The 1,153,433-nt window shown below is 44.8% G+C and overlaps 6 protein-coding genes and 1 pseudogene across 13 annotated transcripts; 5 read left to right on the plus strand and 2 right to left on the minus strand.

Moving 5' to 3' along the window:
* Window positions 1-7,542: 7,542 nt before the first annotated feature.
* Window positions 7,543-16,131, plus strand: CHCT1 (CHD1 helical C-terminal domain containing 1; the record flags this gene model as incomplete). Its single annotated transcript, XM_080714029.1, has 6 exons — window positions 7,543-7,593; window positions 9,573-9,674; window positions 9,879-10,054; window positions 11,059-11,158; window positions 13,717-13,882; window positions 16,046-16,131. The coding sequence occupies 6 exons, from the start codon at window positions 7,543-7,545 to the stop codon at window positions 16,129-16,131; spliced, it is 681 nt and encodes a 226-aa protein (XP_080570155.1).
* A 12,394-nt stretch (window positions 16,132-28,525) lies between these two features.
* On the minus strand, window positions 28,526-105,606 carry APPBP2 (amyloid beta precursor protein binding protein 2; the record flags this gene model as incomplete). Its single annotated transcript, XM_080713481.1, has 13 exons — window positions 28,526-28,779; window positions 30,207-30,372; window positions 33,462-33,652; window positions 38,577-38,662; window positions 43,431-43,555; window positions 44,428-44,533; window positions 44,612-44,679; window positions 45,404-45,493; window positions 52,151-52,319; window positions 63,991-64,114; window positions 73,812-73,963; window positions 78,918-79,006; window positions 105,469-105,606. The coding sequence occupies 13 exons, from the start codon at window positions 105,604-105,606 to the stop codon at window positions 28,526-28,528; spliced, it is 1,758 nt and encodes a 585-aa protein (XP_080569607.1).
* An 89,570-nt stretch (window positions 105,607-195,176) lies between these two features.
* PPM1D (protein phosphatase, Mg2+/Mn2+ dependent 1D) lies at window positions 195,177-253,871 on the plus strand (the record flags this gene model as incomplete). Its single annotated transcript, XM_080712498.1, has 6 exons — window positions 195,177-195,597; window positions 215,099-215,327; window positions 222,772-222,896; window positions 236,484-236,674; window positions 239,522-239,764; window positions 253,308-253,871. The coding sequence occupies 6 exons, from the start codon at window positions 195,177-195,179 to the stop codon at window positions 253,869-253,871; spliced, it is 1,773 nt and encodes a 590-aa protein (XP_080568624.1).
* Window positions 253,872-275,225: 21,354 nt separating this feature from the next.
* BCAS3 (BCAS3 microtubule associated cell migration factor) lies at window positions 275,226-899,342 on the plus strand (the record flags this gene model as incomplete). 6 transcript variants are annotated; one of them, XM_080712926.1, is made up of 25 exons in its annotated part: window positions 275,226-275,308; window positions 284,330-284,384; window positions 295,757-295,832; window positions 308,229-308,335; window positions 329,668-329,749; window positions 358,107-358,179; window positions 391,040-391,147; window positions 395,897-395,973; window positions 401,313-401,389; window positions 408,849-408,932; window positions 420,360-420,530; window positions 430,388-430,481; window positions 450,319-450,452; window positions 474,814-475,078; window positions 502,284-502,434; window positions 516,026-516,070; window positions 525,378-525,502; window positions 528,417-528,582; window positions 531,880-531,980; window positions 562,711-562,811; window positions 569,634-569,830; window positions 574,348-574,445; window positions 873,917-874,084; window positions 887,577-887,642; window positions 899,194-899,342. In XM_080712926.1, 25 exons carry the CDS (start codon window positions 275,226-275,228, stop codon window positions 899,340-899,342), a joined length of 2,853 nt encoding a protein of 950 aa, XP_080569052.1. The 6 variants fall into 6 exon arrangements, with proteins under 6 accessions (XP_080569052.1, XP_080569056.1, XP_080569055.1 ...); XM_080712930.1 differs by lacking the exon at window positions 887,577-887,642 and adding an exon at window positions 896,254-896,344 and having other exon boundaries at window positions 899,194-899,230; XM_080712929.1 differs by lacking the exon at window positions 516,026-516,070 and adding an exon at window positions 896,254-896,344 and having other exon boundaries at window positions 899,194-899,230.
* Window positions 899,343-906,478: 7,136 nt separating this feature from the next.
* Window positions 906,479-914,219, plus strand: TBX2 (T-box transcription factor 2; the record flags this gene model as incomplete). Its single annotated transcript, XM_080713291.1, has 7 exons — window positions 906,479-906,873; window positions 907,871-908,138; window positions 909,205-909,351; window positions 910,426-910,502; window positions 910,576-910,739; window positions 911,171-911,805; window positions 913,767-914,219. The coding sequence occupies 7 exons, from the start codon at window positions 906,479-906,481 to the stop codon at window positions 914,217-914,219; spliced, it is 2,139 nt and encodes a 712-aa protein (XP_080569417.1).
* Window positions 914,220-954,146: 39,927 nt separating this feature from the next.
* TBX4 (T-box transcription factor 4) lies at window positions 954,147-979,273 on the plus strand (the record flags this gene model as incomplete). Of its 2 annotated transcripts, none has more annotated exons than XM_080712602.1 (8): window positions 954,147-954,317; window positions 955,117-955,211; window positions 963,465-963,584; window positions 964,496-964,643; window positions 974,998-975,150; window positions 975,874-975,962; window positions 976,045-976,280; window positions 978,654-979,273. In XM_080712602.1, 8 exons carry the CDS (start codon window positions 954,147-954,149, stop codon window positions 979,271-979,273), a joined length of 1,632 nt encoding a protein of 543 aa, XP_080568728.1. The 2 variants fall into 2 exon arrangements, with proteins under 2 accessions (XP_080568728.1, XP_080568729.1); XM_080712603.1 differs by having other exon boundaries at window positions 978,657-979,273.
* A 27,912-nt stretch (window positions 979,274-1,007,185) lies between these two features.
* On the minus strand, window positions 1,007,186-1,007,611 carry LOC308275671 (large ribosomal subunit protein bL27m-like; annotated as a pseudogene). The gene has a single exon. The product of its transcript is annotated as a large ribosomal subunit protein bL27m-like (transcript).
* Between the last annotated feature and the right edge of the window lie 145,822 nt (window positions 1,007,612-1,153,433).

Raw genomic sequence — 1,153,433 nt, forward strand, 5'->3', positions numbered from 1 at the left:
GAAAGAAGGAAGGAAGGAAAAAAGGAAGGAAGAAGAAAGAAGATAGGGTTAGGGGTGAAGCTTGGAAGTAGAACACCCCAGGTCCAAACACACACACACACACGCACACACACACATGCACACACACGCGCACACACACGCGCACACACGCACACCTACAAGGGGAAGCAGCAGGTGCTGTGTCATTTTCCATTTCCAGTTAGTTCAGAACATACAATGCTTGCATGAGATCTGTCATTGCGCTGGAGGGGTGTGGTGAAGCATGATGATTATAAAACTGTTCTGTGCATCCAGGAGCTTGACAGCTGGGCGTGGAGCCACAGGCCTGTAATCCTAGTACTTTGGATTGCAGGTTTGAAGCTGCCTGAGCATAGTGAGAGTCTCAGTAATTTGGGAAGAGCCTGTTTCAAACTATCTATCTATCTATCTATCTATCTATCGAGAGAAGTGGAGGTGATGGTGCACACCTGTAATCCCAGTGCTTGGGAGGCTGAGACAGGAGGATTGTAGATGTCTGCCAGCTTCAGCAACTGAGTGAGGCTCTCAGCAACTTAGAAAGACCTTGTTTCCAAATAAAAAAATAAAATAGAGGAGGGAGGGAGTAAACTGCCCCTGGCTTCAATCCCCAGTACACATGCACGCACACGCACGCACACACACACACTCTGCAGGATGAAGCAGCATCTCAGTTCTGATAACTCAGTGGAGTGCGTGCCTTGCCTCCACAGCCATTCCAGCGGACCCACTGAGTTTTGAACGGTGTCTTCCAAAGGCGATGCACGTTCGCTCGTCTTAGTTAACGCGTTCGCTCGTCTTAGTTAACGCGTGCTGCGCTACTTATTCCTGGCTGGGACTGCTTCCTGTGACTGATAATAAAATCGTTATGAGAGCCTGGCGGCCCTCTAGACCCTAGGGCTTGGGAGGCGCTGGGCCAGAAAAGGAGGGGTCAAGGGCGCTTCTCCCACCTATTTCTCTCTTCTGGGCTGCAGATATTTTGGGATAAATATTTAGATGATAAATACATACATAGATAGGCAGATGATAGAGCACACTCACAAATTCATATGTATACACAAGTATCCACAGACAATATCCAGATAGCTAGATCTGGATTCAATTCCGTTTCCTGTGTGTGTGTGTGTGTGTGTGTGTGTGTGTGTGTGTGTGTGTACGCGCTACTGGGAATTTGAACCCAGGGGCATTACACCTCCAGCCCTATTTTTTATTCTTTATTTTGAAACAGGATCTCACTAAATTGCAGAGGGCCTCACTCAGTAGCTGAGGCTGTCCGCGAACCATGATCCTCCTGTCTCAGCCTCCCATGTACTGGGATTACAAGTGTGCGCCGCCACGTCTGGTTCCCGGTTTCCTTTCTTACTATGTTTTCTTCCAGTCTTGGTCCAAATTCAGTTCTACTTATGAGTTGTAGGCTACATTCACTTTTGTATCTTTTTTTTCTTTTTTGTGGTACCGGGAATGGAACCCATCATAGTGACACCCCCAGCCCTACTTTTTATTCTTTATTTTGGAACAGGGTCTCACTGAGTTGCAGAGGGCCTCACTAAGTAGCTGAGGCTGTCCGCCAACCACGATCCTATCCCAGCCTCCTAAATGCTGGGATTACAAGCGTGCGCCACCATGCCCAGCTTTGTGCTCTGTTTTTAAACTTTAATGCTATTTGTAATCCCAGTACTAGGGAGGAGGATCACAGGTTGGAGGACGACAGCCTCAGCAAGTAGTGAGACTCTCATCAACTTAGACCCTGTTTCCAACTAAAAATAAAATAGGCTGGGTGTGTGGCTTGGAGGTAGAATGCCTGGCTGAAACTTTTTTTGTGTGTGTGTGGTACTGGGAGTGGAACCCAGATGCTTTTCTACCTCCGGGCTATAATCCTAGACCTATTTTATAGTTTATTTGGAAACAGGGTCTCGCTAAGTTGCTGAGAGCCTCACTCAGTAACTGAGGCTGGCTTCAAACCTACGCAATCCTCCTGTCTCAGCCTCCCAAGTGCTAGGATTACAAGCATGAGCCACCACACCCGGCTGAAACATTTTTTTTTTTATTGTTGGTGTTGTATTGGGTATTGAACCCCTGAAATTCTATCTCCCAGGTATAGCCCCAACCTTCCCCCTCCCATGTTTTTTAATTTTTAAAAATTGTGTGTGTGTGTGTGGTACTGGGGATGGAACCATGGAACCCAGGGGCATTCTACCTCTAAGCTATACCCCCAGCCCAACTTTTTTTGTGTGTGTGTGGGTTTAGGGATGGAACTCAGGGGCATTTGACCTCCAAGCTACACCCTCTGCCCTATTTTTTTTTTATTGTTTTTTTCTTTTTTTACTCTTTATTTTGAAACAGCGTCTCACAATGTAGCGGAGTACCTCACTAAGTAGCTGAGGCTGTCCGTGAACTGCGATCCCCTGGTCTCAGCCTCCCGAATGTTGGTGTGCCACCAAGCCCAGCTCCAACTTTTTTATTCTTTATTTTGAAACATAGTCTCACTGAGTTGTAAAGTAGCTGAGGCTATCTGGGATCCTACTGTCTCAGCCTCCCAAATGCTGGAATTATAAGCGTGCACCACCACGCCTGGCTTTTTTTGTGTTTTTTTGTTTTGTTTTGTTTTTTTGTCGGGTCTGGGATGGAAACCAGGGGCATTTGACCTCCAAGCTACACCCCATGCCTTATTTTTTATTCTTTTGTTTTGAAACAGGGTCTCACTAAGTTGCCGAGGGCCTCATTAAGTAGCGGAGGCTGTCTGCGAACTGTGATCATCCTATCTCAGCCTCCCAAATGCTGGGATTACAAGCATGCGCCACCACAACGGGCTTCCCCTGTTTTTTTAAACAAGTTCTCAGTCTGGTGTGGTGATACACACTTGTAATTCCAGTACTTGGGAGTCTGAGACAGAAGGATCGAAGGTTCAAAGACAGCCTCAGCAAGTCATGAGACTCGCATCAACCTAGCAAGAAAGTTTCTAAATAAAAAGTAAACTTAGAGCTAGGAGTATAGGTGAGAGGTAGAATGCCTCTAAATCAACACTCAGTACAAAAAAATAAAGAATGAAAGCTGAGTGTGGCGGTGCATGCTTGTAATCCCAACATTCAGGAGGCTGAGACCAGAGGTTCGCGGTTCGCAGACATCTCCAGCTACTTAGTGAGGCACTCTGCAAACTTAGTGAGACCATATTTCAAAATAAATAATAAAAGAATAGGGCAGGGGGTGTAGCTCGGAAGTCAAATGCCCCTGGGTTCCACCCCCAAACCCACAAAAAAAAAAAAAAAGAAAAAAAGAAAGAAAAAGAAAAAGAAAAAACGAAAGTCTCAGTAAGTTGCTGAGGCCCTCCCTAAACTGCTGAGGCTGGCCTCAGATTTACAATTCTCCTGTCTCAGCATCTCAAATACTGGAATTACAGGACTATACTGCTAAGCTGGTTGCATTTAACTTTTTTTGGGAGGGTACTGAAGGTTGAACCCAGAGGATTTTATCTCCCAGCTACACCTCCAGCTCTATTTTTCTTCTTCTTCTTCTTCTTCTTCTTCTTCTTCTTCTTCTTCTTCTTATTATTATTATTATTATTATTATTATTATTAATGTGTATGGTACTGAAGATGGAATCCAGAGGACTTCTACCTTCGGGCTATACCCCAGACCTCTTTTTTATTTTGAAACAGAGTCTTTGTAGGTTGCTGAGAGCCTCTTTAAGTTACTGAGACTGGTTATGAATCTGTGATACTCCTGTCTCAATCTCCCAAGTACTGGGATTACAGGTGTGTGCCACCACTCCCAGCTGTTTAACGTGTGTGTGTGTGTGTGTGTGTGTGTGTGTGTGTGTGTGTGTGTTTTACTGGAGATGGGACCCAAGGGCCTTCTACCTCCAGGCTACACTCCCAGACCTATTTTTATATTTTTATTTGGAAACAGGGTCACACTAAGGTGCTGAGAGCCTCACTAAGTAGCTAAGGCTGGCTTTGAACCTGCAGGATCCTCCTGTTTCAGCCTCCCAAGTGCTGGGATTACAAGCGTGAGCCACCATGCCTGGCTTTTTTTTGAAACTGGGGATTGAACCTACCTTGAGGTATACTCCGAGTCTTAGTTTTTATTCTTTTTTTTTTTTTTGTAGTGCTGGGGATTGAACCCAGGGGCATTCTACCTCTGAGCTACACCCCTAGCCCGATTTTTCATGAAACAGGGTCTCACTAAGCTGCGGAGTGCCTCACTAAGTATCTAAGGCTGGCCGTGAACCTGGATTCTCCTGTCTTCTGCCTCCTAAGTACTGGGATTACAAGAGTGTGCCACCATGGCCAGCTCTAATTTTAATTCTTTTTTAAAATATATTTTTATTGGTGCATTAAAAAAAAAACTTGTGGGAGCCGGGCATGGTGGTGCACACTTGTAATCCCTGCACTTGGGAGGCGGAGACAGGAGGATCGCCCAGGTTCGAAGCCAGCCTTGCTGGCTTAAGAGACCCTCTTTCTAAATAAAAATATAAAATAGGTCTGGGAGTGTAGCCTGGAGGTAGAAGGTCTTCCAGGAACCCCAGTACCATGTGCAGATATACATGCACACATCACCCAATTAGCCTTTATCCAATCTCCATCCCATTCCCTCTCCCTCCCTCATTCCCATGCTTGGTTTAGTGATTGACTTTGATAAATTTGTTTAAGTACATCATGTGCTTTAAAGAGCTTCCATCTTCCCCCTCCCATCCCCTCAGACAGCTCACCTTAATTGCTCCTCTATAGGGCCCCTTCTTCAACTAGAATTCCTCCTATTACCCATTTCTCCCTAGTTTTCGCATATTAGGGAAAGCATCTGATTTCTTATTTTTTTGTGACATTTCCTTATAGATGCCATAATTCTGTTCTCCTTTATGACTGGGTAAAATTCCACTGTGTACATATCCCATATTTTTGTGATCTGTTGATGGCCATCTTGGCTGGTTCCACAGTTTGGGAGTGATGAATTGTGCATCTATGAGCATAGATACTCGTGCATTGGTTTGGTAGTTTGGTTTTCATTTTTTGGAGTAGATAACCATAGGTGTTATTGCTGGGTCATATGGTAACTTCATTTTCATTCTCCTGAGGATCCTCCATGCTGTTTTTCAAAGTGGTTGCATTAAGTTGCAATCCCACCAATAATGTTTTAGAGTTTCTACTTCTCCACACCCGATCAATGACAGTTTATCTCTTCCTTGGAAGTCCTACTTTTATTTTCCACACTATTTCCCATTTGCTGAAATCATGACAGCCGGAAGGTGAGTGACTTTGACGAGACGATCCACTCCCACCCACTTTTTTAACAGAGGTCACTTGGATCTGGAGATCTGCTGAGAGATGGGGTGAGGCAGCGGCAGCTTCAAGTGCTTCCTGACCGCAGGATCGCAGGGACCTACTGGCCCTTTGCTGTGCAGCAGGCCTGGTCCCAGCCTCACCGCACAGCAGGCCCCTATCCCGGCCTCGCAGGCCCCAGCACCGGCCTCGCTGTGTGGCAGGCTCCGGTCTCCATCATTGTAGGTAGGTTGTCTACAGAGGTTCTCGCTTTTTCTTCCATATATACATATATATTATTTTTAAGTAGGAGAAAACAGTACATATCTTTTACAAAAGCTGGGAGTCTGGATACCTAGTAGCAATGAGTTTTTGTTTCCCCTTCAAAGGTGGAGGTCTCCGGCTTCACCACGGAGAGCAGGATTTGCTGCTCCAAGCCCCATGGCCCCCAGCGCTGTACAGAGGAACGGAGGCCACGAGCGCCTTGTCTTCCTGGACATGCTGGGCTATGTGGGGCTCCCTCTGATGCGCCCCAAACATTTTTCTTACATGGTATGTTGTCCAGAGTTCCTGAGCATGTGGGGGAGGAGCAGTCTACTTTCGGAGAGATTTCTTCAAAAGCTCAACGTGGACTGAATTGGATCTGTCTGCCTCTTCAGAATACTACTGGCCGCCGCTGCCATCTTGGTCTTTCTTCTTCATTATTTTTTAATAAAAGAAAACAGTAAGTGACTTTTGCAGAAGCTGGGAGCCTGAGTTCTTAGTAGCAGTGGATTTTATCTCCCCACCAAGAGCGGAAAGTAGTGGACTGTTCCTGCCACCCATGCTCAGAAATTCTTAACAAGACTACTCTGTAAGAGTAAACAGTTCCCGGGTGAGCCTCTGAGCAGCAGATTCTCTGCTCTCTGTGGGCCTCCGCTCTTCAGTTGACCCGTTAAGTAGCCGAGGCTGTCCAAGTACAGAGTTCAGGTTAAAACGTGTTTCAGAGTTGGGCAGGCCTGTGATCCTAGACCTTGGGAGGCTGAAACAGGAGGATTGCAAGGTTAGAAGCCAGACTCAGCAACTTAGTGAGTCCCTTTTTTTTTTTTTTTTTCTTTTTGTGGTACTAGGGGTGGAACTGAGGGGCTTTTCTACTTCCGGGATATACTCCCAGACCTTTTTTAAACTTTATTTGGAAACAGGGTCTCACTAAGTACCTAAGGCTGGCTTTGAACCTCTGCGATCCTCCTCCTGACTCAGCCTCCCAAGCGCTGGGATTGCAGGCGTGCGCCACCACGCCCGGCAGCCCCAGCGATTTATTTATTTATTTTTTTAATTTTTTGGTGGTACTGGGGAGGCTGAGACAGAAGGATTGCCCCAGAGATTTAGAAGGAAGGGTCATTCAAGTGGCGCTCGAGCCCCGCGTGGTGTCATGCGCCCGAGCGGCCGCTAGGTGGCGGCGGCGGGCCGGGTCGGCCGTCTCCACCGCAAGCCGGGGTCTGAGCCGGTGGCAGAGGCGGGGAGAGGAGGTCAGCGGGGTGAGGACAGGAGGAAGGTCCTGCGAAGGAGCTCGGCGGCGTCCGAGGAAGAAGACGCGGCCGCAGGGAGGTCTGAGCCGGCCCGCGCCCCCGCCGCCGCCCCGCCCTGCGCGTCCCGCCTCCACCTGGCTCCGCCCGCAGGGAGAGTCGAGAGGGAGAGGCGAAGACACTCGGTGGCTGGTGTTTGTACCCCTTCCCTCCTTAAAAACACCACCACCTACCCACCCAACACCCGACACAACCGGCTGATTGACGTCCTGGAGGCCACAGCGGGATAGAGATGTGTTATCTCAGTTGAGGTCCACATTCTCTGCACACCCTCTCCTGTCCTTTGCCCCAGACCTGGAAAGGAATGTCACAAACTCTGGTTCTCGTAGAGGAGAGGTAGGGGTGGCCGCACGGTGTACCAGCAGAGGCGGGAATACTACACACGCAGGAAAACCACTTACCAGGGGTCAGAATCGATGGCCCCTGCCTGTACTCTTGGGAGAAGGGATGCCAGACCCTTCTGGCCAGCTATGAGCTCCTAGAAAATCCAGTCTCCCCAGCACATCCCGCTGGCCCCAGCTCCGTTGGGGGAGGTGGGGGTGGGGTGCCCTCGGGTGGGGGAGGGGTTGGGCTCTGTGTTGGCAGTTACCATGGTTTTGCTCCGAGTTCTGGCGCCAGCCTGAGATGCCCAGGTCACAGAAGCAGTAGGTCCGAAGCCTGAGGGGTCGTGCCGGGGCCGCCCTGGAGCTGGGGCCACTGGGGCGGAGATGGAGGCCTCAGATGGGCCAGGGGGCGCGGGAGACAAGCCGCTGTCCAAGGTGAAGGGAGGCTGGGAGGTCCCTGAGGGGCTGCTTTTGGAAAACAGGTCGGAATTCAAACAAGATGAGGAGGGGGCGGGTAGTGAGTTAGCAAGAAGCCCAAAGAGACGAGGACAGATCCATCCACAGCTGTCTGTCTAAGACAAGTACTCCTGGCGGGAGGGGCCCAGCCTGTTGTTGGAGATGGAGACTGGGGGGTGTGAATGTGCACGTGCGTTGTAGTCTGTGTAGTGTGTGTGTGTGTAGTGTGTGTGTGTGTGTGTGTGTGTGTGTGCGTGTGTGTGTGTGTTCATGCAGTTGATTAGCCAGGGTACCTCTCAGCAGGGTCTAGAGGAGCCTATGCTCTCCCCTCTCGCTCCTCTGGGCCTGGATCTTCATGCCCCCCCTGGACCAGACGGGAATTAATGCTGGCTTTTCTGAGAGGCTTTTGAAGGGTGGAGTGAAAACCCAGTCATGTCAGCTGAATCCTTGCTCTGTCTTCTATTATTATTTCTCAACCCTTTTTTTCTTTTGGCGGTCCCAGGGATGAACGCAGGGGTATTGTACCATTAAGCTACATCCCCAGCGCTTTTTTAAAATTGTCGAGACAGGATCTCACTAAGTTGCTGAGAGCCTCGCTAAGTTGGGGAGGCTGGCCTTGAACTTGCAATCTTTCTGCCTCAGGCTCCAGAGTTGCTGGGATCCCAGGAGTGCGCCACGAGTCATGTGGTTTCCGTTCATCTATTTTCAGCTCTCTTTGCCCCAGTTTAACATCATCATTGCTGGGGATGGAACCCAGGGGCCTTCTTCTACCTCCGGGCTACACTCCCAGACCTATTTTATATTTTTTATTTGGAAACAAGGTCTCTTAAGCCAGTAGAGGTTGGCTTGGAACCTGCGCGATCCTCCTGTCTCAGCCTCCCAAATGCTGGGATTACAAGCATGCACCACCATTCTTGGCCTTTTTCTTTTCTTTTAAACCAAGTGCCCTCCAGGTGCCTGGCCTGTAAAAACAGAACCTGAGATTTGGGCATTTAATAACTGTGTGCTGAGCCGGGGTGTAGTGGTGCATGCTTGTAATCCCAGTACTTGTGAGGCTAAGACAGGATGATCGCGCAGGTTCGAAGCCAACTTCAGCTATTTAGTGAGTCTCTCAGCAATTTAGTGAGACCCTGTTTCCAAATAAAATATAAAAATAGGTCTGGGAGTATTGGCTGGAGGTAGAAAGCCCCTGGGTTCTATCCCCAGTACCACACACAAACGAACAAACAAACAAACAAACCAAAACTGTGTGCTGATTTAAGGAACAGATAAACACCTGTGCATTCCCCCAAGGGCTCACTGAGGCCTGTGGGTACCTCAGTGCTCTCTTCTGTAACCAGGGATACCTAACCTCACAGAATTTCTGGGAAAGTAAAATGAGTTAATGTTTATCAAGAGTTTGACAGAGCTACTTAGTAAAAGATGCTGTGTTTCTCCTGGGCATGGTGGCATCTGTAATCCCAGTGTGGCAGGCTTGTGGCTCACCTCAGCAATTTGTAAGGCCTTCCGCAACTCATTGAGACCCTGTTTAAAAATAAGGTTGGGGGTGTAACTCGGAGGTAGAATACCCCTGGGTTCAATCCCCGTTACTGAAAAAAAAAAAAAAAAAGGACCTGCAGGTTCAAGGCCAGCCTCCGCAAATTAGCAAGGTTCTCCACAACTTAGTGAGAGCCTGTTTTCAACTAAAAAATAAAACAGAGATGAGGTGGTGTAACTCAGAGGTAGATTACTGCTGGGTTAGTCCCCAGTCTCCTGGCCCCACAACAATAATATGCCATGCTTGTTATAAAAGGTAGAATACCCCAGGGTCTTTGTCCAGGAGCCTCACATGGATGCTGGGCAAGAAGTCACAGGGCAATGGAGAAGGGCGGAGGCTGTCACCCAGCTGGCCCTTGCCCAGCACTGCCCTGCGGAGCACTGTCCCCAGCTCCTTAGCTCAGGGCCCTGCCTCCTCCCAGGTGTCAAAAGTGCCCTGCTTAGAGAGGAGCTCCAGCACCAGCCCCGCTGGAGACTCGCTCGTCCGCCACGCCAAGGGCCTGGGCCAGGACACCTTCAAAATTGTGAGTAAGGGTCAGCCCAGCCCCCTGTCCTCCGTCCCCTGTGAGAAACTGGCAGGCCTCAGACCCGCAGCCCATTGCCTTGACTGTCACATTCCCGGGAATGAAGTAGGCATCCGCTGGCGCCCCCGACTGACCACGCAGCCTCCCCGGCCCCACCTGGGGCTGCTCACCTGCTCCTTCCCCCACCCTGCCCACGCCTCTCAGTGTAAAGAATACCTGAGGCCGCTGAAGAAGTTCCTGCGAAAGCTGTCCCTGCCCAAGGACCTTCCGCAGAAGAAGAGACTCAGGTACATGAAGCAGAGCCTGGTGGTCCTCGGGGATCACATCAACACCTTCCTGCAGCATTACTGCCGCGCCTGGGAGACCAAGCACTGGAAGAGGCACGCAGCCCCTCGCTCCTTCCCTAACCCTGTCCTCCGCCTGCTCTAGTCAAGCTCACACCTTAAGCCGGAGGGGGTGGGCTCATGCCTGTAGCCTCTGCAAATTAGTGAGACACGGTCTCAAAATAAAATGATAAAAAGGACTAGAAGCCGGGGGTGGGGGCACACACCTGTAATCCCAGCATTTGGGAGGCTAAGACAGGAAGATCCGGTTCGCGGACAGCCTCAGTTACTTTCTGCAACTCAGTGAGACCCTGTTTCAAAATAAAGAATAAAAAACAGGGCTGGGTGGTGGAGCTCGGAGGTAGAATGGCCTTGGGTTCCATCCCCAGTACTGCCAAAAAAAAAAAAAAAAAAAAAAGGAGACAGGAGGATGGCAGGTTCATGGCCAGCCTCAGCAACTTAGTGAGATCTTGTTTCAATATTAAAAAAAAAAAAAAAACAGACATGGTGATGCACAGTTGTAATCCCAGTACTTGGGAGGCTGAGACAGGAGGATCGCAGATTTGCAGCCAGCCTCAGCCACTTGGTGAGGCCCTTAACAACTTAGTGAGACCCTGTTTCTAAAAAAAAAAAGTGGCTGGAGATGTAGCTCAGAGATAGAATGTCCCTGGGTTCAATACCTAGTAACACACACACACACACACACACACACACACACGCGCGCGTGCACGTTTGTATGTATGTGTGTGTGTGTGCAAAAATCCCTTTTTTATTGCTGAGACTGGCCTCAAACCTGTGATCCTCCTGTCTCAGCCTCCTAAGTATTGGGACTACAGGCATGCACCACCTCTCTAGACAGAGGGGTACAGGGTGTAGAGAGCACACCCTCAGCTGTGCACAGTGTAGCAAAACCTCTCCTGAGAACAGCAGCCCGAGAGAGAACAGGATGGGTGCAGGCTCCCATCTAAGGGCACCACCTCTCGGCCCCTGGCCCCTAACCAAACCAAGCAGGCAGCCTGGTCCACTCCCCAGCTCCTCTCAGCCTGCGTCTCTCCCTGCAGGATGCTCTGGCGATTCGTCTCCCTCTTCTCAGAGCTGGAGGCCAAGCAGCTCCGCCGGCTGTACAAGTACACCAAAACCAACCAGCCGGCCAAGTTCCTGGTGAGGCTCTGCCGCCGGGGTTGGCTGACGGGTCCCTGGGTGACAGGCGAGGCCGGAACTGTGGGAGGGCCAGGCCCCGGGCGCTCCCTCCTCCCCGTCCCCCTGCACTGGGTGTGGGCTGAGGAGGGCAGAGGCTCAGTGCCAAGTCCTCACCTTCTAGGTGCAGCCCGCACCCCAAGGCTCGCCCACCATCTCTAGGAGGGAGCCTGGGGGCAGGCCAGCCCGGGGAAGGCTCTGGGGCCTGTCCACAGAGCCCGGCCTGGCTCTGTCTCAAAACAGTGGTTCTCTAACAATTCTGTTTCAGAACAGGGTTAGCTGCTGCTTCTGCTTTTTTCTTTTCTTTTTTCTTTTCTTTTCTTTTCTTTTCTTTTCTTTTCCTTTCCTTTCCTTTCTCTTTTTTTCAGGTACTGGGGGTGGAACCCAGTGGCATTCTACCTCTGAGCTATACCCCCAGCCCTATTTTTTTTTTTTTAATTTTGAAACAGGGTCTTACTGAGTTGCAAAGGGCCTCACTAAGTAGCTGAGGCTGGCCATGAACCTGGATCCTCCTGTTTTAGCCTCCCAAATGCTAGGATTACAAGCGTGCGCCACCACACTCAGCCAGGGTTAGCTTCCTGAAGGTTTTTGAGAATCCCAAAGGTATTTGTTTATTTGGGTGACAGCTCTTAATATTTACCCATTAGAAATTAAAGCTAGAGTTGGGCATGGTGGTGCATGCTTGTAATCTCAGCATTCGGGAGGCTGAGACCAGAGGACTGTGGTTCGAGGACAGCCTCAACTATTTAGTGAGGCCCTCTGCTACTTAGTGAGACCCTGTTTCAAAATAAAAATACAAAATAGGGCATAGGGTGTAGCTCAGAGGTCGAATGCCCCTGAGTTCCATCCCCAAACCCACAAAAAAAAAAAAAAAAAAAGAAAAGAAAAGAAAAGAAAGAAAAAAGGAAATTAAATCTAGGGGGGCACCAAGCACTGTCTGAATGTATGCCATTTTCAATATGACCCACATAAAAATAAAAAAAATTAAAGCTAAAAGCTGGACACGGTAGTGCACGCTTATAATCCTAGTACTTAGGAGGCCCAGACAGGAAGATTGCAGATTCAAAGCCAACATAGAGATGTTCTCAGCAACCTAAGGAAACTCTGTTTCCAAATAAGAAATAAAATAGAGCTGGAGGTATAGCTCAAAGGTAGATTGCCCCTGGGCTCAATCCCCAGAATCATAAATAAAATAAAATAAAAAATGAACCCAGGCATGGTGGCACATGCTTGTAATCCCAGAACTTGAAAGGCTGAGACAGGAAGGTCACAGGTTCATGGTCAGCCACAGATACTTTAGTGAGGCCCTCTGCAACTTAGTGAGACCCTGTTTCAAAAAAAAAAAAAAAAGATAAAGAAAAAATTTAATTATGTATTGATAAATGTTCGAAAAAAATTTTGTATGGTGCTGGGGATTGAACCCAGGAGCATTCTACCTCTAAGCTACACCCCTAGTCCTATTTTTATTCTTTGTTTGGAAACAGGGTCTCACTAAGTTGCAGAGGGCCTCACTAAGTAGCTGAGGCTAGCACAATCCTCCTGACTCAGCCTCCCAAGCACTGGGATTACAAGCATTCGCCACCACGTTCGACTTAGAAAATTAAAACGAAGGGTCCACTACCTGTTGATATAAATATTTTAATGAGCCAGGTATGGTGGCACACATCTGTAATCCCAGCTACTGAGGAGGCTGAGACAGGAGAATCACAAGTTCAAGGCCAGCATGGGCAATTTAGTAAGATTCTGTCTCAAAATAAAAATAAAAAGGCAGCCAGGTGTGGTGACACACACCAGTACTTGGGAGGCTGAGATAGGCAGATCACAGGTTGGAGGACAGCCTCACCAACTTGGTGAAATCACCCCTGGCCTGGATTTCTGGGTTTCACTGGCCAGACATCTCTAGGCTGAGACTGGAGGATTGTGGTTTGCAGACAGAATCAGCTAATTAGTGAGGCCCTCTGCAACTCAGTGAGACCTGGTTTCAAAATAAAGAATAAAAAATAGGGTTGGGGATATAACTCAGAGGTAGAATGCCCCTGGGTTCCATCCCCAGACACACACACACACACACACACACACACCAAAAACACCAAGCTGGGTGTAGTGGTGCACGCTTGTAATCCTAGTACTTGGGAGGGTGAGACTGTAAAATCACATGTTGGAGGCCAGGTTCAGCAACTTAGCAAGCCCTGTTTTAAAGTAAAAAAATTTTAAAAAAAGGGCTGGGGGTGTAGTTTAGAGGTAGAATGCCCCTGGGTTCAATCTCAAGCACAAGCAGGCAGGCAGGCAGGCAGGCCCGACTGGCAATGTAGCTCAGGGGTAGAATGTCTGCTGAGCCTGTGGAAAGCCCTGTGTTCAAGACCCAGCACAGCAAAAGTTAAGTGGGTAAATAAGCAAAGAATAACCCAAGAAGAGCCAGCCGCAGCGGCCTCAGCATCCCGGGCCCCGTGCTCTCCTGCCCGGGCAGTTTCTCCGGCAGCAGGACCCTCCTCTCACGGCTCTGGACGCTTCGGCCATTGCAGGTGGCGTTCTGCCCCCTGGGCGCGCCGGAGCGGTCCCTGCTGTCCAGCCAGGAGGACAGCCTGCCCAGGCTCTGCAGCGCCTGGGGGCTGCACAGCGACATCAGCGGGATGAAGGAGCGGCTGTCCAGGATGCAGGCCCCCGCGCTGCACCTGCGCGGCAGGAAAGGTACCGCCCTCCCCAGGGAGTCTGGGTGGCCCCGCTGAGCCCCAGCCCCAGGGGCCTCGCCCGCCCTCCACCTCCTCCTCGCATCTGCCTCTCTGCTCCTCTTTCCTTTCCCTTTTCTACCTTCGCTTTTTTATTTTTCGCTCCCCCCTTAGGTATGCGCATTTTGGAATGTTTATTTTTGTGGTACTGGGGATTGAGCCCAAGGGCATTCTCTCCACACTACACCCCCAGCACTATTTTTTATTTTGTGTGTTTGGGTCTGGAGATGGAACCCAGGAGCATTAAACCTCTGAGCTACACCCCCAGCCCTGTTTTTTATTCTTTATTTTGAAACAGGGTCTCACTAAGTTGCAGAGGGCCTAAGTAGCTGAGGCTGTCCGCGAACCGCGATCCTCCTGTCTCAGCCTCCCTAATGCTGGGATTACAAGAGTGCACCACCATCCCCTCTGACTATTTTATTTTTATTTGGAAACAGGGTCTCGTTAGGTTGATGAGAGTCTCACTACTTGCTGAGGCTGTCCTTGAACCTGTGATCAAGGCACTGGGATTATAGGGGTGTGCCACCATGCCGGGCCCTATTTTTAGTTTTGAACAGGATTTTGCTAAGTTTCTGAGGGTCTCCTTAAATTGCTGAGGCTGGCCTAGAACCTTTGATCCTTCTGCCACCACACTCGGCTTGAATCTTGAATTTTTCAGTTGACCCTTAAAGGCCTTTTCCCATGTAACTAGAAGCAGCGTAGACACAGTTTCCAAGCAAATGGTCAAGAGTGTGACCTCCTAGGAAGCGTGGGTGTATACAGCAGCTGGGTGCCCATCATGGGGCGGCGGAGTTCCGGGACAGAGGGAGAGCCTGAGACTGGCTTTAGGGTTAGTTTAAGGGTTAGGGTTGCAATTAGGGTTAGGGTTAGGGTTACTGCCATGGCCTCTGTGCTGACCTCAGCACCTGGCTCTCTGCACAGAGGTGGCGGGGCTAGGGGACAGAGCCTCTTTAATGAGCGGGGTCCCAGCCCAGTGGGAACCGTGAGGACGCCTGCAGTGTACCCAGCCACCTCTCAGGCTCCTGGAAATGGCTGAAGCGCCCTTGGCAGCTACAGCTAGGGAAGTTAAAGGCAAACAAGGTGGCCGAAGGGCCTCCCTGGGGTCGCAAGAGGTTCCTCTGAAGGTTGGCCAGTTAAGGCCAATGTGGGGCAGCATGGAAACCGGCAGCTCCTCCCAGTTCCACGGGCCCAGGGGTGCACAGGAGGGTAATTGAGAGCCAGGCCTGCCTGGGCTCTGTGAGGCCCCGTGCCCTGGGGCTATGGTCTTCATCCAGGAAGGAAGATACTCAATGGCCTCTCTGGGGCTACAGGGCAAAGGGCATGACAACCAGGCCAGGCTGTCCACAGCAGGTAGGTTTGGGCAGGCTTTAAAGAAGGGCATGTTGCCTGGCATAGTGACGCACACCTGTAACCCTAGTGCTCGGGAGGCTGAGATAGAAGGATTGCAGGCTCCAGGCCAGTCTCCACAATTTCAGGAGATTCTCAGCAACATAGTGAGATCCTGTTTCAAAATAAAAAAGCAAAACCGGAGCCGGGCGTGGTGGCGCACACTTGTAATCCCAGCATTTGGGAGGCTGAGACAGGAGGATCACGGTTCCTGGCTAACTTCAGCTACATAGTGAGGTCCTTGGAACTCAGTGAGAGCCTGTTTCAAAATAAAGAATTAATAATTGGGCTTAGCTCAGAGGTAGAATGCCCCAGGCTTCCATCCCCAGTACCGCAAAAAAAAAAAAAAAAAAAAAAAAAAAGAAAAGAAAAAAAGAAAGCCGGGTGTGGTGGCGCACGCTTGTAATCCCAGCATTTGGGAGGCTGAGACAGGAGGATCGTGGTTTGCAGACAGCCTCAGCTACTTAGTGAGGCCTTCTGCAACTCAGTGAAACCCTGTTTCAAACTAAAGAAAAAAAATAGGGCTGGGGGTGTAGCTTGGAAGTAGAATAGAATGCCCCTGGATTTCATCCCCAGTACTGGGGAAAAAAAAGAAGATGAAGAAGAGGAGTCAGGGACATAGTTGACATGGTTGGAAGTAAGATAAATGTTATTTTTTCTCTCTGCCCTCCCCATCTCCTCATCGGTCACAGAGATTCTTTTCCTACGTGTGACATCATCAGGACCTTCTCTCTTTTAGGCTCTTTAAGGAAACTTCCTGAAAAGCCAAAACTCAAGAGGAGGAGGATTAAGGAACCTCCAGGAACCCCTTCGAGCTGCCCCTAAGCCGCCCCCGGCGCAGACCTCAGTGCCTGCTGCGGGCTGCAGGACAGGGCAGGGCCAACGAGGGGAAGAGGAGAATTAAGGAGGCCTCAGCGAGGAATAAGTGGAGTGGGAAATAAACGTTCTTAAGACAGTTCTACGTCCCTTGGCTTCCATCCATCACCTGCTCATTCATTCATTCACTCATTCATTCATTTTACTTTGTTTCATGGTACTAGTGGTTGAACCCAGGGGCATGCTTCTTCTGAGTTATACTCCCAGCCCTTTTTAGTTTTTGTTATGAGACAAGGTCTCACAAGGTTGCTGAGAGTTTCACTATGTTGTAGAGGCCGTCCTCAAGCCTCCAGTCCTCCTGTGTCTGCCTCCCAAGTACTGGGATCACAGGTGCTTGCCACAATACCCAACTATTTTTTTTTTTTTCAAAAAAGCCAGCCAAACGTGGTACTGCATGCCTGTAATCCCAGTACTTGGGAGGCTGAGAAAGGAGAACCCCAAGTTTGAAGCCAGCCTCAGCAATTTAGTGAGACCCTGCTTCAAATATAAATAAATAAATAAAATGGGCCTGGATTGTAGCTCAGAGGTAGAAGAATGCTCTCAGGTTCAGTCTCCAGTGCCAAAAAAAAAAAAAAAAAACAACAAAACACCCCAAACCCAAACAAAAACATACAGCATCGTCAGGTGTGGTGGAACTCATCTGTAATCCCAGCTACTTGGGCGGCTGAGGCAGGAGGGTTAGGTCTGGCCTGTGCAATTTAGTGGGACTGCCTCAAGAAAACCAAAGTAACAACCAGACGTGGTGGTGCACGCTTGTAATCCCAGTACTTGGGAGGCTGAGACAGGAGGATCACAGGTTCGCGGCTCTTTGCAACTCAGTGAGACCATGTTTCAAAAAATAAAGAATAAGCCGGGCGTGCCGGCGCACGCTTGTAATCCCAGCATTCAGGAGGCTGAGACCGGAGGATCATGGTTCGCGGACAGCCTCAGCTACTTAGTGAGGCCCTCTGCACCTCAGTGAGACCCGGTTTCAAAATAAAGAATAAAAATTAGGGCAGGGGGTGTAGCTCGGAGGTAGAAGGGTTCCATCCCCAGTACCGCCAAAAATAAAAATAAAAAATAAAAAAATAAAAAATAATAATAAAAATAGGGCTGGGGGTGTACCTGTGTAAGTAGAATGTCCCCGTTCTGCAAAAATAAATACATTAATATATAAATTTAATAATTTTTTTTTTTGGTGGTACTGGGGGTGGAACCCAGAGGTTTTCTACCTCTGGGCTATACTCCCAGACCTATTTTATACTTTATTTGCAAACAGGGTCTCACTAAGTTGCTGAGAGCCTCACTAAGTAGCTGAGGCTGGCTTTGAACCTGTGCAATCCTCCTGTCTCAGCCTCCCAAGTGCTGGGATTACAAGCGTGCTCCACCACGTCCCGCTAAATTTAATAAATTTAAAATTTTGAGACCGGGTCTCACTAAATCCCAGCTGGCTTTGAACTTGTGATCCTCCTGCTTAGTCCTCCTGCGTGGCTGGGATCACAGGCCTGCATCACGGTACCCAGCCACCCAACAGTTCTGACAAAGCAGGAAGGATTTGGGAGAGAAAGGCAAGCAGGCTCGGGGTGACCATGATGGTTAGGGACTCCTCAATTTTTTTTCACTCCTGAGAAATTTAAGTTCTAAGACCAAATGTTTTTGCAGTACAGGGGATGGAACCCTGAGGCATTCTACCTCTGAGCTACAACCCTAGTGCTATTTTTTATTCTTTATTTTGAAATTGGGTCTCACCGAGTTGCAAAGGGCCTAAGTAGCTGAGGCTGTGTGCGAACCACGATCCTCCTGTCTCAGTTTCCCAAGTAGTGGGATTAAAAGCGTGTGCCAGCAAACCTGGCAAGAACCGGCTGTTTTGAGACCAAAATGGAAAGAGGTGCCCTACGAGCAAGGCATTACTGCCCCCTAGCGGAATCGTGGGGCAGTACAACCAGGGCCAGGTGGGTGTGTCAAAACTGGGAGACCATGAGTCCAGCGAGGGCACGTTTATAATCCCAGCATTTGGGAGGCTGAGACAGGAGGATCGTGGTTCGTGGACAGCTTCAACTACTTAGTGAGACCCCTTGCAACTAAGGGAGACCCTGTTTCAAAAAATAAAGAATAAAGCCGGGCGTGGTGGCACACGCTTGTAATCCCCGCGCTTGGGAGGCGGAGACAGGAGGATTGCACAGGTTCGAAGCCATCTGCGCTGGCTTAGGAGACCCTGTTTCCAAATAAAAAAGTATAAAAAATAGGTCTGGGAGTGTAGCCCAGAGGTAGAAGGGCTTCCAGGAACCCCAGTACCACCACCAAAAAAAAAAAAAAAAAAAAATAGGTCTGGGAGTGTAGCCTGGAGGTAGAAGGGTTTCCAGGAATCCCAGTACCATAATAATAATAATAATAATAATAATAATAATAATAATAATAATAATAATGATGATGCTGGGAGTATAGCTTAGATATAGATTGCCCCTGGATTCCAATCCCAGTACCTCAAAAATAAATAAATAAATAAATAATAGGTTGGGGGTATTGCTCAAAGGTAGAATGCCCCAGGTTCCATCCCAGTACCGAAAAAAACAAAACAAAAACTAGGGAGACCAAGAGCAGGGGCTGGGTGTTTTCTATCAGCCTGGGGAACAAGGAGGCCAGAAGGGAATAGGCCAGGGTGGGTTTGGACACTTCTTAAAGCTCTTCAGATTCAGGAGTTTATAATCCCCAAAGGGCAGATCACGTCATCGCTCTGCTGAAAACCACCCAACAACTCTTCATGTCACCAAAGTAAAAACTGAAGTCACCGCAGAGGCCCAGGAGGGGCCCTAAGACCTACCCCATCATCCCCTCCGCCTCCCTCCTCCCGATCCTTGAGCCTCGCCGCTGTGCTTGTCAATCAAGCACACCACTCTTCGCTTCTGCCTTCACGGAAACAAAACGCCTGAGGTGACTCACAGGGAGCAGAGGCTCGTTTTGGTTCATGGTTTCAGTTCGTGGTCAGTTGGGCTCGGCGCTTTGGGGCCTGTGGTGGGCAGGGAGTGCAGAGCCGAGCAGGATGCTCCCCTTGCTGGGCGCGGTGGTGCACACCGGTGATCCCAGTATGCGGGAGGCTGAGACAGGAGGATCATAGGTTCAAGATCAGCCTCGGCAACTTAGCGAGATTCTCAGCAACCAAGCAAGACCCTGTTTCAAACTAAAAGTGGGAGCCAGGCGTGGTGGCGCACGCTTGGGATCCCAGTACTTGGGAGGATGAGACAGGAGGATCACAGGTTCATGGCCAGCCTCAGCTACTTAGTGAGGCCCTCTGAAACTTAGTGGGACTCTGTGTCCAAATAAAGAATAAGAGTAATTAAAAAAAGGGCTGGGAGATGTAGCTTGGAGGTAGAATGCCCCTGGTTTAATCCCCAGTAACCCCCTCCCCCACAATTTGGTTATTGGGAATTGTGCTGGTATAAAACATGGATATGTATGTATCACTATAGTATTCTAATAGTTTTTTGTTTTTTGTTTTTTTGTTTGGCGGTACTGGGGTTCCTGGAAGCCCTTCTATCTCCCGGCTACACTCCCAGACCTATTTTATATTTTTATTTGGAAACAGGGTCTCTTAAGCCAACGAGGCTGGTTCCGAACCAGCGTGATCCTCCTGTCTCTGCCTCCCAAGCGCGGGGATTACAAGCGTGCGCCACCATGCCCAGCTTCTAATAGTTTTGAAAGGATAACAAGTGGTAGAGCTGGGTGTCATAAGGTGATTCCGTCTTTATTTTTGCGGTACTGAGGATTGAACCCAGGAGAATCTTATTTCCGTACACCCCCAGCCCTATATTTATTCTTTATTTTGAAACAGGGTTTATGTTGTGGAGCCCAAGTAGCTGAGGCTGGCCACGAACCTGCGATCCTCCTGTCTCAGCTTCCCAAGTACTGCAATTACAAGGTGCACTACCATGCCTGGCTTGGTCCTAGTCTTTTGAGGATGCTAAATACTGATTTCCATTGGTGTAGTGTGTGTGTGTGTGTGTGTGTGTGTGTGTGTGTGTGTGTGTGTTACTGGGAATTGAACCCAGAGATATCCTACCCGTGAGCTACACCCCCAGACCAGTTTTATTTCTTATTTGGAAACAGGGTCTCGCTAGGTTTGCCGAGAGTCTCACTAAATTTCTGAGGCTGGCTTCGAACCTGTGATCCGCCTGCCTCAGCCTCTCAAGTACTGGGATTACAAACGTGCGCCACCATGCCCAACTTGTGATTTCTTAATACATTTAGAATAGTATGTCACAGAGTAGATTTTTTTTGTTAAATAAACCCACAAGTCAGAAAAGTTTACAAGCTGAAAATAGATTTACTACTTCAGGTTATAGAACTATATGGTAACCACCTTAACAAAGTTTTGAATAAAAGGCTGAATTAGTACCAGGAAGTGGCAATCCAAACTTTAAGCATCCCTGGGCCTTTGAGCTTGAAAGATGAATAAGACTTTACCCAGAAAATGGCATTCCACCAAGAAGAAAGAGCAAGCCGAGTGTGGTAATCCCAGTACCTGGGAGGCTGAGACAGGAGGGTCGCAGGTTCGTGACCAGCCTCAGCTACTTAGTGAGACCCTCCTAGTGAGACCCTGTTTCAAAGTAAAGGATTAAAAAAGAAATAGGACTGGAGGTGTAGCTTGGAGGTAGAATGCCCCTGGGCAATCCCCAGCATGAAGGAAAAAAAAAAAAAGAGCATCCAGGCATGCTGACACATACCCGTAATCCCAGTGTTCGGGAAGCTGAGACAGGAGGATCACAGGTTCGAGGACAGCTTCAGCAAGTAAGCAAGTAACAAGACTCATCAACCTAGTGAGACCTCGTTTCCAAAGAAATAAAACTGAGTGTAATGCTAAGGTAGAATGGCTCTGGGTCCCATCCCCAGTACCACCACACACAAAAAAGAGCATGTGCAAGGGTTTAAAATAATGAAAATGTAAAAACAAGCATCTAAAAATTTGGTATTGCTGAAGGTGCAATAAAGCTAGTCTGATTAGTACAGGGTAAAATTTGTCTAAACTTATTTTATTTTTAATTTTTTGGTGCTAGGGGTTGAACCCAGAGGCATTTTACCTCCGAGCTATACCCTCAGCCCTACTTTTTTTTTTGTGTGTGTGTGTGGTACTGGGGGTAGAACCCAGAGGCTTTCTACCTCTGGGCTATACTCCCAGACCTACTTTTTTTTTTATACTTTATTTGGAAACAGGGCCTCACTAAATTGCTGAGAGCCTCACTAAGCAGCTGAGGCTGGCTTCGAACCTGTGCGATCCTCCTGTCTCAGCCTCCCAAGTGCCGTGTTACAAGTGTGCGCCACCACGCCTGGCAGCCCTACATTTTTAAAAAAAATTTTGAAATAGTCTAAATTGTGGAAGGCCTAAGTTGCTGAGGCTGGCTGCAAACCTGTGATCCTTTTGTCTCAGCCTCGTAAGAACTGGGATTACAAGTGTGCGCCACCAACACCCGGCTCTTTTTTATTTTGAAACAGGGTCTTGCTATGTTCCTGAGGTTGGCCTTGATCCTGTGACACTTCTGCTTTAGCCTCCCACATACTGGGATTATAGGTGTGTGCCATAGCTCCTGGCTTAAAATATTTTTATAATTTCTTAAAATGTGGCTTCATTTCCTGTCTTTTAAGTGCTTATTAAGATTTATGTTGACTCATGGTGTTTTTCAAAGATATTTGACCTTGTGTGTGTATGTTACTGGATATTGAATTCAATGAAAATTAATGACATTTTATCCCTGAGCTATACCCCTGGGCCTATTTTATTAATTTATTTATATTTGTGGTACTGGGGATTGAACCTAGCGGCATTCTACCTTCAAGTTACACCCCCAGCCCTATTTTTTATTCTTTATTTTTAAACAGGGTCTCACTGAATTGCAAAGGGCTTCACCAAGTAGCTGAGGCTGTCTGCTAACCGTGATTCTCCTATCTCAGCCTCCCAAATGCTGGGATTAAAATTGTGCGCCACCAGGCCAGATTTCCCATTTTTTAATTTTTTTGTGGTACTGGGGTTCCTGGAAACCCTTCTGCCTCCAGGCTACACTCCCAGACCTATATTTCCTATTTTTTATTTGGAAAGAGTCTCTTAAGCCAGCGCGGCTAGCTTCGAACCTGTGCGATCCTCCTGTCTCCACCTCCTAAGCGGGGATTACAAGCGTGCGCCACCATGCCCGGCTCCCCATTTTATTTTTTAAACAGGGCCTTGGTAGATTAATGAGAGCCTTCTTACTGAGGTTGTCCTTGAACCTGCGATCCTCCAGTCTCAGTCTCCCAAATACTGGGATTACAGGCACATGCCATCATGCCTAATATGACTTTCTCCTTTACGTGGGGAAATGAAAGGCAAAAAGGGTTATAATGGTATAACTCAATATCCTATGGTTCAGAGGCAAGGCTGATCTGAAGGTCCATCTAGGAATATTCTTTTCTCTTTTGGTATGGTACTGGTGATTGAACCCTGAAGTCTATCTCTACCTCCAAGATGCACTCCCAGTCCTATTTTTTAGTCTTTATTTTGAAACAGGGTCTCAGTAGGTTGATGGGCCTCACTACTTACTGAGGCTGGCCTTATACCTGCAATCCTCCTGTCTCAGCCTCCCAAGTACTGAGATTACAAGCATGTGCCACCACACCTGGCTAGTCTAGGACTTTTCTGTTATTTCCAGCAAAACGTTGGAAGATCTCTTTCATCCATATTTTCAACCATTTAGAGTTGAAAGGAGCCAGGCGTGGTGGCGCACGCTTGTAATCCCAGCGCTTAGGAGCCTAAGACAGGAGGATCGCGCAGGTTCGAAGCCAGCCTTGGCTACTTAGTAAGGGTCTCAGCAACTTAGTGAGACCTTGTTTCCAAATAAAGTATAGAATAGGCCTGGGAGTATAGCCCGGAGGTAGAAAAGCCCCTGGGTTCCACCCTCAGTACCACAAAAAATAAAAAAATAAATAAATAAAATAGAGTTGAAAGACTAGGGAAAGGGTGGTAGCTACTTGAAGACCTGTATCCTCCTCCTTGGGCTAACGGAGTGCTCAGATGCTGTTACCATGAAACTCATCTGCCACACAATTTTCTTGAACAAGAGCATCTTGTTCCAGTTTTTCTCACACTGTTCTCTAATAAAAAGTCTGTAAGCTGGGCGTGGTGGCGCACGCTTGTAATCCCCGCGCTTGGGAGGCTGAGACAGGAGGATCGCACAGGTTCGAAGCCAGCCTCAGCTGCTTAGTGAGGCTCTCAGCAACTTAGTGAGACCCTGTTTCCAAATAAAAATATTTAAAAAAAAAATAGGTCTGGGAGGTAGAAAGCCTCTGGGTTCCACCCCCAGTACCACCAAAAAAAAAAAAAAAAAAAAAGTCTGTAAAGCTGGGTGTGGTGGCACATGCTTTGTGTGTGTGTGTGTGTGTGTGGTACTGGGGGTAGAACCCAGGGGCTTTCTACCGCTGGGCTATACTCCCAGACATATTTTTATTTGTAAACAGGGTCTCACTAAGTTGCTGAGAGCCTCACTAAGTAGCTGAGGCTGGCTTTGAACCTGTGTGATTCTGTCTCAGCCTCCCAAGCACTGAGATTACAAGCACGCATCACCACGCCTGGCCATACTTGTAATCTTAGTACTTGGGAGGCTGAGACAGGTGGATACAGTTTCACGGCCAGCCTCTGCTACCTTTAATAAGGCCCTCTGCTACTTAGTGAGACCCTGTTTCAAAATAAGGAATAAAAAATAGGGCTGGGGGTATAGCTCAGAGGTAGAATGCCCATGGGTTCCATCCCCAGTACCATACACACACACACACACACACACACACACACACACACACACACACTCACAATCTGTAAAATTTAAACAATCTTGAGTACTAACCAGAAGCAATCACAACTAAATTGAAAACAGACTATGAATGCAGGAACACTATATTTATTAGGTCAATAATTCATTTTTAGCAATACAAGTACAGAATATATCACAATGCTGGTTACAAACATACTTAGTATGGTTTAATAATTACAAATAATGGTGGGCACTACAAGTTGGTGAGAATGATATGAAAAGTCATTCTGACACAATGAACTGTTTCCAAAAATCTACTAATGACCTTAGCTATTTCTATAGAAAGTATTGTGGCACTAGTAATGAGGATTTCCATGTAAAGAATGTTAATGTTTTTAATTATTCATTAAGAGCTTTTTATTTTGAGCTTGCTAAACTAAAATCCCCTGTTGCTTAACAAAGTATAAAAATAGTACTGACCTGGTAATATTTACTAAAATGTATCATTCGTTCACATCATAAAAGTAGAACTAAATTGAAAACGTTTGGTTACCATGGCAACATGTCTTTCCAGAGTATGAGTATTTAGAAATGGGTGATGTTACACACATGGTACCTGCAACAAGTATCTAGTGATCCAACACTTAACTGCGCACCACAAACCAAGTTTTCTAGATATCTATATAGAGCATATATATTTAATCTTAAATTTTACTTTTGAAAAACATGTGCACTTCAACAAACTCACTAAGGCCACTCATGCTAGATACCTAGGACTGCAAGTAAGAATATTATTTAATAATCCTAAAGCACACTCCTTCAGATCAACAGGGTAAAACCAGTTTACTGCCTAAAACATTCCTGAGATTTGTGGACAAAGAATGACTAGTATTCAAGTTGGAGATCAATCCAAATGCTGTATCTAGAAATCTCCTGGTAACATGAGGTCTTCCAAAGCCAAGAGGTAAAACATGCATTAATTTTTAAAGCAAAAATACAATTCTTAACAAATTTAGTATTTGAGTGTTTTTCCAGTAGTAACTTTGCCATCCAGCAAAAGCAGTGAGGAGGCAGCAAGGCTGTGAATCCTGGGGAAACGTAACAAGTGCTGATTGTAGTGCCTGCTTCTTTGCAAATCATTTCTTCCATTTGGAAAGTGTTTTGTGGCTAAAAGCCTCCATCACAGTTTGGGTATGTGTCTGCTATCTAGCTCTCTGTTTGCACTATTAAGAGAGGCCAGTGGCACTCTTACTATTTAAGATTGCAGCTGTACTTTTTTTTTTCTCTGAGATGGATCTGGCTATGCTGCCCAGGATGGTTCTGAAGTAACTCCCGGGCTCAAGCAATCATCCTACCTCAGTCTCCACAGAGCTGGGACTGCAGGCTGTGTGTATCAAGACACGTGACTTTCTCTATTTTCGCAAGAACTCTGCCTAACAGGCTAGGTACAAAGGTCTCTTATTTTCACAATGCAAGAATACCCGGGCAGGGGTTACTTACTATAAAACAACACCAAGTTCATTTTTAACCAAAGACAAGAGAGCTGATGTAAGAGGAGTCCTTAATCTTTGGACAAAGTCAGCTTTGGAGACCCATAAATTTTATGTTCTTAAAAACTCAACTGGCTCTGTTAAACTGGATGCAAAGTATCGACTACCCCGAGCAGCATGTGCGAGTTCCCTGATGCCCCCAACTTACTGAGTAGCACCAAACTTTAAAGAAAAATACTGGGCAGAAATCAGGGAAGGATAAGACCAAGGGTCTTTTTTTTTGAGTAAGAACTCAGAGGCATTCTACTTCTAAGTTATACCCCCAGCGCAATTTTATTTGGAAACAGTGTCTCACTAGGTTGAGGAGGGTCTAAGATGTCAAGGCTGAAGGGCCTATGTTGTCAAGGTTGGCTTCAAACCTGTGATCCTCCTGTCTCAGCCGCTCAAGTACGACATGGTTTTCAAAGGCCTTCTTAAAAATGACTCCACTGAACCTTCAGAAAATTCTTCAAGCTGGCTAGGGCTTCCTTCACACAACCCCACCTATATGTAGAAAGTTGGTGCAAGCTATTGTTTAGTGAGGTAAATTCCATTCTTTCAGTTCTTATTTTTACTGTCATCATTCATGGCTGCATTCGCCTTTCCAACCCTAAATCTCCTCAGTATAGGGAAATCTTACACTTACTGTCACATCATATCGTTACCATAAACACAGAAATCTTTTTTCTTCATCAGAGTATAGGCATCACATCAATGTTTATGGGCTAAGAACTATATTAAATATGTGATATTAAGGAGAAACTCATGGGTGATGCGTGTGGAAAACAACTGGCTGCCGGCTGACGTCATCCCATGTGATCCTAGGCTTCCACAAACCCTGTTTCTTTAGCACTGACTGTGAGCCGAGTTCAGACTGAGTTAGGGAGGGTGAGGCCTTAAGTCATTTTCTTGATTTTATCCTAGGAAACGCTGTATGTGCACTAAACCCAAAAATACATAATTAAAAAAAACTTCATGTAGAAACGTAAATTTCAAAATATTTATTGAAAAACAATTTCTCATGACATTCCTAAACCACAAACATACCATAGGACTCTAAATAACCCATAAAAGTATACAAAGCCTATCCTGAAAATATCTTTGGAGGTATTAAATATATAGGCCCATGAGGATAGAGCTAAGCAACTTAAAATGTTAGTCCTTGGTCACACAGACTATTTGGTAATTAAGAAGGTGCCTCTTGGCTTCAGTTTCAAATAACAGGGAGGGGGATCAGCTATATAAACTGTAGGTGTGCCAGTTTATTCTTTCTATAATCTAAAAATAAAGACTCAATCTGAAGATAAACTCAGGTTTCTAAATCACAAAGCCATCATCTCAGGGCGTGGGCTTGCTTCAACTCCCAGTACACCGCCCCCCCGGGGACTCAACTGCATGGCTCACAGCAAGACTGCAAACGACACTCTCCAACAGGCTGATGTTGGGAAGTTCAAAGAAGCACTTAAAATAAAATCTGAAATCTCTAATTTTCCTGTACTCTATGTGATAGACAGTTTAGGTTTTTTCCCCCTCACCCAATGTGCATGTTAAAAGAAAATCAAAGTTCCACACACATCCACTCACCCTAGACTACCCCAAGCATTAGCCAGGAGCAACATCTCTACCAGCCAAGTCATGAACCCCTGAAAATAGGGGAGAAACCCAGATTCTTAAGTACAGAGGCACCGGAAGGGCCTCCAGCCTAAGAATTGAGGTAACAGCAAAAGACCTTTTTGTTTCTTGGTTTGCTACATGTCACAACTTCTCAAGTCGAAACATTACTCATAAGTAAACAAACTGGCTTAAAAAATTAAAACCCAATAAATGGAAAGACAAATTGGTGAAACAGACATATCATAAGGGGACTTTTCTATTTAACTCCTGGATTTCAAACACAATGACTTGGTTGCACTATTATTTACCAGAAAAATGAAGGACTTTCTAAGAAGACAAATTTTGGGGCATTCAATTTCCTTAATCCCCACAAGCAACATAGTAACCTAAAGTTCCCATCTGGACATGCTATTTCATGACTCTTAGCCAATATACTTTAATGCACTGATTATTACGCAACATTTAAGAGGAGGGTGGTGGCTGCAGCAGGTATTTATAGACCTGCCGTCTGGTCTGTGTACCTGATTACAGACATACACCACTGAAACCGCCAAATTTCCCTAGTTCGGCATCTATTCTATGAATATAATTTTTGCATTATCATTTTTCATAATATATCTAAGTGATTCTATTGATAAAGGCATATACAGGGGCTAAAATAATAATATAAAGCCTCTGGTCCAAATAACCACCTTCTGCATTAGGATGGTCCATTTTAGATCCTCCTGGTCCAGTGAGCTACGCTATTAAGAGTATCTTGCATTGTTGTAACAAAAACAAACAAACAAACAAGAGTTAAAACTTCTGGTCTCTCAAATTTGCTATTACTTACAGATCAACACTGGTCCAGTTCAGATGAATGTGACAGTCCTTCCCTTGTATAGAGTTCAGGAGTGGTTGCAGCCACTTCTATGGGTAAGGTGGCCAAACCTCAAGTTAGGATGTCCCTCTTTTATTAGTACTTGTGTTAACTTTTCTATACTGCATATAAAGATTTTTTTCCCATAAAAGTTCTTTATAATACAGTATTGAATTTCTTCACAAGGAAGAATTTTATGTTAAAAAGTTGTTAAAATCATCCTTACATAATAAGAATGCAACTCTTTTAAACTCTTAAATAGTTTTATTTAGGGTTTTTTTTTTTAAACTTTCAGGCTTTCTGCAAAATGAATTATTTTTTAAAAAGAAAAAAAAATTCCTGTTGTTTGTTCTACTAGGTTGCAAATGTGGGCCAGACTACTTTATACATGCGGTACATGCTGAATATAACTGAATATATATGCTTATTCTACGGACACTCTGCAAGATAGGGATTACCCAAAATAGGGTCTTCAATGGACTGGACCAGTGTTTCAATGCAAATTCCAGCCCCCAAAAACAACATGGTTTTGATTTCACAGTATGAATTCCCTGGAATCTGGGAAAAAGTAATTGATTAACTGAGGTCCTTCCTCAGCAGCTTGGTCCCTCAATATTCTGAGAAATCAGGAAGGACTGCACCACTTCTTCAGTGGACTGGGGGCTGGTGTTGACGTCTTCAAGGGCATCGGTCACTGAATACTGCCGATCTCGCAACCGGTTCCAGTTAGACAGAACATTGTGATATTCAAACACTTTCTCATAATTTCCAATGGAGTTGTAAAGTTTGATGAGACCTCGGTAATCATATTCTAGTCCACTGTAGCCTTCACCAAAAAGTTTCTTCCCTAAAAGTAAAAAATAAATAAAAAGAGAATAATAAAAAAGTTTAGCCTCCACAACTCAGTGAGACCCGGTTTCAAAATAAAGAATAAAAATTGGGCCGAGGGTGTAGCTCGGAGGTCGAATGCCCCTGGGTTCCATCCCCAGACCCGCAAAAAAAAAAAAAAAAAAAAAAAAGTTTAGGTAATGAAGTAAGTTTGTTCAACACAAACACTAGTTTAATTCTTTAAATAGGTTGGCTTGGTTTTATTTTCCTGAAAGGAACAGATAAAATTCCTTTATCAGCACTTGTAAAACCTTTTGCATTTTGGGACTAAGCAGGTAACTCAATATAGTATGGCTAATGGGGGACACCTGTATACATGAATGCATGACTATGACAAAGGGAAAAGGACAATCTTTGAAGAAATGGTCCTGGGTTGACAGCATGTGCATATGGGGTAAAAAATGAAATTTGATCCCTAGCTCTACCAAAAATAGATTTTAGGTTTGTAAATCTAAATGTGAATGGTTAAACAAAGTTTCGTCTAAAAGAGTACCTTCATTACTTTGGGGTAAGAAAAAATTTCTTAAACTGAATACAAAAAGGTGCTAACCACACACACACACAAAAGATTTATGTATTTAGCTACATTAAAACAAAGGAAACCCAGGTGGTGGCACATGCTTGTAACCCCAGTGCTTACTCGGGAGTCCGAGAAAGGAGCATCACAGGTTCGAGGATAGCCTCAGCAAGTAGTAAGACTCTCATCAACCTAGTGAGACCCTGTTTCAAGATAAACATAAGAAACAGGGCTGGGGGTATAGCTCAGACGAAGAATGCCACTGGGTTCAATGCCTAGCACCACACACACACACACAACTGAATGAATGAATGACTTCTCTCAAAAAAGAATTATCTGCAATATGTAATGAATAAAGGACTTGTTCTATCTACAGTATATAAAATAACCAGTATATAAAATGTTCCACAAATGACAGGAACATGACAAGACAATCCAATATGAAAACGGACAAGGTTTAACAGGCAGGTCACAAGATGATGGCCACACCTTGTTTTGTAATGCCCTGAAGTGGAAACAACCCAAATGTGCCACAAGTGCATTAACAGTGGAATGGATAAATAATGACACACTAATCCAATAAAATATCATATTACACTCGAAATTACTGACAGTAAATGCTCACCGAGAAAAGTCAGACATAAAAATATACGTTGTCTGACTCCATTTATATCAAATTCAGAAACAGGTGAATTTGATCTTCCATGTTAAAGACAGGAGAAGGGAGGGACAATCAACGCACAGATAGTTGAAAATGTTCTCTGGAGCTCTAAACCCATTTATATCTCAGTAATAACATTGCCCTTTAACAACATAAAAGACATGTTTATCTGAGTCAAATGGCTATAGAAAATTTAAAGGTAACATACCAATCGCTATCGATCGTAAATAAAGTTTCTCAGCATTTTCATACTGACTCATGTCATAATTATATAAAGAAGCCAGATGTCCCACTGAAAGGGCTACTTCATAATCTTCTTGACCAAGAAGTTGCTCTTTAATCTGAATTGCTTTGATGTGCATTTCTTCAGCTTCCTGAAAAATGATTGTGTGGAATCGTCTGTTAACACTTTTTTTTTGCGAGTCTGGGGATGGAACCCAGGGGCATTCTACCTCCTACACCTCCTGCCCTATTTTTTATTCTTTATTTTGAAACAGGGTCTCACTGAGTTGCAGAGGGCCTCACTAAGTAGCTGAGGCTGTCCGTGAACCACCATCCTCCAGTCTCAGCCCCCTGAATGCTGGGATTACAAGCGTGCCCACCACGCCCGGCTCACTTTTTCTTATGTAAACATTTCTTACCAGTGAGCAAGATCCTTCTAAATGCCAAAGACTGCCTATGAATGCCAAAAGGCAAAAAGATCAAAGAACACACTATTTTATTTCAGAAATTGCCAATGGGAAACATTACTAGTTTTTGGAAACTGCACATAAGCTAACAACAGTAACAGTGTGTTATGCCAGAAGTGACACAAATAACTTCTTTAGGTAATAAAAAAATTGTTAGACGGGTGTGGTGGTGCATGCTTGTAATCCCAGCATTTGGGAGGCTGAGACCGGAGAATAGTGGTTCAAGGACAGCCTCAGCTACTTAGTGAGGCCCTCCTTAACCTTAGTGAGACCCTGTTTCAAAATAAAGAGGAAAATTAACAGCTGGGAGTGGTGGTACACGCTTCTAATTCCAGTACGTACTGGGGAGGCTGAGACAGGAGGATTGCAGATTTGTGGCCAACCTCAGGTACTTAGTGAGGTTCTCCACAACTTAGTGAGACCCTGTTTCAAAATAAAGAATAAACCCAGGCGTAATCTTGTAATCCCAGCATTTGGGAGGCTGAGTCAGGAGGGTCATAGTTACAGGATAGCCTCAGCTACTTAGTGAGGCCCTTTGCAACTTGGTGAGACCCTGTTTAAAAAAAAAAAAAAAAAAAAAAAGAATAAAAACAGGTTTGGGGGTGTATCTTGGAGGTAGAATCCCTCTGGGTTCCATCCCCAGCCAGCCAGCCAGCCAGCCCCCCCCCCCCCCCACACACACACAAAAATAGGGCTGAGTGTGTAGCTCAGAGGTAGAATGTCCCTGGGTTCAATCCCTAGTACAGCAAAAAAGAAGAAAATTAGCAAAATTAGCTGTCAAAAAAAAAAAAAAAAAAAAAAGATGTATGACTACAATGCAAAAATAAAAAGATAAAAAGTATATATATAAAAAAATTTTTAACTGAAGCCGGGTGTGGTGGTGCACGCTTGTAATCCCAGCATTCGGGAGACTGAGACCGGAGGATCGCAGTTCACAGACAGCTTCAGCTACTTAGTGAGGCCCTCTGCAACTCAGGGAGACCCGATTTCAAAATAAAGAATAAAAAATAGGGCTAGGGGTATGGATTGAAGGTCGAATGCCCTCGGGTACCATCCCCAGACCGCCCCCCCCCCCAAATCAACTGAACCTTGTTAAGGTAGTAATTAATGTACACTTTATTTTTACTTAATAATTTTTATTTCCACTGATATATATATATATATATATCAGTGGAAATGAATATATATATAAAATCAGGCAAAAATAAGCATTTTAGAAAAGACTCATTCTTTCCTTAATGTTAAGCCCAAAATGGATACTATTAAAAAATTGTAATTCAAGTCAGGTGTGGTGGCACAGGCTTGGAATTCCAGTACTTGGGAGGCTGAAACAAGAGGATCACAGATTCACAGCCATCCTCAGCTTAGAGAGACCTATTTCAAAATAAAGATAAAAAAAAATAGGACTGGGGGTGTAGCTCGGAGGTAGAATGCCCTGGGATACAATCCCCAGTTCCAAAACATACACACACACACACACACACACACACACACACACACACACACTATAACACAAAGTTCTAAAAGATTTAAAGTCCATAATTTTATTAAAATAGTAAGCAATAATTATCAGCTAATAATTATACAACTAACTCTTACTACTAGTTTCTGATATTTCTTCCATACTTACTGTGTGCTGGACATTCTGTGAAGAGCTATACATACTTAGCTAAGAAATATATCTGAAGTCTAACTATAGAAATCATATTAAGCTTTTTTATGGTACTGGGGATTGAATCCAGAGGCCTTCTACCTCAAACCTATATCCTACCCTGATTTTATTTCTTATTTGGAAATAGGGTCTCACTAGGTTGCTGAGAACTTGCTAAGTTGTCAAGGCTGGCTGTAAACCTGTGATCCTCCTGTCTCAGCCTCCCAAGTACTGGGATTACAAGCATGTGCTACCACACTTGGCCTTTTTGATTTGACATGTTTCTTATTTGTCATGGTACTGATTTTCTAATTTTGATTGACTGCAGTACTAGAGATTGAATCCAGAGACATTCCACCTCTGAGCTTTACCCCATCCCTATTCCTGCCCCCCCCCCCCAATACTGGGGATTAAACCCAGAGGCATTCTACCTCTGAGCTACACATTCCAGCCCTAGCTTTTTATTCTTCTTTTTCCCCCTGCAGGTCTAGGGATAGAACCCAGGGGCATTCAACCTCTGAGCTATACCCACTGTCCTATTTTTTTATTATTTAATTTGAAACAGGGTCTCACTAGGTTGAAGAGGGGCTCACTAAGTAGCTGAGGCTGCCTGCAAACCACAATCCTCTGGTCTCAGCCTCACAAATGCTGGGATTACAAGCGTGCACCACCAGGCCTGGCAGTTTTTTATTCTTTATTTTGAAATAGGGTCTGAGTTACGGAGGGTATCACTAAGTAGTTGAGACTGGCTTTGAACCTGTGGTTCTCCTGTCTCAGCCTCCAAAGTACTAGGACTACAAGCATGCACCACTACGCTCAGCTTCCCCAGCCCCATTTTTATTCTTTTTTGAAACAGGGTCTCATTAAGTTGTGGAGGGAATCACTAAGTAACTGAGGCTGGCCACAAACCTATGATTCTCCTGTCTCAGCCATCCAGGGATTGCAAGCATGCGCCACCAGGCCTGGCTCTTTTGTTTATATTTTGACTATGTTGTTTAATATTACCTATTTTCTTGATTCCTTTGTGGAATGAGGTAGGAATATAATGAATGTATATTTTATATCTTAAGATTTCTATTTTAAGATTATTTATTATTTAGGGAGAGAAAAAATATACTCCTACCTTAAATTTTCTCATTGACTGATAAAGTCTTCCAAGGTTACCATAGTGTTTTGCAGTCTGTACATTAAATTCCCCAAAAGCTTTTTTAGCTAGCTGAAGTGAAGACAGGTGCAAATCATGAGCTTCTTGAAGCAGCCTTTGTTCAGTTTCCTTGTTATGACAGTCAATTGCAATCTCCTCTAAAATAAGTGCTGAGTAAAGAAAGCAGCAGATTAGTGGACTCCAAAGCCACTTACCACCCCAAACAGGACATTTAAATGAAAATTAAACACAGCAAATATTTATTGAGTATGTTCATATGGAATCATGGTTTAGAACTGATCAACATTATAATACTCCATTTTATCACACAGTACACTTTTGGGGAAGCCATTCTATTTTGGACAGTGTACTGAATTCAAATTTAAGAAGAATAATAGTACACATCAAATTATTTTGCAAAATTAGCTTCTATCATAATAGACTGTTATACTTTACCACTGAGAATTTGTTTCTTCAAGTAAATAGTAGATGGGAGTGGGAATGCAAACCTCTAACTCCAGTACTTGGGAGGTTAAGGCAGAAGAATCACAAGTTCAAGGTCAGCCTGAGAAATTTAGTGAGACCTTGTTTCAAAAAACAACAAAAAACCCCCCTGTAAACTGGTTGTGGTGGCACACACTTATAATCCCAGTACTTGGGAGGATGAGACAGGAGGATCCCACAGGTTCAAAGCCAGCATCAGCTACTTAGTGAGGCTCTCAGCAACTGAGTGAGACCCCGTTTCCAAATAAAGTATTAAATAGGTCTGGGAGTGTAGTCCAGAGGTAGAAAGCCCCTGGGTTCCACCCTCAGTGCCACAAAATAACTAACTAAATAACTAAAAGAACTGTGTAGCTTGGTGGTAAAGTAGCCTTGGGTTCAATTCCTAATACATAAGAATGATAGATAAGATAGATGGGTGAATGAATAAATAGTAGAAAGAGGGAAATTTTCTTTTGTGCTACTGAAGACCGAACCCAGGGGCACTGTCCTCCTTGCTATACCCCAGCTCTATTTTGTTCATTATTTCAAAACAAGGTTTCCCTAAATTGCTGAGGGCCTCACTAAGTTGCAGAGGCTTCATTTGAACCTGAGATCCTCCTGTCTCATCATTAGGAACTGGGGTCACAGATGTGGGCTCCCACGTCCAGCTGAGGTGCGTACGTGTGTGCATGTGTTTGTTTTTCTAGGGACTGAACCCGAGCATATTCTGCATCTAAGCTATAGCTCACCCAGCTGAAAGAAAGAGAGAGAGAGAGAGAGAGAGAGAGAGAGAGAGAGAGTGTGTGTGTGTGTGTGTGTGTGTGTGTGTGTGTGTGTGTGTGTGTGAGGGATTGAACCCAGGGGTATTCTGCATCTAAGCTATACCTCCAGACCTATTTTAATTTTTATTTTGAAACAGCGTCTCATTAAGTTGTGGAGGGCCTTGCTAGGCCTCAAAACTGCAATCCTCCTGTCTTACCCTCTCAAGTCCTAAGACTGATAGAAATTTTTTTAAGTTATGAAACAGCCGGGCGTGGTGGCGCATGCTTGTAATCCCAGCGTTTGGGAGGCTGAGACAGGAGGATTGCACGGGTTCGAAGCCAGCCTCAGCTACTTAGTGAGGCTTCCAGCAACTTAGTGAGACCCTGTTTCCAAATAAAATATAAAAAAGGTCTGGGAGTATAGCTAGGAGGTAGAAAGCCTCTGGGTTCCACCCCCAGTACCACCAAAATAAAGAACAAAAAATAGGGCAGGGGGTGTACTGTGGAGGTGGCATGCCCCTGAGTTCTGTCCCCAGTACGGCAAAAATAAATAAATAAATAAATAAATAAATAAATAAAGTTATGAAACTGTGTCAAGGAGTACCTAATAAGCACTTTCTGAAAGTTTTGAAACCACCCTTTATAAAACATGAACTTTAACCAAGTACAACTTAAAGAAATAGTCTCTTCATTACAGCAATCCAATCAGGCCAGATGACATTTCACTTTTAAGATAAATTCAAAGCTGGGTGTGATGGTACACACCTGTCATCTCAGTAACTGGTATTTGGGAGGCTGAGACAGGAGAATTGCAGGTTTGAGGCTAGCCTCAAAAACTTTGCAAGACTATGTTCCAAATAAAAAATAAAATAGGGCTTGAGGAGTAGCTTGTAGGTAGAATGTCTGTTCCTGGGTTCAATCTCAGCCATTAAAAATAAATAAAGATGCATTATAGAGTTTGAATTTCCATCTAAAACCTTAAGAATATACATATTACCAAGTAATTTCCTTCCTTCCTTCCTTCCTTCCTTCCTTCCTTCCTTCCTTCCTTCCTTCCTTCCTTCCTTCCTTTCTTTCTTCTTTCTTTTTTTGTAGTACCAGACTAAACCTCTGGCCCTATTTTATTCCTTATTTTGAAGCAGGATCTCACCAAGTTGCAGAGAGCCTCCAAAATCACCGAGGCTGGCTGCAAACCTGGGATCCTCCTGTCTCAGCCTCCAAGTACTTAAATTACAAGCATGCACCATTTATTTAAGAAATTTTCATTTCTTAAAAATTGATTATGTGGCCGGGCATGGTGGCACACACTTGTAATCCCCCCGGAGGCGGAGACAGGAGGATCACGCATATTTGAAGTCACCCTCAGCTGGCTTAAGAGACCCTGTTTCCAAATAAAAAATATAAAATAGGTCTGGAAGTGTAACCCGGAGGTAGAGGGTTTTCAGGAACCCCAGTACCACCAAAAAAAAAAAAAAAAAAAAAAAAAAAAAAGATTATGTGGGAGCCGGGCATGGCACATGCGTGTAATCCTCGAGCTTGGGAGGCTGAGACAGGAGGATCACACAGGTTCAAAGTCAGCCTCAGCTACTTAGTGAAACTCTCAGCAACTTAATGAGACCTTGTTTCCAAATAAAGTATAAACTAGGTCTGGGAGTATAGCCTGGAGGTAGAAAAGATCCTGGGTTTCACCCCCAGGACCAAAAAATAAAAAATAAAAAAAATAAAAAAAGATTATGTGGAGCCGGGCATGGTGGCGCACGCTTGTAATCCCCGCGCTTGGGAGGCAGAGACAGGAGGATTGTGCAGGTTCGAAGCCAGCCACGCGCGCTGGTTTAGGAGACCCTGTTTCCAAATAAAAATGTAAAAAAATAGGTCTGGGAGTGTAGCCCGGAGGTAGAAGGGCTTCCAGGAACCCCAGTACCACCAAAAAAAAAAAAAAAAAAAAAAAAAAAAGATTATGTGGAGCCAGGTGTGGTGGCTCACACTCGTAATCCCAGCATTTGGGAGGCTGAGACAGGAGGATCATGGTTTGAGGACAGCCTCAGCTACTTAGTGAGGCTCTATGCAACTCAGTGAGACCATGTTTCAAAATAAAGAATAAAAAATAGGGCTAGGCATATAGCTCAGAGGTAGAATGCCCCTGGGTTCCATCCCCAGTAACACACACACACACACACACACACACACACACACACACACACAAACACGATTATGTGCACAGGAGAGGTAAAAAAAAGTTTTATTTCACTGTAGCATTTTATTTATTTTTTAAATTTATTTTGATATTGGGGATTGAACCCAGGGGCATTCTGTCTGCAAGCTACATCCCCAGTCCTATTTTATTTTTATTTTCAAACAGGGTCTTGCTAAGTTGATGAAGAGACTCACTACCTTAGAGGTATCCTTGAACCTGTGATCCTCCTATCTCAGCCTAAGGTAAAAAAAAAAAAATACAAAGGGTCAGTAAAAGACAGCTACTTAGTAAGGCCCTCTGTAACTTAGTGAGATTCTCTGTTTCAAAAATAAAGAATAAACTGGGCGTGGTGGCGCACGCTTGTAATCCCCGCGCTTGGGAGGCGGAGACAGGAGAATCATGCAGGTTCAAAGCCAGCCTTGCTGGTTTAAGAGACCCTGTTTCCAAATAAAAAAATAAAAATGAGTCTGGGAGTGTAGCCTGGAGGTAGAAGGGTTTCCAGGAATCCCAGTACCACCAAAAATAAATAAATAAAAAATAAAGAATAAAAGCCAGGCTTGGTAGCACACGCTTGTAATCCCAGTACTTGGGAGGCTGAGATAGGAGGATCTTGGTTCCAAACCAGCCTCAACTATTTAGTGAGGCTCTCAGCATCTTAGGGAGATCTGATTTCAAAATAAAGAATAAGCCGGGCATGGTAGCACACGCTTGTAATCCCCAGGCTTGGGAGGTGGAAACAGGAGGATCACACAGGTTCGAACCGCGCTGGCTTAAGAGACCCTGTTTCCTGCCGGGTGTGGTGGCACCTGCTTGTAATCCCTGCGCTTGGGAGGCAGAGACAGGAGGATCGCGCAGGTTCCAAGCCAGCCTTGCTGGCTTAAGAGACCCTGTTTCCAAATAAAAATATAAAGAATGGGTCTGGGAGTGTAGCCCGGAGGTAGAAGGGCTTCCAGGAACCCCAGTACCACCCAAGGGAAAAAAAAAAATCCCATACCTTTAAGTCAGGCACGATGGCGCATGCCAGTAATCCCCGCGCTTGGGAGGCTGAGACAGGAGGATGGCACAGGTTCAAAGCCAGCCTCAGCTACTGAGTGAGGCTCTCAGCAACTTAGTGAGACCCTGTTTCCAAATAAAGTATAAAATAGGTCTGGGAGTGTAGCCCAGAGGTGGAAGGGTTCAATCCCCAGTACCACCAAAAGTAAATAAATAAATAAATAAATAATAAAATAAAATGCAAAGGACTGGGACGTAAGCTCAGTGGTAGAGCACTTGTCTAGCATGTACGAGACTGTGGGTTTAATCCCCGGGAAGGGGTGGGAGAAGTCCTGCATTAGAAAGCTAAAGCTATGAAGTCCATTTCCAGTATTCTACCATGCTACTGCAGAAGCATGTTATCTCTGTTCTCATAATAAATCAATGCATACATGACTAAATTACGAGAGACAAAAAGAAAAAATTAACCACACTGTATGAGAGAAATGCATAATTTCACGAAAAACCTCTGGCAACCCTTACGTAGCAATGAGAACACTGGCAATTTCAGCAATATGCAGGCACAATCTAAACCTACTACCTCTAAGAAAAGAAACCAATGCCCCTAATTTATGCTCTAAATCATGAATTTAAAACTCTGTGAGACTAGATTATAAAGGATACCTTTCACCCTCTTTGAAGAAGCCAAAAGAAGATGATCCTCAGGTAGGATGTGGGTAATGATACCAATAGCTCTTTCTGCATGAAACCTGAAACACAGACAGATATAGTTTGGGATTTCTTCTTGGCTACAAATTATTTAACAAGCACCTTAAAAAATGACAATCTATAATACTGGTACAAAGTACCTCTAAAACTGTGATAAAGCCTTTTTGTTTCAATTTTCCAATTTATTGTAGAACTTTTTAACATCCAGTGATTTTCACCTCCCTCAAAGTAAAATAGGAAGTCCTAAGCCAGGTGTGGTGGCGCACGCTTGTAATCCCCGCGCTTGGGAGGCTGAGACAGGAGGATCACACAGGTTCAAAGCCAGCCTCAGCTACTAAGTGAGGCTCTCAGCAACTTAGTGAGACCCTGTTTCCAAAATAAAATATAAAATGGGTCTGGGAGTATAGCCCGGAGGTAGAAAGCCTCTGTGTTCCACCGCCAGTACCACACACACACACACACACACACACACACACACACAAAAGGAATAGGAAGTCCTATGGCCTCCCACGGGTGTCATGTCTCTCTGACCTGATCTCTTACCACTCTCAGGTTATTCCTCTCTTTGCCCTCTAGCCACCTACGCCCAGCAGTTGCCTAACATGCAAAGTATGTTCTCACCTTGTATTTGCTTTAGCCTTGTTCTGCATCCAAATCGCTCACTCAAACTGAACAGGTCTTTCCAGAGTGGACTGTATAAAGGTCCCTAAAAATAGTTGAGTGCAGTGACACACACCCATAATCTCAGCACTTAGGAGGCTGACAGGAGGATCACAGGTTTGAGGCCAGCCTCAGCAACTTAAGTGAGGCCCTGTTTAAAAAAAATTTTTAAAAGGGCTGAGGTTGCCGGGTGTGGTGGCGCACGCTTGTAATCCCCACACTTGGGAGGTGGAGACAGGAGGATCGCGAAGGTTCGAAGCCAGCCTCAGCTGGCTTAAGAGACCCTGTTTCCAAATAAAAAATATAAAATAGGTCTGGGAGTGTAGCCCAGAGGTAGAAGGCCCCTGGGTTCCATCCTCAGTATCCCCCACCCCCCCGCAAAAAGGGCTGAGGTATAGTATAGCTCAGAGGTAGACTGTCCCTGGGTTCAATCCTAAAAAGAGAAAGTGTCTAAAAATAATTTATCTCCGGGCATGTGGTGCACACTTGTAATCCCAGCATTTGGGAAGCAGATACTGGAGGATAGTGGTTCACAGACAGCCTCAGCTACTTATTGAGGTCCTTCACAACTCAGTGAGACCCTGTTTCAAAAATAAAGAATAAAAAATGGGGCTGGGGGTGTAGCTCAGAGGTAGAATGCCCTGGGTTCCATCCCCAGTACCGCAAAATAAATAAATAAATAAATAAATAAATAAATAAATAAATATAAAATCTACCATTATTCTCTTAACTCCATCTACTTTATTCTTAACAGCAGTATTCTTACCTGACATGTTTGGTTATTTATGACCCAACTTACAGTGAAACAGAATATAGGTTATTTTTCCATTTTATCTGTCAGTTCCTTTAAAAAAAAAATTCTTTAGTTCCTATCACCCATCTTTTTTTTTAAAGTACAGAATTGAACCCAGTACCTCCTAGGTACAACCCTCCAGCCCTATGTTTTATTCTTTATTTTGAAACAGGATCTCACTAAGTAGCTGAGGCTGGCCATGAACCAGTGATCCTCCTGTCCAGCTTCCCAAGTACTGGGACTACAAATGTGTGCTACTACGCCCAGCTCCTATCACCCATCTTTAAGTAATCCTAAATTTTCTTAAATTTATCTTTAAATTCACTATTTCCTGCTAGTTGTTACTAATCTGCTATTTAACCTGTCTACTGAGTTTTAATGCTAATTAATATTTTCTACTTCTAGCTACTCATTTTGCTTTTATTTTTATTTATTTATATTTTATTTTTATATTTTGGTGGTACTGGAGTTCCTGGAAACTCTTCTACCTCCGGGCTACATTCCCAGACCTATTTTTATATTTTTATTTGGAAACAGGGTCTCTTAAGCTAGCTGAGGCTGGCTTCGAACCTGCGCGATCCTCCTGTCTCCGCCTCCTAAGCGCGGGGATTAAAAAAGCGTGCCCACCATGTCCTGCTCATTTTGCTTTTATAACAGGTCTTTTCTTATTAAGATATAATTCATATGCTATACAGTTCGCCCATTTAAAGCATACAAGTATTCTTTTACATGTTCAGCATTGCACAGCCATCACCACAATCAGTTCTAGATATTCTCATCACCTCAAAAGGAAAACCATTGGCCGTCACTCCCCTGTTTCCCTCCAACTCCCCAGCCTAAGCAACATTCATTTACTCTCTGTCTGTAGATTTGCCCATTCTGGACACCTCATGTAAATGAAATCATAGGAGATGTGATTCTATGTGACTGGCTTTGTTCACAAAGCACAAAGTTTTCAAGTATTCAGCCACTGTAGCAGGTATCAGTTGTTTTATTTTAAAATCTAAGCTGGGTGCAGTGGTGTGCACCTCTGTCCATGGAAGGCTGAGGCAGGAGGATCGCTTGAGCCCAGGATTCCAACCCAGACTGGGCAACACAGTAAGACCACTTTAAAAGTAGAAGGAAAAAAACCACCAAAAACCCAAACTGCTTTTCCCCCTTCATTTTCCCTCTAAAATATTGATTTCCTCTTTATGTCAGGGCTGGCAATCTTTAAGGGGCCAATAAAAAATATTTTAGGTCACTTTTGTCATGAAAGCATCCATAGGATATAGCTGAATGAACATGCTTGGCATTTTCCAGTAAAATTTTATTTTGCCTGCAGGCCATAGTTTGCCACCCATTATATAGATAGATAGATAGATAGATACACACACACACACACACACACACACACACACACACACACACAGTGCATGTGCATGCACATGCGTGTGTGTATGTGTTTACTGGGGATCAAACCCAGGGGCATTCTACCTCTGAGCTACACCATCTAGTTCAATTTCTATTTTTTCGTTTGAAACAGGTCATCGCTATGTTTTTCAGAGTCTCACTACTTGCTAAGGCTGTCCTCGAAGCTGTGATCCTCCTGTCTCAGCCTCAGGCGTGCACTATCACACCTGGCTTCATTTTATATCTTTAATCATTAAAGAATACACATTACCAAAATAATTTTGTTAACTAAAATTCTCAGGGTTCTAATAATGTTCATGCTATCTATTGATCCTTATTCCCAGAAGGAATGTTTTCTTTATATATTTTATAACTTTTTTTTTTGCGGTACTGGGGATGCAACCCAGGAGCATTCTACGTCCGAGCTACACCCCAGCCCTATTTTTTATACTTTATTTTGAAACATGGCCTCACCGAGTTGCAAAGGGCCTCACTAAGTAGCTGAGGCTGGGTGCGAAGCCAGATTGTCCTATTTCAGCTTCCCAAATGCTGGGATTACAAGCCTGAGCCACCACGCTTGGTTTATTTTGTAACTTCTAATGGTGGTTTCATTCTAGGCAGAGCTAACCGTGTATGATTTGGGCTGATACTTTCGTATTTTCTTCCAGAAGGCACCTTAGGAGAAATAGCAGCTTTCCAGTACTCTTTAATGCTCTCCAGTCTGTGAGATGCCCAGCCTCCAGGTGTAGGTACTACGTTCTCCTGTTGTTCTGGTTAGATGCAGAATGTCCCCTCAAGAGCCATTCCTTAATATTCAGGGCTGATAGAGCCGTCCCTCCCTCCCTCCCTCCCTCCCTCCCTCCCTCCCTCCCTCCCACTTCTGCCTCCTCCACTGAGAGCGAAGCCCTGTGCTCTTCCTCTCTCCGCTTCCCGCCACCATGCCCTGAGGTCAGTGGTCTGCAGCCTCACACGAACTGATCTCAAAATGGCCAAACTGAGCAAACAAATTGTCCTTCCTCTTCCAAACTGTGATCAAATAAATCTCCTTCCTCTACTTTGTGTGGTCAGATTTTTAGATCACAGCAGTGAGAATGCTGACTAGCCACCTATGAAGATCCTTTCCTTAGTTAACTGTAAACCCAAGCTCAAATGAATCAAGTTTCCTTGTCACCTCTCTGCCACGAGACTTTTCATCCCCAGCTTGTCTTCTTTTTCTTTTTCTTTTTTTTTTTTTTTTTTTGCAGTACTGGGGATTTAACCCAGGGGCATTCTACCTCTGAGCTACACACCAGTCCTATTTTTTATTCCTTAGATTGAAACAGAGTCTTACTAAGTAGCTGAGGCTGGCTGCGAACTTGTGATCCTCCTATCTCAGCCTCCCAAGTACTGAGATTACAAGTGTGTGCCACCACGCCCGCCTCAGCCTGTCTTTTTCCTAAGGGTACATACCGCCTTGATTCTGGCTTATGTGAGATTTCAGTTATAATTCATGATCTACTATAGGCTAAAAAGTCTTATAAACCCCAATTTATTATGTACCAAGGGTATCCATTATTAGTATCCACATGAGTGCTGGGGATTTCCTGTCATTTTTGTAAGCTCAGTTACTAAAGGGGTAACTATTATATTTTATTCAGTATTTCTGTGGAATCTGAGCGAGACATTTTTAGGTTATTAAGTCTGCTATATAGCCAGAGATTACTATAGTAATCAAAACACTGACAGAAATCAACAGAAGTCATAGTCTACACAGATAATAATACACGAGTCTCAATACTAAACTACACAAAGTCTAAATAAATGGCTATAAATGGGTATGATTTTTAAATGACTTAAAATATTTTAGGTATTCTCTTACAGCCCTAGGAAGACTAATTTAATCGCTAAAGTATATTAAATACTACTGTATTAGAGAAAAAGAAAGCAGTATTTAATTCTTCACTGAAAAGGAATGTGGAACTTACAGAGCATTGTCAAATTTCCCAGAGCTATACTGATGAACATAAGAAGAATAAGCCAAGTCTTCATGAGCTGTTGCTACATGGATATTTTTGCCACCAAACACTGACTGTCGAATGTCAAGGGCCGCCTGAAAGAGTTATAAAAATATTTAAATATTTAATACTGTAGACTTAACAAAACACCACCTAATTTATCTTAAACATTTTCCTCATTTATATACCCAACCCCACAAATTTTCAAAGCAAGAAAACACCTGTAATCCCAGTACTTGAGAGGCTGAGACAGGAGGATCAGAAGTTCGAGGACAGCCTCAACAAGTAGTGAGACTTTCATCACCTAGCAAAACCCTGTTTCAAAAATAATAGAAAATAGGGCTGGGGGTGCGGCCTGGAGGCAGAAAGTGCTGGGCTCAATCCCCAGTACCCCCCAACATAAAAGTTAAGTAATCACAGTAGAACATCAAAGTCTGCTAGAAAGCCTAAGTTTGTGAAGGAGTCTGACTTAAAAAGGCAATGGTTTAATAATAATCATATCTTTCCTATGTTTTAGAATCACTCTAGTGTTTTTTCTCTACATCCTTCTATAAAACTGAACTTGTAAAATCAAGAATACATGCTCTGGACCCATGGCACAATATACCATTTACCTGAGAGTAACCAGGAGGCCTGAAATTCCTATTACCACTTGCTAATAAAAATGCAGCTCTATTGACACCCACTAGATTAATTATAATAAGCCAACATCTGAGCAAATAAAATACATAAAAGTACTCCTAAGTATGGGATCAAAACCCAATAATTCTTTCCTTTAATTCTCTTTAATTTCTAAAATATTAATGTTTAAGCCTGTTAGGTGCTACTTGGTAAGATAATGAAGTTCCCACAAGAGGGAGGAAAGGCTCATAGAGTTATTTTTAAATAGTGATTTATATACCATGAACAAATACAGGTCAGCAAGTCAATTTATGTGAAAAGAAGAAAAGGGGAACCATTAACATACCTGATAAATTGCAACAGACTGACAGATATTATCTACATTGAGTAAGTAGAACCCATAATCTAGCAGTGTATCAGAATATTTTGGGTGTTTGGATCCAAAATGATCCCTATAAAAAGATATGAAACTATTAGGATGTAATGCAGAATGACAATTAAAAATAGTATTTTTAATAACAATCACCTACCGTGCCAAGTACACTGCATGTTTAATTAACTGTTCTGCCTTCTTAAATTCACGTTTTACTACACAAGCCTAAAGACAAAGTGAAAAAATGTTAAAACTCTCAAACATTTGTTATGGTAATAATGTAAGTATAGTTCATATATTCTGACTATAATAGTAAAAAAAAAAATTCTTCAAAAATAAAAAAGTTGTTCCTATTTGGTTCTAGTTGTAATTTCTTTCCTTCCAAGTATATGATAACTAAGATGTTAAAAACTAGGTTAACTTGCTGGGCATGGTGGCTTAGGAGGCTGAAACAAGAGGACTGCGGTTTAAGGACAGCCTCAACTACTTAGTGAGACATTGTTTCATTAAAAAAATATAATAAATAAATAAATAAATAAATAAATAATAGGCTGGGCTGTAGCTTGGAGGTAGAATGCTCCTGGGCTCAATCCCCAGTATTACGCAAAAAAAACAAAAACAAAAACAAAAACAAACAAACAAAAAAAACCACTAATACCAAGCATTCTGGCACATGCTTGTAATCCTAATACTTGGGAGGCTGAGACAGGAGGACAGGTTCATAGACAGCCTCAGCTACTTAAGTGAGGCCCTCTGCAATATAGCGAGACCTTGTTTCAAAATAAAAAATAAAAAATAGGGCTGGGGGTGTAGCTCAGAGGTAGAATGCCCCTGGGTTCCATCCCCATACCGCAAAAACAAAAGCAACAACAAAAAAACTAGGTTAACTAAAATTTAAAGTGTGATAAATCCTGTAATTTGTTTAATAATTCTAACATTGTATTCATACCTTAGAAGCTTGTCTTAAAACATCCACCACAACTTTGACTGGTAAGCCTGCTGTAATTTCTTTCATTGCCTCAATGCACCATTTGTATGCCTAAAAAATATTTTTAAATAGAATTGTGATAAATCAAATTGACAGTACTTAACAAAATGACTGCAAATTTTTCCTATGAAGATATCAAGTATTTGAATAAGAACACACACAGAGCCGGGCATGGTGGTGCATGCTTATAATCCAAGTACTTGGGAGGCTGAGATAGGAGAATCTGGGTTCGCAGCCAACCTCAACTCCTTAGACCCTGTTTCAAAAGAAAGAATTAGAAATTGGGATAAGACTGGGCGTGGTAGCGTACGCTTGTAATCCCTGCGTTTAGGAGGCTGAGACAGGAGATTGCACAGGTTCGAAACCAGCCTCAGCTACTTAGTGAGGCTCTCAGCAACTTAGTGGGACCCTGTTTCCAAATAAAGTACAAACGAGGTCTGGGAGTATAGCCTGGAGGTAGAAAGCCCCTGGGTTCCATCCCCAGTGCCACCAAAACCAAACCAAACCAAACCAAACCAAACCAAAACAAAACAAAACAAAAACAAGAGATTCCTGCCGGGCGTGGTGGCGCCCACTTGTAATCCCAAAATTTGAGAGGCTGAGACAGGAGGATCGTGGGTTTGCAGCCAGCCTCAACTACTTAGTGAGGCCCTTTGCAACTTAGTGAGACCCTGTTTCAAAATAAAGAATAAAAAATAGGGCTGGTGGTATAGCTTGGAGGCAGAATGGCCCTGGGTTCCATCCCCAGTATTACAAAAATAAATAAATAAACAAATAAATAAGTAAGTAAGTAAATAAATACTAAAAAAAAAAAAAAAATTGGGCTAAAGGTGTAGCTCAGAGGTAGAATGCCTTTGGGGGTTCAATTCCCAGCACCACAAAATCTATAGCCTTTCTGAGTCACAACTTGTGGATATGTGACACATACTCAGAAAATATAGGACATGCCTCTTTAGCCCAGAAATCATTGCACATATCATTTCCTCTGCTTTAAATATACAACACTTTCCTTTAACCTCTTAACTCACCTAATTTGTCTTTCAAGTTGCTGCCCTCTCTAGATATCCTGTCTTTACTTCCCCTACTTACTATTTTATACTTTGCTGCCTGTTTAGCTGAGTGCTTATTTTGGTGCCAGCTACTGCTCAAAATGCTTTTTATGGGCATTAGTACATTTAGTTGACATAACAGCCCCATGAGAGATATGCTGTTATTATGGAAAACAAAGGTGCAGAGAGGTTAAGGGCAGGCAATGAGCTACCACTGAGCTATGTAGTGGGAAGCAAAACAAGTGCCTTTCTTCTCATATTGACCAACAAGAGGAGAAAAGACAATGGCAAAATAAATTCTTTTGGATAGCAATAACTGTTATAAGGAAACAAAGCCAGCAGGAGACAGTGAACACTCCTAGAAATCCCAGCTACTCAGGAGAAGGCAGCAGGAGGATTACAAGCTTGAGACTGGCCTGGGCAACTTAGTGAGACCCTAACTAAAAATAAATAAATAAATAAAAAATAAAAAGAAATGAAGGCAGGAGATATAACTCAGTGGTGGATCACTTCCCCAACATGTATGAGGCCCTGGGTTCAAGCCCAGATACTGGATTGTGGTGGGAAAAAAAAAAGAAAACAATTTTATGAAGGAATTATAACAGATAAAAGTATATTAGAGAATTACAATTTATTCTCTTATCCAAGTTTCCTTTTCTTCCATTTCACTTAAGAAACTGTTCAGAGGTATTGAATTAAAAAATGAGAAAAAAGCTATTTAACTCACTGTAAATTAGGTAAAAAGACCTGTTCTACAGCTAAGTATACTGGGGCACTCCTGTAATCGCAGTACTTGGAAGGCTAAGACAGGAGACTACAGCTTTGAGGACAGACCTAGCAGTGTAGTGAGGCTTTCAGCAATTTAGAGAGATCCTGCTTCTTACATTTTTCCCATGGGCATTTGACCTCCAAGCTACACCCCCTGCCCTATTTTTTTTTTCTTTTTTCTTTTTGGTGGTATTGGGGGTGGAACCCAGGGGCTTTCTTCCATGGGCTATACTCCTAGACCTATTTTATATTTTATTTGCAAACAGGGTCTCACTAAGTTACTGAGAGCCTCACTAAGTAGCTTAGGCTGGCTTCAAACCTGTGTGATTCTCCGGTCTCAACCTCCCAAGTGCGGAGATTACAAGCATGCGGCACCATGCCCTGCTTTTATTTTGAAACAGGATCACACTAAGTTGCAGAGGGCCTCACTAAGTAGCTGGGGCTGTCTGTGAACTGTGATCCTCCAGTGTCAACCTCCCGAATGCTGGGATTACAAGCATGCGCCAGCATGCCTGGCTCATATTATATTTTTTATTTTAAAACATGATTTCACTAGATTGTGGAGGGTCGTACTCAGTTGCTGGGGCTGGTCATGAACCTGCTATGCTCCTGTCTCTGCCTCCCACATACTGTGATTACAGATAGGCACCACCATGGGGGCTGGGAAGCATCTCCGATGTAGAACGCCCCTGGATTCAATTCTTGTATCACAAAAACAAAGCAAAACCTGGTTTTGTTTTTATTTTGTTTTACTTAGTATTTAACATACTAAATGCCGGGCGTGGTGGTGCACGCGTGTAATCCCAGCATTTGGGAGGCTGAGACCCGAGATCGCGGTTCGCGGACAGCCTCAGCTATATTAAGTGAGGCCCTCTGCAACTCAGAGAGACCCTGTTTCAAAATAAAGAATAAAAAAATTGGGCAGGGGGTGTAGCTCAGAGGTTGAATGCCTCTGGGTTCCATTCCCAGACCCGCAAAAAAACAAAAACAAAAACAAAAAAAACAAACAAACAAAAAAAACCCAAAAAACTGAAAGAAAGAAAAAGAAACTAACATACTAAATATTCTGCTTTTGTTCTAAAGTAGTAAGGTAAACTCTTTAGAACTATGGTAGACTGTAATACCATTTTTAACATTCACTGTACTATTCTTTTCCCCAACTTATCTGCGAAGGACATACTTCCCTTCAAACCAAGACAAGTGAGGGGCTGGAGGTATAGTTCAGTTCAGTGCCAGAGAACCTGCTATCTCAGTACTTGGGAGGCGGAGACAGGAGGATCCTAAGCACTAGACCAGTCTCAGCAATAGAAGACTACTGCTTCAAAATAAATAAATAAAGCCAGGAGTGATGGCGCACACTTGTAATCCCTGTGCTTGGGAGGCTGAGAAAGGAGGATGGCGCAGGTTCGAAGCCAGCCTCAGCTACTTAGTGAGGCTCTCAGCAACTTAGTGAAACCCTGTTTCCAAATAAAACATAAAAATAGGTCTGAGAGTATAGCCTGGAGGTAGAAAGCCTCTGGGTTCCACCACCAGTACCACCTAAATAAATAAATAAATAAATAGCCAGTGATGACTCAGAGGTATAATCTCCAGAACCAAAAAGAGGTGTGTGTGTGTGTGTGTGTGTGTGTGTGTGTGTGTAGACACACACACACACACACACACACACACACACATATAAATAAATCACAAATGACATGTGTCATTTCTGGGAAAGTTAGCAGTACTTCCCATGTCCATAATTCTGTCCCTGCTCAAAGGCTTATAATATTCCAGAAAAATGTGCTAAAGTAGATCTTTATCAAAGTTTAGATATAGTTTTTTTGGGTACTGGGATTGAACTCAGGGGTATTATTTTGAAACAGGGTCTTACTAAGTTGCTGAAGGTTTTGCTAAGTAAGGTTTTGCTGAGGCTGGCCTCAAACCTGCACTCCTCCTGTTTTAGCATCCCAAGTACTGAGATTACAGGGATGTGCCACCAGGCCCAGCTTAGCTATCCTGTTAAGTACAACTATAGTCATCCCAAACATAAGCAAGAAATATTTGTTAAAGCCAGGTGTGGTGGTACATGCCTGTAATTCCAGTACTTGGAAGGTTGAGACAGGAGGATTGCAGGTTCACTGTCAGGCTCAGCTACATAATGAGGCCCTCTACAACTCAATGAGACCCTGTTTCAAATTAAAGAATAAAATAAAATAGGGCTGGGAAGTGTAGGTCAGAGGTAGAATGCCCCTGAGTTCAATCCCCAGCCACCCCCCAAAAGAACTGTCACAAACCACTGCTGTTTGTGACTGATGCTGCCTCAGAACAGCTAATAAAAAGTTGGTGATAATTCATTATGCTATATCCTAAAAATTTACATAGTTTCCTAGAGATCAATGAAGCATTTATTTATTTATTTAAATAGTAGGATTACATGCATGTACCACCATGTCCAGCTGGATTTACTTATTTATAAATAAATTATCCAGGAAACAATAGACTTGAACATTCCTCATGAAAGTGCTGAGAGTGCACAGATCATAAGTAAGGAACAGTATAAATCCAAATGTAGAAAGAAATGGTAATTAAATTCTAACAGCCTAGAAAAAGACAAACAAAATAGAAAGTGTTGAGTAAAACACACTTGAGTTAAGAATGGCAACAGACAACGGAGCATGGCGGTGCATCCTTATAATCCCAGTATTTGGGAGGCTATGACAGGACTGAAGATTTGCAGCCAGCCTCAGCTACTTAGTCGGGCCCTCCAAAACTCAGTGAGACCCTGTTTCAAAATAAAGAAGAAAAAATAGGGCTGGGGGTGTAGCTCGGAGGTTGAATGTCCCTGGGTTCCATACACAGTAATGCAAAAAAAAGAAAGAAAGAAAAAGTGGGGCATCTAGGAACTTTTAAGACAGACATTAATTCTCAATCTGATGTTTACCTCCCTCTTACTTTCAGTGAAGTGAGCTATGCACAAAAAACTTCTGAGTGGGGTCCTTTGTTTTTGGTATGGAAAATTGGAACCCTTACTGCACAAAGGGGCAGCAAAACAATCCATCAACAAAACAAGCTCAGCAAATATAGGAACTCAAGATCAACAATAACAGCCGGGCATGGTGATGCACGCTTGTAATCCCCGCGCTTGGGAGGCAGAGACAGGAGGATCGCACAGGTTCGAAGCCAGCCACGCGCGCTGGCTTAGGAGACCCTGTTTCCAAATAAAAATGTAAAAATAGGTCTGGGAGTGTAGCCCGGAGGTAGAAGGGTTTCCAGGAACCCCAGTACCACCAAAAAATCAACAATAACAAGGAGTATATACACAAACTCCTGAAAACATGCAAGCATGCTCATAAAGATTTCATATAGCCAGGCGTGGTAGAACACACTTGTAATCCCAGTACTTGGGAGGTGGAGACAGGAGGCTTGCAGGTTTGCACCCAGCCTCAGCTACAAACACAACGTAGTGAGGCTCTGTTTCAAAATAAAAAATAAAAAATCGGGCTAGGAAGTGTAGCTCAGAGGTGGAACACTCCTGGGTTCAATCCCCAGTACTGAAAAAAAAAAAAGAGGATTTTATATTTTGCCGGGACTGGTTGCATATATGCCTATAATCCCACTACTTGGGAGGCTGACCCTGGAGGATCACAGGTTCGAGGATAGCCTCAGTAAAGTAGTGAGATTATCAGCAACCTAGCATGACCCTGCTTTAAAAAAAAAAAAAAAAAAAAAAAAAAAAAAAAAAAAAAAAAAAAAGCTGAGTATAGCTTGGAGGTAGAATGACCCTGGTTTTGATTCCTAGTATAAAAAAAAAAAAAAAAAAAAAGATATTTTTTATAGTTTTACATGTTGGTTTGATATGGGGGGAGTACTGGGGATTGAACTCAGTGGCATTCTACTTCTGAGCTACACCTCCAGCCCCCCTTTTTTATTTTGAAACAAGGTCTCACTGAGTTGCTGAGGCTGGCCTCCAATCTGTGATCTTCCTGTCTCAGCCTCCAAAGTACTAAGATTATAGGCTATTTATTCTTGGCTACTGTGTTATATTTAAAAACCATTTCACTGCCGGGCGTGGTGGCGCACGCTTGTAATCCCCGCGCTTGGGAGGCAGAGACAGGAGGATCGCGCAGGTTCGAAGCTAGCCACGCGCGCTGGCTTAGGAGACCCTGTTTCCAAATAAAAATGTAAAAATAGGTCTGGGAGTGTAGCCCGGAGATAGAAGGGCTTCCAGGAACCCCAGTACCACCAAAAAAAAAAAAAAAAAAAAAAAACCATTTCACTGCCGGGCGTGGTGGCGCACGCTTGTAATCCCCGCGCTTGGGAGGCGGAGACAGGAGGATCGCGCAGGTTCGAAGCCAGCCGTGCTGGCGCAAGAGACCCTGTTTCAAAAATATAAAATAGGTCTGGGAGTGTAGCCCGGAGGAAGAAGGGCTTCCAGTAACCCCAGTACCACCAAAAAAAAAAAAAAAAAAAAAAAAAAAACAAACAAACAAAAAAAAACCATTTCACATATATTCCTTTCATCTAATTTAAAAAATTCCATTACAAGCCAGGTTTGGTGGTGCACACTTGTAATCCTAGCGCCTGGGAGGCTGAGACAGGAGGATCGCACAGGTTCGAAGCCAGCCTCAGCTATTTAGTGAGACTCTCAGCAGCTTATTGAGGCCCTGTTTCCAAATAAAAATATAAAATAGGTCGGGGAGGATAGCCCAGAGGTAGAAAAGTCCCTGGGTTCCACCCCCAGTACCACACACACACACACAAAAAAATTCCAATACAAGTATATACTGTGTGAAGTAATTCTACTATGTAAAAGTGGTATTTTAAGACATGTAAGAGCAAATTACTTGACCTCTCCTCTCTTTAAATAGGCACGTACTGGTCACAATGATATATACCTAAAAACACTTACCTCATCATAATGACTTTTTGCAAATAGGAGTGCACACAGTTCTCCATAAAGTGCAGCCTTGTTTGCTTGCTGGCCATGTTTTGACAATTTATCCATATATGTTTGAGCTAACTTAAATGTTTCTTCACCCAAATGATATTTGCAGTTTCCATTTCGTACATGAAGCAACCTGGAAAACACAAGTAACAGTCCTCTTAAGTCTGGTATTTCCAACACAGTGGACTTGATAACCTCTTACAATCACTATGTAGCTCCTATGTGACATAAGATAGATGCAATAAATGAGGCAGCATTAGGAAAAGTTGGCCCATACTGGGACTCATTAATGCATATAAGTACAGAACATGCTCTTCCAAAAAAGATTCCTGTATTTAATCTCATTCAATTTTGATTCATCTTCTCTAAATATTTTGTACTTTGTGTACATCTAAAAAAATAATTTTAAGCCAGACATGATGGCGCACACTTGTAATCCCAGCATTCGGGAGGCTGAAATAGGAGGATCATAGTTCGCAGACAGCCTCAGCTACTTAGTGAGGACCTCTGCAACTCAGTGAGACCTTGTTTTAAAATAAGGAATAAAAAATAGGGCTAGGAATGTGGCTCAGAGGTAGAATGCCCCTGGGTTCCATTCCCAGTACGGCAAAATAAATAAATAAATAAATAAATAAATAAATAAATAAATAAACAAACAAATAAATAAAGTCATTTTGTTCCTAATTAAAACATAAGAAAACCTGGCAAAGAAAGCCAGAAATAGTGGCACACACTTGTAATCCCAGCTACTCTAGAGGCGGAGGCAGGAATACAACCAAAAAAAATTTTAGCTGGGCATGGTGGTGCACACTTAAAATCCCAGTACTTGGGAGGCTGAAACAGGAGGATTGCAGGTTCATGGACAGTCTCAGCTACTTAGTGAGGCCCTCCACAACTTAGTGAGACCCTGTTTAAAAATAAAAGAATGGAACCGAGCAGTCTTGTAATCCTAGCATTTGGGAAACTGAGACCAGAGGATTGAGGTTCGCAGACAGCCTCAGCTACTTAGTGAGGGCCTCTGCAACTCAGTGAGACCCGGTTTCAAAATAAAGAATAAAAAACTGGGCAGGGAGTGTAGCTCAGAAGTCGAATGCCCCTGGGTTCCATCCCCAGACCCTCAAATAAAATAAAATAAAATAAAAAGGTTGAATACCCCTGGGTTTAAATCCCAGTATTGAAAAAAAAAATCAACTTTAAATACTATTGGTCCATCACTGCCTTCTATACTAATTTTTAGTATAACTGTTTAACATTTGATCAGTTACCACTGATTTCATGATGTTTAATAAAATGCTCATTTTTTATTAAGTTCACTGAAAATAGCCATAGTTATCTACTTCACCTTTATCCTATGTGGTGAAAAATAAAGTTCTTCTTGCCAGGCGTGGTGGCGCACGCTTGTAATCCCCGTGCTTGGGAGGCAGAGACAGGAGGATCGCGCTGGTTCGAAGCCAGCCTCTCTGGCTTAAGAGACCCTGTTTCCAAATTAAAAAAATATAAAATCGGCCTGGGAGTGTAGCCTGTCGGTAGAAGGGCTTCCAGGAACCCCAGTACCACCAAAAAAAAAAAAAAAAAAAAAAAAAAAAAAAATATATATATATATATATATATATATATATAGAGAGAGAGAGAGAGAGAGAGAGAGAGGGAGAGAGAGAGAGAGTTCTTTATACAAAGAAACTGTACAGCCAGGACAATTTAATGATACTTAATAGTAGCAAAATGCTTTTGATTAGACTAAACTCTAGAAACTCTAGATAGCAACAGCCTGTAAATCTATACAGACTATAAAAGACAGGACTTTTACAGTCTATATAGTGTTAAGACTGGACAAATAACATCTTTATTATAATGAAGGATTGAACACTGTCAGGCTCAAACAATGTTCTCTACATAAAGCTAATACAATTTTCTGAAGATGCTCAGCTCAAGAGGGAACAAAGATATAAAAAAAAAAAAATCAAAAGAACACCAAGTGGCCAAGTATGGTGGTGCACACTTGAAATCCCAGTACTTGGGAGGCTGAGACAGGAGGATCAAAAGTTTGCAGGCAGCTTCAGCTACTTAGTAAAGGCCTCTACAACTTAGTAAGACCCTATTTCAAAATAAAGAATAAATAGGGCAGGGAATGTAGCTGGAGGTAGAATGCCCCTGAATTCAATTCCCAGGTCTTCAAAAAAAAAAATAAAAACAAATGAGGAGTGCTGTGGCACATGCCTCTGGTCCCAGTGCCTGGACAGCTGAGGCAGGAAGACTGCAGGCTTGAGGTCAGCCCTAGCGCCCTAGCAACCTAGCAAGACCTTGTCTCAAAATAAAAATAGACTGTGGGTATAAGCTCAGTGGTAGTGTCCCTGGGTGGTGGTAATGTTAAGAGGTAGAGGAGGAGAAGAAAATTAACATCTTCCCATGATTTACCATACTAGTTATCTGGATTTTAGAAGAGAATAAAGCCCTTAAGCAAAATAATATACTGAACTAGGTGCAGTGGTGCATGCCTGTAATCTCTACTTGGGAGGCTGAGAGGGTGAGTGCAAGTTCACAGCCAGACTCAGAGATGACCAAGTAGTACTGACTGTGTCACTATCAAAATGAAAAACAAACTATACATAAGACAGAACTGAAATCTAGGGAAAAAATTAGAGGTCAAAAAAAGAAAAGGCTAAAAATAGTAAAGTAACAATAGTCAAGTACTGACCAGGTGCCTACTATGTGCCAATACATTGTCTAGAGGCTTACACACTGGTGGGGAAAGGGGACAGAGTGCACATACATAAGGCTTTCATTTAAGGATAAATGCTATGAAGTGGATACGAACATGGTAATGTCAACAAGTTTCTTAAAAGAGGTGCTTGGACAGGGAAGAATTCTCTTGAGAAGGTAACATTTGCATTTATACCGAAATGACGACAAGGCAACTACAGAAAGATCTGAGAAGCACGTTCAAAAAAGACAGAAAACATGGCAAGGGCATACACACTGAGAAAAGGTGGAAAGGTAGAGCAGTGGGGGTGGGAGAAAGAATAAAAGCAAACACATGTGGAGTATACTGAGTGAGGAGTTATGTAGCCGGGCGTGGCGGCACATGTCTGTAGTCCCAATACAGGACAGGCTAGACAGGAGGAGCGCACACTGGAGGCCAGCCCCAGAAACTGGTGAGGCCCTCAGAGACCAACAAGACCCTGTTTCAAATAAAAAGGTCTGCTGGGCATGGTGGCACAAGCTTGTAATTTCAGCATTTGGGAGGCTGAGACAGAAGGATCACACAGGTTCAAAGCCAGCCTCAGCTACTTAGTGAGGCCCTTTGCAACTCAATAAGACCCTGTTTCAAAAATAAAAAGACAGAAAAATAGGCCTGGAAGTGTAGCTCAGGGGTAGAATGCCCCTGGGTTCCATCCCCAGTACTGCAAAACAATAAATAAAATAAAATAATAAAAAGGGCTGGGAGTATAACTCAGAGGGAGAATATCCCTGGGTTAAAAAAAAAAGTAAAGAAAAGAAATTATGCAATAGGAAATGAAAAAGGGGAAATAACCAACATTTTATAGTGCTTTGCTGGCAACAGAAAGAAGTTCTGGTTGTAATGGAAGAGATTTTATTTGTGCTATAGGACAGTGCTATTTAATACATTTCCTGAGAGGTCAGAAATGTTATATACTTGTGCTACTGATTTGGTAGTGACCTATAACTGATTTAAACAGTCACTTATGGTTAAAGCATATGGGACAGCACAGCTCAAAACGACTGTTCAAGCTATAATGTGGAGCATGGATTACAGCAAAGCCAAGAGTGAAAGCAAAACAACCAGGACAGAAGACATTACAACAGTCTAGGAAAAAATCCTGGAGGAAAAAAAAAGATTAGTATTAAAAATATAGATTTAGCCAGGTGTGGTGGTGCACGCTTGTAATCCCAGTATTCGGGAGGCTGAGACCCGAGGATCACTTGCTTTTTGCAGACAGCCTCAGCTACTTAGTGAGGCCCTCTGCAACTTAGTGAGACCCTATTTCAAAATAAAAAATAAAATATAGGGCATGGGGTGTAGCTCAGAGGTCGAATGCCTCTGGTTTTCATCCCCAGACATGCAAAAAAATAAATAAATAAAATAAATAAATAGATTTAAATTAAAAGAAGAGAGAGAAACCCAGGTTGAAAACAGAGAGTATAAGAATAGTATTTATCATTTGCACAATGCTAAAAGGACTGCATTTCCAATGACCTTCACTGAACGTTTTCCCTTAAAATAACAATTTCTGGAAATTATTTAGTAACTGACATATGATGAGGAAACAAACTAAGCATTTTATGCCAGAAAGGGACAGCTTGCTATTTACCCCAGTCCCTGCTGGCTGTCTACTGAAACAAAAGGACAGACTAAACACATGGAGACTCTTCAGGGTTTGTGTGTCCATCTGGGCTGACACTAAGTAGGATGCAAAACCCAAGAAACTTTTGGTGTAACTGATGGTCTAATTTTGTCGCAACATTTAGTCTACAAAAAAAAGGCATGTTGTCAAGGTTCTCCAAATGTGGTATTACACTCTCATGACAACATATAATTGGATAGCTAGTGGAAAAAGCAGTAACTATTCAATTTGTTAAATTATTCATGGTCTGAAATAGAAAATATACACATTTAGAAGTCATGAAGTTTATAGATATACTAACTATAAAATTAAGATGACTAGTTAAATCCACATCAGACATAACAAAAATAAAATACTAAAGGAAAACCTAAAGGAAAAGAATCTCTCTCCTTCTATGTCTTACTAAAAGCTGGTTAAAACTTTTGGAAATAAGGAGCTGAGAGTGTAGCTAACTGGTATAGCAAATGCTTATAATGTGAGTCAGGCTTGGTGGTGCACGCTTATAATCCCAGTACTTGGGAGGCTGAGATGGGAGAACTGCAGGTTCAGAGTTGAGGCCAACCTCAACTGCTTAGTGAGCTATTTGGTGAGGCCTCCACAACTTAGTGAGACTTTGTTTCAAAATAAAGAATAAAAAATAAGGCTGGAGAATGTCCCTGGGCTCAATTCCCAGTACTTTGGTGGGGGGAGCAAAGCCTAGGATTCAATTTCCAGAGCTAAAAAAGAACAAAAGGCAATAAATGACAGACTGAAGGGAGATCACTGGATAATAAAGATTCCTAAAGGTTGATCTTCTACTGTGGTAAAATACATAACATTTGCCAAAAAGAAACATTTCTAAATGTACAATTTAGTGACATTATATTTATCATGTTATGCAACCATTACCACTATCCACTTTCAAAGCTTTTCCTCATCATGAACAGAAACTCTAAACATTAAGCAATAGTTCCCCCTTCTTCCTCACCCCCTAGTCCTCAGTAACCTTTAATCTACTTTCGGTCTCTACAGCAAGCCTATTCTAGATTTCATACTCAGTTTTCAAGATCCATCCATGCTGTAACAGGTATTAGACCAGCTGAATAATTCAATGCATGTATACAACTGCTTATCTCTTCATCTGTCCATGGACTGATACTTAAATTGTTCCTACCTTTTGGCTCTCAAGAATACTGGCATCCAAATATCTAAGTCTCTGTTTTCAATCCTTCTAGGCTCACACATTATGTTCAGCTCTTTTGAGAAACCATCAAATTGTATTCCATGGCAGCTACATCATTTTACATTCTATCGATAGTGAACAAGGTTTTCCATTTCTCGTTATCCTTGCTAATAGTTTGTTTCTTTCTTCTTTTTCAGGTCTGGGGACGGAACCCAGGGGCACTTGACCTCTGAGCTATACCCCCTGCCCTATCTTTTATTCTTTATTTTTTATTTTATTTATTTTGGTGGTACTGGGGGTGGAACCCAGAGGCTTTCTACCTCTGGGCTACACTCCCAGACCTTTTTTATATTTGGAACAGGGTCTCACTAAGTTGCTGAGAGCCTCACTAAGTAGCTGAGGCCGGCTTTGAACCTGTGAGATCCTCCCGTCTGAGCCTCCCAAACGCGGGGATTACAAGCATGCGCCACCACGCCCGGCCTTTTATTTTTTATTTTTGAAACAGGGACTCACTAAGTTACAAGGGTCTCACTAAGTAGCTGAGGCTGTCCACGAACTGCGATTCTCCAGTTTCAGCCTCCCAAATGCTGGGATTATAAGCATGTGCCACCAGGCCCAGCTGCAGCAGACTTTATTCATTCATTCATTCTTTATTGGCACTGGGGATGGAATCCAGGGGCATTTTACCTCCGAGCTACAATCCCAGAACTATTTTTATATTTTTGTTTGGAAACAGGGTCTTACTAAGTTGCTGAGAGCCTCAAATGAGAGCATTTGGGAGGCTGAGACAGGAGGATCAGGTTGTGCGGCCAGCCTCAACTACTTAGTGAGGCCCCTTGTAACTCAATGAGACCCTGTTTCAAAATAAAGAATACAAAATAGGGCTGGGGGTGTAGCTTGGAGGTCGAATGTCCCTGGGTCCAATCCCCAATACCACACACACACACACACACACACACACACACACACACACACACAAGTCCACTGCATATTTAAATCAGTACATTTAGCTTCTCGTTTCTATTTATCTTTAGGTTTCAGAAAATTCAACTAAGAAAAAAAAGAGAGAGAGAGAGAGAGAGAGAGAGAGAGAGAGAGAGAGAAAGAGAGAGAGAGAGAGAGAGAGAGAGAGAGAGAGAAAATATAACTACCCGCAGTCCTCAATTCTCTTATTCCAGATTCAAGTCTCCCTTCCAACTATCCAGTAATTCTTTTTCATTAAACAAAATCTCTATCAAAGTAATGCATTTTTATGGTTTAAAAAACAAAAAATAGGTAAGACTTGAAATTAAAACTACGTTTGTGCCATGCGTGGTGGCACACACTTGTAATCCCAGCATTTGGGAGGCTGAGACAGGAGGATCCGGGTTCACGAACAGCCTCAGCTACTCAATCAGTCCCTTTGCAGTTCAGTGAGACCCTGTTTCAAAATAAAGAATAAAAGCCAGGCATGGTGGTGCACGCTTATAATCCCAGCATTCAGTAGGCTGACACAGGAGGATACCAGTTTGCGACCAGCCTCAACTACTTACTGAGCCTCTCTTTAACTTAGTGAGACCCTGTTTCAAAATAAAGAATAAAAAATAGAGCTGAAGGTATAGCTTGGAGATAGAATGCCCCTGAGGTTCAATCCCCAGTACCACAAAAAATAAGGAAGGAAGGAAGGAAGGAAGGAAGGAAGGAAGGAAGGAAGGAAGGAAAGAAAATTGGGCTGGGGATATAGCTTGGAGGTAGAATGACCCTGGGTTCCATCCCCAGTACTGCAAAGAAAAAAAGGAATAAAAAGAAAAAAAGAAAAAAAACTAAGTTTGTGCTGCCTCGTCCTTGAAAGCACAAGGTGGTCATGCTGTGCAATCTCAGACAGACCTTGCTCAAGTAGACTGGTTTAACTCCAGGGGAAATATGACAAGAGGGTTAAGGAGGAACTTCTAGGTTGTCACTATCCAAAAGTGCACTATTACAGTCAGTCCTCCATATCTGTGAGTTCCTGGATCAAAAATATTCAGACCGTGCCAGGTGTGGTGGTGCACACTTATAATCCCCATGCTTGGGAGGCAGAGACAGGAGGATCGCAGAGGTTTGAAACCAGCCTTGCTGGCTCAAGAGACCCTGTTTCCAAATTAAAAATATAAAATAAATGGGTCTGGAAGTGTAGCCCAGAGGTAGAAGGGTTTCCAGGAACCCCAGCACCACCAAAAAAAAAAAAAAAAAAAAAAAAAAAAAAAATCAGACCAGATGTGGCAGTGCACACCTGTAATCCCAATATTTAAGAGGCTAAAACAGGAGGATTGTAGGTTTGAGACCAGCCTCAGCAGAGACCCTCAGCAATTAGCAAGAACCTGTTTCAAAATGTAAAAAGGGGTCTGGGGGTGTTGCTCAGATGCAGAATGCCCCTAGGTTCAATCCCCAGTACAACTACCCCTCAAAAAAATTGGGAATGGGTACAGGAGGAGGGGGAAGAAATGTGCCTGCACTGAATGGTACAGACTTTCCCTTGCAATTATTTTCTAAATTATATAGTATAACAGCTATGTACAGAGCATTTATACTCAAATAGGTATTATTAATCTAGAGGTAGTTTAAAGCATACCCGATGGTACATACCTGTAATCCTAGTACTTGGCAGGGTGAGATGGGAGGACTGCAATTTCCATGACAACTTAGTGAGGCTGTCAGCAACTTAGTGAGACTCTGTTCCAAAAATAAAAAATAGCCAGGCATAGTGGGGCACGCTTGTAATCCCCACACTTGGGAGGCGGAGACAGGAGGATTATGCAGATTCGAAGCCAGCTTCATTGGCTTAAGAGACCCTGTTTCCAAATAAAAATATAAAAACGGGTCTGGGAGTATACCCTGAAGGTAGAAGGGCTTCCAGGAACCCCAGTACCACCAAAAAAAAAAAAAAAAGCCAAGCTGGCACATGCTTGTAATTCCAGCATTTGGGAGGCCGAGACCAGAGGATCATGGTTAGTGGACAGCCTTAGCTACTTAGTGAGGCCCTTCGCACTCAGTGAGATCCTGTTTCCAAAAAAAAAAAAAAAAAGACGACTAAATAATAGGACCGGGGCTGTAGCTTGGAGGTAGAATGGCCCTGGGTTCCATCCCTAGTACTGCAAATAAATAAATAAATAAATAAATAAATAAATAAATATAATAATAGTAATAAGTAACAAAAAATATAACAGGGCTGGAGCATGGCTTGGAGATAGAATGGCCCTGGGTTCCATCCCCAGTAAACACACACACACAAACACACACACACACACACACACACACACACACACACACACACGATGTGCCTAAGTAATACCTTGCAAAGGTTATACCATTTTTACAAAAGAAACTTCAGCATTTACAAATTTTGGTATCCAAAGGCGTCCTAGAACCAACTGCCCATAGCTCTAAGAGTGAACTGTATAGCAATTCTCCCTACTTCTTGGCAATAGGGATATACATACCACTTATTTTCTTCAGTTTTCTGTATTTTCTATATTTGTCTGGCAAAATATGTAATTTTAAAAAAAGGGCTGGGGATATAACTCAGAGGTAGAATTCCCTTGAGTTCCATCCCCAGTACTAAAAAAAAAAAAAAAAGAAAGAAAGAAAGAAAAAGGAAGAAATAAAAGAAAAAAAGGAAGAAAGGAAGGAAGGAAGGAAGATAGATGCTCCTGGGTCCCATCCCCAGGCCCACAAAAAAAAAAAAAAAAAAAAGCTTTACTTCACAAAACACCTTACAGATGAAAGAATATAGAGAACGTGCCCCAGTATCCAAGTTTGAAAAACAGAGTGTGTGGCATGGTGATGCATGCTTGTACCATCAAAGGAGGCTTAGAAAGAAGGATCACAGGCTCAAAACCAGCCTCAGCAACTTTGCAAGATCCTTTCTTCCCTCCCTCCCTTCCTTTTTTTTTTCCTTCTATTTTTCTGTTTGTGGTATTGGGGATGGAATCCAGAGGCATTCTACCTCGAAGCGACATCCCTACCCCTATTGTATTATTTTGAAACAGGGTCTCACTAAGTTGATGAAAGTCTCACTAGTTGCTGAATCTGTCCTCAAACCTGTGACCCTCTCAGCCTCCCAAGTACTGGGATTTCAAGTATGTACCACCATACCCTGAGACCATGTTTCAACAAGGAAATTAAAAAAAAAAAAAAAAAATAGAGGTGGGGATGTAGATGTAGCTGTCAAGTAGAATGTCCCTAGGTTCAATCCCCAGTACCAAACACACACACACACACACACACACACACACACACACACACACACACACACACACACAGAGGAAAGCAAGGAGATTTAAATGAAAATAAGTTGAGTGCGGTAGTGCATGTCCATAATCCTAGTACTTTAGAGACTGGATTGCAGGTTCATTGGCTGCCTCATCAACTTAGCAAGGGTTTCAGCAACTTAGTGAGACCCAGTCTCAAAATAAAAAATAAAATAATAGAGTTAGGGATGTAGCTGGGGGTGTAGCTGAAAGGTAGAATGACCCTGGGTTCAATCCCTAGTGCCACCAAAAAAAAAGTTATTTTAATTTTTCATGGAAAAAATTTTTAATGGAAAGCCAGATCAACCAGGTGTGGCAGTTTGTGCATACAGCCCATCTACTTGGGAGGCTGAGGAGAGAAAGCCAAAAGTCTGAGGCTAGCCTGGGCAACAGAGACAATATAGAAAGAGTCTGTTAAAAAATTACACAACAGACAGACAAACAAAAAAAGGCAGGGAAGAAAAACGGAAATGCCAAATGAAACTGGGGAAAGAGAGAAAACCTACATAAAATAGCTAAAGGTAAATCTCACATGTGTCCCCAAAAAGGAGGGACAATAAAAGCAGAGCTACTCTACGTCTGTCTTTCCTTTAAGTATGTATATTAAATAAATACATAAATAAATCTTCAACATAAAGTTATTTATTTGTTTTGTGGTACTAGGGATTGAACCAAGGGACATTCTATCTCTGAGCTACACCCCTAGCCGTATTTTTTTATTCTATTTATTTATTTATTTATTTATTTATTTCAGTATTGAGGATGGAACCAGAGGCATTCTACCTACAAAATACACCCCCAGCCCTATTTTGTTTTTTATTCTTTATTTTGAAACAGGGTCTCACTGAGTTGCAGAGGAGCTCAGTAAGTAGCTGAGGCTGTCCACGAACCACGATCCTCCTGTCTCATCCTCCCAAGTATTGAGATTAGAAGCGTGCGCCACCACACCGACTCTCTTCTTCCTCCTCCTCCTCCTCCTACGCCACCACACCGACTCTCTTCCTCCTCCTCCTCCTCCTCCTCCTCCTCCTCCTCCTCCTCCTCCTCCTTCTTCTTCTTCTTCTTCTTGGAACCCAGGGGCCTTCTCCCTCTGGGCTACACTCCCAGACCTATTTTATATTTTTATTCGGAAACAGGGTCTCTTAAGCCAGTGGAAGCTGGCTTCAAACCTGCGCGATCCTCCTATCTCTGCCTCCCAAGCACAGGGATTGCAAGCGTGTGCCACCATGCTCAGCCTCTAGTCTTCATTTTTGAAATAGGGTCTTTCCAAGCTGCAAACCATGAATCTACACATCTCCTGTCTAAGCTTCCCAAGTACTGGGATTACAAATGTATACCACCATTCCAGGCTCAAGATAAAGTTATTAATAAATAAAATACTAACTTTGCCATGCAAAATTATGGAAATATAAATAAAGCAATGATAAAAAAAATCTAAGAAAAAAGTACATTTCTTGAGTTTCTTAGCATCCACTACCTAGAAGAGTTCCTAATACATAACAAGCATTCAATAAATATTTGTTGAGTAAACAAACATACAAATTATGCAAAAGCAAAAAGATATATATAAAATTAGCATTCTGGGTTTATAATGCTGATATCTTAAGACATCTATAGCAGGTTTGCTATATTTTGGATATGGGAGACAGAAGGCCAGACTAGTGAAACTATGACATATAAATATCATTTTAGAAGCCGATAGTCATGGACACACTTGTAATCCCAGTACTTGGGATTTCAGTAGGATCTAAACAGGATCACAGGTTCGAGGCCAGCTCAAGCAATTTGGTGAGGCCCTCTGCCACTGTAATCCTATTTCAAACTAAAAAAAATAAAATTGGCCTGGGGGTATAGATCAGAGATGGAATGCCCTTGGGTTCAATCCTCAACATAAAAAAATAAAATAAATAGGTATCATCTTAGAGATTTATTAAATGTTGGCATATGCACAGAACTAAAACTATAAATGGCACTATTATTATAACACTTAATTATACTATTTCAACTTACCTCACACAACATTCTACTGCACGAAACCAATGAAGCATCTCATCATGTAGAGTACATAACTGGAGGCAAGACAGAAAAACTTTCTCAGCATCACTGTACCAGCCTGCATCTGAAAGAAAGCCACCTGAGGAACGAGAAGAGCCAGAAATTTTAGACTTAGTAAAATTACGTTGAAAGCTAAAGGAACATATTTACAGTGAATACTAGCTAAACCAAAAAAAAAAAAAAGTTATTTATTTTTATCTTGGAGTATACACATAGCTTTTTAAGCTCCCTAATGTCTTGCTACAAAGAGAAAGAAACCTGACTACCTCATTCTTAGTATAGCAGCACATCATAGAGGATATACACCTACAAGAAATAGTGATGTTTGCTCATTTCATTCTTTATTTTTTGTGGTACTGGGGATGGAACCCAGGGGCATACACCCCCAGCCCTATTTCTTATTCTTTATTTTGAAACAGGGGCTCACTGAGTTGCAAAGGGCCTCAACTAAGTAGCTAAGGCTGTCCGCGAACCGTGGTCCTCTGGTCTCAGCCTACCAAATGCTGGGATTATAAGCATGTGCCACCACGCCCAGCTTTCCTCATCTTATTCTTTTAACAAGAAACTTAATTACTGTCCTTCAACAGTCCTAATACATTAGACAAAACAAACTCCTTAAAAAATAAAATATTGTATATATCCAAAGACAATGTAAACAGAATGGGATAAAATATTTCCAAGTGCTATATCTGAAGGTATATTAATATTCCAACTAGAAATCCTAAAAATTAGCAACAATAAAAGTAAACAATACAATTTAGAAATAGGTAACAGACTAACATAAATAATGAATCTCCAAAAATAACCAATCTTAGTTGTCTGTTGGATGGAAAATCTTGTTTCTCTGGTTCTTGTGTATGTTACCTATTTCTTCTTTGTAGTTAATCTCTTTGAGCATTTTCTCTAGTGCTGGTTTTGAAGACATAAATTCCTCGAGTTTCTGTTTGTCATGGAAGCATCTTATTTCTCCATCTAATTTGATAGAAAGTTTTGCTGGGTAGGAAATTTTGGGCTGGAAGTTGTTTTCTTTCAGAGTTTGGAGTATGTTACTCTAAGCCCTTCTAGCTCTCATGACTTGGTTTGGGAAGTCTGGAGTGATTCTAATTGGTTTGCCTCTGAATGTCACTTGGCCCTTTGTTTTTGTTGCCTTTAAGATTCTCTGCTTGGCTTCCACATTGGTCATTTTGACAATTATGTGGCATGGGGATACTCTTCTCTGATCCTGTCTAAAGGGAGTTCTATAAGTTTCCTGGACCTGTGTATCAACCTCTTGCTCTATGTTTGGAAAATTTTCTGCTATTACTTCCTTGAAGAGATTGTTGATCCCTTTGGTTTCACCTTCTTTTCCCTCCTCTATTCCAATTATTCTTAGGTTAGCTCTCTTAAAATGGGCCCATATTTCTTCAATGTCAGATTCCTGCTGTCGGATTTTTTTTCTAAATTAGAAACTATGAGTTCATTTTTGGAGTGATCATCTTCTAGGAGCGAGATTCTATTCTCCATGTGGTCTAATCTGTTGTTTGTACTTTGAACTGAGGCCTTTACTTCATTAATTGCATCCTTTATCTCTTTTTGGCTCTCTCTGAGTTATTTTCGAAGCACCTCTATTATTTCTACAGTTATTTTCCTGATTTGATCTTCTAGAAATCTCTGAATTTCTGTTTTATCAGGTTCTGATGTTGTGGGGTTGTGGGTATTCATTGCTCCATTGTTATTCCCCTTTCCCATGATTTTGGAAGTTTGTGCCTTCTCTGGGTCACTATGACTTTACTTATGGTGCTCTGGATCTCGAGTCTGCGGTATCTCAGTCACCACTACTCCTTTACTGGATTGTATTGCAAAGTCTCAGACCCAGGGAGTCTATCGAGGCTGCTTTAGACCATGGGGGGGTGCCAGGTTGGGCGTTCTCCTGTGGGGAGTTGTGACTATGGTGTTTCTCTGCCACCGCCACTCCCCAACTGGATCAAGTCCCAGGGAGTGCAGTACTGGGATTTCTCCTCTAGGGGGCCGCAATTTGACTCACGGTTGTTGAGTGCGCCGATGGAGCTGTAGTGGACTCGGTGAATTTGCTGCTGCTGCCGCAGGTGGCAATATGGTACTACTGCCATGCCCTTGGCTGTGAGGCTGGCATATTTCTTCTCTGGTTTTGAGCTCTGCTCTGAGTCCCTGCAGGGTGTGCTGAGCCCAGCCCCTGGGAGCTTTAGACGCTCCCTGCGCTGAAAAATCTGCTGAATTCCGCCCGGCTGATCCGCAGCGGCTCACCTCGGCTTGCTGACCGCTGCTCCTCTCTGGAGCCTGGTGGGCTGTTGAGTGCATTGGTCTGGTGCCATCCGGTGAACTTGCCGCTGCCACCGGCAGTAAGGCACTGCTGGCGCATCCTCGGGCGTGAGGCCGGCGTATCTCCTCTGTGGCTCTGACCTCCGTTCTGAGTCCCCCTCCTCTCTAGAGCCTCGTGCTGCAAGGGAAGATGGCGGCTGCACCACGGCTCCGGCCGCAGCACTGCGGTCTGTTTTCTTTCTGGTATCTCGTTTTTCCAGCCCTCTTTTTCTCTGTCCCTTGTATTTACATTTTTTGTTTCTCTGCTGATGGTGTTTTCTGGCTATGAAAGGCGCTGATTTTGTGGTAACAGAGATTGGTTGTTAGCGGGGCTCATTAGCCCTACTTTTCTTCGTCATCATCTTCCCGGAAGTCCTCCATGCCCGGCTTTTTTTACAAACGTTTTTTTTTCTTTTTGGTGGTACTGGGGGTGGAACCCAGAGGCTTTCTACCTCTGGGCTATACTCCCGGACCTATTTTATACTTTATTTGGAAACAGGGTCTCACAAAGTTGCCTAGAGCCTCACTAAGTAGCTGAGGCTGGCTTCGAACCCGCGCGATCCTCCTGTCTCAGCCTCCCAAGGGCAGGGATTACAAGCGTGCGCCACCACGCCCAGCTTTTTTTTCAAACTTTTAAATTTCTGAAATTAGGATACATCATATGACTGATAGTGTCTTACATTATTTGGCAGCATTTTTTTTCTTGGTAGCACCAAAATGTCTTAATAGTGTCAATAATGTTTGAGTCTAATACTTTATCTCTTTGGACCTATGTTTAATTAAATCTACATATAATCAAACAAATATTATTTTATTAACTGGAGAGAACAGTGCTTTCAAACATTTAAGGGTCAGCACCAGAAGACTAGAATGAAGTTATTTATATATTTGTACTAAGCAATCTTCTATCAATCATCCCAACATACTGTATATGATATGCTGGTCGTCGGGCTATCTCTCAACTCTAAATCTATCCTAGACATTATGATGAGGCGTGGATTTTGCAAGCCACACTTCACCTTTGCCAGCTGGCTCCCTGTTGGGCTCTGTCAATAAGAAGTGCTATAGAGCAGGGCTGTAAGACTGGAAGAACAAGGAACACTCCTTCCGACTGCTGACAGGAATGCCCCAGGGTATGTTTCTTTACTCTGACAGAGGCAACTCATTCAGTGAGCAAGAGTCAGTTCCAGTGGCAGTGTTCTAACACTAGCAAGCCAGATTCATGGGACCCTATCAGCAATACCATCAACAACTAGCCAGTTGCTAGTTTTTAGACCCTGATTTCATGGTTCCCCTTTCCAGAGCGCTGAGGCACTGGTATCAACCTAATAGCATCTCAGCTCTACATGGTAACTCTAGCTTCTACATTTTAATAATTCCAATATTTTTTTTACCCAGAACATTTTATGTATTGGTTTAGATAAACACTTATTGAAAGTTGCACATACTGTTTTAATTTTTTTAATTAAGTATTTTTTAAAATTTATTTTTATTGGTGCATTGTAATCATACATCACATTGGAATATAAGACTTGAGAGGATATACAAGCACACATCATCCAATTAGCCCTCATCCAGTCTCCATCCCATTCTCTCCCCCTCCCTCGATCCCATGCTTGTTTGGTGATTAACTCTGATACATGTTTATGTACCTTCTGCTTTTTAAAGAGGCTCCATCCTCCCCTATTCCATACCCTCTGATTGGTCACCTTATTTGCTTCACTTTAGGGCCCTTTTTATAGCTTGACCACTTCCTGTTGCCCCTTTCCTCCTAGTTATTGCTGATTAGGGGAAGTATCTGGTTTTAATTTTCTGCAATATTTCTCTGTGCATGCCGCGTTGCAAGTACCAATCCCACTCTTGATGACCCCAGTTGTGGCCTGGCTACCCGGTGGACTGATCCAGACCTCGCTGGCTCAAGCAGCGGCCTTGCCTCATGGGAGGCCCCGATTCTGGTCTCGCTGGCCCCGACACTGGCCTAACCCCTCAGCTGGCTCCAATCTTGGCCTCGGAGGCCCCAGCACTGGCCTTCCTCACAGCAGGCTCCGATGCTAGCCGATGGCCCCGGCATCGGCCTAGCTTCACGGAAGGCTCTGATGCCGGTCGCTGGCCCCGGCACTGGCCTAACCCCTCGGCAGGCTCCGATCCCGACCTCCGAGACCCCAGCACCGGCCTTGCCTTGCGGCAAGCTCCGATTCCGGCCTCAATGGCCCCAGCACCAGCCTACAATGGCCCCAGCACCAGCCTAACAGCACTCAGCAGGCTCCGATCCCGGCCTCGGAGGCCTCAATAGCGGCCTTGCCTCACAGAAGGCTCCGATGCTGGCCGCTGGCCCCGGCACTGGCCTCAGCCTAACCCCTTGGCAGGCTCTGATCCCGGCCTCGGAGGCCTCAATAACAGCCTTGCCTCATGGAGGGCTCCAATGCCGGCCGCTGGTTCCGGCACCAGCCTAACCCCTCAGCAGACTCCAATCCCGGCCTCGGAGGCCCCAGCACCAGCCTTGCCTCGTGGCAGGCTCCAATGCAGGCCGCTGGTCCCAGCACCGGCCTATCCCTCGGCAGGCTCTGATCCCGGCCTTGGAGGCCTCAATAGCGGCCTTGCCTCACGGAAGGCTCGGATGCCGGCCGCTGGCCCCAGCACCAGCCTAACCCCTCAGCAGGCCCTGATCCTGGCCCCAGCACTGGCCTTGCCTCACGGCAGGCTCCAATCCTGGCCACGCTGGCCCTGGCACCAGCCTAACCCCTCGGCAGGCTCCGATCCTGGCTTCAGAGGCCTCAATAGTGGGCTTGCCTCACGGAAGGCTCTGAACCAGCCACGCTGGCCCTGGCACTGGCCTGACCCCTCAGCAGGCTCCGATGCCGGCCTCGCTGGCCCCATCACCGGCCTAACCCCTCGTCAGGCTCCAATCCTGGCCTCTAAGGCCCCAGCGCTGGCCTTGCCTCACAGCAGCCTCCGATTCTGGCCTCACTGGCCCCAGCATCCTAACCCCTCGGCAGGTTCCGGCCCTGGCCTCGGAGCCCCAGCACCGGCCTTGACTCACGGCAGTCTCCGATGCTGGCCGCTGGCCCCAGCACCGGCCTAACCCCTCGGCAGGCTCTGATCCCGGCCTCGGAGGCCCCAGCACCGGCCTTGCCTCACGGTAAGCTCCGATCCCGGCCTTGCTGGCCCTGGCACCGGCCTAACCCCTCGGCAGGCTCCGATCCCGGCCTCTAAGGCCCCAGCACCGGCCTTGCCTCACGGGAGGCTTCGATTCCGGCCTCAATGGCCCCAGTACCGGCCTAACCCCTTGGCAGGCTCTGATCCCAGCCTCAGAGGCCCCAGTAGCGGCCTTGCCTCACGGCAGGCCCTGATGTCAGCCATTGGCCCCGGCACCAGCCTAACCCCTCAGTAGGCTCCGATCCCGGCCTCGGAGGCCGCAGTACCGGCCTTGCCTCACAGCAGGCTCCAATCCTGGCCTTGTTAGCCCCGGCACTGGCCTAACCCCTTGGCAAGCTCCGATCCTGGCTTCACTGGTCCTGCACCCGCCTAACCACTCGGCAGGCTCCTATCCCGGCCTCAGAGGCTCCAGCACCGGCCTTGCCTCACGACAGGTTCCAATCCCAGCTTTGCTGTGTCCGTCGCCGGCCTCACCCCTCGGCAGGCAATAATCCGAGCACCCTCTTCGCCCAACCATTTGTCCCACATTCTCAACGGTGCGTGGTGGTAGCATTCTGCCTCTGGGGTCATTACTTCAAAGGTTCCAGGTGTAATGCATCAGATCTCTGCCTCCCCTGAGTACTGGCCACTGCCATTGCCACTGCCTCCACCATTTCAAATCTTTCCCAAGCTCTTTTTCCACTCTGAATGTTGTCCAGTGTTCCTAAGCATGTGTGACGGTAGCATTCGACCTTTGGTGTAATTTCTCCAAAAATAAAAAATAAAAATAAGGTTGGTAGGCTCCGATTTCTGCTTCTCCTGAATACAAGTCTCCACCGCCAACACAGAGACTGCTTTCAGCACCGCCTTTCTCCTTGGTCTCCGCTAAAGTCTCTCTCCTTACAGGTGATGTCCAAGATTCTTAACAATGTAGAGAAGAAGCAGTCCTCCTTAGAGGGGAATTTTTCCAATAATTCCAGTTCATTTGGATAAGTTTTGTCTGCATCTCCAGTATCCTGGAATCCACCACGGCCTCCTTGACCCCTCTCCAATATTTTCCTTTTTTCTTCTCCTTTTTTACAGGGTCCTTCTGGGTGGGGAGGGGGTCGCCTAGGGGTGCCCCGCCAGCACCTGCCCACCCATCCAGGGTCAGGGCCAGGGGCCCAGACCACAGGGTCCTTCCGAGTGGAAAGAGGTTGCCGAAGGGTGCCCCGCCAGCGCCTGCCCACCCGCCCAGGGTCAGGGCCAGAGGACCACAGGGCCCTTTCGGGTGGGGAGGGGATCGCCTAAGGGTGCCCCACCAGCGCCTGTGCACCTGCCCAGGGTCAGGGCAACAGGCCCAGACCACAGAATCCTTCCGGGTAGGAAGGGGGTCGCCAAAGGGTGTCCCGCCAGTGCCTGCCGACCTGCCCAGGGTCGGGGCAGAGTCTCAGACCACAGGGTCCTTCCAGGTGGAGAGGGGGTCGCCTAGGGGTGTCCCGCCAGCGCCTGCCCACCTGCCCAGGGTCGGGGCCAGAGGCCTGGACCACAGGGTCCTTCCGGGTGGAGAAGGGGTCGCCGAAGGGTCACCCGCCCAGTGTCGGGGCCAGAGGCGCCATAATTCCAATATTTCCCCTTGGTTCTTCTTCAAGCCCTACTGTGGTAGCTGATTCTTGGAGTTACTATTATCCATAAAAAAAAAAACAACCTGGTGAACTGGGCGTGGTGCTGCACACTTGTAATTCTGGCATTTGGGAGGCTGAGATTGGAGGATCGCGGTTTGCGGACAGCCTCAGCTACTTAGTGAGGCCCTTTGCAACTCAGTGAGACCCTGTTTCAAAATAAAGAATAAAAAACAGGGCAGTGGGTGTAGCTTGGAGGTCAAATGCACTTGGGTTCCATCTCCAGATTTGCAAAAAAAAAAAAAAAAAAAAATAGGGCTGGGGGTGTAGCTCAAAGGTAGACTGCCCCTGGGTTCTATTCCCAGTACCACCAAAAAAAAAATCACCATAAAAAACCGACAAAGCTGGGCATGGTGACACATGCCTGTAATCCTAGTACTTGAGAGGCTAAAGCAGGAGGATTGTAGGTTTGCATAGAACCTCAGCAACTAAGTAAGGATCTTAGCAACTTGGTGAGACTGTTTCAAAATAAAAAAAAGGGGGGGGCTGAGATGTAGCATGCCCCTGGGTTTAACTCCCAGTACCACACACACACACACACACACACACACACACACAAAAGATAAATGATAAATATTTGAACAGATTACACAATGTATACATGATCAAAAAAAATCACACGGCATACAATTTTTATGTCTGTCTCTACAACATGGACAGAACTAGAAAACATTCTAAATAAAACTAATGACAAGAATGTATTTTATGAGTCTGTTTGTATGATATATCTAGAATAAGTAAGTCTATAGAAACAAAAAGTAGACTGATGGTGGCCTGGGGTTAGAGGGAAATGAAAATAGCTATTAATGGGTATATGTTTCTTCTTAAGGCGATGACAATGTTCTAAAACTTACTTTAGTTTACAAAACTGTGATATTCTGAAGACCACTGAAATGTATAGTTTATATGGGTAAATTGTATGGTATATGAATTATATATTTCCATAAGGCTGTTATTTTAAAAAATTATTTCTTTTTTGTGTGTGTGGTTCTGAAGGTTGAATTCAGGGACATTCTATCTCTGAGCTACACCCCAGCCCTTTTTTCTTCTCTACTTTTATTTTAGAAACAGGGTTTAAGCCGGGCATGGTGGTGCATGCTTGTAATCCCAGCATTTGGGAGGCTGAGACCGGAGGATAGCGGTTCGCGGATAACCTCAGCTACTTAGTGAGGCCCTCTGCAATTTAGTGAGACCCTGTTTCAAAATAAAAGAATAAAAAATAGGGCAGGGGGTAAAACAGCTCAGAGGTCAAATGCCCCTAGGTTCCATCCCTAAACCCGCCAAAAAAAAAAAAAAGAAACAGTGTCTAAGTTACTAAGTTGCTGAGGCTGGCTTCCAACCTGTGTGATTCTTCTGTCTCATCCTCCCAAGCACTGGGATTACAAGCGTGTACCACCTCACCCAGCTTAAGGCTGTCCTAGAAATCTGTGATCCTCCAGTCTCAGCCTCCCAAGTAGTGGAATTACAAGCCAAGAGTCACCACACCCAGCTTTTTATTTTATTTATTTATTTTTTTGTGTATGGTACTGGGGGTGGAACCCAGAGGCTTTCTACCTCTGGGCTATACTCGCAGACCTATTTTATATTTTTTAAATTTGGAAACAGGGTCTCACTAACTTGCTGAGAGCCTCACTAAGTAGCTGAGGCTGTCTTCCAACCTGTGCGATCACAAGCGTACGCCACCACCCCCGGCCACACCCAGCTTTTTAAAACATCTTTATGAGCCGTGCTTGGGAGCTGGAGACAGGAGGATCACGCTGTTTCAAAGCCAGCCTCGCTGGCTTAAGAGACCCTGTTTCCAAATAAAAAATATAAAGTGGGTCTGGAAGTGTAACCTGGAGGTAGAAGGGTTCCATCCCCAGTACCACCAAAAAAAAAAAAAAAAAAAAAAAAAAAAAAAAAAATCTTCATGTATAGCATATAACACTTTCCAAGAATGCTTTTGCATTTATTTATTTATTTACTTATTCATTTATTTATTTGTACTTTTGGGTGTATGGTACTAGGGATTGAACCCAGGGGCATTCTACCTCAGAGCTACATCCTCAGCACTATTTAACTTTTATTTTGAAATAGGGTCTCAAAAGTTGCTATGCTCCTCCATCTCAGTCTGCCAAGTATTGGAATTACAGGCTTGTGCCACAACACATTGACTTGCTTTTACATTTGTTTTAACTATCCTCATAATACAAGAAATTAGATATAACCTTCATTTTAGATCTTGGAAAGCTGAGACTTAAAAGGATTAATTCTCATGCCACAACATAGAATAAGCAAGTAAAAAAGTTAGTAGCTGCATGACATAGTAGAAAGATATGCACTTTGGAATCAATCATATACATATAGGATTCTAAATTCACCACACTACTTATTATGCAACTAAATCCAGTTACTCACCTTTTCTGAGTTGTCTCCTCACATGTAAAAGATTATTAGTGTCATCACCTCCTTGGAATGTAGTAAGGATTGAGGAAGATGTTTAACATTTAAATACCTAGTCTACTGCTTGGCATAGAGCTAATGCTTAATAAATCATAGACCGTTCTACTGATCCTCATAATTTCTCTATGTAACCATTGGGAAATTATTGGAGGAATCTGCTTGTTAGGTTTACATCCAAGTCTGTCACAAGATAGAATGTTCCCCTATTTTACCATTGCTTACCTAAAACAAAGCCAACCTGAATGGCTTTTTCTTTTACTGCAGCATCTGATTCTGCTATGTAAGAGCACCGTCTACTGAATGAGTAGGCCAGGACTGAAGCAACTTTAACACCATGATCCATCAAAGCCTGAAAACAATGATGAAGCAAATGTCTGAAAGAAAAAAAAAAAGTTGTTGGTTGTTTGATAAAGATATCTTATTTTTTCTCTTTCTTTCATTCTTTCTTTCTTTCTTTCTTTTTTTTTTTTTTTGTAGTACTGGGGATTGAAAATCTAGGAAAATTCTACCTACAAGCTACACTCCCAGCCTTATTTTTATTCTTTATTTTGAAACAGGGGTTTGCTGAGTTGTGGAGGGCCTAAGTAGCTGAGGCTAGCCACGAACCTGCAATCCTTCTGTCTCAGCCTCCTGAACTGGGATTACAGGTGTGTACCACCACACCCAACTACGGTATCTTATTTCTGTTCTTTCAGAGATCTAGTGGTTTTTCTCCACTCCCCGCCCCCTTTTTTTTATTACAGTACTGGAGATGGAACCCAGGGGCATTCTACCTCCAAGCTACACCTACCCAGCCTTAGTTTTTATTCTTTATTTTAAAACTGAGTCTCACTGAGTTACAAAGGGCCTCACTAAGTAGTAGCTAAGGCTGTCCCCAAACCACAATCCTCCTATCTCAGTCTCCCAAATGCTGAGATTATAAGCATGTGCCACCATGCCCGGCTTGGTTTTTCTCTATTAATAACAGTATGACTATTCCTCAAGAGGAAATAATATAAAATGTTTTGCTCTATGAAATATGAGGCTACAGTACTTTAAAATTTAGCCTGCCATCTTTACTCAATGGATCACTGAATGATCCTTTAACACTTAGGAAGAACCCAGTGCATAATTTGATGGCAATGAAGGATGAAGCTAACTTTTTTTTTTTTTTTTTTGCAGTACTGAGGATGGAACCCAGGGGGGGGGGCATTCTACCTCCAAGCTACACCCCCAGCCCTATTTTATTCTTTATTTAAAACAGGGTCTCACTGAGTTGCAAAGGACCTCACGAAGTAGCTGAAGTTGTTTGCAAACCACAATCCTCCTATCTCAGCCTCCCAAATGCTGGGATTACAAGCATCCGCCACCATGCCCAGCTGAAGTTAACTTTTAAAATCAGCTTTACGAATCAATTACAGGAAAGCCAGGCATGGTGGCACACAACTGTATAATCAACTGTATAATCTCAGTACTTAGCATGCTGAGATAAGAGTATCATAGATTCAGGCCAGCCTCAGCAGCCTATCAAGACCCTAAGCAACTTTGTGAGATACTGTTTCAAAATAAAAAATAAATGCCAGGTTTGTGGTGCATGCTTGTGATTCCAGTATTTGGGAGGCTAAGACAGGAGTATTACAGGATGAAAGCCAGCCTCAGCTACTTAGTGAGGCCCCCTCCAACTTGGTGAGATGCTATTTAAAAAATAAATAATTGAAAACACTGCCAGTGTGGTAGCGTATGCTTGTAATCCCAGCATTTGGGACACTGAGACAGAAGGATCTTGGTTCAAGGACAGCCTCAGCTACTAATGAGGCCCTTTGCAACTCAGTGTTTCAAAATAAAGAATAAAAAAATAGGGCTGGGGATGTAGCTCAGAGGCAGAATGCCCCTGGGTTCATTCCCCAATACCTACTACACACACACACACACACACACACACACACACACACACACTCTCACAAAATTAAAAACAGGCCTGGGCATTGTAGCTCTGAGATAAAATGTCCCTGGGTTCAAGCCCTGGTACCACAAAAAAATAAAACATAGAATAGGTCTGGATATGTAGCTCAGCTCAGAGGTAGAATGCACCTATGTTTAATCTCAAGTACCACAAAAACAAAAAACAAACCAAAAAAATCAATTATAGGACTAGGGACATAACTCACTGGTAGAACATTTGCCTAGCATGTGTAAGGTTTAATCACCAGCACTGAAAAGAAATAAAAATCAACTATCATCCAATAATGCAAAGATAACCAATTAAAAAAGGGCAATAGATTTGAAAAGACATTACTCAAAAGAAGATTTAATATCATTAGAGATTAAGGAAATTCAAATAAAATCACAATGAGATACCGTTTCACACCAAGAAAATGGCTCAACATATTTTTTTTCCCCAAAAAAGTACTGGTAAAGCCAGGTATGTTGGTGCAAGCTTGTAATCCAAGTACTTGGGAGGCTGAGGCAGGAGGACTGTAGGTTCAAAGTAAGCTTCAGAAGCTTAGTGAGGCTCTTAGCAATGTAGTGAAATCCTGTTTCACTAAACAAATAAAATATAAAAATAGGTGTGGGAGTACAGCACAGAGGTAGAAGGCCCCTGGGTTCCACCCCCAGTACCACCAAAAACAAACAAAACAAAACAAAACAAAAAAAAACCCAGTATATACAAAGACTAGAGTTCTTATACACTTGTGACAGGAATTTAAAATGGTACAGGTAGCCGGGCGTGGTGGCACACGCTTGTAATCCCAGCGTTTGGAAGGCTGAGACCGGAGGATCGTGGTTCGCGGACAGCCTCAGCTACTTAGTGAGGCTCTGTGCAACTCAGTGAGACCCGGTTTCAAAATAAAGAATAAAAAATAGGGCAGGAGGTGTAGCTCGGAGGTTGAATGCCCCTGGGTTCCATATCCAGACCCGCAAAAAAATAAAAAAAACAAAAAATAAAATGGTACAGGTTCCATGAAAAATAGTTTGGCAGTTCCTAAGAAAGCGGGCATGGTGGTGCAGGATGGAAGACAACCTCAGCTACTTAGTGAGGCCCTCGGCAACTTAGTGAGACCCTGTTTCAAAATAAAGACTAATAGCCAGGCATGGTGACGCACACTTGTAATCCCTGCACTTGGGAGGCTGAGACACGAGGATCAGGCAGGTTCGAAGCCAGCCTCACTGGCTTATGAGACCCTGTTTCCAAATTAAAAAATAGAAAAATAGACCTGGGAGTGTAGCCTGGAGGTAGATGGGTTTCCAGGAACCCCAGTACCACCAAATAATTAATTAATTAATTAATTAATTGATTGATTGATATTACAGAGCAGGGGATGTAGCTTGGAAGCTCAAATGCCCCTGGGTTCCATCCCCAGACCCGAAAAAAAAAAGTTGCGAGTTGTGGTACATGCTTATAATCTAGTACTTGACGCTGAAACAGAAAGATCACAGTTCAAGGTTAGCTTCAGCAACTTAGCATGCCTCTCAGCAATCTAGCAAATCCTGTTTCAAAACAAAAAGTAAGAGCCAGGCATGGTGGTGCACACTTATAATACAGCGCTTGGGAGGATGAGAGAGAAGGATCACACAGGTTCAAAGCCAGCCTCAGCTACTTAGTGAGGCTCTCAGCAACTTGGTGAGATCTTATTTCCAAATAAAATATGAAATAGTTCTGGGAGTATAGCCTGGAGGTAGAAAAGCCCTTGGGTGCCACCCCCAGTACCACACACACACACAAAGAAAACAAGAAAACAAAAAGTAAAATGGGCTGGGGTGTGTAGTTCAGAGGTAGAATGCCCCTGGGGCTTGATCCCCCCCACCCCCACGTTCCCAGAACAAGAAGGAAAAAAAAAAAGTTAAAGGGTTACCATATGAAATCAATTTGATATATCTATAAAGCCCTAATTTTTAGGAGGCCCTCTACAACTTAGTAACACCCTGTTTCAAAATATAGAAAAAAAATAGGGATAAGGTGTAGCTTGGAGGTAGAATACCCCTGGGTTTGATCTCCAGTATTGCCAAAACAAAAATACAAAAAAGGAGCTGGGCATGGTGGCGCACACCCGTAATCCCAATACTTGGGAGGCTGAGACAGAAGAATCACAGGTTCAAAGTCAGCCTCAGCAAGGTAGCAAGACTCTCAGCAACTTCATGAGATCCTGTTTCAAAACAAAAACTTTTTTTTTTGGTACTAGAGAGGGAATCCAGGAGCATTCTACCTCTGAGCTACACCACAGCTCTATTTTTTATTCTTTATTTTGAAATAAGGCCTCACTAAGTTGCAGAGGCCCTCACTAAGTACGTAAGTACGCTGTCTGCAAACTTGATCCTTCTGTCTCAGCCTCCCAAGTACTGGGATTACAAGGGTACATCACCATGTCCAGCTATAAAACATTTTTAAAAGGACTGGGTGTGTAGCTCAGAGGTAGAATGCTCCTGGGTTCCATCCTCAGTACCACCACCAAAAAAAAAAAAAAAAAAAAAGGTGAATTCATGGAAAATAGTATAGAGGTTCCTAAGAAATGATTTGAAAGCAGAATTACCATATGATCTACGTCGATTCCACTTTGGATATATATATCCTCAGCCCCCCCTTAAAAAATTAGAAGCAAGAGGTCAAAGAGTTACTTGTATAAGAGTTACTTGTATACTCATGTTCACATTAGCAAAAAGATGAAAACAACTCAAATCACCAACAGATGAATGGATTAACAAAATATAGAACATACAATGGAGTATTACCCAGCTCTAGAAAAAAATGGAATTCCTGACACATACTACATAAATTTCTGACACTTTACAGATAAACCTTAAAACATTACACTAGTGAAATGAAACAAATGTAACTGAACAAGCATAGGATTCTACTTAATATGGGGTACCTAGCTAGTCATGTGTGGTGGCACATGCCTATAATCTCAGTACTTAGGAGGCTGAGACAGGAAGATTGCAGGTTCAAGAACAGCCTCAGCAACTTAGTGAGGTTCTCATCAACCTAATGAGACCCTGTTTTAAAATAAAATAGAACTGGGGGTATGGTTCAGAAGTAGAATGCTCCTGGGTTTGATCACTAGTACACACACACACACACACACACACACACACAGGAGGAGGAGGAGGAGGAAGAGAAGGGGAAGAAGAAAAAAAAAACACAGAATGGCAGCTGCAGGGCTACTGGGAGGAAAGAGTGAGAAACTCATTTAATGGACACAGGGTTTTTGTTTGAGATAATGAAAACACTCTGGAAATGAATAATGTTGATGGCTTCATAAGGTGAATATACTCAATGTCACTGAATCACATACTTAAAAGTGATTAAAATAGCAAATCTTATGTATATTTAAAAAAAATTTTAAATTTTACCTTTTATCCAAAGCTCTCAATACTTTAGCAAAAACTTCTAATTCACAAAATTCGCTGCCCAGTTGACATAAGCGTCCTTGCTGGTAAAGCTGAAATAAAAATAAAAAATATTTTTAAACTTAATTTCTATATTTGATGAATACAACTGATAGATTTAATAATTGTTTTTGGTTTTGTTTTTGGTGACACTGGGGATGGAATCCAGGGGCCTTCTACCTCCGGGCTACACTCATAGACCTGTTTTATATTTTATTTGGAAACAGGGTCTCTTTGTTTGTTTGTTTTTGTGTGGGTCTGGGGATGGAACCCGGGGGCATTTGACCTCCGAGCTACACCCCCTTACCTATTTTTTATCTTTATTTTGAAACCGGATCTCACTGATTTGCAGAGGGCCTCACTAAGTAGCTGAGGCTGTCTACAAACCGTGATCCTCCAGGTCTCAGGCTCCGGAATGCTGGGATTATAATCCTGCATCACCACGCCCAGCTAATAATTGGTTTTGATGAGTGTGATTCAAAGCTGGTAATGATTACAAACTAATACCAAGAAATTGCCACATTAAAAAAGTAACACTAATTTTTTTTTTTTTTTTTTTTTTGGTGGTACTGGGGTTCCTAGAAACCCTTCTACCTCAGGGCTCACTCCCAGACCTATTTTATATTTTATTTGGAAACAGGGTCTCTTAAGCCAGCGAGGCTGGCTTTGAACCTGCACGATCCTCCTGTCTCCACTTCTCAAGCGCGGGGATTACAAGCGTGCACCACCACGCCCAGCAACACTAATTTAACTACTTCTAAAATTCATATTAACAATTTAATAGCTTTATATAATTGTGAGAAATTGATATATGTAAGATACTTAGGACTGCCCAGGTAGCCCAGGTACAGCGCTTGCCTAGTATGCATGAGGCCCTGGGTCAGATCCCCAGAGGGGGAGCACCACCATGCCCAGCTTTTTTTTTTTTTTTTTTTTTGGAAACAGGGTCTCCCACCTGGGTATGGTGGTGCATACTTGTAATCCCAGTACTTGGGAGGCTGAGACAGAAGGATCACAGGTTCAAGAACAGCCTCAGCAGGCAGTGAAATTCATCACAAACTAGTGAGAGCCTGTTTCAAAATAAAAATAAAATAGGGCTGGGGTGTAGCTCAGAAGTAGGATACCCCTGGCTTCAACCCCAGTATAGAAATAAATAAGAAACAAACAAACAAACAAACAAAGACAGAAAGGAGGGAGGGAGGGAAGGGGGAAAAGAAGGAAGAAAGAAAGAGGGAGGGAGGGAAGAGGGAAAGGGGAGAAAAGAAATGAAACAGAGTCTCCCTAAGTTGCTGAGAATCATACTAGGTTACTGAGGCTTATCTCAAAACTGAATCCTCCTATTTTAGCCTCCCAAGGTACTGAAACTAAAGGTATGCATCACCTTTCCTCTGCTCACCTTTAAGTTGTTGTTGTTGGTTTTTTGTTTTTGTGGTACTGGGGATGGAACTCGGGGGCATTCGACCTCCAAACTGCATCCCCAGCCCTATTTTTTATTATTTATTTTGAAACAGGCTCTTACTAAATTGCAGAGGGCTTACTAAAGAAGCTGAGGCTGGTCTCAAACTGGTGGTCCTTCTTGTCTCAGCCTCCCAAAAGTTGGGATTACAGGTGTGTACCACCATGCTGGACTACTTGTTTTTATAGGTGTTCCAAATCTAGGATGATAGGACAAAATGAGTTAAAACAAAGTATGGCAGCAATCACAGTAATTGGGAGGCTGAGACAGGAGGACTGTAGTTTCCAGACCAGTCTCAGCAAATATGAGCGACCCTGTTTCAAAATAAGAACTGGGGGAAGCCGGGCCTGGTGGCGCACACTTGTAATCCCAGCATTTGGGAGGCTGAGACAGAAGGATCCAGGTTCATGGCCAGCCTCAGCTACTTAGTGAGAGCCTTTGCAACTCAGTGAGACCGTTTCAAAATAAAGAATTAAAAAATAGGTCTGGAGTGTAGCTCTGAGGTAGATTGTTCCTGGGTTCCATCCCCAGTGCCACCAAAAAAAAAAAAAAAAAAAAAAGTTATAGCTCAGAGGTAAAATGCCCTGGGTTCAATCCTCCGTACCAAAGTGTGTGTGTGTGTGGGGGGACTAAACAAAACAGGACAGTTGTTTAAAAATTATCAAAACAAGGGCTAGGGATGTAGCTCAATGGTAGGGTACTTGCCTACCATACCCAAGACTTAGCACCAAATAAACGCCTAAGACCATAAGTTCAATACCCAGCACCATCAGAGGAAATTTTTATTTTAAAATCAAAACAATAACAAAGACAGTGTCCAAAGTACACAGCTGGTCAATATGCTCCACTAGTGTTTTTTTTGTGTGTTGTATGTGTGATACTGGGGGTGGAACCCAGGGGCATTCTACCTCCGAGCTACATCCTCAGCCCTAGTTTTATTCTGTATTTGGAAACAAGGTCTCACCGAGTTGCAAAGGGCCTCCCCAAGAAGCTGAGGCTGTCTATGAACCGCAATCCTTCTGTCTCAACCGTCCGAATGCTGGGATTACAAGCATGCACCACCACACCTGGCTTCCACTAGTGTTGCTTTCTTGTGGTACTGGGGATTGAACCCAGGAGCATTCTACCTCTTATAGCTATACCATAGCCCTATTTTTTATTCTTTATTTGAAACAGAGTCTCACTAAGTTGTGGAGGGCCTCACTAAGTAGCTGAGGCTGGCTGTGAACCTACAATCCTTCTCAGACTCCCAAGTACTGGGACTACAAGTGTATGCTAACACATGGGACTCCACTAACTAGTGTTCTGAAGACCATCTAAGAAAACTTTAATTCAACTGAGCAAGGTGGCACACGCTTGTAATCCCTGTACTTGGGAGGCTGAAACAGGAGGATTACAGGTTTGAGGACAGAATCAACAAGTAGTGGGACTTTCATCAGCCTGGCAAGACCCTGTTTCCAAATAAGAAATAAAATGGGGCTCGAAGGTAGACTGCCTTTGGTTCAATCCCCAGTGTGTGTGTGTGTGTGTGTGTGTGTGTGTGTGTGTGTGTGTGTGTGAGAGAGAGAGAGAGAGAGAAGAGAAGAGAGAGACAGAGACACACACACACACACACACACACAAATTTAAGGAGAAAAACCCCTCAATTCAGTTCTGGACATATTTCACAAGTACTCTTAACAGTGGAGCTTGTCTGTAATAACAAAGGATGGAAGAATTTCTAACTGTGTTTTCTAGAATTGTTATCTAGAACATTTTTAAGTTTTAAATTTTTATCTAACCTAGTTTAAAACAAATATTACTGCCTTTCTCCCCTCAATTTAAAAAAAAATACTTGTGTGTATGTATGGTATGGAGGGGTAGAGCCCAGGGGCCTTCTACCTCAGGGACATACTTCCAACCCTATCTTATTTTTTATTTGGAAACAGGGGTTTGCTAAGTTTCTGAGAGCCTCACTAAGTTGTTGAAGCTAACTTCAAACCTGTAATTCTCTTGTCTTAGCCTCTTAAATATTAAAATTACAGGAATGTGCCACCATACCTGGTCAACAAATTATTTTAACTGTACATAAATAATACAGTGCTTTGGAAGGAACTTGTTATAAAAATTCACTTTTTATTATAGACATTTAATACTGCTTCACTGATGAGAACATGAGTTTTATTTATTTTATGTGGTACTGGAGATTGAGCCTATGGGCTTTCTATCTCCAAGCTATACCCCCCAACTCTTTTTTTTTTTTTTTTTTTTTTTTGGTGGTGGTACTGGGATGGAACCCAGGGGCTTTCTACCTCCGGGCTGCACTCCCAGACCTATTTGGAAACAGGTTCTCTTAAGCCAGCTGAGGATGGCTTCAAACCTACATGGTGCTCCTGTCTCCGCCTCCCAAGCGCAGGATTACAAGCATACACCACCATGCCTGACTCCCAACTGTATTTTTCTGTGTGTGTATGTGTGTGTGTGTGTGGTACTGGGGGTGGAATCCAGAGGCTTTCTACCTCCGGGCTATACTCCCAGTCCTATTTTCTATTTTATTTGGAGTCAGGGTCTCACTAAGTTGCTGAGAGCCTCACTAAGTAGCTGAGGCTGGCTTTGAACCTGTACGATCCTCCTGTCTCAGCCTCCCAAGTGCGGGGATTACAAGCGTGCGCCACCACACCTGGCCCAACTGTATTTTTAATTTTTATTTTGAAACAGATTCTCACTAGGTTGATGAGAGTCTCACCACTCCTCAGGCTGTCCTTGAACCTGGGATCCTCCTATCTCAGGCTTCCAAGTACTGAGATTATAAGCATGTATCACCACACCTGGTTTATAACATGGGTTATAAAAAGAGGACAGGGAAGCTGGGCGTGATGGCATACAGTTTATAATCTCAGTACTTGGGAGGCTGAGACATAAGGATTGCAGGTTCAAAGCCAGCCTCAGCAATTTAGTGAGGCTCTCAGTAACTTATTGAGATCCTGTTTTGAAAAAAAAAAATAAAAGAGCTCTGGGAGTGTAGCCCAGAAGTAGAAAGCCCCTCCCCTTGGTTCCATTCCCAGAACCACAAAAATAAAAACAAAATAAATAAAAACAGGACAGGGAGCCAGGTAGTGGTGGATACCTTTAATCCCAGTACCAGGAAGTTCACAGGTAGATCACAAGTTCTCAGCCAGCCTTAGTAAGTTACTGAGGCTCTCTGCAACTTAGTGAGACCTTGTTTCAAAATAAAATAAGCTGGGAGCAGTGGCACATGCCTGTAATCTCAACATCTGGGAGGCTGAGACAGGAGGATTGTGGAGGATCGCCATTCATGGATAGTCTCAGCTACTACTTAGTACAGCCCTTAACTAGACCCTGTTTCAAAATAAAGAATAAAAACATAGGGCTGAGGGTGTAGCTCAGAGATAGAAAGCCCCTAGGTTCCATCTTCAGTACTGCAAAATAAAATAAAATAAAATAATAAAACAGGGTTGGGGGTATAGCTAGGAGGTAGAATGTCCCTGTATTTCTTCACAAGTACCATACACCCCCCCCCAAAAAAAAGAGGAGAGGGTCTAGAGTTCATTTTCCAAATTGGCCAATTAAAACTACTTTACTCGCCGGGCGTGGTGGCGCACGCTTGTAATCCCCACGCTTGGGAGGCAGAGACAGGAGGATCGCGCAGGTTCGAAGCCAGCCGCGCGCGCTGGTTTAGGAGACCCTGTTTCCAAAATGAAAATGTAAAAAATAGGTCTGGGAGTGTAGCCCGGTAGAAGGTAGAAGGGCTTCCAGGAACCCCAGTACCACCAAAAAAAAAAAAAAAAAAAAAAAAAAAAAAAAAAAAAAAAAAAACTACTTTACTCTGTGCAGGGCAAGCACATTACAAGCTCAGCACACTCTTAGGCACAACTCATCAGTCACAAGAGGCCAGATCAAGCCAGGCATGGTGGTGCACACTTGTAATCCCAGTACTTGGGAGGCTGAGCCAGGAGAATTCAGATTCATGGCCTGCCTCAGCTACTTAGTGAGGTCCTCCACAACTTAGTGAGACCCTGTTTCAAAATAAAGAATTAAAAACTGGGCTGAGAGTGTAGATTGGAGGTAGAATGCCCCTGGGTTCAATCGCCAGCACTACCAAAAAAAAAAAAGGCCAGATCAAATTCAGTACCCAGAGTAATGGTGAATGTATACTGAGTGCTGTGAAAACTCCATGCCGCCTGCTGAAGGGAAGGAGATAGGCCACCCCGCTCGGGAAGGGAAGCAGAGACGTTATCCTCATGGAATGACTCGATGTTCACCTTAGTATTAAAACCTCTATAAGGCAAGGCTTGTTGTTATGGAAATGACTCTTCTGCTATAGAAAATAAGTTGCTGGCAATGTATACAGTAAAATTCACTATTATCATTGTCATGTTTACCTATTACCCAATGCAGAATAACTCAAGGAAAATAAAGCTAACAATTTATAACTAAGTTCCTATCTGAGGGCTAAAAAATGTGATAAACTTTTTTGATCTAGGCCAGAACCATAAATACAATTATTAAGAAAAATATACATACATACTCCAAAAACACTAAGATAAAAATTCTTAGCTTCTAAGCTGGGCATGGTGGCGCACACTTGTAATCCCCGCGCTTGAGAGGCTGAGACAGGAGGATCATGCAGGTTCGAAGCCAGCCTCAGCTGGCTTAAGAGACCCTGTCTCCAAATAAAATATAAAATAGGTCAGGGAGTGTAGCCCAGAGGTAGAGGGCCCCTGGGTTCCATCCCCAGTACCACAAAAAAAAAAAAAAAATCTTAGCTTCTTACCAAAATGACTGACTCATCATTATCCAATTTAAGGCTTGTAGAATTTCTTTTATAAAAGAAAAGAAATGAAAACAAGTTACATAACCATTTCCCCCTATACTCATTTGATGAATAAAAACAAATTCAATTTTATGTGTTCTACAACTCACAGTATCCCTTAATGACTGAAAATTGGTGTGTTCTAAATGAGATTAGAAAACAGAATTTAGGAAAGTTACAGTCTTACAGTTTAAAAATATGCCCCATAACAGACACCAGTACTCTTTTATACTAAAATGTTTAATTTTCCTAGATAAAAATAGGTTCACAGCTGGGTGAAATAGCCTACACCTGTTATTTCAGTACTTTGGAGGCTGAGACAGGAAGATTGCAGATTTGAGGACAGCCTCAGCAAGTAGTGAGACTCCCATCAACCTAGCAAGACTCTGTTTCAAAATAAAAATAAAAATCGGAGGCGGGCATGGTGCCACACGCTTGTAATCTCAGCATTTGGGAGGCTGAGACAGGAGGATCGAGGTTCGCGGACAGCCTCAGCTACTACTAATAAGGCCCTTTGCAACCTAGAAAGACCCTGTTCAAAATAAAGAATGAAAAATAAGGCCAGGTGTGTAGCTCAGAATGCACCTGGGTTCAATCCTCAGTACCACAAAAAAAAATTTTTAATTAAAAATAAATAAATAAAATTGCGATATTGGGAATTGAACCCAGGACCATTCTAACCTCTGAGCCCCTATTTTTTATTCTTTATTTTGAAACAGGTCTAAGTTGCGGACAGCCTCACTAAGTTACCTGAGGCTGGCAGCAAACCTGTGATCCTCCTGACTCAGGCTCCCCAAGTACTGGGATTACAAGCATGCACCACCACACCCAGAAAAATAATTTAATACTCACAGAGGTGTGTGTGTGTGTGTGTCTGTGTGCACTTAATATAGGAAATTCTAACTCTGAGCTACAACTCAAGCTCTATTTTATTCTTTTATTTTGAACCAGGCTCTAACTAATTTGCAGAGGGCCTCACTAAATTACTGATGCCGGCTGTGGACCTGTGCTCCTCATGTCTGAGTTTCCCAAATACTGGATTACAAGCATGCATCACCATACCCAATTCCACTTAAAGATTTTTAAACTAGTGAAAAGCATGATACGATTTATTTTTTTGTGGTACTGGGAATGGAACCCAGGGACATTCTACCTCTGAGCTACACCTCCCCCCCTATTTTTTATTTTATTTTATTGGTGCACTGTGTTCATACATTATAGTGGGATACAAACTTTTGTAGACATACATGCACACATCGCCCAGTCAGCCCCCACCCGATCCCCACCCCATTCCCTCCCCATCCCTCCTTCCCATGCTTGGCTTAGTGATTGACATCTAGTATTATAGCAATTTATCCAAAATTGAAAATGATAATTTCACATAACAGTTTCATTTGTCTGATACCAAGCTTTTGATAACTTAAAGATAACATTTCAATATTTCTTTTTGCTTTCTTTCTTACCAGAGAATATTTTTTTCTATTTTTTTAGGTGAAACTATCATATATTTATATATTTATTTTTCAGAAAAAAAATCTATCCTAATATGGAATTATGGACTCTAGATACCCAAAACGATCCTGAAAAAGAACAAAGCTAGAAGATATATATTTTCTGATTTCAAACCATATAAAGCTACAATAATTGAAACAGTGTAGTACTGTTCTAAAGTCAGATATATAAACCACTGGAGTTAAATAAAAGCCTAGAGCTAAATTCTTCCCTATATTGTAAAGTTATTTTTGACAAGGTTCCACAAACATTTGGTGGTGAAAATAATAATCTTTTAACTAAATATTGTTGAAAAATAATACTTACATGGAAAAGAATAAAATTGGACCCCTACCTAATCCCATATACAAATATTAACTCAAAATAGATAAAAGACCTAAATATAAATCTTAAGACTATCAACTTTTAGAAGAAAATCTGGGTCATAAAACCTCACAACATTAAAATTGGCAGTGATTTCTTGGATATGATTTCAATGGCACAGGCAACAGAAGAGTATACAAACTCCCTAAAAAATAAAAAAAATATTGTATATCCAAAGACAATGTAAACAGAGTTAAAAGTTACTAATAGAATTGGATAAAATATTTCCAAATGCTATATCTGAAGGTATATTAATATTCCAACTAGACATCCTAAAAATTAACAACAATAAAGGCAAACAATACAATTTAGAAATAGGTAAAAGACGAACAAATAATGAATCTCCACAGATAACCAATCTTAGTTGTCTGTTGGATGGAAAATCTTGTTTCTCTGGTTCTGGTGTGTGTTACCTATTTCTTCTTTGTAGTTAATCTCTTTGAGTATTTTCTCTAGCGCTGGTTTGAAGATATAAATTCCTCGAGTTTCTGTTTGTCATGGAAGCTTCTTATTTCCCCTTCTAATTTGATAGAAAGTTTTGCTGGGTAGGGAATTTTTGGCTGGAAGTTGTTTTCTTTCAGAGTTTGGAATATGTTACTCCAAGCCCTTCTGGCTCTCATGACTTGGTTTGGGAAGTCTGGAGTGATTCTAATTGGTTTGCCTCTGAATGTCACTTGGCTCTTTGTTTTTGTTGCCTTTAAGATTCTCTGCTTGGCTTCCACATTGGTCATTTTGACAATTATGTGGCATGGGGATCCTCTTCTCCGATCCTGTCTAAAGGGAGTTCTATAAATTTCCTGGACCTGTGTATCAACCTCTTGCTCTATGTTTGGAAAATTTTCTGCTATTACTTCCTTGAAGAGATTGTTGATCCCTTTGGTTTCACTTTCTTTTCCCTCCTCTATTCCAATTATTCTTAGGTTAGCTCTCTTAAAATGGGCCCATATTTCTTCAATGTCAGATTCCTGCTGTTGGATATTTTTTTCTAGATTAGAAACTATGCGTTTATTTTTGGAATGATCATCTTCTAGGAGCGAGATTCTGTTCTCCATGTGATCTAATCGGTTGTTCATGCTTTGAATTGAGGCCTTTACTTCATTAATTGCATCCTTTATCTCTTTTTGGCTGTCTCTGAATTCTTTTCGAAGCACCTCTATTATTTCTACAGTTATTTTCCTGATTTAATCTTCTAGAAATCTCTGATTTTTTGTTTTATCGGGTTCTGATGTTGTGGGGTTGTGGGCATTCATTGCTCCAGTGTTATTCCTCTTTCCCATGATTTTGGGAGTTTGTGCCTTCTCTGGGTTCTTCCCTTGGGTCACTATGACTTCGCTTAAGGTGCTCTGGATCTCGAGTCTGTAGTATCTCTGACCCCACTACTCTTTTACTGGGTTGTATCACAGAGTCTCCGACCCAGGGAGTCGATAGAGGCTGCTTTAGACTATGGGGGGGTGCCAGGTTGCACGTTCTCCTATGGTGTGATATCTCTGCCACCACCACTCCCCCACTGGGTCAAGTCCCAGGGAGTACAGTACTGGGATTTCTCCTCTGGGGCCCGCAATTTGACTCACTGTTCTTGAGTACGCAGATGTAACTGTACCGGACTTGGTGAATTCGTTGCTGCTGCCGCCGGTGGCAATATGGCGCTGCTGCCATGCCCTCGGCCGTGAGGCTGGCGTATTTTTTCTTCTCTGGTTTTGAGTTCCACTCTGAGTCCCTGCAGCGTGTGCTGAGCTCAGCCACTGGGAGCTTTAGATGTTCCCTGCACCGAGAAATCCCGCCTGGCTGTTCCGCAGTGGCTCACCTCGGCTTGCTGTAGCCGTCCGGTGAACTCGCCGCTGCCGCCGGCAGTATGGCACTGCTGCCGCGTCCTCAGGCGTGAGGCCGGTGTATCTCCTCTGTGGCTCTGAGCTCTGTTCTCAGTCTGCTTTCTCTCTGGAGCCTGGTGATTTTTTTTGTTTCTCTGGTGATGGTGTTTTCTGGCTATGAAAGGCGCTGATTTTGTGGTAATGGAGATTGTTTGTTAGCGGGGCTCTTAAGCCCCGCTTTTCTCGGTCGCCATCTTCCCGGAAGTTACTCCCCCCCTATTTTTTATTCTGTATTTTGAAACAGGGTCTCAGAGTTGCAAAGGGCCTAAGTAGCTGAGACTGTCTGCAAACCACAATCCTCCTGTCTTAGCCTCCCAAATGCTGGGATTTAAGGTCATTCTGGTTGGGTGTGGTGGCGCACACTTGTAATCCCAGGATTCTGGAGGCTGAGACTGGAGGATCATGGTTCATGGACAGCCTCAGCTATTTAGTGAGGCTCTCTGCAACTTGGTGAGACCCTGTTTCAAAATAAAAAATAAAAAATAGGGCAGGAGATGTAGCTCAGAGGTCAAATGCCTCTGGGTTCCATCCCCAGACTCGCACAAAAAAAAAAAAAAAAAAGAAAAATCATTCTGGTTACTGTTTGAACAGTTGATTAGAAGGGACAGGAGTGCTAATAGAAGCCAGGCATTATGGTCTATAATCCCAGACTCAGGAGGCTGAGGCCAGGAGGACTGCAAGTTCCAGGATTGCAAGTTAGCAAGGCCGTGTCTTAAAATTAAATAGCTGGGGATGTACCTTAGTGGTAGAAAGCTGCTGGGCTCAACCCCCTGTATCTTTAAAAAAAAAAAAAAAAAAAAGGAAGAGGGTAGAGAAACCAATTCCACCTGAACTTTGTACTAATGGTACAGTGGAGGTAAAAATTCTGAGATATAAATTGAACATAGTGGCACATGCCTGTAATCCCAGTACTTGGGAGGCTGAGACAGGAAGATCACAGGTTCAAGACAAGTCTCAGCAATTTAACTTGACTCTCAGCAACTTAGTGAAACCCTGTTTCAAAATCAAAATAAAATGGGGCTGGGGGTGTATCTTGAAGGTATAATGCCCCTGGGTTTATCTTGCTTCCAGGTGTAGTTTGGAGGAAGAATACCTCTGGGCATGGTGGTGCACGCTTGTAATCCCAGCATTTGGGAGGCTGAGACCAAAGGATCGAGGTTCTCAAACAGCCTCAGCTACTTAGTGAGACCCTCTGCAACTCAGTGAGACCCAGTTTCAAAAAAAAAAAAAAAAAATAGGGCAGGGGGTGTAGCTTGGAGGTTGAATGCCCCTACATTCCATCCCTGGACCCGATTAAAAAAAAGAATATAATCAAAAATCTTTAATGCAATTTATACATTCCTAAAACTTATCTGCCCATCCCTCGTCTTTTATTGTTTTTTTTCACCCTCCCTACATTCCTGAGTAGTTAAGCTTCCTTTGAGCTTGTGACTCTCATACATACATGATATGCTGGCGCCTCCAATGAAGCATCAGCACCATGATTCTTTGCCTGGTTAAACTGTAACTTAAATTGCCTCAACTAACATGTTACTTCCTCAGAGGTCTTTTCCTGACTCTAAAGTCTAAAGACTGTCTCCCAGTTAAGTTTTCCTATGGCACAGAGTGCTTTTCCTATAGAGTAGCATACAGACCTCCCTGCAGTCACTTAAGGGGTCATTTGTTAACTATGTCACTCACTATCATCTATATTCTTTGAGAAGAGAGTCACTACTGTATTAATACCTAGCACAATGACCACTGCTATACATTCATTACTTTCTAAATAAATAATCTAAACTTGTAGTTATCTTCTTTCTACAGCACTAGGAACCTCAGAAGAAGTAAGTAAGTAAGTAAATAAATAAATAAATAAAAAATCAGTAATCCCAGCATTTAGGAGGCTGACACAAGAGGTTCTCGGTTCTTAGACAGCCTCAGCTACTACTTAGTGAAGCCCTTTGCAATTCAGTGAAACCTTGTTTCAAAATAAAGAATAAAAACACAGGGCTGGCCAGGCTTGGTGGCGCACACTTATCCCGGCACTTGGGAGGTGGAGACAGGAAGATCACACTGGTTGGAAGCCAGCCTCTCTGGCTTAAGAGACCCTGTTTCCAAATAAAAATATAAAATAGGTCTGGGAGTGTAGCCCGGAGGTAGAAGGGTTTCCAGGAACCCCAGTACCACCAAAACAAACAAACAAACAAACAAACAAACAAACCAAAAATAGCGCTGGGGGTATAGCTCAGAGGTAGAATGCCCTGGGATCCATCCCCAGGGGGGAAAAAAAAAGAAGAAGAAAAAAAGAAAAAGAATTCAAGACAATATCTACTCTAAAATTTACAATTAGTCAACTAAGTATTCAATGTTGTTATTCTTTATCTATCTGGTACTAAGTGCCACAGGACACTGCACGGTATTTTAAATTTGAGAGGAATAATATTCAACATACGCATTACACTGTACCATCTACTAGATTGCACATTATTTTCAATGTGTCTTTATGCAGCTCTTTCCAATGTTTGTGATTAAAAGTAACGTACAAAGCCGGGCGTGGTGGCACATGCTTGTAATCCCAGCATTCAGGAGGCTGAGACTAGAGGATCAAGGTTCGTGGACAGCCTCAGCTACTTAGTGAGGTCCTCCGCAACTTAGGGGTGTAGCTCAGAGGTCAAATGCATCTGAGTTCCACTCCCAGACCACTAAAAAAAAAAGGTAACATACAAGCCGGGCATGGTGGCACACGCTTGTAATCCAGGCGCTTGGGAGGCTGAGACAGGAGGATCACACAGGTTTGAAGCCAGCCTCAGCTACTTAGTGAGGCTCTCAGCAACTTAGTAAGACCCTGTTTCCAAATAAAGGATAAAATAGGTCTGGGAATATAGCCCGGAGGTAGAAAAGCCCCTGGGTTCCAGCCCCAGTACCACCAAATAAATAAATAAATAATAAAAGTAATGTACATAATATGGAACAGGAAATGAGGATGGTAATGCTCACTCTGATTCTAAGGTTTTGACATGTTGTACAGTATAAAACTGCCTTGGAACAAAGACTCGGAGTCTTTGTCAAGACTCCACTGCATTGGAGGGACTTGGACCCTAGCTCGAGCTAGTTCCCCAATAAACCCCTTCTTGTTGTTTGCATTACTGTGTGTGGTGGTGGTCTCTGTCACCCTGGGGTCCCAGACTTTGAGTATAACAATAGGATCTCAGAGGCTGGGCGTCGTGGTGCACGTTTATAATCCCCGCACTTGGGAGGCGGAGACAGGAGGATCGCACAGGTTTGAAGCCAGCCTCTCTGGCTTAAGAGACCTTGTTTCCAAATAAAAATATATAATAGATCTGGGAGTGTAGCCCGGAGGTAGAAGGGTTTCCAGGAACCCCAAGACCACAAAAAAAAAAAAAAAAAAAAAAAAAAAAGGATCTCAGCCAGGTGTTGTGACGGTGCATGCTTATAATCCTATAGGATTGTGGTTCATAGCCTCAGCTACTTAATGATATCCTCTGCAACTTAGGGAGACCCTATTTCAAAATAAAGAATATAAAATGGGGCTGGGATTGTAGCTCAGAGTTAGAATGCCCTAGGCTTCCATCCCCAGTACTAAAAACAAAACAAACAAAAAAAACAGGTCTCACTAAATTGCCGAGGGCCTCATAAATTGCTGAGGCTGGTAGGGAACCTGCAATCCTGTAGCAGCCTTCTAAGTACTGGGATTACAGGTATTCATCAGCATGTCTGGCTTAATTTTTGTGCATTTTTAAACAGAATTTAGGTTGTTAAGATATACTGAATATTAACTTGCTTAAATTTAACTACTTAATAAGTAGAATTGTTAGTTCTTTTGTCATGAATAAGCTGTGAGGAAAGTGAGTTTTGGGAGCCTCTGGTACTACTCACTTATCCTAAAAGGCGATGTTCTAAGACTCCATTGTATGCCTGAAAACTACAGTCAGTACAAACCCTATATACTGTGCTTTCCCATATGCCCTGCAGCATTGTCACATAGTACAAACCAATCTGTCCTTCCATATTTTATGGCATGGTGCCTCCTTTCATGACTACTCTTGTGTTTTGGGACCATTATTATGTAAAATAAGGGTTACTTGAACTAAAACACTGTCATACTGAGACAGTCCATCTAATAATCAAAACAGCTACAAAGTGACTCAAAGCATATATGACACAGATATGCTGGTCAATGTGATGATTCACACTGAGTGGGATGGAACTGAAAAGGGAAAGATTTCATAGCACTATTCAAAACAGCACACAATTTAAAACTTATGAATTATTTCAAGAATTTACCATGTATTATTTTTAGATCATGATTGATGGTACGTAAATTAAACCACAGATTAAACCTTGGATATGGGGAGACTACTGTACTGTGACTGGCTTCTTTTACTTGATATCAGACTCACTCATATTGGTTCAAGCAGTTGTTGTTCCCTTATTTTCACTGAATCTCACCATATGACTATCTTTCCCCCCCTCCTCTGGAGCTAGGGATTGAACATAAGGGCATTCTACCTCTGAGCTATACCCTCAACCCTATTTTAATCTTAAAACAGGGTAGCCAGGCATGGTGACACATGCTTGTAATCTCAGTACTTGGGAGGCTGAGACAGGAGGATCGCACAGGTTCCAAGCCAGCCTCAGCTACTTAGTGAGACTTTCAGCAACTTAGTAAGACCCTGTTTCCAAATAAAATATGAAATAGGTCTGGGAGTGCAGCCCAGAGGTAGAAAGCCCCTGGTACCACCAAAAAAAAAAAGAAAGAAAGAAAGAAAGAAAGAAAAGAGGGTCTCCCTAGGTTGATGAGAATCTCACTACTTTTCTTCATGTGTGTGTCTGTGTGTCTGTGTGTGGTACTGGGGATTTAACCCAGGGGCACTCTAACTTCAAGCTACACTCTCAAACCTATTTATTCTTTATTTTGAAAATAAAATAAGGGCCTCATTAAGTAGCTGAGGCTGTCCATGAAGCTCTCGATCCTCCTGTTTCAGCCTCCCAAGTACTGGGACGACAAGCATGCGCCACCAAGTCTGACAAAGTCTCACTACTTGATGAGGTTGTCCTCCAACTTGCAATCCTCCTGGTCTCAGCCTTTCAAGTACTGGGATTACAACCATGCATCACCACATGCTTGTAAAGCCAGTACTCAATTTTAATTCTCCCACTAATGGGCATTTGGACAGCTTACACTTTTTGGTTATTATGAACAGTGTTGCTATAAAAATATAAGTATAGCCAGGAGAGTGGTGGCACATGCTTATAATCCCAGTACTTGGGAGGCTGTGACAGGAAGATCACAGATTTGAGGACAGCCTCAGCAGCAGTGAGACTCTCCTCAACCTAGCGAAACCCTGTTTCAAAATAAAATTAGGCCTGGCATGGTGACCCACGCTTGTAATCCCAGCATTCCAGAGGCTGACACCAGAGGATCGTGGTCCTGGGGGCCCTCTGCAACTTAGTGAGACCATTTCAAAATAAAGAATAAAAAATAGGGAAGGGGGGTGTAGCTCAGAGGTCGAATGCCCCTGGGTTCCATACCCAGACCCACAAAATAATTAATTAATTAATTAATTAAAATAGGTCTGGGGGGTGTAGCTCAGAAGTAAAATGCTCCTGGCGCAATCTCCAGTAACACACACACACACACACACACACACACACACACACACACACTAAGTGTATGTATCTTTAAGTGGAATAAATGAATTATAGAAAATATATAGAAATATATTTATCTGTTCCGTTATTAGGTAATGCTAGTTTTCCAAAATGGTACATCAATCTATATTCCCACTGACATTGTAGGAGAGTTCTGTTTTTTTTTTTTTTGTTTCTGAGAGTCTGGGGATGGAACCCAGGGGCATTTGACCTCTGAGCTACACTCCCTGCCCTATTTTTTATTCTTTATTTTGAAACCAGGTCTAAGTTGCAGAGGGCCTCACTAAGTAGCTGAGGCTGTCCACAAACCTGGATCCTCCTGTCTCAGCCTCCCGAATGCTGGGATTACAAGCTTACGCCACCACACCTGGCTTTGTTTTGTGGTTTTGATGCTGGAAAATGAGCCCAGAGGCATTCTACCTCTGAGCTACATCCCCAACCTTATTCTGAAGCAGGGTCTTGCTAGGTTGATGAGTCTCTCACTACTGGCTGAGGCTGTCCTCGAACCTGTGATCCTGTGTCAGCCTTCCAAGTACTGGGATTATAAGCATGTGGTACCACACTCAGTTTGTATGAGTTTTAATTGTCCCATATCATTATCTTTTTCATGTAGTATTTATTTATTTATTTATTTGTAACTAAGGACTGAACCCAAGGGCATTCTACTTCTGAGCTACACTCCCAGCCCTATTTTTAATTTTTTATCGGGAGGGGGTGTTACTGGGGATGAACCCAGGAGCATTCTACCTCCGAGCTGCACCCCCAGCCCTATTTTTTATTTTATTTTATTTTTGTAGTACTGGGGGTCTCACAAAGTTTTAGAGAGCCTCAATAAGTAGCTGAGCCTGGCCATTAACCTGCGATCCTTCTGTCTCAACTTCTCAAGTACTGGGATTATAAGTGGGCGCCGTGCTGGGCTATTATTTAGTTTTTTGAAAAAGGGTCTCACTGAGTGGCCAAGGCTGGCCGGGAACCTGTGATCATCATGTCTCATCCTCCCAAATCCTGAGATTACAAGCATGTGCTACTACATCCGGCTTCATGTAGTCATTTTAATGGATGTATAATGAAATATCATTTCCTCCCTGCACACAAAATGAGGTCTGACTGGCCTCTGAATATTCTCCTTGTGTGTGTGTGTGTGTGTGTGTGTGTGTGTGTTACTGGGAATGGAACCCAGGGCTATTCTACATCCAAGCAACATTCCCAGCCCTACCTTTTATTCCTTATTTTGAAACAGCGTCTCATTGAGTTGCAAAGGGCTGAGGCTGTCAGCGAACCACGATCTTCCTGTCTCAGTCTCCCAAATACTGGGATTACAAGCATGCGCCACCATGCCCAGCTTTTCCTTTTGAATATTAAAGTTCTTTCATCATTAAAGCACACAAATGTACAAAATGTTATTTTTGCTATTAATTTTTAGTTCTTTAGATGCAAAATGGGTCCTCTGTCAGATATATGTACTACAAATTTCTTCTGCCATTCTATGATTTAGGTTTTCACTCTCTTAATGATATCTTTGGGGGGGGGGCCCACTGGGGATTGAACCTAGAGCATTCTACCTCCAAGCTACACCCCCAGTTCAGCCCAATTTTTTATTTCTTTATTTGGAAACAGGGTCTCACTAGGTTTCTGAGAGCCTTGCTACGCTGCCTAGATTGGCTTTGAACCCGTGATCCTCCTGACTTGGTCTCCTAAGTATGCGATTACACGCATGCACCACCACACCCAGCTGAACCCAGGGGCATTCTACTCTCAAGCTACAACCCCAGTTGTTGGTTTATTTATTTTATTTATTTACTTTTTTTGGTGGTACTGGAATTGGGACCCAAGAGCATTCTACTTCCAAGTGACACTCCCAGCCCTATATTTCATTCTTTATTCAAAAACAGGACTCACTGAGTTGCACAGGACCTCACCAAGTAGCTAAGGCTGTCCTTGAACCACGATCCTGTCTCAGCCTCCCAATTCTGGGATTAATAGTGTGCACCACCATGCTTGGCGCTGTTGTTGTTTTTTTAATCATTACTTTATTGTTTTGAAAGGGTCTTGCTAGGCCGCCAAAAGTCTCACTGACTTGCTGAAGTTATCCTTGAACCTGTGATCCTCCTTTCTCAGTCTCCCAAGTACCCAAGTACTAGGATTACATGGTGGGCACCACGATGCCTGGTTAATGTTATCTTTTGGTGAACAATTATTTTATTTTAATATAGCAAGTTTTAGCCTGGCATTGTGGCGCATGCTTGTAATCCCAGCATTTGGGAGGCTGAAAACAGAGGACCGTGGTTCATGGACAGCCTCAGCTACTTAGTGAGGCCGTGTGCAACTTAGTAAGACCCTGTTTCAAAATAAATAATAAATAGGGCTGGGAGTGTAACTCGGAGGTAGAATGCCCCTGGGTTCCATTCCTAGTACCATAAAAAAAAATTACCAATAAAAAATTTTTTAAATGATGTATGCACGTATGCCTCTACCATCTTGTACTCCATTAAGATATATGACTACAATAAACCAATAAAAAATTTAAAAATTTAATACAGCCAGTTTTAGCAGGGTATGGTGGAGCATACTTGTAATCCAAGTACTTGAGAGGCTGAGACAGGAGGATTGCAGGGTCGAGGCTACCCTTGGCAACTTAGTGAGGCCTTCCGCAGCTCAGTAAAACCCTGTTTCTAAATAAAAAGAACAAAATAGGGCTGGGAGTGTAGCTCGAAGGTCGAATGTCCCTGAGCTTCATTTGTAGTACCAAACATACAAAAAATATATATAGATATATATGTTATAGCCAATTTTAGATAGCGCATGCTTGTAATCCCAGTATTTGGAAGCTGACAGGAAAATTGCAGGTTGGAAGCCAGCATCAGCAACTTAATTAAGGGTCTCAACAACTTAGTGAGATCTTGTTTCCAAATAAAAAAATAGAGCAAGAGTTGTAGCAGAGAGGTAGAATGCCATATTCAATCCCCTGTACTACCAAAAGACAAAACATAGCCAGTTTTATAAGCTTTCTTTATACTTGGCAATTTATTTATTTTTCCCCATACTAGGGATGGAACCCAGGGGCATTTGACCTCCGAGCTACACCCCCAGCCCTATTTTTTATTCTTTATTTTGAAACAAGGTCTCACTGAGTCGCAAAGGGCCTCACTAGCTGAGGCTGGCTGCGAATATGGATCCTCCTGTCTCAGCCTCCCAAATGCTGAGATTAGAAGTGTGTACCACCACGCCCGGCTGCAATTTATTTTATTTTATTTTATTTTATTTTTTTGCAATACTGGGGATGGAACCCAAGGGCATTGTATCTCTGAGCTACACCCCCAGCCCTATTTTTTATTCTTTATTTTAAAACGGGGTCTCACTGAGTTGCAAAGGGCCTCCTCACTAAATAGCTAAGGCTGTCCTCACCACAATCCTCCCATCTCAGCCTCCCAAATGCTAGGATTACAAGTATGCACCACCACACCCAGCTTATATTTAGCAATTTAATCAATCTTTGCTGACACAATGGAAAACCTTTTTTTTTTTTTTTTTTTGCAGTACCGGGAATGGAACCCAGGGGCATTCTATCGCCAAGCTACACCCCTGGTCCTATTTTTTATTCTTTGAGACAGGTCTCACTGAGTTGCAAAAGGCCTCAATAAGTAGTAGCTGAGACTGTCCTTGAACCAAGATCCTCTGGTCTCAGCCTCCCAAAAGCTGAGATTACAAGCGTGAGTCACCCGCCCCCCCCAAAAAAACCTTTCTTAAAAATATTTTATTTAGATCAGCAATCCATTTGAAAATTTACTGTTGCACATATGGCTTTTTTGTTGTTGTTGTTGTTTGCAGTGAGGATGGACCCAGGGGCGTTCTACCTCTGAACTACACTCCCAGCCCTACTCTTCTTTTTATTTTTTTATTTTTTTATTTTTTTTGCAGGTGGGGGGATGAAACCCAGGGCCATTCGACCTCCAAGCTATACCACCTGCCATTTTTAATTCTTTTTTTTTTGGTGGGGGGATACTGGGGTTCCTGGAAGCCCTTCTACCTCCCAGACCTATTTTATACTTTTTTATTTGGAATCAGGGTCTCTTAAGCCAGCACGGCTGGCTTTGAACCTGCACGATCCTCCTGTCTCCACATACCAAGCGCGGGGATTACAAGCGTGCGCCAACACACCTGGTTTAATTCTTTATTTTGAAACAGGTTCTCATTAAGTTGTGGGGGGGCCTCACTAAGTAGCTGAGGCTGCCCACAAACCACAATCCTCCTGTCTCAGCCTCCGGGATTACAAGCATGTGCCACCATGCCTGGCTCCAGCCCTACATTTTATTCTTTTTTTTTTTTTTTTTTTTTTTTTTTTTTTTTTGGTGGTACTGGGGTTCCTGGAAGCCCTTCTACCTCCGGGCTACACTCCCAGACCTATTTTTGCATTTTTATTTGGAAACAGGGTCTCCTAAGCCAGCGCGCGGGGCTAGCTTCGAACCTACGCGATCCTCCTGTCTCTGCCTCCCAAGCGCGGGGATTACAAGCGTGCGCCACCACGCCCGGCTTATTCTTTATTTTGAAACAGGGTCTCACTGAGTTGCAGAGGACCTCACTAAGTAGCTAAGGCTGGCCGCGAACCGTGATCCTCCAGTCTCAGCCTCCCAAATGCTGAGATTACAAGTGTGCGCAACCACGTCTAGCTGAATATGGTGTTAAATAAGATTAAAAAAAAATCTGTTTTCCCTCATAAAGATACCAAACTGACACCATTTGATTAACTTCTTTCCCTCTGTACTGCTATGTCTCTTTTATTATAAAACAAGTGGCAGACTAGGTATCATTCTTTTTCTGGACTGTTTTGTTCCATTGATTTATTTCTCTTATCCATGTGCCAACATCATTGTGTGTGTGTGTGTAGTAATGGGGATGGAACCCAAGGACATTTTACCTTTAAACTACACCCCAGCCCTATTTTATTCTTTTATTTTGAAACAGGGTCTCACTAAGTTGAAGAGGGCCTCACTAAGTAGCTGAGGCCGTCTCCAAACCATGATCCTCGAGTCTCAGCCTCCTGAATGCTGGGATTACAAGCATGTGCCAGCATACCCAGCTAGCTTTGAAAATTTGATCCTTCTCTCAGCCCCAAAGTATAGGTATCTTCCAAAAGTGACCAGCAAAACATAGTATCTTACTACTGCTAGACAACTGGTGTTAGTATAAGTCCTACAGATTTTCTTCTACTTCTTAATTTCCTTTGCATTCTAAGTCAAGAGTGGTGGCACACAGTTGTAATGCCAGTACTTTGAAGGCTGAGACAGCAGGATCACTAGTTGATGAGTCTCACTACTTGCTGAGGCTGTTCTCAAACTAGTGATCCACATCTCAGCCTCCCAAGTACTAGGATTACAAGCGTGTGCCAACATACTTACTTGGCTTCTGTTGATTCCTTTACATACTTGGCTTCTGTTGATTCCTTTATATATATTTTAGTCAGCTTCCCTCCCCATATACCTCAATAGCCATTTCCAACTTCTGTTTATCCTTCCTACATTTAAAATAAAAAGCCGGGCGTGGTGGCGCACGCTTGTAATCCCCGCGCTTGGGAGGTTGAGACAGGAGGATCGCACAGGTTCGAAGCCAGCCTCAGCTACTTGGTGAGGCTCTCAGCAACTTAATGAGACCCTGTTTCCAAATAAAATAGAAAATAGGTCTGGGAGTATAGCCCGGAGGTAGAAAGCCTCTGGGTTCCACCCCCAGTACCATTAAAAAAAAAAAAAAAAAAAAAAGCTAGGCATGGTGGCGCATGCTTGTAATCCCAGCATTCTGGAGGCCGAGACCAGAGGATTGTGGTTCACAGACAGCCTCAGCTACTTAGTGAGACTCAGTCTCAAAACAAAGAATAAAAAATAGGGCAGGAAGTATAGCTTGGAGGTAGAACACCCCTGGGATCCCATTTTCAGATCCGAAAAAAAAAAAAAAAAAAAAAAAAAGGATAAAAAGCAAGGCATGACGATACAGGCCTGTAATCCTAGTGCTTGGGAGGCTGAGAAAGGAGGATGGCAGGTTCAAGGATTAGCAAGTAGTGAAACTCTCATCAACCTAGCAAGATCCTGTTTCAAAATAAAAATAAAATAGGGCTGGTGGTGTAGCTCAAAGATAGAATGACCTGGGGTTCTATTCTCATACCAAACATGCACACAAAAACTTCTACTCTTACCCCTACCCTCAGATGCTCTCACTTCATTTGTGATATTCATTCTTTGCAAATTATCTATATTGATACCTTGGCTCTTTAACTATTTCCTTCTGATCTCAGAGAAAGTATTCTTGCCCAAACTCATATTTAAGACTAATACCTTAATTTGTGAGCAAAGAGGAAAGATCAAATTAATTTGTGTGCAAGAGGAAAGATCAAAACAGGGCAGGACTCAAGCCGGGCATGGTGGCATACACATGTGATCCCAGTACTTGTGAGGCTGAGACAGGATGATCGGGTTTGCGGCCTGCCTCAGCTACTTAGTAAGGCCTTCTGCAACTTAGACCATGTTTCAAAATGAAGAATAAAAGAGAGAGCTGGGGTTGTAGCTCAGAGGTAGAATGCCCTGGGTTCTATCTCCAGCACCACAAAAGAGGGGGGATAAGGCTCATTAAATAATGTTTCAGCTCAGGGACTCTACTCCATAATCTATTTCCTGCATAAGTAGTATACTCAACTTTTCAGCACTTTGGTTTCTGCCATAGGACCAAAAATATATTCTAATGGCTTCCATTCTTGAAAGAAGAGGAGGAAAGGAAGGAAAGAAGGAAGGAAGGAAGGAAGGAAGGAAGGAAGGAAAGGAGGGAGGGGCAAGCAAGCTAGGCGCAGTGGTGCACACCTGCAATCTCAATAGTTCTTGGAAGAGTACGACAGTAAAATGCAGGTTCAAGGCCAGCCTCAGCAACTTGGCCCTCAGTAAATTTTTTTTTTTTTTTTTTTTTGCAGTACTAGGGATAGTTCTCAGAGGCATTTTACCTCTGAGCTACAACCCCGGCTCTCTTTTTATTTCTTTATTTTTGGGCGGGTGCTGGGAATTCAGCTCAGGGGTATTCTACCTCTGAGTTACATCCCCACCCCTATTTTTTATTCTATACTTTGAAGCAGGACCTCACTAAATTGCAGAAGGCCTCACTAAGTAGCTGAAGCTGGCCACGAACCTGTGATCCTCCTGTCTCAGCCTCCCAAGTACTGGGATTATCAATTTATGCCACCATGCCCAGTTTATTCTTTATTTTGAAACAAGGTCTTACTAGGTTGCAAAGGGCCTCACTAGATAGCTGAGGCTGGCCACCAATCCTGATCCTCCTGTCTCAGCCTCCCAAATGCTGGGATTACAAGCATGCACCATGCCCGACTAGCCTCAATAATTTTTTTTGTACTGAGGATGGAACCCAGGGGCATTCTACCTCCAAGCCACACCCCCGGCCCTATTGTTTTTTTATTCTTTATTTTGAGTTGCAAAGGGCCTCACTAAGTTGTAGCTGAAGCTGTCTGCGAACCGTGATCCTCCTGTCTCAGCCTCCCAAATGCTGGGATTACAAACTGTGCCACCTTGCCCAGTCTAAGCCCTCAGTAATTTAAAAGGATCCTGTTTCAAAATAAAAAATAAAACTAAGCATGGTGGCGCTTACCTGTAATCCCAGTATTTGGGAGGCTTTCAGGAGGATTGCAGGTTTGAGGACAGCCAATAAGCAGAGATCTTATCAATCTAGCAAGACACTGTTTCCAAATTAAAATAAAATAGGGCTGGGTGTGTAGTTTAGGGGTAGAATGCCCCTGGATTCAATCCCTAGTGCATAAATAAATAAATAAATAAACTAGGGATACAGTCCTGAGATATAATGCCCCTGGGTTTAACCCCCAGTACCACACACAAAAAAAAAAAAGAAAGAAAGAGAAATTCCTTCTTATATCTCTATTAAAAAATGGAGTATTTTTGTTTTTTTTTTTTCCACTACTGGGGATGGAACCCAGGGGCATTCTACCTCTGAGCTACACCCCTGGGTTCCATCCCAAGACCCACACACACACACACAAGAAATCTTAAACTGGGCATGGTGGCACATGCCTATAATCCCAGTATTTGGGAGTACTTGGGAGGCTGAGACAGAGGATCACAGGCTTGGGAACAGCCTCAGCAAGTAGTGAGACTGATCAGCCTCACTACTGAGACCCTGTTTCAAAATAGAGTCAGGAGTGGTGCAAGTTTGTAATCCCAGTACTTGGGAGGATGAGACAGGAGGATCCGGGTTTGCAACCAGCCTCAGCTACTTAGTGAGCTCCTCTGCAACTTAGTGAGACCCCGATTCAAAATAAAGAATAAAAAATCGGACTGGAGGTGTAGCTTAGAGGTAGAATGCCCCTGGGTTCCTTCCCCAGCACCAAAAAAAAAAAAAAGGAATCCTGAGATTGACTTTCACTGTCTATTTCTATATGAGCCAATAAAAAAATTAGTTCTATAGTAGCTTTCATTAAAATAAACTACTACCTCAGAAACAAACTGCGCAAAAACAACCAAAACAACATACGTACACAGGAACTAAATACTAAAGGTTTTTTTGTTTTTTGTTTTTGCCGGTCTGGGGATGGAACCCAGGGGCATTCGACCTCCAAGCTATACCCCCTGCCCTATTTTTTATTCTTTACTTTGAAACAGGGTCTCACTAAGTTGCAGAGGGCCTCACTAAGAAGCTGAGGCTGTCCGCGAAACTCCAGTCTCAGCCTCCCGAATCCTGGGATTACAAGCATGCGCCACCACGCCTGGCTAGAACTAAATACTAAGTTTTAGACGACTAAATTACCTTTCTCACTTATAAAACTACTTTAAAGCTGGGCGTGGTGGCGCACGCTTGTAATCCCAGCATTTGGGAGGCTGAGAAAGGAGGATCACAGTCTGCAGACAGCCTCTGCTACTTAGCGAGGCAGTTTGCAACTCACAGGGCTGACCCTCTTTCAAAATAAAGAATAAAAACTAGGGCTGGAGGTGTATGTAGCTCAAAGGCCCCTGGGTTCCACCCCAGATCCTCAAAAAAAAAAAAAAAAAAAGCATTTAACAAACTTCCAAGCACACAGCAAATGCCTTCCTTCACCTACACAGTGCCATATTCACAATAAGTATAAAACTATTTTTTTTTTGTAATACTGGGGATTGAACCCAAGGACCCTCAGCCCTATTTTTCATTCTTTATTTTGAAACAGGGTCTCACTAAATTGCAGAGGGCCTCACTAAGTAGCTGATATGCACTGATAATCTTCAAAGAAAAGCTTCAATTAGAAGTGAGTTACTAGAAGATAACTCAAGTATTTTGAGGGAATTCAAGTAGCAAAAGTACACTGATAAATGAAACGCCCAGTGATTTCCTCTGAAAAGTGAACCAAATTACCTATGATTTAATAAAATGGACAGAGTGCACACAAAGCTGCAGTTTCCGAGACTGAGAAAGACAAATCTGATTTGCCCTTGGTGAGTAATGTATCTTAAACACGCAAAATTTCCTCAAAACAAAAGGGAATCAATGGACCAAAAGGATTTGGGATGGAGGAAGAGTTTACTCTAAATTCAATAATTATATAACAGTAATAAGTATACCCAAATGAATCTTCTCCAAATACTTAGGGGGAAATATATTTTAACTTTAAAATGGGCACAAAGCAGCCTGGACTTAGCAGAACGTAGCATTGCCAGCTACTAATTGTGAAAAAATATCCCGTGGGTGGAGAGAGCAGACAGGACTCCCAATAAAACAACCACCTTAAAACACCATAAATATATAAGAACAAATACATCTGCTAAATATTTTGCACTGTTGCACCCAACTTTCAAATCAGTAAGAAGTACTTAAGGTTTAAAATATTAAACCCAACTCTACTTCTGGTTACATTTTGCAAGGATGGCTACTGGAGATGAGGAGTGATCCATGCTGATTCAAGAACAGAATAATAAGTCCAGTGTTCACCCTCAAATGTGAGAGGGGGAGGAAAAGGGAGGCTCCGAGTCCATAAAGTTCTCCTCCCTCTCAAAACACTGCAAAAATTATCCCGTCGAAGGACATTTACCCTTGAAACTCCTTGGAGGGTGACTTGAAGACTTTCTGTTCAGATCTTTGAGGGGGAGCGATTCAGGAATGCTGCAAGATCGCAACTTCCAAATACACGGACATAATTTAAATTTCCAAAGTATTTTTTCCCCTTTCAGGAAATTTCACCGTGTTCTTTGCAAACAGTCGAGCCACCCTCTCGTCTTAATAGAATGCTCGCTTCAACACCAAGTGTAAACAAACAAACAGACAAAAAAGAGCTTTAAAGAATATGCCCACAAAGCACAAAGACTATTTCCAACAACAACTAACTCCCTTTGGACTGGGGAGAGAAAGGAGAAACGGAGGAACACGAAGCAGAAAAGACACACACACACACACACACACACACACACACACACACTCTCTCTCTCTCTCTCTCTCTCTCTCTCTCTCACACTCTTGGGGAAAAGACAGCATCGAGGTGATAAAGTAGGAAGGGGGAGGAAGAGGAGCAAAGAAAAAAAAAAAAAAGGTCTAGCTGATGCTGACAATTGGAAGAGGGCGGAAAATCGCCTAAAGATCCCCAGGAGGGCTGGGCGGGACAGGGCAGTAGAGGAAGTCCACGCAGCAGGCCTACCCGAGGGGCCACTACGGAGAAAGGAAAGCGCAGAGGGGACCGGGCTCCTGCGGAAGGAGGGCCAGGCCCGGGCTCGGGCGGCGGCGGCGCGGAGCGTCCGCCCGCGGGGTGCGGGTCACCGCGGGGCTCGCAGACGTGGAAGGGGGTGCGGCGGGGGTGCGGCCGGGCGGCGGCGGCGAGCAGGCCCGTACCTTGTAGTACACGTCGAACTGGATGTTCTCGGGCAAGGAGCGGATGTCGCGGCGGGAGCGGATGTAGTTGTCCACGACCGCGGAGATGGCGGTGTTGTAGAGCGTCTCGGGGATCCACTCGAGCTCCACGGCCGCCATCTTCCTTCCCTCCGCCTCCGCCGCCTCCGCCCGCAGGCCCCCGCCTCCCTCCGTAGCGAACTCGCCGGCGGCCTCGGAGGACTCGGGGAGCGCGGCGGCGGCCGGGCGGGAACGCGGCACGAGGCGCGGCCGCCGGGCTCCTCCGGCGCGGACGAAGGCGGCGGCGGGCGCGGGCGCGGGCGGCGAGCGGACAGCGGCGGCGGCGGCCGGCCTCAGCCTCACATTCCGGGAGGGACGGGAGCCGGGCGCCGTCCCCGCGCCGCGCTCCGCAGGGGCGGGCCTGCGCGGCGGCGTCGTGACGTCACACGCGCGACGCCCCGGCGCAGGGATGCGGCAGCCCCGGCTCGGCAGCCCCGCGCGTGGGGGCGACGGCCCTGGGATCGCACCCGGAGATGTTCTGCCCCCCAGCTAAACCTCCGGCCTCGTTTTATTTTGGGGGGTGGGTAAACAAGATCTCACTAGATGTCTCAGGGTCTCCCTAGATTGCTGAGCCTGGCCTCGAGTCTGTCTGGGATCTCCTACCCAAGTACGGGGATCACAGCCCTGCGCCGCCGCCGCCACCAGGCCCGGCTGGTCACAGGGGTTTTGCCCTTCATTCTGAGTCACTGGCAAATCCTGCACCGCGAGTTCTTAGATGAGAACCCTTTTGAGCTTCAGGTGACAGTTAAGATCGTCTCTCCACTAAATTGCCCAATTGCCCATCATTGAAGATTGGGCATTCGAGAAACTCACTTTGATTCGAAATCCTTCCTTAGACTCCCGTCACTAACCCAGGTTAAGAACCTGCCATCTAGGTCTCCAAGGAGAGAAACTTACATTTCATTGTATAGCCATTCACAGTGTTGGAATTTTTTTTTAATTTTTACTGTTTCTTTTACCCAAAATAAAAAATATATATACAAAAAGAAGAAGAACTATTATAGGAGAATTAACATGGGAAGTAAGCCTGATTATGGCTGACACAGATATAATTGTAGAGGTAAGATTTTTCTCCATCAGTGGGGCTGGGGATTGAACCCAGAGAAGCGCTACCTCTGAGATACATGCCCAATGTTTATTTTTTTGTGTGAGCTGGGGATTGAAGTTAGGGTCATTCTATCTCTGAGCTACACCCCCAGCCCTATTTTTTATTTTTTATTTCAAAACAGGGTCTCAATAAGTTGCAGAGAGCCTCACTAATCAGCTGAGACTGGCTGCGAACTTGCAATCCTCTTGTCTCAGCCTCCCCAGTACTGGGATTACAAGAATGAGCCACCAGCCGGGCCCCAGTCCTTTTTAATTCTTATTTTGAAACAGAGTCTCACTAAATTGTAAAATGCTAGGTTCAAACCTGTGATCCTCCCGTCAATCAAGTCCTTCAGCACATTCTGCATTAGGAGTGCTTAATGCGGAGCTTTTCGAGCATCAAGTAAAAGTTAGAATCCTCTTCCTCAAAAAAGTATCCAGTTACCCATTCATTAAAGATTAAGCATTCAAAAAATTCTCTTTGGCCGGGCATGGTGGTTCACCCTTGTAATCCCCAAGTTTGGGAGGCTGAGACAGGAGGATCGCGCAGGTTCGAAGCTAGGCTTGCTGGCTTAAGAGACCCTGTTTCCGAATAAAATATAAAATAGGTCTGGGAGTGTAGCCCAGAGGTAGAAGGGTTTCCAGGAACCCCAGTACCACCACCAAAAAAAAAAAAAAGATATAAAATAGGGTTGGGGCATAGCTTGGCAGTAGAATGCCCCTGGGTTCAACCTCCAGCACCAATAAATAAATAAATAAATATGCAAAACAACAACAAAAAAAACTCCTGTTCTAGAAGAATTTGCTTGGAGGGTTAGTCTGATTACCGCTAACAAATAACTGCAGCAGTAAGAGGTGTGTGTGTTTGTGTGTGTGTGTGTGTGTGTGTGTGTGTGTGTGTGTTACCTGGGATCTATCAAAATTACAACGGGCTGTTCTCAAACCTGCAATACTTGGCTCAGCCTCTTAAGTACTTACTAGGGTTGTAGGCCTGCACCCCTATACTGGCTGGAAAGAAGAAGAAAAAAGGCATGGGCATTGTGGCCCACACCTGTATTCCAATACCTGAAAGGCTGAGACAGGAGGATTGCAGATTCGCAGACAACCTCCACTACTCAGTGAAGCCTCTGCAGTTTAGTGAGATCCTGTTTCAAAATAAAGAATAAGTTGAGTATAATGCCAGCATAATGGTACATGCTTGTAATCCCAGCATTCAGGAGGCTGAGACAGGAGGATCGCAGTTCGTGGACAGCCTCAGCTACTTAGTGAGGCCCTTTGCAACTCAGTGAGACCCTGTTACAAAAATAATGAAGCCGGGCGTGGTGGCGCACGCTTGTAATCCCAGCATTCAGGAGACTGAAACTGGAGGATTGCAGACAGCCTCAGCTACTTAGTGAGGCCCTCCGCAACTCAGTGAGACCCTGTTTCAAAATAAAGAATAAAAAATAGGGCTGGTGAGCCGGGCGTGGTGGCGAACGCTTGTAATCCCTGCACTTGGGAGGTGGAAACAAGAGGATCGTGCTGGTTCGGAGCCAGCCTTGCTGGCTTAAGAAACCCTGTTTCAAAATTTAAAAAAATATAAAATAGGTCTGGGAGTGTAGCCCGGAGGTCCAGGAACCCCAGTACCACCAAAAAAAAAAAAAAAAAAAAAAAAAAAAAAAAAAAAAAGAATAAATATAAAGAATGAAAACTAAGCCAGGCGTGGTGGCACATGCTTGTAATCCCAGCGCTTGGGAGGCTGAGACAGGAGAATCGCACAGGTTCGAAGCCAGCCTCAGCTTCTTAGTGAGGCTCTTGGCAACTTAGTGAGACCCTGTTTCCAAATAAAGTATAAAATAAGCTAGGCGTGGTGGCGCACGCTTGTAATCCCAGAATTCGGGAGGCTGAGACCAGAGGATCGCGGTTCATAGACAGCCTCAGCTACTTAGTGAGGCCCTCTGCAACTCAGTGGGACCCGGTTTCAAAATAAAGATTAAAAAAATAAGGCAGGGGGTGTAGCTTGGAGGTTGAATGCCCTTGGGTTCCATCCCCAGACCCCCCCTCAAAAAAAGTAGCCTGGAAGTAGAAAAGCCCCTAGGTTCCACTCCCAGTACCATCAAATAAATAAATAAATAAGAAAATAAAGAATAAAAAAAAAAATAGGCCGGGCGTGGTGGCACACGCTTGTAATCCCCGTGCTTGGGAGGCAGAGACAGGAGGATTGTGCAGGTTCGAAGCCAGCCGCGCGCGCTGGCTTAGGAGACCCTGTTTCCAAATAAAAATGTAAAAATAGGTCTGGGAGTGTAGCCCGGAGGTAGAAGGGCTTCCAGGAACCCCAGTACTACGAAAAAATAATAATAATAATAAAAATAAATATATAAATAAACAATAAAAATATAGGACTGGAGGTGTAACTCAGAGGTAGAATGCCCCTGGGTTCCAACCTCAGTACCGCAAAAATTTAATTGTGAATGTAATCCCAGTACTTGGGAGACTGAGACAGGAGGATCTCAGGCTTGCAGCCAACCTCAGCTACTAAGAGAAGCCTTCTGCAACTTAGTGAGACCCTATTTCAAAATAAAGAATAGGCCAGGCGTGGTGGCCCATGCTTGTAATCCCAGTACTTAGGAGGCTGAGACAGAAGAATCATGCAGGTTTGAAGCCAGCCTCAGGTACTTAATGAGGCTCCCAGCAACTTAGTGAGACCCTGTTTCCAAATAAAATATAAAATAAATCTGGGAATGTAGCCTAGAGGTAGAAGGCCTCTGGGTTCCATCCCCAGTAGCACGAAGAAGAAGGAGAAGGAGAAGGAGAAGGAGAAGGAGAAGGAGGAGGAGGAGGAGGAGGAGGAGGAGGAGGAGGAGGAGGAGAAGGAGGAGGAGAAGGAGGAGGAGGAGAAGAAGAAGGAGAAGGAGCAGCAGCAGCAGCAGCGTTGAGGGTGTAACTCAGAGGTAGAATGACTCTGGGTTCAATCCCCAGTACCAAAAAAATAAACAAAATAAAATATAAAAATAAAGAAATAAATAAAAAGGGCTGAGTGTGTAGCTATGAGGTATAATGCCCCTGGTTCAATCCTCAGTGCCACAAAACACTTTTATATTTTGTTTGTTTATTTATGTATTTATGTGTGGTACTAGGGATGGAACCCAGGGACATTCTTTTTCTGAACTACACAACAACCCTATTTTTTTATTCTTTGTTTTGAAACAGGGTCTCGTTGGGTTACAAAGGGCTTCACTAAGTAGTAGTTGAGGCTGTCCGTGAACTGTGATCCTCTGGTCTCAGCCTCCCAAATGCTGGGATTACAAGCGTGCGCCACCATGCCTGGATAAACACTTTTTAATTAAAAATAAAAATAATAAACTAGGCATGATGGCACATGTCTGTAATTCCAGTACTTGGCAGGCTGAGACTGCAGGATTGTGCAGGTTCGAAGCCACTCTCCACGATTTAGCGAGGCTCTCAGCAACTCAATGAGACCCTGTTTCCAAATAAAATATAAAATAGGTCTGAGGGTGTAACCCAGATGTAGAAAGCCCCTGGGTTTCATCCCTAGCACCATAGATAAATATAAATAATAAAAATTAATAAGCTAAATTGCTGAAAGCAGTGATGCCTGACTGTCATCCCAATACTTGGAAGGTTGAGACAGGAGGATCGCAGGCTTGAAGATAGTCTCAGCAATTTAGCAATACTCTCAGCAATCTAAGAAGACTGTATACTTTTTCCTTTTTTTTTCTTTTTTTGGTGGTACTAGGGGTGGAATCCAGAGGCTTTCTACCTCTGAGCTATACTCCCAGACCTATTTTATATTTTCTTTGGAAACAGGGTCTCACTAAGTTGCTGAAAGCCTCACTGAGGCTGGCTTCGAACCTGCGCAATCCTCCTGTCTCAGCCTCCCAAGCGCGGGGATTACAAGCGTGCGCCACCACGCCCAGCTAGAAGATTGTATTTCAAAACAAAAAATAAAAAAGGGCTGGAGGTGTAGCTCAAAGGTAGGACACCCCTGGGTTCAATCCTCAGTACAAAAAAAAAAAAAAAGGCTAAATCATGACTATGTTATGACTTCATGATAAAAAGAAAAACAAGAAAAGAAAACCCAGAGGTTTCTGTTTCTCCCATGGCTAAAGCCCCAGCTTCCAGGGATTGTTGGATAACTGGGAGCGCCTGTTTCAGCTCTTTCCTTCTTGTGCATCAACATCTGCTATTTTTGTAATTGATTTTCTAGTTCTGTGATTTCAGGAACTTGATGCAACATCTTTCTGTTCTAGGAATTTCACAAGGAAATTACTGCCATAGTTGTCCGAGACACTCAATCTTTTAGTCACCCTGTAACACTGTAAAACCTAAAACAACAATAATGTCCTGATATTTAAGCACTAAAGGAATTTGAAAGGGCTCTTTCAATTTACTCTTCACCCTTATATTTCAGTATTAAATGGTTAAGTAATTCAGTAAAGAAAAGAAATCTTCTCTCTCTCTCTTTTTTTTTTTTTTTCAGTACTGGGGATGGAACCCAGGGACATTCTACCTCTGAGCTATGTCCCCAGACCCCTTTTTTATTCTTTATTTTGAAACAGGATCTCACTGAGTTGCAAAAGGCCTCACTAAGTAGTAGCTGAGGCTGTCCTCGAACCACAATACTCCTGTCTCAGGAGGTAGAATGCCCCTGGGTTCCATCCTCAGTACTGCAGAAAGAAAGAAAGAAAGAAAGAAAGAAAGAAAGAAAGAAAGAAAGAAAGAAAGAAAGAAAGGAAGGAAGGAAGAAAGAAAGAAGTTCTCAATATGGTGGTACACACCTGTTATCCCAGCTACTTTGGAGGCTGAGGCAGGAGGATCACAAGTTTGAGGCCAGCCTGCCTGAACAATTTAGCAAGACCTTGTCTTGGTATAATAAAAAATAATAAGGGAGCCGGGCATGGCGGCACAGGCTTGTAGTCCCAGTACTTGGGTGGCTAAAACAAGAGAATTGCAGGTTCAAAGCCAGCCTCAGCTACTTAGTGATGCCCTCCACAACTTAGTAAGACCCTGTTTCAAAATAAAGAACAAAAAATTGGGCTGGAGGTGTACCTTAGAGGTAAAATGCCAAACTAATGCATGTGTATGTATGTTCATAGCTGCCCAATTCACATAGCCAGACTATGGAACCAGCCAAGATGTCCATCAACAGATGAATGGATTACAAAACTGTGGGATATGTACACAATGGAATTTTACTCAGCCATTAAAAAAACCTCAATTACATCATTTTCAGGGAAATGGATGGAACTGGAGGACATTATGCTAAGTGAGATTAGTCAGTCACAAAAAATAAGAAATCAGATGCTTTCCCTAATATGTGAAAGCTGAGGAGAAATGGGTCATAGGAGGAACTCTAGATGAAAAAGGAAATCCTATAGAGGAGCAAACAAGACAACCTAAAGGAGGAGAAAGGAGGGGGGAAGAGGAAAATCTCTAAAACACACAATGTACTTAAACATATCAAAGTCAACCACTAAGCCAAGCAAAGGAAGGAGGGATGGGGAGGGAATGGGGTGGGAATTGGGTAGGGGTTAATCAGTGATGTGTACAGGTATGTCCACACAAGTTTTTTTTACCCCAATATGATGTATGAATATAATGCACCAATAAAAAAATTTTTTTAAATAAGTGAATTTCCAGTAACATTAAAATTGTGAGTGAAAAAAAAATACCCCTGGGTTCAACCCCCAGTACTGTGAAATGAAGAAAGAATAAGGAACTTAGGAAGACCCTGTTTCTAAATAAAAAATAAAATAAGCCCAGTACTTACGAAGCTGAGACAAGAGGATCACAAGTTCACGGCCAGCCTCAGCAACTTAGTGAGATCCTTTTTCAAAATAAAGACTAATAGCCAAGCATGGTGGCGCACGCTTGTAATCCCCCCGCTTGGGAGGCTGAGACAAGAGGATTGTTCAGGTTCGAAGCCAGCCTCAGCTACTTAGTGAGTCTCTCAGGAACTTAGTGAGACCCTGTTTCCAAATAAAATACAAATATAGGTCTGGGAGTGTAGCCCAAAGGTAGAAAGCCTCTGGGTTCCACCCCCAGTACCACCAAAAAAAAAAAAAAAAAAAAAAGAATAAAAATAGGGCTGGAGGTGTAGCTCTGAGGTAAAATGACCCTGGGTTCAGTTAATCCTCAGTTCCGCAAAATAAATAAAATAAAATAGGGCTAGGGGTGTAGTTCAGAGGTAGAATACCCCTGTGTTCAATCCCCAGACTAAGAAAAAAAAAAAAAAAGAGTGGGGTTATAGGTTGGAGGGAGAATGCTCCTGGGTTCAAGGCCCAGTAGCCCTCACCCCACACATGCACACAGAGGGTCTGATACCTGTTGTGACAGCCATTTCTTTGAAGTTCCTATCATTGAGAAATGGGAACCAAACACTTCCCCTTGCACTGGGGTTGACTGTGACCGCGCTGGCCTCCGGAGGGTAGCACAAGTGATACTGTGTGACTTCTGGGGCTACATCAGAGAAGCCTGTGCAGAGTCCACCTTGTTCTCTGAAGTTCCCACTCTCAGATCGCTCAGATAAAAAATCCACTAGGCCGAGGCCACCCTACACTGAGAAAGGCCCAGTGCTATGGAAAGCTACACGTCAGCGCTGTGGTCAGCAGACTCAGGCTCACCCCAGCCCAGCTACCAGATGCTCTGAGCAAAGGCCCTCTGGATGATTTCAACTCTAAGACATCTTTATCATCCTTAACTATCCCAGATGAGGGCCCCAACATGATGGAGTAGAGAGGAGCATCTCTGCTATGCTCTGTCTGAATTCCTGAGCCATGGGAGTCCAAGTGGTTGTTCATTCCTATCCCTGAGGTCAAGTTTGGTATTCTATGAATGACACAGCAGTAACAGGAACATCCTGTTCCAATCCCTAAAGTCCGTAGGAACTCATTGCTTTAGACTCCATAATGAACCAGGTCCCTCTCAGGGCTGTACATTACTAAGCATGTGCATTCATTCATGAAGACAATACAACTCATAGCCTGTGCTGGACAACTTCCTTAAATTTCAGACAATGTCTCTGTGACTCTCTGTTTATGTGAGAGAATAAAAGAATGAAAATATAAGAGCTTGGCGTGGCGGCCCCCGCTTGTAATCCCAGTACTTGGGAGGCTGAGACAGGGGATTGAAGGTTTGAAGCCAGCCTCAGCAACTTAGTGAGGCTTCCAGCAATTTAGCAAGACTCTGTTTCAAAGTAAAAAATAAAATAGGGCCGGGGGGGGGGGGGAGTCTAGCTTGGAATGCCACTAGGTTCAATCCCCATGCTACAAAAAAAAAAAAAAATGAATTTATAAGAATGAATGAGCCAGGCCCAGTGGTAGATGCCCATGATCTCCGTACTTGAGGACCCTAAGACAAAAAGATTACAGGTCAGCCTTAGCAATTTAGTGCAACACTGTTCCATTTTTCTTTCTTTATTTTATTTTATTTTATTTGTGTATGTGGTGCTAGAGATTGAACACAGGGGCATTCTAGCTCTGAGCTACACCCCCAACCCTATTTTATTTTATTTATTTGGAAACAGGTCTCACTAAGTTTCTGAGAGCCCCACTAAATCACTAAAGCTGGCTGCAAACCTACCATCCTCCAATCACAGCCTCTTAAGTACTGTGATTACAAAGTACACACCATCACACCCGGTTTAGTGCAACTCTGTTTCAAAAAATAAAATAAACCTAGTCTGAGAAAGAAGGATTGGAAGTTCAAGGACAGCCTCAGAAAATAGTGAGACTCACCCCTGCGTGGTGGCACACGCTTGTAATCCCAGCGTTTGGGAGACTGAGACAGGAAGATAGCAGATCACAGACAGCCTCAGCTACTTAGTGAGTCCCTTTGCAACTCAGTGAGACCCTGTTTCAAAAGGTGTAGCTCAAAGGCAGAATGCTCCTGGGTTCCATCAAAACTACTGCAAAGAAAGAAAAAAAGAAAGAAGGAAAGAAAGAAAGAAAGAAAGAAAGAAAGAAAGAAAGAAGAGAGAGAGAGAGAAGAGAGAGAAAGAAAAGAAAATTACTCTCATCAATCTTTGTTTCAAAATAAAAATAAAGCCAGGCGTGGTGGTGCACGCTTGTAATCTCTGCGCTTGGGAGGCAAAGACAGGAGGATCGCGCAGGTTCAAAGCCAGCCATGCTGGCTTAAGAGACCCTGTTTCCAAATAAAAATATAAAATAGGTCTGGGAGTGTAGCCAGGAGGTAGAAGGGCTTCCAGAAACCTCAGTACCACCAAAAATAAAATAAAACAAAATAAAAATAAAATTAGGCTAGAGTTAAAGCTCAGAGGTAGAATGCCCCTGGGCTCAATCCCCAGCAACACGCGTGCGCGTGCACACACACACACACACACGCACACGCACACGGAGATGATGATTTTTGTCCTAATCTGAAGATTCTTTTACAGAGCTCTGCAAACCTAGATTGATATATTATTTTCAACACTCATCGAGCACAGACTAACAGCCACATGACTCTCATACATAGGGTCTTCAGATGTCATATAAACAAATCACACATTATATAAGCAAAATGATGGGATCATGTCATAATGGCTTATGTAATTTACAACCACCAAAGATGAGAGCAAGTCTATGTCAACAAGTTCTGGTCACCTCGGGAAACAGTGCATACAGGAAATAAGGCCTAGTTCTCATCCCTCATCACCCGTATCTGCCCAAATGCAAGAGGTTCCTGGACCTGTTCATAGTTATTGTCCATCTGGTGTTCGCTCCTTTATTTATTTATTTGTACGTGTGTACAGTATTGGGGATGGAGCCCAGAGGCATTCAACCTCTGAGCTACACACCCAGCCCTATTTTATTTTTTATTTTTACTTACTTTTTTTTGCCACTGGAGATTGAACCCAGAAGTATTCTACCTCCAAGATACCACCCCCCAGACTTACTGTATTTTTTATTTGGAAACAGGGTTTCTCTAAGTTATTGATAGACTCACTAGGTTGCTGGGTCTGGCCTCAAACCTGTGATCCTTCTGTTTCAGCCTTCTAAGTACTAGGACCTCAGGATTGCATCAGTACATGCAGGTCTTACTTTTTATTTTATTTTACTTTATTTATTTATTTATTTATTTATTTATTTATTTATTTATTTATTTGCAGTACTGGGGATGGAGCCCAGAGGCATTGTACCTCCGAGCTACACCCCCAGCTCTATATTTTATTCTTTTTTTTGAAATAGGGTCTCACTGAGTTGTAAAGGGCCTCACTAAGTAGTTGAGGCTGTCCACAAACCATGATCCTCCTGTCTCAGCCTCCCAAATGCTGGGATTACAAATGTGCACCACCACACCCAGTTTTCTCTTAAGTATTTTTAGTCTCAATAAGTTCATAGGAAAATAACAGTGGAACAGATTTACTTAAACAATTATAAGTGAGTTAATATTCATTGTCACTTAATATCAGAGCTGGTGAAATTCTCTATCAGAATATTTAGGGCCTGGCATGGTGGTGGCTCATGCTTGTAATCCTAGTACTTGGGAGGCTGAGTCAGGAGGATCACAGGTTCTTGGGCAGCCTCAACAATTTAGTGACACTCTCAGCAAACTTTGTGAGGCCCTGTTTCAAAAAAATATATTAATAAAAGGACTGGATATGTAACTCAGAGGTAGAATGCCCCTGAGTCAATCCCTTGTACCAAAAAAAAAAGTTTTTTTTTAATGTGAATCAAATCATAGTTCTTGACCAGTTGGTGGCACACACCTGTTATTCTAGTACCTGGTAGGCTGAGACAGGAAGATCACAGTTTTGAGGCTAGTGTCACTGACAGTGAGATTCTGTTTCAAAACAAAAAATAAGCCAGGCGTGGTGGTGCACGCTTGTAATCCCCGCACTTGGGAGGCAGAGACAGGAGGATCGCTAGCCACGCTGGCTTAAGAGACCCTGATTCCAAATTTTAAAAAGTATAAAAATAGATCTGGGAGTGTAGCCCAGAGATAGAAGGGTTTCCAGGAATCCTAGTACCACCAAAAAATTAAATAAATAGAGCCGGGCATGGTGGCACACGCTTGTAATCCCCACGCGTGGGAGGCTGAGACAGGAGGATCGCACAGGTACAAAGCCAGCCTCAGCTACTTAGTGAGGCTCTCAGCAACTTAGTAAGAACCTGTTTCCAAATAAAATATTAAAAAAAAAATAGGTCTGGGAGTATAGCCCAGAGGTAGAAGGCCCCTGGGTTCCACCCCCAGTACCACAAAAATAAATAAATAAGCCAGTCGTGGTGGCGCACACTTGTAATCCCAGCATTTGGGAGGCTGAGACCTGGAGGATCGGGGTTCGTGGACAGCCTCAGCTACTTAGTGAGGCCTCTGCAACTCAGTGAGACCTGGTTTCAAATTAAAGAAAAAATAGGGCAGGAGGTGTAGCTCGAAGGTCAAATGCCCCTGGGTTCCATCCCCAGACCCGCAAAAATAAATAAATAAATAAATAAAAATAAATAAATAAATAAATAAATAAATAAATAAATAAATAATAAAAAGGGTTAGGGGTGTAGCTCAGAGGTAGAATGTCCCTGTGTTCCATCCCCAGTACCACAAAAAGAAAAAAATATGACAGGGGATGTAGCTCAGTAGTGGAACACCCCAGGTTCAATCCCCAGTCCCCCTACACATACAAAGATAACCCTGTGCCATCTGATAGAGAGATACCATTATCCTGAGTGATTTCATAATCCTCCAACCCACCTGCCAAACTGTGTGTATGTGTGTGTGTATGTGTGTGTGTGTATTTTACTGGGATTGAACCCAGGGGCATTCTAACTCTGCACAATGCCCTTAGCTCTATTTTATTTTTTATTTTGAAACAAGGTCTAAGTTGCTGAGGCTGGCCTTGAACCTGTGATCCTCCTGTCTCCACTTCCCAAGTACTGGGAATGGTGGTGGTTCACACTTGTAATCCCAGCACTTGGGAGGCTGAGACAGGAAGATCATGGTTCGAGGACAGCCTCAGCTACTTAGGCCCTTTGCAACTCAGTGAGACCCTGAGTTGAGACCTTTATTTTATTTAAAATAAAGAATAAAGAAAGTCGGGCGTGGTGGCGCACGCTTGTAATCCCAGCATTTGGGAGGCTGAGACCGGAGGATCGCAGTTCGCGGACAGCCTCAGCTACTTAGTGAGGCTCTCTGCAACTTAGTGAGACCCTGTTTCAAAATAAAGAATAAAAAAACAGGGCAGGGGATGTAGCTCGGAGGTCAAATGCCCCTGGGTTTCATCCCCAGACCCGCAAAAAAAAAAAAAAAAAAAAAAAAAAAAAAGAATAAAGAGCTGGATGTGGTGACGCACACTTGTAATCCCAGCATTTGGGAGGCTGAGACAGGAGGATCACAGTTTGCGGCCAGCCTCAGCTACTGATGCCCTCCAAATCTTAGTGAGACCCTGTTTCAAAATAAAGACTAAAGCCAGACGTGGTGTAACATGCTTGTAATCCCAGTACTTGGGAGGGTGAGATAGGAGGATTACACAGGTTCGAAGCCAGCCTCAGCTACTTAGTGAGGCTCTCAGTAACTTAGTAAGACCCTGTTTCCAAATAAATTATAATATAGGGCTGGGGAGTGGCCCAGAGGTAGAAAGCCCCTGGGTTCCACCCCCCAGTACCTAAATAAATAAATAAATAAATAAATAAATAAAGATTAAATGGCCAGGGGTGGTGATAATCCCAGCATTCAGGAGCCTGAGACTTGAGGATCGTGATTTGCGGACAGCCTCAGCTAACTAGCAAGGACTTTTGCAACTCACTGAGACCCTCTTTCAAAAAAACATAAAGACAGCCAGGCACGGTAGCCCATGCTTGTAATCCCAGCATTCAGGAGGTGAAGACCTGAGGATCATGGTTCGTGTACAGCCTCGACTACTTAATGAGGCGCTCAGCAACTTAGTGAGACCTTGTTTCCAAAGAAAAACCCCTGGGTTCCACCCCCAGTACCACCAAAATAAATAAAGAAACTAAAAAATAGGGTTGGGGGTGTAGCTCTGAGGAAGAATGCCTCTGGTTTCTATCCCGGTACTGCAAAAAAAAAAAATATATATATATATATGTGTGTGTGTGTGTGTGTGTGTGTGTGTGTGTGTGTGTGTGTGTGTGTGTGTTTGTGTGTATGTGTGTGTATTAGGGCTGGAGTTGTAGCTCAGAGGTAGAATTCCCCTGGGTTCCATTCCTGATATCACAAAAAGAAAGGAAAAGTAAAAATGGGAAAGAGAGAGAGAGAGAGAGAGAGAGAGAGAGAGAGAGAGAGAGAGAGAGAGAGAGAGAGAGAGAAAGAGAGAGCGTGAGCGCGGGGGCTAGCGCGAGCAAGAGAGCAAGCTGGGCGTGGTGGCGCACACTTGTAATCCCAGCATTTGAGAGGCTGAGACTGGAGCATCGTGGTTCAAGGACATCCTCAGCTACTTAGGCCCTCTGCAACTCAGTGAGACCCTGTTTCAAAATAAAGAATAAAAAATAGGGCAGGAGATGTAGCTTGGAGGTCAAATGCCCCTGGGTTCCATCCTCAGATCAAAAAAAAAAAAAAAATTAGAAGAAGAAGAAAAGAAAGAAAGAGAAAGAATATATTCACAATGTTGTATGATCAACACCATTGTTATCCATTTCCAGAATTTTTCATCATTATTGGGGACGCTGGTGAGGCGATTCAACCCGGGAGCATTCTATCTCCGAGATGTAACCCTCAACCACATTTTTGCTTTTTTTGTGTGTGTGGGTGGGTCTGGGGATGGAACCCAGGGGCATTCGACCTACAAGCTATACCCCCTGCCCTATTTTTTATTCTTTATTTTGAAACAGGGTCTCACTGAGTTGCAGAGGGCCTCACTAAGTAGCTGAGGCTGTCCTTGAACCACGATGCTCCAGTCTCAGCCTCCCAAATGCTGTGATTACAAGCATGCGCCACCACACCTGGCTTACTATTGATTGATTGATTGATTGTGGTACTGCGGTTCCTGGAAACCCTTCTACCTCCGGGCTACACTCCCAGACCTATTTTTATACTTTTTTATTTGGAAGCAGGGTCCCTTAAACCAGCGCGGCTGGCTTCGAACCTGCGTGATCCTCCTGTCTCCGCCTCCCAAGAGCGGGGATTACAAGCGTGCGCCACCACACCCGGCCTTATTTTTTATTTTGAAACAGGATCTCATTAGGCTGATGTGAGTTTCACTTTTGTGTGTGTGTGTGTGTGTGTGTGTGTGTGTGTGTGTGTGTGATACTGGGGATGGAACCCAGGGGCATTCTACTCCTAGCCCTCTTCTTTATTCTTTATTTTGAAACAATATCTCACTGAGTTCCTGAGAGCCTCACTAAGTAGCTGAGGCTGTGATCCTCCTGTCTTAGCCTCTGGAATGCTGGAATTACAAGCATGCACCACCATGCCCTGCTATAAAGTGTTTCACTTCTTGCTGAGGCAAGAAGTTCTTGCCTCAAACCTTCGAGTCTCCTTTCTCAGCCTCCCAAGTCCTGAGATTACAGGCATGCTCTAACTCTCATCATTCTAATAAAATAAATAAATAAAATTCCATGGGTATTTAACACTCTGAATTCCTGAACCTCCTAGCCCCTCCAGGCCTAGCAACTACCTTTCTACTTTTTTTTTTTTTTTGTATTGGAGATTGTACCCAGGGGCATTGTACCTCTGAGCTATACCCCCAGTGCCACGGATCACTTCTCAGTAGCCACGGACAATTTAGGCTTATTTGTATCCTTACATGTAGACTCTTAGTCATAAATAGATATTAGTTTATGGAGCCGGGCGTGGTGGCGCACGCTTGTAATCCCCGCGCTTGGGAGGCGGAGACAGGAGGATCCCGCAGGTTCAAAGCCAGCCTTGCTGGCTTAAGAGACCCTATTTATTTCCAAATAAAAATATTTTAAAAATAGGTCTGGGAGTGAAACACGGAGGTAGGAGGGTTTCCAGAAACCCCAGTACCACCAAAAAAATTTTGAGTTTATTTATTTATGTATTATTATTTAGTTATTTAGGTATTATTTATGACACACTCGGCGAGAAAAGCAGCGAGCTCTTCACTATTTTTCTGCTACTTCTGCAATTCTCACAGAAGCCTCTTTTATGGATAAGTTTAGGCAAAACATTTGTTAATGCCAAGCTCAGGATACACAGAGAGCAACCTGTAATATAGAGAAAAAAGCTATTCTCAGCAGACATGGAGTAAAGAAGGAATGTCCACCTGGGCTCATTTCTGATATCAGGACCTTGAGACAGTCCTGTCTGCAGGAATTCTCTCCATAGCTCAGTCTCTGCTGCTAAGACGGTCTAACTGACCTCAGAAACTTAACCTTTGAAGGTCTGCAAAACTCCAGCCCTATTTTTTATTTTTCATTTTAAAATAGGGTCTCACAGCCGGGCGTGGTGGCGCACGCTTGTAATCCCAGTGCTTGGGAGGCTGAGACAGGAGGATCGCACAGGTTCGAAGCTAGCCTCAGCTACTTAGTGAGGCTTTCAGCAACTTAGTGAGACCTTGTTTCCAAATAAAATATAAAAATAGGGCTGGGAGTATAGCCCAGCCAGGCGTGGTGGCGCACGCTTGTAATTCCCTCACTTGGGAGGCGGAGACAGGAGGATCGCACAGGTTCAAAGCCAGCCATGCTGGCTTAAGAGAGGCTGTTCCCAAATTTTTTTTAAAAAGTTTAAAATAGGTCTGGGAGTGTAGCCCAGAGGTAGAAGGGTTTCCAGGAACCCCAGTACTACAAAAAAAAAAAAAAATAGGGTCTCACAGCCGGGTGTGGTGGCTCTCGCTTGTAATCCCAGCATTTGGAGGCTGAGACAGGAAGATCATGGTCCGAGGACCGCCTCAGCTACTACTTAGTGAGGCCCTTTGCAACTCAGTGAGACACTGTCTCAAAATAAAGAATAAACCCAGCCAGGTGTGGTGGTACATGCTTGTAATCCCAGCATTCAGGAGGCTGAGACAGAATTGTGGTTCACAGACAGTCTCAACTACTTAGTGAGGCTGTTTTCAATTCAGTGAGACTCTGTTTCAAAATAAACAATAAAAAATAGGGCTGCAGGGTATAGCTCAGAGGTAGAATGCCCGTGGGTTACATCCCCAGTACTGCTAATAAATAAATAAATAAATAAATAAATAAATAAATAAAATAGGGTCTCACTAAATTGTGGAGGGCTTCACTAAGTAGCTGAGGCTGTCCACAAACCCTCAGTCCTCCTGTGTCTCAGCCTCCCAAGTACTGGGATTATAAGCATGTATGACCAATGCTTGCCTTGCATTTCTTTTTAAGGTTTAATAATACTCTACTCAATGTACATACCACATTTTGTTTATTTGGTGTGTGTGTGTTACTAGAAATTGTACCGAAGGGCTGGATGTGGTGGTACACGCTTGTAATCCCAGCATTCCAGAGGCTGAGACCAGAGGATCGCAGTTCGCAGACAGCCTCAGCTACTTAGTGAGGCCCTCCATAACTTAGTGAGACCCTGTTTCAAAATAAAGGTTAGCTGGGCATGATGGCGCATGCTTGTAATCCCCGCGCTTGGGAGGCAGAGACAGGAGGATCACGCAGGTGCGAAGCCAGCCTCGCTGGTTTAAGAGACCCTGTTTCCAAATAAAAAGCATAAAATAGGTCTGGGAGTGTAGCTCGGAGGTAGAAGGGTTTCCAGGAATCCCAGTACTACCAAAAAAAAAAAAGAAGAAGAAGAAGAATAAAAATAGAGTAGGGGATATAGTTTGAAGGTCGAATGCCCCTGGGATCCATCCCCGGACCTGAAATAAATAAATAAATAAATAAATAAATAAATAAATAAATAAATAAATGTAAAGAAAGAAAGAAAAAGAAATTGAACCCAAGGGCGTTCTACCTCCAAGCTACATCCCTCCTTATTTTATTTTTCTTTGGAAGCAGGCATTAGATTGAGAATCTCAATACTTGCTTGCTGAGGCTGTCCTTGAACCTGAGACTCTCCTGTCTCAGTCTCTCAAATACTGGGATTACAGGCATGTACCACCACACCCAGCTATTCAGTCCGGTGGGCTTTCTTTCTTTCCTTCTTTCTTTTCTTTTCTTTTTCTTTTCCCTTTTCTTTTTCTTTCTTTCTTTCTTTTTTTTTTTTTTTTTTTTTTTTTTGGTGGTACTGGGGATGGAACCCAGGGCCATTCTACCTCTGAGCTACACCGCCCAAAAAAGGGTCTCAGTGAGTTGCCAAGGGCCTCACTAAGTAGCTGAGGCTGTCCCTGGACCATGATCCACCTGTCTCAGCCTCCGAATGCTGGGATTACAAACATGCGCCGTCATGCCCAGTCTATCCATTCGTTTTTGATGAACAAATGTGTTGTTTCTACCTTTTGACAAATGGGAGTAACACTGCTATGACCATAAATGTACAAGTATCTGTCTGCATCCCTATTTTCAATTTTTTGGGGAAGATACCAGCAGGAGAATTGCTGGACCATATGGTAATTCTATGTTTAACTTTTTGAGGAACTGCCAAACTATTTTCCACAGCATCTGTACCATTTTACATTCCGACAAGCAATGTGGAAGAATTCCAGTTTCTCCAAATCCTGGCCAATGCTTGTCATTTTCCATATATAGTTTTAAATATATATTTATGTATATGTGCATATATGAAATTAAATATATAATAATATATTTCATGTATTATGTATTTATTAAATATAGTTTATATGTATATATGAATTTGAAGTGTATATGTGATGTGGTATGTGATATATATATATATATATATATATATATATATATATGCATATATGGAGGTTTTTTTGCAATATTGGGGATAGAACCCAGGGTCATTCTACTTCTAAGCTAAACCTCCAGCAGCCCTAATTTTTTTTTTTTTTTGTATGTGTGTGTGGTACTGGGGATGGAACGCAGGGGCATTGTACCTCAAGCTACACCTCCAGCCCTATTTTTTAGTCTTTTTAGTTTTGAAACAGGATCTCACTGAGTTGCAAAGGGCCTCGCTAAGTAGCTGAGGCTGTCCACAAACTGCGCGATTCTCTGGTCTCCCCCTCCCGAATGCTAGGATTACAAGCGTGTGCCACCACACCCAGCTTCTAAAATATTTTTATAGCCATGCATGGTGGCGCACGCTTGTAATCCCCACACTTGGGAGGCAGAGACAGGAGGATCGCGCAGGTTCGAAGCCCGCCGTGCTGGCTTAAGAGACCCTGTTCCCAAAAATAAAGAATAGGTCTGGGAGTATAGCCCGAAGGTTAAAAAAAAAAAAAAAAAGGCTTCCAGGAACCCCAGTACCACACACACACAAAAATTATATTTCACAAAAATTTACAGTAAACTGGGAGTGGTGGCACACTTAGTGAGATTCTTTCAAAATAAAATATTGGGAGGCTGAGACAGAAGTATTGAAGATTCAGGCCAGCCTCAGCTACTTAGGGAGACCCTCTGCAACTTAGTGAGACCTTGTTTCAAAATAAAGATAAAAGCCGGGCTTGGTGGCATACGTTTGTAATCCCAGCATTTGGAAGGCTGAGACCAGAGGATCTCGGTTCAGGGACAGCCTCAGCTAATTAGTGAGGCCCTCTGCAACTTAGTGAGACCCTGTTTCAAAACAAAAAAGACTAGCCGGGCGTGGTGGCGCATGCTTGTAATCCCTGCGCTTGGGAGGCAGAGACAGGAGGATCGCGCAGGTTCGAAGCCAGCCGCGCGCGCTGGCTTAGGAGAGCCTGTTTCCAAATAAAAATATTAAAATAGGTCTGGGAGTGTAGCCCAGAAGTAGAAGGGCTTCCAGGAACCCCAGTACCACCAAAAAAAAAAAAAACTAAAAAGAATAAAAACTAGGGCTGGGGGAGTGTAGTTCAGAGGTAGAATGCCCCTGGGTTCCATCACCAGACCGGCAAAAAATAAAAATAAAAATAAATAAATAAAGATTAAAAAATAGGGCTGGGAGCCAGGCGTGGTAGTGCATGCTTGTAATCCCCGTACTTGGGAGGCTGAGACAGGAGGATCGTGCAGGTTTGAAGCCAGCCTCAGCTGGCTTAAGAGACCCTGTTTCCAAATATAAAATAGGTCTGGGAGTGTAGCCCAGAGGTAGAAGGCCCCACCACAAAAAAAAAAAAAAAAATAGGGCTGGGGGTGTAGCTCAGAGGTAGAATGCCCCTGGGTTTAATCCCTAGTACTGCAATAAATAAATAAATAAATAAATAAATAAATAAATAAATAAATTTTTAAAATAGGGTTGGGGTGTAGCTCAAAGTAGAATGTTCCTGGGTTCCATCTCCAGTAACATAAAAGGGGGGCGGAACCTGCTTAGGCAAACATTTTAGAGCCTTAAAAAATGTGCAAATTCTCACTTGACTTAGAGATGTTTCCTCACATGTTCAAGTAAATATATGTATAAAGATATTTATACAGCTCATGTGTTAAGATAGCAGTTTAAAAATATGAAGAAATATTGCCGGGCGTGGTGGCACACACTTGTAATCCCCCACGCTTGGGAGGCAGAGACAGGAGGATCGCGCAGGTTCAAAGCCAGCCGAGCTTGCTCGCTTAGGAGACCCTGTTTCCAAATAAAGATGTAAAAATAGGTCTGGGAGTGTAGCCCGGAGGTAGAAGGGCTTCCAGGAACCCCAGTACCACCAAAAAAAAAGAAGAAGAAGAAGAAGAAGAAGAAGAAGAAGAAGAAGAAGAAGAAGAAGAAGAAGAAGAAGAAGAAGAAGAAATATGATCCTGCAGCCCTCCCCCACTTGTGAAGGCAGCAGCATGGATCTATACCCATTTGTTTAAGTGAGAGGTCACAGCAAACAAAAACAAGGAGGCTTTTCTTTGTTTTGTTTCAAAAGTCTAGGCTCTGAAGGGAAGAGTTTATCTGTATAGGCAACAGAGTAGGTCTGGGATTTCCTTGATGGATAGATTCTCATTCCTTAGGCCAGCCGGCTTCCCTGGAAAGGAGAAAGGAGAGCAGGCCCTGAGGCACACACCTGTCATCCCAGTGCTTGGGAGGCTGAGACAGGAGGATCACACAGGTTCGAAGCCAGCCTCAGCTACTTAGTGAGGCTCTCAGGAACTTAGTGAGACCCTGTTTCCAAATAAAGTATAAAATAGGTCTGGGAGTATAACCTGGAGGTAGAAAAGCCCTTGGGTTCCATCCCCAGTACCACCAAAAAATAAAATTAAAATTAAAAATTAAAAATAAGAACCAGGAGAGGTGGTGCATGCCTGCCATCTCAGTATTTGGAAGGCTGTGATAGGAAGATCACAGGTTCAAGGCCAGCCTCAGCAACTTTTTGAGACCTTGTTTCAAAATAAAAGATAAACTGGGCTTGGTGATGCACGTTTCTAATCCCAGTACTTGGGAAGCTGAGACAGGAGGTTTGCGGCCAGCCTCAGCTACTCAGTGAGGTCCTCCACAATTTTAGTGAGACCCTGTTTCAAAATAAGGAATAAAAAATGGATCTGGGAGTGTAGCTTGGAGGAAGAATGCTCCTGAGTTAAATCTCCAGTACTGCAAAAAGAAAAAAGATTAAAAAAAAGATAAAAATTAAGGCTGGGTATAGCATAGAAGTAGAATGTTCAACCTCCAGTAGGACAAAAACAGGGAAAAAATGGCTATGATGTAGCTCAGAGATAGCATGCCCCTGGGTTCAATTCCTAGTACCAGAGTGGGAGAAGAGAGAGAACCCAGAAAGTTGGAGATGCCAGGTGTAACGTTGAAATATAGCTGGGGAGTCGCAAAGGAGGTAAACACCAGCCGAGTTATCAGAAAAAACTGCTTTAATCAAACCCAGCCCCTCGCAGATGATATCTCCAGACCATGGGGGAAGGAACCGATGAGCCACACGTGGTCCACAGAGATGCACGGCAGAGAGAAAGTACCAATGTTTTAAGCGGGGGCTTAGGGTGGGGCTAGCAGTGTGGGAATTCTGATTTTCTCCCGACATCCGCAGTCTCACGATGTCTGGAGTCTGTCTTGCGATGTTTGGAGTCTCGAGGCACCTGGATTCTTGCAATATCTCAGCTTCTAGCTTCCAGGGGTTCTGCCTCCTGTCCCCGCTGTGGGGCCTGTGGGGGAAGGGAGGGATCCGACCTATCACCAGGAACATGGACCATCTCCCTACATGTTTTCCTGGGCAGCAAACGTAGTCAGCCCAAGAGAACGGCCATATGGGTTGCAGCCAGTAAGGTCATAGGACAGGGCTACCCAAGCTCTCCAGAGTTCACACCATGGCACAGTGTGACCTGGATGCCAGACATGGAGCTGCAGAGTTTAATGTTCCCCCTGTTGGGCTTCTATCTTGGTTGGTTTGATCCCTCCTTACTATTTTTCTAGTCTTCCCTCTGGAATGGGAACGTTTATTCTGTGTCATTGTATCTTAGACGTATATAACTTTCATTTGGATCTTACAGGGACTCACAGCTAAGACTCTGCCTTAAGTCTTAGAGGAAACTTTGAACTTAGACCCTTTTTGTTTTTATTGCACTGAGGATTGAACCCAAAGGCATTCTATCTCCAAGCTACATCCCCAGTCCTATTTTTTAATTTTTATTTTGAAATAAGGTCTATTTCAAAATATTTCTATTTCAACCTATTTCTAGGTTGATGAGATTCTCACTAATTGCTGTTCAAACCTGTGATTCTCCTATCTCAGCTTCCCAAGTATTGGGATTACAAGTGTAATCCACAAAACCTAACTGGACTTGGACCTTTAAGCAATGCTGGAAATACAAATGCTTTGGAGACTCTTGAAGATGGACTAAACGCATATTTATTTATTTATTTATTTGTTTATTTATTTATTTGTATTGACAGTTGAACCTAGAGGCATCTGCCTCTACCTTTATTATTTTTTTTTTCTGGTGGTGCTGGGAATTGAACTTGGGGGCATTCTACCTCTCAGCTGTGGGGAGCCATTAAGGTTTTCCCCTAAAAGAATACTTTCGACTGTCCTTTCCCCAGAGTCAATAAGGTTTGGGATCATGGAAAGTTCAAGATCTGAGAGAAGCTCAGATGGGATTGATTGACTTGACCGTTCTACGCACAGGTGGTGACGGCACGAGGGTTGATTGACCTGGAGCTGTATAAATAGGATGAGAGTGATAAACCCGGGATCAGTCAGTAGAGATATCAACCCGGGAGTGTACTGGTGATCCTTCCATGATAGAATTAAATATTCTTGGAATCAGATTCTTAGAATTGAGTTCTTTTCATCCTCACGCCTCTCTTCAGAACCCATACTTTTGCCGGCTGGTTCCGGCAGGTGGTGGCCCGTACAGGGAGATTCTGAAACTGAGGATCCAGTGAAGGACACCACTGAAAAAAAAAAGGAGTGTGCTCGAAGACTCGCGGTGGCGGTGAGTAACATGGAAGTTGTAATATACAATGGGTCGAAAAATTAGTCTTTTATGCCGGGCGTGGTGGCACCCGCTTGTAATCTCTGCACTTGAGAGGCTGAGACAGGAGGATCGCACAGGTTCGAAGCCAGGCTCATCTACTTAGTGAGGCTCTCAGCAACTAGTGAGACCCTGTTTCCAAATAAAATATAAAATAGATCTGGGAGTATAGCCTGGAGGTAGGAAGCTCCTGGGTTCCACCCTAGTACCACCAAAAAAAAAAAAAAATTAGTCTTTTGTTTTTTGTACAGATGTTAAGAGATATGCTTGGTGTAAGTAAAACTAAGATAGAACACGAAGGCGCTTTGCCTTCACTTCCTAAGGAGGATGAGGAAACTGAAGGAGAGGAGCGGCTCGAGGAAACTGCTGCTCGGTTCCATAGAAATGAGTTAGGGCTTATCCAGATATTCCAGAAACTCCGGAGCCCAATTTTGTATAAAACAATTACAAGTAGCTGTAGAGACTTTAACTAAACAATTAGATCAGATAGCTCCTTCAAATAGTGAAAAAGAAGGACCTCAACAATATTCTCCTATTATCAGCAATACGAACCTTCAAAATTCTCCCACTGTAGCATTTGCTAAACAAAGCATTGAAAAACACCGACCTTCATCTTTAATATCACCTCTTCAAGCAGCTATAAATTGGGCTGCAGAAAACGGAGAAGATACTAGAGGATTCAGAGTTTTCCCGGTTACTGAAGACCCTGATGGTCAAGGAGGTGTTATTAGAGGACATAGACCCTTTCCTTTCAAACAATTAAAAGAAAAACGGCTTATGCTCAATATGGGCCAATGGCACCTTTTACTCAGGCCATGTTAGAATCTCTCTCTATGGAGGCTTTGTGTCCTTCTGATTGGAAGCAGATAGCCAAGCCTGTTTATCAGGGGGTGAGTTTTTTATTATGGAAGTCTGAATTTGCAGAACGATGCCAGTCCACAGCAGATTTGAATGTAGCTCAGGGAATACCCAAAATTTTGATATGTTAGCAGGAGTAGGGCAATTTAAGGAGACTGCTCAGCAATTGGAATTTAGTCTAGCTTCTTGTTTGTAGCCAGGTTATTACAAACTGCTAGTCGATTGATAGGCACAGTGAAGCAGGGCTACTGCTCGTAAAGCAATTAGCCTTTGAAAATGCTAATACTGTTTGTCAAGCAGCCTTATGCCCTTTTGGAAAGAAAGGAAATCTGTCTGATTATATTCAGTTATCCGATATAGGACCAGCATATACACAGGGACTAGCTATGGCTGCGGCATTACAAGGGAAAACTGTACAAGAAATCCTTTTCCAGCAACATAAAAAATCGGGACCTAAGAATAATATGGTTAAATGCTTTGGGTGTGGACAAAATGGTCATTTAGTTAAGAACTGTCCACAGAGGCAGAGTGCTAGTAATAAACGAGAGCCAGGCTTATGCCCTCGATGTAAAAGAGGGAAGCATTGGGCTAAGGAATATAAATCAAGGACTGATGCGCAAGAGAATCGGCTCCTGTCGAGAAATGGGAGGAGGGGCCCGCCTCAGGTCCCGCAACAACGTTATGGGGGCACTCCAGACATCTGTACCACAGCAGGGCTACCCTCAACAAAACAATCCATTCAGGACTTATTAAGAGCAACCCCAGGCAGCGCAGGATTGGATTTCTGTGCCTTCACCTATACAGTATTAACTCCCGAAATGGGAATGCAAGCCCTTCCTACTGGTGTTTATGGTCCATTACATAAAGGGACAGTGGGCTTGTTGTTAGGATGAAGTAGTGTCACCATGAAGGGAATTATCATAGCCCCTGGGGTAGTTGATTCTGATTATGAAGGAGAAATAAAAGTTATGATACATTCTCCTCAAGGTATAGCTGTTATTAATGCAGGTCAACGACTGGCACAATTAGTATTGCTACCTCAGGTGCAAACTAATAATAGTGTTCAGAGACCTAAACGAGGTCAAAGGGGATTTGGCTCATCAGATGCTTTTTGGGTCCAAGCGATTGGAACTCAAAGACCAAAATTAAAATTGTTTATTAATGGGAAAGAATTTTCAGGGTTACTAGACAGGGGAGCAGATATTTCTGTCATAACAGCTGATCTAACAAATGGCCTAAGCATTCTTCCCTCACTCACCTTAAAGGCATAGGACAGACACAAAACCCCGAACAAAGTAGTGATCGGCTTACTTGAAGAGATAAGGAAGGCCATACTGGAGTTTTTCAACCCTATATTGTTCCAGGACTTCCTGTTAACTTATGGGGCTGAGATGTTATGCAGAACATGGGTGTATATCTTTATAGCCCCAGCCCTATAGTGACACAACAGATGTTTGATCAAGGACTTTTACCAGAGAATGGTCTAGGGATGATCAGGGTATTATAGAACCTTTACAGCTTCATTTACAACACCCTCAAGCAGGTCTCAGGTTATTTTTAGAAGGCGCTGTTGATCAGCCTGTACTCCACATCGATCCTATTACTTGGAAAAACGAGGAACTGGTCTGGATTGATCAGTGGACCCTAACATTAGAAAAAATAAAAGCCGCAGAGCAGTTAGTACAGGAACAGCTTGACTGTGGCCATATAGAAAGTTCTAACTCCCCTTGGAATTCACCCATATTTGTCATTAAGAAAAAAATCTGGTAAGTGGAGACTGTTACAGGATTTAAGGCAAGTTAATAAAACTATGGAATTAATGGGGGCTTTACAGCCGGGCCTACCCAATCCATCAGCTATCCCCAAAGACACTTATAAAATAATTTGATTTAAAAGACTGCTTTTATATGATACCTTTAGCACAACAAGATTGTAAGAGATTTGCCTTTAGTGTTCCATCTACAAATTATAGAGCTCCTATGCAAAGGTATCAGTGGAAAGTGCTACCTCAGGGAATGGCTAATAGTCCAACTCTGTGTCAAAAATTTGTTGTAAAGGCTATCGCTACTGTCAGAAGGTCCTATAAATCTGTATATATGATACATTATATGGATGACATCTTATTAGCACATACAGATGAAGGAATTTTGTTATCATCTTGTGCTACCTTACAAACTGCATTACAAAGTAATGGTTTGATTATAGCTCCAGAAAAAGTACAAAGAGAACCACCGTATACTTACTTGGGAAACATTCTTTATCCCAAGACTATTAAGCCACAAAAAATTAAATTACATAAAGATAATTTAAAAACCTTAAATGATTTTCAAAAACTTTTAGGAGATATTAATTGGCTAAGACCATCTTTAAATATTACTACTGGAGAATTAAAACCTTTATTTGATATTTTATTTATTTATTTATTTATTTTGTGGGTCTGTGGATGGAACCCAAGGGCATTTGACCTCCGAGCTACACCCCCTGCCCTATTTTTTATTCTTTATTTTGAAACCGGGACTCACTGAGTTGCAGAGGGCCTCACTAAGTAGCTGAGGCTGTCCGTGAACCGTGATCCTCCAGGTCTCAGCCTCCCGAATGCTGGGATTACAAGCGTGTGCCACCACGCCCGGCTTTTTATTTGATATTTTAAAAGGTGACTCAGACCCAACTTCCTCTCGGATCTTAACAGAGGAAGGACGTGCTGCTCTTAAAAAAGTTGAATTGGCTATTGAATATCAAAGAAAACAGTACATTGACTATGCTAAAGAATGGGCTGCTTTTTTTTTAAGATTTAAAGAAGTTTATTAAAAAGATAGAAATATAGAAAACAGAAATACAGCCCCATGCCAGAGTGGCACGGAGGGGTGACTCGAATGAATACACCCGAATGGGCTGCTTATATATTGACATCAACACACCTACTGCTGTTTTGTGGCAGGATGGACCATTAATGTGGATACATTTACCCACTACTCCAAGCAGAGTTTTAATGCCATACTGAGAATTAATTGTCTGCTTGGTGTGTTCTTTTTTTTTTTTTTTTTTTTTTGGTGGTACTGGGGGTAGAACCCAGGAGCTTTCTACCTCTGGGCTATACTCCCAGCCCTATTTTATATTTTATTTGGAAACAGGGTCTCACTAAATTTCTGAGAGCCTCACTAAGTAGCTGAGGCTGGCTTTGAACCTGCACGATCCTCCTGTCTCAGCCTCCCAAGCATGGGGATTACAAGTGTGCGCCACCACGCCCGGCTATGCTTGGTATGTTCTGTCAGATAAGAATCTAAAAATATTTTGGTAAAGAGCCTTCACTTATTAGTGTTCCTTTTACTAGACAACAAGTACAATGGCTTTTTCAGAATGCTGATTCATGGGCTATTGTTTTTGCATCCTTTATTGGAAAAATTGACAGTCATTCACCTCATGATATTAACAGTTTGTTAATAAACGTGCTCTTATATTTCCTAAAATAATTCATGCTGCTCCCATATCTCAAGCAGTCTTGGTATTTACTGATGGCTCCTCAAATGGTAAGGCATCTTATGTAATTAATAAACATAGTACTATAATTCAAACATCTTTTACGTCAGCTCAAGTTGTAGAATTGCATGCAGTAGTGGCTGTTTTTCAACATCTATCTGATATGCCTTTTAATTTATATACTGATAGTTTATGTATTGCTAATGCCCTTCAAACATTAGAAACTGTACCATATATTGATAAATTGATAGGTAATTTATTTTTTCAAATTCAAACTCAGATCTTATCATGCCAACATCCTTGTTTTATTGGGCACATAAGAGCACATTCTGCTTTACCTGGCCCTTTGGAACAAGTTCAACGATCACATTCTTTACATCATCAAAATAGTGCTGGTCTGCGTAAACAGTTTCAAATTACTCAAGAAACAACATGACAAGTTGTTAAACAATGTCCTGTATGTCCAGAGTATTTGCCTGTTCCTCATTTAGGTGTAAATCCACGGGGATTGGTTCCCAATAATTTATGGCAAATAGATGTTACACACATTTCTGCCTTTGGTAAACAAAAGTATGTCCATGTGTCTATTGATACTTTTTCAGGATTTATTATGGCTACTGCCCAAACTGGGGAGGCCGCTAAGCATGTGATTTCCCATTGTTTGAAATGTTTTGCTTTCTCAGGCCTTCCTACCTACATTAAAACTGATAATGGTTCAGGATATACGAGTATGGCTTTTAAACAATTTTGCAATACATACAGTATTCAACATATTACAGGTATACCCTATAATCCTCAAGGATAGGGCATTGTAGAACATGCCCACAATTCTTTGAAAACAACACTTTTGAAAATAAATAAAAAGGGGGAGTTATATCCCCATTCACCACAGAAGTCTAAATCATGCTCTTTTTATTCTTAATTTCTTGAATGCTGACAAAACTGGTCGCACAGCAGCAGATAGATATTGGCATCCATCCTCCAAAAACAATTTTGCCCTAGTGAAATGGAAAGATCCTTGCACAGGAATTTGGAAAAGTCCTGACCCCATATGGGGTCAGAGGGTGTGTTTGTTTTTTCATAGGATGAAGATAATGCACGGTGGATACCTGAGTGGCTGGTGCGACATATGGATCAAGCAAAAATGGAAGAATCTCAGATTAATGCTGATGATGCTCCTAGCTTCAATGATGAATGAAACATGGACTTACGTTCCAGATCATCCCATACTTCAGCCAGCTGTTTGGGAGCAATGGAACATCACTGACTTCAGTGACAACTCACAATTGCTGGGACTTCTTGCTTTGAACTTTATATCCATTACAGAAACTTTTAACTATTTTGGACAAAGAATTGGTACACTCTTAGGTTTTTCTAATAATGTCAAGAAAGCTGGGTGTGGTGGTGCACACTTGTAATCCCCGCACTTGGGAGGCTGAGACAGGAGGATCGCACAGGTTCGAAGCCAGCCTCAGCTACTTAGTGAGGCTCTCAGCAACTTAGTGAGACCCTGTTCCAAATAAAATATAAAATAGGTCTGGGAGTTTATCCCGGAGGTAGAAAGCCACTGGGTTCCACCCCCAGTACCACCAAAAAAAAAAAAAAAAAAAAATGTCAAGAAACTGGGATGTCTGCAGTTGATGCCCGTAGTATTGCAGACAAGTACAAAGACTTATAGTAATTGTACTATTAAAGTGTGGTCTTGTGGGACCCTGGTTACACAGGGAAAGAAGATAAAAATGTTAGCCCACCAATAACTTGTTTACAGCTGGGTGTGGTGGCGCACACTTATAATACCAGCATTTGGGAGGCTGAGACCTGGAGGATTGTGGTTAGCAGACAGCCTCAGCTACTTAGTGAGGTCCTCTGCAACTCAGTGAGACCCAGTTTCAAAATAAAGAATAAAAAATAGGGCACGGGGTGTAGCTCGGAGGTCAAATGCCCCAGTGTTCCATCCCCCAGACCTGCAAAAAAAAAAAAAAGTGTTTTCCCTGTTAAACTGATTTAATGTGTAAAAATCCTAGTGTTAACTGGAAGAAATGTCTTACTAAAATACCTATTTTCATGATATTCTCAATACCTTGTTTATTAGAGACTTGGGACAAAGTGTGTCCTCAGACAAAGTGAGAACATTTTTATTCAGCAGAAATACACAATCTGCATCTAAAAAGTACCCCCATTTAAGAGGCTGGTAGTCAATGACAGGTAAGATTTCCTTGGGACAAGGAAACCTAAGACAGAATATACAGCTTATAGCTCTGTATTGTCCAAAGACAGGTAATCCTTGATACCTGAAGGAAACAACCTAAAACAGGCACAGTCTTCTTTTGAATATAATAAGAAAGGGGGAATTGTGGGGAGCCATTAAGGTTTTCTCCTAAAAGAATACTTCTGACTGTCCTTTGCCCAGAGTCAATAAGGTTTGCTGAAGCTGTCCTGGAACCTGCAATACTCCTATCTCAGCCTCCCAAGTACTGGGATTATAAGCATGTACTACCACACCTGGCTCTATTTTATTTTTTAATTTTTGAAACGGTCTCACTAAGTTCCCAAGCTACCTTGCTAAATTGCTGAGGCTTGACCCTGAACCATTGATATTCCTGTATCAGCCTCCCTGATGCTGGGATTATGGGTGTGCGCCACCACACCCTGCTGCATTTTGAATTATGAGATGGACATAAGCCTGTTGGCCCTGGGAGTGAAATGTTCTGGTTTGGATCTTAAGTGGCCCCAAAGGCTCATGTGTTGAAGGAGGTCTCCAGATAAAGGAGCCCTTGGTGGGTGGTGGAAACTTTTGAAAGTGGACCTAGCTGGAGAATATGGGTCATTAGGGAGCTCCCCCTTGAAAGGCATAGTGATCACTGGCAATCTGTCTGTCTGTCTCTCACTCACTCTGCTTCCTGGCCTCCAGAAGGTGAGCGGCTTTGTGTCACCATGTACTTCCTCCATGATATTCCACCTCATCACAGAACAAAAAACAAAGGCGTCGGCTGGCCATGGGCTGGAACCATGAGTCAGCTAAAGTTAATCTTTCCTCCTTAGAAGTTCATTTCCTCAGCATTTGGTTTTTCTCAGTATTTTTTTTTTTTCGCAATGCAAAACAGACTAACACTCGTGAACAGAAATTTGGAATAAATTGGAAACTAGGAAGAGTGCAGAGGCCACGTTTATTATCAGTGTGTGTGGGGGGGTACTGAAAATTGGTACCCAGGGACATTCTACCTCTGAAACACATGCCCAAGCCTATTTTATTTTCTGATTGAAAATAGGCTCTCACTAAGTTGCTAAGAGACTCACTAAGTAACTGAGGCTGGCTTTGAACCTGTTCGATCCTCCTGTCTCAGCCTGCCAAGTGCTGGAATTACAAGTGTGGGCCACCATGCCTGGGTTTTTAATTTAAGACTACTTGTGTGTTTTTTTTTGTGTGTGTGTGGTACTGGGGGTGGAACCCAGAGGCTTTCTACCTCCGGGCTATACTCCCAGACCCGTTTTATATTTTATTTGGAAACAGGATCTCACTAAGTTGCTGAGAGCCTCACTAAGTAGCTGAGGCTGGCTTCGAACCTGTGCGATCCTCCTGTCTCAGCCTCCCAAGCACAGGGATTACAAGCATGCGCCACCACGCCCGGCTTGTGTTTTTAACTTATGCAGAATTAGCCAGGTATGGTGGCCCACACTTGTAATCCCAGCGCTTGGGAGGCTGAGACAGGAGGATCAAACAGGTTCAAAGCCAGCCTTAGCTACTTAGGCTCTTTGCAACTTAGTGAGACCCTTTTTCCAAATAAAATATAAAATAGGTCTGGGAGTGTAGCTCGGAGGTAGAAAGTCCCTGGGTTCCACTCCCTGTACCACACACACACACACACACACACACACACACACACAATTATGCCCAATTCCTATAAAGATTTCAAATAATATGGACTTGTCAGAGTGGGCATGGTTTGTTTTCGCTTGTCTAGTGTCCTTTCTTCTCTTAACAACACTCTGATTTCCGGGGAGGGGGGGGACCATCTTTCCCTCACTTTCCATCTGTGTGTTTCAAGTGGCACTGAGCCCATTCCTCAGCCCCAGAGACTTGCACAAGACCCAGGATGGTCTGGAGTCAGGGAGAACCCAGCAAGACTAACGGGCATCAATTACAACACTTTGGCTGAAACTTTTGGGAAAGCAAAGTTTTCTTTCTCTACTGAGATCCACAGCTAATAGATAGAGTGGAAGCTATACTACGTAACTTCAACACCTGCTGCTCTCCTGCCTTAACCATTCTCTCTAGGAGAAGCCCACCAGATTGTGGTGAGGGCAATCACCAGCCTTATGCGGAAAAACTGAAGCGTCAGCCATGATCGCTACAGCACCAGATGAAGAGTGTGTGTGTGTGTGTGTGTGTGTGTGTGTGTGTGTGTGTGTGTGTGTGTTACTGAGGATTGAACTCAGGGACATTCCACTTCTGAGCTACACCAAAAGCCCCCTTTTTTTTTATTTTACTTTTTTTTTTTTTGGTTTTGAAACAGGGCATCACTAGGATGCTGAGAGTCTCACTAAGTTGTTGAAACAGGCCTCACATCTATAATTTTGAGCCGGGCGTGGTGGCGCACGCTTGTAATCTCAGCGTTTGGGAGGCTGAGACAGGAGGATCACACAGGTTCGAAGCCAGCCTCAGCTGCTGAGTGAGGCTCTCAGCAACTTAGTGAGACCCTGTTTCCAAACAAAGTATAAAATAGGTCTGGGAGCATAGCCCGGAGGTAGAAACGCCCCTGAGTTCCACCCCCAGTACCACACACACAAAAAAAAATCTGTAATTCTCTTGTCTCAACCTTGCAAATCCTGGGATTACAGGTGTGTGCCACCATACGTGGCTTCAGATGAAATTACAAGTGTATCTTCCTGAGAGTTTCTGAGTCTAAACTGCTCAGCTAAGAAGCTCCTAACTCACAGAAACCTGGAAACATAATAATTGTTATTGTTAGCTGGGCATGGTGGCGAACACTTGTAATTCCAGTATGTAGGAGGCTGAGGCAGGAGGATCAAAGTTTCACAGCCAGCCTCAGCTACTTAGTGAGGCCCTCTACAACTTAGTAAGACCCTGTTTCAAAATGAAGAATAAAGCTAGCCAGGCGTGGTGGTGCATGCTTGTAATCCCAGCATTTGGGAGGCTGAGACAGGAGGATCTGGGTTTGCGGACAGTTTAAGCTACTCAGTGAGGCCCTTTGCAACTCAGTGAGACCCTGTTTCCAAAATAAAAAATAGGGCTGGCAGTGTCGCTCAGAGGTAGAATGCCCCTGGGTTCCATCTCCAGTATAAATAAATAAATAAATAAATAAATAAATAAATAAATAAATAAAAATAAAGAAAGAATAAATCTGGGCGTGGTGGCGCACACTTGTAATCCCAGCATTCGGGAAGCTGAGACTGGAGGATCGCTGTTCTTGGACAGCCTCAGCTACTTAGTGAGGTCCTTTGCAGCTCAGTGAGACCCCATTTAAAAAATGAGGAATAGCCGGGTGTGGTGGCGCACGCTTGTAATCCCTGTGCTTGGGAGGCTGAGACAGGAGGATCGCACAGGTTCGAAGCCAGCCTCAGCTACTTAGTGAGGCTCTCAGCAACTTAGTGAGACCCTGTTTCCAAATAAAATATAAAAATGTCTGGGAGTATAGCCCGGAGGTAGAAAGCCTCTGGGTTCCACCCCTAGTACCACATACAAAAAAAAAAAAAAACTTTAAAAAATGAGGAATAAAAAAATAGGGCAGGTGGTGTAGCTCAGAGGTAGAATGCCCCTGGGTTCCACCCCCAGTACCACAAAAAATTAATTAAAAATAAAAATATAGCCGGGCGTGGTGGCGCACGCTTGTAATCCCCATCCCCGCGCTTGGGAGGCAGAGACAGGAGGATCGCGCAGGTTCGAAGCCAGCCGCACGCGCTGGCTTAGGAGACCCTGTTTCCAAATATAAAATGTAAAAATAGGTCTGGGAGTGTAGCCCGGAGGCAGAAGGGCTTCCAGGAACCCCAGTACCACCAAAAAACATATATATAAAGAATAAAAAATTGGGCTGGGGGTATAGCTCTGAGGTAGAATGCTCCTGGATTCAATCCCCAGTACCCACCCACCCCCACCCCCAACACACACACAAATGATATTGTTTTAAACCACTGAGTTTTGGGTAATTTGCTATGTAGGTTGATTTAGGAACCCAGACCTAAGCTGATCAGCATGTACCATTCAGCAGGTCAACTTGATTGATCCCTGCAAGAAAAGGCATGGTACTAAACTAACTTGATTAGAACCTAAGGGATAGACTTAAAAAGAAGAAGAAAAAGGAAGAAGAAGCCGGGCGTGGCGGCGCACGCTTGAAATCCCAGCATTTGTGAGGCTGAGATGGGAGGATCGTGGTTTGAAGACAGCCTCAGCTACTACTAAGTGAGGCCCTTTGTAACTCAGTGAGACCCAGTTTCAAAATAAAGAATTAAAAAATTAGAGCAGGGGGTGCAGCTCAGAGGTAGAATTCCCCTGGGTTCCATTCCCAGTACCGCAAGAATAAATAAATAAAATCTGGCTAGGGGTATAACTTGGAGGTTAAAAACCCCTGGGTTCAAGCCCCTGTACCCTCCCCCCAATTCAATTAAATTAAAATTAAATCTAATATTAATTTTAAACCTGTGGACGATCACAGGTCTAAAGCCAACCTTGGCAGTTTAGTGAGACCTTGTTTCCAAATAAGAAATAAAATTGGGCTGAGGGTGTAATTTGGAGTTAGAATATCTCTGAGTTCAGCCAGGGAGGTGGCCTACGCTTATAATCCCAGCATTTGGGAGGCTGAGACAGGAGGATCATGGCTGGAGGACAGCCGCAGCTACTTAGTGAGGCTCTTTGCAACTCAGTGAAACTCTGTTTCAAAATATAGAGCTGGGGGTGTAGCTCAAAGGTAGAATGGCCCTGGGTTCCATCGCCAGTACCGCAATATATATCACTGGGCTGAGATAGGAGGATCAAAAGTTTGAGGCCAGCCTTAGTAATTTAGTGAGACTGTCAGCAACCTAGCAAGACCCTGTTTCTTTCTTACTTACTTTCTTTCTTTTCTTTCTTTCCTTTTTTTTTTTTTTTTTTTGTGGTACTGAAGATGGAACCCCAGAGGCATTCTACCTTCAAGCTACACCCCTAGCCTTATTTTTTATTATTTATTTTGAAAACAGGGTCTCACTGAGTTGCAAAGGGCCTCACTAAGTAGCTGAGGTTGTTCACAAACCGCTCTCCTCCTGTGTCAGCCTCCTAAATGCTGGGATTACAGGCGCGCACCACCATGCCTGGCTGACCCTGTTTCAAAACAAAAAATAAGAACCAGGCATGGTGGCACACATTTGTAATTCCAGTACTGGGAGGCTGAAACAGAAAAATCGTAGATTTGAAGCCATCCTTGGAAATTTAGTGAGGCTCTCCTGAAACTTAGTGAGACTCTGTTTCCAAATAAAAAATAAAATTGGAGCTGGACATGGTGGCACATGCCTGTAATCCCAGTACTTGGAAAGCTGAGACAGGATTGCAGGTTTGAGGCCAGCCTCGCCAACTCTGTGAGGCTTTCAGCAACTTAGTGAGATCTTTTTTCCAAGTAAAAATAAAATAGAACTGGGAGTATACCTCAGAGGTAGAATGCTCCTGGATCCAATCCCCAGTACAAAAGAAAAAAAAAGAAAAGGAAGGAAAGAAAGAAAGAAAGAAAGAAACTAAGAAAGAGAGAAAGAAGAGGAAAGAAAAGAGGGGGCTGGGAATATAGCTCAGTGGTAGAATTCCCCTGGGTTGAACCCCCAGTACCACACACACACACACACACACACACACACACACACACACACACAATTAAACATTAGCCAGTAGTGGTGGAACTCACTTGTAATTCCAGCATTTGGGACGCTGAGGCAGGAGGATCATAGTTTACAGACAGCCTCAGCTACTACTAAGTAAGGCCCTTTGCAACAACTCACTGAGACCCTGTTTCAAAATAACAAATAAAAAAATATATATAGGGCTAGGGGTGTAGCTCAGAGGTAGAATGCCAAAGCCCCTGGGATCCATCCCAAGTACCAAAAAAAAAAAAAAAAAATTAAACATTAGCTGGGTGTGGTTGTGCAGGCTTTTGATACCTGTACTTGGGAGGCTGAGACAGGAGGATTATGGAATTTCAAAGCCAGCTTCAGCTACTTAGTGAGACTCTCAGCTGTTACGGTTTGAATGGTGGGGGGTCTTTTTCTTATTCAACTAAAGTTTGTTGAATAGAAAATTAAAACTAACAGGCAGCTCAGTGCAGCTTTAACAAATCTTTATTACAAAATTAGGAAATAGAAAAGTAGGAAATAGAGAAGAGAAGGAAAAAGCACCATGCTGACCCGCATGCTGGGGAGCCCGAAAATGGAACTCTGGCCCCTAACCTTTAAATAGATTTTTGTGTTGGAGTCTTTCTCATCAGCGTTACCAAGGCAATGGGCTAGTTACTTATTCCTTAGCCAGGTGGTGCCTCTTTGTCTCCGGACAGTGTACTTACTAAGTGCAAGGGTCGAGAATGTACCTGGCCCTTGTCTCTATTGTATTGGACCGTATTAGTTGCTCATCCACTAGGGTGCTTTGAAGCCACACACAAAGTTTACCTTTCCTATGCACAGGCCAGATCACAGAGGAGAGGAGGTAAACAGAGGTACTGGTTGCCTCTATTGTAGTTTTAGGGCTAAAGGCTTCAGTTGACTCTAAGGCTTTTACTATAGGTTAATGATTAGAATGAAGGGAAAAGACAGAGAGGAACTCTGCATCATAACAGCTGCAGCCCCCTTCCTGCCTGAGTGCCTGCCCAGCACCTAGGCTCTGACTATATATATATATATATATATATGTATATTTTTTTTTAACTTTTATTTTGCAGGTCTGGGGATGGAACCCAGGGGCATTTGACTTCTGAGCTACACCCCCTGCCCCATTTTTTATTCTTTAATTTGAAACAGGGTCTCACTAGGTTGCAGGGGCCTCGCAAAGTAGCTGAGGCTGTCCGCGAACCGCAATCCTCTGGTCTCAGCCACCTGAATGCTGGGATACAAGCGTGCGCCACCACACCTGGCTCTCTGACTATATTTTACACTTTGGAAATTATCAAAGCAATTTTCCAATACTGGCACATTAATACAATTTGATGCTTCTTCCCAATACTTGTACATCAACAACTCAGTGAGACCCTGTTTCCAAATAAAATATGAAATAGGTCTGGGAGTGTAACCTGTCATCCCAGTATGGGGAGGCAGACAAGAGGATCACAGGTTTGAGGCCAGACTCAACAAGTTAGACCCTCAGCAACATAGCAAGACCCTGTTTCAAAATAAAAATAAGCCTGGCATGGTGGGGCATGCTTGTAATCCCAGGGGGATTGCAAGTTTTAAGCCAGCCTCAGCTACTTAGTGAGGCTCTAAGCAACTTAATGAGACTCTGTTAAAAAAAAAAAAAAAGCCAGGTGTGGTGACACACACTTGTAATCCTAGCATTTGGGAGGCTGAGACAGGAGGATCACGCAGTTTCGAAGCCAGCCTCAGGTACTTAGTGAAGCTCTCAGCAACTTAGTAAGACCCTGTTTCCAAATAAATTATAAAATAGAGCTGATAGTATAGCCTGGAGGTAGAAAGCCCCTGGGTTCCACTCCCCAGTACCACCAAAAAAAAAAAAAAAAAAAGCTGGGCATGGTGGCACACACTTATAATCCCAGCATTTGGGAGGCTGAGACAGGAGTATAGCGGTTCACAGACAGCCTCAGCTACTTAATGAGGCCTTCCGCAATTTAGTGAGACCCTGTTTCAAAAATAAAGAATAAAAAATAAAGCTGGGGGTGTAGCTCGGAGGTAGAATGCCCCTGGGATCTATCCCCAGTACCGCAAATGAAGAAAAAAAAAAAAAAAGCCAGACATGGTGTGCACACTTGTAATCCCAGTATTTGAGAGACTGAGACAAGAGGATTGTGGTTCGCGGGGCCAGCCTCAGCTACTTTGCGAGGCCCTTTGCAACTCAGACCCTGTTTCAAAATTAAGAATAAAAAATAGGGCAGGAGTGTAGCTCAGAGGTCTAATGCCCCTTGGTTCCATCCCCAGACCTCCCCCCCCCAAAAAAAAAGCCAGGCGTGGTGACACACACTTGTAATCCCAGCATCCGGAAGGCAGAGACCTGAGGATCGCAGTTCGAGGACAGCCTCAGCTACTTAGTAAGGCCCTCTGCAACTCAGTGAGACCCGCTTTCAAAATAAAGAATAAAAATTAGGGCAGGGGGTGTAGCTCAGAGGTTGAATGCCCCTGGGTTTCATCCCCAGACCCGCAAAAAAAAAATAAAAAATATATATAAAATATAAGTCTGGGGCCGGGCGTGGTGGCACAAGTTTGTAATCCCCGCGTTTGGGAGGCGGAGACAGGAGTATCGCGCAGGTTCAAAGCCAGCCTCGCTGATTTAAGAGACCCTGTTTCCAAATAAAATATAAAATAGATCTGGGAGTGTAGCCCGGAGGTAGATGGGTTCCATCCCCAGTACCACCAAGGGAAAAAAAAAAAAAAAAGGCTGGGGTGTATAGCTCAGAGGTAGAATGCCCCTGGGTTCCATCCCCAGTACCGAAGTGGGGGGTGGAATAAAAAAAAAATAGGGCTGGGGTGTAGTGCAGAAGTAGAATACCCTGAGTTCATTTCAATCCCTAGTTAAACACACAAAAATAAATAAATAAATAAATAAATAAATAAATAAATAAATAAGAAAAGAACTTGGAGGTTCACGTCAGAAATATAAGACCCCTGGGCTCGATTCAATTCAGAGTCCTACACACACACACACACACACACACACACACACACACACACACTATATATATATATATATATATCCATTTATTTAATATATAAAAGAAATGTCCATAGAAGCATTATTCATAATAGTCACAAACTAGAAAGACCCCAGCTACAGAATAGGTAGTGATACATTGTACATGAATGTATCTCACAAACAATGATAAGAAAAGCCAGACAAAAAAGCAAGAAAGGACTGCACGCTTCTATTCATATGTGTTTATTTTTGTAGTATTGGGAATTGAACCCAGGGGTATTCTACCTCTGCGCTACACTTCCAGTCCTTTATATTTTTCATTTATTTATATATATATATTTTTTGCAGTACTGGGAATTGAACCCAGGGGAATTCTACCTCCAAGATACATCACTACCCCTATTTTTTTATTCTTTGTTTTGAAATAGAGTCTCACTAAGTTGCAGAGGGCCTCACTACATAGCTGAGACTGGACACAAACCTGTGATCCTCGCGTCTCAGCCTCCCAAGTACTGGGATTATAAGCGTGCGCCACCTTGCCTGGGTTATATATATATATATATATATATATATATATATATATATATTTTTTTTTTTTTTTTTTTTTTTTTTTTGGTGGTACTGGGGTTCCTGGAAGCCCTTCTACCTCCGGGCTACACTCCCAGACCTATTTTTTTACTTTTTATGTGGAAACAGGGTCTCTTAAGACAACAAGGCTGGCTCCGAACCAGCGTGATCCTCCTGTCTCCGCCTCCCGAGCTCAGGGATTACAAGCGTGCCCACCACGCCCGGCTGGTTTTTATTTTGAAACCACTTTGCTTATTTGCTGAGGGTTTCACTAAGTTGCTAAGGCTGGGCTCAAACCTGTCATCCACCTCTCTCAGCCTCCCACGTACCACTACTTTCAGCTTCATACATGTTTTTATTTTTCAGGTACTGGAGATTGAACCCAGGGGCTTTGTATTTCTGAGCCACACTCCCAGCCCTATCTTACTTTTATTTGGAAACAGGGTCTTGCTAGGTTGATGGGAGTCTCACTACTTCCTGAGTCTGTCCTCAAATCTGCAATCCCCATGTCTCAGCCTCTCAGTTATGAGGATCATAAGCCTGCACCACCATGTCCAGATACTTTTTAAAATTTGGAACAAAACGCCGGGCGTGGTGGCTCACGTTTGTAATCCCCGGGCTTGGGAGGCAGAGGCAGGAGGATCGCGCAGGTTTGAAGCCAGCCTCACTGGCTTAAAAGACCCTGTTTCCAAATAAAAATAGGTCTGTGAGTGTAGCCCAGAGGTAGAAGGGTTTCCAGGAACTACCAAAAAAAAAAAATTTTTGGAACAGAGTTTCACTAAGCTGCTCAGGACCTCATTGAATTGCTGAGGCTGATGTCAAATTTATGATCCTCAGCTGGGTGTGGTGGTGCACACTTGTAATTCCAGTACTTGGGAGGCTGATACAGGAGAATTGCAGGTTGGCGGCCGGCTACTTAAACCCTGTTTCAAAAAAAAAAAAAAATAGGGCTGGGGGTGCAGTTTGGAGGTAGAATGACCCTGGGTTCCACCCCCGGTAACACACATACAAAAAAATTTTTTTTTTCTTTTTTTTTTTTAATTTTATTTTATTGGTGCACTGTATTCATACATCATAGTGGGATACAAACTTTTGTAGACATACATGCACACATCGCCCAGTCAGCCCCCACCCGATCACCACCCCATTCTCTCCCCATCCCTCCTTCCCATGCTTGGCTTAGTGGTTGACATCTAGTATTATAGCAATTTATCCAAAATTAAAAATGATAATCTCACATAACAGTTTCATTTGTCTGATACCAAGTGTTTGATGATTTAAAGATAGCATTTCAATATTTCTTTTTGCTTTCTTTCTTACTAGAGCATATTTTTTTCTGTTTTTTTAGGTGAAACTATCATATATTTATATATTTATTTTTCAGAAAAAAATCTATCCTAATATGGAATATGAATTCTAGATACCCAAAACGATCTTGAAAAAGAACAAAGCTAGCAGATATATATTTTCTGATTTCAAACCATATAAAGCTACAATAATTGAAACAGTGTAGTACTGTTCTAAAGGCAGATATATAGACCATTGGAGTTAAATACAAGCCTAGAGCTAAATTCTTCCCTATATTGTCAAGTTATTTTTGACAAGGTTTCCACGAACATTTGGTGGTGGAAATAATAATCTTTTAACTAAATATTGTTGAAAAATAATAATTACATGGAAAAGAATAAAATTGGACCTTTACCTAATCCCATATACAAGTATTAACTCAAAATAGATAAAAGACCTAAATATAAATCTTAAGACTATAAACTTTTAGGAGAAAATCTGGGTCATAAAACCTCACAACATTGAAATTGGCAGTGATTTCTTGGATATGATTTCAATGGCACAGGCAACAGAAGAATATACAAACTCCCTAAAAAATAAAAGAAAATATTGTATATCCAAAGACAATGTAAACAGAGTTAAAAGTTACTAATAGAATTGGATAAAATATTTCCAAATGCTATATCTGAAGGTATATTAATATTCCAACTAGAAATCCTAAAAATTAACAACAATAAAGGCACACAATACAACTTAGAGATAGGTAAAAGACTAACATAAATAATGAATCTCCACAGATAACCAATCTTAGTTGTCTGTTGGATGGAAACTCTTGTTTCTCTGGTTCTGGTGAGTGTTACCTATTTCTTCTTTGTAGTTAATCTCTTTGAGTATTTTCTCTAGCGCTGGTTTTGAAGACATAAATTCCTTCAGTTTCTGTTTGTCATGGAAGCTTCTTATTTCTCCATCTAATTTGATAGAAAGTTTTGCTGGATAGGAAATTTTTGGCTGGAAGTTGTTTTCTTTCAGAGTTTGGAATATGTTACTCCAAGCCCTTCTGGCTCTCATGACTTGGTTTGGGAAGTCTGGAGTGATTCTAATTGGTTTGCCTCTGAATGTCAGTTGGCCCTTTGTTTTTGTTGCCTTTAAGATTCTCTTCTTGGCTTCCACATTGGTCATTTTGACAATTATATGGCGTGGGGATCCTCTTCTCCGATCCTGTCTAAAGGGAGTTCTATAAGTTTCCTGGATCTGTGTATCAACCTCTTGCTCTATATTTGGAAAACTTTCTGCTATTACTTCCTTGAAGAGATTGTTGATCCCTTTGGTTTCACTTTCTTTTCCCTCCTCTATTCCAATTATTCTTAGGTTAGCTCTCTTAAGATGGGCCCATATTTCTTCAATGTCAGATTCCTGCTGTTGGATATTTTTTTCTAGATTAGAAACTATGCATTCATTTTTGGATTGCTCATCTTCTAAGAGCGAGATTCTGTTCTCCATGTGTTCTAATCGGTTGTTTGTGCTTTGAATTGAGGCCTTTACTTCATTAATTGCATCCTTTATCTCTTTTTGGCTCTCTCTGAGTTCTTTTCGAAGCACCTCTATTATTTCTACAGTTATTTTCCTGATTTGATCTTCTAGAAATCTCTGATTTTCTGTTTTATCAGGTTCTGATGTTGTGGGGTTGTGCACATTCATTACTCCAGTGTTATTCCTCTTTCCCATGATTTCGGAGGTTTGTGCCTTCTCTGGGTTCTTCCCTTGGGTCACTATGGCTTCACTTAAGGTGCTCTGGATCTCGAGTCTGTAGTATCTCAGACCCCACTACTCCTTTACTGGGTTGTATCACAGAGTCTCCGACCCAGGGAGTCGATAGAGGCTGCTTTAAACTATGGGGGGTGCCAGGTTGCACGTTCTCCTATGGTGTGATATCTCTGCCACCACCACTCCCTCACTGGGTCAAGTCCCAGGAGGCCCAATACTGCGATTTCTCCTCTGTGGCCCGCAATTTGACTCACTGTTCTTGAGTACGCAGATGTAGCTGTACTGGACTCGGTGAATTCACTGCTGCCGCCGCCGCCGGTGGCAATATGGCGCCTCTGCCACGCCCTCAGCCATGAGGCTGGCGTATTTTTTCTTCTCTGGTTTTGATTTCCACTCTGAATCCCTGCAGCGTGTGCTGAGCTCAGCCACTGGGAGCTTTAAATGCTGTCTGTGCCGAAATATCCCGCCTGGCTGTTCAGCAGCGGCTCACCTGGCTTGCTGTAGCCGTCCGTTGAGTTCGCCGCTGCCGCCGGCAGTATGGCGCTGCTGCCGCGTCCTCAGGCTCGTGTGTCTCCTCTGTGGCCCTGAGCTCTGTTCTCAGTCCGCTTTCTCTCTGGAGCCTGGTGGTTTTTTTTGTTTTTCTGGTGATGGTGTTTTCTGGCTATGAAAGGCGCTCTTTTTGTGGTAATGGAGATTGGTTGTTAGCGGGACTCTTAAGCCCCGCTTTTCTCGGTCGCCATCTTCCCGGAAGTCTCACAAAAAAATTTATGATCCTCCTGTCTCAGCCTCCCAAGTACTGGAATTACAGGCATGTGACACCATGCCCAGGTTCTGCTTTTAGTTTTTGTCTTTTTTTAATGAGCTTCTTATTTATGCCCCCATCCAACTAACAAGGTTGTTTGCTTCTGATATTTATTAAGAATACTAGCTGGGCATGGTGGCGCATGTTTGTAATCTCAGAATTTGGGAGGCTGAGACAGGAGGATCGTAGTTAGTGGACAGCCTCAGCTACTTAGTGAGGCCCTTTGCAACTCAGTGAGACTGTTTCAAAATAAAGAATAAACAATAGGACAAGGGGTGTCGCTTGGATGTAGAATGTCCCTGGGTTCCATCCCCAGTACCAAACACACACACACACACACACACACACACACACACACACACACACACAATACTAATCCTAGCCGGTGTGGTGGCACACACCTGTAATCTAAGTATTCGAGAGGACAGCCTCACCAAGTATTGAGAATCTCATCAACCTAGACAGATCCTGTGGGGTTTTTTGTTTAATTGTTTTTTTCTTTTTAAGATACTGGGGATGGAACCCAGGAGCCCTCTACCTCTGGGCTACACTCCCAGACCTGTTTCATATTTTATTAGGAAACAGGGTCTCACTAAGTTGCTGAGAGCCTCACTAAGCAGCTGAGGCTGGCTTCAAACCTGCACAATCCTCCTATCTCAGATTCCTAAGTACTGGGATTACAAGTGTGCGCCACCAAACCCAGCAAGACCCTGTCTTAAAATAAAAATAAAATAAGATGGGTGTGGTGGCACACACTTGTAACCTCAGCATTCAGGAGGCTGAGACAGGAGGATCGTGGTTCATGGATGGACTCAGCTACTTAGCGAGGCCCTCCACAACTTAGTGAGACCCTGTTTCAAAGTAAAAAATTAGAAAAATAGGGCAGGGGGTATAGCTCAAAGGTCGAATGCCCCTGGGTTCCATCCCTAGACCCACAAAAAAGAAAGAAAGAAAGAAAGAAAGAAAGAAAGAAAGAAAGAAAGAAAGAAAGAGATCTAGAAGTGTATCTCAGAAGTAGAATGCCCCTAGGTTCAAGCCTCAGTACCAAAAAAAAAAAAAAAAAAAGAATACTAATTCTTTTAAGTTGTGCAAGATATTTTTTCTGTATTGTCATTTGGAGTTGTCATTTATGCTGTAATTTTAATTGTCATATTTTTAATGTTTTCTATTCTCTTTACAGACTTGAGGTCAAGAAGCCTAGTTTCTCAGAATCTCTCTCACACTGACCATTCTGTATTAACTTTTGCAGGAACACGGTGTACTCCCTGGATGTTTCAGGGGAGGGATCAAGGTAATCACAGAGAAGTCCTTCCCACACATCCTGGGCTGGGCTGGCCTCCCAGACATTGGCCTGGGTCAATAAGACAAGCCCTCTAGCTCCTCCAGGCTTTTATGAATGCCTCTTTGATACTGGCCTCTGCAGCCTCTGCCTTGGGTCAAAGCAGAACATTGATTTTTTTTATTCATCAGCCACATTATACACAAAATGAAAAGTAACAGCTTGTTTATACTCAGTTACATTTTCCAATCTACTTTTGGATGATACCACCCAAAGAACACTGTACCAGTTCTTTTAAAGTCATAACATCTGAAATTTAACAGTGTGATTCCTTGCCCTTATGTTTTAAGAGAAAGTGGTAATCCCCAAAGGAATCTCCCCTCTCTTCTCCAAAAGAAACGTGGCAACCCCCAAATTTTCCCGTTCTAATTCTTCTTTCCCAGAAGTGCAGCTGGAGAGGGCTCCGTTGGATGGCAGTTTACGGTCAGATTCCTTTCTGGGTCACTGAAGGTCTATCCGTCTTCTGCTAGACCCACCGTAGGTCCTCCAGCTCTTCCCAGGATCCAAATTCCAGCTCAATCCTGTACTTTTCCTGAGGCCTAGAAGGATCCGAGAAAATGTTCCAGCAAAATCACCTTAGCCATAAAACCTCAATTCCCAAACAATAGCGATTTTCGATGATACAGTAGTAATCTAAATCCAAAGGCTAGATGTCAATCATTGACCAGAGCAGAAATTACATTTTTAGGGCAGGAGACTGGAGACAAAGAGAAAGGCTGAGGGAGGTATGAGAAGATGAAGTGCGCTGATTGTGGTGGTGCACGCCTGTAATCCCAGGATTTGGGAGGCTGAGAGGAGGATCACAGGTTCAAGACCAGCCTCAGCAACATTAGCAAATATATATGTATGTATGTATGTATGTATGTATGTAGTACTGGGGATTGAACCCAGGGGCATTCTTCCTCCAAGCTACACCCCCTATTCTACTTTTTATTCTTATTTTGAAACAGGGTTTCGCCGGGCGTGGTGGCGCACGCTTGTAATCCCCGCGCTTGGGAGGCAGAGACAGGAGGATCGCGCAGGTTCGAAGCCAGCCGCGCACGCTAGCTTAGGAGACCCTGTTTCCAAATAAAAATGTAAACATAGGTCTGGGAGTGTAACCCGGAGGTAGAAGGGCTTCCAGGAACCCCAGTACCACCAAAAAAAAAAAAAAAAACAGGGTTTCACTAAGGTGCAGATGGCCTCACTATGTAGATGAGGCTGGCTGCAAACCTGCAATCCTCCTGTCTCAGTCTCCCAAGTACTGGGATTACTAGTGTGCTTCACCGTGCCCAGCCAGCCTCAGCAACTTATAGAACAATATGGGGTATAGCTTGGAGAGAGAAGCTCCCTGAGTTCCTTGGGAGGCTGAGATAGGAGGATTGCAGGTTCAAGGACGCCTCAGGAAGTAGTGAGACTTCCATCAACCTAGTGAGACCTTGTTTCCAAATACAATTAAAATTGGACTGAGGATGTTCCTCAAGGTAGAATGCCCCTGGGTTCAATCCCCAGTAACACACACACACACACACATACATCTGAGGGCTGCAGTGGCAAAGTTTTACCTCGACAAAGACAATAAATCTCCTCCTCCTCCCCTCTTTCTTCTTCTTTTGGTACTGGAAATTGAACCCAGGGGCCTTCTACCTCTGAATTACAACTCCAGCCCTATTTCATTTCATTTTTTTATGGTACAGGGGATGGAACCCAGGGGCATGCTACCCTTAAGCTATTCTCCCAGCCTGATTTTATTCTTTTATTTTATTTATTTATTTTTTGGTGGCACTGGGGTTCCTGGAAGCCCTTCTACCTCCGAGCTACACTCCCAGACCTATTTTTACATTTTTATTTGAAAACCGGATCTCCCAAGCCAGCGCGCATGTTATTCTTTTATTTTAAAACAGGGTCTGCCAGGCGTGGTGGCGCATGCTTGTAATCCCCGCGCTTGGGAGGCAGAGACAGGAGGATCGCGCAGGTTCGAAGCCAGCCGCGCGCGCTGGCTTAGGAGACCCTGTTTCTAAATAAAAATATAAAATAGGTCTGGGAGTGTAGCCTGGAGGTAGAAGGGCTTCCAGGAACCCCAGTACCACCAAAAATAAAAAATAAAAATAAAAATAAAAAAAAATAAAACAGGGTCTCACTAAGTTGCAGGGGGCCTTACTAATTTGCTGAGGCTGGCTTTGAACCTGCAATCCTTCTGCCTCAGCCTCCCAAGTATTGGGATTACAGGTGTGCGCCAGCAAGACCAAGGATCTTTTCACAAATAGACAAAGTGAGAGATACCCCCAAAGAAGGGAGAGTGATACTACATAACCAAAACCAGTAGCAAGTACTTCACTACATTTTCCTACCTTCTTTAGTGTTCATCCCATACATTTAAAACTTCTCAATTTTGCCGGGTGTGGTGGCGCACACTTGTAATCCCAGCATTCGGGAGGCTGAGACTGGAGGATCGCGGTTCGCGGACAGCCTCAGCTACTTAGTGAGGCCCTTCGCAAAACAGTGAGACTCTGTCTCAAAATAAAGAAAAAAAGCCGGGCATGGTGGTGCACACTTGTAATCCTCACACTTGGGAGGTGGAGACAGGAGGATCACACAGGTTCGAAGCCAGCCTCGCTGGCTTAAGAGACCCTGTTTCCAAATAAGAGTATAAAATAGGTCTGGGAGTGTAGCCCAGAGAAGGGTTCCATCCCCAATACCACCAAAAAATATAATAATAATAATAATAATAATAATAATAATAATAATAATAATAATATATAAAGAAAGAAAGAAAAAATAGGGAAGGGGTGTAGTTTGGAGGTCGAATGCCTCTTGGTTCCATCCCCAGACCCATAAAAAAATAAATAAATTAAATAAATAAATAAATAAAACGTCTCAATTTCCATTTCATCTTTGGTTCCCCTATTCCTGCACCCCAAAGCTGAATATTGTCATAGAATACGACCTCCACTCTCACTAGTTATATGATTCCACGTATGTATGTATGTATGTATGTATGTATGTTATGTATGTATATATCTTATACTGAGAATTGAACCAGGGGCCCTCTATCTCTGAGCACTACCCCCAGTCCCACTTTATTTTTTGTTTTGAAACAAGGTCTCACTAAGTTGCAGAGTCTCACTAAATTGTTGAGGCTGGCCATGAACCCATGATCTTCCTTTCTTGGCCTCCAAGTACAGATAAGGGCTACCACACCTGGCCCTATTGGGAGCCCTATTTTTCTTTCTTCCTTTCTTTCTTTCTTTCTTTCTTTCTTTCTTTCTTTCTTCTTATTTTTTAGGGTTTTTTTTTTTTGTGTGTGTGTGTGTTGGGGGTACTGGGGTGGAACCTAGGGGCTTTCTACCTCCGGGCTATACTCCCAGACCTATTTTATATTTTTTATTTGGAAACAGGGTCTCACTAAGTTGCTGAGAGCCTCACTCAGTAGCTGAGGCTGGCTTCGAACCTGTGCGATCCTCCTGTCTCAGCCTCAAAAGCACTGGGATTACAAGCGTGCGCCACCACGCCTGGCTGCTACAGCATCTCATGCAGACCTTGAGAAAGCTCGGTCAGGGGACTCGCAAGGGCGTAAATCCCCCATGAAGTATGTCTAGCATTTCCTTCTTCAAAAAATTATTTTGGGATTATTTGGATTAATATGTATAATTGGAATTTTATGTATAAGCATTATAACTAAAATTGATGGGCAGCGGCTTGTGAGAGACTCAGGCAGCAAAGATTTTTCTTCCCAAGGATAAAGTTTCCCAAGGATAAAGTTCAAACTGACCTTAGTTTGGGCCAATATATAAGATTAAGTTCAAGCTGGCCTTGTGATGAGACAAAGCATGCTTTCTATGGTTATTTAAATGTCTGGCACCCTGCCCTGAAGTCTGTTAAAGACTTTTTCTGTCCTTGAAGTTCCTGTTTGCATGACTATAAAGACTAACAAATCCTGAAAGGAAAGAAGTAAGAGAGAAGCTGGAGAAGCTTCCATCAGAATAAAGTTTGAGAAGCTGCCGTCTGGTCTCCTGTGACAGGGTCTTCTCTCTCACGACCTCGACTCTCCTCTCACCAACACACGAACCTCGACTCTTGCTAGGGCTGGACCCCGGCACCCGGCTTTTTAAAAGTTTTTAATTTTTTTTTTTTTTTTTTAGATCCTGGGGATGGAACCCAGGGGCATTCTACCTCTGAGTGACATCCCCAGCCCTATTTTTTATTCTTTATTTTGAAACCGGGTCTCACTGAGTTGCAGAGGGCATCACTAAGTACCTGAGGCTGGCCACGAACCACGATCCTCCTGTCTCAGCCTCCCAAATGCTGGGATTACAAGCATATGCCACCACATCCGGCTCTTTCTTTCTTTCTTTCTTTCTTTCTTTCTTTCTTTCTTTCTTTCTTTTTTTCTTTCTGTCTGTCTGTCTTTCTGTCTTTCTTGTCTTTCTGTCTTTCTTCTTCCCTTCCTTCCTTTCTTATTTATTTTGTGGTATTGGGGATGGAGCCCAGGAGCATTCTACCTCTGAGCTTATTTTTAACCTCCAGACTTATTTTTTATATTTTATTTGGAAACAGGGTCTCACTAAGTTGTCAATAGCCTCACTAAGCTGCTGAGTCTGGCTTAGAACCCAGATCCTCCTGTCTCAGCTTCCCAAGTACTGAGATTGCAGCGTGTGCCACCATATCTGGCTTTTTTCATTCTTTATTTTGAAACGGGGTCTCACTAGGTTGTGGAAGGCCTCACTAATTAGCTGAGGCTGCATGTGAACCTGCAATTCTCCTATCTCAGCCTCCCAAGTACTAAGATTATAAGCACGAGCCACCACAACTGGCTCTTAATTTTGTTTTAATTTTGAAACAAGGTCTTGCTAAATCCCTGAGGGTCTCACTAAATTGCTGAGGCTAGCCTTGAAACTGTGATCCTCCTGTCTCTGCCTCCCAAGTACTAGGATTATATGCATGCACCATCATTCGCAGCCCTCCCTACATTTTTTCTCTACTTTCAGGCACTGTTAAGGCTAAATTATGCCGCCGCTCAAAATGTGTTATTTACTTTACTTAGAAACGATGTGATTAAGTCAAGACTAGGGTTAGTATGACCCTAATCTCATGACTGTTTTTTGTTTTGTTTTGTTTTGTTTTGTTTGTAATACTGGGGATCAAACCCAGGGGTATTCTACCTCTGAGCTACACTCTCAGCCCTTTTTATTTTTTATTTTTGAAATGGTCTCATTATGTTGCTGGGGGCCTTTTAAAATTGCTGAGGCTGACCCTTGAGCCTACAATCTTCCTTTCTGTACTATAAAAAAAAAGCATAAAAAATCAAAACAAGCCAGGCATGATGGCACACGCTTGTAATCCCCGCGCTTGGGAGACAGAGACAGGAGGATCGCGCAGGTTCGAAGCCAGCCGCGCTGGCTTAAGAGACCCTGTTTCCAAATAAAATATAAAATAGGTCTGGGAGTGTAGTCCAGAGGTAGAAGGCCCCTGGGTTCCATCCCCAGTACCACCAAAAAAAAAATTTAAAAAGAAAATCAAAACAATAAAATAGAGGTGGGGATGTAGACAGAGGTAGAATGCCCCTGGATTCATTCCTCAGTAACACACACACACACACACACACACACACGAACTTTAGACATAGATACATGGGAACACCAAGTAATGGTGGAGGCAGAGACTGGAGTTTTTTTTTTTTTTTTTTTTTTGGTGGAACTGGGGATGGAACCCAGGGGCCTTCTACCGCTGGGCTACACTCCCAGACCTATTTTTTAGATTTTATTTGGAAACAGGGTCTCTTAAGCCAGCTGAGGTTGGCTTCAAACTTGCGTGATCTGAGACTGGAGTCTTGTAGCTACAAAGGAAGGAATGCCAAGGACTTCCAGCCACCTCGAGTAGCTACAAAGAGTCGAGGAAGGCTGTCCTGTCCTCTCAGCTGCCGAATCAGGACACTGAAGAGAAAAGTGCTGTCTGCAAACCAGAAGAGTGCCACACCAACCCCGATCTGCTGCCACCTGGATTCTGGGCGCCCCAGCCCCCCAAACAACAACAAAGATAAGTAAGAATATTCCCCTAGAGACTGTCAATGCCTTGGTTTTGGGCTTCAAGTCTCCAGAACCATGAGAGGATAGAGGTTAAATTTCTGTGTGTGTGTGTGTGTGTGTGTGTGTGTGTTTTCGGTGGTGGTACTGGGGATGGGACACTTCTGCCTCCGGGCTACACTCCCAGACCTATTTTTATATTTTATTTGGAAATATAAAGCCAGCAAAGCCAGGCATGGTGGCGCACGCTTGTAATCCCTGCGCTTGGGAGGCTGAGACAGGAGGATCGCATGGGTTCGAAGCCAGCCTCAGCTACTTAGTGAGGCTCTCAGCAACTTAGTGAGACCCTGTTTCCAAATAAAGTATAAAATAGGGCTGGGAGTATAGCCCGGAGGTAGAAAGCCTCTGGGTTCCACCCCCAGTACCACCAAAAATAAATAAATAAATAAATAAATAAATAAAGCCAGCAAGCCTGGTTTGAACCTGTGCGATCCTCCTATCTCTGCCTCCCAAGCACGGGGATTACAAGCATGTGCCACTACGCCCGCCTTGTTTCTTTTTATTTTTGAGAGGAAGGGCACTAGGAATTGAACCAGGTGCACTCTACCTCCCTCAGCCCCATTTTCTACTTTTTATTTTGAAACAGAGTCTCACTAAGTTGGAGGGCCTCAATATGTAGCTGAGACTGGCCATGAACCTGCAATCCTCCTCTCTCAGCTTCCCAAATACTGGGATTACAGCCATGCACCACCATGCCCGGCTAATTTCTGTTGTTTAAAAGCTGGGCATGGTGGCGCATGCTTGTAATCCCAGCATTTGGGAGACTGAAACAGCAGGACAGTGGTTCACAGCCAGCCTCAGGTATTAGTGAGGCTCTCTGCAACTTAGTGACATCCTGTTTCAAAATAAAGGAAAAAAAGGGCTGAGGATATCACTCTGAGGTAGAAACCTCTGGGTTGCATACCCAGTACCATAAAAAAATAAACAAAAAATAAAAAATAGAGCCAGTGACTTCTGGCAAGATGGCGACCGAGAAAAAGGGGCTTAAGAGCCCTGCTAACAACCAATCTCCATTACCACAAAATCAGCGCCTTTCATAGCCAGAAAACACCATCACCAGAGAAACAAAAAAATCACCAGGCTCCAGAGAGAAAGCAGACTGAGAACAGAGCTCAGAGCCACAGAGGAGATACACCGGCCTCACGCCTGAGGACGTGGCAGCAGTGCCATACTGCCGGCGGCAGCGGCGACTTCACCGGACGGCTACAGCAAGCCGAGGTGAGCCACTGCGGAACAGCCAGGCGGGATTTCTCGGTGCAGGGAAAATCTAAAGCTCCCAGTGGCTGAGCTCAGCACACGCTGCAGGGACTCAGAGTGGAACTCAAAACCAGAGAAGAAAAAATACGCCAGCCTCACGGCCGAGGGCATGGCAGCAGCGCCATATTGCCACCGGCGGCAGCAGAAACGAATTCACCAAGTCTGGTACAGCTACATCTGCGTACTCAAGAACAGTGAGTCAAATTGCGGGCCCCAGAGGAGAAATCCCAGTACTGTACTCCCTGGGACTTGACCCAGTGGGGGAGGGGCGGTGGCAGAGATATCACACCATAGGAGAACGTGCAACCTAGCACCCCCTATAGTTTAAAGCAGCCTCTATCGACTCCCTGGGTCGGAGACTCTGTGATACATCCCAGTAAAGGAGTAGTGGGGTCTGAGATACTACAGACTCGAGATCCAGAACACCTTAAGTGAAGCCGTAGTGACCCAGGGAAGAACCCAGAGAAGTCACAAACTCCCGAAATCATGGGAAAGAGGAATAACACTGGAGCAATGAATGCCCAAACCCCACAATATCAGAACCCAATAAAACAGAAAATCAGAGATTTCTAGAAGATCAAATCAGGAAAATAACTGTAGAAATAATAGAGGTGCTTCGAAAAGAACTCAGAGAGAGCCAAAAAGAGATAAAGGGTGCAATTAATGAAGTAAAGGCCTCAATTCAAAGCACAAACAACCGATTAGACCACATGGAGAACAGAATCTGGCTCTTAGAAGATGATCATTCCAAAAATGAATGCATAGTTTCTAATCTAGAAAAAAATATCCGACAGCAGGAATCTGACATTGAAGAAATATGGGCCCATTTTAAGAGAGCTAACCTAAGAATAATTGGAATAGAGGAGGGAAAAGAAAGTGAAACCAAAGGGATCAACAATCTCTTCAAGGAAGTAATAGCAGAAAATTTTCCAAACATAGAGCAAGAGGTTGATACACAGATCCAGGAAATTTATAGAACTCCCTTTAGACAGGATCGGAGAAGAGGATCCCCATGCCACATAATTGTCAAAATGACCAATGTGGAAGCCAAGCAGAGAATCTTAAAGGCAACAAAAAACAAAGGGCCAAGTGACATTCAGAGGCAAACCAATTAGAATCACTCCAGACTTCCCAAACCAAGTCATGAGAGCCAGAAGGACTTGGAGTAACATATTCCAAACCCTGAAAGAAAACAACTTCCAGCCAAAAATTTTCTACCCAGCAAAACTTTCTATCAAATTAGATGGAAAAATAAGAAGCTTCCATGACAAACAGAAACTGAAGGAATTTATGTCTTCAAAACCAGTGTTAGAGAAAATACTCAAAGAGATTAACTACAAAGAAGAAATAGGTAACACTCACCAGAACCAGAGAAACAAGATTTTCCATCCAACAGACAACTAAGATTGGTTATCTGTGGAGATTCATTATTTATTTTTGTCTTTTACCTATCTCTAAATTGTATTGTTTGCCTTTATTGTTGTTAATTTTTAGGATTTCTAGTTGGAATATTAATATACCTTCAGATATAGCATTTGGAAATATTTTATCCCATTCTGTTAGTAACTTTTAACTCTGTTTACATTGTCTTTGGATATACAATATTTTTTTATTTTTTAGGGAGTTTGTATACTCTTCTGTTGCCTGTGCCATTGAAATCATATCCAAGAAATCACTGCCAATTTCAATGTTGTGAGGTTTTATGACCCAGATTTTCTTCTAAAAGTTTATAGTCTTAAGATTTATATTTAGGTCTTTTATCTATTTTGAGTTAATATTTGTATATGGGATTAGGTAAGGGTCCAATTTTATTCTTTTCCATGTAAGTATTATTTTTTAACAATATTTAGTTAAAAGATTATTATTTCCACCACCAAATGTTCGTGGAACCTTGTCAAAAATAACTTGACAATATAGGGAAGAATTTAGCTCTAGGCTTTTATTTAACTCCAATGGTTTATATATCTGACTTTAGAACAGTACTACACTGTTTCAATTATTGTAGCTTTATATGGTTTGAAATCAGAAAATATATATCTTCTAGCTTTGTTCTTTTTCAAGATCGTTTTGGGTACCTAGACTCCATATTCCATATTAGGATAGATTTTTTTTCTGAAAAATAAATATATAAATATATGATAGTTTCACCTAAAAAAATAGAAAAAAATATTCTCTGGTAAGAAAGAAAGCAAAAAGAAATATTGAAATGTTATCTTTAAGTCATCAAAAGCTTGGTATCAGACAAATGAAACTGTTATGTGAGATTATCATTTTTAATTTTTGATAAATTGCTATAATACTAGATGTCAACTACTAAGCCAAGCATGGGAGGGAGGGATAGGGAGAGAATGGGGTGGGGATCGGGTGGGGGCTGACTGGGTGATGTGTGCATGTATGTTTACAAAAGTTTGTATCCCACTATGATGTATGAATACAGTGCACCAATAAAAAAGAAAGAAAGAAAAAAGTAAAAAAAAAAAAAATAGAGCCAGTAATTTATGTAGTTCAGTAGGAAAATCTCTTCATTCAATCCCCAGTAACACACACACACACACACACACACACACACACACACACACACACACAATGATTGTAAACCAGGGATGGTAGTACATGCTTTCAATCTTAGTACTTGGGAGGCTGAGGACAGCCTCAGCAAGTAGTAAGACTCTCATCTATCTAGTAAGACCTAGTCTCAAATAGAAAATAAGAGCTGAGCATGGTGGCGCACGCTTGTAATCCCAGCATTTGGGAGGCTGAGACAGGAGCATCGCGGTTCACGGACAGCCTCAGCTACTTAGTGAGACTCTCTGCAACTCAGTGAGATTCTGTTTCAAAATAAAGAATAGGATTGGAGGTGTCGCTTGAAGGTAAAATGCCTCTGGATTCCATCCACAGTACCGCAAAAAAAAAAAAAAAAAAAAGGGTTAGGGGTTGTAGCTCAGAGGTAGAATGCCCCTTAGATTCAATTCCCAGTACCACTGTACCACCAAAGACAACAACAACAACAACAACAACAACAACAACAACAACTGATTATAGCATGTGTCTTTCCTCATGTATGGAGTAGGCTATAGATTTTCAAATATTAATTTGTATCTCCTCATGCTCCAGATTATCATTAAATTATCTGTTGAATAAAGAGGTTTTCTCGTTTTTTTATTTAAATAATTTATTCTTTTTTTTCATGCTGGGAACTGAACCTTGCATACCCTAGATAACTCTCTGCTGCTGAACCATACTCCCAGCCCACTCCCAGAAGAAGTTTTTCCTCAACCTAGAATTACTTCTGAATCTCTCATTGCTCTCAGAAAGTGAAGGGGGCTGGGGACATCACTGTGGAATGTCAGAATGAAAGTTGGTAAATTTGGGTTCTTATGTTAAAAAAAAAAAAAAATATATATATATATATAATTTTCGGGTCTAGGGGTGGAACCCAGGGTCATTCTACCTCTGAGCTACACCCCCAGCCCTATTTTCTTATTCTTTATTTTGAAACAGGATCTCACTGAGTTACAGAGGGCCTAACTAAGTAGCTGAGGCTGTTCAGGAACCGTGATCCTCTGGTCTCAGCCTCCCGCATGCTGGGATTACAAATGTGCACCACCACGCCCAACTTCCTTGCCTACTTTCTTAATAGTTATTACTTTATAATACATAAATAGGCAGGGCATGCAGCGCACGCTTGTCATCCCAGCATTCAGGAGGCTGAGACCGGAGGATCGCGATTCGTGGACATCCTCAGCTACTTAGTGAGGCCCTCTGCAACTCAGTGAGATTCTGTTTCAAAATAAAAGAATAAGGCAGAAGTGGTGGTGCACGCTTGTAATCCCCGCACTTGGGAGGCGGAGACAGGGGGATCGCGCAGGTTCTTAAGCCACACTGGCTTAAGAAACCCTGTTTCCCAATAAAAAAGTATAAAAATAGGTCTGGGAGTGTATCCCGGAGGTAGAGGGGTTTCCAGGCACCCCAGTACCACCTAAATAAATAAGTAAATAAATAAATACTAGGGTTGGGAGTGTCGCTCGGAGGTAGAATGACCCTGGGTTCCATCCCCAGTACTGCAAAAAAAAAAAAAAAAAGCAGGCAAGGATTTGAGGACGTATCCAGTGGTAGAGTATGTGTCTAGCATGTGTGAGGCCCTGGGTTTGATCTCAACACTGAAAAATAAATAAGTAAATAAAAATACATTAAAAGGTTAAATTAAACTGGATATTATGGCACACATACACACCTGTAATACTAATACTTGGCTGAGACAGGAGGATCGTGGGTTTTTGTTGTTGTTGTTGTTGTTGTTTTTGTGGTACTGGGGATGGAACCCAGGGGCTTTCGACCTCTGGGCTACACTCCCAGACCTATTTTATACTTTATTTGGAAACAGGTTCTCACTAAATTGCTGAGAACCTCACTAAGTAGCTGAGGCTGGCTTCAAACCTGTGTGATCCTCCTGTCTCAGCCTCCCATGCACGGGGATTACAAGTGTGGGCCATCATGCCCGGCGGATTGTGGGTTTAAAGACAGTCTCAGCAAGTAGTGAGACTTATCAACCTAGCAAGACCCTGTTTCAAAGTAAAAGTAAAATAGGGCTGGGGATGTAGTTGGAGGTAGAATGCCCCTGGGCTTAATCTCAGGTACCATCAAGAATTTTTTTTTTCAGCACTAGGGATGGAATCCAGGGTCATTCTACCTCCGAGTGACACCTCCAGCCCTAATTTTTATTAATTATTTTGAAACAGGTCTCACTGAATTGCAAAAGGCCTCACTAAGTAGTGGAGGCTGTCCTCAGACTGGGATCCTCCTGCCTTAGCCTCCCAAATGCTGGGATTACAAACCTGCACAACCACGCCCAGCTGAATTTTTTTATTTTTTTATTTTTTTATTTTTTTATTTTTTTATTTTATTCTATTTTTTTTTATTTTTTGGTGGTACTGGGGTTCCTGGAAGCCCTTCTACCTCCGGGCTACACTCCCAGACCTATTTTTACATTTTTATTTGGAAACAGGGTCTCCTAAGCCAGCATACGCGGCTGGCTTCGAACCTGCGCGATCCTCCTGTCTCTGCCTCCCAAGCGCGGGGATTACAAGCATGCGCCACCACGCCCGGCCTGAATTTTTTTATTTTTAAGTTTAGCCAGGCGTGGTGGTACATGCTTGTAATCTCAGTACTTGGGAGGCTGAGACAGGAGGATCCCGGCTTGAGGACAGCCTCCACTACCTAGTCGCCCAGCCCCGACTATTTAGTGAGACGCCCTCTGCAAATTAAAAAAATAAAAAATAAAAAAATAGGGCTCCTCCTCGATTATACAAATACACATCTTGCAACCTAATCTTAGGCAATGTGTTTTGGAAATGCCCCCTGGTGGACAGAACTAGTACAGTTAACATTCTATTTTATTTTTTATTTATTTTTTATTTTTATTTTATTTATTTATTTTTTTTAGTGGTGGTACTCAGGGTGGAACCCAGAGGCTTTCTACCTCTGGGCTACACTCCCAGACCTTTTTAATATTTTATTTGGAAACAGGGTCTCACTAAGTTGTTGAAAGCCGCACTAAGTAGCTGAGGCTGGCTTCAAACCTGTGCAATCCTCCTGTCTCTGCCTCCCAAGCACAGGGATTACAAGCGTGTGCCACCACGCCCGGCTTAGTACAGTTAACATTCTAACAGGACCGTGATGAGCGCTGGCCTACAGTCACCAGATAATCACTGAATCAAACCCAGGAGGTTACCAGACCCTTCACTGTTTTTGAAAGACTGTATGGAGCAAAGGTTCAGATGATGAGCGTAGACAATAATGGGAAATTATTAATTAGCATGTCCATTATCCATCCCCCTACAGTACTTGACCCCAACAGGAAAATTACTAGACCAAAATCCCAAAGATTCTTTGAAAAAAAGTACATATATATGTACACACACACACACACACACACACACACACACACACCACAGAGGTTATTTATCTCCAACCCTAAGATTGTAATTATCTGCAGCCAAGCAAGCGGGCCAGGTTCCCTAACTGATGCGGCCCTGTGTGCAATGGCTGCAAACAGCCGTCTCCTTGGCAGTGTTGGCCGTCTGTTGCCTACATGGGCAGCCCTAAGGGACCTACATGGGCAGCCCTAAGGGACCTTGGAGACAGCCTTTCCACTAGGTGTTTATGTCTCTGGCTTCCTATTTCCAGTCTAGACTCACATCCCAGACAGGTATGTGAGATGCCTTTGGGAAGCCCCAGGGTATGGTGCCCAGAGTTCCCCTTGGCCAAGCAATCCATCTGCACTGAACTGCAGACCAAGGAACATGTGATTGAGGCCTCAGCAGGACCACTTTCAAGTTCCCTGGCCACCAGAAGATTCACATCTCCAAAAACAGGGGAGCCTGAGACAGGAGGATCGCAGGTTCAAGGCCAGCCTCAGTCATTTAGCAAGGTCCTGCTGCAAAATAAAACATAAAACAGGAGGCGCCGGTGTGGTAATCCCAGCAGGTTTGTAATCCCAGCATTTGAGAGGCTGAGACAGGAGGATCGCGGTTCACAGACAGCCTCAGTTATTACTTAGTGAGGCCTTCTGCAACTCAGTGAGACCCTGTTTCAAAATAAAGAATAAAAAATAGGACTATGGGTGTCACTTGGAAGTAGAATGCCCCTGGGTTCCATTCCCAGTACTACAAAAAATAAAATAAAACAGGAGCCGGGCATGGTGGCACATGTTTGTAATCTCAGTACTTGGGAGGCTCAAATTGGAGGATTACAGGTTTGTGGCCAGCCTCAGCAATGCAGTGAGGCCCTCTGCAATTTAGTGAGACTGTGTTTCAAAATAAAAAATAAGCCAGGTGTGGTGGCGCATGCTTGTAATCCCAGCATTTGGGAGGCTGAGACCAGAGGATCGTGGTTCACGGACAGCCTCAGCTACTACTTAGTGAGGCCCTCTAACTCAGTGAGACCCTGTTTCAAAATAAAGAATAAAAAAATAGGGCAGGGGGTGTAGCTTGGAGGTCGAATGCCTCTGGGTTCCATCCCCAGACCCACAAAATAAATAAATAAATAAATAAATAAATAAATAAATAAATAAATAAATAATAAAAAATGTCTGGGTTGTAGCTCAGAGTTAGGGTACCTGGGTCTAGTCATGCTTGGTACCACACGCTTATAATTTCAGTGCTTAGGAGGCTGAGACTGGAGGATGACAGTTCAAGGACAGCCTCAGCTACTTAGGGAGGCCCTCTGCAAGTCAGTGAGACTCTGTTTCAAAATAAAGAATAAAAAATAGGGCTGGGAATGTAGCTCAGAGGTAGAATCCCCTGGGTTCTATCCCCAGTTCTGCAAAAAATAAAATTAAATATTAAAAATAGGTCTGGAAGTATAGGCGAGAGGTAGAAAAGCCCCTGGGTTCCACCCCCAGTACCACAAAACAAAAAAACAAAACAAAAAATAAATAAATAAGGTCCTGGGTTCAATTCCCATCAGCACAAAAACAAAATAAAATTAAATTAAAATAAAATATGGCTAAGAGTGTAGCTCAGGGTAGAAGCCCTGTGTTCTATCCTCAGTACCACAAAGAATACTGTAAACCCGCTTCAAAATAAAGAGTAAAAAACAGGGCTGGGTGGTGTGGTTCAGTGGTGGAATGCCCCTAGGTTAAATCCCTAGTAACAAAAAAGAAAAAAGAAAATAGAACAGGGCTGGAAGGTATAACTCAGTGGTAGCAGGCCACTTGGTTCAATCCCCAGAACAAAAAAGAAGAAAGAAAAAAAAAATCTGGGTGGGGCTTGCCGGGTGTGGTAGTGCATACCTGTAATCCCAGTAATCCCAGTATTTAGGAGGCTGAGACATAAGGATCAGAGCCCAGCCTCAGCAATTTAGCAAGGCTCTTTCTCAAAACAAAAAATAAAGAGGTGCCGGGCGTGGTAGCACACGCTTGCAATCCCAGCATTGGGAGGCTGTTCGCGGTTTGTGAACAGCCTCACCTACTTAGTGAGGCCCTTTGTAACTTAATGAGACCCTGTTTCAAAATAAAGAATAAAAAAAAAAAAAAACAGGGCAGAGGGTGTAGCTTGGAGGTCGAATGCCCCTTGGCTTCATGCCCAGACCCGCTAAATAAATAAATAGAAGTAGGGCTGGAACTTGGGGCAGAATCTCCTGGGCTCAAGCTCCAGTAGACCCCCCCCCCCGCCCCGTTTACTGTGGATGAATTTGAGCTGTCCTTCCCCAGACACTGGTGGGCTGAACCGCCACTGTTAACAGTCTATATTTGAACCAGGTATGATGGCACACGCTTGTAATCCCAGTACTAGGGAGGCTGAGGCAGGTGCATTGCAAGTCCGCGGCCAGCCTCAGTTACTTAGTGAGGCCCTCTGCAACTTAATGACACCTGTTTCCAAATAAAGAATGAAAAATAGGGATGAGGGTGTAGCTCGGATTTAGAATGCCCCTGAATTCAACCCCCAGTACTGCAAAAAAAAAAAAAAAAAAAAAAGAAAGAAAGAAAAGAAAAGAAATAATAGAAACTGAAGAGTGATGATCGGGGAAAGATTCCAATATTCTCCCCTTCTCAGACAGAGGAAAAAGGGAAAAGGGCCAGTGTGAGAACCTATATTCATGAAAATATAAAAACCTATATTCACGGTAGGGTATGGAGGCACAAGCTTGTAACCCCAGCATTTGGAAGGCTCAGACTTGAGGATCGCAAGTTCTAGGACAGCCTCAGGTGAGGCCTTTGCAACTCAGTGAGACCCTATTTCAAAATAAGGAATAAAAAATAAGGTTGGGGGTATAGCTTAAAGGTAGAATGCTCCTGGGTTCCATACCTAATACTGCAAAAATAAATAAATAAATAAATAAATAAATAAATAAATAAATAAATTAGAAACTTTTATTCATGGATAGCCCTGTCTTTTACTTATTTATTTTTATTATTAGTATGTGTGTATCTGTATGTGTGTCTCACTGGGGATGGAACTCAGGGACATTCTACCTCTGAGCTACACCCCCAGCCCGTTTTTTATTTTATTTTTTTTCTTTATTTTTATTTTTTTGGTAGTACTGGGGTTCCTGGAAGCCTTTCTACCTCCGGGCTACACTCCCAGACCTATTTTATATTTTTTTATTTGGAAACAGGCTCTTAAACCAGTGAGGCTGGCTTCGAACCAGCGCAATCCTCCTGTCTCTGCCTCCCAAGCGTGGGGATTACAAGCATGCGCCACCATGCCCGGTTTATTCTTTATTTTGAAACAGGGTCTTACTAAGTTGCAGAGGGCCTTACTAAGTAGCTGAGACTGTCCAGTACAACAATTATCCGGTCTCAGCCTCCCGAATGCTGGGATTACAAGCGTGCGCCACCACGCCCAGCCCAGCTGTTATTTTTTATTTTGAAACAGAGTCTCACTAGGCTGTTGAGAGGCTCACTGTATTGTTGAGGCTGACCTCTAACCTGTTATTCCCCTGTCTCAGCCTCCCAAGTACTGGGACTACCTACAGGTGTGTGCCACACTGTGGGGAGCCATTAAGGTTTTCCCCTTTAAGAATACTTCTATCCTTTGCCCAGAGCAAATAAGGCTTGGGATCATGGAAAGTTCAAGATCTGAGAGAAGTTCAGATGGGGTTGATTGGTTTGACTATTACGCGCACGGGTGGATGGCACAAGGGTTGATTGACCTGGAGCTGTATAAATAGGCAAGAGTGATAAAGCCGGGATCGGTCAGCAGTAGAGATATCAACCCGGGAGTGTACTGGCAATCCTTCCATGACAGAATTAAATATTCTTTGAATCAAATTCTTAGAATTGAATTCTTTTCATCCTCACTCCTCTCTTTGGAACCCGTACTTTTACCGTCTGGCTCCGGTACCACACTTCTTTTTTCCTTCCTTCCTTCCTTCCTTCCTTCCTTCCTTCCTTCCTTCCTTTCCTCCTCTTCCTCCTCTTCTTCCTCCTTCTCTCTCTTCTCTCCTGCACCTTTCTCTCTCATTTCAACAGTTGTGAGGCTAGGGAATAGAGTGGGGTTTGAGATTGCTGTCTCATCGAAATAGTCTGAGAGATGATCCTGTTTAATGACATGTGTATCAACCAGATGAACTTAATCTCAGGAAGAAGGAATGTTTGTTGAGCAGGAGAAGGGAGGAAGAATTCTTTGCATTCTACCCATGACACATGTCTGAGAGTCACTCACTGAAAATTCTGTGACTCAAGTTTTTGATATGACGTCAGGTAATTGATCCACTGCTAGACCAGGGCAAGGAAAATATCTGTGTTGTTGTTGTGTTTCGTTTTGTGGCTCTGGAGATTGAACTTAGAGGCATTCTACCTCTGAGACACACCCCCAGCTCTATTTTATTTTTATTTTGAAACAGGATCTTGTTGGTTGATGAGAGTCTTACTACTTGCTGAGGCTGTCATTGAACCTGTGCTCCATCTGTCTCAGCCTCCCAAGTATTAAAATTTTAGGTGTGTACCACCATGCTAGACTTTCTGTTTTTTTGCAAGTCTGGGGATGAACCTAGGGGCATTTGACCTCTGAGCTACACTCCCTGCCCTATATTTTATATTTTGAAACAGGGTCTCACTAAGTTGCAGAGGGCCTCACTAAATAGCTGAGGCTGTCCATGAACCACAATCCTCCGGTCTCAGCCTCCCAAATGCTGGGATTACAAGCATGCACCACCACTTCAAGCTATTTTTAACTCTTTATTTTGAAATGGGGGTCTCACTAAGTTGCCTCACTAAATAGCTGAGGCTGGCTGGGAACCCACATTTCTGTCTCAGCCTCCCAAGTACTGGTATTACAAGCATGTTCCATGCCTGGGTTATTTTTAATTTTGAAACAGTCACTAGGTTACTAAATGTCTTGCTAAATTGCTGAGGCTGTCCTTGAACCTGCAATCCTCCTGTCTCAGCCTCCTGAGTACTGGGATTACAGGTGTATGCCACCGCGCCCGGTTCTTTGACATTCGAACAGGACATCCTTTTCCATCTCATTCTCTCTAACCACTCATAACCATCTTTGTCTGGCTCTGAACCCGGAATCCACCTTCCACACCCAGCCTGAGTGCTTGAGGGGACTGGGTTTGCTTGTCTATAAAGCCGCTCCCCAGTCTCCATGTTACCCCTGTGTGTTGTGAGAGCGCTCCTTGTGCATTCCAGAACATCTCCATCATCTGCCCACTAGCTCCCCACAGCATTCCCCCCACCCCAGTCATAACAGACAAAAATGCCTGCGGCTATTGCCGAAACTCTGGGGTGAGAATTGCCTGAATTGAGAACTACTGCTCTAAAAGTAGCCCGAGGTGGCTGGCGGTGTAGCTCAGAGGCAGAGCACTTTCCTAGTTGGGGTGAGGCCTTGGATTCTTTCAGTGCAGAAAGTGGAAAAAGTTGATCCAATGCGATCCTGTTCTGGTAGATACTAATGGAGGCTTACTGAAGACGTTATTTTGTTAAAAAAAAAAAAAGTTGTGTGTGTGTGTGGTACTAGGGATTGACCTCAGGGGCCTTCTACCTCCAAGCTACACACTCAGATCTTTAAATTTTTTTGTTCAGAAATAGGATCTCAGCCGGGTGTGGTGGTGCACCCTTATAATCCCAATACTTGGGAGGCTGAGGCAGGTGGATCCGGAGTTCAGAGCCAGCTTCAGCATCTGAGCGAGGCTCTCAGCAACCTAGTGAGACTCTATTTCCAAACTATATATATATATATATATATATATATATATATATATATATATATATATGCGTGTGTATGTATGCATGTGTGTGTGTGTGTGTGTGTGTGTGTGTGTGTGTGTGTGTGTATAAGGGCTTGGGGTGAGCTTGGAGGTAGAATGCCTTTGGGTTCAAACCCCAATGGCAAAAAAAAAAATAATAATAATAATAATAGAAACAGGGTCTCACTAGGTTGCTGAGAACTTCCCTAAATTGCTGAAGCTAGTCTGTGATTCTCTTTTCTCAGCCTCCCAAATACCTGGCATTACAGGTATGCACCACCATGCCCAGATTTTTTTTTAACCTTTAAAAAAATTGTTTTTTCTTTCAGGTCTGGGGATGGATGTAACCCAGGGGTATCTGACCTCCGAGGTACAACCTCTGCCCTATTTTTTTATTCTTTATTTTGAAACAGGGTGTCACTGAGTTGTGGAGGGCCTCACTAAGTAGCTGAGGCTGTCCTCGAACCGCGATCCTTCGGTCTCAGCCTCCCATATGCTGGGATTACAAGCGTGCACCACCACGCCCGGCTTCCTATTTTGTTTTTTGTTTTTTGTTTTTTTTTTTGGTGGTACTGGGGGTGAAACCCAGGGGCTTTTTACCTTCGGGCTATACTCCCAGACCTATTTTATATTTTATTTGGAAACAGAGTCTCAGTAAGTTGCTGAGAGCCTCACTAAGTAGCTGAGGCTGGCTTCGAACCTGTGCGATCCTCCTGTCTCAGCCTCCCAAGTGCAGGGATTACAAGCGTGCGCCACCACGCCCGGCTTAACCTTTTTTTAAATTTTGAGGCAGGGTCTCACTAATTGTTTCCCTGGCTTGTCTTGATCTTGTGTTTGTCTTGCCTTGGCCTCCCCGGCAGCTGGGATTACAGGCATGTCTGGCCTTTTCCAAAGACTTCTAAGAAAGTTCTTCTTTCCCTGAGAAAGAGCTATGGGGAGCTCTTCCTTCTCCGCCATTGCATGGGGAAGCTTGCAGTATTAGGCACCATTAGGAGGTCTGGATGAAGAAAGGGATGGTTTCTTTCTTTTCTTTCCCTTTCTTTCTTTCTTTCTTTCTTTCTTTCTTTCTTTCTTTCTTTCTTTCTCTTGCAGTACTGGGGATGGAACCCATCTTTTTTTTTTTGAAACAGGGTATCCCTGAGTTGCAAAGGGCCTCACTAAGTAGTAGATGAGGCTGTCCTCAAACCACAATCCTCCTGTCTCAGCCTCCCAAATGCTGGGATTACAAGCATACACTACCATGCCTGGCTCATTTCCTCCTCCTCCTCCTCCTTCTTCTTTTTTTTTGGTGGTACTGGGGTTCCTGGAAGCCCTTCTACCTCCGGGCTACACTCCCAGACCTATTATATATTTTTATTTGGAAACAGGGTCTCTTAAGCCAGAGAGGCTGGCTTCGAACCTGTGCGATCCTCCTCCCAAGCGCGGGGATTACAAGTGTGCGCCACCAGGCCCAGTGGCTCATTTCCTCCTCCCCTCCCCCTCCCCTCCCCCTCCCCCCTCCTCCTCCTTCTTCTTTTTCTTCTTCTTCTTCTTCTCTCTCTCTCTCTCTCTCTCTCTCTCTATATATATATATATATATATATATATATATATACATACATACATACATACATACATACATATATGTATATCTATCTCTCTTCCTATTCTCTTCAAATTGAAATGTTGTTTGCACTATTTGGTTTTTCTATTGCATTTTTTCGGGGAGGGAGGATTAGGGATCAAATTAGGGGCATTCTATCTCCAAGTTACACACCCAGCCCATTTTTTATTTTTTGCTTTGAAAGAGGGTCTTACTAGGTTGCTGAGAGTCTTGCTAAATTACTGAGGCTGGCCTTGAACCTGCCATCCCCCTCTCTCAACCTCCCAAGTACTTGGGTTACAGGTATGTGCCACCATGCCTGGCTTCCGGTGGATATCTGTACTCTTTCCCCGCAGTTGACATGAAGGCATGTGTCGATGACTCCCAGCTCTCAGGTCTCAGCCAGAAAACTCAGAAACACCACTCTCAGCATCACAGAGGGCCACCTGGAACCTACAAGTAGAGAAGTCAGGCTGGGATCCAGAAACTAGTCGGCGTGCCTGAGGGGCAGTGGCGCCCTCTGCTGACACTAGCTCAGGAGATGGAACCACTCTAACTTCAGGCGAAGCCAGGCTTTTATGAGCTCTGCATTCTCTGGTTGAGAAATTAGAATTGAGAAATAGAAATAGGAAATTCAAACATGAAGAGTCCTTGGGATGGAAGGGTACATGGACACGAGAGGCTTGGATATGTACTTTTGTCTGTTTTGATTCCTTTTATTCCCAGTGCTTGGAGCAGTCCTCCTTTATGGTACATGTTCAGTAAATATTTGCTGAACAAATGTGCTGATAGCAAGCAAAGGCCTAGCTGAGAGAAAGGCAGAGTTGAGACCCTTTATCGTCGTGGGAAGATAGAGAAATCCTCTGCCTTAGTTCTTTTTTTTTTTTTTTTTTTTTGTGGTACTGGGGGTGGAACCCAGAGGCTTTCTACCTCCGGGCTATACTCCCAGACCTTTTTTTATGTTTTATTTGGAAACAGGGTCTCACTAAGTTGCTGAGAGCCTCACTAAGTAGCTGAGGCTGGCTTCCAACCTGTGCGAGCCTCCTGTCTCAGCCTCCCAAGCTCAGGGATTACAAGCTTGCGCCACCATGCCCGGCTCCGCTGCCTTAGTTCTTGACAAATCCCTATTCAAGGTCCTCATGGGCCTAGCCCAGGTTCCTGCTCTCTGGTTCCATGATCTATTCCTGTATCTGTATAACAAATCTTTTTTCACTTATACAATCTTGAGAGGTTTGGCATAGATGGTTAGTGTGTGTGTGTGTGTGTGTGTGTGTGTGTGTGTGTGTGTGTATGTGGCACTAGGAATTGAACTCAGGGGCATTCTACCTCCAAGCTACACCCCTATCCCTTTTTAAATTTTTAATTAATTAATTTTGCGGGTCTCAGGGTTGAACCCAGGGGGCATTTGACCTCCTAGTTACACCCTTTGCCCTATTTTTTATTATATATATATATATATATATATATATATATATACATATATATATATGTAAATTTTTGTAACCATACAACACTTTGGAATACAAGACTTGAGAGGATATACAAGCACATATCATCCAATAAGCCCTCATCTAATCCCCATCCCATTCCATCTCCCTCTGTCGATCCCATGCTTAACTGGTAATTATCTTTGATATATTTGTTTACACACCTCATGAGTTTTTGTTTGTTTGTTTGTTTGTTTGTTTGTTTTTGGTTGCACTGGGGTTCCTGGAAGCCCTTCTAACTCCGGGCTACACTCCCAGACCTATTTTTTTATTTTTGGAAACAGAGTCTTTTAAGCCAGCACAGCTGGCTTTGAACCTGCGCAATCCTCCTGTCTCTGCCTCCCAAGCATGGTGATTATAAACGTGTGCCACCACGCCTGGCTCCTCATGAGTTTTAAAGAGATTCCATCCTCCCCCCCATCCCCTCCCCTCTGATTGGTCACCTTAATTGCTTCTCAAAAGGGCCTTTTCTACTACTCGACCTCCTCCTGTTACCCCTTTCCTCCTAGTTCTTGCTAATTAAGGGAAGCATCGGATTTTATTTTCTGTGCTATTTCTATGTGCATGCCACATTGCAAGTTCTGATCCCACTCTTGACGGCCCCAGTAGTGCCCTGGCCATCCAGGGGACTCTTATCCCGACCTCGCTGGCTCCAGCACCGGCTTTGCCTCATGGGAGGCCCCGATCCTGGCCTCGCTGGCCCCTGCACAGAACTAACCCCTCGGCTGGCTCCTCTCCCGGCCTCAGAGGCCCCAGCACCAGCCTAGCCTCACGACAGGCTCCATTCCTGGCCTTGGTGACCCTGGCACCGGCTTAACCACTCGGCAGGTTCCTATCCTGATCTCGCATGTCCCAGCTCTGTCCTTCCCTCACGGCAGTTTTCCAATCCCGGCCTCACTGGCCCTGGCACCGGCCTTACCCCTTGGCAGAGTCCGATCCCAGCCTCGGAAGTCCCAGCACCAGTCTTGCCTCACGGCAGGCTCCAATCCCAACCTTGCTGGCCCCAGCACTGGCCTAACCCCTCGGCTGGCGCCGATCCCTGCCTCAGAGGCCTCAGTAGCGGCCATACCTCAAGGCAGGGTCTGATCCCGGCCTCACTGGCTCCGGCGCTGGCCTAACCCCTCGGCAGGCTCCGATCCCGGCCTTGGAGGCCCCAGCACTGGCCTTGCCTCACAGCAGGCTCCAATCCCGGCCTTGATGGCCCCAGCACCAGCCTAACCCCACAGCAGGCTCCGATCCCGGCCTCGAAGGCCTCAGCACTGGCCTTGCCTCGCAGCAGGCTTTGATCCTGGCCTCGCTGGCCACAGCACCGGCCTAACGCATCAGCTGGCTCTGATTCCGACCTTGGAGGCCCCAGCACCAGCCTTGTCTCACGGCAGGCTCTGATCCCGGCCTCGATGGCCCCAGCACTGGCCTAACCCCTCGGCAGGCTTTGATCCCGGCCTCGGAGGCCTCAGCACTGGCCTTGCCTCACAGCAGGCTTCGATCCTGGCCTCACTGGCTCCGGCACTGGCCTAACCCCTTGGCAGGCTCCGATCCCGGCCTCGGAGGCCCTGGCACCAGCCTTGCCTCACGGCAGGCTCCGATCCCAGCCTCGATGGCCCCAGCACTGGCCTAACCCCTCGGCAGGCTTTGATCCCGGCCTCGGAGGCCTCAGCACCGGCATTGCCTCACAGCAAGCTTCGATCCCGGCCTTGCTGGCTCCGGCACAGGCCTAATGCATCAGCTGGCTCCGATCCAGATCTTGGAGGCCCTAGCACTAGCCTTGTCTCACGGCAGGCTCTGATCCCAGCCTCGCTGGCCACAGCACCAGTCTAAACCCTTGGCAGGCTCCAAACCTGGCCTCGGAGGCCCCAGCACCAGCCTTGCCTCGCAGCAGGCTACGATCTGAGCCCCCTCTTCACCCAGCAGGTTGTCCCACATTCCCGAGGTGCATGGTGGTAGTATTCCACCTCTGAGGTAATTTCTTCAAAAGTTCCAGGTGTATTACGTCAGATCTCTGCCTCCCCTGAGTACTTGCTCCTGCCAATGTGACTGTCTCCACCATTTCAAATCTTTCCCAAGCTCTTTTCCCATACCACATAATGTCCAGTGTTCCTAAGCATGCGCGACAATAGCATTCGACCTTTGGGGTAATTTCTTCAGAGGATCATCAGGGTGGTTTGGATCAGATGTCTGCCTCTCCCAAAGACAAGTCTCCACCGCCATCTCAGTCACTGCTGCCACCACCGCCTTCCTCCTAGGTCTCTGCTAGACTCTCTCCTTACAGGTGATGTACAGGATTCTTAAAGATGTAAAGAAGCCTCAGTCCTCTTTTGCGGGGAATTTATCCAAAAGTTCCAGTTCAGATGTGTATGTTTTGTCTGCATCTCCAATATTCTAGCTGTCGCCTTGGCCATCTTAACCCTTCTCGAATATTTTTCTTTTTTCTTTTCCCTTTTTTTTTAAGAGAAGAAAGTATGTGTGGTTTGGGGAGGATGTGGGATCAGGCACGTGGTAACGATGAAAAATTTTTTTCATTCCGGGTGTGTGGGGTGGGGGTCGCCTAAGGGCGCCCCGCCCACGCCCGCCAACGCGCGCCCAGGGTCGGTGGCCTGGCTGCCCGAACCTCAGGGTTATTCTTTATTTTGAAACAGGATCTCACTAAGTTGCGGAGGGCCTAAGTAGCTGAGGCTGTCTGTGAACCACGATCCTCTGGTCTCAGCCTCCTGAATGCTGGGATTACAAGCCTCCAGCACCACACCCAGCTTAATTTTTATTTTTGAAGCAGAGTCTTTCTAGTATGCGTAGAGTCTCACTACATTTGTTCTGGGAGTAGAATCCTGGGGCCTTCTACCTCCAGGATATACCCCCAGCCCTATATTATTATTTTTTATTTGGAATCAGGGTCTTGCTAAGTTGCTGAGAGCCTCACTAAATTGCTAAGGCTAATTTCGAACCTGCAATCCTCCTGCCTCAGTCTCCCAAGTACTGGGATTTCAGGTGTGTGCCCATGCCCAGCTGAAATTTCATTTTTGAGATGTTTTCATGTTGTTACAGTACATCAGTTAGGAATGCTTTTAGTTGAGAAAAATAAAAAATCTAAACAAGAGTGACTTAAATAAGGAATTTTTTTCCCTTTCAATAACAAGCTAAGTGCATTGGCAAATACTTGTAACTCCAGTACCTGGGAGGTTGAAACAACAAGAGGATTACAGTTTCAAGGCCAGCCTCAGCAATGTAGTAAGACCCTAAACAACCTGCTTTCTGGTTTTGGTGGTACTAAGACTAGAACCCAAGGGCCTTCTAACTCAAGGCTGTATCCCAGCCCTATTATATTTTGGAAAGGGTCTTGCTAAGTAGCTGAGAGCCTCACTAAGTTGCTAAGGCTAATTTCAAACCTGCAATCCTATTGTCTCAGCATCCAAGTACTAGGATTACAGTCACGTACCACCATACCTGGGCTTCAAGACTTTCTTTCTTTCTTTCTTTCTTTCTTTCTTTCTTTCTTTCTTTCTTTCCTTCTTTCCCTTCCTTCCTTCCTTCCTCCCTTCCTTCTTGTACTGGGGATTGAACCCAGGGACACTGTACCTCTAGCTATACCTCAGTGCTACTTTATTTTTTTTTATTTTGAAAGAGGGTCTCACTAAGTTGCTGAGGTTGGCCTTGAACTTGTACTCCTCTTGTCTCAGCTTCCCAAGTACTGAGATTACAAGAGTGAGCCATCTCGCCTGAAAAGACCCTATTTTCTCTTCCTTCCTTCTTTCTTTCTTTTTTTTTTTTTTTTTTTTTAATGGTACCAGGGATGGAACCCAGGGGTATTCTATCGCTGAGCTACACGCCCAGCCCTATTTTTTAGTCCATTTATTTATTTATTTGTTTGTTTATTTATTTATTTATGTGGTACTGGGGTTGCTGGAAGCCCTCCTAACTCCGGACTACACTCCCAGACCTATTTTATATTTTTATTTGGAAACAGGGTCTCTTAAACCAGAAAGGCTGGCTTCGAAACAGCGCAATCCTCCTGTCTCCGCCTCCCAAGCGCGGGGATTACAAGCGTGCGCCACCATGCCTGGCTAGTCCTTTTATTTTTGAAACAGGGTCTCACTGAGTTGCAAAGGGCCTTACTAGGTAGCTGAGGCTGTCTGTGAACCGCGATTCTCCAGTCTCTGCCTCCTGAATGCTGGGATTACAAGTGTGCGCCACCACGCCCGGCCCTAGGTTATTATTTTTTAAACTTCATATACACTCAAAGTAATACTTTACATTGCTGAAGCAATATAATTGTGTAATATCTACATAAATTGCTTTGTATGAAATCTAAAAATTGTACAGAAAATTTTCGAACAAATATGGTAGTTGTTACCTCTAGGGACCCTGGAGTATAGAACAAGAGGTAGGGAATGTCAAAGTGTGTGTGTGTGTGTGTGTGTGTGTGTGTGTGTGGTACTGGGGATGGAATCCAGGGGCCTTCTACCTCCGAGCTACATCTCAACCATATTTTATTTTTTATTTGGAGACAGGATCTCACTAAGTTGCTGACAGCCTCACTACATTTATGAGGCTGATTTCAAAACTGCAATCCTCCTTTCTTAGCCTCCCAAGTACCAGGATTACAAGCATGTGCCACCACACCGGCTGGTGTACTTCTCCAGATCTTTCCTTCATAAGTGTGTGGAGAGAAGAATGATAGTGCCTGCTGATTGTGTTTCCAGAATGCCCTGGAAACTTCCATTTATATAGCATAGATCATTATTTTCTAGTGGTCTGTGTACATTGGAGGTTAGAAAAAGGTATAGTTAACTGGGCATGGTAGGCAAGCTTGTAATTCCAACATTTGGGAGGCTGAGAAAGAAGGATTGCAGGTTCCCAGACAGCTTCAGCTATTTAGTGAAGCCCTCTGAAACTTAGTGAGACCCTGTTTCAAAATAAAGAATAAAAAATAGGAGCCGGGCGTGGTGGCACATGCTTGTAATCCCAGCATTTGAGAGGCTGAGACAGGAGGATTGTGGTTTGTGGACAGCCTCAGCTATTTAGCGAGGCTCTTTGCAACTCTGTGAGACCCTATTTCAAAATAAAGAATAAAAATAGGGCTGGGCATGTATCTCAGAGGTAAAATGCCCCTGGGTTCCATCCCTAACCAATAAATAAATAAATAAATAGGGCTGGGAGACAGGCAGACAGCTTCCGCTGCTACTTAGTGAGGCCCTTTGCAATTCAGCGAGACACTGTTTGAAAATAAAAAATAAAAAATAGGGCTGGGATGTAGCTCAGAGGTAGAATGCCCCTGAGGTTCAATCCCCAGTACTGCAAAATATAAATTAAATTAAAAAATAGGGACGAGGTATGTAGCTCAGAAGTAAAACATCCCTGGGTTTAAATCCCCAGAACCACAGAAAGAAAGAAAGAAAGAAAGAAAGAAAGAAAGAAAGAAAGAAAGAAAGAAAGAAAGAAAGAAAGAAAGAAAGAAAGAAAGGCATGGTGGCACACACTTGTAATCCCAGCATTTAGGAGGCTGAGACAGGAGGATCACAGTTCGAGGCCAGCCTCAGCTACTTAGTGAGGCCCTTTGCAACTCAGTGAGACTCTGTTTCAAAATAAAGAATAAAAAATAGGGCTGGAAGTGTAGCTTGGAGGTAGAATGCCCCTGGGTTCCATTCCCAGTACTGCAAAAAAAAAAAAAAAAAAAAAAAGGAAGAAAGTAGAAAAGTAGAAAGAAATTAAACAGTATAGGTAGCCTTTCTGTTCTCTATAGAGAAGGCAGCAAATGGGGAAAGGACTTAGGAATGGTTGATGAGTCAATCAATGTCTGATCAACTATTCCTGAAAGAACATTCCCTCCAATTGCTGACACAATCATGAATGTGTCACATTTTCTTGTTGATTCCACTATTGATGGATGTTTCCAACTTTTGATATTTCAAGCAAGATTGCAACGAACATCCTTGCATGTGTCTTCGTGTGGGTTTGATAAATATTTATCACCTTCATTGCACAAAAACAACTGGCTGTGAAGTGTTGTTTTTGCATATCCAGGCCAAGGATTTTGGGGAAAAGAAAGCTGAATACTTAACATTTCTTTCAACTTTCCTGGGGCCTAAATATAATTGTCCTTTAGTGAGGGAAGGGTCATGAGGTCATAGGAATTTCTGGGTATAGAAAACAAGTAAACAAGCTGGGCTTGGTGGCGCACACCTGTAATCCCAGTACTTGGGAGACTGAGACACGAGGATTGCAGGTTTGAGGACAGCCTCAGCAAGTAGTGAGAGTCTCATCAACCTACGTGACCTTGTTTCAAAATAAAAATAAGCAGGTGTGGTGGCGCACGCTTGTAATCCCGTGGCATGCTTCCACTCCCAGTGGGAGGCTAAGACAGGAGGATCATGGGTTCACTGCCAGCCTCAGCTACTTAGTAAGGCTCTCAGCAGCTTAGTGAGACCCTGTTTCCAAATGAAATATAAAATAGGTGTGGGGGTATAGCCTAGAGGTAAAAGGCCTCTGGATTCCGTTCTAGTACCACAAAAAATAAAAAATAATAATAAAAATAAAAGTTGGCTGGGGGTGTAACTCAGAGATAGAATGCCCCTGGATTCCAACCTTAGTACTGAAAAAAAAATAAAAAGAAAGAAAAGAAAATATGTACGCCTGGAAGTATATAGCTCAAAGGTAGAATGCCCCTGGGTTCAATCCCCAGTACCAAACAGACACACTAAAAATAACACGTAAGCAAAAATAATTTCATGTTACAAAGAAATCAATGCATATGGTCTCAACATGGAAAATGGAAACTGAATGCTGGATTCATACATAAGCAAAACTAGGACATAGAAGAGGATGTAAAGAAGCAGAAATGTCAGAACAAAGCACTTGGAATGAAAGCAGTACTGAGCTGCAGAAGAATGCAGAGTATTTCAGAGACTCAACAAACGAGACCAACCCTACTTGCTACAGCCCAGCCAGATCCCCTCAGGAGAGGAACAGATTTTTATCTGTGTCAATGAAGATTCTTTTTATTTTTAGTGGTACTAGGGGTTGAACCCAGGGGCACTCTGTCTCTGAGCTATACCCCCAGCCCTATTTTTTATCCTTTATTTTGAAACAGGGTCTCATTAAGTTGGGGAGGGCCTCTCTAAGTAGATGAGGTGAGCCTACAATTCTCCTGTCTCAGCCTCCCCAGAACTGAAATTACTAAACCCAGCTCAATGAAGATTTTGTGTGTGTGTGTGGTACTGGAGATTGAACCTAGGGCCTTTCTATCTCTAAACTATACTCACAACCCTACTGATTGATTGATTGATTGACTGATTGACTGATTGTAGTACTGGGGATTGACTCCAAAGGCATTCTACTTCCAAACTAGAGGTAGGACCCACCAGTCCTATTTTTTTGAAACAGTGTCTCACTAAATTTCGGAGGGCCTAAGCAGCTAAGGCTGGCTGCAAACCTGCGATCCTCCTGTCTCAGTACTGGGATTACAAGCATGCACCACCACACCTGGCTTTTATTTATTTATTTATTTATTTATTCGTTTATTTATTTGTTTGTTTATTTTTGTGGTGCTGGGGATTGAACCCAGGGGATTGAAATTCCAAGATCCACCTCCAGCCTGACTTTTCTTTATTTTGAAACAGTTTCACTAGATTGGATTAGAGTCTTACTACTTGCTGAGACTGTCCTCAAACCTGTAATCTTCCTATTTCAGCCTCTCAAGTACTGGGATTACCAGTACAAGGGAGCACCACCATGCCTACCCTGAACTTTTTTTTGTATAGTACTAGGAATTTAACCTGAGACATTCTACCCCTGAGCTACATCCTCAGCCTTTTTTTTTTTTTTTTTTTTTTTTTTTTTGGTGGTATTGGGGATGGAACCCAGGGGCATTCTACCTCCGAGCTACATCGCCAGCCCTATTTTTAAATTCTTTTTATTTTGAAACAGGGTCTCATTGAGTTGCAAAGGGCCTTGCTAAATAGTAGCTGAGGCTGTCCCCGAACCGTGATCCTCCTGTGTCAGCCTCCCAAATGCTGGGATTACAAGCATGTGCCACCACGCCCAGCTCCTCAGCACTATTTTTGTGTATGTGTGTGTATAGTGCTGGAGATGAAACCAAGGGGGCAGTCTACCAATGACCTACATCCCCAACCCTTTTTATTATTTTATTTTGAAATAGGGCCTAAGTTGTTGAAACTGGCCCAAACTTATAATCCTCCTGTCTCAACCTCCCAAGTACTGGGATAACAAGGGTGCACCACCATGCCCAACTCCCCAGTCTATTTTCCTTTTTCATTATGAAACAGGGTCTCACTAGGTTGTGGAGGGAGTCTTACTAAGTAAGGAGGTTAGCTTCGAACCTGTGATCCTCCTATCTGAGCTTCCTTAGTACTAGGATTACAGGCATAAGCCTCTACACAATCATCCCTGAACTTCTATTTTGAGCACTAGCTTCTAGATGCTGTTTCCCTTCTGGTACCAGAATAGCTGCAGCTGCAGCAGCAGCAGCAATTTCTTTTTATTTTGTGGTACTGGGGATTGAACCCAGGGGCATTCTATCTTCGAGTTACACCTCCAGCCCTACTTTATTTTTATTTGGCAACAGGGACTCACTAGGTTGATGAGAGTCTCAGTTTGAGACTGTCCTCAAACCTGTGATCCTCCTGTCTCAGTTCCCAAGTACTGGGGTTACAAGTGTGTGCCACCACGCCTGGCTTACTGGCAGCAATTTCAAGATCGTAAACCATCAAGTCCTGAGAAAGAGTTTCTCTTCCAGTAGCTTTATTACTAGGGAGAAGCTCTTCTCTCCTGGAAGTCCCAGCAAAAGTTCTCATGTCTCATTGGCTTGTGACTAGGTTATGAGTTTAATGGGCCCATCACTAAGGTCATGAAGATGGAATATGTTGATTGGTCTAATCCAATCTGAGGTCTCTCACAAAGCTGGGCCTGAGATCATTCTACAAAATCACTTGGCTTCATAGTGGGGAGGAGTGATTAGCCCAGAATAAAGTCACCATGTCATTTTACCAAAGGAAGAAGCCAGGTGTGGTGGCACACACCTGTAATCCCAGTACTTGGGAGGCTGAGACAGGAAGATTGCAGGTTTGAAGCCAACTTAGAGAGACACTGTTTCAAAAGATAAAAAGGTCTGGGGATAGTCAGGCGTGGTGGCGCACACTTGTAATCCCAGCATTCGGGAGGCTGAGACGGGATCGCAGTTCGCAGACAGCCTCAGCTACTTAGTGAGGCCCTTTGCAACTCAGTGAGACCCTGTTTAAAAAAAAAAAAAAAAGAATAAAAATTGGGCAGGGGGTGTAGCTCGGAGTTCAAATGCCTCTGGGTTCCATCCCCAGACCTGAAAAAAAAAAAAAAAAAAAAGTCTGGGGATGTATTTCAGTGGTAGAGCACCCTTGGGTTCTATCCCCAATGAAACAAACAAAACAAACAATAACAACAAAATAAAAAGAGGATGAATGAATGAATCCTGGGCAGGTAAAAAGGCTCACTAGAATACAAGAACATTCTCTGTGATTTTTAATCAATTGTACATAAGTAGGAAGAGTAAGTTTCATTGTTCTCATAAGAAAGAGGGTCTGAGTTTATCTGAATTCTCGGACGTATGATTTTATTTATCGGGAATGGAACCCAGGACATTTTACCTCCGATCTCCACGTCCAGCCCTTTTTACTTTTGCTTTTGAAACTTGGTCTTGCTAAATTGCTGAGGCAGCCTCAGTTGCAATCCTTCTGTATTAGTGTCCCAAGTACTGAGATTATAGGTCTCAGCCAGCACGCTCCTAGAGTAACTCAATCGAAACTCTTCCCAGCACTTCAGTGATATACCTGATTAATCAATGTCTTCATTGCCTCTAAAAAATGATACTGAACCCAACACATGTTGAACCCTTGGTGATAAAGTTTTACTCTCTGATATACATACTCAGTACTGTTTCCAAGTTAAGTCACTTGTTCCCAAACCTGTTTATTCCAGTTGTTCTTGTTTTAATTATATATTTAATTAAATGTTACATAACACGATATAATTTGAGTGGAGGAAAAATAACCTTTCTATGAAAACTAAACTGGAGCTGAGAATGGTGGCACACTCTTGTAATATTAGTATTTAAGGAGGCTGAGAAAGGAAGATCACAGGTTCAAAGCCAGCCTTGGCAACTTAGCGAGGCTCTCAGCAATCTAATGAGACCATTTCCAAATCAGAAATAAAATTGAAGCTGGGCGTGGTGGCACATGCTTGTATCCCAGCATTTGGGAGGTTGAGACTGGAGGATTGCTGTTTGCAGACAGCCTCAGCTACTTAGTGAGGCCCTCCGCAACTTAGTGAGACCCTATTTCAAAATAAAGAATAAAAAACTGGGCAGGGGAGGGCTGAGGGTTTGGCTCAATGGTAGAAATACTTGCCCAGCAAGTGTAAGTTTGTAGGTTCATTCCCTAGCACTCATCAAAAGATTAAAAAAAAGAAAAAGAAAAAAAGAAAAAAAATCTTAGCCGGGTGTGGTGGCGCATGCTTGTAATCCCAGCACTTGGGAGACTGAGACAGGAGCATTGCACAGGTTCAAAGCCAGCCTCAGCTACTTAGTGAGGCTCTCAGCAACTTAATGAGACCCTGTTTCCAAATAAAGTATAAAATAGGTCTGGGGGTATAGTCCGGAGGTAGAAGGTCCCTGGGTTCCATCCCCTGTACCACAAAAAAAAAAACCCAAACCAACCAACCAAACGACAACAACAAGAAAAAAAACAGGGCGGTGGGTGTAGCTTGAAGTACTGAAAAACAAATCGCCATCAGTTAAGCTTGGGCAAGGCTACCTGTAAAAGACTGGTGGTGTGTTAATCACATCCAGAGCGCTTCTGTATTGCGAGCACGTGCATATACTCTTAAGTTCTTGTTACACTTGAAGGAAACCAAAGTGGAATGTCATGTGAAGCACTACTGATGTGGTTCTTTGAAGACAGAGTAATACTGAACTCCAAACAGTAGACTCATCCCAAATAAAGGTCTTGGCCCTACATCAAAATGTGGCAAGCCAGGCGTGGCACACGCTTGTAATCCTGGCATTTGGGAGGCTAAGACAGGATTGCACCTCACTGTGAGCCTCAGCTACTTAGTGAGGCCATTTGCAACTCAAGGGATGGCTGGGGGTATAGCTCGGTGGTAGAATGCCCCTTGGGTTCCATCCCCAGTACCGAAAAAAAAAAAAAAAAAAGTACGTGAAACATCTATATGCTTCATTAAAAAATTGAAAAACTAAGCCGGGCGTTGTGGTGCACGCTTGTAATCCCAGCATTTGGGAGGCTGAGACCGGAGGATCGAGGTTCGTGAACAGCCTCAGCTACTTAGTGAGGCCCTTTGCAACTCAGTGAGACCCTGTTTAAAAATAAAGAATAAAAAATAGGGCTGGGGGTGTAGCTCGGAGGTCAAATGCCCCTGGGTTCCATCCCCAGTACCGCAAAAAAAAAAAAAAAAAAAAAAATTTGGGCGTGATGATGCACGCTTGTAATGCCAGTACTTGGGAGGCTAAGACAGGAGGATCATAGGTTTGAGGCCAGCTCAGCTACTTACTGAGGTCCTCTGCAATTTAGTGAGACCCTCTTTCAAAACGAAGACTAAGCTGGGAGTGGTGGTGCGCGCTTGTAATCCCAGCATTCAGAGGCTGACACAGGAGGATTGCGATTCGCAGACAACCTCAGCAACTTAGTGAGGCCCTCTGCAACATAGTAAGACTCTGTTTCAAAATAAAGAATAAAAAATAGGGCAGGGGGTGTAGCTCGGAGGTCGAATGCCCCTGGGTTTTATCCCCAGACCCACAAAAGCAAAATAAAAACAAAAACAAAGACTAAAAAATAGGGTTGGGGTTCTAACTTGTAGGTAGAATGCCCCTGGGTTCCATTCCCAGTAAAGAAAAAAAGAAAAAAAGAAAAAAACTTGGCAGCCAGGCGTGGTGGCGCACGCTTGTAATCCCTGCGCTTGGGAGGCAGAGACAGGAGGATTGCGCAGGTTTGAAGCCAGTCGTGCTGGCTTAAGAGACCCTGTTTCCAAATAAAAATATAAAATAGGTCTGGGAGTGTAGCCCGTAGTGGGCTTCCAGGAACTCCAGTACCACCAAAAAAAAAAAAAAAGAAAAAAGGACTGGGAGTGTAGCTCGAGGTTGCCCCTGGGTTTCATCCCCGGTGTCACAAAGAAATAGGGCAGGGGGTGTAGCTTGGAAGTCGAATGCCTTTGGGTTCCATCCCCAAAACCACGAAGAAGAAGAAAAAAAAAAAAAGGGCTGGACACGTAGCTTGAAGGTAGAATGCCCTAGGTTCAATCCCCAGTACAGCAAAAAAACAAAAACCTGCAGCAGGTGCTAAGAGTCATTTTCCACTTTCAGTTAGTTGAGAACATACAACACTTTAGTGAGTTCTGTTATTGGACTGGAGGGGTGTGGTGAAGCATGATAATTACGAATATGCTGGGTGGCATCAAGGAGCATGCCGGCTATAATCCCAGTACTTGGGAGGCTGAAACAGGATGATCACAGGTTCCAGGACAGCCTCAGCAACTTAGTGAGGCCCTCAGCAACTTAGTGAGACCCTGTTTCAAAATAAAAAAGAAAGACATCTGGGGGTGGTGGCCAGTAATACCAGCACATGGATGGCTGAGACAGGAGGTTTGCAGGTTCGAAGCCAGCCTCAGCAACTTGATGAGGCTGCCAGCAATTTAGTGAGACCCTGTTTCCACATAAAAAAAAATAAAATAGGAGCTGGGTGTAGTGGCGCACACTTGTAATCCCAGCATTTGGGAGGCTGAGACAGAGGAGGATCACAGTTCACGAACAGCCTCAGCTACTTAGTGAGGCCCTCTGCAACTCAGTGAGACCCTGTTTAAAAATAAAGAATAAAAAAATTGGGCAGGGGGTATAGCTCGGAGGTCAAATGCCTCTTGGTTCCATCCCCAGACCTGAAAAAAAAAATAAAATGATATATATATATATATATATATATATATATATATAGCTAATGATGTAGCTCAGAGTTGTAGAAGGCCCTGCACCATACACACACACAGGCTGGGGGAGGTAGCCCGGAGGTAAAATGCTTCAGGGTTCAATCCCTAGTATCAAAAAAGATGAAGAAAGAAAAAAAGAAAAAAAAAAAAAACAACACTCATCTTTACTCCCTAGGCCTATTTTTTCTCCAGGAAATTAAAATTAAAAAGTTTTTTTCTTTTTTAAAGCTTTAAGTCAGGCGGGCTGGGCACGCCAGATGGGGCCCGGGTCGCGGGACTCTGGGCCCCAGGCAGAACTGCGAGTAGCACGCCAGATCCCTGGAGAAACCAGGCCCAGTAAGACGCTGGGTTCTGGGCGGGGGTCGCGGGCGGGGCACGCCTAATGGGGCCCGGGTCGCGGGACTCTGGGCCCCAGCCGAACTGCGCGTAGCACGCCAGACCCCTGGAGAAACCAGGCCCAGAAAGACGCTGGGTTCTGGGCGGGGGTCGCGGGCTGGGCACGCCAGATGGGGCCCGGGTCGCGGGACTCTGGGCCCCAGACCGAACTGCGCATAGCACGCCAGACCCCTGGAGAAACCAGACCCAGTAAGACGCTGGGTTCTGGGCAGGGGTCGCGGGCTGGGCACGCCAGATGGGGCCCGGGTCGCGGGACTCTGGGCCCCAGGCCGAACTGCGAGTAGCACGCCAGACCCCTGGAGAAACAAGGCCCAGTAAGACGCTGGGTTCTGGGCGGGGTCGAGCACAGGGCACGCCAGCTGGGGCCCGGATCTCGGGACTCTGGGTCCCAGCCGAACTGCGAGTAGCACGCCAGACCCCTGGAGAAACCGGGCCCAGAACAGAAAAAGATAAAGAAAAATATCGGAGAGGTGGTAAGAAAGCCGTTATGGATGCCAGGACACTGGAGATGCAGACGAAACTTATCTAAATGCACTGGAACTTATGGAAAAATTCGCCGTGAAAGAGGACTGCTATTTCTCTATATTGTTAAGAATCTCAGGCATCACATATAAGGAGAGAGTTTAGCGGAGACCAAGGAGAAATGCGGTGTTGAAAGAATTCTTCGCGATGGTGGTAGAGACTTGTATTCAGGAGAAGCAGAAACCGGATCTTACCAACTTTATATTACTGGAGAAATTACACCAAATGTCGAATGCTACCATCACGCATGCTTAGGAACACTGGACAACATTCAGAGTGGAAAAAGAGCCTGGGAAGGATTTGAAACGGTGGAGGCAGTGGCAATGCCAGTGGCCAATATTCGGGGGAGGCAGAGATCTGATACATTACAACTGGATCCTTTGAAATACTAACCACAGAGACAGTGATCGGAACCTGCTGAGGGGTTAGGCGGGCGCCGGGGCCAGTGGCCGACATCGGAGCTTGCTGTGAGGCAAGGCCACTACTGAGGCCTCCGTGGCCGGGATTGGAACCTGCAGAGGGGTTAGACTGATGCTGGGGCCAGCGAGGCCGGCATTGGAGCCTGCCATGATGCAAGGCTTGTGCTAGGGCCTCCGAGGTCGGGTCCGGAACTTGCTGAGGGGTTAGGCCGGTGCTGGGGTCAGTGAGGCCGGCATCAGAGCCTGCTGTGAAGCAAAGCCGGTACTGGGGCCTCCGAGGCCAGGATAAGAGCCTGCCGAGGGGTTAGGCCGGTGCTGGGGCCTCCGAGGCCAGGATAAGAGCCTGCTGAGGGGTTAGGCCGGTGCTGGGGCTGGTGAGGACGGCATCGGAGCCTGCCTTGAGGCATGACCAGTGCTGGGGCCTCCGAGGCCAGGATCGGAGCATGCCGAGGGGTTAGGCCGCTGCTGGGGCCAGCGAGGCCAGCATCGGAGCCTGCCTTGAGGCAAGGCCGGTACTGGGGCCTCCGAGGCCAGGACAAGAGCCTGCTGAGGGGTTAGGCCGGTGCTGGGGCCAGCAAGGCCGGCATCGGAGCCTGTCTTGAGGCATGACCAGTGCTGGGGCCTCCGAGGCCGGGATCGGAGCCTGCCGAGGGGTTAGGCCGCTGCTGGGGCCAGCGAGGCCGGCATCGGAGCCTGCCTTGAGGCAAGGCCGGTACTGGGGACTCTGAGGCCGGGATCGGAGCCTGCCGAGGGGTTAGGCCGCTGCTGGGGCCAGTGAGGCCGGCATCGGAGCCTGCCGTGAGGCAAGGCCGGTGCTGGGGCCTCCGAGGCCAGGATAAGAGCCTGCTGAGGGGTTAGGCCGGTGCTGGGGCCAGCGAGGCCGGCATCGGAGCCTGCCTTGAGGCATGACCAGTGCTGGGGCCTCCGAGGCCAGGATCGGAGCATGCCGAGGGGTTAGGCCGGTGCTGGGGCCAGCGAGGCCGGCATCGGAGCCTGCCTTGAGGCAAGGCCGGTACTGGGGCCTCCGAGGCAAGGACAAGAGCCTGCTGAGGGGTTAGGCCGGTGCTGGGGCCAGCAAGGCCGGCATCGGAGCCTGCCTTGAGGCATGACCAGTGCTGGGGCCTCCGAGGCCGGGATAAGAGCCTGCTGAGGGGTTAGGCCGCTGCTGGGGCCAGCGAGGCCGGCAGCGGAGCCTGCCTTGAGGCAAGGCCGGTACTGGGGCCTCCGAGGCTGGGATCGGAGCCTGCCGAGGGGTTAGGCCGCTGCTGGGGCCAGTGAGGCCGGCATCGGAGCCTGCCGTGAGGCAAGGCCGGTTCTGGGGCCTCCGAGGCCAAGATAAGAGCCTGCTGAGGGGTTAGGCCGGTGCTGGGGCCAGTGAGGCCGGCATCGGAGCCTGCCGTGAGGCAAGGCCGGTGCTGGGGCCTCCGAGGCCAGGATAAGAGCCTGCTGAGGGGTTAGGCCGGTGCTGGGGCCAGCGAGGCCGGCATCGGAGCCTGCCTTGAGGCACGACCAGTGCTGGGGCCTCCGAGGCCAGGATCGGAGCATGCCGAGGGGTTAGGCCGGTGCTGGGGCCAGCGAGGCCGGCATCGGAGCCTGCCTTGAGGCAAGGCCGGTACTGGGGCCTCCGAGGCCAGGACAAGAGCCTGCTGAGGGGTTAGGCCGGTGCTGGGGCCAGCAAGGCCGGCATCGGAGCCTGCCTTGAGGCATGACCAGTGCTGGGGCCTCCGAGGCCGGGATCGGAGCCTGCCGAGGGGTTAGGCCGCTGCTGGGGCCAGCGAGGCCGGCAGCGGAGCCTGCCTTGAGGCAAGGCCGGTACTGGGGCCTCTGAGGCTGGGATCGGAGCCTGCCGAGGGGTTAGGCCGCTGCTGGGGCCAGTGAGGCCGGCATCGGAGCCTGCCGTGAGGCAAGGCCGGTTCTGGGGCCTCCGAGGCCAAGATAAGAGCCTGCTGAGGGGTTAGGCCGGTGCTGGGGCCAGTGAGGCCGGCATCGGAGCCTGCCGTGAGGCAAGGCCGGTGCTGGGGCCTCCGAGGCCAGGATAAGAGCCTGCTGAGGGGTTAGGCCGGTGCTGGGGCCAGCGAGGCCGGCATCGGAGCCTGCCTTGAGGCACGACCAGTGCTGGGGCCTCCGAGGCCAGGATCGGAGCATGCCGAGGGGTTAGGCCGGTGCTGGGGCCAGCGAGGCCGGCATCGGAGCCTGCCTTGAGGCAAGGCCGGTACTGGGGCCTCCGAGGCCAGGACAAGAGTCTGCTGAGGGGTTAGGCCGGTGCTGGGGCCAGCAAGGCCGGCATCGGAGCCTGCCTTGAGGCATGACCAGTGCTGGGGCCTCCGAGGCCGGGATCGGAGCCTGCCGAGGGGTTAGGCCGCTGCTGGGGCCAGCGAGGCCGGCAGCGGAGCCTGCCTTGAGGCAAGGCCGGTACTGGGGCCTCCGAGGCTGGGATCGGAGCCTGCCGAGGGGTTAGGCCGCTGCTGGGGCCAGTGAGGCCGGCATCGGAGCCTGCCGTGAGGCAAGGCCGGTTCTGGGTCCTCCGAGGCCAGGATAAGAGCCTGCTGAGGGGTTAGGCCGGTGCTGGGGCCAGCGAGGCCGGCATCGGAGCCTGCCTTGAGGCATGACCAGTGCTGGGGCCTCTGAGGCCAGGATCGGAGCATGCCGAGGGGTTAGGCCGCTGCTGGGGCCAGCGAGGCCGGCATCGGAGCCTGCCTTGAGGCAAGGCCGGTACTGGGGCCTCTGAGGCCAGGACAAGAGCCTGCCGAGGGGTTAGGCCGGTGCTGGGGCCAGCGAGGCCGGCATCGGAGCCTGCCGTGAGGCAAGGCCGGTACTGGGGCCTCCGAGGCCAGGATAAGAGCCTGCTGAGGGGTTAGGCCGGTGCTGGGGCCAGCGAGGCCGGCATCGGAGCCTGCTGTGAGGCAAGGCCGGTACTGGGGCCTCCGAGGCCAGGTTGAGAGCTTGCCGAGGGGTTAGGCCGGTGCTGGGGCCAACGAGGCCGGCAGCGGAGCCTGCCGTGAAGCATGCCCAGTGCTGGGGCCTCCGAGGCCGGGATCGGAGCATGCCGAGGGGGTAGGCCGGTGCTGGGGCCAGCGAGGCCGGCATCGGAGCCTGCCTTGAGGCAAGGCCGGTACTGGGGCCTCCGAGGCCAGGATAAGAGCCTGCCAAGGGGCTAGGCCGGTGCTGGGGCCAGCGAGGCCGGCATCGGAGCCTGCCTTGAGGCATGGCCAGGGCTGGGGCCTTCGAGGCCGGGATCGGAGCCTGCCGAGGGGTTAGGCCGGTGCTGGGGCCAGCGAGACCGGCATCAGAGCCCGCCGTGAGGCAAGGCCAGTACTGGGGCCTCCGAGGCCAGGATAAGAGCCTGCCGAGGGGTTAGGCCAGTGCTGGGGCCAGTGAGGCCGACATCGGAGCCTGCCGTGAGGCAAGGCCGGTACTGGGGCCTCCAAGGCCAGGATAAGAGCTTGCTGAGGGGTTAGGCCGGTGCTGGGGCCAACGAGGCCGGCAGCGGAGCCTGCCGTGAGGCATGCCCAGTGCTGGGGCCTCCGAGGCCGGGATCGGAGCATGCCGAGGGGGTAGGCTGGTGCTGGGGCCAGCGAGGCCGGCATCGGAGCCTGCCGTGAGGCAAGGCCGGTACTGGGGCCTCCGAGGCCAGGATAAGAGCCTGCCAAGGGGTTAGGCCGGTGCTGGGGCCAGCGAGGCCGGCATCGGAGCCTGCCTTGAGGCATGACCAGTGCTGGGGCCTCCGAGGCCGGGATCGGAGCCTGCCGAGGGGTTAGGCCGCTGCTGGGGCCAACGAGGCCGGCAGCGGAGCCTGCCGTGAGGCAAGGCCGGTACTGGGGCCTCCGAGGCCAGGACAAGAGCCTGCCGAGGGGTTAGGCCGGTGCTGGGGCCAGCGAGGCCGGCATCGGAGCCTGCCATGAGGCAAGGCCGGTACTGGGGCCTCTGAGGCCGGGATCGGAGCCTGCCGAGGGGTTAGGCCGCTGCTGGGGCCAGTGAGGCCGGCATCGGAGCCTGCCGTGAGGCAAGGCCGGTACTGGGGCCTCCGAGGCCAGGATAAGAGCCTGCTGAGGGGTTAGGCCGGTGCTGGGGCCAGCGAGGCCGGCATCGGAGCCTGCCGTGAGGCAAGGCCGGTACTGGGGCCTCGAGGCCAGGATAAGAGCCTGCCGAGGGGTTAGGCCGGTGCTGGGGCCAGCAAGGCCGGCATCGGAGCCTACTGTGAGGCAAGGCCGGTACTGGGGCCTCCGAGGCCAGGATAAGAGCTTGCCGAGAGGTTAGGCCAGTGCTGGGGCCAGCGAGGCCGGCATCGGAGCCTGCGGTGAGGCAAGGCCGGTACTGGGGCCTCCGAGGCCGGGATCGGAGCATGCCGAGGGGTTAGGCCGGTGCTGGGGCCAGCGAGGCCGGCATCGGAGCCTGCCGTGAGGCAAGGCCGGTACTGGGGCCTCTGAGGCCAGGATAAGAGCCTGTCAAGGGGTTAGGCTGGTGCTGGGGCCAGTGAGGCCGGCATCGGAGCCTGCCGTGAGGCATTACCAGTGTTGGGGCCTCCGAGGCCAGGATTGGAATTCTGCCAAGGGGTTAGACCGGTGCAGGGGCCAATGGCCAGCTTCGGAGCCTGGCGTGAGGCAAGTTCACTCCTGCGGCCTCCAAGGTCGGGACCAAAACCAGCTTAGGGGTTTGACCGGTTCAGGGGCCAGCGAGACCAGAACTGGGTCCTCCCATGAGGCAAGGCCGCTGCGTGAGCCAGCGAGGTCTGGATCAGTCCACTGAGTAGCCAGGCCACTACTGGGACCATCAAGAGTGGGATTGGTACTTGCAATGCAGCATGCACAGAGAAATATCGCAGAAAATATAAATCAGATGCTTCTCTTAATCAGCAATAACTAGGAGGAAAAGGGCAACAGGAAGAGGTTGAGCTATAGAAAGGGCCCTATAGTGAAGCAACTAATGTGACGAATCAGAGGGTATGTAATACTGGAGGACGGAGCCTCTTTAAAATGCAGGAGGTACATAAACAAATGTATCAAAGTAAATCACCAAAGAAGTGTGGGATGGAGGGAGGGGGAGGGAATGGGATGGGGGCTGGAGGAGGGCTAATTGGATGATGTGTGCTTGTATATCCTCTCAAGTCTTGTACTCCAATGTGATTGATATATGACTACAATGCACCAATTTAAAAAATAAATTAATTAAAAAAAATAAAATAAAATAAATACAGAAGCCAAAAAAAAAAAAAATAAATAAAGCTTTAAGTCAACTGGGCATGGTAGCACACACTTGTAATCCCAGTACTTGGGAGGCTGAGACAGAAGGATCTGGGTTCGTGACATCTCAGCTACTTAGGCCCTTTGCAACTCAGTGAGACCCTGTTTCAAAATAAAGAAAAAAAAAAAAAAAAGGGCTGGAGCATAGCTCAGAGGTAGAATGCTGCTGGGTTCCAATCCCAGTACTGCCAAGAAAGCTTTAAGTCCACTTCATATACCTTGTTAGTTTACAGATGTGTTTTTATTTTTATTTTTTAATTTTTTCTGTGGTGCTTGGAATTGAACTCAGGGCATTCTACCTCTGAGCTAAGCTACACCCTCAGTTCTATTTTATTTTTATTTTGAAACAGGATCTCACTAGGTTGATGAAAGTCTTATTACTTGTTGAGACTGTTCTCGAACATAGGATCCTCCTGTCTCCGCCTCCCAAGCGCTGGGATTACAAGTGTGCGCCACCACGCCTGGATGGCTCAGTATCTTGTAAAAGAAACCTAGAGTGAGATTTAGAGTCTCATGATGTGGGTTCAGTCCAAGCACTATTAACTAGATAATGTCAACCCAAAGGTTCTGAACAGAAGCAGGCCACTGTGACCTGCTGTTCTCTACAATCTAAACTGAGCTCAGCTAGGCGTGGTGGCACATGTTTGTAATTCCAGTACTTGACAGGGGTATCCTGCAGGTTCGAAGCCAGCCTCAGCAGTTTAGTGAGGCTATCAGTAACTTAATGAGACCATGTTTCCAAATAAAATATAAAATAGGTCTGAGAGTGTGGCCTGGAGGTAGAAAGCTCCTGGGTTCTATCCCCAGTACCACAAAATAAATAAATAAATAAACAAAGAAAGAAAGAAAGAATTGAGCTCATTAGCTGGGCGTGGTGGCACACACTTGTAATCCCAGTATTTGGGAGGCTGAGACAGGATTGGGGTTAGCGGCCAGTCTTAGCTACTTAGTGAGGCCCTCTGCAACTCAGTGAGACCCTGCTTCAAAATAAAGAATAAGAAATAGGGCTGGGGGTGTCACTTGGAGGTAGAATGCCCTTGGGCTCCATCCTCATTACCGCAAAAAAAAAAAAAAAAAAAAAAAAGAATTGAGCTCATTAAACTGATGCTGCCCACAGACCTCTCAGGCTCACCATTTACAGAGTTCCCTAGAAAAGAAGCCTGTGACCCCAAAAGTGAGTCTCATGCTCCAGCATCTGCACCCACGCTCTCTTCGAGTGCATATCCTGAATGCTTGTAGTTTTCTTTTTTGGACAGCGGAGGCTGCCCACGAACTGCAGTTCTCCTGTCTCAGCCTTCTAAGTATTGGGATTACAAGTGTGTGCCACCATACCTGGCTTTAACCTTTAAAATGAGAATAAAGCCGGGCGTGGTGGAGCACGCTTGTAATCCCCGCGCTTGGGAGGCGGAGACAGGAGGATAGCGCAGGTTCGAAGCCAGCCGCGCTGGCGTAAGAGACCCTGTTTCAAAAATATAAAATAGGTTTGGGAGTGTAGCCCGGAGGTAGAAGGGCTTCCAGGAACCCCAGTACCACAAAAAAATATATAAATAAATAAATAAATAAATAAAATGAGAATTAAAGAGACTTTTTTTTTTTTTTTTTTGCAGGTCTGTGGATGGAACCCAGGGGCATTCGACCTCTGAGCTACACCCCCTGCCCTATTTTTTTATTCTCTATTTTTGAAACAGGATCTCACTAAGTTATGGAGTACCTCGCTAAGTAGCTGAGGCTGTCGGTCTCAGCCTCCCAAATGCTGGGATTACAGGCATGTACTACCATGCCCGGCTTTAAAGAAACTTTTCGTCAAGTTAAAGCAACAAATTCAAGAGTAGATCACATCTCTACAAACAGACAAAGGCCAAGTTAAGCATGTTAAGGGGTATTTGAAAAGGTGTGACTATTCTTTCCATATTAATGACCTGAAAACCAGTTATCTGTAGAAAGCACGGCAGATTGAGTTTCCACAGCTAATTAAAAACGCATACAGGTTTGACACCTTTGGGACTCTGGCCTTAGTAATTCAGATTTCTGTCTTCCACCAATTTACATTTACATACAATGAATGTGGAAGAGATAGTCAGATTAGACTGATTAATTTGTTAAATATTGAGTTGTGGGAAAACAACTCAGGTTAAAGGCTGGTTTAGAGAATTTAACCTCTTGAGATACATTATCTCACAGCTGTAAACACACAGGTGGCTCTAAGAGATAAACAGTAGAGGACTACTTAGTAGATGTCACTCATATCTAGCTCTGTGAAGGAACAATAGCAAACTAATTGGATTATTTAAAGCAGGGTGTGGTGCAGACCCCTGTAATACTGGTACTACAGAGGCTAAAACAGGAGAATCACAGGTTGGATGGAATACATTCTCAGCTAGTTAGCAAGATCCAGTTCTAAACAAACAACAACAACAACAACAACAACAACAACAACAACAACAACAGGGCAGGCTAGTAATCCCAGTACTTCGGAAGCTGAGACAGGAGGATCACAGGTTCACTGCCAGCCTCAGCAACTGAAACCTTGTTTCAAAAAAAGAAAAAGAAAAAAAAGGGTCTTGGGTGTGTCCCAGAGGTAGATGGTCACTGGGTTCCACCCACCCCCAGAACCAAAAATATAAAATAAATAAAACAGGGCTTGGGGTACCCAGTAACCCCCCCAAAAAAAGATTAGTATGTGTCTAAAATTAAATGCTTAGAATTCATGTTTGAAGTTTTTGAACTCTGATAAAGTAAAATAAAACATAATTTTATTTTTTGGTGGTACTGGGGTTCCTGGAAGCCCTTCTACCTCCGGGCTACACTCCCAGACTATGTTTACATTTTTATTTGGAAACAGGGTCTCCTAAACCAGCGCGCGCGGCTGGCTTCGAACCTGCGCGGTCCTCCTGTCTCCACCTCCCAAGCGCGGGGATGGGGATTACAAGCGTGTGCCACCACGCCCGGCAAAAACCATAATTTTAAAATCATAATAAAATTTAATTAAAAGCAAGATATGATTCCCAAATCAATAAATCCATGGATGAGAATAGTTAACCCTGAAATAATTGTTATAAAAAATTTGCCAACAAAGGGAGTATCATTAACATATGGATACAAGTGGATATTATGAAAGACATTGGGAAACATACCTATTTGAAAGAAATTTAAATTTACCTTATGCAAAAAGTTTTACAAAATCTAATGTAAAAACATTTTAACTATAAAAATACTAGAACAAAACGTAACATTTTGGTCATATTTATGTATTTATTTTTTTAGTGGTAGTGGGAATTGAACCTAGAGGCATTCTACCTCTGAGCTACAATTCCAGCTCTTTTTATTTGGAAACAAGGTCTTGTTAAATTCTTGAAGCTGGCTCCACATGTGCGATCCTCTTCTCTCGGCCTCCCAAGCACAGGGATTGACTACAAGTGTGCACCATCATGCCCAAGGGTGTGTGTGTGTGGGGGGTATAATTCCATTTGAAAATCTGAAAGGCTGTATAGGAAGGCGTGTATAAAGGACTGAGGATAAAGCAATCAGAAATGGAAAAAAAAAAACCAACAACTTTAAACTGATTCAGTGCAAAACGTTGGCTGAGAACATACGGAGGAGGCTTGCTTTAATCCGTGGAAATCCGTGCAAAGGTTTTAACGCTTGGATTGTGACCTCCTGGGATAAGCGAGAGGGCACTAACCAAATCAGAACGCCGGAGCTCTTGGTAGAAGTTTTTGTGAGTTATTTCCCAGTGGTAACTTAGAGTGATACCGCAGGCATAAAAAGCTGTATCCAGGGCTAGTCAGAAAAAGTATTAGGTTTAACAATAGCTGGAAGATCTCTGGAGACTTCGGCCCTCGGTTGTCTTACATACCTAATTATGTGAAACGGGACTGCGCAGCTGATGGTGGAAATTTCCCAAGCTTTCCTAACTACTAAATCGGACTGCCCTCGTCCTCAGTTCCTACTGGAATATGTCCCACGCAAGTCCAGACCACGAGGGGCACGCCTTCTCCAGCCTGTTTACGAACGGCCTGCCAAGGGCCGTTTCCCGCCATTTCACTTGAGTGCTGGACGGTCAGCGACCCCCGCCCCCCTACATTTTCTATACTGCCGGGAGGCCCAAGCTTAGACTGCTTTCCCCGCCGAGCGAGAAGGGCAGGGGGCAGCACTACGACCCGGGTACGGAGCTCGAGGTGCTCGGCGAGCTGGGCAACTGCGGGAGACCCGGAGGCGCCGAGGCGAGCGTCCAGGCGAAGCCCAGCGGGTGGAGCTCGGCCCCGCGCCCGGGGAGGCCGAGGGAGGGCGCGCAGCCGTTGCTGGGAGGAGCCAAGGCAGGGGGCGGAGGGCGGGCTCGCTCCCCTCGACTCCGGATTGGCCGGGCGCCGAGAGCCGCGTGACGTCACCCAGGCAGAACGCCCGATTTGTGCGCTGGGCGCGGGCGGACGCGGGGGGAGCGCGGTGCGCAGGCGCAGCTGCTCGGCCGCGTCGCCCCGGCGCTCCGGCCCAGCTCTCGTGGACAAGTCCCGACATCGCGCGCCCCTCTGCGGGACCGCCCCCTCCTCCCTCTCGGCGGCGGCGGCGGCGGCGGCGGCGGCGGCGTCGAAGGTAAACAATAGTTGCCCGGCGAGCGGCGACCGCGTCTCCCGCCGCCGGATTCGGCGGGCTGCGTGGGACCGGCGGGATCCCGGCCGGCCGGCCATGGCGGGGATGTACGCGCTGGGAGTGAGCGTCTTCTCCGACCAGGGCGGGAGGAAGTACATGGAGGACGTTACCCAGATCGTGGTGGAGCCCGAGCCGACGGCGGAGGACCAGCCGGCCCCGCCGGGCAGCGCGGTCCCGGGGCCGGGCCCGGCGGCGGCCGCCCGCGACGCTCGCGCCCCTGCCCCGGACGCCGGGGCCTCGCCGCCGCCCGGCCGCTGCTGCCGCCGCCGCTCCTCGGTGGCCTTCTTCGCCGTGTGCGACGGGCACGGCGGGCGGGAGGCGGCGCAGTTTGCCCGGGAGCACTTATGGGGCTTCATCAAGAAGCAGAAGGGCTTCACCTCGTCCGAGCCGGCGAAGGTGTGCGCTGCCATCCGCAAAGGCTTCCTCGCGTGTCACCTCGCCATGTGGAAGAAACTGGGTAAGTCGCCCGGCTTCTTGGGCGCGGGTTGCTTTTTTCTTCTTTCTTCTCTTTTTGCCCCTTTCTTTCTCCTGGCAGGTCGGGGGTTTTATAAAGCATCCGCACACCCCGTGGGTTTCCCGACTCCGAGAAAAGAGCGGTGGAGGTGGTGGAGACTTTTCGCGGGCTGGTGGAGTTTTTCAGGGTGCAGGTCCCGGGCACACAAAAGTCTCCTTGGCAAAGATAGGGGCTGCTGCTGTCTCCCCGCCACCGCTCCTCGCTGCCTTTATGTCCATCCTCCAAAGATCACGGAGGGGAAGCAGCCCTTTTCCTTCGCTGATTCATTTTGGTGGCAGACCTTAAAAAAGTGCTTTTGAAACCCGGCGCGAAATCGAAGCGAGGTTTCTACTTGGGTCAGGCAAAAGAAGCGGGAAATGGCCCAAATCGAGAGTGTTTTCTTAGAATCTGTCATAATTTTCTTCTTGATGGACTCATTCCTCTCGGTTGCCTCCTACTGGTGGTGTCAGTTTTCCAAACGGGTCCCCGAAGGCTCGTTGGAATAAAATGTAAGCTAATTTAGAAGGGCTGCGGTATCCGACAGCCTGAAATCGGGCTTGGAAGGAATTTATTTGTGATCATAAGATCTCAAATAAACGTGTAGTACTTATGGAAAAACAAAGGCGCAGAGCGTTTGGCTACCTCTCGAACCGGCTCCGTGTTAGAGGTGTGCGTAAAGTTTTGCTAGTTGTTGTTTTTTTTAAATGGTGGGCGCCTTAACGAACTGCTTCCATATAGTTCCCAGTTGTTCCAGGTTAAATGCTCTTAGAAGTTGTGAATGCCTATCAAAATGGCAAGAGATTACGAGGGATTATATGTTGAAAGGAAATGGAGACCTAAAGTTCTGAAAATTCCTTGTGGTGGTAGTTTCACCCAAGTTTTAAATGTTTTGTAAGGCAGCCAGAATTTTTGTACACAACGTATATTTCTGTATAGCATTACTGTCTATTGACGCAAAAATAAATGGCGGGTACCTTTGTTAGAGAACAGAAGTGATATTCTTCTGTCATTAAAAAAAACCATTTGTTTATGGTAGTATAATAAAGTTGCTCTATTTTCAGCAGAGGGACAGAAGCATAGAGAGAAGATTGTTTCAAGTTTGTCAAATACAGGACATTTTTAGAAAGGTATTGTTATGGAGTTGTAGGTTAGCTGCTTTCCTCGGCTGTTTTCTATTTGCTTGGCTTTCTGCCAGGAAGTCATTGATTGACTCAAAGATCAACCACTAGGCCTGGTGGAGGCGGTTCTCATCCAATCCCAAGGGCCCCTATTATGGGTTTATTTTGTTTTTGTGTGCACAGGGTAGAGCTGAAAGCACTGTAGTATATTCTAGAAATACATCATGTCATTGACTGCAGGGGAACTAGAAGTGGACAGAAAGGCAACAAGATAGAGGGAAATTAGACAAAGAACTATTTAGATCTGTTTATTTTTAGTATACTTGGAGCAATGTGAATTTGCCGTGTGTTTACGTATTTAAAAATCCTTTAAGATTTAAATTCTACTACTTGAGGGTTTTTTTTAATGCTTTGAGATTGAACCCAGAACCTCTCACATGTTAAACACAAGCTTTATCACTGGGTTACATTTCCTGGCTCATGGAGCAAATTTTTAATAAGGTAGGGTATATGCTTTCTTTTTCTTTTTTCTTTTTTTTTTAACCTCCAAGCTACACTCCTAGCCCTATTTTTTATTCTTTATTTTGAAACAGGGTTTCACTGAGTTGCAAAGAGCCTCACTAAGTAGCTAAGACTATCCGGAGAACCCTGATTCTCAGCCTTCCAAATGCTGAGATTACAAGTGTGTGGCCACCACCCCTGGCCCAGCCCTATTTTTTATTCTTTATTTTGAAACAGGGTCTTGCTAAATTGTGGAAGACCTCACTAAGTAAGGAGCTAAGGCTGGCCAGGAACCTGTGATCTTCCTGTCCCCGTCTCCCAACTACTGGGATTACAAGCATGCACCACCATGCCCAGGATTCTATGATATTAAATGTGAATGTGTTATTTTTTTTTCACATACATAACTTTTATTTTATTTGGTGGTATTGGGGGTGGAATCCAGGGGCATTCTACCTCCAAGCTACACCCCCAGCCCTATTTTTTGTTCTTTATTTTGAAACAAGATATCACTAAGTTGCAGAGGGCCTCACTAAGTAGCCAGAGACTGTTAACAAGCCTATCCTCTCAGCCTCCCAAATGCTGGGAATACAATGATGTGTCACAATGCCTGGCTTTCACATACATACTTTTAGAACCAAGTTTTCATTCTCATGATTTAAAGTTGTCTACACCAAAAGGCCGGCCGTGGTGGTGGACGTTTGTAATCCCAGCATTTGGGAGGCTGAGACCTGAGGATCCCGGTTCTTGGTTTAAGCTTACAGTTTTGTTTTTTTTTTTTTTTGGCTTGTTTTCTTTCTTAATATTCAGTACTATGAAGTGGACCCAGGGGCACCTACCATAGAAACCCCAAACAAGCTGGCTGTGGTGGCACACACCTGTATTTATGAGATGGAATGATTGCAGATTCCAGACCAGCCTCGGCAACTTAACCAGACCCTGTTTCAAAATAAAAAGAGCTGGGGGGTATAGCTTGGAGGTAGACTGCCCTGGCTTCAACCCCCAGCACCACGCACACAAAAATAAAATATATAAATAAAACAAATATTTGCTCAGGAGAACTTCACCTGTCATCATCCTGCCTCAGCTTCCCAAGTAGCTGGAATTATAGTACACCACTGTACCTGGCTTAGTTCTCCATTTTCTATAAAAGAAGCATAGATCTACAGTTTGTAGGCCAAGCCCTTTTTAGTCCACATTTAGCATCTCTATTCAGTTATATGTTACTCATGTTTCTGTCACATTAGGCTATTTACCTTTTCCCAGGGTATACTGAAATAAATAAGTAAAGTTTAAAATGTATTTTTTGTTTTTGTTCTTGTTGGTGGTGGTGGTAGGACTGGTGGTGCTAGTGTTGGGGCCTTCTACCTCAGGGCTATACCTCCAGTCCTATTTTACTTTTTATTTGTTTTTTTTTTTTTTTTTTCCTGGAAGCCCTTCTACCTCCGGGCTACACTCCCAGACCTATTTTGTATTTCTTTTATTTGGAAACAGGGTCTCTTAAGCCAGCAAGGCTGGCTCCAAACCAGCACGATCCTCCTGTCTCTGCCTCCCAAGCGCGGCGATTACAAGTGTGTGCCACCACACCCGGCAACTACATACCTTTTTGACGAGAACATAAAAATATTGTTGTAACTTGACATTAGAGAAGGTGGGTATGGTGGCACATGTCTGTAATTCCAACTACTTGGGAGACTAAGGCAAGAGGATCACAAGTTTGAAGCTGGTAACTTTGAATCCATCTGGGCAGCATAAGTGAGATCCTGATTCAAAATAAAATTTTTAAAAAGGGGTAGGTGTAGCCAGGCGTGGTGGCACATGCTTGTAATCCCAGTACTTGGGAGGCTGAGACAGGAAGGAGGATCCAGGTTCACTGCCAGCCTCAGCTACTTAGTGAGGCCTTCTACAACTTAGACCCTGTTTCAAAATAAAGAATAAAAAATCGGAGCTGGGCGTGGTGGTGCATGCTTGTAATCCCCCTGCTTGGGAGGCTGAGACGGGAGGATCACGCAGGTTTGAAGCCAGCCTCAGCTACTTAGTAAGGCTCTCAACAACTTAGTGAGACCCTGTTTCCAAATAAAAAAATATCAAAATGGGTCTGCGAGTATAGCCCGGAGGTAGAAAGCTTCTGGGTTCTACCCCCAGTACCACAAAAAGAATAAAAAATCGGGCTGGGATGTAGCTCAGAGAAAGAATATCCCTGGGTTCAAAGAAAAGGGGGTGGGGGTGTAGTTCAGCAGGGGAGTGCTTGCCTAGAATGTGAGTTTCTGGATTCAATTCCAGCACTGCCCCCACCCCTGCAAAGAGGCCTGCCATTTTTGTTTTTGTCTCTTATGTATGTGTGTCCTATTCAGTACAGTAACCACTGACTACATATGTCTAATCTTTACATTTTAATTTATTGTGGTGTAACGGGCATAGAATAAGTCGTACTTTTTTTTTTTTTTTTGGCGGTACTGGGGATGGAACCCAGGGGCATTCTACCTCCAAACTATACCCCACTTTTATTTTTTATTCTTTATTTTGAAACAGGGTCTCACTAAGTTGCAAAGGGCCTCACTAAGTAACTGAGGCTGGCTTTGAACCCGCAATCCTCCTTTCTCAGCCTCCCAAATGCTGGGATTACAAGTGTTTGTCACCACTCCTGTCTTCAATAAGTAGTACATTTTAAAGCATCCCAGTTGGTAAGTTTTGACACAGGTGTGTGTGTGTCATACCATCATGACAGTCAAGATAATAAGCATCTGTGTTTGTGTGTATGGTTCTGGGAATTGAACCCAGGGACATTCTACCTCTGAGTTTCACCCCCAGCCCAATTTTATTTTTTATTTGGAAACAATCTCATTGAGTTGATGTGAGAATTGGAGTTGCTGAGGCTGGCCTCGAATCTGTGATCCTCCTGTCTCTGCCTCCCAAATACTGGGATTACAGGCGTGTGCTACTGTGCCAGTTTAATAAGCATCTTTCACTCCAAAAAGTTTCCTTATGTTTATTTTTATTTTTCCATACTAGGGAATTGAACCCAGAGGTATTCTTGCCATATTGTATTCTTTGTTTTGAAACAAGTTCTAAGTTGCTGGGGGCCTTGTTGGGAGCCTATGATCCTCCTGACTTAGCCTCCTAAGTACTGGGATTACAAGCATGCTCTACCACACCCAACGCCCTTATGTTTATAATCACAGTTGGACCTCCATATCCACAGGTCCCACGTCCTCAGATTCAGCCAACCCTGAATCAAAAATATTTGGGGAGCCAGGCGTGGTGGCACATACTTGTAATCCCTGCACTTGGGAGGCTGAGACAGGAGGATCGCACAGGTTCGAAGCCAGCCTCAGCTACTTAGGCTCTCAGCAATTTAGTGAGATCCTGTTTCCAAACAAACTATAAAATAGGTCTGGGAGTATAGCCTGGAGGTAGAAAAGAGCTGGTTTCTACCCTCAGTACCACACACACAAAAAAATTGGGGGAGCCAGGTGTGGTGGTGCACACTTGTAATCCCAGTGCTTGGGAGGCTGAGGCAGGAGTGTCGCACAGGTTCGAAGCCAGCCTCAGCTACTTAGGCTCTCAGCAACTTAGTGAGACCCTGTTTCCAAACAAAGTATAAAATAGGTCTGGGAGTATAGCCCAGAGGTAGAAAAAGCCCCTGGGTTCCAACCCTAGTACTACAAAAAAAAAAGGGGGGGGGAAGCTGGGCACTGTGGTCCATGCCTGTAATTCCAGTACTTGGGAGGCTGAGACAGGAGGATTGCTGTCAGTAATAGAGCAAGATTCTGTTTCCAAATAAATAAAAAGAGTTAGGGTTATAACTCAGAGGTAGAATGCCCCTTGGCTCAATCTCTAGCACCACACAAGAAAGTGAGGAATTCAGGCTCAGTGGCACACGCCTGTAATCGCAGTACTTAGGAGGCTAAAACAGGAGGATTGACAGGTTTATGGTCAGCCTTAGTAACTGAGTAAGGCCCTTTGCAACTTACTGAGACCCTGCTTTAAAATAAAAGATAAAATAGAGATGAGGTATAGCTTAAAGGTAGAATGCCTCTGGGTTCAATCCCCAGTATCCCCCCAAAAAATAATAAAAAAAAAAGTTGGAGGTAGAATGTCCTTGTTCAGTACCCGGTAGCAAAAAATAAATTTATTTTTTGGAAGGGAGATACATCTGGATTGAATATATGTAGACTTTTTGGTCATTGTTCCCCAAGCAATACAATATAACAACTGTATACATAGTACTTATGTTTTATTGGGTATTATAAGTAATCTAGAGATGATTTAAGGTATATGGAGGATGTGCCTAGGTATATGCCATTTTATATAATGCATTTGAAGATTTTGGCTTCTGCCGGAATGTTGGAACCAATTCTCAGATTATCAGGCTGACTGTAATCTCTTCACCTGCTCCATCTTCTTTTCCTAGGCAATCGCTGATCTGCTTTCTGTCCTGTAGACTATTTTGTTTCTCTAGAATTTTATTTAAATTTAATGTTATGGTGTATATTCTTACAGTGTGTATTTTTGTCTTTGACTCAGCATAATTATTTTGAATGTATCCAACATATTATGAATATTAATAGTTGATTCCTTTTTATTGCCAAATATTAGTTTCTTTTTCCTTTTACTTTGTGATGGACATCTGGGTTGTTTGCAATTTTTGATTATTGCAACTAAAGCCAATATAAAGCCTTTTTTTTTTTTTTTTGCAGTAGAATGACCACTAATGTAGAAGGAGTGATAAAATTAGAAAATCACATTTGGTGATCATAATAATAATTTCAGCCAAGAAATATTGCGTAATGCTAAAACTAGTGGGTGGAAATTTAAAAGATATAATTATATTCCCTAGGAATGCTGTGAAAAATTACCAAAATTAGGTGGCTTGAAACAATAGGAATTTTTCCTTCATGGTTGTGGAGGCCAAAAAGGTGTCAGCAGGGTTGGTTCCCTCTGAATGCTCTGAGGGGGCTGTTCTGTGCTAGCGCCTAGTTCCTGCTGGTTGTAATCCTTGGCATTTTTTAGCTTGTAGACGCCTTACTCAGTCTTAACTTCCATTCTTATATTGCCTTCTCAGTCTCTTTTAAGGATACTCTTGCTTGGAATCAGTGCCTACTCTGATCCAGGATGATCTCTTTTTAAGATTCTTAACCTATTTACATCTGCAAAAACTGTTTTTCCAAATAAGGTTACATTTACAGGTTTTAGAAGGATGTATTTTTCATTTGGGGGTAAGGAGTACCTTTTAGCCTAATAAAAGGATACTTAGTGTCTCAGATTACTTCCTAAAAATGAAAAAAATTAATGTTATAGTGGAGAAAGCTGGTAGACCCCATCCAGCCTCAGCTACTTAGTAAGGTTCGACTCTCTACCCACCCCCCAACTTGGTGAGACTGTGTTTTGAAATAAAGAGTAAAAAATAGGTCAGAAGTAGCTCAGAAGTAGAGTACCCCTGGGTTCAATTCCCAGTGTGGCAAAAAAAAAAAAAAAAAAAAAAAAAGGAGTTTGGGGCAGGGTGGCACACCTTGTTTTTTATTTGGAAACAGGGTTGCAGAGGGCCTCATTAAATTGTTGAGGCTGGTCTCTAAACTGAGATCTTCTGGTCTCAGCCTCCTAAGTACTGAAACTCAAGCATTCACCACCATGCATGGATAATTTTCTTATTTTGATGGTTTAAATCGTTTGAGCTAGGCTGAGCATGGTGGTGCACGCTTGTAATCCCAGCATTCAAGAGGTGGAGACCAGAGTATCGCAGTTTGTGGAGAGCCTCAGCTACTTAGTGAGGCCCTTGCAACTCAGTGAGCAGTGAGATCCTGTTTCAAAAATAAAGAATATAAAAGTAGGGCTGGGAATGTCACTCAGAGGTAGAATGCTCCTGGGTTCCATCCCCAGTACCGCGGTGTGTGTGTGTGTGTGTGTGTGTGTGTGTGTGTGTGTGTGTTTGAGCTAAGGATTGTTTTGGGACCATAACTCCTTAATTTGGCAGTGTTGGAAAGTGGAGCCTAGTGGGAAGTCTTTTGTCATGGAAGAGCTCTCAGAAATTCACTAATGTTTTCTCTAGAGAATGGGTTAGCTATGGAGGGGATTCAGACCCCTTGAAAACTCTTCCCTCTACCCTCACTTGCCTTTCCCTTTTTGCCATGAGTTAGAAGATCACCAAGTCCTGACCAGAAGCCCACAAGATATGGCTACCCATTTTAGGCTTTCTAGCTTTCAGAACCAGAAGCCCAAATAAATTTTTGGTTTTTATAAATTACCCAGTTTTAAGTATTCTGTTATAGCAAAAGAAAATAGTTTAAGACAATAGTTGATTATGAAGGAGAATCCTCCTTGTTTGTAAGAATTAGATACAATAAATATTCAGGAATAATGGAATATCTTGGTGGTTTAATCACTATTGGTTCAAAAAAAAAAGTTCTTTGAATTATTGCAAAAAAGAAAGAGCTGAAGAAACAGGCACCAAAACGATCAGAATCCTGTGAACCTCCAGGAGTGTATGTGGCAGTTTCATCAGGGTCTTGGTGCTGTATTTATACTAGACAACAGAGGGTATCTTACTTTGGTAAAGGAAATACACCAGAAATCGCAGCAGTGTTTATCATCACCACTTCCATATAATAATCTTCCTATTTTCCAAGAGAATTTTCAGAAGTTTGCAATGGTCAAACTCTAGAATGGAATATATTAGGATCACCACCATTGTTACTTTTTTTTCTTTTCTTTTTTTTTTTTATGGGTCTGGGATGGAACTCAGAGGCATTTGACTTCCGAGCTACACCCCCTGCCCAATTTTTTTTTATTCTTTATTTTGAAACAGGGTCTCACTGAGTTGCGGATAACCTCACTAAGTAGCTGAGGCTGTCTGCAAACCGTGATCCTCCTGTCTCAGCCTCCCGAATGCCCGGGATTACAACCATGCGCCACCACGCCCGGTCACCATTGTTACTTTCATGTTTTACTGGTGGCCCCAGTCTTTGATTAGTAAAGGGATGTGGTCATGCCTTTAATTTACTATTTCAGAGGACAGATCATTGTTGGTGTTCTTCAAAGACTTGTACTTGGAATGTTCTAGCATAAAAGGCTTCCTATCCTGTCCATTAAGAACTCTGAGGGAGCAGGGCATGGTGAGGCATACCTATAATCCTTGCTACTCTGGAAACAGGTAGGAGGATTGCAAGCCTGTGCAATTTGGCAAGACACTGTCTCAAAATAAAAATAAAAATTTTATTTTTTGTGTATGGTATAAATCAGGATACAGTATCATTCTTTTGCATGTGAGTTTATTTTTTATTTTTATTTTTTTGTGGGTCTGGGGATGGAACCCAGGGGCATTCGACTTCTGAACAACACCCTTTGCTCTTTTTATTATTCTTTATTTTGAAACAGGGTCTCTCTAAGTTGCTAGGGCCTAAGTAGCTGAGGCTGTCCACGAACTGAGATCCTCTGGTCTCAGCCTCCTAAATTCTGGGATTACAAGCATGTGCTACCCAGCCGGGCTGAGTTTATGTTTTAATTTAATGTGCTACTGGGGACTGAATCCAGGGAAATCCTACCTCTGAGCTATACTCACAGCTCTTTTTTATTCTTTATTTTGAAACAGGGTCTCACTAAGTTTTGGAGAGCCCCACAAGTTGCTGAGGATGGCCATGAACCTGCAGTCCTCATATGTCAGCTTCCCAAATACTGGGATTACAAGCATGTACCACCACACCTGGACGAGGGGGATTCTATATCTAAACCACACTCCTTTCTCTATTTTTAAATTCTTGTAGTACTTGGGATTGAATTGGGCATTCTTATTTAGTTTTTTTTTTGGGGGGGGGCACTAGGAATGGAATCCAGGGCATTCTGCCTCTGAGCTAAAGCCCCAGTCCTATTTTATTTTTCTTTTGAAACAGGATCTTGCTAGGTTGATGAGCATCACTATTTGCTGAGGCTGTCCTTGACCCCGCAATCCTCCTGTCTTAGCCTCCCAGGTACTGGGATTACAAGTGCGCACTTCCATGCCCAGCCAACCCAGGGGCATTCTTCCTCTGAGCTACACCCCAGCCCTTTTTTTAATTCTATTTTGAAACAGGGTCTCACTGAGTTGCAAATGGCCTCACTAAATGGCTGAGACTGGCTGTGAACCCACATCCTCCTGTCTCAGCCTCCCGAGTGCTGGGATTATTACAAGCATGCACCACCATACTCTGCTTATTTTTTCACTTTTGAGTCAGTGTCTCACTAAGTTGCAGAGGGCTTTGCTAAAGTCGCTGAGGCTGTCTTTGAAGCTATGATCCTCTTGTTTCAGCCCCCCAAGTACTGTGATTTAGGTGTGCGTCACCATGACTGGCTTCCAACACCATTTATTAAAGAAATCTTTTCCTCATTTGATACCCTTGTCAAAAATTAGTTGAGTGCACATGCATGGATCCGGGCTCTACTCTGTTCTTTTGGCTTATTTTTATGCCAGATCCTCCTGTCTCATTGTATTTTGATTGCTATAGCTTATAGTATAGCTTCATATCCAGAAGTATTATTGTATTGTGTTGTATTGTTTTATATCCAGAAGTGTAATCCCTCCAGGTTTATTCTTTGTCAAGAGTGGTTTGGCTAGCAGGGCACTTTGGCACACATTTGTAATCCCAGTTCTTGGGAGACTGAAGCAGGCGAATCACAGGTTGGAGACCAGCCTCAGAACTTAGTGAGACCCTCTACAACTCAGTGACACCTTGTTTGGGGGTGTATCTCAGAGGGTAGAATGCTCCTGGGTTCTTTTCCTAGTAATACACACACACACACACACACACACACACACACACACACACACACACTGCTTTGGCTATTTGGGTCCTTTTGTGGTCCAAATTAATTTTAGGATCGATTTTTTTCTATTTTTGTGGAAAATGACATTGCAATGTTGATAGGGATTCCATGGAATTTGTAGAAGGCTTGGAGTACTATGGACTATTTTAACATTGTTCTTCTGATTCGTGAACATGGGTTATCTTTCCATTTATTTATGTCTTTGAATTGTTAAATCAGTATTTTATTTGTTTTGGTTGGGGATTGAAAGCAAGACCTTTGGCATATTAGGCAAGTTTCCTACCATTAAGCTACACCCTAAGCCCTAAAAATGTGTGTGTGTGTGTGTGTGTGTGTGTGTGTGTGTGTGTGTGTGTACTGGGAATTGAACTCGGGCATTCTACCTCTGAACTACACACCTAGTCCTATTTTTTATTCTTTATTTTGAAACAGGGTCTCACTAAGTTGTGGAGGGCTTCAGTGTGTGTGTGTGTGTGTGTGTGTGTGTGTGTGTGTGTGTGTGTTACTGGGGACGGAACCCAGGGGCATTCTACCTATGAACTACACCCACAGGCCTACTTTTTATTCTTTATTTTGAAATGGTCTCACTGAGTTGCAAAGGGCCTCACTAAGTAGTAGTTGAGGCTGTCTGCAAACTGCGATCCTCCTGTCTTAGACTCCTAAATGGTGGGATTACAAGCATGCACCACCACACCTGACCCAACTCTCATGTTTTTATATTGATTTTTGTATACTGAAACTTTACTGAATAAGTTTGTTTCTTTGTTTTTGTGGTCCTGGGAATGGAATCCAGGGGCAGTCTAACTCCAAGCTATATCCCCAGCCCTATTTTTAATTTATTTTGTATTTTTGTTTGTTTGTTTGTTTGCTTGTTTATTGTGGTACTGGGGATGGAACTAGGACATTCTACCTCTGAGCTACACCCCCAGCCCTATTTTTTATTCTTTATTTGGTATGAGCTACACTCAAAGGACTTTGCTAAGTAGCTGATGCTGTCCTTTGCTAAGTAGCTGATGCTGTCCGCTAACCATGATCCTCTTGTCTCAGCCTCCCAAATGCTGGGATTATAAGCGTGCGCCACCATTGGAAATAGAACCCAGGGGCATTATAACTCCAAGCTACACCCCCAGGCCTTTTTATTTGTTTATTTTTGTTTGTTGTGGTACTGGGGGTGGAACCCAGGGGCTTTTCTACCTCGGGCTCTACTCCCAGACCTATTTTATACTTTATTTGGAAACAGGGTCTCACTAATTTGCTGAGAGCCTCACTAAATTAGCTGAGGCTGGCTTTGAACCTATGCGATCCTCTTGTCTCAGCCTTCCCAAGCGCTGGGATTACAAGCGTGCGCCACCACGCCTGGCTTTAGTCTTTTTATTTTTGAAACAGAGTCTCACTGAGCTGTGAAGGGCCTTGCTAAGTGGCTGAGGCTGTCCTGGAACTGCGATCCTTCGGTCTCAGCCTGCAGGTTCCCAAATGCTGGTACTACCAGCATGAGCCACTACACCTGGCTATGTTGTATTTTGAAATAGGGTGTCACGGAGTTGCAAAGGGCCTCACTAAGTAGCTGAGGCTGTCCATGAACCGCGATCCTCTCAGCCTCCCAAATGCTGGGATTACAGGCGTGCACTACCACGCCTGGCTTATTTTTTATTGTGGTGTCTTTGGGATTTTCTACAAGTAATAACATGTCATCAGCAGACAGTTTTATTACTTTCTTAATTCAGATGCCTTTTATTTTGTTTCTTTTGTTTTGTACTGGGAATTGAACCCAGGAACATTCTACTTCTGAGCTACCTTTCCAGTCCTTTTTATTTTGGAACATGGTCTTGCTGCTTGCAGGTCTGAGGACTGAGGCTGTCCTCAAACCTGCAATCCTCCTTTCTCAGCTTTGGTTTCCCAATTACTGGCTGGGATTACAGGTATGTGCCATCATGCCCATTCTCTTATGTTTCGTTTCACCCGCCCACCTGCCTGCCTGTCTGCCTTCATTCCTTCCATATTGGGGATGGAAACCAGAGGTGTTCTAGCATTACACCTCCAACCTGATTTTTATTTCCAAAATAAAAAATAAAAAGAGCTGGGAACTGGGTATGGTGGCACACACTTGTAATCTCAGTACTTGGAGGTTGGGACAGGAGGCTCGCAGGTTCACAACCAGCCTCAGCTACTTAGTGAGGCCATCTGTAACTTAGAACCTATTTCAAAACAAAGAATAGGCCGGGCATGGTAGTGCATGCTTGTAATTCCAGTACTTGGGAGGCTGAGACAGGAGGATCGTGTAGGTTCGAAGCCAGCCTCAGCTACTTAGTGAGACTCTCAGCAGCTTAGTGAGACCCTGTTTCCAAATAAAATATATGAATTAGGTCTGGGAGACTGGGCGTGGTGGTGCACACTTGTAATCCCAGGATTTGGGAGGCTGAGACAGGAGGATCACGGTTTGAGGACAGCCTCAGTTACTACTTAGTGAGGCCCTTTGCAACTCAGTGAGACCCTGTTTCAAAATAAAGAATAAAAAAAAAATAGGGCTGGAGGTGTAACTTGGAGGTAGAATGCCCCTGGATTCTATCTCCAGTACTGCCAAAAATAAATAAAATAAAATAAAAGCTCTGGGAGTGTAGCCTGGAGGTAGAAGGTCCCTGGGTTAAGCCGGGCTTGGTGGCGCACGCTAGTAATCCCAGCATTTCGGAGGCTGAGACCTGGAGGATCGCAGTTCGCGGACAGCCTCAGCTACTTAGTGAGGCCCTCTGCAACTCAGTGAGACCCGGTTTCAAAATAAAGAAAAAATAGAGCTGGAGGTGTAGCTCGGAGGTCAAATGTTCCATCCCCAGACCCGCAAAAAAATAAATAAAAATAAATAAATAAAAATAGGTCTGGGGATGTAGCTCAGAGGTAGAATGCCCTCTGGGTTCTATCCCCAGTACTAAAAAAAAAAAAAAAAAAAAAAGAAAGAAAGAAAAGAAAAGAAAGAAATGGGGAATGTGTATAACCCAGTACGTGGGAGGCTGAGACATGGAGGATTGGAGGATTACAGGTTGGAGGACAGCCTCAGCAATTAAGGAAAAACCTGTTTTGTTTTGTTTTTGGCAGTACTGGGGATTGAACCCAGGGGTATTCTACACCAGCAGCCCTATTCTTTCTCCCTCCCTCTCCCTCTCCCTCTCCCTCTCTCTCTCTCTCTCTCTCTCTCTCTCTCTCTCTCTCTCTCTTTCTTTCTTTTCCTCTTTCTTTCTTTCTTTCTTTCTTTCTTTCGTATGGGGTTTGAACCCAGGGGCATTTGACCTCCGAGCTACAACACCTGCTCTTTTTTTTTGGGGGGTGGTACTGGGGTTCCTGGAAGCCCTTCTACCTCCGGGCTACACTCCCAGACCTATTTTTATATTTTTATTTGGAAACAGGGTCTCTTAAGCCAGCGCGGCTGGCTTCGAACCTCCGCGATCCTCCTGTCTCCGCCTCCCAAGCACGGGGATTACAAGCGTGTGCCACCACGCCTGGCCCCCTGCTCTATTTTTTATTCTTTATTTTGAAACAGGGTCTCACTGAGTTGCAGAGGGCCTCACTAAGTAGCTGAAGCTGTCTGTGAACCGTGATCCTCCAGGTCTCAGCCTCCCAAATGCTGGGATTACAAGCATGCGCCACCATGCCCGGCTATTCTTTATTTTGAAATAGAGTCTCACTAAGTTGTAGAGGGCCTCACTAAGTAGCTGAGACTGGCCACGAACCTGCGATCCTCCCACTCAGACTCCCAAGTACTGGAAAACCCCATTTTAAGATTAAAAAATAAAAAGTAAGCCGGGCATGGTGGCACACACTTGTAATCCCAGCATTTGGGAGGCTGAGACAGGAGGGCCTACTTAGTGGGGCCCTTTGCAACTCAGTGAGACCCTCTTTCAAAATAAAGAATAAAAAATAGGGCTGAGGATATCACCTAGAGGTAGAATGTTCTAGGGTTCTATTACCACAAGAAAAAGAAAAAAAGAAAAAGTGGGCCTGGTGGTGCATGCTTGTAATCCTAGTATTTGGGTGGCTGAGACTAGAAGATTGCAGGTTTGAGGATAGCCTCAGCAACTAGTAAGACTCTTAGCAACCTAGGGAGATCTCTTTCCAAGTAAGAAATAAAATCAATTTGGGGATGCAGCTTAGAGGTAGAATGCCTCTGGGTTCAATTCCCAGTACACAAAAAATAAAATAGGACTGGGAGTCTAGTTTAGAGGTAGAGTGCCTGTGAGTTCAATCCCTAGTAACAAACAATAAATGGGGTTGGGATGTAGCTCCGTGGTAGAGCTATATTGTGGGTTTTGCTTGCTGAAATAATTGGGTTTTAAAATTTGTCTAATGCCTTTTTTAAAAACATGTATTAAGTGAGTATATGATTTTTTTATTGTACTAGGGAATGAACCCAAGAACACTCTACCTCTGAGCTACACCTCTGCTCTATTTTATTTTTTTATTTTGAAACAGTCTCATTAAGTTGCTGAGGGCCTCACTGAATTGCTGAGGCTAGCTGTAAACCTGTTATCCTCCTATCTCAGCTTCCCAAATTCTGGGATGATAGGCATGTGCACCACGTCTGGAGGTCACAGGGTTTTTATCCTTCCATCTGTCAGTGTGGTATTTCTTATTGGTTTATGTATTTTGAACCATCCTCTTATCCCAAGGATAAATCTCACTTGATCATAGCATATAATCTATTTAGTTTTCTAAAATAATGGTAATAAACTGGGCTTGAAGGTGCACACCTGTAATCCTAGTACTTGGGATGTTGCGCCGGGGGATCACATGTTTGAGGACAATCTCAGCTATTTAGACCCTTGTTTCAAAATAAAGAATAAAAAATAGGGCAAGGGGTGTAGCTCGGAGGTAGAATGGCCCTGGGTTCCATCCTCAGTACCAAAAATTAAATAAAGAAATAGGACTGGGGGTATAGCTACCTTGTAGGTAGAATGCTCCTGGGTTCAATCCCCAGTACCACAAAAAGAAAAAAAAAGAAAAAGAAAATAGGGCTGGGGTGTCAATCAGAGGTAGAGTGCCTCTGAGTTCAATCCCTAGTCTCTCCTCCAAAAACGAAGAGGGGAGCCGGGCGTGGTGGCGCACGCTTGTAATCCCAGCGTTTGGGAAGCTGAGACAGGAGGATCGCACAGGTTCGAAGCCAGCCTCAACTACTTAGTGAGGCTCTCAGCAACTTAGTGAGCCCCTGTTTCCAAATAAAGTACAAAATAGGTCTGGCAGTATAGCCTGAAGGTAGAAAAGCCCCTGGGTTCCACCCCCATTACTACAAAAAAAAAAAAAAAGTGGGGGAGCTGAGGGGCATAGTGCAGAGGAAAGCCCCTTTGTTCAAACCCCCTCCCCCATACACACAAAGAATAACTGCCAGGCGTGGTGGTGCATGCTTATAATCCCAATACTTGGGAGGTCAAGGCAGGATGATTGGTTTTAAGTTTGTAGCCAGCCTTAGCAACTTAGCAAGGTGTCAGCAACTCATCAAGACCCTGTTTCCAAATAAAAAACAAGTCGGGTGTGATGGTGCACACTTGTAATACCAGCATTAGGGAGGCTGACACCTGAGGATTGAGGTTTGCATAGCCGAGTAGCTGAGGATAGAGCCTCAGCTACTTAGTGAGGCCCTCTGCAAATTAGTGGGACCCTGTTTCAAAATAAAGAGTAAAAAATAGGGCAGGGGTTGTAGCTCAGAGGTCGAAGGCTCCTGGGTTCTATCCCCAGACCTGCAAAAAAAATAAAAAAAATTAAAGAGACTAAAAATATAGGGCCGGGGGGAGCTGGGCGTGATGGCGCACGCTTGTAATCCCAGTATTCAGGAGGCTGAGACCGGAGGATGGCAGTTTGTGGGCAGCCTCAGCTACTTAGTGAGGCCCTCTGCAACTCAGTGAGACCCGATTTCAAAATAAAGAATAAAAAATAGGGCAGGGGTTGTAGCTCGGAGGTTGAATGCCCTTAGGTCCTATCCCCAGAACTGCAAAATAAATAAATAAATAAATAAATAAACAAATAAATAAAAATTTAAAAGTAGGGCTGGGGTGTGGCTCAGATGTACAGTGTCCCTGGGTTCCATCCCTAGCATTGCAAAAAAAAAATATATGTATATATATATATACATACATACATACATACATACATACATACATACATAAATAGCCGGGCATGGTGGTGCATGCTTGTAATCCCCGCACTTGGGAGGCGGAGACAGGAGGATCGCACAGGTTCATAGTCAGCCTTGCTGACTTAAGAGACCCTGTTTCCAAATAAATAAAAAATATAAAATAAGTCTGGGAGTGTAGCCCGGAGGTAGAAGGGCTTCCAGGAACCCCAGTGCCACAAATAAATAAATAAATAAATAAATAAATAAATAAATAAATAAATAAATAAACAAACAAACAAACAATAAAAATATAAAAAATATTAGACCAGGTGTGGAGGCTCACATTTGTAATCCTAGTGCTTGAGAGACTAAGACAGGAGGCTTGCTGTAGGTTCGAAGCCAGCCTCAGCTACTTAGTGAGGCTCTCAGCAACTTAGACCCTGTTTCCAAATAATGTATAAAATAGGTCTTGGAATGCAGGCCAGAGATAGAAAACCCCTGGGTTTCATCCCCAGTACCCCCCCACACACACACATAAATAAAATACACACCTGGGTGTGTAGTTTAGCAGTAGAATGCCCCTGAATTCATCTCCAGGAACACACACACACACACACACACACACACACACACACACACGCCGCTCCCTGCCCCTTGGCTGAATATATAAAGTTAACCTGAATGTACCCTACCTAGTTATTTTTATTTTATTTTGTGGTACTGGTTATTGAACCCAGAGGAATTCTATCTCTTGAGTTACACTCCCAGCCCCCATCTTTTTTATTTTTAATTAATTAATTTTTTGCGGGTCTGGGGATGGAACCCAGTGGCATTTGACCTCTGAGCTATACCTCCTGCCCTATTTTTTTTATTCTTTATTTTGAAACAGGTTCTCACCAATTGGGAAGGTTCTCAGTAGTTGAGGCTGTCTGTGAACCAGTGGTTCAAAGCCAGCCTCAGCTACTTAGTGAAGCTTTCAACAACTTAGACTGTTTCCAAATAAAGTATAAAAATAGGTCTGGCAGTATAGCCTGGGAGGTAGAAAGCCCCTGGGTTCCACCCACAGTGCCACCAAAAATAAATAAAATTAACAAAGTAGCCCATTTTTTACTCCAGAAAGTGACCTTTCAAATCCCTTTTCTCTGTAACACAACTACCTTTTATCATGACCTTTTTTTAGGCTGTGCTTTCACTTCCCTAAGTAAACTTTGTGTGTGTGTGTGTGTGTGTGGGGGGGGTGTCTGGGTGTGGAACCCAGGGGCATTCAACCTCTGAAATACACCCCCAGGCCTACTTTTTTTTATTCTTTTTTTTTTTTTTTTTTTTTGGTGGTACTGGGGTTTCTGGAAGCCCTTCTACCTCCGGGCTACACTCCCAGACCTATTTTTACATTTTTTATTTGGAAACAGGGTCTCCTAAGCCAGCGCGCGCGGCTGGCTTCGAACCTGCGCGATCCTCCTGTTTCTGCCTCCCAAGCGCGGGGATTACAAGCGTGCGCCACCACGCCCGGCTTTATTCTTTATTTTGAAACAGGGTCTCACTAAGTTGTGGAGGGGCTCACTAAGTAGCTGAGGTTGTCTGCGAACTGCAGTCCTCTGGTCTCAGCCTCCCGAATGCTGGGATTACAAGTGTGTGCCACCACGTCTGGCTCTAAGTAAACTTCTTATATTCCCCTAAAAAATAAAAACCGGGACATAATGGTGCATATCTGCAAGCCTAGTGCATCGTGAGACAGGAAAATTGAAGGTTTGAGGCCAGCCTCAGGAATTTTGGGAGACTGTGTTTTAAAATAATAAAATAAGGCTAGGAGTGTAGTTTGGAGGTAAAATGTCCGTGGGTTTTTTTTTTTTTAAGATTTAAAGAAGTTTATTAAAAGATAGAAATACAGAGAATAGGTCCAGCTCCATACTAGACTGGCATGGAGGGATGACTTGAATGAGTACACTCGTCCCTGGGTTTAATCTCCTGTATTTGCAAACACACACACACACACACACACACAAAACAGTTTTTTAGAAAATCTAAGTGGCGCCAGGCCTGGTGGCACACACTTGTAATCCCAGCGCTTGGGAGGCTGAGACAGGAGGATCACGTAGCCAGCCTCAGGTACTGAGTGAGGCTCTCAGCAACTTAATGGGACCCTGTTTCCAAATAAAGTATAAAATAGGCCTGGTAGTATAGCCCAGAGGTAGAAAAGCCTGTGGGTTCCACCCTCGGTACCACAAAAAAGAAAGAGAAAAAAAAAAAAAAAGAAAAGGAAAGAAAGGAAGAAAGAAAGAAAGAATCTAAGTGGCTGGCTTTAGATTTTACTTATAGCTGGCCTGTAACTTAGTTGTAGAACACTTGCCTAGTAAATGCAAGGCACTGTGTTGAATTTCTAATATTGTAAAAAACAAAACAAAACAATATATCCTTGTCTCTAAATGTAGTTAGTACTGAGAGTTCTGTGTAAATAGTAAATCTCTATCCTATATTTTCCTAGGATTGGATTGATAGTTGTATTATAGTTATGTTGTTTATAAAATTATATTTATTAATATATTAATGTATTAACAAATCTTTGAGTAACCTTCAAAGTATTTTACTCAATTTTTTTTCTATGTTAATTCAGATGTTAATATGCTAATTTAGAGCCAGACATGGTGGCATGTACTTGAAATCCCAGTGCTTGGGAGGCTGAGACAGGATCCAGGTTCACAGTCAGCCTCAGCTACTTAGTGAGGCACTCTGGAACTTAATGAGACCCTGTTTCAATTAAAAAATTAAAAAATTGGGCTAGGGGTGTAGCTTGGAGGTAGAATGCCCCTGGGTTCAATCCCTAGCACCACACACACACACACACACACACACACACACACACGCACGCACACTAATTTAGGATATGTTGCTATTTGTATTTTGACACTGTACTGGTGTTCATACCTGAAAGAATAAAATATTTTATTTTTTATTACAGCAGAATGGCCAAAGACCATGACAGGTCTTCCTAGTACATCAGGAACAACCGCCAGTGTGGTCATCATCCGAGGTATGAAGATGTATGTAGCTCACGTAGGTGACTCAGGGGTGGTCCTTGGAATTCAGGATGACCCGAAGGATGATTTTGTCAGAGCGGTGGAAGTGACGCAGGACCATAAACCAGAACTTCCCAAGGAAAGAGAACGAATTGAAGGACTCGGTGGGAGGTAATCATTCTCTTTTGTCTTTCCTCTCTCGGTTTTGTTTTGCTCTTTTTTCTCTTACAGTGAAGCTAATTTCTTAGTATTTAGGGTTTTAGTTTTCCTTCTACCAAAGCCATCTATGCTCATTTATTTCATTGTTTTGAATTGACTGCTTTATTTCAAATAATGACTCCAAAGGGAAAACAATATTTCAGTGGGCCTCAAGTAACAGTGCATGCCAGGTTTTATTGAAAACCCTTCACATTGCCGGGCGTGGTGGTGCACCCCGAGCTTGAGCTTGGAAGGCGGAGACAGGAGGATCACGCAGGTTCGAAGCCAGCTGCTCTGGCTTAAGAGACCCTGTTTCCAAATAAAAATATAAAAATAGGTCTGGGAGTGTAGCCCGGAGGTAGAAGGGCTTCCAGTACCACCCCCAAAAAAAAAAAAAAAAAAAAAAAAGAAGAAGAAGACCCTTCACATGAATACTTATGAGCAGAGCAGAGTCTAATGTATGTGATGTGAGTTGCAGATATTGTTTTTATAGTTTCTTTTGATGATGCTCCTGGGTTTTTTCTTACCTGTTTTTTCTGTTGTCTTGTGGGTTTTGTGCCATACTTTCAGTGAGATAAAACATTTAGTGAGAGAGGTGGCATTGTTTTATATTTTTGCAAATCTTTTTAATGTCTGGCTTAATAGGTGACAGCTAAAGTCTCATGTTTTGTGTACTCTGTCATGATATTTTGTTTGCAGTCCCTGAAGTAAATCTGTTCTTATATAAGATGATGATTGGAAAGGGGAGGGGGTATTTGATAGCTTTCTCATTTATTCTTGGATACCATTCCAAAACTCAGTAAGTGGTCCTTTTTTTTTTTTCTTCCCATACTACTGGGGATTGAACCTAGGGTTATTCTACCTTCAAGCTACATAACCAGCCCCTTGTGTTTTTTATTTTTTAATTTTTTTTTTTGGTGGTACTGGGGTTCCTGGAAGCCCTTCTACCTCTGGGCTACACTCCCAGATCTGTTTTTTATATTTTTATTTGGAAACAGGGTTTCTTAAGCCAGCGTGGCTGTCTTCGAACCTGCGCGATCCTCCTGTCTCCGCCTCCAAAGCGCCGGGATTACATGTGTGTGCCACCACGCCCGGCTGTGTTTTTTATTTTGAAACAATATCTCGTTAGATTACTGAGTCTCACTAAATTTTGAGGCTGGTTTCAAACCTATGATCATGCAGTTTCAGCCTCCCAAGTACTGGGATTGCAAATATGTACAACTACTCCCAGCAGTGGTAGTTTCTTCAAGGTTATATTGTGGTATTTGATGTATATTAATGAACTTTTCTTAGCTTTTTACAAGCTATTGGTCTCGATTAAGAGCCATTGGATAGTTGGATTTTTTGTAATCCATGCATGTTTTTATTATTTATTTTTAGAGCACTTTTATTTTACCTTTTTTTTTTTTTCCTGTATTAAGGATGGAACCCAGAGGTATTCTACCTCCAAACTACACCCCAGCCCTATTTTTTTTTTTTTTTTTTTTTTTTTGGTGGTACTGGGTTTCCTGGAAACCCTTCTACCTCCCAGCTCTAAGGGTCTCTTAAGCCAGCGAGGCTGGTTTCGAACATGCGTGATCCTCCTGTCTTTGCTTCCCAAGCACAGGGATTACAAGCGTGCATCACCACACCTGGCCTTATTTTTTATTCTTTATTTTGAAACAGGGTCTCAGTGAGTTGCAAAGGGCCTAAGTAGTAGCTGAGGCTGTTGGTGAACTGTGATTCTCCTGTCTCAGCCTCCCAAATATTGGGATTACAAGCGTGCATCACCATGCCCAGCTTTTAGAGCACTTTTTAATTCACAGCAAGATTGAAGGAGAAACTCGGCATGTGGCGCAGTTATAGTCCCAATACTTGGGAGGCTGAGACAGGATAATGGCAGATTCAAGACCTTAGCAACTTAATGCCCTGTTTCAAAACAAAAAAATAGAAAAAATAGGGTAGGGGTATAGCTTGGAGGTAGAATGCCCCTGGGTTCCATCTCCAGTGCCATAAAAAAAAAAAAAATCAAGCTGGGTGAGGTGGTACATGCTTCCATTGTTTGGGAGGCTGAGATAGGAGGATCACAGGTGTTCCCAGCCAGCCTCAGCTACTTAGTGAAACTAATAACAACTTAGTGAGAACCTTTTTAACTAAAGAATAGGGCTGGGAATATAGCTCAGAGGAAGAATGCCCCTGGGTTCAATCCTCAGTACTGCAAAAATAAAAAATAAATAAAATCGAGAGTGAAACAGTGTTTCCATAAACTCCTTTCCCCTACTTCATCCACAGCTTTCTCCACTGTCTACATTCCCAGGGTCGAGTGGTACAAATAGTGATACTCTCATCACCCTAGTGAGACCCTCTTTTCAAATAAGAAATAAAAAATTGGGCTGGGGGTGTAGCTTGAAGGTAGAATGCATCTGGGTTCAATATCCAGTACCACATGTACAAAAAATAAGTAAAATTTTATTTTGAGATAGTCTCAAATATTGGGGGGGGGGGGGCTGGAACTTGAACCCAAAAGCATTCTACATCTGAGCTATACCCCCAGCCCTTTTTATTTTAAAAAAAAAAATTATTTTTTCTGCCAGACGTGGTGGCGCATGCTTGTAATCCCCACGCTTGGGAGGCTGAGACAGGAGGATCCCACAGGTTCGAAGCCAGCCTCAGCTACTTAGTGTGGCCCTCCGCAACTAGTGAGACCCTGTTTCAAAATAAAGTATAAAATAGGTCTGGGAGTATAGCCCGGAGGTAGAAAAGCCCTGGGTTCCACCCCCAGTGCCACATATCCCCCCCCCAATTTTTTTTCTTTTTTCTTTTTTCCTTTTTTTTTTTTTTTTTTTGGTGGTACTGAGGATGGAACTCAGGGGCATTCTATCTACAAGCCCCAGCCCTATTTTTTATTCTTCATTTTGAAACAGGGTCTCACTGCATTGCAAAGGGCCTCACTACTAGTGGAGGCTGACTGTGAACCATGATCTTCCTGCCTCAGCCTCCCAAATGCTGGGATTACAAGAGTGCGCCGCCACGCCCAGCTTCTACATTTTCAAATAGCATCTTGCTAAGTTACTGTGTGCTGGGCTCAAGCCTGCAACCCTACTTTCTCACTCCTCAGCCTTCTAAATACTGCAGTTTTAGGTGTGTTACTACTAAGCCCAGATGATCTGGCTAAATTACCCACACTGGCCTTAGAATTTGCAGTCCTTCCACTTTGACCTCTCAAGTAGCTGGGATTAAGATGTAAACCACCACTCTGCTATATTTTTAAGTTGATGTATTATTACAGGTTTTGTCCCCCCCCGCCCTTTTTAGTGGTAGGAGTGGAACCTAGGGCATTATGCCTAGTAAGCAAGCACTTTCCCACTGAGCTACAACTCAGCCCCATTATTATACATTTTTAATATTATTAGGCGTGAGCCAGGTATAGTGGTGCATGTTGTAACCCTAGTACTTGGGAGACTGAGATAGGAGGATTACAGGTTCAAGGTCAGCTTCAGCTACTTAGGCCCTCTGCAACTTAGTGAGACCCTGTTTCAGATTAAAAGAATAAAGCTAGATGCAGTGGCACATGCTTGTAATCCCAGCATTCGGGAGGCTGAGAGGAGGGTCTGGGTTGGCAGCCAGCCTCAGCTACTTAGGCCCTCTGCAACTTAGTGTCATCCTGTTTCAAAATAAAGGATAAAATATAGGGCTGAGGGTATAGCTCAGAGGTAGAATACCCCTGGATTCCATCCCTAGTACCAAACACAAACACACAAAATATTGTAAAGCCGGGAGTGGTGGCACATGCTTGTAATCCCAGCATTTGGGAAGCTAAGACAGAAGGCTCTGGGTTCGTGGACAGCCTCAGCTACTTAGTGAGGCCCTTTGCAACTCAGTGAGACCCTGTTTCAAAATAAAGAATAAGTCGGGCATGGTGGTGCACGCTTGTAATCCCAGCATTCGGGAGGCTGAGACCGGAGGAATGCAGTTCATGGACAGCCTCAGCTACTCAGTAAGGCCCTCTGCAACTCAGTGAGACCTGGTTTCAAAATAAAGAATACAAAATAGGGCAGGGGATGTAGCTCGGAGGTCGAATGCCCCTGGGTTCCATCCCCAGACCTGCAAAAATAAATAAATAAATAAATAAATAAATAAATAAATAAATAAATAAATAGGTCTGGAGTGTAACTCAAAGATAGAATGGCCTTGGGTTTCATTCCCAGTACCGCAAAACAAAAAAAGCACTAAAAAAAATGTAGGCTTGATCCGTTCTTTTTAATCTTTTTAATCTTTTTTTTTTTTTTTTTTTTTGGTGCTGGGTATTAAACCCAGGGACATTCTACCTCCGAGCTACACCCCAGCCTGATTTTTTTTTTTTTTTTATTCTTTATTTTGAAACAGGGTCTCACTAAGTTGCGGTGACCTCACTGAGTAGCTGAGGCTGTCCAAGAACCGCATGCAGTCCTCCTGTCTCAACCTCCCAAATGCTGGGATTACATGCATGCGCCACCGTGCCCAGCTTTTAGAAATATTTTTATAAGATTAATGAGAATATATATATGTGTGTGTATATATATTTTTTATATATATCATTTACTTTTTAACTTGAATATTAAAGTTTTATTTTCTTTGATTTACTAGCGTTTTTAAAGTATCTTTATTTTTTGCCTTATCACTAAAATACCATCTGGACTGTTGGACAGATGCTCTTTGCCATTTGGGAGCAGGTGTCTTTTTGCAAAAATTGAACCAGTTTATAAGTTATTTCCTCACTTCCCTCTGTCCCAGCCTAGGCAATTGGCCAGCGCTCTGTTTTTCCAGCCTTCTGTTACTGCTCAGTCAGCTCTCGGCATGTCAGGCTGTTTCTTTTTATATGCCTTTTAATGGTACAGGATAACAGCAGGGAGTGTAATAAAAACAGAACCTTTTATAACATTGCTTTTTTTGTGTGTGGTACTGGGGATTGAACTCAGGGGCATTCTTTCATTGAGCTATACTGCCAGTCCTATTTTTTTATTCCTTATTTTCAAACAGATTCACTGAGTTGCAGAGAATCTCACTAAGTAGCTGAGGCTGTCCTCAAACCTGGGATCCTCCTGTCTTAGTCCCTCCCCCTCCCCAAGTACTGGGATTACAATCATACACTACCACACCTGGCCTTGCTTTTATTTTTTTTGACATTGAATTTAAACTTTCGTTTTCTCAGTATCATTATATTTTTGTTTCTCAGAAACACAGACAATATTTCTTTAAGTGTCAAGAGAGCTTCTATCAGCCTCAGCAATTTAAGACCCTTAGCAACTTAGAGAGACTGTGTTTCAAAATAGAAAATAAAAAGGGCTGGGTGTGTTGGTCCATTTTTATAATCCCAGTATCTGGAAAGCTGAGGCAGGCTTGCAGATTAAACTAAACTAAACTAAATTGAGCTAAGGATGTAGCTCAGGTAGAATACCCCTGAGTTCAGTCCATAGTATCACAGTAAATAAATGCATAAGGACTAGGGATATAGGTCAGAGGTGGAATGCCCCTAGGTTCAATCTAGAGGGTTAGGGTATTAGAACCCACATATTAGAATTACAATATAAAACAACAAAGGTTTTGGATATACATGGGACCCTAATGATGGGATTTAATTAGATTATCTTTTTTTTTTGTGGTACTGGGGTTCCTGGAAGCCCTTCTACCTCTGGGCTACACTACCAGACCTATTTTATATTTTTATTTGGAAACAGGGTCTCTTAAGCCAGCTTCAAACCTGCGTGATCCTCCTGTCTTCACCTCCCAAGAGCGGGGATTACAAGTGTGCGCCACCATGCTCATGCCCAGCCTGTTTTTTTGTTTTGTTTTGTTTTGGGTTTTTTTTGGTGGTACTGGGGGTAGAACCCAGAGGCTTCCTACCTCTGGGCTACACTCCCAGACCTATTTTATATTTTATTTGGAAACAGGGTCTCACTAAGTTGCTGAGTGCCTCTAAGTAGTTGAGGCTGGCTTGGAACCTATGTGATCCTCCTGTCTCAGCCTCTCAAGAGTGGTGATTACAAGCGTGCACCACCATGTCCGGCTAGATTATCTTAATGGCTTCTATCTTTGACAGTCCTGGGAATCAGTGTCTATCTTAATTTCTGTCAGGTGGACCTAATATTGAGTAGACTAATATTGTTTCTCAGAAATGCTCTTTTCTGAGATAGAGGCTTGCAAGGTCAAGGCCAGCCTTGATGACTTAGTGAGACCCTGTCTCAAAATAATAAAGAGTCTGGGCTCAGTGGCAGAACACCTCTTGGTTCAATCCCCAGTATAAGGAAGGAAAAAAGGGAGGAGGAAGGGAGCGAGAGAGAAGAGAGAGAAAAAGAGAAAGAATAGAAATGCTTTTTGCCATGCCTCTCCTCTCCTTTTCTAGGTTTTCAAAGAACATTTTTCTTCTGTTAACATTAAAACACATACAAACACCCAGAGAAATTATAGTCATATTGACCTAAGTTCCAATTTTATATTAGTCCTATTTTAGTCGTGCTGTGTACAGTGTGAGAATTAGCCCTTCTCTTTCTCTCTCTCCTCCCTCCCTTCCTCTCTCTCTCTCCCTCCTCCCCCCCCCCCTTTTGTGGTATTGGAGATTGAGAGGCTTTCTACCTCTGAACTACACCCTCAGTCCTATTTTGTTATTCCTTATTTTGAAACGGTCCCAATAAATTGCGAAAGGCCTCACTTAAATAGCTGTGAACCTGCAATCCTTCTGTCTCAGCCTCTCAAGAACTGGGATTACAGGTGTGTGCCACCACGCCCAGCTTCTCTCTCTTTTTTTAATTCAGAGTTATTTCCTAGTTTGAGGCAACCTGCAGGGTACTAACTCCTCTGTATATAGATTTCTGTTTCTACTAAATTTCTAGGCGGGGGTTACACTCTATAACTCAGATGATGTGTTTTTACAGCAGATCCATTTTCTAAGTTCTAGTCTCATACTTTGAATTACAGAAATATTTAAATATATAGGTATTGCTGGGGTTTTTTTGGGGGGGGATGGTGTGGCACTGAGGATTAAACCCAGTGGCATTCTACAACCAAGCTACACTCCCAGCCTGTTTTATTTTTGTTTTTATTTTGAAATAGGGTCTCAGTAGGTTGCTGAGAGTCTCACTACTTGCTGAGTTTGTCCTCGAACCTCTGATCCTCCTGTCTCAGTCCCAAGTATTGGGATTATAGGCATGCACCACCACACCCTGCTTTTCTTCACAATATTTTCATTCCATTCTGTTTGGTCTGCTTCATTCATTTCCAAATTCTCCTCATACAACCCTGCCCTGTTTTGTTTTTCTCTCTGAACTTTGGCTTACACATCTTTGTATTGAAAACAGATAAGTCATTATTGTATGATAATATAATTTTGTTGGTTTAGCACGTCAAGCTATCTTGTTATACTCTAATCTCTTAGAGTATTTAAATGAACTCTGTTTTTCAGTGTGATGAACAAGTCCGGGGTGAATCGTGTAGTTTGGAAAAGGCCTCGACTCACTCACAATGGACCTGTTAGAAGGAGCACAATTATTGACCAGATTCCTTTCCTGGCAGTAGCAAGAGCACTTGGTAAGTAGGATTTGCTTTGGGTGACATTTTATTATGATAGCAAAGTAAATGAGACTGAGAACGAAACCCTTAGTTGGTGCATGGTGAGGGAAGAAAAAATGATACTCTATTAAATGCTTTAGAACTTAATTGAGGCTGGATGTGGTGGTACACACCCATTATCCCAATACATGGGAGGTTGATACAGGAGGATTACAGGTTTGAGGCCAGCCTCAGCAACTTAGCAACTTAGCAAGACCCTGTTTTAAAATAAAAAAATTATCCTGGTGTGGTGGTATACGCTTGTAATCCCAGCATTCGGGAGGCTGAGACCGGAGGATCGTGGTTTGCGGGCAGCCTCAGCTATATAGTGAGGCCTTCCGTAACTTAGTGAGACCCTGTTTCAAAATAAAGAATAAAAAACAGGGCAGGGGGTATAGCTCGGAGGTTATCGAATGTCCCTGGGCTCCATCCCCAGATCCGCAAAATAAATAAATAAATAAATAAATAAATAATTAATTAAAAGGACTGGGTAGAATGCCTCTGATTTCAATCCTAGTACCACACACACTAACACAGAAAAAAGAAAATTAATTAAAAATTAGGAAATATGAAGGAAGAAATAATCAGGGTGCTGTGATAAAATATAATTTAGAAGGAAAAAACTATTTTAGATGGTGTGATGGAAATGCTACTTTTAGGAAGTGTTATTTTGCAGGCTTAGAAGAAGCTAGTCTTGTGAAGAGCTTGTGGAAGACTGTCCTAGGCAAGAATCCTGAAGCAGGAAAGAGCTTTTCATGTACTCGGAATTATCAAAGGCTGAAGGTGGTGAGGTCAACGTGGGCCCTGTCATAGTGACATCTACATTCTGGTATAATTGCAGTGTGAAGTATTATAGGACATTAAGCTAAGGAGTAACAGCAGATGACTCACATCCATGCCTTTTTAAAAGGTCATTTTAGCTGGGCGGGGTGGTGGCAGGCCTGTAATACCAATACCTGGGAAGCTGAGACAAAAGAATCATCGGTTTGAGGCCAGCCCCAGCAACTTAGTGAGACCCTCAATATAGAGAGACCCTAGGCTTGTAGCGCTCGGTAGAATGCCCCTGGGTTTGCTCTCCAGTCTAAAACAAACCATTCTAATATGGAATGGTAACATACTTCCATAACCCCAGGATTTGGGAGGCTGAGAAAGGAGGGTCAGAGGTTGGAGGCCAGTCTCAGCAACTTAACAAGGCCCTCAGCAATGAGTGATATCCTTTTTTAAATAAAATAGAGCTGGGCGTGGTGGTGCATGCTTGTAATCCTAGCATTTGGGAGGCTGAGATAGGAGAATAGCAGTTCGAAGACAGCCTCAGCTCCTACTTAGTGAGGCCCTTTGCAACTCAGTGAGATCTGTTTCAAAATAAAGAATAAAAATAGTCCTGGAGTGTAGCTTTGAGGTAGATTGCTCCTGGGTTCCATTTCCAGTACCGCAAATAAATAAATAAATAAATAAATAAATAAATAAATAAATAAATAACTAACTATAAAATAAAAATGGAGCCGGACATGGTGGTGCACACTTATAATCTGAGTACTTGGGAGGATAAGACAGAATGATCAGATTCGCAGCCAGCCTCACAATTTAGTGAGGTCCACTGCAACTTAGTGAGACCTTGTTTCAAAAATTGAGAATAAAATAAGGGCTGGTGGCATAGCTCAGAGTTAATGCCCCTGGTTTGATACCCAGTCCACAATAGATAGATTGATCATTCTTTCTAAGCTGGACACTGTGGTTGGTGCATGCCTGTGATTCCAGGACTTGGGAAACTGAGATAAGAGGATCACAAGTTCAAGGCCAGCCTCAGCAACTTGGTGAAGCCCTCAGGAACTTACTAAGACCTTGTTTGTTTGTTTGTTTGTTTGTTTGTTTGTTTGTTTGTTAAACGGGTTGGTTGTATAGCTCAGAGGTAGAATGTTCCTGAGTTTGATACCCAGTCCAAAATAGATAGATCAATGATACTTCTTACTAAACCAGGCCCTGTGGTGCATATACCTGGCATCCCAGTACTTGGGAATCTGAAACAAGAGGATCACAGATTCAAGGCCAGCCTCAGCAATTTTTAGAGCCTCTCAGCAACTTAGACCATGTTGCAAATTTTTAAAAATGAGATGTTATTTATTTATTTTTAATTTATTTTTATTGGTGCATTGTAATCATATATCACATTGGAATACAAGACTTGAGAGGATATACAAGCACACATCATCCAATTAGCCCTCATCCACTCCCGATCCCATCCTTCCCCCTCCCTCGATCCCATGCTTGTTTGGTGATTAATTTTGATACGTTTGTTTATATACCTCCTGAGTTTTAAAGAGGCTCCAACCTCCCCTATTCCATACCCTCTGATTGGTCACCTTTGTTGCTTCACTATAGGGCCCTTTCTATAGCTTCACCTTTTCCTGTTGCCCCTTTCCTCCTAGTTTTGCTGGTTAGGGGAAGCATCTGCTTTTATTTTCTGTGATATTTCTCTGTGCATGCCACATTGCAAGTACCGATCCCACTCTTTTTTTTTTTTTTTTTTTGGTGGTACTGGGGTTCCTGGAAGCCCTTTTACCTCCGGGCTACACTCCCAGACCTATTTTATATATTTTTGAAACAGGGTCTCCTAAGCCAGTGTGTACGGCTGGCTTGGAACCTGCACGATCCTCCTGTCTCCACCTCCCAAGCGCGGGGATTACAAGCGTGTGCCACCACGCCCGGCTCGATCCCATTCTTGACGGCCCCAGTAGTGGCCTGGCTACCTGGTGGACTGATCTAGACCTCGCTGGCTCAAGCAGCGGCCTTGCGTCATGGGAGGCCCCAATTCTGGCCTCGCTGGCCCCCACACCGGCCTAACCCCTTGGCTGGCTCCGATCCCGGCCTTGGTGGCCCCAGCACCATCCTAGCCTCAAGGCAGGCTCCGTCCCAGCCCTGGCACCGGCCTAACCCCTCGGCAGGCTCCTATCCTGGCCTCGGAGGCCCCAGCACCAGCCTTGCCTCATGGCAGGCTCCGATCCTGGCCTTGGAGGCCCCAGTAGTGGCCTTGCCTTAAGGCAGGCTCCGATGCCGGCCGCTGGCCCTGGCACCAGCCTACCCCTCGGCAGGCTCCGATCCTGGCCTTGGAGGCCTAAGTAGTGGCCGTGCCTCATGATAGGCTCTGATCCTGGCCGCGCTGGCCCCCCAGCACCAGCCTTACCCCTCGGCAGGCTCCAATCCAGGCCTCGAGGGCCCCAGCACCGGCCTTGCCTCACGGCAGACTCTGATCCCGGCCTTGCTGGCCCTGGAACCGGCCTATCCCCTCGGCAGGCTCGGATCCCAGCCTCGGAAGCCTCAGTAACGGCCTTGCCTCAAGGCAGGCCCCGATGCCGACCGCTGGCCCCGGCACCGGCCTACACCTTGGCAGGCTCCAATCCTGGCTTTGGAGGCCCCAGGCCAGCCTTGCCTCACGGCAGGCTCCAATCCCAACCTTGCTGACGGCGGTAGCGGCTTAATCCTTTGGCAGGCTCCGATCCCGACCTCGGAGGCCCTAGCACCGGTCTTGCCTCATGGCAGGCTCCGATCCCGGCCTCGCTGGCCCCGGCACCGGCCTAATTCCTCGGCAGGCTCCGATCCTGGCCTCGGAGGCCTTAGTAGCGGCCATGCCTCATGGCAGGCTTCATTCCCGGCCTCACTGGCCCCAGCACCGGCCTTACCCCTCAGCAGGCTCTAGTACAGGCCTCGGAGGCCTCAGTAGCAGCCTTGCCTCACGGAAGGCTCCGATCCCAGCCTCGCTGGCCCCACCACCGGCCTAACCCCTCGGCAGGCTCCGATCCCGGCCTTGGAGGCCCCAGCACCAGCCTTGCCTCACGGCAGGTTCTGATCCCAGCCTCGCTGGCCCCGGCCCCGGCCTAACACCTCAGCAGGCTCCGATCCCGGCCTCGGAGGCTCCAGCACCAGCCTTGCTTCGTGGGAGGCTCCGATCCCGGCCTCGCTGGCCCCGGCACCAGCCTAGCCCCTCAGCAGGCTTCAATCCGAGCACCCTCTTCGCCCAGCCATTTGTCCCACGTTCTCGAGGGTGCGTGGTGGTAGCATTCTGCCTCTGGGGTTATTACTTCAAAAGTTCAGATCTCTGCCTCCCCTGAGTACTGGCCACTGCCATTTCCACTGCCTCCACCATTTCAAATCTTTCCCAAGCTCTTTTTCCACTCTGAATGTTTTCCAGTGTTCCGAAGCATGCGCGACGGTAGCATTCGATGTTTGGTGTAATTTCTCCAAAAGAAAAAGGTTGGTAGGATCAGATTTCTGCCTCTCCTGAATACAAGTCTCCACTGCCATCACGTAGACCGCTTCCAACACTGCCTTCCTCCTAGGTCTCCGCTAAACTCTCTCCTTACAGGGGATGTCCAAGATTCTTAAGAATGTAGAGAAGAAGCAGTCCTCCTTTGCGGGGAATTTTTCTAAAAGTTCCAGTTCATTTGGATAAGTTTTGTCTGCATCTCCAGTATCCTGGCATCCGCCATGGCCTTCTTTTTTTTTTTTTCTTTTTTCTTTTTTAATAAGAAGACAGGCTGACCTGGAAGTTAAAATCCTCCTGCCTCATCCTCTTTTAGGAGGCTGAGACAGGAGGATCGTGGTTAGTGGATGACAGCCTCAGCTACTTAGTGAGGCCCTTTGCAACTCAGTGAGACCCTGTTTCAAAATAAAGAATAAAAAATAGGGCTGGGGGTATAGCTTGGAGATAGAATGCCACTGGGCTCCATCCCCAGTACTGCACAAACAAACAAAAAATAGGAAATTTAGTCGCCGGGCGTGGTGGTGCACGCTTCTAATCCCAGCATTTGGGAGGCTAAAACAGAAGAATCATGGATAGCCTCAGCTACTACGTAGTGAGGCCCTTTGCAACTCATTGAGACCCTCTTTCAAAATAAAGAATAAAAAATAGGGCTGGGGGTTTAGCTTAGAGGTAGAATGCCCCAAGTTCCATCCCCAGTACTGGGGGAAAAAAAAAAGATAAGTCTGCCTCAGCTAGGTCTACCTCTGTAATCCCAGTACTTGGGAGACTTAGGAGGATCAAGTTCAAGAACAACCCAGGCAACTTAGTGAGGACCTGTCTCAAAATATAAAATAAAAGGGCTGGAGATATAACTCAGTGGTGGAGCACCCCTGGGTTCCACTCCCAGTAAACATACACACCAAACATTGCATGCACAATCTACCCTGGCTTCCATGTCTTTCAGATATCTGCCTTACTTCTATACTTACTTTTCTTTTTGCATGAGTCATTTACATATTCAGAATTGGTTAACATGTTTCTCTAGTCTTCTAGGTTCAGGTGATAATTCTCCATATTTCATTATACAGTTACGTGTTGCTTGAAGATGGGCTCATCTACAAAATGCCTCATAGAGTGTACTTAAACAAACTTAGCTGGTATAGGTCAATCAATAGATAAAGCCTCTTGATGGAATATAGAGGTATATAAAGATGCTGCTAGAATAACACAGCAAACTATCTTACATTAAACTTATTTTTTAGGACTGGCGTGTTGGCGCACGCTTGTAATCCCTGCGCTTGGGAGGTTTGAAACAGGAGGATCACACAGGTTTGAAGCCAGCCTCAGCTACTTAGTGAGGCTCTCAGCAACATAGTGAGACCCTGTTTCCAAATAAAGTATAAAATAGGTCTGAGAGTATAGCCCAGAGGTAGAAAGCCTCTGGGTTCTACCCCCAGTATCACACACACACACACACACAAAAAAAAAAAAACTTATTTTTTTTAGCTGTGCATGGTGGCGCATGCTTGTAATCTAGCATTTGGGAGGCTGAGACCAGGGGGATTGCAGTTTGCAGACAGCCTCAGCTACTTAGTCCCTTTGCAACTCAGTAAGGCCCTGTTTTAAAATAAAGAATAAAAAATAGGGCTGAGGATGTAGCTTGGAGATAAAATGTCCCTGGGCTTCATCCTCAGTACTGCAAAAAAAAAAAAAAACCCAAAAAAATTTAAAAATAAACTTTTTTTTTTGTTTGCTGGAGATTGAACTCAGGGGCATTCTTCCTCCAAGCTACAACCCCTAGCCTGATTTTTTGTTCTTTATTTTGAAACAGGGTCTCACTAAGTTGCAGAGGGCCTAAGTAGCTGAGGCTCTCTGTGAACCTGGATCCTCTTGTCTCAGCCTCCCAAGTACTGAGATTACAAGCATGCACTACCACACCTGGCTAATAAAACTTGTTCTTTTTTTTTTTGTAAGTAAAAGGAGTGGCTGGGCACAGTGCTTGGGAGGCTAAGACAGGAGAGTTGCAGTTTTCTGAATAGCCTCAGCAATTTAGGAGACCCATCTTCAAAATAGGGATAGAGGTGTAGCTTTGAAGGTAGAAGACCCCTGGGTTCAATCACTAGTACCAAAAATTTTTTTAAAAAGGAGTACCCTCTACAATTATTATAGTATAAGTACCTAAGCTAGCAAAATAGTTGCTATATCAAGTATTATGTACTATACATAATTACATATGCTGTACTTGTATGTAACTGGCAGGCTAGTAAGTTTGTTTACATCAGCATCTAGTTGTGACATCCATAGGTATATAAAAAATACAAAATAGGGCTGAGGATGTAGCTCAAAGGCAGAATGCCCTGGGTTCAATCCCCACTACTGCTAAAAAAAAAAAAAAAGAAAGAAAGAAAGAAAGAAAGAAAAGCTGGGTGTGGTGGCACACACTTGTAATTCCACTTGGGAGGTGGCATTTGAGAGGCTGAGGCAGGAGGATCACAATTTGCAGACAGCTTCCCCTACTTAGTGAGGCCCTTTGCAACTCAGTGAGACCCTGTTTCAAAAATAAAGAATAAGCCGGGTGTGGTGGCGCACGCTTGTATTTCCCGCGCTTGGGAGGCAGAGACAGGAGGATCGCGCAGGTTCGAAGCCAGCCATGCTGGCTTAAGAGACCCTGTTTCCAAAAAAAAAAAAAAAATTTAGCCGGGCGTGGTGGCGCACGCTTGTAATCCCAGCAGTTGGGAGGCTGAGACCTGGAGGATCACGGTTCGCGGACAGCCTCAGCTACTTAGTGAGGCCCTCTGCAACTCAGTGAGACCCGGTTTCAAAATAAAGAATAAAAAGTAGGGCAGGGGGTGTAGCTTGGAGGCCAAATGCCCCTGGGTTCCATCCCCAAACCCGCAAAAAAAAAAAAAAAAAAAAGAATAAACAATAGGGCTGGGGGTATAGCTCCAAGGTAGAATGCCCCTGGGTTCCATCTCCAGTACCTCAATAAACAAACAAATGAATTAATTAATTAAATGCCCCTGGGTTCAATCCCCAGATGGGTGGGTGGGTGGATGGATGAATGGACAGACAGGTGGGTGGGTGGGTGGGCTGACAGGCTGGGGGTGTAGCTCAGCAGTAGAATGCTGTTGGAAGAAAGTATTTCATGCATAGACATAGCATTTTTGAAAGCATCATGGTAGAAAGAAGCCTGGTTATAAGGGACTCTGATGAAGATCAGTGTACCTAGAACACAGCCATGAAAATAGAAATATGGATAAAACATTTTCAGTGTGTATTGTTAAGTGGTGTAGAGAATATTTGCACAGTTGTATAACCATCATCACCATCCTAGATTTGTGGGGTTTTCCTTCGTTTTGTTTGTTTTTGCAGTACTAAAGATTAAACCCAGGGACTGAGTTCCATCCTCAGCTCTTTTATTTTTTATTTTATTTTTATCTTGTTTTGTGGTGCTAAGAATTATATCCGAAGGCATTCTACCTCCAAGCCATGCCCTCAGCTCTATTTTGTTTTAATTTGGTCATTTTAATTGTTTAATTTGTTTAACAGGGGTCATTCCTGAGGCTGGCCTTGAACCTGTGATCCTCTTATCTCAGCCTTCTAAGCACTAGGATTACAATCCTATGCCACTGTAATTTTTCTTTTATTTGAGACAGTCTTGCTAAATTGCCCAGCTTGGCCTGGAGTTGTGATCCTCCCACCTCAGCTCTCAAGTAACTGAGATGTGTTTGGCAGTACCCAGGTAGCTTTTTTTTTTTTTTTTTTAGCACTGGGGATGGAACCTAGGGGCATTCTACCTCTGGGATTTCAAGCATGTGCCACCATGCCCAGTCTTTTTATTTTTTGTTGTGACACTGAGTCTCAGGAATACTCCCCAGCCCTATTTTTTATTCTTTATTTTGAAACAAGGTTGGTCTCCCTGAGTTGCAGAGGGCCTAAGTAGCTGAGGCTGTCCGCAAACCACGATCTTCCTGTTTCAGCCTCCCAAATGTTGGGATTACAAACGTGCGCCACCACACCTGGCTTAAAAGAGATTATTTTAATTGCAATTTTGAGTGGCTTTTTTTTTTTTTATGTTACTGGGGATGAAACCCAGGGGCCTTCTACCTCCGGGCTACACTCCCAGACCTATTTAAATTTTTTATTTGGAAACAGGGTCTCTTAAACCAGCAGAGGCTGGCTTCAACCCTGTGCAATCCTCCTGTCTCGCCCTTCCAAGCGCAGGGATTACAAGCGTGCGCCACCACGCCCGGCCTTTGAGTGGCATTTAGATGAAGCAAAGATGATCGGAAAACTCTCCCTGGGCGATTGATATGGTATTGATGTGGTATTGATGTGGTATTGATGTGGTATTGATGTGGTATTGATGTGGTATTGATGTGGTATTGAGATTTTCTGGTGTTACATGCCACAGAATCAAGCAGATAAGGGCCCACTGGAGTGGATGTGCTGGTATGTTTCACTAGTCTCAGTGCTTAGGAGGTCAAGACTGGAGGATTGCAGATTTGAGAACTTAGTGAGCCCCTCAGCAACTTCCTGAGACTCAGTGTCACAATAAAAAATAAAAAGACTGGGCATGGTGGCACATGCTTGAAATCCCAGCACTTGGGAGGCTGGAACAGAAGAATCACAGGCCGGGTGTGGTAGCGCACACATGTAGTCCCAGGAGGATTGCAGTTTGCGGTCAGCCTTAGCTACCTAGTGAGGCCCTTTGCAACTTAGTGAGACCCTGCTTCAAAGTAAAGAATAAAAAATAGGGCAGGGGCTGTAGCTCAGAGTCAAATTCTTCTGGGTTTCATTCCCAGACCCACAAAAAAAAAAAAAAAAAAAGGATCACAGGTTCAAAGCCATTTTCGGCAATGTAGGAAGGCTCTCAGCAGCCTGGTGAGACCCTGTTTCAAGTAAATAAAATCAGGCTGGGGGTGTAGCTTGGAGGTAGAAAGCCTCTGGGTTCAGTCCTGGTACCAAAAGAAAATTGGGCTGAGGATATAGTTTGTAGGTAGAATGCCTCTGGGTTCAGTCCTAAAAAATAAATAAAAGGCTGGGAGAGGTAGAATGCCCTTGGGTGAGGGGGTGGCCTTACTGGAGTCAAAAGAAAAGGACTCAGCTTCTTTAATGTCCCTTTAGCACCCTCTACTGAGGAAAGGGGGAAAATGGCCATCTAGCAAGCAACAACCCTGACTGCCAGTGTCCAAGGCTCTCTTCTTCAGGAAGGATAGGAATACCGATCTGTAGCCAGGCCTGGCGGCACACCCTCATTATCTCAGTACTTGGGAGTCTGAGACAGGAGGATCACAGATTCGCAGCCAGCCTCAGCTACTTAGTAAGTCCCTCCACAACTTAGACCCTGTTTCAAAATAAAGAGTAAGCCAGGTGTGGTGGTGCATGCTTGTAATCCCAGCATTTGGGAGAAAGAGACAGGAAGATCACAGGTTTGGAGTCAGCCTCAGCTACTTAGGCCCTCCACAAGTTAGTAAGACTCTGTTTCAAAATGAAGAATAAAAAGTAGGGCTGGAGGTGTAGCTTGGAGGTAGAATGCCCCTGGCAAAAAACAACACACACACACACACACACACACACACACACACACACACACACACACGAAGAAGAGGAGGAGGAGGAAGAGCTAGGTGTGACAGCACAGGCCTGTAATTATAGTACTTAGTACTTGGGAGGCTGAGATAGGAGGATCGCAGGTTTCCCATCAGCCTCAGCGATTTACTGCCAACTACAACTAAGACCTTGTTTCCAAATAAAAGAATAAAATAGGTCTGAGGATATAGCTCACAGGTAGAATGCCCCTGGGTTCCATCCCCAGTAGTACAAGAAAGAAAAAATATTCGCTGGGCGTGGTGGCACACACTTGTAATCCCAGCACTCAGGAGGTTGAGACTGGAGGATGGAGGTTCGTGGACAGCCTCAGCTACTTAGGCCCTCTGCAACTTAGTGAGACCCTGTTTCAAAAATAAAGAATAAAAATAGGGCACGGGAGGTCGAATGCCCCTGGGTTCCATTTCCATACCTGCAAAAAAAAAAAAAAAAACATTTTATGATCCTCAGTGTTTGGTAAGCAAGCAGTATACCAAAAAACAATTCTGATCCTTACCAGTTTTTGTTATTGTTGTTGTTGTTTTGGTGCTACTGGGGTTCCTGGAAGCCCTTCTACCTCCGGGCTACACTCCCAGACACCTATTTTTTATATTTTTATTTGGAAACAGGGTCTCTGAATCCAGCACAGCTGGCTTCGAACCTGTGCGATCCTCCTATCTCCGCCTCCCAAGCACCGGTATTACAAGTGTGTGCCACCACGGTTGTTTGATACTAGCTAAAGCCATGTAGACTCTTTGAATTAGTAAAGTAAGTGATGTTCGCCTATGAATATGAATCAGCTGGTGAGTTCATTAAAAGTTCAGATTCTGGCCGGGCGTGGTGGTGAACGCTTGTAATCCCTGCGCTTGGGAGGCGGAGACAGGAGGATCGTGCAGGTTCAGAGCCAGCCGCACTGGCTTAAGAGACCCTGTTTCCAAATGAAAAACTATATAAAAATAGGTCTGGGAGTGTAGCTCTGAGGTAGAAGGGTTTCCAGGAACCCCAGTACCACCAAAAAAAAAATAAAAAGGTTCAGATTCTGGGGACTTTTCATAGTAAATATAAAGCATTTGAAATATACTGAGTAAAACAGAACCATACTGATACTGAAAAATACTGTAAAGAATTAGTGAAGCCAGGCCTGGTGCCTCACGCTTGTAATCCCAGCATTTGGGAGGTGGAGACAGGAGGATTGTACAGGTTTGAAGCCAGCCTCAGCTTCTAAGTGAGGCTCTCAGCAACTTAGTGAGACCCTGTTTCCAAATAAAGTATAAAATAGGTCTGTGAGTATAGCCCAGAGGTAGCAAGCCCCTGGGTTTCATCCCAGTACCACCAAAAAAAAAAAAAAAAAGTTAGTGAAATCACGGCTCAGGCCTGTAATCCTGGTTATGCAGGAGGGAGAGGCAGGATGATCTCAAATTTGAGGCCACCCTGGGCAACTAAGCAAGATCTTGTTTGGGGGGAGGAGGCTGAAGGAGCTCAGTGGTAGAACATCCTGGGTCCACCCAAGCCTTCCTCCCCCAAACTAAATATTTTACAAATATAAAAAGTAAAAGAGGTGCAGGACGTGGTGGCGCATGCTTGTAATATCCATGCTTGGGAGGCGGAGACAGGAGGATCACGCTGGTTCGAAGCCAGCCTCTCAAGCTTAAGAGACCCTGTTTCCAAATAAAAATATAAAATAGGTCTTAGCGTGTAGGCCAGAGGTAGAAGGGTTTCCAGGAACCCCAGTACACACAAATATATATATATATATATATATATATATATATATAATTTAAAAAAAGGAAAAGAGTCTGTAGTTCATAGTCACAATACCTCTGGGTTCAATGTCCAGACCCCCACCCACACACACGGGAAGAGAAAAGAAAAATAGGCTGTTCTCTGTGTGGAGAACTGGGATTTTAAAGAATGGGAAGAGAGAATTTTCACTGGGTATCCTCTGTACTTTTTGGTTTTTTCTATACATGTGAATTATCACCTATTCAAATAAGTTATTTATTTATTTATTTATTTATTTATTTTTGGTGGTACTAGGGGTGGAATCCAGAGGCTTTCTACCTCCGGGCTATACTCCCAGACCTATTTTATATTTTATTTGGAAACAGGGTCTCACTAAGTTGCTCAGAGCCTCACTAAGTAGCTGAGGCTGGCTTCGAACCTGTGTGATCCTCCTGTCTCAGCCTCCCAAGCGCGGGGATTACAAGCGTGCGCCACCACGCCTGGCTTAAGCAATTTATTTAAAAATCCTTTCAAACTTTAAACAATATTGTTAGTTTGGATGTGAGAAATTGTCATCCTTTAAGGTGATACAATCTGCATTAGAGTGCAAATTGAAATTATTTTTAACAGAGATCCTAGTTTAGATGAATTAGGGATTCTGTTTCTATATATTTTTATGTAGAGTGATAGTATTATCCAAAACACAGGAGAAATCTTTTTTTTAAAAAGATGGGGCATCGCTGTATTATTACCATGTTATGCATGTTATTTCTGTGTTCGTTTTTTTGCCTCAACCAGGGATCTTTGTCTGGCTATATATAGAGGTAAATGTGTATCTGAATCTATGTGGGGTATAAATATTTTTTTCCTGGTCACATGTTCTCTTCTACTACGCTGAAGATTGAATTGTTGTTTTGAAGAAGCCAGTTAGCAGTGAATTTTGCCATTTTATTTTTATTTATTTTTTTTATTTTTTTTATTTGGTGGTACTGGGGTTCCTGGAAGCCCTTCTACATCTGGGCCACACTCCCAGACCTATTTTTATAGTTTTTATTTGGCAGGGTCTCTTAAGCCAGCGAGGCTGGCTCCGAACCAGAGCGATCCTCCTGTCTCCGCCTCCCAAGCGTGGGGATTACAAACTTGTGCCACCACGCCTGGCGAATTTTGCCATTTTAGAGTAGCGCAATTGATTTGAATTATTCTTTTATTGGATTCTGAGCATGTTTAAACTGGCTAGTGGTTTTGTTTTTTTGTTATGCGGTACTGGGGATTGAACCCAGCAGCATTCTACTCTGAGCTATACCCCAAGCCCTATTTTTTTTATTCTTTATTTTGAAACATGGTCTTTTTTTTTTTTTTTTTTTTTTTTGGTGGTGGTACTGGGGTTCCTGGAAACCCTCTACCTCTGGGCTATACTCCCAGATCTATCTATCTATCTATCTATCTATCTATCTATCTATCTATCTATCTATTTATTTATGGTACTGGGGTTCCTGGAAACCCTTCTACCTCCTGGTTACACTCCCAGACTTATTTTATATTTTTTAAAATTTGGAAACAGAGTCTTTTTAGCCAGCAAGGCTGGCTTTGAACCTATGCGATCCTCCAGTCTCTGCCTCCCAAGCGCGGGGATTACAAGTGTGCACCACCACGCCCGTCTAAGGGAATACTTTTAACCATCTCTATCTCCAGGTTGAATGTTTGCAACAGAAGACAGACAGACAGACAGACAGACAGACAGACATGAGAGAGAGAGAGAGAAAGAGAGAGAGAGAGAGAATGAATGAATATGAACACCACCTAGCCATACACATGCTAGGCAGGCCTTTTACCATTGAAGTAAATTCCTAGCTTCTGTTAGAAATTTGAGGTGTTAGTTCTTTATTAGGGTAAGGGAGTTCTGTGTATGTGTATGTGTGTTTTACTGGGAATTGAATCAAGGGGCATAGATCTTGGCATCCCCTAGAGCTATCTAGGTTGGAAATAATACTAATGTTTTTTCTGCCTCCTCCCCTCAGGTGATTTATGGAGCTATGATTTCTTCAGTGGTAAGTTTGTGGTATCACCTGAACCAGACACAAGTGTCCACACTCTTGATCCCCAGAAGCACAAGTATATTATCCTGGGAAGTGATGGACTTTGGAATATGATTCCACCTCAAGATGCCATCTCAATGTGCCAAGACCAAGAGGATAAAAAGTACTTGATGGTGAGAAGTGATGCAGTGATTTGAATATGTTGCCTAACCGTTGTTCTGGCCCCTTTGCAGGCATCTTGAAGATGAACTAAGGATGTTCACCTTGGGTATCATCGTCTCCCGGCACATAGCCATCTGCAGTCACTACCCATTTCTCTCCATACCCTGGGCAGCTCTATATGAGTTGATATATTTGCCTATTTTGGATATTTGCTATAAATGTATAATACACAGTCTTTAGCTTTTGGTTTCGTTCACTTAGCATAATGTTTTCAGGGTTCATCTATGTCATTGATCGTATTAGTACTTTGCATTTATAACAATATTCTTTATTGATTATATTTTATTGATCCATTCATTAGTTGATTGATATTTGGGTTTCCACTTTTTGAGTATTACAAGTGATTATTGTATGGAAATTCATGCACGCATTTTTGTGCAGATTTCTGTTTAGTACTCTTTTTTTTTTTTTTTTTTTTTTGGTACTGGGGATGGAACCCAGGGGCATTCTACCTCTGAGCTATACCCCTAGCCCCGATTTTTATTCTTTATCTTGAAACAGGGTCTCATTACATAGCCGAGGCTGTCCGTGAACCACAACCCTCCTTTTTCAGCCTCTCGAATGCTGGGATTACAAGCGTGTGCCACCATGCTTGGCTTCCTATGCTTTTTTTTTTTTTTTTTTTTCTTCTGGCATTGGGGTTGGGAACCTAGGGGCTTTTCTACCTCTGGGCTGTACTCCCAGACCTATTTTATACTTTATTTGGAAACAGGGTCTCACTACATTGCTGAGAGTTTCACTAAGTAGCTGAGGCTGGTTTCAAAACCTGTGTGATCCTCCTGTCTCAGCCTCCCAAGCGCAAGGATTACAAGCATGCGCCACCATGCCCGGCTTCCTTTGCATTTTTTATCAGTTGCATACATAGAACAAAACACTAGAGTGTGGTGTAGCCTGGAGGTAGAATGCCCCTGGATTTCATCCTCAGTACAAAGGAAGGAAGAAAGGAAGGAAGCAAGGAAGGAAGGAGAAAAGCAAGAAACAGCCACCAGTGGAGAAATCCTTTTCCTTTACTTTAAAATTGTCTTCTTCATTCTGAACAATAACAAAAGAGAACCTGAAGAATTTAGCATCCCTGAAGGGCAAACGAGAGTTTTAGGGTGGTAGCAATGTTAAATGCTGCAAACACATAGAAGTAGATGGATGAGAGCAGGGTATCAGCCTTTATATTCAGAATCTTTAATAAGTGAGCCTCTGGATGAAAAGTTTTGGTAGTAGTGATGAGAGCATTAAGCAGATTGTAAGTGATAATAGAAGAATACAGTGTGAACCCCAGAAATAGATGTAGGGAGTGTTCGGGAAGCTGGTTGCAAGGTGGCACAAACCTATAATCCTAGTACTTGGAGGCTGAGACAGGAAGATTGCAGGTTCAAGAACAGCCTCAGCAAACTAGGGAGACCCTGTTTGAAAAACAAAATATAAAAAGGGCTGGTAGTATAGCTTAGAGGTATAATGCCCTTGGTTCAACCCTGAGTACTTCAAAAAAGAGGGGGGAAAGGGAGCGAGGGATGCTGGACGTAGTGGGACACACCTGTAATCTCAGAACTTGGGAGGCCGAGACAGGAGGATGGAGAATGCACAGCCTCAGCAACTTAAGCAAAACTCTCAAAACCTACCAAGATTCTATTTTGTTTTTGGTGCTGGGGATTGAAGCCAGGAGCATTCTACCTCTACAGACTTGCTAAGGCTGGCCTAAAACCTGTAATCCTCTTGTCTGAGCCTCACAAATACCAGGATTACAGGTGTGCACTACCACACCTGGCCCACTCTCTTATTTCCCCCCTTTTTTTTCCTGTTCTGGGGATGGAACCCAGGGGCATTCTACCTCTGAGCTACATCCCAGCCCTAGTTTTTATTCTTTATTTTGAAATAGGGTCTCACTGAGTTGCAAAGCGAACTGAGATCCTCCTGTTTTAGCCTCCCAAATGCTGAGATTACAAGAGTATGTTACCATGCCTGGCCCTACTATCCTATCTTAAAGAGAAATTGTCTGCTCTAAAGATAATCCAAATGCCTTTGCCTTTGCCTTTAGATACTTCTATTATTCTAGACCTTCATTTTATCAACTTCCATTATTTTATACTGTCAGTCTTTCCTTTAAGAATACAAAATGGTCAGGTACAGTGGCTGCAACTATAATCCCAGCTACATTTATTTGTTGTTTATTTATTTATTTATTTTTGAGGTAGCAAGGATTGAACTCAGAGGCATTCTACCTCAAAGCTGTACTCCTAGTCCTTTTTATTTTTGAAACAAGAGCTTACAGCTGAGCATGGTGGCTCATGTTTGTAATCCTAGTACTTGGGAGGCAGAGACTATAGAGGATTGCAGGTTCAAGGCCAGCCTCAGTAACTTGGTGAGACCCTCCACAACTTAGATCCTGTTTAAAAACAAAATAAGCCATGTGTGGTGGCACACACTTGTAATCCCAGATTTGGGAGGCTGAGGCAGGAGGATTGCAGTTCATGGCAGCCTTAGCTACTTAGGCCCTTTGTAATTCAGTGAGACCCTGTTTCAAACTAAAGAATAAAAAATAGGGCTAGGGGTGAAGCTCGGAGGTAGAATGCCCTTGGGTTCCATCCCCAGTACCACAAAAAAAAAAAAAAAGAAAAAAGAAAGAAAGAAGGAAAGAAAGAAAAGGAAGAAAAGAAAGAATTATTTTAGCTTAGTTATAGGTATTGTGGATAATGCTTGACATTTCAGAGGCATTACTCTGGCCACATTTAACACTGGTTTTTAATTTGATGCAGATCTAGTAACAATGTGAATTGATGTCTTTCTCCTTGTTCTTTTAAATACAGGGTGAGCATGGGCAATCTTGTGCCAAAATGCTTGTGAATCGAGCACTCGGCCGCTGGAGACAGCGCATGCTGCGAGCGGATAACACTAGTGCTATAGTCATCTGCATCTCTCCAGGCGTGGACAGCCAGGGAAGCTTCACCAGTGAAGACGAGCTCTATCTCAATCTGACTGACAGCCCTTCTTATAACAGCCAGGAAACCTGTGTGATGACTCCTTCCCCGTGTTCTACTCCACCAGTCAAGGTATTCAATTTTGTAGTTTTAGTTTTAGAATAGAATTTCTTTGGTAGTACTGCCCAAAAATCAGTTGGAGATTCTTCATAAAACAGGAATTTTGGGATTTGAACTAAGTTCAAGGAGGTGATGGATTGCCAGATGTGGTGGTACATGCTTGTAATCCCAGTACTTGGGATTACACATTCGAGGACAGCCTCAGCAAATAGTCTCATCAATCTAGTGAGACTTTCAAAATAAAAAATAGGGCTAGGGATGTAGCTCAGAAGTAGAATGTCCCTGGGTTTAATCTCCAGTACCACATACACAGAAAAAGAAGGTAATGGATCTTGGTTATATAATTTATGTAAGCTGTCTGCACATCAGTACTAATAACTGATTATGGCTCCTGAAATTACTGATTGATTGCTTGTACTGGAAATTGACACCAGAGATATCTACCACCAAGCTACACCTAGGAGTTTTTTTTTTTTTTTTTTCTCAAACAAGGTCTGGCTAAATTGCTGAAGTTGGCCTTGAACCTACAATCCTCCTCTCACACCCTTCCAAGTACTGGGATTACAAGTATGGGCCACTACACTTGGCCCTGAGATCAGAATTTATTTATTGAGCTTCTAATGCCAGCACTTAGAAGGCTGAGACAGGAGGATTGCACAGGTTGGAAGCCAGCCTCAGCTACTTATTGAGGCTCTCAGCAACTTAGTGAGACCCTGTTTTCAAATAAAGTATAAAATAGGTCTGAGAGTATAGTCTGGAGGTAGAAAAGCCACTGGGTTCCACCCCACTTACCAAAAAGAAAAAAAGAAAAAATAGAATTTATTTATTGACTCCCTCCCCCTTTTTTTCTTTGGTACTAGGGATGGAATCTAGGGGCATTCTACCTCTGGCTTGACCCTGTTTTATTTTTTTATTTTATTTTATTTTTTATTTTTTTTTTGTGTGTGTGTGGGTTTGGGGATGGAAACCAGGGGCATTTGACCTCCGAGCTACACCACCTGCCCTACTTTTTATTCTTTATTTTGAAACTGGGTCTCACTGAGTTGTAGAGGGCCTAAGTAGTTGAGGCTGTCCGTGAACCGCGATCTTCCAGGTCTCAGCCTCCTGAATGCTGGTATTACAAGCGTGCGCCATCACGCCCGGCTATTTTTTATTTTTTGGTGGTACTGGGGTTCCTGGAAGCCCTCTACCTCCGGGCTACACTCCCAGACCAATTTCATATTTTTTTTATTTGGAAACAGGGTCTTTGTTTTTTTTTTTTTTTTTTTTTTTTTTTTTTTTTTTTTTTTGGTGGTACTGGGGGTGGAACCCAGAGGCTTTCTACCTCCAGGCTATACTCCCACACCTTTTTAATATTTTATTTGGAAACAGGGTCTCACTAAGTAGCTGAGGCTGGCTTCGAACCTGTGCAATCCTCCTGTCTCAGCCTCCCAAGCGCGGGGATTACAAGCGTGCGCCACCACACGTGGCAGGAAACAGGGTCTCTTAAGTCAGCGAGGCTGGCTCCGAACCAGCATGATCCTCCTGTCTCCACCTCCCAAGCATGGGGATTACAAGCATGCGCCAGCACTCCCCACCGGCCCTGTTTTAAAATAAAGAATAGCCAGGCATGGTTAGTGAGGCCATATGCAACTCAGTGAGACCCTGTTTTAAAATAAGGAATAAAAAATAGGGCTATGGGTGTAGCTCTGAGGTAGAATGTCCCTGGCTTCCATCCCCAGTACTGCAAAAAAAAAAAAAAAAATTCAGGCTGGGCATGGTGATCAACACCTGTAATCCTAGCTACTCTGGAGGCTCAGGCAGGAGAATAACAAGCTTTAGGCCAGCCTGGCAATTTATAAAGACCATGTCTCAAAGTTGCCTTGTGTAGTGACAAACACCTGTAATCTCAGTACTTAGGCTGAGACAAGACATCTCAGGTTCTAGATCAGCCCCAACAACTTAGTGAGGCTCGTAGCAACTTACCAAGACCTTGCTTCAAAAAAGGGCTAGGTCTATAGCTCAGAGGTAGAATATCCCTGGGTTCAATCCCCAGTACCTAAATAAAAGGACTAGGGATATAGCTCAATGATAGAATACTTTCCTAGCTTGTGTGAGGCCCTGGTTCAATCCCCAGGGCTGTGGGGGAGGGGATGGTGGTGGTGGGATTCTGAAGAAAATCATTTGTGCCCAGGAGTTTGACAGTTTGGATAACATAGTGGGACACTCTTCAAAAAAAAAAAAAAAACCTCAAAGCTGGGCATGGTAGCTCATATGTATAATCCTAGTACTTGGGAGGCTTAGACAGGAGGATTGTATGTTCAAGATGAGCCACAGTAATTTAGCAAGATCTTGTTTCAAAATAAAATTAAAATAGGACTAGGGGTATATCTCAGAGGTAGAATGCCCCTACGTTCAATTCCCAGTGTATCCTCCTAAAAAAAGAAAAATTCTGCCAAGCGTGGTGGTGCACGTTTGTAATCCCCGCGCTTGGGAGGCGGAAACCCTGTTTCCAAATAAAAATATAAAATAGGTCTGGAAATGTAGCCCGGAAGTAGAAGGGTTTCCAGGAACCCCAGTACCACCAAAAAAAGAAAAGAAAAAGAAAACAAATTCTGAGATATAATGATCTAAAAATAATACCATGGTATTACTTTTGTTCTTGTTTGGTTTTATTTATTGTTACTATTATTGTTTGTTTCTCTGGTAGTATTAGGAATTGAACCACAAGCCTCCTGCATGCTAGGCAAGCACTGAACTATCTTGTAGGCCTTTATTACTTTTTTTATGTGTATATTGTGTCGGGGTTGGGGATACTGGAGATTGAACTCTCGGCACTCTACCCACCCTTTTTTTTTTCGATACTGGGGGTGGAACCCAGGGGCATTCTACCTCCGAGCTACACCCACAGCCCTATTTTTTATTCCTTTTTTTTTTTTTTTTTGGTGGTACTGGGGTTCCTGGAAGCCCTTCTACCTCCGGGCTACACTCCCAGACCTATTTTATATTTTTGAAACAGGGTCTCTTACGCCAGTGCGGCTGGCTTTGAACCTGCGCGATCCTCCTGTCTCCGCCTCCCAAGCGCGGGGATTACAAGCGTGCGCCACCACACCCGGCTTTATTCTTTATTTGGAAATAGGGTCTCACTGAGTTGCAGAGGGCCTCACTAAGTAGTAGCTGAGGCTGTCTTGGAACTGAGATCCTCCTGTTTCAGCCTCCCAAATGCTGGGATTACAAACCTGTGCCACCACGTCTGGCTTCTACCTATCCTTTTTATTCTTTGTTTTGGAAACAGTCTCCCTATGTTGCTAAGACTCTTGCTATGTTCTTGAGGCTGGTGTCAAACCTGCAATCCTAGTGTCTTACAGCCTCCCAAGTACTGGGATTGTAGGCCTGTATCACTGCACCTGGCACCTTATTTTTCTTCCTTAATTTTTTTTTGGGGGGTGGGGGTCCTGAGGAAAGAACCCAGGGGCATTCGACCTCTGAGCTACACCTCCAGTCCTATTTTTTATTTATTTTTATTTTAATTTTTTTATTGGTGCACTGTATTCATACATCATAATGGTATAAAAAAAACTTTTGTAGACATACATGCACACGTCGCCCATTTAGCCCCTACCTGATCCCCACCCTGTTCCCTCCCCATTTGTCTGATACCAAGCTTTTGATGACTTAAAGATAACATTTCAATATTTCTTTTTGCTTTCTTTCTTACCAGAGAATATTTTTTCTTTTTCTTTTTTTTTTTAGGTGAAACTATCACATATTTATTTATTTATTTTTCAGAGAAAATCTATCCTAATATGGTATATGGACTCTAGATACACAAAACGATCTCGAAAAAGAACAAAGCTAGAAGATGTATATTTTCTGATTTCAAATGTTATAAAGCTACAATAATTGAAACAGTGTAGTACTGTTATAAAGGCAGATATATAAACCATTGGAGTTAAAAGCCTAGAGATAAATTCTTCCATATATTGTCAAGTTATTTTTTACAAGGTTTCCACAGACATTTGGTGGAGGAAATAATAATCTTTTAACTAAATATTGTTGAAAAATAATAATTACATGAAGAAGAATAAAATTGGACCCTTAACTAACACCATATACAAATATTAACTCAAAATAGATAAAAGACCTAAATATAAATCCTAAGATTATAAATTTTTAGAAGAAAATCTGGGTCATAAAACCTCATGACATTGAAATTAGCAGTGTTTTCTTGGATATGATTTCAATGGCACAGGCAATAGAAGGGTAAACAAACTCCCTAGAAAATAAGAAAAAATATTGTATATCCAAAGACAATATAGACAGAGTTAAAAGTTACTGATAGAATGGGATAAAATATTTCCAAATGCTATATCTGAAGGTATATTAATATTCCAACTAGAAATCCTAAAAATTAGCAACAATAAAAGCAAACAATACAATTTAGAAGTAGGTAACAGACTAATATATAAATATTATAAATAATGAATCTCCAAAGATAGCCAATCTTAGTTGCCTGTTGGATGGAAAATCTTGTTTCTCTGGTTTTGGTGTGCGTTACCTATTTCTTCTTTGTAGTTAATCTCTTTGAGCATTTTCTCTAGTGCTGGTTTTGAAGACATAAATTCCTTCAGTTTCTGTTTGTCATGGAAGCTTCTTATTTCCCCTTCTAATTTGATAGAAAGTTTTGCTGGGTAGGAAATTTTTGGCTGAAAATTGTTTTCTTTCAGAGTTGGGAATATGTTACTCCAAGCCCTTCTGGCTCTCATGACTTGGTTTGGGAAGTCTGGAGTGATTCTAATTGGTTTGCCTCTGAATGTCACTTGGCCTTTTGTTTTGTTGCCTTTAAGATTCTCTGCTTGGCTTCCACATTGGTCATTTTGACAATTATGTGGCGTGGGGATCCTCTTCTCCAATCCTGTCTAAAGGGAGTTCTAAAGTTTCCTGGACTTGTGTATCGACCTCTTGCTCTATGTTTGGAAAATTTTCTGCTATTACTTCCTTGAAGAGATTGTTGATCCCTTTGGTTTCACCTTCTTTCCCCTCCTCTATTCCAATTATTCTTAGGTTAGCTCTCTTAAAATGGGCCCATATTTCTTCAATGTCAGATTCCTGCTGTCAGATTTTTTTTTTTTCTAAATTAGAAACTATGCGTTCATTTTTGGAGTGATCATCTTCTAGGAGCGAGATTATATTCTCCATGTGGTCTAATCTGTTGTTTATACTTTGAATTGAGGCCTTTACTTCATTGATTACATCCTTTATCTCTTTTTGGCTCTCTCTGAATTCTTTTCAAAACACCTCTATTATTTCTGCACTTATTTTCCTTATTTGATCTTCTAGAAATCTCTGAATTTCTGTTTTATCGGGTTCTGATGTTGTGGGATTGTGGGCATTCACTGCTCCATTGTTAATTCCTCTTTCCCATGATTTCGGAAGTTTGTGCCTTCTCTGGGTTCTTCCCTGGGTCACTATGACTTCACTTAAGGTGCTCTGGATCTCGAGTCTGTGGTATCTCAGTCACCACTACTCCTTTACTGGGTTGTATCGCAAAGTCTCAGACCCAGGGAGTCAATCGAGGCTGTTTTAGACCATGGGGGGGGGTGCCAGGCTGGGCATTCTCCTGCATGGAGTTGTGACTATAGTGTAATATCTCTGCCACCACCACTCCCCCACTGGGTCAAGTCCCTGGGAGTCAGTACTGGGATTTCTCCTCTAGGGGCTGCAATTTCACTCACTGTTGTTGAGTGTGCTGATGGAGCTGTAGTGGACTTGGTGAATTCGCTGCTGCCGCTCCGGTGGCAATATGGTGCTGCTGCCACGCCCTCGGCTGTGAGGCTGGCGTATTTCTTCTCTGGTTTTGAGCTCCGCTCTGAGTCCCTGCAGGGTGTGCTGAGCCCAGACCCTGGGAGCTTTAGATGCTCCCTGCGCCGAAAAATCTGCCGAATCCCGCCTGGCTGATCTGCAGCGGCTCACCTCGGCTTGCTGTCCGCCACTCCTCTCTGAATCCTGGTGGGCTGTTGAGTGCGTTGGTATGGTGCCATCCGGTGAAGTCGCCTAGCCGCCGGCAGTATGGTGCTGCTGCTGCATCCTCGGCCGTGAGGCCGGAGTATCTCCTCTCTGGCTCTGAGCTCCGTTCTGAGTTCCCCTTCTCTCTGGAGCCTGGTGCTAGAAGGAAAGATGGCGTCTGTGCGGCTCCGCACCGTGGCTCCGGCTGCAGCACTGCGGTCTGGTTTCTTTCTGGTGTCTCGTTTTTTCAGCCCTCTTTTTCTCTGTCCCTTGTATTTACCTTTTTTGTTTCTCTGCTAATGTTGTTTTCTGGCTATGAAAGGCGCTGATTTTGTGGTAATAGAGATTGGTTGTTAGCGGGGCTTGTAAGCCCCACTTTTCTCTGTCGCCATCTTCTCGGAAGTCCCTATTTATTTTGAAACAGGGTCTCATTAAGTTGTGGAGGGCCTCACTAAGTAACCGAGGCTGTCTGTGAACCGTGATCCTCTGGTCTCAGCCTCCTGTATGCTGCGATTACAAGCATGTGCCACTACACCCAGCTTTCTTCTTTAATTTTGCAATAGGGATTTTCTAAATTGCAAGACTGGCAACCTGCCTGGGATCCTCCTACCTCAAAAAGATCTGGGATTATAGAGCTGTGCCACCAGACCTGGCTGATAAGATTATTGTTTGCACTAATTTCTATGCAGGCATGGTTGGTTGTTTAAAACAATATACCTTACCTGAATATGGGGAAATATTTAGATCAATTGACAGTAATTAGGATTGATTGCTATAACAAGTAATGCCAAGCTGGGCATGGTGGTGTATACTTGTAATGCCAATACTTGGGAGGCTGAGACAGGAGGGTAGCAGGTTCTGGACAGCCACAGCCACTTAGTAAGACCCTCTTTCAAAATAAAAATAGTAAAAATTCCATCCCTAGTACCACACACACATACACACACAGAAAAAATAATAATGCCAAGAACTCTTTGCCCAGTAAGTTATTTTTATTTACATAACAGGAGCATTCACTGGTGTCTGATTTATTTCACTGTTATGGATCTGTAGACTTGTCAGCTTGTGGTGAGTTCTGATGTAAATTATGCTTGTTTGGGGTAGATACAGTATAAATATCTCTGTTTAAGTGATTGATTCAGATGGCACACTTCTTTCTCCCTTTTTTTTTTTGTTTCAGGTTTATAAAATAACCTTTATTTTTTTAAAGTTAATATATGCACTACTGGAAAAAAAACACAAGAAACAAAGAACAGTCATCCGGTCATGAGCAGCTTAGTTGGCTGTGGCCTTCCTCTCCTGTGTACACATACACAACATGCCATTTGTGTGATCAAGATTCTCCCTCTTTATGGGAGAACTAAATTTAATTGTGCTTTGCAAGTTAAGAACTATGAGAAGAGATGAGAGAAAAAAGACAATTTCAGAAAAATTAAAACTTTGCCTTGTGTTATAGGCACAATTTGTAATTACTTGTGTAATGTTGTATTATAAGATGAAAGGAGATCCCTGAGTCAGGTGAAACTTAGAATATGTGTACTAGAGAGCTGGGCATGGTGGCACAAGCTTGTAATCTCAGAGCTTGGGAGGCTGAGACAGGAAGATCGCACAGGTTCCAAGCAAACCTCAGCTACTGAATGAGGCTCTCAGCAAATTAATGAGACCCTGTTTCCAAATAAAGTATAAAATATATCTGGGAGTATAGTCCAGAGGTGGAAAAGCCCCTGGGTTCCACCCCCAGTACCACCAAAAAGAAGTACATAAATAAGAAAGTGTGTTCTTGAGCTGGGTGTAGTGGCGCACGCTTGTAATCCCAGCATTTGAGAGGCTGAGACAGAGGAGGATTGTGGTTTGTGGACAGCCTCAGCCATTTAGGCCCTTTACAACTCAATTAGACCGTTTCAAAATAAAGAATAAAAAAAAAAAATAGGGATGGAGGTGTAGCTCAGGTAGAATGCCCTTGGGATCCACCCCAGTACCGGAAAAAAAAAAAAAAAAAAAAAAAGTGTTCTTAGGGAGTAATCTCTCAATATCTAGAAATATTTTATGAACATAAAAAGGATAATAATATAAGTTAACCTGGAATGAGTCTAAGAATTCTACCCAGTTGAATTCTACCCATCTATTCTAACAGATGCAATGTGTTCCCACAGAATGACAATAAAATGAGAAGGAAAAGGAAACATTCGAGGAGGAGTTGGTATAGGACAAGCTAGTGTACTGGTAGTGTCAGAATAATGATCTGTGAGTGTGTGTGTGTGTGTGTGTGTGTGTGTGTGTGTGTGTGTGTGTGTGTGTGTGTTGCTGGAGATGGAACCCAGGAACTACACCCCCCAGCCCTGTTTTTTATTCTTTATTTTGAAACAGGGTCTCACTGAGTTGCAAAGGGCCTCACTACATAGCTGAGGCTGGTTGCAAACTGCGATCCTCCTGTCTCAGCCTCCCAAATCTGTGAATTTTTTAAAGACACAGCAGAAGAAATGATAATAAATTATGTTAACTCTGAAATTGTTCTGTTGTTTTTCTTTTGTAAAAGAATTCCATCCATGTCTAACCCTGTCATCTATGTTGAAGCAATGTTTTCTATTTCAGCATATAGCTTGATTTGTTTTTTTTTTGTTGTTGTTGTTGTTGTCATTGTTTTTCCTTGGTGGTACTGGAGTTCCTGGAAACCCTTCTACCTCCAGGCTACACTCCCAGACACCTATTTTTTTGTATGTGGAAACAGGGTCTCCTAAGCCAGTGCGGCTGGCTTCAAACCTGCGTGATCCTCCTGTCTCAGCCTCCCAAGCGCGGGGATTTATAAGCTTGCACCACCACACCGGCTGTTGTTGTTTTTTTGTACTAGGATGGAACCCTGGAGCTTTTCTACTTCTGGAATATACTTCCAGACCTATTTTATATTTTATTTGGAAACAGAGCCTCATTAAGTTGCTGAGAACCTCACTAAGTAGCTGAGGCTGGCTTTGAATCTGTGCGATCCTCCTGTCTCAGCCTCTCAAGTGCTGGGATTACTAGTGTGTGCCACCACGCCTGGCTCTTGTTTTTTTCTTGTGCATAAGTAGTGGCACATGATTATTTGGCAATAGGATGAATTTTTTTTGTGTGTGTGTGTGGTGCTGGGGATTGGATTCAGAGGCATTCTACCTCCAATCGACACCCCTAGCCCTATTTTTTTATTCTTTATTTTGAAACAGGATCTCACTGAGTTGCAAAGGGCCTCACTGAGTAGCTGAGGCTGTCAGCGAACTGCATTCCTCCCATCTCAGCCTCCCAACCTATTTTTTATTTATTTTGAAATGGTCTAACTAAGTTGCAGAGGGCCTCACTAAGTAGCTGAGGTTTTCCATGAACCTGTAATCCTCCTGTTTTAGCCTCCCAAATACTGGAATTACAAGCGTCACCACCATGCCTGACTAGATTTTTTTATTTTGAGGAAGTTTCAAAACTTGCTGTTCAAGCCGGGCATGGTGGCACACGTTTGTAATCCCTGCGCTTGGGAGGCTGAGACAGGAGGATCACACAGGTTCGAAGCCAGCCTCAGCTGGCTTAAGAGACCCTGTTTCCAAATAAAATATAAAATAGGTCTTGGAGTGTAGCCTGGAGGAAGAAGGCTCCTGGGTTCCATCCCCAGTACCACCAAAAAAAAAAAAAAAAAGAAAAAAAAAGGAAAAAAAACCTTGCTGTTCAAGTTCTACCTGGCAACTTAGACCTAACTTACTTTCCTTCCTTCCTTCCTTCCTTCCTTCCTTCCTTCCTTCCTTCCTTCCTTTCTTTTCTTTTCTTTTCTTTTCTTTTCCTTTCTTTCATTTTTGGTACTAGAGATTGAACCCAGGGCATTATACTTCCGAGTTACCCCTCCAGCCCAATTTTTTATTTGAAAACCATCTTACTAAGTTGCTAAGAACTTCATTAAGTTGGTGAGGCTGGCTTTGCACCTGTGATCCTCCTGTCTCAAGTACTGGGATTACAGTCATGCACCACCTTACCTGGCTAGACTTTCTCAAAAAAGAAAAAATTAGCTAGTTTCAAAAAAAAAAAAAAAAGTACTGGGGACATAGCTCCCAATTAGAATGCCCCTGGGTTCAGTACCCTCAGTACCACACACACACACAAAATAATTGCACACCTGTAATCTCAGTATTTAAGAGGCTGAGATAGGAGGATCACAGGTACAAGGCCAGCCTCAGCCACTTAGTAAGACTCTGTTTAAAAACAAAAGAAAAAAAGGGACTGGGGTGTAGCTTGGAGGTCAAGCACCCCTCAGGTCAATCCCTAGTTCCACAAAAGAAAAAATTACTGGCCACCAGTTAGTGTTAAGACAGAGCTGCACATGGTGGCTCATTCCTGTAATCCCAGTACTTGGGAGGCCGAGACAAGTTTTGCAGGTTCGAGGACAACCTTATTCAGCTACTAAGTAGTGAGACTGTCATCAACCTAGTGAGACCCTGATTTAAAATAAAAATAAGCCGGGCATGGTGGCACACGTTTGTAATCCCTGCGCTTGGGAGAAAGAGACAGGAGGATCACGCAGGTTTGAAGCTAGCCTCGCTGGCTTAAGAGACCCTGTTTCCAAATTTTAAAAAATATAAAATAGGTCTGGGAATGTAGCCCAGAGGTAGAAGGGTTTCTAGAAACCCCAGTACCACCAAAAAAATAAAATAGGGATGGGGGTGTGGCTCAGAGGTATAATGGTCCTGGATTCAATCCCCCAGTATTATAAATAAACAAGTAAATATAGGGTTGATGATAGCTCAATGATAGAGCACCCCTGAGTTTAATGCCTAGTACCTTTAAGCGGGGGTTGGGGGGGTGGGGTTGCTGTGTTTATGTAGGTAATGTAGGAGCATTTGTTTGAATAACCAGAAAGTTAGGATGCTAATGGACTCTCAAAGAAATTTTAATGGTCCCTATGGTAAAATAAGGCTTTATATAAAATAGAACTGTGGGGCTTGGGATATAGCTTAGTGTTCCTGCACTTGCCTGGCATGCATGAAACCCTAGGTTCGATCCCCAGTACTAATAAAAAGAGCTATTTTATGAGCATTATGTTACTGCTACATATAGGGTTAAAATATAAAGATATATATATATATTTTTTTTTTTTTGCAGTACTGGGGATTCAACCCAGGGGCATTCTACTTCCAAACTACACCTCCAGCCCTATTTTTTAGTTTTTTTTTAATTAATTAATTAATTATTTATTTATTTATTTTGTGTGTGTGGTACTGGGCTACATGCCCAGACCTATATTATATTTTATTTGGAAACAGGGTCTGCATGATTCTGTGATGTCTCAGCCTTCCAAACGTGGAGATTACAAGCGTGCGCCAACATGCCCAGCTTAGTTTTTATTTTGAAACAGGGTCTCACTGAGTTGCAAAGGGCCTCACTAAGTAACTGAGACTGTCTGCGAACCACGATCCTCCTATCTCAGCCTCCCAAATGCTGGGATTACAAGTATGGGCCACCATGACATTTATAATAGTATTTTTTATTTTTTATCTCCATATTTAGGTAGTGAATGATCTAGAAAGTATGTGCCCTTGGCTATTTTTTTAGGTTTTTTTTTTTTTTTTTTTTTTTTTTTTTTTTTTTTTTTTTTTGCAGGTCTAGGGATGGAACCCCAGGGGTATTTGCTCCCTGCTCTATTTTTTTTTTTAATTTATTTTATTTTTATTTTTTTGTACTGGGGTTCCTGGTAGCCCTTCTACCTCTGGGCTACACTCCCAGACCCATTTTTACAGCTTTTTTTTTTTTTTATTTGAAAACAGGGTCTCTTAAGCCAGCACTGCTGGCTTCGAAACTGCGCAATCCTCCTGTCTCCGCCTCCCAAGCGTGGGGATTACAGGTGTGCGTCACCACGCCTGGCTTTTTTATTCTTTATTTTGAAACCAGGTCTCACTAAGTTGCACAGAGCCTCACTAAGTAGCTGAGTCTGGCCGCAAACCACGATCCTCTGGTCTCAGCCTCCCAAATGCTGGGATTATAAGTGTGTGCCACCACGCCCGGCAGGGTCTATTTTTCAAATCTTGTTTATTTTTTGTTGTGTGTATATGTGTGTGTGTCACTGAAGATTGAACCCAAAGGCATTCTACCTCCAAGCTACATCTCCAGTCCTATTTTATTTTTATTCTAAAACAGTCTCTTTATTTTTTTATTTTTTTATTTTGGTGATACTGGGGGTGGAACCCAGGGGCTTTTCTACCTCTGGGCTACACTCCCAGACCTATTTTATACTTTATTTAGAAACAGGGTCTCACTAAGTTGCTGAGAGCCTCGCTAAGTAGCTAAGGCTGGCTTTGAACCTGTGCAATCCTCCTGTCTCAGCCTCCCAAACACTGAGATTACAAGCGTGCATCACCACGCCCAGCTGAAACAGTCTCAATTGATCAAAGTCTCACCAATTGTTGAGGCTGTCCTTGAACCTGTAGATTCTTTTGTCTCAGCCTCCCAAATACTGGGATTATAAGCATGTACCATGCTCGGGTGTAGAGATTGGTACTGGAGATTGAGGCATTCTACCTCCAAGCTATAACCATAGTCCCTCTCCTTCTCCTTTTTTAAGGGTCTTGGTAGATTATGAGAGTTTCACCAAGTTGCTGAAGCTGGTCTTGTATCCTCCTGTCTCAGCCTGCCAAGTACTGGGATTAAAATCATGTACCACCAGGCCTAATTTCAAATCTTTTTTTTTTTTTTTTTTTTTTTTTTTGCGGGTCTGTGGATAGAACCCAGGGACAGTCAACAGCTGAGCTACACCCCCAGCCCTATTTTTTATTTTGAAACAGGGTCTCACTAAGTTGCGGAGGGCCTCACTAAGAAGCTGAGGCTGGCTTTGAACCTGTGCGATCCTCCTGTCTCCGCCTCCTAAGCACTTGGGATTACAAACATGTGTCACCATGCCTGGCTCAAATCATGTTTCTTGCTGGGCATAGTTCACATCTGTAACTGCAGTAGGTAGGAGGCTGAAACAGGAGGATCACAGGGTCAAGGACAAGCCTCAGCAAGTAGTGTGACTCTAATAATCTAGCGAGACCCTATTTCAGAATAAAAATAAAATGGAACTGGGATTGTAGCTTGGAGGTAGAAACCCCTGGGTTCAACCCCCAATACCCCCACCCCAAATCTGTGTTACTCTTTTTTTTTTTTTTTTTTTTGCTTTTTTTTTTCTTCCTGTGGTGCTGAGGATTCAATTAAATACAAGGCATTCTACCTCTGAACTACACACTAACCCTGTTTTATTTTTTATTTGGAAACAGTGTCACTAAATTGCTATAGGAGCCTTGCTTAATTGCTGGGGCTGCCCTCAAGTCTGGGCTCCTCCTGTTTGAGCTCCCCAAGCGCTGGGTTACAGATGTGCGACGCCACACCTGGCGCAAGTCTTTGTTTGACGTCATTGGTACCTTTATGTTGCCTTCCCAACTCAGTTACTCCCATGGGGTCTTCTACGGTGACTGCTTTTGTATTTTTGCTATCTTAATGACTTCATAAGGAGTCCAATAAGCATAAGATGTGGATTTATTCAGTTGAAGGATACATTATTTCTTTGTTTTACCTTCTTGTTTTTTAGTCACTAGAAGAGGACCCATGGCCAAGGCTCAACTCTAAGGACCACATACCTGCCCTTGTTCGTAGTAACGCCTTGTCAGAGAATTTTTTAGAGGTTCCAGCTGAGATAGCTCGAGGCAATATTCAGGCTGTAGTCATACCCTCAAAAGATCCAGAGCCATTTGAAGAAAACTGCAATAAAGCCCTAACTTTAAGGACTCATGATTCCTTGAATAATACCCTGTCAGGTGGCCTTGTGCCTACCAATTCAACAAATAACATCTTGGACCCAAAAAATTTAAAGATGTCAACTCCTGGTCAAATGAAAGCCCAAGAAGTTGAAAGAACCCCTCCAGCAAACTTTAAAAGGACATTGGAAGAATCCAACTCTGGCCCACTTATGAAGAAGCACAGGAGAAACGGTTTAAGTCGCAGCAGCAGCAGCAGCGCACAGCCTGCGAGCCTCCCCTCACCCTCTCAGAGAAGGAACTCCGTTAAACTCACCATGCGGCGCAGACTGAGGGGCCAGAAGAAAATGGGAAACCCCTTACTACACCAGCACAGGAAAGCCGTTTGCGTGTGCTGAAATGTATTTGAGAAGGGAAGTGTTTTTCCAAACTTGGAATACAAGAGGGCTTTTTAATTTTGGTGCCGAAGGTGAACTTTTTTAAGGAGACAAAATAAAAAGAAAATATACAATTTGACTTTTTGGAATTGAACCCTTTTATCCTGGCCTTGTTCTTGCTTGTATTGTAAATGTGAATTTTGTCGATGTTAGGGTATAGTTGCTGTAAAATGTGTGTAAATTTGTATCCTTTACACAAACTCAGTCGCTTACTCTGATATACAGTAATTGTGACAACAGGGCTAAGTGTTAAAAAAAAATCAAAGTCTATTAGATTTTAGAAATATGTTTAAACTTTTTAAAATGCTTATTAAAATTTGTACAAGCCACTTGTGATGAAAGCAACCCTTTTAAAGTAAATTATTAAGCAGACCGGGAAAGTGATGTATTTTCATAGTGACCTGTGTTCCTCTTCTTAGAGACTACTAGTGTCTTTTAAAAATTATCTTTTATTTCCAGTTTCATAATTCACAACTAAATTTTTCATAGAAGTGTTGAGCCATTCTAACATAGCTGGATGTTAGTCTCCTTGTCCCACTTAAAGTACTATGCAGTATCTCTTAATTCAGTAGCATTTATAAACTCACTGAATCTTTGGTGTAGATGGTCTTTTTTTTTTTTTTTCTTTTTCAACAGTGCCCTTCTCAGTCATCCCAGACCAATAGCATCATTAGGTCTTTAAGTAGTTACCTTCTAGTGTTTGCTTAAAATACATTACCTTTTTCTTGCTATTTCAGTAACAGATGGTGCTGCTAATTCCCAACATTTCGTAAATTATTTTATATCATACAGTTTTCATTGAGTATATGAGTATATGTTCATTTAATAAATCAATGAACTGCTCCTCATGGTGCTGGGGTTTGTTGGTAGTGGTAGTTTATTTTAATGGTATATGTTAACAAATGTGTTGTGCTATGATCATGCTTTAGCATAATGACTTAAAATATGTATTATATCCAGTTTTGTACTCTGAATTTTCATATTAATATAGACTACATAGAAAAATGCTAGTTGGGTATGGTGGCACACACTTGGAATCCCCAGTACTTGGGATGCGAAGATAGAGGATTGCCGGTTCAAAGCCAGCCTCTTAGGCTCCCAGAAATTTAGTGAGACTCTGTTTCCAAATAAAAAATACAATAGGGTTGGGAGGTGTAGTCTGAAGGCAGAAGGCCCCTGGCTTAGAAGGATTTGATAAGGTATGTTGCAATTAAAAACATAAACACTTTGTTTTGGTAACACAGGAAGGGTTTAAAAGGAAGTAAAACATTAACAGTATATAATTTTGTTGTAAATTGTGGTCTGTAATGTGACTTTTTTTTTTCTGGGGATTGAACCCAGAGGCCTTTTTATTTTTTTGGTACTGGGGATTGAACCCACGAGCGTTCTGAGTTATAACCCCAGCCATATTTTTTTTAAGTTTTATTTTGAAACAGAGTCTTGCAAGGGTGATGAGTCTCACTACATGCTGAGCCTGTCCTCGAACCTGCAATCCTCCTGTCTCGGCCTCCCAAGCACTGGGATTACAGGTGTGTGCCACCATGTCTGGCTTTTTGTTTTATTATTGTTATTATTATTTTTTTTTTATTTTGGTGGTACTGGGGATTGAACCCGGGGCGTTCTACCTCTGAGCTACACTCCCAGCCTTTTTATTATTATTATTATTATTATTATTATTATTTTTTTTTTTTTTTTTTTTTTTTTTTTTTGCGGGTCTGGGGATGGAACCCAGAGGCATTTGACCTCCAAGCTACATCCCTGCCCTATTTTTTCTTCTTTATTTTGAAACAGAGTCTCACTAAGTTGCAGAGAGCCTCACTAAGTAGCTTGAGGTTGTCCATGAACTATGAACCTCCAGTCTCAGCCTCCCGAATGCTGGGATTATAAGTGTGCGCCATCACGCCTGGCTTATTATTCCTTATTTGAAACAGAGTCTCACTAAGATGCAGAGGGCCTCACGAAGTAGCTGATGCTGGCCTTGAACCTGGATCCTCCTGTTTCAGCCTCCCAAGTACTTGGGAGTACAAGCGTGTGCCACCATGCCCAGCTTGTTTATTATTTTTAATCAGTCTTGTAAATTTCCAAGGCTGGTTTCAAACCTGTGGTCTTTTGATCTCAGCCTCCTCAATCCTGGCATTATAGGCATATAACATGGCACCTGATTTTAAAATCTGGTTCAAGAAATCTCATTTAGAGTTTTGTTTTTCTGGTACTGGGATTAAACCCAGAGTCACTCTACTGCTACATTCCCAGCCCTTTATTTTTTTTCTTAAATATTGAGGCAGGGTATCGCTAGGTATCTAGGCTGGCCTTGAAATTTTAGTCTCCATCAACTTTCCTAGTATCTGTGATTACAGGTGTGCGCCATCTTGTTCTGCTCATTGAGAGACTGAAGAGCTAATTTATGGTTTTGAATGTGTTGCTCAGTGGGTGTAGTTCCTGAGTGGGTTAACATGTCTGAGGCCCTGGGTTCAATCTCTAGCACCACATTTTTATACTTTTATTGGTGTGTTATAGTCTCGCATCATAATGTAGTTTATAGTGATAGTAACACTAAAAACATTATACAACATGTCTCACTAAATTGCAGAGGGCCTCACTAAGTAGATGAGGCTGGTTGAGAACCTGTGTCTTAGCCTCCCAAGTACTGGGATTATGAGCATGTGCCACCACGCCTGGCAGTATCCTAGTTCTCTTTCTTTCTTTCTTCCTTTCTTCCTTTCTTCCTTTCTTTGCGGGTCTGGGGATGGAACCCAGGGGCATTTGACCTCCAAGCTACACCCCCTGCCCTATTTTTTATTCTTTATTTTGAAACCGGGTCTCACTGAGTTGCAGAGGGCCTCACTAAGTAGCTGAGGCTGTCCGTGAACCGCGATCCTCCAGGTCTCAGCCTCCCTAATGCTGGGATGACAAGCGTGCGCCTCCACGCCCGGCTAGTATCCTAGTTTTCTATGGGCCTGTTAATGAGAACCCGTGATGGAGACAAAAATGTTATTTGTGGCTGCTGTGATTTTATTTTTCTTGTGGGGATTAGACCCAGTACCTCCTGCAAGCTAAGTATATGCGTTACTGCTGAGCTACATACATAGTCCTGTGTGGTGGGTGCACACTGGGGATTGAACCCAGTCACATTTTATTTCTGAGCTACACCAACCCACCCCCTCCTTTTAAAAATAAGATCTTACTAAGTTACTGTGCACTAACCTTGAACCTGCCATCCTCCTGTTTCAGCCTCCAAATTACTGGGATTACAGACTTGTGCTGCCACACCCTTTTTGGTAGTACTGAGGATGGAACCCAGAGGCATTCTACATCAGCATTATACCCCCAGCCCAATTTTATTTCTTATCTGGAAACAAGATCTCACTAGGTTGATGAGAGTCTCACTACTTTGCTGAGGCTGTACTTGAATCCTCCTGTCTCAGCCTCTGAAGTACTGGGATTACAGATGTGTGCCACCATACCCAGCATGACTGGTTTTGTTTTTGTTTTCTTGTGGTGCTGGTAATGGAACCCAAGGGCATTCTGCTTCTGAGCTCTACCCCAGCCCTATCTTTTACACTTTTTTTTTTTGTGGGTCTGGGGATGGAACCCAGGAGCATTTGACCTCCGAGCCACACCCCCTGTCCTATTTTTATTCTTTATTTTGAAACAGGGTCTCACTAAATTGCAGAGGGCCTCACTAAGTAGCTGAGGCTGTCCGTGAACTACAGTCCTCCGGTTTCAGCCTCTGGAATGCTGGGATTACAAGTTTACAAGCGTGCGCCACCACCCCTGGTTTACGTTTTTTTTGAAACAGGGTCTCACAGAGTTGCAAAGGGTCTCAGTAAGTAGCTGAGGCTGTCCGAGAACTGTGATCCTCCTGTCTCAGCCTCCCAAATGCTGGGATTACAAGCATGCACCACCATGCTTGGCTATGACGGTATTTTTTTTCCCCCCAGTACTGAGGATGGAACCCAGGGGCATTCTACCTCCAAGCCACACCCCTAGCCCTATTTTTTTATTTATTTTTGAAACAGGATCTCACTGATTTGCAAAGGGCCTCACTAAGTAGCTGAGGCTGGCTTCAAACCTGCGTAATCCTCCTGTCTCAGCCTCCCAAACGTTGGGATTACAAGTGTGTGCCACCACTCCTGGCTATGACTGGTTTTTAAGAATTTTTGTGCCTGTAATCCCAGTAATTTAGGAGGCCAAGGTAGGAGGACAAGAAGTTCGAGGCCAGACTGGGCAACTCAGTAACTAAAATAGCTGGGTATATAGTTCAGTGGTAGAACGCCTCTGGGTTTCAATCCCAATTGCACTCACATGCACACACACACATGCACACACACACACATACACACGAATGAACGAAGAACTTTAGGATATTGAGGGTTTGGGTTTTTTTCCCCCAGATCTTTCCAAGATGGAAACATAGCAACTTTTAGAGTTAATTTGTTGTAAAAACCTTTTCCATCTTTCAGATCTGTTATTGTTGCTGCACCAAGTAGAAACTCAGCAAACCTGAATGTATATTAAAATTAAAATCTGTTAAGCTACTTTCCCCCCTAGTGGTTGTAAATAAAATATCCCTGTACAAAAAAATTAAAATTTCTACTTGATTAGTATAATGGATTATGTAATATTTATTTTTTAAATGATTTTTTCCCCCAGTGCTGGGAATCAAACTCAGAACCAAGCCGGGTGTGGTGGCGCACGCTTGTAATCCCAGCATTTGGGAGGCTGAGACAGGAGGATCGTGGACAACTCAGCTACTTAGGCCCCTGCAACTCAGACCTTGTTTCAAAATAAGGAATAAAAAATAAGGCTTGGGGTATAGCTGGGAGGTAGAATGCCCCTGGGTTCCAACCCCAGTACTGGAAAAAAAAAAAAAGACGGAAAAGACGGAACCAAATATTTGCTAAGACAAAGTGCTCTACCAGTGAGCACCATCTCCAGCCCCTGCCATAACTTTCATAACAGTATTTTCATCATTAGAGATAGCTGGGAAAATGATGTGATATAGGAAAACATTTTAGCGTATTTTACCCCTAAACACTGAAGAATTGGAAAAAAAAAAATCCTAAAATCTTAATCTTTGAGCCGGGCATGTTGGCGCGTCCCCTTTTAACCCAGTACTTGGGAAACTGAGATTGGAGGATCACAGGTTCAAGGACACAGCCTCAGCAAGTAGTAAGACTCATCAATCTAGTGAGCCGGTTTCAAAATAAAATCAGGCTGGGGGGGGGATAGTTCTGAGGTAGAATGCCCTGGAGTTCAATACCTAGTACCATACACACATACCATAAAATCAATCTTTGAAGCAGAATATTTGGACATTAGTGGTTACATTAGCAGTGGTAATACACATCATTTTATGCTTTTAGAATCAATATTTTAGCCGGGCGTGGTGGCGCACGCTTGTAATCCCAGCATTCAGGAGGCTGAGACCGGAGGATCGTGGTTCACGGACAACCTCAGCTACTTAGTGAGGCCCTCTGCAACTCAGTGAGACCCGGTTTCAAAATAAAGAATAAAAAATAGGGCAGGAGGTGTAGCACGAAGGTCGAATGCCCCTGGGTTCTACCCCCAGACACCCCCCCCCCCAAAAAAAGAATATTTTACAGCTGGGTGTGGTGGATACATGGTTGTTATCCTAGTACTTGGGAGGCTGAGACAGGAGGATTGCAGGTTTGAGGCCAGCCTCAGCTACTTAGGCCCTCCACAATTTAGTGACACCCTGTTTCAAAATGAGGAATAGCCGAGCCTGGTGGCGCATGCTTGTAATCCCTGCGCTTGGGAGGCTTAAGCAGGAGGATTGCATAGGTTCGAAGCCAGCCTCAGCTACTTAGTGAGGCTCTCAGCAACTTAGTGAGACCCTTTTTCCAAATTTGGTATACCATTTATACCAAATAAAGTATAAAGTAGGTCTGGGAGTATAGTGCGGAAGTAGAAACGCCCCTGGGTTCCACCCTCAGCACCACCAGAAAAATAAAGAATAAACACTAGGGCTGGGGTGTGGACCTGGAGCTCTTGGCCTAGGGGCTAACATTTCTTGCAGACTCGCCATGAAAGCAGGAGTAAAGCAGTGCCGTGGTTTATACTGAGCTCTGGGAAGCCTGTCCGTGTCTTGTGAGGCTCCGCCAGTGAGTGCCTGTCAACCTGGCTCCCACCCGAAATCAAACACTTTTTTTTTTTTCTTGGTATTGCGGATGGAATCCAGGGGCATTCTACCTCCGAGCTATACCCTAGCCCTATTTTTTATTCTATAGTTTGAAACAGGGTCTCACTGAGTTGCCAAGGGCCTCACTAAGTAGCTGAGGCCGTCTGCGAACCCGGATTCTCCTGTCTCAGCCTCCCAAATGCCGGGATTACAAGCGTGCGCCACCATGCCCGGCTTTCAAACACTCTTTATAAAGCCCTGTGGGAATCTGAGCTTGGGAAAAGCACCCGCTGATAGACCCTTGGGTTTTGGCCACTGCTGTCACCTAATCTTCCTAAGATGGCGCCATTTCCACTCTATCCCTATTTCCGTCTCTCAGGTTTTAATCTCTGAGTAAAGCCTGTTCCTTGCCGTCGAGCCGAGTTCTCTTTCGTCCTCATCATCCCCAACAAGGACCTCTGTCCTCTGGGTCCTGGGTCCTCCTTCTTTGTCATCTGACAGAACATAGTCCTAGCATATACCCGAGGGTGTGTGCATTGGGACTAAAAAGGAAGCTCATCCCTGGATGACTGTTGTCGTCTGGTCAGGGACCCTGGGTCTTTGGCCCTGTCAGACAGAAATGAGAGAAATCCTGAGACAGGAGAGGCTGCCGCAGGGATTCACTTTGTGACATGTTCCTTGTGTGCACCCTAAGGCCGAGGCCCCACGTTGTCCCTCCTCAGCACAGAAGTATCCAGACTGGACAGGCGATGCCTCCACGCCTATGGCTATAGGCTTGTGCAAGTTTGTAAGAGGGGAAAATGCTCCAGTCTTGAGCAGTAAAGACTCAGGAAAAGAATCTGACCATTCAGATGGCTGATAAAGGTGCATCCTGAGACCAGCTTGTTCTCACATCCATCCTGGTGTGACAGACCAACTCGTCCTCACATCCTGTTTCCCACAAGATGCAGAAGCTGAAATACAGATGGACTCGAGGTCTGGGAGACGGGTATCTCGCTTACAAGCACTCCATCCCACCCTGCTCCACGCATTAGATGCTCTCCTGTGGCTCTAATAAGTCCTACTTTAGCTGGGCGTGAGGGCGCACACAAGTCATCCCAGTACGTGAGAGGCTGAGACATGAGGATCACAGGTTCACAGTCAGCCTCAGCTACTTAGTGAGGCCCTCCACAGTTTAGGCCTTGTTTCAAAAATTAAGAATAAAAAATAGGCTGGCATGGTGGCGCACGCTTGTAATCCCAGCATTCGGGAGGCTAAAACCTGAGGATTGTGGATTGTGGACAGCCTCAGCTACTTAGGCCCTCTGCAACTCAGTGAGACCGTTTCAAAATAAAGGATAAAAATATAGGATAGGGGGTGTAGCTCAGAGGTCAAATGCCCCTGGGCTCCATCCCCAATACCGCAAAAATAAAATAAAAGAATAAAAAATTGGGCTGGGGGTATAGCTCAGAGGTAGAATGCCCCTGGATTCAACCCCCAGTTACAACACACACACACACACACACACACACACACACACACACACACACACAGAATAAAAAATAGTGCTGGGGAACATAGCTTGGAGGTAGATCACCCTTGGTTTCCATTCCCATTACCAATAAGTAAAACAAGCCAGGCGAGGTGGTGCATGCTTGTAATCCCAGCATTCAGAAGGCTGAGACCGGAGGATCCCGGTTCACAGACAGCCTCAGCTACTTAGTGAGGCCCTCTGCAACTCAGTGAGACCCTGTTTCAAAATAATTAGGCCGGGCATGGTGGCACACGCTTGTAATCCCTGCGCTTGGAAGGCTGAGACAGGAGGATCACACAGGTTCAAAGCCAGCCTTAGCTATTTAGTCAGGCTTTCAGCAACTTAGTGAGACCCTGTTTCCAAATAAAATATTAAAAAAAAAAAAGTCTGGGAGAAAGCCTCTGGGTTCCACCCCCAGTACCACCAAAATAAAGAATTAAAAATAGGGCTGGGAAGCCGGGCGTGGTGGCGCACGCTTGTAATCCCCGTGCTTGGGAGGCTGAGACAGGAGGATCGCATGGGTTCGAAGCCAGCCTCAGCTACTTAGGCTTTCGGCAACTTAGCGAGACCCTGTTTCAAAAAAAAAAAAAAAAAAAAAATAATAGGGCTGGGAGCCGGGCATGGCGGCACATGCTTGTAATCCCAGCATTTGGGAGGCTGAAACTGAAGGATGGTGGTTTGCGGACAGCCTCATCTACTTAGTGAGGCCCTCTGCAACTTAGTTAGACCCTGTTTCAAAATAAAGAATAACAAAATAGGGCAGGGGGTGAAGCTCGGTGTTCAAATGCCCCTGGGTTCCATCCCCAGACCTGCAATAAATAAATAAATAAATAAATAAATAAATAAATAAATAATAGGGCTGGGAGTATAGTTCTGAAGTAGAATGCCCTTGGATTCCATCTCTAGTAACACACACACACACACACACACACACACACACACACACACACACTCTCTCTCTCTCTCTCTCTCTCTCTCTCTCTCTCTCTCTCTGTCTGGGAGTGTAGCTCAGAGGTAGAATGTCCCTGGATTCAATACCCAGCAACAGATACACACACATAAATAAAAAGACTAATAAAGAATTTAAAAAGGCGGGCGTGGTGGCACACGCTTGTAATCCCAGCACTTGGGAGGCTGAGACAGGAGGATCACACAGGTTCGAAGCCAGCCTCAGCTACTTAGTGAGGCTCTCAGCAACTTAGTGAGACCCTGTTTCCAAATAAAATATAAAAAAAGGTCTGGGAGTATAGCATGGAGGTAGAAAGCCTCTGGATTGCACCCCCAATACCACCAAAAAAAAAAAAAAAGAATAAAAAAATAGGTGGGTGTGGTGGTGCACGCTTGTAATCCCAGTATTTGGGAAGCAGAGACAGGAGGATCGTGGTTTGTGGACAGGCTCAGCTACTTAATGATGCCCTTCACAACTTGGTGAGACCCTGTTTCAAAAATGAAAGATTAATAAAATAGGGCTGGGGGTGTAGCTTGGAAGTAGAATGCTCCTGGGTTCTATCTCCAGTACCACAAAATAAATAAATAAATAAATAAATAAATAAATAATAGGAGTAGCTGGGCATGGTGGCACACACTTGTAATCTCAGCATTCGGGAGGCTGACACTGGAGGATGGCAGTTCGCAGATAGTCTCAGCTACTTAGTGAGGCCCTCCACAACTTAGGGAGAACCTGTTTCATAATAAAACATAAAAGGCCTGGATTGGAGCCTGCTGTGAGGAAGGCGGATGCTGGGGCCTCCGAGGCTGGGATCGGAGCCAGCTGAGGGGTTAGGCCAGTGTCGGGACCAGTGAGATCAGAACCAGGGCCTCCCATGAGGCAAGGCCGCTGCTTGAGCCAGTGAGGTCTTGATCAGTCCACTGGGTAGTCAGGCCACAACTGGGGCCGTCAAGAGTGGGAACGGTATTTGTAACGCAGCATGCACAGAGAAATATTGCAGAAAATTAAAACCAGATGCTTCCCCTAATCAGCAAAAACTAGGAGGAAAGGGGCAACAGGAAGAGGTGGAGCTATAGAAAGGGCCCTATAGTGAAGCAACTAAGGTGACCAATCAGAGGGTATGGAATAGGGGAGAATGGAGCCTCTTTAAAACGCAGGTGGTACATAAACAAATGTATCAAAGTTAATCCCCAAACAAGCATGGGATCAAGGGAGGGGGAGGGAATGAGATGGGGGCTGGATGAGAGCTAATTGGATGATGTGTGCTTGTATATCCTCTCAAGTCTTGTATTCCAATGTGATGTATGATTACAATACACCAATAAAAATAAATTTTAAAAAATCTATAAGGTTTTTGATATGCATTAACAAAAGTTTTAATAATTACTATTGTCATTGTGAAATGTCAAATATATAAATAAAAATGCAAGCAAAAAAAGAGTTTGTATCTCAAAAATAAATAAATAAAAAATAAAAAATAGAGGTGGAGCTGGGCATGGTGGTGCACACTTGTAATCCCAGCATTTGGGAGGGTGAGACTGCGGTTCGTGGACAGTCTCAGCTACTTAGTGAGCCCCTCTGCAACTCAGTGAGACCCGGTTTCAAAATACAGAATAAAAAAATAGGGCAGGGGGTGTAGCTCAGAGGTCAAATGCCCCTAGTTTCCATCCCCAGACTGGCAAAAAAAAAAAAATTGAGCCGGGAGTTTGTAATCCAGGTGCTTGGGAGGGAAGAGACAGGAGGATCACGCAGGTTCAAAGCCAGCCTCACTGGTTTAAGAGACCCTGTTTCCAAATAAAATATAAAAATATAAAATAGGTCTGGGAATGTAGCCCGGAGGTAGAAGGGCTTCCAGGAACCCCAGTACCACCAAAACAAAAAAGAATAAAATAGAGCCAGGACGTAGTGCCACAGACTTATAATCCCAGCATTTGGGAGACAGAGATTGGAGGATCACGGTTCAAGGACAGCCTCAGGTACTTAGTGAGGCCCCTCACAACTCAGTGAGACCCTATTTCCAAAAATATAAAGACTAAAAAATAGGACCGGGGGTGTGTGTGGCTTGAAGGTAGAATGCCCCGGGGTTCCATTCCAAGTACCACGCGCAAAAAAAAAAAAAAAAAAAAAAAAAAGATTAAAATATAGGGCAGGGGTATAGCTCAGAGGTCAAATGCCCCTGGGTTCCATCCCCATAAATAAAATAAAATAAAATAAAATAAAATAAAATAAAATAAAAATAAAAAATAGGGCAGGAGTGTAGCTTGGAGTAGAATGCTTCTGGGTTCAATCTCCGCTACCACACACAGCCCCCCAAAATAAACAAAAAACCCTCAAATCATTTTACATTCCTCTGATGCTCGCTTGCTCCTCCTCCTCCTCCTCCTCCTCCTCCTCCTCCTCCTCCTCCTCCTCCTCCTCCTCCTCTTCTTTTGCGGTACTCGGGTGGAACCCGGGGCATTCTACCTCTGAGCTACACCCCCAACCCTATTTGTTATTCTTTGAGACAGGGTCTCACTGAGTTGCAAAGGGCCTCACTAAGTAGCTGAGGCTGGCCAAGAACCATGATCCTCCCATTCCTGCTTCCCAAATGCTGGGATTGCAAGCGTGCGCCCCCAAGCCTCTCCCTCTCCCTCTCCCTCTCCTCTCTCTCTCTCTTTTTAAATAGTGGGGATTGAGCTCAGCAACATTAGGTCTCACTAGGTCTCCCTAAGCTGTGGAGGGCCTAAGTAGCAGAGGCTGGCCATGCATCTGTGATCCTCTTGCCTTAGCCTCCTGTACTGGGATTACAAGCATGCACCACCCCACCTGGTTTACTTACTTATTTTATTTTTAAACAGGGTCTCACTACGTTGATAAGAGTCTCATTACATCCTAAGGTTGTCCTTGAACCTCCAATCCTCCTGTCTCAGCCTCCTATGTACTGGATCACATGCCCGGTGACTCTGGTGTTATTTCTTATTAATTATATGAGGCTGCTCACTAGGTTGTTGAGAGTCTTGCTAAGTTGCTGAGGCCGACCTTATACCTGTAGTCCCTTCATTTCACCCTCCCAGGTACTGGGATCACAGGTATGCACTACTGCGCCTGGCTAGTACTGTATTCTTCCTTCAGGCTGCTCCAGAATCTGGCCCAGTTATAGAGCTGGCCATTTACTTTGGGCAGATGGGGCACTTCAAAGACACTGTCTGTTTATTGTGTGTGCCTTGGGCCTCCTGGGCAATGCCGTTCCTGCATCCCCCCCAACACCCTTCCTAGCCTTGTGTGTTTGAAAAACCTCAGATGGCTTTTCTGAACCTTGGGTGGGCACCCCCACCACAGTGAAACCTGCTCTGACATTCCTCAGGCCTTCATTCAACCACGTTCATGGAGTTTGCATCATATGTGAGGTGAACAAAGCCAAATGGTCCCGTGTTTTGTGAAGCTCATGATCCAGGGAGGAAACAGCCCCCAGTGTGTTTCCTTCCCGACTCCCTTCAGTGAGGTCTGCGGACTTTACTTCTCATGTAGGCTTGGACATCTGTCCTGCCTCTCTCTGGTCATCCCGTAGTCCAGTTCAGCAGTATTTCTCAACTGGATGCTGACAGGCAATAATGGGCTTTTCCTTTTCTGTTTTGGTAATTATTATTACTATTACTATTATTTGTTTTTGCGAGTTTGGGAATGAAACTCAGGGGCATTTGACCTCCGAGCTACACCCCCTGCCCTGTTTTTTATTTTTTATTTTGAAACAGGGTCTCACTGAGTTGCAGAGGGCCTCACTAAGTAGCTGAGGCTGTCCACGAACTGCGATCCTCCGGTCTCAGCCTCCCGAATGCTGGGATTACAAGTGTGCGCCACCACGCCCGGCCGGCTGGTAACATTATAACATGCCAAGATTGTTTTTGCCTAAGATCTTTTTTTTTTTTTTGTACTGAGGATCAGGGATTGAACCCAGGGACATTCTACCTCTGAGCTATGTCCTCAGCTCTATTTTATTTTTATTTTGAAACAGGGTCTTCGTAGGTTGTTGAGTCTTACTACTTGCTGAGGCTGTCCTTGAACCTGCAATCCTCCTATTAAAAGTATGTGTTAACACATACACATGGGTTCCTTTATAGTTTATGTATTTATTCATTCTTTTTTTTTTTTTTTTGCGGTACTGGGATGGAGCCCAGAGGCATTCTACCTCTGAGCTATACCCTCAGCTCTATTTTTTATTCTAATTATTTTTGGTGATACTGGGGTTTCTGGAAACCCTTCTACCTCTGGGCTACACTCCCAGACCTATTTTACATATTTTTTAAATTTGAAAACAGGGTCTCTAGCCAGGGTGTGGTGGTGCATGCTTGTAATCCCCATGCTTGGGAGGCAGGGACAGGAGGATCGCGCAGGTTCGAAGCCAGCCGCGCGCGCTGGCTTATGAGACCCTGTTTCCAAATAAAAAAGTATAAAAACTAGGTCTGGGAGTGTTGCCCAGAGGTAGAAGGGCTTCCAGGAACTCCAGTACCACCAAAAAAAAAAAAAAGAAAGAAAAAGAAAAAAAAAAGAAAAAAGAAAAAGAAAAGAAAACAGGGTCTCTTAAGCTAGCGCAGCTAGCTTCGAACCTGCCTGTCTCTGCCTCCCAAGCGCGGGGATTACAAGCGTGCGCCACCACGCCCGGCTTATTTTTTATTTTGAGACAGGGTCTCACTGAGTTGCAAAGGGCCTCACTAAATAGCTGAAGCTGTCCACGAACCGGGATCCTACTGTCTCAGCCTCCCAAATAAAGGGATTACAAATGTGCGCCAACACTTCTGGCCTTTTTTATTTTATTTTACTGTGGTACTGGGGGTGGAACCCAGGGGCTTTTCTATCTCCGAGTTATACTCTCGGACCTATTTTATACTTTATTTGGAAACAGGGTCTCACTAGTTGCTGAGAGCCTCACTCAGTAGCTGAGGCTGGTGGATCCTCCTGCCTCAGCCTCCCAAGCGCTGGGATTACAAGCAGGCGCCACCAAGCCTGGCTTCCTTTTTACATTTTGCAACAGGGTCTCACTAATTTGATTTTCTCGCTAAGTTGCTAGAGGCTGGCCTCAAAACTGCAGTCCTCCTATCTTAGCCCCCCAAGGGTTACCGGCATGCATCACCACAGCTGGATCACCCAGAGCCTTTGCGATGGCTGTCCCCTTTGTCTGGGCTGCCCTATGTGGCAGTATTCTCATCACTCAGATTTCAGCTTACACGCCAGCTTTTGAGAGAGGCCTCACTCTGCGAACCTTGCAGAACTAGGGGTTGATGCCAAGGGCACTCTACAACTAAGCTACATCTCCAGATTTTTTTTTTTTCTGTATCGAGGGTGGAACCCCAAGGGCATTCTACCTCTGAGCTACACCTCCTACCCTATTTCTTATTCTTTATTTGGAAACAGGGTCTCACTGAGTTGCAAAGGGCCTCACTAAGTAGCTGAGGCTGTGCACGACCTGTGATCCTCCTGTCTCAGGCCTTCCGAATGCTGGGATTACAAGCGAGCGCCACCATTCCCAGCTCTGTCTTAAGTTTTAGATGCCTGTTGTATGTTCGTGGCTCTTAAGTATTGAGGGGGATTCAACAGTGTAAAAACCTTAGTGTAGCCGAGCATGGTGGTGCATGCTTGTAATCCCCGCGCTTGGGAGGCGGAGACAGGAGGATCGTGCAGGTTCGAAGCTTGTCGCCCGCGCTGGCTTAGGAGACCCTGTTTCCAAAAATAAAAATGTATAAAATAGGTCTGGGAGTGTAGCCCGGAGGTAGAAGGGCTTCCAGGAACCCCAGTACTACCAAAAAACAAAACAAAACAACAACAACAAAAAAAAAAACCTTAGTGTATCAGTGCCAGAAAATATTTAACTTTGTAGATAAGGAAAAGTAGATCTACATAAAGGAAGCACCCGAAACACTGCAGAGGCAACGCGGTTTTAATGACGGATGGTGATCCAAGCAGGAGGAATTCAGAATACTGCGTGGACAGGTGTGGTGCACGCACTTGTAACCTCAGTACCCGGGAGGCTGAGATGGCTGCCCTATTTTTTTTTTTATTTGGAATCAGAATCTCCCTAAATTCATGAGACCGGCTGCCAACTTGAGATGGCTGATCCTTCTTTCTTAGCTCCCCAAGTAGCCTGGCTCTCAGACCCCTTTAAAAAATCGATTGCTTTTTGTTTCTAAACTGGGTTTTCCAGGTTGCTAAGAGTTCTGCTAATTTGCTGGAGATGGTCTGGAATCTGTGATCCTCCTGTTTCAGCCTTCCACGTACTGGGACTACAGGAGTGGACACGACACCTGGAATAAAACTAACCATGCCTATTTATTTATTCATTTATTCATTTATTTGTTTATTTAGTGGGTCTGAGGATGGAACCGAGGGGCATTCGACCTCCAAGCTACACCTCTTGCAGTATTTTTTTTTAAATTTGAAACTGAGCCGGGTGTGGTGGCGCACGCTTGTAATACCGGCATTCGGAAGGCTGAGACTGGAGGATCGCAGTTTGCTGACAGCCTCAGCTACTTAGTGAGGCCCTCTGCCACTCAGTGAGACCTGGTTTCAAAATAAAGAATAAAAAATAGGGCAGGGGGTGTAGCTCGGAGGTCGAATGCCCCTGGGTTTCATCTCCAGACCCGCAAAAAAACAAAAAACAAAAAACAAACAAAAAAAAAACGGGTCTCACTAAGTTGTGGAGGGCCTAAGTAGCTGAGGCTGTCCGATAACTGCCATCCTCCAGTGTCAGCCCCTCAAGCACGTGCACCACCAGGCCCACATTCCTTTCTTTTTGAGGGTCTGAGGATGGAACCCAGGAGGGACATTAGACCTCCGAGCTATACCCCTTGCCCTATTTTTCTTCTTTATTTTGAAACAGGATCTCACTAAATTGCAGAGGCCTAAGTAACTGAGGCTATTGGCAAACCTTGATCCTCCTGTCTCAGCCTCCTTAATGCTGGGATTACAGCATGTGCCACCACGCCCAGCTTCCATTTTTAAAATATTTTATTTGTTTGTGGTACTGGGGATGGAACCTAGGGGCATTCTACCTCCAAGCTACACTCTACTCCAAACTATTTTTTTGTGGTACCTTCTGGGGCCTTCTATCTCCGAGCTACACCCACAGCCCCCCCCCTTTTTTTTTTTTTTTTTTTGCAGGTCTGGGGATGGAACCCAGGGGCATTCTACCTCCAAGCTACACCCCCTGCCCTACTTTTTATTCTTTTTTTAATTTGAAACAGGGTTTCACTAAGTTAAAGAGGGCCTAAGTAGCTGAGGCTGTACTCGAACCACGATCCTCAGGACTCAGCCACCTGAATGCTGGGATTACAAGCATGTACCATCAGGCCGTGCTCCCAGCCATATATATATATTATATATTTAGTGGTACTGGGGTTCCTGGAAACACTTCTACCGACGGGCTACATTCCCAGACACCATTTTTTTTTTTTTTTTTTGGAAACAGGGTCTCTTCAACCAGCGAGGCTGGCTTCAAACCTGCGCGATCCTCCAGTTTCTGCCTCTGCCTCCCAAGCGTAGGGATGACAAGCATGTGCCAGCACGCCCAGGATTCCCAGCCCTATTTTTTTTGTGTGTGTGTGGTACTGGGGTTCTTGGAAACCCATCTACCTCCGGGCTATACTCCCAGACCTATTTTATACTTTTTATTTGGAAACAGGGTCTCTTAAACCAGCGCGGCTGGCTTTGAACCTGTGCGATCTTCATGTCTCTGCCTCCCAAGTGTGGGTTATTACAAGCGTGCACCACCACGCCGGGCTCCCAGCCCTATTTTTTATTCTTTATTTTTTTATTTTTTAGTGTACTGGGGGTGGAACCCAGACGCTTTCTATCTCCGGGCTATACTCCCGGACCTTTTTTATATTTTATTTGTAAACAGGATCTCACTAGGTTGCTGAAAGCCTCACTAAGTAGCTGAGGCTGGCTTTGAACCTGTGCGATCCTCCTGTCTCAGCCTCCCAAGCGCGGGGATTACAAGCATGCGCCACCATGCCCGGCTATTCTTTATTTTGAAACAGGGTTTCACTGAGTTGCAAAAGACCTCACTAAGTAGCTGAGGCCTTCCGTGATTGGCGATCCTCCTGTCTCAGCCTCCCAAATGCTGGGATTACAAGCGTGCGCCACCACGCTCAGCTCTATTTTATATGCGGTACTGGGGATGGAACCCATAGACATTCGACCGCCAAACTACACTCATTGCCCAATTTTTTTTTTTTTTTTTTTTTTTTTTTTTTTTGGTGGTACTGGGGTTCCTGGAAGCCCTTCTTCCTCCGGGCTACACTCCCAGACCTATTTTATATTTTTTTGAAACAGGGTCTCTTACGCCAGCACGGCTGGCTTCGAACCTGCGCGATCCTCCTGTCTCCGCCTCCCAAGCGCGGGGATTACAAGCGTGCGCCACCACGCCCGGCATCACTGCCCAATTTTTTATTCTTTATTCTGAAACAGGGTCTCACTGAGTTGCTGAGGGCCTCACTAAGTAGCTGAGGCTGTCCGCGAACTGCAATACTCCGATACTCCGGCTTTAGCCTCCTGAATGCTGGGATTACAATCGTGCGCCACCACGCCCCGCTATTTTATTCTATTTTTTATTTGGAAACAGAATCTCACCAAGTTGTTGAGGCTGGCTGAGAACCTGGGATAGTCTGGTCTCAATTTCCCAAATACAGCCGTCTGTGGTCGAGCACTCTTGTAATCGCAGTTATTGGAAGACAAAGGAGGATCTCAGGTTCAGAGCAAGCCTCAGCATTTTAGTGAGGCTCTTAGCAATTGAGACCCTGTTTCCAAAAAATGCCGGAGGTAGAAGGCCCCTGGGTTACACACACACACACACACACACACACACACACACACACACACACCCGAAAACAACAAACAAGAACAAAAACAATCTCCCCAATAATGGGTTTACAGGCGTGTGCTTCCACGTCCGGTTTATATCCATATACTGGTTCTGGGATTGAATCCAGGGGCATTCCACTTCCGACCTACACTCCTAGCTTTTTACTACTTTGAAAAAGGGTCTCTTTAAGCCGGGCGTGGTGGCGGACGCTTGTAATCCCAGCATTTGGGAGGATGAGACAGGAGGATCGCGGTTCGCGGACAGCCTCAGCTACTCAGTGAGGCCCTCTGCAACTCAGTGAGACCCTGTTTCAAAATAAAGAATAAAAAATAGGGCTGGGTGTGTAGCTCGGAGGTCGAATGTCCCTGGATTCCATCCCCAGACCTGCAAAAAAAAAACCCCAAAAACCAAAAACCAAAAACATCAACAAAACTCTTCTAGAAAAATCAACTGAGACAATGAAAATGATGAGGTCTCGATAAGGGAAGTCCACCTCGAGGTGAAGAGCGAGGGGTGGTTCCACAGAGGAGCTCACTTGGACCAGATTACCGCGGCGCTCCGGATTCCGAACACGCCTGGGCTCCAGGGCTGCTCGCCCGGCTCGCTCGCTCAGGTTCCCGGAAGATAAACACACCGCAGGGCGGGGCAGAAGGCGGGCTCGCGGCGGGTGAGTGGCCAGCTAGAAGTGATTGGCAGCTGCCACGTCCACGTGCTCTGAGTTTCGAACTAGCTGTCGCGAGAATTCGATGTAAACAGACCCGTCTCCGCGCCCTCTGGCTCCGAGTCGGAGACTATGGGGTGAGGTCGGCAGGTGTCTGGGGCATGTTGCGTTTTTCTCAGAAAACCCAGTAAGGTTTTTTCTGCCCCTCAATTAGATAGGTTTGTAATTCCTCGCCACCTACCTGCGTTCGCAACCGAACCTGATCACCGGGCTTCACCCGAACTTACAGACTGTTGTGTTTTCCCTCCAGTCCCAGCGGATTGGGTACCTTCAGGAGGCGGGTCCGCCTCTTTGCTACTTGCTGGTTGGAGAAGCTGACCTCCAAGGGCGGTGCCCGGCCAGGCCCAGTTTGCCTCTGGGATTGGCTGGTGGGCTGGTTCCGCCGAGGCGTGGTAGGAAGTGGTAGCCGTCAATCACGAGGGGAGACTCCAAACAGTGAGCCTGGAACTGGAGAACAGCGTTTACCGGCGGAGCGGCCGGTGAGAGGGCTGGCGGGGCTTTGGCTTCGGGGAGACCCGGCGCGGATCCGGGGCACGCAGCGTGAGGGGCCCGCGTCGTGCTGGCGGGAATTCGACCAGGGAGAGGGGTCGAGGCTGGAGGGGGAGGGGAGGAGGGCAAGGGGCCAGAGGGCGGCCGGGGGCAGCGGCGGCTCCGCGTTGGAGGTTGAGTGGGGAGCGCTGTGCGAGCGTCTTTCAGGGGAGTGGGCCTGGGGGCTGGGGGGTTCGCCCTCAGATGACAGGCTAATCAAAGGACAGGTGTTGGGAGGTTGGTTAGGGCAGGAAAGGGTGGAATGGAAATCAGGGCTGAGGCGCCGGAGGTGTAGGGTGCTCCGGGAGGAAGGGGTATCTGGGCTAAGGGTGTTCGGTGGTAGGAGGCGAGGCTTGGCATTTTGGGAGTTTTCAAATAAAGTGATAGAATGCTTCTACTTAGAAGTGATGCTTTTATTTCCTTTCACAATTACTTTGAGGCTGTGGTTTCTCCTGAGCCCTGTAAGAGATCTTTAATTTTGCTGGCAGCCCTCTTTCAAGCTTAACCAAGTAGACTGCATGCTCTTAAAACCTCCTCAGTGATTCAGAGGCTCATTAGACTTTCAAGGGTCAGGACTTATGATGCAATAGGAGAGGATAAGGGGCTTCTCACATCGTGTAGGTTTCTACTTGCAATGGCTTTAGACTCTGCTGGTTAGGTTTACAAGATCCAGAAGTTAAAACTGATTTAACTGGGACCAAGCAGTCTTGTTCGGATTCCGAACAGGTTTATTTTATTTATTTAATTTTTGGTGGTACTGGGGATGGAACTCAGGGGCCTTCTACCTCTGGGCTACACTCCCAGACAGATTTTATATTTTATTTGGAGACAGGGTCTCACTAAGTTGCTGAGAGCCTCACTAAAAAGCTGAGGCTGACTTCGAACCTGGGCAATCCTCCTGTCTCAGCCTCCCAAGCGCGGGGATTACAAGCGTGTGCCACCACGCTCGGCTATTCCAACAGGTTTAAATAGGAAGGCAGAATGGTATAATTTCATTCTTGAAAAATGATACCATGTGTATTTTCACTATCAAAATATAAGATTCAAATAAATTCTTTAATTTTGGATTACAGAGTAGCATATTTATTTTTTTAATTATCTCATGCTTATCTTTTTTTCCTGTACTGGGGATTGAATCCTCGGAGTGTACCTCCGAGCTACACTCCCATCTCTCCCTCTGTCTCTCTCTGTCTCTCTCTCTGTCTCTCTGTCTCTCTCTCTCTCTCTCTCTTTTTTTTTTTTTTTTTTTTTTTGCTGTCCTGGGGATGAAACCCAGGGGCATTCTACCTCCGAGCTACACCCCTAGCCCTCTTTTTTATTTTTTATTTTGAAACCGGGTCTCACTGAGTTGCAGAGGGCCTCAATAAGTAGCTGAGGCTGGCGGTGAACCACGATCCACAGGTCTCAGCCTCCCAAATGCTGGGACAACAGGAGTGTGCCACCAAGCCTGGCTTCCATCCCTATTTTTTATTTATTTTGAAACAGGGTTTCACTAAGTTGTGGAGGGCCTCACTAAGTAGGTGAGGCTGGTTGCTAACTTGAGATTCTCCTGGATCAGTCTCCCAAGAGCTGGGAATACAAGCGTGAGCCACCATGCCTATCTCTTCTGCTACATTTCTGAACCCCTGATCAGCAAGAGTCTTAACTGGTTTTGTGGTTCTGAGGCCTGGGCCTAAAACAAACCCTCATGATAGATTTAGAATTTAAATAAAAGTCTATTTTTTTTTTCTTTTGTGATACTGGGGCTTGAACCTAGGGGCATTTTTACCTGTGGCCTACACTTCCAGGGCTATTTTATTTTGGAACAGGTCTTAAATTGCTGATGGTGGCCTTGAACCTGTGTTCCTCCTATCAGCCTTTTAAGTACCAGTATCACAGGGGTAAGCCACCACACCCAGCTCTGGTTCCTCTTCTTTTCTGATGTTTTGGGTCTTTTAGGCATTTCTCCCATTCATTGGAAATTCTGAGGCACTTACCACTGAGGTACATCCCCAGTTCTTTTAATTGTAGGGGGAGGGTACTGTGGATTGAATTCAGGGGTATTTTACCTCTGAGCTACATTTGTCAGACCTTTTTTTAAAATTTATTTAACTTTGAAACAGGGCCTCGATACATTGCTGAGGCTGGCCTCAAACCTGCAAACCCCTTGTCTCAGCCTCCCAAGTACTAGAATTACAGGCCTGGGCCATGAGGCCCAGTCCTTTAAATTTTTCTGTTTTTGTTTTGAGTCAGTGTCTCCCGAAGTTGCCACAGCCTGGAGCTTTCTGTCTTCCTGCCTCATCGTCCCCAGTAGCCGGGATCACAGACATGTGACACCGCACTCAGCCTTTTTTTGCATCTGCCTCCCCAGAGATAGGTAGATTTATTTAGGAAGGTACATACACATTAAAGAAATACACAAGGAAGAATGTGGCCATCTTGAGAAGCATTGGGATAAAGCATTTTTGGGAGAAGTTGGGTCATCTCCAGGGCGAGAAAGGGCCTTTTTAGGCATTTTTGACAAGGGTTCTTTAGTGAATAATTATCAAACTTCCTCCCTCACCACAACAATAATATCTAATCTTTTTTTATAATATTTAATAACAATATTTAATCTTTTTTCTATCTTTTTGTTCTGGAAACAGGTTTAATGAATGAAGCGATGGCTACAGATTCTCCTAGGAGACCCAGTCGCTGCACTGGTGGAGTTGTGGTTCGCCCTCAGGCTGTCACGTAAGCACATTTTAAAAAATTTATTTTGTGGTACTGGGGACCTAACCCAGGGGAATACTACCTCTGAGTTATACCCTCAGTTGTTTTTTGTTTTTTGTTTCTTGTTTTTTGCAATACCGGGGATGGGAACTCAGGGGCATTCTACCTCTGAGCTACATCCCCAGCCGCAATTTTTATTCTTTATTTTGAAACAGGGGTCTCACTGAGTTGCAAAGGGCCTCACTGAGTAGCTGAGGTTGTCCCTGAACCGCGATCTTTCTTTCTCAGCCTCCCAAATGCTGGGATTACAAACATGCACTGCCACACCAGGCTACCCATTTTTTATTATTTATTTATTTATTTTGTGTGTGGTACTGGGGGTGGAACCCAGGGGCTTTTCTACCTCCAGGCTATACTCCCAGACCTATTTTTATACTTTATTTGGAAATACAATGTTACTAAGTTGCTGAGATTCTCACTAAGTAGCTGAGGCTGGCTTCGAACCTGTGAGATCTCCTATCTTAGCCTCCCAAGCGCAGGGATTACAAGCATGAGCCACCACCCCGGCTACTGTTTATTTTTGAAACAAGGTCTCACTAGCTGTGGAGGGCTTTACTAAGTAGCTGAGGCTGGCTGTGAACTGGGATCCTCCTTTCTCAGCCTCCCAAGTACCATGCCTGGCTGTGTTTTCTCCCCCCCGCCCCTCCTTTAAAGCCCAGGCCTCACAAATCAGTAGGTTTGTTTGTTTGTTTATTTATTTATTTATTTATTTGTGGTATTGGTGATGGAACCCAGGGGCATTCTACTTTTGAGCTACACCCCCAGCCTAATTTTTTGTCTTTATTTTGAAACAAGGTCTCACTGATTTGCACAGGGCCTCACTAAGTAGCTGAGGCTGTCTGCGAACTGCAATCCTCCTGTCTAAGTCTCCCAAATGCTGGGTATTTAAAAAAATGAAATGGGCCGGGCGTGGTGGCGCATGCTTGTAATCCCCGCGCTTGGGAGGCGGAGACAGGAGGATCGCGCAGGTTCGAAGCCAGCCGTGCTGGCGTAAGAGACCCTGTTTCAAAAATATAAAATAGGTCTGGGAGTGTAGCCCGGAGGAAGAAGGGCTTCCAGGAACCCCAGTACCACCAAAAAAAAAAAAAAAAAAAAAAAAAAAAAGAAATGGTTCTAAAGGCGTAGCTCAAAGATAGAACACTTGCCTAGCGTGTATGAGGTCTTGGGTTTGATCCTTAACACCATAAACAAATATATATACATACACACACACACACACACACACACACACATACACACACACACAAACACATACACACACACACACATATATGTAGAAAATACATTTGATGCCAGGTGTGGTGACGCACACTTGTAATCCTAGCATTTGGGAGGCTGAGACAGAAGCATCTTGGTTCGTGGACATCCTCAGCTACTTAGTGAGGTCCTTTGCAACACAGTGAGACCCTGTTTCAAAATAGGGCTTGGGGTGTAGCTCAAAGGTAGAATGCTGCCGGGCGTGGTGGGGCATGCTTTTAATTCCCGTGGTTGGGAGGCAGAGACAGGAGGATCTTGCAGGTTCGCAGCCAGCAGCGCTGGTTTAAGAGACCCTGTTTCCAAATAAAGTATAAAAATAGGTGTGGAAGCGTTGCCAAGAGGTAGAAGGGTTTCCAGGAACCTCAGTACCACCACACACACACACACACACACACACACACACACACACACACACACGGTAGCATGCCCCTGGGTTCCATTTCCAGTACCACAAAAAAACCAACAAAAAACATTTGGACATCAGTATTGTGATATGCACAAAGATATATTCATGTGTATGTAAATGGTTACTAGATGGTGATGTAAAATGTATCTCTAACTCTAGGTCTCAGTTAAAATGTTTCAAAGTAAGTGGCAAAGGACTTTACTTCCCTATTTCAGAAAGTCTTTCACAAAGGATATCTATACTTGTCTACTTGGGAGGCTGGGTGTGTAATTCAGTGGTAGAGGTAAGGCCATGGGTTCAATCCTCAAGGAAAATAAAATAAACAAGGAATATATATATATATATATATATATATATATATATAATTTTTTTTTTTTTGTGGTACTGGGGATGGAATCCAGGGGTATTCTACCTCCAAGCTACACCCCCTGCCCTATTTTTTATTCTTTATTTTCAAACAGGTCTCACTGAGTTGCAAAGGGCCTCACTAAGTGGCCGAGGCTCTCGGTGAACCGCAATTCTCCTGTCTCAGCCTCCCAGATGCTGGGTATTACAAGTGTGTGCCACACGCCTGGCTCTTATTTTTTATTTTTTAAAAATTTGTTCTTTATTTTTATTATTTATTGTGGTACTGGAGGTGGAACTGGAACCCAGAGGTGTTCTACCTCCAGGCTATACTCCCAGACCTATTTTATATTTGGAAACAGGGTCTCACTAAGTTGCTGAGAGCCTCACTCAGTAGCTGAGGCTGGCTTCAAACCTGTGCGATCCCCTGTCTCAGCCTCCCAAGCACCGGGATTATAAGTGTGCGCCACCACGCCTGGCTTATTTATTTTGAAACAGGATTTCATTAAGTTGCAGAGAGCCTTGCTACATTGCCAAGGCTTACCCTGACTCTGAGATCCTCTTGTTTCAACCTCCCAAGTACTGGGATTACAGTAGTGTGCCACCATGCCCAACTGCCAGCTGTTTTTATCAATGAAATGTAATCATGCTATAGGGAAATTGACTATTTAAAATAGGCTGAGACCCTACAGTGCTTGGTTAAGGGGTGAAACTAGGCCAGGCGTGGTGGCGTACGCTTGTAATCCCAGTGCTTGGGAGGCTGAGACAGGAGGATCGCCCTGGTTCGAAGCTAGTCTCAGCTACTTAGTGAGGCTCTCAGCAACTTAGTGAGATCCTGTTTCCAAATAAAATATAAAATAGGTCTGGGAGTATAGCCCAGAGGTAGAAAGCCTCTGGGTTCCACCCCCAATACCACACACACACACACACACACACAGAGCTTTCAGGGGAATGAGTATTTTTGTACTATTTCTTTTCTCAGGCTGACAGAAGTATGTGTATAGTATTTTACTATGATGCTACCTTTTATCCTGCTCCATTTCCCAGAGCTGTATCATTTATAACTATGGACCATGGGAACAAGTTAAACATGTTATTAACTATGAGTTAGGTGCTTTTTAAATCTTCATTTTACTGGTGAGGAAACCAAAGCAGAGAGAAATTAATTTGTCCTTGGTATTGCCCGACAGGGGAAACTAGGGTCAAACCCAGGCTATTTATCCCCAGGTGTAGTTTATTGGTATTTAGGATTCCTTATTCCGTATTATTTAGTATTTTGTGCTGCGTCACAGTATGGTGTTCAAAGGGTATTGCTTTTAGTTATACAATACATATGTTTAGTGGGGTGTCTTCCCTCCCTCACTGCCTTGCGTGGTAGTGGAGATTGTTTGCCACTGGAGATCAAACCCAAGGGTGTTTTACTTTTACGCTACACCCTCAGCCCTTTTTTTTTTTTTTTTTTTTGGTGGTACTGGGGTGGAAGCCAGAGGCTTTCTACCTCCAGGCTATACTCCCAGACCTATTTTATACTTTATTTGGAAACAGGGTCTCACTAAGTTGCTGAGAGCCCTCACTAATTAGCTGAGGCTGGCTTCGAACCTGTGCGATCCTCCTGTCTCAGCCTCCCAAGCCCTGGGATTACAAGCATGCGCCACCACTCCCGGCTACCCTCAGCCCTTTTTAAATTTAGTTTTGAAACAGGGTCTTAGTGGTTCCTGAGAGTCTCAGTACCTTTGCTGAGGTTGCCCTTGAACCTGGGATCCTCCCAGGTTCTCAGCCTCCTAAGTACAGAAATTATAGGGAAACACAGACCTCAGCACTCAGCCTTTTTTTTTTTCTTTTGTGGATCTAAAGATAGAACCCAGGGGCATTCGACCTCTCAGCTACACCCCCTGCCCTATTTTTTATTTATTTATTTATTTTATTTATTTATTTTTTTGGTGGTACTGGGGTTCCTGGAAGCCCTTCTACCTCCGGGCTACGCTCCCAGACCTATTTTATATTTTTGAAACAGGGTCTCTTACGCCAGCACGGCTGGCTTCGAACCTGCGCGATCCTCCTGTCTCCGCCTCCCAAGCGTGGGGATTACAAGCGTGCGCCACCATGCCCGGCTATTTTTTATTTATTTATTTTTGGTGGTTCTGGGGGTGGAACCCAGGGGCTTCTGCCTCCGGGTTCCTATAGGTCTGCCTCCCAGACCTATTTTTATACTTTATTTGGAAACAGGGTCTCACTAAGTTGCTGAGAGCCTCACGCAGTAGCTGAGGCTGGCTCTTAACCTATGCGATTCTCCCGTCTCAGCCTCCCAAACCCTTGGGATTACAAGTGTGTGCCACCACGCCCAGCTTGCCTTTTCTTTTCGACTAGTAGTGCTTTCTCATCTATCTACTCTGCCTAAGTACTGGCAATAGTTTCTGAAGATGAAGTGTAAGATAAGGGTTGGGGACGTGGTGCTCACCTATAATCCCAGCAGCTGATTGGGAGGCTGCAGTGGGAGGATTTCAAGTTGGAGGCCAGTCTGGGAATCTAGTGACACCCTGTCTTCAAATTAAAAGTAAAAGGGTAGGGGGCTGCGGCTGTAGCTCAGTGTGGAGCATTTGTCCAGCGTGCTCAGGGCCTTGTGTTCAATCCCCAAAGTGTCTCTCTGGCTCTCTCACAGGGTATATACAAATGAGGAATTCCTTCCTGAAGTGGAGCTTAGTTCCAGTAGGGAAAATAAATGAGTAAACAAACAGATAAAGTTACAGGAAGGCATTCCTGCAGTGTGCCGGGATGGAGGATGATGGAGAGTGTCATTCTCTAAGGCCTGAGGGAAGGTCAGCGTGAGAAAGAAATGCTTAGGCTGGAGCGCTAAATGGCAGGAAGGCGTGTGGGAAGGTATCAGGAAGAAAAATGATTCCGTGAAGAGGGCAGAGGGCGCTGTATTCTAGGAATCACGATTGCATGTGGGTTAAGCAGAGTACGTATAGTAGGAGAGGTAAGAAGTGAGGTTGGAGGGGTGGGCCTGATCTTTCTTTCTCCGTGCTGGGGATCAAACCTAGGGTCCCACAGGTGCTTGGCACATGCTATACCACGGAACTATGCTACAGCCCCTAGACTAATTATTTTTGTTTAGTTGTGGCACTAGTCAGTTTTTCTTTATATCTAAGGTGTATTGTTTTCTAGGATTTATGATATTTCATTATTTTCTCCAAGTGTAGTTTTCTACATCTTTCCTGAAGTCAGTTTGATTTAGTATTTTGAAGAAATTATTTGTCTTCATGGTCTGAAATTCATAGATTTCCCATTTAAATTGTCTCCAGTAGAGCCGGCCATGGTGGCGCAGGCTTGTAATCCCAGGACTTGGGAGGCTGAGACAGGAAGATCACACAGGTTCAAACCCAGCCTCAGCTATATAGTGAGGCTCAGTAAATAGCTACTTAGTGAGGCTCTCAGCAACTTAATGAGACCGTTTCCAAACAAAGTATAAAATAGGTCTGAGAGTATAGCGCGGAGGTAGAAAAAGCCTCTAGGTTCCATCCCCAGTACCACAAAAAAAAAAAAAAAAAAAAGTAAAATGGGGCTGGAGGTATAGTTCAAAGGTAGAATGCTGCCAGGTGTGGTGGCACACACTTTTAATCCCAGCATTTGAGAAGCTGAGACAGGAAAATTGCAGTTTGAGGCCGGCCTCAGCTACTTAGTGAGGCCCTCTGCAATTTCGTGGGATGCTGTTTCAAAATAAAGAATAAAAAATAGGGCTGGCGTGTAGTTCGGAGGTAGAATGTCCTTGGGTTGAATCTCTAGTTCTGCAAAGTTTAATGCTCCTGGGTTCCATCCCCAGTTCTGTGGAGCCCGTAATCCTTGTAATTGGGAGGCTGAGACAGGAGGTTTGCAAGTTCTAGGCCAGCATAACTTAACCTGCATCATAACAAGAAATAAAGTCTGGGCATGTAACTTAGTGGTAGATGCCTGTGGGTTTACTTCCTGGTAACTGTGTATGTAATGATAGAATATCTTCAGAGGATGTGAAGCCCTGGATTAAATCCCTGTATTATGTAAATATATATTTAGGTCTCTTCATTTTTTCTTAAACACATTTTTTTTTTTTTTTTTGCAGTACTGGGAATGGAACCCAGGGGCATTCTACCTCTGAGTTATACCCCCATTCCTATTTTTTATTCTTTTTTTTTGGTGGTACTTGGGTTCCTGAGAGCCCTTCTACCTCTGGGCTACACTCCCAGACCTATTTTATATATATATTTGGAAACAGGGTCTCTTAAGCCATCGCTGCTGGCTTCGAACCTGCCTTCGCCTCCCAAGAGCGGGGATTACAAGCGTGTGCCACCACGCCCGGTTTTATTCTTTATTTTGAAATAGGGTCTCTTTGAGCTGCAAAGGGCCTCACTAAGTAGCTGAGACTGTTCTGGAACCACAATCCTCCTATCTCAGCTTCCCAAATGCGGGGATTACAAGCATGCAGCACCATGCCCGGCTCTTTATTTTTTATTTTGAAACAGGGTCTCTCTGAGTTGCAGAGGGCCTCACTAAATACCTGAGGCTGTCTGCAAACCGTGATTCCCCTGTCTCAGCCTCTCAAATGCTGAGATTACAAGTGTGTGCCACCACACCTGGCTTTCTTTTACATATTTTAATATTTTCCTGTTCTTTGACCATGCCAAAAGTTCTTCCAGGACTTTTTAATAGCTTGTTCTAGTGCTGGCTCCTACAGGATAATATAGACTTAGTTTGCTATCTTACAGGTAAGGGACAAGATTCATAAACAACATGAAGAGAATGCCAATAAATACTGAGTCATTAGCAACAGATTTCCTTGCTTTAACTAGGGCATTTTTCAATTCTGACTCAAGAGGAAGTCACTGCCTTCTTTGGGTCTTTTGTCATTGCTCCTTAGGAGGATTGAAAGTTCTAGACTGGCCTTGGTGGTTTCGCAAGATCCTGCCTCAACAAAAAATAAAAAGGGCTGGGAATGTAATTCAGTGGCAGAGCATTTTTGGTTTCAGTCCTCAGTAGTCCAAAATGGATTAGGAGAACATGTTCTTTTTTTTGCAATACTGGGGTTGAAACCTAGGGCCATTCTATCTCTGAGAGACATCGCAGCCTTATTTTTTATTCTTTATTTTGAAACAGGGTCTCACTTGTTACGGATTGAGAGAATGTGGTTTGAGGAAACTGTTTCCCGGGAACCCCTGCTACGGTCCCGGACACACTTACCCCCAACCCATAACAAAACCCAAAATGACCCCAAACAGAAGAAAAAAACGTGCATTCTTGTCCTAAGCTAAGAATAAATAGGCATAGCTTGAACAGTTGCTGAAGATTTAAAGAAGTGTATTAGAAAGATAGAAATACAGAAAATAGAAATACAGCCCCATGCCAAAATGGCATGAGGGGGTGACTCGAAATGAATACACCAAAGGGATTACACGTGGACCGGACTTTTATACCCATGACCTCCATCTTGTTTGCGTGACTCTGACTAGTGAAGGTCCCTGTAAGGTACCTCCCCTTAACCCTGAAAGGTACCTCCCCCAGCAAGGTGTGGCAAGGTGTCTTCTTTCATGAAGGGCAAGGTCCAACCCTGCTCCATCCTCCCTAGATCATCATGTAGATCTGTCTTTAGATAAAAGCCTAGTTCTCCTCTCTTAAGATCTGTCTTTAGATAGAGAAAGGTCTAGTTCTCCTCTCCTATTGACTGGTTGTTACTTTGAGCTAGGTTAATTTACATTGGAATAGCTGCCTGTTTTAGGCAGAAATCAAGTCCTTTCTTTACCCATGTTTGCTGCCATTTTGACACAACTATTTTGAAATATACCAATTATCTTCTTTTGAAATATATTAATAATCAGAGCTTTCCCAAATCTTCCTAGGCCATTCCAATACTGGCACATCACTGAATTACAAAGTACCTCTCTAAGTAGCTGAGGCTGTCTGCAAACGGCCATCCTCCTGTTTCAGCCTCCCAAATGCTGGGATTATAAGATTGTACCTTCATGCGCGGCTTTTTTTTTTTTTTTTTTTTTTGAGATTTGATCTTAACTAAGTTGTCCAGTCCATCCTTTTTTTTTGTTTGTGTGTGACATAGGATTGAGTCTAGGGGCATTCTACCTCTGAGCTACACTCCAATCATATGTTATTTTCATTTGAAAACAAGTCTCTCTAGGTTGATGTGCTGAGACTGTCCTCAAACCTGAAATCCTCTATTCTCAGCCTCTCAAGTACTGGGATTACAAGCATGCTGTACCACACCCAGCTCTAGGCTGTCCTTGAATTTTTGACCTCCAGGGTAGTCTTCCCCAGTAGGTGGCTTTTACACTGGCTTTCAAGCAGTACTTTTATTTTTTTTTATTTTATTTATTTATTTATTTATTTATTTATTTATTTATTTATTTATTTTTGTGCGTCTGGGGATGGAACCCAGAGGGATTTATTTAACCTCTGAGCTACACCCCCTACCCTATTTTTTATTCTTTTTATTTTGAAACAGGGTCTCACTAAGTTGCGGAGGGCTTCACTAAGTAGCCAAGGCTGTCCGAGAACCATGATCCTCTGGTCTCAGTCTCAGTACTTGGAAGGCTGATACTGGAGGATAGCAGGTATTAGAGTAGCCTCAGCAAGCAGTGAGACCCTTAGCACCCTACTGAGACCTTGTTTCAGAAACAAAACATTAAGGATTGGGGATGTAGCTTAGAGGTGGAATGACTGTGGGTTCAGTCCCTGGTACTAAAAAAAAAAAAAAAAAAAAAGTTAAAAGCTTATTTGCAATTAATATCATCTGCAAAGACTGATACCAAAAAGTGGGTAAGTTAAAAGCTCATTTGCAATTAATATCGTCTACACTGACTCTTAATACAAAAAGTGGGTAAGCAGAATTATCAGGTGATAAGAGTTGGCCTTTGTTTTTCTTGTTCTGATATTACGCCTGACTTCAGTCTTGCTCTGTGATGACAAACTCTGTGCATTTGTTCCTTTTCCAGGGAGCAGTCCTACATGGAAAGTGTTGTCACTTTTCTCCAGGATGTTGTACCACAGGTTAGTGTCATGTGATTGCAACAAATGGTGGTTTTTCTGGGGAAGCTCTGACATGTTGTTTCCTAAACTTGATACTAGTGTGAGTAACTTCCAAATCTCTTTTGGCATTTTAGTTTTCTGAGTGTTGGTTGGATGGAACTACATTGGTTATTAATGCACGTTGCCTAAGTTTGGTGATGACTGGGATCTAAGTATTATTCCTTAAGACTTGGTCTTGTAAGTGGAATCCCAGCGAGATGTTAGTTGAGAGCTGGAAGACTCCTCTTGTCCAAGTTGAGGCTCTTCTGTGGCTGGTGGTGTTGCCCAGTGGTAGAAACTTTGCCTAACATGAGGGAAGCCCTGTATTTTAATTCCAAGAAAACGCATGCGCGCGCGCACGCGCGCACACACACACACACACACACACACACACACACACCAAAAAAAACAAAAATAACAGGACACAGTGCCTGTCTGAAGTGATAAAAGTAATAAACAGTGCACATAATTAACTAGCTATTAACTAAATATTATACCTGAAAGCTGGGTGTGGTGGTGCATTCTTGCAATCCCAGGATTTGGGAGGCTGAGACAGGAGGATCCAGGTTCGCAGTCAGCTTCAGCTGCTTAGTGAGGCTCTAAGCAATTTAGTGAGACCCTGTTTCCAAATAAGTATAAAATAGGTCTGTAAGTATAGCCCTGAGGTAGAAAAGCCCCTGGGTTCCACCACCAGTCCAACAACAACAACAACAACAACAACAACAACAACAACAACAACAAGAATAACCGAGAGTGGTGGTGCACACTTGTAATCCCAGCATTGGGGAGGCTGAGACTGGAGGATCATGGTTCACGGACAGCCTCATATACTTAGGCCCTTTGCAATTTAGTGAGACCCTGTTTCAAAATAAAGAATAAGAGCCGGGCTTGGTGGTACACACTTGTAATCCCCATGCTTGGGATGCTGAGACAGGAGGATTGCACAGGGTTCAAAGCCAGCCTCAGCTACTTAGTGAGGCTCTAAGCAACTTAGTGAGACCCTGTTTCCAAATAAAGTATAAAAATAGGTCTGAGAGTGTAGCCCGGGGGTAGAAAGCCCCTTGGTTACATCTCAGTACTGAAAAAAAAAAGTATGGCAGGGGGGTGTCATCTCCAGAACCGCCAAAAAAAGATAAAAGAACAACAACAAAAAAAGATAGGGCTGGGGTGTGTAACTCACAGATAGAATGCCCCTGCGTTCCATCTCTAGTACTACAAAACTTAAACCTGAGCACAAGTCTTCATTCCTTTTGTTTTAATTTTAATGCCAATTAAGTATACATTATCACACGAATTTCTCTTGCCCCCAAAAAATACAGTATGGGGGATTGAACACCCTATTTTATTTTTATTTTGAAACAGGGTCTCACTAGGTTGATGAGAGTCTCACTACTTGCTAAGGCTACCCTGGAACCTGTGATCCTGCTGTCTCAGCCCCCCAAGTACTGGGATTACAAGTGTGAGCAAACACACCAGGCTACATTTTTTTTTTTTTTTACAGTGCTCACTCAGGGCATCATACATGTTAGGCATGTGCTCTGTCACTGAGCTACATCCGTCATCTAGATGGAATTTTCTTTTCTTTTTCTTTTTTCTTTTTTTTTTTTTGTGGTACTGGGACATTCTACCTCTTAGCTACACTCCCAGACCTATTTTATACTTTATTTGGAAACAGGGTCTCACTAATTTGCTGAGACCCTCACTAAGTACCTGAGGCAGTCTGCGAATCGCCATCCTCTGGCCTCAGCCTCCTGAATGCCAGGATTACAAGCATGCGCCACCATGCTCCTATTTTGAACCGGGGTCTCATTAAGTTGCTGAAAGCCTCACTAAGTTGCTGAGGCTGGCTGGGAACCTGCCATCCTCCTGTCTCAGGTTCCCACATCCTAGAATTATAAGGGTGTGCCATCATACCTGGCTTTGCTTTATATTTTGGTACTTGGGCTTGACTTCAAAGACATTCTACCCCTAGCCTTTTTTATTTCGTATTTTGAAATAGGGTCTTGCTAATTGCCTAGACTGGCCAAAAACCTGCAATCTTCCTTTCTCAGCCCCCAAGTACTGAGCATGCAGGTATGTACTACAATACCTACCTCTTATTTTTTATTTTGAGATAGGTTCTTGCTGAGTTGCTTAGTTTGGCCTTGAGCTTGTGATCATTCTGCTGTAACTCCCTGAGATATTGTGATTAACAGCCGTGCACCAACGTACCAGGCAGGTTCCTTTTAATTTTTTTTTTTTAATTTTGAAACAGGGTTTGCTGAGGTTGTCCTTAAATTTGTGATCCTCCTGTCTCAGCCTCCCAAGTACTGGAGTGGCTGACAAATTTCTTGAGACAGTTTGATATTGCTTGAGACAGCTGGGCCTAATAAATTAGCAGAAGCTTGTAATCCTAGTACTTGGGAGGTAGAGACAGGATGATCACAAATTCAAGGCCAGCCTCAGCCATTTAGTGGGGCCTGCTGCTGTTGATTTTAGTGATTAGTTGATTGAATGCATGACTAAAGTAAATTTTACAAATTAAGTACATCCCATATTTTGTTTTATGAATTTACAAATTGAAAAACGGTCCCAAGGCAAAAATATATGTATAAATGTATATGTATGTATGTATAAAATTTATATATGTATGCATATATATATATATATATATATATACACACACACACACACACACACACACACACACATACACTTTGTGTGAAATCCATGCAACTTAGTGAGACCCCATTTCAAAATAAAGAATAAAAAAATAGGGCTAGGGGTGTATCTCAGGTAGAATACCTTGGTTTCAGTCCCTAGTAATACACACACACACACACACACACACACACACACAGACCTTGAGACAACCAGAGAATTTTTTTTTTGTGTGTGTGTGTGTAGTACTGTGGATGGAACCCAGGGGCATTTGACCTCCGAGCTATACCCCCTGTCCTATTTTTTTATTCATTATTTTGAAACCGGGTCTCACTGAGTTGCAAAGGGCCTCACTAAGTAGTAGCTGAGGCTGTCCTCAAACCGGCATCCTCCTGTCTCATCCTCCCAAATGCCAGCTTAACCAGAGATTATTAGTAGCAACAAGTCAGTAAATTTTACATATTTACTGTCTAGTTAACAGGTAAGGATGCAGTGTAAAGAAAAAAGTGAGCTGGGTATGGTGGCCCACACCTGTACTTGAGAGATTGAGACTGAATAATTGCAGGTTCAAGGCCAGCCTTAGCTACTTAGACCCTGTTTCATAATAAAAATTAGTTAGGCAGGGGTGGTGCAGGCCTGTGGGACACTGAGACAGAAAAATGACAGATTTGAAGACAGCCTCATTAAATTAGAGGTTTTCATCACCTGCTTCCAAACAAAAAAATAAAAAAGGGCTGGAGTGTTAGTTGGAGGTAGAATGCCCCTGGGTTCAATCCCCCAGCACCACCACCAAAAAAAAAAAAAAAGCATAAATAAGTAAAACAAATATTAAGTATTTTTTCATGGAGAGAGCCCAAGAAGATTAGAGATCATAAAATCCCATTTTATTCTGGGAATCAAAAATCCTTGGAACCAAGCACCGGGTGTGGTGGCGCAAGCTTGTAATCCCAGCTCTTGGTAGGCTGAGACAGGAGGACCTCACAGTTTCTAAACCAGCCTCAGTGTTTCCAAATAAAGTATAAAATAGGTCTGGTGGTATAAGCCGGAGGTAGAAAAGCCTCTGGGTTCCACCCTCAATACCACACACACACAAAAAAAAAAAAAAAAAAAGGAAAAAAATTGGGCTGGGGGTGTTGCTCAGATTTACAATACCCTTGGATTCCTTCCCCAATACTGCCAAAAAAAAAAAAAAAAAAAAACCTTGGAACCTAGAAATTATTCTCCAGGTCTACAGATATTTATTTTTTTTTAAGTTTTGTTTTGTTTTGTTTTGTTTTGTTTTTGTGGTACTGGAGGTGGAACCCAGGAGTTTTTCTATGTCCAGGCTATCTATACTCCCAGACCTATCTTACACTTTATTTGGAAACAGGGTCTCACTAAGTTGCTGAGAGCCTCACTTAGTAGCTAAGGTTGGCTTCGAACCTGTGCAATCCTCCTGTCTCAGCCTCCCAAGCACGGGGATTACAAGCATGCACCACCACGCCTGGCTTGCAGATATTTCTTGAAAGGGAGAAAATAAGTTGTTGGGCTAGATAGCTGCTCCTATTATCACCTACTGAGTTAATTCTAGTTGTGTTCAACTGATAGCAGTAATAGCCTGTTGGAACACGCATTTGTGCCCATTAATTTAATAAGTTCACTCATGAATATTTACTTTAAAAAATGAATTCAACAAAAAATGTTAACATGTATAACTTTTCACTTCATTCTATGAGATTTTCACATTTGTTTTTATTTTTATTTTTTGTGGTACTGGCAACTGAATGCAAGGGCATTCTACCTCCAAGCTATACCCCAGCCTGATTTTCTTTCTTATGTGGAAACAGGGTCTCACTGAGTTGATAAGTCTTAGTGCTTGCTGTGTCTGTCCTTGAATCTGAGATTCTGGATTACAGGCTTGTGCCACCACACCTAGAGTTATTCTTTTCTTTATTTATTTTTGCAGTACTGGGGATGAAACCCGGGGCATTCTACCTGCAAGCTCCACCCCCAGCCCTATTTTTTTTTTTTTTTTGAGTCTGGGGATGGAACCCCAGGGGAATTCGACCTCTGCGCTACACCCCCTGCTTTATTTTTTATTCTTTATTTTGAAAGAGTCTCACTAAGTTGTGAAGGGCCTCACTAAGTATCTGAGGCTGTCCAGGAACCTCGATCCTCTGGTCTCAGCCTCCTAAATGCTGGGATTACAAGAATGCTGGGATTACAAGTGTGTGCCACCATGCCTGGCCCTATTTTGTATTTTTTATTTTGAAACAGGGTCTCACTGAGTTGCAAAGGGCCTCACTAAGTACTAGCCAAGGTTGCCAGTGAACCGTGATTCTCCTGTCTCAGCCTTCCAAATGCTGGTATTACAAGCATGCACCATCATGCCTGGCTTACCACAATTTTAAAAGTACAAAAAATGAGCCAGGCATGGTGGTGCATGCTTGTAATCCCAGTACTTGGTGGTGGTGGGGGGGGTGAGACAGGAGGATGACAGTTTCGAGGACAGTCTCAGCTACATATGTGAGGCCCTCTGCAACTTAATGGACTCTGTTTCAAAATAAAAAGAATAAAAAATAGGGCTGGGGGTATAGTTTGGAGGAAATATCCCCCTGGATTCTATTCCCAGTATCCCCCCCACCACACACAAAAAAAGTACAAAAATTGTAACTAGCCCATGTTTTCCATGATAGTGCACTCTGCATCCCAGTATTAAGAATGCTAAGACAGGAATATTTGTGGCCAGCCTCAGCAACTTAGTGAGGCCTTTCACAACTTCATGTGTGACCTTGTTTCAAAGTAAAAGAATAAAATCAAACTAGGGGAGTAGCTCAGAGGTATAATGCCCCTGTGTTCAATCTTATTGCATCACGCTCGCTCGTGTGCGTGTGCGCGCGCTCTCTCGCCCCCCCCCCCCTTGTAGCTAGGCCAAATGTTATTAATAGTCAAATAAATGAAGACATCCTAATCCCATATGAGTAATTTACTGTAATTAAAAATGATACTTCTTGCCAGGCAATTGGTACATGCATATAATCCCAGTGCTTGGGAAACTGTATTGAGAGGATTGCAGGTTTGAGGCCATCCTCAGCACTTTAGTAAGAACTTTAGTAACTTAGTAAGGCCCTGTTTCAAAATAAAAAAATAAAAGGGGCTGATTGTAGGTTAGAGTCAGGTGCCTGTGATTTCAATCTCCAATACAAAAGGAAAAAAAAAAAAAAGAAAGAATGAAAATGATATTTTTGAAGCTGGGTGAGGTGACACAGCTTGTAATTTCAGTACTTGGAGGGATACTCCCAAGTACTGAGATATCTGAGATAGGAGGATCACAGGTTTGAGTCCACCCTCAGCAATTTAGCAAGACCCTCTTTCAAAATAAAAAAAGCCCGGCGTGGTGGTGCACGCTTGCAATTCGAGCATTCAGGAGGCTGAGATCTCAGGATCGTCGTTCGCGGACAGCCTCAGCTACTTAGGCCCTTTGCAACTCAGTGAGACCCGGTGTCAAAACAAAGAATAGAAAATAGGGCAGGGGCTGTAGCTCACCCCTGGGTCCCCTCCCCAGACCCTCAAAAAAAAAAAAAAAAGCTGAAGCCGGGCTACTTAGTGAAGCTCTCAGCAACTTAGACCCTGTTTCCAAATAAAGTATAAAATAGATAAAATAGGCCTGGGAGTATATCCTGGAGGTAGAAAAGCCCCTGGGTTCCACCCCAGTACCACAAAAATAAATAAATAAATAAATAAATAAATGCCAGACATGGTGGCACATACTTGTAATCCCAGTATTTGGGAGACTGAGGCAAGAGGATTGCAGGTTCGAGGCTAGACTCAGCTACTTAGTGAAGCCCTTTGCAACTCAGTGAGACCCTATTTCAAAATAAAGAATTAAAAATAGGGCTGGGGGTGTCACCTGGAAGTAGAATGTTCCTGGGTTCCATCCTCAGTACCGCAAAATAAAAATAAATAAATAAATAAACTAAAAAATAGGACTGAGGGTATAGCTCAGAAGTAGAATGCCCCTGGATTCCATCCCCAGTACCTCAAAATAAATAATAAATAAATAAATAAATAAATAAATAAATAAATTATAAAAAGGAGATGGAGCTGGGCGTGGTGGTGCACACTTGTAATCCCTGCGCTTGGGAGGGGGAGACAGGAGGATCCTGCTGGTTCGAAGCCATCCTCGCTGGCTTAAGAGCCCCTGTTTCCAAATAAAAAAATATAAAAATAGGTCTGGGATGTAACCCAGAGGTAGAAGGGTTTCCAGGAACCCCAGTACCACCAAAAAAAAAAAAAAAAAAAAAAAAAAAAAAAAAAATGTCTGCTAAAGAGAGAGGCAAACTTGAAGACATAGTAAAACATAAGCTTCTGGTGAGCAGGGCGTGGTGGCACACGCTTGTAATCGCAGTACTTGGGAAGGTGAGACTGGAGGATCACAGGTTCACATCCAGCCTCAGCTACTTAGGCCCTCCATAACTTTGTGAGACCCTGTTTCAAAATAAAGTATAAAAATTAGGGCTGGTAAAAATTAGGGCTGGAGGTGTAGCTCCGAGGGAGAATACCTCTGGGTTCAATCCCTAGTTCTGAGAGAGGGAGAGGGAGAGAGTAATGAAAAATTGATTTCCCCTTCAGAGGAAAAGCAGAAAGAGGTTCAAGAAATCTAAAACACAGAATGGGCCGGGCGTGGTGACTCACGCTTGTAATCCCTACCCTTGGGAGGCTGAGACAGGAGGATCACACATATATCGAAGTCAGCCTCAGCTACTTAGTGAGGCTCTCAACAACTCAGTGAGACCCTATTTCAAAATAAAAATATAAAATAGGTCTGGGAGTGTAGCCAGGAGGTAGAAAGCCCCTGGGTTCCACCCCCAGTACCACCAAAAATAAATAAACAAATAAAATAAAAATAAAACACAGAATGGCCTCCTTTAGCTTTGTTTGGGTCTTCATATCAAGCAGAAATCTAAGGACAGAGATCATGAGATGTTGCAAAGGAATTGGGAGCATGTGGAATAACACTGCAGGTGATAAGAAGCATAACAATAAATCTTTTTTTATTTTTTGTGGTTCTGGGTATTGAATCCAGGGGCTTTCTATCTCCGAGCTACGCCCCAGCTCTTGATTTTTTTGTTTTGGAAGCTGGATCTTTCTAGGTTACTGAGAGTCTTTCTTAACTTGCTGTGGCAACTTGCCATTCTCCTGTCTCAGCTTTCCAAATACTGGGATTACAGGTGTATGCCACCATTCCCAGCTCCAAGATGAATTTGTTTATTTATTTATTTACTCTTTTTGGTACTTGGGATTGAACGTAGTGGCATTCTATCCCAGAGTTCTATACCCCCAGCTCTATTTTGTATATTTTATTTTGAAACAGCATCTCACTAAGTTGTGGAAGGCCTAACTAAGCTGCTGAGGCTGGCCACAAACCCATGATCCTCCTGTCTCAGCTTCCCAAGTACCGGGATTACAAGCATGCACCACCATACCAGGCATAAAATTTATTTATTTATTTATTTATTTATTTTATTTATTTATTTTTGGTGGTACTGGGGGTGGAACCCAGGGCTTTCTACCTCCAGGCTATACTCCCAGACCTATTATATATTTTATTTGGAAACAGGGTCTCACTAAGTTGCTGAGAGCCTCACTAAGTAGCTGAGGCAGGCTTTGAACCTGCACGCGATCCTCCTGTCATAGCCTCCCAAGCGCTGGAATTACAAGCGTGTGCCACCATGCCTGGCCATAAAGTTTATTTTAAAAAAAGGTTTCAGAGCTGGGCGTGATGGCACATGCTTGTAATCCCAGCATTTGGGAGGCCGAGACAAGAGCATCCGGGTTTGAGGCCAGCCTCAACTACTTACTGAGGCTCTTTGCAACTTATGTGACCCTGTTTCCAAATAAAGAATAAAAAATAAGGCTGGGGGTGAGCTTGAAGGTAGAAATGCCCCTGGGTTCCATCCCCAGTACTGAAAAAAAAAAAAAGTTTTCAGTTGGGCATACTGGCACACACTTGTAATCCCAGCATTTGGGAGGCTGAGACAGGAGGATCATGGTTTGCGGACAGCCTCAGATACTCTGTGAGGCCCTTTGCAACTTGGTGAGACCCTGTTTCAAAATAAAGAATAAGCCGGGCATGGTGGCACATGCTTGTGATCCCTGCGCTTGGGAGGCTGAGACAGGAGGATCGCACAGGTTCGAAGCCAGCCTCAGCTACTTAGTGAGGCTCTCAGCAACTTAGTGAGACCCTCTTTCCAAACAAATAACATAGGCTGGGAGTGTATCTTGGAGATAAAATGAATCTGAGTTTAATCCCCAGTGAGTGTGTGCTTATGCACGCGCGCGCGCACACACACACACACACACACACACACACACACACGATCTTGCTAAGTTACTGAGGCAAGCCTGGAACTTGTGATGCTCTTGTCTTAGCTTCATAAGTACTGAGACCACAGGTTTTTGCCATTGTTTTCAGCTTGTTTTGTTGACATTCTAAGTGTGTCTAAGGATATGCAATCTTTTATTTATTTTTTGTGGTACGTGGGATTGAACCCAGGAGCATACTATGTCTGAGCTACACCCCAGCCCTATTTTTTTATTCTTTATTTTATTTAAATAATTTATTTATTTTGTGGTACTGGGTTGGGACCCTTGGGCTTTTCTACCTCCAGGTTATACTCCCTGACCTATTTTATACTTTATTTGGAAACAGGGTCTAAGTTGCTGAGAGCCTCCCTAAGTAGCTGAGGCTGGCTTCGAACCTGTGCGATCCTCCTGTCTCAGCCTCCCAAGCGCTGGGATTACAAGCGTGCACCACCATGCCCAGTTTTATTCATTATTATTATTATTATTATTATTATTATTATTATTATTATTTTTGGTGGTGGTACTGGGGTTCCTGGAAGCCCTTCTTCCTCCGGGCTACACTCCCAGACCTATTTTATATTTTTGAAACAGGGTCTCTTACGCCAGCGCGGCTGGCTTCGAACCTGCGCGATCCTCCTGTCTCCGCCTCCCAAGCGCGGGAATTACAAGCGTGCGTCACCACGCCCGGCTTTTATTCATTATTTTGAAACAGAGTCTCACTAAGTTACGTAGGGCCTCACTTGCCCTACGCATGCACCACCATACCTGTGATCCGCGTGTCTCAGCCTCCTAAGTACAGATTACAATGTCTGCCACCACACCTTATTTTTTTTAAACAACATACATTAAATAAAATATGTCTTTTGAAGAGATGTTTCCTTTTGAAAACTTTTGGGTACTGTTGGCATTTGTTCACCTTTAGTGCTTATATGTGTGACTCTTTTTTAGACATGTAAGAATTAGCTGCTAGGCCTGGATTGCAAATAACAGACTAGCAAGGCAATAGTCCTTTTTTGATACTGGGGATGGAACCCAGGGGCATTCTACTTCAGAACTTTACCCAGCACTATTTTTAATTCTGTATTTTGAAACAGGCCTCACCAAGTTGTGTAGGGCCTCAGTTAAGTTGCTTAGGCTGGCCACAAACCTGCAATCCTATCTCAACCTGCCAAGTGCTGGGATTAAAAGCCCGCATCACCACACCTGGGTAGCAATAGTATTGAGAAAAGTACTTCTGATATAGTTGCCTGATACAAGCACTACATAGATAAAGGTGGTAGTTTTATTTCCTAACCTTTATTTGTTGACCAATAGAGGTGGTGATTTAGTTTTTTTGGGGTGTTTTTGAGTTATACTTCATAATAGAAGTGATGATTGTTTTAGGTTACTGCAATTTTTTTGTGTGTGTGTTTGCTAGGGATTGATCCTAGGGGCAGTATACCACTTAGTTACTGCAATTTTTTTGTGTGTGTGTTTGCTAGGGATTGATCCTAGGGGCAGTATACCACTTAGTTACACCCTGGCCCTTTTACTTTTTTTTTTCCCTTGCGGTACTTTGGATGGAGCCAAGGGGCATTATACCTCTGAGCTATGCTCCCAACCCTCCCTTTTTATTTGGAAACTGGGTCTTGCTGAATCGCTGAGGGCCCTGCTGAATTGCTGAGGGTGGATTTGAACCTATGAGCTTACTGTCTCAGCCTCCCAAATGTTGGGATTATAAGAGTGCACCACCATGCCTGGCTTTTATTCTTTATTTTGAAACGAGGTCTAAGTTGCCAGAGGCCTCATTAGCTTAGGCTGGCTACAAATCTGTGTTCTTGTCTCAGCTTCCCAAGTACTGGGATTACAGATTGTGCCACCACGCCTTTTTATTATTACTATTACTATTATTATTACTATTTTTTTTTTGTGGTACTGGGGGTGGAACCCAGAGGCTTTCTACCTCCGGGCTATACTCCCAGACCCATTTTCTATTTTATTTGGAAACAGGGTCTCACTAAGTTGCTGAGTGCCTCACTAAGTAGCTGAGGCTGGCTTTGAACCTGCGCGATCCTCCTGTCTCAGACCCCCAAGCGCGGGGATTACAAGCGTGCGCCACCACACCCGGCAATTACTATTATTATTATTACCACAGTACTGGGGATTGAACTCACAGGCTGGGTTTGAAACCCAGGGGTTTCAAAATAAAAAATAGGGCTCAGATTGTAGCTCAGAGGTAGAATGCCCCTGGATTCCATTTCCAGTACCAAAAAAAAAAAAAAAAAAGATGCTAGTTATAAAGAATTGGCTTTATCGAAGGCACTGTTTAAGTATCAGGAGTATTAGAGCTGTAACATATTTTTATTCAGATATTTCTGTTTACTCTGCAGGCATACAGTGGAACCTCTCTAACAGAAGAAAAGGAAAAAATCGTCTGGGTCAGATTTGAAAATGCAGATTTAAATGGTATGGCTTTAACTTTGTGGGGATATGTGAATTAAATGTTGGTTTCCGATTGACCAGATTCCAGAAAGGGAACCCTTACTTTAGTCTGATTATTTTGTGTTATATTAGCACAAATTTATTTTTAATTAAAAGGTATACTACAGACATTCTTTTGGAACTAAAATTGTACAATTATTCTTCAGCTATAATACAACACGTAGCTTTAGAATTTAAGTTTAAGTGAGTTAAAATTTTATGAATTTTAATATTAAGTGAGTTAAAATTTGCCTTTTTTTGTCTGGCTCATTTCACAAAGCATAATGTCTTCAAGGTTCATCCTGGTTATAGTTTATGTCAGAATGTTTCTCTATCTGTTCAGCCTCCTGAGTATCTTGGATTTATTTATTTATTTATTTATTTATTTTGGTGGTACTGGGAGTGGAACCCAGGGGTTTTTTACCTCTGGGCTATACTCCCAGACCTATTTTATATTTTATTTGGAAACAGGGTCTCACTAAATTGCTGAGAGCCTCACTAAGTAGCTGAGCCTGGCTTCGAACCTGCGCAATCCTCCTGTCTCAGCCTTCCAAGCGCGGGGATTACAAGCGTGCGCCACCACGCCTGGCTAGTATCTTGGATTTAAAGCAAGTTTTTTTGTGGTCCTTAGGATTGAACCCAGGGGCATTCTAACTCTGAGACACACCTCCAGCCCTTCTTATTATTTTTCTTTTTTTTTTTTTTTTTGGTGGTACTGGGGTTCCTGGAAGCCCTTCTACCTCTGGTATACACTCCCACGGGCTACACTCCCAGACCTATTTTTTAACATTTTTATGTGGAAACAGAGTCTCTTAAGCCAGCGAGGCTGGCTCCGAACCAGCGAGATCCTCCTGTCTCCGCCTCCCAAGTGCGGGGATTACAAGTGTGCGCCACCACGCCCGGCTTCATTTTGAAACAGAATCTCACTAGGTTGCTGAGGCTGCCCTCGAACCTGTGATCTTTCTGTTTCAACCTCCCAAGTGTTGTGATTACAGGGCATAGTAGCTGGGATTGTATATATGCCACCACGCTCAGATTATCCCACATTATTTGATCCATTCATGTTTTGGCTGCAGTGAAATGATGCTGCTCTCTGAACATTGGTGTACAAATATTTCTTTTTGGACAGGAGACTGGAGGTTCGCAGCCAGCCTCATCTACTTACTGAGGTCTTTTGCAATTTAATGTGACTCTTGTTTCAAAACAAAGAATAAAAAAATAGGGCTGAGGGTGTAGTTTGGAGGCAGAATGGCCCTGGTTTCAGTCCCCAGTACCACATTAAAAAAAAAAAAAAAAAAAAAGGAACTGCGTCTAGTTCTCTGGCATGTCTACTGAGCAGTAGAGTTGAGTGGTCATGTGGTATTGTGTTTAATGTTTTGAGATCCTGCTGTACTGTACTGTTTCTTGCAGTGACTCTATGAGCTATGTCCCCACGGACAGTGCATGGAGTTCCCGCTTCACATCATTTCAGTTTTTTCTTTTTTGGCAGTCCAGTGCATTGGAACGAGGGCCTCGCTCATGGTAGGCGAGCATTCTAGCACTGAGCACACCGCCGTTTTATTTTTCATTTTGCAACAGGGTCTTCCTGAGACTGGCCTCAAACTTGTGATCCTCCTGGGATTCCAGGAGTCATTGGGATTCCAGATGGCCCTGCCCAGGTGTTTTTTCTTTTTCTTTTTCATTTTGGTGCTGGGAATTAGACACAAGGCCTCAAGCTAATGCTCTACAGCTGAGCTACACCCATATGCCCTCCGCGTCCTTTACCACCCTTGTGATTGTGTTTGTAGCCTTCCTAGTGGTTGGGGTTTGTAGTTTGTTTCCCTGCTGGGTGGCGATGTCCAGTATCTTCGCACGTGCTCACTGGTTAGTCGTATACAGTGGCCCCCTCTTACTCATGATTTCCCATCTTAGGGTATCACTTACCCTCAGGCAGCCAGGGTCTGAAAATATTAAGTGGAAAATCTCAGAAATAGGCCACTCATAAGTTTTTAATTGTGCGCTGTTGGGAGTAGCCGGGTGGAATCTCACTCCATCCTTCTCATTCCTGCTCTGCCCAGCGTGGGTGAGAAGCATCCCTTTCTCCACCTTGTCCTCGCCGTGCGCTCCCGGCCCCAGTCAAGCAGTAGTGTTCCGGATCATCAGAGCTGCTCTGCAGTCCAGCTGCTTCCAGTGACCCTTGCTTTGCTTAATATCTGCCCAGAGGCAAGAGTAGTAAGGCTGGCAATTTAGATATGCAAAAGAGAAGCTATAAATTGCTTCCTTTAAGTGAAAGACCTTGCTTGAATAAAGAAAGGGAAAAGTACGCTGTTCAAGATCAGTGACCCAGAACTGTAATCCCAGAACTTGGGAGGTTGAGACTGGAGGATTGCAGGTTAGAGGCCATCCCTAGCAACTTAACAAAACTGTGTTTCAAGCATAGCATGGTGGCGCAGGCTTGTAATCCCGATATTTGGGGAGGCTGACTTGAGGATTGCAGGGTTGTGACCAGCCTCGGCAGTTTAGTGAGACACCATCTGCAAACTACTGAGACCCTTTTTCAAAATAAAGAATAAAGGCCGGGGCATGGTGGCGCACGCTTGTAATCTCAGCGCGTGGGAGGCTGAGACAGGAGGATGGTGCAGGTTCGAAGCCAGCCTCAGCTACTGAGCGAGGCTCTCAGCAGCTTATTGAGACCCTGTTTACAAATAAAGTATAAAAAAATAGGTCTGGGAAAAAGCCGAGCATGGTGGCACACACTTGTAATCCCAGCAACTTGGGAGGCTGAGACAGGAGGATCGCACAGGTTCGAAGCCAGCCTCAGCTACTTAGTGAGGCTCTCAGCAACTTAGTGAGACCCTGTTTCCAAATAAAAATATAAAATAGGTCTGGGAATATAGCCTGGAGGTAGGGTAAAAATATAAAATAGGTCTGGGAGTATAGCCCGGAGGTAGGGAGCCCCTGGGTTCCACCCCCAGTACCACAAAAAAAAAAAAAAAGAAAAAGAAAAAAAGAAAGAAAGAAAGAAAGAAAGAAAGAAAAAATAGGTCTGGGAATATAGCCTGGAGGTAGAAAAGCTCCTGAGTTCCATCTCTACTACCTCAAAACAAAAATGTGTTTCAAAATAAAAAATAGAGTCAGGTAGGTGGCTCAATTTGTCCTTAGTCAAAGCATTTGGGAGGCTGAGACGGGAGGATTGAAAAGGTTCAAGGACAGTCTCAGCTTCTTAGCTAGGCATGCAGCAATTTAGTGAAACCCTGTTTTCAAATAAAAATAAAATAGGCTGAGCAGTTTTCTTAGTTTGCTATGAGTTACTCTTTTATCTGTGCAATTTTTTCAGAAGAAAAAAATTAGTTTTTCTATCAAACCACAAACTGCAAAAGTTTCGACCACAGTGTCCGATGATGTTTTTGTTAAGTTGGGAAAGAAATTAAATGACAGAGTTTGGTACTATCTGAGGTTTCAGGCATCTAAGGGTTACTACAGTGTCTTTGGATAAATGTCTGTTCTAGTCCTTGGCCCTCTTTTTTTTTTTTTGACTTTGTATCTTCTGGATATTAATCCCTTATAGGCCATACTTTTCAACTGTTTTCTCCCATCCTGGTGGTTGGTTTTTCTTGCAAGGGTTAAAATGTGATGTCTCGTTTTCCATCTAGAGCGCTGACTCCAGTGAGAAAGGCTGAGTCGCTTGGACAATTAGCTTTATCTGAATTTTGGACTCTGTTAGCTTGTTCTCTCAGATCATAGGACTTGTTGGCAATTTTTTGTAAGAAAACATTTGTTTTGTGGGTGATAATTTATATCAGTAACAAACAATTTTAGATTTTTAAATTTTTGAATATCCAAGTAACTGAAATTAAAAGTATTAAACACCAAATTCAATATTATATTATTATTATTATTATTTTGTTATTGGGGGTCAAACTGAAGACCTTGACTATGCTAGGCAAAGTGCTCTAACACTGGGCTAAGCCCCCAGCTCCTTTTTGCAATTTTTACTTTGAGACTGGGTTTTACTAAATTGCCAGGCTGTTCTTGAACTCTTTATCCTGCCTCTGCCTGGAGAGTAGCTGAGATTATTAGAGTTGGATTACAGGAGTGTGCCACCACACCCAGTGTTTTTTTTATAAATGTTTTCTGCCTTTGTACTTTTTAAAAAAATGGTTTTAAATGGTTTCTTAAAAAATGGTTTTTTAAATGGGGATGGAACCAAGGGGGCTTTCTATCTCCAGCTACAGTCCCAGACCTATTTTATATTTTATTTGGAAACAGGATTTCGGTAACTTGCTTGAGAGCCTCACTAAGTCGCCGAGACTGGTTTCGAACCCGTATGATCCTCCTGTCTCAGTCTCCTAAGTACAGGAACTGCAAGAGTGCATCACCACGCCTGGCGTCTTTGTACTTACCTTGTAGTGTGTGTGTGTGTGTGTGTGTGTGTGTGTGTGTGTGTGTGTGTGTGTGTTGCTCTTTCATTGAGCTGCACTACCATCTCAGTTTTTTGGTTTTCTTTATTTTATTTTTCCTGTTACTGAGGATTGAACTTGGGGGTATCTTACCTCTGAGCTATACTCTCAGCCTATTTTATTTCTTATTTTGGAAAGAGCGTTATACTAACTTTTTTTTTTTTTTTGTGAGTCTGGGGATGGAACCCAGGGACATTCTACCTCTGAGCTACACCCCCTGCCCTATTTTTTTTTTTAACCTTTATTTTGAAACCGGGTCTCACTGAGTTGCAGACGGCCTCACTAAGTAGCTGAGGCTGTCCGCGAACCGCGATCCTCAGGTCTCAGCCTCCCGGATGCTGGGATTCCAAGCGTGCCCACCACGCCCGGCAAGTGTTATACTAACTTTCAAAGAGCCTCTCTATGTTGTTGAGGCTGGCTTGGATCCTGAGATTCCCCGTCTTCATCTCCCACTTACTGGGATTACAGGCGTGCACGTCCATGTTAGTCTTATTTTCTCTCTTTCTTTTTTTTTTTTTTTTTGGTGGTACTGGGGTTCCCAGAAACCCTTCTACCTCTGGGCTGCACTCCTAGACACCTATTTTGTATTTTTTAAATTTGGAAACAGGGTCGCCGGGCGTGGTGGCGCACGCTTGTAATCCCCGCGCTTGGGAGGCAGAGACAGGAGGATCACGCAGGTTCGAAGCCAGCCGCGCACGCTGGCTTAGGAGACCCTGTTTCCAAATAAAAATGTAAAAATAGGTCTGGGAGTGTAGCCCAGAGGTAGAAGGGCTTCCAGGAACCCTAGTACCACCAAAAAAAAAAAAAAAAAAAAAAAAAAAAATTTGGAAACAGGGTCTCTTAAGCCAGCAAAGCTGGCTTCAAACCTGCACATCCTCCTGTCTCCGCCTCCAAAGCTCAGGGATCACAAGCTTGCCCTACCATGCCCGGCTTATTTTCTTTTTAAAATTTTTTCTTTTTTTGTGGTAATTGCAACTGAATGTTCAACCACAGAGCTACACTACACCTCTAGCCCTATTTTCTTTTTCTTTCGGTACTGGGGATTGAACCCAAGGCCATTCTACCTCCAAGCTATACCCCCAGCCCTATATTTTTTAAAAAAATTTTTATTTTGAAGCAGGGTCTCACTAAGTTGCAGAGGGCCTCATTAAGTAGCTGAGGCTGGCCACACACCTGGGATCCTCCTGTCTCAGCCTCCCAAGTACTGGGATTACAAGCCTGTATTACCAAGCATGGCTCCTAATTTTATTTTCTAATGTTGAAATGAGATCTCGCTAAGTTGTTGAAGACTTTCCTAAGTTGCTGAGGCTGGCCTCAAACCTGCTTTCCTTCTGTGTCAGCCTCCCAAGTACTGGAACTACATGTTTAAATAATAGGGCCTGGCAAGCTTGTTTGTATTTTTCTTTCTTTTTATGACTATCTACTGGATTCCTTTTTTACTAGTATATTCTTTACTCTTTTTCTCCTTTTTTTCTTTATTAATATCAGTAGAAGTCAAAATTATAACTTGTCATCCTTCACTCTTTGCATCCAAAGTACTATGATTACTGGTGTGCACCTCCAAGCCTGGTTTTTGTTTTATTTTTAATTTTTTAATTTTTTGTAGTACTGGGGTGGAACCCAGGGGCTTCCTACCTCTGGGTTATACTCCCAGACCTATTTTTATATTTTATTTGGAAACAGGGTCTCACTAGGTTGCTGAGAGCCTCACTAAGTAGTTGAGGCTGGCTTTGAACCTGTGCAATCCTCCTGTCTCAAGCCTCCTAAGCGCGGGGATTACAAGCGTGCGCCACCACGCCCAGCTTGTTTTTTATTTTTGCTGTACTGGAGGTTGAACTGAGAGCGGGGAGCATTCTATCTGAGCTATAGTCCCAGCCATATTTTTAATGTTTATTTTTTGAAGCAGGGTCTTACTTAGTTGTGGAAGGTCTCACGAAGTTGCTAAGACTGGCTGCGAACCTGTGATTCTCCTGTGTCAGCCTCCTAAATACTGGAATTACAAGTACCACCCTGCCCAGCTTTTTTTTTTCTTAATGGCACCAGGAATCTCATTATACCTCTGAGCTAAACCCCCAGCCCGATTTTTGTGTGTGTGTTGTGCTGAGGATTGAACCCAGGGGCATTTTGCCTCTGAGCTATGCCCCCAGACCAATTTTTATTTATTTTGAAACAGGGTCTCACTGAGTGTCAAAGGGGTTCAGTAAGTAGCTGAGGCTGTCCGCAAAGTACACTCATCCTGTCTCAGCCTCTCAAATGCTGGGATTACAAGCTTGTGCCACCATGCCCGGCCCCGGCCTGATTTAAAAAAATTTTTTTTTTTGGAAACGGGGTCTAACTAAGTTGAGGAGGGCCTCACTAAGTAGCTGACACCAGCTATAAACCATCTGGGATCCTCCTGTCTCAGCCTCTCAAGTACTGGGATTACAAACTTGTCCCACCACACCCAGCCAGCTTGTGCTTTTTGATAAGAATTAAAGGAGAGTAAACTTCCTTATCATGCCAACTGAAACTGGACTCTCTGGGCAATTTGGCCCTTATCTTTCTCCCTAGATTTCTAACTTTCTTTTTTTTAATGCTAGGGTCCATACCCAGGGGTGAACTATACTTCCCACTCTTTATTTCATTTTATTTTTTTGTGGAACTGGGGATTGAACCCAGTCTCATTCTACCTCCAAGCTACATCCCCAGTCCTATTTTTTTTTTTTTTTAATGGTCCTGGGGATGGAACCCAGAGGCTTTCTATCTCTGGGATACACTCCCAGACTTACTTTATATTTTATTTGGAAACAGGGTCTCACTAAGCTGCTAAGAGCCTCATTAAGTAGGTGAGGCTGACTTTGAACCTGTGCGATCCTCCTGTCTCAGCCTCCCAAGTGCTAGGATTACATCCGTGCACCAGCATGCATGGCTTCCCAGTCCTATTTTTAAAATTTTGAAACAGTGTCTCACTAAGATGCTGAGAGCTGCACTAAGTAGCTGATGTCAGCTACAAACCTGTGATCCTCCTGTCTCAGCCTCCCAAGTACTGGGATTACAAGCCTGTGCCACCAGGCCTGGCTGAATTTTATTTCTTTATTGTAAATAGAGTCTCACTAAGTAGCTGAATGTCTCGCTAAATTGTTGAGGCTTTCCTCGAATCTGTGATTCTTCTTTCTCAGCCTCCCCAGCACTGGGGTTACAGGCCTGTTCCTCCTGTTTTCTGGGAAGATCAGATGGCAGTCTGGTTTTTGTATTGCAAACATCAGTATGACGCCGGGCATGGTGGTGCACACTTGTAATTCTAGCATTAGGGAGGCTGAGACCAGAGGATCGCAGTTCGCGGACAGCCTCAGCTACTTAGTGAGGCCTTCTGCAACTTAGTGAGACCCTGTTTCAAAATAAAGAATTAAAAAGGGGGGGGGGCTGGAGGTGTAGCTCAGGTACAATGCCCCTGGGTTCTATCCCCAGTGCTGCCAAAAACAACAACAAAAACAACAACAACAACAAAAAAAAAAAAAAAAAAAAAAAACATCAGTATGAGTTATTCCAGTTTGGTTTTGGGGCTGAGTCTTGGACCTAGTGCAAGAGCGGTGTCTAAAACAATGAGGCCACATAATTTTCAACAACTTAACTCACATACCGTATCGACGTCCCCTCTTGGAAATATTGTTTTGTTTTGTTTTGTGGCAAATTAGATTGTTAGAGCACTGTCTTTTTTTTTCTTCTCTTTGAGACAGGGTTTCTCTGTGTTCCCTGGTCTGACTTCAAAATCTTGGGCTTATGTGATCATCCTTCCTTCTGCCTTAACCTCCCAAATAGCTTGCTGCTGTGCCTTGACTTCGATTTAATAAAGAAAATTTGGTTTTATTATTGAATCGTGAGCCCAAAGGCTGGGTTCTTTTTCCATGTCTTTAATTGTGGAGCCAGTGATAAGATTGAGCACTCATGGAACTATGAAGGGTAATTTTTCTTGGTCAAAAGAGAAGAGGAAGAGATAAACTAGAAAATCAGCACCCCAGCTTTTTAGGGCCAGGAAATTATAAAGTATAACAGAAATGTTGAGGGGGGTAGATAAAGCAAGACATGGTTGTTTACACTTGTAATCCCAGTACTTGGGAGTTTGAGATAGGAGGTTCCAGAGTAGCCTTAGTAATTTAGTGAGACCCTGTTTCAAAATAAAATAGAAAAAAGTCTTCTGGAGTAGCTTGGTGATAGAGAACTTCTGGGTACAACTCCAAGTACCAAAAAAAAAAAAAAAAAAAGGGATAATAGTAATGGAATATTCCAGAATTTTATTAAAATGAAATTAGATCCAACCAGTATTGATTTGCCCACCTCTGGACTTTAGGCACCTGGTCTTCAAAGCCTATCAAGGATGGGGTGGTTTATTTCTGGTAGGCCTCAGGTGATTCTAGACCAGGGTGGCCCATGCTGGGTGGCACACGCCTATAATTTTAGTACTACAGAGGCTGAGACTGGAGGCTTAGCAGCTTGAGACAAGTCTTAGCAACTTAGCAAGACCCTGTTTCAAAATAAGAAATAAGATATGTCTGGGGGTTTAGCTCAGAGATGGAATTCCCCTGGATTTCATCCTCTGTATCAAAAAAGGAAAGACTCTGGGCGTGTGGCTCAGGCTTGTAATCCCCACACTTGGGAGGCGGAGACAGGAGGATCGCACAGGTTCAAAGCCAGCCTCACTGGCTTGAGAGACCTTGTTTCCAAATAAAAATATAAAATAGGTCTGGGAGTGTAGCCCGGAGGTAGAAGGGTTTCCAGGAAACCCCAGTACCACCAGAAAAAAAAAAAAAAAAGGAAAGAAACCAAATTTTTAAGAGAAGAAAGTAATGAAGCCAAATAAAGGGAGAGTATATTTCTTTGATTAATGATTTATTTATTTATTTTTTTTTTTGCGGTACTGAGGATTGAACCCAGGGACATTCTACCTCTACATGTTCGCAGCTCTTTTTTATTTATTTAATTTTTTGTGGTACTGGAAATGGAACCCAGGGACATTCAGCCTCCAAGCTACACTCTATTTTTTTTTTTTTTTTTTGGTGGTACTGGGGTTCCTGGAAGCCCTCCTACCTCGGGGCTACACTCCCAGACCTATTTTTACATTTTTATTTGGAAACAGGGTCTCCTAAACCAGTGCGCGTGGCTGGCTTCGATCCTGCGCAATCCTCCTGGCTCTGCCTCCCAAGTGTGGGGATTACAAGCGTGCGCCACCATGCCCGGCCAAGCTACACTCTATTTAATACTTATTTATTACTTATTTATTTTATACTTATGTATTAATACTCTATTTAATATTTATTTATTGGTACTGGGGATAGAACCCAGAGGCATTCTACCTCTGAGCTACACCTCTATACCTATTTTTTATTCTTTATTTTGAAACAGGGTCTCATTAGTGAGGCAAATGGCCTCACTAAGTAGCTGAGGCTGTCTGTGAACTGTGATCCTCCTCTCAGCCTCCCAAATTCTGGGATTTCAAGCATGCGCCACCATGCCTGGCTTTAAAAAATTTTTTTTTTTGCCGGGCGTGGTGGCGCACGCTTGTAATCCCCGCGCTTGGGAGGCAGAGACAGGAGGATCGTGCGGGTTCGAAGCCAGCCGCGCGCGCTGGCTTAGGAGACCCTGCTTCCAAATAAAAATGGTAATGGTGTTCCTGGAAGCCCTTCTACCTCTGGGCTACACTCCCAGACCTATTTTTCCATTTTTATTTGGAAGCAGGGTCTCTTAAGCCAGCGCGCGCGGCTGGCTTCGAACCCGCGCGATCCTCCTGTCTCCGCCTCCCAAGCGCGGGGATTACAAGCGTGCGCCACCACGCCCGGCCATGCCTGGCTTTTAATCTTTATTTTGAAACTAGTTCTCACTAAGTTGTGGAGGGCCTCACTAAATTTTCGAGGCTGATAGCAAACCTGAGATCCTTCTGTCTTAGCCTTTTAAGCACTGATATTACAAGCTTGTGCCACCACACTCGGCTCCAGCTTTCTTTTTATTTTTTATTTTTTTTGCGGTACTGGGGATGGAACCCAGAGACATTCTACCTCCAAGCTATACCCCCCAGCCCTATTTTTTATTTTATTTTTTCTTTATTTTTTTTAGTGGTACTGGGGTTCCTGGAAGCCCTTCGACTTCCAGGCTACACTCCCAGATCTATTTTTATATTTTTTTATTTGGAAACAGGGTTTCTTAGGCCAGCAAGGCTGGCTTCGAACTTGCACGATCCTCCTGTCTCTGCCTCCCAAGTGTGGGATTGATTACAAGTGTGCCCCACCACGCCCGGCATCTATTTTTTATTGTTTTTTTTTTTTTTTTGGTGGTACTGGGGGTGGAACCCAGAGGCTTTCTACCTCCGGGCTATACTCCCAGACCTTTTTTATATTTTATTTGGAAACAGGGTCTCACTAAGTTGCTGAGAGCCTCACTAAGTAGCTGAGGCTGGCTTCGAACCCGTGTGATCCTCCTGTCTCAGCCTCCCAAGCGCGGGGATTACAAGCGTGCCCCACCACTCCTGGCTCTTTATTCTGTATTTTGAAACAGGGTCTCACTAACTTGTGGAGGCCTTACTGAGTAGCTGAGGCTGGCTGCAAACCTCTGTGACCCTCCTGTCTCAGCCTCCCAAGTACTGGCATTATAAGTCTGCACCACTACGCTTGGCTCTACTGATTTATTTTCTAAAGTGTTTGTTCTGATCAACATTCACCAGCAGGAATAGCAGCTTGTGCTTTACATCCTGACATTTTTTTTTTTTTTTGGCAGTACTAGGTATAGAACCCATGGGTATTCTACCTTCTAGCTACACCCCCAGCAAGCCATATTTTTAATTCTTTATTTTGAAACTGGTCTCACTAGGTTGCAGAGTGCCCCACTAAGTAGCTGAGGCTGGCTACGAACCTGCGATCCTCCTGTCTCAGCCTCCCAAGTACTTGGATTACAAGCGTGCACCACCACGCCTGACTGGGTTTTTCCTTTGTTTTTGATGATTCTGGGGGTGGAACTTGCTACGTACTAGCCACCTGCTTTACTTCAGAGCTATATCCCCAGCCTAGCTTATGTTGATATTTTTCTTTTTGGTACTAGGGATTGAAGTCAGAGGAATTACCTGTAGACAACTCCCCTGGCCCTGTTTGTTCTTTATTCTGAAACAGGTCTCACCTAGTTGGTCAGTGTCTTGCTAAATTGCTGAGGCTATTCTTAACTTTTGATTCTCCTGTCTCAGCCTCCCAAGTACTGGGATTACAGGTGTGTGCTACTGTACCCAACTCCTATTGAGTGTGTGTGTGTGTGTGGGGGGGGGGTATAGGGGATGGAACCCAGGGGCATTCTACCTCTGAGTTACATCTCTAACCTATTTTATTTTGAAATGAAGTTGATCTAAGTTGCAGATGGCCTAAGTTCTATCTATCATCTGTCTGTCTGTCTGTCTGTCTGTCTATCTATCTATCTATCTATCATCTATCATATGTCTTTCTTGTAGTACTGGGGATGGACCCAGGGCATTCCACCTCCGAGCTGCACTCTAGCCTTATTTTTATTCTTTCTTTTGAAACAAGGGCCTCACTAAGTAGCTGAGGCTGGCCTTGAACCTGCAGACCTCCTGTCTCAGCCTCCCAAGTACTGGGATTGTAAGAGTGCTCCAGGATACCCAGCTTCTGTTTGCTTTAAAAAATCATCCTGGGGAGGTAGTGTAATCCCAGCCAGTTAGAAGGCTGAGGTGGGAGGATTGCAGTCCTGGGCCCCCTTAAGTACCTTAGTAAGACCCTGTCTCAAAAAATTACAAGAATAAAGGGCTAAAAGGGCAGAGCATGTATCTCAGTGATAAAGTATCTTTGTGTTGTTCAATTTCTAGTATTACAAAAAACTAATTTTGATATTAATAGCATTAAAGTACAGTTGCTTTCCAGGGCCAGTATTGTGGGTTCTAAATTTGCTTCTTCATTACTGAATTCTAATGCAGATATGTCAAGAAATCTGGAATTCCAGGAACTGCATAGCACTGGGAATGACCCGCCGCTGCTGGTCATGATCGGCTACAGTGATGGAATGCAGGTGTGGAGCATCCCGGTGAGTGTGCAGGTGGCGGAAGCCTGGAGCTGACTTGCAGCATTGAGGGCCTCTGGTGCTGGCGCCAATTTCCCACCTTCATTAGGGTTTCTTCCATTCACAAGCATTTCCTCAAAGACTGCTCTTTGGGCAACATAATACGAGGAACTGGGAACCAGGGGCAAGTGGCCAAAGATGCTGCTGCATATGTCCAGTAGATTGGGTCGGGAACTTACATATCACTTCACCTGCAATGGTTGATTGTCCTTCTCAGTAACTCTTATGTAGGGATTGCTATTACCTTTCCTATTATATGGAAGAGCACGCAGAGGCTTATGGAAGCTGCTCCCCCTTCTTATTGACTGACACAGGGGTTGAGCATGGCGGGCAAAAGTGGCCCACCACTGCGCCACATTTCCAGCCTTTTAGTTTTAATTTTATTCTTTGTGGTACTGGGGATTGGACCCAGTGGCATTCTACCTCTGAGCTATACCTCCAGCCCTATATTGTTTTTTTTGCTTTTGAAACAGGGCCTCACTAGGTTGCTGAGAGTCTTGCTACATTGCCCAAGCTGTCCTTGAATCTGTAGTTCTCCTTATCAGCCTTCAAGGTACTGGGATAAGAGGTGTGTGCTACCACATTCGTCAAACTTTTTTTTTTTTTTTTCTGGTCTGGGGATGGAACCCAGGGGCATTCAACCTCCGAGCTACACCCCCTGCCCTATTTTTTATTCTTTATTTTGAAACCGGGTCTCACTGAGTTGCAGAGGGCCTCACTAAGTAGCTGAGGCTGTCCGCCAACCACGATCCTCCTGTCTCAGCCTCCCGAATGCTGGGATTACAAGGGTGAGCCACCACGCCTGGCTCAGCACATTTTTATTTTGAGCTAGGGTGTTGCTAAGTCTCTGAACTTCAAATTCAAGATCCACCTCCTCACCCTTTCAAGGATCTCAGGCATGCACCAGCATTTGTGATTTGCAATCCTTGTTTTTCTTGCTTTAAAAAACTTGGTTTTAGCTGGCCTTGGTGGCATACGCCTGTAATCCCAGTACTTAAGAGGCAAAGTCAGGAGGATCACAGGTTGGACAGTCTCAGCAAGTAGTGAGACTTTCATCGACCTAATAAGATCCTGTTTTTTTAGCTGGGCGTGGTGGCGCATGTTTGTAATCCCTGCGCTTGGGAGGCTGAGACTGGAGGTTGGCACAGGTTCAAAGCCAGCCTCAGCTACTTAGTGAGGCTCTCAGCAACTTAGTGAGACCCTGTTTCCAAATAAAATAGAAAATAGGTCTGGGAGTGTAGCCCGGAGGTAGAAGGGCTTCCAGGAACCCCAGTACCATCAAATAAATAAATAAGCCGGGCGTGGTGGTGCATGCTTGTAATCCCCACACTTGGGAGGCTGAGACAGGAGGATCACACGGGTTCGAAGCCAGCCTCAGCTATTTAGTGAGGCTTTCAGCAACTTACTGAGACCCTGTTTCCAAATAAAATAGAAAATAGGTCTGAGAGTATAGCCCGGAGGTAGAAAGCCCCTGGGTTCCACCCCCAGTACCACACACACACACACAAAAAAGATTCTGTTTTATTTATTTATTTTTGTGGTACTGAGTATAGAACCCAGGGACCTTCTACCTTCAGGCTGTACCCCGACCTCTTTTATATTTTATTTGGAAGCAGGGTCTCAATAAATTGCTGAGAGCCTCACTAAGTAGCTGAGGCTGGCTTTGAACCTGTGCGATCTTCCTGTCTCAGTCTCCCATGCGCTGAGATTACAAGCGTGTGTGCCACCATGCCCAGCTCAAGACCCGATTTTAAATTAAAAATAAAAAATAGGGCTGGGTTGTAGTTTGGAGGTAGAATGCCCCTGGGTTCAATACCTAATATCAAGGAAAAAAAAAAAAAAACAAAACCCAAAACCTTAGGTTTTTTTTCCAGAGGTAGGAATCCTGTTGGTATGTGATGGATTTAGAAATATTCTCTCAGTGGGTGTAGTGGCACACGCTTGTAATCCCAGTACTTGGGAGGCTGAGACAGGAGGATCACAGGTTCAAAGCCAGTCTCAACAACTTAGCAAGGCACTCAAACTTAGGGAGATACTTTTTCTAAATAAGAAATAAAATTAATCATTTTGTCTCAGCCTCACAAATACCAGGATTACAAGCATGGGCCACCACATCCGGCTGTTATTTTATTTATTTATTTTTGTGGTTCTGGGGATAGAACCCAGGTGCATTCTACCTCTGAGCTACACTCCCAGCCCTATTTTTTATTCTTTATTTTGAAACAGGGTCTCACTGAGTTGCACAGGGCCTCACTGAGTAGCTGAGGCTGTCTGCGAACTGGGATTCTCAGGTCTCATCCTCCTGAATGCTGGGATTACAACTTGCGCCATCACAACCAGCTATTCTCTGACCCTTTTTTTTTTTTTTTTTGCGAGTCTGGAGATGGAACCCAGGAGCATTCGACCTCTGAGCTATACCCTGTGCTTTTTTTTTTTTTTTTTTTAATCTGTTATTTTGGAACAGGGTCTGAGTTGTAGAAGGCCTCACTAAGTAGCTGAAGATGTCCGCGAACCGTGATCCTTCAGTCTCAGCTTCCCAAAGCTGGGATTACAAGCATGCGCCACCATGCCCGGCTCACAACCAGCTATTTTCTTTTCTTTTTCTTTTTTTTTTTTTTTGTGGTATGGGGGTGGAACCCAGGGGCTTTTCTACCTCCGGGCTATATTCCCAGACCTATTTTGTATTTTACTTCAAATTAGGGTCTCACTAAGTTGCTGAGAGCCTCACTAAGTAGCTGAGGCTGGCTTTGATCCTGTGTGATCCTCTTGTCTCAGCCTCCTAAGTACTGGGATTACAATAGTGTGCCACCACGCCGGGCTCTCTAATATTTTTTGTTTTAAACAAGTTCTCCCTAAGTTGCAGAAGTCCTTACTAAGTAGCTGAGGCTGTCCTTGAACTGCAGCTCTCCTGTCTCAGCCTCCCAAGTACAGGATTACAAGCCTTGCCTCTATGTCAGGCTTGTGTTTTTTTCTTTTTGTTTTTGGAGAAATACCTCTTCGTTGTGATTAGAGAAAAGAACTTTATTTATTGTTTTTTTTTTTTTTTGTGGTACTGGGAATGGAAACCAGGGGATTTCTACCTCTGGGCTACACTCCCAGACCTATTTTTTATATATACATTTTATTTGGAAGCAGGGTCTAATTTGCTGAGAGCCTCATTAAGTAGCTGAGGCTGGCTTCAAACTTTTGCAATTCTCCTGTCACAGCCTCCCAAGTCCCGGGATTACAAGTGTGCGCCACCACGCCCGGCTTGAGAAAAGAGCTTTATAAGTGTAACTTTTTCACATTAATATAGATGACATTTTTCTCCGTGTGACCTTTGTTGACGGGATTGAAGTCAGAAGAACCTATAGTTTAACAAGAAGGTTGAGCCGTGCCTGATGTGGGTGTTGACTGGATGGAGCACATTCCTTTGGTGGGACTCAGATTTCTTTAACTGCCCACTTGTTTTGATTATAATTAGAGCTATTACTTTTAATAGTTTTAAGTAAGTTATCTTGTATTTTTACTTATTTATTTTTTTTGCATTACTGGGGATTGAACCCACGGCATTCTATCTCCAACTATACCCCCAGCCCTTCTTTTATTCTTTATTTGAAAACAGGATCTCATTGATTTTCAGAGGGCCTCACTAAGTAGCTGAGGGTGGCTGTAAACTTGCAATCATCCTGTCTCAGCCTCCCAAGTACACCACACCCAGGTTTAACTTCTATTAATCTCTGAACTTATTATTATTATTATTATTATTATTATTATTATTATTGCAGTTCTGGGGATGGAACCCAGGAGCATTCTACCTCCAAGCAGCACCTCCAGTACTATTTTTTATTCTTTATTATGAAACAGGGTCTGAGTTGCAAAGGGCCTCACTAAGTAGCCAAGGCTATCCGCGAACTGCAATCCTCCTGTCTAAGCCTCCCAAATGCTGGGATTATAAACTTGCATCACAATGCCTGGCAACATGTAGTTACTTTTATAACCAAATCCTAAGCCATTTTTCAGGTGGCTGTACCATTTATATTTCTCCCAACAGTGTATGAGCTGTGCTATATCTTTGCCTATATTTGTAGCCCAGAGGTAGAAGGGTTCCATACCCAGTACCACCAAAAAAAAAAAAAAAAAAAATCTAAGCCAGGCGTGGTGGCACAAGTTTGTAATTCCAGTACTTGAAGGCTGAGACAGGAGGATCCAGGATCCTGGCTAGCCTCAGCTATTTAGTGAGGATCTCTACAACTTAGTAAGATCCTGTTTCAAAAAAAAAAAAAATTAAAAATATGGGTGAGAGTGTAAGGTAGAATGTCCCTGGTTTTAACCCCTGGTATCACAACAACAACAACAACAACAACAACAACAAAGAATTTAAAAATTATCTGCATCCCCCCCCACTTAATAATTTGCTCCCCCCCCCACTTAATAATTAAGTTTTAGCCAGTTGCGGTGGTGTACATCTATAATCCTGTACTTGGGGTGTTGACAGGAGGATTGCAGGTTCGAGGCTAGCCTTACCAATTTAGTAAAACCCTGTTTCAAAAATAAAATGGTAGGCCGGGTGTGGTGGCGCATGCTTGTAATCCCTGTTCTTGAGAGGCTGAGACAGGAAGATCGTACAGGTTCGAAGCCAGCCTCAGCTACTTAGTGAGGCTCTCAGCAACTTAGTGAGACTCTGTTTCCAAAATATAAAATATAAAATAGGTCTGGGAGTGTAGCCCTGAGGTAGAAAAGCCCTAGTACCACCCCCCTCCCCAACAAATGTACTAGGGATGTAGTTCAGAAATAGAATGCCCCTGGGCTTGATCCTAGTGCAAAAAAAAAAAAAAGTATGTAAAGCCAAAGTTGCACTGTATTTATATTCGTTGTAATTAATAGAGTTCTTATTTAAAATTTCCAATCGATAAGAAATTCTAGGAACACACCCCTTTTAAGATTTTTAATTTTCTCATATGTTTGAGTGGCTACTTAGATTTCTTTGTAATTTTGCAGTATTCAGTATTTTAAGTGAAATCATGAACTTGCGTTCACCATGTGGAAGGCGGAGGCTTTGAGACTATTCCCTGGAGCTCTGTAGATACTCAAAATGTGACGCTAGGTGTCGCTAGCACATTAGTTTATGAAAAGTGTAGTTCTTAAGGGAAATATTTGCCCTTTAGCTGTTAGTATAGCTTTTACATGTTAAAAGCTTTAGACCAAACATAGAAGGGCATATTTGAGGTAAATACCAATTAGTTGATTATTTATTAGAAGTTGGGTGCCAGTAGGCCTTGCCGTGTTAGGACTGTTTGCCAGGAAACCATTTTTATAGGTTTCATTTGGAAATAATATAAAGTAAGCAATTTGAGTACACTTATCGTAAGCATAGAATGTTTGGAGCACAATCAAAAAGTTGCCTGTACTGAGCATTTGGTTTTGTTTGTTCCAGTCTCTTCCTAGTGGAAAGAGAAGGAACAGTGAGTGGCTCGTTAACCATCTGTAGTGGAAACGCTGGGTGTGGCGGGGAGGACAAAGGCCCCAGTGAAGAGCTGTATTGACATAACTTCTGGAAACTACCCATCTTAGTTGACGGGAATATTTTTTCCTGTGTGTGTGGATGCAAATGCATGTATATACAAAGGCATGTGCTCAAATGGACACACACACCCACCCCTAGAGTTTGAACCCAGAAACATTTTACCTCTGAGCTATACCCCCAGCCTATTTTATTTATTTTGAACCAGGGTCTCACTAAGTTACTGAGTTTCTCTTTAAACCTATGATCCTCTTGTCTCAGCCTTCTATGAATTGGATTTATAGGTATATAGTACCACACCTGACTATATTTATATTTATTTTCCTTTTTTTCCCCCCTTCCTCTCCTTTCCCTTCTCCTTTTCTTCCTTCCTCCTCCCCTTTCCTTTCCTTTCCATCTTTTCCTGGGGATTGAACTCAGGGGCATTTTCCTTCTCAGCTACACTCCCAGTCCTTTTTATTTCATTTTTATTTGGAAACAGGGTCTCCCTACATTGCTGAGGCTGACCTCTGATCTGCTATTCTCTTGTCTCAGCCCTCCAAGTACTGGGTTTATAGGTGTGCAACACTATGCCTTTCTTAAAATTCAACTAATTCCTCAATCTTTTCATCAGTTTGTCTGGAAACAATCTGAGAGAGACTCAAACTAATTTTAATAATTCTTGCTCTTTTTTTCTCCATCTATTTTATTTACAGCATAGTCCTTTCTTCTAAAATCTCCATTTTTATTAATATTACCTTACGTTTTACATTCTGCCACACTGAAACCTCAGTGTTTCTGTTAACTATCAGGAGATAGCAGTGTAACTAAGACCTACCCAGGTGTTGTGGTACATGTCTATATTACAGGATATGAGAGGCTGAGACAGGAGGATTGCAGGCTTGCCATCCGCCGCAGCCACTTAACGTGGCCCTCCACAATCTAGTGAGACCCTGTTGTGAAATATATATATATATATATATATGTATAAATATATATAATCTAAGACCTGAGTTCTTTGACCTGAGATAATATTATACTTTGGGGAGATTTTGCTATGTGTTTGTACTTTTTGTCAGTGGTACTCAACTGGAAGTGATTATATTCCTAAGGGGACATTTGGTTATTTTTTTGTCATGACTGGGAATTGCTACTGGCATCTTCTGAGAAGTCAGAGATATTGCTAAAGCTTCAGTGTACAGAAACACTTCCACAACAATGAATCGTCGAGTCCAGAGCATCAGTAGTGCTGTGCTTGACTAACCCACTGCGTGATCATAGCATGGGGTATGTCTGCCTGTATCTTAGACACACAAGTCAATGAAACCACCATGGGGAAGAACGTAGAAGATATTATTCTCACTCATGATATTTTCCAGTCAATATTCTTCTTCCCTCTATGGTCTGGCAGTCCGTAATCTGATCACACATGTGTTTTGCATGTGTTAAGCTTTCAATTGATGTCCACTGTATATAATCTTTCCTGTCGGTCTCCTTTGCTCAACATCTATTTTAGTTTCGTCCCACTCAACATGTAATAAAACGATGAACTAAAGGCAAGCCATTTTGTAGGTCTGAGTGACTGTGAAGTGTTTATGACAGCTGCTGGGCCGACACTCTGCCATGGTGTCACGTTGACTCCTGAACACCTTCCCGTCTGCCTCCTGGCGTGCGTGTCAGCGTGGTCTTGAGTGGTTTTACATTAACATCTAGCCAAAGCCAGATCTTTTGACTACAGAAGTGTTACTTGCAAATGGAAGATACCATTAGAGCAGCTTCAAAGGGCTGGAATGGTGTTTGGATTGGTGGGGCTGAAGTAATGGCTGGAGCCTTAAGTGTAACGTCTAAATCGGCGTCACGGAGCTGCAGGAATGTGTGAGTTCAAACTGCTCGTCTTTGATCTTCCTCTGGAAAGTCAGGCTGAAGGGAAAAGGTTAAAGTCGCCTTGAAATGCGCCATTCTGTGTATACAAAGAATTGCAAGTACGAAAATATGCTTACGAGTGCCCTTCATTATTTGTGTTCTGCGGTTTGCACACTGTTCTTGAAGCTTGCTCCCTCGTTACTTTAAATTTTGTATTCTGTATGTAGTGTCAAGAGCAAAGTACAGACCGCATTTGTTACGTGGTTAGCCAGCATCTGTTCTATGAGTTGTCAGTCCTCGCAAATACGCGCTGTACGTGGTCTCTGTGCCTTGCATTTTCCCCCTTAATGGTGTACAGAGTAGGTGACAGAGAGCCTGGAACTCTGACGGTAACGGAATCATTTGTGGTTAGGCAGACAAAAATAAAATAAAAAACGTGTTCCCTGCTTTCCCCAAATTTTAGGAGCTTTCCAAAGGGCTGCTCCTTCCCATCAGGAATATACTCCTCAAACCCTTTTTCTGAAGTTTTTGAAGACTTTGAGGCAGAGCTGTAGCATGCAAAGTAAATCACTGGCAGTAACTGGTTAGAGGAAAAACAAAAACCAAACCAAACGCCAGAGTTTAAAAACTGTTTGGATACAGTTTACTAGTAGGATTAATAGGAAATTCTTTTTTTCTTTACTATTCTACTGGGAATTGACCTCAGGAGCATTTGGACCTATACCACCAGCCTTTCTTTCTCTTTTTTTCTTTCTTTTTGAAAGAGGATCTTGCTAAGTTGCTAAGGCTGACCTTGAACTGCCATACTCCTGACAGCCTCCCAAGTACTGGGTTTTCAGTCTTGGGCTACTATGCCTGGCTCCAATTTTAAACTTTTATAAATATTTTCTGTATATATTTAAATTGAAGGTTATTACTGTTTTTGAGTAGTTTTAGGTTTATAGAAAGGTTGAAAGTATAGAGTCTATGAATCCCTATACCACTCCAACCCCTTTTCTTGGATTATTATTCTCTTATTATATTAGTGTAGTACATTTGTTAAAACTAATGAGTCAGTATTGACACATTACGATGATGATTTTTTTTTTTTTTGGTGGTACTGGGGTTCCTGGAAACCCTTCTACCTCTGGGCTATACTCCCAGACACCTACTTTTTATATTTTTATTTGAAAACAGGGTCTCTTAAGCCAGCGAGGCTGGCTTCCAATCGGCGCGATCCTCCTGGCTCCGCCTCACAAACCCGGGGATTACAGGCGTGCACCACCATGCCCAACTTGACACATTATTAATAACTAAAGTTCTTATAGTATACTTTTTCCTAGTGAGAAATTTTATTTGTCATTTTTCAAGTTTAAAATTAATAGGATGAAAGCAGGGCGTGGTGGCGCATGCTTGTAATCCCAGCATTTGGGAGGCTGAGACAGGAGGATTGTGTAGTTTGAAGCCAGCCTCAGCTACTTAGGCTCTCAGCAACTAAGTGCGACCCTGTTTCCAAATAAAGAATAAAAAACAGGTCTGGGGTGTTGCTAGGAGGTAGAATGCTCCTGGGTTCCACCCCTAATACCACACACACAAAAAAACTAATGATCATTTTGAGGAAATTAGTTGTGTTATATGAAACAATCTATAGTGTTATATGAAACAATCAGAAAAGATAAGTGCATCTGTATATCTCACTGGGGCTAAAGAATACATGTTGCAGTTAGAAAAATACACATAGATGTTAGAGAGGGCGGAGACTGTCTGAGAGTGGAGAACTGCTCCAGAGACAGATGGTAGGCCCTCCTGCAGTGGTCCTTTCCTCCAGGGCTACAGAATAGGAAGTAATGCTCCAGTGAGGGCAAGAACAGAAGACACCACAGCGTGGCCTTTAGTATGTTATTATACCACATTTCTAGGAATTACATATTGATTGCGTGCTCTGAGAAAGAGGGGCAAAGGCCTGTCATGCTAAATATCACGAACATAGAACAATGACCCATTGTAGGCTTGCCATTTATCCACCATTTCATTCCCGAAGCTTCTCCTTTGTGTTTTAATTTTTGAGTGCCAATTATATGCTACATACTTCCAAATACACAATCTTATTAACAGATTCCTTGTTACATAAATATGTTACTTCCCTTAGTTGAAAGCCAAACTTGGTTGTAGCAAATTTGTATAGCCAATAAACACAATCCAGTTTGTTTCCCACTAGAGTAAACTGTTAGGAACTGATGTGTGGAACTCGTAATGGCTGATGTGGTATGTTGCTGTGCTTTGTTTTGTTTCCACGGGCCTTGGTTTGGGGAACAGGAGTAAAGCTTCCAAGTTCTCAGAAAGAGGCGGCTTTTGCTCTGTCAGGCTTCCCAAGGTGCACTCAGCTGTTACTTATCCAGGGAACTCTGACCTGGATGGGATTTTTGACGGAAAAGCAAAATTTCCTTGGGAGAAACCTGAATATTTTTTTTCTCTTTTATTTTTGCCAGTCTGGGGATGAAACCCAGGGCATTCAACCTCTGAGCTATACCCCCTGCCCTATTTTTTTTATTATTTTGAAACAGGGTCTCACTGGGTTGCAAAGGATCTCGGTTCGAGGACGACCTCAGCTACTACTTCGTGAGGCCCTTTGCAACTCAGTGAGACCGTTTCAAAATGAAGAATAAAAAAATAGGGCTGGGGGTATAGCTTGGAGGTAGAATGCCCCTGGGTTCCATCCCCAGTACTGGAAAAAAAAAAAAGATAAAAAAGAATAAAATAGGGCTGGGTATCAAAAGAAGACTTCCCTGCATTCCATTCTCAGTACCACAGAAACACCTGTGTTTATGAAAGTTTAGCTCTCTTGTGTCGTTTTTCTAGTTTGGGTGTTAGGGTGATGCAAACCTCGTAAAATGAGCCAAGAAGTATTCTCTGTGCTTTTATCTTCTGAAAGAGATTTTAGAGAACTGGCATTATTTCTTAAGTATTGAGTACAGTTCAACCGTGAACTCACCTGGGCCTGCTCTCTTCATTTTGGAAGGTTATAAACTGCTGATTTAGCTTTGTCATGGATACGGACCTGTGTCTGGGGCAGAGGGTTCTCTCAGAGGCAGAGCGGGAGCCGAGCTGGCTGAGGCCAGCGGCCTGAGGCCCTGGGTCCCCCAGCAGGACGCACTAGCTGGAGATGGTCGCTGCTGCCGCTGCTTGTGGGGTTTGGCAGATGGTCTCTGAGATCCTTCTTTTCGTCTGCTTTGTCAGTGTGGGCGTCAACTTGCTCATCACTTTTTCTATGTCTAAGGGGTCTGTTAGGATCTCCCCTCTTTTCCTTTCTGCTATTAGGAATTTGTGTCTTCTGTCTCTTAACCTGGCTAGAGTTTCAGTGATTTTTATTGAACACTTTAGAGAACCAGCTTTCGGTTTCATTGAGTTTTCTGTATTGCCTTTTTTCAGTTTTATTGGTTTTTTGCTCTGTGTTTATTTACTTCTGCTTACTTTGCTGTTTGTTTTCTCATTTTGCAAAGTGGACTTTTAACATTTACTTTAGATCTTACATCTTTTTCAAATGTATATATTTAGTGTTAAAAATTTCACGTTGTCTCTGTTTTCTGCCTTTTACAAATTTTAATTAAGTTGAGTTTTAACTTTTATTTTGATAACAATAAATATATTTTGTGGTGGTACTGGGGCTGGAACCCAGGGGCTTTCTACCTCTGGGCTACACTCCCAGACCTATATTTTATTTTATTTGGAAACAGAGTCTCACTAAGTTGCTGAGAGCCTCACTAAGTAGTTGAGGCTGGCTTTGAACCTGTGTGATCCTCCTGTCTCAGCCTCCCAAGTATTGGGATTACAGCATGCGCCACCCCGTCTGGCTACTTAAATAGCAATATTTAAAAAAATTTCCAGAGCTTTTGCCTTTGACCTATATGTTATATGTAAGGGTGTTGTTTAATCTCTGTTATTTTCCTGCCTTTAGTTTGTACTTTTCATTCCACTGTGCTGTGAGCAAAGGCACTACGTGGTTTCTAGTTGACAGAGAGTGTGTAGGGTCCGTGAGACGAGCGTCTGAGTTAAAGATGACCAAGTGGTATTTTGTTGCCCTAGCACCATCACTGTAGTTTGAGATGATTGGTTATTGCTCTATTTGGGAATAAGGGAATTTGATTAGGCAACGAAAGCTCTCCTGTCTTCCATAGTTTTTTTGAAATGAATCCTTGAATCTCATTTATATTCTATAGTCATTTCCGTCTCTGGAAATCATGGCTCCTTCAAGATGCAATTCTTCCGTCATTGATCCTCATGGATGTTCATTGTAATAGAGACCATTTGTGTATTTAGTTTGAGGCAGTGTTACATATTTAGGGGGGGCTGATTTATTCATTTTATTTACTGTCTTCTTAAAGATTTAAATTCATGATTTCTGTATACCCACCGATATGATAGGTGTACACTAATATTTGGGTAAGATGTGGAGCAGACAGAACCCCCCATACGTTGTTCCTGGAAACATAAGTTGTCACGATCATTTGTAAAACAATATTGTTTCCAGGCATGGAGGCGCACGCTTGTAATCCCGGCATTCGGGAGACTGAGATTGGAGGATCGCGGTTCTCAAAAAGTTAGGGCTAGGGGTATATCTTGGAGGTACAGTGCCTTACAAAAGGTATACCTAAATGTACATACTACTAGATACAAATTTCAAAGAAATACATATATATTGTTATCAAAACACATCTAAGCCGGGTGTTGTGGTGCAGGCTTGTAATCCCAGTATTCCGGAGGCTAAGACCAGAGGATCGCGGTTCGTGGACAGCCTCTGATACTTAATGAGGCCCTCTGCAACTCAGTGTGACCTGGTTTTAAAATGAAGAATAAAAAATATGGCAGAGGATGTAGCTCGAAGGTCGAATACCCCTGGGTTCCATCCCCAGATCCACAGAAACCCACAAAAAAACCCATCTATAAGATACTCAGCCAGGCTTTGTGGCACACACTTGTAATCCCTGTGCTTGGGAGGCAGAGACAGGAGGATCGCGCAGGTTCGAAGCCAGCTGCGCGCGCTGGCTTACGAGACCCTGTTTCCAAACAAAAATAGGTCTGGGAGTGTAGCCCGGAGGTAGAAGGGCTTCCAGAAACCCCAGTACCACCAAAAAAAAAAAAAAAAAAAAAAAAAAAAAAAAAAAAAAAAAGATATTCATTGTACTGTAATTCATGTTATTTTCAAAGTAGTAAAATAAAGATTCATATAGAACTGTAAAATGATACAGGTGCCAGGCATGGTGGCACATGCTTGTAATCCCTGCGCTTAAGAGATCCTGTTTCCAGATAAAATATAAAATAGTTCTGAGAGTGTAGCCCAGAGGTAGAAGGCCCCTGGGTTCCATCCCCAGAACCACCAAAAAAAAAAAAAAAGAGACAGGTGACCTAGATTGACCTAGATCTTATTTATCCTATTGAAATGAATTAGGAAATTTTTACAGTAAGTTCAAAGGAAAAGGTGGAGAACAGATATAGGTAATTAGGGGTGCTAAAATGAGCTTGTTATTAGATTTAGACCTTGCTAATATCCTGTTGGCACTGAAATGTACTGCTCGGGTTGGGGATGTAGGGCAGTGGTAGGACGCTTGCCTTGCCTACCTGGGTTTGATTGACATCATTACCACTAAGCACCAAAAAACCAAACCAGAACAAAAAAGCAGTTACCTTTTCTGCAGGGTAGAATTCAGTTGAATTTTTACTATACAAAACTCATTTACCTCTGGATTGTTGTAATATAGCCTAGTCAAGCAGAATATAAAGTAATAATGACAGGATCCCTGTGGAATCATAACGTCATGGCCTCCTCTAGAGAACTCTTAGTACTCCATTAGAGAATCCCCAGTAATCTTTTCCCATTTCAAAAGCTTTCGCAATTTTTATTGATATCTTAAGATACAAAATATTGGAAGCAACAAGAGAATGCATCAGATTATAGTATTTTCTTACAATGGAAGTCTATATAGAAACCATAAATAAGAGCCAGAAAAACTACAATCACATGCAACAAATTATTTTTATTTTATTTTTTTATTTTTTATTTTTTGTGGTACTGGGGTAGAACCCAGGGGCTTTTCTACCTCCGGGCTACACACCCAGACCTATTTTATACTTTATTTATTTATTTATGTGGTACTGGGGTTCCTGGAAGCCCTTCTACCTCCGGGCTATACTCCCAGGCCTATTTTTTATATTTTTGAAACAGGGTCTCTCAAGCCAGCGCTGCTGGCTTCAAACCTGCGTGATCCTCCTGTCTCCGCCTCCCAAGTGTGGGGATTACAAGCGTGCGCCACCACGCCCGGCTATTTTATACTTTATTTGGAAACGGGGGTCTCACTATGTTGCTGAGAGCCTCACTCAGTAGCTGAGGCTGGCTTCGAACCTGTGCAATCTTTCTGTCTCAGCCTCCCAAGCGCTGGGATTATAAGCGTGCACCACCATGCCCGGCTTTATTTTTATGTGTGCGTGCGTGCGTGCGTGCGTGCGTGTGTATGTGGTTTTGAGCACCACGAGCATTTCACCTCTGAGCTACACCCTCAGCACTCTTTTATTCTTATTTTGAAACAGGGTCTTGGTAGGTTGCTGAGAGTCTCACTACTTGCTGAGGCTGTCCTCAAACCTGCAGTTCTCCTGTCTCAGCCTCCCAAGTATTGGGATTAACTAGTCATTTGTGCATTTTAAAATAGATATTATCACCAGGCATGGTGGTGCATGCTTGTAATCTCAGCATTTGGGAGGCTGAGACAGGAAGATCACAGTCTTGGACAGCCTCAACTACTTAGTCCTTTGCAACTCAGTGAGACCTTGAGTTGAGACATTTATTTGTTTATTTATTTATTTTGGTGGTATTGGGGTTCCTAGAAACCATTCTACCTCCAGGCTACACTCCAAGACCATATTTTAATTTTTTAATTTTGTTATTTTTTTTTTGGTGGTACTGGAGTTTCTGGAAACCGTTCTACCTCCGGGCTACACTCCCAGACCTATTTTTATACATTTTTATATGGAAACAGGGTCTCTTAAGCCAGCGTGGCTGGCTTCGAACCTGTGCCTCCCAAGCATGGAGATTATAAGCGTGCTGCCACCATGCCGGGCAAGAGACCTTTATTTTATTCAAAATAAAGAAAGAGATGGGTGTGGTGGCGCAGGCTTGTAATCCCAGCATTTGGGAGGCTGAGACTGGAGGATCACAGTTTGCGGACAGCCTCAGCTACTTAGTGAGGCCCTCCACAACTTAGTGAGACCCTGTTTCAAAATAAAGAATAAAAATAGGGCAGAGGGTGTAGCTCAGAGGTCAAATGCCCCTGGGTTCCATCCCTAGACACCCCCCCTCCCAACACACACAAAGAATAAATAATAGGGCTGGGGATATAGCTCAGAGGTAGAATGCCCTTGAGTTCCATCCCAAAAAATTGCCAAAACACACACTCATACAGTTATCACTGGGTTGGGATGTATCCCCCAGGTAGAATGCCCTGGCTTCCATCCCTGGTGCCACCACCATACACAGAGTTCATTATCTTTAAATAAAGTTTGCCAAAAAATCATTTGCAAAGCACAATGCTCCATTTTCCTAGTGTCAACAGAAGATGGGTGTAAACGTGCTCGGTTGTCCTAATTTCATGCATTGTAAAGCATTATTCTTATTACCCATGGTAGTGGATTGAATTTTCCATTTGGCAGTCCGCTGGACATCATGATTTCAGAAACAAGTGTGGCTCTGAGGGACGGGTGACCTTCATTTGCGTTTAGATTTCACTGTAAGCATTTGCGCAGCTTGCCCAGAAGTTTTATAACCTTTCCCGTGTGTATGTTACTGTCTCGGCTGTTGTGATTTTTTTTGTTGTTTTGCCTTAGATTGAGTTGTGAGATTCTTGTACTCCACCGCCCCTTTTTGGGTTTGGTATGTAATTTGCATATTTTCACCATGCGAAAGCTATTTTCTATGGTTGGAAAATATTTTTTTCCCTACAGTGTGAACAAATCATTCTTTGTTCTCGTTATTGTGCCTCCAAGCTGGCACGTCCAGTTTATGCCCCAAACAACAGAAGTCTGTCATCAGAAATTAAAATGCGAGGAGGAACAAAGCAGAGACGGGAGCAGCTCTTGAGGGGTTTCTGCCCCGCTCGCTGCTCTCTCCCCAAGTCTCCACCGGGCCGGGGCTGCCTCGGACACTCCTTCCTGGGGCTTCTCGTCTTCACTGGTGTCCCTGGCTTAATGTCAACCTACAGCTCTCAAGGCCTTTCAGATCTTCATCTCTGAGATTCTTTGCCATTTTCTTTCCTCCTACTCTCCCCTCCCCCCCTTCCTCTTAATTTTGGTATTAGGGATTGAACCCAGGTGCATTCTACCTGTGAGCTACAACTCCATCTCCTTTTTTTTAAAAAAAATTTATTTATTTATTTTGAGGTACTGGGGATGGAACCCAGGGGCATTCTACTTCCAGGTGACACCTCCAGCCCTATTTTTAATTCTTTATTTTGAAACAGGCTCTCACTGAGTTGCAGAGGGCCTCACGAAGTAACTGAGGCTGGCTACAAACCGCGATCCTCCTGTCTCAGCCTCCCAAATGCTGGGATTACAAGTGTGCGACACCACACCCAGCTTTTTATTTATTTATTTTTTTAGATAGGACTGCTAAGGGTCTCACTGGGTATCACATCTGGCCTTGAATCTGTGGTCCTCCCTTCTCAGCCTCCCAAATACTGGGATGACAGGTGTGCCCACGTCACCCGCCAGATTCTTTGCCCTTTCAACGAGTTCTTTTTTAGAAACTTAAAGTCATGTCTACGGCCTTTAAAAATATTTTGATACTCATTTATTTGGAAGTGAAATTATCAGTGAACATACTGGATAAAAATGTTAGAAGCAGAGGCTACAAGGACATATACTAAAATGTCCACATTCTAGTATATCCTTTGGTACCATGGCATACTAATGTAGAGTTCTCATATACTATCTGGAGAATTCTCTCCTGGGAAGGATGATATTTGTGACTCAGGGAGAATAGAAGTAGGCTTCTAATTTCAGTATGTTATCCAATCATAATTTTAATATATTCACAAATAACTATGAATATGACACAGTACTTTCTCCTCACCCTTTCCTGTTATTTGTGAAGGTTCTAGGACTCACAGGTCCTCAAGAAGGAACAGTGAAAGTGGATGTGTGTTTTTATAATCAATCCTAATGTTTGTTTCCTTACCTGTTTTCCTTAAGTGTATGTAAAAGTGGGATTTAGAAGAGATCCTTTTAGAATAGGGCTTTTTTTTTTTTTTTTTGGTGGTACTGGGGTTCCTGGAAGCCCTTCTTCCTCCGGGCTACACTCCCAGACCTATTTTATATTTTTGAAACAGGGTCTCTTACGCCAGCGTGGCTGGCTTCGAACCTGTGCGATCCTCCTGTCTCCGCCTCCCAAGCGGGGATGACAAGCGTGCGCCACCACGCCCGGCTAGAATAGGGCTTTTAAGTTTGATTTGAAAGCCGTTTTGCTGAAGAGCACAGGGCGCTCAGACTTGAAAATGCTTTTTAAGCATTTTCAATAATGTAAAAGTACATTATTTGTATTAAACACAGTGATTGCAAATTGTTACTATATTGTGAGAAGGCAGAGACAGATTTTTTTTTATTATTTAGTGTGTTTGAGCACAGAGGCTCATTTAAATATGGTTTTACTTTTTTACATTAGGCTTTATTTTTTTTATTAGGACCAAAAGCTAAATGCCAGACCTGGCACATGGAAACAATAGTATAGTGCACTAGATTTTATGTTAGAATACTATACATTGTTATAGGTGTAAATCTTATAAGTGAGAACTGTTTTTCATTACTCTTAAAATTTCATTGTAACTTCTATAGTCCTATTTTTAAAACTACTTTTTATTTTGTCACTAATTGAAGTAGTATACATACTGTAAAATATTATCTCTTGGCCAGCAAAAAAAAATTTTTTTTTGGTATGTGTGGTACTGGGAATTGAACTCAGAGGCGTTCTACCTCCGAGCCACAACCCCAGCCTGATTTTTATTTTTTATATTGAAGCAGGATCTTGCTAAGTTGTTGAGGCTCATCTCAAACTTGAAATCCTCCTGTCTCAGCTTCACAAGTACTAGGATTACAAGTATGCACCATCATGCCTGGTCTTTTTTTTCTTCTTCTTTTTACGGTACTAGGGATGGAACCCAGGGACCTCTACCTTTGAACTACACCCCTAGCCCTATGTTTTATTCTTTATTTTGAAACAGGGTCTCACTGAGTTGCAAAGGGCCTCACTAAGTAGTAGCTGAGGCTGTCTGCAAACAGCGATTCTCCTGTCTCAGCCTCCCAAATGCTGGGATTGCAAGCCTGCGCCACCACGCCCGGCTCCTGGCTTTCTTTCTTTTCCCTTTCTTTCTTTCTTTCTTTCTTTCTTTCTTTCTTTCTTTCTTTCTTTCTTTCTTTCTTTCTTTCTTTCTTTCAGATTTTAAGAGCTGTGCTAAGCCTGGTGGCTCATGCCTGTAATCCCAGTACTTGGAAGGCTAGGACAGGAGGATCACAGGTTCATAGCCAGCCTCAGCAACTTAGTAAGACCTTGTTTCCAAATGAAAAATAAAATAGGGCTGGAGGTATGCCTCAGAGGTGAAACACCCCTGGATTTAAATTCATAGTAAAACACACACACACACACACACACACACACACACACACACACACACCCCACATTTTAAGAGTTCTGTAATAGTGTCTCATTCATTAGTGTATGTGAGCTTAACAAGCAAAGAGACTATTATTAGATTTTACACAATGTATGATTACTACATTGGGGAGAAAGTGGGGATAAAATAATTTCTCAAGGATTTTTCTAAATTTCAAATTCTGTCCAACATTAATGAAATGTAGACCTGAGATCTGCAATGTATGCCTGCCACTTTTTGCATTCTGAACATGAAAGGTCACAAGGGGATTTATAGAGCAGGTGAGCTCTGGCCGGCGAGTGTCCTTAGCTCCTCTTCCTGGTGATAGGTGGCACTGTTGTCCATGTTTGGGTCCTGTGTTCCTCAGTGCTCAATGTCTGGAGTCTTACAGAGGGCTTGATTCGTGTGTATCTATAGAGAAGACAACTATTAATGCTTTATATGTTCCTCTCCTCTCTATTCCTCTCCCTCCCTCCTTTTCTTGCTTCTGTGTACTGGTGATGGAACCCAGGGGCATTCTTCCTGCGAGCTATACACTCACAGGTGGTATTTTTTTGTGGTACTAGGGATTGAGCCCAGAGGCTTCGAACCTGTGATCCTCCTGTCTCAGCCTCCCAAGTACTGGGATTATAGGTGTGCACCAACACAAATAAGGCGGTCTCAGCAATTTTTATTTTGAAACAGGTTCTGGCAAAGTTGCTAAGGGTCTTGTAAGTTCTCAGGCTTGCCTTGAACTTATAATTTTCCTGTTTTAGCCTTCTAAGTATTGGGAATACAGGTGCACACTATTGGGACAGGTTTATAGTTTTCAGTTTTTTTTTCTTTTTGGTGGTACTTAGGGTGGAGCCCAGGGGCTTTCCTACCCCCCCGCCCCCTACACTCCAAGACCTATTTTATACTTTATTTGGAAACAGGGTCTTACTAAGTTGCTGAGAGCCTCACTAAGTTAGTTGAGGTTGGCTTTGAACCTGTGCGATCCTCCTATTTCAGCCTCCCAAGCACTGGGATTTCAAGCATGCGCAACCACGCCCGGCTAGTTTTCAGTTCTTAATTACCACCTTTTTTTTCCTTGCGGGTCTGGGGATGGAACCCAGGGGCATGTGACCTCTGACCTGCACCTCCTGCTCTATTTTTTATTCTTTATTTTGAAACAGGGCCTCACTAAGTAGCTGAGGCTGTCTGCGAACTGCGATCCTCAGGTCTCAGCCTCCTGAATGCCAGGATTACAAGTGTGCGCCACCATGCCTGGCTCTTTTTTTTTTTTTTTTTTTGTGGTACTGGGGTTCCTGGAAGCCCTTCTACCTCCAGGCTACACTCCCAGACCCATTTTTACATTTTTATTTGGAAACAGGGTCTCCTAAGCCAGCGCACGCGGCTGGCTTCGAACCTGCGTGATCCTCCTGTCTCTGCCTCCCAAGCGCGGGGATTACAAGTGTGTGCCACCACGCCCGGCCACGCCTGGCTTTTAATTAGCACTTTTACAAATGTGTAGTTTAAGGCTGGGCATGGTGTTGCATGCTTGAAATCCCAGTACGTAGGAGGCTAGAGAGAGGGGATTGCAGTTTCATAGGTAGCCCTACGAATTTAGCAAGGCCCTCCTTAACTTAGTGTTTTATTTCTCCATAGAAACAAAACAAATGTAAAATTTATATATATTTTTACATTGACTTAAGAGACACACACCTGCATACCACACACATATATATGTTTCTATATATTGACTGGAAAGCCACATTTTTAATATAAAGACTTTAAAGTGTGTGTGTGTGTGTGTGTGTGTGTGTGTGTAATTTTACCTGTGAGCTACACACCAGAGATGATCAGATGATGATTTCATGAGTTACATGATTTATTACCATGAAAGAGAATGTCCCTTTTTCACAGTGATTTTTTTTAACCCAGGGGCATTCTACCTCTGAGTTACACCCCCAGCCCTATGAGTAGCTGTAATTACAGTTGTATGTGTCATGATGTTCGGCAATCTTTTTTTTTTGTGTGTGGTATTGGGGATTTAAACCAGGGCATTTTACCTCTGAGCTACACCCCAGCCTTATTTCTTATTCTTTATTTTAAAACAGAGTCTCGCTATGTTTTAGTGGAGGGCCTCACTAAGTAGCTGAGGCTGTCCTAGAACCTGTGATCCTCCTGTCTCAGCCTCCCAAATATTGGAATTACAAGTGTGCTCCACCTGCTCTTGGCAATACTTTTGATAGTTTAAACCACTTGTAGTACAGTACTATTAAATATTGCGTATGTTTTTCTCTTGAATATATCTTTATTCCATTTATTATAAAGTCCTAGTTATGTAGAACTAGTTTATAATAAGTATTCCATTATCTCTGATAACACATATTCCATCAAACAGTGGACAGTTGTGAAAATGTATTATCACTTAGAGTAAGTCTGGAAAAGCTGTTCTGAACTAATTCTAATTTAATCTGCTCCGTAGTCAGTCAGCAGTTGAAAAGCAGTGTCTTTACACTTCATACGTATTAGCATTCCCCCTTGACCCTTTGCATTAGGATTCTGCACTCTGTATAGCCAAGGAACAAACCTGATATCACTCAGAGTGAATGGACATTCGATCTTTGTTCATTTTTGTGGTGTGGGGACTGAATCCAGGGGCATTCTACCTCCGAGCTACACCCCTATTCCTATTTAGGGTCTCAGTAAGTTGTGGAGGCCCTGTGAAGTTGCTGAGGTTGATCTCCAGCCTGGGGTTCTCCTGTCTCACCCTCCAGGTACTAGGGTTACAAGAGTGGGCTCCCACACCTGGCTTGACCTTTATTTATAATAAAAATAACAACAAAGTTGCTTTCACAGAACCTTTTTATCCACAGAACACTGGAATTAAGAATATCGTGGAGGGTTTTTCAGCCTGTCTCCCTTCTTGAATTACTCAAAGCTCACAGAAAGTTTTTGGAACATAAATGGTTTGAGTGACTGGTGAGAGTTAATATAACATTTAATGTAGACGGAACACAATCTTAGTTGCTTTGCTCTAAAATATAAAGCAGTGATGGAGGAAGTGTACAGTATAGGATAGTAAGGTAAAAATAAGGGACTTTCAGAACTGACCATTTTGTCCAGTTCGTATCAAGTTATATTTTTCTAGGACTGCTTGTGATGATTTAATGTATGACCAGTCTAAAGTGACCGTGGGGCACATGTGCATGTGCATTTCGGGCAAATTCTGCTCAAGTTTACGGAATCTAGATGCCATCCAGCAAGGTTGTGACCTAGATGTGCGTTTACTGAGCCTTCTTCTGCCTTCTCTCCTGCAGATCAGCGGGGAAGCTCAGGAGCTCTTCTCTGTGCGACACGGCCCCATTCGAACAGCCAGGATCTTGCCCGCTCCACAGTTTGGTGAGTGTAGCTGTAAGAAAAAAACAGCTCATTCAGAGTTGCCCTTTTGTTGGTCTTGGACTACAGACAGCAAGAACGATAACTAAAATCTGTTTGCTCCCAAGTGTCCTTCCTCCCTTCTCCCTCCCCCGCCCCAGATAAACGCTGTCAGTTGAGATGGAAATAGGTAATCTTAACCAATTCAATATGGCTATTCACTTTCTGCTCTGGCTTTGATTTATCTTCCTCCTCTTTGATCTCAGCTTAGCCTCTGCCTTTGCTAGCTCTCGAAGCCTCTCCTCTCCTGGATTTCAAGGCATTCTCCTTCAGACCCGGTCTTTGCTGACTGTGCCGCCTTTGTTAGGCCTCTGGCCGAGCTGTTCTGTGGCCCGAGTCCCCAGGCCTCTGTTCACATGCTCTGCCCCTCTCAGCTGTACTTGTGTCCCAGGAGCCTGGTTTTCACTGTTAACTCAGTTGAAGCTCTGACGGCCGCATCTTCAGCTGTGTCAAAAGTGGAGTTTTGGCTTTTAACCTTGTAACTCTGCTTTAATGGCAAATGCTTCTTAATGTTGTAGTTAAACAGTATATTTGTTTTCTATTTCTGTAAGAGTTCTAGTGAATGTTAATGTTAAGCCTGCTATTTGGATGTCTAAATAATTCCTTCAACTTTGGAGCTTTGGAAAAGTTGCATTTTCTCATTAACTTGCTTTTGTTTGCTCCAGTGCTTTGCCTGTGCACTGAAAAAATAAAAAACATTAATGATGTTTGCCCACATTAAAATCTTTTAAAATTGGGATGTTAAAGTTTAATTCTGTTATATTTAAATGATTATTTTGAAATGAAAGATCTTTTAAGACTTCCTGATATCTGTTAATTCTATAAATTGGAGAGAGTGATAGTTACTAAAACTTAAGACAATGTGATTGTACATAAGTTATTTTATTTTATTTTATTTTATTTTATTTTTACCATATGGGGATGAAGCCCAGGGACATTCTACCTCTGAGCTACACCCCCTGCCATATTTTTTATTCTTTATTTTGAAACAAGATCTCACTAAGTTGCAGAGGCCCTCACTAAGTAGCTGAGGCTGTCAGAGAACAGAGATCTTCCGGTCTCAGCCTCCGGAATGCTGGGATTCAGGCGTGCGCCACCACGCCCGGCTGTGCATAAGTAACTTTAGGGATTCATTTAGTGATGAGTCTGCTTATGTGAAATGCACAGGGTAGAGATAACAAGGCCCAAAACAAACAAACAAACAAACAAAAAACAAGGCAGCAATACTCTGTTGCCATGCCGAGGCTTTTGTTTCTTATTCAACTCTGAGGCATGCTAGGCTCAGCCCTGCATTCACTTGTCCTCTTTCTCCACCTGTCCACACCTCACTCAGCTGTGCTCCCTTCCTTGAGCTTCCCCTGCACCCCATTTTCTGGTGCATTTGTATTTTGGTGAAATATTTGATGAAGATTCTAGAACATCATTTTTGGTAAAGTTTTTGAAATAACCAGCTTTATCTTTGGCTGTTTGGCATCAGTAACTTTGATACTAAAGTACTTTGCTCCTTCTTTTGTCTGTAATTTGCGCATGGAGGTTTTCTACCTCTTCATTTTACTTATATAGAATTTTGTTTATGTCAGTAATTTTGAGCTTTTCTTAATTTTTACTTGAGGCAGGAATACTTTACAAAAGCACAAAAGTATAAAAAATTAATATTGCTAGTAGCATTTTAAAGTAGTTTTAATTGACTTTACTACTTAATAATATATATTTTCCACTATAATATTCTCTCTTTTTTTCCCCCCTTCTTGTCATACTGGGGATTGATTCCAGGGGCGCTTTACCTCTGAGCTACATTTCCAGTCCTATTTTATTTTTTATATTTTGAAACAAGGTCTCACTCAGTTGTATAGACCCTTACTAAGTTGTTGAGGGTGGCCGAGAGTCTGCTATCCTCCTATCTCAGATTCTCAAATATTGGGATTACGAGAATGTACCACCGTGCCTGTCTATATATAGTAGACTTAAAAAAATTTCTTTAGCTGAGTGTGGTGGCATATGCCTGTAATCCTAATACTTGGGAGGCCAAGCCAGAAGGGCCAAAGTTCAAAGCCAGCCTCAGTAATTTAGTGAGGTTTTTAAAAACTTAGCTAGACCCTTTTTTCAAATAAAAAATATAATGGTCTGGGGGTGTAGGTCAGAGGTAGAATGCCCCTTAGTCTAATGCCTAGCACCATGTACTCATGCGTGCAAATCTTAGGTGGGAATGGCGGCCCATGCCTGTAATCCCAATACTTGGGACAGGATTGCAGGTTCCTGGCCACTCTCAACAACTTAGTGAGATCCTATTTCAAGTTAAAAAAAAATAGGGCTTAGTGTATAGCTCAGAGGTAGAATGCCCCTGGGTTCAATCCCAAGTACCATACACACAGAAATTCTTAGATTTAAAATTTAATTATATGCCAGGCATAGTGCTGCACGCTTGTAATCCCAGTAGTTGGAAGGCTGAGATGAGAATTCCAAGTTTGAGGGCAGCCTCAGCAGTTGAGCAACCCCTTGAGACTCTGGGTTCAATCCCCAGCCCCCTCTTCCACCAAAAAAGTGAGAGAGAGAGGGGGGGGGGAGTGTGTGTGTGTGTGTGTGTGTGTGTGTGTGTGTGTGTGTGTAACTGATGATTGAACCCAGGCACATTCTATCTCAAGCAACACTCCCATGCCTATTTTATTTTTATTTTGAAACAGAGTCTTGCTACATTGATGAGAGTCTTCCAGTTGTGGTGCTGTCCTTAAACCTGTGATCCTCCTGTCTCTGCCTTCAGAGTACTAGGATTACAAGTGTGCGCCACCACGCCTGGCTTGTGTGTGTATCTTTTATACAGAGTCTTGCAAAGTTTCTGAGAGTCTAGCAAATGCTGAGGCTTTTCTCCAATAGCTGATATTTCAGTCTCAGTCTACCGAACGCTGGGATTACAGGTGTGAGCCACCATACCTGGCTTTCATGTAATGTTAGGATAAATTAACTTTACTCATTTTCTTCAGGAATTGAATGTCACAAACACCCGAATGGTCTGAATATCTAAGTGTTTTAGAAAAAAACAATATGAGCTTGGTGCCTTTAACAATAGAGGCTTTCTGGAGATATAATTTGCCTGAAGTTGTTAGGAGACTTTATGTTTATTTATTTATTTATTTTTTTGGTACTGGGGAATGGACTCAAGGGTGCTGCCCTTTTGAGCTTCACCCCTTTTTATTTTTATTTTTATTTTTATTTTTATTTTGAGACTAGATCTTGCCAAGTTGCTGAGGCTAGTATGGACCATATTTTTGGCACTCATCTAAAAATAACTTGTAGCTGGGTGTGGTGGCTCACGCTTGTAATTCCAGCACTTAGGAGGCTGAGACAGGAGGATCTCATAGGTTCGAAGCCAGCCTCAGCTACTTAGTGAGGTTCTCGGCAACTTAATGAGACCCTGTTTCCAAATAAAATATAAAATAGATCTGGGAGTGTAGCCCAGAGGTAGAAGGCCTCTGAGTTCTAGCCCCAGTACCACACACAAAAAACAAAACAAAAAAAGTGTCAACAACTTGATTTACTTTTTCTAGATTATTTCAGTAATACTCACTGGTGGAATGGTACTATCATTTTCAGCTATGCTACATGTGGAATTCATAATTTCACATCCCAAAATATTAAAAAAAAGGTTTTTATAAAACCTTATGATCATGGCCGCGCATGGCGGCGTACGCTTGTAATCCCAGCATTCAGGAGGCTGAGACAGGAGGATTGCAGTTCACAGCCAGCCTCAGCTACTTAGTGAGGCCCTCTGCAACTCAGTGAGACCCAGTTTCAAAATAAAGAATAAAAAATAGGGCTGGGGGTGTAGCTTGGAGGTCAAATGCCCCTGTGTTCCATCCCCAGACCCGCAAACACACAAACAAACAACAAAAACCTTATGATCTAAACTTTCCTTCCTTTTTTGGAATGCTGTTCCAAATAGGAACTCTTTTATGATGCTTGCAGTTTTTTAAATGGCCCAGTTATGCATACAGAAAAAGTAGTTATTGCTGTTTCGTGTTATGAGTGTCTGAAATTTTTACTAAAACAAATATGAGGGACCAGGATGTAGCTCAGTGGCAGAGCGCCTGCTTTGCAGCTGTGGTGCTCTGGGCTTGATCCCCGGTTCCAAAAAGACAAAAAAAAAAAACCCTTTAAAACAAATATGAAGCCGGGCGTGGTGGCGCACGCTTGTAATCCCTGCGCTTGGGAGGCAGAGACAGGAGGATCACACAGGTTTGAAGCCAGCCGCGTGCTCTGGCTTAGGAGACCCTGTTTCCAAATAAAAATGTAAAAATAGGTCTGGGAGTGTAGCCCGGAGGTAGAAGGGCTTCCAGGAACCCCAGTACCACACACACACACACACACACACACACACACAAAAAAAAAAAAAAAAAAAAAAAAACCCAATATGAACAGAATAAATTTAAAGTTGTTTAGCTTATTGTTAACTTGATGATTCTTGTGTATATTTTAAAGTAGAGCATGCTTTCTACCTGTTGAATGTCCAATATTTTTCTTTAAAATTTTTTTTTATTGGTGCATTGTAGTCATACATCTACAAGATGGTAGAGGCGTACACGCACACATCACCCATTTATCCCTTTCCCATCCTCTTCAGTCGGCATGAATGTGGTTTTTATCACGTTCAAAGAAGAGTTTGGTTTGTTCACCTGTATGAAGTTAGAATTTATGAGTACAGTCTCCAGAAGTGTTTGCAGTAATTTTTTGACGAAACATTTTTATGACTCTGGCTAGGCAAGTGAACCCTAGCACAGGCTCGCAGGCGTGCACACGTCTGTTATGCCACATACTAGCAAACCTCCAAAAGTAGGCCAACCGACATTTGCTTACAGACATCACCAGTGTGTTAGGAGGAGGAGGACAGGCTTATTGACATTTTAAATGCCTAAACCACTCCATTTAGGGCTTCCCCGATGATTTCTGCTCCAGTTGCTCCTGGGTTTGCAGCGTGCGGTGTGGATGTCTTGCATAGCACCTCGTCTTTATCACGGAGGGCCGACTGATGGAATTCCTTTAGGTTTTTATGACATTTTGCGAAGCCTGTGATTTTGGTAATTGTGACCTGACAGCATACATTGTGTTTATCATGAATTTTGTCAGAGGCCAGGGTTTCTGGGGAAAATGTCCATTTTATTTTAAAAAATAAATAAACTTATTTATTTATTTATTTATTTATTTATTTATTTATTTATTTACGGGTGTGAGGATGAAAGCCAGGGGCATTCAACCTCCGAGCTACAGCCCCTGCCCTATTTTTTATGGTTTTAAATTCGAAACAGGGTCTCACTCAGTTGCGATGACCTCACTAAGTAGCTGGGGCTGTCCGCGAACTGCAATCTTCCGGTTTCAGCCTTTTGAATGCTGGGATTACAAGTGTGCACCACCACTCCTGGCTGAAAATGTCCATTTTAGAGATACTGCTTTTTTTTTTTTTTAACTGCCTTTTTTTTGGAGACGGCATGATGTTGGCATCAACAGGTTGATATAAGAGAATTTTCAGTTACCCATCTGAAGCCTGTAGTTACTGCCTTTTCCTAGGAGCAGAAATATACTGAAGAAAAGAGAGGAAGTAGATGTATAAATGGCTTTATGATATTTTTTTCCTTTTTGATATTGGGGATTGAACCCAGAGGCATTCTACCTCCAAGCTATACTCCCAGCCATATTCTATTTTTATTTTGAAATAGAACCTTCCTAAATTGCTGAGGCTGGTTTTGAACCTGTGATCCTCCTGTCTTGGCTTCCCAACTAGTGGGATCACAGGTGTGTGCTACCACGCCTGGCTAAATGTGTACTTTGGCTTCTGTCTCCCAGTATATGATTTGTCCATTATTACAGGGAAGCCCCTTTACCAAATCTTGCCATTTCTAGACCAGATTTTCTTCTGAGGAAATCGCATACCTATATATCTATTGAAATAAGTAAAATATAGCTTTCTTTCTCTATGTTTTATTACAAAGGTCCAAAATATTTTCAGTTATCTTGTATCTTCAGTATGTTTGGAGGCCTTGATCATTTAGTCTTAAGTGTGAAGGGCAATGAAAATCATGAATAGCGTGACAAACACATAGGAAAGCCTTTGTCCCACATTACTGTACTGAAGATTTAAGCTACAGGGATTAAGTATATCACAAAGTCATGCCTATCCAAATTCTAGTGGCTTTTAATTATGTCAGGTCATTGCAAAAAGAAATGCTGATTACCTTCTTTGTAACTTGAGATAAAGTAATAAAAGCATACTGTATAAGACGCAGCAAAAGCACTCAAGTGGGCGGAGCCTCAGGGCTCTGGCCCCGCTTGGAGAGCGGTGAGGGCGCTGCTGTTGCTGTCTCCACTGCTGCGCTCTGTAGGGCCGTGCAGGGGCGTGTCCCGCTGAGTGGCCAGGTTTGTGACCTTAGAAATCTGTGTTCACTTATCACGGCACACCTCTAGGTGTGAAAGTAAAGCTTTAGAAGTTAGTCGGTCATACTCAATTCAAAGCAAATAGTTTTTCTTTGAAGAAATTAGCTTTATTCAAGAATAGTCTACATAGAATGAATCAATCAAATTTAAGCTCCTGTTTGTGTGTGCGCGCGCGTGTGCGTGTATGTGTGTGAGTGTGCATATGCCTTCTACTGGAGTTGGAATCCAGGGGCATTCTGCCTCTTGAGTTACACCCTGCCCCTATTTTATCTTTTTTATTTGGAAACAGAGTCTTGCTAAGTTTTTGGGGCTGGTCTTGAATCCTCTGGTTTAGAATGTGCCAAACCTTCCGGTCTCCGCCTTCCAAGCACTGGGATTATAGCATCCAGCTTTGAGCACACTCTTTGTTTGATGAGTTGACTGATCTATGCAGCTGTGTAACCATCATCACAATCAAAACACAAAGCCTTGCCAGACTTCAAAAACATCTGCTTTGCCAACTTTATACCCACAAGGATGGTTACAGTACACACGAGATAAAAATAAGGCTTGGAAGGATACGGAAACGTTGGAACCCCCAACTACAGTGTTTGGTAACATAAGTAGGGCAGACACTTTGAAAACCCATTTGGCAGTTCCTTAAAATGTTACATATATGCTGGGTGTGGTGGCACTTGTTTGTAATCACAGTACTTGGGAGGCTGAGACAGGCATTGCAGATTCGCGGCCAGCCTCAGCTTCTTAGTGAGTCCCCCCGCAACTTAGCGAGATCTTGTTTAACAATAAAGAATAAAAAAATAAGCCAGGCATGGTGGTGCACACTTGTAATCCCAGCATTCGGGAGGCTGAGACAGAAGGATCGCGGTTTGCGGACAGCCTCAGCTACTTAGTGAGGCCCTTGGCAAGTTAGTGAGACCCTGTTTCAAAATAAAGAATAAAAATTAGGGCAGGGGTTGTAGCTCGGAGGTCAAATGCCCCTGGGTTCCATCCCCAGACCCGAAAAAAAAAGGGATGGCTGTGGGTGTAGCTTGGAGGTCGAATGCCCCTAAATTCCATCCCTAGTTCTGGGGGAAAAAAAAAGAGGAAAAGAGAAAACCATTAAACAGAATTACTATGTTAATTCATCAGAAGACTGCTTTATAAACTGTTTCTACAAAGTTTACCAAAAAAAAAAAAAGAGGAAAACATATATCCATAGAAAACCTGATAATCCAGATGTCTATCATCTGATGAAAAACAGTATTATCCATACAATGGAATACTATATGGCTATAAAAAGCAACACAATTTCAATATATGTTACAGGATGAACCTTTAAAACATTGTTAAACTACTGGGCCTGGTGGCATATACATGCAATCCCAGTACTTGGGAGTCTGAGACAGGAGGGTCGCAGGTTCAAGACCATCCTTGACAATTTAGTGAGACTGTTTCAACATAAGAAAAAAATTGGTTGTGGCAGAATGCCTCTGGATTCAATCTCCAGTAGCATGTGTGTGTGCACACGCATGTGCGTGTGCGCGCACATGCACACATACACACACACACACCAGATATAAAACACCGGATGTTATTCTATTCATATGAAATATTCTAAAATAGGCAAATCCATAGAGACAGAAAAAAGTGTTCATTGAGGTTTTGAGGCTTGACCAAGATCCAAATGTGTGTAGGATTTTAGGGTGATGGAAATTTTCAGAAAGTAATTATAATTATACAATTCTATAAATATACTAGAAACTAATAAGTTGTATACTTTTTTGTCTTTTTTTTTTCTTTTTTGGAACTGGGTATCAAACCCAGAACATAGCAAATGCAAGCCAAGTGCTTTGTCACTGAGCTACATCCCAGCCCCAGTTGTGTACTTTTAATTGCTGAAGCGTGTGGTATGTGATCTACATGATGATAAAATTGTTTAAAGGCTTCTTGTGCTTTTATCGCCCTTTATCTGTGGTACCACTAATATAATTTATGCCACTACTTTTCTGCTTTTCTAGAACTCTTTTATTTAGAATTTGTTTTACTTCAATACATGATACTTTTGTAGAATTTAAACATGTAATATATAGAATTCTTTTGTGTTTGGAATTTTTATCTTTTAGCCGGGCGTGGTGGCGCACACTTTTAATCCCAGCATTCGGGAGGCTGAGACAGGAGGATCACATTTCGTGGACAGCCTCAGCTACTTAGTGAGGCCCTCTGCAACTCAGTGAGACCCGGGTTCAAAATAAAGAATAAAAAATAGGGCAAGGGGTGTAGCTTGGAGGTCGAATGCCCCTGGGTTCCATCCCCAGACCTGCAAGGAAAAAAAAATCATCTTTTTTGTGGTACTGAGGAATTGAACCCACCTCAGCCCCAATTTTTTTTTTTTTTATGTTGAAACAGGGTCTCAATAAATTGCCGAGATGGTCTTGAACCTGTGACCTTCCTGTCTCAGGCTCCCAAGTACTAGGATTATAGGATGTGCCACCGTACCTTGCTCGTTTTTCTTTTCTTGGATTGTACTGGAGATTGAATCCAGGCGTGCTCTACCTCCCAAGGTGTAGCTCTTGCCCATTCATTTTTATTTTGAGACAAGGATTCCAGATTTGCTGAGACTGGTCTCAAGTTTGCAATCCTCCTGCCTCCGTCTTTGGTGTAGCTGGGATTAGAGAGTTGTGTCACCATGCCTGGACAGCTTTGTGTGAATGTGCTACTGGGGATCGAACCCAGGGTCACTTTACCTCTTAGTTATACCCCAAGCCCTTATTTATTTATTTATTTATTTAATTTATTTATTTATGTGGGTCTGGGGATGAAACCCAGGGGCATTCGACCTCTGACCTACAGCCCTGCCCTGTTTTTTATTCCAGGGTCTCACTGAGTTGCAGAGGGCCTCACTAAGTAGCTGAGGCTGTCCGCGAACCGCGATCCTTCGGTCTCAGCCTCCCGAATGCTGGGATGACAAGCGTGCGCCACCACGCCCGGCTTTGTTTTTGTTTTGAAGCAGGATCTCCGTAGGTCGCTGAGAGTCTTGCTACACTGCTGAGGCTGGCCACAAACTTGCAATCCTCCTATTTCAGCCTCCCAACTACCGGAATTATAGCAGTGTGCCTGACTTGTATCAGTTTTAATTCCTTTTTAAAATTTCTGAGTAGTATTCCACTGTTTGGATATGGTGTAATTCCGTTTACCAAGGAATGAACACTTGAGTTGTTTCAGTTTTGTTGTTCTTTGTAGCTGTCTGAATAAGTGCTAGTAGATATGTGTTTCTCTTGGGTCAATAATTAGGAGTGGGAGTGCTGGGTCAACTTTATAAGATATTGCCAAAATATATCCAATGCTGTCTCTACCATTTTGTATTTCCACAGTAAGACTTCCCATTCCCTTCCTTAAGGCCTAATGTTGTTGAGCATCTTTTCATGTACTTATTGTCATTTTTATATCTTTGTTGGAGGTTATCTTGAAGTGTGTGTGTGTGCACACATGTGTGTGTGCGCGTGCACATGCGCACGGTATTGGTGATTGTACCCGGGAGCCTTCTTCTTCCAAACTATTTGCTCAGCCCTATTTTATTGTTTCACTTTTGAAACAGAGCCTCATTCAGATGCTCAGGCTGCCCCAAACCCGTGATCCTCTTGTCTCAGCCTCCCATGTACTGGGATCACAGGTGTGCACTACCATGCCCTGCCTTTTTGATCTTCTTTATTTATTCATTCTTTGTGGTATTGGTGGTAGAACCCAGGAGTTGTCTCCGCCTCCCAAACACTGGAATTAGAGGCATTCATCACTACACCCAGTTTTTGTTTATTTTTAATAGAGTTCTTATTCTTCCTGAGCTGTAACATTTCTGTGTATTCCAGATAGCAGGTTCTTTTCTAGATTTATGTAAAATACATGCAAATGACTTGTACCTTGCTGTAGCTTGCTTTAACAGACCCCCCTTTTTTTTTTGTACTGGGGATTGAACTCTGGGGTATTCTACCTTTAATCTCCACCTCAATCTCTGTAAATTGCGGAGTCTCATTTAGTTGCTCTGGCTGGCCTTCAGTCCTGCCGTCCTCCTATGTCAGCCTCCCGAGTATTGGTATTACACCTCACCTGGCTTGTTCTTTATTTTGAATAGTAAACTTTTTCAAAGATGTGCTCTTCAAATATTTTCTCACAGTACATGTTTGCCTTGTTCTTTTCATAGTGTCTTTTGCAGAGTGCATTCAGGTTTTGTTTTCCCATTCCTTCCTCTGCATGTAACTTGGCTTATTCAGTGTTTTACAACTCACCGATACTCTGTTCATCTTTTTGTCATTTTCTCCCACTGTTTTACAATAGTTTCTCTTGGTGCCCTTTCATGTTTTCTCATCTTTTCCGTTGCAGTGTCTAATGCTGTTAACCTACCTAGTGGAATTTTCATCTTTTACAATACACTTATCATTTTGTGTGTGTGTGTGTGTGTGTGTGTGTGTGTGTGCGCGCGCGCGCGCATGCCCATGCGCGTGTGTGCAGAGACTGCGGTAAATGCAGTATGTTTTCCCATGGTTCTGCTGCACATGGCACAGTTTGTGCTCTTTGTGAAGAAGTTGGGTATGTTTGTCATAGCAACTTTATTTTTTTTATTTTTTATTTTTGGTGGTACTGGGGGTGGAAACCAGAGGCTTTCTACCTCCGGGCTATACTCCCAGACCTATTTTATACTTTATTTGGAAGCAGGATCTCACTAAGTTGCTGATAGCCTCACTAAGTAGCTGAGGCTGGCTTTGAACCTGTGCGATCCTCCTGTCTGAGCCTCCAAGTGCGGGGATTACAAGCGTGCGCCACCACGCCCGGCTTGTCATAGCAACTTTAACGTCATTATCTTACTTGACACCAGCCGTCCTGGTTATGAGATCTACTTTCTGCTACTTTGTATACTCGGAAGGTTTCCTTTGAAGGCCAACTATGTACATTGTATGTTGCTCCACGCCACTGTTTTATATCCCTTTTGTGTTTTTGGACTTTGTTTTGGAACAAAGCTAAATTACGTAGCAGTCATTTGATTCTTTCAGCACTTTCTTTTTCTCGTTGTTAGATATACTTTGAACAATTTAGCACATCAGGCATTTGCAGACATTCTTCAGTGGTCAGGTAGTTTTTGGGCTCTGGGCTGAAGGAGCTGACCAGTGATGTGACGATTTGTCTGTGCCAGAGCCGGGCAGCAGCAGTCGCTGACAGTGCCTGCGGGAAGATGGTGAGTGGTGCTCTTCCTAGGGCTCACAGCAGTTGTTTTCCCACCAAGTCATTTTCCTGTTCCGACCGCTGAAATGCCGGAAAACAACTATTGTTGTGAAGTTTATCTTTACAGTAAGTTTTTCTGCAGAAAGGTCAATCTCTTTCGTGTTATAACGTGGCTGAACTGTGGAAGTTAAGCATTTCCCTTCAGACTGCTTAGAATAGCACCAGGCACGTAATAAAACCTCTATTTGAGCTTTTGTAAGTAAGTTACAAAAATAAATTTGTAATTAGATTCTATTTGTATTATAGATGAAAAACCTTCACGTATCTTTGGAGAAGTTACATCTCAGACCTGAGAAAGATGTGAGCATGAGAGAGAAAGTTTTGGAAGTTTCATGGCATTCATTGTGCCTTCCTTTCTCTGGAGCTAGATATACTAGTAAAAGAAAGTGATAAAATCACCAAGGGAGTCCCTGTTTCTTTTGGAGGTGAGGGAGCCTCCAGCTTCCCTCTCACTGTCCTCAGGGGCCTCCTGTGATCCTTGCCTATCAGAGACCGGCATCGCTTCCTTTCATCCCTCTGTGCGTGCGTGCTTCTCCTCTTACCGTTGAGATGTCTCCTTGGCACCGATTGCTTAACCTGGTTTTCACCGTGGTTCTTCTTACTGCTGGGGGGGACTTTGCAGTTTTTATGTTTATATAAACTTCAGGATTGTATTGGAATTTCCATTATTTTCACTTGTGAAACATGGAAATAATCTGAGGTGAAACACATTTATATAGTTTAGCAGCAGCAGCAAGATACATGGCCTAATAAAAACTTTCTTATTTTAAAATAGGAAAAGCATTAACTGTACTATGTGTGCAAAGCAGTGATAAATGCAAGGAAATGGAAATGACTGTTTTATTACTTCTGATAGGTAATAGGATATATATATATATATATGGTGTTACTGGCTATTGAACCCAGGGGCATTCTACCTCCAAGCTAAATCGCCAGCCTTATTTTATTTTTATTTTTGAAATATGGTATCACAAGGTTAATGAGTCTCACTACTTGCTAAGGCTTGATTTGAACCTGATGGCCTATGCCATCATACCCAGTTCATGTGTGTGTGTGTGTGTGTGTGTGTGTGTGTGTATTTTTTTTAGTGGTACTAGAGATGTAACCCAGGGGCATTCTACCTTCAAGCTACACCCCCAGCCCTATTCTATTTTTTATTTTGAAGCAGAGTCTCACTAATTTGCAGAAGGCCTCACACGTAGCTGAGGCTGGCCACAAACCTGCGATCCTCCCATCTCCGCCTCCTAAATAGAGGGATTACAAGCGTGGCCCTCTATGCCTGGCTCGTAGATGTTTATTTTATTATTACAACTTGGAGGAGAGATCTGTTCTTTGCCATTGAGGAGAAATGAACCAAGGATGACAAATGGTCGAATTCTTTGTACTCAGTGGGCAAGATGAAAGGAGGAAGATACATACAAGAGGCAGCTTTCACAAGGATTGGAAGGGGACACCCATGTGCCATGTGCATGGGTATTCTCTCCATGCTGCCTCATTATGATGCATGAGTGCAGTGCACCAATGCAAGTGTAAAAAGAAAAGCCCGAAGGTTACAAATGTCAATTATAACTTTTTTTTTTTGGCATGTGTGTTACACAGAGGATAACCCAGGGGCGTTCTACCTCTGAGCCACACCCTGAGACATGTATGTATGTATGTGTGTGTGTGTGTGTGTGTGTATATATATATATATATATATTTTTTTTTTTTTGACACGGCCTTACTAGACTGCTGCGGGTCTTGCTTAGTTATTAGGCTGACCTCAGATTTGCAATCCTTCTGTCTCAGCCTCTCAAGTAGTGGGATTACTGACATGTGCCACCATACCTGGTAGCCATTTCTTTCACTGCTGGAGATTGAACCCATAGGGATTCTACCTCTGAGCTACACCCCAAGTTTATTTTTTTGTGGTACTGGGGATGGAACCCAGGGGCATTCTACCTCCGAGCTGCACTCCCAGCCCTATTTTTTATTCTTTATTTTTAAACAGGGTCTAAATGAGCTGCAAAGGGCACCACTAACTAGCTGAGGCTGTCTGTGAACCACGATCCTCCTGTCTCAGCAACCCAGATGCTGAGATTACAAGCGTGCACCACCACGCCCTACCTATTTTATTTTTTTATTTGGAAATAGGTTCTCAGTAGGTTTCAGAGGGCTTCATTAAGTAGCTGAGGCAGGCCACTGACCTGCGATCCTTCTCTGTCATCCTCCCAAGTTTTGGGATTACATACAAGTGTACACCCCACATCTGGCTCTGTGTTTTGGTTTTGAAACAGAATCTCTCTAGGTTGCTGAGGACTTCACTAAGTTGAAGAGGCTGACGAGAACCTGTAACTCTCCTGTCTCAGTCTCCCAAGTCCTGGGATTACAATCATGTGCTATAGATGTATTAAAATACATCTTTTTTTCCCCTTTTTTTAAAAACATTTTTTTGTGCACTGTATTCATACATCATAATGGGATAAAAAAAACTTTTGTAGACATACATGCACACATCGCCCAATTAGCCCCTACCCGATCCCCATCCCGTTCCCTCCCCATCCCTCCTTCCCATGCTCCATTGTTATTCCTCTTTTCCATGATTTCGGAAATTTGTGCCTTCTCTGGGTTCTTCCCTTGGGTCACTAAGACTTCACTTAAGGTGCTCTGGATCTCGAGTCTGTGGTATCTCAGTCACCACTACTCCTTTACTGGGTTGTATCGCAAAGTCTCAGACCCAGGGAGTCAGTCGAGGCTGCTTTAGATCATGGGGGCGTGCCAGGTTGGGCGTTCTCCTATGGTGTGATATCTCTGCCACCGCCACTCCCCCACTGGGTCAAGTCCCTGGGAGTACAGTACTGGGATTTCTCCTCTTTCAGTAAGTCCAATTTGACTTACTGTTGATGAGTACGCTGATGGAGCTGTAGTGGACTTGGTGAATTCCCTGCTGCTGCCGCCGGTGGCAATATGGCACCGCTGCCACGCCTTCGGCTGTGAGGCTGGCGTATTTCTTCTCTGTTTTTGAGCTCCGCTCTGAGTCCCTGCAGTGTGTGCTGAGCCCAGCCACTGGGAGCTTTAGATGCTCCCTGCGCTGAAAAATATGCTGAATCCCGCCCGGCTGTTCCGCAGCGGCTCACCTCGGCTCGCCGCTCCTCTCTGGAGCCTGGTGGGCTGTTGAGTGCGTTCATCTGGAGCCGTCCGGTGAACTCGTTGCTGCCGCCGGCAGTAAGGCGCTGCTGCTGTGTCCTTGGCTGTGAGGCCGGCGTATCTCCTCTGTGGCTCTGAGCTCCGTTCTGAGTCCCCCTCCTCTCTGGAGCCTCTTGCTGCAAGGGAAGATGGCGCCCGCGCCATGGCTCCAGCCACAGCACTGTGGTCTGGTTTCTTTCTGGTGTCTCGTTTTTCCAGCCCTCTTTTTCTCTGTCCCTTGTAATTACATTTTTTGTTTCTCTGCTGATGGTGTTTTCTGGCTATGAAAGGCGCTGATTTTGTGGTAATAGAGATTGGTTGTTAGCGGGGCTCGTTAGCCCCGCTTTTCTCCGTCGCCATCTTCCCGGAAGTCCCTAAAATACATCTTTTAATAAAATTTTTTTTTGGATGCTCAGGATCTTGCCTGGGTCTTGCACATTTTAGGTAAGTGCTATGCCGCTGAGCTACATTCCCATCCTAGTTTTTAAATTTTTTTGTAAAAAATTTATTTATTTATTTAGTGTGTGATTCTGGGGATGGAACCTAGGGATATTCTACCTCTGAGCTACACACCCAGCCGGATTTTTTATTCTTTATTTTGAAACAGAGCCTAAGTTTCAAAGGGCCTCAAACCAGATCCTCCTGTCTCAGCTTCTCAAGACAGGGATTACAAGTGTGTGTCACCACGCCTGGCTCACAGCCTAGGTTTTTGTTTTGTTTTGTTTTGTTTGTTTTTTTGGTGGTACTGGGGTTCCTGGAAGCCCTTCTACCTCCGGGTTACACTCCCAGGCCTATTTTATACTTTTTTATTTAGAAGCAGGGTCTCTTAAGCCAGCACGGCTGGCTTTGAACCTGCGCGATCCTCCTGTCTCCGCCTCCCAAGCGCGGGGATTACAAGCATGCGCCACCAAGCCCGGCCACAGCCTAGTTTTAATACTATAAATATTTTAGCCGGCTGTGGTGCTGCGCATTAATAATCTCAGCATTTGCCGGGAGTGGTGGCGCACGCTTGTAATCCCTGCGCTTGGGAGGCAGAGACAGGAGGATCGTGCAGGTTCGAAGCCAGCCGCGCGCGCTGGCTTAGGAGACCCTGTTTCCAAATATAAAATGTAAAAAGAGGTCTGGGAGTGTAGCCCGGAGGTAGAAGGGCTTCCAGGAACCCCAGTACCACCAAAAAAAAAAAAAAATAATAATAATAATCTCAGCATTTGCGAGGCTGAGACAGGAGGATCCCTGTTCAAGGGCAGCCTCAGCTTCTACTTAGTGAGGCCCGTTGCAACTCAGTGAGACCCTGTTTTAAAATAAAGAATAAGCCGGGCGTGGTGGCGCACGCTTGTAATCCCCGCGCTTGGGAGGTGGAGACAGGATCGCGCAGGTTCGAAGCCAGCCGCGCTGGCGTAAGAGACCCTGTTTCAAAAATATAAAAAAAAATAGGTCTGGGAGTATAGCCTGGAGGTAGAAGGGCTTCCAGGAACCCCAGTACCACACACACACACACACACACACACAAATAAATAAAATAAAAAATAAATAAATAAAGAAAGAAAGAATAAAAAAATGGGGCCAGGCATGGTGGCGCATGCTTGTAATCCCAGCGCTTGGGAGGCTGAGACAGGAGGATCAGAGGGGTTCGAAGCCAGCCTCAGCTACTTAGTGAGGCTCTCAGCAACTTAGTGAGACCCTGTTTCCAAATAAAATATAAAATAGGTGTGGGAGTGTATCCCGGAGGTAGAAAGCCTCTGGGTTCCACCCCTAGTACCACCCCCCAAAAAAAATGGGGCTGGGGGTGTGGCTTGGAGGTAGAAAGCCCCTTGGTTCCATTCCCAGTACTGAAAAAAATATATAAATTTTTGTTCATTTGCTTAGAACATGGTCTTACCTAAGCCCTGGAACAAGCTTTCTGTCCTGGTGTATGTCACTCAGTGCTTCAAGAGATGATGTATTACTGTGCTGGGAGTGTCTTAGTTGCTTTTCTACTTCTAAATTGCTGAGGTTGTCCTTGTATCTGTGATCCTCCTGTCTCAGCCTCCCAAGTACTGGGATTACAAGAATGTGCTACCATGCCCCAATCTATTCTTAAAAAAATTTACAAAAGCATAAGTTTTCTAAATATTTATTAGCCACTTCATTCCTTAACACTATTTATTTCTATATTAGTTAATGTTAAGAGTTGCTCTTAATATATATTCCCAATGTTTTTCTAGGTTTGAGTTTCTTTTAATTGGAGTTTTTTTTTTTTTTTTTTTTTGTGGGTCTGGGGAAGGAACCCAGAGTCATTCAACCTCCAAGCTATACCCCCTGTCCTATTTTTTATTCTTTATTTTGAAACAGGGTCTCACTAGTTGCGGAGGGCCTCACTAAACTTCGACCCTTCATTCTCAGCCTCCCAAATGCTGGGATTACCTGCATGCGCCACCACGCCTGGCTCTAATTGGAGGATTACTGAGCTTTCTGGTCCCATGACTGTTGGCTTTTGTGATTCCTGTACATTCTGCCATTTATCTCTTAGTTTTACTTCTCTCCATCCTCTTGTTGTTGCTTTTACAACGTTCTATATAGAAGTTCAATGCCAGGTGAATATCCTAATGGGAAAAGGCTATATTCTCAAAAGTGAAGGAAGGGGCTGGGACGTCGCTCAGGCACAATGTTCTTGCCTTGCAAGTTCAGAGCCCTGGGTTTGACTTCCAGTTCCTAAAAGACCAAAAAAAAAAAAAAAAAAAAAAAAAAAAAATCCCCAAAACCAAAAGTGAAAGAAAATGTCTCTGTCTGCTTAGGAGCGGCTCTGGATGGAATCTAACCCCAGGTCCAGGGGTGGGCGGAATTAAAAGAGAAAACCACACTGGCTGGACAGGCTATTACCTTAAAGTTAAGGAAGATCAGTCAGCATGTCCGGTCCAGAAGTTCCTGCTAAACATGATGGCTTGAAAATTCCCTCTATTTTTTTTTATATCCTTTCAAGTAGCTTGTAGCACAGTGTCAAACCCCGATTGTGGCCTAATAATTGCTGGCTGTGTTACTTTTTTTTTTTTTTTTTTTGCGGTACTGGGGATGGAACCCAGGGTCATTGGACCTCCAAGCTACACACCCAGCCTTATTTATTTATTTTTTTTTGCGGGTCTGGGAGGGGAACCATGGGCATTTGACCTCCAAGCTACACCCCCTGCTCTATTTTTTATTCTTTATTGTGAAACAGGGTCTCACTAAGTTGCAGAGGGCCTCACTAAGTAGCTGAGGTTGTCCGTGAACCGTGATCCTCTAGTGTCAGCCTCCCAAATGCTGGGATTACAAGCATGTGCCACCATGCTCGGCCCTATTTTTTATTTTTATTTTGAAATAGGGCCTCACTAAGTAGTTGAAGCTGGCTTCAAATTTGTGCAATCCTCCTATCTTAGTTTCCCAAATGCTGGGATTACAAGCTTGTGCCCGGCTTCACACCAGGCTCCAGCTTGATAGTTTTTAAAGAGAATATTTTAAAAAGTGTCTGATGGTTTTCAAAATTAAAAGTTGAGCTGGGTGTGGTGGCACATGCTTGTAATCCCAGCATTCGGGAGGCTGAGACAAGAGGATCCTGATTCGCGGACACCCTCAGCTACTTAGTGAGGCCCTCTGCAACTCAGTGAGACCCTGTTTCAAAATGAAGAATAAAAAAAAAAAAAGGCTGGGAGTGTAGCTCAGAGGTAGAATGTCTCTCAGTTCAATTCCCAGTACAAAAAAACCCCAGGATATGGGCAATTTTGAAATGATTTGACTGAGTGGCTTCAGTTAACTCAGTTCGGTGGAATCTTTCTGGAAAAGATTTCAGTAAAAATTTATCAGTATGAACAGCTCTGCATAAAGCCTTTATATCCTAGCCATCGTCCTCGACATCAAAAGAGTAAAGCTGGGGTATTTCATTGTCAGTGGGATTTCTATTTGCCTTTGGGTGTGCTTTTGGGTTCAGGTAGAAGCTGCTCTATTTGATGTCCTGCAATCTTTAAGGCTGATTTATGAGCTTAAACTCTTTGGTTTAAGTGAGTTTACAATGGTGTGTGTGGCGGGGGATATTATTTAACGTTTTCTGACAAGCAAACTGTTTTGAATTTCGTTGAGTGGGAGAGGAGTTGGTGACTCGGTGGACAAGCCCATTTTCATTACTTTAATTGCGTGATTTATTAGGATTTTAAGCTTTTTATAAATGTTTTAGTGTTATAGGACAGAATTAAAAGGATTTAGAATAAAAGGAGTTTAACAAAAGGACTTTGCAACAGGATTGCAATAGTTTTTATATTTGATGGATTTGGCTCGCTTCTGTTCATTTCAATCATCACGGTGCATTCTGTCAAATGCTGCTGAACAGGTGTGTGCAACGTCATTCTCTCCATTGTACATGCAAATAAACACAATTTCATATAGAAAGTTAATCCTCTGCAATTTGGGGGATTACATTAAGGGAGGGTGCTGACTCCTAGGCATCGTGATGAGTACACGCTACTGTTTATGCTGTACTGAAAAACAGGATAATAGCTATGATGTTTATGAGATCGTAGAATTTTTTATACTAACACTTTTAAGAATTCTACTTATTTAGGCTATCCACAAAAATTATTTAAATGAATATTGAAATTTTATTGCAGTATTGACTAACTCTGAAATTACAATATAAGGTAGAATGTCTCTTGGTTCAATCCCAGATTTTATGTAGTTGGAAGCACCTCAGATTTGCAGGTTTTGGTAATATTTGTTTATTGTGGACCTTTTTTTTTGTGGGTCTGCGGATGGAACCCAGGGGCATTCGACCTCTGAGCTACACCCACTGCCCTATGTTTTATTCTTTATTTTTTGAGACCGGGTCTCAGTAAGTAGCTGAGGCTCTCCGTGAACTATGATTCTCTGGTCTCAGCCTCCTGATTGCTGGGATTATAAGCATGCGCCACCATGCCTGGCTTATTGTAGACCTTTTTATGGGGGGACCTGCATGGATTTTGTAGTAGGTACTTTGGGAGTAATACTGTTCTCAAATTCGGGCTTATATTTTGTGGTTCCCACTGTTTGCTTCTTTCCTTGAATATCCATGAACAGTGTAGATCTTGAGTAAGTATCACGTGGCTGACCCTACAAGTCAGAGTTGGCTAGAGTGATTAATCTTAGGAGGTCACTGGAAACGAGCGGAGCTCTTCAGTTCAGGTGTGAGAAGAGCAAAACAATAACACCATTCTTGCCAGTGTGACTTGGAGTTTCAAAACATGATGTTTCATTCATCAAAGTATCAGGTTGGTATGCACAATGCAGGTACAAACCATAAAGGCCTTGTAAAAACCAGGAAGCAGAAGCAGAATGGGTATTGTTAGAGGTGATGGTGAAATGTGTAGAAGTGAAGGGTTGGCTTTCTATAGGTGAAGTTCAGTTGTAATTAATTGGGAAAGGAACATAAATATTGTGAGCTCTGGACCAGTTAATTTCCAGCATGTGCTTGGAGCAGAAATCATATTGTTAATTGTGAAATCTGATTCATGAAGGGGGAACAAAACACAGTCCATAAATTTTGCTTGAACAAACATACTTTTAAAATTTTATTTAAATTCATTTAGAAACTTTCTTTGGTGGTACTGGGGATTGAACCCAGTGGCATATTACTGAACTTCACCCCTAGTCCTATTTAAGTTTTCATTTGGAAACAGAGTCTTACTAAGTTTGGGAGATTGCCACCAAGTTTCTGATGCTGGCCTCAAACCTATAATCCTCTTGTTTCATTAAATTCATCTTTATTTGATACATAAAATTAAATGATTTATGGGATGCTATTTCATGTTTCAGTAATGAACAAAAATATTACTAATGCTTTCCTTACACATGATAATAGGAATATTTTAAGTCTGATTGCTATACAATTTTATAGGTATTACTTTATTAGAAAGGAAATGAATCATTCTCACTAGATACCAGAGAGAGTGAGCGAGAGCGAGAGAGAGCAAGAGAAAGAGAGAGAGAAGTTAATCTCGCAATTCTATAACAGAATTAAACTTGACAGCAAGGGATTTTTTTTTTTAACATTTCCACCTGTGTGTACGTTGGGGGGAAGGTTTATTAGGGCAGTGGTTCTCAAATTTGGCTCCTTTCACAGACATACTCTTGGGATTTCTTGGGTTAAGCTTGGGATGCAGTCCTCTATGATAATGCCTCACATTTCATGTTTTAACTTTGCTGGTCATCGAAATCAAACTACCACACAGTATTCAGGACTATCAGGCTGCCTGTGCTCATCTCTACCCTGGTGGCCTTGCCTCAGTGGTCCTTTTGTTTACAGATTCTTAAACTGGATCTTTACACCCTTCATAGAGTTGTCTGGGGTGGGGTAGGGCGATGTACTTTTGATGTATGTTTGCGTTTGGAAAAACACATTTTAAATATCCACTGGTTTCTATAAACACGATTGAGTAACATTGGCTTGGAGGTAGTGGCACGCTAGATACATGTGATAAACAGGGCACCTCACTGATTAGTGAGTGAGTCTTAAACCAGGGCTTCCCATAGTTTTTTGGAACCCAGTGGGCCAATGCAGGAGAATACCTAGATGGTCCATCAACCTTCTTGGCCCCATGGTTTGGGCAGGTTCGTCTACTTTTTTTTTTTTTTGGTGGAACTAGGGTGGAACCCAGAGGCTTTCTGCCTCCAGGCTATACTCCCAGACCTATTTTATACTTCTGAGCTATACTTCCAGAACTTTTTATATTTTATTTTTATACAGGGTCTTGCTAAGTTGCTGAAGCTGGCCCTGAACCTATTGATCCTCCTGCCTCAGCCTCCCAAGTATTGAGATTACAGATGTGTGCCACCATGCCTGGTTTATGTGCAGTCTTTAATATAACCACTGGTTACAAGTTATGTCAAGCTACAATCTAAACGTGTCACTGTTAACCTGTTCTCTTCTGAAGTAAACAAATTTATTTTGGAGGTAGGTGTTATCGTGGTTTGCTAATATTACAAGTGCCTTTTGAGTTCACGATAGTCCTCTGGTGAGACTTCCCAAATATCTATTATCTCATATCTTTGGTGTAATTAAAACACACACACACACACACACACACACACACACACACACACACACACACTGTCTGTCTGCCTGTCTCTGTCTGTCTGTCTCTCTCTCTCTCTCTCCCCCCCACCCCCCTGTACTGGGAATTGAACTCAAGACACTCTACCATGTAGCTACATCCCAAACCTTTTATTTTGAGATAAGATATCACTAAGTTTCCTAGACTGTCCTTCACCTTGTGATCCCCTTGCCTGAATGTCTTAAATAACTGAGATTACAGGTGTGCATTCTTGCACCTGGCTGATAAATTCCCATTTTAAAATTAGTGTCTATCTTTCTTATGTGTTTATGCATTTAGTACTTATATATAAAATACCTGTCTACTCATCTATCTTTATACACACAACTTATAAGTACCTTATTAAAATTATTTAGCATTGTGTTAATATAAAATAAAATCTGACACTCTTATTTTAAGCTGTGCCATTCATTATTATGTATAGGTGGTGCACACTTGTAATCTTAGTACTTGGGAGACTGAGACAGGAAGATCACAGGTTCAAGCAGCAAGTAGACTCTCATCAACCTAGCAAGACCCTGTTTCCAAATAAGAAATAAAATTGGGCTGGGTATAGCTCCAAGGCGGAATGCCTCTGGTTCAATCCCCAGTAACACACAGTCATGTTCTTTTGCAAAGGATCTCTAGAACTATTCATCCTACATAACCATATCCCTCTTGATAGCTATCCGCTTCCCTCCCACGCCTTGAAGTCATTCTGTTTGCTCTCTAAATGGCCCTGACTCTGCACACTCATGCAGGTGGACTTGTGCAGGATTCTCTTTTGGTGATAGTGATTATCTCACGGATCCAAGCACACTGTTTTCAGGCTCATCTATGTCATCTATGTTGTAGCACACTTGGCAGGACTTCTTCCTCCTCTTGTTTTCTGATGTGTGTTAGGGCTATGCTCCTGGGCTGCACATGTCCTAGGCAAAGCACTTTACCTCTGAGCTATATCCCCAGCCCTTAATTTTGAGATAGAGAAATGTGCCCACCTTTGGAAGATCAAACTGAGTTTTTTTTTTGGTTTGGTGGTACTGGGGATGGAACCCAGGGGCTTTCTACCTCCAGGCTTTACTCCCAGGCCTATTTTATATTTTATTTGGAAACAGGGTCTCACTAAATTGCTGAGAGCCTCACTCAGTAGCTGAGGCTGGCTTTGAACCTGGGCGATCCTCCTGTCTCAGCCTCCCAAGGTGGGTATTACAAGTGGGCACCACCATGCCCAGCCTCAAACTGAGTATTTTTACTGCCTTAAAAATCCTTTAGGCTGGGCATGGTGGTGCTTGTAATCCCAGGATTCGGGAGGCTGAGACTGGAGCATCCTGGTTCATGGACAGCCTTAGATACTTAGTGAGGCCCTATGCAACTCAGTGAGACCCTGGTTTTTTTTTTTTTTTTTTTTTTTGGTGGTATGGGGGGTTCCTGGAAACCCTTCTGCCTCTGGGCTACACTCCCAGACCTATTTTATACTTTTTTTGTTAAAATTTGGAAAGAGGATCTCTTAAGCCAGCGAGGCTGGCATCCTACCTGCGCGATCCTCCTGTCTCTGCCTCCCAAGTGTGGGGATTACAAGCGTGTGCCACCACGCCTGGCAGTAAGACCCTGTTTTAAAATAAAGAATAAAAAATAAGGCAGGGGGTATAGCTTGGAGGTCAAATTAGCCTGGGTTCTATCCCCATACCCGCAAAAAAAAAAAAAAAAAAATCCTTTATGCTAGCTGGGGTGGTGGTGCATGTTTATAATTCCAGCATTTGGGAGGCTGAGACAGGAGATCACAGTTCTCCAGCTATGTAGTGAGGCCCTGTTTCAAAATAAAGAATAAAAAATAGGTGGGGTGTGGTGGCCCAGGCTTGTAATCCCTGGGCTTGGGAGGCGGAGACAGGAGGATCGTGCAGGTTCGAAGCCAGGCTCGCTGGCTTAAGAGACCCTGTTCCCAATAAAAATATAAAATGGGCCTGGGAGTGTAGCCTGGAGGCAGAAGGGTTTCCAGGAACCCCAGTACCACCACCAAAAAAAAAAAAAAAAAAAAAAAAAATAGGGCTGGGGGTATAATTCGGAAGTATACTGCCCTTGGGTTCCATCAACAATACCGCAAAAAACAAAACAACCCCCACCCCAAAAAAAAAAAAAAAACCCAAACCTATAAGCCCCACCCATTCACACCTTCCTTCCAGCAAGCTCTGGCAACCACCTCCACTGTCTTCCTGTGACTGTGTTTACTGTCTCCATAGTTTTTCCTCTCCCATCGTTTAATCGCTGTTGGAATTGGACAGCATGCAACCTTTTCACGTTGGCTCCTTGTACTGGATAATGTGGACTTAATATTGCTCCATGTCCTTGTAGCTTGATAGGTCATTTTTCTTGAGTGCTGAGTAGTACTCCATTGTTGAAGCAGTTTATCCGTTCATCTGCAGAGCGATGAATCTTGTTTGCATCCATGTGTTGGTAGTTATAAAGCTCAAACCGCTCCCGAGTGTGGCTGTGTCTTTTGAGGCGCATAGGTGGCTGTGGAGGAGACTGACGTCCTGGTTGCTTGGTGAGAGTATTTTTGTGATGAAGGGCCACGCTCTCTTCCGCAGCGGGTTTACGTCTGGCATCCACAGCACCAGTGAACTCGAGTTCTGCTGCTCCACTTCCTATTAGCTTTTGCTGTTGTCTGTGTTCTGGAATTTTGCCATTCTCAGCTCTGCGGTAGCCTCTCGCTGTTTCATTTGCAGTTCATTATGACATGACGGGAATGTCTTTTCACGAGCTTACTTGCCATTGTATATCGTAATTAGTGAGTCACTCTTGGGGGATTTTGCCTTCTTAAATTCAGGTTGTTTGCTTCTGTTTGTTTGGGCTGACAGTCCCATAATCAAATTCTTCTCCAAGTTGTTGGTTTGTCTCCTCATTCTTATGACATATTTCCTCTACCTCTTAGCTTCTTCTGTTGCCAGCCCACCCGTCTTCTCTTTCCTCTCCTCTCCTCTCCTCTCCTCTCCTCTCCTCTCCTCTCCTCTCCTCTCCTCTCCTCTTCTCTCTCTCCCTCTCCTCCCTCTCTCTTTCTGTCTGTCTGTCTGTCTGTCTGTCTCTTCGCCCCCTTTTCTCCTTCCTTCTCTTCCTCTCTTCCCTAGGGTTTTCCCAAATTTCTGAGGCCATCCTGGAGCCTGCTATCTTCTTCTTAATTACTGTGATTATAGTCACGCACCACGCCTGGCTTACGGGTTTTTTGGTTTTGTATTGTTTTATTTTTTATTTATTTATTTATTTTTGGTGGTACTGGAGATGGAACCCAGGGGCCCTCTACCTCTGAGCTACACTCCCAGACCTATTTTATATTTTATTTGGAGACAGGGTCTCTTAAGCCAGCTGAGGCTGGCTTCGAACCTGCGTGATCCTCCTGTCTCAGCCTCCCAAGTGCAGGAATTACAAGTGTGCGCCACCACGCCCGGCTTGTATTGTTTTATTTTTGTACTGCCTTTTTTTTTTTTTGGTGGGTCTGGGATGGTACCCAAGGGCATTCGACTTCTGAGGTACACCTCCTGCCCTATTTTTTATTCCTTATTTTGAAACAGGGTCTCACTAAGTTGCGGAGGGCCTCATTGAGTAGCTGAGGCAATCTATGAACCGCGATCTTCTGGTCTCAGCCTACCAAATGCTGGAAGTGTTCGCCACCACGCCTGCCTCTCATTTTCTTAATTTCTAAAAAAAAAAAAAAAAAAAAATTAAGCTGTTTTAGTTTCTTTGCTTTTCACCTACATTTTATTTACTAATTTTTTTTGTTCGGCTTGGGATGAAACTGAGGACCTTGTCTGTACTAGGCAAACACTTCCCTAGTACACACTGAAATGTATCCCAGCCCTGTGCTATTTTTCATTTTGAAATACAGTCTCACTAAGTTGTGGAGGGCCTTGAGAGTTGCTGATGCTGGCAAGAAACCTGTGATCCTCCTGTCTCAGCCTCCCAAGTAGTGGGATTATAGACCTGGCTGCTGATAGTATTTAATATTTAGAGGAACCACTCGAATTCCCGGCCTTATGAAGAACTGCTTTTCCTCTTCACGTAGAAGCCTCTTTTGTACTGTCTTGAAATCGTGTACCTCATGTTCCTTTGACTGATCCGCCTTGCTGGAATCTGAAGGTACCTTAAACTCACTCACTTGTAGGGGAGTTTTTTTATATGTCTTTTTGGATGCTTTCCTTGTCCTTTTTTGGAGTTCCTATAATGCATATAACAGCGTTCTCTTGTTTTTTTGCTTTCCTCGCTGGGAAATTTTCTTAAATTTACCCTTGCAACGTAATTGAGTTTAAAAGTAATATCTACCTCAGTTCCTATTTCCAGGAGCTTGTCTTCTGTAGTCTTGTATCATTCCATGCCTATAGTATATTCCTTTATATCCTTGAAATCACTGAGTACAATTGTTTTGTGTTTGTTGTTTTCTTCCTGGCGAATCACTTTCTAGATGACTGTTAATCCTTGGTTGCCCGCCTGTCACTGCCAGTGCCACACTCAAAGGCTAACGGGAAGCTCTGCTGTGATGGTCAGCTTCTGCCTCTATTGGGGTTGCTGTAGTGTGTTCAGAGTTCTCGGATCCATAGTCTGTTTTCAGTTTTTCCTTGTAGTCTTGTTCAGTTCCCCCGAGGGGACTTAGCAGCTCCTGCTTACAGGATAAAGTTCTGATGCCAGTGTTCTGGAAGCACAATGGGGGAAGAGCCTTGGGGCACAGGAGAGTGTTGCTGCCATAGTAGTATTACTGCTGCCATCTAATCCTCTTGGTCTTTGTTTGTCTTGCATTCACTTGTCCTCCGGGTATTTCTGTCTCGCTGTCTCTAGAGAACAGCCTTTCAGACTTTGGCTGGGAATGGGGATGGTGAGTCGTCTAAGGGAGTGAAGGTCTCACGATCTGAGTGTTTTTCTAGAAGTCTTTAACAAGCCAGCCCTCTTTATATTAGGTTCACTCCTTTTCACAGCCAATCCCAAGTGTACCTGGTGGTATCACTTTTAAAGAGACTGATATAAAGTAATTTGAATTTCTGAGTTTTTGTCTACTGCCGTGAACTTTTCCTTAGGGCAGCTAAATTGGGCATCATTTGTCTATTTCCAAAATTTGGCAGATGAGGGTGTGATTTTTTGATTTTGTGGAGAATATAATAAGATTGATTTTTTTTTTCAGTACTGGGAATGGAACCCAGGGGCATTCTACCTCAGAGCTGCACACCCAGCCCTATTTTTATTCTTTATTTTGAAACTGGGTCTCATTGAGTTGCAAAGGGCCTCACTTAGGTAGCTGAGGCTGTCCGCGAACTGCAATCCTCTGGTCTCAGCCTCCTGAATGCTGGGATTACAAGCGTGTGTCACCACGCCTTGCTTTATAAATAAGATTGAAATGGTTACTATTTTTTTTATTGGTGCTGTGAATTGAACCTAAGGGCACTCTCCGTCCAAGCTTCACTCTTGGTCTTATTTCTTTTTTTTTTAATATATTGAAAAAGGGTCTCAATAGGTTGGTGAGAGTCTCACTACATTGGTAAGGCTGTCCTTGAATCTGCAGTCCTCCTGTCTCAGCCTTCTAAGTAGTTGGATTCACATGCCACCAGGCCTGGCTAATTCAGTGTCTTGTCCTTTAAAAAAAATTATTTTTGGGGGTAGTACTAGGATTGGAACCTAGGGGCATACTATCTTTGAGCTATACCTCAAGTCCCATTTTATTTATTTTTATTTGGAAATGTTCTCACTAAGTTGCTGAGGCTGGCTGCGAACCTGCCATTCTCTCTCAGCCTCCCAAGTACTGGGATTACAAGCAAGTGCCACATTGCCTAGCTGTTTTAATGTTTATAAGCTTACTTCACTTTTCTTTTTCTTGTTTAGTCAGGTGTGTAAATTATATCTATTTATGATGAATACATTTCTGTTCAGGAAACTATGTTGCGTATGTCTTATTTTTTCATTTTGCAATACTGTGGTTTGAGTCCAGGGAACAGTGCATGCTAGACTTGTGTGTTTCTTCTGAACTACACCCCTAATCCCTCATTGTGAATATATATATATATATATATATATATATATATATATATATATATATATATATACACATACATACATACATACATACATATATATATATATTTATTATTATTATTTTTTTGGTGGTTCTGGGGGTGGAACCCAGGGGCTTTTCTACCTCCAAGCTATACTCGCAGACCTTTTTTTATACTTTATTTGGAAACAGGGTCTCACTAAGTTGCTGAGAGCCTCACCAAGTAGCTGAGGAATCTGTGCCATCCTCCTGTCTCAGCCTCCCAAGCGTGGGGATTACAAGCGTGAGCCACCATGCCTGGCTCATTGTGAATATTTTGAAAGCATGAAACAATGGGAGTTATACTAGTATATTTCTAACAATTTGAATTTTGTTTTATGCTTCTCAACAGGTGAACAAAAGTGTGACAGCTTTGCAGAAAAAAGACCCCTTCTTGGTATTTGTAAGAGCACCGGATCATCCAGGTAAGGAAAATTTAAAAATCCATTGAGGCACCTATTATAAATTATAGCATTAATACTTTCATGTTATTGATTAAAGCTGGGGACATTTGATGCCGTAAACATCTTTCTAGCCATAAGACTAACTTCTCATAAAAAGAGAAGAAAAAGAAAGTAAAACTTACATCCAGGGTTTTTGGTGACTCAGTCGCTGTGGGTTAATTTCCCTAATCACTATTTTTCCTATTCAGAGTGAGAGCAGGATGAGAGACAAAGCCCAGGGACACACCATAATATAGTCTCACCCCGACCCCACACTGGGGATTGAACCAGGGGTATTTTACCATTGAGCTATACCCCTAGCCCTTTTCATTTTATTGGAGACAGGAGGTCCACTGAGTTGCTAAGTTTGGCTTTGAACTTGCGGTCCTTCTGTCTCACCTCCAAGTGGTCGAGACTATAGGCATGCACCACCTCACCTGACCATAATATTATCTTAAATTAGGCACTTTAGCCGAGCATAGTGGCACATACTTGTAATCTCAGTATTTGGAAGCCTGAGACAGGAAGCGTGCAGGTTCACCGTTAGCCTCAGCTACTTAGTGAGGCCCTGTTTCAAATTCAAAGAATAATAAATAGGGCTGAGGGTATAGCTTAGAGCAAGAGTGGCCCTGGCTTTCATCTCCAGTGCCACACACACACACACACACACACACACACACACACACGCACAGCACATTTATTCAAATGATAACCTTTGTACAATGGATATAAAATTACTATTGGTTGACAATAATGCCCTTTTTTGGTGGTAGTAATGGGGATTAAATCAGCCCTTTTTAATTTTATATTCTGAGACAGTGTCTCTCTAAATTGCCCATTCTGGCCACAAGTTTTTGATATTCCTATCTCAGCCTCCCAAGCTCCTGGATTCACATGGGAGCGCCACCATGCCTGGCTCATTATTTTTAGTATAAAACGAAAAATTACTAACAGTGAGCTGGGCGTGGCAATGCAAGCTTGTAATCCCAGCATTTGGGAGGCTGAGACAGGAGGATTGTGGTTCGTGGACAGCCTCAGCTACTTAGTGAGGCCCTTTGCAACTCAGACCCTGTTTCAAACTAAAGAATATTTTCTTTATTACATCTGGGGATGTAGCTCGGAGGTAGAATACCACTGGGTTCCAACCCCAGTACCGCAACAAAACAAAACAGAATTATTAACTAGTTAACATCAATGCTATAACATGCTTGTAAAATAGTTCTAAAAGTTACAAAATGTTTTTTCTTCTTACTGTAATGCTGTGAAAAAGTACCATTTTATTCCTACTTTACTATTTAGAAAAATGTAGGCACTGAATTTATACGCTGGAGTTATGGACTCTAAGCCAAAGAATTTGTGCTTAAGTCCATGAACACTGCATTTTTAACAGTTAGAGGGCTATGGACTAAGAGGACCAGTTTTTATTTGTTAGAGAGTCATATGTTTACTTGTCCCATGATGAATTAGCTATCAAGTTGGTTTTTTTTTTTTTTTGCTTGTGATTTTCTTTCTTTCTACATAATTACAGTTATAAATTATGTTTGGGTAGCCAGACATAGTGGCACATGCTTGGAATCCCAGTACTTGGGAGTCTGTGGCAGGAAGACCGCAGGTCCCTCGCCAACCTTAATAACACAAGGCACTCCACAAACTTAGTGAGACCATATTTTAAAATAAAAAATAGTGCTGCTGATGTAGCAAGCCCCTGAGTTCAACCCCTAGTACCACCACACCAAAAAAAAAAAAAAGCTGCTAGTAAAGTTGCGGTTGCCTCCCCACATCATGTGATTAGAAGTCTGTGGATATGGGTTCTACAGACAATGAGCTACTTTATTATTTTAACAAGCTAAGTTCAGCCGGGTGTGGTGGCGCACGCTTGTAATCCCAGCATTCAGGAGGCTGAGATCGGAGGATCGTGGTTCGCAGACAGCCTCAGCTACTTAGTGAGGCCCTCCACAACTTAATGAGACCCTGTTTCAAAATAAAGAATAAAAAATAGGGCAGGGGGTGTAGCTCGGAGGTTGAATGCCCCTGGGTTTATTCCCTAGACCCTCAAAATATGTCTATATCTATATATAGAGAGATGTATATTAATAACAGTTCTCTCGAGCTTTGACATGCTTGTAATGTGACTCTTTTTCTAATGCTCTCAAGTGGTGACTACTTTTTCAGTAACTGCTTTCCTGAACATGAACTCTTAGCTAAAAGAAATCTGAAAAATGATTATGGTTTTGCTAGTAAGCATGATGATTAAAATGGATATTAGATTGGCAACTAGAAATCTATGCTACATGCTTTATTCTTATAGTACATAGTATAGATCACGGGGTTTTGGAAAAGGTAAAAATATTTCAGTGATCTGACATGTTTAGGTAGCAGAGTCTTCAATGTTGCCCCCTGAGGATATGGTTTGATTTCATAGACTATGGGCCAGTTTCTTCAAATGTAAGTTTTTGGGTAGAAGTAGGCTCTTGAGAATTTACTGTACCAATCATAAATGCCAGGTATGGGATGAGGATGCCAAAGCATGCAATCCCCTTTCCATTCCCTACAGGTGTGGGGATGTGAGTGAAAAGAAAAAGTTCAACCTTTGCACAATAATTATGGCATAAAATTGTATAAAAGGAATTCTAAGAAATGAAAGATAGACACACATAGATTATTGCAGAAAGCCTATGGAGAATTAACAATGTCAGTTGGATCCTAGGGAATGAGAAGTTTTGTAGCAGACAAAGATTTGTAAGAAGTATGTCCAAAGTACTAATAAAGTTATAGTGAACAGAAGCTGGAATAAGTATACTTAAGAATGGTGAGAATTTGTGACTTAGAGGTAAGAGTATCTGCAAAACAGATGAGAACATCTGTTGTAGTGCCATGGAACTTAAGACACACAATAATCATAAAGTGTTTAGGCTCAAGCAGCTGCTGAACTTTTGCAGAAATCTGTGCAATTTAAGCCACATCAGCTCCAGTCCACTTTGGTATTCCCTCTTCTATGCTTAATTGGTTTAGTTGTTCATCCAGAGACTTCCTGGAGTGACCATCAATTCTTTTCTCACTTTAGTATAATTACTGGTCAGTATATTTTCTAATTGAAGTACAGTCTGCATTTTCTTCCAGGTTTTTCTCATGTCAACTCATTTTTAGTATTCAATTAATATGTATTTTTCTCTCAGAGAAAATAAGATTCAAGTCTTTTACAATTCTCACGAAAAATAATGGAAGTGATTTTCCACTTAATGTCTTTTTAATTACTGACGGTTTTTAGGGACAAATTTTAGTCATGAAGTAGGCATACATATAATTAGGTTGTGATTTGCAGAATTTTATTTTGGGGATGGTTTTCTTATGAATAAAATTGTGTTTTTTCCTCTTCTGGTAGTTTTGTGTATATTTGGTTATTGCTGTATTCACAATAAATTCAGTGTGATTTTTCTGGAACAGCATTAATAATTTCATAGAGGTTAAGGGTTCTGAAAGAAGGGATTTAGATGCTTTACCTGGATATCTAACAGGAATGCTTTTTTCTTTAGGTGCATTGAATTGGAGCAAGATACCACGGGGCAATGGTTTCAGGGTCTCTTAATACCCTTACCATTTGGTGTGTGTGTGTGTGCATTAGGCTATACCCCCAACACTTTTTTTTTTTTTTTTTGAAACCAGGTTTCACAAGGTTGCGGAAAGTCTATTTTATAGAGACTTGGTGATTCTCCTGTCTCAGCCTCCCAATTACTGGAATTTCTGGTGTGGGCCACTATGACTGGCCTTCCTTTCCTTTTGGTTATCTAGTAGATAAGGCTTTGATCCAGCTAAGCTCCAATCTGCTTCAGCATCTCCCTATCAGAGTAGAACCATTACTTTCTCCTGGAGTAGATCCTAGGTGACTTGTTCTATGCTCTGCCACCAGTAGAACTCTTTTGCTTTTTATCTTCCAAGCAAAAACTTGGCCAATATTAGAGATTTATTCTCTTCTGCCACAGTTTTTCTTCCTTCCTTCCTTCCTTCCTTCCTTCCTTCCTTCCTTTCCTGCTTATTTATTCACTTCTTTTTTTGTGGAACTTGGGGGGATCTTTGGGCCTTCTACCTCCAGGACAGACCCCCAGCCAGCCCTGTTTTATTTTATTTTATTTTTTTGAAACAAGGTCTCGCTAAGTTGCCAACAGCTTCACTAAGTTGCTGAGGCTGACTTCAATTGCCATTCTCCAATCTCAGCCTCCTGAATATAGGGATTACAGGCATGTGCCATCATGTTGGCTCACAAATATTATTTAAAGTTCATGGCTTTTTCTTTCCCATGTGTGACACAATGTGATTTAAGAGTGATTTTTATTTATTTCCCTTGCTGGTATGTTTTGGTTTTGGAGCATAATTGTAGTTGGGTGACCATATTGTCTGTCTAATTTATTAGTGGTACTGGGGGTTGAACCCAGGAGCATTCTACTTCCAAAGTACACCCCTTGCACATTTTCTTTTTCTTTTGAAACAGAGTCCAAGTTGCCAAGACTGGCTTTGAACCTGCGAGTCTTCTGTCTTAGCTCTATAAACACCTTTGTTACAACGTGGGTTTGAGCCTGGTGTGGAGGCACACCTTGTAATCCTAGTACTTGAGAGGCTGATACAGGCGGATCACAGGTTCTGAACACAGTCGGAGCCTGTGTAATAAAATCTAAAACAAGGCTGGGGTTATATGTTGTTCAGAGTTCGAAGACTCCAGGGTTCAGTCCCCAGTACCACAAAAATATATATTAAACCCAGGGGCTTTCTATCTCTGATCTACATTCCTGGGCTTTTTTTTTTTTTTTTAATTTGGAAGCAGAGTCTTACTAAGTTACAGAGACTGGCTTGGAACCTTGATCCTCCCGTCTTAGTCTCCTAAGTACTGGGATTACAAGTGTGCAACCCCATACCTTGTAAGGTTTGTGTCCCTCTTGTAAGGGTTAAGTCAGGCAATGTTTTTAAGTTTTTACTACAGTCTGTTATATATTAGATAGACCTCTTTTTTTTTTTTTAAGGATACCCAGGGAACACTTTTCAGCAGGAATGTTTTTTTTGTGTGTACTCAGGTAGATATTTGTTTTGGCTGACGGGGTGACCCTTTTGCATCTAGGAATGATGGAGAATTATGGCCATGCCCAACTCATCTGTGGCTTAGGTTACAGATTTGTTAGTCCTCACTACCTAACCCAGCACTGTGTCTAGGGGTTTTTACTTTCATTGGAAAATTGTGGTTTCTTTTATTCCATAAAGAGGCTACAGACAGACAGACAGACAGACACACACACACACACACACACACACACACACACACACACACGCAGCCTTTACTTATTGAGAGATAATTGAAACATGATTATCTACACTTATTTAGAGTGTGCAGTTTGATAAATGTTGACATCTGTGTGTATCCATGAAACCAATTCTCCATTCAAGACAGCAGCATGTGAGCCTGTATCCATCCTTCTCAGTAGTTCTCAGGTGCCATTGTCTTACATCTTTCATGTTCCTCCCTCAGTCGAAGAAGCTTGTTTCTGTGTAATAAGTATCTTTGAATATCAATGAAATCTCCAGTTTGTCATAACCTGTTTTGGAGTTACTTTGCTATCATGTGGTGTAAGGTGACTTTAGCATATGGATAAAAATGTGAACATAGCTGGGCATGGTGGCGCATGCATGCAATCTTGGTTCTTGGGAGTGGAGACAGGAGGATCGCAGGTTTGTGGGCAGCCTCAGCAACTCAGTGAGGTCCTCCTCAACTCATCCTCAACTCAGTGAGACACTTTCAGAATAAAAAATAAAATAAAATAGGTCGGGGGAGGTAGAATGACATTGGTTTTAATCCCCAGTACCACTTTAAAAAAAAAGTGAAGGTAGAAGTCATGAGTTCAAAGTTGTTTTTTTCTTCTCCTCTGTGACTTTTAAAAGCAAAACTTCCTTCCAGAACCAGTTCATAAAACTACTACAGGCCTTGCAGCTTCACTGTGGAATCATTTCAAAACAACAGCTTTCTTAGCCACCAAAGAGGATGTAGTCTTGACATATAAATAGAAAACAGATTGAGTTTTTGGCTGATACTGCCATTCTGGTTTAAATGTTGGTTCAGTCAACTTCAGGCTTAGATTACAAGATTTGCAAAATAAAGGAAAACCAAAAGGGAAAGAACATCTGCATAGATTCTGACTTTGTGGAATTCACACAGACATGCTCGCTCTACTTAGGGAAGGCGCTTGGGCGCAGTGAATGGACATCAGTGGAGATCACCATTACGCTGGGGTCATTTTTTTGTTGTTACTGGGGCTTGAACCTAAGGGGTTCTACTTCTGGGATACACCTGGGGCCCTTTGTATTTTTATTTATTTTTGTTGAAACAGATTCTTACTAAGTTGCTGGGGTTGGTTTCAAGCCTGCAATCCTCCTGTCTTAGCCTACCAAGTACTAGGATTACATGCTTGAGCCACCATGGCTGGCATCCTATGATTATCCTAAAAGGCAAAATGATTCATTATGATGGAGAACTTTAACAGTTTTCAATTAATTGTTTTTGGGAAGACTTTCTTTGTTGTTGTTGAGCTAAAGTCCCACTCTGTGGCCCAGGCTGGTCTGGAATTTGTAGAATCAAGTTATCTTCCTGCCTCAGCCTCCTGAGCGGTTGCAGCTGCATACATGTACCACCATTCCAGGCAGGATCTTTTGTTGATGGAATTATGTGGCATTATAGCCATAATAAAAGCTTCTGAATCTCCCTAATTGTGTTACTTAATGATTTCTTAATGATTTTCTATATCAAAATATTGATTTGAGAAGCATAGTTTGCTTTAACTTAGATTTCTATCTGTTATAATAAAAACTACATGGATGCTATTTACTCAGTAAAGTATAACACAGCCTTCCTAAAATGTAAGGAATTCTTGTCTGCTACCAGGCTAATCATACATTGTTTGTATTGCTGTAGGCCACCTCTCGCCTGTTGTTTAGATAGGAAACTCCAGGAACTGCTTGATGTGAATGAAGGAACTTTACTTCAGTATACATATATGGGTACTTGTTTTGTGTCTATTCTTCTTTCTTTTTTCCCCCTTCTTCTTTGTTCGTGTGTGTGTGTGTGTGTGTGTGTGTGTGTGTGTGTGTGTGTATTGTCTTTTTGGTACTCAGAATAAAACCCAGGGCATTTGCACTTGCATGACAGGCACTTTGTAGCTGAGCTGCACCCCAGCTCTGTGCCTGCTGTTCTTATAGTAGTAATTGAAGGCAATGCTTCATAGCTGGGCCAGGGAGTTACTGTTAATCCAGTGGGGAGAGTCAATGATGTTATTAAATCAGTCCTCAATAGCAATTAATTATTCAGTCCACCATGGTGAAAGGGTTAAAGTTCAGAAACCCTTATCTTATGAGGACAAAAATCTGTATGCTAAGAGAACTGACATTCTAGTATGAAGAGAATAAAAATAAATGAGCCGGGCGTGGTGGTACACTCTTGTAATCCCCACGCTTGGGAGGTGGAGACAGGAGGATCGCTCAGGTTTGAAGCCAGCTGTGCTGGCTTAAGAGACCCTGTTTCCAAGTAAAAATATAAAAAAGTAGGTCTGGGAGTGTAGCCCGGAAGTAGAAGGGTTTCCAGGAACCCCAGTACCACCACCAAAAAAAAAAAAAAAAAAAAAAGAATAAAAATAAATGAGTAAATACATTGTATGGTGATAAATTTTGTGCAAAAAGTGGAGAAAGTGATTAGATAATGCTGGAAAGAACAGTGGTGTTATCAGTGGTGATTTGGGGTTTGCATAGTTGCTGATTTGGGGGTGATGTGAGTAGTTCTAATATGAGTATTTCTATTCATTTCTTTTTCTTTTTTCTTTTTTTTGTTGTACTGGGTATTGAACTCATGAACATTCTACCTTTGAGCCATACTCGCAGCCTTATTTCATTTTATTTTGAAACAGGGTCTCACTAAGTTGCTGAGGGCTTTACTAACTGGTGGGCACATTTTTTTTCTCCATTTCCATGTGTAAAGTTATACCTGATGACTTATACCTTAGCATACTGAGTACCCAATATTTGAAGGAATTTTGAAAACATGTGTAGAAACACCTTTTGCAATTATTATATATGTGTATATATGTATTATATATGTACATATATATCTATATATATCTATCTTTATATCTTTTTTTGTAGTACTGGACATTGAACCCAAGGTAAATCTCTGAGCTGTACCCCTAGTCCTATTTTATTTATATATTTATTTATTTATTTTGAAACAGGATCTCACTAGGTTGAGGCTGTCCTTGAACCTATGATCCTCTTTTTTCAGCCTTTCAAGTACTGGGATTACAGGCTGTGCCACCATGCCCAGCTTGCAATTATATTTTGCTGAAAAACCATTTGAAGTATCCCCCCCTTTTTTTTGGTGGTACTGGGGTTCCTGGAAGCCCTTCTACCTCCGGGCTACACTCCCAGACCTATTTTATACTATTTTTTATTTGGAAACAGGGTCTCTTAAGCCAGCACAGCTGGCTTCAAACCTGTACGATCCTCCTGTCTCCGCCTCCCAAGCGCGGGATTACAAGCCTGCGCCACCACGCCCGGCTGAAGTATCATTTTATTTGTAAACAGATAATATTATTTTTTCAAAACTAAACTTGTAAACTGAAGGGTCAGGATATAGCTCAGTGGCAAAGCACTTGTCTTGCAAGTGTGGCACCCTGGGTTTGAGCCCCAGTTTTAAAAAAAAAAAACAAAAAACCCCGCTTATGAACTGAACAGCATAATTGTTAATAACCAACTATGTACTAGTGAAATTCAGTTATTGTTAATATTTTATTCTAAATGTCATTTGATTGATTTACCTCTTTGTAACATTTTAATCCTTTATTAGAAAACATAACAAAAATTTTTAATATCAATATAATTTTATTAACATTTTGTATTTCAAACACCATATACAAAGAAGGTTGAGACTCAGATGATTGGCATATTTGAGTGCACTCATGTGGGTGTAGGTGAATGTGCTTATTTAGATAGGGTTGTATGTTGAGTGTTCTTGTGTTGTTTGTTGGTATTTGGGATTGAACCTAGGAGCATTCTACTTCTGAGCTGCACCCCTACCCTATTTAGTTTTTATTTTGAAACTAGGTCTAACTAAAATGTAGAAGGTCTTGCTATATTGATGAGACTGGCTAGAACCTGTGATCCTTCTGTCTCGGCCTCCTACATACTGGGGTTGCAGACATACACCACCATTCCTGGCTTGTTTTTTAAATTTTAAACTCTCAAACAGATATCTGGTATATGTATATTTCTTTCAGTTATTTTCTGGGCACTATTCATACTTTTCTCTGGAAAAATGAAAGACAACCAAACATCTGTGTGTTGTCAAGGAACATAGTTTCCTAACATACTTAAAACTGCATTTTTGGATTAGTTTTTTCACTCTTCTTAAAATGTGGAAGGACACCTTCTGAATATAGTCACTTGTCAGTTTTATTTTTCTTGTTAAAATGAAATGATAAGGCTGGGCGTGGTGGCGCAAGTTTGTAATCCCAGCATTTGGGAGGCTGAGACGGGAGGCTTGCAGTTCATGGACAGCCTCAGCTACTTAGGCCCTCCGCATCTTAGTGACACCCTGTCTCAAAAATAAAGAACCAAAAATAGGGGTTGGGGTGTAGCTCAGAGGTAGGATGCCCCTGGGTTCATCCCCAGTACTGGGAAAAAAAATAAGGAACTGTTAGGTATGTGTAGGAGCAGAGGACATGAAGAAGCACTGCAGTGTGTCTCCGAGGCCTCCTCAGATGACACAGCAGTGTACAAAGCGTGATAACACACTCTGCTCTGATTGGGGCCGTTTTCAGTCATTAAACGCTGTAAATGCCATAGAGTTCATTAGAAGAGGAACAAGCTGCAATGATAAATGTGTTTTCAATATGATTCCTAGGGAGGGTACAGTAGAAACCAGTGAATAAAGAGGAAATTCATTTCTGGCAGGACTCTAGACATGGAACTGTGGCTGAACTTTTTACCCTAATTACCTCCTGCTAATGCCTGCAGCAGTCTGGAATCAAAGTGGCGCTTCGGGCCCTGGAAATTCTCTGATGTGGCAAACGTTTGTTGTGTGAGGAGGGTTTCTTAAGAAAAAACAGAATATTGTGACAGGATTTAAAAAAATTTTCTCAGTTACCACCCACCTCACTTGTTGCCTACAAAAATAGAGTAATTGTTTGCATCTGTGTGTTCTTTTTTCTCCCCTAAGAAATAACTGTTATAAATCAATGTGACATAGATCCAGTGAACTGAGGCTTGCTTGAGGTAGGGTTTTTTTTTTTTCTTTCAGTTTCTCCTTTAATTTAAAATTTTCTTTTCAAATGTAAAGAAATTGTTTTTGATAATTAAGCAGAAACATTCTACTCATTTTGAAAGAGGCGTTTGAAACTTAAAATGTGCTTTTGATGATGATTTTTTCCTTTTCTGGGCTGATAACTGTTAGGTTGGTTCATCCTGGAAGTAGAAGTGGGAATTTCCAGTTTCCATTTTTAGCTCTCCCACTGAGACGACAACCGAAGAGACATCTCTCTGAAGCTTTACGTCATTCCATTGATCCGTCATGAATTTCTGGCTTCTACACATTTGTGAAATGAAAAGTTCTCTTTAACCCAGCTGCTTTTCGTTGTCTGTTTTTCAAAGCACCAGTTGTGTAGTAGGTGTAGGATGAGCTTGTTTTGTCTGTTCTGTGGCGATCCAAGGTCCGGCCCGTTCTGGTGCCATGTATGCCTGCGCTAAGTTGCATCTTCAGTTCCAACCCTTCTTGAAGTACTTTTTAGGTAATTTCTGAAAAAGTAATAGTAAATCCACTGTAGTATTTTGCAATGCATGTTAGATCATGATTATTCTTGGGTAACACATTCTTTTGGCAGTCTCTTATTACGTGTTCTCTAAGGATAGCTTTAACTTTTAAAGGTAGACTACATCAGTTAAAATACTATACAATAGAGTTTTTATTTCTCATAAAGGAATATTACACTTCTTTCAGGATTATTTCAGAAATATCTTCTTGCTCTGGTTAAATTGTGGCTTTAAATTTCTGTGATTAAAGCCTCTCATATTTTATATTTTGTGCACCTTGAGTTTGCATTTCATCTGTGATCGGGGCTATACATAGTAGGTTTATATTTGATTGATGGCTCTTTCTTTGAATTACAAAATTAAGGACCAAATAATTCATGATTATATTGGTCATTCATTACTTATGTTTATAAAAAAATTGTAATCATTGATAATGCAATGGTATATTTTTTCTTCTCATTTATTCATTTATAATTATCTACCTTAGCTTGTGTTGCTTTGTTTTTTCATTTTATTACTCCTTCCCTTCTTCCTCAATATCACTTGCTTTTAATGGAGGAGACAGACTAGAAAATATTTTACTTTGCTGTTTCACTCTGAAAAGTAGTGCTTTCTGGCAACAGTATTATTAAAACTTTAAAGCTACTTTTTGTGACCATATTTGTATCTTTAGGCTTTCTAGTGCAGATTTAATTTATACTTCATTGTAAAATGGCTCCAGATTATCACGAGAAATATTTAAGTACCTTTTACTCCTCTCCATTTCTGACTTAATAGGAAGGAGAAAATAGTTTATATAACATAAAACACTTATATAAACTACTGAGAATATTATTCCCAGTAATTTTTGTACTTGAATTATTATTCAAATTAAAATTACTGATTTAAAATGGTATATTTTATTCATTTAAAAATAAGCAAATGTTTATTTTAACTATTTTATTTTATTTCTTAATATTGGGGTTTAAGCCAAGGCCTCCTACATGCTAGGCAAATGTTGTACCATGGACCTGCTCTCCAAACCATTTAACATTTCATTCTGAGCCAGATTCTCACTAAGTTGCCCAGGCTTTCTTGAGCCTCTACAGCAGCTGGGATTATAAGTGTGCATACCTTGCCCCACTTATTTAAATTTTTTTTTTGTGTGTGGGCCTGAGGATGGAACCCAGGGGCATTCAACCTCCGAGCTACACCCCCTGCCCTATTTTTTATTCTTTTTGTGTGTGTGTGGTACTGGGGTTCCTGGAAGCTCTTCTATCTCCGGACTACACTCCCAGACCTAATTTTTACACACACACACACACACACACACACACACACACACACACACACACACTTTTGGTGGTACTGGGGTTCCTGGAAGCCCTTCAACCTCCAGGCTACACTCCCAGACCTATTTTATATTTTTTATTTGGAAACAGGGTCTCCTAAGCCAGCGCACAGGGCTGGCTCCTGTCTCTGCCTTCCAAGCACGGGGATTACAAGCGTGCACCACCACGCCCGGCTATTTTTATTCTTTATGTTGAAACAGGGTCTCACTAAGTCTCAGCCTCCTGAATGCTGGGATTACAAGCGTGCACCACCACACCTGACTTATCCACACTTATTAATTTAAAATGGACAGTGAGTTGTATATATTTCTAAATTCTTCTGTGATGATTTCATACCTTTAGGCATTGTGGAATGATGTAATCAGGCTGATTAACATATTTCTTGTATCATTTCTTTGAAGTGAGATAATTTAAACTAATCTTTTAGCCAGGCGTGTTGGTGCATACTTGTATCCTAGCTCTTGGGAGGCTGAGACAAGAGGATTGTACAAGTTCGAAGCCAGCCTCAGCTACTGAGTGAGGCTCTCAGCAACTTAGTGAGACCATGTTTCCAAGTAAAAATATAAAATAGGTCTGGGAGTGTAGCCCAGAGGCAGAAAGCCCCTGGGTTCCATCCCCAGCACAACAAAAACCAAAACAAAACAAAAAACCAAAAAATTCTCTTTTGGTTGGGTGAGGTGGCTGAGGTGATGCATGCTTGTAATCCCAGCATTCGGGAGGCTAAGACCGGAGGATCACAGTTCGCAGACAGCCTCAGCTACTTAGTGAGGTCCTCTGCAACTCAGTGAGACCCTGTTTCAAAATAAAGAATAAAAAATAGGGCAGGGGGTGTAGCTCGGAGGTCAAAGATCAAATGCCCCTGGGTTCCATTCCCCAGACTCCCAAAACAAAACAAAACAAAATAAAAAACTCTTTTGGCTATTTTGAAATACAAGTCTGGGTTTGTTGGAACTTGCCTATAATCCCAGTGCTTGGGAGGCTAAGACAGGAGAATCACAGATTTGCAGCCAGCCTCAGCAATTTAGCGGGGCCCTCTACAACTTAGTGAGAACCTGTTTGACAATAAAAACAATAAAATAGGGGATACGGTGTAGTTTAGAGGTAGAATGCTCCTCCAACTCTCATTGAGAGAGGGTGGGGAGAGAGAGAGAGAGAGGGGAAGAGAGGGGGGGGGAGAGGGGGGGGAGGGAGGGAGGGAAAGGGGAGAGACACCAAGTGTGTTAGTGCACGCCAGTATTTGGGAGGCTGAGACAGGATTGCAGGTTGGAGACCAGCCTCAGCAATTTAGTGAGAATCTGTTTCAAAATAACTGGGGATGTTGATCAGAGAAAAAATGTTGCTGAGTTCAATGTCCAATACTCTTTAATTTCCCTAAAAAATAAAATATATTAACTGTAGTCACCATGCTGTGTAATAGAACACCAGAGATTACACTCTAGTTATTGAAAGAGGAAATGACTGACAGGTGATCAGTTTTTACGTGTGCTTTTTTCTACAGTGTATTTTTTTTATAGTGAGATTTTCTTTCATTTTGAGAAGTTGATTTGAAGCATAATCTGTTAGTTTTAGCTTTATATCTTTACTCAATGCCTCAATTGTGTTATGAGCCTTTGGTTTCTGAGCCATGTTCGGTAAAGTTCCTGTTGATTTCATACGCATACTCAAATTTTATGCACATTGATTGTAAATTTGAAGGTGCTGATACAGTAATAAAAACAGGTCAGGTGTTCCACAGTGAGGGGCGTTTGGCTTCTCCTCTTGCTTGGCAGAGCTTGGTGTAATTAGCATCTTTTGTGGTTGAGCCAGACATCAATCAGTATCTGCACTCCAACTATCCTGTCTTTTTCTGCTAACTATGATTATACATATCTGTTGATATGCAAGATGATTCTGTCTTGGTTTCGTTTATCATAACTGACAAGAAGTTATAAATTACCTTGTTGGCATTTAGGGAAGTAAATCCAGGGAAGATTTTGCTTTGTTTTATTGGTGTTATTGCCTCTACCAGAACCAGCTTGCAAATTTTCAGCATATTTTAGTCATTTTATTTATTTATTTATTTATTTATTTATTTATTTATTTTTTTGGTGGTACTGGGGTTCCTGGAAGCCCTTCTACCTCTGGGCTACACTCCCAGACCTATTTTTACATTTTTATTTGGAAACAGGGTCTCCTAAGCCAGCGCACGCGGCTAGCTTTGAACCTGCGCGATCCTCCTGTCTCTGCCTCCCAAGCGCGGGGATTACAAGTGTGCGCCACCACGCCCGGCTATTTTAGTCATTTTAAATGTTTCTTTTCTATAAATTATACATTTAATTTTAGGTATTTTTAGATGAATTTTTATTATTATAAATCTTGGTTTTTGTGGTGCTAGGGATAGAATTTAGGGTCTTTGCAGTACTATGTAAGCATTCTACTATGAGCTACATCTCCAATCACTATGATGTATTTAATTGATCACTCACAGAAATTTTAATATTCAATTTCTTCTGTGGTACTAGGGATTCAACCCTGGAGCTCTACCTCTGAGCTATACCCTTAGCCTTACTTTTTATTCCTTATTTTAAAACAGGGGGTCACACTGATAGGTGGAGAGAGCCTCACTAAGAAGCTGAATGAACCTCTACTCCTCTTGTCTTGGCCTACCAAGTACTGGGATTACAAGTGGTCACCACCATGCCAGATTTTAATATTGAATTTTAACTTGCTGGCTTTGCCTCTGTTCTCTATCCCTCTGCTAGTGATTCACCTTATTTTGTTGTATCTCAAGAGAAAGTTTAAAAAGTAAAGAAAATAAATAGACAATAGACTTTTTTTTGGTGTGAAATACTTGGGAATGAACCCATTCTTCCTCTGAGCACCCTCTGAGTATCCCTCCCTCCTCCTCTTCTTTCTTCCTTCACTGATTTTGTTTGTTTGTTTGTTTGTTTGTTTTTTTGGTGGTACTGGGATTCCTGGAAGCCCTTCTACCTCTGGGCTATACTCCCAGACCTATTTTATATTTTTGAAACAGGGTCTCTTACACCAGCACGGCTGGCTTCGAACCTGCGCGATCCTCCTTTCTCCACCTCCCAAGTGCAGGGATTACAAGCGTGCGCCACCACGCCCGGCTCCCTTCACTGTTTTTGTTTTCTTTCTTGTCTTCCTCCTACTCTTCCTTCACTAAGGATAGAACACAGAAGAATTTTACCTGTGAACTATACCCCTAGCCTTTGGTTGATTAGGGTATTTCTACCTTGCTAAAGTTGTCCTTGAACCTGTGATCCTCCTGTCTCAGCTTCCTAAGTACTGGGATGGCTTGTGCCACAATGCCTGGATCATTTTTTATTTTGAAATATGGTCTCACTAAATTGTAGAGCATGGCCTTAAGTCTGCAATTCCCCCATGTCAGTCTCTCCATACTCTGTATATAGGTGTGTGCCACCATACGTGGCTTCTATAGAAATATCTAATTACCTCACTTTAAAATACACGTGTATTTGCTGGGCATGGTGGTGCGCGCTTACAATCCCAGCATTCTGGAGGCTGAGACTGGAGGATCATGATTTGCAGACAGCCTCAGCTACTTACTGAGGCCCTCTGCAACTCAGTGAGACCCTGTTTCAAAATAAAGAAGAAAAAATAGGGCTGAGGTGGGGTGGTGTCGCTCTGAGGTAGAATGCCTCTGGGTTTCTTCCTCAGTATGGCAAAAACAAACAAACAGCCCCCCCAAAAAAAACCCCACAAAAAATGTATCTATCAAAATGATAAAATAATGCATAGTTTATTAATGCTCATAAATATAAATCCTTATTTCTTTTCAGTAGGAATTTACAAAGTGAGATTTTAGTATCTCAAATTACAATATACAAGCAATAGACTATATAACTACTTCTGGCTGTTTACTTATCTTGTCATACTGGGGATTTAATGCAGGGACATTCTTTCTTCTTGTGAGATACACCCTAGCCCTATTTTATTCTTTATTTTGAAACAAGGTCTTGCTAAGTTTCTGAGGTTGGCCTCAACCCTTCAGTACTCCTGTTGTACTCTCTTAGTGCTGAGGTTACAGCCAGGTGACACTGCACCCGTTATCTTTTTATTTTTGTGGTTCTGGGGGTGGAACCGAGAGGCTTTTCTACCTCCAGGCTATCCTCCCAGGCCTATTTTATATTTTATTTTATTGGTGTTATTGCCTCTATCAGAACCAGCTTGCAAATTTTCAGCATATTTTAGTCATTTTAAATGTTTCTTTTCTATAAATTATACATTTAATTTTAGGTATTTTTAGATGAATTTTTATTCATCTAAAACATCTGGAAACATCTGGAAACAGAGTCTCACTAAGTTGCTGAGAGCCTCACTCAGTAGCTGAGGCTGGCTCCGAACCTGTGCGATCCTCCTGTCTCAGCCTCCCAAGTGCTGGGATTACAAGCATGCGCGATCACGCCTGGGTTCTGATATTTTTTTATGTTGAAAAATGAATCAGTTTTAAATAACTTTTTTTTGTGTGTGTGGGTCTGGGGATGGAACCCAGGAGCATCCGACCTCTGAGCTACACCCCCTGCCCTATTTTTTATTCCTTATTTTTGTTTTCTTTTTTTTTTTCCCCCCGCGGGTCTGTGGATGGAACCCAGGGACATCGACCTCCGAGCTACACCCCCTGCCCTATTTTTATTTATTTTTGAAACAGGGTCTCACTAAGTTGCGGACAGCCTCACTAAGTAGCTGAGGCTGTCCGCGAACCGCGATCCTCTGGTCTTAGCCTCCCGAATGCTGGGATTACAAGCGTACGCCACTATGCCCGGCTATTCTTTATTTTTGAAACAGGGCCTCACTAAGTAGCTGAGGCTGTCCGCGAACTGTGATTCTCTGGTCTCAGCCTCCTGAATGCTGGGATTACAAGCATGTGCCACCAAAGCCCGGCTTAAAAAACTTTTATAAAGCCAGGTATGGTGGCACACGCTTGTAATCCCTGCGCTTGGGAGGTGGAGACAGGAGGATCGCGTAGGTTCGAAGCCAGCCATGCTGGCTTAAGAGACCCCGTTTCTGAATAAAAATATAAAAAATAGGTCTGGGAGTATAGCCTGGAGGTAGAAGGGCTTCCAGAAACCCCAGTACCAAAAAACGTTTTATAAAATTTTACCTACGCTATAGAGTTTTGTCAGGATTAAGTGACGTAGTACAGATAAAGCTTTTAAAAGCAATGTATGGTATTTATCCAGTGCACAACATTTGTGATTCTCTTGATGACTATTAGCTATTCTACAGTAGCATTGGACATAGGGTGTATTAGGAAAGCAGGACTTACCAAAGGGAAGATGTCAGACATTTTAGAATCTTTGTTTCAGAGCTGGAATTTGCATTTGTTTATCTGTTCTAATTTTTTTGGTACTGGGGAATGGAACCCAGGGTCATTCTACCTCTGATCTACATCCCCAGTCCTGTTTTTTATTCTTTATTTTGAAACAGGGTTGCCAGGCGTGGTGGCGCATGCTTTAATCACCCTGTGTGGGGGCAGAGGCAGGAGGATCGCGCAGGTTCAAAGCCAGCCTCGCTGGCTTAAGAGACCCTGTTTCAAAATAAAAATATAAAATAGGTCTGGGACTGTAGCCGGAGGTAGAAGGCCCCTGGGTTCCATCCCCAGTACCTTAAAAAAAAAAAAAAAAGAAAGAAAAGGAAAGAAAAGAAAGAGAGAGAGAGAGAGAAAGAGAGAGAGAGAGAGAGAGAGAGAGAGAGAGAGAAAGAAAGAAAGAAAGAAAGAAAGAAAGAAAGAAAGAAAGAAAGAAAGAAACAGGGTCTCACTGAGTTGCAGAGGGCCTCATTAAGTGGCTGAGGCTGTCCGTGAACCGCGATCCACCTGTCTCAGCCTCCCAAATGCTGAGATTACAAGAGTGTGCCACCACGCTCAGCTTATCTGTTCTATTTTTAAATAAAAATTTTTTTAGTGGGGCACTAGGGGTGGAACTCAGGAGCATTCTACCTTCGAGCTACACCCCTAGCCCTATTTTTTTATTCTTTATTTTGAAGCAGCGTCTCACTGAGTTGTAAAGGGTCTGTCCGCAAACCGTGATCCTCCTGTTTCAGCCTCCCAAATGCTGGGATTATGAGCGTGTGCCACCACACCCGGCCTTAAATAAATTTTTTTTAAATGAACCAATTGGATTTTTAAGAGAGAAGTTTTAGAGTAACAGGAGGCTGAGACAGGAGGATCATGGTTCACATCCAGCCTCAGCTACTTAGTGAGGCCCTCTGCAACTTAGTGAGATGCTGTTTTAAAATAAAGAATAAAAAAGAGGGCTGTGGGGTGTAGCTCATGGGTAGAATGCTCTTGAGTTTAATCACTAGTACTGGAGAAATAAAGAAACATGGAAAGCACCGTGGAAGGATTAATGTACAGTTGTTTGGTATTATAATCTTGCTGTTTTTTAAAAAACTCTATTCTTGAAAATGTTGAGAATTTTCATTAAAATGGACCATCAGTGTTAATTACAAATATATAACATGAGTAAAAAATTGTCTTTATTTTATTTATTTATTTTTTTGGCAGGTGTGGGGATTGGAACCCAGGGGCATTTGACCTCTAAGCAACACCCCGTGCCCTATTTTTTATTCTTTATTTTGAAACAGGGTCTCACTGAGTTGCAGAGGGCCTCACCGAGTAGCTGAGGCTGTCCTCGAATCGCGATCCTCTGGATCTCAGCCTCCTGAATGCTAGGATAACAAGCGTGTGCCACTACGCCCGGCTAAAAATTGTCTTTATTTTAAACAGAGTTGCCCATTCTTTTAGAAGGAGTCATGTACTTGTGATAACTTTGAATTAGACAAAAAATTAAAATGTTACCTGTGTATTAGAGTCTTAGTTATAATAACTCATCTATTAGCATGGACTACTTCAGTTTGGATCATGTTATGTAGAAAAGGAGTCGAAAACATTTTTACTTGAACTTAAGACTAAAAGTAATTGAATGTTTTAAAAATATGCTTAGAGTTATTATGATGATGACTGTCATCCTTGTCATTATTATTTTCGATACTGGGAATTGAACTCAAGGGAATTGTAACTCCGGGCGACATTTCCAGTCTCTTTTATATTTTATTTTGAAACTGGGTCTCATAGGTTACTGAGAGATTCTCTATGTTGCTGAGGCTATCTTTGAACCTGTGATCAGCCTCTCAACTTCTGGGAATACAGACATATACTATTACACCTGGTTGTGCTAATTATTTTTGACAGTTGTCAATTTATGTTTGGTGGAGGCAGATCTGGGATACAAATTTTGGGGAGACCATATATGAAACATTGAGAAACTTGTAATTTGTGTTATCAGGAAGGCTTCATTGTATGGTCAGTGATGGCACACTAACCTTATTTAGTGGGAAGTTTAGGTTTGGATGGTACAATTTATATTGATACATGAGTACTTTTAATAAAGGACAAAATTTAGCTGTTCCAAACCTTCAAAACCATATTTAAACCCTTTCATGTTTAGTAGATTATGATACCTCCTATTTCACTAGAAATGTAATCTTGTTTTTAGGTGCTTACTCTGATTTTTTTCAGTTAATAAAAAAACTGGATTTTTGAAAGGATCAGCAAAATTGATAGACTTTTTTTGGTGTGTGTGGGGTACTGGGGGTGGAACCCAGGGGCTTTCCTACCTCCAGGCTATACTCCCAGACCTATTTTTTATATTTTACTTGGAAACAGGATCTCACTGAGTTGCTGAGAGCCTCACTAAGTAGCCGAGGCTGGCTTCGAACTTTGCGATCCTCCTGTCTCAGCCTCCCAAGCGCAGGGATTACAAGTGTGTGCTCCCACGCCTGGCTCAAATTGAGAAACTTTTAATGAGACTGGTCAAGAAAAAAAATAAAAATTTCTGATATCTAGAATAAAAAATGGACAGTATTATGAATTCATGACCAGTGAAGGGTAATAAAGCAACATTATGTTGACGTGTGCGTAGAATTAGATGACTTACATGACAGACGGATGGAAAATCTGACTCAGTAAAAAGTTCCTTCCAGATGAAAAAGCACTCAAATAATGCTTCATGGCAAAATTAAAAATTATATGCAAATATTTTGTATTTTGTTTTATTTTCAAAATTTTTGTGGTACTGAGGATGGAACCCAGGGTATTCTACCTCTGAGCTTCACCCCCGGGGTCTCACTGAGTTGCAAAGGGCCTAAGTAGCTGATGCTGGCCACAAACCCAGATCCTCCTGTCTCAGCCTCCCAAATACTTGGATTACAAGCATGCACCACTACGCCCAGTGTATTTTAAGTATTAATGCAATATTAACTTTTTTTTTTTTTTTTGCAGTGCTGTGGATTGAACCAGGCTTTGCATATGCTAAGTTAGCACTCTACCACTGAGCTACATTTTCAGTCAGAAATTTATTTTTATTTTATTTACTTTTTTTTTTTTTTTGCGGGTCTGGAGGTGGAACCCAAGGGGATTCGACCTCCGAGCTACACCTCCTGCCCTATTTTTTATTCTTTATTTTGAAACCGGGTCTCACTGAGTTGCAGAGGGCCTCACTAAGTAGCTGAGGCTGTCCGCGAACCGTGATCCTCCGGTCTCAGCCTCCCAAATATTGGGATTATAAGCGTGCGCCACCACACCCGGCTTTTCAGTCAGAAATTTAAAAATTTTTGATGAACACAGTTGGGCATGTGGCCTACACTTTTTTTTTTTTTTTTTTTTGGGCGGGTCTGGGGGTGGAACCCAGGGGCATTCGACCTCTGAGCTACAGCCCCTGCCCTATTTTTTATTCTTTATTTTGAAACCGAGTCTCACTGAGTTTCAGAGGGCCTCAGTAAGTAGCTGAGGCTGTCCACGAACTGCGATCCTCTGGTCTCAGCCTCCCAAATGCTGGGATTACAAGCATGTGCCACCACACAAGGCATGTGGCCTAAACTTCTAATCCCAGTACTTGGGAGACTGAGACAGGAGGATTCCAGGTTCAAGGACAGCCACAGCAAGCAGTGAGGCTCTTATCAACCTAGCAATACGCTGTTTCAAAATAAAAAGGAAATAGGGCTGGGGGTGTAGCTCTGAGGTAGAATTCTCCTGGGTTCAATTCCAGTCACCCTACCCCTTAATGTGTTGAAGCCAGATGTGGTGGTGCACCGTTTTAATCCCAGTACTTGGGGGGGGGGGGCTGAGACAGGAATATCCCAAGTTCAAGACCAGCCTCAGCTACTTAGTGAGACCCTCCACGACATAGTGAGATCCTGATCCAAAATAAAAAATAAAATAGCATTAGGGGCTGTAATCAGAAGTAGGATGCCCCTGGGTTCAATCCCCACTACAGCCCAGTATATCCCCCCCTTTTTCCCCCACTGTGAAGGAAGGCCACAAAGCAAACATGGATTTAGGGAAAACATGCTGCTGTCGTAGACTTGTGGCTGACAGGAAGAGGTAGAAGGAAACATACTACACAAATGTATCATACAATTAATGATGAAATTGGAAGGCACGATAGATAGAAAATGGAATGAGATGGGACATTTCACAAGAGTCTGTAAATATTACATGTGTGAGTGAGTGGGCATCGTGGTGCATTCCTGTAACCCCAGCACTTGGGAGCCCAACCCAGGAGGACTGCAGCCTCCAAGCCAGCCTCAGCGACACTGCAAGGCTCTCAGCAACTTAGTGAGATTCTAAATGTTTCTAAATGAAAAAAAGAAAGAAATACATAGGACATAGAGTGTTTCTTGGACGTAGAACGCCCCCGAGTTCAAATCCAAGCACCACACACACACACACACACACACAAAAAAAAAAAAAAAAAAAAGGGGGAGGGATGGCTGAGGTTGTAGCTGAGAGGTAAAGCGCCCCTAGGTTCAATCCTTAGCAGCACACACTAAAAAAAAATTATTACATGTGTTTATTTCTCAGACAAGAAAAACAAAGTAATGTGATTTGGAAATATTTATAAATATAAGCTGATAAAAACTTATAAGACTTCTGGGAATGTTAATGAAAAGTAATTCAAAATTCACTATAGGTTACCTGGGTGTGGTGGCACACACTTGTAATCCCAGTTCTTGGGAGGCTGAGGACAGCCTCAGTAACTTATCTTATCAATTTGGTGAGAACCTGTTTCCAAATAAAAATATAAAATAGGGCAAGTGGCCTAGTATCTCACTAACTAGCTGAGGCTGCCCTGGAGTCTGTGATCTTTCTGCCTTAGCTTTCTAAACCCTGGGATTACTGGTCTGTTAGCAATTTTTTTTTTGGTGGTACTGGGGGTGGGACCCAGGGGCTTTTTTTTTTTTTTTAAACCTCTGGGATATACTCCTAGACTTATATTCTATACTTTACTTGGAAACTGGGTCTCACTAAGTTGCTGAGAAACTCACTAAGTAGCTGAGGCTGGGTTCAAACCTGAGCGATCCTCCTGTCTCAGCCTCCCAAATTCTGGGATTACAAGCGTGCGCCATCACACCCGGCTGCAAATGTTTTTTGTGTGGCAGGAAATATTTTAGGTTCAGTGTATCCTATGGTCTTTGTTATAACTACTTATCCCACCTGTAGACAGTAAATAAATAAATAGATGTGGCTGTGTTACAAAAGTGGTCTTGGGGACTAAATTGTGTGCATAATTTTCTGACTTCTATAACTGATATTTCCTTTTTTTTTTTTTTTTTTGGCAGTACTAGGGATGGAACCTAGGGGCATTCTACCTCAGAGCTAAATCCCAGCCCTATTTTTTTTTAATTCTCTAGTTTGAAACAGGTTCTCACTGAGTTGGAAAGGGCGTCACTAAGTAGCCGAGGCTCGCAGGAACCGTGATCCTCCTGTTTCAGCCTCCCAAGTGCTGGGATTACAAGCGTGCACCACCACGCTTGGCTTTATAACTGATATTTCTGAGAAATTTTTAAAGCTTATGTTTCAGCAGTATACTAAATTTGATGTGTTATGCCTGATTTTAGTGAACAAGTTACTTAGGTATAGTAGGAAGTAATATTATACAAGGGTTCCTGGAAACCCTTCTACCTCCCAGACCCATTTTTATATTTTTATTTGGAAACAGGGTCTCTTAAGCTAGGGAGGCTGGCTTCAAACCTGTGCGATCCTCCTGTCTCCGCCTCCCAAGCGTGTGGATCTCAAGCGTGCGCCACCACGCCCAGCATAAATATATATTGAACTAGGATACCATTTATATTTCTTGTAACATAGCTTCCATAATTTCAATTTCATTTGCAATTGTTTTTCTTTATGGAGTCTGAAGCATTCTTATAGTATTCCTTGAATTGCTGTGTGTGTGTGTGTGTGTGTGTGTGTGTGTGTGTGTACACGTGTGTGTGTGTGATGTTTACACTGTGGGTTGAATCCAGGAGCACTCTATCTCTGAGCTACACTTCCAGCTCTCAGTTTTATTTTGAGTCAGCGTATTCATAAGTTGCCAAGGCTGGCCTTGAACTTCTGATCCTCCTGCCTCAGCCTCCCCAGGTGTTGGGATTGCAGGGTTTTCCCACCATACAAAGAGGAATAACAGTAGATTGAGTATACATACTTCACTAAAATGGTTGGAACTGTTAGTGTTGGTTTTTTTTTTATTTTTCTTTTCCACAGAATATTTGAATATCCAAAGTGAATTATCTTCGGATGGACCCAAACTCCTCTGTCAGCTTGCCAAATAGTGGAATGATAGCTGTGGGCCACTACCCTTGCTACACAATGTTTTAAAATAACTTTGTGTGTTTTATTTTTATTTATTTGTTTGTTTGTTTATTTATTTATTTATTTTGTGCGTCTGGGGATGGAACCCAGGGCCATTTGACCTCCTACACCCCCTGCCCTATTTTTTTTTTTTTAATTCTTTATTTTGAAACCGGGTCTCACTGAGTTGCAGAGGGCCTCACTAGGTAGCCGAGGCTGTCCGCGAACCCTGATCCTCCAGGTCTCAGCCTCTGGAATGCTGGGATTACAAGCATGCGCCACCACGCCCGGCTACTTTGTGTGTTTTAATGGTGACCTGTCACATGTGGTGTGAGGTGTGAAACTTTTGATTTGTGGTGGAATGGTAGGTAGTACTCAAAGTGAAAGATTCTGGAGAATTTTGGGTTTCACTTTTTTTTCCCCCCGGTACTGGGGATGGAACCCAGGGGCATTCTGCCTCCAAGCTACACCCCCAGTCCTATCTTTTAGTCTTTATTTTGAAACAGGGTTTTACCAAGTTACAGAGCCTCACTAAGTAGCTGAGGCCGTCCTAGAACCTGTGATCCTCCTGTCTCAGCCTCCCAAATACTGGGATTAAAAGTGGAAAGGGAAGCACCATGCCCCGTTGAGATTTTTTAATTAGAGCTGTTCAACCTGTTTATAATTTGAAATATTCCTGAAAATAGAGGACATTTCTAACTCATCTTTGTGCCAATTGTGACTAATACGAAGGTATTTTGTTCAGTTTCATACACACATACACACACACACACACACACACACACACATATAGTCTTTGGCTCCCTCTTATGTAGTATATGATATTGCTATTTAAGAACATCCGACCCTAACCTCAATCTTAACATTTCCTTCTGTTTTCGTGTGGCTGTTGCTTGCGATCTTCCTGCCTGGGTCCTCTTCTTGTGGTAGATTTGCTCGTACTATGTTTTCAAGTTGGGAATGTGTTGCAAGGGTTAGGTACCAAGTGTTTATTCTAAGCTCTACAGCAGAAAAATGCGGAATAAAAAGTCAGTAAGTAAGTTATTTACAAATTTAGCTTTTAATATGGGTAAGTTTCCATTTTCTTTGTTTTTTTTCTCTTTAACTACTTAATAAAACGCGAGACCAACTGGCTTTTGTTCCTTAGGAGCTGAATGAGAATACAAATAATGTAATATTATAAAATTTTTTCCTCTTATATTTAAAGGATTAGTTTTAGTAACACATGTTGAAGGCTGTGCAGCTTTTTCCCATTTAAAAATAAGTGTTTCCATGCTTCTTACAATTTGTGGTAGATTTTAAATGTCTTTGCTGTTTTGTGTTTCACTTATACATGCACATTCTTGGAAAATGTCACTTTCTCAAATACTTTGTTCCGTTTTTCCTAATTTTGTTTCAATCTGTTAAATATCATGAATGAAAATAATAAAAGTCTTTGTAAAGGAAAATGATATTAATGTTTAGAATTTTGAAATCTTAAAAGCCGTATTCACATTGCTTTAAAGTGATGCTCATGGTATTCCATTGGTTTTGTGTGTGTGTGTGTGTGTGTGTGTGTGTGTGTGTACTTTTATGAAAACATTGTCCAGGTTAAGAAGTGGCTCTGATTCTAATAAAACACATGCATGTGGGGAAAATATAGGTCTCAATGATTAAAAATAGATGAGAGAGGCAAAATTTAAGTATTTTGTTGAGGTTAGGAATTAAGTTTAATATTGTATTAGTTGGAGTTCTTGTTTTTCATCAAGTATTAAAGGCCTTTCTGCATCTATGTAATATCCCCATTTTAATTTATAATACTTAGTCTTCAGAAAAACTTGAAGGCTTCTGTTGTGAACATAGAAAATGGATTATTTATCCTTTCATCAGTAGGGATCATTATACACAAATACTTCAATGTACTTAAGTAAAAATCTCTTCAACTCCCCAGCTTTTAGGAGGACCACGGTTCGCAGACAGCCTCAGTTATTTATCGAGGCACTTTGCAACTCAGCGAGACCCTGTTTCAAATTAAAGAATAAAAAATAGCGCTGGGGTGTTGCTTGGAGGTAGAATGCCCCTGGGTTCCATCCCTAGTAACACCCCCCCCAAAAAAAAAAAAAAACAAAACAAAAAAACCTCTTCAACACCCTTTCTTTTGACCTATTCGTATTTTGCCTTTGTTTATTGGTCCCTTGACTAGGAGGCCTCAGTGCATGCGTGACTTTTACTATAAGTAATAATTATTGATCCTGAAACAAACTGTCAGAATTCTTTTTCATGTTTATAGTATGTGTTTATATGTAGAACATTTCCAAAGTTGTTGGTTGAGAAATCTCATAATCACTCAAGCAGATGATGTGGTTGTGTACATTTGATGAAATCTTTTATCTGGTTATCCTCAGTTCATTAAGAACAAATTGCCGATATGACTTATGAAACATCAAAATAACTTTCCATTAAAATTGCTTCATGCTGGGTGGGAGTGTAGCTCAGTGTTACAGTGCTTGCTTAGCATGCTGATGGCCCTAGGTTTAATCAACACCATCAACCAGACCAACAAATACACAAAGTTAAGTGACGTTAAATAATGATAATAAAATAAAATAGGTTAGTTCCCAGTAGCTTGTTCTGTCTGTGGTCCATCCTCCCTCCAATTCTTTTTTTCCTCCTTGCCTGGACACCATAGACTGAACCTAGTTTATGTTATTTATTTATTTACTTATTTACTTACTTACTTACTTAGCAGCAGTGTCTTGCCAAGTTGCTCAAATCTTTGCTGAGTTACTGAGGTGCCTCTAACCTGCGATCTTCCTGTCTCTGCCTCCCGAGTACAGGGATTACAGGCCAGTGCCACCACTCCTGGATATTGCCTACCTTCGTTCTTTTTTTGGGATGGAGTCTTGCTAAGTTCCCTACACTGGCCTCAACTTGTGATGTTCCTGCCTCAGGTTCCTGAGTGTTACGGTTTTGTGAAGTTGATGTTATGATTTTGGGAAACTGTCCCCGGGGACCCCTTTTAGTGTCATGGACACAATTTCCCTCAAACCATAACAAAACCCCAAAACAGAAAAATCGTGGGTTCTTGTCCTGAGCTAAGGATAAGTATACAATAGCCCAGACTCTTGCTGAAGATTTAAAGAAGTTTATTAAAAAGATAGAAATACAGAAGATAGTTACAGCCCCATGCCATTCAAGAATGGCATAGGGGGTTGGTTCAAGTGAATGCACCAAAAATACAACATGTGGACCCGGCTTTTTTATACACATGACCTCCATCTTGTTCAAGTAATTCTGACTTAGTAAACGTCCCTATAAGGTACCTCCCCTTATTTCTCTGCCAAGGTGGAGCCCAGGTATCCTTTCTGCCTAGGTCTCTTTTCAGGAAGGTCATGATCAAAGGTCAGGTCAGGTTGACCCCCTCCTCCCATCCTAGCTAGATTATCTAATTAATATGTAGATCTGTCTTTAGACAATAGCTATTTGCTTCCTGACTGAAACCCATGCCAACCAAGTCTTTCTTTCCCCAGGTCTTTCCATAATTATTTTTGAAATATATCTATTAATAATTAGAGCTTTCTCAAATCTTCCTAAGCCATTCCCAATATTGGTACACTGAGTATCTGATACTATAGGAATGGGCCACCACACCTGGCTCCATTTTATAATTTTGAAAACTATTGTTACCATAGAATGTGATTTGTATAGGAAAAACCCTAGTGTTTTCTAGTAGGACTTGTGTAACATAAGCTCACACAGGTAGATATCTTTTAGAATGCATTATATTGCTAAAGGTTAAATTACTTATATAAATAACTTTATTAATTCCCCATATGCTAATTAGGTAATATAACTGAGGAAATTTGATTTACATAACATGTATAAATGAAATAATTGTTAATATTTAGTCTTTGCATCAATTATAGTAACTGAAAAAAAATTTGTCATTTTGGAGTAATGTAATGGCCGGAGGATTGCAACTTTATTATATACCATCACAAAGACCTTCTGGGTCTGGTAGTGGGATTTTAATGAATCTAAAGATCATTGTGTGCAAGGGGGAGAATGGATAGGTTATCCACTGCTGTGTGTGTAGTCACTGAGGTCAGATTGTGTGTGTGTGTGTGTGTGTGTGTGTGTGTTGCTTAGGATTGAACTCAGGAGTGCTCTGAGCTACATCCTCAGCCCTACTTAATGTTTTATTTTGAAACAGGGTCACAGTAGGTAGCTGAGGCTGGTCATGAACCTCTTTCTGATTCTTCTGTCTTAGCTTCCCAAGACTGGGAGTCCCACCAGCATGAGGTTAGATTTAATCTCCACTTCCTCCAGAACTCCAGCTTTTCCCACAGGGCTGCTTACATAATTAGGCCACCCAGGAGTGTCTCTTCTCCTGGCCTGTTAGCATAACTGGGGCTTGTGAATGGAAGGTTGCTTGACAAGGACTTCCATGGGGCTGCAAATGTATTTTTCTATCAGTGTATATTTTTTTTAGGGAGGCAATGGTGATTGAACACAGGCATTCTACCTCCAAGCTATGCCCTCAGCCCTATTTTTTGTAACAGGGTCTCATTAAGTTGCAGAGGACCTCACTACGTAGCTGGGGTTGACCGCAAACCCTCTCTGTCTCAGCCTCCCAAGGACTGGGATTACAAGCATTCCTCCACAATGCCCGGTTTATCAGTGTGGATTTATTGGAGCATATATATTCATTCATCCAAATTTATCAAGATGTACATTTTAGATTTGTATTCCTTTTAGATATTCAAAAATAATCACAGCTGGGTGTGGTGTCACATGCTTGTAATTCCAGTACTTTGGAGGCTGAGACAGGAGAATAGCAGATTCTCTGCCAAATAAGAAATAGGGCTGAGGGTATAGTTTGGAGATGGAATGCCCTGAGTTCTATCCTTAGTACTTCCCCTCCCAAATAAAAGTAAACAAATAATAATTATAATAAGAAGGGCTTAAGGATATAAATTAGAGGTAGAATACCTCTGGGTTCAATTACCAATACCATCCCCCTAAAAATGAAAAATGTTCTATAATCAACAGCTAATGCCTTTATTTTATGCATATTGCTTTGCAAATAATTTGTTGCTGAGTATGATACAGTAAGAGTGAATGGTAGGTATATGATACCAGTGCTTTAACCACAGATCATTGGATAATAACCTGTGGGGCGGTACTGGGGGTCAAACCCAGGGCATTCTACCTCTGAGCCATACTCTCAACCCTATTTTACTTTTTGTTTGCAAATAGGGCCTCACCAATTGGTAGAGGACCTCACTAGGTTATTGAGGCTTGCCAAAAAACTGGGATCCTCCTGTTTTAGTTTCCCAGATACTGGGATTACAGGTGTGGGTCACCAGCTGAAACAAGTTACTTGGATTAAAAAAAAAGGTAAGGATATTCATTTGTGTTTTATATTTATCATGGAAAGTACAAAACACCTTTTAAACATGTTTTGGTAGTTTTTATGGAAAGACAGTTGCTTAGGCACAAGTCCGAGGTTTTAAATAAATCATTTCATAGTAAATATTGCACCATTTCTGTTTTTCCTACATTCTCTGGTATTTTCTTACAATAGATTCAGTTATATTCTAAACTTGTTTTTCACTTTCTTCAAGTAATTTTCCAATTAGGTAGAGGCAAAAATCATTTTTCTAATGTTCCCAAAATAATTAAACCAGTCCTCTGCTGATAAAGGAATGAGTTATTAGTTTTATTTAGCTTTAAACGATTAACTTTCTTTAATGTGAAGTCATAGCTTTATGTTTAAATGTCAGGCAAAAGCTATTAAAGACATCCATCCATTTGAGTGCTGTAGAAATCATACAGAGGCATACTAGACAATATCCTCGATTTCTATATGGCATATGATAGAGAGTAGAAAGTAAAAACTCTTTCAAGTTTCTGTATTTTAGTCTACATATTTACAGGGCAAGCAGATTGATTAATTTATAGCCAGCTGTGTCATTAGCCTGTCCAGGAAGAAAACTAGGACTGTCTTGCTGTGCCCATGCAGATGGGCAAGGCTTTTCAAAAGAGCTAGTGGGGCACAAAAGGACGTGGCAGGCACGCACACACGCAGCTATGTTGTTGGCAGGAAGTACGCTGACTTTATGTGTGAATATTGAATTATGTTTATCGACTAGTCCTTGGGTGAGAGGTATTTCCCCAGTGTTAGAGGTTTAATTCTGCTAAATTCTGATTTGTTCGTTATAAGTGGAGCCTTTTTTTCTGTCTGAGGAAGGATTTTTGATGAAAAAAAATCTTAGTTGTAACCAGTATTCCAGGCTCTAGCGTTTCCTAGGCCTAATGAGCTTGTAATTGAAGTTGACAGGCAGTTTTTTTCCCCTCTTAGTTAGGCGAAATGTTACATTTCATTTATTATTAACTCATTCCTTTATCAGCAGTGGACTGGTTTAATTATTTTGGGAACCTTAGGAAAATTATTTTTGTTTCTTCCTAAATATAGAGATTAAAGTTCAAGCTTTTACAAAATTCTCCTACATCTCAGGGTGTTCTGTTTTATATATAACTGTTTCACTTCCACCATAATGATGATAGAACAAGTCTCCATCACCCCAAAAGTTTCTCATGTCATTTCAGGCTTTATGTCCCAATCCTGTCTGTTGTTATTATTGTAGTTTTACCTTTGTTGACCTTCTTTAGAGAAGAAATGATGCAGGGGTCTTTACCTTCCATTGTTTGTTGTTATCTTCCTTTTTTTTTTCTTCTTCTTATTTCCTTTTGTGGTACTGGGGATTGAACCCAGGGGCATTGGTTCTCGGAGTTACACCTCCAGTCTTCATCAATTTTTTATTTTTTTTATAAACATTTGAAACTGTATTTAGTACAATTACATCATAGGAAGATGTATACAGGTAGTGAAGAATTTATGCAAATTAATATTTTCAGAAAAAATAGTGTTACTTGAAAGCCACAGGTGACAAATAAAGATGTATGTTACTCTTTCATGCAGTAAATACAATGTCTCTATATAACAACAGTTTGTTTAGACAATTCTATAAAAAGTGGCTCCCATCACAACTAAAATAGAAAATAAAACCTTTTGATGGGAGTTGTAACCTAATTCATTTTTCGGTTTATTCAAACTTTTTTTCTTTTTATCGGTACACTATAGCTTCACATCATAATGTGGATCATATTGACAATGGCATACATTCTATCCCGCCCACAGCCCCCGCAACAGTGAGTGTCCATGCTGACCATGCTGCATTCACACTTACACACACATTCGGATGTAGCTCCTCCACTAATCACCCTCAGCCTTCTCCCTCCCCTACCCTTCCATTCTACCTTTGCTGAGGTTTCTCCTCCATTATCTGGACTCCCTCTGATATCCCTTCTCTTTCTGTGCTTGCCTGATCTCACTTAACATGATGTTCTCCAGGTCTTTGCATCTTTTTGTGAATGAGATGATTTTGTTCTTTATTGCTGAGTAGAATTCCATTGTGTGTATTTCCCATAATTTTGCAATCCATTCATCTGTTGATGGAGACCTAGATTGGTTCCATTTTTGGCTATCAAGAATTATGTTTTAGCCGGGTGTGGTGGCACATGCTTGTAATCCCAGCGTTTAGGAGGCTGAGACAGGAGGATCACACAGGTTCAAAGCCAGCCTCAGCTACTTAGCGAGGCTCTTAGCAGGTTAGTGAGACCCTGTTTCCAAATAAAGTATAAAAAAAAGGTCTAGGAGTATAGCCCAGAGGTAGAAAAGCCCCTGGGTTCTACCCCAGTACCATTAAAAAAAAAAAGAATTATTTTTTATTTGGAAAGAGGGTCTCACTAAGTAGCTGAGGCTGGCCGCAAACCTTTGATCCTTCTATTTCAGCCTCCTATTCCTCCAGTCTTAGTTTTTATTTTTTATTTTGAAACAGGGTCTTACTAAGTTGCAGAGAGCCTCACTAAATAGCTGAGGCTCGCTGTGAACCAGGACCCTCATGTCTCAGCCTCCCCAGCACTGGGATTACAAGTGTGCACCACCATGCCCAGCTCCCTAGCTCCTTTTTATATTTTATTTTTTATTTTTTTGTGGTACTGGGGGTGGAACCCAGGGGCCTTCTACCTCCGGGCTGTACTCCCAGACCTATTTTTATACTTTATTTGGAAACAGGGTCTCACTAAGTTGCTGAGTGCCTCACTAAGTAGCTGAGGCTGGCTTCAAACCTGTGCGATCCTCCTGTCTCAGCCTTCCAAGCATGGAGATTACAGGCATGCGCCACCACACTCAGCTTTATTTTTTATTTTGAGTCAGGGTTTTATTAGGTTGCCAAGAATGGCCTCGAACTTTCTAATCCTCTTACCTTAGCCTCTTGAGTATCTGGAATTACCGGAATGTGCTACTGCACCTGGCTTCAAATTTAGGTTAACAAAATACAAGAGTATTTTAACTGTGATAAATTTTGTCTTTATCAAATGGGATGTGGTATAATATTCTTATTTATTTGTCCTCTTGGGTTTTGTATAGTCAGGGTTGCTGCAAATAGTGGTAGCTTTATTTTTGCCTTTTGAGTTCTTTTCTTACCTTATGCATAAAAATTCCCATACTGTGTTGAGTTGAAGTGGTGATAATAAGACATCTTGTATAGTTTCTTACTTTAGAATCAGAACTTTCAGTATTTTATGTTTATGCATGTTGTTCACTAACAGCAGTTTAATGAAATATCTCACAAATATGTTTTAAACTTCTAAAATACTCTTCTGCATCAGTTGAGGCAATGATAGGATTTTTTTCTGCACAATACTTTTTAAATTATACATTTGTATTTTCTTAGCCCTAATTTTATATTCAATGCAGTGTTGACCTAATATATGATGACGTTATTTTGGTAGTGTTTGAATTGATTTACTAACATGTTAATGAGTTTATTATTAAGAAAATGTATGCCTTAGTGGCATTTCACATTTCATCATCTATTTATATAATTTTCTCCATGGTGGGGTGGAACTGAGAACCTTACACATGCTACTGAGCTACACGCAATCCCTCCTTTTTAAAGTAATGACTTTTTCCTTCTTTTAGCACAAGCCCGCCATATTGTTGTGTGGATCTGTACTCACTTCGCACTGGAGAAATGGTCAAGTCCATCCAGTTTAAGACACCTATTTATGACATCCACTGCAATACACGGTAAGTGTCTTTAAATGTGTTCCTGCGTTGGGGATTACTTAACTCCTGGCCATTTAGAATACTAAAAAGTTAATGATAATTGCGTCTAATGAAATAACTGTATGATTTCTTGGTGACTATTTACAAACCTCTAAGTTTCACCCATGAGTTTTTGTGAATTCAGTGTAGTAGGATTAAACCAGTACATTTAATTGAAAATTAAAAAAAAAGGTATACTGGGCATGGTGTCCCATGCTTGTAATCCCAGTACTTAGGAAGCTGAGCTAGGAAGATCAGTGCAGGTTTGTGGCTAGCCTCAACTATTTAGTGAAGCCCTCTGCAATTTAGTGAGACCCTGCTTCAAAAATAAGTAAGCAAAAATAGAGCTGGGGGTGTAGCTCAGATTTAGAATGCCCCTGGGCTCAGTCATCACTACTGCAAACAACAACAACAACTGTGAAAATAGGTTGGGAATTGTTCTGAGTAACCTTTTTATATGTAAATACACACACATACACATAATGTATGCTCCTGTGTATCTAGTTAGTTTTATCATTTGTCCTATAAAAATCCAGCACACTTTATAATGGACCTATAAGAGGCAAAGTATTGATTTTCTTCCATTAAAATTTATTTCATTTTCATATTTCATTAAAATATAGGAAAATAGCTGGGCGTGGTCGTGCATGCTTGTAATCCTAGTGTTTGGGAGGCTGAGACAGGAGGATCGGGGTTCGTGGACAGCTAGGGAGATTCTCATCAACCTAGTAAGGCACTGTTTCAAAATAAAAATAATAACAGAGGCTAGGGGTATAGCTTAGAGGTAGAATGCCTCTGAGCTCAATCTCTAGTACCTATAAAACAGAAGTGGAGAGAAACCAGGTGTGGTGGTGTATGCCTGTAATCTCCCAGTATTTGGGAGTTTGAGGCAGGAGATTGCAAATTTGAGGATAGCCTCAGTACTGTAGCAAGACTCTCAGTAATTAATGAAACTCTGTTTCAAGCAAAAACTTAAAAAGGGGTGAGTTGTTGCTTGGAGATAGAACGCCCCAGTGTTCAGTTGCTAGTACCCATGGAATGGGAGAAATGGGAAGAGAAAAATACAAAAAAATTAAAGTACAATAGAGAAGAGTCAAAGGATAATAGGTGGTCAAGCAAACAAGAGATAACCCCCAGGAGGAAAAGGGGGACATCTTCTTCTACAAAAGCAAATGTTCCGTGTGGTAAAGGGGAGCTGAGACTTGCATATCAATAATATAAAAGATCATCTAAATTACCCACCACAAAAACTTTCTAATGGACTCAGTAAACAAAAGCATTCATCTCCCTCATCTCCCTGTTTTCCAATGAGATGTTACACGTAGCACACCTTCATATTGGTATTCAGTGAAAACCTCAACAGAAAAATAAGATCTTCAAGATGGAGCAGTAGACATCACACAGATTGGAGAGCCCCATGGATCTACTAGGTGACATCAGGAGGTTTAATAGATGTGTGAGAACAAAAGCACTTGAAAAGCAATTTAAAAATATTAAATTTTATCCAGGTGTGGCAGCACATGCCTGTAATTTTGGAGGTGGGACAGGAGAATCCCAGGTTTAGAGTCAGTCTCAACAATTTTGCAAGGCTTTAGTAATGTAGCAAGATCCTGATTCTAAATAAAAATAATAATGGGGATTTACCTTAGCTATAGTGTGTATTTTAGTTCAATCCCCAGCACAAACATTTTATGAAGAATATGAATTTATATATTCATGATCTTCGGGAACACCAATCAGGATGAGATAGAAAATATTTTTAGGCACATCGTTGTCTAGCAGCCAAACACTGAAGATGAAGAACTACTTGCAGGTGTGTAATGGCAGTGAGCTTGTTACAGGCAGGGGAGGAGCAGACAGATGGAGCCGTGCTGCAGCAGGCAGAAGAGAACCTCCACTTCCCCATGGCCGCCTGCCGCCTGCCCTCCCGTCCAGTGAGCTACCTCTCTTCTCTCGCATTTCTACCTGTGGGTGGGATCCCAGGGATGCATCCTAATATTGTCACCCCAGTACTTACTCTCTCCAGGCACCCACCCTTGCTTTCTCAAATGAAGAATTCTCATTAGTCTCACCTTCTCGTCATACACTGCTGTCTTCAAGTTTTCACAGTTCTGTAGGTTCTAAGCTGTATTGATCAGTTTTCAAATCAAATCTCATCTTACTGAACTCTACCTACAACTCATTTACCAAATATTTGTTCATAGCCCCTTGTATATTCATCAGTAAACAAAACTTCCTCTGTGTGTGTGTGTGTGTGTGTGTGTGTGTGTGTGTGTGTGCGTGCGCACACACACATGTGAATATTGGGTATACCTCTAGCCCTTATAAACTTTTGTTTGGTAAAGGGTATTGCATAGGTTTTTCAGAGTCTCACCAAGTTGTAGAGGCTGACCTCGAACCTTCAATTCTCCTGTCTCTGTCTCTCAAGTACTGGGATTTTAGGCCTGTGTTAATATTTGATTTTTATGACAAATATTATATTTAATCAATCAGTGTAGACTTTGGTAAATAATAAATGTGGAAATGCCATTTCTTTTATTAAGGCATTGATTTATCTTTATAATACCAGAAAAGATATGGAGTTTACTTGAGTATTTCTATATATATGTATGTATATGTGTGTGTGTGTATATATATATATATATATATATATATATATATATATATATATATATATATATATATTGGTGGTACTAGGGATGGAACCCTTCTACCTTTGGGCTACACTCCCAGACCTATTTTTTAATATTTTTTTTATTTGGAAACAGGGTCTCTCAAGCCAGTGAGGCTGGCTTCGAACCTGTATGATCCTCCTGTCTCCGCCTCCCAAGCACGGGTATTACAAGTGTGTGCCACCACATCCGGGTGAACTTTTATATCTTTTATTTTTTATTTTTATTTTTTGCGGGTCTGGGAAATGGAACCTAGAGGCATTTGACCTCCGAGCTACACACCCTGCCCAATTTTTAGTTCTTTATTTTGAAACAGGGTCTCACTGAGTTGCGGAGGGCCTCATTAAGTAGCTGAGGCTGCCCGCGAACCATGATCCTATGGTCTCAGCCTCTCAAATGCTGGGATTACAAGCGTGAGCCACCATAAACTTTTATATCTTTTATAAGAGTTATTTCTGCCTCTTTATATTCACAAAGGGAATATACATACCAAGGTGAAAAAGTCACAGTATTTCCAGCATTTGGGAGGCTGAGACAGGAGGATCCGGGTTCACAGGGAATCTCAGCTACTACTTAGTGAGGCCTTCTGCAACTCAGTGAGACCCTGTTTCAAAATAAAAACTAAAACATAGGGTTAGGGTGTACCTCAGGTAGAATGCCCCGGGTTTCATCTCCAATACTGGGGAAAAAAAAGAATTCAAAAATAGGGCTGGGGGTGTAGCTCAGAGATAGAATGCCCCCGGGTTCCATCCTTAGTACTACAAGAACAATAACAATTAAAAAAAATCACAAGTATGTACTAGTAATCACTCATTTAGTTATTCTATATAAACAAATATAATTCTCTTTTAACAAATGAGCATGATCAATAAGACATACACTGAAGATTGAATTTTTATATTTTATTTTCATCCAGTGATTAGCATCTGTTGCGAAAAAAATAGTTTGTTAAAGCAGGGCATGGTGATGCATGCTTGTAATCCTAGTACTTGGGAGGCTGAGATAGGAGGACTGCAGGTTTGCAGCCAGCCTCAGCTACTTAGTGAGGCCACCTGCAACCTAGTGAGACCCTGTTTAAAAAATAAAGAATAAAAATAGGGCTGGGGGTTTGGCTCGGCAGTAGAATGTCACTGAGTTCAATCCCTAGTACCCAAAAAAAAAAAAAAAATTGTTGAATATTTAGTGACAGTCATAATCAGTAGCTGACATTTAGAAATAATCATTTAATATTAAACTCTGATATACTATATTTATATACTGTATTGAACAGTATACTATAAAGTAATATTTCGGATGTATTTCAGGAATTTCAATTTAAAATATTTATAATGCAACGTATTTTTCTGATCAATTATAGATCTTGGTATCTGAAAAATATACTTCATAAAGATTCTTAAATTTTAATATTTTGAGTCAATTGGCAATTACTTATTTGCAGTTGTCTTAGATTCCTTTGTATGTTTAGGAAACTCACCAAATATTTTACATGAAAAATTATAGAAATCCAATTTGTTTTTATTCCATATCACTGTTAACACTTTTTTTTTTTTTTGGTTGTCGAGATGGAACCCAGGGGCATTTGACCTCTGAGCTATACCCTCTACCCTATTTTTTATTCTTTATTTTGAAACAGCATCTTACTAAATTACAGAGGTCCTCACTAAATAGCTGAGACTGTGTGTGAACCTCGATCCTCTGGTCTCAGCCTCCCGAATGCTGGGGTTACAAGTGTGTGCCACCACTCCCGGCTGGAAACACACTTTTAATATATAGCCAATAATTTTCTGATATTATCCTTTCTAAGTATTGATTTAAAATAAATTTAAAAAACCTTAATCAAGAAAAAATACTTTTTCAAGATGCTAGTCTTTCATCAGTTATTTTTAGCAAGTCGTCTTGATTATAAAAATATTTCATTTTTTAGTTTTTAAGAGGTAGTTATTACTAGGTTAAATAATAAGGATTATTTTATTTTTGAATCTAAATGATTTACATTACTTATGATTCAATTTATAGAATTTCCCATTCATCTGTTTTTTTTTTTCCTTTCTACTTTTAGGATTCTCGTCGCTGTCTTGCAAGAGAAAATCGCTGCCTTCGATAGCTGTAGTTTCAAAAAAAAATTTTTTGTCACAAGTATGTATCACATCATTTTATTTCCTGTCATATGCATTTGATTTTATACTATCTACTCAATAAAATCCACAAATTAATTGTAAGCATATCGTTACTTCATGAGTAATTATGGTGAGCTTCCCATGGTTTTTGTAGACGTCCTTGGACACTAGTAAAATTGTATGATCTGTAATTTCACCTTGCCAACACATTTTCATCACGTATCTTCTGCATTGCCTCAGTTTCTCCTTGAGTAGTCGTGATTGATTTCATTTAGCTCTTTTGTTTTCTGAAAGCAGGTATTAAATTACTTATTGGATTGTCCAATATGAAATATTTTATTATTTCAGGTTTTCTTTCTTTCTTTCCATAACTTGTCTACCCCCATGACCTCCACTATGGTCATAAAGATCAGAAACAAAGCCGGGCGTGGTGGCGCACGCTTGTAATCCCAGCATTTGGGAGGCTGAGACAAGGAGGATCACGGTTTGTGGACAGCCTCAGCTACTTAGTGCAGCTCTTTGCAACTCAGTGAGACCCTGTTTCAAAATAGAGAATAAAAAAATAGGACAGGGGTGTAGCTCGGCTGTCGAATGCCCCTGGGTTTCATCCCCAGCAACACACACACACACACACACACACACACAATCAGAAACAAGCATGGAATCTATTTCCATATCATGTGGTGAAACATAAAAAATTAATATACTTTATATAATATAGAGTTTTACATAAAGAGGAAAGGAGGGACTACAGGGCATTTTTTGTTTGTTTCTTACTGTGGTTCAGTAAATAGTAGTTTTTCTCCTGTCTTCTATGTTTCAACGTCCACTAATTGAATTTTCCCAGAGACCCTGAGAAGTAGTTTTATGTATCTCAGTTTGGGGTTTTTTATTTTTTTATTTTTTGGTGTGGTACTGGGGTGGAACCCAGAGGCTTTCTACCTCTGGGCTATACTCCCAGCCCTATTTTATATTTTATTTGGAAACAGGGTCTCACTAAGTTGCTGAGAGCCTCACTGAGTAGCTGAGGCCAGCTTAGAACCTGTGAGATCCTCCCGTCTCAGCCTCCCAAGCGCGGGGATTACAAGCCTGCGCCACCATAAACTTTTATATCTTTTATAATTCGCACGCCCGGCTTGGATCTCAGTTTTGAAATGACCTTGGAATCTCAGTTGTATTTGTGGCAGCTTCTGGTCTACCATATCTATTTACCTGGTTATTTACTGAGACCTGTGTGCCAAATGGGATAATAGGCATTATTCCCAATATAATAATTTGGTACAATTGCAGTACATACTACATATAAATAAATGAATCATGTACTATTATCTTAATATATACTAGATAATAATTCATTATACAACGTTGCTTAACATTTTGTAGATCACGAAGAAGACAAACCCATCTCTTCATGCCGTAGGTTTTTCTCTCCAGCCTCTTTGGCTGTTGTATGTTAACACATCGCATCATGTTTATTATATTTAGAGTAGTTTCATGGACCCACATGTGGTTCTATCCCTTTCTTCCTTTGGGGTGGGGTAGAGGAGTGAATCAGAGCAGTGCAGGAACATTTCAGCCATGGCAGCTGCCAGCGTTTCCCGAGCATTTGCCACTCCATTGCATGGCAAGTAGTTTGCTCTTCATTGTTAGAGAGACCTGTCCAGGCCTCGGCAGTGTTTGCTTGCTGTGACTCCATTTAATTTTATACCAATAACCTGTACTTCTTGGTGTAGCCACTTTTACCATCAGTTCAGAAGCATAGGGTAAGTTTTTTTTGAAATTAGTTTTAAACGAATAAAGCCATCTTGCTTCCTTAGCTGGGTTCTTTTTTTTTTTTTTGGTGGTACTGGGGTTCTTGGAAACCCTTCTACCTCCAGGCTACACTCCCAGACCTATTTTTATACTTTTTTATTTGGAAACAGGGTTCTCTTAAGCCAGCAAGGCTGGTTTAGAACCCTTAGCTGGGTTCTAAACAATGGGTTGTGGAGGGAATCCAAAGTTATTATTTGTTAAGGTAGTTTACTTAAATGACTAAATATTCTGTGTAGTTGAAAAAAGTATTGCATTTGCCAATAGCTATTAGTTTCTTTGTAATAGATGGCAGAATGTAATAATAGTAGTAGTGACTGATGAAAGGTTAATAAACAGGTTAATACATCTATTTATCTTATAGGACATTATATTGCAGTTTTTACTGGGTATATAAGAAATAAGTATCTCCAGTATTTTGTCTGTTTAGAATCCTGTTTACAATTTAAAAACAATTATTTTGGTACAGACAGAAATTTATTTAGGAAAGTAGAAAACACACATTTAAGAAAGAATGTGGGCCAATTCAAGAGGGAGAGGGCATGGTATCCTGTTTAGATTTGGTTTTTCTTTATAAAAGAATAATTTAAAATGTTATATTATCATTAGCATTCACTTTGAGAGATACATAAGTGATCATTCAGAGGTATTAGGCTAAGAATACACCTTTCATAATACTGTTTTATTGATAAATCTCTTTTTGTTTGTGTGTGGGACTGAGGCTGGAACCCAAGGGCATTGTACTTCTGAGCTACACCCCAGCCCTATTTTTCATTTTTATTTTTTGGTGGTACTGGGGGTGGAGCCTAAGGGCTTTTCAACCTCCAGGCTATATTCCCAGACCTATTTTGTATTTTATTTGGAATCAGGGTCTCACTAAATTGCTGAGAGCCTCACCAAGTAGCTGAGGCTGGCTTCGAACCTGTGCGATCCTCCTGTCTCAGCCTCCCAAGTGGCTCATGCCTGTAATCCCATGCCTGGCTATGTTGGTTTAAATCAGGAAACCTTAGTTTACTTGAAGACCAGTTCTCTCTTCTTACTTTGTTCAGTGACATTGTAAACGTGTTAGATTTTTCCCTGCAGTACAGTCGTTATGTCTCCTCTGCCCCTCACTTGTTTTCAAAGTTTAGTTAGAAGCCAAGGTTAATCTTTAAAGGAGGCATGTTTGTCAGATTGGGGTAGTGCTGAGTGGCTGATGTTTTGCTGATCCCAGCTATAAAGTGCTGTTTGGAGCGCAGAAAAAAAAGTGCTTTCATTCCAATAATGTAGTGTCTGAGGTCCACTGACTTTCTGAAAACATGGACTCAAAAAGTACAATGAATTACCAACTATGTTTTCCCTTTGCATCTTTTAGTATTTGTAAAGGAGAATATAACTAATAGCATCTGATGCCAGTTGAAGAAATTCTCAGAATTGTTAGAGAGGTTATATTGACTTGTAACCCTAATTCAGGAGATTAGGTCCCTCTACCGTAATGCCACCTTCCATGGGGTTTCGTTTTTCTACTGAATTTATAAGGAGAAATATTTTGCAGACCATATTTATATATATTCTTTGGTTCAGCTATGAAACACACAACACACACACACACACACACACACACACACACACACACACACACCCACCCCAGGTACAATTTTGAGCCAGGTATGGTGGAACACGTTTGTAATCTCAGTACTAGGACAGCTGAGACTGGAGGCTCACAGATTTACAGTCAGCCTCAGGTACTTAGTGAGGCCCGCTATAACTTACTGAGACCCTGTTTTAGAATAAAAAACTTAAAAAAATCGGGTTGGGGATGTAGCTTGAAATCAAAATGCCCTTTGGTTTAATCCCCAGTACCACACACAAAAGCAAAAAAGTAAAATTTTGAATGACTTTAGTTTTTACTCAGTGGGAATTTAATGTGCTACATAGTACTACACAATATATATTAGAGAATATATATTCAGGAGCATTGTCTTTGTATAGTGTTAGTATATCTTTGTCCTATGTATACCACCATATTTACATTTAGTAAATATCGTAATATCACAGTTAGCCCAGAAGTCAGTTTCTCAGAAAACCAAAGCATCACAAACCCACCCCTTCAAATCCTAGACACGTGTATTTTTTTAAACAAGGGCTGATTAGATGAAAAAGCTTTTGTTTCATATGGTATATGGACTTTCTCCTAGGTCATCTTCTCTGCAAGTTCAATATCTTTTTTACAAAGTACAAATTCACAGTAAATGGCAGTTTAGGGAACTGAGCTGAAAGTAAAGCCGCAGCAAAGTGTCCTTCAACGCCTCGGAGCAGGGCAGTAGTAGCAGAATAGAAACCAAATGCTACTCACAGGCTTCTGAATTCAGAGAATATACATGAAAGGTTTTATCTTAAAAATTGCTTTAAATGAAAGATCTATCTCTTAACCAAGCACACTATTTGGATATTTAAAGGAGAAATCCTCTTGTAGGATAGTTTTGTCAGTGCCTTATAAATATGCTTTGATTAGTTTTAGTGCATTATTTAATTTTGTTCGGATGAATGTATTGAGATGTATTGAGTAACTGCTCTGTGTCAGATACTGTTCATAGCAGTGGAGATTCAGTAGTAAAGAAAGGGAAGCAAATTCTTGATTTTATATATCAAGTTTCAGGAAGATAAAGAAATAAACAATATGTATCATAGAACTATCTACTATTGTTATTGGCTGACATTGGCAGTAAGAGGAATGAGATTGAATTTGGGCATAGTGCCTATACCTATAATTCCAGTATTTTTTAGGCTGAGACACGAGGATCACAGGTTTGAGGCCAGACTCAGTAACTAAGTGAGACCCTGTTTCCAAATTAAAAAATAACAAGGCCTAGGGGTGTAGTTCAGTGCTGGAATACCCCTGGGTTAAAACCCCATTACCCATCCCCACACATACAAACATCCATGCACAATGAATGAAATCAAGAGTTTAATAGAAATAGAAATTCCTAAAAATTTTGTAACTCCCAAACATTTTTTTTTTTTTTTGGTGCTGGCGATTGAACCCAGGGGTATTCTGAGCTATACCCCCAGACCTATTTTATATTCTTTATTTTGAAACAGGGTCGCACAGAGCTGAAGAGGACCTCACTGTGTTTAGCTGAGGCTGGCCTTGCACCTGCAATCTTCCTGTCTCAGCCTCCCAAGCGTGGGGATTACAAGTGTGTGCTACCACGCCCGGCTGTTAATTTTTGTTTTGAAACAGGGTCTCTCTAGGTTGTTGAGATTCTCACTATTTGCTGAGACTGCCCTTGAACACAATCCTCCTATCTTAGCCTCCCATGTTCTCAGAGTGGACATCTACACTTGTCTCCAGATTTGTTTCTTTATTGGGGCAGAATCAATAATGAAAAGAAACTGAGTAGTCCAGCAGGAAAAATGTTCCACATTGAGCTATTAAAGTAATAATTAGAATTATAGAATATTATATGAGACTTTAAAAATAGAAGAATTTGATTTTCCACATCAAGTTATGATATACTAACAGTAATTATTAAGAAATTTCTCAACATTGCCTTTTGGAAATTTCAGGTTGTTATCCTTGTCCCGGGCCAAATATGAATCCTATTGCTCTTGGAAGCCGTTGGCTAGCTTATGCAGAAAACAAGGTAAGCCATTTCCCACGTTCAGCTCCGCTGCAATAAGCAGGTGTTTAAGAATTTTCCATAGTCAATGTGTATGCTCTCTTGATGATTACCAATGATGAATGTCTAACTTACTGAGTTGCTTTTCATTGTGCAGCTCATAATTGGACTCTTTTCTGTATTTCTATATATTCAGCAGTTTTCATTAAACCAAGATTCAGTAGAACTTTTAATTTTCTAGGCTTACTTCTACATAGAAAACTTTACCCCGCTAATGTTTCAGCATAGTGTTAAGATGGCCATGCTAGTAATACTGAAAAGCCTTTGATTTATGTGAAGCTAGAAATCAGGAGAGAGGAGTGGTGCATAGAACAATATATATAGATATATATTTTTTTCCCTCATTTTTGGGGGGTAATGGGTAGTTGAACTAAGGGGGATTCTACCTCCAAGCGGAAGCCCCAGCCATATTTTATTTTTTATTTTGAAAAAGGGTCTCTGCAAAGTCTGGGGGGGCCTCACCATACTGTTGAGGCTAGCTCCAGTCTCAGTCTCCCAAGTATTGGTATTACAAGCATGTACCACCATGCCCAGCTGCATTGAACAATTTAATTGACCTTATTTGTCTGCAATTAGTTCTAAACAAGGTTGCAACCATTTGTTTTAATAGTTAAGTCACGCTGCTCATGTCTGTTGGATTTTTCCACTTTAGTTTATGTACAAATATCTTTATAGTAAAAGAAGATATATTTGTACACTGGTATCAGGGCCACACGTAAATCTGAATTTTACATAAGAAAATCATTTTTATTTCATTTAGCATTCCGTATGTGTATGTAGAGTAAAATCTAAAAAATATTATAGATTCCACAAAAATAAGTTTTTTTGTTTCATATTAGTTGCATAGCTGTTATGTTATAGGAATATTATGAAACAATATTAAAGTTTCTCACAAAATTAGGGTGTGGTAAATTAAGTATTTGGGGAAGCCACCGACTAGCCATCTCTAGTCTCATGAATGTTCCAATAATAGTTATAGAAGTAATTTTTATAGGTCAGCTCCTTATCTGGCAGTCTGTCTGTCATGCTCAGGTTGTTTTTCATCTTTTACTGAGTATCTACTTATGTTCCATCTTGTTTGTTCTTTTGATTCTTTACTATATATCATTAAAATAGCAGTTTTCCAATTATTCTTTTCAAACAAGACAAAAGCCATACAATTAAGCAGGTGATATAATACTATCTTCTAGTATTTCCTTCTGTGATTCATTTCCCTTGAGTGATGGATACACTCGAGAAGAAAATAGATAAATTGTCTGTTGGCTTTTGTAGATGCATTGTCACATGTGGCAAATTGCCCCTTTTGAATTGAAATTATTTTTGAGGTACTTTCCGGTTGTGTTATTTTCCCAGAGTGAATGACCTCCCTTAATAGATGCAAAGTGTAAATATGTGCCAGTTAGTATTTCATTGCAGATAAATGTGTGAATAATACAAAGCAATGTAGTGAAATTCATGAGGAAGTTGCTAATCCATGTAGAAAGCTTGTGAAGTAAAGCTGCTTATCTAATATTTTCTTAAGAGTTAGTGTTTATTTTCATTTTCTTATGTTTAAGCTTTGGGCTGAATGTGTAATTCCAAAATTCAAGTAAATTTCGGAGTAACAGTCTGTTCATGAAAATACTCTTCAGCTTTCAAATCTTAAGCAAGATGGGTTTTAATTTTTCAGTTTCTCTCCCTTTTTCAATGCACATTTAACATTGGAATCGTGCAAGGAAAATCTTGTAGAAAAAGCACATCAGTGTCTTTTTTCCACACATTCCCCTTTGAACAAGGTCAGAGTAAGTTGCACATACTGTTACCCTAAACGTCTTCAGTTATCATCCAATTAAATGTTGATAAAATACTTTAATCTACCACTTATATCACAGTTTTCTCAGTTAACTCTGTAATGTCATTTTGAGATTTATTTTGATTTTTTGTATGGTCCAAGGAATTGAACTAGAGGTGTTCTACATCTCCACCCTATTTTAGTTTTCATCTTTAAATCGTGTCTCAATAGGTTGCTGAGAGTCCTGCTCTATCTCTAAGGCTGTTCTTGAAACTGCAGCCCTCCTCTCTCAGCCTTTCCTGTACAGAGATTACAGACCTGTTCACCATGTGTGGATTTTTCCTCCCTATGGCCCAGGGTTTATGTGATCTGGTAGCAGATTTTGTTGAAACGCCCTCAGTAGCCTTTAAATATGAACTATTCCACAGTCTTTCTTATTATTTTACATTATTGACAGTGTGCGTAAGTGGGGGAGGGGGAGAGACAGACACTCAGACACTGGGATTTGAATACAGGGCCATTGTACCTCTGAGCTATATACCCTTGCCCTTTTGAAAACATTTTTATTTTATTTTATTTTATTTTATTTTATTTTATTTTATTTATTTTTTGGTGGTCCTGGGAGTGGAACCCAGAAGCTTTCTACCTCTGGGCTATACTCCCAGACCTTTTTATGTTTTATTTGGAAACAGGGTCTCACTAAGTTGCTGAAAGCCTCACTAAGTAGCTGAGGCTGGCCTCGAACCCGTGCGATCCTCCTGTCTCAGCCTCCCAAGTGCTGGGGTTACAAGCGTGCACCACCACGCCCGGCTCAAAACATTTTTTATTTTAAAACAGGATCTTTCTCGGTTCATGGGAGTTCCACTACTTCCAAGCTGGCTTGAGGCTTCGATCCTCTTTGTCTCCACTCACACACACTGGGATTACAGCCAGTAATGTCTGGCTCACGTTATTGAATCCAGTCTCCTTCACTTATGTTCATTCTTCTTGTTGCTGTTGTTTGTGTTTGTTTTTTGACTGGTCTCCCTATGTTATACCTGCTGCTCTTGAACTTGACTCAAGTGATCAGGCCACATCTACTTCCCAAGTGCTGGGGCTGTAGGCATTTGCTGCCAGGCCCAGCTTGGTCTTTTATTTTTATAGAAAGATTTTTATTTAACGATTGAGAAAATTAACCTTATTGAAAAATGATAGATGTGCATCTTGTGTCATCAGATGTGATATCGTCATAGATACTAAACTTTGCGTGTGTAGTCTTTGGACAGAAATTCATAAAGGGAATATAATTAAAAGATCAGGCACATTCAAAGTAATCACTACTTTTTTTTTTAAGTGGTGTTGGAGATGGATCCCCGGGGCATTTGACCTTTGATCTACACGCCTGGCCCTATTTTTTATTCTTAATTTTGAAATAGAGTCTTACTGAGTTTCAAAGGGCCTCATTAAGTAGCTGAGGCTGCCTGCAAACCGCGATCCTCTGGTCTCAGCCTCCCAAAAGTGTTTGCCACCACGCCCGGCAGTCACTACTTTTTAAAAAAGTTTAAAATTGGCCGGGCATGGTGGTGCACAATCCCAGCATTTGGTAAGCTAGATAGGAGGATCACCTTTCTTGGGCAGAGTCGGCTACTTAGTGAGGCCTTTGGCAACTCAGTGAGACACTGTTTCAAAAAAATGAAGACTAAGCCTAGCGTTCTGGTGCACGTTTGTAATCCCTGTGCTTGGAGGCAGAGACAGGAGGATCGTGCAGGTTGGAAGCCAGCCTCGCTGGTATAAGAGACCCTGTTTCCAAATAAAATATAAAATAGGTCTGGGAGTGTAGCCCGGAGGTAGAAGGGTTCCATTCCCAGTACCACCAAAAAAAAAAAAAAAAAAAAAAAAAAGACTAAAAAATAGGCCTCGGGGTGTAGGTAGAAGGTAAAATGCCCCTGGGTTCCATCCCCGGTGCCATTAAAAAAAAAAAAAGTTTAAAATTGCATGTATTCAGTGCACCATTTGCCAAATGAACTATATATTGACAAGAATTATCTATAGTTTTGATATTTGAATTATCCCAGATAGATAAGTGGAAGGCCCTCCAGGTAGTTTCCTGTGAATTTTTATGTACTCTCCACAAACAAACAAACAAACAAACAAACAAACAAACAAACAAACCAGCCAGCCAGCCAGCCAGCTAGCCAGGCAGGCATGGTGGCATATGCTTATAATCCCAGTACTTTGGAGCCTGAGACAGGAGGATGGCAGTTCACGGCCAGCGTCAGCAACTTAGGCTCTCTGCAACCTAGTGAGACCCTTTTTCAAAATAAAGTATAAAGTAGGTTGGGAGTGTAACTTGGAGGTAGAATGCTCCTGACTTCCATCCCCAGTACCACACACACATACACACAAAGAATAAAATATGGGGATGGAGGTCTAGCTCAGAGGTAGAATGCCTCTGGGATCAATTTACATTACCGGAAAAAAATAAATACATATCCTTAGTTGCTAGAATAAGAATATGTCCAAAGTATCTTGTACTTTGCCCTGTATCAGCCTCGGAAGAAGCGTTCTTGTTTTCCTGCTTCCCTTTTTTGGGTCTTGTTGTTTAAAGTGTTAACTTTGGTACCTGTGTTCATTGCTACTGAGATATATTTGCTTCCAGACATTTTCCATGAGCAGTGATTAAAACACAAACAGACAGACAAATATACACTTGAATACATTCTTTCACCTACAGATATATGTCTTAGAAATCATGAGTTCAAATGGATATTGCCACAATATAGCCTTTCTTTTGTTTGGTAGATCTTGACCTCAGTACATTTTCTTCTCCTCCCCCTCCTCCACTGAGGAATGGACCCAGGGGCATTTGACCTCTGAGCTATTCCTCCCATCCCTATTTCATTTAATTATTATTATTGTTTTTTATTTATATATATATATTTGAAGTCCTGGGATGGAACTGAGGGGTATTGTACCTCAGAGCTACACAACCAGCCCTATTTTTTTAGTCTTTTTATTTTTGAAACAGAATTCTCATTGAGTTGCAAAGGGCCTTGCTAAGTAGCTGAGGCTGTCCGCAAACTATGATCCTCCATTCTCAGCCTCCCACATGTTGGGGTTATAAGTGTGCACTACCACGCCCGGCTTCATTTTATTTTGAAACAGGGTCTCACTAAGTTTTGGAGGGCCTTAGTAAGTTGCTGAGGTTGGCTGTGAACCCACAATTTTCCTAAGACAGGGCAATCAGGTTTCAGGAGAGCCTCCGTAACTTACTGAAACACTCAGCAACCAAATGAGACCCTGTTTCAAAATAAAATACAAAATCAACGGTGGGTGTATCTCGGAAGAAGATGCCCCTGGGCTCAATTCTCAGTAACATACCCATACACAAAGTTAACATAGTAGTAAATATGCCCCTTGGCATATTGCTATTTTCCCTTAACAATATTTTCTGTAAATTAACCCATTTGTTAGTGTTTTGCACTATAGAAAACTCTGACTCCTCTTTAATTTTGCTGAACCAAGATATGGATGAAATTTTCATATCTAAGTTTTATTTTTTTAAGGTTTTTATTTTATTTTTTGTCCTGGGGATTGAACCCAAGTGCCTTATCAGGGAGCCACTTTCATCCCGAGTCTAAGTTTTATACCAAAATGTTTATGTAGGCCAGTTGACTCATTTGTAATCACATTGAAAGGTAAGAGTGTGGCTCATCTTGACATAGTTGGATTTGAATGTTTAAAATAGGTTTTCCAAAATAGCTGCTTTTCTTCGCTCATACAGCAGGAGGCAGCAGAGGGATACTTTTTACAATTTGAATAAGATTTGTACATGAATGAGATTCTTTTTATTAGCTACAATATTCACTGTAAAATTTCTCATTTTTATTCTGTGAAAACCACATTTTACCTTGAAATCTGTTCCTTGTGGCATAACAGATATTAGCCACAAAATACATTGATGTTGCCTATCAGTCTTTAAAGGCATTCTTTCTATTTTATGAATATTGTTTTGAGCGATTCAGAAAACAAAACAGTGTGAGTGATGAGAAAATATTTTGAATCAAGAATAAATGTATGGCCAGGTTTGGCGGCACACGCCTGTAATTCTAGTTCTTGGATGGGTGAGACGAGGATCACTGGTTTGAAGGAAGCTTCACCAGTTTAACTAATCTCTCAGCAGCTTAGCAAGACCCTGTTTCAGAATAAATAATAAAAACAGGTATGGAGGTTTAGCTGGGAGGTAGAATATTCATACCACATACATGCATGCATACCTTAAACATTAAATTACGTTTTAATTTTCAGCAAAGAACTTTCTTTCAAGATATGTGAGGGCCTCTCACGCTGGCCTGCACTGTTGCTTGAATGTGTGTCCACACTTTTCCTCAATAAACCTCTGCCTTTATCTCTGGGGATAAACAAGATATGTGAAGTATTTTTATTTTGTTAAAAAATTTGTGTGTGTGTGTGTGTGTGTGTGTGTGTGTGTGTGTGTATGTGTATGTGTGTGTGTGGTACTCAGGGTGGAACCCAGAGGCTTTTCTACTTCCAGACTACCCTTCCAGACCTAGTTGTATATTTCATTTGGAAACAGGGTTTCACTAAGTTGCTGAGAACCTCACTTAATAGCTGAGGCTGGCTTCGAACCTGTGCGATCCTCCTGTCTCAGCCTCCCAAGTGCTGGAATTACAATTGTGCACCACCACACCCAGTTTATTTTTAAATTTTTTGGAGTAATGGGGATTGAACCCAGGGGCATTCTACTTCTGAGCCACACCTCCAGCCCTGTTTTTTTTAACTCTTTTCAAACAGGGTCTCACCAAGTTGTAGTGGGACTATGAAGCACTTTTAGATGTAGATTTTTTGTGCCTCCTCATAGTTTTCAAAATCTCACTCTACAATATGGTTCTGTTGTAACATGCTATTTTTTTCCAAAAAAATTGAAAATACAAATCCAGCTAATAATTTTTTATTATTGTTAAACTCGGCAAGTGTATGAACAGTAAAGATTTTAACCTAGGTTTGTTGGTTAGCATATAAGTAAACTATCAAAATAGTAATTCACTCTGAAATTTGGCAGGTTGATTTCTGCACATCAGGCACGAGTAGGAGTGTGTCCTTTTTATTCCTAATGGTTCAGGCAGTAAGCCGTCTGAAGATAACTAGAATATGTCTCACAGTTGATTTATATGTAAATTTTGCTACTTTTTCACTGACAAAGATGAAAATGCTAATGTGGCAAAATCTTTTGTTTATTTTTTATGTTTCCTTTTATAATCTCTCTGGGGGAACTAAGAGGACAAAACATCCAATTTCTAGCATATCAAATATTTAATGTTAGGAAGTCATGTCTAAGTCCTTTGATTACGTTTTTTAGAATTTATTTGTAGAAAGGCTGCCAGAGCCCAAATCCTACCATTTCAGAGTTTATGAATTCTTAAAGACCCTTCATCTTGTAATTAAAACCATAGTGGAGCATGAAACTTCCTGAGTGGCACCAGTAGATTATAAAATGGGTTAAAGTGTCTGAGCAGGGCTTTTTGCTGTTTGGTCTGAAGTACACTCACACAAACATTCCCCTCGCCGCCATCGTTCTGCACAGTAAATAAGCTCTGTCTAATAGCCCGACAGTTAAACAGCTTGTAAAAGTCTTTCTCTTTCCTTCCCCAGTTGATTCGGTGTCATCAGTCCCGTGGTGGAGCCTGTGGAGACAACATTCAGTCTTATACCGCCACAGTCATTAGTGCTGCTAAAGTGAGTGCCCCCGGAGTCTCTGCGAGCTGTGATTATGGGGCGTGATTATCGGGTTTCTCTCCTGAATGGTATTGACATCCTCCTTTCCATCCTAGGATTTTCATTCACAAATGTGGTATAAGCTTTTTTTTCTTTTTTCTTTTTGGTACTTTGATTAAACTCAGAGCTGACCCCTGCTATTTTTTTTTTCTTTTTCTTTTTTTTGAAACAGGGACTTGCTAGGTTGCCAAGAGTCTCTCTAAATTGTTGAGGCTGGTTTCTAACCTGCTGTCCTCCTACCACAGCCTTCCAAGTACTAGGATTATAAGTGTAGGCTACTACACCTAGATACAAATATGGAATAAACTTCAGAAGTAAGTCAGAAATTTGTCACTCCTAAGGCTTGGTGACTAAATGATCTGTTATTTCATCTTTTATTTCATATTTTAAGGATGATTCTAGGGTGTGTACTTATCTAATTTAAAACCTTAAAGTCTGTTAACCAGACTTAGTCTGTTAGCTAATCAATATCACATTTGATAGGGGCTTTTCATGTTTTACATAGGGACTTCTGGATTCTTTCTCTGTGATTCACATTAGTCTACCTACACTGTCCTCCCTGTGCATCTTTGAACATTTTTAAGACTTCTTAACATAAAAAGAACATCATTTCTCATGAAAGTATAGGCAGTCCCCTGGCACATTCAAAGATTCTTTCATGTCAAGGGGCCACCCCCTCATGTTTGTTGAGGGAGAACTTTTGTTGTGTGTGAGGGTCAATTTTGACGATGCCTGGTAAGCTTTCTGCTGATTATAAGGTATTCTTATAACCACTATCCTTTTGAATTGTGAAGTCTACAACAAAACAATTCTAATAATAGGGATGACAGAGTGAATCTAAATGACAGCATGTAATAGAAAGCACAACTATTCAGAAAAGAACAACAGTTTAAAATAAACCACAAGGAGGGAATCAAAGGTCACACTGTTTTATGTAAAACAAATACAAAAATCCTTCAAGACTGATCGCAAATGCTTCCATGATGTGCTTTAGAGTGTGTTCCTTGGATTGATGAGAGAAGGAAGCATTCCATACTTTTCTCTCAAAAGGGAAATGATGAAGAAGTCTTTGTGCTTTTAGCTCTATATGTTTATGTTTTAGAAATCTTTATAAAAATACTTGCTTTTCTCCATTGCACATGCAAAAACAATGATGGTTATTTCAACAAAGAGTAATCCAATACACAGTAATTAGGCAGAATCTTCATTAAGTTAATTTATAACATATCACAACTAGATCTATTTGTCATGGTTTAAGGCTCCCTCATTATGGAGCGAAGACTAATTCTTTTTAGATTTTGCTGTACTAGGGATTAAACCCAGGGCCTTGTGTCTGGTAGGCAAGTATGCTACCACTGACCTACATCCCCAACTCTTTTGAGCGGAGGATAACTTTTTAGCTTCTGTTTGCTATTATGATATATTTGTGTGCTTACAAAAAAAGAATGTTACCTGTTTCATTCAGAGTTTTCCTGTGGACATGGTTGGAAGGGATTGTGATAAATATAATAATAATAATAATAACTATTATTATTATTATTATTATTATTATTATTATTTTACAGGTCTGGGGATAGAACCCAGGGCATTCGACCTCTGAGTTACACCCCCCTGCCTATTTTTTATTCTTTATTTTGAAACAGAGTCTCACTGAGTTGCAAAGGCCCTCACTAGGTATCTGAGGCTGTCCGCGAACTGCGATCTTCCTGTCTCAGCCTTCTAAATTCTGGGATTACAAGTGTGCGCCACCATGCCCGCCTGATAAATATGATTTTCAAATAATAAGTCTAGATACCCAAGTTACCATACCTCAGTATTTGAAACTATGAGACCTATTGTCAGGTATTTCATATGTAGACTATAGTAAATTATGGGCTTTTTTTTTTTTTTTGGTGGAACTGGGGTTCCTGGCAGCCCTTCTATCTCTGGGCTACACTCCCAGACCTATTTTTATATTCTTATTTGGAAACAGGGTCTCTTAAGCCAGTGTGGCTGGCTTCGAACCAGCGCGATCCTCCTGTCTCCGCCTCCCAAGCGTGGGGATTACAAGTGTGTGCCACCACGCCCGGCTAAATTATGTTTAAAATACCCCTTTAATCTGGTCAGTGTTCAGTAGGTCATTTATCACCAAGAGATTGATTAGAATTGTTTTTTTTTTTTTTTTTGGTGGTGGTATTGTGGATGGAACACCAGGGGCATTGTACCTCCAAGCTACTCTACCAGCCCTATTTTTTAGTCTTTTTATTTTTGAAACAATCTCACTGAGTTGCAATGGGCCTTGTTAATTAGCTGAAGCTGTCTGGGAAATGTGATCCTCTGGTCTCAACCTTCCAAATGCTGGGATTACAAGTGTGGGCCACCATGCCTGGCTTATAATTCATTATTACCTTTGGCAACATTTGCTTTGTAAGAAGTAGGTAATATTTAATTTACCTTAGTTATTTTTGCCTTATGTTAATAATTGACTCATGTTCATGGTTATAAATTGAAAAAATAAAGGATAAAACCCAGCCACAAATGTAATCCACCCATTTAATAATATTCGATGTGTCTGTGTATGTATGCACATTTATGTTTAATTTTAGAAATATTTTCATTACAATTATGTATCATATCCTGATCCAGCAGCTTTTAATTATACCTAAGTCATAACTCAATTATCCTTATGTCTTTTTGAAACATGCTTCCTCAGATAGCATAAATATTTAGAAATTTTCTTTAAAATATTGCCAGATTATTTTGCTTAAACTCCTACCATACAGAATGCTCCTTCATTTCACTTTAGTGATGTGAATTTTTTTGTATAGAACAGTTTGGAAAGGTAGAATGATTATCACCACCACCACCACCAATGCTAATTTCTCCCAAAAGACTGCAATAGTACTTGTTGAATTCGCCTTCCCAAGAATCAAATGGTCCCAGTTTTGTATGATACTACAGTAAAATAACTTCTTTAAGCCAGGCGTGGTGGCGCATGCTTGTAATCCCCGCGCTTGGGAGGCGGAAACAGGAGGATCGCGCAGGTTTGAAGCCAGCCGCGCTGGCTTAAGAGACCCTGTTTCCAAATAAAAAAATATAAAATAGGTCTGGGAGAGTAGCCCGGAGGTAGAGGGGCTTCCAGGAACCCCAGTACCACCAAAAAAACAAAAAAACCCCAAAAACCCCAAACAATAACTTCTTTAAGTTGAATAAATAGTTCTAAATACATTCTTTGTCCTGTTGCTGTACATTATTGTTTATACTTCAATTAGTGTGTGATCTGTGAAAATTAATTACCTTGGACACATAATCACTGGGGTTCTCTGTTTTAAGGAATATAAGGTTTACTTTAAAAAAAATCTTACAAAGATATCTCTTTTTTTGGCATTGTGGATGGATTTCTACTTCCAAGCTATACCACCAGTTATGTTTTATTTTTATTTGGAAATCAGCTTTCCATAGGTTGATAAGAATCTCAGTACTTTGTGTGTGTGTGTTTGTGTGTGTGTTAGTGGAGATTGAACTCAGGGGCATTCTACCTCTGAGCTGCATCTACAGCTCTGGTTTTTATTTAGAAACAGGGTCTCACTAGATTAATGAAAGCCTCACTACTGGCTAAGGCTATCCTGGGTGATCTTCCTGTTTCAACCTCCCAAGAATTGCAATAACTGGCTTGTGCCACTACGCCCCATCTTCACAACGTTATCTTTAGAGCTAGAAACTTTTTCTAAAGCATTCTATCTGAAATTTAAGATTCAGGAGTGGCAATAAGCTGTGTATGGTGGCACATACCTGTAGTCCTAGTACTTGGGACGGCCGAAATAGGAGGCTGGAAGGTTCAACAGTCTGAACAAGGTAGGGAGACTGAGCAACCTATTCAGACTTTGTTTTGAAACAAAAACATAAGAAGGGCTGGGGGTAGAGATTGAAGGTAGAAAGTCCCTGGGTTCTATCCCCAGTAACCCAAACCCTACCCAAAGTGGAAGTATTATAAAGACTTGTAGAGGTTGATTAGTCACATGATAGGAATTTTGTTTTCTGATACTGGATTACCTTGATAATGAAATTTAATCAGAGCATCATGAAAAAGGAAACCTGAGTTAATACTGTCCAACTCATGAAGAAAAATATAAAACATTCTAAAAAAAAACCTAGGAAAAAAGGAGCAATATATAGGAAATATTATGAACAATGGTCCATTTGGGACAATTTTTTTTTAATAAGGATGACTTACCACTTAAATACAATGAGAGTAATTTACTAAATTTAACAGGAGAAAATTATAAGATAACCTTAAAAGACAAAAAATGTTGGATAAAATTGAATAGAAATTCATAGATAAGTCAATCTTATGTAGACACTATAAACCTGGTCACATAAAGTCATTTCCTGATGCCTATTTCATCTTGTTCTCACGTATGATGTCTTAACTCTTTCTTTGCCACAATGGACTTGAAAAATATTTTTGAACCAGTTTTGAGTTCTCAGTACTGGATCATTTTAATCCTGTTTTGGTAGTTGAGATTATTTGCTCACCTCTAAAAACTGTTCTTAGTTTATTGCACACGGGAGGTTTACTCCTCATTGAGTCTGTCTTTAATGAACCACCTTTAAACATGGAGAGCATCATGCCAGGGAGACTCTGTGCCAGCCTCTGATTCTGCTGCAAGATCTCCTCCTTCCAGAAGCCTATCAAAGGCATCACTAATTTTCTTTGTAACTTTCTCTAGAATCAACAGGAACTTCCAGGCCTAAGACCCAAATACCTATCCCAAATGTCTGGATTTATTTGTTCTCTTGTGTTTTGACCTAGTAATACACACACACACACATTCTCTCTTTCTTTGTGACTCTTTTGTGGTTCTGGAGCTTGAACTCAGGGACATCCTACCTCTGAGCTACACCCCAGCCTCATTTATTGATTGATTGATTGCGGTACTGGGGATGCAACCCATGGGCATTGCACCTCTGAGATACACCCTCAACCCTACTTTTTAGTCTCGGCCACTCAGCCTTATTTTTTGATGCAGGGTCTCACTAAGTTGCAGAGGGCCTCACTAAGTAGCTGAAGCTGGCTATAAACCTGTGATCCTCCTGTCTCAGCCTCCCAAGTAATGGGATTACAAATGTGCACCATCAGGCCCAGCTCAGTAACTCTTGACTGTCTTTTTAGCCTTCAAGCAGGATTTTTTTTTTTTTTTTTTTTTTTTTTTTTTTTTTTGGTGGTACTAGGGATGGAACCCTTCTCTGGGCTATACTCCCAGACCTATTTTATATATATATTTTTATTTGGAAACAGAGTCTCTTAAGCCAGCAAGGCTGGCTTCGAACCTGTGCAATCCTCTTGTCTCCGGTTCCCAAGTAGGGGGTTACAAGCGTGCACCACCATGCCCGACTTTCAAGCAGGATTTTACAAAAATATTGTAAATATTGTTTTTAGTTTTCTTTATGTGGTAATTGTTAGGATTAATCTGATTTACCTAGCCTGTCATAAAAATAGAAATTAAGACCCTCTCTTCCTCCATCCCTTCCTTATTTCCTTCCCCCCTTACCACCCTCCCCATTTGAACCCAGGATATTTTATCTACTCCACTTTGTATTTTGGAACAGGGTCTTTTCTGTCTGAGGCTGGCCTCTAACCTGTGATCCTGTTGTCTCATTCTCCCAAGTACTAGGATTACAGGTGTGTGCCCTGTACCTGGCTCTCTTTTTCTCTTTTCGGTCATAGCTTCCTCTGTGGCTTCATATTGGTTATTTACCTACTTCATTACATAGAAGGATTATTAGTAAATTAGTGCATTTCTGAAAATAAATACATTAGTTACATATGCCCTTGGAACTCCTTACAGGTTGGTGATATCCTCTACTATGATGTTTGTAATATTTTCTTCATTTCTAAATTATCTAAAATTAGTTGTTATACTTTAGTTTTTTTTATAACAGTTGATTTGGCCTTTTTTAAAATAAAAAATATACAAATGATAATTTTTCTATGGTAGTGATAAAGTTAATAATGAATTACTTTAAATTAGATCACTTTGATTTATTTATTACATATTGGTCCATATTTTATGATCCCTTCATAAGTGTCTTATTTTAATGTGTTTTCACCCCATTGTGGTCAATTGATTTACTAAAAATGCCTTTGTCCTCTCTTGTTATCTGATAACTTCTTAATGACAACGAACAGTTTTGTGGGAGCAACACCATTAGCCTAATGGATATGGGACAACCCACAAACCTGGGAAAGGCGAAGGGGCCCTGGCGACCCTGTGTCAAGTTTGCTTGTCACAACAAAATACATGTCACAGTAATTTGAATGGTAGGGCATCATAGATTTTCTCAGTCTCCTGGTATATTTGAATGTTTAGTTATTGTATAACTAATTTTATTCTACAAATATTCATATAAAGATTAATCAGGAAAGTGATTCACAATATCTCAGATTGTGAAAATACTCTCTCTTTGGCCTGTTAGATTCCTGTATGCCTAATGTTGCTTACTAACCATCATTTTTTGTGTGTATACACACACACACACACACACACACACACACACACACACACGATATGTTTTTTTCTTTTTGGTGGTCCTGGTGTTCCTGGAAGCCCTTCTACCTCCAGGATACACTCCCACGGGCTATACTCCCAGACCTATTTTATACTTTTTATGTGGAAACAGGGTCTCTTAAGCCAGCAAGGCTGGCTCTGAACCAGCACGATCCTCCTGTCTCCGCCTCCCAAGCGCAGGAATTACAAGCGTGCGCCACCACGCACAGCTATATTTGAGAAAATCATTATGTATCCACATACCCTGTCTACTATAATCAAGTGGAGAGACAAATTACTGTGAGTTCATTTGGATTTCTGGATATGGCATGTGAGCACTGTTTAATTACAATATCCTGTAGATGACTTCTGGAAAGTGGTGTTTACAGATGGTCCAGATTCTAACATAGAAGCAAAGGTCTTTGCTGAGCCCCAAACATTCAGCTCTTTTCTCTACCCTTTCCCATACTTTATTATTAATATCTGTGCTGAATACTGCTACGTTATAATTTAAAATGGAAATTGCAGATTTGATCACTTAAATTTTGGGTTTACTGTTTTGTCCACTTAAAAGATGACTACATCAATAGTCATAGTACTCTCCTTAAAAAGGTCAAGTATTTGTGCAACATGAACTTTTGTTTTTTGAATTTGAACTTTTCTTTTTCTTCTCTGGGTCTTCCCCTGGGGTGTATGTGTGGCGGGGGTGGGGATACTAGGGATGGAACCCAGGGGCATTCTACCTCCGAGCTACACCCTCGGCCCTATATTTATTCTTTATTTGGAAACATGGTCTCACTGAGTTGCAAAGGGCCTCACACTAAGTTGTAGCTGAGGCTGGCTGTGAACTGTAATTAATCCTCCTGTCTCAGCCCCCCAAATGCTGGGATTACAAGGGTGTGCCACTGAGCCCGGCTTTCTTCCCCTAATTTTCTTGTGTGAACTTTTGCCATTACTTTGCAGTTTGCATTGGTACATTACTCTCCACTTTTTATGTGCTCCAGTTCTTTTAGTTTTATTTCTGCTCATTGGTATAAAAGCATGAAATAATGGGCTCAGGGGCAAATGCAGAGGATATACAACCAAAGACTTGAGAACTAAAAGGCATGCCTTTGCTAAAGGGACAGCTCCTCTAAGTGGGAGCATCTCCATTAGCTTTAATGGCGGAGTCCATCAGCAGAGGCAGCTCAGAGGTTAATCAGGCTTCCTGGCCAGCCCTTGACATCAATACACGGTGGCGCCTGCTTCTCTCGCTCCTCCCGAGCCTTACTCGACAACACCCTAACAGACGGTGTGTAAGTCATTTCTTGTGAATTATTGAAGCAAACGTTTGGCTGCTAATTGAGGAACACTAATGTGTTTTATAATCACTGCAGTTTGCGTTTTTAGCACTAAACAAAACAGTTACAATTGATTTGTGGTTTATTTCCTGTTTTCCGTCCGCTTGAATTCAGCAGATGGGTTTGCTGGTCATTTTATTTAAGTATTTATTAGGGCATACTATCACAGTTCTTAATTTTTCCAGCATGATTTGTATTTGTGAACTCTGAGATCGTAAGTAGTTGTCGATGGAAGAGAGTCCAGGACAGTGTAGGATATGATCGGGAACCCTGTTCTAGAGACAGACCTAGATTTCAGTTCTGGCTGTGCCATTGATTAGCCGTTTAAGCTGCCATTGTAGGTAAACGCCCTCTCTCCCATTTCTCCTCGTATAAAATTGAGGAAATCTACAGAAGTAGTTTGTAGAGTCTTTAGCAGTCCCTATTATATAGTGAGAGTGCTGTGGAACATAGCTACAGTAAAACAATGCATGTATTACCCATGATTTTGGAAATTTTCTTCGGAAAATTATTCTGATTTGTAAATTGTCCTATAATTTTGGCTAGAATCACATTTGCACCCTTTTTAATTTCCTTTTTAAATTTTTTATTGGCACACTGTAGCTATCCGTCTTAATGGGGTATAAGTTGATAGAGGCAGACATGTACACATCGTCTCTCTCTGCCCCTCTGCCCACCGCCTTTCCTCCCCCTCCCTCATGTTCTGCTTAGTGATAGACGTTGGTATGCTTGTGAATGTACATGATGGACATTAGAGAATTTCCTCTTCCCCTCCACCTTAGTTACGTTGCCTTATTTGCTCATTCATGGTTTCTCCTTTCATGGATATAGGTGAAGATATTTTCCCCCAAATTATCTTAGAAGAGTTACCTCATTGGAGGTTAAGTTGAAGTATTTTAAACAACTTCCTTACTATGCATATATTATTTAATGTCTCATTTTTGGCATGCCCATGTAATCTCAGTTGCCTATTCTGGTTATCAAGGTAAGTCTCTTCCTCAAGAAGTGTTCCTCACATTGCTTTCTTTTCCTTTTAGAGTTCTTACTTGAACTTTGAAATGAACAGTAACCCTGTTACTTAAAAAATAACCCTGTTATGAAAAATAACCCTGTTACTTTAAAAATATCTTCATTAGTACCTAGGGTATAATCAGATGATATTTACATATAAGAACTGTTCTATGAGTTCATTTTACCTAATATGGAATGGAATTAAGATGTAATTATCAATCATCTTACTTTATATATAAATGAAATAATATTTTAGAAGCATCATATGAGCCAGGAATGGTGGCACATGCTTGTAATCCCAGTAGGTGAGAGGTTGAGACAGGAAGATCACAGGTTTGTGGCTAGCCTCAATTACTTGTGAGACCCTCTGCAATGTAGTGAGGCCCTGATTCAAAATAAAGAATAAAAAATAGGGCTGCAGGCAGAATTCTCCTGGGTTCAAACTCCAGTACAGCAAAACAAACAAAACAATAACACTATATGGAATTGTGTTTTCAGATTGTAAAGACCCCGCATAGATAACTTTTTTTTTTTTTTTTTTTTTTTTGGTACTGGGGATGGAACCCCCAGGGACATTCTACCTCTGAGACACCCCCATTCCTATTTTTTTTTTTGCTATTTATTTATTTATTTATTTATTTATTTAGGTGGTACTGGGGATGGAACCCTTCTACCTCCGGGCTACACTCCCAGACCTATTTTTATATTTTTTATTTCGAAACAGGGTCTCTTAAGCCAGCGTGGCTGGCTTTGATCCTCCTGTCTCTGCCTCCCAAGTGCGGGGATTACAAGCGTGCTCCCCCCCCCCTCCGCCGGCACTCTTATGTTTTTTGAAGCAGGGTCTCACTGAGTTGCAAAGGGCTTCACTAAGTTGCTGAGGTTGTCCGCGAACTGTGATCCTCCTGTCTCAGCTGCCTAAATGCTGGGATTACAAGCGTGTGCCACCATGCCTGGCCCCCTCATAGATAATTTTATGTGTATTTTAGTCATCTAATATATAGTATCTTGAAGCTGGGCATGGTGGCACATGCTTGTAATCCCAGAATTTGGGAGACTGAGATAGGAGGATCACATAGGTTCGAAGCCCGCCTTAGCTACTTAGGCTCTCAGCAACTTAGACCCTGTTTCTAATAAAATATAAAAATAGTTCTGAGAGTGTATCGCAGAGGTAGAAAGCCCCTAGGTTCCATCCCTAGTAACACACACCATCATCACCACCACCATCATCATCATCATTATCTTGTACAGAGACTTTATTTTCTACATTCTAAATCTTAGCATATGATGTTATTTAATATCCACAGATAATTTTTTGGGAAGCATAGTTTCTTTCCACATAAGTGTTTACCAGTGACTCAGTCTTTTATATGCCAGAAAATAGATATGAATTTAGTACATAACATTTAAAAAAACTTGGCATATCACAAAGTTTTAACTTTTCATTATGTCACGTGTGTTTGTGTGTGTGTGTGTGTGTGTGTGTGTGTGTGTGTGTGTGTGTGTTTGTGTATTGAGGTACTGGGGGTGGAACCCAGTAACATTCTACCTCTGAGTTATACCCCCAGACCTATTTTATTCTTTTATTTGGGAGCAGGGTCTTATTTTATTTGAAAATAGGGTCTCACTGTATTGCATATGTCCTCATTAAATTTTTGAGGCTAGCTTCAAACCTGGGATCCTCCTGTCTCAGCCTCTCAAGTAATGCAATTGCAAATTTGCACCGCCATGCCTGACTTTGTCATGTATTTTAACATACATACAAGAAAGAGAACAAATCTATATATTTTTGTGGTATTGGGGATTGAACCTAGGAACATTCTTACCTCTGAGCTACACTACCAGTCCTATTTTATTTTTTATTTTGAAGCAGGTTTATTTTTTATTTTTAAACAGGATCTCACTAAGCTTCTGAGGACCTCACTCAGTTGCTAAAGCTGGCCTCAAACTTGCAATCCTCCTGTATCAGCATCCCAAGTACTGGGATTGTGGGCGTGTGCTACCATGCCTGGTTGAGAACAATCTTTTTTATAAAAATAGAACAGTCGGAAGGCTGACACTGGAGGATCATGGTTCACAGACAGCCTCAGTTACTTAGTGAGGTCCTCTACACCTTAGTGAGACCCTGTTTCAAAATAAAGAATAAAAAAAAATAGTGCAGGGGGTGTAGCTCAGAGATCGAATGCCCTGGGTTCCATCCCCAGCCCCCCCCCACACACACACACAAATAGAACAGTACATTTCTGTGAGACAGCCGCTCGAGTGTAATCCCGATCCTTTCCTTCTGGCTTTATTTTCATTCTGCTGATATTGTGCTTCATTACATGCCATTCCTTCCAGTGAGTGCTGATTTTCTTAGGAAAAATAAAAATATTGAACATCAGACTGATAGTGTATACAAGATTGTAAGACAATAAAGAAATTAGCAGGATAGAAGAATTAATGAAACGTGTATATGTATTTAAACAGTGTATGTTGATGTGAGGCCATACATTTTGCCTTTTCTTGTACAGACATTGAAAAGCGGGCTGACGATGGTTGGGAAAGTGGTGACCCAGCTGACGGGAACACTGCCCTCGGGTGTGACACAGGACGACGTGGCCGTGCACAGCAACTCTCGCCGCAGCCCCTTGGGCCCGGGCATCATCACCGTCATTGACACCCACACAGTTAAAGAGGGCCAGGTAAGAGCTCTGGGTGTGTCTTAGATGCAGAGGGTAGGCTGAGGGCAAGATTAGTCAGGCAGATTAATAATTTGGAATGTTAGAAATTCAAATTATTTTCTTTCTGATTTTTAAAAAAGAATAAGTAATATGATAAACATGTATTTGAAATATTATTAAAACATGAACAATTTGATACTAAACAATTCTCTCATCAGTACAACTCTTTTTTTTCCCCCCCCTGCATTACTGGGGATGGAACCCAGGGGCATTCTACCTCCAAGTTAACTCCCCTATTTTCTATTTTTCATTTAATTTATTTATTTTTCATTTCATTTATTTATTTTTATTTGAGGGTTTGGGGATGAAAACCAGGGGCATATGACCTCCAAGCTACACCCCCTGCCCTATTTTTTATTCTTCATTTTGAAACAGGGTCTTACTGAGTTGCAGAGGGCCTCACTAAGTAGCTGAGGCTGTCCATGAACTGCGATTCTCCTGTCTCAGCCTCCCGAATGCTGAGATTACAAGCGTGTATCACCATGCCCGATTTTCTTCATTACATTTTTATTAAATTAAAAAAAAAAAAAGTAGCTGGGCATGGTGGTACACACTTGTAATCCCCGCGCTTGGGAGGCGGAGACAGGAGGATCGCGCAGGTTCGAAGCCAGCTGCGCTGGCTTAAGAGACCCTGTTTCCAAAAATAAAAATTAGGTCTGGGAGTGTAGCCCGGAGGTAGAAGGGCTTCCAGGAACCCCAGTACCACCAAAAAAAAAAAAAAAAGGTAATTCTTAGGCTGGGGATAGTGGTTAGTGAACGAATGTTTCCTTAGCATGCTTAAGTTGATCCCTGGTGCCACTGAATAAACAAAGCCAAAGAAGACTAAGCTCGTCATGGTAGTGCCTGCCTATAAACTCTGTACATGAGAGGCTGGTACAGGAGGCTTGCAGTTGAGTTTCTCAGCCACTCAGGAAGATCTTATTTCAAAATGAAAACAAGAAATAACAGCTGAGCTTATTGGCACACACCTGTAGTCTTCAGCCAGTGTGGGAAAGAAAATGAGACTCCCTTCTTTAAAAAAAAAAAGACAAGAAAAGTGTCCACCACCTTTTTTCCTTTAAAAGAAAATAATATATATCCTCATTCTTGGTCTTAAAATATGGAAATGGATTATAGCTTGTGAATTGGAAACATTTTCTTTGAATGCATAGATCACACTTTCAACAGGTACTTACTAGGAGGAATGTTATAAATGTTAACTTTTTTTTTGTGTAGTACTGGGAATGAACCAGGAATGTTCTACCTCTGAGCTACACTCCACCCCTATTTTATTTTTTACTTTGAACTAGGTTCTCACTAAGAGGTTGAGGCCTATCTCAGCTGCTAAGGCTGACTATGGAACTGAGATCCTCCTGACTAAGCCTCCCAAGTACTGGAATTGCAGGCATGTGTCACTATGCCCAGTTTAAAAGTTAATAATCTCAAAAATTAATAATATGAAAATTTTTGTCTTTTCTGTTTTTACTTGGGAGCCGTAATCTCACACTTAAGACAAATTTTGAAAATTTAACTTGATTTTAAAACTCTATTGTAGCCGGGCGTGGTGGCGCACGCTTGTAATCCCCGCGCTTGGGAGGCGGAGACAGGAGGATCGCGCTGGTTCGAAGCCAGCCTTGCTGGCTTAAGAGACTCTGTTTCCACATAAAAAATGTTAAAAAATAGGTCTGGGAGTGTAGCCCGTGGGAGTGTATCCCGGAGGTAGAAGGGCTTCCAGGAACCCCAGTACCACCAAAAAAATAAAATAAAATAAAATAAAACTCTATTGTAATTGGAGAAAGAAATGAATTTTTTAAAAAGTCAGTGTATCTTGTAAATTAATTAATTAATTAATTATATATTTATTTTTTGTAGTACTGGGGATGGAACCCAGAGGCATTCTACCTCCGAGCTATACCCCTAGCTCTATTTTTTATTCTTTATTTTGAAACAGCGTCTCACTGAGTTGCCAAGGGCCTCACCAAGGAGCTCAGGCTGTCCTTGAACCCTGATCCTCCAGTCTCAGCCTTTCACATGCTGGGATTACAAAGGTGGGCCACCACCACGCCCAGCTCTTATAAAAAGTATGTACTCTAAGCAGGACATTCCTGCATTATGGCCACCAGGTACCCCTAACATGATCCTGTCTTTTTCTTAGTAAGGCCTGTCAGTGTGGTGCTTACATCAGTTGGATAGAGTCTGCGTTTAGGTGATGCTGGTTTGGACTGGACACACTCGGGTTCGTGCCACAGATCTGCTACTTCCCCTCTCCCCACTGGTGGTTAACTACTGCTCAGTTTCCTCAGTTTCTCTTTTACCTAACCTGTCACAGGAGCTAAAGTTAACCTTGCACTGACTTTCACTTAAATCCACGGAGCCTTTAATAAAGATACTCACATGTATACTGTGGTAAGGCACAAAGTCAGATTCACCATCTTTCTATTGCTGTATTGATTAATTTGATTTTATGGGGATGGGATCTTGTGTGGTAAATGCATTAGGAGAAATGGATTTGATTGACTTTGTGTCCATTTTTGTCTGTGTTGCTTTCATGTTTTATTTAAAAGCATTTCTTGACTAGGATAAGTGGCATGGTTTGTCTTTTGCACATTTATATAATTGAAGCTAGCAATGTGGCAAAATCTGTGATCAAAATAAAATACCTCGATATGATGACATAAACCTGGGCCGTTTCTTGCCCTGAGACCAAGTATCATTTATAGTAATTTGATGGCTTTGGAAGTCTTTTGTTCTTAGGATGAAGGCTTACCCTCCTATTATCAATTGAGCTGCCTTGCTTTGTTTAATGTAGTCAGGTTGTTAATACAGACCCAGAGGTTCATCCGGGCAAGATCAGTGGTGAGTAAAGATGACATGTCTTGGGAAAATTGCAGTGGGATGTCTCTGGTAGTCACCATTTGATGAATGGTTTGATGTTTCAGGCAAGGTGATAATACAATGGAGACAACCATTCTTAAAGTTATCTGGTTGTTTATATTTACAAATTCTATAGGAGAAGAATTGGCGGGCCCTTTGCAGCAGTATGAAGTTGGTCTGGATTGCGCTCAAGGTGGCTCTCTGCCTGCCGGCTTTCTGTCTGCTTTGTTGCCATGAATTTGAGAACTCGGTGCTAACAGTCCTGGGAAGGTGTGCAGGGTGTCGGGTTAGCATCTAAGATATGAATGGGAATTTGGTAAAATCAGATTTAAGAAAAAAATACATCAAAGATAGACATAACATACAAATAATATGAGGTCTTTTCTCACAACTTTACATTAGAAGAAAATTGCAAGTAAAACTATCAGTTTTCACCTTTCAGAATCCGAGAAATTCTTAATCTTGTTAAATGCTCCGTTTTTATCTTTTCTTTTTAGGTACTGGTGATTGAGCCCAGGGGCACTTTGTCTTTGAGCCCCCCCACCATCCCTTTTTTTATTTTAAAGCAGAGTTTCTCTACTTGCTGAGACTGGCCACGAACCTGTGGTCCTTTTGTCTCAGCCTCCCCAAGACTGGGATTACAAATGTGTGCCACCATTCCTGGTTCAAAATGTTCAAGTTTTACATTTTAACTCTGAAATAATTATTTACAAACAGGAAGTTGCACATACACACCTTTACTCCACTGCCTCCCACTTCACCCAAATGGTGACATATGTAGCCAAAGTAAAACACAACAGACACCATCATCATCATCATTATCATACTGTTAATATTTTTAGAGACTAACCCAGGGTCATTCTTCTTCTGAGGAACATATTTAGTCCTTTATTTATTTATTTTTATTTATTTTTTTTTTAATTTTATTTTATTGGTGCACTGTATTCATACATCATAGTGGGATACAAACTTTTGTAGACATACATGCACACATCGCCCAGTCAGCCCCCACCCGATCCCCACCCCATTCTCTCCCCATCCCTCCTTCCCATGCTTGGCTTAGTGGTTGACATCTAGTATTATAGCAATTTATCCAAAATTAAAAATGATAATCTCACATAACAATTTCATTTGTCTGATACCAAGCGTTTGATGATTTAAAGATAGCATTTCAATATTTCTTTTTGCTTTCTTTCTTACTAGAGCATATTTTTTTCTGTTTTTTTTAGGTGAAACTATCATATATTTATATATTTATTTTTCAGAAAAAAATCTATCCTAATATGGAATATGAATTCTAGATACCCAAAACGATCTTGAAAAAGAACAAAGCTAGCAGATATATATTTTCTGATTTCAAACCATATAAAGCTACAATAATTGAAACAGTGTAGTACTGTTCTAAAGGCAGATATATAGACCATTGGAGTTAAATACAAGCCTAGAGCTAAATTCTTCCCTATATTGTCAAGTTATCTTTGACAAGGTTTCCATGAACATTTGGTGGTGGAAATAATAATCTTTTAACTAAATATTGTTGAAAAATAATAATTACATGGAAAAGAATAAAATTGGACCTTTACCTAATCCCATATACAAGTATTAACTCAAAATAGATAAAAGACCTAAATATAAATCTTAAGACTATAAACTTTTAGGAGAAAATCTGGGTCATAAAACCTCACAACATTGAAATTGGCAGTGATTTCTTGGATATGATTTCAATGGAACAGGCAACAGAAGAATATACAAACTCCCTAAAAAATAAAAGAAAATATTGTATATCCAAAGACAATGTAAACAGAGTTAAAAGTTACTAATAGAATTGGATAAAATATTTCCAAATGCTATATCTGAAGGTATATTAATATTCCAACTAGAAATCCTAAAAATTAACAACAATAAAGGCAAACAATACAACTTAGAGATAGGTAAAAGACTAACATAAATAATGAATCTCCACAGATAACCAATCTTAGTTGTCTGTTGGATGGAAACTCTTGTTTCTCTGGTTCTGGTGAGTGTTACCTATTTTTTCTTTGTAGTTAATCTCTTTGAGTATTTTCTCTAGCGCTGGTTTTGAAGACATAAATTCCTTCAGTTTCTGTTTGTCATGGAAGCTTCTTTTTTCCCCATCTAATTTGACAGAAAGTTTTGCTGGATAGGAAATTTTTGGCTGGAAGTTGTTTTCTTTCAGAGTTTGGAATATGTTACTCCAAGTCCTTCTGGCTCTCATGACTTGGTTTGGGAAGTCTGGAGTGATTCTAATTGGTTTGCCTCTGAATGTCAGTTGGCCCTTTGTTTTTGTTGCCTTTAAGATTCTCTGCTTGGCTTCCACATTGGTCATTTTGACAATTATATGGCGTGGGGATCCTCTTCTCCGATCCTGTCTAAAGGGAGTTCTATAAGTTTCCTGGATCTGTGTATCAACCTGTTGCTCTATATTTGGAAAATTTTCTGCTATTACTTCCTTGAAGAGATTGTTGATCCCTTTGGTATCACTTTCTTTTCCCTCCTCTATTCCAATTATTCTTAGGTTAGCTCTCTTAAGATGGGCCCATATTTCTTCAATGTCAGATTCCTGCTGTTGGATATTTTTTTCTAGATTAGAAACTATGCATTCATTTTTGGATTGCTCATCTTCTAAGAGCGAGATTCTGTTCCCCATGTGGTCTAATCGGTTGTTTGTGCTTTGAATTGAGGCCTTTACTTCATTAATTGCATCCTTTATCTCTTTTTGGCTCTCTCTGAGTTCTTTTCGAAGCACCTCTATTATTTCTACAGTTATTTTCCTGATTTGATCTTCTAGAAATCTCTGATTTTCTGTTTTATCAGGTTCTGATGTTGTGGGGTTGTGCACATTCATTGCTCCAGTGTTATTCCTCTTTCCCATGATTTCGGAGGTTTGTGCCTTCTCTGGGTTCTTCCCTTGGGTCACTATGGCTTCACTTAAGGTGCTCTGGATCTCGAGTTTGTATTATCTCAGACCCCACTACTCCTTTACTGGGTTGTATCACAGAGTCTCCGACCCAGGGAGTCGATAGAGGCTGCTTTAAACTATGGGGGGTGCCAGGTTGCACGTTCTCCTATGGTGTGATATCTCTGCCACCACCAGTCCCTCACTGGGTCAAGTCCCAGGAGGCCCAATACTGCGATTTCTCCTCTGTGGCCCGCAATTTGACTCACTGTTCTTGAGTACGCAGATGTAGCTGTACTGGACTCGGTGAATTCACTGCTGCTGCCGCCGCCGGTGGCAATATGGCGCCTCTGCCACGCCCTCGGCCATGAGGCTGGCGTATTTTTTCTTCTCTGGTTTTGATTTCCACTCTGAATCCCTGCAGCGTGTGCTGAGCTCAGCCACTGGGAGCTTTAAATGCTGTCTGCGCCTGAAAGATCCCGCCTGGCTGTTCCGCAGCGGCTCTCCTGGCTTGCTGTAGCCGTCCGTTGAGTTCGCCGCTGCCGCCGGCAGTATGGCGCTGCTGCCGCGTCCTCGGGCGCGTGTGTCTCCTCTGTGGCCCTGAGCTCTGTTCTCAGTCCGCTTTCTCTCTGGAGCCTGGTGGTTTTTTTTTTGTTTTTCTGGTGATGGTGTTTTCTGGCTATGAAAGGCGCTCTTTTTGTGGTAATGGAGATTGGTTGTTAGCGGGACTCTTAAGCCCCGCTTTTCTCGGTCGCCATCTTCCCGGAAGTTCTTATTTTTTATTTTGAAATAAGATTTCACTAAGTTTCTAAGGGTCTCGGTAAGTTGCTGAGGCTGACCTTGAAATGGCAATCCTCCTGTCTCAGGCTCCCAAGTACTGGAGTGTGCACCAATGTGTTTGGCTCTAAAAATATTTTTAACACGAAAGATCAACAAAAGAGCAGACAGTTGGGACATTTTATATAATACATATATATATATATATATTTGGCTTTGTATACATAGAAAAATGAAGACATCCAACTATGTCAGCCAGGCGAGGCGGTGCATGCTTGTAATCCCACTACTTGGGGTGTTGAGACAGGAGGGTCACAGGTTCAGAGACAGCCGCAGAAATTTAGCAAGACTTTCAACAATTTATTCTCTGTTTCCAGATAAAAATAAAATATGGCTAGGGTATAGTTTGGAGGTAGAATGCCCCTGGGTTTAATTTCTAGTACAGGTAAGAAAAAAAGAAAAAAAAAGCTCACTATAATAGTTTTATTAGAACAATTATTAACATGTAAATAGCTGCTGGGCATGGTGGTGCAGGTGTGTAATCCCTGCGCTTGTGAGGCTGAGAAAGGATCGCACAGGTTTGAAGCCAGCCTCATCTACTTAGTGAGGCTCTCAGCAACTTAGTGAGACTCTGTTTCCAAATAAAATATAAAATATACGACTGGGAGTATAGCTCCGAGGTAGAAGGCCTCTGGGTTCCACCCCCAGCACCACAAAAATACTAAAAAACATGTAAACAGTTTACAATAGTGCCCCAACAAACATTAACCAAAATCTGTTCTGGTTTGGTGTTGCCATTTTATAATCCCAACAATTCCTAGGGTGAGACAGGAGGATTGTGGATTCGAGATTAGACTCAGCAAATTAGAGGCCCTGTTTCACAGTAAAACATAGCTGGGCTTGGTAGTGCATGCTTGCAATCTCAGTACTTGGGAGGCTGAGGCAGGCAGATCGTAGGTTTACAGCCAGCCAGCCTCTGCTTTTTAGTGAGGTCACATGCAACTTAGACCTTGTTTCAAAGTAAAGAATAAAAAATAAGACTGGAGTTGTAGCTCAGAGGTAGAACGCCTCTAGGGTCAATCTCCAGTACCAGAGAAAACAAAAACATTATGAAAAGGTCTCTAGAGTGTACCTGGATGTAGAATGTTCCAGGGTTCAACCCCCAGTACAAAAAATAAAATTAAAAAATGATAAAATTATGCAAAATGCTTTTTAAGCACAATGAAAATCAATAGCAATTAAGTTTAGGAAATCTCTACTTGGTAATAAAACAACACACTAATAAATAATGGGTCAAAGTATGAAGCTTAGTGACATTGGAAATTATAATTATACTTTTGAATGAAAATCGAACATACTGTATTTGGAGTCCAGGTGTAGTATCATATGGAGCTACCTTTTAAGCATTAAATTTTCATCATAGCAAAAGGAAATGATCTCAAATTAACAATTTAAGCTTTCCCTTTAATACATTATCTGACAAGCAAATTAAAATCAATATAAATAGTTGGAAGCAACAAATAGTAAAATATTGGAAAAAATGCATAATATTTAATTTTGTATTTATTATATTCTGTTTATTTTTCTGAATAGTGTTTCTTGAATCCCAGGTCCTCTGTGACTGAGCTACATTCTTCTTACCTTTTTCCTGCTGCACGGTCTGGCTACCTTGCCCAGGCTGCCTTAGATTTGGGGTCCTTCTCTGCAGGCTGTGCAGTAGCTGGGATTATAGGTGTGCTCTACAGCTGTAATTGGGTCTTTGAAAAGATAACACAATTGATGCATTTGTAGATAGACTGAAATTGAGTTTCTAGCCAGAGCAATATGACAAGTAATTTAAAACAGAAACATTGGAATTAAGTTATTTTAGACATTTTTATGTGGTAGCCTTTTGTAATGGCTTACTGCTATGTAACCTCATTGAACTGTACAGTTACAGTAGGAGACATCTGTGGTATGTAAATATACTTCTGTAAAGCTTTTAAACACAAAAGCAATATTTTTGTAATTATACATACTACTTTTTGGGCAAAATTTGCAAAGCAGTGGTAACTGATACGCAATTGATGAAGGTCATTTACCCTGTGTTTCAATGCATTTGCTTTATCTAACGATCACCTAGCAGAGTATTTGGCACCTAATGTTTTATTCAGCAATCATTTTTCAAAGGAAAAGTTAACATTGCCATATTAGGATTACTTTTTTAGTTTCTGTAAAATGAATTCTTTTATGTTTGAATATCATGATCCAATATTGTGATGGGTTTTCTTGAACATTTGGTAGGTAAAATATTTTTTTATTAATGGTTGTTAATATAGTAGCAATCGGGTAAATTTTATGATGTGTAAATTTTCTTTTATTGTACCTTTGAATGGTAGGGGAAAAAGAAAAGAAATTCTATAGGAGCGATAAAGCTATCTCTTCTATTATAGTTCTGCTTTTATAACTTGATAGTAAAATATGTTTATTGAATTGCAGCTGGGAGTTAAAGATCATCTTTTCTGCTTTAACATAAAAATCGTACTGAGTAGCCAGGTGTGGTGGCCCCCGATTGTAATCCAAGCATTTGGGAGGCTGAGACAGGAGGATCGTGGTTTGAAGACAGCCTCAGCTACTTACTGAGGCACTTTGCAAGTCAGTGAGACTGTTTCAAAAATAAGGAAAAAATAGGTTTGGGGTGTCCCTCAGAGGTAAAATGCCCCTCGGTTCCATCCAGAGTACTGCCCCCCCAAAAAAAAATCGTACAGAGTAAATACTGTATTCATTCTACTTCTGTTCATTTTGGTTTAATTAAGTTTTATATTTCTTTCTTATCATGTTCTCTTTCAGTAGGGGGCAACAATTTGATATTTTCAGCAGCCTATAAAACAGTAAAGACTATTTCCTATCCTGGAGTAAACCAATATTTGATTGCATTTCTAAATAATTTAAAAATATTTTTTGTCTTTTCTCCTCTTCTCCTATAATTGAATACATTAGTGTCCATGTCTAAGTCTCCTGTTGTTAGACTTTATCTGACTAGTTTATGCTGTATCTCCACATTGCTGCAGTGGGATTCTCAGGTTTCATTGATAAGAATAATGTTCCAGCAGAGTGGAAGCGTGTTGTGTGGCCTGAGAGACTGAGGCTTTGCCGTGTACAGTTAGCTATGCTGAGTTTGAGGTTCTAGCCCAAGCAATACGACTAGTAATGGAAAACAAATATTGGTCTTGTAGCTCCGTCACTGGTGAGAAAGCGCTCACCTCTGCTGCTCTCTCTCCCTTTTCTGAAGGTGCTGGTGAGCGAGGACTCCGACAGCGACGGCATCGTGGCCCACTTCCCTGCCCACGAGAAGCCAGTGTGCTGCATGGCTTTCAATAAAAGTGGTGAGAGTCTTGTCTTTGGTTTGCCATTTATCTCACAGGCTTTCCAGTTGAGCATTTTGGAAATGGAAATCATACGACGTGAAATTCGACTTTTATTCCGTGTCCAGTCGTATCAGCAATGTTAGTAGTGCTCTGTGATTGTTAAATCCATGAATGTAGAACACATGTATGTGGAAACAGTCTGAAACTATAGATTTACCCTCAGTAAAACAGTGAGTGAATGGTAGCAGTAGGTACGTGGTGCATTATGGTAGTGTTTGTAAGATAGTTATGCAAAATATTCAGTATACCCCACTAGAATATGAATGTGCCTGCGAGACAGCATTTTCTGTGTTCCTTGACGTGTTTATTTTGTGTGAGGGAATCGTACCCAGGGCCTTTCAACCTCTGAGCTACGACCCTCGCGTTTTTGTTGTTGTTTAGGGTCTTATTAAGTTTCTGAGGCAGATTTTTGAGCCAGTCATCATCCCATCTCAGCCTCTTCCACACTGGGATTAGAGCTGTGTGCCACCATGCACAGTGAGGTTTTCGATTTTTATTATTTTAAAGTTAGACCATTTTATAAGCTTATTTACCTTTATTTTTCCTTATTTTATTGATGATACTCTTTGTTTCCCTAGTGTGTTTAAGGATTGGATAACGACCTGTATCATTGTAATGTGGGATTCCCTTGTCCTCTAAACATTTTATTATGAAAAGTTTCAAAGAAAAATAAACTCAAAAAGTGGTCCAGTGGTCACCTGTGTACCACCCCCATTGGGCTTAAGCATAGTGTTGCTTTGGTCTGTTTTGGAGCTTTGTAATTGAGTACGTTTGTTACGATGAAGGTTGTAGAATGATGGTTTTTATTATTCTGCCACATTTCCTGCCTTTGTGTTAGTCTTCAGTAAAGAAGCCCTTCCTTCCTTCCTTCCTTCCTTCCTTCCTTCCTTCCTTCCTTCCTTCCTTCCTTCCTTCCTTCTTGCAGTGCTAAGGATAGAACCCAGATGCATTCTACCTCTTAGCTACAGCCCCAGCACTACTTTTATTCTTTATTTTGAAACAGGTTCTCACTAAATTGCAGAAGGCCTCATTAAGTAGCTGAGGCTGGCCGCGAACCTGCCGTCCTCCTTTCTCAGCCTCCCAAGTACTGGGATTGCAAGTGTGTGCCACCACGCCCATTGAAAGAGTTCTTTCATCAACAAGGAACGAATGAACCTCAGTTCCCTTGTATGTTATAATGGACAGAGGAATGCCTACTTTTTCCTTTTTTCCTTACTAATTTTCTTTAAAAGCTTAGTAAACATTGGTGGGAAACGAATTATTTAGTTATAAAAGTATTCTTTTTTGTGTATAGGACTGGGGATTGAATCGGGACATTCTACCTCTGAGTTTCACCCTACCCTGTTTCATTTATTTATTTTTGAAACAGTATTGCTAGGTTGATGAGAATCTCATGAGAGTTGCTGTGGCTGTCCTTAGACCTAGGATCCTCTTCTCTCAGCTTCCCAAGTACTGGGATTATCAGCATGCCATGCCAGCAGCAGTGAATTATTATTTTAATTTATTCTATTTTTGCAGTACTGGGGATGGAAACCAGAGCCATTCTACCTACAAGGTACACCCCCAGCTCTGTTTTTTATTCTTTTGTTTTGAAATAAGGTCTCACTAATTTGTGAAGGGCCTCACAAAGTACCTGAGGTTGGCTGAGAACCATGATCCTCCTGTCTCAGCCTCCCAAGTGCTGGGATTACAAGCAAGCAATGCACCACCACACCAGGCTGAAATGAATTATTTTTAAAAAATGTTTTGTTTTTAAATTAAAAGATAAAACTGGTGTGTCCCTTTAAGAGCTTATGTAGTTCTTCAAGATTACTAGTCTTCAGATCTTTCCCACTTGGCTTATATATCTCAGGAGCCTACCTTTTTATCTTATTTTAAAAAAATGACTATTTCATTTAAGTTGATGGAAAGATCCTATATTTTCCTCTTCTTTTCATCTTTTAATGGCAAGAGAGTACTACAGACACTTTGAATAATCTTTCTTGTAGTAATTAGTATTTTTCATGAAGAGATCAATTTGTAGTGATTGCTGATCACTGTGATTTATTTAATTAATATAGTCAGAGACTTAGTGAATTTCTCTGAATGTCGTAGGAATTAAGCTAAATTGAAAAAACACTCTGAACATTATGTCATCTGCAGCACTCCACTTAGGGAAGCCAGTATGACTCATTTTTATTTTCCATCTGTTATGTCAGATCTCATTTGTATTAGTGTATATTTTATATAATTCCACCTAGAGTGCATCTGACATTGGGAACTACATTTTCCTCCCTGTGAGCCTGAATTATAGGAAGAGCATAAAAGTTAATGTAAAGACTCTCATAGTCATTGCTGTCATTGTCAGTGTTCTATTAAAAATTATTTTATTTTTTTATTAGCATTTTGGTACTTGATTTGTTGACCGCACCACATTTGTGTTTATATGATAAGATTAAAATTAGCAATGGTTTCGCTTATTTTTCTGTTCCTAGAGCCCTAGGTTTACAGATGTGATGTAATTTATTTGTGATAATTGTTTGTTTAATGTTTCTTTCCTGTGTGCACCCCTTCTGTTCCTCCCAGTTAGGGATCAGATGTTTTTTATCTTTGTACATCTAGTGCCTTTCCTGGGCCTGAGTGTATTAAGAAACTCCCTGGATGAATTCTTTTGAACCCTTTTCCAACTATAGGTATCTCATTCTATACTATCTAAAATATAAATATGATATATTTTTTTTTACATAAATGTGACAAGTCAGTCCGGTACTTCATTTTTTTCTTTTCTCATTTTTCTATTGATAGAGAATTTTTATTCATAATAAATAAATAAGTAATATTTGTTTAATATTAAAATAAATAATATTTTTAATATTAATAAGTGAAATAATAAGTGAATAAACTTGACAGGGAATTTTCTGTTTCTAGAGCTATTTTGGAACTTATTCACTTTGAGATAATGCTTAGTGTTCAGTTTCCATATATTGAGTATATTTAATTGTTTCATATGCCAATGTATAAAGCTGTTTAATATATTTGGAAATAAATCTGGAGGAGGCTACTGAACCACAGAGGCTCATTAATTCTGAGTTAATACGTACAAATTTAATATAATTTATTTTAATTTTGTGATACTGGGGATTCAATCCAGGGACAGTCTACCTGCGAGCTACACCATAGCCCTATTTTATGTTTCATTTTGAAACAAGGTTTCATTTAATTGGGGAGGGCCTCACAAATTGCTGTGGCTGTCCTTGAACCTGTGATCTTCCTGTCCCAGCCCCCCAAGTACTGTGATTACAAGAGTGTACCACCACACCCAGCTAATACATGCTAATTTTAAAAGAAAAATTTTATCACGTATTACCTGTGCCTTTGAGCTTATGTGCTACAAGCATAATAAATGTTTTTGTATCATTTAACTTTCATTATGTAATTATCTAAATATCGCACTGCTAGAAAGTCATTGCAGAGCCTCTATATGTCATTCTGTCCATTTATATACATACATTAATATTTTATCTGAAATATTAATACTTTTATTGCTACTTGTAATTATGAATTGTAGTGAGTTTCAGCCTGTGCAAGTTTGTAATCCCTGTACTTGGGAGGCTGATACAGGAGGATCACAGATTCAAAGCCAGTTTTGGTAATTCAATGAGGCTTTCAGCAACCTGGTGAGGTCTTGTTTCCAAATAAGGAATAAGGAATTGGGCTGGGAGTGTAGCTTGGCTATAGAATGCTCCTGGGCTCTAGCCCCAATCTCAATGAATGAATGAATGAATGAATGAATGATAAGTTGCAGTGAGTTTCACCGGGATGCTAACGTACCTGCACACTGCACTTAGTGTTCTTTCCTCCACACCCCACCACCATCTTCCCTCCCGCCCATGGTAGTGAGGAGAGATACCTTAATATTGGAGGCAGCATTATTGAAGCTGTTGCCTTCATCCAACCTCCTATTTCCCCTCTTGTCCCTTTCCCTTGCACTATCCTACTGGTCTCTCTCTTCATTTTGTTTCTTATTTTCTCTGTAGCTCACCAACTGAGAGGAAAAAATAACCTTAACTTTTAGTGCGTCGTACTGGAGATCGAAGGCAGTGGCATTCTACCTCCAAACTCCATCCCAGCTCTATTTTATTTTTATTTTGAAACAGAGTCTTGTTAAATTGATGAGAGTCCCATTACTTGCTGAGATTGGGCTGAGATCCTCCTGCCTCAGCTCCAAAGTACTGGGATTATAAACCTGTACCACCACACCTGGCTGACCCTTGACTTTCTGAGACTGGCTTATCTCACTAAGCCTAAAATTCTGTAGCTCTATCCATTTTCCTGCAGATGAGATACTTTTGTTCTTTATGGCTGAATTGAAATCCTTTGTGTTTATATGAGAAATTTTCTTTATTCATTTTGTTGTTGAACGTTTGTTGCTTCCACAGGATGTTGAAACTTTTTCTTTCTTCCCCTCCTCATTCCTTCCCTCCTTCCTGAGCCCAGAGGCACCGTCTGTGACCTGGATCTCCAACCCTTTTTATTTTGAAGGAGGGTCTTGCTGAGTTGCTGAGTCCAGCTTCAAATCTGCAATCTTCCTGTCTCAGCCTCTCAAGTCCTATGATTACAGGTGTGTGCCACCATGCCTGACTATAATATCACATTTCTTAATAACCTTAGAAAATTTGTAGGGGAGGACTCAGAAGGAAAACAGATTAAAAAATACATCACTTTCTCCATAAAACATTTTTTCAAAATAAAAAGGGAGCTGGCTGGGGCATGGGACAGCACCCTCATGTAATCCCAGGTACTAGCACGTGCATACAGCATAGGTATGGGAACTCACGCCTGTAATTCCAGTATTGGGAGGCTGAGACAGGAGGATCACTGGTTTGAGACCAGTCTTAGAGCGGTAGATTCTTAGCAACCTAGTAAGACTCTTTCAAAACAAAAAATAAAAAGGACTGGGGGTAGAGCTTGGAAGTAGAATGCCACTGGATTAAATCCCCAAACACACACACACACACACACACACACACACACACACACACACACACTTTCCTAAATGACCAACAAATGAGTCCACTGTGCTTTATAATCAATTTCAAATATGCCCGTTTACCTTGTTCCACTCATTCAATCCATATTTAGTTGAGTAAAAAGCAAAGAATAATTTTTTTTTTTTTTTTTTTTTTTTTTGGTGGTACTGGGGTTCCTGGAAGCCCTTCTACCTCCGGGCTACACTCCCAGACCTATTTTTTATACTTTTTTTTTTATTTGGAAACAGGGTCTTCTAAGCCAGCGCGCGCGGCTGTCTTCGAACCTACGCATCCTCCTGTCTCTGCCTCCCAAGCGCGGGGATTACAAGCGTGCGCCACCACGCCCGGCTAAGAATAATTATTTTTAAGCTAATATCTTTTAGGTCTAAGTGTAATACTGATTACCAGTTTATTTTTTTGTTTTTTATACTTTTTAAAATTCAGAAATGGTCTCTTAAGCCAGCTCGGCTGGCTTTGAACCTGCGTAATTCTCCTGTCTCCGCCTCCCAAGCTCTGGGATTACAAACTGGGATTACACCACGCCTGGCTGATTACCAGTTTTCTATCTCTCTCTGTTTGTTTATTTTTTTAAAATCAGGGTCTCACTATGTTTTTAAGGCTGGGTTTGAACCTGTGACGCTCTTCTCTCAACCTTCTAAGTACAGGGATTACAGGCATATACCACTATTCCCTATGGCTGAATAACTTCTGAAAAACTTTTTTTTTAAGTACCCAACAGGTTACTGTTTATTTATCTACTGTACTTTATCCTTGATCCACATAGGGTTTTCCTTCCTAAGACCTTATTTACTTATTTGCATCATAACAGTAGATTGTATATATATAAGACCTATCTGCCTCATTAGTGGAATCACCAGGCAATGTTGAATAAAGACTTTGGTCAAGAGCCGATTTCCAATATATTCTGTTGAAATAGATAAAACCACCTGCGTGTTTTGGTCCATGCCTGTACTTGGGAGGCTGAGACTGGGGGATCACAGGTTCAAGACCAGGTTTAGCAACATAGTGAGACACTCAGCAACTTGGTGAGACCCTGTTTCCAAACAAAACAAAACAAAACAAAAAGAAAGAAAGAAAAGGGGTGGAGTATAACTCAAAGTTAAAATGTTTCTAGGTTCAATCCCCAGTTCCACATAAGACACAAGAATTTCAAAATGTATTAACCCTGTAATAGTTCTTCATGTTTGTTAAATGGTATTTTCATAGTGTATGTAATATAACTAAGTAGTACTTGCTAGAATAGTTTCTGCAAGTTTAGTGAAGTTCACTTAGGTATGTATGTATGTATGTATGTATGTATGTATGTATGTATTTATTTATTTATTTATTTATTGGTACTGGGGTTCCTGGAAGCCCTTCTACCTCCAGGCTATCCTCCCAGACCTATTTTATACATTTTTATTTGGAAACACGGTCTCTTAAGCCAGCGCAGCTGGCTTCGAACCTGTGCGATCCTCCTGTCTCCACCTCCCAAGCACAGGGATTACAAGCGTGCGCTACCACGCCCGGCTTCTTAGGTCATATTTAAACAGGCAATTCTTATTGTTTTAAAAGTCGATCTTCCTAAAGGTGTGTGTAGTACTGTTATACTCAAGAGTACAGTATCGATAAATTATTCCTTTTGGAAAAAATAGGATATTAGATGACAGTTTTACAATAGAAATCATGTACAAACCAGACCTGTGTCTACCTTCTGCAAAATGGTAAAAATTCTCTAAGATGAACTTGATTTGAGAACACTGCAAAGAGAGGTAGAAACGGGGCAGGTGAAGGCTGCCTGCCTCACATGCAGGGGCATGTGCGGGGTCTCTTCAAAAAGCAGCGAGGGGTTCCATTGCATTAAGTGAAAACTTCTAGATCAGCTGCATGCAGTTCGTTTTGTAGTTTCTTTTTCCCATTCCTGTGTATCATCTGTAACTCCTTTTTTTTTTTTTTTTTTTTTTTTGTGGGTCTGGGGACAAAACCCAGGGACATTCAACCACCAAGCTACACCCCAGCCCTACTTTGTATTCTTTATTTTGAAACCGGGTCTCACTAAGTTGCAAGGGGTCTTAGTAAGTAGCTGCGGCTGCAAACCGTTATCCTCTGGTCTCAGCCTCCCGAATACTGGGATTACAAGCGTGCACCGCCACGCTTGGGTACAAACATTTTTTAAAGAACTTTTTTTGTTTGGCTAAATTAATAAATGTTTTTGGGGAAGAAGTTTTAGGTTTATAGCAAAACTGAGTAAAAAGTACTGAATTTGCATAGAACAACTTTCCCTGCATTGGTACAATGTTTTTCACCATTTACATCCTGTACCACAGTGGAATATTTGTTAAAGGAATGGATAAACCACTTCCACACATCACCACCACCGTCCACAGCTCACATTAGGGTCCTCTCATGGTATTGCACATTCTGTGGGATTTGAGATCAGATCGTGTGTGTGTGTGTGTGTGTGTGTGTGTGTGTGTGTGTGTTGTTGTTGTTGTTGTTGTTGTTGTTGTAATATTATATGTAATAGTTATGGCCCTAAATATCTTTTATGAAATTTGGGGCTTTTTAGCTGTTACTCCTTAAAACGTTTTTTTCTGCTTTTCCTTTCCTTTGGGGACTCCAGTTCCTTGGAAGATGGCATGCCCCTCATGATGTTCCCTGTTTTCAGATGCTCTGTTTATTTTTCTTCATCCTTTTTTTCTTTTTTCAAGTTAGATCTTTTCACGTGACTTACTTTCGTGTTCAGCAGTTCTCTCCTCTCGTAGTTTAGCTCTGGTTTTCCAGCCCTTTTCGAGACCTTTTTCATTTCAGTTATTGCTTTTTTTTTTTTTTTCCTGTAGTATCAGGGATTGAACCCTGGGGCATTCTACCTCCAAGCTACACCCCAACCCTACTTTTGAGTCTTTTTATTTTTAAAACAGGGTCTCACTGAGTTGCAAAGGGCCTGGCCAAGTAGCTGAGGCTGTTCTCTAGTCTCCGCCTCCCGAATGCTGGGATAACAATTGTGTGCAACCACACCCAGCTTTTTTTTTAAACTAGGTATTGAATCTAGTGAATTCTACCTCTGAGATACACCCCCAGCCCCCCCTTTTTTTTTTTTTTTAAAATTTCAACTCCTATTTATATTTGTTACTGTTTTGGGGTTATGCCTTTATCTGTCCTCTATTTGATGTGATCTTTCTTCATACTTAGTTTTGGTGTTTTAGAGATGCTTTTTCTGAGTTATCAACATTCGGTATTCTCACTATTTTTAAGTTCTATATATTCTAGATACAGGTTCTCTCTCAGATATCTATGTGGTTTGCAAATATTTCCGACTAGTAAGAACTTTGTCTTTCTGTGTACTTACCCCAGAGTATTTTTAAAAAATACTTTTTACTTTTTGATAAATTCAGTTTACTATTTTTATTTTATAGATCATGATTTTTCTTGTTGTGAATAAAACATGTTCAATCTCGGTCCTGATGATTCTGTCCAATGTAATCCTCTAATACTTTAATGGTTTACATTAAATCTATCATCTATTTTGAGTTAATTGTTATAAATCATGTCAGTTTTAGATTGTGGTTTCTTTTCTTTGTATAGCTGTTTGATCCTGCATCATTTTTTCAAGACTGTCTTCGATTCAACTTCCTTTTTTTAACCCCTTGAAAAGTGGCATTGTGATGTGAGCTATTTCTAGTTTCCTTTAAGAATGTGAATCCTTTTAGCTTTTCATCTGCCTGGGCATATCTGTATTTTGCCTAAATTTGAAGGGATATTTTCACTATACTTTTGACTTCATTGGTGTCAGCTGTCTTCCTTTGCGTTGTGACCCTGGCTGTGCTAGTTGTGTATCTGTTGTTTGGTTGGGAGCAGTTACACCATGTGCGCTGTGTCCTATTCTATCAGGCAGATTGCTGTACCAGTAAGTTCTCCATGCGTTCCCTAGTCTGCCTCCTCCTTCCTCTTGCCACCATTTTAGAAGTGAGAACAGCTCCTTTTTAAAATATTTTTTTTTAAAAACTGAACTTTCAAACAATTTTCTTTTTGTGGTACCGAGGGTGGAACCCAGGGATTTTCCTACCTCCAGGCTATGTTCTCAGACCTATTTACCTATTTTTTTATACTTTATTTGGAAACAGGGTCTCACTGAGTTGCTGAGAGCCTCACTAAGTAGCTGAGTCTGGATTCAAACCTGTGTGATCCTCCTGTCTCAGCCTCCCAAGCACGGGGATTACAAGCTTGTGCCACCACGCCCGGCTCCAAACAGATTTTTTAAAACTAAAATTTTATTGTCACGACGGAGCAAGAACAGTAGTCTCTTTAAGCTGACATAACAGCAAATTGTTTACTAGGCGGCTTGATTTGCAGACATGTCTGCCCCCACACCCGGAACAAACACAGTTCTTTTTTTTCCTGTACTGGGAATGGATCCTAGGGGCATTCTACCTCTGAGCTACACCCCAGCCCTCTTTTTTTAGTCCTTTTATTTTTTGAAACAGGGCCTCACTGAGTTGTGAAGGGCCTCACTAAGTAGCTGAGGCTTTCCAGAAACGTGATCCTGTGGTGTCTGCCTCCCGAGTGCTGGGATTAGAGCGTATGCTACCACGCCTGGCCACAAACACATTTCTAAAGTCTTGAAGTGCATAAAGTTACAGATAATTATGATTCTGGGACGTACTTCCTTTCTGTCTTGTAGATAGCCACCTTCTTTGTGTGTCGCATGTGTGTGTGTGTGTGTGTGTGTGTGTGTGTGTGTGTGTGTGTGTGTGTGTTACTGGGGATTGAACCCCAGGGGCATCCTATCTCTGACCTATACCCCGAGCATTTACCTTTTTTTTAAATTTATTTTGAGACTGGATCTTATCAAGTTACCACACTGGTCTTGATCGTGTGAACCTTCTGTTTCAGCCTCCCAGGTATTGGTGTTGCAGGTTTGCCATCGTGCTGGTGCTTCTGTGTCCTTAAATGGCCTTTCCTCTGCCCAGCATGGTGGTGCACACCTGTGATCTCAGGAGGATGAAACAGGAACATTTTAAGTTTGAGTATAGCTTTAGCAACAGACTCTTAGCAACCTCTGAGACCCTGGTTTTAAAAATAAAATAAAGCCAAAAAAATGGCTTGGAATGTAGTTCAGAGATAGAATGCCTCTGGGTTCAAGCTCCAGCATCACAAATAATAACAATAATAAAATAAATAAAATAAAAATGAAAAGAGGCCTTTTCTCAATGTGGGCTCCTGGTTTGGGAGGAGACAGAGATATCAGGGCCCCATCTGTATGACCTCATTTAATCCTAATTTTATCCTTAGAGGTCCCATCTCCATATACCTGCAGTGGGCGTCAGGGCTTCAACAGAGGAGTCTCAGTAGGTTCAGACGTTCAGAAAGCACAGTACAAATGAGAATCATTCTGTTATTCTTTGTCTTGACAAAGCACTCGTTTGACATCTCAACTTTAGGCTATTTTTAAAGTATGGTTGCTCTGTTTTACCTCACATTTACTTACATTTTTAGAAAATAAAATATTTAAGCCGGGCGTGGTGGTGCACACTTGTAATCCCCACGCTTGGGAGGTGGAGACAGGAGGATCACGCTGGTTCGAAGCCAGCCGTGCTGGCTTAAGAGACCCTGTTTCCAAATAAAAATATAAAATAGGTCTGGGAGTGTAGCCCGGATGTAGAAGGGCTTCCAGGAACCCCAGTACCACCAAAAAAAGAAAATAAAATATTTAATAACAAATGTTCAAGTTTAATGATGTTTTCTTCAGCACAGCCCATATTTCTCCTTATATTGTCCCAATCTGATTTAACCTGGTGCCAATATATTGTTTCAACCCGGTGTCCAACATTTTTTTTTCCAACCTGTATCCATAGTAGATATCTAATTTTTTTTTTCCATGCTTGTGATCAGACCCAGGGTCTCATGCATATTAGGCAAGTATTCTACCACAGAGCTCCATGCCTAGCTTATTTTAGAGATATTTAATTCCATATGAATATGAACATATTCATATGGAATTAAATATTTGAGCACATTTCATTTTGTGCCTGGCTAACTCTTATCCCTGAGTTCCATCCTAAATACGATTTAAGAAAACTTCCTTGATCCTAAAAAAATATCATGCTCCTTTTCCTCCCTCACTTTTCCATTTAAAGAGTTAAGTTACTTATCTGCTTGGTCCATCTTCAGTGTCATTTTCTACAGTTCAATGAGGGCCAATGATGGTTTTGAAAATAATGCAGAACATATTATGTGACCTCAATATACATTAGTCATTGTTTATTTTACCTATTTTCATTGTATTTTTTATGTGTACTAGGGGTTTAACACTGGGCCTCCTACATGCTTGTCAAGTCCTCAACCACTAAGCTACATCCCCTGTCCTTCTTTTTAATGATCAACAGGGCCTCGCTCAGTTGCCCAGGATGGCCTTGAACTTGCAGTTCTCCTGTCTATGCCTCCCAAGTAGCTGGGATTACAGGTGCACAACACTGTGCCTGGCCATTTGGTACCCAGCTGTTTTTACTCTTACTAGCCTCCTTCATTTTAGTTTTTCTTTTCTTTCCTTTTCTTTTCCTTTCTTTTCTTTTCTTTTTTTTTTTTTTTTGTGGTACTGAGGTTCCTGGAAGCCCTTCTACCTCCGGGCTACACTCCCAGACCTATTTTTACATTTTTATTTGGAAACAGGGTCTCATAAGCCAGCGCGCGCGGCTGGCTTCGAATCTGTGCGATCCTCCTGTCTCCACCTCCCAAGCGCGGGGATTACAAGCGTGCGCCACCACGCCCGGCCTCATTCTAGTTTTTCATTAACACTAATCAAACTTTCCGTCAGGGTGTTCTCCTAAGGTGGAACCTTTAATTTTGTCCCCAGGTTTTAGGCCAAATATGCTCACATACTTGATACGGAATGAATTTACAGTGAATAATTATGTTAACTTATTTCATTGGATTTTTCTCATAAAAGGCCCTAGCAGGGCAGAGGTGATTTTTTAGATTTAATTATTCATTTGTGCAACAAAACGAAGCCATTTCTAAAGTGTGCTTTTAGAAAGAATTGTCTTCCTCTCTAAATGGTGTGGGTGATCCATGGTGGCTGTATTAACTATAGATCTGTGTCTTCATAAGTAAGGTTTTACTTTAGACATAAGAACAATAGTTGGGAAACCGCGAAAGAGAAGTCTATTATGTTAAAAATTGGAAACAAGCTGGGCGTGGCAGCACACGCTTGTAATCCCCGCGCTTGGGAGGCGGAGACAGGAGGATCATGCAGGTTCGAAGCCAGCCATGCTGGCTTAGGAGAGCCTGTTTCCAAATAAAATATTAAATAGGTCTGGGAGTTGAGCCTGGAAGTAGAAGGGTTCCATCCCCAGTAACACACACACACACACACACACACACACACACACACACACACACACACACACACACACGAGAAATCCTTCACTCTCTGCAATGAGCCTGCCATTTCTAAAGGAGACCCGATGTCTTTAGTTCAGTCAGTTATTGATCTGCTTCCCAGAGGCGCTACTTTTGCCAGCTGAGGTGCTGGGAGCTGTGAAGTGCGACACATCTACATTTTAAATAATTACCCTCCCTGGCAGGGAAATTGCTTTTCCATCCATTAATGAGAGGAAAATGAACATGGAGTCTCTAGTAAAACAGACTGAACATGTGCCCTTCTGGATGCGTGGCTGCATCTTTAACAGAGTTGGAATTCTTGTGACTTACATGCCATGTATTAAAAGGTGATGGTGGTTCTCTGTTAATCTTTAAAGTTTAAATTGGATTATTTTGCATAAAAATATTTCTGTTGATCACATCACATCACAGCATCATAAAAATACTTTGTCTTGATTTTTGCCCACATCTATAATGTCCCACAGATTTATAGAGTAGTATGGGGAGATTTCCATCTGACCTCTTCTGGTTTGTCACTGATGTCTCCAGTGGCAGTCATCATCAACAGGGTCAAGAATGCTGGAAAAACGTGCTGTGCTTTATTCTAGAAGGAGCTGTTTCTGTTATAGGTTGGTAGTTGCTCCTGTTTCATCATTTTTTAAGGTGCTGTCTTACGCATTAGAATAATTTGTGGAGAAATAGTTGACTTTGCTGTCTGTTCACTCTGGCATTGTAATTATATTAGAATTAGGCTGTATATATCTTTTCTTTTCTTTCTTTTTTTTATGTGATACTGGAGATTGGCCCAGGGGCATTCTTCTTCTGAACTATACCCTCAGCCCCATTTTATTCTTTTTCTTTGGAAACAGCCTTCACTCATTTGCTACTTTGCCAAAACTGGGTCACCAACCTGTGATCCCCTGGTCTCAGCCTCCCAAGCACTGGGATCATGGGTGTGTGCTGCCAGGCCCAGCTTAGGTGAATCTTTTTTAGGGACAGCTTACCACTAAATACAGCAGGAACAGTGCCGGTGCCTACAATGCTATTTTTTTTGAAACAACAACAAATAAAGAATAGCATTCCATTTAATCAAATGAAGTAATAAGAGATAAATTTAAATATTTCTTCATGAGCGGGAGAGCCCACAAAGGCACAAATATGCAGACCTTGGTGAAAGTCCTGATGCAGGTCTGTGCCCTCCTTTCTCAGTAAGTGAGCAGCCCTGCCCCTTCCTGCCACCACAGCACTCTGGAGTGGCTGAGCCCATGGGCTCAAGTAAGGCTGCATTAATTTAATACAATTTCAACCCATACATTGAAATACTATGTGAAGAAAATATACTCACGCCGGGCGTGGTGGCGCACGCTTGTAATCCCCGCGCTTGGCTGGCATAAGAAACCCTGTTTTCAAAAATAAAATAGGTCTGGGAGTGTAGCCCGGAGGTAGAAGGGCTTCCAGGAATCCCAGTACCACTACCAAAAGAAAAAAAAAAAAAAAAAGAAAGAAAGAAAGAAAGAAAGAAAATATATTCATAATAATATGGCTATCTTCAACAGATACTGCATAAGTACTTAAAGTAATATAAATGTAGCATTATACTTCTACAAAGGTAGGATATTTGTAGCCATCTACAAACTTGTAAAAAGAGCTAAGCTTTGCTCCATCTTTTGTTATGAGTATAAGCTTCCAGTTGGTAAAGTAGTGCAGGGACCAGTAGTGGCTGTCCCTGCCCCTTGCTCTTCTCCAAAACCCTGCCCTCCCTCAGCCGGAACTTGGTCCCTGGTCTCATTCAGAGTGGTCTGTTTTCTTACCAAAATGCAAATATTTTGAACATTACTCTGAAAACAGCCCAAAGATGTCTCCAGGATGCACACATTTCATGGGAAATTTATGATGTACAAAAAGCAGGGGAGCCGGGCGCGGTGGTGCACGCTTGTAATCCCCGTGTTTGGGAGGTGGAGACAGGAGGATCGCGCAGGTTCGGAGCCAGCAGGCTGGCTTTAAGAAACCCTGTTTCCAAATTTAAAAAAAAAGTATAAAAATAGGTTTTTGAGTGTAGCCCGGAGGTAGAAGGGTTTCCAGGAACCTCAGTACCACCAAGAAGCAGGGGACCTGTAGGTGTGAGCCATTGGGGATTGTGAGTGGGTGCAGGAATATGATCAGAGGCTAAAAAAAAGAGCAAGAGAAAACGTGTGGTCATCTCCTCGACATGGATGAAAAGTATCATTATACTTCTATGTATCTGAAGTCTAAAACATGATATCTAGGATGCTAGGGATAAGTATTATCTTTTTTTTTTTTTTTTGTACTGGGAATGGAACTCAGGAGCATTCCATCTCCAAGCTATAGCTCCAGCCCTATTTTTTATTCTTTATTTGGAAATAGGGTCTCACTGAGTTGCAAACAGCCTTACTAAGTAGTAGCCGAGGCTGTCCGTGAACCGCGATCCGCCTGCCTCAGCTTCCTGAATGCTGGGATTATGAGCATGCACTTTTTTTTTTTTTTTTGTACTGGGGATTGAACCCAGATTCCCTATTTTGTGTTATTTTGAACAGTGTCTCACTAAATTGTGGAGGGCCTCACAAGTTGCTGAGGCTGGCGGTGAACCTTTGATGCCTTTGTCTCAGGCTCCCAGTTACAGCCATGTGTGGCATCACACCCATCTTTTATTTTTTATTTTGAAAGAAGGATCTCAATGAGTTACTGAGGGCCTTACTATGTTGCTGAGGCTGGACTTGAACCTGTGATCCTCCTATCTCTCCTCTGAAGTACTGGAATTACACCTTGCATGGCTGTGCAGTATTCTTAGGGTGCAACAGTATTCAGAAATATAAATAAATGAATGAGTTCCTGTTAATTGCAGCCAATAGGCTTAGAAAATAGTGCGTTATTGCACTTGTACTAACTTCTAAGGCAGGTGATATTAACTCATTATGATAGAAAGTCAAGTGGTGGTTGGGGCTCATGGAGAGGTGAGCTACAAGTGGGTGCAAGGGAACTTAGATATTTTTAATCTCAGTTTTATTTCTAGCTACATAGATATACTTGTAAGATTCAACAAACTCAATGCTTAAAATGAACACATTGATTGTGTATTTTGACATATGACAAGAAATATATACAGTCACATGGAGAGAACCGAAATAAATGTATACTACTTTTCCAAATGTTTATTTCATAAATAAACCTAATGAAAACAACAAATATTATTGAATGTGAACAAAGATATCCCTAAGCCTAAAATATTTTTGATTCACAGTAAAATAAAAGAACTCAATAAATATTACTAAGACAATTTCTGTCTGCTACAGTGCAGGAGGATATATATAAGTTAATATAAATAAATGACTTAAAACTCTTCCACATGGGCCATCGAAGGGCCAAGCTACCTATTTTTGTTTTAATTTAAGTTTGTTATAGGTATATACAACGTTAGGAAGGGATCAAGTAAATCGTGTCCTTTGTTTTATTTTGGTAAAGTTTACTTCAGTACCTTTAACCGGATGTTATGTAACGTGTTTCCCAAGATCTGTTCAGTCTGGGTTGGGGATGTAGCTCAGTGGAAGAGCTCTAGAGTAACATGCACCAAGCCCTGTTTTCTGTCCTCAGTACTGAAAAAATAAAAGTAAGAAAGAAAGAATTAAGTAAAGTTAAATTGTATATGATCAAGTACAAACTGGACTCTCAAAGTCCAAGAAATACATTGATGAGTCTATTAACAGCATCTTGGAGTAGCCTAAGAACTGTGCTTCTGTACGCCTCAAGAAAAGTACTCATATTCAACTTGAATGTTTTAGCAATCAGACTGTAGAAGCTATACTGTTACTAGGGTTTTATGTAACCAAATTTGATTAAAGTGCCGGGTGTGGTGGCGCAAGCTTGTCATCCCAGTACTTGGGAGGCCGAGACAGGAGGAACCCACAGGGTGGAAGCCAACATCGCTATTCAGTTAGGCTTTTGTATCTTTGTTTTCATGTTTACAATGTTGATTATATAATATTGTGTTTGTATTTATGTATGTATCCATTGCAAGGTATTACAAAAATACTACAATATAAAATTCTTTTATGAGTGACACAGTCTAAATTCCTGTCAATATCTGTTTGGCCCCGTGTATCGGTGCTCATGCCTCTTTTTGGAAGAGTGTGAATAACTGGCAATTTGTCGTGCAGTTCGCATGTAGCAAAGCTGCACTGGGCGCATGATAAAGAACCACACAATTAGATGGGTGTCAGAAATAGGATATGGGAAAAAGGACAAACCTCTTCAAGTTTCCAAGATTTTACAGCGTGTGCCCAGTGCAGCTTTGCTACTCTTTAATTTCGCTTTTTGGTCTAACCAGCTGACGCCCAGTTGAAAAGACTTATGGTCTTAAGAGGCCGCAAGAGACTTAATGTTCATTCTGCAGCTGCCTGGGGGTTGGAGAACTCTGTGTACCATCAGCAGCTTCAGGCTCCACCCGCTAACACGGACACTCATCTATCAAACCTGAGGTTGAGAGTGAGGGAGAGGAAGCTTCCAGATAAACATACAGCCATGCCTAAACAGCTAATCACTCCAGGCTTCCGCTTCCAGGCCCTATAATTAGAAGTCCTTCTTTTCCTTGTATTCCCAGATGACGCAAGTGCTTCTGTGGCTTGGCACCTCGTCCGGGACGTGGGCTTGGTTTATGGCCAGGCCAGAGTCTGGGTTAGTCTTCTGATGCGGCATAAATAGGTCCCAGGCCACAGTCTACTTCAGTACAAGTTTTTCCTTTTATGTATATGTGCTTTATAAGTGATGTTCTAGAAGAAAGAAACACCATTTCCTCAACAGAATGTGTGCAGAAGAGGAAATGGTAAATTAAAACACAGGAGTATGCAGTTCTTTACTAGCTGTCTGCTTTTTTCTGCTTTTTTCATTTTTTAAGTATTATTTTAAATGTTTTATGGAAAAAGTAAACTCATTAGTGGGTTATGGAAGCCACATGTACATGGAGGAGTCGAGGAAGTAACCATTTGAGATGCACCACATGAATGATAATAGGTGCACATTTTCAGTGGGCTTTGCATAACAATTAGACAGATATTAATGACATTTTGGGGGAGGGTTACTAGAGATTGAACCCAGGGGCATTCTAACCTCTGATCTACATCCCCAGTCCTGTTTTTATTTTGAAATGGTCTAAGTTGTGGAGGGCCTCCCTAAGTAGCTGAGTCTGGCCTTGAACCTGTGATCTTGTCTCCGTCTCCCAAGTACTGGGATTACAAGCATGCGCCATCAAAAAATAACAGGGAAATAATAGCTATTTTTGCCCAGCTTGTTCTTAGAAGCCAGTATTATACTGATTCTAAAACTAGATCAGCCTAGGCTCAAGCAAGGGACGTGCCTATGCTAAATACCCTGAGTAGAGTGTTAACCTAATATGGCTAACCTATATGAATCAGAGCTTCATGTTGTATATCATAAACATGAACAGATACTGTCATTCAGAAATAACGCAGCAGCGTATGATAAAAAGCAATTTGGCCCTGGGGCGTGATGGGCACGCTTGTCATCCCCACGCTTGGGAGGCGGAGACAGGAGGATTGCGCAGGTTTGAAGCCAGCCGTGCTGGCTTAAGAGACCCTGTTTCCAAATAAAAATATAAAATAATAGGTCTGGGAGTGTAGCCCGGAGGTAGAAGGGTTTCCAGAAACCCCAGTACCACACACACACACACACACACACACACACAATATATATATATAATTTTTTTTTTTTAAAGAGTCCTGCTACCCGGGCATGGTGGCGCACGCTTGTAATCCTCACGCTTGGGAGGCGGAGACAGGAGGATCTGGCTGGTTGGAAGCCAGACACCCTGGCCTAAGAGACCCTATTTCCAAATAAAAATATAAAAAATGGGTCTGGGAGTGTAGCCCGGAGGTAGAAGGGTTTCCAGGAACCCCAGTACCACCAAAAAAAAAAAAAAAAAAAAAAAAAAAAAAAAAAAAAAAAACTCAAACCAAAACACAACATGAGTACTGCATGGCCTCACTTGTGTGTGGAATCTGCAGGGGTCGATGTCACACAGGTCGAGAGTAGAGCCTGATCAGAGGAGTGGGAGGGAGTAGTAGGGAAGGGAGGATCAGGGAGAACTAAGTTACACTTAGGACCAAGAAGTGCTATGGGGTTTATTTCCAAAAGTCAGAAGACAGAATTTTGAGTTTTCACCATAAAGAAATGATAAATATTTGAGCAGATAGGCTTCTTTTTGTGTGTGTGGTACTGGGGATAGAACCCAGGGGCCTTCTACCTCTGGGCTACACTCCCAGACCTATTTTATATTTTTTATTTGGAAACAGGGTTTCTTAAGCCAGCAGAGGCTGGCTTCGAACCTGCGTGATCCTCCTGTCTCAGCCTCCCAAGTGTGGAGATTACAAGTGTGTGCCACCACACCCGGCTGCAGATAGGCATGTTTAACCTTGGTTTAAACTTTAAATAATGTTTACATGCATAGACATTTCACATTATGCCTTTAACATTTACACTTGCTTTCATGTCTTATTTAAAATAAACTTAAATTTAAAAAGACATTAACCTATGGGGGGAAACAGATGCAATGTTATGTGCATGTTTTGTTGACTTATTTATTTTCTGTGCAGGGGATTTAACCAAGGGCATTGGGCAAGCTAAGGACATACTTTACAGATAAAATTTAAATATTTAAATAGATCCACCAGAAAAAGAGAAAGGGAGGAGGGGAGGGAGGGAGGGAGGGAGGGAGGGAGAGAGAGAGAGAGAGAGAGAGAGAGAGAGAGAGAGAGAGAGACAGACAGACAGACAGACAGACAGACAGACAGGCAGGCAGGCAGGCAGGCAGGCAGGCAGGCAGGCAGACAGAGGGAGATAGATAGATATGCTCTTACTGTGCTGCACAGGGTAGTCTTGAACTCCAGGCTCCAGCAATCCTATCTCAGCTTCAAGAGTAGTTGAGATTACAGTAGTGCACCACTACACATAGTTTGGTAAATACATATATTAAATGGGGGGAATTAGTAGTTTGGTCAGCAGGTAAATTGAAACTTAAAATTCAAGTTTGAAGAAATTGAAAAAAAAAAAGAGGGTCTGAGTTTTAGTTTCAAGGAGGGTCGTTATTTTCACCCTCGTGTTTAGAAATGATTGCGAACTCTATAATTTTAAGCACTTAAACCTTTCTGCTAGTCATATAGAGGCATCGTAGTATTTACACTCGACTGCTTCTAATAACGTGACCCTGAGTATGAGTATTCACATGAAGAAGATATTTTAATATCATGTTGGAAATGTGTTATGTCTTCGCTTATTTTTTCTTATTAACAATATTTTTTGATCATATGAATAGGTTTTGAAGTATTTTACCTGCATACATGTTTTACTTTTTTACCCTTTGTCTTTTTGTCTTTCAGGAATGCTTTTAGTTACAACAGACACCCTTGGCCATGACTTTCATGTCTTTCAAATCCTGACGCATCCTTGGTCCTCATCACAAAGCGCTGTGCATCATCTCTACACACTCCACAGGGGCGAAACGGAAGCTAAAGTACGTGGCCTGTTTTTGCAGAAAGCAATGTCACTGTGTCCTTTGATATCTTATCGACTTGGTCATTTAGGTCTCTTCTGAGCTTAATGTTTAGGAGAAAGTATTTTTTCCTGGGTATAGAAGTGCAAGCATGTAATCCCAGTACATGGGAGTTTGAGACAGAAGGATCAGAGGTTAAAGCCAGCCTCAGCAATTTACGAAGGCTGTCAGCAACCTAGTGAAGTGAGACCTCGTTTCCAAATAAGAAATAAAATCATACTGGGGGTGTATCTTGAAGGTAGAATGCCTGTGGGTTGCACCCCTCCCAAAAGAAAAGTATTTTTCACTGGGCATGCTTGTTCATACCAGTAATCCCAGTACTTGGGAGGCACAGACAGGAAGATTACAGTTTTGAGGTCAGTGTTAGCAGCTTAGTAACACCCTGTTTCAAAATAAGAAGTAAAATAGTGTGGGGCATCTTGGTGCACGCCTGCAATCCCAGTACTTGGCAGCCTGAGACAGGAGGATCTCAGGTTCGCAGCCAGCCTCAGCTACTTAGTGAGATCCTCTGGAAGTTTTGAGACCTTGTTTCAAAATAAAGAATAAAAAACAGGGTTGGGGGTATAGCTCAGAAGTAGAATGCCCCTGAGTTTCATCCCCCTTTCCTCAAATATAATAAAAATAAAATAAAATAGGGCGAGGAATAACTTAGCTCAGTGGAAGAATGCTTTTGGGTTCAGTGTGTGTGTGTGTGTGTGTGTGTGTGTGTGTGTGTGTGTTGTTGTGTTATATATATAAAATCTACCACATATACCCACACAAAATATGATAGGATGGCTAGATTAAATTTTACAAATTTTCCTTTTTGCCAGGCATATAATGATGTTTGCTTGTAATTCCAGTACTTGGGAGGCTGAGATAAGGGGATTGCAGACTTGAAGCCAGCCTCAAGAATTCAGGCTCTCAACAACATATTGAATCCTCGTATCCAATTAAAATATAAATAAGTTTGGGGTGTAGCCCTGAGGTAGAATTCCATGGGGTTCATCTCCAGTACACCACACACAGAAAAATAAATAAATAAATAAATAAATAAATAAATAAATAATAAAAATACAAATTTTTGTTTGGGAGGCTGAAACAGGAGGATCACATTTTTTTTGTTTGGTTTGGTTTGGTTTGGTTGTTGTACTGGGGATGGAACCCAGAGGCCTTTTTCCTCCAGGCTACACTCCCAGACCAATTTTTTATATTTTGTTTGGAAACAGGGTCTTACTAAGAAGCTGAGAGCCTCACTAGGTAGCTGAGGGTGGCTTTGAACCTGAGCAATCCTCCTGTCTCAGCCTCCCAAGTACTGGGACTACAAGCGTGCGCCACCACGCCCGGCTAGGATCACAGGTTTGAGTGCAGTCTCACTAAGTAGTGAGACTCTCAGCAACTTAGTGAGACATTTTCAAACTAAAAATAACAAAATAGGGCTAGGGTGTCAATCTAAGGTAAAATTCCACTGAGTTCGGTCCTCAGTACCATACACATAAAAAAAATTCCTTTTTGACCCAATAAATACATAAGCAAAGCCGGGCGTGGTGGCGCACGCTTGTAATCCCAGCATTCGGGAGGCTGAGACCCAGAGGATCGCGGTTCGCGGACAGCCTCAGCTACTTAGTGAGGCCCTCTGCAACTCAGTGAGACCCGGTTTCAAAATAAAGAATAAAAAATAGGGCAGGGGGTGTAGCTCGGAGGTCGAATGCCCCTGGGTTCCATCCCCAGACCCGCAAAAAAAAAAAAATAAATAAAAAATAAAAAAATAAAAAAAATACATAAGCAAACATACATATGTATGCTCATACATATAGAGATACATCTGTACACACATGTGAATACATAAGATATATACATACAAATGCTCACCTATTCCTGTAAACAGACACATTGACAAATACACAAAAATTATAGAGTTTGCAATGGATGTCGATATGCAGATATCCTAGAAGAAATTCATAATGGCTATTGAAAACTAACTTTGTGCATTTTTTCTACCACTATGTTTAGTGATACCTCTTTAGTAGTTTGGAGGTATTGTAGAATACTCCAAGCTACACTTTCCATACCACACACACACAAATCACAATGGGCAAACAAAAAGAATTTATCAAAATGATTTTGTTCCTGGACTCACCCAATAATTTGGCATTTCTAAACGCCAAACACCAATGAGAACTGAAATTAGTGATGATAAATTTAATTTTAAAAGGTTCTATTGAAAATTAATTTAGACTGATAAATGTAGACACCAGTCGTTAAATCTGCATGGCACATGATCTATTTATCTACACATTCTTGAGTACTTCTGAATTCTTCCAAGAACACTGAGGTACCATAATCAGGTGGGGTGGGTGGGGGGGGGTGTATGTGGATCTCATTATGTTAAATCAAGTTTTTTAGTGATCTTTGACATGCGCTGTCTTCTGCATGTGACAGTAATTTGCCTCATAAAGCACATATGCAGGAAGAAAAAGTGTCATCATTTTGACAGTATTCGTAAACCTTACAAGTATTTTCTTAATATGCTGCTGTGCTATCTTCATCGAGCAGACCCAAGGTAGTTTTGAACATAATATGCTACTTCTGGTAGTCTGTTAGAATAGTCCTGCACAATTGTTATTTGGAAAACCTGGCAACTCTGTGCACGATGCTCTGTTGATGTGCATTTCTTCAGTTTTTGACCCAGAATATAAATTTCTTCAGTTCTTCACCCAGAATTTCAACCAGATATTATTCACATCCTATGAAATTCACTTTTGTGTGTGCTCCCAAAGACTGAAGCCAAGGGGCATTCTACTGAGTTACCCCAACAACCCCCCCCCCCTCTTTTTGTGGGTCTGGGGATGGAATCCAATGGCATTTGACCTCCAAGCTATACCTTGCCCTGTTTTTTATTCTTTGTTTTGAAATAGGGCCTCACTTAGTAGCTGAGGCTGTTCGCAAACAGTGATTCTCTGGTCTCAGCCTCCCAAATGCTGGGATTACAAGCATGCGCCACCACGCCTGGCTTCCTGTTTTGTTTTTTATTCTGAAACAGAGCCTCACTGAGTTGCTACAGGACCTTGCTAAGTTGCTGAGGCTGGCTGCAAACGAGTGATCCTTCTCTCAACCTCCCACGTGTTGGTTATAGGCATGCACCACCACACTTGGCTTAAAATTTATTTTTAGGCATAAATTCTAGAGGTTTTTAGTGTGTCCTCAGAGTGATGTGATCCATCACCAGGATCTTTCAGAAGTATTTTTCAGCTTCCAATAAAGCTCTCACCCATTACCAGTCGGTCCTCATGCCTGTTTTCCCCACATCTCTACATCTTTGGATGCTGATCAATAATCGTATAATCAAAGAACATGCTAATTACTTTCTCTATGCTTCAAGTTGCTCATCTGTAAAATGGAGCTTATACCTACTTCAAATGGCTTTTTGGGGAAAAAAAATCCCAAGTTGTAGATGTGCGGCAATGAATGCCGAACGAGGAGGCATTATCTGGACCCACTTCCCTCAGGTTAGAGTAAGAGGGACTGGGCTTACTTTTCTTTCTGCAACAACGAACATGTAAATAGTGGTGTTCCTAGACACTATACCTTAAGCTTTGCAGCATGTGGGTTTGGGAGAGATGGAAGCAAATAAGAAGAGACCTTTGAGTTTCCAGTCCACAGTACAGGAGGGCAGAACCCACGTGGCACCTGGTCAGCTCCCTGAGGTAATGGGGTACTGCTCAGAGTTCAGGTAGACTGAGGTCATAGGTCTGAGGACAGTACACTAGACCTGAGAGCTGCAGAGAGGGAGAAAGAACCCCAGAGACCCACAGGAGACACGTGCGAAAACCATCTTCAGGCCAGGTGGAAAAAATAAAACTATATTTGTTCAAAGATGAAATGATTGTGTAAAATGATTCTATTAGAAGCAGAACTAATAATATATTAACAATATTACAGGATGTAGATTTATTACAAAAGCAGTTGAACGTCTACATGCCAATAGTCAGTTGACATTTTACAATGTATAAAATATGTTGGTGTGGTGGCACATGCCTGTAATCCTAGTGCTTGGGAGGCTGAGGCAGGAAGATGATAGGTTGGAGGCCAGTGACAACAGTTAAGCAAGGCCCTTAGGAAATAAGTAAGACCCTGTTTCCAAATAAAAATAAAAAGGGCTCATGGTGTAGCTCAAAGAGAGAATGCCCCTGGGTTCATTCCCCAGTAAACACACACACACACACGCGCGCGCGCGCGCGCACACACACACTCCACACGAATAAATACACTGTTTAGAAATAAAAATACTAAATTTGCCATGTACTTTATGAAAATTAGAAAATATTATTGTAATTAAATAAATCCCTAAATACAAGGGGATTTGAATCATTTTCTTGTGCTAGAAACAATGTCATTATGGTGTTATTTCTCTCCAAATTGATCTGTAGACTCAGTGTAATCCCCATCAAAATCCTAGCAGAATTTTTTTCCATAGAAATTAACCAGCTAGCTATTAAATTCATTTAAAAATAGATAAGATTTACATTGGGCAAAATAACTTAAGAAAGAAGAAAAACCATGAAGGGTTGTCACTGTGTAATAGTAAGACTTTCTGCACCACTCATCAGAGAGTTCAACTTTTTCATACATACAAATAGTTGAATTGTGGTAAAGGTGCCTAAATGGAAATAAAGATTAGATTTGCTACAGTGGTGCACGTCTGTAATCCCAGTTCTTGGGTAGTTGAGATGGGAGGATTATGGTTTAAAGGCCAGATTCAACAACATAGTAGGGCCCTCGGCTACTTAGTCATACACTGTTTTAAAATAAAAATAAGTGAGGCTGGGGTTGTAGTTTGGAGGTAGTATACCCCTGAATTCAATGTCTAGTACCTGGCCATCAATAACAAGAACAGAGGAAAATGAAAATAAATCTTAGTCTTTTACAAATTAACTCAAATTGGATGATAAACTTTATTGTAACATCTGTTACTATAAGGATTATTTATTAATTAATTAATTTAACTTATTTTGTGTTACTGGGAATGGAGCCCAAGGGCATTCTACACCCCCAGCCCTATTTTTTATTCTTATTTAGATTCTTTTTTTTTTTTGATGGTACTGGGGTTCCTGGAAGCCCTTCTACCTCTGGGCTACACTCCCAGATCTATTTTTACATTTTTATTTGGAAACATGGTCCCCTAAGCCAGCGCAGGCAGCTGGCTTCAAACCGGCGCGATTCTCCTGTCTCTGCCTTCGAAGCGCGGGATTACAAGCGTGCACCACCACGCCCGGCCACTCTTTCTTATTTATTTATTTATTTATTTATTTATTTATTTATTTATTTATTTATGGTACTCAGGATGGAATCCAGGGGCATTCTACCTCCAAGCTACATGCCCAGTCCTATTTTTTAGTCTTTTTATATTTTGAAACAGGGTCTCACTGAGTTGCAGAGGGCCTTGCTAAGTAGCTGAGGCTCTTCGTGAACCACAGTCCTCCAGTCTCCGCCCCCTGAATACTGGGATTACAAGTGGGCACCACTACGCCCTGCGTATGTATGTATGTATGTATGTATGTATGTATGTATGTATGTTGGTGGTACTGAGGTCTCTGGAAGCCCTTCTACCTCCGGGTTACACTCCCAGACCTATTTTATACTTTTTTATTTTTTGGAAAGAGAGTCTCTTAAGCCAGTGGGGCTGGCTTCAAACCATCGTGATCCTCCTGTCTCCGTCTCCCAAGCGCGGGGATTACAAGCGTGTGCCACCACGCCCAGCGGCCTGTTTATATTTTATTGTTTAAAATAGGGTCTCACTGAGTTTCAAAGGGCCCACTAAGTAGCTGAGGCTGTCTGCGAACCGTGATCCTTCTGTCTCAGACTTCCAAATGCCCAAATGCTGAGATTACATGTGTGTACCACCACAATTACTATTCTTTCTTTTTTCTTTCTTTCTTTTATTTTTGATTTTTTAATTAATTAATTAATTTTTTGGTGGTACTGGGTATGGAACCCAGGGACCTTCTATCTCCAGGCTATACTCCCATACGTATTTTATATTTTATTTGGAAACAGGGTCTCTTAAGCCAGCTGAGGCTGGCTTTGAACCTGCGCGATCCTCCTGTCTCAGCCTCCCAACCGCAAGGATTACAAGTGTGCGCCATCAGGCCTGGCTCTTTATTTCGACACAGGGTCTCACTAAGGTGTGGAAGGCCTCACTAAGTAGCTGAGGCTGGCCGTGCACTGCCATCCTCCTGTCTCAGCCTCCCAAGTACTGGGATTACAAGTGTGAGCCACCATGCCTGCAGGTTTTTTTTTTTTGTTGTTGTTGTTGTTACTGTAAGGAAACAGAGGAGAAAAATTTGACCCTTGGGTTATGCATAGATTTAAAAATGTGGCCCTAATACCAAAATTGATAAATTATAGCTCACCAAAATGAAACACATCTATTCTTTGAACTACAACTAAGAGAAACAAGACACTGGTTGTTTTTTATCTCACACCTTACCGCTGGGAATATAACATGGTATAGCTACTCTGGAAAACAGATTGGGATTTCTCCAAATCTTCATCTACACTGTCCATAGATCCCAGCAATCTCAATCGTGGAGGATTGCCTCGTTATTCAGGATGACATCACATTTGCTTAGTATTTCTTCCTGAGGAATTAACTTTGATGAAATTCCACAGTCATGGTATAACCAAAGCTGACCTTTTTACAGGTTCTAAGGAAGAACCTGCTCTTGGCCTCCCCGCTTCTGGTGGCTGCTCAGGGGAGCCATGTACTTGTTCTCTGGCTGTGTGGTCACCTTGCGTCCTCCTCCTCCTGTGCGTCTGCTACTCTTCACTGTTTCTCATAAGAATACAATCCGTGGGTTTTGGTATCAACTCAGACCAAGCACCTCATCTTTAAGAGCCTCCTCATCTCACGATCTATGGCCCAGTCTTAACCTTTTGCCACATGCTCGGCCCAGTGAAGGATGTAGACTTGTCTTACGAGTCTTGTCCACTCCCTTCACTTCATTCCAACCTCCCAAGAATTCATATTCGTGCCACATGTAAGATGCTTTTACCCCATACCAGCATCCCTAAAAGTTTCAACCTTTCTTCCTCCTGATCAACTCTTAAAATTTCTTGAAAATATCACCTCAAACATTCCCATATTATCATCTAAATTATCCAAGTAAAGTATGTTTGAACCAACTCAGGGAAAAACTTGTTTCCATCTTTGGGCCAATGAAATGACAACAAAATTTTTTGGCTACTAATACAGAGTAGGAGGCTACAATTAGGATTGAAATCCTAAAAGTGAGCTGGGCGTGGTGGCACACTCTTGTAATCCCCGTACTTGGGAGGCGGAGACTGGAGGATCACGCTGGTTCGAAGCCAGCCTTGCTGGTTTAAGAGACCCTGTTTCCAAATAAAAATATAAAATAGGTCTGGGAGTGTTGCCTGGAGAAGGGTTTCCAGGAATCTCAGTAACACACACACACACACACACACACACACACACACACACACACACACACACACACACACACACACAAATCCAAAAAGTGAGATAAAAGAATCAAGGAATTCCTGATACGAATGAGTTTGGGGTCCAGCAGTGTGAATGCCAGTAAGTCTCAGGGTGTGAGTTTACATCGTGAAGGGGGCTCTGCCCTCCTGGACTGCAGCTCCATTTTTGATCTGTGGCTCTGCCCACACCTGCCTTTATACTCACATCTTGGCCATGTCCCTGCCTGTGGTCTTGCCCAGTTTTGAACAAAAGCCTCCATCTATACTATGTAAACAAATGAGCTTGCTTTGTACCTCAGATTAGTGTGGCATGGGTTGAAGTGGGGACAACGGCTTCTACCAGTCTCCTGTGCTTGTGGCTCCTCACTGCAGGCAGGTTGTTGGGCTGGACAGCTGACGCGTGCCTGTGAATACCATCGGGTTTCCTTTGCGCTGAGCCCTTGGTGCACTGGGCCTAGGCATTTTGCAGGAGCTCTGTGAATCCAGGTGCTGTTGAGGTGGAAGTGGAGCAGGAGTTGATGAAGGTGTCAGAGCCAAGGTGCCGGGCTAGCTGCACTTAGGACATTTCATTTCCGCTCCTTGGGCCCTACCCAACTTGGCCCTCCTGGAGTTCGCATTGACCCTTCCCAAATGGATCTGGACATTGGCAGGCTTCTGTGGGTCATCTGCTGAGCTGTGATCAACAGGTAGGGGCACTTAATCATGTCATCTGAAGAGAAGCTGTACTTGGCGCTGTCTCAGGCAGGTGGCGTTGTTGTACTGGGATAGCACCTCTGAGCCCTTGAGCAGCCATTATGTCTTAACAGTCCAGCTTCCTTCTGGGATTCTGTGATGTTGCTGGTACATGACATGGGAGGGAAATGGAGGCCTGATTGGGGGTCTGTTGTGACGTGTCCCAGTCTCACCTCTGTGCATATGGCTGAGAGACTCTGACATATAAGAGCACTTATATTTAAGTACCATCGTGTAAGGCATTAATACTGCCTTGTAGACACCAATATAACCTACAGTGATGATGTGTTGAATTGGACTAAAGGGCTTGTCCTTTTATAGCCTGCTCCAGCAGGTATTTGCCCCATGAAGCCATGGAATGATGGTCTTGATGGGAGTTCTGTCCTGGTTGCAGTGATACCTGCCATGAGGCAACTTTACCCCCTGCCTGGTGGCACGGGAGAGAAAGCACGGCTGCCAGGAATGTGGGCCTCTTTTCCCCTCACTGATCCTATGATCCATGACTGGGGGCCCAGTGTTGGTGCCACCCCCTCACCCACCGTGAGTTGAGGGGCTATGTCCTAGTATCTAGTGACTGTCCAGGCACAGCAGGACATTCCTTCTGTCTCCTTGGCTTCTTCACCAAAACTGCTACATTTCACCCTCTAGTCTCTGATGTTTCTGGCTACTTCCTTGTTATCTCCAGCCAGGTCAGGCCAGGTATTGTGGCACGTGTCTGTGATCCTAGTTACTTGAGAGAGTAAGACAGGATTCCTGGTTGGAGGACAGCTAGTGGCACTCTCACCAACCTAGCAAGAACCTGTATCAGAACAGAAACCTGGAGGTGGAATGGCCCTGGGTTCAATCCACAGGACTTTGTGTGCGTCCCCGTGTACACACATACATTCTCTCCCTCTTTCTCTCTCCCTCTTTCTCTCTCTTTCTCTCTCTTGCTCGCTCTCGCTCTCTCTTTCTGATTGAAACAAAATGTGGTATGTACATTGAGTGGAATATTATTAAGCCTTCAAAAGAAATGCAGGCCAAGCATGGTCATACACACGTGAAGGTTTCCACGTACCTTTTTTTTTGTGTGTGGTACTGGGGGTTTTGCAGAGGGCCTCACTGAGTAGCTGAGATGGCTGTGAACTTGGGATCCTCCTGTCTCAGCCTCCCAAGTACTAGGATTTCAAGTGATCTTTCTCAGTTTGGACTCTGAGTTTTCTGCACTTATTGTGAGGGGCCAGTTTTTGTTGTTGTTTCACAGTTTTTCTTGTTTTCTTATTTTTCTTTTCTTTTAATTTCTGTTCTGATCTTTGTTATTTCTTCTGCTTCTTTGCTCTTACTTAATACTTCTTTTTTTCCCTTTCTTCTGATGTCTTGGGGGTAAGAAATTTGATGATCTATTTGGTTTCTCTCCTGTTTCCTATTTAAGCATCTGACAATATAATTCCACCCGAATACTGCATCAGTATCATCTCACTTACTTTGATATGTTACATTTTAATTTTCACTCAGTTCTCTATTTTATCACTTTGCTTGAGACTATGTCTGTGATTTGTGAATTACTTTAAAACATGTTTACTGTGTTTAGAGACTGGTCATATTTCTGCTCTTGATTTCCCTTTTTCTACTTTAAGCTTTTCTCTACTATAACAATGGGCTAAACATTTTAGCTTGCCTTTAAGTTCTGACACGTAAAAAGGTGAAAATTATGTCACAGTCTTTCCATTATTATTTACTGAATGCATAAATGAATATGAATAATTGGAGGGGAAGAGATAGGAAGATTAAAGGACATGTATAATTAGCCTTACTGCACCAAGATTCAAATGAATTTGTCCTCACATTAACACTTATTTATTATTTGGTAATTATGATATGAAGCCAGGTGCATTCTATTTCGGAGCTACACCCCCAGCCTTAGTTTTTGTCCTTGTTTTGAAACAGGGCCTCACTAGGTTGATGAGAGTCTCATTTCTTGCTGATGCCGTCCTTGAACCTGAGAATCCTCTCCTCTCAGTTTCACAGTTAGTAGGATTAAAGGTGTGTGCCACCACACCTAGTTTCAAGCAAAGCTTTATTTTCACTAACTTGCTTCAATTACTGAGAAATACAGCATTTTTATTCTAGTAACGTGTGGTTGGAAGTGTTTCTAGAACTTGTATTTAATTCATATTCACATATCGCGCTTCCCTTTTTACGTATCTGCGTGTTTTCCTTAAATGTAACCTCGTCTCCTGCCGTGGACTTCGATGCATTAGTTTTGTTCTGGGTTTGATTCCATTTTCCTAGGCATCTAAAAACTCTTGGTTTTGAGACTTTTTTTAATCTAAGTACTCTCTGTTTCCTTGGTTTGTTCTTTTTGCTTTGGAGAGGGAGTTATTTGAATCATTATGCATATTTTTGGCTAAAGAAAAAAATGCATTTAACAATGGTTTTCAAAAATCAGTGTTTATTTTTTTTATTTTTTATTTTTTTGGTGGTACTGGGGTTCCTGGAAGCCCTTCTAACTCCAGGCTACACTCCCAGACCTATTTTTACATTTTTATTTGGAAACAGGGTCTCCTAAGCCAGCGTGCGGCTGGCTTCAAATCTGCGCGATCCTCCTGTCTCTGCCTCCCAAGCGCGGGGATTACAAGCGTGCGCCACCACGCCTGGCATCAGTGTTTATTTTTATCTGATTCCAACAACTAATACTGGGCTTGATATAGCTGTCCAGCAGCGGTCCTGCATTAGTTGTTTCTTCCCCCATCAATGCTCTGTAAATGCCAGTTACTTGGATATCAATTCAGAATTCAAAGCAATGTGATGAAGAAAAAGGAAATCACCAATGAGGTTAATTTTGTCTTATCAGGAAACCCGGTACTTTCCCAGAATCCTGCAGTCTCTACTTTTGTCTGACCAATCATAACTGTGTCAGCACTTTGGGGAAGAGAGACAAGGCCAGCAAGTGACAGAGGAGATGGGTGCTGGCTTTTCCACACAGGACCACCATCAGGATGCAGAACCCTGTTTGACCTGATTTCAGGGTTAAATAATGTATCCATGCATCGAGGCTTCACATGACCCCCCCCCCACTAATATGTACAATTTTTATGTCTAAAATAAAGGTGCAGGCCCAAATGTGTTGGCGTACCTGTAATCCTAGTGCTTGGACATGACAGGATTGCAGGTTCATGGCCGGCCTCAGCAAGGAAGTGAGGCCCTATTTCTATATAAAAAGTAAAAAGGGCTGGGAGTGTAGTCCAGAGGTAGAAGGTCACTCAGTTCAGTACCTAGTACAACGAAAACAGAAAAGATGAGAAAAATTTTTTAATCTCACAGATTTTTCTTTTCTTCTTATCAGTGTTCTGTCCTGCTCCTGCTCCAGGATACTGTTGACCCACTGCAATTACTATATCGATTGATTTTAAAAATATATCTTATCCATGATTTCTAAGGGTTGGTATGGAGTTGGAAGGAATGACATTTGCTAGTCAATTTATTTTCTAACCTGGGATTACTGATTTAAGAACAATACAAAGGTTATTATCTGAGTGTTCTAAGTATATTTCTTGATCATACCCCCAACCCCCACCTGAAAAAATCCTACTGAATCAAAGTTAGAATGTGGTCACAGAATTTGCTCTTTTTTCTTGGTGCTGGGGATTGAATCCACAGGCATTCTACCTCCAAGTTACACCCAGCCTGGTTTTATTTCTTATTTGGAGTCTTACTAAATTGCCTAGGCTGGCTTTGATCTTGCCTTCCAAGTAGTGGGATTATAAGAGTACACCACCACTCTGCTCAGAATTTTTATTTCTTAAAAATAATAGAGTTGTTTGTCATGACACTAACGTTTTGAGAATCTCTGCTTCAGTCCCCCCCCCCCCCCAGTACTGGGGATGAATCCCAGGGGCATTCTACCTCTGAGCTGTACCCCCAGCACTGCCTTTTTGCAGTATCTCTGAGCCACATCCCCAGCCCTTTATTTCATTCTTTATTTGAAACAGTCTCACTGAGTTGCAAAGAGCCTCACTGAGTAGCTGAGGCTGGCCCTGAACAGAGATCCTCCTGTCTCGGCCTCCCACATGGGATCACAAGGGTGTGCCGCCACGTCCAAATCTGCTTCAGATTTTATGTTAAAGTAACCCCCAAAGATTTGTTACTAATTACAGTTGTTAATTGAAGTTTAAGGTCAAATTTGCAGCTATATAAGATGTTTATTTCTATATCTTAGATGCTGAAATGTAGTAAAACTTCATTCCCATGTCCCAATTTGCTTGTTTCATATGTGCTTTGAATTTAATCTGCTTTTGTGAATTCAGTGTATGATGTTTAATATGTTCTGGTAAAACATTGGTTGTATTTGAAAACACATTAGATAATTCATGTTTCTTGTGAATATGTCTGCTCCATTAGGTATTGGTTTTCTGATATTTGATTCTTAAATCAATGACATCTTAAAAAATGAATCATTCAGATTACTCAAAAATATTTTTAATTTTGTATTGGTGCATTGTAGCGATACATCTTAATGTGGTAAAATATTTTTAAAGTAAATTTTATTAGAGTATGACTATAGTATATGTTAAGAAGCAAATACATTAGCATCCTAGAGTCTTAATTTTTTTTTTGTGTGTGTGTGTGGTACTGAGGGTGGAACCCAGGGGCTTTTCATTTTTTTTATACATTTTTTTTTTTTTTTTGGTGGTACTGGGGTTCCTGGAAGCCCTTTTACCTCCGGGCTACACTCCCAGACCTATTTTTATATTTTTGAAACAAGGTCTCTTATGTCAACGCGGCTGGCTTCAAACCTGCGTGATCCTCCTGTTTCCGCCTTCCAAGCACGGGGATTACAAGTGTGCGCCACCACGCCTGGCCTTTTATACATATTTTTATTGAAAATAAACGGCGTACATTTAAACTGTACTTGGGGTCCTCTCCCCCACCCCCATTTTCCCTCTTCCCCCCACCAATGATTGTCCAGGGAAACCATGCCATATTTATACTTGTACACATATTCGGATGTGGACCCTCATTAATCAAGGTCAGCCTTCCTCCTCTCCTACCTTTCCATTCAAACTTTGCTGAGGTTACCTTTCCATCATCTGGAGTCCCTCTGGTATCCCCTTTGTTCCCTAGTTTGGGCATATTAGAGGAAACGTATGTCCCTTCTCTTTCTGTGCTTGGCTGATCTCACTTAACATAATGCTCTCCAGGACTTTCCATCTTCTTGCAGATGACATGATTTTGTTCTTCTTTATAGCTGAATAGAATTCCATTGTGTGTATTTCCCATAGTTTTGCAATACATTCATCTGTTGATGGGGACCTGGGTTGGTTCCATATTTTGGCTATTATGAATTGTGCTGCTATGAACATAGGTATGCATATGTTTCTGTATTTCTCTGATTTCAACCCCTTTGGAACAATACCCAGGAGTGGTATAGCTGGATCGTATGGTGGATCTATTCCTAGCTTTCTTAGGAATCTCCACACAGATCTCCATAGTTAGTGGCTGAACTAGTTTGCACTCCCACCAACAGTGAAAAAGACTTCCTCTTTCCCCACATCCTCACCAGCATTTGTTATTTGATTTATTTATGCTTGCACTCTGACTGGGGTTAGATGGAATCTCAGCGTAGTTTTGATTTGCATCTCCCTGATGGCTAATGATGTTGAACATCTTTTCATGTATCTATTGGCCCTTTGTATCTCTTCTTTTGTGAAGTGTCTATTCAGTTCATTTGCCCATTTCTTGATTGGGTTGTTTGTTTTGCTAGTATAGAGTCTTTTGAGCTCTTTGTATATTCTGGATATTAGCCCCCTATCAGAGTGGTGGTTGGTAAAGCCCATTCTGTAGGCTTCCTCTTTAGGTTATTGATGGTTTCCTTTGACAAGAAGAAGCTTTTTAGTTTGATGCCGTCCCACTTATTAATTTTTGCTTTAATTTCCTGAGCTTTGGAGGTTTTGTTGAGAAAGTTACTGCCTATGCCAATATGTTGTAGTGTTGAGCCTATGCTCTCCTCTACTAACGCCACAGTCTCAGGTCTAATTTCTAAGTCTTTGATCCATCTTGAGTTGATTCCTGTGCCTGGTGAGAGGTAAGGATTTAGTTCCATCTTTCTACAAATGGATAGCCAGTTCTCCCAGCACCATTTGTTGAAAAGGCTGTCTTTTCTCCAGTGTATGAGTTTGGCCAACCCAGGGGCTTTTCTACCTCCAGGCTATACTCCCAGACCTATTTTATACTTTATTTGGAAACAGGGTCTAAGTTGCTGAGAGCCTCCCTCGGTAGCTGAGGCTGGCTTCGAACCTGTGTGATCCTCCTGTCTCAGCCTCCCAAGCACTGGGATTACAAGCGTGTACCACCACGTTCGGCTTCTCATTGGTTTTGATATTCCAGTCTTATGTCATTACAATGAGTAATGGGTGTGACATTTTATAAACTTGGTGATGGGGGAAGTGGAGGGAGCCGAGGAAGCTCACCAAGGGCTGTGTGCATGGATGCCATCATCACTAAGAACTGCATTAGATGTGAGACTCTTGTTAACCAATAAAAGTATAAAAAATACAAAACTTTGGGAATAATAACAGGAAACATTTTAGGAATGGTAAATTACACAACAAATCCAAAACATTTAGTTATATACTCTATTTTTAATTTGATTTGATTAATTAAAATCTGATATCTAAATTTAAAGCTTTAACTTGATAATTGATCTCCTAATGAGATTTTGCTGCATTTTTCTTCTGATGGCATGGTTATATGCCATGTGGAAGAAAACTTAGGAACATCTGGTTATAGCATTTACCCCTATTATATTCAAATCCGGTTTAATGTAACCCCAGATGTGAAGTGAGTCAAAATAGACAGATAAAATTCCAGTTTAGGCTTCCTAGCAGCTGCTTAGCTTTCCTTGAGTATAGGACAGCAAAGGCATCTCTGATTACTAAGTGCTAGTAAATGAAATAGCAAACTGTAAAAGAATATAGAATGTTCCTTTTGTAACCTAGCTAGTCTGTGTTCCATATATATATATATATATATGTTTTTTTTTTTCGTACTGGGGGTGGAACCAGGGGCATTCTACCTCCGAGCTATACTCCCAGCTCTATTTTTTAGTCTTTTTTATTTTATTTTATTTTTTATTTTTGGGTGGTACCGGGGTTCCTGGAAACACTTCTACTTCCAGGCTACACTCCCAGACCTATTTTTGTACTTTTTTATTTGGAAACAGGGTCCGTTAAGCCAGCTTGGCTGGCTTCGAACCTGTGCGATCCTCCTGTCTTTGCCTCCCAAGCGCAGGGATTACAAGCGTGTGCCACTATGCCCGGCGTCTTTTTTCATTTTTTGAAACAGGGTCTCACTAAGTTTTGAAGGGCCTCCCTCAGTAGCTGAGGCTGTCCGTGGACACGATTCAAAGGTCTCCGCCTTTCGAATGCTGGGATTACAAGTGTGTGCCACTATACCCGAGTTCTTTATTTTTTTAAAAAATAACAGTTTTATTGAGGCAAAATTCCTATACATAAAGTTCACTGTTCTAATAGTGTAAAGTTTAGTGATTTTTAAAACACAGTCACAGTATTGTACTTTAGTTACTGATACCTCTTTGCAGAATACGTTGTCACCCCAAAATAAAACTGGTACCCATTACCAGTCATTTTCCATCCCCTCCCACTACCCCCTGTTTTGTGTCTGTGGATTTGCTTGATCTGGTCATTTTATATAAATGGAATAAGAGTCCAATCATTTGTTTGTTTTTTAGCCCTGTGTATTGACCACAGGGGCGTCCTACCTCTGAGCTATACCTCGAGCTCTTTTTATTTGTTGATTTGAATCAGGGTCTCACTAGGTTACTGAGTTTCTCCGCGTTGTTCAGGCTGCCCTACAACCTGCAGTCTTCATGTCTCAGCTTCCCAGTTACTGGGATGGCAGGTGTACGCCACCATGCCTGGCTAGGTCTGTCCATTTTTCAGAGCGCATCATTTCTTTTCTCCCCTGAATAGTATTCCATTGTATGTATATATCTCATTCTGTTTATCCATTTATTGGATGGACATTTGGGGTGATTCCATTTGTGGGCTCCTTAGGAATACTGCTATGAACGTTCATGTTTCATTTTTGAGTGAACAAATATTTTTAGTACATTTGATGTTCTTGGGGTAAATTGCTGAGGCAGTTTTAATTATGTGTTTAATGTTTAGAAATACCTTGTTAGTTGTGCACCATTTATCTTTTCCCCAACACTTGTTCTTGTGTATCTTTTTTCTTTTGGGCATTGTTGTGAATATGAAGTGAAACCTCAGTGGTTTTGACTTTCATGTACCTAATAACTAATTATGTGTAGAGAATCTTCTTTGTGTGTGTGTGTGTGTGTGTAGCACTGTGAATTGTGTGTGTGCGTGTGTGCGTGTGTGTGTGTGTGTTACTGGGAGCCCAGGAGCATTCTACCTCTGAGCCATATCCCCAGCTCTATTTATTTTTTATTTTGAAACAGGGTCTCACTGAGTTGCAAAGGGCCTCACTAAGTAGCTGAGACTGGCTGCAAACCCAGATCCTCCTGTCTCCTCCTCCCAAATGCGGGAATTACAAGCCTGCGCCACCACGCCTGGCTCCAGACCTATTTTATATTTTTATTTGGAAATATGGTCTCTTAAGCCAGCAAGGGGCTTCGAACCTGCACGATCCTCCTGTCTCTGCCTCCCAAGTGCTGGGATTACAAGCGTGCGCCACCACGCCTGGCTAACTTTTAAATAATTTAAAATTCTGAGAATAGCAGAGACAACTAACTTGTAATCCCTGCGCTTGTGAGGCGGAGATAGGAGGATCGCGCAGGTTCGAAGGCAGCCATGCTGGCTTAAGAGACCCTGTTTCCAAAAAAAAACAAAACAAAACAAAACAAAACAAAACAAAAAAACCCACAAGTATAAAAAATAATAGGTCTGGGAGTATAGCCTGGAGGTAGAAGGGTTCCATCCCCAGTACCACCACCACCCCCCCCCAAAAAAAAAAATTAGCAGGGCATGGTGGTGCATGCTTGTAATCCCTGCGTTTGGGAGGTAGAGACAGCAGGATTGCGCAGATTCGAAGCCAGTCGCACTGGCTTAAGAGACCCTGTTTCCACATAAAAAAGTATAAACATAGGTCTGGGAGTGTAGCCCATGGGAGTGTAGCCGAAGGTAGAAAGGCTTCCAGGAACCCCAGTACCACCAGGAAAAAAAATTATAAGCTGGACATGATGGTGCACACTTGTAATCCCCACTCTTGGGAGGCTGAGACAGGAGGATCGCACAGGTTTGAAGGCAGCGTCAGCTACTTATTGAGACTCTCAGTAACTTAGTGAGACCTTGTTTCCAAATAAAGTATGAAATAGGTCTGGGAGTATATCCTGGAGGTAGAAAGCCTCTGGGTTCCACCCCTTGTACCACCAAAAATAAACAAACAAACAAACAAACAAACAAATAAAATTAAAGCTGGGCGTGGTGGCACACATTTGTAATCCCAGCATTTGGGAGGCTGATTCAGGAGGATGGCAGTTCACTGACAGCCTCAGTTACTTAGTTACTTAGTGAGGCCCTTTGCAACTCAGTGAGATCCTGTTTCAAAATAAAGAATAAAAAATTAGGTTGGGGGTATAGCTCAGAGATAGAATGCCCCTGGGTTCTATCCCTGGTACCACACACACAAAGAATAATTATTGAAGCTGGGCATGTTGGTGTATGTTTGTAATCCCAGTTCTTTGGTGGCTGAGACAGGAGGATCACAGGTTTGTGGCCAGCCTCAGCTACTTAGCGAAGCCTCCACAACTAAGGAAGACCATGTCTTATTTTATTTATTTATTTATTTATTTATTTATTTATTTATTTATTTTTGGTGGTACTGGGGTTCCTGGAAATCCTTCTACCTCTAGGATACACTCCCAGACCCATTTTTATTTTTATTTGGAAACAAGGTCTCTTAAGCCAGCACAGCTGGCTTTCAACCTGCGTGATCCTCCTGTCTCTGCCTCCCAAGCATGGGGATTACAAGCATGCACCACCACGCCTGGCGGAAGACCATGTTTTAAAATAAAAATTCAAATATAGGGCTGGGGGTGTAGCTTGGAGGTAGAATGCCCATGGGTTCAATCCCCAGTATCACCAAGAAAAAATAATTATTGAAATTTGTTTGTTTCCTAAGGTGGAAATAGGAGTTTTGATCATGACAGGACCCTATATTTGTTTATATTCTTTATCAGAGTTGCTATGTCTGTATAGGTGAAGGCTACTTGCCATGCTAATTTGTCCTGTACACCTAAACTAGTGATTTACCTCCCACCCAGCTCTCCCATTTTATCATGAAAAAAATGTTAATTTGAAATAGCAGTACAAAAATGTGGTCCAAAAGCCATGTATATAATATTTTTACTTTATTATTGGTTACTTTGGTATATGCAGGAATATTTAATGTTAAATATTATTAATTACATTTATTACCTCACAAAACTATATTATATACAATGCAATCATGTATATATAAAAATTTATTTTTATTGAAGGTAATGTTTTTGTATACCTGAGATTCAAAGGTGCTATTATATTGCCATTATATATGTAAAATATGTATGTATATGTGTCAGTGTGTGTGTGTGTATTACTATTATTGCTTGAAGAGCCACCTAGATAGTTCAGAAACCCAAAAGATAAATCACTTTGCATTTTGTGGAGGTGACTTGTTACCTTCTGCGATGCTATTTAGCGGATTAGCGTTCCTCTAGTTCACTTGCCAGCTGGTATCTCTAGCAGTCCTCTGTGTTCATTCACGTATGCAGCCATGTCTTCAAGGTCATAGAGCAGAGTCACTTTTCTCCTAGCAGTTTTCTAAGTAAGCATTAGATGGAATTCTGTCTCCTGCCTTGATACTGATTGTTAGCGCCACCTCATATCACAATTATTTTTGCAGTGAAAGGAGGAAGTGGTCCTGCATTTAGGAAGAAGGTTTTAGATAGTGTGGTTTAGTTCTGGTGTGGATGGAAAATAAATGACTCTGTAAGCCTGAAGGTGTTTTTCTTATGTAGTTGATTCTGGCATGTGGAAATGTGTTGGGTATTATGTTAGGTTCTGCTGGCATTAGATTTCTCTTCTCTGACTTCTTCTGTTAACACTTTCCTTTGTCTCGTACCTCTTTTCCTTTCTACCACTTTTAATCTTTTAATAGGATCTTTAATCAGTTAAAGGCAGGTAAGCTGAAAATTATTGTAGACAGACCACAAAGGGTAAGCACTGGAGTGTAGCTTTTTATCTGAAATGTGGGCCTTGCTGGGAGTTTGATTTGTCAGCTTTCAGAGCAGTCTTTTATTTTAACACTAATGTGTTGTTTCAGTATGTCACTGTAATTGAGATGGGCGGGCATGCGGTTAGACTTCAGGCCTGTCCATGTATTGATACTCTTTGTCAGGCAACGAAGCATCTTGTCCTGATACGTGAAACAAATTTCTTAAAGAGGTTCCAAGCCCTTTTATAAACTTGTACCGTAATGGATGCAAATAAGTGTGTGTGTGTGTGTGCGCGCGCGCGCGCGTGTGTTTCTTATTTTGAATCAGAATCTCGCTTGGTTGTGGAGGTGGCCTTGAATGTGTGATCCTCCTATTGTAGCCTCCCAGGTATACAGGCCTGCGGCAACAGACCTGGCTTGCAGAAAGCTTTTGTTCCTTGTGTATTTCTTGTGTATCTGTCAATTTTTTAACCTTGAGTTTAGAATTAATTGGAAAATTTAGTACATTGGCATGTGCTTCTTGACTTAAGGGATTTTACTGAATTCCTGCTATTATAATGGAAGTTATTATGCTTCATGTACAATATACATACATATAGAATCTCTCTATATAAATACCTCAAACGTGAAAATAGATAAGGTTAAGGCCAGGTGTGGTGGCGCACGCTTGTAATCCCTGCGCTTGGGAGGTGGAGACAGGAGGATCGCGCAGGTTCGAAGCCAGCCCTGCTGGCTTACGAGACTCTGTTTCAAATATAAAAAATAGGTCTGGGAGTGTAGCTAGGAGGTAGAAGGGCTTCCAGGAACCCCAGTACCACAAAAAAAAAAAAAGAAAAAAAAAAAGATAAGGTTAGTAAATTCAAGTTTGTAGTTCAAATGGATAGGAATTTCTGTATTCATTATATCTGTCTGAAGCAAATTTGTGGCTGACTCTGCCTTGATCAGATCTGTGAGCATTCATTCGTTTGCTTATTTTTGATGTCTGCATTGACAGGATAGCAGCAGATGTGGGTAGGCACAGTAGACAATACAGATGATACATTGTGCCAGCCCAGTGGCCCTTACAGAAAAAGTGCTCATTACTATACAGTCCAGTGTTGTCTTTGTCATCATCATTGTGGTTGCTGGTGTGTGTGTTTAGAGTGTTTTAAGACCTCCTTTCTTCTACAGAACACTTTTCTCCAGGGTCCATATTCCTAACTAAACCTCTACCTGATTCCTTCAGCTACCACATCCCCTCCACCAGTCTTCTTCTCTGCATTTTACTTGTGGCACTGTCCTTCCAAAATTGAAATGTTCTCCTCCCCTTTCTCCTCCTTCTTGTGTGTGTGTGTGTGTGTGTGTGTGTGTGTGTGTGTGTGTGTGGTTGTGTTTGAACCCAGGGGCATTCTACCTCCAAGCTATACTACCCTAGCCCTTTTTATTTTTTGTTTTAAACAGAATCATCCCTGGTTCACCCTTTTAAAAATATTTAAATAATTTTTAATCAATTTGTAAACCTTTAAATAATTTTTTTTGTGGTACTGGGGTTGGAATCCAGGGGATTTTCTACCTCTGGGCTATATTCCCAGACCTATTTTATACTTTATTTGGAAACAGGTTCTCACTAAGTTGCTGAGAGCCTCACTAAGTAGCTGATCTTGGCTTTGAACCTCTGTGATCCTCCTGTCTCAGCATCCCAAGCGCAGGGATTACAAGCGTGCGCCACCATGCCTGGCTAACTTTTAAATAATTTAAAATTCTGAGAATAGCAACAGTTGTCATCTGATTTTTTAATTTAATTTTTGTGTGTGTGTGTGGTAATGGGGGTTGAACCCAGAGGCATTCTATCACTACGTGACACCTCCAGTTCTATTTTTTATTCTCTTTTTCTTCTTTTTCTTTTTCTTTCCTTTTTTTTTTTTTTTTTTTTTTGCGGGTCTGGGGATGGAATCCAGGGGCATTCGACCTCCAAGCTACACCCCCTGCCCTATTTTTTATTTTATTCTTTATTTTGAAACAGGGTCTCACTAAATTGCAGAGGGCCTCACTAAGTAGCTGAGGCTGTCCACGAACTGTGATCCTCAAGTCTCAGCCTCCTGAACACTGGGATTACAAGCGTGCGCCACCATGCCCAGCATATTATTTTTTATTTTTTATTTTGTTTGTTTGTTTAGTACTGGGGGTGGAACCCAGAGGCTTTTCTACCTCCGGGCTACACTCCCAGACCTACTTTATATTTTATTTGGAAACAGGGTCTCTAAAGCCAGCTGAGGCTGGTTCTGAACCTGCGTGATCCTCCTGTCTCCGCCTCCCAACAGGGGGATTAAAAGCATGCGCTCTTTATTCTTTATTTTGAAACAAGGTCTCACTAAGTTGTGGAGGGCCTCACAAGTTGCTGAGGTTGCTGAGAGCATGCGGTCCTCCTGTCTCAGTCTCCCAAGTCCTGGGATCACGAGGGTGCTTCACCATGCCGGGCATTATTTTACTTTTTATTGGTGTACTGTAATCAGACATCTTGATGAGGTTCAAGGGCACTCACTGAGCCCTCCCCCACGTCCCACCCACTTCTTCCTCCCCGCCTTCTCCAATAATTTGTGTATGCTATTTTTTAGCCTTTTTCTATGAACACAACAACACACACACACACACACACACACACACACACACACACACACACACATATGCACATATAATTGCATGTCTAATTTTATAACCTGGCTATTTCACTTATCTTTACTGATGTACTATGGCTCACCCTTTCTTATATAAAATCCAGCTGACTCTGCTTTTGCTGACGCTGTGGAGCTTCTGACATATTGAAGCACTTGCCTCTCATTTCTGTCGAAAGAGGAAAGTACACCTCTACCTGAACTGGAGTCTCGTTCCAGACTCAGGCCTGCTCTCATGACGTGCTTGTCCTACTCACTCATCAGAAACCTCCCTTTACTTTGTCTTGCTGAAGGAAAAGAATACCTGCTCAAGTGGGCCGACTTCATCTTTCATTTATTTATTTATTTTAATTCCTTTTTTATCTTTTTGTACTGGGGATTAAATCCAGGGGCATTCTACTTCTGAGGTGTATATATATGTGTGTGTGTGTGTGTGTGTGTGTGTGTGTGTGTGTGTGTATTCAAATAGGGTTTCACTCGGTTGGGAGCATCTTGTTGAGTTGCTGAGACTGGCTACAAACTTGTGACCCTCATGCTTCAGCCCCCCAACACTGGATTTTTCTTCCTGTTTCCTCTGCCCATGTTACTTCACCTGTTACTTATTCAATTTTTTTTCTTTCTTTTTTTGTGGGTTTGGGGATGGAACCCAGAGACATTCTACCTCTGAACTACAAGCCCTGCCCTATTTTTTTTTTTTTTTTTTTTTTGGTGGTAGTAGGGGTGGAACCCAGAGGCTTTCTACCTCCGGGCTATACTCCCAGACCTTTTTTTTTTTAATATATTTTATTTGGAAACAGGGTCTCGCTAAGTTGCTGAGAGCCTCACTCGGTAGCTGAGGCTGGCTTTGAACCCGTGTGATCCTCCTGTTTCAGCCTCCTAAGCACGGGGATTACAAGCGAGCGCCACCACGCCCGGCCGAGCCCTGCCCTATTTTTTATTCTTTATTTTGAAACAGGGTCTCTAAGTTGTGGAGAGCATAAGTAGCTGAAGCTGTCTGCAAACCATGATCCTCCGGTCTCAGTCTCCTGAATGCTGGGATTACAAGCATGCAACGCCACACCTGGCTCACCTATTCTAATAAATGTATTTTGTTCTATTATATTGTAACTGCAAGGATATTATTTCATTCATTCATTCATTCATTCATTCATTCATTCATTCATGGTGCTGGGGATGGAACCCAGGGGCATTTGATCTCTGAGTTACACGCCCAGAATATTGTTTTTTTTTTGGAAACAGGGCCTTGCCAAGTTGCTGAGGCTTGATTGGAACCTGTGCTCCTCTTGTCTTAGCCTCCAAGTACTGTGATTACAGGCATGCACCACCATGACTGGCTAGGATTTCTTGTTTATCTCCTTGTTCCTAGTGTTTAACATGGTGTCCAATTAATATTTGAATGAATGATTGAATTACTAACTTTCACTATATTAAATTATGTATTTTTTTAGTATTGGGGATTGAATCTAGAGGCTTTCTACCTTTATGTTACACCCACAGCCTGATTTTATTTCTGACTTGGAAACGAGGTCTCACTAAGTTGGGAAGGGCCTCACTAAGTTACCAAGTCTGTCTGTGAAACCGTAATCCTCCTGTCTTAGCCTCCCAAGCACTGGGATTACAATTGTGGGCCACCACACCTGGCTGTAAATCATGTACTTTTAAATGTTACTATTCTATCCTTATTAGATCATATTTTAGGAACATAATTTGAACTCATATGTGTTGTGGTACAGCTTGTAGATCAGTAAGCTGAAACTGCGTAGGTCCTGCTCTCTTACCCGGCAGTCTTTACAGCACAGGAATAGATTCTCTTCTCTAGATTTTGTTGTTCTTTTTTTGTGTGTCTGTGGAACTGGGGATTGAACCCAGAAGCATTCTACCTCCAAGCTATATCCTCAGCCCTTAAAAAAAAAAAAAAAAAGGTTCTTGTTAGGTTAATGATAGTCTCACTAAGTGGCTGAGGCTGGCTGTGAAGCTGCCATCCTCATGTCTCAGCATCCCAAATACTGGGATTACAAGTGTGCACTACCATGCCCGGCTCCTACTCTAAAATTTGTTCGATCCCTGACATTCACTGTGGCATTCATTACTATAAAATAAAAATTTTCATTTATTCCCCGTGCCTGGATATATTTGGTGGCGAGGTAACCATTTCTGTTCCTGCCTGGTGACATGTGATGCTCCTCAGTATTTCTGAATAACATCAGCTGTTTCTGTGTCTTTCCTCATCTCGGTTCCAGGTGCAGGACATCTGCTTCAGCCACGACTGTCGCTGGGTTGTGGTCAGCACCCTTCGGGGCACGTCTCATGTTTTCCCCATCAACCCATACGGTGGCCAGCCTTGCGTGCGCACTCACATGTCACCTCGAGTCGTGAACCGCATGAGCCGCTTCCAGAAGAGTGCTGGGCTGGAGGAGATCGAGCAGGAGCTGACGTCTAAGCAGGGAGGCCGCTGCAGCCCGGTGCCCGGCCTGTCCAGCAGCCCCTCCGGCTCCCCCCTGCACGGTACGCTATGCTCGCCTCTCGTCCCAGTGCTCCCTTTAATCTTTCTTTTCTGTATCCATAAATTCTAGGGAACTAGGAAGAACTAAAAATGCTTATAATTATTGTAAAATATATTCACCAATATAATGATCTTTACCATGCTATTTTAACTCCCAGACTTTTCAGTATTTAAGTGATATTTGGTATGGAATACTAAGGTGTAGATTTTCTCTCTCTCTCTCTCTCTTCTCCCTTCTCCCTTCTCTCCTCTCTCCTCTCTCCTCTCTCCTCTCTCCTCTCTCCTCTCTCCTCTCTCCTCTCTCCTCTCTCCTCTCTCCTCTCTCCTCTCTCCTCTCTCCTCTCTCCTCTCTCCTCTCTCCTCTCTCCTCTCTCCTCTCTCCTCTCTCCTCTCTCCTCTCTCCTCTCTCCTCTCTCCTCTCTCCTCTCTCCTCTCTCCTCTCTCCTCTCTCCTCTCTCCTCTCTCCTCTCTCCTCTCTCCTCTCTCCTCTCTCCTCTCTCCTCTCTCCTCTCTCCTCTCTCCTCTCTCCTCTCTCCTCTCTCCTCTCTCCTCTCTCCTCTCTCCTCTCTCCTCTCTCCTCTCTCCTCTCTCCTCTCTCCTCTCTCCTCTCTCCTCTCTCCTCTCTCCTCTCTCCTCTCTCCTCTCTCCTCTCTCCTCTCTCCTCTCTCCTCTCTCTCTCTCTCTCTCTCTCTCTCTCTCTCTCTCTTCCAGTACTGGGGATGGAATCCAGGGGCATTCTACCTCTGAGCTACACCCACAGCCCTATTTTTTATTCTTTATTTTGAAACAGGGTCTCACTGAGTTGCAAAGGGCCTCACTAAGTAGTAACTGAGGCTGTCCTCGAACTGCGATCCTCCTGTCTCAGCCTCCCAGATGCTGGGATTACAAGCATGCGGTATACCACACCTGGCCTCTTTTTCAATCTCTAGATCTCTCTGCCTCACTTCTTGTATCTGTCTTAGAACATCCCGTCTGTGGTGGGCCAGCACCATAGTTCACTATGGAATATTGTTGCAAAGGAATGCTATGAGTCATGTCTACTTTATTTATTCTTTTTTTTTTTTTTGGGTGGTACTGACGATTAAATCCAGGGCCATTGTACTTCTAGCTCCCCCCCCCCCCGCCCTGTTATTATTTATTCATTTATTCATTTTTGTGGCACTGGGCATTGAGCCAAAGGGCATTCTAACTCTAAGCTACATCCCAGTCCTATTTTATTTTTATTTTCAAACAGAGTCTTGCTAGGCTGATGAGCATCTCACTACTTGCTGAGGCTATCCTCAAACCTGTGATCCTCCTATCTCAGCCTCCCAAGTTCTGGGATCATAAATGTGCACCACCGAGCCTAGCATGCGTCTTTTTTATGCTTTCTGTTATGGTTTGTGTACACTTGCGTGGTTGGTGGTTTGGAGGTATTAATTCTAAGGATGAAGTGAAAACTTTTCTAGTGTTTCTTAGTATAAATGTGAACTCAGTTTTAAGTAGAAACTCTGAGTCATAATATCTGTTCAGGTAGACTTAAGAGGTGATACCAGAGTAATTGGGATGCTTCATTCCCACCAGGTTGACTGAGAATGGCGACATCGGGTTACTCTTTTTCTGGAGCATTGCACATTCTCCTTGACACGGGACCATTTTAATCTTTCATGCTTAGTTGCCACAGAATGGAATGCTTCGTTACTTTTAGTTTTTTAAATTGGTGTATTTGTGATTAGACATACTGAGGTCCATAGTGGTGGCAATATCCCTGCACACTCATGCAGCTTTTCCCTTCAGGCCCTGCCCCTCCCTCCCCTTCCCTGCACGTCCTGCGTTTGGCATTGGTGGTTTAACACAGCGGCTGAGCGTCATTTCAGGGGTTGGGTCCCGTCTCTCTCCCCGCCGTCCCGCCTGCGCCTGCGCTCAGTCGCAGTCTCTCTTCCATCTGCGGTTACCCCGTTCCCAGTTTCTATCTAGCTCCCACATACAACTATTCACTTTTTGAGACTGGCTACTTCCACTTATTATTTTATTCTCAAGCAATCCATAGAATATGAAATTAACCATTTTAGTGTATTTTTATTGAAGGTTGAAAAGCACCATCAATGAAGTTTTCTCTCTGCTTTATTGCTCCCATCGCTCTCCTTATATTTTTATAGAACTCTCCGAAAGGAGATCCTACGCTGCTTGGCAATGCATAAAATTCCCGTTTGAAAGCAAAGAATTTCAGAAAGCATTCTTCTCCCAATGATAACACATGTGTTAAAGTGTTGTCTCCGATTTCACCGTCACTCTGTGTAGATGTTCCCATTTTAGCATATACATTACAGTGATGGTCATTTTTCTTCGGTTTCTTTTTTGTACTTAACATGTCAAAACAAAATGGGCATTGTTGTTGGTTAGTTCTAAAAATGATGTATTTACAGTTTGTGTGGGTAAACAGTCTGATGCTGGTAAAAAAAAATGTAAACCATTGCGCCGGGAGGGATCTCTCTTGAACATGAATCATGTTTTGGCGGTATTACCGTTGTTTGTCTGTACTCTTTTTAGCAGAGTAAAGGAAACTGTTAAATAACAATTGACATACAGTTATTTCCTTTTTACTTGTTGGCGTCAATCCAGTTTAGGTTAGTATTATTTTATCTATTTGCCTTTAAAAAACTCAGAGGATGTTTATTTATTTGAAATATATTCTATATCTCTTTCATTTCCTATTTTGTTCCTGGACCTTAGCCTACATGAGTAGTTCTTAAGATTCATGTTCCAGAGATAGGAAAAATTATGTCTATATTCAATACTTTTTAGTCAAAAGTAAGTGTTAATTTACATTATGAGTAACCATAGTATTAGCAGCACTTTTTAATGATATTACCAATAGAAAACACATTTATTGGTGTATTATTATTATTATTATTATTATTATTATTATTATTATTATTTTGCAGTACTAGGGATGGAACCCAGGGGCATTCCATCTCCAAGTTACTCTAGCCCTAGTTTGTTCTTCCATCCGTCCTTCCTTCCTTCCTGTACTGGTGTCAAACCCAGGTGCTTTTCTACTTCTGGGCCACACTCCCAGACCTATTTCTTATACTTTATTCGGAAACAGGGTCTCATTAAGTTGCTGAGAACCTAAGTAGCTGAGGCTGGCTTTGAACCTGTGCGATCCTCCTGTCTCAGCCTCCCAAGCGCTGGGATTACAAGCATGCACCACCACGCCTGGCTTTATTCTTTATTTTGAAACAGGGTCTCACTGAGTTGCAAAGGGCCTCACTAAGTAGTTGATGCTGGCTGTGAAATGTGATCCTCCCATGTCAGCCTCCCAAATGCTGGGCTTACAAGTGTGCACCACCACACCCAGTGATGTCTAATTATTGAATGCATCTTGGAATGTGTCTTCAAATATTGATATGCATCACTGTCTTTGAAATTATTACATGTTATATAATATTTGATATGAATTTATTACATATAAATATGATCACATTATTTTTAACACATAAATATGTCTATTCTAATAGTTTGTTTTCTTCTAATCCATGCATTTGTAAGTATTATTCTGATACATAGTTCATGGGCATTCCCAGATTGTCATGCAGAAATAATTACGGATTTATGATCATCATTTTCTTGCCTTAACTCTTTCAGTAATGTCTGTGTTTACTATAGCACAATCCTTTTCTTTGTTACCCTTAACATGATCTGCTATTATTTTCTTTTTTGCTTAAAATCATTGTGTTTCATTGGACTCTTAGAATGTTAGAGAACGTTCCATCTTATTTCCATTTTCTCATGCCCTCCTACTAAGATTTCTTTACTCTCCCATGCAGATGCCACATATTCATTCTTTTGAACTGTTCTATCTTCATAAATTTCTTAACTAGAAATATTTGTTGCCCATTTGAATGCCAGCTAAATACACTGAAATATCCCGCATTTCTTAAACTTCTCTTGATGCTGTATCATGGATAAACTGCAATATTGGTACCCTGCACATATAGTATTTCATTGTCATATGGAAGTTGTTCATTTACCTCTCTCCACTTCCTTTTAGATTGGCTTCCATACAAAGATTTCTTGTTGAATTTGCTATCTTGGCACCTTGCATGTCAGTTAGAAACATATAATCTCGAAGGCTTCAAACATCTAGAAGTTGTTCTTGAAACAACAGTTGGGATTTCCATCTTCACTTATCAAGATGAAGAGTGTTTTTGGATGGTAACATTGCTTTTCAGTTCGCTTTCATTTGTTCAAGTGTGAATTCATGTGTATCACGCCTGAGCGCTGTTCTGAGCACTAGGAAGACAACAGTGAATGAAAGGGGAAAATGTCCTTCTTCCCCTACATGTATGGAGAAAAACAAAGACTGAGAAGGGAATAGAAAATTCCTAGAGAGGACGGCAGTTTGAAATTAGCATTTTTTTGCGTGTATGTGGGCTTTATTGAAATGATGACACTTGAGCAAAGACTGTGAGTCTATAAAGAAGTCTTACAGATCACAGCTGTCAGTGTAGAACCTTGAGCTGGGACTCCACCAGGGCAAGGCGAGGGTCCAGCATGCTGCCTGGTGCAGCGTGCTGGTTGGTGCAGCGTGCTGCCTGGTGCAGTGTGCTGCCTGGTGCAGTGTGCAAGGTGCACGGCAGATGACAAGGTCAGAGAAGAAATGTGACATCAGCCTTTGACTTTGACTCCTCTGGAGAGTTTTATAGAAGAAGAGTGACATGTTAACACTGTGTTTTGGCAGAATCCAAATGGAAATCGTATGGAGAATGCACAGTTAGTTGAGTATTTTAAAAATCCAGGAAAGAGAAGATGAGGTTCAGACTAGGTTGTTTATAGTGGAATTGTCAGAAGTCATTGCATTCTTAACAGATGTTTTATGGGAAGCCCATCCGTGTTTCTGGTTCACTTTATTTCGAGTATGGAAGACCAGACGAGGCAGGGTGACTCGTGAGGCTTTTTGTCTCAATAAGTGGAAGAATGCAGTCGTTACCAACTACAATGAGGAATGCCAGGGATCAAGCAGGTTTGGAGACGAGGACAGGATCAGGAGTTTAGACATGTTAAATTTAAGGTTGGTTATATGGGTCTGAGGTTCCCTCGAAAGCATTCATGAGGGTGGAGAGCAGTGTTGGGAAGGTGTAATGATAGTTGAAATGAAAACCAAGAGGAGATCACCCAGTGGGTGATAATAAGTGATCTTTTTTGTGGCACCGTGGATTGAATCTAGGGCATTCTCACCTTGAACTCTACCCCCAGCCCTTTATCATTTTGTTTTAAATGGGTTACTCTGGTGCTAAAAGTCTTGCTAAGTTGCCGAGTCTGGCCTTGGACGTGCGATTCTCCTTTCTCAGCCTCCCAAGTACTGGAATTGCAGGCACACACTACCATGCCCCTCTGATTTTTTTCTTCAGTAAATAAATCATCTCTACCACTTTTATATATTTCTCAAATAAATGTAATTACTTGCTAGTGCTTAGCAAGTTTAATACCCTGTTCCTGTATCTGAACTGTTTTCCACTTATTCCTTTAAGTATCCATTCAACCTTGTTTTTTCAAGCATAGTTTATGATACACTTTCACTTTTTAAAAAAAGTTTTGAACTCTCTGCCTATGTTTGCCCTTTATCTGTGCTGATTACTTGCCAGTTTTGAAGATCTCCATTCTTGATAAGGCTGTTTAAGAACCTGAGTCAGATTCCACAGGCATTCTCCATGACTGGCTGATTCTCTACCGTAGGCCAGTGACTTGATCATCCTGTGTCTGCATGTCTTATGTGTAACGTGAGGATTGCTCACCCTACAGAGTTATGATCAAGATCAAAGGATATTTATTTATTTATTTATTTTTTTATGGTACTGGGGATGGAACCCAGGGGTATTCTACCTCTGGGCTATACCTCCAGTTTCTTTCTTTCTTTTTTTTTTATGTGGAAATAGGGTCTTACTAAGTTCATGACAGCCTTACTAAGTTGTTGTGGCTGGCTTTGAACTCAGTCTCCCTAGTACAGGAATTACCGGTGTGTGCCAACACACTTAAGTGTGCTCCTCACCTATGAAGTAATAGTAAAATTAGTTGCTAATAGGATAATTTTTGATGCAACCATTCATTTGTCAGAATGTAAAACTGATTGATTTTTTTTTTTTTGGTGTAGTGCCTCTTGTTTTATAAGACAGACTAAAATAATTTACCACCTAGTAAATGAATGAATTCTGAGTTTATGCTGTACAGGCTTTTGTGACCTAATTTGGCTTAATATTGATGCTACCTTGTGACATTTTTTAAGAGAAGAGGGAGAGTCACCAGTGTAAAATCGAAAGTAATGCCAGGACTATTTTAATCAATTTTGGCTCATTTTATTTTCCTACCTCAGATTATAGTTGGAATAGTGAATCCACTTGTTCTCGAGACTTTTTCATTGTGTGTGTGTGTGCACGTGTGTGCGTGCGTGTATGTTCCTGGGGTTCAAATCCAGGGGCATTCTGCCTTAAAGCCACACCCTCTGCGCTCTAAAACCTTCTTTAGTTGTGAAACACGGTCTCTCTAGGTAGCTGAGACTCTCCCTGCTTTGCCGAGGTTGGTCTCAAAACTGCGATTCTTCTTTCGCAGACTCCTAAGTCCTGGGTTTGTAGGCATGAGCTACCACATCCAGTTTCATTTCTTTATTTTGAAAATTTTCCCCCCTTCTAGGTTAAAAAATGCATTGTTCACCCCATCACATGACTTTTAAGAAATTTATTTTGACCCTCCACTTTCTGAGTTAAGAGGGGCATCCTGGCCTGACTTCTGCCGTTCTTTTGAGTTCTTGGAAATATCTACTTTCCCTAAAGTTGTTCCTTCTCCAAACAAAACTCCGTTTGAGTCACACATTCTGGCTCCTGAATTCGAGATTATGCTTTCCCAAATGAAAGTAGTCGGTACATCCTGAAGCCTTTCAGGAGGCGCCTGCCTTCTCGGACATGGACCGTCCCCGCTTGCATGAGGTCCTTTTCAAAACTGGCGCTGTCACTCTTTTCTCTTGAGCATCTGTCCCAGGCATTCGTTTCACCACTGAGAGACTATGTAGACTCTTCATTTGATGGTTTGTTGTAATTATTTACTTGTGTTGATCGGGAGTCTTCTTGCTATCAACCACACCACAGTTGTAAATACAAAGCGACCACACATTTCAGCCTCGTTGAGTTTCACCTATTTAAGACAATCAGTAATAATGTGATGTTTCTTGACTTCTTCTCCACATCACTGTTTACTTGTGGATTGAAGTTTCCATGAGTGTGTTTTAATTTTTGCCAAGAAAAATCAATCATGTGCACTGTAGCTCTGCTTAAAATTTTATGCCTCATATGACATAGCGTATATAAATACTTTGTACATGTTAAATGGGGAAATCGTTTAAGAATAGTTTAGTACCTGGCTTTTTGTTGATTCCATGTACTTTTTTTTTTGACTTAGCCTTGTTGCAGTATCTTTCTAATCTTTTATTTTGAAGTCTAACATTTGCCCTGTGAATTTGTTTTCCTCTGAGGCCTGTATTATCCTTTTCTTATTTTTATTGTTGTTTTTGTTGTGGTGCAGGGGATTGAACCCAAGGCCATTCTAAATCTGAGCTGTACTCCTAGCCCTGTTTTATCTTTTATTTGGAAACAGGGGTTTTACTAGGTTACTAAGAGTCTTGCTCAGTTGCTATGACTGTCTTTGAACCTGTTATCCTTCTGTCTCAACCTCCCAAGACCTGGGATTACAAGTCCTGTGTGCCCACATGCCCTACATGTATCATCTTTTAAAAATGCTCTTAACATTATGCTAGATTTTACATTTTACGCACATGGAAATCATAAGTATTTTATTTATGTATGTATTTATTTATTTTGCATTACTGGGGATGGAACCCAGGGACATTGTACCTCTGAGCTACACCCCCAGCCCTATGTTTTAGTCTTTTTATTGTTGAAATGGGGTCTCCCTGCGTTGTGAAGGCTTTGCTGAAGCACGAACCGTGACCCTCTGGTCTCAGCCTTCCAAATGGTGGGATTACAGGCTCGAGCCACCATGTCCGGCGTAGTAAGTATTTTTGATGACTTTGCATCATTAACTTTGTAGTTTCTCAGAGACAACAGATATGCTCGTTATGAAAAGTGTATGGCATAGTAGTTTCATAATATATTCCTGAAGACAAGATGCTTTAACTTGAAACTGATTTAAAGAACTTTGAAAGAGATGAAGAAAGCCTAGCTGTTTTTTTATTAGTAGGATTTTTTTTTTTTCAAGAGAAGTTTCTGGTTCATAGGAAAATTGAGAGGAAGGCATGTGTAGTAGTTTTTTTGGAAAATAACCTATGGAGAATCCTTTAATCCAGATAGCACCGTGCATTTAAATTATATTTTAAAACCTAGTGCTATAAAAACTTAATTAAAAATGTAAAGCCTTATTAAACCTTGTTCAAATTTTTTATTTTTGCATATTTTGTTTTGGAAATGCCAGCTTTAGTAATTATCAATTGAAGTGTAACCAGTATTTCTTGTTTTCCTTTTTGTTATTTATGAATGTTTTCTACTTTTCTATGTGTTTTTTACATTGGCAAATCATAATGAAGTTTCAAAATTCTTTTATTTTAAAAATGGCTAATACAATGTGCCTCTAGAGGGCAATATTTTCTTAACTTTTGTATAGTTGTGATCAAGGAAACTCTGGTATGAGCGTGGGGTACTATGGCTGTTGCTCTATTACCAGATCTTATAATAATCCCTATTTTAAGATCATTGTTCCTATGATTTATTCCTCAATGTCTTTTAAAACAGTGGACTTTGTAAAACTATTACTGTTAATTAATAGCTTTTCTCAGTATTTCGTCTAAATATCCATGAATAAATTCATTTAGTATTTATTTATCTTATTTGAGTACATACTTCAGTATGTTCTAAAAATTCTTTCATTTACTTTCCTGATGCTTCTGTTTAAGGACTTTTTAACATGTGGATGTCATTGGTACCCGAATAATTAAATTTCTCATTATTGAGGCATTGAGACATTATTTGGGATAGTAACAACTTGTCTTTTTTCCATTAGTATTGATTGAACATTCATTGTTGTTATTTTTAATACAAATTTCATATTTACCAAAGGAATATATACATTTATTATAAAAATCTAGTAATACCATAAATTTCGAATGAAAGAAGGCATCCCTCGTCTTTCCCCAGAGACCACTCTTTTCAACTCTTCATAATTTTTTCTCTGCTGTGTTCTTTCTCCCCCCTTTTTTCTGGAAATCCTGTTAGTTGAATAATGAATCTCCTTTATTGTTCTTATAAGTTTAACTATTTTCTGTTTGTCTTTATTTTTCTTTTTATTTAATGTGGATATTCCCAATTTTAACTTCTAGTCACCTTCTTGGATTTTTATTTCTCTAATCACTTTTTTAAATGTGCATTTTTAAATATTTCTTTTATTTTCACATCTTATTTTATATATGACATAGTGCTGTCATTTTTTTATCTCTATTTCCTTCAAATTCCTTTTTAAATTTTTTTTGTTTTGATTTTTCTCTTTAATATTACAACATTGGCTCTCACACCTCACCTACTTATACTTAAACTGGATCAATTTAAAAACAATAATACCTAGACCTCATTAGACTGATTAAGCCAAAATACTGACTCCAGTGTTTGGGAATCTTAGACTGATCATTGGGTGATTATTCTTATTTTAATTTTATTACTAATTTACTTTTATCAGTTCATTTTTATTCAGCTAATAAGTCATGACAAAGGCACTGATTGGATGCTCTTTTATTAGCAAGGGCACACCAACTTCTAATAACCAGTGTGCCATCAGGTCAGACTGGCTACTTTAATCAGTTTCTCCATAAAAGGAACCTTCTATCCTCTGTTCTGGGTGCCGTCAGGGTGGTGAAGACTTTATTGCAATAAACTTAAAAAGATAGTTACGAAAAGAAGATTTGGAGAATATATTTATACATTACTGTTGCCTTTTCTGGTGTGGTAGTTCAAGAAGAGTTCCTGATTAGTCCTATTGGAATAAAAATCTCTTTATGGAAATGTGGAGGAATAATTTTTTTTTTGTGTGTGCTGATTGAGGATGGAATCTGGGGAAATTCTACTTCCGAGCTAACCCCCTAGCCCTATACTTAATTCTCTATTTTGAAAACAGAATCTCACTGTTGCAAAGGGCCTCACTAAGTAGCTGAGGCTGCCCATGAACCCTGATCCTCCTGTCTCAGCCTCCCAAATGCTGGGATTACAAGCGAGCACCACCAACCCCAGCTTAATAACCACTATCTTACTGATGAAACTGAATAAATGGATTGAGAAATTATCAGACAGTTATAGTCTTGAACTTTAAGATCTGAGCAGGAGCTGAGTGTGGTTGTGCGTGCCTATAATTTCAGTACTTTGGTAGGCTGAGCGAGGAGGGTTGTAGGTTCAAGGTCAGCCTCACCAGTGTAGTGAGACCCGTTTTAAAGTAATGATAAAATAGGGCTGGGGGTCAGCCTAAAGTTAGAATGCCCCTGGGTTCAATCTCCAGCAGCACAAAACAAAATTAAACACTAAAACTAAAGATCTGCACAGGAACTAGAAATCTGCTCTTAATAGTCGTAGTGTACAAATAGTTAAATAGATAACAGAACCATACTAGGGTTATGTACACTGAGAACTTTGATGGTTCTCTCCATCGTTGGCTTGATGACATTTTGAATTTGGAAGGGGATGAGTAAAAGGCATAGGAGTTAAGGTTCATTGAAAGAGTTACTCACATTAGTTGATGTGTTTTTGCAGGTGAGAATATTGAAGCTAGAACAAGACACCAGAGAGAAAGTATTTCAGTATGAACAGAGGGTGCTGTTGTTGGTGGCCATGAAAGAGATAGGCTATTTGATTTTCAATGTAAAGAATCTTTTCTGGTAGGGAATGCTTAATAAATGCTCAGTAAAATTTTGCTTTATTCTAATTTTGGAATGGATTGAAATGTGTTCACCTTTGATCAAATTTTGGACAAGGGGAAATGTAAGATGATCTTGCTGATAAATCAATATAGTTTTCTGGCAGTGATCCAGGTGATGAAGTAACAGTGTCCTACAGCAGAGAATTACAGCGAAAGCCATTCGTTCTCAGCACAGTGTGCCCAGGGATAGTCTTGGTATCACACTCATTTGTTTTTCTTTGGCTCCAGGATTTTCCATCAAATTAGTATTTAAATACATTGGGAAACTCGGGTTGTGCTTTTGGAAAAGGGAAGTTAGAAGAACAGGGCAAATTATTTGTTAGTGCTCATTTGATGTGCTAAGTTTGAATTTTTGTTGTGAACAATTCATTTTCCCAAAGTGTTGATAATTTAGGCAGCAGTATTGAGTACTGGCTTCCTGTTTTCTTCTTGAGCAGAATATGGGAGCATGTTTTGATGGAACGATACTTAAATGTTCTGAAGCTAGAAGTAAGATACATGCGAATTCAAAGTGTTTATCTTCTGTCGTCAAAAGTGCTGATCTTGCCCTTTTGCATTGTACGCCCATCTTTGGACGGTTGTTAAAATTGGTTGCTCTTTCCCATCTGAAGGAAATGCATCTTTGACACTTCTCATGACCTGAGTCATGATGCTGACATAGAGCCAGAAAATATTCTTAACAGTCATGGGTAATAAGAAGGAAAGCTTCCGTTGGGTCGGGGGAGGGAGGGCTGGAGGCACTGGAGCTTGTGGGGAGAAGACAGTCTTTGCTATTTTGGTTTATATTGTTTTGAGTTTTAGGAAAGTTGCTTACTTGCTTTACTTGCTACGCAGTAGTAAAGATGTTGATTTTCATATTTAATTGAAAAAGATGACTTTGGATGTTACATTGTTTCTGACTTTTCCATGTCTTAAGAAAACATACATTAAATGTTATAATCAATTCCGCATTTTCTCTTATTACAGTGTTTGTTTTCTGAAACAACTCTCAATGCTTCAGTGTCTTTCATGATTTCTAGTTTAAAAATAAAGTTATATTTGCTGAATTGAGCAGATATGATTCTGTATTATTTTTCTTTGAACAGATAAGTGCTTCTCTTTTCTATGGTGAGATGATTCAAAATTAATTATGAGAAAAGGAAGCGGCAGTTGGATATAGAGTTTGTGGAGAAATAATTTTAAAGAGAAGTTATTTTGGGGGAAGCTCGTTTTATCCCAAATTTGGTTTAAGGGATACTACATTATGGGGGTTTAAATCTGAGAAGTTTTACTGGGGTTTGAAATCCTAAGTTCTGAGCATTTAGTTTCTGAGCACACATAATTTCACACTATTTTTATTTCTACAAAGAAGTTGCTTTGTCTTTTCTATTGTTACATAGACTTTTAATATTTTGTATAGTCCATTTGCCTTTAATAATTATTTTATTATTAAGACTGTCAGACTATGATCCTCATATTTAAAATTAGTTTAAAAATTGATGAACCTTCTTAAATACTAAGATCATCACCTTATAATAAAATTTCCTTCATTCTAGAATATTGAAGTGTTCTAAGATTATATTCATTCAGTTCAGGAATTAGATTGTCTGTGTGATCAAGATGAAATTGTAGAATACTTTTTAGGCAGATTCTTAACTGTTTTAGTGACACCCCTCATAGCCACCTCTGTTGCCTTTTTTCTTATTCCTGTATTATAAACATCATGCTCGCTTCTTGATTGATTGTACTTTTTTCTAGCCTCATTTTTTGCCCCCTAAGTCTTTGCTGGTCCTTATCTAGCCTGCCTCTGTGCCTGGCTGGACTCCTGTACATTGTGCTTGTAGCTTTAGCAGCAGTAATTATTTCTTCATAACTTTTTTTTTTTTTTTTTGGAGGTACTGAGGATGGAACCCAGAGGCCTTCTACCTCCGAGCTACACTCCCAGACCTAGAGACCTATTTTATATTTTATTTGGAAACAGGGTCCTGTCTCAGCCTCCCAAGCACCCGGATTAACTCTTTTTGGTGTGTGCTTCCAGGGATTGAGCCCAGCGGCATTCTACCTCCAAGCTACACCCCCAGCTCACGCGTGCACACGATCCCCCCCCCCCCACATCTCTCTCTTTTTCAAAACAGGTTCTTAGTAAGTTGTGGAGGGCCTCACTAAGTAGCTGAGGCTGACTGCAAAACTGTGATCCTCCTGTCTTAGCCTCCCAGGTACTGGCTATTCTTTAAGATTTTTAATTTTTATACATAAAATTTTAATTCATTGAGTGTATTTTATTTTATTTCGTACTGAGGATTAAACCCAGGGGCATTCTACCTTCAAGCTACATTCCAGCCCAATTTTATATCTTATTTGAAAACAGAGTCTCACTAAGTTGCTGAAAGCCTAGTTAAGTTACCGAGGCTGGCTTTGAACCTGTTACCCTCCTGTCTCAAGCTTCCCTAGTACTGGGATTACAAGCATGTGCCACCACACCTGGCTTATATTTTAATTTGAAGAATAGAAATATATGTAAATTTCCTAGTTATCAGCATATTGCGTGTAATAATGAGGAGGTAGGAATTGCTTTAGAAGAGAAAAAAACTTTATAACAAAATATTTCTTGAATTAGTTATACATAAGTATAAATTTATAAGTAATTGATATTATTATATAATACTTACTGTCAAAACATAGTTTTAATTCTACTGAAATTTAATAAACACTTGAGTCCCCTTTGTATATCGTGGCAAGAAGTTACCACAGTACATTCATAACCATTGTCCCCACCTTCAAAGTAAGAGGCTCGGTTCTTGTTTGTCTGTCTTTTGCTACTGGTGATTGAACTCAGGTGCAATCTACCTTTGAACTACACCCCCAGTCCTGTTTATTTTTTAATTAAAAATCACATCCTTGAAAGCTGGGTGTCATAGTACAGGTCTGTATCTCAGTAAGTGGGAGGCTAAAACAGAAAGATCATGGATTTGCTGGCAGCCTCAGCTACTTAGTGAGGCCCTCTGCAACTTAGTGAAACCCTGTTTCAAAATAAAGAATAAAAAATAGGGCTGGGGGTGTAGTTCAGAGGTAGAATGCCCCTGGGTTTAATCTTTAGTACTGCAAAAAAAAAAAAAAAAAAGGGGCTAGAGTTGTAGCTCAGAGTTAGAATGCTGCTAGGCCCAATAAAACACACACACACACACACACACACACACACACACACACACACACACCCCTGGGATTCTCTTGTCTCAGCATCTTAACTAGTGGGATTATAGGTGTGTACCACCACATAAGGGTATAATTGGATTCTTACAGTTTTTTGGTCCTAGGGATTGAGCTTGAAGGAATTCTATCTCCTAGCTGTATCCTTTTTAATTTTTTAAATAGTTGGTTGCTTAAGCTGCTCATGAACCTGTGATTCTCCTGCCCCAGCCTCCCGCGTACTGGGAATACCAATTGTACCACCACACCCAGCGTGGATTCTTGTTTTTAATGTCTATTTTGTGTGCAGTTTCTCTTTCTACCTTTTCCCACTCTTTTCTATAGTGCCTATAATACTGCCTTATGGTGATGTGTGTGACCTGTTTACCTGAAAAAAGCAACAAGTGTCCTTGCTTTAACATTTAAATTTTACAGTAATTTTAGTTCCCCACTCATTTACCGTTCCAAAAAAGTTCAGGCAAGGAGGAAGAAAAAAAAACAAGAATTACCCTTGAACATTTTGTCTTTAATTAGGTCTCCTAAACTGTTTGTCATGTCGAGTCTTTAAAATACGCGTTTGTGTGTCTCCACATGTGTATAAAATCCCTTTTCTTTGAGTTGTTCTCTGTCCTGCCTCCTGTGAACAACCATTGCTTCCGCCCAGCTTGGTATGTGGGTCAGAAGGCGCTGTTTCTCACCAGGGCGCTGCTGTTTCCTTTTCCTACTTGAGTAGATTACAGATTATACTGGAACATGCCTGAGAAAAGGTCAGAAAGGAGGCTGAAAGTCCTGGAACTACAGCTGGGAAGCTTGTCTTTCTCATCTAGGCAGGGGCTGAGGGGGAGAGAGAGAAGCTCTGTCCCAGCCAAAAGCAGCCCACGTGCAGAACTCTCCCAGCCACACAAGACACCTCTTATATATCCCAAAAGGATTCTATTTGGTTTTGATTAAGTAATTATTGAAAGTTAGGTTGAGAATGCCTGGATGTCAAATTAGGTGGCAAGCAAGAGCAAGGGTCCGAAATTTGAAAAATCAAATTTCAGAGCCTACATTTTCAGTGATTATTTCGGAACAAGCCACCACTGTACTTTGTTGACAGAGTCAGGGAGTCAGGACTCTTCGAGTACAAAGTTAACTTAAACGCCTTAGTCAATTTTGGACTTTCTCCATGTTAATTCCTCAGAAGAATATTAAAAGCAGACCAAATGTTTTGGTCTTCTGAGAGATGCAAAATGCACACAAAAAGCCTCATAGATTTCATTACCCAGTCTTTCTTTTGGATAGATAGGGTGTACTGAAGAGAACATCTATGCGATGTTTTAGAGTAGGGAGTGTGTGGGAAGGAGGACAAAGGTGGTGGAAATATTTGGGCCAAGGGCCATTTCTTCAAATCTGTGCTGTCTGGGGCACCGGGGATCTGTCTACATTGACACTGAATTTCAGTGCACCTCATTAATCCAGTTCCAAAATGTAAGAGTTCAGAATAGCTGACTAGGGACACTGACCTGGAGGCTTATATCCTATAACCATAGCGGATCTTCTGGGTGTACAGAGAGGGGTAAGGACAGAATTTGATGCAATTAAAAGAAGTCTTAGTATACTAAGTTATAGGAAGTTTTCTATTGCAGACCTCCAAAGAGTGGAGTTCTTATCCTGAATAATGTCTGTGCCTCTGATAAGAATGTAAAGAGTACTGGGCATGGAGGAACATCTTGTAATCCCAGTCCTTGGGAGGCTATAACAGGAGGATTGCAAGTTCAAAGCCAACCTCAGCGGGTTTTAGAGGCTCTTAGCAACGTAACAGTACCCTGTTTCCAAATAAAAAAATAAAATAGAGCTGGGGGTGTGTGGTTTATAGATAAAATACCCATGGGTTCATTCTCTAGCACCACAAAAAAAAGAAAAAAAGTCCAGTGATTTCGAGCCCTGGGAATACACTTCCATGGGGTACCATTAACAGTATCTACTTGCCTTGTCCTCTTTTACAATGGATCTTTGCCATGTGCTTCTGCATCCTCTGAAGCTTCACTTGGCTCAGGTTTTTCTGTTTGTTGTAGAGCCTAGTTTCTCACACCGTCCCTTCTTAAAGAATCTTCCTTTCCCTCCCACTTTTTGTTGACAATTTGTAGCTTGTGCTGTAGAAACAGTGACAAGCCTGGTTGACATCATCCTCTTTTAAGTTACTTCCTGATCTATGTAAAACTGTTCTTTGATTGCTTAATATTGTTTTAAGTGATTTTTATTCCCCTTGGTTCATGATATGATAGGATCGTGAAATATTTTACTGGTTGAGACAAGGCATAAACTTTCTTCCTTCTTTTCCTCTTGTTTGCATTGGAGAGAAAAAAAAAATGTATACATCCATACATACACAGCACACCGGTATTAGCTTTAATATAAAGCATCATCTGAAATGTTCGACTATTGCAGGGACTTGCTGGCTTTAGAAATTTCTTGCAGTTGGCAGTTTGCCACATCCCCATGTTCTCACACCACTGCATTCAGAAGCTAAGAATACCAACCTGGCAGCTTCTGCAGAGAGGATAAAGATAAAACAGAGAGGAGGCCAGCTCTCCAGCCACATTACCTGGGAGTTGCTGCTGATGTCTTTTCCACAAATGTCCAAGTTTGTCAAAGCCCAGTAAATCTTAGAAAGTTTATTTTCCTTGTAGCATCTGTGTTTTATAATGGGCCTTTTAATTTGTTTTTACTTTGTCTGCAGGGATTTCTTTTGTCCGGACTTTTCAGACTCTGTCTTTTTTTTTTTTTTTTTCTGTTGGAAGCGAGTCCGTTAACGATGGCTGATTTGGGAATAGATTTCTCCGCAATGCTGATCTGACCAGCTCTTCCTCAAGCACAGCCACAAAGCCCATTGTTATTTTCTCTGTTCACATTTTTCTCTCTCTGTGTTTTTATAACATAAAGTCATAAAGTGTCAGGAGAAGCATCATTTGGGACAAATTATAAATAAGGTGACATTTTGAAGTTAACAAAACTTTCAGTGAACAAACCAGACCATGTCGATCTCATATGTGCAGACTGGATCTCTGTGTTAGCACAGAAGTTGAGAGTGCCATTTCACGTTGTACAAGGTGCCTGCAGATGTTCTGTGTGTGTGTGTGTGGGGGGTTAGGGGGCTGGTTAGGGGATCAGACCACGGTAAGTTCTACCTTCAAGCCTAGTACTCCTCCAGCCTTTCTCCATTTATTTATTTATTTATTTATTTATTTATTTATTTATTTATTTATTTATGGTGGTGCTGAGGATTGAACTCAAGAGAATTTCATCTCCAAGCTATACCCCCAGCCCAACTTTTTATTTTCTATTTTGAAACAGGGTCCCACTAAATTGTGGAGGGCCTCACTAAGTAGCTGAGGCTGGCCTTACAGTCTTTGCTTTTGAAATGGGTCTTGCTAAGGGAGGACTCAAACTTGTGATCCTCCTGTCAGCCTCCCCAAAAGTGGGGTTACAGCACCACCATGTCCACCCCACAGGTATTCTTCATCCAAAAGGAGGCAGTAGGAAAAAGCATATGAGGATGTTCTTTTAATTCCATTTTTTAAAAATGTAAAGTTTTCTCCCAGAAACACAGGAAGTCAGTAGTTGAACTTCAGAGTGAACTGTTTTGGTGTGGTGTTTTATATTATAGCACATTAAAACCAATAATAATTGTAAACACACCACTGAAAGCAGAAGAAAACAAAAATATAATAGCTTCAAACATCAAGGGAGTTTTAAAGATATCTGAATTTTTAAGCCATTTTCTATTCTTATATGGTATTCCTGCTTTAATTTACTGAGAAACCATTTTATTGAAACTTGGGATTTTCCTCCAAGAGCCGCCCATCCGTCCTGGGTCCTGGTGACCCTCAAAAGGATCAAAGCACCCGTGGGTTTGGATGAAGACCCAAAAGCCTGCAGGCTTATGCAAGTTTATCTATGTAGACTCAGCCCAAAAATCCGGGATGAGAGTCTTAGAAGAGCTTATTTTCTCATGAGATTTTTGGGACTTCCTCTGTCTGGTTGTGCCAGAAATACTGTGAGAATATCCATTCATATGGCATTTGTCACTTACAGGTCCTGTCCCAGCTGGAGTTTGAAAGTATAATGGTGTGTGAAATATTTTATGTATTTTAAGGCTTCCAGAAGCCCACCACTACAAGTGGAATCAAAGCAACCTCTGCTCTTTCATTTGTGCTCATTTGGTAATGAGAAAGAAAAATATAGGATGGAGTGAGTGAAGATTACACATTTACATAGTGGCTCTCCTCATAGATCTCAGAAAACGTTTACTTTGTGATTCCTTTCATATATATTCCTGAGAAGTAGCACAGAGGGAGAGAACTGGAGCCGGGCATGGTTGTGCCCGCCTGTAATTCCAGTTCTTGGGAGGCTGAGACAGGAGGATCACACGTTGGAAGCCACCCTCGGCAATTAGGGAGCCCCCCCATTCATTGAGACCCTTTTTTGTGGTACTGGGCTTCCTGGAAACCCTTCTACCTCTGGGCTATACTCCCAGACCTATTTTATATATTTTTTGGAAACAGGGTCTCTTAAGCCAGCAAGGCTGGCTTCGAACCTGCGCGATCCTCCTGTCTCCGCCTCCCAAGCGCGGGGATTACAAGAGCGGGGATTACAAGCAAGCACCACCACACCTGGCAAGACCCTTTTTTGAAATAAAAAATAAAATAGGGCTGGGAGAAGCCAGGAGTGCACTCATGCTTGTAATTCCAGCACATGGGAGGCTGAGGTTCAAGGCCAGCCTCACCAATATAGGGAGGCTCTCAGCAACTTGTGGAGGCCTTGTTCCAAGACAAAGGATTAAATAGAGCTGGGTGTAGAGCTGGGTGGTAGAATATCCCTGGGTTCAATCTCCAGCACAACAAAAGGGGGAAAAAAGGAATGTGTGAATGAAACTTTAACTTATCATCTTGTCTACTTTTTAGTTTCACTATTTCAGTCTTTATTCTTTATCGATTACCTCCATCATTTTCTATCTTTGGGCCCTTATCCCTTATATCTGATGTTCTTCCTCTGTGTTAATGCACCCTCTCAAAGGCAACCACAGAAGTAGATTTTTCTCTGGGGACATCTTACTGAACCTTATCCTGTTTGTTTGTTTGTTTGTTTGGGTACTGGAGATTGAACTCAGGGTCATTCTACCTCGGAGCCACACCTCCAGTTGTTTTTTTACTCTTTATTTTGAATCAGGGTCTCTCTAAGTTACAGAGGGGCTCACCAAGCAGCCGAGGCTGGCCACGAACTTGTAATCTTCCTTTCTCAGTCCCCCAAGTACTGGGATTAAAAGGGTGTACTGCTACACCCAGCTGAACTTTGTTCTTTTTGACCATTGTATTAGCTTACTTTTTAAAAAATTTAACTTTACTTTTAACTAATACATGAAAACATGACGGTTATATGTATTCATAGGGTACCCTGTATTTTATTTTCTTGTACTGGGGATTGAATCCAGAGGCATTCTACCTCCAATTTATACCCCTAATCTGAATTTATTTCTTATCACTATGTTGCAGAGGGCCTAAGTAGCTGAGGCTGGCGTCCAACCTGCATGATTCTCCTGCCTCAGCCTCCAAAGTAATGGGATTATAAGTGAGTTCCACCACACCTGGGTGTGATAATTTTGATGCATGTGTTGTGTAATGTTCAGGTAACATATATCTGTCTATTTAAACATTCATTGTTTCTTTATAGTGAAAACACTCAAACTGCTTTCTTCTAGCTTTATGATCTGCAGTGGCTGTACCACACTGGAGCTTCCTACTTGTATTTAACTATGAATGAGTGCACATCATCAAACTCTTTCTCTCCTACCCCAGGACTCTCAACACCCTCCTATATCCTTCTTTCTTTCTTTCTTTTTTTTTTTTTTTTAAATACTGGGGATTGAACCCTGAGGCATTGTACCTCCAAGCTATACCCCCAGCTGGATTTTATTTCTCATTTGGAAACAGGGTCTCACTAGGTTGCTGAGGGCCTCACTAAAGTGCTGAGGTTGTCTGCGAACCTGCAATCCTCCTGTCTTAGCCTCCCAAGTATTGGGATTACAAGTGTGTCCCACCACACTCATCTTCCAGTAACCATCATTCTATTATCAACTTTAATTTGGTCAACTTTAAAAAAAATTCACATCTGAGTGAAGTCTTACAGTACCTGTCTTTCTGTGCCTAGCTTATTTCAGTTAACTTAATGATGTCTGCTTTCTTTTTTCTTTTTCTTTTCTTTCTTTCTTCTTCTTTTTTTTTTTTTTTTTTTTTTTTTTTGTGGTGCTGGGGATTGAACCCAAGGGCATTCTACCTCCGAACTATATCCCCAGACCAATTTTTTTTATTCTTTATTTTGAAACAGGGTCTCACTGAGTTGCAAAGCGCCTCACTAAGTATCTGAGGCTGTCTGTGAACCTGTGATCCTCCTGTCTCAGCCTCCCAAATGCAGGGATTACAAGTGTGTGCCACCACGCCCGGCTCATGATGTCTACTTTCATCCATGTTCTTTTTATGGGTAAATAGTATTCTATTGTGTAAACGTGCCATATTTTCTTTATCTGCTCTTCATTTAATGGACTCTTAGTTTCTTTTCATTTCCCAATAGAGGAGCACAGATGTCTACTTGACATGCCAATCTTTCTTTCGATATTCACAGTGATGGGCTGGTTGGATTTTTGTGTGTGTATCTGTGTGTTCGGAGTACTGAAGGTTGAACCCAGAGGCATTGAAGGTAGCTTCAAGCTACACCCTTAGCCCAATTTTATTTCTTATTTGGAAACAGGGTCTCACTAGGTTAATGAGAATCTCACTACTTGCTGAAGCTGTCCTTGAACCTGAGATCTTCCTGTCTCAGCCTCCCAAGTACTGGGATTTCAGGGGTGAGCCACCAAGCCCAGCTTGGTTGGATCCTATAGTAGTTGTATTTTTTACTTTTTGAGGAACCTCATACGGTCTTTAATAATGTCTCTACTAATATGCTTCCTGCCTACGATGTGCAAGTGTTTCTTTCCTAAACACCCTCACCAGTTTAATGCCTTCTGCTTTTGTTCTTTTTGCTCAAAAAGCTTTTATATATTTTGGCTTTTTTGTATCTGTGTGGTTCTATACACATATTAGGATTTTTTTTGTATTTCTGTGAAGAATGCCACTATTGTTTTGATAGGGCTTAAATTTAATCTGTAAATCTATTTGCTTTGCATGGATATTTCTTACTATGCTTTTATTTGTGCATTGTAATTATATATCATAGGGAGGTCCAAAGTGCTAGGTCCAGAGGAGGTCAAAGCACACATGCACATAGCCCTCGCTGTCGTTCCCTCGGCCGCCCCACCATGCACGTTAGTGAGATTGCAGTGATGCCCTCTTATATGGACATAGCATTACTTGAACCGTTTCCTTCATCAGTCTCCCTTTTCCCCTCCCCATCTTTCACCTACCAGGCCCCTTCTACTGTTTTTCTGGTTTTCTAATTTATCCAAAGTCTCTTTTATCTTCTATTATCTGTCTAGCTTCCATATATATGAGAAAACATATGGCCCATGACTTTCTCCCACTGCTGATCTCACTTGGCATAATATACTGTCGTTCCATTTATTTTTCTGAAAATGACATTTTATTCTTTATGAATGAGTAAATCTCTAATGTGCATATATACCACAATTTTTGCAAACAACAATAAATTCTGGGGATGTGGGGAAACAGGAATTTTATATACTGTGAGTGAGACTTTAAATTAGTACATTTACTATGGGATGAGGTTGGAGTTTTCTCAAGAGTTGTAATGGAACCACCATATGACCTAGGTATAATACTCCTTAGTATCTTTCTACAAGAATCAAAGTTAGGAATACATGTATATCCATGTTTATAGAAGCACAATTCACAGTAGCCAAATTATGGAACTAATCTAGGTGTTTGACAACTGATGAATGGATAAAGAAAATACTGTATGGATCTTTAACAATTTGAAGTCAGCCTCAGTGAATTTTTGAAGGGAGACCTTGTTTCAGAATTAAAAAAAAAAATGTTTACAGGGGTGTGGGTGTATTGCAGATGTAGAAGGTCCCAGATTTCAATATCCAGTACCAAAAAACAAAATCTGTTTATTACTGATTCTTCCAATCCATGGACATTGGATGTCTTTTTATTTTTTTGTGTGTTTCTTCTTTATTTTATAAATGTTTTATAGTTTTTATTATAGATACGTTTCACCTATTAGATAAATTTATTTCTAGGTATTTTATTTTAATTATTTTTGTAGACGTCATAAGTTGGATTGTGTTCATTTTTTGTTCAGATAATTTGCTATTGGTATAAAAAGGCTGTTTTTTTTTCATAGAATAATTTATTCATTCATTAAAGCTATGTTTATAAACTGCTTGCCAAATCCTATAATATATAAGACAGGCACTACCCCTATAAATGTAAAACATGAACATAAAATCTGTACAACTTAATTCTCTCTGATGAACTGAGTTCCAGACAAACTGTAAGAGGGGAAGACTACAAACACTTATGGATTGCTTGAGAATTCAGTAGCAGCCTGAGAAGGATTGGTCTCAAGTACCTTGTATTCTATTCTCAGGTATATCTTAGCGATATAGCCATGACTACCTAAATCAGAGTATTTAGAATTTCCCAGTGATTCACTACATTTTTCCCACTGATTTTTTCCCCTTTTTTCTTTGAGATGCTTGGTGTTGAACCCAGAACCTCATATATATACTAGACAAGTGTTCTGCCACTAAGCCACATCCTGGGCCCTAGTGATCTTATCCAGACAGGTCAATGACCTTAACATCTGTACTGTTCCCTAGCTGAGAAACTTACATTCACTTTTACTCCTCTGTCTCAATCAAAAGGACCTCTGAAAACTGAAATAATTTAATCTTCCCCCTGCTTTTTCCTATACATCTTGTACTCTAATTAGAGCCTTCTCAGTTCTACTCTCATCATGGCATTCCTTTATACCCATTGCCTTATATTATACTTCTGTCTTGAATATTTCTTCTCTCCTGTCCTTACATAATCGGGTCATGTCCCATGTGGTCCATGAGCCTGTTTCCAAATAATTGTTACCACATGTACATCTCTTTAGTTCTAGACAATTAGCACTTAATCATTCCTATTTCATGTATGTTAGACTGTTAGCTTTGTGATAAAAGGGAGCACAGCTCCTCACAGCATGTTATCTTAGGCTAACACACTCTTCAAATATTTTTTACTAGTTGAGAAATGTGTATGATGTTCTTTAATTCTATTAGCTTGTGACATATTAATGTTGAGGTCTTATGTAAATTCCAAATTAATATTAGCATAGTTACATTGGCCTTGAGAGTGCTGTAATAAGTCACTTTGAAAAACTTAAATATAAAAAGTTTTATTTTTATTCTTCCCAGAAAATACAATATTATAATGGGATTTCCCATTCATCTTTTCCATGAGACTCTATGCTATGAGTGTGATTTTATTATCTAATTCATTAAACAACATAGAGAATCTTGTGTATATTATAAACACTACTTTATTCCTACAATAGGTATTAATTACTTTTATTAGATTCAATTTATAATTTATTTTGGAAACTGGTGGTAGAAAGAGATAAAGATTTATTTGCATCAACTTATTGTTTTCTTTTTATATAGAAGAAATGTTTACCAAAGTTTAATTCTTTAATTCCACAAAGTAATATACAAAGTTAGATATGTTTCCGAAGAAGTAGCATTGGGCTAAGCCATTATCCAAATTCTGAGTGCACTCTCGTTTTGTAAAGCTATTCATTGGTGAGACTCTTGCCTTCACATTGCCTCTACAGATACCATGAGATCCTATTTGATAGTTCTGTCTACATCTGAAACATGCTGTTGTAAAAGTGAATGTCTTTCAGAAAAAAGATATAAATTAAACCTTTTTATTCTGTCTCAGAAGTTTTTTTTACCTTAATTCAAATTATTTAAGAAAAAAACTTCTCTATGTGTATCCTTGCTTGCTTCTTTGTTTGTGTGTTTGTTTGTTTTATTTAGTGTTACTGGGAATGGAACCAAGGGGTTTTTGTACTTTTGAGATAGACTACAGCCCCGCTGGCCTGGCTAAGTTGCTGAGGCTGGCTGCAAACCTGGGATCCTCCTCTCTCCGCCTCTCAAGTACTGGTATTACAAGTGTGCACTACCACATCTAGCACGTTTGCATGTTTTTTCAAATACCATATATATTGTTAACAGTGTAACTGAGGTAATTTTTTTATCAAAAGTCAAGAATGGTTATTTGAAATTACATTAGGTCTATAAGATGTTTTCTATTTGAAAGTGTTATTGGATTATAAGTACTCTGTTCATCTTTAACATGGAACATGAGGCAAATTTCATGAAGATTCTAAGTCCAAGAATTATTTAGACTCAATAGAAAAGTACAGAATTCAAGTAAACCAGGTATTGGGGAATGCATAGACATGTAGAGTCATGGAATCCAGGAGTGTGCTCACTCCGAGATGAGAGTGCTCAGGAGTTAATGAGTGGAGAAATGATCATTGTTCTAACAAAGGTAAGACATTGGACATATTTGTTCAAACAACGAACGTGAAACCCAGGCCTCGCCATTTGTACAAGTAATAGCTAAAAGTGTCTGTTCTTGCCTTCTGTATTCAAAATTGTAGATTCTTGTGGTGCCACACACCTGTAATTCTAGTACTTGGAAGACTGAGATGGGAGGATTGTAGATTCAAGGCCTGCCTCAGTAACTTAGTGGGACCCTGTTTCAAAATTAAGAAGAATATAAAGTAGGACTGGGAGTATAGCTTGCAGGTAGAATGTCCTTGGATTCAATTCCCAGTAATCCCCCCCCCCACACACACACACCATTCATACTAAAAAGATAGAAATAAAACTCCCTTTTTTTGTATGTTATTGGGGGGTGGGGCTTTTTTTTTAACCTCCAGCCTATACTCCCAGACCTATTTTATACTTTATTTAAAAACAGAGTCTCACTAAGCAGCCGAGTCTGGCTTCGAACCTGTGCAATCCTCCTGTCTCAGCCTCCCAAGTGCTGGTATTACAAACATGCGCCACCACGCCCAGAAAAACTCCCTTTTTGATAATAGCATACTTTTATTTTTTGTGATGCTGAAGATCAAACTCAGGCCGTGTCCATGTGTGTTGCAAGCCCTCTTACTGAGCTATATCCCAAACCCAGGGACATAATCATCTACATAGAAAATCCTTTTGGATCCACAAGGAATTGGTAGAGCTAAAGGAGTTGAGCAAAGTTGTAGGACTTGGGATCCGTGTACAAAAATTATCTGTATTTCTGTATCCTAATAATAAATAGTGTGAAAAGTGAAATTAAGAAAAGAATCCCATTTATATATTATATTGGGGTATGTAAAATACCTAGTAATAAAAGTGGTATAAGCTGGGTATACTTGCAAGTGCCTGAAATCAGAAATACTTGGGTGGCTGAAGCAGGAGGGTTACTTGAGCCCAGGGTTTCAGGATTGCCCTGGACAAGGTAGTAAGATCCTGTCTCTTAGGCAGAAAAAAACCAACAGTCGAAGTGGTGACACATGCCTATAATACCAGGACTTGGGAAGTTGAGACACAGATGATTGCAGGTTACAGGCAGCCTCGAGAATTTAGAGAGATTCTCAGAAACTTAGTGAGACTTTGTTTTAAAATAGAAAATTCAAAGGGCTGAGATTATAGCTTGGAGGTAGAATATTCCTGTGTTTAATCCCCAGTTCCAAACAAAGAAATTATACAAACAAAAAACCAGAGGTAAAAGTCTAAAACTTGGGACCTGAAAAATACAGAAAAAACTACATCGAAGAAATTATAGATCCCTAAGTAAATGGAAAGGCACTCAGCTCTCAGATTGGAACACGTAATTTTTTCAAGATGGCAGAATTTAGCCGGTCATGATGGCGCACAGTTGTAATCACAGCATTTGGGAGGCTGAGACAGGAGGATCCGGTTCACAGCCAGCCTCAGTTATTTATCGAGGCCCTTTGCAAATCAGTGAAACCCTGTTTCAAAATAATAATATATTGGGCTGGGGGTGTACCTTGGATGTAGAATGCCCCTGGAACCCCCCCCCCCCCCGCTACACACACACACACAAAAAAAAAAAAAAAAAGGGCAGAATTTTTTGTGATAGGCTTGGGTGCTACTTTCCAGGGGCTGAGTGAGCTCCTTCCCCCTTCGCCATTGGTGCTCCAGTCCCTGTGTAAAATTGGTGACACAAGTTATTTGCTGAACAATACTCAAATCACGCTGGAGAGAAACAGAGCATCTTCAAAGTTGTAGGTGGCTGCCTCCACCTTACTTCATTGACTTGGATTCATTATAGTATGCAGCATGGCAAACCCAAGTCTTGATTTGTGGAAGTTTCAGCATTTCCCCTCCTCCAGATAGTTGCAATACACAGTTTGTTGAATCCCTGTATATGGAACCTGTGGCCTAGTTCTGCCTGAACTCCCTGTGTTGATAGACTCAACAGAATCCCCATCAAAAGTCCAGATTTTTTCCCCCAGAATTTGAAGACGTTTAGATGAAGGTAAACAACGTTTTGATGAAAGATAAAAGTAAGTTTGTTGGAATCCTTGTTAGATGGGTCACAAACCACACTGTCTTTATTTTTTATTTATTTATTTATTTATTTATTTATTTATTTATTTATTTTTGTGGTACTGGGGGTGGAACCCAGAGGCTTTCTACCTCCGGGCTATACTCCCAGACCTATTTTTGGAAACAGGGTCTCACTAAGTTGCCGAGAGCCTCACTAAGTAGCTGAGGCTGACTTCGAACCCACGCGGTCCTCCTGTCTCAGCCTCCCAAGCGCGGGGCTTACAAGCGTGCGCCACCACGCCCAGCTTACCACACTGTCTTTATAAAGTGAAGTAATTCAGCCCCCTCCCAGCCCTCTGCCTTCAGTGTCTAAAATCAGTTAAGTCTTATTTTCTACCAGAATACTTTGATTTCTTCTCTTCTCCGTAACTTCAGTTTTCTGCGTTTGACACCTTCTGTGATTTCTAGACTCAGTGAAAACCCTACCAGAGGCGGGATGTCTCCATAGATGGTGCCATTCTTTGTTTTTCTCGTTGTAGGGAAGCTGAACAGCCAAGACTCTTTCAATAATTTTACCAACAACAATCCTGGAAACCCCCGGCTCTCTCCCCTCCCCAGCCTGATGGTCGTGATGCCTCTCGCTCAAATCAAGCAGCCAATGACACTGGGGACCATCACCAAGCGGACAGGGTAAGGCCTCAGGCTCCACGCTCTCTTCACAGCTGTGTGAGAGGGTTGAATGAACCAAAATAAAACATCGTTTTTCTTTGTGTGGTTTTGATTATGTTTCTCGTTTCGAGCCCATAGGAGATGTAATGGCAGCCTATTAAGTACAAAGTATAGAACGCGCACAAACATACTCGCGCACATCCATGTACGCGCACATCCACAGGAAAAACAAAGCGGTGGCAAGCTGTGAGAACGAGTATCAGCTAATGAGAACCAGATCAAGGCGCAGCCTTGGGCAAGCTGCCTCAGTGTAGGGCCGGGGAGGACGGTTCGGTTTTCTTGGCTCTTGAGATGGGATTGGGATGTAAAACGACCCCCAAATTTTGACAGATATAAATAATGAGAGAAGTTTAGATGACGACCAACGTTTCCAGTGCTTTTGTTTAAATCTTCCATATTGAGATTTAATTTACATATAATAATATGTTATTAGTGTCAGTTTCCTAAAATTTGGGCTTTTTTCAAAAGTGATCCCTAACATGCTTGAAGACTTTTGATGATTCATTCTATTTCTTTGTGCTTAATTTATTTTAGGCACAAAAAACTTTCTACCTGTTAGGAATGTAAAAGAGTATTTTTATATTTGTGCTCTTCAAAATAAACTGCCATGTCTGTGATATTTGATTATGTAATGCTAAAAATCCTTTCTTACTGGATAGCATTTTTTTTGCTATAAGCAAATTAACTTACTTTCCTCAATGTGCCATCTTAAAGCTTAGCCTTATATGAAATGGAACAAATTCTATTAAAAATAGCCAAAAGAAACCCTGTCTTGGTCTCACATAGTTCTCAGAGTTTTTCCAGTAAAAGAGTAGACTATGCTGGGCGTGGTAGCACATGCCTGGAATCCTAGTACTTGGGAAGCTGAGAGAGAGAGATCACAGTTTGAGTCCTGCCTCAGAAACCTAGTGAGAATCTGTTTCAAAATAATAAAAATAGCCATGTCTGGTGACATGCTTGTAATCTCAGGACTTGGGAGGATGAGACAGGAGGATGGAAGATTTGCATCCAGCCTCAACTACTTAGTAGGCCATTACAACTTAGTGAGAGACCCTGTTTCAAAAATAGTCAAGAGGCTGGGTGTGGTGGCGCATGCTTGTAATCCCAGCATTTGGGAAGCTGAGACAGGAGGATCCTGTTTCAAGAACAGTCTCAGCTACTTAGTGAGGCCCTTTGCAACTCAGGGAGACCCTGCTTCAAAATAAAGAATAAAAAAGCCGGGCGTGGTAGGGCACGCTTGTAATCCTCACGCTTGGGAGGCGGAGACAGGAGGATCGAGCAGGTTCGAAGCCAGCCAGGCTGGCGTTAAAAGACCCTGTTTCAAAAATACAAAATAAGATCCTTTCCCATTCTGTAGGCTTCCTCTTTAGGTTATTGATAGTTTCCTTTGATGAGAAGAAACTTTTTAGTTTGATGTTATCCCACTTGTTTATTCTAGCTTTAATTTCCTGAGCTTTGGAGGTTTTGTCGAGAAAGTTACTGCCTGTGCCAGTATGTTGTATTGTTGAACCTATGCTCTCCTCTACTAACTTCACAGTCTCAGGTCTAATTTCTAAGTCTTTGATCCATCTTGAGTTGATTCCTGTGTTTGGTGAGATATAGGGGTTTAGATTCATCTTTTTACAAATGGTTAGCCAGTTCTCCCAGCACCACTTGTTGCAAAGGCTGTCTTTTCTCCAGTGTATGTGTTTGGCCCCTTTGTCAAAGATTAATTGACTAAAGATGTGTGGGTTTGTTTCTGTATCTTCTATTCTAATCCACTGGTCAGTATATCTGTTTTTGTGCCAGTACCATGCTGTTTTTACTACTATTGCTCTATAGTATAGTTTGAAGTCTGGGATTGTAATGCCTCCTGCATGTTTCTTATTATTGAGAATTGCTTTGGCTATTCTAGGTCTTTTCTTTCTCCATATGAAGTTCATGATTGATTTTTCTAGGTCTCTGAAGAATGTCACTGGTATTTTAATATTCTGATAGGGGGCTAATATCCAGAATATACAAAGAGCTCAAAAGACTCTACACTAGCAAAACAAATAACCCAATCAAGAAATGGGCAAATGAACTAAATAGACACTTCACAAAAGAAGAGATACAAAGGGCCAATAGATACATGAAAAGATGTTCTTCATCACTGGCCATCAGGGAGATGCAAATCAAAACTACACTGAGATTCCATCTAACCCCAGTCAGAGTGGCAAGCATCAAGAAATCAAACAACAACAAATGCTGGAGAGGATGTGGGGAAAGAGGAACTCTTTTACACTGTTGGTGGGAATGCAAACTAGTTCAGCCACTATGGAGATCTGTGTGGAGATTCCTAAGAAAGGTGGGAATAGATCCACCATATGATCCAGCTATACCACTCCTGGGTATCTTTCCAAAGGGGTTGAATTCAGAGAAATACAGCAACATGCATACCTATGTTCATAGCAGCACAATTCATAATAGCCAAAATATGGAACCAACCCAGATCTCCATCAACAGATGAATGTATTGCAAAACTGTGGGAAATACACACAATGGAATTCTATTCAGCCATAAAGAAGAACAAAATTATATCATTTGCAAGAAGATGGAAAGCCCTGGAGAACATTATGTTAAGTGAGATCAGCCAAGCACAGAAGGAGAAGATACATGTTTCCTCTAATATGCCCAAACTAGAAAACACAAAGGATACCAGTGGGACTCCAGATATTAGAGGGGAAATACTAGCTAAGTTTGAATGGAAAGATAGGAGAGGAGGAAGGCCGATCTTGATTAATGAGGGTCTACACCTGAACATGTGTAAAATTATGAATAAGACATGGTTAACCTGGACAACCATTGGTGGGAGGGGGGAAGGGAAAACGGGGGGGGGGGGTAAGAGGGCACCAAACATAGTTTAAATGTATACTATTTATGTTCAATAAAAAAGTTTAAAAAAATAAAATTAAATTAAAATTTCCTGGAAGATAAAAAAAATACAAAATAGGTCTGGGAGTGTAGCCCACAGGTATAAGGGCTTCCAGGAACCCCAGTACCACCACACACACACACAAAAAAAAAATAAGAATAAAAAATAGGACTGGGAGTATAGCTCAGAGGTCGAATGCCCCTGGTTTCCATCCCCAGTATCACAATAAATAAACAAATAAATAAATAAATAAATAAGATAAAAGAAAGCAGGAAGGAGGCAGGAAAAGAAAGAAAGAAAGGAAGGAAGAAAAAGGGCCGGTTATATACCTTGGAGGTTTAATGCCCCAGGTTCTGTCTCCAGTTACACAAAATAAAGGATGGATGGATGGATTGATGGAAAAAAAAACACTTCGTGGTTTATTCCTCAGGACCAAAGTGGACGGGAGAAAAGAATAGACTAAATTATTTGACTGGCATGTCAACATTTCTTAGTATTGTTGTGCTGCTAGAGTTAGTTTTTTCAAAAGTCACTTTTATGAGATGAAAAAAAATTCATTCTTAGGAATGAGTCCTTTGAAGTCCAGGTATCACTGTAACAAAATTAGGTGAAGTGTCTTTTATATGTAAAGTGCTCCTATTGCTGTACCATGCCGAAGTCAAGTTAAGTTTGTGAACAAATGAAGGGAAAGAAAAGGGAAACCATACAAAACCTGTGTCCCGAGTCATTTAATGGTATAGACATTTGGGACTGTGTATCTTAATTTAACATTTATGGTCAGTAAAAGTGTTAACATTTTATGATCAGTAAATGTATAGTTTTGCCAGGCGTGGTGGCGCACGCTTGTAATCCCATGCTTGGGAGGCTGAGACAGGAGGATCGCGCAGGTTCGAAGCCAGCCTCAGCTATTTAGTGAGGCTCTCAGCAATTTAGTGAGACCCTGTTTCAAAATAAAGTATAAAATAGGTCTAGGAGTATAGCCTGGAGGTAGAAAAGCCCCTGGGTTCCACCCTCAGTACCACCCCCCCAAAAAAATTATAGTTTTAAAATAAGATAGTATTATATAGTAGCTATGAATAGCAAAGGGATTGTGTTCTTATCTTTACAGTTAGTTCATTTTTTTTTCATATTATGACATTACATTGCCTACATGTAGAACTAGATAACAAAGGGTGAGAGTGGGACTGAATCCTGAACGTGCGCAGAGTTCCTTTCCACCTGCTGACGTCCATCACAGCCTCACTGGAGGGCCCCTCACTCCAGCATCGCCAGCTCTTCAGTCCTTGAGCGTGTCTTTCCTGAACCCGAGTGCAAGCCTCTTACAGTGACTCGGGGTCCTTTATGTTTACAGAGGGAAGGGAACACAGGAAGATGATTCAGAGGGTTCCTGGAGACATGAAAGCATGCTTTGGCGTTTTGTTTCTGGTTTGTGTTTACTTGTTGTTGTTTTAATTTAGGAACTTAGATTGTCTTATAATGCTAAGACTTAGTTGACTTAAGTGAGGTTTTCGGAGACAGTTCTGATATTATGACAAGTTTAAGCAGAAAATGATATGATGTTGGAATTTAAAACACCGTGGGTGGTGTTGGGAAGGCCGCTCGCTGTTTTATCTTAGGGACTGTGTCTTGCTCCTTTCTTGTCTTACCACCTTCTTTTGCTCTGTTCACCTGGAACCCTCCTGTGTGGCCAGAGTTTATGAACTGGAGCAAGTTCCATACGTTTTTTTTTCCTTTATAGAAACCTGCTCAAAATTCTCTGACTTTTGAGGCACAAGTACTGTGATCCCTCGTATCACATATAATTTAATAATTGTTTATTAACAAAGTATTTTGAACTGAAGCTATTTAATGTGCTTGAAAAATGACAGCCGAACGTGGTGGGGTACGCTGGCAACCCCAGCACTAGGGAGGCTAAGACAGGAGGGTCACAGGTTCCTTGTCAGCCTCAGCCACTGGAAAGCCCTCTGTAACTTAGTGAGACTGTGTTTCAAAATAAAGAATAAATTAGGGTTGGGGGTGTAGCTCAGACATAGAATGGCCCCTGGGTCCCATCCTCAGGGAGAGAGAGAGAGAGAGAGAGAGAGAGAGAGGGAGAGGGAGAGGGAGAGAGAGAGAGAGAGAAGAGGGAATAGCATTAGCCTAATATTCTTTAAACATATTGGGAATAGGTCTTTTATATTAATTTTCAAATAATTTTATTTATGCTCAGTTTTAAAATTCTTCTGACATTTCCTATATTCAGGTGTTTAGAAAGAATAATTTGTACCTGTCACCAAACAGTTGGTTTTAAATATTTATTTATTTATTTATTTATTTATTTATTTATTTATTTTTGCAGTACTGGGGATAGAACCCAGGGGCAGTCTACCTCTGAGCTACATCCCCAGTCCTATATTTTATTCTTTATTTTGAAACATGGTCTCACTGAGTTCCAAAGGGCCTCACTAAGTAACTGAAGCTGGCTGCGAACTGCCATCCTCCTGTTTTAGCTTCCCAAGTGCTGGGAGTATAAGCATGTGCCACCATTTCCGGTTCTTATTTTTCATTTTAAAAAAAGGTCTTGCTAAGTTGCAGAGGGCCTTAAAAGTTGCTGAGGCTGGCGTCAAACTTGTGATCCTCCTATCTCAGCCTCCCAAGAACTGGAATTATAAGTGCTTGCCACCACGCCTGGCCCAAAAGTAAGATCTGATTCGTGGTTTATGAGAACAAAATCTATTCTCTCTGTTTTCAGTTTTGCTATCTGCTGATCTGCTGAAAGTAATGAGATTGTCATCAACTTAGAATAACCCTGTTTCCAAATAAGAAATAAAATCAGCCTGGGGGGGTAGCTTGCAGGTAGAATATCTCTGGGTTCAGTCTCTAGTACTACACACACACACACACTCTCTCACACAACACACGCAGACACACAGAATCTCACACATAACACATGTACACACACACGTAACAGAAACCGGTTTAAACTACGACTATTCTCAGTGCCACAGTTAACTAATTTGCATTCATTATTTCCATTACATTTTGTTGTTTTTCTAAGAAATTTGATTTCCTCATTTAGAAAATTAACGAGTAAATGAAGTTTTTATTTTCCAGGTTTTTTTAATTTTAGAAATGCTGATTTTATGACTCAACTCTTTTTGTCTTTAAAATAAAACGAACAATATATATTTCACACAGATACTGGAGGAAGGTGACCAGTGCTGTCCCCCTTACAGATGTGTAATGTCCATAACTATCTCCAATATACCTGATAATAATGTATCTTAAAAAATTATAAGCTGGTCATGGTGGTGCACGCTTCTAATCCCTGCACTTTGGAGGCTGAGACAGGAGGATCGCACAGGTTCGAAGCCAGCCTCAGCTACTGAGTGAGGCTCTCAGCAACCTAGTGAGACCCTGTTTCCAAATAAAGTAAAAAAAATAGGTCTGGGAGTATAGCCCGGAGGTAGAAAGCCTCTGGGGTTCAACCCCAGTAACACCAAAAAGTTAAATAAATAAATAAATAAATAAATAAATAAATAAATTACATTGTAAAAAATTTATACATTTACTTAGGTGAAATCAGCTTTTATTTGTCGTATGTTCTAGGTATTTTGCATAAAGGTACACATACAAACACATATACACTCAGAGATTTCTAAGTATTGCCTAGGTTTCAGTATTTAAGTATACTAAATATGTTTAAATATATTGTATTTAAATATACAAATTGCGATAAAAGCCTAGACTTAACCCAGCAGGGACCAAAGCTTGTGTTTTCTGTATTTCACATCTGCCCTTTACTTTTTGCAAATACATATCCCTGAAGCCTGGCAGTGTCAGGGACCATCTGTCTCACTCTGAGACATCCATGGGGCAGGAGACAGATGTATTTACACCTCTCGTTCAGTACCTTGAAGCAGCTCTTGGAGGAAGGAGGGCCTGTCTGCGCAACAGCTGTTGCTTATCTCCAAGATGCACATGGACAGAAGCAAAGGATGTGGTAGAAAGAATTTGGCTTCCACAGCCACCCATTCAAACATAGTCCATTTTCTGCCTTTGTAACACTGGTAGGATTGAGAAGCCCAGCTGACCACGTTGTCATGTTCTTATCACATAAAGCAATACAATCTTTTTGCAGTGTAACATTATGTCAAGGGCTACTTCACATCTTTTGCTTAAGGTTATTGTGGTAGGGACTTATTAATAGTATCTCATGGGCTTGGTTGAATTAATAAATCAAATTAGGATTGAGGCTGGGCGTGGTGGTGCACGCTTGTAATCCCAGTGTTTGGGAGGCTGAGACTGGAGGATCGTGGTTTATAGAGAGCCTCAACTACTTAGTGAGGCCCTTTGCAGCTCAGTGAGACCCTGTTTCAAAACAAAGAATAAAAAATAGGGCTGGGGTGTAGCTCGGAGGTCGAATGCCTCTGGGTTTCATCCTCAGACCCGCCCCCCCAAAAAAAAATTAGGATTGAGTTTTTAAAAAATTGTTTTCTAAGCCAGGCGTGTTTGTGCACGCTTGTAATCCCCGCACTTGGGAGGCGGAGACAGGAGGATCACACAGGTTCGAAGCCAGCCTCAGCTACTTAGTGAGCCTCTTAGCAACTTAGTGAGACCCTGTTTCCAAGTAAATTACAAAATAGGTCTGGGAGTGTAGCCAAAGGTAAAAAGCCCCTGCTTTCTACTCCCCAGTATCATTAAAAAAAAAAAAAAAAGTTTTCTAAGTAATAATACACAAAACAAATTTTATCAGTGTCAGTAATATGATTTGATTTGAATCTAAAATGGTTTGGATATACATGATTTTGTAGCATAAGCAGAGAGCAACAAATACCAGAGATTAGACTAGTTTCAAAAAATAAAAAGTATAAAAATTGAGAATAATCGCCGGGCATGGTGGCGCACGCTTGTAATCCCCGCGCTTGGGAGGCGGAGACAGGAGGATCGCGCAGGTTCAAAGCCAGCCGTGCTGGCGTAAGAGACCCTGTTTCAAAAATATAAAATAGGTCTGGGAGTGTAGCCCGGAGGAAGAAGGGCTTCCAGGAACCCCAGTACCACCAAAAAAAAAAAAAAAAGAATAATCTTTACTTCCTTGCTCTTGACTAGTTGGGAATAATCATAATTTATTCTTTTATAGTTTTTTTTTATTTGTTAAGTATAAGTAGCTTCCCACTCCCTTCTCTTCTCCCTACCTTTTCTAGTAAGTAATTGGAGCTAGATATTAGGCTCTGGAAATAGAATGATAGGAGAAGATACTGAATTAGGAATCTGAAGCCATTGTTTCTTGTGTTGGCTTTTCAGCAAATTACCTTGTGATTTCTGTGTGCCCTAGTTCATTATTTTCATCTGAAAAGAAGCTTATATATATTTATATGGATTATAATCATGGCCGAGTTCTCGTCAGTTCTTTGATCCGGTTGCCTCACTTCAAAGCCTGCCTCCCTGCTGAGGGGCCCCAAGCTAGTGGAATCCAAGCCCTGTATAGAAGACATAGACTTTGCTTTAAAAAAAAAAAAAAGGGAAGCAATTGATAGCATTTGTTTGTATGTCTCCAGATCTGTCATCACGGCCCAGTCCTCATTGAACTGGATTAGATTCAGCTTGGCTTATCTAGACATTTCAACCTGACCCCAAACCTTATAGGCTAAGTTCTCAGAATTAAGGGAGCAAGTTCTAGGAAAAGACACACCAGATACAATAGCAAATGGCGAATCCCTGCCTCCCATCCCTGTCCTGTGTAACTATTTCCTTTTTATTATTTATTTATTTATTTATTTATTTATTTATTTGGGGGGGGGTCTGGGGATGGAACCCAGGAACATGCAACCTCTGAGCTACACCCCTGCACTATTTTTTATTCTTTATTTTGAAAGAGGGTCTCAGTAAGTTGCAGAGGGCCTCACTAAGCAGCCGAGGCTCGCCACGAACCACAATCCTCTAGTCTCTGTCTCCCAAATGCTGGGATTACAAGCGTGCGCCACCACGCCTGGCTCACTATTTATTTCTTGATACAAGCTAGGTTTGAAATATTCGGTTCAAGATATAAAATAATGGACAGTATTTTCATTAGAATGTATATGCTTATGTCTACATGTGTAATATATTTACTGTAGTTAGAGTTTCCATCTTTTTTTGGTGCTAAGTAAATGGAGTACTTAAACCATACTATAGTTTATTGCATTTTACTGTAAATCTGGGGTTTTTTGGATGAAGTCTACTTTATACCATATTAAAAGTCAGCAAGCATAACGTCCTACAGAAGTTTGACATTATTTATGCTATGCTAGGCTCTTTTCTGTCACATATGGCAGAATTTTAACATTATCTATGTTTTTCTAATGAAAATCTTTTACATCTTGAGTTTGTAACTTAAATTGGCATGTCGAATATGTCTCAAATTAGACAACTGTGTTTCAGCTTCAGTTTGCCCTACAGAACGGGAGATGGAGAGGCCAAAGTACCACAGATCTCTCTGCTAGAGTGTAATTAAAATTAAATTAATGAAAGAATTAAAAGTCAAATGTGAAAATGACATGAGGAATAATTTTTTTCACCTGTAGGTGGAAAGTATGATTTCACTTCAGCTGCTACTTAAGAGAAGGCATGCACAGTGCAGAAGGCATTCCAGGGCTCATACTTATTTTTAGTGTAATGTGGCATCATTTCATTATTTTGCATGTAATGCTGTATAACTTGTTTTCTATTCAACACATTTGTTGTTGTTGTTGTTGTTGTTATTGTTATTATTATTATTATTATTATTAGAACTGGGGATTGATCCCAGGGACATTCTACCTCTGAGTTATATTCCATGGCCTATTTTATTTTTATTTGAAAGCAAAGTCTCAATAAGTTACTGAGGGCTTCATTAAGTTGCTGAGGTTGTTTCCAATCTGTGATTCTCATTTTCAGCCTCCTAAGTACTTACATACATTTATTATTCATATGTGTTCTCTTTTGCTATAGAACTTGCTGATGAAACATGATACATTGAACAAAATCGGCATTTCTAGAGTATGTGTATAGAATTCATCTCTTAAACTCCAGATAGCTTCTTTTTTTTTCTTCTCCCTCTCCCTCTCCCTCTCCCTCTCCCTCTCCCTCTCCCTCTCCCTCTCCCTCTCCCTCTCCCTCTCCCTCTCTCTCTCTCTCTTTATTTTATGTGTGTGTGGGGTGGGTGCTGGGGGTGGAACCCTCCGGGCCTATCCTCCCAGACCTGTTTTATACTTTGTTTGGAAACGGGTCTCACTAAGTTGCTGAGAGCCTCACTCGGTAGCTGAGGCTGGCTTCGATCCTGTGCGATCCTCCTGTCTCAGCCTCCCAAGCACTGGAATTAAAAGCCAGAGCCACCATTGCTCGGCTCCAGATAGCTTCTTAAGCTCTGAAGATGCTTATTATTAATGTTTAGTAATAGATTCAGATTATAGAGGGTTCGAGTATATTCATCTCAAGTATGTTTTTGCTTTTTCCTTATGTTAAAAAAAGTTGTTTGCCTTGGTTTCTACTAATAGAACCAAAGAGCTTGTGGTGTTATGTAGCTTTCAACAAAATGACCAAGAGTTTAGTGGCTTACAGAGCATGAATTGTGTGTTCCAAAGCACAGTTCTTTCCTATCTGCTGAGACAGTTCAGGAGAATGCCTTTGAGAGCAAATGGCCAGGCCATTTCCCAGTAGTCTAAAAATAATTCTCTAATAAATGGTATTCGCTTTTTAATCTCTTGACTAGTTTTTCCTAGAGATTTCATAATTGGAGTTCAGTTCTAAGTATTGAGAGTTAGGACACAATGATTAATTTTATATGGCAGGATTTTTAGGTCTGTTAAAACTTCATAGTAATTGTAGAATACAAATTCTTCAAATCCAAATATGGTGATTTGAGTTGCATATTTTAATGCAGACAGAGCACGCACTCCCGCTCAGATCCCTCTTCTTTTCTGCCCACCCTGTCCCACTCCAACACAAATCTCCAGCTGTGGACTTGGGCAGGAGGGGGAGTCCTAGGCGAAGACAGCCGGATCGTGGACTTGTACCGTGACTTCATATTTTCATTCTTTTGCTACTGAGGAAAGATTAAGCAGGCTCATTTCAAAAGAACAGCTGACACTTTCCTTACAAAGGCGGGATTACGACAGCCACTGGAATTCTTTGGACTTTGTAGATCTCCTTTCCCTTATATTCGGCTAGGGTCCAGTTTATAAGACCAGGGAAGAAGTGGGTAAACATAGGTTGAACACATGCCCGTGCACATACTCAGCCAGGTTCTCACCAACCGTGTCCTCTTGTTCAGATGTGGTGGCCAGTATACCTTTCTTCATTTGAAGTAGGGTAACTTGTAACTAATGCAAGTGGGCTCCATTGTGAGTAGTCCTATTAGTAGTAGTCCTTCATTTCTTTACTAGAGGTCTTTTACTGCAACATATTTACCATATATTTTGGCATTATTGGGCAAGGAAATATTCATGGTAACATGTTGTTATTATGCCTAGAGAGAAAAATATGGATTTTTTAAAGTGATGTATCATTTTGGGGATAACATATGTTTCCATTTTATATGCCAGAAAATTTAATCTGAGAAGAGGAGATTTACTGGCCCTGTAGGTGAAGACCAGCCGGTTGTCTTTTGAAATGTATAAATTTACAAGTTTTGTTTTATTTTTTGTTGTTTCTTGGTGTTCATAGAGAAACCTTTTAAGTTATAAAGAACAAAGTAAACACTTGAAGTTTCTTTCAAATAAAGCAGCTGTATTCTGATATTTGAGATAAGATAGGAGGATGTTCAGTGCATATACAATGTGTACTAAGTGTCTTGGGGCTGGTTGTTCTAGATTTCAAGCATTTCTACCTGAATCATTTGGAATATTTGGTTATTTAAGATGTCCTGCCTCATAAGATAAAATTAGAGATGTCGGTGCCGTGCACCCACGAACCCCTCACTTTGGAGGATTTCTAGAGGCACATGTTCACGGCTTAAGCCTTTACCTTCTGATCCTGTCTGCAGGGCATCGTGATGGTGTAAGGTTGAACACTTCATGTGCTTTCAGTTTTTAAAATTTGTATTTTTCAAAGAACAGGGTGAGCTCTAGCAAAAAAATTTTTTCCCCAGCACAGTTAATGAGTCTTGACATGAGATAAAGAAATTGTTACCAACGTTCTTTAATGAAATAAAACAAAATAAAATGCACGTTTGCTGCTGGCTGTACAGACTAGCAGCATTGACATTAGCTTATTGGAAATGCAGAATGTCAAGCCCCGTCCAGACCTGCTGTGTGAGAATGTTCATTTACCTGCATTGTGACAAAACCCAGCATTAATGTCTACAGAATGGTGAAATAGAAAATAGTAAATTTTCTTGCAAATTAAAAACACGTCCATTTAACTATTACTTCAGTCCTGTTTGTTTGTAAGTATGTGCATACTAGCTTGTACCGTAAGGTGTTTTTCTGTGGGTCCAGTTCAGAAGAGTTTAAATCCCCAGTTTGAACTGTGAGCGACGCTGTCATACCCTGGCTGTGTTCTTTGTGTTAGCCGTGCAAGAGCTAGCCTTGTGTTGTCTTGTCATCATACATAGGTTCTTTTTTTTCCTTTTGTTATCTCACTTTCCCTCCTATTTTGTTTTCTTCTAGTTATCTCTTCCATGTCTCTGTCTCTTATTTGTATCTCCAGTGCTTCAATCCTCAGATTTTACTCACTGATATGGAAACATTTTGCTCAAATTTTAATTTATAGCCAAATGTTGATTTACTGTGAAATTGATGGTAATTAGATTTTTTTTTTTTAATGTTTCAGGCTCCAGATTTGAAGAAGAAAATACTCAGGTTTTACCAATGCGCTTTGCTTTCCCAGGGTGTCGCTGTGTTGCCCAGGCTGACCTTGAATTTCCAATCTTCCTGCCTCAGTCTCCTGAGTAACTGGGGCTACATTTGTGCACCACTGTGCCTGGCCAGAATTTTTAGTAGAAATATGTGTACCGTGGAAGTCTGCCATTCTACCCCCAGTCAAATTTAAAATACGCAGTTATAGCTTTAGTTTAGTACTACAGCCTGTCCCAGTGTAGCCCAGGAAGAGGGGCTAACCTCTTGTACCACTATTAAGAAATATGCTCATTTCCTAAAATGAGACCAAAATTAGAGAAAAATCATCCTACATGTACTTAGAAGGTTTTTGACCTTTTGACCAAAATACCCAGTTCCACTTACACCCAACGAGCGGCTGGAGAAGTCTGTGCTTGGGATGGCTATGCGGCTGTGACCAGTCGCAAGCAGTGCCATCTAAAATTTCTCATCCAGTCATCTTGGGCAAATCATAAACATTCTGTGTCACACAACCACAGGTCAGATGCTTGGCATCATCAGACTATTCCATTTAATTTGTACTTTCTTTTTAAGAGCCTCGGCAGTGAATGTTCTTCTCACTTAGAAATGCTACATAGATGCTCCAGAAAAGGGATGGAAAGAGAAAATCTTAAGGCCCTAACTTTATAAAAATGAAGGGCCATGTTCCTACATATCATTGTGCTGTTGGGTTCTGTCAGACAGTATGGACCACAGAATGCAAGCAGTGATGAATCTTTAGCAAGGATTTTTATCCACACTCTATTACGGTATGATATACATGTATTTGTTCATGTTCAATGAGTTTTTCTCTAATTTTTTTGCATTTCCCCCCTTTTCCATGAAGGCCTTATCTCTTTGGAGCGGGGTGTTTTTCCATAAAAGCTCCATGGTGAGTTCCAGTTCCCACCCGCATGCCTAATTCATTTGTTCTCTGGAAAGTAACTCTGTTTTGTAATTTTGTTTTCAGTTGCATGTCCTGAGCACAGATAGATGCACCAAACTGCTAGATCATGTGTAGCTAAGACACGAATATTTATATTCAAGCTTTATTAAAGCTGTTTTTTAGTTTTGCTTCATTCTTTGAAAAAAATTTAAAAAGTCACAAATTTTATGTTAAAAATAAAATGGAAGAATTCTGTTATAATGCTGGTGAATACTATGAAGCACTGATGACACCCAAGTCTAGACCTTTGAACTGTATAGTGCTTAGAGCTAGCTATGTATCATGCTTCATGTGAGAGGACATGATTTATTTTGAAAAAGAAACATATTAAAGGTATACTGAAAATGTCATATAAAGTTTTTACTCTATTTCATTTGGTCCTAAAGGGACAACAGTGAGTTCAGTTTCGAGTAGTTTAGGTATTTAAGGAGCTTTATGATGAGGAAATACATATTTCCAATAAAATCTCCTTAATGATTATTTTGACTTATTAGCACCTATTACTCATAGCTTAATTATTTGATAATTTTTGATAGCTTCATTGAGTCCAGAGAATTTATAGAGAAGAAATATTTTATCTTTCATGCTTTTATTTAAAGATATGAAATCAGACTCTCCTGCATCTTCAATCCCAACTCAGAGACTGACTGACTATAAGATCTCTGGAAATGTTCTAAACCTTGTTTTGTGTTTTGTTTTCCTTTATCCCCTAAATGAAATAATATTTGTATCGACATTGTTGGCTCATTTTGAGATGTACATGAACTGGGATGCATGACCGGTGCCTGATAGAATAGCAGAGCCATGGTTGCTGCTCATCAAGCCCTAGTTACTGCTACTGTTGCTCCCGCACCTCTCCGTGCAAGGGGTTCGCCCATGTCTGAAGTGACCATGCTTTAAATTAGAGCAAGATTCTTGCTTTTAGGCTGGGCGTGGTGGCGCACGCTTGTGATCCCCGCATTTGGGAGGCTGAGACAGGAGGATCGAGCAGGTTCAAAGCCAGCTTCAGCTACTTAGTGAGGCTCTCAGCAAGTTTGTGAGACCCTGTTTCCAAATAAAATATAAAATAGCTCTGGAGTATAGCTCAGAGGTAGAAAAGCCCCTGGGTTCCACCCCGCGTGCGCGCGCACACACACACACACACACACACACACGATTCTTGCTTTTAAGAGCATGAGAACCAAAAGGAAGTTTTGGGAAAGGTAAGATGTATCAACTTTACTAAGTTTGGATATTGAAAAGAGGTCTGCACATATCTCTGTGGTGTTCTCATGTGGAAATCGTTCTTGCGTTCTGTCACAATGGAAAGAACGTTCTTTTCTCTCATTGACTTCAGTAGGGCATGATAGCTCACGCCTACAGTCCGAGTACTTGGGAGGCTGAGACAGGAGGATAGCAGGTTCCAGAAGAGCCTCAGGAATGTCCTGAGGCTCTCAGTAACCTAGAGAAACTGTGTTTCAAAATAAAATCCGTGTGGGAGTGTAGCTTGGAGGTAGCATTCTCCCTGGGTTCAACCTGTAGTACTGCAAAAAGTAAATCAAATAAAAATTAAAACAGCCTGGAGTCGAATAGGTGGAATGCCTCTGGGTTCAATCCCCAGTACTTGAGACAGACCCTCCAGTGTTTGTATACCACAGGAACTTCTGAAGTTTTCCTTATCATAAAAGAATTGGTGAATTAAAATCAGTCACCACACAGCGTTCCTCTGGGAAACAGCCTCCTAATGAGAAGAGAGTTCACAAAACCTGTCCTCAGAAATTCACACTAAGTATCAATCCTCTGAAAACCTGTCTTTATTCTTTGCCTGAACCAGATCTCGTCTAGAAACAAACAAGAGACACGGGTCTTACTCAGCAGCCCAGAGTGAGCCGTGGATTTTAAATGCCAAATTGGACGGCTGACAACATTTCTCCGTATACCAAACTGAGAATTAAATTCCAGCTTCGCATACATTCCCCATTCTACACACAAAGAAGAGAGCTTGGGGTTTGGTAATAAAGACTGAAGTTTTCACGTAGAACCCAAGATGGAGTAACAAATGTTGTGTGTTAAATAAGAAAAAGCCGGCTCCCTCAACAGTTTATGTGCTGCTCACAGTGAAGCCAAAGCACTTGTCAACCAGAAATGATTTGAGGTTGAAACAAGATTAAAAGAGCCAGATTAAAGAAAGGGCTGTATGAAATAGAGTCGACTTGTAAATCATGGCTGTCTTTGAGAAGACTGCTTTGTGGTTTGTTTGATGTCATCGTTAAGCCCACGAGAACCTCGTTCCTAGTCACTTACACTAGACTAAAAGTTCCCCCTTTCAAATGCGTTCCTGTACCGGGGTGCATGTTTTTTCCATTAAGATCTTAATGAAACCCCAAATTAAGGCAGCAAAATGAATATAAATTTGACAACTTCTTCCATCTTGTTTACAAGAGCTCCTTTGTTTTAATACTTTTTTCGCTATTTTTCCATGATATTTAACATTCAACTTGACGATATTTTTATTTACTCTTCTGAAGTAAAATATTATTCCAAATAAACTATTCAAAACACTTCCAGTTGTTGGACAATATATGTATTTTGGGTGAAAATGACTTTTTTTTAATCATTTCTCTTAAAAGGTAAATTTCTTCAATTTTTTTATGAGCTTCAAGTTTCAACATTTGTAGTTAGTTAAGATTCTTTTTGGTATGTCACAATTTTTATTCATTCTTTACTCTTAGCTAATGAGATTTAGTTCTTTAAATCTCCGCAGTTTCATATGAGTCAGTTTTAAAATAGTGTCTTTCTCTTTGATATCAAAATAAGCTTGTGGAAAGGCAGCTGTGCAAGCCACCCTCAGCATTTAAGTCACTTTAGACTTTTCTGACTTTCCTGATATTGCACATCCTCTGGGCTAGGTTAGGATATTTGATTTTAAGTGACTGTATAAAATAATATAAATGAATTACACATTTAAAATATTTACTTAAATATAGAAATTAATTCATATGAACTTTTAAAACTGAAGTTCGATTTTAATATTACAAACAAGTAAAAAGTATTAATCTCTCAATATACATGTATTTTAAAGCCGTTGCTATTTTTGAATTGCTTTTTAAAACACACACACACACACACACACACACACACACATCAGATGAACAGTAGGTCATTCATAGGAAAATATTCCTCACTTTTAAGTTGCTTTCAAATATGCTAAGCCTAATTTTAAAGAAAAATAAAAATTTACTTGATCAGTTTATAAAGTTTTAATTAGTATTCTGTAATGTTACTTGATTATAATATAGTTTATATAAACATATCTTGTCCTCGAGAATATTGAAATATTTTATAATTATAATTTTTAAAGATTAATATTTATATGAAGAGGAGAATCTTTTAACCTATTAAGTATACATAAATATTTTACATTTATTAGAGTAATTTGTGACAAAATAAATGCTTTTATGTAGACTAATAATATTTTTAGCTATTTAAATTATACTTCCAGTATTCTCTGAGAAGCTACTAATGTTTCAGAAAGTAAAATCGAGACTGAGAGAATACTTCTAAATTTCTTTTAAAAGTTTAATCATAGGGAAGAACTGAGTGAAAATTTCTTCAACAGGCCCTTCTACCGCTTTTTACCAGAATTCTTAAGTTAATATTGCTCCTTAGATTTAAACTTAGATATTTACTGCTCACTTCTGATTTTGCAAAGAAACTGTTCTTCTCTGTGCTGTTAGTTCTGTCCATGCGTGTGTCCATCTCACGGAGGCACCAGGCTCCATTGCTGCACACCGTGCCCTCCCCGGACCACACGTCCACCGCTTCCTGTGGTGCAGGGGGCAGCCATGCACACGGGGACCCGTGTCCAGTATTTTTAAAGCACAGACCGCTCGAGGTTTTCCCTCCTGCTAGCATTTGGGTGTGGAGGCAAAACAGGCAAGGAAATTCAATACATTAATCTGACTGGATAACATGATACAGTAAGAGTCAATGGGAAAAAGATGCAGGACTTCGGTAGCCGTTCTAGATGTTTTGCCGTTCTAGGTGTTTTTGAAATCCCAGGGATGTTAATATCCCCACACTTCCTCCGTTGGCAGCAAAGGGATTTGCAATCTATGTTTCAGTGGTTAAGCCTTTTCTCAGAAGAAATGGGGAGAATTCAACTCCTCATTTTGGAATTTAGCACCTTATTTTTTTTAGATTTGGGCCTGTTTGTATTTTTTGAAATTATTTTCTTTTGTATTAGGCTTAGTAAATAATGTGTTCTTTGACTATTATTTTATCTCATATGGCAAATGTCGGATTACAGGGTCTCTTGCCCAAAAGTTGAGCCAAATTGTAAAAATATCAAATGTGGGTTCATTGATGACACAGGATTGGGAGAAAGGGAGCTGGAGTAACGCGTAGAAAGGAATCCATCAGCAATGTCAGGAAGGCTTGCTCCCACGTTGGCTGTGTAAAAACATGGATGACGTTCACCCGTGGAGAAACTTGTGGGTACACCTCGAAGAATTATTTCTAAATTTTCAAATGTTCTTTGATAGAATTAAGACTCCTTTCAAAGGAGAAACCGATTTTGAGAGCCAGAAAGAAGAAGGCTTAATAAATATAATAGTGTTTAGGCTGGGTGTCTTGGTGCACACTTCTAATCCCAGGATTTGGGAGGTGGAGACCAGAGGATCGCAGTTCGAGGACAGCCTCAGCTACTTAGGCCCCTTGCAAGTCAGTGAGACCCTGTTTCAAAAAATAAAGAATAAAAAATTAGGGCTGGGAGGGTAACTCAGAGTTCCTGGGTTCCATCCCCAGTACCGCCAAAAAAAATGTATATACATATATATATATATATATATATTATAAAATGTTATATTTCATATATATATTCATATATATTCATATATAAATATTCATATATATATATATGCTTTTCTATAAGGATTGGGCCACCGATCTTTAAATTTATATGATTTATAAGACTATAAATTTCTATTTCATTCACATATGTATCATTTTTTAATGTATTATCTTTCAACAATAGCTTATTTTGTGATGGAAATCTTCTGGGTCTTTGTAAAAAGTTTATGTGTAGTTTGTCACTGATAAACATTAGTAGCAGTGCTACTCTGCTCTTACCCAGTGTTCTTGGACAGTTGGGTAGAATTGTAGGTTCAGGACCAGCTTCAGCAATTCAGCCAGCCTCTTGACAGTGTTTGAGATAAAAAGTTTTAAAATGGCTGGGGATGTGGCTTAAAGGTAGAATGACTCTGGGTTCAGTTCCTAGTACCAAAACAAAAACAAACAGAAAACATGAATTGGGCTTAAGTTAAGCCTTGTAACTTTAGTTTTATCACGAAGAAAGTTTATTTATTTATTTTTTTTGGTGGTGGTCCTGGGGTTCCGGGAAGCCCTTCTACCTCCGGGCTACACTCTCAGACCTATTTTTACATTTTTATTTGGAAACAGGGTCTCCTAAGCCAGCGCGCGCGGCTGGCTTAGAACCTGCACGATCCTCCTGTCTCTGCCTCCCAAGCGCGGGGATTACAAGCGTGCGCCACCACGCCCGGCTAAAGAAAGTAATTTTTAATGGCTTTCTTTTTATTTGCTTATTTCTGCTTGTTATTTCTCTTTAAGTCTTACATACATATGCATATATTTTTTTATTTCCCTTTTGCTTAAATAGCAAGTCATTCCAGATGTAGATAGACGATTGAAGAAACTCAAGAATGTGTTTACTCTTTATGTTTCAACCTCAATATATATCATTAGGGTCATTTTACAGATAGTAAGCTATTTTGAGGGATGAAATTTTCGATTCTTAATTAATCCAAACTTTGACTAATGAGATTTAGGCACTACTAGAGAAGAAATTGAAATGATGAAATGTAAGAATAAAGTAAGCATGCATTTGTTATAAAATATTCTTCCTAGGAGATAATGAGTTTTGTAGAATACCATTGTACTGATGCTTTTTCCAACATGGACTTATATGAAAATTACAGACTTGTAAGAGGTCTTTTTCTTTTTTTCTGTACTAGAAATTGACCCCACTGGCATTCTTCCTCTAAGCTACACCCCCTAGCCCTATATTTTTTTCTTTATTTTGAAATGGGTCCTCCCCAGTTTGCAGAAGGCCTCACTAAGTAGCTGAGGCTGCCTGCAAACCTACCATCCTCCTATCACAGCTTCCCAAGTAAGGGGATTACAAGTATATGCCACTACGCCTGGCTTTGTACGCAGTTTTAATTTTTGACGTGGCTTATTAGATTACCACGTGATAAACACAGAAAAAGTATTTTTGTTTGTCCATAGACTAAATTGAGCAACTATTTTTGTCTACTTATATACATATTTTAGAGGAACTATATTTCTCTTTAGAAATGGCATATTTATCACCATATGATGAAAAAACAACAAAAGTCACATGCAGTAATTTGCAATGGATTTAAATTTTTCCCCAGGAAGTTTGTTTGTACAGTGTAGTAACATTGTTCCCCAATGGTGATTTTAGTAAAAGCTCATAGTCAGAAAAATTTTCTCCTTGTCCCCCAGCCTCCCCAAGCTCCTAGGGATAATAAATGACCCATGGCACTTCAAATATCCCAGGTAGAGGAACTTGGCAGTTCAGAAATAGCAGTTCAGGGAGGGAGAGGAAAGACTGAAGGGAAACATACGTTCTGAGGTAATGCAATAGCACCCTATCAAGATGGAACATTCTGGAAGCAGTGGCCTAGATCTATGAGGAGCGTGTCCGGTGGCTCAGGTCTTATTTTCTGGATGTAGGTTATTGTAGCTGTGTCAAGTACAGCCACAAAAAAGAAACACTGTAGAACCAGATTCATTTCATCATTGGAAAACTTTTTGTTTTTAAAACTGATGCCGTTATTCTAGACAGGGGGGAGTGGCGCACGCTCATAATCCCAGCATTAGGGAGGCCGAGACAGGAGGATCTGGGTTCGTGGCCAGCCTCACCTACTTAGGCCCTTTCCAACTCAGTGAGACCTTGTTTCAAAATAAAGAATTAAAAAAAAAAAATAGGGCTGAGGGTGTAGCTTGGGGGTAGAATGCCCCTGGGTTCCATCCCCAGTAACACACACACACACACACACACACACACACACACACACACACACAGCATTATTCTACCCTCCCTGAAGGTCTGACTGTCACTGGTGTTGGTGTTTCAAGCGTGAGTGTGGCTATTTGGAGGGAGACGTGGAGCATGTAGTAAATGTTCGTGATGGAAAGGAGAAGTTTTTCAAGTATAGCAGTGTGTATTACCATAGACCTGAAGGGCGAGTGGGGACCAGGATAGTAGCTTTCAATGGAGACCTTTTATTTTTTTTAAAAGAAACCTCAGGAAATAAGATATCTGAGATTATATTTTAAGTATTATAGGAAGTGGGCAAGTGAGATTGCCCGTGGAGTTTTTTTTTTTGAAGATTAGGTGATGGCTGTGGGCTCTATAGAGTATTGTTTATTGAATATTGTTATGTGGGAATGCACCAACCTGGAAAACTTACTGGGCTTTATCAAAGGCAGTGGTTCTCAGATTGAGTAAACATCAGTATTTACTTGGTTGGACAGTAGCCCCATGTTTCTGGTTTAGTAAATCTAGGATGGACGGCTAATCAGTATTAGCCTGCAAGTCTCAAAATTTCACAGAAGGCATTACTAGATAGGGAACAGACTTTAAGAACAAATACAATTCTTAAGATCAGCCTACAGGGTAGATATGACCATTTCTATTTTACATTTTGCAAGTGTTAGCTGTGAGAGGTTACGTTAACCCAAAGCCACCTGCAACACTGGAATTCAAAATTAGGCTTACCCACTTCTAGAAGCCAGTCTCTTTCTTTCCCGCCATACTCTATTAAAAGGTGAAGGGGTAAAGTGAAACAGTGAGAAGGCAGTGTTTGACTTAGGGAGCTGCCATGCAGGGCAGACTACCAGAACTCTGGTATTCATTGAATCCCATCACGGCCGAGATCTTCACCAATAACCAGCAAGGAGATTTTTCTAGTCTGTGAATTGGAGAAAATAAGTTATCTAAGGAGGTTAGCAAATCTTCTTTTCAGCTTTGGGGAAGACCTTGACAAGTCCAAAAAGAACAGAAATAGAGGATTTGAAAGAAGATCAAAGTTGATACTGGAATTTAGGACAGAAAAATTTCCTTGTGGAAAATAGGAAAGCTGTGTCCTTAAACATAGAATAAGACATTGTTATGCTTGAGAGGCTATTAATATCGAGCTCTGACTTGGCCTTTTCCCCAAACAAAAATAGATGTAGCCGGGCGTGGTGGCGCACGCTTGTAATCCCCGCGCTTGGGAGGCACAGACAGGAGGATCGCGCAGGTTCGAAGCTAGCCGTGTGCACTGGCTTAGGAGACCCTGTCTCCAAAATGAAAATGTAAAAATAGGTCTGTTAGTGTAGCCCAAAGGTAGAAGGGCTTCCAGGAACCCCAGTACCACCAAAAAAAAAAAAAAAAAAAAAAATAGATGTAGTATTTTTCACAATTCCAAGACAAAAAGAAACAGCTATGAAGATCACCGAATCTAACTGAAAGAGATTATTAGGTCTTCTCTTACGTGATCTACCTCTACAGAGAACTGTGGCTGAGAGCATTTTCCAGCCGTCATTCTACACTGTGCCCTGTGCATACCCGCTGTCTCCTTCACCTGGACTGTTCATCCCATGTCTTCATATATGGAAATGAAATGACAACTTGTTTTATTATTGGGAGCTTTTTATGCTGGTATTTGTGTTCTGTCTTGAAATCTCCAGGGAAATGTTATCTATTTGAAACATCACCTGGCTTGGATTTCACCAGCACATACTTAAAAATAATAATTATTATTACTACTACTATTATTACTATCATTATTGGCTTTGTGTTTGAGATACATCTTGCTATGTTGCCCAGCCCGACTTTGAACTCATGGGCTCAAGCAATCCTCCCGCCTCAGCCGCCCAAGTTGTTGGGAGTGTAGGTGTGTGCCACAGCAACAGTATAAGTTTTTTCCCCCATGTTTTTAAAAGAAATTTTGTTTCATTGGTCTTAGAAATTGCTCTGTTGACAAGACTTTGTAACTTTCAACTCATTTTAATCTTAATTTTACTCCCAAGCATAGTCTCAGGTCACCAGTTACTACTAAAAGCAAAATGCATGTCCATGTTGTAATCTTTTAACCTTTGGGGTGGAACTCACAGGATAACTTTTATCTAGGAGACTGTCATTGCACTGTAATAATTTTTTTCAAATGTCATTTTATTTTTTAAGCAAAGTCAAACCACCTCCACAAATTTCACCCAGCAAGTCAGTGGGCGGAGAGTTTTGTGTGGCTGCTGTCTTTGGGACCTCCAGGTCATGGTTTGCAAATAACGCAGGTCTAAAAAGAGAAAAAGGTACGTATTTTTACTGAAAACTTTTTTGCTTCTTAAAGAAAATTGATAGTAGTTCCCTAGAATAGTATTGTATCAAATAGTATTTTAGTTTCTACCAAAAACAAACAAAAAAAAGCTTTATTCAGCTTTTTTTCTGTGTCTCTTTCAACTTTTTTTCACGTGTCTTTAACACTAATCACGAAGGAAAACTATTCTCTCATGTAAGGGTGAAGTGTGTTTCTCACTGAATGATTTCGGCTAATTTTGTTGTGATAATGTCCAGGTGATTCCAGTAACTGTTAATTCCATACCCAGTCTATAACTTTTACATTTTTACAGTCTGCTTTCACACCTTGTCCCTGAAGTGTGAAGAAAAAAAAAACCAACATATTTTGTTGTTGAGGAACTTGAAATAAGCAAGGTTAAGTAGGTTAGCTAGAAACTCTTACTTAGTAGGTGACAGAGTTTGAAGCCATGTTTTCTAATGATAAATCTTGACTTAAGACTTAATTGTGGGAACAATTCTGCCATGTGTTCTATCTTAAAAAGCCTGGGACTGAGAAACACGGGTTAACTTTGGTTATTACCATTCTCCTTTTCATTAATGTAGTTTGTGTGTGTGTGGAGGTGGGGGATTGAACCCAGAGGCATTTTACCTCCCACCTCAACCCCAAGCCCTATTTTATTTCTTTACTTGGAAACAGAGCCTCACTAAATTGCAGAGAACCTACTGTATTGCTGCCACTGGCCCAGACCTGCAATCCTCCTGTCTCAGCCTCCTAAGTACTAGGATTATAGGAGTGTACCACTACCTCTGGCTTCATTACGTTTTTAATTCCTGCTTTGATCACCAGGATCATTATCCAAGATGTTTTTAGAATATTTTATTATATGATTCCCTTTTGTCTCTGTATTATAGAAAATGCCCATTTTTATAGAACAAGTAGGAATGTTATGTTTTCCCCATTATTTTAGTATTATTAAATTAGGTCGCTCACTGCGTTGGCCCTGGAGCATGCCCGGCGAGTTCCGCAGGGCATATTGTTGTTGGCAGAATGGCCCTCCTCTGCACTCAACACTGGCAGCCAGACATCAGCCCTTTCCCTCCTTATCGCCTTTCAGTGACCCTTTTGCTAGTAATAGGATCTCGGGCGCAGCAGGTTCCTTACCTAAGTGGGGAGGATACTGTGGAGGACACAGCTTTCCATTTCCTTATCCCATCTTTATTTTTTTGTTACCTCCTTAGGTTTAGTGATGCTATCGGCTGGACTTTTTGTTAGTCTTTGAAAACGTCTGTGAAGCTCGATTTCAAATGCTTCTCCCTTCTGTTCTAATTACCCTTTTAACTCGCTGCTCCTTTATGTCCCACTGGCTGGTCATTAGCCATTTTCTCAAATCAGCTGTAATTGATTCGCCTGACACAGTGATAAGATGACCCACCCAGCATTCATGAGTGATTTTATATGCTCTTTGGTTTACTTGAAACCCTGAAATCGAGCACTGAACCTGTTCAGGCAGTGGGGACATGTGTATTCCTTAGAAAGTCACTTGATTAGATCCATATTTAGTCCCTGACTTCTCCATGCCCGCCTGACCTTCGCTAACCATGGCAGCTCATGACCCTACTGAGAGGAAATCGGGGAGGATTTTAGTGAGGTGGATGCGTGCGCGTGTGTGTACACGTTTTTAATACATAGGATTTTTTCCCCTCACAGTTTCAGGTTTATAGTTTCTCTGTTTTAGAGAGAAATTTCATAGCGTCCTGTTCCACACATGCACAGCCTCCTCTGTTCTACACGCCCCCGCCATCAGAGCACGACGTTTGTTTCAGTCGATAAACAAACTTTGACACCTCATGTTTTTGTTTGTTTTTTTTCCCCTGAAACTTAATTTTTCTGAGAAAACTTTAAGAGAAACTAGGCTGTTTTAGGCATATAAATGGCCATACCTGCACTTAAATTGGTATGTCCAATGTAAAACCAAATCTTTTTTTTTTTTTTTTTTTTTTGGTGGTACTGGGGTTCCTGGAAGCCCTTCTACCTCTGGGCTACACTCCCAGACCTATTTTCACATTTTTATATGGAAGCAGGGTCTCCTAAGCCAGCACACGCGGCTGGCTTCGAACCTGCGCGATCCTCCTGTCTCCGCCTCCCAAGCGTGGGGATTACAAGCGTGCGCCACCACGCCCGGCAAAACCAAATCTTATTACATAGATTATTTTTTTTTTCACTAAGTTTTTCCAGGTCACACCTGGTGCCATTTTTTTTTTCTTCTTCTTCTTCTTCTTCTTCTTCTTCTTCTTCTTCTTCTTCTTCTCCTTCTCCTTCTCCTTCTCCTTCTCCTTCTCCTTCTCCTTCTCCTTCTCCTTCTCCTTCTTCTTCTTCTTCTGTACTGGGGATGGAACCCAGAGGCTTTCTACCTCCAGGCTATACTCCCAGCCTCTATTTTTTAAAATACTGTGGGACAGTGACATGCTAGACAAAAAATACTATGAAATATTTTTAAAGTATATAACAATTCAGAACCTAGTTGTATTGTTCTTGAAGTAAGTTATCTTATGTGAAACCATCGTGATAGCTTAGATTTATCCTTTCTCTGTAGTACTTGAAATTGAATCCCGAGGACTTCTACCTTTGAGCCACAGCCCCAGCCCTTTTCAGTTATTGTTTTGAAACAAATTTTCCGTAAGTTGCTGAGAGCCTTGCTAAATTGTCTTCGAACCTTGTGGCATGCACCACCAAGCCCTAATTGGATTTCCACTTTTATTAGTTACTTAACAGAGTCTCCTTGGCAGCAAAGAGCTATCAGCATCTGCTGAAATTCTTGCCTTTGCCTTGGCTCTCAGCAGCTCTGGAGTGGGCCCGAGAGTTGTAACCGTGATGCTGTTCCCTCTGTGCCCTCGTGATAGATCCAGCTCCTCTTTATCTGCTTATAGATCAGTCCAAGCAAGTCGTCTGTGAATCTCTCTACATCATCAGTTGCTATGGCACCTTAGTGGAACACGTGATGGAGCCCCGACCCCTCAGCACTGCCCCGAAGATTAGTGACGACACACCACTGGAAATGGTGACATCGCCTCGAGCCAGCTGGACTCTGGTTAGGTAGTGTCTGCATTCGCTCATTCTTTCCTTCCACAGCGTTTTTGAGGTTTGAGAGCTTAAAATTGTATAATTTATGTTTTGACATATGCACGCAGTTATGAAGTCCTCAGCACAGCTTGCACAATCAATCATACCCGAAAGCACGTTTGCATCCATTCATTATCTCTCCTGTGGCCCTTGTTGTCACAGAGCTCGTATGTAAATGGAATCATGAATTGCCTGGCTTCTTTCTTCTGGTGAAACTATAATTTGTGTCTTTCTTTTTTTATTTTCGTGGTACTGGAGATTGAATTTGGGGGCATTTTATTTCTGAGCTACACTCCCATTTCTATTTCATTTTTATTTTGAAACAGAGTCTCACTAGGTTCATGAGAATCTCTCTACTTGAGACTTTCCTTGAACCTACGATCCTCCTGTCTCAACCTCCCAAGTACTGCATGCTTGTTTGTTTTGTTTTGTTTGGTTTGGTTTCTGATACTGGGGATTAAACTCAGAGGCATTCTGCCTCCAAGCTATACCCCTAGTCCCTTTTTATATATTTGTTTGTTTATTTTTTCTAGTAATGGTGATTGAGCCCAGGGTCATTCTACCTCCAAGCTACACCTCTACCCCTACTAGGATCACAGGTGTGCACCTGGGTTGTCTTTATTTATTCCATCTCTCCACCCACATCTGGCTTATACATCCCTGCTCTTATAATCTTTTTTTTTGGGGGGGGGGTTGGTAGTAGGGATTGAACCCAAGGGGGCCCTACCTCCATGCTACACCCTCAGCCCTATGTTTTTTGTTTGTTTGTTTTTGTTTTCAGTACTGGGGATTGAACCCAAAGGCATTCCACCTCCAAGCTGCACCTCCAATCCTTTTTTTTTTTTTTTTTTTTTTTTTAATTTTGAAGCAGGTTCTCACTATTTTGCAGAGGGCCTCACTAAGTAACTGAGGCTGGCCACAAACCTGCGATCCTCTTGTCTCAGCCTCCCAAGTACTAGGATTGCAAGTATGTGCCACCATGCCCAGCTTTTTATTTTTTATTTTTAAACAGGGTCTAGCTAAGTTGCTGAGGCTGGCCTTGAACCTGGGATCCTCCTGTCTCAGCCTCATGTATTAGGATTATAGGTGTGTGCCACCATGCCAGGCCTGTGACTTTTTCTTTGCCAAATATTTTATATACAGTACAATGCAGACATTGAAAGTGGTTCCATAGGCTTGTGCTCCCATCCCTAACCTCAGTTCTTTTCACCATATGAAGTAGCCAGTACCAGGCATTCTGCATTTCCCCCTAAGCCTTTAGCTCTAGCAAGTTGTCAATTTACTTTCTGTCTTTATGGATTTGCTATGCTGGTTATTCAGTAATAATAGAATCATATAATACACCACCTTTTCTGTCTGGCTTCCTTCACTTAGCATGTTTTCAAGCGCCATCCGTGTTTGTCCGTGTTGTCAGAACTTCATTCCTTTTTATAGCATGCTATATTCCATTATATGTACATACCACATTTGGTCCATTCACTCAGGAGTTGGTGGACTTTTCTACTGAAAATTCTAGCTATCATTAATAAGAGTACTATGAACACAGTGCCACATATGTGCATGGATGTATATCTTGAAATGTGCCTCCATTTTTACTCTTTGCCTTTACAGTATCCTTTGACTTACACTGTGCTTCCCCTGTTTGCAGTCTCGTGCTCACTGAAAGTAGTGAGTAGCATTGAGACAGTATTAGGGGAAAAGAACCTAATAGAAATAGATCTGAAGTCTTCCTCTAAAGTGAGCCCCCAAGATACAGCGGTTAAACACTGTAGAAATGCCTAGTAAGAATCAAGAGTCCATCTCAAAAGCATAATGATTAGACTCTTTAGAAGATAACACAACGAGGGCAAAATGAAACCTGGAAATAAAACCTGCTCAATACAGTGCATTGTCTGGGAGAGAAAAAAATTGCTCCTGACATGTATGAAAGGAAAGAGACAAAAATGGATATGAAAATGACTCCTTTCCTTTTGACATTTTAAAATATTCTCCTATTGATTTTTGGAGGCTCCAGCATTCTCTGCTACTCCTTCACTGGCTGGATTGATCTGATCAATATCTGATTTATCCAGCTTAGTCAGAATTGGGCTGGACTCATTAAGACTACAGCAGCATCCTCCTTGAAGTACTGGCTTACTTTGAACTTCAGCTCTTAATTAGATCTATCAGGAGTCATCTAGCCCGGCGTGGTGGCGCACGCTTGTAATCCCTGCGCTTGGGAGGGGGAGACTGGAGGATCGCGCAGGTTCGAAGCCAGCCTTGCTGGCTTAGGAGACCCTGTTTCCAAATAAAAATATAAAATAGGTGTGGAGTGTAGCCCAGAGGTAGAAGGGTTCCATCCCCAGTACCAAAAAACAACAACAAAAAAAGTAATCTGTTCACACAGCTGTGGTTTTTTAAAAAATGTTTTATTGCCACATTATAGCCTCACATAATGTAGTTCATGATTTTTTTTTTTTTTTTTTGGTGATACAGGGGTTCCTGGAAGCCCTTCTACCTCCAGTCTACACTCCCAGACCTATTTTATATTTTTATTTGGAAACATGGTCTCTTAAACCAGCGAGGCTGGCTTTGAACCTGTGCGATCCTCCTGTCTCCGCCTCCCAAACGCGGGGATTACAAGCGTGCGCCACCACGCCCAGCATAGTTCATGATTTTTTAAAATACCATTTTTACCTGCCTCCTTTCATATTAAAATATACACATATTGTAAGAAGAGAGGTCTAAAACACCGGTTAGAAATTCCGCTGGCACTCTGTAGTCATGGCATTTAATAACTTCTCCCTCTCTATTCTGTCTTCTGAATGTCTTGTCTCTCCTCGTGGACAGTCTCACCCTGGTAAGGCAGTATCAGTGGCATGGCAGTTCCATGACACATTGCCACTTTTCAGTTCTTTTTAAGTAAGTGGCCATGTGTTTCAGATTTTAGCACATTTAATTATTACAGGTTCATTTGAATGATCACAAAGAGAGAGTGGTTTTATTTTTTGTGTGTGTTATACTGGGGGTGGAACTCAAGGGTTTTCTACCTCTGGGCTATACTCCCAGACCTATTTTATACTTTATTTGGAAACAGGGTCTCACTAAGTTGCTGAGAGCCTCACTTCGAACCTGCGCGATCCTCCTGTCTCAGCCTCCCAAGAGCGGGGATCACAAGCGTGCGCCACCACGCCTGGCTTTAGAGTGGTTTGCTATCAGTGTTTGTGAGAGATGTGGTGACTTACATTCTATTTGCTAAACTTAAATATGAATATTCTTCTTTGTTCTCAGAACACCTCAGTGGAATGAATTGCAACCACCATTTAATGCAAACCACCCTCTGCTCCTCGCGGCCGACGCCGTGCAGTATTACCAGTTCCTGCTCGCTGGCCGTGAGTGTTCTGATTGGCGTTTTCTTCTGCCATGTGGTTTTGTCATATCTTGTCTTAAAATGCTGACTCTTAGAGTATACATGCACCTTAGCCTGAGTCCCTAGCACATAGCCTTAAACAGAGTGAGGCAGGCATTTAATACAATTGTAATCAAACCTAAGAACAGGTGTAGTATGACTCTTATCTCCTCTGTTCTCCATCCCTGAATTATACCCCTCCAACAGTAGCCATTATGGTGATAAGAAGTACTTGGTGGGCTTTAGAGAAGTATTATGCAATAGCTGGGTGTGGTGTATGTGCCTGTCATCCCAGTACTTGGGAGGCTAAGACAGGAGGACCAGTGGCTTGAGCCCAGCATTCGCAGCTTAGGGAGACTCTCAGCTCCCTAGCAAGACTCTATTTCAAAAACAAAACAAGAACTGAGGGGTATAACTTGGAAGTGTAGTATCTCTGGGTTCCTTCCCCAGTACCACAGTAAATACATACATAGCCAAAATGCAAGGATAGTAAGATATAATGAACACTTTGAAAGCTTTCAGTCTGCTTCTAAAAAGACAAAAAAAAAGTACTTCACACTGTTAAAACTATGACAGCTTGTTTTTCTTTCTGTAGAATTTTATCTGCAACAACATGATGATTTCATCTCTTTAAGGTTGTTTTGTTTTTGCATTGCTTAGACTCAACCCCAGGGACTTGCACATGCTATACGAGCTGCCCTGTGCATCTGAGCTAGTTAGCGCGCATGTCTCAGCCCTAATATTTGTAGAGACTGAACAGGGTCACCACGTTTGGTATATAGAATTTTTTTTTAATATGGGAGGCATGAAAAGACAATTCATTATTTATTATCTGGTTTGTGTTCATAGAATTACAAATTCTTTACAATTATAATTCAATTTTGTAGAATGGGCTGAATCCTAATTTAACTTGATGGCTTTAAGTGCTGCATGTTTTTAAGAAACTTCCTAAAAATTGACATTGACATGTTTTTAATTGAGTTTTGTTGATCCCAACTCATTATCTTGCCTATTGTATTATGTAAAGAATCCTCAACTATTTTATTTCATTTTTATAATGTGTCACATGGTGGAATTAGAAAAAATTTTTTATAAACTTTGTTCTTCAGTTTTGAAACTCTACAACTGTAATAAATAGTTGGCAGTCCTGCTAACTCATACATGATTCTTATATGTTTGTAGTCACCAAGTGCCTACTATGTGTTAGGCACTTGCAATTTAAAGGTGTGTAGTGTATTATTTCTGTCTTCAGTCAGTTCACTATCTAATTCTAGAGACTGATATTTATTTATTTATTTATTTATTTATTTATTTATGGTGGTACTTTGGTGCCTGGAAACCCTTTTACCTCAGGGCTACGCTCCCAGACCTATTTTATATATTTTAAATTTGGAAACAGGGTCTCTTCAGCCAGTGAGGCTGGCTCCGAACCAGCGTGATCCTCCTGTCTCCGCCTCCCAAGCGCGGGGATTACAAGCGTGCGCCACCACACCCAGCCTAGAGACTGATATTTAATAAGTGAGTATAATGCAATGGGAGAATCAGGCATGGTGATGCACACCTGTCATCCCAGTACTGGGGAAGCTGAACAAAGGAGAATTGCATGTTCGAAACCAGCCTCAGCACACTAGCAAGACTGTCAGGAATCTAGTGAGACTCTGTTTCCAAACCAGAATAAAAAAGTTCTGGGGATGGAGCTTGGAGGTAGAATGCCCCTGGGTCCATCTCCAGTAACACACGCACACGCGCGCGCGCGCACGCGCACACACACACACACACACTGCACTGGGGCATGTTTGTCATGGAAGTTTATATAGTGCAGCAACACAAGTTGCCACAGCCCTCACAGAGGGTAAAATGTAAGTGTTTTTAAAGATTCATCCAAGAGGCAGAGTCCACAGAAATTCATAGTTCTAGCATTGTATATTTGTTTGTTTTGTACTGGGTATTGAACCCAGAAGCATTCTATATCTGAACTCTGCCCTCAAATCTTTTAAATTTTTAAAAAAATTTGAGACAGATTCTTGCTAAGACACTATGTGCTTTCAGCAATCAGAGACCCTGATTCAAACTTAAAATAATAAGAGTATTTTATTGAGAGTCTGGACATGACAGTATATTACTTGACTGTACCTATTAAATATGCAAAAAGTGGGCAATTGTATCAGAGGAATAAAAATTGGTAGAGGCAGTACTGGCGCCAGTTGCAAGTTACTGCCTTTGCCTCATTCACAAGAGGCTCTAGCCTTCTCTCAAGTCCCCTCGTGAAAGGGGACCTACCTGTTACCACACAGGTACCAGGGAGCCTTTTTCATTGCTGATGATTTACATATCCCTATTCAAAATCCTGGTGGGCAGGAGTGTGGCTTAGCAAGAGTACTTGAGTAGCCTGGGGGAGGCCCTGCATTCCATCCCCAGCAATGCAAAAATACTAAAGAAAAGAAAACCTGTTATTTCCAACTTTAGCCCCTTGATATATATATCTTTCTAGGCCTGCATTCAAATCTGTCTCCATAGAGCACTCCAGAACTCCAATGGCAACTTCATAAATGTTGCAAGCATTTTTCATCTACTTTTTTTTTTTGGATCCGTAGATCGTGTGAAACGGACTTGTACAAACGGCAGACATTTTAATTATAGTAAACAAAGAATATAAATGGAAATAGGAAAGCGACTCTTTCTCAGGGAAAGAGCGCAGGTGAGCAGGATGTTTAACAGGGCATCCCCATTGCTTCCCAGCCCTGTAACCATCGGAAATACCCTCCTGGTTGATAAACAGTTCTGGATGTGTGGGGAAAGGATGACTAGTGGGCCTGGCGTGGTGGCATATGCTTCTAACCAACTCAGTGAGATCCTGTTTCAAAACTAAGAATAAAAAGTAGGGCTCAGGGTGTAGCTTGGAGGTAGAATGCTTGGAGGTTCTATTCCCATTAACACACACACACACACACACACACACACACACACACACACACACACACACACACAATGGTTACGGGAGAAGGAAAGGAACACCTGTTCTAGACACAGACAGGTCTAAAAAATATTAAAAGCCAAATTGTATATTCTTCCTTAAAGCAACATTTCCTCCCTGTATTAACTGAATAGAGTGGCCATAACCGAGTGATGTGTAGTGAGGAGTTCTAGTGTCATACTGGATCGTACTAGAATGGTCAGTACAGAAGTCACGCCCGGCTTAGAAGTGACTTTTTTTTTTAAATTGGTGCATTGTAGTCATATATCATTCACATTGGAGTACAAGACTTGAGAGGATATACAAGCACATATCATCCAATCAGCCCTCATCCAGCCCCCATCCCATTCCCTCCCCCTCCCTCAATCCCATGCTTGTTTGGTGATTAACTTTCATATATTTGTTTATGTACTTCCTGCATTTTAAAGAGGCTCCGTCCTCCACTATTCCATACCCTCTGATTGGTCACATTAGTTGCTTCACTATAGGGCCCTTTCTATAGCTCAACCTCTTCCTGTTGATTAGGGGAAGCATCTGATTTATATTTTCTGTGATATTTCTCTGTGCATGCCGCATTGCAAGTACCGATCCCACTCTTGACGGTCCCAGTAGTGGCCTGGCTACCCAGTGGACTGATCCAGACCTCGCTGGCTCAAGCAGCGGCCTTGCCTCATGGGAGGCCCCAATTCTGGTCTCGCTGGCCCCAACACCAGCCTAACCCCTCAGCTGGCTCTGATCCTGGCCTTGGAGGCCGCAGTAGTGGCCTTGCCTCACGGCAGGCTCTGATGCCAGCCAATGGCCCCAGCACTGGCCTAACCCCTCGGCAGGCTCCTATCCTGGCCTCGGAGGCCCCAGCACCGGCCTAGCCTCACGGCAGGCTCCAATGCCAGCCTCGCTGGCCCCAGCACCGGCCTAACCCCTCGGCAGTCTCTGATGGCAGTCTCCGATCCCGGCCTCGGAGGCCCCAGCCCCTAGAAGTGACTTTTTAGTGAGTCTTTTGAACACGTTAAATCACCATTTCACAAGGTTAAAAAAGTCTAATGTCAGCCATTTTTATGGCTCAAATTAGTAGATTAGGTAATACTTATTTCAGTAAAAGATAAAATTTGAGAACCTATTATCCAAAATATATTTTGTCAGCCATGTGTGCTGGCGCATGCTTGTAATCCCAGTGCTTAGGAGGCTAAAACAGGAAATTGACAGGTTTGCGATAAGCCTCAGCTACATAGTAAGTTCCTCTCCAACTTAGTGAGACCCTATTTTAAAATTAAGAATAATAGCCGGGCATGGTGGTGCATGCTTGTAATCCCCGTGCTTGGGAGGTGGAGACAGGAGGATTGTGCAGGTTCGGAGCCAGCCTCACCCCTGTTTCTAAATAAAAATGTAAGCCAGGTGTGGTGGTGCACGCTTGTAATCCCCGCACTTGGGAGGCTGAGACAGGAGGATCACACGGGTTTGAAGCCAGCCTCAGCTACTTAGTGAGGCTTTCAGCAATTTAGCGAGACCCTGTTTCCAAATAAAATATAAAAAAGGTCTGGGAGTATAGCCCGGAGGTAGAAAGCTTCTGGTTCTACCCCTAGTACCACCAATAAAATAAAATAAGAAAGAAAGAGGTCTGGAGTGTAGCCCAGAGGTAGAAGGGTTTCCAGAAACCCCAGCACCACCAAAATAAATAAATAAATAAATAAATAAATAAATAAATAAATAAATAAATAAAAAAAAATTAAGAATAATAAAAAAAAATAGGGCTGGGGTTGTGACGCAAAGGTAGAATGCCTCTAAGTTCCATCCCTGGCACTGCAAAAGAAAACAAAATAAGACAAAATTAATCTTAACCTTGAACATAAAAACTTGGGGGATAGCTTATTAAAAGATACACTATGTGTGTGTGCATATACGTGTTACTGGGGATTGAATCCCATTCGACATCCTCTGTGCTATACCCCAGCCCTATTCTATATTTATTTATTTATTTATTTATTTATTTATTTATTTATGTACTCGGGATTGAACCCAGGGATATTTGACCTCCAAGCTACACCCCCAGCCCTGTTTTTTCTTCTTTATTTTGAAACACAGTCTCACTAAGTAGCTAAGACTGAGCATGAACCTGAGATCCTCCTGTCTCAGCTTCCCCAGTACTGGGATTCCATGAGTATGCCGCCACACCCGGTTCTATTTTAGTTTTTATTTTGAAACGGGATCTCAATAACTTGCCGAGTACTTCACTAAGTTGCCGAGGCTCTAAAACCTGGGATTTTCCTGTTTCAACTTCCCAAATACTGAGGTTGTAAGTGTGAGCCATTATGCTCAGCTTTAATATTTTATTTTACTCTTTGAAATAAAAATGATATACTCTAGTTACCTTTTCTAACCAAGGAATTTTGTGGAAATGTATTCTTTTGCCAGAAACGAAGCTGAACCTTAGAACAGACCAGTAAATATCAATCAGTTAGAATCTTTGTGTGTGTGGCATTGGGAATGGAACCCAGGGGCATTCTACCTCCGAGCTACACCTCCAGCCCTATTTTTTGTTATTCTTTATTTTGAAACAGGGTCTCACTGAGTTGCAAAGGCCTCACTAAGTAGCTGAGGCTGTCCTCGAACCAGGATCCTCCTGTCTCAGCTTCCTGAATGCTGGGATTACAAGTGTGCGCCACCACACCTGGCTGAATCTCTTTTAAAAGTAGACAATAATGTTTTCTGTAGTTGTATTTCAACCTTCCAAATTGTAAATTAAAAGCTGAGTTTACTGAGTTGATTTGCAAAAGTATTTGTTTAGAGGAAAAATAACATTTCCTCCTTTAAGGTAATTTTACCACAGCAGTATTTTTTTTTTTTTTTTTTTCGGTACTGGAGATGGAACCCAGGGCATTCTACCTTTGAGCTACACCCCCAGCCCTATTATTTTATTCTTCATTTTGAAACAGTGTCTCACTGAGTTGCAAAGGCCTCACAAAGCAATATTTTAAAGTTGCTGATGTTAAGTAGTTTTGTGTGGGAATTGCGTGTCAGACTTGAATTTCTTTCTTAGATAATCCATGGGTATGTGATTCCATGTGAATTCAGAGTTCACAGAAAACATGATAAAGATTAGAGGTTGTTTTAAGTTGAATAGATTCAAACCAGAGTATATTCATATCTTTCAATATTACATGTTTAAAAACAGAGTTTTATCTACATGCCACACATTTGATGATTCTCAAAAAATTATGTCAAATGAAAAAGCCAGCATTAAAATCTGGCATAGTTTTATGATTATATTATTTCTATTTTATTCTGGAATCAGCAAAATTATTGGGATAAGTAACAGATTAGTGGTGTTCACGGCAAAGTTAGGTATCAGATGGACTACATAGGGACAAGGTTTGTAAATAGTACACAGTTGGGCCTTGTGGTACCGGGACAGTTTTGTATCTTGATTATGTTGGTCACAAAAATTTAGATATATTGCAAAATTGAATAGATCCCACTTCCATGAAATGGATGTGTTATAATACCATTTACATCAAATTGCTGGCATCTGAATTGGACCAAGGGCAGTTTCCTAGTGTTGTGAGTGATCATGTTCCAGAACTTCACTAAGATAGTGCACAACTCCTTGTGACTCTAAAGCCACTTCTAAATAAGAGCTCTAAAGAAGCACAGGACACTGTGAGATGGGACTAAATCGGTACTGAGGGAAACTCATGAAGCTAAATGCCTGTGTTACAAAAAGGAAAAGTCCGAAACCAGTGACAAGCTTCCACATTGCAAAACTAGGAAATGCACACCACACGTATAATTGCAGCTACTTGAGAGACTGAGGCAGAGTGATCACAAGTTCAAGGCCAGCCTGGGCAACTTAGGGAAACCTATCAAAATTAATTTTAAGGAAAAAAAAGAGGTGGAGATATAACTTAGAAGGCAGAACACTCCTGGGATCAATCCTCAGTACCAGAAAAATAAAACATTTCAGAATGTGTATCAGTGAGCTTGAACACGTCAAATCAATAGAGAAAATCCAGTGGAACCATGATGTATTTTCTTTTCTTTGCAATTTGTGAGATTATCTTTTCTGCATGCTTACATTTTTTATCAAATTTAGAATTTCATCTAGTTTTATTTTTAAGTTTTTGTTATTTCTATTTTCTCTTTGACACTATATTTATGTTGACCACTTCATACTCATTTAGCTCACTGAATCCTTGTTTAATATCGCTCATCCTGGTTTTCCTGTCTGTGTTTAGTTTCGTAGTTCTTATTTCTGTGTCTTTATGTATATTCATTTTCCTGTTTTTAATCTTTTGTTAACTTTTCTGTCTTGTTTCCCCTCAGCCCCCAGTACTGGGTATTGAACCCAGGTGTATTCTACCCCTGACTATAGCCCATGCCCTTTTTTTTTTTTTCGTTTGAAATAGGGTCTTCCCGAATTGCTGAGCCTCTCACTATGTTGCTGTGTCTGTTTTTGAACCCGAAATCCCCCCGTTTCAGGTTCTCACCTACCCCAGCCTCAACACCGTTTTCATTTCAGATGTCACATCTTTCATCTCTAAAACCTCCATTCGGCCGGGCGTGGTGGCGCACGCTTGTAATCCCCGCGCTTGGGAGGCTGAGACAGGAGGATCGCAGCCAGCCTAAGCTACTTAGTGAGGCTCTCAGCAACTTAGTGAGACCCTGTTTCCAAATAAAATATAAAATAGGTCTGGGAGTATAGCCCAGAGGTAGAAAGCCTCTGGGTTCCACCCCCAGTACCACCAATAAATAAATAAATAAATAAATAAATAAATAAATACCTCCATTCGGGCCATTTTATTAAAACTTCCACTTTCTTTGTTGTTCTCTACATTCTTGACTATCTGGGGTGTTAGGAACCCACAAATCCTGGTATGTTAGAAGGGAGTCAAACCTTGTGATTTAGGAGAAACCATAGCACAAGTGGTGTAAAGAAACTCATGGAGCACTGCTTTTAGACCTCGAAGAGAGTGCGTATAAATTGATTTACTCATTCTAAATATCTAACCAGACTGTAAATTTTGTTATTATTATTATTATTATTTTTTTTTTTTTTGCAGTACTGATGATGGAATCCAAGGGCATTGTACCTTCGAGCCACATCCCCAGCCTGGTTTTTTCAGTCTTTTTAAATTTTGAAATAGGGTCTCATTGAGTTGCGAATGGCCTAAGTTTCTGACTTGTTCGCCAACTTAGATCCTCTGGTCTCAGCCTCTCGAATGCTAGGATTACAGGCGTGTGTCACCACGCCCAACTTAATATTGTTATTTTTGACAAAAATCTTAGTGTTTTTCATGCTGACAAGGACTAAGGTCTGTTGTGGGGTCCTTTTTTTTTTTTTTTTTTTTTTTTGGTGGTACTAGGGTTCCTGGAAGCCCTTCTACCTCCAGTCTACACTCCCAGACCTATTTTATATATTTTTTATTTGGAAACATGGTCTCTTAAGCCAGCGAGGCTGGCTTTGAACCTGCACGATCCTCCTGTCTCCACCTCTCAAGCGTGGGGATTACAAGCCTGCGCCACCACGCCCGGCGTGGGGTCCTTTTTAAAATAGCAGTGCTGTCTATTGATTTGTATGGTTTTTTAAAAAAGTTATTACTTTATTAATGTCTTGCACATCACCGTCATTTTATTTTGGCTTTTTTTTTTTTTTGTAATACTAGGGATTGAACTCAGGGGTATTCTTTCTCTAAGCTACACACCTAGCTGTATTTTGTATTCTTTATTTTGAAACAGTCTTACTAAGCTCTAGAGGTCCTAACTAAGTAGCTGAGGCTGGATGCAAGCCTGTGATCCTCGTGTGTCAGCCTCCTGAGTACTGGAATTACTAGCATGCACCACCACACCCAGCTTATTTTGGTCTTTTTATACAACAGAGTTGGTAGTGCTTTAAGCTAGTATTGAGATTTTTCTCATACATAGGAGTAAAATAAGAAATAATGATGCTTGAATTTACATTTGAGGAGATGGTATGGTGGTGCACAATCACAATCCCAGTACTTTGGAGGCTGAGACAGGAGGATTGCAGTTTTGCAGGCAGCCTCAGTTACTTATTGAAGCCCTCTATAGCTTAGTGAGACTCTGTTTCAAAGTAAAGAATTAAAAATATAGGGCGGGGTATAGCTTGGAGGTAAAATAACCCTGGTTTCAATCCTCAGTACGAAAAAAAAAAAATTACCTTGCTTCCCAACTAAATGTAGTGCTCCTGTCTTACTGAACACAGGAGTCAGTGCTATTTCCATTCGAGTACTGAGTCATGTGTTTGGGTTTAGATGGAAGTTATTTTAGAATATCTTATCATTTTAATGTTATCTTGATTGGTCATATGCCTTGCGCATGTTGCTAATATCAAATCGAAGTCCTCCTGCTTACACAAAGGAAATTATATAGAAATTGCAAGAAATGATTGCCCTTCTCTATCATGGATATTGTCAGTGCTGCGAACAAGCAATTAAATATGCAGCGATTTTCTTCCGAGCTGCTCCCCACAAATGTCACTCTAGATTCAAGCTGACATCCTGGGTTGCTCTGCTGCTGTGGTATGTACCAGCGGCGATGGAGGTGCACAGAAATATTTCCTTGCATTGTCCGTGATAAATATTTGCCCAAGAGTGGGTAGAGGTGGAAGTGGAAGAAAGAAATGTTTTTCTTTTGTAGAGGAAACTTGTAATGTAGGACTTATTTAAAGAGTATTTATAGTCCATTGTTGGCCGTGGGGTGTGTCCTCCTGAGACACTAGTTAAGAGCTAGTTAAGAAGCCAGTTAAGATGGAATTCGATTTTATTTTATTTATTGAGGGATGCATGCTTCTCTTTTATTCTCATGTCTTCCCATAGTTCTTCAGACTGATTGAAAAACTTTAAGGTTTGCACGTAGAGATACTGTTATCCCTGTATGTGCACTTTGACAGTTGGGTAGAGGACATAAAGGCCGTAGGGTACAGGGCCAGCTACTTGGAATTTTCTCCCAAGCTCAGGCGCTGAAATAGCGCGTCCGTCTCCACTCCCTGCAGTGGCGTAATGGGCTGATATTGGCAGGAGCTTGCGGTTTGATGTGCCGTCACTTCCATCATGAGGTTAATTGCTTAATAAATGACTAAATGGGAATTTAGGGAGAACGCGATGGCTGTCTGCTAGGTTAGTGGTAACAGGAGTTCTGGCGCCATTTCAGGGTCGCTATTTGTATCTGTCTGTCAGAGTTAGAACAGAGTCGTTTCTCTCAGTTTCAGCCTTCTCTATAGAATTTCTGTCAATTGTGTGACTCCATTAAGTGTGCAGAGGAAGTGAAAGCCTGGATGACCGAGCCACGAGGGGCTGTGGATAGACCCTTCCTTTGTCCATCCTCGGAGCACTGCATTAGGTCTCATTATCCATTTATAATAAGTGACCTCTGCCCCCTGGGTCACTGGAAAACATTCAATGTGCTTTTCTGACACATAAGGCACCTTTCTCTGCAGACATGAAACAATGGATGTCTGGCAGTCTGCAGGACCAGTATACATTGCAGGTTTTAAAATAAACACACACACTGGTGCCAAGTAGCTCTAGCAAATTGTTTTTTCCTTGCTTTTACATGGGTCATAAGTGGGCCAGTGGGAGCTGAACAGCTGGAAAACAAATATAGTGCTTCATTTCTGTTCTTTTCTTCTAATTACGAAATAGTGCCGTGCTTTTCCGCTTCTTTTTTCCCAGAAATGGATTGTCTCTAACTCCGATTTTGAATTTCCTGATACGTAACTACAAAAAATGGTGAATATCACCTTGTCTTCCCCTTCCCCAATGCAATAGTAGAAATAATGGCATGAATGTATACAAAATTGGCAATTTCAATCTCAAAGGCCTTTGGGGTGTGGGTGAGGGGAAAGGATCCAGTGAGGAGGGCAAGAAGAGTTTGGTATGAATTTCTAACATTCTACATCTCAATAACATGTAAAATTACAATGCACCCAATAAAAGGGTGGGTAGGCTGAGGTGTAGCTTGGAGGTTCACGCCTAGTTTCAATCCCCAGTTCCCTCTTGCCCTGTCAAGAAAAGCCTTGATCAATGGAATAAGACATTATACTTTGAAGATGGAAAAAAAAAAACTTACATATATTGAACTCAGAGAGCCATGATCTTTAGAAATAATTTGCCAGATAAACTCAGTGTGGCTTTTAAGGTTATTTGTGACAAGTTAAAATCCGCCTTCCAGCCCTCTCTTCTGCCCTAACTGCTAGTGACCACGTGTCCCCCTGAGGAGTTTGGAAAAGGAGTTGACTTGTCCTTTGGCACCAAAGTCCAGACTTGCTTTGTTGCATACATTTTCTACTTCCCAGAAAACTCTGTGTGTCTGGTGGTTGTTTGCAGCCCCTGATGTGAATATAATTTTGGAAAAGGTTACAGATAGGTTACTGACCATTGGCTATCATATATGCCTAAATGTAAGGAAAGTCTTATATGCAGAACTTTACACAGCATCAACTGAAGGGCAATCTTCCAAGAGTTGGAGTCTTCATTCTCAGTAACTGGGGAGGCGCGGTACAAGGCCTGTGCTCCACACTGACAAGAGTCGGTCAATTACCTATAGAATGTCGGCACCAAAAAAATTTCTGAGAACCATTCTTTCTCAAGTCATAGGAAGAAAGTTTGAGAGTACGTGCTAAAATTTTCATTTATACCTTAATTTTTAAAAGTATCTAAAATTCTTATTTTTTTGGTGGTACTGGGGTTCCTGGAAGCCCTTCTACCTCCAGGCTACACTCCCAGACCTATTTTTATATTTTTATTCGGAAACAGGGTCTCTTAAGCCACCGTGGCTGGCTTCGAACCTGCGCGATCCTCCTGTCTCCACCTCCCGAGCGCGGGGATTACACACGTGCGCCACCACGCCCGGCTTCTAAAATTCTTGGAAGTACAAAATTTCCATTGAAACCAGCTGTGGTTACCTATGCCTATCGTCCCAGTAGTTGGCAGGCTGTGACAGGAGGATTGCAGGTCTGAGGCCAGCTTCAGTAACTTAGGCTCTCTACAACTTAGTGAGACCCACCCTGTTTTACAATTAAGATTAAAATAGGTCTGCGGATGAAGCTTGGAGGTAGAATGTTCCTGGGTTCATTCCCCAGTAATACACACACACACACACACACACACACACACACACACACACACACATTTTTAAATGCATACTTTTTTTGTGTGTGTGTGGTGCTGGGGATGGAACCCAGGGGCATTGTCCCTCCGAGCTACACCCCCAGCCCTATGTTTTAGTCCTTGTCTTTTTGAAACAGGGTCTCCCTGAGTTGCAAAGGGCCTCACTAAGTAGCTGAGGCTGTCCCGGAACCATGATTCTCCTGTCTCAGCCTCCCAAATCCATACCTTATTTTAATAAAGCCCAGTTCCTTAGACGCGTACTCGTTTTGTATTATTTTCACAAATGATGGGATGTTTTATTAAAAATACATGAGATACAAGGATTGGAACAGTGATTTACAGTAAATTCGCAGCTACCTTTTTCATTAGACATAGATTTTTTTTTTTTTTTTGCCACAAATTAGTCTTCCTGTTACATGGTCTACTGCAGCCTGTTCTCAAATATTGGGACACAGGTGTTTTCTCCACAAGTTTCCACATTGAGTCAAGGCAGATTTTTCGCTCTAAACCAGTTACAGAAAACCCAATAGTTGTTAGTACTCTCTCCATGTCAAGAATTAATATATTAACTGGATTATAGCACTGTTTGACAAATTGCTTACTAAATACATCAAAATTGATTGGGCATTCTGTATTTGAATTGACAAATGGCTGCATTAGGAGAAGGAGGGAAATCCATTAATTATAGCTGCTCTCAACTGTGGGAAATGTAATCATATAAATATGGATTTTGCTAAAACAAAAATCTCTTCTTCAGAGCAGTGTTGCATATATGTGTATATACACCTCTTTGCCATTAATAGGACGGCTGCTCTTAGCTACTGTCCTTTAAATATTTAAAAAAAATTCTGCTGTGTCAGAACTGTGTTTCAAGGCCTGCTGGCAACACAATAATTTTTTTAAATACTCCATAAAATCCCAGGGAAATCCTACAGCCAGCCTTCCTGCTCAGTCCTCCATAGCCCTTCTCTTTTTTCATCTCGTGCTTTCAAATTCATATTCTTTTTCAGATTCCCTTACAAATTTGTTGACTACCCCAGCATAACTAGTTGTGTGGCAAGGCCTTTTCCTAGGAAACAGGACATCTAGACCTCAACGGTTCTGCATCCTGCACATTGTTATCCTGTCATTACTCTCTCTGCATAAATCTCATTTTCATTATTATATGTTGTAAATCCTTTTCAACTTTCAGATTTTTTGTGTGACTGCTACCATAAAATCTCACAGCTTGGCCTAAAACTCATGAACCCAGTCACGTGAGATACCAAAATTTGAAAGCATGGTCTTGTGATTCTTGTTTCATTCTAAATTTATGTTTTGACAGAATTTTTTTTTTTTATAGTTTGTAATCCTGATTATACAATAGTGGAAACAAAGGAAACTGTGCTATTCTTTGCAGAAGAAAATGAACTTCTTAAATATTTTAATGTAGTCTTTTCATAGTTGTTTCTAGGAATATCTAGTATAAATTCCTTCTCCATCAGGTGAAAATAGGGGGCGTGGGTCTAGTTCAGTGGTGGCTCGTGTGCCTGGCTGCATGAAGCTTGGACTGCAGTCCCCAGCACGGAAAACACAAATGTATGTATTGCTTTGATTTTTCTTATACTTTGTAATCCTTTTTATCTTGAAACAGCGGCCTAGGTATTTCTATCATAGCCTCTTTTAGTGCACTGATTATCAAGGCTTCCTTTTTTATATATTGTTTTTGTTTCTTGAATTCAAACGATTTGTTTCACTTGTCAAATGGTTTACTTTTGCCTTGATGGTCCCTCTCATCATTACTGAATCTCTGTCTCTGTCTCTCTGTCTCTGTCTCTCTCTCTTTTTGAGAAAAAGCCTCTCTCGTGATCTTTCTTATTGAGGTGACCAAGCAGGGATCCAGGCATAAGGGAGGGGTGAATGCTCCAGATTGTCTCTCTACAATTGGAATCCGTTCTTACTGTTGTCATATGGTAGGAGCCTTCTGATCATGTGATTCTGTGGAATTAGGTGGAGAGAAACACTGGCTTGCCTTCAGACCATCCGTTCCTTGCTTTTCTTCACTGCTTTCTGTGTATTTTATGTACCCATGAATGTATGTGTATTACGAACTACCGCCACATCATGTGAAGTTTAGGGTCTAAGCTGAATTATTTTTAAATTATTATTATTTTAGTGTTTAGTACTGAGGATGGAACCAAGGGGCATTCTAACTCTGAGCTATACTTCAGCCGATTTTATTTTTTATTTGAAAACGGGGCCTCACTAAATTGCTGAGGCTGCCCTTGAACCTGCGATCTTCCTCTCTCTGTCTCCCAGATTCGTATTCCAGGTGTGCTCCTCCACTCCTGGCTGAGTTGTAAGTTCATAGGACACGGAGGGGTTGCTTTTTTGTTGTTGTTTGTGTTTTCTTCCTGTGTACTCTGCTGCCTTCTGCACTCTTTTTTAGGCACTAGTGGTCCATCAGAGGTGATATCACATACACATTTAAATATCAACACAACAAACCTGTATTTTCTTTTCTTTTCTTTTTTTTTTTTGGTGGTACTGGGGTTCCTGGAAGCCCTTCTACCTCTGGGATACACGCCCACGGGCTACACTCCCAGACCTATTTTTTAACCTTCTCATTTGGAAACAGGGTCTCTTAAGGCAGAGAGGCTTGCTTGGAACCAGCTCTATCCTCCTGTCTCCGCCTCCCAAGGGAGGGAATTACAAGCTTGAGCCACCACGCCCGGCCAAACCTGTATTTTCTAAAGTGAAATGTTTCAGTTATTAGGGTCGGAAGTATCTTCTTTATCTTTCACTATGTGTTTACTTTCCTGTATCCAAAAGTAGGTAATTACACTTAGTAAGTAATGCAATGATGAATCAAGCCAGTATTACATACTTGTTAAGAATGTGGTCACTGGAGTCCTGAACTTAAATCTCCATTTGTTGCTTGGTAACTGTGTGACTCTGGGAAAATAACTTTTCTGGAATTTTGTATCTTTTTTTTGTTGTTGTTGGTACTGAAGTTACACCTTGCAATTTTCTTATCTTTAAAAAATGGAATTAATGGGTTCTAATTTGCAGGATTGTTGTTATATTAAATAATATTATCCATCCAAAAACATTATCCAGTAACTTGGATGGGAAAACATGCTGCGATGACCACCTCACTCATGATAGAGCGAGTACCGCGTTCCCCTCTGAAGTCTCTTTCCTCTCACAGTCCCGAGTACTCATGTCACTCGCTACCACAGATGCCGTGTAACGAGTCAGCAACAGGAAAAATAAAGGATTTTTTAGGGATCGCATCTCTTCTGACCTTATGACAGGTCATCTAGGCATAAAATGAAGGCCCCCACTGTAGGATTTTTTCTCCTATGCTCTGTTGGTAAAGCCTTGTTCTGGAGTGTGTGTGGTATTCAGGACTGAACCCAGAGACATCCTGCCCCTGTGCCTTTTTTATTTTTTACTTTTAAACAGGGTCTTCCTAGGCTGCTGAGAATGGCCTTGACCCTGCAATTCTCCCGTCTCCGCCTCCCATGTTCTAGGATTACAGATATGCATCACCACTCCTGGCTGGTAAAGATATTTACAAAACATAAATAGTATAAGGCTGCATTATATATGGATGAGGTTGTGGGAATGATTTTTGCAGATAACTCTTAGGCGTTTGACATTGTGGAGCTGTAGAGGAAGCTCAAACCTTGAAAACTTTTCTTCCTTTTGAAAAGATAGCGAGAAAACCTTACATGGTTATGAGTTTATTATTCACTGCCTCATTGCCCGCCCCTCTTAGTTTTGTTTGGGATCTGTGAAGTTTCTGCTTTATTCTGATTTAAAATAAGGGACACATCACGGATTCTTAAGGATTGTTTGTAAAGATTTTAAATGATGTTCCTATCTATAGGTTGAAAGTGTTGGTGTCATCAAGGTCTAAAAGCTTTTCTTCTCCTTATGCCAACTTACCTCTTTTGCTTAGGCAAGAAAAAATCTGCATCTCATTCTTCCTGATGTTTAATGATCTGGACTTTTCTAGTCTAGCACTAGATAATAAAGAAAAGAAGTGTGGAAAAATTGCATTAACTCTATGCAAAAAGTGTTTTTTTATTTTTTTTCCCTTTTTTTCTCTTCTTTTAGTCCAGTGTAGTGGCACATGCTTGTAATCCCAGTACCTGGGAGGGTGAGATGGCAAGTTCTTGGACAGCTTCGGGTACTTAGTGAGGCTCTCTGCAACTTTGTGAGTCTCTGTTTGAAAACAGAACAAAAAATAGGGCTAGGGGTGTAGCTCAGAGGTAGAATGCCCCTGGGCTCAATTCTCTGTATGGCAAATTTTTTTTTTTTTTTTACTTTTTACTGCGGCAGACTGGCTCAGTCGGGAATAATAAATCCAGCACTGAATATGGCCACTGAGTCCGCTCGAGACCGATTTTCTCAGAAAGATGTGCAAAGGCTTCGGGTGCAGTTCTGCAGCCACTTATCTACAGCGATTCTTTCCCTTTTATGAAATAAACTCCTTTAAGTTCCTATTCAGGGCGCTAAAAGTGGAGATCCTCTCCGGGAAAGAATCTGACATGGACCAATGCCTCTAGTGCAATTGACACTTTATTACAAGAACCCAGATAATTTATATCCTTCACCAGTGAGATTAATAGTAAAAAAAAAAAAAAAAAAAAAGGGGAGAGAGAAGTGCAGTCACCACAAAACAATAGTGAAGGACATGTAAACAAAGTAAAAAGATTAGCTTGTGACCAGATCCAGCCCCCTGCCCTTGCAGACAGGTGGCTCCAAAGGGCAAATTTCAGAAGGCACAGGCACGCCCAGGGCTTGGAGAATACGGCCTCTCATGGAATCTCCTTTAACTTTTTTCAGAACTTTCTGTTTCTAGGGCTTAGCCCATATGGCAGGCATGGGGAGATATGGAGATCCAAGGGGATGCGATGGAGGTCTCCCAGGTTTCGTCCACGTTGCCATCCAAAGTCTGAAAGCTTAAACAAGCTCACAACACAGTTGAGCAGATAAACACCAAAAAGTAACATGAAGTTTTTAGATTTAGTTGTCAGATGTACTTCTGTAGCTGCTGAGCACTTTTCCTCAAACGATAGGCTTATTAGAAGCCTATTCCTCTTTTAATAATCCATTTTCCTATCACAAACCCTCTGCAACATCCTTTTCTTTTCTGATTACCCCGATTCTCTCTTTCCCATTTGGGACAATCTTAGGATAAGCTCTTCTTCATACAAAATGCTTTCTTATTCTCACCATATTTCCTTTCTTTCACGCTTACACATTTATTATATCTGTCCTTTGTTCTGACATATTCATTTCTTAACCACGTGGCGCCTGCCTCCCTGTCTTGGGCAGCGCACATACTGGGTGTAAGGGTAAAGAATCTTCCTAGCCTTCGGCTGTATTGTATCGGGCAGTATTAGCTGCTCATCAGCTAGGCTGCTTTGATGTCACACACAAAGTTTATCTTCTCCGTATCTAGGCAGGATCACAAGGAGAGGGGGTAAACAGAGGCACAGGTTGCCTCCCTTACAAGTTTTTAGGGCTAATGGTTTCAGCTGACTCTTAAGGCTTTTACTGTAGGTTAATGATTAGAATGAAGGTCAGAGATAGAGGGGAAATCTGAGTTTGTAATTGCTGTGACTGGCTTCCACAGCATCTGAATTCTGACTAGATTTTATTACCATTTGAGCAAAGCCGAGGGCGTTTAGAGGCTTAGACATATTACTAGAAAATTTATTTTACATGGACTCAGTTTCTCTCACAGTCCTGATCTTACATCACCGGAGCAATTCATGTGGAAAGTTAAAAGAATCATTATCAAAAGAATAATAGTTATGAAAGAATATCTAAGAGTGGGGGAGTACTTTGGCCAGAGATGACACTTCCCCTCGGGGCTCTGCTTACCTTAAGCTTTAGCCAATTTCCTGCATGGAAATCACACGCAGATGCCGAGAAAAAGGAAATAATGGTGGCATTTTACATTTACAAAGTACTCCCTTCCCTATGTGGTGGGGTCTCAGGGTCTATTGTAGAGGTACCTTGATGATTGAACAGTTGAATGACCAAACCCTCTACTCATCTTAGTTTCTTAATGCAGGACTGTGTGTGTGTGTGTGTGTGTGTGTGTGTGTGTGTGTGTGTGTGTGTTACTAGGAACTGATCCCAGAGGCAGTCTACCTCTGAGCTACACCCCAACCCTATTCTATTTTTTTATTTTGAAGCAGGGTCTCACTAAGTTGCAGAAGCTCCCAAGTACTGTGGGCACAAGTACACAACATCATGCCTAGCCAGGATCCTGGGGTTTTGTTTTGTTTTGTTTTGTTTTGTACTTGGGGTGGAACCAGGGGTTTTTCTACCTGGTGCTACACTCCCAGACCTATATTTTATACTTTATTTGGAAACAGGGTCTCATTAAAGTTGCTGAGAGCCTCACTAAGTAGCTGAGCCTGGCTTCGAACCTATGCAATCCTCCAGTCTAAGCCGCCATTCCCAGCTCAGGATTCAGTATTTTAAAGTGTTCTTTGAGCCAGGTGTGGCGGTACATACTTGTAATCCCAATACTTAGGAGGCTGAGAAAGGAGGATCACAGGTTAAGGCCAGCCTAAAGTACTTAGTAAGGTCTTCCACAACTTAGATTCTGTTTCAAAATAAAGAATAAAAAATAGGGCAGGAGGTGTAACTCAGAGGTCGAATGCCCCAGGTTCCGTCCCGAGTCCCACCAGAAGGCAGCTGGTATTACTAGTGTTTGTATCCTAAGGTCTGTAAAGATGACCTCTAGTCATTCTTTTTTCGTAGCAGGTGTGGTAGCACATGCTTGTGCAGGATTTGGGAGGCCGAGGCAGGAATAGCTAAGTGAGGCCAAACTCAGCAGTGTAGTGAGATTCTCAGCAACCTTGTGAGATCTTGTTTCAGAACAAGCAAAGTAATAAAAAATAAAACAAAAAGGGCTGGGTTCAACCCCAATTTCCACAAAAAATCATAAAATAAGAATGGTGTTATGGTTACTTAGACTTGAAAATCAGGGCAGATTATATAAACTGTGGTAAGACACAGTTATCCACAACCTCCAAGAAAGATTTGCACAGTTATGATACAAGGAAAAGAAAGTGTGATGGACTAAGTTTTCTAGTTATATTATTATCATTGATTTAATGTGTGTATTTGGTAGTTGTCCTATTAGCAATTTTAATTACCCATATTAAGTGGCATTGTGTACATCTTCGTAGGTGAATTAATTCCACCTTGACCTTCAGTACTAATGATTTGAAGGAATTCGTCTATTGTATTCAGGTCTTAGGAGTATATTGAGACATGTGGAATCTTTTGCTTAGTGGAGCTGCTAAACTGGCTGAGAGCACAAATCCATTGTCCACAGTTCTTTTCTTCATTTTACGAGATATTTTCGCTCACGCTGAGAAGGCAAATTCAATGGTGAGCCCCATCGGGCTCTCTCCAGGTAGCACTTGTTCAGATACCAAATGTCAGATGACCTTTAGGGCAGTAGAAATAGCAAATGAAAGCTCCTTGGTTTCTGTCCTCTGTGGCAGTGTTATGATACTCTGGGAATTCTGGGAAAGGAAATTGGGGTGGGGAGGATAAGATGTACCCACAGTTGCCGGTTATTCGGGGAAATCTATTATCTCTTAGACAATGAGAACTTGTCATTTTTCTACTTATATATTGCTTCTGACTGTTCTTCTGGGAATGTGGAATAAAAGGAAAGTGAAACCTGAGATGTCCAATGACTAACTGTTAGAAAACTTTAATAATTAATTAGAGAACATCTCTGGTTCCACGGGGTCAGGGTGCAAGGGAGATCATTGATCCACTTAATATACAACGTAGGTAAAGTGTGTTCCCTGTTATGTATGCTAACACTTGCCTTGTTGGTGCTCTGTGGAAGGGGTGCTTGCTAATAAACACTCCAGCCAGCCACACATATCTATGTATGAAATTCCGTGGATTCCTTTACATTAAAATTGCATCCATTATTGGAGGCAATTAGGCTTATCATCACCATCATGATCATTATTATTATTTGAAGTACTGGGGATGGAACCCAGGGGCATTCTACCTTTGAGCTACACTCCTAGCCCTATTTTTTATTCTTTATTTTGAATAAATAAAGGATCTCACTGAGTTGCAAAGGGCCTCACCAAGTGGTAGGTGAGACTGTCCTTGAACAGTGATCCTCTTGTCTCAGCCTCCCAAATGCTGGGATTACAAGCACGTGCCAATCTCCCGGCTAGACATATTATTTTTAACCTAAAAATCTTTTCATTTTTTAGTCATGTTTTAAAAATTCTCTAATTAGCTGAGTGTGGTGGCACACGCTTGTAGTCCCAGTACTTGGGAAGCTGAGACAGGAGGAGCACAGGTTTGCATTTCCCCTCAGTAACTTAGGCCCTCTGCAATTTATTGAGAATTTGTCTCAAAATAAAAAAATAAAAAATGGATTGGGATAACAGCGAGGAGGTAGAACGCCCCTGGCTTCAATCCCTAGTATCTAATCAGAAAATCTTATTTTGGGCCTTCTCTTTCTTTCTTTCTTTCTTTCCTTCTTTTTTTTTTTTTGTGGTGGTATTGGGGTTCCTGGAAGCCCTTCTTCCTCCGGGCTACACTCCCAGACCTATTTTTACATTTTTATTTTGGAAACAGGGCCTCCTAAGCCAGCGCGCGGCTGGCTTCAAACCTGTGCCATCCTCCTGTCTCTGCCTCCCAAGCGCGGGGATTACAAGCGTGCGCCACCATGCCCGGCTGTGGGCCTTTTGATTTCTATGAAATGATGGCTCTGATTACGATTGTTTCCATACATTGGTTAGCCGCTGTGTCCCTTCTTCTGAAGAATGTCCAGCCCATTGACATCTGCTTTGTCCATTTTGCTTCCAGATTATTTGATTTGGGAGCCTGTTCTTTCAAAAGACAAGTTTGGGTTTTTGTACCAAGAAACGACATTCTCCCACAGAATTTCCCCGTCACACCCTGAATGCCTTTGATCCGAAACAGAGCTAGGCAGCGGGCCTTCTCTTCTCGTAGGGCTCCACTACAAATGCTGTTTTTAATAAGAACTCAAAATATAGTGAGGTTTGTCCTTGAGGAAGAGTTTATCACTGTTGGCCTTTGGGTGAACTTTGAGCCAGAGCCTTTTCTTTCTAAACTGGCAGACTTCACCATAGATAGAAAAAGGAACATCGTTCCCCCCCAAGGACTGCAAAGTGCGGAGGCCATGTTACTCAGCTCCCAGCTCCCACCCCAGACTCCAGCATGGCAGCGCTCCTTACAGGAGGTGGATGGGTGGGGAACTGTATAGAGAGCTGGGGAAGGCAGGCTCCGCCTCAGACTGGAGCATTCTCTGTGCCCTGCATCACCTCAGCACACGCACCACTGGCTCCCATTCTGTCCATCTGGAGATTCAATTCTAAGTCACAGTGTGAATTTGATATTTAAAAATGAATTTAGCTGGGCCTAGAGGCACATGCTTATGATCCCAGTACTGAGGAGGCTGAGACAGGAGGATCACAAGCTCAAAGCCAGCCTCAGCAATGTAGCAAGGCTCTCAGAAACCTAGTGCGAGCCTGTTTCTAAAAGAGAAAAAAAGAAAGATTTGATTGGGTGTATGTATGGCTTAGAAGTAGAATATCTCTAGGTTCAATCCCCAGTACCAATAAAATAAATGAATTTAATCTTACTTATAGATCTGAATCTGATTTTTGCCAAATAAAAGACTGTTCCTTTCAAAATCTATATATTCAGCCTATAAATGTATTATATTAGTTTCTCAGTTGGGCATAGTGGCACACGCTTGTAAAGTACTTGGGCGGCTGATACAGGAGGATTGCAGGTTCAAAGCCAGCCTTGACAACTTAGTGAGGCCATCCTTAATTTAGCGAGACCGTGTAAGAAATAATATTGGTCTGGGGGTTTAGCTCAGAAAAAAAAAAATATATATATATATATATATACATACATACATACATACATACACACACACATACATTATAGGTTCTCAATATGAGCTTAAAGTGGACAGCTGTTCAGCTCACCTGTCACTGTAGATAACATTGGGTTAGCATGTCTAGCCTTTTTTGAGAAGGTAATTTCCCTGATATCAGTAGCAATATATATATTTGCATTACTGGGGATAGAACCCAAGAGCATTCTACCTCTGAGCTGTACCTTCAGCCCTATATTTATTATTATTATTATTATTATTATTATTATTTTATTATTTTATTATTATTATTATTTTGGTGGTACTGGGGATGGAACCCAGGGGCCTTTTATATTTTTTTATTTGGAAACAGGGTCTCTTAAACCAGCCGAGGCTGTCTTCGAACCTGTGCGATCCTCCTGTCTCAGCCTCCCAAGCACAGGGATTACAAGTGTGCGCCACCACGCCCAGCTTTTTCTTTATTTCGAAACAGGGTCTCACTGAGTTGCAGAGGGCCTCACTAAGTAGCTGAGGCTGTCTGCAAACCTTGATCCTCCTGTCTCAACCTCCCGAATGCTGGGATTACAAGCAAATACCTCCATGCCTGGCTTATGCCAGTCTCTTAACATCTGTGAGAGTCGAGAGGCTAGAGTTTACCAACAGTGATAACTCTAGCTGATCAGCCACAGCTAAGATGGTTTTATACTGGAACCTCAAAAAATAAAGGAGAAAGTTGGGCGTGATGGCACACACTTGGAATCCCCGTACTTGGGAGGGTGAGATTGGAGGATCACAGGTTTTTGGCCAGCCTCAGCAACTTAGTGAGACCCTGCTTCTAAATAAAAAATAAAATAGGGCTGGTGTTCTAGCCCAGAGGCAAAACACCCATTACTTTAATCCCCAATACTGTGAATAAACAATCAAAAATTATATATAGGAAGGAATAGAACAGGACCAGAGTTTCCCTTTATCGATTTCTGAAATAAGTGCTACTTAATGTTTAGTATTGTGCTTTGTGTGAGTTGGTGTAAAGAGGATGCTTATTATCCATATGTGGTTAGTCATGTGTGTGAGTTTTGTTACTAGAGTTGAGCCAGGGGCTCCACCACTGAGCTATATCCTCTACCCTTCATTATTATTTTATGAGTACGTTATAATTAGGCATCTTAGTTGGGTTCAAAATAATACAAAGATGTACATAGGTTTGGGTTTAGTTCCCTTCGTGCCCCACCCAGCTACCCACGCCCCCGTACGTACATGACTGCAGGATTGGCAATGCCTCCAGCCTATGTGGCCACCGCAGACCTTGACCTGTGCCCTGCTTTGCCTCTTCCTTCCCCTGTCTGGCTTCCACATGTAAGTGGAAGCATTTGAACCTTGACTTTATGTCACTTAGCATACATTTCTCTAGCACCATTATTTTCCTGCAGATGACAAAATTTGTTGTTCTTTTGAAAGAAGGCAGCTCCCTAAATTGCGGAGGCTGGCTTCAAACTCAAGATCCTCCTTCTCAGTCTCTCAAATACTGGAATTACAGATTTGTGCTACTGGGCCAGGCTTTCTTTTATTTTTATTTATTTATTTTTAAATTTATTTTTTGGTGGTACTGGGGTTCCTGGAAACCCTTTTACCTCAGGGCTACACTCCCAGACCTATTTTATATTTTTATTTGGAAACAGGGTCTCTTAAGCCAGCGAGGCTGGCTTTGAACCTGCGCCATCCTCCTATCTCCGCCTCCCAAGCACGGGGATTACAAGCATGTGCCACCACGCCTGGCTTTCTTTTATTTTTTAATTTTTATTTATTTATTATTATTTTTTTTTTCTGGTGGTACTGGGGTTCCTGGAAGCCCTTCTACCTCCGGCCTACACTCCCAGACCTATTTTGACATTTTTATTTGGAAACAGGGTCTCCTTAGCCAGCACGCGCCTGGCTTCGAATCTGCGCGATCCTCCTGTCTCTGCCTCCCAAGCGCGGGGATGACAAGCGTGCGCCACCACGCCTGGCGCTTTCTTTTATTTTTGATGTTGAAAAAGACCTTGCTAAGCTTTAGAGGCGGACCTGGAACGCGTGGTCTTCCTGTCTCAGTTTCTCAGGCACTGCATTTCAGGCATGTGCACTGAACCTGGTTCAGGGCTAGCCTTTTAACTTGTAAACGCATTGGCACTCTTTTTTATTGCTTTAAATCAAATAGTGCTTGATATAAATATTTTTTCTTTTTTTCATCTTAAAGCAAAGCCTAAATCTCATAGGCAACTTTTCAGGAAAGCTGATTTTTTTCCTCTGTAAATATAAAAAATCCATATAAAGAGAGTAAGTATAATCAATATATTAATCATACAATTTCATATTTGTCTTTGAATTAGAATACTAGATTGTTGCTAATATAGATTTAGCAATTTGGGGGCTTATTTTTTAAATAATTTGATTTCATGAGATTGGGGTTATATTCTTTGGAGAAAAAAATGAAATGGGAAGAGGTTTAAATTTCTGTGGGCTGGTCATACTTGTTCTTCATTGTTTGTTCAAACTCACCTATCCCAACCTACCTTAACAGTGTTGCAGAGGTGGGTATTTAAGGAAACGTAAAGTTGCCTGGCAGTAATTCTAATTTGCACCCTAATATTTTGAACCTATATATTGACAGTGCATCAAGCAATACTTTTAACTTTCTCAAAGTCATAAATACCTTACTTTCTAGAAACAATTTTTAAAAATTCTAAATTTCTTGATCCGTTTACTACGTTACGGAAGATAGCTAAAGCGAAAAACAATTCCAAGTGGGTTTTTTTTTTCTATTTAAAAAGTTAAATTTTGCACTGACTTTTGGGAATATTGAGAATTTTTTTAAATGTAATTTAGACTTAGGGAGCCAGGCTTGGTGGTACATGCTTGTAATCCTAGTACTTGGAGGCTAAGAGGAGGATCGCAGGTTTGCAGCCAGCCTTAGCTGGGTTCAATCCCCAGTAATGCAAAAGAAAAAAAAGTCAGACTATTATAGGAACATTTAATTTTTCTCTTTATAACCTTATTTATATTTTGGAAGTAGTTTTGTCTTAGATTATTAGGAGTCATTTGCAAAGGTTGGCCCCTGAAGCAGATTTGTTTTTATTTTCTTTACACATAAACACACACGTGGAAACCTGTAAATACATACTATGTAGGAGAACACACGGACATGAATATGCCCATATGCACCTATCTATCGCTGTGAGGCAGCAAAATGCACTTGGTGATTTTTTTCTTTCACTTGCTATAACTATCATCTGCTTTCTTGAGAACATGATATAAACAGTCTTCACAGTGACCTCATAATGATGTCATCATTCTGCCCTTGCTTTGTTGATTTATATTTATCAAGTGTCTGTGGGTAGACGCAGTGCTTTTGAAGTTGTATTCTAAATTGATAGTATATCCTTTCTAGGTAAGTAGATAAAGTATACTTTATTTTATTTTATTTTATTATAGTACCTGGGATGTAACCCAAGGGCATTCTACCTCTGAGCTACATCCTCAGCCCTATTTTTTAATTTTTAATTTTGAAACATGGTCTCACTGAGTTTCAAAGGGCCTCACTAGTAGCTGAGGCTGTTCAAGAACTCGAATCCTCCCGTCTCAGCCTCCCAAATGCAAGGATTACAAGCATGCACCACCACGCCCGGCTTAGATATGGTATATTTTAAAATGTACTAAAGGTATATATCGAACATGGTAAGATTCACGTCTCAATTTCATATTCTTTTCTTGTGCTAGGTTTATTATTTCTCTATATCGAGTTCACTTTTATGATAAATATTCATATAATATGGAACATTTTTACTCTGGTGCCTGATATGTATCTTGGTCTATTGAACTTGGGTTTGCAAGATACACAACTGTTTATATAGACTCTTATGTAATTACTCTTTATACCTACTTTTTATAAATGTGAAAAAAAATCATCTCATTCCCTTATACCCTCTTCCAAAGTGATACCTACGTTCCACAGGATTTCCAGAGTGTAAAAGCATGAGGTTGTGGGTATGAGGACATTTTACCTTCATCTCCACCACTGAGATGTCCTACAGATCCTGTGTCTCTGGTTCATGTAGGTCTCTCCTACACACTTTCCTGTTTCTGCTTCACATCTCACGTTTTCTGGACCATGACTGTGTTACTCTTACTCTTGCCCCCATAGGAAACATCCTTCTCCCCTAAGCCGTGGGGAGCAAAGGAAGTTTCTCTGAGCTGGCTGGGCAGACACATCCTGTACATTCCTTGTCCTCTGGGATTTCTTGCTACTTCCCTAAACTCTGTTCAACAATGAAGTTGCTGTTTTTGCATATAAAATGCGTGGGGTTTTGCCATTGCCTACCTTCCTTGGGGCTCTTCTGTGTTCCACGTTTGGTCTCTGCCGCTCTTGCTTTAATCTCGGGGACCACTCCTCGTAACTGAGCGGAGAGCATGCGTGTTCAACTCCTGTCATACTTTCTTTGGGTGATTTTTTCTTCTTATTCCAGGTTTTATGTTTTCAATTATATTTAACCTGTGACCTTTAATGTCCTTTTTCCCCCCAAGGCAGTAAACAATACGTTCTTTCTATGTGGATTGAAGGAAATTTTAAAACAAACAAGTATAGGAAAGAAAGAAGGATTTTTCTTTGATGTTGAAAAGTATTTTCCCTTGAGATTTTAGACTTAGATTTTTATGTTGCCCATCTTTTGTTGGCTTCAAAGCTTTATTAATTAGAATACTACTGAATAAAAGGTACAGAAACTCTTCTTACAATCTCCATTTAAGAATTTGGGATTTAGATTTATGGTCCAATTTCTTAGATGTATATTTGGAATATTTACTACTTCCTTTGGAACGCACATGAAGGCGAGGAGGATCCTCCTCTTCTTTCCTCTCCCCCCTTCACTGTAGGAAATTCCAACCATACGCAAAACTAGGTAACAATAGTGCAATAAACTTCTGTATACCTATTGGCCAACTTCAACAAAGCTCAGCTCACGTCTAGTCTTTTTCCAATTCTACCACTGAGTTATTTGAAAACTAATCTCCAGACATCATGTCATCCTCATTTCATTGATGGATCTATGTGTCCAACCAATATATATGTATCTACCAATACTTCGCAAACCTCCAACCATACACCTAATACGCATTGGATACTTATTCTCTGACATGTTCTAGTCTTTACTCAGCATATTTAGAACATAGCTGTATGTATGTAGGAAGACATGCTGTATGTAAGTCCTGGCTGCTTACACAAAGGCATAGTTTCTTCTTGTAAAGCTTTTTTGTGAGGTGGGAGATACTGGGGATTGAACATCCCCAACCCTTTTTGTTTCCTCCTCCTCCTCCTCCTCCTCCTCCTCCTCCTCCTCCTCCTCCTCCTCCTCTTTGATGGTGCTAGGGATCAATGTCAGGGCCTTCCTCATGCTACATAGGCACTTTACCACTGAGCCCCATCTCCAACCCTTTAGTTTTTATTTGGAAAATAAATGCTGGATGCAGTAGTTTATGCTCATAATCTTAGAGGGTTGGAGACAGAGGCAGCAGGAGCACAGGTTTGGATTCAGTATGGGCAACTTAGTGAAATTCTGCATCAAAATTGAAGCCTGGAAATGGATAGGTACGTACCTCAAAGGTAGAGTGCCCCTCCAGTTGATCCTCGGGATCACAAATAAAACAGTAAAAATAAAAGAATGCTTAAATAGTCATTGATAGTTTTATGCCATTCATTTCTTTATGATTCCATTTGTTATCACAAGAATTAAGGTCTCTGCCTTTGGGTTCACTTGCGTTTCATGCTAAGTACTGTTATGCCTCTCAGCCCCAGAACTGTGATTTTGAACTAGCAGCTAGCAGCTTTAGCTGCTACAGAGCTCACCTCTCTTGAGTAATTTACTGAATTAGGTTTCATTTCTCTTGCAGCAAGTGAAGATAACCTTTTTGTGAGCATGTGTCTTTTAAAACCGTGCCCTGGGTTATATGCTGTCTTTATTTCTGTTTTTTTTTAATTAATTAATTAATTTGCTTACGGGTCTGGGGATGGAACCCAGAGGCATTTGACCTCTGAGCTACAGCCCCTGCCCTATATTTTATTCTTTATTTTGAAACCGGGCCTCATTGAGTTGCAGAGGGCCTCTCTAAGTAGCTGAGGCTGTCCACAAACCGTGTTCCTCTGGTCTCAGCCTCCAGAATGCTGGGATTACAAGTGTGTGCCACCACGCCCTGCTTTCTTTACCTTTTGAACAAGGTCTCATTAGGTTGATGAGAGTGTCATTACTTGCTGAGACTGTCCGTGAACCTGTGATCCTTCTGTCTCAGACTCCCAAGTACTGTAATTACAAGTGTATACCACTATGCCCAGCTTGTATTAAGAAATTTCAGAATGATCACATGCTCTGATTTTAATTTTAGAAATCTAGCCTAAGAGCCAGGTGTGGTGGCACGTGCTTGTAATCCCAGTATATGTGTTGCAGGTTTGAGGCCAGCCTCAGTAATTTAGTTCCTCATCAACTTAGCGATATCTTGTTTAAAAATAAAAAATAAAATTGGGGTGAGGGTGTTCAATCCCCAGCACCACAAAATACATACATATTTGCATACATACATACATACACACATACGTACGTACGTATGTATGTACGAAACCTAGCTAATAAAAAGGTTTTTTGTTTGTTTTTGTCTTTGTTTTTGGTTTTGTTTTTGTGGTACCGGGGATAGAACCCAGTGGCATTCTACCTCTGAGCTATGCCCCCAGCCCTATTTTTTAATTTTTTTTTGAAACATGGTCTCACTGAGTTGTAAAGCTCTGAAAAGTTTTGATCTAAATTTATTTATATATCAGCTGGGCATGTTGGTGCATGCCTGTAGTACCAATTCATGGGAGGCTGAGATAGGAGGAACAGAGGTTCTTGGCTAGCCTCAGCAACTTAGCAAAAGTCTATTTCAAAATAAAAAGAATAAAATCAATCTGGGGGTGTATCTCAGAGGCAGAATGCCCCTGGGTGCCATCCCTACTACCTCCACAAACAAAATGTTTAATCATCTCTATATGGTGGGAGTGAGTGCTTGGATTGTTTTCCGTTTCTTAACCTTTCTTATTTCTTTCGTCTTTAATGCTTAGCTCTGACCTCTCTTCTTATTGTCCCTGACCCACCTTTTTAAAATTCGAATCTCCTATTACATCGGTGCTTGATTATTGACCTGGCACAGATAGAGGGGTTGATTGTACTTTATGTACCTTCAGATGCATTTTCCTGTGAACCTCAAACTGCTGATATTTTGGGAGGAGCATAATATTTGGCTCATGTATGAACTCAATAAATGTTGAATCATTTTTCTGTTACCACTAAGCAAATATTCTCTTGTATGAGAAAGTGGACTCTGTACTTTGACTATATCTTACCTTTTAAGTATCAGGTAAATTACTAATATATCTAAGAAAACTGCATTTTCTTTGGATAAATGAAAGTTTTAGCAAATGGAAGTGATTTTCAGTTAAATTTGTTTTTTTATGCCTACCATTTAGATTAACTATTGAATGGGCTGCTTTAATGAATCTTTTTTTGTTGTTTGTTTTTTTTTGGCAGTACTGGGGATGGAACCTAGGGGCATTGTACCTCCCAGATATACCCCCAGCCCTGTTTTTTCTTTCTTGTCTGTCTGTCTGTCTGTCTTTTTTTCTTTCTTTCTTCTCTTTTCTTTCTTTCTTTTCTTTCTTTCTTTCTTTCTTTCTGTGGTACTGGGGTTCCTGGAAACCCTTCTACCTCCGGGCTACACTCCCAGACCTATTTTTTATACTTTTTATTTGGAAACAGGCTCTCTTAAGCCAGCGAGGCTGGCTTCAAACCTGCTTGATCCTCTTGTCTCCGCCTCCCAAGTGTGGGGATTACACCACGCCCACGCCCAGCTTTTTTTTTTTTTTTAAACAGGGTCTCACTAAGTTGTGAAGGGCCTTGCTAAGTAGCTGAGGCTGTCTGCGAATCGTGGTCCTCCTGTCTCAGCCTCCCAGAAGCTGGTATTAGAAGCGTGCGCCACGAAGCCCAGCTGTGTTTTATTGAATCTTTATGTACCCCCCCCCCCCCGTGAATGCATTTGTCACCTCTCCTCAGTCTATTTTCATGTTAATATGAAGTTAGTAGTTTACTTCTTTTATAGTCATAAAGTGATGTCACTTCTGAGTTCCTATAGATTTTTTATTTGGGAGACAATATTTTGCTATGTAAATAATCCTATTTTACCCTCTGCCGTAGCTGGGACTGCAGATATGCACCACTACACTTTGCTAGCCCTACAGATAGTTCTAAAGTGTGTTCTCTTTTGTGTGTGGTACTGAGGATTTAACACAGGAGCATTCTACTTCTGAGCTATACTACCAGCCCTATTTTATTTTTAATTATGAAATAAGATCTCGCTAAACTGCTGAAGATATCCCTATGTAGCTGAGGCTGGCTGAGAACCTGTCGTCCTCCTGTCTCAGCCTCCCAGGTACTGGCATTACAGGCTTGTGACGTCATGTCCCACCTAACGTTTGTTCTTAATTGGAGAGCTTTCTTATTCCTGAGGACTTCAGTCTTGTTCATTAGTTGTATGAGTTGCCTCTGTACTTTAAATGTCATATTTTATCTCGTCAAACATCACAGTATTTTTGATGATCATGTTTATTTCTCCGCCACATGAATTAAAGTGGTTTAAATCTGTATGCTTTCTCTTACAGTGGTTCCCCCTGGAAGTCCTGGGCCCATTACTCGACACGGGTCTTATGACAGTTTAGGATCTGACCACAGTGGACAGGAAGATGAAGAATGGCTTTCACAGGTGAAATTCTGACATATTTAAAGCATTACATTTAAACAGAAATACTTTACCTGCTCTTATTATTTTCCTTAGAAGAAAAGGGGAGAGTTGGTGATTACTTGTTGAATGAAGAATCATTATTTTTCCAGATTAAGAATTTCTTTAAAACATGCTACAGGGGTATACATACACATACTGCCTTTTACATATACATGTTATATATTCACATTTTATTCATATATTTATACATATATATGTGCATGTATGTGTCATTTCCTTTCGTAAAGAGGGCATAAATATGTGTACTTTTTAAGCATTCTGCTTAAAGCCATTGGGAGTTTGTGATTTTTTTTTGTGTGTGTGTGTGTGTGTCTGTGTGTGTGGTACTGGAGATGGAACCCAGGTACATTCTACATTTGAGCTTATACCCCCAGCCCTTTTTTTATTCTTTATTTTGAAGCACAGTCTCACTGAGTTGCAAAGGGCCTCAGTAACTAGCTTATTCTGTCTGCAAACCGCTATCTTCCTGTCTCAGCCTCCCAGATGCTGGGATTACAAGTGTGCACCACCATGCCCGGCTTTGGAGTTTGAATTTTAGACAGGCACACTCTTTGGAATACATTTTCTTGAGGTTTAAAATGACAGTTTTTCTTGTAAAAACAGTGGGACCATTCAACAACTTTTGGGACTCCTTTTGTGTGGTTACCGTTTTCTGAAGACAGACTCAAGCTTCCTCCTGGAGTTCAGCCTCGAGCTTTGTGTGAGCCCTGATGAAGCAGGGCGCCCTCCTCTCTCGCCGAGCTCTCGGGACGCTGGCCTGCTAGTGATCTGGAAGCCAGCTCCTTGACAGCTCTAGCCCACTGCTCCTCACCTGGACAGGCAATGCTCTCTTCATCTCATGGGCTTTGAAATAAAAGATACTTGGGCAGTTTTCAAAATGATGCGATTGCAGTTGAGCTGGTTACAAACGCTGTTATGTCTGCCTAGTGTCTGACATCATCTGATGAAGTTAATGACCTGTCTCGGATTACCAATCTGGCAGCTTCTCATTCGAAAGGTGCTTGAGAAAAGTGGATTCCCTTTGTTGTTTCTTTGCTTGCTCAGAAAGTTTCTGGGCAACCTTCCTTTAACTTATCATGACACCAATACTCAAGGGAAACTCCCAGAATGAGGGTTTAGATACTGATTTATGGAAGCCTATCCTGTTTTTTGTTTTGTTTTGTTTTGTTGTTGTTGTTTTTATTTTTGTTACTCAGGATTGGGCCCAGGATGTTCTACCTCTGAATTATACCCCCAGTCCTTTTTTTGTGTGTGTGGCACTGGGGATGGAACCCAGGGTCATTCTACCTCCAAGGTACAACCGCAGCCCTATTTTATTTCTGTATTTTGAAGCAGGGTCTCACAAAATTGCAGATGGCCTCACTAAGTTTATCTGCAACTGGCCACGGACCTGTGATCTTCCTCTCTCAGCCTCCTAAATATTGGGATTACAAATGTGTGCCTCCACACCCAGCTCCCAGTCCTTTTGGTTTTGTTTTGAAACATAGTCTCACTAGGTTGATCTGGATTTCACAACCTTTGAGGCTGATGAGAATCTGTGATCCTCCTTTCTCAATCTTCCAAGTATTAGAATTACAGGTGTGTACCACTATGCCTAGCTCAGTGCATTTTTTTTTTTTATAATGCTCCCAAGAGAAATAAAACCCCAAGTCCACATGCTTTTTCTAAACTCAAAATGTCCGAGAAAGCTGGCAGGGAAACCACTGTCCTTCACTTCCACTTTTCAATTAGAACAAGGGGTAATGCGTGCTGTCAGTGTGAAAGTCTATACAATATGTTTGTGCTGCACACAACAGGAGAGTGAACATGGGAACATCTGGCCATCGCTCGGCGAGATTGCATGGGCATCTGTTTACCTCTCGGCTCTGTGACACGGATGGTTTTGAGCTTAAAATACACAGAATGCTTTATCTGTGGCCTATTTACATTGCTGAATACAACTGTTTGAATCAGAAATCACTGTCCTCAATCTGAGTGGTTTTCTCCCTGTCACTAGTGGGGACGTGAATTTTGTTCCAAGACCAGAATGCTTCTATCAGTTCGGAATCAGAAAGACTGAGCTATGCTCTGTGACCCTTTTCAGTTATGTTTTGTTAAGAATTAATCACTGCTATCAGAGAAGTGGGATTCAGCACAAAAGAATCAGGGCAAAGAGGAGGCACATGGGAAGTCAGTCCCATTAAGTGTTTGCAAGACAAAGGTGTAGCAGTGGTAAGACCTTAAGAAATATGGTCATCACTCAACAAAGTTTGCGTATTTAGTCTTGTATTCACATTGTTCATGTGGAAAATTGTGAAATATATGTATTTTTGTATTTTACCCAATGTCTGCAACCGTTTATTATAATATTCTTGACATTTATTAACTCTTTCCATAGATCATGAAATTTTTTTGAGGTTTTTTTTTATTAATTTATTTTTTAAATTGGTGCATTGTAGTCATATATCAATCACATTGGAGTATAAGACTTGAGAGGATATACAAGCACACATCATCCAATTAGCCCTCCTCCAGCCCCCATCCCATTCCCTCCCCCTCCCTCCATCCCACGTTTCTTTGGTGATTTACTTTGATACATTTGTTTATGTACCTTCTGCGTTTTAAAGAGGCTCCGTCCTCCAGTATTAAATACCCTCTGATTGGTCACATTAGTTGCTTCACTATAGGGCCCTTTCTATAGCTCAACCTCTTCCTGTTGCCCTTTTCCTTCTAGTTATTGCTGATTAAGAGAAGTGTCTGATTTATATTTTCTGCTATATTTCTCTGTGCATGCTGCGTTGCAAGTACCGATCCCACTCTTGATGGTCCCAGTAGTGGCCTGGCTACTTAGTGGACTGATCCAGACCTCGCTGGCTCAAGCAGTGGCCTTGCCTCATGGGAGGCCCCAGTTCTGGTCTCGCTGGCCCCTGCACCGGTCTAACCCCTAAGCTGGCTTTGGTCCCGGCCTTGGAGGCCGCAGGAGTGAACTTGCCTCACGCCAGGCTCCGATGCTGGCCATTGGCCCCTGCACCGGCCTAACCCCTTGGCAGGATTCCAATCCCGGCCTCGGAGGCCCCAGCACCAGCCTAGCCTCATGGCAGGCTCCAATGCCGGCCTCGTTGGCCCCAGCACCGGCCTAACCCCTCAGCAGGTTCCGTTCCTGGGTTAGGAGGCCCCAACACCGGCCTTGCCTCACGGCAGGCTCCAATGCCGGCCTCGCTGGCCCCAGCATCGGCCTCACCCCTCGGCAGGCTCCGATACTGGCCTCGGAGTTCCCAGCACCGGCCATGCCTCACGGCAGGCTGCGATGCCGGCCTCACTGGCTCCAGCACCGGCCTAACCCCTCAGCAGGCTCTTATCCTGGCCTAGGAGGCCCCAGTATCGGCCTTGCCTCACGGCAGGCTCCGATGCTGGCCTCGCTGGCCCCAGAACCGGCCTAACCCCTCGGCAGGCTCTTATCCTGGCCTTGGAGGCCCCAGTACCGGCCTTGCCTCAAGGCAGGCTCCGATGCCGGCCTCACTGGCCCCAGCACCGGCCTAACCCCTCGGCAGGCTCCGATTCCGGCCTCGGAGGCCCCAGCACTGGTCATGCCTCACGGCAGGCTCCGATGCCGGCCTCGCTAGCCCCAGCACCGGCCTAACCCCTCGGCAGGCTCTTATCCTGGCCTTGGAGGCCCCAGTACCGGCCTTGCCTCAAGGCAGGCTCCGATGCTGGCCTCGCTGGCCCCAGTTCCGGCCTAACCCCTCGGCAGGCTCTTATCCCGGCCTCAGATGCCCCAGTACCGGCCTTGCCTTACGGCAAGCTCCGATGCCGGCCTCGCTGGCCCCAGCACCGGCCTAACCCCTCAGCAGGCTCTTATCCTGGCCTCGGAGGCCCCAGTACCGGCCTTGCCTCAAGGCAGGCTCCGATGCCAGCCTTGCTGACCCCAGCACTGGCCTAACCCCTCGGCAGGCTATTATCCTGGCCTTGGAGGCCCCAGCACTGGTCATGCCTCACGGCAGGCTCCGATGCCGGTCTCGCTGGCCCCAGCACCGGCCTAACCCCTCAGCAGGTCCCGGACCCGACCTCGGAGGCCCCAGCACAAGCCTTGCCTCATGGCAGGCTCCAATGCCGGCCTCGCTGGCCTCAGCATCGGTCTAACCCCTCGGCAGGTTCCAATCCAGGCCACGGAGGCCTCAGTAGTGGCCTTGCCTCACAGCAAGCTCCGATGTCGGCCACTGGCCCCGGCGCCCGCCTAACCCCTCAGCAGGTTCCGATCACTGTCTCTGTGGTTATTATTTCAAAGGTTCCAGGTGTAATGTATCAGATCTCTGCCTCCCCTGAGTATTGGCCACTGGCATTGCCACTGCCTCCACCGTTTCAAATCCTTCCCAGGCTCTTTTTCCACTCTGAATGTTGTCCAGTGTTCCTAAGCATGCGTGATGGTAGCATTCGACATTTGGTGTAATTTCTCCAAAAAAATAAAGTTGGTAAGATCCGGTTTCTGCTTCTCCTGAATACAAGTCTCCACCACCATCGCGGAGAACTCTTTCAACACCGCATTTCTCCTTGGTCTCCGCTAAACTCTCTCCTTACAGGTGATGTCTGAGATTCTTAACAATATAGAGAAATAGCAGTCCTCTTTCACGGCGAATTTTTCCATAAGTTCCAGTGCATTTAGATAAGTTTTGTCTGCATCTCCAGTGTCCTGGCATCCATAACGGCTTTCTTACCTCCTCTCCGATATTTTTCTTTATCTTTTTCTGTTCTGGGCCCGGTTTCTCCAGGGGTCTGGCGTGCTACTCGCAGTTCGCCCGGGGCCCAGAGTCCCGCGACCCGGGCCCTGGCTGGTGTGCGCCGCGCGCGACCCCCGCCCAGAACCCAGCGTCTTACTGGGTCCGGTTTCTCCAGGGGTCTGGCGTGCTACACGCAGTTCGGCCTGGGGCCCAGAGTCCCGCAACCCGGGCCCCATCTGGCGTGCCCCACGCGCGACCCCCGCCCAGAACCCAGCGTCTTACTGGGCCCGCTTTCTCCAGGGGTCTGGCGTGCTACACGCAGTTCGGCCCGGGGCCCAGGGTCCCGGGGCCCAGGGTCCTGCGACCCGGGCCCCGGCTGGTAGATCATGAAATTTATAAAGCATTTTGGCATCACCCCTTGGCTGAACCTGAAATGCCCATGTCAGTCTTTGGGGCATTTGAGAAAACACTCTAAGTAAATAACTTTTTAAAACAAACTGAATCTAGTTGGTAAAAATACATTATTTCGTTTTAATTAGGTTTTGGCTGGGTGTGGTGGTATATACCTGCAATTCCAGTATTTGGGAGGCTGAGACAGGAAGATTGCAGTTCTTCGAGTAGGCTCAGCAACTTACTGAGGCCCTCCACAACGTGCTGGGACTCGTCCTGTTTCAAAATAAAAAACTAGCTGGGCGTGGTGGCGCACACTTGTAATCCCCACGCTTGGGAGGTGGAGACAGGAGGATCGCGCAGGTTCGAAGCCAGCCGCATTGGCTTAAGAGACCCTGTTTCCAAATAAGAAAAAGTATAAAATAGGTCTGGGATTGTAGCCCGGAGGTAGAAGGGCTTCCAGGAACCCCAGTACCACCAAAATAATAATAATAATAATAATAATAATAATAACAACAACAACAACAACAACAACAACAACAACATAAAAAATAATAAAGGCTAGGGTGTCACTCAGACCAAAAAATAAAAGAACCAGTCTAAAGTAAGTTTAACACTTTTAACAAGTTTATTTTTATAATAAAATACTATAACATTTATGCTGTTTCTGAAATCCCTCTAACATATGTGTGCATGTCTGTGCATGTTTGGTAATGAGTATTAAACTTGGGGTGACTACCCCTGGGAAATACCCTAGCCCTATTTCTTTTTTTTTTTTTTTTGTGGTACGGGAGGGGGTAGAACCCAGGGGCTTTCTGCCGCCAGGCTACACCCCCAGCTTTATTTTATAATTTATTTGGAAACACTAAGTTGCTGAGATCCTCAGTAAGTAGCTGAGGCTGGCTTCGAACCCATGTGATCCTCCTGTCTCAGCCTCCCAAGCACTGGGATTACAAGCGTGTGCCACCATGCCCGGCTCGCCCTATTTTATTTTTATCTTAAAATTGAGTCTCTAAATTATATGTACTGGCCTTGAACATGTGATCCATCTGTCAGCCTCCTGAGGAGGATACTGGGGATTGAACCCAGGGGAATTCTACCTTTCAGCTACACTCCTAGCCCGATTTTCTTTTTATTTTAAAACAGGATCTTGCTAGGTTGCTGATAGTCTCACCACTTGTTGAGGCTGTCCTCAAACCTGCTATCCTCCTGTTTCCGTCTTGGCCCAAGAGTTGAGATTACAGGTGTGCACCACCACACCTGGCTAAGGAATTAATGTGTGGATAAAAGGTGTAATATCCAGTGTATATCCACAATGTGGTAAGTAGTCTAGAATTAATGAAAAAAAAAATAGGCCCTTGGGAACCAAAGCCAGTTCTATGAGCTAGACAACCAGCCATTTTATTGTCTTGGGATTTTTATGTATTTCTTATGTTGTCTGTGTGTAATTGTGACTTGTGTATGTGTGCGTGTGCCTAAAACATTTTTTCATGTTAATTAAAACCCAAAGAGGGATAAACTGCATGCCCATTTTGTCTGAAATTGAAATTGTGATTGACACTTGACCCTGGGAGGTCTGTCATTCATATGTCATCAAGGCGGGCTTCCGGGAGAATGTGGATCCCAAAGAATGGGTGTAGAGATGGTGGCAGGCTCTCAGAGCAGGCCATCATGAATCATGATCCCCACTCTTTTCCAGGTTGAAATTGTGACACACACGGGCCCTCATAGGCGCCTGTGGATGGGTCCGCAGTTCCAGTTCAAAACCATTCACCCCTCAGGCCAGACCACAGTCATATCCTCCAGCTCCTCTGTGCTGCAGTCTCACGGTCCCAGCGACACTCCCCAGCCTCTCCTGGATTTTGACACAGATGATCTGGATCTCAACAGTCTCAGGTAGGAAAGAAAAATGTAGTAGTTACTGCAAAGGCAGCAGTCACATATTCATTTGAATGGGCATTCTGCCTCGTTTTGCATTTCACCCTGTGACACAGATCATGTTGCCACCATCACGGACTCTTCTTTGTGATTCCCCATCTTCATGTGTGATCTGATTGCTATGATCTGATTATGTGTGATAAATATTTGTGTTTCTGATAGAATTTTCTTTTAATGTCCTATTCAGTACACTTCTTTTTCCTTGTATTTGGTACTTTTTTAAAATTATGAAGCAGGTTCTCACTACGTGGTTGAGGCTGGCCTGGAACCTGCGCTCCTCTTGTCTCAGCCTCCCAAGTACTTTGATTACAGGCCTACACTACTGTGCCCAGCTTGTTCAGTGCACTTTTAAAATCTAATTTCACTTATGATGCTTTTTTGCTCATATTTATAAATGGAGTCTGATTACGTCTTTTTCCTGAACGTTCTGAAGTCAGTATTACCTTTCAGTTAAATTTTATCTCTGATTTTCATCTCATCCTGCTTCTTGTTTTAGATGATAAAAAAAGCTTTGGATATGAAAGTGTTACTATAAATTCATTTATAATTTGTCATTTGTATTCTCATAATATATATTCTCCTAGACTCCATTTTACTGTAATCCTAATACAAGTGTACAATGTATGCATTTATTATAACTTATTTTTAATGCATTTCAGATTTTTTTACTTTAGCAGCTTCACATTTGTGTCACATTTAGGGATGGCATAGCACGAAGGGCTCAGACTAATGCCGTACAGTCTCCCTTTTGATGTCTCTCACTTTGCAAAAAAAAATTTTATCAGGGATGGTGGCTTACACTTAAAATCCTAGTGCTCAAGATGCTGAGACAGGAGGATCGCAGGTTCGAGGCCAGCCTCGGAAACTTAGTGTGACCCTCTGCAAATTTGTAAGACCCTGTTTCAAAGTAAAGAATAAAATAGGGCTGGGGATGTACCTCAGAGGTAGAATGTCCCTGGGTTCAGTCCCCAGTGAACACACGTACGCGCGTGCGCGCGCGCACACACACACACACACACACACACACACACGCGCAAAACTGTTATGTATCTAGATTTTTTTTCCTTTCAGTACTGGGGACGGAATCCAGGGGCATTCTCCCTCCGAGCTATACCCCTAGGCCTAATTTTTATTCTTTATTTTGAAACAGAGTCTCAGTGAGTTGCAGAGGGCCTCACTAAGTAGCTGAGGCTGTCTGCAAACCACGATCCTCCTGTCTCAGCCTCCTGAATGCTGGGATTTCAAGCGTGCACCACCACAACCCAGAATGTATCTAGATTTGATTTAATACAGCCAACTAAGTTTCTTTCTTTATGTCTTTTTAAATAAAACCATAGGGCCAGGCATAGTGGTGCACGCTTGTAATCCCTGCGCTTGGGAGGCAGAGACAGGAGGATCGCGCAGGTTCGAAGCTAGCCACACTGGCTTAAGAGACCCTGTTTCCAAATAAAAAAGTATAAAACAGGTCTGGGAGTGTAGCCCCGAGGTAGAAGGGCTTCCAGGAACCCCAGAACCACCAATAAATAAATAAATAAATAAATAAATAAATAAATAAATAAATAAAACCATAGGGAGATATATTCCATTCACATATTGGTGGTACTGGGGTTCCTGGAAGCCCTTCTCCCTTTGTGCTACTCCCAGACATATATATATATATTTTTTTTTTTTTAAATTTGGAAACAGGGTCTCTTACACCAGTGCAGCTGGCTTCAAACCTGCGCAATCCTCCTGTCTCTGCCTCCCAATCGCGGGGATTACAAGCGTGCGCCACCACGCCCGGCTGCTAGAAATATTTTTATTTCTTTCTCAACAGCAATAACATTTTTGATGAGAAAACAAATTTATTGCAATGCTGGATTAGGCTTTTTAGTGTATTTTTAAATGGAATACCTATTTACTGAGCACCAGGCACTCTGCTAGGTGTGGGAATCTACCTAGGGTATAGCCGCTGCCTACTTGAGCTTCCCTGATGATCTCCAAGCGTCAGGCACTTAATGTGTCCCGGTCGCAATTCTCAGCTCTACTCCATCCTGTTCTTGTTCCTTCCTTTCTCATCTCTCTAAGTGACTCCTCAAGCACCTTGCACTCAAGCTGGAATCTAGGGGCAATCCTTGACAGTTTCTTCTTTCTCACCTGCCACATGTAATTCATCACGTTAGGTTATTTCTGTTCCGGAACGTATTTTGGAACCTTCCACTCCATCCGCACCGCCAGCCCCCAGCAACTGCGAGTCTCGGCAGTAGGCTCACCGTGCAGCTCCCTGTTGACGTCTTCACTTTCTTCCATGATGTATCTTCCTAAAGAATGATTCCAGCCGGCATGGTGGCGCACGCTTGCAATCCCAGCCTTTGGGAGGCTGAAACAGGAGGATCACAGTTCACTGACAGCCTCGGCTACTTAGTGAGGCCCTTTGTGACTCAGTGAGACCCCGTTTAAAAAAAAAACGAATAAAAAATTAGGACTGGGGGTATTACTTAATGGTAGAATGCCCCTGGGTTCCATCCCCAGTATCGCAAAACAACAACAACAACCATAAAAATATGCTGGCCTAGTGGGCACATCTGTAATCTTAGTACTTGGGAGGCTGAGACAGGAAGATTGCAGGGTGGTACCTTGCCTCAGCAATGTAGTGAGGTCCAAGGCAGCTTGGAAGACCCTGTTTTAAAATAAAATATAGTGCTTCATGTGTAGCTCTCAAGTAGGATGCCACTAAGTTTGATCTACAGTACCACAAAGCACCCACAAAACATGTGCATGCATTTTGGTAATGTAATTATAAAATAACTATTTATTGAATATTAATGGCGTATCAGCATTATTTGGGTAAGAGGTAGAAAACTTTTCCTACATCCCTGAAAATGCAGTTTTTTTTTATTGAAAATTTTTGGTTCATGGTCAGTTAAATCCAAGAGCTTAAAACCATGGATACAGAGGGCCAGGTATACTATGCACACACAGATCCAAGTCCTATTTTAGCCCCATCCAATCTTACGAGATATAGACCCTGGATGCAGTCATGTATCACCAAAATGAAGTGTGTTTTCATGTGATTTTGTCACTGTGTGGATATCATATTGTGAACTTACTGAGAGGCCTTCAAGACCATTGGGCAAAATGTCCTCACCTAGTTGCCATCATGTATATGGTCTGTTGATTACCTATACTTAATTGCCCAGTGAATGACTATATTATCCTTTTTCATTCTGAGCTTTTATTATCAGTCTTCTCATTCCAAATTTTAGTTTTCTTTGGCATCAGTTCATTAATATTCTTATGTCATATATCCACATTGAGCTTTTTTTTTTTTTTTCCTGTATGAGAGATTGGAACCCTGGTATTTGAAACAGGGTCTCACTAAGTTGCAGAGGGCCTGAGTACTGAGGCTGCCGAGCACCTTGATCCTCCTGTTTCAGCCTCCAAAGCATGGAGATTACAAGTGTGCTCCACCATGCCCAGCTCGCATGGAGCTTTTTATTTCATGGTTTTTTTTTTTTACCTCTTCTGAAAATATTGCTGACATGCAGTTAATATTTAGTAAATACTTATTTTGTGATTGAGTTAACTAGAAATGCCTTTATATATGTTGTTTTAATAAGATTGTCTTCCTCATCGTTGCCTAGAACTCCAAGATAGCTTACTTATACAGATTTCCTTCCTTCCTTCCTTCCTTCCTTCCTCCCTTCCTTCCTTCCTTCCTTCCTTCCTTCCTTCCTTCCTTCCTTCCTTCCTTCCTTCCATGCTGAGGATCTACTCCAGGACCTGGATACCTCCAGGCAAAGACATTTTTATGTTAATAATACTTCTTTTATTGGAACTGGAAAGAATCCTGTAGTATTTAGATGTTGATCATTCTTCAGCTACTTGACATTATACATAATTAATTGCAGTTTGCTGAGGTCCTGATTGATTGTTACACACTGTTTTGTAATTTTATGGAGGCTTCGCAGTAGTGAAGCCCTCTCCCTGCACCCACAGCACCACTTTGTTATCGCATGCTTACCGTCATACACTAACTTCCACTGGTGATTACATGGAAGTTTCTTACAATTTTGAGTTTCATGTTGCTGCTTTTTATGGAACTCATTACTAGCCCTGACGTCATCATTTATGAATTTAAGGAGTCTTAGAATCTTCATATGTGTACCTTGCAAATGCCAAAGGTTTCATTATAAAAAATTATAGTATTTGTATCGCTATTCTACTAGTTCTATCACTTTAATGTCAGTTTTCAACCCCTTAAAAATCTGTCAAATAATATTATGGTAAGTTAGAAAGGGTACCGCGCAGAGAGAATGCCTTGTTTTAGCTGTGTGCCAGAATTAGGGACCTTTAGCTTCCTCTTTTTCTGGGTTTAGAATGAATGATTCTTTTACGGTTTGGGCTCTTCCAACATTCCTGGTTTAAGGTCTGTTTCAGCAAGCCATGGTTTTCATGCCAGTAACATATGTGAATTAAATTAAATTGTGTTGCAGGATCCAGCCCGTCCGCTCTGACCCCGTCAGCATGCCAGGCTCGTCGCGTCCAGTGTCTGATCGAAGGGGAGTTTCCACGGTGATTGATGCTGCTTCAGGTAGAGAACTTGCCCTCCCGTGTGCACTGGGCATTTCTGTGCAATTGCAAACTTATTCCCTTGCACATTGTTGAGGATGATATTCATTCGCATTCCTCTTTTCATTTCTATTAGGGTTGTCTTTGTCTTAATACAGAGCTGTTTATATATTCAGTACCAAACAGTGCTGTGCATTTCAACCTTCTCAACGTTGGTAAATGGTCCAGTGGAGTTGGCACTTGATTAAATGTAATGAGCATGGTATTGAAGGCTACAGGGTTGATGACGGTTTTGCCTTTGATCACTGAAATGTAGAGAAGCAACCCTGACAGAGAACGTAAATACAATATATGGATTCAATTTACTCAACCTGTTGAGTATCAAAGTGACTGATGTGTGGATGTAGAGAGCTTCCAAGTACTACAACGTGGATGGTTTGATTATTGAAAGCATAGCATTTAGAAACTCATTAAGTTAACTCTGGTCTATCTATCACAGTTATTAATTTCCTATCCGCGGAGTCAGTCTGTGAATATGTATCATTCATACCTGGTAGGCGATTTGCTTTTGTAGGTGATACTTGTAACCTTAGTATTGTATCAACGTTTTCAATAGAGCCTGCTTACTAGTTGCTGATAGTATATTTTCTCATCTCTAAGAGGAGTGATAAAATAAGTGCACGGGAGGGCTTGCATTGTGGTGCAGCTGGGGAACATCTGAAGATCATATACAGCAGGAATTTTGTTCACAAATGTCTCTCACAAGTAGAATTATTAAATACTCCGCATTAGTCAGACAGTTGAGTCTGAGAGGATTTTAATCTATAGCGGTTCAAAATCCCTGGAGACTGCTGATTTGATTGAGGCTTAAACCTGTGAAAGAAAATGGAAACCGCCACAAAACTGACTTGTGAAGGTCACTTTTAAAAGACCTAAGCTTCTGATTTTTACTGTCGCTCAGTGTGTTTCAAAGCTAATGAGTTTAATACATTTTCTTAGCACTCTGATTTTTTTTAGCTGGTGGGCTGTACTGTATGTCTGGTTGAGCTATCCACATTCAAGGCTGCACCATCAGTTTTAATGTGGACAATTCCTTTAGAAGACTCAGTTTTTTGTTTCTTTGCTTTAACTTGGCAAGTATGGTTGTCTCCTGGAAAACAAATACAGAAATATATAATCTCTGTCCCTGTTTCCCTGCGTTGAATGGGACGGGGCGGTAGGTAACTTACACATATATTTTTCACAGTCTTAATCTATGACTGTTAACAGATCATACAGATTTAGAATTATCATGTGCAATCCTGGAAATGTTGGGTATTTTATCCTGAAGCATTTTATTCAGAATTACGAGAATTACCAGGCCTTGTTGGTCCTTGTAAATACTCTTATACTACCATATTATTAATATTTTATTGTCAAGTGACTGGCCACTTGCAACACATATTGCTAAAGCACTTAACATGTGTTTTTAAAATTGTGAACATTCAGTCTTGCAGAGCGGCACACTTCTGTAATCCCCAGTATTGGGGGGCTGAGACAGGAGGTTCGCAATCCCCAGGAGAGCCTCAGCAACTTAGCGAAACCCTATTTCAAAATAAAGAGAGAAATTGGGTTGAGGGCGTATCTCAGAGATAGAAGAACTCTGCGTTCAATCCCAAGTATTACTAAAAAATAAAATAAAAATGTGCATATTCAATGAAGTAGTCTGAGATAATGGTCCGTATGTATCACGTCGTAACACTGCCTCTCTGTCAAATAGTCTCATGTAACAAGGAGAAACTTGGCTTGCTGTTGCACCCAGAGCTGTACTTAGCTGTTGCAGGAAGCACTCTTAAGCTGACTTTTCAGAGACACATCAGCTCTCTGCCCCTGGCGTGCTACTTGGTGCCTAGCGTGTCCTAGGAGTTTCTAGGTTCGCGCTCTGTGGCTTTAAGCTTTTATCTGAAATTGCAGATTTGTTGGGTAGGGACAGGACTTTTTGGTGGCTAAGATGTATTATTATTTCTTCTAGGCCTATTTTCCCTCCAGAAAGCCATGGTTTCTTTGTGAATGACGGCTGAGCAGTGACACGTGTTGCTCCTTTCTTTAGCTTTGCGCTGCAGACGCTCCGTAGATGAGGAATTGGACTTGTATGAATAAGTCTATCTTCAGCTGCCTCTCAAATGGCCTGGATCCCTTCTGAATGAGGAATATATGTTGTTCGTATTTTTTGAGTAAATAATGTTTTCTTGTGGAACCTCTGTCTACTTTATCTAATAGGATCGTTGTTGTTAACAGAATTAATTTCCTACTGATGTTTAACAAAAGGAGGCTATTTAGTCCTTTATTGAGACAAGTTTATGGGAAAATTCCATTTTAGAATCTTCTGTTTATAGGAGTCTAGCTGGAGTCAGGATTATGGGTGTATCACTGTAATCCCAGTATTTGGGAGGTTGAGACAGGAATACTGTAGGATCAAGGCCAATCTTAGCAATTTAGTGAGACCCTGTTTCACAATAAGATAAAAGGGGCTAGGGATGTAACTAGGAGGCAGAATGCTTCTCAGTTCCATCCTTAGTTCCAGGTTAAAAGAAAATGGCCACACGTCTATAATCTAGCTACTTGGGTTCGGGGTTTACTGAGGTTGGAGTATTGCAAGTTTGATGCCAGCCTGTGCAACTAGTAAGACCCTGCAACGTAATAAGTAAGTGGGCTGGGAATGTGACTCAGTGGGAGAGAGCTTGTTTATCATGTGTGAGCCCTGGGTCCAATCCCTCCCAGTTCCTAAAACCAAATAATAAATAATTTCAAAAATAAAAACAGATGTTAAACAAATAAATAATAAAAAACTATGAAAAACGTCTACTACATTGTTGTAACTGCTCTTTTAAGCCCAGACGTACTCCTGTCCTATGACCCAAGCCTTGGAGCCAGTGCACGTTAGGAAGATGCTCACGCACTCGATTGCCTGTTGCTCAGAAGTCACCACTGTGGCGTCCCCTTTTTGGGGTGTCATGACTTTGTACTTCCTTCCAGCATTTTCTATTAGTTCATATATTGGCTTTTTAATTATTGCAGCACACTTCACAGCTGTCCTTTTTCAGTGACAGCTCTTCTTCTGTCTAGCCTGATGGTATATACTAATTTCTTTACGTTACTACTTTTCAGAGATTCAGAGGTGAAAATACTTGGTTTAGCTGATCGTGGTAATGCATGCCTATAATCCCAGTACTTGGTCATCTGAGAAAAAAGGATTGCAGTTTTGAAGACAGGATTAACAACATAGCAAGACTAATGGAATAGGAGGCACATATATATACATTTTTTTTTTCGGGTCTCAGGATGGAACCCAGGGGCATTCAACCTCCGAGCTACACCCCCTGCCCTATTTTTTATTCTTTATTTTGAAACTGGGTCTCACTGAGTTGCAGAAGGTCTCTCTAAGTAGCTGAGGCTGTCCACGAACCGCGATCCTCTGGGTCTCAGCCTCCCGAATGCTGGGATTACAAGCGTGCACCACCACGCCTGGCTAGCAAGACTCTTTCTTAAATTAATTCAATCCCTAGTAGTGAAAAAAAATATTTTAGCTTTGGATCTACCATTTATGTTTAGATCTCTGATTGTTAGTCTGGCAGTGTTTATCAGTTGAAATCAAAAGAGTTAAGGAGTGCTCTGTATCACTCTTACTAAGATGTTTTTTTTTAATCATTTCACAATTGTAACACTTTCATAATCATGTGGTAATCTCTGTCCTACTCCTTCATATAGAAATATATGTTCCATATATAATACACACACTCACATATATATGCACATATATGTATATATACAGAGATATAAAATATATTTATGTATAAATATATTTTATTGTTTATTGATACTGCAGATTGAACCCATGGACATTTTGCCTCTGAGCTATACCCCCAGCCCTTTTTATTTTTATTTTGGAACTGGTTCTTTACTAGGTTGTTGATGGTTTCGCCACATTGCTGAGGCTATCCTTAAGTCTGCAGTCCTCTTGTCTCAACATGTGACATGTGATATGTTTGGCTTATTAACTTCAGTGATCTAAGCACAGAGTAATTTCTATGCCTTTAGATCTCTATAAACCAACTCTTACTATCTATGTATAAACTTGTGTATTCTAGTTCCTTAGAACCTCTATAAGTACTTAATGACATGTTTCATCTTTTCTTTGGTGATACCAAAAAAAAAAAAAAACTGTCTTATATAAAGTCTGGGAGTTAGATAATGGCCAGGTGTTGCCTTCTTGGCTAAGAAGAGGCCTTTTGGGCCGGGTGTGGTGGCGCACGCTTGTAATCCCAGCGTTTGGGAGGCTGAGACCAGAGGGATCGCGGTTTGTGGACAACCTCAGCTACTTATTGAGGCCCTCTGCAACTTAGTGAGACCCTGTTTCAAAATAAAGAATAAAAAGCAGGGCAGAGAGTGTAGCTCGGAGGTCAAATGCCCCTGGTTTCCATCCCCAGACCTGCAAAAAAAGAAAAAAAAAATTAAATTAAAAAAGAAGAGGCCCTTTGGAAGTGGGCACTTTATGTGATTTTTCACCTAAGATGTGGGCTCTTGAAAACAACAAGCCTTAATACAGCTACTCAGTTGTCCCTCCTCCATCTAACCATCGACAGTCTTTGATCATAGACATATTATTAGATAAAACTGTGGATTGATTTCTTGACTTTTTTGTCTATACATTATTTTTGTTTTGTATATCAAAGAATTTCTTCTCATTTGTACCTTATAATATATACCTGCACTATCATAAAAGTGTTGGACTTTTAAGGAGAAAGCAGAGAGGGAGCTGCAGGTGCCTGGTTTGAAATTTGCTTGCCCCGGTGGGGGCTGCGTTTTTCCCAGCCTGTACCTTTTCGCGGCCTCACTAGCCCAGTTACTTGGTCCCTTACTCCTCCCGTTAGGAGGCCCATTGAGATCTGGTTCACTTTGAATTTGTCCTACTTGTAGTTTTACCATGGAGATTAATGTTTACAACAAAAACATTCAAACAACTCAGAGCGAACAAGAAATTGATGCCTGGCTTGCATGAAGTGGACACATCTTTATATATTCTAAGAAAGTAAAAAATTATATAAAGTAGTAAGTGTCAAGAGCAGAATTCATGCTCATTTCTTAGGAAGATGATAATGGGAAAAGGACAGCTGTGACAGATAAATAAAAGCAGGTCTGTCCTTTACTGGGGACTTTGATATAAAAACATTTTAATGATCGGACAAAGTCACAGACCTGGTTGTATGTTGTTCTTTTTTGTGGTCTTGGCAATTGAACCCTGGGGCATTCTACCTCTCAGCTACCCCTCCTACCCTATTTTAGTATTCATTTTGAAACAGGGTCTCACTAAGTTGTAGAGGGTTGCCTGGAACCTGCCAGCTAAGGCTTGCCTTGAACCTGTAGTCCTCCTGTCTCAGCTTCTCAGTACTGGGATTATAAGCCTGTGCCACCATGCCCAGCTGTTTTTGTTCTAAATATAAGAGAAATATTATCTTTGTTGTACTATCAAAATAAACTAAATAATTTCTAAGAATTATAGCAGACAGTTTTTTTTTTTTTTTTTTTACAACCAATTTACAACCCAGAGGAGTTCTACCTCCAGGTTATACCCCTAGCCCAATCTTATTTCTTATTTGGAAGCAGGGTCTCACTAAGTTGCAGAGGGCCTCACTAAGTTGCCAATTCTGGCTTTGAACCTGGGATCCAGCCAGGCATGGTGGCACACGCTTGTAATCCCCATGCTTGGGAGGCTGAGACAGGAGGATCGCGCAGGTTCGAAGCCAGCCTCAGCTGGCTTAAGAGACCCTGTTTCCAAATAAAATAGAAATAGGTCTGGGAGTGTAGCCTGGAGGTAGAAGGCCCCTGAGTTCCATCCCCAGTACCCCCCCACACACACACACACAAATTGAACCTGGGATCCCCCTGTCTCAGCCTCCCAAGTTCTGAGATTACAAGCATTAGCCACCATGTTTTGCTTAGCAGACAGTCTTTGAAAAGTTAGTTTCCGCTAGTATCGAAATGATTTGACTGGACATGGCATTCCCAGTGCTTGGGAGGCTGAGACAGGAGGAATGCAGGTTCACGTCGAGCCGTACCAACCTAGGAAGAGTCAGAAATGTAGTATGACCCGGTTTCAAGATAAAAAGAGAAAGTGGAAGTGTTACAGCTCAAAATGAACCAAGCCCTAGTAGCCCCACCCTCCCCAACAATAAAAATTAGTTTACTAAAGAAAATTCTAAGCTCAAAATTGCTAATTGATTTCATTTGTTGTCTAATGACAGATGTGCCTATTTTGTATTGTTCGATCTTCTTACTTCAAAACTTTAAACAAAAATGGGGGCTGGGATTGTGACTCAGTGGTAGAATGCATGCTTACTGTGTCTGAGCCCTGGGTTCTAGCACACCAACCCATAACCCCACAGCCAGATTCTGTGTCTCAGGAGTGTGGCAGGTCATTGGACATGGGGGTTATTTGGGCTGTTTCTTTTCCATTGCAATCAGATCTGCGCTGCAGGGACAAGCTTAGAGAGGCATGCCTGGATCTTATAGAGGTTTTTGTGATGTGCTGGGGGGAGCAGATTCGTAAAAATTATTTATCTGTCTCTACTGTTGCCATTCCAATCTGAGACAAACTCTGGCGTTATATCCTAAAATGAGAAACAGAGATGCTGGCAATAAGTGCTATGTCAGAGTCCTCCTTCAGCCCCCCATGCTGGGGCTGTGTCTCTCTGTGGTCTTAAAATCAGAACTGAGTGCCAGGGCTGTAATGTTTATTGTCATGGTCTTGAACTTCTGCTAAAAATTTCAATAATTTATATTTCCTACCTGGCCATATTTTTTTACATCCATGAGAGGAGATTAAGCTTTTGTATGCAAAATTTTTGTATCTTTTAGGGGAAGGGGGGTTGTTGAAATTATTTTCTGTAATAACCTCCAGATATAGAGTATAAAGGTCTTTAGAAAGCCAGGCATGAGCCGGATGTGGTAGCTCACGGTTGTATTCCCAGTGCTTGGGAGGCTGAGACAGGAGGATCACATAAGTTAGAAGCTAGCCTCAGCTACTTAATGAGGCTCTTAGCAACTTAGTGAGGCTCTGTTTCCAAATAAAATATAAAATCGGTCTGGGAGTGTAGCCCAGAGGTGGAAAGCCCCTGGGTTCCATCCCTAGTACCACAGAAAAAAGGAAGGAAGGAAGGAAGGAAGGAAGGAAGAAAGAAAGAAAGGAAGAAAGGAGAAAGAAGGATGGAAGGAAAGAAAGAAAGAAAGAAAGAAAGAAAGAAAGAAAGAAAGGAAGGAAGAAAGAAAGAAAGACAGGCAGGCATGGTGGCACAGATCAATAATCCCTGTACTTTGGAGGCTGAGACAAGAAGACCACAGGTTCGTGGACAGTCTCAGCAAGTTCTGAGACTCATAAACTTAGTGAGACCTTGTTTCCAAATAAGAAATAAAATCAGGCTGGAGGTGTAACTCTAAAGTAGAATGCCTCTGGGTTTAATTCCCATTAAAACACACACACACACACACACACACACACCTTTAAATTTTTAAGTGATTTTGTAAAAAAAATAAATGATAATGACTTCCTTTTAATAGTGTTCCAGATAGTCTTTGTGATTATAAAGTGATATGATTATAAAGCGTTCCTCCAGCACTATAGGCTGCTGTTGGATCAGTAAGAGGATTAAGCATAAGAATGAAATTAAAAGGAGGCTCAGTGGTGACCTGTGAAAAGTATTTCAGAGGGGAGAAAAATTCAAATTCACATCTTACCACTAGCTTTTTTTTTATTAGAAATAACAACAGTGCAGCCAGTCCCAGCTACTTAGTGAGGCCCTCCACAAATGATCTCAGCCCTGTTTCAGACAGAATAAAGAATAAAAAAAATAAGGCTGAGTGTGTAGTTTGGAGGTAGCTGAAGCTGTCCTTGAACCCCAGATCTTCCCGTCTCAGCCTCCCAAATGCTGGGATTACAAGCTTGTGCCACCCCGCCCAGCTTTACATACTTCTTTTTCTGATTTCAATATTCTTTCCATTCTTCCTCCTGATATTTACAAGGTATTGAAAATTAAAGTCAATCAGAAGCAGGGTTTTTTTTTTTTTTACCCCCTCGCAGTTTAATAAACCGGAGACAAGGAAAGTAGCCTGAAGTAGAGTGAGCTGTTGGAGAAGCAACTTTTCCGACCTTCTGGCTCTTCAATTAAGCCAACGTGTCCACTGAGATGTTTCCTCTGCTCCCTCTGAAGCGAGCACCCGCCTTGCCGTGACTTTGTCCCTCCTCATGATTTTGACAAGGAATCCACAGAATTCTCCCAACTGTTGTAATAGTAGGGAGGGTGCCACACATTTACAGAGGAGTTTTTGACCTGAAAGACCCCAATTTTTTCTTTTGTAACTTTACCTCATCTCTAATACCAGACTGGACTGTTTATGTAGTCATTTGCCTGAAGCTACAGTGGCGTGGGGACAGTGTTGGGGGCAGTATTAGAAATTGTTTAAGTCTGAACCGGGAATCCTATTTGTCTTAGTGACATGAGTGTCAAATTGTTAGTGCAATCATGTTTTAAATTGTGTCCCGGAGGCTGGGAGGCTTATGCTTATAGGTGCCATCTGTAAACTTAGAAATAAACACAGAGCCCCCCTCCATTGAGTACCAGGCCTACTGGGTGATTACAGCACAGCCTGGGACCCCACCAGACGAGTGGTCAAAACCAGACCTCCTCATCCTGCCTGGGATATTGCTGAGGGCTGTCACTAAAAGAAGCTAAAGTCAATAATCAAAGGGAAAATATTTGTTCCAGAGAAAACGAACGCTCTGGAAGCTGAATGCTGTGGAAAGACTAAGACAGCGAAGGTTACCTTTAGCTCTAGTCTCAGGTCTGCCTGTAACTAGCCACGTGTTTGGCAGATTTCTTCAGACTTTACTGGATCTACTGGGCTCAATAGCATGTGCCTGTCGTCCCAGCTACTTGGGAGAATGAGCAAGAGAATTGCTTACAATAATGACAAAAAATCCTAATGTAGTCTGATAACATGAGGGAATTGAACTAGGTTATTTCCATATTACATTTCAGCCTCAAAAATTGATGAGTCTGAGCCAAACGTGGTGGTGAATGCTTGTAATTCCAGCACTTGGGAGGCTGAGACAGGAGGATAGCAGGTTGAGATCCTCTGCAACTTAGTGTGAACCTTTTTAAAATAAGGAATATAAAATAGGGCTGAGGTTGTAGCTTGGAGGTAGAATGCCTTTGGTTCAACCCTTAGTTCTGCCCAAAAAAAAAAAAAGATGAATCTACTTTGAAGAGATCTTTTAAATTAGGGTATAATTTGTGTAGAGCAAAAATGCCCCTATGTACAGCCCATTGATCTTTAATTCCCATATATTCACCCCTCAGACATATAGAATATTTCTATCACCCCAGAAGGTTCTCCTCCTCATCCTTCCAGTTTCTACTACTGCTAACCTACAGGTACCCACTTTTGTCATTATAAATTAGTTTTACCTATCTCGAGGTTCATACATTTGGAATCATTTCATTATATACTTTCCCCCCTTTGGTCCTGGGATTTAACCCAGAGGAATTCTACCTCTGAGCTACTCCTCCCAATCCTGTTTTATTTTTATTTTGAAACAGGGTCTGCTGAGGCCTCGCTAAGTTGCTGAGGCTGCTGCGAACCTGGCGTCCTATTTTGTTTGTACATATGACATGTATCCATAGTTAATGTCTAGCACTAGCGTGTGGCATTTCATTTTGCAAGTATACCACAACTGAGGAATCTACATCCAGCTTTGGGATATTAGGAGTAAGGCTGCTCTAATCATTTATGAACAAATGTATTTTTTTTAAATATGCGCTACACATTTCCTTTGGGTATATATCTAGGACTAGAATAACACAGTCATGTATTGTTAACTGCCGGAAAGTTTTCCACAATGACTGTGCCAGTTTACGTTCTTGCCAGATGTTGTGTCGCTGCTGCACGCTGTCACCAACACTGCTGTTCCTGGTATTTATTTTAACCATCCTAGTGAATGTGAACTGTCTTTTTCACTTGCTTTTCCTTGATAACTATTTGCCTTGAACAACTTTAATACACTTCCTGGCCATTTAGATGTCTTTATAACTTTTCAGTCGAGAATTCGATCTCTGGAACCTTAGAATCCACCACTGTCTACTTAACAAGCTTGCAACACTTAATGACATTTTGGGTGAGATAAATAGTTATATTTACTAGTATTATTTTGTTTCATATTTTATAAAGAATGAGTCAACGTTTGTGAGATGTGCATCATTATCTAAGTGACAGCATTCAAGACAGGACAAAGCTTTTTAATGTAACAGTATGAAAGGTAATTGATACTATTTCAGATCCCACATTACAATTAACTTTTAAGTTAATCAAATCAACAAAGAAGATATGGAGCATCCAAATGTGCCGTTAATATGCTTTGACCTTTTCCAACTACATATTTGAGTGGGGCCAACTTCTCTTCACACACTTGAACCAAAATATCACAACAGATCGGATGCATAATTAGATATGAGAACCCAGCTGTGGATCTACTATAGAAACTTCCCAGAGAGTTAAAAAGTTACTATTCTCACTATTACATTTGGTTTGGAAAATGTTTCCTAGTTTTGAAAACATTATTTATTTTAATACATAAAGACTTTATTATTGTTTGGAATGTGGTATTGAGGCTCAAACCCAGAGGGACACCTCTAGCCCTATTTTATTTTTTATTTTGAATCAGGGTCTTACTAGCTTGCTGATAATATAAGTTGCCTAAGACTTTATTTAATTTTTAAATTTGTTAGTACCTAGTGATTTATATATTATTTCTTCTTTTATTATTTTGGTTCTGGATAATGAACACAAAGGCATTCTACCTCGGAGATACAGCCCTAGTTTATTTTTATTTTAAAACATGGTCTCGCTAGGTTGATAAGAGTCTCACTACTTGCTGAGGCTGTCCTTGAACCTGTGATCCTCCTGTCTTAGCCTCTCAAATACTAGGATTACAGGTGTGGGCCACCACACCCAGCTACTTAATGATTTTAAATGCATATGTAAAATAATGCTTATAAATCAATGCTCCCTGTGTCTTCAGTGGTGTTTTTTTTTTTTTAGCACAAACTGTGCCTGAGTCAAAAAAATGTTTGAAAATTACCATAAGTGTGTGTCTGTATGTGTTTGTGCATAACTATATCTATATCTCTCTATATATATTCATGTGAACATATACACATCTATTAAGTAATCTGTAGCAACTCAGAATGACATGTCATTGGAATATCATTGAATCTGTACATCAAAGTCAACAGAATTGCCATCTATAGAATATTGAAGCTGATGTGGTGGTGCACGCTTGTAATCCCAGCATTTGGGAAGCTGAGATAAGAGGATCAGGGCTCATGGACAACCTGGGCTATTTAATGAGGCCCTTTGCAACTCAGTGAGACCTTGTTTCAAAATAAAGTATAAAAAAATAGGGCTGGGGGTGTAGCTTGGAGGTAGAATGCCCCTGAGTTCCATCAATAGTGACACACACACACACACACACACACACACACACACACACACGAATATTAAATATGTCCATGCACGGACTTGGGAGGTGCGGGTGAGAGGCTTATTGAGCCCTGAGAGTTTGGAGCCAGCCTGGGCAGCATAGTGAGCCCTTGCGTTTAGGTCTTCTTTCATTTCTTTAATATTTGGTCATTTTCACTGTAAAACTCTTAAACATATTTTATAAATTTATTTCTGTTCTTTGGTGTTGGTAAAGATCTTCTCCCATTCTGTAGGCTTTCTCTTTAGGGGTGTGTGTGTGTGTGTGTGTGTGTGTGTGTGTGTGTGTTGGAACCCAGGGGCTACCTACCTCTGGGCTACACTCCCAGACCTATTTAATATTTGTTTTGAAGACGGTCTCACTAAGTTGCTGAGAGCCTCACTAAGTAGCTGAGGCTGGCTTTGAACCTGTGCCATCCTCCTGCCTCAGCATCTCAAGTATTAGGATTACAAGTGTGCGCCACCACGCCTGGAATTTTGGTGTTTTTTATGCTAACATATATAGTATATTTTATTTCTTTTTTCATAGCATATAGAAGAAAATACAAATATTGACTCTGTATTGAGCAACCTAACTACAGTAGTCTTTTGAATTTTCTGCTGTGTATTTCTGTCATCTACAAATAAAGTTGATTTTATCAATCTTTATCCTTTTTCTTTTTCTCCCATATTACCTTTGCCTCGGCTTCCACAACAATGTTGAATAGATTTGATGATACTGAAAGTTGTTATCATATTTCCTAGAGGAAAGGTTAATATTTCCCTGTTAAGTATCATGTTAGTTATAGGGGTTTTGTCAAATATTTACATTGTAATGAGGGGAAAAATGGACAAGATCTGAAAAAGTCAAACAGATGCTTTATATATAACTCAAAAATATAATATCTGAAGTAAATCACTGAAGAATCAGAGATTCGACATAGGAGTAGAAAGCATCAGAGGAGAGTTCTGGGAAAGGAAGTAAGGGTGAACAGCTGAAGGCACGCAGGCTATCAAATGTGGTGTGTGTGGACTTTGGCTCTAAGGAGGGAAGGAGCAGAAGAGTCATACAAAGATTTCAAACTTACCCAAATTAACGAAAGTTGTCAACTTGAGGTTCCAAGAGTTCAGTTACCTCTGGCACACACACGCACGTGCCCTCACAAACACACACACACACACACACACACACACACACACACACACACACACACTGTTCGAATCCAAACATTAGAAAGCAAAATTCTTTTTTACAGTGGGGATTGAACCCAGGGACATTCTACCTCTGAGCTATACTCCCAGTCCTTTTTCTCTTTTTTCTTTTGAAACAGGTCCTCGCTAAGGTGCTGGGGCCGGCCTTAAATCTGCTTTCCTCTTGACTCAGCCTCCCAGCTGGGATCACAAGATGTGCCACCACGTCCAGGTATAAAGAAGCAATTTTAACAATCCTCTATGATTCTTTTAATCTTAGGTTTATATTAGTGTGATTGTTTACAGTTCTGGTTAAACTTCAAAATGAAAAAGACATAGGTTAAATTTTACATTGCCCTGGCAATACAAGATCTCTGGCTCTCAATAAGCTCTGGGTGGAATCCAATAGATAGAAGGAAAAGCTATTAGAAACTAGGATTTAACCCGGGCATGGTGGCGCACGCTTGTAATCCCCGCGCTTGGGAGGCTGAGACAGGAGGATCGTGCAGGTTCGAAGCCAGCCGTACTGGCTTAAGAGACCCTGTCATCAAATAAAATATAAAATAGGTCTGGGAGTGTAGCCCAGAGATAGAGGGCCCCTGGGTTCCAGTACCACCAAAAAAAAAAAAAAAAAAGAAACTAGGATTTATTTCTAAGCAGCACAGTGCCCCACACTGTGCTAACCGTTTTCACGTGTCTTCCTTCGTTCACCCTTAATGAGGATTGCAGGTTCTTTTCAGGAACACTGGAAGACAACGACCTTGGGCATCCAGCTTGTGATTCTTAGAATTACTTACAGTGCATTATGATGACACCTCAGATAAGTCCAGAGCTCTCTCCACCCCGCCTGATCAAATATTCATTCCCAAACACTGCGTGAGCTGAGCTGAGGGGGAGCCGAAGAGAATCATCTATTCAGGTGGTGAAAATGTGCGAATGCAGCTGAATCCTCGGCCGACTCCCCGGCTTCTTGCTGCAGGCCACCACTGACAGCCTCACTGCTCACCAGCTTCCCATTTCTGGCATTGACAGGTCTGGAGGTTCTTGGTGTCACAGATACTTAAAAGCTTTCCCTGTCGTAGTGGATGCAAACAGCGCTCGAGGGTCCTTCTTCTATAAAAGAGTAATCGATACGGTCTGCAGCTCTTGACCCGAACCTATAATTATTAGGACATTACGAAGGTAGCTTGTGACAGAAAATGCTTCGATTCAGAACATGGGAGAAGTCGTGCTAGAGGACGAGGAAAATAGAGGCTTTGTCCCTCTTCTTCAAGGTATTATAGAGGCTTTCATAATAATCACAAAGCAGAGTATTATTGTAGGATTAGTGCATTGTGTCTTTAGGGCTTGAGGGTGCCGAAGTTTAAGTTCAGCATCCTCTGAAGTGATTCCGGTATCTTGCAAAAATGGAAACTCGAATATTCCACAGCTTGCGATTGTAATTTTTCCAGTAACAGTAGAATTTTTTTATTGTTCCAAATTCCTAGATTTGAAGTGAGTCTTTAAATAATAATACATTTGAGTTTGAGCTTTTCTCATAGCTAAGTTGTATGCTGTTAAAAATGAACTCGGTAAGCAAATTTTGAGGCCTTCCTGATCCATGGGCGGGAGGCAACACTGGTAACAGTTCTTATGTCTCCATATGTGCCAGTGTACAGCTTTGTTGAGATTGGAATCACTTTGCCTCAGGGAAATAGTAAAAGTAGAGGCATAAAATCCCTTTAAGAGTAGGTGTGGAGCTAGGCATGTTGGGATGCACTTGTGATCCCAGTGGGAGGCCGAGACAGGAGGATCAGGGGCTCACAGCCAGCCTCAGCTACTTAGTGAGGCTCTCCACAACTTAGTGAGACCTTGTTTCAAAATAAAGAATAAAAATTAGTGCTGGGGTGTACCTTGGAGGTAGAATGCCCTGGGTTCAATTCCCAGTGTTGTTAAAAAAAAAAAAAAAGTGGGTCCTGACTCCTGTGCACTGTTTAGCTTAAAATAGATTTGTTTGGCATCATTATTGGAATACCCCGTATCGAGTCCTTGGGATAGGAGGAAGTAAATCCCCTGCAATCTAGGGCTCTTTGATACACCCTTGTATCTGCCCAGGCAGGGCCACAGAGCACATAATCAGCATAAGTTGAATTGTTGATTCCTGATTAAACAGGAGGCTTTACGTGAGTAATTGATATTAAAAGTTGATATTACTAAATCTTTATCTCCTCTATATCATGTTATCCTGGACAGTATTCTCTTAACCTACAGTTCTTTATTAGAGTTGTTCTTGTTTATAAACTATGTGATCAATTGAAATATTTTGAAACGTGTTTCAGAGAGAGAGAGAGAGAGAGAGAGAGAGAGAGAGAGAGAGAGAGTGTGTGTGTGTGTGTGTGTGTGAGAGTTGTTGAGGATTGAACCCAGGAGGCATCCCACTTCTTTTTTTTTTTCCCCCCGGTACTGAGGATGGAACCCAGAGGTATCTCTGCCTCCAAGCTACCCCACAGTCCTCTTTTTTACTGTTTATTTTTGAAACAAGGTCTCACTGAACTGCAAAGGGCCTCACTAAGTAGTAGCTGAGGCTGTCATTGAATCATGAGCCTCCTCTCTCAGCCTCCTGGATGCTGGGATTACAAGCGTGTGCCATCACGCCTGGCTGGCACCCCACTTCTGCACTATACCCAAGCCCCCCGTTTTATTGAGAAAAGGTCTTACTAAGTTGTCCGGGTGGGCTTTGAACCTGTGATCTTCCTGACTAGGCCTCCCAAGTAAGGGGATTTCAGCTGTACACCACCACACCCAGCTTCAGATGATCTTCTGTGTCATTCTTGTAAAGCTGCGTTTCTTTTCGCAGAATGTTTATATTCTTTGATAGGTTTTACCTAAGGCAGACAGTAAAAACAGAGGAATGACCCTCACCTCAGTTGTGCTTTGCTTCTTTGGCTTGGAGATTTTGTTTCAAAGTTATGTTGTAATGCTCTAGCTAGAACACGTGTCTGCTCTCTGGCATCTGTGGTTAAGAATGGCAAGCCTATAGTGAAAGTAACATGTACTTTTTGCCTTCTGTTCATCCAGGCTGCCTTTCAGTTCAGGGATTTTGAGGGACTGTCTTTGAAGCTAGCCCATTTTGGCACAGGATGTCGATATATAGAAATCTGACCCACGTTCCACTTAGCCAAAAAGTTTTTTTGAAGAATTTCCAAAATTAGTGAGTCATGATAATTGACTGAGTTAAGCTTTTGTTTTAGGCAGCTCCGAGAGACATAGTTAAATTATTTTTTTGTTATGTTACTTGACATCTTGAGTCTTAAACCTAATTTAATTTCAAAGTCACCTGTTATTCTGTCAATGCTCGGTGGAATGACCGCAGAAGCCAGGCGTGGTGCTCACTCGGAAGCCGAGGCAGGAGGATCCCTTGAGCCCAGGAGCTGAGATCGCATGGCGAAACCCCGTCGCTCCTCTCAACCCCCAAAAAGAAACATGTAGACCACACCATAATTTGGGCTTGAGACTTCAGTTGAACTGCGCGGTAATTCCTTCTTTAGTGAGTTTTTGTAATTTTCAAATGAAGAATATTTACTTGATTCGGAAGAGAACTTGTTCATCCTTCCGTTTTGCGCAGCCTAAGGAGGATACAGCAAACAAACCCTGTGCCATTTTTTTTCTTTGTCAGAGACTCCTCACCAGCAACGACTCTGCCACCGCCAGGGACTCTAGGTAGGGTTTTTATAGTTTCAGGGAGGGACCCGTGTCCTGTTCTTATTTTTACTCATTGTGTTATTTCACTTCCTTAATTATTTACTTTATCCTCTGAACTTAAAATTTCACTGCGGTTATCACCTCATCTCACTGTCCCCTGCTTATCCTTTTCCACCGTAGACTGTGGGCCCATCTTTCTCCTGGCCAAAGCTCCTTGCATGGCTCTGACACACACTAGGCACTCGATAAATTCATGAATTCAACATTTTCACAGAGAACATTGAAACCATGTTTCTGCATTTGAGTGGAGCCAATTGTTATGTCCTAGAAGGGGATTGGCCGGGCAGGCTAGGACACAGAATAAGGAGGCCATCTTTTTTTTTAGAACAAGTGCAGCCGGGCATGGTGGCGCACGCTTGTAATCCCCGCGCTTGGGAGGCAGAGACGGGAGGATCGCGCAGGTTCGAAGCCAGCTGCGTGCGCTGGCTTAGGAGACCCTGTTTCCAAATAAAAATGTAAAAATAGGTCCCAGAGATAAAAGGGCTTCCAGGAACCCAGGTACCACCCAAAAAAAAAAAAAGAACAAGTGCATACATTATCTATGCAAAACATAAATAAAATGAGAAAGCTGAGAGTAACGGATTTCAAAAACTTGTCTTTACCACATTGCTAGTAGGTGGTAAAGCAAGATGAGAATATTTGAAATCTTTATTCTTCCAATGACCTGGACCAGCATCTTAGTCCAGACAGCTTAACTCGATTTTATTCATATAATCATCAGAGTATGTAAGTTGCCTAGGAACTTTGTATATTTATCTCCTCCCCCAGCCCCCACTTTTTTTTATTTTTCTTAAGGGTGAGGGCCTTCCTATGTTCCCAGGCTCCTCACCAACTCTTAGGCTCAGATCCTGCGATCTTCCTCCCTCTGCCTTCCAGTATATTTATCCTTAATATTATATACTGTGTGCATCACAGAAGTGACAAAATATGTCTCTTGCACTCTCAAATGGCATCTTTATTTTAAAATGTCATTGACAAGGCCCAGCCATGGTGGTCTAGACCTCTAATCTCAGTACTTGGAAGGCTGAGACAGGAGGATCACAGGTTCAAAAAACAGTCTCAGAAACTTAGTGAGGCTCTCGGCACTTTGATGAGAATTTGTTTCCAAATAGAAAATGGGCTGGGGTGTAGCTCAGAGATAGAATGCCTCTGGATTCAATCCCTGCATTCTCCCCTCAAAAAAAAATTTCATTGATAAACCAAGCATAGTGGACCAGATTTGTTATCCCAGTATTTAAGAAGCCGAGACAGGAGGATTGCCAGTTTGAGCCAGCCTCAGCACTATAGAGAGACTTTCAGCAACTTGGTGAAACCCTGTTTTAAAACAAAAAACAAGCTGGCGTGGTGGCGCACCCTTGTAATCCCCGCACTTGGGAGGCAGAGACAGGAAGATCACGCAGGTTTGAAGCCAGCCGCACTGGCTTAAGAGACCCTGTTTCCAAATAAAAAGTATAAAGTAGGTCTGGGAGTGTAGCCTGGAGGTAGAAGGGCTTCCAGGTACCACAAATATAAAATAGATAGATAAAACAAGGCGGGCGTGGTGGCGCACACTTGTAATCCCAGCATTCAGGAGGCTGAAGCCGGAGGATTGCGGTTTGCGGACAGCCTCAGCTACTTAGTGAGGCCCTCTGCAACTTAGTGAGACCCTGTTTCAAAATAAAGAGTAAAAAAACAGGGCCGGGGGTTTAGCTCAGAGATGGAATGCCCCTGGGTTCCATCCCAACCCACCAAAAAAAAAAAAAAAAAAAAAAAAAAAAAAAAAAGTGCCTGGGAGTGTAGGTTCAAGGTAGAATGCCACTTATTCAATCTCCAGTAACTAACACACACACACACACACACACACACACACACACACGCACACACGCACACACACACGCACACCACAAAAACGTCACTGGCAAAAGCTGTAGATGAGATTTGGGTGATTGTCAACTCATATTCATTTTTAGTCTAAGTTTCCATGTGGTTTGCAAAGAGACTCCTGACCTCTAAGTAGTAAGCAGCTCTTTTTAGCTGGAAGAGCCACGACAGATCAGGTAATACGGTTTGTGTAGTTTAAAAACGCTTTCTACTAATGAACAGCAACTGCTCAAGGTCAGAGTCTATTTGTAGGAAAACGCAAACTCCTTATGTACGGTAGGGCTGGGGGACACAGAGTGATTGTGTTTCCCTTGGAAATATTAATTGCTTCTTCAAAATATGTGTTAAAGCTTAAAATAAGCCCCAAACTCGCTGATTCTAAGTGGAGTTGACACCTTGATCCTCCATCATGGAATAGCGTATGAGTGAGGACTCCCGATGGACCGTGATACACTACAATATTTATTACCACAAGGATCTGTGTGCTCTTGGCCACTTTGGAACTTAGAAGGGCTGTTCACATGTTATCCTCGTGACTTTGCTCTTCACATTCAAAAATTCTTCTTGTTTTTAGTTTGTGCTACATTGTATTCAGAAATGCCTTTCTTCATTTCAGAATATGTAATAATATTTGGCTTTTCAGTAAATTCACAGAAGAGCTCAGACATGAAATTATACTAGGAAGATAAATATCCACTTTTCATTCCTTCCCCACTCATGTTTGGGATCTACAAGGTATGTAATTGTCCAACTTTTGTTGGTTTTATATTGGGGATTGAGTCCAGGGGCACTCTACCTATGAACTATACCTTAGCCAAATTTTATTTATTATTATTATTATTATTATTATTATTATTATTATTATTATTGTAAGCCCTTCTACCTCCGGGCTACACTCCCAGACCTATTTTTACATTTTTATTTGGAAACAGGGTCTCCTAAGCCAGCGCGCGCAGCTGGCTTCGAACCTGCGCGATCCTCCCATCTCTGCCTCCCAAGCGCAGGGATTACAAGCGTGCGCCACCACGCCCGGCTTATTTTTTTACTTTGAAACAGGGTCTCTCTAAGTTCCTGTGGTTCTTTGCACACGTTGTTAAGGCTGGCCTCAAACCTGCAATCCTCCAGTCTCTGCCTCCTAAATTCTGGGATTACAGGTGTGCACCCCTAGGACTGACTTACCTTTGTTCTTGACTCTTTCTTGAGTTGTCTTTCTCTGTCTCTGTTTCAGCTTGTCTTCCTTTTCTGTTCCTCCTCCCCAGTGTCTCTCTTCCTTCGTTGATAATCTGATTTCATCTCTGCAAGGGAAAGCCTGTTCCAAGGGTGCTGAACACGTCAGTATTTTTATACCCGTTCTTGTGTACACAGAAGAATGCCTTTGGTTCTTGGCTTCGGTGTGGTGGGTAGTCTCCAGCCTCAGGGCCCCTGTCACTGGGACGCCTCACGTGTTGAGGCGTCACTGGCCCGGGATCTTCTCTGAGTATGGCATTAGTGGTTTTAGCTCTTGTTGATCTTCCCGAAACCAAAGTTTTATAGGCTTTTAGAAAATTAAAGAAAAAACTCTGGAGTTTTACAGATGGGTTTCCTCACCAAAATGACTATTTCACTTGGAAAGTTTTGCCATTTTTGTAGAAACTCCAGGCCTTGGGTGGGCTAGATGTCCCCTCTCCTGCTCCACTTCCCCACCAATATGTTTGTGTCAGCAGAGGCGCTGACCTTTTTGCCAGCTTCTACTAGGCGAGATGTTGACCCAGAAGTAAGACACACTTTACCATGTTTGTTTAAAAAAAAAAAAAAAAAGAGCCAGCCGTGGTAAGGCAGGCCTGTAATCCTAGTACTTGGGAGCCTGAGAAAGGTGTATCAGGAGTTCAAGACCAGCCCCAACAATGTAGCAAGCTTCTTAGCAACATAGTGAAACCCTTATTATTTTAATTTTCAAGATAACAATGCAAAGGGCTGGAGTGTAGCTCAGAAGTGGAATGCCCCTAGGTTCAATCCCAGCACACACACACACACACACACACACACACACACACACACACACACATCCTGGACCTCTAGAATTTTTTTGCCTTACATAACTGAATAAAGAAACATTTTCAGTTGATATGAGACTAAGGAAACAGCGCGGGGTTGCTTTAAGAGTATTTATCTCATTGCAGAACACAGGACACATGCTTTAGAACCTCAGCAGTTACTATTTGAGGCAGCCTTGGGGATAGTGAGGCCGCTGCCTTTCCAATATACACTACTCTTACATGTCTTTTCTTTTTGATCGACTGGTGGCCTCATTCACTCGAGATCCGTGAGTGAATCCTTTGAGCCCCAAATTATATACCATTTGTCAACGGTTTTCTTCAATGCCCATGCATTCCCGGCTAAAAACTTGTTGTAAGCAACTCTGTTTTCCTAAGGACCTTATTATAAGCATTTTATTTTCTCAAGGCACTAACCAAGTAAAATCTATTTTTCTCTCCTTCAAAAATTTGTATTTAACACTTTTATCTTGTCTTTTGCTTGCCAGGATAACTTTATCCAGCCCTGGTGCAGAGCCTTCAAAACATAAGCCCCACAGACCCAAACTTCTGATGTGTCCCCAAATAACCACTGCAGAAACCCCGAAGATTTCCTAGCCCAAGCAAGTAGATTCTGAGTGGCACCTCTGCTAGCAGCCAGCTGTGTCACAGGGCTCGGCATGGCGGGGCTTTGGCTGGGAAGCCTTTTATCATCTCCAGCTGTGCAGTGCACATTTCTAGGTAACCTCCTTGGCCTTGCTCCCTGCTTCGGACTCAGCTTTGGCTTTTAATGGAGCCATATCTGTACCTCCAGCTCTTTCATCCCTTGCTTTTTTATGAGACTAAAAAGTAAATTGGGTGCTATTTAAATATTCTTTGCTTGTGTTTATTGAAAACTCCCCTGCTGCGGGGCCCAGCACTCTGGAAGACTGCCTCACACCGGCCCACTCTTCCACCCAGGTGGTTTACCCCAAAACTTAGGCTTGGCTTTCCTTAGCCCTTTAATTCTTTTAAACCAAATGATCACAGAAAAAACTGAAGAGGAACCTAGTTTCTCTTGTGAGGTTTTAAAACTTAAGTGGAGTGTGGCTAGGAAGCCAAACCCACCCAAGGCTGTGACTGGGCTGATGGGGAGGAAAAACCTACACAATTCTTGCACCTCTCGGTGTCCTTGTGCGGCGAGGCGGCGGGGATTTAGGACGCCATACTCTGTGGAGGAAAGGGGGCTGGGCAAATTTGGCTGAGCTCATTTGTCCCATTATTGGTGTTTCATTTTAAAAATTATACTAAGCCGGGTGTGGTGGTGCATGCCTATAATCCCGGTACGTTGGGATGCTGAGATAGTAGGATTCTAGTTTTGTGGCCAACCTCAGTAACCTCGTGGGTCCCTCCACAACTCAGTAAGACCCTGTTTCAAAATAAAATAGAGCTTAGGGTTCTGCCGATAGGTAGAATGCCCCTGAGTTCAATCCCCAATACCACCACACAAACAAGACATTAAAAACTAAAAGGCCTGGGGGTGTTGCTTAGGGAAAAATGCAATGGGTTCTATCCACAATACCAAATAAATAAATATTGTTTTGATTGTAAATATGTGTATATAAGTATGTATACATCTGTGTGCTCTCATTCTAGAAGTTTTGAAAAATGCAGAAAAGCTTAAAGAGTAAAATGTAATAGCTAGTTTTATTCCGCAGGTATAATAAAACATTTTGGTACATCTAACTATAAAAACACCAAATTAAAACTTGTCTTTTTTTTTTTTTTGAGGTACTGGGGATGAAACACAGGGGCATTGTACCTTCGAGCTACACCACTAGGGTTGGAACCAAGGGGCTTTCTACTTCCAGGCTACACTCCCAGACCTATTTTATATTTTGCTTGGAAACAGGGTCTCACTAAGTTGCTGAGAGCCTCACTCAGTAGCTGAGGCTGGCTTCAAACATGAGTGATCATCCTGTCTCAACCTCCCAAGTACTGGGATTACAAGCATGCGCCACCGCACCCAGGCCTTTTGTTGGTGGTGGTGGTAGTGATGGTACTGGGGTTCCTGGAAAGCCTTCTACCTCTGGGCTACACTCCCAGACCTATTTTTTATATTTTTTTTTTAATTTGGAAACAGGGTCTCCTGTTTCCTGCACAATCCTCCTGTCTCTGCCTCCCAAGAGCGGGGGTTACTAGCGTGCGCCACCACGCCTAGTTTAATGCCCAGGCCTTTTTATCAGCAAGTTTCCTTCAAGTCATTAATGCTTCTTGAAAATACAGATTAGATGATGACTTGGGCTTTTGCTTTTCTGATGTTTGATTATCGAACTTTTCAGTGTTTATTGTTTTAATTTTTCCCCCATATGAATCTTGTTGTCATTTTCAATTATTTGTTCAGAATAAATTTCTAAGAGGGGAAGTTCTGGGACCAGAACATGTACATTGTAAGTCATTTTATATCCAGGCTGTGCTCTGTTCCCCTTGGTTGAGTTACCAGTTGCCTTCCTACAATCTTGCTTTCCTAATGTTTGGCCTTTTTTTTTTTTTCTTTCAGGACTTCAGTTTGGTATTCTAGAAAGAGTAACTGTCTCTGTTACATACTGGTGGGAACATATAATGGCATAGCCTTTGTGGACAGCAGATTGATTCCTGAAAAACTAACCATAGAATTATATGACCCAGCGGTTCAATTTCTACATAAACAACCCAAACAATTAAAAACAGTGATTTATATTACAATGTTCAGGGCAGTATTACTTACAAAAGCCAAAATGTGGAAAAAGCTCAAATATCTTCCAGAAAATTAGAGGAGAAATTGGGTGTGGTAGCTCATGCCTGTAATCGCAGTACTTGGGAGGCTGGTACAAGAGGATTGCAGGGTCAAGGCCTCAGCAGCAGAGAGAGACTCTCTGCACCTTAGTAAGACTTTATCTCAAGATGCAGAAATAAGAAGGACTGGCAGTGTATAGCTCAGAGTAGATCCCCAGTTACATACACACACACACACACACTCACACACACACACACACACACACACACACACACACACACACACAGAGTTATGGATTAATAAACCATTATTAAGCCATAAAAAAGAACAAAGTTCTGATACATGGTGTATTATAAATGGACTTTAGAAACAGTATGCTAAGTTAAATAAATCAAACAAAAGGACAAGCGTGTTATGATTCCACTTATATAGAGTATATGCCATAGGCTAATTGCAGAGGCAGGAAGTAGATTGGAGATTACTGGGTTTTGGGGAACATAGGAATTAGGAGTTAACTGCTTAATTGTTGATGATAAAGTTTTAGGAATTAATAAAGGTGATAGTTGCAGAACCTTGTGAATGTCTTCAGTGCCAGTGAACTGTAGTCTTAAAACCTCATAATTCCCAGAGTGGGAAGGCGGAGACAAGAAGGTTGCAGGCTCAAGGCCAACCCTAGCAATTTAGCAAGATTGTGTTTCAGAAGAAAAAATAAAAAGGGCTGGGGTATAGCACAGTTAGAATGCCCCTGGGTTCAGTTTGTTTTGTATATATATCACCACAGACAACAACAGTAAAAAGGACAAAAATATACAAGCTTTTTATCTGGAAGGAAAGTTATTTTATAGTTATTTGGTTACTATTGAGGTTGACTGTTGAAAGAACTATTAATTTGCCATTGACTGTTACATTTCAGAGTTTTTATATTATCATTGGCTTAGATCTCATATATGAAGAGCATTTATCCTGTGTTATTATTTTACATTAAAAATGTATTGGTTTATCCCGGGCGTGGTGGCGCACGCTTGTAATCCCCGTGCCTGGGAGGCTGAGACAGGAGGATCGCACAGGTTCAAAGCCAGCCTCAGCTACTTAGTGAGGCTCTCAGCAGCTTAGTGAGACCCTGTTTTCAAATAAAATATAAAATCAGTCTGGGGTGTAGCCCAGAGCTAGAAAACCCCTTCTATCCCAGTACCCCCCCACACGTATTGGTTTTACCAGTAAGCCATCATTTTATTAGAATTGATATATGTTAAAGTATATAGAAGACAAATATAGAAAGGTATATGAAAGCAAAACATTTTTAAAGAAAGGAAGGAAATAAGGAAATTCAAAGGCATCTAAACGTGGACCTTCGGCAGATGCTCTTGTGGATGTTTTTACTCTGGAGATAGCAGGAACATCTTTTCACATCATATTTATTTACTTATTATATTATTATTATCATTATTTTTTTGTGTGCTACTGGGAGGTGGAACCCAGGGGCTTTCTACCTCTGGAGTATTCTCTCAGACCCATTTTATATTTTATTTGGAAACAGAGTCTCACTAGGTTGCTGAGAGCCTCACTATGTAGCTGATTATTATTATTATTATTATTTTATTATTTTTAGTGATATTTCTGATTGAACCCTGAAGAATTTTCCCTCTGAGCTAAATCTTCAGCCCTTTTTATTTTGAAACAGGTTCTTGCAAGGCTGCTCAGATTCCCATTAAGTTGCTGGTCTCAGCCTCCCAATATTTTTATTTCTTAGCTCTGTATCAAGTTTAGTACAGGAGACAGTGTTACAGCAGAAACACCTCACCAGCCCTCAAAGGTATCATGGAGTGCTTCACTGAGGATTTCATGACTGTCTTCTGCTCTGGTAAAGAAACTCTGGGATTCGGGAAGCTACAGCCTGGAGAGAGACGCCACCACCCTTTGCCACTTCTCCACAGCACCTCGCATTGAGTAACTCGAGAGCTGAGAATCAGAATCCCAGTTTCTGTAGCATGTGCTCATCCTGTCTCAGTTACAGCCTGGCTGTTTACGTCTCCAGACGGTGTTTACTGCGGTGGCTGGAGAAAGCGTTGCGCATCGTACTTTGAACCATCTGTAAGAGAGCATCCAGTCCCGTCTGATGTTGCTCATTTATGGGATACGTCCACCCGGCAAAGTTACTGTCTTTTCTAGAGGCAGAGGGAAATTGGAATTAGGCTAAAGTGTACATAGACTTCCTCATCATTTCAGCATGTGTGTAGATTCATGTATTACAGCTACAATCCAAAGAGGAACTCTTAGACTTACAGATCAGTGGAAGAGAATAGAGAATAGAGAACAGAGACAAATCCGCCCAGTAACAGCCAGCTGCCTCCTGGCAAAGGTTGCCAAAAGAATCCATGGGAGGAAAAACAGCCTTTCAACAAAGGATGCTGGAGAAATTGGATCTCCTTATTTAGATGAGACTCCATTCTCTCTCACTGCACAGAAAGAATTAGAAAGTAAATCAGAATTTTGGTGATTCCTAGAGGAAAACATAGGGGCAACTTTTTAAAATAAAGGCACAGGTAGAGACTTCCTTAATACGACCCCTATGATTCTGGGAGTAAAACCCAGAATCAGTAAGTGGGATGACATCAAGCTCAAAGGTGTCTGCATAACAAAAGAAACAATCTAGCGTGGGAAGAGAGAGCCCACAGAATGGGAAGAAATGTTTGCCAGCTATTTTTCTGACAAAGGATTAATATCCAGAATATATAAAGAACTAAAAAAGCTTTACACTAAAAATATAACCTATAAGTGGATAGTTGAATAGAAAATTCTCAAAATAAGAAATACAGATAGGCTAGGCATGGTGGCTAATCTTGTAATCCCAGCATTTGGGAGGCTGAGACAGGAGGATCGCAGTCCGTGGACAGCCTCAGCTACTTAAGTAGTGAGGCCCTCTTCAATTCAGTGAGACCCTGTTTCAAAATAAAGAATAAAAAATAGGGCTGGGGGTGTAGCTCAGAAGTAGAATACCCCCTGGGTTCTATGCCTGGTACTGCAAAAAAAGAAAAAAGAAGAAACACAAATAGCCAACAAATATATGAAAAAATGTTCAACAACCGTAGCAATCAGGAAGACAAAAACTACCCTGAGAATTAATCTAATTCCAGTTAGAGTGGCATTTATCAAGAATGCAAGAAGTAATATCTGCTGGCCAAGATGTGGGGAGAAAAGGAACACTGATACATTGTTGGTGAGATTGTAAATCAGTACTATGGCTGGGGAGATCACTTTAGATGTTTTTCAGAAGCTTGAGCCAACATATGAGCCAACTACCCCACATCTAGGCATCTATCTGAAAAACTTAAAACCAGAATAGAATAATGATACATGCATGCCTGTATCAGCACAGTTCACAATAGCCAAATTACGGACCTCCCAGATTTCTATCAACAGACGAATGGATAAAGAATATGTGGTAGGATAAAGGATAATGGATAAAGGATATGTGGTAGGTACACACAATGGAGTTTTACTCAGCCATTAAAAAGAACAAAATCATGTCATTTGCTGAAAGATGGATGGAACTGGAGACATCGTGCTAAGTCGATCAGCCAGGCTCAGAAAATCAAGGCCTGCGTGTTTTCTTTTATATTTGGAAGCTACAGAGGACAGCAAATAAAAGGGGCCGCTGAAAATGAGGAAAGAGACCAGTGGAGTCCTGGAAGGGAATTCAGGGAAGCAGGAGGGGAGGGAACGGTGGTGGTGGGGGGGGGGTTGAAGAAGGAAACAGACCACATAATGCTATATGTATATAGGAATCTATCATTATGAGTCTCATTATGATGTACAATTACAATGTACCAATAAAAGATCTATTAAAATTTTTAAATGAAACAGATGCTACCATTTAAACAAACAAAAAAAAAAGTGAACTGTTATATCATTATAAATACCTTCTTGATACCACCCTTTTTAGAGCTAAGCTCGGTTCCCTTCCTACCACCATCTCTAACCCCTGGCATCCAGCGATCTCTTCTCCATCTCTTTATTTTGTAATTTTGAGATTGTCAAATGGGATCGCACCCTGTGTGACCTTTGGATTTGTTGTTGTTTTAACTGATGGTCATGCTCTTGAGATCCATCCGAGCTGTTGGATGAATCAGTCCTGTCTTTGTGGCTGCGGGTGTGGTGCTTACTTATTAGAATGTGTGAGGCCCTGGGCTCGATTCCCTGCATCCCGCTAAAAAAGTTGCCCCTTGTTGCTGAGTAGTGTTCTGTGAGATGGATATACTGCAGTTTATTTAGCTTTCTCATCTGCTGTAGGACATTTTGGTTATTTTCTTTGTATGGCTGTTTCATGTAAAGTTTCCCTGAGTTACCATATAAAGGTTTTCCTGCGAGTAACATTTTTATATATCTAGTCAGATGTGGTGATAAGCATCTGCAGTCCCAGAACTAGAGAGGCTAAGACAGGAGGATCACAGGTTCAGAACCAGCCTCAGCAACTTAGAGTCTGAGCAGCCTACGGAGAACCTGTTTGAAAGAAAAAATAAAAAGGGTTAGTGGTGTAGCTCAGAGGTAGAACAAACCTGTGTTCAATCCTAATAATAATAATAATAATAATAATAATAATAATGCATTCATCTTAAAATTACTTAACATACATTTAGAACCACATCAGAGAGTATTATTATTTATTCTAGGACAGCCTCAACAATGTATCAAGACTCAGCATCCTAGCATGACCCTATTTTAAAACAAAAAAATTAAAAAGGGCTAGGGTAGAATTGAAGTCTAACTTGAAGATAAAATGCCTCTGGGTTCAACCCCAGTAAAAATAAATACACACACACACACATAAAAATAAAAACATGTTATAATTGTGTGCCTCAACTCTGGTACGTAATTTAGAAAACTGCGGAGAATAAAAAATCCTATTTATCCTTGTTTTTGCTTATATTCTTCTTTTCTCCCTCCTAACATCCTATGACTACTTCTATTGCTTTTCTTTTGATAGCAGCACTCCTTCCAGGTGTTCTTTTAGAACAAATCCACTGGCCATAATTTCTCTTAATGTTTCTTCATCTGAGAATGTCTTAATATATCCTTAATTCTTGAAGGATATTTATTTGGGTATAATATCTACAGTTGGCAGTTCTTTTCTTTCAGTACTTGAAAAAATGCTGTGTGTTTTATTGAAACATCCTCATATACCCCATAATCAGATATCATTGGTATTTGTCAATTCAAAATAAAAACATTAAAAATATATTTGTCATGTTTTTCCATCCACTATGTTTTTTGATGAAAGATCTAATGTCATTACAGTTTTTAGCCCCATGGTTAAAGTGATATTTTTCTCTCACTGCCCTTAATTTTCTTTGTCTTTTGTTTCCAGAAGTTTAATTCTGATGTGTTGATGTTTAGGAGAATCTTTTTGGTGTCCATTCAACTTCTTTAATGTGTATATATAAGTCTATTGCAAATTGCTAAAAAAAAAATTTTCAACCATTATTTACCTATTTCTTTTTTAACCTACACTTTCTCATCTGCTTCCAGTCCAAAAATGAAAAATATGTTAGCTCCTAGATCCTCCAGACTCTGTTAATATTTTCAGTCTGTTTTCCCTTTTGCTCAGATTGGGTAATTTCTACGGTTCTATGTTTCGGTTTCCTAGTGATTTCTATTGTTTTATACCCTGCTATTGAAGCCATCCACATTGCTTTTTTTGTTTTTCCTTTTGAAATGGGTCTTGCTATGTTGCCTAGGCTGGCCTCAGACTCCTGGGTTCAACAGATCCTCCTGCATCAGCCTTTAAGTAGGTGAGACCACAGATATCCCTCACCTCAAAATATAAGGCTCACTTAGCCTTATATATTTGGCATTGGATTTTTAGCTCTAAAGTTGCCATTTGATTAATCTCTATATCTTCTTTGCTAAGATTTTCTTGCATTTTTAAAAAATTTACTTATACCGGTCATGGTGGCGCAAGTTTGTAATCCCAGCGCTTGGGAGACTGAGACAGGAAGATTGCACAGGTTCAAAGCCAGCCTCAGCTACTTGGTGAGGTTCTCAGCAATTTAGTGAGACCCTGTTTCCAAATAAAATATAAAACAGGTTTGGAGTATAGCCTGGAGGTAGAAAGCCTCTGGGTTCCACCCCAGTACCACCAAAATAAATAAATAAATAAATAAATAAATAAATAAATAAATAAATAAATATAAAAAAGAAAGAAAAAAGAAAAGCCAGGTGTGGTGGTGCAAGCTTGTAATCCCAGTATTTGGGAGGCTGAGACTGGAGGATCATGGTTCAAAAACAGCCTCAGCTAATTTTTGAAGCTCTCTGCAACTTAATGAGACCCCGTTTCAAAATAAAACAGGGCAATGGGGTGTAGCTCAGAGGTAGAATGCCCCTGGGTTCCACCCCCAGTACTGCCAAAACAAAAACAAAAACAAAAAAACTGACTTATCTGTCGATTACTTTCAGCAGCTTCAGGTTCACTGCAAAATTAAGCAGTACTGGATTTCTCATCTATCCTCGTGCTCGCACATATGTGTTCTCCCTGTTATCAGGAACCCCGCCCGAGCAATGCCATTTGTTACAGCCCGTGAACCTACATTAACACATCTTACACCCAAAGTTCATAGTTTGATTTCATCCTTTTATGTTCACAGTTTGTGTTTCTGTCATGTTCATAATTACTCATTGAAACATGTTTCCTTTGGCTGCTCCCAACTCTGTCAGATCATTTAAACCCCCCTGTCGTCTTAGTGTCTGTATCTATCCGTTGTCTCATTCATATTGATATCTTCCTGGTGGGAGGTAGGTTGACTGATTTTCAGTTAAAACCTAGGCATTGTTTTTCTGTTTTGTGTGTGTATGTGTGATACTGGGGATGGAACCCAGGGGCATTGTACCTCTGAGCTACACCCCCAGCCCTAGTTTTTAGTCTTATTTATTTATTTATTTATTTTGGTGGTACTGGGGTTCCTGAAACCCCTTCCATCTCTGGGCTACTCTCCCAGACCTATTTTATATTTTTTATTTGGAAACAGGGTCTCTTATGCCAGCGCGGCTGGCTCTGAACCAGTGCGATCCTCCTGTCCCCACCTCCCAAGCGCGGGGATTACAAGCGTGCACCACCACGCCCGGCTAGTCTTTTTTATTTTTGAAACAGGGTCTCACTGGGGGCCTCGCTAAGTAGCTGAGGCTGTCTGTGAACCACAGTCCTCCTGTCTCAGCCTCCCAAATGCTGGGATTACAAGCGTGCGCCACCATGCCCGGCAATTTAGATCTTTTTTAAACCTTCAGATTTAGCTGCCTCCTCTGACACCACTATGGTAGAGGAAGAACACCATAACATTTCATTCTTGTCCAGATTCCTTACCCAAAGTCAAGTCACTCATGAGCAGAGATGTGAGCTCTGGCTACCCAAGGTCTCCATGGACCGTGTGGTAGAGATGGTGTTACTATTGCTGGAGGAGCTGATTTGAAGAAGACTCTCTCCCCTCACACTTGCGTGCGGAGCCGAGGGGTCCTCTTTGCGGCCACGTCAGGGTAGAATCCAGCCTCCCTCTTGTTCATATAGGATGAATTTTCTGACTTTTTTCTAGTACTCTCCCACTGGAGTGTCCAGTACCTAGGTACAGCCTCTCCAGCAGGGAATTCTGGGCTCCCCACTCAGCCTTTCCTGATGTAGGCGGTGGGGATGCTAGAGTTTTTTCTGTAATTACTATCTAGAATTTTCTGTCTTGCTAGGCTGTCTCTTCCTATTTCTATAGTAAATGAGGAGGGAGGGAGGAGGAGAGAGAGAGTGCGCACCTGTGTGTGCCTGCATGTATTTACTGGGGATTGAACCCAGGAAAGTCTACTTGAGCTATACCTCCCAAACCTTTTTATTTTTTGTTTTGAAACAGGGTCTTGCTAGGTTGCCAAGCTTCTCACTGCATTACTGAGGCTGGCCTTGAACCCATGATCCTCTTATCTCAGCCCCCAAAATACTGGGATTACAGGCAGGGAGCCACCATACCCAGTGAGAGAGTAGACATCTGTTGAGACCAACAAAACCACAGGCAAGATTGAGGTATAGAGATTTTAAACCATTATAGGGACTAGCTTCTAAGGGTTCTGCTGTTCCTATTGAGAATGATACTTTTTTCCCCCCTCTAGCCTGCTTTTCCTGTTTCTTATTCCATATTAACACTTAAAAATAATTCATTATGGTTTTTAAATTTCCTTCCAAGCCGGGCGTGGTGGCACACGCTTGTAATCCCCATGCTTGGGAGGCGGAGTCAGGACGATAGTGCAGGTTCGAAGCCAGCTGCGCGCTCTGGCTTAGGAGACCCTGTTTCCAAATAAAAATGCAAAAATAGGTCTGGGAGTGTAGCCTGGAGGTAGAAGGGCTTCCAGGAACCCCAGTACCACAAATAAATAAATAAATAAATAAATAAATAAATAAATAAATAAATAAATAAATAAATTTCCTTCCAAAATGTCGACAGTCCCTGCATTTGTCAATTGCTTTAACAATCTGTACTCTCCACTGGCTCTTGGTCGGGAGTCTCTAGACACTTGTGTTATCCTGAGCCGGCCTGACGGGTCAGTGAAGTGGAAGCCATTATCTCACCTCGTGTTCTTGCAGGCCGCGGCCTTTCCTGTTTCATAATAAATAGCAATAGCATTGAGCAACTTTTTAACACCTATTGAGGACAGGGTTTCTCCGGCCCCTTCTGAGCAAGGCTTTTAAAAAATGAATGACAAAGTCCTATAAACGTAGCCTACGAAAACGGAGCTATGTGTTAAGCCCACATACGATTTTAGATTTAGAACTTCCAAGCACAATACTAATAAACCATAATTCACATTATGTTTAAAGAATCAGTCTACCATGACCAACTTCATTTATCCCTTCTAAAATCCATCTTTCTGATATATAGTAGGAATTGGAACAGTAACCAGTCATGATGCTGTTTGGTTTTTCTTTATTCACTTTCCTTCCAATTAATGTTGAAAGGACATTTGACAGAATTAAGCATGCACTCATGAGAATTATTCTGAAATAACTAGGAACAGAAAGATGTATATTTAATGCAGTAAAGAATAGGTGTCCTAACCGGGCACGGTGACACATGCGTGTAATCCCAGTTCTTGAGATGCTGAGATAGGACGATCACAGGTTCAAAGCTAGCCTCAGAAACTTAGTGAAGCTCTCAGCAATTTAGTGAAACCTTATTTCCAAATAAGAAATTAAATCGGGCTGGGGACATAGCTTGGAGGTAAACTGCCTCTGGATTCAACTCCCAGTATGAAAAAGGAGGGGGGGGAGAGGGAGAGGAGGGGGAAATAATAATAAATAATTTTAATAAATAATAAAGGAGGAGGAAGAGAAGGAAATAATAGCTGCCTGAAACAAAAAACCAGGATCCTATTTAATGAAAAATGCTTTTGGCATTTTTCCCCCAATCAGAAAGGGTAATCATGCTGTGACTGTATATATATAATCTTTTGTAACTCAGTGAGACCCTATTTTGAAATAGAAAATTAAAAAATTTTAAAAATGTGTGAAATAAAATCTCATGCTAATAGTATGTTTCTTTGTTTCTAGTTTTGCTGTGGTGTCCGTGTTATTTCATATGAAGGTATTCATAACTATTAGGACTTATTAGGACTATTAGGACAAATATACCTTTCCTAGGTAACTCAGTGTGATGGCACATACCTGTAATCCTAGTACTTAGCAGACGGAAATACAAGGACTCAGGTTCTAGGACAGGCTCAACCAATAGTTAGATTCTAAGCAACCTAGAGAATCCTTTTTCAAAACAAAATACAAGCCAGGCGTAGTGCCACACACCTATAATCCCAGTGTTTGGCAGGGTGAGGCAAGAGGATTGCAGCTTTGAGGAAGCAAGTATTTAGAATCTCATCAACCTATCGAGACCTTGTTTCAAATAGTGCTAGGGATGCAAGTTGGAGGTAAAATGTTCCTGGGCTTAACTCTCAGTACCACCAAAAGCAATACAAAATATAAAACAGGATTGGGGGTATAGCTCAGAGGAGAATGTCCCTGAGTTTAATCCCCAGCATCACAAAAATAACTAATTAAAAACAGCTGGGCGTGGTGGCGCATGCTTGTAATCCCAGCATTTGGGAGGCAGAGACTAGAGGATCATGGTTCATGGATAGCCTCAGCTACTTAGTGAGGCCCTGTTTTAAAATAGAAGGACTAGAGCTGGGCGTGGTGGTGCATGCTTGTAATCCCAACACTTGGGAGGCTGAGACAGGAGGACCTAACAGGTTCAAAGCCAGCCTCAGCTAATGAGTGAGGCTCTCAGCAACTTAGTGAGACCCTGTTTCCAAATAAAGTATAAAAATAGGTCTGGGACTATACTCAGGAGGTAGAAAAAGCCCCTGGTTCCACCCCCAATACCACAAAAAAAAAAGAAAAGAAAAGAAAAAGGACTAAAATATAGGGCTGGGTGTATAACTTGGAGATACAATGTCCCTGGGTTATATTCCTAGTACCACAAAAACCAAACCAAACAAAATAACTTTCTAAATTGGGTGTGGTTAAGCAAGCTTGTAATCCCAGTACTTGGGAGGCTGAGATAGGAGGATTGCAAATTCATGGCCAGCCTCAGCTACTTCCTGAGACCCTCTGCAACTTAGTGAGACCCTGTTTCCAAAAAGGGGGGGAAAAATGAGTGTGGTTTTAGCTCAGAGGTAGAATGCCCCTGGGTTTCATTCCCAGTACCAAAAATAAATAAATAAAATAAAGTTCTAGGTGTCATTGTCTCCCCTCTTGTTAATGGTTTTTATTTGTTTGTGCTTTTGACCACTACCTTTTGTTGTAATGAATTTGGAAGAGCTGAACATGGTGGCACATGCTTGTAATCCCAGTACTTGGGAGGCTGAGACAAGAGGACTGAAGGTTCAAAGCCAGCCTCAGCTACTCAGCGAAGCTCTTGGCAACCTGCTGAGACCCTGTTTCCAAATAAGAAGTAAAGTTGGGCTGTGGGGGTAGGTGGCTTGGAGATAGAATGCCTCTACATTCAATCCCCAGTACCAAAATATAAGTATAATAATAGCCGTGGAAGGCCATGTTAACTATATCAGGAGTTTGTGAAAAAGTGACATAGTCATGGATATCTACAAGTTTATATAGTATTCACATTTACAACTTTCTGTAGAAACTCATGAAAGACAGAGGAAATAGCAAATGAGTCGTGAGATTATAGTTTTAATCTTTTAGCATATTTTTCCAATATTTCTGATAGTGGGTGTTCTGTCAGCATTATTCTCACTTCAATAATCCAAAACGACTGACCACACAACTTAGAGGAAGGTAGACTGACTTGCCCGGTTTCTTGGAGATTCTGGGATCCCTCCTTGTGGCTGTGTCCAAGGATCTCAGGGCTGGGGCAGGAGTGGAGAGGAAGAGTGTTCTGGCTCTGATCTCACACCCCAGCTGGAAGCAGAGAGGGCAGGAGAGCAAGGGACGCAGAGACGCCAGCTCCATCTCTAAGGCCACATGCCCTGCAGGGACACACCTTTCCAGCCACACTCCACCACTCTAGGTAACCACCTAGATAATTATCTGCTGGTGAGATTAGAGCCCTCAGGACTGAACTGTATCAACCTGGAGCTCTTCAGGGAAATTCCATATCTGACCATAACAATGGATTTATGTTACTTTGATAAAACTCAGCAATACTATTACAAGCTTAGATCAGAAGTTCCAGGTCAGCCTCAGCAATCCAGCTGGACCTTGAGCAGCTTAGTAATAGGTTGTTTCAATATTAAAAATGAAAAACTGGCTGAGGGTACAGCCCAGAGGTCGAATTTCCATGTTCAGTCCTCAGTAGAATGAATAAATTAATCAATTAAAAAATAAATAAGAAAAAAGCAATTCCCCAGTACAGAAAAAAAAATAAATAAGGTAGAATACTTATACAGAATCAAATTTTAGCCAGGCGTGGTGGTGCACGCTTGTAATCCCCATGCTTGGGAGGTGGAGACAGGAGGATTGCGCAGGTTCTAAGCCAGCCGCGCTGGCTTAAGAGACCCTGTTTCCAAATAAAAATATATAAAATAGGTCTGGGAGTGTAGCCTGGAGGTAGAAGGGCTTCCAGGAACCCCAGTGCCACCAAAGGAAAAAAAAAAGTTAAAGAATAAAATTGTAAAGAATGTTAAGATATTTTTATTACCTTAATATTTTCAGCATATTTTTGACACAGCGAAAAATAACAAATAAGGAACAGTATCTAACATATCCCATCTCCAACGTTATTATTTATCTACTCTAGTGTGTGTGTGCGTGTGCGTGTGTGTGTATGTGTGGATTTTGGCTGGGGATTGAACCCAGGGGCTTTCTACCTCTGAGCTACACCCCTAGTCCTATTTTTTTTTTTTAAACAGGGTCTCACTAAGTTGCTGAGGACCTTGCAAAATTGCTGGGGCTGGCTTTGAACGTATAATCCTACCATCCCAGCCTCCCAAAGTACTGAGACTTCAGGCATCTGCCACCATACCTGGCTCCTCTCCTCAACTGAAACCATACGTGTAAGTAGTCCACTAGAAGCCTAAACACCAATTACTAGAAACTGTTGCATAAGTAAGGAACGAGGTCCCATCTCTGATACGACCTGAGGATTAGAAGCTGAAGGTTTTTCTAAACATTCACGCAGGCATCTCTTGGTTTGGAGCCAGAGGACAAATGCTTTGGTTGGGTTTTTCCTGCCCGGACACCAGGTAAACAAAGGCAGGTTTGCTGGGAACCGTCCCGTGCGTGTCTGCAGTGGCCACGGAGGAGCCCCAGGTGGAGGCCGGAGCCTCCGTGCGAGCCTGGGATGCGGGTGTGAGGTGCTCTCTGCACCTCTGGCGGGTCAAGATGGACGCTCTTTGCCATATGTTTGTTTGGAGTCTTAAACGGAAAATCAGATGCATTTCCTTAAACGGACATGCTCATTTTTTCCTCTTACACTGAATTCTCTGAGCAAAAATTTAAGTATATATATATATAAATTTAAGAATATGTATAAAGCCAAGCATGGTAGTGCAAGTCTGTAGTCCAAGGACTTGAGAGGCTGAGATGGGAGGATTAGAGGTTTGAGACCAGCCTCTGGAATGTAGCAAGACCCTCTTCAACTTAGACGCTGTTTCAATTTTTTTTTTTTTTTTTTTTTTTTTTTTGGTGGTACTAGGGTTCCTGGAAACCCTTCTACCTCCGGGCTACACTCCCAGACCTATTTTTTATTTGGAAACAGGGTCTCTTAAGCCAGCGAGGCTGGCTTGGGACCTGCGCGATCCTCCTGTCTCCCAAGCACGGGGATTACAAGCGTGTGCCACCACGCCTGGCTCAAAATTAAAAAAATAAGATGAATACCCCTGGGTTCCATCCCAGAATCCCCCCCAATATATGTATATATGACATTTATGTATTCAGCAGCTGTTGTCAATACGGTGTAAGCTCGTGGCTATCGGAATTCACACACAGTTTGCATTTACTTTGATTTATGCTTAATGGCCTATCGCAGAAAATCCGGCCCATCAGTAAAAACTGAGAGACCCCCGGTTAGGCAAGGCCTCGTGATTTCTCTCCGCTCTGCAGTTGTTGAGGTGCAGCTTACACATCACCTGGTCTCCCCCATCTGCCGCCTCCCGACCGAGAACGCGGCGCCTCCACGTGGACACCTGTGTCGGCTGTTCCATACATCTGGCACACCCAGCACACACACAGCCAGGGGGCCCTTGTGAAGCTGAAAACTCCTGTTTTCAGTAGTAAGAAGAGCGGTGGAGCTATGCCAAAGGGACCCGTCCTCGGCTGCCCCATTCTCAGACCCTTAGAAGGACATCCAGGTTTCCAAGCCCTGCAGCTCCAAGCCTGGTTTCGTTTGCTTCCCTGTGGGGCTCATCTGTGTGCATAAGTACCCCAGTGACCTGAAGAGGCCATGTGACTGTGCATGCACATGAATACTTAAATGCCAACATTTTCAATAATTTGATAAAGTCTTTGTAGCCACTCCAAAAGAAAAAAAGTAATAATAAGCTGGGCATGATGGTGCACACTTGTAATCCCATTACTTGGGAGGCTGAGACAGGAGGATCATAGGTTTGAGGCCAGACTCAGCAACTCCGGCAGACCCTGTTTCAAAATAAAAAATAATAACAATAAAATGGGCCAGCTCCCAGGTAGAATACCCTTGGGTTCGATCCCCCGAACCATTAACCTAATGATGACATGTGCACCCACAGTTTATGAAGCCCGAATCTGTTTCCTCTCACCCTTGAGCAAAGCCAGGCCTGTTCACGTGGGGCTTGACACACGGGAAACACTCGGGGAGTGTTGCCCGACCCTTTCCCAAGTCCTTTATTCGCGAGGTTCTCTTTCCTCCAGAGAACCATGCGTCACCTGCCCAGTTCTTTGGCTCCTTGTCTCGTGAGCACGTCTTTAGGTGTGAAATAACACGTGTCAGGAGCGTCGGGGCTGGTGTGCTGAGGACAGCCCTCTGCGTGACTCTGAGGCACACGGGCTAACAGGTTAGTATTGTGTGGGATGTTTCTATTTTTTTATTGGTGTATTATAGCCATACATCTTTTTTTGGTGTGTGTGTGGTACTGGAGATGGAACCCAGAGGCCTTCTACCTCTGGGCTGCACCCCTGAACTATTTTATATTTTATTTGAAAACAGAGTCTCACAAAATTGCTGAGAGCCTCACTCAGTAGCTGAGGCTGGCTTGGAACCTGCGCCATCCTCCTGCCTCAGTCTTCCAAGTGCTGGGATTACAAGCGTGCGCCTCCACGCCCGGCTATAGTCAGATATCTTACTGGAGTACAAGATGGTAGAGGCATGTATGCATGCAGCACTCAGCCCTTCCCCAACCTCCCATCCCCTCCCCCTTCTCATGTGGCTTAGTGATTAACTTTGATATGTGTTTTACATTTTATTTTGAAGCACAGTCTCACTAAGTTGCAGAATCTGGCCTCAAATGCACAATCCTCCTGTCTCAGCCTCCCAAGCACTTGGATTACAGGCATGTGCACCATGCCCAGCTAGCTTTACTCTTATTTCACTCTGTCACACGCAGGCCATCCCATAGAATGGAACTTCTTTTTTAAAAGGGAAGAATAATCCTCGACCACTCTTTGTTTTCATGTTTTGTAAATAAGTTTTGTTGCTGGGGTGTCTTGTGTTTCCGTTTCTTTTCTGTGTTTACATAACATAGTTTTCAGTGTATCATGTGTGTTATAAAACGTGTATCTAAGATGGATATGGATTTGCGCCTCTTCTCCATTTGGAGAGAGGTCAGATACCATTGGCTCCACTCCTTGTCATGGTTTCCTATTGGATTGTTTAGCCAGGAAAATCATTTCACGTGTGTGTGTGTGTGCGTGTGTGTGTGCGCGTGCATGCATGCATGCGGATATGTGTGTGTGTGTGTGTTTTACTGGGGATTGAACCCAGAGCCATTCTACCTCCAAGCTACCCCCCCCAGCCCTATATTTTATTATTTATTTATTTATTTATGTGGTACTCGGGTTCCTGGAAGCCCTTCTACCTCCGGGCTACACTCCCAGACCTTTTTTATATTTGGAAACAGGGTCTCTTAAGCCAGCGCGGCTGGCTTCAAATCTGCGTGATCCTCCTGTCTCCGCCCCCAAGCGCGGGGATTACAAGCGTGCGCCACCACGCCTGGCTTTATTCTTTATTTTAAAACAGGGTCTCACTAAGTTGCAGAGCCTCGCTAAGCAGGTGAATCTGTGACGACCCTGTGATCCTCCAGAGCATTGGGATTTAGGAAAAGAATCTCTAAAGGCAGTGAGTCCGCGGATTCGGCTGGAGAAGCCGCAGCATGGATCTTAGCATCAGTGTGCTGTGCTAACAAATCAGTGCTCTCAGGCTCTTGTCCTGGCGGCTTAGCTTCCCAGGTCACGGGGCCTGACGAGGCCTGGATTTGTCTGTCTATAAATGTGGGACTATAATGGAAACACACAGCCTTATTTCGTTTGCTAGTTACGTGCTTTTGTTGAACGGTTACTTTTAAGATCTTAGAAATGAAGCCGGGTGTGGTGGTGCACGCTTGTAATCCCAGCATTCGGGAGGCTGAAACTGGAGGATCGCGGTTCGCGGACAGCCTCAGCTCCTTCGTGAGGCCCTCTGCAACTCAGTGAGACCCGGTTTCAAAATAAAGAATAAAAAATAGGGCAGGAGGTGTAGCTCAGAGGTCGAATCCCCTTGGGTTCCACCCCCCAGACCCACAAAAAAAAAAAAAAAAAAAGAAAAAGATCTTAGACACGTATAGAAGCGTAGGTCTTTTTCCATCAGCTCTTTAGACGTCATGGTATGTTAGTATTTAATATCAGTTCTTTCATCTTGTGTTCTTTTCTTTTTTCTTAGCAGGGAGAAATGTGGGAAAGATTCTTGATTTTTTTTTCTTCACTAGTTTTCCCTGGTGAGTTATTCGGTCATTCAAACCTGTTGTTTGGGTCACAATATGGGACATTTTTTCAGTCCTTTGAAAACATAGTCATAGCGCATTTTCCGTACATTCCTCAACACTACAGATTTGCCTGCCAGACGATCCCAGGTGTGGGATTGCAGCAGGTAATTTCCTGAACAGTACGGTACAGACGGTTTTCTGTGTTGGAAGATGCTATCGGCTCACCTGGCCTCTCCATGACAGAGAAACGCTTTGTTTATTCATTTAGTAGGCAGATTAACCCTAATGAATATTGGCTTCCTGGAAACAGATCCAGGTGACAATGGCGAGGTGAGGAGTGGGGAGAAGGGAGACAAATTCCCTTTTCTTTCTTCACTTTGAAATAATGGTGGCTTTCATGGGAGAGTGTTTTGAATCAGAAAGGCATGCAAAATATGTGAACTAAAAAGCTAGATTTTAATAATCAACCTTTAATTTGGGGCTTGAATGTCTACGTATATAGCCGTATATTTCTTTCAGAAGAAGTAAAGATTTTCATATTTTGACCAACAACTTGGAAGTTTTAAGTTTCCACTGCCCCCCACCCCTGGTGGTGTTTCACTATATTCCATTTAAATGAAAATATTTGATTACGTGGGCTTCATGCTGGTTTGGGCAGAGTCGTTTAGTTGAACAGGAAACTGCATTCCTGATAGTTGCACTCAGATAAAATGTATAGGGATTATACAAGTATAACCTTCCTCATCTTCTCTTCCACATGGAAAGAAATGGGCGTTATTCCGTGTACATTCCTGTAAATGGCTCACACTGTGTCGAAGCTAATTGAGGCACCAGAAAATTATTCATAGACTTCCACTATAAGTTACAAAAAGATTACTGAACTCTTGAAAAAGGCTTTGTCACAGCTCTTAGCAATATTGGCCGCAGTAATTTTTAACAGAATTTTGTGGATAGTTGGTGCGGTTCTCAATGCGATGAAAAGGGAATGTTTGCGAATACATCTCGAAGTTTCGCTTACTGAAGGATCAAGTGCTTCGCGGCGTTTTTCCGTGAGTGGTTTTAGAGATTCATTATTCCCCAGGCGGGAATGCACAGACGCAGATGTGAAAACCTCTTCACGCAAAACCCAACTTTTCCAGATCTTCCAGTGGTGATTTATTCTGCGCTCTCCAAAGACTCCACAAATGTCTTCTTTTACATAACCCCCTCCGTTGGAGGACTAGTTAGACTTCCACACGCTAAGTGCCGAAGACCCACTTCTCATGACGCCCTTTGTAGTTGACTGTAAAGCTGTAGCGTGTCAAGGAAGACGTGAAAAAGCAGACCTTACCTCTCCATGAAGGTTTAAAATTTATGATTTCTCCTAGGTATGGGGTCGAGATTCTGCTTGAGTCATGTTACGGGGAATTGTGCAGAATGTGAGATATATGTGAATTGGAGGCGGTAATAAATTCTGAATGAATCTTTGGCTTTTTACTTAAGATTACTTTATCCTTAAAACTAATGTTTCTGTAACCTCTGACCAAAATGCAGAAGATCCACAGTGCTTCCAAGGGTGAGAATTTCTCCTTGTCTGAGCAGTTTAACTTGTTTCAGTCGTGTGGGCACTTGTGGTAGCGTGGAGCTCAGATAGGTATCTGCAGATTTCTAATTTACATATCCCTTGCCCAAATAGAAGGCAACTTTTACTCAGTTGTCGGTAATATTTATTTTCTATTGCGGGGCGGGGGAGAAAAAGAAAGGAGTGTGTATGCCGTGTTATCTCCTATGAAACACTGCCTATGTTTAATGGAAGTTTCTTTCCGTTTGGTGAAAAACTGAAAGACAACAGTCATTATACGATTTTGTATTTTAAGTATTTTCATAATCCAACATAAATTGGCCCACCCAAGGATTATGCCTGTCTTGTAAAGATGTGTTTATATAGTCATTGGGTGAAAGATTGCAGAAGTTGAACCACTGGTTTTGAAAGTTGAGCCAGACCAGGAAAAATCAGGATACAATTTGGCACTTATGGAGACGAAATGATTTCCTTTTTAGCTGCTGATTTCTACTGGGAAATGTATCCTTGGACTGAAAATTGCATCCGGAAAAATGTTTATGTAGTGTTTTTTCAAGTGACTGATTATTCTTCTAACCTTTAACATGAACTGTGTCTAATTTTGGTCTCTCTTAACTCTTTCATGACTCCGAGATTTTCCTCTTTGTGGGAACCATTTCACATACACAAACATATCATTACTACTTTTGATGCAGGAGTGTATTACTTATTACATGGTAACAAAAACATAAAATGTAGCCGGGCCCGATTGTTCATGCCTGTAATTCCAGTATTTGGGAGTCTGAGATGAGGATAGCAGGCTAGCCTCAGCAAGTTAGAAAGATCCTCAAACAACTTTGGGAGCCCCTTTTTGGAAAAAAAAATTTTTTTTTTTAAAGGGCTGAGAGTGTAGCTCAGAGACAGAATGTCCCTGGGTCAAAAAAAAAAACAAACAAAGAAATAAAAAATGAAAGAGAGAGAGAGAGAGAGAGAAAAAAAAAAGTTAAGTGTTTTAAAAGGGGGGGGGCTGTTTTTTCAAACAGATAATCAAATGCCCATTTATTCCCCTTTATCAGAGGCACTTAGGTTTTGTGTTTTGACCCCATTTTAGAATGTCCTTATTCTCCCCAACCAGTGACATCTCTTATTTCGCTGCCATATGAAATAGGGGTTTCTTTTCTTTTTTCTTTTTTTTTTTTTTTGGTGTTACTGGGGTTCCTGGAAACCCTTCCACCTCTGGGCTACACTCTCAGACCTATTTTATATTTTATTTGGAAACGGTCTCTTAAGCCAGTGTGGCTGGCTTCAAACCTGCACGATCCTCCTGTCTCCGCCTCCCAAGCGCAGGGATTACAAGCGTGCGCCACCACGCCCGGCTGAAATAGGGGTTTCTTGACATGCTCATGGGTCATATTTGACCCACAGTGTCTTCACAAAGGTCAGTCCCTGCTATATTTTCTTTTATATAGCATGCCTTTCCTGGCTAAAGTATTGCTGAATATTTTTCATCACAGATTGTAGGGATCTCTTTTCCATGTTTTTTCTACTCAGGGACCTAGGCTGAGGAAGACTGTACCGTTGTATTATTTCAGGCGACGGTGGCAGGGTGCAGGGGACACTGGATGCTTCTCAGTCGTCACTTTTAGTCACAGCGCACAGACCCCACTGTGCTGTCCAAAACAGTAGCCAGTGGCCACATTTTCTTGTTTAAACTTGCAATTACTCCCTTGGTTGACTGGCTACATTATCATAGTGGGTAGCACAAGACATAGAACTTTTCTGTCACCATAGAAATTTCTCTTGCAGACTGTTGCCTGAAACTTTACGGAGGTTGTGATGTCCAGTATAGAAGATGAAAACATTATCAAATGTTAAATAGGTCTAATCTTCAAATATGGAATCTGCCAACATGGGCCTTAAGACACTTTGAAATTTGGGGAATTTTGAATTATTCATACACCATCAACAAAGTCTGTGTTAATCAATACTCCAAAATCAGAAGTACCTCTTAACCCAAGAAAATAAGATAAGGGCTATTCAAGCTATAATATCTACAATTGTTGATAAAATAATGCTTACAAATGATCCCGTGGGTGTTCTCTTCTTTCCTTCCTTCCTTCCTTTCTTCTTTTTCTGGCGGAGGGTACTGAGGATTGAACCTAAGAGCATTCTACCTCTTAGCTACACCCCTAGTCCTTTTTATTTTTCTTTTGGAACAGGGTCTCACTATGTTGCTAAGGCTGGTCTCGAACATGTGCTCTTCCTGTCTCAGCCTCCCAAGGCCTGGGATGATAGGCGTGTGCCACCACACCTGGCCCTTTCTTGTTTTCTTTTTGGTGACAGTGAGGAAACCACAAAGAAGGGTGATATGAAGAGAAAGTGCGCACGTGTACACACACACACACACACACACACACACACACACACACACAGCTTCTAGCTGCCAGAAAAAAAGATATCTTAAGGAGCACACACTTCAAAATAACAGTCTGCCAGGGGAAAGCCTCTTTTTGTTAGACACCCCTTTGAAGAAAGAATCTGTATCGTGTTCGTGTGGCTTTGGAGAAGATATTCAACAAAGAGGCACCACAATTCCCACTGAGCTCAGAAAATGTGATTAAGGAATTTGAATGTAATTACCCAAAGTTTGGCTTTTCTTTTAAAGAACTCATTTATTTTAGAGATTCTTTGATACCGTAAATCTGACAACTAGATCTGGTTTTCTTTTGGAAGCCTTCCACCAGTAATCGTGTGAGTCAGGGATGAGCAAAGAGAGAGAAAACCTCGGTGCAGGGAGGCCAGCCTGACCAATATTATGTTTTGACTTAACTCAGATTTTATCTGTGGCTGATAGGCGGAGGGGCTATTCAGTGGAATGTGCAGAGCTCTGGCCATGTCTTGATTCAATTGGTAAATAAGTGCATTTGGGTGCAGGGCGGTGGGGAGCACCCAGAAATATATATCCAATCGAGTTAGACTGCTGCTTTTGCTGAACACAGTAATCACAATTACCAATTTTGAAATTTCCTGTTTTTTTTTCATTTCACCTTCGCCAGCTGTAATGCCCATTGCAATACAGCTTCTTAAAAAATAATTTTATTCCTGCATCATAATATTCCACATCATACTGAGAGGTAGAGTGATAAGAACGTGCATGCATGCAAGACTTGGAACATTTTCTGTGTTTTCAAAGACAGAGTTTGTGATGCGATTGACCAGCCGTCAGTCCTTCTCTTTCCTAAGTCATTTGCTGGTGGAATCAAGTCCCCAGCGCTCATGCCGAGTATGTGCGTGGAGAGAGAAAGCGAGTGTGCGCGGGTCACTGGGGGCCCTCGTTGAGTTGCTTCTGCACCATCTCGTGGAACATCTGGAAAGCAGCGTGTTCGCGGCCTTCTCACGCCGCGATTTCACATTTCCGCCATGGTGCTAACCGGTAGGCTTTTTTTTTTTTTTTTTCTGGAAGAAAAAAAATCAGCAACTTTTTGTCTGTCGCAAGGTCAAGTGATGATTAGTGGTTTGCTCTCTCCTAAGCACATGGTTAGCGTAGAAAAGTTAAGTCAGTTCCCCCAAATTTGGTATCCATTAAAGTACTTCCTAAGTCACTTCCGGATGTCAGGCCTGAGGTGGAGAGGGGGCCAGGGCTCTATTGAGATCTCTCCAGTTTTCGACCAAAGGGATTTAATTTGGCAGCTGACCCAGCCAAGGAAACACTCCTGCAAGTGCAGAGCTAGACAGGAAACCCGCTGGAAAGTGCTGTTTTGATAGAGGATCATGAGATCAGGCAAATAGCTGTGAACTTTCTCTGGAGCCTAGGCCGCGCAGAGCTCGGCTGGTGACCCGAGGGCACCGAGCAAGAAAGGAAATTAAAGGACGAGGCGGGCCAGAGAACTTTTCTCACAAGAGAATAGTTGCTAAAAATGACGCATTTCTCTGAAGGAGAGGAACGCGGTTCATGAATTTCTTTGTTGTTGCTTGCCGTTTTGGGGAAAGCATCCCCCATCCTTATCACCTTTACACCTGTGACATGACTGCTGTTAGAGACTACAGGTGCTGCCTGTCAGCGCTGGCCTTCTCTTTAGAGTCCTCAGAAGAGCGTCCTTCCAAGGAGAACACTGCACGGAGCAAATGTTATTCTTTTGCAAGATGGACGTTTTATAATGATCAGTTTTGACAACTCGCTCTGGTCGCCATGTGTCTCCCCATCCTGCCGGTGGGTGGGTATTTGTCAGGAATGAGAATATGTCTGAGACGGCTGCTTTATAGCAGCCAGATTGGATTTTCAACTTCTAGGCTTTTCAACATCCTTTACACACTCTGGAAGCTGCAGGGGTGTGCTGCTCGCGGGGGTCATGTTGGAGAGGAGCAGTGTCCTGCTGAGGGAGGCGAGGACCCCTAGTTTCCTCCCCCCCCCTTTTTTTTTTTTTACTATTTATTCATTCATGGGCTCATGTCTTTCCTTGTCTATTATGTTTTTTAAATTTTATGTATTTTTGTGGTACTGGGGATTGATCTTAGGGGCATTCTACTTTCAGCCCGATTTAATTATTTAGTTTGAAGTAGGGTCTCATTTAATTGCTGTGACTGGTCTCGAACCTGGGCTCCTCCTGTCTCAGTCTCCCAGCTACTAGGATTACACGGGTGTCCCACCACACCCAGCCTTGTCTGTATGTTTGAAATTATAATTTGATTTATGTCTCTTGTTGAGCCTTTCTCATAGGTCTACAGACACCAGACTTAATTATTTCTCAAGCAGATCATTAAGTTGTATACGGCTTAATTGCAAAGTGTACACAAGGAGAAAGCCCCTCTCCGCACTTCACGGATGGACCGCACCTTTCTCTGAGGAGCACCTCCCCTTGTTGCGCAGGGCTGTGTGGGCAGAGGCGCCGCGATGCTCCGCCGCTCGTGGCCGCTCTGCTTCAGTGACTCAGGCAGCTGGCGGCTCGAGACGGAGCATATGGACGGTGTTCTCGTGGCATCTGGCCAGTTGTTGTAGCCACATATTTGGTAGACAGCTGAAGGACCCACATTCACCTTTCCCGAGCTCACGTGACTAGTGTTTAATTCACTGTAAGCACTTTTTCATGCGAGGCTCATTCAAGTGCTTATTAGTACTTCATAATAATGGCACAAGTATTTCTTTCAATTTTCAATCACAAAGCTTTGTAAAAACCAACCAACAAAATATTTCCTAATTAATCATGGGAAACTATTCTGTGTCATTTCCTTATCATCGTTAACTCTCTTAGATCCAAAACAACCATCAATACAACCCACAGCCCCACTCATGAGAACAACCGCAGAGGGCGCCTGCGGCCTGGGGCCTGGAGCGCCACAGGCCGCTGTCTGCTCAGTGACCGCTCGGCCGCCCGCCCTGCCGCTCTCCCCAGCCTATTTTACACAACCCTGATGGGAACCTCTTCCCAAGGTAGAGCTGTTATCATGTCTTCCTAAACCTTTTATTAGGAGATTGAAATCATTGTTTGCTTTGTGATGTTTTGATACTGGAGGTTTAACTGGAGGTATTCTACCAGAAACTTACACCGTAGGCCTGTTTTTTATTTTTTAAATTTTGAAACAGGTTCTGGCTAAGGGTCTTGCTGGTGTCTTGCTTGGTTGCTGAGGCTGGCCTGGCACCTGCCGTCCTCCTATCTCAGCCTCTCAGGTACTGGGATTGCAGGCATGCTCCGCCACACCTAGTTGGTTGAAGTGTTCTTAACGGAGGTTTCCCCTCCCTGAGCGCCTGCATTCAGGAGAAGCTGACCTTTGTAGTGCAGTTCTGATCCCAGCTCCTGCAGTCAGCGTCAAGAAATGGTTCTTCATTCTTCTGAGGGTTTCTCTTCCCAAAGTCATGACAGATAAGACTTCCTGTTGAAAGAGGAAAAGCTGGCGAATCGCTTTATCTACCTTCGGGAAGTGTTTCTCATTTGATGGATGCTGGTTCCTTAGCTGTATTCTAGTTACCTTCAGTAATATTGGGGTGAGGAGGATGCTCGTGTCTTCTGACTGCGCATGCCTCTCCCTTAGCGTGGGCTTCCTCAGCGCAGAGCACACGGTCCATGTTGGTGCGGCCGTGTGCTGAGATGGCACTATCATGCCTTCGCCATTCACAGACTTAGAAGATGTCCATGAATGCAGAAGGGGAGGAGCTCTTGGCTCTGGGCTGGGCATGATGACTTCACTTCTATATAACTTCATATATTTGGCTAAGTGTTAACCATGATTGAGTGATTATTTTTGTACTGGGGATTGAACCCAGGGACATTATACCTTGAATTAAAACCCCAGACCTATTTTATTTTGTATTTTAAAACAGGATCTTGCTATCCAGGCATGGTGATGCATGCTTGTAATCCCAGCATTCGGGAGGCTGAGACAGAAGGATCACAATCCATGGACAGCCACGGCTCCTTAGCGAGGCCCTCTGCAACTCAGTGAGACTCTGTTCCAAAATAAGGAATAAAAAATAAGGCTGGAGGTGTAACTTGGAGTTGGAATGTCCTTGGGTTCCATCCCCAGTACTGCAAGCACACACACATGTACAGGGTCTTGCTAAATATATGAGGCTAGCCCCAAATCTGCACTCCTCCTATCTAAACCTCCAAAGTACTGGGATTATCGGCATGGGCCATCACGCCTGGCCCTGCGATTTCTTTCAGGATTCATGCCATACATACTCTTTCATAGGTAGGTAGCTATAAAGATTTTCTATTTTACATTAGAAAAGTTGGCTCCAATTTTGGAAGTCATGAACTATACTCTAAGTTGCACAGCTGGCGGGGGTCTGGTTTATATCTCTGGGGTGATTTCATGCCAGAGCTTGTATTCGGGTGTCCCGGTGGTATTTGCCATAATCTGGATCAATCTTCCTATACAGAATTCGTTTTCTCTATTTTTCATGAATCCTGTTAGCTCTTTAGCCCATTAATACTCTTAGAAAACATGTTTATAACAATTCAAAGATACTTTGAATTTAAGGGGAATTTTAGCAACTCGGTACTGTATACAAGAAATAGGTAAACCTTGTGTTACAGGTAAGGAAATAGAAACATACTCCTAAGTGATGAGTCTAGGTAAACCAGTTATATATGGGCAGAGGACTTGCAGCCACTTTTCCTAACTCCTGTTCTACTTTTCATTTTGCCACCTATCTATAATCCCTATTCTCTCCGTACATGGCCCAGATAGTTGTATACGACGTGTAGACTCTTAGGATCCAGTGTAAACTCTGTTCCTAACCAGCTATGTTAAAATTTAATGAATGTATTAGACGTTTTCTTGGGTCATTTCTAAGATATTTTCTAATGAGAAACAATATTATGTGTTTAGAATGAGTCTAATTCCATGTAAGTAAAGTAACAGTCACTACAGAGTTCTCACCTGTAATATTCTATTTCTCAGTGAAATCACAGCGACAACAGGTGGAGAGGAGAGTCGTTCTCTTAGATGTTTTTAATCATTTTTTCTTCTGTTCTTTTGCCCTGGGCTTATTAGGTTTGAAAAGTATTAAGCTGAGGGTATACACTATAATTCATTAAACAAACTCATAGTCATTTTCTACTGTTAACATGAAACTATATTCCAAACTTTTAAAATTAGGTATGAAGACTTAGTGTTAGAGATTTGAGAGTAGATTCTCAACACGGGAGCCGGCCCCCACCTCATTTCCGCGTGCCGGCCTGTGCTCCCGGAGGCCCGCGAGCGCCTGCCTTTCGGCCGTAGTGGTCTACATTTCTCTGTTTTTCTTTCCCTGAGAGTGCTGATTAGTGACTTGCGGTGTGGATTCTGATTTATCGCAGACCAGAGCTGCCCCTGAGGGGCTGAGCAGAAACACTCATGAAGGAGCCCTGATTAAAAAGAGTGGTAATGAAGACAAATGCTTCAGAGGGAGCTGAGAGAAGCCCAGTCCCCGGCATTCCCTCGAGCTCCTCCGAGCTCTGCAAGAGGAGGCGGTGGTAGCCAAAGGAAATATTTCTTCTTTGTTGTTTATTTCTCATGGCACTGGGAACATTTTTCTTTTCCTCCTGGGTGTTCTAATTCTCACTTGTTAACTGCTTTTCATGCCGGCTTGCAATTAACCCCTGGCTGATACCCCCGCCATGGTCCCCTTCTAGCCACCCCAGCCCAAAGAAGTTTTTAAGGTTTTGACATGTAACCAATTTTAAATTCTTCAGAGTTGACACTTTTGCCTAATTTCTCAGATCATTAAACCACACTTCTGAGGGATTTTTTGGTGATTTTTACTAAATTTGATGTTGGGTGCCTAAATCACTGCTTTTTTTAATGTGTGTGTGTGTTGGTGATTGGGAGGTCTTGGGGATGGAAGCCAGGGATGCTGTACTACTGAGCTATACTTCATCCCATTTTCTTTATACTTTGAGACAAGGTCTCTTTAAGTTTCCCAGACTGGCACTGAAGTTGGTTAGGCGGCTCCTGCCTCAGCCTCCTGCGTAGCTGAAATTACAGGTTTATACCACCATGCCCAGCTCTGTCTTATTTTTACAAGACAGATTGCCAGTCTAAAAAACAATTCCTGTCTCATTGGTTTTTTTAATATCAACTAGAGTATTGTTTCACATCTAATCACCATTCCAGAATTACTTGAATATAAGTGGAAACTTCCCAGTAAATGTTGCTTGAAGCCAGGCATGGTGGTGCATGTTTGTAATCCCAGTACTAGAGAGGCTGAGACAAGAGGATCATACACTTGAGAACAGCCTCAGCTACTTAGAACCCCAGCAACATAGGAAGACCCTGTTTCAAAATAAAAAATAAAATATGTCTATGGATATTGCTCAGAGGTAGGATGTCCTGGGTTTAATCCTTCCTCTCTCTCTCTCTCTCTCTCTCTCTCTCTCTCTCTCTCTCTCTCTCCCTCCCTCCCTCCCTCCCTCCCTCCCTCCCTCTCTCCCTCTCCCCCCCCTCTCCCTCTCCCTCTCCCCCCCTCTCTCTTTCTCTCTTTCTCTCTCACAAAAATAGTTAAGTACCCCCCCCAAAAAAAAAATCCAGTACATCAACAGAAAAATGTCATTTGACCTTGATCTTTGGGCATCTACCAAATTGGTAGTTTCTCCATCTGCAGGAATTTTGGCCACTCTTGGCTGCACATGCCAATCTTGGCCATGTTCTATTTTCTTTCAGGGGTTCTCTAATATTGGAATAAGTGCTTCAGGCTGTAAAATGCTTATGCAGTAAATCTCTGAGTTACACCGAAAGGTCAAGATATGGTAAAAATTCAGGACACTTTGGAGAAGGATAAATTACATTGGAAGCTATAACGTTTTCTGCTGAGCCAAAGCAAGCCATTTCATATGCACCTGCATATATGGGTAAGAGGTAAGAAGACAAGACCATGAAAAGATAGAGGTCATCCCTTCACCCCTACGCCCCTCGATGAGACGCTTCTTACCAAGATGTATGTGGATTAGTCGAAATATCAGCTGCACATGGTGGTTCAAACTTGTAATCCCAGTACCTGGGAGGCTGAGGCAGGAGGATCACAGGTTCAAAGCCAACCTCATCCATTTAGTAAGACCCTGTTTCCAAATAAAAAAATAATATAGGGCTGGAAGTGGACCTTAGAAGTAAAATATCCCTAGCTTCAATTCTCAGTAACACACACACACACACACACACACACACACACACACACATGAAAATAAATTTTGCAAGTAGAGTTAATAAAATATGCCACCACCCTTGATTTAACACCAGATCAGACCATACCTACTGAAAGATTGGCATTGCAGGGGCAGATACTAGTCTTTATTCAGTCAAGTGGATTCTGCTTTGTAGAGAATCTCTTCTTCTATTTTGAGAACTTTGTCAAATATCATATATCCCAGGCTAGCTGGGCTTGGTGGCATGTGCCTGTAATCTCAGTTACTGGAGAAGTCGAGGTGGGAGAATTCTAAGTTTGAGCCCCATGTAGGCACACCTAGGCAAGTTAGGAAGACCTTGTCTCAAAATAAAAAAGGAGCCAAGGTTGTATCTCAGTGAAAAATCACACGTGGGTCTAATTGCCAAAGCAAGAAAACAGGCAGAACCCCACGGCTAAAGGAAAACATAAATGTAACCCAGTCAGATAGACAACCTGGTAAGAAGGGAGCATCATTACCCAGAAGAATGCATTTATACTCGGCCCTTTGGGGATTTTTGCCTCTGTCTTAAGCAAAATAAAAAGAGCAACAAATAAGAATAACAAGTTCAGCGTCTCTCAAATATATGGCAATATTTGAAGTCCCCATTCTGAGGAAGAGCTGAGATTCAACGTTCCAGAGCACATTAGAAGGCTAGCTCAGACATTTTACACTTGTGTTTTCTACGGCGATGGGTCTCTCGTCAAGGTTAAACTCTCCTCTCCCCCAACACACACACACACACACACACACACACACACACACACACACACAGAGACTGTGACAGTGAGGTTGAGTCCAGGGTAAGTGATGTCAAGTACAAGGTCTGGAGGAGAAGCCAAAAACGGCCACGGTTCATCTGCCAAGATTTGAAGGTTTTGACTGCTGGACTAATCACCAAGTTTCTAGGGTTACAATACAGGAATGCACTTGGGGAGTAGAATTCCACGCACATTTGCACCAGTTAACATCGTTTCTTGCTAACCAGGGAAGGGAGACTTAGCACCTTTTTAGATGGAACTGAATTCCCCTTCAAGTACCTCCCAGTCTAAAATCCTTCAAATGGGCCTAGTAGGATTGCATGGATTATGTGAATCTTTCTTTGAGGATCTGGAAAAGAAGAAAAGAAAAGAAAGTTGCTTCACTAGCCTCTGGAAGCACATGCCCTGGAAGGTGCTTCCTTGGCCCGCAGCACCCGCAGTCTCACGCAGCTCCCAGTATTAGTTCTTTATAACCCTTTAAGAAAGTAGTTTGTAAGCTGGGCGTGGTGGCACACGCTTGTAATCCCCGCGCTTGGGAGGCAGAGACAGGAGGATCGCGCAGGTTCGAAGCCAGCCGCGCGCTCTGGCTTAGGAGACCCTGTTTCCAAATAAAAATGTAAAAATAGGTCTGGGAGTGTAGCCCGGAGGTAGAAGGGCTTCCAGGAACCCCAGTACCACCAAAAAAAAAAAAAAAAAAAAAAAAAAGAAAGTAGTTTGTGCACAATTAGCATCTGATTTCCACATATGCGTCCCCAAGATCGGTGGAGTAGGACTGGAGAGATGGAAGTAGGATTTGAAGACTGCAGTGGAATTTGAAACTGAGTGATCTGTTAATAAGAGGCCTCATGGGAAGGGAAGAGAGTTTGCCTGACACGGAATATTAATGTTTTAAATGGTCTGCTTCAGTGAGACCAGTATGGTACCTAAGAATCATGTTCAGATTTATGATAGGAGCAATACGCACATTTCAGGATTGGAAGGTTAGATGAAAAACAAACAGGAGATATGATTTTTAAAAACATATGTGTCAGAACTGGGAGTACGCATGTAATCCCAGGACTCAGGAGGCAGAGACGGGAGGATCGCAGGTTCAAGGATGGCCTCAGCAACTTTTCAAGGACCTCAGCAAATTAGTGAGACCTGATTTCAAAATAAAAAATAAAATATGGCTGGGGGTACAGCTTGGAGGTAGAACAGCCCTGGGTTCAGTCACCTGCGCCCCCATGCACACGGTATGTATGTGTGCGTGCGCGGTGCCCAGTGCTTTATGTGCAGTATCCTAGTTAATCTCCATCTTATACACGATGGAATGGAGGCTTTGAGAACTAAGGAACGTGCCTCAATTTATACCACTGATAGGCTGGTATGTCCAGGACTCAAAACTGCATGGCAGGTGCCAGAGTTCTCACTTTTATTTTAAACAAAATTGGGTTTTGCTTGTGTGTGTGTGTGTGTGTGTGTGTGTGTGTGTGTGTGTGTGTTACTGGAGGCGGATCACAGGCTCTTTCTACCTCTGAACTACACTCCCAGACCTATTTTTTATATTTTCTTTAGAAACACGATCTCACTAAGTAGCTGAGGGTGGCATTGAACCTTCGAGATCCTCCTGTCTCAGCCTCCCAAGGACTGAGATTACAACCATGCGCAACTACACTCTGCTGGTTTTTGCTTTTACTTGACACGTAGTGATTATACTGTGGGATACAGAGTGATTTTTTTTTTTCCAGTACTGAGGATGGAACCCAGAGCCTTCTACCTCTGAGCTACACCCCCAGCCCTATTTTTTATTCTTTATTTTTAAACAGAGTCTCACTGAGTTGCAGAGGGCCTCACTACGTAGCTGAGGCTGTCTGCGAACCGCGATCCTCCTGTCTCAGCCTTCCAAGTGCTGGGATTACAAGTGTGCGCCCCATACCTGGCCAGGGTGATGTTTTGATACACACATACAATGGCTGTGGTCAGGCCAGGATAATTGTCATACGTGTAACTGCATACCTTTCTAATTTCTTTGTCTTTGGGAGCATTGAACATCCTTTCTATAATCTATTTTTAAATAACCATTTAATCATTGTCAGCTGTAGCTGTCCTGTTGCGCTATAGAATATTAGAATTTAGTCCTTCGATCCAGCTATACTCACGTCCATGAACTACCCTTTCTCCCGACATCCTTTCCAGGCAAGGCCTTGACTCTATGTGTGTATGTGTGTATGTATGTATGTATGTATGTATGTATGTATGTATGTATTGGTATGGGTGATGGAACCCAGGGGCATTCTACTTCCAAGCTATACCCCCAGCCCTATTTAATTATTTTTATTTTGAAACAAGCTCTCACTAAGTTTCCAAGAACCTAGCTCCGTTGGTGAGGCTGCCTTGACCCTGAAATCCTCTTGTCTCAGCCTCCCAAATCCTAGAATTACAGGTGTGTGCCTTGGTGCCCAGCTAGAGCCTTTATTTATTTATTTATTTATTTATTTATTTATATGTTTATTTAGTCTGTGTGTGTGGTGCTGAGGGTGGATCCCTGGGGGATTCTACCTCTGAGCTACACCTCCAGCCCTGTATTTTATTCTTTTTTTTGAAACAGGTTCTCACTGAGTTGCTGAGGGCCTCACAAGTTGCTGAGGCTAGCCGACAACCCACGATACTCCTGTCTCAGCCTCCCAAGTACTGGGATTACAAATGTGCGCCACCACGCCCGGCCCAGCCTTTATTCTTTATATCAAGCTATTGCCCCCCCCCCTCGTGCCTTTAGTCAGTTAATTCATTTATAAAATGAGAGTCTGTGACTGGACTAGATCCTTTGAGTTCTAGAATTATAGAGAAGTATCCGAGTGAGGAGAACTCTGTCAAGATGAGACATTTTAGAAACAAACTGAAATAGAATCGTAATGGCATTTGAAGTTAATGATAGGTAACATTAACTACGCATATGCTGTATAATTATATTATTAAGTGTACAAACAGCTCATTGAGTTCTCATTTTGGCATCACCTTGGTATCCCTAAGAAAGATTAAATTATATTTCTCCAGACCACATAATCTTTTCATAAAGAGCCACATCTAAGATTCCAAGGAGAGTATTTTATATTTAGATTAGAGTATTTAAGATTTTAGATTAGGCTTTCATTATAATAGGACACCATCCATGGGTCCAGCAGTCGTAAAAAATAAAAATCATGATTCAACAAGTCATTAAAAGAACTGCTTCCCCGGATTAGTGCTTTACTTTTCTTAGAATAAGAATGTAGTAAAAGCAATATACTTTCACAATCTGGATTCTTGTTATCAGGCTCCTTGCTTGAAAGTATATTCAGCTGGGCATGGTGGCGCACGCGTGTAATCCCCGTGTTTGGGGGGCATTGATGGGAGGATCGCGCAGGTTCGAAGTCAGCCGCGCTGGCGTAAGAGACCCTGTTTCCAAATAAAAAAGTATAAAATAGGTCTGGGAGTGTAGCCCCAAGGTAGAAGGGCTCCCAGGAACCCCAGTACCACACACACACACACACACACACACACACACACAAAAAAAAAAAAAAAAACAACAACAACAAAAAACAACAACGACAAAAAGAAAGTATTTTCAAATTAGCTGCTGAGTAGCTGAAGCCTCCGGCACTGTGGGGTCAGCTCAGGGCCCCAGGCAGTGCAAACACCGAGCTCCCGTGCCATCTGCCGCCTGCTTCTCACCGGGCACTAGAGCTGCAAGTACGGTCTTTATCGAAACACATGCTTATAAATAGTTCTGGAGCTTTTTTCTTGGTACTGGTGTTGAACCTGAGGGCATTCTACCTCTGAGCTATCTCCCAACCCTTATTTATTATTATTATTATGATGATGATTATTATTATTACTACTACTACTACTACTACAACTACTATTATTGTGTGTGGGGGGGGTAGGGGCTACTGGTGATGAAATCCAGGGGCATTCATTCTACCCTTGGGCTACACCTGGATCTGTTTTATTTTTATTTGGAAACAGCGTGTCTCTAGGTTGCCGAGAGTTCCACTGTGTTGCTGAGGCTGTCCTCCTCCCTGTGAACCTCCTGTCTCAGCCTCCCTAATCCTAGGATGAATGGCGCGCCACCACCCCGCTCACGGACGGCTTCTTCCTAGCTGGTGCTTGTGCTGCTTAGCCCCGTTCTTAGTTGGAGCTCGGCTTGCTCAGTTCTGGGGAGCTGGCTGGGGCTTACTTTGCTGCACTGCTCAGATTCCATCAGTGTCAAGTGCCTACTAATTAATGCAAAATTTAGATGTGCATTAGGTAAATGTCATTTCACCACAGTGGCCTGAAAGAAGCCTTCTCTTCCTTCGAGTTAGCGTACCATTTCACCGCAGTTATTACAGTGAGAACGTGTAAGCTCTGTGCACGTGCCCCTTCGCGGGAGAGCTAGAAGATGCTCAGCGTTTCAGAGATCTGGAGGAACGCATCTGCTTTGTCTTCCAGTAGATCAGCCAACTTGTCCCCTGGACGTCCCATGCACCACAGCCCGGCTTGGCCGACTTCTGCCCCCACTTGAGTACTTTGAGATGGTCTCACTAAGTTGCTGACGTGGCCTTGAACCTGCCGTCCTCCTCTCTCAGCCTCCCGAGTACTGTGTTTACAGGCCAATGCCACCATGCCTGGCAGGGAGATCTATTAATATTTATTTATTTATTTATTTATTTATTTATTTATTGTAAACCAGAGATTGAAGCCAGGGAATTCTACCTCTGTGCTACATCCCAGCCCTATTTTATTTTAATTTTTATTTGGAAACAGGGTCTCTCAACGATGTTGTAATAGCCTTACTAAGTAGCTGAGACTGGCTGCGAACATGCAACCCTCCTGTTTCAGCCTCCAAAGTACTGAGATTACAGTGTTGGCCACCTTGCCTGGCTGTGAGATCTTTTTTAAAAAAACAAGTGGGCCAGGCGTGGTGGTGCATGCTTGTGATACTTGAGAGACTGAAACAGGAGGACTGCATGCTCGCAGCCAGCCTCAGCTACTTGGTGAGGCCGTCTACAGTTTAATGAGACCCTGTTTCAAAATAAAAAGTTTAAAGAAATAGGACTGGGGTGTAGCTCAGGTAGAATTAGAATGACTTTCGGTTCAATCCCCAGTTCTGCCAAGAAAGAAAGAAGGGAAGAAGGGAAGAAAGAAAGGAAGAAAGAGAAAGAAAGAAAAGCATAAACCAAACTACCTAATGCAGTAGAGGTGGACACAGGTAGACTATTGACCTCTACACTTAGTAAGTGCACTGTCCCGAGGCAAAGAGGCACCATCTGGCTAAAAAATAAGTTACTAGCTCATCACCTTGGCAGTGCTGATAAGAACATACCAATATACAATCTATTTAAATGTCAGCGATGGAGAGGGGGGCAGAGTTCCATTTCTGGACTCTCCGGTGCGTCTGCACGCTGATTTTTCTTCTCTTCTTTTCTATTTCCTACTGACTTTGTAGTTAAAGCTGCAAAAAAAAAAAAAAAAAAAAAGAGCATAACCCATCATGGTGGTGCATGTTTGTAATCCCAGTACTTGGGAGCCTGATACAGGTAGATTACAGGTTTGAGACCAGCCTCAGCCACTTTGTACGGCACTTTGCAAATGAAAGATAATGATTAGACTGGGGTGTAGGTGTATCTGGGAGGTAGAATACTCCTGATTTGAATCCTTATTACCAAGAAAACGAAACAAACAAATCCTACCATGCTCCTTACTATAGGAGATCTGGATTTAGTTGATATCCATAAACCCCTAAGGACCATAAAACATGACAGATGGAGTTCTCTCTGGGCACAAAGAGGAGAACGCCTAGTTCAAACAGATGATCAGAGTTTCCTGGGGTGGGGGAAATGCCATTGGAGCCCACTGTGAAGAATAGGTGGCGTGTTAACAGGTGAAGCCTGAGGGCAAGGGCTCCCACTGCCCAGAAACAAAGGCGTGAGTGTACCCGCGCGGGGCTGACGCGGAGGGCCGGGGGCTGCTTCCAGTGCGCGGCAGAGGACATGTGGGGTGCAGGATCCCACTGTCAACGAGGTTAGTTAGGATCAGACTGAGGCGAAAGTGGGGACGGACCAGAGAGAAAGGTTCTGAGGGTGGGAAGGTGATTCTAGCAGCCAGACTGAATAGCCGTAGGAGAGACCAAAGAAGAGGAGCTCCTTTGCGAGCTTATGACAGTCAGGCATCTACCAGGTGGTCTCCACCATGAAGCCACAGTTGTGACGCCACGTGGAAGCTTCTCAGCTGTCCAGTTGCCCTTTCTGGAGACAGCATTTTCTTGCCTGTGGCCATGTATCTTGAGAGAGCCTTTTTATAACTTTGAGATGCAAAAGAAAGGAGAGAAAAGAATCCTCTCCTCGGATAAGTCAGTGAACAGCGTCTAGCTTATGACTTGTAAATGGATAGATGGTATTTGACAATTCTTTTTTGTGTTAGGGAGGGGGTTCATGGGGTTGAACCTAGAGGCATTCTATCTCTAAGCCCCACCCCCAGTTCTATGTTTTGTCTTGTTTGGGTTTTAGTTATTATTTTGAAACAAGGTCTCACTAAGTTGCTGAGGGCTTTGCTAAATTAGTAAAGCTGGCTTCTAACCTGGGGTTCTCCCATCTCAGCCTACTAGGATTACAGGCCTGTACCACACTGGACTAGACATCTATTAGAGAAAACTTTTATGTCAATTCTTTTCCTATCTGACATTGGCACATCACACATTGCAATGCAGTGGTTTGAGAGTGCACGATTAAGGTACATTTTGTCCTAATCCACAAGTATCTTTCCAAATGTTCAGTCAGCAAAATACATGCCCCCCTAATGTCCTCTATTCATTTTAGTGGTTTCAAAACTATAAAGCGACGTTATCCTTGTGCAGGCAGGAAGCCCACTGGTGAGAGCTCCGTTGTTAGGATGACATTTCATCCCGGGTTCACCAGCACATCCGCAGGGCTGCTTCATTTAGAGAGAGAGGCAATGAGCGGCCTCCACTACCCCGAGTACCCGTGCAAGTATTTACATAGGACATTCCTCACGCACGCTCCTTTACCGTTGTATGGGGCTACTAGAGAGTGCCTAAATGTTTTAAACCATTATGAAGAGGTTGAATGACCCATGGTTTAGATTATGAGTCCCCTGAAAGCTCCCATTAAGCAATCAGACATAGGTAAGATTAATTAGAGTATTTTTGCCCCAATTTCTTTCTCTCATTTCCACTGTTCCCTATCTACATAAACTTTCCTCTCATTTGTATTTATTACACATAAGACTTTCTTGGTTGATTTTAACAAAAGTGAGCTACATTTATTATTTACTTTCTTGGCCATGCACTTTATATAATTATCATAATTCATCTTCTTGCCAATTGTACGAGGTAGTGATTCGTTCAGTTCTAGGGATGAAGAGGCGGGATCTCAGGAAGGCTAAGTAATTTGACCAAGGACCCAAACTAGTAATCGGCAGGACCCAATTTAAAGTCACATGTGCATGTTTGACACCGGTGTCTTCAGCATGGTAGCACATGGCCTCACGCAGTGGTCGATGATGTGACCCCCATTTTGGAAACGAAGGCGCACTCCTCCGAATGGGTGTTTGCAAATGGGGGCTGGAGAAGAGTAAGAATGGAAGGGTCCATGGAGGCCATCAGCCTGTGTGTAAAACAGATCCCGTGAATCTAATCGGTGCCTCTATTTAATTAGCTTTGTATCTTAGTCTAGGAATACTAGTCCTGCTAATATTTAGCACTAGTAAGAGTTTGAGTTGGAATTTAGCATCAGAAAAAACTGATCTGGGGACGCAGGTGAGTCAGGAAGTGGCAGTCACCGTGGAATACCATGCTTGGAAGAGCTGCTCTTTTTTATGTACTGTGTCTGACAAAAATGGATTTGATGACATCTGGAATTTGCTCCAAAATAGAGGAGGGAATCAGACATGTGGGCGAAGCAGAGTCGACCCGGTTTGAGAGTTATAGGGCAGTGTGATGGATGCATGGTTTTTATTACAGTGTTCAATTTTGGTGAACAAATTCTCCATGATAAGATTTTAAAAATTATTTATAAGCATTGTTTGTAAACATTTGGTAGTGTTTTGTTATACATACATTGTCTCATACATTTCTTATGAGTTCTCTTGGATATTTTGATTAAAAGAAGCATATTTTCAAATACTTGCTGTCTGAGAATTTCCCTCATCTCTTTTTTGATCATTTGTTAAAGATGGACTCTACATTTTCAGCCGAACAGTTAACTGTCAGCTGCTGATATAGCATCAGTATTGGGATAATTCATCTAATTTTTCTTCTGAGTAAGTTCTCTTTGACTTTACTTTTGAACTCGAAGACCTGCTTGCATTGTTCTTAGTAAAAAACATTGCTAGGATGTGCTTGGTAATTGGAGTCAGCTGGGCTGAAGACTGTTCGTCCAGACTGTTATTTTAGCCTTCACTAGTAGGGTTTTTAACACCAGTTTGACCTTACTTTGAAACATTCTCAAAATACCATACTTGGATATCAATTTATATACTTTCATATTAAGGCAGGTCAAGGTCCCTGGGGAAAAAATAATGAAATACTTCCCACAAACACAGAATAAAGGTAGATCTTTTGATTTTGATTTTAAAATAAAAAATAGGGAGAAAGATTTTGGATAAAGTTTTCCTTTGGTCAGGGAATAGTGTTTGCAACAAATGCCTCTGAGTTATACCCCCAGCCCAATTTTTTTTTTTTTTTTGCAATACTGGGGATGGAACCCAGGGGGTATTCTACCTCCGAGCTACACCCCCAGCCCTATTTTGTATTCATTTTCTTGAAACAGGGTCACATTGGAGGGCTTAAGTAGCTGAGGCTGGCTTTGAATCTGCCATCCTCCTGTTTTAGCCTTCTAAATACTGGGATTACAAGTATGGGCCACATGCCTGGCTCTTTTGTTTTGTTTTGAAGCAGGGTCTCAGTGGGTTGCTGAAACCTCACTGGGTTGCTAAAAGTCTCACTAAATTCCTGAGGCTGTCCTAGAACCTGTCATCCTCCCATCTCTTCCTCCTAAGCACTATAATTATAGGTGCCTGGCTGTAAATGCGTGTGTGTGTGTGTGTGTGTGTTACTGGGAATGAAACCCAGGGACTACACTCCTAGACCTATTTTATACTTTATTTGGAAACAGGGTCTCACTAAGTTGTTGAGAGCCTCACTGAGTAGCTGAGGCTGGCTTTGAACCTGCACGATCCTCCTGTTTCGGCCTCCCAAATACTAGTATTACAAGCATGCGCCACCATGCCGGACAACTTTTTTTTTGTTGTTTTCAGTACTGGGGATGGAACCCAGGACCATTCTACCTCCAAGATACATTCCCAACCTGATTTTGTATTCTTTATCCTTTATCCTTTTTTTTTTTTTTTTTTTTTTTTTTTTTGTGTGTGTGTGTGTGGTACTGGAGGGTGGAACCCAGAGGCTTTCTACCTCCGGACTATACTCCCAGACCTGTTTTATACTTTGTTTGAAAACAGGGTCTCTCTAACTTGCTAAGAGCCTCACTAATGTAGCTGAGGCTGGCTTTGAACCTGTGCAATCCTCCTGTCTCAGCCTCCCAAGTGCGGGGATTACAAGCATGTGCCACCACGCCCGGGTTTTATTCTTTATCTTGGAATAGGGTCTCACTGAGTTGCAGAGGGCCTCACTAAGTAGCTGAGGCTGTCTGTAAACCACGCTCCTCCTGTCTTAGCCTCCCAAATGCCGGGATTACAAGAGTACACCACCACACTTGGCTTTGCAAATGCCTTCTAAGTATAATTCTCAGAAAGATAGGCAGCCTGCCAAGGTAAGTGGTGCACTCGGCCTGTCTGGCCCACTAGAGTGAGGAGAGAGACTGAGTCTTCAATGAATAGCACTGATAGGTGCTCAAGGAAGGTCCTTCTGAATACTGAGGAGAAAATTCCCACAACTTCATGCCAGTTCTATTTCAGGCCAAAAATAATATGGTCTAATTTTGTAAAATTTTTTCTAAAAATGAGTTATGTTCACTCATCCCGCTGGAGCATGGTGTCCTGACTCCTTTTTTCTTTGCTTTTTACCATTGTCCCTATTTTTAAACACTGCTCAACTGCTGTCCAGTGGGAGAGGAGAGCTGGTCCTTTTAGGGATGTGGCTGGTCTGTTTCCGGTGGGTCTAGAGGGGTACAGTATTTAGGGCTTCACTTGCCTTTCTGAAAACGTGACATTCACACGTCCGTAGAGGCTGGGACTCCCTGCCACCTGCTCCAGCTTCTCCTTGTGTGTCTAGACTCAGTGACAATTCCCTGGCCTGCGAAGACCCGGCACATGGCAGACAATAGCCCAGACCTGTTTTCTCATGCTCTATGCAGGAACTGAGTGTGTGTCATAACAGTACATCCCTCCAGGCATTCTGCATCTTCTGTTGGAAAACTCTGAGGCACCCAGTATATGATTCTTCCCAGGTGGAAAATGTTGGTTGCTTTAACTCTGTCACCTGTTAGCCGTGTGTGTGTGTGTGTGTGTGTGTGTGTGTGTGTGTGTGTGTGTATTTGTGTGTTTGTATTTGCACTGCTGGGGATTGATCCCAGGGGCATTCGACCTCTAAGCTACATCCCCAGCCCTATTTTTTTTTTTTATTCCTTATTTTGAAACATAGTCTTTTAAATTGCAGAAGGCTTCACTAAGTAGCTGAGGCTGGCCATGAACCTGCAATCCTCCTATCTCTGCCTCTCAAGTACTGGATTATAAGCACACACTACCATGCCTCACCTGGTCTAATATTTTTAATAAAATAATAAAACTGGTAAAAGTTTGAAGTTTAATAAATGTTGATCCTCAATTGCTAAGCAAGCAGTCATCGGACCACACTATATTTCTCTGCATGTTCCTGAGGTGTTAGGGAAATCACTTTATTTAACACTTTTTTTTTCCTGCCATCATGTTAGCTATTGGAATTGTTTTTATTGGTTGTTGCGAAAGCCAAGGGTTAAGGATATTTTCTTAGTAGCCAGAAACAGATTATCCACATTCCTAAAAATTTCAGTAACCAGATTACATGGTGCCACATGCCTTTAATCCCAGCACTTGGGAGGCAGAAACAGGAGGATCGCAGGTTAGTGGCCAGCCTCAGCAACCTATCAAGTCCCTCAGCAACTTGGCAAGACCTTGTTTAAAAATCAAAAGGGAGTTCTATAAGTTTCTTGGACCTGCATATCGACCTCTTGCTCTATGTCTGGAAAATTTTCTGCTATTACTTCCTTGAAGAGATTGTTGACCCCTTTGGTTTCACTTTCTTTTCCCTCCTCTATTCCAATTATTCTTAGGTTAGCTTTCTTAAGATGGGCCCATATTTCTTCAATGTCAGATTCCTGCTGTCGGATATTTTTTTCTAGATTAGAAACTATGCGTTCATTTTTGGATTGCTCCCTTTAGACAGGATCAGCGAAGAGGATCCCCACGCCACATAATTGTCAAAATGACCAATGTGGAAGCCAAGCAGAGAATCTTAAAGGCAACAAAAACAAAGGGCCAACTGACATTCAGAGGCAAACCAATTAGAATCACTCCAGACTTCCCAAACCAAGTCATGAGAGCCAGAAGGGCTTGGAGTAACATATTCCAAACTCTGAAAGAAAACAACTTCCAGCCAAAAATTTCCTATCCAGCAAAACTTTCTATCAAATTAGATGGAGAAATAAGAAGCTTCCATGACAAACAGAAACTGAAGGAATTTATGTCTTCAAAACCAGCGCTAGAGAAAATACTCAAAGAGATTAACTACAAAGAAGAAATAGGTAACACTCACCAGAACCAGAGAAACAAGAGTTTCCATCCAACAGACAACTAAGATTGGTTATCTGTGGAGATTCATTATTTATGTTAGTCTTTTACCTATCTCTAAGTTGTATTGTTTGCCTTTATTGTTGTTAATTTTTAGGATTTCTAGTTGGAATATTAATATACCTTCAGATATAGCACTTGGAAATATTTTATCCAATTCTATTAGTAACTTTTAACTCTGTTTACATTGTCTTTGGATATACAATATTTTCTTTTATTTTTTAGGGAGTTTGTATATTCTTCTGTTGCCTGTGCCATTGAAATCATATCCAAGAAATCACTGCCAATTTCAGTGTTGTGAGGTTTTATGACCCAGATTTTCTTCTAAAAGTTTATAGTCTTAAGATTTATATTTAGGTCTTTTATCTATTTTGAGTTAATACTTATATGTGGGATTAGGTAAGGGTCCAATTTTATTCTTTTCCATGTAATTATTATTTTTCAACAATATTTAGTTAAAAGATTATTATTTCCACCACCAAATGTTCGTGGAAACCTTGTCAAAAATAACTTGACAATATAGGGAAGAATTTAGCTCTAGGCTTGTATTTAACTCCAATGGTCTATATATCTGCCTTTAGAACAGTACTACACTGTTTCAATTATTGTAGCTTTATATGGTTTGAAATCAGAAAATATATATCTGCTAGCTTTGTTCTTCTTCAAGATCGTTTTGGGTATCTAGAATTCATATTCCATATTAGGATAGATTTTTTTCTGAAAAATAAATATATAAATATATGATAGTTTCACCAAAAAAACAGAAAAAAATATGCTCTGGTAAGAAAAAAAGCAAAAAGAAATATTGAAATGTTATCTTTAAATCATCTAAAGCTTGGCATCAGACAAATGAAACTGTTATTTGAGATTATCATTTTTAATTTTGGATATTGCTATAATACTAGATGTCAACCACTAAGCCAAGCATGGGAGGGAGGGATGGGGAGAGAATGGGGTGGGGATCGGGTGGGGACTGATTGGGCAATGTGTGCATGTATGTCTACAAAAGTTTGTATCCCACTATGATGTATGAATACAGTGCACCAATAAAATAAAATTAAAAAAAAATAAAATAAAATAAAAATAAAAAATAAAAAATAAAAAAAAAAATAAAAATAAAAATAAAAAGGGCTGGGCGTGGTGGTGCAAGCTTGTAATCCCCGAATTTGGGAGGCGGAGACAGGAGGATCCTGCAGGTTCGAAGCCAGCCATGCTAGCTTAAGAGACCCTGTTTCCAAATAAAAATATAAAAACAGGTCTGGGAGTATAGCCCGGAGGTAGAAGGGTTTCCAGGAACCCCAGTACCACCAAATAAATAAATAAATAAATAAATAAATAAATAAATAAGGCTGGGGTTGTAGCTCAGAGGTAGAATGCCCTTGTGTGCAAGCCCCAGTACCAAAATAAAATAAAGAATATTATCTTAGTAAATTGATTTACATCAAACAATTACTTCATACAGATTAACTAAAATAATGATACTGGTAAGATTCCCCACCAGGCTCATTACAGCCTTCCCAGGGACACCACAGCCTTGGTGACAAGTCTCGCTAAACCTGTTTGACTCACCACCATCAGGTTTAAAACAGAAAAAACAGGAAAGTGTTTCAAATCTCTTTTTCTGTCTCCTTATCAGAAATATTCATTTAGACCATAACAACTGTTAGAAGGAGATAACAACTCCAGGCCAGCTGTCAAATGTTTACCATGATCAAAACTCTCCCTGGAGGGAGATGCAACTTTGGCTCGCCTCACCGGCAGTAATTTAATTTTTCCTTCATTCTGCCTCGGAAATGGCAGCATTTTTCAAAGCTTCCTCCCACTGATGGCGGAGATTTTCCCTGTGAAATGATTTCCACCAGTCTCGGATCTTTCTTGTTTCTGCCGTCTTCACCTTTGCTGATGGTTCTGCAACTCGTCACCAGCTATGCGAACTGACAGCTCACATCCTGGGGCAGCAGCGGGGCCTGGCCTGCAGAAAGGAGCAGCCTGACCAAATTTACGCTCACAAGATCTCTTAATTCACAAAAGCATTTGCTCTAGTTCCTGTTCTCTGCTGCAGGGGCTGTGGAGAGAGCGCGGGGGCTGGGGCAGGACCGTGGGGAGAAGCTTGGGAGGAGAAGAGAGGCTCTCTTCACACTCTACTGAATACACAGACTGGAGATGAAAAGCAGAAGGAGAAAGGCATTCCCAGCCGTCTTGCTGATCCGCGCGGGGGTTCACTGAACTGTGCAGCGTGGCACCAGGCCCCCGCGCCATTTACTCCTTTGAAAAAGCAGGCTTTCGCGTTCGGCACAAGTAGCACTCCCCTTACTGACGGTGCCCGAGCGTATGAGAATTCGTGGGAAATCGAAATCTTGCCAGGAGAATGACCAGAAATCGTTTTCGTCTATGGAGAGTTCTGTGGATCATGAGTGATCTCTTAACCAAAATGGACAGAGGAAGTTTTAGATTGGAATTGAACTCTGTACATGACATTTTTCTTTTTCTTTTCTTTCTTCCCTTTTTTTTTTTTTTTTTTTTTGGTCCCTTGCAAATTTCCTCTCAGGTTACTTGTTTGTAGATACCATCAAACCTTCCCTGCCTTCTTCCAATCTTACTCCTGGAATCTCAGATGACCTTTTATCTTCTTCTCCATAGAGTTTGGGGGGAGGTTGTTTGTGGTACTGGGGAACCCAAGGGCATTCTACCTCTGAGCCGCACTCCCAGCTCGTTTTTATTTTTATTTCGAAACAGGGTCTAAGTTGCTGAGGGCCTCGATCGGTTGCTGAGGCTGAGGCTGGCCTCAACACTGTGACCCTCCTGTCTTAGCTTCTCCAGCACTAAGATTACAGGTATGGGCCATCACCTCGCCTTGCCTTAGAAAGATGCGTTTGTGTCCTTCCTCCTCAGCGCCTTCCCTCCTGTCAGGGACTCGTCCCCAGGCGAGGTCTACCCCAGGTGGCTGGCTCAGTATTAACCAAGATCACTTACCTATGGACCGTCTGGGCTACTCTGAACGTCACTTTGGAAATATTGTTTAAAAGGCGTGGCCTCTCAAACCTTGTTTTACATGCTTTACACGCCCGCTCAGGTGTAAAATGACCCAATCAAATGGGGACATTATTTCGTGGGTTTGAAAATTAAGGTAAAATTGAGGTAAAAGTGAAAGAACCCTGAGCTGGGCGGTGGGCTTGAGTGCTGGGTGCTGCTCTTCCATTCCCGATGTCCTTCGGTCCCTTTCTTTGCAGCCCTTGCGGGCACATTTACTCTAGTACCCCAGTAAATGTCTGGGATAGAGCCGAGCACGGTGGCACATGCCTTTAATCCCAGTACTTGGAAGGCTAAGATAGGAAGGTCACGGTTTTACATCCAGCCTCAACATTTTAGCTAGACCCTCAGCACCTTAGCAAGATCCTGTTTCAAAAATAAAAATAAAATAGGGGGTGTGGCTTGGAGATAGAATATCCCTGGATTCAATCCCCAGTAAAACACACACACACACATTTAGTGGAGTGTTTGTATATGTCTCACATAGAAATTTTTCCGTTATTTCCAGAGCTTCATATATTCTCTGCCTTATAAAAAGCTTCTCTGATGTATCTATGAAAACTCCCCTTATTGGAGTGAACCGATTGGGTATAATAGTTCTTCTTCTATTCCCTTTTACTGAGTACTTATTATGTGTCAAACCTCGTGTGCCAGACACCGTTCCAAACGCTGTGCTAAGCGGTTCCATGGAGGCTCGGCCGTGCTGTTGCCTGCTGGGCAGGCTTACGTGGTGAGGGCTCTCCCATATTACCTGCCTGATGTTTCTGCCGCGGCTCCTTTCCACGTCGCCCCTGCAGAAATGTGGGCTCGGCGTTGCCAGACTGTCCATTTAGTCTAGAGAGACAGGAAATTCGCATTTTTATAGATATTTCCTGATTTTTAAAGCAGTTCAGGGTAGCTAAAGCGGCTTAGGACTTCGGCATTGTATACTCAACTCCATTTGTCCTCAATATCCCTACAAGACAGGTAGAGCTTGTACTTGGTCACTCTCAGCACAGCTAGAAAGAAACAAAGGTGGGAGTCTATTCTGTTGAACCCCCAAATGCACAGCACCCGAGCCTCCTCTCTGCTCTCCTGGTCTGGCGGGGGTGATGCTCTTGGCCAGATGTGCTGTTTGCCGGGCCTCCGTCAAATGATCAGATCATATGGCACCACACCGTAGTGTCATTTTTCAAAAAAACCGCTATTTATAACTTTTGTGAGGTTAACTATGGCACGAAGGTATTGCTGACTGTATATATCAAAATCTCTGTTACTTTGCCACAGATGTATTATCTCCACCTCACGGTACTTCTGGAAAAGCTCTGTCAATACACTAAATCATTTGTTGAGTTCTTCAGATTTCACAAAAAGTGGTGAAAGTATTAGTGGCACTTTTACAAGGCCTACCCTTGCCAGAGAGAGAGGAGAAATCGGGAGTTCTTAGGACGTCCTAAATATTTAATCACTTTTATTAAAATTCTAAATGAACTCCGTGGCCTGAAGGAGAGAACGCACCTCCACAAGCCTGCCTTTAGCTGGTGAGATCAGACCCATTATCCCGATCTACACAGCTGTAAAAGGCCGGTTACACAGCATAAATTGCCTTGAGATTCTAAGACCATAAGATTACTCAAGAAGAATCGTATTGCTTTCTCAGTCGTATATTTTGATCTTTATTGCTGGTAGTTTATTCTCATGAGGGTTCAGGGATTAGCCTTGCTTTTAATGTAAAAAGTGTATCAGTAAGTGTAGAAATATAAAATGAAAATAGATTTTTAATGGCGACTTTGGTCCTCAGCCTTAATTTTACATGCATTTTTCATACTGAACTTTTAAACAGTTTTGAGAAACATATGAGAGATTTGTGAACAAGGGCACGAGGGGGTCAAATGTATCAAATCCTTGGATTCCATCAAATGTAGGATTTGTGGAAGAGCCAGAGACGCACACATGTGTTGGGAATGTGAATTAAAATCAAACCCGCTCAGCAGAGGCTTGGGGGGGAGAGAGTGCGCCGCCCCGTCACGGCCAGCGTCGGAGGCGTTTGCCTTCTTAATAAATTAACCAAATATTAAAATAAACATTCACTTTATCAGTCTTCATTGTGCCTCTGCGGATGAAAGTGTTTCAGGAAAAATCATAAAAGAATCTATGGTAGCTCACGAGAGGTTAAACTCAACAGTTGTTTTCTTTGAAGTCGCTGGCCATGAGGTTAATTGCCAAAACTGCTTGTGGAAAAGGTGGTAACAATTTAACAAGACTGTACAACTGCAGGGACTTAGATGAATATCAGGTGTTTGCAGATGTTTTTCCCCCCAACAGGAAAGGGGGTGGGAGGAGGGGCGGGGCAGAATGAGGAACTGGGGCAGAGAGGAGTCCGAGTAAAGTCCCAACTAAACAGCCAATAATTCTTTGTTTGCTTAGCCAATCATCCTGTAATTGGCCAGGAGGTTAATAGGAGTCTATTGATTGGTCAGGCGGATTGCTTACTGTGGCTATTTTTACAGTATGCGCCCAGACAGCAGGCTGCAATTACTGGAGCTCTCCTCCTCCTCCTCTGGAGGGCCGGGCTGCCTGATTTATGAAGCCTGGTCAGGTTACTGTTGGCAGACTCTGTTTTAAGGGCTGCCTTCTGGGTCTCTGCTGCTTATGGGTCAGTGTGCTAGTTCTCATCATTTATTGTGGTCATTTGAATAGGTAAGCTTATTTACGACTTGCTGAAGTAAGAATACATTAAAGATAATAACTGCCACCCACGGGGACCGAGAGGTGGGAGCAGTCCCACAGGATGTGTGACAAAAGCCCTACCTGTTCTGGAGGCAGTAATGATGCCTCTTGGATGTTTTCATTCAAGAAATAAATTAATCTAGTCTGTTCTGTATCTGTCTTCGTCAGCCTCTTCAGTAATTCCCATTCATTGGTTACACTTAGAATTGCGTGGTGGCACACATCTCTAATCCCAGTGCTTGGGAGGCCGAGACAGGAGGATCACAGGATTGAGGGCAACCTCAGCGATGTAAAGAGGCCCTCAGTAATTTAGCGAGACCCTGTTTCCAAATAAAAAATAAAATAGGGCTGAGTGGTGTGGCCAAGAGGTAGAATGCCCCTGGGTTCAATATCCAGCAACACACACACACACACACACACACACACACACACACACTTCTGATATTTGATATTTGAATTTCGGTCACTGATAAGTTTAGAGTTAAGGTAACCGAGGCCAAGTTTAAAATGTCTCCAGCCAACCAGGCTGCTTCTGGCGTCTGTGCCCAGCCCTTCCGTCTCAGCCCACGCTGACCTGGTCTCGACCTCAGCATTGCTAACAAGGTTCTTACCTCGTCATTTCATTTCTCACTTGCTAAACCTGACTATAAATCCTCCCGTTACTCACGATCTTGGCTTTCTACCCTTACCCAAGGCTTCTTTAGTAGTGTGGAGTTTCCTGGGAGCAGTGGAAGGAGACTAAATCTTAAATGTTCCTAAGGCCTTTGAGCCACAGATTTCTGTGCAGCCACATCTGGACAACTGGATCTCACCTCCACTTCCAGCTCATCATTTCAAGCTGAGTTGCTGGGTGCGGTGGCGCACGCCTGTAATCCCAGTATTTGGGAGGCTGAGACAGGAGGATCACAGGTTCCACGACAGCCTCAGTGACTTAGTGAGGCTCTGTTTCAAAACAAAAGCTAAAAAGGACTGAGGGTGCAGAATGCCCCAGGTTCAATCCCCTGTACCACAAAAACCTACGGTGACGGTGACTACGGCTGTGACGGCTGCTTCCCCTCCTTCCTCGGCCTCCTCTGGTTCTCCTGCTTTTTCTTTCAGTAGCACGTTTCTAAACATGCGTTAACACATGCAGATCCTCTTGTTGTGTCTAAAGCTCCTGTCCTTTAACACCCGTCTCTGGAGTGACCGCTCCCTCTGGGCAGGCTTGCAAAGGCTGTGCACACGGTGTTGATGGGATGAGCCACAGGCTTGCAGAGCTCAGGCACAGCCTCTCAACGTGAGACCCTCCAACAAAAAGGATTTTCCACGTGCCAAGGAGGTAGAGGGTGTGAACTAAGTCAATTTTCCTAAACAGGCTAAATGCTAGAGACAACAGTGTTCCAACTTGAAAGCACTGAATACAACTGCAGGTCCACGCAAACGCCAGCCATGAAGCTCGCGAGCCTTAGAATACAAAGGAGATGAGAAGAGGAAGCACAGCCGGGCCCTGCCCTGTCCTGCAGGTGCCCGGCCAGTGTCCTTTCCTGCTCTCCTCAAAGCAGTCCATGATGTGCGTGCCCCAACCGGACACAGGAGCCGCAGCTCCCAGAGACGCTCTACTTTTGTTCCTGTCAGGGAGCCACTTTTGTTGAGCGGCTATTCCTTGTACTGTTTGGGCTTCACAGGAGACAATGGCTTCCCTGCTTCTGAAAGAGATGCTTTCTGTCCTGGACTAACTTGCGCTTGTTCTTGCCTCTTGGTCTTAGGGGAGCACAAAAGACCCGTCCTCATTGTCTCCTCTGTCTGCCCAGTGTCCACGGGACTTCCTTTCTCTTCCTATGGCTCTTGCAAATAGGGAAAATGTCTTTTTCCTGCCTGCCCCCCATCACCACACTTGGGAAATCTGTTCTGATTGTAATATCATCTTTCATGAGAGTCTTCTTGGCTATTTTAACTAACCTGCTGTTACCATAATGTGATGGTGGGGACCGTGTTCGTCTGGTTTGTCTCTCAGTGTGGCAATTATGGGCCAAGTAGGGCATAATGTTAGTCGCCGAGTCTCCTGTACAGAAGTCTACTCTCTTCACTACACTTTGAGAACATCCCTCCGACCTTTCTTCCTGGTTCATATCTAAGCATGATTACCATTTCTCTGTTTTCCTAGTATTTTAATAATTGTTTTTACTTTTAATATTAAAGGGAAAAGTAATGTGCTTAAAAAGTGCTATCTATGTCAACTCTCCAAACTCACCGAACACCAGTATTGTAACATCTCCTATTTACTTAATTAGGAGAAGGTAGTTTGTTGCCATAAAACAGAATACCTCAGGTTTACCTTAATACAAAAATCTAAAGGCTGGGTGTGGTAGCACATACACATAATCTGAGTACTTGGGAGGCTGAGACAGGAGAATTGCAGGTTGGAATTCCAGCCTTTGCAATTTAGCGAGGCCCGCAGCACCTTAGCGAGACCCTGTTTCAAAATAAAATAAAAAAAAAAATAGGGGTGAGCACATCCCAGAGGTAGAAAGTCCCTGCATTACCACAAAAAAATTTAAAAATAAGAAAGATCTGAGCTGGACGTGGTGGTGCAAGTTTGTAATCCCCGCATTTGGGAGGCTGAGACAGGAGGATTGTGGTTCTTAGAAAGCCTCAGCTACTTTGGCCCTTTGCAACTCAGTGAGATCCTGTTTCAAAAATAAAGAATAAAAAAATAGAGCTGGGGATGTAGCATGTAGGTAGATTACCCCTGGGTTCCATCCCTAGTGCCGCAAAAAAAAAAAAAAAAAGAAAGAAAGAAAGAAAGAAAGAAAAGAAAAAAAAAGAAGAAAAAGATCTGAGCCCCTGAGAAAGGTCCCTGAAATTCATTCCCTCCACCACTATATTCTATATTCTATAGAATCTTTACACTCTTTTCCCTCATTTGTTTATTTTGCTTATTTTCCATGTTTATTTCATTATTAACTTTTACAGCAGAACTCTAGATTAATAATAAGATCTTTTTGATAGTATGATAACATGTGAACTTTTTTTCCCATTTGGGGGGTAGAATCTGCTTCTATTTTCCAAAGAAATTAACCACAGACATCAATAACTACAAGAAAATGAGAAGGTCCAGGTTCCGAAAGTAGCCAGTTCAAATGTGCCATTGTTTTAGTCTCTTTCACTATTGATAAGACAACAATCCCTCCCTCTATGTAGTAAGGGGAAGCCAGGGTTGAGTAGTTAACACGATGTTCCTCTCCCCAGCACCCTCCGTTCTCTAGGAGGCCCCTTCCTTTAGATACGGTCACACGGCCTCACTTACTTTTGTTTTCTTTTATTTTGAACCAGTACACCCTTAGCTGGCAGGAGGGAGGGAGGAAGGAAAGAATGAACAGAGAATGGAAGGACCTGATGACAGAAAAGTCGGGAGGGAGAGAAATATTCATGTAATACCGCAAAGCTTGTGAACTGAGACTTCAAGCAAACACAATATTTGAAGATGTGATTGTTCTTAACATTTTGGAGCTGGACATGGTGGCGCACACTTGTAATTCCAGTACTTGGGAGGCTGAGACAGGAGGATCGCTGGTTCGAGACTAGTCTCAGCAACTTAGCCAGACCCTTAGCAACTCATTGTGACCCTGTTTCAAAATAAAAAAAATAAGAAGATCTAGGGGTGTAGCTTGGAGGTAGAACACCCCTAGGTTTAATCTCCAGTTCTAGTACCAAACACACATACACGTACAACTTTGGGTGCTGCCCCAGCCATGGCCCATTCACTTTTTAGGGGAGAAATCAGTGAGATTTTTGGGGGCCAGTTTTTGTGATTTTTATTTTCATCGTTCTAGAATAAAACTGCCATCACAGTTATTTATATTCTTGAGAATCAGAACATGCCTTAAGTCAAACACCAGAGCATCTCTTCCTATGTGTTCAATGTAAAAAAACAAAAATAAAACTATTTTATTATAAATAAAGGCTTTTGGAAAAGTTCAAGTATCTTTGACCCAATGCACCTAGGTTTTTATGGGTATGTTTTGGGTCGATTTGCCTTGCAAAAGACAAAAGGAACCATTTCCAAAATGTGTCCATCTCTATACTTTTTCTCAAAACTCTTCAGCATGGAAAAGTGATCCGTCAACACTCTAGAATCTTCTAGAAGACTATCAGCATCACAGAAGCATGAATTGTTCATATGAGATGCCTTCACCAAACCCACTTAATGAAAAAAAGTGAAGGACACCTACGATATGAATATGTTGATTTATAGATATATAAACTATTTCTCCATGTATTTCAGAAGTTTTTTAGCCATGCATGATGGTACACACCTGTAATCCCATTACTGGGGGGAGTTGAGACAAGAGGACCACAGATTCTCAGCCCGCCTCAGCAACTTAGCAAGGCTTTATTTCAAAATAAAAAATAAAATAGGCCTGGAGGTGTAGCTCGGAGGTAAAATGCCCCTGGGTTCCATCCCCAGGAAAGAAATAACAAAACAAAACAAAACAAAAACAACTTAGCCAGGCGTGGTGGCGCACCCTTATAATCCCCGCGCTTGGGAGGCGGAGACAGGAGGATTGCGCAGGTTCGAAGTCAGCTGCACTGGCTTAAGAGACCCTGTTTCAAAAAATATATATAATATAGGTCTGGGAGTGTAGCCCGGAGGTAGAAGGGCTTCCAGGAACCCCAGTACCACCAAAAAAAAAAAAAAAAAAAAAAAAAAAAAAAAAAAAAACTTTAGCAAAGAGTAAAAACATGATATATGTCCAGTAGGGAGAGTTATCAGAAACAGAGGAGTGGGCTCCTCGGGTGGTACACGTACAGGAACAAATGTGTCCCGAGGCTTCGGTGCCATCGGGCAGTAGGTGTGCTTTATTTTTTGCGATTTATCGCTTCATCAACAAAAGGACACATCCGTGTTCTGAGACGGGTAATTCACACTTGAACCTTGTTTTTCTTCTTCTTTTTTTTTTCATCAAGCTTAAATTACAGGCTAGACTCTGCAGGCAAAAGCTACAGAGAAAGGGTAACATTTAGTTTGACTCAGAACTTGCATTTGCCACCCAAAGCAGACTTTTCAGGTCTGTCGGGGAGCAAACCTCTCTGGTATTTGTCAATAAGCAAGAGGAAAATCCCCGCTCTCAGATAACAGGCCTTTGGTGAGCTGGCGACAGTCGCGGGAGCGAAAACGTTCAAATGACTTCAGCTCTTTCTAGCTTCGTTATGTCGGGCTGGCAGATCACATATGGCATTATGGAAATCAGCAAATGAAAACCATATTGATCCGCATGGAGAACAAATGTAAAAAAGGTGGTCTCCGGGAGGGGCCGCGAGGAGGAATGCTTTCCTGGTCAACCTGATAGGCCCTTGTTAAGGCCTTTTAATCATTTATTAACGTAGCCCTCCTCCGTCCCTCTCCACTCAGATTACCTCAGCCACGGAGCATCCTGCCCCATTTATCTTTTAATGCTTCCTTTATTTCATTTATTTTTAAGCTCTCAGTTATACTCTTATTTCAGAATTGAGTTTTACTTTTCATAGGATTGTTTTAAGTGACTTAAATGACTTTTCCCAACAAGCTCACCAGGCATTCAAAGGGAGAAAAGCTTTTGCCGAGCGTCACCTCTCAGCAAATAATTGACTTGGTATGCGCCACAGCCCAAAGCAGAGAGACAGGAAGGACAGTCAGCCAGACACAGGGGGGGGGGGGGGGGGAAGCAAAATCAGAGTTGTTACTAAGCCTAATTCTCCAGTGTATTGTTTTAAAGCCTTCTTTTTCGGGGTCTGGAATTTAGCCTGGTAAGATGGCTTCCAGTCTAACCCTGGAATCTCCAGCACCTTTCCCTTCACTCTCGGTTCTGTGGCTTCTGGAGAAAGGTGGTGGTTCTATTATCTTGTTTCTTTGTTTCTTCAGGGGAACAGCAAGAGCCATATTCAGTCCGTCCAAATGAGGCAGCAAAACGCAAGCGTGAGGCTGGTGGGGAACTGTTTTCCTAGACGCCCCTCTGAAACGCACCTTAGTTTTGTGGTTCGCGGTCAGTCTCAAACCACTTTCACACCTGGGTTTGAGCTGGTGGCTTCTCTCCTGTCGGTCTCCCTCATGTGGACCCCTGTTTCCCGTTTTGCTGTGTCAAGATTCATCATCTGATCACAGATTTCAGAGGCCTTTCTTCCTTACGGAGCTGTGTGTTTTTGTCATTGATGAGTGACTTACAGATGTGCGTTTGGGGGATACTAATTGGCAGAGAACAATAATTGCTTATACTTGTGTCGGGATAGAAGAAGCTCCTGGAGAAGACTTGTGCACAAAAGAAACCTCAACTGTGGATAGAAGTTAATGCCCTGAAACGGGCACCTACAAACCTCACAGACTCCCTCACGAATTATTTCCACTAATTGACAAGACTGAACATTTGCAATCTGTTTCTTTCTGAACACTTTAAAAATCAAATTCCCTAACACCCAAGCGACTGAGACGTGACTCTCCTGAATCTAGCGTTGAATTCTGAAATAGCCGTGCTGTGGGTGATCAAGTCGCTGACCTTCCTCTTTGTCCTCCCTTCATTGGGAAGGATTCTTTTTACCTTTGCTTTACTGATTCTTTACCTTCCCAGTGCATCTTAGGGGAAACATCTCTACTCGATTCGGATATCCAAAGATGCACAGTGTGTAGATCTAATTTATATAAATAGAATTCAGGATTTTTATTTCATTTTGGTTCTCCCCGGAGACTCCAGAGATACAGTCAATCATATATTTGGGAGAAAAAAAAAAAAAAACCCTGCCATGTATGAAATCTCTTTTTTCCTTCCCCTCGCATATCATTGATTTCTGAGTGCTTTCCCTCTTAGACTCGCATTACTATCCCACTCTCCCTTCTGGGCTCCGCATCAAAAGCGTATGAAGTGCAGCCCAGCGCCGTCTGCGGAGGGAGGACTCGCTCCCCTTGTGTATGGCCGAAGAGCAGAGCAGGAAACCGTGAGTGGACCCTGCAGGAGCGCTCTGCGCCTGCCTTCCCTCCCTCCCTCCTGCCTCCCTGGCTCTTGCACTCCTCCCTCTCCTTCTCTTCCTCTCCCTCCGTCTCTCTCTCTCCACCCCCATTCCCAATGGGGGTGTTGTTTATAGAGCATTATAATTTATAACTGAAGAGAGTGGATTTAATTTCAGTGGAGAGGCTCGCCAGCAGGGCGCCAGCCTGCAATCATATGAATCAGCAAGCTGCAAACTCTATTGAATGGAAAGTATTATCGCTGGCCACAAACGGACACTGTTTCTCCTAAACAACTCCCTTGGTGCAGGAAGACCTTGTCTTCATTCATCTATTTTACATATCTACTTCTGTTTTAATTTCCCCATTTCCTAAAAGTGTTTTCTCTGTAGATTGCAACTTTTCCCTAACCACCTTATTTCCTGACCCAGCGCTGGGAACTGCGATGTGTGTTTCTGCCTGATCCGTTAGCTCTTCATCTGTGGTCCTCACTATTACGACTTTAGTTTGCCATTTGCTTCTCCTTCCATCGTACAGCTTTTTTTTTTTTCCCCTCCTTCTTCTGCTTAATGGGGGCTGTTAAACATGCAAATAAGACTGAAGAGCCATTAGTATTAATATTGTAAAATGCTGGTCAGTTCCAATCACCAAAAGTCTTATTTAATTGTGGGTATTTGTTTATACTGGATTTTTTTAAACATTCAAAGAGAGATTTTTTTCTCTTTTGCCTTGCAAACCTCTGGGAGATGATTTCTTACTCTTTACAGGACCCATCAAGTGCCGTGTCATGTTAGTGCTTACACCTTTACGCCACGTTTCTGTGTAGTGTTTCAGTCATCTCTCAGAGTGATAGAATACTTGCACGGATCTTTGTGGTTGGTGTTTGTTTTTTGCTTTAACCCGACATCGACCGCTTTAATGTAGTTAAACTGAATCTCTGAGTCATTTTTAAAATCAAATTAGACTTAACATGGCTGGTACCTTTTTCAGAAGTGTTTTGCTGAATTCACAAGTGTTGGGGATTCTGGTAGTGAATCTTGGAGATGAGACAGATTGCATTAATACTGTATCAAATATCAGGCTATCTTCATCCAGACTTTTAAATAATCTCAACACTCATGTCTTACCGATTAAATTGAAGTCACACAAAAAGCCGGTTAACTGATACTGGTATTTGTTTAAAGAGGGAGAGAATCGTCCATGAAGCAGTAAAGCAGCTTCAGTAAAGGAATTCTGCTTAGATATCAGAAAAGAAGCTGGCTTGAGCTGACTGTATTTGTTTAAAATGAGGGTCAGATACAATTTTTAAATACTGACTGAAATATAAAAGCTAGCAAGTAACAAAAATGTTAGAAGCTCAGATATTATCTAGGAAGCTCACATTTTATTGTCAGAGTTGTGGTCTCTTGTGCATAGATCAGGGGAAAATTATACATCAGCTCGTATATTTTCTTGTCAAAATCTGACATCAACAAATAAAAAAATATCTGTAACTATAATTTTTCTCATTTTAAGCACAAACCTATGAATCCATATCTGTTCATAAATTATATCTGTTAAAGCCTAAGAATAGTTATAGTCCTCACTGTCTAAGCTAGGATTTCTTTCCCTTTGATTACTTAATAAGAATTACACATAGGAACAGAAAATCAATATGTTTACCTCCGCTTACTTTGAAAATTAAACGTTGCCCTGGTGTGATATTCGAGAAGGGAACAACAGGTCGACATCCGCTTGGAGATGTTCTGTGCGATTTAGTTTTATATTTCCCGTGCTGGTGGACATCACATCTAACAAAAATTAACTATCAACAAAAATAAAATGCCCAATTTTTTTTTCCCCCTAAGACCTAGTACGTGAAAATGAGGAGTAAAATCATGAGGCAATTTCAGGTGAATGTGTGTCTAAATGCATTTATTCAAACCAGCTGGGAAGCCCGGCCCACTATTTATTCATGTTTCTGGAATTGTTAAGACGACAAAACTCCAGGCAGCTCTGTAATACACGTACAGAAACCTCGTATGCTTTTAAGGTCCGTGGTTAAGTTAAAGAACTCCACTGTATGGGGGGTGTTGGTGGGGTAGAACTTTCTCAACGGTAGCACAAAGCAAGCCGTTAGTTCCATAGCTTCTTTCGGAGGCCTGGAGAAGGAGGCCCTTTGTCTCTTGATCTAAGTCATAAATTCCTCGTTCTGTGTTTGCCTAAAAGATGTTTTATGTTTGCCTAAAAATTGAAAGATAGAGTGCTGTTCAAGATAGCTTGGGTTTATCTGCGCCTCGTTCTGAATAAATTTCTCTTTAACAACAAAAAAATTCCATTAAAAACTCTTAAAATTCAGTCCTAGAGCAGATAAATTAGTTTTACCTGTGTATTTGGATTAGATTAGTTTTTATAAATTAGCGCCCACACAGTAAGTTAATTATCTGCATTGAAGTAAAAGGAAATACACGGTAGTTTTCTCTGATTTAAATAGAAATATGTGTATTCTAAATGGAACTGTCTATAAATACATTTGGCCAGCATCTTTATAGGCTACTGGAGTCAGATTTAAATGAAAGGCAGGGAAATGTTGTTCATTAAAAAGTTGCCTCTCATCATGCAAAGCTGGGTGGCTCTGTTGTTGTTGTTATTGTTGTTGTTGTTGTTGTTGTTGTTGTTGTTGTTGTTTCGGCACTCTTGCGTGTTATAGTGACCGGGCTTCCTAAATGGAGGATCTGATTCCTTGATTAGAAAAACTTGAGACACTGTTCAGAAAAACTTGATGAAAGTATTCTGAGAGAAAAATTTTATAACCTTTAAGTGACCTTGTAAAAGTCTGTAGCCTGGCCACACCGTGTATGTCACATTTCAGCCCTTGGTGTTGGCTTCCTGATGGTTCATGTCCAGTTTCCAAGCATTGCCTTCCTAAAACCTGCTGGGACATCATGGTAGGCGCGCCTCTCTCCCTGTGCCTGTGCCTGCACCCGGCACTTGGCAGACTTAGCGAAGCTCCAGCTGCATCTGTGTGATCCAGTCCTGCTTGGACTGGAGCAGCTGAGAAAGAAAACCAATTTTGTTCTTTTCTAAATATGGCCAAAGTTTTCATTTCCATTCACTGGGTCCTTTTTTAAAAAAATGACCATTGGCTAAGGGTTTACCAGTTTCTAACATCAATACCTCCAAGATATATATATTTTAAAAAGGTCACGGCCTTATGACCGGCACAGTAGATGTGCTCGCTAACATCTGGAGTGATAACTGGTCACTGCAGTTCAAGCCGTGACCCTGAAGGTTCTGGTGAGGAAGACGTCACTGATGGCTGCCTTCTTCCCTCTCTTTGTAGCTCTGGTGTGTTCCTGCAGCTGGTACAAATGGAGGGTGAGGAGGGGGGTGTCAGGGAGAGGCAGCTGGCTGGCAGCGACAGATTAAAATATTTCTGACCCACAAAAGTAACCAAATGGCCATATTTCTTCATTTAACATAATTAATACCTTGTATTTCTATTGACTTTGATAAAGTGCCCTTCCTATTCCCACCCCATCCCCCTTCCCTCTGTCAACTCTGGGAAGACTGCAAGAGAGCTGGAGTTAAAATCTACTACAGATGATGAAGGATAGCGAGTCTTTAAAAGTCTTTTTAAAAAGCTCACATCAAAAGTCTCAATTAGGTTGCAGCCTTGCAGGAAGCTCATAACCACATTAAAATGGAAAAGTTATTTCACTTTGGGTATACTGTGTTTCAGCAGAAAGGGTCGCAAACTAAGAGAAATAGCAAACATTTTGGTTTGGCTGGCAGGTAAATCCACATTTTGTGATAAATGTGTAATTACAGGAAATATATGAAAAGTGTTAAACATTTCGTATCAAATATGGTTCAAGAAGAATTAGAGTTGCGTTTGGAGTTTAGGAAAGACCCGGGGAGGATTTTGATCATGTTACAAGGTCCACTTGTTGCATTTAATTTAAAGCAGTCATCCTCATTTCACTACCACAGAGCAAAGCGTTTTTCAATTTACTCTTTAAAAGACAGAAACAGTGGCAAAAATGTGCCTATGGTTTTAAGCAATATTTGATTGATCGCATGATGATATCAGTGTCTCGTTTTTCTCTCATTCTGCCTCTGGTTCTGCCCTCACATTACATTTCTGAATGTAACCTTAGACAAGAGTCCTTATTTTAAATAATCCAGTAGTGGTGGAGGAGACCATGCCTAAGGTTGTCAGCAGAGGGCAAGGGTGGATGGCAGCCGGCCGTGGGTTGTCAGGTGCCCCCCGCCTCCCGCAAGTCCAGTTTCATGGTGCCTGAGTTGCTGTCTGGTTGGTTGAACTCACCTCCTTAGTGGATATTTAACTAGTAGGTCGTGCTGGAGAGCTATCAGCACTGCCTTCTCTGGCCTTCACAAATGTGCCTGCGAGACTGAGACCGGCAGCGGGGATCTGCCGCAATGGACACAGGCCAGTTACACTACTCTCTTGAAGGGGGAAAAGCCCACATCATTAATGCCCAACCTGAATTTATGCCTTGTACGAAGAAGTCCTAAATCTGTTTTGTAGCCAGCTTAATATGGAAAATTACACTTATGGGCTGTAGGTTTGGTTGATAAAATATAATGTCTGAGCCAGGCATGAGGGCACACACCTGTAGTCTTAGTACTTGGGAGGCTGAGACAGGAGAATCACAGGTTTGAGACCAGCCTCGTCAACTTTGTGAGATTTTTAACAATAAAAAATAATTTATTTATTTTAAATTATTTAAAAATAATTTAAGATTATTTAAAAATAAAAAATAGCACTGGAGGTGTAGCTTGGAAGTAGAATGTCCTTGGGTTCAATCCCCAGTACCCCCCACTCACACAGTATATGTATGTATGTATGTATGTATGTGTATGTATGTTTATCCTGACCCTGCACCAGCTTTTCCCTTTTGGTAAAATTTGAAGGTCTTTCATTGAAAAATATCCCAGGTGGGTTAAACAGACAATGGTTGAAATGCACATGGAGACTCAGCGCCCACCAGCATATATCTTTTTATATTTATTTATTTATTTATTTATTTATTTATTTTTAATTTCCAAGTTAGTGCCACCAGCATATATACAGTTCTCGCAGGTTGGGGAAATTCTGTCCAGATTCTGGCTGACTGTAGGGTGCAGAAAAGTAGAGAATCCTTTGTCTGGAGAAGAAAAGCTCACTGGTGGACTCATAGAAGTGCTCCCGGTCACCGGGTTTCCTTTTATTCCCAACAAATGAATGTTTCTGATCCTTCTGCCTCTACAGAAGGAAGTTTCTCCTATCATAGTAGAGGGGGGGGACAGATGCCAGCTCCTTATCTTATTTGGAGTCATCCTGAAGGAGCCCCTCCTCACCTCTCTCCACTCCGCAGCCTTGTGCAGCAGCAAGACCGGGGCGATCCACCTTCTGCGTACGGTTCACTGAGTTCTTTGGACTCTGCATTTTATTTTAGCAGACTTCTCTGATAGCATTTCTGCCGTTTTCAGCTTTTTGTTGTTGGAAACACAAATAATAAGTAAACCAGTTCAGGGATATAGTTCTCATTCTCAAACCGATTCCATGTCACAGTGCCCTCCTTGTGGAGGGGCTGCACCTCTTGCCAAGTCTGGAAGCTGGGGAGCACTCTGGAGCAAGAGGAGGAAGAGCAGGGTATTGTTTACCTCTTTGCCATCTCTGCCTTTTCTTATTTTGGGGGATGTTCAAGAGAACCCACACAAGAGAACTCACAAGGTATTAGAATTTTTTTCCTCAAAAATTATATGCATTTAAAATTGCATATATATGGCCGGGCGTGGTGGCGCACGCCTGTAATCCCCGCGCTTGGGAGGCTGAGATGGGAGGATTGCACAGGTTCGAAGCCAGCCTCAGATACTTAGTGAGGCTCTCAGCAACTTAGTGAGACCCTGTTTCCAAATAAAGTATAAAATAGGTCTGGGAGTATAGCCTGGAGGTAGAAAAGCCCTGGGTTCCACCCCAGTACCACCAAAAAATAAATAAAATTGCATACACACACACATATACACACACACACACACACACACACACACACACACACACACACAATCTTCAAGTTTCATATATAATTCTGTAAGTTTAGTCAGTATTTGGGGAAGATCAAAGGGATAGTCTGTTGACACTCATGCAGCTAGTTTTTATTGAGCACCTATTCTGTGATAACGCTAGTACCTGGAATAGATTTACCAGATTCGGTGTTACTTTTGTCACTGTGTTATGGGACCACTGCAGTACATGTGATATAACAACTGTTTGTTGGGGGATGCCAGGAATTGAACCCAGGGGTGTTCTACCTCTGAGCTTCACCCCCAGCCCATGTTTTTTATTATTATTTTGAAATAGGGTCTTACTAAGTTGCCAAGGCTGGCCACAAACGTGAACTTCCTGTTTCAGCTTCCCAAATAATGGGATTACAGGCCTCTGCCACCATGCCCATCCAATAAAATGTTTTTTATATTAAAACGTAACATATCAGTACTTCTCAACTATCTGGGGTAAGACAGTTTACATTTTCTTAACACTTGAATGTCCATAGCCTCGAAGGCATGGTTTTCCCAATGCAGAGTTGCCCCAAATCTTTATTTAGTTGGAAGGTTTCATTCCAGAGTCCTTTCTGGACTGTAGGTTGAAAAGTAGTGATCTTTCATTTACCCAGGAATCAAAGAAACAAAATAAACAACTGAAATAAACCAGAGATTTCATTGATGTGACCATATTGTTAGCAGTGAAATCAGTAACATGGATATGACTTTGGGGGAACGTGGGGGGCATCGATCCTGGGAATTTATAAGTAGCATGAAATCATATGGTGAGGATTCTGAAAACGTGGCAAGATGTTGAGCTATCTTCTTCTTTTTGTTTTTTTTTTTTTGTGTGTGTGTGTGGTTCTGGGGATGGAGCCCAGGGGCATTCTCCCTCTGAGCTACCCTCAGTCCGATTTTTTATTCTTTATTTTGAAACCGGGTCTCACTGAGTTACAAAGGGCCTCAGGAAGTAGCTGAGGCTGTCCGCGAACCGTGATCCTCCTGCCTCAGCCTCCCCAATGCTGGGATCACAAGCGTGCCCACCACACCCAGCCGAGCTAGCTTCTAAATCACTAAAGAAAGATTATTCTTTGTTAGTATAATTTCCTATTTTCTTATTAGTTAGTATTCATACCTGATCGATAAGATGCATTCATTCTGAAGGTGCTCATCTCCAAGTCGGATCTCTTCGTGCTTATTTTGAAGAAAATGATCTAGTTGGCTCTCCACTAGATCATATCTGTCAAAGAAGCAGACCGCCAAGCAGGCTTGCAGTAATGGGGGATACCTGCCATTCTCACTGGCACCCCCAAAGTTTCTTTGTTATGTTTGAAAGTGAGTCCTGATGGATCCACACATAATTAAATTAAGCACTTTCCTCCCACAGAACAAGGAGCCTTGGGGTCCAAAGGCTTTAGTACAAACTCAGCTCGGTAGCCAGGCCCTCGCCGCCATCGGCCCCCGGTGTGCAGCTCAGATGCGCGCTCACTGCTGCGCATGCGCGCACGCGGGCAGTCACGTGGTTTCTAAACCGGTGACCTTGTGATGTGTTATAACTCTTCACTTACATGACCTCCAGCGATACCTGAAAGAACTCAGAAAGACAGTGACTATTTTTTATTGTTTTGTAGATGAATAATCTGAGCATGGGGGATACTGAGTGATTTCGGCCTGGTGACAAGGTGACAGGGGAGTCAGGCCTAGGCTTCCTCGAGCTAGTCCTGCTCTCTGACACGTCCCGCAGCCGAGTTGTTAGGATGGCACCGATCACAGCCCGTCTGTACTTACACCTTCAAGTTCTTGAGGAATGAAGGAAACAGCATCAAGACAAGCTCCCTTCACCACATCCGTCCAGCTTAATCTGTACAAAACAAAACATCTTTCCTGGGAGCCCCTCGTAGCAGAGCCTTGAATTCCATCCGCTCATATTTTAGTTCCAAAAGGTAATTTAGGTAGCTGGGCCTGGTGATGCTCACCTCCAATTCCAGTACGTGGGAGGCTGAGACAGGATGATTGCAGTTTCGAGGCCAACCTCAGCAAATTAGCAAGACCCTCAGAAACGTAGCAAGTCCCTGATTCATGGCATGGTGTAGCTTTGAGGTAGAAGACCCGTGGGTTCAATCCCCAGTACCAAAGGAATAAAAAAAGAAAAGTACTTTAAGCTTCTTTAATTTGTTGTTGTTGTCGTTGTTGTTTGTACTGGGGATAGAACCCAGGGGCATTCGATCTCCGAGCTACACCCCCAGCCCTATTTTTTATTCTTTATTTTGAAACAGGGTCTCACTGAGTTGCAGAGGGCCTCACTAAGTAGCTGAGGCTGTCCGCGAACCGCGATCCTCCGGCCTCAGCCTCCCAATGCTGGGCTCACAAGGGTGCGCACCACGCCCGCTGGTTCAAGCTTCTTCACAGTCCTTCCTCCCAAATACTATGTAAGAGGGAGTTTGACACAGGGCCTGCTGCACCCGGCACATAAGCCTGTGGGTGTTTTCGTAAAGAATACATCCATTTTGTGAAACAGGTCATTCTTTACTGACAGCTTATTGTGTTCTTAGCAGCGTAGGAGATGCGAAAACTTTGTTCCTTTCTCAGTTCACAGAATATTAGTTGGGAAAGGTGAGGCATACGGGCATTGATTTCTTTAGAAGATGAAGAAATTCCGCAAGGCCCTATGTGATTCCTTACTCAGTGAGTGGTCCAGGAGTAAGCTCTGTGCCCTCAAGCACAGGAGAATCACACTCTTAGAACTGTGCGTTTATCCAGGCCCCTTCCTTAAGAGAAGCTGAAACTCAGCTCAGCTAACATACTTGCTTAAAGCGGTATGGCAGGACCGCACGGCAGGTGCCAAGCCTTGTAGAAACCCTGGCCGTTTCCGAGGAGCAGGGCTTCTTGTAGGGTTTGCATTTGAATGGGGGCCGTGTTTGGAAGGGTATTCCATGCCAAAAATAAAAGCGCTGTGGTTTCTGTGGCCTTTGTCGATGCCTTCTTGCCCAGTACCCATTGTCCACTAGTCTTTCTAGTTTCATCTCTGTCCCCAGATTGGGTTTCCACGTCTTAGACACTTTTCCACCTGCTGCTAATACCTCCCTTCCAGTGTTTGCATTTCCTCCTTGTTGGGACAATGGGCACTGCCTGCCTCCTTACTGGAAGGGTAATTTTATTTCCCCATTGGGAAACAAATGCAATCTATGCCCGCTGACAAAATTCAGCATTAGTGTTTTTTATTGTCCGGCTCTGGCCTGGTGTTTCTTTTCTCTCTCTCTCACTTCCTTTTTTGTTTTTCTTTCAAGACCTTTTTCTACCATGGCAATTTATCCTCTGTAATCCCCCCGGCCTGCAATGCCTCTTCGGCACCAACACTGTGTCTCTTCACACCTACCTTGCGATCTGTCTTGTTCCTCCGGCCTTTTCTGTGTCTCCTTCCTCCTAGATTTTTGCATTTAAGTGCCAACCTGCAAAATGGATTGATTTCGGTCTGTGTGCAAACAAAAAAGAGAGAGGGCGATCAAATGAAAGTCCATTTCTTTTTCACAGCAACTTCGGGAGTACGGAGAGTAGGTCTTAATTTTCTCACTTTTTCAAATGTTTATCTCTAGTCTCCCTGCCTGCCAAAGTCTAGAATTCCAGAGTGTTTTTCTCTCTAATTTAATTAGGCCACAAGTTGGAGGCCTAATGGTACATCAAAAACTGTATGACATGCTTGAGAGATCAAGACAGCAAATTGATTACTCCTGCAGCAAAGGTTGGCGAATGTGGGAGAGGGAGCAGGTACCGCCCTGTGATCAAGGCCAGTCTCAGCTCATTAACTCCAGGGCCTGTAGTCATTGCAAATGTAACTGCTCAGACCTTACCTTGCCATCGCAATACACTATGGTCGTGGAAAGACCGACGCTCACTTCAGCCCTGGCCAGAGCGACGGAGGATGCTGAGATTCTGAGCACAAACTGGCTGGGCCATTTCCATTTCGCCTAGTTTCTTAACGCGCATGGATGGAAAACTCTCACCTGAAGGTAGACACTGTGAATGGATGCGCTCCCCCGGGCTTAGACAAGACAGCAGCCGGTTCCCTGTAGGATCCTCCCAGCTGACGTGATTTGAAGCGCTCTGTTCCCGTTGTGCTTCCACCTCACACATTATTTAAAAACGGGAATGCGTTTCCTACTAATTATTACGACTACACCATCAGGAACTATGTTTTAAGCCAGGTGTAGTGGGAGGCTGAGGCAGAAGACGGCAGGTTTGCAGCCAGCCTCAGCAGACAAAGAAACGGAAATGCAGAACAGGGGCAGAGAGCTTGCCTAGCGTGCTCGAGGCCCTGCGTCCGATTCCCCAGGACCGTGAAAGTAGAGAACCTCTTAACTTAGACTCTCAGCAAACTAGCAAGACTCTTTCAAAACAAAAGTAAAAGAGGCTGTAGGTGTAGCTTGGAAGTACGGTCCTGGGTTCAGCTCCCAATATTTAAAAAAAAAAAAAAAAAAAACCTAGAATAAAGAATAACATCTATGTGTTGACTCTTTCCCACAGAGTTATACTAACGAGAGCCAGGACCCTAGGTGGCTAGCCTCACTGCATGTGGTAGCACGCCTTCGCTTGAGGACTGCAGGGTGTGCTTTTCACACTCTTCATTACCACTCTTTATTTATTTATTTGTGGTACTGGGGTGGAAACCAGGGGCTTTTAACTTCCAGGCTACACTCCCAGACCTATTCTTATACTTAATTTGGAAACAGGGTCTCTCTAAGTTGCTGAGAGCCTCGCTAAGTAGCTGAGGCTGGCTTCGAACCTGTGCGATCCTCCCGTCTCAGCCTCCCAAGCGCTGGAATTACAAGTGTGCTCCACCACGCCTGTCTTTACCAGTCTTTATTTATAAGTAAACGCAAAATCTGAAATATCAATACATTTTTCACTTGATAAACATATCTTAAGAGCCAGGCATGGTGGTGCATGCTTATAATTGGGAGGCTGAGACAGGAGGATCTCAGGTTCCTGGCCAGCCTCAACAACTTATTGAGGCCTTCCTTCAAAATAAAAAAATAAAAAATAGAGCTGGGGTATAGCTTAGAGGTAGAATGTCCCTTGGTTCAATTCCCAGTACCACACACACACACACACAAAAAAATCTTAAGGACCCTTTGAGTACCAGATAATAATGTTGGTGATAATATAGTTGAGTTTTTTTTTAGAGTTAGAAGTGTCTGGGCTGGGTGTGGTGGCACACACTTGTATTCCCCGCGCTTGGGAGGTGGAGACAGGAGAATAGTGCAGGTTTGAAGCTAGCCGCGCTGGCTTAAGAGACCCTGTTTCCAAATTTTAAAAAAAGTATAAAAAATAGGTCTGGGAGTGTAGCCCGCAGGTAGAAGGGTTTCCAGGAACCCCAGTACCACCCCCCCAAAAAAAGTATCTATGGATATGGAGCAATTTTACTCACCTCATTAAAAATAGATTTTGCAGCTGGGCATGGTGGTACACACTTATAATCCCAGTTCTTGTGAGTGAGGAGGATTGCAGGTTTGATGACAGCCTCAGCAAGTAGTGAGACTCTCATCAACCTAGTGAGATCCTGTTTTTTAAAAAAAAAAAATAGGACTGGAAGCCGGGCGTGGTGGCGCACACTTGTAATCCCCGCGTTTGGGAGGCGGAGACAGGAGGATAGCGCAGGTTTGAAGCCAGCCATGCTGGCGAAAGAGACCCTGTTTCAAAAATATAAAATAGGTCTGGGAGTATAGCCCGGAGGTAGAAGGGCTTCCAGGAACCCCAGTACCACCAAAAAAAAAAAAAAAATAGGACTGGGAGTGTGGCTCAGAAGTAGACTGCCCCTGGGTTCAATCCCCAGTCTCTTTCCCTCCTTTCTCGCTCTCATGCGCACACACTATATATACACATAAAGAGAGATTTTGCTCCTTTGAACTTCCATACATTGATTTTCTCAAAGTGATAAAGTTAGCATTAATTTTCTAAGCATTAATTAGGTAGGCCGTATATTGGATTCCATAAGTCCTTTGATCAGCGTAGGTACTAGATCACCCCTCTGCCTGAAGTAAGCTGCACACTTATGCTATGTGATGATGTTCCAAGTATTGGGTATCAAGCAATTAAGGACAGTGACCACTGAGAGTTAAACCAGTGAATGAGCCCTCCATTGTCCCTGCTCATAGCCAGTCAGTAGTCAGGGGCGGACGCTCTGAGCAGAGGACAGAAGCTCCCTGAGTGGACAGGATGGAGCTGGCAGCCTGGGAGCAAGAGTTCATAGGTCAGAGCACCTGAGAAGAAAGAGCTGCTCTGTGCACCCCGGAGATGTGCAGAGGCGTGTCCATGTGTTGGTAGAACCTGAGAAACCAGACCCAGGAAAGCGCTGCGTATGGGAACTCCTACCGGCCCAGGCCACAAGGGCCAGGATGGAAAGTCTCATACTTTACAGGCAAATAGGTGGAAGGCTTTGTTCTCAACATTGGGACCAAATTTTTCTAATGCAAAATTGCAGTGTGCTTCATAGTGCTTAAAAGAAACACCCAGGGCACATCATAATTGAATTGCTTTTAGCCAGGTGTGGTGGGACACCTGTAATCTCAGTACTTGGGAAGCCAAGACCCCTGCTGCAGGTTTGTGGCCAGCCCCAGCAACTTAGTGAGGCCTTGTTTCAGGATAAAAAGTAGAAAGGACTAGGGGTAGCTGGGCGTGGTGGCGCACGCTTGAAATCCCAGCATTCGGGAGGCTGAGAATGAAGGATCACAGTTCACAGACAGCCTCAGCTACTCAGTGAGGCCCTCCGCAACTTAGTGAGACCCTGTTTCAAAAAAAGGAATAGCCAGGCGTGGTGGCGCACACTTGTAATCCCAGCGCTTGGGAGGCGGAGACAGGAGGACCATGCAGGTTTGAAGCCAGCTGCGCTGGCTTAGGAGACCCTGTTTTCAAATAGAAAATGGAAGTAGAAAGGTTTCCAGGAATCCCAGTACCACCACCAAAAAAAAAAAAAGGAATAAAAAAATTATGGCAGGGAATATAGCTCGGAGGTCAAATGCCCCTGGGTGATTCCATACACACACACACACACACACACACACACACACACACACACACACACACGACTAGGGCTATAGCTTGAATGTAGAATGCCCCTAAATTCAATGCCTTTTAAAAAAATGCTTCTAACTAGTAATAAAGAGGAAATTGTTGTGACATTCTTGTACTATACACAAAGTAGCAGTATATTACTGATAAGTAAAATAAAAAATTAAATGCGAGTAAAATAAAAATAATGTGCATACAGCGGAGTGTGAAAAACACGAGAGAGGTCCGGTACACGTGGCATGTAAAGTTTTAATGGCACGGCTCTCCCGGGGATCAGGGCGAGGCACCGTGGGGCCCGCGCGCCTGTCCGAAGCTTGAGGACGCGGGCTCTCCTTTTAAAGGCATGCATCTCGCGAGATGAGGGTTTACTCGCGGGAATGCCCAATTCTCGCGGGGGTTTCAGCCCCTCCCTTGCCCTGCAGAGGTCATGTGACACAAAGTCACATGAGTGCAGGACCCAACTTAACATTCCGGCCTTTAGATGGTAGGGATAATGGATGACGATTGGACCCTCTAGCTTCTTCCTGCTGTCAAGGGGCGTCGTCAGGGGCCCCAGGCCGGGAGGAGTTGGGAGTCCAGTCCCCCAGAAGGGGGTGCAGGTGGGTGCATAGCTGCAGTGCGAATTGGAGGTTACCCTGGACAGCTTAGTGATGTGCGCTTGAGGAGGCTTGAACAGGCAAGGGCTATTAAAGAAAAAAACAAATCATGAGATTGAGCAGGCGACCAAAAAGGAGACTGGCTTACTCAGTACCTGGAGAGCTACCCTGAGCTGGCAAAGAGGATGGAGGTTGAGGGATCCAGGAGCCATCAGTCTTCAGCCAGGCTGAGTAGGGCCAGCGGCGGGGCCTGGTCTGAAAAGGTGCTCCCCCTGTGTTGAGGCACCTGGGGCTCACCCTTTTCCAAGGGCACTGTTCCAGTGGCCCTCCTGGCCGCACGCCGGGCACAGTCTGATTGGTGGGCGTGGCTTCGCCCCACTTCAGGCAGGCTCCTGGAGGTAGTTGTTGTTGCAGTCCTCCACACCTAGGTGGCGCTCCAGGGGGCTGAGCCGCCACCGCCAGCCGAAGGGCAGCTACCAGGGATCTGCTTTTTGGCAAAGTCGGAGTGTATGCTCCATTTCCGCCTGTTTCTCTCTGGAATTAAAACTTAGATGCTATGTTAAGGTTCTGTCAGCTGCGACGGACCTATACTCACAAAGAGCACGTCCCGAGACGGGTGTCCAGCAAGAATGGCAACGCGGACTCTGCACGGGCAGACAGAGAGTGTCGCCCCAGCCCCGGCCTGTCGTTTCCCGCAGCACCTAGGGCGCGCCCACGCGGGCCGCCCAGCAAAATTGCAGTCTGGCGCGGGCCAAGATGGCGACTGTGACATCACCAGGCAGCGACTACGCGCCATCACAAAATGGCAGCTGGCGGGAAAATAAATGGAAGCTGATGGGGGAGAGCATTTGGAGGGATACCAGACCGCTTATAAAAGTTCCTAACTATTCCTGGGCCACCGCAACCTATTTCCCAACTCGTATCAAGGCAGACAGGCTCTCAGGGCATCTGCTAGTATAAAGGTTCGACTCCTCATAATTGGTTCGCGGGCGGAAACGAAGAACAGGAAATGGGCGTCCCCGATTTCCCTGCTCAATCGTTCGGAAACAGAGGTTAAGAGATAGGGAAGAACGTCTTCATTCCTTCTCAAAACCGGAGGATGACCTGGTCATCCGCAGGGTGGTCCCAGTGGACCGGGGGACAATGGGTCACCAAGCGCTTGGATTTTTGGGTCCCAGTGGACTGGAAGACCCAAGTCCGGAACCCGCTAACCAAGGGAAGGAGGCAGTTTACCGGAGTGAAGTGTTGCCAGCCAGCGCTGGCTGCGACAGAAGCGCTGAGAAGCTGCTGGGAGCGTGGTGGAGCTGGGGCGCGTGGATGCCGGTGGCTGGTGTGGACGGCACTGGCGGCTGGTGGGATCAGTGGGGGCGCGCAGGCGGCGTGGCTTGCCGGGCCCGCGGCGTGGAGACAAAATGGCTTCCAGGCACGCGCCAGACGCTGAGGCTGGGCCCCGAGGAGCACCGCCAGTGAGCCTGGCTCGTGGCGGGTGGGGCAAACCGGCCAGAGGTCCCGGCGGTGACCAGAGAACCAAGCTGGAACGGTGCTTTAGGAGGTCCAAGCGGCAGGCAGAGGTCCTGGCCCGCGCAGGCGGTTGGCAGGCAGAGCAAGTGCCAAGCTGCCTGGCTCGGGCCGGAAAGATGGCCGCCGACTCCTAGGATTGGTTAGGAGTGGAAAGTGGGAGGGATTAAAGATTGTGAGGCCTCCAGTGAGGCCATGAGGTGGGAGGGGTTAAAGATGGCGAGGCCTCCAGTGAGGCCATGAGGTGGGAGGGGTTAAGGATGGCGAGGCCTCCAGTGAGGCCATGAGGTGGGAGGGGTTAAGGATGGCGAGGCCTCCAGTGAGGCCATGAGGTGGGAGGGGTTAAGGATGGCGAGGCCTCCAGTGAGGCCATGAGGTGGGAGGGGTTAAAGATGGCGAGGCCTCCAGTGAGGCCATGAGGTGGGAGGGGTTAAAGATGGCGAGGCCTCCAGTGAGGCCATGAGATGGGAGGGGTTAAGGATGGCGAGGCCTCCAGTGAGGCCATGAGGTGGGAGGGGTTAAAGATGGTGGGGCCAAGATGGCGGCCCCCCAGTGATTCCACGTGTCCAAGATGGCGGGCCAAAGCTGGCGACCCCATCCCCCAGTAATTCCATGTGGCTGCTTACCGGAATGACCAGGCCCAGGCAGCGGGGGTGGGCGGGCACAGGGTGAAGGGCGCCAGGGCGCGAGTCCGAGTGGAGGAACCAGCTGGAGTGCGGGCTGGGGGCTGTTTAGCAGAGTGGCGGCCACCTAGATGGAGGAGGCAGGCGGCCCCGGCAGGCGGGTCTAAGCAACGCCAGGCGCGGAGAAGACATAGGCGCACGGCGTGGCGCAGTCCGCGGGCGGCGCGGTCCCATTCCAGCGGCGGCAGCGTGGGCAGGCGGGAACGGCGGTTTTAGGAGGTCCAAGCGGCAGGCAGAGGTCCTGGCCCGTGCAGGAGGTAGTCCACGCAGGCACGGGGCGGCAGCGGCGGCAGTGGTGGGAGCAACGCCTGCAAGCGGAGCGCTGCTGTGGGACCTCACAGTCGAGCTGCTGGCGGGTTGGAGAGTCCGGGGCTCAAAAAGAGAGTAAAAATAAAAAGAGAAAACAGAAAAAAAAAAAAGGAAAAAAAATGGGGAGGGACCCAAGAGTTCTCCCGGTTCGGCACCAAATGATAAGTAAAATAAAAAATTAAATGCGAGTAAAATAAAAATAATGTGCATACAGCGGAGTGTGAAAAACACGAGAGAGGTCCGGTATACATGGCATGTAAAGTTTTAATGGCACGGCTCTCCCGGGGATCAGGGCGAGGCACCGTGGGGCCCGCGCGCCTGTCCGAAGCTTGAGGACGCGGGCTCTCCTTTTAAAGGCATGCATCTCGCGAGATGAGGGTTTACTCGCGGGAATGCCCAATTCTCGCGGGGGTTTCAGCCCCTCCCTTGCCCTGCAGAGGTCATGTGACACAAAGTCACATGAGTGCAGGACCCAACTTAACAATTACCTAACTGACGACATTGTTAAGTTATAAATATATGCTATAAGTCTTAGTCCAGCCAATAATGGCTAATAAGTCAACATATGAGATAAAATAGAGTCCTAGAAATATTCATCTGAGCCGGTTAGGGAGGGACAGGTAAAGTAGAACAAAGTGTATATAAACAAATAGGAAACATACAGCAAGGTGGTACATTTAGACCTAATCATATACAGAATTACATTAAGAGCTGAGTCTAGTAGCACACTCCTGTAATCCGCGTCCTTGGGAGGCTGAGACAGGAAGATCCGAGGTTCAAGGACAGCCTCACAAGTAGTGAGACTCATCAACCTAGCAAGACTCTGTTTCAAAAAAAGAAGAAAAGCCAGTCCTGGTGGCGCACGCTTGTAATCCCAGCATGTAGGAGGCTGAGACAGGAGGATTGCTCAGGTTCTAAGCCAGCTTCAGCTACTTAGTGAGGACCTTTGCAACTCAGTGAGACCCTCTTTCAAAATAAAGAATAAAGGGGGGCGGGCTTAGGGTGTATCTCGAAGGTAGACTGCCCCTGGGGTCCATCCCCAGTACCACAAAAAAAAAAGAAAGATCTTAATGATTTTAATTCATATCTTAAAAAACTAAGCCAGGTTTGGTCACACACACCTGTAATCCCAGTATTTGGGAGGCTGAGACGAGGGGATTACAGGTTTGAAGCCATCCTTGGCAATTGAAAGAGATTCTCGCTAACTTAGAACCTGTTTCAAAATAAAAAGAACTGAGGGTATTGCTCGGAGGTTCAATTTGAACCCCAGGACCATAAAACAAAACAAAACAAAAATTTATTATTTATTTTTTAAAAATCCAGAAATGGAAAATGTATGTGTTTGTGGTATACATGATTTTTTGTTTGTCTTGAGAGAACATTGGAAATTTTGAAAATGTACAGTATTTTGTTATCTGTAGTCACCACGCTGCGTGATAGATCTCAAAAATATATCCCTCCGGTAGAACTGAAACTTGGTGCCCTTTGGTCAACATCTCCCCCATCTCCTCAGTCGTTGTCAACCAGAATTATTCTCTCTGCTTCTGGGGGTTGAAAATTCACATTCCTAAGAATGTGAAATCATGTGATATTTACCCTTCTCTGTCTGGCCAATGTCTTCCATGTTTATCCATTTTGCTGCAAGTGACAGCGTCTCCCTCTTTCTTAAGGCCTAGGAGTCTCCTGGAAGGAAACTGCCCCAGACATCTTTGTTCATTCACCCTCTGCTGGACACTTAGGCTGATTCTCTAACTTTGCTCTTGTGAATGTGCTGCTGCAAACGTAGACATGTTTGCATTGGATAGATACCAAGCAGCAGAATCACTCGCTTTATGTGTGTTTAAAATACAGAAATGATCAAAGTATGATTTCATGAGGTACGGAATTTAGCGCCATAGAGAGAGAATGTCCCGTTTTCAGTGTTCAGGCTTTTTTTGTTTTTTGTCTTTTGTTTATGGTACTGGGGAGTGAACCCAGGGGCATTCTACCTCCAAGCTACACCCCTAGCCTTATTTTTCATTCTTTATTTTATTTTGTTTGTTTGTTTGTTTGTTTGTTTTTTGTGGTACTGGGGTTCCTGGAAGCCCTTCTACCTCCGGGCTACACTCCCAGACCTATTTTATATTTTTGAAACAGGGTCTCTTACGCCAGCGCGGCTGGCCTCGAACCTGCGCGATCCTCCTGTCTCCGCCTCCCTAGCGCGGGGATTACAAGTGTGCGCCACCACGCCCGGCACTCTCATTCTTTATTTTGAAACAGGGTCTCACTAAATTGTAGAAGGCTGCACTAAGTAGCTGAAGCTGGCCGTGAACTTGGAATCCTCAGCCTCCCAAGTACTGGGATTCCAAGTGTGCGCCATCACACCTGCGTCCACAGTATTCAAAGAGGGGGACAACGATGAGATAAAATCTTGCAGGGAATACACATTAACTACATACAGAAGTGTGTCTAGTTTCACTTAGCATTCAGTTTTCAAGTTCAGTTATTCAGTTAGGAAGGAAGCGGGCCTCCGTGGACGTCAAGTGTGGTGGGAGTTTGAGGCATCTCTTTCTCGGAGGGGACCTTGGGAGAAATACTAGGCTCCATCACCTCTGGATCCTCAACATCCACGGTCCTTCGATGCTCTGGGGAACATCTCCAAGGCCCTGCTGCACCTGAGCTCTCACTGTGCTCCCACGATCTTGGGTTTCAAGCCGGGCGTGGTGGCACACGCTGTAATCCCAGCATTTGGGAGGCTGAGACAGGAGGATCCGGGTTCGAGGACAGCCTCAGTGACTTAGTGAGGCCTTTTGCAACTCAATGAGACCCTGTTTCAAAATAAAGAATAAAAAAGTTGGGCTGGAGATAGAGCTCAGAGCTAGAATGCCTCTGGGTTCCATCCCCAGTACTGGGGGGAAAAAAAAAATCTCGTGTTTCTGTGTGGGGAAGGCCAGCCCTGCCCCTCTCACACGTGGTATCCTCGTGTTGCTTGGGGAGGACTGCTCTCTCTATGTTCTTATTCAAGCAAAACATACCACACAGGTAGCGAGTTACCTAAACGGTTGGAATCATTTCACAACTGCATAACAGCTGGATCATGTGGTACTTCTCTTTCTATTTTTTGAGGTAGTTTAATTTTTTCTCCATAGTGGCTAGACTAATTAACATTCTTGCCAACAATATACCAGGGTTCCTGGGAGAAAACAGTTACTGGAAACCCCCCCATTGAGAAACAATACATTCAAATCACAGAACTGATAAAAACTGAATAATAAGAAAATTCTCTCCATTCATAATGAAATTTAAAAATTGGGCAAGTTGAAAATGTAAAGAAAACCAAGTATGTTTGACTACGTAAGGAAAACACATAATACCAGAAAAACTTTATGCAGAGAATTCTTAGTTCTATTTTTATTTTGTTTTTACTTAATGACACCATTTTAGTTTTATTTCCTGACACCAGAATTAAAAAAAAAAAAGCCCAGTATTTAAAAAGCCAAGGCCCCCACCCTCTGTCGTTGGTGATGTATGTCTCCTTCCTCCCTTTCTTTCTTGGGATTGAACCCAGGGGCTTTCTACCTTCTCGCTACACTCCCAGCCCTTATTTATTTACTTACTTATTTTTTTTCTGAAACAGAGACTCGTGTTGCTGAAAGTTTTGGTGAGTTGCTGAGACTGACCTGAATCCTAAGATCCTTCTGTCTCATTCTCCTAAGTACTGGGATTACAGATATGCGCCACCACACCTGGCTGTGTGGAGAAAATTTTGTAATAAACTTAATGACTTTTTCATTGTAAAAATGAGCAAATGACTTCAATGAAGAATTAATACAAATGGCAAATAAGCCAGGCGTGGTGGCGCACGCTTGTAATCCCGCGCTTGGGAGGCAGAGACAGGAGGATGCACAGGTTAGAAGCCAGCCTCAGCTACTTAGTGAGGCTCTCAGCAACTTAGTGAGACCCTGTTTCCAAATAAAATATAAAATAGGTCTGGGAGTATAGCACGGAGGTAGAAAGCCCCTGGGTCCCACCCCCAGTAACACACACACACACACACACACACACACACACACACACACACAGGCAAATAAGCTCATATTAAAAAAATGTACTGCCGGGCGTGGTGGCGCACGCTTGTAATCCCCGCGCTTGGGAGGCAGAGACAGGAGGATCGCACAGGTTCGAAGCCAGCCGCGCGTGCTGGCTTAGGAGACCCTGTTTCCAAATAAAAATGTAAAAATAGGTCTGGGAGTGTAGCCCGGAGGTAGAAGGGCTTCCAGGAACCCCAGTACCACACACACACACACACACACACACACGCACACACACACACACACACACAGTACAATACCCTTAATCCCTAAGGAATTACAAATTAAAATAATAATCAGATACCACTTCAGACTTATTAAATTCTCTAAAATTAGAAATACTGATCATATCAAGTCCTGTCAAGGATGCAGAGCAATTGGAATTCTCATATGCTGTGATTGTAAATATTAAATCCCACAAACGTTTTGAAAAACATATTAACAGCCTTCCTCCCTCCCTTCCTGCCTTCCTTTCTTTTGCTAGGGTCTGAGCCTCATGCAAGCTAAGCATGTTCTCTGCCTCTGAGCTATACTCCCAGCACATGAAAACATTAAACACGCATCTATCATCTTACCCAACCATTGCATTCTTAGGGAAACTAAAGCATTTGTCTACATAAATAATAGTACATTAAAGTTCAACATCATCTATATTTTTATTTTTTTATTTTTTTTATTTTATTTATTTATTTATTTATTTTGGTGGTACTGGGGTTCCTGGAAGCCCTTCTACCTCCGGGCTACACTCCCAGACCTATTTTATATTTTTTGAAACAGGGTCTCTTAAGCCAGCGCGGCTGGCTTCGAACCTGCGCGATCCTCCTGTCTCTGCCTCCCAAGCGCGGGGATTACAAGCGTGCGCCACCACGCCCGGCTTCATCTATATTTTTAAAAACCAAAAAATAGAAGCAAGCCAAATGTTCACCAGAATGCAAATGAGCTAACAAATTAGCGTTTACCCATAAAATGGAAGACAGCTCAGTAATTTTTTTCTTTGCAGTACGAGGGATGGAGTCCAGGGGCATCCTACCTTTGAGCCCTATTTTTTATTCTTAATTTTGAAACAGGGTCTTACTAAGTTACAGAGGGCTCACTAAGTAGCTGAGGCTGTCTATGAACCTGCAATCCTCCTGTCTCAGCCTCCCAAGTGTTAGGATTACAAGTGTGTGCTACCAAACCTGGCTCAGTAATGAAAAGGAATGAACTTTTGATAAATTCAGTAATATGTGTGGATCTCTAATAATTAAGAAGTTTGACCAAATGCATACTCTTTGGTTGAATCTATGTAGAAGGCTAAATGGTGCTAACCGGTCTGTGGTACTAGAGAAGGGCACATGATTACATGGATACAGAGGGGGGGGGTCACTACAGGTTATAAAGAAACCTTAGGCCGTGATTACTGTGTTCCTTGTCTTAATTGAGGTGATGGTTCCATATCTACGTATGCAGAACTTCTAACTGTGCAATTAAAACATATACAGTCTGTTGTCAGTTATACTGGCAAATTCCCAAGGGTGATGATCTAGGCTATTTTGGTATTTCTGGCTTAGTGTGCCAATTAATCCAGTAGATCTTTTAACTAGAAGTTAAATAGTGTGTAGCTATTGTAACTGACTTGTTTCCAAAGTCATTGTTATTTAATGATTAATTAGTTAAGAGAATTAAATCAATAGAATTCTGATTCTGGACTAAACTACTAATGTTGGTACACTTGTAAAAACATACATCATGGCTCCTCAATGGATAATCTTTTGTCCTTCATCTCTGTATTCTATCATAATATAAACATTAGACGCTCATATCTTAGAATTTGGGGGTTGGTGTTTTGCTTTGGATTCTGCGAATACAGACTTCCCCTAACCTTATTTATGTATTTTTAATTACCTTCCCCAACTCACAGGTTCTGGTTTGGTGGGTTATACAAACCCAATATCTTATTTTCCTCCATGGAAGTTTTGTGTGGACACTCTATTTTGATATCTGGATTGCAAAGTCTTTTATCCTTTGATTGGTTTAGTCCTTTAAGCCTGAGACATAAAAAAGAAGACTATCAGTGAAAATCAATTGAAATGCAGTTAGATACAGATCTGATGTCCAGGGCAGAAGGCTTAGTCGCAGCACAATGTAATCAATTAGGACCCCGCTGGAGCACAGAGTTTTACCCTCCAATCACTTTTCACACATTTCCTCCATTAGCTTGACTACAGTTCTCCTTTTTTTTTTTTAATGTGAATTATGATGAATGATATTGTTGTATAAATGTAGAGATAGGGTCATTATCCTACAGAAACCAGACTGCACTGGCCTTGGCGATTGGGGCTCTCTGCTCCCACTATCCATAAAGTACAGATTTATCTGTCTCGGGCTGTGATGGGGAAGCCGCCGTCATTGTTATCTAATTTGTTCTCTAATTCGCTTAGCAGTGTTACAATACAAATGTATTATAATACAGATTTAAAGTACAAAACCGGCTCTGTTTATCTGGGTAATATACATCATTTTTAAATTAGTTGGGAGCTGAAGGAATAGCGTTGACCAAAAAGAGTTGAGATATTTTCCATGGCTTAAAATCTCTCCAGAATCAATATCCCCAAATTTAAGAACCTGGGTAGAGCTCTTTAAGAAATAACAAAAAGTGGGAGGAAGCTTCCGTGCTCTCAGTGAGGACGCGGAACTTGACCGGTACTCTGCGCCCGCTTACTACAGAGAGCGTACAGTAGCTACTTGCTTTAAAATGATGTGACTGCTTCTCTGGGCGTAGAGAATCAAGAAGCAGGAGGAGGTTATTGAATTTGTTTTAATGTTCAACATGAAGGAGACGCTATTACTGGATAAATTGGGCCAGCCAGGCAAACATTAGCATGTTTTATTTAAAAAAAAAATCAATTCCTCCAAAACTTCTACCCAGGTAGACTATCTGAAATGGGTCTTGCTAGAGAGTGCTATTGAATTTATTTTTACTTTGCATTTTATTGTTTTTATTTATATTTTACGTTACTGGGGATTGAACCCAGGGGGCATTCTACTTCTGAGCTACCCCTCACCCTTATTTTAATTTTCCCCCTGAGGTACTGGGGGTTGAGCCCAGGGGCGTTCTACTTTTGAGCTACAGCTGCAGCCCTGTTTTATTTTAATTTCTTTTTTATTTAATTTTCTTAACCATACTGGGGATGAACCCAGGGGCATTCTACCTCCGAGTTACACCCCCAGCCCTATTTTTTTTATTCTTTATTTGGAAACAAGGCCTCACTAAGTTGCTGAGGGCCTCATTGAATTGCTGAGGCTGTCCTCAAACCTGCAATTCTCCTGTGTCAGCCTCCCAAGTACTGGGATTCCATGTATATGATACCCAGCCTGGCTCAGGTATTGAATTTAAGTCAAACTTGTTTTTCTTTGCTCTTAAAATTTATTTCATTCCTCCACTCCCAGATTCCTATCGTCGTGGGCGCGGGGGGGGGGGTGTTAAAAAAAATCTAGACTATATTCCTACAGTGCTCCACTCTCCCAGATGTTCCTGTATAGAGGGAAAAATTTCATTGTCTGCAAACGTGGGTAATTTTTAAAGTGATGCAGAAAAGCAGGAACCATTTCCTGCCTGGGGCGGACACCAAAACAAGTCCTGGTAGAGAAGCTCTTTGTGCCAGCGTGGAGGTGGAGCAGGCCCACCCCACAGGTACATGGAGGGACGTTCCCCTTCCAGGCATTTGGGGGTGCAGCGCCCAGTGCTAGAAGAGTTCATAGGCGCCCAGCGCGTAGCTCATCTTGTCTTCAGTGAGGCTGTGTCAGGTGAAGAGTCCGCACCCTCCCTCCTGTCTCTCCCTTCAGGCCCCTGCAGGGCGGGGCGGCATTAGTGGCTATTGCCATCTTGGCTTCAGGGAGATCATTCTGGGCAAATGAAAAGCAGAAAGAGGCCGTGTCTGCTGCGTGGTTCTTAACACAAGAACAACCTGAGCACCACAGGGCCAGCGGGCGCCTGGCCGTGCTGGAGACCTGCAGGTGAAATGTCACGGTGCCTCTCCCTGCAGCCCAGCCGGTGGCATCGTCTTGTAAGGGGACGACTCCCTTATACACGTGGAGCCTGTCTCCTCCGTGATACTTCATAAAGATACATCTATAAGCTGGAGCTATCTGGGATTCTTTTTTTTTTTTTTTTTTGAGACACAGAACAGGTTTGCTTTGTAATTAATTCTCGGTATTGAGTATTCTAGAGTCTGAGACCAGATCGAGTGGTCCCTGTTTTGCCAAACATTATTAAGTGAAGGACTGATTAAGAGCTCTGAGAAGCCCTTGTACATTTTTATATTAGTCCCCAGGGCTTTCCCATATTCTCTTTTTTCTTTGTCTAATGAAGAGTCTTAGAAGATGATGTATTCTTTCGTTCTAAAAATCTTGGAAGACAAACAAAGAGGGGGACATGATTATAGCTACGGAGAAGAGGTTTTTCAGCCAACAAATAAAGACTGAGCCAATATATGTTAAACTGAGAGCCGATAGGTAGAAACAATGTGGCTTAAATTGTGACTCGGCGTCCTCAGAGGATGTCAGAGAAACAGTGATCAGCATCCTTCCAGAGTTAATCGTGACGTCAGCTGAGAAGCAGGTCTGTCCTAGAAATACGAGGAGTGAGTCAGGGCCTGATGGTGCGAGGGGCTGGAGCTCGTCACCTTCCTCACAGCGTGGGCCCAGGCCCCGTGGATGGCGCACCCGCCCTCTGCAGTGGGCGTTGTGCTTTAGGCGCGGAATTCTGCTATCCCAGCCCGGCAGCGCTTGCAGGGATGGGGAGCGCCATGATCCTGTGGAGCTGAGGACAGAAAGTCGCTCCATGAGGGCAGGGTCTCCTGTTGCCGCGTCTCTAACAGTTGGGATGGTCCCTGGCAGACAATGGCAATTCGATTAAAATCTTTAGTTCACTAATTCACATGTCTGTTCAGACATGTGATGATTTGATCCTTGCACAATCCATCCTGATACAGCAAAACCTGAAACTCTAACGGGCCCACTGATGGTCACGTGTCAGGCTCAAAGCAGGTCCAAGTGTGGAGCTGCAGCCGGTGTGGAGGCTCACGGCTGCAAGCCCTGTACTTGAGAGGCTGAAACAAGAGGATCGCAAGTTCAAGGCCAGCCTCGGCAACTTAGCAAGACTTGCAGGGACCTAGTAAGCCTCGGTTTAAAAAACACAATAAAAAGGAATAGGAGTGTTCAAGGAGGCAGGGAAGGGATGCATTCAGGAGAGACAGTCTTCTTCTTGCTGGTCAGGACACTTCACTGAGATTGTCACTGAGCTGTCTGCTGGTGGATACACATCCATAGTCTTAGAGGGTGTCTTGAGAGAGGAAATCAACAGAACTTTAACAAGTCTCAGGGCATGGTTGGGAATGTGAAGCAGAAAGAAGATACAGAGAGAGATGTATAAAGTAGAGAGGAGGGAGGGAACTGTGCTGAATGATTCACCGGCTTTAATCTTCCCCAGTAGAAATAGCTTTAAACATGTTTTCTATTTATGTGGATACAACATACTCATAATTGAAAATTAACTATAAGAACAATAACGTGCAGGTTGTGGTGACACATACTTGTGATCTCAGTACTTGGGAGGCTGAGACAGAAGATCGCAGGTTTATGGCCAGCCTCAGCTACTTAGGCCCTCTGCAACTCAGTGAGACCCTGTTTCAGAATAGAGAATAAAAAAATAGGACTGCGGGTGTAGCTCGGAGGTAGAATGCCCCTGGGTTCCATCCCCAGTTCTGAAAAAAAAAATTAATGATGTTATATTTTCCCCCAAACCCCATGTCCCAGAAAGAACTCTTTTTAATATTTCAATTGTGCAATTCCCAGATAACTTCATGTCTGTATTTATGGAAAAATGCTGCTGTGAAATCTTTTCTTAATATAGTTATTTTTATAGGATTGATTTCTACAGGTAAAGTTACTGGTTCAAAGAGTAGATCTTGAGATTGTATACATCTTGTCAATTGACTGTCATAAAAAACATGACTACATTCCCTTAAACAGAAATTTTGCCGTGTGTGTGTTTGTGTGTGTGTGTGTGTGTGTGTGTGTGTGTGTGTGCCCTCATCAAAATCTGGTGGTGTCAACTTTTTTTTCTTTCTTTCTTGCACAATTTCCAATCTCAGGAAAAAAAAGGTTTTATTGTTCCCTGTTAAGTTGCCAGGGCTGCCCTTGAACCCGGGATCCTTCTGTCTTATTCTCCGAAGCACTGAGATTACAGGTGTAATCACCACACTTGGCTTCTTTTTCTGTCTTCTTTTTTTTCTGGTTTTTTTTTTTTTGTTTGTTTGATTGTTTTGTTTGTTTCTTCTTTTGTGGATTTCCTATTCACATTTGTTATCTAATTTTAAATTCTGAAGTTTGTCGTTTGTGTGAGTGTGAGTGAGTGAGTGTGTGTGTGTGTGTGTGTGTGTGTGTGTGTGTTTACTGGGGATTGGACCCAGGGCTATTCTACCACTGACCTACATTCCCAATCTTCTTAATTAATTAATTAATTAATTTATATTTTGCTGGAATGGAACCCAGGGGAATTCTACCTCTGAGCTACAACCCCAACCATATATATATGTATGTATGTATGTATGTATGTATGTATATATGTATATTATTTCAAAACAGTGTCTCGCTGAGTTGGAAAAGGCCTCAGTAAGCAGCTGGGGCTGTCCACGAACCTGGATCCTCCTGTCTCAGCCTCCCAAATACTGGGATTCGAAGCTGGTGCCACCACACCTGGCTTTAATTTTTATTTTGAAGCAATGTCACAAAGTTGTGAATGAAGGGTCCGCTGCTTTCCAACCTGTTCTTCCCTCCTGCATCTGTGGAGCACATCAGAGCTAGGTACTATCTGTCTTTTTCAATTTGCTGAAACATGGACTCTTGAAGAATGGGAGTTTCCTCTTTTTGTGGAGTCATACGGTCGTCTGGAAATTGAGAACTTCAATTTAGTTTAGAAAACATTTTCTAAACTCTACTGTACCATTCTGATCACGTACATAGGAAAAGAGAAACTCAGTGATGGGCGTCAACTCTAAAGCCAGATGACATAGAAGTTGTCCATTGTCAACAGAATTGCAGACCTGGGCTACACTTCAAGCCCCCCCCATTTAAGGTTTTTTTTTTTTTTTTGGTGGTACTGGGGGTGGAACCCAGGGGCTTTCTACCTCTGGGCTATACTCCCAGACCTGTTTTCTATTTTATTTGGAAACAGGGCCTCACTAAGTTGCTGAGAGCCTCACTAAGTAGCCGAGGCTGGCTTCGAACCCGCGCGATCCTCCTGTCTCCGCCTCCCGAGCGCGGGGATCACAGGCTGCGCCCCCGCGCCCGGCTCCCATTTAAGTTTTGAGTCGGGGTCTCACTAGGCTACTGAGCATCTTGCTGAGTCACTGAGGCTGGTCTTGAACCTGTGGACTTCCCGTCTCAGACTCCCACGTGCTGGGATTATAGGCATGCATCACCACGCCTGGCTTCGGTATTTCATTTCTAACACCAGAAGTCTGTAATCTCGCTTTCTCTTTGAAATTTGAAATGCTTTCTCACCGTGTCCAGTCACTCTAAATTTCAAACGCATCCCAAAGTTTCTGAAAGGCATCTAAGCAGTTTTTAGCTCGTCGGTTTATTAGGGAGACGTAGATCAAGTGAGTTATGGGTTTATGATAGCTTTCTTTTATCTTTTCTAATTTTCTTGAAAACACTTACACATATGGAGAAGCAGAAGGCTAGCACGAACCTGCGTCCTCCGTGTTCATTAACCCGCAAGCGTGGTGGTACCGTTGGCCATGAATTCAATGTTAATGAGTCACCACGATGAGGCTCCCTGGAACGGTGCTCGGGTGATATGTGCAGTACTTGGTAAGACTACAGAAAATACAGAAATGCACTAAATTTATGGATTCGTGAGGTGATAACCATTCTTGACAAAGGAAAGTAGACATACTTTACTTTGGCTGAAAGCCAAAGAAATTTACAGGAATGTTACCCAGGGCCATGAAGAAGCTGCACCTTCCTCAGCTCGTGCCGGCTAGCTTGAATGTTTCAAAATCCATCACGAACTCTGGGTGTGGTGGCGCAAATTTATAAGCCCAGTACTTGGGAGGCTGAGACCGGAGGATTGTGGTTCACAGACAGCTTCAGCTACTTAGGGAGAGCCTTTGCAAAAAATAAAAAGGACTAAAAAATAGGGCTGGAGGGTGTAGCTTGGAGGTAGAATGCTCCTGAGTTCCAGCTCCAGTACTGTAAAAAATAATAATAAAATAAAATAAATAAAAATACCAATAAAAAAATAGGACTGGGGGTGTATCTTGGAGGTAGAATGCCCTTGGGTTCCATTCCTAGTACTGCAAAATAAATAAATAAATAAAAATAAATAAATAAAATAGGACTGGGGTTATAGCTTGGAGGTAAAATGTCCCTGGGTTCAATCCCTAGTACCGCAATAAAAGGAAGGAAGGAAGGAAGGAAGAAAAAAAGGAAGGGAGGAAGGGAGAGAGGGAGAGGAACCCAGTGTGAAAAATATTAAACTTTCAGGCAAGGCAATTTCTGCAAATACAGAAGAATTTTTTAAATACCACCTAAAGTTATACAGAAAAAGGTATGAGGAATAGCAGGTTATCAATGCTATGGAGACTGGCTTGTGTTCAATTCTAATTAGACTTTGGCAAATGGACCTGTATTTAATGTTACTGGCATTTTAGTTGACATGCATGTTGTGACCAGAATCTTGCAGAAACCTAGTCTAGTTTTCCCATAGAAAATTTCATTATTCACTAATTTACTGTTCACAGTGACTGTATTTAATAGAGAAATCATATGCAAAATACAGAACTCTTTATAACTCAATAATGAGAAAACACCTCAATTAAAAAAGTGGGTATTTGTCCAGGCATGGTCGCCCACACTCGTAATCCTAGTACTTGAGAGGCTGAGACAAGAGGATCACAGGTTCGAGACCATCCTCAGCAATTTAGTGATACTCTGTTTCAACATAAAAAAAAAAAAATCAAAAGGGCTTATGGTAATGCTCAGAGGTAGAATGCCTCTGCGTCAAATCCCAAGTAGCCTCCCGCTAAGAAAAAAGGACATTTGAACAGACATCACCGATTTAAAACTGATTAAAAGGTAGAAGAGATGCTCTGTAAGTCATTACAGAAATGGACTGGCTAAAATTAAAAAGGCCAACAGTACTAAGAGTTGGTGAGAGTACAGAAAATCTATGCAGCTCTTATACTTTTATATGCAAAAGTGATATATCTGCTTTTTTTTTTTTTTTTTTTTTGGTGGTACTGGGGTTCCTGGAAGCCCTTCTACCTCCAGGCTACACTCCCAGACCTATTTTATATTTTTTTATTTGGAAACAGGGTCTTTTAAGCCACCGCGGCTGGCTCCGAACCAGCGTGATCCTCCTGTCTCCGCCTCCCAAGTGTGGGGATTACAAGCATGAGCCACCACACCCGGCTATATCTGCTTTTTTAAAATAGTTTGATGGCTTCATTTATACCTACCAATTAATGTAATGATTTTGCTTCAAGATATTTGCCCAAAATAAGTGAAATTTATATCTATACAAGTATTGCATGTGGACGTTCATTGTAGCTTCATTCAAAAGAGCCAGAAACTGAAAACAAATCAAATGTTCCATAAATAAGCTGTGTTACATACCTATTTAGCAATAAAAGGAAAGAAACTACTGGTATACCCATTATACTCAGTGAAAAACAACATACATAAAAGATTATCAAATGTGTGATTTCATTTATGCAAAACTCAGAGAAAGCAAAACCGCATTGCAGATCAGTGATTGCCAGAGGCCAGGAGTCAAGAGAAACGGGATTATCTCAGAGAGAGATAAAGGAACTTTTTGGAGTGAAAGTAATATTCTTTACTTTGATTGTGGTGATGGTTACATACTATATTCATCGAAAACCTCACCAACCGTAACACTTTAAAACACATGAGTGTGCATCAGTGTAAATGCCACTAGAAAGCTAATTAAAAAATAAGAGTGACAAAAGTGGTAAGGCCCTGCATAAAACTAGTGCCTACTTTTCCAGCTTGAAAATAATAAAAGTTTCATTTTATTTGAATGTATGGGCCTTTCGCTTAGCAAAATCTATTATCAGGGTTGGACTCCCTCCCTATAAGGCACTAATAATTAAAATTTTTCTCTCTTTGAATTGCTAATGGACTAATCGTTTAAATACTTATCCATATTCTACTATGTTCTTCTCTTGCATGACCATGCTGTGACCTTTCAAAACAAAAGTTAGAGATCGGAAGTAGCTAACCGACAATTACAGTGGCTGATACACTCCCGTTTAAATAGAAGTGTCCTCAGCTAAAATATGGTTCATTCATCGGTCAAACTGTCCTTATTTCCTTTAATTGAATTAAGATGGACAAATGAGAGATGTGTGCAAGACAGAAAAAAACCTTTCACAAATCACTGTTCTCCTCCCTCTGAGTGTAAAACGAATCAATTAAAAGCATGTCAAAGCATCTTTTACTTCTGAGCACAGAAAACATTTTGTAAAAGTCAAAATTTGATTGAAAAATCAGTTAACTCTTACAATTACACAGGATTTAATGGTATCTCTGAGAACCATGGATCACTTTATATGCTTTTGTTTGGCAGCAAATTACAGCTTTTTGCTTTAAAAAAAAAAGCCTTCATTTTTCATCTCAACTTCAGCTTACAAATATGCAATAAGAAAATACAAAATTCCTAATTGCATGTGCACAATTTTGGTTTCATTTTATCACCTATTAAGTAGTATTCCTTGGAAAGAGCTATAAAAGCAGAATGGAGGAAATGTAGTGTCCTCTTTCTCTTGGGGGCATTACGTTATTATTTAATATGTCCTATGGCTTACTTTATTAACTTAATTTCTTACCTCTGTTTTCACTAACATCCTCGAGCCGGCTCGTCCTGCCCACTCCCGGCCTGCGTTCTGTTTGTAATTCTTGAATATGCGTTTTCCTGCTTTCTAAATTTGCTCATGGGGGATGCTCGTCATTCATTCATTTGAAAATTTTTTCCAGAAAAAATTCGATGTGATATACTTTTGGGTGGCAGAAAAAGAAGCAAGCCATATTTATTGAAACTTTCAAAAATGTGGAAACACTTTCAGTTGCTCAGTAGTGACTTTTAGAGGGTCACCATGCCAGCACAATGCAGCTCCCAGATTGTGTTATCAGGGACATCAAATGGACCCTTGATCTCAGTCAAAATATGCAGAATAACTAAAAAGAGTTCCCTATCTCTGGCCTTTGTCTCTCTGACATGTGTTCTCTGCTAGATTTCCTAGTATGTCTGTGAAACTCTTATCGTGCGTCTGTTATAATAAACCAAGACAATAAAAGAAAGAAACCTTGGATAGAAAGTACTGATCACCACCGCAGCGACCCTTGTTCTTGCTTTACGTTTGTAGTCTATACTTTAATTTTTTTCCTTCTTAAATACTTGACATGGAGGGGGAGGGATCCCTCTTCCCCTATAATAAATTAGTAGAATTTGAAAATACAGGGCAGGAAACTATAATTATTGGCCAACATGTTTCGGGTTATTTATTGGTGATTTTGCTCATTGGCAATATAAAGTATGTGTCACTCGTCATTAGCAGTAACAACTTCAGCACATTGTGTTCGCTCTCTGTTTACTCTGGTGGCAACAGGGCCGTGGACGGGGCCACTGGCTGTGGGTCAGGAGGTCAGACTTGGAGGTTAAGAGCAGACGGAGTCCTTTGCTATTAACCTAAGATTAGTAGCTAAGGCTTGTGTTTTTGTGTTGTTGTTTTCTTTTTAACGGATTTCATCGTATAAATTAATCTTGCCCAGTTTGAAAAAAAAAATTCTCCTGTGTGGTCTGCATTTTGTTTAATTTATCATTAAGGTATTTTTTTCTACCTATGCCTTTTTCTAGCTCCTTTTATTCCATGAAGCAATGTTATATTTTTATTATGTGTATGTGTTTTACTAGGGATTGAACCCAGAAGTACTCTACCTCCAAGCTATACCCTCAGCCATTTTTTGTTTGTTTGCTTGTGTTTTTGTTTTTGAAGCAGAATCTCACTAGGTTGCTGAGGCTGACCTCAAAACTGTGATCTTCCTGTCTCAGCCTCCCAAGTACTGGGATTACAGACAGACCTGTACCACCACGCCAGGCAATGTTATCTTTTCCTAAGATTTAAATATCTTTTATCCTCAATATCCATCTCCAAATGTAAAAATGCAGTTAATATTTTCTGTGTATTTGAACACTGAGTATCCCAAACACACATTCACATACCAAATAACTGATGCATGACATCATTACGGGATTGTGGTGATGTGTCTGCCTGAGACAGTGTGTCCTGATAGTCTTCCTATTAAACAGTCCCAAACTCTTAAACTAGCAGAGTCGGTTGTTGTTGAATGTTAAGGATCTATTTAGTTGATGCCCTGATATCTGAAACCTCCCTTTTCTGTCTACTCTGCCAAAGAAGTATCTCAACTGAGGATGTAGCTTCATTAGTCATCTTTGAAAACTGTCTAAACATACAATGACTTCTTAGGGCAAGTGCTTTCTGTGTAATTTCCTCTCAAGTGAATTTTCACACAATATCAATTTCACTCATTCTTTGGTACTGGGGATGGAACCCAGGGGCCTTCTACCTCTGCGCTACATCCAGACCTATTGTCTTATTTATTTATTTTTATTTGGAAACAGGGTTTTGCTAAATTGCTGAGGCTGGCTGCAAACCTGCAATCCTCCTGTCTCAGCCTCCCAGGTACTGGAATTAGAAGCATGCGCCACCACTCCTGGCTGCAGTGTCAGTTTTAAATTCTGGTATAACCACAAACCTAAGAACTAACTGCATCTTGTTAAATCTTGGCTCCTATTATTACTAGCAAGAGATTTTATGTCTATTAACGTGTGTGTGTGCGCACGCGCGTGTGTGTGCACGTGTGTGTCTTGTGCTGGTGATAAGTAAAACCAAGAGCACTTTACTGAGCTACATCCCCAACCTTAGCTTTTGGAATTCGAAAAATTGCTATTAGCCAAGTGTGCTGACACACGCCTGTGATCCCAGTACTTGGAATCACAAGTTCAAGACTAGCCTCAGCAACTTAGCTAGGTCTCACAGCAACTAGCTTAGCAAGTCCTTGTTTTATAACAAAAAATAAAATAGGGCTGGGTGTGTACTTTGGAGGTAGAATGCCTCTGGGTTCAACCTCGAGTACAAAAAGAAATGTTATATTGGTGCACATGCTTATAATCCCAGTACTTAAAAAGCTAAAATAGAAGGGTTGCATGTTCAAGGCCAACCTTTGCAGTTTAGCAAGACTCTATTTCAAGGTAAACATTTTTTTTTAAAGGCTGGCAGTGTGCTCAGTGGTAGAGGGTTCCTGGGTTCCACCCCCAGTACCATAAAACAACGTCAACAAATTTTTTTAACAGTGCTGAGAATGGAACCCAAGGGCCTTCTACCTTCAATCTACACCCCAGCCCTATTTTTTATTCTTTATTTTGAAACGGGGTCTCACTGAGTTGCTGAGGCTGTCCATGAACTGAGATCCTCCTTTCTCAGCCTCCCAATGCTGGAATTACAAGTGTGTGCCACCAGGCCTAGCTGTCAACAACAAATTTTTATTAGTGATTCTCTTCAACCTTCGCAGTAAGATCTTAGCTTGTGCATACGCATATAATGAGTGCAGCATGTATACAAGGTACAATAAGCAAGAAAAGGTCCTTAATATAGACGTATCAGAGTAAAGTGTTGAACTAAAAGTTTAAAAAGAGAGGAAAATAAAGTGTATGTGTTGGAGGAGGGAAATTAAACCTAAGGTCTTGTGCATGGAAGATGAATACTCTTCTCCTGAGCTTATACCCTTAAATCCTCCAACCCCCATAAAATTTTTAAATATGTTAAACCTATAGCTATAGATTAAAAATCCCCTGAAGTTTGAACTGTACTATCAATAATAACACAGCTCAAAGCTAAGCTTTGCAGCTGTGCTAGGGTTGAGGCAAGTGGATGGTATTTACAGATGTTTTTCTAGAGAAATAATACCACCTAGGTTGGTAGAAGCCCAAGTAGAGAAGATGAGCATGAGAAGAGGCAAGAGAAAGCAAGGTGGTGGCAGGCCTGTAATCCCAGTACTTGGGAAGCTGAGACAGGAGGATTTCAGGTTCGAAACCAGCCTCAGCATATTTATGTTAATATTCCCTCAGGATAGATTTCAAGTAGAATTTCTTGACCAATAGACCATTTTAGGACTTTTGATATCTATTGCCAAATTACTTTCTAATTTCATTGTACTCTGTCTCTCTCTCTGTCTCTCTCTCTCTCTCTCTCTCTCTCTCTCTCTCTCTCTCACACACACACACACACACACACACATATACATAATATATATACACACAGGTATATATATATTTTATTTGTGCACTATATTCTCACATCATAATGTGGATCATGCTGACAATGGCGTATATTCACACAGTACTTGGTGCCCCCACTCTCCTTTTTCCCTTCCTTTCAATTCTGAGTGTCCAAGTTAACACTGTTATATTCACATGTAGTATTTCCATTAATGAACCTTCAGCCTTCTTCCCCTCCTGTCCTTCCATTCTAGCTTTGCTGAGGTTTCCCCTCCATTGTCTGGAGTCCCTCTGGTATCTCTAATACTCCCTCGCTTGAGCATATTAGAGAAAACACATGTCCCTTCACTTTCTGTGCTTAGCTAATCTCACTTAACATAATGCTCTCCAGGTCTTTCCATCTTCTTATGAATGACATAATTTTGTCCTTCTTTGTATCTGAGTAGAATTCCATTGTGTGAATTTCCCATAATTTTGCAATCCATTCATCCATTGATGGAGACCTAGGTTGGTTCCATATTTTGGCTATTGTGAATTGTGCTGCTATGAACATGGGTATGCATATGTTACTAAAGTTCTCTGATTTCAACCCTTTTGGAAAGATACCCAGGAGTGGTATAGCTGGATCGTATGGTGGACCCATTCCCAGTTTTCTAAGGAATCTCCACACTAGTCTGATTGGAGTTATATGGAATCTCAGTGTAATTTTGATTTGCATCTCCCTGACTGCTAATGATGTTGAACATTTTTTTCATGTATCTATCAGCCTTTTTTTTTTTTTTTTTTTTTTTTGCTGTACTGGGGATAGGACCCAGGGCATTCTACCTCCAAGCTACACCCCCAACCCTATTTTTTATTCTTTATTTTGAAACTAGGTCTCACTAAGTAGCTGAGTTGCAAAGGATCTCACTAAGTAGCTGAGGCTGGCCACAAACCTAGATATTCTTGTCTCAGCCTCCCAAATGCTGAGATTACAAGTGTGCGTCACCACAACCGGCTGTTGCCCATTTCTTGATTGGGTTATTTGTTTTGCTAGTGTAAAGTCTTGTGAGCTCTTTGTATATTCTAGATATTAGCCCTTTATCAGAGCGGTAGCCGGTAAAGATCTCCCATTCTGTAGGCTTTCTCTTTAGATTTTTTTATGATTTTCTTCGATGAGCAGAAACTTTTTAGTTTGATACCATTCCACTTGTTAATTCTTGTTTTGATTTCCTGGGCTTTGGAGGTCTTGTTGAGAAAGTGACTGCCTGTGCCTATATGTTGAAGTGTTGAGCCGAAGCCCTCCTCGAATAGCTTCCCAGTCTCCGGTCTGATTTGCAGGTCTTTGATCCATCTCGCGTTGATTCCTGTGCAGGATGAGAATGTAAGAATTTAGTTCCATTTTTCTACAAATGGATAGCCAGTTGTCCCAGTACCCTTTGTTGAAAAGGCGTCTTTCTCTAGCGTATGAATCTGGCTCCTTTCAAAGATCAATTGATTAAAACAGTGTGGGTTCGTTTCTTTATCTTCTTCTATGGAACAGAATAGAAGATAGAGAAAAAAAAACAAAAGAAGGGGGGAAAGGAAATTTAAAAATCATAGCCAAACTGAAAAATAAAACGAATGTCTCCATGGACCAAATCTAGGCAGAAATGCAAGAGGCCCGGAGGCAGAGAGCATGGGGCTGAGAGTCTGAAATGTCGCTCAGGTGGCTCGAAGTTCAGCTTCTGCGGGCTTTGAGGGACTACGCGCCCCATTTAGAGCCAAGTAGTGTTTTCCAGCTGACATTAGCAGATGTCCTGCTGACTGCTGCCAGGAGCTGGGGCCTGCAAGAAACTCTGGGCCTGTAGACGTGGAAAGGGAGACAGCCTGAGCAGCCCAGCGAAGCTATGCCCTGATGCATTTTCTGGGTTTGAACTTTTCCCGCTATTTCTGAGGGACTGGGTCCCCTGAGTACCTAGGAGAAGTCTCGATGCTGGGCTGGAATTCCAGGGCTTCCCCCGAGGCCACCATTAGTGGAAGGCAGGGAATGGCGTGCTGGTGGAGAGCAGAGAGAGCCGTGCAGCTCTCACAGCAGGTGGGCCTGCAAATCCAACGTCGCGATCCGTGAAATCAAGTGGTACACTAATACCGAGAAAACCACACTACAGTAGAAGCAGGCAAGATCTGAAGTCATTCAGATGAAAGGAAAATAATAAAGTAATTAAAAATACTGTATATTTAAGATCCATAAGAGGACAAAGGAATGGCATTAGTAAACAAGTTATGAACCAAAATCCAGCATAAATGAACCAAGAGAAAAACAAGTAGATATGAAAAAGAACCAGGCGTGGTGGTGGCGCTTGTAATCCCAGCATCCAGGAGGCTGAGACAGGAGGATCACGGTTCGCGGACAGCCTCAGCGACTGAGGCCCTTTGCAACCCAGGGAGATCCTGTTTCAAAAAGTAAAGAATAGCCGGGCGTGGTGGCGCACGCTTGTAATCCCTGCGCTTGGGAGGCGGAGACAGGAGGATCGGATCGTGCAGTTCGAAGCCAGTTGCGCTGGCTTAGGAGACCCTGTTTCAAAATATAAAATAAGGTCTGGGAGTGTAGCCCAGAGGTAGAAGGGCTTCCAGGAACCCCAGTACCACACACACACACACACACACACACACACAAAGTAAAGAATAAAAGATAGGGCTGGGGGTGTAGCTTGAAGGTAGAATGCCCCTGGGTTACACACACACACACACACACACACACACTTAGGCATTGTGGCACATGCCTGTAATCTCAGTAATCTCAGTACTTGGGAGGCTGAGACAGGAGGATTGCAGGTTTGAGACCAGCCTCAGCAATTTAGTGAGATCCTGTCTCAAAATAAAAAATAAAAAAGGACTGGGTGTTATAACTCAGAAGTATGATGTTCTTGATTTTAGTCTCCAGTACTAAGTATGTGTATTAGCAAGGAAATAATATAGGCATTAAAATGTATGTTTTGTTTTGTTTTATTTTGTTTTACAGTACTGGGGATGGAACCCAGGGGCATCTACCTTCAAGCTATACCCCCAATCCTATTTTTTTATTCTTTATTTTAAAACAGGTTCTCACTGAGTTGCAAAAGGCCTCACCTAAGTAGCTGAGGCTGTCCACGAACCGCAAGCCTCCTGTCTCAGCCTTCCAAATGCTGGCATGTGCCACCATGCCCAGCTAGACATTGAAATTTAAAAAATAATTTTAGACTGTATATTTACATAGTAGTTGACAAGGACAAAAAACACAGATGTTTAAAAATGTGAAATTGTAGCTGATGTGGTGGTGCACACCTTGAATCCCAGTACTTGGGAGGCTGAAACAAGATTGTAGGTTCAAAGCCAGCCTCAGAAATTTAGTGAGGCTATTAGCAATTTAGCCAGACCCTATTCCTAAAATAAATGAATAAATAAATAAATAATAGGGCTGAGGATGTAGCCCAAACGTAGAATGCCCCTGGATTCAAACCCTAGCACTGCTTTAAAAAAAAAAAAGTGAAATTGTTAAGAAAAGTGGAGTTTAGATATGTTAATATATAACTTATAAGAGTTCTAAAATATGCTTGTAATCCCAGTACTTGGGGGATCACAGGTTCATGGCCAGCCTCAGCTACTTAGTGAGGCCCTCTACAACTTGGTGAGACCCTGTTTTAAAATAAAGAATAAAAAACAGGCCTGGGGGTATAGGTCAGAAGTAAAATGCTTCTGGGTTCCATCTCCAGGAGAAAGAGAGAAAGAGAGAAAGAGAGAAAGAAAGAAAGAAAGAAAGAAAGAAAGAAAGAAAGAAAGAAAGAGGGAAAAAAGCAGGCATATGAGCTGCTTTGACCAATTTGAAGGACAGTTTCTACTGGATATTTTTTCCCCCACAATGAATTCTGAGATTCTAAGACAGAGAAGTCTGCTTCAGTTATGTATTTCTAGTACTCAGAATATGCTAAAATCTATTAAAACTTTTGAAGCTTATAAATATATCTTAAAGGCATTAGTCTTCAGAGAAGTATCAGTGATTTCTAAGTGTCATTATCTTAAAAGCTTTAGGAACATGCACCTTTCAAACTTCCAATTATGTCAAGCCAATGTGCATCAATCTAAGGGAATGCTTGGACTCTGAGGACCAAGAAATTAAACATTAGTTCTTAAATTCTGGGCACATGTCAAAGCCTCTGTCCTTGTTTTGGGGGAAGCAGGTATTGGATATTGAACCCAGGGGCATTCTACCTCCAAGCTATATCCCAGCCTTAGTTTTTTTCCTTATTTTGATACAGGGTCTAAGTCGTAGAGGGCCTCACACATTGCTGAGGCTGGCCATGAACCTGTGATCCTCCTGTCTCAGCCTCCCAAGTACTGGGTGTACAAGCCTGCACCACCACACCTTATTCCCTGTCTTATTTTTACAAGTCAACTTTGTAGATAGTTGGGCGGGCGTGGTGGTGAACGCTTGTAATGTCAGTACTTAGGAGGTCGAGACAGGAGGATTATAGGTTCAAAGCCAGCACCAGCAGCTTAGCCAGGTCTCTGCAACTTAGAGAGACCTTGTTTCAAATTAAAGAAAAAAAACAATACAGGGTATAACTCAGAGGCAGAATTCCCCTGGGTTCAATCCCCAGTAACACACACACACACACACACACACACACACACACACACACACACATTTATCTATACGTGTGTAGATAAATACTAAGGAAGTACTTGAGACAAGTTTATTAATGTATTAAAATCAAACAGATTCACTAAAAGTAAATGCATAGAAGCCAAGCATGGTGGTGCACATTGTTGTTTGTTTGTTTGTTTGTTTGTTGTGTTACTGGGGGTGGAACCCAGGGACTTTTCTACTTCTGGACTATCCTCCCAGACCCATTTTATACTTTATTTGGAAACAGGGTCTCACTAAGTTGCTGAGAGCCTCACTCAGTAGCTGAGGCTGGCTTTGAACCTGTGCGATCCTCCTGTCTCAGCCTCCCAAGTGCAGGGATTACAGATGTGCACCACCACGACTGGTTGAAGTGGTGCAGGTTTGTAATCCCAGCTTTTGGGAGGCTGAGAGCAGAGGACCGCGGTTCATGGTCAGCCACAGCTATTCAGTGAGGCCCTTTGCAACTCAGTGAAACCCTGGTTCAAAATAAAAAATAGGGCTGGGTGTGTAACTCAAAGGTGGAATGCCCCTGGGTTCCACCCCCAGTACCACACACACACACACACACACACACACACACACACACACGTAAGTGTATAGAAACTAAAAAAGGGCCTGGTGACAGAAAAGAAGATAGTAGGAACAGAAGTGACAACTAGTCAGGAAACATCTGTGCCTATTCATAATCTCCTGAAATATAAGTGATCTGCAGTATACGCCGAGGTAATAGAGAGCACCCCCAACTGTGGATGCAGAGAGGCTGCAGCTATTCTAGAAGGAATATTTAAATGAGCGAATAAATGACTTGAATGTCAGCATTGCCAGCGCTTTGTTAATTGCACTTCCGCCAGCATCCTGTGGGGTGCAGACCTGCAGGCCGCTCAGTGGATACACACAGGAGCAAGCAGGGTGACTGCCCCGCCCCAAAAGCTTAAAATCTAGGACTGCAGAGATAGAATCCCAGAGCGGAAACGCATCTCAGCCCTCCTATGACATATCCGTGGAGATAGGAATAAAATAATCTAGAAGCCATCGGAATTTCTAATAAAACGTTGATACTTCGGTAACAGTTGCTAAGATACTATGGGGTCACAGTAATTATTATCATCATCATTATTATAAATATTTGATGATGATGATGATTACTTTGTGGTACTAGGAATTGAAGCCAGGGGAATTCTACCTCTGAGTTACAGCGCCAGTCCTATTTTTATTGTTTATTTTGAAACAGGGTCTCACTAAATTGCAGAGCACTTCACTGAGTAGCTGAGGCTGACCGTGAACACCCGATCTTCCTGTCTCAGCCTCCCAAGTACTGGGATTACAAGCATGTGCCACCATGCCCAGCTGTTATTATTATTAATTATTGCTGGAGATTGATTCTAGGGTCTTTCTACCTCTGAGCTACACCCCCAAACCTTTTTTTTTTTTTTTAATTTTGAAGCAGAGTCTTACTAAGTAGCTGAGGCTGTCCTCAAGCCTGCAATCCTCCTATCTCAGCCTCCCAAGTACTGGGATTACATGTGTGTGTCGCCATGCTCAGCTGAATTCCTGACCTTGGCGTCTCCTGCATTCTCTAGCTCCATATTATACCCTTCTGATGTCCACTGCCCTGTCACTAAGATGAGAGGGGGTAAAAGATGATTGCTACGTTTCCTTTCAGACTTTGATATTCTGTGAGCAGAGGTAAAATGTTTGTTTTAGGCAGAGTATTTCTAATACTTTCTCATATTAGAAATACGAGAGTTATTTACCATCTAGGCCAGACCAGCACATTCACTAAAAGAACATCTCAATTTTAGTATAAGATGCTAATTTATGTCTCTCTCTGGATTCCAATACCATGAGCTCATCCTGCACCTATAAATGTATTCATTATGCAAGCTTTTCTTTAAGCAAATAGAAGGCTGGAGACGAGGAAAGTGCTGTCTGCCATTCAGTTTGGCTTCCTTAGGAGGAGGCCGCCCACTTCTAGACAAGAGACCAGATTCTTCACTGTGCCATCTTTTATTTCACCACGTTACGCTGGAAGAGTCTGAAAGTCGCAGACCCTGCACCTTTGCTTCTCATAGCTCAACAGGTTACAAAAACAGTACTTTGCCTCATGGTACGCAACCTGGAGATGAACCCAGGAAAATGGCACCCGTTTTTCTGTTGGATATATTATATGTGAATAACGACATATTATAAAGTAAATCAAATTACAAAAATGAGCCCTGCCCCTTGGATAACATTCTGGGAGGGAGCCAACACCACAATTATTATCTTCTCTAGCATTCAATGTTCTACATAAGTGTTTGGGAGATGTAAACAGGACATAAATCTGAGATTGGTTCTTCAATCTGTCTACAAATAACCATGACATTATATATAAACTATACTTTAGAGCATATATGCTTTCTGTTTAAGCAGTTAAGAAGTGTATTAGACACTATGATAAACAGAAAAAACAGAGCGTGAATACCGATAAATGCAAGCCTTCCGTCTCGGAAAGTCTTCACTTATTTGATTAAGTTAGGTGAAAAACAGAGCGGTCATGCTTGCAGCCTTTCTTCCTTTTCCCTTTCCTCTCCTCTTTTCATTTCTAATGCGAATCGGAAGTCTATGTGGAGCAGTCTGGCTAGCCCCAGTCTAACCTCCCCATCTGGAAGGGGACTAACCAGCCTCCAGGCTACTTCCAACCCTTCCCAGCTGTTGGGTTGGGGTTTTTTGTTTTTGTGGGCTTGAGAAAGCATATTTATATAAATGATTGCCATATCCTTTGCCAGCTGTTGACCCTGCTCTCGTCCCAGTTGGGGCATGGTTTTCATTTTTAGCGGCCACAGACTGGAACTGACCCTGATAGAGTTAGCACGCTATGCAAACAGCTTCCCGTGCGATTCCTGTGACAGCTCAGACAAAGGACGCACAGTGTGAGCCCTGGGACCGGTGTTTCCCTTTGGGCAAATGTCACAGAATCCAGAGCTGGAAGTATCAGTTGAGAAAATAAATTCTGAGGTTCCCTCTGTTATGGGATCGCCTCTCTCCAGTAGTTCAGACTACACCCATTCCAGCTAGGGTCAGAGCAAGAATTTACCAGCAGGAAGAAATGAGATTTGTACACGGACAAACCTGGAAGGTTCCCTAGATAGGCCTGCAGAGATAACTGTGGTTTCCTTAGAAAGAAGACGGGGAAAAAGGAGTGATGTTTTCAGTTTGGGGACTACAGATCTATGCTTCTGACATAAGTGTCTGCAAAGAAAACATGTTAGGTACTTAACGCCTTAATGGGGCAAAAAGATAAAAATCAGTCTTGGGTTTTGATCATTACTATAGACTCCAAATAACCATTCTTATGGAGAGCCAATTAAATCATTCCTTCTGCTCCCTACCAACCAGATAAATCTATGTTTAATCTGTGGATAATTGTAGTCATAGTGAATTAGGACATTTAGAGAGCTTCAAAGAGAGTACAGTTGGGGGAAGGGACACCACACTGATGGGAGGGGAAAGTATGATGAATATTCCATTAAAGATGATTAATCCTGGCCGGGCGTGGTGGCGCACCCTTGTAATCCCCGCGCTTGGGAGGCTGAGACAGGAGGATCGCACGGGTTCGAAGCCAGCCTCAGCTACTTAGTGAGGCTCTCAGCAACTTAGTGAGACCCTGTTTCCAAATAAAATATAAAATAGGTCTGGGAGTATAGCCTGGAGGTAGAAAGCCTCTGGGTTTCACCCTTAGTACCACCAAAAAAAAAAAAAAAAAAAAAAAAGATTAATCCTGGACACCATATATTTATCTGTACTGAAAAAGGAAATGGGAGAATAAATAGCAAGTTTTTTTTTTTTTTACAATGTTCATACATTGTACCAAGTCCTTTTGGCCACAAGCACAAATGGATATGTGAATGATAAAGAAATTCAATAAAAAGATAAATTGATTGTTAATTCTTAAAGTGATATGTCTACCTAAATTGGAGATTTGCAATATTTGATTATCTGCAGGACCAGCTAGTCATTATAACAGATTATGAATCTAACTGTAAGTGGGAAGGCAGCATGACAGCTTGTCAAAGAAGACCTGCATTAGGGTTTCTCCTGTCTCCACGCCTGGCTGGCTGGCTGGCTGGCTATGGCAAGTGGAGGCTGCCGCATAGAACTGATTAGAATGTGAAGCCCATCTTAGAGTCAGAACAGTGCACACAGCTCCCACACACAGGGAGCTGGAAGACAAAGTGAAGATCTTTTCTGACTTTTTTTTTTTTTTATGAGGTACTGGGGATGGAACCCAGGAGCATTCTACCTTCAAGCTACACTCCCAGCCCTATTTTTTGTCTTTATTTTGAAACAAGTTCTCACTGAGTTGCAGAGGGCCTCACTAAGTAGCTGAGGCTGTCCGCGAACCACGATCCTCCTGTCTCAGCCTCCCAAATGCTGGGATTACAAGCGTGCGCCACCACGCCTGGCTCAGACATTTTTTTAAAAGTCTTTAAAACAGTCCAAAATTTAGCCTCTGAAGTAGAGTCACCAACTTATAAAGAAACCCCTCGGATGTTTGAGGTCTGGAATTGCTTTCAGGGAAGCTCCAAATTTCAATTAGCTTTCATTTGAAATGAAAATGTCACCTATTAGGAGAATTAACTGATGGGCTCTTTGAAGCCTCTATACACTCTGATTAATGACCCAAATTTATGAAATTACAAGGTGGTATTTTCTTTCTCTGAGTCATGTTTGTAATAGTAAGGAAAAGAAAACATAGCCATTTGTTGCTTACAGCAGAACATGACTCAAGATTTCCCACCATTCTTGCCAGCCGGGGTCACAATCTGCAGATCAACATTGTAAGTAGATTGTAAAAAATTCTACAGTAAAGTCTCTTGAGTTGGATTATTGATATTTGGGGGCTTACTTCTATCATCTAATTATGAATGATCTTTCCTGTTTTTTAATGCACTGAGAGTTTTCTCTAAGAACGTTTTCTTTACCTATGCTTGGAAGCTATAGTTTGTATTTCTATTAATGGTTTACTCTTAAATTTTTTATCGTATCATACCTTAACCACAAATTACCCTAGTTTACTAAATATCTAAATATTTGTCTTGAATATACCCTAATTACCCTAATTACAAACGAACATCCACACATCTTTATTATTATTGTCTGGGATTTATTAAATTATAATGCAAAAAGTACTGCTAGCCTATTATTAGGACATTTAAAATTAATGATCAACTTTATTCTGTATATTGCATATAACTCCATTTACATTCATATTTTTATGATGAAGTACATCCTTACAAGATTTTCAGCTGGGCGCACTGGTGCACCAGTATTTCCCCTACTCCAGAGGCTGGGGAATGAAGGTCACTTGAGCCCAGGACTCGCAGACCAACCTGAGCTACATGGTGAGACCCTGTCTCAGAGAAACAACAAAAAAAATCTAACAAGAGCAAAACAGCAGTAAACTTTTTTTTGTTGTTGTTTTTGTGGTACATGGGATGGAACCCAGGGGCATTCTAACCTCCGAGCTACACCCCCAGCCCTATTTTTTTTTATTATTTATTTATTTATTTATTTTGCAGTACTAGGTGTGGAACCCAGGGGCATTTGACCTCTGAGCTGCAGCCCCAGTCCTGTTTTTTATTCTTTTATTTTGAAACAAGGTCTCACTGAGTTGCAGAGGGCCTCAGTAAGTAGCTGAGGCTGTCCGCGAACCAAGATCCTCAGGTCTCTGCCTCCCGAATGCTGGGATTACAAGTTGTTGGGCCACTACACCCAGCTGAAATTAATTTTATTTATTAGGCTCAACATTCAAGTTATACATTCAATCTGAGGGCAAATCTCTTCAGTTCTGGAAATGTTTTATACTTTAATTAGTGCACTATAACTATACATTATAGGAAATATTCTTAATTAGTGAATAAGAAATATTCTTGGATATTAAGTATTAACTATTAGGGAATATTCCTAAGTATCCTGAATATTCTTAATTAGTAATGTGAATATCGCTTTCGTTTGTTTTGTTTTAGAACTTGTTTTGTGGTACTGGGGATTAAGCCCTGGGACCATTCTGCCTCCGAGCTATATCCTCAGCCCTATTTTTTTTTCTTTATTTTGAAGCAGGGTCTCACTGAGTTGCAGAGGGCCTCACTAAGTAGCTGAGGCTGTCTGCAAACTGTGATCCTCCTGTTTTAGCCTCCTAAATGTTTCTTAATCATTCTCAATCCATAATACACTTATGTTCTTACTGGGATATACCAGGAAGATATTTCTTTCATTTTCTATTTTTTCTCCTAGTACTGGGGATTGAACCCAGGGAATTCTACTGCTGAGATATACCCCCAGGCCTTTTTATTTTATTTATTTATTTATTTATTTATTTATTTATTTATTTATTTATTTATTTATGGTACTGGGGTTCCTGGAAGCCGTTCTACCTCCGGGCTACACTACCAGACCTATTTTATATTTTTTAATTTGGAAACAAGGTTTCTTAAGCCAGCATGGCTGGCTCTGAACTGGAGCGATCCTCCTGTCTCTGCCTTCCAAGTTCGGGGATTACAAACCTGTGCCACCACGCCTGGCCCCCAGGCCTCTTTACAATTTTTCTTTTGAGCTGGGTGTGGTGGCGCAGGCTTGTAATCCCTGTACTTGGGTGGCTGAGACAGGAGGATCACAGGTTCAAAGACAGCCTCAGCTACTTAGTGAGTAGTTAGGCCCTCTGCAACTTAGTGATACCCTGTTTCAAAAATAAAGAATAAAATATCGCTGGAGGTGTACCTCAGAGGTAGAATCCCCCTGTGTTTAATCCCTAGTGCCACAAAAAAATTTTTTTTCTTTTGAAACTGGGTCTTATTGTGTTGCTTAGAATCTGTCTTGCTGAGGCTGTCCTGGAACCCGCGATCCTCCTGTCTCAGCCTCCGAAGTATTGGGTTCCAGGTGTAGGACACCACACCTGCTTAGTTCCTATCCTTCTCAGCTATCTGTATTGCGTGTACAAGCACAAAGTGCTTACGTTCGCGTCTGTCCTGTTGTGCAGAATGTGTGCTGCCAGCCTGCCTTCCTCGCTCCTGTCCACACTGCCCGTCTCCAGCTGCTTTCCTCTCAGATTCTGGAAAAACAGAGGGAGAAACCTGTGCTTTCACCTGAATGACAGCATTATAATGGATGCAACTTTGTTCTTAGCTTAAGGCACATCTGCTCTTCACAACCCACTTCAGGATGTGATTGGCACCATCCTTTAGGATTTGAGATACACTATGACTCTCTGACCGCATGTTTTTTTCCTTCTAATTTGCAGCCTAACTGCACTTTGTCAAAGGTTTAGGACTGGGATAATAGCTGTAATGAACAGGTCAAAAGAAATACTTTCAGCACAGGTAAATGTTAATTTTAAGCAGTGAACTCAAGGGTAGTGAGTTACTAATACTCTAATTCCCTTCTCACACCACAGTGACAGCTTAATTCTGATGGGATTCCTATGATCTTCGTAAGGGTATTCAGCGCCAGGGAAGTTGTCCTGGGCATTAGATCCTATCTTCATCTCCTTTCAAAAAGCCCTGGAAAGTTAGTTTGTTTAAAATCACCTGAAAACATCTTTCTAGATATCCACCTTACTGCAGGACCCTGGGGTCGTAACCTTTTAACCTCACAGGTTAGAGGTCTCTCGCTTTTTGATCTGTCTGGGGTCCTTAGATTTTGCCTACTTCCTCCTCAACATCCAGGCCTTGTTATATAAGGAAATTGGAAACACCAATTTGGGATGAGATAAGTTAACTTCTCTTCCAGGATAATGCAAAAAGATGATTTTTAAATAGAAACATGCTGGGCAAAAACCAAGCAAAACTAACTTCAGCATTCTGTCCGATCCAGTTTAAAGCTGCGCCCTGTCATTTCTTGGCCTCTCTTATGAAAAAAGCAGGGAACAAGCAAAACGACACAGGTTGTGCTGTTAACTTAGTGATAAAAGTTTTCGTTTAGGTCCCACGGTACAGCTTGCTCGAGAAGCTAGAGGCACTCAGAGCGGCCGAAGTGGGTGAGAAGTAGATTGAGAAAATTAGGTGTATAGCCTATTATTCTTGGATTCCTGGCCAGAACAGTAACAACTAAGATCAATAGGGTACTGACTCTTGACAAAACACCATCACGTTTATTATTTTATAACCATAGCAACTTAGTGAAAGAGACTGTTGTCCTCATTCATTAATGGCAGAACTGAATTTCAGAAGAAATCACTGACTTGCCCAAGGCCTTATCGTAAGCGAATAGCAGTGTTGGCTTCCTGGTCCCTATCCTTCTCACGCTCTGTGTGTGTGTGTGTGTGTGTGTGTGTGTGTGTGTGTGTGGTGCTGGGGACTGAATCCAGGGGCATCTGCCTCCCAGCTGTAGCCCCAGATCTATTCCATTTTTTATTTAGAAACTCTCACTAAGCTGCTGAGGCTGACCTTAACCCCGTGGTCCTCCTGTCTCAGCCTCCAATTTACTGGGATTACTGGCAATTTACAGTCATTCCTATTGGAGAGGCATTAGGACTGGAGCCAGTTGCCTTTGATTCTCAACGAGGGTGGTGGTGAGATAGCCTCAGTTGTTTAGCTAGCTGGCTTGCTTGTTATGTTCATGCCTTACTACCGTTTTTTTTTTTTTTTTTTTTTTGCTTTTGTTTCAGCCATTATTTGTATTTATTTACCACATTTCTTAGAACTAGGTACAGTTCACTATCTAAACTTATTAAGATTAAAAATTCCCAATGTAATTAGAAAACACAGTGTTGACAGTATACCTTTCTTCTTTCCTACCTCAGCCCAAGAATCCCCATTAGAAATGGGCAGCAAGCCGGGCGTGGTGGTGCACGCCAGCAATACCAGGCGTGGAATCCCAGGGGTGCAGCTCAGAGGTTGGATGCCCCTGGGCTCAATCCCCTTACACACACACACACACACACACACACACGCACACACACACGCACACACACACGCACACACACGCACACACATGCGCGCACGCATGCGCACGCGCAAAATGAAAAATAAACAAACCCAAACCCCTTTCATATAGGATATAGGATTATAAAGCCAAATTTTGAGCCCTGAGTCTTTTTTTTGGAGAGGGGGGGATTGAACCCAGGGGCACTCTGCCTCTGAGCTACATCTCCAGCCCTATTTTTAATCTTTATTTTTGAAATAAGTGCTCAGTTCGTTGCAAAAAACCTCACTAAGTAGCTGAGGCTGACTGTAAACATTGATCTGCCTTCTCAGCCCCCCAAGTACTGGGATTACAAGAGTGCACACCACGCCCAGCTGTGTCTTTTTTTTTTTTTTTTTTTTTTTGTGGTACTGAGAAGTGGGACCCAGGGGCCTTCTATCTCCGGGCTACATCCCCAGCCCTATTTTTTTTTCTGTGCCATTTTATAATGGACAGATTTTTATATTTAATTGTTACTCAGAATTAAACTATTGTTTACCCAGAAACTAGATAGAGAAAAAAAAAATATATATATATATATATAATGTCAGCACTTAGTTGTCTTTTAGTTCCGTTAAAATTATGAGATTTGGCTTTGTTTAAAAAAGCAGTAAGATAATATTCAAATAAATAAATTTAAGCTGGGTACAGTGGTACACACTTGTAATCCAAGTCCTTGGGAGGCTGAGACAGGAGGATCATGGGTCCTCCTGTGACCCTAAGGCCAGCCTCAGCAATTAGTGAGACCCTGTTTTAAAGTAAAAAATAAAATAGGGCTGGGGTTGTAGCTCAGGGGTAGAATGCTCCTGGGTTCAAGTCCCACTATCAGTCAATCAATAAATAGATAAATTTAAGCCCAAATCTGAAATCAAATAATGACAGCCGTATTTCATCTCAAAGTGGACTACCCGGTGTTCACACTCACTGATGACAGCGGAGGCGCGTGGGGGGCTCCGGCTGCCCATCTCGCTGGTCTGTGCTAATCACCCCCTGGTAACTCAGGAGAGTGCTGGTGCGTGGTGCGTGCGTTTCTTGAGTCTGTCTGGATGTTTCTGGCCTGCCAGCCGAACGAGGGGCAGCGAGTCATGTGGAAGCCGTCGCTGCCACCGCAGACGGGATCCAAGAGGAATTCCTGAGGCCGGGAACATGAGCTGCGAGCAACATGTTTAAAGCGCTGCATAGCCAACGTTTGAGTCATGTCCATTTACTCTGGGGGTGCGCCCTCTTCCCTGAGGCTAGAAGGCGTCCTTTTGACTTGGACTGTAATGGATGCGGTGTTAGAAGAGGGGGAGACATGAAGCCTGGGGTGGCTGTGAGAGGGAATGGTGCCGCGCCCTTCACGGAGCGAGCGCACTCATTGTACAACTGAAAAATCTGTGCGTTTTCTTTTAAGTCTTTGGGGTTGAACCAAGGGTGTCGCACAGTGAGCTGCTATACCCCAGCCCTTTTTATATATATTTTTTTAATTGAGATCCAGTGTCACTGGGCTGCCCAGGCTGGCCTTGAACTTGTGATCCTCCTGCCTTAGCCTCCCAGGAGGCTGCCGTTCCAGGCATGTGCGGTGGACTGTTAAAGAAGGCATTTTCTAGCCGGGCGTGGTGGCACACGCTTGTAATCCCAGCATTCAGTTGGCTGAGACCGGAGGATCGCGGTTCGCAGACAGCCTCAGCTACTTAGTGAGGCCTTCCGCAACTTAGTGAGACCTGGTTTCAAAATAAAGTATAAAAAATAGGGCTGGGGGTGTATTCATTTCGAATCACCTCCTCATGCCATTTTGGTATGGGTCTGTATTTCTATTTTCTGTATTTCTATCTTTCCAATAAACTTCTTTAAATCTTCAAAAAAAAAGGGGGGGGGGCTGGGAGGTCAAATGCCCCTGGGTTCCATCCCCAGACCTGGAAAAAAAAAAAGGCATTTTCTGTATTCTGCAATGAGGGAGAATGGTAAAGAAACGGAGACATCAACTTGTGAGGAATTTTCATAGTGCAGACGCCATCCCACTTTCTCTCAGAAGCCTTACGTTTAGCTCTGTCGACAATCCTAGTAGGTGGTGATTTTACCGCCATTTTGCAGGTGTGAAAACTGATGATATCTGAAATGATTTGCCTGTTCTAACCCAACTAAAAAGGTTGAGTTAGGAACTAAACCCAGGTCTGGCTCCAAAACCCAGGCTTTTCTCTACTGCCTTGAATCGTTACTCAGCATGTAGAGCTCTCAGGGAAAAAAAAAGAACTTTCAGAAAAATCACTTTCCTTTCTTTTCTAATGTATTTAGAAATTTATTATTTTTTTTACTCTTTAACTTTTTTTATTTTTTACTTCTCTTTTGAATTTCCCTGCATTTCGTCTATAGGAGCTGTCTGGGCTAGTGACTCTACTTATTAGAACATGATGCCAGTGGCCCCAAATCTTGTTTGCTTTCTGGATGGACAGAGTTAATTTTTCCCTGAGAATTCCATGGCATCCTGCTCCCCGGCATTGTTGTGCGGGGTGAGAGATGAGCTCAGGTTGTCAGACGCAGCGCCAGGCCTTAAAGTCCACTCAGAAGCACCTGCGCTCAGACAGTCCAAGTACTCAGGAGCAAAGAAGTAAGCACAGCGGAGAAGTAACAGCCCCGAAGACCTACCTTATGAGTCAGTAGCTTTTCAAAGTGAAGATCAAGCCCCCAGGCGTGGTGGTGCAGGCTTGTAATCCCCGCGCTTGGGAGGCGGAGACAGGAGGATCGCGCAGGTTTGAAGCCAGCCTCGCTGGCTTAAGAGACCCTGTTTTCAAATTTAAATATATATATATATATATATATATATATATATATATATATATATATATATATATATATATACCTATATCATAGGTCTGGGAGTGCAGCCCAGAGGTATAAGGGCTTCCAGGAACCCCAGTACCACCAAAAAAAAAAAAAAAAAAAAGTGAAGATCAAGCCGGGCGTGGTGGTGCACACTTGTAATCCCAGCATTGGGGAGGCTGAGACAGGACGATTGCCTTTCGCTGACAGCCTCAGCTACTTAGTGAGGCCCTCTGCAACTCAGTGAGACCCTGTTTCAAAATAAAGAATAAAAAATAGGGCAGAGGGTGTAGCTCAAAGGTTGAATACCCCTGGGTTCCATCCTCAGACCCGCAAAAAATAAAAAAGTAAAGATCAGACTGTGTATTCATCCTAGTTTTGAGTAATCAAGGTACTGATTTCTCTTAACAGATTTTTTGGGTTTTTTTTAAGCATCTCCAAGAACTAAAAGAATGGTTTTCTCACGACTTTAAAATGCCTTCTCTTTCCTCCCTCTTGTCCGTCTTTATTTCCACTGTGACCAGAAGACACAATGCTTTTGTCTGTTGTCCCTTCCTTTAGTATTTCAGAATCTGTACTTTCACCTACCACCCTTTTGCTTATTTTAACAATATTCATGGGCCCTTCACTTATACTAACCTAGCTTAAGCATATAGTAACATTTTAATTGGGGGCCAAGTGAGTTTGATACAGAGTGTATACAATTAAAAAAAATCATCTTAATATTGTAAAGAAGATAAGAGAACTCAAATGTCAGTCCCGAAAGGAAAAATCTGTCTGGCGTAGTTGAAAGGGGTGTTTCAAAATGCACCTTCCTTTTCCTCTCTCTTAGGAATTCTTCATTATTATCTCAGATTCCCAGTACCAAGGAGGCTGAGACAGAAGGATCTCAGGTTCGCAGCTAGCCTTGAGCACTTAGTGAGCCCTCTGTCACTTAGTGAGACCTTGTTTCCAAATAAAAAATAAAATAGCGCTATGGCTGCAGCTCAGAGGTAGAGTGCCCCTGTGAACTGGGTTTAATCCCCAGCGTCACAGAATTAATTAACTAATTAATTAAGTTCACGGAAGCTGACCATGATAGCGTAAGCCTGTAACACCAGTACTTGGGAGATTGAGATGGGAGGACCGCAGGTTTGAGGCCAGCCTCAGTAACTTAATGAGATCCTGTCTCGAAATAAAGTAAGTCTGAGGGCATAACTCAGAGATAGAAAACCCCTCAGTTTAATGTTCAGTACCAAAAAAAAAAAAAAAAAGTTTCTGGAACGTTCCAGCTATATATCTTACCCTCTGCTAATTTTTTTTTTTTTTTTTCGGGTCTTGGGATGGAACCCAGGGGCATTTGGCCTCTGAGCTATACGCCCTGCCCTGTTTTTTACTCTTTATTTTGAAACCGGTTCTCACTAAGTTGAGGAAGGCCTCACTAAGTAGCTGAGGCTGTCCACGTACTGCGATCCTCCGGTCTCAGCCTCCCAAATTCTGGGATTACAAGCATGCGCCACCATGCCTGGCACCCTCTGCTAATCTTAATAAACTTCTTTTTTTCAGGTTGAGTGTGAGTCTTTCTTCCCAGCTGGAACTTTGAGCCGTGTCCCTTGGACCAAAGGCCCAATCAATGTCCTATGCAGAGCGCCGGCCTCGCCAGGGTACCGGTGCCCGCAGCCTGGCACTCAGCACGGGCCAGTCAGCACTGCCCTGCGCTCGGTCTCATTAACCACGTGGCCTGAGGGCAGAGGGCAAGGGGGGAACCAAGAGTCCTCCAAAGTGGGGCTCAAGCTGCAAAGCCAGCCTGGCCCCTTCTTTCACAGCTGGGGTCTTGGCAGCGCCTCCTCGTCCCAGTCCCGGGTTGCAGAGCCACGACCCTGGCTGCTGTGATTTACTAACTGTTTTACAAACATTTCCTCACCCTGGGAGGTTTGATGTACTCACCCCCTCTCCTCGGCTCACAGGCTCAGCCCCGGCCCAACCTGCCTGTGTTTACCGCCCTCCCTCCTGGAAATTTTCACAGAGGGGGAAGAAGCGCTCCCCCCTCCCGCGTTTTATTTTTAAGTCAACACTTTGCTCAAGTTTATTTGTGCTAAACCAAATTCTCCTACAAGGTATTGCTCTATATTCAAATGGGAATTGCTGCGTTTCCCTAAATAGAAGGAAGGTCATGTGAACGAGCTCAGAAGCATCAAATAGCACATTTTACGGGACCTTTACATTGAGTTCACTATTTTTTGAGGAGAATATTCCATGTTTGGATTTGTCTTTTTTTTCCCACATTCGCATTAGACCGAGCATTATGTGAAAAAAATTGAATTTGGGAAACATTGAGTGGAATCTTTTTCAACGAAAATACCCACGTTAAAAATAACAGAATGGGCTGTTGCTTTATCACTGTGACTTTCCTGAGCACAGAATTTATAGCCTGTTCATTAAATATTTCTAGAATATAATTGCCTTTGAAAACATAGCGCTGGGGTTTTGAAAAATCTAATTCCCGTTATACCGCTTATGCTTTACATTGGCTGAGGAGGAAGAAATGTCTCAGAACTGGTTAAATATTTCATAAAAGTAAAGATTGAGGTATGGTAGTGTGGCTCAGTTTGTAGAGTACTCCCTTAGGGTAGGCGAGGCCCTGGCTTTGATCTCCAGCCCCCAGTGGAAATTAAAGAGTGGTGGTGAAATGTGCCTGCGATCCCAATACTTGGGAAGCTGAGACAGGAGGATCACAGGTTCGAGTTCAACCTCAGAAACTTAGTGAGACCTCCTCAGAGGTAGAATGCCCCAGAGTCCAATCTCCAATACCACTGAAAAAGAAGAAAAAAAGGAAGAAGAAATGAAAAAGTGGCAAGGTTAACAAATTGGGAATGCTGATTCCACCCGAAATCAAAGGATAATGTTTGGTCTAGACTGATAAGCAATTAATAAGTACTATTAAATCTACAATGGCTGCCCCTATTCTGTCCATCTTCCCAAGCCTCTGTTGAAATTGAAACACTTACAAGGCTCTCCTAAACCAAGTACAAAAACAAACACAAACACACCCCAAGGGCAAAAACAGTGACTTTCTTTGAAACGTAAATGTCTGTGGGAAATGCAAGCAGAAGCATTTTTTTTTTTCTCTTTTCTACCTATCAAGAGGAAACTGGAAGAGGGGGCTGGAACAAGCAGGTATCATCCCTTCCTTCCTCCTTTTCTGTCTTCCAGAGCCAGAACAGACACACTCTATACTAAGTGGGATGAGCCAGAGCCCAATTTCCTGATAAAAATGTGCTTTAGGAAGGAAAATTGTTTTGTTTCAGCAAATGCAGCTGGACTTCCTGGTGGGCCTCCCACGTTGTCAACAGCCGAAGCATCTATTTGTTGACCAACACTGGACCACCAGGACGAGTATTTCCATCTCTGCAGACGTCCAGGGCTGCAGGAGAGAAGCTGCTGCCGAGCCTGGCCGCGCGAGGCAAATGGCAAACAGACACCATAGGTGAACCTGGGTGACATCCAGGAACCCTCGCAGACGTCCAGCTCGCAGCGGCCTCCTCAGCCAGAATGTCATTGACCTTGACGGGACTCGACAAATTGGGCTTTGTGATTACTCCCACATGCTGGAGCTCGGCTGTCAAGGGCAGGAGAGGGGGCCCCTCCAGAGAGCGCGCTTCCTTTACGCCCCTGCCCGCGCGCTTGGCCCACTCTGCTACGTTGGCGGGGGTCTCCTGAGCCTTGTGGGAGCCGCCCGTATACCTGGTCTCACCCAAGTGCTGCGTAGATGAGCGGCCTCTGTGTTCTTTGCTTGTGAACTATCTCACGACGAAGGATAAACCAAAAGGGAAAGCCTTTCTTCTCAGGAGGATACTTTCGATTCCCAAAGTTCTTTTAACAGTCAGTACCCACTAGAAATTTGAACTTTTTCCCTACCCTGAGCAAGGTGGGAACTGAGTTGAGCAATTCGCATACTCTGTGTGTGTGTGTGTGTGTGTGTGTGTGTGTGTGTGTGTGTGGTGCTGGGATTGAACTGAGGGGCATTCTACCGCTTGAGTGACACCCCCAACCCTATTTTATTTTATTTTTGTTTGGAAACAAGGTCTCGCTAAATTGCTGAGTGTCTTCCTAAGTTGCTGAGGCTGGCTTTGAACCTGTGATCCTCCTGTCTTGGCCACCACCATGCCCAGCTAGCATACTCTTAAATTCTAGTTTTCTTTTATTTCTGCAGGTTTTTACAGTTATCTAGGGAACAAAAATTTAACATTAAGAAATCTGAGTAGGCCCCTCTTTCAGGCCCTCTAATTACAAGCACTTACTAAATGCTCAAGGACAAAAAGAGTGAATTCTTTCCAATTCAGGATGCTTGGTGTTGTGGCGCACACTTATAATCCTAGTACTTGGGAGGCTGAGATAGAAGGATCCGGGTTTGAGGCCAGCCTCAGCTACTTAGTGAGGCCATCCACAATTTAGTGAGACCCTTTTTCAAGAATAAAGAATAAAAAAATAGGTCTGGGGGTGTAGCTCAGAGGTCGAATGTCCCTGGTTTCAATCCCCACCACCAAAAAAAATAAAAAATGATGCATAGGATAAGTCAGAATTTTGACTAAAGCCTAAAGAAACATGATCAAGTCATTGCATTTGAAACAGGACCTTAAACTGATTTTATTTATTTATTTATTTATTTATTTATTTATTTATTTATTTATTTATTTTGGCAGTACTGGGGATGGAACCCAGGGGCATTCTACCCCTGAGCTATACTCCCCAGCCCTATTTTCTTTTTTTTTTTGGTGGTGGTACTGGGGTTCCTGTAAACCCTTCTACCTCCGGGCTACACTCCCAGACCCATTTTTCATATTTCTTTTATTTGGAAACAGGGTCTCTTAAGCCAGAGAGGCTGGCTTTCGAACCTGCGCTATTACAAGTGTACTCCACCATGCGGCCCAGCCCTATTTTTTTATTCTTTTTTTATTATTATTATTTTTATTTTTTATTTTTGGTGGTACTGGGGTTCCTGGAAGCCCTTCTACTTCCGGGCTACACTCCCAGACCTATTTTTACATTTTTATTTGGAAACAGGGTCTCCTAAGCCAGCGCGCGCGGCTGGCTTCAAACCTGCGCGATCCTCCTGTCTCCGCCTCCCAAGCGCGGAGATTACAAGCGTGCGCCACCACGCCCAGCTTTTTATTCTTTATTTTGAAACAAGGGCTCACTAAGTTGCAGAAGGCTTCACTAAGTAGTTGAGGTTGGCCATGAACCTCGATCCTCCTGTCTCAGCCTCCCATCCACACGCTTGGGATTACAAGCGTGTGCCGCTACGCCCGGCTCCTTAAACTGATTTCCAGCCTAAACTTGACTCATTAATTCTGGTGATGTGCTGTCACACACAGTCCATACCACTGGTACTCGACCCCTGTGAACAGCTGGGGTCGGGGCCGCCCTGTCTTCACCTGTCTGTGGTGCCCTTCATGTTCCACACCAGAGCTGACCACATGTTCCTTCAGGAAGGGGAGTGACTTCCTTTTTGGGGGGGAGTGGGGGTGTCTGGGATTGAACCAAGGGCCTCGTGTAAGCTCTGCAAGGGCGCTACCACTGAGCTGTATCTGCAGCCCATAGAATAACGTTGTAATAAGTAAGGCCATATTTTGATTATGTTTTTATATAAATCTCTAAATTGTGGTAGGTCTTTAGTGATATTATGAATAACTAAAACTACATTTTTAAATTTTTTTATTTTTTATTTTGGTGGTAATAGACATTGAACTCGGGCATTTGACCTCTGAGCTACAACCTCAGCCCTAATTTTTTATTCCTTATTTTGAAACAGGGTCTCACTAAGTTGTGGAGGGCATCACTAAGTACCTGAGGCTGGTTGCAAACCTGTGATCTTCCTGTCTCAGCCTCCCAAGTACTGGGATTACAAGTGTGCGCCATCACGCCCAGTTAAAACTACATTTTTAAATTAGAAAACGGCGAGGAAGTGGTTCCCCATGTAAGTGTCAGGTGTTTTCCTCTGATTCTAAAAAGGTAGTCAGTTTTTAACTTCAAGAAGTCATAGTAGGTCCAAAATAATTCTTTTTTTTTTTTTTTTGTGGTACTGGGGTTCCTGGAAACCCTTCTACTTCCATGCTACACTCCCAGACCTATTTTATATTTTTATTTGGAAATGGTCTCCTAAGCCAGCATGGCTGGCTTCAAACCTGCGCGATCCTCCTGTCTCCGCCTCCCAAGCGCGTGCCACCACGCCCAGCAAAATAATTCCATTTTGAAAGAATATGGGTATTAGGGAAGAAGGGGAATATGAGATACCAAAGGAGCAGGTATTAATATTTGTTCTAGGTACCTTTCTGATGCTTTCTGAATATAAACTCTCGGAGCATGCCAGTGTTAGCAGAGATGTTTCTTAAGCTTTTTTCTTTCTTTGTGGTTCTGAGATTAATCCCTGGGGCACTCTACCTCTGAGCTACATCCCCAGCCCTGTTTTACTTTTTATGTGAAACAGGGTCTCGCCGGATTGATGAGTGTCTCACTGCTTGCTGAGGCTGTCCTCAAACCTGCACTCCTTGTCTCAGTCTCCCAGGTACTGGGATTACAAGTATGTGCCATCATGCCCAGCTAAACTTATTTTTTTTAATCCAGATATGGTGGGTTAGGACACCACTGAGCTACACCCCAGCCCTTGTTCCTTAAGCTCTTATTATCAGCTTTACACTTTTATCTGCAGCTTTTATAAAGAAGAGAAATTCCAGCTCCCTTCTCTGTCCTCACACCACCACACCCTCTCTGGTGTGAGTGCTGGGCACCATTCCCGCCTTACAGACCCAGCTTACTCTTCTTACTGTCATCACGTAATAATGGCTAGCCTTTCTAGATGCAGGCATGCATTAGTTCATCTACTCTTCACCATAACCTTAGGGTGGAGGTATTGTTATTATTCTTCTCTGACGATTGTGGAAACTAAGTTAAAGCAGAATTGCAAACATGCACAACGAAGGTCACAAACAGCGCGTTGCTCTGGACCCTGGGTCTGTGCTCCTTCCCCGTGCTCGGTTCTGCAGCGCTCCGCGTGTGGAGGCAGGGCTCCTGGGGTGCTGTGGGCAGTTGTTTTTACTTTTACAAGCAAAACTGCAAGGAACATCTTTCTGTTTCCTTTTGCACTGGTTAGCATCTTTATTTATTTACTCGTTTATTTGGTATTGGAGATTTAACCCAGGATCAGTCTACCTCTGAGTTAACACCCCTAGCCCTTCTAATTTTTTCATTTTAAAAGAGGATCTTACTAAGCTGCTGAGGCTGGCTTTAAACCCGTGATCCTCCTGGTTCAGTCTCTCAAGTACTGGGATCACAGGCATGGCAACCACACTGGATACTGGTTAGCATCCGAGAAGCATGGGTGGATCCAGGTGTGCTGGCGCATGACTGTAATCTCAGTACTCCTTGGGAGGCTGAGACAGGAGGATCACAGTATTTATTTATTTATTTATTTATTTATTTATTTATGGGTCTGGGGATGGAACTTGGGAGCATTCTACCCCCGAGCTACACCCCCTGCCCTATCTTTTATTCTTTATTTTGAAACAGGGTCTCACTGAGTTGCAGAGGGCCTCATTAAGTAGCTGAGGCTGTCCGCGAACCGTGATCCTCAGGTCTCAGCCTCCTGAATGCTGGGATTACAAGCATGCGCCACCACGCCCAGCTCCAGGATCACAGTTTTAAGGCCAGCCTTAGCAATTTATCAAGATCCCATTTTGAAATAAAAAATAAACTAAGGGTAGAGGTGTAGCCAAGAGGTAGAATGTCCCTGGGTTCAAGCCCCAATCCCTGTCCCCCCAGAAAGCATCAGTGTACCTTCTTTCTTACCCCTAATAACAGCAATCTGTATCTTCCTCCAGATCCCAAGGAGGTAAAAAGCTGGCCTCCCTCATGGCTCAAAAGAAATTAAGCAAAGAGTCCATTTTTCCAAGTTTTCTTTTAGAGTTGAGACTGTTTTAAATGAATACAGAGATGTTGTACTAATATATTTGTGTCTTGTGGTAAGAAGTGGTGGGAGTGGATTTTACTGACCCAGCTAAGAACAGTATCCTTGTAAACCTCTCAGCCAGAGTCTTGCTCTTCAGGGGAATCAGAGGCGGAAAATACTGTTAGTCTTACTTTCGTGTAAGAACCTAGAGAAAAGTTTTTTTAAAAAACTTGAAAAGTAATGCCGGGCGTGGTGGCGCACGCTTGTAATCCCCACGCTTGGGAGGCGGAGATAGGAGGATCACGCAGGTTCGAAGCCAGCCGCGCTGGCTTAAAAGACCCCATTTCCATTAAAAAAATATATATATATAAAATAGGTCTGGGAGTGTAGCCCGGAGGTAGAAGGGTTTCCAGGAACCCCAGTACCACCAAAAAAAAAAAAAAAAAAAAAGAAAAGAAAGAAAAGAAAGAAAGAAAAAACTTGAAAAGTAATATTGATCATCTTTTTAAGTTATCTTTAAAGCATACCATAAGGATAATAATTAGAGATCTTTTAAAGATCTTTTTTGAAAATTATGTCTTGCCACATTTTCAGCACCTTACAAAGGCAGGAGCATTCAGGAATTAAAAATCAAATCTAAAGAAATAATCTCTCTCTGAACCTTAGGTAAAAATAAGCTGCTTCTACCTACAGTCTCCTTCCTATTATATCTTAATACATGACTCCCATTTATTCTTTTGGTAAGTGGTCTATAAAAGTTATTTACTTGAGCTTTTTAAATATTAATTTAGGATCAGAGGATTTCAAGAACCTTACAGAAGCTGCTGACTTTTCATTCCCCTTCTCTCTTCTTGATATTTCAGTTATCATATTGCCAACTTTTGTCTATTTGACATTTCCTTCCTTCCTTGCTTCCTTCCCTCCTTCCCTCCTTCCCTTCCCTTCTCTTCCCTTCCCTTCCCTTCCCTTCCCTTTTTCATAAAGCTGTGCTCTTCTTCCAGGGACAAGAAACTTTTCCTCTTGGTGCCCTGCTACACCTTGCTAATCCTCTGACTCGGCCTGACTCTGGACCTGTAGTTTCATTTTCTAACATTATTGCTGATTACTCTGAAGCTCTGAAGAAGTGCCATCGTCATTTTATTAAACGAGCAAGAACGCTTCTTGTATGCTAGGCATTTCTCATCCTCTTCTTGGGTTTAATTTGATTCTCATGATCCCAGCTTCTTTGGAGGAGGTTCTAAAAAAAAATAAAATAAAATGGGAAACGAGTACTTGGCCATCGTAAGTGCTGACATCACTGCCTCCACGTGCGCATCTCTGCGGTCCACGCTTCTGTGGGGAAGACAGGTATTCCCGTTGTCGATCTCCCCCGGAGAGCGCCTTGGACACATTGTGTTCCCAAACAAAATCATGAGGCGCGAGTCTGTGTAGCTGTCTTTTCCTGTTTAAAATAGAGCTGCCCTAGAAGCAGAGCAGTCCTCAGCTCTCCAGTCCTCCGCAAACTTGTGGTGCACGTCTGTGATTTAAGTGGTGTAGACTGGCTTTGTTGCTGAAAGTGCTAAAAAGAAGGGGCGGGAAAGGAAAAAGCTATATCTGGTATAGCTCGGATCCTTTGGGTATTTAATGTACAGTGTTAACAAAGCATGCTCCAGATAATACCTCTGGTTCGTGATTGCTTAAATGTTGAAACATATGGTCTCCCGTTCCATCCGTTAGGAGAGGGCCAGCTGCTCTCAGCCTGCCGCGTGCAAGTAAACATCCACCGTGTGTGAGCGGAGCTGGAGTGGCTCAGTACAAACAGAAGAGCTGTTTTTGCTGAAGAAGGACAAGAAGGCGGGGGGGGGGGATGAAAAGGGCCACCCCGAAACAATAACGAAGAAAAAGAAAATCGCGGTCTAATACTGTACTTTCCCTGGCTGGCCTATGAACGCCTCTAGAGCTGTTTCAATTTTAAAAGATTTGTAGGCGCCCTTGCTGTCCTCTGTTGGGGGAAATCGTGTGCTTGTCTCCGTTATAGTGATTATTTTCATAAAATGCAAGTCTCTGAATAATTAATTGATTTGGACTACTCTACCGCGTCCTCCATTCACAGAGGCCAAAATGTCAAAGATCAAGTAGATTGGGAAAATAGGAAAATTCTCATTATAGAGGCGAGGGGTGGAGGGAAAGGGTGAAATATTTGGAATTTCAGTGCAGTGGTTTCTATTTATCTGAAATGTCAAGGGCGGTGTAAAATGTATTTTTAAAATGTGTTTCTGTGTGGTTTGTGCCCATTCTTGGCGTGGCGCTGGCTCTGCAAAGCCCATTGTTCTTTGAGGAGTATGAGGGGGTGTCTTTGTCCAAAGTGACAAAAAGAGGACGTGGAAGACTGGGCTTCCTTTGTTCCTGTGCGGCGCTGTAAAATTTGGTTTGAAATTAGGACCTCAGGGAAGGACCTTCAATAGAGAGCTTTCATTTCCTGCCAGCATTTTAATCACTCTGGGGTTTAAAGTGGATGGCCGGCCAGCATAATGGCCCTATGTTTAATAGAACAGCGTGTATCTTGAAGGCCAGTTAAGGGATCTGTCATCCGCCCAATATTCATCTTTTCTGTTTCCTGTCCATTTACGAAGATCACCCACCCTTTTAGGTGGCTTCCCTGGACCATTTTGTAGGAGAGCTGCTGCGGCTGCTTCTTAAAGAGGCTGAACAGAAACCCAGTTGAGCGTGGTCCAGCTCGCAGCCCCTGCAGGACAGGTCCGCGGGGCGCTTTTATCAGGCACGAGGGTCACAGGGTGGGAGTGAGGTCCGTATGTCTCCATCAGTCTCAGAGGGAAAGCAATGGATTTTATGAGAGTATAGAATCCCAGGAAGGGTAAAATGTGACCTACCTCGTGAGAACGCCGTGCGCTTTCTGACGGGATGTGTGCTCACATCACCGCTGTGGAGAAGTTACTGTCATCCTCTCCTGCAAAAGAGGAATTTACCTCCCGGGAGATAAAGCGACCTCGCGGACTTGATTGTGCAAATGAAGACATGTGCAGTTTTTCTGATATGAATGTTGGTTAAATCTGAAAGCTCCCTTTGGAACCATTTAAAATATTACCTTTCTAGTTTACTAAATTCTATTCAAAACTCCTAAAGGAATAAATGCTGGGGTCTTACTTTGAAAGAGCAAGCATTAAGAAGTAAGGGTGAGGTGGTATCTGCCTGTAATCCCAGTACTTTGGAGGCTGAGACAGGAGGATCACAGGTTCCAAGTAAGCCTCAGCAATTTAGCAAGGCCCTCCACAACTTGGTGACACTCTGTTTCCAAACAAAAAAATAAAATAGGACTGGAGAGTGTAGCTCAGAGGTAGAATGCCCGTGTTCAATCCCTAGTACCACCAAAAAGAAGGGGGAAGAGGGGAGTGAGTGAAAGAAAGAGAGAAAGAAGGAAAGAAAGAAAGGGGTTCTAAAATTTTCCCCAATCCATGCCTCACAGCCAAGAGTGTGATAACATCAGCAAAAGCCTCAGAGTCCCCAAATTCTAATCTGGGGTCCATCACTGAAATTGTCCCGTGACCAGGTGCTTAGTATGGCCTCTGCACTGATGCTAACAGTGGACTGCTTGGCAGAGGCAGTTTCACAGTACTCTTAAACAGGTTCACGAGGTGCCTCCTTATTCTGAGTGAACAAGGGTGAGGGAGGGGAGCGAGGGATGGTTCTCTTCAGCTAGCATGCTATAATGCCTTCTTTTGGGGGGGGGGCGGACACTGGGGATTAAAACCAGGAGCATTCTACCTCTGAGATTATCCCCGGCCCTCTTTTTTATTCTTGATTTTGAAACAGGGTCTCAGTAAGTTGCAGAGGGCCTCACTAAGTAGCTGAGGCTGCCCACGAACCTTCAGTCCTCCTGTCTCTGCCTCCCAAATGCTGGGATTACAAGTGTGCTCACCAGGGTAGGCTGGCTCTGAGCCTTCTCCCAGCCAGCAGTGCTGGGTGAAACAGAACCCACTTTCCCCGTGCATTTTCTTCTTTGCCAGTGGGGAGAGGTTCCGACGGAGAAGTGGAGGAATAGTAAAACCTCCTACAGTGGAACCAGGTGGGTTCTCTCTCCACCCATCCCAGGCTGCGCTTCGCCCAGCCCTACAGAGGTGCTGCAGCTGCAACACGGCCTTAGCCACCCACAGGCTTGCATCTGCCGGGCCCCAGGTCTGGGGGAGGGAAGGAGAGAAGGCTGTGGCGGAGGCTTTGACACTTGCTCAGAAGAAAAGGGGTGACAGTTAAGTTCTGTCCACAAAGTGTAGAAACCACCTCCCCTTCTCCTTTTTCCTTCTGTAATCAGTAATCATTGTCTGACTCGTTCACGTAATAACCCTGTTGGTCACCAAGGAGTTGCACTTCCTTACTGATTGTTTGTGACTTGCAAGTTTAAACCTGGTATTCATGCCTCATGGAGACAGTCGCTCTCTCCCACTGCTCCTTTTTGACCTCAGCCACCCTCTCTAGCTGCAGGTGTTCTAGAGCCCAATTTGACCCCTTTTGATTGGCCTCTGTCAATGAGTAGCTGTTTGAAAGCTGACTTAAACCTAAGAGCTGTTGGTTCAAAAAAGCACCATCCACAAAGCGGTAGCCAAAGCAGCCAGGCAGACTCTCCTGAGATCAGTTCTACAGGTGTGCGGCAGTCTAGTAAAAGTTATGCAGCGTTAGACTGAGGATCTGATCTTTGCAAATGGGTCGTGTTTCCTTCAGACAGTATTCTGCTCTTTCTGCTGCCCACCACCAGGGTTGAGCTCGGCCTTTCATCCACCACACTGTGCTGCCTTGATGTCTGCCTTGGAGTTGGCCGACTATGGACCATATCTCTAAACCCATGAGCCAATAAATTTTTTTCTTTTTAAAAAGGAAGAAGAGTGCCGGGCGTGGTGGCGCACGCTTGTAATCCCAGCATTTGGGAGGCTGAGACTGGAGGATCGCGGTTTGAGGACAAGCCTCAGCTACTTAGTGAGGCCCTTTGCAATTCAGCAAGACCCGGTTTCAAAATAAAGAATAAAAAAATAGGGCAGGGGCCGTAGCTCGGAGGTCAAATGCCCCTGGGTTCCATCCCCAGACCCACCAAAAAAAAAAAAAAAAAAGAAGAAAGAGTTGGGTGGGTGCTTGTGGCACATGCCTGTAATCCTAGTACTTGGGATGCTGAGACAAGAAGGTCACAGGTTTGAAGCCAGCCTCAGCAATTTAATGAGACCCTGTTTCAAGATAAAGTATAAAATAGGGCTGGAGCTATAGCTCAGAAGTAGAGTGCCTCTGGATTTAACCTTCAGGGCCAAAAAAAGACAAAAGAAAAAGTTTGAAATTTTGGCCAGGGACGCTTCATTGTTCAACACCAGACTGTTCCCACTCAGTAGCTGATCTGAAGGTCCACATTATGTTTCCTGGGTAAAAATGTTCGGGCGTGGATTTGGAGAGAAATCTGCCCACCAGGGCAGGGCCTTCGCATAAAGTTAATATCGCCAGAGATCTGACTATAATCCATTTCATTCACTGTTGTAGTTTGCTGTGTGGGTGTTTCCACAATGTGGGAAACTCATTTCATTGAAGAGTTGAATATTTTATGAGAGTATAAAGGGTGGCAAACACTCTTTTCTGTGAGGCTGTGAGGAGGAACAAAGCCACGAGTGTGCGGAGGGCCTGCGGCACTTGTTTTCTGTCATTTGAAAGACTCGGTAGGAATATTCTAGACTTGACGGATTTGTATTCTCACCTTGTAGCTCCTTAGGGATTAGACACGTGCTCACCTGTGAAACGATGGGTGCTTTTGGAAGAAGTCTTCCTTTGAAGTTAAGATCGTTTTAAAATAATGTGATATGTGAATAAACCCTAAGGTCTTTGTCTGTGGGGAAAAAATGTGTGTATATCTTCCAAGAGCCACCTAAGTCTGCTGTGTTAGTAACCGAGAAGATTTGAAATAGAGTATAGATGTACACCTTAGAAAATATACATCATATTACATAGCAAAAACAAAGCATACCTGTATACATATAGTATATAAATATGTATAGAATCTACTCAGTAGAGTTTCTGCCATAGAGTAGTGAGATTATTCTTGTCATGTGTATATGCGTGTGTGTGAGTGAGTGTGTGTGTGTGCGTGCGCGCACGCGCACACGTTTCTGGAGATTGAACCCAAAGGTGTTCTACCTCTGAGCTACATTCTCCTCCCCCCCCCCCCAGTACTGGGGATGGAACCCAGGGGCATCCTACCTCCAAGCTACACCCTCATCCCTATTTTTTATTCTTTAGTTTGAAACAAGGTCTCACTGAGTTTCAAAAAGGCTTCACTAAGTAGCCGAGGGCTGGCCGCCAACCTGGACCCTCCTATCTTAGCCTCCCAAATGTTGGGAAATCCCCGCCCTTTTTATGTTTGTTTTTTTTTTTAAATAAGGTCTTGCTAGGTTGCTGAGAAATTTGCAGTGTTGCTGAGGCTGTCCTTGAACCTGTGATTCTCCTGTCTCAGCCTCCCAAGTACTGGGATTACAAGAATGTACTACTATGCCCTGTTTATTACCAGTCTTAATTATAACAAAGACAATTATTTGTCTCAGTGGTGCTAGTTTTCAGTTTCTGTCTCTCAGTTTTCATTAAAATTATGGTGGAACCGTGCGTGGTGGCGCACTCTTGTAATCCCAACAATCAGGAGGCTGAGACTGGAGGATCGCGGTTCACGGATAGCCTCAGATGAGACCTTCTGCAACTCAGTGAGACCTGGTTTCAAAATAAAGAATAAAAAATAGGGCAGGGGCTGTAGCTTGGAGGTCAAATGCCCCTGGGTTCTATCCCCAGACCCCCCCCCAAAAAAAAATCATGGTGGAAAATGAATTAGCCTTTGTAGATAACCCATTCTTTGGCAATATAGTATTTGTTTTGCTTTGTTTCTTTGGGCACCCTTTAGAAAATGTGCCTGTCAGCCACTATGGAGATCAGTATGGAGATTCCTTAGAAAACTGGGAATAGATCCACCATTTGACCCGGCTATACCACTCCTGGGTATCTTTCCAAAGGGGTTGAAATCAGAGAACTATGTTAACATACCCATGTTCATAGCAGCTCAATTTGTAATAGCCAAAATATGGAACCAACCTCGATCTCCATCAACAGATGAGTGGATTGCAAAATTATGGGAAATACACACAATGGAATTCTATTCAGCTATAAAGAAAAATAAAATAATAGCGTTTGCAAGAAGATGGAAGGAACTAGAGAACATTATGTTAAGTGAGATTAGTCAAGCACAGAAAGAGAAGGGACATGTGTTTTCTCTAATATGTTCAAGCTAGGGAGTAGTGGTAATACCACGGGGACTCCAGATGATGGAGGGGAAATCTCAACAAAGCTTGAACGGAAGGATAGGAGAGGAAGAAAGCTGAGGTTGTTCAATGGAGGAGCCACATACGAATATGTGTAATAGAATAAATACAAAATGATTAACCTGGACACTCTCTACTGGGAGCGGGGAAGGGAAATGGAAAGGGAAGGGCATGAAGCACAATGTAAATGTACACCACTCTCAATATGTTCCACTTAAAAAAAAAATTAAATTAAAGAAAATGTGCCTATTAGTTGGGTGTGGTGACACACACTTGTAATCCCAGTACTTGTTTCAGAGGCTGAAACTGGAGGATCACATGTTCACAGCCAGCCTGTTTCAAAATATAAAAAGAATAAAATAGATCTGGGGGTGTAGCTTTGAAATACAGTGCCCCTGGTTTTCATCTTCAATACCACCAAAAAAGAAGAAAGAAAGAGAGGGAGGAAGGAAGGATGAAAGAAGAAAGAAAGAAAGAAAGAAAGAAAGAAAGAAAGAAAGAAGAAAACTTGCCTGTATTTATGTATCCTTCAAGATCTTGCTTCATAAGTCTTTCTTGGCAGTAAATGTCTATTTTATTACATTGTACATATATTATTTTATGTTTTAGACTCAAATTCTAACTTGACAGGTAACTTCTTCATGGCAGGGCCATCATATTCGTTTTTCATTCCTCAGAACTTGGCATCCAGGCTTCATTATGTGAGCGCCATCTCTGGGTGTGCAGTTCTCAGCCCCAAGTTCACATTAGAACTCCTTAGAGATCTTTAAAAATTCGCCAAACTTGGAGCAGTTGAAAGTAGTGCCTGGGCATCAGTATTTTCAAAGTCCCCAGGTAGGTCCAGTGAATAGCCAGGTTTGAAAAGCTTTATCTTAGTGGAACTTCTTTGCCTTTCAGAGTGTAATATATATTTTTCTAAAATATTAAAATAATATATTTAGGCTGGTTCTCCCAGTAACAGATCTCAGCTATTGCAGAACCTTTTGCTGAATATTTTGTTAACTGTATACTTTATTCTATTCCGGTTTCTTTGGTAGCCCTCTATTTTCCTGTGGAGATAGAGCGCCATTTCAGATTACATAGCACAATGTGAGTACTAGATTCCCATTGTCTATGATTAAACTCTAAGCTAGCAGAGAGATTCTTTGCTATATTGTGAGTTATCCAAAATGTGAACATGGCCTAAGACCCTAGAGTGGATTTAGGGTGATGTTGATATGAGAAGCTGCCTGGTCCATAGATGTGATGCTATACGCTGGCTTAGTATATACAGTATAGGTAATGTATGATATGGCATATATAATGTATACCACCATTTTTTCAGATTTTTCTTAATTCAGTACTGAAATATTGAAGGGAAAGTATTGAAGGGGAAGTTTTTGTCTTCCAGAAGTTGGCTCCAGCCAAAACAGATGTTAAAGACAGAAAGAACTTAATAGCCCTGTGTTAGTCAGTTTTGCACTGCTGAGATCAAAACTACTGGACAACAGCAACTTAGAGGAGGAAAGATTTGTTTTGGCCCTGGGTCTCAGGATTCAGTCCAGTGTCAGCCAGCTCCATTTCTCTGGACCTGAGATGAGGCCGAGCACCCTGGGAAGGGCACAGTGGAGGGAAACTGCTAGCTCTCACCGCCTGGAAGCAGGCGTGGGCGACAGAGGGAGGGAGCAAGGTCCTGGGGGGAACACCCCCACTGACCCACTTCTGCATTTAGGGCCCACCTCCCAGAAGGCAGGGGGTTAGGGCACTTATGAGGCCGAGCCTCCTGATCCACCATCACCTAGAGTTCACCTCTGGAGCTTGTGCCCTGGGGACCTGCCCTCGCCAAGCAATGCTAGGGGATATTCAGATCCAATCACAATGAGCTCAGAAAGAGGGCACCCAACTAAACCAGTATGTATCATCACATCTATGGGTTAGGCAGCTCAGTAAATACTATTTATTTTATGTGAAGTGAGCTAATCTTCAAATAGACTGTTCTATTAAGATTCAAAAATTAGTTGGGCGTGATGGTGCACCCTTGTAATTCCAGCATTCGGGAGGCTGAGACAGGAGAATCGCAGTTCGTGGCCAGTCTCAGCTACTTAGAGAGGCCCTCTGCAATTTAGTGAGACCTTGTTTCAAAGTAAAGAATAAGAAATAGGGCTGGGGGTATAGTTTGGAGATTGAACACCCCTGGATTCCATCCCAGTACTACCAAAAAAAAAAAATTCAGAAATTAAATGGTTACCTGTATGAATCTGATTTTTTTTTTCAGTACTGGGGATGGAATGCAGGGACATTCTACCTCCAAGCTACACGCCCAGCCCTATTTTTTTTATTCTGTTTTGAAGCAGGGTCTCACTGAGCTGCAAAGGGCCTAAGTAGCTGAGGCTCCTTGGACCCTGATCCTCCTGTCTCAGCTACCAAATGCTGGGATTTTAAGTGTGCACCACCACACCTGACCTTGAATATTTTCTTATAAGTTATCTAAATTTCAGGTCATCAGCCTTGAAAATTATTTTCCTAGTATGTGTAGTTTAAAGTTAGCACTAGTTTAAAAGATGCCCTCTAATTTTATGTGTTTGCTTTTATTTGGTACTAGGGGCCTCTGAGCTAAATCCAACAGCCCTTTTTAATATTTTATTTTGAAACAGGGTCTCTCATTAAGTTACTGTCTCGCTAAGTGGTTGAGGCTGACCTCAAACCTGTGATTCTCCTGTCTTAGTCTCCCTCGTACTGGGATGATGATGATGATGATGATGATGATGATTTTTGTGGTGCTAGGTATTGAACCCAGGGACATTCTATCTCTGAGCTACACTCCCTACCCCTATTTTATTTTTTATTTGGAAATAGAATCTTGCTAAGTTGCCGAGGCTGGCTCCGAACCTGCCATCCTCCTGCTCAGCTTCCCAAGTACTGGGATGACAGGCTTGTGCCCAAGCACTGGGATTATAAACAGTACATCATTACACCGGCTCAATGTCCTCCAGTTTTAGGACAGTGAAAGTCTAGATTCCTGAAAAGAATAGATTGTTTTTCCACCTGCATGTCTTCCAGTCCTTAGAATGGTTTGAAGGCATTTGGTAGGAATACTGTGAACCAAAAATCATTGTGGCTTAGTTTGGCTTGTCCCAGTCATGTAAATTATAGGAAACTTTCTTGAAAAAGTCAGGCAGAAACTAAGAAATGAAATGCTGCCCCTAACCTCATCCACTTACTTGAAGCTATTAAGCAAAGGAATTGTGTCAGTTGTGGTAGCACATACCTGTAATCCTATTACTTGGAGGCTGAGGCAGAGGGATTGCAGGCTCAAGGCCAGCCTCAGAAACACAGTAAGACTCTCGGAAACCTATGGAGACCCTGATTCAAAACAAATAATAAGAAGGTTAGCCACGTATGGTGATGCACACCTGTAATCCGGTACTTAGGAGACTAAGACAGGAGGGTCATGCAGGTTCTAGGCCAGGCTCAGCAACTTAGTGAGACCCTGTTTTAAAATAAAAAATAGGGCTGGGGGTATAGCTCGGAGGTAGAATGTCCCTGGGTTCAAACTCTAGTACAGAAAGGGAGGGAGGGAGGGGCAAATGAATGAAGACCTATGCTCTTAGGACCTAGAATTCCACCTTTTTATCTCCCAAAGTTTTATACAGACCTGATACCATTAGCAAGATTTCTCTGATTCCCTGATTTGCTTGAAAAAATATTTTTGTTGATAATTTAGCATCCCACATCGCTTTGGCTCTACTATTCTATGCCTTTTCTCTTCCTTTTTCAAAGTCATTTCTTAAAAAATCCTAGTGCCGAGTTCAAAATAAACTATGTAAGAAAGTGTCCGGTTCCTCTATAATTGTCTCGGTGCTGACTTTATTGCTTCTCTGGGAGCAAATTCATGCTTTTGACTGAGCCCCGCCGCAGCGAGTGCTGACCATTCCCGGTGGCACTTGTGCGCTTACAGTCGGGTTATGGTATCGCCGGCTCCACCCGTCCAGAGCCAGGTGAGCTGAGAGGTCAGAGGAAGAGCCGCCGAGTGTGGGGACTCACAGAAACGCAGCACGTCATGCTTGCTTCCTGTGGAGCAGCTGCGCGTGCGCAGTCTTACACTCGCGCCCTCTTGCCTCATCTAAGGGCAGAGGTGAACTCATCATCATACTAATCAGTAGCTTCCTGAAGATTGGTAACACCTCAGGCTAAAATACTGAAGAGTTGAGAGATTCTACTTAGATTGTTGGGAATAACTTGAATTCTTCTACTGAAGTAGAAGATGCCCAAGCCGAGCGTGGTGGCGCACACTCGAAATCCCAGCATTTGGGAGCCTGAGACAGGAGGGTCGTGGTTCTCTGATGGCCTCAGCTCCTTAGTGAGGCCCTCTGCAACTCAGTGAGGCCCTGTTTCAAAATAAAGAATAAAAAATAGGGCTGGGGGTGTAGCTCAGAGGTCGAATGCCCCTGGGTTCCAGTATTGCAAAAAAAGAAGGAGGAGAAGGAAGAGGAGGAGGAGGAGGAGGAGGAGGAGGAGGAGGAGGAGGAGGAGGAGGAGGAAGAGGAGGAGGAACCCAAACTGTGATCTGTCTGTCCTCTAAAATCTGTACAGTTGGAAAAAATAACTTACTTACTTTCTTTCTTTCTTTCTTTCTTTCTTTCTTTATTTATTTATTTATTTATTTATTTTGCAGTGCTGGGGATTCAACCCAGGAGTTTATCCATGGTAGGCAAGTACTCTACCACTGAGCTATACTTTAGCCCAAGAGAAAAGGATTCTAAGACCTGATGCTCTTTGTGTCTGTTATATTTAATGGAAATATCTTCCTAAGTGTTTGTGAGCTCATGTGCAAGGCTACAGTGGTAAGGATGCACTCTCACTAAGGGGGATCAGGGCTGGGTGTGCACAGTTGAACACTGTGGACCCAGTGGAACGGTATTTGTTGTTAGGGGAATAAGACATCCAGCCGATAGACCACCATCTTCATCCCTCCCTGCTTGTTAGTTTTGTGACAAAATAGCTAATTATTTATTTGCGGGTCTGAGGATGGAACCCAGGGTCATTTAACCTCCAAGCTACACCCCCTGCCCAATTTTTTTATTATTCTTTATTTTGAAACCTGTCTCACCTAGTTGCAGAGGGCCTCACTAAGTAGCTGAGGCTGTCCGCGAACCGCGATCCTCCTGTCTCAGCCTCCCAAATCGCGACCACGCCCGGCTACAAAATAGCTATTTAATCATTTCCTGCATTGCCATGTAACTTTTGAGGTCTCAGTTTGCCACAAGGCCAGGAACTTAGCTGGAGTTACCAGATCCCAATTTGCTTTGGCATCAGTTCCAATTATTGGGCCAGTTCATGTTCATTTTACCAGCAAAAGTGTGCCAGTTTGAATGACAGGCACCCTGCTTATTACTCACCATTACAGATAGGGAAACAAAGACAAAACTTCTGCTGTTAGTGGAATGATACCAACATCTGTGTCCCTAGGATATCACAGTCAACATGGATAGCCTGTTGTTTTCACATATGCACAGTGTCACTTGAACCAAAAAAGGCTATTAAATCCAGTTACTTGGGAGTCTGAGATAGGAGGATCACAGGTTTGAGGACAGCCTCAGCAACATAGTGAGATCATGTTTTGAAACAAAAAATCAAATGAAACTGGGCGTGGTGGCAAGTTCACAGCCAGCCTCAGCTACTTAGCGAGGCCCTCCCCAACTTAGTGAGACCCTGTTTCAAAATAAAGAATAAAAAATGGGGCTGGGAGACGGATGCGGTGGCACAGTCTTGTAATCCCAGCATTTGGGAGGCTGAGACAGGAGGATCGTGGTTCATGGACAGTCTCAGCTACTTAGACTATTTGAAACACAGTGAGACCCTGTTTCAAAATAAATAATAAAATATAGAGCTGGAGGTGTAGCTCAGAGGTAGAATGCCCCTGGGTTCCATCCCCAGTACCGCAATAAATAAATTAAAAAAAAAAAAGAATGAATAGAGTTGGGGGTGTAGCTTGCAGATAGAATGCCCTTGGGTTCAGTCCCTGGTAACACACACACGCGCGCGCGCACACACACACACACACACACGATAACACTAGCTATTAAGTCATCTTCTTCTCATTTTCTGTTTGCCGACAAGGGAAGGCTCTCCAGAATTAGAATTGTGAGTTCTGTCACTAGATTTTCTACAGGACATCTGAGAGAGGGCCATGGAGTGCAAACATGAGCGGGTTCCACGAGTCCGCTCCTCTCAGGGGAAGCCGGCGAGGCAGGTGGTGTGCGAGCAGGTGGGCTTCTCCACAGGCCATTTCTGGGAAAGAACCCTGTTCAGAAATACCATGCCTCAAGTGGTGCCCAGGCCGCCCTGGAGAGGAACGTCCCAGCAATTCTCTGCCAACTCTAGGGAGTCTGGAGGACAGGCACTGTGTGGGTTCAGGACTTGGGCTTTGTCCCCCAGGGTGGCCCATCGGCTTGGTCTCTGTGCGTCTCACGCCTCACGCTGCGAGCTCGGGGAGTTTATAAAATTTTGATGTAGAAATTAGGTTGTTGCTTATCCGGTAGCTCCTCGCTCGCGGTATTGACAGTACCGCTGGCTCGCTGGAGGCAGATAGCATCTCGCCGATCGCTGTGCTATTTCAGCTTTCTGCTGCTGACAACATCAGAAGTGTTTTAACAGGGTTTTAATGGGCAGCCTCTGCAGCCCCTTGGAGGTTTGCACATAGCATCCGTGAGAAACCTCTTGGCTGCCCTGGGCTGACATGCCCTCTTTTCTCCTCCAGCTGCTGCTTGTGAGGAGGGCCGCCTTCCTGGTGACAAGCGCTTCTTATTTGGGCTGAGCAGTACTAGGACTCAAATTCCAGAGTTGAGATTGTGTAATATAAAAAAGGAAAGGTCTTCTAAGGACGTTTTCTTCCCATCCCTTTGGGGGCAGGAAAAACAAGGCGGGTTCTGGGGAGGGGAGGCCTGGGGCAAGAAGAGGGTCTAACTAGGAATAGTCTGCCATTCCCAGACCTTTCAGAGAAATATTCTGGTCACTAAAATTAAAGTTGCCTCATTGGGTGAAGTTGCAGGAATCTGCTTTCAGATGGTCATGCCCAAAGCGTCTGCACTCCAGCTCGCCCGAATTTTAGGCTATTAGTTAATGGTACACAAAAGACGAAAGCTATCTTTTCAAACGTGATTCCATATTTTTTTTTTTTTTTACTATTTCATGATACTATGGTATTTTCTTTGATCTTATAAAAATCATTTTAAGAGTTAAAGCACAGTAAATTAATATTCCTTTGTCTTCTGAACTTTTTTTTGTGGTACTAGGGGTGGAACCCAGGGGCTTTTCTACCTCCAGGCTATACTCCTAGACCTATATTTTATTTGGAAACAGGGTCTCACTAAGTTGCTGAGAGCCTCACTAAGTATCTGAGGCTGGCTTCGAACCTGTGCGATCCTCCTGTCTCAGCCTCCCAAGAGCGGGGATTACAAGCGTGCGCCACCAACCCCGGCGTCTTCTGAAGTTCTAACCAATAACTTGAAACTTCAAATCTTAAGAAAAAAGGGGATGGATATCTACACCTCCTAAAATTCTGGTGTTTTTCTCTTCTCTTTTGTTGTTGTTGGGCTGGGGATTGAACCCAGGGACGTTCTACCTCCAAGCTACATCCCAGCCCCAAGTTATTTGTTTTTTATTTGGGAACATTGTCTCACCAAGTTGCTGAGGCTGACCTTGAACCTGCGATCCTCCTGTCTTAGCCTCCCAGGTACTGAGATTCCAGATTGGAGCCACCATCCAACAGCCCGGCTCTTACTAAAGAAGAACTAAGAATACTCCCTTAGCATGTCAGAGAGAGAGCTTTGCTCTCTTCAAGCTCTACCTACTTATCTCTTTTTATCATTATCACTCGCCACAGTGTTTTCAGGCTCCCTGAGAAAAATCTCCTATCAAACACTTAAGGCCATTTCACAGCCTCCCCTTTCCCAACCACATCGATAGCACTGGTTTATCATCTGTCCTTCAGAGATTTAAGATTCTTAACTTCTTGTCACCAGCAGAGGCATGACTTTAGCTATTAAGAGATAAATCTGATTAACAAGGTTGGAAGGAGGGGAAAAAGCCAGTTCACTCTGGGACTGTGCTGCTTGGATTCTTGGGCGAGCCAGGGCCTGCTCACTCTTGGCCTTCTCATGCCGGGCGCCCTCCTGAAGCTGCTTTGGCTGGACTGTTGTTCAGACTGTTACCTAACTGTGATCACAAAAAAAGGCGTTATTAGACTGCCCCTGTGTTAGGGTGCTCTGCAAGGCTCCGTATAAAGAGAACTGTAGAGCCAGGCGTGGCAGTGCACGCCCAAGGTCCCAGCTACTCTGGAGGCTGAGAAAGGAGGATGGGTAGTTTGAGGCCAGCCTTGACAACTTTTTCTTTTCTTTTCTTTTTTTTTTTTTTGTGGTACTGGGTATGGAACCCAGGCGCATTCCACCTCTGAGCTATACCCCCTATTTGTTATTCCTCTTTTTTTTTTTTTTTTTGTGGTGGTACTGGGGTTCCTGGAAACCCTTCTACCTCCGGGCTACACTCCCAGACACCTATCTTTTATATTTTTATTTGGAAACAGGGTCCCTTAAGCCAGTGAGGCTGGCTTCCAACCTGCATGATCCTCCTGTCTCCCAAGCCCGGGGATTACAAGCGGGCGCCACCACGCCCAGCCTGTTCTTCCTTTTTCTGAAGCAGGGTCTCACTGCATTGCAAAGGGCCTCACTGAGTAGCTGAGGCTGGCTGCAAACCATGGTCCTCCTATCACAGCCTCCCAAATGCTGGGATTTTAAGTGTGTGCTACCACGCCCGGTCCAGTCTTGGCAACTTAATGAGAACCCTGTCTCAAAATAAAAACCAGAAAGGGATAGGGGTGTAGCTCAGTGGTAGAGCACCCAGGGGTTTCATCTCCAGAAAAGCAGGAAGGGCGGGGGTTACATAATGTCAAGGAAACCCCACAAGAACATGAGCTATGGGAGAAGACAGTGGAAAAGTGTAAACCCTGCCATAGAATTAAACACAGCACTAACTAGCCAGTCGACTGGCCGCCTTCTGCATCAGTTTCTTCATTGTGATGAAAAAATCCCAATGTACCTCCTAAACCTGTTGGGGAGCGGAGAGTGCCCGGCGCGGGGTCTCGTGCCTGGTTATCGGGCTGGTGTTACTGTCACTGAATGCGCTTGCCTGGCCGGGCAGGATGCTGAGCACCCGTAATCCCCGCAACGAGGGAGGCCGAGGCCGGGCATCGCAAGTCGGAGGCCAGTCTGGGCATCTCGGTGAAGCTCTGCGGCCAAGCAGAAAATAAAATAGGAAGGATAGGATGTAGGTCAGTGGTAGAGTGGACCTGGGTTCAATTACCAGTACCACCAAAAAAAAAAAAAAAATAGAAAACTCATGCCTGGCACTGCTTGAGGACATGTGTGCATATATACATATTTTAATATATGAAATATAAACATGTAAATATAACAAATAATGTAAACAGAATGAAATATATAAACATATACATCAATATAATATACCTAGTTATGTATCTTTAGTTATATTTTTGTAAACACCTATTTCTTCCATGTCTTCAGAGTGCTTAGTTTTAGGGAGTTGGTCGCAGTCTGCTGACATAGATACAAGTGTAGGGGACATAGAGTGGCGAAGTAAAAACAGTCAATGAAGACGTGAAGAAATAACCGGGAGCATCCAGGCGTGGCGGCGCACGCTTGTCATCCCTGCACTCGGGAGGCTGAGACCAGAGGACCGCAGTTCGTGGACAGCCTCAGCTACTTAGGCCCTCCGTAACTCAGTGAGAACCTGTTTCAAAATAAAGAAAAAAAAATAGGGCTGGAGGTGTAGCTCGGAGGTAGAATGTACCTGGGTTCCATCCCCAGTACTGCAAATAAATAAATAAATACATGGGAGTTATAAAGAAAATAAGACACAAAGGTTAAAAAAAATAGACAAAATAAGGAGTTCGTATAAACCTTTGGATGGGCAAGCATCCCACGCTTGTCATACCACAAATTTGTGGGAACCCATGCTCTCAAGTATAGTCTAATGTCTGGAAACCCAAGAACCCAAGCTTGATCAGCTGGTATGGTCTTGGGACCTTCCGCCCTTTCTCTTTAAAACAAGACGTTAGAGTGGATGGTCTCCAGGGCACCTTCTGGTCAAAAATTCTGCTTAGGAAGGGTATAACATTTCTCTTTTCCCAGTTACTAGGCGGGATTCTGCCTGAGGTACAGATGTTTGTTTTTATCTCCCCTGGTACCTTCCTGTGAGATTTCAGATTCCTGCCCCACGTCTCTGTAGCCTAGCGGTATGTTAACATGGTTAATTTGTTCTGTTTTATCGCTTAGCATTGCTGGTGATTCCTATCACAGGGTGAATAGGGGAGGGAGAGAGGTGTGTGTGTGTGTGTGTGTGTGTGTGTGTGTGTGTGTAAGAGGGGGGGGCAAGAATTCCATTTCCTTGGGCCTCAGTGAGCTGCCTTGAGTCTGCTTCTATCAGGATTTCCCCCTTTCTGAGAGGTGGGGACAATATGCCATTAGCCACATAGGAGCTGGCCCTCCCAGTTTCTCCAGGGGGTGTAACCCACTACACTGGCTTTTCTCCTTTCCTATTTTGATTGTTCCCAAATTTACTAGATTAAGATACATTTGACAGGAGGAATGTCTTGTTTTCCTAGAAAGTCATGTAATTAAACACTCAAGTGGCACCTGATTTCCTTGCGGAGTAGTGCAGTTGTGTCTGCAGATGTAGGTCGGGCAACTGCTAGCATCGTAGGGTGGTGCGATCATGTCTGAAGGAGCTCGCCAAGTGTTGTGGTGAGCTTGGATTTGAATAGGAGGTGGGGAAGGGTGAACTGTCACCCTTCAGGTCCTTCCACCGCCTCACCTCCACCGCCTCACCTCCGCCTCACCTCCACCGCCTCACCTCCACCGCCTCACCTCCACCGCCTCACCTCCACCTCACCTCTGCCTCACCTCCGCCGCCTCACCTCCACCGCCTCACCTCCGCCGCCTCACCTCCACCGCCTCACCTCCGCAGCCTCACCTCCGCCTCACTTCCACTGCCTCACCTCTGCCTCACCTCCGCTGCCTCACCTCCGCCGCCTCACCTCCGCCGCCTCATCTCCCGCCTCACCTCCGGCTGAGCCAAAGAGTAGCTCTATCAATGTGATAATCTGCCTCTCTTCCTCTACTTACAAATGCATTTGTAAAAGAAAATTTTGAAAAGAAAATTACATATATCTGTGTGTAGTTATCATAGTTGATGTAAAGATGCACAAAGTAGAATTCTTTTAGCAGGAAGATAAAGAATATGTGTGACTACGCCAGGTGTGGTGGCACCGGCCTGTAATCCCAGTACTTGGAAGGCTGAAACAGGAGAATCGCAGGTTTGAGGCCAGCTCCAGAAACTTAACAAGACCCTCTTCCATCCGTCCTTCCTTCCTTCCTTCCTTCCTTTTTTCTTTTCTTTTCTTTTTTTTTTTTTTTTTTTTTGTCATACTGAGGATAGACCCCACAGGCATTCTACCTTCAAGTTATACCCCCAGCCTGATTTTATTTCTTATCTGGAAACAGTGTCTCACTAAGTTGGGGAGAGCCTCACTAGGTAGCTGAGCCTGGCTTCAAACCTGTGATCTTCCTGTCTCAGCCTCCCAAATACTGGGATTACAAGCGTGTGCCATCATGACCCTGTTTCTAAATAAATACATACATATATACCCAACGTGGTGAGGATGTTCAGAGGAAAGGGACACAGTTTTTTTCTTGAAATTCAAGAAAGGATGCTGGGGAGAAGTACCATTTGAGCTGAGCTTTCTCATATGGAGATAGGAATGGGAAGTCACTAGAGGCAGGGAGAACAGTACCCAGAACACAGGGTTTGCAAAAGTACATGTGTACATATGGGATTTGGTTTGCCTGTAGGGAAGGGTGTGACAAGGACAGGTGAAGAAGATGAGATTGGTTTGTTGGTTTGTTTGTGGTACTGGGGATTGGACCCAGATGCATTCACCTTCAAGTTACACCCTACGCTGATTTCATTTCTTATTTGGAAACAGGGTCTCCACAGATTGATAAGAGTCTCCCTAAATTACTGAGGCTGTCCTCGAACTCACGATCCTCCTGTCTCAGCTTCCCAAGTACAGGGATTACAGGCGTGCACCACCACGTCGCACAGAAGATGAGATTTGGAAGCAGGTTCTACTGGAGAGTGTAGTTGCGCGTCTGCAGGATTCCTGTGTGTCCAGAGTCATCTAGCCCGTTGGGATCTGAATCTCCATCTACACTTCCTACCTCTGTGGCCTCAGGCACAGGCCTGATCACCTCTGTGCTTCGGTCTCTTTGTGAAAGCTAACAGGTGAAGTGAATTCTAAAAACAGATTTAACCTGGTAGGTCTGAAATGTTACCCTGTTGAGATTTAATCAATATAAATGTTACTGGTGGAATATCATACTTTTTTCACGCTCAGTTTTCCAACTCTGCTGTATATTTTCTATTTATAGCATATTTCCAATACCCGGGAGTCACGTGTTGCTAGGGGGTAGCACAGAGAGAGCAGGGCTAGGACACCTGGAACCTGGCGTCTGTTCTTTGGTTTTATTGACACAAAGAGAGAAACATTGGAATTAAACCTCACAGTCATTCCATGCTGGCGTCTGTAGCCACTGCTTACAGATGTTTTTGAGATGCCAGAAGTCAATCCAAACAAAATTTGGCCTCAGTGAGTCGTACAAAATTTGTAGGCAAATATATAGAAAGAAATCCATCTCCAGGAACAAATCTCTTTGTTGTGGACATATAAATTTTGCCCTGGCTTTTTTTTTTTTTTTTTAAATAAGACTCATCTCGGGTGAGGCATTCATTTGAACCCCCCCCCATGCCATTCTGGCATGGGGCTGTAACTATCTTCTGTATTTCTATCTTTGTAATAAACTTCTTTAAATCTTCAGCAAGAGAAAAAATAATAATAATAAGACTCATCTCTCCTGTTTTCTTTCCTGAGCCTGCCTGCCCCTGTATTTGGGTCTCACAACCTTGGAAGAACCCAGATGATGTGCTGAATGTAATAGGTACTTTTTTTTTTTTCACTTAGTAAGTGACCTTCTGGATTCCTAGCATCCATCTACTTCCAATTGCTTCGAAGTTTACCTTTTACACTTGCGTTGGTTTTGGCTGGTGGCTACTGTGTCAAAGGTCACGAGCCTGTCCATTTCCTCCCCGAGGATTCACAGTATCAGTGTGTCCGGTTTGTCAGGGTCATTCGAGATTAACTTAGTTAATTATGCTGCCATTGGTAAGCCCATAAAATTGCAAGGCTTCTTTCTTCTTTCAAATGGATAGCAAATAAGGGACACGGAAAGAAGAAGGGAAAGGAATGGAATTCATCAGTTTCCTCGGCATCTTAATTATCTTAGTTTTAAGTTCTTTGGTAAGTGTGTCTTTATGGATGTAGTTTTACCAGCTTAAAGCATCTAATTGAAAACAGATCCTTCAATCTCTTTGGATCAAGACGCAGTAGTAAGCCCAAAGCACCTTATCCCTGCAATCCCCAAACACTTAGGTGTACTTGTATTTGATGCATATGTAATCAGTTTACTCCCCCAGCTTCTTTTTTCTACCTAAAAGCTTAACTTGATCTAGCCTGGTGATGAAGGGGATATTTATTCTATTTTTAAATAGGCACAACCAAGGTAGAAAGGGCGAGGCTTAATTACTAGTGATTGTTCAGGGAATCTGTCTTGTTTACATAGGGCATGATGGAGGTAACCCACATTATCCTCAGCTATAAAAGATAGAAGGGTCCTTGTAGAATTAAGGTTTGCTTTTCTCCCTCTCATATGTTAATTTTTATTCGATAGCATTCATTCTATTTTCAGAAATACTGCCTGATTCCTAAAATGCCTGTGACCTCGATAGTGTACTTCATATATTTTTTTCATTTTCTTATTATGTCCAAAATCTTCTATGGAGAATCCACAGAATATTTGTTCTTCAATGCCTACTTTTCAAATAACTTCAACTTGTAAAAAAAAAAAAAAAATAAGTGGCAATCTTTGAAGAATTTAAATTGTTACCGCTTTTTTTTTTTCATAGTTGGAGAAGAAAATATTCAGATAATTGTGTTTTAACCCTTTGCACAGAGATCTTCCTCAAGCTGATTTCATGCTTGCTTAGTTTTAAAAACAGAATATACTGAATATCTGATTTGAACTAGCATAGGCCCTACTAGCCCAAAAGGCATGCAGTCTTCATTATTGTTAAATTGTACTGAAGAGTTCATGAATTGTACTCAGACCTTAAAGGTTGAGGGGGGTGTTACTTTTAAATGTCATTTTCTTTGCTCAAATACAACTGCAGTACTTATGTATATTTCTTATCATTTATTTATTTATTTGGGGGATTTTTTTGCGATCAAGAGAAAAAGGTTTTCTCGTCCACTTGAAGTGCAGTGCATCTTCACTTCAGATGCGCATAGTTTACATGAGCTACGTGGCTTAATCCTGCAGCATCCCCGTGAGATAGCTGTTATTATATTAATTTACATCGCAGGGAACCGAGGCTTAGAGAGATTAAGTTTGTTCTTAGTACTCTCCGGGCCCTTGCTTATATCTGATAATATCCCTTTCCTTTTTAATTTGTTGCTTCTAATACTCAGGACCAGAAATCCAGGGAACTCGGTAACACATACAATAAAACTCACTCCGGTGGGACCCTCGGGCAAAGGCTGTCAGAGACCGGGAGAGGAGGAGCTCCGCAGGAAAGGTGCTGGAGCTGCCGATCCTGGCGCTGACCCCGCTTCACAGAGGTTACGGTCACTCCATAGTTAAGCTAAGGCTACACTGTTACCCAGGACGGGGTGCTTGGGCTACATCGTCTTCTTCTTCTTTTTTTTTTTTTTGCTAGAAAAAATTTTGTCTAGCTGGGCGTGGTGGCGCACGCTTGTAATCCCCGAGCTTGGGAGGCTGAGACTGGAGGATCGCGCAGGTTCGAAGCCAGCCTCAGCTACTTAGTGAGGCTCTCAGTAACTTAAGAGAGACCCTGTTTCCAAATAAAATATAAAAAAGGTCTGAGAGTATAGCCCGGAGGTAGAAAGCCTCTGGGTTCTACCCCCAGTACCACACACAAAAAAAATTTAAAAAAATTGTCTGAAAAAATTATCCAAATGAGTCCTGGCACTAGGTTACAGACTGCTCTAAGGAGCTAGTGGAATTATGAGTCCTCTTCAGAAAAAAAAAAAGTGAAGATTCCCCTTCATGCACAATGCTGCCTGTGCTTTTGGGAGTTTAAGTACCCCTCTGAATTCCATGTCTGGGCCCAGATTAAGAGAATACATATGAGCCTAGCATGGTGGCTCACACCTGTAATCCCCTTACTTGGGAGGCTAAACCAGGAGGATCTCAGGCTCCAGGCCCACCTCATCAGTTTAGCAAGACCCTGTTTCAAAATAGAAAAAAAGGGTTGAGGGTGTGTCTTGGAGGTAGAATGCCATTGGGTTCAATCCCCAGTAAATAATAATAATAATAATAATAATAATAATAATAATAATACAATAATAATATTGATAATTTCTTTAGCTTCCAGGGATGGATGTTAATCATTAATGGTGTTGTCACCTAAAATGTCCAGAACCAAAATTAAGTCCCAAGAAACCCTAAGAACTGTGGGTGCTTAGCCACAGCAGGCTCTGGCTCAGAGAGGGTCGGTGTTCACCTGAACAAGGTGGAGGGCGCCGTAGACAGTGGGCCAGTGCTGGGCACCGAGACCTGCTGTGTCCTACGGTCACATGGCAGAAAAGAAAAGAAGGCAGGAAGCCAAGCAAGCAGACATCAGGCCCAGGTTCCGTGGAGTCATACCAGTCTGTCAGGTTGGAGCACACTGCCCACAACTCAGACACGTTCTTGATATTCCAAAGAGCGGTTCTTAGAATCAGCCTCTTGTACCGTGCATATTTTGTGTAATAACTCTCTTTTACTCTCTCCTTGGTTGTATATAAAATGGGCACTAAGGTCATATGGAGAAAGGGGTCTTTACAAATATATGAGCCTCCGTAAGGGCAGGAGCGAGCGACTCAGCGGCGTTAACAGGGCTTGTTTGCCGGGCATGGTGGTGCACGCCTGTAATCCCAGTACTCTAGAGATTGAGACAGGAGGATTGCCGGTTACAGACCAGTCTCAGCAATTCAGTGAGACTCTGAGCAACCTAGTGATAACATTTCAAAACAAAAAATAAAAAGGGCTGAGAGTGTAGCTCTGAGATAGAATGCACCTGGATTTGATCCCCTGGACCCAAACACACACAACACAAATAGCGCTTTTTCTATTCTTTGGGAGTGAACCCCCCAACAATGACAGGCAAGTCAAAGGCTGCGCACAGATGTGGGCATAGCACCCTCCCCGTCGGAGGCAGCCCTTTTGGATTCCCACCCCTGCAGGCTTTAGCATCTTCTAGACCCCAGCAGTGAGACCTCCATTCTTCAGCAAGTTTGAATTCTATTTAGACCAGTTACCTGGCTCGGTCACTGGAGCCTTGGGCTGCTTCGCTGCTAGGAAAACCCTTTATTCTCCTTTGAGATAAAACCCACTTTTGTTGAGAAATTCTGAAGGAAACTAGAGGTGCATTGTAATCTTTCACCAGAAAGGCTGCCTTTTACCAGGAAATCATAATTTATTACGTATTTTTGTTTGCTTGTTTTTGTTTTTATAGTACTGGGGCTGGAACCCAGATGCATTCTACCTCTGAGTTACAATCCCAGCCCTATTTTTTTATTTTGAATCATTCTTTATTTTGAAACCGGGTCTCACTAAGTTGCGGAGGGCCTCACTAAGTAACTGAGGCTGTCCGCGAACCTGCGATCCTCCTGCCTCAGCCTCCCAAGTACAGGGAGTACAAGCGTGTGCAACCATGCCTGAATTATCATGTATTTGTCCAGAATTTAAAAGTGCTACAGTAATGGGACCAGTAAGTATGCTATTTTCCCAAATCATTAAATGTTTTTCTGGAGAATATCAACTTACAGTCTGCTTTTAACTCACAGTCTGCTTTTCTCTCTCTAAATACAATAATATTTCAACCCCAGTCTGAACTGGTGAACCTCATTCCTGTGCTGGGAAATCTCCTCCGTGGTACGTAACTCTGGTGGCAGAGAAGACATGCGTTCTAGGCTCCTTTTACCCAACCCCTGCTTTGCTACCAGCTGAGAATTTTCTATAAAGTACAGCTTTACCTTAAAAATTCTGATATTCTATTGTCCTTATTACACACATATATATTTTGTTTTGATATATAAGCCATTTGTATGTCAAGTTACCTAAAATTTTCAAGATAAACAGGCCATGCTAGCCATAATAATACACCCCTCAGAAACACTACAGTAACTCAAAAACATTGGCAGAGGGTTGACTTTTTGGGGGGGTTGTTCTCTTTTATTTCACAGATAAGAAACAGGTTTGGTGAGGGTCAGGTGTTTGTTCTAACCCTGGCAAAGCTGTTTCTAACCCAGGCCATGTCTGTCTGTTTGTCTGTCTGTCAGTAGTACTGAGCCCAGGGGCTTTTTACCTTTGTGCAATACCCGCAGCCCATTTTATTTTATTTTTGTGGTAGTGAGGATTGAGCCCATTTTATAGCTTAGTTTGAAAAAGGGTCTCACCGAGTTGCCGAGAATTTCACTAAATTGCTGTCCTAGAACTACATGCACGCACTACCACACCTGGTTCTCTTTCTTAAGGTGAAAAAGAATCAAAATGATAGGAAGCCCTTTGCAAGTTCTGTTTTAGCCCCAGTCCGTCTCTTCTCTGTTGCTATTCTTTTGCCTCTTGAACCTTTGTGACTCTGTGAATTAGAAATGGCAATTATTGCTGGGCGTGGTGGGCACGCTTGTAATCCCAGCATCTGGGAGGCTGAGACCGGAGGATCGCGGTTCGCAGACAGCCTCAGCTACTTAGTGAGGCCCTCTGCAACTCAGTGAGACTCTGTTTCAAAATAAAAAATAAAAAATAGGGCAGGGGGTATAGCTCAGGTAGAATGCCCCTGGGTTCCATCCTCCCCAAAAAGAGAGAGAAAAAAAAAAGAAATAGCAATTATTATCATGAGTAGACTAGCTAGTTTCTTCCTCATTATTTTAGAGTCGGGTATCTATTTAGCAGATCACTGCCGCTTGCTTCGAGCTAATATGGTAAGATACACAATTCCCTTGCCTGCCCCAATTGGGAATTTCATGGAATGTGCCTCCCTGTGACTGTCTTTCCAGATGGAACCTGCGCCTCCTTGGCAGTGATCTACAGTCAGGCCGCTCTCCCTTGGGCCCAACCCGTGTGACTAGTTTGGGAAGGCGTGTGCTGATCTTTGTGAACACTTAAGACGGCTCTAAAAATACCGCCCCCCCCCCCCCCGCCCTCTCTCCGTATTATGTAGTCTCACTCTTTGAGGGATCACAGCAAGGAGGGTGAAGATGCGAGAGGGCGAAGGTTCTTAATGTCCACACCGCATTTCAGAAGCTTCACACCTTTGAGTCGGGGGAAGAGTTCTGGCCCCAAGCTTTTACAGCCTTCCTAGTAAAACCGAGTTTCCCAGAACACCGTGTGGCTAATGGATTTTGCAGAAGCGATTTTACAACTAAAGATGGTCAGCACCCAGGTTCGTCCTCGGGCTCCATCCAGATCTAAAAGCAATGTGAATGGGACTTCCTGTGCTGGTGAACTATTCCTAAGAAGTGTTTTTATTTAAGTTGCGGTCTTCTGGTTAACACACAGAACATGAAGGGTTTCCTGAAATGTGGAGCCAGGGGACTTGCTGTGGAGATGAGTCCTATGGCGGCCTCAGGATCGCGGGCGTTCTTGTCTTAACCCTTCCCTAACACACTGGGGGCTCGGGCGAGGCACAGCTTTCTGCCGCATGTTTCTGATGTTCCTGTTACTTTCTTCATTCTCTCCGTCCGTCTCTCTCTCTCTCTCTCTCTCTCTCTCTCTCTCTCTCTCTCTCTCTCGGCACTTTAGATTAAACCCAAAAGACATCATATGTTATTTTGAAACCGGGTCTCGCTGGGTTGCTGAGAGCCTTGCTAAGTTGCTGAGTGAGGCTGGCTTCTCGTCCTTCCCCTTTTCTAATAAAATTTTATGCAGGACCCCAATATCTAAAACAGATACGAGTGGAGAGGCTTTGTTAATGGAAGGGACAGGGAGAATCCCTCGCTGGCTTTGGTTCTGGCCTGAGGCACTCGCTCTCCTGGTCTAGCTTTAAGAGTTCTTCCAGCTGTGGAATTCCCTAATTCTAATTAATGTGAGTTAAGTATTATTAGTAGCAGGTTTGAATTATATTTTTCACTCAGTATCCACATCAGGAAGAAAAAAACACAATGGTCTCTTAGTTGCAGCATGATTTAAAGTAGTCGAAGGCAGAATTCATTGATATTAAAGACTAGTACATGTCTAAGCACAAGACACTATTGGAAGTTGTGGCAACTCATAATAGACGCCCTTTTCTCCTGTCCCCAGAAGCATGGAACGAGCGTTCAGAGAGGGAAGCCGGTCGCAGCGCACGCCTGTAATCCCAGTACTTGGGAAGCTGAGACAGGAGAATAGATTGCAGGTTCAAGACCAGCCTCAGCAACACAGCAAGACCCTCAACTTAGTGCAACCCTATTTCAAAATTAAAAATAAAATAGGGCTGGGGGTGTCTAGCTCACAGAGAGACTACCCCTGGGTTCAATCCCCAGCACTTCGAAAAATAAAAAAATAAAAAATAAAAAATGCAAAGAACGAGGTCAGTGGTAAACCTGCATGCATCAGAGCACTCTTCCTGAACATTTCCCATGAGGCATTCTTGCTGAGCATTTCCCATGAGGTGTTCATTTCCCTCCTTTTTCTTTCTTTTTCTTTTATTTTTTGCGGTAGTGGGGATGGAATCCAGGGGCCTTCTACCTCTGAGCTACACCCCAGCCCTGTTCATTTTTATTTTGAAACAGGGTCTCACTGAGTTCAGAGAGCCTCACTGAGCCGGGCGTGGTGGCGCACGCTTGTAATACCAGCATTTGGGAGGCTGAAACTGGAGAATCACAGTTCGCGGACAGCCTCAGCTACTTAGTGAGGCCCTGTTTCAAAATAAAGAATAAAAATAGGGCAGGGGGTGTGGCTCGGAGGTCAAGTGCCCCTGGGTTCCATTCCCAGACCCGCCAAAAAAACAAACAAACAAACAAAAAACAAACAAAGAGCCTCACTAAGTAGCTGAGGCTGGCCATGAATTATGATCCTCCTGTCTCAGCCTCCCGAATGCTGGGATTACAAGCGTGTGCCACCACACCTGGCTTTTTTCTTTCTTTTTCTTAATTTTTTTTTTTTTTATTGGTGCATTGTAGTCATACATCTCAATGGAGTGCAAGATGGTAGAGGCTCGCCGGGCGTGGTGGCGCACGCTTGTAATCCCCTCGCTTGGGAGGCAGAGACAGGAGGATCAGACAGGTTCGAAGCCAGCCGCGCGCTGGCTTAGGAGACCCTGTTTCCAAATAAAAATGTAAAAGTAGGTCTGGGAGTGTAGCCCGGAGGTAGAAGGGCTTCCAGGAACCCCAGTGCCACCAAAAAAAAAAAGATGGTAGAGGCTCACATGCACACATCACCCAGTTAGCCTTAGCCGCTCCCCCATGCCCTCCCTCCCTCCTCTCATGCCTGGCTTAGCGATCGCCTGTGATATGTTTGTGAATGTGTATCAGGTACATTCTCAGCCCCTGGATGACTGACCACTGCTGGGCCATTGGGATTCTGACCCAGCAGGCCTTTCTTTTTCTGGCTCCCCAGGTTCCTCTCTCTGTGGAGCCAGGTCTGAAGTGCTGATTTCCACCGTCTTCCCAGCTAAGACCTTGTCCTACAAGATTAAATTCTGAGCCTTCCAGGAAAAAATTCAGCGCATGTTTTGTACCTGTTGTCAGCTGCAAAAGCAAGAGCTCTCCCTTCCAGGGAGAGGGCTGTCCTCCCCAGGGCTGTGCTCCCTGAGCGTGCAGGGCTGCCGGGGAGAGGGCTGTCCTCCCCAGGGCTGTGCTCCCTGAGCGTGCAGGGCTGCCGGGCCCACTGACACCCGCGCGCCGTAGCGGGAGCCTCGCATTGCTTCCGTAGCTCGATCGTTCCACCAGCCCGTGTACTGTGGCGGCCATCCCTACCTAGCCTGCCCGCCTTTCCCAGCCAGCAGCTTCTCCACAGAGTGTTAGCACCGTGCATCTGGCTCAGGACCCCCTTCGGCCCCCCAAAACAAATAAGAATAGCGAATACCACTTAGCAGTTTTTCCTGCCAGCCTTTATACTAAGCCTGTCTGCTTGTTCGTTCTTCCTCCCCCCTCCTTCTCTTCCTTCCTCCTTCTCTTCCTCCTTTTTTCCTTCTCTTCCTCCCTTCCTCCTTCCCTCGCTTCCTTTTTTCCTCCTTCTCTTCCTTTCTTCCTTTATTTTGCAGTACTGGGGATTGAACCCAGGGTCGGTCATTCTACCTTCAAGCTATACCCCTAACTCTGTTTTATTTTTTATTTCAAAACGGGTTCTCACTAAATTGCTGTGAGTCTCGCTAAATTGCTGAGGCTGAGTTGAAACCGGTGATCCTCCTGGCTCAGCCTCCCAAGTACTGGGCTCACAGGTGTGCGCCACGCCGAGCCGGCCTACGGACCTTAAACTGTTAACTCAGGGCTGTTTGGCCAGGTGGAGGAAGACAGGCAGGAGAGGTGCAGTTTCTAGAATCCTTGGCTCGTTGTAGGCAGTGGCTGGTACACTGGCAATCTGGGCAGATCTCAAATGATTGCCCTTCAATTAAAACGTACGCTTTGGGAAACGTGGGGTCTTTGACAGGCGAACAAGCCACTTGAGTCGCTTACGCGTGGATACAGTTGTTTGGCAGGTGGAGCTTATTCTATTATGCTAAAATTTATTAACAAGGGCTTAACTTTCATTCCAAACAGATTGTGTCAAGGCAACTGCACACTGCAGCAGTGCAGTGAAACGTGAGTCTGGAGCCAGCGGAGCTGCGCCGGCCGGCTAGTCCTGCCCCTCTCGGCAGCCGTGGCCCCGAAGCTTTCTTGACCTTTTCACCTTTAAACTTTGTTTGAACTTGGAAAGAAGCCTTTTGAATTGTTAAAAAAAAAAATAGGAAAAGAAAAAAAAAAAGGAGGAGGAGGAAAGGGAGAAAGAAAGCGAAAAGAAAGTCAAGGTGCGGGAAAGGAGGCCGTGGAAGAGATACGCAGACTCGGGGGAGGGACTGATTATATGTTAGTGTAACAGTAATACCAAGAAAATAATCCTTCTCTGTGTATGAGTCTCTGCTCCTGGGAGCCACAGGGTAATCAGCTCACATGACACCCCCGGGCTAATGCTAGCCTGCGCTGTTTGTGAGCATATTCAAACAAAGGCTGATTATCCAAACAAGAATTTGGACTGCAGCAGTCGGACCAGTTAAATTATAGTTAGTAGAACTTGGCGCCTTGCGAGCTTGGAATGTTCCAATTGCAGCTGGATCTTCATTTGTCAGGCAGCCTCGCTAAACAGTAAAACCAGAGATCTCTATCTCCCCAGGACTCCGTTTAACTCCTTGGGTGCAAAGAGAAGAGCGGCAGAGGCTGGCGCTGGGCCTCCTGGCGACTTCTGCATCCTCCCTGGCCGCAGCTGACGAGCGGGTGCCTCTGCCTGGTGTTCTGCAGGCAGGCCGGAGGCCGAGGGCAGGTTACTCTTTTCTTCTTAGATCTGGGAAGGGAGTGACTGCCACTCGCTCATTCTGTGAACGGTACTTACCGTGCTCTACTCTGGAAAAGGCCCTGTGCTGGGTACTCTATGCGTATGCCAAGAAGTGGTGTAAATTAGTCAGTGGTACAAAGCTTACCAAATATTACTAGTCATTCAGTGTGGTGGTGGAGAAGATGGAGAAAGGCTTTCCGAGGAGGTTTCATGTGAGCTGAAGGCAGAAGGTAAAAGTGGCTCTAAGCTGGACATGGTGGCACACACTTGTAATCCCAGTACTTGGGAGGCTGAGACAGGATGATCCAGGTTCATGGATAGCCTCAGCTACTTACTGAGGCCCTCCGGAACTTAGACCCTGTTTCAAAATAAGTAATAAAAAATAGGCTGGGGGTGTAACTTGGAGGTAGTTCCAGCCCCATTAACAAAAAATAAATTAATTAATTAACTAATTAATTAAAAGTGGTTCTAGCCGGGCGTGGTGGCACAAGCCTGTAATCCCAGCATTTGGGAGGCTGAGACAGGAGGATAGCAGTACGCAGACAGCCTCAGCTACTTAGGCCCTCTGCAACTCAGTGAGACCCTATTTCAAAATAAAGAATAGCCGGGCGTGGTGACGCACGCTTGTAATCCCCGCGCTTGGGAGGCTGAGACGGGAGGATTGCATAGGTTTGGAGCCAGCCTCAGCTACTCAGTGAGGCTTTCAGAAGCTTAGTGAGACCCTGTTTCCAAATAAAATATAAAATAGGTCTGGGAGTATAGCCCAGAGGTAGAAAGAAAGAAAGAAAGAAAGAAAGAAAGAAAGAAAGAAAGAAAGAAAATAGGGCTGGGAGTGTAGTTCGGAGGTAGACCGTTCCTGGGTTCTATCCCCGGTACTTAAAAAAAAAAAGTGGCTCTAAAGGTGGTTTTATGCAGATGAAACAGTATCAACAAAGGAAATGAAGTAGGAAAGTGGGCGATAGAGTGGAGAGAAGTCGTCACAGAAGGCTGAAAAGGCAGACTCAGGCTGCATGTGGAAGGCTAGGCTGCCCGGCATCAGAAAGCATTTGGTAAGTAAGAAGAAGCCTTTAAAAGTGCCCTTTGGGGGCTCTGGATATGGCGCAGCGGTAGAGTGCCGTGCCTGACGTACTAGAGGCCCAGGATTTGATCCCCTGCAAGTCATAGTTGTTGTTAATAATAATAACTTTTTTGTCTCTGCAAGATATTGGGGATTAAACCCGGGTCATCTGTCCCCGATTTATACCCCCAGCCATATTTTTTATTCTTTGTTTTAAAATGGTATCAGTGAGTTGCAGAAGGCCTCACTAAATAGCTGAGGCTGGCTGTGAACCTGCGATCCTCCCGTCTCGGCCTCCTGTAGTACTGAGAGCTCCTGGAGCGTGCGCCACCACGCCTGGCTTGACTTGTATTTTGACGCTGGGTCTTGCTAAGTTGCTGAGGACGACTTTGAACCTGCAGTCTTCCTCTCTGTCTCCAAGGTGCTGAGATTACAGGCATGAACCACCACACCTGGCTGACATATATGGAAAATTCCCACTATGTTGGGACATTGACTCCTCAAAATCATTCTTTAAGAAAACAATCTCGGCCAGGCGTGGTGGCGCACGCTTGTAATCCCAGCGCTTGGGAGGCTGAGACAGGAGGATCTCACAGGTTCGAAGCCAGCCTCAGCTACTTAGTAAGGTTCTTGGCAACTTAGTGAGACCCTGTTTCCAAATAAAATATAAAATAGGTCTGGGAGTATAACCTAGAGGTAGAAGGCCCCTGGATTTCATCCCCAGCACCACACACACACACACACACACACACACACACACACACACACACAAAGTCTCTCATTAGTCAGGCAAGGTGGTGCACACTTTTAATCCCAGCATTCGGGAGGCTGAGACCAGAGGATCGCGGTTTGCAGACAGCCTCAGCTACTTAGTGAGGCACTTTGCAACTTAGTGAGACCCTGTTTAAAAATAAAGAATAAAAAAAAATGGGGTGTAGCTTGGAGGTCGAATGCCCCAGGGTTCCATCCCCAGTCCCACAAAAAACAAAACAAAACAAAAAAGCAGTCTCAGAGTAGCTAAGTAACTTTCCCTAGACCACACAGCCCCAGAAGAGGTAGAGTGAAGATTCAGACCCAGACTGGTATTAGACCACCGTGTTTCTAGACTCCTCTCTCTTCCTTTTAAGTTTGCTGACTTGCTGATCCTAACGCAGAATGGATTGGGTCTATCTGTACGTGGCGCTAACAGATCACCATTATTCCTGACCGGATCGTTGGGGTAAGGGAACAATTACATGGACGGTTTCTCCATTAGAGAAGACGCAGTTGCAGTGATCCAGAGCCTGAGTCGGTTTCAACGCACAGGCCACTGTCAGTTCCAAGGAACCAGGAGGTTTCTTTTGGGCCAATTGTGTCCTAAGAGGCCAGCAGTAATGCCCGCGACAGGACGCAATGGCGGCCCGAGCCCCAGCGGGCCGGCGCAGGCCTCCACGGCTCTGCCCCCTGAGAAGCGCATTCAACACCGTTGGTACGCGGCGCTCAGCCTGCCAGTTTCCGCAGGGTGTCTTCACCGTGCTCTTATCCTCTGCTGACCTTACCACTGTCTTGTTTTCCTTCCTGTCCTCTTTGATATACTCTGTTATTGTAAGCTGGGCTTGTGGCTTCTGGGAGGGGTGATTGGCAGGGTCAGTCAGACATAAGCACTGAAACGTGTGTCCCAGAGGTGGAAGCCAGCTTTCCTCCCCGGGCCCCGAGGCCAGCCTCCCGTGATGGCTAAAATAGCAGAGCTCCAAATGGATATTGCAGATAGCCCAGGCGAGCAAAGAAGACGCCCGAGTGCTGGGAAACCCATGGTTTTACAGTTTATTAGTGGATATTTTTAGCAAGAGAAGCAATACAACATGTCTTCGTGCCAGTCTCTCCTCTGAACAGCAGATGGGTTGGGTTTCCCATTCTTTTGTGCTTATACGTCTGCCTTTTTTTTTTTTTTTTTTTTTTTTTTTGGTAGTGGTGATTGAACCCAGGGTCATTCTGTTCTGAGCTGCACCCCCTGCCCGTTTTATTCTTTGTTTTTGAAACAGGGTCTCGCTAGGTTGCTGAGAGCCTCACTAAACTGCTGGAGCTATCCTCAAACCTGTCGTCCTCCTATCTCAGCCTCCTAAGTACTGTGATTACAGGTGTCATCTGTCCACCTTTGAAACACAGAAGCATGAATGAATAAAATAGCCAATTACCAAGGTATAGATAGTGGGAGTTACTTGGCTCCAACATCTTTAATTAATTTAAATTCTCTGCGTATTGAACCTGGTGAGATAGTGGTAGTTTTGATAGCAGTGCCTTAGAGTTTTCTACGCAAGAGAAAAAACCCAGGTGTCAAATACTGACTGTAGCTCTACTGATTTGGGGTTGCGTTTTCTGTCTTTGCAAGTTGGGAAAACCGGTGAAACTCTAGAGATGAGGTCACTGTAACTGAGGCTTTGGGAGATGTGTATTGACGAGCAGCTCTCCCCGTCTGATGTTAATCATTTGCATTTTATCAGTGGTTCTAAGATTAATATAGAGAGAGGACTTCATTTCCTCGGGGTGCTCATGTTTCGGGGTGTTACTGTTTCAGGGGTACGAGAGGATAACATGCAACCGTTAAGATCTAGATCATGCTAAAAGTATTAAACTAGGCTTTTGGAGATTAGCTTTTTCCTACTTAAAATTAAGAACTCAAAGATTTTAATCAAGATAATCCTAAAATGTCTTAAGGTGCAACTTATTCTGGGGGTGATACCACTTAAAATAGTAAAGACCAAAGGAGAAGTTGTGAGTTAATGTTTACTCTTTTATTACTATTTTAATCAAATGGCTTTAAAACTTGACCTTTTAAATGGGAATATATTTCTTTTTTAGAGAACACTCAGGTATGTGAAGCCTTACCTGTTTTGTTGCAAGTTCACAGCCCTGAACGTCTTGTGCTGGAATTTTAAACATGTGTGCATGGAATTTGTGTGTGTGTGTGTGTGTGTGTGTGTGTGTGCGCGCGCGCGCGTGTGTGCGTGTGTGTGTGTGTGTGTGTGTGTGTGTGTGTGTGTGTGTAGTTCTGGGGATGGATCCCTGGGGCATTCTACCTCCAAGCTCTACCTCCAACCCTATTTTATTATTTTTATTTTGGAACAGGGTCTCACTAGATTGCAGATGCCCTCACTAAGTTGCTGAGGCTGGCAGGGAATTTGTGATCCTCTTGTCTCAGCATCCCAAGTGCTGGGATTACGAGCGTGCGCCACCACGCCCAGCTTGTATGGGACGTTTCGGTTGGGGTTTCTGCATGGGCAGTCACACCGACCTGGTGGCGGGTCTTTTGGTGTAGTCAAGGCGTCTTGTGGGCGTTTGGATTCTGTAACCCGGCCACCTCAAATGAGGGCAAGCACAGCAGGACCTGCCACTCACCGAAGGGAACATCGGCTCTGAAGGCCACTCCCGTAGGCACCTTAGGTGTGCCAATTCTGTCCCTGCAGTGACTCTGCTAGGTAGAATAATGCTATTTTTTCATAGATAAAAAAAAAAAACCTGCGCCTACGAGAAGGTAAGTGGTAGCGACAGGCTTTGACCCCAGCTTCCTCTGACTCTAGTCCACATTCATTTCAATCTACGTTGGCATTAAAAAAACAAAAACAAAACTGGAGTCACTGCTTTTTTAAGACTTATCAGCTAAGTTGGATGTGGTGGCACACACCTGTATTCCATTACTTGGGACTGAGACAGGAAGATCACAGGTTCAAGGCCAGCTTCAGCCACTTAGTGAGGCCTTCCACAACTTAGTGAGCTCCTGTTTCAAAATAAAAAATAAAATAGGGCTGGGGTTTGTAGCTTAAAGGAAGAATGCCCCCGGGTTCAATCCCTAGTAACACACACACACACACACACACACCAGCTCTAGCTGGTATGATGATACACATGCCTGTAGTCCCAGCTCTAGAGGCTGACGCAGGAGGATCACCTGAGCTCAGGCATTGAAGGCTAGCCTGGGTAACATAGCAAGACCCTGTTTCACCAAGCAGAAACTTGGAACCGGGCATGGTGGTGCACACTTGTAATCTCAGCATTTGGGAGACTGAGACAGGAGGATCGCGGTTCTCAGCCTCAGCTACTACTTACTGAGGCCCTTTGCAACTTAGTGAGACTCTGCTTCAAAATAAAGAATAAAAAATAAGCTGGACGTGGTGGCTCATGCTTGTAATCTCAGCATATTCGGGAGGCTGAGACAGGAGGATCGCGGTTCTCAGTCAGCCTCAGATACTACTTAACCAGGCCCTTTGCAACTTAGTGAGACCCTGCTTCAAAATAAAGAATAAAAAATAAGCTGGACGTGGTAGCGCATGCTTATAATCTCAGTATATTCGGGAGGCTGAGACCAGAGGATCACTGCTAAGGTTGGCAGACAGCCTCAGCTACTTAACGAGGTTCTTCGCAATTTAGTGAGACCCTGTTTCAAAAAATAAAAAGACTAAAACATAGGGCTGGGGGTGTAGCTTGGGGGTACAATGCCCCCTGTGATCGCCCCAGTACCATAAATAAATAAATAAATAAATAAATAAATAAATAAATAATAAAATAAAAATTAGGGCTGGAAGTATAGTTCAGAGGTAGAATGCCCTGGGTTCTATCCCCAGAAATGAAAGAAAAAAAAAACAAACAACCAGAAAATTAACAGTTATATTATGTATACTCAAGAAGGCACTGATCCCTATAACTAAAGGGATCCTTTATTTTAAGCATTAGCTCCAACTTTTTTTTTTTTAATGCCAGGGTGGATTGAAATAAATGTGGATTTGAGTCAGAGGAATCTGGGTTCAATTGATTTCAAACACACAAAGTATATAATCTTATATACATTTATTTGTACAATGTAATTATACCTCATAGTGAGATTCAAAGTGTTACCAACAAACCTGCACACATTTTGTGTGAAGGGATATCTTAGTCAGAGCCTTCCCAGGTGGGGAGGAGCACGTTCTCAGAAGGCACCCAGGACTGTTATTCTTAAAATGATTTTTGATGAAGTCAAAGGCAAAAATAGTTTGGGATTTGATTAGATTTCAATATGCCACTTGTACTTGGGAATTTTCCTTTGGTTATTAAAGGATCCTTGCCCTGAGAAATCTCCTGTTCCCTCCCCCTCCATTCTCACTCTATTTATTTATTTTTATTCTGTGGTCCTGGGGACGGAGCCCAGGGGCCTTCTACCTCCGAGTAGATCTCGGGGACCTACTCATTTTTACCATCCGGTGTCCTTCGTTTAACGCCTCGTCACTCCCCCTTCCAACCCCCTAGCGGCCGCCACACTCTGTGCATCTAGAAGGCTGGCTAGTTTACAGCTGTCGTATAAAGAGCATCGTGTGGCGTTTATCCCTCCATAAAGGCTTGCTTCATTCACCTAGCATAGTGTCTACCTGGCTCCTCCATGTTATCAATGGCAGTCTTTCTTTGTTTTAAGGGTTGACTAATGTCCCATCGCGTGTCTTTGCCCCGTGTTCCTTACCCGTTCATCCCTTGGTGGGTGTTTTCTTTGCTTCCATGTCTTGGGCGTTGTGACCAGGCTACAGTGGACATGGGATTGCAGAGAGCTTTTCAAGATCCAAGTTCAATTCCTTTAGCTACGTACCCAGTGGGATTGTGTGTGTGTGTGTGTGTGTGTGTGTGTGTGTGTGTGTGTACACGCAAGTGTGTGCAATATTGCGAATCCAACCTAGGGCCTCATACATACTAGGCATGTACTCTCCTGCTGATCTACACCCCCGGCCCTTTTTCTCTTTCTTTTCTTTTTCTTTTTCTTCTTCTTTTTTTTTTTTTTTTTTTCCCCAGGTCTGGGGCATTCCACCTCCCAGCTACACCCCCTGCCCTATTTTTTATTCTTTGTTTTGAAACAGGGTCTCACTAAGTTGCAGAGGGCCTCACTACGTACCTGAGGCTGACCGCGAACCGTGATCCTCTGGTCTCAGCCTCCCGAATGCTGGGATTACAAGCGTGGACCACCATGCCTGGCTTTTTTTTTTTTTTTTTTTTGGTGGTACAGGGGTTCCTGGAAGCCCTTCCACCTCCAGGCTGCACTCCCAGACCTATTTTATATTTTTATTTGAAAACAGGGTCTCTTAAGCCAGCGCAGCTGGCTTTGAACCTGTGCGATCCTCCTGTCTCCGCCTCCCAAGCGCGGGGATTACAAGCTTGAGCCACCACGCCCGGCTTATTTTTTCTTTTGAGACAGGGCGGTCCTCCAACTTGCGATCCTCCTGCCTGAGTCCCCCAAGTAGCTGGGGTTTGAGGGATGTGCCCAGCTAATATGTAGTGTTTTTAAAACAACAGAGAAGTGGGGTTTTAGTTATCTTGTAGTACTGGGGATGGATTTCAGGTGTGTTCTACTTCCAAGCTACTCCCCCAGATCTATTTTATTCTATTTTGAAACTGTCTCATTAAACTGTGGAGTGCCTCACTAAGTTGCTGAGGCTGGCCACAAACTTGCAGTCTTCCTGTCTCAGCCTCCCAAGTACTGGGATTATAAGCATGCACTACCATGCCCGCCTTTAGAAGTGAGTATTATTATATATATATATATATATATATATATATATATATATATATATGATGGTACCAGAGATGGAACCCAGGGGCATTGTACCTCCAAGCTACACCCCCAGCCCTAGTTTTTAGTCTTTTTTGTTTTGAAACAGGATCTCACTGAGTTGCGATGCGAAGGTCCTCGCCAAGTAGCTGAGGCTGTCAGTGAACCGTGATCCTCCAGTCTCAGCCTCCCGGATACTAGGATTACAAGCGTGCGCCACCATGCCCGGCTCTTATTCTGCATTTTTAAAATGGTATATAGGCCAGGCGTGGTGATGCACACTTGTAATCCCAGAGCTTGGGAGGCTGAGACAGGAGGATCACACAGGTTCGAAGCCGGCCTCAGCTACTTAGTGAGGCTCTCAGCAACTTAGTGAGACCCTGTTTCCAAATAAAATAGGTCTGGGAGTATAGCCTGGAAGTAGGAAGCCCCTGGGTTTCACCCCCAGTATCACACATAAAAAAAAAGAATAAAATAAAATAAATGGGATATAAACTGGATGTGCCTGTAATCCCTGTACTTGGAAGGCTGAGACAGGAGGATCTCAGGTTCAAGGACAGCCTCAACAACTTAGTGAGACCCTGTTTCAAAATAAATTAAATAGGGCTGGGTGTGTACCTCAGAGGTAGAATGCCTCTGGGTTCAATCCCAAGTACAAATACACACACTCACACACACACACACACACACACACACACACACACACACACACTCACACACATACACACATATATAAAGAGAAGGAGCAATTTTTAGATTTAATTATAATTGGATGGCTTTTGATTTTTAAATTCATCTTTCTAAAATATAGTATAATGGACTGTAACTTTAGGAAGTATTTAACCTAGTATTGGACATCCAGGTCACATTTCTTATTTTAAGAAGTAAAAAAGCCGGGCGTGGTGGTGCACGCTTGTAATCCCCGCGCTTGAGAGGCAGAGACAGGAGGATCGCGCAGGTTCGAAGCCAGCCGCACTGGCTTAAGAGACCCTGTTTCCCAATAAAAAAGTATAAAAATAGGTGCCTGGGAGTGTAGCCCGGAGGTAGAAGGGTTTCCAGGAACCCCAGTACCACCAAAAAAAAAAAAAAGTAAAAAAATAGTCGCAAACAATCTGATGTCTGTTTTTCTCTTTGGTAAAGGATTTTCTATGTATAAACCAAAGTGGTGGAAGTCCTCTTCCTAACACTCCGAGCTTGCGGACGGTGGGCTGTAACGTAGCTGCTAGAGATGCTGGGCTCTCTTGGGAGGCATTTCTCAAGGGAGCGCCTGCATTTAGCACTCTGTTCCTGGTGGTGCCTTCCCATCAGGGGATGGCTACAGCCTCCTCCCGCCTCTGCAGAGTCATGTCCATGGGCAGCTCCTTGGGGGCTGCAGAACATTCCTTTTTTTTTTTTTTTTTTTTTTTGGGTACAAGGGTTTGAAACCTAGGGCCATTGTACCTCTGAGCTACACCCCCAGCATCATTTTATTTTTTAGTTTGTAACAGACCCGCTTAAGTGGCAGACGGCCTTACTGGGTTGCTGAGTCTGACCTCCAACCTGGAGTCCTCCTGCCTCAGCCTCCCAAGTCCTAGGATTACAGGTGTGTGCCACCACACCCCTCTTGGGGACATTCTTGGCGGACTCTGAGCAAGGTTAAATCTGGAACGTCTTCTCCTCTGACGTGAGAGAAAACAGTCTCTGCTGTCCCGTGACCCACCAAGGTCACACAGTGACTGTGGGCTGTGGCTACGAATCCTGGCTCCCCATCCCCCAGGTTCAGCCTGCCTCACACACCGACAGGGGTCCTCCTCTGTCCTGGAGGAGTCCACAACTGTCATGATGCCAGAAACGATCGCAGGTGGCATTTTAGAGGTGGTCAAGTCTGAAATAGGTTGCAATCGTTCCCCCTGGGTCTTCTCTGCTTCCAAGACTACTCAGGAGTATTCTTGGAGCCCCCCTTCTGGGGAGCCTGGGTAGAGCAGATCCAGCCACCTTGTAGACATGCTGACCTGCCACGGCCTCCTGGAGCCTGTTCACCTGAATTTTACCAGTTGCCGCTGGTTAGCTCCCCTGGTTGATAGCGAGATTTTCCCACCTGAGCCAGTCATGGTGGCATAGCCTATAATCCCAGTAGTCAAGAGGCTGAGTCAGGAGGATTGCAGGTTTGAGGTCAGCCTCAGCAACATAATGAGTCCCGTAGCAACTTAATGAGACTGTTTTAAAATAAAATAAGACTGGGGGTGTAGCTCAGAGGTAGAACTTCCATGGGTTCAATGCCAGTCTCACAAAAGGAAAAAAGAGAGGAGAGCAAGAGAGATATTGAAAGATTTTTCCAAGCTGGACCCATTTGCGTTTCTATTAGTCCCAGCAACTTGGAAGGCTGAGGCAGGAAGATCCCTTGAGCCCAGGAGTTTGAAGCAGCCAGCCTGGGCAACATAGTAAGGTCCTGTCTGGAGAGGGAGCGAGAGAGAGAGAGAGAGAGAGAGAGAGAGAGAGAGAGAGAGAGAGAGAGAGAGAGAGAGAGAGGGCTTTGATTTTGTGATACTTGTTTTTGCAGTGTTGGGGATTGAACCCAGGGCCTCAAGCATGCTAGGCCAGGGCTCTGCCACTGAGCTCCCCCCACCAGCCCCACACCTTCATTTTTAATATAATATCATTCTGCCTTGACATGATTTAAAACAACTGTGGCTAATTTTGCCCTTAAGAATGTGTGTGTGGAATAACCTAATTGACAAGCAGTCACGAAGTTTTCTTTTAGTCCAATGTTAGCCCATCATTCAGAGACCCATTTTGTTTAATTTGTTTTTTCGTATAGTTTCCGGTGGGAAAAGTGCATTGCTTTTATACTGAAATTAACTTGATTGAAATGTCGTGGACTTTGTCATTTTCCAGTGGTTGAAAAGGTTATTTCCCAAGTGTTTAATTTTTTAAGTAAAGTATATATTAATTTAACTGCTACTTTCTGACAGTCATCATTCCATGAAAAAATATCACAAGTGAATACATTAAGCAGGATTTTATTTACAATCCAATTCCCACGCAGAGGGGAATTATTTAATTTTGAAGATACCTTACAGATTTGAAGATGTTTTTAAAAACCTCAACCAAAGCTGGGCATGGTGGCCCATGCTTATAATCCTAATACTTCGGAGGCTGAGACAGGAGGACCGCAGGTTAGAGGACAGCCTCAGCAAGGAGTGAGACTCACCAACCTAGTGAGGCCTTATTTCAGAATAAAAATAAAATTGGGCTGAGGGTGTAGCTCAGAGGAAGAATCAATCCCTGGGATCAATCCCCAATGCCAAAACAAATAAACAAAAAAACCCCTCAACCATCCAGGTGTGATGGCGCATGCCTATAATCCCAGTACTTGGCAGGCTGAGACAGGAGGATCACAGATTCAAGGTCCGCTTCAACAATTTAGGAGGCCCTCAGCAACATACTTAGACCCTAGCTCAAAATTTAAAAGAAAAAAGGGAGACGAAGGCGTAACTCTGGGGTAGAGAGCCCCTGGGTTCAATCTCCAGTGCCCTTCCACCCCTCAAAATAAAAAACCAGTTATTGATTCGCTGACTATAATTTTCAGTTTCCTTATAACATCCTATAACATATCTTTGAGATGGAAAAAGAAACTAAAAATGAACGCAGTCTACAGGACCCGTTCAACAGAGATGAGGAGCGGGGCGGCCACGGGAGCAGTGCCTGTAATCCCCGCCGCCCAGGAGACTGAGACCGGAAGGGCCCGAGTTGAAGCCGCCTCAGCAGTTTTCAGCAGTGCAAAGGGCCGGGGGCGCAGCTCAGAGGTGTGGTGCTGCTGAGTTCAATGCCCAGTACCTCAAAAGAAGTGGGAGGAGGGCCTCGGGCTAAGCACATCTCGCCATATTGTTTGAAATACTTGTATTCAAAATTTCTTGTCTTTGAGGCAAAAAAATTGTGCCCTGAAAATATGGACTACGTTGGGATTCTGATTCCTGCTCCGCATGTCAAAGATTTTTACTTCTGGGCTAAAGATAGAAAGTAAAATAAAATGTTCTTTGTCCATTCAGTTACCCTTGACTCCATGAAATTCTCCAAAGTAATTACTGGTAACCACAATACCACCTACCAGCAAGAGCCGCCTTGCCCTATGCCAACTGCCTCACTGCTGACCACAGCTGCTCCCGACGACAGCAGATGTTTTTCCTTTTGCCTTGGCCGTAAACTTTTATGGGGTAGTTTTTGCAAATGTCGAGCAGCGTCGTCTACCTGAGGAGCGGCCGGAGATCCCGGCCACTTTGTGCGTGGAGGTCACCCTTCTCCAGGCCCCGCCGCCGGGCCCCTCGGTCTTACTTCCCGGGCCTCGGGACGTGTAAGCTCCGGTGCTCCCGGCTTGGCTTCCCTGCCCACCCATGTAATTTTCTCAAAGAAAATAATGCTGGAGGAGCGACCGCTCTCGCGGCGGCCGCCTGCTGCTCTCCGTGGCTGTCGCGCTGAACTCGGCTCCGGCCAGCTGTGGCTTTATGGATGGGAGCGAGGGTGTTTTGCCGGGGTGTTTTGTTAGGATGCTTTTCTGAATTTTTCCACAGCACTTTGGTTTGGATGTGGACTTGGAAATCTCTTTGAATCGGCTTCTTTTGGAGAGCTTTCTGCCTTTCTGGGCACTTCTAGAATCTTTCCCCCATAGAGCCTCAGAGGGAAGCTTTACTGATCCCATCTCTTTGTAGGTAGGATCCTGTGGGTCCTTCTAAGGACCAGAGCGCTTAAGGGCCTGATTTTGCTTTCAGGTTTGATTTGACATAATTTCCCTCTGGATTCCTTGCCCCTGGGTAAAGGAAGAGATGAAGAGATGATGTGTATGAAATACTGTGTGTGTGTGTGTGTGTGTGTGTGTGTGTGTGTGTGAGAGAGAGAGAGAGAGAGAGAGAGAGAGACAGACAGACACACACACACACATACACACACACACACTCGGATTGAACCCAAGGGCATTCTGCCTCTGAGACACACACCCAGCCCTATGTTATTTTTTCATTTTGAAACAAAATCTCACCAAGTTGCTAAGGGCATTGCTAAATTGCTGAGGCTGGTCTTGAACCCGTGATCCTCTTGTCTCTGCCCCCCAAGTACTGGTATCACAGGTGGATGCCACCATGCCTGGCTAGGCGATACTTAAAGAAGGAAAAAACTCTAAAAGGACCTTTCCTTTGACCTCAGCCTGTTTCCCAGGATCTTTCAGAGAAGAGAACTTCTAAACATACTATCAGTTGAGGGTGTACGTCCCAGCCTGGTATGGGTTCCCACTGGGAACAAGAGCCCTGGGCCTTGGGAGGCAGCGGAAGATAGGAGATTAAGAAGGGGCCGTGGCGAGAATTATCCTGGTTTGTGCTTCCTCCATGGGAGGGAATCCAGTGGCCTCAGCCCTGAAGGACCATCCACAGTGTGTCACTGTGGGAATCGATCCAGCCAGATAACCAACCCCGATAGCCTGATTATAAGACTCCAGCAAACACGATACCAGGACTTCATTGAATATTCTATGCGGTCCATATTAAGAACACAGGGCAAGGCGAGCGACTGCTTAGACCTCTCGGTCAAGAAACTGAAACACCATCAGCCCACGGGAGGGGGGGGGGCAACTTCACGAAGCCCCTCTGCAGCTGGGTGCGGCGGTGCACGCCTGTGATCCCAGTATTTGAGAGGCTGAGAAGGGAAGGTCACAGGTTCCAGGCCAGCCTCAGCAATCTAGTGAGACACTCAAAATAAAAATTAAAAAGAGCTAAGGGATATAGCTCAGAGGTAGAATGCCCCTGGGTTCAATCCTCACTCACACACACACACACACACAGAGTTCGTTTACGACTAGTAGAAGGTCAACCTGCATTCCTGATCCTAACCAGAGGACCTTGCTTAGATTAATATATGTTCTTTTCCCATTTCCTCTGCTCCGCTGCAGAAGTTTGTTGTCAACAAAAGCCCTTGAAAGAGGCATGGGTACTGCTAGACTGGCCTTTGGCTCAGGCCTGCCCCTTGTTTGATGTTCTCAGAGCAGAGCGGTCCTTAAACTAGGATGAAAGAAGTGAATTTTAATCCCTCGGGTCTTATTTGCTAGCACAAAAGGTCAGGAAACACACCCCAAAACTGTATTGCCGAAATCTTAAGCAGAGAGATCTCAGCAGCAGAGCTGGCGCTGGTGCCCAACACAGAATCGTGGGACCGGCTCAGAAGAGTCTGGTTCCGGAGCATCAGCTATCCCAAAAGTTACGGAGTGGAGGGGTTTCCCTGCACTGGCCCAAGGGAAACTTCTTTCTTTCCATATTGTTTCAGAAATCTCAGAAGAGAATTCTTGAGAATTCTCTGCAACAATGTGTAAGATGATGGTAGCAAAAGTTATTTCCAGGGATATCTAGGGAGCTGCTGTCTGCCCAATACTATAATAACTACACCTGATTTTACCAAAGGTTACCGTTACCTATCAAAAGGAAGAAGACAAGCTGGCGTGGTGGCACACGCCTGGAATTCCAGTACTTGGGAGGCTCAGACAGGAGGGTTGCAGTTCACCGACAGCCTCAGCTACTTAGTGAGGCCCTCCACAACTTAGTGAGATCTTGTTTCAAAATAAAGAATAAATAACAAGGCTGGGGTGTGGCTTGGAGGTAGAATGCCCCTGGGTTCACTCCCCAGTACTGAAAAAAAAAAAAAAAGGAAGAAGACTTTATGGATCTAGCTAACAGACTCCTAGAATACAGGTGGCTTATGCCTGTAATCCTAGAACATAGGTTGAGAAGGAAGGAAGGAAGGATCACAACTTCAAGGCCAGCTGGATAACTTAGTAGCTCCCATCTCAAAATAGAAAAAAATGGGCATGGCGGTATACACGCTTAAGGTCCAGTACTTGGGAGGCTGAGACAAAAGTATCACAGATTCGAGGCCAGCTTCAACAACTTAGTGATGTTCTTAGAAACTTAGGGAGACCCTGTTTCAAATTAAAAAAATAAAAATAGGAGCCTGGCATGATGTCACCTATAATCCCTGTACTTGGGAGGCTTGCAACAGGAGGATCACAGGTTTGAGGACAGCCTCGGCAATTGGTGAGACTCTCTACAACATAGCAAGACCCTGTTTTATTTATTTATTTATTTATTTATTTATTTATTTATTGGTGGTACTGGGGTTCCTGGAAGCCCTTCTACCTCCGGGCTATACTCCCAGACCTATTTCATATTTTTTTATTTGGAAACAGGGTCTCTTAAGCCAGCGAGGCTGGCTCTGAACCAGCGGGATCCTCCTGTCTCCGCCTCCCAAGTGCGGGGATTACAAGCGTGTGCCACCACGCCCGGCTGACCCTGTTTTAAAATAAAAATAAAAAATAGGCTAGTCAAAGCTGGGCGTGGTGGCACACGCTTGTAATCCCAGCATTCGGGAGGCTGAGACCGGAGGATCGCGGTTCACGGACAGCCTCGGCTACTTAGTGAGGCCCTCTGCAATTTAGTAAGACCCTGTTTCAAAATAAAGAATAAAAAATGAGGCAGGGGTGAAGCTCGGAGATCGAGTGCCCCTGGGTTCCATCCCCAGACCCGCAAAAAAAAAAAAAAAAAAAAAAGGCTAGGCATGTAGCTCAGAGGTAGAATGCCTCTGGGTTTAATTTCCAGCACCAGTAATAATGATGATGATGATGATGATGATGATGATGATAATAATAATAATAATAATAATAATAATAATAAAATAATAATAATACCAAAATATGGCTGGAGGTGCCCCTGGGTTCAGTAACACACACACACACACATACACACACACACACACACACACTCTCATAGAATATGAAAATCTGATGACCCAATCACTTCTGAAGCTTTTAAAGCTTTCTTTTGAGATGATTTCCTAGGGTATTAAAATGTCACCTGCCTGAAAGATTGAGAATCCACAATTGCATGAGGCAGGCTTTTAAAAGATCAGAACCCAAGGAAGTGAGCCCCAGCAGCCATCGCGGCACAGGGAAGGTCTGGAAGCAGCCTGGCCTTTCTGCAGGGGCGGGCGCTCTGAGACACCAGGACCTTGGGCTTGTTAGGGGAAGTTGGGGAAATTTCCTACCCTGAGCCCAGTAGAGTGTTTGCCTTAATGATCATATGCGGTTTGACCACAGTGTTTCTAGTTTATTAATTCTGCTCAGCACGTACATGAAGTAAAGTGGTACTGAACGGATAGGGGAAAATTCTTGTTTAAAATATAAATTTTCAAGCTGGGTGTGGCAGCACATACTTGTAACCCCAGCGCTTCGGAGGCTGAGACAAGAGGCTCACAGGTTCGAGGTGAGCCTCAGCAATTTAGCAAGACTCTGTTTCCAAATAAAAGTTTAAAAGGGCTGGGGGTGTAGTTCAAAGGTAGAATGCCCCTGAGTTCAATCCCCAGTACGAAAATAAATAAATAAATAACCAATTCTTGTCATTTTCAACGTCAGAAGGAGATTCATACACGAGTTTTTCTTCGCATGACCTGAACTCGGGGGCCTTGTGATCACAGCCTGCTGAGCCACTGGGAGAATTCTCAACACCTGGGAAGAGAACCGAGGCCGGCTTGTTTTTCAGGAGGCGAAGTTTTAGGGGCTGAGGTTGTAACCGAGCACCCTCTGTGCTCTCTCCTGCTGCAGTATCCAGTGAGTCATGAAGGCATCAGGGAAGCTCCGGAGACATCCACAGAAACATTGAGCTAATGTTTCAGATAAGCAAGATGATTATCTGGAAAAAGAAACTGAAATTAAAGGGACAGTCTCCCGTTTTTAGGCAACTCCAGCACGTCCCTGGCCAGGATCCACTGACGTGCCTGTTCCAGGTACAATGAGGAGCCGGTCGAGAGACCTAGGAGTCGGGCGTGTGTGTGCGTGCATGGATGTGTGTGTGAAAGAGACTGGGAGTTGAACCCAGAGGTGTCCACCTCTAAGCTATACTCACAGCCCTGTTTTATTTTTTTTTAATTTGGAACCAAGTCTTGCTAGATTGCTGAGAGCCTCACTAAACTGCTGAGGCTGTCCGCGAACCTGCCATCTTCCTGTCTCAGTCTCCAAGTGCTGGGGTTACGGGTGTCTGCCACCCCTCCCGGCTAGAAACCTGGCTTCTTAGCTGACCTCTGGGTACTTACAGATTATGGGGCTTTGGGCATGTTCCTGCCCATCTCGGCTTCAGCTCCTTCACCTGAAAGCGAGTGATAAATCAGATCTCTCTGTGGGGCCCACTTGATCCAAGGAGTCTGTGAAAGCTGGTTTTGAACCTTACCATATATTGGATAAATGTGTTATGATTTAATAAGTGTGTGGCTGCCTTCATGGTGTTTCCAGCCAGCGGGAATACCCTAAGTCCACGGAGCGCTCAGGAGAGCACTGGCCAATTCCACCGCTTCCTCCTGGGCAGGAATTCAGAGGACCCAGCACCCTGTCCCCGCCCTGCCCAGAAACCTTCATCCCAGGAGAGCCACCTCATGTCCTGTGTGCCCGTCTGAGTTTGGGGGGGGGGGTTGTTACTGGGGATTGAACCCAGGGGCATTCTACCTCAAGCCACACCCCCAGCCCCATCTTCTTTTTTATTTGAATCAGGCTTTCGCTAAGTTACTGAGGCCGGCCTCCTATCTTAGCCTCCCAAGCATGGGATTAGAGGTGTGTACTACCACACCTGGCTCGGAGCCTGAGATATCTGGAACGAGAGCTCAGTGCTGTTGGCCCAGCTACACAGTGAGACAGTAGAAGACTTATCAAGTGACCTGGCCTGCCAGGGACTTGTAAGCTTGGGGACAAGCTGGTGGAGATTCTCTTAACTCTGGGCCTGATTCTAATGAATTTGGGATTCTTTGCGGGAAGAAAAAAAAAAAAAAAAAAAAACTGGTTCCTTGTGCATCCAAGATTCTGCCCTTGGAGCCCCGGGCTCGATGACGGATATGTTAGTCTCCTGGGACAGGGCCGTACAGTCGAGAAAAGTAGCAAGAGCATCAGATCTCCGTAGGTCATCTGGCCCCATAAAAAAGCAATAGCAACTGGGGAAAGGCTAGACTGCTGGGTTCCCAGCTACACCGGATTATTAGACAAAGCCACCCACTCCATCGTTGTTTATAGAGCTCATTTTCAGCCGCATGTGTTTTATAGTGAGGTGGAGGTCGTAAAGAAGCTATTTATAATGAACATCCCCAATACGCGAGCCTCCTATCAAGCTTGATCTAAAGGAACTTTACATGGGTGGCAGTTTAGGAGAGAAAGGGAGAAAAGGATAAGGGGGGGAAAACACTAATAAAAATAGCTGGGATCACTCAGCAGTTATCAAGAAACAGATACTACAGTTTTATAACACAAAGTACTAAAAGTATATGCACTCTTAAAAGGCAATTAAAACGTATGCTCCAAAACTATAAAACATTTTCTTTTCATCTGCAACATAGAGGGCAGATTACAACACATTAATAACGTTTTGTTTAGAGTTCAGTTTCTGATGGTTTCCAAATGTAGTCTGTGTAGATTAACCAGAAGGAGTCCAGTTCCCTTTTTTAAGAGAGCTTGTAAAGGAAAGCAATGTGGTAAGATTGTTATGAAAAGAGAGTGTATTTAGGAAATAGCACTTAGCGGGGTCTCTCTGAATGGCTGCCAGGTCAGGAAGCTGAAGTGCAAGCTTGGCCCTTGTTCAGCCCCCCCAGTTCCAGCTCCTTGACCACACAGTACGTCAGGAACATGTCACACGCCAGCCAGGAAGACTCAGTCCCGCCCCAGGACCAGCTTGGCACGGCCGCTTTCACATAACCCAGGGCTCCGGAGGGGCCGGAGGCAGGCATTCCAGGGCCACGGGAACAGGCAGCTTTTTAAAATAGAAATGAAGAACTTTAAAAAAAAAAAAAAAAAAAAAAGCCTGGGAATGAAACAGTTGCTGGATCCTTCTGGAACATGGCTCCTCGTGTGAAGTGTCAGAGGTGAAAGGGCGTTGGAGGTTATCTCGTCCTCTGCCCTTGTCCTACAGATGAGGAAATTGGGCTGCCCCTGCTCCTGGAGCGCCCCCGCAGTGCGGCTCGCTCAGCTCTCAGTCTCCCAGACTCGCTGCCTCACGGGGTGATGCCTGGCGTCTCAGAGCCCCCCGGGCCGGCCTCTCGGCGGTCGCGCTGTCTGGGGTCGTCTCCCCCTTGGATTCTGGCCCTAGGAGACTCCCCAGAAATCTGCTGCTGCGCCTTTTGTGCCTACGACTTCCCTAACTGCTGAGCCTTCTTCTTCAATCTCTTCATCTGAAAAAGAGCAGAGATGCCAGTATCCGTCCTAAGGGCTGATTGAATAAATAGATGTAAATATATTACTGGAAATAAGTATATTATAGTGCCTGGCATGTAAGGATGACTGGACAGTGTTGTCTGTTATCATCATCAATAGTACAAGTATTAGCATTTACTATCGTTGTGTTATTAATATTATTACTACTCCTGGGAGTCAGCCTTAGGGTGTGTGGTGTGAGGAAGGGACAGAATAGAGAGAAGGAGGAGTCCCCAGAACCGGGGCCTGAGCTCCTGAAGTCCTATTACCCGATTTCCGGAGGAACAGAGGTTCCAAGTTGGGTTTTTCTTTTGTTGTTGTTGTTTTGTTTGTGGTGCTGGAGATTGAACTCAGGATCATTCTACTTCTTACCTACATCTTCAGCCTTTTGTATTTTAATTTATTTTATTATTTATGTATTTATTTATGATAGTACTGGGGGTAGAACCTAGAGGCTTTTCTACCTCTGTGCTATACTCCCAGACCTATTTTATATTTCATTTGAAAACAGGGTCTCACTAAGTTGCTGAGAGCCTCACTAAGTAGCTGAGGCTGGCTTCGAACCCGTGCGATCCTCCTGTCTCAGTCTCCCAAGCGCGGGGATTACAAGTGTGTGCCACCACGCCCGGCTTGATTTTTTATTTTGAAATAGGGTCTCTTGAAATTGCTGAGGGTTTTGCTAAGTTGCTGAGGCTAGCCTTGAACCTGCAGTCCTCCTATGTCAGCCTCCCAAGTACCGGGGTTCCAGGCCCAGACACCACTCCTGGCTCCGAGGTGGTTTTCTTGTTGCCTCCATTGTTTACTTTCACATAGTTTTGCTTCTCTACCTTTGCTTTATCCTTTGAGCTGAAAGAGACTGAGTTGATTGAGTCTATATTATGGTTCATCTCCTCAGTTTCCACAGGAGAAAACCAGAAGCTCTGACAGATAAAGTGGCCTGCCTAACTTCGGGACACACTAGCTAGCGTCTACCTAATTTGCATATAAAAGGACCACTGGAGGCCCAGAGAGGAGGATAATGCCCACAAGACCTACTTTAGCCTTTCTTCTCCAGCAGGCCCACTGGGACCCTCTTTAAAACCCCAGCTGTGACCTCCAGTCCTTAGTCAGCACGGAGACAGTCCTAGGAAAACATTCAAGAGAGCCAGCCTCCTGCCTCACACATTATTAGAGAGCAATCCCCTATAAAAGTTAAGTGGGTGCTTTTTATTTAAAACCTTGAAGAGATTCAGCCCTGCTGGGCTGCCGCCACCGCACCGGCCTCACCGAATGTCCCCGCCCTGAAGAAGCCAGGGCCTGGCTGCCCTAGCGGCCATGCCGGGCGTGTCTTCCTTGGCAGGAGACTTGCTGCTGTCCTCTCAGCTCTCAGCTCTCAGCTCTCCTTGCCCAGTTTTCCTAAAAAGTATGGAGGTTTGGGGGTACTGGGGATGGAACCCAGGGGCATTCTACCTCCAAGCTACACTCCAACCCTATTTTTTATTCTTTATTTTGAAGCAGGATCTCATTAAGTTGCAGAGGGCCTCACTAAGTAGCTGAGGCTGGCTGTGACCCTGCGATCCTCCTGTCTCCGCCTCCCACCTCCTGGGATTACAGATGTGCGCCACAATGCCTGCCTCGCTCCTAAAATGTTGATCAAGTTTCAGATCAGAAAATGCATACTGCTTTTAAAAGCCAATACACATAGTATTTAATTGCTGGAAGTTCTTTTGTACTGATGACAATATAACAATAACAAGACCATTATTTACCTAGAAAATCAACCGCAAATTCAACCAAACCGAGGTGAAAGCACTGTAGCTCTTTTCTTTAAGCTACTCAGCTCTCTCCGGCCTGGCGGCATGGCCTGCCCCGTCCTGTCATCTTGCTGCCTTTTCGGTGTCTTCCTCTGTGGGCTTTTGGTTTCATTCATCCCAATTCTCAAAGAGCTGTTAATTGTCACAGAAAGAACACAATGACTTGTTGGCGTTTCGTGTATGGCTCTTTTCCATGCTCCCAGAGGTTGGAACAGGTCCTCTGACCTCATCTCCACCCCAGAGTCAGACAAGAATATCAGGGTTTTCCCTTCTTTAGTGCTTATAAGAAGTACCATTTCCCACCGGGGATGGTGGCGCACGCTTGTAATCCCAGCATTCCGGAGGCTGAGACAAGAGGATGGCAGTTTGAGGACAGCCTCAGCTACTTAGTGAGGCCCTCCACAACTTTGTGAGATCTTGTTTCAAAATAAAGAATAACAATAGGGCTGGGGGCATGGCTTGGAGGTAGAATGCCCCTGGGTTCCAGCCCCAGTACCACAAAAAGAAAGAAAGAAAGGATGGATAGAAGAAAGGAAGGAAGGAAGGAAGGAAGGCAGGCAGGCAGGCAGGCAGGCCAGCCATTTCCCGCTGATCTCACTGCTGACCGGCTGGAGCGCAGAAGCAGCGCTCAGGTGCCGGCTCCCTGAACTTGCTAACAAGCTGAGATCAAACTTGGTGGTCCTGGCTTCTTTCTCCTGTAACCATGAGGTCTGTGTTTGTTGTTGTTGTTGTTGTTTCTTTGTTTTTGGTGGTCCTGGGGTTCCTGGAAGCCCTTCTACCTCCAGGCTACACTCCCAGACCTATTTTTACATTTTTATTTGGAAACAGGGTCTCCTAAGCCAGCGCACACGACTGGCTTCCACCCTGCGCGATCCTCCTGTCTCTGCCTCCCAAACGCGGGGATTACAAGCATGCGCCACCACGCCCGGCTGAGGTCTGTGTTTTAAACCTTCCACTTTTCTACTTCTTCATTGGCGTTCTCACCTCCCAGGGAATGAGTGACTGTCATCGGTACCATAAGCCTCCCCATCCTGCCTCTGCAACCACGGGGCATATCCCCGCACCCCATGGAGTCAGGGTGAACCCTGAAATCAGAGTAGACTTGGCTTTGACCTCTATCTGGGTAGTTGGCTTAAGGTTTTCTATTAAAATTCTCATTCTTTGGCAGTCTTTTTTTATGGGGTGGAGTGATACTGGGGGTTGAATCAAGGGTTCTAACCCCTAGCCCCAGGGTCTGGCTAGATTGCTGGGACTGGCTTTGAACCTCCCAAGTACTGAGATCCACCACACCCAGCTCCAGACTAGAGGATTTCTGACATAGCTGTTCATGTTAAGGGCCTCACCACAGCTTTCTTTTTCCTGAGCTCTTTGTGGTGGTGTCCTGGCAATTCACTGAGATGTTCAGTGAGTGATACCTTATTATTTTATTAAGTGGATGGGGTTGGATTCTAAGGAGGTTTGGGGCCTCCTTGGTTTTCTTGCCAAACGACAGGATGCAAGTTTGCTCCTATACTTTAGAGAGATTTCACGGTCCCTTTTTCCCCTGAAAATTGAGTCTGATCCAACTTAGAAGTTATTTTCTGAAACTCAGTCCTGATTGGATCCTGTTCATCTTCTGACTTTTCTCTTTCACCGTTAGTATTTGTCAGCCTCTACCGGTATTCAGAGGATAAATGTGCAGAGCCGTCCTTTTAATTAATTAATTAATTTCTTTTTTTTTTCTTTATTTTTTGTTCTGAAACAAGATCTCCCTAAGTTGCTGAGGCCCTCACTGAGTTGCTGAGGCTGGTCTTGAACCTGTGGTCTCCTGTCTTAGCCTCCCAGGTACTGGGATTACAGGTGCGCGTGGCTTGGTGAGGCTTCCTTTTTAGCCTGAGAGTTTAGCGTTTACCTTTAGATTGACCTTGACCTGCACTGGACCACAAACACCATTGAGCTTTGCAACTTTGGGCCAAAAGTAGTTTCTTTTTTGTTTGGTTGGGTCTGTTTAGCTGCTTCTGTCCACTTTGTGCTCCGGGTCAAAGGCTGATCCCTCTTCTAGTCCTTGAAACCACAGAGTCATGAGGCCAGAGACGGGTGGGGGAAACAGAGGTGGCAGAGAGACAGACAGACAGACAGACAGACCAGAAAAGAACCTGAGGCTTCATGTAGAGTTCCCAGGCTGGACCCCCAGCCCTGCAGGTGTCTGAGCTGCCCACATGTAAGGGTGAACCTGAAATTCCTGGGAGTGAACTTGGGTTCTCTTTGAAATATTTTCTCTACCCAAAACAAGATTTTTGGATTTTTGAGAAATATTTGACATTATGCTTTTAACAAAGCATTTCTATCCATATGATTTCATTTCAATTAGTTAATTAATTTGGTGGTTCTGGGGATTGAACCCAGGGGCATTGTACCTCTGAACTACACTCCCGGTCCTATCTTATTTTTTTTATTTCATTTTGAAACAGATCTTAAGTTACCATGCACTGGCCTTGGACCTATGAGCCTCCTTCCTCAGCCTCCCAGGCACCAGGATTACAGGTGTGGGCCACCATGTCCTGCTCATTATTGTCCTTGTGTGTGTGGTACTGGGGTTTGAACTCAAGGGCATTCTGCCTCCAAACTACACCTCAGTTCTCTCATTTTTTATTTGGAAACAAGGTCTTCCTATGTTACTTAAAGCCTAAGTTATTGAGGCTGGCTTGGAAATGGCGATCCTCTTGCCTCAGCCTCCTAAATACGGGGATTACAAGCGTGTGCCCCACACCCAGCTTCATTTTGTTTGTTTGTTTGTTTGTTTGTTTGTTTGTTTATTTGCAGTACTAGAGATGGAACCCAGGGGCACTCTACCTTCGAGCTACACCCTCAGCCCTATTTTTTATTCTTTATTTTGAAGCAGGGTCTCACTGAGTTGCAAAGGGCCTCACTAAGTAGCTGAGGCTGTCCGCGAACCATGATCCTCCGGTCTCAGCCTCCCAAATGCTAGGGTCACAAGCGTGCACCACCACACCTGGCCTCTGTTGTTTTCTTTTAGATCTAAACCTGTACCGTGGACATCGGCATCTCCATTTTACTGAGTTTCAAAAAAAAAAAAAAATCACATTGCTTATACACACTCTGGCATTTTACCCAACGGTTGAGGAATCATTCTTCAAGAATGCTTTTTTTCTTTTTTTACCAACTCTCCTTTTACTTAAATATTTCAGTGCCTACAGGAGAGTCTTCATCTCAAAAGAGCAGACTTTTGATCATGTCAAAATATTTTTCTCCTTGTCCAGGCATAGTGACATATATCTATAATCCTAGTTACTTGGGGCTGAAGCAGGAGGATTACAAATTCAAGGCCAGCCTCAGCAACTCTGAATCAAAATTAAAAATAAATAGGGCTGTAGATATGGCTTTGTGGTAGAGCACCCCTGGGTTCAATCCCCTGTACAAAAAAAAAAAAAATTCTACTCAAAAACTAATAATGTGTTGCCACCTTCATATAACAGATCCAAGTCCATTAATGTCTTATTTAAGGTGTGTGTGGGAGGAACTTGGGATCTGGGATCAAATAACTCAGAATTTCACTCTACTCTGCAGTCAACGTGTCCACACTTAGTTTCTTCATCTACACCGGTGCACGGCGGTGCGCCTGCAATCCCAGGACTTGGGAGGCTGAGACAGGAGGCTCCCGGGCTCCAGACCCGCCTCGGCACCTTAGTGAGGCCCTCTTTCAAAATTAAAAATAAAAAGGCTGGGAGTGTAGCTCAGAGGTCGAGCACTCCTGTGTTCAATCTCAATATCTCCCCCCACACACACATATACACACAAAGAAGGAGAAACACACACACACATGCACGCACACGTGCACGCACACACGCACGCACACAGAGGGAGGGAGAGAGGACACAGGCCGAGGGCCTGGCGTTAACGGGAGCTTGAAATTCTCCTCCTCATTTTCGCTTTGGCTCCAGTTGACCTTTTCCACCTCGCTTCCCACTTCGTCCTTACATGGACCCTTTCAGGTGCCAGTGGAACTGTTCGTCACCCCTGAGCACGCCCTTTGCCTGCCCACTGCCCACTCTGTATTTCTGCGCTCCGAGTCTTTCCTCTGACGCGCCCTCCTTCCGGGCCTTCCAGCCACACCCCCTTGCTCGTCACACAGGCCGGCCTTCGGCCTTCGTCAGTGGACCGCTGCTCGCTCCTTGGGCCGTAGGGTCTTCAATGGGGGAATTGTGGATGGAGAGTTTTAATAGATTCATCTCAGGCACCAGGGCCGGACACGCCCTCTGTATCTGACTTGGGGCGCCAGGTGTCACTGTGGGGGAACCTCGGAACACTAGCTGAAGACTGACAGCCGACTGTTCTGTCCTATCCAGCATATGGATTTGTAGATGTAATTCTCCCAAGATAAGATTTTACCGTCCCTCTTAATTTTATTAATCCATTCTAAACTGACAGATGTTGCAGTGAGCTTGAGCTCTTGGGGATTCTTGTCTGGTTTCTGATTAAAAGATGAGTTTCCTTCTTAAACCCGAGGGTCTAAGTATACACAGCCCTCTTCCCCTAAACGGCTTGCTTGCGGGCCTGAAGTAAACTCGTTATTCTCTGTTGAATGGTAAAGGAGCTTTTCAGTATCTGAGCCCCTTCTGAAATGTTTTCTGCTGGTACTCAGAAGAATGATGCAGAGAAGTTTAGCCCCTGATCCATTATAGACAGGTGGGTAGTAATAGGCAGCATGATATTTATTTTTGCATACTTTGAAAGAGCCAAGTGTAATGATGTTTGCCCATAATCCCAGTACTTGGGAGACAGGAGGATTGCAATTTTGAGGACAGCCTCAGCAAGTAGTGAGACTCACATCAGTCTAGAGAGATCCTGTTTTAAAATACAAGTAAAATAGGGCTTGGGGGATAGCTTGGAGGTAGAATGCCTCTGGGTTTAATCTTCATTACCCCCCCCCCAAAAAAAAGAAGGAGCCTGGGAGCATTAACAGAGTTAAGAGAACTAATCCATGTTGATCCCTCTTCTAGAGGGCATGCAGAATTTGAGCACACTGAAATTCAGCCTGATAATGACCCAGAGCTACGGCCAATGTTTCAGAATGGTTTGTTCTTTCTTAATAGAATCCAGGTCTGGCTTTCATAGCGCTGGCATCGTCTGTTCGTCCATAGGGGTTGAGGAGTCATCTGATGACGTGTCTAACGCAGGACAAGCTGAGGTTGTCTAAGGCGTGGTCTTTTATTTGGTTACAGGCAACAGTGTGAACTGCTACTCCAGAAAAGAAGCAGGTAGGCATAAGACCTTGAGGGAAGCCAAGCCAGGCATGGCAGCACACGCCTGTGATCCCAGGAAGCTGAGACAGGAGGATTGCAGGTTCAAGGCCAGACTCAGCAACGTAGTGGGGGAGACACTGTTTCCAAAAATCATGGAGGCTGGGGATGTAGCTCTGAGGTAAAATGCCCCTGGATGCCCTCCTCAGTACTAAACAAAGAATTTTAATGACGTTTTTTTTTGTGTTTTTTTTTTTTTTTTTTTTTTGGTGGTACTGGGGGTGGAACCCAGAGGCCTTCTACCTCTAGGCAATACTCCCAGACCTATTTTATATTTTTATTTGGAAACGGTCTCACTAAGTTGCTGAGAGCCTCACTAAGTAGCTGAGGCTGGCTTCGAACCTGTGTGATCCTCCTGTCTCAGCCTCCCAAGCGCGGGGATTACAAGCGTGCGCCACCATGCCTGGCTTTTAATGAAGCTTTTAAATTTTCTAGCCATGGGAGCTGATTCTCTTCTTTGATTTTTTTCCCCCTCTTCCATCAACCTACTTCCAAGATAGGGCTCCTGTTCTGGTTCCGGGCACTGGCCTAAGAGTGGGCAGTTGTCCATGACTGGCCTAGGACTGGCCTAGGACAATCATATTGGAAATCTCCCTGGACACCAGACACTTACTATCATTTCTGCTTCCCTGTTGGGTGATCCTCTGAGCACTCTCAGGGCACCCGAGGTCATCTCTTACCTGAGGCACAACCCTCTGGGACATTACTGAATAGGGCTGTGGGTATGCCTTCTATCGCTTTGGGCCGACTTGATGATAATTTTTAAAAAAGTCCTGTACAGGTCTCATAACACAGATCATCATTAATCCTTAAAACAGTCCTTTCAAGTAGATATAACTACACCTTTTTCACAGATGAGTCCTGGAAATTTAAGTAACTTGCCTAAGTAGAAGCAGTTTCTAAATACCAAAGCTGAGACTTAACTTCAAAGCCCTAGTTTTCTCCTCATTTGCAGAAAGCTCAAAATGCCCCCAGAGCTCTGAAATCACTGTGGTACTTCACATGAACATTACCAGAGATCCCTGAGACATTCATTCAGTGTTTTATCCAGGTGTGACAGCGCATGCCTGTAATCCTAGTGCTGAGAAGGCTAAGACAGGAAGATCACAGGTTCGAGCCCAACATCAGAAACCTAGCGAAGCCCTGAACAACTTAATGAGACCCTGTTTCCAAATAAAAAGTAAAATAGTGTTGGGAATATAGCACAGAGATAGAATGCTCCTAGGTTCAATCCCTAGGACACACACACACACACGAAAATCAGTTTTCTGAGTGAACTTGCAGAGGCCTTAGCCAATTTGCAAACAGTAGGTTGCCATTTTACAAGAACCCCCCCCAGAAACTCAAGTACGTCGGACAAATTGGAATTGAAAAGCTCAAGTAAAAATACTCAATTTAAGGTCATGTGTTTCTCCTGACACGCGGTCTATGGAAAAGGAGGGAGCCGGCCGCGCGTTTCTGAAATATGCAATTTTACAGTGGGAACGTGTCATAAAAGGCCCCGCCGCCTTGTTTTCCTTGGGACTGAGGGTGAGAGACACGAAAGCTGACAGCCCTCTTCCTGTTATAGGTCAGAGCTTCAAGGAACGCTGTAATCTTCCCACCAGCTCTTCTCTCTCCTGGAACTCACGGGTAAAATTAGCTGCTGGCTGGACATCAGGGCCGGAGTCTGAAAGCTCTCCGAGGCCGAGTCAGACCGCACAGCAGACCGCTTTCTCACAGTGCGGCGCTGGGGGCACGAGGGACAGCTAGCCCCGTTTGGTAAAATGATGAGTGTCTGGCAGTTCCACCCTCAGACGCCATTAATAGCAACGCCTGGGAGCTGCAGAAAAGTATCTCTTCAGAAGCAGGACTGAAGCCGGGCGTGGTGGCGCACGCTTGTGATCCCAGTATTTGGGAGGCTGAGACAAGAGGATCCGGGTTCGAGGACATCCTCAGCTACTTAGTGAGGCCCTTTGCAACACAGTGAGACCCTGTTTCAAAATAAAGAATAAAAAATAGGGCAGGGGGTGTAGCTCAGAGGTCAAATACCCCTGGGTTCCATCCCTAGACTCGCAAAAAAAAAAAAAAAAAAAAAAAAAAAAAGCAGGACTGGGCTTTCTCTTTGTGAGTCTGCCATGTGTGTATCATAATAGTTAAGAACTCTGGGAGGATTCAGTTGAACTTTTAATTATTATTATTATTAATTTGTGGTGTTGAGGTTTGAGCCTGGGGCATTCTACTTCCGTCCTATTCCCCCTACCCTATTTTATGTTTTCTTTGGAAACAGGGTCCCACTACGTCGCTGGTGGTCTTGCTAGGTTGCAGAGGCTGGCCTCGAACCTCCTATCTCAGCCTCCCACATTCTCCACACGCCCGGCCGGGCGTTTTGAAGGACTCTTGGAGGTAGGCAGGGTGCAAGGGGTGTGGGAAGAAATCGTTTAAAGAGCGCCGTGCCCCTGAGCCAGCATCACACACATTTATCTCATTTGACGCATCTTGCCTGGAAGTCATAGAAATGGAGTGAGGTGCCCCCGTCTGAATATAAAGAACCAGAGACTAAAACCAGACTCCAGAGGGCCAGCCCATTAGGGAAGTCCCTCTGCGGGAGCGGGCGCGCATGGGAAGCAGGTTAGATGGCAGTTGTTAGATGCTGAATCAAGAATTCAGAGGCTGCTTCCCAAGAACATCTTTGTCCCCAGACCCAGCCGGGCAGGGGACAGTCAGGGGAAAAGGGTTCTGTTTATTCTCCCCTGCAGGACGCTCCCCCCACCCGACCCTTATAAGTCAGCCTTGCTTGATTACTCCTTTTAATTCGAGACTCAAAACAGCTTGTAAAGTTTCTTTTTATCATTCCTCTGCAGATTGTGTGGGCCACGCTGTAGCCTGACTTTTCCCTTTGTCCACATCTGTTTTCCAACCTCATTACTCTTCTCTTATTACATTCATTTAAAAAACAAAAAGCTGTTTATTTCTTTTCTGCATGTTCACCCCCCCAGTTTCCAAAGCCAAAATAGTAAATCATGTGCCGTTTGATGTGACCATCTTCGTGATTTCTAGTCTATGGCTCCATGGTCGCACGTACGGGAGTTGGTTGACCCTTACCGTTTAAATTAGCTACACCCAAGGCGAGGCTCACAATGCACACACGGGTGTTTCACTGTAGCCTGAGATTGTTAGACCTTCTCATTTTTCTCATGTGTGTGTGTGTGTGGGGGGGTTCTAAGGATAGAATCCAGGGGTGCTCTACCAGTGAGCTACACCCCAAGCCCTTTTGATTTTTTATTTTGAGACACAGTCTCAATAAATGACCAGGGCCAGCCTCAAACTTGCCACCTCCCTGTCTTGGCCACGTCAGTCTTCCCGTTTCTGTATCAGAATGTCATTCTCCCCAGGGCACACAGTAGTAGTGTGATGAGTATGTGGCTAGTGCGACTCCTGAACACTTTAGTTTAACTATAATTTAGACAAGAGAAGCCGGGTGTGGTGGCACACACTTGTGATCCCAGTGACGTGAGGATCGCGGTTCGTGGCCAGCCTCCCACTACTTAGTGAGACCCTGTTTCAAAATAAAGAATAGAAAATAGGGCTGGGGTGTAGCTCGGAGGTAGAATGTCCCTGGGTTTAATGCCTAGTAGTGCGCAAAAAAAAAAAAAAAGTTCCCGTCAGCATTCTCACTGCTGTGACCCAAAATACCTGTCGACTACAACTTAGAGAAGGAAGATTTGTTCGCCCAGAGCCTGGAGGTTTCCGTCCACGTTAGGCCAGGTCACAGCTGCTCAGGGCATGGTAGTGGGGAGCAGAGGGTAGAAAGGCAGGGACAAGGGACGTACATATTTATGGTTCTCAAGGCCACACCCCGAGTGACCCACGTCCTCCAGCCGTACCCTCCCTGCCCTGCCCGTGCTGCCACCAGTAAACCCACTGACCCATCATGGATTTATCTACTGGTGAGATTTGAACCCTCTCGATTCAGTTATGTCACTTCTGTGCATTTTTGCATTAATACATCCAGGGGACATTCTGTATCTAAACCCAAACAGCTGGGAGGCAGACCCGGAGGATATAGGGGGTTTTACTTACTGCAGACAAAGCTAAGAGAAGTGAAACAAGGCTTAAACTCCACTGCTGTTCTGCACTGTCCTGGAAGCATGAGCCAGTGAAATAAGAACCAGTGACAAGAATAAAAATTTGAAAGGAGGAGACACGGCTGACCTTAGGATTTGATTTGTTATTTAGAGAAGCCAGGCTGGGGTGGAGCTCAGCAGCTGACTGCTTGCCCACCACACGCAGGACCTTGGGTTCAATTCCCAGCACTGCCAACATTTTTTTTTTAAAAAAAACAAGACAAAAAGGAAAAAGAAAACCCAGAAGAATCAACAAACTGTTTAACATGAACAAGAGACTTCAACAATGGCCAACGAGAAAAAAAAAGATTCTCTTTGTAATAATAATAAAAAGCACACAAAAAATTTACAAATAGTCCTTATATACGTAGGCTGGCCACAGTGGTACACACCTATGATCTGGTACTTGGGAAGCTGAGGAAGGACGGTCACAGACTCAAGGCCAGCACACAATAACTTAGTGAGACCCCGTTTCAAATGTTAAATGAACAAATAAAAAGGTCTCAGTGGCTGAACACCCCTGGGGTTCCATCCCAGTATTATACGTAAATAAATAAATAATATGAAAACCTTTCATAGGAAATCTATAAGACCAAGTTGGAGAAATGAAAGAAAACCCTAAATAAATGGAAATAACATGTTCATGGACAGGAAGACTTAATATTTTTAAACTGTTGCTTGTCCCTAGGTCTAGGAATAACATGAAATTCTTATTTATTTATTTATTTATTTATTTATTTATTTATTTATTTATTTATTTTGTGGTACTGGGATTCCTGGAAGCCCTTCTACCTCCAGGCTACACTCCCAGACCTATTTCTACATTTTTATTTGGAGACAGGGTCTCCTAAGCCCAGCGCGCGCGCGACTGGCTTCGAACCTGCGCGATCCTCCTGTCTCCGCCTCCCAAGCGCGGGGATGACAAGCGTGCGCCACCACGCCTGGCTATATCATGAAATTCTAACGAACACCAGATTTAGTTGGAATCCTGGCCCGAAACCGGTGGCACACATAAAAGTCTTTTCCTGGATAGAGCTAAGGAAGGATCTGTTTGCAAAGGTGTGGGCACAGCTCAGGGAAACCAAGAGGCCTCGCGGGGTGGGCGAGGCGACCTCGGTGAGCGGAGCAGGAAGCTGGTAGCACCCGGCCAGAGCTGCGAGGCCGGGACAGCCATCAGAACTCACATGTGGCTGGACCTTCAGCCGCAGGAGAGGGCCACCTGGCAGGCCTCGGGGATTAGAACAGCAGCTGCTAACCTGGACGCAGCAGAGAGGGAGCCCGGCGGAAGAAGCCTACCACTCCCTCCTCTGCCCTTTATTCTCCTGACATCGACTTATTAGTGGGATGAAGGAGGAAGGGACCCAGGTGATGCGGTCCATCAGCCCCCCCACCCCCCCCAGAGCGAGGTGGAGCAGGGAATCTCCTGAGCAGGGTTTTCCACTGGATCCTATCGTGAGCTGGGCACAGTGCAGCACACATGTAACCCCAGTTCCTGGGAGGCTGAGACAGGAGGACCTCAGATTCGAGGCCAGCCTCAGCAACTTAGCAAAACTCTCAGCAACTTAGCAAGACTCTGTTTCCAAATAAATAAAATAGGGTGGTGGGTGTAGCTTAGAGGTAGAATGCCCCTGGATTCAATCCCCAGCACTACAACATTTTTTTTTTTCTGCAAACCTACATCAGAATGGTATGGTTGCAGGGAAAGACATACTGTGGAAGCTTGACATTTGACAGGGGTCTCAATGCGTGTCAGCCCTGAAAGGTCGACTGCTCGATAAATTGTGTTGGGACAAATGGTTATCCAGATAAGAACCATTTAACTTTCCACGCAGGATAGCAAAATAAAATGCACCCTAAGGGTCGGCCAGGCCATGACAACTCATAACCTGCTGGTGGTGGAAGTGTGGTTGACGCAAACCCTGGAGAGGGTGGTTTTCAGCACCTAGGAAAGTTGCACTGAAGAGCCAGACTACCCTGTCTGTAAAATGGGGTGACACCCGGATCCTTGAGCGGTTATTGTGAAGATTAAATGACTTAATACACAGAACGTGCTTAGGACAGTCCTTGGCACAAAATAAGGACCATTTAAACGCCAGTCATTACTAATGTTTCTAGGATTTTGCAATTCCATCCCTAGGCCTGTCATCCAAAGAAAATTCCAACTTGTGTCTGAAAGGAGGCTCAGTAATGTTCGTTGCAAGCCGGGCGTGGTGACGCACACTTGCAATCCCAATACTTGGGAGGCTGAGACCGGAGGATCTGGGTTTGTAGCCAATCTCGGCTACTTAGTGAGGCCCTCCGCAACTTAGTGAGACCCTGTTTCAAAATAAAGAATAAAAATTAGGCTTTGGCCGGGCGTGGTGGTGCACGCTTGTAATCCCCGCGCTTGGGAGGCGGAGACAGGAGGATCGCACAGGTTCGAAGCCAGCCGCGCTGGCTTAAGAGACCCTGTTTCCAAATAAAAATATTAAAAAAAATAGGTCTGGGAGTGTAACCCAGAGGTAGAAGGGCTTCCAGGAACCCCAGTACCACCAAAAAAAAAAAAAAAAAAAAAAAAAAATTAGGCTTTGGGGTGTAGCTCAGAGATAGAATGCCTCTGGGTTCAACTCTTGTTCTGCAAGAAAATAATATAAGTAAATACATTTTAAAACACTTTTTGAAATCTGAACCAAAGACAGAGGTAAGCAGTTACATACAGTCAGGTGTTTGTTTGTGTGTGAGAAGGGATACCAGGGGTGGAACACCAAGCAATCTACCTCTGAGCTATATCCCCAGCCCCGTTTGTTTGTTTGTTTGTTTGTTTGTTTGTTTGTTGTGCTGGGGATTGAACCCAGGGGCATCCTAACCCCAAGCTACACTACCTCAGTCCATTTTATTTGTTTATTTGGAAACAAGGTCCCTCCCAGCTGCTGAGGGCCTTACTAAGTTGCTGGGCTGGCTTTGAATCTATGATCTTCCTGTCTCAACCTCTCAAGTACTAGGATTACAGGCATGTGCCACTACATCGCCTTTATTTTATTTATTTTTTATTTATCTGTGGTATTGATGATGGAACCCAGGAGCATTCTACCTCTGAGCTACACCCCCAAGCCCTATTTTTAATTCTTTATTTTGAAACAGGGTCTCACTGAGTTGCAAAGGGCCTCACTAAGTTGCTGAGGCTGTCCGAGAACCACAATCCTCCTGTCTCAGCCTCCCGAATGCTGGGATTACAAGAGTGAGCCACCACGCTCAGCTTTTATTTTATTTCATTTTTTTGAAACAGAATCCCACTAAGTTGTAGCGGGCCTGGCTATAAGTTGCTGAGACTGGCTGCAAACTTGTCTGAGCCTTCCAAGTCCTGGGATTACAGGTGTGTGCATCACCACACCTGGCTGCAGGTTTTTTTTTTTTTTTTTAATAAAAAGGATATGAGAAAAGAAGAAACAGCCTTATGGAAGAAAGAATATTATCTTTGGAGGCATAGCGCCTTGGATTTAGTTTTACTGTTTATCATCATTATTGTTATTATTTTAATATTTAGTAGCTGTGCAACTTTATATAAGTTTCTTAACTGTAGTTATCTCACTGGGATTTTGTTGTTGTTGCTGTTTTGTTTTGTTTTGTTTTGTTTTTTGTTTTTTTTTTGTTTTTGTTTTTTTTGTTTTTTTGGTGGTACTGGGGGTGGAACCCAGAGGCTTTCTACCTCCGGGCTATACTCCCAGACCTTTTTTATATTTTATTTGGAAACAGGGTCTCACTAAGTTGCCGAAAACCTCACTAAGTAGCTGAGGCTGGCTTCGAACCCATGCGATCTTCCTGTCTCAGCCTCCCAAGCGCGGGGATTATAAGCGTGCGCCACCACGCCCGGCTTGTTTTGATTTTATAATGGGGGTCAAACCCAAGGGTGCCCCATCACTAAGCTATATCTCCAGCCTTTTTTTTCCTTTTTTGGTGGTATGGGGGACAGAACCCAGAGATATTCTACCTCCAATCTACATCCCCACCCCTATTTTTTACTCTTTATTTGGAAACAGGATCTCACTAAGTCGCAGAGGTCCTCAGTAAGTAGCTGAGGCTGTCCGCAATCCTCCTGTCTCAGCCTCCCAAGTACTAGGAGTACTTATGTGCGCCACCATACCTGGCTTCTTTCTATTTTTTAAGACAAGGTCTCGCTAATTTGCTCAGTCTGGCCTCAAGCTTGCAATCTTCCTGCCTCCGCTTTCTGAACTCACTGAGATATGTTATGTATTAAATGAAATACTACATATTTCTAAACATAGTACCTAATACATAAGAGGTATTCAATAATTATTTCATTCCTTTTCTTCTTGTACAGGGAAGAAAAAAGACCAAAGAGCATTTCCCTTAGATAATATTCTAGAGTAAATTTCTGTTTTTGTGAGCACGGTTTCTATAGTCTTGTCCTGGCTAAAGTTTGTGTTGATTTTAAGTAAAGATTGTCAAATTTATATCTAAACTTAGTAAAACAAGCTCACTTGATAAATAAGTAAATTTGGGGATCTCATTATATAAAACCATCACCCTTCCCACCAAGTAATGTATTTGCCAGTGTCTAGGTTTATATGGGTGTCTTGACTTCTGTGTAAGAAAGGTCAAATAACTGTGGTCTTTACCTTTCTTCTTAAAAAATCTTTGCCTCTTATCATTTTTGTAATAAGCACCTGTGAACATACATCTTCTCTTGCTGACTGAGCTCCGGCACTGTCCCTCCTATAAAAGACAGTGTCTTTATCTTGTGAAAGCCCAGGGTCAACTCTCATGGATGCTGAAATATCACCCTGAGTTGCTGTCAGATAATTGTTTTTGTGAACATAAGAAATCCATTTGAAAGCTTTTGTAGTCAGAGTCCGTTTCTACAGGGGGGAAACTTGTCTTCACTTTCATTAATCCCTGTACTTGGGAGGCTGAGACAGGAGGATAGCAAGTTTTGAACCAGCCTCAAAAACTTGGTGGTGGGGGGGGTCCTCAACAACTTAGAGAGACCCTGTTTCAAAATAAAAAATTAGAGCCGGGCGTAGTGGTGCACGCTTGTAATCCCCGCGCTTGGGAGGCTGAGACAGGATGATCACACGGGTTCGAAGCCGGCCTCAGCTACTTAGTGAGGATCTCAGCAACTTAGTGAGACCCTGTTTCCAAATAAAATATAAAATAGGTCTGGGAGTATAGCCTGGAGGTAGAAAGCCTCTGGGTTCCACCCCCAGTACCACCAAAAAAAAAAAAAAAAAAATAGGGCTGGGGGTGTAGCTCAGAGGTAGAATGCCCCTGGGTTCTATAAGTAAATAAATAAATAAATAGGAGGAGACAGGCGTGCGCACACCCAGGCTGTGGCCAGTAAGAGGACGGTGTTTCTCACGTGTTCCTCTGGAGGAGACTCACCTGAGCGGTTTCATTTGAGAAAGGAGACTCCGCTTCCAAAGGGAAGTGTGAGAAGCCGCTTGGGCCTGAATGATTTAGCGTCTGTCTGAGATGAGGCAGCCAAGAGGCTGGACAGATGAAACAAGAGGCCTCGGAAAATGTTCCTGCCCAGTGTCCTCCGGGTTTACCAAGACGACCTTCCCCAGAGAGGCTGTTTTCTGAAGCCGACACATTGGGAGGCTCGGGAGCGATCTGCTCGCCTGTGCGGGGAGCCCGACTCCCCGCCCCGCGCACCTTGGGTCGTTTTGCAGTCTACCCCGTGCCGTGTTAGAGATTTTCTGTAATCTAAGCCTATTTAGTCTGTTTTCTCCCACTTTGTAAACACCCTTTTTCCATAGTTGCAAATGTCTCCACTATTATTTGTTTCGATTTGTAAATTGCAGTAGGGCTAGAATAAACAGTGTCCGCAGACACGCACACGTGTCCCTTGCCAAAGACGAACAGTCTCCAGCCAGATCCATTCAAAAGGGGACCCTCCGTGTCTTCTTGTAGAGCCGGAATCCCAAAAGCAAGATTCCTACCCCATGAGGGTCGGAAAGTTACTTTTACTTTGCCACAGTGGTTCCTAACTGAACAGGTATTAAATGGTGATGCTAGTGCTGTTATTAATTTGGGAATAAACTAGTGACTGTCTGGTCCCCCAGAAGCGCTCGCTCCCTTCCCCTCAGCGGCGGTGCTGGACCATGTCTTACTGATCCTTGGATTCCCAGCGCTCAGCTGCGGTTGGTGTGTGCGCGAGCGAATACGTGAATGAGTGTCTTGTTGCAAACGGTGTGACCTTTGGCACGAAGTATGAGCTGTCCACGGGCTTACACTCTGATTTAGAACCCAACGGGGCGAAACGTGGAATTTTCCAGAGTAAAGCCAAGAAGGACCATGTAAGAAAGGACCCGTTTGACCCGAAACGTGATCGGAGGGTAAAAGTGTGTGCGCCCTTTTATTTTACTCTCTCCTGCGTCTAAGGACCTGTCCTATATAGGTCTACGTGTGCTCAGAGCTCGCTGAAAATCCATACCCTGCCCCCACCAAAAAAATAAATAAATAAACTGGGTCATGTACCTCTTGAATATTTAATGTCATGTCCTACATTATGCGCCTGGAAAGAAACCGTTACTTGTAGCTGTCGCCAGGCCCACAGAGAGGCTGCCGCTCACCGAAAGACTGATGCCTGGTCCTCCTTGTTCTAAGGACTCTATTTCCGCCTCCTCCAGCCGTGCCTGGTTTGCATTTCTTCTTCATTTACTCACAGTCCTCCCTCCCTCCCTCCCTTCCATTTATCCATATATGTTTTATACTAGCACTGGAACCCAGGCCGTACCCCCAGCCCATTTTTAATTTTCCCCTTTGAAACAGGGCCTTGCTGAGTTGCGGAGGCTGGCCTCAAACCTGTGATCTTCCTGTCTCATCCCGCCAAACGCTGGAATTGCACGTGGCTACCCAGAGTTTTGCTGTCCTTTTACCAGATTCAAAGTATTAGTTACTGTGGTGCGGGAGCACATACTAGTTCAGCTGCGCATCGTGTGGCAAGAGAGCTCTAAGACCTTTCCATCCGTCTCTGTGATCACGCTCTGCCTGTGTTTCTATGACTCTGACTATCGACACGTAGAAGTTGAATTGCGTAGAATTTGTCTTTTGGTGACTGGTCAACCTCACTTAGCATAATGGCCTCAGGGTTCATCCATGCTGTAGTGTATGCCAGGATTATCTTCTTTTACAAGGCTAAATAATATTTCACTGTACAGATGTACCTTTTTAAAAAATCTATTCACCCATGGATGGACGTTTGTGTGTGTGTGTGTGTGTGTGTGTGTGTGTGTGTGTATGTGTGCGGTACTGGGAACTGAACCCAGGGGCATTCTACCTCTGAGCTATCCCCCAGCCCTATTTTATTTTTTACTTGGAAACAGGGTTTGTTAAGTTGCTGAGAGCCTCGCTGAGTAGCTGAGGCTGGCCTCAAACCTGTGATCCTTTGGTCTCAGCCTCCCAAGTACTGGGATTACAGCCGTGCACCCCCACGCCTGGCTCCCGATGGACACTGAGGTTGCTTTCAGGTCTTGACTCTTATGAATACTGCTATAACAAGCATGAGAGTGCAATTGCTTCAGTATTCTCTTTTCAGTTTCTTGGATATATACCCACAAGTGGGATTGCTAGAGGATATGGTTGCTGTTTTATTTATTTATTTATTTGTTTGTTTATTTATTTCGGTACTGGGGATGGATCCCAGGGGCAGTTTATCTCTGAGCTACACTCCAGCCCTGGTTTTTTTATTTTTTTTATTTTTTTTTTATTTTGAAATGGGGTCTCACTGAGTCATTGAGTTGCAAAGGGCCTAAGTAGCTGAAGCTGTTCATGAACTGCAATCCTCCTGTTTCAGCCTCCCAAGTACTGGGATTATAAGCGTACACCACCACGCCCGGCTTAGAATTTTTTTTTTTTTTTCAGTACTGGGAATGGAACCCAGGGACATTCTACCACTGGGCTATACCCACAGACATATTATTTTTTTTTATTCTTTATTTTGAAACAGGGTCTCACTGAATTGCAAAGGGCCTCACTAAGTAGCCGAGACTGTCCATGAACCATGATCCTCCTTGTCTCAGCCTCCCAAATGCTGGGATTACAAGTGTGCCCCACCATGTCTGGCTTTGAATTTTTAATTTTTTTAGGTGCCTCCATGCTATTTTTGATAGAGGCTGTTCCCTGTCACACTCCCACCAGCAATGCACAAGAGTTCCGATTCTCAATAGTCCGTGTGTGTGTGGTGGGGTGTGCTGGGGATTGAACCCAATGGCATTCTACCACAGAGCTATATCCCCAGCCCTACTTTTTAATTTTTACTTGGAAACAAGGTCTTGCTAGGTTGGTAAGAGTCTCATTACTTGCTGAGGCTGCCCTCCAACCTATGAGCCTCCTGTCTCAGCCTCCCAAGTGCTGGGATTACAAGTGTGCCAGGCCTTGGCTATCAGCAATTTTTAAATTGGTTTAATTGTTTCATATCAGCTATCCTAATGTGCATGAAGTGATATGTCACATTGGTTTTGATTTGGATTTTCCTGATAATTAGTGATGCCAAGCATCTTTCTGTGTGCCTCTTGGCTATTTATATATATATATATATATATATATATATATATATATATATATATATATTTGCATATAGTTTGCTCATTTTTAAATTTAATTATTTGGCTTTTGTTGTTGAGTAGTAGGAGTGTTCCATATATATATATATTCAGTACTGGGGATTGAACCCAGGGGCATTTGACCTCCGAGCTACACCCCCTGCCCAATTTTTTATTATTTATTTTGAAGCAGGGTCTCACTGAGTTACAGAGGGCCTCACTAAGTAGCTGAGGCTGTCCGCAAACCGCGGTCCTCCTGTCTCAGTCTCCCAGTTACTGGAATTACAAGTGTGCGCCACCACGCCCGACCTCTGGCTTCTTTACAGATTTGTTCCTCATCTCTTATTCAGCACTTTGATGATGATGTGCTGTGGAAAGTTTTATTTACTCTATCCTATTTTATACCTTGTTGAGTTTCTTGAGTCTGTGAGTTTGTTTTTTCTCAAATTTGTAATTTTTCCCAGCTATTTTTTTCAAATATGTTTTATGCCTAACATTCCCTCTGAGAATACAGTTTCATGTATTAGACCAGTAATAATATCCCCAGGTCACTGTGGCTCTGTTCTTTTTTCTTTATAAGTTTGGTTTCTCTCTGCGCTTTAGTTTGGTTACCTTTTATTACTGTATTTTCAAGTTTACATGTCTCTGTAATGTTTAATCTATTTTCAACTCTTCCCAGTACATTTTTCATTTGGGGGAGTCATATAATTCTCTCCCTGTCTTCATTGTGTTCATCTTTTTCTGTAAATCTTTGAGCATGTTCCGTGTGTGTGTGTGTGTGTGTGTGTGTGTGTGTGTGTGTGTGTGGTGTGGAGATTGAATTCAGAGACATTCTACCTCGAAACAGGGTCTCACTTGCTGAGGCTGACCACGAACCTGTTTTTCTCCTGTCTCAGCCTCCCAGGTACTGAGATTATAAGTGTATTCCACCACACCCGGCTCCTTGAGCATGTTCTAAGTGATTATTTGAAGTCTCTTCTATGAAAAACTTTCTGTAAACTTACTAGAGAAATTGAATGCTTTCCCTGTGACCAAGAACAAAGCAAGGGTGTCCGCTCTCACCGCTTCCCCCCAGCCATATGAGAGGTTCCAGCCAGGACCGTAAGGAGAAATCAAAGGCACCCCAATTGGAAGAGAAGGAATAAAATCACTCTTATACAAAGAACATAAAATTAATATGTAAAAATGAATTGTCTATATGCTATCAACAATCAGAATGGAAATTTAAAGGACAATTCCACTTATAATAGCATAAACAACAGGGTTTTTGCAGAAACTATTAGTATATAGAAAAAAGAATTCATTTCATTATTGGGATTAGATGTATGCATGACCTTATGTGACTGTGGGAGCTGTTAACCAATTCTGGTTTAGGGGGCCTGGAGTGTAACTCAGTGGTAGACGACTAGCCTAGTATGTACAAGTGCCTGGGTTCAGTCCCCAACACTATAGGGAAAAGAAATCTGCTGTCCTTGCGTCTCCCGGTGGGCCTGAGTGTAGAGATCAGGGTTGAAGCTGGGAAGAAAGCCCAGTGCAGAGCAGCCGAGGCCAGGACAGACTGGGATCTGTGTGCTTCTCAGTGCTGTTAGTCTTCCCAAAACAGGCGAGTGGCAGGGGCCGGCGCTCCTCACTGCCCAGCTGCGCCTGCGCCTGGCCAGGTCTCGGAGACTGAGGAGGGACCTGGTGAGAGCTGGCGGCCACCCCAGCATGCCCGCTGTCCAGGAGCCTGTGCCTGCACCTGACCTCAGAGCATAGCCTTGGCGCCCGCCTCCTCCTTCCACATCTCACACAAGGCGTTCTTAGAACTGACCCCAACCTGTAATCATACACGGGAGAAACTTCCCAGAAACTGAGTTCGAGCCCAGCCAGGTCGATACAGTGCAAAGCCATCCTAATACTTTACTGTGTTTTGATAGCTTTACATACACATTTTATAGAAGGCGGCCCATTCTGCAAGGCTGCAGGATATCATATCAATATACAAGAGCCACTTCTATTTCTGTATAGTATCAATGAGCAAACCAAAAGTTAAACTTAGGAGAACAATCCCGTTTGTGATAACATTAAGAATCTGTAAGCCTAGTACATGGGAGGCTGAGGCAGGAGGATTCCAAGTTCGTGGCCAGCCAAAGGGGGTGGGTCCAGGTCTCAGTGCAGGGGACACCAAGGCACCCAGCTGACGTCTCTGCAGAAATTAACAAGTTGATCCTAAACTTCATATGGAAATTTAAGTGATGGAGAATTAGCCACAACAATCTTAGAAAGGAACTAAATTAGAGGGCTGTTTCAAAAGGGCAGCAAGGAAATCTATGGGGAATGAATACCTCACATCATATTAAAAAATTAACTCAGGGCTGGGCGTGTAGCACAGTGGTAGAGCACTTGCTTACTAAGAGTAAGGGCCTGGGTTCTATCTCCAACAGCAAAAAAAAAAAAAAAAAAAAAAAAAGAAGTAAAATAAAAATAAAATGTATCTAAAACCTCAATGTAAGAACTGAAACTATAAAACTCTCAGAAGAAAACAAGTATAAATCTTTTTAACTGTGGATTAGGCAGTGGTTTCTTAGATATGACACCAAAAGCCCAGACATTTTTAGAAAATGAAATAGAGGCTGGGAATGGTGGCGCACACTTGGGAAGCCGAGACAGGAGGATTGCAGGTTCACGGCCAGTCTCAGAAACTTAGACCTTCTGCAACTTAGTGAGACCCTGTTTCAAAATAAAGAATAAAAAATAGGCCTGGGGGGGTGTAGCTTGGAGGCAGAATGCTCTGGGTTCAATCCCCAGTTCCAAAAATGAATAGAAAAACTGACATCAAAATTGAAAACTTCTGGGCTTCAAGGGCCAACATCAGGAAAATAAACAGATAATATATAGAAAAGGAGAAATTACTTGTAAATCATGTATCTGATAAGGGTCTTGTAGGTAGAATAGCTAAAGAACAATAACTCAATGATAAAATATCAAACCATTTTAAAAATGGGCAAAGGATCTGAAAACACAATTCTCCAAAGAGAATATACCAAAGACCAGTAATTACTTGAAAAGTTGTTCAACATCATTAACCGTCAGGGCTATTTGACTCAAGACCGTCTTGAGATACCACTGAGCACTCCCTGGGATGATTGTAATAAAACAAAAATAGGAAATAACGAGTATTGACAAGGATGTGGAGAAATCGTAACTCATGTGCTCTGCTGGAAGGAGCGTAAAATGGCGCAGCCCCTTTGGCAAACGGTCTGACCATTCCTCCCACGATTAAACCAAGTTACCGTACGAGGTAGCAATCCCCACCAAGAGAAACGAAAGCATGTCCGCACAAAACGTGTTCACAAATGCTCCTCACTACATTACTCATCAGAGCCAAAACATAGAAACCAACGCCTGTCATCTGATAGATGGATGTACCCAAAGGAATTGAAGGCAGTGACCGAAACAGATGCGTAGCCACCAGTCTTCTTAGGCAAAGAATGGAAACACCCCCAAAATCCATCAACAAACAGATTAATGGATAAACAAAATGTGGTATGTCCATACAATGGAATATTATTCCAAAAAGGGAATGAAGTGCTTATACAAGCCTGAGCACAGTTGAACCTCATAAACCTTTGAAACTGGATAGAGCCATTGACAAAGGATGGTGAAATGTCCATCTGCAAATCTGCAGAGTCACAAGGTAAACTGGAAGTTCCCTAGGGCTAGAAGTGTTGGGAGATTAGGAGGCGATAGCTAAGGGGCACGGAGCCTTTTATGGAGTAATCAAAATGTTCTAAAATAGAGTGTGGTGATGTTTGCACAATTCTTTTATACATGAAAAGCCATTGAATTGCACCCTTTAAATGGGGAAAGTGTGTGGTAGGTGAATTATATCTCAATAAATCTGTGTGGCTTTCTTGTTTTTAAGGCAACCTAGGATTGGCACACCTACCGTTATAGAAACTCTTGCTTATTTCTCTGGCCAGTCATTCCCTCTGTGGGCCGGCGTGAGAGCAGGCAGGGAGTCCTGTTCCATTTTTCCCATTTGGGTTCCTCTTGAACGGCTGCTGCCGCCGAGCCTGCGGTGGTGAAGAGATTGACAAGCCACTTTGTATTTCGCAAACTTTACCCTGGGGCATTAGCAGAGGATATTTTTAGAAAAACTCTGGGTCTGATTGTGATGTGGCCCCGTGTCTGTTCACTAGTCCTCATCACTGGCTCTGGGTTTGGAGGACACAGTTGTGCAGTCCACCCTGCTGTAGACCACAAACCATGTTTAAAATCGTGGGCCAAGCCAGTGGGCCTCCATGGTGAGGTGGCGCTGGCCCCCGTGCTTGAGTAAAAAAGAAGAACCAGGCAGGTAACCACAAGCCAAGTTGGGCTTGGCTGCTCCAGGCTTCCTGGATCACTGTGGCCGCACAGTGCTAAGCCTACGTTGGCTCCTTCTCTTCCTTCCTCAGTCCCACTCAGCATTAACTCTTTATCGGGCTTCACTCCAGAGCCGAGTACTTTCCTTTAGTCAAATGGCCATTTCTCCTTCACTCTCTCCCCAGCAGAATTCAACATTTTAGATCAACAAATTGCAGTACTGTAGAGTGTGGTGGTACACGCCTGTAATCCAGTACTTAGGAGGCTGAGATTGGAGGATCACAGGTTCGCGGCCAGCCTCAGCAATTTAGGGAGACCCCCATTTCAAAATTAAAAGGGCTGGATGCAGCCGGGCGTGGTGGCGCACGCTTGTAATCCCAGCATTTGAGAGGCTGAGACAGGAGGATCGGGGTTCGCAGACAGCCTCAGCTACTACTTAGTGAGGCCCTTTGCAACTCAGTGAGACCCTGTTTCAAAATAAAGATAAAAAATAGGGGTGGGGGTGCAGCTCGGAGGTAGAATGACCCTGGGCTCCATCCTCAGGCGTGCAAAAAATAAAAATAAATAAATAAATAAATAAATAAATAAATAAGGCTGGAGGTATCACTTGGAGATAGTATGCCCCCAGACCACACACACACACACACACACACACACACACACACACACACTACAAAAGAGTTGTAAGGAACCTCAGAACCCTATAATCCAAACCATCTCAGCAAGTTAGGGTTGGGCCGGGCCTGGTACCATTATCTCTCTATTTCTAGCTTAGTATTCTTTCTGCCATTTTTCTCCCACCACATATATGAGTGGTTTCCACTCATTTTATTTTTATTTTAATTTAATTTTTTTCTCAGTAACGGGGATGAAACCCAGGGGCATTCTACCTCCGAGCTATACCCCCAGCTCTATTTTTTATTATTTATTTTGAAACAGAGTCTCACTGAGTTGCGAAGGGCCTCACTAAGTAGCTGAGGCTGTCCGCAAACTGTGATCCTCCCGTCTCAGCCTCCCAGATGCTGGAGTTACAAGTGTATGTCACCGTGCCCGGCTTTATTTTAATTTTAACATGGTGCTAGGGATCATCCTGGCCCCTCTACCACTGAGCTACACCCCCCAGTCTATTTTTCTGCCTCTGAATAAACATATAAATTCATTAAGAAGCAGGGTTTTAGCCAGATGTGGTGGCATATGTCTATAATCCCAGTTCTTAGGAGGCTGAGACAGGAAGAGCGCAAGTTTGAGGCCAGCCTGGGCAACTGAAAGAAAGAAAGAAAGGGAAGGAAGGAAGGAAGGAAGGAAGGAAAAAAAAGAAAATGAAAGGAAGGAAGGAAGAAGGAAATTAAAAGGACTGTAGGATATTACTCAGTGGAAGGCTACCTTTAGGTTCAGTCACCAATACCAGTGGGGGGGGGGGAGGAAGAAGGAGGAGGTGGTGGAGGATTTTGTGAATGTACCAGCTGCTTGCAGTTCTCCCCGAGACAGGTGCAGACGTAGAATCAACAGCAGTCTACCTCGAAGGCCCTTTCAGCCCTCGTTTCATTCACCCAAAGGTATTGGGTACCCAGGATCAGCCCGCAGGCCGTCAGGTCTGCCCCTGGAAAGGAACGTGCAGCAGGTAACCTGGCAGAGGCCGGATCTGGGTCTGAGTCACACTCCACGGCGTGAAGATTCTGTCTCTTGAGCGAGTACCAGGTTTTCTGGGCTCCGGTAGCTCCGTCTTACAGAAGGAGCAGCGGAGCTCACCTTGGCCTGTGCTTGTGCGCTTTTGAGGAAAGGGTGGGTGTCAAGGCTCAGTCCTGGAGGCAACGGTGATATTCACAGGAAGAGACTGGCTCTGGTGGGATGTGCCCCGCGAGAGGCGGGTGGGTCAGAACCGAGTAGCGCCAGGGCTCCAGGACTCCACGAGCTTGCTCAGGTGGGCCGCAAAGTGGGGCCAGTCTGGGCATAGCTGGGCCTTTAATAGGCTGCGGGCTTTCTCTTTCAGGTACCCACTTGGTGACTTATTCTATCCCTGTGGTATCTCAGCTGTGTGTGTGTGCGTGCGTGTGTGTGTGTGTGGTACTAGGGATGGAACCCAGGGACATTCTGCCTCTGAGCGACACCCTCAGCCCTATTTTTAAAATTTTAACGTTTTTTTGTTTGTTTGTTTTGGTGGTACTGGGGTGTAACTCGTGCATTAGTTTGATAGTTTGGTTTCCATTCTTTTTTTTTTTTTTTTTGGTGGTACTGGGATTCCTGGAAGCCCTTCTAGTTCCGGGCTACACTCCCAGACCTATTTTCTATTTTATTTGGAAACAGGGTCTCTTAAGCCAGCTGAAGCTGACTTTGAACCTGTCTGATCCTCCCGTCTCCGCCTCCCAAGCGCGGGGATTACAAGCGTGCGCCACCACGCTTGTAATTTTTTATTTTTTATTCTTTATTTTGAAACTAGGTCTCACTGAGTTGTGGAAGGCCTCAGTAAGTAGTTGAGGCTGTTCTCAAACCTGGGATCCTCCTGTCTCAACCTTCCACGTACCAGGATTACAAGCATGCGCCACCACACCCGGCATATCTCAGCTCTTTAAGTAGATATCACATGCCATCTGGTTAAAAAAGAAAGGTAACAAATATTTTACAAAACAGTGGTGGCACACGCTTAATCCCAGCATTTAGGAGGCTGAAACCGGAGGATCGCGGTTCGCGGACAGCCTCAGCTCCTTAGTGAGGCCCTCCGCAACTCAGTGAGACCCTGTTTCAAAGTAAAGAATAAAAAACAGGGCAGCGGTTGTAGCTCGGAGGTCAAATGCCTCTGGGTTCCATCCCCAGACCCGCAAAAAAAAAAAAAAAAGAACACCCTCCTATATAAACTCCTACCACATATCAGTATCAATATATTGCTTATTTTTCATTTCTTAATGTTTAGAGAATGTCCCTTTTATTTGTAGAGATAATGTCATTTTCTAAAATCTACTTAGGAACCCCTTTGTTGGACATGAAGACGGTTTCCAATCTTTTGTCAGGGCAAACAATATCAGAGTAAATATTTTACATCTTTGGATATTTGTGTAATTATATATATAATAACACACTTATACACAATTCGACAATTACACAGTTCCTAGAAATAGAATTTCCAGGTCAAAGGGTATATGACCTCAAAAAACTTTTTTGTAATTTTGTTATAACGTGAAATTTCCCATTATAGTCACTATACTAATACTCCCACAAACAGTATATTACAGTGCTAATCTCTCTACATCTTGCTAATACTGTGTATTACCAGATTTTTCAATCATTGTGAATGGATAAATTCAGTATGTTATTTCATCATAGTTTTTATTTTGAAATAGATTTTTGCTAAGTGCTGAAGGACCTCTCTTAGTTGCTGAGGCTGGCCTCAAACCTGGGATCCTCCTGCCTCAGCCTCCCACGTACTGAGATTACAGGTGTATGCCATCACACGGAAGCACTGTAACACTTTTGAACCAGTCCGTTACCATGTACCGCCCCCTTGAATTTTTATACATTTTTAATAAGATCAAATGAATTAATTGACAAAGTGCTTTCTAAAGTAAAAAGCAACTATTTGAGATGGTTTTAGGGAATAGATTATTACACATTTTTGTTATTTTTTTCTCCATTAGTGCTCTCAGATTTGAAGTAAAATTTTCTCTAGGAAAAAGCAAGCCTTATAAATGTGAAATTTCCTTTATTACTGGGCATGGTGGCGCACAGTCTGTAATCCCAGTACTTGAGAGGCTGAGACTGGAGGATCAGAGGTCTGAGAACAGCCTCTGCAAGTAGTGAGACTCTCATCAACCTAGTGAGACCTTGTTTCCAATTAAGAAATAAAATCGGGCTACTGGGGTAACGCTGACTCAGGTAGAATGCCTCTGAGTTTCGTCCCCAATACCACAACAAAAAGAAAGAAATTAAGAATTTTCTCTATTGCTTGCCTTACTAATTGGAAGGCTGTCCTGAGCCTTGACTGGAGTTGAAAAAGGACAGGGAAATTGGGCCTCTAGCAAGATGTTCTCCCATAGGTCCAAACTAGTCACGTACGTGCGTGCGTGCGTGCGTGTGTGTGTGTGTGTGTGTGTGTGTGTGTGTGACTGAACCCAGGGCCATTCTATCTCTGATATTCTACCTTAGTCCTTTTTTAGTATTTATTTATTTATTTATTTATTTATGGGTCTGAGGATGGAACCTAGACGCATTTGACCTCCGAGCTACACCCTCTGCCCAATTTTTTTTTTTATTCTTTATTTTGAAACTGGGTCTCACTGAGTTGCGGAGGGCCTCACTAAGTAGCTGATGCTGTCCGCGAACCGCGATCCTCTGGTCTCAGCCTCCCGAATGCTGGGATTACAAGCGTGCGCCACCACGCCCGGCTTAGTTTTTATTTTGAAACAGAGTCTCCATAGGTTACTTAGAGTCTGGCTAATTGCTGAGGCTGTCCTCACACTCGCAGTCCTCCCGTCTCGTCTCCTCCTCCCAGCTAGTCACTTCTACGGTCTGGATGGTTGGAAAGAGTGGGAAGGATATTTGGATAATATTCGGAGACAGAGAACGCAGTTCATCTTTACTGCACTGCAGGAGTTCAAAGGCAAGATCTTTGGGGAAGGTAATTTACTCTTGGATGTGACTTCCTGTGTCAGCGAGGGAAAATTCCCTCCCTTGACCTGCGGAAACCCCAAGTACGTGATGAGTGCCCGTGTTAGGAAAGTTATGTTTGAATCGGTCACTGAAAATAAAATAGAGGGGCTGAGCTGAGTAAAACAGAAGAGGGGGTGCGTCGACACGGGCCATTGTGGGCCGAACCTTCTCGATGTCTTCAAGTCAGACCTTGGTTTGAGAGCCTCAAATGCCATTATTTTCATTTCCTTCCTAGTTTAAAGAGTTGCTCAAATTATAACATCTTCATCTACCTAAAAATGTGCATTTTAAAGCATCTTTATGGAGATAAATTTTCATACAGTGAAATACACAGATGTTAAATGTGTAATAAGCGCCTTTAACAAGTAGAAATCTATGTGTGTGTTTGTTTATAAACCCTAGTTTTTCCATTTGTCATTTCAAATAGAGCAGTGCCTGGCATCTCATACCCCCACTCTGATGTGATGTTGCTAGGTGCCATGGTGTGGGGGCAGCGCTTGTGATCCCAGGTCTTGCGAGGCTGAGACAGGAGGATCGGGGTTCAAGACCAGCCTCGGCTACTTAGTGAGGCCCTCTGCTACTTAGTGGAACATTATTTCCAAGTAAGAAATAAAATCAGGTTGGGGGTATCACTTGGAGGGATGATGCCCCTCAGTTCAATTCCCAGTACCAGAAAGAAAGAGAAAAAGAAGGGAGGGAAGGAGGAAAGAAAAAAGGAAGAAAGGAGAGAGGAAAGAAAAATAGGTGTAGCTCAGAGGTAGAACGCCCCTGGGCTCAATCCCCAGTCCCATAAATAAATAAATAAATAAATAAATAAACAAACAAACAAACTGGGCGTGGTGGCGCACTTGTAATCCCAGCATTCGGGAGGCTGAGACCGGAGGATCGCATAGATTCCCAGCCAGCCTCAGCTCCTTGGTGAGGCCCTCCGCAACTTAGCGAGACCCTGTTTCAAAATAAAGAATAAAAAATAGGGCTGGGGGTGGAGCTCAGAGGTAGAATGCCCCTGGGTTCCATCCCCGGTACTACACACACACACACACACACACACACACACACACACACACACACTAATGATAATAGAAAGTGTAAAGCGGGTTAGCCGCCCCCGTTCCGTGCCCTTTGTCCTCTAACGCTTCAGAGGCCGTTGGGCACCGGGCACGTTCGCTGGCACCGGTTGGTTGTTTCAGAGATTTTGCTGTTTTATTAATGTTTCCATATAAATGCACTAATCATTTGTGCTGCAAAGATACCAGTGCATCCAATTAGTCTCGGTTTCCCAGTCGCCCCGCCAGACATTTAGGCACCTCCTACTGCTGAGCCGCCCTCTGTCCCGGCTTGGGAGGAGGCCGAGGTGGGGAAGGGACCTGAGTCTAGAGGGCGTCTTTATAAAAGTGTGGGGGAGAGCCAAATCGACAGGAGGCTTTTTGTTTGTTTTTGTACTTGAGATTGAACCCGGGGACGTTCTACCTCTCAGCTACACCCCCAGTTCTTTTTATTATTATTATTATTATTATTATTTATTTTTCTTCTGAAACAAGGCCTTAATACATTGCAGAGGGTTTCATCAAGTTCCTGAAGCTGGCCTCAAACTCGCGATCCTCCTGTCTCAACCTCCCCAGTAATGGTATTGCTGGCGTGCACCAAGATGCCCGGCCACACGCAGCAGCTTTAACTGGCCCTTTGGCGCTGGGGCCTGAGACCGCGGCCCTGCTGCTGCCTGCGCCGCTGCCCTTGGCAGTGCCGGCCACGCTGTGCATTCGCAGTCCACGCAGTGTGTCTTTCGTTTGTTTCCCTGGGCGGAGAGGAAGGCTCCTGGGAAGAGCTATGGGGATCCCCCACAGTTCTGGGGTTAAACCCAAGAGCATCCAACCTCTGAGCTACATTCCATACCCCCCCAGCCCTATTTTATTATTTTGTTTTGAAACAGGGTCTTTCCAGGTTGCTGAGAATCTTGTCAAATTGCTGAGGTTGTCCTCCAACAAGCAATCCTCCTGTCTCAGCCTCCCAAGTACAAGTGCTACCACCCCAGGAGTCCAGGGAGCCTGGAACCAGGGAAACGATCATGGGTTTGAAGTCAGTCCCGGCAACTTAGTGAGACCCTTTTTCCAAATAAAAATAATAAAATGGTTCAGGGGGTGTAGCCTGGAGGTAGAAGGTCCCCACATTCCATCCCCATACCACAAAAATAAAATAATATAATACAAGCGAGGCCTCTGTGCTGCTTGGCCGGCCTCTGTCATCCAGGTCTGAATACTCACCTTCGTTTTCTGCACACTTTCAGCAGGTGTCGGCTACACTTCCTTGGCTCTGAAGTGCAAAGCTCTGCCTGCTTGGTTTAGTTTTCCTCTGGGCTCCAGACGAGCTGAAAGGATTGACTCAGTGAAAATGTTTACTTCTCTAATTAAGCAGAATTAAGGTCTGCACTCCAAACTGTCTTGGGCTGTGCTGGGCATAATTGAGATGCATGGGCTTTGTGTAAATAATGTACCTCTAATTGGCTTTGATTAAGTGCAAATTAGGATCACACTTCACTCCGGTGTGATTTACATTCCTAAGCCCTTTTACTAACTGAAATACTGTGGGTGGCCGATAAGGCTTGTTTATCCCGGAAAGCAGGAGCTGGGAGCCCAGATCTGCAGTTCCCCAAAGGTGAAGAGTCCGCCAGGGAGGCTCCTGCCTCTGATGGCTTCCCCTCCACGTCCCGTCCCCTCCCGCCCCTTCTGTGGGTGAGTCCACTCTGGTCCCATCCATTCTAGCCCTCCATCAATTGCTTCTCAATTTCCAGGCACTGGGAGCTTGTCTTAAACACTCGATCACACGCTGTGAATATCTGCCTTCTGCAACCTCAGGCCTAAACCAGCACCAGGCAGCGGCTGGCAGAGTATCATGGCACCTTCCTTTCTGGGGAACCAGAAGCATTTTGTAAAGGAAACGACTGCTGGGAAGTTTTCTCCCAGGAGTTCCCAGTGTGCACTGGGCATCACCGGGCAGCTCACATCCCCCTTTGCTTCTTGTTCAATGAGAAGGTCAGGCTTGCGCTAATCGCGATATTTGGGAGGCTGAGACAGAAGGGTCACAAGTTCAAGGACAGCCTCAGCAACTTAGCAAGCCTCTCAGCAACCTAGGGAGACTCTTTCAAAATAAAAGGTTAAAAGGGCTTGGGGGATATAGCTCAGAGATGGAAAGCCCTTGGATTCAATGCCCAGTATCACACATACCAAAAAAAAGTGTGTGTGTGTGTGGGGATGTGGTAACTGGCCCCCTGCACCCGCACAGGAGGGCGTGCGACACTCATCCTCCGCGCCCTGAGTCTGCATTTGAAAGTCAACTTGCCCAGATGTAGCAGTCGGAGCTTACTGTGTATGGGTGCCATCCCTGCCCCTGCGTCGGGAAAGGCCTCTGGGTAGCCGAGCCTGGAAAATGGGCAGCAGGGTAGGTGTTTATGATCCTGGAGGCCTTCAAGAGTTGGACCTAGATGGGCCTTCTCTGGATTTTCTCACATTAGCAGGCTGCTGCTGGGTGCGAGACCAAGAAATAACCTACAGTAATAGGGATTTTCACACCACCCAAAGTGCCCAGGGAGCGCCAGGGTCGTGGGAACGCTGCTAGGACGGGTGGTTAACTGCTCGCTTGACACCTGGTGCGCACGCTCCCAGAGCAGCCCCCAGAGCAGCCGGCGCGCCCTGAGCCTGCCACCTTCAGAGACGGCTGCATCGGGAATATGTTCAGTCTCTAAGCTTGGCTCCGGGCTTCCCAGACAGTGAGAAGGTGACGCAGTTACGCTACAGAAATCCCAGCCAGAGTGAGGATGGAGAGAGATTGGTAGGCCGCTAGCGCGGGTGGGCGGCCGAGCCAGGCCCTGGACCGGCACTAGGAATGTGCCCTGGCCTTTAGCCCTGCAGAGCAGATCTCAGCAAAGATGAATCCCAACCAGTCGTGGTAGACACTAGGCAGAAATCAGGAAGCATATGCCCGGGCCGCCGCGGGGAAGGCAGGCCGCGCGCGGCACTGGATCCGGCCAAAAGCAGCCGGGAGTCAGCTCGAGGGCCACTTGCTGTTCCAGGAGAATGCACTGCTCAAGGCTGGCCTTCCACTTGAGCGGGACCAGCAGAGGAACCTCAGCAGAAACAACAGTCAGGAAAACCACGGAGCCCGCGCGGCGGCGCACACCCCGAATCCTGGTGCTTGGGAGGCAGAGACAGGAGGATCGCGGGTTCACGTCAGCCTCAGCAATGTAGTGAGACTTGGTAACCTAGCAAGACCCTGTTTCAAAAAAAAAAAAGGGCTGGAGCTGTAACTTGGTATCTCGGAGATAGAATGCCCCTGGTTTCAATCCCTAGTCCCAACAAAAAAAAGAAGAAGAAGAAAAAGAAAGAAATTAATTAATTACACGGGCTGTGGTTAGGGAAAACAAGGCCTTTTACTGTCTGCTGTAGTCACCGTCAGTTGTGAATTTTGTGACCTTGGCTTGCCATCTGCCAGCCCCAAGACACAATATTGATCTTTGTCAGTCTTCTTGAAAAATGTGCTTGGGTCCAGAAGCCTCTCAGAGGACGCTCTGTCTTTCTTCGTCAGGAGCGGCCCGGGCAGCTCAGGCCCGAGGCCACGCGGGCCAGCCTTCGCCCGGGGCTGCCTCTGCTGCGCGGCCTGGCCCGAGGATGGCGCGCTCCTCCCACCCGGCCTGGGATCCCCGCTCCTGTCACGTGTGGTGTCAGCTCCCCAGCACCAGTCCTGGGCTCTCGAGTTCCCGAAGGACACACAGGCCCGGGTGCCCTGCTTGCTCCAGAGCAGTGCCGGCTCCTCCTTCCCACCCTTGCTCTACTTGTTAGAATAATAGTTTTCAGACTTTTTTTTTAAGTACTGGGGATTGAACTACAGTTATTTATTTATTTATTTATTTATGGTGGTACTGGGGTTCCTGGAAATACTTCTACCTCCGGGCTACACTCCCAGACCTATTTTTATATTTTTTTATTTGGAAACAGGGTCTCTTAAACCAGCGCGGCTGGCTTCGAACCTGCGCGATCCTCCTGTCTCTGCCTCCCAAGAGCGGGGATTAGGGGATTACAAGCGCGCGCCACCACGTCCCGGTTTATTTTTTATTTTGAAACAGCGTCTCACACGCTGTAGAGAGCCTCACTGGTTTCCTGAGGCTGGCCACAAACCTGGGCTCTTCCTGTCTCAGCCTCCCGAGACCTGGGACTCCAAATTTGTGCCAGCATGGCTTCAGCCTGCTCACATCGCCTGACCCTTTCAGTCTCATATTGTGGAGCTTTGGCGCTGACCTGGACTTCCAGCCCCACAACCCAGGGGTTAGGTAGAAGAGACTGTGCGTGTGACTCAGCCCACTCCCTCTGAGGGTGTGGTGGGGTCCTGGCCCAGGAGATTCATCCACGCAGAGGGGCTTCTCTGATCATTTCCAAACATCTTCAGATGAGCCCAATTGGTGGTTTTTCTTTTTTCTTTTTTATTTTTTTCGGTACTAGGGATTGAACCTAGTAACATTCTGTCTCTGAGCTATCCCCCCCTGCTCTATTTGTTTTTTATTATTTATTTATTTATTTATTTATTTATTTATTTATTTATTTATTTTGCGGGTCTGGGGATAGAACCCAGGGCATTCGACCTCCGAGCTACACCCCCTGCCCTTTTTTTTATTCTTTATTTCGAAACCGGGTCTCACCGAGTTGCAGAGGGCCTCACTAAGTAGCTGAGGCTGTCCGCGAACCTTCGGTCCTCCGGTCTCAGCCTCCCGAGTGCTGGGACTACAAGCGTGCGCCACCACGCCCGGCTCCGTTTGGATTCTTAAATCCTTTCCTGCTCCTTGCTTGTGGTAGCTGGATATGAGGCGCAGACGTTTGTCTCCCAGTACACGCCACAGTGTGCAGCCGCTCCCCTCTGCTGTTAACAACGGGTGGGCTGTGGGTGGCAGCGCAAGGGTTAACGCCTTAGCTGGCCGGCAGGAGTTACTGGTGTGGAAGAGGGACGCCAGGCTGTCTCTAAACTTTTTGGCCCTCCCCGAGTACAGAGATGAAGGAAGAGCCTCTATAAATCACTGGAGATTAGAGACCCTGTTCTTGCCGACTCTGCAGGGCTGCCCTGCTTAATGTCAAAGCCTCGCGTATTACTTTAACAGCGCTCCTTTTCTTTATTAAATCCACTTTGAAATATATATATAAAAAAAATGATGATCTTTCCAGTAAGGGGGAGAAGGCTAAAAGGGTTTAGAAAGTATCTGCTGTGTTACATTACAGAGACTAATAACTGTTTAGGGAGTAAGTAACATTTTTGCACCATCTTAAGCCATAAAAAACGAAAAGAGGGATAAAGGTCTGTTCCATAGAATCGATTTGCTGGAGTGTTGATTTTGCCCCATGTCCTTGCCTTCCAGGTCCTTCCCGGTGTGAGCGAAGAAAGTGGGAAATGGGTGTGCGTGCTGATGCCCACTGAGTGTGTCTGAGAAACCCTGGCCGTGAAGTTGTTCAGACACACTCGGGTATTGTGCGTTAGTGTGTGTGTGTGTGTGTGTGTGTGTGTGTGTGTGAGAGAGAGAGAGAGAGAGAGAGAGAGAGAGAGAGAGAGAGAGAAGGGAGGGAGGGAGGGAGGGAGGGAGGGGCGCATGGGACGTGGGTGCCGAAGGGAAGGGCTCTACTATTATACTTAAAAGAAAAAATCGTGGGTGTATTCATTTTGAGTCACCCCCTCATGCCATTTTGGCATGGGGCTCTGTTTCTATTTTCTGTATGTCTATCTTTCTAATAAACTTCTTTAAATCTTCCCCCAAAAATCGCAAACTTTGTGTTCCATTGGAGGCTGAGGCTGAGCTTATCTCCTTCATCTGACTTTAATGAAGACATATCTTAAGCAGCTGCAGCCATGTCAGATGTCATATTTTGGCTCCAAACCTCCACCTTCTGAGTGGGAGGTTTCTCCAAAGGAAGAGGTTGGTAGTAATTATAAAGTAATTGGGGAGCGCTAGGCGGACGTCTGACTGTCACAGCGCTGAAGTGAAAAGCTAGTGTATACAGACGAAATCGGAGCGGCCATGAAGCGGTAATTATTAAAGCTAATAATGAGTATATGGGATTCATTATACCATTCTCCCCGCTTATATATATATTTTAATCTCATAATAGAAAAATAAATCAGTTTAAGTAAAGTGCTTAGCACCGAGTAAAAAAAATAAACCGACGTGAGCTAGAATATTAAATCGCCAATTATAGCATTTTAATTTATACTTTCAGAAAGATCTTAAAAGCTGCACTGAGGACTTGGGCGCCTCTCATTTGTCTCCTATCACGGGCGCCCGAAGCTTCTTTTTGTGTTTTCCTTTATAGTCAAAGGGCAGTTACTTCCACAGAAGTATTTCAGGAAGGCAGGGCCCCTCCCGCAAGCCCAGCAGAACGCATGCGGCATCTGGGGAGTGTGTTCAGGGGACTGTCCCAGGTCACCTCGTTTAGCCAAGTGCTTTTGTCTTTTGGGGTTCGTTTGTGTCTTTAGCAAATATTTAACCAACAACTACAACCTCCCAGGCACCTTGCTAGCTGCTAGTGCTAAAACTGAACGGCCCGGCCTCCCGCGCTTAGCCGCTTAGTAATCCCAAGTGAAATATAAAAATGTAATGTAGAGTAAAAGGTAGCTATGAAACCTTTAAAATAAAGGTCACTCTGTGTGTGTGTGTGTGTGTGTGTGTGTGTGTGTGTGTGTGTTACTAGAAATTGAACCCATGGGCATTTTACCTCTGAGCTACACCCCCAACCCTGTTTTATTTTATTTTGTGTTGTTTTGAAACAAGATTTTGCTAAGTTGCTGAGGCTGGCCTCAAGCCTGCGGTCCTCCTGTCTCAGCCTCCCGAGAACTAGGATTATAAGTGTGCGCCGTCGTGCCCGGCAAAGGGTCGCTTTATGTTGCTGGACTTGATTTGGTAAAGGTGCAGAGCTTGCCTTTCGTAGCTCCCAGATTGTGCCCTGTAGAGGGATGTGGAGACTTGTAATGAGCTAGGAACCCTTTCTGAGCAGATCCCCACCTTGGTCCAGGGTTGTTTCCATCTGCCTTTTGAAGTTTGGAAAGAGTTCACACCTTACAAATGTGCTTCACATTTGCCAGGAAAAAAAAAAAAAAGGCTCGCTTTGCAGGGCTTCCCATCCAAGAGCTGACACACCGCAGCCTTTTCTTCTGACAAACAGCTTGACGGTATCGCCTCCGCAGACTCCTGACACGATGAATTGCGTCTCTTCGTTTATGGCGGTTTGAGTTTTGTGTATGCTTTCATGTGTTTAGGACGGCTGCCCAGTTTTAGAGTAGCAGCTCTTAAAATAGCTGGAAATGGATGCGGAGCTCAGGTTTGGTTAAAAGGGGCTCGGCGGTGCTCGTGTGCACATCCGTGTGTGCACACTCTCAAGCCGCGAGCACGCCCGCGCGGCTGGCGCTGACGGCCACTCGCACAGGGGGCCATTGTGAGGGGAAACACCAGGCATGGAGGGCGAGGACGAGGGAGGGAGGCTCGCGTCTAGTGATCCTGGAACAGTTGCTCGGACCGGCGTTTAGTGTTTTATTAGGAGAGAACAACTCTATAAAAGGAACAAGAGGTTCAGTCGTTAGAGAGCGGGGCGACAGGAGGCAGCTGCCAGGGTGACTCTGAAAACCCTTTGAGAGCCTAGAAGCCTCGCCACATGTAACGTGCCGCAGCTGCCGGGATCGTTTAGGAGAAATGCAGAACTTGGCAGCACCAGCCCCTGCGGGGATAGGATTCCACATCTCCCCAAACGTGACTGGTAGATGCGTCCCAGCCTCGCCCCACGTTTCTTCCTGACCCTTGAGCCTTCTTGCGACAGTTCTTGTGTTTTTCTTTCTTCTTCAGGTGGGCGGTTTGCAGGGAATAAGGAGAGGTGCCCCTCCCTAGTTTGATTTGAGCGTGGTGAGGGTCGGGCGGGCAGGTAAGACCAGGCGGGGATTTGGGGGGTCCCCGATCTTGCCCTCGGTGTTTGTATTTGCTGAACAGAAGTTACCGCGGCCTGCAAACTGTCGATTGTGTGCTAGTGTACAAGTAAAAAAGTACGTGAATTTTGCTTTTGAAAAATCTACCTGGAACGTCTGGTTTTCATCAATACACATAGAATATTTGCCAAGTTGAACCCTTCAATCTTAAACATCTCTGGCTAAATCATATAAACTTAAGAACCATCAATGTTCATATAAGCCAAAGGAAAGGTCATTTGTGGGGGACAGAGTATTTTTGACAAATGCATTGTTTGGTATATGTATAAAGTGTGTGTGTGTGTGTGTGTGTGTGTGTGTGTGTGTGTGTGTGTGTGTGTGTGTTGGGGTCTACCTTTGGGCTGTGCCTCCAGCCCTATTTTATTTATTTGGAAACCGGGTCTCGATAAGTTGCCGAGAGCCTCACTCAGTTGCTGAGTCTGGCTTTGAACCTGTCCGATCCTCCTGTCTCAGCCTCCCAAGCGCGGGGATTACAGATGTGTGGCACTACACCTGGCTCAAAATTTCTGATAAAGATCTCTCAAGCCATAACTGCCAATAGGATGAAAATTGGCAACCGGGAGCATTCCTGTTAACTTGGTTCTGTGAGCGAGCTCAGAAACCAGCAGCGCCTCAGTGCAGCGGTCGCTGGTGCAATCCTAAAGATGTGGCCTCATCCTTACTGGTGAAGAGGTGGAGGGAGCATCGGGAATGGGCGTGGTGCTCATCCTAAGTTCATATTTAAAAGGAATAATTGAAAACGTCAGTTTTGAAATCTTACTTGAGAAGATTATCCTGCCCCTCCAGCCCAAGAGATTCTGAACAACTCCCCTGTCTTACCTTGCTCCCCCAAAATCATTTTACTCTCTCTCTCTCTCTCTTTTTTTTTTTTTTTTTTTTTAGTGCTGGAGATGGAACCCAGAGGGGTTCTACCTTGACACTATACCCCCGCCCTATTTTATTTTATTTCATTTTATTATTTTATATGGAAACAGGGTCTCACAAAATTGCTGAGAGTCTCACTAAGTTTCTGAGGCTGGCTTTGAACCTGCGATCCTCTTGTCCCAGCCTCCCAAGTCCTGGGATTACAGGTGTGCGCCACCACACCGTTTCACTCTTACCTAGCAGGCGAGTGTCCTATGTATCGGGTCTATCAAGATGGAGGGAAGAGTTAAGAATTGCTCATTAACACTCCAGACTCATTTTTAGGATGATTAAACAAGGACCCAGAAAGTCCTTGTAAGAGAAAAGCCATAGCGAGGTCACCTCCTGTCACTCGACAGTGACTTACAGAACCAGGCGTTTCTAGAACATTAAATGACAACCTTCTTGGAGTCACCTTGGGATCAGGGACGGCCAAGTAGAGAAGAGAGAAGACTGTGGCCTTGTGGGGTGATAGGAGCCGCTGCACATGGCCAGCAGGGTGCCAGACATCTGCCTGGACGTCCGTCGTGCTGCTGGGAAGCGGCCAGTTTTACCTGTGGTCAGGTAGTTAAGTCATAGCGAGAACACGTGTCTTTCAGTCACCAAAATAAGTTTTATTTTAAAAGACAATCACTGAGCTGGATGCAGTGGTAATTCCAATACTCGGGAGACAGGAAGATCAAGGGCTCTTGGCCAGCCTCACCAACGTAGTGAGGACCTCCGCAACTTAGCGAGACCCTGCTCAAAAACAACAACAAATAAAAAAGTCTAGGGAGTTGTAGCTCAGAGGAAGAATGGCCCTGGGTTCAATCTCCAGTACCAAATACACACACACACACACACACACACACACACACACACACACACACACACACATCTATCTAGATAGAGAGAGAGGTTCTAACTATTATCATTAAACTCATACTGTAATTTTTCATAGTATTTGAAAAGAGACATTGAAATATAAAGTCTTGGGTTTTTATTCTGGGCACACCCTTATTTAGTAGTACTAGAAAGTCCCAAGCTCATCAGTCCTTTACCTCTTTTTGGGGGGGGGGGATACTGGGGATTGAGCCCAGCAGCACTTCACTACTGAGCTACACCCACAGCCCCTTTTTATTTTTTATTTTAAAACAGGGTCTTGCTAAGTTGCCCAAGCTGGCCCCAGACCTGCCATTCTCCACCTCCCAGTCCTTTACCTCTTTATTTGCAGAATGAGGACGTCCCACCGCCTGAGCAGATGCGCCTCTCCCGAGTGTCTTCCACCCTTTGATTAAGCCATACAAGGAGCAAGCAGGGCTATGCTTGCCACCGCGTGGTATTTGGAATTCCTTTTGTTATTAAAAAATTCCACACTGGTCGTTTGGGTTCAGGAAGCTTGAGGAGGGATAAGAACCGGAGCTTTTGTCTAGTGTTCTTTTAATGAACTGCTTCAGGTGCTGGAGGACAGACGGCTTTGAAAGGCCCTGAGTAGCACGGGGGACACTTGTTCCCGGCCTGGCGGCAGCTCTGGCTGAGCCCACTGGGGACCCCTCTGTTCCCTCTCTCCCATCCCTGTACTTGTCGTGATTCTTAAACCAGTATTGAAACAGTAAGGCGGGGGCCATAGGAGGCCGGTCGCTGGGGTTCAGCCTGCATTGACTGGTGTTGGGAAGGAGCTCAGTCTTCTCCAAATATCCTCAGGTGGTTTCTCCAGGACCTGGACTCTGGTGCTTACAGCAGGGCAGGGCAGGGCAGCGGAATGGCAGCCACCTTTGTAATTCACAATGGGAACACTTGACTGCCTTTGATGACGTCATCATGTAGACTGGCTCGTGGGAAGGTCTCCTGTGAGGGGGGCGAGCCAGGAAGCCCACCTCGGCAGTAGTCCCTGCAGGGTGATGAGGTGTAGGCTGGGGAATGTGCTTCCCCCCAGACTTACCTCTAAGCCCCGAAGCTTGGGAGGGCTTGCTCCCTGACAAGCTGACAGCGGTGGGCAGTCCACACAGGACGCTCCCTCTAAGTGGGTCATGACATCTGGGACAACCTGGACAATCTCACCAGCTGCCCCTTTCTTCCTTCCAAAAATGCCGTTCTCCTTCTCAATGGAAGTGGTTTATGAGGAGCAGGTGATGATGGGAAGAAGGTGTTGGTGATAGAGACTTCAGCCAGAGAGCAGCCAGGCTCCTGGAGGGAGGGGTGGGCGCGAACCTCCATCTCCGAGACTGCCCGTGCCTGTGATTGCTGCAGCCCCAGGGCAACGCCTCTGGCCGGCCTAGTAGCTGTCAGGTAGAAGGCTGCTCTCTGGGGAAGCTCCTTTCAGGGAGGCTGCTGCCACCGCGAGTGGCTGTGCCTTCCAGATGAATATATATGTGTGTGTTGGTGCATTATAATTATATATCACGAGAGTTTCAAGGTAGCACACACGCGCGCCCGTCCCTGGACGTTTTTCCCTCCACACGCCCTTCCTGTCCAATAAGCGAGGTTGGTGGTGAAACCTTCTGCGTGGACATCGATCGCTGAGCTGCTCCCTCCCTCGGTCCTCCTTCCTCCCTCCCGTGCCCCACCCTCGGGCCCTTCGACTCTGCTCACGGTCTCCTCATTTCCCTCAAGTGTCTTTTGTCCCTATTTTCTCTCTAGATTCTGCATATGAGAGAAAACATAGGACCCTTGACTCTCTGGGGCTGGCTGCTCTCACCGAGCGTAATATTCTCTAGTTCCATCCATTTTCCTGCAAAGAGCATAACTCTGTTCTTTTTTTATGGCTGAGTAAAACTCCATTGTGTGTGTATCACATTTTCTTTATCTGTTCACGTGTTGACATACAACCACTATAGGTATCAGGACGGGGGTTCCTCAAAAGACTAGGAACGTGGCCACCGTGCGCCCCAGCTATGCCACCCAAAGAATTACAGTCGGGATACGGGATACTGTGGGGATACATGTGCCCACGTTGATAGCAGCACAGTTCTTTTGTCTAATTCATTATCCTTTTATGGTGACACCTGATTCTGATACTACTCGGTTCAATAGACGAGTCTCGTTGAGATCTCTGTCGCCGTTTGAAATTCCTTTTCCAAACTTCGGGACCTCCATGGACAGATTATTCTTTAGGATTCTGTCTCCCTTGTGGAACAGACGACTCTGACGAGGTTACACGAGTCAGGGTGTTTTGTACCCAAGCCACGGCACTGACGTCACCGCCAGCCGGAGCTCTCGTGCCCCGTCTGTTTCTCCCTGCTCCGTTTCTGTAGAAATGGGATGCATTTATTAGAACACGCGCCTGCCGTTCTGTTTGGTTCATTCACTAAGCACCAGCCACGTGCCATGGAGAAACTATGGCTGGAATCGAGGCCTAGAGAGCACGTTGCAGTGAGCCCGGCAAAAGCGAGGCGGGGATCGTGTGCGCAGAGCCCACAGGTGGGGACAGAGCGCAGCCGGGGAGACTCTTGGAGTACGCGCTTGGAGTTGGAGGAGATGGAGTGGGAAAAATACAAGGCTGATCTGAGTTTAGAAAACGCACTCTGGCTCTAGGATGGCAGGCGACGAATGGAGTGAGGCTGGAGCCGGGAGAACCATCAGGTCCTAGCTGTAGGAGCCTCGGTGCGGGCTGATGAGGGTCTGAGGGGGAGGCAGCCGTAGGGGGGCGAGGAGGCCCCAGCTCGTGAAAGAAAGTTCATGGACGCCATGACAGTCGAAGGCACGTGGGTCCAGGATGTGACGGCGCTGGAGCCCAGGATGACGCCTCAGTCCTGGCTTGACAGCTGAGGTGGAGGGAGCAGGTAGGATGCGGGACAGGAGATACGTCTACTCTGGAACCTGTTGCGTTTTAAGGAGCTTACTGAGGAATTCAGCCAAGTGGGAGCCAAAGTCCGGCTCCCTGTATTTCTTGGGCTGTCTAGCGCTTTGTGGGGGGCTGGGGACGCGTGGAGGAGGGCATGTGGGAACGCTCGGCATCCGAGAGGTTAGCTTAAACCCTGCTGTTGAGACGATTCCCAAAATTTGTCCAGATGTTTAAGCAAATTAGCAAATGATTAAAGCGGCGGTCAGCAGAGACCTAGACCCCTGTGGGGATGCCCAAAGGAGCCAGGCGAGGAGAGTGGCCCAGGTGTTCTTGCTGGGAAGGAGGGCTGTGTGCTGCGGATCCCCAAGGCTCCATGGGTGGAGCTCAAGGAAGGCAAGCGGAGTCTGACGGAGGAGGAAAAAGAGGAGCTCTAGAAGTGGCCCAGATGTTTGTGTTTACTGAGAATAACTTCTGCCCAGTGACGGGGCTCTCAACATGTTATTCCATCCATTGTTATGTTAGTAACATGTTCAACATTGAAGGAATTTCACCCCTTTAAAAGACTATTTCCAAATTATTCAGAGAGAATAGTATTAAAGAAGGACCATAGATGGACATAGCGGTGCATGTCTGTACTCGCACTATTGGGAGGCCGAAACAAGGAGGATCACGGGTTCGAGGCCAGCCTCGGCAACTTACCAATACCCCCAGCAACTTACTAAGACCCTAATAAAAAAGAAAATAGGGCAGAGAGTGTAGCTCAGTGGTCTAGTGCCCGTGAATTTGATCCCTAGTACCAAAAAAAAAAAAAAAAAAAAAAGATCATCAATAAGCATTTGTCAACCGTAAAGCAGACGGGCAGTGAGACTGGCGTGGGTCCCCTTCCTGTGTCATCCACTGCTCACCGTGGGGCCTTGGGCGAGTCACTTAACATCTCTGGACCTTAGCTTTCTTCCCCAGAAAGTTTTGGGGCCCATCCCCCAGGCTTCTGGGGTCACTTCTAGCATTATCATTCTATATCTGTGTCCACCTCTGGTTTGGAAAGTGCACAAGTCTTGCTGAGAATGGCAGATCCTTCTCACTCCCCAAAGACACAGGCCTGGCGGGCGGCTGCCTGCTTCAGTGATTGCTGCTTCCCAGCACTCTGCCTGGGTAGGGAGCCGGGCTGGACATCTTCCAGAGAGACACTCACTGCAGCCCGTGCCCGACAGAGGTCATTTAGAATGTCAGGTTTAAAAATCAACTATCTTGCCGGGCGTGGCGGTGCGCTTATAATCAGTACTTGGGAGGCTGAGAAAAGAGAATCACAGGTTCAAAGCCGGCCTTAGCAACTTAGACCCTGTTTTTAAATAAAAAATAAAATGGGTCTAGGGATATGGCCCAGAGATAGAAGCCCCATGGATTTCATCCCCAGAACCAAAAAATAAAAATAAAATATACTTATCATTAGTTACGTGTGGATGTCTATAATCCTCATATTTGGGAGGCTGAGACAGGAGGATCGCAGGTTGGAGGCCAGCTTTAGCAATTAATTGAGGCCCTCTGCAACTTAGTGAGATCCTGTTTCAAAATTTAAAAAATGAAATACGGTTGGGGTGTGGCTTGAAGTTCGATTGCCACTGGGTGTGTAACCTCTAATATCTCCTCCAAATCAACAACTCACTTCAAAAGAAAAAAAAAAAAAGGTCAGCTCCATAGCCAGGTTCCCCCAGATACTATGTCCCCTATTTATCTTAAAAAAGAAAAGGAAATAAAATGAGCAGGTCTTTGGGTCTGGTATATGGAAACCGTCCCAAATGCCCTGGTTTTGTGCCCGTGCCAAGGCCGGTGGTCCTCGGCATCTTCAGTCTCCATGTAGCTTGATTCTCCAGCCCAGCTTCCCTGTCCTGAGAATAACGAGAGTGACCGTGGATGGCTGGCCCGCCGCCTCTGTTACTTCCAAAGGAGCCAGAACCGGGGTCCCAAGGAGCGACCCGCGAGGTGGCCTCACGCCCCTGTCTCCGTGGTTTAGGCTGCATCCTCACTGTTTCTATGGCAACAGAACATTCGGTGCCCTCGGATGCAGGCTGCCTTCCAACGGCAAGTAGTCATGCCTCCTAATTTAAAACTTAGCCTGAAAAGATGGCCTTCTGAGTAAACTTGGATTAAGGTATGGGGATTAGTCCACGGCGAGCCGAGGTAATTCTTTAACATTCTTTCGAGGCCTGGGGGCTCTGTACCCAAAGCATCTCGTTCATTGCCACTTATGCGGGGCGGTTCGCATGTTTTACGATGTTGGCTGCACACACTGAGATCAGAGGCCCAGAGATGTTGAGTCACTCGTCTGTCGTCGCCCAGCGTGCGATCCGCAGAGGTTAGGAGCAGTCCAGGTGGGGATGAAGCCGAGATGCTTGGGCTCTGACAGCAGGGTTCAGGGAGAGGGTGCAGGTCTGAAGGTGGGGAGCGCAGCTTAGCCCGGGAGTCCCCTCGCTCTCCCAGGAGAACTGTATTTTCTACTTTCCCAAATTCTATTATGACAGGTATTTTTTTTAATGATTTAAAATTTATGTGTGTGTGCGTGCATGAAAATATGTGGCCGCTCACAGATACGTATATAGAAGATGAAAGAGAAACACGGACAACTTATAATTACAGATATTTTGGTTCATCTGGTATCCAGATGATCGCCCTTGCTTCTGACAGTTTTGACAAATCAGTTTATTAAAACTATAAATGTAACCCAGAGCTATGTAGTACGGCACGAGGAAGAAGGTGCTTCTTCCTCGCATTATATATTTTGCTGTTGCATTATTAGAAGTTAATGCACCTAGACTTAAGGGACAAACCAACCAGTCATCTATGAGAAAGATCTAACTTGCTGCATATAGTCCATTTGGTTTTCCTGTCGCTGGACCCTACAGATATTTTTTTTGGGGGGGAGGATATTAGGGATGGAACCCAGGGGCATTCTACCTCTGATTTAAACACTCAGCCCTATTTTATTTTATTTTATTTATTTGTTTATTTATTTATTTATTTTGGTGGTACTAGGGGTGGAACCCAGAAGCTTTACTACCTCCGGGCTATACTCCCAGATCTTTTTTTAAAAAAATATTTTATTTGGAAACAGTGTCTCGCTAAGTTGCCGAAAGCCTCACTAAGTGGCTGAGGCTGGCCGCTAACCCGGATCCTCCTGGCTCAGCCTCCCAAGCGCGGGGATTACAAACATGCACCACCACGCCAGGCTGACAGTATATTTTATTTTATTTATTATTATTATTATTTTTTTTTTTTTGGTGGTACTGGGGGGTGGAATCCAGAGGCTTTCTACCTCCGGGCTATATTCCCAGACCTTTTTTTATATTTTATTTGGAAACAGGGTCTCACTAAGTTGCTGAGAGCCTCACTAAGTAGCTGAGGCTGGCTTCGAACCCGTGTGATCCTCCTGTCTCAGCCTCCCAAGCGCGGGGATTACAAGCAAGCACCACCACGCCCGGCCTATTTTATTTTTTATTTGGCAACAGGGCCTCACTAAGTTGCTGAGTTTGGCCTCGAACCTGTCTCAGCCTCCCAAGCACTGGCATTACAAGTGTGCACCACTAGCCCGGCCCTGTGGATATTTTCTTAGAGCTTTGACCTTGATCAGGCGCAGAGAAGCAGCCGGTGCCTGGTCCACCTTCTCCCCTGCAGGAGGCGTTATTTGGGTGAAACTGGGGGAAGGAAAGCAGTAGTGCGGTGAGTTTTCATGTGGGATGTAGCGCATCGTGCTTACGTCACAGAGACATCAGGGTGGCAAGAAGTCCTGGTGTGAGGGCAAGTTGGGAATAGCCCCATCCGCGAGCACAGCTGCAGGGCCCCGCGCAGACACGCAGGCCCTGAAAACGGGGGAAAGAATTCCCTTTTTTTTTTTTGGAACTGGGGGTGGAACCCAGGGAATTCTACCTCTGAGCTACACCTCCAGCCCTAGCGTGTGTGTGTGTGTGTGTGTGTGTGTGTGTGTGTGTGTGTGTGTAATTTGGAAACAGGGTCTCACTAAGTTGCTGAGGCTATGCTTGAACCTGCGATCCTCTTGTCTCAGCCTCCCAAGTACCACGCCCAGCTTTTCTTTCTTTCTTTCTTTCTTTCTTTTCTATCAGCTACTCTAGAGAGTCCAGAGAAGTTTTTATATATATTTCATCCCTGGTTGGATGCAGCTGGCACAGGGCTCTGCCACCCCGCTGCTTCTCCTGCCTCCTCTTCCTTCTCACACCGAGCCCTGCTCCTGTGTCTCTTGTCTGTCACCACATATTCCTGTGTCCGGGGCCCGAGTCCTTGTGCCACGCGCTCCTGGGAAAGTCTACGGACCCCGACGCAGACTGTTTTAAATGAATTACAATATTATAAGAATGTAGTTGTGGAAATATTAATACCCATACAGTTATTATATAGTAATGTATGTACTTATTTTAACATATCAAACAACCAGAACTAATCGTTAGTATACTTTTTTTTAAGAGTGTTGTTAAGTTGCTGCAGGTCTTCGCTGGCCTCGATCCTCCTGTCTTAGCCTCCCAGGCGCCAGAATTAAAGGCATGTGCCTCTACACCCTGCCATTAGTATTCTTTCTTTTTTCTTTTCCCTCCTTCCTTCCTTCCTTCTTTATTTTCTTTTCTTGTTCTGGGAATTGAACCCAGGGGCATTCTTCCTCTGAGCTATAACCCCAGCCTTATTTTTTATTCTTTATTTTGAGACAGGGTCTCACTAAGTTGCAGAGGGCCTCACTAAGTAGCTGAGGCTGGCAGTGAGCCTGTGATCCTCCTGTCTCAGCCTCCCAAATGCTGGGATTACAAGCGTGCGCCACCATGCCTGTTTTTCACTAGTATACTTTTAAAGCCATAATGTATGTACACCCTGAGCTAGTAAACTAAAGCCCACAGATGGCATTATTTTTATTTTTTTGGTACTGGGGGTTGAACCCAGGAGCACTCTACCCTACCACATACCTACAGTCTCATTCACACATTCACTCATTCATGGTACTGGGGATTGAACCCAGGAGTGCTCTACCACTGAGCTACACCCCCAGCCTTGTTTGTTTGTGTATTTTGAGACAGGGCCTCACTAAATTGCTAAGGCTGGCTTCAAATGTGTGATCCTCCTGCCTTACTCTCCTAAAGTAGCTGGCACCCCGTGGGCCCAGACTGCTTGCTTGCTTTATTTATTTATTTATTTATTTATTTATTTATTCATTGTGGTCCTGGGGTGGAACCCGGGGGCTTTTCTACCTCCGGGCTATACTCCCAGACCTATTTTTATACCTTAATTGGAAGCAGGGTCCCACTAAGTTGCTGAGAGCCTCACTAAGTAGCTGAGGCTACTTTAAACCTGTGCGATCCTCCTGTCTCTGCCTCCCAAGCGCGGGGATTACAAGCGTGCGCCACCAAACCTGGCTCAGACTGTTTTTTTTTTTTTAATTTTTTATTGGTGCATTGTATTTATACATCATAATGGGGTAAAAAAAAAAAAACTTGTGTAGACATAAATGCACACAGCCCCCAGCCAGACCCCACCCAGCCCCCACCCCACTCCCTCCCCACCCCTCCCTCCCATGCTTGGCTTAGTGGTTGACTACGATATGAATAAGTACCTCGTGCGCTTTAAAGAGCCCCCCCTCCCATCCCCACAGTTAGGTCGCCTTGTTTGCTCCTCTATAGGATCTCCTTTTCAACCTGGAGTTCCTCCTATGACCCCTTTCACCCTAGCTTTCACATATTAGGGAAAAGCATCCGATTTCTAGCTTTTTGCCACTGACTAATCTCACTTAGCATAATGTCCTCAAGATCCATCCATTTCCCTGTCAATGCTGCAAGTGTGTTTTTTTAAATGGCTGAGTAAAATTCCATTGTGTACATATCCCACAGTTTTGTAACCCATTCATCTGTTGATGGACATCTTGGCTGGTTCCATAGTCTGGCTATGGTGAATTGGGCAGCTATGAACATAGATACACATGCATCAGTTTGGTAGTTTGGTTCCCATTCTTTTGGGTAGATACCCAGAAGTGGTCTTGCTGGATCAAATGGTAGATGTGTTCTCATTCTTTTGAGGATTCTCCATACTGTTTTCCAAAGTGGCTGCGCTAATTTGCAATCCCACCAACAATGTCTTATAGTTACCACTTCTCGCCAGCATTTGTTGTTGTGTTTTAAATGGTTGCCATTCTAGTTGGGTCAGACTGCTTTTAAAAATAAAGTTTTCTTAGAATACAGTTGTGCCTATACATTTACATATTGCCAGGCATGCTTTCACACCTGAGGAACAGAGTTTAATACTGGGTCTGAGACCAAATAGCCCTGAAAGTTGAAAATAATTGCCATACAGACCCTTCGGAAAAAAGCTTCCCAATACTTGGCTCAAGTTGCCATGATAGTAATGTGCAGTAAACATACTGACTTTTATTAGTGACAGGGACTGCTAAGTACTGTTTATTGCCTGTGTTCATCATTAATATAAGTACCAAATCTCAGTTGGAAGTTAGTGGAAATGGACCACCTGAATTCTAGTTGCGGTTCCCTAGGAGATCTATGGGGTTCGGGTTAGTCAACCTGTGAGTGAGATTACCGTTAAAGGGTCCTTTAGCAGAAGGAAATCATCCCTTTGCACTGTGTACAATCTCTACCTTTCTACCTACTCACAAACTTAAGCATACTTTCATATAAGGGATTTTTCAGATCATCCTAGACCTGGGTGAGTCAAAGCCACCATGTTCCAAACACCCAGTGTCTTGCTGAAGAAAGTCCAGCTCCATCCACTTGTGCTAAGAACAGCTCGGGATTCTCGGTACACCCGGTCGCTCATACCACTGGCCACCCAGGGGAGAGTCGGCGCTCCCCTCCCCTCCGCAGGCGCCTGCTGCCCTCTGTGGTGTATAACTTGATTCTCTCATCTTGTCTCTTAATGTCACATCACGGCATGCCACGGGACCTGACTTTGCCATTTATGTGTCCATGATGTCTTATTCTCCAGAGACAGCTTCCAGTATTCAGCAATAACTCATGTCTACTTAATGTGAAAATTGGTGCCATCTAATAGAATCTTCAACATGCTAACCACGCCATTCCAATAATGAAATGCAAATCTTTCTGCCTTTTTTTTTTTTAGTGTGGTCATCTTTAGACTCCTGAGTAATGGGATATATCCTCTTTATTATGAATTGAGAACTGGAAGTTAATTCCCTGTGTTTTGTTTATCCTTTGTTGGGTTGGTTTTCTACTGGAGATTGAACCCAGAGCCTTGTTCATGCCAGTCAAGCGCTTCACCACCGAGCTCCACCCCCAGCTCAAGAACTGGACGTGTTCTTTAGGTTAGTCAGCGTTCCTCATTATAACGGAATACCCGAGACAATCAACTTATAAAGAGAAAAGTTTTATCCTGGGTCACAGTTTTGTAGGTTCTGAGCCATGATCAGTTACCCCGTTGTATCTGTGTCCTGGGGGCGGTACACAGGAGAGTGGAACAACTCACTTCAGGAGCCAGGAAGAAAAAGAAAGAGAAAGGGCTGGGGTCTCACACACTCCTTCGTGGGTACGCCCAGTGTCCTGAGGGACCCCGCAATGCCCCTCCTGCTGATGGCTCCACCGCCTCCCAAAGGGACCAACCTGGGGACCAAGCCCCTGGAGGACACTAAGCTTCAAACTATAGCGATCATCTCCTCACCCAGATCCCTGGGCTAGCTAATTAACCCACAAGGTCTAGACCATCAATACTCCCGTATTATTCGTTTTGTTGCTAAGAAAATTAAGATGTAGAGAGTTCCGATTACATTAATAAGTGACAAGCTTCCATAACTCATGTGTTGTTTCTAGCTTTTAGAGAAAAGACACTCTTCCCCTCCCTGATCCTTTATTTCCTGGATCAGCTATGGCTCCTGGGTCTTTTTCAATAAGCGCTCCATCTTTGTAAGAGGGGTGGTGAGACAGACAGGACGGTTCTGGTCATCGGTTGAGAATATCTGGGTTCTAGATTCCTTCCCAGTTTTCACTTCTAGGAAACAAGGATGTCAAGAGAGAAGACTGTCTACACGGCTCCTTCCCGGGCCATCCGGCCATCCCCGGGGCTGGGATAGTCAGAGCAAGGCACAGTGGAGACAGCCCCACTCGCCGCACGCTCTCCCCCTACCCTGCCTCTCCATCAGACTGGCCCTTGAGGGTGAAGCTGCCGGCACAGGATCCTTGGAGACAGACAGACCGTGAGCCCCGCAGCCGTCCTCCGGCTGTCAGCGGTGCTGCTGAGACAGCAGAGCTGGGGGAGGTTATTGATTTTTCAGATAATATTTGGATGTCATCTTACTGAGAGGACACAGAGAGGACTGATGGGCGGCTGGAGCTGCACCCTGCTGCAGGTGGCCCTGGATGTGGGCATCTTCTGAGTTGCCTAAGACCAGAAAAGAACAGTGCCTCGTGTGCACGAGTGGAGAGGCATGGAATCAGGCCTGGGGGAGCAGCCGGGGCTTCTGAGCTGCCACGGAGGCCTCCGCTGGGCGAGAGGGATCTGGGGAACCCCTCCAGACTGGCTCCCGAACTGACGGCCGCATCGCCTACCGTGAATGCCACGCTTGTCAGTACTGCCCTTCACTTCTCTGTGGGGAGTGGGCGCAGGGGGGCAGCCCAAGGAAGGGGGCACGGTACGAGGCAGCGCACACTCGGTCTTCTGTTGCCTCTCCTGGCTCTGCATGGGTGTTTCCTGTCTCCACTGTTCACTCTGTCCTGTGCACTTATACCCTGCTGTCGTTTCTTTTTCTTTTTCTTTTTTTTTTTTTTTTTTGGTACTGGGGATTGAACCCAGGGGCTTTCTACCTCCAGGATACACCCCAACCCTTTTAACTTTTTACTTTGAAAAAAGGTTGCTCTAAGTTGCTGAGGGCCTCACTCGTTTGTTCAGGCTAGTCTCAAATTTCTGATCCTCTTGCCTCAGCCTCCCAAGTACTAGGATTATAGGCACAGCCCGTGTTTTAGTTTTCTCCTGACAATTCTTTTTTTTTTTCATATTTATTTTTAATTGGTGCACTGTATTCATACATCATAGTGGGATACATACTTTTGTAGACATATATGCACACATTGCCCAGTCAGCCCCCACCCGATCCCCACCCCGTTCTCTCCTTATCCCCCCCTCCTATGCTTGGCTTAGTAGTTGACATCTAGTATTATAGCAATTTATCCAAAATTAAAAATGATAATTTCTCATAACAGTTTCATTTGTCTGATACCAAGCTTTTGATGACTTAAAGATAACATTTCAATATTTCTTTTTGCTTTCTTTCTTACCAGAGAATCTATTTTTTTCTATTTTTTAGGTGAAACTATCATATATTTATATATTTATTTTTCAGAAAAAAAAATCTATCCTAATATGGAATATGGACTCTAGGTACCCACATCGATCTTGAAAAAGAACAAAGCTAGAAGATATATATTTTCTGATTTCAAACCATATAAAGCTACAATAATTGAAACAGTGTAGTACTATTCTAAAGGCAGATATATAAACCATTGGAGTTAAATAAAAGCCTAGAGCTAAATTCTTCCCTATATTGTCAAGTTATTTTTGACAAGGTTTCCACGAACATTTGGTGGTGGAAATAATAATCTTTTAACTAAATATTGTTGAAACATAATAATTACATGGAAAAGAATAAAATTGGACCCTTACCTAATCCCATATACAAGTATTAACTCAAAATAGATAAAAGACCTAAATATAAATCTTAAGACTATAAACTTTTAGGAGAAAATCTGGGTCATAAAACCTCACAACATTGAAATTGGCAGTGATTTCTTGGTTATGATTTCAATGGCACAGGCAACAGAAGAGTATACAAACTCCCTAAAAAATAAAAAACATATTGTATATCCAAAGACAATGTAAACAGAGTTAAGAGTTACTAATAGAATGGGATAAAATATTTCCAAATGCTATATCTGAAGGTATATTAATATTCCAACTAGAAATCCTAAAAATTAACAACAATAAAGGCAAACAATACCCTTTAGAGATAGGTAACAGACTAACATAAATAATGAATCTCCACAGATAACCAGTCTTAGTTGTCTGTTGGATGGGAAATCTTGTTTCTCTGGTTCTGGTGTGTGTTACCTATTTCTTCTTTGTAGTTAATCTCTTTGAGTATTTTCTCTAGTGCTGGTTTTGAAGACATAAATTCCTTCAGTTTCTGTTTGTCATGGAAGCTTCTTATTTCTCCATCTAATTTGATAGAAAGTTTTGCTGGGTAGGAAATTTTTGGCTGGAAGTTGTTTTCTTTCAAAATTGGGAATATGTTACTCCAAGCCCTTCTGGCTCTCATGACTTGGTTTGGGAAGTCTGGAGTGATTCTAATTGGTTTGCCTCTGAATGTCACTTGGCCCTTTGCTTTTGTTGCCTTTAAGATTCTCTGCTTGGCTTCCACATTGGTCATTTTGACAATTATGTGGTGTGGGGATCCTCTTCTCCGATCCTGTCTAAAGGGAGTTCTATAAGTTTCCTGGACCTGCGTATCGACCTCTTGCTCTATGTCTGGAAAATTTTCTGCTATTACTTCCTTGAAGAGATTGTTGATCCCTTTAGTTTCACTTTCTTTTCCCTCCTCTATTCCAATTATTCTTAGGTTAGCTCTCTTAAAATGGGCCCATATTTCTTCAATATCAGATTCCTGCTGTCAGATATTTTTTCCTAGATTAGAAACTATGCGTTCATTTTTGAAATGATCATCTTCTAAGAGCGAGATTCTGTTCTCCATGTGTTCTAATCGGTTGTTTGTGCTTTGAATTGAGGCCTTTACTTCATTAATTGCATCCTTTATCTCTTTTTGGCTCTCTCTGAGTTCTTTTCGAAGCACCTCTATTATTTCTACAGTTATTTTCCTGATTTGATCTTCTAGAAATCTCTGATTTTCTGTTTTATCGGGTTCTGATGTTGTGGAGTTGTGAGCATTAATTGCTCCAGTATTATTCCTCTTTCCCATGATTTCGGAAGTTTGTGCCTTCTCTGAGTTCTTCCCTTGGGTCACTATGACTTCACTTAAGGTGCTCTGGATCTCGAGTCAGTAGTATCTCAGACCCCACTACTCCTTTACTGGGTTTTATCACAGAGTCTCCGACCCAGAGAGTCGATAGAGGCTGCTTTAGACCGTGGGGGGTGCCAGGTTGCACGTTCTCCTATGGTGTGATATCACTGCCACCGCCCCTCTCCCACTGGGTCAAGTCCCAGTGAGTACAGTACTGGGATTTCTCCACTGTGGCCCGCAATTTGACTCACTGTTCTTGAGTACGCAGATGTAGCTGTAGTGAGTTCCGTGCTGCTGCCGCCGGTGGCAATATGGCGCCGCTGCTACGCCCTCGGCTGTTGGGCTGGCTTTTTTTTTTTTTTTTTTTCCTGGTTTTGATTTCCACTCTGAATCCCTGCAGCGTGTGCTGAGCTCAGATACTGGGAGCTTTAGATGTCCTCTGCGCCGAGAAATCCCGCCTGGCTGTTCCGCAGCGGCTCCCCTAGGCTTGCTGTGGCCGTCCCGTGAATTCGCCGGCAGTATGGTGCTGCTGCCGCGTCTGCCGCGTCCTCTGGCGTGAGGATCTCCTCTGTGGCTCTGTTCTCAGTCCGCTTCCTCTCTGGAGCCTGGTGATTTTTTGTTTCTCTGGTGATGTTGTTTTCTGGCTTTGAAAGGCGCTGATTTTGTGGTAATGGATATTTGTTGTTAGCGGGGCTCTTAAGCCCCGCTTTTCTCGGTCGCCATCTTCCCGGAAGTCTTCTCCTGACAATTCTGATCTTCTGGGCTTTATGCTCCTGGAAATCAGAGGCTGACAAGTCATCTCTGTGGCCCCAGCAGCAAGCTCTGTACCTGGCACTTAGAAAGTGAGCAACAAGCGGGGCGTGGTGGCGCACGCTTGTGATCCCAGCATTTGAGAGGCTGAGACAGGAGGATCACAGTTCGGGGACAGCCTCGGCTACTTAGTGAGGCCTTTTGCAACTCAGTGAGACCATGTTTCAAAATAACAAATAAAAAATAGGGCCGGGCGTGGTAGCACACCCTTGTAATCCCCACACTTGGGAGACTGAGACAGGAGGATCACGCAGGTTCGAAGCCAGCCGCACGCGTTGGCTTAGGAGACCCTGTTTCCAAATAAAAATATAAAAATAGGTCTGGTAGTGTAGCCCGGAGGTAGAAGGGCTTCCAGGAACCCCAGTACCACAAAAAAAAAAAAAAAAAAAAAATAGGGCTGGGGGTAGAACTCAGAGATAGAATGCCCCTGGGTTCCATCCCCAGTAGAGAAAAAAAAAAAAAAGAAAAGAGAAAGAAAGAAAGAAAGAAAGAAAGAAAGAAAGAAAGAGAGTACCACCACCTGTGGGCTAGGTGGACGGAGCGGTGGCACTCTTCCAGCCCCACCCATTCTAACCAGGATTGTCTGAGCTTAGTGCCAGATCCACCTCGTCCACTAAGCTAGAGATGTGGGAGTCGCCTCCCCTCCCCTTTCCCCTTCTCCATTTCTTAATGGAATTTTGGCTCCCCCCCCCCCGGGCTTAAGTAAAATGACTCTTTCTAACCTCCTGTGGCTTTCTTGGCGTCAGATCCTTCAGGAGCAGTGCTAGGTGTCTTGGCCAGTTTGGCCTGAGAGCGGGGTCCAGCCTCCCCGCCTCTGTGACTCTCAGTCTGTCACTGTGGCCCCGGGCGACTCCCCCTGAGTCCTTGCAGCTTCTGCGCATCACAGAATGAATGAAGGAGGGGACGTCGGGGCCTCCCCCAGTCCAGCTGCGACAAGCACCCCGGGTTCTGCCTCCCTGCGGGGTTCCCCTTGGATTGCTCCCCAAAGAAAACATGTCTGCAGAGTCCCAGCTTCCCTTTGGACACAGAGACGCTGCCTGCCGGCTCCGCTCCTCCGTTCTCACTGGCCTTTGCTCGGGTCCCTACCTGAGTTTCTAGACGATGGTCTCAGAGAAAAGTTCTATCACTTCCTTTCCATCCCGCGCTGCATTACCTCACCTGTGAGTGTGATAAATGCAAAGTTGCCTTTCTTTAGCTCTGAGATGTCAGCAGCCCCCTTTGAACTTCGGCATGTGTTTGATATCTGTGTGCTTGTGTAAAGTGGAAACAATCCTCGTCTTCTTTTTTTGCGGTCCTGAGGATGGAACCCAGGGGCATTCTACCTCCGGGCTACACCCCAGCCCTATATTAATTTAATTAATTAATTAATTTATTTATTTGGTGTTACTAGGGATGGAACCCTTCTACCTCCAGGCTACACTCCCAGACCTATTTTTGTATATTTTTTAAATTTGGAAACAGGGCCTCTTAAGCCAGCGAGGCTGGCTTTGAACGTGCTCGATCCTTCTGTCTCCGCCTCCCAAGCGCGGGGATTACAAGCGTGCGCCACCACGCCCGGCAATCTTTTTTTATTTTTGAAACAGGGTCTCACTGATTTGAGAAGGGCCTTGCTAAATAGCCGAGGCTGTCTGCAAACTGCGATCCTCTATTCTCAGTCTCCCGAATGCTGGGATTACAAGCGTGTGCCACTACACCTGGCTTCCTCGATGAGATTTTGCCAAAATAAAATAACAGTGCATTACAAAATCAAAGAAATTAGCCAGGTGCAGTGGTGCACACCCTTAATTCCAGTATTTGGGAGGCTGAGACAGGAGCATTGCAGGCTTGAGGTCAGCCTCCACAATTTAGCAAGGCCCTTAGCAACTTAGTGAGACCCTGTTTCAAAATAAAAATAAATAGGACTAGCGGCATAGCTCAGAGGTAGTATGCCCCTGGGTTAAATCTCCAGAAGTGCACGCATGTACGCACACACATGAAAAAATAAAAGAAACTGCAATTCTGAGAAACCATGGAGGAGCTGAGCATGGTGGTGCACATCTGTAATCCCAGGACTTGGGAGGCTGAGACAGGAGGACTGCAAGTCCAAGGCCAGCCTCAATAACTTAGGGAGGCCTGCCACAATTTAGTGAGACCCTGTTTCCAAGTAAAAAATAAATTGTGCTGGGTGGTATAGCCCAGAGCTAGAATGTCCTGGGTTCAATCCCCAGCACCACAAAAAATGAAAAGAAACCACGAAGGGGGCACTCATTTCATGTCCAGCTATTCTACATGAATCACTTTTCTCAGGTATTCCTGAATAAGGATTCACTAGCCAACTCAGGAAATAACCACATTTCCATTATTTAATTCAGACTTTTAGCTCTTCCTAATAACCTTCTAGTAGATGATTCCACATGACGTATATACGAAGCATAACAAAACCTCTGAGGTTTACTTACAGATGGAACAGATACTGTCCTGTGAGCGACTTCAAGCACTGTGCCTTTGTATGTCAAGACTTAAGTTTCCCAGGCACTGGCGAAATTGAGCAGATGAGTAAGCGATTTCGCCCATCCCTCTTGTCGTCTCAGCTGAGCAGGCCCTTGGAGAGCTGTGTGTGGGCCTCCCGCAGAGGGACCCGGGATCCCGGTCAGAAGCTAGCCGGCCTCGCCCTGTGGATCGTGCTTTACTAAAGCCGCTGTAAACAGTGGCCTGGGCACCGCTGGCCGATCCCGGCCAGTGCGGCTGAGTGTGTGGGGACTCCCGGTGTTGTTGTTTACACCATTTGGCAAATATTTCTACACAAGCCTTCGGCTAGTTTATAGCATTTCATTTTACAGCCCATCGTGATGATAGCAACGAACCCCAGCAAAACATCAACAAGCCCTTAGAAACCATAGTGTCGGAAGACGACTGTGACCTCAGAGACCTGGGCTCCGTCCCCCGCCCTCCCCCACCCCACGGCATCCCCGGCCTGGCGTTCAATTGCAAAGTGGTTGCCCTGGGTCTTGGGTCAAAGGAGGATAGTTGGAGGACTCTTTCTAAACACACACATATAAATGTTGAGAAATAGCACTCCAGAAAAGCAGGAGTTGTACACAGACCCCAGCCCCTCTTGGTGAGTAAGACAAAGGGCAGCCTGACCTATAAATACAGCAAAGGGCCTCGCAAGGATGGGGCTGCGGAGGGCAGGGGAGGGGGACAGGCAGGGAGGGAGGGGGCCGCGCTCTCCCTTCTAACAGCCTCCTAAGACATTTTCCATCTCTGAACAAGGAAACAACAATTACGGTTTAAGTTGCATTGGTTAAGAACAGAAAAATAGAACTTGGCACGCGTCCCCGCACTGGCCTTTTAGAACGGATTGGTCTGTAACACCACACTAAGTCTGTTTTCTATCAGTGATTCCGAGCCAGCTTATTAAACAGATTTATACAATGAAAGAATCTAATAACAGAAACATTCACCTCCTTTATTACTTGGCATTATTTATGGTTTGAGTTTTTTCTCAGCTACTTTTTATGCCCTGGAATCTGCCAATGTTATACTTACAAAGTTTATGTCCCAAAGTGTGAGTAGTTTGGGGAAGTCTGTCCAGCCATGTGGCCTCTGCCGGCTCCAGGGACCTGTCTGTCCCATCCTCTGTTTTCAGCATGGAATCCCGTTTTCTCTGGAGTCTGTGCTTCTTGACTGAGATGAGAGTTGGTCCCCCTCCCCGCCCACGCCACAAGGGTCATGTTTTTCCACCTTTGGGTCGGAGTCTGGGGAAAGAGAACCTTAACCTGTGTGAGGATGTGTAAGAGGGAGTTAGATCATGCTCGACCTATTTGGCAAACATCTCTTAGGATTTTCAAGATGGAAAGATCTGCAGGATCTCCTCTTTCCTCCCAATTAATTCTGGGAGAACTAGGGATGGCGGAAGGGTCGCGCACAGGTTTTGAGGAGCTAGTATGAGCTGATGAGGACCCTGGAGTACGAGATTCTACATCCCCACCCCAAACTGAGCTTGTGTAGAAGAGGTAGCAGGGCCTGTCCTGGTTGAGCACCTGTGATCCCGGTGTGTGGGAGGCTGAGACAGGAGGATCACAGGTTAGAGGCGAGCCTCAGAACTTAGGCCCTCAGCAACCTAGCAAAACCGTTTCAAAACAAGAAATAAAAAGGGATGGGGGTGTAGCTTGGAGGTAGAACGGCCCTGGGGTTCAATCCTCACTGCTGAGAGAGAGAGAGAGAGAGAGAGAGAGAGAGAGAGAGAGAGAGAGAGAGAGGCGCATGCGCACAGGGAGTCACACTGAAAGGCATTCCCGTGGACTGACCTGGTGTCTGGGGATGTGGGGTGCTGGAGCCTGACCCTTCCCTGCCTTTCTTCCCTTCTGCTTCTGAGCTTCATTCTAGCATGAAAGAGCACTTCAATGCATTTGTTTTCCCTGAGAAACATAAAGGTGTCACCTTCTTCCTTAAGTGAACTCCTTCCAAAGGAAAATATGCACAAATACACCGCATGCTGAGCAAGGTCTGAGCTGAAGAGGTGACCCCCGTGCGCTCAGGCACTGAGGAGCCGCCCCCTGGAAAGGCAGCGGCCTGTTCATGGGTTGAGGAGGAAGGTCCGGAATGACACCGGGAGCCTCCTGAAGACCCCCGGACCCTTGTGAGAAGAGGCCCAGGATGACAGATGGCAGTGTTAAGGAAGCAGGCATGCCAGGCCAGACCAGTAGTTGAAGATGGGGTATAAAGCTGAGTGGATGGCTACGCCTAAAGCAGTCTTCCTTTTAAAACCATGGCATCCACTGGGCGTGGTGGCGCACGCTTGTAATCCCCGCGCTTGGGAGGCAGAGACAGGAGGATCGCGCTGGTTTGAAGCCAGCCATGATGACTTAAGAGACCCTGTTTACAAATAAAAATATAAAAATAGGTCTGGGAGTGTAGCCCAGAGGTAGAAGGGCTTCCAGGAACCCCAGTACCACCAAAAAAATAATAAATAAAAAAACCATGGCATTCAGGCTAACACCGTGTTTCCTTAATAAGGATGCCAGATCCCAGCCATATGGCAGGAATCAGTCATTGCCTTCCAGATGATTAATGATAATAGGTGACCCAGGTGTGATGGCACAAGCCTGCAATCAGTGTGGAAGGCTGAGACAGGAGGATTGCAAGTTCAAGGCCAGCCTCAACAACTTGGCAAGACTCTATTTCAAACTAAAAGAAAATAAAAAGAGTGGGGGCTGTAGCTCACAGATAGGACACCCTGGGTTCAATCACCAGTATCAATCATAATAATAAAATTAAAAATAAGAAAAGATGTAAAAATTTACTACTTAATGAGTCAGTGGGAATTTCCCTGGGCTTGCCAGCTGAGTCGATGGAAAGAGGTCACGTCTCTCCCCCGACTTCTGACTTTCCTCCCTCTGTGCTGCCGTGCATATGAGCGTCCATCCTTGTCGCCCACTGACCCAGTGTGGACGGATCCACCGAATGGTCTGCACTGAGACCTCCTCCACAACTCACTCTTCCCTCAGGCACTGATATTTCCCCCTGAGCCCAGGTACTGAGTTAGGCTAGGAACCAAAACCCGAGGTGGAGGGGATGGAAGAGGGTCAGGCCTCCATGCCACCCAGAGCGCAGCTGAGTTCCAGAGACAGGTGTTCAACCAGACCACTGCAGTGGTACCACCGTGATGGAGAAAGGGCTGCCATGTCTGCTAATGGCATGTCCAGGCAGCCACGAGGTGGGCAGAAGGCACAGAGGGAATGCTAGGCTCCAGGTGGCCGAGGAGGACTGTGCAGGACATGCGGGCCGGCTAGCTCAGTACATACGAACCGGACCCTGGAGCAGTCCGTTGAGACTTTGGGGCCCAACTCTGCCGTGTGTGTGTGTGTGTGTGTGTGTGTGTGTGTGTGTGTGTGCTGGAGATTGAGCCCAGGGGCATCTCTGAGCTCCACCCCCAGCCCAATTTTTTATTTTGAAACAGGGTCTCACTAAGTTGCAGAAAGCTTCACAAGTTGCCGAGGCTGGCCACAAACCTGTGATCCTCATGTCTCGGCTTTCCAAGTACTGGGATTACAAGTGTGCACCACCATGGCCAGCTTTTTTCTTCCTTCCTTCCTTCCTTCCTTCCTTTCTTTCTTTAAAATATAATATCTAAGCCAGACATGGTGGTGCATGTTTGTAATCCCCGCACTTGGGAGGCTGAGACAGGAGGATCACACAGGTTCGAAGCCAGCCTCAGCTACTTAGTGAGGCTCTCAGAAACTTAGTGAGACCCTGTTTCTAATAAAATATAAAATAGGTCTGGGAGTATAGCCCAGAGGTAGAAAGCCTCTGGGTTCCACCCCCAATACTACACACACACACACACACACACACACACACACACACACACACTATATATATATATATATATATATATATATTCTATTTACAGAGCAAAATATGGTAATTAGAGTCATGCACACAATGTGTAATGTTCAAATTAGGGAAACTGGCATTTTCATCTCCAATATTTATTATTTCTGTGTGTCAAGAGCCTTCAGGCTCTTTTGTAGTTTAAGGTACGTTATAACTTGTAGACTAGTTACCCAGTTGCGTTATAGAATAATAGAGGAAGTCTCTATTACCTAACCATATTTCAGAATCCATTTTCAACCCTATCTCTTCTCTTCCCCTCCCATTCCTAGTCTCTAAAGGCGTTCACTCTACTCTCTTCTATGAGATCAACTTTTTAGCTCCCACAAATGAGTGAGACCATGTATTTGTCTTTCTCTATGTGGTATGTTTTATAAAATGTGATGTCCTCCAGGCCTGCCCATTACCACTAATGATGGAATTTCATTCCTTTTTAAGGCTGAATAATAAATATTCCGGTGTGTGTGTATCATACCTTTTTCTTGTGTGTGTGGTACTGGGGATGGAACCCAGGGGCATTCTACCTCTGAGCTATATCCCCAGCCCTATTTATTTTATTTTTATTTTGAAACAGGGTCTTGCTAGGTTGATGAGAGTCTCACTATTTGTCGAGGTTGTCCTCAAACCTGTGATCCTCCCAAGTACTGGGATCACAGGCGTGCACCACCATGCCCAGCTTCCTTCTATTTTTAATTTCTTTGAGGAGCTTTGATATTGTTTTCCTTACCCATGTCAAGTAGGCTATACTAATTGACATTCCCACAATGTATGAGTTCCCCAATTTTTCATATCCTCACCCAGCATTTATTTCTGTCTCTCTGATAACAGCCATCACACTGGGGTGACATTAATGTCATTTTGGTTTTAATTTGCATTTCCCTGATAATCGGTAATATTGACCATTTTTCACAGCCATTTGTGTGTTTTCTTAGAAATGTCAATTAAGATCATTTGCCCATTTTAAAAACTGAATTATTTGTTTTTTGCTTTGGATTGCTTGTTTCCTAAAAAGCTTTAGTATTACCAGATCTGCCTAATAAGAGCTATAGCACCTTGGGGGGGCTATTATCACCTTGGGGGGGGGCTATTTAACCTCCATTTGCTTGATTTTCTTCATCCATAAAACAATATTCCCATAGACTACGCTTTGGTTTTTTTGTTTGTTTGTGGTTGTGAGTATGTGTTGAATGCTGGGCATTTAACCCAGAAGCAGTCTCCTTTTTTTTTTTTTTTTTTTTTCCCAGAGCAAGGGATTAAACCCAGGAGCATTCTACCTCCGAGCTACATCCCCTGCCTTATTTTTTTTTATTCTTTATTTTGAAACAAGGCCTCACTAAGTTGTGGAGGGCCTCACTAAGTAGTTAAGACTGGCAGCGAACCTGCAATCCTCCTGTCTCAGCCTCCCAAGTACTGGGATTACCAGTATGTGCCACTATGCCCAGCTGGCTTTCTATCTTAAACTACACCCCCAGTCCTATTTTATTTTTTTATATGAAAACAGGGCCTCGCTAGGTTGTTGCGCCTGGTCTTGAACCTGCGCTCCTCCCGTCTCAGGCTGCCAGGTACTGGGATTACAGGCAGGCACCACTCACCTGGCTTAGAGATTCTATATGGCAGCCTCTCTTTAACATTAGATCTTGCCGTGGTTGATAGAGTTCCATCCTTCGTGGTCCATATTTGGGATCTCCATTCAGGCTGTTTGGTTTGTGGAAATTTTAGATATTTGTTTTTTAAATCCATATTAGGGCATGTTATTCACTGTTTGGAGAAATTAGCGTATACTAATTTCTAGGCTACTTGAAGAACTCATGGGAGAAATTGTTGCCCTGAAATCTCCCTGAAGCGTAGAACAGAAAGGAACTTGGCGTGCCTTGTTTAAAGACGTGTTTTGAAGCTACGTGCGAGGTAAACAGGTCACTTCCCCCTCAGTGCCTCACCAGGCATGTACTCCCGTCGCCTGTGTGTTTCTGGGTGTGCTGTTAAAGACAAAGCGAGGGGAGAGGACCTCTTCACCCCGTGCTCCGACGGTGTGGACCCTGGGTGGTCGGCACAACGCGCTGGCCCTTACCATGTTAGACCACTGTCCTTGATTCATGCCTAGATCACAGTGGACCCAGCTCTATCCAGGGAGCCCAGGATCTGTACGCTGTGGATACTTGGCACCTGTGCCAGGGCTTGTTGGACAGGTCTGGCCACGGGAGCAGAGGGAGCAAGAAGGGTGCTGTCCGTCCTGGGGGGGAATCTAGTGGGCACCTGGTCTCCCCAAAGGCAAATGCCCGGGTGACCCACATCTGGTACCACAGCGGCCGGGTGGTCAGCACACGGCAGAGTGGCACTGACCTCAGCCATGTTGCTGGAGGCCTTGGACTCGCAGGATGAACTCGGGACAGTCTCACCACTGTGGCTGGTACAAACGGGCTTTCTTTAGCTACAGACATTCATGCCTTCTTGCTCCAACTTTTTTTTCTTGAACAAACATATGTATTGTGGCCAATGCGAGGAAAATCCCACTCACCATTTTGATCTGAGTCCCTTCTGTCCTGGAACAATAGTCTAGTGTGCCCGGGGCCCTCGAGAATCTGGTTTCCACGCCTGAGTCTAGTTCTGTGAATCCCTTTGGAAGACCCTAAGGCCAGGAAGCCATTGATACTACCGAAGGACCTCCTACCGTCATCTGACACCAGCCGCTTTGTGTCTCACTGGCTTCTCTTTTCTTTGCCAGAGAGCGTTTCTACAGTAGCTACGGGGTCATTACTGACTGTTAGAAGATACCTCCAAATCAGAGTTGGGGTTTTTTGCTCTGTGTGTGTGTGTGTGTGTGTGTGTGTGTGTGTGTGTGGTTTTTTTGTTTGTTTTTTTGGTACTGAGGATTGAACCCATGGATATTCTACCTCCAAGCCCCACCCCCAGCCCTTTTGATTTTGGAAACAGGGTCTGGCTAGGGCGCAGAGAGTCATGCTGTGTTTCTGAGGCTGGCTCAAACCCACGCTCTTCCTGTCTCAGCCTCCCAAGTACCGGGATTATAGGCGTGTGTGACCGTGCTCAGCCAACAAACTTTCTAACCAATTGCCTGTTCTGCCGTGGAGCAGCCTCTCCGTGACTTTAATGAGCATAACCAAGGGAGGGCTCTCTCTGAGCTTCCACCTCACTCAGGTAGAAGTGTGCCTCTGAGCGCCGCAGACGAGTAAAGTGATTTCCAGGTGCCAGGTGCAAATTTCCACGGTGCCCGTGGTTAATCTTGCTGCTCACCCCGAAGTCCCACGAGCTTTGGAGGCCCCGCAGTAGCGCTGACTGAGAAACCTACTCTCCGTTCGGCCCAGACTACATCGTGATGAATAAAACAGTCATTGGATTCGTGGAGCTTCCCCCAGATAGATAACTAGATGCTGTTACTTCACTAGAAGCGGCAGCTGAGGTTCAGAGAGTCGGTGTGTTCTCAGATGGGCGCGGCCACCACCTGAAGGGCCGTCTGAGTCCACACAGACTGCGTCCTCCTCTCGTGCCGGACCATCTTCCTATAGGAAGCGAGATCTGTGGCTCCACTTAAAATACGAGGAAACATCTGGAATATTAGTTTTCAACCACATTTCAGACTCGGAAAGTGGAGCCTAAGGAATAGCCCTGTTGGCTCCTCTCTCTGCTAGTGGGTAAGAGTAGAAAAGAATTGCTGATCTCAAGCATTTCCTTACCAGAATAACCCCACAGGAGCGGCCTGGCTGGACCGGGCTTCGTGTGGGCCAGGCAGTGTGGGGGATTTATTTCCAAAGTCGGAGGACAGAAGTTGGATTCCAGCGCCACTCGCCACCCTCCCCGGAGTCCTCGACTGCTGAAGAGGGCCCGCATCTGGGCCAGGGCTTCCGGCCGGGGTCCAGTGCCCCGGGACTGAGGCGGTTAACGACAAAACAAGAAGCGGCCTCTGGCTGCAAACCTAATGGTTTGGGTTCCAGGGCACAGGATAAAAATACACAGCTGGAAAGGCAAGCTCTCAATTACATGGACCAGCTCAGGCAAGAGAAGTTTCAAGACAGGGTCGCCCGTGACCACACGCGGGCCCGCTGTCTCCTCGCGCGGCCCCGCTCTCCCGGCCCCATACTTAGTTCTGGCTCCGGAATCCTCTGTGTGTGTTGGGGGGGGGGGCGGCGTTGGCAGCACACGGCCTTCCTCTTTTTCCATTCAAAGAAAGCTCTGCTCGCCTTCAGCCCACTGATTGATCTCATTTGGCGTCTCAGAGTAGGAGAACGTCAGAACTACAAGGGCCCTCAGAGACCGTCCAGCCTAGCCCAGCTCCACGGTTAATATGGAAACTGAGACCCACTCGGGGGAAGGGATTGGAGTAGAGTGCCCTTGTCGGCAGCAGGGAAGAGACTAGTGTTTCTAAGCTGGTGAGGTGGTGCACGCCTGTAATCCCAAGTACTTGGGAAACTAAGACAAGAGGATCACAGGTTTGAGGACAGCCTCAGCAACTTAGACCCCAAAGCCACTTAGCAAGACTCAAAGTAAAAAATAAAATAGGGCCGAGGGTATGGCTCGGAAGCAGAATGGCCCTGGGTTCAATCCCCAGTACATAAATACATACATACATACATATTGGAGGTGTAGCTCAGAAGTAGAAAGTCTCTGGGCTCAATCCCCAGAACCAGAAAAAAAGAAAAAAAGAATATTTCTTCTATCCTCTGGTGCGCATCCCCTTTCCTCCCCGCCTTCTAGAAGAAGCCAGCACTATTTGGCCCCTGCCCATAGCACATCTTTCCTCTGCTCCCTGCAAACACAGGAGCACTCCTTCCCCTTCTTTTACAGGAAAAGCTGCCAAGGCAGGGAGGTTAAGCAGGGCCCCCAGAAAGGACAGGCGCAGATGCCAGGAAAGGAACCACAGAATCCCGCCCTGCGAGCAGGCCTGGCCTTGGCCGGGCCCACCAGCCTCCCTCTCTAAGAACACGTGGGCCCCGGATCTGGCCCTTGCAGCCCCAAGCCCGCAGTGGCCCTCTTAACAACCCTCTGGTTCCGGCTTCCTCTGCCACCGACCCTCCCAACACCGCCGCCCGGGACAACCTCACAACTCCAGTGACTTTGAGTCTTGCCAAGACAAGCCCGATAGTTACTTTCGGACTCAAGTTCTTGCCAAGACTGAAATAGTAATTGCCCGGAGGATTCCAAAAAGCTGGGCTTTATCTGCGGCAGAGACTTAGTAAATCAAAACATGGGTCTTATCTCCCCATTCTCTCCTCTCCCTTGTGTGGTCTTCTCCATGAAATATGTTACCTAATTGCCCGAAACAGCTGGCCTGATGTTTAATTATTCCAGCTCGCTAACCTGATATTTGGGACCCGTAAACTGTCCAAGGGCAGGGATGAGGCTCTTCAGACGTATCCTCGTCCAGGTTTCCTTTGTGAGAAACGCTGATTCAGCCACCAGCGGGAATTCTGAATTTGAGGGCTATTAGTAATAACTGTGCTCCTCTGAAGTTGGAACTCCTCCTTCCCCCATCTGAGGAATGGTTTGCTCAGGAAATGCCTTAATCCTCTCCCAAACATTCCAGCGGTGGGCCCCTGGGCACTCCTGAACCACCCAGCTGCAGTGGTCCTGCCGCAGGCACATCTGCCCCTCGGCCTTGGGCCTGAGCGCTCACCTCAGTCACACGCATCTCAGAGCAAAGAAGCCCACCAGAGAACCAGAGAGCGCTGCTGGCTGGTGACAGAGAGGGCTGCTCGCCAACGGCCTCCTGTGGTCCTGCACAGCCTCCCCCCTGACCTCCGGACCCTGCCGCCACGGCCCTCCCCACCTGGGTCCCAGCTTCTGACCCTGACCCTGTTTCCTGCCTCCATGGCTTTGCTCAGACCAGTCCATCAGCCGCCCCCCGCCATGCCCCTCACCTCATCTCCTCTCCCGGTCCTTTGTATCCCCCGAGGCCATCTGCCTCTCCTCAGGAGTTATCCCAGTTGAACATGGTAGTGTACACCTGTAACTTCAGTACTTGGGAGGCTAAGACAGGAGGATCACAGGTTCAAGACCAGCCTCAGCAATTTAACGAGCCTCTCAGCAACCTACTGAGAGTTTCAGGACTCTCAGCAACCTACTTTTTTATTTTAAAGACCCATTTAAAATAAAACCAATCAATCAATCAGAGATCTGGGGAACTAGCTTGCAGGTAAAATGCCCCTGGGTTCAATCTCCAGTACCAAGAAGAAAGAGTCATCCCAAGCAGTAGCGCCCTCTCCCACCTTTGCCTCGCACCTCAGTGGGCGCCGAGGGTCCCACGGCTAACATCTGGCTGCCCTCCATGGTCTGCCTGTCCGTGCCTCTCTTCCACTGGGCTTCTTCAGGACCAGATGGGACTTGAGCTCTTCCTGTGATTCTGACGTACCTGGAATGGTACCTACCGTGGAGCAGAATCTCTGCAAATGTGTGCTGCACAGAAAACATATTTTTAAGGGAAACCTAAGGCGACGTTCTCAGAGCCCCAGACAGCGTGTCCTTCGTGTCTAAGAAAGGAAAGAGAGGGGAGATGAAGGAGACCATGCATGGAAGAAACATCTTCCTCCGAGAAGAACCTGTGCCCTCGCCGTGCCCGCGCCCTCAGGAAGACATGTGCTCGGAGGGACACGCCAGCCCGTGCGCCGGGCAAGATTCCTCTGCGTAATGCTCAACAACTCTGCCATTTAGGGTTATTAAATTAACAGTTTCAACTTAGATTATGTTGAGCTGTTCTCCCCCAAGGAATTCCTCGCACATGCAATCGATTTGTACAAGAGGCTAACTCTAGCCATCACTGGTCCTTCGCTGAAACTACTATTAAATGATGCAAAATCTCCTTTGCCATCCAGCCCCGGTGAGACCATGAGGGCTTCAGAGACCCCATCCAGTTCTGGGATGGGTGTTGCATGTACAAAATTTGCTTTCTGCCGGGCGTGGTGGCGCACGCTTGTAATCCCCGCGCTTGGGAGGTGGAGACAGGAGGATCGCGCAGGTTCGAAGCCAGCCGCGCTGGCTTAAGAGACCCTGTTTCCAAATTTAAAAATGTATAAAATAGGTCTGGGAGTGCAGCCCGGAGGTAGAAGGGCCTCCGGGAACCCCAGTACCACCAAAAAAAAAAAAAAAATTGCTTTCTCAGTTGGGCATGGTGGCGTGGGCCTATTATAATCTCAGTACTTGGGAGGCTGAGGCAGGAGGATTACAAATTCTAGGCCAGCCTCAGCAATTTAGGAAGACTCTTAGCAACCTAGCAAGATCTTGTTTCAAAAAAAAGAAAAGGGAGTAGTGGACATAGGGGTGCACTCTTGTAATCCTAGTACCTGGGACACTGAGACAGGAAGATCGCAGGTTTGAGAACAATCTCAAAATGTTGAGACTCTCATCAACCTAGTGAGACCCTGTTTCAAAATAAAAATTTAAAAATAGGGCGGGGGGTGTGTGGCTTGGAGGTAGAATGCCCCTGGGTTCCATCCTCAGAACAACAACAAAAAGGGCTGGTGGTGTAGATCAGAGGTAGAATGCCCCAGGGTTCCATCCCTGGTACCCCCCCCCCCACACACACGCTTATGTGTACACACACTCATACATACAAAAGAAAAATCGTTCTTCAAGAGTTGTATATTCTCTTTAAATTAATTTTTTATTTATGGGGACATTAGGGATTGAACTCAGGCATTCTACCTCTGAGCTATACTCTCAGTTAGATTTTATTTTTATTTGGAAACAAAGTCTCACTAGGTTGATTGATGAGCGTCTCACTACTTGCTGTGGCTGTCCTCGAACCTGCTACCCTCCTGTCTCAGCCTCCCAAGTACTGAGGGTACAGGCTTTTCTTTAAATTTAATATATTTGTACAAATGGCCTTACACATTAGATAGTTTCCCAAATACAGATTCAACCCACTACAGATTAAAAAAAAAAATATTTGTTAAAAATTGCATCTGTGTTGGATGTGTAGAGATTTTTGGGGGGAAGGTCATTCTTCTTCAAGCCATACAGTGTAAGAACTATTTCCGTTGCATTCATGTTGGGCTGGTGAAATTTTCTAGAGATTACTTAAAGTGAACAGGAGAGCCGAGGGTGGCGGCACACGCCTGGAATCCCAGAACCTGAGAGGCTTGGACAGGCAGAGGCAGGCAGTCTCAGTGCCGTGAGGCTGTCAGTAGCAACCTACCAATATCCTATTTCATTTTCTTTTTTTTTTTTAACCTATTTCAAAAACCAGCCAATCCAACAAAAGGGCTGGGATGTAACTCAGAGGTAGAATGCCCCTGAGTTCTGTCCCTAGTACCACAAAAAAAAAAAGTTAATTAAAATATACAAGAGGGCCGGGCATGGTGGCACACGCTTGTAATCCCCGCGCTTGGGAGGCGGAGACAGGAGGATCATGCAGGTTCGAAGCCAGCCTCGCTGGCTTAAGAAACTCTGTTTCTAAATAAAAATATAAAATAGGTCTGGGAGTGTAGCCCGGAGGTAGAAGGGTTCCATCCCCAGTACCACAAAAAAAAAAAAAAATATATATATATATATATATATATTTATACACACACACACACACACACACACACGAGGATGTGCATGGGTTATATATAAATATTACATCATTTTATATTGTGTATCTTCAGGGTGACCTGGAACTAATGCCCCATGGATACCGTGGGGAAGCTGCATAGAGTTATACGTAGCTGCCTCCCCAGGAGTTTGACTGATTTGTGCATTTTGCTGCCAGGCGTTTGAGAGGAAGTCTGTGCGTCACCTCTCTGCCTCCTCCATCTTTCCTGAGCCCACCCAGACTGCACCATCTCCTCCCCTTGTCATCAGCAGCCACGCCCTCCGCAGATGGCAAGTGTGGACATTGCTAACTGTCCTGTAGCATTAACGCGGGACGCATGGCTCAATTACACACTGAACTGCAAACAGACTGGAGGCCGATCCCACCCTTCTCCCGCCCTGTGGCGAGGCCGGCTCTGGGGAGCCCTCCTGCTCTGGGACCTGTGCTATTTCCAGCCAGCGCCGTCCACCTGCAGCTTTCTGCTAGCGCCAGCAGTTTCATCTCCCATTAGTAGAGTCCAGCTGGCGTGCCTTTGAAGTTGGTCCCGCAGAGCTACACGTTAACTATCATTTCTCTGGCCCTTGCGAGGGAGGGAGCGCATTCCTCCTGTCCCGATGATAGTAACCACAGTTCTATGGGCTGGGTGCTAGCCGACCACCTCGGCAATTGGGAAACTTGGGTTTTGACCCACGTGAGCCAGGAAGCTGGGTGACCTTGCGCACATCTGGTCCCTGCTCTGAGCCTCGCTTTGATGCTCTGGGAAGGGCTAGAAGACCTCTAAAGTCTTTGCAAATTCAAGTCTGCGATCTCCAGAGTCAGAGAAGGCACGGCTATCCTCACCCCGCTTCTCCCCTATCGTGGCTCTGTCTCCCCAACATTGCCAGTCCACGCGCGCGTCCCGGTGGCAGCCAGGATCTATGATACATTAAGAATCTAGTGTCATCTGAACATTTGAACTTGAAATCCTCAGAGAGCTCTTTATTCTAATAAAAGGGCATGATAGTGGTGGTATGACACCCCCCACTTCCAACTCTATCATATTAAGGAAACCTTAGAACTCGGATCTACAGTCTGGCTTGATAATTTACAATTCTGCTGGGATTAGTAGGAGGAATAATTATATCTATTTATTTATTCTGCTGTCAGAATGTTGATGCTGGGTTTTCATATTGTCTCTGTCACTTAAGATTGTAATTAAATAATATGTCAAATGTATTGATCATAGTCTTATAAATTTGCTTGGTGTGCTATAGAAGCCTTTTGTTGTTACAGTATATCACAAGATTAAATTCAAAAGTTTGCCAGGCCATCTTGGTTTGTTTAAGAGATTTTGTTTTTCTGAATCAACCACATTTTTTTTATTGCTTGTCATTTTGACATTGACTAAAGTAACTTCTTCAGTACTAGTGTACCAGTATTTCTCATTTAGCCTTTGGTCAGACTAAATACCTTCTTTTTATTTTTTATTTTATTTTATTTTTTTACGGGACTGGGGATGGAACCCAGGGGCATTCTACCTCCGAGCTACACCCTCAGCCCTATTTTTTATTCTTTATTTTGAAACAGAATCTCTCTGAGTTGCAAAAGGCCTCACTAAGTAGCTGAGGCTGTCCTCAAACCCGGATCCTCCTGCTCAGCCTCCCAAATGCTGGGAATACTAGCATGGGCTACTATGTCCAGCTTTAAAGATGGATTATTAAGATCCTTTTTCTGCATAAAACTTATAATTTTTCAGAGAATAATGAATTTTTTTCTGTGCAGTTATTATATGAAAAAAATATATATTTATTTGGTATTAGGAATTGAACCCAGGGGCATTCTATTTCTGAATTACAGCCCCAGCCCTTTTTACTTTTTATTTTGAAACAGGGTCTCACTAGTTGCCAAGGGCCTTTCTAAGTTACTGAGACTGGCCACAGACCTACAATCCTCCTGTCTCAGCTTCCCAAGTACTCAGATCACAATTGTGTGCCACCATCCCCAGCCTATGTGAAAAGTGGCAGCAGAATTTGAATACAGGCCTGTGTTACTCCAAAGCGCCAGTCGTTCTTTCGGTACCAGTCTATTCCTAAGACTATGATCCCAAAAGACCATCCCCAGGACTCTTAACTGGGAATATTGATGAAAGTTATATTTAATTACAGATTTTTTTTCAGCTCATTTCTTTTCTGCTTTTTAAGTCACAAACCATTTGCCTACTTTAGTGACAGTATCCAGAGCGTACAATTAGACTTTTTCTAATATTTGTTTTGGATATTTCTTATGTTTTCTTAGTTGGTAAAGAGAGTTTCCTCAGTCTGCCCCAAACATGTATAATCAGTTGTAATAATAATATACCATATGGGTATATTTTAGCATTTACAAAGGGCTTTCATATATATTATCTCAGATGATCCTTAAAATTTACTATGATTTTAGTCAGGAATTATGACTATTAGTTCATTTGACAGATATGTTTTGGCATGGGTGTGTGGTACTGGGGATTGAATTCAGGGGCATTCTACCTCTGAACTACACCCCAGACCAATTTTACTTTTAATTTGGAAATAGAATCTCGCTAAGTTGCTGAGGGCCTCGCTAAGTTGCTGAGGCTGGCTTCAAACTTGTGCTCCTCCTGTCTCAGCCTCCCAAGTATTGAGATTACAGGCATGTGCCACCACACCTGCCTCCTTTTACAAATTCTTTTAAAGGAACTATAGAGAAGTTAAGATTTTCAATATCACACGAAAAACAGTAAAGCTGAGACTAAAACTCAAGACTTCTGAATCTTAAATGCCTTTTGCTCCCCCTCTCCTTTTTTTTCTAATGAGTTTTGTAAATATAATTAAAAGTATATCTCCAACTTCCCTTTTCCCTTCACTGGTTTTAAAACAGGTTCTCAGGACTAGGTGTGGTGGCGCACGCCTGTAATCCCAGTACTTGGGAGAAAGGAGGATCACAGGTTTGAGGCCAGCCTCAGAAACTTAGCAAGGTCCTCAGCAACTTAGTGAGACCCTGTTTCAAAATAAAAAAATAAAAGAGGGGTGAGGGTGTAGCTTGGAGGTAGAATGCCCCTGGTGAATTCAATCTCTAGCACCAAAAATAAAAGGAGAATCAGACTGACCTCGCACCACCACTGCACGGAGCTTTGGCTGGAGGCAGGAGGGAGGAGCCCTGTTGGGCTAGAGTCAGTCTTTGCTGTCTGAACGCCCTGCGTGTTGTTTGACCTCTTCGAGCTGCAGCTTGAGTTTTTCCTCAGCGGATGATAACACCCATCCACTTATCTCCTCGGGTTATTATTACGAAGGAACGAGGGAAGAAGGAGCCTTTGTAAAAAGTAAAAAGGCTCAGTGCTAATCGCACACATGCAAGGTACTCACCCCGCAGAAGGTGCTAGTGTCTGGGACTTGTGTTTCAGAGAACCTGTCAAACTGAGCAGTTTCCTGTTTTGTTTTAGTTTGGTTTGGTTCGGTTTTCTTGCAGTACCAAGCATTGAACCCAGGGGTGTTCTACCACTGAGCCCTCTTTATTTTTTATTTTGAGGTGGAGGTCTCGCTAAGTTGCCCGGGCTGGCCTCAAATTTACGATCCTCCTGTGTCGGCCTCTGGAGTAGCTGGGTAACAGGCCTGCACGCCCACCCTCCGCTCTGCAGCTCTTAAGACTGGAGAGAGCTCCCTTCTTTCCTCACTCTTGGTGAGAAGCCCCGCGTCGCCTACTGGGGTTACGCCCACCCCTCCAAGCCTCCAGCCGTCCGCTTAGAAGTGAGGTTGTGACTTGGCCGTGTTCGGCCGTGACATTTCTTCAGGCCTGAAGTCTGGCCAAGAACAGGGCCTCCCTCTCTCCCTCCTACTCCTCTCTCCCCTTTTTCCTCCCTTTCTCCGGCCTCCACTCCCTTTCAAACAACTCCGTTGTGTTAGCTGGTTCTTTAATGAGGTTTTTCCAGCCTTAGTTTTTTTGTGCTTGACCATAAAGAACTTTCAGTTACTTAAGCTGAAAATAAAATTTGGCCAAAAGTCGACTGAAAGTATCATCTCATTGGTGTTGATATTTTTAAGGACTCAAAAAAAAAAAAAAAACCAAAAAACAAAGGGCGGGTCTGGGACAAAGGGGGGTGGGATTTGTCATGGAATGAATGTGTGTTTGAGGACCCTAGGGTGAGGACTTTATATCTTTTCCTGAAAACAAGGCGCCTGCCTTCTTTTTAGGGAGTTGTGGCTATTTTGATGCCTTTTGAAGACACACAATTAATTTGATTGAGCTGCTAAGCAGTTAGCTTAAAAAAAAAAAAAGAAAGGAAGGAAGGAAGGAAAGGATAATGGTCACATGGACGTCACATCACATGGCAAATTCACTGCAACCCCAGCAGTCTTTTAAACAGCTGATGACCACGGCCAGATTGTTCATTTCACAAAGGGGAGTCTTGTAAAGATGAGAAGACTTTTGTCTAAGCCCAGATTTCCCCAGGGGAAAGGACTCATTTATAACCCATTCTGATGATTCTTTTCCTCCTAAATCTTGCTAGTTAAATATGAATCTGTGTGGAGCATTCAGCCACGCTATGGAAGCAGGAGTGCATGAGGAACTTGCAGGAGGGGCTTCTGGTCCTTGTCTCTGCTCTGGCTCTGCACCGCTTGGAAAGCCTAGCGGCCTAGGAGCAGCTAGGCCTGCCTGGGGGTTTCACCCCTATAAAATGCAGCAGTAATGCTAATCCTTCCTTTCTGGGAGGGCTGGTTTGAAAGAGAAAGTTAGTTGATGATGTAAAAGTGCTTTGAGAGGATTATTTATTTACTTATTTATTTATGTTTTTTTGGTGGTACTGGGGGTAGAACCCAGAGGCTTTCTACCTCCAGGCTATACTCCCAGACCTATTTTCTATTTTATTTGGAAACAGGGTCTCACTAAGTTGCTGAGAGCCTCACTAAGTAGCCGAGGCTGGCTTCGAACCCGCGCGATCCTCCTGTCTCAGCCTCCCAAGCGCAGGGATTACACGCGTGCGCCACCACGCCCGGCTTGAGAAGGATTTTAGATGGTCTCAAAATTATAATCTTAGCCAGGCGTGGTGGCGCACGCTTGTAATCTCAGTACTTGGGAGGCTGAGACAGGAGGATCACAGGTTGGAACTGACCTCAGCAGCATAGCGAGACCCTGTTGCCAAACATTAAATTAAACTAAACGAAAATAAAACAATAGGGCTGGGGATGTAGCTCAGTGGTAGGATGCCCCTCGTCCTAATACCCCCAAAAGAAAACTGTAATCTTGGAGGTGTCCAGGGGAGGTGAATTTGGGTAGGGAATGTGTGACCACGCTCCCCAGCTCCTTCTCCACCTGGCTTCTCCGTGGGAGGGCGGGGATCCTTCATCACTGGCCCCCAGGAGGCCAGCGGTAAGCTCAGCGCCCCCTGCTGGCCAGGTGTCCTGAGGTGCCACGGCCCTCCTCTTCCACACCCGGTGGTCTTGGGTGGGTCCCCTGACATTTCATTTCTCCTCTTTCCCAGACGCCATGTCCCTTCTTGCACATTTTTCTTGGAAGAAAAGGCTAGCTCGTTGTCCAAGACTGGGGAGGGGCAAGATGAGAATTGTGTCTGTGAGATATTGGGGGTCACTCACCCCAGCTTCCAGCTGGAATCCTCATACCTTGGTGGGCCGCTTTCCTCCGCAGGCTCTGCTAGAGCACTTAGTACTCGGGGTTATGGGCTCCCTCCGGGCAGGCCCAGCAGTGCCCCAGGGCAGAGGCTGCCTTTTCCCTCTGTCCCCAGTGCCGGATACGGGCTAAGTTCACAGTAAATGCCTAAATCATGAATGAACAGAGGCCTGGGCTGCATGTCCAGGCGGGAGGAGAGGCAGACCACGTCTGTGAGCCCAGTACCTAGCAGGCTGAAACAGGAGGGGTTCGACCCCAGCACCACACACACGCAAATAAACAAGTCAGTTTTCAAGCCGAGCGTGGTTGCAGCCTCAGCAACTTAGCAAGGCCTTCCGCAATTTAGAGAGACCCCGTTTCAAAATAAAAAACAGGGCTGGGGGTGTGCTTCATAGGTAGAATGCCCCTGGGTTCAATCCCCAGGACCCAAATAAAAAATAAAAAAACAAAGGCATCTGCACTGCATCCAGCAGTCAGCCTGTCCTGAGAGCCCCCTCCCACACCTACCACCAGCTGGGTTACTGGTTGGCAGCTTCTGAGTGTTCGGCGAGGCCGGGCGGCAGGACAGTCGGGTTTGCGGGATTGTGTGACCCGTGGAAACCCGGGCAAGTAACTGCCCTCCACCCACAGGGCACTTTGACATCTTGCTTCTTTGGGGACTCAAACGCATCCTTTCCCTCCGCACATCTAGGGTGTAGAGGCGTGACCTGGGAAGTTCCTGTGTTCAAAAGTTCCATCCTGTCACACACGCACTCAGGGCAGCCTCTGTGTCCCTCCCGGAAGAGTTCTCAGGTGACCCTCGCCTGAGGGGGACAGGCAGTGTCCAGAGGGCAACAAGCTGTCCAGAGAAGACCGGTACCCAAGGGCTTTCTCTCTACGCCGATTCATTCTTGGTCGGTGGCAGGCACATTTCATACTGAATTCCACCCCACGGGGCTGTGTCTAATTGGACAAATTTGAACAGCAGGCAGCAGAGCCAGGGCCGCAGGGAGCAGTGATATATGGCCCAAGAGAGAGACTCCAATCTTAAAGTGACGGTTTCCTTTTTCCAGGACGATTGGCTGGATTCCAGGAGTAGCGGGCCCACTGATGATGGCATGAAGGGCGGGCCACCTCCACAAAGCAGGGCTCTTTCAAGGAGGTGATTTTGAAAAAAGTATCCCCATCTCTCCCGTGATAGGATAAACAGGGTCTGGTGATCCCTAAGGACCAGTATCTGGACCTGGTCATGCCAAATGCCTTTACCACCAAAAGCTCACCGAATCTGGATCCAGATGAAGTCTGGCTAAGACATCCAGCAGGGAAGTCTAGACAGGAAGAACACTGTCATATTGTCTTGAACACCTGGCATTCATACGTTCAGCATCCACGGGATGCTACTGTGTACACCATCAAAGTACTGTGTACACCATCAAAGTACTGTGTACACCATCAGATACTGTGTACACCATCAAGGTACTGTGTACAATATCAAGGGACTATGCTACAGGGTGGAACTTGGGGAATTTATGATCTAGGGAGGGAGAAAGATGTTATTTAAATAATCTTACAATGCCGAGCGTGGTGGTGCACGCTTGTAATCCCAGCATCTGGGAGGCTGAGACAGGAGGATTGCAGTTTGCAGACAGCCTCAGCTACTTAGTGAGGCCCTTTGCAACTCAGTGAGACCCTGCTTCAGAATAAAGAATAAAAAGTAGGGCTGGGGGTGTAGCTCAGAGGTGGGATGCCCCTGAGTTCCATCCCCAGTACTGCAAATAATAATAATAATAATAATAATAATAATAATCTTACAAGCCGAGTATGGTAGTGCACACCTGTAATCCCCACACTTAGGAGACCGAGATGGGAAGATGGCAGGTTTGAGGACAGCATCAGCAACTTAGCAATGCGCTCAGCAACTTGGCAACCCTGTTTCAGCATAAAAAATAAAATAAGACACTTTCCTCCCTCCCCACGTGTTAGTGAAATCGCTAGTAATACCTACATATATTACTATAGTATCGTTTGATCTGTCTTCTTCTCCAGTCTCCCTCCTTCCACCCCCTAAATTCTCCCCCAGGCTCCTTTTACTGGTCTACAGGTCTCTCTGCATTACTTCAAGTTCCTTATGTTTCCGTTTTTCTCTCAAGCTTCCACATATAAAAGAAAACGTCTACCTCTTGACTTCCTTAGATTGGCTGGTCTCGCATAATCTTCTCTACTTTCATCCATTTTCCTGCAAGCGACCTCGTTTGTTCTTTGGGGATGAGCAGAATTCCACTGTCTGTCTATACCATATTTTCTTCATCTATTCACCTGTTGACGGACACCTGGGTTGGTTCCACAATTTAGCTGTTATGTATTGTGCTGCTATAAACGTAGATATACATATATCACTGCAGCATTCTGACTTTAATTCTTTTGGGAAGCCACTGAAAAATGGTATAGCTGGGTCCCATGGTGGTTCCATTCCTAGTTTTTTGAGAAACCTCCAAACAGCTCTCCATAGTGGTTCCGCTAATTTTTAACTCCACCAACAGTGTGTAAGAGTTCCTGTTCCCTACATCCTCGCCAGCACTTGTTATTGTCTGAATTCCTGATGATTGCCGTTCTAACTGGAGTTAGTGGACTCTCCATGTGGTTTTTATTTGCACTGCCCTGCTTGCTAGTGATGTTGAACATTTTTTCATGTATTTAACGGACAATTGTACTTCTTCTTTTGAGAGGTGACTGTTGAGTTGTCTATTTTTATTGGGTTATTATTATACTTTTAGGGTTAGGTTTTTTGAGTTCTACCCATTCTAGACATTAATCCTCCATCAGAGTAGTTGGTAACTACCAACTCTGACATCGTCCAATCACAGAGGAAGGATTTTGCCATCTTGCAGGTGGGCGAGGTGACCCTCCCCCTCGCAGAGCGCCACCCTCAGTTTGGAGTCTGCCGAGTCCTATCTGGAGCTCCGGGACCAGAGCAGGTGTTTAAGACCGTTGGTTGCTAAACAAAATACAACTCCTGTTGGAAACCCACTGCAGGTGCTGTAGATAAGACCCAGTCCTGCCTTCCAGGAGCTTCTGGTTTTCTTGGAAAGACAAGAGTAATGGACAAGAAGTAGTAGCAATCCTAGCGCCATCGGCAGAGAGGGGCAGGGTATGGAGGTAAAAGGAAGGCTCTTTGGCTGGGTAGCTTCCAAGGGTTCCTGCCGGTCTTCAGTGCATTTACCCTTTGGTGAGGCACATGGCAAGCCCTTTTGGCTTCTTCATCTGGAACATTCCGTTCTTAGGGTCTGAACACTGGATCTACTGGAATTGCCTTGAGAGTGTGGTGAGGTTGGAGAGCAGCCGGAGGGCCCATCCCCCTTCCCTTTATGCTAGAGTATGATAACTGCCCACCTGGGCAGGGGAAAGCCGCCCGGTATTAAGGCTGGCTTAAGCAACCCTTAAGAAGAAGGCCCAAATAGCTGGGCTCACTCTTGTAATCCCAGTACTTGGGAGGGTGAGACAGGAGGATTGTAGGTTCGTGGCCAGCCTCAACTACTCAGTGAGGCCCTCCACAACCTAGTGAGACCATTTCAAAATAAAGAATAAAAAATAGGGCTGGGGTATAGCTTGGAGGTAGAAAGAAAGAGGGCCAAATAATAACCCTTCTTAACATCCCACTTCTAGAGGTAAAAGGGACAGAATTCTTGTGAAAAGAGAATTGGACGTGTTGATGCACACCTGCAACCCCAGTATAGAAGGCTGAGCCAGGAGGATCACAGGTTTGAAGCCAGCCTCTGCGAATTAGGAAGACTCTCAGCAACTTAGCAAGCCCCTGGTTGGTTTTTTGTCTTTCTTTCTTTCTTTCTTTCTTTCTTTCTTTCTTCCTTCCTTCCTTCCTTCCTTCCTTCCTTTCTTTCTTTCTTTCTTTCTTTCTTTCTTTCCTTCTTTCTTTCTTGTGGTACTGGAGATGGAACCCAGGGCATTCTACACCCACAGCCCTATTTTTTATTCTTTATTTTGAATCAGGGTCTCACTGAGTTGCAGAGGGCCTCGCTAAGTAGCTGAGGCTGTCCTCAAACCGCGATCCTCCTGTCTCAGCTTTCCAAATGCTGGGATTACAAGCGTGCACCACCATGCCTGGCTCCCTGTTTTTATATAAAGAATAAAATAGGGCTGGTGATGTAGCTCAGACGTAGAAAACCCCTGAGTTCAATCCCCAGTGCCACAAAAAAGGGGGGGGGGCTGGGCCCATGAGCCAGGACCACATTTTAGTGTCCCTTCAGTCCAAGACGCACCTGCCCGGCAGGTGCTCACCTCGCACTCGCTGCCTGGAGCTGCCGCCCTTCCCACCCGGCCACTACTGGGCTGACAAGAGCTCTCTGCCTGTGATGGAGCCGGATGGGCTTGGGCGGCGTGCTTTTTTTGGTTTGTAGGGAGCCAGCCTTTTCCATGTATCATCCTGCGCTGGTCTGCCTCTGTGGCATGTCTGGGCTAATCTCTTCCATGTGTGTGTCTGGTTTGGCATGTGGGTCCTGACCTCCCGTGAGCGGGCGAGGCCGCCGCCGCCCTGCCGCCAGGCCCTGGAGCTGCTCTCCCAAGGGGGGCCTCCTCCTCAGGCCTCTGCCCCTGGAAGGGCTCTGCGGGGAGGCCCCTCAGGACGCCAGCTTCCTGCGAGGGCCGCCAAGACCCCTCCCCTCCACCGCCCCGGAGATCTGCCCTTCCCCAGCTCCTGTTTAACACTGAGAGAGGGGGAACATCTAGAGGAAGGAGGAGGAACCAGAGCTGAGCAAAGAAGGAGGCCTAACTGGGGGTGACAGGAGGGGGAAGAGGGAAACTCCCCAGTGTAGATGGCGTACACTCACAAACGTATCAGTGTCAATCACTAAGCCAAACATGAGATGGGGGAGAACTGGGGAAGGGCTAAATGAGTGATGTGTGCATGGATGCCTCTACCATCTTGCACCCCATGAAGATGCATGACTAGATACACCAATAAAAATATGACCTATGTTAACATATGTGTATATATGTATACATGTATATATGTGTATACATATATATGTCACGGGGGTACTGGGGATAGAACCCAGGGCATTCTACCTCTCAGCCACGTCCCCAACCCTATTGTATTTTTATTTGGAAACAGAGTCTCACAAAGTTGCGCAACTCCTCACTCATGTTGAGGCTGGCCTCGAATCTACGCTCCTTCTACCTTCTTTACTATATCTGTGGGAGGCAAATAGTTCATCTCCATCTTTTAAAGCTCCGTATTGAAAGGAAGGGGACAATTTGACAGCAGACAGTGGGATCTCAACATGAGTAGTCTTAGAATTTGGCAAAGTTCTTCCAAATTTATTTCCGCTATTAATCTCCACACTACTCTGTAAAGTGCAATTCTCATCGCAGCCCTAATTTATTTATTTATTTATTTATTTATTTATTTATTTATTTATTTTGGCGGTACTGGGGTTTCTGGAAGCCCTTCTACCTCTCCGGGCTACACTCCCAGACCTGTTTTTTATATTTTTATTTGGAAACAGGTTCTCTTGAACCAGCGCAACTGGCTTTGAACCTGCGCCATCCTCCTGTCTCCGCCCCCCAAGCGCGTGCGCCACGTCCCGCTCCCCACGGTGCCTTCCTAGCTCCTTGAGCTACCTCAACCCTCTCTGTGGACCATTGTGACCTGAGGGTCACAGGGAAGCCCTTGGAGGAGCCAGAGCAGTCCCTGCACCGGGAGCAGCTGCCCCTGCAACCTGTCGGCCACACTGCTGGGGCTGATGGTCTTGGAAAAGCTTCCTGTCTTGAGTGTGCCAGGCAGTGAGCTCCCCCAGAATCTTAGGAGGGTGCCCCTTCTCATCAGGCAGCAGATCTCTGGGACCTCAAACCAGGCCCAGGACAAAACATCTAGTGAGGTCAGAGGCCCACACGTCATCAGCAGGAGGCACTACATCTCAGCCCACACTCTGGCTCCACACACTTGCCCACTCTGCGTACCTGAGAGTGCATGCCTGCATTTTATTTTTTTTATTTATTTATTTATTTATTTATTTATTTATTTATTTATTGCAGTACTAGAGATTGAACGCAGGGCATTCTACCTCTGAGGCCTATTTTTAAGTTGTGGATGGCCTCACTAAGTAGCTGAGGTTGGCCCCAAACTTGCGATCCTCCTGTCTCAGCCTCCTAAGTCCCTGGATTACAAGCTTGCACCCCCACCCCCAGGTCTGTTACCTGTATTCTTGATGGTTACCATTCTAACTAGAGATGAAATCTCAGTGTAGTTTTTCCTTGGATTCCCCAGTTGTTAATGATGTTGCACATTCTTTTAATGTATTTATTGGCCATTTGTGTAAATGTTTGTCTCAATTGCCCGCTTCCCAATTGGACAAGAACCCCTTTTTTGACTGCTACACTAGCTATACAAGTCTAGCAAGTTCTTGAGCCTTCCTGGCCCCTTGTTTCCCTGGTAGAGGGGTGAGTAGCCTGCGTCCATCAGTTCACTTGTAGCTGCTCAATGTATAATTCAGTGAGCACCCAATAGAGGCGCTGGAGATTCAGAAAGGTGAGCAGACATGATGTCCAGATGTTCACAGTCTAGCGAGGGAGACAGATGTGTAAACAGAGGGCCACGATACAGTAGGAATGTCAACAAAGAGCTCCCCGGCTCATGTCAACGCTATCTCCCTCGAAAGCTGTCAAGAGGAGGACGCGGTGATCAATATTTCATTTCTTAGAAGTCGCAGAGAAGCGTGCAGAAGACAAGGATGAGCTGGGTGACCTTGGGCGAGCCGTATCACAGCTGAGCCTCAATTTCCTTATCCATAAAATGGGATGGTTAAAACCTATGTCACCGAGTTATGTCGTAAAGAATAACTATGAGATCAGTCAAGGAGCTAATGCCACACACGCAGTAGGTCACAAGAGGAGCAGATGCCACAAAAAAGCACTGAACTATATTTTTTGGAAAGATCAAGTGTCACCGAGATGGCTTATTGTAACAGCAACTAGTGTTTATTAGCGGCTTCTACCTGCCTGACCTGTGCATGGGCCTCGGCTCAGTGCCTGGAGCCCGGGACCTCGATTGCTAAGCGAGTGGAAGTTGTTCCCTGGGTGGTGAGCACCTGAACCTGAGTCCAGCACAGGACCTCAGTCGCCGGCAGGCCCTGGACTTATGCTGTGCTGGGACTCCCGGAGCTGAGCGGGCCCGAGTCCCTCGTTGGGGACCTCACTCCTCCTTTCTCTCACCAAATTGACACAGCAAACCTTTCTATGAGGTGTTGTAAGCACTCTGCAAATTCAAAACAACTGTTTCTTCCATGGGTGTGGAAAAGGACATGCCCCTCCAGCCTGGCACGCTGAGTCCTACCCTCCCGGGCGGTAGATGCACGTGCTTAGCCAAGGTACCTAGCTTTTCGGGACTCCCTCTTCTTTGGACTGCTAGGTGTGAGCTGGGGTCTGCCCCTTCTTCCAGTTGTTAGACACCCGGCGATGACCCCGCAGTGCCCTCGGCCGCTGCTCCTCGGGCTGCCCCAGGCTCAGAAGCGGGGAGTCGGTCCACGTGTGCCTGGTTTTGCTGGAGAGCATCCAGGCCCCGGCCGCACCTCCTCAGGGCTCTGACTTCTCGGAGAAATGCCTTTCCGGCCTGAGGAATTAATTGCCTTTCATAGAGACTGCAAGCAAGGGAAAAAACGCAGGTTTGGATTCTGTTTTCTTCCTGGAAACCCACAAAGCCCATCTGGTCAGGAAACCCACTCACCAGTGTCTGGGCCGGCGGGTGGGCACCTGCGAGGGTCCCACCGGCCTGGCAGCCGAGCCGCCCACCAGCCCCAAGGCGGCCTTCAGACCCTCCCGGGGGCCCAGACTCCCCGCCTCGGAGCCTCTCTGCTTCTGCTCAGACGTGGGGGACTCTGGCTGTCCCTTTGCGCGCCAAGCTCCAGAGGCCCTGCCCCGCGGTGCTGCTCGGGACCCAGACCTCGCTAAACTCCCAGCTCCCCGGTTTGCAAAGCAAACTTCAGCCTTTTACTATTTACCTTGGCAAGTGCAGGAGCGGATTGATGATCTGTAAAGTGGATTTGTTATTTGGCTGTTTGCTTTGGCAGCTCTTGAAAGCGCTTTGCTGATTACAGTCCCAGATGTCATTGCATACATTACCCTGCTCTATAACGGGGCTTTGAACACTTTAATTTGAACTACAAATACTATTAAGCTTTTTGCACCTCTTCTGCCTTTAGTTCCTAGATATTAAATATCAGAACAGACAGCCTGAGTTCCTTAGGCCGCTTTCTCCTCGTCTTTGTCGGCCTCCTCTTGCTCTCAGTGGGTCTTTCTAGAAAACTCGCCCTCCCCCGATCACCCCTGGCTCGGCATCTGCCGCAACCATATCTTCCAGACAGGTGATCTGACTTTCTGCGTGGAAAGCTAGACTTGAGAGAACGAATACATCACATCATGTTGCCCAGAGAGGACAAGGGATGCCAAAAACATCATCAACAGAACCGAAGACAACCTCCTACTGCCGACTCAGAGCTGCCAGGGGTCTGCCTCCGTACCTTATTCGATTTCTTCGTATTATTATTGGTACTGGAGATTGAGCCCAGGGACATTCCACCTCTGAGCCACACACCCCCAAACCCTATTTTTATTTTGAAGTAGGATCTTCTAAGTCGCTGTCGGTCTCCCTAAGCTGCCATGGCCCTCCTCAAACCTGCAATCGTCCTGCCTCAGCCTCCCAAGTCCTGTGATTACAGGCATGTGCCACCACCCCCGACTCGCTACTTTACTTTCGATCCTTCACCCCAGTAAGACAGGGAAACAAATGTGGTGGTGTCTTTAAGCGAGACAGTGGCTGGTTCATATATCTTGGGTTATTGGTGAAGAGTGCTGGTGCCTGGCTAATGGTGGGGTGTGTGACACAGTGTTCTCCAAGGTAATTGCTTCTTCCTGTTGTAAATAAACCATTAGCTGGGGTCCTCGCCTCAGGAAGCAATTTAAGGCCCGAGGGAGGTAGCCCGAGAAGCCAGCCTGCCGCCGGGAGGAAGGCTGGGCTGTGCCCGCGGCCCGCGCCCGGGTCTGCCCTGGCCCAGCTCTGCGCTCCCCGTCATCTGTCTGCCAAACTCTGACAGGCTCCCTTGGCCTTTGATTTACCAAACTCCATGTGAACGGCCTGTTTTTGTTACTCTTCTAAGAAAGCCACTACTTCTAGTTCACCTAAATGAGATTTTTTTTTTTTTGTAGTAGTCTTTCCGTGTTCTTTTTACTCTCATTCCTTTAAGGTCCCTTTCTGACCACGCTTCTTCCTCTGGCCTTAAGACGCCCACAAGTTTCTGCACCTCACCCTTACAGCCTTGCACACAAAAGAGTCTCTCTGGTATCAGTAGTTTGTGGCAGGCCTGTGAGCATTTCCGTGAGTCCTTACACCAACCCAGCAAGGAAGGTAGTTCTAGCCAGGAAACTGAGGCTCCGTGAGAGGTAGCCCAGGAGCGCACTCGATGGAGAACTAGACTTGGCCTGAGCTCTCCGTGGCCACCTGCACGCAGGCCTCCTCCCACTGTTGGGTCTGAGCGCTGAGCTCAGAATTTGCTGCCCCCCGCCGTTTTGTAAGCACCCCAAAGACAGGTTGCCTGCCATGCTTAATGTTGAGTCCCACTGACTGGTCCTGGGCCCAGCTCCTCAGGTGTCCAATAAATGTTCATTGGATGAGCCGGGCATGGTGGTGCACACCAGTAACCCCAGTACTTGGGAGGCTGAGACAGGAGACCACAGGTTCAAGGACAGCCTCAGCAAATAATGAGACTCTCAGCAACCTAGTAAGACCCAGCTTCAAAACAAACAAAAAGGGCTAGGGTGTAGCTCAGAGGTAGAATGCCCCTGGGCTCAATCTCCAGTACCACCCAAAAACAAAACAAAAAAAAGAAAGGAAAAGAAAAGAAAATGTTTGTTGGGCGAATAAACCATCAATACACTCAAGAGGTTCTGATTTTAAATGGCCATGTGTTCTCTGTGGCCAGTATCTGTCAGAGGACAGGACGGCTTTCGACTTTGAAACATTTCAGTTGAAGAAGTTAATTTGCTTTGTAAGTTTACTTTAGGAAGAGAGATTATTGCAGTATTTTTGGCCACCACTCTCAAATTCTTCTAAACCTTTACCATAATAAGCAAATTGAGCAGATTAAGGGCATACTTCGCTGCCAAATGGCGTTCTGAACTGTGTAAAGTTACCCAGGGTGGCTTTTTGTTTTATTTTGTTTTGTTTTGTTTCTTCTTATATAAAAGATTGTGTGGGTTCTGTGAACTTCTCTGCTGTTTTTAGCTCTTCCTGTTTTATTGTGTTTGAAGTATCTCTGTGGCGACCTGTTGGGAGTGGATTCTTCCATATGGAAGTATTTCTTTAACTTTTTAATCATTTCTTGGGGGAAGTGGAGGGTTAGAGGTAGCAGATGTTTTTGTGACTTCGCTTGCTGAGTGGAGCCGGGGGCTTTGGGAGCTGCTGGGAGCCCGGCTAACTCCAGCCTGCGAGGAGAAGGCTCTTCCCGGCTGGGAGGCCAGCCGTCACCCGGCCCGGACAGGCATGTGTGGGAGCAGTAGCTCCCTGTGTCCTCACCCAGACTAATGCCTTTTCCATTTCCCAGGAAGAATACATGGTCCCCAGAAGTTGGGGTTTTTTAGAAATTTTTTTCAGTGTCCCCAAACAAATCCTTATCAATCCTCAAAATGGGAAGCCTGTCTGGTGCCCTTACCAGAAAAAAAAAAAAAAGTAACAAATAAAAAATCCATGTTTTTCCCCTTCGTGGTGGTCACATCCATCTGTGGTCCTTATTTCTCACTGAACCGAGGCTTATATTTTGGTTTCAAAAAGGATGAAAAAAGGTTGCAGAAACCCATTGGATTCTCACATTTTTCTCGTGTTCTCTTGGACTCTGTTCCAAGCCCGTGACGTGTGACCTCCCGGGAAGGTGGCTCACCCTCCAGGCTCTCAGCCCGCCTGGTGTCCGCCTCTCCTCGTCCAGGGCACACCCAGAAGGCCAGTGGGGACTCAGAAGCCTGGGCGCCCGGCTCCCTCTAGATTCAGGCCAGAAGGGCGCAGAGAGAGGGAGGGGCCTCGGGACCCCCAACAGGCCTTCCCTTGACATGCTAACCTTTCTTGACCAGAAACGGTATAGCAGGTATACTAGGGCATCTCAACGTTTAAAGATTGGGGTCTGCCGGGCGTGGTGGCGCGCGCTTGTAATCCCCGCGCTTGGGAGGCGGAGGCAGGAGGATCGCAGGTTCGAAGTCAGCCGCGCTGGCTTAAGAGACCCTGTTTCCAAATAAAAAATATAAAAAATAGGTCTGGGAGTGTAGCCCGGAGGTAGAAGGGTTTCTAGGAACCCCAGTACTAAAAAATAATAATAATAAATAAGGCTGGGGTGGGGGGAATCGCTCGGAGGTAGAATGCCCCTGGGTTCCATCCCCAATACCACCAAAAAAAACAAGAGTCTGCCCTGTCAAGTGGATATTTGACCTGCTAATGGTCAAATGATAGCTGAGAAATTGCAAGAGGACTTATTAACATGAAAGTCATCAACTTTGGAAGCACAGTTTCAGGAAAGAATGGGGGCAAAAGCCTGACTAGAGTGGATTGAAAGAAAGGGAGCCGGGCATGGCAGCGCTTGCCTGCAATCCCAGTACATTGGGAGCCTGAGCAGAGAGGATCGCAGGTTTGAGGCCAGCCTCAGCTACTTAGTGAGGCTTTCATCAACTTAGTGAGACCCTGTCAAAAAAATAATAAAACAAGCCAGGCGTGGTGGCGCACGCCTGTAATCCCAGCACTTGGGAGGTCGAGACCAGAGGATCGCGGTTCGCGGACAGCCTCAGCTACTTAGTGAGGCCCTTTGCAAATCAGTGAGACCCTGTTTCAAAATAAAGAATAAAAAACAGAACAGGGGGTGTAGCTCAGGTTGAATGCCCCTGGGTTCCATCCCCAGACCTGCAAAATAATAATAATAATAATAATAATAATAATAATAATAAACAAAAAGGGCTGGGGATGCAGCTCAGTGGTAGAGGCCTCTGGGTTTGGCCCCCAGTACCTCAATACACACACACGTGAGAACGGGAGGAAAGCGATTGAAGACAAGTCCAGATGTCTCTTTCAAGGATTTTTGATTAAAGGACAGGGAGAAATGGGCAGCAGCTAGGGAAGGAGGAAGCCAAGAGGGTCTTTTTACTTTTTCTAATGGAAAAAATACTAGTGTACTGGTGACAGGGCAGGATGGGGCCTAATGAACGCCTGCAGGAGGCTGACCTGGGTGGGGGAAGGAGGGGTGCTGTATTCAGATACAAGTCGGGGGGACTTTTTAAAATTTATTTACTTATTTTTTGTGGGATTGGGGTCTGAACCTAGGGATGCTTTACCTCTGAGCTACACGTCCAGCCATTTTATTTTATTTTTTGTTTTGTTTTGAAACAGGGTCTCACTAGATTGCGGAGGGTCTCCCTAAATTGCTGCGGCTGACCTCAAACCTGTGATCCTCCTGTCTCAACTCCCAAGCCCTGGTATTACAGGCCGGCTTTCCGGGGTGGCGCCGAATGGGGGGTACTTTAAATCCCCTGCTGATTACTTCCTTTTCTGGGAGAAATAGCCACCTGAGCTCTCCACTGAAAGCGAGCATGGTGGAGAAGGTATGGGTGTTTGGAGGTGGAGGAAGAAGCGTGCAGCGACCTCTGGGAGAGAAGCCAAGTGTCTGGACCGAGGCACGGAGCTGGTGGGCAGCAGCGGAGGCCCTGGGGAGTTAGTGGCCAGCAGCTCAAGGTAGGCCGCTTCCAACGGGCTGCCCTTCTCCGGTCGCTGCGGGGGCACGGGAAGCAGTGGAGAGCTGGGTTACACAACTGAAGTGAGGCTGAGTGTGCACGGGACTGACTGGAACCACCGCATGTGGAAGGACGGGAGGACAAGGGAAGGAGGGGCATCGCACAGCGGAGGATCCTGGACTAAGGCTGCTTGGAATTGGGGTGCTGAGGACAGAACGGCTAGCAGTGGTGGCCCGTGTGGGATGTCTCGTCTGAGCGGGGGGCGTTTGCGGTTATTGTTAGTTATGCCAAAGGCTGGACGTGGCGGGGGCGGGGGGCTGGGGATCCGAGAGGCCAGGCTGCTGGGAGGATCATCTGTGTGACAGGATTAGTGTCGTGACACTATTACACAATGGCGGCGATCCAGGGCTCAGACCTGTAATGAACACGGGTGTCACTGGTCCAGGGGTGTGGGGGCACAGGGAAGGGACTGTGACCAAGAGGGCTGGCGGGTGGTATAACCTCAGGACACAGGGCCAAAGCTGGGGCTTTTATGAAATAAGAAAAGTCTGTATCTGTGAGGACCAAATACATTGATGCCACTGACAGCGTGTGGGGTGAGAGGAAGGTTCAGCCAGCACTGGAGAGAATTTGGGGGGAGCCTTGTGTTTCTCAAAGTACATCACGTTAGAACTTAAAGAAGAAGCGTGTCTTTTTTTTTGGGGGGGGGCTGGAGCTGGAACCCAGGGTGTACTACCTTCGAGCTGCATCCCCGATCCTATTTATTTATTTATTTATTTATTTATTTTGGTGGTCTGGGGTTCCTGGAAACCCTTCTACCTCCGGGCTACACTCCCAGACCTATTTTATATTTTTATTTGGAAACAGGGTCTCTAAAGCCGGCGCGGCTGGCTTCGAACCTGCTGATCCTCCCGTCTCCGCCTCCCAAGCGCGGGGATGACAAGCGTGCGCCACCACGCCCAGCTCCTTTTTATTTTTTATGTTGAAACAGGGTCGTGCTCTGTGGCAGAGGGTGTCACTAAGTTGCTGAGAACCTTTGCTCTTTCAGCCTCCCAAGTACCGGGATTACAGGTGTGCGCCGGCCACTGCACCCCGCATCCTTCTGAGTCTTTCAACCCTCCAGGTGGGGAGGGTAGACATCACTGTCCCCTCATACATATGGACACTGAAGTCTTAGAAAAGGCTCCCGAGGTGACCCTCGGCTGGTCGGTGATGACCTGGGTCTCCCACCCCAGGCCCAGTGCTCTCCCCGCAGCTCAGACTGCCTGCCGTCAGGAGGCCAGGTCCTCCCACAGAACCCACAAGTCACACCGATTGAAAGTTGCAATTGAAAGATCACACTTAATCTCAGGTCACGCTCCCTCAGCAGTGCGAGATTCAGCCCCGAGGATGGAGAGAGACATGGCAGGGGGCCATGACGGCAATCATGAACTTAGGACCCTGGTTCGAGGCTTGGTCCTTACGAATGATGTTTCCTTCTCAACCTCAGGCAGAGCGGGTGGGGCAGTGTGATGGTCTTGGACTCTCCCAAGTGCAGAGTTACCTGCTCCCTTATCAGGCTAGCAGCTGACATGGACAGAGGGAGGCCAGCCATGAAGGCCTCAGCTGCCCCTTCACACAGCAAGCAGGCACTGACCTCCTGGTACAGCGCTGGGCACGCAGAGCCAAGCAACCACCTACAGAGAGAGGTGTGTGAAATGGACACACTGTACGGAGAGATTTTCTTTTCTGGGGGGATTGAACCACAGGCCTTGTGCACACTAGGAAAATGCTCCAACACTGATCTACACCCACAGCCTGTGATTTTCTTTTAAAGAGAGTGGCCCTATGTACTCCAGAAGGTAACTTCTTTGCTGCCTCATTCTAGGGCTGATTCAGACACAGCTGGTACCAGAGGCCTCTACCACGATCCTTTCTGAACACACTGGCTGATGCTGGAGCTATACCAGGTCGGGATGGTAGTGTTTCTAAAAATGCCATCTGCGCCCAGCATGGTGGTACACTCCTGTAATCCCAGTACTTGGGGGGCTGAGACAGGAGAATTGCAGGTTCCAGGACAGCCTCAGCAAGTAGTGAGACTTCAGGCCTGGCTGGAGCTCAGGGGTGAAGTGGCTCTCCAGAGACAGCTAGTGGAGGCCCAGGGCCCTGCTGCTTGTGTCTTGACTACCCGGCGCACCCCTGAACTGCCCTCACCGCCCCACTTGTGTGTCACCCCCGGCCTGGCAGCATCTGCACCGCCCTCAGGGGCTCATCACATCCTATCAGCCTAGCAAGACCTTGTTTCAAAATAAAATAAAAAGTAGGGCTGGGGGTATAGCTCAGATATAGAATGCTCCAGGGCTTAATCTCCAGTACCAAAAAAAATTAAAAATTAAAAATGCTGTCTGGAATAGGAGGACCCTGTTATATATGGTGGTCTTCTAGCCACTGAAGAGAAGTGATTGCATAGGTCTGCCTCCTACACAAACTCTCTCCCTCCCTCCCTCTCCCCTCCCTACTCCTCTCCTTCCTCTCCTCTTTATGTGGTACTAGGGATTGAACCTAGGGCATTCTACCTCAGAGCTCCATCCTCAGCCCTACTTTATTCTTTACTTTAAAACAGGATCTCACTAAGTGGCTGAGGCTACGCTTGAACCTTCAATTCTCCCTTCGCTTCCCATGTACTGGGTTACAGGCAGGTCCCGCCACGGCCAGCATTTGCTGCCTAATCTCCTAAGTAGACTAACAGTCTCAAGCAGAAGCACCGGCCTAGACAGAAGAAGAGCTCTGGTGATGGCAGACCTCAAAACAGCAGGGGAGACCTCAAAACACCAGCCAGCCTTTACAGATTCAGCTGCCCAGGCCCCAGTCTTATGCCTGGTTATGGACGGCGTGGGCCTTGCACCATCATATTGTTTTTTGAAAAGCCCCCTGGTTGACGTGGAGAGGGCTGGCTAGAGAAGTCTCATGCAGGGGTGTGTGCCAAGCAACCGAGCGGCGAGACAGCCAAGGGCCAGGGCCGTCCCCCCACCAGGCCTGCGTGCGCTCAGATGTCTCTCCTGACAGATTCTCCTCTCAATATTATCCTCCAGGAACTTGTGATTATCCGCTGTCTAAGTCGAAAGCGGCTTATTTCCTCTAAAATCGGTGCCAGTTGGGCATTCTGCCTAGAAAGAGAAAAGCAGATCTGTGTCAGCGTTCTGTTCTCTGCTCGGCCTACTGGGCGCCCTCCATGCCGCCGGCCCACCCGTCTCCTCCTCCCACGCAGTGCAGGGCCTGGTCAGATGCGGGATTGGGTAGAGGTGTGAGGCCCTTCATTAGGGAGGGAGGGAGGGAGGCAAGAAGGTCCTGATGAGTTAAGACAGGACATAGTCAATAGTAAGGTCAGAGCCCAGGGCCATGAGCCCGGGGAGGAGGCAGAGGATGCAGGCAGACCATCAGGAAACCCCATGGAAGAGAGCCCTGCAGTTGAGCATAAAAGTGGCCTTCCTGATCCTTGTAAGAAGCTGGAATATGCAAACCCTCTTTATGTAGAAGAACCTGAGCCCACCTCAAATTGTCCTCCGACATTAAATCCCCTTGGTTGGGCCGGGCATGGTGGTACATGCTTGTAATCCCAGCACTTGGGAAACTGAGACAGGAGGATCGCACAGGTTCGAAGCCAGCCTCAGCTACTTAGTGAGGCTCTCAGCAACTTAGTGAGACCCTGTTTCCCAATAAAGTATAAAATAGGTCAGGGAGTATAGCCCGGAGGTAGAAAATCCCCTGGGTTCCACCCCCAGTACCACACACACACACACAAATCCCCTTGGTCTTAAGTCAGCCAGCCTCTTAACAGTTCTGTCAAGCCAGGCATGGAGGCACATGCTTGTAGTCCCAGTACTGAGGAGGCTGAGACAGGAGGATTGCAGGTTTGAGAACAGACTCAGCAGTAGTGACTCTCACCAACCCAGCGAGACCCTGTTTCTAAATAAAAATAAAATAGGTCTGGGAGTGTAGCTTTGAGGTAGAATGCTCCTGGGTTCATACCCCAGTAACACACACACACACACACACACACACACACACACACACACACACACACCCCTTGTATCTTGTTCCTCAGAGACATGAGCTTCTTTTTTTATTTTATTTATATGTAGAACATATTGAAAATGGTATACATTTAGACTGTACTTGGTGCCCTCCCCATCCTCCTTCCCCCTTCCCCCCCAACAATGAGTGTCCAGGTTAACCATACTATATTCACACTTTACACATATTCAGATGTAGCTCCTCCTTTAATCAACCTCAGCCTTCTTCCTCTCCTGTCCTTCCATTCTAGCTTTGCTGAGGTTTCCCCTCCATTGTCTGGGGTCCCTCCGGTATCCCCAGTGCTCCCTAGTTTGGGCATATTAGAGGAAACATATGTCCCTTCTCTTTCTGTGCTTGGCTGGTCTCACTTAATAGCAGCACAATTCGTAATAGCCAAAATATGGAGCCAACCCAGGTCTCCATCAACAGATGAATGGATTGCAAAATTATGGGAAATACACACAATGGAATTCTACTCAGCAATAAAGGAGAACAAAATTATGTCATTCTCAAGAAGATGGAAAGACCTGGAGAACATTATGTTAAGTGAGACATGGGCTTCTTCATCCAAGAAGCGCTCAGGGCTTGGGGCCATCAGCCTACACCTGCAGCAGGTGGCTTGGGGTCTTCCTGTCAAGATGGAGTACCAGAACCAGGATGTAGCTCAGGGGTGAGGGGCTCGCCTAGCGTGTGGAAAGCCCTGGGTTCAGTCCTTAGCACAGGGAGGAAGGAAGGGAGGGAAGAAGGGAGGGTGTGGTCGCTCTTGGACCCAGCCATGTCATCTCTGGAACCTTCTTCCTCCTTCCATGTGCTGATCTGAGTGTTCTTTGGACATCTAACATCCTTAATTCTTTGGGACCAATACGTAGACATTAAAGAAAGTGGATACCATAGGGAACAAAGCAGGATGTTTGGATCCGCTTGAGGCCACCGTAGAGGACAGAGCACACGCTCTCTCTGTGCTCCTGGGGTTTATATTCTAGAAGGGGAAACAGACGGACCCGCAGTAAGGAGGACGAGGGCTCATCCTCAGGGGAGGTGCAGGACACCTGCCCACCCGAGGGGAGGGCGGGGAGGCTTCCCAGGGCTGATTCTGTTGAAACAGGATCAAGGATGAGCTTCCTCAGGTGAGAGGAAGCCGGCAGGGCAGAGGGCCTGCAGGAGGCCGCTGCGCAGGGCGGCACTGGACAGAGACACTGGAGGGCAGCAGGGCTTGGGCCAGCCAGGTGGCGAAGAGATGCGATGTCACCGCAGCCTTTGCTTGCCATCTCGGACAGGTGTCCTCTGATCACTGGACACTACACACACGCATGCACGCACACACACAGACATGCATGCACGCACACCACAGGAATGGCAGCTGCTCTGACCCTTCTTGTTTGAGCAGGCTAGGGTAATCTGGATTCTGAGCCTCGGCCTGGGGCGGGGCTTGCCTACTGCAACCATCCTCCATTTTCAGGACCCCAGCTCCACACAGCACCCGCTCTCTGACGAAGAGAGGTGCCACGGGCGGAATGTACAACTCTGCAGAAGGCCTAACGTGGGAAATGCGGTGCCCGCCCCCTCCCCTCCCCGCCCCGCCCGCCCGCTCCCTCTCTCCCAGGAAGAGGGCCGCTCTCCAGGGCTGGCCCTGTGCTGGTCACTCCTACGCTGGGTCGCTTTTAAGATGCACGGCCTTCTGAATCTTTAAAAGGAAGAACTAGAATAGAAATCCCAAAGGCAGTTAGTTGGCAGGTCATCCGCCAAGAACAAGGAGTGGTGACGGGCTTGGGGAGTTGGAGAAGAGAGAGAAAAACAGGAGGGAACCGGCCAGGATCAAATGCAGGAACTAAATAAAGGCCGAGTGGTCGTGGTGCAGGGTGATGCCGGGGCGAGGTTCGCTCCAGCAGGACTCGGAGCCCAGGAGCAGGAGCAGAGAGGAAGGAGGCGGCTGGATGGATTGTCCTGATCCGGAGGCAGGCGGGCAGGCCAGGGGCGCAGGGACAGGCTGGGGCCGCTCAGTAAGGGTGTGATCACGCCTGTGTTTCCTGAACCCTGGGGTGGGTGGGCTGTGCAGAGGTGTCTCCTGGGGGAAGCCAGTTGGGATAATAGCTTAAGGACAGAAGGCGGAGAGAAGGAGGCTTCCCCGTGAAACTACCAGATGTGATAGTTGAACCAGGTCGGCGTCCAGGAGAGGCCGACGCGTTGACGTGGAGCGTGTGGGCTTCAGGGGTGCACATTTCGCTGTGCCACCCGAGTGTCACTTTCTCAGCATCTGGCAGGCGTGGCTGAGAAGGCGACAGCACCCACTGTGGGCGAGGGAGCAGCGGGGGCCGACCCGCCCAGGCCTCCAGGAAGCCACGGAGCGGCTGGCGCTGGGGTCAGGTCTGCAGGAGGCAGCCTGGCAGGTCACTTGGTGCCACCTGTTTGAAGTGTGCCAGATCCCTGCCTTCTCCCTTGGTGTCCAGCTCGGCCCCTCGGGGCCACAGGAAATAATCGATACTCCTTTCCATAAAACTCTTCTTCGCGTATTTGAACGCTGGCCTCGTTATTCTCTTTTCTCTCTTCTCCAGATTCAGCAGCCTCTATGTCTTCCTCCTGCGAGGTGCCAGGAGCTGAGACACCATGCTGTGCACTGGGGACACGAGTTTAAAACAAATAAAAAAAAGCTGGGCGTGGTGGCGCACGCTTATAATCCCAGCATTTGGGAGGCTGAAACTGGAGGATCGCGGTTTCGCGGACAGCCTCAGCTACTTAGTGAGGCCCTGCGCAACTCAGTGAGACCCTGTTTCAAAATAAAGAGTAAAGAAATGGGCAGGGGGTGTAGCTCAGAAGTCATGGGAAGGAGAAATCAGAAGACACGTTCTTGCTCCTGTGCCTGGTCTGCCTCCTGTACTAAAATCCCCAAGTGGCTAGCACAGTGGCTGGGCGTGCTGGGTGCCCTGGTGGCCACTGTCGAATTTATTAAAGTACAGGATGCAGTGGGAGGTGAGCCAGGGCGCCGCGGCTGTTGGAAGGCCTAGGTCTGACCAGAGTGGTAGAGGTCTCCATCCTGGTCTTCACAGATGGATAGACCTTGACCAGGGAAGAACATTCCAGATGCGGGGTGGGGCAAGGTGGGGCAGAGTCTGGGGGCTGGTGAGGGGCCAGGGGCTGGACAGCTGTGCTAGGAAGGTTTTGGGCTTCAGCTTTGGGGCAAATGAGTACAATGTTCAGGTTTGCATTGTAGAAAAGGTCGCTCCGGTGGACTGAGAAGAATGAATTGAAAGGAAGCCCTTTTCCGCAGCAGGAGGCCCAGTTTAAAGATTGTTGGAATGAGCCGGGCTTTGTGAGCTCACCTGTCATCTAGGTACTCAGAGGCTGAGACAGAGGATTGCAGGTTCAAGGCTCAGTAATTTGTCAAGACTCAATACAAGATAAAAAAATTAAAAAGGACTGGGGTATAGTTCAGAGGTAGAATAGCCTTGGGTTTAATCCCCGATGCCTCCAAAAAGATAAATATATAAATAAATAAATAAATAAATAAATAAATAAATAGTTTCATGACCATTCATAACAGTATTATTTTATATGAAGTTTATGGCATAGACGTGTTTTGTTTTGTTTATTTATTTTTGGTGCTGTGGATGGAACCCAGGGACATTCCACCTGCAAGCTATACCCCCAGCTCTTTTTATTATTTTTATTTTTAATTTTTAGAAACAGAATCTTGCAGCCAGGTATGATAGCACATGCTTGTAATCTTAGTACTTGGGAGGCTGAGATAGGAGGATCACAAGTTCAAGGACAGCCTCAGCAAGTAGGGACTCTCATCAACCTAGCAAGACCCTGTTTCAAAATAAAAAAAATATAAAATAAAGTAGGTCTGGGGGCACAGCTCAGAGGTAGAATGCCCCTGGGTGCAATTCCCAGTACCCCAAAAGATAGGTAGATAGGTAAGTAGGAAGGAAGGAAGGAACGAACGAACTAACTAACTAACAGGATCAGGATCTTGCCGTGTTGTTGAGTCTGGCTAAGTGGCTGAGGCTGGCCTCAAACCTGTGTTTCTAATGTCTCAGCCTCCCGAACACTGGGATTACAGGCATGTGCCACCAAGCCTGGCTGGCATGTCTCTTTTAAAAATAAGCTATACATAACCAGGTAGAGTGTCATACATCTGCAGTCCCAGTACTTGGGAGGCTAAGACAGGAGGATCACAGGTTTGAGGACAGCCTCAGCAAATAGTGAGATTCTCATCAACTTAGTTAGATCCTGTTTCAAACTAAAAATAAAATTGGACTCGGGGTGTAGCTTGGAGGTAGAATATCCCCATATGTACTTGACAGGCTGAGACGGGAGGATCATAGGTTCAAGGACAGTCTCAGCAACTTAGCAAGACTCTGTTCTGTTTCAAAATAAAAATTATGGCTGGGTGTGGTGGCGCACGCTTGTAATCCCCTTGCTTGGGAGGCGGAGACAGGAGGATCACACACATTCCAAGCCAGCCTTGCTGGATTAAGAGACCCTGTTTCCAAATAAAATATAAAATAGGTCTGGGAGTGTAGCCCAGAGGTAGAAGGGTTCCATTCCCAGTACCACTGAAAAATAAAAATAAAAAAATAAAAATTATGGGGGTGTAGTTCAGAGGTAGATAGAAGCCCCTGAGTTCAATCCTCAGTACCAAAAAAAGAAAAAAGAAAAAGATTGTAGGAATGGTCCGAGTGAGAACTGAGCTAGTCTAAGTGGCTATGAAGAGGAGGAGTCAGACTTAACAGGGCTCAGGAAGTAAGGGGGTACTGAGACTGAACCCACTCTTTATTTTTTTTTGTCTTAATTTGGGTCTTGTTAGGTTACTGAGAGTCTCAGTAAGTCACTGAGGCTGGTCTCGAACCTGCGGTCCTCTTGTCTCAGCCTCCCAAATACTGGGATTACAGGTGTGCACCATCTCGCCTGGCTTAGAGATTTATAAAACTGGATTTGTGGGCCTGCTGCTCTCGAGCAATGGATCTCAAAATCCCTGACCCTTTCTCCGAACCAGTGTCGTGGACACCCCAGGGGAGGGCTGAGCATCACAGGCGACTCTCAGGAGGGAGGTCCATTGCCACAGGGTCCTGCCGGTGCACCCATCACACTCCTGAGACTCCCGGTGGTCGGGAGCCACCGTGACTGGCTGGCTGTATTGAGTGTCTCAGATGTTGGGAGTGGAAATGCCAGCCGCCGACCTAAAGGAGAGTTTTGAGGGACTGAGTATTCAGGAATCCGACGGAAATCCTGCACATAGATGGAAAACTGGTACAGTGTTTCTTCTCTAAGAGTATAGAGACAGGAGCTCTCACTCTTCTCTGGTATAGACAGTCTAGTTGCCGTCTCTGTTTTGTGGAATAATGGAACTGAATACAATTCAGTATTAAAAGACAAAATACCATCTAGGCATGGTGGCGCACGCTTGTAATCCCGGCGCTTAGGAGCCTAAGACAGGAGGATCGCGCAGGTTCGAAGCCAGCCTTGGCTACTTAGTAAGGGTCTCAGCAACTTAGTGAGACCCTGTTTCCAAATAAAATATAAAATAGGCCTGGGAGTATAGCCCGAAGGTAGAAAAGCCCCTGGGTTCCACCCCCAGTACCACAAAAACAAACAAACAAACAAACAAATAAATAAAACAAAATACCAGGTGTGATGGCACATGCTTGTGATCCCAGTATGTGGGAGACTGAGACAGGAGGATCAGGGGCAGGTTCCCGGCCAGCCTCAGCAACTTGTGAGGTCCTCCGTAACTTAGTAAGACCCTGTTTCAAAATAAAGAAAAAATTGGGCTGGGAGTAGAGCTCAGAAGTAGATTGCCCCTGGGGTTCTATCCCCAGTAACACACACACAGAGTCAGCTTTCCAACGTGTGTGTGTGTGTGTGTGTGTGTGTGTGTGTGTGTGTGTGTGGTATTGGGGATGGAACCCAGGGGTATTCTACCTCCAAGCTACACCCCCAGCCCTATTTTATTCTTTTGAAACAGGGCCTCACTAAGTAGCTGAGGCTGGCTGTGAACCTGTGATCCTCCTGTCCTCAGCCTCCCAAGTGCTGGGATTCCAAGCGTGCGCCACCACGCCCGGCTGGAAGCTGACTATTAAAGAAGTGTGGAAAAGGGACCGTATGCAGGCCAAGAAGACATTTTGGGGCTACCGCCTTGGGAGGGACGGACCCCACGTGTTTATGTGTGTGAGACCTGCCGTGTTCCGTGTCCCCAGCAGCAGCACTCATGAAGTGTGCCCCGTGCACCTGCTCTCAGGAGTGAGTCTGGAAACGAGGCCTTATTGGCTCAATGTGTTTATTCGGCGTATGGGTGGCTCAGAGGGCCCGAGCCCCTGGCATGAAATTGCAGTTGTGAAATACAAACATCGTCATGTATGAACGATCAGTCGAGATAAATAACCTTCCCTAAACAATTGGTCTTGGGATATTGTCTTTCCAGGATAAATGGAAACATAAATTATACTTATTTTAGTATTGCAGAGAAAAGGCACCTACTGAGGAGAAAACTTAGGAATGTGCCTCTAAAGAGCACAGGGATTTCTTAGGGAGGTTGTTTTTATCATCTCTTAAAATATATTTTATTCCGTTTGAGGCACACCCAAAGAAAAGAAAATCACCACCTTCCATGATATCTGCACACCCATGTTGGTTGCACTGTTATTTACAACAGCCAAGAAAAATGTGGAAACAATTTTGTCTGTCAATGGACAAATGGATAAAGGAACTGGAAGCTGGTCATGGTGGCGCAGGCCTGTAATCCCAGTACTTGGGAGACTAAAACAGGAGGATTGCAGGTTCGAGGCTACCTTAAGCAATTTGGTGAGACCCTCAGTAACTCAGTAAGATCCTCTTTCAAAATAAAAAGATCTGGGGGTATAGCTTGGAGGTAGAATGCCTCTGGGTTCCATGTCCAGTACAGAGGTGGAGAGAGAGTGAAAGGGAGAGAGGATGAATATGGAACTGGGCTTGGTGGTATATGCCTCTAATCCCAGCCAGCTAGGAGGATCAAACGTTCAAGGCCAGCCTGGGCAACTTAGCAAAACCCTGTCTCAAAATTTAAAAAAAAAAAAGGTTGGGGATGTAGCTCAGTGGTAGAAAACCCCTGGCTTCAATCTCCAGCACAGAAAAGAAAGATAGAAAGGGAAGAATATTATTTAGCCTTTAAAAAGGAGAGTCTGGCCAGGCTTGGTGGCGCAGGCTTGTAATCCCAGCATTCGGGAGGCTGAGACTGGAGGATCTCAGTTCGCGGACAGCCCCAGCTACTTAGTGAGGACCTCCGCAACCTAGTGAGACCCTTTTCCAAAATAAAGAATTAAAAAATAGGGCTAGGGGTGCAGCTCAGAGGTCAAATGCCACTGGGTTCCATCCCCAGACCCCCTCACACACACAAAGGAAAAAAGAGAGCCCGCTATTTGTCATGACTTGGGGCCATTTTAAAGTGAGATATGTAAGGACAGTACTGTCTGGAGGCAGGAGGGTGGCTGAGAAATGCCTTTACTGGCTCCTTTTTAGACCCGCAGTACCTTCTGCAGATCAAAATATAGTGAAGGATTGTTCTTTGATCTGTTGATGCAGTCAGCATTTCTCGGGCACCTCTTTTGTGGCAGCTTCTGTGCTGGGTGTGCTTTCTTGGTCCTTAGATATCGTTGGGACTTCAGAATAAGTTCAGAGTGAGCTCCGTTGAGTGTCCTGCGCATTCTTGAAGCTGTAGTGGGGACACTGTGGGCCTCACGCCCTGGTCTAGCGGCGTCCTGGACCCTGCTCAGGAAGCTACGCAGCCTGGGTGTTAGCCTTGGGTCTGGAAGGATCTGGGTAGAGGGGCGGGCACACCTACCTAAGGCCAAAGGTCACACGCGGCAGTCTAGAAGGTTCTTCTTCCTCGGGTTACCATTTGAATCACAGCGTGTTAGACTCACTAAAGACTATTCCTCTTCTACGGTGGAGGAAAGCGAGGCTCCAGGATATTCAGTGGTTTGCACAGGCCACGTGGCTAGGACACATCAGAGCTAGAACCAGGACTCAGTTTCCCCACTCCCGACCACGTGCTCTTTCCACCCACCGTGAGCTCTGTGCCCTGTAACCACCTCCTCTCTCCCAAGGCTCTGCCCCCGCGCCCTCCTGGCTAAGAAAGTAAGTTATAAAAGCCTCAGGCGGTGGCGCACGCCTGTAGTACGTGGGAGGCTGAGACAGGAGGATCCGAGGTTTGCAGCCAACCTCAGCTACTTAGTGAGGCCCTCGGCAACTTAGGGAGACCCTGTTTCAAAATAAAGAATAAAAAATAGGGCTGGGGGTGTAGCTCAGAGGTAGAATGTTCCTGGGTTCAGTCCCTGGTACCAAACAAAACAAAAACAAAAAATTAAAAAATAAATTTTAAAAGTAAGGTATAGGGAGGTGTCAGATGATAAGAGACTGTCGCTAGATTGCAAGGATGGGAGCACCCCGCTGGGCCTGGCCTGAGGGGCTTCACCCACCCCCCACTGGGCAGTGTAGAGCTGCCCAGGCCTCGTCTGAGCCTGCGAGCTCAGACCCAGGCTCTTTGTTTTAAAGGGAAGCCTGGTGGGGCTTAATGACTTGCCCAGGAAAGTCATGGTGAATTTGCAAGTTCATTAAGCTGTTTGGTAGGTATTTCTACAACAAACACTGCTTTTATTTATTTACTTTTTTTTTTTTCTTTTAGCAGTCTGAGGCATATGAGAAAGTTATTTTAGTAGACTACTTTTCAACCCTAAAGGCATTTCTAAGACTCAGATGTGAACACAGTGAGCAGTTAATTCCTCCGCTCAGCTGTCGCCCCTAACTCAAGGTGAGGTGACAGGCCCGCCTCTGACGCAGTGACATGGGGTCTCCAAGCCCTGGCTAACGGCCCCTCGGTGCCTCGGCTTTTATTTATTTTTCCCCTCCTCGTGGGTGAATTTGATCTTCCTCTAACCCATTATGTACCTTAGGTCCAAAGATAAAAAGCTAGGTCTCTGTGCGTGCACTCGGGCCGCTCTGGGCTGGCCCTGTAAATCTGCTCTTTGCCTGAGTGAGGCAGAAACGAAACATGTTGCTTCCTCCTCATGGGAGGAGTTCGCGTTTCTTAGCCGAGGAAGGGGTAAGAGGAGGCTCTTCTGGCCTTTCTGAACTCGCTCCTTAGCTAGGGAAATGAATAACATCCTGATTGGCCTCGGTGGAGTAGAAACGGGGGGAAGGGAGGGGGAACCCTGGCCCAGGAATCTCTTACCCACAGGCGCCAAGCTTGGCACACCATGAGAGCAGGGCGCGGAGGGGAAATCATAACCACATTAACACAGTTATTTGGGTATTTTTCACACTTACTAATGAAGTGGGCTTTTTACAAGGCCGAAGCAGAGCCTCTCCGGGCCAGCAAGGACTCCCCGGCCGGCAGTGGGCCTCAGCCTGGCCTCGGCGGCATAGCGGACCCGGGCGGCCCGACGCCCACTCTGTCCCGGATGGACGCTCTCTAGTTAGCCTTAATAGACTGTTAACCCGGTCCTTGGAACGCGTGTTAACGCTGAACACGCGGCTGGAACTGAGGAACGAGGCCGTGGAGCTGTGGGGCGAGAGGGAGGAGAAAGGAAGCAGGCAGCTGCTGGATGTCAGCCGGATCCATCAGCCCCAGGGAGTGGACCCAAGCCTGTGCAGAACCAAGATTCTGTCTGCTCCTGCTCCTGCCATGGGCCATGGGCCACGTCCCATCCCCTCCCTGGACCTCAATTTCCTCCTTTTTAGAAGAGTAGATAGAACTGGATATACTTTTTTTTTTCTTGTGGTACTGGGGATGGAATCCAGGGGCATTCTGCTTCCAAGCTACACTCCCAGCCCTATTTCTTTTGTTGTTGTTGTTGTTAGTGTTCTTTATTTTGAAACAGGGCCTCACTAAGTTGCAGAGAGAGGGCCTCACTAAATAGCTAAGGCTGTCTGCGAACCATGATCCTCCTATCCCAGCCTCCCAAACGCTGGGATTACAAGTATGTACCACCACACCAGGCCTCTTTATTTTTTTTTTAAACAAAGTCTCATTAAATTGCCATAGCTGGCCTCCAACCTGCAGTCCTCCCATCTCATCCTCCCAAATACTGGAATTACGGATGTGCACCATAGGGACCAACAGCTAAGAAATGCTTTAGGGGACAGACCAGGCAGGGTCCTCTGGGGTGAGGTCCAGCTTTAGCGTGTGCCCGCATCCTGGGGACCTTCCTACTCGCAGGGCAGAATACAGCGGGTCTGGGGGCTGAGGCTGGCCTGGCATGCCTGCTAGCTAGTGAAGATGGAGGCCACAGGACTGGGTCCAGAGCCGGGCCTGCCCCGCATGTCCCTGCACGTCCCTCAGCTGGGAGCTGGGGACCAGGAGCCGCGCCTGTCTCCCTCACTGGGGTGTCGTGGGAACAGAGGGAGCTGACGCCCGTGCGCGGTGTGCAAGGGATTATTGTCATTGTTCCGATGTCCACGCCTCATCACCCGCCCTGTGTGTTGCCGCGGCGCCTCGGCCTGTCCATACCCCCTCCCTGGTTGCCATGCCTGGGTGGCTGAGTCAGTGTGACCGGCCAAAACCCTCCGACATGTCAAGGCAGGAAATGACGGTTCCCGGGCACCGGCGTTCCGGGTATGGAAGGAGCCTGGTGTGATCCATTCAGGCAGTAGGGCGCCGAGCCCCACGCCAGCCCACCCTTGGGTGACCGGGCTGAAAGTCAGGGAAGGGCCTGAGAGGCGAGGCAGGTTCCAGCCAGGCCAGCCATCCGTCCACCCGTGGGCCACCTCAGGCAGCCGTGGTACTGTTTCTAGGCTCCACAGCTGCCATGTGAGGGGCGGCTGCGATGACAGAGGCGGGTCATCGGTAGAGCTGGCTGTCACCCCACAGTCCAAGGGAAAGGGTTCTGTGAACCCACAGGAAGGGTTCCGCGCAGCCTCCGCTCCACAGAGCTCCCTCTGCGCCTCCCTGTGTGTGCTCCACCGTTCCACCCACAGAGCCCCCCACCCCAGCTCCAGGGGACCCTAACTGTCACCTCCATCCCGAGACCACATCTTCCGTGTTGGCACCTAGAAAGTGTGGAGCCTCTTACATCTGGCCAGTACCCCATGCCGCAGGTCAGCCAGGCCGGGGTCTTTTCACCCCAGCGCCACCGCTGCTGCTGCTGCTGCTGCTGCTGCAAACCTGGTTCACATTTGCCCCCTGAAGGGAGAGCTGGTGAGTTTAGATGGCAGAAGGGTCGGGAGGGCTGCCCTCACTGCAGGGAGAAATGCTGGCCTGCATTCCTAGGACTTGGGAGGCGGAGGCAGGAAGATCTCCTGAGCCCAAGAATTCAGGCCATCCTGGCTGACATAGCAAGACCCTGTCTCAAAAATGAAAGGAAGGAAGGAAGGAAGGAACGGAGGGAGGGAGGAAAGTGCTGGGAGCACCATTGTAAAGGCTATTTTTAAAGTCAGGCCAGCTGTCCACATAACATAACCAAAACTGAGTCAGCCCTGAGCTGGACATGGTGCCACACACCCCTAATAGCCGTACATGGGAGTCTGAGACAGGATAAACCTGCTGGCTTTTTGAAAGCTCTTCTTTGATTCCTAACAGCAGACTTCTCAGTTCCAAGTTTCAGACTTCAGAGTCCTCCTAGTTGAGAGCCTTATACTCCACTATTCCACTTGTTTGTGAAGCACAGAAGTCACAGGGTTTTCGATGGGCAGGTCCCCCCACCCCTGCTGCCCAACTGCAAAAGCCAGTTTAAAATTCTGGCATTGGGGGCTGGGGGTGTGGCTCAGTGGTAGAGCACTTGCCTAGCATGCCCAAGGACTTGGGTTCGATCCCCAGCGCGCGCACACACACACACATATGGGGGGGGGGGAGGAAGAGAGATTAGTTGCCTTTTTTGGGGGGAAGAGGCACTGGGGATAGAATCCAGGGGCATTTTACATCTGAGCTACATCCCTATTTTATTGTTTTGTTTTGAAATGATCTCACTTCTGAGGAGTGCCTCACTAAGTAGCTGAGCTGGCCACAAACCTGCAATCCCCGTCTCAGCCTCCCGAGGACTGGGATATGGGCATGTGCCACCCCGCCTGGCTGACGTTGCGTCCCAGGCAGAATTTTATTTCTTTCTGCCTCCGTGTTTTGATCTGTAAGTTGGGAATAATCACATCAGCCTCATGGAATGGTTGGGATGGCTTAAATGAGGTGCGATAGAAAGTGGCCAGCTCTGCCTGGCACCCTGGAGGTGCTGGCCAGTGTTAGCCCTCTCGTCTTTCCTGATATCTGACCTGACCCCAGACCTTCTTTCTATTTGGATCAGAACTTTCCTAGGAAAGGCAGTTCCTGTGCTCACTGCTGGAGAGATCCGGTTCTGTGAGGTTTTTCCATTCAAGCAGGTGTGAGGTTTCCAGGACAATGTGCCCTGCCTCCTGTCCTCAGGCTTGCTGTAGGAATCCCGAGGCAGGCACCGTGTGGCAGGCCCTTTACCCTGCGCCCTCAGAGGCAGGCCTGAGCGCCCCAGGGGAGTGTTTTTATTGCAGGTTGGCAGCAAAGTGACTCTTCACTTCCCACTGGAGAGGGAGAAATCAGAGGACAGAGGGTCTCGGGATGCCGGGGGCCGCTAGTGTCTGCCAGGCTCAAAGCTCTGGGTTCTCTCAAGCTCCCCGGGCTCTGAGTGTGGAGGAGCCTGGGTCATTACCAGATCCGGGGAGAGGCCTGGCCTCTCGTGCTCACAGGCAGGCAGCTGGGGTCCTGCTCAGTGAGTGACCTGGTGGTGTGTGTGTGAAGGGCTCAGGCATTCCTCAGCAGTCGTGAAAGGCTGTCTCCTAGGAAGCCGTGTCCTGTTTACCCAAAGGAGAGCACGCGATCTGGGAGACCAAGGGGACAGGTCAAGGACTTTTCAAATTGACTCCTTCCAGAGTCATCTTCCCAGCACTCTCTGATCTGATTATGAAATTTGTACAGAGGTGGGACATTTTTCTGCCATTTTCTACACACAAGTCGGTACACATTCCTGATAGAAATTATAAAGAAGTATGTCCTATGTACACAGGGATGAGTCAGCATCGCGTGCAGCCAGCCATGGCCACTGGGAGAAGAGTCAAACGTGGGCCACGGGCTGCGGCCGCCTGCCCCCCGCAGAGTGAAGAGGTGGGCTTGATGGGAGGTGGCGCCCAGGTGCCCCTCACAGGTTTCCGCCAACCTCTAGACCAGCCTGCCTGCCTCTCCCCTCTCTCTCCCTCTCTCTCTCTCTCTCTCTCTCTCTCTCTCTCTCTCTCTCTCTCTCCTTTTTCTTTTCTTTTTTCACTGATTAGAAAAATTATAGAAAACATATAGAAAGCTACATCCCCAGCCCTATAGGGCCCCTATAATCCAACTACCCAGAGGCAACCGCGATTCCCATTTTGTCCTGAACTGTTTAGAATGCTTTTAGGTGCTTCTTTTATATTGCTCAATACCACTAACTATATGCTTTCATTTTACATTGTGTATTTCACATTGCATAAAAAATTTCCCCTGCACAGTATGTGCTTATTAGTGTGTGCAAGGCCTGGGATCAATTCCCAGCACCTGTACCCCCAAAATTACAAATATCAGTTTTCATGACCACCCAATATTCCACTGCCAGAACAAAGTATAATTTACTTACCTTTATAAGGCCACATTCAAGTGGGCAATGAATTCTTTCTTTCTTTCTTTCTTTCTTTCTTTCTTTCTTTCTTTCTTTCTTTCTTTCTTTTTCAGTACTGGAGATGAAACCCAGGAACATTCTACCTCCAAGCTACACCCCCAGCCCAATTTTTTTATTCTTTAGTTTGAAACAGGATCTCACTGAGTTGCAAAGGGCCTCACTAAGTAGCTAAGGCTGTACGCAAACTGCAATCCTCCTGTCTCAGCCTCCCAAATACTGGGATTACAAGCGTGTGCCGCCACACCCGGCTGTATGTAAGTTTTTGATGCTGGGGTTGAACCCAGGGGCATTGTACCTCTGAGCTACAGAAGCTATTGTCAGGCCAAGGCCACTCCTACTCTGCCCTGCCCTGCAGCCTCCTCACAGGAGTGGGGTGCACGGCCCCGCCCATGTGCCTTGACACCCCATCCAAGGCCCCAGCCATCACCACATAACTAGTCAACTTAATAATGGGGCATCAGAGCCTAGGAGCCCAGGCAGCCGCTTGCACCCAACCAGTCCTTGGGCTGTTCATCTCACTGGAGGCCTCCCCTGTCACTTTCTTCACTTCCTGAGTCTTTCAGAGAATCCCCAGCTCCTCAGAGGACCTGCCCACAGAGTCCTAAGGTATGCCCATATGTCTCAGGGGCCCCATGCAGTTTTGCAAGGTACTCATCAAAATGCAAAATTTTATCAAATTTAGGCACAAGTGCGATGGACTTTTGTTAGCCATTTACGAGCAGAGCGTGTCTCCATCCTGCAGAACCGAATGGGAGCCCCCGCTGGGCACTAGGGGAACAGCAGGTGTGGCCAGGTGGGCCGCAGGAGGGACTGGTGACATCCAGTAGCTCTTTGCAAGGGTTAAGCAGAGGTGATTCCCGTAGGACACTGACTCAGGTGGGCTGGAATCTGAATCTCCTGTTTTCAGGAAAAATGTGTCTGTCTGGGAACCTATCTGTTTCCTAATAGTTTCCGCTTGACGATGTGGCATTTAGCCTGAGTGACTCCATTTTGATTGGGTCTGATCTCTTGGGGCAGAGTGCAAGAGCTCAGGCCAAAAAGTCCACACTCTCACGTGGACCATCTGATCCGATGCTTGAAACAACCCTGGGGGGCAAATATTCCTTCCCCAGTTTTATAGGTACATTGTTTTCCAAGGGCAGCCGTAATAAATTACCATAAAATCAGTGAGTTAAAACAACAGAATTTTATTCTCTCATATTTCTGGAAGTCAGAAGTTCAAACTCAAGGTGTCGGCAGAGGCACGCTCCCTCCAAAGGCTCGAGAGGACCCTTCCTTGGCTCCTCTAGCGTCTCTCGTTAGTTGGCAACAGGACCCAAGCCTCTGCCGCGGCCTCCATGCGGGCTCTTCCCTGCGTGGCGCCTCTCCTCCCCTTTCTCCTGTTCCTGGATTTAGGACTCAGCCTGAATCCCAAATGGCCTTGTTTTGAGGTTCCTGATCGCATCTACAAGGACCCTATTTTCAAATAAAATCACATTCAGAGTCTGCAGCTGGATCTTTCTTGGGTTGGGGGATGGTTACCAGTTATCCCACTGCAGTGGGTAAAGTCAACCGGGTCCAAGCAGGGAAATGACTTCCCTCCCCCAGGTAGGCGAGGAAGTTGAGGACCTGGCACTGGAACCTGGGTCTTCTGCGGACCATCAGCCTTTAATTAGGTCAAAAGAAGTTTCTTATGGTATTACTGCTATATTATGTTATCTGCCTCATTGAAAATGAAATTTGGTAGCTTTTACCTTAGGACACCTCAAACGTCATTTCACTGCTTCTCTGTTATATATTGTTAATTACATTGAAACCATTATTGCTGATGTAAACCCCTTAAATGTGAGTCGTTCATTTATTTTCCTTGTGGTCAGACCCAATGGGGGATTAGTGACTTGCCCACAATAACCAGAAAAGTCAAAGGAAAAATTCAGTTATAACCTAGATGCGTGTACATGTGTGCGTGCGCGCGTGTGTGTATGTGTGTGTGTGTGTGGTTCTGGGGCATTCTATCTGAGCCACACTCCCAGTCCTTTTTCATTTTGAAACAGGGTCACACTAAGTTGCTGAGACTGGCCTCAAACCTGCAATCCTTCTGTCTCAGCCTCCCAAGAATTGGGATTTCAGGTGTGAGCCATCATGCCTGGCTAACTCAGATGTCTAAATTTGTAATCTACATTCTAACCTTTAAAGTGTGCATTATAATCCTACAGTGAAAGTATAAAAGTGACCCTGGGTGTGGTGGCACACGCTTATAATCCCCGCACTTGGGAGGCGGAGACAGTAGGATCGCGCTGGTTCGAATCCAGCCGCACTGGCTTAAGAGACCCTGTTTCCAAAAATAAAAAAGTATAAAATAGGTCTGGGAGTGTAGCCCTGAGGGTAGAAGGGCTTCCAGGAACCCCAGCACCACCAATAAATAAATAAATAAATAAATAAATAAATAAATAAATAAACAAACAAACTAAAAAAAATAGGGCTGGGGGTGTAGCTCGGAGGTAGAATGCCTCTGGGTTCCGTCCCTAGTACCGCAAAAAAAAAAAAAAAAAAAAAAAAAAAATAGTATAAAAGTGTTGCAGGGTGTGGTGGTGCACACTTGTAATCCCAGAACTTGGGAGGCTGAGACAGGAGGATCCAGGTTCATGGCTAACCTCAGCTACTTAGTGAGGCCCTTGGCAACTTTATGAGACTGTTTCAAAATAAAAGAATAAAATAGGGCTGGAGGTGTATTTCAGAGATATAATGCCCCTGGGTTCCATCCCCAGTACCAAAAAAGAAGAAAAAGAAGAAAGAAAGAGAGAGAAAGAAAGAAAGAAAGAAGAGAGAAGGAAAGAAAGGAAGAAAGAAAGAAAGAAGGAAAGAAAAAAGAAAGAGTGTAAAAGTGGCCTCATTGTTAAGGTGACTATTCTGTGTTAAATTGCAGTCAAATTCTCCCTGTTTCTGTGTCTGTTGGACTCCTGTTCCGGGCTCTGGACCGGTTGACACGTGGCCACGCTTGGCAGCCTGTTCACAGTGACCGGTCCTTTCCCTCGAGGGCCCTGAGGGCATGAGAACAGATGTGCATGCAGTCGCCACACCTGGCACATCAGAGTCTCTGGCACTGCAGCGCTGGCTTAGGCATTGCTTTGCTGTGCTGGTACCTACCTCTTCCTTTCTCTGCTCAGTTTACTCCCAAACTGGAGTTTGGCTAGGTTGGGCTGTTTTTTGTTTTGTTTTGTTTTGGCAGGGGGGTGGTTAACAGGCAGTAATGGGGATTGAACCCAGGGACATTCTACCTCTGAGCTACCCCCACTCAGCATTTTATTTACTTTATTTTATTTTGGTTCTGAGGATTGAACCTAGGGCCATTCGATCTCTGAGCTACCCCCACTCAGCATTTTATTTACTTTATTTTATTTTGGTTCTGAGGATTGAACCTAGGGCCATTCGACCTCCGAGCTATACCCTATCTTATTTTTTATTTGGAAACAGGATCTCACTGAGTTGCTGATTGCTTAAGTTATTGAGGCTTGCTTCAAACCTGTGATCCTCCTATGTCAGCCTCCTCCCAAGTACTGGAATTACAGGTGTGTGTCAGCACGCCCAGCTGTACTTTTTTATTTTATTTTATTTTTTATTTATTTATTTATTTTTGGTGGTACTGGGGTTCCTGGAAGCCCTTCTACCTCTGGGCTACACTCCCTGACCTATTTTTACATTTTTATTTGGAAACAGGGTCTCCTAAGCCAGCGTGCGCGGCTGGCTTCGAACCAGCGCGATCCTCCTGTCTCCGCCTCCCAAGCGCGGGGATTACAAGCGTGCGCCACCATGCCCGGCCTACTTTTTTATTTTAAAAGAGGGTGTCACTGTGTTGCTGAGGGTCTCACTAAGTTGCTGAGGCTGCCCTTGAACCTGCAATCTCCTGCCTCAGCCTCCCAAGGATTACTGGTATTACTGCACCTGGTTTCATGGTATTTTATAGCAAATCTTTTTTTTTTTAATAAAAAGAAGTACTATACTATAAAACAACTATAGTAAATCCATAAACCAGTACCACAGTCATTTATTATCAAGTTTCATGAACTGTACATAATTGTGTGTGCTGTACTTTTACACTGCTGGCGGTCTGTAGGTTTGAGCACAGCAGCGTCACCACCAATGTGTAAGCAGTGCATTGCACGGTGACGTTGCAATGGCTCTGAGGTCACTAGATGACAGGGATCTCTCAGCTCCCTTCGAATCTTTATATTTTCTTTTTTTAGGTATTAGGGATGGAACCCAGGGGTATTCTTCCTCCAAGCTGCACCCTTAGCCCTATTGTTTATTCTTTATTTGGAAACAGGGTCTCACTGGGATGCAGAGGGCCTCGCTAAGTAGCTGAGGCTGTCCGCAATCTGCGAGCCTCATGTCTCGGCCTCCTGAATACCAGGATTACAAGCATGTGCTACCACGCCCGGCTTCCCTTAGAATCTTGTGAGACCACCATCTTATTCACAGCCCGTAATGATTTAAAATCCATGCGCACGCACTATTGTAGTTCTCTTGGGAACCAACCTAAAGGATTAAGAAGATGGTGTCCTCATACCGTCTCCTGCCTTCCTACAGTGAACCATCCGATAGCCATGAAACAGTGCGTGTTGACATAATGAAATATGCTTACAAACACTTGGTGAGCAATGTGTTAAGGCTCTCCAGAGAAACAGAGCCAATAGGAGATGGATGGATGGACGGATGGACGGACAGACGGACGGGCGGATGGACAGATGGAGCTGGCTCATGCGACTGCCACAGCTGAGAAACCCCACTGCCTCCATCCACAAGCTAGAGAGCCAAGGACGCCCACACTCTGGTTCCACCGGAGTCTAAGGACCTGATGGCCAGCATCGCCAGTGGAGGAAGTCCCAGTTCCAGTCCAAGGGCCTAAGGAGCAGGGCGCTGCCCTTGTAAGTCACCATCTGATTCTGAGGGCCTGGGAACTCGGAGCGCCAGTTTCCAAGGACAGGAGGAAATGATGTGCCGACCGAAGCAGAGGCGACGCATTCCCTCTCTTCACTTTTTGTTATATTCAGACCTCCAATCGGATGCCCCCAACCCTGCACACTGGTGAGGGCAAATATGCTTCGACCATTCCATTGATCCTCTTCTGTAAACACCCCGCAGACGCCCAGATCACGTTTTCCCTTCGTCCGGTGGAGTGCATAGGACTGGCCACGGCTCAGGGAAAGGCCGATGTCCGGGCCTGTGCTTAGGTGACCCGGCCTGTGGTGTGGAGAAAGGCGCACGCCCCACGGCGCCAGTCTTCAGCTGGGTTTGGCAGATGGCTTGGTGAGCGGGCGAGGAGGCTGTCCAGGGATTGTCTTGGTCATGCGTGGATCATCACTCAGCGGTCACAGGCATCCCCATGACGCGCTCTCACCATCCCGGGCTTCCGTCTTGAAGAGCGTTGTTTAATGCGGGCTTTGCTTTTAGCATCTGGCCTTCCTGGTGGCTAGAAATCTGATCAACAGGTTCCCAGCAGAGCCCAAACCCTGGCATCTAACGGACACAAAGCGGAGGCTGTGCTCCAGCCTCCTAAATAGCAGGGCGCGATTAGATGCTATCAGCGCTTCCTCCCCCCTTTTACAGTGACACACAAAGGCGGAGCACGTGCTCCCTGGGCCTCCCTGGGAGCCGCCGGCTCAGCAGCTGTCGCAGCATGCCTTTAATGGGTCTGTGAAACCCAAGAGCCTGCCCCATTCCTCCTCTGGGGAGGGGATAACGCGGGATGCCATGCCGGGAAGCAGGGCTGGGGACGCTCACCTGTAGAGCCCCGCTCTCGATGTCGTCCCAGGCCAGGCCGGTTGTGTTGCTTTGTTTTGTCTAGCTCCCGGTTTCTTCAAATTTAAAATAAAACAAGTACATAGAAGGCGCAGAGTGATAGCCAGGCGTGGTGGCGCAGGCTTTAGTCCCAGTACTTGGGAGGCTGAGAAAGGAGGATCGCGGTTCGCAGCCAGCCTCAGCTACTTAGTGAGGCCCTCTGCAACTCAGTGAGACCCTGTTTCCTCTCTCTCCCCGTCATGGCCCTTCCTCTTCTTTCTTCCTTTCTTTCTTTCTTTCTTTCTTTCTTTCTTTCCTTCCTTCCTTCCTTCCTTCCTTTCTTTCTTTCTTTTGTGTGGTAGTGGGGATGGAACCCTTCTCTGGGCTACACTCCCAGACCTATTTTATATTTTTTTCCTTTGGAAACAGGGTCTCTTAAGCCAGCCAGGCTGGCTTTGAACCTGCACGATCCTCCTGTCTCCGCCTCCCAAGCGCGGGGATCACAAGCGTGCGCCACCACGCCCGGCTCTTCTTATTTAATTATTACGTGTTCTGCCCACTCTGGTCCTAGATGTTCAGGTGTTGACTCCAAGTGACAGGTTTCTCAGGTGGTCATAATCAGTGAACAGACGTGTTTTGAGCCAGCCTGGGGCAGAGTCCGGTGCTTACTTGTATAATGGAGTAATCCTGCCCTCAGGAGCTTCTACACTGCTTGAAAAAGTGGATCAGGCGGACACTCTTAGGCAGCAAGGGGATACTGCCAGAGGTGCCCAGGCTAACCTGGGCCTGCAGATGGGCTTTGAGGCTCCATAAACACCCTGAAATTACTTGCTTAATTTTCTACATGCAAACACACATTGATGTGGAAGACGCCTAGCTTTCCTCAGCTCTGCTCCAAAAACACTACCCGGGTCTATGGCAGAGCGCTTGTTATACCTGGGGCGGTTGCTCGAGGCTGCATGGAGGAGGTAGGACTCGAACTGAGCCTTGGGATCTAGAAAAGAGCACGGCGGCAAGTGGCCCTGAAGGGAAGGGTTCCCAGGAGGCATCCTGAGAAGGCCCTTCCATTTAGAACTAGTTACTTCTCTCCCGAATCAATAAGATACAGATCTGGAAGTGTGGTGATAATCAATGCTTCCCATAAATTTGGGGAGAACCACTAGTGCCCCCCTTTTTTGGTCCCTCGGCAGTCTGACTCCCAGCATAATGTGCACTAGTCGTGTGTGTGTGTGTGTGTGTGTGTGTGTGTGTGTGTGTGTGTGTGTGTGTGTTACTGGGGATGGAACCTAGAGACATTTTACCTCTGAGCTACACCTCTAACTCTATTTTTTATTCTTTATTTGGAAACAGGGTCTCACTGAGTTGCTGAGAGCCTCACTAAGTAGCAGAGGCTGGCTTCGAACCTGAGCGATCCTCCTTCTCAGCCTCCCAAGCGCTGGATCACAAGCGTGTGCCGCCGCGCCCGCACTCGGCATTTGATGAATGTGTGACTTAACTGAAGAGTAAACACGAGAGCGGTGTCGCTCCAGCCGGAGACTCCCATTGCTGGGCACATGGTACCTGAACTCAGGATCAGCGACACTCAGAGTGTATGATGGAAGCCAGGCGCAGTGGCGCACGTCCGTGATCCCAGGACTCGGGAGGCAGAGACAAGAGGATCACAGGTTCAAGGCCAGCTTCAGCAACTTAGTGAGGCCCTCTTTCAAAATAGAATAATTTTTAAAAGGCTGGGGGTGTTGCTTGGAGTTAAAGCATGCCTGGGTTCCATCCCCAGACCACCAAAGAAAAAAATTCTGCTCAGGCCTCAAGTGACCGCCGCGTGTTGACATGTGGGTGGGCACACCTGCTGCGGACGGAGCATACCCGGCGCCTGTCCACGGAGCCTCAAGCGGCCTCGGGGCCTGTGCCGTTCTTCCATCTTCGTGGAGGAGGCATCTGCAGCCCCTGTCTCGGGTGGTACAGGCAGTGTGTGTCGGAGTCTGTGTTTAAGTCAGCCCAGGTTTACTTCCACTCTCCCCCCCTACCACTAACTTGTGAGTCTTTGCTCCTATATACCGTTGCTGTGTCTCTTAAAATCTTACACACTTCTCTGGCCTCTACTGTCTGTCTCGGACTCTTCTTACTAGAACTTACTAGAACTTCTGATATTCCTCTTGGCTCCGCTCCCAGCTCCCCTCGGCGGAGTTTGTGCTTGATTGTTTGTTTGGGGTACTGGGGATTGAACCCAGGGGCATTCTACCTCTGAGCTACCCTCCCCGCCCTGTTTTTTTATTTTTTATTTTGAAACAGGCTCTCACTGAGTTGCTGGAGGCCTCACTCCATTGCTAAGGCCGGCCGTGAACCTGCAGTCCTCCGTCTCAGCCTCCCACGCCCTGGGATTACAGGCGTGCGCCACCACACGCGGCCCCGGAGCTCCTTCCTAGAGGCCGGCGCCGAGCTCCTGAGAAGTGAGATAGAGCGGCCACCCGCTCCCCAGGTTTCCAGGCTCTGAATCCTCTCTGGAAGGAGGTTGTATACAGAGAGGAGGAGGCCCCCGTTTTCTTGCCAGCCTCTCTTCTGGCAAGAAAGGCTAAGGGCAAAGACTACTGGTTCTACTTCAGGTTAAAAAGGGAGAGACTTGCCTGACATCACTCAGGGAGCAGGCATAGAAGCAGAACCTTAGCTTATGTCCTCAGCCCGTGTGTCTTTGGGGAGCTGTCGCTGATGGTTGAATGTGGGCCCCGGGCATGGCAGTAGCTCAGCTCAGCCGTTGGAGGACTTGCTGACACTCAGCACCACACCCCCAAATCCCAGGGCCCAGCTCCCCACACCTACATCCTGACCCTACCTTGTAGAGAGAGAAAACGTGGGACCGGGCAGCTCCCCATTCTGGAGTCTTACCCGACAAGCGGATCCCAAGCAACGCACCGCAAGGTGGGCTCCGTGTGTAGACACTGCCTGCTCTCCAGTACCAGGAATGCACCCCACAATCAGGAAGGAGATAAATCAATGGCAGAGTTACCTGATGAAATTCAGGAGCCAGTGGTGACCCTTGCCGCACATATAAAGCCCAGCAGGCTGCCCAAGGGCTTTTGTCTGGCCTGGAGAGTTCAGGATTATCTAGCCCACTTTGCTGATGTATGGTGGCACCGGCGGCCGCGTGTTTACGAACGGTTATCACCTCCATGCTGTGGCCATTATCAGAGACGGGGCCGCCTGCCGGGCCCGGGGCTCGCACCCTCTCTATTACCACCTGTCATTTGCGGAGGGTGTGCGCTGACACTGCCCAGTCCTGCCCACCGAGGGAAGATAGTTTCTGACGGCTGATCAAAGAGGAGAAGCAAGCCCCGATAAAGAGTGCGCCGCTCGCGTACTTTAAACTTTGGGAAACTTTGGCGTTTGCATTTTTTTCCTCATCTTCCCGGTGCTGGCAGAAACCAAACCCAATAAATGTAGTGGATTCGGTTACCTAAGTCGCTGGGGAAATGGTATGTGCTTAAAGCAACAGAGCATGACTATAATCTCCTTTCAAGAGAGAGTGGGTGAAATAAGCTTTCACAGAAGACTTGCTGCAGAATAAAGTAGAAAAACTTAAATCTGGACTTTGAAGTGATCTTGCACGTAAAATCGAATCTTGGCATTTAGCAGAACACCGTGTGCTCTTTAGAACCTGGGAGGCTTTGGACTAAGGAAGGACCCTTGCTGAAGATGCTGTCACCGGGCTGGGCTGCAGTAACTGGTGAAGCGCTCCCTCAGGCCTGTGTTCCTGGGCGGCAGGGAGACTATAGCGGTGGGACAGAGCGAGTTCTAGGCTGCGGCCTCAGCAGATCTCCACGTCTGCAATAAGTGTGCGGTTTATTCTGGGACCATAACCTCGCTGAGCTTCAACTGTACAACGAGGGTATAGGTTATAAGATATGATGGTTTAGAGAAGTTTTAGTTTGGGTTTGTTTTTTTTTTTTTTTGGTGGTACTGGGGGTGGAACCCAGACACTTTCTACCTCCGGGCTACACTCCCAGACCTTTTTTAAAAATATTTATTTGGAAACAGGGTCTCACTAAGTTGCTGAAAGCCTCACTAAGTAGCTGAGGCTGGCTTCGGACCCGTGCAATCCTCCCGTCTCAGCCTCCCAAGCGCGGGGATTACAAGTGTGTGCCACCACGCCCGACTTAGTTTTTTTTTTTTTTTAAGCCAGGTATAATCCCTACTTTATTTTCTTTTGTTTTATATATTTATTTTGGTAGTGGGCATTGAACCCAGGGACATTCTACCTCTGAGCTACACTCCTAGCCCTTTTTATTTTTTATTTTGAAACAGGGTCTTACTGAGTTGCTGCAGGTTTTGCTAAATTACTAAGACTGGCCTCGAACCTCCAGTCCTCCTAGCTCAGCCTCCCAATCCTGGGATTATGGGCGTGTCCCACTGCATCCAGCTGCTTCTCTTTTTGAAGTGAAATTTTGGATCCAAGGGCCTGAGCTCTTTTCCTCTGTGCTGGAGATCCCTGTCTCACTGTGTCCTGCCCTTCATCCATCCTGTAGAAGGGATGAAATGGCCCCAGGCACGGGAGAGGCGTTGATGGTGGGTAGACTAAAAGAACTGTGACACATGTATGTAATCTGAGTACTTAGTAGGCTAAGACAGAAGGATTGCAGGTTCCGGGCCAGCCTCAGTAACTTACCAAGACCCTCAGCAACTTAGTGAGATCCTATTACAAAGTAAAAAATGTAAAAAGGGGTGAGGGTATAGCTCAGAGGTAGAAGGACCCGAGGTTCAAATTCCAGTATCAAAAAGTAAATAAATAAACAACAACAAAAAAAAGAGCAGCCTGCCCTCTGAAGGCACAGACTCAACGACAGATGTCCCTTGTGTGCCACAGGTACCTTTGACCGGAGCGTGACCCTGCTAGAGGTGTGCGGGAGCTGGCCGGAGGGCTTCGGGCTCAGGCACATGTCCTCGGTGGAGCACACAGAGGAGGGCCTCCGGGAGCGGCTCGCCGACGCCATGGCTGAGTCCCCGAGCCGGGACGTCGTGGGATCGGGAACAGGTAAAGGTGTGGTCAGACTCATAGCCCACTTTGATGGCGGCTGGCCCTGGTTGGCGTAGGGCCTGCTGGGCAGGGGACAGGCATTTTCGTTTCCACCAGCTGTTTCTGTGGTGGCCCAAGAGCGCTGCCGCTTCAGAAGCCTCTGGGCTGGGAACCTGAGCGCGCCACCTCCTCCTGCATGCAGTAGCTCCATAGGTCACTCTGCAGGGAGCCGCACGCCCCTTCTCGGAGGCCCGGGGATCGGCAGGTGCCAGTGGAGCCGCCGGCCTGGCGGGAGTGGGCAGGCTGCCTTGGTGCTGGCCGACTCTTCCTTCAGCTGCTTTTTGCCCCTGAACTCTAGACTATGAGAAAGGCCAGTGACTGGGGTCTGGGGTGGCTTCCTGCTTCAAAGAACCATTGGAAGACATCCTTAGACGTAGAGTGAACCCCGGCTCAGGCAAGCATGTGTGTGCTCAGGAGAAACCACAATCCTTCCATCTTCACACAGCTGTAACACAGCCTGCCTCTCCTTCCTCCAAACGCCTGTGCACACCAACGCATGCCATCGGTGACTGCCCCAGCCCCACATTCGTGCCAGTCCCACAAGCCTTGTCCCTGCTTGCTGAGGACCTCCGGGACTTTTTTTGTGTGTGTGGGTTTGGGGATGGAACCCCTGCCCTATTTGTATTCTTTATTTTGAAACAGGGTCTCACTGAGTTGCAGAGGGCCTCACTAAGTAGCTGAGGCTGTCCTCGAACTGCCACCCTCCTGTCTCAGCCTCCCAAATGCTGGGATGACAAGCCTTCGCCACCACGCCCGGCCCCCCGGGGACTTTTGACTCTGTCAGACAGATTCTGATGGAGGCCTTCCCTCGCTGTCTTGCCCGAGGCCTCCCAAGACTAGTAGTGTATTCCTTGCTGGGAACTGTTCCATCTCAGCCCCATATACCTACCTGGGTCCCTGTAAGGAGCAACTAAAAACCCCAGAGCGGGTCCTGGTGAGGACCAGAGTTAGCATCAGAGCACGTGGGGCTGGGCTCAGAGCGCCCGATGCCCGTCACTGCACTGCACATCCTTGGGGTCTTTAGATTTTGGGGAGTCGGCAGATAGGCTTTTCCTCTTCTCTTCCCCAGCCCCATCCAACTGGTCCCAAGAGGACGGATTCCCAGGGCCTCCTCAGCGCAAGCTTAGTGCCATGTGATCACTGGCTCATGAACAGGACAGATTGCTGAGAGGGAGGGAGAGCTGAGCTTGGCTACAGATAGAGAAACACCTTATCAGGCCCCAGGAGAAGACCGCCTCTGAGGACTGGTCCCCTCTCCACCCCTCCTCCCCTGGAAAGAAGGGCGACGTGGGCCTCGGGTACCACTGCCCACCACAGAGAGCAACGTGTGCACGGGCACACTCTCTCACCGTGCCAGCCCGTCTCACGCACGCCCTGGGCCATCACCCTCCCGCCTGCATCTAGGAACAGCTCCATCACTTCCCGGCTCAGAGCCCAGGCTCCCCAGGAGCCAGCCGAGGGCACAGAAGCTTCTCCTTTCTGAACCTTGTAAGTGGTATGGCGTCCTGCCTATCAGGGCCCCTGTGGCCAGCTGTGGCTCCCAGGAACCAGAGCCTGGGGTCAACAGGACTCACCCCAGGAACTTCCCTTTTCTGAGGGCTGGGTCACCTTCTCTGGAGCCCTGTGGACACCTCGCTCTGTCCACCAGGCAGATCTGCAGGTGTTTTCAGCCAGGTTGTGGAGCTCCTGCCTGGCACAGACAGGATCCTGGCAAAACTGGCAACAGTTCATCTCCTGAATCCTGAGGGATTAAGGAGCATCTTCACCGCCTTAAGCAGGTTCATGAAATTAAAAAGATTGAAGAAAAAAAAAAGAAAGAAAAAAGAGAAAGGGAGGGAAGGAGGGGGTTTAAAACCACATAACTCACAGGTCAGAAATAGAAGACTCCCCTTTTTAATTCAAGGATTTTATTGTCTTCCTCGAACTATCACTAAAATGGATTCAGTTAAACCAGGCATGGTAGTACACTCTTGTAATCCCAGTACTTGGGAGGCTGAGATAGGAGGATCACAGGTTCGAATCTAGCCTCTGCAATTTAGCAAGGCACTCAGCAACCTAGTGAGACCCTGTTTCCAAATAAGAAATAAAATCTAGCTGGGGGTATACTTTGGAGGTAGAATGCCTCTGGGTTCAATCTCCAGTACCAAATTTAAAAAAAAATTGATTCAGTTTATTTTCTTTGATATGTGTGATTGATTGATAGATGGATTGATTGATTTTGTGTAGTACTAGGGATTGAACCCAGGGGCATTCTACCTCCGAGTTACACCCCCAGCCTTATTTTGAAACAGTGTCTCACTAAGTTGCAGAGGACCTCACAAATTGCTGAGACTGACCATGAACCTGCAATCCTCCTATTTCAGCCTCCCAAGTGCTGGGATTATAAGCATGCACCACCACGCCTGGCTCATTTATTTATTTTTAATCTACCTCCATTTTAAAGTCCAGGTAATGAAATAGTTATTATGGAAGTTAACCCATTTTCAGCTCCATTCTTTTTTTTTTTTTTGGTGGTGGTACTGGGGTTCCTGGAAGCCCTTCTACCTCCGGGCTACACTCCCAGACCTATTTTATATTTTTTATTTATTTGGAAACAGGGTCTCTCAAGCCAGCGAGGCTGACTATGAACTTGCGTGATCCTCCTGTCTCCGCCTCCCAAGCGCGGGGATTACAAGCGTGCGCCACCACGCCCGGCCTTTCGGCTCCATTCTTGAGAACTGCTTTTCATGGTTTCCAGCTGAAGTATCCACCTGGTAGTGAAGCCCAGAAGGGAGCCCAGAGATAGCCAGGGAAATACCGTACCTGGCTGGTGAGCGTTTACCGCGATCACCCTTTGCCCACGGCAACTTCTGTCTCTCTCTTTCTTCCCACAGCCCTTCTCTTGGTGGCTCCTAGGACAAACAGATAGGGTGACACAGAGTGTTTGCCTGTGCCGGGTGCCCTGATGTACCAGAGATAAGTCAGTTCCTGATGCCCTGCAGCAGGCACCCCCCGTGATGGAGCCACTAGGGCTGGTGCCGTTTATCAAAGCAGGAGTAAAGGGCCTGGCTGGCTCAGTACTGGCTTTTATGACCCGTCACCCAAAGCACGGCTCACCGCCATGTAGGTTTAGCTCGCGTTGCGTTGGTGAATGTTTAACAACCAGCTCTCCCGCAGGAGGCAAGAAAGCCCTGATTTGTGGATTTCTGTAGTGTGATAAACTGCTCTGATTGCCCGTTTTAAGCTATCTGCGTGTCAGCCTGCTGACTTACGGTTAATGGCCATCTAGCTCCAGTGGCTCCCCGGCACCTGTACCGTAAGGCAGAGGAGTCCTCCCAACCATGAAGCGTCACTGTTTGAAACCCTGCTGTTCAAGGAAAGGTGTAAGGAGCTCTTGGCAAAGGACAAAAAATGTTGGTTAGATAGGAGGAATAAGATCCAGATCTATTTTATAATAAAGTGACTTATTTTGAAACTGGGTCTCACTGAGTTGCAGAGGGTCTAAGTAGCTGAGCCTGTCCACGAGCCGCGATCCTCTGGTCTCAGCCTCCCGAATGCTGGGATTACAAGCAGGTGCCAACTCGCCCGGCTAACAATGTATTTTTGAAAATGGCTAAGCCAGTGGATTTTATGTATTTACACCTAAAAAGGGTGGTAAGTACGTGAGGTAACACACATGTTGATTAGCTCAATTTAGCCATTCCACAGTGCAGACATATTTTAAAGCATTGTGTTATATACAATGGATATATACAATTTTTATTTTAATTAAAATATGTTTGGTACTGGAGCAAAACCCTGGGGCATTCTACCTCTGAGCTACATCCCCAGCCCTATTTTATTTTTTATTTTTATATTTATTTATTTATTTATTTATTTAATTTTTGGTGGTACTGGGGTTCCTGGAAACCCTTCTACCTCCAGGCTACACTCCCAGACCTATTTTATATTATTTTTATTTGGAAACAGGGTCTCTTAAGCCCGCGAGGCTGACCTCAAACCTGTGCAATCCTCCTGTCTCCGCCTCCCTAGTGTGGGGATTACAAGTGTGCACCACCACGCCTGGCTTTAATTTTTTATTTTGAAACCGGTTTTATTATGTTGCTGAGGCTGGCCTTGAGCTTTCGATCTCCTATCTCAGCCTCCCAAGTACTGGGATTACAAGCATGTGCTACCACACCTGGCTTAGTTTTGTTTGTTTGTTTGGTTGGTTTGGTTTGGTATTTATTTATTTATTTTTGTGGGTCTGGGGATAAAACCTAGGGGCATTTGACCTCCAAGCCACTCTCCCTGCCCTATTTTTTATTCTTTATTTTGAAACAGGGTCTCACTAAGTTGTGGAGGGCCTCACTAAGTAGCTGAGGCTGTCTGCAAACTGCAATCCTCCATTCTCAGCCTCCTGAATGCTGGAATTATAAGCGTGCACCAGCCGGGCGTGGTGGCGCACGCTTGTAATCCCCGCGCTTGGGACGCTGAGACAGGAGGATCGCATGGGTTCGAAGCCAACCTTAGCTACTTAGTGAGGCTCTCAGCAACTTAGTGAGACCCTGTTTCACAAAAAAAAAAAAGAAAAGAAAAAAAGAAAGAAAGAAAGAAAGAAAGAAAGAAAGAAAGAAAGAAAGAAAGAAAGAAAGGAAGGAAAAAGGTCTGGGAGTATAGCCCGGAGGTAGAAAGCCTCTGGGTCCCACCCCCAGTACCACTAAATAAATAAATAAATAAATAAATAAATAAATAAAACAAGCGTGCGCCACCATGCCCGGCTCTGTTGTGTTTTGTTTTCTAATGCTTTACAAAGCCAGGTATGGTGGCGCATACTTGTATTCCCAGTACGTGGGAGGCTGAGACAGTAGGATTACAGGTGTGTGACCAGCCTCAGCAAGTTAGTGAGGCCCTCCACGACTTAGCAAAACCCTGTTTCAAAATAAAGAATAAAATAGGGCTGGGGGTGTATCTCAGAGGTGAAATGCCCCTGGGTTCCATCCCCAATAACACACACACATGCGCACACGCGTACACGCGCACACACACACACACACATCTACAGATCGGCAGCACCATCATTACCCAAGATCTGATTCAAAATGAAAAGTTGGCTGGGGAGTAACTTGGTGTTAGAGAGCTTGCCTAGCGTGGACAAGGCCCTAAGCTCAATCCCTGGCCCAGCAAGAAGGAAGGCAGGAAAGTGCACAGCCTCGGCCCCTCCGGTCTGCTCTATCAGTACCTACATTTTGACTTTGTTGTTGTTCAGTGCCGAGAATAGAACCCAGAGCCCCACACTTGATGAGCTGTACTGAGTTGCACCTGCAGCCTACAGCTCCCCATACATATTTAAGTTTGGCCTGCTTCAGAGCATGGCTGAACCCTTCAGTCCTCCATAATGGCTGCTGAGCGATGAGCCAGATCAGCCCACACCTGTGATTTGCGGTCCAGCTTTAAGCTTTCTCACTAATATCTCACTCTCCTCGCTTCTGTCCCCCTTCCGCTGCTGTCCAGCTCAGCAAAACTCCAATTTGAGGTCAGTCCAGATCTGAGACTCTTATACCTGGGTGGCTGGGGAGAAATTGTAAACTCTGCAGGTCGGTGCCTCTACAAATATGTGGACACCTGTCTCGGTACCGTCTGCGGCTGGGGGCTTGGAGCGGGTCCTGCGGGTAGCAGACCGTGGGCTGCGTGGAGTCCCCGCCCCACGCCAGCCTATCGGCCCTGCCCTGCCCGCCCATTTCCATTTGGAGAGATTCCCTGGTCTCTGGCCCACCAAGAGTGTGCATTTGGTTTTTGATACATTTTTTCCTGCTATTCTTTATTCACTATGGTCCCTGTGCTCAGTCCCTTGAAATCAGTCCCTTCCTTCTGCATAGATGCTATTTCAGACATGGAGGTTCTCCTCTAACCTTTTACACCACCATCTCCACTCTCACTCTCAGGAAGACCTGGTGGCCACCATTCAAGAAATCTCACAATTTTCTGCCACCCAGATCCTTAATGTCCCAGCGTTGACCATCCCCCTGCCCTCCTGTGGCAGAGGAGGAGCAGCCCCTGCCCCAGCCTGCTGAGACACAGCTCTTCTTGCCAGAGTTGTCGCTGGACATTGGTGACCTCAGCGCTGGCCCCACTGGCCGCCCCTGAAGCCCCGCCCCCTGGCGCCGGCCACCACCGCTCCTGGCATCTCTTCCGCCGCTGGCCACTACTTCTTTGTGCCTTTGCCGGCTCCCTTGTGTGTCATCCTGAATAAGGCCCTGCCTTGGCCTCTTCTCCTTGCTTCCGTGCCTTCGGTTGCTATCCATAAACTGACCATTTCCAAATAATTCCCAAGCTGGCTCCTCTCCTGAGCTCTAGCACCACCTATCCAGGTGCCTGCAGATGAATCCATACTTTCAAAAATGGAGCTCCTCTCCCCCATCCCTCTCCTCCCAAGCTGGCCGGTGTCGTGCTCAGAAAGCCGCTCTGACCCGCTGGCTGCCCGGGCCCTGAGCGCTCTGCCCAGAAGCCTCCCGCAGATCTCCCCTTTGCCTGGAATGCGCTCGCCCCGAGCCCCATCCTTCCCTCCAAATAACTCGACTGACTCCTGCTTAGTGGACATTCCTTTCAATATTGCCTTTTCTAGAAAAATAGAATTTTTTAAAAAAATAAGCAAAACATTGTCTTATTGCAATTACTTTGTGTCTAGGTAAAGATATAACTTAATACCCCCAGAATGGTGGGGAGGGTAATAAACACCTGTGTACACAGTAAGTGTATTTTCTCTTTAAACTTTAACTCTTTCAATCACTGATTAAACCTTATCTTTTTTTTAATTTTTATTTTGTAGTGCTAGGGATGGAACTCAAGGGCATTCTACCTCTAACCTATACCCCCAGCCCTATTTTTTAATTCTTTATTTTATTTGTGGTACTAGGGATGGAACCTAGGGGCATTCTACCTCCAAGTGACACCCCCAGCCCTATTTTTATTCTTTATTTTAAAACAGAGTCTCACTGAGTTGCAAAGGGCCTCACTAAGTAGTAGCTGAGGCTGGCCGAGAACCGTGATCCTCCTGTCTCAGCCCCCTGAATGCTGGGATTACAAGCGTGCGCCACCACGCTCCACTTATTCTTTATTTTGAAACAGGCTCTCATTAAGTTGCTGAGGCAGGCCACGAGCCTGTGATCCTCCTGACTCAGCCTCCCAAGTACTGGGATTACAAGTGTACACCACCACACGCTGCTATTTTTTTTTCTTTTTCTTCTCCCACATCTCATATCTAAAGGCCAGTCCTGGCACACAGGTCCTGACCCCCTGAGTACTCTGAGCACATCCCTATTGCAGGTAGCTTCCTTTAGCTGCTGTGAACTCTAGGAACTCTTGAGGTCAGCCCTCGAGGTCAGGATCCGCTGTCCCTTCCAGTGGCTGCTGCTTCCTGTGGTCCGGGGCTCACTGACCCTTGTCCCTTGCAGCGCTTTCTTTTTTTTTTTTGGTACTGGGGTTCTTGGAAGCCCTTCTACCTCTGGCTACACTCCCACAGACTACACTCCCAGGCCTATTTTTTTTTTATACTTTTTTATGTGGAAACAGGGTCTCTTAAGCCAGCGTGGCTGGCTTCGAACCTGAAGCGATCCTCCTTTCTCTGCCTCCCAAGCGCCGGGACTACAAGCGTGCGCCACCACGCCCGGCCCTTGCAGCCCTTTAGAGCATTAAAGGCAGGGACCGGGCTCTTTTCCTGCCTACCTCCTCCTCGACAGCCTCTGTGCTAGAGGGCCACACTGTGGCTTCAGTATTTGCCTCTTACCTTCTGTCCTAACTGCCTGACTCAGTCCCCCTAAATTTCCAGACCTTCACAAAACAATATCACAGGCAATGCATTCTACTGTTTTCTGGTTGACATCTTTTTTTTTTTTTAAATGGGGAGGCTGCTCGTGGTAGAGTGCTCACCTACTATGCGCGAGGCCCTGGGTTCAGAGGAGAGAAACGTGGTCACGACCCACTAAACTGATTTGCTAATACTCCAGTGAATTGTGATCTGCAGGTTGAAAACCAGTGCTCCGGCTTACTCTGCTAAATCCTCTGGGTCTTCCTGTCTGCGTGTTAATTACTCAGCAGGAAAGCCTTTAAGATTATTTCCCACTAAAGCTCTTCCAAAGACTTCTGTCAGAAACTACTTTTATTTATAGAAAAGACTGTCTTTTCCCTTCTTAACATGAAAAACACATTTTGGACATTTTACACAGTTTTAAATAGTTGTGAGGAAGTTTCAGTAAGTCGATTAACAAATATCTGTTGACTCTATGATCTGTGAAGTGACCTAAAAGACCTGTGTGTGTGTGTGTGTGTGTGTGTGTGTGTGTGTCTGTGTCTGTGTGTGTGCGCGCGCACATGCATGCACACATGTGTCATTGTGTGTGTCTGTACATCTCCCTTCCAGGACTGTAGAAATTAAAATCTCAGTAAGTTGGAGCCTTTGTGACAAGTTGGTCATATGTGTGCCCTAAACCAGTTAACTCAGTGTATCGGGCCCTGGCCTACCTCTAGGATTAGCAACTAGCGGGCCTTGGAACTACAGCATGTCCCACTGCTTTGGTCTGGGAACACTTTTGTGCATTTCTAGCAGGGGTTATGTTGGTTTCCTCCCATCACAAGGTGCCACAGAATCGGGTAACAACGACTGCAGGCACCAGGGCAGTGACCTAATTCTGTGATCTTTCAGATGTCACTACCCACTGGTCAACCCCATATTCAAAGCAGATAATTGAATCATCAGTGTTCACTGTAAAAGCCAGATGACCACATAGGACTTTGCAGACATTTTGGAAGGCGGGGCAGTTGTTAGAATTCTTCCCATCCCATGGATGAAAATGCACAACAGGCAAGGGAGCTCTGCCCATCCGCTGCACCTTGGGGACTGTGTCCTTCCCAGGCTGTGGTGGGAGGAGCCGGCAGTTTGTGTCATCGGGCCCCCTTCCGTCTCTTTCCAGGGATTTTTTTTCTTTCTTTTTTTTTTTTTTTTTTTTTTTTGTGGGTCTGGGGATGGAACCCAGAGGCATTTTTCCTCTGAACTGCACCTCCTGCCCTATTTTTTATTCTTTATTTTAAAACAGGGTCTCACTGAGTTGCGGAGGGCCTCACTAAGTAGCTGAGGCTGTCCGTGAACCGCGATCCTCGGGTCTCAGCCTCCCGAATGCTGGGATTACAAGCGTGCGCCACCACGCCTGGCTCCAGGGATTTTCTAAGTGAAGAGCGGGCCCTTCCCTGGGTAGCCACCCTGCTCCTATCCTAAGCAAACCTGGGGGACTTAGGCTGAAAGTGCTGCTGTCACAGGAGCAGGGCGCTCACAGCCATCGGCTGTAGCTCCCGCTGTGCACAGCCACTGAGCTGTCTGCTGTCCGCTTGGGATCTTCTGTCCTTGTCTTCCTAAAGCATCTCTGAGTTGACCCTGAACACCCTGGGAAAGGTTACAGTCTTCTGGCCTCCTGAGAGTAAGAATATCTGTCCTTTCCACGAGGCCCACGTGTCTGCCCGTGAGACCCAGCCAAGTCGGCCTCCGTCCCGTTCCCTCCGCTCACCATGGGAGAGGATGCGCCATCTAGCCAGACTTGCCGTTTCTCAGGCATGGCTTCTGGCTTGGCCTGGCTCTCTTGCCAGACTCTGGGCTTCTTTGGCTAATTTCCTCAGTTACCTGCTGCTCCTAATGTGGCCCCTCTCCCCTCAAAGCCAGGTTTCTCCACAGACACTGTCACCATCCACCATGGACGGACGGTGGCGGCTGCAGTGGGTGGCCCTGCGGCTCGCTGCTTGTGTCTCAGTTCAGCGCCAGGTGGCCTGTTCCTGGCGCTTTTCCCCTGGTAGGAAAGGCCACATCCAAGAGTCTTCTCGGTCCCCAACACCCAGCTGCCGCCGCTGGAAAAGATGTTTGTTTTTCCTCTTTGGGGAGATCTGGAAGTTGTCATCAAGAAATAGGGGCAGCTAGCCAGGCATGGTGGTGCACGCTTGTAATCCCCGCGCTTGGGAGGCCGAGACAGGAGGATCGCACGGGTTCGAAGCCAGCCTCAGCTACTTAGTGAGGCTCTCAGCAACTTAGTGAGACCCTGTTTCCAAATAAAATATAAAATAGGTCTGGGAGTATAGCCTGGAGGTAGAAAGCCTCTGTGTTCCAACCCCCAGTACCACCGGAAAAAAAAAAAAAAAAAGAAGAAGAAAGAAAGAAATAGGGGCAGCTCGTGACCCTGGAACTTACAGTTAAGGCGTGCCTCCTGGTGCTGTGAGGAGCCAGCCACCATGCTACCAAGCACTGAGCACTTAGCACCAGCTCGTTTACTCCTCGCATCAGTAACAGTGGCTGCCCGAGGGCCCCTGTAGCTCAGGCTCTCCTTGGATATAAATGTCCCCTGATGCATGCTGCCAGAGGTAGATGTTCCTCTCTCCACTTGCAGAGCGGGAGTGAGCCTTGACGCGAGGTTACAGCTAGGAGGTGGGAATTAAACCAAGGTGTCCAGCGGGGCGTGGTGGCGCACGCTTGTCAGCCCAGCATTTGGGAGGCAGAGACAGGAGGATCGCGGTTCACGGGCGGCCTCGGCTACCTAGTGAGACCCTGTTTCAAAGTAAAGAATAAAAAATGGGGCAGGGGTATAGCTGGGAGGTCAAATGCCCCTGAGTTCCATCTCCATCCTGCCAAAAAATAAATTAACAAACAAGGCGTCCAGGAAGAGTGTCCAGTTCTGGGTACTCAGCCCGTCTCGCCTGGTCAGAAGGTGACCATCCCTTACACAGAATAAGAGGGGCCCCAGTAGAAGCAGGGTGCTCCCGCTGTCAGGGAGGCCAGCTGCGTGCTGACGCACTCTCCTTGTCGGTGCCTACAGCCAGCACCGTCCCTCCCAGGGCCTCACCAGGACAGTTCAAGCCTCTCCCAAGCCCCACGTGTCCCCATCCCCCCCAAACACACATGTGATGCCCAGTCCCAGCACCTGCCGCGCCCCCTCAGCTCTGCTGGCATGGTGTCCACCCTGAAGTGACCGCTGCCCGCACCCTCTGCCCCGTCATCTTTGCTTTTTTTCTCTTTTTGGCACTAGGAATTGAATCAAGGTGCATTCTACTTCTGAGCTACATCTCCAAATCCATTTTACTTTTTATTTTGAAACACAATCTTGCAGAGTTGCTGAGGGTCTTGTTAAGTTTCTGAAGCTGGCCTCAAAACTGCAAACATCTTATCTCAGCCTCCCAAGTATCAGGATTGTAGGCCTGCGCCACCGCACACACTTCCAGTCATCTCCTTAGACCCCTTGTCTGTGATGCCTTTCTCAGACCATGTGGCCAAATGTGTGATGCTCTGAATGTCTACAGCAGCCGCTCAGGGGACTCTGGGCCATGGGCATGCAGAGCCTGTGACGTAAAGTGACCGATTCCTTCTACATCCCTTCAGCCCGTCCCTCACCGTGATGCCATGAGTGTGTCTTGACCCGGTTCTGGTTCCTTGGACCCAGACTGATTCACCTCTGTTACCTTTAACCATCAACCTTCTCCCTGCCCAGGCCCCAACACTCAGCCAGGCTGAGCCTCAGTTAGTGTTTGTGGAATGACTAGATGGGGTTTCTGTGGCCTCTGAGAGGTCAGTGGAAGCCAGCCGAAGCAATGGACTGATTACTAGGCTTAAAAGACACGCTAGGTAGTTTCAAGCCAGGTCTCAGAGCTGGCTCCAGGCAGATTGTTTCTCTCTGTCCACATCCCCTCTTCTCCTGCGAGAAGCCCCAGCCAGACACAAACCCATAAAGGGAGCTCAGGGTGGAGAAAGCCCTGCATTACCTGGCTGCCTGGAGTCCTGTTTCAACTCTCCAGCCAAGGTGCACCGGTCAGCGAGGAGGAAGGGCCGGTGTGACCACCCTGCTGACCCTCCAGGGTCTCCTGTTCCAGGTGGAAGTAGAGCAACCATTGGGCAGAGGGTGGGGGAGGCCCGCTCTGAAGTGGGCGCACAGGCAAATGTTTAACTAAAGGAGGGTTTGTCTCAGTCCCTTCTCCACGACGGAGCATTCACCTTTAATCACTGGCCCTTGGGTGAGAAGTGAGATTTCTCAGAGCGGGGCGGCCATGGGTGGCTAAACGCCCACCTCCCCCTGTGCCCTCACCTTCCCAGAGGGCAGTGGGCATGCAGACCAGTCCCAGGAGCAGTGGTGGGGAGGAGAGGAAGACACACCCGGCACAGAAAGGTTGGGGATGGTCCTGGACCCTGGAGGACCTCGAAGCAAGAAGGCGTGGCCCTTAGAGACGCTTTGGAGGGCCCACACCAGAGGCTGCGGCCAAGCTCTGGATTTCGGAGCTTTCTTCCCACCCGTTCCTCTTTCTATCCCAGCCTCGTCCCCAGATGCCGCTGCCCGAGACCTTCTTAAGGTCCCTGGCAGAATCCCCTCTCCGCCCTCCGCCCTCCGTGGCGTACACTATGTTTAGAGCTCCATGCCTGCCGGCCCACCGCTCTGCGCCTGATGCAGTTTGGGAGAATCACCACCCCACCCTCCACCCGTTGGGATGACTTCTTCCATCCTGCGCCCCGCGCTCATTCCCGGGCACCATCCCATCGTCCCAGCACCAGCTGGCCAGGACCAGCCTGCCGTTTCCTCTGTTTGGGGCTGGCCTTACAGTGGTTGGGTGAGCATGAGCCTCCCGGGGCCTCCTCCCCCAGCACAGGCTGGCCCTTGGAATGCTGGGAGCATCTTTGCTTTCCTACTTTACATCCCCAAGCCGCTGAGAGCTGAACTTGAGCACAGTTAATGCATTTGAGCTCGTCTCCCCATCCTTGCGTGAGCAGCCCAGCCATGTTCCTTTCTTCTTTTCATTTTCTTTTCTTTTCTCTTCTCTTCTTCTTCTCCTTCTTCTCCTCCTTCTCCTCCTCCTCCTTCTCCTCCCCCTTCTCCTCCTCCTCCTCCTCCTCCTCCTCCTCCTCCTCCTCCTCCTCCTTCTTCTTCTTCTTCTTCTTCTTCTTCTTCTTCTTCTTCTTCTTCTTCTTCTTCTTCTTGTATTGGGAATTGAGCCCAGGGGCATTCTTTCTCTAAGCTACACCCCCCAGATTTTTTTTTTTAATTTTTGAAATAAGGTCTTGCTAAATTGATGAGACTGGCCTCAAGTCTGCAATCCTCCTTTCTCGGCCTCCCAAGTGGTGGGATGACAGGTGTGTGCCGCCCTGGTTTCTAAATTCACAGAACCCAGGAGGAGGAAGGAAAGGAGAGGCCACCCTAGTAACTTACAGGCTTCCCTGCCGTTCCCTACCCCAGCGCCATGGGGCAGGCAGGAAGTTAGGAGCTCTGTGGGCTGGACCGGGGAGGATGGGGCCAGGGGCAGCGACAGCAGTGAAGGCCAGTGAGGAGTCTGTAAAAGGCAGACCACGAACACTCCTACGTGGCGCCAGCAGTCAAGGCCGATTGTGAGATCTGCTCAATTTGATCTCAGCGCTTGGTGAGCTCTTCAAGGTCCATGGTGTGATCCTCTTTAAAGAAATATTTTATTTTCAATGCAGACACAGCCCTTGACGTAGCAGTAACAAACATCACCCCCGAGAGACTCATGGCTGGGAAGTGTTTTGGTATGTAACCTCCTGTCCGCCTACACCGAAGGCTCCGTCCCCTGCTCCTTTGTCCCTTGGGTGGGTGCCGTCCTGTCCCCTGGCGATCCGGCTCCTGGAGGCACTGGAGCAAGGGCAAGAGGTCGCCCACACAGGCAGTCCCTTCTGCGAGGGCCGGGTCTGGGGTGGGGAACAGTTGCCGTCCTTAGCCCAACAAGAGTTTCTTTGAGAACGCCGCTCCCCACCCCCTCCGAAGATGGAAGTCAAATTTTCGGACTCTGCTGTGCAGAGCAGAGAGGTCACTAGGCTCTAATGCATTTACCATTGACTGCCCCTCTTGTAGTGCGTCTATTAGTGAGTAATTTGATTTGTACCTATTCATTTGCAGTCCCTGCAGGAGCCTGGAGCTGGCCCCTAGTATAATTGGTGCTGTCTCTATTTTTACATCATTAGATTAGCCCCGACTCCTGGCCACTTGTTGTCTGCGCTTGTCTGTCCATTTATACAACCTAATGTAACACAAAATTCATTACTGATCACATTACTTTCAACTCTGAAGCCAGCCTTGTGATAAACATTTGGTTAACCCCTTCCTACCCACGGGCAGGCTGATGGTACAAATGCACTTCTCCTCGACAGGCAAATCGATATCTTAATACACCAAAGTGGAATTGCATTTCTAGATTTGTTATTCCTCCTGGAGGAGCAAATGGAAAGCCCATCTCAGCTAGCTGAATTGAATAATGAATACAGCCCCGGCACCAGGGCCAGTCTGTGAGCACCTGGCCGCAGCGGGCACCGGCGGCCGGAGATTGGGGTCCTCTGCCCGCCAGGGCGTGTGTGCTGCCAGCACAGGTTGGGACCCTGATGGAGACAGACACCTGGCCCTGCTGTTACCATTCCTTTGCTGAGCTTGGCCTGGGACAGCTGGACTAAGAAGCGGGTTCGTGTCCTTAGCACCTTATTCAAGGCTACCAGACACCGAATGCCACCAAGAATTTAAATCTGTTACTCAACTCAAGTCTCCATTTGGAAACACGTGCAGCAGATTAGCCGGGCATGGTGGGACACACTTGTAATCCCAGTTCTTGGGAAGTTGAGACAGGAGGGTCGTAGGTTTGTGGCCAGCCTCAGCAAATCAGCAAGACTCTGTTTCCAAATAAAAAATAAAATAGGGCTAGGGATGTGGCTTAGAGGTAGAATGCCTCTGGGTTCGAATCCCAGTAATACACACATGCGCGTGCGTGCGTGTACACACATACACACACACTACAGCAATCTGTTCTTGCTCAGAGCCAGGTCAGACGTTGGGGTTGGTGGGTTCGTGCCACCTGTGTGCGCGCATGTGCCTGGGCCAGCGTTCTTTGGCACACAGACCTCATGTGTGTCTGTATGTGGTTCTAGTCCTCTGGCTGGGATGTTTGCAAGCGGTGAATGAGATTCTAACATGGGAGCTGTTTCATGTAGAATATTCTGCCCTACCCCCACCCCTCCCAGCCTGCATTTGTCCCTGGGTAGCATTCACACCCATTATAAGTTATTTACGCATGGGTCAGGTTGTTTCAAAAGAAAAAATAAATCTCTACTTATTAAGAAATTTCCTCAAAGCCTATACCACAATGATTAGGAAAATGGGCATAGGAGAAATAAAACGGGACTCATAGCCATGAAAGAAAGAAACCCCGAAGTAAAGAAAAGCCATAAATTGAAGGTGCTCAGGTGGGAAGGGAAGCTGGGGCACAGCCCATCTCCAGAACATTCTGCAGGAGGCCGAGGAGGACAGGCCCCGAGCCGCTAGTGAGTGTCCTCCCCATCTTCCTAGGGAGCACAGCACCCTCCCTCTCAGAGGACTGAACCTTGGCCCTGCTGTCTCCTGTTCAGAGCCCTTGCAGGGCAGAAATGGCATGCCCTCCCCAGAGACAAGGAGTCCGAGGGCGTCCTCCAGAGGGCACCGCTCCTGCCAGTATCTGAAGACAGAATGCTCCTTCCTGTACAGGGGAGGAGACAAGGCCGGGGAACCTCCATGCCACAGTCCTGAGGCCTCAGAGTAAGAGATGAGAGGATTGGGGATGACCTCACCCAGCCCGAGGTCCTACTACCAGACAGGGACAGGGAACCCCTTGTCCCCAGACCTCCATAATCCTCACTCTCAGCACGGCCTACTGTGAGCAGCTGTGAAGGGAGTCCCAGCTGGGCCGGTTCAAGGCCAGGCTCCGCAGCTGAGCAAGACCCTCAGTGACTTAGCAAAACCCTGTTTCAAAACCAAAGAGAAGCACAGGGCGTGGTGGCGCACGCTTGTAATCCCCGCGCTTGGGAGGCTGAGACAGGAGGATCGCACGGGTTCGAAGCCAGCCTCAGATACTTAGTGAGGCTCTCAGCAACTTAGTGAGACCCTGTTTCCAAATAAAGTATAAAATAGGTCTGGGAGGATAGCCCGAAGGTAGAGAGAGAGCCTCTGGGTTCTACCCCCAGAACCACCAAAATAAATAAATAAAATAAAGAATAAAAAATAGGGCAGGGGGTGTAGCTCAGAGGTCAAATGGACCTGGAAGGATGGCAGGTTTCAAGGCCCTCCGCAACATAGTGAGAGCCAGTTTCAAAAATAAAAGAATAAAATAGGGCTGGGGGTGTAGCTCAGAGGTAGAATGCCCCTGGGTTCTATCCTCAGTATGACCCAAAAAAAAAAAAAGGAAGGAAGGAAGGATGGACTAAAGAGAAAAAGGGCTGGGGGATAGCCCAGAAGATGAATGCCTCTGGATTCAATATCTAGTACCACAAGGGAAAAAAAAGGGGGGGGGCTATTAAGACACCCATTTTCTCAGCTCTGAAGAGAGACAGGTGTCACTGAGGCGAGCCTGTACCACACTGTCCCCTCAGGGCTGGGGAGACCCTTTCAAGACGAATAGGGCACTAACCTCTCCCCACCCACCCACCCCCTGAGCGACTGGGCCGCCCACCCAGCTTGGGGCAGCTGCTAATCCGCTCAGATGGGAAAGGGGCGCAGTGGGGCGGGTGCGGCCTGGATGGCTGGTCTGGACGCTCTAGAACACAGGTAGGGAGGCACAGCAGACCAGGGGCCGGGGAGAGAGTGAGCGGGCCAGCGGGATGGGGGACTGTGATTTCTTAATCTTGTTGGAAAAGGGGGACAGCCACATCTTACCAAACTTCCGCTGTGTCCTGGAGAATTTAATTACATTTGGACATCTGAATGAGAACCAGATGCAGCTCTGGTCAGCAGCATTCAGCGCGGCGTCTCTCCTGCAGCCACGGGCCCTGTGCATGCTCTGGAGTCCCCTGACTAGGAGACCACAGGAGGCGGGCAGGTCCAGCTGCCGGGCCCCTGGTCCCCGGGGTCACTTCCCAGAGCTGTCCCCTCCTTGGAACCGGCTGGAGTGGGCACCCGTGTCGATACCAAGACTCCTCCCGATCCCGGTGCTCTCACGTACAGGGCACCGCGAAGCCGGGTCTGCGGTGTCTCAAGCTGAGTCACCTTCAGTGGCATTTGCTGAGGCTCTGTCCCCAGCATCGTGCTGAGACGCTGGAGCTCCTCCAGGGCTCTCATCCGGCCCAGGGCACCAGGCCCTCGAGGCCTCGCACGGGCTCTGCCTCTCAGAGCCTACCCACCGCACAGCCCTCGATGGAGCCCTCACGCCCAGCAGGGTCGTCAGTAGAAAACACGCGTCCCGCCAAAGCAGATGAGGCGTGATTTGCGGGGTCTGTGACCGCGGGCGTGGGGCAGAGCGGCCACCCCTCTCCTCCTGGCCATCCAGGGGTTCCTGCAGCTGGGTGACCAAGGCCCGGCTGCGGTTAGTCACCAGGCGCCTTAGACCAGGGAGCGCCAGCTGGGTCTGCTTGGCTTGTTCTGTCCCTAAGCATAGTGTACCGTGACAGGATGTTCTTTGCCTTGGTCAGGAGGTAGAGTTCTGCTAAGAGGTTGGGCGCTGAGGGGGTCCCTGGGCTGGGGTACCAGCAGGGTGGTCTGGGTGGGTGAGCCTTCTGCATTCTTTCTTGAGGCCACGTGGGAAGGCTGTGAGGCCGTGGGTTTCCTGGGAGTCGGGTGTAGCAGCCTTTCTGTTCAAGTCTGAACCTGCCTGGGCCAGGTGTGGCAGCGTGGGTGTTGGCAGGGAGGACCTGGGACAGAGCCTCGGCCTCCAGTCAGGCCAGAGCTTCAAAGGTCATGGAGGAGAATCCAGGGCTGGGCTGTAGGAGCTCTGCATGGGACTCCAGTGCCATGTCCCTGCCACACACACACAGCTCTAGATGGAGGGTGGAGGCCTTCAGGGACAGGCCTGGTAAATAGGGTAGGACCTACAGACCCCCACCCTGGCCTCCTCCTGCCTTGGGCCTCCCTCCGACCCTCCCCTCTCTACCTTACTTTATTTTTGGACTGGAGATTGAACCTAGGGGCCTTCTATCTCCAAACTACATCCTGGGGGCTCTTTTTATGTTTATTTTAAAGCAAGATCTCACTAAGTTGCTGAGGGCCTCCCTAAATTGCTGAGGCTGGCCTCAAACCTGCAATCCTCCTGTCTCCGCGTCTCAAGTACTGAGATGACAGGTATATACCACCACACCTGGCTTCTTTCCTACTTTTATTCTTCCTTCCCCAATAGTCTAACACCCACCTTTCCTGCCATCGTGCCCCTGTCCCTGTTGGGCCAAGCAGGGATGCAGAGATCTAGCTTAGCCCCAAGTTCCATGACATGGTAACACTAAACTGGCCTGTTGTCTTGAGCAGGGTCCCCAGAGGCTTGAAAACCTTTCCTCTGGCCCGGGAGGAAGGTGACGTGCCCTCTTCCCAGTTTCTCGGGTCCGAGGCTAAGGCACAGCGAGGCCTTCTGCCTGCCTGCCTGCCTCCGCCTCCTCAGCCACTGGGTGGAAGAGACCCCAGCGGGGAGGGAGGCAGGCACATCTGCCGCCTGTGTGGTGAGACAGCAGGAGTCTGTGGTCAGTCGCCAGGGGTCTGGGCTGGACATAGGTGTTAAGCCCCAGAGATAAGAGGGGGCCAGAGCCAGTCCTGCTTGTCATCTACGCCCTGCCTCCTGCAGCCCAGCCAGATTCCTGCTTCCAGAACCTGCCCCCTTCCTTCCTCCAGCATGCCTGGCCAGGGAACAGAATCCCTGCTGTAGGAGAAGGGCGATCCCTGTCCACGTGTCCTCCAGCATCAGCCTCCCAAATAGGGTCAGACAAAGAGAACCTAGTCTCGCTGGGCGTGGTGACACACGCCTGTAATCCTGGTATTTGGGAGGCTGAGACAGAAGAATAGCAGGTTAGAGGCCAGCCGTAGCAACTCAGCAAGACCCTGCTTCAAAATAAAACAGGGCTGTGGGTCTAGCTCAGAGGTAGAACACCCCTGGGTTCAATCCCCAGTACCCCAGAATAAGAGAGAGAGAGCCCCCCAGCCTGTTGATGTCTAGAAGCTCTGAGGCTTGAGGGGGTTCCTGGGGAGGGGCACCAAGAGGAAGGTGGGGGGGCAGGCAGCCCTGGAAGAGAGCGAGCTGCCTGCTGAGTGAGAAGAGCGAGGCCTCCCTCCCCAGGCAGGCTGCCTCCTTTAACTGCCGCACTTTTAACCTCCTAAAAAGTGCCCTGGGGGCCAAGGCTGGCTCCTGCCCAGAGTGTGGTCTGTGCCGGTGCTGTCCAGGTTTACAGGCCTTCACCTCCTCCGCCACACTCCACGAAAAAGCAGCAGTGTCCCGACCCCAGGCTGCTGAGGCAAGCAGCCCCCAGCCCTGTCTGCCGGGGCCACCCCTATGCGACATCTGGGCACACTCTCCAGGTTGCAGCCCCAGGATGCTGCCAACCCTGCTGAGCCCCTCCCTGCCCCCTTTCCATGTGGCACTTCACATAAGTAGCCACCCGCCCTGTTTGCAGGTCTCTAGCTGACAAAAATGCCTGTTTAGGGCAGACCCCAGCGGAACCCCAGCTAAACCCGTGACAGTCCTCTGGTCCCGTGGTCTTCTTACCATATAGCCCATCAAGGGAGGATGCTGAAAATTCTAACCTCTTAAATGAGAGGAACACACACACACACACACACACACACACACACACACACACCTGACTCTCCACCTCAGAGCCCTCGGACAGGAGGAACTGAAGTGGGTTTGTCTGCTGCAAACCCAGGGCCAGGCACTGGGCAGGGCAGGGCAGGGCAGTGTGGCTGCCTGCCCCCGACACCCCCAGGTAAGGGTCTTAACCAGAGCGCCTGCTAATGTGGGGGAACTCTGAGGTGGGAAAGGCAGGAGGGAAAAATCGATACTTGTCAACAAGGCTGGAAATTTATTTTCCATCTTGGAAGAGGGTGTTAGCAAAGGGGCAAGGAGGGAAATGAGAGGCCGTAAACACACATCTGCCATCTACCTCACTGGCCATTTCTTGATTAAAAAGAGCGACTCTTCCCGGGCTCCAGTGGGGGCTGAGCTGGTAGGGGCCTAGGTGGCAGAGACACCTGCCAGGGAAGGAGGCAGGAGGAGCCTTGAAGTCCTGTGGATGATCACAGTGACTAATTCGATTGCCACGATAATAGTAACTCACATTTGCTGACTGGCAGCTTTAAGCACTTTGTGATGCACTCCACATGCATTATTTAATTTCATTCTTACAACCAGGCTATGAAACAGACATTGTTATCCTCGCGTTCAGGAACCCGAGGCCGAGGGACCCGAGCCATTTGCCCAGAGTCTCTAGGAAGCAGGTGGCCAGAGCCTGTGCTTTGGGGCGCTTCTCTAGACTGCCGCCATCCCTGGGCGCCTGCCTACCTTCTCTGCTGCAGGCTTCCCCGGGCACTACCGGAAGTGGGCGGGGCCTGGGCAGCAGACTCCTCCTCTCCTGGGTCTAATCCCACCCCCACTGGGCAGCTTGGGTGGTTAGCTTAGGCCCCGGGTGTGTGGCTGCAGCCAGGGCCCCATAAAAGTGCTCTGCTAATCCCTTTAATGAGCAGCATTTTGGCCCTCGTGTACAGAGCAAGGCTGGCTGGAGCCTCAGAGGAAACCAGAGGGGCAGGTGGGAGGGCTGCTCCTTTTGAGGTGGCGGAAGTGCCAGGGCTGCCCCCAGGCCAAGCCCGGACCGCAGGCGCCCTCTTCCCAATCAGAGCACCACCACCCTCCCCGACCCCTCCCGGGTCCTAAGGTCAGGCCTCCCTCCAAGTCCCTGAGACATGGGCTCTCCAAGATGCCCCTACCTACCAGAAGCCAAAGTAGCCTCTCTTGGGGTCCTGGGAAACGCTTAGCCCAAAGCTTCCCTCTGGTTCTCTGCTGGGGTCCCCACTGTGCGGGCATCTCCAGCTGCCCCAGTTCTCACACGAACCCTGTGGCCTCCCCAGGAGATGGGAACCAGAGACCACCCCATTGCTCAGTAACGTGGCCACTGTGTGAGGAGAAGCCCGTCCGGCTGTCCCCAGCACTGCGCTGCTCCTTGGCTCCCACCCCGGGGACCCACGAGCCCGTCTCTGGTGCTCCCGCCTTGACCAAGGGGCGAGGTGCCACTGTGGGGTGGGGGCAGAGGCACATCCTGTGGCGGCCAGTCTTGCACTACATCCCACCGCAGACAGAGCCTGACCCCACCCTGTGCCTTCCTGCATACATTCCCAGGTGGCCAGGGTGGCTTCTCCCTGGTCCAGCCTCCTCTCTGTCCTTCCGACTCCTTTGAGGTGCACCTGGCTCTGTCTGTAGTGCAGAGGTGCGAGGGCCCAGCTTCCTCATTGCTTTGCTTATTTCTTAAGAGCAGAGACCTCTCCCTCTTAGCTGCTGCCTTCCCCACCCCTGCCCCTGTGGCCGGCCCAGCCCAGCCTGTGGCATGGAGGGGCAGCTGCGCGTCACAGGCCCTCTTTCCAGTAAGAGGCCGCAGGGATCTGGTGGAACAGCCAGAGGTGGGTCCTGGGGCAAGACTTGGTGGCAGCTGGGGTTGTTAGTGACCCGGGGCCTGTCCCAGCACCACTTCTCCTTCAGGTGGTGCAACACCCAGGGCCTCAGTTTTGCAGTCTGCAAGATGGGGACATGACACTCACCTCCAGGGGCACCAAGTCCCTGAGGTCACCATCAGGTTGTCTTCTCTGAGGCCCGGCACCTCCCTAACTTAGAAGCTGGAGAGCAGACTCTTAGAGCTAATTTCCCCACCGGCCAGCTGAATCTCCATACCCTAAGGGTCTGATGGGGACGCTTGCAGTCTCCTGGGCCCCAGGCGCTGCTGGGCTTTCCCCACGAGTCTCCCTCCCCTGCAGGAGCTCTGGGAGGCTTGGGAACCGGGAGGAGGGCAGCAGCCAGGCCGGGCTGCTGAGTCAAAGGTGGGAAGTGTCTGCACAATCTGTCTCCCCCCTCCCAGCAACCCACCCGCATGGGCCCCACCCGGCACTGCATGGGCCATAGGTCCCCATCTCTCCCCCTGCCCAGAGCTGCTCTCGCGCTCAGCGTGCGGCGCCTCCCCCATGCCCATGTTGAGGGTCACCACTGTCCACCTCTGGGACCCCCAAGACCGGCCAGTCCCCAAGCGCAGACACATGCATGCCACTGTCCCCCCGACCGCAGAACGCCGCCCCTCGCTTACGCCCTCTCCACCTGCTTGCGGAGATCAGTGTATTTCTCCATCATTGTCCATCTTCTCCAAAAAGATTCCTCAATGCTTTTCTTTTCAAAAGGGAAAAAAAAAGGAAAAAAAAAACAATGCCAACAGCCCAGCGTCCGTGAGCAACCCAACAGTAACAAAGTGTGCGCTCGGGAAGGAGGAAGGTAAGGCCGCTGTTCCCATTGCCGCTTGCTCCCAGGGTGGGACGGGATCCCGCGGGCGCCCCTCTGCACGCGCTCGCTCATTCCCTCTTCAGTGGGGACGAGAGAGGGCTTGACAGAAGACATGCAGAAAGGTGCCCAGGAGGCTCCTGGCACTGTCCAGGCCCCTGGTTATTTTCCTGTTACTCTGTGCTGGACAGTGGGGCCCCATCTCCCCTTATCCACTCATTCATTCATTCATTCATGCAGTCACTCCAGAAATGATTTTTGAGTATTTTCTGGGTCTTGAAATTGCCACCAGGGTGCGAGAAATAAGGCACAGACACTCTCCAGGAGCACAGAGCTCCCTGGCCTGGTGGGCTGTGTAGGGGAGTGGCTCTCAGGGGAGTGGACGCCCGGGCAGAGCTGGGAAGATGAACAGGTGTTGTGGACTCGGGGGCTGACAGCTGTGTGCCCGGCTTGCTTCCTCGTCTTCCTCAGATAGAACCCGGGGCGAGGCAGGCCGGCTAGGCCGTCTGGTAGAACTGGGAGGTTAGACCTTATCTTGGGGACTGTGAGGATTCACTGATGTCTGTAAGCAGAGGAAAAGCAAGCTGAGGTTTGTGCTATGGACAGACTGCCCTGCTTCCTTCCTGGTGGGGTGGAGGTCAGGGCAGGTGGGCCACGCAGGCTCATCAGGGCAGTGACTGCCGGGAGCTGCGCAGGAGCCGGCCACAGGACCTCGGTTACCCTGGGATGTGGGGGCAAGGGCGAGGCACTCCACCTCTACCTTCCGACCTCTGCCTTACCCAGGCCCAAGCAGTGACCGGACGAGCTACACCCAAGCCCCCAGAGCAGCGAGCTCACCTTGTAACCCCCTTGGCAGCTGTGCCTGCCTGCACTGCCACGTCGCGGCCATGGGCTGCGTCCACACGGACTTGCGGTGGGGTGGCGAGGCTGCTGGGGTGTTGCTGGGGGCCTGTGCAGGGGCGGGATGGTGCCATGCTTGGTGCTGGGCTCTGATGCCCTCAGCTTTCTTGGCGATGTGGGTGTGTTGCAGTTTGCATCGACACTGTCAGGCTGTCCCTCTGCTCAGAGAAGGGGCTGCCCTGCACCATCCTCCTGGCCTGCCCTGCTCCTTCATCTGGGGCTTCTCCTTCCTGGGGCCTGGTGTCGGGATCTGGAGGAAGCCCCTGCTTTCCACGCCCTGCGCCTCTCCTGCCCTCCTGGCCCTGCTGTCAGCGCCCCCTAGTGCCTCGGATCTCCCCAGACTCTCGGGCTGGCTGGCTGTGGGGAAAGAAGGGAACAGGGGCCCTCTCTTGGAGTCTGAAGCTTCCCTACAGATGCCCAGGCTCTGCTCTTCACTTTCCCATCCTCCCTCTTGTGGCACGACCACCTGCACCCCATCAGGGGATGCTGAAGAAGAGCTGCTACTCAGCAGCCCCCTGCCTTGTTTTCTGTCCATGCCGAGATCTCTTGGCTTTCCCAGGCTCAAGGCCCTCAGGCAGCCAGCACTGGTTGGAGATCAGGGGCCACAGCCAGCTCTCAGCCTACGTCCATGGTCCCTCTTTCGGAGGGGCCGTGGTGTCCCGGCACACTCAGCCAGCCTGGGCCAGGCCCACATGTGGCCGGCGCAGCCCTCGCACCTGCCCAGGTGCCATTCGGTGCTAAGGGGTGGGCCGCAGGGCGGGGGTCAGTGCTGAGTTCCTGGTCAGCTGGTGATGGCCAGCCCAGGAGCAAAGACCGCGACACACTCATTCCCTAACCAAAGCCAGCTGTGCGGCCGGTGTCTGGTGGCAGGGCCTGCAGCAGGCTCGGGCTGGAGCTGAGGTCTGGAGTCAGGCCAGGAGCGTCCTGCGGGGGCACGCCTTGCTGCTCCAGGAGGCTGCTTCGAGGTCTGCACTCCTGGGGGTGACGGCCGAAGCCCAGCAGTCACAGGCAGGCGCACCTCGGGGAGGGCTAGTCCACATCTTGGCTTTGGGCAGACCCTAGAGACTGCCCGGCCAAGGGTGTGAGCACATCTCAGAGCCCACAGTGAGGGGCTGACGGGAACAGGACCTGGCCACCTTCAGAAAGCCAAGAAGTGCCTCCTTCTTCCTCACATTCAGGAAGTGGGCTCCTGTTCCAACCCCCACCCCATTCCTGCCTTGGGCAAAGGTGGGCGAGGCGGCTAAGGTGCCCACAGCCCGACGAAACGGGTCGGGCTGCCGTATCCAAGATGGCAGTTTGATGCGCAGGAGCCAGGGAAGCAGAGGAGCGGGTTGCTCCTGCCTGCCTCACAGCTCAGCTGGTGCGTCCATTCTGAGGGACTGCCAGGAGACTGGGGCCAAGGGAAAAGAGAGAAAGGATGCCCCAGGCAAGCAGGGGCCGTGCTCCATTGGAGTACACACCCCACCCCAAGCCAAGCATTCCCTCCTGTAGGGAAACAGGACACTTCGCAGAAGGGGCCGAGGATGAGCAAGGCCCAGCCAGCGGGCCGACTGTGGTGAGAAGGAGAGAACTGGTGAGAGCAAAGTCAGGGCAGAAGCTCCAGGGGCAGAGGAGAGACAGGGACAGAGCAGGCAGGGAAGTCGTGTTCCTCCTCCCGTCCCGGCTTCTCCTCACTGTACAGCTGGGAGCATGCTGGCTGAGTGTGTGTGTGCCGCGTCCAGCCCACGCCCTGCGACCACACTGCCATCCAGGCAGCTTCTGGGTCTGAAGGGCTTCCCGCCCGAGGGAAAGACCAGATCTAAAGCTGGAGCCTGCCGGCCAGCGGGTGCCCCCTCCACTGGCCGAGCCTCCCTGTGCACCCAGAGTGCTGTCTCAAGTGGGCAGCTGGCCCAGGTGTGCTCCGCCCGCCCCTCTGACCAGGCCGGCCCCTCTCTGTCTTGCAGAACTTCAGCGAGGGGGCAGCATCGAGACTCTGAGTAACAGCTCAGGTTCCACCAGCGGCAGCATCCCCAGAAACTTTGATGGCTACCGATCTCCGCTCCCCACCAACGAGAGCCAGCCCCTCAGCCTCTTCCCCACCGGCTTCCCGTAGGCACCAGCATCCTGCTTTGACCAGACCTACTCACCCTCTGGAGGGAGGGGGAGAAGCCCCCGCTGCTCTTACCCTCAGTCTCTACTCCTCTTTCATCAACCACCTTCCTCAAGCTTAATGACAGCAGCCACCCGTTCTACCTGGATCCAGAAGAGACCCTTCTCCAAAGCACCTCGGTGCACCCCAACCTCTGCGTGGCCGTTGGTGGGGGCTGTGGCCAAGAGAGACTGCAGAAGCTCAGTCCCCCTCCACTTGCACAGGATGTCCTGCATTGGATCCGCTTTTGTATTTTCTAACCGTGCCCACAGGGGGCCCGGCACAGTGGCCCGATCTTGGGGCCTGGGGGTGAAGGTCCAGCCTGGCATGTTGGCCCCGAGTGGATGGTCTCGGCCCCAGCCCACTTCAGGCTTGGATGCACACTGCCCCCAGCTTCCCTGGCTCAGCCTCCCTCCCTTGTGGGGTGAACTGAGGCCCAGAGCAACAGGGAAGGAGGAAGGAAGGAGAAACCTCCCCTTCCTCCGGCATTCCCTGTCGGCTCATGGGAAGAATTTGTCTTCCTTATCTTTAAGCCCTTTTACCCTGGTCCTGTACTGTTCAGTGAAGGAAACTGTGGTTACTGAGGCCCTGTCGAAAAGTGCACGTCTTGTCCAATAAATCACGCTGCAATTGGTGTCCGGTCCTGAGTTTCTGGGGTCGGGGTCCTCTCCAAAGCCCAGCAGAGTCCTGTGGCCCTGACCACGTGCCCCAGGTCCCGGCGTACCCACATATCAACCGAGAGGGAGGCCAAGGGCGCAGGGACCAGGAGGAGACTCCACTGTGGGATTTGGCCTAATGGAAATCCCTTACTTCTTCAAGCTTTCTTGCCTGTCACCAGAGCCAGTGAGTTCTGGCCTGCTCTGCTGGTGGCCATCAGGCCCAGCCCGGCCTGGTGTGCATGCCGGTTGCCTGGCAAGAGCCTGGCGAGGGCCCTGGGCTTGTCTTCGGGGCACCTTGGAATTGCCTCTCATTTGAGGTCAGAAGATGGAAGGGCAGTGAGGCGAGGGTGGGCACCTCATGGAACCTGGCTGGAAAACACGCTCCTGTTCCATTCCCTCCCTCCTCCCAGTCCGGACCTCAGTGAATGGCGACCAGGATGCAGGAATGGGGCGACACAAAGGTATATTGGGCAGGAAGACCAGTGCTGGTCCTGGTCCCTCTTCCTGGCCCTTGCTTCTGACAGGCCACAGGGAGGCCTTGAGGATGGAAGGAAACCCACGGAGCCAGGTATGCTTTGAGGTGGAGTTTAATGGAAGGTAGAAAGGTTAAGTTCACAGACAAGCAGACCTTCCCACCCAACCATCAGGCCAGAATTGGGGCCGCTCCTGGGCCCCTGCGCTTCACACACCCCGTCCCAGCGCTGGGGCCTGAGGAGGGTGACTCTTCAGTCTCCTCCACGATCCACTGGCTGGGCCTGTGGGGAGAAGGGACCCAAGTCGCACTGGTGTCTGTAGGCTCAGGAGATGGTCTCTTCTGCCTGTGCTCGTGGAAGATGAGAAGTCCCTGTGTCAGAGTGAGGTGAGCCTGGCACACAGGAGGCCTGGGCCCAGCCAGTGGCCGCTCATCACTACGTTCTTGGCAGGCCCCCATCGCCAGCGAGAGCAGAGGTTCAGTGGGAAGGCAAGCCGGAGCCACAAGGCTGGCTTGATGCTGCCCATGGCCTGGCTGGGGTGGGGGGGAAGCTCTGGGAAGCGTGAACCCCTCTGCACCCACCGTGGGGCTGATGGATGGGGTGAAGGCTTGCTGCCAGGAGCTCTCTCAGCCATGTAGAGAGCGGCTTAGAGTCAGGAGTCCTCCCTGGCTGGGCCCTTCCCCTCCAGCGGGGGCAAAACAGCTGTGGCCTCCCCCAGTCAGGGAAAGTGGTGGGTGTAGGGCTGGACTTGCTGGCTGAGCTTGCAGGACAATCTGGTTATTCATCTGCTTGCAGTCAGGGCAACTCTTGGAGCATGTGGGGGAAGGGTGAGGATCAGAGGCCCCAGATAAGCTGGCCCCAGGGCGGCTGCCACTGGAGCTCAGGTTATCAGAAAGGCCCTAGGCCTGGCCCCCTGGCTAATTGGGAAGGTTATGGGCCCTGCCGCAGCCTGTAATCAGCTGGAAGTGAGAGCTGGGGCCCTTAGCCCACTGGCTCTCAAGCAGCCGCCTCCTATCCTGTACAGATAATGTCCAGGGCAATCTCCAGATACCCCCCACCCCAGTCCTAGCAGACCTCATGATAGCATCGCCCAGAAGGTCATCAGAACATGAATCTAATTGTGGCTGGACCGGATGACCTTGAGGAAGCCACGTGACCTCCCGACTCCCACAGTACTACCTGCCCAATGGGCAAAGTACCATGGACTCCCTCTCAATCCAGTGAAGGAAAAATATCCTCATGATCTGCAGAGGGGTGCTGGGAGCCAGGGTGGCAACTCCAAAGGGACAGCACTGTCTGGGATTGGCTTGAGAGGAGGCCCGGTGGTCCCAAGGCAGATGCAGGCATGCTCTGGAGGCATGCAGAGGTCAGGCCGCAGACACCAGTCTGCAACCAGGAATGGCCTCTCAGTGCTCATTTTTTATTTTCACAGATCAGAGACTCTCTAAATTAGAAGGCACCTAAGAACACTCTCTGGTCTCTGCAGATGACAAGTCTGAGCCCCAGAGAAGGGCAGGGCCCAAGGTCATGGAGTCACACTAGCGAGTCAGCTGACCCCTGTCTGCACCTCCTGCTTCTCATGCCCCAGCCAGTTCCCTTCAAGGGGCCAGAATCTGAGCCCCTGTGCCCTCTCCACTTGGAGCTTCCAGGTCAGGGGCCAGGGCTGACTTCCAGGCTATTTGTAACCCCCTAACTGGGAAGGCATTCCCCTCCTGCAGATCTAGATCTGGAAGCTCTAGGGACAAAGAGAGACAGTATCCTGTATATCTTGTATTCAAAATAAGATTCCAGGGGCGGATGGAGGCCCTGGAGTGGCAGTGTGGCCTGGTTCTCTGAGATGGGTTTGGTAGGGTGGCAGCAATGCCATCACCATTTTTTTTTCAGGTCTGGGGATGGAACCCAGGGGGGCATTCGACCTCTGAGCTGCAGCCCCTGCCCTATTTTTTATTCTTTATTTTGAAACCAGGTCTCACTGAGTTGCAGAGGGCCTCACTAAGTAGCTGAGGTTGTCCATGAACCGTGATCCTCCAGTCTCAGCCTCCTGAATGCTGGGATTACAAGTGTGCGCCACCATGCCCAGCTCCATTGCCATCTTTTAACGGGGAAGGGGGGGGGGTTGGGGGCTTACTCTCTTTGAAGGTCCCACGGTCCCATTACAGCTCTGCCACCAGTAGCTATGTGGCCTTGGGTAAAGGACTGCACCTCAGAGCTGAGGCGGGTCCTAAAGGCAGTGTTTGGAGCCAGAGCTGGCAGGCCAGGCCGCGTGGCTCACTGTCAGAGGTGGGGAGAGCGGAGGGGCACCCGGAGTGGGATTGTGTCTCACTGCTTCCTGGGCTGCTCCAGAGAATCCACAGCTCCCAGCCTAGGGAATCAAGAAGCTAGGGAGCACGGCCCCCACGCAGGTGGGCTAGGAGCTTCACTCCTTCCCCCAGCTCCCACCCCAGACACCCACAGCCCTGTTTCCTGCCTGTGCCGTCCACACACACGAGGCTCAAGAGGCACACCTCAAAACCCAAGCAGCGGCCAGTGCAGAGCCACCGTGGGGAGTCTGCAGGGCCCAGGGTTAGGAGATCCCCGGAAGTCGCCCAAAGGCGGGCAGAGACCTGCGGCCTGGGGTCTGGGCGGCGGGACCTCTCTCAGGTGCTGAGCCCCCCCCCCCCCCCCGGGAGGGCCGAGCCTGCCCAGGCGCTGGCTCAGCAGCTGGCTGGACCTCGCCAGAGCGACAGCCTGGAAGACGAGGGACGGCCACCCAGGCCTGCTGCGGAGGCGCTTCCCAAGGCCTAAGTGGAGGAAGTGGTTCCGCCGCCAGCCCTGGCAGGGACCGCGGCCACGCCGCCCCCGGGAGGGGGTCGGGTCGCCCTCTCTTCCCGCGCCCCCCGCCCATCCCGGCGGCTCGCCGACCCTGCGCGGGGTAATTGGGGCTGGAGAAGGCGACGGGCGGGCGGCGGCTCCAGAGAGGCTGCGCGCCTGTCAGCCGCAATTTGTTTAAGTGGACGGGACAGGCCGGGCCGCTGCGGGATGGGGTCACCGAGGCCGCGGCCCACACCCCGGCCAGACCCGGACCGCAGGGGAGCCCAGCCGAGCCGCTAGCCCCGGCCGGCCGGCGCCAAGGCGGGAGAGGCGCGGGGCTGGCGGGGACGCTGTGGGTGGGAGTGTGCACACACGCACGCACGCACGCACACCCCTCAGGTCGGTCCCGCACCCAAGGGCGCCCCAAAGCTGGGCGTACACACGGGACCTCCCGCGTCACCCGAGCCTGGCCCCGGCACGTCCCTGAGCCACCGAGCACTCAGCACCGGCCTCGGGCCCACCCCGCGGGGACCCCGCGGCTTAGACATCACCCCGGGGGCTCCCCGCAGGGTCCCTTCGCCCGCGGGAGTGACGGGGTCCCGGTACCGCCGGCCCCGACCCCCGCCCCGCCCGCCGCGGTTGCGGGAGCCGCAGAGCGAAGCCCGCGCCCGCCCGACGCCGCCGGCACCGCCGCGGGAGGGAGGGGGCTGAGCGCGGCCCCCGCCCGTCTGCGGGGCCCGGCCGATGCGAAGTGACAGGGGCCGGAGCTTTGTTGTGGAGCCTCGGCCGCCTGGCGCCAGCCGCCCCCGCCCGCGCCCTCCCCCGCCAGCCCCGGGCGGCCCGCGAGGCGCCCCCCGGGGCCTCTTAAAGAGACACGCACACTCCGCCCCGGGGACTCCCTGGGGGCGCCGCTCCGGGGGGGGGGGGAGGCAGCCGAGGGGGGAGGGGCGGCGCGGGAGCCGGGAGCCCGACGGCGCCGCTCGAGGGGCCGACTGGCCGCCCCAGCGCCGGGCTTGGAAGGTCCCAGGATATTCCTGGCTGAGAAGTTTGCCGGGGTGGGGGCGGAAGGGCGACGCAGAAGGGCGATGGCGGAGGCTGCAGCAGGCGCTCCGGGCGATGGCGGGACGGCGGGGCGGGGTGCGTGGTGGGCTCGGCCGGCCCGGCCCGCGGAGAGAGCAGGGGACCCCCCGGGGCAGGCCCGTGGCTCGCAGCTGCCGCCGGCTTTCCTGACCCTCGGGGCTTCGGACCCCTGGACCAGCTAGCTACGCGCTCTGGGTGGGAAAGTGTCCAAACCGCACACATTTAGATGTACACACATTCCTCCCAGCTTTCAAGTACGAAAGCACATGTCACACGCACACGCACGCAACCCCGGCGCCTGCGACTTGGCAAGTGCGTCCAGGACCCCCAGGCCGGCGCCCGGGGAGAGCTGCCGGCCGTCCTTGCTCGGCCTCCCGGCCGCGCAGTGTGCGCACACGCTCCGCCCGGAGCCGCGTCCCGAGGGGCCGAGGGGCCGAGGGGCCGGAGCCCGGGGGCCGCGGCGTCCCGCCGTCGGACACAGCGCGGAGCGTGGGGAGATTTACTCCGGCCCGAAGGCGCCCGGTCGAGCGCCCCGGCCCCAGGGCTGCCAAGAAACCCCTGACCGCGGGGCGTGCGGGGGACTTACGAGGGCCCCGGAGTTGGCTCGCAACGTGGAGGACGGGGTGCGGGAGGCAGACGAGCCGCCCCTGCGGGCCCGACCCCGCCAGCCCGAGCCTCGACGACGGGGTGCCCGCGAGGGCGCCAGGCCGGCGCGCCCGGCTCCCTGGGACGGTCGTGGGGTGGGGGGTGCGGTCACCGGGCCAGCGCCCACTCCCCCTGTCCTTCTGAACGTGACCTCCAGGAGCCGGCCCAAGGGTCGGGGAGCCTGATTGAGGCAGGTGTGTGGACATTTTACCCTTCAGGACACACTTCGAGTTTTGCCTCTCTGTGCGCATGAGACACAGACACTGGGGAGAAACGCACGAGTACACACGCACACACACGCAAAAACACACACGCAAAAACACACACGCGCGCACACGCACACACACGCAAAAACACGCACGCACACGCCGCGCGGGAAAGTCCTGGGGCTGCGGGAGGACGAAGGCGCCCGCGGGTCGGGGTCAACCTCGGTGCTCACGGCCACCTGGACTCCCGCACTCGCCCGCACTGCCGAGCCGGGCAGACCCGAGCGTCCGGAGGACGGGCACGAGCCCCGGCGGAGCGAGGCGGCCGGCGCCTCCAGTACCGGGTGCGGCGAAAACTCGCTCGGCCGCGGGCGCCGCCCTGAGCCCCGCCGGGCGCTCGCCGTGCGGGGTCCCCGGCCGCCAGGGCTGGGGTGCGGTGGGGCGCACAGGCCGCCCGGGCTGGCCCGAGGGTCCCCGCGCAGGTCCCCGCGGGTGCGGGCCGGGCGGACCCCGCGCCCCCCGCGCCCCCCGCGCCCGCTCCCGCCCGCGGCCCCTCCAGGGCCGGTCCGCGGCTGCACTCACCGGCTCCCGCCACCAGGGTTCGGCTCCGGGGCCGCAGCCGCCCCGCCCGGCTTCCCGGCGCCCGCGGCCTCGCTCCGGGGCGCGGGGACGGGGCGGCGGCCAGGCGGGCGAGGCCGGGGCCGGGGCCCGCGCCCCCGGGGACCTGGGGGTGCTTGGCGCCCGGGCGCGTCCGGGGGTCCTTCCCGCGGCCCCGGCCCGCGCCCCCCGCCCCCGGCCTCGGGCGGCCCGGACGGCCCTGGGCGCTCCCAGCCCCGCGCGGCGGCCGGGCCGGGCGGGGGCGCAGGGGGAGGGGTCTCGGCCGCCGGGCCGTCATTGGTTAATATTTTATTCTGTTGACATGTTTTCTTACGCTCGGGCTTCCGACACCTTCTCCCCGGCCCCCCTCCCGGCCGGAGCTCGGCCTGAGCTGTCAAAACCCCGCCCCCGGAGACCCACAATTGGTCCAAAAAGCGTAAAATCAGCAATCAAGGGGGGCCTGGCTCGTTAGCGCAGGGACCCGGGCCGCGCAGGGCATGTGAGAGTCACAGTTTTCCCGAGATCACGACGAGATCTGACCGCCGCGCGCGGCCCCCGGAGCCGGCCCGCCCGCCCGCCCGCGCCGCCCCGCCGCCCGCGCCCCGCGCCGGGCCGGGGGTCCCCGCGCGCCCCCGGCCCCGGACGCCCCGATGCGAGAGCCGGCGCTGGCGGCCGGCGCCATGGCGTACCACCCGTTCCACGCGCCGCGGCCCGCCGACTTCCCCATGTCCGCCTTCCTGGCGGCCGCGCAGCCCTCCTTCTTCCCGGCGCTCGCGCTGCCGCCCGGCGCGCTGGCCAAGCCCCTGCCGGACCCCGGCCTGGCGGGGGCGGCGGCGGCGGCGGCGGCGGCGGCGGCGGCGGCCGAGGCGGGGCTGCACGTCCCGGCGCTCGGCCCGCACCCGCCCGCCGCGCATCTGCGCTCGCTCAAGAGCCTGGAGCCGGAGGACGAGGTGGAGGACGACCCCAAGGTGACGCTGGAGGCCAAGGAGCTGTGGGACCAGTTCCACAAGCTGGGCACGGAGATGGTCATCACCAAGTCCGGGAGGTAGGACGGCCGGCGGGGCGGGCGGGCTGGGCGCCCCGGCTCCGGCCCGCGCCGCGCTTCGCCCACAGCCAAGTTGGCTTTGCTCGCTTGGGCACCTGGGACGAATTCTTTTTTTTTTTTTTTAATACTCAAACTTCCCCGAGTGAACTAAAATGAAAACCTGACCCCAAGGAAGAGCCCTCGCCGCTCGGAGTCTCCCAGCCGAGCAGGCCCCGCGGTTCGGCCCTGGCGGGTCTCCTCCGTTCCCCGGTCTCTTCTGCCTCCGGTGGGTTTCGGAGCTGCCGGGAGATGCAGCGTTTCCCCAGCCCTCTCGCTCCGGCCCTGGAGCCCACCGTGGAACTCGCATCCCGCGAGCACCGGGGTTCCCAGCAGAGCCCCGGGTCTTCTGAGCCCGGGCCTGTCCCAGCCCCGGGTCTCCCGGCCGGCAGCCCGCGGAGCTCCGAGCTAGGGATGCTCCGCGCCCCAGGCCTTACGGCCAGGAGCAAGCCACAGCACTGCCCCTCCACTCAGTCTTTGAGAATACAGGCCTCAGCCTCACCCTCTTCCCCCGAACTGGAGTCAGGACCTCTGATAGGGCCTATAACCCCAGTACCCCAAACAGATGCCTTTGGAATTTATTTCTGGGAGCTCCAGTCTTTAGTGTAGATTTGCCCTCAGTGAATTTCAGGGAGATTGAGGAGAGGCCTAGATTTCTTTCCTGGGCACCGGCTTTCAATTCATATGAGAGAGAGAGAGAGAGAGAGAGAGAGAGAGAGAGAGAGTGTGTCCTGGGATCTGAGCACAAAGCCCAGGCCAGGCCTTATAAGAGAGGGTCTGACAGGCAGAAATTGTATCTCCCCGGAGTAACGGCCACAAGCTGGGTCTCTGGGGTAGTGGTAAGAGGGCAGAGCAGCAGATGGAAACCTCCAGACCCCGGTGCGTGGCTGGGGGCGAGAACGGGATCTCCAGATCTGGGAGAGCTGGGTCCCAAGAGCGACTCCCCTTCCCTCCCTCCCAGGAGGATGTTTCCCCCCTTCAAGGTGCGAGTCAGTGGCCTGGACAAGAAAGCCAAGTACATCCTGCTGATGGACATTGTGGCTGCCGACGACTGCCGCTACAAGTTCCACAACTCACGCTGGATGGTGGCCGGCAAAGCCGACCCCGAGATGCCTAAGCGCATGTACATCCACCCGGACAGCCCGGCCACGGGGGAGCAGTGGATGGCCAAGCCCGTGGCCTTCCACAAGCTGAAGCTGACCAACAACATCTCTGACAAGCACGGCTTCGTGAGTGCGGCTGAGCGGGGCTGGGGGTGACAGAGTGAGCCCTTGCATTGCACTATGGTAGGGAGAGAAGCAGGATGGAGGGAGCACCGGCCACCCCAGAACACCTCTGCCCGGGTGGGTCACTGCACTGTGCCCTACGCAGGCTGAGCCTGAGCCTCAAGGGCTCTGCTCTGCAGACATGGGGAACCTTCCATCCTCAGGCACTGGCAGTTAAGTGCCAGGCTGCTCACGGGAATGGGTTGCTGGTTGTGGTGGGCTCACCCTGCTGGGCCGATCAGAAGTGAGCTTTGAAGACCTGCCTCTGACCTGCCCAAGTCTCTCCCCCTTCCCCAAGGCTAGGAAAGCTCTCTCTAGAGCCTCTGGGACACGTTTCCCCCCATCTTACAGGCAGATGAGGAACCAGGAGGAGAGGGTCTCCATTTCTGTCTGAGCTGAGGTCCCAGCAATTATTGAGGGGTTTATGGTGTAAAGGGGGATGTCCATTCTGAGGTAGAGTGGGCAGTGACGACCTCCCCTCAATCTCTCTCTGTGGGATTTCTGGGGCTTATTAGTGCCCAGAGGAAGAGAGGTTAAGAATGAAGTTCGGGCAAGGCATAGTGGCCTGTAATCCCAGTACTTGGGAGGCTGAGACTTGAGAATTGCAGGTTCAAGGCCAGCCTCAGCAACTTAGTGTCTCAGCAGCCTAGTGAGACTGTTTCAAATTTAAAAATAAATAAAAAGGGCTCGGGTAGCTCCACAGTAGAATGTTCCTAGGTTCAACCTCCACTGCCAAAAAGAAAAAAAGAAAGAAAGAAAAATAAAAAGAAAGAGAAAAGAAAGGAAATTTTTTTTAAAAAAAATTCATGGATATTTTCCTGCTTTATTTCTGTTTCCAAATGAAGAAAAATTTTAATGGAGAGAGAACAAGAGAGGATGTAAGAAATAAAAGTGTACGAAAATAAATACGGGTGAGGAAAAGGGGGAGAGAGAGAGGCAGGCAGAACCCAGAGAGAGATGGAAAGATGGGTAGAGGAAGAGGTCCTCTGAGGGTGGAGGGGCCTCCAGCTGACCGGCACCCTTCCCACAGACCATCCTGAACTCCATGCACAAATACCAGCCGCGCTTCCACATCGTGCGAGCCAACGATATCCTGAAACTGCCATACAGCACCTTCCGAACCTACGTGTTCCCCGAGACCGACTTCATCGCTGTCACTGCCTACCAGAACGACAAGGTGCGGGTTGGGGAGGAGGGATCGCAGAGCCAGTGACTCCCTAAGCAGGAAGGCTCCAACCCTGCACTCACACCCAGGTGCAGCCCAGAGCTCTGGCTCGCCGCAGCACCCACAGAACCCCCCAGGCCCCTCTCAAACCCACCACAGGAGCACACCACAAGCTCCCCCGAGGCGCTCCAACAGCTGGGCGCTGGGTAGGGCGGAGATGTTTACTTAACAATTAGCAGAGACTCCATCCTGTGCTGACATCTTTACATTTTATTCGTTTATTTCTTGGCTCGGATGTGGGATTCAAATGAAAAGCGGGCGGAGGGGGCAATCTGCGGGAGTTCCAGGGTGGCTAAGAACGCAGGGCCGGTTTCCCTCTGGGGAGGAGCCCGAGGGCTGCAGGTGACACTGCTCCCTGAGGGCACCCGGGCTCCTACTCGGGGTCAGCCCAGGCCCCAGACCCTTTGGGAGAGGCTGAGAGAATCTCCTCGGAGGTAAAGGGCAGCGTGGACTCGCTGCTTCTCTCTCTTCAGTGGGGCAAAGCGCCCCCTCCCCAGGCCTGTGTGTCTGTGCCCTGCCGCCCTTGGGATCTGAGTCCCCGCGTCTGCGGGTGATTTATCTTCATGAACCAGACTGTAGGCCTGGCTATGGGTGAACCACTGGGGTGCCCTGGGCTTAGGCGGAAGCCTGTGAATTCGTTTGGTGTCACGGACGTTCGTTCGTCCTGCGTGTACTTGTCGTCGTAGCTGAGCCTGCGGGCTGGGTGCCCCCGCTCAGGTGCCCAACAGTGTAAGCCTGTGGCGGCGCGGGCTGGTTTGCTTGCCTGGGACGATGGAAGCGCTGTGGCCGTCGCCTTGGGCCTGTGCTCGCGTCCAGGGATTATTTCTTGAGTGAAGTTTTTGGAGGAGCAGAGACCCTGTCGCTTGCCTTCCCGGATCCCCGCCCCGCCTCGGGGCATCCCACCTCCGGCAGGGGGGGGAGCCAAGCCCCGGTTGTCCTCGTCGGGACGGCGGGGACCTCGGGGTGCTCCGGGCCAGGCTGCCAGAGCTGGGTCTGGACCTTGCGCCGCCCCCTCGCTCCCCGCAGATTACACAGCTGAAAATCGACAACAATCCGTTCGCCAAGGGCTTCCGCGACACCGGGAACGGCCGGCGGGAGAAAAGGTGAGACGGGGCGCGGGCCCGGGGAGGGGCGGCGGCGGGGGTCGCGCTCACTCGCTCGCTCCGCCCGTCCCAGGAAGCAGCTGACGCTGCCCACCCTGCGCCTGTACGAGGACCACTGCAAGCCCGAGCGCGACGGCGCCGACTCGGACGCCTCCTCCTGCGACCCCCCGCCTGCGCGGGAGCCCCCGCCCTCCCCCGGCGCAGCGCCCAGTCCCCTGCGCCTACACCGGGCCCGAGGTGAGGGTCGGGTGTTGGTCCCCGGGGCGGGGGGCCGGAGAGCGTCCCCTTAGGGCCCCAGACTGGCCTTGGGCTCGGCGGTCTGCTGGTCTTAAAAAGCACGGGATAGGGCTTGGGCGCGGGACACCTTTGCGAGGCCGGTCCCCGGTAGCCAAAACCTCGGGCTGGGTTCGGAGCTTGGCCCCTCGCAGGCTGACTGTGTGTGTGGCCAGTTTCCTCTTCACTGGACAAGGCTTCCCTCGATTTCTGCTGTACCTAGGCGGGCTTAGGTGGTCTGCCCTGCTCCTTGCCTGGCTCTAGCAGCGCCTCCCACTCCACCTGCCCGAGAGCTGGCCTGTCCAGGAGTCCTGGCCCCGGCCCTGGTCCCGGGAAGGGCTTAGCGCGTGTGTCCTCCGGGCCCCTGTTACCCCGCACGCCCTCTCTCCCTGCAGCCGAGGACAGGTCGTGCGCCGCAGACAGCGACCCCGAGCCCGAGCGGCTGAGCGAGGAGCGCGCGGCGGGGGCTCCGGGCCGCAGCCCGGCCGCGGACAGCGCCAGCCCCGCCCGCTTGACCGAACCCGAGCGCGCCCGGGAGCGGCGCAGCCCCGAGAGGGGCAAGGAGCCGGCCGAGGTCGGCGGGGACGGCCCGTTTGGCCTGCGGGGCCTGGAGAAGGAGCGCACTGAAGCCCGGCGGAAAGACGAGGGGCGCAAGGAGGCGGGCGAGGGCAAGGAGCCCGGCTTGGCGCCGCTGGTGGTGCAGACGGACAGTGCGTCCCCCTTGGGCGCGGGACACCTGCCCGGCCTCGCCTTCTCCAGCCACCTGCACGGGCAGCAATTCTTTGGTCCGCTGGGAGCCGGCCAGCCGCTCTTTCTGCACCCAGGACAGTTCGCCATGGGCCCCGGCGCCTTCTCTGCCATGGGCATGGGGCACCTGCTGGCCTCGGTGGCGGGCGGCGGCAATGGAGGAAGCGCCGGGCCCGGGGCCGCCGCGGGGCTGGACGCAGGTGGGCTGGGTCCAACGGCCAGCGCAGCAAACACCGCCGCGCCCTTCCCGTTCCACCTCTCCCAGCACCTGCTGGCACCTCAGGTAAGGCCCGAGAGCTAGCAGGGTGGAAGGAGGCAGGAGGACTGAGCTGGGCCCCTGAGGCGGCAGAGGGCTGGAGGGGCCCCGCGGGGCTCAGAGCTCCGGAGCTCAGAACCCATCCAGGGTGAGCTCCATCTATGACACCTGGGATCCAGAGATCAAAGCCGCGGGGCTAGGAAGGATCGCTTAAGACCGGCTGTGACCTTGGTCAAGTCCCAGGCTAGTCCCCCGGAGGAGTGAGTCACCCATCGGGACAATTTAGGCTCTGGCCGTCTGGGTTGCCCCTGGCTTTTGTGTAGTCTGCTCTCCTGGTCTCAGGACTTTTTTCTTGGGAAGGAAGACCCTGGGTTTACCTGCTGTCCTGAAAGGCTCAGTGGCTGGACAAAAGGAATAGGAAATTTCTAATTATTTTCTGGACAATCGGCCATCAAAATAACCCACCTCCCAAACATCTCTGGCCTCCTTTAAGCCCTCTAGGAAATTGTGTGTTCATCCAAAGGCCAGGCTCCCCCACCTTGAATCCCCAGCCCTCTCAGCCACTTCCCAGGGAAGGAGAGCACTCGGCTCCCCAGAACCACGCTGAAACTGTGGGCTCCCAGGGGAGAGTTTATGAAAATGTGGCCGGCGGCACAATAAGGAGATCGGACGGGGAGAGCGGCCTCTTGGGTTACTTGGGTGGAATATTCCCTGTGGAAAGATTTGGAATCTCTTCATTCATTTTCTTTCCTCTGAGGTTTCTGGCAAATTGAACCTTGGAGATCTTATCTCAAGGGAAGGAAAATGGGAGCTCAGGTCTGAGAAAGCTCTTTTGGTTTGATAGGCAAATAATTTTAAAGTGCGGGTGGAGATTCCAAAGTGAATTTTAAACCGAGTTCAGGGTCTTAAGACACCAGTATCACATAGGCTGTGAGCTGGAGGGAAGCCTCCAGAAGTAGGGGCCAGTGCCTAGAGGGTCGATCTGCACCCCGACCCTCTCTGCATGGGAATGCCTGCTCCCCAAACTCCGGTGATGATCAGAGGCAGAGGTCACAAGGAAGCCAGGGCTTCTAGACACAGCCCGGTCAACAGGTACAGGGCCAGGCTGAGACCCCACATTCAGACGGCATCTCTGGCATAGTTGCCGGTGGGTAAGTTCCCAGGCCAGTGTAGTAGATCGCAGCTATCAGTAGAGCCAAGGCCGAAGAGATCTGAAACCTTCCCTCCTGCTGACCTGAGATGCCATATCTGAAATATGCCCAGTGGGGCTTGGCCCTCTAAGGAAGGATATTCTCTCCCTCTAAGCTGCCTCTCCTCCTCCCCACCTGAGCCAGAATGAAGGCTCTCCCGGAGCCCAGCACACTCAGCCCCCTGCCCCCTCCCCACACTCACACACTCGGAGTGAGCTATTATCTCAAAGGTCAGATCGTCTGAAGGGCGGTTGGCCCCGGTTTCCTGGCGGCTCTGCTCTCCACAGGCAAAACTCTGTATTCCCTCCTCAGCCGCCATGGAGGCGCTGCGAGTTCTCTGTGGAACATTCAGGCCAGTTCATGAACTGGTTGGCACTGGGCCCCGTGTGCAGGTGGGCAGGCAGGGCACTGTACCGAGCTCTTCCCCTCCCAAGATCAGGCAGACAGGAGGGGTGCTGTTCTGAGTGAGCAGAACATCCCCAAGACAGCCACAGCTAGCTGCCCTGGCCACCTGGCCCTCTGCCCGCCCCAGCTTCCTTACTCTTGGCCCTCGGGGCTTCGCTGGCCCAGCCGCCTGGGCTGTCCTCTCCCCTGGCCATGCTCAAACAGTCCTCAGGAGCTTGGCGGGCCAGACCTTTGCACCATAACCTGGTCGGTGGGCACGCTAATGGGCGGGCCGTAGCGCACCACCTCTGCCCACCTGTGCTGCCTTCGCTAAAGTTAGGAGAGTTTTGGTTCACCCTCAGACACCCCCCCCACCACGTATGTCTAACCCCTGTCTCCCTCTGTTTTTTCCAGGGAATCCCAATGCCCACTTTCGGAGGCCTCTTCCCCTACCCCTACACCTACATGGCAGCCGCAGCCGCAGCCGCGTCGGCTCTGCCGGCCACCAGTGCTGCTGCCGCTGCCGCCGCAGCGGCCGGTTCCCTATCTCGGAGCCCATTCCTGGGCAGTGCCCGGCCCCGCCTGCGCTTCAGCCCCTACCAGATCCCAGTCACCATCCCGCCTAGCACTGGCCTCCTCACCACCGGGCTGGCAGCAGAGGGCTCCAAGGTAGCCGGCGGCAGCAGCCGGGAGCCCAGCCCCCTGCCCGAGCTGGCTCTCCGAAAAGTGGGGGGTCCGTCCCGCGGTACCCTGTCGCCCAGCGGCTCAGCCAAGGAGGCGGCCAGTGAACTGCAGAGCATCCAGAGACTGGTGAGTGGGCTGGAGAGCCAGAGAGCCCTCTCCCCTGGCCGAGAGTCGCCCAAGTGAGGGGGCTGCCCGGTTGCTCCGCTGCCACGGGCCTCCAGGGCTGCCTGCCCCTTCTGCTTGGGACGTGTACAGCACAGAATGGGTATTTATTTAAATAAAGGAGCAAAAGCGGGCTACAATGGCCAGAATAGAGCCTCCTCTGGCCAGTGGGGGCCTGGGACACTTCCCTGGGCCTCCACAAGGAACCAGGCTGCCCAGAACACCTTCACATTGGAGCCACAGGACTGGTCCAGATCTGCCCCAGGGCAAGGTGGCCGCGGTGGGGTATCTCGGTCTTCCAGCACTGTGGGGGAGGCCTCATCCAGGCCCAGCGGTCCATTTTGGATGCCAGAAGGTGCATTGGCCAGGGGTAGGAGCTTTGGAGGGAGCCCCAGGGCCCTGGCCCTGGGGACCTCCTGAGAAACTGGGGTGTGGGGTGTTGGGGCCAGTGAAGACCAAGTCAGTGTAGATGAGCTGGGAAGGGCCTGGTCCTCCCGGCTTCTCCCCAAGAGACAGGCGTCCCTCCCACTCCTGGGTCAGAGGAGGGAGTGGCGCTTCCGCCTTGAGTCCCCAGGGAAAAAAAGAAGATATTTATGAAATAAATGGTAATTTGTGTAAATAAGCTTTAAGTTCCCAGAATATGCAAATTGGTATTAATTTATTCAAAGGTGTACATTGCTGTGTACATATATTTAGAGATTAACTCATAGCATTTAAATTTTTTTCATTTTACATGAGCATCTATATTGTACAGGGCGAGGGAGGGGTCCTTTGGCTGGCCCCCAAACCCCGGAGGAAGCCCCACCCCGCCGGCCCCTCGGCCCCTCGGTCTGCCCGGCTCCACCTCAGGTTTTCACTTTTCGCTCCGGAGCGAGAACGAAACGACAAAAAACGAGAAAAACAATAAAACGCTGCAATGCGAAGTGAACCGCGCCGTGCGCTCTGTGTGCCGCGCGGGGAAGGAGGGGCCGGGGCGGGGCCGGGCGGGGGTGTGCGGAGCCTCGGGCCGGCGCCGGGCGCGGGGTGGGGGCGGGCTGGGCCGGGAGGGGGCTCCCTCTGCTGGCCACTCGCCGTCCGCCCGCCGCTCCGGCCGCCGGGCGCTGGAGCCAGCCGGGCACCGAGGGACCCGGACCCCGACCCCCTTCCTGGACCATCGCAGAGGAAACGCATCCCTGTCCCAAGGCTCCCGGGAGGGTGGGCTGGAGAAGCGGGCGCGTCCTGGCCCCCTCTCCCTCGGAAGAGCGGACCCAGGAATTCCTTCCCATCTCTCCTCCTTCTGGACCTCAACCAGAAACATTCCGCGGCAGAGCTGTAAAACAGTGGCAGCGTCTGGCCTCGGAGTTCTTCCTTGGAATCGTGTCAATACCTCTTAAGGGTGTGAAGAATGTGGGTCAAGAGGCCAATTGCCTTTCCTGCCTCAGTTTCCCCGGTACGAAGTAGGCTTGCCTGGGGTCTCTGTTTCGGTCGCTGTTAGGCTCGTCTCTTCCCACGACCCACTCCTGCAGGACAGCTCCCGCCCCTGTCCGTGAGCTCCCAAGGGTGACACCGTCCCTTTTCTTCACCCAGCTACCAGGTTTCCTCAGCCCCCAATTCTGGCGCTGACGATGAGATGGGGAAGAGGTGGGAAATGGGCGGTCAGTCCTTCGAAATGCCCCTGGGCTGGTCGGTCTCTGAGCACCCCACCTCCTTCCCAGATTCCCTTTAAGTCTAAGGGGCCCTATTTGGGGGAGGCGGGGTACTGGGGATTGAGCCAGTCTCCAGTCCTTTATTTATTTATTCATTCATTCGTTCATTTTTGTGGTACTGGGTGTGGAACCCAGGGGCTTTTCTATCTCCAGGCTCTACTCCCAGACCTATTTTATATTTTTGTTTGGAAACAGGTTCTCAGTAAGTTGCTGAGAGCCTCACTAAGTAGCCGAGGCTGGCTTCGAACCTGTGCGATCCTCCTGTCTCCGCCTCCCAAGCGCGGGGATTAAAGCGTGCGCCGCCACTCCCGGATATATTTATATTTATATTTTTATAATTAGAGACAGGGTATCTCTAGCTTGTCCGGACTGGCCTCGATCTTGCTATCTTCCAAGCCTCGGCCTCCCGTTAGGTGGGATTACAGGCATGCGCCACCGCCCCGCCAGGCCTTAGGGCGACCTGTGAGGGAGGGGGCCACAGGCTTCCAACTCGCCCGGGGGCATCGGGGATGGTACCCGGGAGGAAGGCGGAGAAGAGTTGACAGTTTCAGACCCCCAGGGCACCTTAGTGGGCCCGCACACTGGCAAGGACGGAGCACCGGGTCCACCTCGTCCAGGGAGGGAGCTGCCCCCGACCACGCTGAGTCTGGCGAGGGTGGGCTCGGCCGGTGCGGGCGCAGGCGAGCGGGAAGACCCGGTCCAGCTCCGGGAGGGCGGCTTCCGGGTGTCGGGGCCGCTGGAGGGATGGGCGAGGGCCGGCGGGGTCCCGGAACCCGGCGGGGACAGGGAGGCCCCTTCCACAGCTCAGCCAGAGCCCCTGGTGAGCGGCGTGTGGAGTCGAGGTCGCTCTGGACCAAGCCCTCTTACTTTCGCGGCAGGAGGGCGGCGGCGGCCCCGAGGCTGGTCCCGGCCCGGGCTGCGGACGCCAGGGGGCAGCACCTGGCCGGGGCGGGGCCGTTGCTGTAGCAACGGGTCTCTGGGCCCCGCCCCCTCCGGGTGCGAGCCCGGCACGGAGGGGAGGGGGCGCGGGGGGCGGGGCCGGGCCGCCCGAGCGCGACGCCTCGGGGCTGGGGGCGCGAGGCGCGGTGTGGAGACTGCGGTGTAGACGCCGGGCTGCGACTCGGCGGAGAGCTCGGGGCCCCAGCGTGGGGGGGCTCGCGGGCGGCCTTTCCCGCCTCCCAGCCGAGGCGGCCCGTCCCCGCCCTCCGAAGGACGCGGGATGGACAGCCGCCCGCTGGACAGCCCCGGCGCGCCCCCCACTCCCGGGCGCAGGACGCTGCAGGGGGCGGAGAGCCTGGAGGCGGGGGCCCAAGCTCTGCGCTGCCGCCCTCCGCCCGGGAAGGGCCCTCCGTCGGGTCCCCTTCGCCCCAGCGTCGGGGCTCCACTCGGAGCTGCCCGCCCCACGCTCGCTGCCTGGACCCCGACATCTGGAGCAGCCGCCACCTGATGGCCGACCCTCTGAGAAGGCTGGCCGTTTTCCCTTGGAGTTCCTTTGGGCGCGCTGGTTGCGGCCTGAGATCCCGAGGCCACTCTTGAAGCAGGGGGCTCTCAGGCCGCCGGCCGGGGGCCTTTCGTCCAGCGCCGCTCGGGCTCCAGGCACCGCCTGCAGCTGTGGGCGGAGTGGCCATCCCGAGCCGGGTCAGTTCTCAGGCCACGGCAACTCCTCACGTGCCCACGAGGTGGCGCTCCAGGCCAGGGCCGGGCCGCGGCCCGACAGCTCGCCCCCAGGCTAGAGCCCGACGTGGACCCAGAGAGCCGAGAGGTGGAACCCGCACGGAGACCGAGACCGAGGCCGAGCTGACCGATCCAAGCCCGGAGACCTGCACAAGCCGCGGGACCGAGGGCTCCGGACAGGGACTTGCAGACACCTGGACCAGGGCTTGAGGCTGGGGCGGGCCCTCCTGGGACTGTCTCGCAGTGTCAAACCCCCTGATGACCCGTGGCCTTCTCTATGTCTGGCTGGGCCGGGGCCTTCGCGGTCCCTCGCGGGACAGAGAAGCGCCTGATCTCTACCTTCCTGGCCTCGCAGAAGCGGCCGAGGGCCTGTCTATAGGACCCAAGTGCGAGGCCGGGGAAGCCCGGCAATGTCCTCCTCTGGGCTGTGTGGGGGTCAGGGGGCAGCGCAGCTCTGTGTTCCGTAGCTGGGCTCTCAGCACCTTTCCTTGGAGGTAGAGAGAGGACAGGAGCAAACCATTGGTAGTTCGGCACTTACCTACTTGCCCATCTCCTGCTGAAGCAGCTCCCTGGTGAGAAAACTGGACGGGAGTTAAGTACAAGGTCAGACTCTACCTCTGGCTGTGAGACCTGCAGAGAAATTGGGCTTTGATCCCAGAGCCCCAGGAGCCTTATCTGTGAAATACTAGGTGTGGACCACAATCAAATCGCTCTCTGAGTGGTCAGTTGACCTTGGCCCAGTTAACAGTGACCCCTAGCCTCAACTGCTTCCAAGGAGAGGCCAGGACAGGGCTCCTGGCGCAAGCTGGAGGAACCTAAGCCTGGGAGATGGGCAGGCCGTTCTCAGACCTCTCCAGGACCTTGGCTGGCCCTAAGATTCTTGGGGTGGGGGCAGGGCTGCTGGCCTGGAAGAATTCCCAGTTAGGAAACTGCGTTCCAGGTCTGTAACCCTCAGGGAACCAGCTGGCTTCAGCTGCCTCCACCCTGGTGGGAATGGCTGTCACTAGGGGCTCTGCCTTCCACCCCAGAGCAACCCGTGTTTGGTGGGTTGCTGCAGGTGACTCTTCTCCTTTGGGAGGTGGCTTCTTCTCCTGGGGAGGGCGTGCAGGAGCTGCTGTCGAAGGTTGAGCCCGGGTCTGGGACCCTCGCGGGCTAAAGCCCCACCCCAGTGAGAGGCGCTGTGTGGGCTCCCCTGACCCTTTGACAGCAGGGTAGAGATTATGGATTCCCACCTCATGTTGAGGTCCAGGGAAATGAAGCAAGGTGGCATGGCCAGCCAGTAAATAAAGGACACAGTTCTTTCACAGTCCCTTGGCCTGGCTGTCGAGAGTCAGCCTCTGCTGGGGGGGACCGGTGCCCTGGGCGCCCGATGCTATTAAGCCACCGACCACGCAAAGTCCAGGAGACCAAGGGAAGGGCGGCCTCCCGTCAGCCTCCTCAGGCCTGCCCAGGACTCCGGGTGGGAGCAGGGGCTGCCGTGTGAGTGTCAGGGATGTTGAGACGGCACGCTGACATGTGTCCTTTGCACGGGGCATGGTCCACACTCCGGCCCATTGTTATTTCTTTATCCAAGGAAACAGGATGCCCTCTGGCCCTGTGTGCCTGCTCAGAAGTGAAGATGTAGAGCACTCACTGCATGCTAAACCCCCATCTGTGTGTGTGTGCACGCTCACGCACGCGTGTGGGCGTGTGCACGCTTACACTGCTGGGAACACAACCCAGGGCTTTGCAAGTGCATGCTAGGTAAGCGTCCAACCACTGAACTACATCTCCAGCCCTCCAACAACAACCCTTCTTCCTCTCCTCCTCTCCCTTCTAAGTCTTCATCTTCTCTCCCCTTCTTTTATACTTCTTCTTTTCCTCTACCTCTCCCTTCTCCTTTTTTCTTCCTCTTTCTTCTCTTCTTCTTTTCTACTTCCTTCTCCTCCTTCTCTTCTTCCTCCCTCTTCCTCTCCTCCTCCGTCCCCTTCTCCTTCTTCTTCCTCTTGGAGCTGGGGATTGAACCCAGGGGCTTTCTATCTCTGAGCTACAACCCAGTCCATTTTTATTTTGAAACAGGATCTCACTAAGTTGCTGAGGGTCTCAGTAAGTTGCCGAGGCTGGCCACAAACTTGTCGTCCTCTTGTCTCAGCCTCCCAAGTACTAGGATTACGTGTGTGCCTCTGCATCTGGCTTTGAGCATGTTTTTTATTTAATTCTCCACACTGTGAATTTGGTTAGGTTATTTTCATTTCACAGAGAACGAAGCTTAGACCTGTCCAAGGTCACAGAGATGCTAAGAAGCAGATCAGAGTCACACCGAGTCTGACTGATTCCAAGCTCTTTCCTGGAGCCCCCAGGAGTTCCTGCTCTGTGGCTGGGCCTGAGTCCCCCTGGTCATCTGGCCCAGGCCATGCTATGAGACTATAGGGCTTTTGTTTTGTTTTGTTTTGGGTACTGGGAATTGAACCCAGAGGCATTCTATCTCTGAACTATACCCCATCCCAATTTTATTATTTGGAAACAGTGCCTCACTGGGTTGCTGAGAACCTCACTAAGTAGCCAAACCTGGCTGCAAACCTGAGACCCTCCTGTCTCAGCCTCCCAGTTCCTCCTGGGATTACAAGTGTGCGCCATCATGACCAGAGATGGGGCTGGTTTTTACTGAGCCGTGGACTGGCGGGTCAGCTCCTCCCCTGCCTCCTGCGCCAGCTTCCATTCTTATTCCCTTCTCAGAGGGGCTGTCCATCCTTCCAAGCTTCAGCCTCGCCACACTGTCCTGGTTTGCCCAAGACAGTCTGGTTTCCCTCATTCTAGGAAACCTCTTAGTTCTGAATAATTCACCCAGTAGGCCCCTTGCCACCCCTCCACAAGTCCCCACACACGAATGGCCCACAGCCACATGGAGACCTACAGAAGCAACACCCAGCCACCCAAAATACAAATATACACATGTAGCTGGCGTGGTGGTGAACGCTTGAAATCCTAACACTTGGGAGGCTGAGAGGAGGGTCACAGGTTCGTAGCCATCCTCAGCAACTTAGACTCTGTTTCAAAAAAATAAAAGAATAAAATAGGCCTGGGGGTGTAGCTTGGAGATAAAATACTCCTACTGGCTCATCCCCAATGGCCCCCCCACAAAGAAATACGCATTTACAATCCCCACCAGAAGCACCATGCATTTAAACAACACACCCAACACAATACACACACACACACACACACACCCCTGGACACACGCTGCCACATGTCTACCACACAGGTACACAGCATGCAAACACACCAGGGTGTGGCTGCATGTAGGTGCTCAGTGGAGGTGGCTTCCCATGGAGAAACCAGACCAGTTACCAGCTCCCCTGCCTCTCCAAGGCTCTGAGGCGCTCCCCTGCCCCCAGGCTGCTGGGGCTAAACCTCTTCCCACCCCACCCTATGCACTGCCAGATATCCTCCTGGGAGGAGATATGTTTACTTAATTTCTCTGTCTCCTTCAAGGGGGAGGGAGGAGCTGATGTCTGTTTTACTGGGTCCCCAGAACTAAAACTGCTTAACACTCAAAGGGCACAGAAAGCATTTACTGGCTGAATGAATGAATGGATGGATGATCTGCCCCCTCCAGAAGCAGGGCCCACACTTGATCCTCCGTGATATCCCTGCCAGGCCCCGGGGCAGAAGCCCCGCTCCGGGTCCACCTGGACTTTGCTGCAGGCAGCTCCTGAGGGCCGAGGGCCTCCGTTCTTTGCCAAGCACGTCCCTTGCAGGAGAAGGGTCCAGGCCATCCACACTCAGGCACTTGTAGCCTTCCAACCCGCTCCCCAGGAGTGCTCAGGGACTCTCTGCTAACCCGAGGGGGTCTGGCATCTCCAACCTTGCCCCCTGAGGTCAGGGTCCCCGGGGGGACGTGCCGAGCTCAGGAGGTTGAGAACCGAGTGTGACGCTGGTTATAACTGCCTGCCACAGATTCACTGGTTTCTTGTCCCTCCTGAGGAGGAGGCCAGGGGAGCCTGACCATGCAGGTCTGGGGACCAACTGGGGTTTGTACAGATTTCCCCAGGTCCAGGTTGATCCCTACACATGGGTGACCCTGGCTGTGCTGGAGGTCGGGTGCAGGCCACTGGGGTATTACCTTCTGGGTAATAGGCTGCCAAACCTCTGAGTCCTAGGGATCTGGCCTAGACTTGGGGTGCCGGAGGGTCCTGTGTGTTGGGATGAGCACTGAGCTTCTGAGCTCCAGCAGAGAACCCCAGGAACCCCCGAGTGCCATGGACCATGGGCTGATGGGCCCCTCCTCTTTCAGGGAACCTAGGCCCCAGTAGGGGGCGATCCTTGCTGCAGGGTGTGTTGCTGGGGACCTGGCTGGACCTCCATCACCCCAGCCGTTGCAGGCAGTGGCTCCCTCCCACCACTAGGTGGGGATGTGGGGTCATCTACACACGGAGCCCCTGTAGCTCTGGCCAGGGCTTTCCTCTTTCCTGGCAGCCACCTACACAAGATCTGGGGCTTTGACAAGCTCTCTGTGCCTCCACTCTAGCTTTTGTCCCGGCCCTGCTTCCAGGCTGTAACACTGCGGAAAGAGAGGATGCGCATGGTCTTTGTGCAGCCAGAGAAACCTGAGTTCAAATCCCAGCTGCACTTTTAGCTCCGCGGCTTCATCCCCTTTGAGCCTCAAGTTTTCTTGCGTGTAGATAGACTTAGTCTGCAGAGGGCAGGAGGACATGTGTCTGTCCCGGTGGCCACCAGAGTGGGGGATGGCCAGCATCTGTGTTCTCTGATCCCTCTGTAGATCGGAGGACCCAGGAAGAGATGCCCCACCTGTGGCCATTCTGATCCGTCCCATCTAACACTCTCCCAGAACTGCCAACACTCGGGGCTCCCAGGAAACATGCCCCAGGCCCCTCAGAGAGCCTGGGTCCTCGGGGAGATGGAATGCAGGGTGCTGCTTGGGAGGTTCCTCCTCCACCGGGCACACCTGGATGCCGCTTGGCCTCCTCTCCCATCTCCTCGCCCACCCACCCCTTGCCCACTCACTCAGACTCCCCCACCCTCTTCCCTCCCGCTCGGGGCTCCTGAAGCCCTGGCCCGTCGCTTTCCATTGGCGCCCACTCCCTGGGTCAGAGATTGGGGTAGGCATGGCCCTTGGCATGTAGCCATGCTCGATGCGCATAAGAGCCTGTCGATAGAAGAGGAGGAAGACTCCTGGAAGAGGAGGAAGACTCCGTGCGAGAGGTGGCATTCCCAAGGCCTAGGTGCAGGACACTGGGGTGGAGTGGGAGGGGTACCATCCTCAGCCTAGGGGAAGCGTGGGCTCTGCTCAAGTGAGCAGCTCCATGAGGCAGGCCAGAAGGCAGGGTCTAGGGTGGATCCTCGGGTCAGGAGACCCAGGGCTGGGATGGGGAGGGAGAACTGACTCCTTAGAGGAGTCCCCAACCCCAAGCTCCTGAGGCTGCACTGGCTGGGGCAGGGTGGGGACCAGTCCTCTGCCCCAGAGCTGAGACCTGGTCTTACATCTGCAGGGCACCTTTCCATCCTCTCCCCAGGCCCCTGTTCCAGGGAAGTAAAATCGAAGGAGCTGGGACTGGAGTCTGACAGGCCTGACTTCTAGAATGGCTGTGTTGTGTCAGGCGGGCAGGGGCACCTCTCTGAGCAGGGCTGGTCTCCTTCCCAGGACCTGGGCAGGAGAGCATTGGGCCCCAGGTGGCCGTGAGGTTTAGGGAGCCAATGTGCCTCCAGCAGCCCCTCCCCCGCCTCACCATGGGAACCCTCCGTCAGTCCCTGGGCTCCCTGCCTAGAGGCCTTGCCAAGCGGCATCTGCTCCGTGGCTCCTTTCCATCCAGGCTCCAAGCCTGTGGCTTCCGTCAGCACCATGGGGACTCAGCTCTGGCCTGGGCCCCAGGGACACCAGTTGCAAAGCTCAGCAGTCTCCTCTCCCATCTCAGAAAGATGCTCTGTCCTCTTGCCTCCATCAGACCCGGCCAGGGCTGGGGTTAAAGTCTCTTCTCTCCCGTCCACAGGCAGGGCATGGAAGCCTGGGGCAGGTTCTATAGGTGGCAAAGGGAGGGAGGGAGGGATCCGGAAGCTTGGGATTGTCCCTTCTAAGCCGCCATCTCTCCTGGCTCCCATGTCCTCTCCTCCCAGGGCTCACTGGTCTTCCACCTGAAGTGGGAGGAATTTGAGTGACTCCCCACCTGCGAGACGCCAGGCCCCAGTGAGGGGGAGCCTCGCCTGGTTCTCACCACTGTGAACAGAGGTCTCTCCCCTTGGAGAACAAAGAGGCTCTCACGGGACTCCCCACAGCGCTCCTGAGTGCGGGGCCCTCACCTGGGGGCCAGTCCTCCTCACCTGGGGGCCAGTCCTCCTCACCTGGGGGCCAGTCCTCCTCACCTGGGGGCCAGTCCTCCTCACCTGGGGGCCAGTCCTCCTCACCTGGGGGCCAGTCCTCCTCACCTGGGGGCCAGTCCTCCTTGCAGCTGCTTCCTTCCTTTTTCAAAGCTGAGATATTATAAGCCAGGCGTGGTGGCACACGCCTGTAACCCACTACGTGGGAGACTGAGACAGGACTGCAGGTTGAAAGCCAGCCTTGGCAACTCAGGCCCTCCACAACTTAGTGAGACCCTGTTTCAAATAAAAAAAATAAAATAGGTCGGGGGTGTAGCCTAGAGGTAGAGGCCCCTGGGTCCCATCCCCAGGACCACAAAAAAAAAAAAATTAATAAAATAAAATAGGTCTGGGAGTGTAGTGGAGAGATAATAACACCCCTGGGCTTAATTCCTTGTAGCACACACACACACATTTGAGATATTATTCAGATGCCATATGTGTATGGTATACTCTTCAGTGGTTTTTGCTTTTGTTTTTGTTTAGAGGGACAGGGTCTCACTCTGTTGCCCAGGCTGGCTTGGAACTCCTGGGCTCAGGTTACCCACCCGCCTTAGCCTCCTACAGTGGGACTACAGGCGCAGCCCACTGCACCCGGCTACTTGTGGGGATTTTAGAATACTCACATGGTTGGATAGCCATCAACATATCTAATTCCAGAACATTCTCATTCCCTAAGAAGTGAGTGACCTGGTCCATAGGAGCCACTGTATCTAGCCCTTGAGGCACCACTGCTTCCTGTCTCTGTGGACTCATCTGTTTCGGACATTTCATATAAATGGGATCATACATTCCGTGGGGTGTGTGTGTGTGTGTGTGTGTGTGTGGTGTGACTTTATTTTTTTGTGTGTGTGGTACTAGGGATGGAACCCAGGGGCATGCTACCTCCACGCTACACCCCCAGACCTATTTTTTATTCCTTTTTTTTGAAACAGGGTCTCATTGAGTTGTGGAGGGTCTCACTAAGTAGCTGAGGCTGACTGTGAACCTGCAATCCTCCTGTCTCAGCCTCCCAAGTGCTGGGATTACAAGGGTGCGCCACCACGCCCAGCTGACTTGCTTGTTTCATTTAGCTTAATGTATTGAAGGCTTACCACCTATATTGTAGCATGTATTAGTACTTTAACTCTTTTTATGGCTGAATAATACTCCATTGTATGCATATAGCACTGTTTATCCATCATCAATTGATGGACATTTGGGTTGTTTCTACTTTTGGGTTATTATAAATACTAATGTTATTGAGCTGGGCGTGGTGGCGCACGCTTGTAATCCCTGTGCTTGGGAGGCTAAGACAGGAAGATTGTGCAGGTTCAAAGCCAACTTCAGCTACTTAGCGAGGCAACTTAGTGAGACCCTGTTTCCAAATAAAATATAAAATAGGTCAGGGGTGTAGCCTGGAGGTAGAAGGCCCCTGGGTTCTATTCCAGTACATAAATAAATAAATAAATAAATAAGCAAATAAATAAATGTGCTATTAATATTCATGTATAAGTCTTTGGATGAAAATATATTTTTATTTTTCTTGGTTATATATCTAGGAGTGAAATTGTTGGGTCAAATGGTAGCTTTTCTCTTTCTCCTCCTCCTCCTCCCCCTCCTCTTTTCTCTTTCCTGGTGTTGGGGGTTGAATCCAGGGCTTTGTGTGTGCCAGGCATGTGCTCAGCCTCCGAGTCACATACCCAGCCTGTAACTCACTGTTTTGAGGAACCACCAAACTGTTTTCCAAGGACACCGTGCCATTTCACCTTTACACCCGTAGTTCCTGAACGCGCGTGCCAGCCAGCCTGCCGCAGCACCCCTGCTCTTTACTTGGAGAGGCCATCCTTGGCCACCTGATGTAGAGTGAGAGTCCATCCACGTTTACCCTCGCCACCTTCCTTGGGATGGAACCCAGGGGCATTCGACCTCTGAGCTATACCCCCTGCCCTATTTTTTATTCTTTATTTTGAAACAGGGTCTCACTGAGTTGCAGAGGGCCTCACTAAGTAGCTGAGGCTGTCCACGAACTGCAATCCTCCAGTCTCAGCCTCCCGAATGCTGGGATTACAAGCGTGCACCATCACCAGTACAGTTCCTGGTACTCGGTGCATCTTATTGAGTAACAGTGTAGGGCCCTGTGCTGGGCACCCGGGACAGGATACAGCTGAGGCCGAGGGAAGGGACTGAGGGCACCGAGGCTGCCTGGCTGGACACTTCTCCACCTGTCAGCTCTATGGAGGCTCAGCCCAGGCCACAGATGCTCTGCCCTCACCTGACCAGGGAGGATAAGAACCAGACTTCCTGGGTGAGGGAGGGAAGCAGGTGTGTTAGCACATTCCATGGCAGGCCCTCCCCTGCAGAGGACGCTATTCCTAGACGAGGTCATGGTTCAGCCAGAGGATCTGAAGGGGGACTGCTGAGAGGGAACTCCTGGTCCCTCCCTGGTAGGCCTCAGGCCTGCGGACTCCCAGAAGCGAGAGCTGCTTGACAGGAAAGGACACACCGTCCAGGTGATGCTGGCACCCGTGCCCCCTCTGTGGTTTCACGTCGGCCAGAGTCTGGACACATTAGTCAGGAATCCTCCAGGCACAGGGACAGAACTCCAGCTCAGGCTGAAGAAAAGGAGCGCTCACTGGCTAACCGGGTGCCTAGATGGAGGGTGAGGGGCAGCTGGCCTTTCGTTGGCAGCTGGTTTTCGCATGTTGGCATCCTCCTTTTCTGCACCAGACGGGCTTCCTCACTCGACAGGGAGCCTGGCTGCAAGCAGCTGTGGTTACAGAAACCCAGCTGAGCATCTCAGGACCAGAGGGATGGCTTTGCTGACCCCCTCACAACAGTCCCAGGGAAGCGCTCTGATTGGCCCGCTTGGGGTCACATGTCCATGCCCCTTCCATTTGCCGCCATGGGTGGGCTTGCTGGTCCTACTCAAAAGCCTAAGGTCCAGCCCAACCCCTTTGGAAGTGGAGGCAGGAGGATCGCAGGTTTGAGAACAGCCTTAGCAACTTAGGGAGACCCTGTCTCAAAATAAAAAATGAAAAATGAAAAGGGATGGGGATGTAGCTCATTCAACCTTAAGTACTGCACAATAAAGAAATAAACATTACTATTTATTATGTATTTGGTACTGGGGACTGAGCCCAGAGGCATTCTACCTTTGAGATACACCCCAGCCCTTATTATTTTGAAACAGAGTCTCATTAAGTTGCCAAGGGCCTCCCTAAGTTGCTGAGACTTGCCTCAAGCCCACAATCATCCTGTTTCAGTCTCCCAAGTACTGAGATTACAGGTGTGCCCACCATGCCTGGCTTCTCCTGCCTTGAGATGTATTTTCAAAAATAAAATGTTGTAGAGCCGGGCGTGGTGGGCACGCTTGTCATCCCCGCGCTTGGGAGGCAGAGACAGGAGGATGGCGCAGGTTGGAAGCCAGCCGTGCTGGCTTAGGAGACCCTGTTTCCAAATAAAAAAGTATAAAATAGGTCTGGGAGTGTAGCCCAGAGGTAGAAGGGTTTCTAGAAACCCCAGTACCACCAAAAAAAAAAAACCCAAAACAAAAACAACAAAAAAATGTCTTGGTTCTCTTCTCAAGATCACTTTAGACTCTGACTGGTATCTCAGAACTTCTGTCTCAATGGCCGTCCCAAGATTAGGCTCTGCGAGCTCCCTCCCGCCCCCTGCACCTCCTTCCCAACTCCCCCAGGTCCTGAACGACTGCGCCTGCGCTGCCTGCACTCCTCCCCAGCACCTGCGGCCTTTCATGACTGCACTGAAACATCAGTTGCAGGCTAACTTTATAAAGAAAGGAGGTTTATATAGCTCACGGTTTGGGACGTTCAAAAGCATGGTGCTGGCATTGGCTCAGCTCAGCTCACGGCTGATGGCAAAACAAAAAGTAATGTGTACAAAAGGGAGAAATCACACCTCCAAATAGGGAGGGAGGGAATGAGGGGGAGAGAGAGAGAGAGAGAGAGAGAGAGAGAGAGAGAGAGAGAGAGAGAGAGAGAGATGGTGTGCATACCACACTCAGGCTTTTAAAAATAACCCTTTTTTTCCTTTTTTTTGGTGGGGTGGTACTGGGGGTGGAACCCACAGGCTTTCTATCTCCGGGCTATACTCCCAGACCTATTTTATATTTTATTTGGAAACAGGGTCTCACTAAGTTGCTGAGAGCCTCGCTAAGTAGCTGAGGCTGGCTTCGAACCTGTGTGATCCTCCTGTCTCTAAAACAACCCTTTTATGAGAACTAAGTGGGATCCAGGAGAAATGCTTTAATCTCTTCTGAGAGCATGTCCCCACTGCCCAGGGCCTCCAGCCAGCCCTCATTGGGTCCCTACCAAGTCTCAGCACCACCGTGGGGCCGAGCCTCTAACACAGGACCCTACCACACCCATAGCTACCTTGGCACGACAGCTGTGCAGACTGGTACCTCGGCATCCCCCTTTGTTAAAGGGGGTTCCCAGAGGTGGCGCACTCCTGTAATCTTAGTACGTGGGAGGCTGAGATGGGAGATAGAAGTTTCAAGCCCAGCGTCAGCAACTTAGCTAGACCTTTAGTAACATCCTGTTTCAAAATAAAATAAAATAAATAAAATAAAATAAGGGTGTAGCTTGAAGGTAGCTGGATTCAATCCCCAGTACCACACACACACACACAAAGAAAAAGAAAAAGAAAAAAGAAACAAAATCATCATGATCACACCAGAGAGGTTAAGTGGGATAATCTAGGTTTAGTGTGTAGGTTCTCCTGGCTCAGAGGAAAGTCTTAATAATATTGGTTTGAAGCCCGGTGTGGTGGCGCACACTTGTAATCCCAGCATTTGGGAGGCTGAGACCGGAAGATCCCAGTTTGCGGACAGCCTCAGCTACTTAGTGAGGCCCTCCATAACTTAGTGAGACCTTGTTTCAAAATAAATACTAAAAAACAGGGTAGGGGGTATAGCTTGGAGGTTGAATGCCCCTGGGTTTCATCTCCAGACCCACACACATAAATTAATAATAATAATAATAATAAAATATTGGTTTGGGAGGCTGAGACCAGAGAATTACAGTTTGTGGACAGCCTCAGCTACTTAGTGAAGCCCTTCACAACTCAGTGAGACCCTGTTTCAAAAATAAAGAGATTAAAAAAATAGGGCTGGGGGTGTAGCTCAGAGGTACAATGCCTCTGGCTTCCCGGGTACCACAAATAATAATAATAATAATAATAATAATAATAATAATAATAATAATAGGGAAATAATTAAGGCCCTTAAAAAAGGGCCTTAATTAATAATAATAATAATAATAATAATAATAATGATGTTGGTGCTAAGCTGCCTGCAGTTGTCCACACCTTTAATCTCAATATTTGGGAGGCTGAGATAGGAGGATTGCAAATTCAAGGCCAGCCTCAGAAACTTAGTTTCTGAGACCTTGTTTCAGAATAAAAAATAAAAAGGGCTAGGTGTGTAGCTTGGAGGTAGCACACCCTTGTGTTCAATCCCCAGTACTACTACTACTACTACTAATGGTAGTGTATGTGTGTGTGTGTGTGTGTGTGTGTGCGCGTGTGTGTGTACAGATGCAGAGCCTCTGCCAGGTGTGGTGGCGCACGCTTGTAATCCCAGCATTCGGGAGGCGGAGACAGGAGGATCGTGGTTTGTGGACAGCCTCAGCTACTTAGTAAGGTTCTATGCAACTCAGTGAGACCCTGTTTCAAAATAAAGAATAAAAAATTTATTAATAAAAAATTTAGGCCAGGCGTGGTGGTGCACGCTTGTAATCCCCACGCTTGGGAGGCAGAGACAGGAGGATCGCGCAGGTTCGAAGCCAGCCGCGCTGGCTTAAGAGACCCTGTTTCCAAATAAAAATATATATAAAAAATAGGTCTGGGAGTATATCCCGGATGTAGAAGGGTTTCCAGTAACCCCAGTACCACTAAAAAAAAAAAAAAAAAAAAAAAACATTTTTAACTGGGGGAGAATCCTTGTTCTCCAGCCCAGCAGGGGGAAGCCACGCCTGTGGCTCTGGGAGCACTTTGAATCCGGGCAGCAGGACTCTCTCCTCGGCCTCAGTCTCCCCATGGCCTTCCCTGTGCCTGTCTCCTTGTCCTCCTCTTTTAAGGACAGTGGTCATCGGCTTGGAACCAACTGTGTATGCAGGATGGTGTTATCTTGAGGTCCTTAACTGATTACACCCACAGAGTCCTCATTTCCAAACAAGGCCACGTTCGCAGGGAGCAGGCATCAGGACTTGATTTATCCCCGTGAGGGGACACAATTCAACCTACTACAGAGGGTGAATGACTATGAGTGGGGAAACTGGCCCAGAAGTTAATAAAAACCTATATTGAGACAGGGCAGGGGTGTAGCTCCATGACAGACTCTTGCCTAGCATGGCATGAGGCTCGGCGTTCTGGTTTTTTTGTTTGTTTTTGTTTTTGATTTTTCAGTACTGGGGATGGAACCCAGGGACATTCTGCCTCTGAGCTACACCTCCAACCCTATTTTTTTTTATTTTGAAACAGGGTCTCCCTAAATTGCAAAGGGCTTCTCTAAGTAGCTGAGGCTGGCCGCAAACCTGTGATCCTCCTGTCTCAGCCTCACCACACCCGGCTGCACCTTTCCTTCTGTTTGTCCAGAGGCAAGCAGGGGGCCGCGTCTCTCTCCTCCCAGTGGACACTCCCACTCTCAGGGATATTTGCCTCCGTGTTAAGTGGAAAAAGGAGGATAATTTAGTTAAAAAGTCTTTCCCTCTGAGCCTTTAAACGCCTTCCCTCACACACCTGCATTCCAACTGAGGCCATCCTGGTGGCGCAGGGTGGAAGGTTCTCCAGGTCCTCACCGCCTCCCCGGCTGGGCCACGAGGGCGCTGGGCCAGGGCTGGCCGCGCCAGGGCATGAGAGCCCTCTTTGTTCTGACTTCTCAGCCTGCGGTGCAAGTCATAGTCCTAATAAATGTTTATTGACTTAATGGATGAAGAAGGGGTTTTTCTGATGCTTCCAGTCCTGGCCATCTCTACTCCAGTGCTAGAAAACTCCTTGAAAAATGAAAATATATGAGGCCATACAAGACTTGTATACAAATGCTTATAGAAGCTTTATTATTCACAATAGCCCAAACTGGAAACCGTCCAATGGCCCATCAACAGGTGAATGAATAAATTACTGGACAGTATATCCACATAGTGGAATATTATTCAGCAGCAAGATGGACTGATCTACCCAGTGGTATAACTGATTCTCAAAATCATTATGCTGAATGAAAGAAGCCAGGCACAGCGGGCATGGTGGTGCACACCTGCGGCCCCACTACGTGGAGGCTGAGATAGGAGCTCACAGGTCGGAGCCAGCTTCAGCAACTTAGCAAGGCTCTGTTTCAAGAGAGAAACAAAAAGGAAGCCAAGCATAAAAGAATACATGCTGAATGATCCTTTTTACACCTAATTCTAGAACATGCAAATTAGTCTATAGCAACAGGAGGAAGACCGGAGGTTGCCTGGAGCTTTGGTAAGGGGGTTAATTATAAAGTTGATCAAAAGGAAGAAAATTCTAGAAAGCTGCGGGCCCTAAATAATCTGTCTCTTATTTTAATCAAAATAGGATACGGATGCAGCAAACATACCATTCTAGTGGAAGATGAGGGCAATGGAGGAGGCTGGGGGGTATGAGGAGGGGGAGGTAGGAGAGCTCTGTACCTTTCTCTCAGTTTGGCTGTCAGCCTAACACTGCTCTCAATAAATAAAATCATCTTTAAAAATATATGCATCGAGCTGGGCGTGGTGGCGCACGCTTGTAATCCCCGCGCTTGGAAGGCAGAAACAGGAGGATCGCACAGGTTCAAAGCCAGCCGCGCTAGCTTAAGAAAGCGTTTCCAAATAAACATATATATATATAAAAAAAAAAGGTCTGGAAGTGTAGCCGGAGGTAGAAGGGCTTCCAGGAACCCCAGTACCACCCCCAAAAAACTATATATATATATCTATATATATATATAGATATATAGATATATAGATATATAGATATATAGATATAGATAGATAGATAGATATGCATATATATATATATATGCATCAAGCCAGGCATGATGGCGCACACTTGTAATCCCAGCGCTTAGGAGGCTGAGACAGGAGGATTGTATAGGTTAGAAGCCAGCCTCCACTACTTAGTGAGGCTCTCAGCAACTTAGTGAGACCCTGTTTCCAAATAAAGTATAAAATAGGTCTGGGAGTATAGCCCAGAGGTAGAAAAGCCCCTGGGTTCCACCCTCAGTAACACACACACAAAAAAAAAAAGATATGCGTCTTAGCCAGGCATGATGGCTCACGCTTGTAATCCCAGCATCTGGGAGGCTGAGACAGGAGGATCAGGCAGGTTTGAAGCCAGCCTCAACCTATATAGTGAGGCCCTTTGTAACTCAGTGAGACCGTTTCAAAATAAAGAATAAAAACAGGGATAGAGGTGTCGTTCGGAGGTAGAATGCCCCTGGGTTCCATCCCCAGTACCACAAAAATAAATAAATATAAAGATATGCATTTTGCATCTGAGAGGCTATTTGAAAACTTGTCAACAAATGTGAATGGAGTACCAAGTGAGTACAGGGATGGGATCAGGTGGGCGCTGGGAGGGGGTGGCGCTCAGGTGAGCCTCGGGAGGGCCAGGGCCCAAGTAGAGCTGCCCAGTTCTCACAGAGAGAGGGAAGCCCGGCGTGGTGGTGCACCCCAGTGATCCCAGTATTTGGGAGGCTGAGACAGGAGGATCTTAGGTTTGTGGCCAGCCTCAGCAACTTAGGCACTATTTCAAAATAAAAGATAAAATAGGGCTGGGGGGGGTGTGGCTCAGAGGTAGAATGTCCCTGGGTTCAATTCCCAGCACCATAAATAAATAAATAGCCAGACGTGGTGGCGCATGCTTGTAATCCCCACACTTGGGAGGCGGAGACAGGAGGATGGGGTGGTTGAAGCCAGCCTTGCTGGCTTAAGAGACCCTGTTTCCAAATAAAAATATAAAATAGGTCTGGGAGTGTAACTCGGAGAAGGGTTTCCAGGAACCCCAGTACCACAAAAAAATAAATAAATAAAAAATAAAAATAAATAAATAAATAAAGTAATGCCATCCAAGCTGGGCTCAGTGGACCACACCTGTGATCCCAGTACTTGGGGTAGCTGACACAGAATAGATTTGTGAGACCCTGTCTTAAAATAAAAAATAAAAGGGCTGGGGGTGGAGCTTGGAGGTAGAATGCCCCTGTGTTCAATCTCCAGTAACACACACACACACACACACACATACACACACACACACACACACACACACACACACACACACACGGAGCATGGTGGTACACACTTGTAATTCCAGTACTTAGGAGGCTGAGACAGGAGGATCACAGGTTCAAAGCCAGCCTTGGCAACTTAGTGAGGCTCTCAGCAACCTAGTGAGACCCTGTTTCCAAATAAAGAAATAAAATAGGGCTGGGAGCATAGCTTGGAGGTAGAATGAGTCTAGGTTCAACCCCCAGTACCGGAGAGAGAGAGGAGAGAGAGAGAAGCTGGGATAACGGATCTGCCAAGGGCAAAGCTACGCAGTTGCCCCCTCAGTTCCGACCTTTTTAAGGGTATTAGGAACACCTGGGCTTCCTCCCTGCCCTGCTGAGTCAGCAGGTGCAGGGCCAGGCCTCCACCCCACGCCCAGGTGTGAACCGTCCAAAGCCAAAGAGAGGTCGCTGGACCTCAGGGGTGAAAGGTCAGCCTTCCCGCCTGGCCTCTGGGGATGCGCATCCTCCAGGGCCTGCCTTCACCCCAGGGCTGCAGTCTCCCGGCTGGGAGAAGTGGCCCCCTCTCGTTAAATCTCTCTCTTTCAGGAAAAGCTCCTGACCTGAGTCCAGCTAGAGGGAAACAGAAAATGCTCTGACCCGGGGGCACAGGGTTACTACGCACTCCTGCCCCGTGCAAACCATGCTCCTCTGGCCTGAGGACTCAGTGCTGAGCCAGAAAACCTAGCGGACACAGGCGTCCATGCAGAAGGTGGGAGGGAGGGAGCGGGCCTGCCTGCTGTTCAGGGAGAGACTGTGGTCACTGTGGCAACCGCCACCTGCAGGCTGCCATTTTACTTCCATCAGGCGCTGGAAAGATGTGCGCTGGAGATGGGAGATGAAATCCAGAGGAAGACTGCCTCAGCCAGAGATCACCCGGCACCTCCGGCCACCAGGTCCCCTCTGCAGGTGCCCGAAGGCTGGCCGGGCACCCCCAGGATGCCAGACCTAGGCAGAGGCCGGAGTTCAGGACTTCGCTGCTCTCCTGCCCAGAAGAGACACCGGGCCTCTGTGCACGTGCACGGGATGGTGTGGAAACCCACAAACCAGCCAGGCATGGTGGCACATGCCTGTCATCCCCGTATTTGAGAAGCTGAGACAGGAGGATTGCAGGTTTGAGACTGGCCTCAGCAATTTAGCACAACCTTGTTTCAAAAGGAAAAATTAAAAGGGTGTCACTCAGAGGTAGAACACCCCTGGGTTCAATCCCAAATACAAATTTTTTTTTTTTTTTTTTTTTTTTTTTACAAATCAAGGCAACATACCTAATAAAGAATTTGTGGGTGGTACATGCCTATAATTTTAACTATTTCTTCTGAGGCAGAGAGGAGAATCAGTGGTTCTAGGCCAGCCTGAGCAATTTAGCAAGACACTGTATTAAAAAAAAAATAGCTAGGATTTTAGTTCAGGAGTAGAGAGTCCCTGGGTTCAATCCCCAATTTCTTTCTCTCTCTCTCTCTCTCTCTCTCTCTCTCTCTCTCTCTCTCTCTCTCTCTCTCTCTCTCTCTCTCACACACACACACACACACACGAATGTGTGCCAGGTACAATGGTGGATGCCTCTAATCATAGTACTTAGGAGGCTGAGACAGGATTGTAGGTTGAAGACCAGCCTCAGAAATTTAGACCCTGTTTCAAAATAAAGAGTAGAGATTTGGAGCTCAGCAGTAGTCTATTCCTGGGTTCCAGTACCAAAAATTTAACAATTTTTGAATTGATCAACGTAAAAAGTCTTTTAGAAAGCCGGGCGTGGTGGCACACGCTTTTGGGAGGCTGAGACAGGAGGATCGCGGTTCTCGGACAGCTTCAGCTGATTAGGGAGGCCTTTGCAATTCAGTAAAACTCTGTTTCAAAAATAAAAAGACTAAAAGATAGGGCTGGGAGTGCCTCTCAGAGGTACAATGCCCCTGGGTTCCATCCCCAGTACTGAAAAAAAAGTCTTTTAGAGGGACAGTTGGCCCTTTGTATCCATGGGTTCCTCATTCCTGAATTCAACCAACAGAGAATAGAAAATATTTGGAAAATAATGTGCATCTGTATTGAATATGTATGCATTTCCCTTTTCATCATTCTTTCCTAAATAATACAAAATAAAAGTAACTTATATAGCTCACATTGTATTACTTATTATAAGTATTATAAGTAATCTAGAGACAATTTAAAGTATATGAGAAGCCTGGTGGTGGCGCACGCTTGTAATTCCAGCATTTGGGAGGCTGAGACAGGAGGATCATGGTTCAAGGACAGCCTCAGCTACTTAGTGAGGCCCTCTGCAACTCAGTGAGACCCTGTTTCAAAATAAAATAAGCCAGGCATGGTGGTGCATGCTTGTAATCCTAGCATTTGGGAGGCTGAGACCAGAGGATTAAGGTTCCTGGACAGCCTCAGCTACTTAGTGAGGCCCTCTGCAACTCAGTGAGACCTTGTTTCAAAAATAAAGAATAAAAAATAGGATAGGGGCTGTAGCTCGGAGATCAAATGCTCCTGGGTTTCATCTCCAGACCCACAATAAATAAATAAATAAATAAATAAATAAATAAATAAATAAATAATATGAGAGCCAGGCATGGTGGCACATCTCTGTAATCACAGTACTTGGGAGCCTGAGACAGGAAGATCACATGTTCAAGGACAGCCGCAGCAACTTAGCGAGACTCTTGGCAACCTAGTAAGACCCTGCTTCAAAACAAAAATCTTTAAAAAGGGCTGCAGGTGTAGCTGGGAGATAGAATGCCACTGAGTTCAACCTCCAGTAACACACACACACACACACACACATACACACACACACGAGAAAATGTGCATAGGTAATATGCAAATACTACATCATTTTATTTAAATGCATCTATAGATTTTGGTATCTTTGGGGGCTTGGAACCAATCCACTGCAGACCAAGGGACCACTACAGTGGTCAAATCACAATATATATTGAATACATTGTATTTCTGGAAAAAAATGCAATGAAGCCGACACCGTCCTGAAAAGTCTAGGCCAATGGTTCTTTCTACTGGATGGTTCTGAGCCGGCCTGTAATCTCGGGACTTGGAAGGCTGAGATAGGAGGATTGCAGGTTCTCGGCCAGCCTCAGTAATGTAATGAGACTCTCAGCAAACTAGTGAGAAAAAAAACACAAAACATCGAAAGGACTGGGGTAGAGCTCAGAGGTACAGTGTCCCTGGTTCAATCTCCGGCACCACACCAAAAAAAGTGGGTGATTTTGGCCATGGAAGGACATTTGGTAATGTTTTGAGGCATTTTTGGTTTTCACAGCCCGGGGCGGGGGCTGCTTCAGCATCTGGTGGGTGGAGGCCAGGGGTGCTGCAGAGCGGAACTCCCTAGGCTGCACAGGGCAGCCCCCCAACAACAGAGAATCACCATGCCCAACTGCCCCAGCGTGGCGTGTGAGGAAGCCTGCGGCCTGGGATTCCCTCACACCTGTGCTCCTGGCCTGAAGGCTCAGAGGGCAGCCAGGTCCTCTCGGCTGCTTCTTTGCTGGCCAAGGGATGCGAGGGGACACCAACCCAAGCCCGGCAAGAGGCCGGCAGGGTCTCGAGTGAGCGCCTTCCACGGGAGAGACCAGGGCCGAGTACAGAATGCCAGGGTGGAGGAAGGGGTGCTGGATTTAGGAGAGCCTGACTCTTGGCATTTAGCCTCCAGGCATGGGTTCCCTTCCATAGTTAAGTGCAGGTTCCTCACCCACCTTGTAGGGTTGGGCAGGGGGCAGGGTTGAGGCTGTGCTGGGGTGGGAGGAGCCAGAAGCTCAGAGGCCGGGCAGCCACCCCAGGGAGCACCCTCGCCGTGCTCGCACAGGAGTTTCCCAGGCCGGCTGGCAGGCTGAGGGAGGGTAATGCTGGAGCAAGTGTGAAACCCGGGGACACTGCTCTCTTCTGCTGGGGCCTGCAGAGAGCCCAGTGTGACTGGAGCGCAGAGGAGAGGTTGGTGCAGGCAGCAGGTGGAGCCTCGCACTTGAAGAGGCTGCTGTCTCCCGTGGACAGAGGGAGCGGGAGGCGCACAGATGCAGGGGAGAGAGGAGAGCGCTGGAGCGGGGCCAGGCCTGGCCACAGGCAGGCCGAGCAACGGCGTGGCCTCGTGGAAGTGACCCAGACCCAAACGTGCAGCTGCTGTTTTGAAAGTATTTTTAGTTCCCCACGAAGTGGGTTAGCAACCTTCGGATGACCTTCAATATTTCTGTCCATCATTTCAAGGTGTTTAGGATCTACTTTTTAAATTCCCAATTTCTTTGGAGCTAATTGTTTCTTCTCCGTGTTGTATAAATCAGTGAAAATTTGGAATAACCAAAATATCCAGTGAAGCATTCATTGAGGCAAATGAAATAACATGGGTTTGTGGGAACAAACTAGATGTACACACACATACCACACACATATTCTTAGAACTTCAGGAGTTTGAAACTCTGTGTGTGTGTGTGTGTGTGTGTGTGTGTGTGTGTGTGTGCGTGTGTTTTATTTTTGTTTTTTTCCTGGGGGTTGAACTCAGAAGTATTCTACCTCTGAACTATACCTTCAGCCCGATTTTATTTTTATTTTGAAACAGGGTCTCACTTTTGTTTCATAATTTTAAAATGATTTTTGACAGTAAAGAAAATGAATCTGTACTTTTTTAGAGCATAAAAACCTTATTTATTTCTGATGAGAATAACAGGAAAGAAACTAAATTTTCTCAGTAGGATTAATGTAGGATTTTTTTCCTACCCATGCATGTTTTTTAATCTTTATTTTGAAATGGGGTCTTGCTAAGTAGCTGAGGCTGGCTATGAACCTGCAATCCTCCTGGGACTACATGCAGAGCCGCCACACCCAGCCATGCATTCTTGTCATTTTTTTAGCTGATTTGCTTTCGTGGTGTCGGGGTCCAACTCAAGGTCTGTGTCTGCCGAGTTAGTGCTCTGTCACTGAGCTACTTCCCCGGCCATTTTATTTTTTATTTTGAGACAGCGTCTCAGTAAGTTAGCCAGGCTGGCCTCGAACTTGTGATCCTCCTGCATCAGCCTTCATAGAGCTGGGCTTCTAGGCAGCCCCACCAAGCTCAGCCTTAAAGTTCTTCACGTGGCTTACGAGGTCCCTCCCAAGCCCTCCCTTCCATAGGTAAGGCTTTTACCACCCCAGCTCCACTGCCCCCAAACATGCCTCTCTGTGCCTTTGTACACATCTTCTGCTTGGGGTGCCTTCCCACATTCTCTATCTCTCGAAATCACATTCTCTTCCAAATATGGACTTACCAATACATGAGAGGATCATGGGTTCGAGGCCAGCCTTAGCAACTTAGCAAGACCCTGTTTCAAAACAAAAAACACAAAGGGCTGGGGGTGTAACTTGAAGGTAGAATGCCCCTGGGTTCATTTCCAGTACCACAAAACAAAAGGGAAGGACTCTTAAGAGTACCCTCCCACATCCTACCCCCAGCCCCACAAGGATGGAATCAGCTGGGCGTGGTGGTGCCCACTTGTAATCCCAGTATTTGGGAGGGTGAGACAGGAGGATCACAGCTTTGAGGCCAGCCTCGAAAATTTACTGAGATCCTATTTCAAAATAAAAAATAAAATAGGGCTGGTGGTATAGCTCAGAGATAGAATGTCCCTGGATTCAATCACCAGTACAACACCCCCCCCAAAAAAAAAACAACCAAAACCAAGATGGAAAAAATAATAATAATAAAAAAAAGAAAAAACCAAGATGGACTCAGATTCTCTCAAGGTGGGGAGCTGGTTCCTCTCTTGCCTACTCTCCTCACTCAGTGTGGACGTACACACGGCCCTGAGCGGGATTTATCACTGCATATGTTCACAAGCCTGTCTCCTCCATAGGTCAGAGGCTCCCCAACGGAGGCCCAGTTTTTCCTCCGCTCCCCTAGTGTCTAGCACTGTGCCTAGCATGTCGTGTTTGGAGACTATTAAATGAAATGTGCAGATAAGGAAGCTGAGCCCAAACAGGTCTTACCACACACTTAAGAACAAACAGGGCAGGTGAGTGGCGCGTGCCTGTTACCCCAGGACTTGGGAGGCTGAGACAGGAGGATCACAGGTTTGAGATCAACCTCGGTAACCCTGTGAGACCCTGTCCAAAAAAAAAAAAAAAAGCTGGGGGGTGTAGCTTGAAGGTAGATTGCCTCTAGGTTGAATCCCCTGTAACACACACACACACACACACACACACACACACACACACACACAAATAAATAAATAAATAAAAATTAAAAATAAAAATAAAAACAAATAATAACTTCCAGGATGGAAATGCATTTAGAGAGAGTGTGTGTGTTGTGATAAATCAGATTTTGCTTTGTAATAATCTAAACAATTGCTAAAGACTAGGGGTAAAGCTATCATTCTTCAGGAAATTAAGATTCAACCAGCTGGGCGTGGTGGCGCAGGCTTGTAATCCCAGTGCTTGGGAGGCGGAGACAGGAGGATCGCGCAGGTTCGAAGCCGGCCTTGCTGGCTTAAGAGACTCTGTTTCCAAATAAAAATACAAAAAATAGGTATCTGGGAGTGTAGCCCGAGGTAGAAGGGTTTCCAGAAACCCCAGTACCACCAAAAAAAAAAAAAAAAGATTCAACCAGCTCAACCTCAAATGGTCAGAAGAGATAAGAGTTCATCACTAATCATAGTGATACACAGATGTAATCCTAACTACACTAGAGGACGAGGTAGAAGGACTGAAAATTCAAGATCAGCCTGAGCAGGGTACAGTGGCACATACCTGCAATCTCAGTGCATGGGAGGGGAGGCTGAGGCGGGAGGAGCACAAATTGGAGGCCAGCTGTGGCAATTTAGTGAGACTCTATCTTAAAATAAAAAGGGCTGGAGGTGGAGCTTAATAGTAGAGTGTCCCTGGGTTCAATCCCCAGTAAAATACACACACACAGAGAGAGAGAGAGAGAGAGAGAGAGAGAGAGAGAGAGAGAGAGAGAGAGAGAGAGAGAGAGAAGCGAGTCTGGGCAATTTAGCAAGAACTTGTCTAAAAATAAAAACAATAAACTAGGCATGATGGCCCATGCCTGTAACCCCGCTATTGGAAGGCCAAGATAGGATTGCAGGCTTGAGGACAGCCTAGAAACTTAGCAACTTTGTGAGACCCTGTTTCGAATTGGTTTTTAATCGTGAAAAGGCCGGGGTGTTGCTCTGGAGCAGAATGCCCTGGGCTCAGTCTCCTGTACCCTCACAGTGAGGCTGGGCTCAGGCCAAGTGCTTGCCTCGCATGTGCAAGGACTTGAGTTCTAGCCCCAGTCCCGCGAAGTAAGAGGAAGGTCTTCTTGTCCCTGGGTCTGGTAGACAAAATAAAAAACGAGCTGACACAGAATGCTTGTGGACTTGGCCTCTGGAGGCTCGACGAGGAGGTGGGCCTTATCAGGACGGAGCCAGAAGTCCCATTAGAAGTGAGCAAATGGCCGGGCTGACCTCTGCAAAGGCTGCCTCCCGAGGAAGCCCACGAGGCGCAGAGGAGCCAACCAGAAGACTCCGGGGTCTTTCACCGAGTTCCCAGGGCGCTCAAGGATGCTTGGGGGCGGGGGAGACGAAAAAGGGAGCCCTGGCTAATTAAGCCTCTACCCAAGAGCGAATGCGAGGCTAATAAGGCGGCCCCATTCCAGGGCACCTCTACACCAAGCCAGCCGGTCTGCCTGTTTATTACCCGTATGGAGATCATTAATGCCTCCTGACACTGGGGTCACTCCTGGGGTCAATCCCAGAGCCCATTCTGCAAAACAAGGGGAAATGAACTTCCCAGCACATATGGCTCCGGCTTGGCAGGGAGGGGGGACTCCGGCCACCCCACACCTCAGCTCTGAGAGAGACCAGCACCCCAGGCAGTCAGACCCCCCAAAACAATCCTCCCCCCCGCCCAGGTAGGCCTGGGGTGGGGGAGGGGTCCTGGAGAAAGGAGAAGTGGAGGCTCTTGTCTGGGCCCGGACAACCCCCACCGAGGCTGTCCCCACCAACAGACGGACACTAATCCCCTGGCGACGGTCTGGGGTGGCGTCTGGGAGCGGCAGCTGCGACTCGACAGGGGCCAGGCTGCGAGCTGCAGGTGGCGGGAAGGCCAGGCCCGGCGGCCACGTGGTCGGTCGGGAGCCAGGGCTTCCACCCCGCCCTCGCCTGTTTTCCCTTCTGTGAGTGGTCGCTTTACTCTACGTAATCCAAGATGGCGGAGAGGAGGCGGAGTTCCAGGCCGATCAGAGCTGTGATTGGTGAAGTACAGGCTCTTTGACCTGAAGGACAGCCTCAGTAGCCACTCAGGGAGCTCCTGGTGGGATCGTGGTGGTGGAAGGTGCTCCGCCACCTTACCTGACGCCTAAGAAGCCAAAGTGGCTTCCAGGTCCTTTTGCTGTGAGTTGGGAAGGGCCACCGTGGGAGCGAGGAACCCCTAGACAGTCCTCCAGGCAGGCCCCTTACCAGTATGGGGTGTCTTTCTCGGTAAAGGCCAGAACTGGAAATCAGCGTGCACTGGTCCAGAAAGAAGACGGGGAAACCTCCAGCCAACTTGGAGGGAATCAATAAGGGTTATGATTCCCAGAGTAGGCTGAGAGACAGTTACCAAGTAAATGACCCCAGGAGGACAAGGCTGAGGTTAAATGAGGCCCAGTAAATACAGGGACGTGTTCAAAGAAGAAACTTCAGAAAATGCAAGGAGGTGGGTTGGGCCTGGGGACCCTTTCTGCCTTCTCCTCCCTAGGGCATGCGGAATCTGCGCCCTACGCGGTGCCAGTACTGGCCCAGCTCCAGGGCAAAGCGCTCCCTGGACATCCACCCAGTTTCAGAATGAGGAAATGGAAACTCTTACTGTGGAGGTCTGAGCAGTTAACAGAGCCCCAGCAAGCCTCCGAGTCTCTAGAGAAAGGACCTACTGCAACAAGAAAGGTTGAAGCTAGACGCAGGATCTTATTCCACATGAAAGCATAAGCTAGGTAGAGGATTTTATTCCATATGAAAACACATTTTTTCCTCATTCTCGTTTGCATTTAGTATAGTCAAGAATTTGCCTCTTTTGGCCTCGGCTGTGTTTCCAGAAAGGACCATCAACACCATCTTGTACATGAAAACCGTGCCATACTGTGTGTGTACACGTGCCCATCCGCATGGGGAGCGATGCTGGTGGGGCCAACGACAGAGAGCATGATGTTTTGGGGACCGTGAAGGATGCTGGAGGCAGCTCTCGTTGAGAAATCTGAAGAGAGAGAGATGATTAAGTCTTTGGCCTCTTGGTGGATATTTTACTTTAAAAAAAATTTAGCATGCTACTTGGGTGGCTGAAACAGGAGGGTTGCGGTTTTGAGACCAGCCTCAGCAATTTAGTGAGACTCTCAACAGCAAGCCCTTGTTTCAAAAACAAAACATAAAAAGGGCTGGGGTGTAGCTCAGAGGTAGAAAGCACCTGGGCTCAATCACTACTACTAACAGAAAAAGGAAAAGAAAATGTAGCCTGCACAAGACCCTAAGCTCAACAATGAAATCACTCATCGGTGAAGATGTACTAGAGAGTCTTAGAGATTCAAAGACCGCTTTTCCGACTGTGAAACTTTGGGAAAGTACTGTCTGCAATGACAGGAGTGGTTGATTGTTACTATTCGCCAGGCACTGTGTTACTTTTTTTTTTTTTTTTTTTTTTAAGCTATGGAGTTTCTCCATGTCTCTCAGGCTGGTCCCAAACCCCCAAGCTCAAGCAATCCTACCTCAGCTGTCTGTATGCCTGGCTAGACACTCTGTTACTCTTACAGCAACCCTGTGAGGACACGCTTATTTCTGTTACTACATAAAACTCACTTAGGTTAAGTGACCATAGGGCGGGTGTATTTATTTTATTTTTGTGGTACTGGAGATGGAGCCCAGGGGTATACTAGCACTGGTTACCTGGCTTCCGATCTGGGGAGCTTTTGTCCTTCAGCTTCCTAAGTGCTGGGCTGGTGGATGTGTGCCACTGTGCCTGGCTACAGCAGGATATTTAGACGTGTATGTGCTGAAGGGCCAGACTAATTGGCTGCAAATCCTGAATTCGTTTCCTGGTTGTATGGCCTCGGGCCAATGATCTGACCTCAGTTTCTTTATCTGTAAAGTATACATATATATGTATATACTTTTTTATACTTTACAGATAAAGATGTGTGTGGGGGGGGTACTGGATTGAATCCACAGACATCCTACCTCTGGGTTACATTCCTAGTCCTATTTATTTATTTATCTATTTTTGGAAACAGGGTCTAAGTTGCTGAGAGTTTTGCTAAGTTGCTGAGGCAAGCCTCGAGCCTGTGATCCTCCTGTCTCAGCCTCCAAGGCATGTGCCACCAGGCCTGGCTTTAAGATTAGGATTATGATAGTGCCCAGCTGGTAGGGGGGTGGGGTTGCACTGAGATCAAGAATGCAGGTCAGGCTCTTGGCAGCCTGCTGCACACGCATGGCAGGCACAAAATATATGTTAGGGATTTGTGAGCACTTGAAGCACTTTTGTCTGTGAGATACCACTTCATCCTTCCTGTTAGCCTGTGAGGTCACCATCGGCTAATTTAATGTTACCATTAAAGTCATTTGACGAATGAAGAAACATAGGCCTAAAATTGACTGTGTTCCAAGTCTCTTTGTAAACAGCCTGTTGAGGACCTGAACTTAGGGTTTTTGTTTTTTGAACCTTTTTTTTTCCTGGTCTGGGGATGGAACCCAGGGGCATTCGACCTCTGCGCTACACCCCCAGCTCTATTTTTTATTTATTTTGAAACAGGGTCTCACTGAGTTTCGGAGGGCCTCCCTAAGTAGCTGAGGCTGTCTGTGAACTGCGATCCTCCGGTCTCAGCCTCCCGAATGCTGGGATTATAGGCGTGCACCACGCCCGGGCTTTTTTTTTTGGAGAGGGGTCTGGCTGTGCTGCCCGCTCTGCTTTCTAACTCCTAAACTCACGAAATCTTCCATACTTGGCTTCTTTAGGCCGAGGCTGTGAGCACAAGCCACTATGTGTGGCCCTGAATTCAGACCTGAATCCAGCCGGGTGTGGTGGCGCACGCCTGTAATTGCAGTACTTGGGAGGCTAAAACAGGAGGATCACAGGTTTGAGGGCAGCCTCAGTGATTTAGCAAGGCTCTCAGCAACTTAGACTGTTTCCAAAAGAAAAAGAAAACAAGGCTGAGGATGTAACTTAGAGGTAGAATGCCCCTGGGTTCAATCCCCAGCGCGCGCACACACACACACACACACACACACACACACACACTCCAAGAACTTTCAGATAACCTGTACAATCTTTTATTCTTGAATTCTAATTTGTTACAGCACCTATTCAGAAATATCCCTGAGGCAGCAAATTTAAAGCCAATTTTGGCCGGGTGTGATGGTGCACGCTTGTAATCCCCCACTTGGGAGGTGGAGACAGGGGGATTGGGCAGGTTCGAAGCCAGCCTCGCTGCCTTAAGAGACCCTGTTTCCAAATAAAAATATAAAAATGGGTCTGGAAGTGTAGCCTGGAGGTAGAAGGGTTTCCAGGAACCCCAGTACCACACACACACCAAAAATAAATCCCATTTTGGATTATGCATGAAATGATGGAAGGGAGAAATGGGGGAGGGGAAGGTTGGATAACATTTTTTTTTTTTTTTTTTTTTTTTGGCGGTACCGGGGATGGAACCCAGGGGCATTCTACCTCTGGGCTATGCCCCCAGCCCTGTATTTTATTTTGAAACAGGGTCTCACTGTGTTGCAAAGGGCCTCACTAAGTAGCTGAGGCTGGCCGTGAACCACCATCCTCCTGTCTTAGCCTCCCGAATTCTGGGATTACAGCTGTGCACCACCATGCCCGGTGCATTAGTATAACTAAATTATTATAACTAAATAATTTTTGACCTGGAGATTTTTCTCACCGAACACAGCTGTAAGCAGGTATACCTTCCTCAGGCAGATAGTAAAATAATCACATATTTCAGAGAGGTCTTTCTGGAGTAAAGGAAAGAGAGCCGCGGTTTAGGAGCCTGTGGTGTACTGGGGTGATAGGCCTCCCTGGATGCACCTACAGAGGAGGACTCTGGAGCAGGAGGTCTGCATTGCTGGCCCAGGTGCACAGGGCCTCACCTCCGCAGGCAGGGACCCGCCTAGCCTGTGCCCAGGGAGAATCACTGTCTGTGTCCTTGGTCTCAAAGATGCTCAGCCCAGCCTGCCTCAGCCAGGTCAGGGCTGGGGTAGCCCGGTGCTCAGCTCCGTCTGACTGGAAGTTTCTTGACTCTCCGGTGGAGGCAGGCTGGGGAGGCTCAGGTAGAGGTCAAATGAGCAGCCCTCGTTTGTGCTGCGAGGGAAATCACCTGGGCGGCAGCAGCTGCGGCCCCCTGCCTCACACCCTGAGCTCCGGAGCGGCCGGATCCCTGCCCCCACCCCAGCTGCCCAGCTGCTCATCTCCCTGGGCTCTGGCATCTGGAACCAAGATGTGGGGCTACTGGATGACAATAAAGCCGTAGGGGACAGGTGAATGCCTTGTGGCCTCACGCACCCTGTCCCTTTTGGAGGCTCAGTCAGAGCCCCAGGACTTAGACCGCAGCACACACAGAATCCCGTCGCTGGGACACAAGGGGCGGGGGCGTTTCCCGGATGTGGGTGGGAAGGCACCTGCAGGGAGTGCGGGGCCTGGGGACGAATCTTCCCAAAGGCCGAGTACCTGTCAACTCACTCAGCTCTGAGCTGGGCCTGACCTCAGTCTCAGGAGTGTATCTGCCTGTAGCAAACTGAGATCCAGACTACTAGTGATGTAAAGAAACAGGGTTTATTAACTCACATCACAAGAAGCAACTAGAACTGGCTTACCTGCCTTGTGTTGCCACAAGGAACCCAAGCTCGCTCTTTTTGTTCCGATATCGTGAGCTTTCATCCTTGCCTTAATTAAGGTCTCTAGAGGGTGAGAACTCCCAGGGGCTCACCCGCAGAACAAGAAAGGCTGCGCTTTCCACTTTATCAAGAAAGCAAAACCTTCCCCACCACGTCCCTCCCCTCCAGTCTTCTGCGCAGGTCTCATTGGCCAGTGCTGGATCACGTGACGATTGCTGGTTGCCGAGACTGGGAGACCAGAGGACGGCGGCGTCGAGTGGGCGTGCGGCGGCTCCCCACCTTGGCTCTGCTCACGGGGGTTCGGACTCAGTTGATCTGGGTTGGGGCTTGGCCCTAGTATTTATTAAATGCTCCAAAAACTTAGGTTTTTTTTTTTTTTGCACTGGGGATTGAAGACAGGGATCATCTACCTCTGAATGACACTCCTAACCCTTTTATTTTTTTTTTTTTTAATTTCAAAACAGAGTCTTGATAAGTTGCTGAGGCTGGCCTCACACCTGTGATCTTCCTGTCTCAGCCTCCCAAGTACTGGGATGACAGGCTGCACCACCACACTCGGCTGTTTTTTTTTTTTTTTTTTTTTGCTTGCTTGCTTGCTTGCTTGTTTCTCTTGCTTTTTGTTTTTAAATTTAATTGCTTTTCACTGTATTATGGCGCCAGCTCAGGCAGCCGTCCTCAACCTAATCTACCCGGTTCCCAGTGAGCCCGGTTCCATTCCGGTGCTGACTGGGTTTTCCAGCTTCTCGTGCAGCCCCTGCCCTCTGGAATTCTTTACTTAGGTGATTCGTTATGACTTCGCCAGCCATTTGTTAGTGCGTGTGCAGGTAGTACTGATTAGCCAATCCGCTGAGAAATATAGTGGTTGGTTATTGGCCTTTTATTTGTGTCTGGCGCATAGCGAGTACTTGATAAGTATGTCTTTGGATGAATAAATATATAGGCTAGAGATAAAATGCAGTTAATAGAACCTCAAATGAGATAGAAGTTGCAAAAGCCCTTTGCAAACGGTAAAACCCTGGACAGAAATCACAATCAAAATTTCCATGAGAAACAGCTTTCAAAATTTAGGACCAGAGCCAGGCGTGGTGGCACACGCCTGTAATCCCCGCGCTTGGGAGGCTGAAACAGGAGGATGGCACAGGTTCGAAGCCAGCCTCAGCTACTTAGTGAGGCTCTCAGCAACTTAGTGAGACCCTGTTTCCAAATAAAATACAAAACAGGTCTGGGAGTATAGCCCAGAGGTAGAAAGCCTCTGGGTTCCACCCCCAGTACCACCAATAAATAAATAAATAAATAAATAAATAAATAAATAAATAAATAAATAAAATTTAGGACCAGGGAGAGTTTGTTCTCCCTCCCGTTACCAAAGAATCACTTTCCAAGAAGTGGAACACCATTTTGCCCTGCTGCTCCTCGGCCAGATTTGCTCTCAATTATAGCAATGTTGTTGGCACTTTGTGATAGCATATATGCCTCTCCTTTGCCGTGAACCTAAATTGCCTATTTTTTTTTTCTTTTACAGTACTGACTGGAGATTGAACCCATGGTGCTCGATCACAGAGCTACATTCTACCCTTTTTTTATTTCTTATTTTGAGACAGGGTCTCATTAAACTTCCCAGGCTAGGAAACTCTTCTGCCTCAGCCTCCCAAGTTGCTGGGATTACAGGCATTCACCACAGCATTTAGCAGTTTATTTTATTTTGGCGGTACTGGGGATGGAACCCAGGGGTATTCCACCACCAAGCTACATTACCAGCCCTATTTCTTATTCTTTATTTCGAATCAGGCTCTCACTGAGTTGCAAAGGGCCTCACTGAATAGCCGAGGCTGGCCAAGAGCCTGTATCCTCCTGTCTCAGCCTCCCAAATGCTGAGATTACAAGCATGCGCTGCCATGCCCAGCTTTTATTTGTATTTTTACTAGTGTATTTTGGTTACAAAGCAACTCAAGCCTCTTTGGGAGAGGGAGAGGAATAAAATAAAATTTAAAAATACTTGTTGTCCTTAATATCTTTATTAACCACCCACCACAGGCATTCACCTGCATTCATTTAGCCAATCCTTCCAGTGGGCTGAGAGGTTGGCGTGGTTCTCCCCATTTGTTACAGGGCTTGCCTAGGGTCGCACTACTGCTAAATGGTGAGCCAGGACTGAGAGCCTGATTTCAAAACCAAGGTCAGCCTGACACCAAACGCTGAGGCTTCTCTCTAATCAGACGCAAACCAATGAGATAAATGCTTGGTCATTTACTTAGCTAGTGTGTGTTGGGGACAGGGTGTACTTTGAGCTCCTCAAAGCAGTTTTGAAAGACTGGGGGGGGGCATCTTCCTTTTCTCCCCGGGCCATTCATCAGCTAAGACTCTACTCGTCAGTTGTAAGCTGCTCATCACTTAAATAACACCCCGTTGGTTGTGTTCCTTTATATATCACTAAGAAGAAAAAACACGATCATTAAACTACAGTGCACCATTGCTTATAAGGTGCAGCCCAGCTTCAAAGGTGTCAGAATGTGTGTTGGATTAATAAAACAGGCCACCTACTCCTGGGATGGAGTTCCCGTGCAGGTCACCTCTGGGTGCGGGCTGGCCGGTGGCCTCCCCCTCACTGCCAGAGCCTGGCCGGTCCCTGCCGTATCTCACTTCTGCACGCCATTGTGGACCAGTTGCTATTGATTTAGACCATCTCCAGAAAGACCCGACTTTTAGGAAGGCTCCACTCTAGCTTTTTTTTTTTTTTTTAAATAAAGCTCCACTGCATGGTTTCATTAGGAACGTCCTCCAATGGCCGTCCACAAATTCCTTCCAGAATCTGCCTGACTCCGTCTTTCCACAGTACCTGGTGACTCCCTGCCCTCCCGACTCACCCTGCCACCCGTAGTTCGTTGGTTAGCCTGTCCACCGTGGATTTGCGAGGTATTTCCCTACAAGCTGTTGGCGAGGGCGGGACCGGAGCTGGGGAGCAGAAGCCAAGGTGTGTTGTCCAGTTCTCTCTAACACAGGGAAGCCTTCCCTTCCTCCACTCCAGAAGGAGGCAGGATTGGGAGCGGATCAAGCCTCTCCACCCCTCTGGCCCTTACTTCCCTCTCTGGGTTGGGAGCCCTGAAGGTGGGGTGAGAGACCCTGGGGGCGGTGGAATTCTAGAGCACTGGGCACACTGGAGAGAGGTGTCTTGGGCTCCTGACAGCAGTGGCTGGCTTTTCTGAGTTGGCGTTTGCTTCCTCCCTTGAGCACAGCAGGGAGAGGGGGGCACTAATCCCCGGCTTTCAGTTTCCTAGAAAAAGGAGAAACCCACCAGGAAAGGAGCTCCCCTCCGCTGTCGTCCCTCTGCCTTCCCCTCCGGCTGACTCCAAGGTCCCAAGCAGCAGAGGAAGAGTGGCCCACCCGGGAGGCTGGGGGTCCAGGGGAGGGAGGACTTCAGCTCATGCTGAGAGGCAGGCCCCAACCTGAGCGTCCTTATGGATCTAGGATTCCTGGGCCTTCTAGAGGATGGCGGGCAGGCTTATCCTTGCCGGTTGGTTACCTCGGGCATGTGACAGGCTGTGAGGCTGGGTGGTAGGGTCTGCAAGGGTGTGCGGTGGAGACTCAGGGGCTTGTTGGGAGGTTCAGACAGATGCAGGGAAATAAAGGTGAGTGGACCCGGAGGGAGGCAGGCTGGACAGGGAGGTCTAGGCAGCTGGCGGGACCTCACTTTCTGAGGCATGGAGGCCAGGCGGGCTCAGGGCAGACGCTCCCCCATCTCAGCTTCCTGGACTGGAGTTGCAGGCCTTGGGCTTCGTCTTCTGCCTTAGAGGATCCTGAGGACCTGCTGGTGGAGTCCTGGCCCCTGGCGCCAGTTTCCCCCAAAGGCTCCGCCAAGCTGGCACCTTCAGGCCAGGCCTGGGCTTTGCCTCGGAAGCCCCGCACCTCTCCGCCGCTCCAGGCCGGGCCTCCGGGCCTGCTCCCTGCCCTAGCGAGCGCGGGGCCTGCCCTCACCCGCGACCTCCGCTGCAGACGCCGAGGCGCTCCAGGACGCTCCTGCGGACCAGGCGGGGCCGGGAGCAGAGGGGCCGTGCCCCGAGCCCGGAGCTGGCAGGTGTGCGGCCCGGGGTGGGCACGGCTGGTGGGCATGGCGTGCGGGGGCAGCGGTCCCGGCCACTGCACTGCGGGCCCCGCGGGTCGGCGGCTGCCTGGAGTGGCCGGGCCGTGGGCGCCCGGGCTGCGAGCCCCGCGGACGACCCTCGGGTGGGGGCCGCCGCAGCACCGCCGTCCCGCCTTCCCGCCTCTCTAATCTAAACCATGCGGACCGGCCGCCGAGCCTGTCGGCGAGGCCGCGGGGAGGGCACCGGGGCGCGGGGTGCCGCGGGCGGCCAGCCCCGGGCGCGGGGCGCGGGGGTCTGCGGAGCTCGGGGACCCCGGAGCCCCCTCCCCGGGGGGGCGGCGGGCGCGGGCTGATTGACAGCGGCGACGTCACCGCAGGGGGGGTGCGGCCCCGGAGGGAGGGATGGAGGGGGGCGGAGGGAGCCGAGGCCCCAAAGTGCAGCCTCGGAGATCAAGGGCCCGCTGCACAGCCGGGATGTGTCCAGCCCCGAGGGCGCGGCGGGCGGCGCGACCCTGACCGGCGCCCCGCGTCGGAGCCTGCGGCGGACCTCGGGCGCAGTTAGGGTGAGTGTGGTTTCAAGGGATGCGGGCGAGCCGGGCGCTCGGGCTGGGGCCCCCGGAGCCCGGGGTCTGGCTGCAGGGTGGAGGGGGGACGACTGGAGGGGCAATTAACCCGGCCGGGGTGCGGCCTCGGCCAGCGGGGCTGCAGGAGGGCAGGCGCCCCTGCCCCGCGCCCCTGCCCCGCGCCCGCTCTCCCGCCCAAGTAACGGGACCCAGGGCCAAGGCGAGACCGAGCGGGCGCCGGAGGACCAGGGCCGAGCCGGGGCAGGAGGGGCGCTGGCCTTGAAATGGTGTTTTCAAAATAAGAAAGACCAAGGAAGAGGACCCGGGTACTGGCGAAAATCGATGCAGAAATATGAGCGATCCCAACACCCGACTTCAGTCTTTGATGCCACAGACTCGTGGAAATTAAATCAAGGAACATTATGGATGAGTGGTGCGCTGTGATAAAAAAGATCAGAATGTGAGCCATTGCCAAAGACTCGGGGCTAAGTGTACCTGACACGACGCTAGGCCCAAGAATGATAAACTAAGAGTCGCTTTCAAAGTCAAGGAAATTGTAATCACAACTGGCAAAGGTCTGAAGACAAACTCCAAAATAGGAACAAAAAGAAGCAATGCAAGAAGTATTGCATTAAAATCAGTAGCAGTAGTTTAACAAATCGTAATAATGAAACAAATTACTGCACTGTAGGCAACTGTAGGAAACAGACTCCAGGCAAAAGATGAACAATGAAAACTACTAAGAGAAATGCTGTTAGTAGTACGCTTAGAACAGTATCATATAATGTATTGTTGATGTGGCATTTAACTATTAAAACAAATATTAATCGGAATCTCAAGAACAATAATAATATAAATAAAATATGAGAATTTCAATATGTCAATTTATGATCAAAGTATTAAGAGACATAATATTACAGAGTAATGTAAAGTATCATGCCGACGCGATGAAAAATAACTGGAGTATTAAGGGCTACAGCAAAATTACAAATTATGTCAAAGTAACAAGACGTAATGATGTAATGAAGAAACTATCAAATTCAGACCTGTAAATTATAAATAGTGACAAAGCAACAAGACGTTATAATGAAATGATGGAGAATAATACCTGCAGTGTTATGAACAGTTCTAACAAAACAAATGATGGTAAGATGGGAGATATTGTAAGGATGTGAAAAAAATAAATGTGAACACGGAACCCACACTGTGACAAGTTATTGTAAGTAACAAATTATTGGAACCGTGTGACAAAAATCTAAACAGGGTGAAGAGCTAGAAACGAAAACATTTTAGGGATATGAAGTAAAAGTAAAATATCAGCAGAATAACACGGTTTATTGAAATAACGGATCTACCAAGTTATTGGCAACAGTATTACTAAAGTGTCAGGGGCCCTGGGGGTGGTGAAGCAATTTTCAGGAAAGCAAAACAACATATTTAATAATGACGAATAAACGAATCGAATCAGTACTTTAACCATAAGGCATTAAAGGTTAAACACACACACACTGATGATTCGTATGGTAGGTAAATATTCTTAATGCTACGGAACTGACAAGGAGAATACTCTGATAATAGGGACAATTAAAATATTAAAATAGTACAAAATATTGCAAACTTTGCCAGTGCAAGAAAAATATCATTATTCATCTAAATGTAAAAAGGGAAAATGGTGCTGTCCTTGGGAAATGGAGCAGCTGAAAGCGAGAAGCCGCGCGCTGAGGAGTGGAGCGGGAGGGTCGACGTGAAGGGTCCGCCGTGCGGCCAGCCTGGGCCCCGCAGCCTCCGAGGGTGCCGGAGCTCCGCGGGGTCCGGCCGACTTCGGGGACTGTGGCTCCCGGCCGGCTGGGCTGGGGACAGAGGGAAATCGGAGGGGAGCTTCGGGAGGGCCAGCTGTCCCAGGCCAGGCTGTGGCTCTGTTGTCAGTAAAGGAGAAAGTGGACCCCGAGCCGGGAAGAAAAGCGTGGCGCAACCCCCGCCCCTGTGCGGGTGGCTGGACCCGCGTGGATGGGGACGGGCAGCCGACGTGTCCTGCTCGCGGCTGGGTTAAAACTGCTCGTCCCGGTGTGTGGCAAGTGCCCTGCAGAGAACTTGTGGCCAGGTCCGCAGCGCAGGAGGCCGCCCCTCCTCCAGGTCTCAAGCCGCTGCCGTGGAACCCTCCCGGGCACCCATCCTGGCTGGGCCCCGAAACAACGGGCTCCAGCACTCAACCAAGCATCGCACAGCGGCTCCCATTTGGGTCCAGGGAGTTCCTGGTTTCCGAGGCTCTGCCTGGAACCTCGCTGACTCAAGGAGGGGGTAACGGTGCGGGCCAGGCAAGCCTGTTCGTTCCCGGTCTGACTGTGGCCAGACCGCTGGGCTGTCAGCCTAATCTTTATGGGCTTTTCCCAGCCCTGGCTGCCCTGGTCCCCTTTTATCTCCTCGGTTGCACTTGGCTTGTTTACTTTGAGGAGCTCTGGGAGCCTTAGTCTAAGCCCGGGATGGGGAGGCTCCTGAGCAGAATGGGCAAGGGCCTGATCCTGGAGATGCTTGGGGAGATGCGGGAGAGAACAGAATAGTGAGGATGGGAGGAGAAACCGGAGAGCCTGGCCGGACACGGAGGGCCCACCAGCTTTTGGCCTGAGCCGGAGGGCAGCTCAAGGAGGGAGAAGAGAAGCAGAGATCGTGCAGGGTCACACCCCTCAGGGACGCAGCACAGGCTGGTCCTCGCAGGCTGAGAGCCGAGGGCAGGCAGCTATAGGCCCAGGCACTTGGGGGAAACAGCGGCCGTGTCCAACTACACTAGGCTGTGTCTGAGAACGGCCCCACCCTGCTGGCCTGGTCCTTAGCTACGAAGGGTCTGGGTCATTTGGAACTGAAGTGTGAGTGCCAGAGTTGTGAGGACAAGCCAGAGAGGGCGCCTTAGGGATTGGAGGGGGCCGAGGGACCCTAGGGGAGCGTGGCTGCTTGGGTGGGTAGGATGCTGAGGCTCGGTGGTGGGCATGTGGAGGAGAGAGGCCTTTGGCTTAGGATGTCCCTACCTGGGTGTAGAGGGTGAAGGTGAGGGCAGAGGAGAGAGGAGGTCCACCAAGGAGCCACCATCAGGAGCTGCCTGCGGAGGCAGCCTGGCTTTGCTTTGCTCTCCTCTGCAGCCAGTCCAGGGAATGCCCTGGGGCAAAACCCAGGCCTGGACCCCATTAATGCGGGACAGCCAGGAAGACTCAGGCCTCAGGCTGCACTGGAGCCCAGAAGGGAGTGACTGGGGTGCCTCTGAGGCTTTGCCGAGAGGGCGGCCCTTCCCCCAGACCTCTCACCCCACCGCCCCACACCCAGGGCAGGCGGACCTGGGACCGCTCGAGGACGCTCCCGGGTCCAGACCCTGGGGGAGGCGAGGGTCCTGCCTCCCCACCAGCTCCCCTGGCCAGCAGGGAGGGGGCGGGGTCCACGTGCCCGGCGGCCCGCACGGAGCCCCCGCTCTGCTCCAGGGGACCCGCGCGCCTGGCCGGCGCGAGTGATCCGGCGTGTGCTGTGCCCGCAGGAGATGCTGCAGGAGAAGGGCCTGTCGGAGAGCGAGGAGGCCTTCCGGGCCCCGGGCCCAGCGCTCGGCGAGGGCAGCGCCGCCAACGCCGCCAACGCCCCCGAGCCCGGGCTGGCCGCGCTGGGCAGCCCCCCAGGCCCGGGCGCCGACGCCGCCAACGCCGCCGCGGAGCAGGTAGGGCCCTCGGGCGGGCGCGTCGGCGGGGTGTGCCCGCTGTGCGGGGCGTCCGAGCGATCGTGGGCAGCGCTCCTCGTGGGGGCGGCTGCGCCCCTGACCGGCTGCCTGGCGGTTCTCCACTGGGTTCGGCCCTGCTTTTTGGGCATCTCTTCACTCCGAGCCGTCGGGGTCTCTGGGGCAGGTGGGAGGGGGATCCCGGTGGCGAGGAGCGAGCCCCAGCCCAGGTCAGCTCGGAAGCCTGGGAGGCCGGGGCGCAGCCTGGGGGCGGGCAGGGCGCGCCCACCCCACCTGGGCGCGCACGGGCCGCGGGGCTTCCCGGCGGTGACCCGACGCCGCGGGCCTGCGCGGCTGGAATCGGTCTGGGAGCGCGGCCGCAGACCTGGGGAGCACGGCCAGAGACCTGGGGAGCACGGCCGGAGACCTGGGAGCGCAGCCGCAGACCTGGGGAGCACGGCCGCAGACCTGGGGAGCGCGGCCGGAGACCTGGGGAGCACGGCCGCAGACCTGGGGAGCGCGGCCGCAGACCTGGGGAGCGCGGCCGCAGACCTGGGGAGCACGGCCCGGCACTGAAGGGTTTGCGCACAGGGGCGCGCGTGCCCCTGCAGGCCCATCTGTAGGTGCCAACCCCGACAAAAGGAGTTTGCGCTACTAGATTGACTTTTAAGCATTCATCAACGGTGCAAACATAATTTTGTGAGACCTATTCTGCGCTTTCTTCGGGTGTGCGCTCTCCTTCCCGCAGGCTCCGCGTGGAGCCCTGGGCCAGGCAGACATGAGTCCTCCTCCCCCTCCGCAGACCCTCGAGAACATCAAGGTGGGGCTGCACGAGAAGGAGCTCTGGAAGAAGTTCCACGAGGCGGGCACAGAGATGATTATCACCAAGGCGGGCAGGTCAGCGCTGCGGAGACAGGCTGGGTGGGTGGGAGACCAGTGGGTGGGTGGGTGGGAGCAGCCGGACCCTCTCCAGCCTGAGGATCGCAGCCTGGGGGCTTGTGGGATCCCTAACTGCGCTGGTCCCAGTTCCCCTGGAGGGTACCACCCTAAAGGCCCAGAGGAGGGGCAGCCAGCGGCTGCAGGCTCCATTGTCCTCCTCTCTCTGGGGACCAGCAAGGTTTCTCCCGGTTGCTTGGATTGGGACCTAGAGATGCACCCTGGAAGATGAGCAGAGAACGGGGCTACATTTTTTTTCAATTTCTGTAACTTTTCAGGAGCAGCATGAACCCCAAGTCCCTTATCTCAGAGGCCTGTTGCTGTTTCTAGTCCCCTCCTGGGCCAGTGGGGAGGGGGTGTGTGTGTGTGTGTGTGTGTGTGTGTGTGTGTGTGTGTGTGTTTTGGGGAACAGCTCTAGGGTGGCTGTCAGAGACGAGTGATTTATAAAGTGGAAACATCCTTAAAATGTGCTGGTGTCTGTGGGAGAGAACAGGGAGGAGGGAGGGAGAGGAGGAAGGCTCGATGGGGGATGGCAGTGTCTGGGTTGGGGTGGAGGGAGGTTGCTGTGGACTAGGCAAGGTCAGGTTCAGGAGCCCCGTCCCCACCGCTCTGCCCTTCCGTCCATGTGCTCACAGTTGATTCTGGCCCCCGGGGACAGGTGAGGTGTAAAAATGTCCTGTTGCCTGGCTGTGGGGCCATAATTGGAGTTTTGGGGAAATGAGTTGGTGAGCCAACCGCCAGGAGCCAGGGATCCTCCTCTGCACACCTCAGACAAGGGTTTCTGCGCCATCACCCATCTGTAAAGGAAAAAGTTCCATCCCTCACAGCTGCCCCTAAAGTGCTTAGCAAAGCCACACTGGACAGGAACAAGGCGCGGCTGGCTTGCGGGCACAGCCGAGGACTGCTGCTGTCCCGGCTCCGCTCAGGGGCAGGCCCATGGAAGGTTTCCTTCATTTTGCTGAGAATGGAGGTCTAGACACTTGTGCCTTAGTGGGGGGGGATGGCATGCCCACCCAGGGCCTCTGTCAGGAGGAGGCAGGTGGGTTGCAGGGCCCGAGTTCACTGCAGTTTGGAGATGAGAAAAAAAAGATCCATTAGGCGGCTGGGCCGAGGGTGGACTTGGGGTCCTTAAGGACAGAGACAGCGGCGCAAGCTCTGCCCCTCTCCCTAGGCCAGTCATAGCAGCTCTGTGGTGTCAGGTACATGGGAACTCTGGAGTAACCGCTGTCTTTTTTTTTTTTTTTTTTTTTTTTGGTTATTGAGAGAGTCAAGCCAGGGGATCCTGTGAGTGGTGCTGGGCCAATTGTTAAGAGGCTTGCAGGTGTGCAAAGGGAGCATTTGTTTCTTGTGCTTGACAGAGTGAAGGGAAAGAAAGAAAAATAATCCAGAATTTCCATTTTTAGGCCACAGAAATAAGCTTGTCTCTTAAAAATCAGTGGGCAGCATGTTCTCTGGGCATGCGTGGCCTCACTAAACAAAAGACATTTGTGTTCTCCCCCTGGGGCCTCCTGCACCTGCGCAGGTCCTCAGGTCCTCCTCCCTCACTTTCCCAATGCATGTGCTCACGCCAGAGGTGGCGGCTTCAGGCAGATGTGTGCGCCTGCTCCTAGTGGAGGCTTATTTAGAGATGGGTCTTAGCAGTGGTGATCACCGTTTAGAAATGGCTGTGATGAGCTAAGCATGGTGGTGCAGGCTCATGATCCTAGCTACTGGGGAGGAGGCTGAGGCAAGAGAGCAACAAGTTCAAGGCCAGCCTGGGAAACTTAGAGGGACCCTGTCTCAAAAATAAAATAAAGCCGGGAGTGGTGGTGCATGCTTGTAATCCCGGCGCTTGGGAGGCTGAGACAGGAGGATCGTGCAGGTTCAAAGTCAACCTCAGCTAGCTTAAGAGACCCTGTTTCCAAATATAAAATATAAAATAGGTCTGGGAGTGTAGCCCAGAGGTGGAAGGTCCCTGGGTTCCATCCCCAGTACCACAAATAAAATAAAATAAAATAAAATAAAATTTTAAAAAAGGGCTGGAAGTGTAGCTCAGGGTAAAGTATTTGCTTAGCATGCTGGATGTCCAGTGTTCAATCCCTAGCACTGAAAAATAAAAAGGCAAGGCTTTGATGATGTTGACCAATTATGGATTCATCACAACCTTTAATTTCTGTGGCGGAATGTTATTCTTGCATTAGATTTAAGTTTTTTTTTCCCCTTCAATACTGGGGATGGAACCCAGGGGCATTTTACCTCTGAGCTTTACCTCCAGCCATATTTTTTATTTTTTATTTTGAAACAGGGTCTCACTGAGTAGCTGAGGCTGTCTGGGAACTGCAATCCTCTTGTCTCAGCTTCCCAAATGCTGGAATTGCAAGCGTGCGCCTTTACCAAAACCCTTTCTGGGATGGTTTCATTTCTCAGCAGATGGCCTGGACTTTTCTCCTTAAATCATAGATTCCTAGGCTCTGAGAGCTAAGAGACACTTAGAGGACATAGACTAAATTAAGGTTTAATTCTTAAGAAGGTTTGTAGCCTCAGCAGAGCAGGGTTGCACCAGCTGAGATAGGAAGATAGCAATTTTGAGGTCTGTGATACCGTATCAAAATAAAACATAAAAAGAGCTAGAAAGAAAGGTGGAGAAAACTCTGGGTCTCATTCCTAGTACCAGAAAGAAAAAAGGGAAAGAAAGTCACTAGCCTCAACCCCATCCCACAGTTCTACAGATCCCGTTTCCTCCTGCATAGATGTCCACTGTGTTTTTGTCGTTGCTGTTTTTGTTGCTGGGTTTTTCTTTTTGGTGCTGAGGATCTAACCCAGGGCTTTGCACATGCTCAGCACTTCACTGTATAACTGAGCGGCACCTTCTTTCCTGCCATCTTCAGGGACCACGTTGCAAGGGCAGCCTGGGGTCGCTGCCTGCTCTGCGTGGACTTGTGGCCCTTCAGTACTGTGTCCAGTGCCTCTCCCTCCTCCCCTAAACCCCTGCGTCTTTACCAGAACCCTTCCTGGGATGGCTTCATTTCTCCGCAGATGGCCTGGACTTTGCTCCTTGAATCACAGATTTCTAGACTGTGAGAGCTGAGAGACATTTAGAGGACACAGACTAAAAGCCCCTGAGAAGGGACATCAGACAATTTCCAGGTCTACACAAGCTAAGCATCCCAGCCCAGAGCAAGACCCTGACCTGGGCATCCCTTTAATGGCTTATTCAGTGCGGGGTGGTTGTTTTGCCCTAGAGACCCTGGGTGGTTAAGAATGCGATCGCTGCTATCTGGTTTGGAGGAGGGGGTCTTGGAGAAGAGGACCTAGAATGTTCTCAAGCCAGACTGAGTTCTTAGGTCATAAGTCTCCTGCCTTGGCCCATTGGGTCCTTGTAAGTCTAAAGACCAAAGGAGAGAAGTCTCTGTATTGGTTAGCAACTTTGAATTCCATCTGGTGAATAAAATGCCAACCATGTGGTTGTCTACCAGCTTCTGAAGGCTCAGGAACCCTTGGTGTCAGGTATAAAAGAGGCTCGAGCCCCACCTCGGCCAGGCCCTGGCCTTCTCAGGCCCCCGCACCCAGGGGCTCATGCTGGTTACTGCAGAGAACAGACTTCTTGGCTTCCTCACATCCCTGCCAAACTTGATACATGTGAGAAACTGCATTTTCTCCCAAACACAGATAAAAGTGAGCTCCACAAAAATTTAAATATAAACCTCCCCAAAATGAAAATTTCCTAATCATCTGACTGCCCTACTCCTAGGTCATGTTTCACCACCAGATAAATCTCCGCTATCAGCCTTCATGGCCTGTTGAGTTCAATGTTGCTTGTGTTAGTGACAGTGAATTTGCGTTTGAAAAATGAACTACCGATGAGAACTCCTGTTGAACCTGTATTGTTTGTTATTCTGAGGCAAGGATTTGGCCAGGCTTAATCCGGGGCTTCAAAGCCAATTGCCCTCGCTCTGTATACAGAGCGTCAGAGCCCAGTGGCGGATGATAAGTAAGGGTTGAGGACACTGGGAAAGTGGGTTGGGGCGAGAGTGCTTTGATCTCTTCTTAAAGTATTTTCTGAAAGCAAAAGTCTATCAAAAGGAAGTGCCTTAAAAAAAAAAATCTAAGAGCAGCAACTGACCTCCACAAACAGCATCCATTCCACACCCCCCCTGCCCCTCCCCTCGGGGAAAATATTTCTTAAAAATGCTTTGGCTGAATTAGAGAAGTGTGTGTGTGTGTGTGTGTGTGTGTGTGTGTGTGTGTGTGTGTGTGTGTGAGAGAGAGAGAGAGAGAGAGAGAGAGAGAGAGAGAGAGGAGAGAGAGAGGGGGGGGGAGGGAGGGAGGGAGGGAGGAATGGGAATCAACTGAGTAGCTTGGCGGGTGCTCTCACAACCCATGTGACCACAAAAGGTTTGGCTGCAGGGTAGACAGCACCCACACCCCACCCTGACTTTTGCCTTGGTTGCTGGGTCCTGGTCTCTTCTTCAACTAACAGGATTCTTCCCCAAGAAGATCCCTGGGCAGTAAGGCCAGAAAGACAGGTGAAGTTCCAGGTAGACCCCCACCTTTCAACTGCAGCTCATCCTCCCCTTCAGACTCAGACTCAGAGCTCCAAGGGGTGTGTGTGTGTGTGTGTGTGTGTGTGTGTGTGTGTGTGTGTGGTGTACACACATGTATAATTTTAGTGCAGATTTTCTTGAAGTTGAATATTTCTGCAGAAGAATGCATGCATCTTAAGTTTGTGCATTTAAGTTCCTTTTGCAAAAGGAAAGAAGGATGTAACCACCATCCAGATAAAGGAAGAGAACAATACCAGCTCCCCAAACCCTCCTGTGCCTTCCCACCCTGGAAACCACTCTCTGGACTTCTCACTCCTTACATTTGATTCGGGTTTGTACTTGCATCTAAAGGGAGGCACAGGAAGCTGCTTCTGCCCCGTCTCGGCCCCACCGACTTGCAGGGAACTCGGGGCTGCGTCCCCCCCCACGCCAAAGGAGGGGATCCAGCAGGTCCCCTAGGTCTGTGTTCTGTTCCTTCTCCCAGGGAAGGGGTGGGGCGGGCGAAGGCCAGCGCCTTGTATCTGTGACCAGGGAGCCGGTGGCTCTCCAACCCGCCACCCTTTGTTGTTTACTCTCTGCAGTGAGTTTGCATGTACAGATTTGTTGCCAAAATCGAAACCCCTGGCTCCCAAGCCCCTGGCCCGCCCCACAAGCTTCCAGCACCCAGAATCGCCCGAGGAAGCTTATCCTAGCAGTTCATTCTAAAGCCATTTCCAAGGATGAGCAGATAAAGGCGCTGCCTGTGCCCTCACAGAGCCCGCTGGGTGATCAGAGCGGAGGGGCTTTCATCTCGCCGGCGGCTGGCCGGCAGGGCAGCCTGTTTATTCCCCTGGCGGAGCCGCTTCCGCGAGCATCTGCCTGAGGTACCCGCCTGAGGGGCAAGGGGCGCGGGGCGAGGGGAGAGAGCAGGGTCCCCGGGGCTAGGAGAGGGCGGACCTGGGGGCACAGAGATCGCGGGGAGCCAGTGACCAGCACCAGGCCATCCCAGCAGCAACAGGCACCGCTGCATGGTCACCACCTCCCTCCCCGCCCTCGCCCCCTCTCCTGCCACCCTTTTCCCACCTGGTGTTGGTTTTCAGGTACATTTTATATCATAAATCAGAGCAATGGCGTCCACCTCACTCCCTGGATTCCTTACGTTTCATTAGTGGGGATTTGTACATACCAGTACAGCCCAGAGGAAGTCACAGCTCCAAGTCCAGCCTGGCCTCTGTGGCAGACGTCATGCTGGCCCTGGGAGCCCTGCGGGAGGGTGGAGCAGGCCTCCCCCCTCAAGACTAGGTGGCTCCACATCGTGCTCCTGGTGGTCCAGAGGCCGTCCTGGAGCTGGCCACCATCGGGTCCATGAAGGCTATGGGGCCTCCTGAGCCCCAGCCTCAGTCCACAAGGAGGCCATGGGCCTCCGGGTTCTATCAGGTATCTCGCTGCCCTTTTCACTGCTGAGGGCGCTGCCTGGGACAGGGGGACTGGGCAGAGGAGGCGGCGACCCTGAGGAGCTCACCTGCCTTGCTGCTCCCGGGCTCTGATGCCCCAACACCTCCCAAGGCTGCCCTCCCTCAGGAATCTGACTCCTGCTCAGCTTCCTGGAGGACCAGAATCCCAGATGCCAGCTCAAGGGGTTCTACAAAGCTCGCAGGCGCTATGCCCTGGCCTCCTGGGCTGCAGGTGAAGTGGAGAAGGCGGGAGGGGGACAGGGTCCACCACCCCTCTCCACAGCTCGGGCAGACCCTCCAGTGGCGGCCAGCATTCCCTCCTGGCCCCCGCATGGACACTCCGCCTGTTGTCACCTGAACCGATCACAGGAGAAGCAGGCTGAGTGTGTGGGGGGCCCAGGCCAGGCCCAGCCAGGGCTGCCCCATTTTGTGGTGGTGTCTGTAGCCGTTACAAAATGGTGGCCTGGAGGGGACAGGATTCTTGGCCTTCCCCCAGGGAGCTGGAAGGCCGGGCAGCTGCTGCCCTCCCCTGCAGCTTTAGGCCCACCACCAGAGAGGCAGGGCCAGGGAAGAGAGTGGCTAGCTCCAGCTGTGCCCCCAGGCTGGGCAGGAGGCTGGTGAGCAGGAGGCAGGATTGGGCTCCGGAGCCTTCTCATTTCCCCCATCCTAGGAGAGGGGGTGGGGTGGACATTTGAAAATGCTTTCAATCGACATCTGAGACAAATTCTTCCACACGGTTTATAAGTCCCTAGACTTGCAGCTCGAGCTCCCCGCCCTCCAGGCACGCACATAGGCGCACCACGCATGCGCTCGCTCCACACATGCGTACCACCACGTGCCCCCCCCCCCGCACAAGTTCCCGGGGCGCAGGGCCGGGGTCCCCAGCCGGAGTGCGCTGACCGCTCACCGGCCCTCCTGCAGTGGGGAGGGGCTCGGGCTTGGCCTGGTGGGGCTTGCTAAAGGGTGCATCCGCTCCTGAAGGCCCTGCTCCTTTCTGGAGGCCAAGCCCTATCCAGGTAAGCTGATGCCCTGGGGACTCCAATCTGTTTGAGGTGTCTAGGGCAGCTCCTCCATCGTGGGCTAGTGAGGGCAGAGGACCAGCTGCTGGCCCTGCAGGGGTGGACCGCTGGGCGGTGACACAGCCCGTTCCATTTCCCTAGCAACTTCAGTGAGGTTTGTGGACGATCAGTGGGGACGGGTGTCTGCCCCCCTCGGGTGCAGTCCAGTGTCAGGGACACGGGACCAGGGAGGGGGCTGTGCCCTGCAGCTAGTTATGTGCCCATGCCGCTGTCCGTGTGTGCGGCGCTCAGGGGTCTGGGGAAGCCCTTCTCTAGAATGTTCTCTGAGCCTCAGCATCCTGCCCAGACACCTGGGCTGCAGGAACTGGAAAACTTTGCATCCTGGTGACGTGGATTTGACAGTTGGAGTTTCTGTGTACCACAGGCTTGTGGAGGGAGAAGCAGAATGGGGGTCGGGGCTGCAGTCATACTTTGACTCAGTCTGCGCAGCAATCCACGAGCTAGGTAGTAATATTATCTGCATTTTAGAGAGGGAAGCCAAGGAACAGGAGGCGTAAGGAAGCCACTGCCCGAGCTCTCTAGGCCATCTGTGGTGGGCGCAGGCTGTGGACCACAGCACGGTGGCTGCAGAGTCCACGCCTGTGTCCTCCAGGCTCCTGGCTGGTTTTCCTCACTTCCAGGCAGGGGGCGTGGGCCAGCTGAGGCTCACAGTGAGCAGGCCTGCTAAACACACCCGGAGAGTCAAAGCCTGCAGGAGTTCCACAGCGCTCTCCAACTCCCCCTCGAGTTGGTGTGAGGCACGACCAGACCAGACAGGAATTAGAGGAGGTATCCTGTTGCTTATGGAAGCAGCGGATGGGAATCCCAAGTCATCTGCTTTGGCGCCCTGTGATGGTGTCCCAAAGCTTCAGCAGTGTACAGGCTGGCAAAGGACAGGAGGGAAACCAAGGCAGCCCGGTTGGCGTGGAAGTCCTCTCTTACTCGGGTGTGTGCTTTGGGGGCTCACAGCCACTGGGCCCCAATCTTAGGAGATTTGGGGAGAGGGGAGTTTGGGACACCATACTTTCCTGAACGGGCAGTTTGGGCAGCCATCTCTGTGTAGCAAGGGCAGAGGGAGAAGCCACACAGCCACCAGGAGAGCCGGGGTCTCTGGCTGAAAGGGCACTGCCTGCCCTTGCTCACTCTGCCATCTTTCCCGGTGCTCTGCCCACGCTGCGCCTGACCCCTGGGCTCCCTCAGGAGGATGTTCCCCAGCTACAAGGTAAAAGTCACAGGCATGAACCCCAAGACCAAGTACATCCTGCTGATCGACATCGTCCCTGCAGATGACCATCGCTACAAGTTCTGTGACAACAAATGGTAAGAGGCCCACGCCTGGCTCCCTCACTGCTGTCCTCCCTCCCTCCCCAGTTTGGGTCCAGGGATCGTGCAGCCACTCAGAGTTGACTGCCAGGATCTGTGGCCTCGGGTCCTCTGCCTGCATGTGGGGCCGGGGAGGGCTTCCAGGTCTGCACACCTGCCCTGGCGCAGGCGATCCTGGTGCTGAAAATAGCGGCGGTGCTTGGTGTTCAATGGACTCAAGGGCCCACGGACAGTCAGAACTTGGTGCCTGCAGTCCAGGGATGGGACACGCAGAGGGGCCCGGCAGATTCAGGCTCTCTGTGCCTTGCTGAGGAGGGCGTGGGAGCAGTTTTCTTGGAGGACCTTAATAGGGTGGGCGCCTGGCCTGCCGTGGTTTTCTCCTGTTTTTCTGTTCACATCCTCTTTGGCTGCGGAGTGGTTCACCTCCAGACCGAATGAGACCGCCACCTGCGGTTGGGTGCTAGGGTGCTTTGGCAAGGGCCTGTGGGAGATAGACAGGTTCAGGGCCAAACTAAACTGGAGCCAGGTACTGCAGTGCCCGCTGCTTTCCACAAGGCTGACTCTTGACCCTCTCCACCCCTGGAGCTCAGAGCAGCGCCCCCTGGAGGAGAGGGCAGCCAGCAGGATCGGGCTCCGCGGGGCAGGACTTAGTGGGCAGCTGCTGGCCAGAGCCACATTTTTTATTTATTCTCTCTCTAAGCTACACTCGAATTCAGAGCAAGCTCGGGCAGAGAGGCAGTTAGCAATTAATAAGTTGTCCTTCGTTTCTGATGATTTGAAAGCTGTCCAGGTCCCTTGAGCTAGCACAGTTTGTAACATTTAAACATTATAACATTATAAACATAGGCGCTGGGCTTCACCAGACCCCAGCTAATGAGCTGCTGCCGCTCTGTCTGCTCTGCTGGCAGGATGGTGGCAGGGAAGGCCGAGCCGGCCATGCCAGGGCGGCTCTACGTCCACCCGGATTCTCCTGCTACCGGGGCTCACTGGATGCGGCAGTTGGTCTCTTTCCAGAAGCTGAAGCTGACCAACAACCACCTGGACCCCTTTGGCCACGTAAGAACGGGGGGCAGCTGCCTGGCTTTGGGAGGCCAGTCCTGGGCAGTGCCGGGAAAGGTCGCTGAGGACGGGGATGGGGACGGGGACCACAGGCTGTGGCGCTGGAGGCCAGCTCGTGGAAGGAGCACAGACCCAGGTCCTGCACGTAGCTGTGGGGCCTCCCCTCCCACTACTGCCTGGTGACTCTGGGCAAGTGTCTCGGTCCTGTGAGCCTCTTTTTCCTTATTTAGAGAATGGAGCTGGCCAAACATACTTTTCATGGGAGTGAGGTTTAAATGAGAGAATTTGCAGGAGGTACCTTACACATAGGAGGCTTTAAGTGATTGCGGCTCTGAGATGGTGACGGTGACGGTGACGGTGATGGTGATGCGCTGAGTCCGAGCCTCATTCTTGCTGCAGCATGACACGAGACAAGCGAGGTTTGGGAGGGTGAGCTCCACAGCTCCTCTGGCGCGTTCCCCACCTGGCCTGGTGGCTGCTGGCCTCTGGGAAGGAAGGCTGTGCTCTGGCTCCAGGTCAGCTCCTGCCTGGCTGGCCCGGGATCTGGCTCCCCGGTCAGGGATTCTGCAGCCCCGGGACGCTGCTTGATGTCCCGTCCAGGCTGCCCAGGCTCATTCTTTCCCCATCTGGCCCTGGCAGGCCCACAGAAAGGAGCATTTTATGTGGAAATTCTGAGCTCAAGTGTGTGGCAGACAGAAGCCTGGGAGCTGGCATCTTCTGCCAGGGCTTAGGCCCTGCCTCCGGTGCTCACGCTGGACCTGTGGGGCGGGGGCGTGGCTGAGCAGAGGGCAGTAGAGGCTCCCGCACGCACAAGTGCTCGGGCGCAGATGGCAGGTGGTGGGTACAGGCCTGGCCCCTCTGCCTCAGTTACGTCTCGGGGGAGCTGGGTGCCAGGCAGGATTCTGGGAACGATAGCTCCTCCTGGAAGATGCCACAGTGCCTTATTTCTGATTAGCTGGTAGGTAACTGGTAAGCGGCTCCTAGTTTTATTTATTTTTTATTTTTATATTTTTATTTTTTGGTGGTACTGGGGGTGGAACCCAGAAGCTTTCTACCTCTGGGCTACACTCCCAGACCTTTTTTTTTAAAAAAAAATATATTTTATTTGGAAACAGGGTCTCACTAAGTTGCTGAGAGCCTCACTAAGTAGCTGAGGCTGGCTTCGAACCCGTGCGATCCTCTTGTCTCAGCCTCCCCAGCGCGGGGGATTACAAGCGTGCGCCACCACGCCCGGCGTAGCTCCTAGTTTTAATCTCTCAGAGTGTTCGGGTCTCTTCTCAGTCACTGGTGAAATGTAAATGAGCCAATTAACCTAATGAACACCCGACTTTCCTGTTTTGTGAGTCTTTGCTTGTGGTGCTGGGGGTCCAACCCAAGGCCTCACATTTTGCAAAGTCTTCATCGTGGCTTTTGCCACACAGGGCGGGCAGATGCCCCATGGAGCAGTTAGCCAAGTCCCAACCTCCCAGAGGACCAAGGCCTTTAAGCTGAGGCTAGCACCCCCCCCCCAGCTCTTCCTGGTACCACCCTGGCCAGGACCTTGCTCCCACGTGACCCCTGCCTGACCTCGGGGGCTCAGGTGGGCTGTGGCCTCTGTGGTGGCGGCAGAGAACCTAGATGCAGGAACGCGCCAACCCATGGGGCAAGTCCAGGGCTTGGCAGGGGCCGCCTCCTGGGGGGAGAAAGATAGAGGCCTTGGAGAGGCTTTGGGATACACCGGGCATTAGCAAGGTTCCCATCTGCGGGGATGCCTCAGAGGACTCTTCTGCCCCCCACGTCTGCAGAAAGCTGCAGGGGTCTGCTTCCTGCCCCATGCTCTTGGCCCTTCCGCCTTCTCTGGATCTCGGGACTCTAATCTGTCTTATCTTGAGCTGCTTGGGGCATCATGGAAGAGGAAGCAGCCCCTGACCAAATATAACTTCCTAGCCATATCAGGGCAAGCTTGGAGCTTGGCCTTCTACTCCTTGGCCCTTGCTGGTGGGAGTGGGGAGCGCCCACTGAAGGGTGAGGAAGCCATCCTTCTTGGCTTCTCAGTGCGGGAGCCTGGGAAAGAGCCGTCTTGTACCGGGAACTTGGTCCGGACACGCCCTGCCTTCCGCACATCTCTGCTCCTCATTGCCAGTTTTACCTAAAAGCTTCCAGGCCTCAAGGAACGTTCTCCAGGCAAGTGGAGCTTGGACTTTCCCCTGGGATCCTCACTGGGTCCCGGGAGCTTTAGCAGCCACCATTGGTGGCTCTCCTGTGTCCCACCTGGACCCTCCCTGGGAAACGGGCCAGACACAGGTACCAGCTGGTACTGTGCCACGGCCATCACCATCCGGTGAAGCCGACAGCGGGTTCCAGCAGTTGTGCTGGTTTCCTTCTAGCTTAGGGATCCTTCACCCCAGCTCGCCCCAGATCCTCATCCCAGTGTTGGCTGAGAGGCCCTGCGCCTGCCGCACATAAACCTATAATCCTAGCACTTGGGAGGCTGAGACAGGAGGAGTGCAGGTGCAAGGCCAACCTCAGCAACTTAGGGAGACCCTGTTTCAAAATAAAGAATAAAATGGGGCTGGGGGTGTAGCTCAGAGGTGGAATGCTCCTGGGTTCTAACCCAAGTACCATAAAAACAAACAAGTAAACAAAACCAAAAACCTCAAGTAGGAGTCCTGCTGAGGGAAGTATAGAGGAGCCAGTTTGAGATCATCTTTCTGGTTGCTTCCTCCATGAATGTGGGGTGTGTGTGTGTGTGTGTGTGTGTGTGTGTGTGTGTGTTGTTTTGTTTGGTGGTACTGAGGTTCCTGGAAACCCTTTTACTTCAGGGCTACACTCCCAGACCTTTTTTATATATATATATTTTTTTATTTGGAAACAGGGTCTCTTAAGCCAGCTCGGCTGGCTTCTAACTTGCGTGATCCTCCTGTCTCCGCCTCCCAAGCGCGGGGATTACAGGGGTGCACCACTATGCCCGGCAGTGTGTGTGTGTGTGTGTTTAAATCATCTAAGGACCCTTCTCCAGAGTCCAGGTGAGGCTGTGGGCCTGGCAACTGGTCCTCGGTGGCAGGTGGGGCTCTGGAACTGGAGCCTCTCAGACCATGGGGCCAGATGCTCCTCCAGGGCAGGCCTGGGTCCTGACTGGACCATCCACCTCCCATCCACCTCCCAGGGGCCTGGGAAAGTCTTCCTTCCTCCTCCCCTCTTCGCTCACTCCTGAGCCTTGGGATCCAAGTTCCAATGTAACTTCCTCAGGGAGAAAACTCAGGACCCTGTCCTGTGTCTAAGAACAGTAAGCACTTTTCCATCCTAATGCATAACAGAGTTGTAATTTAAGACTTATGTGCAGCTTTAAAATTGGTGTTTGAATCGGAAATACATTCACCTGGTTTAAAAATAAATCATCATATAAAAATGTTTTCAACATGTTTTTTCTTGTTCCCCATCCATCCTTTTTTTTTTTTTTTTTTTTTTTTTTTTTGTGGTACTGGGGATGGAACCCAGGGGCATTCTACCTCCGAGCTACACTCCCAGCCCTGTTTTTTATTATTATTTATTTTGAAACAGGGTCTCACTGAGTTGCAGAGGGCCTCACTAAGTAGCTGAGGCTGTCCGCGAACCGCGATCCTCCTGTCTCAGCCTCCTGAATGCTGGGATTACAAGCATGCGCCACCACGCCCGTTTTCAGTTATTTATTTATTTATTTGCAATTTTTACTGCAGGTGATCACTGTTGTTCATTTCTTTCCAGCATTTTTTTCTTTTTGCACATACACGGGGAATTCATAACCTCAACTCTAGACACAAAAGCTGCCATACTATGTAACCATCTTTGGTACTTTGCTTGGTAAACTGAACCTACCTTGGAGACTGTTCCACCTAGGAAGCTTCCGCCTGCCTTTTGTACAGCTGCTTACAGCCTATCGCAGGATTGTTCCATAAATTCTATAAGCCAGTCCTTACTGAAGGAATTAGGCGTTGGGCTATTTTCTGCTCTTTTGATTAAGCTTTAACGTATGTCATTTTGCACGGTGCCAAGTCTATCCATGCAATAAACTGCCTGATGTTCAAAGAATATTTGGATTTGGAATTTTGAAAATATCACAAAATTGCCCTCCACAGGAGGTTTACCCACGGGCGTTCCCACTATTGCTGTGGTCTTACCGATAGGGTGGGAAAAGAAACCTTGGGGATTTTGGCAGTTTGATAGGGGAACTGTAGTTAGCAGTCTTAGTCTTATTTCTTTTACTGTGAATGAAATTGAGCTTCTGTCTGTCTGTCTCTCGTTCTCCTTTTATTTTTCTCATCCTGGGTACGGAACCCAGGGCTCTGCTACTTCCAAGCCACAACTCCAACCCTTTTAGTTTTTTATTTTGAAACAAGGCCTTGCTAAGTTGCTGAGGCTGGCCTTGAACCTGAGATCTTCTTGTCTTAGCCTAACAAGTATCAGGATGTACAGGCATGCACCCAGCCATCTTTTTATATACATTTTCTCAAGTTAAAAAAAAAAAAAAAACTTGCTCATGTCTTTCTCAGATTTCTGATCTCATCAATTTTAGAGCCTTTTCTGAATTAGGGTCTTATACTCTTATCTGTGTGTGAGTTGTACATTTTTCTAGTTAATCATTGAAGTCTCCGATTAAATTTGCCCATCTTTTCCTTATAGATTGTGATTTCGAGTAATTGAGAGGCCATATCCACTCATTCCTTCTAAGGAATCTAACTTTTAAACTCTTGCTCCTTTTGGACGCGGTCCTGGCATTCGATGTGAGGTGTGAACACCTCCAGCGCCGTCCAGTGGTCCCAGCACCAGTGACCCGGGAGCCGGCTTTCCTCCTGGGCGGGTGGGATGCCAGGCCCCCGCCTGGACTCAGGTCTGCCCAACTGTGGGGCTCTGTGACCCTGCTCTTCTTTTTCAGAGTTGTGTTTTTTTTTTTCTTATCTTACCTATATTTTCATATGAGCTTTCGAATAAGCTCATAGCATGGCAAAGGAAATGTGTTTGCACTTTTACTCGGCTTCTGCAAGGTATACACTTGCGTTGGAAGGACTGCCAGGAACGCTGCTCTTTCCTGCTGTTGCCTTTTGACCTTTAGGAGTATTCGGGTGTTCTTCCCAAGGCGGTACCCACGTCTTGTCGGGTGTATCATCTTGTGCGTTACCGTGACAGATGTAGTGGTGTTTTATTATTTTATTACATTTTCTTTCTTTTTTGTGGTATTGAGGAATGAACCCAGGGGCATTCTACCTCTGAGGTACATGCCCAGTCCCCCACTTTTTTGTGTGGTACTGGGGATGGAAACCAGGGGCATTCTACCTCCGAGCTGCACCTCCAGCCCTATTTTTTAAATTCTTTTTATTTTGAAATAAGGTCTCACTCAGTTGCAAAGAGCCCAAGTAGCTGAAGCTGTCAGAGAACCAAGATCCTCCTGTCTCAGCCTCTCAAATGCTGGGATGACAAGCATGCGCCCCCACGTCCAGCCCCCAGCCCCTTTTTTACTTTTTATTTATTTTTATTATTTTTATTTTGGTGGTACTGGGGTTCCTGGAAGCCCTTCTACCTCCGGGCTACACTCCCAGACCTATTTTTGCATTTTTATTTGGAAACAGGGTCTCCTAAGCCAGCGTGCTGGCTTCGAACCTGCGCGATCCTCCTGTCTCTGCCTCCCAAGTGCGGGGATTACAAGCATGCGCCACCATGCCCGGCTACTTTTTATTTTAAAATAAGGTGGCTCTCTCTAAGTTACTGCAGTCTAGCCTCCGACCTGTGATCCTCCTGTCTCCACCTCCCAAGCACTGAGATTAATTATTACAGGCATGTCCACTGTACCTAGCTTTTCCACTACACTTTTTGTGTGTGTGTGTGTGTGTGGGTCTGGAGATGGAACTCAGGGGCATTTGAACTCCGAGCTACACCCTCTGCTCTATTTTTATTCTTTATTTTGAAACAGGATCTCACTAAGTTGCGGAGGGCCTCACTAAATAGCTGACGCTGTCTGTGAACCGTGATCCTCTGGTCTCAGCCTCCCGAATGCTGGTATTACAAGCATGTGCCACCACGCCTGGCTTAGTTTTTTGTTGTTGTTGTTGTCTTTTTTTCTTTTTAAGCTGAAGATCCTGTCTTTGTCCTAACATTTTTGTGGGAATGGGGAGGGTAAGAAGAACGAAGCCAGGTATGGTGACCCATGCCTTTAATCCCAGTACTCTGGAGGCCGACACAGGAGGACTGAAGGTTCTGGCCAGCCTCAGAAATTTATAGTGAAACCCTCCACAACTTAGCGAGACTCTGTTTCAAAATAAAATAGGCCTGGGAGTATAAAACAGAGGTAGAATGCTCCTGGCTTCAATACCTAGTACCACATAAAAAATTAAAAAATAGAAAATAGAGCTGGTATGCAGGGATGAGGTAGAATGCCCCCGGGTTCAATCCCCAGTACAAAAATAAATTATGATGCAGAGTATTTCTGGTTTTACTGTATACCAAAATGAACCTTGGCCCCCCTGTCGTGTGGCTCGCACCCAGGGGTGCTGTGCTCCATGGGGGACGAGGATGTCTCATGGGGCCACGTCCCTTACAGTGTTTGGTGACAGCACATGGCTAGTTCGGAGCTTGTGGAGTGCAGTGCGTCCTCTCTCAGGCCATTTGGATTCTGCTCAGGACTCTGTCTCCAGCCGGCTGTGTGTCCTTGGGCAAGTCACGTCCCCGCTCCAGGCCTTCTGTTCCTCATCTGCGCAAGGGAGGTGGAGTAGAGAGACCTCTGCAGCCTGCCCGCCCATGTCCTAATGTTCTGTGATCCCCAGGGAGGCAGATCTGGGCCTCGGTGGCCAAGCACGCTCTGCCGAGCTCTGGAGACGAACGCTTGGCGCTCTCGCGATTGTTAAAATAGAACAGGCTTCTGAATTGGGGCCAGAACATAATGAATCCCATTTCTGTAAAACAATGCCGGTGATGGGACCAGTCATGTAGCACGGCCGCTGACGTGGCCGGCCCGTTTGGCTCAGCATCCTCTGCAGCAATACAGACGTGAGGCTCTGGCACGGTCCAGGAACGTGGTGCCCGCAGAGCTTGCGAGCGAAGCCAGGTGTGTGATCCCCGGCTGCTCCCACGTTCTCCAGGCTGATGGCCTGAGGCTTCGGTTTGCCTCCACCTTGGTTCGGTGTGTGAAGCTTCCTCCAAGCCCCAGGCTGTTGGCGTCGGGAGGGGTGTTTGGGGCCACTGAGTCAGAGCCCCCACTTCATTGACAAGGACCGCGACTGCAGGAGGGGAAGAGCTGGCTTAGCATGGTAGCTGGTAAAGAGACCCTACGGGCCTCTGGACTCTTCTTGACTTCTCGGTGGCGACAGTATTCCGCTGGTGGCTCCTGGCCGTCCCTGGAGGTCTGGCAGTTTCCTCTAGAGCAGGCTGCTTCCCTCAGAGGAAGCGTGTCTGGCCGTCTCTGGGCCATCATCAGGGACCCTGTCTCCTGGGCGGCAGTGTTTGGCATTCTGAACATCAGGCATCGCTGAGCCCTGAGAGCCGACGAGGGAGGCGGCGGAGGATGGCGGGGCAGAAAGAGGGACCTGGTGCCGAGGTGTGCGGCTTCGCTGGTGCTCCAGAACGTTCTGAGCAGGGCATGACCTGGTACGAGGTGTAGCAGGTGAACAGGGAAAGGAAGCAGATGGTGGGGGTAGGAGGCTGTCACAGCAGCCTGGCCAGTGACGGGGCCCAGCCAGTATGCACAGAGGGAGCGGAGGCTTCCGGGTCATAGACTCACAGGGCTTGTCACTGAGTGGACCTGGGGCAAGGAGAGGGCACTCGATGACGGTGCCCGGGCTCTGGCCAGAGCGTGACCGCTTGTGGCTGGCCACGGTCATGGGGGCAGGGGCCTGCTGCCATCTGCCCTCCTGGGGTGTGGGTGGCTGTGGCCTCTGTTTGGGCTGCGTCAGCCCATTGTCCTGTTCTCGCTTGTGCCCCCACCAGGAGAGTCACGGTGGCGGGGGCTGGTCCTGCATTTGGGGCACAGAGGCGTGTGAGAGTTCACGGAGGCATCGCCCAGCACGTGTTCAATCTCAGTGTTTGACCTGAAAATTGTCTTCGACATTATCTTGTCTCCAGTGAGCTCAGAGGAGGATTTGCCCACATTCCCAGAGGGTCTGCAGCCAGGACTTGAGCCCTCCTCCTCCACCCGATCCTGGTGTGGGGGGGGCAGGGGCTCGGGGTGCAAAAGGAGTAAGAGGTGCGGCCTTTCCCCGGGGGGAAGTGGTCCGGAAGCAGCCAGGTAGAGGTGCATGGGGAGGAAGTTTCTGGACTGGGAGTTCAGAGCGGCCCAGGGATCTGGGAAGGCTTTCCAGAGGGGTGGGGTCTTCCTGGAAGAGAGGGTAGGCCTCAAAAGTGAGAGAGGATGGGAAAGGAAAATCAAGACAGCGGGTCAGACTGTGGGCAAGGCGCAGAGGCCGGGATCAGGCTCCCAGGCGCTGCTAGCTGCTCGGTTGCTGGGCCTTGGGTGAACTTGGGTCCTTGGGGCTTCTGTGGCTTGGGGAGTAGGGCAGGTCAGAGCAGCCTGCAAGGACTGGGCGGTGTTCTCCAGGACCCACCGGGCTCCCGTCCTCATAGGAACATTCCAGGCTCCTGGACGAAGCCGGATGGCTAAGCCTGACCCTCCACAGGTGGTGTCGGAGTCTCACCTGAGTTTATCGTCTGACAGGCCCCACCTGGACGTGGGGAGCTCTGTACTTACCCCGAGAGGGTCCACAGTTTGTCCCTGAGGGGGCGGTGGCTAGTGCAGAAGGCAAAAAGATTGTTACCTGCCGAAGAGCCACCTAGCCAAACTGAAGAGCGGCGCCGATCCCAGGTGGAACCCAGGCGGTTCTGGGCCACCTCCCTCAGCGGAGCAGCCGCCCCATCCCCAGGGTATGAATGGAGCTGCCTGGCCTAAGGCTTCATTGCCAAGAGCAGGACTTTGGCCTTTCTCTTGGTGCTCTGGGCACCAAAGAGTTAATTCTTTGCCGCTGCCAAAGTGGGGCTGGAGGTGGGGGCCTGGGGAAGAGTGGGGGCTATCAGGGCAACTAAGAGGGGGGCACCCTCAGGCTGAGGGCAAGGAGCTCAGAGGGAGGGGAGCGGGACAGAGACCAAAGGGTTAACAGAGGCGGCCCTGCTGATAAAATGCCCCAAATTCCCGGTCCTGCCTCCCCCTGGGGAGGGCATCTGGCAAATGTCAGCGATAAAAAGTGCATTTTAATGGCACGTGATGCCGGGCTACCGTCGGGGGGCAGCGGACGGGGCAGGCGTGGGCAGCCACCACCGCGTGTTCCTCCAGCTCTCACTCAGCTCCGGCCAGCTGGGGCGACCTTCCTCCCTCCCACCAGGGCCCTCCTCCAAGGGTATTTTAGAAACTGGCGGTCTCCTACCTTGCTACCTGGAACTCTGGCCTGGGCAAGCTTCTGCCCTGGCTGCAAGCTGCCTTGGGCAGGTGTGAGGGCTGGGCGGGCTGGTCTCCGCGCAGCAGGCCTCTGTGGGTGCTTCTGCCCTTGCCCGTCCCACCAGCCCCGGGCTCTGGAGTGGCCTTTGCTGAGGGCTGCGAGCTGCGAGGGGGCAGCTGGGCGCCCTCGGTGGGTCCAGGAAAGGCGGCTAAGGGGGCTGGGAGGGCGCCCTGGAGGGAAACGCTGGGTGAATGCTGTGATCCTCAGTGCCATGCACGCTGTAATCCTGGCCCGGCCACTGACAAGACCCTGTCTCAGAGTAAAACAATAAAAGGGCTAGGAGTGTAACTCAGTGGCAGATCACCCCTGGGTTCAATACCCAGTATTTTTAAAAAAAAAAAGAGGCTCAGAGAAGTGGAGTGAGCTTCCTGAGTCGCTCAGTGATTGGAGTTCCCCAAGCTTCTGCTCACAACTCAGGGTCCCCCTGTACTGTACTCTGCCCATCAAGCTGGCCCTTTTTTATGTGTGTGTGCGGTAGTAGGATTGAACCGAGGGGTTTTCTACCTCCGGGTTACACCCAGCCCGATTTTTTACATTCTTTATTTTGAAACAGGGTCTCACTAATTGCAAGGGCCTCACTAAATAGCCGAGGCTGGCCATGAATCTGCGATCCTCCTGTCTCGGCCTCCCAAGTACTGGGATTACAGGCATGCGCCACCATGCCTGGTTTCACAGGGGCCTTTAAGTTGTGAAAGCTCCTTTCTGAGTTCCCCACAGCCATGGTGGAACAGTCTTTCACACTGGCGAGGTCCCGGCTTCAGGGTGGGGTTGGGCTTCCGTGGCTCTTTGCTGGAAGCTTCAGGATCTTTCTGGGCTCAGGGTCTCAGGTCTTAAGGTGAAGGAACCAGCCCCAGGCCAGCTGAACAGGTCAAGGCCCAGAGGGGGCAGGGGCCGGAGCTCAGAGGGGCCTTCTCTTCCAGATCATTCTCAATTCCATGCACAAGTACCAGCCGCGATTGCACATCGTTAAGGCCGACGAGAACAATGCTTTTGGCTCCAAAAACACAGCGTTCTGCACCCATGTGTTCCCAGAGACCTCCTTCATCTCTGTGACCTCCTACCAGAACCACAAGGTACAACCATGGCCCCGCCACAGATCAGCAAGGCCAGGCCGGTGCGCGGGGACCTCAGGAGAGCTCTGAGGCAGGAGCAGGGAAGAGCAGACGAGAAACTCTCCAGCATGCAACAATGACGGTCCCTGTATTTAGGGGTAGACAGTGCAGAAGGCAGAGAGGCCAATTCCTGCTGCAGAGCTGCGGGGCTGACCCAGGAGCCTGGGGGGCGGCGCCCACAGCCAGGAGCTGTAGAGACGGAGCCCAGCGGACCATGGGGCCTGAGCGTTAGGCTCCTTTCCCCTGCCACGCTGCTCCGGGGGCTTTGGCACAACACATTGGACTGGCCTGTGCGGAGACCACTGGGGAAGGCCCTAGGCTGTGATGGGTTTTAGGCAGAAGAGAGACAGGTTTGCATTTAGAACTCTCGCTAAATGTGATGGTTACACTGGACGGGGGTGACATGAACAGGCAGGTCCCTGGGAACTGTGCCAGGGACCCAGGAGAGACAGAGGCCAGGAGAAAGATTGGGAGGAGTGAAACAGGGACTGGAGGAGAGCCAGGGACCGGTCGCATGCCCATGGTGAGGCCAAGGGCGCCCTGTGACCCCGGCTGCTGGCCTAGGCCGGGCGCAGCTTCCCCAGCCCTTGCCGGCTCCCAGTGTGCTGAGCTGGGGGAGGAGGCCACAGGCCAGTCCAGGCCTCCGTCCTCCCAGCGACTCCGCCCCGTGTCCTCTCCTGACAGATCACACAGCTGAAAATCGAGAACAACCCTTTTGCCAAAGGATTCCGGGGCAGCGATGACAGTGACCTGCGTGTGGCCCGGCTGCAGAGGTGGGGCTGCTTGGGCCCAGGGGTGGGGCGGGCGGGGTAAGCCTGGAAGCCTCTTCACTGTCTTCCTGTCTCTCCCCTCCAGCAAGGAGTATCCTGTGATTTCCAAAAGCGTCATGAGGCAGAGGCTCGTCTCCGGCCAGCTGGCAGCCAAGCCCGACGTCAGCCCCCTGCATGGCGCCCACCAGGCCCTGCAGCACTACCCGTACGAGAACGGGGCCCACATGCCCTTCGCCGCAGCCGAGCCGCAGGACCTGCCCCTCAACACCTTCCCCCCGCAGAGGGACTCCAGCCTCTTCTACCACTGTCTCAAGAGGCGAGGTAGCGCTCAGCCCAGAGGCCTGGGGGTGGAGGGACCCCACGACACACGGCAGCCCCTCACAAGACAGCTTGCGGCCTGGTGTCCCAGGATCCTGGCCCCTGCTGGGTCCAGGTGCTTGATACCCCTCTGAGATCCTGTTGTGTGGCAGGCTGGGGACGGAGACACAGGCAGCAGCGCTCTCTGTGCTGGGCTCAGTGAACAAGAGCCCTGAGCTGGGATCCAGACCACCCATGCTCTGCAACCAGCAGGACTTGAGGCATGATTCAGGACCTTGCCAGAGGAACTCACTAGGCTCTGAACAGTCCCCTGGTAGGGGTCTGGGGTTGTGTTTGCAATCCATGAGGTTCTCTCCACCCCACTCCTAGGGATGAACACAGCAGGGCTCGGAGCATCCCCCGCGCAGATCCTGTTAGAACTCAGTGGCCTAAGCCAGGCGTAGCCGCGCATTCGGGAGGCTCAGATACGAGGCTCACAGGTTCGCAGCCAGCCTCAGTTACTTAGTAAGGCCCTCCGCAACTTAGTGAGATCTTGTTTCAAAATAAAGAATTAAAAAATAGGGTTGGGGGGTGTAGCTCAGAAGTAGAATGCCCCTGGGTTCCGTCCCCAGTACCATGGGGGGAGGGGAGAAGAAAAGAAAAAGAAAGAAACCAACTCAGCGGCCTAGTGCAGTTGTCAGCCAGCTGTGGCCCAGGGACCAAAGGCAGCCTGCTGCTCACACACAGTGGCTTCTGGACTTGCAGTTGAAAACAGAAGATTGCCATGCACAGTGGCATAGACCTCCCAGCACCTTGGGAAGCCGAGGCAGGAGGATTACAGGTTTGAGGCCAGCCTGGGTAACTCAGGGAGAGCCCATCAACAGAATAAAAATAGAGACCAGGTGTGGTGGCGCACGCTTGTAATCCCAGCACTTGGGAGGCTGACACAGGAGGATCCAGGTTCGTGGCCAGCCTCAGCTACTTAAGTGTCCTCCACAACTAGTGATACCCTGTTTCAAAAAATAAAAATAAAAATATCGGTCTGAGGGTATATCTCAGCGGTATGATGCCCCTGGGTTCAATTCCCAGCAACACACACACACACACACACACACACACACACACACACACACGGTCTGGGAATGTAGCTCAGTGGTAGAGCCCCTGGGTTCAATCCCCAGCACTGCAGAAAAAACAATCATAAGTGAACATTCTATGAAATTCACATCTGGGTATCCGTTAGTCTCACTGGCATGCAGCCACGCTGATGGCTGCTTCCACGGGATCACAGCAGGGCCGGGTAATTGGGACACACAGGGCAGGACAAGCAAAGCCCCAAATATTTACCATCTGCCCTTTGCTCGTCCTGAGCCCCAGTGACGAGGCCACCTCCCAAGTCCAAGAGCTTGGTGCAGGGAGGGAGGAGGGCTTTGGGGAAAAGAGGGAGAGGAGCGGTGGGTGAGGGGTGAGGGAGAGAGTGGGGTGAGGGAGAAGAGCCAGCCCCTTGGGAAGGTTCCGAAAGGCCAAAGGACAAGGAGGTGCAGGCTTCGAAATTGCCCCCTTCCCCGCCAGGCCACCCCGCCCTGTGTCCACAGCTCAGCTTGGTTTCCAGAATGAGTCCCTAGAGAACATGGAGGGAGGGAGGGAGGGAGGCCAAGACAAGCTGGGAGCAGCCTTCTTAAACTTGTCAAGTAGGCCCGGGTCGTCCCTCGGTCCCAGAGGAGGACGCGTCCTTCCCCAGAGTTAGGCCCACACAGCCAAGGATGTGGCGCTACGCAGACACAATTTGGGGCAGTGATGTCATCTTTCCCAGAGCATCAGCGTAGCCTGAGAAGTATGTCACCCTCTCTGTTTCCTGATCTTGTAGACGTGGTCACGTGTGGATCGGAGACCGGTCCTCTTTGAATACAGCAAGGCTCGCTAGCTTCCTCCACCAGCCTCAGCTCGGCCGAGCTCAGGATGGCGGAGGAAGCACCGTGGCCATTTTCTGGCTAGCAGACACAGCTGTGGTCTCTGGGCCTGGTGTGGCCTGGCAGCTGCCTTCATTTCCTCGGCCAGGGCTGGCCTTCCCTCAGAATGCCAGCGCAGGGCAGGCCCTTCAGCGTCCCGAGCGCCGGGTTGGCACCGGGTTGGAGCCGTGTGCTGTCTGGCTTAGCGCGTTGCTCCGTGTCCAGTGTTGTGGTGTCCCCGTGGCCTTTGAGTGGGGTCCATAACCTGACCGCTTCTCGGCCCCTGCCACCGCCTTGTAGAAGCTGTAGCTGATTGGAATGGTTCTGGGGAGCGCTGTGGCCGCACACGGGCCAGGGCCAGGCACCAAATGATGGGGTGGTCGTCCCCTGGGACTGTTCTGGGGCCTCTGCTGGGGAAATGACTCCTGTATCTTTCTTTGTCTTGCAGCAGACAGTGCCCGCCACTTGGACCTGCCGGGCAAGCGGTCCTATCTAGAAGCTCCCTCTTCCGTGGGAGAGGATCACTATTTCCGTTCGCCCCCGCCCTATGACCAGCAGATGCTGAGCCCCTCCTACTGCAGTGAGGTGACGCCCAGAGAAGCCTGCATGTACTCGGGTTCAGGGCCTGAGATCGCCGGGGTGTCTGGGGTGGACGATCTGCCCCCGCCTCCGCTGAGCTGTAACATGTGGACTTCGGTCTCACCGTACACCAGCTACAGCGTACAGACCATGGAGACTGTGCCTTACCAGCCCTTCCCCACACACTTCGCCGCCACCACCATGATGCCCCGGCTGCCCGCCATCTCTGCTCAGGGCTCCCAGCCACCAGGAAACGCCCACTTCAGTGTCTACAACCAGCTGTCGCAACCTCAGGTCCGTGAACGGGGGCCCACCGCCTCGTTCCCGAGAGAGCGCGGCCTGCCCCCGGTGTGCGAGCGGAAGCCACCCTCGCCGCACCTCAACGCTGCCAATGAGTTTCTCTACTCCCAGAGCTTTTCCTTGGCCCGAGAATCTTCCTTACAGTATCATTCAGGAATGGGGACCGTGGAGAACTGGACAGATGGATGACTCCCAGGTCTCCTTGACAGCCCCAGGACCTTGTCAACCCAGTGTTAACCTCTGTGCGTGGCCTGCAGTACCAACACAGGACAGCATTTCAGAGGGGTGGTGCCCACGGGTGTGTGTGTGTGTGTGTGTGTGTGTGTGTATGCGTGTGTGTGTGTGTGCGTGTGTGTGCACGCGCATGTAAGTATTTGGAGAGCATCTATCTTCTGACATACACCTGCCATCAGGACAAGAAAAAAAACCCAGTTCTCTAAGAAGTGATGGCGGCTGCAGGACCTGCCTGCTGTTACCCGACCCTTCTTGACATCCCCACGGGTGGGATGGAGGTGGAGGGTTCACACAAGTTATTTAGAGGTTTCTTATACGACAATCTGATTTACTCAGGGGCCAGGAGAGGAGGTCTCTGTGCTGGGACCCGAGCTCCCTGTGGAGTTCATGGCCTTCCACCTGCAGATCTCGTGGGAGCAGAAGGCCTCCTTCCTTTGGCTCCTGGCAATTCTGTGACTACCTGAGCCTCAAAGTGTGCTTTACAAGGAGAGCCGGCAGCTCGCTTAGTGGCCCGGACATTGATCGCTGGAGCTCCAAGCCTGAGGGATGGCTTTGAGAAAGGGTCGTGTGCATTTCTGTGCATCTCTGCCACCCCAGGGATATTTTAAGTGGGTTTTTCTTTTCTCCTTTAAGAGGAGAGAAAATACAACCAAGAGCATCTCTGTCCTCATTCAGGTTTTGTTGTAGAGTACCAAGCCCTTCCCTCTTGGTCCCTGACATATGGTGTCTCCCTGGCATACAACACCCGGTCTGTCAGGCACCACTCGCACCCTGCAGCTGGCAGTCACAAAACACTCCTCACCCGGCATTTCCCCAGGACCTCATTGGAGCAGACATCAGGCATCTCCCGAGCCCCTTCTGCTCCCAGAAAATCCACCCCCCTGGAGCAGGAAAGCCCAACAAAAAGGAAAAAGATATTTGAGAAAAATTAATCTTTCTGCCCCTGGTAAATGCAGCCAGTGAGCTCAGAGGAGCCCCAGTTCCCCTCCAGTGGGTGATGTGGCGGCCCTCAGCCCTGTTCTGTAGCATCGCGCGTCCACCAGACCATCAGGGTGGCTGGTGTAAACGCCCAGTCGAATTTGGGAAGTCACTAAACTCTTTGCATGCCAAAAAGCTATTTATATATTATATAAATAAATAAATAAATATAAATATATATTATATATATATCTCACAAACGCGGGCCACATGTCAAATTCAGCTTTGCTTTTTTTTTTTTAAACAAATGAATAAACTTAATTAAAAATGAATGCTGGAGGGGGTATTTGGAAAGACATCTATTTAAATTTTTAATGGTTTAGATAAAAACATATATAAAATATATATTCTATAAACACACACTACAGACAAAGCTTTATTAGAAAACACGTTAGCTAACAGGTGAGATGGAACTTCAAGTGTTTTGTTATATAGCATGGAATTTTGTTTTACATATCGGAACATAAAGCCATCTTGCAACTGTGAAGCGTGTGGCTGTTTGTTCTTGCTGGTCTGTTGTCTCTCGGCCCCGCCGTGCCGTCGGCCTCCCCTTTCGCTGCTCTTCTTCCTCGAGTGCCAGGTGGGCCTCCGTGTCTCTGGGCATTTGTGCCACGGAGCCTCTGAGCTCAGGGCGAAGTGACTTAGGACCAACAGGCAGCTGTACCTTTGGTCCCGTGCTACTCTCTGAGTTATGGGGCTGGATTCCAGGGCCCACGAAGACCCCAGAAAGGCGAGGCAGGCGGTAAGGAAGAACCCGCCACTTTGAGCCGTCAACAGGAGCCTGGCAACTTGGCGGAAGGAGTTTCCTAAGCAGCGACTCTTGGGGGTTCGCGCAGCTGCTTTGGAGAAGCTTCCTGGAGCGGCCGGGTGTGTGAGGGCATCTACCACCCTCACCCAGGAAAGCCCTCCTCTCGCCCACTGGCCAGACACCGGAAGCTTGACTACCCCATGGAGCCAAGCCCACGGTTCACCCCACTAATTAGAAGAGAATCAAGGGGAGGGGGCTCGCTCCTCCAGACGCTGGCCTCCTGGCTCCTCTCCAGCACCGCCTACCATCTCAAGAGTGGTCTGGCAACCTGGAGAAGAGACACCAGGGTGGGGTGCCTTTAATGGCTTCCCCATTAGGACTAAGAGGAGATTTCCTGCTGGGTAAGAAGCCAACCTTGTCTCTTGTCTCCTCGGTGTCCTTCCTTGGGCCTCAAGGGTGCCGGCAACTGGGCTCCTTCTGCCCTTAGCTGCTTGCTGGTCACAGAGAAAAGCATCTGAGCTTGGCTCAGGGGACAGGGAAGGGAGCACGTCCCAACTTACCTGCTCTGCTCTTTCTGCAGGGAGTCTCCTGTCTGGGACACTCTGCACCTTCTAGAACCCAGGCAGAGGGCTGGACGCCTGTCCCAGGCTCTCTCCAGACACAGTGGGCTGCCAGAGATGGAGAAAGTGCTCCTTACAAGGCCGTTTTGCTTCCTACCTGCGTTCTGGGCAGCAGGGGGCCCGGGCTGCCCCATCTGGGCACGGCCTGAGCTGAGCCCACAGTGGTGGGACCTGTGGAACTTTCCTGTCCCTCTGAATCAACAACTCAATAAAAAGGGGGCGCACGGGATCTCCTGGAACAAAGGGCGCCATTCAGTAGCGCCAGCAGGTCATACATCAACGGCCCAGAAGCCCGACAAGTGTCTGCGTCGGCTGTGCCCTGCCCGGGAAGGGAGAAACGCCGATGACCGCCCAGCTGCACGGCCCTGGCTGGTGGCCCCGGCGCTCAGCTCCCAACCCCCAGATGGGCCACCCAAGGGCCCTCAGCAACAGAAGAGAGAAAGGGAGAAGAAAAAGAGAAGCTGGGGCAGACTGACAAATTGTTAAAAAACCAAACCAACTTCCAGCCTCGACGGGCCTGTGGGGGTCAAGAGGCCTCCGTTCACCCCACTAATGGAGCCTGCCGGAGGAGCAGCAGCCCAGCCGCGCAGTGTCTTATCTTACAACATAAAATTAAAACCCACTTAAAAGGCCGGAGGGCATGTTAACATTCCCCCCGCTGTCTAATTGAAGTAGTTCCCAGCGCAAAGGATTTTACTTGAAAGATGTCTCCCTCCCAGCCCAGGTTCTCCGGGGGAGGGGCTGCGAAGGGGGCGGGGAGGGGGGCTGTCATTTCAAAGACCTGCACAAGCTCAGGCTTTCTCTCAGGCTTCGGCTCACTGCCTCCCACCCGGGCAGCAGGTGGCCCTAGCAAAGGTTAGAGCAGTCTGGGCTGTTTTGTATTTTTGAAAATTTTACAAATTCATTAGCAGTTGTGTCAGCAGAGGCCAGACTCCCGACAAGAAGTCCCGGTAATGATTCAAATATGGCCAGGCCTGCAGCGGAGCCCGGAGCCCGGCAGCTCCCGCGGCCCCCGAGGCTTCTAGTCCATCCCCCAACTGCCCTATGCACATACGTTACAGGTCTCCGAGGCATGCGGAATCAATCAGGGACATCCTGCAAAGGTGATGAACTTGCACGGCCATCCTGGGTAATGGGAACCAGTCAGCCGGTGCCGGCCGGGGCCCAAAGCCAAGGTGACAGCTATTAAACAATTGCGCGCAGAACAAAATGGCAGAGGGGCCGGGTAATGGGTTCAATTTCGATGGGCGGCCTAGGCGATGGCAGCGTCTGTCGCAGCTGATTAGAGAGGGCCAGGCTGGAGCTTTCAATGCGAGCCCATCACAGATCAGAAACAGGCCCGGGATGAAAAGGGAGAGAATCGTCTCCTGAGAAGCGGCTGATGAAGGATTCTGGTTTATGTGACCGTTCTTCCTTCTCTCCTTGAAGAAGGGTAGAAGGGGGGGGGGGAGGCAGCAGTTTGGAGATTAGATAGTTTTCTTTTCAGCCATTCATCATTATGAAGGAAAGTAGACAGGGCAGGGGCAGAAAACTCTCCAGTGGGATTTCTGCAAAGTCTCACTAAGAAGGACCAGGTTTACACTTTGCAGCTCAAACAGCCCCTGCTTATTACGGCAGCCTGACGGGGCCTGCGGAGCATCCAGGGTCCCTCTCCTCCGACAGCGGGAAACAGGCCCTAGGCCTCGGAGGATGACCGAAATTCTCCTGCAGAAATTCCAAACCGCCAAACGGTATCATTTGTGAAAATTAAAGCCCGAGTCAGAGTAATGGGGGAAGAGGGAAACACAGGCGAGGAAAAGGGCTGTGCACAGTCCCTGCGGGCTCGCCCCACCCCAGCTGAGAGCAGCAAGGGCTCCCACTGTCCACACCAACCCCAGACAGAGGACAGCTCACGGCAGCCCGCTGGGAAACTCCAGGCTCGGACTTGGCTGTTCTGTTCTCTGGTGCAGGGGCCTCAGAGATGCGGAGCAAAGGAGTAGCCCGTGCAGCCCCCCCCCCCCCGCCAAGGAGGGATGGGAGGGGCTAGAACCAGAAGGAAGGGGCCCTCTGGAGCCCGCGCTGGGCAGGATCACCTGGCGCAGGAGGCTCTTGGCTGGTGGGAGGCGAAGGAAGAAAGAGCGGACGCAGAGAAGTGGGGGCATGTGCTCAGATCGTTTTTAGGTGCAGAATTACAGATGGATGATTAACCTGGTCAAAACCAAGGCCACTGATTGTCTGCGATGCCATGGAAGCGACAATAGGCCCCTTCTGTCTCCTGGGTTAGGAAACGCCGGAGGAAAGATGTGGAGCCTCTGTCCTTGCGGCTGGGAGCAGGCTGCTGGTTTTTCTGGAAAAAGCAATTTGGTAGTGGAACAAAGACTCTGAAAGTATTCATATCCTAAGGAGAATAACCAGAAATGTGGACAAAGCTCAGTGCTCGACACTGTTCATCGTGGTATTACTTTTAATAGGCCCAAATTGGCAGGAAGAAAATTGGTAACTTACGAGACACTCATATTCTGGAATATGAAGCAGTCTCTGAAATGATGTTTACAAAGAGCCTTTAATGACATGGGGATTGATTTAAAATTAAGTGAAAAAAGAAGATCGTAACAGAGCATGATCTCAAGAACATCTGAAATGAAGAAAAAAAGATGGGTGCAGCCAAACTATAGATGATTAAATAATAATTAAGAAGAGAATGAAATACATATGGTGCATCATGTGAATAAAAACGTCTGAATAATGTGTACCTTCTCCCATTTGTGCATGGGACAAAGCAAAAACCAAACCCGTGTGTGTCCACACTTATGTGTTGTGTGTACATTTGTAGGGTGTGTGTGTGCGCGCGTGCGCGCGTGTGTGTGTGTGTGTGTGTGTGTGTGTGTGTGTGTGTTAGGGACAGATCATTTAGATGGAACCATTTATGATCCTTTTCTTATACATCTGTTTCATTTAACTTATTGTAATGAACATGTATCACTTCTATAATTAAAAGATGGAATTAAAGAAAAGGAAAAAATAAGTTGTGATTATAAGATGTCCCTGAAGAAAAAGAAGAAAGTCTAAAAGAAACTTCCCCAGTGCTCGAGCCTTTGCCGCGGCGCAGGGCGCGGTGGGCAGGTGGCACCCCACTGCGTCCCTGGCTGTTCTTTCCAGGCACCCCGTCTTCTCCCCAGGCCTCCATTGCTGCCGCCGCCAGGTGAGATCTGGGGCTTTAACCTTCCTCCCAACACAGGCCCGTGAACCTCAGGTTCATTTCTTCTCAAGAGATGTTGGGACCTCCATCTTGCCCTGTTCAAACCGGAACCCAGCATCTCCCTCCACGCCTCCCGTGTGCTCTGTTTTGGTCCAGGGCACCATCGACCGACGTCAAGTTCCTGAGGTTGGAAACCTGGACTTGGTGCAGGCTCCTCCCGCTCCGACCCGCTCGCCCCATCACTTGGCAGGGGCTGCAGATTCCGCATCCCTGAGCTCTCTCCAATCTGCCCGCCCGTCCTCCCCTGGGCCTGGCCATCCTTGCTGTGCTGGCAGATCCTTGGGTCTGAGCTGCTCACACCCATCAGTTAGAAGGCACTGGCGTGTTGTGAGCAATGCTGACATGTCGCTCCCGGGTGACGGCTGTTCAGACGTGTGGCCATGGAGGAACCACCTGCAGAACACCCGGGCTGCTGTAGGACAGGTGTGTCTTCACTGGTGTCCCTGCTTTTGGCCCATGTGGCGGCCATCACGGGCCACCTGCAGGGGCTTGGGCTGTCCGAGCGCGTCCTGCCCGTGGGCCCGCACCCAGGGCAGTCGCGCCCTGAAGCCTTGCTTCCCAGGAAAAGCGGTTCCATGGTGTAAGAAAGAGGGTCATTTTTAGTCTCTTCCTTCCCTGCTGGACACCTGTCTCTCCCTCACAGATTCCAAATATCTCCCTCTGTCAAACTCCCATGGGCATGGCAAGTGGGCCCTGCCAAGATGCAACCTAGAGAGATGTCTCTCTCTTCAGAAAAGCCAAATCAAATGTAAGCAAATTAAAGGCGGGAATCCCTGGCTCACGGCTCCCTGTGCCAAGGGCTTAGCGCTGGCCTGGCAGAGGTGGGGGCTCAGGAAACAGGGCTCCCTGCTCCTTCATCCCCTCACAGCCTGGCAGGTCAGCAGACCAGCCCCCGCCATCCTACCTGCCGATGAGCTACAGAGCTACCCCTGTTCCTCCGCACACTAACCCAGGCCTTGGCTTTTGGCCTAAGGAGCTGGCAGACCTTGCAGACAGAATCTGCTGAATCCTTTGCAACACAAAGCAGGCGTCACTCTAATTTGGAAGTGGAAAGTACTACTTCTGTTTATGACGGGGCAAATCCAGCCTCCTTTCAGCCACTTACGTCAGTTGGTCCTCCTCTTCTTCCTTCTCCTCCTCTTCCTCCTTCTTTTGTGGTACTGGGGATTCAATCCAGGGGCATTCCGCCTCTAAGCTACAACCCCGGTCCAATTTTTTATTTTGAAACAGGATCTCACTGGGTTGATGACAGTCTCACTACTTGCTGAGGCTATCCTTGAGCCTGCGATCCTCCTGTCTCAGCCTCCCAAGCACTAAGAGTACAGGCATGCATCACCAAGCCTGGCTATTTTGTTTGTTTGCTTGCTTGTATTTTTGTGATAGCAGAGATTGAACTCAGAGGAATTCTACCTCTGAGCCAAAGCCCTAGCCCTTTTTGTAGTATTTTGTTTTGAAAGAGGGTTTCTGAGAGTTTTGCTAAGTTGCTGATGCTGGCTTTGAACCTGCGATCCTTCTATCTCAGCCTCCCAAGCAACTAGGACTACAGGTGTGCACCACCATGCCTGGCTTTTTGCAGAAATGCACCCAGCAGGGAAGGCTCAGCCTAGGGAGAGCTGTCTGGAAGCCCCTGTCCCTGAGGGCCAATGCAGGTGTGGTGTCCGTCCCCATTTTCAGGCCAGGCCGAGCCTTGGGGCCCTTTAGAATCTGGAAGCGATGATGATCGAGGAGCCAATTTAGAGAGGGTGTTTGGAGGCGCAGCGGCAAAGCTGCAGAGTTTTGGGATTTGGGGAGTTCTGGGCCAGAGCCTCCTAGCCTGCTTTCCTCCTACGGAGTCCAGGGCTCCAGCCCCTATCCTGTTGCTGCCTTTTCCTGCCCTCTACTAAAAAGGGAGCTAGCTTTCACAGGCCCGGCCTCCTGCCTCCATGCCCAGGGGCTCTGACGCCGGTCTTAGCAGCTGTGGGGAACATGGCAAACTGCACCGTGTGTTGGAGATCCTGGGTTCGAGACCTGGCCCTTCTGCCTCTTGGTTTGTGTCTTGAAGTAATGCCATTTTCTCTAAGTCTGCGCCAATACACTGGAGATGATAATCTCTGATAAGCTCTTTTTCTGGGGACACGGAGGTCTCAGCTAATGCCGGCCCCTCTCTCCTGCCTCCTTCTATGGGAAGGGTGTCAACTTCAGACGTAGAAAGCGAGGGCTGAGTCTGAGCTCTCTGAATTTCAGTCTTCTCATGTGTAAAGTGAGAAAAGAAAAACCAGTTTCCCTCGTAGTTGGTTAATTATGGGTGGCCCGGCCCTGGCTTGGCCCTCTGCTAACGTGTCGTGATCCCTGGGCTTCCCGACACGCGGTGGGAGAGCGATGGCCACCGCCACCTCATGGAGCGGGAACTGAGGTCAAAGAGGCGAAGAAACTCGCTTCCCACCCAGGTCGTGCCAACCCAAAGCTGCTGCTCTCAGGGGTCCCCCCGCCGCAAGGTCACTGTGTGCACTTTTTCTTGTCTTGCTGCCTTTCCTCTGAGGCTGCTGGACCCAATAGGTGTGTGTTTTTAGTGATTTGTGTGTGTGTGTGTGTGGTACTGGGAGTTGAACCCTGAGGCTTTCTGGGCTACACTCCCAGACCTATTTACTATTTTATTTGGAAACAGGGTCTCCCTAAGTTGCTGAGAGCCTCACTAAATAGCTGAGGCTGGCTTCGAACCTGCGCGATCCTCCTGTCTCAGCCTCCCAAGTGTTGGAATTACAGGTGTGCGCAACCATGCCTGGCTCCTGAGCAGTATTTTTTAGGAAGGCCCTGTGCCCTGCTTGGTTTGGGTAGCAGAACTTGGGTGTGCTTTCCAACTTCTGTCGCGATGTGTGTCCTTGGGTGACCTGGAAGAGACTTGTTTGGGAGTTACTCTTTTTCTTTTTACCTCCAAGCTACACCCCTAGCCCTATTTTTTATTCATTGTTTTGAAACAGGGTCTCACTGAGTTGCAGAGGGCCTCACTAAATAGCTGAGGCTGTCCACAAACCACGATCCTCCTGTTTCAGCCTCCCAAATCCTGGGATTAAAAGCATGAGTCACCACACCCAGCCACCTTCCCACTCTTTATTTTTTTTATTTCTGAAACAGGATCTCACTAAGTTGCTGAGAGCCTCACTAAATTGCTCAAACTGTCCTCAAACCTGCAACCCTCCTGTCTCAGCCTCCCAAGTCCTGGGATCACAGGCATGAGCCACCCTGCCCGGCTGGAAGTCACTTTTCTTTAACACCCACAAATCCTAGCAGGGGTGCCTGCAGCAAGGGCTGGGTCTGTAAAATGACGTGGCTCCATTAGGGCTGATGGAAACTATGTGAGTTGTTTCTAATAGCACTAAAGTGCAGCTCAGCACGGTCTTTTCTCCCTGGATCCCACACGCTGGCGGCCCTGACTGAAGAGCCACAGAGTCCTGCACGCTCCAGGCCCAGCATGGCGCCCTGGGCATTAAGCTTTGGCCCATCACACTGAACGCCCAGAGGTAAACTTCTGGCCCTAGAAAATGAACTTTCAGCTTTTTCTCTGAGCGTAGGGCAGTGAAGGAGCTTGGGGCTGGACATGGGGCGCTGCAGGCCCAGCCCCAGCAGGTCTCTTGCTGGCGGCGCCTGGCTTATCCTCTTTCCCGCTTCCTCTCCCTCCCGCCACGCTCCCCCTGCCACAGCGAGGCAGGACTTCGTTTCCAAGAATAATGTCTATGACCGTGAATTCCTCTGTTATAACAGGGCGCTGTCTGAATCGATGGCAGGGCTCCCCAAAGGAAAGGAAGGGGAGGGAATATTAGAACTCCACTTCCTGTTTATTTTAATCTCCTCCTTTGTACATGGTTAACACGGTTAATAAGCCCGGTAGAACCTATTAGTAATTTGTAAGCAAATTTATAAATAATATATCAAAAGTATGTGTTTTAAAGTCTCTTGCTGATGGGAAGTGAGATTAAAAAATAGTGTAAGCCGGGCATGGTGGCGCACACTTATAATCCCCATGCAGGAAGGAGGATGGCACAGGTTTGAAGCCAGCCTCAGCTACTTAGTGAGGCTCTCAGCAACTTAGTGAGACCCTGTTTCCAAATAAAATATAAAATAGGTCTGGGAATATAGCCCGGAGGTAGAAAGCCCCTGGGTTCCACCTCCAGTACCACAATAAATAAATAAATAAATAAATAAATAAATAAATAAATGAAGTAGAGAGCTGGGCGTGGGTATAATCCCAGCACTTGGGAGGCTGAGACAGGAGGATCACATGTTCGAGGACAGCCTCAGCAATTTAGGGAGACTCTCAGAGACCTAGCAAGATTCTCAAAACAACAACAAAAAATTAGAAAGGGCTGAAGGTGCAGCTTGGAGGTAGAATGCCTCTGGGTTCAATCCCTAGTACAGGCAAACAAATAAAAATACAGGGACTTCAGGGTGATAGACAGTCACCCCTGGGCTCTGGTCACAGGCTGGGACCTTGGCCATGCCCGTGACACTCTGGGCTCTATGCCATCCTCCCAGAGACGGTGTGCCGGGGTGCTGGAGCTTTGGGTAGAGAGGCCTGTCCAGGTAGTGGACAGAGACTAGGCCTGGAATCCATCACTTATGAGACGTATGTCTGATCTCTGGGAGCTTCTGTCTCCCCACATCTTAATTAGGGGTAATAAAATCCTGCCCATCTCCTGAGGTCATAGGAATGAAGTAATACAGATAAAACGTGCACTCCGCTCAGCGGCCTCCCTCCCCCACGGGGGATGCCAGTCTGCACAGGTTTCATTTTTGATGCGTAAAAGATGTGAGACTTTTTTTTTTCTAGGAAATTCTATTTATTGCTCTTGGGCTTTATAGCTTCTCCCGTCTCAGAGCTAAGCCTCCTTCACCAGATGTCAAAGCCCAGATCTCCGTGCAGCTAGGCACACGGTGCCAACCACAGGCAGCAGGCGGGCGCACTGGAGGGAGCACTGGCCGTCCCACCCCCTCAGTGCCTCGCACACACTGCCACAGGCACCCTGGGTGCACTGCAGCATTCAAGGTCACTGAGGGCCAGATCTGCCTCGCTGGGGAAGCCCACCATCTTTACTAGCTCCCTTCCTCAAACCCACTGCCAAGCTCACTGGCCCTGGGAATAAATCTATTTGTTAAAAGAAAATCCCAGCCAGGCATGGTGGCGCATGCTTGTAATCCCAGTACTTGGGAGGCTGAGGCAGGAGGATTGGAGGTTTGAAGTCAGCCTCAGCAACTTAGCAAGAGACCCTGTTTGAAAAGTAAAATAGGGTTGTGGGTATAGCTCAGAGGCAGAATGCCCCATAAATTCAATCCCCAGTACTAAACACACACACACACACACACACACACACACACACACACACACACACACAGAAAGAAGGAAAGGAAGAAAGGAGAGAGGGAGAGAGAAAGAGAGAGAGAGAGAAAGAGAGAGAGAGAGAGATTGGAGGTGTAGGTCAGATGTAGAATGTTCCTGGTTTCCTAGTACTAAATTCCTAGGACTAAAAAAAAAAAAAAAAAAAAAAGCAGCCCCAGCTCAGGGGGGGGGGCTTGAGCCCCTCCCCCCTGTCTTTCTTGGCCTTGATTTCCTCACCTGTAGCAGGAATTAGTAACATCGGGTTGCCAGCCAGCTTCCTGAGCTGGGTTCATGGGTCACATGAGATGCTTCCGGATGAAAACACTTTAAGAAATCAAAAGGATTGCAGCTATTAAGCTTCGGTTAGTACCAATCCGTGCTCATTTTTGTATTTTTGTGAAAAAACCGAAACACACACACAAGAAATTAAGAAAGAAAATAGAAAAAGAAAAAGGCACCACCTTTTACGTACTAAGGAGCCCCACCCCAGTTGCCGCAGCGCGGGGGGGGGGCGAGCTCCCCAGCTCTGAGAGGGGCTGACTTGGCATCCTCGCCGCCTTATCACCATCCCTGCGCCACCGCCTGCATCCCCAGCTTTTGAGGAGGGCAATTTCCGGCGCGCACAGCAAAGCCTGTGGCTTGCAGGAACAATCGGCCACAGTGAGCCTCTCCTGCTGTTGATCCTTTCATTTCCTCCAGCCGACTCCTGCCGGGGACCAGGGTCTAGTTGTGCCCTACACTGCCGGACTAATCACTTACAACGGCCCCAGCGCAAGCCCGCGCTCTGCCGGCCGGCTACCGCTCTGCCGGGCAGGATTGCTAATTGGGACACGATCCCAGCCAAGTGGCAAGAAAGCTTCAAGGAGCCTGTTCACTGGACCTTAAATATCCTGCCCACAACTTTACAGCCCAGGCGGCCATGGAGGAAGCGTGAGTCATAGCCGAGAGGGGAGGCTGCTGCCTAGGAAGGCCTCCGCAATGACATTTTTCACGCTTTTAATAAACCACTGTATTATTAGAACTCACCAAAGCCGAATTTAATGGGAGTCTTAGGCCCTAAGGCCTGAATTTTTCTTTTGTATTGCAAAATGAAACCAACTGGTCTAATTCAAATTAACCCCAGAAAATACAGAGATTTTAATTATGTTTCTCCCACCCTTTTTTTCCTCTCTCTCCTTTCTCCACGCTCTCCTGTTCAAATTGTGCTGGCGGTTACTCTTTTTTTTTTTTGGAAGAAAAAGGAAAGGTACAAGAAGAAGAAATAAAATAGAAGAAATACCGAGATAGTCACAAATTTCTCTACGGGATTTCTTAGGGAAAATTACTGAAGACCAAATTCAAAGGAGAATTTTTAAAAGAGAGAAGGAGAAGGCAAAAACAAACAAACAAACAAACAAACAAACAGACCCCCCCCCCCAAAAGTCCTCTCATGTTGCACCTGAAGCGGTTTATTTCCTATTCAGTTTTATGAAAGTCCCTTCAACCAGACCTGTTAGACCTCGACCCTGCACAATACTCCCCCCGCCCCCATGCATGATCCTTCCGGAAATAATAAGAGGACACGTTCTTTACTTTCCAACTTCTGGGGCCGAGCCCCTGGGAACTCCCTGGGGGCGGAGGTAATGAAGCGCTGAGGTGCACCTGGCCGCCACCGCGCCTTTCGGAAGCTCCAGTCACAGGAAACGGCTCTGCAGTGGCTTCGGCATTAGCAGGAACCGGTGAAAAGACGACGTTTTCCCCCCTCGCAGCTGTGTTCACAAACAAATGTTCACGTTCCAGCCCTCACCCCAATTTAGTGCCTCTTTACCCAGTAGAGTAGGCTTCCAAATGCCTCCTTGCCCTCTATGGAAAGGTACCAGCGCCCACCCTGAAGGGCCGTGCTCTGGGCCTCCCGGAAGGCAGGGCAATCGCCCCTGGGGTCCCGAACCCCAACTCCAGCTACTGGACTGCGCAGTGACCAGAGATGTCTGGACGAGGCAGGAATTTAAGCACACTGCCTGCAGCAGCATCAGGGGCTGGCGGGAGAGGGCTGGGGGAGGCCGGGCCCATGGCGGCCTTTGTCTTGGCCCATTCCCTCTTTTAGGGGACGAGGCTTAGCTCCAGTTCCTGCAGGGAAGTCCCTGCCTGGCATCAAGGCTGGCCTCAGGCATAAGATCCTAATTATTTGAATGGTATTTGTTTTCATAGCTCCTTTTTTTTTTTTTTAAATGTGTCCAGGTCGATGGCATTTTAATGCCTTATTAAACAGGGGTTTTTACAGCAGTCTGTCTGTTCAGTCTCTGGGCCCATGCCTGGACTTTGTGTGCAGGGATTTTTTTTTTTATCTTTCCTGCTGGCCGAAAATATTTTCCGAATTCCCTATAAAAGTTTTCGAGATTTCCTAAGACAAATAGAGCTGCACCGGTTCTAAAATGACCCTGATGCAGTTGGAACTCTGTTCAGACGCGCGCTGTACCCGTTGTTTACACAAGAACTGAACTTCGCTGTATCCTTAGCGGCCCTTCGGAGTTCACCCAATGTGCTCCACCGAAGTGCTGGTGCATAAAAACACACCGGTACCTGGGACCGCTCCCCTGAATCCCATCTTTTATGGGCTTCTTCCAGCCTCTCAGATGGCTGTGCTGGCTTTGAAGGCGGCTTCCATAAAGCCTGTCCTGGCCTAGGGGGTCTCAGCACGTGGAGGGAGAGCTGGACCTGCAGCAGAAACAGGCTACCCCCAAGTCCCGCCAGGAGGAGCTCAGCCCAGCCCTTTCCTTCCCTGGCCAGGGTTTAAGGTTTTATGAAAACAAATTGTCTTTTCAAAAGGAAGCTGAATTGAGAAAGTATATAAGAAGCTACAAGTCAGGCAACTTTGTGTAATGGAAAGAACAGTCACACGTTTAAATCTCATTTTTGGCACAATTTGGTGTGTTGATCATGGGAAGAAAAAAAAAAAAACAGACTCAGGCTGGGCGCGGTGGCACAGGCCTGCAACCCCGGTACTTTGGAGGCTGAGACAGGAGCATCACAGGTTCGAGGCCAGCAGTATGGGGTAACTTAGACTTTTAAAATTTGGAAAAAATAAAATAAAATAAAACAGGGCTTGCCGGGAGTGGTGGCGCACGCTTGTAATCCCCGCGCTTGGGAGGCAGAGACAGGAGGATCGCGCAGGTTCGAAGCCAGCCGCACTGGCTTAAGAGACCCTGTTTCCAAATAAAAGGTATAAAATAAGTCTGGGAGTGTAACCTGGAGGTAGAAGGGTTTCCAGGAACCCCAGTACCACCCAAAACAAAAACAACAACAAAAACATAACAAGCTTGGTTTCACAGGGTGATTACTGAGCTCTCAGGGTGTGAGATGGCCAGCTGGGGGGTTTGGGGCTGCCCGCTTCCTACTTCCTGATGGGCGGATGCAGCCCAGCTGAGGCACACGCCTCTGCAGAGGGTCCTGCAGGTGAGAGAGGAAGGAGGCCTCCGCCAGAGCACCAATTCTGGACCAGACTGTGCTAAGTGATGGGTCCAGACTACAGACAAGTCTCGATCAGATTCAAAAGCCTGCACTGGCCCCATCATCTAGATTAGGGGAAATATTGAAATTAAATATGTAGGCTTATGTCAGCTGCCTGCAATGTTATGTAATCTCGAGGCAGACCAGATGGGGCTCATTTTGCTTAGGTGGCATTAAAAACAAAACAAAACAAACAGAAAACAGCAGGTGCGGTGGTGTATGCCTGTAATCCCAGGACTTGGGAAGCTAAGACAGGAGGGTCGCAGGTTGGAGGCCAGCCTTAGCAACTTGATAAGATCCTCAGCGACTTAGCAAGACCATGTTTCAAAACAAACATTTTTTTAAAAATTGGGAATGTAGGTCAGAGGTTGAATCCCCCTAGGTTTAATCCCCAGTACCAAAACAAATAAGACAAAAAGGGCTGAATGAAAAATAAAAAGGGCTGGGAATTTAGCTTGGAGGTAGAATGCTCCTGGGTTCAATCCCTAGAACCCCCCCACAACAACAACAACACCACCATCAGTGCTAACAGCTCAGCTACTAGAAAGCTCCCTATGAATTTCTATTTTGCCGGGTCACTTGTGAGCATTACCCTCATGGCAGTGTTTCACTACAGATGCCACCTTTAACAGTAAAGACAGACACTTACCCCGAGGAAGCATCGCTAGAGAGGCCCAGCGTATTCCATGTCTGCTGGCACCAAGCATGTCACAGCCCAGGATGGACGGGTGCCTGCTGCCTGCAGTAGGGAACAACCACTAACTAGGGCCATGCTTGTGGTTGGAGCCCGTCATCTATTTAACCAGGACTTTCCACGTTCATGGAATCAACGACGGCTTGTTATGTCAACGAATGGTCTCTCATTCCTGGAGATTCTATCTGATTCCGAGTCAGCTTAGTCTTTTAAAACAAATATTACTTTTTTCAGATGCTCATGATCTCTTCTTTTTATGTGTTTATCTTCAACATACTTTAAAGTAATCTCTAGATGATAATTCTATTATCTGAGATTCTTGGGGGGGGGTGACTAAGTCTGCCATTTATTGTCCACTGATAGTTCACAACAGATTTTTTTCTTCTACTAAAAAGTAAGCCAGGCTTTATCTCCTGTTAGATCCCTTCAGAACAGTTTTGTTTGCTTAAGAAGATGAACTTTTTATGTTGATTTTTCAGCTTGGGGATTATTTGACTATTGAGGAAGAAGAAATTCAGACCTGAAACTCAGTGAAGAACTAAATTTGTCTTGTTGTTGGAAGGTGTTTTTGTTTTGTTTTAGTCATTCATGAGTTTCAGTACCAATCTCTCTACTTTCCCATCCTCATGTGTCAGTTAAAACTCAAGCCCCTGACAATCTTGAAAGAAAAAAAAAAAAGAAAGCTAGAGGATTTACGACAACATAAGAGGACTTATTATAAGCCAGGCATGGCGGTGCACGCCTGTAATCCCAGTACTTGGGAAGCTGAGATAGGAGGATTGTAAGTTCAAGGACAGCCTCAGTAAGTATGAGACTCTCATCAACATAGCCAGACCCTGCTTCAAAATAAAAATAAAATAGGGCTGAAGGTGTAGCTCAGAGATAGAATGCCCCTTGGTTCAATCCCGAGTAACTAACACACACAGAAGAAGAAGAAGAAGAAGAAGAAGAAGAAGAAGAAGGAGGAGGAGGAGGAGGAGGAGGAGGAGGAGGAGGAGGAGGAGGAGGAGGAAGAAGAAGAAGAAGAAGAAGAAGAAGAAGAAGAAGAAGAAGAAGGAGAAGAAGAAGAAGAAGAAATTTATGAGGTATAGTACTGGTATAAAGTAGAACCAAGAGTTTAAAAATAGACACACATATAATGCCTGGGTACAGCCATGGAAAAGATGCTTGGCCAATTGGATGGCCATGTGGAACAAAATAGTTGGATCCCTGACTCACACCATATACAAAAAATCAATTCCAGATTGATTGTGACCTAGATATGAAATGTAAACAATAAAATGTTTAAGGGAAAAGTTAGAAGAATATCTCCATGGCCTTGGGCTGAGCAGTGGTATCTTTTGATATCACTAAGATGCCAGGTGTGGTGACATTCACCTGTAATCCCAGTACTTGGGAGGCTGAGACAAAGAGATTGCAGGTTCATGACCAGCCTCAGCAACTGAGTCAGGTTCACAGAAATTTAGGGCTCCCTTGTTTCAAAGTAAAAATAATAAAATAGGGCGGTGGGTATAACTCAGAGGTAGAATGCTCCTGGGTTCAATCCAAGAACCAAATTATTTAAGTTAATTAAAGGGGGTGTAACTTTGAGGTAGAATAGTTCTGGTTCAATCCGCAGTACCATACCCACACACAAAAAGGACATCAGTAAGATAACAAAAAGCCAAGTACAGACTAGAAGATACTGAAGATATATATCTAAATCTTATATGTGTGTGTGTGTATGTGTGTGCATAAACATATATAAATACACATAATATGCATAATGTATAACAGTATATATTGTAGAGTCTAGGTAATATATATATATATATATATATATATATATATATATATATATATATATATGGAGAGAGAGAGAGAGAGAGAGAGAGAGAGATTCCAATCCAGAATGAATAAACCAATGGCAAGAGGGACAGCCCCATAGGAAAATGACTCAGGATTTGTACAGGCTGTTTGCAACGGAGGACACCCAACTTGTCAAGAAATAAATGAAAAGGTGCTCAACCTTAACAGTAATTAGAAAAATATAAAAATACAAAAATACAAAAATGAAAATTATGGGCACAGGGCAATGGCAGTAGCCCATCAGGAGCGCTCATGAAGGGCAGGCAGACTCAGTGTCGGTGGGACTTTCATACACGGTTGGTGGAAACATAAACTGGTACAACCACTTTGGAAAACTACCCAAAAGTATCTACTAAAAGATCAGTTTCCTACAACTAAACTTTGTGGGGATGTAGGTGCATACCCTACGGCTACACAAGTCCCCTCTTAGGGGAATACATAGAAAAAAAAGACATAGAGAACACTAGTAGAGAATTCTTCAATATAACCCCACGTGGGAACAACCCAAATGTCTATCCACAGAAGGGATAAATATATCACGTATGCCCACACACCAGATGATGATACAGCAGCGAGAAGGACGGAGTGCACTGAAATGCAGAGCATGGCAAATCTAAAAGCATAGTGAGGTGTGTGTGTGTGTGTGTGTGTGTGTGTGTGTGTGTGTGTGTGCATGTGTGTGTTACTAGAGATGGAGCTTAGGGGCATTCCAAGCTACATCCCCAGCCCTATTTTTTACTCTTTATTTTGAAACAGGGTCTCACTAAGTTGTGGAGGGCCTCACTAGGCTAGCTGGCCATGAATCTGCAATCCTCCTGTCTCAGCCTCCATAGTACTGGGATTACAAGCGTGCGCCACTTCATCTGGATACACATAGCTAAATCTTACAAACATACTGTTAAGCAAAAAAAGCCAGACTCGAATGAATGCATACTGTGTGTGGGTTTTTTGTTTATTTGTTGTTTTTGCGGGTCTGGGGATGGAACCCAGAGGCATTCGACCTCCGAGCTACACCCCTGCCCTATGTTTTATTCTTTATTTTGAAACAGGGTCTCACTGAGTTGCAGAGGGCCTCACTAAGTAGCTGAGGCTGTCCATGAACTGCGATCCTCCTATCTCAGCCTCCCAAATGCTGGGATTACAAGCGTGCACCACCACGTCCAGCTTTTGTGTTTTCAGTACACAAAGCTCAAAGGTGCCAAAATGAGTGGACGCCCTTTGCAGTTGGGATAGAGGTTTTCCGTGGAGGACGGGCCGGGACCAGCTGGGTCACACAGAGGCTCCCTGGTGCCAGGTGATTTAGCCGCCAGCAAGACAATGAGGAGAGAAGACAACAGAGGAGAGAAAACAAAAAGAAAAAAAGAAAAGAAAAGAAAAGAAAGTGGCTAGAGACACAAAAAGCACTCCCCCCCCCATCCCTGAGAATGCTGATTCTTATGGTTTTTCTAGCAAATTAATTTTAATTTTTTTTTTTTTTGGTGGTACTGGGGATGGAACCCTTCTACCTCCGGGCTACACTCCCAGACCTAGTTTATATATTTTTTATTTGGAAACAGGGTCTCTTAAGCCAGCGAGGGGCTTTGAACCTTCGCGATCCTCCTGTCTCCCCCTCCCAAGTGCGGGGATTACAAGTGTGCGCCATCACGCCCGGCTGCAGATTAATTTTTAAAAGCCTTTTTTTTTTTAAAGCTGGGCACAGTGGCGCATGCTTGTGGTCCCAGTGCTTTGGAGATAGAGACAGGAGGATCACAGGTTCAAGTCCAGCTTCAGCAACTTAGTGAGGCCCTCTGCAATTAGGGGACCCTGTTTCAAACTAAAAGAATAAAACGGGGCTATGGGTGTAGCTTGAAGATAAATGCCTCTGGGTTCAATCCCTAGCAACACACACACACACACACACACACACACACACACACACACAGTCTTTTTTTTTTTTTTTTAATATAAAATGTGCTTAGTTGAAGCAAATAAACCGAACAGGAATGTAGTCACAAAATCTTGTCTTGTGGAATTGTTAGGTGTCAGGCTGAGGCAAGAGGGTTCGGTTAATAATTTCAATACAGGGATATTTGCTTATTAGTTTGCAAAGTGATAGTTTACTTCTGCTAAATCTCTCAAGTTTTAATCAGATTGAGAAAATTTCACAGAACAGGCTGAATGCGGTAGTGTCTGCCTCTCCCTCTCTGCCTAGTTCTCCAGTGGATGTGTGTAAGAAACAGAGGAGTCCCGGCCCTGCTGCCTGGAGCGTGCTCCTCACCCGGGGACTCCGAGGCGCGCAGCCATTCCAGGAGCTTAGCTGCGTCACCCCCCCAGCACGCCAGAAGGAAGGAGTCTCTCTAAGCTCCTTCTGTGCATCTCCAAGCTCCGCTTTTATTTTAGTTTCCTGCCATGTTTTCTAAGTGGTTGTTTCTGAGATGTAGTACAGAAACAGTGGTAACAATGTCTCCCTCCCTCCCTCTTCCTTCCTTCCTTCCTTCCTGTGCTGGGGATTGAACCCAGGGGCATTCCACCTCTGATCTATACTTCCAACCCTATTTTATTTATTTTTATTTTGAAACAGGGTCTTGCTAGGTTGGTAAGAGTCTATTTGCTGAAACTGTCTTCAAAATTGGGATCATCCTGTCTCAGCCTCCCAAGTACTAGGATTACAAGCATGGGCCACCATGCCTGGCCCGGTGTTTCTTTTCTAAATGGCAACTATTACACTTAGTTCCAGTAGCTTTTGTTTGGTTTTCTTGGATTTTCTAGTTAGATAGTCTTATCATTTGAGGTTATCAGTACTCTTTCAGCTCCCTAGTCCTCCCTTTCCTCCCTTCCTTTGTTACTTTGGGATCTTCTTTTGGACGTTAAAGCTAACTTTGACACAAGTTAACAGCGCAGCGGGCTGGATGTGGTGGCACACACCCGTAATGGCAGTATTTAGGAAGCTGAGACAGGCGGTGAGCAGATCTGAGGTCAGCCTCCGACATTTAGCAAGACCTTCAGGAACTTAGTGAGACCCTGCTTCAAAGATATAAAAGGGGTGGGGTAGAGTTCAGAGGTAGAACATCGGAGTTCAATCCCTAGAACAAACAACAACAAAAGTAATGACAATAAACATCCTTGTCTTGATTTTAACAAAATCAGTCTAATGTCGACATGGAACAAGACTCTATGACATGATGTATCCCCTCCAAGAGAAAGGTTTAACTCGTTCTCTTCTTTTTTTCTTCATAAATTTGTGTGAGATTCTGCCCAGACTTTGCACCCACTTTTCTTCTTCTATGTATGCAGTTTTGATAATGCTTACCAGATTTTAAGCTGTGTCCCCTTTTTAAAAAAGAAATCCACCCAGTGTTCTATCTGTGTTTTCTTTTCACTCTGTCTGGCTGTTGCATCCATTCCCATTTTTTCTCTTCCCTCCATGAGCATCCCTCCTTGGCTGATTTCTGTACCTCCCAGCTTCTCTCTCATCCCTGTTGCTTTCTTGCTTGGCACTCGGAGTGGTTTCTCTTAGAGCTTAACCATTGCCCTCCACGCAAATGACGCCCAAGTTCAAGAGAGAGAAGTCCCATCTCTCTTGAATACCATCGCCGTCAGAGAATTCCTCCTGTCTTCTGGGTACTGTTCTCCCATGTCCTGCGAACACCTTGAATTGGTACAGTCAAACACTCAGAACTGCACTCTTTCCCCTGTCAGAGGCACCTCCTGGGTGTGTCCTACATGCTCACAGCTGTGATGATTCGCTGGCGACCGGGCCACCTCGGCTCCACACCTCGCAGTCAACTGGGCTCCTGCCTCTTCCTCCCCCTCTCTTGTGCACAGTACCGAAATGCCAAGTACCTTTGTCAAACCAGACCACAAGACTCCAACAGCAAACTCAGAGCCTCGCCCGTGCAAGTCACTGAGAGCCATGTGAAGTCAGATATGGTCCCCACGTGTGCAGTGGTCAGAACAAAAATGCTGTTTACAACAAAAGCTGGAGCCGGGCGTGGTGGCGCACGCTTGTAATCCCCCGCGCTTGAGAGGCTGAGACAGGTTGAGACAGGAGGATCGCACAGGTTCGAAGCCAGCCTCAGCTACTTAGTGAGGCTCTCAGCAACTTAGTGAGACCCTGTTTCCATATAAAATATAAAAAAGGTTTGGGAGTATAGCCCGGAGGTAGAAAAGTTACTGAGTCCCACCCCTAGTACCAAACACACACTAAATAAATAAATAAACAGACAAATAAATAAATAAATAACAAAAGCTGGCCGGGCATGGTGGCACACACTTGTCATTCTGGTACTTGGGAGGCTGAGACAGGAGGATCATGGTTCGAGGTCAGCCTCAGCTACTTAGTGAGACCCTGTTTCTTTTTGTTTTGTTTTGTTTTGTTTGGTGGTACTGGGGTTCCTGGAAGCCCTTCTACCTCTGGGATACACTCCCACGGGCTACACTCCCAGACCTATTTTTTTACTTTTTATGTGGAAACAGAGTCTCTTAAGCCAGCGCAGCTGGCTCCGAACCAGTGTGATCCTCCTGTCTCAGCCTCCCAAGTGCAGGGATTACAAGCGTGCGCCACCACGCCCGGCGGAGAGACCCTGTTTCTAAATAAAGAGTAAAAAATAGGGCTGGGGGTACAGCTCGGAGGTAGAATGCCCCTGGGTTCAATCTCTAGTTCTGAAGTAAATAAATTAAATAAATAAAAACAAAAACTGCAGGCTCTCCAACTATAGGCCAGTTGCAAAATTGATTATCAGTATCAAATTTTTTTTTTTTTTTTTTGGTGTTGGGGATTGGACCCGGGGCCTTCTACTTCTGAGCTATACCCTCAGCCCTATTTTATTTTTTATTTTGAAACAGGACCTCACTAGATTGTTTTGAATCCGCAATTCTCCTGTCTCAGCCTCCCAACTACTGGGATTCCAGGTATGCACCACCATGCCCGGCTGATTAAAAAAAAAAAAACAAAAAAAGTGATATTAACACTTTGGTGGAACTTTTTGGATGCGAAAGGCCTAGACTAGTTGTGGTAGGCAGAGAGCTGAATTCTCTGTGGAAGAAGGGGAGAGGGCTTGCGTTTCTGCAGAGAATCCATGTGGGGGAGATGGGGCAGCCCCACAGATGGGGAGATCAGGACCACGTAGAGGGGCCAGGAAGAAGGAGCCTAAGAGGTGCCGTGAGCCAGGGCCACGGGAAGGAAGTCCCTTTCTTCCTGGGAGGAATCCTCTGTGACAGGGACAGCCGTGCCAGTTGGCCTGGGGCCTCGGCCGGTGCGTCAGGGTCGCCTTTACTGGGCCGGGCCGTGTTGTTAGCCTTCCTGTGACTCCCATAAAAATATACTAAGCAGAACCGTCCCTGCAAAAGGTGTTGAAGGAAACTAAGGGTGACGCAGTAAAAGGAGGAGCGGCCCCCACGGCCTCCCTCCTCCAGGCCAGTGAGGCCGGGAAGCGGAGCAGAGGAGGGACAGCCCGCGAGCGTGCCCTGCCCTCAGGGTGCCAGGAGACAGCGGCCTCTGAAAAGGCGCAGGCGCCTTGAGAGCCTGAGACAGGAGGAGCACAAGTCTGTGGCCAGCCTCAGCAACCTAGCGAGATCCTGTGTCAAAACCCCAATAAAAAGGGCCAGGGGAGGGGTATACCTTGGAGGTAGTATGCGTCGTGGTGGTGCACACCTGTAATCCCAGTACTTGGGAGGATGAGACAGGAAGATCACAGGTTTGAGGACAGCCTCAGGCAGGTTGTAAGATTCTCATCAACCTAGTGGGGCCCAGTTTAAAAATAAAAATAAAATAGGGCTGGGAGTATAGTTGGGAGGTAGAATGGCTCTGGGTTCAATCCCCAGGACCACCACCACCAAGAGGAGGAGGAGGAGGAGGAGGAGGAGGAGGAGGAGGAGGAGGAGGAAAGGCAGATGCTTGGGGCAGGGAGAATGGGCACGGAGGCAAATCAAACCAAAACTGTACCAGTGGCGCAGACAGGTGCTATAGAGCAGCCAGTGCAAAGGACCAGAGTTCACTGAGAATCAAGCAAGAATGGTACCGGAGAGCACTTTGATTTTGTTTATTTATTTATCTATCTATTTATTTATTTTGTGGCACTGAGGATTGAATCCAGAGGCATTCTACCTCCGAGCTATACCCCCAGCCCTATTTTATTTTATTCTATATTTTATCTTGAAACAGGGTCTCACTAAGTAGCTAAGGCTGGCCGCGAACCTGCACTCCTCCTGTCTTAGCCTCCCGAGTACTGGGATTACAAGTGTGCTCCATTCACACCCAGCCCTTTCCCAGCCCTTCATATTTTTTATTTTGAAACAGGGTCTCACTAAGTTGCCGAAACTGGTCTCCAGTTTTTATCCTCCTATCTCAGCCTCCTGAGTATTGGGATTACAGATGTGTGACACTGTGCCTGGCTATAAAAGCACATTTTAAAAAGCAAAACTTAATACTCAGCACTTTGCTGATTCAATCAGGTGAATGAGTGAATGAATGAATTTGCTCAATAATTTCAAAAAAAGAAACTGATAAATGAACCAATACAACTGATCAAATGGGAGCGGTCATATTTTTATTTTATTATTTAGTTAGTTAGTTTTGTGGTACTGGGGATGGAACCCAGGGTCATTCTACCTCTGAGCAGCACCCCCAGCCCTGTTTTTTATTCCTTATTTTGAAACAGGGTCTCACTGAGTTTCTGAGGGCCTCACTAAGTAGCTGAGGCTGTCCTTGAATTGCGATCCTCTGGTCTCAGCCTCCCGAGTGCTGGGATTACATGTGCCACCACACCCAGGAGAGGTTTTAAAAATAAAGAAAAAATGATAGCCAGGTGTGGTGGTGCACACCTCTACTCCCAGTACTTAGGAGGCTGAGACAAGAGGGTCGCAGGTTCGAGGACAGCCTCAGCAAGTGGTGAGAATCTCATCAACGAAGGGGACTGTTTCCATATAAAAAATAAAATCATCCTTGGAGGTAGAATGCCCCTGGGTTCAATCCCTAGTACTACACACACACACACACACACACACACACACACACACACACAGAGAATGGCTTTAAAATATTCAAGATCTCTAAATGGTATACTTACTGAAAAATAAATTTGGCTAAAGGAAGAATGAGCTGCATAGATGCTAAAGAATCTAATTACTTTGTCAAGAGCAGGGATCCTGATGCAAGCCAGACTAGGGCTAACTGATGAAAGATTGGCCAAGGGAAAGGTTGCCAAGCCTCTTTCCTTCGTGTGTGTGTGTGTGTGTGTGTGTGTGTGTGTGTGTGTATGTGTGTGTGTGTGTGTGTGTGTGTGTGTGTGTGTGTTGCTGGGGACTGAACCCAGGGACATTCTACCTCTAAGCTATACCCTCAAGCCCTTTCATTTTTTATTTTGGAACAGAGTCTCACCGAGTGGCTGGGGCTGGCCTTGAACCTGCGATCCTCCTGTCTCAGCTTCCCAAGTACTGGGATGACAGGCATGTGCCACCGTGCTTGGGTAGGACTGCCCTTTGTAAGGAGCACACGCGTGTTGAGAGCCGTGGCCTCGCAGGCACGTCCTCTGTGCCATCTTCCTGATTCGCACACAGGAGTTAGCAGTTGCCAGCATTGTGTGTGTGTGTGTGTGTGTGTGTGTGTGTGTGTGTGTGTGTATGTGTGTGTGTGTGTGTCTGTGTGTGAGTGATACTAGGGATGAAATCTGGGGGCCTCCTACCTCTAGGCTATACTCCCAGACCTATTTTATATTTTATTTGGAAACAGGGTCTCACTAAGTTGCTGAGAGCCTCACTAAGTACCTGAGGCTGGCTTCGAACCTGGGCGATCCTCCTGTCTCAGCCTCCCAAGCGTGGGGATTACAGGCGTGCACCATCACGCCCGGCTAGGTGCCAGCATTTTCATATAACAGAAAAGGAGTCTGAGGGTCTGTGAACTTACCCAGCGGGCCAGGCCTGGGACAAGGCTGAGGTGCAGCTTTATCCGGCTCCCTGTTTCCATGCTGCCAGGAGCTCTCGGAGGGTAGGATTCCTTTTTACAATTCCGTACTGACTCTTGGGAACAAAAAATCTTTTTGAGACTCTGATGGTTGCTTGACACAAAGCAGAGTCCCCTAGAACAGGTGAAAGTTATCAACACAAGCCTGCTCTTTTGGGGGGCCTCTAGAGACGGACTCCTGCTCTGGAAAAAAAAATAAGTGTAAAATAAACACGAATCAAATCCAGATTCCTCCCAACCACACCGTCCAGGAGGGACTAGGGAGCCACTTAGTGAGGGGAAACTACATCCCAGCTGATCTGTCCTCTTGTGAGAAGTGATGATGTAAGAAAAGAATGAAGTTACTAATAAGAAATTACACTAAAACTTCTGCTTATCGAGAGTCAGCATAAATAAACGAAAAGACACGTGAGTAGCCGAAGCATGACCCATTAGCTGATGAAGATGGAGCCCAGAGAGAGAACTTCCCTGTGAGAAGACCGGGAAGAAGCCGGGCGTGGGGTGCACTCTTGTAACCCCAGCATTTTGGAGGCTGAGACAGGAGGATCTTGGTTCGTGATTTGTGGGCAGCCTCAGCTACTTAGTGAGGACCTTTGCAACTCAGTGAGACCCTGTTTAAAAAAAAAAGAATAAAAAATAGGGCTGGGGGTATAGCTCAGAGGTAGAATGCCCCTGGGATCCATCCCCAGGATTGCAAAAACAAAACAACAAACAACAAACAAACAAACAAACAAAAAACTGGGAAAAGATTTGATCATGCACTTCCCAGAAGAATAAGTCTGACATAAACATATAAAAATGTTCAATCTCATGGGAAATTAGAGAAAAGTAAATCAAAATCACAAATAATTATTCAACATTCACTAGATTGTCAGAACTTTATTTTTTTTATTTTTTTTATTTTTTTTGTGGTACTGGGGTTCCTGGAAGCCCTTCTACCTCCGGGCTACACTCCCAGACCTATTTTTACATTTTTTTATTTGGAAACAGGGTCTCCTAAGCCAGCGCGCGTGGCTGGCTTCGAACCTGCGCGGTCCTCCTGTCTCTGCCTCCCAAGCGCGGGGATGACAAGCGTGCGCCACCACGCCCGGCGATTGTCAGAACTTTAAATGTCAAATAATACCAAGAATTAAAAAGGATGTGGGAGCCAGGCATGGTAGCTCTATCTGTAATCCCAGCTACTCAGGAGGCTGAGCTAGGAGGATCGCAGGTTCAAGGCCAGGCTGGACAACCTAGTGAGCCCTTGTCTTAAAAATTTAAAAAGAGATGAAGAGAGCAGGTGCAGGCCTGCAATCCCAGTGCTTGGGAGGCGGAGACAGGAGGATCACAGGTTCAAGGCCAGCCTCAGCAATGTAGTGAGACTCTTAGCAACTTAGCAAGAGTGTGTACGCGCGCGCGTGCGTGCGTGAGAGAGAGAGAGAGAGAGAGAGAGAGAGAGAGAGAGAGAGACTGGGAATATAGTTGAGAAGTAGAATGCCCCTGGGTTCAGTTAATTTAAAAGGGTGGGGCTGTGGTTGTCACTCAGTGGTAGAATACTTGTCTTAAGGCCTTGGATTCAATCCCCAGGCTTAAAAAAAAAAATGCAGTGCATACTGCTGGTGATTGTATGCAACTACTTGGAAAACAATTTGGCATCATCTGGAAAGTCGAAGATGTGCAAATTCTATGCTGGAGCAGAAAAAAACCTCTACAGAATATCTTGCCTGTTCCCTGGGAAGGAGGGGGTGTACATTAGTGTTCAAAACAGCATTGTTTACCATAGCAGGACCCTGGAATCAAACCAAATATTTATCAAGAGGACAATGGTAAATAAATTTCAGTATAGCCAGGCGTGGTGGCGCACGCTTGTAATCCCAGCACTTAAGAGGCTGAGACAGGAGGATGGCGCAGGTTCGAAGCCAGCCTCAGCTACTGAGTGAGGCTCTCAGCAACTTAGTGAGACCCTGTTTCCAAATAAAATATAACATAGGTCTGGGAGTATAGCCCGGAAATAGAAAAGCCCCTGGGTTCCACCCCCAGTACCAAAAAAAGAAAAGTTTCAGTATAGGTAAACAAAGGAATATTATATAGCAGTAAAAATAAATGAACTACTGTCATGCACATCAACACAGGCGGATATTGCAAACGAGCTGCATGAAAGAAGTAAGTTGCAGAAGTATACGTGCAGCCTGACACCATTTTTATGAAGTTCAAAACAAAAAAAATGAGCGGTAAAGGTTAGAGATACAGACTATCTAGGTCGTAATAAACAACATTCAGGAAGGAGGAAGGGACATTTGGAATAGGGGAGGAGTCCACAGGGCTCTTTGGAGGCGTGCATGATATTTTTTCTTTTTACTCTTTCTTTCTTCCTTCCTTCCTTCCTTTCTTTTTTTTTTTTTTTTTTTTTTTTGCAGGTCTGGGATGGAACCCAGGGGCATTCGACCTCTGAGCTACACCCCCTGCCCTATTTTTAATTCTTTATTTATTTTGAAACCGGGTCTCACTGAGTTGCAGAGGGCCTCACTAAGTAGCTGAGGCTGTCCGCGAACCACGATCCTCCGGTCTCAGCCTCCCAAATGCTGGGATTACAAGCGTGCACCACCACGCCCGACTGCATGATATTTTTTCTTAGTCTACATTTGGGTGCCTATGTGCTTATCTTATTAGTCCTTTGCCTAATATATACATTATATTTATTTTTTGAATGTTATTTATTTATGGTACTAAAGAATGAACTCAGGGTCATTCTACCTCAGACCTATACCCCTGGCCCTTTTTATTATTATTTTTTTGTGACTCCAGCTAGCTTTATTTAGGTCCAGGTCAGGGCTCCAAAGTGTTCCACAGCAGTCAGCCTCCTGCGGTCACGGCCAGCAGACTTCTTCCTCAGAAGCCGTGTCATCACCCCAGTACCTGACAACTTCGCCATCGCTCTCTCCTGTCTTCTGGGCTCTAGCCTCTGCCCAAAGTCCTCAACCAGGAGTTCAAAGCATGGTGCCCTCGGGTTTGGCAGGAACCACGTGGACAAAGGCCTTGTGGAGCACAGCACCCTTGGGCAGACCGGTGACCAGTCCCATAGCCTCCATGATGCTGGGACTGGCACGCAGACGTCCTGAGGGCATCGGCCCAGCCCCTCCTCCAGGGCGCAGACATTTGTCCTCCCCAGCCCATCGTGGGCACCTGGCTGCCAGGGGAGCTGGTGCTGAGTCCCAGGATGCTGCAAACGTGAACACAGTGACCTTCCATTTTCTTGATGCCATAGTGCTTGCCTGGTGACTTTCCACCAAGGTTTTTGGAGCTGCCACCTGTCTTCTCGGATGCACGTCTCACGGCAAGAGCTGTAGCTGGATGGGGCTCAACAGGGCCGTAACCGCTGCCCGCATGCTCAGAGCCAGTGCCACCGACGCCATGTTTGCCTCACACTTGCTTCCGGTCTTCAGCCCTTTTCATTTTGAAACAAGGTCTCACTAGGTTGCTGAGATTCTCACTTCGTTATGCTGGCCTTGAACCTGCATCCTCTTGTCTCTGCCTCCCCAAGTTCTGGGATTATAGATTCGCGTCACCATGCTCAGCTGAATGTATCATTTTAAAACCTCAATAAAAAGCCGGGCGTGGTGGTGCACACTTGTAATCCCAACATTTGGGAGGCTGAGACTAGAGGATCGCGGTTCACGGACAGCCTCAGCTACTTAGTGAGGCCCTCCGCAACTCAGTGAGACCCTGTTTCAAAATAAAGAATAAGAAGATTTCTGGGAAGATGGCAACTAAGAAAAGCAGCGTTTACGAGTCCTGCTAACACTCGATCTCTATTGCCACAAAATCATCACTTTTCATAGCCAGAAAACACTATCAGCAGAGAAATAAAAAATGTAAACACAAGGGACAGAGAAAAAGAAGACTAAAAGAACAACCAGAGACCAGAAAATAAACCAGCCCGCATTGCTGCGGTGGAACTGCGCTGGCACCATCCTGCCTCACAGCAGGCTCTAGAGAGGAAAGGTAAACAAGGAGCTGAAGTGAGCAGTTGCAGGTCATTCGGGTGTAATTCAGCAGTTCTTTCAGCGTAAAGATCATCTAAAACTCCCAGTGGACAAGCTCATCATGCCTTCTGGGGACTCAAACGGAGCTCAAAACCAGAAAAGAAATACACTAGCCTCACGGCCAAGGGCGTGGCAGCAGTGCCATATTGCCAGCAACAGTGGCGAGTTCACCATGCCCGCGACAGCTCCAGATCAGTGCACACAATAAACGTAAGTGAAACTGTGGCCCCTAAAGGAGAAATCCCAGCACTGCACCCACAGGGACTTGCACAGCTATGATAATCTCCCTGGGTCTGAGATTTATCAGTCCAACCCAGTGAAGGAGTAGTGGTAGCAAAGATACCACACCCTAGTCGCAGCTCCCCTTGGGAAAATGCCCAGCTCGGCACCCCCATGGTCTCACTCAGCCTCGATTAACTTCCTGGGTCTGAGACTTTGCGATACAGCCCAGTAAAGGAGTAGTGGCAGCTGAGATTACCACAAACTAGAGACCCAGAGCACCCTAAGTGAAGTTGTGGTGACCGGGGAAGAACCCAGAGAAGGCACAAACTTCTGAAATCATGGGAAAGAGGAACAACAATAGAGCAATGAACGCCCACAACCCCATAATATCAGAACCTGATAACACAGAAATTCAGAGATCTCCACAAGATCAAATAAGGAATATAACTGTAGAAATAATACAGGACCTTCTAAAATAATTTAGAGAGAGTCTAAAAGAAATAAAGGATGCAATCATTGAAGTAATGTCATCAATTCAAACTATAAACAATCGATTAGGCCACATGGAGAATAGAATCTTGCTCCTAGAAGATGATCACTCCAAAAATGAACACATAATTTATAACTTAGAAAAAAAATATCAGACAGCAGGAATCTGACATTGAAGAAATATGGGCCCATTTTAAGAGAGGTAACCTAAGAATAATCGGAATAGAGGAGGGAAAAGAAGGTGAAACTAAAGGGATCAATAATCTCTTCAAAGAAATAATAGCAGAAATATTTCTAAACATAGAACAAGAGGTCGATACACAGGTCCAGGAAACTTATAGAACTCCCTTTAGACAGGATCAGAGGAAAGGTTCCCCATGCCACATAATTGTCAAAATGACCAATGTGGAAGCCAAGCAGAGAATCTTAAAGGCAAAAAAAAAAAAAAAAAAAAAAGCCAAATGCCATTCAGAGGCAAACCAATTAGAATCACTCCAGACTTCCCAAACCAAGTCATGAGAGCCAGAAGGGCTTGGAGTAACATATTCCAAGCTCTGAAAGAAAACAACTTCCAGCCAAAAATTTCCTACCCAGCAAGACTTTCTATCAAATTAGATGGGGAAATAAGAAGCTTCCATGACAAACAGAAACTGAAGGAATTTATGTCTTCAAAACCAGCGCTAGAGAAAATACTCAAAGAGATTAACTACAAAGAAGAAACAGGTAATACACACTAGAACCAGAGAAACAAGATTTTCCATCCAGCAGACAACTAAGCAAAGAAGAATAAGCAGTATTTCAAATAGGAATAAAATCTTAACATGTTAGGAATTAAAAGTTATCTCTCAATAATCACACTGAATGTAAATGGCCTCAATTCCCCAATAAAAAGATATAAAGTGGCAAAATGGCTTAAAAACCAGAATCCATCCATCTGCTGCTTACAAGAAACACACTTTACAGGTAAAGATAGTAAGAAACTCAAGGTAAAGGGCTGGAGCAAGGTAATTCATGTTAAGTAGCCATCCTAACAAATGTGAAGTAGTATTTCACTATAGTTTTTATTTGTATTTCCTTAATGATTAGTTATATTATGATAACGATGAGTGATATTCATGTGTTTATTGGTCATATAAAAATCTTTGGAGATTAATTATCTATTTTAGTCTTTTAGCTATTTCTAAATTGTACTGTTTGCTTTTATTGTTGCTAATTTTTAGGTTTTCTATTTGAAATATTAATATACCTTCAGATATAGCATGTGGAAATATTTTATCCCATTCTATCAGTAACTTTTAATTCTGTTTACATTGTCTTTGGATGTACAATATATATATATATATATTTTTTTTTTTTGGTGGTACTGGGGTTCCTGGAAGCCCTTCTACCTCTGGGCTACACTCCCAGACCTATTTTTACATTTTTATTTGGAAACAGGGTCTCCTAAGCCAGCGCGCGGCTGGCTTCGAACCTGCGCGATCCTCCTGTCTCTGCCTCCCAAGCACGGGGATTACAAGCGTGTGCCACCACGCCCGGCTAGTTTTTTTATTTTTTATGAAAAAAAAATGAAGAATAAAAAATTGGGCAGGGGATGTAGCTCGGAGGTCAAATGCCTCTGGGTTCCATCCCCAGACCCACAAAAAATAAAATAAAACCTCAATAAAGAAATAGCACGAATAGTTTAGACATGCGCTGACTTTAACAGGAACCTCACTTTCTTCCCCCCAACCAGTTAATGTTCATCAAATACTTTAACTTACTGACTCCCTCGGGAATGGACTCTGCAGCAGACGAAGTGATGAGACAATCGTTGAAGTTAACTATCGGTCGGTCGGTCTGCAGTTTGTTGTTGACATTTCAAAAGTCAAATAGCCTCTCTGGTTCCACTGACTTCCGAGGTCCACGACCTCTCAGTGGCGCCTGTGCTGATGAGGAAGACGTTCCCGCAAATTCCTCCGTGGACAGAATCATCCAGAGGCAGAAGCCGCGCTGGCGGCGTGGGTTGGGCGCAGAGCCAGAGTCCTCTCCCGCTGTTGCCTCCTCCCGAGCCAGGCCTGGCCCCCCAGGGTCCCTCCCACCTGTTTGGGGAGCTGGCACTCCAGCTCAGGGGCTGGGAGTCCCTAATGGAGACCATGTGGCTGTCATCGCTTCTCTTCCGGAAGTTGCTGAAGCCCCCGCACTTGGGAAGACAGATCCTACAGCTTCCCTGAGACCAGGCATCCGCCACGGGGCACTGGGCTACTGAGTGCCAGTTACCTGGGGAAGCCATGCCACCCCGAGCTCACACCTCTGGGGAAGCTGCCACCCTAGGGTGCACCCTAGCTCCTGGTCACTGTGCGCCTCCTCACACACTGCAGTCTATAATGGCTTGGGAACTTGCCCTGCAGCCGACCTTCCTTCCTTTTTTCCCCTCCTTTCTTTCTTTTGTAGTAGGGATTGAATCTAGGGGCATTCTACCTCCAAGCTACATCTCCCAGCCCTATTTTATTTGTCATTTTGAGACAGGATCTCACCAAGTTGTGGAGAGTCTCACTAAGTTGCTACAGCTGACTGTAAAACTGTGATCCTCCTGTCTCAGCTTCCCAAATACTGGGATTACAGGCTGCCCCACCACACCCTGCGGGAACTTACTTTCAATTCAGCTAATATATTGAGTGTCTTCAGCCTTGGGGCCGGTGAGAAGTGTTAGAAGGAGGAACGGAAACCTTCAAATGGAGGGGAGAGAGGACTTTCTACTCATAACCAATATAGGAAGCTCTGAGCTCCCTATATCGGTAAACTGCTTCCAAAACAGGTTAGTGTTTTACATGTGTGGCTGCGTTGACACATAGGGTATTTCTTATTGACACTGAAACCCACAAAGAAAGTGTAATGATCCTTTTTTTTTTTTTGTAATAGGGATGGAACCCAGGGGCATTCTACCTCCGAGCTACACCCCCAGCTCTATTTTTTATTCTTTATTTTGAAACAGGGTCTCACTGAGTTGCAAAGGGCCTCACTAAGTAGCCGAGGCTGGCCCCGAACCACGATCCTCCTGTCTCGACCTCCCAAATACTGGGATTACAAGCGTGCACCCCCACACCTGGCTTATGATCCCCACTTTATAAGCAAAGGAAGTGGAGGTCCAAATTCATACTGGTTAGCCAGGCTTGATGGCTCACACCAGGAATCCCAGCACTTGGGAGGCTGAGACAGGAGGAGGATCATGGTTTGAGGCCAGCCTCAGCAACATAGCAAAACCCTGTTTCAAAACAAAAATAAAAAAGGCCTGGGGGTGTAGCTTGGAGAGGTAGAACATACCTGGCTTAATCCGCAGCACTGTAAACAATAACAACAAAACAAATCCATATTGGTCAAGGTGAACGCCGGGGTCGGCTGCTGCTCCTACTTCTTGCAGGCTGCCTCCAGGTGGAAATCCAGATGTTCCGGGCCGTGGTGGGCAGCGAAGAACACATGCCAGGCTGCACTGGCCCTGTCTCGGCTGCCCAGCGCACTGAGGAGGGAATCCAGATATCTGGCGGCAGGATGTTCCTTTTTCAAAACACATTTTCTGAGCGCTCAAGGAGGCAGGCCTCAGCTTCCTCACAAGTCTCCTCGAAAGGTCTCCAACCAGAAATGCCTCTGTTTTTGAGTACCTGGCTCAAGAACACCTAGGAGACTGGTGCCAAACTTCAGCCCAGAGTGAATTTTTATGGCTTGAGCTGTAAACCTATGAAACGAGGACTTAAAATGGAAAGGCTGACACAGCCTCTGCTCTGCTCTGCTCTGCTCTTCGCCGAATGTCGGTGCTGGTGTGGGGAGCGCTCTGTGCCTGGCTCCATGCGCCAGGAAACTCCCTGCCTGGCTTCCTGGCCTCTGCGGCCTCTGGTTGAGACTCTGCTCTGGCCTCTGGTCGGGCCTCCACTCTGGCCTGGTGAGGAAGGCAGTTCAGATGCAGGCCCTGTCAGCCGGGCCTGGCCTTGGGTTTCAGAGCTCTGGTGCTGCCCTGGAAGGCTGGGGCGCCAACTTCCTAGCCTCAGCCCTTCAGAGCGCCCCAGAGACCACACAGCCGCCTTCCTTCTGGGGTGACACCCATCTTCCCGGGCGCCCGCCCTCCCCCAAGGACTGCAGGGAGGAGGCACCCAGGACACCCTTGGGTTTGCTAATGGCTTTCAGCTAGTGCTGGGTTTGCATTCTCCTGAGGGGAAAGCCTCAAAAGTTTGTTTGTTGTTTTTGCTGGGGCTTGTTGGCACAGGCCTGTAACCCCAGTGCTTAGGAGTCTGAGACAAGAGGCTCAGGTTGGACCCACAAAAAAAAAAAAAAAAAAAAAAAAAAAAAAGCATGATGCGAATATGACCTTATCTGGGGTCCTCGCGCTGTCTCCCTGCCCTCCCTCTCACGCAGGCCTCTCGGCTCGGCCTCCTGCCTCCAGGAGGAGCACTGGCTGCCTGTTCTCCCATGTGTCTGTTCATGTAGTGCTCAGAGCAGTGTGGGGAGGTGGGTGCTGGCAGGATTCAAATCCAGGCCGTCTGGTTTAACAATTTTTTATTCTTTATTTTTGAAACAGGGACTCACTGAATTGCAGAGGGCCTCACTAAGTAGCTGAGGCTGTCTGCGAACAGGGATCCTCCCGTCTCAGCCTCCCGAATGCTGGGATTACGAGCGTGCGCCACCACGCCCGGCTCACGTCATGTTTTTTTTTTTTTTTTTTTGGTGGTACTGGGGTTCCTGGAAGCCCTTCTACCTCCGGGCTACACTCCCAGACCTATTTTTACATTTTTATATTTGGAAACAGGGTCTCCTAGTTTATAATTTCATCATTAATTATGGTATCCCTATGAGGTACACAACCTTTTAAAAATTAAAAAAAAATTGGCACTGGAGATAGAAACCAGAGGCACCACCACTGAGCTACACCCCAGCCCTTGTCATTTTCATTTTCTTTATATGTTGTTGTTGTTATTATTATTATTATTATTATTATTATTATTATTATTATTACTATTATTATTATTATGTAGTATTGGGGATTGAACCCAGGGCATTCTGCATCCAAGCTACACCTCCAGCCTTTATTTTATTTATTTATTTATTTATTTATTTATTTATTATTTTGTGTGTGCTTGTGGTGCTGAGGATGGAACCCAGGGGCTTTCTACCTCTGGGCTATACTCGCAGACCTATTTTATATTTTATTTGGAAACAGGGTCTCACTAAGTTGCTGAGAGCCTCACTAAGTAGCTGAGGCTGGCTTCGAACCCGCGCGATCCTCCTGTCTCAGCCTCCCAAGCGCTGGGATTACAAGCGTGCGCCACCACGCCCGGCTTTCTTTTTTATTTTGAGATGGTCTTGTTAAGTTGCTGAGTCTCACTATGTTGCTGAGGCTGGCCTTGAGCCTGTCATCCTCCTGTCTCAGTCTCCCAAGTACGGGGATTACAGGCGAGCGCCAAAGAAATGGAGAACACCATGGGTGAGAGCGAGGGGTCTCGAGGCTGCACAGGATGGAGGAGGGCGTTGTGGCGTGCAGTTTTCGGGGTGCAGAGAGAGAGAAAGCGGGCCGTCCTGCTGCGGCGCTCGGGGGGGCTCTGCTCAGGAGCAGAGTCCCATGTGTTACTGAGCCGTGCACGGAGCGCTCAAAGGGACGGTTGGTGAAGCCTCTGTGCAGTCACAGAGAAGCTGACAATTCTGCACTTAGTGAAACGCATGAGGACAAAGTAAAGGAGCGAGGACCATCAGGGGGCAGCGGCGGGAGGTCAGCAGAGTCCCACGGAGCCGCAGCAGAGGGCCCAGCCACAGCGGGAGGCGCCGCCAGGACTGCGGCCCAGCGTGCCGGGAGGCCAGGCCGCTCACCGTCATCGGTGTGCTCGTGGACTGTCTATTTGATCCAACGTAGCGCAGTCTACAATCTACGTTTAGTCATTACATATCTGGTCGATCCATTAGAAGGATTAGTCTGATCCTTTTAAAAGTCTTTATGAGTCCATGGTTCAAACAAACTCCCTAAACAATTGATGAAACTTGAAACAACTGGATTCCAGCTCATAACTACAGTCAGGAGTGTGTGTGTGTGTGTGTGTGTGTGTGCGTGTGTGTGTGTGTGTGGAGTGATCCCAGGGCATTCTGCCTCTGAGCGGCACCCCCAGTTCTATTTTATTTTCCTTTTGATTTTGAAACAGGACCCGGCTAGTCCAATTTGCTAAGTTGCTGAGGCTGGCCATGAACCTGTAATCTTCCTGTCTCAGCCTCCCAAGTACTGGGATTACAGGTGTGTGCCACCACGCCCGGCTTATAGTAAATATTTTGATATCAAAAATCGACAGGCGAGCTGGCTATGGTGATGCATGCCTATAATGCCAGGATTTGGGAAGCTGAGATAGGAGGACTGCAGATTCGAGGCCAGCCTCAGCAATTGAGTGAGACCCTGTTTCAAAATAAAAAGGGCTGGGGGTGTAGCTCAGAGGTAGAATGCCTCTAGATTCAATCTCCAGTACAAAAAATAAAAATAAAAAAAAAATAAAAAAGAAAAGAAAGAAAGAAAGAGAAAAAAAGAAAACAAAAAGGTTTTGCAGACAAATCAAACAGTTCAGAATAGTGCCCGCTGGCGGGCGCGTCATGCTCCCAGCTGCGCGTCGCAGTGATGTTGGTGTTGTGATGTTTCTAAGTGGCCTTTACGAAGTGGCTGAATTGTCTCGGGGTTTTTCTCTTTGCTGTCTTTCGTGGGTGAAGAATGAGCGCACCCTGTCTCTCAGCTCTGGGCTTGTCTTCTGTGGTCTCATGGCCCTTCTTTTTCTACTATATTCCATAATTTATCTCAATATATCTCACTTGAACCAGTAAGCAGCTCACCTGCCCAGAAAGGCAGCTAAACACCAGGAGGAAGCGGAGAGAGAATGAAGCTTTATGTGCGCTTACTGGACACCTAGATATGTCCATCTCCTCGTTCCATTGTTGTAATTCTATGATATGGATTCTACTTTCTCTGTTTTGTAGATGAGGATCTGAGCTTCAGAGAGAACAAGTAACTTGCTCAAGGTCACACAGCCAAGGAGCCGCAATTCAGCCTTAAGTCCGACTACAAAACTCATGTTTTTCCCCACCATACAATACTGTTTTCTAAAAAGGTCTCTGGATAACGAAGACTTGTGTTACAAAGTGTGAGTCCAAGTTAGTTGATAATGTACAAATATCTCTCGATTCATAACAGGATTATATCCAAGAAAACCCATTACAAATTGAAAACATCCTAAGTCTGAATGCATTAAGTCTACTTAACCCATCATACATTACAGCTTCACCTGGCCAGCCTTGCAGGCGCTCAAAACACTTATGTTGGCCTACAGTTGGGCAAAATAGTCTAACGAAGCTTATTTTATAATGTGTTGAATACCTCAGGTAATTTCCTGATATCTAATCTGCTCTAGTAACACAGAACATGGAGAGTACTGGTCCCCCCACCACGAGCCTGTATCATATCTCTCTCTCTCTCTCTCTCTCTCTCTCTCTCTCTCTTGGTGGTGCTGGGGATTGAATCCAATCCAGAGATATTCTGCCACTAAGCTACACTCCATCCCTTTTTATCTTTTATTTTGAAACAGGGACTTGCTAAGTTGCTGAAGGTCTAAGTTGTTGAGACTGGCCTCAACTCTGCCCCCCAAATACCGGGATTACAGGTGTGCACCCCTGTGCCTGGCCACACTGCACAGCTCTAGTCCAGGAAAAGAGCAAAATTCAAAATGTAAAGTCCAGTTTCTAAGGAATGTGTATTGCTTTCACACCATTGCAAAACTGAAAAATTCTAAGTGAGGCACTGCGTGAACTGCGCTCACACCCTGAGCAGCGCTCAGCAGAACGCGCTGTTCAGAACTTACACGTGATCAGAGACCATGGCGTCTGCTGAGTACGTCTAGACACGATGAGGAAGGAGTGGCAAATGAAAGCCGGGCGTGGCGGGCACGCTTGTAATCCCCGCGCTTGGGAGGCTGAGACAGGAGGATGGCAGTTGGAGAACAGCCTCAGCTACTTAGTGAGGCCCTCTGCAACTCAGTGAGACCCTGTTTCAAAATAAAGAATAAAAAATAAAGCTGGGGGTATAGCTTGGAGGTAGAATGCCCCTGGGTTCCATCCCAGGTACTGAAAAAAAAAAAAAAAAGATGGGGGAGGTCTTGTGAGCAAGGCACTGATCATAGTGCCAAGAGACAGACGACAGCTCGAGGGAAAGACGGAAAGAAGCAGACAGAACTGAGAGGAGGAGCGCAGGTGGAGGCCAACCTCGCCAACTAGCCACCACTTCCAAAGGGGGGAAAAAAAGGGGCTGAGGGTATAGCTCAAAGGTAGAATGTCCGTGAGTTCAAGCCCCAGCATCCCCCCAAAACAAACACACACACACACACACACACACACACACACACACGAAACAGACATAAGAATAAAACACAACGGGTATGGTGGCACACATTTGTAATCCCAGTACTTGGGAGGCTGAGACAGGAGTGTTGCAGGTTCCAGGACAGCCTCAGCAACATAGCGACACTGTCAGCAGCCATAAAGAATAAAAAATAGGGCAGGGGGGACAGCTCAGCAGTAGAATGCCCCTGGGTTCCATCCCCAGACCCGCAAAATATATACATAAATAAATAAGAAAAAAGAAAATAGGGTTAGGGGTGTAGCTCGGAGGTAGAGTGCCCCTGGGTTCCATCCCCAGTACCATACACACACACACACACACACACACGCACGCGCACACACACACGCACATACACGCACGCACATGCATGCACACGCACACGCACGCACACGCACAAAGAAATAATAACTTTGCATTAAATGAAGCTTAACATCAACAACTGCTATCAATTATATAATACCTACCAAGTATCAAGCTTTGTGTTAGATCCACTAATTTTTTTTCTTTTTCTTTTTTTTTTTTTTTGCGGTACTGGTGGTTGAACTTGGGCATTTTACCTCCTAGCCACATCCTCAGTCCTATTTTTTATTCTTTTTCTTTTGAAACAGGGTCTCACTGAGTTGCAGAGGGCCTCACTAAGTAGCTGAGGCTGCCTGCGAACCGCAATCCTCCTGTCTCGGCCTCCCAGATGCTGGGATTACAAGAGTGCACCGCCACACCTGGCTTGGATCCGCTAATTTTTAAAACTCAAGAAATTACCACTGTTGCTGGTTCATGAAGCTTTTCGTTTGGTTCCATTTGTAAGAAGAATCCTGAGATGAAAAGATTAAACTAACTGCACCAGAGCAGACATCCTCAGGTCCACACAGCCCCTGACCAAGGCGGGGGCCACACTGCCCTTCTCTGGACAGTCCCAGCTCTGGGTTGTTGCAGGAAGATGAACTCACACCTGCCCAAGAAGCCGAGGATGCACCGGGTAATGCAGCTGGTGGGAAAGAGTACTTAACGCTAAGTACCCAGCTCTCTGGAACCACCAGACACAGTGACCGGGAGCCACTGAAGATCCAGCTCTTCCTGTCTTCCCCAACTTTAGCAGTACACTACTGGGATTTTGATATTTGCATTTCTCTTTTTTGTAGGTCATCTCATAGTGTCCCAGTGGACATTTTGAAGAAAATCTAATTTAGGAAAGATTCTTCCCATAGTAATCATGAAAATGTCAATTCTCTATTTATTATTATTATTATTTTTTGGTACTGGGGGTGGAACCCAGAGTCTTTTCTACCTCCGGGCTATACTCCCAGACCTATTTTATACTTTATTTGGAAACAGGGTCTCACTAAGTTGCTGAGAGCCTCACTAAGTAGCTGAGGCTGGCTTCGAACCTGTGTGATCCTCCTGTCTCAGCCTCCCAAATGCTGGGATTACAAGTGTGTGCCACCACACCCAGTCCTATTATTATTATTATTATTATTATTATTATTATTATTATTAATTTTAGTACTGGGGTATGAAGCCAGGGATGTTCTACCTCTGGGCTATGCCCCCAACCCTAATTTTTTTTTTTTTATTTAAAACAAGGAGACTAAGCCAGGCATGGTGGCGCACGCTTGTAATCCCCACGCTTGGGAGGCTGAGACAGGAGGATCGCACAGGTTCAAGGCCAGCCTCAGCTACTTAGTGAGGCTTTCAGCAACTTAGTGAGACCCTGTTTCCAAATAAAATATATTTAAAAAAAGGTCTGGGAGCATACCCCGGAGGTAGAAAGCCTCTTGGTTCTACCCCCAGTACCACCAAAAAAAAAAAATTAAAAAAAAATAAAATAAAACAAGGAGACTAGCCAGGCATGGTGGCACACGCTTGTAATCCCTGCGCTTGGGAGGCCGAGACAGGAGGATCCGCTAATTTGCGCAGGTTTGAAGCCAGCCTCGGCTAGCTTAAGAGACCCTGTTTCCAAATAAAATAAATAGGTCTGGGAGTGTAGTCCAGAGGTAGAAGGCCCCTGGGTTCCATTCCCAGTACCATAATAATAATAATAAATAAAATAAAACAAAACAAGGAGAATGAGATAAGAGGATTGCAGTTCACAGACAGGCACAACTACTTAGTGAGGCCCATTGCAACTCAATGAAACCCTGTTTCAAAAACAAAAAATAAGGCCAGGAGTATAGCTCAGAGGTAGACTGTCTCTGGGTTCCATCCCCATACCGCAAAAAAAAAAAAAAAAAAAAAAAAAAAGTCTTGCTAGGTTGCTAAGGGTCTTCCAAAATCGCTAAGGCTGGCCTTAAACCTGCCATCCTCCTATCTCCACCTCCCAAGTACTGGGATTACAGGTGTGTGCTACCATGCTGGCTTCATGTCTCTTTCTTTATTTTTTTCTTTTTCTTTTTTTGGGGATGGAACCCAGGGGCATTCTTCCTCCAAGCTACACCCCAGCCCTATTTTTTTTATCCTTTATTTTGAAACAGGGTCTCACTGAGTTGCAAAGGGCCTCACTAAGTAGCTGAGGCTGTCCGCGAACCCGGATCCTCCTGTCTCAGCCTCCCAAATGCTGGGATTGCAAGCGTGTACCACCACACCCAGCTCTTCATGTCTCTTACAGATCATTTTGTGGTCATCCCAGTGGACATTTTGAAAAAAATCCAATTTGCAAAGGATCTTTTCATGGTGGTCATGAGTGGCACAATCCTCTCTTATTTGTTTATTTTTGGTACTGGGGATTGAACCCAGGGGTGACGTCTACCTCTGAGGTACACACCAAGCCCCCTTTTTATTATTATTTTATTTTGAAACAGGGTCTTGCTAGGTTGCTGAGGGTCTGGCTAAGTAGCTGAGGCTGGCTTCAAACCTGTGATCCTCCTGTCTCAGCCTCCCAAACACTGGGATTACAGGTGTGCGCCACCACGCCTGGCACAGTCTTAATTGGAGTATGTGCTGTCCGCTTTTGTGAGGATGTCTGTATAGAACCACAGTTTGCTAGTATAGACACATAACTCACTGCACATACACATATATATAATTTATGTAAAGCAGGCTCTTATGAATCATAACCGGTGGATTGCGAAGCCAGTATCTTTCATGAGATCTTCCTAATGATATTGTCGGAGGGGAACGTCGTTATAAACCATTCCTCGGGTCCCTTAAAGGTTGAAAGGCAAGGAGTAACAGTCATCTTCAGAACTCACAGGATTTCCAAGTTCATCCCTGAGTAGGATTGCGGCAAAGGGTAGACCTCATTAATCCTAATCATATCAATCCGAGTCCCCAGTAAAGTGAGGTCAGCCATGGCTCCCAGAGACAGGGCAGACATCAGACAAGAATGCACTCCCGTCGCAGACACACAGACCCAGGCCAGATAACAGCCGGGATTTAGGGCCGGTTGGCTGGAGACACGGAGCGTCTTAATGTTGACAATAGCTAAGGAAGGGACCCCGGAACCAAACACACAGCTCGTAAAACTACTGAGGCCCCGGGTCAGACCAGAGGTAACCGCAGTCATCCAGAGCATTACAGGCGCTATTAAAAAAAAGGAAAAGAAAAGCAATGGAAGCCGTGTGTTCAACAAGTAGCCATGGGAGGCCCCGTGGGTAGACGCGGCCGCGCTGCCAGACACTGCGAGATAGCATCGCGGTCAGGAAGAACACGAGCCTTCCATTTACATGTGGGGAGATCAGCACCGGAGGAAGGAGGGCGCGGGGGGAGCTGGGGAGAGGCCAGGCAGCGCCGGCAGACACTGACATTTGTTGGCAAGTCGAAACTCTAAAAGTTTAGATTGACCTGACCAGCGGCGTCAAGAAGCGTCGGCTGTCCCACGGCACGCGGAACAGCTGGAGTAGAGTTTGTAATCTGGTGAGTCATGAACACTTGCCAAGAAACTGCAGGGCAGACACACCCTTCCCTAGCGAACTTCTCTTTTGAGCCAGGAGTGGTGGCTCACATAATGTAATCCCAGTACTTGGGAGGCTGAGACAGGAGGATCGCAAGGTTTGAGGACAGGCTCAGCAACTTAACAAGACCTTGTTTCAGAACAAAATATAAAATGGGACTGGGGGTTTTAGCTCAGACGTAGAATACCCCTGGGTTCAATCCCTAGTACAAAACAAACAAAAAAAATCTCCTAGAGTCAGTAAGCCTCTTGTGAACAGAGACAGGTTTTATTTATTGTTTTCCCTGCAAAGCCTAATAAAAAAGCGCACGGGAGACTCCAGCCTTGTGGACTTTACCCCACCGCTACCACCAGCACTACACACAGGAGACACGCTCCCTCTTCTCTCACTGCGGTCACTGGCTGGACTCAAGAACCGAAGGAGAAGCCTGTAATCCCGGTACTTGGGAGGCTAAGACTGTTCGAGGCCAGCCTCAGCAACTTATCAAGACCCTGTTTCAAAATTAAAGAGTAAAAAGGCGCTGGGTGTGGTGGCGCCCCCTTGTCATCCCAGCATTCGGGAGGCTGAGACAGGAGGATCTTGGTTCATGGACAGCCTCGGCTACTTAGCAAGGCCTCCGCAACTCAGTGAGACCCTGTTTCAAAGTAAAGAATAAAAATTAGGGCTGGGGTGTAGCCTGGAGGTAGAATGGCCCTGGGTTCCATCCCCAGTACTGCAAAAAAAAAAAAAAAAAAAAAGTAAAAAGGGGCTTCAAGTGTGGCTCAGAGGTAGAATGCCCCTAGGTTCCACCCCCAGTACACACACACACACACACACACACACACACACACACACACACACACACACTCAACGCACGCACGCACGCACGCACACGCATACACGCACGCACAGCATGCAGAAACACAGGACTCGCTGCAACTGATGAAGGAAGCCCTTGCGATGTCTAAAGGATCCCAGGACCGGGGTGGGAGCCCCTCAGGTGCCTTGATCCAGCCTTGATTGGCCGAGCTCTCAGATTTGCACCTGATTTTTCAGCCCAGATTTAAGCTTCTTCCGTCCTCCTTCCCTCCCTTCTCTTTTCTTTTCCTCCCTCCCTCTTTCTCTGCCTCGCCTTTGGAGAATTTTTATGCGATGCTTCCTCATTTGGCTTTATCATAACTGGAACAACTCCTTTAATTATAATACTGTCACACGCATTTTGACAATTTTTAGATATAATTCATATGTTGTATAATTCACTAATTTTTGGGGGGGATACTGGGGATGGAGCCCGGGGGCATTCTACCTCTGAGCTACACCCCCAGCCCTTTTTATTTTGTTTGTTTTTGAAACAGGGTCTTGATAGATTGCTGAGGCTGGCCTCGAACCAGCAATCCTCCTGTACTGGGATTACAGCCACTATGGCCAGCTATAATTCACTGATTTAAAGTATATGACACAATAATTTTTAGTCTCTTTACGGAGTTGGGCAGCCACCATCACAGTTATAGAAATTGTCATTACTGCAAAGATAAACCCCGTATTCTTCAGCTGGAATATCCTCATGTACCCCCCTTCCCGGCCCTGAGCAACCACTAATCTGCTTCTTTATTTCTGTCCGTCCACCCGACTGGGACGTTTCATATAAATGCAATCATATAATATGTAGTCTTTTGCGACTGGCCTTTTTCACTTAAAATATTAAGCGCTAATATTTTCTGGGTTTGTCTATGCCGTACTATGTATTAGCACCTTATCCCTTTTAAGGGCAAATATTATTATACATGTGCTACATTTGTTTAACTATCAGTGAAGGGCGATTTGGGTTGTATTCACCTTTTAAGCTATTATTACTAATATTGTGGTAAACATTCAAGTTTAGAAATCTTTATTCAGATCCTTTGTCCATTCTTTTTTTTCTTTTCTTCCTTTTTTTTTTTTATAACAGGGTCTCACTAGGTTGCTGAGGGTCTCACTACATAGCTGAGGCTGGCTTGGAACTTGTGACCCTCCTGTCTCAGCCTCCCAAGTCCTGGGATTACAGGTATGGGCCATTACGCCTGGCTAATTCCTTTGCCCATCCCTTATCAGACATATGGCTGCAAGCATATTCTCCCATGCTGTGGGTTGTGTTCTTACTTTCTTGACAGTGTTCTTTGAAGCAAAAAGGCTTTTAATTTTTTTTTTTCAGTACTGGGGATGGAACTCAGGGGCATTCTACCTCTGAGCTACACTCCCATTCCCAAAGGCTTTTAGTTTTGATGAAATACAATTTACCTATTTTTTTTTCCCTTTTTGGTAGTGTTTGATGTTGGTGTCGTATTTAAGACTCCGTTGCCAAATCTGAGTTTATGAAGACTTATCCCTATGCTTTAAGACTTTTATAGTTTTAGCTTTAAACTTAGGCTTGATCCATTTTGAGTTCATTCATGTATATGGTGTGAGGTGAAGGTCCAGTTTCATCCTATTGCCTGTAGCTATTCTATCGTCCCTCCCCATTTCCTAAAAGGATAATTCTTTCTATCTTGTATGAGCCCCACATCTTTGTCAAAAATCCATTGGCACGGCGTGTTTTGGGCTTTGAATTCCATTCCTCTACTTTCTGTCTACCCTCAGGCCAGGGCCGCAGGTTGCTTTGCAGTAAGTTGTGGAATGGGAAGCGTGAGCTCTTCGACTCTGTTCTTTTCCAAGATTGTTTTGGCTATTTCATGGCCTCTCAAATTTCCATCTGAATGTTGGAACCAGCCTGTGGGTCTCTACCAAGAAGCTAGACAGGGTTCTGAAACGGATCGCGATGGTCTCCAGAGCAACGGGAGCCGTGGCAGCGTGGGAGCGAGATGCCTTCAAGCCCTGAACATGCAATTTCTCTTGTTCACTTTTCCACATCTTTTACAATTTTTTTTTTGTAGTTTCCAAAGTGTAAGTTTGGCACGCCTTTTGTTAAACTCATTCCTAAGTATTTTGTTCTTTCTGAGTTGCTATTTTCTTTTTCATGGTGCTGAAGATCAAACCCAGACCCTGTGCTCTCTAGGCTAGTACTCTCTGGTACTCCACCCCATGGCCTCTGAATTGCTGTTGTATTTCTTTATTTCTTTATTCTCTGTGGTACTGGGGATGGAACCCAGGAGCCTTCTACCTCTGGGATACACTTTCAGACCTATTTTATATTTTATTTGGAAACAGGGTCTCATTAAGTTGCAGAGGGCCTCACTAAGTAGCTGAGGCTGGCTTCAACTTGAGTGATCCTCCTGTCTCAGCTTCCCAAGCGCTGGGATTGATTACAAGCGTGCACTTGGCTTTGAATTGTTTTAGATAGAATTATTTTTATATTTTTTTCTTCAAATTGCCCATTGCAAATGTATAGAAGTGCAACTGAGAGCCAGGAGCAGTGGTGCACGTTTGTAATCCCAGCATTTAGGAGGCTGAGACAGGAGGATCGCGGTTTGCAACCAGTCTCAGCTACTTAGCGAGGCCCTTTGCAACTCAGTGAGACCCTGTTTCAAAATAAAGAATAAAAAATAGGGCTGGGGGTGTAGCTCGGAGATAGAATGCCCCTGGGTTCCATCCCCAGTACCGCAAAAAAAAAAAAAAAGAAAGAAAGAAAAAAAAAAGAAAGAAAGAAAGCAAATTGATTTTTGTAAATTGATTGTGTATCATGGGACCTAGCTGAACTCACTTATTAGTCCTAGTACATTTTTATATAGGCCAGGCTTGGTGGCACATGCCTATAATCCCAGGATTTGAGAGGCACCACCGTGCCCGGCTCATAGTATTTTTTATAACCCCTCTTTCATTTCTTTCTCCTCTTTCTTTCTTTCTTTCTTTTTTTTTTTTTTTTTTTTTTTTTTTTTTTTTTGGTGGTACTGGGGTTCCTGGAAACCCTTCTACCTCCGGGCTACACTCCCAGACCTATTTTTATATTTTTTAAATTTGGAAACAGGGTCTCTTAAGCCAGCGTGGCTGGCTTTTAACGTGTGCGCTCCTCCTGTCTCCGCCTCCCAAGCATGGGGATTACAAGCGTGCACCACCATGCCCGGCTCCTTCCTTCCTTCCTTCCTTCCTTCCTTTCTTTCTTCCTTTCTTTCTTTCTTTCTTTCTTCTTTTGGTGGTACTGGGGGTGGAACCCAGGGCTTTCTACCTCTGGGCTATACTCTCAGACCTATTTTTTATACTTTATTTGGAAATAGGGTCTCACTACGTTACTGAGAGCCTCACTAAGTAGCTGAGGCTGGCTTCAAACCTGTGCGATCCTCCTGTCTCAGCCTCCCAAGCGCGGGGATTACAAGCGTGCGCCACCACGCCCAGCTTCCATTTCTGATTCTAGTAATTTTAGTGCCCCCCCCGCCCCCGTCTTCCCTCGCTGCAGCTGGCTCTGCACCCCCTAAGTTTCATCCTGTCACATCTCTTTTCTGTTCAGCATTTCATTGGCCATTTTCTATTTCCCTCGGGTTTCTTGGCCCCCTTACTTCTTTGGCAGCATGGTAATTTCCTCCTACTTGTGACCCCCCCCCCCGATTTCCGTGTGTTATTGATGTAATTTCCTTGTGGCAGAACGTACTTGGCGTTATTTTTAACATTTTACATTTATTGAGGCCCGTCTTATGTTCTAGCATATGGTCTATTATGGTATTTCCCCAGCCCCCAGATTCCTGACGATTTCTCACCATGAAGAATCTTAATATGATAGAAAAAAGTACCTCCCGACTGGGCTCCAACTCCAGCTTTTCTACTTAGTACCAATATAGCCTTGGAGAGTACTTTTCCTCTTCTGGAATTAGTGTCCCTATTTGTAGAAAGAAGATGAGTTTAGACTGGAGTTCTTTGAAGACTACAGGACTGATTTTATGTTCCAATTCTCTCGGAAGCTTAAATAAATCCCTTAATCTCTCTGAAGCAATGTTTCCTTATCTTTAAGATGGGGATAAAATGCCTCAATTTGGGGCTGGGGGTGTAGCTCAGCGGTAGGGCACATGTTTTACATACAGGAGCCCGGGATTTGATTTTCAGCACCACCGAAATGAAACTTAATTTGTAGAGTTGTTTTGTTATCATTATTAATCTTTTTTTTGTTGTTATTTTTTGGTGGTACTAAGGATCTCACCCAGACATAGTCTACCTCTGAACTACATCTCCAGCCCTATTTTATTTGGAAACAGGGTCTTGATAAGCTTCTGACAGCATCACTAAGTTTCTGAGACTGACCTCTATCTGGTGAGCCTCCTGTCTCCGCCTCCAAAGCACTAGGATTACAGGTGTGCTCCGCCATGCTCAGCTTTAGAGTTGTTTCGGTAATAGAGTACCATATGTATAATTCCTGTCACATCATAGTCCCTCAACAAATGAGCTCTTTTATTTTCTTTATGGTAGTTGTCAATGTGCCCTGCAGTCCAGGGGAAGATCTGGCCAGTTCACCCCGGCAGCAGAGGCAGAGTCTCTGAAGCTACTTTGAGAGTTAGTTTGGAATCGGGCGGCTTCCTGGGGGGCCCAGGGCCACTATAACCCAATGTGCTAAGTTTACCAAACATGAACGCTTCCCTGTTTGGCACTTGCCACTGAAGCCACCAGTGGGTCTTGGGATTCCACATGTATAATACACTCGAAAGAGGCATCCTGCGGTGGCATCAGCCTGAGGCTTGGTGAGACGTTTTACACAGTGATATTAACTACTTTGTATTTAATGTCCATTTTCCTCCTTGGAGATAATGCTGTTTCACAATCGTTTTGCTTTCAACTCCTAACTAGGAAGAACATCTCACTTAGCAGGTATGTGACTTTTTTTTTGTTTTTGTTTTGTTTTGTTTTAATGTGGAGAAACGGACAAAGACCTGGGGCTCGAAAAGTATTGGGACCTACTAGGTCCTAAATCGAGCCACAAAACCCTCTTCTTTTTTTTTTTTTTTTTTTTGTGGTGGTACTGGGGTTCCTGGAAGCCCTTCTACCTCCAGGATACACTCCCAGACCTATTTTTTATACTTTTTTTAAATTTGGAAACAGGGTCCCTTAACCCAGCGCGGCTGGCTCTGAACCTGCGCCATCCTCCTGTCTCTGCCTCCCAAGCGCGGGGATTCCAAGCGTGCGCCACCACGCCCGGCTACAATCCAGTATCTAATGCTAGGAGGGGCTAACTGCGACAGAAGAACTGAACTGAAGTGGAGGTGCCAGAAGGTGGCAGAGCACTTGCCCATGTGTGCCCGGCCCTGGGATCAATCCCCAACCACAAAGCGAAATGAAGGACTTGAGCAGATTCAGAGACCCTGTGAACTTGGGGTGTGAAGAGGGCGGGAAGGAAAGGTCACATTTTTGAAGGAAAGATCCTGTCATGCTTGCCGAGGTTACCTAGCTGCGGCTACCAGAGGGGTCACTCGGCCTGAGTGCGGGCAGAGGCCATACCGCGTGGGGAAAATACCTAAAAGCCCCTAGCATGAGATACGATGGCAGAGACTGGGCAGAGCCTGCCTGCCTGCCTTTCTCCTTCTTCCCTTTCTCTCTCTCCCTATTCCCTCTCTCCTTCCTTTCTTTCTTTTCTTCCTTTCTTTTTCTTTTTCCTTTTTCTCTGTTTTCTTTCCTCTTTCTCCTTTTCTCTTTCTTTCTTTCTTCATTTTTTTTGTTTTTTTTTTTGTTTTTGTGGGGGTTTTTTTGGTGGTACTGGGGTTCCTGGAAGCCCTTCTACCTCTGGGCTACGCTCCCAGGCACCTCTTTTTTATATTTTTATTTGGAAACAGGGTCTCTTAAGCCAGCGAGGCTGGGTCGAACCTGCGCGATCCTCCTGTCTCCACCTCCCAAGCATGGGGATTACAAGCATGCGCCACTACGCCTGGCCTTTCTTCATTTTTTGTGGTACCAGAGATTGAACCCAGGGTATTCTACCTCGGAGCCACACCCCCAGCACTTTGTATTTTTCTTTGGAAACAGGGTCTGACTAAGTTGCAGAGCCTGGCCTCCACCCAACCTGCAATCCTCCTGTCTCAGCCTCCCAAGAAAGGGATGAAGGTGTCCACCACCATGGCTGGCTTACTCTAAGCACTCAAACTACATTTTTCTAAAGAATCCTGGTTCTCATATGTGCCACAAACTATAAACATAATCCTACTTGGGGCAATGAAGAGTGGAGGAAGAGGAGGAGGAAGCTGGAAAACTGACCTCCTCATTCACGTTCCCCCTTTCTTTCCAAAGATGAAGACGGAAGGACTCCAGTATCTCATCCAGGCCACGCTTTGGCCACACAGGAAAAGCGGTCCTGGCTCATTTATTCCTGGCCAAGAGTCTACCAGGTGCCCCCCCCCTCCGCCCAACAGCCCCGAGAACAGCAAGCGCACCAGAGGGCTTGGCAGTGATTCCAACCCTCTCCAGAGAACCAGGGCTCCGGACGGGCAGCGGCCACATGCTTTCCTTGGAATAGTCTTCCAGCTTTTATTAGTTTTTTTTCCCCCCTGTTTTTCTAGGTTAACCCATTGGAAATTGGATTCTCTTAAAGAAAAAAAGTCTATTTTGGTTGAGAACACAGACGATGAGGAATCATCAAGTCAGGTAACCTCTGCAGCTTTACACCGAGAATTCTCTGCCCACGATGTCTCGTGCTGAGCTTTTGTTTTTGGTGGGAGGCTAGTCTAAGAAATTGCCTGGAAGAATAATACTAAAAAAATGATAATCTTTGGAAGAATAGAAATGATGCCTGACTTAGCTATTCAATGAGTTGGGATCCTGGGTTTGTCTAACCAGCACGTTTTAAGCTGACAGGTGTTTCCAGAAAAACGAGTCATGTTTATTTAAGGCCAGTTTTGGAAGCTGGTTGAAAAGGCGGGGTTCCTTGGCTCTCAGATGCAGCGTGATTTGGGATTTTTCTCTCTATTACATTAACCACACATTCCTTAAAGGGTACTTAGAGTCCTGGGGAGGATGTAAAATGTCAACACTGAACTAAGATCACAACATTCCTGGACTCAAAGCAAACACGTTGTTAAGGATCAAACTGGGGATGTGCAAATCAAAAACAATACTTTAAATATACTCACAGCAGTAAAAAAAAAAAAAAAAAAACAAAAAAAAAAAACCCTCAGCTATTACTCAAAACCCAGGGCGATGGCACCTCCCTCCCTTTCTAGGTCCTTCTCTGAAGAGCTTGGGGTACTTTCCAGACATGACTTAATTCACTCTTCCAGTAACTAACAGGGCAGGAGGGAAGAACCAGGCTTATTCTCTCTGAATTACATACTGAGAGAAAGTTGCTTAGAAAAAAACACAATTAACATCCATTAGAGTCACCGAAGATGCCCAGTGAGCGTCGGAGCACCATATGCGTCCCCTGATCGCCAACTCCACAGAATGTCAGAGCTGGAAGGAAACCGAGATACCACCTACGGCAGTGGTTTCCAACCTTTTGGATTTTATATATTAGTAGAATTTTAAAAACCATTCTCACAGCCGGGCGTGGCGGCACATGCTTGTAATCCCAACATTTGGGAGGCTGAGACAGGAGGAGCGCGGTTCGAGGACAGCCTCAGCTACTCAGTGAGGCCCTTTGCAACTCAGTGAGACCCTGTTTCAAAATAAAGAATAAAAAATAGGGCTGGGGGTGTAGCTCGGAGGTCGAGTACCCCTGGGTTCCATCCCCAGTACCATATGCACACATACGCAAAAAGAATAGGACTGAGGGTGGAGCTCAGTGGTAGAATGCCCTTGGATTCAACCTTTAGTGCTAGCAAGTGAGTAAATAAGTAAATAAATAAATAATATTACAAATAAAAAATAAAGGGCTGGTGGTATGACTCGGAGATAGAATGACCCAGAAGTTCAATCTCCAGTGCCAAAATAAATGAATAAATAAATAAACAAAGAAATAATGCCAAAAATCGATCATTTTGCAACATCGTAACAACACATACCTACAAGCTCTCTGTATCTTCCTCCTTTTTCTCTTTTTACCATTACAAACCAGCATGAGAATATGGGAAAACAGATAGGAATTAAGCTGCACCTTTACTTTACTTATGAAAAAATTAAGACCTGGAGAAGGAAGCATTGCTGCCAGATAAAATACAAGACAGCCAGTTAAATCAGAATTCCCTGTAATATTTGAAGCACACTTAAATAACTCGTTATTTATCTGAAATTCAAATTTAACGAGCGGCCTACGCTTTATTTGCTGAGCCTGGCACCCCCAAAAGGAAGTGACTTCTGGTTTCTTGACCTGAAATCACTGTTACTCGGTTGCAGAATTAGAAGGAGAAATTCCTTCTGAGGCATGTGATTTTTTTTAAACTATACTTTTACCTTTTTTGGGGGGGAGGGGTGCTACTTGGAGTTGTTGAACCCAATGGCATTTTACTGAGCCTAATTTTATATTTTATTTTGAAACAGAATCTCACTAAGTGGCTGAGGCTGGCCTCAAACCTGTGATCCTCCTATCTCAGCCCGCCAAGTACTGGGAATACAGGTGTGTACCACCACGCTTGGCTGCCTTTCAGTGCATTCTAGTACTGACCTAATTCAGCACCGTCCAGTCATCCTACTTCATAGCTTGGGTGCCTACCACCTTCAGCCCCATCACTATTCTGATCCATTACGATTATTATTATTATTATTATTAGTAGTAGTAGTAGTAGTAGTAGTAGTACTGGAGATTGAATTCAGGGCCTTGTACATGCTAGGCAAACCCTCTACCACTGAGCCACATCCCTAGTTCTGATTTCATTATTTTATTTATATTACTTTCTTCTTTAGATCCAAAAGTTCCTTTCCTCTATAAACCAGCACTCCCAAACCCTCTGGTATCAGAATCATTACTTTTTTTTTTTTTTTTTTTTTTTTTTTTTTGCACTGGGGGTTGAATCCAGCCCTATTTAATTTTTATATTTTTGAAACAGAGTCTCACTAGGTTGCGTGTCTACCTCGCTCAGTTGCTGAGGCCGGCCATGAACCTCGATTCTCCTGTCTCAGCCTCCCAAGTACTGGGGTTACAGGCCTGTGCTACCAAGCCCAGAAAGTACCATTACTCTTAAAAGTTATTAAGGACTCTGAACAGTTCTTAGGCATGTAAGTTCTATTTATCAGTAGTTACTGTGCTAGAAACTAAAATTTAGAAAAAATTATTTATTTTTTGTGGTACTGGAGATTGAACCCCGGGGGCATTCTACCTCTGCGCTATACCCCTAGCCCTATTTTTAAATTCTTTATTTTGAAACAGGGTCTCACTAAATTGCAGGGGCCTCACTAAGTAGCTGAGGCTGGCCTCAAACAGTGATCCTCCTGTCTCAGCCTCCCAAGTACTGGGGGGGAGAAATATTTAAGATGTATTTATTAACATTTAAGATGTATTTATTAACATTTAAGATGCATTTATTAACATTTAAGCTGCATTTATTGCATGCTAGCGTACGGCACCAGGGGCTGAACCCAGGGCCTTACACACTGTTGGCAAGGGCTCTGCCACTGAGCACAGGCCCAGCCCCCTCCCCTGTTTTTGTAAGTTTTGAGACAGGACCACCTTCGATTGCCCAGGCTGGGTTCCATCTTTCCATCCTCCTGCCTCTGTCTCCCTAGGAGCTGGGATTATGGGCGTGTGCCCTACCATGCCCAGCTCAACATATTTATTTTTCAAAACAATATTTCCATAACAAAAAGAACAAAAAGAATGGCAGTGGGCTTTATCTATTAATTTTGCAAATTTCTCTACTGCTTAATAGAATATGAGAGATAATGATATCTGCTTCTGCACTGGATCTGCTGTGAAATGTTGTTTTGGTTGAAGAAAAAGCCGCTCAAAGACATGTGCTTGAAAACTAGTTTTATTTTTATTTTATTTTTGTAGAATTGGGAATTGAACCAGAGGCATTTTTCTACCTGAGTTACACTCCAAACTCTTTTTTTTTTTTTAATTTTGAAACAGTTTTACTAAATTCCCACTCGCTGGCCTCAAGTTGTGGCTAATCGTAGCTAATTTTTTTTTAATGCTATGCCAAAATACCAACAAGCAGTAGTTTCTCAAAGCTTAGTTGCGTTGTCAAACCTAAGATCTTACAATTGAACTTTTTGCAGTCTTTTATATTAAAGTCAGTCACCTCTAGTGCACTTTGAGTGGGTTATTTACCCGTGGATGATTTTGTAACACGATTCATTACTAACTTTGAAACTATCAGTTTACTAAATTATGCAGCTATTCCTAAGGTTGACACATTTAATTACACAGGATAAGAAAAAAGATTACATTTGTGGCGGGGTACAGTGGTGTACACTTGTAATCACGGTGGCCAGGGAGGCTGAGGCAGGAGGATTGAGAGTTCGAGGCCAGCCTGGGGAACTTGGCAACATGACTTGTTGGGTGTGGGTGAATACATCCCATTTCACTACCCTGACCACTAAACAGTCCTGTACAAGAGCCAAGGCTTAATGAAATAAGCCATTGCTACGTCTTCAGGGATATTCTCCAACGCAGCTCGCTGTTTTTGTTTTTGTTTTTGTTTTTACTGTGAGTTTAAAGACGACTTCACGACGACAGCTTGTTGGTAACAAGCTTTATCTATTATTGCTTTGCAACCATTGATGCAGACGCCCAAGTGGTCAAAAAAAAAAAAAAGGCAAATAATGTCTTAGTATTATTAAGAAAATAGTTTTGTTGGGCATGGGGGCACACGCTTGCAATCCCAGTATTTAGGAGGCTGAGGCAGGAATTTTGAGACCAATCTCAGCAGCTTAGCGAGACCCTATTTCAAAATAAAAAATAAAATAGAGCTGGAGGTGTAGCTCAGAGGTAGAATGTCCCCAGGTTCAATTCCCAGTGCCATGTAGAAAGAAAGAAAGAAAGAAAGAAAGAAAGAAAGAAAGAAAGAAAGAAAAAAAGAAAGAAAGAGAAAGAAGAAAGGAAGGAAGAAAGAAAGAGAGAAAGAGGGAGGGAGGGAGGGAGGGAGGGAAGAAGGAGAAAAGAAAATAGTTTTGCCTTTGGGGATCCCTGAGAGAATCTTGGGAACTCAGGGCCCAGGGCCACACCCTGAGGTCCAAAGCTTCACGCCAGTCTAACGCACCCACGACCCACAGACCCATTTAACAAGAAATTCAAGTCCCAGACTCACTAAGGACAGACTCGCCTGCCACACAGACATCCCGCAGGGAAGCCCTTTTCTTCACGATCATCACAAGATCGCTGTGAGCCTGGCATGGTGGTGCAAGCCTGGAATCCCAGTACTTGGGAGGCTGAGGCAGAAGGATCACAGGTTCGAGGCTCACCTTAGCAACATGCTGAAACCATGTTTCAAAATAAATAAAATGGACTGAGGGTACAGTTCAGAGATAGAGCATCCCTGGGTTCAATCCCCAGAACCCCCACCACCACACACACGTAAGATAGCGGGTCGTCACAGAATAACCCAGGCTCTGTGAACCTCTCCAGAACGCGTGGTGTTCCTCGGGCCGAGACGGGTCCTTGGTCCTCCCAACCCTGGCTGCAAGGCCACATGCCCAGAGCATTGTGCTGATGGCACCCGGCAGGGGCTGGCAAGGATTAGGAGGAAAACTACATTAAGTGCCTCCTGTGGCGCAGGCATTCCACAGGATACCTAACCTTCCATGCTCCCGAAATCCTTGTGGGATCATTTTGGAGATGAGGAAAATAGAGTTTGGAGACGCTGAACAATGTAGCTAATAAGAACTGCGTGCCAGGCATGGTTTCCCACTCTTGCAAACCCCAGTCTTCGGGAGGCTGAGTCAGGAGGACCCCAAGTTTGGAGCCAGCCTCAGCAACTTAGTGAGGCCCTCTGCAACTTAGCAAGACCCTGTTTCAAAATAAAAAATAAAAGGGGTGGGGTCTAGCTCAGAGGTAGACCACCCCCTGGGTTCCATCCCCAGTTGAGGGTCTGGGGATGGAACCCAGGGGCATTCTACCTCCAAACTCCACCCCCTGTCCTATTTTTTTGTTCTTTATTTTGAAACAGGGTCTCACTAAGTTGCAGAGGGACTCACTAAGTAGCTGAGGCTGGCCTTGAACCTGTGATCCCCCCATCTCAGCCTCCCAAGTACTGGGATTACAAGAGTATGCCGCCATGCCCGGCTTGAAAGATAGGTTCAGTCCAGCTGTGAAAATTATCAGATGGCCAGAAGCTGATATTCAAAGTCCTTCTACTAAAAAAAAAAGTCAGGACTAAGCCGGGCGTGGTGGCGCACGCTTGTAATCCCCGCGCTTGGGAGGCGGAGACAGGAGGATCGCGCTGGTTCAGAGCCAGCCGCACTGGTTTAAGAGACCCTGTTTCCACATAAAGTTAAAAAATAAGTCTGGGAGTATAGCCTGTGGGAGTGTAGCCCGGAAGTAGAAGGGCTTCCAGGAACCCCTGTACCACCACAAAAAAAAAAAAAAAAGTCAGGAATAAATGTACTTTCAAAATCTAAGGGTATAATTTTGTAGAATAACAAAGTGGGAATATTTGTCTCATCCCAAATTAAAATTCATTATAGGACTATAGTAACTAAAACAAAAGCATGAACTATACAGAAAAAGACTGATAAACTTGATTATTTTTAAAAGTTAAGAGCTGAGCACAGTGGCGTACACCTGTATCCTAGTCACTTGGTTCAGCTCTTTTGGGGAATAAAAGATAATAAATAGAAAAAAGTGGATAGACATATATGCTGTGCCCCACCAGTTTCATTCTTGGGATACGCTCTAGGGAAATTCTTGTACATGTACACAAGAATTTTATAGTGGCACTGCTAATAGTAGTGAAAAATAGTCGGCAGGCTGTATTCATCAACAGAAAACTCATCTGTAGATTGTGGTTTAGCCATGCCACGTAACGCCAGATCAATGGCGTACATCCACGAGTCAGAGCTACACGTATCAAGGTGGGCAAATCTATACGAATTGTAGAGAGCGTGGGCATGTGGCGTACGCCTCAATCACAGCTATTCAGGAACCTGAGTCAGGAGGATGGCAAATTCAAGGCCAGCCTTTGCGATTCAGTGAGACCCTATCTCAGAATAAAAAATAAGCCAGGCATGGTGGCACATGCATGCCTGTAACCCCAGTACTTGGGAGGCTGAGACAAAAGGATTGGCAGGTTTGAGGCCAGCCTCAGCAATGTAGCAAGACTGTCGGCAACCTCGCGAGACCCCGTTTCAAAAACAAAAAATAAAATAAAATAAAGTAGGGCTGGGGATATAGTTCAGAGGTAGAATGCCCTGTGCTCAAACCCCAGTATCACAAATAAAAATTAAAAATTAAAAGGGCTAGAAGTGTAGCTCTGTGGTAGACGGATCCTAGGTTCAATCCCCAGGACTGAAAAAAAAAGGACAGTAAAAAGCACGTTTCATACAAATACACAACAGAGTATCATAATGTTTGCATAAAGATTTAAAATGGATATTAACACGATATATTGCTTAGGGGTATCGTATAATATAAATAGTAAAATATACAGAAATGCCGGGAAATGATAAACACCAGATTCCCTTATCTAGAGGACTGGAAGGCGGTGGGGCGGGGTGGGGGGCACTGAAGGGCTTTGCTTTTATTGCTAATATTTAACTTTGTAAGTTAGGCAGTGGGTAGAGATGTGCTGGCTACATTAGTTTTTACGCAATTTTGTGCGTGTTGGAATAAATTTTTTTAAAAAACTCTAGGGCAAACCTCTAAAAAAAAAAAAACCAACTTATTCTTTAGGTATACTCAAGATATATTTTTCTTGGGGCAGCCTAGAATAGTTTTTCTGTATTTAGAGTGTTGGATTTTAACAGTTGGATTACTTAAAGGCAAAGTTTCAGGCAAAACGACACAAAAACTCATTCTCGCCAGTTGAGTTTCACATCATGTGGCTCCTGGATTAAAATAACGCAAGGCAGAATTCGGCTCGTGTCACGCGAGGTCAAGGGAGGAAAATATATAATGATACCTGGAAAATAGCACGGGAAAACAGACCCCGCACGCACACGGGTTATTTGTTCAGGCTTGTAGCAAGAAGTAAGGGAAACACAAATACCTCGGTCATAAATTGTCATGTAAAAGACAAAGAGAAACTCTGGAATATTATGAAACTATAAATTACTTCTGCTGAAAGGGTAAAATTTGCAGTATTCCCCTAACCGAAGTTTTACCTCCCCACTTTTGACAGAATAACCCCTGTTCTTTGGAGAAAAACACATGAAATAAATGTAAAACCCGAGAGGGAAATCATCTAATATGTACACCACCTGCCTAATAAAATGAGAGTAAATTCGGTTTTTAGGCTAAGTAGATTTGCTTACGCCCTAACTTCGTTAGAGGCGCACGCCATCTACAATGCATATGTATTTTTATTTCGAAGAAAGCACACCACAGAGGGACGAGAAATAATGCCATATGTTTCAACGGCTTTGTTTTCAAAGTAGACCTTGTACAATGGAGTTCCTGTTTACGAACGGGAGACAAAAAAAAAAAAAAAAAAAAAAAAAATCAGCCCTTAGTTTAAGGAGGGCCCGAGTCATTTCTGAATCGTGCTAATGGGATCCTGAGCCATCATGGCTTTTCGGGCCGGCCTGGGGTCTCCGTCCTGCAGCGCTGGCTTGCCAGACTGCACAGCAGACACTTTTCCTCCAGAGATTACCAGCAGTTACTGAGCTAATGGCCGCAGGTACCAACAATGACTGCCCCCAAAATAAACATATCTGCTCTCTTAAAGCTTTCTCTCAAATCCTAGGAGGCAGCAGGCCACAGGAAGAACTACCTGCGAGATCCTTCCTTTGAAGAAATCCACAAACGAGGCAGTCCCCCGTTAAGGGATTTGCTAAAAACAAAGGTCCAGGAAGCCACGTGAAAATGATTTGTGAGGCTGCTTGAATTGACATTAAAAAAAAAAAAAAAAACCCTTTCTATGCCTCGTTTAAAAAAAAAAAAAAGCATCTGCAGGCGACTTGACTGCTATTTAAGGCTCAATGCAGGCCTCAGACGTATATTTGAGGCGTCTATTCAACCCGCAGTTTACAAAAGCCAAGACCTAAACCATAAAAATAGGGTTGGTAAAGAAAACATAGAGCACTTTAACGGGAGTCAGAGCTCCAGCGTGCGCCTGACTCTTCCCGCACTTTTCCCTGCGGCCCCTGCAGGGCGAGCTCCTTCCTTCCTCCTGGCACAAGTGTGGGCGCTGGGCGCAGCGCTGCCCGCCTGGGAAATGTGGGTTCCCGCGGGCGGGCGGGCGGGATGACGGTGGGGCTCCCAGGCCCACTCTGATCCTGCGCTTTGGTTCCATCCCATGAGTTATCATCGATGGTCTGAGCAGATACCTATTTCCTAACATTCTGCCTTCTGTACGAGCCAGCCGGAATTTGGGTGTCAGAATGGGGCCTCTTCCTGGTACCATTCAATCTAATGGCATGATTATTGGGGAGAAAAATAATAACCAGAACTTTCTCCAACCAGCACTTACTATGAATAATAATAACTGATTTCGGAGGCCCTTCAAGTTAGCCACATGGCTTGGGGCTAACGTGATTCTGAAGCTGTAATCAATAACGTGTAAGTGCTTATTACTGACTCTAAATACGCCTAAAGATACAGCTATTGTCTTAGCTTTATAAACGCAGAAGCCGAGGCCTTGAGAGGTTTAGGAAACTGAGTCAGCGCACACGTGGCCTAAGCGGTAGGTCTGGGTTTTGAACTGATAACTAGTCAAATATGAAAATTCTTTTCATTAAACTGTAACGTTTCTTCAGTTATTTTGCTTGTGGACTCCTAGAGCTCCCGTGAGGCCAAAACATTCAGATGATACGTCACGATTCCCTCAATAATGACGAGGGTGGTGGGTCCCAGAAATTCCTGTCTGTAGTGGGGACCCTGAAGTAAGAAGAGGTCATTTAGTCTAATAGAATGCGCTAAGGCAGATCTGTGGTATTGATTTGACCCTTTTGACTTTACTGCTGTAAGAAAGTTATAAAATTCTCCTTATATGACTCCTCTGACTCTACTCCTGTGTTTGATCTGACAGTAGTTTACAAAACCTCTTTGTTTCCAAAACACGTCAAATAATAGAAGGAAAACCCACGTGTTTTTTTTTCTCCCCAAAGTCCTGCACAAATAAATTGACTAAAAAAAATTCTTTTTAAATCTATGGGCTCTTTTTGGAATTGATTTATTTAAAAAAAATAATAAAACCCTTACAGTATCTATATCCCTTCCCATCAACGTTGCCATCTGGAATTTATTTTTTAAGACGCTCATTGCTTCCCACAGGTTCCAAATTCCCATTTCACACCATTTAACTATTGAAAGCACTTGAAATTCCGGAGCGCAGGAGCAGGGCCAGTGTATTTCCCCGCGATGCAGCTAATGTGTCAGACTTGTAAAATAGCTCTTAGTGGCGGGCCTCCATTTAGAGAAGGACGGAAACTAGCTTTAAATACTTAGAGCTTTAATATCTAGTCCATTATACTAAAGCGGGGTCTTGTAAAGAGTCAATTATGGGATACTTCTGATTTGATCCACATGCGAGGAAAATCCGCCCCTTTGCCTTAAATCCCCATGGTAAGTGTCTTGTTTAAATAATTAGTGACACTTTTTCTTTGATCAAATTGATTCATATTGTTATTCTTCTATGTTAATTTAAAACTTAATCCGTGTAAAACTCTAAAGCAGATTTTAATCTCTCCATAAAGAAAGCTTTCTCTCAAAAGATGGAGTTTTCCAGAAAACATTTTAATTTTTAAAACGCCATTCATTTGGCTGAAATGTGTTTATTTTTTTTTTCTATAAGGAAATGTGTGAGTCAATCACAAGCCCAAAATTATAATGTTATTTTTGGTATGTTCGGCGATGCGTTTCATATGCATACACAAAGTGCATAATACATGTTCAGTAACTAGCGTGCTTAAGCAACTAATATTGCTATGACCCTAGAGACAATTAAATATAATCTCAGTTTATGGTTTGGGGGCTAGGAAGTTTATGTGTATTTGCAATATACTGTCAAAGGGTTAATATATCCCTAATCTAAACTTCATTCATAATCAGAGGATTGATCAATATAAATAAAAATGCCAGATTCGGCTTATCAAATTAAAGTTAAAAAATTATAACATCTAATGTTGGTCAGAAAACTTACATTCTCAGGCACTGCTGGTGGATATTAAGTATTAGTGGTTTTTTTCTTTAAGTACTTTTGGAAATAAATATCAAAGGCCTAGCAAACGCACATTATCTTTGATCCAGCAACTTAGCAGTCTAGTCTCAGGAAATAATCACAACAAGAATTTCGTTTATAGAGTTATTTCAACGCTGAGTCTAAAAAGCAAAATATTGGAAAACATCTAAAAGTACAACGGGATTTGTTGGGTGTGTTATATTTTTACTCTCAATTGTATCCCTTGTACTTATTGAACAAATGAAGGAATATATCTCCTTCTTTCGTTTTCTCCTTTTGTGACGCTGGGATGGGACCTAGGGCTTGGCTGCGTTGACAAGTGCTCCAGTGCTGAGCCACGCGCCCTGGCCTCTCCAGATGTATTTATTTATTTGTTTGTGTGCGGTACTGGGGATTGAACCCAGGGACATTCTACTTCTGAGCTACACCCCCAGCCCTCTTTTTAATTTTTTATTTGGAAACAGGGTCTTGCTGAATTGCTGAGTGCTTCACTAATTTGCTGAGGCTGGCCTTCAGCCTGGGATCTTCCTGTCTCAGCCTCTTGGAGTACTGGGATTGCGGGTATATGCCATCATGCCTGGCTCAATTAAAGAAAAAAAAAAGCTGGGCATGGTGTCACATGAGACAGGAGGACTGCAGATCTACAGCCAGCCTCGGCAACTTAGTGAGACTCTCATTTAGCAAAACCCTGTTTCCAAATAATAATAATAATAATAATAATAATAATAATAATAATTTTAAAAAAACAGGCCTGGAAGTGTATCTCAGAGGTCAAAATGCCCCCTGGGTTTTCAATCCCCAGAGTGTGTGTGTGTGTGTGTGTGTGTGTGTGTGTGTGTGTGTGTTACTAGAGATGGAACCCAGGGGCCTTCTACTTCTGGGATATACCCCTAGATCTATTTTTTTAAATAATTTATTTGGAAACAGGGGTGGGGTGTTGTGGCGCACGCTTGTAATCCCAGCATCCGGGAGACTGAAACAGGAGGATAGTGGTTCACAGATAGCCTCAGCTACTTAGTGAGGCCCTTCCCAACTCAGAGAGACCCTGTTTCAAAAATTTAAAAAAAAGACTAAAATATAGGGCTGGGGGTGTCACTCAGAGGGAGAATGTCCCTGGGTTCCATCCCCAGTACCACACACACACAAATTTTTATTTGGAAACAGGGTCTCACTAAGTTGCTAAGAGCCTCACTAAGCTGCTGAGGCTGGCTTCAAATCTGTAATCCTCCCGTCTCAGCCTCCCAAGTACTGGGTTTACAAGCGTGCGCCACCACGCCCAGCTCCCAGAGTATTTTTTAAATTTAAAAATGTGTAGGTAGATAGCATCAATATTGGAAGTCCTTCCTTCCCATCCTGGTCCCAATTGTACTTCTTTTGAAACAATAATGACTCACAGTTTGGTGTCATCCCCCTGGCCATTTTTCTACATATTTATATCCTGTATATATATATATATTTGTGTTTTTTGCTCATGAGTAGGATTTTCGTATTTTAGTACTCCATAGCACTATGGTTATTTATATTATTTCTCTTTTTGCTATTATAAACAACGCTGACTAAACATCCTTGTGTATACGTTAACATATACAGGTGTAAGCACTTATCTAGAATAAGCACAAGGAACAGAGTAATAGTTTGCTGAGAGCGGGCGCTTCAGATTGCCTTCACAGACACCGCCGCCCCACACCAGCCTGCCGCCTGCCACCTCTGTTACAACCATGAACCTAAGCCGCCATGTCACTGTCGCCCAAAGCCCGCGGTGCACACTTAGCGATCACGCCTGGAGTTGTGCACTCCGTGAGTCAGGACAAACTTATAATGACACCTGTCCCTTCTCTGTCCCCCAGCACCACTCATCTTTCTCCATAGTTTTCCCTTTCCTTTCCTTTCTTTCTTTTTATTTATTTATTTTATTATTATTTCTTTTTTGGTGGTACTGGGGGTGGAACCCAGGGGCTTTCTACCTCCGGGCTATACTCCCAGACCTATTTTATATTTTATTTGGAAACAGGGTCTCACTGAGTTGCTGAGAGCCTCACTAAGTAGCTGAGGCTGGCTTCGAACCTGCGCAATCCTCCTGTCTCAGCCTCCCAAGCGCGGGGATTACAGGTGTGCACCACCACACCCAGCTAATTTTTCCTTGTCTAGAGTGCTGTGTAGTACTTCATACAGTAGGGAGCCTTTTCAGAATGGTTTCTTTCACTTCGAAATATGCATTCAAATTTCCTTGCGTTTTTTGTCATGACTTGAGAGTCTACTTTCTTTTCCTTTTATTCTTTCTTTTTTATTGTAGCGCTGAGTACTTCATTGTATGGCCGTACCAAAGCTCACTTTTCTCTTCACCAACTGAAGGACATTTTGGTTGCTTTTCAGATTTGGGAAATTTCAAAAAGCTGTTGTAAGTGTATGGGTTTTGTGTGGACACAGGCTTTCAGCTCATTCAGGTAACTGCCACGGCGTGGTCAGTGGCCCCAGGAGAAGGGTTTCTTTCCGTGGAGCGTCTTCCCAAGGCCTGGACCAGTCTGCATTCCTTCCAGCAGAGAGGCCCCTCGCGCCAAGTGCTCTCTGCTGTTGGTCCTCAGTCTCTTGGACTTGGCCCGTCTAATAAGTATGTAATTTATGTCGTTTTCATTTTCATTCCCTTGATATTACGTAGAACATCTTTCATATGTTCATCTGCTGTCTGCGCATCCTCTTTGGTGAGAGGTCTACTAAGGGCCTTGGCTGAATTTTTTAATTCTCGTTATTTGTTTTATTATTGGTGCGTTTTAAGAGGTCTTTATATACTTTGGGTACTGTTCATTGACTAGAAATGCCCTTGGCAAATATTTTTCTTTGTGACTTGTCTTGTTCGTCTTCTTGGTATTGCCTAAAATATCTTTTTGGTATTTTCGTTTGTGTGTTGTATGTGTGTGTGTATGGTACTAGGGCTCAAACCCCGGGGCGGGGGGGGGGTTCTACTTCTGATCTACATCCCCAACCCTATTTTATTAATTAGTTTTTGTTTTGTTTTGTTTTGAGATAGGGTCTCACTACATTAGCACGAGCTGCTAGCTTTGAACCTGCATTCCTCCTGTCTCAGCCTCCCAAGTACTAGGATTATAGGCATGTGCCACACCTGGCCCTTTTTGGTGGTGGTGGTGATGGTGTGTGTGTGTGTGTGTGTGTGTGTGTGTGTGTGTGTGTGTGTGTGTGACTACAGATCGAACTAAGGGGCATTCTACCTCTGAGCTACATCCCCAACCCTTTAAAAACAATAGATATATATCTTTTGTAGTACTGGGGATGGAACCCAGAGGCACTCTACCTCCGAGCTACATCCTCAGCCCTATTTTTTTTATTCTTTACTTCATTTATTTTTTTATTTTTAATTTTTATTTTTTGGTGGTACTGGGGTGCCTGGAAACCCTTCTACCTCCGGGCTACACTCCCAGACCTATTTTTATATTTTTATTTGGAAACAGGGTCTCTTAAGCCAGTGAGGCTGGCTTCGAACCCACGAGATCCTCCTGTCTCAGCCTCCCAAGCGCGGGGATTACAAGCGTCGCCACCACGCCCGGCAATCTCTCTCTCTCTCTCTCTCTCTCTCTCTCTCTCTCTATATATATATATATATATATATATATATATATATATGTGTGTGTATTTTTTTTTTTAACAGGGTCTCACTAGGTGGCTAAGAGTCTTTCTGTTGCTGAAGCTGGTCTCAAACCTGCAGTCCTCCTGTCTGTCTTCCAAGCGCTGACGGAGATTGTAGACGAGCACTATGCTTCTGGGTGTTTTTAGATTTCAAATTTCACTTTCATTGCTGGTATATAGGAAGGTGATTAACTTTTGCATGTTAACTTTCCAACCTTGCTATACTTGTAGTGGCAGGAGATTTTTTTTTTGTCAGTTCTTTCAGATTTTCTACATAGATGATCATGTCATCCACAAAAACAGGTTTTTTTCTCTCCCAACCCAAACACCTTTTATTTCCTTTCATTATCAAGAACCTTCAGTCTGATGCTGCAAAACACTGGCGAGAGGAGACTTTCTTGCCTTATTCCCACTCTTAGTAGGAAGGGTTTGAATTCATCACCATTAAGTATGATGTTAGCTGTAGGGTTTCTATTTTTTTTTTTTTTTTTTTTTTTTTTTTGGTGGTACTGGGAGTGGAACCCAGAGGCTTTCTACCTCTGGGCTATACTCCCAGACCTATTTTATATTTTATTTGGAAACAGGGTCTCACTGAGTTGCTGAGAGCCTCACTAAGTAGCTGAGGCTGGCTTCGAACCCGTGCGATCCTCCTGTCTCAGCCTCCCAAGCGCGGGGATTACAAGCGTGCACCGCCACGCCCGGTTAGGGTTTCTATTTTTTTTAAGCTGCTCTTCATCAGGTTGAAGAAGTTCCTCTTTGTGCCTAATTACTGAGAGTTCTTTTTATCATTAAAGGATGTTACATTTTTTTTCAAATACTTTCCCTGCATCTATTGACATGATCGTGTGATTTTTTTTCTTTAGCATCACGTGTGACAAGATGGATACGTGAATTGCCTTTTGAATGTGAATCAGCCTTGGATACCTGGGAGAAATCCCACTTAGTTACGGTCTTAATTCTTTTTATATATTGTTGGATTCAACTTGCTAAGATTTTGTTGAGTACTTTTACATCTATGTTCATGCGGGTTATTGGTCTGTAGTTTTTTTACTTGCAATGTTTTTTGTCCGATATTAGGGTAATGCTAATTTCTTGGAATGAGACAAAAATAATCTGAAAGTAAATGCTATGGTTTATGCTGGGCGTGGTGGCACACGTTTGTAATCCCAGCATTTGGGAGGCTGAGACCGGAGGATCCCAGTTCGCGGACAGCCTCAGCTACTTAGTGAGGGCCTCTGCAACTCAGTGAGACCTGGTTTCAAAATTTAAAAAAAAAAAAAATAGGGCAGGGGGTGTAGCTCAGTGGTCAAATGCCCCTGGGTTCCATCCCCAGACCCACAAAAATAAATAAATAAATAAATAAATAAATAAATAAATAAATGCTATAGTTTGAGTAAGGATTCCCCAAAGGCTCATGTGTTAAAGGCTCTGTGCTCATCTTGGCATTACTGGGAGGCGGTGGGAACCGGGGCTCAGCTGGGTGTGGTGGTGCACCCTTGTAATCCCAGCATTCGGGAGGCTGAGATAGGAGGATCACAGTTCAAGACCAGCCTCAGCTACTTAGTGAGGCCCTCTGCAAGTCAGTGAGACCCTGTTTCAAAATAAAGAATAAAAAATAGGGCTGGGGGGTGTAGCTTAGAGGTAGAATGCCCCTCGGTTCCATTCTTGGTACTGGAAAGAGAGAGAGAGAGAGAGAGAGAGAGAGAGAGAGATGGGGCCTAGCCAGGGGCGATGGCCCATTCCTGTGGTTCCAGAGGCTCAGGAGGCCGAGGCAGGAGAATTGCAAGTTCAAGGCAGCCTTAGCAACTTAGCAAGACCTTGAACCAAAATAAAAATGAAAAGGGCTGGGGATGTATAAAGGGCTAGTAGGGGGTCTTAGGTGGTTAGGGAGTGTGCCCTTAAAGGGGATAATGGGGCTTCAGCCCTTCCTTTTCCTTTCCCTCATGCCCAGCCATGAAGAGAGTGGGCTTCCTCTGCCAGGCACTCCACCATCATGTGCTGCCTCGCCACAGGCCCCAAAGCAAAGGACTGAGGATTGAGACCTCCAGAACTGTGAGCTGAAATAAACTTTTCCTGTTTTTAGGTTGACTTATCTCAAGTTACTTTGTTACAGTAACGGAAAGCTGACTAACACACAGTCATCAAATTTACCCACAAACACATTTGGTCCTCTTGCTTTCTGTTTCATAGAGTTATTAATTATTGGTTCAATTTCTTGTAAAATATAGGCCTATTCAGACTGCCTCAGATTGCCTAATTTCTTTTTTGCATGAGTATTTGTGGATTGCATCTTTTAAGGAATTGGTTCATTTATCAAATTTGTTTGCTTAGGAGTAGTCATAATATTTCTCTGTTATCCTCATAGGATCTTCAGTGGTCTCCTCCTCCCCTCTTCCATTTCTGATATTAATGATTTGTCTTTTCTGGTTTTTGTTGTTGTTTTGGTTAGCCTGTTCAGAAGCTTATCAATTTTATCTTTCAAGGACCTAAATTTTTGTTTCATTGATTTTTCTCTGTAGATGTCTGGTTCACAATCTCATTGATTTCTATTCTAATTTTATTATTTATTTTCTTTTACTTACTTTGTGTTTAATTTGTTCTTTTTTTTAAGTTACCTAAACTACTACCTTAGATAATTGATTTTAGGTCTTTCTTGTTTTTTAACATATGCATTCAACATTATAAATTTCCCACTAAGGCCGGGTGTGGTGGCGCACGCTTGTAATCCCAGCATTTGGGAGTCTGAGACCAGAGGATCGCGGTTCGCGGAAAGCCTCAGCTACTTAGTGAGGCCCTCCGCAACTCAGTGAGACCTGGTTTCAAAATAAAGAATAAAAAATAGGGCAGGGGGTGTAGCCCGGAGGTCGAATGCCCCTGGGTTCCATCCCCAGACCCAGAAAAAAAAAAAAATCCCACTAAGTTTTTCTTTTACTGCATCCCATGCATTTTGCTAAGTTGTTTTTTAGTTTTATTTAATTCAAAATATTTTAAAATTTCTCTTGAGATTTCTTCTTTGACCCATGCATGTGTTGTTTAATCCTCAAATATTTCAGTATTTTCTGGACATCTTTCTGTTATCGATTTCTCGTTTAATTCCATTGTGGTCTGAGAGCAGATATAAGATTTTTATCCCTTTAAATGACATTTTTATTATCATAGCTTTGTGGTAAGTTTTTAGATCTGGTAAGATAATTTCACCTTCCGTGTTCTTAATCAAGTAAATCTCTTCTGGTCTCATTCTGTTTCTTTTCAATAAATAATTGAGAATCAGATTGTCAATTCTATGGAGATATTTACTGGGATTTTATTTGAGATCACATTAAACTTATGAGTAATTTGAGAACTGACATCTTTACAATGTTGGGTCTTCCATGGGTCTTTCAATCCAAAAAACATTGAGTTATATCTATTGATTTTTCTTTTATGACTTTCGCTGAAGCCCAGTAGTTTATTTTATATAGGTAAGACACATTTCTTGTTAGGTTTATTACTAGGAATTCCTGTACTTTGCGTCATTCTGGGATCTGAGAAACTATCGACTTTGCCACGCTGTTCTTTAGTTAATTTCTATCTTAGTCTGTTTTGTGTTACTAGAGCAGAATACCACAGACGAGTAATTGATAATTAGCAAATTGATCTGACTCCTGGTTCTGAGGCTGGGAAGCCCACGATGGAGAGGCCACATCTGGTGAGGGCACTCGCTGCATCATCGCGAGGGCGGGCATGGGTGAAGCAGGTGCCCATCCATCCTCTCCTCAGGACCACATTCCTACTGCACCGGCACTAATCCACCCTTATGACTCACTACCCTCCACACTGCTGACGCACAGATAAGATGCTACTACATGAATTTGGGGGACACGATTAAACTGTAGCAGCTACTTTGTAAAATTCTCTCTCTCTCTCTCTCTCTCTCTCTCGGTACTAGGATTGAATTTAAGGGCAGTCTACCTCTGAGCTACATCTCCAGCCCTATTTTATTTTTATTTGGAAACAGGGCCTTGCTACGTTGATGAGAGTCTCACTACTTGCTGAGGCTGTCCTCGAACCTGTGATCCCCCTGTCTCAGCCTCCCAAGTACTGGGATTACAAGTCTGGGCCACCACACCTGGCTGTAAAATTCTCTTATTAGTTGTTATAGCTGATGATTTTTCTAATTAGACTATCATGTGGTCTGCAAATTTGAGTTTTGTCTCTGTTTCAAATATTAACTATTTTTTGGCACTGGGAATTGAACTCAGGGGCACTTTATTACTGAGCTCCATCCCAGCTCAGTGAGACAGGGTCTTCTAAGTTGCTGAGGCTTTCCTCCGACTTGTGATCCTCCTGCCTCAGCCTCCCACATAGCTGGGATTATGGTTTATGCCATAGTACCTGCCCCTCATTTCCTTCTAATACTGCCCTGGTTTTTGGTATAATGTTAAACAGTAGCTACAGCAGACATGCCACCTTGTTCAGATTTTGAAGGGAATGTTTATATGTTTGCTATAGATGCCTGATAAACTTTATCAAACTAGGGAAGTTTATTTTTCTTTACTTAATGATGAATATGTATGAGTTTTGTTAAATTTTATTTTAGAGGTGGGTACTATTGAGATTTTTTTCTTGTCATGTAATAGAAGTATAGACTACCGAACCATTGTTATATTCCTGACATAATTCCTTTTTGGACATAATGCATTTATCTGTTAGCATATTACTAGACTTGATTTCTAAGTATCTTATTTAAATTTTTTACTCTTTTATAAATGACATTTATACCTAAACATAGGTACAAATTTCTCAGTTTTGGTTTCAGCCTATCAGTTTGAGTTAGAAGTGCTAATTTACTCTCAGCAGGGTGTGGTGTCTATGCTTATAATCCCAGTACTTGGGAGGCTGAGACGGGAAGATCATAGGCTCCAGACCAGCCTCAGCAACTTAGTGAGACCCTGTTTAAACATGAAAAATAAAATAGGAGGTGTAACTTGGAGATAAAACACTCCAGATTCAATCCCCAGTACTCACTGCCGACACACACACACACACACACACACACACACACACACACACACACACACACACAGGATACCTTTAACTTACTCTCTATGTTCCAAAACATCTTATCTATCAATAGGAAGAATTATTCTTGAGCCAGGCGTGGTGGCGCACCCTCGGAATCCCAGTACTTGGGAGGCTGAGACAGGAGGATCGCAGGTTCAAAACCATCCTGGACAATGTAGTGAGGCTCATGGCAACCTAGTGAGACTCTGTTTCCAAATAAGAAATTAAAAAATCAGGCTGGGGATGTAATCTGGAGGTCGAATGACTCTGGGTTCGATCCCCAGCGCGCTCACACGCACACAAAAGAGCTATTCTTCAAGGTTTTGTAAAATTCATCTGTAAAAATCCAGACTTGGGGCCTTCTTAGAGGAAGATTCTTCCCACTCTTAAAGTCTTATGTTATTTTTACATAGTAAATTGTTTATTTCCTGTAATAGACTTTTTTAGATTCTGCTGGTCATTTTATTTTTTAAATATGCTTTTATTGGAATAGATTTTAAATTATACTCTTCTAAAATCCATTCCACCTTATTTAAAATTTCAAATTTATTGGTGTATAGATATGTCTTTAAATCTCTTTCCATGTGTTTGTGTTTTGCTTTTCTGTTTGTTTTGATAAGATTTGCAAGAGCTCTGTTTATTGGGTTTTTGTTGTTTGTGGTGCTAGGCATCAAACCTAGGGCCTTGCACATGCTCAGCAAGCAGCCTTCCACTGAGCTATGGCTCCAGCCCCGTATGTTGGTCTTAAAAAACAATAGTTTAGAGCCGGGCGTGGTGGTGCTCGCGTGTAATCCCAGCATTTGGGAGGCTGAGACCAGAGGATCGCGGTTCGTGGACAACCTCAGCTACTTAGTGAGGCCCTCTGCAACTCAGTGAGACTCGGTTTCAAAATAAAGAATAAAAGATAGGGCAGGGGGTGTAGCCCGGAGGTCAAATGCCTCTGGGTTCCATCCCCAGACCCGCAAAAAAAAAAAAAAAAAAAAAAAAAATAGTTTTATTGATCAGATCTACTTCTTTGATTTTCTATAATGTTCTGCTTTCATCTTAATTAATTCTTCCTTAAAACTTACTTTCACTGCCCCCCACTTCTGTCAGTCAAATGCTTTATCAGTGCTTGTTTTTTATTTTTACCTACTTTTATTTCTATGGTGGTACTAGGGATGGAACCAGGGGCATTCTACTTCAGAATATACTTCCAACTCTGTTTGTTTTTGTTTATTCTTTGTTTTTTGGTGGTCCTTGGAGTTGAACCCAGGGGTGTTCTACCTCCAAGTTATACCCCATCCCAATTTTTTTTTTTTTTTTTTTTTTTTTTTTGGTGGTGGTACTGGGGCTCCTGGAAGCCCTTCTACCTCCGGGCTATACTCCCAGACCTATTTTATACTTTTTTAAGTTTGGAAACAGGGTCTCTTGAGCCAGCGAGGCTGGCTTCGAACCTGCGCAATCCGCCTCCCAAGCGAGGGGATTACAAGCGTGCGCCACCACGCCCGGCTTTGTTTTGTTTTTGAAACAGGGTCTTGCTAGGTTGCTGAGGCTGGCCTCAAACCTATGATCCTCCTGTCTCAATCTCCCAAATACTGGGATTATAGGCGTGTGCCACCACACTCGGCTCAATTAGTTTTAAATCTTTAAAAAATCTTATTTTTTAGTAAAGCTCTAGTTTCCTCCAAATACCCCTTTGCGTCCACTAGATTTTGATATGTTTTGTTATTATTAGTTTTCATTTCCAAATAGTTTATCATTTCAAACAACATTAAGGATGTTTAATTTTTTCCTTGTAGAGAGATTTTTGGGGAATATGCTTCAAGTATTAATTACCAATCACTCATTCTATTGAACTGTGGTCAGAGGTTCATGATAGATAAAATTTTTGTTAAACTGTGGCAGCGCACAGGCTGGGATGTGTAATACCAGCATTTGAGAGGCCTCAGTTATGAGGCCCTTTGCAACTCAGTGTGAGACTTGTTTCAAAATAAAGAATCAAGGATAGGACTGGGGGTGCAGCTTGGAGGTAGACTGCCCCTGGGTCCCATCCCCAGGACCGCAAAAAAAAAAAAAAAAAAAAAAAAGATTTGATTTTTGTTTTCTGGTTTTAGTTAAAAATCTCCCTTATAACTTCATAATTGGTTAAATTTTGATACTCTTGTTGGGCATAATGTTGTACATGTATCTTTCAGATTGGTTTTGCTTGTTTTTTGTGGTAGTAGGAATTGAAACTGGGGCATTCTACCTCCAACCTGCGCCCCCAGCCTTTTTTAGTTTTTTTGTTTTGAAACAAATACCGTATATTTCAAAGCAATGTTCTAGCTCATGAAAATTCTGAATTCTTATTTCTTCTTGGTGGATTGTGGGGTTTTTTTTTGTTGTTGTTGTTGGTTGGTTGGCACTGGGGATTGAACCTGGAGGCATCCTGCCTCCAAGATATGCCCCCAACCTGATTTTATTTCTTTGTTTGGAAACAGAGTCTCACTAGGTTCCCGAGAGCCTCGCTGCGCTGCCAAGGCTGTCTCGGCCCGAGTGCTTGGATCACAGCACGCCCTCCACGTGTGGCCGGATTGTGCTTTTTGTCAAGAAAAAATGCTTGCTTCTTCCTTTTGTTGTTTTCACCTTTTAGGCTGAAACTAATATATTGTCTGCAACCAATATTGCTATATCCATTTTCTTTTTTTTAGCATTTACATTGCATATATTTTTCAATTTCTCTACTTCAGACATTTTTCATGCTTTTATATGTATTAGTTATTATTATTAATATTATTATCATTGTTATTAGGATTGAACCCAGGGAGCTTCTATCTCTGAACTACAACCCAGCTTTATTTTATTATTATTTTTTCAGTTGTGAGGATTGAATCCAGGGCCTTGCTATGCTAAGCAACTGCTCTGCCACTGAACAACATTCCCAGCCCCCCTACTTTATTTTGAAACACAGTCTTGCTAAGTTACTGCACACTAGCCTCAAACCCAGCCACACCAGCCTAATCCTCCTGTCACAGCTCCCAAGTACTGGGATGACAGACATGTGCCATTGGGCCCGGCCATTCTTTTATGTTCTAAATGTCTCTCTTTAACCGCATATCACACACACAAACAAAACTCAATTGGATTTTCTATTCTTCAGTTGGAGAATTTAACCTCTTTACACTTATTGTAAAACCTAGTACATTTAAGTTTAACCTTGCATTATTATTATCTATTATTATTATTATTATTATTATTATTATTATTAGGTACTAGGGATTTCTTTTTTCTTTATTTTCTTTTGCTGGATTTATTTAGCTCTCCTTTACCTCCTTATTTATTGTTGTAGAAATTATATATTCTATTTTTCTAATGGTTATTACTTTTTTTCTGTGGTGCTGGTTATTAAGCCCAGTGTTTTCTGGGGGAGAAAGAGTTGGGTTAAATAATTTGGTAATTCTCTAGAGACAAGGCTTGTGTATGATAATTAATTTTACCCTACTTCTTAAATGTTAATTTGCTTAGGAATAATATTTCAGCTCTAAAATATTTTTCCTCGTTATATTAAAATATTATTTCCTCTCAATATAATTCTGGTATCTAGTTTTAGTAATGAGACATAGAAAGCAAATATTTGGGGGTGGTATTTTTTCCTCAGTCTTCTGATGTGCGCACACGATGTGGGATTTTACAATCTGGACATTTTTCTTCTATTATTTCCTCCATTCTATCCTTTGTATTCTTGTTCAGAAGTTCTTCAAAGTATCTAATCCAATTAACTTTTTTCTTGTTTTAATGTTTGTTTTGTGAGATTTTATGACTTTTGGGGGAGGAAAAGTAGGCATATAATCAAATAAAAACAATTTTTTTGTGGTACTGGGAATGGAACTCAGGGACATTTTACCTCCGAGCTACACCCCCAGCCCTATTTTTCATTCTTTATTTTGAAACAGGTTCTCACTGAGTTGCAGAGGGCCTCACTAAGCAGCTGGCTGAGGCTGTCATCCACTAACCGCAATTCTCCTGTCTCAGCCTCCCAAATACTGAGATTACAAGTATGTGCCACCACACCCGGCTTATTTTTATATGCTTAGAGAAATTCTCTTTAGAGAATCCTAGGAACTTTCTGCTCATTCAATCAGTGTTTATCTAGTGCCTAATTTTTTCTTGACATGATTGTAGGTCCTGAAGATTTAAAACTGAAAAAAAAGAGCCAGGTGTGGTGATGCACGCTTGTAATCCCAGCATTCGGGAAGCTGAGACCGGAGGATTGCGGTTTGCAGACAGCCTCAGCTACTTAGTGAGGCCCTCTGCAACTCAGTGAGACCTGGTTTCAAAATAAAGAATAAAAAATAGGGCAGGGGCTGTAGCTCAGAGGTAGAATGCCCCTGGGTTCCATCCCCAGACAAGAAAGAAAGAAAGAAAGAAAGAAAGAAAGAAAGAAAGAAAAGAAACTTCATAGTTTGACACAGAAATTCTCAACTTTAGTACTACTTGACTTTTTTTTTTTTCCTTTGGTGATACTGAGGGTGGAACCCAGGGGGTTTCTACCTCCAGGCTATACTCCTAGACCTATTTTTATATTTTTATTTGGAAACAGGTATCACTAAGTTGCTGAGAGCCTCACTAAGTAGCTGAGGCTGGCTTCGAACCTGTGCGATCCTCCTGTCTCAACCTCCCTAGAGCTGGAGTGTGCCACCACGCCCGGCACTACTTGCCATTTTAACTGGATACTTTTTTTGTTATGGAAGAAGGTTGCCCTGGCTGAGCCTCTCCCCTACAGATGCTAGTAACATTCTTCCTTTTGTGGCAATTAAAAATTCATCTAAATATTTCCAAGTGTCCCAGCTGGGCAAAACTGCAGGCTCCTTACCCCCTCCACCCTCAGCCACTGAGAACACGTGTGATATGGGGAGTGGGAGAATATCGAGTGTTGGCACCAAGAAAGCCATGGTTAACCCTGCCTGGGTTAAATGTTTTGCAAAACAGGTGTGTGTGTGTGTGTGTGTGTGTGTGTGTGTGTGTGTGTGTGTGACTGGGGACTGAACCCAGAGGTGCTCTACTCTGAGCTACCTTCCCCAAGATTTTTTACTTATTAGTTTATTCATTTAGTCTTTCATTCATTCACTTCTTCTTAGGATGCAAAGTACTTTATTGTTAAACTTCTAAAATGTGAGGACAAGACGCTGCGGCTAAATACGGTAGCTTTCCACAGCTGCGCTGGTGTGGAGCTTGGGTTCTGCGTGAACTACAAACGCCTCCGAGGGCTGTGGGCGGCCTGGCTGCTCTAGGACCAGCGGCTCGAGGAACCATCGATGCGGTTGGTGGCATCCCTTTTTCTCTTTGGTGAAGGCTTACGAAGCTTGAGACGTATTGTTGTGACATTACGCCAGCGCCGTGCACCCAAGGTGTCCAGGGAGGCCCTTCTCACTCCCGTCACCTCCGAGGCTGTGTTGGTTCGCCAGAGGCTCGGGGAGCGTTGAGCTGCAAGCACCTTCTAATTACCTTGATGAGCTCGCTTGTACTGACCAGGCCAAGTGCAAGAGACTTGGTTTCATCCAGGCCCCGCAGCTGTTTCTAACCCTTGTGGGTTCTGTTATCACGGTGTCCTGGGGTGGGGGCGCTGCTTTGATTCATTGTTTGAAGCTGTGTCACTGCTTGGACGTCTTCTCTGATTGTATAGTACAGGGGGCCCTGGGATGGCTGAGGGTCTGACTCTGGCAGCGACGACTTCTCTTGTCCCTTTTTATTTTTTATTCTGAAACAGGGTCTCTCTAGGTTGCTGAGAATCTCACTAAATTGCTGAGACTGGTCTTGAACCTGTTATCCTCCTGTCTCAGCTTCCCAAGTACTGGGAGTAGAGGTGTGCACCGTCGCACTCTTGACCTGTATCTCCAAGGAAAGAGTAGGTGTTTGTCAGGTAAAAAAGGAGTCATAGAAGAAAGAGCAGAGCCGGCTGTGGTGGCGCACACTTGAAATCCTAGCATTTGGGAGGCTGAGACAGGAGGATCACGGTTCGTGGCCAGCCTCAGCTACTTAGTGAGGCGCTTTGCAACTCAGTGAGACCCTGTTTCAAAATAAAGAATAAAAAGCAGGGCCGGGGGTATAGCTCAGAGGTAGGATACCCCTGGGTTCTATCCCAAGTACCACAAGTAAAAGAAGAAGAGGAGGAGGAGGAGGAGGAGGAGGAGGAGGAGGAGGAGGAGGAGGAGCCGCCCCCAGGCATGGTCACGCACACTTGTAATCCCAGTATTTGGGAGGCGGAGACAGGAGGATCGCAGTTCATGGACAGCCTCAGCTACTTAGGCCCTTTGCAACTCAGTGAGACCCTGTTTCAATAGAAAATATAAAAAAATAGGGCTGGGAGCCAGGCGTGGTGGCGCACGCTTGTAATCCCCGCGCTTGGGAGGCTGAGACAGGAGGATCGCACAGGTTCAAAGCCAGCCTCAGCTACTTAGTGAGGCTCTCAGCAACTTGGTGAGACCCTGTTTCCAAATAAAAACATAAAATAGGTCTGGGAGTATAGCCCGGAGGTAGAAACCCTCTGGGTTCCACCCCTATACCACCAAAAAAAAAAAAAAAAAAAAAAAAATTAGGGCTGGGGATGTAGCACACGGGTTGAATGCCCCTGGGTTCCATCTCCAGTACTGAATAAAAGAAGAAAAAAGGAAAAGGAGAAGGAGGAGGAATGATAGGGAGAAAAACAGCATGCAAAGACAGAAGGGTTGAGCCCATTCGACGCACTTGGAGAACACGCAATAGCTCACACATGGCTGGAGGGTAGATGGAGGTCTACAGTAAGGGGAGGAAGCAGTGAAGCTGGAGGGATAGTCAGGGACAGAGTTACAAGGGAACTTGCAGGTCAGGCGAAGGAATCGGCGCTTCACTTGGTAGTAATGGCCGACGGCTGGACGTGCGGAGCAGGAAAGGGCATTTCATTTGCAGCACTGTAAATGTGCAAATACTTGTGTGTATTCACAAAATGTGCATTGGACAGGGATGGGACTAAAATGAAGAGACAGTCACAGCAGCCAAGGAAGGTATGGGCTAGAGACAGGAACGGCCCAGCAACAGAGACAAGACAAAACTGGTCAAATTTAGCAATGGCTTATTTGGAGAATAAGGGATTGGGAGGAGTTAAGGTCAATCTCAATTTTTTTTTTTTTTGGTGAAAAGAAGGGGTAAATGGAGATGTTCTTAGAAAACTGTGTTTACAGGCAAAAAAATTCAAATGAACCCCCCCCCGAAAGAAAACCAAAACACCCTTATTAGTAACTTGTAGCTCCCTAGTTCTAAACACAATAATAATTAGAAGTTTTCAGAAAACCAGAACTACCTCCCCCTTATGAAGTCATTGCTTTTATCCATCAGAAGAAATTTTAATAACTTCCCTAAATGTTTTCTTATTGTATTTTCATTCCCCAAATTTAAAAGAATGTTTTTTCCCCCACATATTCCACTGCTGAGTCAACTCGTTTTTGATGCATTATTTCAGCTGTTAAAAATGACTATAAAATTTGGGGCCAAGATCAGACAATGAGGACTAATTTTTTTCATTTATTGACAACATAAGAATAGACAATTGTACCCAAAAAATGAAAAGGCCGTAAATGCCAAATAAGTCAAGGATTCGAGAATCTGCAGCATTAGTTGAAGAGCTGTGGTACTGAGGACCCCTACTGGTGAGAATAGGAATAGCTTCATTGGTAGGATTAAATAAACCTGGAAAACACCAACCAGACAGGGGCAATCTACAGCCTGCCCACACTGCAGATATTATTTTCAAAGGTACACACGAATTGAATCATTAGAGCCCATGCAGAGATACTTATAAGGATCTGAAAGTGGTGATGCATGCCTGTAATCCCTGTACTTGAGAGGCTGAGACAGGAGAATCACAGGTTCAAGACCAGACTCAGCAGTTTAGCCAGCCCCCCAGCCCCCCCCTGCAACTTACTGAGACCCTGTCTCAAAATAAAAATAGGGTTAAGTGTGTAGCTCAGAGAGAGAATGCCCTTGGGTTAAGTCCCCAGTACCACAAAAAAAGAAAGAAAAAGAAAGAAAGTTTATAAGACAGGAATGAAGTTTTAATCACAATGTCCTATTATTGTCTTCTGACTTGAACCTGTATTGGGCCTTGTTGCTAAGTTACTTTCTGATGGTTTTATTTTTATTTTTTGGCACCCTCATAATGCAACTGAATGCTTACAGAATTCAAATCCATTGATGGTAAGAGCTGGAGGTAACCTATTATCCAATGCCTCTTCGTCTATATTTAGATCCCTTTAGAAAAGGAAGTGTTTCTTCTCTCTCTCCACTGCATCTCCAGAGAAGATGGTTAGCACCTAAAATGGTTAGTGCTAACCGGGCATGGTGGCACACATGCTTGTAATTCCAGTATTTGGGAGACTGAGATAGGAGGATCACAGGATTGAGGGCAGCCTCAGCAAGTAGTGAGACTTTCATCAACCTAGTGAGACCATATTTCAAAGCAAAAAATAAAAAATAAAAGGGGCCGGGGTGTAGTTGGGAGGTAGAACGCTCCTGGGTTCAGCCTCCAGTACCATACACACAAAATAAAATAAAATGGTTAGTGCTCAGCAATGCAGAATGGCCAATATATTCCCTTTTCCAGATTTTTTTTAGTCTACTCTAAAATGTTGACTTAAAAGTCCCAGATTCTCCTACAATTTACTCTCCCGCAAAGCCCGAATCCAAAAGACGCTCCGCTCTGCCAACCCCTTGAGCAGCGGGCGCACGTTTTCCTTTGGACTCTCCCGATTGCCTCCAATGATGTCAAAGCACTCTATGACTTTTAAGGCGGGGTCTTTAGGAGAAGCTTTTCTCAAACGTCACAAACCATAGGGTCGGGAGAGAGTCTTTTGGACTTCTAGTGACGTGGCCTTGACCGGCTCTCTACATAGCGAGCATGCCCCTTGAGGGATGTTTCCAGCTTCGCAAGGGCAATTCCCCTGACGCAAGGGCCTCTCCAGGGATAGTTTGGCTAATAACTATCAGACACTGGAGGGCTTGAATTTAGGCTCTGCTACTTATTAATTTATTACTAAGGAACTTGTTCAAATTACTTAACCTCTCTGACTGTCAAGTTTTTTACTGTGTTCAAATGGGAGAAAATAATATTTATCTTGAAGGTTTTATGAGGTTCGAATAAGATTTGTGAAAACATATAAGACAGAGACTGGCACAAAATTAATACTCAGTGTCTCTAAGTTTCCCCTCTCTCCCTTTTATAATCAATTCAAAGAGAGAAATGTCTGTGGGATATTGTTGTTGTTGTTGTTGTTGTTGTTGTCGTTTCATACCAGGGTTTGAGCCCCGGGGTACTCTGCCACAGAGCTACATCCCCGGACCTTTTAATTTTTTTTTTTTTTTTTTTTTTTTTTTTTTTTTTTGGTGGTGCTGAGCGTGGAACCCAGGGGCTTTCTACCTCCGGGCTATACTCCCAGACCTATTTTTTTTAATTTTATTTGGAAACAGGGTCTCACTAAGTTGCTGAGAGCCTCACTAAGTAGCTGAGGCTGGCTTCGAACCTGCGCGATCCTCCTGTCTCAGCCTCCCAAGCGCAGGGATTACAAGCATGCGTCACCACGCCCGGCTTTAATTTTTAATTGTAGGTAGAGTCTTGCTAAATTGATGCAGCAGGCCTTGAACTTGCAATCCTTCTGCCTCAGCCTCCCAAGAAGTTGGGATTACAGGTATGCACCACCACACTCAGCCTGTCTGTGTTTAAAAATTTGCTTATGTGGGATGCTTTATCAACAACATCTACTCAAGCCACGCGAGAGTCAGGCCAAATGTTTGTCTTCATCAGATTTTTTTAAACAGAGAAAGTCACTCAAATTAGGGTAGATTAGATGCTGACAATTAGAATTAGTCAATCCCCACAGATGTGAATTATGAGGTTTGGTATGAGGTCCGAATGAAGAAAAAGATCCCACTAAAGTTGAAAGCAAGAGAAAATGAACCAGGTTGTGTGATGTCCACCTGTAATCCCAGGATTTAGGAGGTTGAGATAGGAGGATTGCCGGTTTAAGGCCAGCTTCGACGATTTAGTGAGACCTTCGGCAGCTTAGTGAGACCATGTTTCAAATTAAAAATAATATAGGGCTTGGGGTGTAGCTCAGGGGTACAATGCCCTTGGGTTCAATCTCTAGTACCACCAAGAAAAAGAGAGAGAGAATGAAGAATACAATTGTATTCTAAAATATAAAAGAACTTCCAGAAGCGGTGATGCACGTGTGTAATCCCAGCATTTGGGAGGCTGAGACAGGAGGATCGCGGTTCCTGAGCAGCCTTACCTACTTAGGCCCTTTGCAACTCAGTGAGACTCTGTTTCCAAATAAAGAATAAAAAATAGGGCTGGAGGTGTAGCTTGGAGATAGAATGCCCCTAGTACCCTGCCCAGAATATATATGAACTTAATGTCTTCTCTAGCACTATCCAATCACACTCCCAGCATGTAGTGTGTATGTCAGACACTCTGGACAAACAAAGTCCAGTAGCTCCCATGACTCATCTTTGAGAACTCAGAGTTAAATTACATTTTTTTTTCCTGTTAACAAGATATATCACTTGGGTGTGGTGGCACACACCTGTAATCCCGGTACTTGAGAGACAGAGACAGGAGGATCAGAGGTTCAAGGCCAGCCTCAGCAATGTAGTGAGAACCTGTCTCAAAATAAAAAATGAAATAGTGAAGCTCAGAGAGATAGAATGCTCTTTGGTTCAATCCCCAGTACTGAGAGAAAGACAGACAGAGTGATGTCAAACCACCTGCAAAGACCTACATCCTTTATTTGTTTTTTTGTGTGTGTGTGGTACTGGGGTTCCTGGAAGCCCTTCTACCTCCGAGCTACACTCCCAGACCTATTTTTACATTTTTATTTGGAAACAGGGTCTCCTAAGCCAGCGCGCGGCTAGCTTCGAACCTGTGCGATCCTCCTGTCTCTGCCTCCCAAGCACAGGGATTACAAGCGTGCGCCACCACGCCCGGCTGACCTACATCCTTTAACACAGCTAAGATGTGAATTATTCCATGACGCCAGGAGATTGCAGTGGCTGGACTGGACGAGGAAGCCGACGGCTCCAGTTCCCAGCGATCTGGTTGAAGGAACGGCAGGTTGATGGACTAGCAATTAGGAACCGGGGACCTAACTTGCTTACGATGTCACTGTGCGTGGCGGGACCTAGGACGAGTTCTCTAAATACAGTGCTCTGGATTCCCCACCCGAACGCTCCAGGTAATTCTGGAGTGCATCCCCAAAAGAGGCGACAGTGACATCTGGCAGGCCTCCTTAAGACAGCACGGCGTAAAGCCGGGTCGTGACTCTCACTACTGTGCTGGGATGCGAGCACCTCCACACCCCCTGAAGACAGGATTTAGGATGGTATTTTAGAACCCCAGGTTGCAAGCCGTTAGTTAATACAAGCCTCTTTCCTGGGGACCCCGCAAAGATGCTTACATTAACTGACAATTTGCAACCTGGGGTTCTAAATCCTAGCTGTAACTTTCATCTTGGACCTCATCTCTAACTGAGGCCCTCCTGAGCAGATCAAATGTTGCATTGGTCAGTGTGGCTTTCTGGTGGAAGAGACTCGCCGTTGACAGAGCCCCGCATCCCAGGGCGACTAGTTCATTGAAGAAGAAGATGAGCACCGCCCTGGTCTGTCATTTCCCACCCTCAGCCACACGGAGCTCATTTGCACGGTGGGAAGTGGAACAGGGACAAAAAGCAGCCCCGGAGCTCAGAAAACTGCTCAGACTCCCGTCCACCGCGGTTTGTACAGTAACATCACCCATGCTGGCGACTGTATCTAGAGCACTAGACTGCCTGCCTGCCTGCCTGCCTTCCTTCCTTCCTTTCTCTCTCTCTCTTTCTTTCTTTCTTTCTTTTTTTTTCAGTACTGGTGATGGAACCCTGGGACATTTTACCTCTGAGCCACATCCCTCGTCCTATTTTTTAGCATATATATATATATATATATATATATATATATATATATATATATATTTGTGGTACTGGGGATGGAACCCTTCTCTGGCTATACTCCCAGACCTATTTTATGTTTTTATTTGGAAACAGGGTCTCTTAAGCCAGCACGTCTGGCTTCGAACCTGCGCGATCCTCCTGTTTCCGCCTTCTAAGCACGGGGATTACAAGCGTGCGCCACCACACCCAGCTTTAGCCTTTATATTTTTTGAAATAGGGTCTCACTGAGTTGCGAAGGGCCTCACTGAGTAGCTGAGGCTGTCTGCGAACCACGATCTCCGGTCTCTGCCTCCCGAATGCTGGGATTACAAGTGTAAACCCAGCCAGGTGTGGTGGCGCACGCTTGTAATCCCAGCATTTGGGAGGCTGAGAGAGGAGGATTGTGCAGGTTCAAAGCCAGCCTCAGCTACTTAGTGAGGCCCTTTGCGACTCAGTGAGACCTTGCTTCAAAATAAAGAATAAAAAATAGGGTTGGAGGTATCTCTCAGAGGTAGAATGCCCCTGGGTTCCATCCCCAGTACAGAAAAAAAAAAAAAAAATGTAAGCCCAGCCCTGCTGTAGACTTTCTTAGTGCTTGAATATTGACACATATATTTTAGGCTTCGTTTTCATAAGAGTAGCTGGTTCTTATATAATGTAAATAAATGTTATAGTCCAGGTAAGATTCTAACTGAAAACAAACAGAGTATCCTCTAATGGTGGCTACTAAATAATAAATTTCCTATTTCAGAAGGAAGCTGGTTTAGGGGTTTTCTTTTTTCTTTTCCTTTTTTAAACTTTTTATTGGTGCACTGTAGTCATACATCTTAAGGGGATACAAAGGGATTTTCTTGAACAACAACAAAAATCTGTAAGTGACTTACGTTTACACACACACACACACACACACACACACACACACACACACACACCGTTTGATTCTAATCAAGATCCTTCTTACACCTTACATTGTTTAAATGAATTCCTTATAAAGCAGACTCTAACCTTTTAAAGTACTAGTACAGAGCCAGGCATGGTGGCACATGCTTGTAATCCCAGTACTTGGGAGACTGAGACAGGAGGATCACAAGTTTGTGGCCAGCCTCAGCTACTTAGTGAGACCCTGTTTCAAAATAAAGAATAAATAATAGGACTGGGGGTGTAGCTCAGAGGTAGATGCCCCTGGGTTCAATCTCCAGTACTGCAAAATAAATAAATAAATATATAAATATATAAATACATAAAGTACTAGTACATGAAGACATTATTTAAAGATTATTCTATCCAGAGCCGGGAGTGGTAGCGTACACCAGTAGTCTCAGTATTTGGGAGGCTGAGATAGGAGTATCGCAGATTTGAGGCCAACCTCAGCAACTTAGTGAGGCTGTCAGCAACTTAGCAAGACCCTGTTTCAAAATAAAAAAAATTTTTTTAAAGGGGCTAAAGGGTATAGTTAGAGGCATAATGCCCTTGGATTCAATCCCCAGTACCACAAAACTAAATTTTTCTATTCAAATAAAAAAAGATCAACTTAAAGGCCACAAAACTTCAGCCCCAGTTTTTGTACCATGATTTGATACCTGTCTTTCTTTTATTTTCCACTTTTTAGTTCAAACCACAGATATAAAAACATGTGCAAATCAGTTAAACACTTGAGAAAATATTGGTGAAAATGGGAAGGAAAAAAAAAATCATGAGAAAAAAGAAAAACCCTACCATCTTCAGGTAGTTCTAAAAACATTTCAAAGCCGGGCGTGGCGGCGCACGCTCGTAATCCCAGCATTTGGGAGGCTGAGACCGGAGGATCGCGGTTCGCGGACAGCCTCAGCTACTTAGTGAGGCCTCCACAACTCAGACCTGGTTTCAAATTAAAGAATAAAAAATAGGACTGGGACTGTAGCTCAGAGGTAGAATGCCCCTGGGTTCCATCCTCAGTGCCGCAAAAAATAAAAATAAAAAAAGTTTTCAAATTTACAAATAATATTCCCATAGAAAACGCTGCATCCGAGTTAACCGCAGGCAGAGCCGGTTTCCCCTTAGAGCGCACGCCCAGGCCGGCGGTGCCTGAACACAGGAGCCACCTGCGAAGCAGCCGGGGGTCGCCTGGGAGGGTGCGCGGCCCTGAGGGAGCGGCCTCGGCTCTTCTCAGAACAGACCCAAGGTTGGACGAAGTATCCTGGGCGCAAAATGAGCGCCCGGAGGGAGCTGCGAAGGGGTCTCTTGCCCAGTTAAAAGCTTAAATTTACAGAACTCAGAGCACTGCCGTTTGGGGGTTGGCTTTGCCAAAATAATCAAGCAGAATGAAGCAAAACAAATAGGGGTGCCACAACGGCGTCCAGGGTGCCACGACGGCGTCCAGGGTGCCACGACGGCGTCCAGGGTGCCACGGCGGCGTCCAGGGTGTCACGACGGTGTCCAGGGTGTCACGATGGCAGGGTGTCACGATGGCGTCCAGGGTGTCACGATGCGTCCAGGGTGTCACAATGCATCCAGGGTGCCACGACGGCGTCCAGGGTGTCACGACGTCCAGGGTGTCACGACGTCCAGGGTGCCACGACGGCGTCCAGGGTGCCACGACGACGGCGTCCAGGGTATCACAATGGCAGGGTGCCACGACGACGTCCAGGGTGCCACGACGACGGCGTCCAGGGTGTCACGACGGCGTCCAGGGTGCCACGACGGCGTCCAGGGTGTCACGACGGCGTCCAGGGTGTCACAATGTGTCCAGGGTGTCACGACGGCGTCCAGGGTGCCACAACGGCGTCCAGGGTGCCACGACGGCGTCCAGGGTGTCACAACGGCGTCCAGGTTGCCACGACGGCGTCCAGGGTGTCACGATGGCGTCCAGGGTGCCACGACGGCGTCCAGGGTGCCACGACGGCGTCCAGGGTGTCACGATGGCGTCCAGGGTGCCACGACGACGGCGTCCAGGCCCGGCTTGAGCCGCTGCCGGCAGCGTGGTCTGGCCTGCTGGGGCCAGACGCCTTAAACCCTCTCCTAACTGCCCCGAGATGACAGCTGATCTTCCGTTAAGCTCTTGGAGGAAACCGTTGTTTTTTTCCTGCGCTAGTATTTATTCTATCGGAACCTTATCAGACTGCTTGTTCCAATCCCTGGGGTGGGGGGACCGTAATAAGGCTTCCCAAGAGGCTTTTCCTAGTTAGGAAGGTGACGGGCAAGATTTAGATCTCGAGCCCGTCTTTAAATCTTTGCAACGAAAGATGATTTACAGTTGAGCTATGAAAACGTGAACACGCCCGAGCCTGGAAAATTTCAGTCTGAACCGAGGTATCCTAAATCAAGGCAAAAGACTCTGTTCTGCAGAACCAAATTTTACAAACATCAGGCTCTATGCTCAAATCTTGTTAATAAATCACGCAGGGTTCACATACTATGTTTAAGTTCAGCTGGTTTTGGCTGAGGCACTATCAGTGTTTTCTTAGAACCCACCAGGAAAGGAATAATAGGGCTTACATGAAAAGAGAAAATGGCAGAAAGTGCTAGGAAAACAGAACCTGGAGATCGTTTTCCTTAAAAAAAAAAAATTACTTTTTTTTTGGTGGTACCCGGGATGGAACCCAGGGGCATTGTGCCTCTGAGCTACAACCCCCAGCCCTATTTTTTGGTCTTTTTATTTTTTGAAACAGGGTCTCACTGAGTTGCAAAGGGCCTCGCTAAGTAGCTGAAGCTGTCCGCGAACCACAGTCCTCCAGTCTCCACCTCCCCAAATGCTGGGATTACAAGCATGTGCCACCACGCTTGGCAAAAAAAAAAAAAAAAAAAATTACATTTCTAATTGGTAAGTTGGAACAGGAGGAAAAGTTTGCCAGGGTCTTTGGAAGATTCCTACAGGTGAAACCGCAAAGTAAGGTCAATTTTGTGTGTGTGTGTGTGTGTGTGTGTGTGTGTGTGTGTGTGTTACTGGGAACTGAACCATTAGAGGCATTCTGCCTCTAAGCTCTACTCCTCTAGCCCTATTTTATTTTTATTTTGAAACAAGGTCTCACTAAATTACAGAGGGCCTACGTCATTGAGGTTTACTGCGAACCTACAAACCCTCTTCTTGCAACCTCCCAAGTAAGTCTGAAATTACAAGCGTGCTCTACCACACCCAACATACGGTCAATTTTTATAAGCAAACTTCACAAATTATTTAAAATTTTCACAGTTAGGGTTATCAGGCTTGCGAACCTCATCACCATAAACTCTTTGGTTTCCTCTCTTTGCCCTTGTTCTGGGATATTTTCTTATTTTTTTATTTTTTTTTTCTTTCCAGTACTGGGGCTTGAACCCAGGGGCATTCTGCTGTCAAGCTACACCCCCAGTTCTTTGTTTTGTTTTGTTTTGTTTTGTTTTGTTTTGAAATAGCATCTTACTAGGTTGCCAAACGTCTCGCTGTGTTGCCGAGTCTATCCTCAAACCTGTGATCCTGTCTCAGCCTGCCGACTCCGGGATCACAGATCTGCCCACCATCCTGGGCTAGCAACCTTTTCTAATTTCCAGACAATGACCATTATGACATCATAGAGAGCCCAGGCTGCCACTCCTGCTTTAGATCAATGCTACATAACTTTAGGCAAGATTCTTCTGCCTGGAATTCATTTTCTTCATCTGAAAAACGATGGACCTATTAAGTATCTCTGAGTTCCTCCCATTTAAAATTTTCTGAGTAGGCCGGGCGTGGTGATGCACACTTGTAATCCTGGCGCTTGGGAGAATAAGAGACCCTGTTTCCAAATAAAAATATAAAAATAGGTCTGGGAGTGTAGCCCGGAGGTAGAAGGGCTTCCAGGAACCCCAGTACCACCAAAAAAAAAAAAAAAGTTATGAGTAGCCAGGGCATGATGGCCCACACTTGTAATTCCAGCATTTGGGAGGCTGAGATAGGAGGATCGTGGTTCACAGACACCCTCAGCTACTTAGTGAGGTTCTTTGCAGCTCAGTAAGGCCCTGTTTCAAAATAAAGAATAAAAAATAGGGCAGGCCAGGCGTGGTGGCGCATGCTTGTAATCCCCACTCTTGGGAGGCGGAGACAGAAGGATCGCGCAGGTTTGATGCCAGCCGCGCTGGATTAAGAGACCCTGTTTCCAAATAAAATATAAAATAGGTCTGGGAGGGTAGCCCGGAGGTAGAAGGGCATCCAGGGTTTCCAGGAACCCCGGTGCCACCAAAAATAAAAATAAAAAATAGGGCTGGAGGTCTCCTTGGAGGTAGAATGCCCTTGGGTTCTATCCTCAGTACCACTAAATAAATAAATAAATTTATTTTCTGAGTAAAACTAGGTGTGGTAGTGCATACCTATAATCCCAGTACTTAGGAGACTGAGACAGGAGGATCACATGTTTGAGGCCAGCCTCAGCGACTTAGCAAGACTCTGTTTCAAAATAAAAAATAAAATAGGGCTGGGGGTGTAGCTCAGAGGTAGAATGCCCCTGGGCTCAATCTTCAGTGTCTCTGTCTCTGTCTCTCTCTGTGTCTCTGTCTCTGTCTCTCTCTGTCTGTCTGTCTGTCTGTCTCTCTCTCTCTCTCTCTCTCTCTCTCTCACACACACACACACACACACACACACACACACACACACACACACCCCTAAGCCATGCAAATAATGATAGTGGTGAATTTACTATTTATCAGCATTCTAAGAAAATGGTGAGTTTCTGTTGATGAGATTTTGGCAATGTCATGGTAGATACTCAACACACACTTTCTGAATCAATAAATGGATTAAAAGTAACTAACAATGTGAAAGCTGACAATCGTCTGCAATGAAGGGGAGGGAGGCCTGGCTACGCTGTGGAGCGCGGCAGAGAGGGGACCGAGTTCAAGGACCGAGCCACGGAATGTCTGCAAGATACCTATTTCCCCCCCAGAAAAAAATTTTGTTTTGAAGAGTTTGGGGTTTCAAAAAAAAGTCAGGTGCCAACAAGGTGCAAGATTTTATGTTAATTTCTCAAACATGAGGAGATGTTGTTCTAGGATAAGTTTCTGCCCTCAAGAAACTTAACTTTAGCTGGGCATGGTGACACACGTCTATAAACCCAGTATCCGGGAGGCTGAGACAGGGGCTCACGGGTTGGAGGACAGCCTCAACAACCGAGCAGGGCTCGTTTCCAAATAAAAACTAAAAAAGGCTGAGTGTGTAGCTTGGAGATAGAATAATACCCCTGGGCTCAATCCCCAGTAACACACACACACACACACACACACACACACACACACACACACACGGGCGTGAAGCAGCAGCTTAAATTTGGGAGAAATACTAAGTACTTAAAAATTTAAAAGTACAAAAAAATTTTAAAAGTACTAGCCGGGAGTGGTGGCGCACGCTTGTAACCCCAGCATTCGGGAGGTGGAGACCTGAGGATCGTGGTTCGTGGAAAGCTCAGCTACTTAGTGAGGCCCTCCGCTTCAAAATAAAGAATAAAAAACAGAGCAGGGGGTGCAGCTCAGAGGCGGAATGCCCCTGGGTTCCATCCCCACACCCGCCAAAAAAAAAAAGAATTTGAAAAGTACTGTTAATAGAAGCAGTCTTAGGTCCTGTGGAACCACAGAGCAGGAGAAAAATTCTGTTTGGCAACAACAGATGGTAGGAAATGGAGACGATTTTCTCTAGGAGATAATATTTAACTTATAACTTGAAAGATGAATAGGATTCCATTAAGCTAACAGAAAAAGATAAGAAAAGTATTCCAGGCAGATAACTAGAATATAAGGGATCCTCAAAATCCCGTTAGGCCGGGCGTGGTGGCGCACGCTTGTAATCCCTGCGCTTGGGAGGCGGAGACAGGAGGATCACGCAGGTTCTAAGCCAGCCGCGCGTGCTGGCTTAGGAGACCCTGTTTCCAAATAAAAATGTAAAAATAGGTCTGGGAGTGTAGCCCGGAGGTAGAAGGGCTTCCAGGAACCCCAGTACCACCAAAAAAAAAAAAAAAAAAAATCCAGTTTGAACCACGATTGTCACAGCCCCGTTCACAGCCACAGTCCCTGTGATAAGGGTGGGGCTCCTGGGGCCCCTTGGGTCACTTGTATAAGAGCATCATTAACTTCAAAAATGTCCCCCCGGGGGTTGGGGCTGTGGCTCCAAGGCAGGGCACTTACCTAGCATCCAGAAGGCCCTGAGCTACATCCCCAGCACCACATAAAAAATAAATAAGTGAAAGGCAAACAAAAAAAGGTAATTTATTTTTAAAGTGTCAGCATGAATCGATGTGCTTTGCTGGGCATTTGACGAAGGAAATTAGATTGATCCTTTCACAGCTTAAATTTAGACTAATGCAATTTAGAGGACATCAGAGAGCCTTTGCTTTGTTTTTCCTTTTTAAGCAGATTTCATATCTTCTTCATTTGCACTCTGAAATGGGTTGAAGGCAACATGGCCTTGCCTATAATAATTGCCCCCAAGATTATTGTTAAGTTGGGTCCTGCACTCATGTGACTTTGTGTCACATGACCTCTGCAGGGCAAGGGAGGGGCTGAAACCCCCGCGAGAATTGGACATTCCCGCGAGTAAACCCCCATCTCGCGAGATGCATGCCTTTAAAAGGAGAGCCCGCGTCCTCTAGCTTCGGACAGGCGCGTGGGCCCCACGGTGCCTCGCCCTGATCCCCGGGAGAGCCGTGCCATTAAAACTTTACATGCCACGTGTACCGGACCTCTCTCGTGTTTTTCACACCCCGTCGTACGCACATTATTTTTATTTTACTCGCATTTAATTTTTTATTTTACTTATCAATTATATAGCTAAAAAGATACAGTTGGGGCTGGGAGTCTCGGCTTGGCTCAGATCACCTTTCTGAACTCTCCGTCCTGTTTTTAAACCACAGAGGCAGGCGTGGCCCTGGCACAGTTCTTGCTGGTCCCCATCCTCCCCTGGGGTATTTTTTTTTCTCTCTCCTTCAGAGTGGCATATATTTTACCCACTTTTCTGTCATAACCGACGGCTCGCTAATTAGTCTGGTTGGAATACCTTTCCAAACCTCTCCATGCCACTAGTTAATCAACCCAAGTCGTCACTTTGGAGTGCGGCCGGCAAGGTTTGCTGTGGTCGCCACAATTCCCAGGTCTTGCTGGCGCCGGCCCAGCTTTCGGGCCTGGAAAGTCAATCAGAACCATGCTTTCCTATGGAATTTGACCTTATATTATTTTTAACACATACGGTCCAACAGAAACAAACAGCCATGAAAAGGAACTTCACATTCTGAGCGCATAGCAAGCTGTTAAACACGCCCTCTCCTGCCAAGGAGAAACACGCCCTCTCCTGCCAAGGCCAGGGATAACCGGCCTGAGCCCCTGCAGGGGAGCCGGGCGCATTCTTGCTGTTGGAAGACAGGCCCTGCCCTCTGAAGACCCCGAGGAGAGCAGGTGGTCTGCGCCCAGGGCCTACGGAGAAGATGGTTCTGGAAGGGAGGGAGAGAACCCCGTGCCCCCCTCCCAGTTCTTTTATGTGTCCCATGTTCCCCAAAGGTCAAACTACTTTTATAAAAGGAAATAAAATGTTAAAAGCTGACTCTAAAATGAAATCACTCTTATTTTCTCATCTAACTCCTCCGAAGTCGGGCATTTGGAACTCGTATCTCCCTGTTTCTAATAAGCTGTGGATCCCAACTTAGGTTGTTTTTTATTTTTGTTTTCGTTTTTAAGAAATGTCCCTGTTTGTTTTGATTCTGTACATCTTGAGGAGAGTATGCAATTTTGATATTGCTTATTTATTTATTTATTTTTTATTTATTTATTTTTTTTGGTGGTACTGGGGTTCCTGGAAGCCCTCCTTCCTCCGGGCTACACTCCCAGACCTATTTTATATTTTTGAAACAGGGTTTCTTACGCCAGCGCGGCTGGCTTCGAACCTGCGCGATCCTCCTGTCTCCACCTCCCAAGCGCGGGGATTACAAGCGTAATCCCAAGTACTGGACTTACAAGCATACAGCACCACATCCGGCGACCTGGACATTTTGACATCTAAAGCACGATCCAATTTTTCATAGGTTTCTTATACTGATAACAACATACACTTAAGTACTTTTAATATTTGTGCGCTTTACCTTTAAACACACGCTTACTAAGAGGCAGGCAGGTTATTTCTAGGTGCCCATCCTGAAAATCCTTACTTGCATGATGGGTATATTTTGTTTTGTTTCACTTTCTTTTGGTTCCAAAGGTAATAAACCTGCTTCGATGGAAACATATGTCCTTTCAGATACGTACAGTGCAATAAATGGGGAGATTCTGTGACAAAATCCATCTGGAGGGAGGACACAGAGACCACGCTGACGATCATTAGTCTTTGGAAGGCCGCACAGTGCGGTGGCTGGCCTTGTTCCGCTGTGTTTGGGCCTGAGCTCCAACACCTGTTGCTATAGCAACTGTCTTTGCCTTGACTGTCCTGTAGTTAGAGGATATGACAGTAGTACCTAGGACTGGTAGCAAAGCGTAGTGCTCCAAATTTAGCAGTTAACATTATCAGCATGATACTCTAAGCTTATTTATTTATTTATTTATTTATTTATTTATTTATTATGGTACTAGAGATGGATCCCAGGGACTTTCTACCTCCGAACTACGCTCCCAAACCTATTTTTTTAATATTGTATTTGGAAACAGGGTCTCACTGAGAGCCACACTAAGTAGTTGAGGCTGGCTTCAAACCTGCAATCCTCCTACCTCAGCCTCCCGACTATCGGGATCAAGCGTGCGTGCCTGTAAGTACCCGGCTTACTCTGAGCTTTTCAAAGTGTCCTCATGGACTTTCCTGCGGTCCAGAAAGCCTGCTCCTGAGAGGCAGCCTGGTGCGGTTGTTAAAAGCATGGATTCTAAACCGAGCGTGGTGGCACACACCTGTAATCCTGGGGCTCTGAGAACCTTGGGACTCTGTAATCCTGGGGCTCTGTAATCCTAGAAGGCTGAGACAAGAGGATCGCAAGTCCAAGGCCAGCAGCAGCGCAGCATTGTAACTTAGTGAGACCCTAAAGAGTTTTAGTTTTTTTCCAACTAAGAACTAAAATAGGGCTCTGGGTGTAGTTCAGAGATAGAATGCCCCTGGGCTCAAGACCTAGTACAAAAAATAAAAAATAAAAAATAAGACCGCCAGGGCCTGCAGTCCAGCTTCCTCCTATATACGCAGGACTACTACATCTCTGTTCATGTGCTCAGCTCTCTGGTCTGTAGACGACAGCAGTCTCTCCCTCGCACAGCACTGTTGCGTGCACATGGCAAGCACTAAGAATAAGACTTAACATAGCAGGTCCCCCAAAATATTAACTATTCTTATTACGTTCGTTTTAAAGATGAAAATAAAAAAAAACTATTTCAAAGAGGCAAGTGATTTGCCCATACTGAAAAAACACACTGGCTGAACCACTATAGAAACCTACAGCCGGGCGTGGAGGTGCACGCTTGTAATCTCCGCACTTGGGAGGCAGAGACAGGAGGATTGTGCAGGTTCGAAGCCAGCCGCGCTGGCTTAAGAGACCCTGTTTCCAAAAATAAAATAGGTCTGGGAGTGTAGCCGGGAGGTAGAAAGGCTTCCAGGAACCCCAGTACCACCAAAAACACCCCCAAAAAACAAAAAAAAAACCCTACAAATGTATGTCTTCTATTCTCTTCCAGTGTTGATACAATAAAAAAAAAAGTCCTCTAGACTGGGAAGTTGGGTCCTGCACTCGTGTGACTTTGTGTCACATGACCTCTGCAGGGCAAGGGAGGGGCCGAAGCCCCCGCAAGAACTGGGCATTCCCGCGAGTAAAACCCCTATCTCGCAAGATGCATGTCTTGAAAAGGAGAGCCCGCGTCCTCTAGCTTCGGACAGGCAAAGGGGCCCCACGGTGCCTCGCCCTGATCCCCGGGAGAGCCCCGGGAGATCCGTGCCATTAAAACTTTACATGCCATGTGTACCGGACCTCTCTCACGTTTTTCACACTCCGCCGTACTCACATTATTTTTTATTTTACTCGCATATTTTTTATTTTACTTAACATAGACATTATGCTAAGTGAGATTAGTCAGTCACAAAAAATAAGAAATCAGATGCTTTCCCTAATATGTGAAAGCTAAGGAGAAATGGGTCCTAGGAGGAACTCTAGATGAAAAAGGAAATCCTATAGAGGAGCAAACAAGGCAACCTAAAGGAGGGGATAGGAAGGGGGAAGAAGGAAATTCTCTAAAACACACAATGTACTTAAACATATCGAAGCCAACCACTAAGCCAAGCAGGGGAAGGAGGGATGGGGAGGGAATGGTGTGGGAACTGGGTGTGGGTTAAATCTGTGATGTGTACATGTATGTACACACAAGTTTTTTTTTTTACCCCAATATGATGTATGAATATAATGCACCAATAAAAAATAAAAAGTCCTCTAAATATACAAAAATCATGTCAACATAATAGAGATTTGTAGAGACAGTTATAATACCACAGAGAAAGGGACTTAAATTTAACCTTGGACAGCAGGAAGAAATTGAGGAGGTAGAAAAGGAAGTAGGCAGGTAGAAAAATACTTAATTTCCTGAAGGGCGAGGAATACTAATTAACTTCCAAGGCTCCTGAAAGAGATCAGCTCTTCCAAGGTTCAGAGATAAGAATGACCAAAGCTTCACAAAACCATCTGTTTACTAATCAACAAACCCAGGAGACATCACTGGAGCAAGTCTGACACCCCTGCTGAAAGGAGACCCTCAAAGGACATGCAAATACCCTATGCAAATTTTAAGAACTGTTTTCCAGACTCCAACCAACAGAGGACATGCAGAGATATATAAACCCCTAGAGCAGTCACCAGGACGGCTACCCACTCTGGGAACCCCTCCCCCTTGGGGAGCTTCTCTCTCTCTTGCAGGTCGCGTTAGCAATTGAAGGCACTTGGCCTGGGCTACACTCTGGTAGTGACCTGAAGGCCTCTGCTGGACATCAAGGCCGACCAGGGCCCCTAGGGGTGACCTGCACTTCCTTTCTGGCAGATCGCGTGGACTTTGGGAGAAAGCAGCTTGCAACTGAAGGCATTTGGCTTGGGCTACCCTCGGGTAGTGACCTGAAGGCAGCTGCTGGACATCAAAAGTTCCGACAGCCCTTAGGGGTGTCTGGCCACTTTTACCTATTCCCTGTTGCTTCCAATAAACCTTTTACTCCCCTTCCTGAGGTCTGCATTCTTCGCTCACAGCAGACAAGAATCCGGTAAGGAAATGCTGAGTTTCTTCTCAAGAAACCCCATTTCAAAATGATACCGAAGAACTCTGAGTTCTAAAAAAGCTGGGCATGGGGGCTCATGCCAGTACTTGGGAGGCCAAAACAGGAGGATCGCAGGTTTGAGGATAGCCACAGCAACTTAGTGAGACCCTCAACAACTTAAAACAAGATCTTGTTGCAAAATAAAAAATAATCTGGGCACGGTGGCGCACCTAGTACTTAGGAGGCTGAGACAGGAGAATAACAGGTTTGAAGACAGTCTCAGTGAGTAGTGAGATTCTCAACAACCTATTGAGATCCTGTTTCATAACAAAAAATAAAAAATAGGGTTGGGAGCATAGCTCAGAAGTAGAATGCCTCTGGGTTCAATCCTCAGTACCAAAAAAATAAAAAAATAAAAAAAGGCGGAGTGTGGTGGCGCACGCTTATAATCTCAACATTTGGGAGGCAGAGACTGGAGGATTGCAGTTTGCTGACAGCCTCAGCTACTTAGTGATGCCCCTTGTAACTCAGTAGGACCCTGTTTCAAAAATAAAAAATAAAAAAATTAGGGCTGGGGGTGTAGCTCAGAGATAGAATGCCCCTGGGTTCAGTACCGGAAAAAAAAAAAGTGTGGTGGGTGTTCAGAAGTAGAATGTGCCTGGATTCAATCCACAGTACCTAAAAACAAAAGAAGACAGCAGCAACACCTTAAGGGCTGATGGGCAGGGCTGAGCTCATGCTGGCACACAGGAGGCCCTGGGCTCAAGCCGCAGCACCAAACTAAAACAGACAAAACACTTTGCACTAGGCATACCTGCAAACTGCAAACACACTGATATACCACCAATTGGATAAGTTGTGTGTTTTTTTGTTTGGTTTTTTTTTTTTTTTTTTTTTTTTTGCAGTACTGGGGATGGAACCCAGGAGCATTTTACCTCTGAGCTACACCCCCAGCACTATTTTTTTATTCTTTCTTTTGAAACAAGGTCTCACTAAGTTGCAGAAGTCCTCACTAAGTAGCTGAGGCTGTCCATGAACCAGGATTCTCCTGTCTCAGCCTCCCAAATGCTGGGATTACAAGTGTACACCACCACACCCGGTGGATAACTTCTTTTTAAAAGTGATTTTTCCAATTGTTGACAATCTACCTGGCTGTTACACTAGCGTCCTGTGTGTCTTTAATGCTACAGCTACTGTGATAATAGCCAGGGAGCCCCTTGAAGGCAGCGCCTTTTATATTTATGTAACACATCAATCACATAGCTCAGTCTGGGACACTGAATATTTATTGATAAGTGAAGCTTAATCATGATAGCAATATGATATGATTTTACAAATAAAAGTATAAAATCTCTATCATGAAGGTGATTATCAATGACATGGTTAATAACAGAAATTAGTAAACTTATTTAAGGAAGAAATCTTTTTTTCATTGTTGTTGTTATTCTACCTCTGAGCTACACCCCCAGCCCTATATTTTATTCTTTATTTTTGAAACGGGGTCTCACTAAGTCGAGAAGGGCCTCGCTAAGTAGCTGAGGCTGGCCGCGAACCTGTGGTCTTCCTGTCTCAGTCCTCCAGGTACGGGGATTACAAGCGTGCGCCACTACCACATCTTGCTTAAACCGGGGAAAGTCTAAAAGCAAAGCAAATATCCTGACAATGGCCAGTAATTACTTTCCAAATCACTTTTATGAAAGTTTTTTCCCAACAAAAACTAATAGGGGAAGTTATGCCTTTAAGAAGAGTCACTGCAGCCTGTCTGGGAAAGGAAACCTTTTCAGAGACAGATCAAAGGGTTACTGTGTTCCACACGCACACCTGCTGAAATATTTGTTTTCTATGGATGTTTACACGGCACTAACGTCTTTAGCGTTTTTCTTACAGCTCTTCTATAGGATGAGAAGTCGGTAAAAGGTTCTTTCTTTGTGCCTTTTGAAAAAATCCTCCATCTGTCCTAGAGGCTGAAACTTCTTCTGCCCTTGCTTGCGTTCTATTGTACACACTGTTTGGATTTTTATTTAGTGATTCACTATCTATGCAACTTGTGAAAAGTTCAGCGGTAACTGGTAATTAGATGAAGCCATTTTAGAAAACATTACAACTTTTGTGTCAGTGGGCTCCACCCCAAAGATGGGCCCAGAGAATATCCTCTTTTATGTATTATGACTCCACCACATGAAAACCAGGCGATAAGTAAACACTAAACATCCTTGAGAGAGCCGGGAATTATCAAGCGAAACCATTGATCTTGTGCCTACCACGTTAACAATGATCCAGCGGTCTGAGGTGGGCGTGAGGGCCTCAGCGTGAATAGCGGGCATGAGCCGGACACTGCTGAGCACATTCGGATGGTCTCAGCGGCCTCCAACTTCTTTTCACGGGAAACAATTGTAACTAGGAACTATTATCTCCATGGAATCTAACAATGAAAACGGGGTGAAAGCTTCCTCAACAAACACCTCTTGATTTAATAGACCCAAGAGATCTATTAAAGTGAGATCCTTCAAAGCATTTCAAAACGAAAAGATGTTCCCAACACCCTAGATTAACGTGGAAATCGACTTCCCCACCCAGTTCGTAGCTGGCGTTGATCTGACAAGAAGCCGCGTGCGATTAAGCCAGGTTTCATCTCAATTAAAAGTTCAAAGAAGAGGTGCACTTTGCAAGACATCGCAAAGTCAGGGTGACTGATTCTACCCGAGACCTATTTGGCATCTACTTTTTTCTTTCTTTCTTCTTTCTTCCTTTCTTTCTTTCCTTCTTTCTTTCTTTTTTATTTTCCTTCTTTTTTGTTTTTGTTTTTTGGGTTTTTTTGGTAGTAGGGATTGAATCCAGGGACATTCTACTTCTGAGCTACACTCCCAGCTCTTTTGAAATTTTACTTTGAAAGAGGGTCTCGCTAAATTGCTCAGGCTGGCCTCGGTCTGTCCTCCTGTCTCAGCCTCCTAAGTGCTAGGATTACAAGTGTGCGCCAACATGCCCAGCTCTTTCTTTTAAGTGTTTCGTGCACGGTTTTGTTACTCTAAAGCAAACCTTGACTTTAGGTGTGGAGCTAACGCTGGGAGGCACTTCCTACCTACCTACACCTATCTCTGGTTTTTTTTTTTTGTTTTTATTTTTTTGTTTTTACTTCAAGCCTCAATACCCATCCTGAAAAGAAGACAGAAAGAAATATTCTAAATGTGCAAGTCATGACCGAGAATGTTTCTACAAGTTCAGATTCCTCTCATTTGTCTCCTCTGTGTTTACCTAGCCTATGTTGACACAGTGATTCACGGAGAAAAATAAGAACCCGCATTTAAGCTTAGGGTTCAAAAACAAAAAAATGCCACCCAGGGAAACACTGCTCTCGAGTGAGCTCAGGAGGACGCTCAGCCAGCAAGATGCACAATAAATGCCAAGGTGACGGCCCCGGTGCCAGAGGACACGGATCCCAGCCAAACCCATGGTGCATCTCTGAGTCCTCAGGGCTGAGGAGAGGATCCAGGGCATGTATCCCCATCCAGGACACACAGGTGTCTACCCTGAGTCCAAGAACAGGTTCCCTTGCTAGGTACTCAGGTAATAATAATAATTTTTAAAAATGTACCCAGGATGGGGCCTGGCTCCCACCCCTGGGAGCATTTATCATTTGTCTTTTTTTTTTTTTTTTTTTTTTTTTTTTGGTACTGGGGCTTAAACCCAGGGTCATTCTAACTCCAAACTATACCCCCAGCCTTTATTTTTATCTTTTAGAAACAGGGTCTGGCTAAAGTTGCTGAGGCTGGCCTGAAACCTGTGGTCCTCCTATCTCAGCCTTCCAAGCAGCATAGGGTGTGCCCCTCACCTGGCATGGGAGTAAAGGAGGTATAAAACCATCAAACACATAAGTGCGCTCCTTGGTAAGATTTGTTTCTTGAGCAAATAAAGTAGAAGGCTGAGAACTGTTCTGAAGATATAGATGTTTCAAATTCTGATCTAAAGACACAAACAAATCCCAATACTTGAAAGCCTGGATAGGAAGGTGCCAGGTTCGAGGCCAGCCTCAGCCATTTAGTGAGACTCTATTTCAAAATTAAAAATAAAAAGGGTTGGGGGTGTGGTACAAAGGTAGGATGTCCCTGGGATCAGTCCCCAGTGCCAGAAACAAAGACAGACATAAGGCCATGTGTAGACACGAAACATTATAATCCAGCCCATACTTTTGACTTTACCTGGTTATCTACAAGTTTTATTTCTAAATCAGTTAAAATAGTCTGAATGTGCTACCATCTATCTACAGTACTACTTTTGATCAATGACTGGATTACGTATGGCCAGTGTTCTCCAGGAGTTGAAGTATAATTAGAGGTTTCTGAGTAACTACTACGCCTTTTAATCACGATTTTCTTTGAATTCTTTGGATATTACAGCTTATATTCTGCAATTCTAGTTGTAACAGAAAAACATGTAGAAGACGGAAGACTGTAATTCCGAACTATAGAATTATCTTTCATGTCATATCTTGATTATTACAATTTTCAACTGCTGACATAGTTAAGTGAGGCTGTACTGGAGATGGCAGGCCACAAGGAATGGGAGAGCAAGTTAAGAGACATTTGTGGGAGTCTGAATGTCCTGAAATTACATAACAGATTTAATATACTTGAAAAATCAAGTCAAAAAAAAAAGCAAAATGCAGACTTAAGTAAGGTATACTTTTTTTGTGGTACTAAGGATTGAACTCAGAGGCATTTTACCTCTAAGCTGCACCTCCAGCCCTATTTTATTTTTCATTTTTCGAAGCAGGGTCTCAAGTTGCTAAGAGCCTCAAAAAGTTGCCGAGGCTGGTCTCAAACCTGTAATCCTTCTGTCTCAGCCTCCCAAGTGTTGGGATTACAGGGAGGCACAACCATGCCTGGCCGCGAGTTGAATGCCAACATCATTCAATGGGGAAAGAAAAATCCCTGCAAGAAAATGGAACAACTGGATATTCACATGCAAAGGAGTAAAGCTAGGCCCTACCTCACACCATATACAGAAACTAACTAAAAGGGATAAAATACCTAAATATGAAAATTAAAATCATAAAAAACTTGGAAGAAAACTTGGGCATCGACCTTTACAACCTTGGATTTGGCAATTAATTCATTATTTTTGTGTGTGTGGTCATACCGGAGATGGAACCCAGGGGCATTCTACCTTTGAGCTACATGTTCAGCCCTTTCTCATTATTTGCTTTGAAACAGGGTCTCACTAGGTTGCTGAGGCTGTCCTCAAACCGGGGAGTCTCCCCTCTGAGCCTCCCAAGTATTGGGAGTACAGGCATGCGCCACCACACCCAGCAGCAATGGACTCTTGGACGGATACTGAACACGCAGGGACAAAAGGAGAAACTGGCAGATTTAGGTAGGTAACTTGAACTTCAGCAAAGCTGAAACGTTTGAACATCAAAGAACTATCAAGAAAATGAAAAGACAGCATAGAGGAAGACTGTATTTGCAAATTGTATATCTAGTCGGTGCGTGGTGGGCACGCTTGTAATCCCAGCATTCGGGAGGCTGAGACTGGAGGATCGCGGTTCGCGGACAGCCTCAGCTACTTAGTGAGGCCCTCTGCAACTCAGTGAGAGCCGGTTTCAAAATAAAGAATAAAAAATAGATTGGGGCCGGGCGTGGTGGCGCACGCTTGTAATCCCCGCGCTTGGGAGGCGGAGACAGGAGGATCGCGCAGGTTTGAAGCCAGCCGCGCTGGCGTAAGAGACCCTGTTTCAAAAATATAAAATAGGTCTGGGAGTGTAGCCCGGAGGAAGAAGGGCTTCCAGGAACCCCAGTACCACCAAAAAAAAAAAAAAAAAAATAGATTGGGGTGTAGCTCGGAGGTAAAATGCCCCTGGGTTCCATCCCCAGTGCCACACACACACACACACACACACACACACACACACATAATAATAATAATAATAATAATAATAATAATAATAACAACAACAACAACATACCAGGCTGGGAATGTAGTTCAGGGGGAGAGCACTTGCCTAGCACGTGCAAGGTCCTGAGGTCAATCCCCAGCAACATACACACAACTTAGGAGTTTTATAAACTCATAATTAAATGGAACAGCTGAGTGTGATGGCACATGCTTGTAATCCCAGTACTTGGGAGGCTTAGATGGGAGGATTACAGGCTTGTGGCCAAGAAAAAAAATAGAATTTATCTTTTTTTTATTTTTTGTGGTACTAAGGATGAAACCCAGGGCACTTCTACCTTTAAGCTACACTCCCAGCTCTATTTTTTTTTTTTTTTTTTGAAGTAGGGTCTCACTAAGTTGTGGAGGACCTCGTTAAATTGCCGAGGCTGGCCTTGAACCTGTGATCCTCCTAGCTCAGCCTTCGAAGTACTGGGATTACAGGCATGCACTCCCATCCCAGCTATAAAACCTGCTTTAAAAAAAGAAATAAAATAGCCGGGTGTGGTGGTGCACGCTTGTAATCCCCGCGCTTGGGAGGCGGAGACAGGAGAATCGCGCTTAAGAGACCCTGTTTCTAATAAAATATAAAATAGGTCTGAGAGTGTAGCCTGGAGGTAGAAGGGTTCCATCCCCACTATCACAAAAAAAGAAAAAAGAAAAAAAAAAAGAAAGAAAGAAAGAATATTTCCAGTGCAGGCAAAGTCTCTTTTATATCCCTTCTGATTCCACTTCCCCACCTCCTGCCCCTGAAGGCAGCACCATCCTGAACTCGGTGTATGTGAATCTATCCCAGTTATTTATTTTACATGTTTAAACCCATAAGCAATGTGTAGCACTGTTTTGTGTAGTTTTAAAAATTTATATAAAAATATCCTATCTGCTGGGCTTGGTGGCATGCACCTGTAATCCCAGTACTTGGGAGACGGAGACAGGAGGATCACAGGTTTGAGGGCAGTCTCAGCAACTTATCAAAACCCTAGCAACTTAGTGACACTCTGTTTCAAAAAAAAAAATGGCTAGGGATGTAGCTCAGAAGTAGAATGTCTCTGGATTCAATCTACAATACCAAAAAAAAAAAAAAGTCAGTTCCTTGTAGCTGGGCCTGGTGGTGAAACCTATAACCCTCGCTGCTTCGGAGAATATGGCAAAAAGATTGCAAGTTTTAATGTCATCCTGAGATCCTACCTCAAAATAAAAATATAAAAAGGTCTGGGGGTGTAGCTCATCGGTACTGCACCTGCCTTGCATGAAAGAGAGGCCCTGGGTTCAATCACCGGTGCTGAAAAAAAATCAGTTTATTATAGATACGAGGGTTTGTTTCTGGACTCTCAAGTCTCTGACATTGATTTATATGTCTGTCTTCATTCCACTATGCATAAGGATGTGTAGGCTATACAAATTGTAAATTATTTCATATCCAGGAACACACACTCGTGTGTGTGTGTGTGTGTGTGTGTGTGTGTGTACACATGTACCCAGGGGCATTCTATCTACCTCTGAACTGCACCTTCAGCCCTCTCTTAATTTTTTTGTTTGTTTGAAAATAGGGTCTCACTAGGCTGCCGAGGGTCTTGCTGAGTTGCTGAGGCTGGCCTCAAGCTCCCCATCTTCCTGTCTTCTCTGCCCACACACTGGATGCCGGGCCCTGTCGGGCGCGCCCTCGGCTCTCAGCGTCAATTATATTTTCGTGCAGTAACAGTGCCACCCCGAGGTCCACTGAGAGAGGTGGGATGTTTGACTCCACAGCAAGTTACTCCATACTGGAATTTTCCGTCATTTCTGTTTCCTCTCTTCCTCTCGCTGGGGGCTATCATTTCACTCTGCTATAACCAGCCTGCTTGCCCTCAATAGGCAATTTCCCTTCCTAACTCCTTATTTTTGAATCAGCTAGGGATGTGCCACAGAATGTAAGTACAACAGTGTGCACACGGCCAAACGTAAAGTAAAACGACCGTCTCAGTTCCTTTTGTGCCCCGGGCTGGACCGTGCCACGTGGCCTGCTGCACCCCACTCTTTTCATGGTACTGGGGATTGAACCCAGCGGCCTTCTACCTCCCAACCAAACCCCCAGCCTTGTTTTATTATTTTAAATTTTGAAACGGGGTCTTGATAAATTGCCGAGAGTCTCACTACGTTGCTGGTGCTGGCCTTGAACCTGTGACCCTCCTTCCTGGCACGGACTCCCAAATACTGGGATTACCGGCGTGCGCCCCCATGTGCTGAAACTGGCCTCAAATCTGTGAGCCTCCTGTCTCAGCCTCCTAAATACTGTATGCCTCTAAGCCCAGCTAGGAGATGATATTTAAAACTTGTCCTTGAAAGACGACTTGGGTCTTATCAAACCCCTCATCAGACGTAGAAGCATGGGAAGTACGTTTTAGGGAAATAACATACTTTATTTAGCGAACACAATAAATATCAACTGAATAAAGAAACAAATTTTTTTAAAAACACCTACTGCCCATTCCTACTGTTTGCAAATCACATACGCAGCCCAGGCTCGAAGCTCGCCCATCCCACTCACTAGTTTGCCTTTCTCCTCAGAGAAGCAGCTAGAATGGCTCTGAAGGAGCTGATCTTACATTTAAAAAACCAGCAGCTGGGCATGCTGGTGCACGCCTGTAATCCCAGGACCTGGGATGCTGAGGCAGGAGGGTTGAAGGTTCCAGGACAGCCTCGGCAACTTAGCAAGGCCCTCAGCAACTCAGGGAGACCTTGTTTCAAAATAGAATAGGGCTGAGGACATTGCTCAAAGGTGAAACGCCCCTGGGTTCACTCGAGTGCCCACATACACACAAGGAAAAGAAAAAAAAAATCCCGCATTTCCGCCTGGCTGCACTACAATTAACCGTGGGGCCTTGAACAAGCCATTGAACCTCTTTGCCTTTGCGTCTTCAGGTGCAAAGTAAGTAAAACTAAAACCTGTAGGGGATAAATGACAGACCTAAGGGAACCTTACAGATCCTCTGGCACATCTGTCTTTTCATCATTTGCTGATAACTTATCCTTTTCTTTTTGTTTTAGTAAGTTAGAATATAGCTAGAAACAGCCGGGCGTGGTGGCGCACGCTAGTAATCCCAGCATTCGGGAGGCTGAGACGGAGGATCGCGGTTCGCGGACAGCCTCAGCTACTTAGTGAGGCCCTCTGCAACTCAGTGAGACCCGGTTTCAAAATAAAGAATAAAAAATAGATTGGGGGTGTAGCTCGGAGGTCAAATGCCTCTGGGTTCCATCCCCAGACCCCCCCCCCCATACACACACACAAAGAATAGAGCTAGAAACAAAAAAGGACAAAGTTGGAATCTGCCATGCGGTTACGACATCTAGAGAACCCTATTAAACTGCTTTTATTTTCGGTCTGCCCTTATGTTAGCAGCAGACTTAACCTGTTAACAAAAACAAAGGAAACTCCCCCAGCTTTAGAGTTGCTGCCAGTCATAAATAACTTGAAGGTTATTTACATGGAGACCTATTGCCTCGATAATGGGGTGCTGCCTATAAATCAGGAAGGAAAACAAACGAATAAAAGACCCATTAATGTGAAATGCTGAGGAATCTGCGTGGCTGTTCTCAGAAGCTCTGGGGAGCTTCGGGGAGCGTCTGCTCACGGGGACTTTACAGGCTCGCGCTCGCTCACTGCAGGAAGCTCTCGCCCTCCACAGGGCACCCTCGCGGGCGGCCGCTCCCTAGTGGATGGGCCCCACTAGGAGGCCCCCAGGCCCCCAGAGCTTGTCCTTCCCACAAAGGAGCGGCGGAGGCTGCAGGAAGGATGCCTTGGTGTGATGCTGCCCTCTACAGCCGGAGTTTCCCACACGCCCTGATAAAATCAGGGACGAAATAACAACTCCAGGCCTAGCCAGTGGGTGCAGCTTATATTTTATTTTTATCTTATTTCTTATTTATTTTCGTGGCCCTGGAAAGCAAACCCAAGGGCATTTTTACATCATTTACATAAAAGGGTAAATTTTGTGTTAGGTAAATTATGTCCCCATAAAGCCATAGTTCTAAGGGGAGATTCTCTTCTAGGAGGACACGCTCCAAGAGGCTGTCACGGGGGGCTCTGGGGCGCGAGGGGGAAGCGAAGGCAGACTGGGTGAAGGAAGCAGTGGTCCTGCTGTGAAGTCGTCACGGGGAGGGAACCCGGAGGGAACTCGCAGCGAGCGCCACGCGGCTTGTGTTTCTCTCACACCAACCTCCTTATGATGTGTAATCACAACGCACCAAGAAAGTAAATGAATAAGGGTGAAAATAAGCCTATTAAAAATACCTCTAACACGGCCGGCCATGGTGGTGCACCCCTGTAATCCCAGGATTCAGGAGGCAGAGACCAGAGGATCGTGGTTCGCGGGCAGCCTCAGCTGCTCAGTGAGGCCCTCTGCAACTCAGTGAGACCCGGTTTCAAAAAACAAAAAGACTAAAAACCAGGACAAGGAGTGTAACTGGGAGATAGAATGCACCTGGGTTCCAGCTCCAGGGCCACAAAAAAACAAACAAAAAACCTCTAACTAAATATTTGGTGGTAAAAAAAAAAAAAAAAAGGGCGTGGTGACGCAGGCTTGTAATCCCAGCATTCGGGAGGCTGAGACCGGAGGATCGCGGTTCCTGGACAGCCTCAGCTACTTAGTGAGGCCCTCTGCAACTCAGTGAGACCCGGATTCAAAATAAATTTAAAAAAAAAAACAGGGCCAGAGGTGTAGCTTAGAGGTCGAATGCCCCTGGGTTCCGTCCCCAGACCTGCAAAAAAAAAAAAAAAAAGTCCTGCTAGGAAATAATATACGGTTGTTTACTTTGCTGGTACCATATTTAAGATTATGTACTCCTGCCGGGTGTGGTGCCGCACACTTGTAATCCCAGCATTTGGGAGGCTGAGACAGGAGGATTGCGGTTCCTGGACAGCCTCAGCTACTTAGTGAGGCCCTCTGCAACTCAGTGAGACCCTGTTTCCAAATAAAGAATCAAAAATAGGGCTGGGAGTGTAGCTCGGAGGTAGAATGCCCCTGGGTTCCATCCCAGTACTGCAAAAAATAAAAATAAAGAAAGAATATGTACTGGAGTGAACTGAACACTGTCCGCTGCAGCCAGCGAGGGGCTGCTGTAGTTAGTCTATAGTAGGCCGCCGCGTGCTATAATCACAGGACTCAGATTCTGATTTCCAAGCCGGGTGTGGAAGGCCACCGCTACAGAGCCCAGGTGTCCTCTGCCACTGCCTGCTGTGCGGTTTTGTTTTTAAAAGAGTCTCATTCTACCTTCTACCTGCTTTTGTTTCTCTGACACAGGACTGGGTGAAGGTTGGCGTTCATCGCGATGTTTCTTTAAAGTAATTCTGGATGGAAAGATGAAAGTTTCTCCAGTCAAGCGGCAGAGATGCCAACACACTCGCAGTGTGGGGGAATAAATACTGCCGGCACTCCCCACTTGTTTTTTTTTGTTTGTTTGTTTGTTTGTTTTGTGGTACTGGGGTTCCTGGAAGCCCTTCTAACTCCGGGCTACACTCCCAGACCTATTTTTATATTTTTTTAATTTGGAAACAGGGTCTCTTAAGCCAGCACGGCTGGCTTTGAACCTGTGCGCTCCTCCTGTCTCCGCCTCCCAAGCGCGGGGATTACAAGTGTGCGCCACCACGCCCGGCCGCCCACTTGTATTTTTTGAAAGGATAAGCGGTTAGAAGAACCATTGGTTCTGAGAGTATCAAAGAATGTTAGAGTCAGAAGCAATTTAGAGGTGATCTAGTTAAGCCCAGTGCCCTCTGAAGAAATCAGAGCCCCCAGAGAGGGTGAGAGATTTGCCCACAATTACACAGCAAGTCAGTGTAAGAGGCCTGTGGCAGTGTCTCCTATTTCTCTCAGCAAAGCTTTTTCTCTTCTTATCCCCACACTACTGTAGATCATTGAGAAAAATAAGAAGTTGTTACGGGTTGTCAATTTTTTATAAAGTTGCATATAGCATAATCGCATGCCCAGCATGCACTAAAAGTATTTTAAAATTATGATTTCTTTTTCATTTATTGTTCCTGTGGGTTTTTTCACACAACAGTTTTGTGAGGTCTTTTGTTATTAACCCCATAATGATGAAAATTGGGCATGGAAGGATTAGGGGTTAAAGGAAAGAGTCGCAGAGTAACCACGTCTCCTTCCACCGTACATGGTGCCTCGTTTTAATCATCAGCCATTTTCAGGAGCCATGAGAAGAACGTGATCTCCACCATGCTGGAGAATTAAAATCAAACAGCCATCCTGGGAAAATAATTCACACTTTCGATTGAAAGCCTTTCAAAATTTTCTTGGTGTTTAACAACAGCAAATCTTTCTATGAGAGATGATTATATCAATATAAACTAAGATCCAGAGACACAGTTTTGCAGAGAAATGTCCATTGCAGTGTTTATTTATTTATTTATTTATTTATTTATTATTTTTTTGGTGGTACTGGGGTTCCTGGAAGTCCTTCTATCTCCAGGCTACACTCCCAGACCTATTTTTACATTTCTATTTGGAAACAGGGTCTCCTAAGCCAGCGCGCGCGGCTGGCTTCGAACCTGCGCGATCCTCCTGTCTCCGCCTCCCAAGCGCGGGGATTACAAGCGTGCGCCACCACGCCCGGCGCAGTGTTTCTTATTATGATGAAAAGTACTCAATACCAGAAAGGGAGGAGTTAAGAACCCACTGTTTACAGACTTGATGATTACCATTGTTGATAATAAAAGAAGAATTTAAAATATTTAATACAAAACACTCTATGTGAGGCAGTGTGAAGTTTCAGAAGCAGGATGCAAAATTGTACATAGGATGTATTTTTAAGAAATATAAGGCCGGGCGTGGTGGCGCACGCTTGTAATCCCCGCGCTTGGGAGGTGGAGACAGGTGGATGGTGCAGGTTCGAAGCCAGCCATACTGGCTTAAGAGACCCTGTTTCCAAATAAAAATATAAAATAGGTCTGGGAGTGTAGCCCGGAGGTAGAAGGACTTCCAGGAACCCCAGTACCACCAAGAAAAAACAAGAAAAAAGAAAAGAAATATAAAAGCTGTGCATAGAAAAATACGGCAGTTCTTGGCCATTTTTCTTGTATTTCCCAGGTTATTAATAGAAAAGATTTGCTTTTTATAATAGAAAAGTCTCTAATAAATTCCATTATTAACACAGACATAAAATGGGCTAATTGAGCAAAAACAAATCCAGATAATGTAATTTGGATCTACCGCCGGGAGGAGGTGGAAACGGGCTTTGGGTCCAGCCTTCCTGCGTCAGTCTCCAAGGCCCGCCTTCCTCATGTGATTGCCAAGAGTTTTTCTGCACAGAATCGCATGCCACTAATATCTAGCATCATCTACAGGCCTTTGAGAGTCTAGTGAATAACTCTGGAGCTTATAAAATACATCACTCTTTAGCTCTGCTTGATCGGATCGATTAAAGCCAAACCGCGCCTGGTTCGGGAGCTTCGTTCAGGTGGAGGCTATGGCTCCTCCGATGTCACCCCGTCCTCCTCTGCATGTGGCAGTGCGTCCTGTGTCCTCTTGGTGCTGTGGCCACTTCTACAACACACAACTACACGAGGGGGTCGGGGGCCCTGGATCCCCCAAACCCTAAACTAACCAAAGTCATCAAGTACTTCTGGACAGAGAGCAAGCGCTTAAAATTAATAGCAGCCAGTGAGAGGGACAAGACTTTGGCTTTTGAACAAAAAGGCGCGTCCTTGTGAACTCTGATGTTAAAAAAGGCGCTTCATGTAAGAAGGGAGTTTGTGTAGCCGGGCGTGGTGGCGCACGCTTGTAATCCCAACATTTGGGAGGCTGAGACAGGAGGATCAGGGTTTGAGGACAGCCGCAGCTACTTAGTGAGGCCCTTTGCAACTCAGTGAGACCCTGTTTCAAAATAAAGGAAAAAATAGGGCTGGGGGGTAGCTCTGAGGTCAAATGCCCCTGGGTTCCATCCCCAGTACCGGGAGGAGGAGGAGGAGGAGGAGGAGGAGGAGGAGGAGGAGGAGGAGGAGGAGGAGGAGGAGGAGGAGGAGGAGGAGGAGAGGAGGAGAGGAGGAGGAAGAGGAGGAGGAAGAAGAGGAGGAGGGGGGGAGGAGGAGAGGGAGGGGAACTTGTTGAGGAGATCTGGAAATTCCTGAGTCTCACGGGAGGAGAAATTCTTGCCCTGTTGCTTACACTTTGGGACAATGAGGGCAGAGGCAGGCCGATGTATTCCTGTCAGCTCGACGCACGCTGCCACAGCAGAAACGCAGGGCTCCTCTCCTGAGCGGACCTCGGAGGACAGCGCGAAGGCCGGCCACCCCGTCTCTGCTGTCAGAGAGCCGCACGTCAATCTGAAAGACCGCGTGGCGTCTGCTTCCAGCGCTCCTGTCACTCGCCATCAGCATCACATCCAGTCCTCGCAGTGGAAACAGCTCCTCTTCCCCGCGGTCACGAGCAGATGAGCTCTGGTCTCTGGTTTCGTCCCGGGGCCTCGCGTTGAGAAGAAAGCGGGGTGCACACTGTCTCCTGCTGCCTGTGAGCGGTGGCAAGCGTGCGGGAGGGGCTCCCCCAAAGGAAAGGAAGGCAGCGATGCTTCCTCTACCTCCAGTCAGAACGCGCTAGTTGCAAAGTGTCAGGATAGCATTTTCTTCTATTATTAGGCAAGTTCTCACATTCTTTTATTTATTTATTTATTTTTATTTATTTATTTATTTATTTATTGGTACCTCTGTACTATACCCTCAGTTCGCTTTTATTTTTTTATTTTGAAACAGGGACTCACCACGTCACGGGGGGGGGGGGGTGCTCAGCAAATGGCTGAGGCTGGCCTCAAACTTGTGACCCTCCTGGGGTAGCCTCCCAAGCACCAGGGTTACAGCTGTGCACCACAGCTCAAGACCTGGTTTTCTTATGGGTTTCGGCATAGTCATGTACGGACCATGGGTCTCAAGGCATGGAGGTGAGGCAGAGAGGGAGAGCGCGTGGGCTGGAGAGGGAAGCCCTGGGCAGCCAAGTCTCACTAAAACACTTTCCATGTCTGGACACTGGCCACTCTTCTCCTCTTTAAGGCCTTCACAGGCTGGGAATTCTGCGCCTGCTGTTTTCTTTCCGAGTCCTAGTTCTTCATCGAACTTTATGTGAGCCACAGTTACATATTGCTGGTTACGGGTTTAAGGTCCAAATGGTTGGTTGACATGACCAGGAGTCGACAGCTGGCCTGACAGCTGGCCTGTACCCTTGCAAATCAAGAGCCTGCGGGGAGCCCCTCTCTAGAACACCCAGAGCCTGTGATGGAGCCCCTCTCTAGAACACCCAGAGCCTGCGGGGGAGCCCCTCTCTAGAACACCCAGAGCCTGCGGGGGAGCCCCTCTCTAGAACACCCAGAGCCTGCGGGGGAGCCCCTCTCTAGAACACCCAGAGCCTGCGATGGAGCCCCTCTCTAGAACACCCAGAGCCTGCGATGGAGCCCCTCTCTAGAACACCCAGAGCCTGCGGGGGAGCCCCTCTCTAGAACACCCAGAGCCTGCGATGGAGCCCCTCTCTAGAACACCCAGAGCCTGCGGGGGAGCCCCTCTCTAGAACACCCAGAGCCTGCGATGGAGCCCCTCTCTAGAACACCCAGAGCCTGCGGGGGAGCCCCTCTCTAGAACACCCAGAGCCTGCGGGGGAGCCCCTCTCTAGAACACCCAGAGCCTGCGGGGGAGCCCCTCTCTAGAACACCCAGAGCCTGCGGGGGAGCCCCTCTCTAGAACACCCAGAGCCTGCGATGGAGCCCCTCTCTAGAACACCCAGAGCCTGCGATGGAGCCCCTCTCTAGAACACCCAGAGCCTGCGGGGGAGCCCCTCTCTAGAACACCCAGAGCCTGCGATGGAGCCCCTCTCTAGAACACCCAGAGCCTGCGGGGGAGCCCCTCTCTAGAACACCCAGAGCCTGCGGGGGAGCCCCTCTCTAGAACACCCAGAGCCTGCGATGGAGCCCCTCTCTAGAACACCCAGAGCCTGCGATGGAGCCCCTCTCTAGAACACCCAGAGCCTGCGGGGGAGCCCCTCTCTAGAACACCCAGAGCCTGCGATGGAGCCCCTCTCTAGAACACCCAGAGCCTGCGGGGGAGCCCCTCTCTAGAACACCCAGAGCCTGCGGGGGAGCCCCTCTCTAGAACACCCAGAGCCTGCGATGGAGCCCCTCTCTAGAACACCCAGAGCCTGTGATGGAGCCCCTCTCTAGAACACCCAGAGCCTGCGGGGGAGCCCCTCTCTAGAACACCCAGAGCCTGCGATGGAGCCCCTCTCTAGAACACCCAGAGCCTGCGGGGGAGCCCCTCTCTAGAACACCCAGAGCCTGCGATGGAGCCCCTCTCTAGAACACCCAGAGCCTGCGGGGGAGCCCCTCTCTAGAACACCCAGAGCCTGCGGGGAGCCCCTCTCTAGAACACCCAGAGCCTGCGATGGAGCCCCTCTCTAGAACACCCAGAGCCTGCGATGGAGCCCCTCTCTAGAACACCCAGAGCCTGCGATGGAGCCCCTCTCTAGAACACCCAGAGCCTGCGATGGAGCCCCTCTCTAGAACACCCAGAGCCTGCGATGGAGCCCCTCTCTAGAACACCCAGAGCCTGCGGGGGAGCCCCTCTCTAGAACACCCAGAGCCTGCGGGGGAGCCCCTCTCTAGAACACCCAGAGCCTGCGATGGAGCCCCTCTCTAGAACACCCAGAGCCTGCGGGGGAGCCCCTCTCTAGAACACCCAGAGCCTGCGATGGAGCCCCTCTCTAGAACACCCAGAGCCTGCGGGGGAGCCCCTCTCTAGAACACCCAGAGCCTGCGATGGAGCCCCTCTCTAGAACACCCAGAGCCTGCGATGGAGCCCCTCTCTAGAACACCCAGAGCCTGCGATGGAGCCCCTCTCTAGAACACCCAGAGCCTGCGGGGGAGCCCCTCTCTAGAACACCCAGAGCCTGCGGGGGAGCCCCTCTCTAGAACACCCAGAGCCTGCGGGGGAGCCTCTCTCTAGAACATCCAGAGCCTGCGGGGGAGCCCCTCTCTAGAACATCCAGAGCCTGCGGGGGAGCCCCTCTCTAGAACACCCAGAGCCTGCGATGGAGCCCCTCTCTAGAACACCCAGAGCCTGCGGGGGAGCCCCTCTCTAGAACACCCAGAGCCTGCGATGGAGCCCCTCTCTAGAACACCCAGAGCCTGCGATGGAGCCCCTCTCTAGCTTTCTCAGTTCCAAGTTGAGAGGATCTTCTTATTTTTCTCAAATGGCAAGCCCTTCATTTTTTTTTATTAAAAAATGCATCAGAAACCATAGGAACCAGCTATCTGTAAGTTCATACCTGGAATTTCTCAGTAAATGTATAATATTTTATTTGGCCATCATCATCAAGCTATTAGTTTATAAATATTTGTGTTTTTTTACTGGTAGAGGGATATTAGTTAATAATTGTTTCCACAAAATTCGCAGGTTTTAATAAATTGTGATATAATAGGAACTTTTAAAATGAAGTAAAATTTTACTTGCCAGTAAAAGAAAAAAAAAATCGATTTTTCACATGTTCACTCCCCGTATCTGCTTGTTTGGTCCTGGGTCTTTGCTCAGGAAAATCAGGAGAAAAGGCAGATGGCTAGTTAGGTTAGATACTGTATCAATAAAAGAAGCTAAATTTTAGGCGCCAGAGAGAAAATGAGATTTGTCAGGGTATATTCTTAGCGTGCCCTGGGCTTGGCGTAGCGTTCGGTGGGAAGTCATTCTGGACGAGCGCCACGGAAACCCACAAGAACACAGGTTTGCTCCGCAGTATTACTTCAGATCCTTGATGGAAGAAGACCGCAGGTCTGGGAGCAATCACACTCAAGCATCTATCTTCCTCGGATGCAATTTTGTGAATCCACAACGATAAAAAAAAAATAGTTGTGGCTTTTGCCATCACTGAATAAATTCTGAAGTACCGTTTGAATCAATCGGTGACTTCTTCCCCCAAAATAAATCCAGTCTGTTTACACTCTTACCAGATGTCAGAAGAATGCATTAGAAATCTCATGAATGAGCCAATTTGTTTTAAAAAAAAATTAAAAAGCTATGTGTGGGGAGGGGGCTCATGTTGGAAAACGCACATTTGTCCCAGTGTCCTTTCTCTCTTCCTTTTTTTCTTTCCTCAATTTTCTGGACACTTCTCTAATTTTTAAGATCTGCTCCTGGGGAATGGCTGGTTTTCATTGTCTCTTGTTTTTGGAAAAAAAAAATGGTCAAGCAGGGTTGTACTCGTCTTAAATGCAAAACTAACTGCCTTTGAGTGCCAGGGTTGTATGTTATGTTTGTGTTCAGAGTCGCACTCATTTCAGTGCAACTACTGAGGTGCTTAGGGTAAGTCTATCAACAATCCTCCTCCTCCTCCTCCTCCTCCTCCTCCTCCTCCTCCTCCTCTTCCTCCTTCTTCCTCTCTCTCTCCCTATCTCTTTTATACTGGGGATTGAACCCAGGGATATTCTACCTCTGAACTACACGCCTAGTCCTTTAAAATTTTTTTTCTTTTGAGATAGGGTCTCAGTAAGTTCTAAGTTGGTGTGAGTCTTGCTAGGCTGCGGAGGCTGTCCTCAAACCTGCAATCCTCCCGGCTCCGGCTCCCAAGTACTGGGATTACAAGCGTGCATCATCACACCCAACTATGGTGCTTCCCATTTCTTAAGCAAAACAGCACCTTGCTTTCAGATTCATTGTAGATCTGGTTTTCTGCCTCCCAGCCTCTGTGGTCTGTTTTGGCGTGTAATCACGCCCAATCTCAATTATGTCCTGAGCGTTCTAGAAGCTTTTGCCTCCAGAACAGGGCGCCGTCTTCCTCAGGGAACCTCACCCTGGCGGTGGCCCCGGCCCAGTGTGGCTCACTGAAGTGGCTTGCCGGGGGGCCTACAGACAGTGCCGCCCTTTGTGTGTTTTTGTGGGCTTCAACATTCAGAGAGCCAGGCAGCGGACAGCGACTTAAGATGATAATTAGCCGACCGTTTCTAGCCTGAAACTGTGAAGTACGGGCATGTTTCCCTTTGGAAAATTTTCTTCTTCCTTCCTTTTATTGGCTTAAGCATAATATGTAAGTTTTGATGACTCAATTTGAGTGAAAGAGAAAGACAGTTTTAGTTTGAATAAGCATTATCTTTCCATTTAGCGGTTACCCTTTTTTCTCCTGTACACAGAACTTTTTTCTCTTCATTGTTACATGCCATTTTTAATGCCCAGAGTGAAAAGACTGTTTAAGATAAACACCTGGGCTCACCTCTAGGCTGGGGGAGCCTTTGATCATGAGTTTCGCTTTGCATTTCAACAGGGACACTGTAACCTTGGGGCAGCCAGCCCCTCCGCAGGCTGCTGCTTTGCGTGCTGCGATATCCTGTGAAACCTGCCGATAATATTTGCTGTTGTAATGTGCGCTGTCTCCTGATCTCTGAGTTCATCTTATTAAAAGTCCTCTCTAAATAAATAATGTTCAGGTTCCGCTCCCCAAAGACCTGTTGGTAGAAATTATTTCCCTCCGCTTCTCCAGCACCGCAAGACCCACCCGGATGATGAGAATGTGAAAATATTTTAAGGCAAAAATTACAATGGAAGCCGGGCGTGGTGGCGCACGCTTGTGATCCCAGCATTCGGGAGGCTGAGACAGGAGGATCATAGTTCGCAGACAGCCTCAGCTACTTAGTGAGGCCCTCTGCAACTCAGTGAGACCTTGTTTCCAAATAAAGAATAAAAAAAAAGTCGGCTGGGGTATAGGCTCAGAGGTAGAATATTCCTGGGTTCAATCCCAGCACCACACAAAAAAAATTACAATGGAATAACAATCAGAACTCAAAAGAGAAAAGAGATTTACATGCACTTGCTAATATTTTTTTTCTGAAAAGATGAGTGTTTATTTATTTTTTATTTTTATTTATTTTTTTTTTGGTGGTACTGGGGTTGGAACCCAGGGTCTTTCTACATCTGGGTTATACTCCCAGCCCTATTTTTTATACTTTATTTGGAAACAGGGTCTCACTATGTTCCCAAGAGCCTTACTAAGTAGTTGAGGCTGGCTTCAAACCTGTGCGATCCTCCTGTCTCAGCCTCCCAAGTGCAGGGATTACAAGCGTGTACCACCACGCCTGGCAAAAGATGAGTGTTTAAATCATAACTATTAGCTTAAACTATATTGAAAACAGGAAGCAGAAAATAAATGAGACAGTATCTTCAGATGGATAATAGAAAACCATAGAGAAATAATTCAAAATAAAAAAAACTATTGATCTATTTATTTATGGGACTGAGGGCTCAGCCCAACTTTTTTTTAAGTTTTGAAACAGTATCTCACTAAGTTGCAGAAGGCCTCAGTAAGTTGCTGAGGCTGGCCACAAACCTGTGATCCTCCTGCCTCAGCCTCCCACGTACTGGTATTACGGGCATGAGCCACCACGCCTGGTTTAAAGGATTTTTTTGTGTGTCTGTGTGGTTCTGGGGATGGAACCCAGGGGCATTTTACCTCCAAGCTCCACCCCAGCACTATTTTGCATTCTTTATTTTGAAACAGGGTCTCACGGAGTTGCAAAGGGTCTCTCTCACTAAGTAGCTGAGGCTGTCCTCAAACTACGATCCTCCTATCTCAGTCTCCCAAATGCTGGGATTACAAGTGTGTGCCACCATGCCCAACTAAAGGGTTATTATTTTTTTAAGATATTATTTTTATTGAACATGTATAAGAGTCACCTTTACATTATCACAAACACTTTACAAAGAAAAAAATGTTTTTGTTATAAAAAAGGAAACATTTCCTAGATTATCATTGTACAGTTAAAACAAAAAATAGGGACTTCCGGGAAGATGGCGACCGAGAAAAGCGGGGCTTAAGAGCCCCACTAACAACCAATCTCCATTACCACAAAATCAGCACCTTTCATAGCCAGAAAACACCATCACCAGAGAAACAAAAAAATCACCAGGCTCCAGAGAGAAAGCGGTCTGAGAACAGAGCTCAGAGCCACAGAGGAGACACACCGGCCTCACGCCCGAGGACGCGGCAGCAGCGCCATACTGCTGGTGGCAGTGGCGAATTCACCGGACGGCTACAGCAAGCCGAGGTGAGCCGCTGCGGAACAGCCAGGCGGGATCTTTCGGCGCAGGGAACATCTAAAGCTCCCAGTGGCTGAGCTCAGCACACGCTGCAGGGACTCAGAGTGGAACTCAAAACCAGAGAAGAAAAAATACACCAGCCTCACGGCCGAGGGTGTGGCAGCGGCGCCATATTGCCACCGGCGGCAGCAGCAGAGAATTCACCGAGTCCAGTACAGCTACATCTGCGTACTCAAGAACAGTGAGTCAAATTGCGGGCCACAGAGGAGAAATCCCAGTACTGTACTCCCTGGGACTTGACCCAGTGGGGGAGTGGCGGTGGCAGAGATATCACACCATAGGAGAACGTGCAACCTGGCACCCCCCACAGTCTAAAGCAGCCTCTATCGACTCTCTGGGTCGGAGACTCTGTGATACAACCCAGTAAAGGAGTAGTGGGGTCAGAGATACTACAGACTCGAGATCCAGAACACCTTAAGCGAAGTCATAGTGACCCAAGGGAAGAACCCAGAGAAGGCACAAACTTCCAAAATCATGGGAAAGAGGAATAACACTGGAGCAATGAATGCTCACAACCCCACAACATCAGAACCCGATAAAACAGAAAATCAGAGATTTCTAGAAGATCAAATCAGGAAAATAACTGTAGAAATAATAGAGGTGCTTCGAAAAGAACTCAGAGAGAGCCAAAAAGAGATAAAGGATGCAATTAATGAAGTAAAGGCCTCAATTCAAAGCATGAACAACCGATTAGACCACATGGAGAACAGAATCTCGCTCCTAGAAGATGATCATTCCAAAAATGAATGCATAGTTTCTAATCTAGAAAAAAAAATCCAACAGCAGGAATCTGACATTGAAGAAATATGGGCCCATTTTTTTTTTTTTTTTTTTTTTTTTTGGTGGCACTGGGGTTCCTGGAAGCCCTTCTACTTCCAGGCTACACTCCCAGACCTAGTTTTACATTTTATTTGGAAACAGGGTCTCCTAAGCCAGCGCGCGCAGCTAGCTTCGAACCTGCGCGATCCTCCTGTCTCTGCCTCCCAAGCGCGGGGATTACAAGCGTGCGCCACCACGCCCGGCAATATGGGCCCATTTTAAGAGAGCTAACCTAAGAATAATTGGAATAGAGGCGGGAAAAGAAAGTGAAACCAAAGGGATCAACAATCTCTTCAAGGAAGTAATAGCAGAAAATTTTCCAAACATAGAGCAAGAGGTTGATACACAGGTCCAGGAAACTTATAGAACTCCCTTTAGACAGGATCGGAGAAGAGGATCCCCACGCCACATAATTGTCAAAATGACCAATGTAGAAGCCAAGCAGAGAATCTTAAAGGCAACAAAAACAAAGGGCCAAGTGACATTCAGAGGCAAACCAATTAGAATCACTCCAGACTTCCCAAACCAAGTCATGAGAGCCAGAAGGGCTTGGAGTAACATATTCCAAACTCTGAAAGAAAACAATTTCCAGCCAAAAATTTCCTACCCAGCAAGACTTTCTATCAAATTAGATGGAGAAATAAGAAGCTTCCATGACAAACAGAAACTGAAGGAATTTATGTCTTCAAAACCAGCGCTAGAGAAAATACTCAAAGAGATTAACTACAAAGAAGAAATAGGTAACACACACCAGAACCAGAGAAACAAGATTTTCCATCCAACAGCCAACTAAGATTGGTTATCTGTGGAGATTCATTATTTATGTTAGTCTTTTACCTATCTCTAAATTGTATTGTTTGCTTTTATTGTTAATTTTTAGGATGTCTAGTTGGAATATTAATATACCTTCAGATATAGCATTTGGAAATATTTTATCCCATTCTATTAGTAACTTTTAACTCTGTTTACATTGTCTTTGGATATACAATATTTTTTTATTTTTTAGGGAGTTTGTATACTCTTCTGTTGCCTGTGCCATTGAAATCATATATAAGAAATCACTGCCAATTTCAATGTTGTGAGGTTTTATGACCCAGATTTTCTTCTAAAAGTTTATAGTCTTAAGATTTATATTTAGGTCTTTTATCTATTTTGAGTTAATATTTATATATGGGATTAGGTAAGGGTCCAATTTTATTCTTTTCCATGTAAGTATTATTCTTCAACAATATTTAGTTAAAAGATTATTATTTCCACCACCAAATGTTCATGAAACATTTGTTCGTGGAACAAAAATAACTTGACAATATAGGGAAGAATTTAGCTCTAGGCTTTTATTTAACTCTAATGGTTTATATATATGCCTTTAGAACAGTACTACACTGTTTCAATTATTGTAGCTTTAAATGGTTTGAAATCAGAAAATATATATCTTCTAGCTTTGTTCTATTTCAAGATCGTTTTGGGTATCTAGAGTCCATAGTCCATATTAGGATAGATTTTTTTCTGAAAAATAAATATATGAATATATGATAGTTTCACCTAAAAAAATAGAAAAAAATATTCTCTGGTAAGAAAGAAAGCAAAAAGAAATATTGAAATGTTATCTTTAAGTCATCAAAAGCTTGGTATCAGACAAATGAAACTGTTATGTGAAATTATCATTTTTAATTTTGGATAAATTGCTATAATACTAGATGTCAACCACTAAGCCAAGCATGGGAAGGAGGGGTGGGGAGGGAATGGGGTGGGGATCGGGTGGGGGCTGACTGGGCGATGTGTGCATGTATGTCTACAAAAGTTTGTATCCCACTAAGATGTATGAATACAGTGCACCAATTTTATATATATATATATATATGTCATTCTCCAAGTATTATAACAGAAAAAAAGTTATTGAAGTGATCCCAAGGATTACTTTTAAATACAAAGCTATTAGGTCTCAACTTTTAGTGCTATCATTAACGTTACTCAGAAAGGAGAATATATTCCACTTTGTATCCTCAATGCCTAACTCCTGAACCATGAGGGCACTCAATAAATACTTGACAACTGAATGACAGAATGAAGAAATGGCCTTCAGCTTACCAGATGTACCCAAAACAAAGAAATAGGAGGCAAAGCACCAGAGAGCAGACGCCTTTAACCCAGGCTCCTTGAAATGTGCCTGGGAACTCTTTTGAGAGTATGTGAGAGGCGAGAAGTCCTTACGGAAGAGAGGAAAAGACAGGGGCCTGGGTGTCTGGGAAGCCCTAGGTGGGTTCTTAGAGAAGTTAAAGTTAGTAATCTTTACTGCCAATAATTCTTCAAAAAAAATTTTTTTTGGTGGTACTGGAGGTGGAACCCAGAGGCTTTCTACCCCCAGGCTATACTCCCAGACCCATTTTATATTTTATTTGGAAACAGGGTCTCACTAAGTTGCTGAGGGCCTCACTAAGTAGCTGAGGCTGGCTTCAAACCCATGCGATCCTCCTGTCTCAGCCTCCCAAGCGCGGGGATTACAAGCGTGCGCCATCACGCCCAGCCTTCAACTTTTGTTTTAAATAACTTCTAGGGTGTCCCCACCTCGCCACAAACCTCATTCAACCCTACAGTACATGCAAATACTATGTATAGGTAAAGAATCAAACTAGTTCTCTAAAGTCTTTTTAATTTTTAATTTTTTTTTTTTTTTTTTTTTTTTTTTGGTGGTACTGGGGTTCCTGGAAGCCCTTCTTCCTCCGGGCTACACTCCCAGACCTATTTTATATTTTTGAAACAGGGTCTCTTACGCCAGCATGGCCGGCTTCGAACCTGCGCGATCCTCCTGTCTCCGCCTCCCAAGCGCGGGGATTACAAGCGTGCGCCACCACGCCCGGCTTAATTTTTAATTTTTAATTAATGTTTTTAATTTTGGTGGTACTATGGGTGGAACCCAGGGGCTTTCTACTTCAAGGCTATACTCCCAGACCTGTATGTATGTATGTATGTGTGTGTGTATGTATGTATATATATATATATATATATATATATATATATATATATATATATATTGGTACTGGGGTTCCTGGTAGCCCTTCTACCTGCGGGCTATACTCCCAGACCTATTTGATATATATTTTTTTAAATTTGGAAACAGTGTCTCTTAAGCCAGCAAGACTGGCTTCGAACCTGTGTGATCCTCCTGTCTCAGCCTCCCAAGCGCGGGGATTACAAGCGTGCACCTCCACGCCTGACTGTTTTATATTTATTTGGAAACAGAGTCTAAGTTGCTGAGAGCCTCACTAAGTAGCTGAGGCTGGCTTCGAACCCGTGCGATCCTCCTGTCTCAGCCTCCCAAGTGCGGGGATTACAAACATGAGCCTCCACGCCTGGCCTCTTTTTAAGTTTTTGAAAAGCCACAGAGCATGCTGACCCTCTTACTGAGAGGAAACCCACTGGCGTTCTCGCTGGGATCAGGTCAAGAGCATCCAAAGGAGCGTGCTTGTGGAGGGCAATAGACAAAATCCTGGCATGTGTCATCCATCTGGGAACGAACACTCAGGTCTGCCTTGGCATCAGGCGACACATCAGACCCAGAGGCAGGATGCTCAGTGACTTGCGGACAAGGCGCGGGTAAGAAAACCATTTAAAAGCATGCCATCGACTCCCAGTACGCACACTCGCCCCTAGTTCCTCTTAACACACACCATCTTCGCTTGTGAATGAAGTCATCACTGCGACTCCAGCAAGAAGCAGCCTCAGCCCGGCTGGAGACCACCGGCAGCTCCCGTATTCACAAGTGGGCGGCACTCTGTTACGTTCCATTGTATGAAGGCACCTGCCTTGTGCACTGAGGCGGCTGGATGAGCGCACTGTTTATCAGTCTCTTCAGTCTTTGTTGATGTGTTTTTCTGCGTGATTTCTTTTAGAATAGCAATCACCAGCTTTACGTATGAAACCAGAACACACGCTTATTTTTATTTCTTTCTTTTTTTTTTTTTTTTTCGGTACTGGGGATGGAACCCAGGGGCATTCTACCTCCAAGCTACCCCGCCCCCCAGCCCTCTTTTGTATTCTTTATTTTGAAACAGGGTCTCACTGAGTTGCAGAGGACCTCACTAAGTAGCTGAGGCTGTCTGCGAACCACGATCCTCCTGTCTCAGCCTCCCGTATGCTGGGATTACAAGCGTGCGCCGCCACGCCTGGCCCAGAACAGACATTAGAAACCTCTTTTCTAGCCGGGCGTGGTGTCTCATGCTTGTAATCTCCGCGCTTGGGAGGCGGAGACAGGAGGACTGCGGAGGTTCGAAGTCAGCCTCTCTGGTTTAAGAGACCCTTGTTTCCAAATAAAAATATAAAATAGGTCTGGGAGTGTAGCCAGGAGGTAGAAGGCCCCTGAGTTCCATCCCCAGTACCACCAAAAAAATAAATAAATAAAATAAAAAGAAACCTCTTTTCTAGTAGCTTCTTTCATTTATTTATTTATTTATTTATTTATTTATTTATTTATTTATTTATTATTGTAACTGGGGGTTGAACCCAGAGGCATTCTGCCTCTGAGCTACATCCTCAGCCCTATTTTATTTTTTATTTTGATACAGGGCCTCACTACACTGAGGAGAACCTGGCTAAGTTGCTGAGGCCGGCCACATACCTCCAATCCTCCTGTCTCAGCCTCCCTTGTGCTGAGATTACAGGCCTGCCCCACCATACCTGGCCAGGCCAGAGGTGTTAAAAATGTTTCTAGAACTTTCTGGCATTCAAAGTGTTTCACTTCTCACCCACATGATGCTAGACACCAATCAATGAATGTAGGAAGAAGAGCAGGTAATTCTTTTTGTTAACACTCACATATTAAATAACCATCTTAAATGATTCCCAAGATATTTTGGAATTTAAGGACCACGTGGTTCAACATTCATTTTTAAAACGAGGAAATCTATGCCTAGAAAGGTAAGTGGAACCCCCTATGGTTACACTGTTGGTTAACAGCTGAGCCCAGACCAAATCCCAGGCCTTCTACACTTCCTGGTGCATTTTCTAATATATGACACAATATTGCTAAAAAGTTGAATGGATTTTAAATGGGCTTTCCAGACAGAGAAAATCATTACGCTCAGCAACTACGCTGCTTATTCAGAATCCATCGTTCCTTCCTCACTTTTACAATTCTTGATTTTAAAGAGATGTTACATTTCACTTCAATGAAAATAAAGCTATCTTATCTACTTCCTAAATATGATATTTTAAAAACACAGATTTTACTTTGAGATTGTGTGTGTGTGTGTGTGTGTGTGTGTGTGTGTGTGTGAGCGCGCGCACGCGTGCGCGTATATGTATTTTTAAAACCAAGATCACGGAAACCCTTCTGATTTTCCCATTAGCTATAAAGCAATGTATTTGCTTCAAAATGAGAAAACAATGTTTGATTTAATCTGTTGCACATATGAATTCTGCCAGCTACTTAGAAGGTCCACAATTCATACGTCTGATGACAGCTATCTTGCAGTTTCTAATTGAGGGACTTTAAGTAATTGTGGTAGAGCCATGTTCACTGTGTAGAGGGCTGAAGGAGCCCAGGTCCTGGGGAGGACTCTCTCACTGATGCTGTGAACAGAATCCAAATTCTAGTCTGTCAAGCGGCCAGCTGCAACGCACGTGTAATGGACCAGATGAAAGAGATCAGATGAATTCAACGCAAATGATTTGAGAAAGCAAACACTGGCTATTTAAAATTCATGCTAGCTGATTCCACAAAACAAAATACATCTTTGCTTTTGTGCTATTACACCGAAACAAGAATAGGCAGCCTACACAAAAACTCGTTGGCATCCTAACAATACAGAACGTTGAGCGCATAGAACTTCCTTCTTTTGAAAAAGTTTTAAAAAATGGAATTAGGATACCATTTGTACCGTTTCCTTTGTTTAAAAATGGGCGTAAAACTCAGAAAAGATGTTTCTTGTGTGATTCAGAAATGGTACACAAAAGGTCTTACACTCCCAGATGAGTTTTATAATAAAATATTAATCCAGGCACACTAGGCTTATACACTTATTTGTCAGAGAGGAAAAATGAGGATCATGTTGCATGTCTCTGTTACTAAAGTTGGCTTGGTCTAAGCTGTGAAGGCATTAACCTATACTTTTTAAAGCTATGAACAACTTAAAGCAGGGTTTTTTTTCAAACTATGAATTTCGACCCATTTATTAGCTCCTAGCCAGAACTTTAGAAATGAAATAGACAAAGTATCAAAGGTAGTATATTACCCTGGCACAGGGGCGCACACCAGTAACCCCAGCACTTGGGAGGCTAAGACAAGAGGATCACAGGTTTGAGACCAGGCTCGGCAATGTAGCAGGCTCCTAGCAACCGAGGGAGACCCTGTTTCAAAAAAAGGGGGGACTGGGGCTGCACTTGGAGGTAGGCTGTCCCTGGGTTTAACCCCCACCACATTCACACACAAAAAAGGTATATTACTCAGGCTGTGAATGCCTACTTGGAGTCTTAAGATGTATTTCTTACTGTGAATCTTCATTAAAAGTTTGTGAGACAATGATTTAAAATGAGAATAATTGTGAAAATTATTACTAATTTTCTTTGACATTGTGGGCATGTTTTGGTTTCTTTCTTAGCAACCCTTAGCTCTTTTATCATTAATTGTTATGTTCTTTACAGAAGAAGAAATATATATATATATATATATATATATATATATATATATTCTAATGACAACAAAGGAATAAGTGGCTAAACCTATTTATTTCCCTAGAAATAAACCTCTCTTGGTAGATATCATTGAACAAGTCCCAGTGTGATTTACTTCTCTAGTATAATTGGTGAGAATGATAATTACTGCTGCTGAATGTTTCCCAGACCCTTGAAAAATTAGTATTAGCAGACTAATAACACTGTGGTCTCTTGGAGCAAGATGTCAGATAAACATATAGAGACAGGCCTGCTAGAACAGCAGTGAAGACCTCTAGGAATTCTCATTGGATTTTTTTTCTTTTTTTTTTTCCCCTCTCCCTCCCCTGGATTTTCTTTCTGACTGTTCCTTGTATCTTCAAAAATATTTCCATAGGTAAGTTTTTTAAACGTGTTTAATCTTCCCAGTACAATCTAAAAGGATCTTTGAAAACAAATAGCGTGGCATATAGGATTCTATATCGTGTGTGTGTGTGTGTGTGTGTGTGTGTGTGTCTCACTACTCGCTGAGGCTGTCCTCAAACCTGTGATTGTCTGTCTCATCCTCCCAAGTACTGAGATCCCAGGATGCACCACCACGCCCGGCTTCTATACCATTTTCAGTCTGAGGCAAAAGCTCTATGAACAGCAGTGCCTTAAGAGTTGCTTATAATAAGCCATCAAATAGGCTGGGTGTGCTGCTGCACGCCGGTAATCCCAGCACTTGGGATGTTGAGACAGGAGGATTGCAGGTGTGAGGACAGTTTCAGCAACTTAGTGAGATCCTGTTTCAAAATAAAAAATAATGCCAAGGGTGGTGGCACACGCTTGTAATCCCAGTACTTGGGAGGCTGAGACCAGAGGATGGTGGTTCGTGGACAGCCTCAGCTACTTAGTGAGGCCCTCTGCAGCATAGTGAGACCCTGTTTCAAAATAAAGAATAATAAAATAGGGCCAGGGTGTAGCTTGGAAATTGAATGCACCTGGGTTCAATTCCCAGTATCTCCCACATGAAAGATAGAAAGGAAGGAAGGAAGGAAGGAAGGAAGGAAGGAAGGAAGGAGAAAGAAAGAAAAAGAGAGAGAGAGAGAAAGAAGGAATGGAAGGAAGGAAGGCAGACAGGTGGGTGGTCAAATAAATGAATAAATAAGTCCTGATGGATGGTGAGGGCTAGCTGGAGAGTTAAAGTGTATGTTGATCTGGAAACAGACTCTACTGACCTTAAACGCCATGAAATCCATCTGCCATATGTACAAGAAGAGACACACTGAAAAATTAGGGTTAAAGTGTACCAGCTTATAATTCAGGAGAAAGAATAAGATATGCCACTTTGCATATATTTGAGTGCACTGCTGTTGACCTCTATGAAACCCAGCTTTATTGAATCCTTTCTAATTTCCCTTAGTCTTATAGTCCCCTGCCACCAGCGACTAAGCGATCCTGCGTGATGTTCTTTAGGTTTCTGGGAAGGTTTCTTTTGCTACGTAGTATCAGGCCAGAAAACAAGATAATTTATCAGTCAACACCTACACAAGGCAAATCACACCTCTCTCCAGGACCCTCAAGAGCATCAAGTTAAGAGCAGCCGCTGAATTTGGTCCTCAACATGGTGGCACTGTCCAGATGGGGTACAACAAAGGGTCATGGAGCCCAGGCATTCCCCTGACCGAGGCCCCCGCTGGAGCATGCACTCGGACAAGGTCTAGATCAGGGATAGTAACTGGAAATGTCCCCCAGCTCCCCATCCTCGCCCTTCCTCATATCAGACTCAATTATCAAGGCCTGGGAACAGACCCCCATCGGGAGGGCTCGGTGCACCGACCCACAGAGGCAGAGGTGTGGGGTCATGTGAGGCGGAGGGGTGGGTCACAGGAGGAGGACAGGGCAGGATCTGAGCCTTTTTGGGCAACGAAGTTAGAAGACGATCTCAAGGAAAACTGAAAACACAGACGGAAAAATGGCCAATATTACAGTGAAAGGTGGAGAAAAGGAGAGTAGAAAACATCAAGAACTCACACTGAAGGTAATAAAGCTGTAAGAAGATGGAGACCCTGCTGGGGACGGGCCACAAAACCAAATCTGAGTGAAAGGTGGGGTCTGCGCTCCGATGGCTGCGCTCCAGCTCGTTAAGTGCCCTGAGTGAAGCAGAAGGCAGCGGGCTTTGGAATCCCGCGGACCACGAGTGCTCGGTGTGGCTCTTCAGCCGCTAGCTGGAGGGTGTGGGCAACTCAATTAGCCTCTTTGAGCTTTGGTTTGGGAATAGAAAAAGAACACTTAACGTGTTAAATGCTTGGTATAATTTCGGGCCCGTAGCCAGGGATCTACATGAGATCTATTATCGTTGTCCTTAATAGGGAAGATGGATTTATTTCTGTAGTTCTGTTCTTGACCCTAATTTCCCTCGGGACCCATAATACATCTTTCGGGATGTCTGAGCAGAGTCTGAAGGTCTCATCTGTGACGCGAACCTTGGGCCCGCTCATTAGCTTCAGTCAACGAAGCCAACTCAGTCTCGCTGTGGTCGGTACCCTGGAGAGCGATCTCAGTTGGCGAAGGATTATTCCTGACCTCATAACATTTTTGTTTGGGGAGGTATTTGATGTAGGTGGGCCAAAGGAACTCTGTGGCAACATGTGGTCAGTTTATTTATGGTGATGATTAATTTGTAAGTGCTTTGTACATTATTAAGTGTTCACTCTAATAATGATAATAAACAATATTTCCTTCTAGTTATTGGGTTCTATCTATTATATAATGCCTACCCTGAAGCTCCGAGAAAAGCTCAGATGTACACAGAAAGTGACTCTAAAGGAAACAAGTCATTTTTAACTAATTCCTGACGTATATATCTACATGAGCAGTGAGCCCTGCAGACGTTCCCTGGGGACCAACATCCTAATGGTCCCGCCATAGCGCAAAACATTTTGGGGACTTCTCTACTGGAATTGAGAAATTCTAGTAGAGAAGTCCGTCTGTCCTCCATCTGTCCCTGTGACAGAGTTTATGAGCCATACAAAAAAGCCACACTTATTAATCTATAGTCGCACACAATTTTTCACTCCTGATCCTGTTAGCCAGATGGAGCGCCCACCTCGGCTCTGAATGATATTGCTACTTTCAAAATGAAATGCAATCTCAGAGTGCGAGCAGTTGCTGGTAAGTGGGGTATTTAGGAGAATATATCAAGTGTTCTGAAGGCAATCCCACAGAGAATCCCAGACTTTCAGATGCTGGAATAGCATCCCCGAACGAGCTCGCGGAGGGCAGCTCTCCTCTGCCCGGCAAGCTATGGTAGATTTGTGTATAAGGCTGTCCATTCAGCTGGGTGTGGTGGTGCATGCCTGCAATCCTAATGGTTAGGTGGTTGAGACAGGAGGATGGCAGGTTCGAGGCCAGCCTTTGAGGCTTAGCAAGACTCTCAGCAACCTGGTAAGACCCTGATTCAGACCAAAAAACAAAGGGACTGGAGATATAACTGAGAAGTCAAATGCCCTTGGGTTAAGTCCCCAGGAAAACACACACACACACACACACACGACTGACAGTAGTTAGCATCCAAAAGTTGTCTGTTGAATGAAAAGTCGTGTGTGTGTGTGTGTTACTGAGGATGGAACCCAGGGGCATTCTACCTCTGAGCTACACTCCCAGCCCTATTTTTAAATTCTTTATTTGAAACAGGGTCTCACTGAGTTGCAAAGCGCCTCACTAAGTAGCTGAGGCTGCCCGTGAACCGCGATCCTCCGGTCTCAGCCTCCCGAATGCAGGGATTACAAGCGTGCGCCACCACGCCCGGCTGTGTTTTCATTCATTCTCTTGGCAAGTATTTACCGAGTGCCTAAGATTGGAAAGGCATGGGGCCGGACGTGGGATAGTGCAGAGGATGGACGCCCTCGCAGAGACGCCCTCCAGTCGGGAAGTCAAATATTAAACAAGCCGTTGTGGTAAAGACAGCTTCGATGGGAACACACTTCAGGGAGCCCTAGCTGGTCTAGGGGTCCAGGCAAACATTCCTGAGAAGATGGTTTGAAAGGTGAAGGGGAGTCTACGGCCATACCACCCTGAACGCGCCCGATCTCGTCTGAAAGGTGAAGGGGAGTGTCTCGGGCAGAGGGCCAGGAGCGCCACGCTACAGGGCAGCAAAGCTCCGTGGGCTCCAGCTGTTGGAGAGATGGAAGATGGAGGGCGGACGGAGCAAGCAAAGCCTAAGGAGCCACCATTCTCAGAGGGCACACTGGTTCACGTGAGCGCGCCAGAGAGCAGATGTGCCATCCGGCTGCAGAAGGAATTGGAGAGAGGGGACAGACACAGAGAGACTGTTAGGATATGACTGCAAAAATCAAGGCAGGAGCTGGGTGTGGTGGCGCATGCCTGTAATCCTAGTACTCAGGAACTGAGACTGGAGGATCGTAGGTTCAAAGCCAGCCTCAACAATTTAGCAAGAGTCTCAGCTGATTCCAAATAAAATTGTGCATTTTATTTGGATGGGGATTTAGCTCTCGGACATAGAATGACTCTGAGTTCAATCCCTAGGACCTAAAAGAAAGGAAGTGGGGAGGGAGGGAGGAAGATACGCAGTGTCCCTGTTAATCAAATGGAGAAAGAGGGACATGGGCAAATACTTTTAAAAGAATAGAATATATAACCGGGCATGGTGGCGCATGCCTTTAATCTCAGTACTTGGGAGGCTGAGACCCTGATTTAAAATAAAAAATAAAATAGGGCTAGGGGTAAAGCTCAAAGGTAGAAAGCCCCTGGATACAATCCCCAGTACCACCAAAACAACAATAACAACAAAAAGAATAGAACAGAATAGAATAAACAAATTGTGACATTTTGTGAGAATTAATGAACTACGGCTACAGCATGAGTGAGTCTTTTTTTTTTTTTTTTTTTTTTTTTGGTGGTACTGGGGTTCCTGGAAACCCTTCTCTGGGCTGCACTCCCAGACCTATTTTGTATTTTCATTTTGGAAACAGGGTCTCTTAAGCCAGAGAGGCTGGCTTTGAACCTGCGCCATCCTCCTGTCTCCGCCTCCCAAGCGTGAGGATTACAAGCGTGCGCCACCACGCCCGGCCATGAGTGAGTCTTAAAAGCCCAATGTGAAGGTCACAGCCATGTACACACACCCAAATGTAGCAAAATGTGTATTATACCTTCATAGAACTAAAATATAAATACAATCCACAAAGGATTTATAGTTCAAGACATTAACTCTTACCAGAAAAAAAGCACTGGATGAAAGAAGAGACAAGAAATTAAACATACCCCAATCCCATTACATCAACTTCTAAAACAGTTCAGCTGGGCGTGGTGGCGCACGCTTGTAATCCCAGCGCTGGGGAGGCTGAGACAGGAGGATCGCGCAGGTTCAAAGCCAGCCTCGGCTACTTAGTGAGGCTCTCAGCAACTTAGTGAGACCCTGTTTCCAAATAAAGTATAAAATAGGTCTGGGAGTACAGCCCAGAGGTAGAAAGCCTCTGGGTTCCACCCCCAGTACCACAGAAAAACAAACAAACAAACAAACAAAACTAAATTCTAAAACAGTTCAAATGAAACTACATATTTTAGGAATGCATACAGGTGCAGGTGATAAAACATGCGGAAGACAAGCAAGTGGCTCCCATCACAGAGGGGCCGCGGTTGCCCTGGAGAAAGGGAGAAGTCTGGGCTGAGAGGACCTGCTGTAGCACATTCTAGCTCCTGTCCTGGGTCATGGTGTCCATCATCATAGCTCCTCAGGGAAGAGAAACACTTGGGGCTGCAGGATTCGTAGGATGAGGGAGTCGTTGTAGGGATTCGCCTTACCTGGGGAGGAGATGACAGCGGACGGAGATGGGGAAGTAAAGGCCTTCGACAGGGAGTGGGAGGACCAGAGGCGCCAGGCCACCTGAGAGGCCGGCCGGCCTCCCTGCTGTGGTGACCTACTGGACGCTGTTGCCACTGCGGGTCTGCAGCCACCGCTGGCAAGGAGCCCGGGCTGCTGTTGGGGAGAGGAGCTGCAGAGGAGCAGAGAGGCAGGAGCCTGCAGGATCTCCACATCTCTGCACACCCAAGGCAACGACCCTTTGAGAGAAATGGCGGCTGCATCACCGCGGCCCCCTGACTCACACACGCTGCTCTCGGCCGACTCCAAACCATCCAGGGAAGGGGATTCTGGGAAACACAGTTACCAGATAGAATAATCCAACACAGGTGGTCGCTTGAGTTTCACTTTATAATTCTCCATTATAACATACATTTATGGTTAAACACTTTTCTGAAATTATTATAATTCAGGATAAAGAAGACCATCAATCAATAAAAGAACAGGCATGTCCTTTCTAGTGGTATGTATGGTATGTGCTACCAGAATTTGGAAAAGTGCCTAAAGAAATGACTGTCTGAGGGTGTCAGAAAAGTTTTCAAAGAAAAGAAAACATTTAAAAAATAGTGATCAAGCTGGGATTGATACTACTGGAGGATCGCAGGTTCAAAGCCAGCCTCAGCAACTTAGCAAGGCCGAGACCTTGTTTCCAAATAAGATATAAAATTGGGCTGCAGGTGTAGCTTGGAGGTAGAATTCCCCAGTACCCAAAAAAAAAAAGGTAATCAAAATAATTAGCTACCATTCACTGATGACTTACTACATATCAGACATTATAATCTGCTTGCTACCTGGAACATTTCATATAATTTTCACAATTCTGTGAGATAGATATTATAACTCCCACTTTTCAGAAAAAGAAATCGAGGTATAGGGAAATAAATTAGCTTTCCCATTGCCACATTAGCTAACTAGGAAAACAGCAATAATCGGAACAGCAATCACCCTTACCCACTGCTCCCTCTGGACTTTCATTTGAGTCGTTTATTTATTTACTTATTTATTTGGTGTGTGTGTGGTTCTGGAGATTGAGCCCAGGAGGGTTCTACCTTGGAACTACAACCTCAGCCCAATTTTAGTTTTTATTTGGAAACAGAGTCTTGCAAAATTTCTGAGGGTCTCACTAAGTTGCTGTGCTGGCTTTGAACCTGTAATCCTCCTGCTCAGCCTCCCAAGAACTGGGTTTACAGGCACGCCCCACCATATCTGGCTCCCTTCTAGTCTTGACAGGTTGACAGGTGAAGAAAATATACCCGGCAGGCAATGGGAAGCAAAGGCCTGGCCGTGTGGACGAGGAGTTTGCCTGCAGAACGCTGAGGGGTCAGTGTGGCTCACGAGCATGAAAGAGATGGAAAAGGACCGAAGACAAGCTGTAAAGGAGTTGGAAGATTTTTTTTTTTTTAATGACACAGAGCCAGGCATGGTGGCGCACGCTTGTAATCCCAGCATTTGGGAGGCTGAGACAGGAGGATCGCGGTTCATGGACAGCCTCAGCTACTTAGTGAGGCCCTCAGCAACTTATTTTGAGACCCGGTTTCAAAATAAAGAATAAAAAATAGGGCAGGGGGTGTAGCTCGGAGTTCGAATGCCCCTGGGTTCCATCCCCAGTGCCGTACACACACAAAAAGACACCATATGGTGTTTCGAACTAATTGTCAATAGGGGGTCATTGGAGATTAAGTCGAGAAATAGTACTATCAGATTTATTTTTTAAAATTATTTTAAGAATTTCAAAATTCTATGGTAAGCTGGGCGTGGTCGCGCATGCCTGTCATTCCAGTACTTGGAACTGAGACAGATCACAGGTTCGAGTACAGTCTCATCAACTTATCAAGACCCCATTTTTTTTTTTTTTTTTTTTTTTGCGGGTCTAGGGATGGAACTCAGGGGCATTTGACCTCTGAGCTACACCCCCTGCCTTTTTTTTATTCTTTATTTTGAAACCAGGCCTCACTGAGTTGCAGAGGGCCTAAGTAGCCGAGGCTGTCCATGAACCACGATCCTCCGGTCTCAGCCTCCCGAATGCTGAGATTACAATCGTGCGCCACCACGCCCGGCTCAAGAGCCCATTTCAAAATAAAAAATATAAAGTAGGACTGGAGGTATAGATACACACACAAAAATGTTCGTAGTAAGCCTCATAGTTCTATATATCTTTGTATATAATGATAATCCGTTTCATTTTTGGTTTCTCCTTTATTGCTTACACAGAACTTTTCATCACATTATTTCTTTGGTTTCTCACAATTAGCCTATGAAGAATACAGAGGAGGTATAAATACCCTCTTTACAGGAACGTGAAAACTGATAGAGCTATGAGCGCAGCTCAGTGAGAGGCACTCGCCGCACACGTGTGCGGTTCCGGGCTCAATCCCCAAGAAGTGGAGAGGAGTTTAAAAAAAAAAAAGCCTGAAGCGCACAGACTAGGCATGTAGGTTAGAGGTAAAGCACATGTTATGTTCAACCCCCAGCCTCAAAAAAGCAAAACAATGTGAGGAGTACTATAATCCCAGGACTTGGGAGGCGGAGACAGGAGGATCGCAGGTTTGAGTCCAGCATACATCACTCAGCATGCTGAACAGAGAAAAACTGAAGGCATGTCCTCTAAAATCAGAAACAAGACAAGGACGCTCACTACCACTACCCCTATTCATTGTAGTTCTTGAAACTTTAGCAAGAACAATAAGACATTAAATTAAAGGAGGAAATTAAAGAGACACAAATAAAGAAGTGGAATTATTTTTATTTGTAGATGACATGCTCCTATACTTAGAAAATAAAAAGAAACCTCAACGAGGAGGCTTCTCGAGCTCATAAACAAATTCAGCAAAGTAGCTGGAAACAAAATCAACTTTGAAAAATCAATTGTTTTTCGCCGGCGTGGTGGCGCACACTTGTCATCCCCGCGCTTGGGAGGCGGAGACAGGAGGATTGCGCAGGTTCGTAGTCAGCCTCGCTGGCTTAAGAGACCCTGTTTCCAAATAAATAAAAAATATAAAATAGGCCTGGGAGTGTAGCCGGGAGGTAGAAGGGCTTCCAGGAACCCCAGTACCACCAAAAAAAAAAAATCATCAATTGTTTTTCTATATGTCAACCATGAATCCACTGAAAATAATTCCATTCACGATAGCACCTAAAACTTAGGAATAAGTCTAACCAAGAAAGAGATCTCTACAATGAAAATTGTAGAACACTGAAGAAAGAAATTGAGAAAGATCTTAGAAATTGGAAAGACTTCCCAACTCTTCTGCTCTTGGACAGGCAGGAAAAACAATGTCAAAATGGCCATACTATCTAAAAACGACCTACAGAGTCAGTGCAGCCCCTATCAAAATACCAGTGATGTTCTTGTCCAAAAATGTATATGGAAGAGCAAAGTCTGAAGATAGTCAAAGCAATTCTGAGCAGTAAGAATCACACTGGAGCATCATCATACCTGACCTTCAATGACTCTGCAGAGTTACCGCAACAAAAACAGCATGGTGGTGACACAAAACAGACACACGGACCAACAGGAAAAATAGAATATAGAGAAACATAGAAACAAAACCTCATACTGATAGCCAGTTGATTTTTTGACAAAAGGGCCAAAATACATGCTAGAGAAAAGGCAAATGATGTTGCAAAAATTAGATATCCATATAAAGAATGAAGCTAAATCCCTATCTCACTCTGCACAAAAGGCAACACAAGATGGACCGGAAATCTAGAAATTAGACAGATGAGGTGGTGCATGCCTGTGATCCCAGGACTTGGGAGGCTGAGACAGGAGGATCACAGGTTTGCAGTCAGCCTCAGTAACTTGGTAAGGCCCCCTGCAACTTAGTGAGACCCTGCTTCAAAATAAAAACTGAAATTGGGTTGGGATTGTAACTCAGAGGTAGAATGCCCTTGGATTCAATCCCTGGTACCACACACAAAAAAAAGATCTAGAAATTAGACTAGAAACTTTCCAACTACTAAAAGAAAACATAAGACCAACTCTCCAACATATAGACACTGGTAAAGACTTCCTCAATAAGACTCCAAAGCCCAGGAAATAAAACAAAAAATCATTAAGTGGGATGGCATTAAAGGAAAAAGCTTCTCTGTAGCAAAAGGAAACAGTCAAGAATCTAAAGAGAGAATCTACAGAAAGAGAGAAAATCTTTGCCAGCTAATCCTGTGATATAAGGCTAATAGCTAAAATATATAAAGAACTCAGCCAGGCGTGGTGATGCATGCCTGTAATCCCAGTACTTGGGAGGCTGAGACAGGAAGATCTGGGTTCGTGGCCAGCCTCAGCTACTTAGTGAGGCCCTCTGCAACTTAGTGAGATCCTATTTCAAAATAAAGAATAAAAAATAGGGCAGGGGGTGTAACTTGGAGGTAGAACGCCCCAGGGTTCAATCTCCAGCAACACACACACACACACACACACACACACACACACACACACATGAACTCAAAAAACTTAACACAATAAAACAAATCAACCAATCAAAAAATGGGCAAGTAAACTAAATACTTCTCAAAAGAAGAAATACAACCAGCCAATAAATGCATGAAAAAAGTGTTCATCACCATTAGCAATTAGGAAAATGCAAATCAAAACTCTCCTCAGAGTCCATCTAACACCAATTGGAACAGCAATTCCCAAGAATACAAACAATAACAAATGCTGTTAAGAATGTGGGGAATCGGGAAATCTAACACACTGTGGGTGGGATTGTGAATTAGTGCAAGCACCGTGGAAATCCATTTGGAAGATTCTCAAAAGACTAGGAATGGAAGCACAATATGGCCCATTTGCCGCTTCTGGGTGTCTTTCTGCAAGGATTAAAGTTAGAATACTACAGCGATACGTGAATACCCATGTTTTTAGCAGCTCAATTCACAATAGCCAAATTATGAAAGCAATCCAGGTGTCCATCAACAGGTGAGTGGATAAAGAAAATGTGCTATAAACACTCCATGGAATTCCACTCAGCCATAGAGAAGAGCAAAACTATGTCATTTGCAGGAAAATAGATCACACTAGAGGCTATTATGCTACGTGGGATCAGCCAGCCTCAGAAAAGCAAGGGTTGTGTTTTCTCTCCCGTGTGGGAGCTAGAGAGAAGCTGGAAAGCATTAGGGAAAACTGTGGGTAAACCCTCTAGAATAGCGGGAAAGGCTTGGGAGAGGGGCCTGGGGAGGGAGGAAAGGAGGACTGAGGAAGGAAACCGCTCAGATAGCACTACCGCAATATATCAAGGTCTCGCCATCAATTCACTAACATGCACAGGGAGAGAGAAAGGGGAGGCGGGTGAAAAGCAGAAGGAAATACACCAAGAGCCGTGTGTCTGCGTCACATGGGACCTCGCTATGATGTATAATCACGATACACTAGCTTTCATTAGTATTAAAAAAAAAAACCTGCCAGGCGTGGTGGCGTACACTTGTAATCCCCGCGCTTGGGAGGCTGAGACAGGAGGAGCGCACAGGTTCGAAGCCAGCCTCAGCTACTTAGTGAGACCCTGTTTCCAAATAAAATATAAAATAGGTCTGGAATTATAGCCCGGAGATAGAAAAGTCCCTGGGTTCCACCCCCAGTACCACACACACACACACACACACACACACACACACACACAAAAACCGGGCATGGTGATACGCGCCTGGAATCTCAGTACTTGGGAGGCTAAGACAGGAGGACTACAATGGAGGCCAACTTCAGCAACTTAGTGAGACTGTTTAAGAAAACAACAACAATAGGATTGAGGATATAGCTCAGAAGTAAAATATTCTGGGTTCAATACCCAGTACAAAAACATGTTTTGTTTTTAAGGGCTGGAGGTATGGTTCAAGGGTAGCATGCAGCCTGGATTCAATCCCAGCACCAAAACAACAACAAAAATGAACAAGAAGAAAAGAAAGTTGGTAAATTTTTAAAATTTACCCAGTGCCACTTGGCTGAAAAGTGATAAACTCTGGGTGAAAACTTGTATTTCTCTGATTCTTGTTTTCTCCTCTTCTTCCTCCAACTTGACCAGAGCAAGTGTGAAAATGTAGAAAATTAAATGAATCAAAATCCTTGCATGTTTGTTTTCCAGCGGTCTGAAGCCAGCCCCAGGGAACATTCTAGCTCTTAAATTCTAGGAGCTGAGAACTGATTGACATCATCATCTTCCGAGAAATTAAATTTTACTCATGCAATTTGTGTTCAACTAAAACGACACGACTCTGTGACCTCTCTTGATGTAACGAAACCCAGTGACAGCAAATTGGCTGGTAGTGGAAATACAGTAACTCCGGGTAAACGTAAGTTTTGTGTTTTAAAAAAGAAATAAAGTTTTCTAATCGCAACAAGAGAATGTAATTTAGCCCCAACTGCCAAATCTGAAATTCAGCCAGGAATTTCTGGAAAGACAAAACAAAAACAAAAACAAAACAAACTGAATGGGCTTTGACATTAGCACCATGGGAAGATGCTTCCAGAGGTGGTGCTGCGATCGTACACGGGACGTCAGCCCCTTCAGTGCCTTAAATCTCCAAGTCCCCCTTTCATTAAGACTCTGGAAATTTCCTCCATTTAAAAACCTCCTCATTCCAGCCGGATGCAGTGGCGCGCACCTGCAATCCTAGTACTTGAGAGGCTGAGACAGGGGGATTGCAGGTTTGAGGCCAGCCTCAGCAACTTAGCGAGACCCTGTCTCCAATTAAAAAAATAAAATAGCGTTGAGAATAAAGCGCAGAGGTAAAAAGGTCCTGATTCTATCCCCAGTGCCATAATAAGCAAATAAATAGATAAAATAAAAATTCCCTGGTTCGGTTTTCCTGTTTTGCTTTATTAAAATTCCCATCTTCGTTAGAGATCACTATCTCAGTTTAGAACGTGTGAATTGACACAGGTCTCGGGCATTCAGTTGTTGGGTGGTATCGATGTTTTTTTCTTTCAATTTAAGAAAAAAAAAAAACACCAGGAAGGGCTGCGCACAGGCAGAGGCATCCAGAGAAATCCCCTTCTTTTTTTCCTTCCTTGTCTCCGGGACCCCTGTCTAGGGAAAAGTCAGCTTCTGCCTGGACCCTGAGCCAGGCCTGTCAGGCGGGAAAGCTCCCGGCCCAGCGCAGTTAGGCGGAGACTCAGGACGCCACCAGGCGCCTGTGGACGCGCTGCCTTTCTGAGGGGGCTGATCAGCTCTCTCTGCGAAACCACTTCCATCTGAAGACTTGAAAGCAGAAAAGACACCACCAAAGATAAAACATTTTCTTTCCAGGCAACACATCACATGATTCTAATATCATATAAATATAATATATATGCATACGTATGTATGTGGTGTGTATATATATGTATATGTGTATGTATATACATATAAATATAGGCGGTGTATTATGTTTGGTACTGGGGAATGAATCCTGGGGCATTATGCCTCTGAGCTACACCCCAACCCTATTTTTATTCATTCATTCATTCATTCATTCATTCATTTCCTGCTGGGGACACTATCTCTGAGCTACACCCCCAGCCCTGTTTTATTTTTTATTTTGAAATAGTCTCATTAAGTTGCTGAAGCCGGACTCAAACCTGCAATCCTCCTGTCTCAACCTCCAACATACTGGGATTATAGGTGTCAACCATGCACCTGGCTTTATTTTTTATTTTGAAACAGGGTCTCACTAAGTTGCTGCGCGTCTCGCTACCTTGCCGCGGCTGTTCTCAAACCTTCGATCCCCCGCCTCAACCTCCCAAGTACCGGGATTCCAAGCATGCGCCACCACATACGGCCTTCTAGTATCTTATTAAAATTGGTGTTTTTACCATCAGAACCTTTTCCTCTTTCACTATTCTCACTTGGCATGAAAGAAACTGCTTTATACCAAGCCCCAAATATAACATATTCACATACTAAGCATTTAAGTATTGAGTGTATTACGGCATGTGACGCTGGCTTCACCAACCTGTTGGCTCGAATACAAGAATCCAAAATGGAAAGGAGACTTAATGAGAGTTTATACATAACTTCTGGGAAACTTCTTTGGATTTAATTTTTTAAAATTTAACCCTATTAGTCATTTCATATAAGTGGTCCCAAAGAGGTCTCTCTAAGTGGCCAGCTTTAATTTATATACCCGGGGGATTCACGGCACTGTAAATGGAAGGGTTGGCCCCGGCCTTAAAAAGACAGCTTGCTTGGTTTCAGGCAGGAGATACAGTAATACGAAATTAACCCCAATTAGTGGAGCTGTACAGTCCACGTCTTGCTTATGTAGCTACCTGCAAGGTTATCCGGAGTGTATCCGATCAAACATAGTAGCTGAATGAGATTTAATCCCCTGTTCAATACAAATTCCTTAGGAGCATTAGACAGATCGTCTTCCTGTGTTGTCTTTGCCACATGTATAAGTGGAGATTATGCTTTTGCACTCCGTGATGACATACCAGACGCCAGCTTTTGTTGTTACAACCCAAGGGCTGGGCCCCTTCCTGTGCTCTCTGCTTGGGCAAGGCCCTTCCTTTCCCTTGAACTTCCCGTGTCCATGGCAACACACCTTCAAAATACTTTCTTTGAATGAGGGGGAAAAAATCCTTTACTACTTGTTGAGATTTACAAAAACAAAAGCCAGTGTAAGCTGACAACCACAGGCAGGTGAAACAGAAGCTCCTGCGCTGGGTTTGGGTAGCGCGAGAGTGAACAGTCAGCCCCCGGCCCGCCTCCGGGCTCCTGGTGGGCTCCTGGTGGGCTCCTCCAATTAGTCTACTCCAGATCATTTTCTGGTCAATCCGAGAGTGAGATATTTGTCCAATGTTTCCTTTGTACAGATGAGAAAAAGTTTATGAGTTAGGCTTGTGTTTTGATTCATGCTCTCCCCACTATAATTACAAATTAAAATTTTATTAATATATTTTAAAATGAGTTAGCATATGTAAATCACTTAACATAGAACTTGACATATGATATTGTATGAACTCTGTGTGTGTGTGTGTGTGTGTGTGTGTGTGTGTTACTGGGGATTGAATCTGGGGCATTCTACCCCTGAACTACATGCCCAGCCCTATATTTTATTTTTCATTTTGAACCAGGGTCTTGCTAAATTGTTGATGGCCTACGCTGAGTTGCTCAGGCTGTCCTCAAACCTGCGATCTTCCTGTCTCAGTCTCCTGAGTACTGGGCTTGCAGGCGTGCGCCACTGTGCCCGGCTGTGAGCTCTTGCTTTTATTAGTTAACCTCTTTTGAAGTCTTCCCTGTCTTTGGCTGCTTCTCTCTCTGTACAACCATATGTTTCTTGAGCTTGTTTTCCTGTTTCAACTCACACTGTATTTAAGTGTGTCTATCTCCCTCTCCCTCATTCCACAGTAAGCTATTTGAAGGAAAGAACCACAACCTTTCTTGTGTTGTCCTCTTCCCCGCTGCCTACCATACTGCCTCTTAGACCTCACTCCTTAGAAAATGGCTCATTGGTTTGTTTTTGTTTTTGTTTTTGTTTTGTGGTACTGGGGTTCCTGGAAGCCCTTCTACCTCCGGGCTACACTCCCAGACCTATTTTATATTTTTATTTGGAAACAGGGTCTCTTAAGCCAGTGTGATCCTCCTGTCTCCGCCTCCCAAGCGCGGGATTACAAGCGTGCGCCACCACGCCTGGCGCTCATTGGTTTAATTTTAATGCTGACCTCCCAAACCAGTGGGAAGCTACCGGGCAGTATAGGCCTCGCTCCGGACTGTCTACAAATGCAGACAGACGCCAAGGTAGTTTCCCCATGGTGTCGGCAATGTGGGGTTGCAGTAGGATCAAGCGAGTGGCCCCGTCAGCTGGCAGGAACCAGGGAAAGGTAGCGCGGACGAAGATAACAAAAATACACTATCGCCACTGTGAACACTGGGGCCCAGTGATATCCCAACTCACCACAGCAGCAGGCTGAGTTTCAAAATAAAAAATAAGCTGCACGTGGTGGCCCACATCTGTAATCCTTGTACTTGGGAGGCTGAGGCAGGAGGATCACAGGTTTGAAGCCAGCCTCAGCGATTTAGCAAGGCCCTCAGCAACCTAGCAAGACCTTGTGCCAAAGCAAAAACAATTGGAGAAAAAAAAGGGGGCCGGGGGTGTAGCTCAAAGGTAGAATTCCCCTGGGTTCAATCCCCAGTAACACAATAAATGGAGGAAGAAAGGAAGGAAGGGAGGGAGGGAGGGAAGGAGGGACAGACTGGGGGTGAAGGGCCCTTGGGTTCAATCCCTTATTAAAGAATATAGCCGAGGATGATGGCACATGTTTAATCCCAGTATGTGAGAGGCCGAGACAGGAGGATCGCACAGGTTTGAAGTCAGCCTCAGCTACTTAGTGAGACCCTGTTTCCAAATAAAATATTTAAAATATTAGGTCTGGGAGTGTAGCCCAGAGGTAGAGAGTCCCTGAGTTCCATCCTCAGTACCACAAAACAATATATATATGTATATATGTATATATGTGTGTATATATGTATATATATTGTATACATGTATGTATATATATTGTATATATAATGTATATTTTTGTTATATATATGTATATATATGATGCTAAATCTGATACCACTGAAAAGAGAAACTGACAAATATACAATTATATAGGAGATTCCAAGACGTCTCTCAAAAGTTCATATACTAAATAGACAGCCAGTAGAGAGCGCAGACCTGAGTCACATCATACACAACTTGGACCGACTAAAGGCGGCTGGATGCATCTCTGCTCCAGTGCTCATGGGACACCAACTGGGAGGCCGTATTCTGGGTAACAAAGCGAGTCTCAGTGAATTCAAAATGATTTAGGTCATATGAAGCATGCTTCCCAAATGCAATGCAATTTAATTAATCTACAACAGAAATATATACTTAAAATCCTGCTATTTAGGAACTAAACAACACACATGTAAATAACCCATGGGTCAAAGAGGAAAGCGGAAGGGAAATGAGAAAGCATTTTCACCAGGGAGAAACTTGTAGTTCTAATAACCAGGATTGAGAGGGAAGGAATGTCTCAGTTGAACTCAGTCTATACCATACGAAACTAGAAAAGGAAGAACAGATTGAACTCAAAGTAAAAACCAGGCACGGTGGTGCACACTCAGAATCCCAGTTCTTGGAAAGTTGAGGGTGTAGGAGCACGGGTTTGTGGCCAGCCTCAGCTACTTAGTGAGACCTTGCTTCAAAATAAAAGAATAAAAAAGGGCTGGGGTATATCTCAGAGACCAAATGACCCGGGTTGCATCCCTGCCCCCCCAACCCCTCAAAGGTAAAAGAGGACAGGAGGCAATTCGAAACAGAACAGAAACCAATCAATAAACTAAGAGAAATTAATAGAGAAAAATCAATAAAACCAAAAGCTTATACTTACGAAAGTAAATACGATTGATAAGACTCTAGCCAGCTGAATCAAGGAGGGAAAAGATGGCACAAATACCAAAAGAATAATTACTTATATACCCCACAGACATTGAAAGGATAATAAGGAGATAATAGGAGATTATGAGTACTTTATGCCTATAAATTTGACATTAAGTAGAAAAATCCCTTGAAAAATCAAGACTATCAAAGCTAACTCAAGAAGTAGATAACTTGAATAGTTCTGTATCAACGATATTAAAACCTTTAAAAACAATCCCACATAGCCAAGCGTGGTGGTACATGCCTGTAATCCTAGTTCTTAGGAGGCTGAGACAGGAGGATCACAGGTTAAAGACCAGTCTCAGCAATTTAGTGAGACTCTCAGCAACCTAGTGAGACCCTGTTTCAAAACAAAGAATAAAATAAGGGGGGCTGAAGGTGTAACTTGGAGGTAGAATGCCCGAGTTCAGTCCTCAGTACAACAAGGAAAAAAAAAAAAAGAAAAAAAAATATATATCACTAAGAAAACTCCATTCTGAACTCTTTCATTTTGAGGAAAATAATCTTAATTCTACACACATTCTTTCAGAAAAGTATAGAGAAGGGATACTTGGCAATTCATTTAATGAGGTTAGCATTACCTTGGCACCAGAACCATCAGTGTTATCACTAGAAAACAAAACTAAAGACCAATATTCGTCATGAACATAGAGGTAAAAATTCTCAACAAAATTCTAACAAATCAAATTCAACAATATAAAACTGGGCATGGTGGCACATGCTTGTAATCCCAGTACTTGGGAGGCTGAGACAGGAGGATTGCAGGTTCAAGGCCAGCCTCAGCTACTTGGTGAGGCCCTCTGCAACTTAGTGAGACCTTGCTACAAAATAAAGAATTAAAAATAGAGCTGGTGGTATAGCTCAGAGGTAGAATGCCCCTGTGTTCAATTCCCAGTACCACACACACACACACACACACACACACACACACACAAATTCAACAATATATAGAAAGGCTAATACATCACAAAATAGTTGAGTATATCACAGGGAAGCAAAGGTGTTCAGTATATGGCAGGGGGTGGGGAGACTGGGGATGGAACCCAGGGACATTTTATCTCTAAGCTAAACCTATTTTATTTGTTATTTTGAAACAGGGTTTCACTTAAGTTGCTGAGGCTGGCCTTGAACCTGCACTCTTTCTGTCTCAGACTCTTAAGTACTGGGATTACAGGTGTGCACCACCACGCCTGGCTCCCTCATTTTATTTATTTATTTATTTACTTATTTTATGAGGTACTGAGAATGGAACCCAGGGGCATTCTACCTCCGAGCTACACCCCCAGCCCTATTTTTTATTGTTTATTTTAAAACAGGCTCCCACTGAGTTGCAGAGGGCCTCACTAAGTAGCTGAGGCTGGCCTCGAACCGCGATCCTCCTGTCTCAGCCTTGTTTTATTTTTAATAATAATTTGTTTTGTCATAAGAGTAAAAACCACATGGTCACTGTGGAAAAATTTAAAATATACAACAGCTTAAAGGGAAGTTAAAATATCATCCATGATCCTACTCTACAGAGACAATCACAGTTAACAGTTTGATAAGTTTTCTTCTATCCCTAGGATCCTCCTGTCTCAGCCTCCCAAGTCTGGGACTACAGGCATGCACCACCACACCGACTTCATCAAATAAATTATGGTTTACCTACACATGATTTAACTCTGACCAGAGATACCATGCCATCATTAAAAAACATTGAGATCTACATAAAACAATATCCACTGAGTGAAAAAGGCAGTTTGCAAAGTACTGTGCATATATATAATTAAATTTAAAAGTATTTTATTTTTTAAAAATCCTGGAAGAGTTGGGTGTGGTGACACACGCTTGTAATCCCAGTATTTGGGAGGCTGAGACAGAAAGATCACAGGTTCGAAGCCAGCCTCAGCTATTTAATGAGGCCTTCCGCAACTTAGTGAGATCCTGTTTCAAAATAAAGAATAAAATAGGTCTGGTGGTGTAGCTTAGAGGTGGAATGTCCCTGGGTTCTATCCCCAATGCCACACACACACAAACACACAAACAATTATATATAATTTTTAATATATTTATATATTTACAGAATATATAACAGAGTGTTAAATACCATTGCTTTTCTGTGAGAGATGAGAGTATAGATAAAGTTTCCATTCTGTATTGCCTGAGTTTTGTGGGGGGGGGGGGAGAATATATATATATAATTTTTTTTTTTCCGGGTCTGGGGATAGAACCCAGGGCCATTCAACCTCAGAGCTACAACCCCTGCTCTATTTTTTATTTATTTTTTATTTTTTTATTTTTTGGTGGTACTGGGGTTCCTGGAAGCCCTTCTACCTCCGGGCTACACTCCCATACCTATTTTTACATTTTTATTTGGAAACAGGGTCTCCTAAGCCAGCGCGCGCGGCTTGCTTCGAACCTGCGCGATCCTCCTGTCTCTGCCTCCCAAGCGCGGGGATTACAAGTGTGCACCACCACACCCAGCTTATTCTTTTTTTTAGAACAAGGTCTCACTGAGTTGCAGAGGGCCTCACTAAGTAGCTGAGGCTGTTCGCGAACCGCGATCCTCTGGTCTCAGCCTCCCGAATGCTGGGATTACAAACATGTGCCACCACGCCCAGATAAGAATTATATTTTAAGTGTAAAAAGTTCACAAAAAGCCGGGCATGGTGGCACACACTTGTAATCTCAATACTTGGGAGGCTGAGACAGGAGGATCTCACAGGTTCAAAACCAGCCTCGGCAATTTAGTGAGGCTCTCAACAGTTTAGTGAGACCCTGTTTCCAAATAAAATATAAAATAGGTCTGGGAGTATAGCCTGAAAGTAGAAGGCTCCTGGGTTCCATCCCCAGTACCACACACAAAAAAAAAGTTCACAAAAGATTTCTATTTTAGAAAAATCTGATCTAAAATCATTCAATGATAATTTTATGAAATTATTAATAAAATTCATTTCATCTTAAGTTTTTAAATGTTCTAGTGTGTTCCCTGAAGTCTTTCAGGAAGTGCTTTTTCTACTGAAAGATCATGTATAGTTTTCTCGAATGACGATTTTAAAATTTTATAGGCAATAGTTCCTAACCGAGCAGTGCTGAACCTGCGGAGTGTGAGATGCTGGGCTCGTAGAACCAGCCCTGAGCAAAGTCCATCTATCATCACGTTGTGAGATGACTTCCACTAAACAAACACCTGGGCTAAGAAAATTAATGGATAAAGCAATACTGCAAGCCTGGGCTACATTCATATATATTGGATTAGTTTGCGTTCACATCATTATTTCTTGTTGAAAAGTATCCCATTTAAATAGTTTAAAAACTCACTTTTCACAATATACTGTCACATTTAAACATGGCCTGAAAATGCTCTGGATAACGTTACACAAAAGCTACAGAACCCTGAGATCATTTCTGTAAAGAGACAGCATAGTCAGTTGTGTGGTTTATTTGTTTAAAAACGAAGCGGTCCAAGGAACCCCGAGTGTTCCAGTCATGCGTCTCCAAGCGAATCATCTTCAAACTGTAAGAATTCACATCGGGGAATGTTGGCAAGACCCAGGTGTAATTAAAGACAATAGCAAGTTACAGACCCAACGTGAATTGCGTCGTTTCTTTGCACCAAATTTTATCACTGCTGCCTCTGACAATTTAAACAAAAACCCCAAACACGTTTTAAATCATGCGCTCCCTCCACACTCTCTTAAGCAAAACACCTACCAAGTACACAATCAAATTAAAACTGGAGGAGAGATTTATTGGCTTGTAGACGTTCCTAATTATTTGAAAAACTCGTCTCACGTTCAATAGGAACCTCATTCAAGGGCACATTTCAGTCTTGGGAAAGGGAACCAAATCGCCACCAAAGTGACCACAGCGGATGTTTATTAAATCAACATTCCAGGGCAAAGCAAACTCTTGGCAGGCGTTGTGGGCCTCGTTCTATAACACACGCCGTGGCCCTCGCCTCTAACGCTATCTAGAAGGTTTGCTAGGTTTAGAAGACACAATAATGCAGGAGGTGTGCCGGAGAGGGGCAGTGCGCGGGGAAAGGGGGAAGATTTATGGCCTTCAATTATTTTTGTTAAAACTTTCCTCGGGGCACAGGCACATAATATATTGTACTTTCCATTACTGAGTGCAAATGTAAAACATATCTAAAAAACACATTTCATCCTCATAACATATTAAAATAACAAGTAAGATGTCGTGACGTTAATTTGACAGATGGACTGTCATTCCGCAGCGGTGTACGACATTAGTTAACAGCAAATTAATATCATCGTACCTAATTTATCTTAACATCTAGAAACTACCAGGTTGGGGAAAGGAATCTCATGTTTGTTTACTAATCAAAGAGAGCAAAACAGCTATTGAAAAATATGGAAGTGTAATCCACATAGAAAATTTTAAAACAGCTACTTAAAAAAAAACTAACTTAGACACAATGGTAGAAAAATCTAAAAACTCAGACACCCTCCAATGTATCCTTCATATGGTGATTTTTTTTGACAAGTTCACATGTATGTTATGAATTGACTCATAAAAATTCTCAGCATATTGCGCTGGGTTGATTATAACCATCCTTACCTATATTAAGTCCAGCATCTTTTCATCTATACCGGCCATTAAGCAAACTCAAGGGACAGCGGAGATTCATGATTAGTTCACAGAAGAGGAAGCAAAGCCAGGGCGGCATAAATTTAATGTCATTACATCTTGGCATCTAAAGAAACATTTTATACCCTATTGGCCATAAATGACTTCTCAAGTGTAAAATAATCTTTATCTGTATAGTCCTAGAAATAATACCATCCGCTAAGGCGCTGTCTTCATATAAAAAATGTGTCATCTAAAATAATTTTGTCATCTAAAATAATAATATTGGAATAATATGAGAGGATTATTCCTTGTACATTTATCCTCATTGATAATTTAAGAGATCCTATAGATCCTTTCTGTTAATATTTTTTCTTTATCTAATGCACAAAGGGCAGGGACATAAGAGCCAGGGGAACTGTCCACCGAATGCCGGGCCTTGAATTCAAACATGGATTTAATGTTCTTTAGATCTAGTTCTTGGAGCAGTTACAGGAAGTTTTGCAAAAATACAACTTTAGATCCTTAGCAGCTACATTCTAAAAAAGCAAAACAGACTGATGTTGTAGCATTAAAACAGCCCTGCTTCTCTGTAGAGGGGTTGCGCACACCAAGCTAGTTAGCAAAGAAGCTATAATTTCCTAACAGAAACGAGCCCTGGTTTCGGGAATGGCTGTATGCAAATTCAACCCCCTTTGACGAGCTGCCTCAGGCCACGCTTCTGCCATGCAACTTGTCTAGTTTCCTGTGTTAACTTCGTCACTTTCACCGGATTTTTCATTCTACCTCCAAGCTATACCCCCAGACTATTTTTCTTTCTTTCTTTTTTTATTTTGTTGAAAATTAAAAGACTGCTAGGTTGCTGAGAGTCTCACTAAACTGTTGAGGCTGGCCTCTAACCTGCAATCCTCCTGTTTCACTCTCCCAAGTACTGGGATTACAGGTGTGTGCTACCACACCCAGCAGATTTTACATTCTTGGAAATCAAAGCTCATGTCTTAAAATTCCCCTTCTTTCCCTTATTAGCACAATGCCTAGCACATAGCACATGCCAAATAAAAACTAGGTTGTGAAATTATAGCAATGTTTGTTAGAAAGACTAGATGTAGCCGGGCGTGGTGGCGCACGCTTGTAATCCCCGCGCTTGGGAGGCGGAGACAGGAGGATCGCGCAGGTTCGAAGCCAGCCGCACTGGCGTAAGAGACCCTGTTTCAAAATATAAAAAAATAGGTCTGGGAGTGTAGCCCGGAGGTAGAAGGGCTTCCAGGAACCCCAGTACCACCAAAAAAAGAAAAAGAAAGAAAGACTAGATGTAGCTCGGACATAGAATGTCCCTGAGTTCAATCCCCTGTTCCTATAAGGAAGGAACGGAGGAAGACAGGCTGTGTCCCTGTTAATCAAATAGGGGAAGAGAGACATGAACAAATAGGGCTGGGGTAGAGCTCAGAGATAGGATTCTCTGGGTTCAATCTCCAGTACGGGGAAAAAAAATGTATTTTTTTTATCCTGAGAGTCTAATCTTAACAGATAAATTTGTCTTTTCTGTTTATGACCCTGTCTTGTTTTTCTTCCATTCTTTCTTTTTCTTTTTCTTCCCAGCCCTGAATATAGAGGACTCCAATGCACATATCCATTTCATATTCAAGGACATATCTATGTAAACATATGCACAGTCAGAGCACAAGTATAGCGTACTTCCAAATTATATAAGACACAATTTAAGCCAGGCCATGCCTGTAATCCCAGTACTTGGGAGGCTAAGACAGTAGGATCACGGGTTGGAGATCAGCCCTTGGTAACTTAGCAAGCGCCTGCTTCAAAATAAAAAATAAAATGGAGCCGGGTGTGGTGGCGCACACTTGTAATCCCAGCATTGGGGAGGCTGAAACAGGAGGATCAGGGTTCTCAGACAGCCTCAGCTACTTCATGAGGCCCTTTGCAACTCAGTGAGACCCTGTTTCAAAATAAAGAATAAAAAATAAGGCTAGGGGTGTATCTTAGAGGTAGAATGCCCCTGGATTCCATCCCCAGTACCACTAAATAAATAAATAAATAAATAAATAAATAAATAAATAAATAAATAGATGTATTTGGGAGTATAGCTCAGAGGTAGGATGCCCCTAGGGTCAATTCCCACACACAAATATACAATATAATTTTATGTAATTGATATTTAGAGCTTTACATATGAATAATCAGTATACTTTGTTCTTAGAGCTTTAAAAGAAATCTAGAAAATTAAATAAACATTTTATATTATTAATACTACTAATAATTATTTTGGTACTGATTACTGAACCAAGGAGTGTTCTACCTCTGAACCACACTCCCAGTCCTATTTTATTTTTTATTTTTTTTGAAACAGGGTCTTGCTAAGTTGCTGAGACGCTCCATGAACCTGCGATCCTTCTGTCTTAGCCGTCCAAGTACAGGGATTATAGGCATGTGCCACCATGCTGGATTGTAGGTTATCTTAAATTGATTTTTCTCCCTAAAGTCACAGGTCCTGTCTCCTAATGGTTGGTCTACATTATCCCAAAATACAATAATTTCACCCATGTCAAATTCCTTACTTAAAATATTACTAGTTTCTTGAAAACTGTTTTGGAAGCCAGGCACTGTGGTATATGCCTGTAATCCCAGTGCTTGGGAGGCTGAGACAAGAGGATCACAGGTTCACAGCCACCTCAGCTACTTAGTGAAACTCTCATCAACTTAGTGAGACCGTTTCCAAATTAAAAATAAAATAGGGCTGAGGATCCAGGCGTGATGGCGCACACTTGTAATCCCAGCATGTGGGAGGCTGAGTGAGACAGGAGGATCGCGGTTCTCAGCCAGCCTCAGCTACTTAGTGAGGCCCTCAGCAACTTAGGGAGCCCCTGTTTCAAAATAAAGAATAAAAAAATAGGCCTTGGGGTGTAGCTTGGAGGTAGAATTGCCCTGTGTTCCATTCCTAGTACTGCAAGCAAGCAAGCAAGAAAGAAAGAAAGAGAGAGAGAAAGGAAGGAAGAAGAAAGAAAGAGAGAAAGAGAGAGAGAGGAAGGGAGGAAGAAAAGAAAAATAGGGCTAAGGGTATAGCTCAGAGGTACAACACCCCTGGGTTTGTTTGTTTGTTTATTGTGGTACTGGGGTAGGACCCAAGGGCTTTTCTACCTCGGGGCTATACTCCCAGACCTGTTTTATACTTTATTTGGAAACAGGGTCTCACTAAGTTGCTGAGAGCCTCACTCAGTAGCTGAGGCTGGCTTCGAACCTGTGCGATCCTCCTGGCTCAGCCTCCCAAGTGTGGGGATTACAAGCATGTGCCACCATGCCCAGCTCAGCCCTGGGTTTATATGCCACTACTACAAAACAAATAAAACAAAAAACAACAAAAATTCCAGCGTGGCTCAGTTTTTATGTCTGAAAGATTGGGACTGAATCATTCATTCATTATTAATAAGGAAATCTGTGATGTCAATTGCAGCACTATTAACAAGAAATAAGGTAAAACCTGCTAGTGTGATATATACAATGCAATTATCGTTTTAAGTACCATCATTCAAACATCAAAATGTTTTTGAGAAAATTCCATTTCTAGAAATTGAACTACACTATTGATAAGCACTTCAAGCATAGGCTTATGGAAAGTCAGTATTCAGATTTTAGCCTTCTGTCCGTATAACAAACTATTCGAGGTAAGTAAGTTATAAAGTGCAGTGGTTGGCTTGGGCTCACTTCGGAGGTTCCAGCCCCCTTTGGTCCTGTGCTGAGGAGGCCCATGCTGGCGGGAGCCCGAACCCGAGCAGAATCACTCATCTCATGCCAGAAGCCAAGGCAGAAAGGAAGTGGCCAGGGCCCCACAGTCCCCTAGGGGCACCGTCCCAGTGACCCGGGGACCTACCCACTCTCCAAGCTTCCTCCACCTCCCGACAGCGCCGCCTTGGGAACCAAGCCTTGAACACACTGGCCTTTGGGGGACACTCAACGTACAGAGGACTGCACAGGCACCGGCAGCAGGTAGCTGAAGAAACCAACCGCTCTGTGTTAGCAGGCCTGCACAGATATTATAAATACACACTGGCCGAGGATGCGCAGCGGTTCTCAGTGGGTAGAAGCTGCAAATCTCAAGTACTCTGAGTCACATTTGGTGTTTCCTCTAAGACTGTGTGTGTGTGTGTGTGTGTGTGTGTGTGTGTGTGTGTGGTGTTTTGTGGTACTAGAAATTGAACCTAGAGACATTTTTATCTCTGAGCTAGACCCTCAGCTCTTATTTTATCTTTTTGTTTTAAAATGGTGTCTTAACAAGGTTGCTGAGGGTCTTAACTAAATCGTTAAGGCTGATCTTGAACCTGCGATCCTCCTGTCTCTCAGTCTCCCAAGTACTGGGATGACACACCCGGCTTAAGTGTAAGGGTTTTTTTTGTTTGTTTGTTTGTTTTTTTGGTGGTGGTACTGGGGTTGGAACTCAGAGGCTTTCTGCCTCCAGGCTATACTCCCAGACCTATTTCTTTTTAATATATTTTATTTGGAAACAGAGTCTCACCTTAATTGCTGAGAGCCTCACTAAATAGCTGAGGCTGGCTTCGAACCTGCGTGATCCTCCTGTTTCAGCCTCCCAAGCGCGGGGATTACAAGTGTGCACCACCATGCCCGGCTAAGTCTACAGTTTTTTTTTTTTTTTTTTTTTTTGTGTGTGTGTGTGTGGTGTGTGTGTTTTTGTTGTTTTTTTTTGGTTTTGTTTTTTGTTTTTGTTGTTGTTGTTATTCTTGGTGGTACTGGGGTTCCTGGAAGCCCTTCTACATCCGGACTACACTCCCAGACCTATTTTATACTTTTTTATTTTTGGAAACAGAGTCTCTTAAACCAGCGTGGCTGGCTTGGGGATTACAAGCATGCGCCACCACACCCGGCTTAAGTCTAAGGTTTTTAAAATATACATCCCAGCGCTTGGGAGGCTGAGATAGGAGGATCGCACGGGTTCAAAGCCAGCTTCAGCTACTTAGTGAGGCTCTCAGCAACCTAGTGAGACCCTGTTTCCAAATAAAGTATAAAAAAGGTCTGGGAGTATAGCCCAGAGGTAGAAAAGCCCCTGGGTTCTACCCCCAGTACCACAATAAATAAATAAATAAATAAATAAATAAATAAACAAACAAATAAACAAATAAATAAATTTTAAAAAATACAAATCAAGAGTTGAAATGTTATTTTTGATTCAAAGTAAGTGACTGGTTATTATAGGTCTTTAAACATTTTAAACCTAAAGATCCATAATAATCGTTCTATCTCTGAGCTACACCCCAGCCCTATTTTAATTTTTATTTTCAAACAGGATCTTGCTAATTTGCTAAAGTTGTCCACAAACCTGAGATCCTCCTGTCTCAGCCTCCCAAGTCCTAGGATTACAGACGTGTACACACCACACCTAGCTCTATTACAATATTTTATTCTTTTTTTGTGTGTGGTACTGGGGTTCCTGGAAGCCCTTCTACCTCCGGGCTACACTCCCAGACCTATTTTATATTTTTGAAACAGGGTCTCTTACGCCAGCGCGGCTGGCTATGGACCTGCGCGATCCTCCTGTCTCCGCCTCCCAAGGCGGGGATTACAAGTGTGCGCCACCACGCCCGGCTTATTCTTTATTTTGAAACAGGGTCTCACTGAGTTGCAGAGGGCCTCACCAAGTAGCTGAGGCTGTCCACGAACCAGGATCCTCCGGTCTCAGCCTCCCGACTGCTGCAATTACAAGCATGCGCCACCACGCCCGGCTACATTACAATATTCTTATTGGGTCTAAAGGGAAGACAAATAGATGATGAGTTCATGAGAAAGCAAGAGCTAAAATGCTCCAAACACTAGATATTTTAAACAGAAAGTTTCATTAATAGTTTTATAAAAGTGTCTTTGTAAACTATACAATAGTGATTCTGCTATTTAAAATAGAATTTACACTAAAGCACAGATAAAAAAGCATTTTTGCTCATTTTACTCTTTGTAATAAAAGATGCACCGCCATGAAAAAGATGAGGGTAGAAAGTAAGAGAGCAATTGAACACAACACTGTGCTGAGAGTTACAAATCTCTGTAAACGCCGGCGAACGCCACGTGTCTTTAAAAGTTATCAATTTTAGAGACTGATGGGAAACAGATGAAGGACACAGTAGAGTTGCCACAAGGGCTAAGTATAAGTCCTGGCCACTATTTTTACTAACATTTAATAGCCACAGCTCCAAAAGATTTGCTAAATGTACTTCTTAGAAACTGAGAAGTGCTGGGAGGTTGATGTAGAAAGAAGGACCGCTAGAGATTCAGGGAGAAAAATAAACAAACGCCGGCTTCTTTCTGATGCAACGCGCTTCGCAATTAAAATAATTCATCTGGCGGTAGGAATCCAAAAAATGTATTTTCCAGCACACCTTATCCACTTATCGGAGTAGAAGGAAAATAAGTGGATTTCAATTTGGTGATTTAGCCTATAGCTTTAAATCTTTAATAAACAAACTCGAAACTCCCAACTTTAATAACGAAAGGGCCATAACTGAAATGATGTCAACCCTGGATATGAATCTCGTACCAACATGATGAAAGCCCCACTGTAGAGCCGCACTCCTGGTCAGCAGCTGCATTTTTGTTTTAATAAAAGGAGAAAGGGTGCCAGCACACCAGCCCGATCCAAGGCATGGTCGCTACATGCACGGTAGATTAATTGCTTTTCCAGAAAGTTCTCCCTCCACCGTCCCATCAGGATCAACTTCCATAAAATGAGTGTAATAAGATAATGTATTACATACACCGGTAACTCCTACCAGCAGCGTGCAGCTGAACAAAGCCATACACATTTATATCAATCAATAAAAGCTTCATGGCTACATATATCTCAGACATCCCGTTTTAGCTGTGTCTTTGGGGTGGAGATAAGGAGTCTATAAAGAAGCAAGCGTGCGTGTCCTGACTCCCCGAAGGACCCGTCCGCTCGCCTCTCCTGTTTTCTTGTTAATGAGATGAAAACAAACATACATTAGGGGTTTGGCAAAACAGCTCCACCAATATGAAAGATATGCTCACACACACGTACACACGCGCGTGCACGCCCATAGACATTTTAAATTGGACTCAGTGGTCAATAAATGATCTCAGGATGGATGGAGTTTTGGAGAGGCCATACGTGCCGTTGGAAGTTACTTAAGTTTATATACCACGATGATTCTGTGGGCTCATAGCATCCTTTTGAAGTGAATGGAAGGGGAAAAGTTGTTTCTCGATTTCAGGGTAGCGCAGAAGGGAGGATGACAAAGGTCACCCTCCAATCAGAGAAAGAACTCTTTTCTTTGGGTTTCACAGCCTGGAGCTTATCCACTAAATCATCTGGATTTCTAGACTGCAACCTAAACGTACCTGCTCATGGCTGTATGGGGCAAAATCAAATGATTGTCCAAAACCCATCAATCATGCTGGAACTATTGAAAAGCCTAAAAAGCCATAGATGTAGGCTTACTTCACAGGTACAAAAGTTCTGAAACTCATATTGAAATTCTGGCCTGCTTATGGATATGGCCAACATACTGTACTACACACTAAGCTTCACTTGGAGATTTAAAAAATAAAAATGGGGCGTTCTCTTTAGGAGAGTGGATAATTGATTGCTGTCCAATGAAATGTAATCTCAACCTAAGGCAACCTCTTTGCTCTAATGGGAGCTGTTTGTTGAAATCTATGAAGACTCGTTTGGGTTTCTGCTTTGAATTTGGGGACCAAATAAAAATAAAATGGTGATGTTAAGCTTAGCAAAGTTAACCTCGAATGTCTTCTTGAGCGTGTAGCGCTGAAGATAGGTAAAATCTATATCTTTATTCAGAAGTATTTCACACATTGCTAGCTTTAAGGAACAATGATACATAGAATAATATAATATCATTTTCAAAGTAAGCTATCAGCTGCCTGAGATGTTTTCACAATAGCAACCTAGCATTTTCTAAATTCTTAATAAGATTATATTTGTTGTAGCCTTTACCTACCCTAAGAAAAAACATGCAATGCTATTCATCCTTTATTATGATGTCTCTGATGGTTTCCAAATGTTTCTTTGCTACGCAGCAGAAGTATATGATTTCTGATCCAGATGCTTTAAAAAGCGATCCTAACAAAGAAACTTAATCTGAGTTGAACTTGGCACAGATTCCAAAAACCTATGGGATGATGTTTTGGAAGCCACTCAAACAAAAGCCGAAACAGAAATATGCATCTACGGCCGCAGATCCCTGGCTGTTAGTAATAAATGAAGGATACAGACTTTTTCCATAAGTGTGGGTGAATAGAAGTTAATGCTTATAAAATACAGTTTAAGTACCAAAACAGCATCTGAGAATGAGGCTTCTTCTTTTTTTAAAGCAAAAGCATCCGTTTAATTCACAAGAAGGTAAAAGTAAAATAAAGTAAATATTTTACTTATTTTTTGAAAGATATTCAGAAATTTTGGCCCTCTTCTTATTTATATTATTAATAGTAGTAGTAATATTTTGCAGTGCTGGGGATTAAACTGAGATTCTCAACACATGCTATACAAACACTCTCCCACCGAGCCCCTCCCCGGTCCTTGTTGCCCATCTTTAAGTAGGGAAATAATTTTCTTATGATAATGCAATAACTTTATAGCATAATGATTGGAAAGATTTGTGCACAAAGTTTGAGACTCGTTTTAGAGTCCCAGAAGGAGAGGAAAATGAAAATGATCCGGAGCAAGCAGTACGTAAAGAGAAAACTCATGAGAACTTTCTGGAACTCACAAAAGGTATCAAACCGCATCTTCACAAACAACTTCATATCCCAAAGGCAACAAACAAAAAGAAAAGCGCACCAGGAGCATGATGGTAAAAGCACTGAAATCCAGAGACGCAGAGAAAAGAATTAAAAGTTGCCAGGAGAAAGGACACATGACACGTCAATGAAAACAATGGAAGTCAGCAGGCAATAGATTATTATTTCAAAGTTGTTTTAAAAAATCCTTCAAAAATGATGTGAAGCCAGGCGCGGTGGTGCACGCTTGTAATCCCAGGACCTGGGAGGCTGAGACAGGAGGATCGCGGGTTCACAGCCAGCTTCAGCTACTTAGTGAGGCCCTCGCAGCTTGGCGAGACCCTGTTTCAATATAAAGAATAAAAATTAGGGCAGGGGATGTAGCTCGGAGGTTGAATGCCCCTGGGTTCCATCCCCAGCACCCCCCCAAAAAGGAATGTGAAAGTCCCTTTCTAGACAATTAAACGCTGAAATACTTCATTGTCAGAAGACTAACAATAAAATATATGCTGCTATATAAAAATATAATTTATTTCGTATGTCCGTCTTGTATTTTGTGAAGCTCTGTGAACCTTGTAGATTGTTATTTTCTATATGGGTGGTCACGTTGTCTGTGACTAAGACAGTTTTTCTTAGGACTTTCTTATATGACTTGACTTTTACCTTCTATCCCCTTATTGCACTGGGTAGGAAGTTCAGGACAATATTGAATAGAAGTGACAGAAACAGAGGTTCTGTTTCTGAGATTAAGAGGAAGCATTTAATATTTCGCCATACAACTAAGTTATCCTACTACTAAAACGTCTCCCTCATGCTACCCCGTATCGCCGCACCCACTTCCCTCTCTGCCGTAGCTGGGTTGCACAGTGACTCCTTCCTAACCTTTAGAGGAATCTCCGTACGGACTTTCAGAGCGGGTATACTAACTGACATTCCCACCAACAGCATACGCATCGCATATTCTTTACCCATTCATCTGCTGATGGCTACCTCTGCTGATTCCATTTCCTCTGGATGAATATCCAGTAATGAGATTGCTGGATCATACTTAGTTCTATTTTTAACATTTTTATTTGATTTTACTTATTTTTTGCGCTACTGAGAATCAAACCCAGGGCCTTGTGCCCACTAGATTAATGCTCTACCACTGAGCTATATCCCAGTTTTATTTTTATTTATTTATTTATTTTACTTATTTTTGTGGTACTGGGGATTGAATCCAGAGGCATTCTACCTCTGAGCTACACCCCCAGCCCTATTTTTTATTCTTCAGTTTGAAATAGGGTCTCACTGAGTTGCAAAGAGTTTCATTAAGTAGCTGAGGCTGTCCACAAACCTATAATCCTGTCTCAGCTTCCCAAGGACTGGGATTACAAGTATGTACCACCATGCCTGGCTATTATTTATTTATTTATTTATTTTTGTGGGGCTGGGGGATGACACCCAGAGGTATTAGACCTCCAACCTACACTCCCTGCCCTATTTTTTACTCTTTATTTTGAAACAGGGTCTCACTGAGTTACAGAGGGCCTAAGTAGCTGAGGCTGACCGCGAACCACAATCCTAGGGTCTCAGCCTCCCAAGTGCTGGGATTACAAGCGTGCACCACCATGCCCGGCCTTTCTATTTTTAAATCAGTTTTTTCTTACTATTTAAATGTTTCACTCTGTTGATTATTTCCTTTGCCAGGTGACAGCTTTTTTTTTTTTTTTTGGTGGTGGTACTGGGGGTGGAACCCAGAGGCTTTCTACCTCCGGGCTATACTCCCAGACCCATTTATATTTTATTTGGAAATAGGGTCTCACTAAGTTGCTGAGAGCCTTGCTCAGTAGCTGAGGCTGGCTTCAAACCCGTGCGATCCTCCTGTCTCAGCCTCCCAAGCGCGGGGATTACAAGCGTGCGCCACCACGCCCGACAGGTGACAGCTTTTTGTACCTACATAATCTCGTTTTTCTACATCTGCTTTTTTTAATTGATGCTTTTGAAGTTAATGTCAAGGAACTTTCCCCTGTTTTCTTCAAGGAGTTTTGTAGTTTCAGGTCTTAGGATGAAGTTTTCAGACACTTTTGAGGATTTTTCTTTCCTACTGGTGCTGGTAGTCAAGCTCCAGCGTCTCACGCATGCCAGGTAAGCACTCTGACACGACTGTATCCTCACACCTGGGTTGATTTTTATAAGAATATGAGATGAACGTTTACCTTCACTCTTCTGCATGTCAAGATCTAGTTTTCCAGACACCCTTTATTGAAGAGTCTGTCTTTTCCCATTATGAGTTTTAGCATCTTTGCCAAAACTCAGTTGACCCTAAGTGCATGGATTTATTTTGGGACGTCTACTTTTTTCTATTTCTCAATGTGTCTGTTTTTATACCACTATCATACTGTTTTAACTTATATAGCTTTGCAATATACTTTGAAAACAACTAGTGAGATACTTCTAATTGTGATCTTTCCCCTTACGATTGCTTTGGTTATTCTGGGTCTTTTGTAGTTCTCTATGAATTTTAGGATTCTTTTTTTTCTATTTCTTTGTTTTTATAGGGATTTCACTGAATCTGTATATTGCTTTGAGTAATACGGCTATTTTAACAAAGCTAGTTCTTTTTGTGTAAGGAGGGGGTGTGCTAGGAATTGAACCCAGGGGCATTGTACCCCTGAGTTACACCCCCCAGCCCTACATTATTTTTTGTTTTGAAGTAAAGTCTAAGTTACCATGTGTTGGCCTTAAACCTATGATTCTCCTTTCAGCCTCCCAAATACTGGGGTTACAGGTGTGAGTCATTGTGCCCACTTTAACAATATTAATTCTAATCTATGAACATGGGATATCTTTCCATTTACTTTCTGTCTTCATTTTTTTTTTTTTTTTTTTTTTTTTTTTTTTTTTTTTTTTTTTTTGCGGTACTGGGAATGGAACCTAGAAGCATTCTACCTCCGAGCTACACCCTGTGCCGGTACTGGGAAAATGGCTTCAAAATGTATTTGAAAATAGCTGTGGTATTAATGAGTTTGGAAAATGAATTAATATATCGAAAATTAGCGTCAAATTGTAAAAAGCAGTCAGGGCCTGGTTACTGCCAGGCACGCAGGCAGCTGTTATAATGCAGAGTTCCCTCACTAAAAGTAATTAGCAAGTAGGCAGAAGAGTTGGGACCTAGGGCCTTCATATTCTAAAAACAGGTTTACATAATAAGTAACTCCTAGCAGATAGGCTAGAATTCCCCAAGAATGTGGGAGGAGGGCACAAGCCTCTGTCAAGAGGGGCAGATGATTTTGATGATTAATCTTTCTGGTCCTAACGAAGTTCCTAGGCCTGCACCTGTATCGAGGGAGGAAGGCTTTGGGGCTAAGCAAGAAATACCCATCATCGTAATCCCCATAATCATTAAAAAAAGGGGGGGGGCCTGCAGGAGTTAGTGGGCGGGCTCACACCTAGGACAGAAGATGATTGGCTGAGCAAGATGAAGGATAATGCATCTTTATAAAAACTGTTCTGTATCCAGAAACTTCAGTAACTTATTTTCAAGTTGTTCCACTGCATTTATTTCTTTAATGCAGTGCTTTAATCTAAGATCTGCTCCTTCTTTCTGTCTTTGTAATAATAGAATTACTTAAGTTTACAGCAAGTAAGAGTTCAGGCTATTCTTTTTCTAAAATAGCTCAGAACAAGAACCCACGGCTATATCTCATACTGGTACAGTTTTGGAGCCCAACAGGGGCACCGGAACAGTTTTCACTGTAACAACCCCAGCCCGATATTTTATTCTTTTCTTTTCTTTTTTTTTGCGGTAACAGGGATGGAACCTGGGGGCATTTTAACTCTGAGAGACACCCCCGGCCCTATTTTATATTCTTTATTTTGAAACAGGGCCTCACTGAGTTGCAGAGGGCCTCACTAAGTAGCTGAGGCTGTTCGCGAACCGCGATCCTCCTGTCTCAGCCTCCTGAATGCTGGGATTACAAACCTGCACCACTACACCCGGTTTATTATTATTTTTTAAACAGGGTCTCACTGAATAGCAAAGGGCCTCACTAAGTAGCTGAGGCTGTACGGGAACTGCGATCCTCCTGTTGCCTGGGGACCTGCAGGGCCCGCAGCCTCGGAGGGCCTGTCCCGCATCTCCTGACATGGGGTCTTTGCCTAAGCCTCTGCCTCCAGCCATGAGGCAGCTCCCAAGCCTTGGGCCAAAAAAAAAAAAGCACTTTACAGTAAAATAAATAATTAAAAATTTAAAAAATGCCCACAGATAAATCAAACACAACAGGTATGCGTATGACTCCTCCCCAAAGGGTCACACAAAGCCTGGGGCCCAAAAAGCTTTGGCAAGCTGCCCCTGCACGGTTCCCCCATGCATGCCCCGCCTCCCAGGCTGAGAAGAGGACAAGGCTCATCAGGCCCTAGTCGATTGCCCACACCTTCCTCTCTCCCTCACCTTAGAGGAAGCCTGCCTGGAAGGCTTCTGTCCCTGCCTCCTCCTGCACTTGGTGTCTGCAGGTGCATTCAAGATAAGAACCACCACTCCCTACACCCCATCTCCAGTAACACCGCCATGCCCGCCCCACATGACAAATCTTTAAACCAAAATGAACTTTCTAAATTAAAATTGCATCATACCACAACTTATACAAGGAAAAAAAAAAAGTAGCATTGAAACCAGCCCATGGATCTACTATACTGAAGCAGTGTTTTAGGCTAAGTTGACCGATACTTACCTGTCTTTTACAAATAGTTGTTATTTCATCAAGTTGAGTATTCATCGACTCAAATGAATTCTTTTGGCACTTCCATAACGGAATCCTTTTAGACTACCCACTGCAGAGGCCAGTTCTGTTGGATGGTACTATAGAAAAGTTTGGTTCGGACCCTATAAAAATATTTTCATCAAAGAAAAATACTTTCACTTTTAAAAAATACTGTAGAGGCCAGGCGTGGTGGTGCACGCTTGTAATACCCACGCTTGGGAGGCAGAGACAGGAGGATCGTGCAGGTTTGAAGCCAGCCTTGCTGACTTGAGACCCTGTTTCCAGATTAAAATATAAAATAGGTCTGGGAGTGTAGCCCAGAGAAGGAAGGGCTTCCAGGAACCCCAGTACCACCAATATATATATTGTTTATAAAATGTTTGACCAAGCCGGGCGTGGTGGCTCACGCTTGTAATCCCAGCATTTGGGAGGCTGAGACAGAAGGATCACAGTTCGTAGACAGCTTCAGCTACTTAGTGAGGCCCTCTGCAACTCAATGAGACTGTGTTTCAAAATAAAGAATAAAAAATAGGGCTGGGGGGTACCTTGGAGGTAGAATGCCCCTGGGTTTCAGCCCCAGTACCAAAAAAAAAAGCTTGACCATAACTTTATAATGTATAAATTTGAGAGGATTCATTTCGTGCAACTCACTGATCAGACAATGTGATGGATAGCCATCTTAAATCTGCCTTCCCAAACCTTTTTTTTAGTGTGTGTTTGTTGTACTGGGAATTGAACCTAGCGGCAGTCTTCTACTTCCAAGCTACACCACCAGATCAGTTTTATTTCTTATTTGGAAACAGGATCTCACTAGGTTGCTGAGGGCCTTACTAAATTGCTGAGTCTGACTTCTGTACCAGTGTTAGGAATGGCCTAGAAAGATTCAAGAAAGAAGCTCTGATTATTAATAAATATATTTTCAATTTACCTGTGGAAGAGAAGGGCAAGTCAGGACTTGGCTTGGATCAAGAACCAAGCAGTTATTGTAATGTAAGATATCCTGGCTAAAGATAATTAGCAAGTCCAGGAGAGGTGGAACTTCGAATTTCAGATTCTAAAGACAGGTTTACATAATAATTGATATCTAGTTAAGAGAGGAGGGGAGGAGGGGATCGATTGACTTCCTGAAAGGAGAAACCTGGGCGACCTTCGACCTTTGAGAAAGGAGAAACCTGGGCATAGCCCAAAGTTAGGTAGGAAAAATTAAGGGGCCGGACTTTACCTATGTCACAGAATTACATAGAACAAGATGGAGGATGCCGTGTCTATAAAAGCTGTTCTGGGTTTTGTGGATCGGTGGCTTCGTTTGAAGCACCCCCTCATGTTATCCCTGGGTAGCATGAGGCTGGAACTGTTTTCTGTATTTCTTTTTAATAAACTCCTTTAAATCTTCAGCAAGAGTCCTGACCAGTGTACATCTGTCCTGAGTTGAGACAAGAACCCACGGTTCTATGGGATTGTTTCCAGGAGCCTAACAAAATCCCCGGGGACAGTTCCCCCAGTCGGTAACATGTATCTTCAGACCTGTTATGAGTCTTACTGACGCAGTGGCGAGAATGACAGGTCACACTTAACGTCTTTCACGAGTACCCGGTTTATTTTATAATGCTCACAACACTCCCATCCTTCTCTAACTAAGCCACCGGCCAGATAGCATTTGGTTACCTGAAGCAAACAGGTCTCCGCGGGTAACCTAGGTGCAGGATCCCCGTCACAGCGTCGTCTGTGGTCGAGGTGCAGATGCTCGATGTCCGGGGAGTCAGACGGGGATGAGCCCGACTGTCATTTAGAGGAATCATCCAGCAGCTACCAGAGGAATGTTTCCTTCTGGCCGGGCTAACTTTCAGCCTTAGACAGTTGGGTCAGAGCCGCCGATCTAGCCATTTGCTAGGTCTTACACACCCTAAATTGACGTCACTGATTACGTGGCTCATTACTTTGACCGTCATCTTGTTTTCTCAGCTGTTTCATCTTATGGACGTATGTCCGGGATGTGTGTCCATTACTTCGTCCTTATCTTGTCTTCCAGTCGTCTCATCCTACAGATGTGTGCTGGGGAGTGTGTCCATCAATTTGTCTTGGGCACGTTGTCTTGGGCACGTCAGTTACATCCTTCTTTGGCCTCATCTTCTTTGCATATCTGGCCAGTCCACCTGTCCCTATGCTATACCTATATCCTGACATATATTCCATATACTCACAACATTTTTGACATATATTTTGTATGCTCACAACAAGACCGTAACAGCTTCGAATCTGCGATCTTCCTGTCTCAGCCTCCCAAGCACTGGGATTACAAGTGTGGGCCACCATACTTGGCTTCCCAAAACTTTTAAACAACACTATAAAGCTAAGCCTACCTGAGCTCTTATCAGGTGAGGATTTTGTTTCTAGGGCTGCAAGAACTTCACCTGGGGCCAAGTCTCAGCTCTGGGAGCAGACAGACTCTGGAGGTCAGTTGGAAGCACACCCTGCTCACTCCAGTTACGCCGAGATTGTCAGATCACAGATGGCAGCCAATTTCACTTTCAGCCAGATTCACCTAATCACAATCATAGAAACAGAACAAGAAAGATGCTAGTGTAGACTGTTCTTTTGGGCAGTTTAAACCCTACGTGAATATTTTACAAATAAAATCATATCTAAAGAAACTCAGCAAATGAGATTTAAAAAAAATATATGGCCAGGCTTGGTGGCACACCCTTGTAATCCCAGTACTTGGGAGGCTGAGACAGGAGGATGGTGGGTTTGAGAACAGCCTCAGCTTCTTAGTGAGCCCTCTGCAACCTTGTTTCAAAAATAAACAATGAAAAATAGGACTGGGGGTGTAGCTCAGAGGCTGAAAGCCCCTGGGTTCCATTCCCAGTGCCACAAAAAAAGAAAAGAAAAGAAAAAAAGAAAAAACTATGTTTCATGAAAATGTGGGTTTAATAACTATATTGCTTAAAATTAGATTTTCATGATTATTTTCTGTTTATCTCATCAATCCTTTTTAGAAGAAAATTAACATGCAAGTTCAAGTAGTATATTTAGTCTTTTTTTCCTCTGTACCATTTTATGAATAAAAGTGAATGATATAATAGACCAAGGTAGAAGGTAATACCTAATTTGCAAACTTTTCACTTGTGCACGACTTTTAACTCAAGGCTTCTGCATAGTGTTCTATAATATACACCACAGGAAACGGATTACGAATCAGGATGAGCCATGATTTCATCCCCCCTTCAGCATGAAATCAGCTATAAACTAAGAGGAATTCACAAGCTCTGAGAGGCTCTTAGAGTGTTTTGCATAATAATGAGCCCTAATCTACTGGGAACAAGTGAAGAAAAAATTAATAAGGTCATCGCGTGTCCTAACGATGGTAAAGCAGTTTTAGCAATCCGCTCAAGACAAAAGGTGGCCACTCAGACAGAGCGCACTTGCATTTGTGTGGTACATGAAAACTTTAATGATGAATCTGATTAGCACTCAATAATAAACATAACAGGCCGAGAAGACGACCACACTAACTCCTGCAAACACCCTCAACGAAGGCTTTGTTCAGATTGAGGTCAGAGTTTTTCAGAAAGGCACATTGGGTCAACGTTTATCAAATGTGTTCACGCGGATCCACCTTTAAAAAAAGAAGGTGAGGGGGTAAAAATTCCTCTTATCCAAACACTACCTTTTCAACAGCTGCCTTGTCTGATCAGTTATGAAAATAACAGATGAAATGTCTTTGTACAGGTTGCATGCATTATGGTTTTAGAGGAGTTTTAAGTTAATTTCGTTGACTCACCAAGCGCACAGAGCATGGTGAAAGTGTGTCTGCGGCTCCGTGGATGAAGGGCGTCTCGCCGACTCTGAGCAACCTTACGGGCCCTGACCTCCGCAGCTACACACTTTCCATCCAGTGGGCTGGAGAGCCGTTCCTTACGTAAAGAAGCTCCGCTTAATGAAGTGCAGAAGCAGCTGGACAAGGGCATCACACACTGTGTCTTAGGTACTCGTTATCTGCCGGAGCCAGCCGGCAAAAGTACGGGTTCTGAGGAGAGGCGTGAGGATGAAGAATTTAACTCTAAGAATTTGATTCTCAGAATATTTAATTTATTTTAACGCAGGGAGCCGCCAGCCTACTATCTCTACTGGCCGACCCCTGCTCCTGGGTCAATATCTCTACTGGTCGAGGACTACTCCTGGGTCAGTATTCTCTATTGCACCGACGCTGGGTTTGTTTTTGCAGAGATATTTATACAGTTACAGGTCAGTCAACATCCTCGTGCTCCCACCAGCAGAATACAACAGAGACCAATCCAAAGCACATATATTACAGATAGGTCAATCAGTACCCTCGTGCCATCACCATCCGATCTTCTCCCAGACCTTTTACATTGAACTTTCCATGACCCCAAACCTTGTTGACTTTGGGTGAAGGAGAGTCAGCTGAGTCAGAAACATTAATTTAGGGGAAAGCCTTAATGGCTCCCCACAGTTATCCAAGTACAGCAAACACACACAAAGCATACTCATCTAAGCACTCAGTGAATCTTCAAGTGAGCGTATCCATTGACCCACAACCAGAATTTTTTTTTGTACTGGGGATGGGACCCAGGGACATTCTACCTCTAATCTACACCCCTGCTCTATTTTTTAGTCTTTATTTTGAAACAGGGTCTCACTGAGTTGCAAAGGACTTCACTAAGTAGCTGAGGCTGTTTGTGAACCGCGATCCTCCTTTCTCAGCCTCCCAAAGGCTGGGATTACAGGCGTGCACCACCGCGCCCAGCTTGTCACAAGCTTCTTGATGGAGAATACAATACATCTATGAAGTGGCATTGCCCACGTCAAGCCGGAATCTTGCTTAGCTTCTGTATGTAATCCGCAGTTTATGGAGAGTGTGTCAATCAGAGGAGCCTGCCAGACTGTACCACAGGGCAACACACAGCAGGTCCAGACTGCGGGAGCCTCCACAGCGCAGCAGTTCAGCCTGCAGGTTTGCTTTCGCTATTCCAATTGCTAGAGATCAGGAGTGCTCGGAAAATATTAAAAGACAAATTCCACAAATAACGTCTAAGTTTTATTTTTTATTTATTTATTTATTTATTTTGGTGGTACTGGGGTTCCTGGAAGCCCTTCTACCTCCGGGCTCTACTCCCAGACCTATTTTAACATTTTTATTTGGAAACAGGGTCTCCTAAGCCAGCGCAGGGCTGGCTTCGAGCCAGCGCGATCCTCCTGTCTCTGCCTCCCAAGCGCGGGGATGACAAGCGTGCGCCACCACGCCCGGCAACGTCTAAGTTTTAAACCACAGACCATTCTGAGTGATGTGATGAAAACTTACAGTGTCCCAATGAATCATCTCACCCCTTTGTCCAGCGCATCCACGCTACATAAGCTACTCTCCTGTTAGTCACTTAGAAGCCATCATTGGAGCCGGGCGTGGTGGCGCACACTTGTAATCCCAGTACTTGGGAGGCTGAGACAGGAGGATCACAGGTTCAAGGCCAGCCTCAGCTACCTAGTGAGGGCCTCTGCAACTTTATGAGACCCTATTTCAAAATAAAAGGAAAAAAAATAGGGCTGGAGGTGTAACTTGGAGGTAGAATGCCCCTGGGTTTAATCCCCAGTACCACCCCAAAAATAAAACAAAATAAAAAAAGAAGTCATCATGGTTATCCAGGCATGGTGGTATACATCTGTATTCCCAGTAATTGGGAGGCTGAGACAGGAGGATCACAGGTTCAAGGCCAGCCTCAGCAAGTAGTGAGACTCTCAGCAACCAGCAATATCCTGCTTCAAAATTAAAAAAAAATAAGGCTGGGAGTATAGATTATAGGTAAAATGCCCCTGGGTTCAATCCCCAGTACAAGAAAGAGAAAAGAAAAAGAGCCCATCATGAATACAAGATCCACCTTCACGGTATCACAGTGCCTGTGTTAAAGTAACTCTTATTTTACTTAATAGTGGTCCCAAAGCACAGGAGTGGTGATGCTGGTAATTTGGCTTTGCCAAAAAGAAGTTATGAAAAGATTCCTTTAAGTGAGAAAGGTTAAAGTTCTCAAGAAGGAAAGAAAAAAAATTATATGTAGAGGTTGCTTAATTCTTTTTTAAATTCTTTATTTTTATTTATTTATTATTATTATTATTATTATTATTATTAGTAGTAGTAGTAGTAGTAGTAGTACTGGGGCTTGAACCCAGAGGCATTCTACCTCCAAGCTATACCCTCAGCCCTATCTTATTTATTTATTTATTTATCTATTTACTTATTTTGTGGTACTGGGGGCAGAACTTAGGGTCTTTTCTACCTCTGGGCTATACTCCCAGCCCTATTTTATACTTTATTTGGAAACAGGGTCTCACCAAGTTGCTGAGAGCCTCACTAAGTAGCTGAGGCTGGTTTTGAACCTGTGCGATCCTCCTGTCTCAGCCTCACAAGCGCTGGGATTACAAGGGTGCACCACCATGCCCAGCTTTTTTCTCTATTTTAAAACAAGGCCTTACTGGGATTGGAGCCTGCTGAGGGGTGATTCCGGTGGCCAGGATTGGGGCCTGCCATGAGGCAAGGCCGGTGCTGGGGCCTCCGAGGCCGGGAACAGAGCCTGCCAAGGGGTGAGGCCAGTGCCGGGGCCAACGAGGCCGGAATGGGAGCCTGCTGTGAGGCAAGGCTGGTGCTGGGGCCTCGGAGGCCGGGATCGGAGCCTGCCATGAGGCGAGGCCAGTGCTGGGGTCAACAAGGCCAAGATTGGTACCTGCCATAGGGTGAGGCCATAGCTGGAGCCAGCGAGGCCAGGATAGGAACTTGCCTTAAGGCAAGGCCGGTGCTGGGGCCTCCGAGGCCTGGATCGGAGCCTGCCATGAGGCAAGGATGGGGCTGGAGCCAGTGAGGCCAGAATCAGAGTCTGCCAGGTGGCCAGGCCAATGCCGGGGCCTTCAGGAGTGGGATTGGAACTTGCAATGCAGTATACACAGAGAAATATCACAGAAAATAAAAAATCAGATGCTTTCCCTAATATGCAAAAACTAGGAAGAAATGGGTAATAGGAGGAAATCTAGTTGAAGAAAGGGCCCTATGGAGGAGGAATTAAGGTGACCAATCAGAAGGGATGGGTTGGAGGAAGATGGAATATCTTTAAAATACATGATGTACATAAACAAATATATCTAAGTAATCACCAAATCAAGCATGGGACTGAGGGAGGGGGAGGGAGTGGGATGGGGATTGGATAAAGGCTAATTGGATGATGTGTGCTTGTATATCCTCACAAGTCTTATATTCCATTGTGATGTTTGACTACAATGCACCAATAAAAATATATTTTAAAAAAATCAAAATAGTCGGGCGTGGTGGCACACGCTTGTAATCCCCATACTTGGGAGGCGGAGACAGGAGGATTACACAGGTTCGAAGCCAGCAGTGCTGGCTTAAGAGACCCTGTTTCCAAAAATAAAAAAGTATAAAATAGGTCTGGGAGTGTAGCCCGAAGGTAGAAGGGCTTCCAGGAACACTGGTACCACCAAAAACAAACAAAAAAACAAACAAACAAATAAATAAATAAATAAATAAATAAATAAATAAATAAATAAATAAAACAAAGCCTTAGCCAGGCATGGTGGCGTACGCTTGTAATCCCAGCATTCGGGAGGCAGAGACGTGAGGATCACGGTTCGCAGACAGCCTCAGCTACCTAGCAAGGCCCTTTGTAACTCAGTGAGACCCTTTTTCAAAAATAAAGAATAAAAAAATTAGGGATGGGGTGTCGCTCAGAGGTAGAATGCCCCTGTGTTCCATCCCCAGTACTGTTAAAAAAAAAAAATACAAGGCCTCACTAAGTAGCTGAGGCTGGCCTTGAACCTACAATCATCCTGTCTCAGCCTCCCAAGTACTGGGATTATAAGTGTGTACTACCATGCCTGGCTCAAAAAGATTTATTTATTTTTATTTTTATATTTGTGGTACTGGGGGTGAAACCCAGGGACATTCTACCTCCAAGCTATACCCCTAGCCCTAATTTTTATTTTTTATTTTGAAATAGGGTCTCACTGAGTTATGGAGGGCCTCACTAAATAGCTGAGGCTATCCGAGAAGCGTGATCCTCTTGTTTCATCCTCCCAAATACTGGGATTACAAGCGTGCGCCACCACGCCCGGTGTATTTTTTTATTCCTCATTTTAAAACAGTGTCTCACTGAGTTGCAAGGGGCCTCACTAAGTAGCTGAGGCTGTCCACGAACAGCAATCCTCCTGTCTCAGCCTCCTGAATACTAGGATTACAAGCATGTGCCACCATGCTCAGCAAAAGATAACTTCTTAAAGTAATTGAGGTGCTTCTATTAGACCACCTCGTCTGTCAGTATTAATGATGATTTTTGAATAAAGTACTTAAAACGTGTGTGTGTGTGTTACTGGGAGTTGAACCCAGAGGCATTCTACCTCTGGGCTACACCCTCAGGCCGCCCTATTTTATTTATTTTTATTATGGAAACAGGGTCTCCCTAAGTGGCTGAGCGTCTCACTACTTGTCAAAGCTGTCCTTGAACCTATGATCCTCCTGTCTCAGCCTCCCAAGTACTAGGATTACAGGTGTATATCACCACACCCAGCCAAAACCCATATATATATATATATATATATATATATATATATATATATATATATATATACTAGATAATGACCAAAAGCAAAACCCAAGGAGAGACAACCCTTGAAAGACGTGACCACAGCAGGGAAGGTCTCCACGTGGACCCTCCCCCAGCCAGCATCCCGGTTCCTACACTTGATCGTCGCCCAAAGGCTGAGACACCGTGGGTCCTGGTTCCTGTGGCAAGGAGAGAAGCTCCAGTAGAGAGCTGCAGCCTTAAAAGAAAAGGAAAGAGGTTGCGTTTGAGACGCCTACAACGACAAATGAAGGGAGGAAGCCTTGGGTATGACGGCAACCCGAGGAAGGGGTCTCGGGAACGTCCACAGCCCCTCAGACGCTTGGCTGACCCCTGAGGTCCTGTCCAGGTGCGAGGAGAGTCTCCCCCAGCCCAAAGCAGGCGGCACAAGAAGGAGCTGCAGGCGGAGACCCCAACTGCAGCTGAGGCCGAGACACAGCCCGGAGCTCAAGTCCACTCAGTGAGAAGACACGTGTACCTTCTCAGTCAAACCCCACTCAGCCTACATCTCACAACAAGAACCCAGTCACGTCCAGAGAGCAAAGTTAACACAGTACCCTCACCCAGGCAGGAGGATCATAGGCTCGAGGCCACCCTCAGCGACGCAGTGAGGCCCTCAGCAACTTGTTGAGACCCTGTTTCAAAATAAAAAGGGCTGAGGTAGAGCGTGGAGGTAGAGTGTCCCTGGGTTCAATCCCCAGTACAAACCAAACCCAAAACCGTCCTCTAGAACACATCTCACTTTCATCAATAAGATCATGCAGAGTAGTTCCAGAAAAAAGAAAAAGAAGCCATCCTTCATCTGCACACAGTATACCTGCACGTATTCATTTCACATTTAGGATTCCCAAACACCTTCATATTTAAAAGGAATCATTAAACTAGTCAAAAAATACTGCATAAATTTTAGTGTGCTAATATTGAGAAAGACTAAACAAGAGAATAAAAAATGAACTATTACTTAAGAATGTAAGTGATGGTTATATTCAATTAATGTAAAATAAGTTATGATGTCATTTCCCAACTCACTAAGAGTATAATAATGGCTGGGTATGATATGGGCATAACTATTACAGAGACGGCCACATTTGAAAGATAATTCCCACTGATCTCCACCAAAATAAGGTTATGCCGACCCACTTGTGTAAACCTCTTATCAGGCAAGACAATGGAACACAACCTTGTTGCAAAATCTTCATTCCATTTACAGTTGGGAAGAGTAAATTTTAAAGAATAAAATATATAACCCTGCCGGAATTTTCCAGCGTTCCCCTACTGCCAATTTTCCCTTCTTTGGAAGAAAGACAAGCTCAATTTTCTTCCCACAGAGCAGTATTAATTATAAGGCATAACTCATCAGCCCACAAAGGAATCGTACTTAACTAGGTTCTTCCTGTGAGCACTCAATTAGCTGTATGCGTATAAACGGCAGTTCCTCTGACTGTGCATTGAAACTCACCCTATAAAATCCCCAGCAGTGGAGCCTTTCTTGTTGCTAAGGGACCACGATACTATTTCATGATGCTAAAATAGGAATATTATAGCTTAACTTGTTTGTGTGCCTAGTGACCATCAGGCAATGTAAGCGTGGAAACGAGGAAAACATTGAGACCTCTCACTGCGGTAGGTGACGTAGAGAAGATGATCGCACACACTCTCATCACGAAAGGACCCACTTAAAGTAATATCAGTGTTATTAATAATATATCCCTGTTATCATTATTAGTACTTACAGAGCTATTGCGTCATGCCAGATACTACGCTGAGTGGCTCGTATGAATCAACTCACACGCTGCTTGTAACAATTCCTCTGGCTAGGTATTATTTCACCAGTTTTGCATGAAGATAAACTAATGTGCAGAGAAGTTTAGTAACTGCCTCAAGGTCATGAAGTTGATAAAAGGGCAGAAGTAGAATCTGACACCCACCCAGTCTTAACAGAACTTTTCTTTTCCAATACACCATATTACATTAAGAAAACATTTCTTAAAATCTTAACTGTAGTTAGTTACCTGGGGATTTAATATTTTCTAAAGTGGTGTTACTTATAAAACTTTAAGAACATATCCAGTCTGATTCGTAGAAAATATCTGCTGGGAGTACTACCAGCCCCTGATGGAGCTGACTTTATGCCCACATTATTTACATTGCTATTATAACCTTGAATCTTTTTTTTTTTTTTGGGGGGGTGGTACTTGGGATCCTGGAAGCCCTTCTACCTCCGGGCTACACTCCCAGACCTATTTTTACATTTTTATTTGGAAACAGGGTCTCCTAAGCCAGCACGCGCGGCTGGCTTCGAACCTGCGCGATCCTCCTGTCTCTGCCTCCCAAGCGCAGGGATTACAAGTGTGCGCCACCACGCCCGGCTTTGAATCTTGGTTTAGGGACGTACAGTAAGAGTTTTACATTGAGCTGGGAATCTGACCCTTATTTTAGAAGGCATGTCTCTGTAACGTATATTCAATCCTGATTAGGCCTAAATGAGCACATTTAAAAACACAGAGATGACTAGATCATTTTACCAATGCAAATTTTATTTTTTATTTTTGGCACTGGGGATGGAAACCATGGGAATTCTACCTCCAAGCTACACCCCCAGCCTGATTTTATTTCTTATTTGAAAACAGGCCTCGCTAGGTTGCTGAGACTGGCTTTGAACCTGCGATCCTCCTGTCTCAGCCTCTTAAGTACTGGGATTTCAGGCAGGCACTACCATGCCTGACAAGTTTTAAAAGTATAATTTCACTGCAGCATGGAGGCATACTATGTCTAAATTTGTATATTGTCATATTATGTTTCTTTTTAGCTTTGGGCTTTGATCCTTATGGTTTAATGACAAATTTACCAAAGTACTATATTTAGAAATAACTCACCTTTAATAGTATACCATATTTTATATTTTTTAAATTAAGTGAAATAAGCCTTATTAATTATACTTATATGGATCATAACAATACTTCATTTATCTTAATCATTACATAAGCATATCTATGTATAAACAACTCCACATTAAAATTCATGAATAAACATATATAAACTTACCTTTGATTCAGCAGTGTGTCGAAGGTCAGTTATTTGGCCCTAATTAAAGGACACGGGAATACAGGCTGGTTGATAAAATTTCTACTCTGTAAGTAGCTGGCTAAAGAAAATTCTTTCTTATTCCAGATGGCATTTAAAGATAAGCTTGTCTTCACACCTCCAAAAAGTTAAAAAAAAAAAAAAAAACAGCGCCTTTCATAAATCCCCAACTACCAGATTCAGCATCTCCATTTCGCTTGTAAAATGGGTTAGATGTTAAGACTGTAAATGTTTTTGAAAAACATTAACATCCTTAAAGGGGAAACTTAAGGATCTTTAGTCTAACATAGTATAGAAGAAGATAGAAATTAAATCTTTAAAAAGAGTAATATAGAATCATTTAATATATTATTTAATTTCATCCTCATAGCAAAACCGTATGGTATTATTGTTTTCATTTTATGGATGAGGGAACTGTTTCAGGGAACAAAGTTAAAGTCATAAAGCACTAGGCTGGGTTTTTTGTTTTTGTTTTTTTCTATTTTTTTGCGGTACTGGGGATGGAACCCAGGAGCATTCTACCTCTGAGCGACACCCCAGCCCTATTTTTTTTATTCTTTATTTTGAAACAGGGTCTTACTGAGTTGCAAAGGGCCTCACTAAGTAGCTGGGGCTGGCCTCGAACTCTGATCCTCCTGTCTCAGCCTCCCAAATACTGGGATTACAGGCATATGTCACCACGCAGTTTATACCTTTTAATTTAATTTAATTTAATTTTTGGTGGTACTGGGGTTCCTGGAAGCCCTTCTACCTCCGGGCTACACTCCCAGACCTATTTTTATATTTTTATTTGGGAACAGGGTCTCCTAAACCAGGGCACGCGGCTGGCTTCGAACCTGCGCGATCCTCCTGTCTCTGCCTCCCAAGCACGGGGATTACAAGCGTGCGCCACCACGCCCGGCTATACCTTTTAATTTTAAAACAAAACTTTATCATACAAAAATATGAGAATGCAATCTTTCCCACAATCTAAGCTAAAATTGAAATAACATAGACAGATCCTAAAAATTCATATTCTAAGGACGCCTATTTTAGCTGGGCACGGTAGTGCATGCCTATAATCCCAGCTGCTCAGGAGATCTAGACAGGAGGAAAGCAAGTTCAAAGTTAGTCTGGGAAATTTAGTGAGATCCTGTCTCAAAACAAAAATAAAAAGGGCTAGGGGTAAGCCGGGCGTGGTGGCGCACGCTTGTAATCCCCGCACTTGGGAGGCAGAGACAGGAGGATCGCGCAGGTTGGGAGCCAGCCGCGCTGGCTTAAGAGACCCTGTTTCCAAATTTTAAAAAATGTAAAAATAGGTCTGGGAGTGTAGCCCGGAGGTAGAAGGGCTTCCAGGAACCCCAGTACCACCTAATAATAATAATAATAATAATAATAATAATAATAATAATAATATTTTAAAAAGGGGCTAGGGGTACAGCTCATTGGTAGCATGCCCATGGGTTCAATCCCCAGTATGGGGTGGCGGCTATATTAAAAGATACTTTAAAGCTGAGTGTGGTGGGATTATGCCTGTAATCCCAGTACTTGAGAGGGAGGAGGACTGCAGGTGTGAGGACAGCCTCAGTAACACAGACCTTCAGCAACCTAGCAATACTGTTTCAAAATAAAAACATAAAAAGGGGCTGGGGGTATAGGTCAGAGGTAGAATGCCCCTGGGCTCAATTCCCAGTAACACACACACACACACACACACACACACACACACACACACACACACACACAGAGTAATAGCAAGGTAATTTTGCTGAAGCTTCCAGATGGTAAGAAAAGGAAGGAAGGAAGGAAGGAAGGAAGGAAAGGAGGAAGGTTGGTGCTGGCCAGAATAGCCTTGTTCCTCCTACAGATCACTCAAACAGTACTAGGTATCACCATTTTGCATCTGGTTTCAAGACAAGTTTCCTCATAGTCTTCGGCTGAACGCCTTTCTAAACAATCTGAGTTCCAAAGCCACGAGGCCGCCTTCTCTGTCTTAACTACACGTTTTCATGGAAGAAGTGAAATCTTCAGGTGCGGCACGGCTTTGAGTGGCTCGCGTGAGCGCCGGCTGGCTTCCGCGGGGACGCACGGGAAGGGGGCGAGGGGCCCAGGGAAGCCCCTCTCCCACATGCCCACGCCCCGGGCTCATTTGGGCCGGAATCGCATTTGTGCTTCGAAGTCTCTGCATAAGCAATGGAGTAGACACTCAGAACCCAGGAGCCACTGCGTGAGGCGGCTCAGGTACAGGGCCTCGCATGCCCAGCTCAGGGTCTGCAGTGGAGAACGGTGATAACAAGCCCAGGAAACTCTGTAGGGATGTAGTTTTCAGAAATACCTTCTTTCGGTCTTCCATATAAGCCCCAAATTCTTTATAACCACATATTCATTTTTTTTGATAAATGAGTACATTACCACAAGAAAGAATTTCCAATTCCAGAAAAAATATTGAAATTGGTCAAAGCTGCAAAGTACTAAAGGGAACATTATTAGAACCAGATGATCTGACCATATGTTGCTCCAGACGTTTGGGACCAAAGTAAACACACAGATGCGTCGCGAAGGGTCCACCGTGGAGCGCGTAACAGGAGGGAAGACTCCAAGTTTTAGCTTTAAGTGTCTTTTATACGTTAGTGTTGAATGGGTGGGCATTGTCTTCACGGAGCTTGCTACCCTCAGATTTTAAACTGGTAGGAAAGAGTTTGGGTGAATGCATTGATTCTGAAAATGGGAGATTAAGAGGTACGGGCTATTTGATGTCAGTATTTTGGAACATAACTAATGTGTTTTTTTCTGGGTCATATTGCTTTTAAAAGTAAGTGGAGTTTAGGATTATTTTGGGACGAGTCCAGGGTCTGGGATAAAACATAATTTGCAGCTTAGTCCCCTCTCTTAAACAGCAGAAAGAGGTACCGGCTGGATGAAAACGAACACGATGAGCACCGTTGAAAGCAGTTGGGAAATCGCACAAGGGCATCCTGAGAAATTTATGGAAAAAGAAACAACTTGGGTCAAGTATGACGGCTCTCACTTGTGAGTACTTGGGAGGCTGAGACAGGAGAGTCACAGGTTTGAGGACAGCCTCAGTAACTTAGACTCTCAGCAACCTAGCAAAATTCTTGTTTCAAAACAAAAAATGAGAAGGGCTGGGGATGTAGCTCAGAGGTAGAATGGCCCTGGGTTCAATCTCCAGTCCTAAAACAATATAAGTAAATAAACAAAGGAAAGAAAGAAAGAAAGGAAGGAAGGAAGGAAGAAAGAAAGAAAGAAAGAAAGAAAGAAAGAAAGAAAGAAAGAAAGAAAGAGAAAGAGAGAAGGAAAATAGGTCTCGGGCCATGAGGTCATGTGTTTGTGTCCAGGCGGGGCTGGTGGAGGCCGGCTCCTTTCATCCTGGGCGCTGCAGGATGAGTTACTGCTCATCCCCTGCCCAGGCCGAGCCTGCCAAGGCACGCGTTTGGACTCGTGTGCCACAGGAACGTTTTCTGTGGAGCCGTGATCAGAAACAGATGGATCGATATCTCATCTATCCAATGCGACGTCTGTATTCGTCTGTTTCTTTGTTTCATTCAACCTGAGGCTGAGGTCGTTTCTCCTGCCTGGGCAATTCTTAAGATAGCGGAACATATTTTAAAAGGTATTTCTATTTCAGAACACAGGTAAAAATGAAAAGGTGTCTTGTTTGCTTGTGGAGACTAAGAGCACGTGAGAGAAGCAATGTGGCCCGTAAGCTCTGCCTGCATTCTCCCCTGAGTCTCAGGAGCCGCGGAGGCGGGTTTTAAGTTGTTAAGGGCCGCACCGTCACTGCTACAATAAATTTTCTTCTTCTGATCTGTACTCTGACTCATTTAAGCAATGGCAAAAAGATTTTATGCACTTTAGTTGAACAGTCAAGAAGATTCTCTTTTTTTTTTTTTATCAGCTCAGTATTCTTGGGAAAAGCTTTTTTTTCTTTTTTTGTGGTACTGGGGATGGAACCCAGGGGCATTCTATCTCCAAGCTACACCCCCAGCCCTATTTTTTATTCTTTATTTTGAAACAGGGTCTCACCAAGTTGCAGAGGACCTCACTAAGTAGCTGAGGCTGGCCACAAACCTGTGATCCCCCTGTCTTAGCCTCTCAAATACTGGGATTACAAATGTTTGTCACCATGCCTGGCTGGAAAAATTTTAACAATATTCCTAAAAATAAAATAAGGTAGCCGGGTGTGGTGGTGCACACTTGTAATCCCCATGCTTGGGAGGCTGAGACAGGAGGATCACGCAGGTTCGAAGCCAGCCTCAGCTACTTAGTGAGACCCTGTTTCCAAATAAAATATAAAAAAGGTCTGGGAGTATAGCCCGGAGGTAGAAAGTCTATGGGTTCCACACTCAGTACCACCAAAAAATAAATAAATAAAATAAAATAAGGTAAAAAGATTTAGGAAAGGTATATCATAGCCAGGTATGGTGGTGCATGGTGGAGTGTAGCCTGGAAGTAGAAAACCCCTGGGTTCCATCCCCAGTACCACAAAAATAAATAAATAAAAATAAATAAAATAGGGCTGGTGGTGTATCTCAGAAGTAGAATGTCCCTGGGCTCGCTCAATCTCCAGTATCATAAAAAGGAGGGAAAAAGGCATATCACACAAATGATTACACCTGAATTTCTGTTAAAAATACTAATTGTAGCCGGGCGTGGTGGCGCACGCTTGTAATCCCCGCGCTTGGGAGGCAGAGACAGGAGGATCGCGCAGTTTGAAGCCAGCTGCACGCGCTGCTTAGGAGACCCTGTTTCCAAATAAAAATGTAAAAATAGGTCTGGGAGTGTAGCCCAGAGGTAGAAGGGCTTCCAGGAACCCCAGTACCACCAAAAAAAAAACCAAAAAAAAAACCAAAAAAACAAACAAACAAAAAAAACTAATTGTAGTAACTTGGGATTTATTCTTTTTTTTTTTTTTTTTTTTTTTTTGTAAGACAAGGTCTTGCGATGCTGCCCAGGCTGGACTCAACCTTCTGGGCTCAAACGATCTGTCCACTCACCCTCTAAGGCAGCTGGACGTCAGGCATGTGCCTCTGCGCCTGGCGGTAATTTGATAAGTGTGTTTGTGAATGTTCATCGTTCAGAAGATAACGCTGAGGAAGATTATTGTGATAATGGTAGGTCAGTTAAATATGTTATCATTAAAATATATTTTCACCAACAAGTTTGGCTTCTCATAATAAGCATGTGATTTTCTTTCTTTCTTTCTTCTTCTTTTTTTTTTTTTTTTTTTTTTTTGCGGGTCTGGGGATGGAACCCAGGGGCATTTGACCTCCAAGCTACATCCCCTGCCCTATTTTTTTATTCTTTATTTTGCAACAGGGTCTCACTAATTTGCGAGGGCCTCCCTAAGTAGCTGAGGCTGTCCTTAAACTGTGATCCTCCAGTCTCAGCCTCTCAAATGCTGGAATTACAAGCATGCGCCACCACGCCCGGCTGTGATTTTCTTTTTAACTAGTATCTTAATTCATTAATTTTTTTTTGGTTATCTGCAATTATACCTTTCCCTAGGAATGCCCTGAGAATATGAACTAATGCAATTTAGCTAATATGAACTAAATTGCATTAAAAACAAATGATAGTGAGGCACAAGGCACGGTGGCACACATTTGTAATCCTAGTCCTTGGGAGGCTGAGCCAGCAGGATGGAAAGTTTGTAGCCAGCCTCTGCAATTTAGTGGTTCTCAACAATTTAGCAAGAGCCTGTTTCAAAATAAAAAATAAAACAGAGCTGAGGGTATAGCTGAAAGGTAGAATGCCCCTAGACTCAATCCCCAGTAACACACACACACACAGCCACA

This window comes from Muscardinus avellanarius (assembly GCF_963383645.1).
Source record: "Muscardinus avellanarius genome assembly, chromosome: 16".
Classification (NCBI taxonomy): Eukaryota; Metazoa; Chordata; class Mammalia; order Rodentia; family Gliridae; genus Muscardinus; species Muscardinus avellanarius.